The sequence below is a fragment of the Pleurodeles waltl genome, chromosome 2_2 (assembly GCF_031143425.1).
Source record: "Pleurodeles waltl isolate 20211129_DDA chromosome 2_2, aPleWal1.hap1.20221129, whole genome shotgun sequence".
In the NCBI taxonomy this organism is placed as follows: Eukaryota; Metazoa; Chordata; class Amphibia; order Caudata; family Salamandridae; genus Pleurodeles; species Pleurodeles waltl.
The window spans coordinates 586546054-587699486 of NC_090439.1; the positions used below are offsets into that span (position 1 = coordinate 586546054).

Here is a 1153433-nt window from a genome sequence, read left to right on the forward strand (position 1 = left end):
CCCTCTTTGGTTCCCCCTCAATTTTTACACATTTTTTGCTCTTCCCTGTTCTATTCACTCGGCCCACCTACACAAGTCAGATATCATTTTGATCAGGAGACTGGGGGGAACGCCAAGGGGAAGGACACTTGTGCCGCACTTTGTTCCCACAAAGAACTCTGGGAGAAATTTGATTTTTGTTAGCTAAATTTGAGGTTTGCAGGGAATTCTGGGTAAGAAAACATTGGAGGATCCACGCAAGCCACACCTTCTTGGACTACCCCGGGTGTCTAGTTTTCAGAAATGTCTAGGCTCTTCCTAGATGGCCCAGCCCGGGACTAAAAAGGCAGGTGTCCCCCCTTGCAAAAAACAGGTTGATTTGTGACAGATAATTTGAATGTGTCCACAACATGTTTTGGGCCCTTCCTTGCCACTAGCACTTGGCCCACCCACAAAAGTGAGGTAGCATTTTTATCGGTAGACCTGGGGGAAGAATAGGTGGTAGGAAATTTGTGGCTCCTCTCAGATTCCAGAACTTTCTATCACAGAAATGTGAGGAACATGTGTTTTTTAAACACATTTTGAGCTTTGCAAGGAGTTCCGGGTAACATAACCTGCTAACAGCCACACAAGTCATCCCATCCTGGATTCCTCTGGGTGTCTTGTTTTTAGAAATGTACAGGTTTGCTGGGTTTCTCTAGGTGGCGGCTGAGCCAGGCCCCAAAATCCACAGCTAGGGACATTGCAAAAAAAAAAGGTCAGTTTTGGGTGCAAAAATGTGATGTGTCCATATTGCGTTTTGGGCCATTTCCTGTCGCAGGCACTAGGCCTAACCACACAAGTGAGGTACCATTTTTATCAGGAACCTTGAGGGAATGCTGGATGGAAGGTAGTATCTGGCTCTCCTTGGATTCCAGAAATTTCCATCACAGAAATGTGAGGTAAATGTGTTTTTAGACAACTTTTGAGGTTGCAGGGGATTCTGGGTAACAGAACATGGTGGGAGCCACACAAGTCACCCCATCCAGGGTTCCCCTGCGTGTCCAGTTTTAAAAAAAATGAACAGATTTGTTAGGTTTCCCTAAGTGCTGGCTGAGCTAGGGCCCAAAATCCACAGTTAGGCACATTGCAAAAAATGGTCCGTTTTGGGTGGAAAAATGTGATGTGTTCGTGTTGTGTTGTGTTTTGGGCTGTTTCCTGTCACCGGTACTAGGCCTACCCACACAAGAGAGATACCATTTTAATCAGGAGACTTGGGGGATGCTGGATGGAAGTAAATTTATTTCTCCCCTCAGATTCCCAAAAACCTTCCATCACAGAAATATGAAATAAATGTTTTTTAGATAAATGTTGAGGATTGCAAGGTATTCTGAGTAACAGAACCTGGTGACAGCCACACAAGTCATCCCATCCTAAATTTTCCTGGGTATCTAGTTTTACAAAATGTACAGGTTTGCTAGGTTTCCCTAGGTGCCTGCTGAGCTAGGACCCAAAATCAACAGGTAGGCACACTGCAAATAAAGGGTTTGTTTTGGGTAAAAAAATGTGATGTGTTCATGTTGTGTTTTGGGTCCTTTCCTGTTGCGGGTACCATTGTTATCATGAGACTTAGGGGAATGCTGGGTGAAAGGAAATTTGAGGCTCCCCTCAGACTCCTAAACTTTCCATCACAGAAATCTAAGGTAAATGTGTTTTTTAGACAAATTTTGAGGTTTGCAAGGGATTCTGGGAAACAGAACCGGGTGAGAGCCATAAAAATCCCATCCTATGTTCCCCTGGGTATCTAGTTTTCAAAAATGTACAGGTTTACTATGTTTCCCTAAGTGCCAACTGAGCTTGGGCCAAAATCCACAGCTAGGCACATTGCAAAAAAAAGGGTCAGTTTTGGCTGGAAAAATGTGATGTGTCCATGTTGCGTTTTGGGACGTTTCCTGTCGTGGGCACTAGGCCTACCCACAAAAGTGAAGTACCGTCTTTATCGGGAGACTTAGGGGAACACTGAATAGTAGAACAAGTGTTATTACCAGTTGTCTTTCTCTGCATTTGCGCCTTCCAAATATAAGACAGAGAAATGCCTCAAATTCACATGCTAGTATGGGTACCCACAAATTCAAAGATGTGCAAATAACCACTACTTCTAAGCTCCATATCTTGTGCCCAGTTTGGTAATACTTTGGTTTCCTTGATACCTATGATTCACTCTTTATATTTTACCAAATGAATTTCTGTATACTCGGTATACACAGTGGCCGTTAGTGACATTTAAAAGTGGTGGGGTGAAGCAGTGGATCTCCGGGCCCATGGCTAAGGGCAGTCTCACATGTCTGCCACGGCAAATTAGTTCAACTCTGTGATTCGGAAAAACCTACTTTGTTGAAATAAATTAAAACAAACGCACTTACCGACATCAGTGTGCAGAGAAGACCCAGAGATGCCAGGACCACCATCCACTGTTCCCAGAAACCACAAAGCCTTCAAGCCTGACTCAGAAATAAAGAGCCAACAAACCTAACCAATCATGGAACTGAAATGGCCCCACCCCGAGAGAGAGAGAGACAGTGCACTTCAAATGGTCATGTCCATTAACCATTTTATAAAAAAGTACATTTTCTGCACCTACGTTTGCATCAGGCGCTGCGACGCTCCTCTGTCTGAAAGGAAGAATCACCACTGTGTATACAATGAAAAACCATTGCAAGATGCATCTCAGTTATTGACTTTGCGTACCTAGAGTTCTTTCTGAACCTAGAAGCCCTGTGTATCCCCGCAACAGGAAGGGTCCAGCGGACGCAATGGTATATTGCTTTCGAAAATCTGCCACAGTTAGAAGAAGTTACAAATTAAAACATAGACACAAATGGCTGTTTTTTTAAATTTAATTTCAATATTTTATTATTTGAACTGTTAGTTTCTATAGGAAAACCTTGAAGGATCTACACAAATGAACCCTGGCTGAATTCAGAATTTTGTCTGCATTTCTGAGTTTCAGAAATGTATAGCTTTCCAGGCTCCACCAGTGGTTTCACACCTATTTCCACGACTAACTGGAAGGAAGCTGAAAGCACAAAAAATAGGAAAAATGGGATATGTGCCAGTAAAATGCCTAAACTGTGTTGACAATGTGGTTATCCGATTCAAGTCTGTCTGTTCCTGAAAGCTGGGAAGATGGTGATTTTAGCACCGCATACCCTTTGTTGAAATAGATGCTTTCCTCTGCTGCACTTTTTTCCCCAAAAACTCAAAATTTTGCTATATTTTGTCCATATTCTCGGTCCCCTCCAGGTGACTCCACAAACCCTGGGTACTTTTAGAATCCCCAGGATAATGGAAAAAAGGACACAAATTTGGCGTGGATAGCTTATGTGGACAAAATGTTATGGGGGCCTAAGAGTGAACTACCCCAAATGGCCAAAAAACAGACTCACCAAGGGTGGGTGGGGCGGGTCTTAGGGCTACCAGTGAAGTGGTTAAAGAAAATATATACAGATGTTTCCATGGTTTCCCTAGATGTTCTTTAAAATTTTCTGGGGGTGGGGAATATGTAGAGATGTAAGTTAATGAGATGTCTGAATATTGTTCCAGCTGCCAACCCATAATATAACTATGTATGTCTTACAGGCATATTAAAGTGTCATTTACAATGCGGAGTGTGGAGGAGAGATCTGCGAAGAAGCTGGAGGAGGCCGTTGCTTTCAATGTTCCCTGTGCAGTACTGATGTGGCTTTCATTGGATAATACATCAAGTTACAACTAGTCAGGGTCGATCTGTTACTACAGTGCTTTCCAGAGGAACGGGTCCAAATAGGAGCGCCAAAATCTCATAAAGGATTAACACCGCCCACAGTCCATCAGTCGCGCAAGAGAAAGAAATCGAGTCACCTGTTTGGGTCCGAAACAATCCGCTCTTTCCCGATGTTCACACTACTTTTATGTTAGTGTCGGTCACACAATAATGTAGAACGTCCGAGGGCATTGACTAAACTGGCAGATATAAAATAGCAATATATGCACAGCGAATAAACCCACCTCACATCTGTCTGTAGTAACGTAGTTCTCTAACGATTAATAGGAACACGAACGTTCGCCGCCCTTTGAACAAGCCTCCCTCCACCCACCGCTCGTCAGTGAGAGTGCCTGGAGCCACCCCGCCCGCGCGGGGCAATTCGCTGTCATTTGTCTGGGCGTGGCTGCCCCTGGCTCGAGGGAGGGAGTCACGTGCCCCATGGGCGGGCCTCTCGACGACCGAGGGAGGAGGAACAAAGCGCGAGCCCGGACAGCAGCTGTGACAGGAGCGCGAGGGAGCGGCGCGCGCGAGAAGCAGGTGAGTCAAGTGTATTTAAAGGCGCCACGTCCCCCCCCCCCTTAAAACGGCGGAGGTGTGGGATGGGGACAGCTGCCATGGTACGAGGTCAAGAACGGTGAGGGTGGTTCTGTGGAGGCAGACGTTCGCGAGCAGCCGCTGCCAACTGAGACCACCTTGAAACGATAGCAGGGATTCCCCCAGCGTCATGATTCGGCGCGGGGTTTCGCCAGAAAAACCAAAGTCCATCTTTGGCACTAGAAAGCTGGCTGAATCTGCGCGACCCCCCCTCTCTATGTGGGGAGCAGATCGCTCTAGTTCGCGCACCGGCTTGTGACTTCTACCTACCCACTCCGGCATAAGACTCCTCCGGTGCCATTGGGCGTGTCTGTCCACCCGTTGCAGGCAATCTGGCTCCTATAGTGTTTACCACTAAACCATGTGGTCTCTCTTCCTGCCCTCTCCACGTCTCTCCCGGTCACGATAGGCGTCCCCGCTTTTAAATCCAACTTTTACAGGTGCTTCCTATAACCAAAATGAAAACTAATCAGTAAAATATAAACGTCAAAGCAAAACATAATGAGTAGTCAATTATTTAGCTGATTTGCCATTGCGTGGAGAATGTCAATTCATGCAGGACAAGAGACAGTCTCATGCCATTTTGTACCAAGCCCTACCAATACTTTCGAGTGACCTCCTCCCTTCTGACGTTTTTGGGTGTAATTGTATTCTCTGTGAATAATTCGAAAGCGCAACCTCAGCAGTTTCAAAGTTTTCGGTGCAGCAGAGGCGCGCTCACGGATATGCTTGCCTAAGTCTCCTGGCAGCTTTTCCTTTCATCCAACCACACCTCTCCACACGCACGATATATCTTCACAACTTCAGTTTCTACTTATTTGTAAACTTAAAACCTAAGCGATGCGAATAACAACGGGCAACCAAGCTGCTCTTATGGCAGACCAACCTTGAAACTGCCGCCCCCTCCATGCGCATAGTTTTAACATGGCGAGATAGAGTCCACCTTCCAACTTATCTGCCGTACATGTAGAAGACAACAACTATAACATTATTGATGTCTCGCCCAAAGTAGGGGTACCCCACCATCATATCCTTCCTTTCTGGTCTATTCAGTCTTAGTCCAATTATAAGCTTTTCCAGCGCACATGCCTTTCTGCTGTCAACCTTATTAACATTTTCAATCTGCTTCTCAGTGGTGTTGTACTGAAAGACGGCTCATAAAAATGTTTTTTCGTACTTCCCTTACAATGTACTCAACTATCCAAATAGCTATGCTGCGCACTGCAAGAAACTTCACATTTTGCAATTTTCTTAAAAGTGACACCCAGATGCTTCCCTTCACATTTAAGGTGACTTGAGTCAACAGATTCAAAGACATGCTGCCGATTATCATAAGGTTTATCTACCAATCCAGTTGAATTTATGAACGTAACTGGCTATGAACCTTGTTCCTTCCTAGCTAAAACACAGGAACATAATTGGAGCTGGTGCACTGAAGAAATGAATACACAAGATTCTGAGCTTACAAATCCTAACAGACTCTGAACCTCCACCTTAAGAATTTGAACCACCTCGCCATTGCTTGAAGATGCTGCCTATTGTTTTCAATGCTCACAGTGAGATGGGCTTACAATATCTACAGATGTGCACCCCCATTCAAGTAATTACCTCTACCATTAAGGTGGTGCTCATAAACCAAAACATCCAGCTGCTTAGGGTGTTGTGTTTGGGTTCCACCCTGGTTGGCGCCCCAGTAATCTGAGATACAAAAAAAGGACTGGAACACACAAATAAATTGCAAAATGACTGATTCACAGTGGCTCCTCTACTTTGAATGGCATATCATGGCCTAATGTATTTACATGTTTAATCCTTGCATCATATCGTGGAGCCCCCGGGCGCACACATTAGTTGTCACTGCCTCCGCATACAACACTACTTTCCTATATTTTACAATCTCAATACTTGATAATAGGCAGCTAGCCCTTACACTTGCTAAATGAATTGGATATTTTTGTTGCCAGGTCTGTGAGATACTAAGTCTAATAGGCTTGATAAAGTCCAAAAGGATGAAACACGCATCAGCTCCCCTGGATGCCATTTATACTCAGCTGTTTGTAGTATCATCTATGTATTCATAACAATCCTGAAAGGACAAAAAAATTGTATGGTGAACTTTGACACCAAAAATTTGGACTGTATCTTGTACTATTCCTTACAATCGTTTTACACTCGGTGCTCCAATCCTCTGTTTGTATACTTTTATGAATAGGTTTTACTACTGCGTCCACCCACCTCGCCCTGCAACACACGCCTGGTGGCGCCTTGGGATATTTGAACAAACAGCACCTCCACTGCGCGGGGAAGCTATCCCACCGCTCTGAACAGGACTGCAGGCTCTAGCCTGCCTTGTGGCAGCCCGCCCACCTAAACCTGAAACTCGTGCCTATAGGCGCTTTGGAATATTTAAACAGAGCAGCGGTCCCACTGCGCGAGGAATCTATCCCAGCGCTCTGAACAGGACTGCAGGCTCCAGCCTACCCACCGCGCCTTGCAACTCGTGCCTGGAGGTGAGGTGCTTTGGGATATTTAAACAGAGTGGCGCTCCTGTTGCGTGGTACATGCCTGGGTGGGTGTCTGGACAGAGACGAGGCATGTCTTCACCCGAACGAGGCCGGCCTGGGCCCATTCTCTTTGATCCTCAATTTGTTGGTAGTTTGCAGGGATCTGGAAAAGCTGGTGAGTGGGCATGTGGTTCACTGCTGTTCATGGTCATCATGGGTAAAAGGAAAGCTGTGGGTGTTACCATGCCCCCGGTCACAAACATAGCGGCCCGCCATAAAACCACCATAGATAGAATGCTCAAGAGAGCAATAGGTATAATCTCCACTGAGATTGCTCTCGCTGAGGAAAGACTTTCTTTGGGCAACGGTCCCAGAGTTGAGGAGTGTTCCAGCTTAACAGCTAGGCCTACAGAATCCTCAGCTCTAACTGATAATGACAAGGGGGCAGGTGTTAAACACCCACACTTTTTGACTATTGAGCCCGCTAGCTTAAACACAACTATGAACACTATACCGGAGTCTGAGTTGCCTTGTGCCTCTTCTTCTCAGTGACACGCCCAGGTCCAAAAAGGCCCAGCTGCAAAAAGGAAGAAAGTTGTTGGTTAAAGTTGACCTTCTACAACTATTAACTAATCAACCGATCCTAACTGCCAACAGTCCACTCTCCAGATGAATTCAAAACAACTTTGGACATGGGCACGACCTGCAGCGCTGGCTACAATGCAGTCCCAAATAGCTCACTCTTAGGATTTGTCTGTCCAAGCCCCTGCAGGTCCTGGACGACCTGCTGCCACCATTTCGCCTGATTGTGGACGAGAAACTGCAGAATTTACTGGATAGGCTCGACCACATTGAAAGCCTGTTAAACAGCTTATTTCCTGTTTTCCAAGCTATAGACAACTGTCAAGGCCCCCAGACTGTTTGTTCGAATTCCGGCAACCACTCTAGCCCTAGTAATACCTTGGTGAGTGACCGTGCTATTATGGCTCAGACTGATCAGGCAGGTCGCCCTCTATCCCCTACTAGCATTGGATCTGTAAATCCTCAACACGTAAGAGCCCTCATCTCCCTTAACAGCAGGCACAGCTCAATTAACAAGGCACCCTCATCTGAGAACTGCTGCACCAGTGCATAACCAAGCCTCGAAAAAGGACATTTTGAACTTGCCCCCAGTGGCATGCCCTTATGTCGTGGTCCTGACAGGAGTTCCACCCTTGAGCATAGATCAAAGTGAAACCTGGGAACAGCTGCATAATAAAACTATGCATTGGCTTAGCCAAAATAATTATTGTAATTTGAACAATCACAATGAGATCATCATGGTGCAAAGGGTTAATTGGGTGGGGCATTCTGAGAAGACCAATGATGGGGACTGTATTGTGGTCAGTTTTCGCAATTTCCTTCTTGTGAGCAGAATATTGGGTACGAAGGAGCCTAGATGATTCTATTATTCGAGCATTTCTGTTCTCCCACTTGGCTATTTTTATAGGCCAGATTTTCCGCTTATCCTGCGCTCTCGCATGTACACGGCTGCAGATCCACTGTCCCTGTTTCCATGTATCAATAGGTTTGATGCCTTGAATAATTTAGAGGGCGTGAAATGACTAGTTAGAGAGCCAACTGCTTTAACCACTTTAACTGGCGATACTATGGTATGCTTTTCCTTGCCTAGTGTTCCCCCCAGTCTTAGCACTATAAGCGCACCCCGGGGTCAATCAATAAAAATATTAAGCTGGAATATAGCTGGGTTGCGCTCAAAGTTACACCTTTCTGAATGGCTCTCATTTATTAAGAAATATGATATTATAATGTTCCAGGAGACTTGGCACGTATCTCCCTCCTTTGTTGTTGGCTATCAGTGCTTTTACACTCCTGCAGTCCCCTCGTCCTTGTTGTGCTTCTGGGGGGTTTAGCAGTATGGGTTAATGTAAATAGTTGGTCATGTCTGTTTTTTGACTCACCTAAAAGTGATTTTCAAGTCATACTAGTAAAAGCTCACAAAAATATATATTTTGAATTTTTTTATAACAATGATTATGTCAATATCCCAAATGCTAAATTGTCTGTAATATTTGATTTTATCAATAACTTGACTGGATGGAAAGACCTTTCTGGTCAGCTTACTTATTTATATCTGGTGGGTGATTTTAACATCCAGCTATCACTGTTGAACGAAGTTCTCTATAGTAGTGCATCTCCATCACTTTACATGGGCCCTAGGATGTTTGATTTAGTAGCCCACCTTGCGCCAAATAATCTGTGCAATATAATGGAAGTTGCGGGTGTGCCATCTGCGGCTGAGCTCACGTACAGGGGTAGGAGTGACCCTTCAGTGATTGACTACATCTCCATTAAGCGTAGTCTGGGAGATATTGTGGCATCAGGGTATAGTAATTCAGACCGATTATGGTGATCATAATCCCTTGGAAGCAGTTTTTTCTATGGCCCCAAGGGAGAAAGCCAGGGTATTTATTGGAGCAAATTGTCCTCAGCCCTCTACTGATAATCTTAGGTGTGCTGGCTGCGCGAGCTCGCCAGGTTTTTTAATTTAATTGTTAGCACTAAACGCAAGCTAGTGGTAGTGTGTCTTGCTGAGGAGGATATGGCCTCTTTGATCTAAAAAGGCTTTTGTCAGGCTTTGTTTAAATATTAGAAAAACATTGTTGAAATAATTCCAGCCTTTGGTAAATTCACCTAGGTAATCTAATCATGAGTGTTCCTTAGCTAACGGTCAGTTTTGCCAGGCCCTTGCAGCCAAACCTGGAGTCCCAGCAGCTGTGAGCTCCGCAAGGAGGCATTACAAGGAATTGACCAGGATGCGCTGGATGGAGGTACTTACTCAGCACGGGGAGAAGCTAGCGCAGGCTGCATTAATAAAAAATAGTACGTTTTTCTGGTCTACAGTTACTGAGCTGAGGTGTAAGCATAAGGCTGCTGGCCCTGTTTCTTGGCATAATAGTAGTACCACATGGAAGGGCCATTTTACTAATACCTTTAAAGCCTCTATGAGTGGTGTTTAGTTTGTTATAGACCGTTCCCTATTTGGTGAATTTAAGGTTGGTCTGGATGTAGTGATTAGCACTATCAATCAAAGTGTAAGTGGTAAGGCCCCTGGCCCTGATGGTGTCCCAATTGACCTTTTAGGCATATTAAAGATTTTGGGTGCAACTGCTAATCAACGTCTTCAATAATCTCACTCTTTCGCCCTGACCATCCTCATGGTCTACATCAGTTATAGTGGCCATATTTATTTAAGAAAGGAGTCCGCTCTTTCCCTGGTTCGTATGAACTGATTTCCCTGATTAACTCGACAGCAAACATTTTTGGGGAGGGTAATTTACAACAGAGTCGGGGATTGGATTCAAAATGAGGCGGTACTATACACGTCAGTGTGGGTTTCTTAGTACGTTAGGCACTATAAACAGTGTCTGAACTTAAACATTGTGATTGGGAAATATACAATCTCTAAAAAAACGCTGTTATACCTAGTGTTTATGGATCTTTTCTTGGCCTTTGATTGTGTTAATAGGTCGAAGTTGTGGCGCATGCGTATCGCACGGTGGAAGGACGCTGTTCTAGTGCATTTTCTTGCCTATCCACACACTGACTTGAAGGTGAGAATTCAGATCAGCAACCAAGGAGAGCTCTCGGGGGACGTTTGTGTTGCTCAATGTATACAGCAAGGGTGCATATTAGCGCCTTTACTTTTTGTGCTGTACATCAATGAGCTTCGCCCTTACTTACTTAATATCATGCAGGATGTACCCATAATTAAAGGAGCGTTATTGCCTTCCCTTTTTGTATGTGGATGATGCCGTGCTTATGATGCAGATGCCATGGGCACTGCGCCTTCTGGTGCATGGATTTGTGGATTTCATAGCCACCTTTGATTTGATTACCAATATTTCTAAATCTTACATTATGGTGTGTGGCTCTAAACGTGCATAGTTTACTAGTCTCTCTATAGGAACTGCTAAGTTAACGTGTATCAATATATTTTCTTACCCGGGGGTTACCTTTTCATCTTCTGGGTCTTGTGCTCCCAATATTGTGCAGTGCAGAGTTAATTTTTCGTCTGCAATAGCCTCGCTATGCAGTTTACCCCAACCTGTGTGAGGTGGCTTCTTTGGTCCCTTGCTTCAAATATAAAGATCTCAGTGCATTTCGGTCGCATCATATGGGATGGAAGTAAGGGGCATATCAGATCGTGCTGCCTTACAACGGGAGGAAAACCGATTTTGCAGTTGTTACTTGCAGCCCTTAATTCTCCTTCTAGCCTCGTCTGTCATAAAGAATGAGGTCTGAATTTTTTTGGAGGCCTTAGTGCGCAACTTGCACTGTTTTGGCTATCCATATGGAAGAACTAGATGATGCTCGCTGGCTATGTGACGATACCTCCGGTCAAACAACGATGAACTTTGATTTTTTTCTGCACATTTTATGACATATTCACTAAGATGTTCTTAATCTCGCTCTTAAGGAATAGCTGCTGTAATGTCAGACAGGTGAAAATTGCCTATCAGTTTTTATGGCAGCTTTCTGATTGTGATACTGTTTTATATGTGGGCATGTTTTTAAAAACAGCAGTGAGAGCGCGTAGGACAATACTGTATTCATTTTTATTGATCTGTATTTTTATGTATCTTTTATCTTGATGTTCTTTTAAGAGTGCTGCTATTTATGCATGTATGTCTTATTACTTTTATGGTTGCTATTTGCTTCTGAATAAAGTTGACTTGACTTGAAAAAGTCACAGTACAATTACTATAAAAAATAAGGTAATATATTCCTAATAAGTTAAATATATTTTAAAATGAAAACAAATTCGATAAATGCCTCATGTTCTTAAAATGTACTTAAAATATCTAAAATATAATCATTAAAAAATAACAAATTAAACACTCTTTATCAATTTTAAAACTAAAACACGTACAGTAAAAACTCATCCCACCCTACTCCTCTTCAATCCCAGTAACCCACAAAAAAGTGAAAGTATTCTAAAGAAAATCACAATAAACGTTCAAGAAAATAATATATAAAAAATTAAAATAACATAATTAATTTATTGATTAAATAATTTTCATGCCTAAATAGCCAATTAAAATAACAAATAACAATATACACACAAAAAATAATTGAACTAATCGTTTACATAATAATCTTATTAACCAATTGAAAAAATAAATTACATTTTTTTAAAAATAATTAGTAAATAGTGTGGCAAATATTTTAAGTGATAATTAATACTTCCAAACTGGTGTTCTACAGACCCAACAACCTGCCAATAATTTTGAAAGGTTAAAAGAAACTTACAAACAAAACAGGAAAAATATTATCACATTTATAAAACAACTACTAAAAAAAATACAGAAAGCTCAAATTAAAATAATAAGATATTAATAACTTAAATCACACACAATCATAAAAATCATAAATCAATGCAAAAACTGATCATATATACCCTTCTCATACAGATCTCTCCACTTCTCTCTTCCAACAACCATGCCAGCTCAGGAGCACAACTATACTCAAAATCTCAGATTGGACAGTTCAGTGCAGTAACCAACTGAGCGGACTATGGGCCTGATTTAGTGTTTGGCGGACGGGTTACTCCCATCCACCATATTACGATCCCCATAGGCTCTAAAAGGAACGTCACATTTGTGGCGGAGTAACCCTGCCACCCCACCAAACTCTAAATCAGACCCTATGCCATATGAAATACCATAAAGGGACCTACAGAGTTTTTCAGAGCTAACAGTATGCTGAAAACCATAAAACTGAAAGTCTACCTCTTACACTTCAACATACTGCTACGTGTTGTGTCCCATAACACTATAACCACACCTCAGTGGGCATCACACATGAGAAGGAAACACTTCCTATGTAGGATCATAACGAAAACAACAACCTTTCAACCACACTGCTGTAGGACACAGTGTGCATTCTGAGGGTGCAGGGCGGGGTTGTAATGTGGTGATTGGACTGCCAGGAGTACAGAGGTCTGACCGACACCGCACGTCTGGTGGTCTTTAGACCGCCAGACTTGTAATGGGGACCTTAGATTGCTGACAACAAAGCTATCCATTTTTTTCTTCCAGAGAGGCATGACCTATGTATTTTAGGGGTTAAAATATGTGACCTTAATTCCTTTTTTTAAGACAGTGTGCATCACGGCCAGTGTTTGGGTGCCTCTGTCTGTTTGTGTTTTCTGTTATTGAAATTACAGATGTAACACAGCAAACTAAAGCCCCACTTATTACTTTTGCCAATGCTTGTTACCAGTATTAGATAAAAGAGTATTAACAATGATTTTGTTCTGAATAATAGAGTGGTTCAATTCTATAGAAATGACACTATGAATTAAACATTACTAAGGAACATACCTTTGACTCAACTCAAATCGTCATGGGAAGTAGACCTGGGCACAACTATATCCGATGTGGACTGGGAGCGTATTCTGGGGGGCTTCCCCAAAATGACTCGCAATGCCAGATTTAAGCTGATTAATTTTTATGTACTTCATAGGGCATATCTCACCCCTGAGCGGATCAGCAGGTACTTTGAAGCGGAAGGAGTAAATTGCCCGAGGTGCGGACTAGAGAAGGCAGAATTTAGGCATATGTTCTGGAGCTGCCCTACGGCAGAGGTGTATTGGGCGGAGGTGAGCCGTCTGGTGGCTGGAGCGATAGGAAGAGAAGTCCCTTGCACAATAGGTCATTGTCTGCTTGGCTGGTTTCCACGCACGGCTAAGTACAAAATAACCAACAGGTTCCGGGACTTGGCCTACGTACTGGCCAAGAGGGAAATAGCGATGTCCTGGAAGAATCCAGTTGGGCCGAGACTGTCCCTATGGACCAGAGAACTAACTAGGTGGGCTGGGTGCGAGAGCGCGGTTTTACATAGTGAGGCCAGAAGGGGTTGGCGGCCCCTGGAGGTGGCGCAAGGTTGGGACGCGATATTAGACTCCTTTAAGGAGGAATGCCGATTAGGTCCAGTCCCCTGATTGAATGATGTTTGGATGTTTTGAGAAGTTACCAATAGTCCCAATCCATTGGTGCCAGTACAGATGACCCCGGGGCAGGATCCTACGGTTGGACTAGACGGGGTAAACACTCTCACACTGTGAGCGGAGGGTTGACTCCTTCATAGCACACCTACATACAATACAACTGTCCAGATAAGCTACCAGTACCATCACTGGGGGGTGGGGCACTGTTGGGGAGGTTGAGGGATGGGGGGGTAGGGTAGTTGTTGCAACATCAGATTGCTGTTAGTGCAGAGATGTGTAGATTGAAAAAGCTCTTGATCTCAGAGTCTATGTAGATCACTGTATATTCTCTTATACTATGTTTACCTACTCATTGGTTGATCGAAATTGCAATAAACTTTGTTTACAAAAAAAATGAATTAAACATTACTAAAGTTTGTGAGTGGTAGCATTCTTTGGAGTGTCTCAATTTGCGGGAATGACGCATTCTTTGGAGTGTCTCAGTCATCCCATTCCCCCCTTTTTCTCGCCTTTATCAGACCCATACATCATGTTTTCCTCCACATTTTTTTAAATAGCCCATCTGCATATCTCACATGATATCTCTTTACCCTTCAGCACCGTCTTTCACTCTCTCCTTCCAAATATATTTCCTTTCATCTCTTCCACTCCAACCCTCCCACTCACACAGCTAGCTCACTCACCTGTAAGCACTGCATTTACTTTTATTTTGCTGCAGCCAGGATTGCAACAGCTGTGTACCCCCTTTCCCATTGAACTGTAACTATAATAGGCACACATAAGAGTATCACTGTGTGCTCTCCAGCTAGGCCAACGATTGGATGAGCATCTATTTTGAACTCCTTTATAGAGTGCCTAAGCATTCCGGATTTGCCGATGAGTCCTGGTCTTTCACCAGCAGCCCCAGCAGATTTCTGTAATTTTGGGTTAGGTCCTGGTTGTCAGTGATGTGCAACTACAACCAGTGAAGGCAATTTTTAGTGTTACAAAACAATTCTAGTTAGCAGTTGTTATCAGAAAGCTATTTAAATAACGTATGATACTGGGTATCAAACTGACTCTTTTTTTATTCATGCTGTTAGTCTTCTATTTTTTCAAATGTTTCCCGGGTTTTAGGCTTTCAAAATCTTGTCACCCTACTCCTTTATGACTCACTGACTTGCTGTGTGCGAGATTCTTACTGTATTTCCCCTCAATTCCAGAGTTCTCAATGATACCCTTTCATGAACATTCACAGTTTGAGTTTACACGGACACCTAGAGGCAACTCATTTCACAATAATATGTGGAAAGTCAATAGTTGGTATCACGGATTACATTATGGGATTTTATTTTCATTGGTGAGAAATGGATCAGTCTTTTTGTCAGTAAAATTAACGGGTGTGAATATGGGGCCCATTTAAGACCTGTTTCCGGACCTGACAACTTAAAAAAATATTCAACTTAAAAAAAAAAACTTCTGCTTTCGCACCCAAGCCAAGCTATCCAGAGGGAAAAGGCTTGCTGAGGCTTGCGCTGATGTCCCCTTAATGGGCATGAGCTGTTCAGAGTCTCAAAAGGCGAACTGGAAACCTATTCTGTGCAGTGGTTTCTAGCTCGTCTTCCCTGCCAGTAGTAGTAGTAGTGACTCTTTAAAGGATGGCCATGTGAAGGGAGCCGATTTGTGTCCTACATCACTGGCACCGTGTGAGTTGGCAGGTCTGGGTTTTGTAATCAGCCTGAACCACCCCCTCCATTTTTTCAGGGCGAGACGAGAGCAAACTCTGCTCATCCTAAGCAGCAGCTCCTGCCCTGTGGGAGGCCTCATTCTTACGCCCGGGCGGGATGGGAGCAGAGGCCTCACCCGCTTTGTGTGCCCTGGCCGGCTCATTGTCTATCTGTGTGTGGCGATGGGGCGGCCAGCAGTGTGTGCTCCAGGCCACTGCAGCCTCGGGTTCTGCAGGGAGAGCGTGACCGGGCTGACAGGCCCAGGCACGGTTGCAAGGAAGGGGAAAAACAGACCGCAGCTCGCCTCGGTCGTTGGGCCTCGGGCAGCTGCTTCCGACCGTGATAACCTAACCTTATAATGTGCATTTAGGGGTACTTTAACCCACAAATCTCAGAGGTGTTGTATTTTAAACCTAAACATTATTTATCCTCGATTTCCAGTAGAGAGGACTTCACTATCAAAGATAGAATGACAGATCATTTTCATTGGCAAAGACGTTGGTGGTTAATGGTAATTTATCAATAGATAGGCTTCTCCAACCTCTGTGCGTCATTTGTTCATGGTTCCTGCCCCATCTGCAGCAGGCCGACCGCCCCGTTCCCAGCAGGCTGTTCTCACTCACTCGCATTATCGATTTACAGACTCGTTCATTAACTCCAGAGAAAACACTTCCGCAATGATTTTATTTTCTGCGAAGCAACCCTGTGTTGTCGGCTGTGTTTGGTTATCATATTTTCGTTCCCTCCCTTGTGTGTGGAAGGCTTTCCAATTAAAAAAGGACGTGCCACCCCTAACTCAAATAAGATGCTGCAGGGTATATTTGTACTGACCTTGAATGCTGTATTTCGAACTTTGACATTGTGTTTATTGGTTAATTTACTTTAAACGAAATGTCAACAGTCAATCATGTCATTGACAACGAAATGTGGTACTACTTTCATATTTTCTACACACATGAATTGTTTCTTTTGTGTGTTCTCCGTTTACTGGCAAACGGTTGGTGGCCACTTCAGAAGGGTTCGTTTTTAGTTTCACACATTTTATTGAACAGCAGTGTAAAACTCACAGATATAATAAAGCAGTATGGCATTCTGAGGGACGCGCAAATATCCCTAATTACGAAAAATATTATCCATTTCCAAGTAAAAAATAGGCGTTGAAACACACTGCTGCCTGACTAGGCAGGAGGTGTGAGGAGACAAAAGAGGAAGAGGGAGACAACTGTGTCAGTCTCTTACCAGGAAAATATATCCCAATAACTAAACAAAGCACACTGACATCAGGCAGATTACAGGGCTAAAACATCTCGAGGACCATACTGTTGCACATTATAACTAGCAAAGCCCAAACCACTTTCCTACTACTAATCCACTACTCAGGGTTCTTCTTCTCTTCAAGAAACACCTCCAGACCTTTGAACTCCACAAAAACATGGTGGCTACCATCTATTTTCCCCTCACCGTTGTGACGTACCATAGTGAAACCTCACCCAGCCTTTTCAATTACTTCCGATTGCAGTATCTGCCTCCTTTTCATAGTCCTCTCGTACATCTGGTAAAATCGAAATCCTCTCATCATCATCGTCAGAGGATAAGTTCTATTTAATGGCCTCCAGCAGGAGTCATTTGCACTCTTGAAGGCTGCCCAATTCACAAACTACACTACCTATTGTTTCCTGAGCACTCTTTGCATCTTTTGTAGACAATCAGTAAGCTTGCCGCACAACAACATGAGGTGAGTACCAGATGTCAGAACTTCCTTTCCCCAAAAACTGTGGCTCATATCCTAAAGTGAGACCACTTAGTAGAGTCAGTTGGCATCACACAAATGTGAATGCTAGAAGCGTGTTGAAAGTCCTCGATATATTCAGTTTGTGATTCTGAGTGGAATAGAGAGAATGTAGGATAGGATGGGAACCCTGTGTCTGTTTCTAATTCTTCATGGACAACTCCAAGTCAACTATTTTTGACCTCGCCGCTGTTGGCCCTTCCGTGGCCTCTGTGGTGAGCTTTACAGTCTTTTGTCACAAAATTCCTTTGCAGTTTTCCATAAATCTGCTATGGCTTTTAAGTCTGTTGATGTATTCTGTAAGATTTACTGAGTTTTATTCTACAGCTCCTGCCTGGCGCTTCATTTCTTTGGCAGCTGCTGCATCTTAGTCACTGTAAGCCTTTGGTCCATTGCACTCATTGCAGCCTGTATAGAAGAGACCTTCTTGTCACTACTTGAGACAGTGGGTTGCAACACTATGAGAGAAACAGTATCAGGGATTCAGTCCCTGTTGCAATGTCTGCTGCTTCATCCACAGGCTGACCTTAACTCCACAGTATTATCTGATATGGCTGATAGGCTTGGTAGGGAATCCATGCTTCACGCCTGGATTTCCCCCATCCCCTTTTGTGGGCAAATGCTGCAGACAGGGCTATCAAGCTTCATTTAAAAAAAAGAGGAGTGCCCCAGACGTCCTTTCAAGTTTCATCTTCAGTGCTGTGTTCCCTCCGCTGTCCTTCATAAGCACTCATCATGTTGTTGACCTGAACCGCAGTCCCATCCCTGACCCCTGCACTTGACTCTTTTAAGGTCCTCTAGTGCCATAGTCCATGCATTGAACCAGGCAGCCAACAGAAGCTCCAGAAATATAAAATTTTTGGGCAGCACATTAGCACGTGAACTGTGTGGGGCGTTTCTTTCTCAGTGGAGAGGGCAATGCTTGGGGCTCCAAGTCCCCCATTTGGTTGTTCACTGCTAAGAAAATACAAGATTGGTGGATGGTTATCTTGTGTTCTAATTTGCCATTGAGAAGCACACATTGAGAGCAGTTTAAATGGATTCTTTCACCATTTCTTCTTCAGGAGTTAATGGGGAGTAGGTATAATGAATGTCACACACTCACCTGGTTCTGACCGCAGAGACAATGCTAGACCTCTGATCCCACCTGGGGAAGAGAATGAAACAAAAAAAAAACAACCTTAATTCACCCACTAAACCAAAAGGGAAGGAGGAGTTGAGATAAAACAAGAAAAAGATAGACAGGTCACTGGGTCTGCTCTGCTACCTTGCGACTCTGCACAGAGGGATCTGTACTCACTGGACCTTTGTGTGTGGATGCGGGTGCAGTGAACTAGAATCAATCAGAAGAGTAGTTTACTAACAGTTCTTAGCATATGGTTCTTAAACAGTTATTTACATCAATAACACTTACAGGCTTCATTGTAAATAAGGCTTGAGAGCAGATACAAATTCAAAAGAAAACCAGAGTTTTCTGGCACTCCGCAGAATGTCCAATACAACAAGGTTTAAATTGAAACTCGAAAATCACGATTGTGGGCTAGGAGTTTTCCAAGTTGTTAATGCAAAACTTGTCAAGAATACAGAAATGAAGACCTTCAGATAAGAGTCAAATAAAGTTCAGAGCACCCACAAGGTAAATTGTTTGGAGCGCTAGGACTATAAAAAAAGTAGGAGAACATAATATACATATTCCAAGAGCATTTCTTCCCTTCTGGAAGGAACTCAGTCTTAGACAATTCTCAGAACTGAACTAAGGATTAGTGCACATTAACCTGGGACTCAGTACTTAGCCTAGTCTTTGATTCTTCATTTGGAATCCGGAGGAAGGCAGAAGGCTTAGGAGCAAGAATCCACAAGAGGGGGTAGAATCATAGCTCTGGATGTGAAGACACAGGAGATGTTGAGTCAGGATCACAGGAAGGCTTTGAAGACTAGAGCGCTAGAGGTTCCTCGCGACTCGGACGATGAGTGCAGGGAAGATGCTTGCGCAGGACTGGAACAAGGCCAAGCCCCAGCAGGTTCAGGTAGGATATTTATACCCGATGGGAAGACTTCCAGAAAGGCATGTTGCTCACATGGAAGGGGTGGAACGTTCCAATGGAAACCTGGGAGACAACAGGTGCAACTAATGATTAGAATCAATTAACCAAACTGTCGGAACCAAGAGCATTAGCCGTAGGATTCAGTAGGTCATGCCAGTTGGTGGCAATAACCAAGGCAAATGGAAAAATACACCTAAATGATTACATGCAATAGGCAATGGCAGATGGAGCTAATAAACTAGGAAACACGTGGTACTCTTACTAGCATGCAACCCGGGGAAGCAACAGTACAGGACGTTCAAGGGGGTCGTAGAGCTCTGACAGAGGAAAATGGCTTGCAGAAGGCCATGAGGTGCCACAGGGCAAAGGCAACATGAGAACTGTGTGCAATTCCCACAGAACAGAGGGCACAAGAAGCGTTAGTCACAACGAATGCACTGTTTGACAGAATAGTGCCAACCAACTTGTTTGTAAGCATTGCCTTTTTCTTCAGAGCTGAGACTGGGAGCAGCACTAGCTCCAGCACTTATAGAATTACGTGTATCCTTCGGGTTAACTGAGAGCACTTTGTAAGATGTATGCAAGAGGAATAAGAGTTCGATTGATAGGAGTCCCAGCCCGATTTTCTTAGGTCACTGCCCCTATAGTGAGAAGTCTAGTACAGCGCACTCAGGAAGAGTTCAGTATTTATGTCTTTCTAGAATTACTTGTAGTTTGATTCCTCCCTGAGGCTTAATTTCAATGAGTGCCTCAATCTAGGCTCGGCCTTCATGTGTGTTCCATCTGAATAAATGACGCAACGAGGCTTGCTGTTACTGATGCTAGGTTTTTGTTCCATAGAGGCCTGTCTGCAGTTATCCCAGGTCTATGACACAGTAAGTTGTGCATGGTACATAGAATTTTAAACCTTATACTTACACTTGGGGGGAGCTAGTGGAGTGTTTTCAGGCTGGTTTTATCTGGTCACCCCAGATTCAGACCTAATTCTGAAGCGTTTATAAATCAGTGATCAGTTTCTATAGAAAACCTTTGGAAATTATGATACAGTAGGCCCTCTTGTGCTCCAACCTCTGGTCAGTTTTGTCCAGAGTAGGGAGAGATACATAGTAATAATCAGGACCACCACATTGATCTGGCATCTCTAACTTTCATTGCAGTGGGTGCTAAGGCTTATAGGCTGGCAGGCCCTTCAGATGGCAGTGAGATGGATTCTTACCTTTTCATATTCAAGATCTCTAATATGTTCCTTTTCTTGCTCTTTGTGCAAGAAAAATACATGAGCCATTGAAACAAGCCAGTTCTTTGAGTCTCCTCAACAGCATGTCCAGGTCTACATGTTGTATGCTTCTAAGAGATCGAGGAGTATGAGTTTTTTTTTCCTGTTTAAGTCCAGTGACAGCAGCAGTTGTTCTCTGATATTAGCCAGGAAGGCTTTGGAACCCCTAGCTGGCTTGAATGTAGATGTGTGGTCATAATAAATGAGATTAAGTTTAATTTGTTATTGAGTTTGTCTTGTAACCTCCCTTTCCATGTGCTAGTTTGTGTAGGGTAGGTGGGAGATATGTCTGTAGTTGGACTTAACTTTAAGATTGGTTGATGGTTTCTTTACCAGAAGAGGGATGGTCGTATGTTGCTAAAGGCCAACTACAACCCAGTAAAAAGAGGTTGAGTTGATCACAGCTGTGAATTCAGGTGAGTAGGTTTCTGTAATAATGTTGGAGGCTTTAGACTTTTAGACAATCCTTGATTCTTACGCTTAGATAATTGGGAGGAAGAAGGTGAAATAGTACATGATAACAGCTAGGATCACAGGAAATAAGGTATTGGTTCAGGGCTACTAAGGATGGAGCCACATATTTTATTAATTTTTGAATTGCAGACCAGCAAGATTTCTTTATTAGAGTGCTGACATGCTGTAAAAGGCCTGTGTGTCTGGGCGCCTGCTGTCCCTGTATTCTCCATCCCACTTGTGTACCTGTACACGCAGTTGAGCAGCTTGATGTTATAGAAGTCAGGCAATTACATAATGGTTCTGTAGAATAGTCGCGAGATCTATTAGGGAGAGAAACGTGGTAGCAGCAGAAGTAATATTTGGGTGAGACTGGAGGACATTAAAGGAGAGGAGCAGAGACTATTGGGGTGCAGAAAAGGAAATGAGGAGGGAATACCAAGAAAAGGTGAAGATGCAGTCACCTTTAAGAACCTCACATTACTAGAGAATGTCAAGCAGGAAATGACGGACCAAATAAGAATGTGATCAGGCACTGCAGCCATTTGTTGCTCAGTGACTCTGATGAGCCACCTCCCGCAGAGAACTAGTCGCTGCATCCCCTCATGCAGTGCTCCTGAGGCTAGACCACAGCTTAGATGAGTTTTGAAGTGCTGTTTTTCTCCCGTTAAGAAGTGAGAGTAGATGGCTCAGCTCCTGTTTACATATGAATATTCACCTACGACTTGTGATGTGTGACGTCTGGTTTTTCCGCATCTGTGAGTATGAGTGAAAACACTTCATGAATAAGTACTGGTAAAGCTGGTGCACGGGGTATTAGAAAAAGCCCCCACAGAGGAGTATCCTGATACTTAGTCGTCATGGGTGAGATTTAACTTGCCAGATGACCACTAATGATGACAAGTGCTTTTAATTTTCTTAGGGACAAGTGTAGTACTTTCCACTGCAGGCGAACATGAGAGCCACAGCCACATCCACAGGAACCTACGCACATCGGTGTGGAATGTCATAAAATATCTACTTGCCCAAGGGACTAGAAACTTCAGAAACCTATCTACCTTGTAAAACATGCCACAATAGGTGCGATCTAATGAAGTGAAAAATAATGGCAACATTTTCATTAAAACAGAGCTATTATTTTGATTCTACTAAGACTCTGAACTTTCACGGTTCTGATTTTACCAGCCTATGAACATTCTAAGGCTCTATTTATCTCATATCTTTGAATAGTCACAGGCTTTGCATATGCTGGTCCTCTGTTTATGAATGGCCTCTTTTTAGGCTAATTTTCTGATCATGCTAGAGCTCTGAATATGACAGCACTTTCATCATACATGTTTATATCAATTATAGAAGACTTCAGGTTACATCATTGATCTCTTTCTTATCTTAGTTCTGGAGAAGAAATGTTAATTTATCTGCCAAATTTACTTTTAAGAATCATTAGTTTTCTCAGACTTTACCATTAATAAAATTAATTCAACCTTGGGCCCAGTGCCTCGCTTACCAAACCTGGAACAAGTGGATTCTTCATTGCCCACTTGACCACCTTGTGTAATATAATACTTGGTCATATCACTTAATCTCACTATGGCTCTTGTGTGCCATAATTTTTAGTTAATTCTACTAGGTTCTGTATAAATGACTGGAGATGTTTACATTTTACAGCCAGATGAAATCTGCAGTCTTGTTACACTCAAAAGTAAATGTTTATGGTCCTAATTCTGGGAGGTAACACAGGCCCCTACAGCCCCTATGATGCAGAGGGGTGGGGGCAGCCGTTCAGGGGCCCCCAAACTGTCAGGGGGCTCCCATTCAGCCCAAGGCCCTTTAATGTCTGTGCAGTATGAGGGACCCAGGATCCCTCATCACATTCTGCTGGGAGGCCCCTTCATTTTGTGGTACACCATAGTTTTAATTCTCTTTTATGCATGTTAATTTGACTTACCTGCAAAAATAGTTTTGTCACTCATAACATGATATACAATGCATGAAGGTTTTCATGTGAGCAAATCAGTCGCAGTGGCTGGAACAATGCAGGAAATAGCCATTCCAGTGCTTAAATGCCCTATAAATTTGAGCACACCTACAAACTTGCACGGGTATTCACCATCCTCTTTCCAGCTCCTACCTGCGACGGAAGAGGTTGCAAAATCGCTTATGTAAAGAGCAGGAGTAAACATTTTCTCACTGGGGAAGACACTATTTTCACTGTGGAGAAAAAGGAAATATAAGATTTAATAAGTGAATTTACACTTAATTGGCAGAATTTTGCATGAGCAAATATATCTGGTTAAGCAAAAATAGAATTCATAAACGTTTGCTAGAATTTCGTCTGAAACCTGGAAATGTTGCAGGTCTTCAGGCCTTCTTCTGTAAACTCTCCTGAATTCTGGCAAGTTGTAAATGTATATCAGTGCAAGGCCACAGACCTATGAGTGCATCTTTGTGGCTATCTTTAACAATGGAGCCATATTGGTCTTGCACTGCTCATAGTGGTTTTATGCTTTAGAGAAATGGTAGTTAAGGTTGTTTCTTCAAGTGCATTATAGTGTAGTAAAACATTATGTGCCCTTTGTCTTTTTCCACTTGCAAATATTTTTTGGTACATTTTTCTTTAAAAGTAAGCAAAGTGCATATTAGCAAAACTGACTGCAACCTTGTTTTTTTCTAGTTACAAATATTTTGGGTACTGTAAAAGAACACTCTGGAAGTATTATAAGTAACCACAAATTGTTAAATTTCGCAGACTTGTACATATTTGTATATTGGAACCACTGCCATTAATGCAAGCTAAGCGTAAAACCCACTGTATTTCTCAGAGCACTCACCTTAGCAGTAAAGGCTTTGAGTTAATGAACCAGACTTATCGTTTTAAACATCTTATATTAATAGATGGACAGCATTCCCTTAGCAGTAGATGAACTTTTGTCTGCAATCATGCTGTGGCATTATAACCTGGAAGCCAGGGGACCTGTGCTGCAGGTGGTTAAGCCTACCTATCCTGTGGATAAACTTAATCTGTAGACTTGTCCTGTATCAGCCATAAAAGATATTTGTGTATCCAGAGGCCCCAAAATTACAGTTCTCCAGCTCACTCCTGAGAGGCAGTCTCTCCATACACTTTTTCAGTATGGTTTTCAAGGCTTCAGTATTGAACATCTCCCGGTGTCAGAAACCATACAAAGAAAGCGTGACTAGGGCTCATACACTCACCTGAGTTCCTGTGATTGGCTCGACGTCAATCTGCTTTCTGTACCAAACTAATTTCTGCTACTGACTCACCACAATATTATATTATGAAATCTCCCGCTAGAATAACGGCAGCACTAACAAAGATACCATCTTCATGGAAATGATTACAGTAACAAATGCTAAGCACTCAGACTCTCAGGCAGGGGTGTGGAATTCCTATAGCCCGATGTCCAGGACATATTGTTCGGGGTCAAGGACAACAAGTTCTTATATTTATTTTGTCCTTTGGACAAGTAGGCCCGACCCCCTGCAGCACAAACCCTTTGGCTGCCAGTTTACCATACCACATTATGGATCAGGGAAAGGCATTGTCTACAGTGAAGGTAACATTTGTGTCCATATGTTAATGCTGTTCAAACTTGTATTTGTGGTTCATTAATGTAAAGCCTTTATTATTATGGTGAGTGCATGCTAAGGAAATGTTGTGAGCTCGAACAGCACTACTGACAGTAGATCCAGTATAAAAATGTGTTCAAACGTTTGCAAAGTTGAACAATATGAGGCTATGTATAATGCTCCCAGAATGCTCTCTGTTTAGATGCAAATATTTGCAGAAGCTTGAAAGCAATATTGAGGATTCTTTGATTTCAAGATAAAAATGTTAATTAAAAAAATGCAAAGAGGGGAAAAACATTTTGTTAAGCTGCTGTGAAATTTTAGGTACTGTTTCTTTGAAGCATCATTTAGTAAAAATGTGTTGATGCATGCTAGAATTTCAAAAAAAATATATTCAGTATGGAAAAATCATTGTAACCGGTTTCAGCAAGATTATGGGAAACATGAAAATAAACGAGCATTGTCAAAGTCAGTAGGTTCAACATTGGTCATCACCCTTTTGATTTTGTCAATGTGTGTCTTGTTTGACAAAACATTATTGTTGTGGGAGCTGCCAGGCCATCACTAGTATAACAAACATTGGCAAAAGCAGAAATATTTTTGGTCTCAAAAAGCATTCATTGCCACAGTAGTTCCTGGCATTAAATAAAACTACTTTGTGTGCTGATATGCTCCTTGTGAAACATTACGATGCTGTTACTCATAGTGAGGCCAGCTAGTATACAGAAAGACAGAGAGAGCGGCAGGACTGTAATAAAAACAAATGCTTTTGGTTAAAACCAAACCTAATTGGGGGCCCGGTTCCTAAAGGAAGTCACAGAAGTGCACCCATGGTATATGTCCTTACATTAGTGCAGAATTACAAATCATGAATTACCAAGAATTTACAGAAGTAGGCGAGGAAATGGTACTCCTAGAAAATATTTGTGAACTAAAAATTATCTGAAGCAAATATGTATGTCTAGATTTCCTCATGCAAAAATCTTTCCCTCCATTTACTTTTTCCCCCTACTATCAGGAATACATTTCCAAGCTTTCTCAGAATGGAAAACAATTACAGAGGAGCTGGTAAAAACCCCTAAAACATGCAAGTTTGTAGGTTTGCACAGACTCAAAAGGGCATTCCACACCTGGAACTATTGCTTACTGGTATCTACAGCCTCAGTATTTACATCTGTGGAAAGGGGGCAAAATAAGGGATTTGCTAGTATTCAAACTCTACTATAGTATGAACCCTAGCATAATCAGAGAGACTACTATCAGAGCCCTTTTATAATGAGATTCTTCCCATCATTTGTCACAGCTCTACATATATGGCACCACAGGGACAAGGGGATTTTGTTATAGGACAAGTAGATTTATAAAGCAACCTGTCCCATGGACAAGTAGATATTTGATTAAATCCACACCCCTGCTCAGGTATAATTTACAGATTGCACAAGTTCTAATAAGCAGTGTTCGTAACAATTCCCAGTGCATGCTCCCTAGGTATCGGGGACTATAAAAAAGGAATCACTTCTCAGTGAACATGCTTCACAGCTGTGTCTCCGGCTAAACAGGTCAGAAGCTCATCTGCTCTCCCGCTTAGGAAGTTTTTTTGTCCCAGTCACTGCTGTCTCTTGACTTGTCTCTTCAGTCTTTTTCAAATTGACATACCTACAGTCTTGCAAAATGTTTTTGTTTTTCTTCGTACAGTTTCTCTCCTGGAATCTCATGACATTTTATTCTAGTTTCTTTTATGCGCCTACCATCCTCAAGCGACCTGGGCAGCCCTTTGATTTTATTTTATTTTAGAGGAGCCTGTAATGCTCTGGTGAAGGCTGCCTTGGCACACTAGTTTGTCTGTGACACCTGTTATCTCTCTCATTAGATTTGTGGCCTCTTTGATGCATTTGGTAATGTAAGGCCTTCTTGGTTTTTAGAATGTTTTTATGGTAGTTTCTCTTAATCTTCTTCCAGTAGATCTTATCTTCTGATTTTGAGTTCCAAAATTGGTGTTTAAGATTACAGCTTGTACGTTTAGGATCAGTTAGGCCCCGGTTACACATGTATTAATAGATTTGATGCAGGTCTTTAGTTTTCTTGTACAGACGGGAGCAAGTATGTGTAAGACAGATGTCGTTGTGTTAGTTTGTCGAGGATTTGAGGATCAAAAACATTATGAATGTTTTCTACTGTGGTATAAGTTACTTCAGACTCATCAAGGCTGATGTTTTTAAGTGCCTGCTTCTGATTAGTTGTGATGTCTGGTTATTATGATGGGTGGGTCAATACCATTGGTTCGACAAGTAGAAGGAGATAAATAAATGGTCTGACCTTGACGGCAGGTACATTGAGAGGTTGTCATATTGGGAGATGTTTAAGTTCCTGGAAAGCTTTAACCTCTTGTCATCAGGGGCGTAGCTTCAGGGAGGTTGTTACGGGTGTGACACCCCCCAAATAAGTACATTCTTGACTTTGTAGTTTGGTCTGGGGGCCCGGAGTCGGGTATGCTCTCTTTGTCGGCATTTTTGTCATCCTGATTTCACTAAGAGATTTTAACATGTTATTTTTTCTTAATCAGGAGCTTAAATATATTTAGGTCCAGATTTACAAAGATTTTGCAAATGCCAACTTGTATGGCTTTGTAAGAAAAAGTAAAGCAATGCACTGTATTACTCTGCCATGTTTTACTTTGCGCTAGATAGACGCACTATGGGTGGTGCATGGACGTTTCACATGCATCAAACCATGAACTTTGATGCAAACTCATATTTACATGGAGTTGTAAACAGGGACATGTGCCAAAATTGTGGTCTGTCTGAGGCTGGTGTAACGAGGAGAAATATCTTTATTTCTTGTTATTTCCTCTTTGCATGTGTGCTGCATCCTGAAGGTAACCCTTTCTCCACAAAATCATTCCTGACCATAACTCAGACTTCTTTGCACTGTGGCGCAAGGGTGCCTGCACTGGCCTAAGGCAGCCCAAAGCGTGGCAGCAGTGTTATGCCATTTTTTAAAAATTCTGGCACAGGTCTGCTCTCCAAGTAATGCAACATGGTGGAGTAAGTTTGTTTGCTGTGCTGAGTTGTGTCACTTCTTGGTATACATGCCACTTAGTGGCTTGATTACCAGAGAGTAGCAAATCTGCATCCATAGAAGTACACCTTGAATGAATGCAAACTTACTGCTTTTTAGATGTCACAAACATTGGCAATAGTAGACTTGATAAGCTAAGCCAGTCTCAGGTTTCCAGGCATACTACTGGCAATCAAAATCCCAAATTATGATAGCTTGAATGCTTGCAAATAGGCTAACCATGGGCAATTCCGACGGGTAGCATTCCAAACCACTGTTTTTCATATACTGTGCCACTCCCGACAGAGGGCCTGATTTAGGATTTAGAGACGGAGGAAAGGCAGACAGGATGGCAGGGGACTGTTAGAAATGGGCTCTCTGGTTGGCAGTCGGTTTGCACCCTGTCCAAGTAGGGACCTTCACTCTAGTCAGGATAAGGGCGATACCTGCTCAGATATCCCCTGCTTACCCCCTTGGCCGCTTAGCACGAGCAGTCAGGCTTATCTCAGAAACAATGTGTAAAGCATTAGCACATAACACACAGTAATAAGTGAAAACACTACAAAAGGACACCACACCAGTTCTAGATAAATAGCCAACATTTATCTGTATAAAACAAGACCAAAATAATAAAAATCCAACAAACGGTGCTAAGATATGATTTTTGCAAGATTTACTCGAAAATACAGTTCCTCGACGTCGATAGCTCCACCTGGGGCTATCACAGCGTCGTGATCAACAAAACCAACATTTCAGGCCGGCCGAGGTGGCGCGGGCCAGCTACACTGTCAGGGAGACCCGCAAACAGTACCCTTGGAATTGCAGGGTGTCATGATCCTTGTGGTGAGCTCTGGAGAGTGGCGTAGCTGGCGTCACGGTGTCAGTTCCGGAGTCGGTGCAGGGGTTGTAGGGCCCTTGATGTCACATGTGTTGCAGATCGAACTAATGAACTCAGAAGCGCTGGCGTGGATGGCGTTGGGGCTGCGATGCGAAGCAGGATGATGCGATGTGCGGTGCCCACAGGTCACGGTGCAGGCAGAAGCTCGGTGACGGTGTCCAGCGGCGTAGTTGAGACCAGGGCTGCTGTGTGAAGCTGGGTGATGCGACCTGCGGTCTCACCAGGTCAAGGTGCAGGTAGTGTCGTCTTCGTTGCTGAAGCGCTGTCGTCAGTAAGCCCAAGTAAGCCCAGTAAGCCCCGGTGGTGCGGGATGGAACAGTGCTTCGAGACCCTCATGAGCAAAGGCCACAGGACACGGTACAGGCAGGAATGCCTGGTGACGGCACTGGAGTCGATGGTGTTGGCGTCGGAGGACTGGGGCTGCGGTGCAGGGCGGGACGGTGCTTCGTGCAGGCAGCGGCACCAATGTCAGCAGGAGTGACATCGTCAGGGATGCCCAGGTTACGGTGTGAGCAGACGATGCCAGAGTGGGGGGCCCACAGGTCACTGTGCGAGCGGTGGCTGGGTGAAGTTGTCCGACGATGGCGTCAGTTAGACCAGGGTCACGGTGTGAAAAGGGGCTGTGCGGCATCACAGGTCAAAGTGCAGGCCAGCGGTGTCTGCGGTGTCGCAGTGGTTTCTCCTCTTGAACAGCACAAAACACAAAGTTCCCAGTACTGCAGGAAGAGGAAACTGACGTCTTTTTGTGTCCCTGAGGCTTCCAACAGGAGGCAAGCTCTCTACTCAAAGCCCTTGGAGAACTTTCTCAAGCAGGACACACAGCAAAGTTCAACCTTTGCACTCTTGTCAGGCAGAAGCAGCAACTGCAGGCCAGTCCAACAAAGTAACAGTACTCCTCCTTCAGCTATTCTCCTGGGCAAAGGTTCCTCTTGATTCCAGAAAGATTCTAAAAGTCTGAGGTTTTGGGTCTACTACTTATACCCCTTTCTGCCTTTGAAGTTAGCAAACTTCAAAGCAAAGTCGCACATGTTTGCAAGATCCTTCTTTGTCCAGACCAGGCCCCAGATACACACCAGGGGGTTGGAGACTGCATTGTGTGAGGGCAGGCACAACCCTTTCAGGTATGAGTGACCACTCTGTCCCTCCCTCTCAGCACAGATGGCTCATCAGAATATGCAAGCTACACTCCAGCTCCCTTTGTGTCAGTGTCCAACAACCAACTTCACTAAAAGATGTATTTTTAAATCGTGAGTTCAGAGACCCTAAACTCCACATTTCTCTCTGCCTTCAAAGGGAATCTGCACTTTAAAGTTATTTAAAGGCAGTCCCCATGTTAACCTATGAGGGAGATAAGCCTTGCAACAGTGAAAACCGAATTTGGCAGTATTTAACTGTTAGGACATGTAAAACACACCAGTACACGTCCTACCTTTTAAATACACTGCACCCTGACCCTGGGGCTACCTAGGGCCTAACTTAGGGGTGCCTTCCATGTAGTAAAAGCGAAGGTTTAGGCCTGGCAAAGTCGAATTGGCAGTTTAAAACTGCACACACAGACACAGTGGCAGGTCTGAGCCATGTTTACAGGGCTACTCATCTCGGTGGCACAATCAGTGCTGCAGGCCCATTAGTAGCATTTGAGTTACAGGCCCTGGGCACCTCTGGTGCACTTTACTAGGTACTTAACAGTAAATCAAATATGCCAGTCATGGATACCCCAATCAACAGTACACTTTACCTAGGGAGCACTTGCACTTTAGCACTGATCAGCAGTGGTTAAGTGCCCAGAGACAATAAACCAGCAAAAAGAAACCTGACAAAATAGGAGGAAGAAGGTAAAACGTTTGGGGAGAACCCTGCAAAAAGGGCCATTTCCAACAGGGACTTTACTGCCCACCAAATTTAGAAATGTCTGCCAGCCTGACTGACATTTCTGATACACTGGCAGGTACTGCTGTCATGGTGGTTCCTCTCAGAGTAGGAAAAGTATGATGGATGGCTTTGTCAAACATGATGGCAGGCCATCAAACTTTTCCTAAGAATTATTTTTCAAAAACAAATTCGCAAAGCAGGAGTTTGTTTCAGACAAATAAAAAACACTCTAAATAGGGCAGCGGGATGGGTGTCTTACTTCTGATGGCACACTATCGAGCCATTGAAGGACGTTTTATACTGACAGCGGAAATTTTACTCTGTCGCTGTAAAAAGTGAAGCACACCTAACTCAGAAGGGGGTGGGTGACTCTGAATTTAGCAGACAGGGTACTCCGCCATCTTTGAAACAGAGTACCTGTGTGCAAAAGTTTAACTCAGCCCCAGAGGCCCACCTAATGCAAATCAGTACTGATTCCTCTCCTCGTGGGAACAGTCCACCGGAACCTTGGTCACCACACACATGCCCACTGCTTTATTTGTTTGGAAATTTGAGTATTCCCATCCCCCTTCCTCCGAGTCTCAATTACAAAGCTGCTCCCCTGCTTGTCATGGTTTCCCACTGTCATTCTGACTCCATTCAGGGGATTTCACCTCAGATTTTTTTTATAAGTATGAGTAAACATTTATCAGTAGTACTTCTAGTAATGAGCGCTTACTCTGGATTTACCAAATTATTTTTTACTCACCCCGACAAAGGTCTGCTGACAGCACGATCTTTGTCATACTGCATCAATATATCTCGCCCCCCTGACGGATTTCATAGACCCTTGCAATATGATCGCCACCTTTCACAAAGCCACTGATTTCATCACACACCCAGGATAAAAAAACAGCTCATGAGGCCTGTACTGAAAAGTTGCATGTACAGTCATCAGGCAACAGCAGTAACACTTTGGTTCTCCTGTGAGAACCCTAATCAAAGAGTAAGTGTTCTTCACTCTCATAGAGCTGCCTAAGTATGTTTCAGTATCTGCTATCTGAGGCTGCCCCCACTTCAGTTGCTATATTGTGAATGTATTGTATTGTATTTCACTGGCACCTGTGGTAGGAAGCAGGCTACTCTGGAACCCAGTGTTAGTAGTTAATTCCGTGATTATTGGGTTTAGACTTGTGTTTTCAAATTATTTTATGTCTAAGGCCAGTGTCTATGTAGTAGTATTAGTAGCAATAATCATGTGGAGTTAGGAATAGATTTATGAACTCAAGCAATGTAACTGGTGGGGTGACAGACTAGATAAGTTTAGAATATAGATAGTCTACAATCATGCAATGTCCTGTTTAAGCCATATGCTAGCTCATAAGCTAACAGATGAGACATTGCCCATTAATCAGGCTTTTTTTTTTAAAGGAATTAAGATGAGAGCAGGTAATGCATGAGAAGACATTAAAGGAGAGCGGAGTTATAGACAATAATAATACAACTGAAATTTCTAATTTCGTGGAGGGATTTAGAGCTACATTGTGGAAGGAGGCTTGCCTAGATTGTTTTTGGTATCATGAATTGAGAGAGAAAGTAAATACATACTTCTTAGTACCCCTTTTTGGACTTCTGAAATTACTGCCTGAAGAATGGCACGGTGTAGGATGTGTGGTTGGAGGGGTGTTTGTTTTGATCCAGTGTGGGAAGTGCTTCCCTATTGTGTAATGACATAGGTACAGTTTTTGTGTTATGGCAATCAGTGCCTTCTGACCTTTGTGGTAGATGAGGAAGTGCAAGAGATTGATGAACTTGTCTGGTTATTATTCTGACAGCTTTGATCAGCTCTGCAGGTACTCTTACGTTATTCTTTATGTTCTCAGTCCACTGTGCTTATTACAAAACAAGATCGTCCATTCTGACATTTTAGGGTTCTATGAAGTCGAAGGGAGAGATGATTAGAGGTCTGCCTGGACAGGCTACATTACAGTCATCTCTTATGTGATTGTCGTCATAAGAAGTAAAAAAGCAGTCATAACATACAGTTAGTGGTGGGGTACTATAATATGTTAGAATGCTCTGGTGACCAGCGGTGTGTATCAGATCTCAATAGTTATTCCATTCTTGTCTTTTTGGCTTACTCTGCCAGACAATACTCCAGTGAGATAGTCCTCTATCACTGTACTCTATGTGGAAGCACTGTAGTGTGAGTCAGTTATCACCTGACGGTACCCTTGAGTGACAGCAGCCTGTTACTGTACTACAACTGGTAGCCCCCTAGAGTGACAGTCACCTATACCTGTACTCTATGTGCTGCAAGAAGGCCTGGCTGATAACAGTAGGAGCCCAGGCTGTTATATGGCACACCGGGGGTCATGGCATCTTATTTGTGTCTTAGGGGATCTGTGACATCACAGGGTCATTGTAGAGTTGTGCATCTATATGTAATCACTGCATTTGAGGTATTTCATACTTAACAGAGCTTTAGTTTCCTCCCCCCCCTCCCCTTATCTCACATGTGGCCTTGGCACCCAGATTCATCTCACTATAGTTTGCAGTTCAGTGAACTTTGGGTTGTGGCACATGCCCCGTGCCCCATGCCCCATGCCCCAGAGAACCATGGGCCCAGACCAGTTGCAGTGATGCTTCACAACATGTGCTCCATAAGCCATACAGTTAGAAAGGGAGACATCACCCAATGCCTCTCCGCCTGTGGCTGGCGATCCCCCTGCTTGTTCACAATAGTTGTCCTCTCCAACTCATAAGGTAGATTCTCAATCATTTGGGTCCTTGTCCGTTTTCCATCTACTATCCATACCTGATATGGAGAAGATGCTACCTGTTCCCACCAACAACAGGAACTGAGAAAGATATGTATAAACGTTACCACCTTCTTGTGAAGGCAAACACAACACCCCCACTTGTACCTTCATAACTCTTTGCGATACTCCTGAACACTTGGAGGAGCAAATGTTTATTACCTGCACCTTGTAATATGACTCTTCCCCCTCTTTCTGCCTCCATCCTCATCAGGCACATGAACGCCTGAGCCTTCTGCCTCCTTTTTCCACATGCCACTATTTTTTGCTTACTGCTCCAAACACGGCTGCTTCCTCTCCTCCCTACCATCCGCATTATTCCCCATCCTCAAAACAAAACCTTTCCAGTATTGTGCTTGGTATTTTTTAACACTGTGCACATTGCCCTCCATAAGCACCTCTAGAGTATGGCTCGGTGATACGAGTATGTCCGTTCTTGTACCGTTTACCATCCAGATGCTGATTTGTTATTGTCTGAACGTGTGTGTGCTGCTCAGATACCCCTCACCTAAAGTGTGGGTGGTGTATACTAATCAGCTATGGTGATGATGAAACACAGGCTCTACCAGTTAAGGGAAGGGGATAATTGGTCCCCGTACACGGCAGATTAGTAGTTATTCAGGGAACCAGCTAGGCAGAGAGCAGGTGTGGTGGCCCAGCCGTGCCCCCAACTGGAGGCTTGAGCTAGACAGACGTTGAAGGGGATTCTGCGTCTACCCTGTGGCTTTGGCTGTTAAGATCATTTAAAATGTGAGAAAGGTACTTGGTAATCCAATACAGATGCTTTTCTCCGGGCGCCCTTTTATCCTTCTGTTTTCGTGACATTTTTTAAGCTCTCCATTTGTAATAAAGAATAAATTAAGAAAAGGATTTGTAATGTTAGTTATGTTTATAGTAATAGTTCTGTGAACGATCGGTAGAATCTTACTAAATTACCAGTTGTATTATTTTGTTCGGAATCCAATCCGAAAAACTACAAAAAAATAAAAAAAATAGTAAAATTACAGAAAAAGAAAAAAAATACATGTAAAGAGCATGGACACCATAAAACGTGAATATTGTAAACCCCTTCAACCATCTGCACACAGGAGATGCATTTTTAAAACAGTCTTTTTTTTTAACTAGAAGTCAAGAAAGTAGGGACACACTGTGTATGCAGTGGTGCTGTAGTCAATCTTATGCTGTAAACATTAGACCGAGGCAACAAAGGCACAAAGAAAATGATAACTTAGTATAACAGATACAAAGAACTGTTCTAGAATGTGTGTGTATATAGCGCTGAGACACAAAATACTAGCTACAGTAAACTGACAGCAGAGTCATACCAAAGAGCGAGCAAACACCCCAGTCCTAATTTGCTTGCGGTACAGCAGATGATTTCTGATAGGCAGAAACTTGAGTTGCAGAAAGTTCCAAAGGGTGGAATCAGTATTGAGTTAGAGTTGGCTTTGTGCACAGATGTAAAGAGGCAGATCTAAGTGACCATGCAGGACCGTGAGGAGTGATTTTTCCTTGACACATTTAGAAACCTGACAATAGGCAGGTGTGTCCATAGTACAGAAGTCAGGATCAGATAAGGTATGCACTGCCACAGTTTTAGTCTGGTGTAGCAATTGAAGAGCTTGCGCAGTGGGATTTTACCACCGTACACAGCTTATTTAATATATGTAGTGCGTACTACCCCTCAGTGAGACACTGAAGCACTTGCCTGTATGGGCAGTGACCTACGCCGCATAGAATGTGTGGTTGGAAGGGTGTTGTTTTTGTTTTTAAGGAGTGTTAAATGGTGATTGCCATTGGACTTTAAAGGCAGGTTCTGGGTTTGCTTGGAAATGTGGTAGTATTTGTTGATATATCTAAAGTAAAAAGAAATGTAGCACAATAACACATCAAGCAACGTATCAACACAATTTAAAGTAACGGCACACAACAAAATTGTTAGAAGACAACACAACAAAGACAGTACAACGCAGCAATATCACATTGCAGTAATGTAGCACAAAAGCAAAGCAGCACAAGAAACAACGGAGCAAATCACCAGCTCAGCAAAATGCTGCTCAGCAGATGTGTTTAAGCCTTCTTGTCACACCTCACGAGGTCACACATTACCATCTTCAGAAACCTGCTTTTACATTACGCTGGATAGAGATGTTTGCATTATACACTGCCTTAACATACCACCAAGGAAATGAAATAGCACCTTGTAGTAACTTGGAAAGTCGTTACTTGAGTCATGATTGAACCTTAAACCTTCTAATACTATTATCTCAGAGATTTTAACTGACAGTGAGAGAGAGCTTAATTTCTTTAACAGTCAAAGCTGATAAACAACAGAAAGAAGTAACAACATAGATCATTGATATCTGAGCCAATTTCGACTCCCACCTTCAAACTAAGGACCTAATTTACACGAATCTGACGCATTGGCCCGATGTGCCAGATTTATCACGCTGCCCTACAATCCCCTAATGACACCATGGATGCGCCATATTTACAATACAGAGCTCCATGGCGCACTTTTTTCACAGATTCGTCAGAAATTCTGATGCATCTGTTGGCGCTAAACTCACGCATTGCTGGAATAGCGTTAAAAAAAATGACAGTACTTTGGCAATGTGAGGAGGCACCCACAGAGAAAAACCCTGCGTCAATTTTACGCCTGCTGTGAGCATGCAGTAAAATTCTGATGCAGTAAAGTCACAGAATGACACAGTAAAATGTTGTGTATTTCACTCCGTCAGTTCTGCGTGGCTTTTCCCATGAGAACACTTACCCTGCATACGTTATAACTGGCGAAGGTATAATGTGATGCAAAGGTTTACAAACTGACATGTTGGGCCCAATCCGTCAGTTTGCAAATCTGGAGCTGTGTAGAGCACTGCTATCGCCACTGCTGTGAAAAACAAAATGGCACAATGGTGTCCTTGCACATGAGGAACAGAAGCCTCTGCCTTTGGGACTAAAAGGAGAGGGACTCGAGTCCTCACTGTCACCCACAACCCAGACCGCTGTTTTTTCTTTCCAAACTTTAGGTAGGAATTTTAGTGCATACAAGGATTTACTTCCCCTACAAACTTTACTGCGATGTGTTTCATTGTGAGTTATTATGTTCGGTTATGCCACTATCAGACCCTCGGAATCTGAAGAGGAACTGAGGTGACAAACATTCTCTGCAGCATCTTAGACTTATGATCTGGCCTCTCATATGGCAACTTGTTGTCTTTATGAAAGTTCTAAATTGTACCCAGGTCTTTTCAAATGTATTCATTTTACCCTTTACAAAGGCTGTCAATTTCTCTATTGCTTAATTCGACCACAATTTGGCCCACCACATTTTTAAAGGAGGAATACCAATTCACTTCCAAGAGTTTCCATTTGTGAGTCTTGCGGCTTACAGTATATGTGTATGTAGTTTGCCAATGGGGGTGGTCAATGGATATTCCACATCCTCCCCAGTGTCACCCAGTAACAGCAGGGGGTCCAGTGTTAGTTCTATTGCAATTATGGTTTTAATTTGTTTAAAGATGTCTTTCCTGAATATCTGGACTCCACGGATAACCATTATTAATGTGCCATAGTTTCACTCTCCCCACAGTGACTCCAGCATTAATCCTCAGAACCAAACATAGCACATAAGCAGAACGGAGGTTAAATACCACAGTAGTATGATCTTATGGGTATTCAATATGTGTGGTGTGTGTAGTGCGAAGATTTAGCAGCTTTAGATCATATCTTTAACCTAGATTTCTCAGTAGTATTTATGCTGAATTCGGCTTTCCATGTAGTTATGTATGGTCTCTGTAGTGTGCTATAAATTACTTAGCATTTTGGATATCACGGACTACTTCTTTTTTTGCGTTCTTTTAAAATGGATTAGAATGCGGTCAGGTCTTTGGTGGCTGCCTATTTTCTTACTCTCTGTTTTTCCCACTGCAGTATGTGGGTTAATCTGTATGAGTTACGGTGTGGAAGATACCACAACTTTTGATATGAAGCTAAGATCTGAGTAGAATGTAAATCATTTGTCAGTCAGGTGGTGGGTACTCCAAATATCGATTAGGTCTAAATCCTAATACCTTTTGTATTAGTCAACACCCGCCTATCCCACTTCCTCGAAGCAAACAACACTCTTGACCCCTCACAATCTGGGTTCCGCAAGAACCACAGCACATGCACTGACGACATCAGGACCAAAGTCGACAAAGGCGAGACCGTCGCACTCATCCTCCTAGACCTCTCCGCAGCCTTTGACACCATCTGCCACCACACACTCCGCACACGCCTCCACAACATAGGAATTCGCCACAAAGTCTTAGACTGGCTCACCTCCTTTCTCACCAACCGGACCCAGAGAGTCCGCCTTCCGCCCTTCCACTCCAACACTATCAAGATCACCTGCAGAGTCCCCCCAGGGTCCTCCCTCAGCCCCACACTCTTCAACATCTACATGATCCCACTAGCCAACATCAACCCAGCACACGGAATCACTATCCTCTCCTATGCACATGACACCCAACTCATCCTCTCCCTCACCCGCAACCCCACCACCGCCAAAACCAACCTACATGCCGCTCTCCTCGACACCGCCAACTGGATGATCACTAACCACCTCAAGCTCAACTCAAACAAAACCGAGATCCTCATCTTTGGCCCCAACAAAACCACATGGGACGACTCGTGGTGGCCCACCGCCCTAGGCCCCGCACCCACCCCCGCAACCCACGCACGCAACCTCAGCATCATCCTCGACCCCTCCCTCTTCATGACACAGCAAATCAATGCTCTAACCTCCTCTTGCTTCCACACACTCCGCACTCTAAAAAAATCCTTCAAATGGATTCCCCCAGAAACCAGAAAGACAGTCACCCACGCACTCATCAGCAGCAGACTGGACTACGGTAACGCCCTCTACGCCGGTACCACACTCAAACGCAAACTCCAGAGAATCCAGAACACAGCCGCACGCCTCGTCCTTTGCCTCCCCCGCCACGAACAAATCTCACCACACCTCAAATCCCTTCACTGGCTCCCCACAGACAAGAGAATCACATTCAAGATCCTCATCGACGCACACAAATCCCTCCACAACACCGGCCCAACCTAGCTCAATGAAAGAGTTAACTTCCACACTCCCACACGCAACCTCCAATCAACCGACCTCGCCCTAGCCACAGTCCCCCGTATCCAACGCACCACCACAGGAGGCAGGTCTTTCTCCTACCTCGCCCCCAAAACCTGGAACTCCCTCCCCACCGACCTTCGCAAAACCAAAGACCTACTGGTCTTCAGAAAGAACCTCAAGACATGGTTGTTCGATCAGTGACCCTCCCTGCCCCCCCCCGTTACCCCTACCCCAGCGCCTTGAGACCCTCACGGTTGAGTAGCGCGCTCTACACATTTTTTGATTGATTGATTGATTGATTGATTGATTTTGTCAGGGAGGTTGGTGGTTTGTTGACTCAAACGGACAAGGCCGAGTGCTCCTTGACAGGATCATGTATGGTATTAAAATTACCTCCCATAATCATATCCTCTAGTACAAAGCTTGAGATGTGAGGGAAGAGGTAACCAAAACATGTGTCCTTGTTTGCATTGGGTATATGCATACTAGTGTAATTTCCTTTCTCTCAGGTTTTTCTCCTATAAACAACTTGCAGCCTTTTTTATCCCAGTATACGCCCTTAGACTTGAATGGTATTCCCTTTTCTAATTGGAACGGCTACTCCCTTCATCTTGGTGGGGAACAAGGGGTGGAATTGTAATGGGTAGAGAGGGGACCTTAACAGTGCATATCATCTCCCACTGGATGAGTTTATTGTGGAAATGCTATTCCTGGCTCTATTGTATTTAACCATTCAAGAGAGGTTTGATTTTTATTGGGAGTTTAATCCTATTTACATTACCTTTGTGACCACTTCTGCTAGAATGAGGAGAGAGCACTTATATGATGCTCTGTGTTTAGTATGTGTTAGATGTAGCTAGAATGTTGCATGTCCCTCTTCTGAATATATATGAACATGGCATTAAAACAAAAAACTGTACACCGCACAATAAACAAATCAACAATCTGTAAAAGTAAATAATAGCTTGGTCTTCCTGGCATTTTGTGTACTGCATGCATGAGAGGTTGCTACTCAGTTTGTAACCGCGACCACGTGGTATCGTATTATGTATGGTTTTGTAACATTTAGTAAACCTAGGTTTGGCACAATGTAACACTGTGTTATGTCATGTTCTTGCCCACGTTCCATGAGGCTATTCAAAAATGCCAAATGGTTGCGCAATGGGCACTGTTTTAATTTGACTGGTCCAGAACAAACAAAAGGAAACAAGTAAATCAGAGAGTTTTTGGCAGTCAGCAATCTTTTGGTGATTGTATTGCAGCACTTACTACCCCATGTGGGGCACTGAAATGCCTGCCTAAATAGGCAGCAAGCTATGCTGTGTAGAGTGTGTGGTTGGAAGTGTGTTCTTGTTTTTAGGGAAGTATTTCCATGTCTATCGTGATGACTACTGAGGTGCGGCTGTTGTGCTATGGAATGCAACGTTTAGCAGTCTGGTAGATGAATAGGTGTGAGCGAGGCATGAGTTTTTGGTCCTAAGCAGGTATGGTTGGAGAGAGAAATGGTGACGATATCTGCTGGAATGGGCTTTGTAACTATTATCTCATGTCTGAATGTCTTTGTGAGGTGTAAAGAAGCAGTCATAGTGAGTAGCTATTCGGGACCTGCAGTTGTGGACTAGATTAGTCCGCCAATTGGCCAGCAGTTGCAACATATCTCTTCAATTATTCCATACCTCTTCGGTTGATGATAACTGAATTATTGCCTGTTACAGTATTGGGTAATGGACAAGACCCTTAACATATTTTTCTTATTTAGCTGTAAGAGAGTTACGCTATAGTTGACTGCCAACCACTGATTGTTATGCTATTAGTATTAGTGTGGGCCTGAAGGTTTCTATATGAATTGACATTACTGTACAGTACCCAGACTAGCCATATGCAAGTCCTTCTTAAAATACCTGAATATAGAAAGCAGGGTGCTGGTTGAGTTTTCCATATCTTTGGGTTGCAAACTGTAGATTGGACATGAAGGTGTGATTATTTGTTCTGATATAGTGTTGAGGCACCAGTGCAGCAGGGTAAAAACTGATACAGTCACTATAAATCGAGACGTCTGATCACCCTATACATAGATCTTCTGCAGTGCTTCCGCCTGTTACCTTTATTCTGTCAGGGCTCCAAAAATCCACTTGACCACTCACATTTGGCAAGTCTTATTTGGTCAGGTCCAGATATTTTTAATACTTACTCATTCAGGTGAAAAGTGGAGGGGCAATAAAAGATGCCTTTAAATCTTGTTCTTATGTCACATTTGCTCTGTGTTCACAGACAGAGGTCAAAAGTCAGTTTTTCTTACAATTAATTTTCCTCCCAACTGCAGAGTTCCAGGACTTTGTAAGGTGAACTGTGTGACCTGCTGCTTAGAATGTAAAATAAAAGGATATAGGGTGTCAGGTGTTTCCTAACACACAACATTTAAATGACTAAGTCAACTGTGCAAACATTTCAAAATATATTTCAGTAGTAGTGAAAACCTTTTTTTATATTTCTGTGTGATGAAAAAAATATTTTAAGAGGATTAAAACAAATCAGAATACTTTACATGTTTCTGAAACCCAATTTTTACAGATTATTAAAACACTATATAGTTTTATCAGTAAAGCTGCAAGTTAGTGGAGAGGTTTTTGGACATTTCTTGGAAAGTTATAGTGTGTAGATGACAATATGTTACCACATCATGGTTTAGTGATATATTTATTAAAAGTGAGTCTTTAAACAAACTGAGAAACACTCCTGCCCTGATGGCAGTGTGGTTAGTAAACTAAAAGAAGTCCTAAGTTATGTGGGCTAGACCTCATGGGTATGTGGGCTAGATTCTTGTGATGCATGCAGCAAACTTTAGTCTACTTAATCAAACAAAAGAGGTTTTTTTGTACTGCAGAAATGCTGCGCTCACATATTTGAAGGTGCAATCATATGTGAGAATTAAGAAAAAGGTGACTCTGTAAACTATTTGCCTAGGATCACACAATTTGAGACCCGTTTACGGGTCAAGTACATTACAGTTAGGTCTAGTAGATTACTTAATTTACTCGACCTGCAGGTCTAGTAACATTTTAAAGATTTTTCGAGCCCTCCCTTTGTCTCCTAATACTTAGCTGTAACATTACTATTGTATAATTTCCAGTGTTGCTGTTTTCAAATTTACTCTCCTCCGGTTAATATATTTTTGCGGAAATCGACCTGAAAATGACATGTTCAATAATTCTTATTCAGGGAGCTAAGGTGAAAACGCATCAGTTTCTAGGCACGGCCCACAAAATTAGATGTGTGGGTGAAGGTTTCAAGGTTTCCCATTCAGCAGAGTGCAGGACCCTTTACAGTCGATAACTTTATATTTTTGCGTCAGAATGCCTCTGTGAGACCCGATGAAGATGTGAACAATATCTATTATTAAGTTTATTGTTCAGCGGGCAAACCCCCAAAGTTCCCAAAAAACAGAATCTTTTTTGCAAAACTACGTTTAACTTGTGTCCTGCATATAGTGCATTCTGTAGTCTTTCCACTCATTTTGTAAGAAAACTTCATAAATGGCATAAACATAGCCAGAGTGAGCAATTACGAGAACCCTCCCCACAATGGAATGCTTTACTGTATTGGTTTGAGTTAATAAAAGAAAAATGTGTTTCTGGTCAGCCCTGCTTGTTTTTAAGTCTGGCTGTTAGGATACTAAAAGGACGCCACTCCATTTCTCTTCTTTTTAAAGTCTTTTAATAAACCAGATATACACGTCCATCCCTGGCAGATCCAGTTGGCAGCTGTCACTGCCTTACAGTCTTAATCCCCCAACCCCTAAATTATGTTTCAACAAAGCTAATTTTCTTTTAGCCGTAAAAATGGCCCCACCTAATGCCTCCAAATAAGTTTCAAATGATTCTCACCAATCCTCCCAAGACATACTCGGTTCCCCAGGCACCGCCAAAAATGTAGGTGGAGGTGTTATTAACTGCATACTTTTGTCCTACATGAATAAAGTGAAATATAAATATGTAAAAAAATTAAAAAAAGTTGCCACTTTAGTCCAAGCATGGTTGTCATCATGATCATGATGACATTCAATGTACAACAATCAGTGAAGTATCAAACTGGAATAAAAAAAAGAAAAACTAATATAAATAAAGTAGACAATGAAGTCCAGGTGTGCCTGTCACCGTAGTAACATTCACATTCCGATTAGTACCTCAATGCAAACTTCGTGCCAAAAAAATAAGTCCTTCCACACATTGAAAACCCCTCTCCGTTGAAGTTAACAGCAGACTCCTTTGTTCTGTCAGCACGTGAACACTACATCCGATTTCAAAAGAGGTTCACGTTGTTTTAAACAACGCAAACCTTTTGTCCGATTTCTACAGGCGATTCCCGGCACACGCCGACGTCCTGTTGAAGACGTTCCCCACCACAGGAAACTCCAGCCTCGGTCCATGCACGCCTTGTCAATGACGTTCCTCCACAGCCAAGGATTCTGTGCCAGCTCGCGCACTCGCTTAAATCAAAACATGCAAGTAAAATATGACGGCACCAACACTTCAGCGCGAGGTAAGCGCTGTACCTACAAAACATATGTAATGTAATGTAATTCGAGATTTATAAAGCGCGTTCCTACTCAAAGAGCATCGAAGAGCTGGGAAGAAAGCACGTAGTAAAAAATAGAAATAGGATAAGAAAAATAACAGAAATAATGAAGATAGAAAAACATCCAATAGAAGAAACTGAAACAAACTAAATCAAAGACCCTGATCTTGATGTACCAAAAAATTAACGAGGAAAGAGCCAAGTTTTCACCATTTTCCTAAATTTCATAAAACCTGATTCTTGCCTAATATTCTGTGGGAGAGAGTTCCATCCTCTGGCTGCAGCTACTTTAAAAGCTTTGTCTCCCCATTTGGCTTTATGTGTGTGAGGGACCTGAATCAAGTGAGCTTGGGAAGACCTCAAGCTTCTTTTAGGTACATGCAGGAGGAGTCTGGAAGTCGGGTACCGTGGTCCTATTCCATGAACTGCCTTAAAAGTAAGACAGAGCGACTTAAACTGGATACGCTGCACCACTGGTAACCAATGTAATTTCCTGAGACTCTCTCTAACTGATATACATCGTGGGAGATTAAGAACCGCTCTGACAGCGGAATTCTGAACTAATTGGAGTCTTTTTATCAGCCCCTTATCCAGATTAAGGAACAGTGCATTACAGTAGTCTATCTTGGACATTACCAATGCCAGGATAGCAGATACTCTCCATTTATGTAACAGATAGGGGAAGATTTTTCTGAGCATTTTAATTGACCACAAACTGATGTTTACCACATGATTAATCTGTTTTTTAAAAGACAGATGTTCGTCGAACAAGATGCCTAGGTTTCTAGTAACAGTAGTGGGCACAGGGCAGTTACCACATTCAGAGGGCCACCACCGTGAGTTTCATAAATTCTTTCCAGGTCCAAAACATAAAACTTCAGTTTTAGTGGCATTCATTTTTAGCCAATTGGTCTTCATCCATTTACTCACTTCCACCGTACAATTACTGAACCGATCTGCAACCTCCTCCCATGGCTGATTAATAGGAATAATAAGCTGGGAGTCATCAGCATAGGAAGATGGAATGAAACCAAAAGTACGAATTAGACTAGCCAAAGGCGCTACATACACATTAAACAATGTGGGGCTGAGGGAAGATCCCTGCGGAATCCCACATGGCAGAAGATAAGGTCTAGATTTGAAATCACTACAGCTAACTGTGGCCCATCTATTTGTAAGAAAAGACTTCAAAAGTTTAAGCGCCTTGTCCCTCAAACCCACATGATGCAAACGGGACATTAATAGTGTGGGAGAGATAGTGTTGAAGGCAGCGGATAAATCTAAAAGAACCAAAACGGCCCCCTTGCCTTCATCAACCATCCTTCGAATAGTATCAGAGGATGAGATTAGGGCAGTTTCAGTACTATGCCGTGTCTGAACCCGTATTGGGAGATATCAAGAGCATCCGCTTTTGTTAAAAACTCGATCAATTCAGAGTTCAACATTTTTTCTAGAATCTTTGCCAAAAACGGGAGACGTGCTATTGACCGCAAATTACTCATGTCCTGATTATCCCCCTCTGTTTTTTTCTTGAGGGGTACTACTATTGTTTCTTTCCAGATAGATGGGTACTCCCCAGACATAGCTACCTCTTGGTAAATGGGGACCAACATCCGTGCCATTAGATCCGGAACCAAGTGAAAAATGGAAGGAGGACACGGATCCAGAGGGGAGCCCGATTTAATTTCAAGAATCTTCTTTTTAATAGTATCCATGGAAGGGGGTTGGAAATATGACATTAGTGACTGGCCATCTGCTGTAGCACTCTCTGTTATCATGGGGGTAGTACTTCGGGAATGATCTGGGTATCAAAGTTGCTATGTATTTGCAATATCTTATTTTCAAAATGAAAAGCAACTTTCACAGAAACCCTGAGAGTTTTCTAGACCAGCCGGCTTCATGGGCACAGTTAGGGCCTTAATAGTCTTAAAATATTCCCTGGGGGCGTTAATAGCCTCCTTTACTTTGGTAGTATAAAATTTAGATTTGGCCATAAATTGTGCTGCTTTATAAGCCTTTAGAGTGGACTTAAGGGCCACCCTTTCCTCATGTACTGGATTAAGTTTCCACCGTCTTTCCTGCTGTCGATACTTTCTTTGAAGGAGTTTGAGGTCTTTTATAAACCAAGGGTGACCTGGTTTCTTCTGACTATTGGGCCTTCTAATTACAAGGGATACCATTTCTTCCATGGTCATTTCCACTCCTTTCAGAAAGCCGTCAATCAGGGGCAAGGCCATAGCTTTAGCCTTATCTCAAACCAGCTTCTAAAGCTGGGCCTAATTCCTCTACTTTAACCTGTTTCCATAACCTGGCTACCTTGTTTGTTTCCACGTTAGCAGCCCCAACATTCTTTGAGGCGAGTTTAAATTTCAGCAGATGATGATCCGTCCAACTCAGCTGTATCATGGTTACCTCCACCTGTTGAGTAGCTCGTGCAAACACCCCATCCAGAATATGCCCTGAAATATGGGTGGCCGACGAGACTCTGGAGGTCCAATCCAGGGCCTCCATAAAGTCAATGAATTCACGGATCTTAGGAGTTGACGTCTCATCAAAGTGCATGTTAAAATCGCCCAATATTACAGCTTTTGCAGACAGAACCATAGGTTCTATCAACTTAGGCCAAGACTGTAAAAAAAATGTTGTTGGTCCTGGTGGACGATATATCAACAGCCCCTCTAGTAGTACCCCACTGTTTTGAGAAATTGTAAATATCATTGCCTCACATGAATCTGTCGAAGAACTAATGCATGTGCATGCCAACGTAGACCTATAGATAATGGCCAGACCCCCCCCGTTCTGAGGTCTATCAAGTCTGTGGAAGGTAAAACCTGGTGGAGAGGCGACAATAATGTCTGGGTCCGATTCTACTTTACCCCAGGTTTCAGTAATAAATAGACAATCAATCTGCCAATTATCAATCGTTTTGCAGATTTCCTGTTTATGTTTGGGAAGAGACCTAGCATTTATTAAGGCATACTGAAAGCTGTAATTATGAAATGCCTTCTGTTTCATTTTTTTCTCTCCCAACCCTGCCGGCCTAATGTCTTGGTTTCTTACCTTTGTTGCCTCTATAGGGACTTGAATAGCCCAATTACAGGTTTCACAGGTCCAAATAGATCCATCCTTCCTTAAAGGCTTAGATACTACATTATTAGTGGGATTAGGCAATAGTTTACTGTAATCTTCCTCTCCCCCAGATACTGCACAGCTATGAAAAAGGGCAGCATTTCTGGCCCCGGGGCCCGGTCGCTCATTCCGGCACATTTATGCCTGCAGGAACGAGGCCCAGCCCAGAATCTGCTCCCTAACACTAGACCGCTAACTTGCGGTCCCAACAGGAAGGAGGGCTCTTACTGACCCTCACTTCCTGTTTAATACAAGTAAAAACTATTTCCACTCCCTCCTCAGGCTATTTTAACTAAACTCCTCTTCCCCAAACCCTCAGAACATTAAAAATACTCAGTAATAACTTTTGCACAATTTAAAAATGCTAATTTAAAAAAAAACACACACATAGATTAAAAAACGATTTTCCTTATTTTTCTATTCTATTTTATTCTTTCTATTAAAATACTAAAATTTAATACATCAAAGCCAAAGTAGTTATAAAAAGCAGATGTCACCACACAAACCTTAAAACAGCAAAAGCTAAACAAACGTGCTTTCTTCTCAAGCGCGGTCGCTCGTTCCGGCACATTTATGCCTGCAGGAACGAGGCCCAGCCCAGAATCGGCTCCCTAACACTAGACCCCTCACTTGCGGTCCCAACAGGAAGGAAGGAACGATTCATAATCATTTCATCCGCCGACGTGTTTCAATATCTTGCTGATTGCTCTTGTGTTTGCAATTACAGCTAGCACTAGACACACGAAAAATAAAACGTGTCACAGCTTTGCACTCCGCAGCGTCGCACTCCACAGCGTTGTTACCAAAACAAAAATATTTCAAAATTAAGGCTTCCCAATCCTATTGACCTAGTATTCTGGGTACACTCTGCCATAAAAAAATAACATACTCCACCGCGCAATCTAACAGCCGGATCTCTGCTGCTCACGAGTTTCCTCAACCTCACGTCTTCAAAACAATGCCAGGGTTCGTTCACACAAAAGGGCATCCCATCCTCGTCGCCACTTTAAAAGGACGCCGCTCCATTTCTCGTCTTTTTAAAGTCTTTTAATAGACCAGATATACACGTCCAACCCTGGCAGATCCAGTGGGCAACTGTCACTGCCTTACAGTCTTATTCCCAATCCCGTTGCAAGACAGTCGCTAAGACTCCCCGCATTCTACCATATTAAATACAACAGATACCTCACGCCATCAATTCTTTGAAACTACAATAACATGTTTAGAGAGAACATGATTTAGGGTCAGCTCCCTTCAGTCACTGGCTTTCATGTGATTTTCATGTTTGGTCATTGCTTAGGTGGGCTTTTCATCAATCCATGACATTTTGAGGGCAGTTATCTGTACCACTTGCATTCCCATTATGTTTTGGTGAAGGCACATTAAGTAGTCATTTTGTTATACTGGACACATAGCGTGATGTTTAGCCTGTTGTGATGAGCCACTGTTTGCTTTTTGATTAATTACTTTTCTGACACATATACACAACAAAACATCTTATAAAGTAGCATAGCATGGCACAGCATGACATAACATAATCCCACTGCATTCTGTAGCAGAGCACGAAATAATATATTTTATGACTAGAGCTATAACCTAGCAGAATATTGTGCAACGTAGCACACCATAACATACCACTGCATACATAGCACAATACAAAATAACACACTTAAACTTACCACAGCAGACAGAACATAACTAAGCCTAACACAAACAGAATAACTCAGCATGCCACAACACAGCTTGGTGCTGCGTGACATAGCGTAACACACCAAAGCTGCGGGCAGCTTGATAGAACACAGCATAACATGACATAACGGTACCCAGCTCAGTATAACACATCCTAACATTTTGCAGCACAACACACCACAAAACAACACATTACTGCACATCATAACATCACATACCATACACAGCATAACACAGCATAGCACTACATGTTATAAAATCCTCGAGCATATCACAGTATTGCATTGCACAAGAGAGCATAATACTACACATCTCAACTCAAAAGAGCACAGCACAACATGACACAACACAAGACACTAACATAACACAGCATAACTATCAGGACGTTATCAATAAAGTTAAAAAACGGTCTGCTTGCACGAAGCGTATCCGCCTGTACCCCAGCACATCTGAGACTCAACCCAAAAAGTTATACCATTACACCCTACAAGGAAACATGAGGGGAAAAGGGTTGGAGATGAGAGAGCGAGAAAGAGAAAGACTCTAGAACCTCAGCAAATTTCTTGTATTACTGTGAGTCGTGCAGTTTATCTCAGATATGTCTGAGCTACAAACAAAAAATTCAGTAATTAATAAATACACAATATCTACCTCTGTGTTGTCACCGCTGTGCATTTATATCTAGGTCAGAATTTCCATAGGAAGAGTTTTGATTTCGTTGATAACTTTGGCACTGTTTGAATAATCTGCTGAAAACTTTGTAAAAATGCTCCTCCACATTGAATCCCTCATGGAAAGTTTTGAAGCCCTCAGTTGTGTTCTCTCATACAGATTTTTTTTTTGTGTTTCTCTGCCTCAGGGCCCCCTGATGTGTTGAGCTTCCAATTAGTCTTTTCTTGTATCTCCCATATACTTTCTACTTTTTTGTGTTTTCGACAGGCCTTTACTGTCTGGTTTGGTATATTCAGGACCTGTAGAACGTGTTCTTTGATATGGATTGTATTCCTTTTCCCATTAATGTTGAAAGTCAATTGGAAGGAAAATGCCCTGTGTGTGAATTTTTTTTTCACTGTTGACATATACTATTAAATCCTTAATGTCTAGTCTCCTTTAAAGGCGTATGCTGACATCTTGAAAAATGTAAATACTTCGTCTGTATTCATTTTAGCTGTTCTACTCTTGTTTCACTACTTTGTAAATGGTGATCTATACAGCAAAGTAATATCCTTCTGATATCCGAGCATGAGAAGTTGGATGTTTTCATTTGTTACATGAGCTTGCACATCTCCTTTAATGGTGCCAGGTCTCGAGTCAGTCTATGTCTTACCTGATGATGCTGTGTCTGGACCTGTGGCTGCAAATGCATTCTCTGGTGAGGCTTGCTTTCTTCATATTAGAGGCCATCTTGCTCTAGCTTGGATCAGTGATTTGTTTGTCTGCCTGGAGGATGATTTCAAAATTACCATGTGTGGCTCTGGAGAAATTAAAGACATCTTCCTCTTTTCTCAACTGGATCATTTTTCATTCATGGGCCATTCAGGTTCTTTGTTAAATGTGGTCTCAGAAGGACTCAGGCGGTGCAATACTGGTTTGTAGATTTGCCTCCTTTCTGTGTCATAAGTACAGGGAGTGCAGAATTATTAGGCAAATGAGTATTTTGACCACATCATCCTCTTTATGCATGTTGTCTTACTCCAAGCTGTATAGGCTCGAAAGCCTACTACCAATTAAGCATATTAGGTGATGTGCATCTCTGTAATGAGAAGGGGTGTGGTCTAATGACATCACCACCCTATATCAGGTGTGCATAATTATTAGGCAACTTCCTTTCCTTTGGCAAAATGGGTCAAAAGAAGGACTTGACAGGCTCAGAAAAGTCAAAAATAGTGAGATATCTTGCAGAGGGATGCAGCACTCTTAAAATTGCAAAGCTTCTGAAGCGTGATCATCGAACAATCAAGCGTTTCATTCAAAATAGTCAACAGGGTCGCAAGAAGCGTGTGGAAAAACCAAGGTGCAAAATAACTGCCCATGAACTGAGAAAAGTCAAGCGTGCAGCTGCCACGATGCCACTTGCCACCAGTTTGGCCATATTTCAGAGCTGCAACATCACTGGAGTGCCCAAAAGCACAAGGTGTGCAATACTCAGAGACATGGCCAAGGTAAGAAATGCTGAAAGACGACCACCACTGAACAAGACACACAAGCTGAAACGTCAAGACTGGGCCAAGAAATATCTCAAGACTGATTTTCTAAGGTTTTATGGACTGATGAAATGAGAGTGAGTCTTGATGGGCCAGATGGATGGGCCCGTGGCTGGATTGGTAAAGGGCAGAGAGCTCCAGTCCGACTCAGACGCCAGCAAGGTGGAGGTGGAGTACTGGTTTGGGCTGGTATCATCAAAGATGAGCTTGTGGGGCCTTTTCGGGTTGAGGATGGAGTCAAGCTCAACTCCCAGTCCTACTGCCAGTTCCTGGTAGACACCTTCTTCAAGCAGTGGTACAGGAAGAAGTCTGCATCCTTCAAGAAAAACATGATTTTCATGCAGGACAATGCTCCATCACACGCGTCCAAGTACTCCACAGCGTGGCTGGCAAGAAAGGGTATAAAAGAAGGAAATCTAATGACATGGCCTCCTTGTTCACCTGATCTGAACCCCATTGAGAACCTGTGGTCCATCATCAAATGTGAGATTTACAAGGAGGGAAAACAGTACACCTCTCTGAACAGTGTCTGTGAGGCTGTGGTTGCTGCTGCACGCAATGTTGATGGTGAACAGATCAAAACACTGACAGAATCCATGGATGGCAGGCTTTTGAGTGTCCTTGCAAAGAAAGGTGGCTATATTGGTCACTGATTTGTTTTTGTTTTGTTTTTGAATGTCAGACATGTATATTTGTGAATGTTGAGATGTTATATTGGTTTCACTGGTGATAATAAATTATTGAAATGGGTATATATTTGTTTTTTGTTAAGTTGCCTAATAATTATGCACAGTAATAGTCACCTGCACACACAGATATTCCCCTAACATAGCTAAAACTAAAAACAAACTAAAAACTACTTCCAAAAATATTCAGCTTTGATATTAATGAGTTTTTTGGGTTCATTGAGAACATGGTTGTTGTTCAATAATAAAATTAATCCTCAAAAATACAACTTGCCTAATAATTCTGCACTCCCTGTATTTATGTGATCAGCAGCTCTAGCTTCCCCCCACACCTCTGTGCTTCAGTGGATTATGAGCCTCCTTAGAATGGGTCAGACGCCTCTTGTGCTACTCTTTGGGTGAGGGGTCCTACTTTTCTGTGAAATTTGCCTGTGGATTCGACAGTGGGCAGTGTATTAGCAAGTAGCAGCCCTGTGGTATTTTTAGCACCTTAGATCATCTAACGGTCTGTCTTAGTAGTCAGTATTACCACCCCCGCTCGGGATACATTGTGCTTGACTGGAGATCCGCCCCTCCCTTCACCTTGTTTCTTGGGACCCTTTTCCCTCCTCCAGAAGAGCCTTGCGCTGCCGCTCCTCCACTCCCCCTCCCAAAATGCAGTTGTGAGTCGAGGAAGTGTGACATTCCTTGCAACTGGTCAAACAAAAATTAATGAACAAGGACAAAGCTGCTCCTTCAGTGCCTGTTAATGTCTCCGAAGCATGGTGTTGTTGATGGTGTTAAATCCACAGACATGAAAATAGAACGGGCTGTGATATCACCGCTGTCAGGCAGCATTCTGATATGCTGCAAGAACGTTTGCATTAATTTATGAGATTGGGCTGGTTGACCCCGGGGACAGTTTATTTACCCCATGGCAGTCTCAGAGTGGACTAGCAACAACGTTACCCAGGGGCTTTCCACTGATGCAAGGAGTAAAATATATCCTGCTTTAACTCTCATTAATTGTCCATTCCTTTGGCAAAGAAGAAGGTGGGTTGGAGGGTAGACTATGGAGAAAGCATTGGAACAAAACACCGTTCTTAGTAAGTCCGACCTTTAACTTTCAAAAGTAATTAAAATTAGCAGTCTCTTTGGGTGGGCACACAGATCCCCAGAGCCTGTGGAGACTGGTATTTCTTTTATCCATCTACCTGCTCATGTTAACTTCTCCATGGTTATTGGCTTAACCCAACCACCCGACCTGCACACCATCTGTAAGATTTCAGTGCACAATAACAGGCAACAAGTTTTGCAGCATCTAGAGACACTTTTCCTGGCAGAACATGCCTCTGTAGTTCCGCACACTGCTGGCTTTTCTTTATGTCTCTTTTTGAATGCAGCCTTTATTACCCCTTAGAATATTTCACAACCATTTCAGGAATCTTGTGTCTGTCTTGTTGCTTCTCCTGTCCTTGTTTTTGCCTTCGAGCTTCCAGGTTGCATTCCCTTTGGATTTGGCTGAGCATCTAGCCAAAACGTCCCTCTCAGCTGGTTGCATCCCCGAGACTCTTTGTATTTCCCCTGACAAACTGGCCATGGACTCAGTTATGGCTCTCTGCCATTATGTAATGTAATGGGCCATGCTTAGGAGTTGCACCATCTCCACTGTCAGGCTTGCCGTCATGGATGTATCCAGTGGGATAATAGCAATGACATATGAATTATGCACTCTAAAATGGCTTCTATGTTGGCCTTCTCAATGTCTGCCTAACAATTACCTTGGCGCACCAACTCCTTAGTCCCTCCGTGGCTGCAACTGCAGGCCACAAATCGTGAAAATTAGCTATCCCAAATGGGCACCAAACAGGACAAACATATGGATATCACTCGAGCAAACAGAAGTGAAACGTCATGCTTAGTCAACAAAAGTGTTTATGAGTGTAAATTCAACGTTGTGAGTCACAAACTGTGAATTTACATTAGGAAATATATTTACTGACTTGTAAACTTATATAAATAACCTGTACTATTACATGTGAGTTAATCTGCTCACAAGGAAAACTTGAGGGAATTCTTGGGCGTTGATGCCTGCAAAATGTGGTGAACACTAACAAACTTGCAAATGTGCAGGTATTAACAAATCTTTTGCTTTTAGTTTCTCACTTTGAAAATGATTAGAGGTTTACTCCCCACAAGGGCAAGAGTAAATCAATATTCATGGTTGGAGGGTTGGGGGAACAAAAGTAAGTGCGGTTGTTATCCACCATGTTTAAACACTACAAGTCTTTGAAGTACTTTATTCATTGTTTTATAATGCAGTGGCATGTGACGGGAATCATTTTGTAGACCTGGTCATTTAGGTCTAGTATTAATTGGTCAATTAAATTAATGTATATTAGGTGTGGTCTTCCAATGTTGTTGTCCGTGTTTGGCCATTTCTTTGAGTTTAGGACGGCGAAAGAATACATTAGTGTCTTTAATTAGTTCCAAAGTAGTGTCAGAAGTTATAATTTTCTAGAACAATTACTACGGGGGAGCGTGAGACTTGTATGTTTTCTGAATCCTGTGTTCCCTCTGTACCCTCTGTACCTAATACCAAAAAGACCAATTTGGTCAGTTGCGAAAATTATGTTACAGCACTGTGACCAATAATCCAAATACAAGACTTATACTGATTGAGTTACTGCAGCCTTTTACATAAGGAGATATCTGTTTGTCTTGATAGAAGAAAGAGCAGCAGACATAGAAAACACACAAGGGATGCCAAAGTGGACAGGTGGAGCTTTCAGGCATGTAGAGGGGCTGCAGACAGAATCCTGAAGCACCTGAACACATGCATCAGTCAGGCTGAACTCTGAGGCCATGCTGTCAGATATTTGTAGCACTGAAAGCAGTGGCGAGATTATGCCATTGGTGCTAGGGATTCTAAAATTAGCGTCTGACACCAACATACTTAGGAGAACTTCCTGGCGGATTTCACGGAAGGCTGTTTTCATTAACCCCCAGCACCTTAGACATTTCTTCCATCATGGATTAACTCGTGCTCCCCTTGATACAAATCATGAATATCTAAAAAAGACCTGGAGCCTCCAAATAGGTTATGACCCAACTGACTGTTAAAGGAGCAGCAACAGATAATTACAGAAGTAGTAAAAGTACACTCCTAAAAAGTGTTGTTTTTTTAAACTGATAGGGTTCAAGCCTACACCTGCATAATTACAACTGAAACCCCCTACAAATAAAAAATCTTAAACAGCAGCTATGTGGCCCAATTCTCTCAGCTGCTGTGCAGACTATTTCTAGGACCGACAAAGTCCCAGGTGATACTGGTTGTATCAGCGACATAAGAAGCAGGGCCGCGCGTTACAGTGCAGCTTCCTAGCAGCTTTATTTCATGCATCGGCCAGACGACCCTGCAGCACAACCATGAAGTTCTCACCATGCAGCTCAAGATGAAGCAGCTCGAGGCAGAGACCAAAACAGGAACGGAGCCTTGCAGCCCTCCAGTTCAGAGGAGCCTTCCCATTATCTAAAAATATAACATTGACCAACGTGAAAGAGTTGGAGCAAGTGGCTGCTTACGTTCTCAAGTAAACAAGAGTTACATATGACAAAACAAACCTATTGAAACTCTACAGGGACAGTTGACTCCAAATTCATCTCCACCTAAGGCGAGGGAGAATCGTTTTTGAAAAACAAGCTTTGCAAAGCCAATTTGTCTGTGTGGGATCTGGTGATGCATGCAGCATTAGCACATTGTAACATGACACACATAAGGGAGCACGTAGGAGCTGGCAGAGAGGGCTGGAGTTGTAAAGCAAACCCGTATGCAGTTCAGTGCCAACAATTACATGGAGGCAGAAGGATACACCCAAATAACCACAAGCTTTAAGTGAGAGATAAATGCTGCACTTGGTTCACCCAGTACGTAATTGGCAAAGTCTCAAGCCAGTGGCTAAAAGAGGTTGGTTGAAGCAAGCCAATGGCTAAAATTGGCAGGCTCAAAGCCTCCTCTGTTTATTTTGTTAGCCATAGGTGTGTTTTACAGCTGTGTTGTCAAAATCATACCTAACAAATGATTGACGTGGAAAAGCTGTCAGTCTATCTCTTTCTTCTTCATTTCTTCGGAAGAATGAATCTCCGCTGTTAACAAGAAGATCCAAAGTAATTATGGTATTACAATGGATTTATGGAAGCATTTTGAAATACTTTAGATCAGGTGGCAACTGAGCATCCCTTTATAATTTGGTGCTGTGCCTTCTCTGTGATCTGAAGTAGTCAGCAGAACGGCGCTAGCAACATGAGGTGTCAGGGCCCTATATATCCCTTTGCCCTAATTTAGAGGGGCAGTTGGCCCAAATTTGGAAATGAAGTCCAGTAATGCATTGTTTAAATTATATAGCGCTGTGGCCTTCTGACTGTCCATGTAGTCAGTGAAATGAACAGCAGCGTGTTTCTTTAGCATATTGTGGCTTTCATAAATGCAAACCGTTGTAATAAAAAGGCAATAGGGCGTAAAATCCAATTACTCCACTTCAAAGCATTGACACAAACAGATTTCTCTTACATTTTATTTGTCCTACCAGCGATAAGAGATTTGTCTCTGATAGAATTCCTCTCTGACTCAACTTTGAAGTGAATTGAATATAAATCTGAGATTCATGCTGAGAGCATCTCATGTCGAAAAAGGGCAGTTAGACAAAGGGATTGTCACAGCAAGTTTCCATTTCGTGAGAGGTAAAGTTCTTTACCAACCTCTCTTGCAGCTGGCAAAAGATGAGTTTCAAAACGTAATGCTGTCCCATTGCACTTACTGAAGAGTTTTCACACAAAAAGGAAAGCAGTTTGACGTGTGTTTATTAGGACATTGGAAGACCAAAGCAATTTCATTAAATGTTATGGAAAAAATATTTTTGAACCCAAATATGGGGCCTGATTCTCAAAAGAAGTCGGGAGTTTACCCCTGTAAGTTTAAGATTACATTAAAGTGAATCGTGAATTATTTGGGTTTCTTGGTTAAAATTCGTTAGTATGCATGGGAATCTACCACAGCTCTGCAAAGTTCACAACCTTAAGCATTTCTGTGTGCAAAATATATGCCTCTTGTGAAACTTCTTACACTGCGACCAGTGTTGTGGCCGTTTCCTCCTCATTCCACCATGTATTGAATCTTACTCCTACCCTTAACAGAAGTAAATCTCCAGGAGTACCCAGAGTAGCAGTGTGCCGACTCGAAGGATTCGCGGTGTTTACTGTGGGTAGACATCCGCACCAGAAAACCACCACAACTTGCCCTTTGAGCAGGTTTGGTCGCGCTAGAAATTACACCGTTCTTGTCATTTTTACAAATTTACGTGTGAATAAATCCAGTTATGAGTATAAATTCGTGTTTTCTGACAGATAAGCGTGGGTTTACATTTGTGGTATGTGCTCACCTCCCTTTCATGCAGGCCTGTGGAAGGGTGTCACCACCAAGTGTTTAGAAACACAACTCTGTCTCACTGTGAAGCAGACAGCGAGGGCATATTCAGTTTGTAATGTCCAGATGATTTAATTTAAAAAGAGCCAACATCCCGTGTTAAATATTTAGCAGGTGTGCATTGCTTACGTGCTATAGAGGCACATGATTGACGGGTGAGTTCATTTCTAAGGTACTTTGCAGCCTTTTAATGAACACCTTTTAAACTGAACAGGAGAATGACAAAAAGACACTCAGAAGACACCAGAGATGTCTGACAATGTTCTTTCTGATCTGGTTAAGGAACATATCTCTTTCAATAGCACGGCTCCGGTCCAGGTTCCTCTGTTTACCACCGGTGACTCCGATAACCACCTCTCTCCTTGGATTAGCGGAGCGGTGTCTGCTTTGATTGACAGGTTATCGCTTATAAAGGAGCCAGCTTCCACGCCTGAGGTGTTAGTGGCAGTTAAAATGAACCCCCCAGGAGTAGCTAATTGATTACTGATCACCCCTCAACTCCAAAGATTTAGCAGGAAGAAAAGGGTTGCCATTCCCGTCCACTGCCTAAAATGAAGGGCGGCGGGGGTGTTTGCCTACAAAAATACACGCGCGTGCAGTGAGGCGAGTGTGAAGGAGCCCATGCAGTAATTGTACTTGTAGATTGGCACAGGAAACCAGTCGGCATTGAATCAGGCAATGACGTCTCGAGAAGGTGTACGGGAACCAGGAAGGCCCAGTGCAGAAATGACGACGCGGCTCTGTAATTTCAGACCGTAATAACATCACGTGACACTCGAATAATACAAGCCACAAGGCAGCTTGCTTACTAATAATAACCTCTTCCCAGCACTGCATAGTTTCCATTACAAAACATAGGTATGTAAGATTATTAGCCCCCCCCCCCCCCCCCCCGCTCTCCTTGTCACAGCCCTTACAAGTTTAGAGAGGTATGTTCATACCATAAAAGAGACACTTAGCTTGTCTGCCAAAACTACCTTCCTCGCCTGTCTGAAAATGAAAGAATTCCACACATTCTATTCTAAAGAACAGTGCACCTGGGAGAGCGGGTCTTCGACCTCGGCTCCAATGATAATGGGCCCTGCGGGGCTGCAGGTGAGGGTTTGGCTGGAGCAGGTGAACATTTACAGATTCCGGAAAGTGTATTTTTTCACCTACTACTTAAGGTTTAGCCTAACGTTTCTATCCCTGTGATCTCGGGGATGTGACACGGGGGTGTTCTAGTTTGGGCGGCTTTCTCGTTTCCCATGAGGCATGCACCCGCTGTGTGAAGAGGATCTCGGGCCGGCGCTTTCCAGTCGTCCCTGGCACTGCCTCGTGCTTTAATGGGAATCTAGGCGCGCAGCAGCGTGGTGCCCGCCTTAGCTCAACAGCAGGACTCCATTGCGCACCTAAAAGTATGCTTTCTATTATTTAGTGAGCGTATTAGTGCCTTTCGGGCATCTGCGGGCTTAAGAGTAAATCTCAACCATAAAATATATTTCGCAACTCATTGGCGTGAAATACCCGTTGACACTTCACACCTTAAGTCCAGCTTCCTGTGTAATGAGATGGAGGACTTTAACCATACTCCCTGTCCGCACACACGAAAACACAGTGAACATTGTCAACTTGCGCTCCCTCCTACCTCTAATTGGAACATAGTCTTTCTGATAGCTTCCCTGTCTCAAGCTGGTATAATCTGCATCCTTGACTGATATCATATACCAATCCACTACCTGATCCCTCATCAATGGGACAGGCTTATAGGACCTGTCGAACCTTGCTGGTAATAGGAGGAAACAGATACAGACTATACCACCCTGCTTAACTAAGCACTTGATGCCAACTAGAGAGGCCCGAGAAGACAGAAGACATCTGCCACATGGTGCTATCCACCGGAGGACTCCAACATAGTCCACCAGGCAGGCTCCATATTGTCACAAACCGTGACCATGAACATCCTGTAATGATAAAAAGGATGATCAAATCAATGATTAAATTGCAGTGCATCTTATCATATCTTCTTGACTTTTCATAATGGCAGTCATACAAAGGAGGGCTGTAACACAGTCTATTCAGACAGATCGCTCTTTTCCGGCACCTGTTACCTCCCACAGATCCATAAGATTTCAGAGTGGACAACGTCCAGCAGCAGCTTAGGAAATCAGGCCAAGAACATAAAGGAAAATTAATAATGCAGCAAAGGGACCTGCAAACTTAATCAAGATGCCACAAACTATAAAAATATCCATATGTCTCTCACAATGATCCATCACACAACCAGGTGCAGCATACCACAACACAGGAACAACAACGGCAGACACACTTCCCACAGAGACTCAAAGCAAAGACAAGAAAGCACACTTTCAACAACACACCCACGTGTTGAAGTCCGCTATCTGTGTGGACAAGCACTTCAGTGGGGGACACAATGGTAGTAAATGGTAAACAAAAGCCATAATTCAGTACAATAGATTGTTGAAGGCAATATGAGGAAATCTCAATCCTAGGGGTACTTGGCTAACAGGGCCAAGATGACGGGCGCTCTTTGAGTGAGCTCCGAGACACGGCCCGTTATCCTGCAAACATCAAGCAGCAGAAAGTGAATCAGCTGCCCAGACTGCCTGTGCAGTGCTTTCCTAAGTGCGCTGCTGCTGCGAATCGCTTCCGCCTAAATATTTCTGCATGGAGGAGCGTGGCACAGGCCGTGTGATTCGTCATGGCCTATGAAAGTGTGGTGGAGATGGGCGATTTCCACTGCTGTCGCTGCTGAAACAGTCGTGAGGCCTGCGGACAGCCGTGATGCATCTCTATCTTGGCTGTGTGAGGCAGGGACTCATTGGCCTGTCCGAGGGTGAAAAGACTGCTGGAGCAGTGATCTGTGGTGGTCCGAGGCTTGTCGCTGCCTCGAGTGGAGACTGACACGGCCCGGCCCGTGCGGATCTGCGGCTGGAGGGCTGCTGCGGAGTGCGGCCTAGTGGGTGTGAGGTGTTGTGGAGGCCCCCTTCGTTTGAAGCTTGGAAGGTCCAGATGGCTGAAGCATGAATGCAGGAGGCAGGTGATCCCGGGATCTGTTCCACGCAAGGGAGGCTGCGATGTTGCTGTTAGGAGCAGGCTGGGGGTCATATCAGGCTCAGGCTTTTCACGGCAACACCCCCCCAACCCTTTTTCTTTATCTGGACACTCTTACTGGTTCTTCGCAGACCTGTACCAGATGCTTGGCACTATTTAGACATTGTTCTTACCACATGGGTGCTGCACTGCTGTCTGAGGCTGGGTGGGTGCAATTGAGTTGCAAAGCCTGGGTGGAGTCTGGGAGTCATGACCACCGTGCGACAGAGTTGCAAAATGCAGCATATCTGACCACCCTAGTCTGTCTTCTGCTCACCTACTCTCGAACCCGGTACACGCCCTATATAATATATGGTTCCTGGGTGGACAAGAGCGCAACAATACAGCACTGACGTTCCAGTTACAAAGTGCTATATTTAATATCTGCTGCACTTCTACATATAAGAGACAAATGAGCATAATGTTAGGAGCTATACCCCTTTCCAGACACATTAATTGTCCACTCACTTGGACTACCAAATGCTTTCCGTGCACGCTGGCATTGTGAACAAAAGCAGGTCGTCGCTCCATTTGTGAACTGTACTCTTCATGTGTGCCTGAGCACTGCCTCCTCAAATCAGAGTCCAATTGCATGCCTGTGTATTAGCCCTCCAGCTGGAGTTGTTCAGTAACTCATCAACACACTTAAAATCCTTGCGGCCAACTCCCATTCCGTTAGCCTTGCATGGCAGTGCAATTTCTTATGCTCCTGTATGTAAAAGACACAATAGCTGAACTTTCACAAACCAAATACCTGCTAACCTAAGTCTCACACTACGCGCATGACACAGCCCCTACCACGTTGCGGGTTGCACATTGTTATTGTGCTCCGTCCTCCTTTCTGCCCTGACATCTTGGGTCACTATCAGAGTCTCGGCATTTATTGTCCAACCATGGAGCATGGCTGTCAGCCATGGGCCAGTCACGCAGTAACACCCAGGGCATCCCAGTGCACCCAACAGCAACCTCCTCCGCTTCTCCCACGACCAGTACTTTTGCGGCACCTCTGCCCCAGTCAACATCTCTAGAAAACAAACTCGACTCAGTACTAGCTGGCATAGAGAATTCTAGAACATCGCTGGAAGCTAAAATTGACAGCGTGACATTAGATCATACATTGCTACACGTGGACCACCATAAACTGACTGACAAAGTCGTCCTGGCAGAACAAACCCTAATGGATCTCCAGCCACAAACCAGCAACATGACCTCTTCTCTGCTGTCATTGCAAGATTGTGTCAGAATACTGGAGCAGAGAGCTGCAGACACAGAAGGGAGATCAAAGAGAAATAACATTTGGGAGGTGGGATTGCTGGAGGATACAGAAGGTCGAGGAGCCACACAATACATGGAACACTGGCTGCATGACCCTTTCCCCCCATAAGCACTGTCACAGTACTTCTCTATGGAGCGCGCACACTGGGTCCCATCCAGAAGACCCCCACTTGGAACTGGCCCCGTCCAGTGGTGCTGCGATTGCTGCATTTTCGAGATAGAGACACAATCCTACGCAAGACGAAAATTACCAGAGATAAAAGTATGCAATGCGCACATCATGTTCTTCCCGAATTACACCATAACAGTCCAGAAGCAGCATAGCTCATTTATGGCAGATAAAAAGAGCCTCTGTGAACTTGACATGAAATACTCCCTTCTTTTCCCAGTAAGTCTTCGTGAGGTGGCCGGAAGCACCATGCACTTCTTTGATTCTGTGGAAAGTGCCTGGTAATGGGTCGATGCACACAGTCCACCCGCCAACGGAGCCTCTCAATCAGGCATGTCTATAGCTAGAGAAAGGATTGGTGGCCACCGCAGCTAGCGCCGCATAGATGGGGACCGGCCTGCTGCACCTAAATTGACACCAAATCTCGAGGAGATCATAACAGAACATCGGCAGGCGTTGCATCACGCTGCCACCGTCACTGATGAAACTCACCTATCTGGTCCTGAGGATGATGTGATTCGCTCTACCAGTGATGAGAGTTCAGTATCAACTTGGCCTTCCCGCACAGAGTTGGGGCACCCTCCAGAGGTTTCCCCACAAACAGCTGATGATATTATGTAGTCTGTATTTTGCTTCGGAATGGCAGTCGAATGTCCGCATAATGTCATGCATAATAATTGTATGCACACCATTTTCTCTTTAGTGAACATACGTCTAGAGATCTGAATGCACGCCAAGTGCCCCAGCATCGCCACTGGGGCTGTGTAGCGAGGGGCTACTGCTGCCTGCTTCCTGGAACTGTACATTTTGTATTGCTGATGCTATTTGCTGTTTGTAACTCGGGTTCATGTAGCACTAAAGTCTGTTGTCTCCCATCCCCTTTATACATAGCATTTGAGTAGAACTGTTCCGATTCTAATACTTGTTTGAGTGGGCACTTGGTTAGTGTACTGCCCATATGGTATTAATTGTTTTGACTTTTCTGCTGTTACATGTTTCTATTCTACACATGCTAAACATATCCTCAGTTCCACCTTTCGCTCTCCCTCCCCTCAACCCCGTCGACATGCAACGGTGCAGGGCTATCACTGCATCTCGTGGTGCACCCCTCCTATACCTGCTGTCAGTATCACGGTGTCCATAAAGTATTCAATCAGTCAATCAATTTGTAAAGCTCACTACTCACCCGTTAGGGTCTCAAGGCGCTGAAGGGGGGGAAAGGGGCTGCTACTGCTCGAATAGCCAGGTCTTGAGGAGTTTCCTGAAGGTCAGGAGGTCCTGGGTCTGTCGTAGATGAACCAGGAGGGAGTTCCACGTCTTGGCGGCGAGGTAGGAAAAGGATCTGCCGCCAGCTGTGGTCCGATGGATGCGAGGGACGGTGGCGAGGGCGAGGTTGGTGGATTGTAGCTGACAGGTGGGAGTGTGGAAGGTAAGTCGCTCGTTGAGGTAGGCAGGGCCTGCGTTGTGGAGAGCTTTGTGAGCATGGACCAGGAGCTTGAACGTGATCCTCTTGTTGACGGGAAGCCAGTGTAGGTCTCTGAGGTGAGCTGTGATGTGGCTGCAGCGAGGGATGTTGAGGATGAGGCGTGCAGAGGCGTTCTGTATTTGTTGCAGTTTCTTCTGGAGCTTGGCCGTTGATCCTGCGCAGAGTGTGTTGCCATAGTCCAGTCTGCTGCTGATGAGGGCGTGGGTGACCGTCTTTCTAGTTTCAGTGGGGATCCATCTGAAGATGTTGCGGAGCATGCTGAAACAGGCAGATGAGATGGCGTTGACTTGCTGGGTCATGGTGAGAGATGAGTCAAGGATGAAACCTAGGTTGGGTGCGTGGGTGGTGGGTGTTGGTGTGGTTCCTAGGGTGGCTGGCCACCAGGAGTCATCCCATGCGGAGCGGTTGGAGCCGAGGATGAGGATCTCAGTCTTGTCTGAGTTCAGTTTGAGGCGGCTCATCTTCATCCATTTGGCGATGGCATGCAGTCCATCGTGGAGGTTGGTCTTAGCAGTGGCGGGGGGCTTGGTAAGGGAGAGGATCAGCTGGGTATCGTCTGCATAGGAGATGATGTTGAGGCTGTGGGATCTGACGATGTTGGCCAGCGGAGCCATGTCGATGTTGAAGAGAGTAGGGCTGAGAGAGGATCCTTGGGGAATGCCGCAGATGGTCGTGGTGGCTTCAGACAGGAACGGAGGGAGGCGAACTCTCTGGGTTCTGCCGGAGAGGAAGGAAGTAATCCAGTCCAGGGCCTTTTGGGTGATCCCAGCATCGTAGAGGCGTGTGCGCAGTGTGTGGTGACAGACGGTGTCGAAGGCTGCCGAGCTATCTAGGAGGATGAGGGCAGCTGTTTCGCCCTTGTCGAGCATGGTCCTGATGTCGTCGGTTGCGGCGATGAGTGCGGTCTCGGTGCTGTGGTTCCTGCGGAATCTGGATTGGGAGATGTCTAGCGCGTTGTTGTCCTCCAAGAAGTGGGTAGGTTGGCCGTTGACGATCTTCTCGATGACCTTCGCAGGGAAGGGGAGGAGGGAGATGGGCCGGTAGTTCTCGAGGTATCCGGGGTCTGCTTTGGGTTTCTTTAGCAGGGCGTTGACTTCGGCGTGTTTCCACATATCCGGGTAGGTTGAGGTCTCGAAAGGAGCTGTTGATGACGGCCCGGAGCTGGGGAGCGATGATTCCGGTTGGTAAGTAGGTTGGAATGGAATGTCTGGGGATCTATACCCCAAAACTTAGATACGCTATTTATTCCTACCTCCTAAGGCATCCCATAAATGTCACTCTGTTGCAGGAATCCCACCTGATATACCAAGAAGCCGCTAGGTTGCAGAGGTGTTGTCGTGGCCAAGTATACACTACTGGTTTTTCCTCGTATTCCTGTGGGGTGCTGCTCTGAATTAAATCAGGCATTCCGTTTACCTCAGATGAAGTGGTCACTGATCCAGAGATCCAATATGTGTTTGTTAGGGGCAGGTTAGATGGCTGTCATATCTCACTGGATTGTGTCTACGCCCCTAACGTGGAGCGAGTGACATTCCTTCATTCGCTTTCTCAAGTTCTGTCACGCTGTAGTTATATTCTGTGGCTTATTGGAGGCGATTTCAACAGCATACTCAATACAACATTAGATCATTCATTTCCCCCATTATTTCACACTATCGCCTTCTCTAATGCTCAATCACTAAGCATTTGGCTCCTCAACTGGGACTTAGTGGACATCTGGCATCACTGCAATGGGACTGCCAGAGTCTACTCCTACTACTCGGCGCCACATTCTCTGCATGTGCGGATTGACAGACTGTTATGCGCATGAGATATTTACCCCAATATTACTTAGATAAACTACCTAGGCTGCACTCACTCAGACCATAATCCCCAACACTTACAATTTTCCTCACCCATTCCAGCTTGGTGTCTTCAGCCAGCAGTGAGTCAGTTGCCACAGGGATTACTGAGTATTTTGACCTTAACACTGACAATGTCACAGCGTGCTCTATGGAATGGAATATATTTAAGGTCACACTGAGGGGACACTGCATGGGGGTTTACTGGAACATAAGGTGCCAACCAGACATGGAAATTCTGAGCATTGAACGGAAGCTGATGCAGTTGGAGAACGAGACAGTAACTAACCCCTCCAGGCATCACAAGCTGACTAAAGTGCAGGGCGAGCACCTTGCCTTGCTTGAACGCTTGCATTGCCATAACTACGCTGCCCATTAGGCCAAAACACATGCTACTGCGGATAAGACGTGCTCACTCCTTGCAAGGTTGATATGGCTGGATCGCTCAGGTGGCCCCAATGCAGTGCTCTGCTCTATTGCAGGTCCTATGCTGTACACACAGCGTGAGATAAATCAGGACTTGACTAGAGTTATACCTTCCTATGCTGCTCAACTACAACATCCACGCTGGAGACGATTACCTCTTTTCTAACTACAATGCCTCTTTCCTCCCTCACCCATGACCAGAGAAAGGAACTAGACGATCCTATCACGTCCCTTGAAATACGATATGAACTTCAGCAACTGGTAAGAAATTAGGCCCTGATGGCCGCCTGGCAGAATTTTATAAAGCCTGTGCCACGTTACTTATGCCTCATCTGCCTACTGAAGCCTAAAAAGGTCCCACAGCTTTGAGCTCATACAACCCACTGGCGCTACTAAACAAAGATAACAAAATCCTGGCAAAAATATTATTTGATCGCCTATCCCCCCTGGTGCAGAGCTTACATGCTGACCAAAACAGGTCTGTATGAGCCAGAAGCACATCACTTAATCTGCATCGATTTTTTTCACATAATTGAATACGCTTCGGCAGCGTGGCCTAGGGCAGGTTTTCTAGTCCTTGATTTGGAGCAGGCATTTGACTTCTTGGAGTAGGTGTACTTGTTTACTGTTTTGCCTTGCTGCATGTTTGGGGAACGATTCTTAAAGCTTATTTGCTAACTGTACATGCTTCCAACAGCCAGGGTGAAGACTGACTCGCTGGTTTCAGACCCTATTTGCGTGGGTAGGGGCACATGTCAGGGATGCCCATTGTTTCTACTGCTGTTTTCCTTAGCGGCAGCGCCACTGGTGGCTCGTCTCTGTGTGTTGGGTCATGACTGTGTTATGCCCCTTGGAGATTGTATCCACACTGTCTCACTTTATGCTGATGGCCTACTGCTATACGTAAAAGATATAACATCCATTCCTGAGTCGATTACTTACGCTGTCAACCAGTTTGCCGCTTTATCAGGCCTTAAGGTTAACTGGGCCAAATCCTGCCTCTTCCCACTATCCCTGCATACTCCCAATCTCGGCATATCTCCTTCAACGCCTCTTCTGGTCTGGCAGCCTTACACTCTTAGATATTTAGAGCTACAGATATGCCACATATCAGCGGACCTGCTGGAGGGGAACCTGATGCGTGCTGTGTGTCACTAAGCGCCCAGATGGCCTTCTGGCAGACTTTGAAGAACCAGAACCTTATGGGCCTGGCGGCGCAGGGTACGCCTGAAATCTCCTTGGATTCACCTGCCTCAACTAACAGAGACACGGGACACTCTGTCAGGCGTAAAAGATCAGATTTTATTAGCTGCAGCTAGTACAGTTGTCCAAGAAGTACACAAGGTATGTTCTCAGGAGACTGCCACTTTACTTTGTGGCGCACAATCTTATATACCGTATAAAAACCATTTATTAACTACATACACTCCCAGAACACATAGAAAGGAGCCAGTAAGAATAATGTAAAGATAGAACAGAGCCAATAGAAATGTCGGAAAACAAGACAGCACCAATAGAAGGAATTGGAAAACAAAGTATCAAGTGACTTAAGGTTGCCTCCCCTCCAGCTGTGTTTGTCACCCCTCCCTTGAACTAATTCATTAACCGATCCACAACGAAGTTGCATGTGGTGCGATAAGTTTGTGTGCGTTTGGAGGACAGTTGTGAAATGAGAGAATACTAGCAAAGGACAGCGAAGGCCAGACGATAAGATAAGATCGGCGGAGAATAGTGTGAGCCTACAGATAGTTGAAACAAGGATTAGAAAACCAGACAGGGATTAGTGTACTCGGTCAGACCTTAATACCAGCCTTGTAAAGATAGAGGCAGAAGGCTGTTTTGAACACCATGTTGCAGAATAAGCAGAAAAGGCAGAATGGACTTCGTTCGCTGTGCTGCCTGAGTGAAGGCAACATAAAATGGCGGCGGGCCACAAAATGGCGGGTCGATACGATCGTATTAAAAATCGAATTTCCTCAGACCCTCCTTTTGCCAGAACTCAGGCAAGATACACAAACTCATGTTAATCTGAGTCGATGTCTATGGCCATGAGGTCATCAAGCTGTTGCTGTACCATCATTTTGATATTCTCTGCTCTTTGTGACTTGGGTTTGGGAATACATGCAGTAGCACATAGGTTGCAGATGGCAGGACCGCAGTGCATACAAAGACAACAAGAGAATATAAAAGCTAAAATTACTCCAAAGAATGTCAATACCTTCCAACCCCATTTGGACAGTAATCCCCAAAACCACTCTGAAAAGGACCAATCTCCTTCGTCCTGATGAATCGACTCGGAGATTATGTGTAACTTAGAGATAGCTTGGTATACTGTCGGAGCGTCATTAGGTATGAAAATACAGCAACTTGATCCGATCAATTTGCATACTCCACCACGGTCCGCAAGAACAAAGTCTAGGGCAACACGGTTCTGCAAGGTCATAAGACGATCAGCCTGTAGTTCAGCTGTAATGTTACTTAAAGCTCCTACAGTGATGTCTATGGTGGTTTCTACGACACGAACCAATTGCCTTATATTTCTGCTGTTGGCCATTGGACCCCAGAAGGGAAGAAATCCTTTGAGGAAATCTCCTCCCTCTTGTCCTGCTGTGTCTTTCGAATCCACAATCCCTCTACCATATCTATTTTTATGATGGTTCGCAGGAGCGGTGTATGTAGGGGGAAGAAGAAAAGCTATATAACAAGTACCAGAGAAATCAGCTGGCAACCATGTATAAGCCCTATCGTGGCAAACGAAGTATGTACCTTGAGATGGTACTAACGGCAGTGAATTCAGGGCTGAATAAACATATGTATGGGAACATAAACTTTCTCTTTGTCCGGTGTTTGGAGTTCTACCATTTATTTGCAGACAGAAATTTCCTTGTTGGGGTATGACCCGTATCGGAGGAGATTTTCCTTGCTTAACCTTATCATTGAGGCTGGAAATGTAATTAGTTATGTTCCAATTGGTATATGCTTTTCTTTCATCTATGGAAGCTTCACTTTTTTCCATGATTTTAGCCATAGCTACCATTCCCTTTATCAATAAACTATGACTGAAATTTGAACCAACACTATGTGAACTGACAGGTTGTTTAATTTTACTTTGATATGCATTATTGAAAATGACAAAATAAGCCCAAGCGGAACCTTCATAGGAGAATGGAAGAACTAAATATGGCATTCCTTTTTCTACCGTATGTGGTATGAGTCCACACACCCAACAGTCAGTTGTATTGATCACTAACTGATGTTGATGTAACAACTGGACGAAGGAATTGTTAAAGTATTCAGTTCTTCTGATGAGTTCATGCTGGGGAAGAGTGTGAAATAGGTGCGGAGAGATAGTAGAAGAAGATGTAGAGGTAGGAGAAGAGACAACTTTTTGCTGCAGAGTAATAATGATCCAGTTTACAGATGCCAAAAGAATACACAACAATATAATGACGCATAGAGCAATACTACAACGACTACATATTTCTTTACAATTATTCTTTACATTTTTACTTTCTCTTTTATCTAATGTAGCCTCCATCTTTCTAAGTGGATGCTCACGGCAATCTTCCTCAATCACTGTAGTCACGATTATCTACCGTCCTATGACACTGTGAGGTCCTGCAGGCCTATTGCCACTTACTCAGGTCGTAACTAAGACTCCTACCGTGACCCTGCAACCGGGATAGAGTACTACATAGGAGAGAAATTTACAAGTTCTTTGGTCTTGGTCTCAAATTATAGCGTTCCTGTCCAGAGGCAGTCTGGTTTTGAAACAATGTTCCTGGATTTGTCGTGTTCAAGCGACGATGCGATGGTATTGCTTCTTGAAGGATGTCGTCGTCCTCTTTCTCAGAAAGTGTTCCAATTAGACGCGCATCACTGAATGGTACAAATTGCGGAACTTTCTCACTTTCAGAGTCACTGATGCCTCTACGGACCCACTGATCGAAAGGCAAGGGCAAAGGCACTTTCTTGCAGTGCACGGCATGCACCCAGTTTTTCTTTCCTTCGACTTTAACTGCTGTTCTTGTGGTCAAAAGAACCAGGCGTGGCTCTCTCCATCTGGGCTCCAAATTTCTCTGTCGTTGGAAATTTTTCGTGCAGACCCAGTCACCTGGTCGGATGGAATGACCTGGGTCTGTGGAAGCCTCTGGTAGAGCACTCTGAACCTGTTGATGAAGAACACGCAATTTAGTTGTAAGGTCATGCAAGTAGTCAATCAACATCGGGTATGGCAAGTCTGAGTATTTCTTAGGGCGAGGAACTCCCCATACATTAGCTGGGCGACCAAATATCACTTCGTAAGGGCTAAGCCCCAAACGAGAGTGTACTGCTGTTCTGGTGGACAGAAGAGCCAATGGTAAAGCATCAGGCCAATTAAGTCCTGTGCTAGCTTGCACCTTAGCAATTTTAAGCTTCAAGGTTCCATTGTAGCATTCTACTAAACCAGCCGACTGTGGGTGATTCGCCGCGTGGAACTTCTGTTTTATGCCAAGACCTGCACAAACTTTTTGCATGACTTGACCCACAAATTCGCTCCCATTGTCACTCCAGACAATGCGCGGCAAACCAAACCTAGGGAAGAATTCTTTCAAAAGTATTTTGGCAGTTGATAAAGCAGTATTGTCCTTCAGAGGGTAGGCTTCTACCCATCTAGAAAAAGCACATACTACCACCAGAACATATTTGAGGTTGTTGCATCGTTCCATGTGAATATAATCGATCTGCAACACCTCAAATGGATATGTTGGAGGAGCAAAATGACCTGCTGGAGTTGGGGTTCCCTTTCCCGGATTGTACATCAAGCAAACAATACAATGTTTTACTACATTATTTGCACACTTTGGGATCCCCTCATTTTGCCACACTGGAGCCAGAAGTTTACATATTCCTTTTGCACTTAGGTGAGCTGGACCATGTGCCATAGTAACTACAGGTAGTACATAAGCATCTGGTAACAGCCAACGTTGATGTTCTGATAATTCAACCCAACATCCCATCTCATCTAACATTCCTGTACTTTCCTTCCACTTTCTCAACTCATTCTCCGTTGCCTCTCCTTGAATTGATTTCACACTCTCTACTGTATCTTCACACATTCCCTTTTCTCTTACGCAGTTTGGGGGACCTGCAACATACATTCGACTTGTGTTGTCTCTGGCTGTCTTTTTCGCTACCTCATCTGCAAATGCATTTCCTCGACCAACATCGTCCACAATCTTTTTGTGTGCACTACACTTCACGATCGCTATCTGAGTAGGCATTGTAAGTGACTCAAGAAGTTCAGTCACTAATTGACCATGTTGTATCTTAGTACCATGGGAAGTAAAGAATCCTCTTTCCTTCCATAAGCGCCCAAAGTTAAACGCTACACCAAAAGCGTATTGGCTATCAGTGTACACGTTTACTCTTTTTCCTTTGGATAACACACACGCTCTAGTTAAGGCTATCAATTCAGCTGCCTGAGCTGAATTATGTCTAATGCGTGCTGTCTCCACAATCGTATGCAAAGTAGTAATAGCGTAGGCTGGATCTGTATCTCCATTCGGGAGCTTGAAACAAGAACCATCTACCCATAGTGTTCCATCTGGATTCACTAATGGCGTGTCTTTTAGGTCAATTCTACCCTTAGTCTCTTCCTCAGTACGGAGAAAACAATCATGCTGTTCAGAGACATCTCTCTCTTCTGGAAGAGGCAACAAAGTAGCTGGATTCAGGGTATTACATCGTTTGATGTGTATGTGACTAGCCAAAAGCGTCAGCTCATATCCGGACAACCGAGCACTCGTAAGATGCTGCGTTTTTGTCCTATTTAGTAAAGTATCCACTGCATGTGGCACCATAACAATGAGAGTATTATCTAGCACTACTCCAGCAGACTGTCGAATAGAAATTGCTGCTGCCGCTGTTGCCTTAAGACAACTAGGCAATGCTTTAGCTACTGGATCTAACGTAGCTGAGAAATATGCGCATGGTCGCTGTTGATCTCCAAAACGCTGCGTTAAGACTGACAATGCACAACCCTCTCTTTCGTGGACATAGAGCGTAAAGGGCTTACTGTAATCAGGAGTACCCAATACAGGAGCAGAACACAAAGCAATACACAAATCAGTAAAACTCTTCTGACACTCGTCAGTCCACGGAAGAGGCTGAGGCGTATCTTTTAAAGTTAGCGCCAACAGCGGTTTAGCCAATAAAGAGAAACTCGGAATCCACTGTCTACAATAAGAAGTAATGCCCAAAAAGGCACGTACCTCTCTTTGTGTGGATGGCACTGACATTTGTGCAATTGCCTGAATTCGTTCGGGGGTCAATCGTCGTCCCTCCTTTGACAAGAGATGACCCAAATAAGTCACCTCGCGACAGACATATTGTAATTTAGAAGGAGAAACCTTGTGATTCAGATCAAACAAATGACGCAACAGTGCAACGGTCACGTTTTTGCAAATCTCCTCTGAATCAGCTGCAACTAATAAGTCATCCATGTACTGAATGAGAGCGGCACCGGACGGTAAGGAAAAGGCATCAAGATGACATTTTAGAGCTTGACTGTAAATAGAGGGACTTTCACAATAACCTTGAGGTGCGCGTTTAAACCGGAAGCTTCGGCCTCCGAGGGAAAAACCAAAAATATCTCTACTCTCTTCGGCGATGGGAATACTAAAGAAAGCATTCTTTAGATCAATAACTGAAAACCAAGTCGCTGTAGAAGGTATCATCGTCAACAGAGCAGTGATATCTGGGACTACAGGAAACTGCGGTACGACAATCTTGTTTACCTCCCGAAGATCAATTACAAAACGATAAGCAGGAGGCTGAGAAGGATCAGTGCGTTTAAGAACCGGAAGAACAGGACTGTTACATGTATTTCCTCTCGTTTCCTCAACCACACCCTTCTGAATCAAATCATGGACAATTTCCAGAAGTGCTTTCTCACCTTCAGTAGAGATTCTGTATTGCGGAATACGTGGCATTTCAGCATTGGGCTTAAGAGTAACAACATAAGGTGGGATCTCAAGACAACCAACGTCATTCGGACCCGTAGCCCAAAGCGTTTCGGGAAGAGAAAGCAATTCAGGTGGGAATTGATCTTTTGATAAGTACATTGGACTAGTCATTTTCTGTCCTAGAGTGAGGTATACACCAGAAGGTGAACAATATATCGTAGCATGCATTCTTTTTAATAGATCTAAACCCAACAGATTTTCACCACAACCATTCGTCAGAAGAAGCGGAGCTTCTAAATCATAAGGGCCTATTGAAACAGGCAAAGGGCAAGAAACTGGATTGCGAACAGGGGCGCCAGAAAATCCTACAGATACATTCGTTAAGCCAGACAAAGGTGCGCCAGGGAGTTTAGAATGAATGATAGAGCTTCTCATGGCACCAGTATCTAAAAGAAATGGCTCTGAAACACCCATTGTAGTGACATTAACATAAGGTCCATTCTGATCCACTGGAATTGACGTAACCCCCTTACTTTGTCCATGGCTGTCCTATTCAAAATGAAGACTTTCATTCCCTCCTTCAATATACTGATCCTCACTGTAATACTGTGTAGACCTAACATTTTGCTGGTCAAAGTAATTTCCGGAATTTGGAGGAACAAAAGAACGCTGCTCTTGGGTTAACACACCTCGACCTCTACCTCTATTTGCTGACTGAGGACCACCACGACCTCGTGAAGCAGATGTTGCTCCATTACGCTGCAACAATGCCGGACAACTGTTCTTAAAATGACCTTCCTCCCTACAATAAGCACATTGATTGGGACCTAGCAAAGGTCTTGGAATGAATGGTTCAGGCTTTTGATACAACCTCTGAAACTGCGGAGGCTGTTGAAACTGAGGCTGAACATAACGAGGAGGATAAGCCTGTTGCAAGAGAACTTTAGTTTTTAATTCTTTCGTCTTTTTCTCTTGTTTTTCCCTTTCTTCTTTGTCTCTATTTTCATAATATTGTGCAGTAGCCAATATCTGGGCGGAAGAAGAAACTGCCCATGAACTCTCGGAGTCTTTTAGCTTGTGTGATAGTTCAGGAAGCAAGTTATATACGAACTTATCCACAAATAATCGCTGTCCCCCTTCTGTAGCCATATCTTGACCACTGTGATCAATGAATGTCTCCTCGAATCGGGTAAAGAAATCGGAAACACTTTCATCTTTCTTTTGTTTACATGCTGCTAGCTTATCCCAATTAACTCTCAAAGCAGGCATCATTGTTTTCATTAATGTAATAATCCTACCAGGGAGTTCTGAGATCAAAGCGTCGGGCTTTGCACCACCTACTTGACCTCTATCTGCGGCAATAATAGCGTTCCAATCGCCGCCTAATTCTTGAGCGTGATCCTCTCTACGAATTTTAGCCCATATTGTCTGTGGAACTACATTTCCCATCAACATGTCAATATCTGCTAGATTCATAGTACATGCATCAACTGTTTGCGACAACTCTTTATAGTAACCAGCAGGATTTTTGCGTGAATCTGGTAGTGACTGTTTAAGTGCTAAAACTTCAGACCTTTTCCAGGGGACATGTATCCATATGCGCTGAAAATGCGCAGGAATAGCTGGATTAGCACCTGCTGCTGCAACTTCTTCCTTCCATATTGGAGAAACCTCTCTCATGGGATAGTTTTTCAGTGCTGTCCTAACTGAAGGATCAGAATCAGGAAAAGTCTGTGAGAACAATAGGGATCTGAAAGAAATAAGTGTTCTGACAGCGTTTTCAACCTTAGGACCCACAATAAGTCCTTTGTCAAAGTCAGCCTGAACATCTAACAGATCCTGTGGGACCGAACCCAAATTCATATCCTCCCATTCTTTAGCGAGAGTATCGCACATAACTTTAAAAACATATCTCTGCGTAGGTGCATTCCATTGCAGAAAGGTGGACATAATATCAGACGTACTATATTGGGGACCCTTCTTGATCCATCTACAAGCAAGTGAGTCCAATTTTTCTCGCTCTTCGGAGTCTGGGAATTGACTACGAGACTGTCTTCGAGAAAAAGCTGGAGACACATTTAAAGCTTCAAAGAAAGGTGATAAGAGACCAGAGACAGTATCTGCAAATCGCTTACGCATAGATGGAGAATTTGACATAAGGATAGGGGACAAGGTATTAGGTGAATTAACTAAAGGAGCATTAGGAATTGCCAAAGGAGCAGAAGGCAAAGGAGTTAAAGGCAAAACTGGCATAGGCAATACTTGAGGAGGCAAATGTGGAAAAGCTGGAGCAGGCGGAAGCACAACTGGCGGCTGAACAGGCTGTAACATCGGGGGTGCATTAGCACCTTGTACATAGGGCGGAGGCAATTTCAATAAGTGGGACATTAAGGAATCTTCCTCAAAATCTTTTCTCTTATCAAGGGAAGAGATAGGCAACGTCGGATAGCATTTATCTATTGCCATTCGATGCTGTCTGTCTGAAATTTCCATTGCATTATCTATTTCATCATCTTTGAATTGCTGAGCAGCCTGTATAATCGTCATTCCCTGTGTTTTCCTATCTCGTTTCGCTTGTTTAATTTCTCTCTGTTTGGCTTCCTTACGCCAAAGGCGAAAAGAGTCAAACATTGCCGGCCGGGCTTTTCTTTTAAATAACGTTGCTTCTAAATTATCTAGCACATCAGTTTCGAAACTACCATTTTCTGGCCATTTTAAAACACCATCTTTCTTTGTATATCGTGTCCATGTCTTATTAAAGGCAATAGGACCAACACCATGTTTAGAATAGAGCTCATATGTGGGAGTTCCAACCGAAGGAATCGGACAGGAGTCCTCAAGCTGGGAGTCCCTATTACAACCAAAGCAACAAAGTTTTCCAAACTTAGTCAGACCAGACATCTCACGATTTTTACTGGCTGTTCACAAACATCAAGGGGGTAAAACTTTCAGTTTACACAGCACAAATGCACTTACCCCTCGGCTTTGGCCACTGCAATGGCCAAATCTAAGGACCTAAGGACAAAACAAAGACCAAAATTTGTGGGCGCGACCCACCAAATACTTAACTAAGGATGTCTTCTTACACCAACAGAGGCCCGTCTATCGTCTCGCTTTACCATACATCATCAAAGAAAGGGCCAAGGCAGGGCGGCAGTCAGGGCAGCAGTCGTCAGTAGCCGTCAGGAAGGAGTAACCGCGCTGAAAAAGACCTTCGGACCACTTCGACATACAGGGGTCGCTTGACGTGGCTCGCGATTCCTCCAGAATTTTCTTGCGGGGTTCCTCACGACCTTCAGGCAGAACCGGTACCGCTGAAGCCGCCCCACGTTGGGCGCCAGTTGAAGAACCAGAACCTTATGGGCCTGGCGGCGCAGGGTACGCCTGAAATCTCCTTGGATTCACCTGCCTCAACTAACAGAGACACGGGACACTCTGTCAGGCGTAAAAGATCCGATTTTATTAGCTGCAGCTAGTACAGTTGTCCAAGAAGTACACAAGGTATGTTCTCAGGAGACTGCCACTTTACTTTGTGGCGCACAATCTTATATACCGTATAAAAACCATTTATTAACTACATACACTCCCAGAACACATAGAAAGGAGCCAGTAAGAATAATGTAAAGATAGAACAGAGCCAATAGAAATGTCGGAAAACAAGACAGCACCAATAGAAGGAATTGGAAAACAAAGTATCAAGTGACTTAAGGTTGCCTCCCCTCCAGCTGTCTTTGTCACCCCTCCCTTGAACTAATTCATTAACCGATCCACAACGAAGTTGCATGTGGTGCGATAAGTTTGTGTGCGTTTGGAGGACAGTTGTGAAATGAGAGAATACTAGCAAAGGACAGCGAAGGCCAGACGATAAGATAAGATCGGCGGAGAATAGTGTGAGCCTACAGATAGTTGAAACAAGGATTAGAAAACCAGACAGGGATTAGTGTACTCGGTCAGACCTTAATACCAGCCTTGTAAAGATAGAGGCAGAAGGCTGTTTTGAACACCATGTTGCAGAATAAGCAGAAAAGGCAGAATGGACTTCGTTCGCTGTGCTGCCTGAGTGAAGGCAACATAAAATGGCGGCGGGCCACAAAATGGCGGGTCGATACGATCGTATTAAAAATCGAATTTCCTCAACTTCGCCCTTATCTGTAGCGGGTAGAGTGGCTCTACTGAAAATGGTGTCTCTCTCTCTCGGCTCCTATAGTATTTTACCAACCAGCTGCCATATATTTGCACTTAATTTTTTGGATCCTTTGAGGGGGGTCATCAGACGCTTTGTGTGGGGCAACTCGCAGGTTTGTAAATTGTACCAACCCACGGATAGAGGGGGTCTAGCTATCCCTGACTTTGAGTACAATTATTTAGCGGCCCAACTCCAGTGGAGAGTGAAATAGCTTGCTGCACTGCAGCTTGCAGACACCACTACGCTACTACCGACCTGGACCCAAGATAGTATATTCAAGTTATTGTACCCCTGAAACCGACCTCCGGCACCCCAGCTGATCCTTTCACTAGTAATGCACCGACACTACAGGTGAAGCCTCTAACTCACCAAATCCGTCACGCCCTATGCCCCAGCTTTGGCGCTGCATTGTATGCTACATGGGAATTGTTTCAATACTGTATCAGAGCTGTCCTCATGGGCGGCATTGACAGTGGGTGATCTTTATAGATCTATATAGAGGCTGCGCACTCTTATACTATGATGCACTGGCAGAGGGAACAGGTCTTTTCCCCCGGACAATTCTTACTACACGCATCCCTTATTAGCGCTCTAAGGCAGCAGTGGGGAGAAATATCCTGTGGACTATCTATGCACCTAACCATACAGTACCTCCATGTTGTGGGCCTGGGCTGAAAGTACGCTGTCTAGCTCTCTGCGCGCGCACACACAGCACCACCGCTCGCTTCCCTATGGGAGAGGTGGGAGTCGAAACTTGCTTGCCCCTTCTCCGACAGAGAATGGTCTACTGCACTAGATGGTCTTATTTATATCCCACAGAATGCATGGTTTTGATTAATTCAGCTGTACATTGTGCACAGGGCATACCGCCCTCTAACACGAACATGTACTTCCACTCCTCGAACGCTGCCTGTCCGCGCAGTGAGCTGGGTGATGCAGATATAGTGCATACGCTCTGGGCCTGTCCACGCCTATAGTCATTCTGGGATCAGGTGATGCATCGTCTAATGCACTGTACAGACAGAGTCATCTCTGACACATGGGAGGTGTGTATACTGGGACTTTACGGTAGAAACAAAAAGCACAAACTCACATCTCGCTTCATTGATCTGGGATTGATTCTAGCCAAACACTTGATCACATGCAGGTGGAAATCATCCGACCCTCCACACCCAATAGCCTGGATTCGTTCATTCACAAATTGGGCGCAGGCCAAGAGTGTGGCTCTACGTCATGAGGATGTCATGGGTTTATGGAGGCAGCCCATGGCTAACAGTTGGGACACTAAAATGACAAACCTCCACACAGATCTTCCTGAGGTATCTACACTGTGTGACTCGCAGCCATCCCCTGCAGTTGCAGTTTGAAGGAGACACTAGTCCATATAACACCTTATGCTCCACCGCTGTACTCTGATGCATATTGGAATTCCCTGCATTCCACTTGGAGTGTTTTCTGCTGTGTTGTGATTAGATGATGTGCGTCTATTCCTGTTTTAATGATGAGGCTGGAAATGCAACGAAATGTGAATTATCATGTTAGTTCATGTTGTTTTTCTTCCTATTCATATTTTGAAAAGTTCGTTTGTAATGTTTTCGTTCTACACACACTACACTGTACAGTGTTGCTACAGCCAGTTGACATGCACCTACACCCGCACTGGCGCATCAGTTTGTAACAGTTGTATTGCTGTTTCAGTGCCACATCATGCTGCCCACCCCCTAAGGCTTATGATCAAGCAGGAGTAAGCTTAGTGAATGCTGTCTGGCTTTGTCGCTTTGTGCCACCTAGTTCACTTTGTAGTGTTGCTGCTCACCACTGAACGGGGCACAAATGTCCAAATACGAGATTCCATTGTATGTTCCCTATGATACAAATATAACTGTATTTAAAGTTCTTTACTAAAAGCAACAATAAACAGATTTAAACAAAAATTAAGAAACTGCAGTCCTGTTTTTGTGGATGAGCAGCACTAATGTAATGCATCCCGCAGTCCCTCGGAAGCATAAGCCAACCACGAGCCACTCTCACTGTTAGCCCTTTACAAGACACAGCAAAGGCAGTCCAGAAGATACTTTTTTCAACAAGGTCGTGTAGCAGAATCTCGTTAGCAAAATATTGCTTGACAGAATTATAGTGTGAAGTACTTGGTCCTATTCCCTAAAAAACATGAAATAGTATGGTTGGAGATTTCCTCCTACCTCTGGTCATAATTTTCAGTTTTTTTGTTTCGAATTTATAAACATTCCCAAATGTATGCCTGTAAAGGTTCCCCAGACAGATGTTTCCATGCTTGCTTTTAGGACTATACTTCACCTTTTTGTGAAGGCTTTATTCCCTTTGCACAGTTCTCAATGGCAGAGAGATACAATAAATAGAGTCTCCTGTGCAAATGTTCTTTTTATCTCCATTGAGAAAATATTTTTTCCTGTGGAAACAGCCCTTCTCTTTCACCCAGCAAATCTGTGAGTGATCTGTGAGTGAGATTATCCTTTTAATCCAGGAAGGGTGTTTGTTACCCTAGTTAATTCGTTGTAATCTTTCTACAAACATTCATAGGGTGGAAAGGGGAAGAAGTGTAGTTTCAAAATGTCCACAAATGTACATTTGTGGGTCTGTCTTTCTAACTTTCCAAACTTCCTAGGCAAACCACTTACAGGATTCCCTTTGATGGAATTTACGAGTACGGAAATCTCCACATTCATGGCAGAGATCTTCTGCAACCAGTTATGCCTGACGGGAATCCCTTTCTGAATTCCTGGCAGGCGTAAAATGGTACATTCAGACATAAACATACACTTACAACTGAATGTATCTTTGTGAATAGGATTGATTGTTTACAAATATCATCTTATTGTGTGTAGGTTTCCTACTTCTATTACTAACTCCTGCAGGGCATTTTTTGTAAACTATATTTAGGACACAATATTTCTGTCAGATGATATTTTACTTACGATATTCTAGCACCATACATTAAACAATCTGCTCCCATGAAGAGTGAGAGTCTCTTCATCTGAAATGCACTGTAGTAACCCCTGGACTGCCTCCTTACCCTCTACTGATCAGTTTTCTCCCATTCAGACCCCAAAGGAAGTTGGCCACTGTACAGAATCGGTAAAATACGTTCAGAAGTATGCACTCCTTTTTCATAAATGGAGTTTTGTTGAGTGAAAGGAGTACAATCACAGAACGGCACACAATGATGCCAGAAATGTTAATGTTTATCACACGTTACAGTAATACTAGACAATACACATAGCACTGTGGAATGCGCATTAGCGCCTTCGAGAACAATCATTTTACAAAGAGTTGGGTCGTAAGTTTCATGTGGTACATTAGATATCGTTTAGAAGGTCTCAACAATGTCAACAATTGTCAAAGTCAGCTTACTGCTGCTTTTTTAAAGAAATGTTTGTATTGCACTTTTTACAACATAAAGACATTTAAGTGCAGCACAGGATTTCCTGTACTGGTTTGCTTGTGTTCAAACTGCACTTTGAGATAGCGGTTAATTCACAGACATTGTATGTGTAATATAGAATATATGTCTATTACACTGGTATCACACACCCAAAACCCATAATGACAGATATACAAACAGAAAGGCTACACTATACATAGCGGTAACTGGGAAATGGGGAGGGGCTGGGGACAGATATGAGCAATGCAAGTAGTCTCAATAGTGCAGAGTGGAGATCAAATTACAACCTATGATCATGCAACAGTGTTGGCAAGTCGGGCAGCAGGTCCCAATGCATCGCTCCCCAGTGATCCACAGGAGCAGATGGGAGGGAAGAAACAGGGAGTCCAAGGTAGGTACTAGCATTAACATATCCTGGGGTGGTCATGTCTCTACAGGGGGTATGGTGTCTGCGTAAGTTAACACCATTCTCAGGGAGAAGGGCTGTCTGGTGACATAAGGTGAATGAACTGTTCGACAAGTGTGTCTCACTCTGGGGATATAGGGCTTTTGCGAAGATGTTTCATTTCTTCCTAATGGAGGGCATCCCTTCGGCTCCTACCCATTTGCGTACTACATTCTGCCAAGCTGTCAACAGAGTTGCTGTCTGGGCCTTCCATTGCAGTGTAAGTGTCCTCTTGGCGAGCAGGAGGGCTATCCCAGCAAAGCACTGCACACTGAGTATTTTTTCCTGCATTTGAGTATGTGTAGGGGCAGGTCTCCCAAGTGAAGCGCAGTATGGACACTGCTCCAGTAAGTCGCCAGGTCAGGACATGACCACTGCATGAGGCAAAGGTCTGCATCTGGTGCTTGGCAGCGAGGGCAGCGGAGATCTGCCGGGGGGAAATAATGATGGGGCTGTGCTGGGGTGAGGTATGCTCGGTGGAGCACATGGAACTGTATGTTTTTGAATCTGGTGTTCCTGGAAACAGTTTGTGGAAAGGCCAGCGCTTGGTCACATTCCATATCACGCAGAGCCCTCCCCAAGTCCACCTCCCATATCTTGCACAGGGGACCAAGAGAAATCCCAGTATGAGTATGTATTGCTCGGTAGAGCAATGTGATCAGATGGCCACCTTCTCCCATGGCGAGGAGCGCCTGAAGAACAGCGTGGGTTCTTCATCCCATGTAGATGACAGGATGTTACAGGTGTTGTGTAGCTGTCGACATGTAAGAAATTGGCCAGGTGGGAGGTTGTGATCTGTCCGAAGTTGGTCAAACGTCAGAAGATAGACTTCAAAACAGTTCACCAGTGGAAGTCAAGGACCGATAGTGAGAGACCCTGAAATGGGAACCCAAGAGCATATGGTGGACGTGGTGTGTGATGAAGCACATCCTGTTGACCCACTTGTGGGCTGTCACTACTTGTAAAGAGTATGAGGACTCAGGCAGTGGCCGTGGGATTAGGAACCAACGGGCAACCCACTGCAGCTGGGCCGCCAGGAACTACGCCTCAAAGGACGGGGCACCCAAGCTGCCCTCCCTGACAGGCAGCTGCAAATTTCTTCAGGGCCATCCGGCAGTGGCGGCTGCCCCATATGAGTTCCACCAATAGCGTGTCTAGGTCATGGAAGAAGCTAAGGGGAGGTATGTCTACTTTTTGCTGTTATGGTGTGTGTGGTTCCTATCAGTATTTGTACAAGCTTAGCAGTTGTTCTGGCCTAATTGTGCAAGACTCTGAGAATGTAACATACTTAATAAATATATTCAAGTTTTTATTTTTACAAGTGTGTGACATATTTTAGTCCAACAGGGGTTGGAGGATTTGGCTGTTCTGGTCCAGGCTGATGACCATGTTTCTTCCTTCTGAAATATCTGGTCCTATGTCTACTTACTCTTTTCACTTGCATGAAAGCTTAGCTTTCACCTGAATATGTTTATATTTCTGGAAAACTGCTTTCTTTAAAGTGGGAAAGAGCAGAACAGATTTGAAGAAAATCCAATGCCTGAATCTCCTCAGTCTTACCCAGTTATAAGAAATGTAATGCCCTAGTTGTAAGTAGTGAAACCAGTGTGCATCTGGCAGACCAAGCATTTGTTTACTTTCAGCAAAGTCTACCGGAAAGCAACTCTTACATAATTGTCCTATGTTTATTAGAACTCATGCTGTTCATACACAAAACCTTTTGATATTCAATGCTGGTATGAAGCCCGGATTGTTCAGAATCTGTGTCAGGTGAGTCAGGCCCCACTGATTGCCATTTTTTAATATCTTAGTCTATAAATTTACATCTGTTGTGTTTCTGAGCAAGTCTCCCAATGTCAGGCCCCATGCTTGGAAGATCTTCTCTTCCCTTTCTGTGCAATTGCTGGTCTCCTACTCACCCATGTAACATTGAATGCTTGTGTCTGCATCTGCTTGATAGTTGCTGCTCGGATCAATAGTGGTAAGGATTGCAAATTGTATAGGTATCTTGTGAGAACATTTGTTTTGATTATGGTTATTCTGTACATTCAGTGGATTTCCAGTTGTTGTTTCATACGTCATCCTCATGGCCTGATACGTTGATTTGGTACAAAGCAGAGTATGATCTCTTCTGATTAATTCATGGATATCTGATTTCATGCTCTCATCTGTAAAGTTGAAGATGTCTTTCTGTTTATGATGTGCCACCTCTATTGAATGCAGCTCAAATAAATTCCCAAAGTTGATTTTGAAACCTGATACAATTTTATGTGATGTAAATTCCTCCACAGTAGGAAGTAGAGGGGTCATGGTATTCCTCCTTAAGCTTGTGACTTAATCTACAAATAGAGCTTATTATGTCTACTTCTCGGTCACTGGTATTCCTTCTAAAGTGCAGTTTTCTCTACACACTTGCACCACTGGTTTAACTGTAAAAACAAAGCATTTGTTAGATTAAGCATTCTGGAAGCTTTCCTCTTCTGAAAAAGTACTTTATATGATATGTGCCCTTTAACCCCAATCTCTATTGACAAAATTTGATCATTTTAAGCTGTGACCCGATCAAGGAAGGCCTGAACCCAAATCTATGTAACAATAAGTCCATAAAACGCCAGTACACATGATTTAACACCTTCCCAACATCAGCAGAGAACCACAAAATAAAATCCCTGTCTTACTTCTATTTTTGTAGCATTTGTCCTATATTTATTTCACCGATCTTGTGATTGCTTATAAACTCTGATCTCAGTAGATGAGTTTAGGGAGTGCTCTCACTATTTTGGAAGTAGTATTTTCGTGTAAATCCTGGAGTCATAATTGAGCAGTTCAGTGTGACCATATGAGGTACAATGTTCTGGTTTCTCCCTGTCATTGTCTGGATAATTACACATGTTTTTGGAAAGACAATGAACAATGTTACAATGGGACCTCCCAGCACACTTTTAGTACTTTTGAGTGTTGCACCCCATGAATACTAGTGTTGCTCTTTCACTCCTTATGTGTGAGCCATTTGCAGGAGATCTGAAATATTTCCCATGTGATCTGTGTTTGCAAAATGCTTGTTGTGTAATATTGTGCAGGAAATTAGATTTGTTACCTAATTTTATACAGTTGTGTTTGGATAGGTGGCAGTTACATAATGTCAACGGGTTTTTTGTTTTTGCTCTTATAGAGGGGCACATTCAAAGATGTACAACAATTTGAAAGATTCTGTTGAATGCCCTCTTATCTCTACTTACCTTTTGTGCTCAACCTGTTTCTGCATTTCGCCTTTAGGGACAATGTTCTGAGAGAGGGGCAGGATTTAGACCAGATCCATGTTCCTCGCATTAGGGCTAGATTGTGTTTCTTGCAGAATGCTGAGTCTGTTCTACTTTAAATGCTTCACATGAACTCTTAGCTTTTGAACCCAAAACCAAGACCCGTGCAGCCCACAAGAAAGAAGTCCCTGAGATATAAGCTGGAAAAGTGCTTAAAAATTGTATTCTTATGGATGATTCTCTCCATCAGCACTGTGGTATTTGCTATTTATACATCCCAGTCTGTGGTGAATTGCCTTACTATCCTCTCTGAGGTCATGCAAAGTGAAAACTAGATCCTTCCCTCAATGAAATGCCATGTGCAGTGTTTCAGATGTGGCTTTCAGTTCCTTCAAGGCTGGAAGTTGAAGCGTTGGTGCATCAAGGAGGAACAGGACTGTGTGACTTCTGCATGAACTAGATCCAGAAGAACCTCTTTAAAATTACCTTGTCTAGGGAAAATTATCCAAGGGTCCCATCTAGAAGCAGCGGTGAACAAGACTTCGGGCCTGCTTTAGAGTTTGGTGGGTGGGTTACTCTGTCACAAATGTAACAGATATTCTGTCTGCTGTATTATGAGTTCCATAGGACATAATGGAATGGTGATACAGCGCACAGGATATCCCCATCTGCCAAACTCTGAGTCAGGCCCATAGTCCAGAAAATAGACAATATCTTTTCTCATTCACCAAAAGCATCCTTCCACCCACCAGCTGCTTGCTTTGTTCACAAACATCTGAGAATCTCATGTATCTGATTTATGGGTCGTGAATATTGTCTGTGTGGTTTACATCATCCCAATGGCCTGCATAATGTTGCTCAATTAATGGCCATTCAATCCCATGCTTAAGTCATGATATGTATTCAGAAGGTATACACCCATGTTCTAGTTTGTGCAAAGTCATCGACAAGATCTCATCTCCAAGAAATTGTGATTCAGTTTTGTATTTCCTAGGCCTATGTGAGTTTTATGCCAATATTGTATAAGGAGATGCCATCTCTCCTATATACATTTAGGGAACTACTAAAGAAATGTGAAGCAGTCAAATACCAGTTATATAGCTTCTGTGTTATGACCCATTTGAGAAGAGGCCATGCTTATGTGTCTGTGGTCTCCTATTTTGTCTGCAGTAAGTAATAGACTATTTAATTTACATAAAAGAAACTTAGGCACACAAATAAGTAGTGCTGTTTCACTGAAAATTAGTTTTTGTCTTCCGTCTGAGCAATGCAATACTGTAAGTCATTTCTATGTTGCAAAGGTTTTGCTCTGAAAATTGATCATAAACCGCTAATTAATATATGATAGAGCAAGATACTAGCAAGTCAAGGGCATATTTAGCATGGCTTGTATTTAAACTTCCTGAATACCAATATGCCATGAAACTTATTCTCATAATAAACATAATTGTGCAAACTGCCTGAGACAATTTCCTTTTATACTTGACAGTTGCGATGAATGACAAGTATGAGTGTGGGATAGGAACAGTGAAGGCTGCAATCAATTTTATTGTATATGTGACAACTCAGCCATGGGAAGAGGCACAGATGAAACACTTAAAACAGCAGTGACTTGGAAACCCTCAAGAGCTCACTGACAACAAACACGCTATCCACAAATGAAAAAATAAAAGGATAACAACTAAATCCCCAGGTGGCGTAACACAACTCAAGACATTCTGATCCATCTGGAGACTTTTCATTGCTACAACCAAATCATCTTGCTACATTATAAGAGCACCCAACAGAAGCAAAGTCTGTTTTAACACAGTATAATATTGGCACTGTCCTGTCTCACAGCACCCTCTCATAGCACAATCAGACAAGTGCAACACCATTAGTGAGTTCTTCATGGAAAAAAACAAGTAAGATCAGACTTCAAGCTGACAATACAAAAAGGCCATTACTTTTCTGCCAGTCTCAACATGCCAATGTAAGGCTCTTCCAGTCCACTATCAAGCACAGACCTACTCAGTTCCTCATAGTTTTGAAAAACATCCCCTACAAAGACAACATTTTAGCCTCATTCATTATGAAGTCTCTCAGGAGAAACACTCTTTCCCTCCTCAACATTATCTACCATTTCCTCACCCGTAGCATCTCCCTGACATGCTGAAAACAGGACAAAACCAAATGGAGAAAGGTAAGGACGCAGATGGCCTTTGCTACTGTGGGCCGATCAGACTCCTACACTCCAATGGAATGATGTTTGAGAAGGCAGTCTCTGTATAGCTACAGAATCAAATCAGAAATAGCCACCCCCTGTACGAATACCAGTCTGACTTCAAGCCTTATTGCAGCACAGGTACTTCTACTATTCAGCCCATGCATGTAGAAGAAAACTGTCAACAAACCTATCCAAAGTCAAAACATGTTTATTATACTAAATAAGTAAACATAGTGATATTGTAAGACAGAGAGACTGAACTTCAACTCCCCAAGCATTTGAACATGTAATGCTAACCCCACGCCAAATTACTCCAGCATTTATACATTTTCTTTACATAGACAGTTGAAACAAGATACTTGTGGCAAAAATTTAAACTTTAGGTTTAGATAGTGTTGTTAGTTGGTCCTTGGCTTTCCCGTGAGAAAGTTGCATAAAAGACCTGTAAACATTCATTAAAGGAGCTTCCAGGCCCTGAGCTATCTTGATTGAGAATTCTTGTTTGTCATGTCACGCATGAAAGTGAGGTAGGGTACATCAGAAGCGAGATGACCCAAGCTGCTTGGTTTAACATTTCTGAGACGAATATCATTCACAAAATATACACGTTCACACTGGGTATTGGTGTGACAGGTAGATCAATACGAGCTTTGGTTAGGTGTGCAGTGACTATCAGCCAATCATGCAACTTACCTTACTGAGAGGTGGGCATCAAAGAGGCTAGATTCAGAGTGGGACAACGAGTCAGAGTGATGTAGGAAAAAAACAACATTTTAAAACAGGTCAATCGAGTAATAGAAAGGTGTTTTTGTAGTGGGCAGAAGAGCAGCATGTATTCAGAAATGTCCTTTTTAAAATAATATTTAGGTGTCGTAATGTGGTAACAAATAATACGTTGTCCATAATCGGTTGTCCACAATAGCCTGCCACATCCAAAAAGGTGTATATCTAAGAGACGGTCATGTGGCACAGTAACTTACGAATGGCTTCTGTCTGATTGGTGGAGAAATTATACAAGCTGAAATGTCATAAGCGAAATATCATTTATGGGGGGAGACAAAACTGTAACTTATCTTCTGAAGCCTTATGCCCTTTCATACTTTATTCAGTCAGTAGGTATAGGTAATCAAACTTGTATTGATCTAATGTGATGCAAGTAGATCTTCAATTTACTCTACCAAGGTGGGATCCTCTGGAAAGTTAATTACCTTCAACCAACTTGGAACGCAACAAGATACTGCCTTTCCTTGTGTATGGGGATGGAAAAGAAGATGGAACACAAATATACTACAGTGAACCATTGGTTAAAGGCCAGGATACAGGAAACAATAGTGGTGTTTTTGGGTACCACATAGAAGCTAGAGGTAGCAACATTATTTCTTGCCCGTAGGTCTTGGACAAAGTAGTACAAATTGTTGCCTGCTTTCTTAATCAGGAGAACTGGCACATTGCAGGTACTCACATTGGGTAATAGAACACCCTCCTTAAGCAAATCTGAAATGACATGGTGAATCCCAGTTTCAAGATACAAGAGGTACGACAGGATACCTTAGGGTTTACATTTACCTTAGTAGGTTCAGTTGAAAGAATACACCCAACATCATTTGCCTGCTGAGTCTACAACGTAGAACGAACTTTCTCAAATATTTTACTCAAAGATTCAGACATTTTCGTTTTACTTGCAACATTTGAATTGTCAGATTCACATAATGTAGCCAAAAGTTCATTTTTATTAGTCTGTGGAGCTTTAAGGAACACTTCATCACTGGTATGAAATGCTGGGAAATTCACTTTACAAAAGATATCTCTACCCACAAAGTTGTCAGGCGATGTAGGGCTCAGTAGAAAGGAATGTTTGTCAGTGTAGGACCCAATATAACAGATAAAGAAACAGTAATATGATGGACAATCCTTGTATTTGAGATCCAGTTGCATCAATGGGCCACACAAGAAAAATACTAAAGAAAATGTAGAGGGTTTCACTGCAGATCTCCTTGCGCCAGTGTTAATGAGACAAGATGTCAGTTAACCATCAATCATACATTTTGCATAAGGACCCTTTTTGATCAACTCAAATTAAAATGTTCACAGCACAGCCAGCACCACTTAGGCTGTCCTAGTAATCATGGTGTTGGTGTTGTGTACCATAGGAAAACACAGGAAGATCAGGCTGAGTAAGGATCCGCGAAGTTAGGTTGGGGCAATCTCTTCCAGTGTCGCAGTATTCCAGAGCTACAGCATGATCCTAATTCCATTGTTAGGACCTGCCTGTACACCTCTTTCGACCCAGTTCACGTCCCCTTTTTGGGCCCTCTACCACTTCATGATCTCCTGAAAAGATTGCATTCGTAAAGCCATTAGTTTAGATTAGTTTGATTGTTTCTTCCTTTCCTGAACAGACACACAATGATTTGCCTCTGTAACTAACTCCACTGAGTTCTTAGTTTTCCCTGCACAAAGGCAGCCCCACAGTTTCCTGAGCTAGCTCGGTGTATGCTCAATCCCTGAATATCTCTTGAACATATTCTTCAGTCTTTCTAGATAACCCACGAGTCCCTTTTTCTGTTTATGATTTTAAGTCTTTGTCCAGTCCTTCTTGACTGGGCAGCCTTCCATTACAGCATTCAGAAACCCCTCATTTGCCCCAGCCTGAGAACTATCATCAGTAGGTACTTTGAATGGCCAACCCCTCTTTTCCACCAATCAGTCACTCACTTTCCTCTGCACCACCATTCTCAACAACTTGTTCACTTCTGCCCAACTCGATTTAGACTTCAAACATCATCTGTCATTCTAATCTGAATTTCGAGGAGTTTTCATGAATTTTGGAGAACTATTTCTTAATGTTAATCAACTCAGCTGGGGATGAGGGGAAATGGACTGTTACTGTGCCTCTTGGTCCTGGGTAGTCTGTTAAAGCGAGAAGGGCATCAGGAGAACGCAACTGGGGTTCCTCATCATCAGCATTATTAAAAGATGAGGTATGTCAGTTCTCATACTAATTTCTGTCTAGGTATTTGACTATACACCTTACTATGCAAACTATCTTTGTTAATGGTTGGACAGGGTGGTGTGTCTGTTTGTTGCCTAGTGGGGACCGAATTGTCTTAAGTACCACCCACAGTCCTCTAATGCTTCATGTAAGCAACTTGCCTTGCCGCGCCCCCTTCGGTATTATTTCCTTGTGACACTCTTGCTGGCTTCACAGCAGCCTTTATCAATTTTCCAGACACAGGCCCGCCCCCTGCATTCCCTGCTGGTATGGGGAAATTTAGGTAATCTAAAAAAATCCACTTTTTCCTCCTTTACTCAGAACCTTGAGCTGTTGAAATATGTAGGGAGGAGGATGAGCAGTAAACATACAGGACTTAACCCTGTCCTTGTAATGACCAGTTGAGTATTGGAGTCTCTCTTAGGTCTGCTCCATCGCATGGATCTGTCACACTTGCTTCAGTTTGATTGTTTCCTTATACCAGTTCAAAAATACTGGCAATGGTCTTTAGCAAGTTTATTTCTAGGGCCTTATATTGTCTTCCAAATTTGTTTAACTGCTTTAGATCAGCGGTACCTCTCTTTGGAGCTTATCTCATTTTGATTTTCCCCGCATTTCTGTCACATTTACACCTAGTAACCTATTATGGTATCTTCTAGCCTTGTGCTGAAGCTTATCCCATGGAGGGAGGTTGGAAAACGGAAAGAAGGAAAAGGAAGAACCTCACAGTTATCCTTTCCAACTATTCTCATGGAGGAATGTAGGAAAGTAACTTTTACTCATGCACACAGACTGTCTTGGTTTCAGCTTACTTCCAGTTAACACCACAAATCCAGCAGGGAAGTCAGGTGGCTAGATCGGTGAGCCTCTCTATGCACACATTCATTCTGACAGGGTCTAGGGTCCTGGCACTCCTGCCTATCCTTCCCTTTCCCTTTGCTCTGGAGTCCACTTGCTCTGTGTCATGGTGTGCACTCGTACGTTTCTTGTAGGGATTTCTGCCACATCTACATGCTTAATCAGTTTAAATCTGCCATCCCCTACCCTGACCACATCAGTGTATCCCCAAAACACCCAAATAATTAGGCATAGCAGCAGAAAAATCAGTATGCTTAGAATTCACCTTGCTCGTTTAAGAAGCACCAGTGCAGTCTGACCGGATCAGCGGGCCGCGCTCCCCCCATTTCCCCTGGAGAAGCATCTCCCTTCCCTTTAGCACCTCAGGCCAAAGTGTGGAGCACAGTCCAGGTCTCTCCAGGCCTCAGGTCGAAGGTAGGCGGCTCCCAGCCTAAGATACAACGTCCTTTAGAAGAAAATGGCTACAAACCTAAAACCTATGTGAAGCCTCAAACATGTTTATCATGCGCAAAAAACAAAAATAGCGATATTGCAGCACAGAGAGACAGAGCTTCGCCGCAACAAGTAGTTATGCATTCTTGGAGGCTCATTTTTTGCAGTCATTCTTTTGGCTTCCACTATAGTGTTTCCATTTCTTAGAGGAATAACTTCCTCATGGTGATGACTTAAGTCTATTGTGGAATGAGAAACCCACCAAAATGTGTCTTGGTTTTGTTTTACTCATGTTTAAAGGTTATTGAGGGACTTTCCATGTAGAATTAAGACCAGCTAGTCTTTTTGTCGGTCTGTAGATACAGTAGATGAGAATGACCCTGCCTTCGTCTCTCGTACAGTTTTGTTTTTGATTTGACCTAAACCAAAGACCAGCAGTTAATAAAAGCACACATGCAGCCACCCCAATACACATAGGTGGACAGAGACCAGCAGTACATACAGTTAGTTACAGACCATACAGATACATGCACATTCAGTCCTAGATGATATACTTCCAGATGCACATGCATGGTGGGACAGACCACCAGGCATACGGAAACAGGCAGTGGCAGCTCTTTATCACAGACTCCAGGGCGCTGTGCCTCTTGTGAGGGCCCACATTCTGACCTTTGCCTTTCTGCGTCCAGACAGTGTGCATCATTTAATTTAGCATTGTTCATGAAAACACGACTTTCGAGTTTTCTTGAGCACTGCCAGTGCGCAGATCAGCTAACACTCTCTGGTTTCTGATGACACGAGGAGGATGGGACTGAGAGGGCTGAGACATGGTCCACCTACGGAGAGCAGTTAAAACACAACACTCTTTATGTGCATGTTTGCATTGCACAAATGTCTGAGGGGCTTAGTTTAACTCCTGTGTCCTCACACAGGCACTATCCATTCAGTTTATAAAACATGCTATGCTTTCCTCAGGCAGCACAGTGTATCCGCTAAAATGTGGCTGTCAGGCGCAGGGCATTGCGTCCCCGAGGCCAATGAGAAGCCACACAGAGTAGCAGGGCCAGGATCGTAGCACTGTCTCAGCCTCTTATAGGGTTCTGCTTCCAGCCATATCAAGAGGCTGGGTGACGATATGAGGTGTATCTTTCCCTTTTGTAAACCTCCCTTGCTGCCCTGTCTGGCTCCTTATTGGAATATCATAGCTTGCTGGTTCCAGTGTCCAGCGCCAGATTTCTGATGTGGTGTTGCAGTGGAGCCTCCGAGTTCCCTGCAGAGGAAGCAAGATCAGTAAAAAAAAATGTTTCTCTGTTCTTGTATGTGTTTGTGAGTGATTGAAGGTGAATGGCATTGAGTGGACGTGTGTGTGTGTGTTTGTGAGTGTCAATTGGAGAGGATTTGTTTCGTTTCGTTTTTTTTTAAGAGTGTATATGAATAAGTGAAAGTGAGTATGAGGGAGTGAGTGAAGGAGCGTGAGTGTGTTAGAAAGAGTGAGTGATTGGCGTTTGTGAGAGAGAGTGGAAGTGAGTCAGGGGTGTAGCTATCAATGGTGCAGCAGGTGCAGTCACACCAGGCCCCTCAGTCGGTGTTTATGAAAGGGTGAGTCTGTGTGTTTGCAAGTGAGAATGATAACCAGTGAATATCAGTATGTTTGTGTGTAACAGTGAGTGGCAATATGTATGAATGGGAATGAATAGGTGAGAGAATGTGTGTTAGAGTGAGTGAGAGAAGAATAAATATGAGCGGTAGTAAGTATGAGTTAGGCACATTAAAAAACAAATGGTGTGAAATCCGGGCAGGTATTATACCTCACCACTGTCAAAGATCACCAGGCGTCACTGGAAAAAGGGTGGATAGACTGATAGGTGGCGGGATGTATTTTGCATTCACATTTCCAGTAACTCCAAGAAGAGGGATTGGTTAAATCGTGTATATATTCGAGATGTGGTTATGTTGGATTAACAGACTCAAAGCTAATCATGATTAATCTCTGTGACAAGTATATATTACTATTGGATCGCATTTTGATGTAGAAGTCCAAACCAAAAATACTGAACTCTTAATTCATTGTTAGAACCCCAAAATGGTCTGCTCGTGATACTTTCTTAATGACTTGAACAGAATTATGATATTGAGCACATGGCTTTATCTAGTGTGTCCCAATTCTTTGTACTGCGTTAGTCGAAAGCACCTGGAAGCTACTTTCTTATGAAGTTCAGGAGTCTCTTGAGGACACTCATTCCTTGGAGTCACGGTGAGTGCTCCCTTCTTGACAACTATCGTACTCTGGTAGAGTGCAGCGGGAGGGGTGACTTCCTCACTGCTCATGAGAGTTGTAGTACATGTTAAACATGTTACATTTCTAATTGTTTCTGTTCTTTGTCCTGAAGTGATGTTGTTTCTTTGTAGTTGGACTAAAGAGACTTCCCTTTAAAGGGTGCCCTGTGGGGCTTGACATCAAATCCTCTGATTCTTTTGCTGCTGATAATAAATCTAGTCCCTCCATTACTTCTTGGCAGCACTTGTACTGCCAAGGAAGGTTTGCCAAGGATAAATGAAAACGCGAGTTCCATTTCCCGTCTGAGGTCAGATGTAAATCGAGTCATTAATTTTATTTTTATGGGTAGGCTGGCACTATCTTGTACTTTCTTTGGCAAGCCCGGGCCTAACTCCTGAAACTCTCAAAATACTTTTCTTAAGCCGTTTGTCATCTAGCTATGAGCCCGTGTGCAGCGGCGTTTCAGCACTGCATGCTCATGCCTGTGCGTCATGCAAGAGTAGTGTAGGCCAGATGTGCTGCTCATCGAGAGCCGTGGACATAGACTGCCCTTCCACACTTTGTCGGTGTAGTATGTGCAGTTAAATCTAAGAGTGTTTCAGGAGTTATCATTGCATCCTTATTGTGAAGCAGAAGTGGTGCAAGCACTTTAAAAAAAAATCTAAAACAGTCTAAAGCACGTCCGACCCAAGAACCTTGATTTAAGATACAGGCACCTTCACTAACAGAAGAGCGAGGATACGAGGAGACTGCAGTTCCTTGTACCCCAAACCTGTCTGGGTCATGTTGCTGCCCCAGTGGGACATAAGCAGAATCCCTGATCAAATAGAATCCTCCCTGAACTCCAGATCAACTGGAGTATTAGAAGTGCATTTTCTGTCGTAACGTCCCCTGTTGCTCAGACTTTCAGCGGGAATTTTATTTTTCCCCATCCTTCTCGAGAACATAGCAGTCAATACTCCTCTCCATTGCACACAAGTGGTGGAGCGGCCCGCCTTCCCAGTAATTGCTGCATGTAACTGACACCCTAAAAGCAAGCTTGCCCAATCTATACTGTATCTGGAGTTGAAATGTTTCCAATGGCTGTAGTTTCTTATAGTCGTCCCTGACTAACTGTACTTTAAAACGTTTCTTTATCATGGGCAACATACCTGCTTTTACTGCACACTCAACAGGTTGGGTGCATACAGTGGCCTTAAGCTGTAGCTGAGCTAAGTCCTACATAAAACACTGCTGTCAGAGAGATTGTGGAATCTCCCATGCTACAACTTCTGAAACCCTCATGCCTGTTCTTCTCAAGTAAGGTCTCTAGAGTAGTTTCCTGTTCAGAAGAGAATCAACAGTGGCCCCTTGCCTTGTGTGATAGCATTTAAGTCAAATGACTTAAAATAGGGTGGCATTCCACTTCCCTCGCCTTAATAAGGGTCAAAGTCCATCCCAAATAGCTACTCTGCTGCACCAATCCCCAATTATAAGTTTTGTTCCCAGAATGGGAAGTCCAGTACGCCATTAAAGATGGGCAATCTCATATCATATGATAGAGTTTCTCTGGTGTCCGGTACAGCGTGAACAAGAGGCTGAAGCCCCTGGGAAAATGTTATGAATCCAGACGGGAAAAGATTGGCTCGGTGCAGTTTAAAAAATTGGATCAATTTCCTTTTTAAACTGTATTTTATTAGGTCTCTGCAAAATAAAAGGAAAGGCAGAACAAAAACATACAGTGTGAGTTGATAGTGTCATATATATTCTTACTGCAATAGCACATTAAAGGCAGCAACAGACAAGGAGTATATTTTAACTTTAGAGCGGACACATCTACTAGCCTAGCCAGAATTAACGTACCTCGTCTATGGAACAAAGGCTGCATAACTCTCATTATGCAAGGATGCACGATTATACTCTTGGTAATTAGAAAATTGATGTGAATATAAGCCCTGCACACAATTAGCCATCTATATCAGATCCACTCTCGGCCCTCAAATCGCTTTCCTCCTAGTACATAGTCAGTAATTGCGCCCACAACATTATGGCATCTGCTACCCTTCCATCGGTACGAGAGACCCTCCTGTGGTGTTCCTTTGTCCCTCCCCACTCTAAGATATCTCACAACCAATGATCCAACAGGGGGACCCTTGTACCAATCCACCCAACAGTTAGCCGTTTCTTCACCAATAATAAAGCAATCTGGGTAAGTCTGTAAAGGATTTTATTACTTTTAGGGCGTATCACCACTCCTAACAATTAGGCTAGTGGCGTCAATTGCATTCTAATCCAAATGGCTGTCTCTGTGCGTGGCACTACTTGTCCCCAAAAGTCCAGAACTTTTTCGCATTCCCACGCTAGATGAATGAAAGAGGCCCCAATTGCACCACAGCCCACACTAGGCTCCCTTAGCGGGTTCTGTTTTGTTCAGGTTATAGGGAGTGGCATGGGTACAATGTAAGAAATGAAAATGTAGTAACTTAAATCTGTTGTTAAAAGATACAGTACACACAACGCCCATCGCACTCACCCAATCTGAATATGAGATTGACGTTTCCTTATCTTTCTCCCAGGCCTAACGTGATGGTAATTGTTTAGATTGCATATCACTCCTAAGAGTGCTGTAGATGAGGGTAATCAGGTAACGTCCCTCTTCCCACTCAATGAGACCATCCAGTACCCTCGAGGACCTAGAAACCACAGGGCAATCCGTCCAGGGCTCCTTCACGACACTCTCAAATTTAGCATAATGCAAGAAGTGGGCTGGTCCAACCCCAAAAGAGTCCTGGGCATCTGGGAATGTAATGAAGGTGTCTCTGGGGTTTATAATACCTGCTACCAGGCACCCCCACCCCATTGCTCCATAGTCATGTCTACATCAATATTCCTAAATGGAACCAAATCCCACAGCCGTAGCTCCCTATTGAAGGGGCCCTATGAAGAAACTTTTGGACTACCTTCTCCCAAAGTCCAGTTGTTTAATCGAATTAAATATGGAACTGGACAGTCCGATCTGCCCCCACGCATCAACAACTGAAGCAAAGTGTTGCCACAAAACTCGGATCCCAGAAGTCGCTTCTACCAATCATTAGACTCTGTGAGGAATCTAGTGGCATGCTGCAAGAGTGTGGCATGATAGTAGAGCTATATGTCTGGGACCGCAAATCCCCCATCCTCCAAGTCCTACTCGAATGTTGGCAGCACCACCCTTCTACGTCTACCTGCCCATGTGAGATTCACCAACAGGTTACCCAGCTCGTGAACAAACTGATCCCACAGCAGAAACAGAGAATTCTGGATGAGGTGCAGGCAACACAGAAGGAAAACCATTTTATCCACAGACGCCTGCTCCATCACTGAGAGGGGAAATTTATTCATAAATTTGATGCAATTCTCTAGCCCCATCAACACCTTGTATACATTTTTGCATTGATGCTGCAGCTCAGTGTGGGTAACCCATATCCCCAGGTACTAAAATCCTTCCAACTGCCACCAGAGACCCACATCCAGTAGTTGGCCCAACTGCCTTCCACTTAGACCACCTAGGGGGAACAAAACCGGCTTGCGGCCATTAATCCTAGACTCGAGAGCTCACCAAAGGAACCAAGGGCCAGATGTAGGGAGATATGATTTTGCGAGTCGCAAATTCATATGCAGAATGGTGTCCATGACACCATCTGCGAATCGCAAGGGGGTCGCAATTTGCGACCCCCTTGCGATTCCCTGCACTCACAGGGATGGTGGCCTGCTGGAAACAGCAGACCTCCATGTCTGTGACTTCTTTTTTAATAAAGCAGTCCCATGGGGACCCCTTCCCTTCTGCGAATAAGTTAGCACCCACTTCACATGGGTGCTAACTGCGAATTGCTTTGAGACCGTGTTTGCGGTCACAAAGCAATTCTGCATCGCGGTGCGAATCGCAAATAGGAAGGGAACCCCTTCCTATTTGCGATTCGCATTCCCATTTTGCGAGTCGGTACCGACACGCAAAATGGGAATGTGCATCGCGATGCCTGTTTTGCATGGCGCAAACTGCGAATTTCGCAGTTTGCGCCATGCAAAACGGTTGCTACATCTGGCCCCTAGTAACTACATCAATCTTGGAACTGACTCCCCTGGTGCTTGCACATACACCAATGCGTCATTCACATATAATGAAACAATGTGGATAACATTCCCCACCCCAATCCCCCAGAGTTCCAGTTCCACGCGTAGTAGCAGTGCAAGGCACTCTATCGATAAGGTGAATGAGAGGGGCGAGAGAGTGCACCCCTGACACATACCCCTCCCTACCGGCCAGGCTTCAGAAAGTTCTCCACTAACCCTAATGGGTATTTAAGGGTCGGTGTATAGGAGTTGTATCCAGGTGCATAAATTAGGGCCAAAGCCCATACCCCACAAGACTGCCATTAAGTAGGCCCACTCCACTGTATCAAAAACCTTTTCAAGGTTGAGGGAGACCAAAGCCACCTCCCTCTCTCCGTCCAAGGTGTCATGTAGTACATGGGTCAACCTACGGAGGTTATGTGTGGTGCTATGTGCTGGCATAACGCCACATTGGTCCTCATGAACCATCTCCCGAACCACCCCTCTCAACCTAGTTGCCAATATTTGGCACAGAACTTTAAGATCTGTATTTAGCTTAGTTAAGGGCTTGTAAGCAGAAGAATCATCAGAATCTCTACCAGGCTTTAACATTAGACACACTATCGCTTCTCGCATAGTCAGTGGGAGAGGACGTCTTTCCTTCGCCTTTATATAGAACCCCAGCAGTTTGTTTTTTAGAGCAGTACAGACGGTGTGATAGAACTCTCCGGGAGCCCATCTCCACCTGGGTCCCTGGACATGCTAAGTGCATTGATGGCTGCATCTCCTTCTTCCAGAGTGAGATCCCTCTCCTATTCCTTCACAACCTCCATCCGTCACTGAGGAAGTCCCACTTTAGCCAAAAACAAACCTGTCTATCCCTCCCACAGTGTCTGGTGGGCCACCTCTCTGCACCAACTTAAAGTGATCCAACAGGGCCGACAAAATTCCCTGCTGCTCAGTTTGCAAATGACCTTCTGCATTCCGTATAGATAGAATCGGGGGCACCCCCCTTTCTCGCCTAAGGACCCATGGCAGTAGCTTCCCAAATTTGTCACCTTCCCTGTGTAACAGCTGACAATAGTATTTCAAAGCAGTTTTGTCCAATGTATCCCAGAGGGTGTGTATCTCCCTGTAAACCACTAAAGTCTTTACGTAGACATCAGCCAAGCTTATCTCCTGTTTCTGGAGGTTGGCTAGCTGATCCTCTGGGGTCTTCAGGTCTGTTATGAGGCACCTACGTACTCTACAGACAGTCCCAGTGAATTCCCTGTGCACTACAACCTTTAAGGCCTCCCACTTGACCATGATCCCCCAGTTCTCAGTTAGGTAGTTCTCCAGAGCAGTCGTCAAGTCCTCCCTACAGGTCACATCCATGAGAAGATCAGAGGGCACATGCCATCCCCGGGCCCTGCTCGGTTTTCTGCCCCAGACCACTGTCAGCAACATCAGGGCATGAGCAGAAAGGAACCGTACCATGTGTGTCACCGCACCAATTTGAGCATGATCTAAACCGCCCACCAAGAATCAGTCCAACCAGCTGTGAATATTATGGGTCCAGGAATGACATGTATATTTGCGACCACTTGGCTGCAGTAGCCCCCACCCATCCAGTAGGCCCAGATTATGCATCACCCTCCTCAACAAGCTCACCAGTAGAGGCTAGGTACCCTCTTTTGGCGGATAGCGATCTCCTGTTCCATCCAGGACACAATGAAAATCTCCCGCCCAATTTATGGGAGCATCTACACTGTCGGTCAACAAGTGCTGCAGTCCTTCAAAAGACATTCCTATCATCAACATTGGGGGTGTATGAGTTTAGTAGTGTGATCTCCTTACCATCCAGCATGCCCTGGACCAGGACGTACCAATCCTCCACATCTGCCTCACCATAGGTGTTCGTAAAGGGGACCCCAGGAGCCACCCAAATGGCTATCCCCCAGCATAGGAAGAATAGGATGCAGAAAATAGTTCACCCCTCCACTTTTTTGCAACTTCCGTCTCTCCTCCTACATAAGATGTATCTCCTGGAGTCAAGCAATTTGGATCTTATAATTTCGAAGAAATAAGTGGACCCTGTATCTTAGAATACCCTCGCAGCCCTCGGACATACCCTGCCACATAAGAGAATGTCTGCACCAGCAAAACAACCACACCATTATAAAAAGCAACAAAGAACCCCAAACAGCAGAATCCAAGAACAGCCCCCAACCACCACCCTGGATATGAAGCGTATCAACAAAACTTCACACTGCAAATTTGTTTGGGGTCCACTAACCTGGAGAGGGTACCCACTAAGACATGACCCACATACAGAATGTCATGCCTTCAGAATAACCTAGGCATCCACACACAGAATATCAGGGCTTCAGATAGAAATTAAGCACTGCGTATGCAATAATGGTTATCATTCAATTCAACAGACCATGAATGCAAGCTCCCACCCACGACCCCCTACAAGCTATGGGGGAACAAAAGTTCCAAGGAGTCCTGTCTGCAAGGGAGGAAGAACAGAAGGGGAGGGTCATTAGATAGCATTGCAGAGGTGAAGCCCCATTTGCATTCTCAGAGGGCATCAAACTTTCCTCGTGCAGTGGGGAAGTCACCCCTGACTCTGGCCTCTGGGCCAGATAGGTGAAAGCCATGGTTCCATCCTCCTCGATCTCCACCCTGGAAGGATCATCCTTTGCAGGGGACCGTCTGTGGAGAGATATAGGTCTCCCACTCACCCTCCAGTCAGAGCTCTCTACTTCTGCCATTCTCCAAGTTCCAGTTCTCCAGGATCCAGTATGCTCCTTGGGCACCCTATCCCAAACTTCCAGCCAGCGCCACACATCTTTGGCGCTCAAAATCACTCTCAGCCTGGCTGGGTACAACAACATATACCAGAGGCCCATCACACAAAGCTTGGCCTTAACCTCCAGGAATGATTTACAGGAGCCCTGCACCTTGTTGGTGTAATCTGGATAGATGGGGATCCCCTGGTTAAACAAATTGGATCAATTTAAATTGAGCATTACAAGAAACTGTAAACAGATAAGCGAGAGCTCTTGCCCATTCTTTTCGTGCAGTACTCTGGAAATGTTTCTCATGTCTCTTCAGTGGTTGAAGTGAGACATGCAAATGGGAACACTGTGATCGATAAAGCCAACTCCCATAATGTCCAATAATCTCATATACACCATATGGGTTTGTTGAAGGATAGCCGATTCCATTTCTGCTACTGCCCAAGTGGTGTATAAAATAGTTTGTTTAAGGTCTTAACTATTTAGGATTAGGTTTTTGAGTTTAGATGCCGAAATGTAACTTGCGAGTGTTAGGAATCAGTGCGTAGGTTAGGATTGTGAGCGTGGGCTAGTCATAAGGGCTTTTGCTGGTGGCACAGAGAGAGGTGGATATAGTCTTAACGGTTTAGGCCTAGGTTTAGGATTAAGCATTTATTTAATTTCCCTTCCTCAGAGTTGCACTTTGTTACCCTGAGATTTCCTTGAAATACCATGGATTGCATATATTTAACTGTTTCTTCTCAGTTATAAATCTTTGTGTGCGTTTTTACAACCACGTGAAACTGCCCTCATTTGTCATATCTATCATATCTGCGCATTTACAACTCATCAGCATATGCTGAATCCACTGATACCCACTGCTTATTATGTGAAAGAATGAGTAAGGGGAAAATCATTTTGTTCAGAAGCCCGCGCCTGGCACTATCAAAGGTCAAGGCACTGAAAACCAAGACTGTGTAGTCCTGATTCCACCTCATGCCTCTGTAAGTCACGACCAGACACTCCCTGCCCATTTATCCCCATTCTCGCAAGTTTCTGTTTTCTACCTTAGTTACAGTTTTTATGTCTTTCTTTTCCTTCTTGCATGTTTTTTCTCTCTCTAGTTCTTAGTCAAAATCTGATAAGGAACATAAGTGCCAGTCCCCAAAAACGATTACCAGTAGGCCCCGCCTGCAACCCCAGCTCAAATTAAGCAGCTAATGAGGGAGATCATAAGAGGTTAGAGAGGGATGGTCCAGAAAAGAGAAATGAGAAAGTACTAAGGACTGGAAGACATAGAGTTAAACAGAAAACAAGAAGTGATATTTTGGGTTCCACATGAAAAAAACATAAAAAACACAGTCTGAAAAATATCAACTGCCAAAATATCGGCGATGCATAAACAACAAACAATTTCAATTGAATTTAAATTCCTAAATCCAGCCAAACTCATTTTCCCATCTATTGTAGCACTGTGCTAATTTACTATTCTAATTCCAGCCCCAGCATATTTAGAGCCAAGGGTCTGGTACTGAGTTTAGATGCCCATTAATTGTTTTGTATATTTGTATATCATGCATATTTAGTCAGTAGGTGTTTTTTAATCTGTTTTTACAGTCTGTTTTGTACATGCCACGATGTCTTGCTTTTTGCTTTTGTCTTCCTTACAAAGCTTTAAAATCTCTTGAAAGTGCTACCTATGGTAGACGGGCCGATAATAGGGAACAAATTGATCTACACGGCTGACACGGTGGATTGATGCAAGAGCCCAGGCTAATGGAGGAAAATTGGTCTGGAGTTAGAAATTCATTAAGATGGATAAAATAAAAAAAACATTACATTTTAATCAGCAAGTTTCCCTAAAGAAAGGAGTTTCTTCCATAAAACATATATTGATAAAGCCATAGGTCTGTGCTTTTTTATAAGTGCTTCTTCATTGAGTGTCTTATTTGTGAGTGTGGTTATGTAGGTGGGTGAGTAGGTAGGCTTGTGAATGAGTGAATGGGAGGTGGATGAATGAGGGTGTTTATGGACAAAAAGGTAGGTGACTGAGTGCCGGAACTGGTTAGTGAGAGCATAGATCCATGCATGGAAATATTGGGGGACATATAGGTGAAATTGTAATCGTGTGGATGGATGATGAGGGCAACAACGGTGAGGCACAGGCGTGAGTTACAGCCGTGTGGGGGTGGGGGGGGGGGTAGTAGCAGTGTGTGAGGAGCAAGGACAATTTTGAGGACATGGCCATTGTGGAGCACTGTATTGGGGAAGGTCTCTGTGCCGTCGAAGGTGCAGTCTATGGGGTTGAGCTTATGTGGGGGAGTTGAACTGTGCAGATTTCACCAGCAGTGTGTGCAAGGTAAGGTATACTCTCTGATCGGTGTGAGCAGGCCTGGATCTTTTGGGAGAGTTCAGCCTTTCTGTACCGTCTTCTCTGACGTCCACAGGAGCACCCAGGGCAGGCCTGCTGCCCTTGGAGAGGAGCAGGACCAGCAACAGAACTATATTTATTAATATTCAAAATGCATGCACATTCAATTATGCATGCAGTGGTGGAATTTTAAGACGAGTTGTGCTTCATTTTATTTCCCAGCCTAGTAACAATGCTGATGAAGCCTCCTCTCAACCAAACTGAGAGCAAACCTACCTTTGGTGACTTTCCATCCAGGACCCAGCACTGCTCAGCGTTGGAGGGAAATGGTATCTTAAGACCAGAGCTGTAAGGCAAGCATGCGTTACTTTTCAGGCGGTCTTGCCATTCACTTCCTGTAACGTCTTCATCAATGCACTGAAAAGGAGCCTCTTACCCTATGCAGACTAATTTCATTGTCGCACTACTGAAGTGGACAAAAGCTAGTACATAGGCGAAGCTCCACATCATGAATGACATTATATTCAATGGCAATTATAATTAACTAATAGCTGATGAATGATGGCTCACCGATATGCCAGATTCTCTTCTAACAACCAATGACCGAGGGTGAAGGGCCTTTTGCTTCTCTCTCAACAAAGCTTTCTCTGCAGTGCAGAACAAGCATTGGCAAAGCCAATAGGTCTCGCCTACGCAAGAGCTTTTGGCTTTGCCAGTGTGTTTGAGTTTAAACCTTTATTTCGACCACAACTGTGTTAGATTATTTACAACATGGGCTCCCTGGCCAGAACAAGGAATTCTTAGAAAATCATCAAAATATTAGCAGCATTTTAAGTATGAGGGGCGACGCCCTAACTGTTACACACCACCCCGAATTGTCAAATAAAAAGCCAATGCTACTTTGTTACATAATGTGTAAAATAATTTCATGGCATATCTATCAGAGCTGAAAAGGCTACAGTGCTACAGAAAAAATAAAAAAAGGTTAAAACAACAACAAACATTAGCACAAATTGTTGAAGACTCAAGAGATTGAAAGTACTCCAGGGCAGCCAGGGAGGAACGAATGCCTCACTTCCTAAGGATAGGGAGTAAATAGATTTTAGCCAGGTCCTGATAAAATTTACAAAAACAAAACAAAATGAAGCAGCCTTTGCCAATGTGTTTTAGCCATGTTGTTCACCAGTGTGGCTGCTGTTCAGCATGGCTAAAAGTGGCATAGAAGAGAGAGGTGTGGAATGTCATAGAGTGGAATGGCGAAGAGTGGAGTAGAGTGTTGTAGAGTGGAGTGGCAGAGAGTGTCACATATTGCAGTGGCATAGTGTGGCGTTGCATAGAGTGGCATACACTGGAGTGGCATAGTGTCGAGTGAACTGTTGTAGAGTGCAATTCTTAGAGTGTTGCAAAGTACAGAGATGTAGAGTGCAGAGTGGCACTGAATGCAGTGTCGTTGAATTAAGTGGCATAGATTAGAGTGGTGCATAACAGAGTGCAGTGGCTCAGAGTAGAGTGGCGCAGAGTAGAGTGCAGTGGCTTCAGTGCCTTGGCATACAGTGCAATGGCATAGGGTGTAGTGGTGTAGTGCAGAGTGTCGTTCAGTGGTGCGGAGTGGAGTGGCGTATAGGTGAGTGATGCAGAGGGCAGTGGCACAGAATAGAGTTGAGTGTCATAGAGCGCTGAGTAGAGTTGAGTGGCATAGAGTACAGTGATGTAGAGTAGAATACCATAGAGTGGGGCACAGTAGAGTATAGTGGCATAGAGTGCAGTGACGCAGAGTGAAGAAGTGCAGAGTAGAGGGCCGTAGAGTTCCGTGGCAGAGAGTGCAGTGTTGCAGAGTAGAGTGTCAGAGTGCAGTGGTGTAAAAAGAAGTAGAGTGGCGTAGAGATCAGTGGCGTAGAGTACAATAATGGAGCGTAGAGTGTGGTGGCATAGAGTGCAGTTGTGTAGAGTGCTCTTAACCACTACACTGTACGCCATTGGAGAGTGGCATAGAGTGCAGTGACATAGAGTGGAGTAGAATGGTGTAGAGTGCAGTGGTGTACAATAGATTGTTTCAGAGTAGAGTGAAGTGGTGTAGAGTGCAGTGGCATAGAGTGTAGTGGTGTTGAGTAGATTAGAATGGCGTACAGTGGATTGGAATAGAGTGCAGGGGCAAAGAGTTGAGTGTTGCAGAGTAAAGTGTATTGGCGTAGGGTGTATTGGCATTGAGTGCAGTGGCATACAGTGCAGTATTGCAGAGTAGTGTAGCATACAGTGGCATAGAGTGGAATTAGATTGGTGTGGCCTAGACTGGAGTGGTGTAGAAAGCAGTGGCAATGAGTGCAGTAGTGTAGAATGGTGAAGAATGCATTAGCATAGAGTGGAGTGGTACAGGGTAAAGTGGAGAGGCATAGCGTGAAGTGGCGTAGATTGCAGTGGCATGGAGTCGGGTAAAGTGGAGTGGTGCAGTGTAGTGTGGAGTGGTGTGAAGTAGAGTGGAGTGGCATAGAGTGGAGTAATCATGGTGTGGTAGCACACTGGCATACCAGTCAACACATTTTCAATTGAAATGACCTTCACATTTGCACAGACATACAGTTTTACTAGTAAAACTATACAGTACACAGACGGAAATGTGTGGAAATTGCATCACCTAGTTTAATGATTTGTTTTGATCATATTGAAGTAGTTTCCAGCACACTTCAGAAATAACAAAAATGTGCTTTATTTGTGCGTTCATAATTCTGATATATTCTGAAATACTTACACAGTTCATTTAAATGTTGGTGTGTACAAAAAAAAAAACTCTTTCCTACCCCCAGTATCCAGCAAGATTGTCACATCAGTCCACTCCTCTTGAAGTCAGAGAAAGAAAAGTACAAGAGCTCCCTTGGAAGACAGCGCCTGACATTTGACCTTGGTCTTTGAATGCGTAGCAAATGTTCTAAGATAAGAACAAGATTTAAAGGCCTGTTAATAGAAAGCGAGTATGTGGAAGGATACAGAAAACACGGTTTAAGCAAAATGAGGAACAAACTGAACATGAAAAGCCTAAAGCAAATAAAGCCTGCAAATGGAAAGCTAGAAAGTCTGAGTTACAAACCAAAAATCAGCAAGCGGCATGCATTCCTAGGTCAGCTTTCTGAAAGTCCCCAAGATGTCTTTAGCAAACCAAACAGCTGTGCTGTCTGGTCGGCTTCAACCTAAAAAGGGAAGAGTTGGCCAGTGTTTCCAGAGACACTGATTGATTTGGTTATTCTCTCCATCTTTCTCTCAACGCCCTTGCTAGTTCTGTATCTTTCCTACCACGACATATTGTACCCTGCGTTGATCATGCACTTCGGAGTGACAGTGTTATTAAGGGCGTCAGCTGGCATTACCCTGACTTCCCTAATGGCAGGGTTTTCAAAGGGCAGTGACCTTTGTGGTTCAAGGTCAAGTGCTCTGGTGGGTGAAGGCACGGTGGTCTGAGTGCCCACTTTTGCCAGAACTAACAAAGGATGTTGCAGCTAGTCTCTTATCTCACTCTGCCTTGCCCAGGCACTGTGCTCAGTTAGCCGCACAGGTCCTAAGTCTTGTAGGGTCAGACAACAGCACGTGAATAGATTTGAACAAGATTACTTACAGGCTATAAACAACAGATATTTCAGCAGGGCACAATGTCAGTTACAGGATCCTTTAAACACAGCTGTGAAATACCACTACCACGCTTTGAATAATGTGTGCAGTAAGGAAGCTTTCCAGAGAGCCTAGTGTTAGCTTTTATCTTATTCCAAGCGACAAAGAACATCTCCTTGGTGGGAAGAGAAACAGTCTCATCTTTTTGAAGGTGCTCAGCCGACTCGGACACCATACACCAGGCTTTTAGATGACCTTTGCTCTTGTCTTCTGGCCAGGCTTTTGATAATGAGGAAAAAGTGTACATAAATGCGTCCACATAAAAATTATTTAAAGTGCCAGTACGGTTCAGTGTCTGGTATTACAAACAGGGAAATAAATACTTGATGGTATGCAAAAATGTCATTTAGACTACAATCTACTAACATGACCTACTGCTCCACAATTGTCTGAACATTTGCTGGATCATTTGGATCTAGTGATGGCTTCTTTGACAGAGGAAAAACAGCTGAAACTCTGAATGTAGCTGAGTGTATCTCTCTCTGTAGGGAGCCGTTGACTGTTATAAATAGACCTTCTGCTATCGAACTTTTAGATCTTCTCATGTAGTTTTGAGGCAAGAATGTGCACCAAGAGTAATGCAGACATAAAAAAAAGTTTGGGAGCTGTCTTTACTCCTGGATAATTATTTAGCTTCCATGATAAAGTTAATTGTGTGAGTATCTTTAACAATATCCTCATGGATGTTTGTAATTTCTTCCCTCCAGGGTTACAAGCTAAAGAGTTTCACAGCTCCTGGGTTGTAGTAAAGTTCCTAACATTATCTGACAAGACTGTAGGCTCTTCCCACGGACACTTAGCAAAGTTGTTAATGCATGCCTTTCTGATGGCTTTCTGATATTGTGTAGTCCACATTTCGCTCTATCATTTTAATCTAAAAACCTCAATTTTTCTCTTGGGTTTAGCTGGAACGTTTCCAAGGAGAAGTGAGGAGAGAGACATCTGTTTGGCACACCAGGCCTTTTGTGTCTAAAGGGTAAGCATTTAAGTGGAGTCTGTGTCCTACTTAATGGCCAGTTAAATGTGGGACCTCGCATAGGAGAGTGCAAAGGAATTTGTAAATAACTAGCTAAAAGCACACACTTTGCAAAGGACTTCTTATATATTTTAGTTGTTAATATTAAATCTTGGGTCTCCAAAGCAAGACAGCAGCCTTGATTGAGTAAACCACGAATGAGATGTGCCATGAATATTCAAACATTCTGCTACAGTCAAGTCACGGATGGAGCAGGCATAACATCAAGCTGCACACTTAAGCTACATATGCAGTCTGCAGGGAACATAGCTCAAGATAGAGAAGGGTTATTGCTCAGCGCACTCTGCCCAGTCCTTTGCGCTGCAGTCATTTTCACAGTTCCTGCCATCTACCTGGCCAGATGCCTTGCTCATCACTCAGTGGCTTTCATGTGAAGGCTTTCTCATAAGCCAACAATGGCAGTCTTGTGGAAGAATCAGAAGATTGTACCCATTTGCAATGTTGAGCCCTGTGCCCAGCCCTCTCCCTCACCTCAGCAAAGTGCTCTGAGGCTAGTAGTAGCAAAAAATGTAGTAGTGGATAGATGGCAATCTGCTCCATTAATCAAAACATGTATGCAATTTATGAATTTTTTGGTCTTCTTTTGCTATACTGCCCTAAATTATCGACCTCCGTTGTTCTTTTGCCAATCTCGCTTCCATCCGTGACTGATATACTACTGCTGAATTTACCTAAGACCAATAGAGTTGGAGAGACTGATCCATATGAAACTGTACTGCACTAACGACAGCGGGTAGGCAACAGAGGCGTGGAGACAGTCTCTACTGTTAAGACACTTCTCCAGTCTGTTTGCACTTGTCAGTGCTGTGATCAGTGCTGCATTGGGATTTCAAGGAGTGTTTGTGCCGGGCCCGGTCTGCACTCGTGGTCAGAGGGTGCAGTGTATGCTGGATTGTGATCTGCAGTGGGTTATTGTACTGTGAGAGACAGTGGTCAGTTGTGATGTAAAGGACTATAATGTACTGTTAGTAATGTAAGTTTACTCTCATTTCTTGTGCCGGCGTCTCCTGCCACCTTCACTGCTTTACGACAGAACAGAACATTGTCCATTAAGCAGCTTGTCAACAGATGGTTTAGCGTCACTTCTCTTCACTGGCTCCCCTTTACCTTTCCTATTTGTCTGATAGTCTTTTTAGCACTTGTTTTTAATGGACATTAGCCTCATTGTGAGTTGCCTTTTATACTGGGAAATTATGCTGCATCTGGTAAATATTTACCCTAAAGGTTAAATACTGAGGCTGCTGGGTGCAGTATTAACTGGGTGTAGTATTACACTCCCTATTCAGAGTCCATACCTCGTGGTTGGTGATCACCGAGTAAGACCTCATATTTTCATCCATTCTATGCAGCTGAAACATAATATGCAGTATATTTGCAGTGTAAATACCATCAGGTTTTACTTGTTATATTTTACAGCAAAACACATAGTCCCTCATTACGACCGCCGAAGCCGCGGGAGCCAATATACCACCAGTGCTGGCAGTATGCTTGGCCCCCTATTATGACATTTCCACTGGCCCAGCGGAAAAGTCACATCAACATTAAAGCTGGCTCATAATAGAGCCGGCGGCAATGTTGATGTGCAGGGGGTGCAGCAGCATCCGTCGCGCATTTCACTGCCCGTAATTCGGGCAGTAAAATGCACGATGGGGCTGTGCCTGGGGGCCCCTGCACTGCCCTTTCCAAGTGCATGGGAAGTGCAGTGACCCTCAGGGACACCCTGAGTCTCCCTTACCACCAGCCTTCACCACCATGGACAGACTGGTGGTTGGGGATTATGAACGCCTGGCGGTATAGTGGAGAGACCACGGTCATAATACGCTGGCGGAAGACCGCCAGCCTGTTGGCGGTGTTACCGCCAGCGTTCCTCCCACCGCCAGGGTTGTAATGAGGGCCATAGTGTTATCACACAACTTGTAATCCTGATTGCAAGTAAGCAGAGATGTGCAAAGCCATTTGGCAGTCTCAAAGCCTGAGATTCCCTAAATTAATGGCTTTGTGTCCTCTAAATGTTTTTTTTAAATGTACTAAACCCATTTAGTAATTCCCAAACAGGGTACTGACTCTCAATATGGGTTTAGAAATACTTTTCAAATTGCACTTTGGAAGAAGCCTGTTTAGGGTGCTCTTCCGAAATTGCATTTTGAAATCAATGATTTGCAACAGCAATTTCAGCCCTAAACCATTGATAAGTTACTGACTTCTCAAAGGAAGTTGACACCTGGGGACCCTTTCCCCTTTATGAATGTAAACAAATATGTGGGCGTGAGCACATATCCAACTCTTAAACATCTGTCATGTTTGTGACGGAGTAACCCATCTTCCAAACTCTAACTCAGAGCCCAAATCTCACTAATTTGTGTGTTTGAAGCCAATTATGTAGCAGGAGGGCCTTTGTCTCTTCACTATGTCTAATCAGTGGAGGTGGGTGGAAGATACTAAAGGGGTCTTCTTTTCCTGTGCACAGGTACACTCAAAGCAACCCCATTTATGTATATTTATTCGAAAACATGTTTTCTTAGTAAACATTTGGCTCAGGAAAGTCCTCCCATGCCTTGCTTCTACCCACTCAGAGGACTGCCCTGCTGCTTGAGGTCTGCCTTCCTACTTGATCCCTTGACTACCAGAGTGACTCCATGAGCTAGCTGGCTGGCCTCCTGTTCTGAGCTACAGGAACACAAAAAGCTCCCACAACCTTAAACCTGCACCTGGACCCTGCCTGAAGTAAGTCCTGCCTTCCAGGTGGTGCCTTCCCAGTCCTGGGCCCTTGGAAGTGGTGCTGTGCTAAGGGTGCCCAAAGAGCCAAAATCCAAAACTTGGGACACAGAAAGTTCTAAAAAGTAGTCTAAGAACCGGCAGGAGACTGGATCCTACTTGCTCGTTGACCCGCCCAAGGTGCATCCTTGGTTGGCTGGGTTTGATCATAGCTTCACTAGATTCTTCTCTGCAGCAACAAATCCTGTTTAGTGGCTCCTCTCTGGAATATCCAGACTAGTGGAGCCCTCATCGGCTACAGCCTGTAGCTTCGTCCTGCAGAAGGTTTTTGACTTCCAAAAAAGTAACAAGGTCCAAACCTAGAATTCTTCACCACAACTTTGTCCAAGGCCTCCCTGGCGATGATGCCTCCTCCTTGGACACTGCAGGCTGCCTTACCCCCTGAACTTTACATTGCAAGACATTTTTCTTCAAACGTTTTTGTAAGTCCGAAGATAAACAAGTCCACTTTTTGTAGCTAAACTGCGATCCATCGTGGTCGACTGTAACTTTTGACTTTGGTCAGGTCTTGTGTGACTAGATGCCTACAGTTGGCACTTGTATCTTTTAGGTGCTATTTTTCACAAAACATTTGTTTTGGTCTGTTTTTAGGAGTCGTGTTCGACAATACCTTTTGATTTTACTAAAATATGTATAATATACTTACATAAAGGGGCTTTCAGCCATCTCTCTTCATCTATTGGTCTGGTATTGTGTCATTCACATATTGGTTACGTTCACCACAGCATCGGGCAGTGGGTCAGCATACTTCAGCCGCTGGCTCACTTCAGTATGAATAACTGCATTTTGCTCTTTCACAAGGAGCAGATCCACACACAGTGTTGTTCCTTTCAGAGCCAGTGTTTTTGTTTTCACTTTATAATTATTACTTAATTGTTGCCTTAGCATTTAGATGCTGATGCGGGATGATTCTGATGTGAACACATGGTACATTCCATCTTTGTCAGATCCCATCTCCAGTCAGTGCTGTTGTAAATTCCTTTTAGATTGTTCTTTGTTTTTCTGGCTGATGCTGTTTCACTGCATAGCAGATTGTATCCATTTGAAACTGTTTTGTAGTAAGCTATTCCCTTTTTACTTTTTTCTTACTGTCCTTCTTTCCTTCTTTTCTGTCTTGCCTACTTTTTTCCTGCTTTCTTGCATTTTTGTCTGTGGATCTAAAAATTCTTTCTTTCTTTCTTTCTTTCTTTCTTTCTTTCTTTCTTTCTTTCTTTCTTTCACGCTTTCTCAGAGGCAAGAGGCTTGCAGCCAGTGCCAGACATATTGACTTCTTTAAATCTATGTTAACCAAGATCATTTGGTTTTAGTAAACTTCACTCATTGGTCTCTGGTTGGTGTTGTTCACATTTGTCTTCCACCCACTTCAGCATGCGTTAAGGCGCAGTGTGTCAGCCCACTACAGCCATTGGCTGACTTCCCTGCGAGTTATGGCATGCTGCCCTTTTGCAAGGAGCACAGCCACACACAAAGTAGTTCCCTTCAATGACATGCAGGAATATGGTAATGTGTGATTTTGAGACAAAAAAAAAACTTTTCTGCATGTAACCCATGACTTGTTTTAGATATAAGAAAGCCTGGCATATTCAAAAACAATAATGTTTTGCAAAAACCATGACAAAACAAAACAAGAAGTGCTAGAAGACTGATGCTAGGGTTGTGTTTCCCTTTATTACTGTTTGATATGCTGCACAAATACTTTACACATTGCCTCTAAGTTAAGCCTGACTGCTATTGTACCAAGCTGCCCTATGGTTAAGCACAGGCTAATTTAGTGACTTTTGTGGTTTGGGTCACTCTGACAGAGATTGTGGTTGTTGCTTGAAAAGGTACCCCCTCCCCACCACCACCACCATAAGGCCAGAGTTTCCTAGCGGCATACTGTCAATCTAGATCACACGCATGTTCACTGTGCAGTAGTTTCTATTCTTAGGTGTGCCCGGTCTTGACATCCTCATATATTAAAAAAATATATAAAGTAAATATAGATGTATGTGCATAGATGGGATTTGGGTCAGCCTCTTCATCCGTTGGTCTGTCATTCTTATCTTAGTTGTTCTTACAGCAGCAAACAGCTTTGGACAGTCGGTCAGCACTCTTTAGCCACTGGCTCTCTTGTGCTGTTAAGGATGGCATTTTCCCTGACTACATTTGCGCACTTGTCTAAAGGGAAGGCATCATCAGTGTCAGGCTGTTGGGACAGTACTTTCCTGTTCCATTGCTTTCCTATTTACATTCTTTATCCTTTTATTTTTTAGCATTGCTTCTGTTTTTAAACTGTCTCTTCAGTTTGCCGTATTTCAAAGCGAAGAGTACCTTTTTTGTCAGTAAGATTCATATTTTCCTGTGATGTTCACTAATAACAAAATGGTTTCTATACCTTTTCCAAGTGCACCTGCCTGTTCGTAAACACTAGTACCAATGTAGTAAAATATTTGCAGTTTACATTTGTCATTGCAAGCAAATTCCTATGTTCCGGCAGTGGCAAGGTACTTTTTTTGGCTTTTCATTTTTGTGTTACACGCTTGGTATAAAAAATATTTTTAACCATTTTAACCACGGTAATGGCTGTTGCTTTTGTCAATGCTTGCTAGATATGGAATGTGGCTTACCGTCATATGTTTTGTGAAGTTGCTAAAAGTTGACGCTATCCCGATTAAGCACACAACATCCAGACGTTTCGTATCATGATAGCACCTGTTGGTGTATACTGTACTTGTTTATCACATCCCCTCATATGATTTTCATATACCCTCTTTAAATGTTCATATCCTATAATGTTAATATATACCTCGTGTAAATTTTACTACCCCTTTCTTATAATTTGGTGTCTTAAAATATTTTTTACCGAATGATACCAGGAATATGTGCATAGCAGACAAAATAGCCCAATCATCTGAATCCTTGTTATATTTACGTATGAATTCAGCATATGATTATCATTTCTCCTTGTTGGATTATTAGGTACCCTCATATACCTCAAGACGCCTCCCTTTTGTTATAGCTACTGAAACATGCTTGGTTCATTTTTAATGCAGTTTAAGCTGGAGAGTCCATTTCAACCGTTTTTTTGTCACAAACAATGAACAGAAAGTAAATGTTTTCCTTTTCAATAAGAAAACTAGAAGCCAGCGATACAATTGAAAAGGGATTGTGCCCTCTGTAAATTGGTGTCTTTCTCAACCCAAAACTACACCTGGCCCTGTTTTGATTGGGTGGGTGACATGGAAGTCAAAAGAGAAAGAAAACATCCCATATTAATACAATACCTGTCAATACAAATAAACATTTTGTTTGCATTGCGAGTTGCAAAAATGTCCTATTTAATTACTGGACTGTGTCCAGAATATTAGGGTCCATCAAGTTAAGCCATGCCAGATCTCTTGTGGTGAAAAGCATTATTAAAGTGTTTGGTGGTAACTTCCCTTTCTTGGCCTGACTGCCAGCAATAGGCAAAAGGCAGTTCTAATATTCAACCCGAGCTCTTCCGTAATGTGCATTTTTGGTTTAAGGCCTACTTGAATGTTCACAGGGGCCAGAGAGGTTTTAAGGCAGATTCAAAATGGGCAATTGTCTGGGGCCCCACATTCCAAGGAGTCCCTGAGAAAGTGAACTTTCTCTCTGTCTCCCATCTGTCTGTTTCTCTTTCTCAACCTTTAACGTATTGTTATGTACTGGTTGGCATCACTGGGTTTATTTAACTTAACAGTAATTGGGCAAAAAATGCAAAGCTGTTCTGGACAGGGTCTCCTAAAATATTTCTTGCCCAAGCCCCCCAAATCCTTAAGATAACACTGAAAGATGCAAGAATGGCTGCCATTTAAGGAAAGGAGGTTAGGTTGCTTCTGCTCAGAAGCAAAGGCAACAACAAGAAATACTGTTTATTTTAAACTGTAATATTTATTGTGTTGCCTCTGGTCTGTAGCTGACACCAGGGGCGTAGCTTGTCCAGTGAGATTAAGTGGGTGTGAGCTTCAGATTTTTCAATAATCAGGCTGGCATATAATGTTTAAATGCAGTGTACGACAAGCAGGGTGCATGAGAGATGCCAAAGGGGCAGTGGAAAGGGAGAGGATGCGTATTGGTAGGAGCACTGAGAGAGAAAACACAATATTTTGTAAAATAACCTACATTTATGAAGACTTTTAAAATAGAGAGGGAGAATGTGTGTGTCCATTTTTGTCCGTGTGCATCTAAAAATTCCTGGTGAAACCCGACAGACAACTTGACTGTACGCGGCACGCGACTCAGCTGGGAGCGCCGCCTAGGGGTATGGAGTAGTGTTCCCGTTTAGCGTCTCATCTTCTGGCAGCAACAATTACACAGAAGCAGGCGGCAAGAGGAGCGCGTGGCTTTGTGATTAAATCCACCACAGGGAAGATGTTATCTGGTTTCAGAACACTTTGCTTAAGTCCGAGGTGCCTCATTACAAAAGAGCCTGAAATTGAGCTTCTCTTTTGCAGTCAGATTAGCTACAGAATGAATTTAATGTTTTATTTTACGAGCTTTTCAGAGCGTGGGGAAGGCCCAGAGGTGTTACAGCGCCTTCAGCGCTCAAACAATTCAGTAAAGCACCATATTTATAGTAAGCCATGAAAGATAAATTGCAGTCTGCAGAACTGGCAAAAGTAAATATGCATAGTAAAATGTGTTTTCAAATGCATTTGAAACTCCAACATAGATGATTCTTCCCTAAGCATCACAAACCCTAATCGTTAACCACTAAAGAACTGATAGACGCTCTTGCTTGTTGTGGAACTAGCCTCAGGTCCCAAAGGAGCACCACTGCTTTTGGGCCAGAGAATCACCAGGAATGTTCAGTGTCAGTGCCACGGGCTGCCCAAGGATGTAGTCTTAAACTTCAGCCCAGTCTCTTAAGGACACAGATGAAGGTTGTAAAGCCTTGGGGAATCTACCAACCCAGTATACCAGGCATGCAGCAGCATTACGAGCTGCCTTGAGAAGAAATAAAATTAGCTTTTGGAAGACTAGCTATAACTACCTTGTGTGAGAACAAATGGGATAATAGCAGGGATTCCTAGTTAACAAATGTAGGAATCACGCAATATATTGTAATATATCAAACAAACGCATAATATCAATGATGACAGCAACCAAGAAATTGCAAAAACATATGTTTAATGTTTCATTCTTCGGAATTAATGATCAGTGTTCATGTGATCACAGGGCTAAAAAAGCATTAGCTGAAAGTGTAAAAATTGGCAGTGAACCATACAAAGCCAGTGGGAATGGTACGAATATCCACTCAGTGTCCCAGTTTGAATGGACGGACTAATAATGAGCGACCAAGTCCCAAGGTCATCAGCAATGCTTTAACCTGGAATGATTATCAAGCCACCATCAAGGCTAAAAGAATTTGGAGCACACACCAAAAGATCAATTAAGTTTAGTCTTAGAACACAAATTATTAAGGATGGGTATACTGGAGCACCTCCACAAACACAAGGGCCAGTCATGGGACCCGTCAGTGTAGTTCAGTGTTTCCCACTTGGTAAAGTTTATGCATTGATGAGTAGTGCAACCAAAGCAGGGCGCCACAGTGCTAAGAGACCCTGAAAATGCATTCATTTTGATGTCAGCTTGGAATCTATTAGAAGGGACTCACATGAGATCAGCCACTGTTGAGCTGCAGTCAAGACGTTTGCAGCAGCTAAAAGGCAACAACAGTCTTACAAAGGAAAACAATGAGAATATTTCTCAGTGACTTTTTAATGCTGGCAGTATCCAGAACAAAGTTTAAGGGCCCTATCTAATCACCCAGTAGGGGGCTTCCTGTTGCAGGCAGTGTTTATCATTAAAAACTGGACAGGTAAATGAAGCCTTATGTAACACTGATGAAAACTCATTTGAAGGTTCAATGAAGCTCCTGTAATATCTATAGTCACAGTTTCCATCTTGGAGAACTACTTGGCAGAAGTGGACTCAAGTACAGCTCAACTGTACCATATGTTTGAATTAGTTAAGTATTTTTTCAACATGACAATATAGATTGTTATATGCTATTCTTTGCTTTGTGTTGTAAAGTATGTACATGTGTGAATCCCCGAGCCCTTTCAGGCCAGACCGCTGCAATGTCATCATTCAATGTTGGGCTTTTTTGACTTTGTGAAATAGTTGCTCGAGGTGGAGAGACACAAGAAGGTATTCTACTCGGACCCCAGAGGAGCCTTCTTTAATCTCATCCCAAGGTAGTCCTTTACTAAAAATCTACCAGGTACCCTCCAGGCTAATTATGAGATGTGTCCCTGTCTCTTGAATTAATGACCTGCTTGAGTAGAGCCAACACATATATTAATGTGACACTTTTTGTTGGGAGGCAGATCTTGTAATCAGAGAATTACAAATAAACCATTAGGAATAAGAGATTCTCCCAGACACCAAAAGATGAGGCAGAAGGTAGGACAATATGGATGAGCATGAGAACGTGGGTAATCATTTGCTCCCTCAGAAGTCCTGAGCAGCTCAGTTCTGGAGGAGATAGAAGGAACAAGCAGTATTTAGTCTCATTTAGTTCCAACCCAAGGGAAAGGTTATGGTTTAGGCAAGTGTGAGTTCATTCAGTGCACAGCACCACTTTGAATAAAAAGACTCTATCATTTGTTCTTAGGAATATTGACAACAATGCACACATTTTATAATTAATTTTTATGATTTTCCAATCAGGCTTCTAGGGGTGTATTTTATCTAATTAACTTTAGTAAGTTTAAAACTAAATGGTGTTTTAAGAATAGTCCTGCTGCTGATTCAAACGAATCAAGTTGAAGCCGTATATTATGCCCAAAAATTATAAATCTGCCGTGTCTTTGACTCATCTTCTAATATTTGAAAGTGTCTCTGAAGAAAACTCATTGTACAGATGATATGGGCTACCAAGTGGAACCAATGGTGTTTTAAAAATATCTGCTGTTCTGAATGGACTAATATCTTCCAGTTAACCCTGTATCTGTTGACCATGTTTACGCCTGCCGTTTCGAAGAATTGAACTGCTGCTCATCCCTTTGTACTCTTTGAGATGTTGGAGAAAATCATAAGGAATCTCACTTGTCAGAAACCTGTACAAAGTAAAGAGACATCCATGGGTAATATATTCTAAAGGGAGAATGCATTGAATGTGCTAATTGGCTTGTAATTCCTAGTGAAATTAAAAATATTGTTTTATACATAGTATTTAGTTCCTTAATAAATTTAATGGTACATATCTAAATCCTTGTGTGGACAGTAATTCTTATGAATTGCTATATTTAATCATTGGTTCTGCGGGCGTGTGACTGTCTCTCATGCTTAGTGCTGAGAAGATATGACAGAGTAAAGGCACAGGCATGTGCATATATATTTTGGTTGTAATGAGTATGCAATGTGAAAAAACCTGAAGCGTAATTATTTCCCAGTATAAAGTTGCACATTAAGCATTACGGGCCTGAGGCACAAAAGCTTTTTTTCTATTCTATGTCAATGGGTAAATGAGTTAGTAAACTTGGGTCTATAGTTTTACAACAAACAATTCAGGTTGTTTAATCCTTGTTATAGAAAGATTACTAAAGTGAAACACATTCTCTTGAATTACCAACAACACTAAGATTACACTATATGTAGGCAGGAAGAAAGTGTTACTACTATTGTGGGCTCTACTATTGTAATCACTTTAAATAAGGCACTACCACAGAGGTTAGCTTATCTTGGTTGATTCTCAGACATGAGCCTATTGGTAATGTCAAGGCAGTGCCCCGTGTTTCATATCTTGAATTTGCAACTCTTGGAAATGCAAATTACTAATCAACATATTGATGATTGGAGATACCCAGCTGGTTTTCTAGGGTCTATAGCGCCTCTCTGTACAAATGAACAACAGGCCCGATAAAATGGGAGATACCCATCTGGTTGACTAGGGTCCACAGTGCCTCCCTGTACAAGTGGACCGAAAAACCATTAGCAGTCTCCCAATAACATTCCGACCAGCGAGGGAAAAGTGAATGTAATTTAAGCCCACTACCACATTAAAGCACACAGGTAGGACCACCATCTTCCAACTTGTGACCCTCCCAGATGCTGCTTCGTCCATTATAAGCTACCTTTCTTTCCCAAATCTGACAAGTAATATGTAACTACCGCTGCTAGTGCCACCATAAGGCTCCCAGACAATTTCAGTCACCAATAAATTAAACAGTTGCAGCCTGGTTAACCTATGCCCTGCAGCTGTCTCCAGCACATACTAATCTATATTGAGATAAGGTACCAAACCTCACCCAAAGGTCTTGGCACAACCAGTGCTCTGGAAACCTTTCTTGCTACCAGACATTCAACCAGACTGAGATGATCCTCTGCCACGTACCATCAGGCCTGGGAACCAGCCATTGAGCTCTGTCAGCAGCTCCAGAAATGCAGAGCAGCAGCTAATAAATGATCAACATTTTCCACGCCATCAGAACACAAACCTGCTGTGTCACCAACAAATCGGTTCTGTTGGTCTCTTCAACAGAACTAAGAATTCATAGCAGAAGGTGTGTACAGATAGAAATGCAGGCCGATAAGTACGGAAGAAAGACAACCAGACATACTTCCTCCCAAACTGCTAATCAATGGTAAATGGATGTCCAAACAGGAGATAACAAAACCTCTAGCCTTAGTCCCCAAAAACACCTTGCTCTTTCAATATCATTTGCTCGAATTTCTGAAGTGCTGTGGGATCCGTTGCACCACAGCATTCCTCCATCCTTGCAAATAATAGCCTTGAATTGATATGTGCCTATTCAGGCATTACAGTCGGAAACTGTTTCTAATGCCCACTTGACTTGTCAGCCACAGTCTTTATTAATACTGTACAAAATACACATTATGCTTCTTTCTTTTTTATATCTTTATTGGTTTTACAATAATTACATTTTTACTTTGAATAATCTCAGTGCGGTGAAACAGTAGTGATTATATGACAACCTACAGTAAATACAATCCGTTTTAAGAGTTGTTGGACCATGTAGCACCCTCTTCCCCTATACCCTCATCAGACCTTGCCAATAAATGATCATTGACAGTTGGACACTGGCTGCTATATATTCATTGGCTGCTTGTACAATTACTAATATTCCAGCATTACATTTAAAAGGTTGACATAGCACAGTTAAGGCACAGATCTCAGTGAACAGGATTCCACATTTTGCTAGAATCTATGAACATTTTGTACTATGTTCACCTCTGGTGGCTTTCATTGTTTTTACCTGTCATAATTAGTAACATTATTTCTTATGTGTTCATATCAAGCAACTCACTCAACAAGTTTTGTATGTTAGTCAGTTGATTCTCCTTCGGCTTCCACCCACTTCAGCCTCCCAGAAAAGCAGTCCTTCGACAGGGTGGATATGAGGTTTTCCAAGCTATTGCAATTTTACACATCAACAGTAGCAATCATAGGTCTTTAATCTAGACTCCAATTTGGCTTATCTGGGTCTGCTTCGGAGACCCATGATACACCTCTGGGTTTTGCGCTCCAGTTCTGCCAGTGATATCTGATAACAAGTCAGTGATCCTCTACTATAAGTTCCTTAACTGAGAACAACCCCAGAACATATGTATTAAGACTGTATTGGTGCTGCACACCTTGAACAAATATCTCTTACTTCTGGGTATATTTTGTGCAGCATATCTGGTGCCAGAAACACCCTGTGGAGAATTTTAAATTGAATGAACTTAAACATTCCTGGAATAATTTCCATGGTGTCCAAGAATCTTCATCCATTAATTGGCCGTACATTGTTTATTCAAGTCAATGACCCATTTGTCTCGCAACACTAATATTTCAGTTTTTTCAGTAATACCGCAGTAGAACCTTAGTATCCACACACCAAAGAGCCACCCACTGCAATTGGTAAGCAATTTTATATTCACTTTCAAGGTCTGAAATATTAAGACCACTCTCTCATGTGCGCAGTTGTAGTTTTCAGCGTGCAATTTTGTTTTCACCACCATCCCATATTAACTCTAAAAGTAAAGCACTTAAGGTTTTAAAAGTCTGTTTAGGGACAATTTTCGTTACATCTGTAAAAAAAAAAAGCCTGGTCAGAAGTGTCATTTCGGAAATAACAATTGCGCTCATTACTGATTACAGAAGTTTGTTTCATCATTCAATGTATGTTGTAATATTCATAATGGTGTTTCCGAGATTGCCCTCCACAGTAGTTTCATCTTCAATATTTGCACACCGAGCTATTTCAGTTTAGTTACAGCCCACTGCGTAGGCACAGCAGGAGGATGGGATACATCTACCTCTTCATGAAGAGGGAACAGACACTTCTTGTGGTTGAGTTTAATCCTAGAGACTTGGCCAAATCAGTCTAACTGCACAAGAAGCTTCATCAGCTGCTGGATTATTAATGTATAGGAGGTCATTGTCACATATAGCAAGATCGCATGCTTATGACCACATATTGTTATTCCTCTGTTTACCATCTCCTGTGTACTTCCCACACCTCTAAGATTATTCTTCCATTGTGGACCCGGGTTGATGCCTTGCACCACAGCACTATTTTTTCAATCTATGCAGGTGAACTTTAAGTGCAGCTGAAGTACTTTCCACTTTATCCATCTCTTTCAGGCTCACTTCCAAGAATGACTTCCTCACATTTTGATTCTTTGACTGGTCTTCAGCTACAAAGCCTACGAATATGAAGTCGTGCCTACCCTTCTCTTGCACTTTTTCCACCATTACGTTGCTGCTGTAGTATTCGGCTACTTTTATCATTTGGCTAAGCCTTCACTACAGCCAGTTAGAATGCGGGACTCATCTCAGGATCATTTTTCTACCAAGCCTACGTAACTCCTGCCCTCCAGGCCTCCTCTATAGTGGCCGCCCATGTGTCCAAATCAGCATCAGTCCTGATTAAACCCATGCACACTTATTGTTTCAGGAGTTTCCTCTGTTCACCAAGGGCTGTTGGTCATCTGCATTCAGGGGATAAAAACATGCATCGCTCACTAAAAGCATCCTGCCCCTGGAATGTCATTGATTCATTAGCCCACATTTTACCTCTGCGAAGGCTCTACCATCGCTCTTTTTTCAACAACTGCAGGATCACCATCCTTTTGGGCAGCACTAGTCAAGCCACTCAGAGTCGGTTCGCAGTCCGCAACACCTCGTATGGATTACCTGGATGCCAAGGGTCTTGGTTGGCAGCCATCACAGTTGCCATCAGGTGTTGATGGTGTCTATATGTGCTTGTAATGCATCAGAAATGCATGTTCTTCACTTGGCACACATTTGCCAATTCTGCACCTTCTGTTTGTAGTGCTTTGTGGAGTAGTATGCTGACGGCGGCTGCGAGGAGGTGTGAACTGACAACTGGCACAGCATCAAGTTATTCCTCCTTTATGACCCAAAATAATGCAAGCTGTGCAGCTGTATCTCAGAATACGCAATTGACCAGAGGGAAATGATGGTGTAGAGTTTAAATGTATCTTTGTTCGTGAAATATGGATTTGTCATGTAGTCGAAATGATTATAGCATGAAAATGAAAGTCAGGTCTATTTTATTGCCTTTGTACTACATTGTTATTGTTAGTTATCACTGCTGTGTGTGTTTTTTTCCGTTTTCGACCTTAGGGGGTGACTTTTATGAGACATGAATTACAGGCTCTTTGTCAAAACGCTTAGAGTTAGTAAACATTGATCACATTGAGTGTTTGATTGGCGTCTGGGGATATTAAAATTAACAGGCAGATGGTGGCAGCCCACTAAACCTTGCAAGGGAGTCTGCAAATCACATATTTCCCAGACTTTGACTCATGGCACTAATCAAGTGTCAGTCAGTTTATTATCTAGAGCCGCGCCTTCAGGTCCCGGTTTACACCGAAGTGTATTTATTTCTTGTTTTGCAAATGTCAGGCGACCTGCTTTGCAAGTAAATCAGTTTTTGAAAAAGCTCAAGCTGGAGGCCTTGTTTCTAATTATGGAAAAAACGGTATCGTGCGTTTTTTTACTCTACACGGTAGCTTCCGCCAGCCTGCACTTCCGCTATCCGGCACTTCCTCCTTTGACAACCAACGTTTCTTTCCTTAGCAGCCGGCGGCTCTCCTTAGAATACTGTGTTCTGTGACAGATAACTTAAATTCGCACAGGTTCTCTTCAGGTTTTTGCCGATCAGCAGGGGTTAAACGGACATTCTTAGCAACCGAATGGTGCTGATGCAATCAATAAGTTAACGGAGACTTCAGAGTAACTCGCACACAGGTGCTATCGCTGTGTTATTCTCGTTAAAAATGCCACAGAGCCTTCCAATTTAGAAATCGGAGGAACTGTTTTTTTCCTGATCTCCCCCAATAAATTGGTATGGTTATTTGTAAAGCACTTGCAGGTGCAGTTGTGGGGTTTTATGACTAGGGTGACCACCTGGCAAGGAGTCAAATTCAGGACAGTGGCAGTAGAAATTCAGGACAAAAGGTTGAAGTTCAGGACAAAAAGTAATTTTTATGGACACACGTGAAGATATTTGATTATTTGCATATAAATGGGCAGATTTCAAGATGAGAAAACTAGCAACATATACCTTCTAAGCAGAATTGGCAGCCGACATAAGAGTCAGTTTTCACAATTCTACCCTGGTACCATGAATGATAATGCCAGAAGCAGCACTCTGTTGCTGAACATAGGCTTAGAGTTCACAGGTAGCAGCAATACTAGAAAGTGTGAAAAAGAGAGGAAAGTGATGGTGACAAAGGAGGAAAGGGCTATATACTGAGAGGAAGAGTCAGAAATTTTGAACACTGAGAGTGAACAGGTGGGAGAAGATTAAAGCAAGTGAGGATTAGGCCTGGGCGGAGTTCACAGAGTCCGACTCCACGGAATTTCTCGGAGTTGAAAAAAAACTCTCTGGAATTCCACGGAGGCAGAGTTCTGTGACCCGCAGAGTCCTAAATGCACCGACAATGGAAGCGCTAAGAAGGGTTGGTCCTGGTCAGCCAGGCCTGACCCTGCTTAGTGCTTCCGAGATTGGGTGCTTTCAGGAGAGGGCCGTAGGCAGTGAAAGATGCAGTTTCAGGCCTCTTGTGCACCGGCCTGCCCCGTGTGCAGTGCGAAAGCACCAGTTTCAGTCCTTGTTTGTGTACCAGTGTGCACAAACAACGAAAAAGAGACAAGGACTTACCTGGGTCTTCCAGGGGGTCCTCCTATCCTCGTCGTCGGCGACGAGTCTGCAGCGGCTGCCTCCTTCTGGCCTCTGCTCCACTGTGCGCTGTAGTCCAGTTATGGGCTGCACAGTGCAAGCGCAGACTCTGCTTGCGCTGTGCAGCCCATAACTGGGCTGCAGTGCGCACCTGGTGTGCTTCGCTCCACTGGCGGGGCTAGCAGAATTTTTAGACTAACTCCGTGCTCCAAGTGGAGCGCGGATTTCCAAAAACTCCGTTAGCTCTGCCTGCAGAGAAGAGCTCCCGCACACCCCTAGTGCAGTTCTGCAAGCTGACAGAAAGAGCAGATGGTGATAAGAGAAAAAAAGACAGAAGATGGGGCAGAGAAAGGAGTAAAAAAACAGATACAAAAAAATGCAGAGGGTGACTGAAAAGAGAGCAAAAGGAAGCGGTGGCATATGCAAGGGAGAGAAAACTGAGAGAAAACGTGTGGGGGAGTGTGAGTGGCAGAGATGAATGGCAAGTTAAGAGAGAGGAGGGAAGGAGCGATAAAAGAGAACTAAGAAATGAAGCGGTTGAATAGGGAATGAATAGAGAGATGATGTGAGTGTTGACTTTGTAAATTGCATGTCAGACCTTCCATTCCCATTTCCAATGCACCATATCTTTGAAAATATGGTGCTACTCTGCTATTTAACGCAACACAACACAACACAACACAACACAACACAGCAACTTCACTTACTGTGATGTTTGAAATGTTAGTAAATATCTCCCTCAAAGATTTGACACAGATGTCCAGATTTGCCTTAGACCTTGTACAGTGCTCTGCTGCCTTTTGGCTAGGGTCCTACTACAGAAACGACTGGTACATTTAGACAGAAAATCAACATTTGTTAAGAAAAGGTTATTTTTCAAAGAATGAGTTGGAAATTCATCCACGGTTCCAGCCTAGAACATTTGTCTGGCAGGTTACAGTGTGGGACTAGAAGATTCGTAGACTAGAGCACTTTGGTCATGATTGTGTGCTTTTCTACTTGTGCTCTTCATTATCCACTAACTGGAAATGTTTAAATAAAATCTTTACTGAAACACGGATTATGATCAAATTAAATTCTACCGTTCATAGCGCCTTCCTACGAGTCCCTTCCCTCAATCAGCTGCAGGATCACCGCACAGGCTGCAGGAATGATATCTATGTTCCTGACAGAGCTGGCTTTAATGCTGGTGCCAGATGGTGTAAGAATATTTGTTGTGTACCCAAGACCACCTCCTCCGAGGACTCAATCAGTGCCACCCTCCATGGCTGACCCTGTCCACTACATAGAGCCGCTGTCATGTGTATTTAATTCCTTTAATAGGCCTACCCATTCCAAGTATGCAGGGGAGAAGGGGGTGCCAGAGTGAGTTATATGACACACATATGATACAGAGACAATGGTGTGTAAGTGTGTAAACCAGTGTATAGGAAATGTTACTTAAGACAATAGGCACTGGAATTGTGCAATGTGGCAATTTTTGCATAATTATAGATTTGCCACATTTGCCAAACAATCCATCACCTGCTGCATTTTGTGCAGAGTTTAGCTCAAACAGTTCAAGAGTTACTAAAATGGAGCAACACATATTTCTGCGCATTGGTAGGCCCTTTGCAAAGGTTGACTGGTCACCTTTCTGTTTGCTTATAGCTATATGTGGGTGTTAAACTGGTACTAATGAGGTGCAACCAATACCTAGACAGTGTTACTATGTTTAAAAATGACAAAATAACTATGCTGCATAATTTAGCTTTTTTGTCACATAATTTACTCAACACAGCTGCATAATTTAGCCCTCCCCTGCAGCATAATTCCAGTGGCCCGGTTTAGGACAATGAGGACTACAACATATAGGAGCCAAGTCATCCATACTGGATGGCATTATATGTTGAGTGCTTAGTCTGGAGAAATACAAATGCGAGATATAGAACATAGCATAGCTGTTGTTTTTTTATTATTATCCAAAGGAACCCTATTTAGCAACCTTAGAATAATAAAAGATTAGAAAAAAACAAGGTTGTAAACCCATGCCTTGCAGGTTCCATGCTGCTATTTGATTCTGGTTCACAGCCAGGGCAATTGGAATTATGCAGCAGAAGGCCAAATTATGCAGCAGGTTTGACTAAATAATGAGGGAAGAAAAAGCAAATTATGTGGTGTAATGAGGCATATTTTGTGTAAGTATTACTTAGTTATTTTACTGATTTTTACACTTTCTAAAACTTTCAGGGCATAGAGTGCACCTCATAAGTACTGGTTTAATACTCACCTTTATTAATTAGCAAGACAAAACTGACCAGTCAACGTTTGCAAAGGACGCTCTGCTGTGCGGCAACACGTGTTGCTGCATTTTTAGTAACTTCTGAACTATTTGAGTTAGAAAGAAAATCTTTTTTAGTTAAAATCTGCTGATTATGCCGCAGATAATGGATTATGTGGCAAATCCATAACTGTTAAAAAAACTGCAGCAGCACAAACACAGAATTCCAGTGGCCATGTTCATAGCTCACTTTGCTTCATTAAGAATGTATCTTATTAACGTCAATTAACAAAAGTATCTCTGTGACAAAAACAGTAAACCACTGAACTGTCTACATAAACAAACAATTTTTGATCTGCGTGTTAGATATTGTGTTTTCCTGGAGGAACACTATCCCTCTGCGATACTTTCAGATGAGTCAAAACTCGGACTAGGCAAAAGCTCTGATCTCTCCATTGATCACCAGAGTTAAATAACTGACACAACCCCTGAAGACTGTGTCTTTAACCCTGCAAGAATTGTGAAAATGCAATTCTCCCCCAGAACTTGGCCCGGGGTGCGGATGCATTGCCCTAGGCCAGCCAGGAGAAAACCCAGCACATGATGTCTCCACAGAGAGACCCATTATCATTCTGTCTCTGACAACGGGCAGGCAAACAGAATGACAGTGGGCGATCACAGTCTATCTCAGATTTGGGAGGGGCTGCTGCAGGCCCTTGAGTTTCACAGGAGCGCGAGGTGGTCCCCTGTCCAGAATTATAGAACAAAAGGTGTCCTTGAGAGGGCTCTTCATGGACAATGGATGTGAGGCCCAGATAATGGACGATCCGTGAAATTTACGGACAGGTGGTCACTCCATTTATGACTCCAATGACACTTATTTTCTTTGACTAATCAAAGGCATGAGCGAACCCTGCCCAGCTTTAAATGTGTGATGTATAATTCAGACAAAATCTCACTGTCAGGTCAGTTCACACTTCATCCCTCTTCCTTACCATAGCCCCTGACATCGGAGGAGGATCATTCCTGAGACAGGCACACATTGATGTTTGTCAGTCATGTCAAAGAAAGAAACCTTAAGAACTGGAAGGCTGTAGGAAGTTGGCTCTGTATGTGCTATTTCAAAGTAAGGAATAGCATGCACAGAGTCCAAGGGTTCCCCTTAGAGGTAAAATAGTGGTAAAAATAGATAATACTAATGCTCTATTTTGTGGTAGTGTGGTCGAGCAGTAGGCTTATCCAAGGAGTAGTGTTAAGCATTTGTTGTACATACACATAGACAATAAATGAGGTACACACACTCAGAGACAAATCCAGCCAATAGGTTTTTGTATAGAAAAATATCTTTTCTTAGTTTATTTTAAGAACCACAGGTTCAAATTCTACATGTAATATCTCATTCGAAAGGTATTGCAGGTAAGTACTTTAGGAACTTCAAATCATCAAAATTGCATGTATACTTTTCAAGTTATTCACAAATAGCTGTTTTAAAAGTGGACACTTAGTGCAATTTTCACAGTTCCTAGGGGAGGTAAGTATTTGTTAGGTTAACCAGGTAAGTAAGACACTTACAGGGCTTAGTTCTTGATCCAAGGTAGCCCACCGTTGGGGGTTCAGAGCAACCCCAAAGTCACCACACCAGCAGCTCAGGGCCGGTCAGGTGCAGAGTTCAAAGTGGTGCCCAAAACACATAGGCTAGAATGGAGAGAAGGGGGTGCCCCGGTTCCGGTCTGCTTGCAGGTAAGTACCCGCGTCTTCGGAGGGCAGACCAGGGGGGTTTTGTAGGGCACCGGGGGGGACACAAGTCCACACAGAAATTTCACCCTCAGCAGCGCGGGGGCGGCCGGGTGCAGTGTAGAAACAGGCGTCGGGTTCGCAATGTTAGTCTATGAGAGATCTCGGGATCTCTTCAGCGCTGCAGGCAGGCAAGGGGGGGATTCCTCGGGGAAACCTCCACTTGGGCAAGGGAGAGGGACTCCTGGGGGTCACTTCTCCAGTGAAAGTCCGGTCCTTCAGGTCCTGGGGGCTGCGGGTGCAGGGTCTCTCCCAGGCGTCGGGACTTTGGATTCAAAGAGTCGCGGTCAGGGGAAGCCTCGGGATTCCCTCTGCAGGCGGCGCTGTGGGGGCTCAGGGGGGACAGGTTTTGGTACTCACAGTCTTAGAGTAGTCCTGGGGTCCCTCCTGAGGTGTTGGATCGCCACCAGCCGAGTCGGGGTCGCCGGGTGCAGTGTTGCAAGTCTCACGCCTCTTGCGGGGAGCTTGCAGGGTTCTTTAAAGCTGCTGGAAACAAAGTTGCAGCTTTTCTTGGAGCAGGTCCGCTGTCCTCGGGAGTTTCTTGTCTTTTCGAAGCAGGGGCAGTCCTCAGAGGATGTCGAGGTCGCTGGTCCCTTTGGAAGGCGTCGCTGGAGCAGGATCTTTGGAAGGCAGGAGACAGGCCGGTGAGTTTCTGGAGCCAAGGCAGTTGTCGTCTTCTGGTCTTCCTCTGCAGGGGTTTTCAGCTAGGCAGTCCTTCTTCTTGTAGTTGCAGGAATCTAATTTTCTAGGGTTCAGGGTAGCCCTTAAATACTAAATTTAAGGGCGTGTTTAGGTCTGGGGGGTTAGTAGCCAATGGCTACTAGCCCTGAGGGTGGGTACACCCTCTTTGTGCCTCCTCCCAAGGGGAGGGGGTCACAATCCTAACCCTATTGGGGGAATCCTCCATCTGCAAGATGGAGGATTTCTAAAAGTTAGAGTCACTTCAGCTCAGGACACCTTAGGGGCTGTCCTGACTGGCCAGTGACTCCTCCTTGTTTTTCTCATTATTTTCTCCGGCCTTGCCGCCAAAAGTGGGGCCTGGCCGGAGGGGGCGGGCAACTCCACTAGCTGGAGTGTCCTGCTGGGTTGGCACAAAGGAGGTGAGCCTTTGAGGCTCACCGCCAGGTGTGACAATTCCTGCCTGGGGGAGGTGTTAGCATCTCCACCCAGTGCAGGCTTTGTTACTGGCCTCAGAGTGACAAAGGCACTCTCCCCATGGGGCCAGCAACATGTCTCGGTTTGTGGCAGGCTGCTAAAACTAGTCAGCCTACACAGATAGTCGGTTAAGTTTCAGGGGGCACCTCTAAGGTGCTCTCTGGGGTGTATTTTACAATAAAATGTACACTGGTATCAGTGTGCATTTATTGTGCTGAGAAGTTTGATACCAAACTTCCCAGTTTTCAGTGTAGCCATTATGGTGCTGTGGAGTTCGTGTTTGACAGACTCCCAGACCATATACTCTTATGGCTACCCTGCACTTACAATGTCTAAGGTTTTGTTTAGACACTGTAGGGGTACCATGCTCATGCACTGGTACCCTCACCTATGGTATAGTGCACCCTGCCTTAGGGCTGTAAGGCCTGCTAGAGGGGTGGCTTACCTATACTGCATAGGCAGTGAGAGGCTGGCATGGCACCCTGAGGGGAGTGCCATGTCGACTTACTCGTTTTGTCCTCACTAGCACACACAAGCTGCAAGCAGTGTGTCTGTGCTGAGTGAGAGGTCTCCAGGGTGGCATAAGACATGCTGCAGCCCTTAGAGACTTTCCTTGGCATCAGGGCCCTTGGTACTAGAAGTACCAGTTACAAGGGACTTATCTGGATGCCAGGGTCTGCCAATTGTGGATACAAAAGTACAGGTTAGGGAAAGAACACTGGTGCTGGGGCCTGGTTAGCAGGCCTCAGCACACTTTCAATTGTAAACATAGCATCAGCAAAGGCAAAAAGTCAGGGGGCAACCATGCCAAGGAGGCATTTCCTTACACAACCCCCCCCCAAACGAAAGAGGATGAGACTAACCTTTCCCAAGAGAGTCTTCATTTTCTAAGTGGAAGAACCTGGAAAGGCCATCTGCATTGGCATGGGCAGTCCCAGGTCTGTGTTCCACTATAAAGTCCATTCCCTGTAGGGAGATGGACCACCTCAACAGTTTAGGATTTTCACCTTTCATTTGCATCAGCCATTTGAGAGGTCTGTGGTCAGTTTGAACTAGGAAGTGAGTCCCAAAGAGGTATGGTCTCAGCTTCTTCAGGGACCAAACCACAGCAAAGGCCTCCCTCTCAATGGCACTCCAACGCTGCTCCCTGGGGAGTAACCTCCTGCTAATGAAAGCAACAGGCTGGTCAAGGCCATCATCATTTGTTTGGGACAAAACTGCCCCTATCCCATGTTCAGAGGCATCAGTCTGCACAATGAACTGCTTAGAATAATCTGGAGCTTTGAGAACTGGTGCTGAGCACATTGCCTGTTTCAGGGTGTCAAAGGCCTGTTGGCATTCCACAGTCCAGTTCACTTTTTTGGGCATTTTCTTGGAGGTTAGTTCAGTGAGGGCTGTCACAATGGATCCATATCCCTTCACAAACCTCCTGTAATACCCAGTCAAGCCAAGGAATGCCCTGACTTGAGTCTGGGTTTTTGGAGCTACCCAGTCCAGAATAGTCTGGATCTTGGGTTGGAGTGGCTGAACTTGGCCTCCACCTACAAGGTGGCCCAAGTAAACCACAGTTCCCTGCCCTATCTGGCATTTGGATGCCTTGATAGAGAGGCCTGCAGATTGCAGAGCCTTCAAAACCTTCCTCAGGTGGACCAGGTGATCCTGCCAGGTGGAGCTAAAGACAGCAATATCATCAAGATAAGCTGTGCTAAAGGACTCCAAGCCAGCAAGGACTTGATTCACCAACCTTTGGAAGGTGGCAGGGGCATTCTTTAAACCAAAGGGCATAACAGTAAACTGATAATGCCCATCAGGTGTGGAGAATGCTGTTTTCTCTTTTGCTCCAGGTGCCATTTTTATTTGCCAGTACCCTGCTGTTAAGTCAAAGGTACTTAAGAATTTGGCAGCACCTAATTTATCTATGAGCTCATCAGCTCTTGGAATTGGATGAGCATCTGTCTTGGTGACAGAATTGAGCCCTCTGTAGTCCACACAAAACCTCATCTCTTTCTTTCCATCTTTGGTGTGAGGTTTGGGGACTAAGACCACTGGGCTAGCCCAGGGGCTGTCAGAGCGCTCAATTACTCCCAATTCCAGCATCTTGTGGACTTCCACCTTGATGCTTTCCTTAACATGGTCAGATTGTCTAAAGATTTTGTTCTTGACAGGCATGCTGTCTCCTGTGTCCACATCATGGGTACACAGGTGTGTCTGACCAGGGGTTAAGGAGAAGAGTTCAGGAAACTGTTGTAGGACTCTCCTACAATCAGCTTGCTGTTGGCCAGAGAGGGTGTCTGAGTAGATCACTCCATCTACTGTGCCATCTTTTGGGTCTGATGACAGAAGATCAGGGAGAGGTTCACTCTCTGCCTCCTGATCCTCATCTGTTACCATCAACAGATTGACATCAGCCCTGTCGTGGAAGAGCTTAAGGCGGTTTACATGGATCACCCTCTTGGGGCTCCTGCTTGTGCCCAGGTCCACCAGGTAGGTGACCTGACTCTTCCTTTCTAGTACTGGGTAAGGGCCACTCCATTTGTCCTGGAGTGCCCTGGGAGCCACAGGCTCCAGAACCCAGACTTTCTGCCCTGGTTGGAACTCAACCAGTGCAGCCTTTTGGTCATACCAAAACTTCTGGAGCTGTTGGCTGGCCTCAAGGTTTTTGGTTGCCTTTTCCATGTACTCTGCCATTCTAGAGCGAAGGCCAAGTACATAGTCCACTATGTCCTGTTTAGGCTCATGGAGAGGTCTCTCCCAGCCTTCTTTAACAAGGGCAAGTGGTCCCCTTACAGGATGACCAAACAGAAGTTCAAAGGGTGAGAACCCTACTCCCTTCTGTGGTACCTCCCTGTAAGCGAAAAGCAGACATGGCAGGAGGACATCCCATCTCCTTTTGAGTTTTTCTGGGAGCCCCATGATCATGCCCTTTAATGTCTTGTTGAATCTCTCAACTAAGCCATTAGTTTGTGGATGGTAAGGTGTAGTGAATTTATAAGTCACTCCACACTCATTCCACATGTGCTTTAGGTATGCTGACATGAAGTTGGTACCTCTGTCAGACACCACCTCCTTAGGGAAACCCACTCTGGTAAAGATACCAATGAGGGCCTTGGCTACTGCAGGGGCAGTAGTCGACCTAAGGGGAATAGCTTCAGGGTACCTGGTAGCATGATCCACTACTACCAGGATATACATATTTCCTGAGGCTGTGGGAGGTTCTAGTGGACCAACTATGTCCACACCCACTCTTTCAAAGGGCACCCCCACCACTGGAAGTGGAATGAGGGGGGCCTTTGGATGCCCACCTGTCTTACCACTGGCTTGACAGGTGGGGCAGGAGAGGCAAAACTCCTTAACCATGTTGGACATATTGGGCCAGTAGAAGTGGTTGACTAACCTCTCCCACGTCTTGGTTTGTCCCAAATGTCCAGCAAGGGGAATGTCATGGGCCAATGTTAGGATGAACTTCCTGAACAGCTGAGGCACTACCACTCTCCTAGTGGCACCAGGTTTGGGGTCTCTGGCCTCAGTGTACAGGAGTCCATCTTCCCAATAGACCCTATGTGTTCCATTTTTCTTGCCTTTGGACTCTTCAGCAGCTTGCTGCCTAAGACCTTCAAGAGAGGGACAGGTTTCTTGTCCCTTACACAGCTCTTCCCTTGAGGGTCCCCCTGGGCCTAAGAGCTCAACCTGGTAAGGTTCAAGCTCCAAAGGCTCAGTTCCCTCAGAGGGCAGAACTTCTTCCTGAGAAGAGAGGTTCCCTTTCTTTTGCTGTGTTGCAGTTGGTTTCCCAACTGACTTTCCTGTTCTCTTGGTAGGCTGGGCCATTTTTCCAGACTCCAGCTCTACTTTTTCACCCTGTGCCTTGCACTGTGCTCTTGTTTTCACACACACCAGTTCAGGGATACCCAGCATTGCTGCATGGGTTTTTAGTTCTACCTCAGCCCATGCTGAGGACTCCAGGTCATTTCCAAGCAGACAGTCCACTGGGATATTTGAGGAGACCACCACCTGTTTCAGGCCATTGACCCCTCCCCATTCTAAAGTAACCATTGCCATGGGATGTACTTTCCTCTGATTGTCAGCGTTGGTGACTGTGTAAGTTTTTCCAGTCAGGTATTGGCCAGGGGAAACCAGTTTCTCTGTCACCATGGTGACACTGGCACCTGTATCCCTCAGACCCTCTATTCTAGTCCCATTAATCAAGAGTTGCTGTCTGTATTTTTGCATGTTAGGCGGCCAGACAGCTAGTGTGGCTAAATCCACCCCACCCTCAGAAACTAGAGTAGCTTCAGTGTGGACCCTGATTTGCTCTGGGCACACTGTTGATCCCACTTGGAGACTAGCCATACCAGTGTTACCTGGATGGGAGTTTGGAGTGGAACCTTTCTTGGGACAGGCCTTGTCTCCAGTTTGGTGTCCATGCTGTTTACAGCTATGACACCAGGCCTTTTTGGGATCAAAGTTTTTACCCTTGTACCCATTGTTTTGTGAAGAGGCTCTGGGCCCACCCTCCTGTGCAGGTTTTTGGGGGCCTGTAGAAGACTCTTTACTATTTTTAGTTTTGGTTGTCTCATCACCCTTCCCCCGGGGAGTCTTTGTGACCCCTTTCTTTTGGTCACCCCCTGTTGAAGTCTTGGACACCCTTGTCTTGACCCAATGGTCCGCCTTCTTTCCCAATTCTTGGGGAGAAATTGGTCCTAGGTCTACCAGATGCTGATGCAGTTTATCATTGAAACAATTACTTAACAGGTGTTCTTTCACAAATAAATTGTACAGCCCATCATAATTACTTACACCACTGCCTTGAATCCAACCATCTAGTGTTTTCACTGAGTAGTCAACAAAGTCAACCCAGGTCTGGCTCGAGGATTTTTGAGCCCCCCTGAACCTAATCCTGTACTCCTCAGTGGAGAATCCAAAGCCCTCAATCAGGGTACCCTTCATGAGGTCATAAGATTCTGCATCTTTTCCAGAGAGTGTGAGGAGTCTATCCCTACACTTTCCAGTGAACATTTCCCAAAGGAGAGCACCCCAGTGAGATCTGTTCACTTTTCTGGTTACACAAGCCCTCTCAAAAGCTGTGAACCACTTGGTGATGTCATCACCATCTTCAAATTTTGTCACAATCCCTTTGGGGATTTTTAACATGTCAGGAGAATCTCTGACCCTATTTATATTGCTGCCACCATTGATGGGTCCTAGGCCCATCTCTTGTCTTTCCCTTTCTATGGCTAGGAGCTGTCTCTCTAAAGCCAATCTTTTGGCCATCCTGGCTAACAGGAGGTCATCTTCACTGAGAGCATCCTCAGTGATTTCAGAAATGTGGGACCCTCCGGTGAGGGACTCACTATTTCTGACTAACACAGTTGGAGACAGGACTTGAGGGGTCCTGTTCTCCCTATTTAGGACTGGAGGAGGGACATTGGCCTCCAAGTCACTAATTTCTTCCTCTGTGAGGTCATCATCAGAGGGGTTGGCTTTTTCAAACTCTGCCAACAGCTCCTGGAGCTGAATTTTGGTAGGTCTTGAGCCAATGGTTATTTTTTTTGATATTACAGAGAGACCTTAGCTCCCTCATCTTAAGATGGAGGTAAGGTGTGGTGTCGAGTTCCACCACATTCATCTCTGTATCAGACATTATTTTGCTAAGAGTTGGAAGACTTTTTAAAGAATCTAAAACTGTTTCTAGAATCTAATTTCAAACTTTTAACAAACTTTTAAACTCTAAAAGACAATGCTAAACAGGGACTTAACACACAAGGCCCTAGCAGGACTTTTAAGAATTTAGAAAAATTTCAAATTGCAAAAATGAATTTCTAATGACAATTTTGGAATTTGTCGTGTGATCAGGTATTGGCTGAGTAGTCCAGCAAATGCAAAGTCTTGTACCCCACCGCTGATCCACCAATGTAGGAAGTTGGCTCTGTATGTGCTATTTCAAAGTAAGGAATAGCATGCACAGAGTCCAAGGGTTCCCCTTAGAGGTAAAATAGTGGTAAAAATAGATAATACTAATGCTCTATTTTGTGGTAGTGTGGTCGAGCAGTAGGCTTATCCAAGGAGTAGTGTTAAGCATTTGTTGTACATACACATAGACAATAAATGAGGTACACACACTCAGAGACAAATCCAGCCAATAGGTTTTTGTATAGAAAAATATCTTTTCTTAGTTTATTTTAAGAACCACAGGTTCAAATTCTACATGTAATATCTCATTCGAAAGGTATTGCAGGTAAGTACTTTAGGAACTTCAAATCATCAAAATTGCATGTATACTTTTCAAGTTATTCACAAATAGCTGTTTTAAAAGTGGACACTTAGTGCAATTTTCACAGTTCCTAGGGGAGGTAAGTATTTGTTAGGTTAACCAGGTAAGTAAGACACTTACAGGGCTTAGTTCTTGATCCAAGGTAGCCCACCGTTGGGGGTTCAGAGCAACCCCAAAGTCACCACACCAGCAGCTCAGGGCCGGTCAGGTGCAGAGTTCAAAGTGGTGCCCAAAACACATAGGCTAGAATGGAGAGAAGGGGGTGCCCCGGTTCCGGTCTGCTTGCAGGTAAGTACCCGCGTCTTCGGAGGGCAGACCAGGGGGGTTTTGTAGGGCACCGGGGGGGACACAAGTCCACACAGAAATTTCACCCTCAGCAGCGCGGGGGCGGCCGGGTGCAGTGTAGAAACAGGCGTCGGGTTCGCAATGTTAGTCTATGAGAGATCTCGGGATCTCTTCAGCGCTGCAGGCAGGCAAGGGGGGGATTCCTCGGGGAAACCTCCACTTGGGCAAGGGAGAGGGACTCCTGGGGGTCACTTCTCCAGTGAAAGTCCGGTCCTTCAGGTCCTGGGGGCTGCGGGTGCAGGGTCTCTCCCAGGCGTCGGGACTTTGGATTCAAAGAGTCGCGGTCAGGGGAAGCCTCGGGATTCCCTCTGCAGGCGGCGCTGTGGGGGCTCAGGGGGGACAGGTTTTGGTACTCACAGTCTTAGAGTAGTCCTGGGGTCCCTCCTGAGGTGTTGGATCGCCACCAGCCGAGTCGGGGTCGCCGGGTGCAGTGTTGCAAGTCTCACGCCTCTTGCGGGGAGCTTGCAGGGTTCTTTAAAGCTGCTGGAAACAAAGTTGCAGCTTTTCTTGGAGCAGGTCCGCTGTCCTCGGGAGTTTCTTGTCTTTTCGAAGCAGGGGCAGTCCTCAGAGGATGTCGAGGTCGCTGGTCCCTTTGGAAGGCGTCGCTGGAGCAGGATCTTTGGAAGGCAGGAGACAGGCCGGTGAGTTTCTGGAGCCAAGGCAGTTGTCGTCTTCTGGTCTTCCTCTTCAGGGGTTTTCAGCTAGGCAGTCCTTCTTCTTGTAGTTGCAGGAATCTAATTTTCTAGGGTTCAGGGTAGCCCTTAAATACTAAATTTAAGGGCGTGTTTAGGTCTGGGGGGTTAGTAGCCAATGGCTACTAGCCCTGAGGGTGGGTACACCCTCTTTGTGCCTCCTCCCAAGGGGAGGGGGTCACAATCCTAACCCTATTGGGGGAATCCTCCATCTGCAAGATGGAGGATTTCTAAAAGTTAGAGTCACTTCAGCTCAGGACACCTTAGGGGCTGTCCTGACTGGCCAGTGACTCCTCCTTGTTTTTCTCATTATTTTCTCCGGCCTTGCCGCCAAAAGTGGGGCCTGGCCGGAGGGGGCGGGCAACTCCACTAGCTGGAGTGTCCTGCTGGGTTGGCACAAAGGAGGTGAGCCTTTGAGGCTCACCGCCAGGTGTGACAATTCCTGCCTGGGGGAGGTGTTAGCATCTCCACCCAGTGCAGGCTTTGTTACTGGCCTCAGAGTGACAAAGGCACTCTCCCCATGGGGCCAGCAACATGTCTCGGTTTGTGGCAGGCTGCTAAAACTAGTCAGCCTACACAGATAGTCGGTTAAGTTTCAGGGGGCACCTCTAAGGTGCTCTCTGGGGTGTATTTTACAATAAAATGTACACTGGTATCGGTGTGCATTTATTGTGCTGAGAAGTTTGATACCAAACTTCCCAGTTTTCAGTGTAGCCATTATGGTGCTGTGGAGTTTGTGTTTGACAGACTCCCAGACCATATACTCTTATGGCTACCCTGCACTTACAATGTCTAAGGTTTTGTTTAGACACTGTAGGGGTACCATGCTCATGCACTGGTACCCTCACCTATGGTATAGTGCACCCTGCCTTAGGGCTGTAAGGCCTGCTAGAGGGGTGGCTTACCTATACTGCATAGGCAGTGAGAGGCTGGCATGGCACCCTGAGGGGAGTGCCATGTCGACTTACTCGTTTTGTCCTCACTAGCACACACAAGCTGCAAGCAGTGTGTCTGTGCTGAGTGAGAGGTCTCCAGGGTGGCATAAGACATGCTGCAGCCCTTAGAGACCTTCCTTGGCATCAGGGCCCTTGGTACTAGAAGTACCAGTTACAAGGGACTTATCTGGATGCCAGGGTCTGCCAATTGTGGATACAAAAGTACAGGTTAGGGAAAGAACACTGGTGCTGGGGCCTGGTTAGCAGGCCTCAGCACACTTTCAATTGTAAACATAGCATCAGCAAAGGCAAAAAGTCAGGGGGCAACCATGCCAAGGAGGCATTTCCTTACAAAGGCCCACTAGGACCGTCGTTTCCCCCATAATTCCTTGTTAGATGTGTCACATCATCATAGTTGGGCAAGCCCCTGCTCCTTCACTATTGCCCCAGGGCCTGCGATGCAGGGTACTGGCTGATGGCTATCGTGACCGTTAAGTGGTCGAAAGACCTGTTGATTGCTATTCCCTGAGTCACCCACTTACTTGTGCCATCTGTAAAATCAGGAAGGGAAGGCATGTTTCGTTATTTTGGTCTCCTATTGTTAAGGAAGCCCTGGTTTTCCTCCTGTGAATCTCCTGGTATCGCTTATAGAATAAGCCCTTTCTGTCCCCCTCTGCTTTATGATTGTGGCATAGATATTGGCATGTCGTCCAGCATGTTGTGTGTTGAAGGGTTTGAATCCAGTGTCCTGTGATTCATTAAGGATTTTGGACATTGTGTAGGATGAGTTTGCCTTAGGTCGAGAACTATTTTCCTGAAGACCTAGCTGGATTCTGGTTAAGGGGTTCAGACAACAGAGGAGGACATGTTTTGAATGAAGACGTAAGTGATTCACCTCCCTACGGCTTTGGATCACCCTGCCACCTGATCATATCTGTCCTTTACAACTGTTTCAGAGGCTTGGGAGGCTATTGTTTAAACCCATCACCTGGAGAAATGGAAACCCTTCACCGTTCTTAACCTTATACACATGACATGCAGTTGATACCTAATGCTTTGCTTCTTTACACAGCCTCAAATTGTAGGTGTTCGAAGTTGCCATTACCTATTTCTTTGCACCTCTAATTAATGTATTTTTTAAGCAACTGCCATTTTATTTAAGCACATCAGTAACATTTTTAGGTATTGTTGTAATACAGTTACAATAAAAGACAAATCTCGTAGGTGGAGAGATTAAGAGATTGCTTTCCAGTTGGTATATGGGAGCTTTGCCTCCTTTTCTTGGAACAGAATACTTTCCATTCAGGACTTCGGATATGTTGTTGCATTTGGAGAAACGCAAAAGGCAAATAATTGTGCTTGTGCTGTCTCACGCAGAAGCTAGTTTTACTTTTACCAGTGACATGGTAGACCCATCTTTGGGATTGCAGGTTCTTGGACAAAATGCAGAAACATCTCAGTGGGCAGAAATGTGTCAGACAGCCACATATTTATCACATCACGCTTTTATATCTGATTATAAACTTTGAGTAGGTGTTCTCAGCCATGTGGATCCAGGAAGGGTATGTTAGGACTTACAATTCACTTTATTGAAATATGATGTATCGCAGCATGTATGGGTTCTCTTAATACACTTCTTGAAATGTTCTCATGTGTTAAGGAATAGACAAAGGGGAAGATGGATGAGATTGTAATGCCCAGACTACTCAAAGGTAATTTTCAGTACACCAAGTAATAGTACACCTCACTCCAGTCCTGGGCGCATCCTTACTGCCTTTCACACCTCTCAAACTTTGATATGTCTCGGCTTGGGCAGCCAATCAAGGAACTCTGTGATGGGGATGGTACAAATAGTTGCTCCCTTCCTGGTGATTTTAGGTCCCTCTTGACAGCAACGCTGTCTGTGAGAGCTATTGCTCCCTATGCTTCAGAATATACCTAATGTGGGCTTTGGCTCCAACCTGAGAAGTATTTCTCCCTCCCCCTTCCTATTTGCTGTTGGGTGTAGCATTCTACCTGGTAAGGAGTTCTTCCATTGAAGTGCCAAGGGACTGTTCCATATGTTAAATACATATCACACATTACATTCTTAGTTCATAGATGCATTGTATACAGAAAGCAATCGTATTTCTTTTCTGTAGCAGGCGTTTTAATGTCTTTGTCAGAACTCAGCACTCAACCCAGACCTATTGATTTTGCCAATACTTTTTTCTTCAGTGGCTTTGCCAGACTACCAATATGTTTGTGTTTAAATAGTCCTCCTTCATATTAGCAAATAAAATGACAAAGATAATACTCTGGTGTTAATGAAGACTATTAATAAGTATTATGGGCATTAAGCCACCAAGTTATGTTATGAAACTATGAGCGATATGCCAAATTCTCTATCAAATTGCATAACCATAAAATACATTTCTAGGTTGAAGGACTGCTGAGTATTTCTAAATCACAAATTACGAGTCTTTAATGAAAGCTCAGTTTACCTGCGCAGCTTCTTATAGTCTTCTGAGTGGTACACCAAAATCGGTTGTCAAACATTTTTTGTCGGTGGATGCCTTTCTGATGTGCAACAATAATCTGCTTTAAGACAAGTTGATAGTCACGTCAGACTTCATAACTCTAACATTAACCCTTTTTTTCAAAGCTGTTTTACGGGCGATACCTGGTTATGTTTCCAAAGAGAAGATATACTACTGAAATGTAATTGTTAATAAGGGGAACTTTTGAAAACCTGTTACCTCTTCATATCCTTCACAGACGCTGATTCATACCTCGGAGGTAGCAAGGGTGGTGCTGTCGCGCCTAGAAGCTCTGAGTCACTTGCTTGGTGGAACAGCTTGTCCTTGAAATTACCAGGGCAGAGTTCTTGGTAAGTGACGTTTTAGCTCAGACATTCATGTGCATGTCAGCAAGCCTGTTTTGTACTGTACTCTGATAATCCACACTAAAACGCGCATACGTTTCCAGGGTTGTGTTACTGTTGAGATATTCAAGTCCCAAGTTATCTTACACACAAAACCGAACACCAGAAAGCAGCATACTAGATCAGAGACTTGTTGTTCTCGTTTCTCACAAAAGTGCTCCCAGAAGAAAAAAAAGCTCAACGATGCCATAGTGGTTGAAGTGCCAGTAAATTAGCAAAGCAAATGTCACAACGTAACCTCACCACAGAATATCAACATTTGTAATAGAGCGATGGGGCAGCTTCATGGAAATCTCTCAGCAGGCAAGACAGGAAAAGTGAAACAGTCTTATAGGTCTCTCCGTTTGAAGGCTGAGCTGTAGGCTTCGCCACTGTTTCTGTGCATTGCCATTAAGTAATTGCAAAATGGTCCGCAGTGATTGACAGAGCATGCACACATATGCTCATACATGGGCAGCAGTCTTGGAATGTGCTTTCTAATAGAGAAAAGCTATTCCAGAATGGCTGCGGATGCATGCACTTGCCTCTCTATTTTACATTTACCATTCCAATATGGCTGGTGGCCATTTCGGAATGGCAGAATAAAGAGATAAAAGAAAGTGCACATGAGTGCGAAAAGTAGGAAACTCAAGGCCTCGTAGCACCTTGCAGCTGTGTACACAATAGGTGCTAAAACAACAGAGAGCTAACGCTGCCCGTTAGCACCACTTTGAGGAGGAAAAGAAAGTAAGGCTGTTGGAGTATGACCAACGGTTGGACAGAATGGGAGGCGGCAGCTGGAGAAAGGTACAGTCTGGCAAGAGGAAAGATGAAGGAGGTAGAAAGACTCGACAGAAAAAGAAAGATGCAGAGATGTAGTCAGGGATGGGGAGTAAAAAACGGATGAAACAGTGCCAACCTAATGGACAACAGCCTATGGAGATACCTACCCAGCCAAAATCGAGAGACAACCAGAGAGGGAAAAACCGGTTAGGAATGGAAGAAATTAGGCTGAGAAGCTTGAAAATAAAATACGAAATGGGGTCCAGTAGGCACTATAGCAAATGAACAGCTGGGGTGGAATAAGGCCCGCCCTCAATGTTAGGGCTAGGAATCTGTTCAGCAGTGTATTCTCACTAATACAGTATGTAAAAGACCGGTGGCATGACCCTCCTCGTACAAGTAGGGACAACGTAGAATAGAATGATAAATGTTGTCAGTGACATAACAGGGCCGTGCATCCAAATGGCAAGACGATATGTAAAATAATGAGATGATTTTATAGGGTTCATGCAGTCTAAATTCTCCCCTTTATGGGATCTTTTAGGCATTTTAAGCATTTCAATATTGCAGCTATCTAGCGCGGATCCAGGAACCTATTTTCCAAGATAAAAGTTTGTTTTCTAAGAATTATCTAAAAAAGAAACAGGCTTGTAAAAGGACACGTCTTCAGTTATTTTTAAGTAATTCCAATTAACATTTAATTCTATGAAACGGTGTGTTTACATATAGCCATCACAACTTCATGTGAAAATTGTGACCCTGCTTCTTTAAGGAATCCAAGGTTGCATTCCCCTAGAATCCATAGCAGTGTCAGACAATACATTTTTTGATCTTTGCTGAAAACCATTTCCTGACTGCGATCAGCCTTAGGATCCCAGCTACCTTTGTTGGACAGCGTAGGTGTACGAAAAAAAAAAAAAAAATCAGTGCTGCTGTTATCACGGTGGATCTGTAGCACAGAACACATGTGCACTGCAGCAGCAACAGCCACAGCCAATGGCAGTGCCTCCACCACTAGGATGTCCTAGTGGCGTGAGAGACTTCAGCAAAAATCCCCGTGCTTCTGGAACTACGTGCTATGAAATCTGCTTTGAAATCCACTTTCAAATTGTGTCTCAGAGCATCGTCTGTCAGAGTGACAAGTGACAAAAGACAAGTCAAAAAATTCAAGGCTCTCTATCAGTGCCCCTTTCTTGAGGGACACCCCCCTCCCTTTACACAGCACGCACGCGTGGATTTCTTGATTGTTTCATCCTTTCTGATTTGTCATTGCCTTCATCACCACCAAAAAGAGCAGATGTGTGGACTCCCTAGGCACAAGGTGTGGCAAACAAATGAAATAAGGCCGCGGGCACAGGCTTCTTCAGATGCAGTTTCCATGTTTTTTTATGGTACTCAAAACCTTTTGCAGAACTTCTCGACAGGCTGTTTGGATCTACTGTCTAAGAGGAGATCTGGAAACTGAAAACAAGTTGAAACTTTGTGATCGTTGGACTAGAGAAGAGTAAAGGGTCTCCCAGATCCCAAGCATATGGAGGGGTGTTCTCCGAACAGCAGATTCATACACCCAGCAGGCTGTATCAATAGCATTAATATAGTGTCTCTCACCCAGCAAGGGTCACTTGAGTTTGCTGTTTATCAACAAATACAAAGCCACGGATAGAGAAAAAACCAGCAGCAATCTAACACTGGTAAAAGCTGCAAAGCAATGACATGGTCACTATGTCTCCACTGCTCAGGGTCCTGTTGCAGCATCTTTGTTAGAGGCCCTGGTATATTGCTGCTCCCAGGTCAGACAGCTTATCCGGAGACCAGGAAATGTTCGTATGCAGAGGTTTTTTAATGAGAGCCCTGAGGCTTGCTTGTTGCTTGTGATGCCCCACTGCTCTTCTTATCTGCCATGGTGTGCTAGGCATAGTCTTACAAACACGCTGCCAGGCTTCCATGGGATCCTATCTTTCATTCAGGCCTTTGCAAGCATTCCCACCCTTTGCTTCCTTCAAAACACCTTGAAGCGTTACTTATGGAATACCTTGCTCTCGCCATTAGATTATGGGAAATTGCATATTTGCAACACAATCCGCCATGGCCCTAAAGGAAAGACCTAGCTTATCCAGTAATATAGCTATGATTTTGAACATTGCCCTCTGGTGGCTTATACAGAGAATTACACGCTTACTGTTAATAATGGTGAATGCTCTTTTTTTGCACTTAATCTAAGATGGCTTGTTTTCGCTTTTGGGTTTCTTCTGGAAGTCCTCGAGTTCACAAGGAGTATCTTGAATGGAGTGCCTTACAGGTCTTTGCAAGAGTTGTCTCCTTTGCAGGCAATGGTCACTAGCCTGCATTAACTTGTTTCTCTTGTGGCCTTCCTGTCTTACTTCTTGTTCTTTCTCATGATTTCTGAAGTTGTGTTGCTTATTGCATTATTGTTTTCTTGCTAGTTTTTGTAGTTTTTCTTTTTTCCTCTTTCCCCTTTTTATCGCTTCAGGTGCTGTCTTCTGATTCATCTGTTAAAGGTTTCATCAACTTTTGACACCTCTTCTGGTGTCACCTACTTTTTCCTCTGATTGTTGGAGAAATAACAGAGTAGCCTGTGGAGAATGCCCCCTTCATGATTACTCTGAGTAACTCAGGAGGAAGGCAGTTGTTGACCAGAGGGGCCACCAAATAGGTTTTCAGCTTGAACACCTGGTAATAATCAGACCAATATGGCCCAACTGCAAGCGCTTCTGACAGCCACCTGGAACTGAGGGTGAGGGCTCCTTCAGATAAAAACACCATTCATGCTAGAGCTAATGATGCTTGCAATAACATTATTTTGACTTTTTCCCTAATTGGTCTGGAAAACCAAGTTACAAGGAAATCCTAGGAAGGTCAAGGAATTTATTTCTGCCTGCACAGTCAAGTTTATCTTTTGCCTGCACCATTTAGGCTCAGGTATATCCTGTAGGTGCACGTAGTTCTGCATGTACAGGGAGTGCAGAATTATTAGGCAAATGAGTATTTTGACCACATCATCCTCTTTATGCATGTTGTCTGACTCCAAGCTGTATAGGCTCGAAAGCCTACTACCAATTAAGCATATTAGGTGATGTGCATCTCTGTAATGAGAAGGGGTGTGGTCTAATGACATCAACACCCTATATCAGGTGTGCATAATTATTAGGCAACTTCCTTTCCTTTGGCAAAATGGATCAAAAGAAGGACTTGACAGGCTCAGAAAAGTAAAAAATAGTGAGATATCTTGCAGAGGGATGCAGCACTCTTAAAATTGCAAAGCTTCTGAAGCGTGATCCTCGAACAATCAAGCGTTTCATTCAAAATAGTCAACAGGGTCGCAAGAAGCGTGTGGAAAAACCAAGGCGCAAAATAACTGCCCATGAACTGAGAAAAGTCAAGCGTGCAGCTGCCACGATGCCACTTGCCACCAGTTTGGCCATATTTCAGAGCTGCAACATCACTGGAGTGCCCAAAAGCACAAGGTGTGCAATACTCAGAGACATGGCCAAGGTAAGAAAGGCTGAAAGACGACCACCACTGAACAAGACACACAAGCTGAAACGTCAAGACTGGGCCAAGAAATATCTCAAGACTGATTTTTCTAAGGTTTTATGGACTGATGAAATGAGAGTGAGTCTTGATGGGCCAGATGGATGGGCCCGTGGCTGGATTGGTAAAGGGCAGAGAGCTCCAGTCCGACTCAGACGCCAGCAAGGTGGAGGTGGAGTACTGGTTTGGGCTGGTATCATCAAAGATGAGCTTGTGGGGCCTTTTCGGGTTGAGGATGGAGTCAAGCTCAACTCCCAGTCCTACTGCCAGTTCCTGGAAGACACCTTCTTCAAGCAGTGGTACAGGAAGAAGTCTGCATCCTTCAAGAAAAACATGATTTTCATGCAGGACAATGCTCCATCACACGCGTCCAAGTACTCCACAGCGTGGCTGGCAAGAAAGGGTATAAAAGAAGGAAATCTAATGACATGGCCTCCTTGTTCACCTGATCTGAACCCCATTGAGAACCTGTGGTCCATCATCAAATGTGAGATTTACAAGGAGGGAAAACAGTACACCTCTCTGAACAGTGTCTGGGAGGCTGTGGTTGCTGCTGCACGCAATGTTGATGGTGAACACATCAAAACACTGACAGAATCCATGGATGGCAGGATTTTGAGTGTCCTTGCAAAGAAAGGTGGCTATATTGGTCACGGATTTGTTTTTGTTTTGTTTTTGAATGTCAGAAATGTATATTTGTGAATGTTGACATGTTATATTGGTTTCACTGGTAATAATAAATAATTGAAATGGGTATATATTTTTTTTTGTTAAGTTGCCTAATAATTATGCACAGTAATAGTCACCTGCACACACAGATATCCCCCTAACATAGCTAAAACTAAAAACAAACTAAAAACTACTTCCAAAAATATTCAGCTTTGATATTAATGAGTTTTTTGGGTTCATTGAGAACATGGTTGTTGTTCAATAATAAAATTAATCCTCAAAAATACAACTTGCCTAATAATTCTGCACTCCCTGTATGTTGCGGCGTATGACATCTCAGAAATCTGTTGTTCATAAATGTCTCACATTGTGGTAGATCACCTCTTTGCTAACTCTTTAAGGCCGTGTCTTTCTACAGTTGTGGCCGCAATGAAGTGGTAGGTGCCTAAGGACCCTGTGTATGTAAATCAGCCTAGTCAGATGCCACCCCTTTTGTGTAGCCAACATTATCAATAATGGCTTTATCGCATGCAGCCTGGATTGAGAAAACACAGACTTGCCTCGACTAAGGTTGTTGTGCATTCTGTCTAGTGGGATTTTATCTAGTTCCAATCCATCCACAAACCAGCAAGAAGTGTAATGCAATTCCAGCACCACATAATAACTTTCCATACCAGGTATTAGTAACCTGCCCTCTTTGCAGTCTCACTTCAAAGTTTTCAGTTTGACTCTGCTCCTCTTCCTTCCCAACACCAATTATCTCAATATGCTGTCCCGCTCCTTATAGTGATTTCTTTATCATATCTACACTTGGAACATGTACACGCACAGTTGATATACTGTAATTATTGCTATGGCTGTACTACCCATCAGCAAAAGAGGAAGTGTTATGCAAAAGTCCACTGACTTCCTCAAATTGCTCATGATTCTGTCCATATACACTTTAGAATTCTTACTTTTATACTTTTCTTAGGGTAGATGGAACTATGTTAATGAAGAACATTTACTGAAGATCTTTTCAGAGATAGCGGATCATCTCTATGTTACTTTGAGTTTGAATCCATATTAATGGGACCTCAATTGAAATGAACAAGAGTGAGATTTGAGGACTTATATCTAGTGCATGATCTCTCAAATAAAAAGGACGCTTTCATAAAATTTGGTATTAGGCTCTTACAACCTCTGGTAATTGCTTATCCTAATATGTTGAGACCAACACAAATACAAATCGAATGAAAATAATTAACTACAAACTATAATTTTAAGCAATACATTTGAAGTCCTAAGTAAAGATTACAGATTTAATGTCTCATTGAAAAACAACCAGAAGATACAGATTCAGGACCTGGGAAATTACACTTCTCATAGGATCAGACTAAGTGGTTACAGAAGCATGTTAGCTCCCTTGTAATTTGAAGGGTCCTGATAATTCTTTGTCCTGTATCAGAGACATGTTAAATCAGAATATCACAGAGGCTAGCAAAGGCTCCTATCAACAAAAGTTAAGCAAGGATTTGTCATATGCTAGCACTCAATGATTAAGCCCTAAACTATAGGTAAACCATGGGTGTGGTTATCATGTTATGTTGGGGGACTCACAAAACTGATGACGAAGGAGCAGTTTTGTCAGTATCAGGTGAAGTCTGTATTGTTTGTTTTTAGGAGTCCTGGCACACCACTAACCTGAACATGAATGTGTTTGAGATTTTCGATAATAAGGCTTTACATTGTATCCAAGGACTAGGTGCAGGCTGTTAACACTAAGCTCTATTGTTTGGTATGTCACAGCACAAATGATTTAAATTGAGAGAAATTTAATCAAAATGACACTTGTCTGTGAAATAGGGCACACATAGAAAAACCAAAAGTTTATGTAGTGCGATGTTTATCTTACACCAGCACAGGGCCGCTTTAGAGTGGTGCGACCAGAGCAGCCGCGCCTGGCACTGACTTTGGTGGGGGGGTGCAGTGTGTAAAAATAACTTATGGGTTTAAAAGCACTTGAACGTCTTTGTGTCCAGCAGTTTTCAGGCAACAATAAAATTGTCAAGATAACTCTTCTGATTAATGTTCCTGCTGGTGAGAGACTGGAATTTCGTCTAGTGGCAGTTTTGACTCCTCATAGTAGCACAGAGGGTTAATGTGCCTGCTGCAAGAAACCTATACCATGCAGATCACACAACTAAGTGTGAGTGAGCTGAGTAGCGCCAGAAAAAAATTACATATTTTAGACAGGGGCTGTGAAGAGACGAGGGCCACTGCTGGAGGGTGGTAGTGAGGGAATCCATAGTGAAGGAGGTCATGGAGGGATGCCAGAAAGACCGTCGCACCTGGCTCCACCATGGCTAAAGCCAGCCCTGCATCAGCAAGAACCAGCCGCGATATAAAAGTACAGATGCTTACAGAAATAATCCCTAACCTAATTAATGTGTTTCCGGAAACTCCATTCCTTAAAGCTGGTGCTTTAAATGCCAATTTATCTGGAGGAGTGTAGTGACCTGTGTTTCTCTGTTAGTCATTCCGTTTCAAGCCTGCCACCTGTTACATTCTATGCACATTCCTAAAGTAAAAGAGGAGGGCCACTAAGTGAAGATGTATTTGCTATGCAGTTTTGTCAGTTCAGTGGTAGATTTGCTAGTGATCTCACCCATATTACATACAGTATTACTAATAGGAGTGTAGTCTATGTTGCAATCAGGGACCTTGGCTCACCATATTTGCTGTTTTTTAAAGCGTTATTTAAGATGCACATTGGCAAGGCCAGATAAAAGCCTAAAAATCCACACTGTTATTAGCGATTATTCTTCTCTGATTTCCCAAAAAAACAATTAAGTAGTCCTTTAATCTCCAGAATCCTGTGCAGAAATATAAAACTCTTGGTAGTGGTTCTAGAGACTCTAGTATGTATTTCAATAAACTACTCAAATGCTGAAAAGACTGGGAAAACATCTCCCTCTGAGCACTAGATTATTTTCCATGGCCTAGTTGTGTAGAAAAGAAACAGTATTTCAAAAGTGATAAAATATGGTTTAATCGAGAATGGAAGATATATTCTGAGCATTCCCAAAAAATGAAGACAGTGTGTATATTTTCTGGAGACACAAGCAAAAAATTGGAAGTTTCCAGATGTAAGTGACCGTATCTAACTGAGGTGGCTCTAGCAAAAAGACCTCATGAGGGGCTTCTCTAGGAAAGCCTCTAAACAAAACAGACTGTTGAAAATTCTAGTCATTAGTCAGCAGATGGTTAACTCATCCAAGAAGAGAAATCACTAGTAAAATTAGTATAGAAGGGTCCAAATCTCATACCATTTTTTTGTATGGCATCAAGGAAGATTATGTGACTAAAGACGAGGAATTGTCCGAAAGCTTGAATTTAGAGTGTTCAGCAGCTCATACTGAAGATCTGATTGAAAAAAACATCTAAGGCCACCTGCCCCTGGAACACCAGTCGCTTTATTTAAAACCTACCCTACTTTTTGTGCTTCGCCAATATTCGCCTCCTGCCACTATTTAATCAAGTTACTAAAACTCTTGTTACCCCATTATTTTGGAAGGACAAAATTAAGGTGTCCATATATAACGAAGGTGATAGAGCCATTGCTAACAATCATAGGCTTGCCATTCTCTTGGATGCAGAAAGCAAACTCTTCCCAAATGCTCTCCTTTCAGATCTTGAAATCCAAAGTGACTCAAATGGACTAATTCCCTTCATTCAGGCAGGTTTCTGCAGAAGTGCTCTGACATATGGATAATGTGGTTGCACTTTCCTTGCTTGCTATGACTAGGCTGGCAAACAAAAGGAACATGCACTAATGCTATATTGATTGTAGGGCAGTATTTTATAAGATATACAGGGCCTTGCTTCAGAGTCAGCTTGGTACAATGGGCATTGATGAATCTCTGCTTACGTTAATTAGAGCAGTGCTTTCACAACTATGGGTTAAGATTGAAACAAACAAAAGAGTCTCCCTTGCTGAAATGATTTACACTCTTTACACTGTTATCAGTCTAAAGCAAGGTTGCATTTATGTACCTTGCCTACTCAATATGTATATGGCAGATTTAGGGCCCGATTTATATGTTGGGGGAGAAGTAACTCTGTCGCAGCGGCAATGGAGTTCCCTTCCCGCCAACATAATGGTCCACTTGCCTGATTTAAACTTGGGCAGATCGTAGTTTGAGGACAATGGAAGCTTCTCCATCGGAGGTTTGGCAATATGTCCGCTCACTTAATTTAGGAGGGGGGGGCGAACCCATGCAACCATTTTAGAATGCCCTTCATGGCCAGAAAAAAACCCTGGCTGTAAGTGGCACTGAAAAGTGCTCGATGCCCTCCTGGCATGGGAGAAAAATTCCATGGCGAGGGGGCATTGTGTTTTTTTTATTTCCAAAAAGAAAATCCTGCTTTGGGATTTTATTTTTGAAAATATATTTTTTTAACTTTGACAGACGGTTCCATCTTATTGATGGAACCATCTGTCAAACTTACAATGTATTGGCAGGAGCTGCCAGGTCGATAGTTCCTGTCAATGCTTGAAATGTCTGCTGGGCCAGCTGACATTTCAAAATTTGGTGGACGGCACCTTAGTCCGGGCAATAGAGTAATTTATGTGCTGGATGAATTCCATAAGGGCGATGGAGTAAATTACTCCGTCACCTTGACAGTTGACAGGCCATCTGTTAAAATTAAATCAGGCCCTTAGTAGACCATTTAAGGAAGACAAACTTTTTTCCTCCTCAACTGAGTGGTACTAGCATCTCCAGGTTGACAGATCCTCGTGGATCAGATGCTAATTTGGCTGTAAACAACTCTTAAGTTTCTCATTGGTCTATAACAAGATTCACAAAGTGGTGATGAATGCAAAGACAAAAACAAAGCAGGGTGGTTTGGCAGAGCCGAATTCAGTCTTAACTCGTATGTTAACAGGTCTAAATTGGAAACACATAACTATTTAAGGGTCATTTTGACTCCCTTCTAAGCTGGGAAACCACAAGTTTAAGAAATCTCTACTGGAGTTGAGGAATGTTGTAGCGGATTATCAAGCTTTAGAAACTTCTGAACGTCTTACAAGGCGCATGTGATTTCAATGTTGCTCGTTAATACTTAATAACAGAAGATGAGAAAACCTAGGGGCATATTTATGGGTAAAGTGGTGCAGGGCAGTGCAGCAAGCTATCTTGCTGCTCCGCCCTGCGCCACAGGGAAGGGGCAGGAATGCACCGTATTTATGAAATATGGTGCATTCCTGTCCTTTCACCCTTCACTGGCGCTGTTTTGGCTGCCTAGCGCCAAAGGAGGCCCCTTTGCACCATGGTTCAAGGGGGCCTCCGTTGCATACAGGATTGTTTTGTGCAGGAAGGGGCACCGTTCTGCACAGAAAAATAAAATCAGTGGAGGCGTTTTCCTCTTTCTATGTGTGCTGCAGAACACATGGAAGGAGATAAAAAGGAGGAGAAATAAAGATATTTGTCCTCGTTACGCCTCCGGAGCGTAAGATTTAGAAGCAGTTCCCGGTTTACAAGTCAATGTAAATCTGGGAATGCGTCAAAACCCACGGGAGTTGTCTGGGAACACCCAGCCCATGGAACGCCTCCCTTGCGCAGAGTAAGGCAATGTGGCGATTTGCGCTGCACTGCCTTATTAAAGATTTATGAGACCACTCAAAGCCATAGAATTGTGACTTTGTGTGGCTTCATAATTCTGACTTAGAGCTTGCGTCACTTTTTCACCACACAACACCACATTGGTTGGCGCAAAAGTAATTCAAAGGGGCTCATAAATATGCCCTTTGGATTTAAGAGGCTGTATAGTGCTTCACAAACGCCTAGTACTAGCTCTTCAACTCCACTGAACTGTGCATTCCCACGGTTTTAAAGCACGGAGACAAGGGGACAGTTTTATATGTTGATGGGATATGGAAGCGCCTGAGTGAAGTATGGTTTAGAAAGAATGCACAAGATCACTGGTGGACTTGAAACCTTGTAGTGTATCTAACTAGGTGTGAGCTTGACACTGCTTGGGAAAATGTCAATCTTTTCAAAAATCAGCTGAACCCGTTGTTTGTAAACAGTGTTTCAATTAAGTTTTAACAATGATATCTGTAAACTAGAAAAACTGAGCGCTGGCCTGATGCGTGTGGACCAGCATAGTTCTATAAAAGCTCTACAAACGTATTCAACTTTGGAATGTGTGCATTTTGTACTTTTACCACTTGAATATTCTAGACCTTACCAGCCATTTGAAAAGCTGTCCATTAAGATTTGCCGATTGTGTCAATTAGAAAATGAATGTTTATAGCACATGATTACGCTATGCCCTGGTTTACATAATCTATTTTTTTTAAGAAGCACTATTTAAAGAACATGTGATAACTTCACCTGAGAATGCATTTCAAATGTGCACATTAGACCTAACAAACCATTTTGTTTGTTGTGTTGTAAACATTATGATTGGTGCATGGAACATTTAATACAATGCAAAGTGAATTATGTTTGTAACATTGAAAGGAACGAAGTCCCTGTGATTAACAGGTGTTTTTAGATTATGTTCTTAAAGTGCCTTTTAAAACGTTATTAAGGATTTATTGTTCATGTATGTTTTACTGACTAGCTGACGATGCATAGAAAGCAGTCTGTTGTACTGTACAGTAGTTGCATTGAAGCTTCTTACAGCAACAACAAGCTGATTCATCTGTCCTTCCATTGTGGAAGGTATGTGTTTTTAAAAGGAGAACTTGAGTAGTGTTTTAAATTTTGTATCTCTAAATAGCTCTTTTGGGAGTTCGTATTGACAGATGGTTTATGAAATGTTGTCTAGTGCACTTATTGTAAATAAATATATTAGCTTGTGTTAACTATCGATCTTTTACTGTCCACGTTTATCTCTGGCCACTTCGTCCTTCAGTTTGTAAACATAATTCCCAAGTAATGTACAAAATCAGTTTCCCACCTTATAGGGCCCTGCTCTGTCTGTATTTCAAGACGCCTAATGGAAACAGGATTGATTATGCCCCACTGCATCTCAAGACGGAGTCAAAACTGTCCTCATTTTCAGTGACATATCTGTGGTTTGTGTTGGGTCCCTACTATATAATAGCATATCTTCTTCAAGTGGGTATGTTAACATATATGAAATTATGAGTTAGTACTTTCCTCATATATTCCCAAACCTTCCCAGCTTCTACTCAGGAAGCAGGTCAACTATGTCGCCCTTGAATGGTGACAGGAATCATACCTGTCATCTGCGTGGAATTTCTTCTGACCATCGCCAGTGGTTGTTGTTTATCAGTAGCAGCTAACTCATAATTTTCGGATCTTCTGCATCTCCACCCAGTGTGTTAACTGACACTAGAATGTCCTCCCTGCCCATTACTGCATCTAGATTATCCCTCTTTCAGCCATCAATTAGGGAGCACATGTTTGTTCAACAATTTGTCAGTGGCACATACAGCAAGGTAGGGTGAAGGCAAGTGTAAATCCTTCACATAGTAATACAACCGGATTACTCTCTTCTTTTGTGTATGATGTGTTTCATAACTTTCTGACTCTTCACAACTGCAAAATATGCATCTGTGGGCTCGCCCCTTTCAGTAACCAGGCTAATAAGTTGTCTGATTTTATGCCATGATAGGTAGCGATTATTGATAGGAAAACAATCATAACACTTTCAACTTCTTTTTTGTTTATACTCTTTTACCCAGCTGGATCGACAGTGGGGATCTCACTTCAGTAACTGTTGTTCGAGAGATGGTGCTAACTCCTCACTTCCTCAAGGTTCTTCATAGAACCTTGTACCTATTAGCTTTCCAACCAAAAAGCCTTACCTTCATATCTTTCCATTCATTAGCTCAAAGTATTGGACACTTTATATATGCAATCCCTAATGGAAAAAGCATCAGCAAGTGAGTTGCCCTCGGCTTCACCGTTGCCTTCCCATATAAGGCCATGAGTGTTGAGTAGTGAGAAAGCATCCTCCCTTGGTACCCTGCTGACCTAAGCCTAATATTGATAGTACAAACAAATTGCCTAGTATTGAATAGATCCTGTGAACTTGTAAATAAATGGTATAATCCTTTTAGGTACTATAATGTAATAATTGACAACTATAATGTTTAAGTGGTAAGTAGGTATAGGGTTACTATAAATAACTCTACATATGTGTGTACATTATATTCAAGGCATATAGATGTAGAGTTAAGAATAGAAATCCATTCCTAGCTATAAATGCTTAACTTCTTGATATTTTGGTATTCAGCATTGTGGCTATATTATGGTAGTGCAATATTAAAAACTCAATATTCTGATATACAATGATTTTTGACTGTTTCCTACTTTCTCTGGGATGAAGTGGTATGTGTTTCCTGAAGAAACGTAGTCTTTGTCATCTGATGTCTGATAAACAATCTCACTCTCATTTCAGATGATCATTTAGACTCCTGGTAGTCCATGTCACAAATCTAACAGTATTTAGGGTAGCCATATGTCAGCTTTAGGTGTCTTAGAGGAGACAGGAACACCCCAAGCGTCTAACTTTGTCATGTCGTAGTCATGCATTTCCCTGATTAAACCACTTTTTTTTGCTGTTCATCTGCACCTTTGGTGTTCCAGGCCCCAATTCAAGGGCATCCAGATTGACAACCAACTGTGACTCTGGCCGCCAAGTTCATTTAGGAAATTCTACAGTAGCGTAGGTTGTGTTCAAAAGTGAATCAGTGAACCAAGCCCCTCTTCACAGTTACACCTCAGGGAGAAGAAGCAAAGGTTACCTTGGCAGCCAATGACTCTCAAAAGCCATCGCAGTGAAGCTGTTGTCATGTTCCCTAAACGTGGCTGTTCTTTTTGTGTGTCACTGATAAACAAGTTAATTACCTTCACTGATGGTCTTTCTGATGGATACTCTGTTTAACTGCTGATTGCTCACCTTTGGAATATCCCTATGCACCAAACTGGATGAAGAAGATTTTTCAGCATGGCCCCTGCGCACCAGTATATTACTTCATGCTGCTCCACATTGACTCCTCTTTGCTCTGAAAGTGATGACTTGAGCCCCACACAAGCATCACCCAAGCGCACTGATGTCCATTTCTTTCTGGGCATCGTCCGCCCTCACAGACTCGAAGCCCAACCATTAATTGTTCGTGCCTGTGTGGAGATCTCTAATTTGACAACCTTTTAGATGGAAAAGAGACAATTCTCATAAGGGTGAGTTGTGAGGGTGGTGAGGAATTTTCGGTTAGATACAGTACCCACCAGGAAACACATCACCGAAGGTAAGTGACTTGTTCTTCTGATGGATACTTCTAACAGCAGAATCCACACCTTTGCAATACATGCCAGAGCTGTACTTCCCCAGGTGGTAGGTGTGTGGAATGACTCAGACCAAACTGTTCTGCAGGACCAAAGAGCCAAAATGCCCTTCATGCAAGACTCAGCTATCAAAGCAGTTGTGTTTGTGAACGTGTGCACTGATGCCCATAGTACAATCTGACAAATATCCAGGACAGGCTCTCCTGAGATAACGCAGGTGTAGCAGCTGTGGCTCTGGTGTAACAGGTCCTCAACCCTTCTGGATGCTGCTTTTTGGCTGTTGTGTAGCAAATCCTAATACAGAGGACTATCGATCTGGACAAAGTCCTTTTTCTACACTTCCTTGCCTTTCTTAAACCCAGAGAATATCCCTCAAAGAGCCAATCGTCCCTCTGATAGTCTTTGGTGCAATCGATGTAAATGTTCTGCAGTTTTTTGGGATCCAAATGATGGAGTCTCTCCTCCTCTTTTGAGGAATAAGGCGTGACAAAGAACATCATAACAGTGATAGACTGCCTGACGTGAAAGAAAGTCACAGCTTTCGGAAGAAAGTCCTTTTACCCTCAGCACAAGTTTTTCCAGAAAGAAGGTGTTGTAGGGTGGCTGGACCGACCGAGCTTGAAGCGCACTCACACAAAATGCTGAGTTTATGGCATTGAGAAAGGGCGTCTTTAGGGTCAAGAGAAGCAGAGAACAGCTGTGCCACAACTCAAAAGGAATACACGGAAGGAAATTAAGGACCAAATGAAGGTCCCATTGCGGCATCACAAAAGCTTTTATAAGAAACATATGGACCAAACTTTTAGGGAATACTTCACAATGGGTGATTTGAACAAAGACGGATGGTCCTCTAAACACAGACAAGCCAAAAGAGACAAAAAATAAGCTTTAACAGTGCCCACTGCAAGTCCTTGCTCGACCAAACACACAGTAACACATCCAACAGTTTAGCTAATAGCAAGTCCACGTTACAGGTGCCACTAAGCCGCAAATTTGTCACCACGTCCAGCGTAAACAAGCATAAACAGATGCGGAAGAAGGATGCCTTGCTTCCAGGGTCATTTCCACTACTTCAGGAGGCAGATAAAATACAGTCAACTGCCACCACTCAATCTCCGTGCGTGGAGGTGTCGATTGTGCAGGTCAGAGGGCAAGACCCTACCTTCTGCTGCAACAGAAGTTCATCCCGAAGCGTCAGCCTGATCAGAGGACAGATGCTCCTGCTGAAAATTTCTGTGTGCCACACTCTTCTGGCCCAATCTGAAGCCATTAGGATGACTAAGGCCTGGTCATTCTTGATCTTCTTCTTCAGAACTCACATCAGGAGAGATAGTGGCGGGAAGGCTTACAGGAGTTTCATGCTCCACTCAAAAGGCAATAAATTTCCGAGAGAGAACCTTTTTGGGAACTTCAGCATTAAAAAATGTGGAGGTTGCTCCCACAATACCGTGGAGACGAAATGCAGCCAGGGCTTTTCCAATTGCCAGAAGACATCCTGCACCATCTCTGGGCATAGCTACCATTGATGATCAACTAAGCATTGCCAGCTGAATTTGTCTGCCCTGGTGTTTAAATATCCCTCCATGCAGTGCACTATCAGGAGGATGCCTTGAAAATTCAGCCACGTCCCGAGGTGCAGGACATCCTGGCACAGAGCCCAGAACCCCACCTCCTTCTTCTTGAATACCACATGGCATTGGTGTAGTCGATGTAGACCTGAACCAGCCTTCCCTAGATGGATGGCAAAAAGGCTTTCAACTCCAGGCGAATGGCCCCAACTGCAGCAGGTTAATATGGAGGCAGGCCTCCACCAGAGACCAGAGCCCTCTGATCTCCACCACTCCCAGATGACCTCTCCAACCCACAGTGATGCATCTGTCACCACTTTCAGTTCTGGCTGGAGTAGGAAGAGGGATTTGCCACTTGACCAATTGCGGTCAAGCAGCCAACACATCAGATCTTTTGCAGTCATCTCCGAAACCTAGGTGTAGTCCTTTGGTGCTTGGCTCACTGAGTATTCAGATTTTATGGCAGTGCCCACATTTGCCACCTGGCTTGGTCATCAAGCAGGATGCAAGAGGCATGTTGGCAAAGAAGTCTCAGAGCCATCCTCACTGAGACCAAGGATTGAGGCTGAAACATCAGGATCATAGCACAAATGTCCTGGACTCAATCCAGAGGGAAGGGCCAAACGTGCACCCTATCGAGGATGGCTCCAATGAAGGTAATAGGTGCAACTTCAGCACGTTGATCATGAATCTCAACAATGTAAGAAAGTTCACTGTTGTCTAAAGGTGGACCACGGCTGTCTGTGGCGAACCTGCTTTCAATAGCCAATCGTCATGTTAGGGAAAGATTAGTACTCTCAACATCGGAACATATGCTGCAACCGCTGCCATCATTGTCCTGAATACCCGAGGGGCACTGGTGAGGCCAAAATGGAGCACTGCAAACTGAAAGTACAGATGGCCCCCTTTGAACCATAGATAGCGTCTGTGTGCCTGCAGGACAGGGATAGGGAAATAGGCATTGTACAGATCCAATACAACTATTAAGTCGCCTGGCTGCAGGTCAGATAGAACCTTGGCCAGTGTGAACATCTTGAATTTGTCCTTCTGCAGAGAAATTGAGGGGTCAAAGATCTGAAAAAAAGCAAATGCATCTGCTCTTTTTTCAGCATGAGGAAATAATAGGACCTTTTTTATGGTCTGTTTCTTGAAAAGAGCCTGAACTTCCTGCAAGAAAATGAACAAACGGTCCTTCAAGAGCCACTCTGATGTAGGTTGAAGGACAGTGGAATAGAAAAGAATGTCAGGGCGTAACCACGTTGTACTACCTGTAGGACCCACCTGCTAGATTTAATTGCTTGCTACCCATGTAGAAAATGAGTGATTCTGCCTCCCACAGTGTGGTCATATGTTGTTAAGGACAAACTAAAGAAGCTTGAATGCTGATTTGATTTTATTATTTACAAAGCGCCCAAATGCCCTAGGGCGTCTCAGCGCTGCCAACACTAGGAGGAACGAGCAACCTGAGCAGGTTACAAAGGATGGATAAAAAGCCATGTTTTAGTTGTTTCTTAACGGTCAAGAGATTGGCCTGGCTTCTAAGATGTCATGGCATTTGGCTCCAAAGACAACAGGTTGTGTGGGAAAAGCTTCTCCCGCCCCAGGAGTTTTTACGAACTTTTGGGTCAGGGAGCAATTTTGTTGTAGCAGAGCGTAGAGTTTTATAACATATTTACCATGAGGATATGTTTTTGTTACATCAGAGTGATTCCACGCAGACACAGATAAACAAGTGTTTTTTGGCTCCTTCATTTTGAATGCACCACACAAGGCAAATAATAAGCCATTACTATTTCGAGTGATCGCCATTTTTAGTTTTTTTTTCCAAGTACACTGTTTAATAGAGGGAGAGACGCCTACAGACTCGCATGCCTTGAAAGAGCAATTCCTTTTTCCAAAAAAATCTTGTTAATCAATGGCTATCCTCCTCCATTCGGGATAGATAAATGTGTTTCCGATTCACTGGAGACGATCCAGGTTTAAAAAAAAATAATTTGTACTATTTACCAAAAATGTTATTGGATCAAACCCCATTGTATTATATAATGAAGGGTTCTTCGATGGCCGTGTTAAAGGAACGGCAGTATAATGAAAGTTTTCTTAGAAAAGTATAAAGAAGACGGTATACTTTCAAGTTTTAATTTAATTGCTTATTACGTACGTGCTCCGTCAATATTGACATTTAAGTGCTGCACTACCTGCCATTAACATTGCAAAAGCTTTCAAGTACCTTTACTGCAAACATTCTTGGATCGTTCTTAAAGAATAAGGATTTGTTTACTATGTAAAAACAACGGACTCTTTAAAATGTACAAAGTGCTGGACTATGGCTAAATGATCATTTATATTTTTTCCTTAAGTGCCAACGAGGCATATGTCAGTTACCTGGTCTCGAAGAGGAAATAGGGGACAGGATGCCACCCACTGTATCAAGCGAGCGAAACAGATTACCTCAACAGGGTATTTTTGAGACATTGATTGAAAGTATAATGGCTTGGTTGTGCCCTCAGCAAAGTTCTGACATAGCGTGGGACCCAGTAGCCATAGTATTCTGCCTTTTTAAGTTTTTTGGCTGAATTTTTGTTCACAGGCCGGCCCTGACTTTAGGTACCTAAGGGCACATGATGTTGGGGAAATTTCTGAATTTAACGGAGTCCCAGAATGCCGTGTACTGGGTGTTCAGTGCTTGGAATGTATTGATTTCTCGACCTGGGTTATGTCTTTATTTCTCTTAACGTTGAGGTGTCTTGGCAGCCTGATTGTAACTTCTCTGCTCTAGGCCTGCATTTAGGGATGCCCCATGTACAAAAGGTTGTAATTGGCAACTCTTCCTAAGACAATTGTCTAGCTTCTTCCAGTGGTTGGATTGTATCAGTGGGAGAATCTTTCTTGGTAAATTTAATAGGTAGCGTGAATCTTTCCACTTGACTTGTTTTTAATTGGAATATGTAAATGACACCTCACAGTAGAGTACTTTTAACATTATCAAACAAGTCATTACCCAGGGCCTTGAGAAGAGTTTGGTGGTGCTGGTTTCATGAATTATAAGCACTCTTGAAAAAAAATGACATTATCATTGAGACACCTTGTAATGCCAGCACTACTCCTGAGTATGACATTCATCCAGACTCAGGCCTTGAAATCATCAGACTTTATACGAAACTGAAGATGATGAAGCTCAGTGACACAATGTGAGGAGACCATGAAAATCTTGAAGAGTAGAGCAATGTGGAGACATTCTCTGTCACCTCGCAAGGATCCATATTCATGTTTGTTTGTGCCCTACATTGGACTTTGATGACCTTTTGGGTATATGTCACGTGCTGCAGAGTTCGCATGAACCAGGCCTCTTGCTTCAACATGACAAACTGAAAGGTCCTAAAACTAGCAAAAGTAAAGAAAAAGGCGGCAAGAATAAAATTGCTAGGCACTATGCCTGCATTCTGCTGACTGGGGCCCTCTGTCAAGACTATTCCCATCGCAGGCATTTGAATGAAGTCTGATGTTGATGCAAACATGAAACCAAGTGAGAGACTGTTGGCTAGTGTAAATTGCTAAAAATGTAATGTCTTCTCTGCTTACTGAAAACACACTGTCAATTAGGAAAGGTGTAATTTTTGTGACTTTTTATAATTTTCTATCTTGCACTTTTGGAATTGTTGTTCACTGCGTCACCCGTAATCATTGTTCAGGGAGGGAACTAATTATTGGTTAGTTGGGTAACCAATCTGCGACCTGCTTCACAGTAGTGGGTGGAGCTACAGTTAGTTTAAATGCACACTCATCTGCAGTCGCGCAGTGGGTGTGCCACTGGCACGCGAAAGGCAAGCCCATCTGCACCCGTCCGGTATCATGGGGCCAGGCATTATGCCCAAATTTATAACTATTCCTCAATAGATATCAAGAATCTCTATTCGAATGACTATGATTTGGATCCTAGGGTTTTATTGAAATTACATAGATCTGATGTTTGTAAATCCTCTCCCTCTCTGCAATTGGTTGAAGGAAATGCAAAACCTTCAACTGTTAAGTCTCCTGGGATGAAGAATAATGCATTTCTGACTGTATTATTATCTACTACCTAAAACATCTTTTTAATGGTGAAACACAAATCTTAGATCTTTCAACTACTTGAGTTTGACCCCCAGATATTCTTACAGCATTACCTGACATTTATTACATCCTTCAAGTTAATCTCCCCACAGGAAAAGTTGGAGGCGGTGTTGCTGCAATAATCCAGAACCATTTAACATTCTCAAAAATTGCATCTATAAACATTCCAATGGTGGATAATCTTGTAATTAAACTCGAACCTCCCTTTACCCCTCATATTTGTTTTCTCACTTATCGCCCCGAGATTATATGCAGCACTTTCCTCATATTTGTTTAACCCATCCACCCTTTTCCTCGTAGACCACTCTAAAGATCTACTTATAGGTGATTTTAATTATTAGTCGAGCATCGAGCAGGAAGGTCAACTCTCTGCTATCTTTTCTGACACTCTTCGAAATGTAAACCATGAGCAAAACATATTTATTCCCCACATTATTTACCCACATTAAAGGCCATACCTTAGACCAAGTCTGGTCTAGGCACATCATGTTGTCTGATCTCTCAGTATCCCTTTGTGGATGGCCTGACCATTATCTCATCAAATTCTCTCTGACAGGCTTATGTCCTCTAAGACCTTCACTGTTGCATAGTTTACTTTCCAGAACCTGGTCACATGTTGATTTAAACCCGTTCTGTCACTTAGTAGCTTAAATTTTGCCTGATCAAGCTAATGACATTGATTGTCATGAAAAGGCGATATCTGAGTGGCTTGCAAATACCAGTGACACTTTTGCACCCCTGAATAAAACAATCTAGCCGCCTTGAAGTTTCCAAGTGGTTCACAGATGAATTAAAACTAGCCAAGCTATTGCTGCGGCACTATGAACGTAAATGGCAGAAGAATTTCGATTGAGAGGCCAAGGCATGCTATATACTACCTTTTTCACATATGGAATCATTTCATGTACTAATAAATCTAGAGAGGTTTTTTGGAATAATCTCTGAAGTCTGTAACCCTGACCACATGACACTCTCTATTACCCCTTCCCAAGTTCCTTGCGATGCATTGAACACTTATTTTATAGGTAAACTCAAGACCATTAAAGCCAATATTCCCCTCAGCTCCCTTTCAATTCAGAAAAACTTGGATGATATGAATCTTAACACTTTGCTTTCCTTTCCAGGAATCAGCAAAGACAGCTTTTATGAGTTAATGCAAAAGCAAAATCGGGTTCTCCAAATGACCCCTGCCCTCCAAAAAGTTTTAAAAAGGTCTGTTCTGCAATTGCAGACCCTGATTTGTCGCTTAACCAACACTTAAAGCTAGGCAAAGTACCTAGTGTTTTTAAAACAGCAGCAGTACCTTACAGAAAAAGAAGGCGAAGACCCCCTCAACCTAAAAAACGATTGCCCTATTTCTCTCTTACTATACCTAGCCAAAGTACTGGAAACATATGTGGAACATAATCTCTGCCCTTTTCTGGAGGAGACTCATTATTTGGAGTCTTGTCAGGCTGGCTTCCGCCCAGCCCATTGGACTGAGAAAATTACTCCCTCAGTGTTGAATAATATGCAAGGAGAAATCGACCATGGCGATACCCAGGCCTGGTACGCCTTGGCTTATCAACGGCCTTTGACACGGTGAACCATAATCTTTTGGTGGACTGTGTCAGGGCCACTCGATTGAGAGTTCCAGCACTTGATTGGATTGCCTACTTTTTAAGCAAACTCAGGTAGTCCACTTAACTCCGCTCACTTCTTCCCCAGTTCATCTAGATTGCAAAGTACCCCAGTGATCTTCTTCATCACCTCCCCTTTTTAACATATACATTTGTCCTCTCATGTACACGCTTAAAAAACAGAATTGTAAAATCTATAACTATGCGGACGATGCACAACTGTGTTTTAAATTGGACAGCTCCAGAGTCTAAAGAGCATTTTCAAACGACTATAATGTTCATTCGCGAGTGGATGAATAGCAATGAATTGAATTTAACTGTGGAAAAAACTGAGGTCTTTATAACCAAAAATAAGCTTGAATATTGGACTGAGTCGTTTTGACCTGCCCAGCTAGGAGCTCCTCCTCCAAATAGCAGTAAAAAGCCTTTGGATCACCATTTATCCATGAAACCACAAATTGGATCAGTTATATCCTTTTCTTTCTTATGCTCCATAAAATTAAGAAAATTGCGAAATTCCTCACTCTTGAGGCCCTTGTAGAGACTGTCATTGCCCTAGTCAAGGTTAGACTAGGCTAATTCCTTATATGCGGGCCTACCGAAAGGCCTCATTGAATAACTGCAAGTAGTCCAAAACCAGGCAGCTCCCTTAATCCATAAACAACTTAGGGCCAGATGTAGGTAGGAAAAATTTAGCGAGTCGGAAATTGCGAGTCTTTGCGACTCGCAATTTCCGATTCGCTAAATGGTATCCAAGAAGAAAATGTGACTTCAATTTGCGACTCGCAAATGAAGTCGCACCGCAGATTGCGAGTCCGCTGTTTGTGAGGTCGCTTTTTGCGACCGCGCTAAAAACGAACACGCAATTAGCGAGTGGGTGTCGCAAATTACGACTGTGCCGCAAATTGAATGCAGGTGCTGCAGAACACTCTGGAAAACACTTCCTGGCTCATGATGATGACATCACTGCCAGGAAGTTTACAAATACACCTGGGAGGAGGGAGGACCACACCCATTTTAACAGCAGAACTGCAAACAGAGGGAACATCAGCTACCATGGCTGAGACACCAAGGAAGCGCAAACTCAAATTTGCAGAGAAAGAGCTGGAGGTGCTGACAGAGGAGTGCTGCCAGCACCATGACCAACTATTTGGGAGGGCAGCCCTCACCATGCCAGAGGTGGAAAATAAAAAAATATGGATGGACATCCAAGACAAAGTGAACTCCCTGGGTGTCAGCCACCGGAGCATCGAAGAACTCAAAAAAAGGTGGTATGACCTGCGCTCCCGGACCAAGGAGAGGGTGGCAGAGCGGCTCCGGGAGATGAGGGGCACTGGAGGGGGACCGTCCACAATACCACCACCCACACCCCTGGAGGAAAGAGTAGAGGAGACCCTTGAGCCTGAGGCAGTGTGTGGGAAGGAGATCTGGATACATCAGAGCCAGGACCATCAACCGGTGAGTACCATGAGACATGCATGTACCCTCAATAATGCCATACCCCCACCCACCTTGTACACAGTAGCATGCACAACCAAAATAGCTCCATTTCAGAGTTGCAACCACCAGAATGGTGCATTATGGGCAATGTAGTCAAGTAGGCAGTTGATAGGCAACAGTTTATTAGGAAGATGATAACAGATAGCAGATACTGACAGTGTGTTCCCTATGTCCCACAGGTCTCCCACAAGACACCCCCACCAGCCAAAGCATCCAGGGGCCAATGGTCAGCCAGCAGCCAACAGATGACTCAGGACCAGCCACCACTGAGACCTGCACCACCAACACTCAGTCCCCTCATGACACACCAGTAGCCATTCTGGTGTCTGATCCAGCACCTGGTCCCAGCCACAGTGCCACCTTAGAAGACACGGAGCCTCCACTGCGTCGCAGGCGACGTGTACATGTTCCATCACAGCGGCAGGCAGAGTCAGGGGACGCCTCCATGTCGCGTGCTGAGGCCGCACTCCTACGGGGTCAGCGCCTGCAAACACAGGAGATTAGGAGGATTACAGGGGCATTGCGGCGCATGGAGCGAAACCAAGGCAGTAGCATGCAGCTTGTGCACACAGAGTTGGCACAAATGAACACACATATGGGCGACCTTGCACTCTCCATGCGAGAACTTGTGGCTGGACTCCTAACTCAGAAAGAGGGTGCAAGGCGTTGTGACAGGCAGCTACTTAACCGGCTGGACCGCATGTCTGCCTCCATACTCAGGCTGGCTGTGAACACTACTGGCCTTTCTAGGCGCACAGTCAGCCTCCAAGTTGACATGGGCCACTTTACCAGTGATGTGGCACGTGGACTGGGCCGTCTCAGCCACGCTGTTGACATAATGGAGGCACGGGAGGTGGCCAGGGGCACGGCCGACACGCCGCAAGACAGCGAGGAGGGCTCCACCATCAGCAGTGTCTCTGCCAGTGACACCAGGGTGTTGCGCAGTGGAAGCGCAAGGCAGGGCACTGCTGACACCCCTAGTACCAGCCATGCTGGCCGAGGCCGGCGTAGGATCTGAGCTCCACACTGTCCTGGGGTTGGGGCACATGAGGTTAATGTGTCCTCATGCCAGGAGGACTGTTACAGCCCCTGAACTGTTGAAAATGTATATAGTTTTTTTGGTTGCACAAATTAAATCACTTGTTAGTTCCACTTAACACCTGGACTCTCTGTGTGTGACATTAGTGAGTGTGGTGACAGTTACCACGTACCTTCCAAAGTATTGGTTTGCAATGTGTTCCCGTCTCAGTCTGCCTTGATTTGCGATGCTTCTATCCCCATGATGGCGATGTGGTAGCTCTTGCTCTTCATCCTCCGAATCTGGGTCTTCTGGGGTGAGAGGTAGCCCACGTCTGGTGGCAATGTTGTGCAGTATAGCGCATGCAACAACAATCTTGAAAGCTGTTATTGGGGTATACTGGAGGGCACCTCCACTTCTGTGGAGGCATCTGAATCTTGCTTTCAGCAGTCCAAAGGTCCGTTCAATTATATTTCTGGTCCTCTTATGTGCACTGTTGTATCGCCTCTCTGTCTCATTGCTGGGTGTTAAGTACGGGGTAAGTATCCATGGTCGAAGTGCATATGCACTGTCACCTGTTTGGCACAAAATGCACAATGTTAGCAGGGCATTGATTGGTTCCACATTGACCTGTGTGTATGTCTGCAAGGTGTATTCAGCTATACCTAGGAGGTATCCATCTCCAAACTCCCCACGTTCTAGGCGTTGGTGTATCCCACTGTGTCTGAAAATGTAGGAGTCATGTGTACTTCCAGGAAATTTGGCAACCATGTCAGTGATAACATAATGGGCGTCACATACCACCTGGATGTTGAGTGAGTGGGTACACTTCCTATTGCGGAACAGATATTCCAGATTTGCAGGTGGGCATATTTGTATATGTGTCCCGTCTACACACCCTATGACATGGGGGAAGTTGGCAATCCTGTAGAATTCCAACTTGGTGCTGTTGATTTCTGCCTCATTCCTGGGTAGGTATATGTATCTGGACATGTGTGTGAGTAAGGCATCTAGGAATGCCCTGAAGAACTGTGAGAGTGAACTCTGGGATACCCCACCTGCCACGGCAATGACCCCCTGATAGCTACCCGAGGCCAAGAGGTACAGTGAACATAGCACTTGCACATGTGTGGGGATAGCGCAGCCGCGCACAGTTTGGCGTTCTAGCTGTGGTTTGAGTAAATCTATTAAATCTAGTATTGCTGCACTGCTGAGTCTATATTTATCATAAATCTCCTCCTCAGTTTGCTGAAAAAGGGTCTGCCTGGTTCTATAAATCTTCTCCTGTCTGTGGCCCCTCCTCCTCCTCTGCTGGGCTGCGTGGACTCTCCTTCTCACTGCTATCAGGTATATCTCCGCCATCTTGAGTAACCCAGATTCCTCCTGGGTCTCCTTTTATACTTTGGTAATGGTTACCACCTGCTCTGAGTTAGTGGTAAATTGGAAGTGCAAAATGGGCTTTTTGCGACTAGTCGCAATTTGCGAGTGGCTATTGCATATGGTTTGCGACTTGCAAATTGCGACTTCCTATTTGCGGGTCGCAAAATGGGGTCGCTATTTTTGCGAGTCGGTAATGGCTCGCGTCGCATTTTGCGAGTCGGAAATGGGATTTCTGCATCCCATTTCCGATTTTGCGGAGTCGCAAATTGCGATTCGGGCCATTTGCGACTCGCAAATGTTTCCTACATCTGGCCCTTAAACACTGTCATATTACCCATCTGATGGAGAACCTACATTGGCTGCCCATAGAACACAGAATAACCTTCGAGGTTGGATGCATCATTTTTAAATCACTTTACATGAATAGCCCTTGTTTTATCAATCCAAATATCCAGAAGTATATTCTCCACCACCCTTTACTCTCTGCCCATTTGAGTTTGCTGTCAGTCCCTGACTTCAAGGAAAAGTGAACTGGGTGGCACCAGATTCTCAGTAGTGGCTCCCAAACTTTGGAACGCTTTTCCTTTTGAGATAAGATCTGCCCACTGTTATCTAACGTTTAGGAAATAATTGAAAACCTGGCTTTTCAGGCAAGCCTATAATAATGAATACCTGCCCATTTTGTGTCTCTTTTAGGCTTCCCTTCAGGGCGATAAAACCGTTTGGTGTACGAGCGCTTTACACAAACGCAGTAACGTAACATAACATGCAGTTTGCCTGCCTGGAAGGGACTTTATGTCACGGTTTTGTTGCACTTAATTATTGGAATATTAACTTTGCATACTAAACATTATTTAATGTACAGGCATTTGGTTCCCTTGTCTTCGTCTTTTTTCAGTATTCTGTTTTGTTAGGCACTTCTGCCTTTTCTAACCTCTCAAAGAGATGCCAGGTTAACAAGGCATTTATGCCTTTTTTTAATGCAAAACCAATCGCATATCATTTTTTTATCATAACATTGCCCTATACAGACAGCCCATAGCATAAAATGGCAATTATCCTCTGTAGCCCATTCTCTTGCAGAAGGCACTGAAGACAATAATTTTAAATTATATTTTTTCACCTTTGGCTGGCGGTGGATGATATGCTTATGTCTGATGACCACTTGAGGTCTCATACCCCACTTCATTAGGTAAGATTATCCCTTTGACAAGTGAAGCAATGTCACTACTACTGTATATATGTTCTTTGTGATGTAAAGACCCCCATACTACATTCCAACTAGGGACCTTCCTTTAGAAGGTTCCTATGGTGGAATCCAATGATGGATTGTTACTATACTGCACTAATGCCTGTATCCTGCTACATGGAATTTTACAGATTACTGTAATAGGTAAGTGTTTTGGTGTTGGTGATCTACCTGAACAAACTGGAGGAGCAGACGTTATGCACTACAATAATCTTCATTAGGCTGTCTTAGGAGAGATAGTATTTTGCTTTGCCAATGGTCATTTTGTACACATGTACGTTTATGACTGTCTGCCAGATGATTGCCTTGAGGAAAGCTTATGCTCGGTACAAAAGGTCGAAATTGGTTATGCTGACAAGCCAATGATCAGGCTATAGCCCTGATTGGTTATTAGGAAAGGTTATGATAAAGGCAGTAGGCCTGGCATGTTGATTGTGAAAAGCACATGTTAAAGTCAATAGACATTTAAGGTGTATTGTTATTACTCTGTAACATGGAATCACGCAGCACAGATTGCCTTAGTAGGCAAGGGTTTTAGTGTTGGTTACTCCATCTCACAAACCCTGGTATAGAAGATTTGCACTGTGAGAATCCTTCCTTGTTAAACCCTGTTAAGAGTGATAGTATTTTGCTTTGCCTACAGTAATTTTGTATATATTTGCAATTTTATGACTGTATGCCTGATAGTTAACTTGTGGGAAAGCTTACCCTCTGTACAGTTGGCCTGAGTTTGGTATGGTGATACAATAATAGCTAGAGGCCTGATTAGTTCACTAGGAAAAATATTTCTAATGCCATAGATCATTTCAGCTTATTATGAAACATTATGATAAACACAGAAGAAGTAACATATTGGTTGTGAAAATAATATGTTAATGTCAGTAGGCATTTACGGGTGGATAGTTATTTCTCTGTATTAAAGCCTACAATATGTATTATGTTACATGAAGTGTCATAGATTTCCTCTGTTGGGAACAAATTTGGTGTTGGCAACCGCCTATAACAAACCCAAAGGGGAGAACATTTGTACTGTAATAATTCTATGATCTTAATAATGGTATAATAATGTCTAGATCTTAAGACTAAAAATAAAATCATTAAATATTACATATATATATATATATATCCATATAGATAGATAGGGGGGCTTTGGGTCCACTCTATACTTCCATTGGTCTGTCTAAGTGGTAATAGTTGAGTCCACATCAGTCATTTGCTCAGAAAAATTTAATTTTCTCATCAACTGAAAATAGGTGCACGTTCAATGTCAGGGCTGGTTGGCAAGTCCTATAGTTTCCAATTTAATTTTCTCTTTTTATAGGTCTTCTTTAACTTCTTTGTTTCTCCTCTTTCAATTGTATTGTTCGTTAACGAGATACTACAGCTCTCCAGGCAGTGCTAAGAGGCTTCTTCCTTGCCACTGATTTTATCCGCAGCCCTTCTCATTCCTCTAAATCAGGGCTCTCCAACCTTTGGTATAGTAAGAGCTACTTACGTTCAATAAAAAGCATTGCACGCTACTAAAATTATTAGTGTTGTAATAGTGATTATGTCAGACAATATTACATTAGTACTCACTATATGCAGGACTATCAGAAGTGATCTTCTCAGTGCATCAGGCAGGGTTATCAGCTATAATATATATATTTGGAATGATTCTGCGTACGTAAAACACATCAGACATAGCTGCAGTGTCCCTGGCACAATAGTAATAATATTAGTAATAACATTCTTCGCCTGATGTATAACTCAAAAATCAGCCTATGAGTTCTGAAAATACACTTGTTTGTCTTAAATACACAATTTTAACTGAACCAAGCAACAGGGTTCAAGTATAATAAGATGGGATACACACAGGAGAGCTACTTACAGGTAGTTGGAGAGCTACCAGTAGCTCACACACAACTCGTTGGAGAAGCCTGCTCTAAATCAAGAAACCATATGGAATTCTCTTGTCTGTAATGTATCATTGTTTTACCATTTCAAGATTGGCTATTGTTTTACCATTCCAAGATGGCCAACATGTTGATTCTGAATGTGCTGGCCATGCTGGAACCTTAAAACCATGAAAGAGTAATAACAATACTTCTGCAAGACAGTCACCTGCTGCTATACTTTGTTTACTTAATGCAAGCATATATCTGCCGTGTTTAGGCACCATCACGTTTACTTGTTTTGTTTTAATTTATCTTGCATATATTATTGAGTGTGTGTTTTATGGCTGTTGAGTCAGAGGGCAAATGCAGGAATGAGACAGTGGATGGGTGAATGGATGCATGATTGCAAAGATGATTAACAGTGCATGTATGATACTTTATTGAGTGCCTAACCCCATCAATAAGTCACTTTGATTCATAAGCCAGACCTAGTGGCACTACCAATGCATGCTTAACACCTTCCACCAAACCTAGCTCTTGCTATTGATATGTAATCTAACCTCACCTCGGTGCAGTAAATCACTTGGCTGTCAGCAGTTATACCTGCACTTCTTCCTTTGCTTTCACCAGAGTGGTGCCCACGTGCTTTGATCACGAGTGTTTGTTTTTTGCTCCGGTTTTGTCTCACTTGAAAGTAATGCCCCAATATCATTTAGATATGTGGGAAAGAATCACAACACATTTTGACTAATTCTATTGCACGTCCATAGAGGTAAGGTAAGAGAGTGCCTGGGGCAAACACCTTTTGTTACTATATTATGAAACCAGATTTCTCAAAGTATTAGTTTTTAATAAGAATGTTTTTACATATTTGTTGTGTATCATTTGGTTGTGATAATTGTCTGCTGTTTTTTATGCTGCATTATTGCAATATGATATTGTTGTGTTGTGGTGTAGTTTGTGTGCTGTTTCCTGTTTTAATTGTGTTGTTATGTTTTAATTGTGTTATGTTGCTTTGGATGTGTTATTCCTGACGCCAATCGACCGAAAACTCTGGCAGAAACTATATCTTAAATTTGCACTTTCGATGCTTACTTTGTGTGTTACGAATGTAACACTCGATATCCGTTCTTCCCCCGAACTTCTTCCAACACCTGCTAAAAATCAAAACACAGCTGCTTAAGTGATGCCCATAATGACCAAATGGAAATATGGCAGGTGTCTGTCATGCAGTGGTACAAAAATGGGCAGAAGTAGATGGCGTATGAATCACATCTTGGCTGTAGAGGTCTAGTGAGTATTGCAGAAGAGAAGGTTGAGCATGAGAAAAATAAGTGGTAAATGAATTAGATAAAAGGAATATATCTGACCTCAGCACAGACTAGGTTTCCTTGGGTATAATCCGCAATGGAATGAGAGTGAAGAAGGATACATGGAGGCTAATTACAGGTTCAGGGCTAAATTATAATTCCTGTGCAAACGTGAGTTCAAACAGGGATCAGAATTATGAGTTATTTGCTAATTATCACACCCTTGCAGTTTTCCGGTGGTTGTTTCTGGCAGGTTAATCCTGCTGTAAATTGTTGGGGGGAAGGCTCAGAAAATGATAAAACACTGATGTGTTATATGCCAGTTCTGCATGTTCTGCCACTATTCACAGTTGTAAACTCAGAAGAGGGGTGTTTACCACACCCAGTACACTACTCTTCCCTGAACATTATTCACATTGGCACCTCCAGGTCACAAAAGATCCCTATCACATGTAGAGTGGCATAAGGTTCTAGACTGTTTCCTGTCTTCTTCAACCTGTACATAAAGCTGTTTGGTGCTCTACTCACAGGTAACAGCATAACATTTCACCAGTATGCCTGTTATACACAGATCTACTTGAAAGTTGCATCTGCTTCAGACATCTTATGAATCAAACATCACTTGCACATCATCCAGACCTAGAAGTCCAGCTCCTACCTGATGCTCAACCCAACCAACATAGCATTCCCATAATTTGCCAAGAATAGCAAACAAGATACAGTATAAACCTGGTTTAAAGACATGAACCTTGATGGCTTTGAACCCCAACCATCACCAAATGCCAGAGCAGGTGGATTCACCCTAGACACTAATCTTGCTCTTAAGAAACACACTGTTAAAAAAGACAAAGACAACCTGGTAGCAGCTATCTCTTCAAATGAAAGTCAAAATGTTTCTTCTAGAAAGCAACTTCAGAGCTACTATTCAAGCCCTTGTACTCTTGCATCTGCATTTTGGCAATGCACAACTCAGCGACCTCCTACTCCCCATACTTGCAACCTTTTGGGGAATCCTATACACTGCAACACTTCTCACCAAGGGCCTGTAGAAATATGATCTCATTACCCCCTCCTAATAGAACTCCATTGGCTCCTCTTGTCGGCCTGCACCATCTTCAAAACCAGCTGCATCATTTACCAAGCCATCACAATCAGCATCCCCTGCTTATCCCGCAGACAAACTCACCATCTCTGATGGTTCATGACACACACACAGCCAGGACACCATCAGACTGCAGACTAGGAAGTTCTAAAAAATAAAAAACAAGACAACATGCCTTTCCCATCTATACACCTAAGATCTGCAACAACATCCCCATATCCAGAAGGACCATAAGTGGCAGGTGCTTTGTTAGTGGATAGGCAGCTGATCCCACCTGTTACCTCCTCTTCAGTTATCCAGTATTTCCATCAAGCCTAAGTGAAAACCTTTATTATATTGTTGACACGTTACCAAGTTGCAGCCTCACTCATTTGTTTGTCATCACTGGATCATGAGGAGACTACCGTTCTCCACATTACACAAGTCAAGGATGACATATTGGTTATCTCAGTTATATGCATTAACTGTGGAGACCTTAGCACACCTGACTAGGACAAATACCTGTATAAGGGGCTTTGTACGGTCGGATGCTCTTGAGGACAAGGTTTCCCTTTATGCAGACAACCTCCTCCTGTATGTGGACCAACCAGAACGGTCTGGACCAGTAATGATGGAGACTCTGGGCACCTTTGGAGATTGCTCTGGCAGCCCAAAAATATCCTAGCGTGAACTGCTCAGGCTGGCTTGACCATACCATCACTGCCTCCAGTTTTCAATATTTAGGGATGAATATAACTGATAATGTAATGAGTGCCAGGGCATGGAACATTATGCCTCTGGCCTACTATCCGAAGGGATACACAGTGTTGTGCTACACTCCCTTTGTCCTCACTTGATAAAGTAGCACTGCTTAACATGATCACCTTGCTCTATATATTGTGCAAAATTACATCTTCTACATACCTAACTCAACTCTTGCATCTTTTGCCACCATACTCACTACATTGATTTGGGGCGGGTTCTCATTGAGTGGTGTATACTAAATTTTGCGAACCTACTTATGACTGTGGCATTGCAATGATTGATATAGCCTTTTATTATTAATCCTCACACCTGGTCATAAACGACTGGATATGGTCCAACCGACGACTTGACATATAGAATAAAGCAATGGCTCATGGGCGATGTCTCCCCCTGCACTACCAATATGGCAGGAAACCGCCCTCTATTGTGCCCCCTGCCATGATACCCGTATTGAAGGTATTGAGGGCATTCCATAGGTGACTGGGCTGGGAGGGGATGCTCACAAGAGAGGTACCACTGTGGTGTTGCTCTCAGTTACCCCAGGTCTTTGGCTTAGAGGAATTCAAAGGTTGGAACTCCTTGGGGATTTCATCCCTGGGCCAAGTCACTAGACTCACTGGTCTAAAATCCTTTTTTGAGGAATTGCAGACGTGGCCTTAAACAATCTAATTACTGAGATATTCTAAACTTTTAAACCCTACACATCTGATTTGCAGACTTTGCAGACTTTAAACCTCTAGAAACCAAAATAACCATGTCCAATTACTAGCAAAAGGACAGGTTTCCCCAATCTATAAAACACTAGTTATCTGTACACCAAACTGCTTCCCTGATCTGAATACCAAATGAAAAACTGATGTAGGTCCCTTTGAGTATTTTGTTTTGGCTGTCACCCTGATTACTCCCCGGGAGGCTGTGATTTCGACCAGATAGAGAGTAATCCTGTAGAAATATCTTCAACAAATCTATTGGAATCCATATTGTTTATGGAGCTTAAATAGATGAGACCTGACTCCATAGTGTGTGCTCTAATGCTTAGGCAACCCTGATATATGTCTGAAATCGTGACCTCATTGTGTGAATGATACCCAGACGTAGTGGCTCATGATATGAATCAGTAGTATATTCTTTGTATTGTGAAAATGATGGATGTATAGACAGAATATTTTACTTGATGTTGCATATATTTCATGCTTACCATTCAAAACCAATCAAAAGAATTGTAAAAAAAAATAAAAAAAAAAAAAAGAGGACCACATATGTTGGTCCGAGCCACAGCTGTAACCCTACATCGAAGATGCATTAAGCAGGTACAAAAAACTTCTGGGGAGCCCCCCCAAAAATTAATAATGCATCTGGGAATTACCCGAAGGCCAGGCAAACAGCATTAGATTAGGTGGTGATGTGTACGTGTCCCATGCTGGCTGCACATTATCAAGTGACATTATGTCAGACCGAAATGTGTACATCACACTCCACACATCAGACCCATGTAATGGGGATGGTTATTCTGAAAGCTGGCTACCGAGAACATCTAAAGTAAATTCTCTGCTTGTTTTGGAGAGGCACCAGTTCCTTCATAGGACATAGCAGCCAATTTAACCTGTTGATGCATTCGTGGCAGAGTTGAGAAAACTGGCTGCTACGTGCAACTGTTGTGACTTCAAGTACGTAATAATCATAGACCAGTTGATTGGAAGACATAGTAGCAAGAAGGAACTAATGTTGTCAACAGAAGATCCTGATTTAGAAACTGGACTCATTATAACTCATGAAATAGAACACCGAAGAGGCATACATGAGGCAATAAGTGAGTGCAGAAGATACTTCTACTGTAGAGGAGATTAGGAGTGTCACTGAGTGGAGAAAGGGAAAGAGAAGACTGCATTCTTAACCTAAGGAGAACATGAAGTTGGAGAGGAGAGATGTGGTTGAAGAGATGTGCACATGCTGTGGAAACAGTTTCCATTGGGAAACTGCCAAGGTGTGTTCTGATCTACTTCACGCATGCTTTATTTGCATCCAAAAGGCCACTGTGCAGAGGCCTGCAAGTCAGATTGCCACCTAAAGAACTTTAGCAGCATCAAAGAGTAAGATGAGTTTGAAGGTGAAAGTTGTGTCCTTAATGGTAGCTGTGCATGATGGTGATGGAGAAATGTGAGAGAGGAGTGCAAAGATAGTAGTAAGTAGGCCCAGACACTGGCTTATTGTAATGTAAAGATTAGTAGAGAAACTGTACGAGGCAGATTCTGGGTCTCCCTACACAGTAATTGGTGAGTAAGAGTTGATCCCATGAGTCATTTTGAGACAGTCTGACATAAAAATGATTGCGTATTGGAAAAGAATTAGAGGGAGTAGGTGAATTTGATGCTATCTTTGGTGTCAAGGACAAGGAATCCAAAGAAGTGGTACACCAGGGGAAAGATAGAACGTGCCTTTTAGGTTGGGAGGATCAAGGGGGGTTGGACATGGTACTTGACCCCAACCACCATGAGCAGGTATTGTCAAGAACTCAGCTCATATGAGTGGGCTTAATTAATAATGAGGTACGAGTTGGGGGGAGAAGGTTTTTAGGTTTCACTAGGTACCTTTAAATCTGAAAGGACAGCTGAAAGAGGAGTTACTGAAATTAAGCACCTTGGGAATCATCGATGAAACTGAAAGTTTGGAGTGGTTGTCATTAGTGGTTTTGACATGCAAACCAAACAACTTGTTGGGATTGTGCATTGATCTGTGTGACTTAACCCATAACACTTGGGTTGATGGCCAACACCTCCCTAATATTTCTGAGATATTGGTTACACTGTAGGGGTGGAAATCTTTACTTGCCACATATTTTCAGACTGAACTATAAAAGGACTTTCCCCAAGTTACTTACATTTTTTACTCCACAAGGTATTTATCAATACAAGCAGATAAATGCTGTTTGGTCTGGCGTCAGCCTCCACTGTATTTCAAAGAGTGATAGTCGTATTATTCAAGAGCATAACTGGAGAGAAATTATACAGGGTGGCATGATATTTTGGTGTTTTTGGAAGAACATGGGAAAAGATGATGAGAGACTGAAAACAGTGTAGGGCATTTCGAAGAACTTGAGTTAACGCTTAAAAAAGCAAAATTGCAAACTTGCTGAAGTTGATGGGTACTGATTAAGCCACTATGGCGGTCATTCTGACCGCGGCGGTCGGCGGTCGCCGCCCGCCAAGCGGTTCCCGCCGAAAGACCGATCCGCGGTCAAAAGACCGCGGCGGCCATTCCGGCTTTCCCGCTGGGCCGGCGGGCGACCGCCAGAAGACCGCCGGCCGGCCCAGCGGGACAGCCCCTTCGACAATGAAGCCGGCTCGGAATGGAGCCGGCGGAGTTGAAGGGGTGCGACGGGTGCAGTGGCACCCGTCGCGATTTTCACTGTAGACAGTGAAAATCTTTGTGGGGCCCTGTTAGGGGGCCCCTGCACTGCCCATGCCAGTGGTATGGGCAGTGCAGGGGCCCCCAGGGGCCCCACGGCAGCCGTTCCCGCCATCCTGGTTCCGGCGGTGGACACCGCCAGAAACAGGCTGGCGGGAAGGCGCTCGGAATCCCCATGGCGGTGCTGCAAGCAGCGCCGCCATGGCGGATTCCCTGGGCCAGCGGGAAACCGGCGGGAAACCGCCGGCTCCCCTTTTCTGACCGCAGCTTTACCGCCGCGGTCAGAATCGCCCAGGAAGCACCGCCAGCCTGTTGGCGGTGCTTCCGCCGCCCTCCGCCATGGCGGTCCTGACCCCCTATGTGTCAAGGGAGGGAGTTCAATCTAAAATGAAATTATCAAGGGCAATTAAAAATGCTCCATCCCTGACTAACAGCCAACTTCAATCTTTTAAAAGGCTGGTCAGGTTTTATGCTATGTTTGTGCAACATTTAGCTAGAAAGGTACTGCCTCCTTGCACCCTACTAAAGAAAAATGAGACTTTTATGTGGAGAAAGAAGAGTGAGTATGCATTTGAATTCATATAAGACACTGTGACAGCTCAGCCTTTAAAACTTCTAAATTAAAGCATGAGAGTATATTTATGGTGGATGCAAGTTGTAAATAATTGAGTGTTGTATTGTGGCAGATCAGAGGCAAAGGGATTGTTGGTAAGCCCAGAATTTATACACATGAGAGTGTTGGAACTAGCCATAATTGACACACTGGTATTTGTGCAGTGGAAAGGAAGATGCAAGAGGATTTTTGGACCTGGTCTGGATATGGTGGTTGAACATTTTGTTTGGCATTGTATGTGTCTTGAGCAATAAGACAAAGGTGGCTTATCCATTGGCAGTTACACTTACTGAGGTGGCCATGTTGCCATGGAACAAATCGGCTCTGCTCATTTTTAAGCCTTCAGAGTATTCGTTGACTCTTTCAAATTTGCATTGACAGTGATTGTCTAATCTCTAAGTGGCTGGAGATTAGATCTATTGCCAACATCAGTGTGAAAACAGCAATTGAGGTTCTGAGGAATGTGTTCAACAGAGGACGTTATCCTGAAATGTTTGTTACCAACAGTGACACCCTATTAGCCTCTTCTATCATGGAGGAGTACCAAAAGTCTATTGGTGTCATGCACACAAGAACATTCTTATTTCATTCCTGGAGTAATGGCTTAGTGGAGTACCTCAACTAGGTGATCAAAGATCAGTTACAATTGGCACTTGTGAATGGGTTGAGTTGGAAAAACATGGTGAGAGATGTTGTATCACCTTTTGCTGAGACAACAAAGTGGCTGGTACTTGTATGATCACGGAATGGATGGGACGGAAAGAAGTGTCAGTCAGTCAGAAATTCTGTATTCAGCGATTGCTGTAGAATCACATTTAAAACCATTAAATACAAATAAATCCTAAAAACATATTTCAGTTGGATTAATTCCTTAAATAACGTTAAAATCTCTAGTTTAAAATCACCCATCCGCACAACGAAACATTTGAAGGAGGGACCTCAAGCGACATCTTGCATCAGTACAATCACAAATGTATAGGTACATCAAGCTGTTCATAGCATGTCCTTATAACACAAGCAGATCTAGTAAAATTTAATATTTGGTAACAAGTTTGAATCGTCAGAAGTTTTTGAACATGAGTCATTGCTTTCCTATAATTACTGATTTTTGCCATACGCAGCAAGGGGAGAATAGAAGTCGACCTAGGGTCAGAGTACTATGTGCAAAATAAGAAAATGGCAAGTTCTCTGCATAGACCTAGCATCGCATGGACAAGGTGGCAGGTCTCCTCGCCAAGAGCCCTGCATAGGGAAAGCCACTCTGTGGTGGATCAAATTTAACCTAATCAATGTTAAGAGGTAACTAGATGTTGGGCTTTCGAACCAGGATAAATAAGGTTCCAAAGCCTCTGTGGTTGAGATCGGAATAAAGAGCTGACATTATCTGAACTTCAAGGCACCCTGTAATCTGAGGGATGTAGAATGCTCTTTAAAACGATGGTTAACAATCTCTTTAGAGATTTAGGGTCTGTAGACATATAGTTGAGCCCCATAATTCTAAAGAACCTTTTAATGTATGAGAGCCACGGAATCCTATGTGTGTTAGCCAGTTGTAAACACTCAGAAAACCAGTCTCGTACAAGACTCGCCTCTAGATTACTCCAACATCTGATCCACAACAAGAGAGGAAAGACTGCTATTGTGTCTTCTAGATACTGCAGACCCAATTCCTCATGGCATATTATATTCCCTACACTCTTGGACATCCCCAGCAATCTGAGGTCAAATTTATTTTCCACGCATTGCAATGTGTTGACGTTAATGTAGCCCCACAGACCTGCCCCATACCAAGCAGCAGACAAACATTTTGATTTGTAAAGAGTCACCCTCTGGGGGATGGGCTTATGGCCCAATTTCCGTGCAAAGCAGAAAATTGCTTCATTATTCCTTGCCAGTCGTTGGGTTCTGGCCTTCAAGTGGCAGGCCCATGATAAGGAAGAGCTTAAATGCCCAGATACCAGAATTCCTTGACCTAATTAAGGACGAATCCACCCATGCCAAATTGTTTGGACTTTGTATTCAGGGGTCCACTCCTCATTACATAGGATTTGTTAACATTTACATTCAAGTCCAAATCCTGCATAAAAGAAAGAGCAAGGTCGAACAGGCCTTGAAGGCCATTTGCAGTATGTGAGATTAGTACTGCATCATCTGTGTAGAATAGGACTGGGAGAGAGGGTCTAAAATACATCCCTGCCTCACGCCATGCCTAGAGGGAATTGGACGTGTTCTCTCTCCATTAGGGCCATATCATACTGATACACTAAGGTCCGAGTGCAAATTGATAGTAAAGTTCAGCAAATTTGGGTTGATGCCCGTGGCTTTCATTTTTAACCATAACTTCTCTCTGTTCACCATGTCAAAAGCGCTAGAAAGATCAATGAAAGCCATGTGGATGGAGCCTTTTTTTCGCTATAACATATCTGCCGAGTATGAGCTGCAGATTTAAAACCTGATCAATGATGCTTAGACCCGGCCTGAAGCCGAACTGGATTGGCGACGGGATATTTTCCTTCATTACATACTCTTCCAAAAGCGAGAAGATTACTCTACCTAGAATTTTGGCTGTGGAGTCTAAAAGGAAATGGGTCTATAGCAAATTGATCCTGGCTTCTGCCTTTCTTAAAAATAGGGACGATTGTCGCCCGTTTCCAGGAGGGAGGAATGTAGCTCTCTACTACACTTCTCAAGACGTTTGTAACAAGAGGAGCCCATAAGTGGGGCAGTGATTTGAAGAGGTCCACTGGGAACCAATCGGGCCCAGGTGCTATACCTACCTTCGTACGGTTTATTGCTGTAAAGACCTCCTGTAGATCAATAGGGGGAATCTAATGGCATTGGGTAAAGACACTTTGAAATTGTACTTCCCTCCCCTACATAGGGTTGTTCTTTTTCCCCCGGGAGACCCTTTCATAGGGATTTACCCAAGCGTCTTCTGTGATCAGGCAATTATCTAATTTAGTGACGTGCTCAGAGAAGTATGGTTGATTAATCACCCCCCAGAACTTGGTGGAGTCTTTCATTTGAGTAGCTACTATTAGGTCATCCCACGCCTTTGATCTAATTTCAGCTTTCGTCTCTTCTAATGTGGTCTTATACTGGCTCCTAGCCAATTTGACTACATTGCACGAGCGCAGTGATGCTTTGGGAGCCTTCTTTAGGTTTAAGTGCGTAGACTTGCATGCAGAGTTGAACCAGCGATGTACCGCTGGCATAGTTTCTATCCTATCCATGCTCAAGGCAGCGGAAATGGTGCCACATACTTGCTCATGTTCCTGCACTACATGTTCATGTGTTGCATGGGGGGATAGGCAAGAATGAATACAGTCCAACTTTTCCTTGATGATTTTATGATTAAACACCATTTGGTCCACCTTGTCTCACTTGATGCACATACCCTTGTTTCTGTTAAAGACCAGGTTATCACTCCCCTCCCTTTCCTTTATGCCTGTTTTGTTTTAGTGTAATAGGCTAGGGTGATGCACAAGGGTTTATGATAACTGGCACAATGAGGAACATTCTGAAAATCATTATGTGGGAGTCCTCAGAACTAATGAGAATAAAGTCTATGTGACTCCCTTTAGAGTTCCCTGTAAATGTGGAAATGCTATTAATATTCTGGGGCATAGCCTCCCTGGCAAATAGGAGATTGTATTAGCTAATAAAAAAGTTCAGAACCTCCCCTATTTCTGAGTGCCTAAAAACCCACAGCTATTTACATCATTATCTGGACATAGAGGGATATTAAAGTTGCCTACCCAGAGCACGGTTACATTGTAGCCAGGAGGAGGAGTCAAGAAAGTCCATTACATCTTTGACATGTTTCTTTAAAGAACCATATGGAACATTATTATAGAAATGTATTATAAGGATAGCTTTCCTCCCCTCCCCCTGTACAAAGACGATCATAAAATACAGAGATGCCCAGAGTAATGTTTCCCTAGAATTTACTAGCTCCAAGGAGACCTGGACAGCAAGACCTCTAGTGGCCTTACCTGCAGTGGAGGGGATCACGGATTGGTGTAAGGTGAGAAAGCCATCCAGGTAGAAAGGGTCAACCAACCAAGTCTCCTGGAGAGAGATTACACTGTATGAGGACACAAAGTTTATCCAATCAAGATTTTGTAATTTGTACCATACTCCTGCAATATTCCAACTGATCAGAGATAGGGGTTTCTGGCCTTTTCCGGCCTCATGTTCTTCTACCTTGAAGGATGGGACAGGATCCTGCGCTGTGAGGCTCAGGGTACCTTCACTGACCCCCCCCTTGGGCCCAGAGGGACAGCCCCCACATTCAAAGGTTTCTTCACCAGTCAGTCACCTCCTTCCAGAAAGGTCAGTGGCTCAAAACAATCAGTGATTAGGACCTTTGGCCGGGATTGCAGAGCTGTCGGCCCCACCATGCTAATTGGTGATACATTTGAGCAAGCAGTAACTAAGACGGAAGGATCATAGAAGTGTCCTAACGCATAAACTTTGACCTCACCCTTGTGCCCATCCCTATGCTACAGAGTCTCCAGCAGGCCCCTCACCACCTGAGAATCTTTGAAATTTATCACAATACAGTCTCCCTCTGCAGATTTTATTGAGGGGGCCCACCTATTTCACTCTACGCACAAAGATGATCTTATGGTTTTGGTCCACTGGGGAGTTTGTTTTCACCCTCAGACAATGCGCGGACTTTCTCATCAGGGCTTTGGTGTCCTCCTTATTTACCCATATCAGAGGAGGCACGTTCTCCAGGAGCAGAACGTAAGGGGCACAGTCTGGAAGTAAATGCAAGCTACCCTCAGGAATTGTATTTATATTTGAGCGTAGGGGATTTGAGCACCCAAAGGGAACCCGATTTCCAGAGGAGCAGTTTTGCTCAGAGTGAGAATGGCCCAGTTGGACTTGGGTTAATGGGGGACTCAGAGACCTCAGGACTGGGTTGTGTTTGTCAATTTCGAGTCCAGCTGCAAATTCAGAACTGTGGGTTTCCCTTCGGGCGGATGACTCTGTTCTGATTGATTCGATAACCAGGCCTTTCTGGTCATTGGACAGTGTGTTTAGGCCTTTCTTCCCTGACGCGGGCAGTAGCTTTTTTGGTCCTGCCTTTTTCTTTTTCAGCGGGCGGAATGCACCGAGGAGGAATCTATAATTAGTTCCTGTGTTTGATTCGGAGCTGTCTTAATAGGAAATAAAGGATATGGTTTAGGGCCAGCCTGAAGTGAAACACTAATCATGGGCTTACTTGAACGATGCTCGGTTAAAGGTGGCTTTATTATGATACAAGGTTCCAAGTGAGGCCTCTGGGACCGGTTCTGCACTGCCCCAATCTTAGACTCAACTTGCTCTAGTTGTTGTGACTCTATGACCCCCATGACGGAAGATAGATAATTTGACATCGAAAGTTGGGCCATATGGACCAACCCACTTTTATCACCGTGGGCGCTGTTTTTCCTTTTACCCATTTTAGAAAGAGTTTCTCACATGCCTTTATGCCTTCTTCGGCCCATATGGATGTAATGGATGGTCAGTAATGTGTTCGTCCATGGTGCTGATGAACAGGTTGGGCGTAGTGTGCAAGAAGTTAGGTGTGGCTGTATTGTAGGAAAATATTGTCCCTTTGAGGACGTTGCCTCGTGTTTGAGATTTAAACAATACCTCCTGCACACCAAAGTTCTTAAAGGATTACGTGACCAGATAATATATTTCTTGGGGATATATTTAGTCATGCATATCTTCGGTAAGTGTGTTTGGATGTATCTCTTCTTTAGATTTAGGTATGACTGTTGAGGAAGGGCTATATGATGAGTATGTGTCTTCCATTGTGGGTGCAGCTGAGCTTCTCAGCGGTCTAGTGTTTTCCATACAGTCTTTGTGACGTGTGTGCATTCAGTGTAAGCAGTTGTAAGGCAAATTCATAAGTGACAGTTGCTGGTATGGTGGAGAGCTTGCTGGTCCCACATGTTATCTTTTTATTAAACCAGAGTTTGCACCAAACCAGTGTTACCCTGTGGTATCCTGGGCCAGGTAGGTAGAAACCTCACCAGCGTTTCTGAAACACATTTCACTAACATTTTTAAAACATTACTGAGGGATACATTGGTTTCCTTTTCCCAAGTGCCATCAGTTCCATGACTTAATTTGTCTCAGCTTTCCTCTGATTACTGTTTTAATGAATACATTTGTGTTCCTGTTGCTCCACTTCCTCATCTCCTGTGTTTCTTGCGTGGTGTGTCTGCCTCCCCAAGTTTTTGTGATTTATTTTTTATTTTTTTACCAGCAGCCTTTACTTTTATCAACTAGCTTCTTACATGCCTCAATGAATTGTAAACACACACACTTCTGTGGTCGGAGCTCTTACCATAGTCTACTTTAAATAAAGGATGAGATTGACATGTGCAGGAGTTGTCCTGCTTCGAACAACAGTCTAAAACTCTTGAGCCCTGTCAGACATCCGAAAACACATCTTAAACTTGCTACCTCCAATTACCCTCTTATGTAGTATTCCTGAGAAATGACCAGCCACCTGGTATTAACCTATTGCTGGAGATAAAGCTACCTTAATTGATGGCAGAATAATGAACAACATTTGCCACGTACAATGCAGCTCTCTTGTTCAAGAGAAATTGTTAGGCGGCTTTTGGCAACCAATTTCAGTAGTTCTTTTTAAACGAAAGGCTTCTCTGTCACTAGCTACCAAAATAGACCTACTTCACAGAAGATGCATTGCCACAGCCAGACATAGTAGTTATGAGAGGGTGTAAGCAAAGAGATACTCCGAAATGTAAAATGAGCAGGAAGGTAAAGACAGGTATGTCCTTACCCTTCTGCTGAGTTAGAAAAGGAGATCCTAGAAGAGCATATGCATTATAGAAGTTGGTGTGTTGCATAGACAGTAGAGTTGCCCGAAACCAGGGGATGGCGGGAGGTGCAGTGAAAAGTCTATTTCTTAATAGGGCATAGTCCCAAAATATTGTCCCCACCGGATGGCGTGTCAGAGAAAAGAGCAAGGCTAACATGGTTATTAGAGAGATTATGTAATCTGAAAAAATTGTAAACCTGAAGTGGGATGCACTGGGAATGATGACCTAGAGGCAGGCACAAAGCTTGTGTGTGGATATGGTAGATGATGTAAAGCATGTATTTCTTCACAGAGTGACAGGGGTACCTGTTAGGAAGATAAATAGGATGGACTGCAGCCGAGCAGTAACACTGTACGGTGTTTTTTTTTGTAAATGTCCAAGTGGCAGCAGCACAGGGTGCCAGTGCGGAGCAGCGCGAGATTAGGACAGCGCGTTTTTATTGCGTCATGCAGGCTGCACTGCGCGGCCAGACCCAGTAATTCTTTTAAAGGCAGGCCAGGCTTTATGCGTCCCCTCAAATAGCCTCTTACTCATTTTGGAGGCAGGAAAGCTTCTGTCTCTTAGTGGTCATCGGGGAATGTGGGAATGCATTTTAATCAAAAAGCAATGTTAAAGAAAGGCAAGTGAGGGAGGAACCGAGTATCGCCACATAACCTGATTAATGGGATCAGTGATCGCATTAAATGTATGCCCAGAAGAGTCGATCAATGCTCCCATCAATACAGCTGGACGTTAACAATGATAAACGGCGTTTGTGCAACAGACACGTAATTTCCACCGAACCTGTGTGGTTGTAGAGGGTCATTGAGAGAGAGCAAAACTAGAGTGCCAAACCTATCAAACACTTTAGCAACATATTTTACTCTCACATCTCCTTGTGCAATTGGTATTCACAAACTACGAGTTGATAGTAGCTTTACTACTGCAGAGACTCAGCAGTCATGGCGGAAAACTGCACCTAAACAGATAGGACTGGGCTATCTTCTTATGTGCGGAGTTCTCTTTGTAGTCTTCACAGCAGCGGCCGCAGCTGCTGCCTCCGCAAATCTCAAGGACAAGGGCAGGCTGGGGGAAGAGTGGATGGGAAGGGGGAATAATAAAAAAATAAGTTTAAAAAACGCGCTTCTTCCCATCGCCGCCTCCTGCCACCTCGCTCCTCCTCTTCTGGTGTCCCAGTATTCACTGGGACACCAGCACAGGCTCCCCAGCAATCCTGGTCCTGCTTTCATACTGAACCTAGCATGAAAGCAGCGTCAGGATTGGTCTGAGCAACTTGGACTGCACTCAGACACGTTTCTGGGGTCTGTGCAGTTTCTCCAGCCCGGCTGTTCAGCACAGCTGGGTTGGAGAAACCTAAGTGCGCACTTAGGTGCACTCCCTCCTCCTCCCCCTTCACACCCCGTGTTCTAGCCCGCCCTTAACATGCTGCTGGCTGAGCCAGCAGCTGAAAGGTAAAATGATAAAGAAATATTGTTTTATTTTTCAGCTCCTGGTTCAACCAGGGGGGGTGATGCTCCTTCGCCATTGCGAAGGAGCCACCCCTGTTTCACAGTCATAAACTTACTATCATGTAATCTGCGAATACCTAAACATTTGACGAATGATCCCCAAGCAAATAAGTGCTCAGCCTAGCTTATTTGACAGAAAGAATAAGGTCCATAAACATGTAATGCCAGGAGATACAACTATCGTTAACATTGCTATGGATGAGAATGTCCGTGAGGAATCTCGTGCCATAGGATAGTCAGAGATGTGGTGCACGAAGAGGTATACACATGCCGCCGAAGGCTTTGCCATCTATTACTGAGCTGCATAAAGCTGGTCTATCATGTATCTTGCCACTATCAGGTATTGCTCCGCAAAACCTTAGACCATCGCTTTATGTGCTACATGATACCTGAGTGGTATCTATTGTAAAACACAATGCATAACTATCACTGATTGCACCACAGACGGGGTGTATTTATTAAGATGTCTTGCAGCACCGCATAGCAAACAAAGTTGTTCCATTGCGTTAGAGAGAGAGAGAGCAGGAAAGTGCCATGTCTAGAAATATATGGCAGCGTCCTGCTCTCTCCCCAGCTCTGATGCACACTCAGACTGCCAGCATCTTTCACACACCTTTGCACCATAGTTCATAGATGTCCGTGTCATGTCTAGCATAGGTTTTGCACGGGTACCATTCCAGTATAAAATACTATGCTTAGACTAACTTATTTTTTTCCCATTTTGGACATGTACAACACACATCCAAATTTGGAAAAGATTGGAGAAATAAAAGCATTTCTGCTTGATAACACCAATGTCAAATCTGTGTTCTTTTGTTCATGTAAAACCCAGTCTACATTTCTTTTAGTAGATAGGGTATTAGGCCAGAAATCATAGATGATTGCATGAGAACGCCCATGTTCCCACCATAGAATGCCCATTTGACACAGAGCTAAGCAGTGTTTTGCTTTACCTACAAGCGACTTTGAGCAGAAACCATGTTTTTCACATAAACATTTTGAGGCAGTATGCATTACTTTTGTGACAAAAAACGGCGCAAAACGTTTGTAAATAAGCCCCTGCGCATTAAACAGTTACTGTGCCACACAGCACCTGCTTTTTAAATATTCCTAACAGTATTAAGAGTACAGTGGTGGTAGATTCAGGACTGTGGTTGTGCTCAAATAGTCCCTATGTTAACTGCTGTGGCAGAAACTGTACACCCGATAGTTGGTTGAATTATGAGTAAAGAGAAAAGATTTACACAAAAAACGTATATCTATCCACTCATACTGACTGTATATACACACAAAGCCCACCAGATTACCAGAATCCAGGTCAGTTTTACTCCATGTAGTCAGGCAGATACTCACAAGGGAAAAACAAGCAACGTAGTATACACAGGAATTTGCCCAGCCTCTACTTACACCGCCTTTGTTACCGGGGCATTTGCAACAGGGATATTACCTCTTTTGAGACTGGTGTAGAATGTCAATTCTTTGCAACCAGATTTCGGTCACAAAACGTTGATTCATACCTTAACGACTAAACACAAAAAATAGGGTGTAGCCTTCAAATTGGCAAGAGGTGTAACCAGTTTATCAGAAATACAACAAAAAGCCACCTAGCCATTTATATTTAAATAAGTGCATTAATGCATCAGAACAAACCACCGGTTCAAATGATCCCACTTAAAGCAAACAAGGAAGAAAAGAAAAATGGAAAAAAATCTCCAATTTATTATAAAATGTATATTTTGATACAATTAAATAATGCAACTGTATAAAAAAAACACTCATTCAACCATTATGAATATAAGGCGATTAATACAAACAAAGAGTAAAAAAAACAACCACAGCAGAAAAAAACAAGGGTTGATAGCTTGCCTGGAGGGCATAAAAAAGAAGTGGGCAAAGTACTCCCCATCTCTTCAAGAAAACGTCTTGCACACTTTTCACACCACTCAGTTGGCCCCAGAGATGATCAAGTCTGTTAACATTTCTATCCCAGTTAAATCATTGTCAAGATTGTCATCAGGACTTGGTGAGGGTTCCGCATTACTCAGATAACGAATAAAAGAAAGGGAATGTTCTTTCCTACAAACCAGTTAGAATTCAATTAAATGGTGCTGTTCTGAGATTCCTGTGTCACAGAACCAGACATATAATCTGCTTCAAAACAAATCTAAAATGGCATAATAAAACCTCATCTCCTGACAACTGAGTGTACGATTGTGGTGTTCTATCCCAGCGCCTATCTTAATTTATTCAGTCTGCTGGTCTCTAACTTAGAGGAATATTAAAAACCAGACCATTTAATTGCACTTAAAGTTGGGACAAATCCAAGTCCATTTATAATGAGTATTTCATACGTTTTCAAAGACAACATCTGGGTTAACAAATGATCCATCCTGTTTTGTGCCTAGTAGTGAGTATGGGACGGTCTGGTTTTGAATATCCCTCAATGTTTGCGTCAAGCAGATTGAATAAATTAGAACTGGCCCTAAATTTGTTTTTTAATAAGATATTTTTAATTGGCATCAGGTTATACAGTAAGTCAAGCAATATATAGACACTACACATTGATGATCAACAGACAAGGCAGTGAGTACAGTCTTCTTCTTATTATAGCACCTTTTTATAATAACGTAATCATTGAGAGTCTGTAAGAATCTCCACACTGAGTGAGTCTGGAAATTACTTTATTTCTTCAAGTACATGGAAAAAAGGGAGATGTGCAGTTGCTCCGTCCACCGTTCAAAACCGTCACCACCTCCGTTCTCGAATGCCTCCAACACATACCAGCGCGTGTGGAATTCCCCGCGCACGGCATTCGAGAACGGTAGGCATTTACCAACACTACATATCTTCTCTCTTTACAGAAGAAACAATATGAAAATAAACAATATATATATATAAACAATATGATAATAACCAAATATAAACCTATAAATAGATATAAACCTATAAATAAAACAGTCGAACACATCCTAATAAACAGTTTCTATAGAACATTACCATGAATAATAATCTTTTAACTTGTTTGGTTTTACAATTCTCCTGCCAGATCTACTCCACCTACCACTCCTACAATGGATTCCCTCCAATCTACTAGAGTCACTGGAACTGTTAGATGACCTCAGATCATTTGATGGAAGAAGACAATCATCAGTACTCCCTGAATTCTCTCTATATTGACATTGATGAACATGTTCTTCTCTTCCCTCATTCTTCTCTTCCAACCATTCTTTCCACATATGACTTTTTGGAGTACTAGTCTCCGTTCCCAAGGTGACTCCAGTACTTTTACATAGTGACAAAGCAGATACATGCCACACTTTACCATCATTGAGTTGCACTGAATTATTGTACACAGCAATTACTCTCATGGGGGAAGAAAATTTACTTTGGCCTTCACAGTGTGTTTATTGCTCTTGACTCTCACAACATCTCCAACACACAATTTAACCTCCTTACACTTGTGTATGTCATCATAATACTTCTTATATTTATCCTGAGCTTTCTCAATATTTGTCTTCAACTCCTCCGGACATCATTCTACTCTTTTAGCAGCTTTGAGCAAAACCAACATTATCCTTTGACATGGGAGTTCTACCCCTCATGAGTTCAAACGGACTGGCATTTGTACTGTCACATGCAGTAATCCTAAAGGCCCACAAGGTTTTCCATAATTCTCTTTCCCAAACTAAATTGTTGCAATTAGACCATTGAATCATTCCTTTAAGTACACGGTTAAATCTTTCTACAGAACCATTACCTGCAGGAGGGTAAATTGAAGTAGTATGATGTTTTATTCCATTCCTTCCCACATAATCTTGGAAAGCAGAAGACGTGAATTGTGTCCCATTGTCCGACACAATACATTTTGGTAAACCCTCTCTTACAAAAATGTTATCCATAAATTTGATGATACTGTTTACATCAGCCTTCCTTACAATACCTACCTCTGGCCACTTGGAAAAGTGATCTACAAGCACTAACAGGAAAGTTTGCTCTTCACCTTCACCAATTGGTCCCATCACATCAATACCTACTCTTTCCCATGACATGTTGGGAGAAGGAATGGGATGTAAAGGCGGTCTCAACATCACATGTGTTTTATCTGCATTTTCACAAACATGGCAATCTCTCACCATTCTTTCTACCTCCTTATCTATCCCCAGCCACCAGTACCAATGTTTCACTCTATTCTTAGTTTTCCCTATGCCAAGATGGCCTTTGTGACAAATCTCAAGAATTTTCCCCCTTAAGGTGATGGGAGGTATAACCTTTCCATTCCTAAGAAATAAACCATCTTCCATAGTTAATTCGTCCCTTACTTCCCAAAAAGGTAACACATTTTTATTAACCATTTTCTTTAACGGCCACCCTTTAGTAATCATGACGCTCAATTCTTTCATCACCTCATCCAAGTTCTGCTCTGTATTCCATTCATCTCGCATAATACCATTGCATACACCTTCCTCTACAATAGCCACCCACATGTCATCTTTACTATCTTCATCAGAATTCTGAAACTCATCCGTATCGTTGGATGGCAAAGGCATGCGGCTTAAAAAATCTGCAACTATATTCTTCACTCCAGGTAAGTATTGCACCACATAGTTGTAATCAAACAATCGTACAGACATTCTGGCAAGCCTAGGAGAAGCCTTATACAACCCCTTTGTGGTTAAAACCTTCACAAGTGGTTTGTGGTCACATCTTAATATGACTGTAGTACCCCACACATACTGTCTAAAATGTTCCAATGCCCATACACATGCAAGTGCCTCCCGCTCAATAACTGAATACTTCTCTTCAGTAGGAGTTAATGAACGTGAGGCAAAAGCAATAGTGTCTTCATACCCCTCCTTATTAATTTGGGTGAGAACCGCTCCTATTCCCTTGCAACTAGCATCCGTTGTAATGACACATCTAAGACTTGGATCAAAGCCTTGCAAAGGTGGAGCTTTGCAAATATCATTTTTCAACATGTCAAAAGCATTTTGACACGCCTCTGTCCACAAAAACTTGTTCCTTACTTTGAGCAATTGCCTTAAATCATATATTTTCGTAGAAAAGTTATTAACAAATTTGGAATAGAATTCTACTAAACCTAGAAAAGCACAAACCTCATCCTTATTGTGAGGATTAGGTGCCTTGCTTATTGCAGACAATAACTCCTCCTTAGGTTTAATTCCCTGAGCAGATACAACATGCCCTAAGTAATTGACATGGTCACAAGCAAATTTGCATTTACTAAATTCTGCCGTCAGGCCCTTTTCATCCAACATATTCAATACTTTTAATAAGGTCTGATCATGATCATCTCTAGACCTCCCCATCACCAGGATATCATCTTGGAAGACCATTGTATTATCTATTCCTGCAAGAATTGAGCACATTAACCTTTGGAACATGGCTGCTGCCGATGCCAAACCAAATGGCACTCACCGAAACCTGTAACATCCAAAGGGTGTAATGAAAGCCGTCAAGTCCCTACTACTGGGAAGTAACCGTACCTGATGATAGGCCGCTTTTAAATCAATGGTGGAAAACCATTTCATTCCTCTAGTGCGTGATAACATTTCACTAATATGTGGTAAGGGGAATTGATCAACTAGTATATTCTTATTAAGATCTCTCAAATCAATGCATAATCGTAAACCCCCATTGGCTTTCTTCACCACGACTAATGGGGCCACCCACTCAGAAGATTCAATAGGTTCTATAATTTTCTCTTCCTGTAATTTATCCAATTGCAGTTTAACATCTTCCTTTAAGGGAATGGGAATATTTCTTACTTTATGCACCTGTGGCACAGCATCCTTTTTTAAATGAATAAGGTGCATAAAGCCTTTCATTTTTCCAATCTTTCCCGTAAATACTTTGGAGAATTTCTGCAGAACCAGTTGACCAATTCCTACCCCTTTTTCTATAGACAATACCGGTTCAGGATTATTGGGGTCCAATATTATACCCAATTTCCTCTGATCAATCCATCCCAAAACGGAAGGGCCAGTGACTGCAATATACAATTTTCCGATCATTTCTCTGTTCTTATACTGGAATTTCAATTCCTTGTAGCCTAACAATTCGATAATTTCCCCAGTAAATGTCTTGACTGTTATGTCTGGTGAGCATAACTCTTCACCCACAATATGTTTGAGACTTCTTTCCCACACATTTTGATTAATAATAGTGTATGGAGACCCTGAATCTACTACAATGCGCATAGTCACTCCTCCCAACATAATCTCACAACTTGGTTTTTTCATTCTATTTTTCTCTTCTTGTCTCATACAAAGAATAGTGTCTTCGTCAGAAGGATTTACACACAAAATACACATGTTCAGATCATCATCCTCAGAAGAGTTTGTGTCTTCCAGATCCAAGATTTTGCTACCCCCATTCTTTCTCTGACACACTTTTTGGAAATGGCCTACAATACCACATTTTAAACATTTCTGTTTCTTTGCCGGACACAATTTATCATTCGCCAAGTGATCATAACTGCCACATCTGTAACACTTCTTTTTATCATCAGACTTAAAATTCTTATATTCTGTTACTGTTCTCCCTGTGCTTCTCTTCTTAAAATCTTTAGTGTGATTCTTTCCTTTCACTCTTGCAATTATGGTCTCCTCTCTTTTATTTTAATTTAAAACTTCTTTCGCACACCTTCCTGTCAGTTCTGCCCTTTTTACAATGTCAATGACCTCCTGCAAAGAGCTTTCTCCTTTGGCCCACAGATTGTCTTGAACGTTCGAGTTTGACGATTGCATAACAATCTGGTCACGAATAAGTTCGTCATGTAAATCACCAAATCTGCAATTTATTGCTAAATTCTTTAAGGCAGACACGTAATCCTCTACTGGTTCCTCCTTCCCTTGCTTCCGATGAAAAAATGTATAGCGATCCACAGCTATGCAAACTCTAGGTCTGTAATAGTTATCTAAGTCTTCAAGCGCATTCTTATACAGATCACCATCACCCGCTTGCCTAGGTTTCTTATTAATGTTTTTGAAAATTTTCAGACCACCTGGTCCTAAACAATGTAAGAGGATCCTATATTTCTTTTCAGCAGAAAGTTCTTCTTCCTCCTCAATGGCGGAGATATAGGGGGTCATTCTGACCTTGGCGGTCCATGACCACCGCCATGGCGGAGTGCGGCGGAAGCACCGCCAACAGGCTGGCGGTGCTTCCTGGGCGATTCTGACCGCGGCGGTAAAGCCGCGGTCGGAAAAGGGGAGCCGGCGGTTTCCCGCCGGTTTCCCGCTGGCCCAGGGAACCCGCCATGGCGGCGCTGCTTGCAGCACCGCCATGGGGATTCCGACCCCCTTCCCGCCAGCCTGTTTCTGGCGGTGTCCACCGCCAGAAACAGGATGGCGGGAACAGGTGCCGTGGGGCCCCTGGGGGCCCCTGCACTGCCCATGCCACTGGCATGGGCAGTGCAGGGGCCCCCTAACAGGGCCCCACAAAGATTTTCACTGTCTGCTTAGCAGACAGTGAAAATCGCGACGGGTGCTACTGCACCCGTCGCACCCCTTCAACTCCGCCGGCTCCATTCGGAGCCGGCTTCATTGTTGAAGGGGCTGTCCCGCTGGGCCGGCCGGCGGTCTTCTGGCGGTCGCCCGCCGGCCCAGCGGGAAAGCCGGAATGACCGCCAAAATTCCTGAAATATTCACTCCATTCCTCCCATTTTAATATAGGTGAACCAGCAACAGGAGTAAATGATTGTGGAGGTGATAAATTCCATGGGTTGTTCGTCGCCATGTATTTGCACTGTCTCCCTTCTAAAATTATCCACTGAAGTAGAGGTAACCACTATAATTGCTAATAGTTGGTTACAAATGGTTTAAAAGATATATTAAACTAATAAAAAAACTACAGGCAATTTTTAATGTTAGTCAAGCTAGCTATAAATTTGTTAGCACGTACTTTCCCAATTTAAAATGGCTGCAGCATAAATAACGTATAAATTAAAATGGCTGCCGCTCTGTTATTAGAACTATCCCAACTTAAAATGTCCGCCACTTAGAAATGCTGCATGGTCACGTTTTGACCAATCCAAAATGGCCACAGAAACAGGATGACGTCAGTTGGAGGCAGTCCCGGTAGTAGTACACACCCACACAGTCACTGCTTCACTCAACGATGATCTTAGACTGCTGCAAACATGTTTCCCAGGTCCTAACTCACAGTGTAGAAAAGACGATCTTCAGCTGCAGCCCAAAATGCTTCACAGCCCCGGAATAGTGGCTACCCACTGTGCAGCACACTCCTCAAGATGACGCGTTCGGATAAATTCTTCCCCTCGTCGCCAATTGTAAGAATCTCCACACCGAGTGAGTCTGGAAATTACTTTATTTCTTCAAGTACATGGAAAAAAGGGAGACGTGCAGTTGCTCCGTCCGCCGTTCAAAACCGTCACCACCTCCGTTCTCGAATGCCTCCAACACATACCAGCGCGTGTGGAATTCCCCGCGGACGGCATTCGAGAACGGTAGGCATTTACCAACATTACAGAGTCACAACGTATTAACAAAGAACCGATAGCAATGAACAAAAGCAAATGACCAAAACCAGGACCACCAACTGGTCGTCCTCGCAAAATATAAGGTAACAGTTAGAGAAAACTTTGATTGACTTCACTCCACAGTAGTGTTTAATATTCATTGCTATGGGGTTTCACGCCTATAGCACAGGAGGAGGAGGAGGAGGAGGAAAGAGAGACCCCTTAAATGAAGAGAGGGAGACAACATCAGGAGAGACAGAAAATCACATCCAGGGATCCCTTTCAGGGCAGTCCCATGGGCAAAATACAGGCTTTTTGTCCCTTCTATGTCGAGCTAAAAGCTCTCCTTGCTAACGTCATTATCTCCTGTAACGGCAGGGAAGGCAGCTTAACTCACTGGGTGCATGCATCTGAGCCTTCAGCTGGGGAGGAGGCTGTGAGTATGGTAGACAGTTTTTATATTTACTGTGTGGTAAGCTGTCATGGAGATTTACTGTTGTTTTTAATGTGAGCCTGCAATTGTTCAATGAGCTTGTACACAATGGGTAATTTGCGCATATTAGTGCCCAGTGTAAGGCCCTATCTGGTACAGCTTTCGGAGGAGCATCCTTCTGCAACAAAAAAATACCTGATTTGCCCCACTTAACCTTGAGCCCCGGCACTGACTTGAGTTGATGCAACACCTCTTCAATCCCAGCCATATCCACTCAGATCCACCCTAACATCCAATATGTAGACCAGTAGGTCATCCACATAAAGTGAAGCCACATGTGTGATCGCGGCTACCAATACAAGTTACAAAACCAATGCAGGTTACAAAACATTATGACTTACGAGAATCTCCATTCTATCAAGCAATTGAAGAAAAACTATCACCCATCTTAGACTACTTTGAAGACACTTCAGTTACATGCATGTACCATTCAGGGCAAAGTCACATACTCTGGGGGAATGTGTACAGTGTACACTATCTCAGTAAGCCAAAACTAATAATGGAATGGAAGGTGGCATACCTCCAGGCACTCTTGCAATGAGCCATCTTTCTCTATACCAATTCATATATATATATATTTTTTTTTTTAAAGAACATGGATTTCAGGAAGTATGCCAAAAACAGGCTCTAACACAATAGTTCTGTGCCATAAACTGGCTACAAATTCTTGCCAAATGCATGATGCTCGCTACCCAAACTTCCAGGGCAACCAAGCTATTCACTGCTTTGAAACAATTCTTCAAACACCAATGTAGTCTACTCCATCAAATACACAAAGGTACACCAAATGTCACATTCTATACAAAACACCTCTATAATTAAATAACCAAATTAGAATTATTATAACTTATTTTGTACGATTTCGAAAATATACTGCTAAACAGAACACAAAATTAAAAATCGGACTGATACAAAATAAATTACTATTTTAAATGATTTTAACAGGCATTATAATCGAAAATGAAACCTATTCTTTCAACATAACAAACCATAACACAGTTTTATCAATTATAGAAGTTAAACCATAAAATCTTTTAAAACCGCTCTTATAATTAAAAAAAAGCACATAAGATATATACCAAAAGATAAAAACACTATTGTACAGGATAACATCACACATCTACCTAAATATCCTACATTTAAAAGATAAAGTTATCCTACCCAACATTTAAAAGGTAATAATGTAATTTAAAAAGCATTTGTTTAGAAGCTGAAGACTGTCAAAGAAGAAATTAGAAAATTAGAAAAAGGTACTAGTCCAAAGTAAAACTATTCCTCCAAAAATCTGCAAAAATATTCTCCAATATAAAAATATGATTTAAAGTATCCACATAAACTTCTTTGAATTCCTCCAACACCTGAAAAAAATATATTTTAAGAAACTAACTGTTGCAGGAAATTGAATATTAACCTTTGAATTTAAAAGAATACAAACCATTTCTTTTGGAAAAATGGCTTTCTTGATCAATACAAATGTTTTCCTGTAGTGCCTGTACACGTGTGTTACCTGTAATAAAACTCATATTCCGAGCAACAAAACAAACCGTGCCGAAATTCAGAAACCCAGCATACATGCCCCTTCTGCATATCATACGTACAGTAGTCTGCCGAGAAAGTAGTAACTGAAAAATTCACCACATCAAACTTTAGGTCGTAATGCAGTACTAAACTTACAGCAGTAATTTATTTTGACAGAATAACCAAATCACTACAACTAAACAAGCTGACATACACTAACCATACTGTAGACTCATCCGAACTTCCTATTATTATTTAAATATAGTAAAAGAAATAACCTTACTTGAAATGCAGAGCTGCGTTTCCGGAACTGCAATCTTCGTTGACTGCCGTTGCGTATTGAAAGATAAGAAAACACAGTTACCATTAAAAGATACAGTGCCAAAATGGTAATAACTATGTCATAAAAAATATACACTGAAGTAAAATCTGACTGATTTATCATGTGTATATTATGTATTCTTAATATACAGCCTTCTTAATAAATCTTCTTAAATATAAAGAATTTGTAATAATTATTAAAATATTACATACATATATTAAACATATTAAACATTGAAACAATTTCTAAATGTTTAAAATATGTTTATACATCAATATATATATATATATAATATTACACATGTTTAAAATAACTAACTCAGGTCTAACTTTTTTTTTTTTTATAACACATTGTATTGATTTTTGTTAGAATTTTAACAATATCCACAAGACCTACAGGTCCAGGGCACATGGCCGCAATAGAGCACTCATAAATGTGCAAAAGAAATGCAAAGATACACATTACATGAGATATATCGCTGTAGCAGTAGTATGTAAAAATATGAAATCAGAAAACATTCCCGGTCTCAACCATTGTGCCCTGTGTCGCCAGTCCAGACCCCCATATTCAGTTGTATTTGTGGGGAACCCACCCTCGCCTTGTACACCAGTTTTTCCACTGCTGTGCAGAAGTCCATGCTGCGGGCCCACTCATGTATAGACTGGTGTGCGCACCCCTCCAGTGCCTGGCGAGGACTCTCTTGGTCACCTTAAATGCTGTTGTGATCAAAGAACGGACTGCTCTGTAGTCACCCACTGATTCCATAAAACCTAGCAAGACTGTTTTGGGATCAAGCACTAATGGAATTCCCATCACTCGTACAATGTACCTATTCACGCCCGCCCAGTATGTCTGCACCTCTGGACAGGCCCAAACAGTGCAGTAAGGACACTGCAAACATGCAATCAAGTGAAGACGCATGGAAATGGCAAGCACCCTCAATACCCTCTTCGCCTCCACCCATTCGTCATCCTCGGACAGGCACAAGGATAGATTTGTTCCAATGACCCTGAGGCCCAAGGCATCTCCGTATATCACCAAGGTTTCTATAATCCGTAATAGAGTAGACTGGAGCTCCTGAATATAAAGGAGCAGATCAACCCCGTATAACGAAACACTTTCTTCCTTACTTATTTCTTACAGTATAAACGAATTATATGCTAATTACTTTAACTTCATTACTAATGTAATTTAGCATATACATTTTTATATACTTTTGTAACTAACACACTAAGCCCCTCATTAACACTTCGACAGATGGAAAAGGCCATCTGCCAAAGTCCAGTGGTCGGGTTACTGCCAGTGTGGTCCCCTTCCTGCGGCCCCTATTAAGAGTTTCCTTCTGGGTCAGCGGGCGGAAACTCTGGCCCGGTGGGAAACAACATTGATGCCAGCTCATAATAGAGCCGACTGCAATGTAGCAGAGTGTATGGTGCACCAACACTCACAAAGCAGACAGTGCAAAGCGCAACGGGGCTGACCATGGGGCCCCCTGCACCCCATCTCTGCCAGCCTTTACATGGCGGTGCTACTACCATGTAAAAGCTGGCAGAGAAGGGCTCATAATCCTCAGGGCAGCACTGATTGCAGCACTGCCCTAGCGGATTAGGACCATCAGGGCCGCCAGCCCCTCAGTGGAGGAAAACTGGCAGTGCTGGCGGTCCGACCATGGCGCAACCCTCACAGTTGTAATGTGGCTGTCAGCTCACCACATTGGCAGAGGTCCGACAGCCATTGCGGCCCTCGTTGTCTTAAGACTGCCAGGGTTGTAATGAGGGGCAAAGTATTAAAGTTAAAACACCATACCTAGTTAGATTAAACAAAATAAATATTTGAACTTCAAACCCATACCAATTGGAGAAAGCATTTCATTTTGGGGGTTGTAGTCTTACTATTCTTAAAACGTGACCCACTGGGGAGCTTGTTAAATTGTGGAAAGTTCATATTTACTATTTTAACTCCAAACCTTCTACTATTGGGGTACATTTTATTTTGGGGAACTTCAGATGATCTGTTGTAGCTCCAAACTCACATCTATCTGGGAAAGTGTTTAGCTTTTGAGAGTGCAGGTTTGCTATACCATCTCAAACCTAACTTGAATTGAAGAATGTATTTAATGTTAGGGAATGGAGATTTACTGTTTTAACTCCAAAACCTCAGCCATTGGGGGAAGTATTTGATTTATTTCGGAGGGGACAGATGATCCAACCCAACTACCAATTGAGGAAAATGTTTAGTTTTGGGGAGAGCAGATTTACTTTTCTAACTCCAAACCTGCACCCATTGGAAAAACCTGCACCCATCTGAGTAACCGTTTCGTTTTGGGGTGTTCAGAATTACTATTCTGTTACTAATCCTACTACCACTAGAGAAGGTGTATACATTTGGAGAGGGCTGATTTACTATTCTAACTCCAACTTGACACCCTTTAAAGAGTTTTGGGGAGTTTTGGGGAGTACGGATTTCCACTATAAATCTAAACCCACAGCTATAGGGTAAAGTTTTTTATTTTGGGGAGTTCACATTTACTATTTTAACTCCAAGCTTAACACCACTGGGAAAAGTGTTTAATTTTGGTGACTGCAGATTTACTATTCTAAAACCAACCCACTCCAACTGGGGAAACTGTTTAATTTTAGGGCATGCAGATTTACTATTCTAATTCCCTCCCAACATCATTTGAGGAAAGTCTTTAATTTTGGGCGATTCTGAGTCCAACTCGAACCTATTGGGGAAATTCTTTAATTTTGAGATTTCATATTTACTATAATAACTCCAAATTCTCACCCACTGGGAAAAGTATTTAATATTGGGGAGTTGAGATTTAGTACTAATTGTTTTTATATTAAATGTATGTCTTATTTTAATTTGTTAACTTTGATTAATATATATTCATATTTATATTCTTTTTGTTATTTGTAATTCGTTATTCAGTTTTGAAACCATTGACATTCGTTTTCCAGAAATACTGCTCTGGTGTGAGGGATGCCAAAAGATGTGTAGATTGTGTATCATTTGTGATAATTCTCAATCAAGTGTCCTTCACAGCTTGCTATTCAGACACAGCTTTTATGTAAACCGATTCTTCTCACAGCAGGTAGTCCTGTGGCTGTTTTTAACCCCTTCAGTGCCAAGGACGAGCTGGTCTCGGTCTCGGCTGCAGCGCTGCTGCTTCGCTGAGGGGGAGTCCAGCTCATCCTGGACCTATCCCCCGGGGGGAGCACTAGCGCCCTTCTTTGGGCCTCCCACTCCCCCTACCCCGGTCAGGGATGGCAGGGGAAGCACTTACCCTCCCACCCGCTCCACCCCAGTGACGTCTGATGACGTCAGCGCACAATTGCATGCTGACCTCATTAGAGGTCACCTCCATCATGCTGAAAGCTCAGCTTCCAGCGTGATTGAGGAGAAACAGATTACTTTCTCCTCAGTACGGGGCTGGGGAGGTCAGGGAGGCATGACAAGGAAAGGCTTTTCCTTTCCTTTTCATTTCTCTCTGAGCATTCCTGCGATCGCATAGCGATCGTGCTGCAGGAATGACACTAGACACCAGGGATTTTATTTTTTATATGAAATGTACATGAGGGGAGGGGCCCCTTGGGCAAAGATCGCTCCCCAAGGGGGCATTTTTTATAAGGCCGTTTCAGCCTCCCTTGGGGACAGATCGGCCTATGTTAATCAGGCCCATCTGGCCCCAAAGGGGGCAGAATCCTCTAGACACTAGGGATTATTTACTTTTTTTTATAGGAGGGGAGCGACCCTTTAGGCAGTGGTCGCTCCCCAAGGGGGGCAAATTTATTTTAGGCCATTTCTGCTCCCCTTAGGGGCAGATCAGCCTATTTTATTCGGCCAATCTGCCCCCGGGGGTGGGGCAGAAACCACTAGACACCAGGGATTTTTTTTGTGTTTATTGACATCAGGGGAGTGACCACTTAGGCAAGGGTCGCTCCCCAGGTGGGCAAAATCTTTTTAGGCCATTACTGCCTCCCAAAGCGGGCAGAAAACACTAGACACCAAGAATTGTTTTTTGTTTTTTTACAGGAGGGCCAAATTTATTTTAAGCCATTCCTGCCCCCATTGGGGGCAGATCGTCCTATTTTTGTTAGGCCAATCTGCCCAAAGGGGGGCAGAAACCAGTGGGCACCAGGGATTTTTTTAATGCTATTTTCATGCAAGGGGAGCGACCCCCTAGGCAGGAGTCGGTCCCTTGCGGGGCAAATTTATTTTAGGCCATTTCTGCCCCCCTTTCCTCCCCCTATTTTAATTAGGTCGATCTGCACCCAAGGGGGCTTAAACCACTAGGCACCAGGGATTTTTTATTTTATTTTTTACAGATGAGGAACGACCCCTTAGGCAAGGGTTGCTCACCTGGGGGGCAAATTTATTTTAGGCCATTTCTGTCCCCCTTAGGGGCAGATCGGCCTATTCCTATTAGGCCAATCTGCCCCTAAGGGTGGACAGAAACTACTTAGGCACCAAGGATTGGTGTGTGTGTTTGTTTTGGGGGCAGCCCCTTGGGCAAGGGTCGCTCCCCATGGGGGCACATTACTGTTGGCCATCTCTGCCCCCCTTGGGGGTAGATCTGCCTATTTTTGTAAGGCCCATCTGCCCCCAGGGGAGGGGGGGCAGAAAGCCCACCAGACACCAGGGAAGAATTTTATTTAAAAAAAAGAGGGTGGGGGTACGGCCATACCCCCACCTCAAATAAATGGGGACCAAGTTGTCTGCTCACCGGTGGGCAAATGGGGCAGTTACCCCCGATCCACTCCTTGGGGGGGGGGGAGGGGCAGAAAACCTACTAGATGCCAGGGAATTAAAAACAAATTGTGGGTGGGGTAGCGGCCACCACCCAGTATGAGCATGGTTATGCCTCCACCACAACTGAAGGGGGTTACAGTCTTTCCGCTTTCCCTCAGCACACTAAACAATCTTATCCCAATGACAAGCAAGAGGACATTTGATTATTTGGGGTTTTGGTTTTACATTTGGGGCATGAGAGCTTGTCTAACTCTCAAAAGCGTCCCACTTGGAATGGGTGAGGGCTGCACTTTTTGGATTTAGAGACGCTGGCATGTAGAAAAATCTACGAGACCTAGACACATCTGCAAACTAAACATCTGGGTGAGTCCAGGGTGGTGTACTTCACATGCACCCCGCACCATTTTCTTACCCACAATGCTCTGCAAACTTCCAGCTTTGCTTGAAATCACGCATTTGTGTGATGGAACCATCCGGAATCTGCAGGAATCCGCAAAATTCCTACCACCCATTATTGTCGCATCTATACCAATAAATGTTCTGCCCCACTTGTCAGCTGAAAAATGTTTTTTTCCAAACTGCCCTTTTGGACCCGCTTTGATTCCCACTCAATTTCGACATGTTTTTGGCACTTCCCTGTCACTGCACTTGGCCCACCTACACAAGTGAGGTATCATTTTTATCAGGAGACTGAGGGGAACGTTGGGTGGTAGGAAACGTGCCGGTGCGGTGATCTTACACAGAATTGTGAGAAAAACCTGATTTTTGTAGCTAAATTTGAGGTTTGCTGAGGATTCTGGGTAAGAAAACAGTGGGAGCTCCACGCATGTCACACCTCCTTGGACTCCCTTGGGTATCTAGTTTTCAGAAATGTCTAGATGACAGCTGAGCCCAGGACCAAAAACTCAGTTCGCCCTCCCCCTTGCAAAAACAGGTAGTTTTGTATTTGATAATTTTGATGTGTCTACATAGTGTTTTGGGGCATTTTCTGTTGCGGGCCCTAGGCCTATCCACACAAGTGAGGTACCATTTTTATTAGGAGACTTGAGGGAATGCTGGGTGGAAGGAAATTTGTGGCCCTCTCAGATTCCAGAACTTTCTATCACTGAAATGTGAGGAAAAAGTGTTTTTTTTTGCCACATTTTGAGGTTTGCACAGGATTCTGGGTAACAGAACCTGGTGAGAGCTCCACAAGTCACCCCATCCTGGATTCCCCTAGGTGTCTAATTTTGAAAAATGCACAGGTTTGGTAGGTTTCCATAGGTGCCGGCTGAGCTAGAGGCCAAAATCCACAGCTAGGCACTTTCCAAAAAACACGTCAGATTTCATTGTAAAAATGTGATATGTCCATGTTGCGTTCCCTATCGCGGGCATTAGGCCTACCCACACAAGTGAGGTACCATTTTTATCGGGAGACTTGGGGGAACACAGAATAGAAGAACAAGTGTTATTGCCCCTTGTCTTACTCTACATTTTTTCCTTCCAAATATAAGACAGGGTGTAAAAAAGACGTCTATTTGAGAAATGCCCTGTAATTCATATGCTAATATGGGGACCCTGGAATTCAGAGATATGCAAATAACAACTGCTTCTCAACACCTTGTCTTGTGCCCATTTTAGAAATACAAAGGTTTCCTTGATACCTATTTTTCACTCTTTATATTTCACCAAATTAATTGTTGTATACCTGGTATACAATGAAAACCCATTGCAAGGTGCAGCTCCTTTATTGGCTCTGGGTACTTAGGGTTCTTGATGAACCTACAAGTCGTATCTATCCCGACAAGCAAAAGAGTCCAGCAGACGTAACGGTATATTGCTTTAAAAAATCTACCATAGCTGGAAAAAGTTATAGAGGAAAACGTGGACAGAAACCTCTCTTCTTTATACCTCAGTTTCAATTTTTTTTATTTTAGCTGTTATTTTCTGTAGGAAACCCTTGTAGGATCTACACAAATTACCCCTTGCTGAATTCAGAATTTTGTCTACTTTTCAGAAATGTTGTGGTTTCTGGGATCCAGCATTGGTTTCACGCCCATTTCTGTCACTGACTGGAAGGAGGCTGAAAGTACAAAAAATAATAAAAATGGGGTATGTCCCAGTAAAATGCTACAATTGTGTTGAGAAATGTTGTTTTCTGTTGCAAGTCTGCCTGTTTCTGAAAGCTGGGAAGATGGTAATATTAGTACTGCAAACCCTTTGTTGATGACATTTTCAGGGGAAAAAACACAGACTTTCTTCTGCAGCCCTTTTTTCCCATTTAAAAAAAAAGGAAATCTTAGCTGTATTTTGGCTAATTTCTTGGTCTTCTTGGTTTCTTGGGAACTCAAAACCTCTGGGTTCCTCTAGAATCCCTAGGATGTTGGAAATAAAGGACGCAAATGTGGCATGAGTAGCTTATGTGAACAAAAAGTTATGAGGGCCTAAGCGCGAACTGCACCAAATAGCCAAAAAAAAGGCTCAGCACCAGAGGGGAAAATGCCTGGCAGCGAAGGGGTTAAATGGAATGACCCACAACATGGGCACAATGGATTGTGAAGTTTCCACACCTGGCTGTCATCAGCTTCTCTGAAGTAATAATTGGGGAAAGACAAAAGGGCCATTCTTGCCTAGAAAGTTCCTCATTTTGCACAACAAAAGTACAATACAACCCTTCAGGCCAACTATCTACCAAGTAGCTGTGCTCTTGAAGAACTAATAAGCAGCATTTGTCGAACAAAGTGTTCATGGAATTTCTAAAGGTAACCCTAGCTACATTCTGCTCACTTCAATGCCTAATTCTCCACTCCACCATCCAGCCACAGGAATGCAGGCAACACCATTGTACTGTCGGGAGAAGTTAACCTCATCCTCCACCTTGTGCTGTGGTAAACCAGTGGCATCCAAAATGGATCAACTAGTTTCAATACTCAGACTCATAAACACAATCCTACTGCTACACCTGTGCCTCATGCATACTATACACAAACTAAACAAACCCAGAGGATTCCAGCGCAAGGTTTCTTGGTGTTCACATAACCGCTAAACTTTAAATAAGAGGGGACAAAGGCTACACTCTCAGTGACTCCGATAAAAAGGCCTGCTTAACTATATAAAGTTATAAAAAACTATATGCTGCCACCATTGCCTTATGCGCTAAATCCACGATAGGGACGGTAATCCTCTGTTCACTCTGAGGTTATGCTTGGTGCTCCCCTGTAGGTCACAATACAGGTCCTGGACCTCACATTATCTGGGACATGCCTAAGCCTCTGTGCTCCTGCTAGATTAATGTGATGCTAGGTTCAAAATAAAAGTCAGGATAAAGATACATATGTTGATGGGCACTCATAGCAGGGGTAAACACCCATGTACTATGCAAAGTACATTCCCATCCCAACAGAAATCAGCCCTAGCGCTGTACATACTGTTCACTTCATTCTGGAACTTATGAAAATAATTAATATAGCACTAGCTCACATGTAAATAATGGTATTTTCTTTCTACAGTTTATTTTGTCAGTTTTAGATACGCAAATTGCATGCTGTCCCGAAAAGCTTGAAAATCTGACCTTGACTTTCAATTGTTCTTCCTTCTTTCTTTCTTTTGAATGATCCTCTCCTTAAGCCTACCTTCTGTGTGCCTCCCCGCTCTGAGTGTGGCCTACTCTAAGTCACATGCATGTCTGCTTTAATCTCCTTTTTTTATATATGCAAATTCCCTACACCTCATTTCACAGATCATAACCTTCCTTATATTGAAACTATATCCATGTATCCTGACAATACCTAATCTCCTTTTACCTATGTATCCATCTCACTAATCATTCGCAAGAACTCACAGAGCCTCTACTAATCACACCTAGCTCCTATTAATCTAATCTACCAAAAAAGAAACTGGAGCAGATGTGCAGAATTATTTCCATGGGAGCACAAGACTAATCCCAATAATAATCATTAACCACTGTAATATCCCTTAACCTTGGGTCCTGAAAGTAGCATGCTACTTGCTGTAAAACACCTTGTAAGGGGGAATAAGTCCTACATAAATCCAACATACAACATAATCCTTAAAGGAATTGTTCCATGCCATGTGTTTATGCACAAAATCGGTGTGGCCAATGCCAACATCTTTTCCATTTGAACTATGGGAATAGTCTGCACATTTATTCTCTTGTGGAAGAAATACTCCAGTGAATCGGGTGCAGAGTGGATCACGTCTCTCAAATCCTTGAGGCCTTTCCCAGACTCATAGGTAGCTACACAGTCTGTCCCCATAGCGAATCTCAAAATGTGCCCATTACACTATATATGTAGCCTTTTTTGTATGTTTTTATTGAGAAGTACATGTCAATATATAAACAATGTGTTAAAAAGAGAATTAAACAGCAAATCAAATTATGGTCACATAGTAAAATATTATGAAATATTAACTTCGCAGATTTCTGAACACAAAAAATATAATACAAATATCAATAAATGCAACATATTAGATATTATTCATAAGGCATCCAACTGTAAATTAAATCTTAGAGGTAGACCTATAAAACAAAATCTGGAAAGAAATAATTATTTAAATTGTATTTGTACTGTAGTCTTACCTTGAGAACTTGCTGGTCACTGTTTGGCTCAACAAATTTAGCAGAGTTGGTATATATTTTACGATCCTTGAATCACAACTATGAAACTCCCTGCATGCCACCATGCAGCTAACACCAGGCAAATCTTTCTTCCCATTGCTCCTTAAAACCTGGTTTTACTTTGCATAACTTCCTGCCAGGTCTGATCAGTCAACTGTTCTTTGACGTCTTGGACAAACAGTTGTATAGGGCTGTGGCCGTCATGATTATCTGATGGAATTGTTACATTGATCTCACAATGCTCATTTTTAGGGTTGAGCGCAGAAGCGCTCTGCCCCTGTTGTAATCTCTCTTTGGGCTTTTAACCACGCCCACGTCACACCTGTCACCTTCATTGGTTCATGGACTTGCCTTTTAGAATCCGCTTGCTTTTATTAGTGAAAGGCATGCGTACGTCATGCCTTTTCCGGTGTTTAGCCCTTTTTGAGCGCACCTGCCAACTACTGAAAACAACTGAAACTCCATGTTTTCAGCCTGGTTTCTGCACTACTTTATCTTTTTATTTTTCACGCAGCGTGATCCCACTGGGTTCTACATAGCGAGATTGCGCTTTTTTTTTCTTTCAATTTATGTGGCAAGAAAAGTCCGGTTAGGAGTTTACAAAGCTAATAGCTCTACTTCGAGCAAATGCAAGACTCGTTGCATTGCAAATGCTTGTTTAAAGTGGCTGCTGGCTTTCACACAGTAGACCATGCTGCCTTGCCAAATCTGCCTCAGTGGTTTCACTCTTAACTCTTTATTTCCAGTATGTAGTTGGAGAGATCAGGCCAGATGTGTACGGTTTTATTTAGTATGTCTGACGTTACCAGAGCCAGCTGTAGACACAATGAAGGCAGAGCTTTCTCAATGCAAACCTCTTTTTTGTTGCTGCAGATGAATAGTGAACCTTAGTATACTACTAAATCCAAACTGAAGTTTCAGTATGCAGCTTCATTTGTCATAATTTGCTACTGGGGGGGAACACCACTGGCAACATTCCTGCTGAGGGTTGCACTTGTTTAAAGTGCGTGCTTATTACCCAGACATGCCGAAAGTGCAGTTATGGAGAGAGAACTTCAAACCAACCTCTGCCTCCAATGGCTCACTTAGTGATTTAGAAAATCAAAAAAGTGGGCTGTGTTTGCAAATCGGAGTAGTTTTGAACATCGAAAGACAGACTGGTTAAGTGTTTTGCAGGGTATGGAAGGCTGCTTGCAGTTAAGCTTGCTGCAAGCAATGTTTGTGTTAATAACAAAGAAATCAACAGTTAAATCTGGCTCAGCAAACTGTAAAACAGGCCCAGAAGCAGCTCAAAAACGGTCTTACTGATTTATGAGATTAGCCCTTTGGGCACTGCCTGGTTGCCCTACAGGCCAGTCTGACCCTATCTGCCTCTCACATGCTGTCCATTGAAAACTGTGTGCTCTAGTCAGACCTCCTTTTCACTTGCCTGTGGGTGGATCGATGATTAGTGCTAAGTGTATTAGTGGCTGCCTGGCTAATGTGACTCTAAACTCCTCCCTCAGCCGACAACCTATAGAAGAATATTCTGCAAAATGATTGCCCTAAACCTAAAAATGAGACAACAATTATGGAGCAACACTCCATTCCTGGGAACCTGAGTGATAGATATAACAACAAAAATACAATGTTTCTCTTGGCGAGAGCCTTTAGCCGAAGTTATCCTGGCACCACACGACACATTCCAATGATCAAATATAAGGACAGTTAGATTTGTACAGATATAGTATTTATATTTGCGTACAAAAATAAAGAACAGTAAAAACAACAAGTAGGGACTCCAAAAAAGGGCACAGTGCAAGTGAATTGGGACAAGGGTGATTGTTGGTGCACACTTGACATAAATAAACAGATAATGCGCTGTCGACTTATTGGAGGAATACATCTAACAAAATAAGATTTCAGCTCTAAATGTTCCGTTCTTATAGCCAAAATAATTGTAGGTCAGCAGTACAATACGCAACGTTTTGACCCCTTATATCGACTTCTCTGGGGTCTTCATCAGGACAAAGTGGAAACAACCCTATTTTCAAATTCATGGGAGGTTTTTAAAGGAACTTTCAACGTCAAGACTTCAAAATATGTCAGTATGGAGAAGAATCTCTTCTCCCAAACCAACCACACTTTCAAGAGAATAGCGTTCGGACTGCTCTTCAGAGCAGGTGAACAATGTCCGGTCCCACTCGTGAGAGAGACAAGAAATAGCAGCACAGGCACATATTGCCTAAAAGTGAATCCAACTGCCCAACCACTCCACAAGTGCCTAACCCTAGGTATCCATCCTGCGGTGTCCATCTGCCCCTTGCTCACACTGCTCCACTTGTATGGATCATGCCTTTCAGTGGGGCAGTGTCAAGGTCCCTCATATGCTCCTTTACTGATGCTCTTCGGTAGTGATGGAATGATCAAGGCGCTTTGTCACAACCCCACTGTCCCTGAAATCAGGTATTAGGCTGAAAGTACATCTTTTCGATCTGCGTTGTCCATATCACTTTATCCACATCACTGTAAACACAGAAGAGACCCTCATTTTTACCACATCGTGAAATCATTGTGAGACTATGGTCGTTCTCACTCATCACTCTCGTTTTGTATCTGTCGTGAATGACCTTTGTCCTTTAGCCGGCTCATCATCGGTGCCTCGAAGGGAAAGCACTTCTATGGGAAATCCGGGAGCCCAGGGGTTAATTGGTATGGATTGTGTCAGAGAGCCTTTGGAGAGCAGCTGCAGCCCCATTGCTAAATTGAAATTGATAGATTGATAACTGTCCGAAGCCTCGTGTGATTCAATTACAAGGCTTATGGCGTTTTAAAAGCCTTTATTGCTTTACTCATGCCAAATAAATATTTCAGACTGGCTCTCCAAATGGGTTGTACTTTTTGTTGTGTGTTTCTCCTGAAATATGCTTCCTAGCGTCTTTCTTGCCCTTATCTCTCACGTTCCTTCCACTGGGCTTCAGATCTGTTTTTAGAATGCTGTGGTAAATGCTCATATTCCGTAACCTTTCCCGCGGAGGTCAGATACGTGACTGCAGTCCATCGGGCTATTTAGAGGAAGCAGATGAGTGAGGTAGCTGTCACTTCACCCCGCCCTCCTGCGCGCGCTCTGAAAACCTCCCGTGTGAAGGAACATGGCTGAGGGGTGTCTGCAGGCACGGCTCTGCGCCTGCAAATTGCTGAGAAAAATCATATCCACTGAGACTGAGAAGAATAGACAGCGATATCAAAGAGGGGGTGTCCGTGTAGTTAGTGAGTCATATCACCGACCATGAGGCTCTGTTGACACTGAGCTGTGGGGTAGTAGGATGGTCAAATTCCTAATAGAAATGCACCGTTGATTACTAATTAAAAACAGCTTCAACATGCAGGTTTCTTTTTTGTTTGTTTTATGAAGCTGGTAAGAGACCGCCATGTAAAGCATGCAATTGTCATCCATTCCGGTTTCTTTCGAAAACACCACTGCACCTGCTGGGGATTGCGGGCCTTACTACCTTATATTACTCCTAAAATGATAAGAATGATAAACTTCACAGTGTAATACAACAAGAGCTGCAGGGTGTGGTAAAGATGTGGGACTAAGTTGTGACTGTGCACCTTTTTGCATTGCGTCTTGACCTTTCTAATACACTTTTATGTCCACACATCGCTAAGGATGCGCGTGGAGGTTTTACCATTTTATAAAACCATAAATGGCGCCTGTGAAGTGCCTTTGTGGTGCCTTAAAGTATGTCAGTGTGTGAAGCTGTGACAAGTATCAGTAAACAGGAAGAGAATGGAAACTGCAAAAAAACGCTTGAGGGCCCACCTCTCAACGTTGTACACAGTGTGGGTCTTTAAAACTGTACTTGTATTTTGTAGGGGAGAAGGTCTATAACTTAGGAATCATTTTGATACCTACCTATTCATTATCAACATTACCAAAACACCTTCTGTCACCTACATCTCCTGCATGGTGGCTCGTCATGCCTCAGCAATTAAGTGATTCAGCAGCGCCTATGGCAGTCTTCCAGCTAAGAAATTCAACAGTTGCCCATCACGTTCTCTGTCTGACATTGAGCGTGATAATGTGGTGGCCTAACCAAAAAAGAGTGTCTTGGCCTTGATCTCACTACAGCCTGGGCAAGGAACCTTCCGGAGCTAAATCAAAAAATCCGTAAAGTATCCTCCTCATTACTGAGGGCCAGGTTCTACACTTGTGCTGGGGGAGGTGCAAGGTTCAACAGTTGCAACAAGCGATACAATTATTTGTTTACTTGTTTTGTAAACCACTGGCTTGTGGCATGGAGCTTTTTCATATCTCTAGTGACAAAGAAGCAATCAATTCTTCAGTAGCCCAGACCCGTCCTAGTATCAAACAAGACTACCTGGAGCCCAGTCCTTTTTTAAAGAGGCAGGTAGTTCCAGTGATCTTGTGATGCAAAGGGAAAGTCTGTTTGAATAGGATTGCTATTTTTTCTCTTAAAGACTGTCATATTTTGTTTGTTTTTAATTTTTATTCTTTGAGCCACTGTTGATAGCGCTCTCTACAAATGCTCGTACCAGTAGCCAGTGAAGGGTGAGCTCACTAGGGTTGTGTGAATCGATTTTTTTATTGAAACACGGTTTGGCTGCATGGTTTTGAAATGTATGTAATTTGGGGATCTATGCCTTTGGTATTCTAGTATAGACAGTTTCACTGTAATCTAACCTTGACATCACCAGCGACCACTGACCCTCGGGTAGGTCGCTCCCCTGCTCACGCTGCGCCACCAGTCCCTGACTGCCCTCCTCACCGTTCTCCTCCTGTGAGTGTGTGCGAGTGTGCTCCTTCTTTACCCGTGTACCCCGAGTGCTTGTGTTGACGGACTGACCGGAATCCTCCTTTTCCCCGTGTATCCCGTGCGTGTGCCCCTGAGTGCCGTGTGCCCCCTCCCGCCGCTCTTCCTCTTTTCTCAGCCCCTCCATTTAGAGTTTTCTTGGCCTTCTCGCCGTTTTTTGCCGTCGTTCTTTTGCTGCCTTTTTTGCCGCTTTTTCTTTTCCCGCCTCCAGATTCCCCCGCCCGCCCGCCTCCCAGCTGACCCCTCCTCCCCGGCTACCCTTAAATGGCGGCCGCTGCGAGGCAGAGGTAGCGACCACTGACCCTCGGGTAGGTCGCTCCCCTGCTCACGCAGCGCCACCAGTCCCTGACTGCCCTCCTCACCGTTCTCCTCCTGTGAGTGTGTGCGAGTGTGCTCCTTCTTTACCCGTGTACCCCGAGTGCTTGTGTTGATGGACTGACCGGAATCCTCCTTTTCCCCGTGTATCACGTGCGTGTGCCCCTGAGTGCCGTGTGCCCCCTCCCGCCGCTCTTCCTCTTTTCTCAGCCCCTCCATTTAGAGTTTTCTTGGCCTTCTCGCCGTTTTTTTGCCGCCTTTTTTGCCGCTTTTTCTTTTCCCGCCTCCAGATTCCCCCGCCCGCCCGCCTCCCAGCTGACCCCTCCTCCCCGGCTACCATTAAATGGCGGCCGCGCACAGCGGGCGCGCCTAAGGCAAGCCCGTCTGCGCCCGTCTGCGCCTGGACCGCGCCTAGCGCCACAACCCCTGGCCCCCGTGACCCCCACCTCCCCCGCCTGACCCACAGCTCCGCTGCCCTCACCGCTCTCAACCCCGGCCGCACGCCGGGCTGCTGCCGCGCCACCCCGAAGCGGACCCACGGACCCTTCACCTGCCGCAACTGCCATTTCACCTGCCTACGAACCCACACCAAACCCAACAGGAACGACTTGCCCGGAAACAACCTCGACTGCATCCTGGTCAACACCAGATCCGTCCACAGGCACGCCATCGAACTGTGGAACCTCATCGACTCCACAAACCCGGACATCGCCTTCCTCACCGAGACCTGGATGAACCCCTCCTCGGCACCCGACATCGCCATAGCCATCCCCGACGGCTACAAAATCATCAGGAAAGACCGCACCAACCGCACCGGAGGAGGCATCGCCATCGCCCACAAGAGCTCCATCCGCATCACAACCTACACCGACAACTCACTACCCGACGCCGAGCACCTCCACTTCTCAATCAACAGCGACCCCAAGACCACCCTCAGAGGCACCCTCATATACAGACCACCAGGACCACGCACAAAGTTCAGCGAAGACATCGCAGACTTCATCAGCCCACACGCACTCCCGTCCACCAACTACATCCTCCTAGGGGACCTCAACTTCCACCTGGAGAATCGCACCGACAACAACACCACCGCCTTATTGGACAACCTCGCCAACCTGGGACTAAAACAACTAGTCAACACCCCCACCCACTACGCCGGACACACGCTCGATCCCATCTTCTCCTCCAGCAAATACATCTCTTGCAGCCACACCACCGAACTCTCCTGGACAGACCACAGCTGTGTCCACTTCAGCTTCAAGAAGACCAACGTACACCACCACGCCCAACAACCACCAAGAAGACAGTGGAACCGAATCTCCTCGGAACAACTCGCATCGACCCTCTCTCAGAACCCTCCCACCAACACTACAGACCCCAACGAAGCCGCCAACAACCTCACGAGCTGGATCTCAGACTGCGCCAACCTCCTGGCCCCCCTGAAGACCCAAGCAAACAGAAACAGCCACAAGAAAAATTCCTGGTTCACCCCCGACCTCAAGGACTCCAAAAAAGGATGCCGCACCCTCGAGAAAACTTGGCGCCTCAACCAGACCGACGAGAACATGTCTGCTCTCAAAAACGCCACCCGCAAACACCACCAACTCCTCCGCGCAGCACGAAAATCAGCCTTCCAGAACAGACTAGACAGCAACGCCCACAACAGCAAGGAACTATTTGGCATCGTCAAAGAGCTCTCCAACCCCGACGCCGAAAACAACTCCATCCCTCCCTCACAGGACCTCTGCGACTCCCTCGCAGCCTTCTTCCACCACAAGATCACCGACATCTACAACAGCTTCACCACAACCAACACGAGCCTTCCACCGGAACCCGCCACCGACAACAACACCATCCACACCTGGAACCCAACCTCCACAGAGGAAACCACCCGCGTCATGAACTCCATCCACTCAGGATCACCTTCCGACCCCTGCCCGCACCACATCTTCAACAAAGCCGACAACATCATCGCACCCCACCTCCGAGACGTCATCAACACATCCTTTTCCACCGCCACCTTCCCAGAGAACTGGAAGCACGCCGAACTGAACGCCCTCCTAAAGAAACTAACAGCAGACCCCACCGAACTCAAAAACTTCCGGCCCATCTCGCTCCTACCGTTCCCCGCCAATGTGATTGAGAAAATAGTCAACGCTCAACTCACCACCGCCCTGGAAAACAACGACTCACTCGACCCCTCACAGTTCGGCTTCAGAGCCAACCACAGCACCGAGACCGCCCTCATCGCAGCCACGGACGACATCAGATCCCTGACCGACAAAGGAGAAACCGTGGCCCTCATACTCCTGGACCTCTCTGCAGCATTCGACACGGTCTGCCACCGTACCCTGATACGTCGCCTCAGCAACGCTGGCATCAGAGGCAAGGCCCTGGAATGGATCACCTCCTTCCTCTCCGGAAGAACCCAGAGAGTCCGCCTCCCCCCCTTCAGATCCACAGCTACGGAGATAATCTGCGGCGTCCCCCAGGGATCCTCCCTCAGCCCCACCCTCTTCAACATCTACATGACCCCCCTGACGAACATCGCACGCAAACACAGACTCAACCTCATATCCTACGCAGACGACACCCAGCTCATCCTATCCCTCACCAACAACCCCGCCTCAGCAAGAACCAGACTACACGAAGGCATGAAGGAAGTAGCGAACTGGATGACAGACAGCCGGCTTAAACTGAACACAGAGAAGACGGAGGTCCTCATCCTCGGCCCTACACCAACCGCCTGGGACGACTCCTGGTGGCCTCCCGCCCTAGGCAGCACTCCCCAACCCACCGACCACGCACGCAACCTCGGTTTCATCCTGGACTCTTCCCTCTCCATGACCAGACAGGTCAACTCGGTGACCTCAGCATGCTTCAACACCCTCCGCATGTTCCGCAAGATCTTCGGCTGGATCCCCACCGACACCAGGAAGACCGTCACTCACGCCCTCGTCACCAGTCGCTTGGACTATGGGAACGCTCTGTACGCCGGCATCACCATCAAGCTACAGAGGAAACTTCAACGAATCCAGAACGCCGCCGCACGACTTATCCTGAACATACCCCGCCACCACCACATCTCCGGACACCTGAAGAAACTCCACTGGCTCCCAGTCAACAAGAGGATCACCTTCAGACTCCTCACCCACGCACACAAAGCCCTGCACAACCTCGGACCAAAACTCATCAACCACCGCATCTCCTTCTACACTCCTCCTCGCACCCTACGCTCAACCGGACAAGCCCTGGCAGCCGTACCTCGCATTCGCAAAGCCAGCGCCGGAGGCAGGTCTTTCTCTTACCTAGCAGCAAAGACCTGGAACTCTCTCCCCAGTCACCTTCGTGCCATACAAGACCACCTCCCCTTCAGAAGGCAGCTCAAGACCTGGCTCTTCGAGCACTGACCCCCTCCACCACTCCAGCGCCTTGAGACCCTTACGGGTGAGTAGCGCGCTTTATAAATGCGACTGATTAATTGATTGATTAACTGGTAAAGCTGATGAAGTGCTCCAGTTAAACCAGTGTTTAGGATCCCTCTCAGCAGTGCTGTGATTTGTTTGTCAAAGGAAAGTTTGGGTTGAACCATACTCGAGATGTTGTACTGCTTCATCTGGAATTAGGCTGGCTTCTAGCCTCTTGAAAGAGAAAAACTGGCATCTCAGGGTTCACCAACTCTGATAGTTTCAGTCTTTTACTTGTTTATGCTGAGATAGCACTCCCTCATTCCCAAGTGTATGTGCTTCCGAATGTCTGTGACACTTTTTCGATGGTCTTGGTGGTTGCCTAGCCAGATATGGAGGTATGTCACTGGCTTACATTTGGAACTGTATGTTGTATTTAGAGAGGTTATCTGGGCAGCTGCTGTCATGTAGATGTTGAAGAGAATCAGTCACAGTGGAATCCTTGTGGGACCCTTCATTAGATCAGCTTAACTTTTAATGAGGCAGTGTCAGTTTTGGTTTGCATGGGTATAATTTGTTCAAAACGATTTGCACTGCTTCGTAGCCATTCAGTTGATCCTAGCCCGGTATCTCTGCCTCTCGTAAAGCATTTTATCATCTATAGTATTGTGTATGATCGACTGATTGAGTAGGATTAGTATTGAAGAGTGTCCTCTTTAATGTGAGGAGAGAATGTCTTGCCTGATATTGCCCAAAGAGAGTTGTGTGCCCCTCTTCAGCCGAAAGCCTAATTGCCTATTATGCAAGATGTACGATTTTACAAATTCATGAAGTTGGCATGGTACCTCACCCTCCAAGAGTTAGCTAATGAACGTTAGGTTTGAGATGGGTCTATAGTTTGATGGATCCAGTTGGTCAGCTCCAGCTTTCTTTAGCAAGAGGTACGTATTGCTTCTTTTGTAGTGTTGGGCACGGATCTGTGTTGTGGTAGAGATATGTGTATGTACATAATCCTTGTTATTTATTGACTGAGCATATGAATGTTGTCTTAGTGGTGGCTGGACATGGCCCCACTGAACGTTAAAGGGTAAAGACAGCAAGGTTCAACCCAAGTTCCTAAAAGCAAAACATTTAGCTATTGCTGAAGAACACACAAAATACAATAAAGGTAATTTGAGGAAAAATGGGTATAATCGTTGAAGCAACTGTTCTATCTTTCCCTCTGCTTCAGGGGAGAACCATGGGTTCATTCACAGCAGATAAATGGGCTGCATGCTGGACTCAGAGCTGTGCTGGACTAAGAGCTAACAGGGCTGCCATTAACCTAGAAAAGATGAGAGTATTACTAGCGGGGCTTTACGGCCAATCTGTCTTCTTGGGCAGGGCCAAGGTCAGAGTTTGCACTAAGGATTTCCCAGGAATGGCTATCATTCACCACCATATGCCTGTCCATAGCTGCCTAACTCAGACTAATTTTATTCAGATTTTTCCACTGGGTATATTCTGATCCCCACAGACTTTCACACATGGAAAGGAGGCAAGACGACCACTGCACTCAGTGTCTTGTGGCACATGCACGTTTATTCCAAATTATATGTGATTGTTCCCTTATCACTACATACTGGGTTACAATCCATGAAATACTTAGCACCTTGGTGGGATACACTATAACTCCAAACCCGAAGCAGGCAAACTTGGGCATAGATGAACAGGACAGAGTCCTGGTGGGTGCCCGCTGCTTGGTGGCATCGGATTGTTAGTGGCCAAAAGAGATATTGCCTGTTGATGGATCTCACCTGCTCCCCCTCTATACTTGCTGTGTAGTCCAGGGGACTAGATGCCTGTTCTGCTGTAGAGAAATCAGTATACACTGCCCGTGGCTGTCCACGCAAGTATCACAAAATCTGTGACGTGTGCTGCGACCAAATCGACTTACAATATCTGAGTTGAACTGAACAATGTGGACATTTCTATACCTGATGCACTTTGTTGTCCATGTAGTGACCAAGATCATGTTTTGTTTACTATATTTGTATCATAATCCAAAAAAAAAGAATTCTAAAAAAAAAGGATGATTAATCTATGGATACCTTCAAGGCAAACCCAGACATGGCATTATGTATTGCGAAGTGCCTTGAAATTATCACTCATCCACAACTATCCACTGATAAAAATGATTTAGAAGAAAATCTTGCCAGATCTGTTAGGTCATCCAAATTATGGCGGGGTGGGGGGTTGGGGTAATTTTAGGGGCTGGTGGGGGGTTGGGGTGGTTTTAGGGGTGGGGATGGGGGGTCAGGGTAATTTTAGGGGTGGAGGTTGGGGTGGTTTTAGGGGTGGGGTAGGAGGGTCGGGTAATTTTAGGGGCGGGTGGTGGTTTGGGTGGTTGTAGGTTTTAGGTGTGGGGGGTTGGGGTAGTTTAGGTTTTAGGGATGGGGTGGGGGGTTTGGGGTGGTTTTAGGTTTGCGGGGTGTGGGTTGAGGAGGTTTTAGGTTTGTGGGGTGGGGTGGGGGGTTGGGGCAGTTTTAGGTAATAGGGGTGGGGGGTCGCGGTAATATTTAGGGACGGGGAGCCAGGGGGGACGCACGCTGGAACCATGCATGCGGTTCACTAATGCCTTTACCAGGAATGCCTTTACAATGACAAAACGTTGTTTAGGTATTTGTGGTAAAGGCATTAGTGATAACAACTCCGTCGTTGTTCCGACCGCTTTGTTTAGGCATGCGTTGTTCCGACATACATTCTTTCCTCATCATACAACTCATGTTTTTTTTCATGTCCCTGGTGATGTTAAGGCAGGTTTTTTCAGATTATGTGCCAGGTCAACGTCAGTCTACTTGGAACCATGCACTAAAAGCTTTGTGAGGATCCAATATGAAGGAAACTACTTGCCACCTGATTATGGAGAGAGGGGCTGCAGGGAACCATGATGAAGGCAGTGCACATGAGACCAGTATGGCATCCCTGATGTTCCCCTTGGCAGAAATCTTAATACATTTTCTTGTCTTCACTCTCAAGGTGAACTTTAACCATAAAGACAGGAGTCAATGTGAGAGCAGTATTGCATCCTTGGCGTTCCCCTCAGCAGCAATCCCAATACATTTTGGCCCTCATTACGACCTTGAAGCCACCCGCCAAGGTCTGACTGCCGGGCGGCCTCCAATGCAGCCATCAGGAGATCCCCGCTGGGCCGGCAGGCGTAAACCTGGTTTCCGCCAGCCGGCCCAGCGGGTATCTCGGCCGCAACACAGGAGCCGGCTCCAAATGGAGCCAGCTTTGTTGAGGCCGTGCGACGGGTGCAGTTGCACCCATTGCGCCTTTCACTGTCTGCATGGCAGACAGTGAAAAGCTGCACGGGCTGTGGCAGGGGGCCCGCGACTCCCCTTACCACCAGCCTTTTCATGGCGGTTCAAACCGCCATGAAAAGGCTGGCGGTAGGGGGACTCGTAATCCCCTGGGTAGCGCTGCAAGCAGCGCTGCCCTGGCGGATTAAAACCACCGGGACCACTGTGGCGGGAAAACCGCCGGTCCCGGCGGTGCGACCGCGGCCGTAATTCCCTGTGAAGCACCGCCAGCCTGTTGGCGGTGCTTCCTCCAGAACAGCCCTGGCGATCTTTGACCACCAGGGTTGTAATGACCCCCTTTGTCTTCACTCTCAAGATGGACATTGAGCATAAGATCATGCCAGTGGTGAAGGCATGGTGAAGGAAATCAGACACAAACTTGCTTGCCTTCGGATGGCAAGTGAATGATAATGATTGTACAGTATAATTTTTTGTGGCAGGAGATATATCAAAACAGATCACCAATGGATAAACTCAGAGTAACTTGTGTAATGCTCTTCAATCGATATGCATACTTTAAAAATCATCATGGGAAGAATGGTCCAGGGCCCAATAGTTGCTCTCAATGCACGTATCTCAGAAGTCAAGAAGGATAAATAACTACTCCATTGCACCCTGGCTGAACACTTTCTTCTTTAAAGAATACCCTTCTAATCCAGAGCATGCAAGGTGGAAGAGTCATAAACATTCTTTGTCCAAGATGATCTACTTGCAGAGTCTTTAATCGCTCACAGTGAGGCGCAGAGTAACACATCTGGGATAACAGATTCTTTACCTGTTCAGACAGGCAAAGCAGGAGAATTGACTGAGTAGGGGGTAGGTTTGTGCCATTAGTACATAGGCGCTAAGGGCATACAGTTGTTCATATCTCTATGACAGGTACAACAGGCATGTTTGGAGTAGAGGAATGCAGTTATATGAACTTTTCACATATGATAAATTCAGTGAAGCTTTGGTTGATTAAGTGAAGTGCTTTTCCAATAGAGGCATCGGCTCCTCAGCTCACTGACCCTGCAGTCGTGATGACCATAGATCAAACAAGGAATTTTAGGTCGTTCTGAATCCCTTCCTAATTCTTCAAGAGAAAGAATGGATGTCAGTGTTCTGATACAAACTTTATTTTGTTCAATCTCCAAGTTGGGAAGCAAAAGTTATGTTATCTCACTGTTGAATAAATTTAAGATTGAACTGACATTTTATTTGTTCTCGCGAAAATGAATACTTTTCGGAAGCTGATGAGAGAATATTTTATTGTACCAGGAGTATTTGTGTCAAGTACCGGGTACGGACAGTGAAAACTGCATTGACACAAATATCAATGGGGTTAGAAGATATTTTTTTCACTATAGGCCAGGATTAATTTAATAAAAGTGGTCAACTTTTTCTCAGCGTTCTTTTCTGTATGCAAAACATCGTCTTAACTCTTGCATTTGTTTATAGATTTTACTGGTTTTCTAAATTTAATTAAATGTGTCCATATTTAAAATGATTGATTATATTTGTTAATACCGTATCTCACGAAGTGTTTAGTGAAAAATGGATACCATGCATTCTGAATTTTATTCCGCTATGGAGCCTCATTTTGAAGAAATTGACATATTCAGAGAGCGATAATATAGGAAGTAATGGAACTAGAATTCTCCAAATCAGAAAGGTGTTGGTTCACCACTATGCTAGCTTTATGGAAATAGAGTAATTGATCTATAGACTGGGACAGCATTGGGGTGCAGACAGCTGTACAGAAGGACAATAAGCCTGTGGCGAGGAGAATTATTTTTGTTTTAAGTTATGATGTGATACCTTCTTTATTTTGAGAAGGCAGTCGCTGGGTTTTGTTGTAGGTGATCACTTCACTGAATTGTCTGTATTTATACTAATATTGCATTTTAAGGGGTGAGCGTGCAAAGTGCACTGTCCATGTTGTTATCTCTCTATGGGCTTGCAACCACGCCCAGCAGTTTGGTTGGTTTGTGGGCTCCCTTTTAAAATTTGCTTGATTTGATTAGTGAAAGGCATGCATATGTCATGCCTTTCTGGTGTTTAGCCCTTCTCGAGCGCACCGGCGAACTACTGAAAACATACGAGGCTCTATGTTTTCCATATGGTTTCTGGGCTACTTTTTCTCTTGATTTTATGGGCAGCGTGATCTCGCTAGGGAGTAGTCGCGTGTTTTGCATGACATCGATCCTGTTACATAGATAATTGCACTTTTGCCGGTTACATGGATAATTGCACTTTTGCCGGTAATGTGGATAATTGCACTTTTGCCGATAGGTTTCCCTGCGAGCTAACTTCTGTTTCTTTTTGTGTGTTTGCTTCGGGCTCATGGCAGCCGTTGGCTCGCTTATGTGAAACTGTTTATCTTCTCATTTTCAATTTATGTGGCAAGAAAAGTCCCGTTAGGAGTTTACAATGCTAATAGCTCTAACTCGAGCAAACGTGAGACCCATTGTATTGCAAATGCTTGTTACGTTTGACATTTCTTGCACTTCCACTTTCTCCCTATAGCCAAATGATTCCTCGACATGATTGTTTGTGCAGTGAAAATATTTTTGTAAATAAAAAATGTTTAATGCACTCATAGTAGGCCTGAGGAGAATGGAACCCACGCCAATGTAGAGACCTTGCGTACTGGGTGGATCCTCCCCCATTTTGCCAAAGTCGTGATGAGCTAGGATGCGTTGGTTATGATTCCACACAAGTATCTGGCCTGTCCACATCTGGTGCTTGTGTATAGTTGCGGATTCCCTGTAGTTATAGCATCACTGCACGCCGGTTACTGCCTTGTGCGGGCACCACACTGATAGCCTGTCTTCATTGGAACAGTGGCAAGCAAGAACCGCCCATCCACAGACACTGCCCGGCCTGGGGACTGGTGGTTAAGCAGTCACCCTGTCTATTACACAAGGCACTAAGCTGGACAACGTGACAGTCACAACACAGGTTAGATTGGAGTGATAGAGAGTAGGGGAGAAGAGCAACTATTTATGTCAAGGTACCTTGTAAAGCCCAGCTCAAGCCAACCAGAGTCTAACTGCCTACAGTGCACTTGTCTAACGCCAGCGCGGCCCCACGGGATCTCCTGGTTACCTGTGGGGGCTGTCCTGGGGGCTGCACTCACGGCTGCTGACCGCCTCCCCGTGGCCTGCCAGTCTTTGGCACTTCGGTCTTTTGTGGGGGTCTCACTGACACGGCGATGCTGTAACCAGTAGCAGAAAGGTGCTCCTCCTGGAGGTGTGTCTCGTGGGTTTACTGTTGTGTCCAAAGGGCATAATGCTGCTGTGTAAGCACAATATATGAGATGAGGGAATTGGCACCCCCTCCTGCTGTGGCTGGCAGAGCTTTCCACACTCTGGCCGCTACCGATTGCATTCCACATAGGCCACTTCCGGTACTGTGGAGACCCCTGACCACACGAGCACGTGGGGGATCATACTCCGTGAAGTCACCAGAGGTGTGCTGATAGGCCTCTGTAGACATACTTCCATCCTCTGGTATACAGGACTCCCTTATTTGGGTTTGAGAGGTGGTCACAGGGCATATGGGTGAGAATCGTGTCTGTAGGAATGTCTCACCAGTGTGGATTTCTTTCTTATTATCACCGTGTAGATTACACGTGTACACCTGCAATAATTTACACCATAATGTGTCTGAAAATAATAAAAATATCAAAAGTTATTTTTGAGGCAGTGATGGTAAACGTGTGTGGTCCACAATATACTGCCTTGTGCAGACCTCGGTCACCTGCTCTGACATGATACTCACTGCCTGGAGTGAGCATCCTTCAGCGACCCCAGTGTACTGGGATCCGGACTCCTGGCAATCTAATCAATCAAGTGATATTAATGAAGAATTTAAGAATAATATGGGTTTGTGGCGTGAACCACACCTAGCTGGACAGTGTCGGCGAAGGCACTTGCGTGGTACAGAGTGTTTCACAGTGTTGTGTTGTGATGCCAGATGAATGGACTCATTGTGCGGATGGCTGCTCTGCTTGTCTTGGCAGCTCCTGGTTGTTGCTTCACTGCGTAGTGCAGAACAACAGAAAAGCTATTCTTGTTTCACTGCTTTGATTGTCATTAAGTGCTGTTATCTTCTTTCTGCAGGGTCAGACTGTCAACTGGGAAGAAGGCTGGATACAGAAGGTGAGCTACAATGTGTGCGATGTCTGTGTGTGTGTGTGTCTGTGTGTGTAGGTAGACATGTATTGGAATGGTTTGGGCTTCTTTTTGACAGCCAATATAATATTTCTGCTTGTGAACAACTAGAATCCTAGTGCTGAAATTAAAATGTAATCCTCGGACCAGCGGTGCTGTGGCCGCAGAGAACTGTATGTCCCAATATCCTGTATCCAGTATTCTATATAATCAACTAGAGCTAAGAGAAAAACATCAGTATAAGTTGCAGAACTGAAGCACACATTTTTTTTCTAAAATGTAAAGTGTATATGTTCTTATCAGTGGTGGGCACAGAACTGCAGAACCTGGTGCATCTGTCTAGGTCAGCGCCTCGAACCCTCGCCTGAGGTCGGCGCTAGTAAGAATGGGCCGCGAGCTGGCGGTGTCAGCGGGTCGCAGATCAGCACCGAGTGGGTCTTTCTGTAGCTGAGCAAGGGCCCTCTGTTCCCGGGTACCTTTCTGAGCCGGATCGCGCTGCCTTGGTCGGCGGGACACTGTACGTTAAACGCTTACTGAACACCACCCTCGAAGTAGACTGATCCCTCGTTGAAGGACCAGAAGAGTGTTAATATCCTAAAAGCAAACCGGCACAAACAACACATTGTGGAAGTGTGGGAGCCCAAGGCACGGCGCAATGTCCTTGAAGTAAGGAGTGTAAAAGGAAGAGCAGTTTTCTAGAGAGAAACAAGAGAGCTCGCTGCGCTGAGTGCGAAGGAAGGACAGTGACAGAGAGACCTGCAGCTGGGAGAGGGTGGCACAGTCTGTACTAACGAAATAGACAAGAGAGTGTCGACGCCAGACACTGCATGCATCGTGCAGCGTTCTGTCAGAATCCGTGTGCGCGTGAAGGGGGGTGTGAGCTGCAGGCCTGTCCCATACCCCACGTGAAGCGAGGCTCCAGACACGACTGCCATAAGTGTGAGACACAAGAAGGAAAATGTGTCTGCTTCATCTGCCAAGACCTCAGGGATGGAAACGGGTTGAAATGGGGAATTGCAACATCATTATTTACGTTTTTGCGGCTAAAAGAAGTGACTCGAAGTCATAAAGCCCTCCCAGTGGCAGTGGCTGGCTCTGCAGGAGTGAAGTGCGTAGAACTGCGGACAGATTCGGTAGGCCTGGTTGATCTTTTCTGGTTGACAGTTCCTGTGCTCCATGTAATCAGTGCCACCAGTATTATTATACTTTAGCACAGTTTCAGGCATGAGTATTCCCACTGCAAGGCAGTCCTGTCCAAATGTGCACCTCGCCCCCCACTTCAGCATGCCATGCACCTGGAAGAAGCCGCATTAGTCTGTGTTTACCAAGTAGGAAATGCCCAAATGACAAGTCCATCTTGTGACCGCTTGAAAAGAACATCTGTTTGCCTCGGATACCAAGAAGCCTCCTCCAGTTAAGGCTCAGCGCTGACTTCTGCTGTGACCTGCAGGTCACAAGGCCAAAACCCAGCAAGGACAACTCAACTTTCTGATCCTTCCAGAGTTAGTAAATTCAATACCACTTAATCAGGTAATAGTGACTCCTCTTATGCACAGATCCTGAAGTTCTTATTATGCAGTGCACCACCATCCTCTTCACACATCTGATGGTCAGTTGCACTGAAAGCTGTCCAGAGACCAAACGCAGCCACCGTTTCTCCGCCACCCCTGCCAACTGCTTTAACGTTTGTCCAGGCAGTGACGAGACCAGACTCGCCTGCTCGCTGAGGGAGAAAACCCGACTAACAACGATCAGCAGCAGAGCGCTAAGTTTGATTCAGTGTGAGTAATTTCAGATTTTGAGTCGCGAGGGGAATTTTCTTCAGAGCAAAAAAACAACACAAGCAAAAAAGAAAACTTTTATGATTTGGACAGTTTAAATGATCCATAACTATATCAACAGATTGGCCGAGGAATTATTTAATTACTTTAGTTCGAGTTAAATAAAACAGCAAGTAAATTATGTTTTATTATCTTTTTGTCACTCCATAAACTACGGCGTTAAGTGCATAAGGATCTACGCTTTGTGTGTTATGGTATACGTGTCACTGAGCTTATTCAGATCTTTATGACTGGGTGGAGAAAATATATATTGCAAAACGAACGCTGCATGTGGGTGGAGGCCGAGGCTGGACTTGTCATGTCAAAAGTAACGCCGATGTTTGTTCTAGTTCTGACATTTCTTCATAAGGAACCACAAGAAAGATGACCGGCTACTTCTGCCTGTGCCGAGTCAACCTCCTGACACCTTTAAGAGCTGCTAAATTATTAATATGGGCTTCTTAAGTATGATAATAGTGAAAGAGCAAATTGTGTGTCCCAGAAGGGAATGTTGGAAACTCTAATGTACCCTGCAGAAAGGAAGAAAATCAATCTATTAACAGTTTCAGAAGACCTGTTTTTCGCATAGAATCCATTTACTAACCTGGAAATGTATCAACATGCAAAAACATATATAGGTTACTTATCTGTAACTCTGGCGTAATTTTATTTCGTCTACTCGGCGCGTCCTTCGTACTGAAGACAAACACTGAGCATTCAGGACAGCCGCACCTGGCTGTGGAGTGTGTGGAGACTTTGAAGGCTAATCGCTTGCAGTAAACGAAATCTGTTTTGGTTGTTATGAGCCTTTTTGCCTCAAGTGGCTTTGCGATATGTATATAAAGATGCAATATTTTCAAGTCGCCACGGAAAGGTCCTTTCTTGGTCACTAGATGGCAGCATATAAAAAGCCTTTGCGAGTGATCGGCGTTTCTTCTGTTTCAGGCGCGAGCTGTGGTGCCAGCAGCCGGCCTAGAGCCGCACGCCACGTTCACAACAGTGTCAAAGGAGAATCCCAGATGCTGAATCTCTTGGCGTACAGGGAGACAGTTTGTGTGGAATGAACGTGGGTATGATCATACCTAAGAAAAGAGGGCGGCACAATACGTTGCTAAGAATCACCTTTGGCATTTCTTTCACCGTTTTAACCCGGGTGGTGGGTGCCGCCTTTCACCTTATTGCTTCTAACAGTATCTCAAGCTTCGCTCGTAAACTAAACTTTTTGTGTGACAGACGTAGAACCATCTGCGACTTATGAAATAATTAAACCGGGTAGCAAAGGTATTGTTCAGTTGAACTCCGTTAACCTTAAAAGAACACCACGCTGTGACAACCTGCAGTATTTTTCCAAAAGCGAAACGTGGCATAAAAGACAGAACACACAATAGATACAGGAGTGCAGTGTACATCTAGAAACATTGGAGCAGACCAGGAGAATAACGGAGTACCCTAAAGTGTTGTGTGGCCCACACTGGAGTCCTTTATTGTAATCTGTGGGCCATGAGTGAGCCAAACTATGAAGAAGTGAGTCTCCCGGGGGCGTGCGTATGCAGCAAACATGGCGGAACCACAAAGTTTACGCTCCGCCACCGACGCCCTAGGAACCATTCAGCATTCTATGTCTCACCCAACTTTCTTGAACGCTGAGGAGTGGCGGCACCTTTTACAGACACCGACGATTAGCTGTGGTCATGCATGCACGGACTGACTGAAGCCGGAGCTCGCAAAATGGCTTTGCCGACAGAGAACTTTTATATTTGCAGTTTTATATAGTACGGACATAGCACAGAGGCATCAGAGCGCTTTAATGCACACAAAACACAAGTTTTACAACTGGTTACATTAAAAGTAATTGAACTCGGACTTTTGTGTCAATGTTTGTACGCAGGAATTACCACAAGAGACAATTACAATAACAGGGTGGAGGGCGGGAACAGTTAAACAAAGCAGATCAGTGAGCATTGGAGAAAGTAAGTAAGTCTGGTAGAGGGTGAATTACCCAAGATGTTTGTCAAATAGAATGAGTTTGAGGTCCTTTTTGAAGGTTGCTAGGCAGGTGGTTAGACGGAGTGAGTAAGGCAGAGCGTTCCAGATTCTAGTGGAGCTGCCCGAGAAGGACTGATTAATGTATCGTTCTCGCCTGAAGGTGGGGGGTTCCAGGAGCAAGGACTGGGCATTTCTGGAACCCCTATTTGCACAGGGAGTTTTTTTTTTTGTAAAGGTGGGAGAGTGAGGAGGACTACAGCGCTCTGTGGGTGATGCAGGCGATTTTCAATTAGGCCCGTGCTTCAATGGGGAGCCATTGGAAGGTTAGCAAGGCATGGGAAAGGTGCTCATATTTCTTGAGACCTAAGCAAGGCCTGCTGCAGAATGTAGTGTTGCTCTATGTGGGCCTAAGTGAACTTTGGGAATGCCTGAAGGGCAATTCCATAGTCTAGTCTAGAGAGACTGCACCACTGTTTTGAGGTCTTGTTTTGGAATTATTTGTCTGATTGCCCAAAGCTGTCTAAGTTGTTGTCGGGCGCAGTTGGCCATGGCAGCTATGTGGTTGTGGAGATTAAGACGATTGTCCAGGGTGATTCCGAGTGATCTGGCACTCATGACAATGGCAGGGCAGCCTACGAAGGTAGGAAGGTTGGCAATTTAGAAGTTGCGGTCAATTTAGAGCTTGAGGGATTTGGGGCCTGGGTCGTGCCCTGCAGGCTGCCTCGTGGACCCAGCTCGACCTGGGGATCCCAAAGTGACAGAGAGATGGCGTTGAGAAACTGCAGAAGGTGAGGGTTACTGGATTGGTAACGCAAAAAAGAGAGTGGCAGATGTCTTCTGCTTCAGTTCTATTGACAAAAAGATGGGATTCATGCACATCCATGCCAGCATGGTGTGGATCAGACTACCGCAGGTATACATTGGGGCTTAGTGTTTTTCTCTCCCTATGCACCATCCCTTACTTTGTATTGCATGAAGGGAGAGCTTTGAAGGGGGGGATAATCTCCCGGGTGAATTCTGCTGGCTTCTCTTAACTTCCTGCACTGTGCAGTGCCCCACAGGGTTAGGGGGCCTTGCAAATCGCTGGACTTTATGACTACTTATGCTGCTCAGCCACGGACCCCATGACACATCGACTGGGCAAGCGGACCAGGCGAGTTGGAAAAAACTATTTCTCGCTGTCGGGTGCATCCTGCTAAACCTGGAGAATTATGCCTCACATGTGTCCCTACCCTGTGTTGTGTCCCTCTTGGGAACAGAAGCTGTTGAGGTAACCTTCCACCACCCAGGAAACATCTGTTTGACATTTTAACTGTTTGCTGTTACACACTTCAAATGAAATAAGGCAGTACTATATACATGTGTCTGAGATGCTGCTGCTGCCTACACCAACATTGGGAAATACTTGAGGAAATATTCCTGAGCGATGACACGTTTCCTGAAAATCTAAACACCGTTCCCCAAATGAAGCTGGCACCGCAGCTAAACAAGCACAGACCGCTTCAACTCCAAACAAGTCTGAAGTGCAAGCCTGCCTCCAGTGTCGCTGTGGGGAGTGGATAGATTCCCTGGAAGGCCTCTTGTCCCCAGCTTGGCCCATACAGACAAAGACTGATAGACAATCAAGGCTTCTAAATGTACACAGGGTTGTCCAAATTGACTCCAAGCATCAATCCCGCCTTCCCATAGCCAGTTGAGGATCTGTCATTTTTGTGCCGGGACAAGGCTTGAATCAGTCATCCTGAACAGCAACAAATGAGGACCCTATACTTACCCCTGTTCCGGAACTGTATTCCGGCTTTCTCACTGTACTCATGGCCAAAGACAAGCATCATCCTTCTCAAAAACAGGGGAAATGGACACATTTAACAACTTTTTCTAAAGGGCACCCACTTGCTGACGTGGTGGCAGATCTGGATGATGCAGGGTTACAATGGGAAGCCCATCCCTCTACTTCTACTGACCTAAATCTTCAACCTGTGCACAAGGGGGTAACTGGGTCAGTAAGACTGGGGTGGGGGTGAGCTTCAGATTTATACAACAGGTAGGGTAGCATAAGAGGGGCTTAAAAAGCAGTGGAGAGGGAGAGGAATGCAGATTGGTAGGAGTACCAAGTGAGAAAAACAATATTTTTTTAAAAATCACAATTTTTAGAGATTTCAAAACAGAGGTGAGAGAGAGTATGTGTTTTTGTCAGTGTGTGCAGGCAAAATATTCTAGGTGAAATCCAACAGACACCTCGCCATACCCGACTGAAAGCCCCTGTACCAAAGTATTAATCAGAAATACATTTATTAGGGGGGTTTAACACCCAAACACCCCCCTCCTGAAGCTACACCCCTGCCTACACAAAGCTCGAAAACAGCTCTCTAAGCTAAAATCAATTGCATGGGAGCAGATGTGACCCTTATCGCAGGACTTAAGAAACACAGTTGACCAGTTATCAGGGGTTTGCTGGTCTGCTTAAATGAAAGATAAAATATCCCTTTATGCTGGAGATCTTCTTCTCCACATTGGCGACAAGCACAGTTCAAGTCCCCAAATCATGCAGACCTTTAAGGAATTTGGCTTGCTCTTGGGCCCTGTAGGTAACTGAAACAAGAACAGACTATTCCCCCTACACTCGACAGCTGTTTGGAATGAATGGCCTTGTCAAAAGGTGTTTATTATTATTCCTCAAGACCATTTTAAATACCTGGATATTAAAATTACTAGGAATGACAGACATATGTTAGTGGAGCATATACAATCACTTATAGACCAAACACGGAAAAATTCAACCCAATGACTGACTTTGCCGTTATCTAGAATGGGACCTGTAGCCCTGGTAAAAATGATGCTTCCCACCCAAAACTATTTTTACATACACATGATTGCACAGGGCTCACAATTAGGAGTTGTGTGATAATTATCGCACCCTCACAGTTTCCCACTGACAAGTTCCAGTAGGTCAAACTTGCCGACATTTATGAAGGGGGAAAGGCTGTACAAAGTGCAAAACATGCAGATTTCGGTGTGTTACCGATTCTGCATGTTATGCCTCATTTGAAAGTTAAAAACTGTGAATACGAAGTATTTTCCACTGGTGGTAACTACCTCACTCTAATGGAATGGTATTTACCACGTGTGATAAATACCTCCCCTATTACGCCTAACTTGTAATGAGGGCCTATCTCATCATTAATGACTGGATGTATGGGTCAGCGGTGGACCCAGCATATCCGGTTGAATTTATGGACAATGAAAGGCAAATCACCACTACACTACCTATGTGGGGGTAAACCACCAAGTGAATCACCCCCAGCCAGACCCCTACAGTCATTCAGGAATGGAACACAACACTCAGATCACCTAAATGTAACAGTATAACTACAGGTTCTACCCCTCTCTGGGTGGGCAGTCAAATACCACAAGCCAACAACCTGCAGGGATTCTGAGAATAGTATTATCTGGGAATATGAAGCCTAGGACATGTACTCTCTGCCAACATACTGAAATCCTTCGAGGATCTTTAGACAGAATTCGGCCTTGAGAATTCTCTGTTCTTCAAATACCTGCAAGTCAGGCACACACTACACCCTTACCTACCACTTGACTCAGACATTCCAGGAAGTAATTCACTGGTGTCCAAACTCACCATCACTCCGTTGTCTCAACAATGCTACCATGTCACTCCCAGATGATCAGTATACCCTATACATTCCCTGAGCTAAAAGCGGAGTGGGAGAAGGATATAGGTCCATTGAGGAGGAAGACTGGATTTTCGCACTCTGACCCCTAGAGAAGCAGTTATAGTCACTAGATAATGTTTGATGCAGTTAAATTATTTAGACCAAATTTACCTTACCCCTTTCTCTGTACAGTCTGGTCACGTTTGGCACACAGTACAAAAAGACATGTAAAATATTCTGGTTCGTCCTTTTAGCCTCACTCCAAAATGTCACTGAGTAATGTAGTTAACGATGAGGGATTTGCCCAAGGGGAACATTATTTATAGGGTTCGGCCTGGTCGCCTGCAAGAGGGACAGCACAGCAGTGGAGAACACCAGGACCTCTGCTGATTGGCAAACGGAGGGCCACTATGGAGACGAGCTGCAAGCTTGAGAAATCGATTTATTAAGCTAGGGATGTCCTAAAAAGCATGACAAACTATGGGGCAATTGGATCCTAAATGGAGAGACTGATAATTTGAGATGGAATCTCTTGAGCATACTATTAATAGAACAACTGATACTTAGTTTTGATGCAATGCCTCCTAAGATCAACAAGCAGATGTTAATATAATTGTGGAAGCACCAGAGTTGTTCAATTGTGAGATGGACGTGCTGTATATGTTATTTTACTGATATGTTTTTCTATTTCTGTTTACTTAAAATTGTTCTTTATTAAATACAAATTAAAAGTATTGTCAAAAAAGAGAAATGATTCTCCAGTGACAAATGATGCAAGAACCTGATTTCAGATTTGTCGATCAAACTGTCATGCTGTATCAAACTTGTTGAAAACTGGAGATAATCCAGGGTAGTTGGGGAGGAGGAGTGGAATCTGCAGCTGTAGCCCTCAAATTTCATTGAACTTTAATTCCGGCAATGCAATTCCTCATTTACCACCCCCATCTTCCAAGTAGAGAGGATCATTTAAGTTAAACAAGCTGAGTCAGAGCACTGAACACCAGGGAGTCTAGTCAGCAGTCTGAATGTGAGTTGATTTTGAAGGTTTGCATTAATTGTTTGATTCCTTTGCAACCTCTAGCAAGATGGTACCAAACTCTTTTATAGTGGTTTCGTAAGTGGTATTAAAACACACACACACACACACACACACACACGTACACACACACACTCTCACTCTCTCTCTCTCCCTCACAAACTCTCACACTTACAAACACACACGCTCACTCTCTCTTTCTTTCTGTCTCTAACCACTATAACCAATAGGTAAACAGTTACAAGGATCGAGGATACTAGTACCTCCTCCATCAGTCATAGATCAACAACTTAGGAGCCCCTCAAAACACATAAGACCACATGATCCTTGTTCTGTCCTGCTCCAGGAAAGAATCTCGACAAGGAACAATATCATAAGAGGTTTTCTGATTTTTTTTTAAATAAACACCATAAAGCAGCATAGGACTGAGAGGTTGCCTTCGTCACCTGGGAAACAGTCTTGTTCCCGGGTTTTTTCTCAGTCTCAGCGCCATTGAGGTGGTGTCCTTGGATGAAAGGAAAAGCACAAACAATGATAGATGAAATGCTTGTATTAATCTCAGCAACTGGTTATTATTCTTGGACTGATCCCAGGCCATTGTTTTTATGCACACCACCCCACCTCAGTTTAGACCCAGCCTTACGTAATTCAGCCTTGGTCGGCTACAACAGGAACAGTTCAGCCCGAACTGGCAAGCCATGTCTTTTTTAAACTAGAGCACAAGCAGCCGAAGATTGGTTTCAGTCTATATTGTCCTCTTCATTTAGGTGAAGTTTGGTTCCTGTAGCACATCAGGCACGGGGCACATGTCTGGGCATACCTGTCGCAATTATAGCATCACATTGAAAAATACAAAAGACATGGATGGAATGCTTGACATGATGTCAGCCACTGGTAATTACTCGGGCTGCACCTGAGTCCATCGTGTTTTTTTACCCAATATGCCACCTTAGATTAGACTCTTCCATATGCAAATCAGCCTTAGTCCTATTCCATTAGTACCTGTCCAGACCGAACTGCCAAGCAAGATTCACCCTGAACCGAAACACATGCTACCGAAGTCTGGTTTCAGCATTTTTGGGCCTCTTCAGTCAGGTGGAAAAGGAGGAAAGGATTGTACTCCTTTGACATCTTGCTTCCTATGAAGGATGGAGGCTTGTGAGCCATCCTGGATGTTTGCCTCTTGAATCACTTTCATTAGGTAAGAGAAGTCCAAATGCTATTCTCGAGTCAGGAACAGTTGCTCCAGAATGCTGGGAATTGGCTGGTGCCACTGGACTTTCAGGATGCCTGCTTTCATTTGCCAACACTTCTTTCTCATGAGGACTATCTGTTCGTGGTTCTACCATTTAGTTTTCCCCAAGGTACTGGCAGTGGTTGCAGCTTTACTAAACATGTTGGGAGTCCATGCATTTCCATATGTGGCAGACTTTCTAGTGAAGTTGTGGTCCCCTCTGCTAGTCACAGAACATATTTGGCTCACCTTGACGTTTCAGCTGGGATTTATCATCAGTGCTCAGAAGTCCCACCTTACCTCTACATAGAGGTTGACATTTGTGGGTGCAGGGCTGGATATGATCCATAGGACAACTTTCCTTCTACTCAGAGGATTGCAGCATTTCGGGATATGATTCTGATGTTCCTGGCTCAGACACCGATCTCACTTCTGCATGTTCTATGCTTCTTTGGACTGATTGCCACAAGCATTCTGTTGGTGCAGCATGCTAGATGGTAAATAAGAACTCTTCAATGGTGCTTGAGAAAACAGGGATATTGTATCAGGGATGTCTCTTGCTGTAGATTTAAAGCTCTGTTCTTCTAGATCTGAACTGTTGACATGCCGGTCTAAACTATTGGTTGCTTGTCCTTTCAGCCCTCTGCAGTTGCAGATGCCTCCTCGGGTTATGCAAACATCTGAGCGATATCATTGAGAGGTGCCTCTGGTTCCCTTTGTAGCAGCACTTTTTCATAAATGAGCTGAAACTTCAGGTGGTCCACTTCACTCAAATGCTTTTATACCTCCCAGCTAGGGATTACTAATCAGATTCTGTCAGACAACACAACCACTATTCATTATATCCATTGACAGGGTAGTTTGTGGGCTTGGACCCTGTAGTGGGAAGCGATATATCTGTGGTGACTGGCCCTGCAAAGAGACATTTTCCCAATTCTGTCCCACTTTACAGACACCCACAGTGTGAGGGCAGGTGTCCAGATCCGTTTCGCCTTAGTGGACCGCAAGTGGGAGCTTCGTCCCAAAGTAACAGGATCTTCTCCAGATTGGGGTGTCCATGCATTAGACGTTATCCCACAGTCATGAACAGGAAGCTTCTTGGTTTTCTGCCATACACTTAGCATGAGCAGTTCCTTGGGGGATGTCTTCTGATTCATGTGGTCGCACTGTGTGTTTTATGCATTCCCACTGATCCCGCTTCTTTTGAGAGGCCTGCAGTACGAGCAGAAGGATAGATTATGACCATGATCACTGTAGATTGGGCGAGGAGAGTTTGGTTTGCCAGTCTGTTGATACTGAGCACTCAGCCCCCTCTTCTTCTCCCACAGAGGGTGGGCCTGCTTTTGCAGCAGGATGGTTGCGTCTGCCACTCCATGCATGTAATGCTGTGATTACATGCATGGAGGTTGAACAGTTAAGAGAGACCTTTGGTTTTCCTGCAGAAGTGGCAGACCTTATCTGGCCTACCAGGAAAGTGCCTCAAATTCCATTTTCTTAATTGATGTTAGTCGGAATGCTTGGGTCCTGTCTTTGTGATGTTTTATGCTTTGCATTATCTCTTGTCCAACAGGGTTTGGCAGTCAGTATTGGAAATTATATTTTTTCCCTTATCCATCTTCATGTACATCCATGGGCAGCTATCAATTGCGTCTCCACTAGTGATGTTCCTTCTGAAAAGTTTTCTTCATTCCTTTTCTCGCACTTGAATAATTGTTACACAATCAGATTTGAATTTTGTGTTAACATTCCTCATAGCATCTTTGCTCAAGCAAATGCACAGTTGCCCGGTTCGTCTACTGATGTTGAAAATGTTTGTTTGGTGTTGTAATTTCATCCAACAGGGTTGATGAACTAAAGGTTGTTTTGTCCGGCCATCTTTCGTAGTGTTATATCCAGATAATTTGGTGCTTTGCACTTGCATTGCATTTCTGCCAAATGTTGTGTTGGCCTTTCACATGGACCAGTCCGTCACTCTCTCATTCTTCTTCCCTCTTCCTCAACCCATCAGAGTGGAGTGACTCCATAGACTGGATTCCAGGTATGCAATGTCCTGTTAAGCTGACTGCACATGATAGGACAAAGTGAATGACCAGCTCTTTCCTGTCTTCCTTAAAACTATGAAGGGCAAAACAAGCACACAGACTCATATGGAGTTACCCTTTGTGTTACGATCTGCTATACCTGTGCACGAAGACCCTCCCCCCCCCCATTTGCATTTGTCCCCACTCAACGAGGGGCATGGCAGCTTCAACTGCACCCACCAGGGGCATCCAAGTGGCTGGCATTTGCAGAACAGCCTCTTGCTCATCCTTACTTACTTTTGCTAAGCCTTATTGGCTCAGGGCTCAGGCTCTCAATGTTAGAAACATTGCCTGGAGCAGTCTTGCATAACATCATTGCTTAAACAGTACTGAATCCCACCTTCCTGAGAGGATTTCTTTGGGACTTGTTCATAAGGTGAGAAATCTACTGGAAGAAGTATACATCAGAATTAAACAATACTTCTCTTTAGTAATTGTATTTCTGGTGGATACTAAATCTTCCCACAGATTCCTCACCACCATCTCTCCCTCCATTTATGTTAGTGTTGTTTTTAATGAGATCCTAAGGCATGCAATGGTAGATTACTGTTGGTAGTGCACACTTTATTCCTATTCACCCGTCTCTATAGAGTCAAAGATACTACTAGGAACTGTTGCCAGTTGGTGACTTCACAAGCACCATGATGCCACTTGGCAGCACATTAAATTTATTGCTCAGAAAAACACTTCAGAATTCAGTCTAACACCTGGGGCCCTATTATACATTGTGCCCTGGGGTGCAAAGGGCATGTGTGCCCGCTTTGTGCTGCTCGTGGGCACAGTGATATTACAGAAGGGGCTGCGGACAACTGTGCATTCCCTTTTGTAATACTGATAGTGCTGGCGCACATGTAGCGCCAGTGCTATCATGAGAGCGCGTTCCCTCATTTGCATGAGAGATTGGCCCCATGCAAATGAGGGAATCTCTGTGCCTCTGTGGCATAATATAGATGCCCTCACAGAGGCAAGCATGCCTTGAGGAGGTGTACTGACGGTGCGCCTCAAAGGATCTATGTGCCCTTGAGGGCAGCCCTCCTGTGAAGCCCCTCCCCCCAGACATCCCCATGCAGGCGGGAGCAGTCACTCACTGCATCTGCCTGCAAGGGGATCTTAGGTTTTTAACTTTTTTCAACTCCCTGTGCAAGAGATCTTCTTGCATTGCAAGAATACAGGATTTGTCTGTATGAGTAACTGCATATATATATTGTAAATGACACATTTGTTTAATTTAATCTTTTATAGCACTACTCATCCTAGTGTAGTGTGTCAGAGCACTTTACTTTACACACAAAGGCACAGTAAATCATACAAATGTGTAAATCAATGTACAGCAAATGTTACATAAGACAGTGAGGCTTATAAGGTGCAGGAATCACATCATCCATACTCATAGACATTATGTGTTAAGAGTGAATGGTCCGGAACAACACACGGTTAGGGTATAAAATGTTAATCAGTGATTGTGGTGTCTGTACTAATAAGACTTTATTGCTTCCCATAGGAACCCATCTTTTGCAATCTTAGAATATCATCAGACTGAGAAATGTAAAAAAAATAGCGCTCATAGGGAAAAACTGATTTAGTATCCCTTCTGTTTCTCTGTACTTTATCTGCTGTGATTAATACTCTATTAGATCAGATATTTTGAAATGATGGTTGCCTTACATTGTTTATGTTTTGTTACTGGGCTGTGTCCCTGCAGAAGTTTCTTCCCTTGTTCAAAAATGTAACATAAATACACCTAGGACGGGTTTCTGCTGTGAATGAATACATTAAACCGAAATGTGCAACAAGAAATTGACATTTCGTTACAAACGTTTCTGCTGCTCTGGGGGATGGTTTCCAAACTTTTTAGAACCAAAACTCACTTTCTAGAGCAAGAAAGTTTCAGTACCCACCGACCTTTAATGGACATGAGGCGGGCGATTCTTTAATGTAAGTAAAGCATAGTGTGTTAGCGTGTTCCATTTACAGACAGCAGATTTTCCATTCAAATTTGCACAGACATAGAGTTATACTGTTAAATCTATATAGCACATAAATTATAATGTGTGAAATTTGGGTTTCTGTGAATATTTATCATTTGTGAATCACCTACTAGGGCCCATATTTATGGGCTTTGTGGCGCAGGGCAGCACAGCAAGTCACCTTGCTGCGCTGCCCTGCGCCACAGAGAAAGGGCAGGAATGCCCCATATTATCCAATACGGCACATTCCTGTCCTTTCTATCTGCGCTGACACCCTTATGGCTGCCTAGCGCCAAAGCAGGCACTCTTGCACCTTGGTACCAGGGTGCCTGCGTTGCATGCAGAGTTGTTTTTATGCAGGAAGGGACACTATCCTGCATAAAAACAACCCTGAGAGGCTTTTTCCTTTTTCTATGTGTGCTGTAGATGTTGAGTAGGAGCACCCACGCACCACTCGTGGAAATGCCTCCCTGGGGCAGAAATGTATGAAACCAGGCAGGGCCAAGCAAGGAAGACTTGCGTGGCTTCATAAACCTCACTTAAGGTTTGCGTCACGCTTGCACCATGTTGCGTGGTGAAAGAGCGACACAAACCAGGCCATAAATATGGCCCTTAGTTTTTGATTTGTTTTGATCCAATTGAAATCTCTGTTTCCAACACACTTCAGAATTACCAAAAAGTGCCTGATTTTTGCTTTCCTGGATGCATACCGTTCATTTACAGGTACTTACATTTTGTTGTGTATTGCAGAAAACAATATCCTACATTGTCACATAACTCACTTTGCAGTCAGAGAAAAAAAAGTAAACATCTATTTCCATGCTAAAAGAATAAATCAGCCTAACATTTGACCTCTCTATTTGAATCACCGGAAAGTGTGACTAGTTAAATACAGAATGTAAAGGCATTTTTTTTTATTGCTCTGACTTTCCCAACTCACAAAATATCAGCCCACATTTTCGGAAGTACTGGGCTAAGAGATTACGTACGCCCTTGTAGGTATTATTGGTTCTATGATTAGTTAAGCAAAGCTCAGTTCTTCATTGTATATGTACATAGGGACCTTTTGTTGTGCATGGGCTTCGATAAATTATAGGAATATGGATGAGAGGGCTTGAAAGTGGACTGTGACAGGTGTAAGAAGCATTAGGGTAAGTAACCGTTATGTTTATTAAGTAGTGTTATGAAGCGTTGTGCATCACTTCTTGGCCATTTCAGAACGATGTGGTTGAACAAAGAATACAAAAAGAAAAAAGAAAACCAGAATTTAGTTTGTAAAAGAAGGATCGATATTCCTTGATCGCAACCCCATTATGGGTGGAGATAAGTTCTAAGCAAGTCGCAAATGTGTCAAGTGTCCACTTTTCATGTGTTTATACAAACACGTTGGTCCTGATTTTTTTTTTTTTAATTGTAAAACCTAACATCGTAGATTTGCACATTAACATTTTTGGTCTGCAGATTTTTGATGATTCACAAAACCCCACGAATGTATGTATGCATGGAAATATGTGTAAATTAAACATTTCCTGGTGTACTCATCCTGAAGTGGGAATACTCCAATTGACAGTCCACATGTCTGAATAGACTGAAGTGTGCATGGTGGAACTGCTCTCGAAGTGGAGACCCTGTTTTCCCAGCAGAGTAACCCCTCCTCTTTTCTCCATGATTTGCTGGAGTGCACCCATTCCATTTCCATAGCAAATTACAAATGTGATAAGTGTTTGGTTTCAAATAGTAGCAATAAGCCTTGCTAAGGGTCTCGTTTCACACCATATTTTTTGCTCCCTGTTCCAATACATTAAGGGAATGCTGTATGCATATACTCTTTTATTCCACACCAGAAAAAACATACCTTCAAACACGAATGCAAGCAATGATTGACGGGTTTTGACCTCAGTGAGGTGTGCTTGGGTGAACTTCAAAGACCTAGGCTATCCATGTCTTTTAGAGTTCCTTGGAAAAAAATCATTGTGTGGAATAAAAATGGGTTTAGTGGAATTAATCACAACTTCTGGCATTGCTCGTGATGCCATCCACTCCACCCTGAAAAGGAACGTTTGCTTTTCACAGGGGTAACCTTCAGGGTGGAAAATGACCTAAAAATTTGTTTTAATATCTACAAGCTTGTGAATTTGTGGATGTTTAGACTTTTGACAGGAAACCCCAAGAGACAGTCCACATAATAGGCAGCTTTTGTAAGGAATACATTTGATTTGGGGACAGATTGGCCACTGATCATGATTCTCTGAGTGGCAATTGCTAGGTGGTGAACGAAGTTCTTGATTTGAGTTTTCACTTGGTTGGGGAAAAGGTGAAGCCCTCTAATAGATACTCTGCTTCTGACTAGGTTGCAACACATGTCTGCAAGAAGGAAACCGCTGAGCGCAGGAGGAAAGAGCCTCAATAGCATAAAAAAACCTTCAGAACCAAGACTGAGAAAAATAACTCCAGACTAATGATGTTGCAGTTGATTCCAAGCAAACACACTTGCTGGCTAGAGTGAGTACCAGAGTGTGCAAAAACTGGAACTGAAATCTAGGCGATGTAACCATTGAGAGACAGGACTTCGACTATATTGTGAAGTAGAGGAAGATTATTCTGCCTCACCTTATATACTGGTTGAACAGGAAAGTACTGACATATTGAATTGGGCTGGAGAAGAAAAAGTAAATTATAAGGAGCCGTCTTGGAATGGTAGATTAAGGGACTCTCTATCCGCAGAAAGTTAGTATCTGTCTTGTTTTCCTTCCTTGTAGTTCCCCTAATTGTCGCAAGGTATGCCTGCAAGGAAACAATGGCTCCGAATCGGCTGGAACATACTGTAGCAACCCATGAAGCAGGCATGCGTAAGCCCACACCACTTAATGGAGTGTGACGGGTGCCAGATGCAATTAAGACACAATGACCCACAATTGTGATGTGGCCACTGGGCAGAGGACCCCAAAGGGCCCAAACAAGTCAGGTGGAAAGGCTCTGCCACCAACGTAACATCCTGCTGCGCAGACGTGAACGCAGTTGTTGCTTCACTGCTGCCCATGCTGCATGCAGCTGCATTCACATCCATAACTTCTGCAAGCTCTGAAGGAATAACAGCGAGCTATGTTCACATAATTTTTGTCCTTAGGTCATTTTTCTTTGCTTGCAGATCTATTTTATGTGCATAGAAAATAATGTAATTTGGGTCCATTGTCTTTCCAATAATGTGGTACCTTCTTGCCCTTTGAGACTAGGTTTGGAGATGTTGCAGCACTATTTCTGGTGCATGAAGTGTTCCAAAATATTATGTATGAATCTTGTGGTTGTATTGTCACACCCTGCAATTTAATTAAATATTTGGTGCTCTAGGTTCCCAGCTAGGGTGCAGAGCTATGTTCCTCCACAGAATCAGCTATTTTCATTTGCTGTGTTAATAATCCAACTTTAGAAGAAAGATACCCACCTACAAGCCAGACCCAGGACGCAACAGTGCTGGAATCAGAGCTCACAGGGTAGACAGTATTCGCTGCCTGGGGACATAAACTTCATAAACATACCAAACTTTTTTTAACAATAGGTAGGAGGCAGAGAAATCAACAATATTAACAGATGACTGACTGAGGCACCATGCAAGACTAGACATCTAGATGGTGGATAGCAACACCTCAAGAGATCAGGAAATAAGGAGGTTACCAGAGAATTCCATCACCATTTCTGTGTCCAACTCTAAATTTGTTGTGAAGCAATTTCTGGGAATTTGGTGCTCCCCTTCACCTAAGTTGTCTGGCGGTCAGACTTCTTATCAATGGCTGAATCCCACCTCCTTTCATTGACTTTATTATTGCCTTGGTAGGAAGCATATTGTGGATGGACTCCATTATCTATGGAATGCAGTGAATCTCATTCTTTTTTAAGGTAAATCAGCTTCATTAAAATCAAATACATATGGATCTCATAACAACAATACAAGATATCTGTCACAACGGTAATAATATAAATATGAAAGGAATTATAAAAGCTGTTTAACATTTTAAAATGTTATAAGGGGGAAAACAATCAAAAGGAACAAGACCAATAAAAAGAAGAAAGATACAATGTGTATTAAAAAACTAAAAACAGTAATACTCAGTAAAAGCATATAGTGAAATTTAAATTAAATTCACTCAAGAAAATATCACTATAGTAGAGGGGGTAAAATAAAGTCTGTGATAAAGAAAAGTGACTGTGTGGTTAAAGCTGATCAGATATTTTATATAATCTATGCCATATCTTATTCCAGAAGGGAATAGTCCAGGTACATCCCAAATCCAATTCCCATTGAGATTCAATTTTAGATTTAGGCCGTGTCATAACAGGAGAATAAAAAAGTTTATAAATACTTCATGCCTTAGGAAATGAGGTAAGAAAGGAGGACAAAGAAAAAGGCAATTCGGAAGAGGAAGGAAGAGAAGGCAATGAAAATAGTACATCAAGAATAATATTTATAAGAAGGAGATATTTAGGCATGAAGGAATTAGGACAGTGAAATAGAAGTTGGAATTGTGAGAATGAAAGTGGAGTATCATTGGAAAATAAATCTTTGACCCACGCTATATCTCATTGTCTCCAAGATTTCCAAAATAAAGGTTTTTTATTGATAGTGATGAGATGATTATGCCAAAAAGGGGAATTCAGAAAAGAGGAATAAGTGACGGGTGGAGATAAACAGTGAGAACGCAGAAGAGCACAAGTATGTTTAAGAAGCGGGTAGGAGATAATCAAAATATTATAAGAAAAGGATACCACCTCACGAGGAGAAAAAGGTAGAAGAAAAGAATATTCAATATCCAACCATAAGGGAGTAAACATAGAGCTTGACAAGAAGATCCATCTAAAAGCTTGACGCAAACAAAAGGATTTATGATACAGTTAGAAATCAGGAAAGTTGGCTTCACCCTCCTGTTTAGAATGACGAAGTTGACTGAGAGAAATTCTAGATTTCTTATTGTTCCAAAGGAATTTAAACAGTCTTGAATCAAGTTGTTTAAAAAAAAGTAACAGGAAGAGGGATCGGAATCATGGATAGGATATATAAAATGTTGGGAGAAATCCTCATTTTGATAGAGTGAAGACGACCCCACCAAAATAAAAAAGGATTCCATAACAAAAGAGATCTATCAACCTTCTCTAAAGCATCAGAGATATTTACATCGATTGGACTTTTTAATGGAAGAGGTAAACCAAATGCCTAAATATTTAAACTTGGATGTATTCCAATGAAAGCCATTAATATCAATTGATGATCTAAAGCAGAAGTTTGTTAGAGGAAGGATTTCAGTTTTATCCAAATTTATCTTATAACCCAAAATCAAAGAAAAATCCTCTATCTCCTGAAGTAGAAACTTAATTGAGATTTCAGGGTTTAAAATATATAAAAGTATATCATCTGCGTATGCCATTAATTTGAAGTGTTTCTCACCATATTGGAAACTTTCAATTTTAATATTATTTCTAATACAGGATAGAAAAGGCTCTAGAGCTAAGATAAATAGGAGTGGAGAGAGCGGACAACCTTGACGAACGCCTCGACTTAACGAAAAGTATCTAGACAATTTCCCATTCACCAATATCAATGCCATTGGGGAGTGATAAAGCAAAAAGATAAATGAAATGAATTGGGGCCCTAAACCAAGCCAAGCTAAGGCTTTTAATAGAAAAGACCAGTCTAACCGATCAAATGCTTTCTCAGCATCTATGGAAATTGCTGCTAAGGAGTACGAAAGAGCGGAAGCTTTACTGAGTACATTGAAGAATGTTCTGGAGTTATCAGAAGCAAGTCTACCTTTTGACGAATCCAGTTTGTTCCTTACTTATCATTGCAGGTAAAAGGGGATCAAGACGTAAGGCTAACAGTTTAGCAAAAATGTTATAATCTGTATTGTGCAACGAAATTGGCCTAAAATGTTTACAAAAAGTATGGTCCTTACCTTCTTGAAATGTTCCACCTGTATAGCGAGATCCTCTGAAGAACTGAAAAAGCTGTAAAAGTTTGGGAAGTAGAATGTCGGAAAAATGTAGAAAAAATTCCACCGTGAATCCATCCGGACCAGGAGTCTTACCTTTTTTAAGAGAATGAAGGGCATTAAAAATTTCTGACAAAGAAGTATCCACTTCGAGAGAAGAGACGTCAAATAAAGTCTTATTAGGGTTTGGAATTTTCTTTAAATAATCATCGATCTGTAAGGAGGTCAGGACTGACTCAGGAGCAAAAAAATATTTGGTAATAGTTGACAAATTCCGCTAGGATATTGTCATCCTTAAAAAGGGACTTACCAGTATCCGTAATTATAGACTTCACTGTGTGGCGTTGCTTTCATACTTTTAAATAATTAGTAAGAAGTTTCCCCGATCTATTTCGACTCGCATAATGGCGGGCGCTACTACGTAGAAGAAATGAGGAGGCATTATCCAACGAGATTTTGTTAAATTGCAATTTTGCTTGAATAAATTCTTGTAGATTAAAATTAGAAGAGGAAGAATAATCTTAATGCTCTAAACTTTGGATTTTTAGAAGTAGAGTTTGATGATGTGTATTAAAAGATTTCTTTTTTTATTAGAGACAAAATTTATTATATGCCCACGAGCTGCAGCCTTAAATGAATCCCATAACAATTGTGGGGAAACATAAGAATCATCATTAAATCATAAAAATTCCTCCGCAAAAGCAACAAAGGATGTGGAAAATTTAGAATCAAGCAACAATGAATTATTAAATGGCCACCTATTGGATTTGGGATGCACCGGGAGTAAATCAAAATCCTTAATGACTGGAGCATGATCAGATATAACCATAGGTTCACTGGAGGAATTAATAAGATTTTGGGAAAGTGATTTTGAAACAAAAATATGGTCAAGTCTAGATAAGAAGCCATGTGGTGAATAAAACGAGAGATCCCTACTATCAGGATTACAGGTTCTCCATGAATCAACTAAATTACACTGTGAGAGAAATGCCTTAAATTGTTTATGCATTTTATGGGGAGAAAATTTAATTGCAGATTGTCTATCTATAAAAGGATCACAAATGTGATTTCAGTCCCCTCCAAGAAGAAAAAAATCATCATTATAATATTAACATTGTTTAGTACCATTAGCCCAAAAAAGATAATCTGAGTGATTAGGACCATAAGTATTACCAATGGTCATTATAATCCCATTATTACTTAGCTTCACAGAGAGCCATCTACCTTCGGAATCCGAGTCTGGAGAAATAACATTAACTGATCATTTTTTATGGCAAAGCACAATTACACCATTTTTCTTTGTGGATGTAGGAGAAGTAAAAACATTACCCACCCAATCTCTTTTAAGTTTTGTTGCTTCAGAATCCGTCAAATGGGTCTCTTGTAAAAGAACCAAGTCTGGATTATATTTAGCTAAATGGGATAAAATTATCTGCCTTTTTATTGGGTTAATAAACCCTTTGACATTCCAAGAAATAACTCTGAATTTTACGTCTCAAAAGCCATATACAGACACGAAAGGTCTTGCACGATAAATAACTGAAAATACATGTAAAGGATAGGAAAACAAGGAAAACAAAGGAAGGAAAGAGTAAAGGGGACACAATAAGAGAAAAGATTGAAGATATTCAAGAGAAAAAGAAGAGGCAGTAAATGTCAAATAATGAGGACTGCAAAAACATACCTGAGATGAGTGGACAATGGGACAGGGGTGGTGACAGCACAGGCTGAAGACGGCACCGCAAGGAAACGGAACCCATCAACGGACAAATGATACGAGCAAGAATAATGATCTACAGAACACCAGGAACCTGTGGAAAGAAACCAATACATTAACAAATCAATATACTATAATATATAAACTGCATATGAAGGGCCATTAGTTGCATCGTGATAGTAATGAACAAGGGCATAATGTATTAAGAGATGCATAAAGTCAACGTGTAGGAGGACCAGCCGTTTCCATACGGTTTGTAGAATGTATTAATAGGAAATCGCGAAGAGCTGCAGAAGAGGTATATGAAGTTGTCTTATTTTGATATGTCACATTAAACCAACACAGATGGAATAATCCAAAACGAGCTCCCAAGTCACAAAGCTGTGGACGAAGATCCAAAAATTATTTCCTTCTGTTTGCTGTAGCTTTGGACACATCCTGTGAGATGACGATCTTACTTCCTTGCCAAGAAATTAGTTTTTTCGCTTTTGCAGCATTAAGAACTCTCAATAGATCAGTAAATTCAAGACAGAAAATAATCACACCTCATGGTTTAGATAAAGAAGAATGTGGAGGACGATGCCCAATACGGTGTGCCCTTTGCATGTTCAATACTGTAGAAGATGGTAAATCCACTAACTTCAGAAAGAATGAAGCAAAAAATGAAATTTGGTCACTCCCTTCAAGACCTTCTGGTAATCCATAAAGGCAAACATTATTGCGCCTCTTTCTGTTCTCCAAATCCTCCACAAGTGTCTTCAAATTTGCCACTTTCTTCTCCAAACCAGTAATTTTAAATGTTTCGTCCTGCACATCGCTGGCTCTTTGCTCCAACACAGAGACTCTCACTTCCATTTGAGACCACTTATTATCAAGATTTTGCATCTGAGAATTAGTTTCTTCAATAGAAGGACGCAGTGCACGTATTTCGTCAAGCACAAGTTCAAGAGAGATCGGTGAGGGAGATTTTACTTGTGAAGGTGGGTCTTGTTTGACCCTCTTATGAGTAGTTGTAGAAATATTCTGAGAGACTTTAGGCGAAGACGAAGATGAAGAAGACATCTTTGACGTGGTAGAAGAAGACGCTGCTGCAAAAGTATCCAATTGTAAAAACTGTGAGGCTTTGTCAGTCGAAGAGAACTGATGTGACAGAGATTTAATTTTCTTTAGTTTGCCCATATAAAAAGAAAAGCCTTCAATAAGGAAGCAAGTAACACAGGAACTCCAAATATATATTGATGAAGCAGCAAAAATGAAATACAGTGCTTACACAAGAAACTGGTAACGAAGTCACCGAAGATTCACAGTCCAAACAAATAAGCACTTTATATTGGTAAGCAATTAATATTCAAGATGGCTGCTTTCATGAGGCAAAATATAAAAGCATGTTTAAGAGGCAAGAAAAGAAGCCAGGCGGCATTTAAAACGTTGAAAACGCTCACCAAAACATCCAACTGGTTAATATATTCGAAGCGCCATGAAAAATAAAGAAAAAACGGTTCCGGCTCCTAAAACGTGTCTGACAATGCACGGACCTCCGTTGTCCATCTTGGCTGGTGGCTCGCGCGCCTCCTCGTGAATCTCATTCTTGTAGTGAAATGTTGGACAATAAACATGGCACTGCTTCATCCACAAAGTAAAAGAAGTCTCTGGTCCACAAATGTGTCCAGTTTGTATTTCCCTTTGTCAGTTTCCCCCAAATTTACTAAAGGCTACCGTTATCTTTGGGAAGGGTTCAGAGAGTTAAAAAATTACCTTTTTAGAGTAAAGTGGTAAGAGCGAGTGCTATATATTTAGAACTTGTTGTAGAGTTTCGCCTGGACCCTTTCCGTGCTTCTCTTACTTCCAGGTTTGAAAGGCCCATTACACCTCTCTTCAAATCTATGAACATCTTTTGAAGAAGAGTTTGAATTTGACAAAAACGTTACGTTTGAATTTGGAAAAAACTGTAACAGAATTGTATGTGAATTCGGATGTCTCCAACTGCTGAATCTTTCCACTGTTTTGTTCGAGACATCACAAACCCTTTTTTAGTTAGCTTCTTCTTTTGCTGGATGTGGGAAACGGGGTCAGCCTTATTAAGAACTCTTGAGCCTCCGAGAGATGAAGTAATGCTGATGAGGGAGCCACTTTCAGAAGGTTAAGTGGTACCGAGGTCACACACTTTTTCACCCCAGAGGGTTCTGACTAAAGTTAGGCCAGGAACTAAGTCTCTAGTGTCTCTGTTCTTGTGACACATTTTATTCTTACCCAGCGTAGAAAAGGCGTATTTTAATGACAGTGAATTCATACCATATGTCTTTTCCATGTGTCACTTAAGGTGCTCTTTTATTAGGCGTCAGCGGTTGCACCCAGGACTGCGTTATGAGCGAGATTTAAAGGCTTAAAGTGCAGAATGCCCTTTTTGTTGGAGGGGATACTCACCATTGCAGTAGATGTAAAGCAGAACAAGTAGTATTCTTAAACCATGATTTGTGGTGTGTAGAAATACAACATGCCTTCCAGAAGATCTGCTGCAGTTATGCTTGGTAGGGTTGTATTTCTTTGTTTTATGGCTTTGTTAGACATACTTGATGACTACATTTACTTCATTTATAAATAAACTCGACTGGTATGTCATTGCTTCCTGGTGAGAAAGGTGTTCAATCATTTTACACATTATCATGTGTAAACATTAAATGGCTGCTCTGTTGGACTGCTGGAAACATTGTCAAGGACAGCCTAAAATATGTTTGTCTTGGCTCCTGGCCAGTTCGTGTCATTGGAATTAGCAAATCTGGTGAGGGCTTCAAACAGTTCGATATTATAAATATATACATTGTGAAATAAGTTACGGTACACATTGCATACTTTAGGAAATCCTACAATTAAGAGTGTTTATTTAAACACTTTCGAACTTTCTGTATCTTCCAGTTTTTTCCCCTGATCAGTGACCGTCCTTCTGCTTGTCATCAGCAGGCAAGGCCCTTCACAGATTATCCCTGCTTTAAATCATGGCCGCGCAGTTAATAGGGCCTTGTACGTTCTCCTCTGGAGCATGGCAGGTCACAGTGTCTTGGCTGCTCTGAATATTTTCAGTACCAACTTCAGCAGTGTGCCGCCAATACATTGCACGTAAGTTGTCATAGCATCTTTACATTAGTGCTAGTTTATTTCGCAGTTATTTATATCATTATTAAAATTTAGGAAATGCAGTTTGGGGTGGGGGGGCGTGCGTGTATATATAATCCGAGGCACTGATAATAAATAATTCATTTCAGCCCACATAGCCAGGGCACGTGCCACTCCTTATGTGTCCTGACCACCCGTGTGTAATTCTTAAGCTACGGCCCACTCTCTTGTGTCTTCTACCCATACCTTTCACTAGCAATAACCCTAACGCTGCACATTTATGTTGTATTTCTATATGATTTGGTTATGATACTTAAAATGCATTGTCGTATTGTGATTACTTTATTAATGCTCATCACTGGTCGTAGCCTTGTCGCTCTTTCTTTATAAAACCTAGTCATGAATTTGCAGGCTCCGCTCATATGTATAAATGTGGCCTTCTGTCCCCCACCTCTCGGACGGGTGGGACATAAATCTGGGTAGATTCTGTTCAATCTTAAAGAGGTCAGGTAGGAGCGATTTACGAAATTAAAGTATGTTTCACAACTTGCTTGCGCCTGCATTTGAGTACAGGTTCTTTCCCACTCCTCACCTATCAGAGATTCCTCAAGTTATCACCCTATAGCTGCTGAGCCCTTAGAGGCAATTTTCTCATGTCAATTTTTAAAGCCTTATATATATATTTGTGAGATCAGTCTATTACCTCCAGGAGGCTGCTTATGTGGCTAGGAAGTCTGTCTATATCTCTCTGAACGTTTTGGACAGCTTGGCAAACTGAATAAATTGACCTAACTCCTCCAGCACCTCTTCAACGGCAATAAACATTTCTCTGAGATATAAATGTCCGAGAGTTCGGTATCCACCCTCTCTTCATCTGACCATAGACACGTATACATATATCTGTTTGAATGGTTGCAAGCACCAGATTTGCAGACTCCTGCAAAACTGGGGAAGGTTCTGGATCATCCTGATGCCACCTGGCAAACATCATCAGGGCACTCCACAATTAAATTATTGTCCTTCATCAGGCACCCCAGCAATGATTCATTTACCAATGATTCACCAAGCAACCTCTTCTCACAGTTATCTTCCTTAGTGCAGTACCTTGCTGCATGCTGAAGCTGGGTAGCAGTGTAGTATTATTCCAAGTCAAGCAATCCTAGACCTCCCTCCTTTCCATCTTCAATGTTTCTAGGCGAACCCTGCTTCTTTTGCCTGCCCATAACAATGAGACACAAAGGCTGGCAGCTCTCTAAATGTAGATTTTGCAATTGGACCAGTGAATTCTTGTAATAGTATAGAGACTAATAAGTAGCATATCATCAGCGTACATCAACATCAAATGTACCACATAAATCTCTAATCCTGATCCTCACTATTGATGTCATCAGTGACTATGACTTGTGAACGTCACTGTTTTTTTTGTTTTTAAACATTAGGTTTTTATCTCATTTCAACACCTAACATTGATGTCACTTTAAACTTTGTTTTCTCAGTGAATATATTAAATAAATATGTGTGTGTGTGTGTGTGTGTGTGTGTATATATTCACTGAAAAAACAAAGGTTACAGGAACGTTATAGTTAGGAAATAGAATTTAAAGAACATAGAAATTCACTTAAAAAAACAAAGGTTACAGGGTAGTTAGGCTCACTTTTTTAAATGTACCAAACCATAGAAGTTCACCTGTTACAGTTAAAATTATCTCAAGTAACTATAACTCGTGCACTTAGGTAACTATAATTCACACCCCGCCATGCACAGTTTTTTTGTCAAACATTTTACTGCAAATATTAAATTGATATGATCAATGATGTAATCAAAGATGTCCTGAGTGTCGTAATTTGTGGGGTAATTATCAGGGCACGGCGAGCGCGCAAGTTATTGTTACCTTAGGGAACGAGTTATAGTTATTTTAGATAACTCTAACTGTAACAGGTGAATTTCTATGGTTTGATACGTTTAAAATGTGAGCATAACTATAACTTTTCTGTAACCTTTGGTTTTTTAAGTGAATTTCAGTTTTTTAAATTTTATTTCCTAACTATAATGTCCCTGTAACCTTTGTGTTTTTTCCGTGAATTTCTACATTTTATAAAAAAGTAAAGCAATTTTCTTTACTAAGTGTTAATCCAACCACCACGCACGGCCTTTGGCCATCTGCGGCGGCGGTTGGCTGCAGGGCCTGGCCTGTGATCAGGCCCTGCGGCCAACCCTTTATAACCACCCAAACATGCACTGCGCATGGCTGAAGGGGGTTGGCCGCAGGGCTTGGCCTGCGGCCATCCTCTATAACCACCCAACCCTGTGCTGTGCACGGCCTTTGGCCATGCATAGCAGTACTTGACAGCAGGTCTGCATGCCCCCCTCTCCAGGCCGATCTCGGCCCGGGGCCGCCATCGCCCGGGGCCCAGCCTAAATATTTATATGTGTTTTTGGGGTGGGGGGCTATGTGGCCCTCCTCCCCAGGACCGATCTCAGCCTGGGGACACCATCCCCCGGGGCCTGGCTGTGTGACGTGGGTGCCCCCCAGGGCACCCAGTCACAATTTTGGGAACCGCGGGGGAGCCTGAAGGCTCCCACGGTCTCAGCCGGCTCCCCACCTCCTGTGGGAGCTGTCATTGCTATCACAGAGAGGGAGCTGCTAAAGCAGTTCCCTCTCTGTGTAGCAGTTCCCTCTCTGTGAGAGCAATGTTTCCGCTGTGTCCGTGCCTGCATCTTTGCGGGCAGAGAGAAAGAGAAAACCTCTGCTTGCATGAAGTTACAGCTGTTTGACCGCTCTCACTTCATCCGAGCAGAGTGTTTGCTGTGATTTGGTGGGAGCTCTCAGCTCCCACCAAGTCATAGCAAATAATTGTGTCTCGGGGGTGAGCAACCCGGGACATAGCAGGAGCTGGCACTGGGGGTTGGCGGTCCTCAGGGCAATCAGTGACTCCACGAGGGGGGACCGCGCTGCCCCGCCACCCCCCAGCATCAGTAACCCCGGGGAGGTTGTGGACCCTGGGGCCAGAGGGTCCACAATGAACCCCCTATTCCTTTTATGAGCCTCAAGGAGGTGGTGGTCACAGAGGTTGCGGGGGAGGGAGGGCAGCCTCCTATTACAGTTGTTGAAAGCCCCAGGAAGGTGGCGGTACCCAGGGCTGTGGGTGTCGGGCTGTCCCCCGAATTTTATTTTATCAAAGCCTCAGGGTGGTGGCGGTCCCCGGGGCTGCAGACCCCATGTTAAAACTGTTTAAAGCCCCAGATCGGGGTGGTCCTTGGGGTTGCGTGGTGGCCAGACTGCACCCTGCATTACATAGCAGTTTGATTGCTCTCACTTCATCTGAGCGGAGTGTTTGCTGTGACTTGGCGGGAGCTGTCAGCTCCCACCAAGTCATAGCAAACAGCTATGTCTCGGGAGTGAGCAACCCGCAACATAGCAGGAGCTGGCCCTGGGGGTTGGCGGTCCCCAGGGCGATTAGTGACTCCATGAGATGGGCCGTGCTGCCCGCTCCAGCATCAGTAGCCCCGGGGAGGTTGTGGACCCCGGGGCCCAAGGGTCTGCAATGGACCCGCTATTCCTTTTATTAGCCCCCAAGGAGGTGGCGGTCACAGGGGCTGTGGGGGGAAGGGGGCAGGGAACCTCCTAATACAATTGTTGAAAGCCCTTTGGAGGTGGAGGTCCCCAGGGCTGCGGGGGTTAACTGCCCCTGTGTTTTATTTTATCAAAGCCCCAGGGTGGTGGCGGTCCCAGGGGCTGCAGGGGAGACGGGGTCCCCCCATGTTAAAATTGTTGAAAGCCCCGGGGAGGTGGTGGTCCCCAGAACTGGGTGGAGGGGCTGGACAGCACCCTGCATTCCATTGATTGAAAGCCCTGGGGAGGTGGTGGTCCCCAGGGCAGCGGGGGATAATGCCCCTGCATTAAAATGGCAATGTCCCTGGGGCTTGAGCCCGTGCTTGGTTTTAAAAAAAAATCCGTTGGATCTGCTTCAATTTCTGTTGAAATTATTTTAAAAAACGTCTTTGCTCTTGGGAGGTTTGTGGCGGTGGGGATCCCTCTGGGACCCCAGTACCAGAGCTAAGGGGTCAGGGTGGCCCTAGTCTTGCCCCTTTTGTTTTTATTTCATCTTTTTTTCTGGCTGACAACGCACTTCCTTTTTGAAGTGTTCTCAACCAATCAGATCTCAGCACGAGATCAGGAGGGTTCTCGAAGTCTTTGCGTCCCTATATATACAAATTTGTTTTTTCTTTAACTACTAAAAAACTACTGAACATATTTGCACCAAATAACAAAAAGTTTGCTTTCTGGTCCAAGGGCTACCTTTCTGCCAAATTTGGTGTGATTCTACCCAGTGGTTCAGGCCCTATCACTGTTCTAATCCCCTATAGAAAAATGAAATGGGAAAAATCATTTTGGGAGCCCCCCTTTTTCTCGTCCCCCGCTTAACGGATCACCCCAAAACTTTACAGACAGCAGGTCACGTGAACTTTGATTTTTTGGTGAAATTTTCATGAAGATTTGTCAACCGGCACCAAAGATATATAGCGCTTTTTCTATAGAAACTAGGTCCTAACTATAACTACCTAGTGGCGACCGCTATATATATATATATATATATATATATATATATATGTATTCACTGAAAAAAAACAAAAAATCAAAGGTTACAGGGGTGTTGTAGTTGGAAAATAGAATTTTAAAAAACATAGGTTAGAGGGACATTATAGTTAGGTTCTGAATTTACTCGCACAAAGCCATAGAAATTAATTCAGCAGATGTAGTTATGGTTAGCTGAAGTAACTATAACTCGTGCCCTAAGGTAACTATACCCCACAAGGGCGTTCGGCCATGTACAGCATGGTTGGCCACAGCCAGCCTCCTATAATCACCCAACTTCTCGCCACGCACTGCCTTTGTCTTTGTACGGCAGGGTTTGGCCACAGCCTTTGGCCCTGCAGCCTACCCCACAGCACTCATGAAGTGCTTCTTTGTTTGGTGGAGATGTGATCATCTTCCTATGCATCAAAAACGCTTGTCCAAAATCAACGGGAAACATGCTCGGGGGGAGGGGTCATTTTAGTAAGCTCTTCAGGCATCTCACTAATGTATATGGAGCGGGCCACACTGGCAGGTCTTCTAGGCAAGTGTACATACTTGTAGTTTAGAACACAATCTCTGGTCTCAGCAGCAGTTGTCAAGAAAAAGCCCACTTCTCACAAACACTATATGAGATATTGCGCTCTAAAAAAAACAGGGATGCATACACACCTCCATCGAGGATTAAAGATAACTTTTTATGGTTCAAATGCTTTGAAAACACACTTGCTTTGCCTTGGCCATGCCCACGAATTTAGGAATATTAGGAGACCGCTGGGGGCCTCAATGCCCCTGTGGTCCCAGTCGGCACCCCATCTCCTGCAGGAGCTGGCATTGCTCCCACACGCAGGGAGCTGCTGAAAATGCAGCTCCCTGCTGCAGGAACAAAACTTTCATCTCTTGGCCCTGGGCAGGTGGTGGACTCTGGGGAAGAGGTTCCAAGTGAACACCCTTGTTAAATTTAATTGTAGCCCAGGGAATTGTCTGGGCCCTTGGCACTGCCCTCCCAAACATATTTTTTCATGTTGCCCTGAGGATGTGGTCGTCCCCGGGGCCCAGGCGGTCTGCATGCTCCCTGCATCTTCTGTATTGCTGTTTCCCTGGGGGGGGCAGGATTTGGGGAGGGGGATGTTTGCACGGTCCCCGCATCTTTGAAATACTGGTTGGCCTGGGGGGGTCCCCACAGCCCCCACCTGTCTTTGCAATTTTTGTTGCTCTGGGAATGTGGTGGTCTCCAGGGCCTGGGGTGGTCCGGGCCCCTCCCCCTGTAATGTTAGCATTAGCCCCAAGGAGGTGGTGTTCCCGGGGCATTATTAAAGCCCTTAGAGTGGAGCTCCGTGCGCCCACCTCCATTTTGTTTTAAACATAATTCCGCATGCCCAGGGGACCTTGCCCACCCGGCGGCAAAATTAAAAGCAATTGTGGGCCCTCGCATTTGGTTTTTAGTTTTTACTGTGAAATTTGCAGATATTCGTGAATTTCTCTGTAATTTTTTTTTAAATGCTTTTTTTTGTCCTGGCGGCAGGATCCCCTGAACCAAGGCTAGGGAGTTAGGGTAACCCTATCCTGTCCCCTTTCCTTTTTTTTTTTTTTTCCTTTTTTGGACTCGGCTGAATCCATGTCCCAAAATGGCTGCCAACTCTTCCTAATTGAGGTGCTGACAGCCAGTTACATTTCAGCACGAGATCGGGACTACTTGCAAAGTATTCACACTTCTAGATCTTTAGACTTCCTTTAATATCTCGAAAAATACTGAACAGATTTACACCAAATAACAAAAAGCATGATCTACAGACAAAAAGCTACTTTTCTGCCAAATTTGGTTTAATTCTGTCCAGCAGTTTGGGCTGGAGGCGTGTCTAACAAGTCTGTGGGAATTAACATGGTAATCACACTTTTTTTTTATGCCCCCTGTTTCTCGGCCCCCACTTGACAGATCACCCCTAAACTTTCCATGAACAACAAGACCATTGGCATTTCTTTTGGAACATTTCCTAAAGATTTGTAAAAAGTGTGCCAAAGATATAGGCCAGACAAAAAAACACGCTTTCTCAATGGAAAGTAGGTCCTAACTATAGCTACCTACCGGCGACCACCAGTATGTAATGTATCAATTATTTCTAGAGCACAATACTCACCCATAGAGTCTCAAGGTGCTGTGGGGTATGTCCTCAGGTTTCATTCGAAGAGCCAGGTCTTTTCTGAATTGAGGTAGCGATGGTGATGTCTGAGGTGGAGAGGTAAGGTGTTCCAACATTTAACTGCCAGGTAGGTGAAAGATCTTCCTCCTGCCGAGGACTTCTTTATGCGGTGTACTTTGGTGAGCGACTGCTGGTAGGAGCGGAGAGGTCTGGAAGGGGAGTACCAGGTGAGGCATGGTTGAGGTAAAAGGGTCCAATGTTGTGGAGGGCTCTGTAGGTATGTACGAGGAGTTTGAACTTGATCCTCTTCTCGACGGTGAGCCAGTGTAGGTATCTCAGGTGTCTTGTGATGTGTTCTCGGCGGAGGATGTCCACGACGAGTCTAGCAGCGGCGTTCTTAATTCGTTGCAGCTTACTCAGGTTGTTCTTAGAAGTTCCGGCATAGAGGCATTGCCGTAGTAAAGTCTGGTCGTGATCAGGGTGTGTGTCACAGTCTTTTTGCAGTTGGTTGGTAATCACCTTAAGGTCTTCCGTAGGAGTCGAAGGGTGTGGAAACAGGTGGATGCGACGGAGTTGACCTGTCTGGTCATGGTGAGCGCTGAGTCGAGGACGACACAGAGGTTTCATGCATGGTCTGTGGGGGTGGGTGGGCTGCCGAGTGTTGAGGGTGACTAGGAGTCATCCAAGGCTGAGGAGGAAGGTCCCAGGAAGAGGATCTCGGTCTTGTCGGAGTTCCGCTTACGGCATCTCTCCTTCATCAGGTAGCAACTGCTTCCATATATCTTACCCAGGGGTGGTTGCCACTGGGTAAATATAGTTAGGACCACATTCTCACAGGAAAAGCATTCTTTGTTTTGCTTATAACTTTGGCACCACTTTCCAAAAAGAAGTTTAAATTCACCTCGACTCCTTCCTTGAAAGTTTTAGGGTGATCTGTCAAGGAAGGGCCAATAAACAGGCGATGGGGGCAAAACACTTTTTCCCCCATGCAATTTTCCATAGGAAAATTAAGCACAACTAAAGCCAAAATGACTGAATGGAATTACACCACAATTTGACAGAAAGCTAGATCGTGGTCCAGAAAGTGTGCTTTTTATGATTTGTGACTCAGTAACCTGTCCTGCAAAAAGGTAAAAGGTAAAAAAATAAAATAACCCTAGTGAGGCACGGTGGGGATACCCTGCCCTCTTAGGCCTGGTGGTGGGAATCCCGGCCCCCCGTGCCTTTTTATAGGCTCTGAGTACCACTTTTCTTTAAACGAGGAGGGGGGAGGAACATGCCCCCCCCCCCCAAACCATTTTTAAGCCCAGGGTCTTATTGTTTTTTTAGAGAAGGCTGCATGCAGCGCCCCTTCCCGAGCCATTTTCAGGCCAGAGTACCCCATCACCCAGGGCCAATTGTTTTTTAGACTGAGGGGGGGTACACCCCCCTTCCGCGAGCCATCCCACAGCCCTGAGGGTCTAATTCCGTGGGGCCTGATGGCATATATTGTCCTGGAGACTCCATTCCCTAGGACACTGTGCTGTTGCTCCCTGCCCAGGAGAATGCGGGCAGCAAATAGAAATTTAATTCCCTGCCTGCACCCTCCCTGGCAGCAAATAATCTTTGCTTCCATTGGGCAGGAGCAGCTTATTTCACTGCATGAGCAAAGGAATGGAACCACCTCCAGTCGCAACTAGGATGGGTGTTGGCTGGTCAACCGGCAGGGTCGGGTGGGCCTTGGGACTCCCCCCGCGGCCACCATAAAAGATGTGGGTGTATATATATGTGTGTAGCCATTCATTCTCAGAGAAGTCTGGGAGCCATGATGTGGCAGGTGACCCTGGCGAGGAAGGGAGACTTAACCCTCCAAATTATTGTAATCCCCAAGAAAGAATTTGCCACCTTCCAAGTAGGATGATTATAATATTGATTGAAAACCACACAGCATCACCTATGCACTTTGATTTAACAGTCTTGTTAGCAGTGTATATATATATATATATATATATATATATATATATATATATATATATCTGGGATGATAAAGGAGTGGCAGGAGCTGCTCATGTATTATTCACTGCTTTGTGCAAGGTGCATCCCTTAATGCTCTGCAAAGCCTTTTTAGTTATTTTTATTATATGCTTGCCGGGCCCCTAGAAGGGACAGAGGCACCAACAAGCATTTTCCCAATGTTGTGTAGTGCTACAGGGAATGCAGCAGCCCCCATGCAACATAAAAAAACACATTAAGTCTCATGGGTCATTGAATCCATGACCCCAGGATAGCGTACCATATTTTTAAAGCACTCTGAGCTGGTGCTCTATGCTCTTTAGCTGGAATTCTGGGACCCCTTGTCGTTAGTTCTATGGTTGCACTTTGTGGCCAGAAAAATGTTAAAAATATATATATATCTCAAGGAAATGTCTTATTATATGTTTCAAGTGTGTTATTGAAAATATTTTGTGATAGTCACTCTTATTATTAAACTTTGCAGTGTGTGAATTTCTAAATATATATTTGATTATAGTTACTATATTGACTTTTGGACAAAGCTAATGGGTCCGCTTTATATATTTTGATGGCTGATCCATTGATAAAGCCAATAGGCCTGTTGTGTTTTATATTTTGGTACTCTGACCCTTTGACAACGCCAGTAGGTCTGCCTTACCTAACCCCTTCGCTGTCAGACCTTTCCCCCCTCCTGTGCCAAGCCTTTTTTTGGCTATTTGGGGTAGTTTGTCCTTAGGCCCTCATAACTTTTTTCCACATAAGCTATCCACACCAAATTTGCGTCCTTTTTTTCCAGCATCCTAGGGCTTCTAAAGGTACCCAGAGTTTGTGGGTTCCCCTGAAGGAGACCAAGAAATTGGCTGGAATACATTAAAAATTTTGTTTTTTTTTCTTCAGAAAAATGGGAAAGAAAGTGCTGCAGAAGAAAAGCATGTGTTTTTTCCCCTGAAAAGGTCATCAACAAAAGGTTTGCGGTGCTACAATCACCATCTCCCCAGCTTTCAGGAACAGGCAGACCTGAATCAGAAAACCACATTTTACAACACAATTTTGACATTTTACTGGGACATACCCCATTTTTACAATTTTGTTTTTCCTTCCAGTTAGTGACAGAAAAGGGTGTGAACCCAATGGTAGGTCCCGGACAGCTAAACATTTCTGAAAAGTAGACAAAATTCTGAATTCAGCAAGTGGTCATTTGTGTAGCTCCTTCAAGGTTTTCCTACAGAAAATAACAGCTGAAATAAAAAAATATTGAAATTGAGTTGAAAATAACTGCCCTTTCTGTCCAGGTTTACTTCTGTAAAATTTTTCAGCTATGGCAGATTTTTGAAAGCAATACACCATTACATCTGCTGGACTCTTCTGGGTACGGGGATATAGAGTGCTTGTAGGTTCCTCAGGAAACCGTAGGTACCCAGAGCCAATAAATGAGCTGCTCCTTGTAATGGATTTTCATTGTATACGTGATATACAGCAACTCATTTGGGGAAATAGAAAGAGTGAAAATTAGGTAGCAAGGAAAGTTCTGTGTTTACAAAATGGGCACAAGATAAGATGTTGAAAGTTGTGCAGTTATTTGTATTGTATTGTATTGTAATAGTATTTACATAGCGCTTACTACCGCTGACGAGGCATCGATGCGCTTTTCGGTGAGTAGCTACTCTGGAACCCAAAAGGAATTAGTGGTGGATTAGTATAGGGAAATCTGAGTACAGTTTTAGTATTATTATGAGTTAATTTGAGCCGCGGATATGTGATCTGATTTCTGGGGTACCCATACCAGCATGTGAATTACAGGGCATTTCTCAAATAGACTTCCTTTTCACACCTGTGCATTTTTTTAAACTACTCACCTAGGGTAATTCAGAATGGGGTGACTTGTGGGGCTCTCACTGGGTTCTATTACTCTGAATGCTCTGCAAACCTCACAATTTGGCCAAAAACCCCCACTTTTTGCGCACATTATGGTGATAGAAAATTCTGGAATTTGAGAGGAGCCACAAATTTCCTTCCACCCAGCATTCCCTAAAGTCTCCTGATAAAAATGGAACCTCACTTGTGTTGGAAGGCCTAGTGCTCGCAACAGGAAACGCCCCAAAATGTACCGGGGACACATCACATATTCACAAAGAAAACAGAGCTGTTTTTTACAAAGTGCCTAGCTGTGGATTTTGGCCGCTAGCTCGGCCGGCACTTAGGAAAACCTACTAAACCTGCGCAGTGTTTGAGAACTAGATACCTAGGGGAACCCAGGATGGGATAACTTCTGGCGCACTCACTAGGTTCTGTTACCCAGAGTCTTTTGCAAACCTCAAAATTTGGCAAAAAAAACACTTTTTTCTCACATTTTGGTAATAGAAAGTTCTGGAATCTGAGAGGAGCCACAAATTTTCTTCCGCCCAGCATTCCTCCAACTCTCCCGATAAAAATGGTACCTCACTTGTGTGGGTAGGCCTAGTGTCCACAACACGAAATGCCCCAAAACACAACATGGACACATCACAATTATCGATTACGTAACTACCTGTTTTTGCAGGGGCGGCACCTGCATTTTTGGTCCTGGGCTCAGCAGCCATCTAGGGAAACCTACCAAACCAAGACATTTCTGAAAACTACACACCTGAGGGAGTCCAGGGAGGTGTGACTTGCATGGATCCCCCAATGTTTTCTTATCCGGAATCCTCAGCAAACCTCACATTTAGCAAAACAAAATCACATTTTCCTCACATTTCTGTGTGGGATCACTGCACCGGCACAAATTTCCTAACACCCAACGTTCCCCTCAGTCTCCCAATAAAAATGATACCTCACTTGTGTAGGTGAGCCAATTGCCTGTGACAGAAGGGCCAAACATGTTGAAATTGAGAGGGAACCAAAGCGGGTCCAGAAGGGCAGTTTGAAAAAAAAAGTTTTTAGGCTGATGAGTGGGGCAGAATTTTTATTGGTATAGACGCGACTATGCTGCGTGGAAGAAATATTTGTGGATTCCTGCAGATTCCAGGTTGTTCCATCACAAAAATGTAGGGAAAATGCATGATTTCAAGCAAAGTTGGAGGTTTTAGGGCATTGTGGGTAAAAAATGGTGTGGGTGCATGTGAAGCACAACACCCTGGACTCACCCAGATGTTAAATTTTCAGATGTGTGTGTAGGTCTGGTAGATTTTTCAAGGTGGCAGTGTCCCAAAATCCAAAAAGTGCAGCTGCTCACCATTCCAAGTGGGACAATATTGAGAGTTAGCCATGCTCCCTTAGCCCAAATGTAAAATCAAAACCCCAAATAATCAAATTTCCTCTTGCTTGCCATTGAAATTGCAGGGGGAGACTGAGAGACTGTTACCCCCTTTCAGTTGGGGAGGGGGCATTACCACCCCTTTTTTTGGTTTTCAATTCCCTGGCATCCAGTAGGCTTCCTGACCCCCCAGGGGGAGTGGATCATGGGTAATTGCCCCATCTGCTCACCGGTGGCCAGAAGAACTTTGTCTCCATTTATTTTGGGTGGGGGTATAGCCATACCCCCACCCTTTAAAAAAAAAAAAAAAAACATTCTTCCCTGGTGTCTGGTGGGCAGGGCCTAATAGGCTAACAGTAATGTGCCCCCCTGGGGAGCGACCCTTGCCCAAGGGGCCACCCCCCCAAACAATACACACACAACAATCCCTGGGTCGCTCCCCTTATGTAAAGTTATTTAAAACAAAACAATATCCCTGGTGTCTAGTGGTTTCTGCCCTCCTTGCGGGCAGATTGGCCTCATAAAATTAGGCTGATCTGCCCCCAGGGGAGCGACCTTTGCCTAAGGGCTGCTCCTCTCCTGTAAAAAATAAATACATTATATATATATATATATACACATATATATATATCCCTGGTGTCGAGTGGCTTCTGCCCCCCCCTCCCCCCCCCCTTGGGGGCCGATGGGCCCCCAAGGGGGAAGAAATGGCCTAAAACATAATTGCCCCCCTGGGTAGCGACCCTTGCCCAACCAAAAACAAAATCCCTGGTGTCTAAATGCTCAGAGAGACATGAAAAGGAAACGAAAAGCCTTTCCTTTCCTTTGTATGCCTTTCTGACCTCCCCTGCCCCCATACTCAGGAGAAACTAATCAGTTTTACCTCCCCAGCGCGATGGGGCAACCTCTGATGAGGTCAGCGCGCGATCGTCATCAGACATCACTTGAGGGGTGGGGTGGGGGGGTCCAGGAGAAGCGCTTCCCCTGCATTCCTCCCTGGGGGAGGGGGAGGGGAAGGGGTGTGAGGCCCATGGGGGGAGTGCTAATGCTCCTCCTATGGGTCGGTACCAGGACGTAATGATTACGTCCGTGGCACATGAGCGCCGTGCCACCGGTCATAACCATTACGTCCTTGGCACCGAAGGGGTTAAAATGACACTGTTTATTGACAAAGTCAGTAGATCTGCCTTACTTAAAATGGCACTCTTTATATTGTTACATGATATAGTCAGCCGTGCGCAGCTGTGGGCTGTTGGGTGTCCTAAAGGGTTGGGTGCAGGGTGCACATGGCGATAGCCATCTTATTTCACATTACAAAAACATAGAAATTCACTAAAATAATAAAAGGTTAAGTCACATTATAATTATGAATTATAATATGTTACTTTCCATTAAAAAACATTTGGGAAGTCACTGAAAAAACAAAAGGTTAAAGCGACATTATAATTAGGTGAAAATGTCAGTTAAAACATGTCATTTTAAACAAACAAAACAACTGACATTTACAATTTATAGTTATCTTAAGTAACTAGAACTCATGCCCTAACATAACAATAACTCCCTCCCTATGTACTGCTAATTACCTCCCATATTGCATGACTCATGACATGTTCTATGACATCGATGACAACATCTGAAATGACATCATTGATGACAACATTCTGCATGGAGGGGTAACTAGTTGTAGTTACTATTACAGGTGAATTTCAATGTTTTTGGTTGATTGTTTAAAACAGCATGTTTGCAGTGACATTTTCGCCCAACTATACTGTCCCTTTAACCTTTATGTTAGATAGATAGATAGATAGATAGATAGATAGATAGATAGATAGATAGATAGATAGATATGCACTATTTTAAGAATAAACATATATTGGAAAGCTCACAGTAGAAAGACAGGGTGGTTAGATGGTGGAAATACATTTGGTATTTGAAGTGGCATAGATTGAGAAATTCTGGAGTTTGCGGAGTTCATATTAACAGTGCTTCACTTAATTAAGCTTACCTTAACCTTGGGCAAACCTAATTCAACTTTTTGAACACCACATAATTTAAAAAGATAACATCCATATTTGAACTCAGCTGAGTGAAATTCTTTATTGAAAGCAACGAATTTCCATTTGAAACCATCGATTATCAATCTCCCCTTCAGAAATGCGTTATGAGTGACATCTAGCGTAACTGACAAGAATACATATAAACAGAGAATAGGCAGAACATGTAATATTGCAAAAGCTGCAGGCAAGAGTCTGCTCTAAGGACATCCTTCTAAATGTCTCTCGTAAAGTGCCTAGGATTATCCATCAATAGACACCCATATCAAAGCATACCGAAATCCAATTTAAGATTATCATTTAAGATTATCATTCCTCAGAATCCCACAAATTGAAAAACAAAATTTGGACTTACTGCAAACAGCTACAGAAATATCAGCATTGTTACAAAACACTCAGGGGTGTGAACAAGACTATGATATCCACGAAGCAGACTCATTAACACTGATAGAAGACTTTAAAAAAAAAAAAAAAAAGCTTCACACCCCGTAGAGGCACCTTCCCTGTTTAGGATGTGTAGATAGTACTACTGTAATAAAAGTTTCACATATTATGCATCGATTAAGAGGGAAAATAGCTTTTCATGAATGTACGACCTGTGACACCTATACTGATGTATGAGGTCAAATGCACATGTGGGAAGTTAATTGTTGGGCCAATGTTACATAACTTACACTAAATAACTTAAGATTTGGATTTCTGAGCATAAGTTGGTCATTCACAATGGAGAGTTTAGATCTTCGTTGTATTTAGGCACAGCAAACAATATCACAGAAAAGATTCCAAGCTTGAGAAACAGGTGTCACTCCGAGAGATCCTCCATTAACAGCGTATACTTTGGCGGATTGAGTTTTTGCAAATTGTGGTTTGGCCAGTCGGTGCATAGAAAGGGATTGGTCATGCTTTTTGAGAGTCCTTAAATAATAAAAGAATTTAGAGGAGAAGGTAAAGAGTGAGTATGAAGAGCTACATCTACCTGAATCCTTTGAAAACTGTGGCAGAAACAGACGCAGTGATTTTTGATAATTCAAAGGAAAATATAAGTAGGGAGGGGTGAGCTTGGTTGGTTGATGGTAACAGATTGACAGTGTATGGTCTATTAATGGCAATGGAGCGGTTTATGAAGGACTTGTACAGTTGGTATGTGGACACTTCTGTGTGATTTCTGTACACTTAGTAAGACAGTTCCGGAGTTTATAAATGCATTTATTGGAATGAGTTCTTATTGATTGACAGACCCGTAATTGTCAAATAAATTCTTGAGAAGGGAATTTTTTCCAAAGCAGGTGGAGAGTTGATGAATGTATTGGAAGATAAAATGAAAATTTGACTTTGAGTATTTTGAGTAATTTAATTATGAAATAAAAAATATTTTAAAAAACTTTTGACAATGGTAATTGTAATAAAACGGAACTTATGTCCACAAAGTGTGCATTTGTGCATAGGCCTCCTCGAGAGAGACAGTTTATATGATCATGCCTCCTGCTAACCCAAACAGCCATTTGGTTCCTGTTGAAGAAATATCTTTTGACAGACTCTTTTTAGTCCATAAGTAGCTTCCGAGCAAGACATCTTTCTGTGCTTAAGAAAAAACTTCAAATTCAGTTGTCCGCTAAAGTGAGGTATTCAGCTCAGTCCAGATTTTGTCAATTCCACACTCCAGCTGTCAATAGAAAGGATGAAGGTCTGGCTCTCTTTTAAGGCCGTCTGGGAGAAATTAACTTGCCTTTACCCTCTAAATGGGAAGAATCGTATTAGGTTCAGGAATCACAATATATTAGGAAAACGTTTTTCCGATGTCTACCAATTTTTCTGCAGTATCTTAGGGGCCGAGGTAACTGGGGCTCTGTCTTAACCATTTCACTTCTAGGGAATTTGCGCACATCTTTGCTGGTGCTGTTTAAAATAAATAAAAATCAGCTTTTGGAAGTTTAAATATATCTGCTACTTTGGTGTCTTAGTACACCCATACAAACTATCAGTCTATTTTTCTGGCACTATAAGGGCTATGTAGTAGTTAACACTCCCCTACCAATAACTTGTTACAACTTGACTCTATAATGAAAAATTTAGAATTTGTTTTGTTTTTTAGCTAATTTACTCAATATTCCTTTGCATTTCTTAAATGGGCATACATAAATCCTGGAACGCTACCCATGGAAATGTTGTCCTGAATGTCTGTAGTCTGAATATATCAACATTTATGGTTCTGTTTTTTAGGGAATGTAGACTGCACAATAAATTATGTAACGTTAGTGCAGACGACCAATTTGTAGCATAATCACTTTTTATGGCGACCTGTTCACTTGATGACAGTTACCAACTCAGGACTATATGGAACGAAAAAACTATTTATTTTCTAATTCTGTATGCTCTAGCAAGTCTGTTGGTGCAACTCAGATCCCTGACTGTCTGACCGCTAAAGCTTAATATTTTTCATCTGTCTGGTTCTTTGCTGGGTTCATGCTTCTTAGAATTCTTCTCATGAACCGAGCTGTGTGAAAAGAACCAGGAAGTAGAGATTGAAGGGGAAGGAACTGGGAACAATCCCAGGCAATCCACTTTCAGTCCCCATCTACAGGGTCATTTCATCTGTTGGAATGAGCTGGGCTGCTGCATCCACCCATTCTCCACCTTCCTCCTTCTCTGCCTCCAGAGAAGGTGTTTCGCCTGCGAGCATGAGTAGGGAGGAGCTAGGGTCAATAATAGCTGTCTTTAGCACATCTGATAGCCCCTTGCGCCAGCTCGATTATTAACTGGATCTGGGAAAGGTTAGGGAATCCCTCATAGGTCCCTCCAGTATGATGTCACTTGTGACATCACAGTCATATTAATGAGACAGCCTGAAAGTGAGCACCATGCTGGGGTTTATAAGGGGTTGGCACTCATGTACTACCTTCCACCACCCACCAAAATGAAGAGGAGCTTGTCTCCCAACAGCGGAACAACATAGATCTTGAGGGCATCTTGAAGACACCTGTTCATGACATATACGTATAAGTCATGAGGGCAGTGAAAGATGCAATGTAGCCACTCATTCGTTTCTCCTGAGCAATTGAAAGTCCTTTGGAAACTTTATAGTACTCGGAAAACAAGGATAGCTATGGGTAACGTTTCCATATAAAAAAAATCACAAAACGTAACCAGTGTAAAAAAGAAAGGCCACAAAAGCACAATTTACTCACCCAGAAAACGAAAACACACAAGAACAAAAGAAACCCACAAAAAAACAAATTCCACTTAGCAAAAAAAGAGGACCCAGAAGTAGGTGGGTCAGTTTTTACAATGTATGCCTAGACCTGGTAAAATGCTAGAGCTTGACTGTTTAAACGTCATTTTGTATGTTTTCTCTTTTTTCTTGTGCCGTTCTCCATAATATGTATGCTATGCATACTACATTTTATTTGGTTTCTTTTACCTCAGGATTGTAACTTGTTTTCTCAAACTTGTATTAGGGCTGATCCACTAATTTATTTGGAATATTGGAGTAAAATACTACTCCTTAAAGAAGAAAGCTTTGTGGCTCAGGCTCTTTGTAAGGTAAACGGATAGCAAAACATAGTAAACCCTAGTCAGCTGTGCCTGTCAAAATGAAAAAAGGTATTTGAAAAGCACAAAAGGGATATTTTATCTTAAAATCATGCAAATGAATGTAATTAAAGAAAATGTGGTATCTGTTAAATTGTACCAACAGTGGCAATATTTATGTCTATGTGGCCTTGGAATTGGCCTTTCTGCACATTTCACAGCTAGGCTATGAAAGCATATCCCAGTGTACATACAGCCTTGGTTCGCTTTTACCTTTATGATCTTTGTTTCTGAGGTCTGCATCATAGACTTTTTTAGGAACCGCTTACTTAAATCATGGACACCTAATGAACTCCATGTTGCCAAGATTCAGAGTTTCCATCGTCTTCTGTCTCAAATTTGCATTTTTAGGTGTATACCTTTGACTAAAACAACCCCACCACCCCTGAGCTTGGCGCTATATATCACTCTATGCATCCCGTTTGCAAATGCTGAGATTTCTCAGGATTTACAAAGGAGCAATACGGAGCAGAGAAATAAAGACCACCAACTTAAAGGGTTCAGTGCTGAGATCGCAGGGGAGAGGGTGGATTGTGTAAGAATGTACCAAGCTAGGTTGATAGTGAGAGATATAGTTTAAGGTGAATCAGGATTGAGTGGAAAATGTTGACGAAATTGAAGAGTCAAGAAAAATATCTAACCACATTTGAACAACAGATGCTAGGCAGGTTAGGCTATACATAAGGAAGGCTGGTGACACACTGCACAGTGTAGGTGATAAGTATTTCCCCCTTGCAAAATGATGTAATGGAACAGGCGAAATTCCTTGAAAAATTCTGGTGTCATGAACAGGTCGTAGTGTGTTCTCTGGTAGGATGTTTGTGACAGACTTCCAGTTCCGTCGTTGGGAAATCGACTGGGACAACAAGGACTCATGTGAAAAAGGATAATAGGGACAGTTATCCTTTACAGACTGGCATGTAGATGTGTTGGTATGCAGGTGCTGAGGGCTTCAGATTCAGATGCCCGCTATGAAGTTTAAAATCTTGTTAAGGTTCATCTTCTCTACAGGTATGTGTGAGTGTGTATGCAAGGAGATGCGCTGGTCAACCAAGCAGAAGGCACATTATGTGTTTGAAAGCCTTATAGAAGGCTGATATAGTTTCTCCTCCAGAAAGAAAAGCTGATGCAAGTGCTGGTAAAATAATAGATTTCTGCATGAGTGACAGGATCTGCTGTTGTCTATCAGTTGTTCATCCTTCTGAATGAATACACGGTAAAGTGTTGTTTTTGGGTGCTGTTCTTGGTGGGCAGTCCTGCAGGCCACTGTCACTTTTGACATGGGTGTTAATGCACCATCATTATTATCATTTGCAGGAGGAATTCTTTTACGCCAATGTCTAGATCTGAAAAGAAAGACCATATGTGAAGGGTCCCATAAGCAGGGTAGCCAGGCAGCAGAGGCGGCTCCTGCATTGGGGCGGAAGCGCATGGACTCACTGCATATATAAAACAAGGCATATATAAAACACGTTTGGCGGAGCTTCATACCGTAGCACGGCTGGGCTGCAATTGTATGTTTTAATGCCATTACAAAGGCGGGGCTTGGCTGTTGCCATGGAAGGCTGTAGCGATTTGTAGTTAAAGTGCCTTTTGACTCGGCCAGCCTGACATACAGTCTTCAGGCCTCTCACTCCTAATCCACTCTGCATTGAAGCTATGGGCTGGGACAGCAAAGGCAGCTCTCTGTGTCTTCACTGGGGCGCTGTGTTGATCCAGCCCCAGTACAGCTCTTACGCTATGTAACATAAAAATCTTCATAAGAACTGCGTCAGGATTGGCTCATACCTTTAGCACAAAGCAACCCTAAGCTCTCACAGAAAGGATCCAGGAAACACTGATGAAGGTAGAGCATACAAAATGGCCAATTATGGTGCCGCTTTACTTTAAAGCACACAACGACTGGCTGTGCTTTTTTATATGAGGGGAGGTGCCTTTTACGAATCCTCATGTTACTTTGTAGACAAACGCAAAACAATAAGAGGATGTGGTGTCTTGATCAGAACTGCTGACTCTGAAGCTGGGGGACTAGGTTCGAGCATCGGCTCAACCTTCTGTGATTCTGGGCAAATTATTTAGGGGGTCATTCTGACTTTGGCGGGCGGCAGAGGCCGCCCGCCAAAGTACCGCCGTCAGAATACCGCTGCGCGGTCAAAAGACCGCCGCGGTAATTCTGAGTTTCCCGCTGGGCAGGCGGGCGACTGCCAGAAGGCCGCCAGCCCGCCCAGCGGGAAACCCCCTGGAGTGGAAAGGGTGCGACGGGTGCAGTTGCACCCGTCGCGATTTTCAGTGTCTGCTATGCAGACACTGAAAATCTTGGTGGGGCCCTGTTAGGGGGCCCCACAACACCCGTTACCGCCAGCCAGGTTCTGGCGGTCAAAACCGCCAGAACCAGGCTGGCGGTAAGGGGGTCGGAATCCCCATGGCGGCGCTGCCTGCAGCGCCGCCATGGAGGATTCCTCAGGCCAGGGGAAAACCGGCGGGAAAACCGCCGGTTTCCCTTTTCTGACCGCAGCTTTACCGCCGCGGTCAGAATTGGCCTGGATGCACCGCCAGCCTGTTGGCGGTGCATCAGCGGTCCCCGGCCCGCCAGGGTCGGAATGACCCCCTTTATGTCCTCCTACCTCAAAAAAAAAATAAACGTGACCACTCCAATACATTCCGGTCGAGTCGTGCCATAAAAACTTTGTCATAAAAAAATAACTGAGTTGGCAATGGTGTGCAAGTTGACAGATGTTACTTTGATACAGTACAATTGTCTTCAAAATTACGTGCTATATTTCAGACTTTAAACACTGTTACTCCTCCACAGCATTATTTAAAAAAAAACAACCGGAGCAATTTCAAATGGCATTTTCTGATCACCCTCGTATCATTGCTGTCTCCTAATTGTTTCCTTATATCTCATATATTGATTACCTGAGATAGGAATAATCAAATGTGGAAGTTCACAATTAAATATGTCATATCAAAGAGGCATGCTTGGTAAGTGTTCAGTGAAAATGTGTACAAGTAGCTTCTAGAATTGTGCATGGCAAGAAAAGCTATTATAATGTACCGTTTTATTTCACAATTAGAGGGACCACCGTGTTATTTCACAATTAGAGGGACCACGAAGTAAGGCGCCTGCGGCCGCAGTACCAAACAAGCACACAAGTGCCAAGCTGCTACGCAAATACTGTGCGCGTGAAAGGGCACTATTGTGTGCATGTAGGTACTAGGAAAATTATGGAAACAGGCTAAATGTAAATCATCATTTACTTAAGTCCTTTAATACAGTAATCACAATTTGTTCCCCCTCTTCATAATTATGATCTGAGATTACGCTAATGTAAATCCTATCTGCATACATTTGCCTGTGTAGTGAATGTGAAGAGAATGTCCTTTAGCCTGAAACCCTCTTGGGTCAGTTGGTGTCACTCTCTTTGGTCACTCTGTGACAGTTGAAGATTACGTTTTGCCCCATCACTCTCAAAAGTCATCACTGCCAGGCAGAAGGCGTCACAAAGCCATCTACTTGGAGAATCTTCGAGGCTGTTCTTGTTGCGCCGAGCACACCACCCTCATGAGTGACCCTAAAGCGCATAGTTGAAATAATCTCTGATTCCTTGCTTAAGACTGTAAGAGGGTTAGGTACAGTAAATTACCACTAAGAGCTGCCAACCATAGTTATGACTTACGGGCACCGGATAAAGACATTAGTTTTGTAAGCAGTGAAAACTGTGACCTCCTCACAGGCCAATGCTAATGACACTAGTCTTGAAAGTTTTCAGATAGGGTTGGTAGACATGGACCGAAATCGGCGCATCTGAAAGATACATGTGTGAATTACCTCACTTATGTTTGTGTGATATAGTTGCTGCCTTATAGTGCTTAAAGGAAAACGAGCTGCACTTAAAAAAAAAAACGAAACCTTTAGTTTCGGTATTTTTTCAGGGCAGGGAGTGGTCCCTTGGACCACTCCCTGCCCTGAAAAAATATTTTTGGGTCCATTCACAAAGTGGAAGGGGTCCCCTGGGGACCCCTTCCAATTTGCGAGTGGGTTACCATCCACTTGAAGTGGATGGTAACTGCGAAATGGAATTGCATCCCACTGCGAGTCGCAAATAGGAAGGGAGCACACCTTCCTATTTGCGAGTCGGAAATGCATTTTGCGAGTCGGAGCCGACTCGCAAAATGCATTTCTGAATAGCAAAGTGGCTTTTGCGCCTTGCAAACGGCGATTTTCGCCGTTTGCGAGGCGCAAACACTTTGCTACATCTGGCCCTTGATTCTTTGGGATGAGATACTCATTGTAAGATTTCCTTGCTCTGCAGACAGGAGTGATGCAGTAGTGGCTTGCGGGGCTTACCTGTGCTGCTGTCACCACCACGCTGCTCCTCTCCTGCAGGCAGGCTGGAGGCAAAGGCTTCCAGCCTGCCCTGCGGCCAATCCTTACGCTGTTCAGAGCAGCATCAGGATTAGCTCGGAGTTCCTAGCCAAGACGCTCCCAGGCAGTCTGGGAGCCTGTGCATGCTCTCTCCAGCCCGGCAACACGGTGCTGGGCTGGAGAGAACCTACTGCGCAAATGTGTTTGGCTGGCCCGAGACTGCTAGTCGCCCTTGTGGCCCGCCCCTTTACAAGAGAACATGGTTTATTATAGTTTTCTTGTAAAGGTTTTGCATCTGGAGGGGTGCAACGCTCCTCCGCCCTAACAGCGGAGTCAGCCCTGGAGTGATGGCACTATGATTGTTTTACTTAAGGGTGAATGTCGTGTAGTACACATCACAAGGGACACTGAAGTATGCTTATTCCTCTGCAGGGTCTCGCCAACCACACTGTAGGAGTGCTACCCAATGGGTTATATAGTGCACCAATGAGGAAACCAGAGCTTCACCTGGTGTAGTCTTTTCGAGTTGTTAGCCACTTATCTTTCCTTGTCTCCAGTATACATAATGACATGATAACAAGTAGGATCTTTTTATTTAAATGTCAGTGCCTTGTTACTTTCCACTTGCACATTGGTGAAGATGGTTGAGACAATTAATGAAGGTTATTACCTTGTCCATGAGAGCTCACAGGGTCTTTCTGTGGTTTAAATGTGTAGTCAGTGTGTGGGGCCACCTTAAGTTGTAGTGCTTTAACAGAAGGCGATACATTTTCACACATTCCTCATTCTTCCATATTAGAGCTCCTCACACTATCTATTTAAATGTATTTTAGATGCGTCAGGGTTACCATGCAGCCCGTGCCTTACATCTGTGGAATCAGTCTTTAAAAACACAGCCAGATTTCCATCTTATCACCATCACATGTACAGTACAAGGAAGTAATACCATTATTAATTTATTGTGAGAATACTATCCACTTCTTGGGCACTCCAAGATTACTGACTACATCAAAATAAAGATGTGTCTATTGTTAGATACATGTGCTGTGTCTCTCGCAGCCCTATGTGAGCCTGTAAGCTGTATTTTTTCCATTCGCTACAGTTATATTAATTATTTATGTCGCGGCAGCAGTTTTTGAGTGCTGTTGTTATTGGTTGTGGGGTTGAGCGGATCAGACCAGCCTAATTATAGCTGCTTCTGAGAAATTTCACAGTTTATTTGATGACTTATGTAACAGCAGATTTTCCTCTTAAATAAACAAAATGTTTTTCATGCCAACCAATGGTTAAAAACCAGAACCAATCAAGACAAAACCCAGTGACTACAAAAGAATTGTCTAACACTATCCATCTAGGTTGCAAGCTGTGCAGGGGAATTTGCCTTGCCTTTTTTGCTACCCTTTTCTTTCCCTGTTTTTTTTTTTAGGGTTGTATTTTGAAATATGTTGTTGTGTATAGTTACTCAGTTTTTTCTAGGCTTCCATGTGCCTTATGTTTTTATCTGAAGCGTATTTTGTTGTCTTGACCCAAAGCATTTCTCACTGCCTGTTGTCTGGTGGTAAATTTCTACAGTGGTAGAATCTGGTCTTTCTTTAGTTCTTCTCCTTGAGATCCAGTGACCAGCTTCTTCTTTTTACTATTGCGAGAGTGCCGCGGTCTTTAAATTAAAAGAACCCTTTATGTTTATCACCCGCAGTGATGTGAGAGGTGTTCCTTTTAGCAAAACAGGTTCTCTGCTGGGTTTTCTGATGTGATCTGGCTTTGGTGGTTACTTGATAGTTTTTCAGCTGTTGGCAGACTGTTACTGTGTACACTCTGATTCTTTGTTAGCAGTATGTTTCAGGTGCTGTCTTATGGTTTTGTCCGAGGTGAAACCAACACAGATACTTTTTCTCATATTAACTTTTACGTTTATAATGCGTTTTCTTGGCCAACTCTTTATATGAAATAATAATATTTAGGGCCTGCTGCACAAAGATAAATATATACATGTATAATTACTCACATGTACATTTACTAATTCCCTACTTTTTTGTGTTGTTCACCATTCCCGAGTGGAGATTTGCACCTTTGTATAGGCTTACATGTATCCATCTCCTCTATTTACGGGGGAGCCTCCTATAACAGAAGTTACAAGCATAAAGTTACTACTAATAACTTTTCACCTGTTGGTGGAGATCTCCACCACCAAGAGGGAAATCTCTCACCAGGAAAGTACAGGGAAAATTATTAAAGGTTGTGATTGTTAAAAAAAATATATATACATATATATATATATATATATATATCACTGTATAAAAGAAATTCCGATTAATTTAACATACATTTTATTCATTATTACCTAGAACTAAGAAAATATAATGTGCTATCACATTAACTCATCAACTGAAAAAGATACATTACTTTAAATATATTATTTTAATGTCTGAAAAATATGTTTTAAACAATAGTTTAAAACACAATACCCACCCATATTAAAAGTTTAATTTAATGTAATATTTAGTACATTTTAGGACAATGTTAAGTTATATGTTTACTGTAAATAATTGTTAATTTGATAAAAATTGAAATGTAAATTATTACATTTATTTGTATTTATTTATTAAATATAAATTTAAAAATTACATTTATTACATTCTGATATATATATATATATATATATATATATATATATATATATATATATATATATATATATATATATATATACACAGATATATATATATTAACTAGTGGTGGTTGTCCCTAGCTAGTTATAGTTAGGACCTAGTTTTTATATAAAAAGCGTTTTTTTACATGCCTATATCTTTGGCGCCGCTTGACGAATCTTCACAATACTTTCCCAAAAATTTACCAGTCCCATCAGCTGTTCCCTGGAAAGTTTTGGGATCATCTGTCTGGGGTCCCAAAACACGTTTTCCCCATTCGTTTTTTCATAGGGATTTTGAACAGCGATAGCTCAAAAACTACTAGACCTGATTTTTCCAAATTTGGCAGGAAGGTAGGTTCTAGTCCAGAAAGTGTGATTTTTTTTGTTGTATTTCTGTTCAGTAGTTTTAGAGAAATTAAAGAAAATCCAAATTTTTATATCTAGGGATGCGAAGGATTCACGACCCCTCCTGATCTTGTGCAGAGATCTGATTGGCTGATAACACTTCAACAACAGAAGCCGTTGAAGTGTTGTCAGCGATTGTGGGACTCTGCTTCAGCCAAGTCCCAAAAGAAAGTAAAAAATAAAGAAAAGGGGTCCTGGGTATGAACACCCTGACCCCCTAGCTCTGGTGTTGGGGTTCCCCATCCCTCCCCCCTCCCCCCGGCCAAAAAGCTATTTTTTTATTTTACAGACCGAATTGTGGTGGATCCTCGGATCTGCCGTAAAATAAAAAAACAAAGCATGGTATCCCATGCTTCCTTACTATAAAGCCCCTGGGTGGGTCATGTCCCGGGGTATTTATTTACAAATGCTGGGGGCCTCCTGGCCCCCTCCCACTGCCACTGACTGCATGCTGGAGTGTGAGGCAGGGTGCTCCCTTTCTGGTTTTCCTGTTTAAGAAGGCTCCCTGGAGCCAACGAGCTGACGAGCCCTGGTTGAGCACCTGCGTGCCAGTGAGTGGTACAGAAACCTGAGAGGACTTTTGGCAGCGTTTCCAGCAACTTCACAGTCAAAGCTGCTCTCTGCTGATAAAGGGCTGAACCCAGAAACTCGTGTCCAGATATTTACAGCACTTGCTGCACCTACTAAGGTGAAAAACTACAGTTTACTTTATAGACAAAAAACGAACTTTGGTTGCATTTACAATGATGCATTGGGGCTGAATGCATGCTGGAGTGTGAGGCAGGGTTCTCCCTTTCTGGTTTTCCTTTTTTATTATTTGAGTATTATTTGAGTGTCACTATATTTATAGGAAAGTGTAGGACTCAACTGTGATTTAGCTTTGCTTTAATTTATGGTGTTGTACAGGCACAGAAGTTGGAACTTTTGTTATGTTTAAAGATGGCCCCCACATTTACAACAATGTTCTATTTATTTGTTTATATGGTCCGCTTCCTATGTTTTTGATCAAGTAGTGGATGACTCTGCCTTGCATTTCGAAAGAGCAGCTTTGTCTCAAGCTATGATGACTGATGTTGAGAAAGGTGAGAAAGCCGAAACGCGTCTGTCGGATGTATCATTTGCGGACACATGAACTGAGCAAATTGAAGTATTCATCCTGTGAGTGCCCAACTTTATTTGCACAGAAACAGATATATATATATATTAGTTATGATTGTGTTTCCATAGGAAATGCCCTCTCCATGCGCTGCCATTACCCCAAATATTACATCACTCATAACAACTTCTATGACAATATTCGCAAATAAATTATTGTTGAGAAAACTGCATGGCAGACCGCGAACTATAGTTACCCTAGGGCATGAGTTACAGTTACTTGAGATATCTCAGATAACTATAGCTGGTGAATTTCTGTGGTCTTTGAGTTTAAAACATTACGTTGTTACGGAACACTTCACCTAACTATAATGTTACTTTAAACCTTTGTTTTTATTTTCATTAAATACATACATACATACATACTGGTGGTTGCCAGTAGATAGTTATAGCTAGGACCATGTTTCCATAGGAAAATGTTTTTGGGACTTGCCTATATCTTTGGCGTCTTTTGACAATTCTTCACAAAATTTTCCACACAAAGCATGTTGGTGCTTCTTGTTGCCCATGGAACGTTTTGGGTGAACTGTGAAGCTGGGGCCAAGAAAAAGGATGGGTCAAAAAAAGTGTGTTTCTAGTGTTAATTTCCATAGGGGTTTTGAACACTACTACAGCCTAAACCGCTGGATGGAATTACACTAAATTTAGCAGAAAGCTAGCTTTTGGTCCACAGATCACACTTATTCCTATTGTTCAGTAGTTTTTGAGCTATTAAAGGAAAACAAAATTTGTATATTTGGACGGAGCCTAAGCACACATCTCATGGTGAGATCTGTTTGGCTCCCAGCACTTCAACCAGAAAGTGATAGCAGCCATCTTGGGACCAAAATGCATGATAGCACTCATTGAAATGCATTGTAGTGAATGGCAGGTTTTGAAGGTCACAAAAGAGAGAACATATGAAGGGTGATTGCACATTTGAATTACAATATAAATCATTTGTTGATGGTACCATACTAATTTTAGGAATTGTGGTGTGTTCCAAGGTGATTTCATCCTGCTGGGATTTCATGAATCATGTTTGGGAGAAAACTGTGTTCTCATGATTTTCCCATAGAGGTGATGGAAGGTGCTCCAGGAGCTAAAATGACAGCATATTGTCTTGAAATTCACACTATCTTTCTGAGAATGAAGTCTGACAGTCTCAGCAAAACATGTACCTCCAACAGGAGCGTGCTGTTAGTAGATTCCCTTATGTTCTACTGCAGCCTCCCAGAGTGGTCTAAAAAGCAACTAGGGCGCTAACAGTCTTACTTATGACAAATGTGTGGCACACCTGAAGCCATCTTGATTGAGTCAAACTGGTAAAACTTAAAACATTTAATTCAGAAAGGAACAATATGCGGGAGTTCATTTTGTCAGAGAAATTATGGTTTGTGCTGTAGGGGAAACAGCCTTTACAACAAAGACTGAACCCCGCATGCCATTACCATGCATGCTTATCTACACATTCAACATTACCATGCATGCCTTTACAACAAATAATGCCTACACTATGCATGCCATTACAACTAATTTTGTTTTGTTTTATATATATATATATATATATATATATATATATATATATATATATATATATATATATATATATATATATATAAAATAAAAATATAAGACTACGACTGAAACGCGTTGGGAGGAAGAACCTGGTGACAGTAAATATATTTGCAACTCGTTGAAAGTGTCCTGACCTTTTTCTTTTATTGGGCAAGGAAACGCTGATATATTATATATGGAACTCCCGGTTCCATGGTCGGACGCCACACGGCAAGCCTCGTTATTCCGGGATTTGCTAAGTGAGACATATATATATATATATATATATATATATATATATATAATTACCTATTGGTGGTCGCCAGTAGCTAGTTCTAGTTAGGACCATGTTTCCGTACAAAAAGCATTTTTTGACTTCCCTATATCTTTGGCACCATTTGAGGAACCTTCCCGAAATTTTCTAAAAACAAGTGTTGCATTAACTCTTGTTGCGCATGGAAAGTTTCGGGGTGATCCGTCAAGGGTGGGCTGAGAAAGATGGGGCTCAAAAAAGGTTGCGTTTCCCATGTTAATTTCCATAGGATTCTTTAGACACGACTACAGGCTGAACCACTAGACAGAATTACACCAAATTTGTCAGAAAGCTAGCTGTTGGTACGCAGATTACACTTTTACTTATTTTGAGTAAATCCATTCAGTAGTTTTTGAGAAATTTTGAGAAATTCAGATTTGTATATCTCTGACCGCAAAGTATTCGCAAACAAAGATGAGCTTGTACAGGCAAAATGCACAGCTCTGATTGGCTGCCAACACTTCAAACTAGGAAGTGTTGGCAGCCATCTTGGGTCTCGGCTTGAGCTGACACTCAGAAAAAAGTAAAAATAAATGAAAAGGGGCTAGGGTAGAGACACCCTTAGCACTGGGATCCCGCCAAAGCAAAAAAACATAGTTTTTTATAATTTTTTTGCTGCGAGTTTGTGAGATTCTTGAATTTGCTGCAATATTTTTTTTTTTAAACAAGCGTGGGCTCCTGCGCTTGTCTTTTTATAGGTCCCTAGGTGGGCCAGGTCCCAGAGGCACTAATAATTTAGTGTGGGGGACCCTCTGGCCCCCCACAGTTCCGAAGACCACCACCACCCTGGGGCTTTCATTTTTTTATATTCGGGGGCCACGCCCCCTGCCTGCCCCCTCACTCCCCTCTGCCTGCGGACTGTCATCTCCCCATGGCTTCCATTTTAAAACATACAGGGGGCCCGGGCCCCCGCTGCCTTGGGGACCAGCAACCCCGGGGGCTTTGTTTTAAATATGTGTGGGGAGGCCACCCCACCCCCACTCCCCATGGACCCCTCCCCTCATGGCAAAGCTTGAAAAAACTGAAGGGGATATGGGACCCCCACTGCCCTGGGGGCCACCAGCCCCCCCAAAACTGCTAGTTAAATATATGTGGGGGGCCCATGGCCCCCCGTATCCTGGGGACCACCTTCCACCCTGGGGAAAAGTGCTGTGGGAGCAGCCCAGATCACACCTTGTGGCCAGAGGCCTAGGCCTTTGCTTCATAACTCACTGTGGAACATTGTGAATACAACTTCATAGCTAAAGTTTCTACCAGCAGGTTTAACATGAATACCAGTTCAAATGTCTTGGATTCTGCGGTTCCCATCAATAATGTTATGTCTATAAGGGATTTGGTGCATTACTGCCTCTTGCTTCGAAACCGCTAGTAGTGCAGGAATCTTCAGTTCTGCTTCCTCCAGTAGTAGTATGTTTGTCTGTCCTGGTCTTACTGTACTCTACTTGCCTGTGTAAGCTGTTTAATCTAGTATCAATGTCCCCGGTACCTGCCTTAATTTCAGTTGACATCTCTCAGCAGGCCCCAATGCTTTTTGAGACAATGCTTTATTCAGCATTACCTGGTTTCAGTGAGTTGGGTGTGTGGTGGGGAGTGAACTTGGTCTGACGTCTGTCAGGTTAATATCCTCACCAGGATAACAGTGGAGCTAATTGAGAAAACTACTGCTCATCACTTGTTTGTGGCACACATTACCAATGTTTGGCTTAACTCAGCAGACTCTTTCCCCTGATTAATCTTTAAATTCAAGTAAGTCTGGCCTTGAATTCTCAGTAGATTAAAACTCTCCATATTGTTTCTCTGAAAGAATAATGTCAATAACATGGAGTGGCAGCTGGGGTATTTTTTTTATTGTGCTATCTGTTGTTAATACACATTAAGAGTGCATAGAATGATCAATATGTCACCTGTGAAATGCTGCTTTTGATAACTGATGTTAAGATAAAGTCATTGTTTCATAAAAGATTTAGAGGTGAATACTAGCTTTCACTGTGTTACATTTTCTTGTCTTGTGTTTTCTTGCTGCTAGGGTGTCACCAATGTACAAAAATCATTTGGTAGAGAAAAAATAATCTTCGATTTTCATGTTTTGGTTGTTTTATTTTGATTTCAGCTCTGTGTTGGTGCAACATTAGACATAAGCCACGGAAGATGACTATTATCTGAGATGATACCACGTCGCCCAGCCTGCCACTGTCATGCTATATACTTTACCTGAGTGGGTCTTGTTTCTATCAAATTTGTAGTTGGTTTTGATCTGTAGATTCATTTTTGCCCCCACCACCCCTTCATATCTTTATAAAAGCTAAATGCTATCGGGAAATTTGATGGTAGTCTTATTTACTAAAGAAAAAAATCACTTCTGTTTTGACCTGAAATCCTGTCTACTACACAGGTTGTGAGTCTGCCATATCCTTCTTTATCTTAAAGAATATCTCATTATTTGTACATTCACCAGTGTCCCCTCCGAATCGTTTACCATGCCTCAAATGGTCATAGTTGTTGTGTTGTATCTATATCAAACAGTTAATTCATCAAATTTTGAAGTATGTGTAACAGTCAGTGGTATGCTCCCTGAAACGGATATGTTGTCACTCCATAAACAAGTGAATTAGTATATTTTCTGAGAAATGTGTGGGATGGTTTTACAAAATATGTTAAGTGAATTGTACCATCACTGTCCTCACCTAAGGGCTTGGCCATGGCACAGCCACATTTTATTTACTAGTGTTAGATACCTACCATTTACAAATCTAATGACGTTGTTACTTATATCAATGAAGTGTTAGAGCCCAGCTGGCTAGAAAATATGGTGTTCCTCTGATAAAGAAGCGAAATTACAAATTCGGGAAGGATGTTTGCAAACATTTAACTGAACTCCCTGTTTCCAATTGCAAGCCCAGCTAGACCAGAATACTTGCCGTATATAAAGTAAGAGCTTTGCAGTAGTAAGCTGAATCCTTCCTATCAGTCAGTAGCTTTTCCAGCTAGTGCCCTGTACTAGGGTGACCAGGTTTTAAAAAACAAAAACTGCGACATTTCACAAACTTAGAAATAGGTATACATCAACTGATGGACACCGTATGATCTAAAAGACAGTGCTTTCAAACATAGAAAATATTGACAAGGGGAGTCTAAGGGGACTAAATAAATGCAACTTTACACAGGGCATCATCTTTGGTAATTAAATTGATTTCAGAAAGGCTGGTAACTAAACCTGCATTGAAACTTATAAAACCTTGTCTTCTGTGCTCAGTCGACATTTCTAAAAACAAAGACGTGCTGAATTTAGTGAAATCTGCTGGGACAGATGATGAAGAAGCAGACTGCCCTGGCAGATCCAGGAGGTATGGTCACCCTGCCTTGTATGTGTATGTACCAAGAGGCCAGGTGTCCTCATTAGGTTTGATGCAGGTAGCCAAGTGTGACGTTAAAGCTAACATCCCTTGGCATGCTGGATCTTGTGGGCAATATTTTTAACAGAAAGTAAAATGCATGGTCACATGTCATGGGGCATTATTTACAACAAAGAGAGCAAAAATACAGGTCTTTAATTTTAAGCATGCTACTATTTTGATTGGAGTAAATCTTTCGATGGCTATGTCCCAACTTCTTTGTTTCCTTGCTCTCCTAACTTAATGTAGCATAAGTGCCTGTGCAAGCCTTCTACAGCATAGACCTTTACAAAGCCTGAATTTGATTCTGAAAATGTGAGCTATATGCAGGAGCAAAATGCATAGCCACTCTAATGAGCCACCTATCCTAGTTGAGCAGGAGCCAACGAGACGCATGTGCTGAGCTCCATGTATCTAGCACGCGTTAAGCCAGCGGGCCACTTTATTGCATTTTGAGCAGGTCTAATGTATTGCCGGCAGGTTTTCGAAGCACACGGGCCTCATAACTCTTGCATGGCGCGCATATTTCGACTCCTATTTCTCACGGACAATGGGTTGCATGTACTCTGCCGTACAGATTAAGAACCACCAAATATTTACAAAGCTAATGGAGGCGGAAGCGTGCACGCGCCTATTCTGGCGATGTGTTTTAGTTATTCCCATCCCATCAGAGACCTCCCTCGGGTTTGAATGCTAATCCTCTTTTGAAAATAGGGCTGTAACAATAATTTACATTGAGCCTTTAAGGCAGATCTTCTACTCCTAACTAAACACAAATACAGTACGTGCCTCTAATTCCATGCTTTACATAAAACGTTTTTGTCGTGTAAGAAGCTTTCTTGGAGATGCAAGTTAGTTAACATCCGTGTTGCCAGCATACTGGCCTCTGAAATGAATGTCGATTTTTACTTTGCTGCTAATCTCATGTTTTTTTAAAACATAGAGTGCCTAGTTTTTTTTAGCGTCAAATGTTTCTGAAAAAAAAAATCCCCAGGGGCATTGTGCTTGGTTTTAGAGCAGACAGTGACAAATACATGTCTCCCGAAGGTCTGGCGCATTCTCCGGCATGACCACAGAGACGGATTAAGCACGCTCAATTATGCCAAATTAGGAAGGGGAGGGATACAACATCTAGAGCTATTGATGTACAGCGCCGCACATCAAACGCTGCTCCTTTCTCATCTGGCTGCAGTTCGCAGTTAATAAAAGGTTCTTTCCTCGTCGTTCCTCTGACTGGAAATTATCCGCCATGCTTCTCCCGGGGCGGCCGCGTGCTGTAATTACCGCATGGGCGGGAAGCGCGCGCGGAAGCGGTGTGCTGCACCGCTACGTCACCACGAGTGGTATGCCTGACTCCGCTTCAGGACACCAAGCAGCAGCGCTCGGTTGTTTTATACGCCAGGCACTAGTGATAAAAAATGTATCCACTTCAGCAAAGTGCCAAAAATAACCACTTTAGTTATTTGTTTCTTTAGGTGAGTTGTAAAGCCGGGAGAGTGAAAAACTTTCTCTTCCGTCACCTCAGGGCGCTTGTCGTTGTAGCTGTTATTTAACATACGTACGAGCACACTGTGCCGTTGACATGTCATTGCAGTGGCTCTCAATAGTCCAGTGTTTGATTTTCCCCACAGAAGGCAGATGGAAGAGGGTCAAAGGTGCTGATATCGTGGCCCGTTCTCTATTGGTGAGGAGATGGGATCCTCCCAGGACTGACGTGTCATAAAAAGAATGTCTGAATAGAGATGCTTTTAGGTTTTCCCTTAAAGTTTAAGTGCTTCAGTTGAGAGGATAGTAGGCCAGTGTGGAAACGTGACAATATTCTGCTTGTGGCAAATTGTTTAAAATTCTGATGCACAGCTTTTGGGTGAGCCATGAGGATTAGAGGCGTGCAGCCTTTCGTCCTTTCGAAAGGGACCACTGAGGAAAAGGTCTTTGTACCTGGCGTTACCGTTTAAATGTGCCCCAGCGAGTGTGTGGATACACGGAGGCAGTAAGTTTACGTAGTTTCTCCAATTAAACTTTATTTCGAATTTTGCAATCTGAGATGTTTCCTACTGACGAGTCAGAGGGAGAGAAATCACAAGCAGTTACTTCGGAACAGCAGCAATTTTGTTCCAAAGAAAACCTCCAATGCCATAATGCAGTCATTCAAGCGTTAACGTTGCTTGCTAATACCTTTTCTATACTGCAATTGCTGTCATCAGAAAACATTCTTTTGTGGTGACAGAAGATTGCCTCTATCTCAGATGGAAGGAACATCTTCTGTCTTATAATTATGTAAATTAAAAAGTCTTTAGGGACACACTAATTGTAGGAAATCAGTGAACAAGCGGAATGAGTCTGAGTTGCAGCTTAACAAACCACTACTGTATTTGGCCAACACACTTTACATTTATTTGTAATTTGTGTGTCAAGTTTTAAGAGGTCAGTTGTGGTGTCCTCCAAAAGACAAGTGCTTAATTTGAGCTCGTGGGGCCACCCGCACTCATTTGTTTGGGCCCAGCACTTATTTTTCCTCATCAGTCATTGACAACGAGCAAAACAGGAAAATTACACGAAGCAAAAGAAGTATGAATGGAGGGGGGGGATGGAAAAATCGTTGCAAAGGAACAAAGCAGAAACCTGCAAAAGTGAGATAAAGGGGGCAAGGGCTGTTTGATAGTGGGTGGAATAGTCATGAGGTCGATTTAAGGCTATGAAGTTTTGGAATTAGGCAAGCCGACATTTAAAAGCAGTAGCCACAGGTTTCTAAGCAGAGCTTTGGGCACCAGCACTCATTCACAAATTAAGCCCTGCAAAAGTCTCCCTTCCAACAGAATGCCAAGGTCTCCCTTCCTTATAGTTTTGCATTGATCCTAGATCTTGCCATGTGTATAGGAGCCTTCATGTCATCCATGTGCCAAATGCAAGCACTGGAATAGAAAATGTAGTGCATATGATAGGCACAGGTTTAGATTCCGCATTTGTATTAGGTGTAGCTGTTCTATACACTAAAATCACTTCTGCTCTCCAGATCTACCCTTGTTTTACTTCTACTAATGTACACTTGTTTCACATCCTTTTGTGTTGATTGTTATTTCCTTTCCTCATAGACATTTTTGGGGCAATTGTTTATATGATGGTTGAGGCAACACATTTTTTTTTTATAAATCTCTATTGTTTTTTAAACAGATATCAACAATCATTATGGGCCATTACCAGTACATATGTAATGATGTTGGGGTCTCAGGAATGTGGCAGCCATCCTTCTTGAAAATGTGGTGGGCGCTTGAATCAATCAATCAATCAATGTATTTGTAGAGCGCGGCTGTTCACTCGTTAGGGTCTCAAGGTGTGGGGGGCAGAAGTGAAGGGCAGAGGGGATCAGGTGAAGAGCCACGTTTTGAGGTCTTTTCTGAACTGTGGGAGATCTTCTGAGGTGGATAGGAAGGGAGTTCCTGGTCTTGGCGGCGTGGTGGGAGAAGGACCTTCCTCCGGCTGTGGCCTTCCGGACGCATGAGACAGTGGCGAGGGTGAAGTCGTCAGAGCGGAGTTTCCTGGTGGCCGTGTAGACGTGGAGTCTTTGGTTGAGGTATTCTGGTCCGGCGTTGTGGAGGGCTTTGTATGCATGGGTGAGAAGTCTGAATGTAATTCTCTTGTCTATTGGGAGCCAGTGCACGTCTCTCAGTAGGGCGAAGGTGTGGCTGTGTTTGGGGGCGTTCATGATAAGACGGACGGAGGTGTTCTGTATACGTTGTATACTATTCTTGGTGATGGTTCCGGCGTAGAGTGCGTTGCTGTAGTCCAAGTGGCTGCTGACGAGGGCCTGGTTGACCGTTCTTGTGGATTTAGTTGGGATCCATTTGAAGATCTTCCGGAGCTGAATGTGTCCAAATACAACCAGTAAGCATTCTATAACAGTTAGTATGGCCATTGTGATATGTGATATGTTGTATATAAATACACATTGAGTCACAGGGGATTATGTCTGCATTACACTGTGAGGCCTAGAGAGACATAAATTATGGTGCATATTATCAATATCTCAACGACCCCCTGGGGACACCCAGTCCTCCACCGGCACCCCCCAGAGACACACCTGGAGCACCCATTGCGCCCCCACGGGCGGTGCACAGCGAGATCTTGCTGTATGTCGACCAGACAGTTCTTGTGTGTTCTCCAAAGTCATAGGAACCCCTGATTCCCTTCTCAAGATGGACTCTCTTTGCTTTTGGCCTCCAGTTGCGCAACAGAAACATGCCATACTGTTGCGACTGGTCCACTCCATCCTTCAAATGGGCCAATGTGATGATATCTGTTTCTGCCCCAGCCCATTTCAAAAGTTTTCTTAGCCAGCATTTCGAGTCAGGCGTGTTTGCCTTGCACAGATTATTAACGCTTAGTCTAGTAACCTGCAGATGTATTTATCCTTCTTGGCTCTTAGCCATTTGCTCAGAAGGCAGAGTTCGGTGTAAGTGCTATCATGTGGTCCTCTAGTTCTGATGTAATCCCTGTCACCTCTGTTTGGGCACACTGAAGCACCTGGCAATCCCATATGAAGCTGGCTTCTGGTATTCGGCACCTGGGGCATTTCCGAGGACACCCCTGCAAACATGTATTAAATGCATTTTGATGTTAAGTAAACCTGATGCAGGTAGTTAAAATGTGTGTAGTGGAAATGTGGGTTCCTAGATACCTCTTTCACCTATTGCTTAGCACATGCCCATTGTTTGCCGGTCAGTTCAGATTTTAGGTTTGTTGTTCACTTATCTCTGACCCCCGAGTCCGTCGCATAGCAGTGTGAGGGCAGGGCATTGTATAGTGCTGTAATGGCTTCCATTTAGTTTACTGTGTGAGAGTATGGTCTGCAGGGGCAGTGATATTGGTGGCTCAGTGCACCCTTGCTCCTATTGAGTGAAGATGCCGTATTGTGTGGTGGTATATGTTAGGCACCGCCAGAAAGTATCTTATAGGCATGCCCGATCTCTTAGAAGGACCGTACAGTGTACTAATTGTACACATTTTATGCAAGCAGCAATCCCACTTCTGTGCCTTGCCACGGGTCGTGTCGCATCCTGGTATCCATTTTGTTTGCTAGTAACCAAAGGGGCAGCTTAGCGGCATGGGGGGTAGACCACTTGAGGCAACACATTTAGTAGCACTATCATGGTTAAGTGCCATAGGTTGTGCCAAACACTTCATTCTTTAGAGTTGGTGTTCTGTGCCAAATAAGGACTGAATATGTCTCACTTGCTAATGCCTACCACCACTTGTGGGTATAGGCCATCAACCAGGACTCTCCAGCCATCTCTGTCTTGGTCTTTTTTTTTAGTCTAACTCCAGGCGTAACCCATGGGCTTGCAGTCAGTGTCGAGACCTCGGCGCCAGTTGTTTCTTGACCTTCCATTTTTTTTCCTTTTCCCTTGAGGATTCCAGTTCAGGGCATGCCTGGTGCTGTTTGATGCGGGTTGCGAAGGGTGTGACTTATCCATCCCAAGCATTTTTTACATAATTTCTTCATGAGTAGGGCGTTGGAAAATCTGCTCCCAGGTGATTATGCAGCAGAATATGCATCAGGGACAACACATATGTTCTTCTAGACACACAGGTGGATTTCTTGCTCCTTTTCTCAGAATCCTTTTATGTTAATATGTAGACATCGACAGCCTTATCATGGGTGGTGCCAGATTGCACAACTACATTTTGTCAAGGAAAATGGCCCTTATTCCAAACAGCACCATGTTGAAATTAAAAAAAAATCTCTACCTCAGAAATCTCTACACTCACTCATAATACGTCTCCACCAGGAACCGAGCCTGGGAACATTCCTGTGCTTATATCATGGACCACAACCCCATGTTTACTGGCTCCCATGGTTGGAGTGTCTACGAGTACGTAGAGAGCCAGTCGACAGGCCACTCTCTGCCATACACATACTTTCAGGCTCCTCTTGATTTTGGGGTCCCTGCAGGCTGGGTGAATATTAGGCCAGAACAGCTGTGTCGTTTACTTTGCTGGAATTTCGCAGAAAGGGTGGTCGAAAAGGAGGGAGAAGACTCCTTTCAGAGTGCACAGGGCTTGTTCCACTGAAGATTGCTCTTTTATCCCTGAACTGTCCAGTACAGAGAAATTGATGAGAGAGAGGTAGAGAAGCATTTCAAATTACAGAAAGGAGGGAGCCTCTAAAGCCATGGGACCAGAACATATCTGTTTTGCAGTGGTGTTTCTTCTCTGGTATCATATAGTTGTATTTATAAAATTAAATAATACATATTTTTGCATTGAAGAGAATTGTTCATTTCATTCTTTCACTTGTTTATCCCAAACACACACCAGTCCTTCATTGTGGCCGACTTCTGTTTGGAGTAATCAAGCAAAGGAATAAAATAAAAAAAAATATTGAATACTTAGATGGTGTATTGTTAAGAAGAACGATTGGGAGAGTGCATTCCGTTTCAAGATGTAAATCAGTCTTACATCCTGCTCCAATAGTAGTAGTTCAGCCTTAACTGTCAGGCCACGTCCCCTCTTATTGGGCAAAACAACACCCACAACAGTTTGAACATTGTTGGGCCTTATCTGCACAATTTGGGTCCTAGGGCACAGCTGCAAACCTGCATGTTCATGTTTGCCCTTTACAGGCAGTCAGTGTGGTGGCATAGAAAAGGGGATAGGTTTGCTTGGTTTGCCATCCAAGAGTCATCAATTTTATTTTTGAGGTCCACAGTTATTTCTGTTATTAAACGTAATCCACATTATGAATTCCCATTATTTGTTTTTATTAAACTGCGGGTCAGGTTCTACTGGCGTAGCTTAGCTTTACCAAAAAGATTTGAGCCTTTTTGTTGAGGTAATGTCTTGTTTCGGTGAAATCATCTACGTATTGTGTGGCGATGCTTTTCATTAGAAGAGGACGTATAGTTTGAGGGCAACAATGTTTGTCCCACTAGGACAGAGTTGTTACAGAACAATGTATCTGTTTCTTCATGCCACACAGTTTCACATTTTTCATCTGGTAGTTAATTTCTTGGATTTGTATCTAGAGCTTTATGATTACACGCATTCCTGTAGTAACCATGCAGTTGTATTAGCCCTGTTCCGGGGTCAGATTCCTAGTGGCTTTTAAAACTACCGATGGCATGCTGGATTATTTTTGGCTTCTTTGATAATTCACATAATTACTCATACTAACTTCTTTGAATCTCTCTATGCTTCAATGTCCCAAATATATCAGGAATATCAAATACCCTCCTACACCATTGACTTGGCTTAAAATGCCACACTTCACTGCACCTAACACTTTTTGTGTAGAGTATATGTACAATTTTTAGCATGAAAGGTTTGTTCATCACTTCAAGACTGTTGCACTATTTATATCTAGAAATACCAAATTTTACAGTTTTTTTATAGTTTAAAAATAAATTGTATGTATAATGGTAAAATTGCTTATACAGAAAACACCACTTGTAAGTATTACCTTTATAAATTAATACACAATATTTTTTTTCACAAATACATTTTGACTATAATTCCTTTACAGTATATAGAACGTTTAGTCTGCTAACCAAGTACATGCAGAAAAAAGAAAGCGTGTATTGCCATTGGACACCCATCTGCAGGGAGCACACAAAGGAAACGTCCAACAATTTGCACATGTTTGGGGTATCTGTTGATGGCTTCAAAAATGTGATGAAGCATTTCTGAAGTAGTTGGATTTCACTTCCTTCATCAGGACACAAACACATTCAACAAAATCTCAAATTTTGACAATCCATAGCAGTTCAGGACACTACACGTTCTACAGTCTAGTAAAAACATGTAACCAAGACTACGCCCATTATATTACTACATTCATTCCTCTCTTTCAGCAATTATATTCATCTGTCTTGTTATTGTAATGTTCTGTCTTATGCTGCATCCCCGATTTCTCTCATAATGGTTATCCCTCAAAATATTATCTTGTAGTGCAACCCTGTTTATTTACTGCAATACATGCCTTCACAAAGAATCGCATTTTCCGTACTTCTGTTTTCATTGAATGTCTCCTCATTGGTCACAGCCACCTTGGGCTATAACTATTTGCTAGATCTTGATTTTATTTTGGCATTTTATGGGTCAGCATGTTTACTGGTACCTTTACATTACTTTCACATCATTGTACTAGGTGAAATTCTAGACTACCAAGTACGTTTTAATCACCCAAGTTGAAAAGTCCAGAAAGTTTTACTTTTGTTTTTTTTTGTCAATGATTCCCTATTTTGCCGGATTGGGCAATGGTGTGACGCTGGAGCGGCAGTGTGCCAGACACTTCTGAGATATCATTAACTTGACTCCAGGTGGCAAACTTCTGAGCAGCTAATGCCGTTTGAAGTCAGCAGGACACAGCGCCTTCTCTGTGGTGATCTGTAAGCACAAGTTTGAATCCTCACAAGACCAGCCCAACCATCTATCCTTTTAAGGCCTGGTAGTTGAATACATTAAGTAAGTAAAATTAACATTTGTTTTTTACAGCATTTAGAAATGGCAAAAATGAGGTGTTACGTACCATATAAAAACAAGTTATTATAAGAAGCTGTTATGTTTTGTTAACAGATTTGTATAGAGCAACAACTCACTCCCAGAGTAGTGTCCTGGCGCAAATGCTAATACTGCGGAGGGAAGATGAAAGGCTAAATCACTTAAGGAAATCTTAAAATAACCAAGTTTTCAAATGTTTCCTAAAAAAATAAAAAAGTTCGGCCAAGAAAGAATGTTCCTGCGCAACATGTTCAAGTAATCTGGAGCTTAAAAGGAATGACAACCATTTCAGTTTTTTTGAATCCAATGGTTAATTAATACCAGTACCGTATTGGAACATCTAAGGCATCTTCCTGCATGATAAAAAATTATTTCAAATTGGAGATAGGTAGGACCTTCTCTGTACAATGGTCGATGGGCATGGCAGAGAAGTTTAAAAATACAATGTTTCCTTGTAGGAAGCCAATGTAGGGGTCTTAGCCAAGGTTCTGAAGGGGTGGCATAGGGTAGATTGTATAAAAGGCAAGCTGCTGTATTTTGAATCACCCGCAACCTGGACAAATGCTCCTCATTGATGTCAGCTAGAAGGGCATTGCCATAGTCTAGCCCAGTGGTTCCCAAATGTTTTGACTTCCGTGCACCCCGCATTTTTTTTTATCACTGAACCCCTTGAATTATTATTGGAATCCAGGTACCCCCTACTGAAAGCTCGGACATAATCTGTAAATATTGTTTGATTTTCTAAGCAGACGCGGACCCCCTGAGGAGGCTTCGCAGAACCGCAACGGTTCCCAGCCCACAGGTTGGGTACCAGTGGTCTTGCCTGCTAGTAATGAGGGCTTGAGTAATAGTTTCCTACTGTTAAGAGGAAGCCAAGGGAATATTTTCCTAAACAAAGCAAAATGCCAAAAGAAGATCCAAAAATCACTTTAACCTGATCGGCCATTGAAGGCTTGCCACATAATGGAATACCAAGGCTTTTTACCACCTGTTTTGGGACCAGCAAGGTACCCAGCTCGCAGACCCAGCTCGCAGGCCACCAGTCTTCAGCCCAGTGTCCCCTGGCTTTACTAAATAGAAGGATTTCTCTCTCCCCCCCTTTCAACTGAAGACTATACAGTCTTATCGAGGAAGCAATTTTCCGAATGCAATTATAAAATATGGATTACGCTACCTCCAGATCCTGTCCAAATGGGATTGTTAATAGAGTGTTGTCTGCCTATGACAAATTCTTAATTAAAGGAGCTGCCACAGTGAATTGTGCTACTATCTACGGATGGCTTATCCTGCTTGGATCTAATTGGTTGAGATTTGTGTGCGTTGGAACCAAAAACAGTTGGTAGATGATCTTTTAGTTGCATCAGTGGTTATACTGGTGTTAAATCCTGTTTTAGAGTGGACCAGTCCCTCTCATTATTATGGTGCCAAATAGGGCATTAAGAGTTTGAAAATTAAATTAAAATGTAGTAGCGAATGCTAATAACTCAGGGGATCCAGCTATTGAATTTTTCTTAAATATATTATCCTTCAACAACTTCTTAGTTTTTTAATTGGTGTCTCTGTAAGAAGCAAGGTATGCCTTCCTTGATGTTGGAATATGGTACACAGGGCGTGGAGGGTAGCAGAATTGCCCTCGATAGAGTGACTCCAATGCAATTATAATTCACCATTAAGATATTCCCGCCAAATTAGACATTTTCTTTCCTTCAAGATGTTCATGTTGAAGCCGTGGCAAAGAGGTCAATTGGGCATGGCATGGTAAGAAGCATGGCTGTGAGCATCATCTGCTGTAAATATCCCGTGGTTACATTCGTTACAAGATTGTAAATGGCTTCCACGTTGCAAAAGTCACTGACCGTTTTATAAGGAAGACTCTAGTCCTTCTTGAAAGGTGTTTTCAGTGTTAAGAGGGATGTGTACCGAGAGATTATGTGGTGATTCTGTGATCCGATGATCGCACAAGCACATGAGGAACATCAAACCTGCCCAAACCATCATGCAAAAGGCTTAACCGGGCCCTGCACAGGCTCTGCCACTTAGACCACACTCGCACCTTGTTTTATACATAGTGATTCGTACCACAGTTTTGCCATCTGTGAATAACCCGTATTATTAGTTCTCGATGTAATAATTATAGTACTAAACCAGCCATAGTAGGCACCACTGATGTCCGAAAGGTGCACATAGCCTCTTGCTAGGCAGGTCGACCCTGGCGAGCTGACAATCACCTCAGTCTCCTGAAAACCGTCTTCCTGTATCCGTAGCCCATACCTGCTCTTCTCCCAGATGTTGCACCCACTATTTACATCTGGCTTTTGTGACGCTGTCCTATTCTGTCATTTTCTGTTTGTATATAAATGTCTCACAGGCTCTGGAACCTATTCAAGGAGTAAATACTAGGGAAACTTCCTCGCCTGGAGTATGAGTACCGTGAAACTGTCAAATAGTGACACAATGACCTCACTTTCAAGTAGCAAAAATGACAGTATTAAACACTATATTGAAAACGAATTATATTATTATGTGCATCTGGGTAACTTGCTTCCTGTAAGGATCATGTGTCTGCTTGACCCCAGTGCCAGGACTGTGATGCCCTCAGTGACCAGCATTGCGCTCGGTAAAACCACACAGTAAATTCATTAGTAACGGGGCCGAAAGCGCGCCTGCAAGTTGTGCAAGGACTCCCCTGCATTGGGCACGTGACGTCATAAGATGTCGAATGACAAATGCTATGCGCCCTTCACCACAAATAATACTGAAATAGGAAAATCGTTATCATTTCTAGTCTGCTACTGCTGCTTAAATATTAAAACAATGGCATTGCTATTGTGGATGAAGAAGGAGGAATGGGTGGCTTAGAGAAAATGTATTGACGGCTTAGTCTTTTGTACAATATGGCTATCTCTTAACAAACCACCCTGATCGCACCAATGAGGGGACACATTGTAGGCGGGCCTTTTTTGGCATGTCTTTACACGTCAGCCAAGCAGCGCTGTGTCTCTTCTGGTAATTGAGGCTTTTAGTGCCCCTTTCAGGGTGATTAGACTTAAGAGCGGTTATAACATCAATATGGTTTCAAATGGCGCCCCACCGTTAATAGGGGCACTTCATGTGTCCATCTTGTGGCAGTGTCCAGGGGTAACGGACCATTTAGGCCTCTCGAGCAGCAGTGGTGCAGTTCATCAGTTGCATTTAGTATCTCCCTATGCGCTCACTTGTTTATTACACTTCTTTGTATGTTGGATTGTGTTTTGTTTGTTCATCGCCGCCTTGAACACTTTGTTTTGGTGGTGGAAGAAGCGCATAAGGCATACACAGGAGGCATCAGCAATGCCTATAGGTCTGGTCTTGGCAAGTGTCCTTTTTTGTTTATATACTTTTTAAACCTATGTAATATGCAAAAAAAATAGGCAGACCGATAAAACATTTAAAAATAGAGGAATGACTCAGCAGTTCCGCGTACCAGCCCTAGCGTTATAGAGGAATGACTCAGCAGTTCCGCGTACCAGCCCTAGCGTTAGAGTGCAGCCCAATGTCGTCTCTCAAAGTGCAAAACTGTGATAGGATTAAAATGGCTGAACTTTTGCCCCATGCCTGATGCTGCTCTGGGTTGAATCAAAATGTGAATGGCATCCAAACAGACCAGTAGATGGAGAAGGCTGACTAAACTGTCCTATATGTATGTATGTATATTTCTGGGCGAAACCTAAAGAAACTATCTGATTTGCTGAGATGGGGCTGAAGTGTATTTCTTTAGCTCCATAATTGTTTGGCAGCAATTGTGTGCTGTGCATAGAGTAATGTAGCACATACTGCTCCAGATGTTACCTGGAGGAATTTGCGTTAGGAAAAAACATCAGAACAAGGGAACATTTACGTTTTTTTAAAGAAATAAAGCAATTTATGTCTCATTTCGACCACTGGTAATGCCACAAGGAGCATTATTGGTGTTTCTGTGGGCACATTCCTGCTACTATCATCTCCCTAGCCCTTTCCATGGACTCTTCCATCTCTTCTTTACGCATCCCAAGCCTCACCCTATTACTATAAACTCCCAATGAATACTTCTTGATTCCTTCCTCCTCTATCCCTCCATTACTCTAGTCAGTCCTGCTAACAAACTCACATATCCTCCTCTCAAATTAACTCATAATAATACCAATACTGTACTCATATTTCCCTATACTAATCCACCACTAATTCCTCTTGGGTTCAAAAAGTGCTTCAACGCCTTGTCAGGGGTAGTGAGTGCTATATAAAAACAATTACAAAATTACAATTTACATTACCGCCACTGAATGGGGGCTTGAAAGGCTTTACATCCAGTCCTGGGCCCTTGGAGGAGTGTGTGGTGCTGCAATTCAACCCGGCACATCTCTTTCCTTTGGAAACACACAAAACAACAAGTGTTGAGACTCAGGGAGTATGACGATGAGAGGCAAAAAGCATGTTATGCAACTTTCTATCTGCAGGGGATACACAAGAACATGTGAATGGAACAATGGAGCTGCCTTGCAGGGTCTACCAGGACTATAACGTCTTCAAAGCAATTACTGAACCAGGCATACAGCCAACAACAGGTTGGAAAGTACAGGTACCTTTCAACCCTCACTTGTCTCAGTACTTGGCCTCTTGTGAGTCAGCATACGTTATCATTCATCCTACCTTTCAGTTTCAGGGAATCTTGTGAATCAGCAAGTATCTTTCTGCTCTTTTTTTTTAACACTCCATCTCAAACAGTAGGGTAAATATTGTTGCATGTTCGCCCCACCTCGCCATCCATTGCACTTAAACCACACTCCTGGCCCAGCAAGACATTACATGTGGTCCACTACACAAACAACAGCATACCTGCACTTAAATCACACTCATAACCCTGCAAGAACAGTCAGTACTCCAGTGCAAACCCCTCACATCTTCCAGAGCATTGTTAGAAATTGGGTCTCTAGGTGGCAGAGGTTTGCTCCCTATCCAAGGGACCAAAATCCTAATCAGGGTAAGTAAGATACACACTAAAAGTTTACCCATGCTCACCCTCTGGTAGCTTGGTACGAAGCAGTCAAGCTAAACTAAAAAGGCAATGTGTAAATTATTTGTGCACACACACACAGTAACACAGTGAAAACACACTAAAAGGACTCCACATCAGTATAGAAAAATAGACATGACCAAATAGACAAAAATCCAACATACACAAGTCAAGAAATACATTTTTAAGGGTTAAATCAAAATGCAGTGCTCAGAAGTCGTTAGCTCTAACTGGGGCTAACCGTTCGCACTGGACCGGGGCAAACCTAAAAGTTCAGTCTGACCGTGATGAAGCGCAGGCCAGTACAGGAGTCATGCAGACCCGCTGACAGTACCTTGTCCGCATCGATGCTCGGGGATGATGCGTTGATCCGCAGGAGGGGATGCATTGCTATTGCAGGCGATGCATTTTTTCCTGACCGGGCAACGTCGTTGATGCGTCGATGTGCAGAGGCAAAGTGTACTAGTTCTGATGCATTAGTGCTGCACCGCGTACGTCAGGGCTATGTTGAAAGTTGGGGTTGTTGCGTTGCACAGAAGGCGAGTGGTGTCCATGGCTTTGGTGCAGGCAGCAGTGAGGCATTGTTTCTGCAGCGGAATGCACTGGTTCGATCGACGCGCCGGTTTGATGCATCGGTTCCAATTGACATGCCGGGATTGATGCATCAGTTTCTTGAGTTGCAGTATCACACTCACCTCCAAGGCCCAGGACTGGATTTGGCACCACTCATCAGAGCAGGACTCCCAGCAGAGGAGCCCAGATGCTGGTGGCAAGATATAGGTGAAGTCTTTGATGTCCCTGAGACTTTAGAAACAGGAGGCAGGCTCAGTCAGGCCCTTGGAGAAGCTTTATATTGTAGAATACACAGAATTAAGTCCAGCCCTCTCACTCCCAGGCAAGAAGCAGCAGGCCAACCCAGCAAAGCAAACAGCAAACTGGCAGTCCCTCCTGGCAGCACAGCAGTCCTTCTTCCTGTAGAACGTCCTCATTCCAGAAGTGTTCTGAGTATATGGTTTCAGGGGTCCAGTACTTGTACCTAAAAAGGCCTTTGATGTAGGGGTTGACTTCAAGAGAACTCTCTGAAGTGCTCAAGGATCCCTTTCAGTCAAGCCCTGGCTCAAGACTACCAGTAGGGGGTAAATCAGCCCTTTGTGTGAGTGCAGGACACAACCTTTTCAGATATAAGTGTGAACTACCTCTTTCTTTCCTGCCCAGGAGGACTGTCAGTATGCAGATGAATGCAGATGTGTCCCGTGTAACACTCAGCCCTTCCTGTGGTGTGACTGTCTAGAGAGAATACACAAGGGTAGCTATCACCTAAACCCAGACATGTATTCAGAGACAGGCTAAGGCACAAAATGGTTAAAAAATGGCAACTTTCTGAAAGTGGTATTTTCAGACATGCAATTTAAAAAACAACTTTACCAAAGCACATGTTTTTAAATTGTGAGTCCAGAGACACCAAACTCCAAACTTCTATCTTTTCCCAGTTGGAAATTACATTTAAAAGATGCTTTAAAGTAGCCCCAATGTTAGCTTATGGGAGAGATAGTCCTTGCAATAATGAAAAAACAAATTTAAGAGTTTTTCACTATCAGGACATATTAAACATAAAAGTACATGTCCAACTTATCAAATACACTGCACCCTGCTCTTGGGGCTTACTAGGGCTTACCTCAGGGGTGACTTAAGTGTAATCAAAAGGACGTTTTTTTGGTCTTTTTTTATATTGTATTTATTTGATTTTGCATAAGAAACATTTACAACCAAACTTCATGAGGTACAGTCAGTATATAGTCAGAACATGCTTGCTGACACCTAATATAGTTATATACATGCATCTTTAAATACAACACGTAATTGATACCTTGAAAATGGCCATAGGCCGGATTGAGGGTGGCGCTCTCTATCTAGTTACAGCTGGGATGGTTGGGTGATGCTGTGCACCCAGTTGCCTACCTGACCGTCGATGATGTGATGGAGGCTGTCGTAGTGGTGGGGGAAGAGGAAATGTTCTGAGCGTGTCCACTGAGGGGGCACCATATGACTGTGGGTCGGGAGCGTGGCAGCATTAGGTCCCAATACGCGTCTCACTGTTCTTGGCTGTATATGACGTCACACAGCCAGGCGGTAGCTGTAGGGGCAGGGTGCCTTCCCCTGTGTTGGCCACTCTCCTTTTTGCTAACAAGAGTAGTATGGCTGTAAGGTGTCTACTTTCAACAGGTACCTTCCCAACATAGCCTAATAACTCCACCATTGGCATCTGGGATGGGCGGTGTCCAGTTATTTCTTGTGTGATTCTATAGACCTCCTCCCAAAATGACATTATTTGCAAACAAAGCCATACCAAGTGAAGAAAGGAGGCTTGCGCGTCTCCGCAGCTAATGCACTTTGCATCTGAGACCAAACCTATTGTAAATAATTGTAAGGGGTATCGGTAAAGGCAATGCAAATAGTTAAAGTGTATGAGGCGGAGTCTGTAATTGGTGGAGAGATGTTCCAGTTGGCTACAGCAATAGTCCTATTGTTCATCAGAAAGTGTAGTGGAGAGGTCTTCATCCCACCCGGCGTGGGCTCTAGATGCAGAGAGCAGGGCAGACGCCTGAGTGGAGGTATAGAGCCAGGTGATCAGGCGTCTTGGTGACGGGAACGTGAGAACGATTTCTAGGGATGGCAGTGTGGGCTGTGCAGCTGGGAAAGTGGGTTGGATGGTGTGACATGTTGCCCGAAGTTGGTAATACCTCAATGTGTCAAACAGGGTTTGACATCCACCCTCTGCCTCAGGCAATTTTGCAATGAAATGACCATCAGGGTATAAATCTGCGAAGTGAAAGGTTTGGTGCTTAAGTGCACGGGCTCTGGTGCTGGGTTCCTGAAGGGGCAAGGATTGTTGGGTTCTTAAACAGTGGGATGGATGGCGCATACAGTAAGAACAATCCAGTTTGTTTACGCAACCCCTCACATGCCCAGTGAATACAAGCGACTGTGTCACTCTCAGCTCTGAGTGTCTTAGAAGAACTGAACAATGCCTTGCCTCAATAGCCGTATGTGGTTGATGTGGGGTAGGATGCTCCCAAAAGTGCAGATACTGTGCTTGTGCGCAGTATGCGTAAAGAGCCATATCTGGAGTACCCAGACCTCAATTAGCCAGCGGTAAAGTAAGAAGTTCCCAGGATTCCCGAGGTTGTTTGCCCACCCAAACTAGGCTACTCAGGTTGGATTTTAAACTTTTGAAAAAGGCGGCCGTCAGGGGGATAGGAATGTTGAGGAAAAGTTAAAGGAATTTGGAGAGGACCACCATCTTCGCTATGGAAATACGGCCTGTGAGGGAGAGCGGAAGGCAGGTCCATAATGGTATCCTGTCCTCTAACCAGGTCATAGCCCTTCCATAATTTGCTTGCCACAGAGTAGTGACATCTTGGCTAAGCCAAATGCTGAGGTAATGGACCGGCTCTACTGCCCAATGAAGGGGAAACTCGGAGGAGAAAGGCAGGGTCTCATCTGTAAGGGGAAACAGCACTGATTTTCTGCAGTTTATCTGAATACCTGTGTAGCATCCGAATCGAATCACCTCCTGTATCATAGGATTCAGATTTCCTTGTGGATCGTGGGTATAAAGCACAATATCATCAGCGTACATTGAGACCACCAGGGCTCTGGAGGTAAGGCCGGTGCCCCTGTGGGCGGGGTGCTGCCTAAGACATGCTGCCAGTGGTTCCATCGCAATAGTGAATAGAGGGGCGACAGCAGACAGCCCTGTCTCGTCCCCCGAGTAATCGGAAATGGATCTGATTTAGACTTGTTTGTTTGCACTCTTGCCAATGGGAGAGTGAACAGTAGACAGATCTGTTTTATGTATAGTGGACTGAGGCCTTTTCTGGCTAGGAGGGGAAAGAGGTAGGACCATTCCAGTGTATCAAATACCTTGGTGGCATCTAGTAGAGCAGCTGTTACATAATATAAATGGAGCAAGATGGTGCACAATAGCAAAAATAGTGCGGAGATTATGGGAGGTGGACCGACCCCATACAAAACCAACCTGATCTTACCTAATAATTTTGGGTAAGAGTGGTAGTAATCGGTTGGCTAGCACCTTAGCATATATTTTATTGTCTACATTGATGCAGGAGAGTGGCTGGTAGGAGTCAGCGTGTGATGTTAGTTTGCTCGGTTTGAGTAAGGTGACTATTAGGGCTTCACCAGCCTGATCTGGCCTAATAATTTTAGGTAAGAGTGGTAGTAATTGGTTGGCTAGCACCTTAGCATATATTTTATTGTCTACATTGATGCAGGAGAGTGGCTGGTAGGAGTCAGCGTGTGATGCTAGTTTACCCGGTTTGAGTAAGGTGACTATTATGGCTTCACCAGCCTGATCTGACCTAATAATTTTGGGTAAGAGTGGTAGTAATCGGTTGGCTAGCACCTTAGCATATATTTTATTGCCAGCATTGATGAGGGAGAGTGGCTGGTAGGAGTCTCAGTGTGATGGTGGTTTGCCCGGTTTGAGTAATGTGACTATCATGGCTTCGTGTAGTGAGGCTGGGAGGCAGCCCGTAGTTAGGGAATCCTGGTACATGGCCAGGAGGTGAGAGGCCAGAAGGGGGGCAAACTCTTTATAGAATGAAGTTGTAAGGCAATCTCTACCTGGCACTTTATCCCTTAGGAGATCCGCAGCTACCTGTGTTATCTCCTCAATCATGTAAGGGGCCTCAAGGTAAGTGTGATGACCATGGTCCAACCACACCAGTTGTATTGTATCAAAGTATTTGGTGTGTTCTGGGCCATTCAGCACCGAGCTCTCTTGGTATAATTTAACATAGAATGAGGAGAAAATATGTGCTACCGCCGGTGCGGTGGGTACACAGTTATTGTCAGAGTCTAAAAGTTCAGCGATATGGGAGGAGGCTGGATTTCGGCGAAATAATCTCGCTAGGGTTCTACCCCTGCGGCCACCCTCACCATATCTGCGCACTTGAGTTTCCTTATGCAGGCAGTGAGTCCCCCGGGTGTCCTCTTCATGGGATTCTGTTGATTTGGAGTTAATATTAGACAACAGATTGACTATTTTTGAGTGAAAATAGCGAGTCTCAAGGGTATGGATCTCACTTTCGAGGTTGGCCAATGACCTAAGGATGGATTTTAGAACCCCTGCTTGATTAGCTATACATGCGCCTCTTATAGCCACCTTAAGGGCCTCCCACAACGTGAAGGGCGAATCAACAGAGTTCACATTGTGGGCGAAAAACTCAACAATCTCCTTTCGTATCTCCATGGGGAACACTACGTCTCATAGCGCCAAGAAAAGGCCCTAAGCATTGAGTGAGGGAGCTGGAGCTCCAGCAAGACAGGTGCGTGGTTCGACCGGGTATGAATCTGATGAGTAACCCCAATCGACCATTACCTTACCTCTGAGGGTACTATCCAAAAATCTATATGGGACCATGATCCGTGGTATGTGGAAATGCAGGTTCTCTCAAGTACGTGCGGGTGTGTAAGTCTCCAAACGTCTTGTAGCTTATTATCAGTCATGATCGTGTGGAGCACTTTCGAGGTTTGAGGATGAAGGTCCCAGGAACCACCCAATCTATCTTGCTGGTCCTCCAGGATGAAGTTGGAGTCACCAACCCAGATGAGGGCCCGCTGACCCAAGCCCTGTATCGTAGATCACAATGCAAAGTGAATTTCAGGTTCATCCACATTTGGGCCATATATGGCCGCCAGTGTAACGGGATGTCCCCCTAATGAGCCTGTCAGGAGTACGTATCTGCTCTCTTGCCAGGCAAGACCTCTGCGTAAAAGTATCATGACCCCGCTGGCATAATTTGAATATGTTGAGGAGTAAGCTCTGTCCCAGCCTCTAGCTTGCAGGCGGGGGACTTGGGGTCATCTAAGTGTGTTTCTTGTAGGAAAGAAATGTCGATTTTGTATCTATTAAGATAAGAGTGCACAAGACAAGCCTTCCTAGCGTCATTAAGGCTGCGTACATTCCAGGTTAAGCACTTCACGGTGGCCATAGCGATGACGTACGTGCTGTCTTGAGGACCCTGGGTCCTTTAGATATGTATCGTGGTGATGCTAATCGTGTACCTCCGCGGAAAAGACATAAGCAAACCGTCAAAATGCAGAAATGTACTCCAAACACCCGACTCACCCCCACCCACTCCAAACCCCAAACTCGGTTGAGATATGATATCCTCCTCCCACCCTGTCTACCCCGTACCCTTAAAAAGAAAATAAGCATGGGAAACCTCCCTTAGGGCGAAGTGACTCTGGGCATTAGCCCAACCAAATGACTGGGTGGCCTAACCTCGGATACGAGGCCATCTTTAGATATTGCGCAGAAGTAGTATTGACACAGTACACATGTAGACTTAATTGAAAATAGAGGACCGCACAGGTGGCTCAATCATTGTCACTTGGGAAAGCGCTCGGCAGCCCCTGGCGGTCCCCCCGCTGGACAGCGTTTCGTAGTAGTGAGTTTAGCAAAATTCAGGGCTGACCTGGCATCCGTGAAGAAATGTGATTTGTCTTCAACAGAAATTCTGAGCCTAGCGAGATATAATAGCACATACGTTATTTCGGCCTTCTGCAAGAGTTTTTTCACAGATAGAAATTCACGGCAGGCAGCCTGCACACTCAGAGTAAAGACAGGGAAGAAAGAGATAACACTATTGTAGTTCTGCAGTGGGCCCTTTTCGCAAGCGAAATGTAAGACCGTGCCCCTGTCCCGGTAATTCAGGAGTTTGATGATTATCAGTCTGGGGGCGGTCGAGGGCCAAGCGACCAACAGGCCGGTTCCACTATAAACACTGGTGAAAGAACTTCGCAAACAGGCTACGTATCCTATTCTCAACAAAGTCCTCCATTCTCGATATGGAGGTGGACTCCGAAACACCTGTGATGCGAAGGTTGCTACGCTGGGGACTTGCCTCCATATCTTCGTTCTTGGCCTTAATAATGTTGAGTATCTTATCCATTTTTAAAAGGTGCCCTTTGGATTCGGACTATTGGTCGTCAATGTAAGATATCCGGGTTTCCAGGCAGTCCAACCTGGACTTGTGTGTCTACCCGCTGTTGACCTGGTCGGGACGAGCAGTAAGGAGGCCTAACTTGCTATCAATGGTTTTAAGACTGGGTTTCACGTCAAGGAGTATTTCCTTCAGATCGAGCTCTCTAGGGTCCTCCTCAATCTGAGGGTTCATACTCGTTCCAGAGGACTTCTCACCCTCCGTATGCTGGATGTGTTTTTTTATCCTCAAACGTGATTTTTGCCTACCTGACATTTGCCTTGCTCATGTTCTCAGCCGACAGGTACAGCCCAGGCAAAAATGATTTTTGTTCCCCAGTTCCCCTTGTTCAAGGAAACGTTCGGCACGCTGGGTGTGTGCACCAGTCCAGAGGCCCAAATGCCTCAGGCGGGAGGGCCCCTCCTCTTCCAGCTTCCATGTTCTCGGCAGAGGGCACGAGCAGACTGCTGCAGTCCCTATTGGAGGATGGGCACCAGTGCCGCTGGGTGGGACACCAATCCAAGCTCGTGTTCAGCCTGCCCCCTCACTCACCACCTGGGACATATGATGTTGGCTGCCCTATGAAACGACCAGTAGGGGCAGCCATCTGAGGAGCGTTGAGTGGCTTAGATGTCCACAGGCTTTCCACCCCCACTGTTGGGCATGGCAAGTGGGTACAGTTGACAGGTTGAAATGGCAGTTTAAAGCTGTACACAAGGGCTCTGCGGTGGCAGGCATGAGGCATGTTTGAAAGGCTACTGTAGTGGGTGGCACAATCAGTGCTGCTGGCTCACTAGTAGCATTTGATTTACAGGCCCTGGGCACACATAGGGCAATTTACTATCGACTTACCAGTAAGTCAAATATGGCAATTATAGAGAGACCCAATGTATTACATTTTAGACACAAAGCACATTCAGTTTAGCACTGGTCAGAAGTGAAAACGTGCACGGAGTCCTAAAGCCAGCAAAGACGAAGTTCAGCACACAGTCAAAGGGTAAACCTCACCGCAAGATGCCAAGTCTAACAGGCTTCTCATTAATCATGTGAAGAAATACCCTGCCATCCTTGAGGGGTTCTAGTCACTCAACGGGTATCAAGGCAGGGCCCAGCAAGAAGCACAGAGACTGCAGTGCCACCAGCCATGAGAGCAAGACCGCATCCATGTGCAGAACAGAGTAGTAGTCACGGCATGCAGCTGACAATCTGAATGTAACCGCATCTTCTCATGAGACTCCTCCGGACCCCAGTTAGCATCTCAGTGATAGCAAATGGCTTCTTTCCCTTTTGCCATCTGTACTGGCCCTATTTAGCCTCCAGCTTAAGACCTGTTTGTGTCTTTTGGTCCCTTGTATTCTATTTCTTTTCATCAGCATTTTATTTTACAGTTTTGCCTTAACCGCTTCTACAGGAGATCTTGTTCTTTCAGACGGATGAAAGTCTGTCACTAGCACTTTGTGGTCTTTTTTACATGTGCATTAATGGCACTGTATAGGATTTTCATTAGGTTTGATTTACACAGACACACAACTGTTCTTTTTTGGGACTCAAATTAGTCTTAGAAGACAAAAACAAAATTAGATTTAACACGAGTGTCGTGCTGCATGAAAAATATTGCACTGAGGTAAAGGATACATAAAAACCTTTTATTGATGTTAGTATTATGGTTGTCAGAGACTGGCATAAAATCAGAAGCACATGTGATTGTGAAAGTGGCACAGGACAAAGAAAAGATGTCTGAGAGCCTTTACGGGAGGCAAGACTGCATCTTGTTTCCTGGTACACTCGGGCAAGGGTTGAGGGTAAGTGTGGCCTTTCCCATAACTCATTCTCACTGAATAACAAATCCAGTCATCGTCACTGGAGGAAATGGGGGACTTGTTTCCGGCCAACAGGGCTAGTATCATTTATAGCTTCCTCACTGGCACCTTGATCTTTCCTTTCATTCCTTTAATACTTCCCACGTTGGTGTAGTCTGCAACAATTATTGGGACCGTTTTGTATCTTAAGAAGTTTTGGTGCCGCAGGCGAGACATGTTTTGCCCCCCACTTCTCTGAACAGTTTTGAATTCATTGCCCATTTCCAGCCTTCGTAATGGCAAAAGGTATTGATCAATAAATTAAACTTTCAGAAATGGGGGCAACAACTGAAAGTGCAAGTTGCTCTGTGTCTGCCAGCTGAATAGCACCAAAAGAAAGATTGAAGAAGCATCAATGAAGGTATTTCTTTTTTCACTTCAGAAATACAATTTTATATGCAGAAGTTAGTGTCAAACCAGCAAGTTTCACCCATTGTAAGAAAGCCGTGGTAAGAGAAATTTCTGTATTTTTCGTGGACTAGAGTGTAATACTAATATGCAGCCCTTGAAGTGTAGCTTTAATTGCTGGATATTACATAAATCATCTTCACAACTGCCATTTCCACTGCAGTAGTGGAAATCAAAGCACTGTTCTGAAGATTTTCACAATTTCATATGTGAAATATGATAATGCTCTCCTCAATCCACTTTGCCTACCTTGTCAGTCATTTTCTTTTTGTATTTCTAAGCTTCTCTAGGTAGACCGTGACCAGCTCTAAAGAGTAAGACTAGTAGGAAGGGGTGGGAGTCAGGAGACGTAGAGAGTGGTAAAGAGAATGGTATAGTCCGAGACAAGCAGTAGAGGGAAAAAGGAGGTAGCAACAAGGTAGAGAGATAGGTGAGGTAGGGATTGAGATCAGAAAAAGAGAAAGGTGAGGTAGAAAATAAGGTACAGACATGAGAAAAGAGAAAGTGATTGGCAGAGAGAGTGATAGCTAAGATTTTAGAGTGAGGTAACACTCAGGAGCAGGAATTCTATGTCAGGACTGGAGGCTCAGATTATGCTTCTCTTTCCATGCTTTTATTTAACAGCAGCCAATGAAAACTTGTTAAACCAAAAAACGAAATTTCCCAAAAGTCTCTGTATCTCGTGATGACCATAGAGGAGGACTCCTATAAAGTGCAGCCTCACAGAAAACAACTCCTCTTTCTTTGCTGCTTCGCAGCCAGTTAAGTGCATTCATTTATTATACTCTGTTTACTTTATTTACAGTGTTGTTGCAGCTTGTTTAAGAGATTATTGGGAGCGGTTTTGCACTCCCTGGGGCGACCGATCGGCTCGCACCCCTTATCAGGTGGAGTGGGAGCAGGGGAGTGAGGACGCGCCCATCTCCGCACAGTCCTCTTTTTCTCTCCGGTCCCAGTTTCGGTTTCGTTTTGCAACACTCGCGTTTCCAAGCGTTTCAGAACTCCGAAAGCCTTTCTATATTTAGCGTGCTGGTGATTTTAAGGAGCGCTTTCATTGAGCATGAAGACACGTTTGTTCCTTCGTTTCTGGGACGGACTGAATTATTTTTTCTCCCCATTTACACCTCACTGCTTGGACACTGGGGTTGCAAAATATATTGATTTTCAGGCTGGGCCTGGGATATATATTTATCTGATTGCTTTCAGGGCAGCTCCCTCCACACCTGAACATTTAGTTTTCTGCTCCTCTGGAGCCCATCTGCTGTGTTACAGTATGGCTGGTTATGGAGACCAGGCTGAGGACGAATATTATTTTGAGGAACCTGCTGGTTCTTCTGAACAGGACTTAGTGTATGCCTTGGATGCTTGGGTGCGTCACACAGTCAACCAAGCCTTAGCACAGGCTATCAAACCCATTAAGCATCACCTTCTGGGTTTTGCGGAGCAACAGGTATTGGTGGCCCCTTAGGGCGTTCAGTCTATTATGGAACCCTCCCTTTCTTCTGGTTCTCAGTCCATTAAGGAGAGTCATAACCCGCACTCGGCGGACTTTGAGACCCTTGTCAGGGCCATGGCTAAGGAGAATGATTATAATGCATCCACACAAAAGAGAGACGCAAGTGACCAGGCTTCTTCTTCTTCTGAGCATTCATCTGAGCAAGGGGATGACCCCCCCCCGTAAACGCAAGAAGAAATCTCATCATCAAGAAGCTCCTACTCCTAGAGTTTTGACATTCGAACTGGAAGACATTGTTCATCCCCGTTTGTCGATGTGGTTACCACCTCCTGAGGTAGTAGATTATGTGGAATCCCACATCAGACATAGTTTTGATAAAGAGGTTTGCTCCAGACTGCGGTCTAAATGCCCCAGGCCAGATTTCCCTTCCAAGGTGACAGAGACACCGGAATTGGATCCTACGTTAGTCACTTTTCTTAAAAAATATGCTAAGGATCCTAAGAAGGGTATAGACCGCGCCTGGCGTGGATGCCAGGACAAACTGTTGGACGTTTCTGGTCCACTGAAAAAAATCTTAGAGTTGACTTTTCAAGCCAAAGAGTCAGGAGAGGCGATTAACCCAGATATTTTGGCGGGTTGGGCTCAAAGAGCACTTTGCTTCTTGGGCAATGCAAATTGTGCTGTATCTTCTGAGTGTCACCGGTCCATTTTGATGAAGTTGGACACCAAATTGGCAGATTTAGCTACCTCCTAATCAGGACCTGTAGCGCAAGGTTTACTGTTTGGTTCTCCTTTTATCAAGGAACTTTCAAAATTTGTGGCAACCTATGCAAGTTTGGACAAAGCTCAGGGTTCGATTAGACGTGTGCTGCGTCCAGTTTTTTGAGGGGCCGGCCGCTACAGAGGGCGTGCCTTCGGCCGCTTCAACCAGCAAGGCCCTCAACGTGGGTATTACCACCAAGGAAGAGGCAGCTTTCAGGAGTAAGACTCCTCCTCTTCAACCTTCTACTCTTCACGACCAAGAGCGGGTCGCTCCAGGTTCCGCCGAGGGAGATCTAAAGGCCACCAATCTTGGGGGGCAGAACTAAATGTTTTTTGCAAGCATGGTATCAAGTTGCTTCCGATGCTTGGGTTCTAGAGACCGTGCAAGGGTTCAGGCTGGAGTTTTACGAGTCCCCGTCCCAGCAATGCCTTCCCTGTCCAGCATATTTTTCCCTTGAAGAGCGCAGTTTCATCTCCGCAGAGGTTTCGGCTCTGCTAACGAAGGGCGCCATTGTCAAGGTATCAAAACACCCTTCCGGTTTTCTTAGTCCCGTATTTCTGGTAGACAAAAAAGGGGGTGGTTCACGCCTGGCTCTGATTTAAAAAGAATTCAACGGTTTCCTACTGTACCGTCATTTCAAGATGGAGGGCATTCACTTGCTGAGAGACATTCTCCAAGAGGGAGATTGGATGGTTCGATTAGACTTGAAAGATGCTTATCTGGCCATTCCTATTTTTCCTCCTCACCGGAGATTCCTTCAATTCCTTTGGGAAGACGTTTATTACGAGTACAAGGTTCTCCCGTTTGGCCTGTCATCAGCCCCTTGGTGCTTCATGAAGGTGATGGGTCCGGTTGTAGAGTCCCTGCGTTCTTGAGGGGTCCTTCTAATAATATATCTAGACGACATTTTGATCATGGCCCAAGATCCGGATCTTCTTCTTTCTCATCTGGCGTGGACTGTGTCTCTGCTGCAAGACTTGGGTTTTATAATCAATGCTCAAAAATCTGTTCTGATCCCGTCTCAACAGACGGATTTTCTGGGTTTCCGGATAGATTCTATTCGGTCTCAATTGATTCTTCCCCCGGGGAAGATTCATTCAATCAAGAGGGAGTTGAGATCTCTGTTGTCCAGTCAGAATGTATCATTGAGGGCGATTGCCCGCATGGTGGGCCTGCTTTCTTTGTCGATCCAGGCGATCTTTCCAGGTCCTCTCCATTACAGAGCCCTTCAGCGATTGAAGATCTCCCATCTTCAGAAGGGTCTCAGTTATGCGGACCAAATTCACCTCTCGGAGAAGGCTCGGTCAGAAATGACTTGGTGGTTAGAGCACATGGAGGCGTGGTACGGCAGAGCGATCTTCAGCTCAGCCCCGGACATTGTGATAGAGTCCGATGCCAGTCGTTGGGGCTGGGGAGCCCGTTGCGGATCAGTCTCCACGGGAGGCCGTTGGTCCACTATGGAACTGAGTCTCCATATCAATGTTTGGAGCTTCTAGCAGGCTCGTTTGCGATCAAGAGCCTTTCCCCTATCAAGGCGAACTGTTGTATCCTTCTGCGCATGGACAGTATCTCGGCGGTGAGGTATGTCAACAAATTTGGGGAAACCCGTTCCCGCATGTTAGCGGAGATTGCCAAAGATTTTTGGCACTTCTGTCTACAACACAGGATCTCGGTTATTGCAGAATATCTACCAGGGAGCTAAAATCGAGTTGCGGACTGCCATTCTCGACATCTGAGGGATTACAGCGATTGGAGACTTCATCCCAAGGTATTCCGGGCGCTCTATGCCAGGTGGGGTCCGTTTTCGATAGATTTATTTGCATCCCGCCTCAACCGTCAGATCAAACGTTTTGTCAGTTGGAGGCCGGACCCGGAAGCATCAGCCACGGATGCTTTTCTTCAGAATTGGTCTCAGGAGCGCGGATACGCTTTTCCTCCCTTCTTGATGATCCCAAGAGTGTTAGCGCAGATCAGGCATCAACAAGCGGATCTGGTTCTGGTGCCACCTCTGTGGAGGTCTCAGGCTTGGTTTCCACTAGCTATAGAGTTGAGTTGCTATCATCCAATAATACTTCCTTTCAGGAAGAACCTTCTCCAGGACCCTCTGTGCCTCCCTCATCCATTGGTTCTGTCGGGTCAGTTGTCCCTGATGGCGTGGCGTCTTTCAGGGAAAGATGGAGTATCCCAGGACTTTCACAAGAATCTTTCGACTTCATTGCGGTGCGGGTTCCTGGTCATCCAGTACACACAAAAGATCTGCTTCTGCTTGGACACGATGGAGTACTTGGTGTAGTGCTCGGGGTGCAAATCCTTCTTCAGCGGATTGCAGTCTGGTCCTAAATTGTTTATCTTCTTTAGCTGCGTCAGGTTTAGCTTATCGATCAATTATTAATTATCGATCTATATCGGCGGGTCATTTACCTATTGAGGGCAAACCCATTAGAGAGCTTCCCATTGTTTGTAAACTGTTGAGAGGTATTAGATTAGCTAATCCGCCTCGTCCTCGTTACTCCACTTTATGGGATGTCGACATTGTTCTACATTTTTTGGAATCATGGCTGTCCAATAGATTTCTGTCCAGAAAGCAACTTTCGGCCAAACGCACAATGTTGTTGTGTTTAATTTCTTGTTAGAGAGTCTCGGATGTTAGAGCCCTAGACTTGGCAGGCAGAGTTTTTTCTCCTGAAGGAGTGACTTTTTCCATTTCGCGAAGAACTAAATGTAATCTGAAATTGGTATTTTATCCCAGTTTTGTGGCTAACCCCAAATTGTGTGTGGTGCAGTGTCTCAGAGCTTATGAGGTGAGTACAGAAGAGTTTCGTTCGGATATGGGGGATCAATTACTAATTTCATTAGTTAAACCTTATCACCCTGTTTCATCAGCTACTCTGGCTAGATGGTTGCGATGGTTATTGAATGAAGCAGGCATTGATGTTTCAAAATTCGGTGCTCATTCCTCCAGAGGTGCTATGGCATCAAAATCTTTTGCTTTGGGTTCTCGTTTAGAAGACATTTTAAAGCCAGCAGATTGGTCTTCTCCATCTACATTTAAAGCATTTTATTGTAAACCTATTGTGGATATTGCATCGGTGGTGGCTAATCAGCTTTGAACAAGCATAATCTGAGCCTCCGGGCCTGACATAGAATAAAAAAAATTCTAGCATTTGCGTTAAGAATTTTTCAATTCTATTAAGGACACGGAGGCGATGATTATCCCACCGCACTGTTAATATGTTATATTCTTCTTCTTATTCTACGTTATGGTAATGTTAAATTTTTTATGTACATGGTCATTGTATTTCAGTGCTTTTCCCACCTTTTTTTGGTAGAATGTTTAAGGATCATTTTATGAAGTTCAGTTTTTATGGTCCGGTTTTTTCTTTTTTTTTCTACGAAATGAAGACAAGCAAATTCTCTCGTCGTTCCTTCCTGATCAGTTTCCCAGATGGATGGGATTCTCCTGTTGATTCTACAGATTGTTCTTTGATATGGAGTTTTTCAAGATTAAGGTTAAGACTGGAACTGTTATCTGTTGCGGTTGTTGTGCAAAGAAAGAGGAGTTGTTCTTGGTGAGGCTGCACTTTATAGGAGTCCTCCTCTGTGGTCATCACGCGATACAGAGACTTTTGGAAAATGTAGTTTTTTGGTTTAACAAGTTTTCATTGGCTGCTGTTAAATAAAAGCATGGAAAGAGAATCATAATCATCGCCTCTGTGTCCTTAATAGAATTGAAAAATTCTTAACCCGAATGCTAGAAATGTTTTTATTGTAGAGAGGAGGACAGTGGTGAGGTACACCAAAGGATGAGGTAGAGAGAGGTAAGGTAGAAAGAGGAGTGCGGTAGAGAGAGTAGCCAGGTAAAAAGGTGAGTAGTAAGTGATGTATCGAGAGATGCAGGGTGTAGAGAAAGTGGTGAGAAGTGGGGAGAGGTCATAAAGAGATGAAACAGTGCAACAGAAATTGAGTTGAGAAAGAGGTGATATTGATACAAAGGTAGAGAGAAGGTCAAGTAGAAAGGAAGTTGCGAGGTAGGGAGAGAGGTAGAGACTGGAAACATTGAGAGTATTATAATAAGAGAAAGGCAGAAAGAGGCAAGGTAGAGAGTTTGAGTTGAAATAGAGGAGAGAAGATGGAGATGAGAGATAAAGTAATGATCAAAATAAAGAGGTAGCGATAGAGAAAGAGATGTAGCAAGAAAGGAGTAAGATAGTGAGAGAGGTAAGGAAGAGGAAGCAGACATAGAAAGAGAGACTTGAGGAAGAGTGGTCATGTAACCAATGAATGCTGAGGTCAATTTAGAGCTAGGTTGTGAGGTAGATGGGGTAGTAAATTAGAAGTGAGGTGGAAAGGGAAATGAGGCAGCGAGAGGTAGAGAGTGGTGTGGTAGAGTGAGGGCTTCCAGAGTTAGAGAGGGGTTAGCTATAGAGAGACAGAGATAGCTAGGTGAAGACAAGAGGTAGAGAAGGTTTGAGAGAGAAGAAGCACATGGAGGATAGATATAGGGAGGTGAGAGTCAAACAGAGTAGTTGCAGAGAGAGGGGTGAGGTACAGTTAAAGCTGAAGTAGAACAAGTGGGTAGAGATGATACCTTTTCTGGAACCTCTCCAGATTACTGCCCAGAATTTGGATTCTATAGACCCTCTGTCAGCACAGAGGTAGTCAGCATACCATCATGAGACAGAAAACGCAGAGGACTGTAACCCATTGGGTATTAAATGAAGAAGGTATGTACTAGGCAACTATTAGTCCTATGAAACGCACATGAGTATGTGTTATTACCGAGCCCAAAACCTTGTTTCACCCTTAATAGACATGCTCAAGAATTCATGCTAGGAATACTTTTTATGACTTCATTGAAACCAAAAGCCCATCCTAGTGCACACAGTGTGTAAAATGCTTAATATGGAGACAAGCAAGACAGTGGCAATGATATTGGCTAACAAACTGAAGAATAAAAAATATTGCAACATTATATCATAATTTCTGTGTATCGGTTCTCCAACCCCTCTGTTCTTTTCTCTAATTAAGCTGATCTTAGCACCAAAAGGAGTCTGTGCGTGTTTCTTACATGGTCTTGCTCTCACCCACATGCCTTAGTGGAGCAGCAGTGGTATTGTTCCATAAGAAGGCAGCTGTTGTTTCTGTCTCTGCTTGAAACAGATATGGTGTCCCTGGGCAGGCTGGTACGCCATTCTGAAGACTTAATGTGCCTTTGTTAGCCTTCAGAAAAAGAAAAGTGTCCTTCATCTACAGGACAATCAAATTGTAATCCTCTAGAAGTAAAGATTACTTTGTCCCCTAAAAGAATTCTAATGAGGTTATGTACTTTATTTAAACTTTGTTGAATTTTATAAAAATAAACAATAAATATAGAAGCCCTAATCCTCATTCACCTACTTGTGCTCCCCATCTAACCTTATTTATGTTTATAAAAAGAAATAGGAAATCAAGAAATCAGATGATACTGAAACAAACATTAAACAAAATATTTGAGCAAGCTGAATTATTGATTTGCAATAAAACAATCATTAAAAGATAATGACTACTGTGCAGTTATAATGGAAGGAACATGCATTTGAATAAATGAGTATGTGGATTGCAATGGGGAGTATCTGGACAAGTGGACAAGGCAGCAGCTTGCGGGCCCCGGAGACAGGTGCGGGCCGGATTGGACCGGTCAGGGGCAGTGGGTTAACGTGGCCCTAGTTTGAATTTGGGCTGTCACCCAGGGTCAGCAGCCATTGGTTGCTAGGTGATTGGCGGGAGGCTCCTGGGAAGGCATCAGGGGCAGCCATACCATTTAAATAATGAGCAGGGCTCCCTGATCGCCCACTTTTTCACTCCTGGCTGCCACTGGTGACTGTGGACGCACCCCCTCCCCTTTTTCAGACCAGGTTGCCACATTATTGATGTGAGTACGTGCCACCTTTATTTTCACTGCATTGTGGTTAGGTAAATAATGCCTTCCTGGTGACTGTTTTGTTAGCTGTATTTCCAGCTGTGATTTACGTAGATGTTACAGAATGACAACTGTACCAACTCGAAGACAAGCAATTCATTACACGGAACATCACCTCGGCTTCAAATAAATGCACTGGCTTTGTCTGAGATCTCAGCCCTATTTTTTCTTCGGAAGATATTCACTGCCATTGAAACAACAGATCTGTGCAGCTCCTTATGGGTGGTCAGGCATTTTTAGCATTACCCAAAGGTTACAGAAAGGTTGTCTGATTGCGGTATTTTCTGCAGTGCACAACTCCCACTTCTGACATTATCATTAAGCATATGAATTAATTGATTTTATTCTTTGGTTATGATTAATATTCACCTTCCACCAATGGCTAGACAGCTTGGGGGCCAGTTAGGCAGGCGAAGCACAAGTGGCTTTCTTACTGACAGCAGTAGATCAACCTGAGTAAAGATTAAACGGCCTTTAATACATTTAGGCCACATGCATGAGCGTCTTAGTAGCAGCGGCAAGGTTCCTTTAAGTATTCGAGTTCCAGCAGTTTTGTACGTAAGGTGAACCCAGTAATTGGGGTGAGGCAGTCTCCACAAGGGCACATTCATGTGTGCTTTGCAAAACATGCGCTTTGGCCCGCAGCACTCTTGTATATTAAAAATACAACAAGTTGTCAGGAGCACTCGTACAATATAATGTCTGCAGGGTTACGTTAAACCTATTGCTAAAAGTACAGTTCTCCTTTCCTGGGATTTCTTTTGCCAGCCCAATGCTTCTCACCAGACTTTTGGGAAGGAGCTAAATTAGAGTAGACGTAGCCTGATTACAACCAAACCAGAGTCCCCCTCCCAGCACACCACTATGCCATAGACCATTTAAAGCAAAAGAGAGTGTTGGTAGCCTCAGGGTGTGTTGATAAGAATCTTATAATGAGGAGATTAGTCTCTTACCACATTCAGTCTTTAAAGTGCCAACTACATTTCTAGATTTCAGCCTTGGTCCAATTGGCAATAAAAGGAGGTCGAGGTTTGCAGGTGAATATCACTTGAGGCTCCCCAAAAGTGAAGGGAGGAGAAGGAACGGATGTCAGCTTATTATGGCCATCTTTAACGGATGACCGGGGGAGTATCCGGAAACTTCTGTCTTGTAGAAAGCTCTCAGGCATGTACTTATGTAACACTCCCTGGCTCAACTTGAGCGAGGGCTCAGTCACTCTGGAATGGAGTGTCCAGGATCCTGTAAATAATGGACTACTACCTACATTTACAGCCTTATACCAATTTGCCTAAAAAGAATGTTGAGGTTCACAGGTAAATGTCCCTTGATGCCCCCCAAGAATGTAGGAAGGAGAAAGGAAGGGACGCCAGCTTAATATGGACCCCCTTCATGGATGACCAGTGGAGTGCCCAGCAGCTTCTGTCTTGCAGAAGGCTCTCAAGAATGTACTTATTCAACACTCCTTGGCTCAGCCTAAGTGAGCGCATAGACACTCTGGAATGTCCATATATCTGTGTGTACGTGCGTATGTATATATATATATATATATATATATATATATATATATACACTCTTTAGAAGAAGGTTTATATTAATGACGGATTCCATCACTGTTCTTTTTGCAGTAGTTCAAGTCAGATCCCTTTCTTAACTTCCTTAAAAAAAACAATGAACATACATCTCTTAATGTTATTAGTGCATTTCCCCTCATGAGTGTGCTGGGGCGCGACTAATGGGCTAACAAAGCATGCAAGGTAACTCATGCTCTGCCATACATACAGCAATACATGGTGTCCAAAAGTTGTTTTTTGACTTCAAGCGTTGTCAATGACTTTGAATAGATGTGTAGTAAACTTGTGCAACACAGCAAGTGTAATTTGGTACCTGCAGTGTCATGCTCATCCCATGTGACAGACTTTTCTTCCAAACATTGTAAGGTCAGAGTTGACCAGGTGCTCAAATTACTTCAGAGGGATGTTGGTTTCCTATCTCATTTGTTCTGTTCTAGACACCATGTTATCCTTTATCCCGCCCCTCGATGGGCTATATGGTGTGAAGGAATACAAAATGACATTGCTATCCTATTAACTAGGGAGAGCGGTGGGCACTGAAGAACACCAAAAGGAGGCTATAATGAATAGTGAGTGCCACGGGTGTCGCATTTCAAAATCCAGCAGATATGTCAGGCAACATTCCCCCTCAACACCACGGGCAGGATGCTCACCAAATAACTTTGCACCCTTCCTTATTATTGGACAGCAATAACCCAGATAGTCAAAAAAGAGTATCAGTAAAGGAAAAACAGGCTTCAAAGGGCTCTATGTGCGCCTTAACACAAAGTGGATACAATGGATGCACATCAGTGATGACTTGTATTTTGTCTCTATCAGTTTTTCCATTAGGTCGCATGGCTCACGCCAGTGCTTGGATCCTCAGTCTTTCCTTCGTTGGGAGTGCAAGGTCAACATGCTCAGAACGAGTTTTTCAGACAGGCATGTTGTCAGGAGAATCTTAGTTGAAGCTTTGAGGAGAATGCCACTGTGGGCTAAAAGGTGTCTGGGCTTTGCCTTTGTGTAGACCCATGTCATCCTGAAGGATAGTCCGAAGGTGGGACTGATCTTCTGAAGAGCCTGAATGAATTGGATTAGTCAGGCATCTTGACCAAGCAACAGTTGCTAAAACACAGGTTGTAAATGTCGGTTTAGTGAGGTGCCTCCAGGTGAGTTGTTCTTCACATAGATAGGACAACAAGTGGTCCGTGAAGAAATCGGTGTCAATTGTTATGTTTGACATTGTTTACAATATGCAGCAACATACAAGAATTTGGGGGAGGCCAGGCTGGTCGGGAAACCATCCAGGCCGGTGGCGGGGGAGGAGTCATGTTTGGCTACAAAAAACAGGTGGACAACATTGGCATCAAGGATATAAGTGCAGGCAAATTCAGGATGGAATCAGTTTTTAAGCCTTTAACTGAAGCCGAGGAAGGGGTACTGCGGTCTTTATTGAAAGGCTGAGGACGTCCGCTACCGCGATTGTCCATGGCTGGCCAGGGTACTCCATTACACGGCCGTGGGGATACTGGGGGATGGTGGGCTGCGCCAGGGGACCGAGGTATGGCCCGGATTACAAGGCCCATCTCCCAGTGGGTGCCAGGGGGAGTCCCATTTATTGGGTTGCTCTGGAATGGTTGTTTGGGGGACCAGCTGTCATCTGGCCTAAGCTCCCTCTGTCTTGAGGGGACAAGTGAGTTTGCCTTATTGAGGGACCAGGAGGGTTTCATCCCGGGTCCAAGTCAATGCAATCAGTCAATGCTACAAGGGGCCTTGGGAGTGGTCATCCATGACTCCTCATTTATTTGGTATTTGCTGGAAACCGTTCATATATTAGTATTGAATATTTGCTCGGAATTTCATGTATTAGTTATGTACATGTGATAATTACAAAGCTATTCTGTACATATTGTAACAACATAAAAAATAAAATTTGTCGTGTTTATTAGATGTAATAAATACGGACGGAAAATGTTTTATTCTCTAACGCAATAATGGCATCTTGTATTGTGTCCTTGCAGAATCAGTCATGGATGTGTGGATATATAGTGTTTGAGTGGTTGAGATATGACCGGTCTCGCTGCGGTCCCCCACCTGTAAATAGGAAATATATGAAGATGATATCAGGGAGTTGGAGATGTAGAAGTAGACAATGTGATTGTTAGAAATAAAGGCTTTTTTGAGAGAAGTGGGGTAGAGAGAGCTGTACTAGCAGATGAGACACACATAAGTAAGGGAGACACATTTGCGATAGAGAGAAGGAGAGTTTAGGTAGGTACACACTGATGTAAGGCTAGGTAAGTAAAGAGCGAAGTAAAATGAGAGGAGATTGAGATAGAAGAGTTTAGGTTCATTAAGGGGAGAGACATCAGGCACAAGCATTCTTTTTTCATTTAGTCGCCATCACATGCCCGAGCGCATGAGGGCCAATGTTAGTCTAGTTGGGCATGCATGCCAGCCTTTTGCAAAACTAGTATCCAGCTATCAAGGTTAAATAAAAGGACTTGTTTTTATGCATGCTACTATTTCAGTGGGATTATTTACTGTCCCAATCACTTTATCAAATGGCCCCTTGAAAGGTGGGCCCTGTGCATTTGCCCACGTTACCCATGCCCTAAAACGATTCTGCAGCCCCTGTTACAATGTGTAGTTGTTGCAGACCTGTGAGGGATCTCTCTGCTCGCTGACATATAATACTGGGTGCTGAGGTGCCATCTGCAGCTCTTAGATTAGCAGGCTCAAATCTATAAACTGCCTACAAACAACTCCTGTCAAGCAGACTTCTAATTTTGGAGGTTTGGATGGTGGCTCTTCAAAGTAAAGGTTTTGTTTAGTAAACATTGGTTAAACTGAGTCATATTTCCAGCTAGGTTGAGTGGCAAAGATCTTAAAAGCATCCTACGATAAAAGTTTCCTGATTTCAGGGCCCTCCCTTCTCTTACCATTTACGAGGGGTTTTGATTTTAATTCAAAATATTGTATGAAAGTATTTCGCAAGAATAAATACCCGAAGGACATTTAAAAAAAAAACAACAAACAGAATACCCTAGTAAAACAGGAACGAGTTCAAAGCATGAACATTTCAGTGCATCCTCCTGACCTACCTGCAAACATAAGGAAAAATCCAGCTAACCGACAGGCCTGAATGCCAGTATCCACTAGGCATGGCAGATATATTTAGGGGGACAGCTCAAAAAACTCAAGTGGGCCTCAGAGTAAAAAGAACTGTTCTTAAATTTAAAGACTGTCCTGCTAGGAAGGAGGTAGCATGGCAGATAAAGGCTTACTTTAAAAATCTATAAATGAATGTGCTGCCCTGAAAAGTGCAGAGCTTGGGGAATAATGATCCCTCTACTCCACCTACTGCTTGTACTGGGCCTGGCATTACTCTCTTAACCATAAAATGGCCCTGTGGTGGCAATAACACTCAACAAATAAACTCCAATAAAATATAACTATGTAGAGCAGCATGAATCTACATTGATACATCTGGTACACCCTGCAACTGTCTTTCCCACCCCTAGTGTTTGTGGAGTCACTTGTGTGGCAGAGGTACATGTTTGTAGTCCAGGAGTGTGATTCGGCATAAATCTATTTGGTACCCGATTTTTTACCTACTCACGGTTATCAAGTGGAATGTAGTCAGGTTTGATCCTCAGTGATTCTTCTTGCATTATTGAAATTTCTGGGAGTATTATGGACCAGGTATCGTCCCTGACCTGCACAGTGGATATCATCTACCTTTTTGTTTTTTAGATTGAGAGAGGTCTTTGGTGCTTGCTTATTTATATTTTTTTTAATGTATGCATTTCTTTTACCACTAATGATTAGATTTCATCTGACACAAGCAACAAAAACACTTAAATCGTAAATGGTCTGTAAAGCATTCAAAAAAGCCATCGCAGTGTGTTTTTATGATTTGGAATGCCTGTGCACAGGGCCTTTATGTAGAATATGTCTGCACACAATTAGTGTAAAAGCCACAGTTAAAACAACAATGGTTGTAGCCGGGAGTGCTAGACCTGCTGCTTCTTTTCTTTCAGTGTCTCAGTGAGGGCTGTGCATCTGGTGCTGGGCTCGGCACAGACACAACAAAAGCTGGGATGAGAAAAAGCGTGCGTAGTGCACAGTAATTAATAGTAATGCCAACGTTAATTCACTCAGTACACTTGTAAGAGGCGACGTTTGTTTAGAAAAACAATTATTTAATGGTTTAAGCAGCTGGACAACGTGGGACTGCTCACTTTGAAAACATACTCAGATTGTAATTTGCATTTTCAGGAACGGAAGCAGGTGTGCCTCTTGAGATGATGTGCTTTGGAGACTGAATGTAGTTTAAGTTTTACCTCCGGCCGGAAAGGAATGTACTTTGATCTTGCCCAGGTAACGCCTTTTCATGCAGGAAGTGTGTGTAGGAAACCTGGTAGTTCGCGTTTTGTCACCCTGATGGTTGTCAGCAGTCAGTATTTTAAAGACTCTGTGGAAGAACTTAGATTTGACTGACGGTAACTGTGCATCCTCCTAATTGTGGAGAGAGTGGTAAATCCTCCGCTGACCTATTCTTTAATGAGTCCATCAGCAGACTTATCTCAGAGAGAGGAATAGATTCCAAGGTAGAGATAATTCTGCGTAATGGAGACTCAGTTGAGGATTTACTACTTCCTCCCCTAATCTATGGATTTACAGTCCCCACCGCTCTCTAAATAAGCACCTAGGGCCAGATGTAGGTAAGTTGGGTTTTGCGACTCGCAAATTGCGAGTCGCAAAACCCTATGCACAACAGTGTCCCTGACACTGTTTGTGACTCGCAAGGGGGTCGCAAATGCCCACCTCATGGATATTCATGAGGTGGTCACAATTTGCGACCCCCTTGAGACTCGCGGCCCTCACAGGGATGGTGGCCTGCTGGAGACAGCAGACCACCATGTCTGTGACTGCTTTTAAATAAAGCAGTTTTTATTTTTGTAATGCAGCCAGTTTTTCTTAAAGGAAAACAAGATGCATTACAAAACTAAAAAATGAAACGTTTTAGTCCTATGGACCACTGCCTGCTCTGGAAAAATGTTTTTAATGCCACCCCCATGGGGACCCCTTGCCTTTTGCGAATGGGTTAGCACCCACTTGAAATGGGTGGTAACTGCGATTGGTTTGCGACCGCGTTCGTGGTCACAAAGCAGTCCTGCATTGCACTGCGACTCGCAATCAGGAAGGGGACACCCCTTCCTGATTGCGATTCGCAAACCTGTTTTGCGATTCGGTAACCAGGTTACTGAATCGCAAAACTGGTTTTGTGCATTGCAAAGTGCAGTTTGCATGTCGCAAACAGCAAAATTTGCTGTTTGCAACGTGCAAACTGCTTCCTACATCTGGCCCTTAGTCACTCGGCTTTTCCATTAAGATTTTTTCTTCGATGGCCTGCACCTCAGTTTCAGGATTTTGGTTTTCAAAAGAAACTCCTATTTGCTGTTGCATTGTTTTGATTGTTGCTTCCTGTGCCTCATTTGTAATGGTTTCTATGACTGTGGCTGCCCATCTGACTCCTGTGTCTTTATTTCAGCAGGGTGGCACCTTCGGTAGGACCCTAGCACATTTCTGAAGAGGACGCAGCGTGTGAAGTGGGCCAAGTTTGGAGAAAGAAACAGTATTGGTGAAACGTCAGGGTAAGTTTGGTGGCCATCCATCCCACAAACGAAGGAGGTCTTAAATGTATGGATTTTTATATGCTGCACAGTTGAGCTGCTTAGTATTGCCTTTAGATCCCTTCTCTTGTTTAAAATGCTTGCAATGTTTGGACCTTGTGAACCTGAAACAACCCCTTCAAAGGTTCAGGGCAGCATCTCCCTTAACTGATGTCATACATGGTAAAACGTGTGATCTTTACTCATTCTTAAAGTGCCTTTCCTCTTCTTTTCCAATGTTAATATACACTAATGTCTAAATTACTTACCGATCACTCTTGAGTCCTGTTCCCCCGCTTGCAGCCATTACAGTACATGTGAGGCCTCCCGCCTCTCTAGACACCAATCCCACGTAATACTATAGAGAAAAAGATCCTCCCTCCACCACGTCTGCTGTTACTAACAAGCTCCAACCAACCCACTTGTCAGTTTTATGGCAGGGAGGGTGGGATGGAGGGAATACGACTTCGAGTAATGTAATTACTGGTAAGTAATTTAGACATTACATCCTCGTTCATTCCCTTGCTTGCAGCCATTACATGTTAGAAGTAGCAAGCAACAAAATGAGACAACTGCCAAAGCCTCCTGAACACAAACACCGCATCAGGACTCTTCCTATTTCGCCATAGAAGAAAGCACCCTATGACCAAAAACATCAGTGATACATTGGATTTAAGCAAGCCTGTAAAGCTTAGCAAACGTGCAGGACTCAGCCCAGGTCGCAGCCCGACAAATTTCCCCAGCGGATGGTCCCTGCAGCTCCACCATAGTAGAAGGCTTACTCTGGGGTAGACCTACCCTGAATTGAGCAAGGAGGAACCTGACCCATAACCTCATAAGCCCTAGAGACCAACAGCCTGACCCATCTGCTCAAAGTAGCTGTGGCGGGTTTCTTCCCGTTCCTAGCTGAGCCAAACATCACAAAAATGACTTCACTTTACTAAAGGGCTGAACACTTTGCAAATAGACCAGGATCGTCCATTTGACAGCGAGGCATTACAAACTCTCCTCCTCCAGAGATCCAGAGAATGGGCAACATTCTAGAAGAACCACTTCCTGCTGCAAATGAAACAAAGAGCTAACCTTGGGAGTAAAAGCTGGCCCTGGCACCAACATCCCCAGCACTCTGCAAAAGGTAAACTTAAAGGGCAAAGCCCCCAAATCCCCATACCTCTTAGATGGCATAATAGCTACCACAAAGAGGGGTGTAAGCGCGAGGAATTGTAAATCAGTCTCCTCCAATGGCTCAAACAGAGCAGACATCAAGGCCTCCAACACCACTGAAAAGCCCCAATAGGCCACAGGCCTACATAACCTTGAACAGGAATTGGGCAGTCCCTTCAGAAGACACACTATTAAGCTATCCTCATCCAACAAATTCTTCCAGGGACCCCTGAAAACATGGATTGCTGCCCATTGGACTCTTAAGGTGCCCACCGTTAAACCCAATCCTGTAAGAATTTCATCACCATCAACAAACTCACATTAGTCGGTTCAAGTCCCCTGTTCCTACACCATTTGAAAAAAGAGTCCCAAAGCTGGTTATAAGAGTAGACCACTTTCTAGACATCTGCAAGGTAGCCAGCAAGGAATTCAAAACACTCTGACCTTTCAATCCCCTCCTTTCAATCTCTAAGCCATCAAAGTTGCCATAGACTCTCCACCCTCAATATGGGAAAATCCAGAGAGGCTGGAACCATCAGGAGAAGTCATGCTGAAGCCCTCTGCATCTTCAACAACAGGGTTAGTCAACTGGTCCACAGCCATTGGGGAGCCACCAGAATCACCTCTGCTGTCAACTTTCACACTCTCACCAAAAGGACCTGATGAGAGGAAACGGAGGAAAGGCATATACTAGGCCCTCTGGCCACTGACATGACAGAGCGTTGATCCCCTAAGCCTGAACCTCTCTCTTCTTGGCACAGAATCTCAGAAGCTTGCCATTGCTCCGTGACGCAAAAAGATCCACCACTGGAAGACCTCACCCATGAGACAAGCAAGAAGACACCCTTTGATACAGGGAAAATTCCCTCAAGGAAGGAATGTCCCTGCTGAGCAAATCAGTTGTCACATTGGAGGGCCCCTGAATGTGATGGCTCTCAGAGAGAGCAGAGGCTCCTGAGCCAATTAAAACATTTTGCGAGAAATCTTTCCCAGACTTCTGGAACAAGTCACCCCTGTCAGTTCACAAAGGTCTTTGCGGTGACATTGTCTGTTCTGGCCAGCACTGCCCTCTCCTGTAACTGGGGCCTGAACACAAGAAGAGCCCTTCTCACAGCCTCAAGTTTCCTCCAATTTGAGGAATGACTTGCACCTATGCGAGTCCAACAACCTTACGTCTGTAGCTCATCACCCCAGGTGCCCCAGCCTGATAAACTGGCAGCTGTGTGTTTAAGAATTACAGGATCGAGAGGGCCCATCTGTACCCTGTGTAAAAGGTTTGCTGAATGTAACCATCATGCCACATCCCTCCTCACCCTTTGAGACAGAGGAATTGAGCTCACCAAATTCTGATAGCTGGATTCCAATTGCCCATAATCAAACTGGCCAATATGTGAAGATGGAACCAAGCCAGTGGAACCAGAAAGACTGTAGATGCCAAGTCTCTTTTGACCTTGAGCCAAGATTCCACTGTTGTACTGTAGTGCACCAGTAGGCTGATGGTTTGACCTTGCAGTTTGGTCACCCCACCACCTGGCAAATACACTCAACCCTGCAGAGTCCAAAACTGCAACTGTACCCCAATGAATCCCAAGTCTTGGGATGGATTTAAGGAAGACTTTTCTAAATTGATGCCGAACACAGAACTTTCAGGACCTTTTCTGTATGGGTCAACAACACCTCCACCAACCAGTCATCTAAATATGGGTGCAAAAAGATGCTGTTGGAATGTAAAAGTGCCCACCAGTGGAGCCAATGCTTTGGTGAACACCCTCGGGGCAAACTTGAGCTCGAAAGGAAGGACCTGAAACTGATAATGGGCATACTCTAGAGCAAAATGCAGGAACTTTTGATGAGCATGTTTGACAGGAACATGGAGATAAGCATCCATCTAGCCGATGGATGTCAACCAGTCTCCTGTCCTTATTGGAGGAATATTTGTCTGCAGTGTTGACCCACTTCAAATCCAGCACTGGCCTGTATCCTCCTGATACCTTCTGGGCCAGAAAAAGCACGGAATACGCTCCTCTTCCCCTGGAGGACCCTGAATTATTGCCTTCTTCTGGAGTAGCAGGTCTATCCACTGGGGAAGAGCAACACGGTTCGGACCCTGTGCTGACAGATGAGTCACTCTGAGCCCTGTGCATGGATGAGGCCTTTTGAGTTCCACTGCATAGCTGTTGCTGACTACAATGAAAACCCACTTGTCTGTGACGTCTCAGCGCCAAGCCCCCAAAAAATAATGTTGTCTCTCTCCTATCAGGAATCCACTGTAATTGTTAGAAGCATTTCTGCACAGGCCCCTTCTTTTGGAAATCCTTTTTTGGTGAAAAACATCTTGGCTGATACTTCTGTTTGCGGGTACAGTACCCCTTGAACTCTTTGTGAGGAGAAGACCTTGATCTCTTATCCCAGAACCTTTTAAAGTCGGCCCTACCCTTATAGGGCAGAGTATGCTTTCTATCATTAAAAGATTTGGAAATCATGGAATCCAGCTGTTTCCCAAACAATATATTCCCCTGAAATTGTATCTTCCTCAAAGCCGATTTTTCCACCGCATCAGTCTTCGAATCCCTCATACAGAGGTGCCTTCTGGCTGCCACTAAAGCCCCCAAAGACATAGCTGTAGACTTGACTATATCCGATGATATAACAGCCAACAAGCAGGATTACTGTTCTATGCCAGATAACAGCTCCAAACACTCAGAAACCTCCTGGATTGCCACAGCTAAGTGATCAAAGTCCTTAATCACAGATTGTGTCATATACCCTGCATACAGGATAGTCCTTGGAACCAGAATTTCTGCTACGAAAGCCTTTTTTAACCCCCATCGATCTTTTTATCTGAAGGGTCAGTTGGAGAATAGTCTTCAGGGTTAATGGAAGTCTTGTCAATCAGTGTAGCCAATATAGAGTCAACTTTAACATTGTGAGGAAGGACCTTATCACCCTCCAACATATAAAGTTTCAGCAAGAACCGTGAAAGTGAAATCTTATCCACCTCCCTCCCTTCAGACATCATCGTATCCTTGATCTCCCCATAAAAAGGCATTGCCATGGAACAGGGTTAAGAGTACCTCGGAAACAAGGCTTCCTCCTCCTCACTCTCCAGGCGAAAAGGAGGAAACCCTAGGTTCTGGTTTACACAAGACAAAGTGTTCCACATCTCTTCTCTCCGCAAATATTTGCCTGACAATGATGAGGGTTGCGGTGATTCTAAAGACCAGGAATCCCGAGACTCATGAGTGGAGAGGATTTGCTCCCCTTCTTTTTATTGGATGCGGCCAATGCCTTGGTCACCGCTGCCTAAACCATCTCCTGCACCTCTGACTGCAAACGCAATGGTGCCAAAGGCTCTGCAGTAGCACCACCATCAGAAGGCACACTAGCTGGAATCTGGCCTTCCTCCTCCAAGGAAGATGAGGAATAAATTACCTGCTTTGTTTTTGCACTTCCCCAATATCATTCCTTCGTGAAATGCAGGTAGAAACAAATACCCCTATTGAATATTATCCTTAAATACTCACAGTGCCTGCATTCATCCAAGGCAAACACTGGTTAGGAAATGCTAATGAAAGCCCCTACGACAGGGTGCTTCATACCCTCAGCCTATCACTGAATGTCAAGATGTAGGGCAAAATACATAACACTTCCCAAACGGGGCCTTACCGGCTCCGGCAGTGAAGCACCGCTCCCCTCTGCTGTCCTGAATGCCACTGCTTCACTTAAGCGAGGCTGCATCACCTTATTCCTCCCGGAAGCAGTGCGGACCGCCTGACCCCATCTAGGTGTCCCATACTTTCGTGAGTCTCCACAACAGCGAACACCTGGGCAGCATGGCACACCGAAAGAACCAAGAGCTGCTCCAGCTGTAGTAATGCTTCCGGCTCATTGTCAACAACACACTCCCACGCCTCAAAAGAACAAAGAGCTGCTCCATTCATAGAGCAAAACCTGCTGCATAATAGCCATCAACTTTTCCAAACTAACTCCTGAAACATGATGGTCAGTGAAGCCCTGCCATCACTGACAAGGACTGACGTAAGGAGACATGAAAAAAAACACAGCAGGCATGGAAGGGTAGGAGGTGGGGGGTAGATCTTGTATTCTGTAGTACTATATTGGATTGGTGTCTGGGAAGGAGGGAAGCCTCACATGTAATTTAATGGCTTAATGGCTGCAAACTAGGGAATGGATGAGGAGGTAAGGCATACTGTATTTTGTAGTGTTATGTAAATACCCATCTCCAGCACTATGCTGCACAAGTTAGTTTGCACCATGCAGAACTGACTGCCAGTTGCTGGTTGTATCGCTGTAGCATATATTTGGAAACCTGTCCTCGTCCATAGCATGGGCAAGACACTTGTGTTCTGCCTGAGGAGATCTTTATTAGTCCAAACTAAATGCCACCTCCGAAACATTATGAAACAAAACTTTAATTTTCTATCATGCCTGCCCTCAGTGCTTCATGCCATATGTTACCATATTGTAATTGTATTTATGTAGTGCTTACCACCCCTGATGAGGTATCAAAGCGGTTCTGGCCGAGTAGCATGCTACTCCGGAACCCAAAATGATTAGTGGTGGATTAGTATAGGGAATTATGAGTACAGCATTAGTACAGCTTTAGTATGCATTGATTTGAGCAGAGGATACATGAGTTTGTTAGTATGTTTGAATAGAATAACGGAGGGATAGAGGAGGGAGGAATCTAGAAGTGTTAATTGGGAGTTTATAGTAATAGGATGAGGCTTGGGATGAGTAAAGGAGATGGAGGAGGGAAGAGTCTGTAGAAAGGGTTTAGGGAGATCATAGTAGTAGAAGGGGTTTTGGATGAGTCAGCATTGAGATAAGTGAGGGAGAATTTAGTATGGTTGTTTGGGAGATCATAGTAATAGACTGAGGTTCAGGGTGAGCCAGGAACGGTAGAGGAGGGCAGAGCTTAGGCAGGGTTATTTTGGAAATCATAGTAGTAGAATGGGTTTGGTATGAGTCAGTGAGTGGGGATGGAGGATAGATTGATAGAGGTGTAGGGCGATGGGGAGACAGAGTAAAGCTTACAAGAGAGATTTGTTTTCCTCTTGTACAGTAGGACTAAAGTAATAAATAAATAGATATGTAAATACATAATAAGGGAATATACGTGTAGGGAATATAAAAATGGATATAATAATATTTTGAGATTTAAAGTTGTGTTTTATAAAGATTAGCAATATTTGAGATTAATTTATTTGTGTAATTTTCTAACATTATTTAATCTTTCCTCAATTTTCAGTAGCGAAATGCTTGGTGATAAAATAGTTAAGATAACATATTCTCATTGTGATAACTAAAAATGAAAATGAAAGTAGGGATTCATACGTATCTAATCTAACAACTTATCTAGGAACTATGCAGTGACATATGAACATGTTAAGTATAAAATAATATACACATATACACATACATTGTTACACACATGCATAGTGCCTTGGGCGCCAACAGGTGGGTGGCCCTGCTTTTTGCACCCCCAGGGCACTTTGGTATTACAGCAGCGGCCACAGACACTTGCTCAGCCTCTTCTGTAAGATGGTTGGAGCCTGAACTAAACGTCCACGGGTGTGATTGCAAGTGGGCACTTCACCATTTAAATGCAGTCATGTCCTTCTGCAAGTAAGGAAAAGCTTAGCCTTTGTGCCTGTAGTATACTAGAGACGCAGACGCAAAGACAAAAATGCCTTCAGCAGACTCTCTTACTATGGGCCTCATTACGAGTTTGGCGGTCTGACCGCCAGACCGCCATGTTGGCGGTCTCCACGACCTCCCTATTACGAGTTACACAGGCTGGACCACCAACCAAAAATGGCCGACAGCCAGCAGCACGGTGGTCAGGGAAAAAGGTGGTCTATCACCGCTCCCCGCCAGCCTTGTGACCAACCACTGAGCATATTTTAAGCACACAGCCACTGTGGCGGTCTATCCGTGGCAGTCAACCAATGGCCGTCCGAACCAGGGCGGTCTGCGGTCTGCAAAGCAAAACGCAACTGCACATTGGATGCATTTGAAAACAACACAGCTGACACACATTGCAACACTGGACACACCTGCAAAGGACACTACAAAAACACCTCTCCACGGACCACAATTCTTTGCATCTACAATGCAACACACTGAAGACAAAGCACCTATATCCTGAGAGCACATAGATTAGATACCCTCATTTATTTCTCCATCCCATAGAACACCCTGCACACACCTTTGACCATCACCCCCAATGGCACCTCCCCCGTTAAGCAAGTCCCTGCCACCCGAACGTTTTTTTAACACCCATGTTGCGTTTAAAAAATACCTTTTTCACAGATAGAGAGTTAAGAGTCGTGGTAGATGACATCATAAGAATAGAGCCACAATTGTTTGGAGCACAACTCCAGAATTCTCCTGTCAGTAAGAAAATCGAAATGTGGGACAGGATCATCAACAGAGGCAATGCTGCAGGCACCACCCTGCGCACAAGGGATGTCATTAGGAAGACGTGGAAAGACCTTAGGGGCAAGGTCCGCTCTCTAGTCACCAGGCACCAGCTGCGGGCAAAGAAGACCCAGCTACTACCCTGGGAGGAGAAGGTCTTGGCCATCCTGCATCCTGTGGGCTAGACAGGAATACCTTGGGGAGTGGAGTCTGGTAAGTCACAACACCAAAAAGGTCACCAAAATGCCATGTTATGTATGAACATAAGCCTTTTGCCTTATTTATTGCCATTCCACTCACCAACCGAGTGCCCAAAGACTACCTTTTGGCAAATCCAAAGACTACATTTTGGCAAATTGCAATTGAAGTGTAGTCACCTGGGGAAATGACATCTGTACAGTGTGTGTAGTACAGGGACTGGCAGGACTACAACTACCAGGAGGCACTGTTCCTGTAACTACACACACAGCCACAGGGGTATCATGGTACTAGAGATCTGTATTAACAAAAATCAAATGAAGTGGACTCATCTGGGGGGATGACACTTTTACAGTGTGTGTAGCATAGAGAGTGACATATCAGCCCCTACTAGCAGGCTTCGGGTCTGTGACTCCAAACAACAGCACAGGCTTCACGGGTCCAAATACACTTGTCTGTAATCACTCCAATGCTCTACACTCACCTCGGATGATAACATTTGTCTAGTGGAGGGAAGTGGAGGGACTGACATGACTGCCAGGGCCAGGAGGCACTGTTTCTGTGACTACAAACACAAGCCCAGTGGTCACTTGCCAAAATACCTCTGTTTGTCAACCCCTAATTGAAGTCTACTTACCTGGGAAGATACCATTGGTTGAGGGTGTGTAGTAGAGTCACTGACCTTACTTAAGCTCACAATATGCCGGGTTTCTGTCACTCCAACTACCAGACCAGTGTACTCCTGCCCAGATACACTTGTGTGATTACTCTCAAATGGAGTTGGGGGGGATCCCATTTGTATACTGTGTGAAGTAGAGGGAGTGACCAGACTGCACCTCCAAGGAGGCACTGTTCCTCGAACTCCTAACACCAGCCCAGTTTACCTCAGGCCAAATACACTTGTCTGTCAAATCCAAAATTTAGTTTTCTTACCTAGGGGGATACAAACTGTTTAATGTGTGAAGTACAGGGACTGGGCTGACTACCGGTCACAATAGGACCTGGTTCTGTCACTCCAACCACCAGACCAGTGTACTCCTGATCAAATACACCTGTTTGTCAAAACCAAAATGAAGTTTACTTACCTGTGGGGGGGATACCATATGTTCAGTGTGTGAAGTACATGGACTGGGCTGACTACAGCTCACAATAGGCCCTGTTTCTGTCACTACAACCACCAGACCAGTGTTCTCCAAATACTCTCATTAGGTAACCCACAAATGAAGTGTACCCACCTGAAAGAACAACATTTGTCAAGTGGGGGGTGTAAAGGGAGTGACATGAATGGGAAGGCCATCAGGCACTGTTTCAGAAACTACAAACTTAAGCCCTGTGGTCACTTGCCAAGATACCCCTGTTTATTAAATCCCATTTGGAGTTCACTCACCTGGGAGTATAACATAACTGGAAGTATAGGGAGTGACCTGATTGCAACTCCCACCAGGCCCTGTAATGGTTAGTTCAAACACCAGACCAGTGATCAAAATACACTTGCTTGCTAACTCTCAATTGAAGTTTACTCACCTGGGAGGGATCCAGATACAGATCATGCTTAACTCGGAGATGTGTCTGCCTACGTAGCTTCATCTTGACATGCAAACTCAAGATGAAACTATTGCAGACAGGAAGGACACCTGACCCAGTGTGACAAAAAATGAGCCCCAGGCCCTCAAGATGCATTGCCTGAATGGTATTGGCAGCAGACACATTCACACTACACTTCCCACATGCTCACTCCAGTCACATATACCTGCACCTCAATCAGCTAGGCCACAAAATGACCAAAGCGATATCCTGCACAGACACTGTTTTGCCTGCACTGGTGGCAAGATGGCATTTCTAGGCTATCCTCCAAAGTGCATATGATCTGCACATCACATCAGCTGCTTGGTTCAATATGAATTGGCAAACTTCACACATGTTAAGTCAAAACACCCAATACTATGGTCACTTGGCACAATTGGATCAACTGCAACTTAACTTTGAACAAGGTCTCTGCATACTGTAACACTAAATTGTTGCAGGCAGATGTCACAATACAAGTAACATTGTACATTTCACATGAATAGGTTGAGCTGCCACTGGGCACGCAGAGGCCACAGAGGAGACTGTGACAACCCCCCCAGATGAAGCGGTCAGTGAGAACAGCACTCCTGGACTGCTGGACGAGGAGGACGGCCCTAGCCCATCTGGGCAACCTAGTCAGATGGCTACAGTGAGTCTCACTGTGCCCACATCAACACCTCCGAGCCCAGTTGCCACAGCATCTCAGGCAGCCATTCGCCCACTAACCTGTGAACAGTGTCGACAATCTTGTGCCCCCCAGTCCTGGATCCTGACTTGCGCCGCAACACTTCGGTCAATGAGGGTCCAGAAACAAGTGGAAGTGTGCAACCTGTTGCAAGGGCACAGGTCCGGGGGGTAGGGTGCTTGGGAGGGATTCTGTGGGCCAGTGGAGTGAGGCCACTGGGGCTGATGTCAGACAGACACCATCAGCCTTGTCTTGGAGGTCTGTCACAAGCCCCAATGCGTGATGAGCCAGGTACTGAATGAACTCCTGGAAATGAAGCCACTACAAAGGGACATCCATTGCAACATGCAGGAGTAAAGGGAGGCCCAGAAAACCAATGTGGCCTCTCTAACAGGGGAGTTGAGTAACATCAGCACCACCCTGGGCGGGGCTATTCAACATCACTCCACCCCTTCCTTTGGTGCAGCAACAACAGTCCCATCGACAACGGTGCCAGCCACTGGAAGAAAGGCGCTGCCAGGGGTACCACCAGACCCAGACACCCTTGCCTCAGCAGCAGCAGATTTCCCCATCACCCCGTACCCCCCCACCCTGCAAGCAGGGACTTCAGCAAAGAATCTATGAGTTGCTGACGGCTAGCCACCCACCACTGCCAGCAAGTGACTCTTCTCAAGGGACCGCCTTTGTGTGCCACACATTCACTCTGTTGACTGATCCTGAACCCTCTACCTGTTCAAATGGGAGGAGTACTCTGGACTCCTAATGGTGTGCCATCTACTCAGCTGATTCTCATCCACCATGACTGACCCCTTCATTTTACTTTTAAGTTCATGTCTGTCCACAATTTATGTTTTGCACCAGCAGTGTAATACATTCACCCATCTCAAACTTGTGTGCTTGCCTTATTTCCACTAATTGCTATGTAGAGATGTAAGACTGTGGACCATATGATGAGGACACAAGCTACTTCTGCAACGAGGGATATGTCACAGGTACACAGTGTCCAGCTCTGGACTATAATCATTACACACCAACACATTAGCACAAGTGTCTTGTCACACAAATAAATGTAATTCTAGAGTAAAGCACATAGGTTGCCCATATGTCTGGACTTCTTCAAACAAGAATGTGTAACTCATACTGAGTCATAGTACATATCTGAAGGTACAGTCCCCAGATAACGGAGGAAAGGGATTTGCTAGACATTGACCCGTAGAATAGGCAAACATGGAAGTGGATGATGTCACCAGCTTAAGCCTTATCACATACCACACCAATGTTTTCCAACACCACATAATCCAAGATACAAACAGATGGCAGTGTCTGATCACAGGCCCATCATGATGCAGTTACCATTCATCTGGTCATATGACACACACATGTCAGTGTTATGACATGAGCTCTGCGGCCTGCAGTGATGAAACCCACGACCGCTACATATCAGCCATACAAAAAGTGTTTCATCAATGTAAAGGTAAGATGATCTGTTTGCAATCTGACTACATGCGTCATGCGTTTATGATGACACGCATGATGCAAGTGTCCCGTCCACAGCATATACAACAAGTCCAATGGGCACTTCTGACCTTCTACCAAGACGCTGTGCAAGCTGTCTTGTCACAGCTCTCCAACACCCAAACTGTGTGACCAACATTTCTAGGTACAATCCATGTCAACTTCGTGTGTCCTAACAGCATCACAAACCTGCTATTGTCATAACTCTAAAATGCCCACAAGAGGATGTCATGGTGAAGATACTTGTACAAAGACAAAACAAGGAGTATTGGCTTGGAATTATAACTATGACACAAATCACATTTCAAGCAACTTGAAAATCATTTACATTGCCGGGAAACTAACACTAAGAAGCAAAATCATCAGTGGGATGTGTCAAATGCAAATTTATCTAACTGCCTTTAGCTGATCATTGCAGAGTGTCAGCTCCTTAACTGTTTTGTGTGAAAAAAACTCCACACATTCACACAACTACAGTCCATTGTTCGGTCACAGTCATGTCATCAGAGGACAACACTCATGAAAAGTAGCTGTTGATGAGATCTTCCAACAAGTCAGCTCCTTCCTCTTCACCACTCTCATTGTCACTTGGCATTTCAGGAGTTTCACCTGGTGGCACTGCAGGCTCCCCTCTGGGATGTATGGAATGTCTCTACGCATGGCGAGGTTATGGAGCATGCAGCATGCCACAGTGATCTGACACACTTTCCCGTGTGAGTAGAGGAGGGCTCCATCTGTCCAATCAAGGCACTGAAATATGGCCTTCAGAAGCCTAAAAGCCTGTTCCACGACCCGCCTTGTTCTTCCATGAGCCTCATTGAAGCAGACTCTCTCTGGCATAGTTGGATTCCTTAGTGGTGTCAACAACCAGACACAGTTGGGATATGCGGAGTCTACTGCCAAGTAATGGGGCATATTTGCATCAATGAGTCCCACATTTCATCATTGTAGCACTCGACATTGCACAGAACCAGTACAGATGTTACTTACCAACCAGCCAGGCCATTTCTGGCTGCAGTTGTGACATCAGCTGGGGTATGGGGTTTTTTCTGCATAATGAATGAATCATGGACTGAACCTGGATAATTGGGACAGACATGTGAACTATAGAGATCTGCCAAGCAGACTACTTGCACATTGATGGAACGGAAGTTCTTCCTGTTTTGATAGACTTGTTCATTGGCATGCAGTGGCACCAAGCCAACATGTGTGCCGTCAATCAACACCACCTTATGCACCAGACTCCATGACGCAGGAATCTGCAGAAAAACCTTACAATGGCTCCACTCCTTCTTCTCCGGCAGAACACAGAGAGTAAGGCTCCCACCCTTCAAATCCAATCCAACAGAAGTCAGCTGCAGAGTCCCTCATGGTTCCTCCCTGAGCCCAGCGCTCTTCAACATCTACATGGCCCCGCTTGCAGCCGTCGTCAGAGGCCACAGAATGAACATCGTGTCATACGAGCTAAGGCTCCTTCCTAGGGAGTATCTTTTTATTCTGTTTTTCAGGGGCACTGGGCCATGACCCTGGCAATCTTTAAAAGCTGGTCTCTATCTTAGTGGTAACAATGAAGATTCTTCAAAGTCTTGGGGGATGATGCTCTCCTGGGTATATTTAGTGCTAGTTTAGCCGCACACACTTAAACACTATGGGGGGCATTCCAACCCTGGCGGTCATCGACCGCCAGGGTGGATGACCACGGAAGCACCGCCAACAGGCTGGCGGTGCTTCCCTGCCCATTCTGACCGCGGCGGTAAAGCCGCGGTCAGAAAAGGGGATCCAGCGGTTTTCCGCCGGATTTCCCCTGTCTGGGCTGAATCTCCATGGCGGCGCTGCAAGCAGCGCCGCCATGGAGATTCCGACCCCCTTCCTGCCACCCTGTTTCTGGCGGTTTTTACCGCCAGGAACAGGATGGTGGGAACGGGTGTCGTGGGGCCCCTGGGGGCCCCAGCACTGCCCATGCCACCGGCATGGGCAGTGCAGGGGCCCCCTAACAGGGCCCCAGCATGATTTTCACTGTCTGCTTAGCAGACAGTGAAAATCGCGATGGGTGCAACAGCACCCGTCGCACCCCTGCAACACCGCCGGCTCCATTCGGAGCCGGCTTCTATGTTGCAGGGCCTTTCCCGCTGGGCTGGCGGGCGCTCCTTTGGCGGGCGCCCGCCGGCCCAGCGGGAAAGCCAGAATGGCCTCTGCGGTCTTTTGACCGCAGAGCGGCCAAATGGCGGTGACCGCATGGCGGGCGGCTACCTCCGCCCGCCGCGGTCAGAATGACCGCCTATGTAATCTACTTAACAAAAATTCTGGTGCTCCTAGCAGGAGGGCGTTGCAGTAGTCTAGCCTCCTTAAAATTACACTATGTACCATCAGCATTCTAGCGGAAGAATGTTCCGGAGACCACTAAGTAGCGAAAAGTGAATGCCAGCAACATTATTCACATGATACTCCATAGATAGTTTATTGTCAAATGTGACCCCCAGTTATTGACCAATTCAGCTTGTGTTGTCTCTTCATTCGTTGGCACTGGACAGAAGTTATGCTGGAGAGAGGTAGAATTCAGCAAAGCCAATGATACCGTTCGTACAGTTGTGAAAGTCGTTGACTGTCACCTGCCGTTGCCTTCGAGTGAAAAAGCTGGGTGTCATTGGCATAGTTAAGTAAACTAATATTATGAGATTTAATGAGTGTAATTAAAGGTGTCATGTAGATATTAAAAAGAATAGGGCTGACTGCTGAGCCCTGCGGAACGCCGTGTTTGATGGTCATAAAATCAGAGCGGTAGGAGCAAGAGCAACCGCCTGACAGTTATTCAATATATAGAAGTGCATCCCTTCCTGTACAGTACCACATACTACGATATAAGCACGTAGTGTCAGGAGCCTGTTGTGGTTAACCGTATGAAATGCAGCTGAGAGTTCTAACAAAATCAGGACTGCTGATTGACCGCCATCAACACGCATTCTACGTTCCATCCTGGCCAGGAGTAAGGCTGATTCAGTCCTGTGTCCAGGGCAGAAACCAAACTACTCCTGCTCTGGTAGTATGCCTATGGTCTTCAACTTATTGTGATAAAACATTGGAGCGCTTGGTCAGTAAAATACTAACTGTTTAAGGCAAGCAAGATATTGGACTATAGTTACTGAGAATCAATGGGTTCAAAAAGGACTTTTTCCAGATAGGGGAAACTATGGCCTTCTTTCAGGCCTGGGGTATGCTGCCAGTTGCAGAGGGTTCAGTGGCAAGCCAGATGAGGTGGCCATAGCAATAGCTCGGAAATATTCCTCCATTAAGGGTTCAAAGTTTGTGGCTTCCCTCAGATTCCAGAACTTTGCAGCACCAAAATGTGAGGAAAAGGTGTTTTTTTTGCCAAATGGTGAGGTTTGCACAGGATTCTGGGTAACAGTACCTGGTGAGAGCGCCACAAGTTAGCCCATCCTGGGTTCCCCTAGGAGTCTAGTTTTTGGAAATGTCCAGGTTTGCTAGGTTTTCCTAGATGCCAGCTGAGCTAGAGTCTAAAATCCACAGATAGGCACTTTCCCAAAAATATGTCAGTTGTCAATGTAAAAATTTGATGTGTCCATGTTGTGTTTTGGAGCGTTTTCTGTCACGGACACTAGGCCTACCAACACAAGTTAGGTACCATTTTTATCGGGAGACTTGGGGGAATGCTGGGTGGAAGGAACGTTGTGGCTCCTGTCAGATTCCAGAACTTTCTATCACCGAAATGTGAGGAAAAGGTGTTTTTTTGCCATATTTTGAGGTTTGCAAAGGGTTCTGGGTAACAGAACCTGGTGAGAGCCCCACAAGTCACCCCATTCTGAATTCCCTTAGGTGTCTGTTTTTCAAAAATGTATAGGTTTGCTAGGTTTGCCTAGGTGCTGGCTGAGCTAGAGGCCAAAATCTACAACTAGGCACTTTGCAAAAAACAGTTCAGTTTTCTTTGGGAAAATGTGATGTGTCCACGTTGTGTTTTGGGGCATCTGCTTTCGTTGGCATTAGGCCTACCCACACAAGTGAGGTAAAAAAATTCTCTGGAGATTTAGGGGACCACAGAATAGAAGAACAAGTGTTATTGCCCCTTGTCTTTCTCTACATACATCTATTTGAGAAATGCCCTCTAATTTACATGCTAGTATGGGGACCCCGGAATTCAGAGATGTGCAAATAACCACTGCTTCTCAACACCTTATCTTGTGACCATTTTTGAAATACAAAGGTTTCCTTGATACCTATTTTTCTGTTTTTATATTTCTCCAAATGAATTGCTATATATCCGGTATACAATGAAAACCCATTGCAAGGTGCAGCTCCTTTATTGGCTCTGGGTGCCTAGGTTTCTTGATGAACCTACAAGCCCTGTATAGACCCTCAACCAGAAGAGTCCAGCAGACGTAACAGTATATTGCTTTCAGAAATCTGCCATAGCTGGAAAACGTTATAGAAGAAAACGTGGACAGAAATTTATTTTTTTCACCTCAATTTCAATTTTGTTTTTTATTTTAGCTGTCACTTTCTGTAGGAAAACCTTAAAGGATCTACACATATGACCCCTTGCTGAATTCAGAATGTTGTCTACTTTTCAGAAATGTTTAGCTGGCCGGGATCTAGTATTGGTTTCACACCCATTTCTGCTCTAAATGGAAAGAGGCTGAAAGCACAAAAAATAGTAAAAGTGGGGTATGTCCCAATAAAATGCCAAAATTGTGTTGAAAAATGTGGTTTTCTGATTCAAGTCTACCTGTTCCTGAAAGCTGGGAAGATGGTGATTTTGGCACCGCAAACCATTTGTTGATGCCATTTTCAGGGGGGAAAAACACAAGCTTTTTGTGCAGCCCTTCCCATTTTTTTTAACGAAATGTTAGCTGTATTTTGCCTAATTTCTTGGTCTCCTCCAGGGGAACCCACAAACTCTGGGTCCCTCTAGAATCCCTAGGATGTTGGAAAAAAAGGACAGAAATTTGGCGTGGGTAGCTTATGTATAGAAAAAGTTATGAGGGCCTAATTGCGACTGCCCCAAATAGCCAAAAAAAGGCCTGGCACCTGAGGGGGAAAAGGCCTGGCAACGGAGGGGTTAAAATCTAGTTTCAAAAAGCTGATTTTAAAAATCTGTGCATATAGGCAATAATCGTGGTGTTATTAGCAGTAACCACAAGCTTGATTCATCAAGCTAGCCATCGTTCTTCTGGAGCACTGGACTATGCGCAAGAAGTCAATTTAAAATAAATCTCAGATTAACACACCTGGCGGTAAGTGGCACAGATCTTTCTAGGTTTAGAGATGCTGCTAATTAGTAGGCAAAATCAGTTGTGTTAAGCTGTAGACCATAAGAGGCGACGTGCTGCAGCGAGGTACTTATAAGTAACAGGAACTTAGTGTGAGACTTTACTCTCCTTCCTCAGCCGTCTAGAAATGTTGGTGCATTTTCAAAACAAGCCAAATGCACGCCATGATATTGTAGCAATTTGAAAATGTAGATTGCATACACAATAGCTTTTTTATATCATATAGATTTCATTTTAACCTGCACCAATCAACAAGCCAATGTTTTTCTTTTACTTAATATCCGTCCTGCAGACGTCTGCCTCGGGCTACTACTTGGCACTTTTGCTGGTGCAGGTTCTTGACTCCCTGGGCCTGTCTTATATACGCGCCCCTAGGATGCAATTGGCATGTGCACTTGCTTATTGCACTCTCGGGCCACTATGGTATTACAGATGGGGCTGCAGACAGTTGCGCTGCCCCTTCTGTAATAGCATTTGCCCATATACCCCAAGCATAATTCTAAGGGCTTATTAGCATGGGCAGAGGCAAAGATCAGTGTGTCCCTTCCACCCTCTGTCCCCACGAGAGAAACTTGCCTGGGGAAAGGGCTCCAAGAATCTTCAGACATTCATTCCCCTGCAGGCGGGAGCAGTTACCACCCACCTCCCTGCAGCAGTATCTCTCTCCCCCTTTGAGGTGCATGCCAGGGCAAAATGAAAGATGGAGCAGCTATTCCAAACTGAAGCTTCATCTTTCACTAATGCGCTGCCCTTTGGCAGGCGGGAATCTGTAGCTTTCCTTAAGCAAGTATAATGACTGAAATAGGGCATACTGCCCTGGTCTGCACTCAGCACACCTTGTTAAATGCATAATGATGTTGACCTATGCAGAATGTTGTTGTTGTGAGGGGCACCTGAGACACATCACCCCCACCTCTACTCATATCTTACATATTTATTAGGCCTTAGGCAAAATAGAGCTCTCCTCTGAAGGGTAACGACTCCCCTGTGGCTCAGGGGCTGCTGGGGCCTGATTTACACCACTGGCTTACTCTAGGATAGCCTTCCGTTTCCGTAAGGCACCACCCCCGGCCTTCACAATATGGCACTACAGCCTGTTCAGAAAGTTATATCTGTTGATGATTTCAACATGTAACCATAGAGTCAGCTGAGTTAAGAATGTCTGTTTCTCGGTTTGGCGCATCTTCTGTTGTCACCTCCTACTGACCTATTGCTACTTCCTCCGAGACTACACACAGATGGAGAACATTACCAGCTGGATTTCACCAGCTTTACTAAGCAGTGATGTGATCTGGCCAGGTTCGAGGTTATTTCACTTTTAGCACCACTGTTGCCTTCGTGCCCCCTAACCGATACAGAAGAATGCAATGGTGGTTGTGGAAACCCTGTTAGTGAGGATCGTTTTTTATCCAAATGATCTCCTGTAGCTAAAGAAAAGAAAATGTATTGTTAAAGGGACTAACACTGAGAGGAGACGCCGTCTAGCTAAATTGTGATCCTTCAGAACATGGTTCCAATGCCCGGCTTCAATAGTCAATTAAAAATTGTGTGATTCTAAGTAAATCACTTTGCCTCGATTCTAACCATGCTTTTGAATTCTCAGCACTCCAGGCAGTGCACAATTTTCCTTTACAAATTGTTAGCAGAAACATAATGAAATTTTGTCAGCAATACCATGATGAATGAAAGTCAAAACAGGCAGAATTTGATGGATAAATACTACTGATTCTGCCCATCCTGCCTATTCCCATGTACAAACTTGGAATAGGTGATGCGCATGGTAATTCACCCCCACCAGGGTATTCATGTTTACTAAGTGCTGTAAATGTCACTCCTTTCTGCAAAATTTGAAGCCATGACATTTGTCTTTTGGTGCCTCAACCTATAAGTAATGTTTAATATTTATCGTGTAAATATCTGTTTAGCCTGCAGTTGATGTGTCTTTGTGGGTACGGCAGATCCTTCTTTCTGTAATGTGACCTCATTCGGAGCACATGTGCCTTACTCTTCAGCGTTCATCACATTATGCTCAAGGTACTCTTGCTAGCCAGGTTGGCAAGCCAGGGAATTCATGGAAAGGGCCGAGTCTGGCTGGGCTTCAAGAGCCAACACACCAGCTAAGTCAGCAAAAAAATCAACACTTTAGTATTCTCTCACTTCCACTCTCCGCCCACTCGCCATCGAACTTCCCATTCTCCCTTTTTCGCCTCTGCTCTGTCTCTCTTTGCCCCACTGTCTCTCTGTTTCTCCTTCTGCCTTTCTCTCTGTTCCTCTCGCTCTTTCCTCTGCTCCTTTCTGGTAACACTTTTTTTCTCCACTCTCGGTTTTTCCCTCATCCACCTCTCTCATGCCCCCTCTCACTTTCTTTTGCTCTCACTCCCCATGGCCCACTATCTCTCTCTTAGCCTGTTTTCTTCCTCTTTCTCACTTCTCCCTCCCTTTCTCTAGCAGTCCTGATTGCCAGACCCCTGCACCCAGTAGCTGCATGCCTATGTCGCCTGTGTTGAAGCAATGAAATACTTCTGCTGTCTCTGTTCACTCGCTGCTCTTCCCTGCCGCTCCCAGCCAGTGCACATGCGCACACTGAGGGTGCGTCCAGGATCCGCGCTCAGTGCCCACACTAACACATGTCCAACACAAGCAAACCACTGTCACCGGGGGACCTGAGGGTTCAGAGTTTGCCACACACGCCACCACTCCCCTCTGCCGTGTGCCTCAGTCCAATGAGAATGTATCCAGTTAGCATCCTCTCTGGCTCCGCGCGCTAACCCACCGTTCATCAAGCCCCTTTCTCCCCCGCCCCCAGGCCTCCCCATGTGTAGCCGAACAGACAGTGGCCAGTGCCATGGCCTTTTTTTCATTTCGATTGAGAAAATGCAGCTAGCCAGCAGCGCAGCCCTTCAGCATCTCAGTTGCACGCAGCGGGGTTTAGAGAGCGACTTGAGAGTGCACAAGGGAGATACAGGAACAGCAGAGGCTACCACTGGAGAGTTCCAGGGGGCCTTGGCCGAGCCGGAGCCGGGCCTCTGTCTCGAGCCAGGCTCGCGCGCCCCCGTGCAGCCGTGCTCCCTCTGGATGAAGTCCCTGCAGGGATGAAGTCTCTGCAGTGTCGTACAAGCTGGAGGGAACATGACGTCACCGCCGGGGGCCTTTACTTCCCGCCACATATGCTCCCACCAGCGTGGCGCGTTCCGTCGGGGTTCAGTAATGTACTTGTGATTTAGAGACCGGTGGAGCCGCGCCAGCTCTCCTGGAGAAGGATGCTCCGCGCCCCTAGGGTGCAGGCCGGTTGAAGGCGGTTGAGCTTGTTACTGGCGCTGCGGGGTCGTTCCACAACTCACGAGGGCCCTACCAACTGCAGACGCACCGGGGTGGCTGCGGAGCCGCGAGTTTTACTTGGTGCGACGTGTTTAAGGGTCTCGTTGATCTCTTCCTAAGCATCTCATTTCCGCCCGGCCGGACGGGCTGCACCGAAGGGAGAGGGCGGCGTCTGGAGGTGGTTACATGGCTGCGGAACGCGCGAGGCACTTTTATGAAACCTGACAATGTGCAGAAAGCACAAATAAAAGTTTCATATGGTTGCCAGGCCGATGGCTAACACAGGATGTTTGGCGGGAGGCCAGACTATGAGATAAACTGGCTGGAGTTTGTGAAGCAGCAGTGAGAGGGGGACCCCAGCACCGGAACAACATGTTATTGTCAGGAGGGATCTCTCCAGGCCCTGCTTCCGCTCTCGCTTCTTGGCGCGGGGCTGCATGTCCTGCATGTCCTGCACGGAGAGGGCTGCTGGGACTCACTCCAGCCTCGCATAGAAGCATTTAATAATGAAGGGAGAGGATCTCTGGAAGACAGCATCGGTGTGTAACACTCCACAAACCTCCTTGTAACAGGAAAGCGCAGGAGCAGAGGGACTGTGAGGCCTCTTAGCTATGTTAGGGGGATATCTGTGTGTGCAGGTGACTATTACTGTGCATAATTATTAGGCAACTTAACAAAAAACAAATATATACCCATTTCAATTATTTATTATTACCAGTGAAACCAATATAACATCTCAACATTCACAAATATACATTTCTGACATTCAAAAACAAAACAAAAACAAATCAGTGACCAATATAGCCACCTTTCTTTGCAAGGACACTCAAAAGCCTGCCATCCATGGATTCTGTCAGTGTTTTGATCTGTTCACCATCAACATTGCGTGTAGCAGCAACCACAGCCTCCCAGACACTGTTCAGAGAGGTGTACTGTTTTCCCTCCTTGTAAATCTCACATTTGATGATGGACCACAGGTTCTCAATGGGGTTCAGATCAGGTGAACAAGGAGGCCATGTCATTAGATTTCCTTCTTTTATACCCTTTCTTGCCAGCCACGCTGTGGAGTACTTGGACGCGTGTGATGGAGCATTGTCCTGCATGAAAATCATGTTTTTCTTGAAGGATGCAGACTTCTTCCTGTACCACTGCTTGAAGAAGGTGTCTACCAGGAACTGGCAGTAGGACTGGGAGTTGAGCTTGACTCCATCCTCAACCCGAAAAGGCCCCACAAGCTCATCTTTGATGATACCAGCCCAAACCAGTACTCCACCTCCACCTTGCTGGCGTCTGAGTCGGACTGGAGCTCTCTGCCCTTTACCAATCCAGCCACGGGCCCATCCATCTGGCCCATCAAGACTCACTCTCATTTCATCAGTCCATAAAACCTTAGAAAATCAGTCTTGAGATATTTCTTGGCCCAGTCTTGACGTTTCAGCTTGTGTGTCTTGTTCAGTGGTGGTCGTCTTTCAGCCTTTCTTACCTTGGCCATGTCTCTGAGTATTGCACACCTTGTGCTTTTGGGCACTCCAGTGATGTTGCAGCTCTGAAATATGGCCAAACTGGTGGCAAGTGGCATCGTGGCAGCTGCACGCTTGACTTTTCTCAGTTCATGGGCAGTTATTTTGCGCCTTGGTTTTTCCACACGTTTCTTGCGACCCTGTTGACTATTTTGAATGAAACGCTTGATTGTTCGATGATCACGCTTCAGAAGCTTTGCAATTTTAAGAGTGCTGCATCCCTCTGCAAGATATCTCACTATTTTTGACTTTTCTGAGCCTGTCAAGTCCTTCTTTTGACCCATTTTGCCAAAGGAAAGGAAGTTGCCTAATAATTATGCACACCTGATATAGGGTGTTGATGTCATTAGACCACACCCCTTCTCATTACAGAGATGCACATCACCTAATATGCTTAATTGGTAGTAGGCTTTCGAGCCTATACAGCTTGGAGTAAGACAACATGCATAAAGAGGATGATGTGGTCAAAATACTCATTTGCCTAATAATTCTGCACTCCCTGTATATTACAAAGACCAACCCAGTTTGTCCACCCGGACCTGTGTGTGTATATATTATTACCAAACAGTGGTCCTGTGGGACTCTTTTGCAAGAACCGGAGACACTCTATATGTATCAGTGGGATCCTCAATTAATCCAACCATTCAGAAACCATACTTAATAGTGTTAATTACGGTTATTGAATGGTTAGATTATTTGAGGATACCGGTCATACACATACAACACTTAACAGTCAGTCGTGTGAGAGACCAGGGATAGTGTTATGGAAAGTACCCCGTGGGACGCAGCGGACATGTGCAGCTGCTTTTGGGGCAATAGAGCACTTTTGCATTAAAGAAAGAGCTGCAGACACAAGGGGTGTACCCCCTTCTGTAAAACAGATCTCTCTGCCATTAGATGTGATTCTTCACAGTTCAAGCTAGGAGTGCCTTAAATGCATGGGAGTGTGACTCAGGTAAATGAGTGAATCAATTGCTTCACCGTAGCACAGAGGTAGACAGAGAGGCAAAAAGAGCATCAGGGGTTGCACTGTGTGTGCTGCATAGAGATGGCATACAGTCAATGCACCCCCAAAGGGTGCCCCTTAAAATGGTTTCCCAGACACTCCTGTACAGGTGAGTGCAACCACTCGCTACATCTGCCTAAAGGGGATCTCAGCCTCTTATAAAACTAAGGCTGGGCTACCTTCTGCACAGTGAAGCGTGTACTGGTAGCTTCAAACAGCACTCACTAATGTGCTTTTCTCAGTGCAGGTTCACATCAGCACTGGGAGTAGTGCATTCACATTGTCCCAGTTAAATGTGGGCAGTGGCACAGACTACTACAGTGCACTCTACATTTAATATAGACCTTGGCCATCATCACAGGAAACAAAAGGAGTGCTGAGGTAAACAAAAGCCTGTTGTGTGGGAAAAGCTATTACTTCCAAAGGGCTTAATAGGTATCAATGTATGTTCCACCCATATCATAGTGCGGCAATGTCCATCATATTTCACATACATATCTTGGGAGCTGGTAGTCATTGGAGAGTTGCTTTTTTTTTGGGACGCCATCTGAGATGTAGCCTTGCATATATCTTTACCCCTCTGTGGAGTAGGAGAGGTTGCTCTGAACAAGCAGCCACCACACCGACCATGTTATTTATAGATGTCCGTAGAAGGTTTAAGTCTATCTTTGTTTCTCTTTCTAGCCCTTTGTTCCACTCTCCCTTCTTACTTTGCATTGAGATAGATACAGGCTTCTTCTGACGGAAGCTACATGCCATCAGACAGTACCGCTTGGTATAAGAGGGGAATCCGTGAAGTAATGTATGCGTTGAGTTGGTCAGTCAGATTTTCTGCTGTCATCTCTTCTTTGTCAGGGAGGCACCCTACACACATTTTTCCAAAGCAGCACTTCCAAGGAAAGAATATGAGAAAACAAGAAGGTGACCCAACTAGCAAAGCGAGCGTGCAGGCTGCACGTGCCGCAACATACAAAGGATGACAAAGTAGGTCATGTGGACAGAACTAGAACACGCTCTTCATCTCACTCTACCACCATCCCTGGAGGGCTTGCTTCAGAAGGGAGGGGGATGCCGGCTGCAAGTGTGAATATGCAGATAGCTGATTAGCATTTTTTTAAAGTGGTTATGGGTAACTCGTTATCGAGACACCCAAAATGGAAGGCCGTTAATCAGAGAACGGAGAAGCCTTGCTGTCAAGCATGTTACCTTGAATGGTCATTGAGCCTTATTATAAAACCCGATTGCTTCATCTTCAATTGTAACAAGTACCTACAGGAGAGATGTGTAGCCGCATAGAGAGTGAGTGGACCTAAAAGAATTGAACAAGCATTCTCTGGTACCAGCCCTCAAATAGCACCATTTCACTTCCTTCGGTGGGCTAAGGTAGCTAGGCTTCGATACCTCACGTACTCCGAGGTCATAAACCAGGTTTTAGTATTACCTGTAAACGTTGCACACTGTTCTCCATAGAGTTTTGTAAAAAATCTAATGATCATAATAATCCTATTTATCTCTGTATCCTGACCCCTAGAAAAATCGCAAAGACAAATGTATCAGCAACTTGATTTACAAATGTTTGGGAACTAGCACATTTAATTGATAAAATAGTTTTAACGTAAAAGCTTTCACCCCTTTCTGCAAAGTAAGTGGTGGGCCATGCATAAGGTAAGCTAATCAGATGTTCACACCACATGCTGAGAAAACCTGATTGAATGCTTTCATGCATTAATTATTTAAATAAATTAACGAAACAGGGCCACCTCCCTCTTCTTTTGTGGCCTCTGTCACAAGAGGTGGCATCTTCGTTTTTTTCGCAGTGGGCAGGAATCCACGTTACTTAAAAACTGCCTTCACAAATGGCCATTGTGCCTCTCATTTGTAGTCTAAATTGGGTGTCTAAGTGTTAAATAACCACTGAAACCTAGCCCCCCACCTAAAAACTATAGTAAGGTGGTGTACGTTCATGAGGAACGTGGTGGTTGCTTGCAGTTCTCTAGCACGCCTAGGCCTCTGTCCTCGCAATCCATCACCTCCCTTGGGTACTCATTCACAGGCCATTCTGCACCCTGAAAATCCACTCACTTTTTCATGCACAATGTTTTGTTTGACTAGAGAAGATTTCTCACCCACTGAAGCAAATGTACTGAACTTACTCTTTAGTGCAAGCAGATACCTTAAGGAAACACAGCAGATGTTGGTAGTGTACGGACATACATTTACTATATTGAACCTTCCCAGGTTGTACTTTCCTTGAGTACTTGTGAGCTCTTGGTATAGATAAGTATCCAGGAAGTGAGCACTGAATCATTTCTTTGATACCTTGATGACGCTAGTGTCATCTGAAGCTGTTAGTACCCATGTAACAGCCGTGCCAGAAACACATCACGATGTGCAATTCTCAATGCTATCCCAATGCATATAGGTTAGTAGCACTAGCAGCATTCTCTAAAGATTCAGATTAAATCATTTTTCTGAGCCTGCTTGTCTTCTTTGTGGAATTGCATCAGCCCATAATTGTCACAATATGGTAAATTGCTCCAACAAGAAAATTTAAGCCCCGATTTGAGAGGGCCTAGCGTCACTTTAGCGCTGACTTAGCATCATTTTTTTTATGCTAAGGCGGCGCTATGGTGGCCTTTTCCCCGTGTCATAATTGCCACTTTGTAACCCTTTGGGCCTTGTTATGCCTGTGCCAGGCATAACGTATACAAAGGGGACGGTCCCCTTTTAGGGGGGTAGGGGGCGGAAAAATGGCGCAAATAAATATAAGAGATTTCTTTGCGTCATTTTTTAGGCACTTTTACCGCCTGCTCAGAGCAGGGGTTAAAAGGGGGCACTCCATTGTTTATAATGGGCCCATATGTACTGTTCAGGGCTGGAGCCAACATTTTGAACAGTAGATCAATAGCATCAAATATTTTGACGCTATTGCCCCCCTACCCTGCGCCATGGTGCACCGTATCTTAGATACAATGCACACATGGTGGTGGTAGGAGGGCACTAAAGGTCGCAAGGAAAGTGGCCCTGCACTGGGTGCAGGGCCACTTTCCTTAAATCTGCCCCTTAGTGCTTTGTTTCTGTTTGGAACCAACGGGCAAAAAGATGGCAGCTTTCAATGGAAATGTTACACCATTGCCTCCTTTTGTTATTTAAGGTATGTCTTTACATTTGTTGCCTACGTACATTTCAGTCATATATGCATGCCAAATCAGATCTAATCTATGCAGCCCATGCGTGTCAACATTAGGGGATTTACATCTGTTTTTTTCTTTCTGTGAGGGAGTATCTCCAGCTGGAGACCCAGTGACACTCATGCCACTTCACTGTTCCTGCTAGACCTTGTGGAGCTTTCTTTGCTCTTATCAAAGGCTCCACCCCTTTATTGCTGAATGTCCCCTGTAGACATTGTTTAGGTTTAACATATGTGACAAATATGAGGTGATTTTGTTGTCATACTACACTTCGGAGCCATTCTCTTGTTGTGAATTCCTCAGTGCTCCTCTGATAAACTAGCAGGCCTTTCAATTATCGACTTCAAGGCTGATGATTTACCTCATTCTACCCCAGAGGTTTCCTTTCTCTATGTCAATAACACTCGGAGATTCCTAGATGCAGAGAATCTGAGTGTGTTGTGTGATTCAAGCCTCCAGCATTTTATCAGAGATAACCAGGATCGAGCGGGCAGCCACTGGTTTTATTCTTAGCCTGAGTGAAACTGAGACGATTGTTGTGAATTAGGGCACCCACTGGCCTGGTCCTCTGACCTCCTATTCTTGGTTATTGTCTAATCTCATTAAAGGTTGACTCCTTACCCATTGTCTTTCAAATTGCAGCTGTTTCATTTGCTTCCTCAAACTTTACATACTTGCAGACACCTACTTAGTTTTCTATTTTGCAGTTTTTGGATAACAATTGGATTAAGGAAATGCTCTGTATCTCGTGCTCCCAAATTTTCGAATAACTAGCCTCTAAATTATTGAATATGTAGCAGCACATTTGATGTCTGGTGCTGTAGATTTGGCCACGCCCGTATCCATCAGAACCCACTTCATTTGGGTTTGTCTCTGAAAGGAATGTCACAGTGCATTAAGGAGAAACTACTTAAACGCACCAGCACAGTCGGCTTTACTGTGCCCTCCTGAAAAAGAGTGTGTACTCCTTTTTGGTGCAAGACACAAACGTGAAATGAGCTCCATCTGTGCCTCTGTCTCATCTCTAATCTTCTCCATTTCTGCAAACATATGAAAACGTGGCTGTTTTGTGCTTACTTTTGATCAATTTAAGATTGTTATGTGTAAACTCATTCTGTAAACGGCAATACAAATATATATTTTGTGTAGACTTGCTGTCAATAAATGAAATACCTAACTACATAGTGCCTGATGCTGTAAATTGGGTGTCCACCTAACCACCATGGCATAATTTCAGGGACAGCGCACACCAACTTTTATCTGTAGAGTTGCAGGCAGTATTTCTTTCGTTCCAGCTCAGAATTACCTGCAGGAATAATGACAATTAACCTGCCCACGCTTTGCTGCAGACAGCTAATCTGTAACCCTCTTGATACTGATTTCTAATTCTAAAGTTCACCCACTCACATATCTTTACTAACTTACAGACAGCACAGTGCCCGTCGGTGCTCAGGAGGGGGCCAGAAAGCAGGCACAGTGTTAGAATTTTTAGAGCCCCAGGTAAAACTGCATTGTGAAGAGACTCGGAAGGTCTAGAAGGAGCAAGCCAGCTAAATCAGAGCGAAGGGGCAGAGAATAAAGGTGTCCACGAGGAGTAGTCAAAAAAGGAGGGATTACAGAAAGAAGAGGTTTCAGAGAGGTGTTGGTTGCAGAGCACGGGGTGAGAGTGAGAGGAGGTAGCTATGGAGAGGAAAGAGTCCGAGAGCAGAGGTGAATGAGAGGGTCAGAAAACATATCAGTCAAAGCGCACAGTCTCTACCTTCAGTAACAAGAATGGATAAGAGAACAGTGGTTACAGAGTGGCAAGTGTTAGAGGGCATACGTGTTTCTGTTCCATGGTATACAAAATTAAATTACTTATAGCCTTCCTGTTTAATTTTTTATGTTTATTCTTTTGGAAGTTGTGAATCCCATTTGCTTCCAAAGTTATGAATTGACCCCTGACACGTCTGGCTTGCAAGCCATTGACTCTTTTGACATGAAGTTAATCCGACCACGAATTACATTCTATATTCTGGCACTGTTGGATTTCTAACCTCCTTGTCCTTATTGTTGGTGACTGTGCCTGCAACCAAACAGAAGAACAATAACGTGCTGATTTAATGTATTCTGTTGCACAGTGTTCCCTGTATACGTTCAACACTTTGATGTTTCATGTCGTTTCTATTTACATTATCCAATAATTATAACTTTCTAGCCAAAGTAATAATGATCATTTCATCTTGTTTCTCAGACCCTGTTTAGGTCTGCATCCCCTACGTCTAGCCTGGAAATGATGAGAGCATAACCAGCTAATTTCAGGTTTTAAGATTTTAATACGTGTTTTGTACCACGAACCAGGTTCATGCAAGCCTTGTACATTATTGTACAGCCGAATGTACACCGCAACGAGCAATCTGTAAAGAAATGAAAGGGCAAGTATGGCAATAGAAACTTTAGGAAATAAACGTAATTACTAACATTCTCTACACGCAAAACATTTTTAAAACGTTCTGTAAAGATTTTCTTTAAGCTAAAAGCCCAGAGATCTGGAACTAATTGCATCTCTGTGGTTGAGACGTTTCTGACAGATGGAGCACAGTCAAGGAACCCCTTTTTCCGGAGTGATCGGTTGTGAAATCAGTGCATTCTCACACTTTAGGTATCCATTTAACCTTCAGAAATGTTGTATTTTTCAGCCACAAAGCCTTATCAGTTAGGTAAACGAACCTGGGCATAATTCTGGCTTCCAGTGGTGTACTATGCTGCACTCTTAAGATTTGTGCAGAAGAATGCAACGTAGCTAGTGTATAGTCGGAGGCTGTGCACTCATGGGGACAGGTATCCCTCCCGCTGCAGTGTAATGCTGGCTATAAAACATGTTGCACAGATGAGGAGCATGCCTTCCTGCCACGTCTGAGAAACTGTCTGTGAAACTGAAGCAGTGTTGGTGTTCTTGTATCGGAGCATCGGCACACTGATGTCACGGTGCCCTGCATCTTACCTCACAGTCGCAGGTCTTTGCTGGTGTCCGTGTCCCCAGCTGGTCTTTTGTTGTGTGACAGCGCACTGCAGTGCTTTTAACCAGGAGTGGGCTTTAGAGAGATAATTCTTTCTGGCGTAATTGCAGCAAAATTACTCGTAATTATGCGTAATTACATGAGAAGTGTAATCCAACATTATGGATGTATTTTGCACTAAATTCTACAGGACAAATACAGCTCTCCTAGATTGTTTCTGTGCTCCTGCGGTAGGATTTTTGCCCCAGATTACTCCTAATTATGCCAACGGTGTAATTCCGTTATTTCCGTAATTTTGCATCACAAATTTACTGTATAATTACTGAAATTACTCCAATTACTCTGGCATAAATACAATTTTGTCCAGGCCTACTTCTAACCCTGTTTTCCTAGTCTGTGGTTCTTTCCAGCTTCATGTCAAGTTCTTATTAAAATGAGGAATTGTATGCATGTATAGGCTGCCATAGATCCTGGAAAGAGGTGCACAGGGAAGAGATGTGGCCTAATGGCCAGATGTGCTGACTTTGGAACTGGAGAACCAAGTTGGGTCAACATCCTGTGATTCTGGGCAAGTCACTTAATCACCCTGTTTCTTTAAAAAAAATTAATCTGACCTCATGTAATGTAATCTGGTGCTCTTGTAAAGCGCTCTAATGCCTCGGACTGAATTTGCGCTACATACAAACTGCAAAAATAAACAGCCCCACAGGAGAATATTGTCCCTTGTCGCTTCACAATGAATAGAATGAAACCTTGATGTTGGATGTCCTCTGACTGTGTGCTTCGTCTGAAGCCCACTCTGAGCAATACTTACTCCTTTTAATTGTAATCTGTTTGAATATTTGAATAATCCACAGGAGATATAATTGGACGTGATTCACTAAGCTGTTTTTATGGAGGTAAAACAGAATTTTGGCGTATGGACTGTAAATTACGTACTTTTTCAGGTTTTGCTTGTACAGCATGCATGCGCTGTCAACGAAAGCTATTGTACATTTTTTTAAAAGCTTAAAAACTGGGCTTACAGCTCTCCCCGTACTTACTGTTACTTACCACTGGTTGGATTCCACGTCACTCTCATCTCCTTGATTCTGATTAGTCAGAACCTTCTGCTGCTTCCACTTTCTCTTCTGTGCTTCCTACGTCCGGTCGTACTTGGAGCTTGCACTGAGTACAGTTTCCAGTTCTCTGCAGCCAGTGTCCTTCCACTGGCTTCAGATTGTATATGTACTTTTTTTTAATCAGGCACTCCTTATGAATGCATGTGTTTGCAGGCGCTACCTACCTCTCTTAATCCCACCCACCCATCTTTCGTACTCGTTATTTGACACATCCTTCCCACCCCCCCACTTCATTGTCATCTCTCCCACCTCCTCACACATCCTTTTTTTGCCCCCTGCCTTACAACAAAAAAGCGCTATGATGGCCAGCTCTGACTGCACCATAGCACTTTGTTTTATTATATACAAATTTACCCTCAAACTCACATTTAAGGTGCCTGGTGTCCAGCTAAGTTGACTTACTTGGTATATTAAGTACAAACTAATTTATTAATGCTGTGCGAGTCACAATGCTTATGCAACTTTTATTTGAAACTTAGTTGAATGTAAATAAATGTACTCTAACATCAATGATCTAAAGTGTTTCGGGGTTGTCTTGTCAACTATAATTCATATTCATTTAGTAACAAGTACATTGTTTGGCCCTATTATCAGGGCAAAACTTGAAAACTGTTAATTCCCACATTTTCCAGTCCATTACTTGAGCTCCCTTTACACGACTTCTTTTATGTTGACATAGAGCCATGTTGAAGGAAGTCTGGTGCAGCTGAATGATTTGCGCTGCTGATGTTTCAGTCCACATGTTATTATATTTTTAAATAATCTGGGACTGAGCTGTGCCCTGCTTTCTCCCAGCACGTTGTCAAATCAGAGCTGGATTGTTTTGTTGCCGGGTCAGCATGCGTTCCCTTTACCTGCGCTAGCATGTTCAGCCAAGGGCCCAATTGCCGTCGAGTTTCTAGGTGGTCACTTCTCACATAGTCAGTGAGAACTGTGTTTAAGAATTAATTTAAATCATTTTGTAACATTCCAAAAAAGTCTAAGTGACTTCCTTATAAAGTGATAACGTCTGTGAAAGAAATTAGTACTACCGGTGAGCAGTCTGGGCATGCGTGTGTTCTTCTAGCAAACTATCGCATCCTTTCCAGGTTCAAAGGAAATGGCTGTTGTTGGCAAGATTATGATGTAATGCTTATGTTCCACGACAATATGTCGGCACCTGCTTCCCTATTGAGTGAGATAATCCATACATAAAGGCGAGAAATATGAAGAACAGTTTATCGTTCAAAGCCGGGGGACATCTGACATTTAAAAAAAATAAATGTATAACAAAGGGCTTACAAATAACACTCCTTTAAAGTTCTGCGGTTTCTTAGGGGACATATTGTGAAACTACATTTTTTATGTGCATTTGTGTCTTAAATGAGCTAGTGATGTAAAGTAAAAGGTGCATAGTTCCGAGTAAGACGATTAAATGATAAGCAAATTCTTGAGCAAAGCAATTTGCATAGCTCTCCCATGAGCAGACTATATGCGTTGAAGTGATTTTTGCTTTTCAAATGCTCTCCACCAGGCCATATTTTAAAATATAGGTTCCAGGTGTCGGTTTTCGTAGAACAGCATACCTCTTCTGCAAGTAAATGGCTGCAATTTGTGGGTGGGCACGACTGGTTCAGTACTTTTAGTCTTGATAGCATCCCCGGGGCTTCAAACGGCATTACTAAGCATGTTGAGGAATTTGGTTTCACTTTCAAGGTTTGGACATACAGTTCCCAGCTTGCTTGTTAATGTTGGTTAGAATAGCCGAAACTGATGGAGTCACGTTCATGACATAGTGCCAGTTAACATCCCAACGAAAACCTCTTCACTTTGTTTTCCTGGAGAGAAAACAATTAATATGTTTTGTCCCTGCAAAACTAGTGGCTGAACTGTGGTGTATACCTATTTGGGTTTAAGTTTCATTGACTCGGAGATGGTAAGTGCCCCCTTGTCTCCCAATAATAGTTTGCTCAGTTTTGTGTTTTTTTCATTTGTATTTGCTTGTATTTTATCAATTATCCATTTTGTTTACTTTAAGCCATATGCAATACTGTTGGTTCGGCTGTACTACATGTACAAAAACACTGACAACGCCCAAATATCTTGCATATTCGAAACCTAGTGGCTTTGCCAGTGCGTGTTTTTTTAAATATTATTATTATTATTATTATTATTATTATTATTATTGTTGTTGTTATTATTATTATTATTATTATGGTATGCATAGCAGCAGTGTTGTTAACTTAACCATCCAATGTCTGTGTTTCACTAGGAATTGTGCCATTTATATGGATTGCAGGGGTTTGAGGTGCTGATGCATATTAATTGCTTAGACCATCCTTAGACAGGACATTGCCGAACGCCATGATGTGCTACCAGATCTAACAACAGCATGCAAAGAATAAAAGCCTGGGGTGGGGGCCTTAGGCACAGTAAGGGGTCCTATAGCACTCCAGAAAGCAGGGAGGATAGAAAATACTTGATAGTTCCCTTTTGCACTCCAGTTCAGTCCCTTACCTTCATTCCTCATGAGACTTGACAAAATGCTCCAGAGAATACTGTGGTTTATAGCATTGCATGCTGTGGTGCAATCATGCAAAAAAAAAAACAAGCTCCACCATTTCCATCCATCATTCAGCATCACAGCACATCATCTAGCCTCTGTTACCACATCTTTACTACATATGGAGTGTAATGTGAATTTGTGCACCATCCAAGAAGGTGCTTTTGTACTTGAGTTGCCATATGTTCACAATTTGGGGTACTTGATAAAGGGGGCATGGTAGTGGAACTAAGGTAACTTGGTTAGGAGCACGTAACCAGGGCCGGCTTTAGGGTGGTGTGAGCAGTGCCGCCGCACCGGGTGCTGACCTCAGGGGGGCGCTGTGTTTAGCAATAACTTACGAAACTTGCGATTTAAAAGCACCTGTTTAAAAGTTTCTTGGGCGTCCAGCCTTCAGGAAGCAATTAAAATGTCAAGATACATCTTATTATTAATGTTCTTGCTAGAGAGAGAGAGATCGGAGGTTTGTGGGCAGCTTTGACTCACCATAGCGTAGGGGGTTAATTTGCCTGCTGCAAAGAACAGAATTATATTTTGTGTGGATAGCTGAGTGGATTAGTAAAGCCAGCCTTTACAAGCGCTTTCAAACAAATGAATTTATGTGAAAACGAGGATATAGAGAGATGAGGGGCACATTTGCCGGGTGGTAGTGAGGGATCTGAGGAGGTGGTCATGATGGGTAGGAGGGGCACCAAAAAATGACTGCTGCACAGGGTTGCTCAGAATATATTTATGATTAGGGACTGTTAAAAATTGGGTTTCTGGTTGGCAGAGATATGCACCTTGTCCAAGCACGAACCACAATCCTAGTCAGGGTAAGTCACAAACACACTCTAGGTTAACCTGTGCTCACCTTCTGGTTGCTTGGCACAGAGCAGTCAGACTTAACTTAAGATGCAATGTATAAAGTAATTGTGCAACACTTCAAACAGTAAAACAATAAAAACACCACACAAAAAAGATTCCACACCTGGTTAGAAAAATAAAACTTAATTTAATAAATAGAATAAGACTAAAACAACAAAGATCCAATAAGTAGAACTTGAGTTGGCTGTTCCTCTCTCCAAACAAGAGTATTTTTTTAAGGACAATGGTAGCAGATCATAGTGAAGGGATGCTAAACGTTGGTGTGGTATAGAGCTCCGTGGGCACAGCCAAACGTAATGGCCTGTGAGGCTGTTGCGGTTTTGACGCTGAAGTTTGTCAGTTACCAAAGGCCGGTCTGTGCACATCATAGCTGTTTGTCAGGGACTACCAATCTGTGTATCGTAGGCTCTGGTACATGGAGTGTTAATCCTTGAACCTATCTGCATTGTTTGTCTGAAGGTTCCACCATCTCCTAGAACGCCCTCAGATCTTAACCAATGCACACTCTAAAAGCATGCCACATTTACAGTGTTGAATATGGGTTTGCATATCTGCATTGCTTTGACCCTAGTTCAGCTGTTTAAAGAAACAACTTTCTTTTCTACTGTAACACGGAAAGATGCATAAAATACCAACCCACATTCCACTCAGAGTCACCTCATAAAACACACAATAACTTGACAACTAACTGAAAGTCTTGATAAAGCCCAGGCATACATAGCCACTATAGGTGAAACGTGTCTACATATATTTTTGAACCTTCTCCATAGTTTAAGCGATCGAGCAAGTGTATAGTCAGTGTAAACCTCTCCTTGTAATTTACCCAATTTACCCACAAGAAAACTGTAATAAAGTATTCAATTAATACACCTAGGACGTTTTCTGCTTTTGCTGCTGTCATATACAGACATTTATTCCATTTGTAAAAGAGTTAGAGTTTTGTTCATTTTATTTCTTCTTTATAATGTATCCATGTATTTGGTGCCAGTTCTGGTTAACGGAACTACAGTGAATTGCACACAACTAGAAAAGGCATAGCTTTAAAGTTAAGATAGCTTTACTGATCCATAGCTCAAACTAAGACCAAAACCCTGTTAAGTATTACTCAACCGCTATGAAACATGACTTGCCATTGTCACAAAAGGCCAGATAATTCTAGTCTCACCTTAATCCTCAATCATTGCACTTTTGAATAGAATTATTCAAAACCTTCAGGGATATTTGATAATAGTTAGGTGGTAAATTTCTTGAACCCTTTGTAAAGATGGGTGCAGTTTCAGCACCAAGCCAGGATTCCAAGATTACACAATTTACTAATACAACATTTGGTAAGTTCTAATGGTACATACCTCGAACGAAAGGATCCGATTTAACCACAAGCCATGTCCAACACTTTGTCGGGCTTCTGACTTTCAATGGCCTATATGCCTCATTAAGGCTAAATAAAATAGGACTCTTGGGAAAGTTAGTAATTCTGGGGTCATAATTGTCCCTGTAGAGCGAATATTGTTCACTGTCACTGCCTTTCAGAATACCAGCGGTCCTATTGATATGAACTTCCAGGTCTGGAAAAGCAAATCTAGTCTTTTGATGATTTTTCCAGAGCAGTTTCTGATCATCGCTGGTAGTGGCCTGACTGACAGGCTCTCGGTTTTTCACAAACCAGAAGCTTGTAACTAGCTGCGCATTTACTTTAGCACAATATTCATTGAATCTTGATCAAGCTTTGGCTTGTATGTTTCTCCTATTTTTAACATATATCAATTGATGTAATGAAATACATGCATCATCTTGGGGTTGGACATGATTCTGTCTAGTAGTTTGCTCTCACAGAACAGGAAGTTGAAGTAGCACACATTCACTCGTTCCATTGTTGCTGACAAATAAAAAATCTCTGGCTGTCAACAGGCGTTTAAGAAATGCTTAATCCCGCCTTCTAGACCCCCCTGTGTTCAAACATAAGTGGTGTATGAAGCAGTCCTTCTCTGGCAGCGCAACAAAAATTTGGAATTCTCCATCACCAACCCTACGCCTCACTCCCCGTCTTGCAACTTTCAAAAAGAAGCTTAAAATCCTCTAGTTCCAAAGACACTTTGATTGAGTCTGAGAACTGTAGCTACTCCTTTTTTAATCTGATATTTAAATTATTTTATCTGCTTCTGTTACCCTGTTTTGTGTGTTTTTACCCATTTATTTAGCACTGTAAGGTCCTTAGGCTGTGTTCATGCCACTGTAGCCTGTAAAAATTAAATGAAATAAATGAAGTGGCAGAATATCGCCAAGACAGCTTGAATGGCGAATTCTCGTGTGCCCATTCAATGCTCTTAAGATTGTTAGAGACAAGTGTCTCCACTGTTAGACACTGTACATTGTGTACACATCATATTGTACGTTGTACTTTATTTAAACCTGTATTTGGTGGGACCATGGACTCTGGTAACGTCATTGTTAAAACAAGGAGGTGATGGCTGCTTTCTGCCCATTAACACTATGTCAAAATTGAAGACTAGCCACCAAAATTCAGCCTCCCAAAGACAGCCGCAATAATACTTTAGATTTTGTCTGTACTGTATACCTGTCTCAGAGATCTTCAGGGAATCTACCAGTTACATGTTTCAACATTTGCGCGATCCCCATTTACGGCATCAGCATGCTGATTTAACTATGTCTGCCAAAATGCACAATCTGCAAATTCAGATGCAGAAACAGATCTTACTGGCTAATGTGCTAAGTAGTAAATGTTATCAGAGTGATTTTGATTGGTCAAGAAGGCGGCTGAGATTTTATTTGATATCCGCTGTGATATTATTAGCGAACCTCTGCCTTTGGTCCACGAAGCACACTCCGGAAAAAAAATGGATGAAATCGCGTTCCTGGCTGTGGATAAATGAGTTTCAGCGAGGAGGCGTTCCCAAACAGTGCTCCGTGTTCTGCAAACATGCAAATCCGTAGAGAACAAATGTAATGCTCGCAATCAATAACCTCTGTAAACCAGCATCCTTTGGTCTGTGAATTGCAACACACTTGTGATCGCCATTACTTGTACATGAAACCTACCGCTGATTTACAAACTTAACAAAACAATAACAAAACCAAACATCAGCTAACCTATTTAGATTAAAAAAACATTGTCATTTTTAATTCTTAGAGATCAAACCACAATTTTATTTAATGTAACTTTTGTCTCATGTTTGGGGTGGTACAATGACAACGTAAAAAAGATGAGTTGTTTAAATTGTAGCGCAAATCTACGGGTTAAATTATAGTAATATATGACCTTGTACTTTCAAATAACGCCCTTAAATTTTTTTATTATGAGGGACTTTACCGTCTACCATTCGGGGCGCCCTGCGCAGCCCGTTGTCATTGCAAATGATGGCATTTTTCATCCCTTTGGAACGTGCCCTTGTCCTCTATGTGTGGAGCTCTTAGCAAGCCTGCTTGTGGGCTGTTTTTATTTTAGTCGTGTTGTACCACAGGGGTCCCTGTGCTATTCTCACAGGTCCCCGAACTAAAAAGATGGCTCGAAAAATAACTGCTTTATTTCAACAGCAAATCGATTTCCTGAACATCATTTAGCCTTTGTAAATCTGCCAAACTTTTACTTTCCACATTTTTACTACTTCCGCTTAGATATCCATTTATTCTAATGATTTAAATTAGAGTAAAACTGCTGAACGAAATTTTATCTTCATTTTAAATTTTAGACCTTAACGGTATTTCATTTGTGTATACTAAAAGTAGTGCTTTCAATGGGCAGGTACTCTCCGGTACTACCTGCACACTTTTCATTTGAAAGGCAGAGTACCTGCACTTCCAAGCACTGCTGCAGTTCATTTAATAGGATCGTATGACACTTCTCAGGCGTAATCAGGTACTCTAAATAGTGAGAACCTACACTTCTGTGTTTCCATTTAAAGCACAGACTAAAATCACGATTCACCATGTGCTATTTACTTGCCCCACGGGCCTAGTAAACGACTGTTTGTTTCACTGACTTAGAACTGTAAAGTCTAGCACTTATCAAAGGAGACCATTAAACAGACAAGCCTTTAAACAGTAGGGAGCGGAGTCCTGGTCTAAGCGCCACGACTAGCATCAACAATACAGTATGATTGTTTTGCATTAATGGTACTTAAAAAGGATGCAACATCTCAATACCACATACTCACCTCACAGATCTTGTGCAGTCACATTTCTGGGTTCTTCAGTTTCATCTTGAAGTCTACCCTTTTTACAGGTTTCCTCTCATCTTAATACCTCTTTATTGCCCAGGTTTCTCCACAAACCAACTTTTGACCTTTTCTTTGTCTATCTCCAGCACACCATTTCTTTCCTTCCTTCTTTTCCCGTGATCAGTCATATTGACTCACCCACAAGAGTAAGTGAAAATATAATTATTCTGTGGCATTTCCCCTGCCCTTTTCCAACACAGTAGTCCATCAGCCCTCAGGAGGTGGACACTTTGCATAACTCTAACGTTAACTCTCTTTATAAGGCAATTTGCTTTCAGATTATATATAGCAGAGCACCAGTGCATAATACAGTTATCTTGCAAATGTGTGTGTGTGTTCGAAGTGGCCCATTCTGCGGAGTCATGCCCAAACTTTTTGCCTTCTTCCACCTTGCTTTCCAATTTCTTGCTTTTAGGATTCTGGGCACTTAACCACTCCTGACCAGGTCCTCTGTACACAAAACATTGTAACATTGGCTTCTTCACAGTTAGCATGTGTAATTTACTTGTAAATCTTTAGGAAAATGCACAATATGTGTCCAAGGCCTGTAAATTAAATGCTACTAGTAGACCTGCAGTGCTGATTGTGGCACCCACTTCAGTAGCCTTTCAAATATTTCTCAGGCCTGCCACTGTGGAACCTGTAAATGCAGTTTTAAACTGTCATTTCAACCTGGCAAGTGTACCCGATTGCTAGGTCCAAACATTCCTTTTTATTACATGTATATCACCTCTAACGTGGACCCTAATTAGCCCCCAGGGTAGGGTGCAATGTATTTATAAAGTTGAACATGTACTTTTAAGTTTAACATGTCCGGGTACTGAAAAACTCTTACATTCATTTTTCACTATTGCAAGGCCTATCTCTCCTATGGGATAACATTATGATTAATTTAAAATATATTTTAATTGTAATTTCCAGTTGCGAAAATATAGAAATATAGAGTGTGGTATCTCTTGACTCACAATTTAAAATCACAACTTATGATGAAGCAGGATTTTAAATTCCAAGTCTGCCACTTTTAGAAAGTTGGCATTTTCTTACTTCAACCATGCTGTGCATCTGCCTGTCTCTGAATACACATCTGTGATTGGTGACGGCTGGGTTTTGTGCATTCCCTCTAGACAGTTGCACACAATAAGAGCTTAGGTGTGACTTAATGGGCCACTAACTGGATTGATGGGGGGGGGAGCGGAGCTTAGCACTGCCTCACTTACACCTGAATAAGGTTGTGCCTGTCCCCACTGAAAGGGCTGCATAACCCCTTTTAGAGTGTCTGGAGCCTGGGAAAGAAGTGCAGAAAAGGTCTCTTTGAAGTCCCCCCACTTCAAAGGCACATTTGGGGGTGTATATATAAATACTGGACCCCAAACCCAACGAAATCAGAACTCTACTGGCACCTAGGACATGCTGCCAGGAAGAAAGACTATTGTGCTGCCAGCAGGGACTGCCACTCTGCACCTGCATTGCTGTGTTGGCCTACTGCTTGCTGTGTGCTGCGCTGTAGGAGGGATGGCCACTTTGCTACTTGCTTTGTTGTGTTGGCCTGCTGCTGGCTGCTTCCTGCCTGGAGTGAGAAGGACTGGACTTGTTCTCTACAGCCTTGAACCCAAGATTCTCCAAGGGCTTGTTGGCTTGCCCCCTGTTCTCGACAGTCTCATGGACATCAAAGACTGCCTGCAACTCTCCTGGTGCTGATGGACTCTGTCATCTCTGAGTCCTTCCCGTGCCTGAGGTGCCCCCTCCAGTTCAGGGCATCAGAAGTGGGTACTGCAGCTGATTTCTGCAAAAACAGATGCATCATGCCCTCAAAATTGACGCTTTGCTCCCTCAAAGCTACTGTTTCAGCTGATCCTGCATGGTTTCTGTAGCTGGCCTTTCCTTCATCACGGACGGCCTGGATCTTTGATTTGCACCGGTCCCTGGTGACCTCAAGTAACCTTTTGATAGCTAGTGACTTCTAAGCACTGTTTTCAAATTTAATCTTTAAAAATTCATATCTTGACTTGTACTTATTGGATTTTTGTCGCTTTGATCTTGCTTAACTCAGATAAATATTCTCTATTTTTCTAAAGTGGTGTGGAGTTTTTTTTTGTGGCGTCTTCCACTGTGTTACTGTAATTCAAGTGTTGCACAAATACTTTACACATTGCCTCTTAAATTAAGCCTGACTGCTCTGTGCCGAGCTGCCAGAGTGTGAGCACAGGTTAATGTAGGTTGTGTATCTGACTCACTCTGACTAGGACTGTGATCCTTGCTTGGACAGGGTGCATACCTCTGCCAACTAGAGACCCAATTTCTAACAACATGCTTTCAGTTTGACCACTTATTGGTTCCCACTGTCTCTAACAAGTTCTTTCATTAAACCTTCTTGCCATTTCCAGGAATTCCACAACTTTTCTAGATGTCATCTAAGTCATAAATCTAATTTGAAGCAGCTTTGATTTGAAAACATTAAGTATCAGCATATATTTATAACCCTTGCCTAGGACTTACAAAGACATAAACATCCAGTGCTAATGTACTCCAGGTCTTCTCTGGACACTACTTCAAACTGAACGGTGCAATCCCTAAATCCTGCCTTTTATTACTTATACAGCAAGCTCTCTGCTTCTTTAAAACATCCACACCTCAGCATCCACATCAGCAGGCTACCATAAACTTTATTTTGGTAGAACTACAACATAGATGTTGTTATGTGTATTTTTAAAGTGCACTATTGCCCATGAGGGTATCCTGGTGCTGATCAGGTGTGTGTGCCTAGCCCTGATTATGGTAGGTTAGTTATTGGAAAAACCAGGTATTCCGCTTCTTGTGGAAATCAAGAAGTGAGGAGTAGGCTCTGATGTGGTATAGGAGGCTGTTCTGTGCTTTAGGATCAATGTAGCAGAATGCCCGTTCTCCTGATTTGGTCCTGTTTATGTGTGGAATGTATGCAAGTTGCAGTGCCACGGAATGGAGCTGTTTGGGTGGTTGTGGCAGGAGCTGCGACTGTTCAGGCGCGGGGGCTAAGTTGTGTAGTGCCCTGAATGTATTTGTGAGGAGTTTGAACTGAGCATGTTTTTTGTATCGGAAGCCAATGGAACTCCTGAAGTATAGTGTGCTGTGAGTTCTGTGTGAGGTTGAGGATGAGTCTGGCTGCCGATTTCTGAATGATTTGTAGTCTTCTAGTGAGTTGCTTGGTGATCCAGGCGTAGAAGATGTTCACCTAGTTCAACTTGCTGGGGGGGGGGGGCATGAGTGACAGTTTTCTAGTGTTGCTTAGGACCCTTCTGAAGATCTTCCTCAGCTTCATGAGGGTCTGGAAGCAGGATGCAGTGATGGCGTTGACTTGTGTGTTGATGTCCAGTTATCTGTCAATGATTATTCTGAGGTTCCTGGCATGGGTGGTGGGTGTGCATTTGGGTCCAAGTTCGGCCGGCCACCAGTTGGAGTCTCATGGTGAGGTGTTCTTTGCGAAGATCACTACGTTTGTCTTGTCAGTGTTGAGATTGAGACAGCTGTCTTTCATCCAGGTAGTGACTTTGGACTTGCAGGTGGTGATCTTGTTTCTTGTGTTGGGGGTCTTGTGAGAGTATGAGTTGCATGTTGTCGGCATATAAGAGGATGTTGATGTTGTATGTGCATTTGATATTGGCCAAAGGGATCATGCATGTGTTAAAGCGGTTGGGGCTGAGCAATGAACCATGAAGCACTCTGCAGATGAGTGAGGGATTCATAGGAGCAAGATACCTGGCTGACAGCTTGTGTTCTGTCTGTTGATAAGGAGCAGATTCAGCAGAGAGCAGTCCCTTGCATGCCAATGTCATGCCGATGTCTTATGAGGCTGGGTCTGAGACTGTGTCAAATGCTTCAGAGAGGTCCAGTAGAATGGGGGCTGCTATGTCTCCCCCGTCAAGGATCGTGTGGATTTTGTGTATGGCGGCGATGAGTGCTGTTTTTATACTGTGGTTGGGCCTGAATCCAGACTGAGTGGCATCAAGGAGCGGTGATTGCTGAGGTGATCAGTGAGGTGTTGGTTGTTTTGTTTATCTAAGAAAGGCAATATCGAATATCTTTGGGTAAAATGGTGATGGTCCAAATAAGTAATGTGCTTGTTTATGTTTAATTGTGCTGTATTAAAGTTCATTGTTTCATGAATGTGTGGACTTGAATAGTACATAACATGATCCGCTCTAAACAATCCTATTAACAGAAGGAATCTGTTGCTTTAAACTGCTAATGCTGACATTGTGGGCTCTGGTACATAAGCACCTTTCAGATAAGCTGTATCACCTGGAAAGGTGGACTGCAAATTACACAGCTCTGTGGTAAGCCCCAGAAAGAGAGGGTTTTTAACAAGCAATCTCTTTTTACACAGGCATTTACATGTTCTGGCTTAATGGAAATAGGCCAGTGGTCTTTCAAACAACAGAGCATCTTGGCTTATCATCTGAAGTGCAAGGTCCCAAACTCTGGATCTCTTTAGCCCTGGGACTAATCTCCACACCAGTGTCCTATAGTGTAATGACACCCGAAACAAAGCCAACAGCACCTCTTGAATTACATAATATTCCTTCTCAACATCTTGTGGTGCTCATAATGGAAAATTATATGATCACTTCTTCATCTCTTGAATCTGACTGATATGTGACAGCTAAGGAGCTAAGATTACTGAATGTGAGTTTGAAAATGTCCAAGGAATTTGGGAAGATTGTTGAAAGATAAACAGAAACCGCTTTCTCCTTGACCATTGTGAAGCTATCAGAAAGACCTCCCTATGCTTTCTGAGTACCTGCCCAAAAGAGAAAATGGAGAAATGTACATAAGACCTCTGGTCCAATGTACTGGCATAGCATCTACTGCCAAAGCCCCAAAATCTGGAAAAAGAGGGCAAAATTGGTTAAGTAGAGTATTCTGCTGAGAGAGAAAAAATCTAGCCAGGTAGAAAAGAACCTTTGAATAATACTCTGAAATAGAGGAGCTCATACATGCAGGGAGATTGATGAAAGAAATATCCTGCTTAGCTGGTCTGCAAGCCCATGCTACTTCCCCAGAAGATAAACCATTCTCAGAGTCAGGAGATTAAACACCACCCAAACACCAATCTGTTGAGCTCGGGAATCAAGAACAGAGACTGTTGTCCTACCTTGTTTGTCTACATAAGCTCTCTACACTTGATTATCTGTGGAAATCAACATAGCTTAATCTTGCAAGTTAGGGAAGTGAACTTAGGAATGCTCATAGGAGAGCCTCCAACTCCTTCCAGCTGGATGAAGCATTAGTCTCCTCGCCAATAAACACTGCCCAGGATGGAGAGATCCCCCTATGTTGCTCCAAACTCCTGGCCGCTGGCATCTGTTGTTACTATTGTTGGAAGGAATGTGACACTCCCTTTGCCAGTTGATCTGAAATTAAACAACACTGAAGCTCCCAGCAGTTCTTTTGAGAAACTGGGTTTAGAGTCTCCTAATTTGCTGGGGTAGGCTTCCTGAGAAGTAGTAGAAGTTGGAGCAAGTGATCCAAATGCATCATTGCTCAGGGGGCAAGAGAAGGCTGGCAGCCAAGTTCAACTGCACCCTTTGCCAGTCACAGGACAATGCTTCTTGGGCTGAAAGAAGTTTCAACAGACAGAATTTGAGTTTCTCTTGGGAAGTGGAAAAAGGAAAACCTGCCCCAAATCTGTTCTGAAAAGGGCCCCTACAAATTGCATAGACTGAGATCTTACTAGGTTGACTTGTCCAAGTTCAAAATGAATCCATGTGACTGGCAAAGACTGAACACCTCTTGAGTAGCCTTGCTTCTCTCAACAAAAGAAGATGCACAGATTAGCCAGTCATCAAGGTAAGGAAACATAAAATTCCTTCTTATGTGAAGAATGCCCACTAGAGGAGCCTGTTCGTGGGTGAACAATCTTGGGGCTCAGGCTGAGTGGAATAGAAGCACCCACAGCAAATAATAAAGTCCCATCAAGCAGAACCTGAGATATTCCTGAAACATTGTATAGATTGAGTATGCAGGTAAGCATGCCTCAGGTCTGCAGAATGCCAAAAAATGTCCTGGGGTCACCATAGGAGAATGGACTGCAAGGTTGTCATTTTGAATGGTTAAAACAGTAGAAAGGTGCTCACGTCCTTAAAGATCAATGCAGTATGTAGTTGAATGAAGGTCTGTGGCCTGCAAATAGAATTGAATAACAACCTTAGCCCTTCTCTGCTTCCGGAACTGAAATAATAGCAGACTTTGAAACAGCTCCTGAATTCCCTGAAAAAAGCTTTTATGATTCAAATTGCGACAGGGAATTGTTGGCTGTTGAGTTTCATTTTGGATGACAGTTCTGTAGTCATTCCTCACAATTTAGAGAACCCATCTCTTGAAAGTGGGAAAAGTTCAAAAGGTGGCCACCAATTGGTCTGGTACTGCCAGGATTTGGAGGTAGTGAGTGCAGGCGGTAGATATAGGCTGATATAGGAACTTTTCAGAGTAGGTGCCTTCTATGCCAGAACCCTTATCCCAGAAGGACTGAGAAGCAGGCTTTCAGTGAGAAGAAGGACTGAAGGAACTACAGAATCGAAATCCTCTATATCTTAAAGGATGATGAACTAGGGCCATCAACTTTCTGTCCTCAGCTGATTTCTTGATTGACTCCTCCAACTGAGCTCCAAAAACTTTGTGCCAAAAAAGGGAAGGTGAGAGGTGATTTCTTAGAAGTATCTGATTTCCAGGACCAAGCAGAAATGCCTGACCTAGATGCTGCTGCGGCAGACAGTCAGAGGATATGTCTGAGGGAATTTGTACTCTCTGCTCTGTAAGAGCTAAGCGTTGAGAGTGCATTCTGCCAGCAAAAGATTTCATAGCTGCCTCAGCCTTTTTACCCATGAATCTGCAAGGGAGACTTCCTCAAAAATTATTGTGTTCTGTGAAGCAACTCTACTATCAAAGATAAATGGAAACTTCTCCTGAAAATTGGTTGAAGGATAGCATCTGCTCATGAAATGTGGAAAAACAGATTGGTCCATGTCCTTGAATGCTCTGGTTACGACCTTGCAGCATTAAGTAGTGGTAAAGCATCAGGCTCCTTTTTCTGATGCTGGAGGAAGAACTCCTACTCCTCTTCTTCCTTAGAAGCCACAGGAAAACTCAGATTGTTCCAAGTATGATGAAGTACCTCTGTTAGCTCTAAACCTTGAACATACCAACTTCTTTGTGCCAGGTCCTCTCCGTCTTTTCCGTCGTCTTGTGCCTCCTCCCATCTGCTTTGTTTCATAGAAGTTTGGCTCTGTCTTGCCCTGAAAGCGAACTCTACAGCTTGATATTTCGAAAATTAAAGAAGGTTGGACTGTGTTAAATCTGCAGGATCCTCTACATTCTTAGACGGACCTGCATCTTCCTCTATCCCCTGGTGGCACTGCTTTCAGTATGCTTCTTTATCTCCATTCTACAGAGAGAGAATCACTTCCTGCTTACTTTTTTCTAGGAGACCTGATCATGGGTCTAGCGTGACTATGTTAAGGACAGGCAGTATCTGCGGTCTCAATCGGTAGCAGGCAGGCTAAAGAGGGTCTGGAAAACCTGCTATTGCAGGGTTAAGATCTGCACCAAAGAAGCACGTACATGTGCACTCGTGTAGAAATCATTGCAACACCAGTCAGACAGAGTTGATAAAGAAGTGTGATAACCTCTAGTCCACACAAGAGCACATTCGAGCACCTGAGGCAGACTGGTTGAGTGAAGTAGAAAGAACTGTACTACACATCCCAGCGCTGGGTCTACCACGGCCCCGGGACCCCAGTGTATAAACATTTTTTTAAATACCATGTAAATAAAAAATATAACTAGAATTACCGCTTCCAGGTAGGAATCACTCAATAGAAAAAAGAGGCAGAACAAAACAGTAAAATCAGTAGGATTCCTCTTTAACAGGCTAGGATCTCGGAACTTGTGAGTCCCATCTCGCAGTAAAAGCAAAGAGAATCTAAAGGGAGATATTGAGTAGGAACTTATGTTGGTTTGACAAGCACAACTCTTGATGTAAGGACTGAGATGAGATGAGGAAGATGGATGAAGCGACAATAGTCAGTCTACGCAATAGAATTGAACTTCTCCCCCATGTAGCTACACTGCCGAAGCCAGAAATATACCAGGTTCAGCAAGCATATGAAGATAGTAAAGCATATGGAATTTATACAAGGGGCATGTAGTTCAAATTAGTGTAAGCTACATAGGCCCTCATTCCGACCCTGGCGGTTTCAAACCGCCAGGGTGGAGGGCAGAGGAAGCACTGCCAACAGGCTGGTGGTGCTTCCCGGGCCATTCTGACCGCGGCGGTAAAGCCGCGGTCAGAAAAAGGGAACCAGCAGTTTTCCGCCGGTTTTCCCCTGGCCCAGGGAATCCTCCAGGGCGGCGCTGCTTGCAGCGCCGCCATGGGGATTCCGACCCCCTTCCCGCCAGCCTGTTCCTGCCGGTTTACACCGCCAGGAAGAGGCTGGCGGGAACGGGTGTTGTGGGGCCCCTGGGGGCCCCACAAAGATTTTCAATGTCTGCTTAGCAGACAGTGAAAATTGCGACGGGTGCCACTGCACCCGTCGCACCCCTGCAAATCCACCGGCTCCATTCGGAGCCGGCTTCCTCTTTGCAGGGGCTTTCCCGCTGGGCTGGCGGGCGATCTTTTGGAGATCGCCCGCCGGCCCAGCGGAAAAGTTGAAATGACCCCCTGCGGTCTTTGGGCGGTTTCCGCCCGGCGGGCGGCGCCCGCCACCCGCCGGGGTCGGAATGACCCCCATAGTATTTTTGTAGATTAGAGATTGTTAAAATAAATTGTAGCAATATTGTGCTTTGCATTTGTTTACTTCTGGCATTAGTGGTGACTTGCACCTCCAGCACAAACATCACTTTTCTGTCCAGGCCACAGCACTTTGCCGCAGTGTTATTGCCTCCACTCACACCTCTAGCTCAGTGTGAGGAAGAGTTCCCTCAATAACTGCATCTCTAAGAAACACCCTTAGTGGGCTGCTCACTTTTGTCAGTTGTGCCCAGTGCCCCTCCTTGCTCGCCTCTTTGCCAGCATCTTCATTAGCCTGACTTGAATCCACAATATTGGGTACTTACATGAATGGCAGGGTCACTCTGGCTCCACGTGCAGTTACACACTACAGTCCTAAGGTACTTGGATATTAGGCTCCCATGGATGAACTGCTGTCCCAGGTGTGGCACTCGCTGCCAGCCAGAGAAATGCAGGTGGAACAACAGTCATGATACGGACTTTAGGCCGTAATTCAGATGAGTTAAGTTCACAGGGGAAGCACATGGTTTGTCTAACTCACATTGCAGAAGGCTCAGCAGCATTCATCCGAATATTAGATCTTTTAGCTGAGGATATACACCTAAATGTATTAAATGCTCCCTTCTTAGGTTCACCACCAGGAATAAACACTTGGCCTGACATCTGCAATCAATCTCAGCAGCACACTTATGTAGGAGGGAGACTACCAAGGCAAAATAAGGCTCCATATTTTGGACAATGTAATTGCTTTGACTATGGTGGCGGCATCCCCCTCCCTACTGAAAAAAAAAACAGAAATTATACTGCTGTTTTGGGAGTTATAGTATAGCTGTCGGCTGGGTGAATCCGATACATTCTTTGGATAAAATAGAAGATATGGGCGTAGATCCGAATCTGCTCCATCTATTAAAATATTACACACAGAAAGCCAGGTAAGGCCCCAATAAGCCCTTCTCGGAGCTTTTCATTGGTTTTGAGTGCACAGATGCTTGGGGTTAGCCTCTGCACGTTAAAATGGCTTCAGCAAGGCTTTATAGTCATGTCTACTCTTTTTGATTTATATACAGCTCACGTGACACTGCACTTTCAGTCACTAAGGCGGTGATTCTAACCGCGGCGGGCGGCGGTCGCCGCCCGCCATGCGGTTACCGCCAAATGACCGCACCACAGTCACAAGACCGCGGCGGCCATTCTGGCTTTCCCGCTGTGCTGACGGGCGACCGCCAAAAGGCCGCCCGCCAGCACAGCGGGAAAGACCCAGCAACGATGAAGCCGGCTCCGAATGGAGCCGGCGGAGTTGCTGGAGTGCGACGGGTGCAGTAGCACCCGTCGCGAATTTCAGTGTCTGCTAGGCAGACACTGAAATTCTTTTTGGGGCCCTCTTACGGGGGCCCCTGCAGTGCCCATGCCATTGGCATGGGCACTGAAGGGGCCTCCAGGGGCCCCGTGGCACCCCCTACCGCCATCCTGTTCCTGGCGGGAGACCCGCCAGGAACAGGATGGCGGTAGGGGTTGTCAGAATCCCCATGGCGGCGGAGCGCGCTCCGCCGCCATGGAGGATTCTCAAGGGCAGCGGAAAGTCGGCGGTACACCGCCGACTTTCCGTTTCTGGCCGCGGCGGTCAGCGGTGCACCGCCAGCCTGTTGGCAGTGCTACCGCGGTCATTCGCCCTGGCGGTTTTTACCGCCAGGGTTAGAATGACCCCCTAAATGTTATCCTCCCACATCTAGTCCCATCACGGCATACATTGACGATCTTCCTGAGTTTACAAAGACTACTGGAAGCCGTGGTAAAATTTTATTGCAAAAGTAACTTTGTTATCAATACCTCAAAAAGAGAGAGCATGATTTTTGGGAGATAGTGTAAAGGAACCATAGCATATAAACAGAAACACATTGGAACAGGTCTCGCATTATAAATACTTGGGGGTAACGTTCAGCCAAAGCTTGAACTGCAAACGACATTTTGAAGACAACTGTAAGATATGGTTTACAGAAATTGGGTCTTAGATGCTTCAGTCCGTTTTAGCTGAACTCACGCTGGGAGAAGTGCAGAGAACGCCTTGGCTGGGCTATCCGGCAAGAGCTGGCCCTTAGGTCATCTAAAACAGTCCTAGGGATTACTGTTTACCTGCAGAAATATGAGCTCCAAAACACCCGGGATAAAACAAGCATGCGCACGGGAAAAGAAGACCTTTTGTTTATGAGCAGGTATTAGATGCTAGCTTTAAATGGTAAGAAATCAATAGAGAAATTGAAAATCGGTGGCACACTAGCAGAATATTATCGCTTGCTTAAACCCCTAAGGTACCTTATTTCTTCTGTACAGTAAGTAACAATTCTAGACTCCAGAGCCTAATGGAAGGGATCCAAATGTGTAAAAATACTAACGGTGGCATTTTTGTGGCCTGGATGTGGAAACAGTGTTACAACTTATTACTCGTTGTCTGTGTGTAAAACTTCCCTCAACTGGATTTTTGAAAGCATTTATTACAAAATGAAAGATTAGAATGGGACATGCACAGCCCACTAAGTATGTGTTCAGTTGCTAAAATGTACAGAATATGCCACTCAGTTACGAAATATGTGACTAGGCCGCTGCGCTTACTGAAAACAAGAGCAAGGCCACATGATGCAGGCTATTAGTAAAAGTGCCACCACTCTAGAGGATTTCACTACTAAACTCCACTGATAGTGGTTACCATTATTTTACTTTTGTGATAAACTCCTTTCTTGGAAATTTCGTTTTATATTTTAACTATCTTAAGAATTTGGTGTTACTTGAGCTTTTTGCTGGGTTTTAGGGTGTTTTTTTTATCGTATTATCTTTGTAATTAACTTTCTACTACAATTAAGTCTCCCTTATTTCCATTTTTACTGATTTTAACAGATAAATACAGACCGAAAGCAATTTATTTCCCTATTTATTTCTAAATGTGAATACAAGCAGAAATTAGGTTATTTTTTGCGTGATTCTGAATACTGTCAGTCAGGTCAGGCCAATTACTGTGCAGATTGAAAAGTAATACAGTTTCAAAAGACTGAAATTGTAGTAAAGAGGCTAAAACAAGGCTGTCCACAAAATTGATAATAAACCGTGCATGCTTTTATACCACTGAATTGATTTATAATCTCGGGGTCTTCATATTATTGAAATGTCTCAGACATACAAGTCGAAGTATACATTTATTGATTAAATAAATGTGAAAATACAATAGTTTAAGCTTCCTCTTTTTGCAAAACGGCAAATAAATATAGATAAACAGATCAAATTAGCAGAAAGTAAATATGGATAAAAACAGATGCAAATATCAACTTGTAGGATAATCGGCCAAAATGGAGCTAGAAGACGCAGGGTGGAAACATAAAAATACAGCTTGGGTGTTAAAAAAAATACATAGAGGGAGAGTGGAAGCAAATACACACCCTTCTGGCGCTGAGTAAGTCACAGAAATGTTGTGAATATATGAATGGCCTGCTTTGCAAAACTACTAACAAAAAAAAATGCTGTTAGTGTAGAAAAATGCATAGACCACTTATATACGTTGACAGCGAGAAATCAACAGCCATTTTGGATGATTTAGCTGGCGACGCTGTAGAAGAACATAAAGAGAAACCAATTCACTTAACCGAGGAGGAAACTAAGAAAATACTTCAACCATTCTGCAAGGACGGTGTTTCCAGGCCAAATGGCCTTCCAGGAAACATTTACATGTAGACGTGGATTTTTGGGCATCTTATATGCACGTCCTCTTCCAAGAATGCATCCTGTCATCTAATATTCCGGCCTCCTGGAGGGGCTCCCTCTTGCTCCAGAGCCACAAAAAAGGCAGTAACACAATACCTGAGAATTACTGTCACGATTCACCTTTGGCTTACCGCCCTGATCAGATGAGGATGACGTGCGGCCTCGGTTCTTGTAAGTCCTGCTCTGGCCGAGGTAGGGGGCAACCCATTCTGGTAGCCACGGTGCTGCTGACAGTAGCACGCCACCACAATCCGTGCCCTCCAGAAGGAGTCCCAGAGGAAAAACCCAGAAGGGAAAAAACCTCCAGACAGGAACTCCCTGGAACAGAAAAAGAGGACACAAGAAGATCCAAACTTCAACGCCTGGAATTATCACTGGAAAGGCAGGGGAAAAACAGGAGCAAAAACTGGAATCCAAGAGAAGACCAGCAGGAGCGTGACCACCATAGGAGAAGTTTTGCAACGCAAAAAGAAGAAGAATCTAATCCCTTATATACCCCTTAGCAGGAAGTGACATGCAGGAAGAAGTAGGAACGCCATCTTGGATTGGGAATGGGGCTATTAAACAAGATAGGAAAGACACCACTGTAGTAAGGAGAACAGATGCATGCAGGGAAGGGAAAGGAGAATGGTATGCTGGGAAAGGAAAATCATGGCTCCCCCAAGAAGAAGAAAGAAAAGGCCCTTGATTGGGGGACCAGGTAAGTGAAAGGACCGGGTGGGGGGGCGCGGGTACCCTATGACAACACCTGCGCCGCGCATTGTACGCGGTGAGTCCCAACGCCGAATCCTGGGCCTCCAACCTTGCCGCAGCCAAGGAAACCGTCTGCGGTTGGAAAAAAGGGCCACAGCGGCCTCCGACCCAGACAACGGACCGCGGCCCCCACCCTGCGACCCGAGTGGGAGATACCTCGGATGACCACGGCATGACAATTACAGATTAATTGCCTTATTGAATGTGGAGGTGAAAGCCTTTGCCAAGGTACTGCTGTGTGAATTACAGGCGTAGGTCACTGAAAATAACATCATCTCATATTATCACATGGGGTTTCATCCAAAGGTGTCAACAGTGGATATTGTGATTGCCCTTTCATATTTAGTGGACAAGGCACTAAAAAAGAACTTGAGTTCACTGTATGCATGCTTCGTAAACAACAGTGCAGATTTTGATGTCATTGATCGGGGAATCCTATGGGCTAAGCTTGCTGCATGGGGGATCCCAAAAATCCACATGTGGCAATAATAGCCTTGTATACAGACACTTGGGTCCAAATTAAGTTAACTCACACCCATGTCATTCCAAAAATAAAAAAGCTATAAAGGCCTAATACATGGATGTGTCATTGCGCCACTACTATTCAACTTTTGCACCACCAGAGACCTAGGACTTGCACTGTCGAAAGGGAGCCTCTTCCCCCCAGAGTTTATCCACTCAAATTACCAGTTCTACAGTATGCAGATGACTTGGTAATATTAGATCACACTCACATAGGGAACTGGTTATACCACACAATTATAACATCACAAATAGCTTAAAAGTGAATTCCGCAAAGACCAAGGTCTTAGTTTCAGACAGTGAGCAAAAAAACATCAGTTGGCCTGGAACTTGGGGGCCCTAAATATATCCACAAACAGCGAATATAATTACCTTGGTGTACTTTGGACACTGGGAAAGCCTTTCTACAGGCAAAGGCAATTGAAGAAAAGGCTGCTAAGACTTAATTTGCTGTAGCAAAATTTCACTGTCACCCTCAGAGTCCATCAGCCGAAGGGATACGAATAGCGCTCTGAGCAAACCTGCATAAACTATTGCCATCCTGCCTACCCCGGAATGCTCACAAATACATGAGAGCGGTGCCATAGGGTGGACTATAGAAAAATCTTTAGACTCACAAAAACTAAAAGACAGACATTATTGCACTTGGTATTTGGATTGCTGAACATTGACATTGAATGTAAATGGGCCCTAGTAAATTAGCAGGGACTAAGAAGGCTCAGTGAAAGGCATTTTTGTTCAGGCGATTTTCAATGAATCAAGAAGCCCTTGAACAAGATATCTCCATAATGCTTTCATTACATTAAACCTTCACAAAGAAAGTCTGAAAGAACCAGTCCTGGCACAGTCCCATCTAAAGAGCATTTCAAGAAAATAAAGAAAACAACGCTTGAAAGAGCTAGACTTGAATGTAATTAGGCACACACCGGGTGCCCTGGATCTTTGCAAATCACATGAGGACGTCATCTGCTAGCCATACCTAAAGGCTCCAGTGGGGAGGCAAGCCCTAAAGAACATCATACTCATTAGACTCCTGGTGCTGCCAATATGGGAATTTAGAACGCATTGGAGATCAATAACGCCAGGACACCAGCAGTGCAGAATTTGCACCTATGTATCAGAATCTGCAAACCATTTACTATGTGCTGCCCAACACTGTTGTCCCAAAGGCTTTTCTTGCTAAGGCCAGTATTTTTGCAGCATGGCCTAAGAAGCTGCAATGACCCAGAGACCTATGTCTATGCATGTGAAGTTCCTATGAAGCTAGCAAGAATTGTTAAATATTGTGTAAAAGAAGGAATATTATTGAGTGAAGACAACCTATAATCCTTGACCTATAACTGATGTTACTTTGTTTTACTTTTCCCACACACTTGCACTTTCTTTGCATGAACTCATGAAGTGAATTTAATGCTGCTTTTTTGGATCTTTCAATTAGTTGATTTTTTTATTTCTTGCTGTACAAGATCAAACTTAAATTTTATTTTTGTTATTATTGTGACGATGTTGCGGGAATGCTATAGCCTTTTGGGGTTCTTTACTTTGAAGGTTTTGCTTGCATTCAAAGTTGCACTTTTCCTACATATTTGCACTTTCTTTGCATTAACGCATCACATTAATTTGATGCTGCTTTTATGGATCTTCTTATAATGAGATGGCTTTTTTAATAATTTATTTTTATACAAGTTTGGACTGAAATGTTCTTTTGTGCTATTATTGTGAAGATTTGAATTAATCATACAATAAAGAATTAATTCATTCATCCATTCATTCACAGATGCAAATATTAAAAAAAAAAATACCAGAAAACCACAAGCCCTAATTACAATTTATGTATATTATAAATAATGTTACCAAAGTGCTAATAAACCTGAGGAAGCCAATACTTATAGGTTTTGTACAGTGAAAAGAGTTTCTTAAGCTTCACAGAGGCATACAGAGCAATTATAGTATCTACAGCATAGAACCACCTTCCCTCACATGCAGATCAGTTACAAAACTGACAGAAGCAGAGCAAATTTCCCTTGCACATAAACCAGCACAGCATAGGCAGCACCAGTAAGCTTTCCTTTTATGTATAGAAAAGTGCATCACAGCAGTGCGCTAGGTTTTCTCGCTCACATGCAGGACACTAGCATAAGCAAGGTTAGTATTCTTAGACAGGGCAGATGCAGCAGTGCCTTCAGTTCTTCAGAGAAGTGGAAAAATCAACAGGGAATGCCTACTTGCAGCCCATCTGGTTCTTAGAGAAATCAGCAGTATGTGATGGTGTCTGCTAAGTGTGTATGATTATAATGATGGTAATATGATCACAAATCTTGAAAGTCTGTGTTTTATACAATTACTACTTTTCTTCTCATATTATTATACCCATTATTATATTCCTTGACCATATATTCCCTTACTATGTATTTACACATCTATTTATTTATTACTCTAGTCCTACTGTACTAGAGAAAAATTAAATAAAAATAAATACAATAAAATCTAAATAAAATTCACATTATAAATAAGTAAATTAAAGTACAAAAATAATACTGAATAAATAAATTAAAGAAAAATAGAAAATAATGATTAAACTTTTTATATATTTAAAAATAAAATTATAAATAAATAAAAAATAATATAAATGTACTCTCTTGTAAGCACCATATGTCATGTCTCTATCAATCTATCCTCCATCCCCACTCTGTCTCATCCCAAACTCTTTCTACTACATTCCAAAATAACCCTGCCTAAGCTCTTACCTCCTCTTCCACATCTACCTCACCCAAACCTCAGTTTACTACCGTGATTGCCCAAACAACCCTGCTAAATTCTCACTCATCTATCCCACCTTCGACTCATCTACTATGATCTCCCTAACCCTTTCCACAGACTCTTTCTTCCTCCATCTCTCCTTTACTCATCCCAAGCCTCATCCTATTGCTAGTTGGGGTGATGTGTGTAGGTAGTTATGTGTGAAGTGCATGTTATTTAGTAGCACTGTGTGTATGGCTCTGTTATGTGTGAGTGTTGGTGTGGAGTAGGTGTAGAAATACGTCTAAGGTGATGCTGTAGACATAGGTCATATTTAAAGGGATGAGTAAGGCTTATAAGTTGTAGGTGGTGATTTGGGGTATGGGTGGTGTTGTATGTGGTGGTAAAAGTTGTACATGATAGTGTATGTTATCGCTATCTGTTTAACTGTACTGTGGGGATGCAGGTGTAAAGCATATGTAGTTAGACTCCCACTCCTGCCCCTAAGTCCTCCTCAAAACCTCAGCCTATTACCAGCAGTGACTTTCTTAGATACAGATCAGTGTGCTCTGCTTACGTAGACATACGCCTCTGAAGAGGGTGTTCAAACACCCTACTACTTAGTATCCCAATCCCTACTCCTGTGATCCCAATGCAATAATTTGTTCATCACATAAACAAAACAAAAAATATCTATTTCAAAGCTGTGATACTTTACAGTCATGCTGGATGCCAATAAGCTATTTGGCAATGCAGTAATGAAAATGTACTTTACATTTTTTAATTTACATAAGATTCTTAAGAATTATTCAACAGATTGTGTTTGCACTTATTGCTGTAAACCCGTGTAAGGAAATTATTTAGTAAAAAAGATTTTGAGATCCTCATCTCGATTAAAAAAGGGAAACTCTTTCTACATTGCCCAGTGTCCTTTACCTTGGTAGAATAACCGCAGTTATTTTTTTCATATAGATTCTTTCTTTTAATTTTGTTAAGTACTTATCCAGTGATTACATCTGCCTGTTTACTGTGATTTTGGCATAACCACAGCCTACAAATTACTCTACAAACTACTTTATGAATAGAACATTTGCGAAAGGTCTTGACTTTAATTAATGCCCATCATTGGTCAATATTTTCCACAGTCCAGAATGGAGCACAAAATGTTCTTATTGTTCTTGAGCCATATCAGTTTATGAAAGATCTCACATCACACATTCTGGACTGTTTGGAACCTGGACAAAGGATACCTGGGCTGATTTAGAGTTTGGCCTACACCACCACGCACAACCACAGAGTCACTGTGTAAGTATGTAAGACTTAGGGCTTTAGTGTGTATGGCTACTTCTTGACACACGTGACATATCCCATCTTCCCTATTACAAGTGCCTTATATCCTATAGCACTACTAAAATGTCAGGTGGGATATCCATCACATTTGTGACAGAGTAACCCATCCGCCAAAATGGGAAAAAAAAACATAGGGCAAAAATGGATATTCTCACACTTTCTCTTCAAATAGTCCTTTTCAGGCTGATGGCATGTCTCAGTGAGCACCATCATTAGGCTCTGTAGGATTCTGCACCCAAAAGATCTGCATACCATAGCAGGAAATTTGCTTCAACCATTCCAGCTGCAAGATATGCCTTGCTGGAACCATGATTAAACGTTATGCTGCCACCAATACGGTAGACTGCTCGGCCCCTGTGGATACCCCCCAGAGCCACTGCCAGCTAGAAAAAAAAACAGTATCCCTCATTAAGCTTACACCATTCAGGCTTCTGTGCTGGCATCATGTTCACGGGTGCTTCCACCTTAACTCTTTTACACTAGAGTCACTGGTGCGCAGCTTTAGAGGACCATTTGAGTCCACGGCAAAGGTGTGCAGTTGATGACCAGGGCCTCCATTTAGAGTACTCGGGTGACAACCCTGGATACGCCTCAACTACTGATATGGTCCTCATCGAGATTTAGTACATTGATGGATAGAATAGATGTGCAGGTGCGGAGTGAAGCCAGAATACGATTTATTCTTGGCTCACATACCAAAGGATGGTACTCTGTCCTTCGAATGCTTAATCTCAGTAAGCCTTATATTGAGTAGTAAATGATGTCCTACGGGTCGCTGGTACCTAATAGCTGCATTGGTGCTCCCCTACTCACCTCACAGTATGGCAGAGGACACCTTGCACCCCTGTCAAAACTAAAGGATGATTAACCTGCATGATTTGTTGCCAATATAATGATGCTGTTATACAACACCAATAATTTTAGATGCTTTTCCTTCTCAAATGTAATATTGATTGGTTCCTCTGTGGGGGTGGGTGCTCAAAGTATAGTTAGTTTACTGTTTCTTATTTTTTGTTTCCATTTTCAACATGTCTTGTGGTTCACAATAAACATTTAATTCTGCTGGACAACCTATTAGTCCATAACGTGAGAACAGTTTAATGAATATATGACCCATAAGAGAAGCATAAACAGAGTATCGCTGTTAAAGAGGTACAAATGACTCAAACCAGAAAATAGCTCCCATGCTTTTCTGAAGTATCTTTTCTTTGTTTTTATAGACAAACACCAACATTTGTTAACCAAATCTTAATGAGCATGTGGTGGATTTTCCAACTATTGCATGGTTTGACCAACAAATAATATGAAGAAAGGCTCCAGATGATAAACGTGAATAATGTATTATAGAAGAAAGCAAGATCAATGATACGATGATAGAAACAATTCACATTTCACAGGGAAATCAGCACGGAAGACGAGACAAGCATTCTTTATTCAATGGTTATTTATAGAGCTAGAGAATGCATTATGAGATTGCACGTTGGGTGAGAGTAAAGAAAGAAATATCTTGTTCAAGGAAAGGAACAGCATCCCAGTAGAACTAGTGAAGTTGTATATTGTTAAATAAAGAATGTCTGCTACAGACTTAAGGTAATAAATAGTATCCTAAGTTATGATGTAAAGCTGGAGAATGATACATTTTGTAATCAAGAGTAGACATGAAATATGGTCTGGATGACTCAGCTGTTAACTCTCCTGTTTCTGTGTGTTAAACTGTAGTGTGATCTGTCCTTTTGGCCCAAGCTATAGGCAACCTACGTTGTGGCAGGTTTGAAACCCCGGTCCTACACTGCTCTTAGTTCTGTAAAATAATATCTCAAGTGTGAAGGATGATTATTGGTATCACTTGACTTGCTGCATAACTACAGAATAACTGCAATGACTTGAGTTTTTTGTATTATTACACAATTGTATTATTTACCATTTGCGTACTACAGCACTCACGTAATCATACCAAACTTTACACTCCATTGATAATTGCTTTTGAAAACTGTTACTACAGCTGAAATACAAATACAAGTGGTTTTTCCTAGTCTTCAATGTGAAGCGCTACTCGTGAATTGGTAGCAGTGTTACTCTCCAGGGCATTTTTGTTTGTTCCTCACTGGATCCGGTCAACATAGCAATCCAGTAACAAATAACCTTTCAAAATTACATGTAGAGCATATTAGACTCAGCAGTAAAAACTGAAAAGTATTTTAATGAAAACCAGGGTGGTTTAATAAAAGTTAAACGTAAAAGAGAAAGCAAAATAACTGGCAAGGATTCAGTCAGTACTACAGGAGTAGGAATAAATCGTCATAAAAATGCATGAAGCTTGGAATATAATGCAAATAATGAAATAACAGAATAGAGTATAATTCATCTCAAGCAAATAAGTCATAAATCACAGGTCAGGCCAGCAGCGTTGCCTTTTAAAGATCAGGGTTGAGTGAGTTGAAAACCTTTGGGAAAGGTTCATTTTATAGGATGAAATACATTAAGATTCATACATTTGGTGTGAATGTGAAAAGGTCTGTAAATGCCATACAATCGTGTTAAAGAAAGAGCATTACAGTTTTCAATCACATTCTTAAGCACTATCCCACAGATTCATATAGTGTAGTTCCCATCCCTGGTACTCCTAAAACACCTTAATAATTAGTACAGATATCGCTAGAAATCAAGGTTAAGTTCTCATTAGAATCGCACTGTAGTCCCAATAGGTGAGACCTTGGGAAAACATTCACTTTATTAGTACAGCTTGAAAACGAAGCATTATGTACAGAAGAGACTTGCATTATGTTCAAAACATTGTTTACAAAATATAAATGATATGCTAAACACACAAGGAAACGAAAGAAGGATGACTGCATGCAGGAAAAGGATGGCTGAAAATAGCAACAACCATTTTTTAAATCAAGGCCTGCAATGTTCATCAATGAGTGTATCTTCTCAGCAGAATGTCGTTAATTTCTTATGTGTCAATTACAGCATGTTAATACAGTAATGCATTTTATTTAAACATGTGACCCCACTATTACTATATAGTGTTTCTCTTTATCTTTAATACTAGCCGTTATCACGCAGCGACATAGATCTGTGACACTACCTCAACTTGTCACTGTTGTAAAGAGGGAGGGTTGACTCTAACGAGGGAAAGCTCGTTCAGCTTTAAGAGTACAGTTAGGTGCCCTGGACTGAGCCAGTGTCGCAGAGGTCGGTTCTGGAAACTGGTACTCGTTTGAGGGGCGCTTGCTATGAGCACCAGTGTTTTTCCTCGGTGGAACCACGCAGTCCCCGTTGCAACCTGCTGCTTTGTGTTAACAGCTGCCCCTTTGAAATATACAATGGGGCCCGGGCTGAACCTGAATGGAATAAAGGCATTATTTTCAGGGTACTTAGGCCTTTGTACCACTAAATACAGCGCGTAGGATGCGACTTATTTGTAACCCCGCATCAACTGCTAAGGCACTGTTAAGTCACCAGTATTTGGATTTGAGCGCTAAACTGAGTGTGGTAGAAAAGTAGTGCCTATTGGTTGTACGTGAAGCCTCCCCAAAGACCCCTGTTTATTGACCCGAGAATAAAAGTGAGTGCGTCAGAGGCCCTGACAGATGCTGCCCCTGGTCGGAGCGCTCTTTGTGCGTGCAGCGGAGCGCGGGCAGGGAAGGTGCGGCTGCGCGAGGGACGCGTGTGCAGCCTGGGAGGGCGGACTCTGCGCCGGTGGGTCCGGGGTGCGGGGGAGGCGGCGCGGCAGCCCCACGCGCCAGATGCCGGTCCCCACGGTAAAGGCCCCGGCCTGCTCGGGCCGCGCGCCGAGGAGATGCGAGGAGTTAGCCGGTTGCCATGGAGAGAAACCTCCCGGCCACGTGACCAGGATGCTGCTCCGGGTGACGTCAGCGACGGGCGGGAGGGGGCAGCCAGGGCTGTGGGAAGCAGCAGCCAGACCCGGCGACGCAGCTCGCGCACACAGAGCCCTCTGAAAACCGCCCCGATGCCCGGCCCGACGCAAGCGCTCTCCCCCAATGGCGAAAACAACAACGACATTCTGCAGGATAACGGCACCATCATCCCCTTCAGGAAGCACACGGTGCGGGGCGAGCGCTCCTACAGGTGAGGGTGGCGGCTGCAGCCGGGGCGAGGGCATTGCATAACACTGGCACCGCTGCATGCGAAGGCTGCCACTGCCAGCGGGCCCCTCCACCCGCCTGCCCTGGGGAGAGCAGTGGGGCACTGGCAGGCGTGCTGTACCCTGGGGAGGTTGAAAGCCAGATGACCATAATCCCTGCTCTGATTTCAGTACCCCGCCATGGAAACCTTCTCAGCATCACTGGCTGCCTACTGCGTGCCATGAAATCTGAACGGATCTGCACGCCTCATGCAGACTGTATATACATCTGCAGCCTGAGGGGTTCAGATTGGTAGCCCTTTAATGTTCTACTCATAGTGCCTTCTCGTCATGCCCGTTACTGCACCGTTTCAGACTCCTGCTGCATGCATTGATGGAGAGTGCAGTGGGCACGGAGAGTGCAGTGGACAGTGTCCGTGCTATTTCAAGGGCTTCTTTCTGTGTGTGGGGTTTCCTTTTCCGCTAATGAAAGCTGAGCAGCGTGGCCAGATAAAGCGCAGTGAGCGGGGTGGAAGTGGCAGCTTGCCCTGATGCGTGCGGCAAAACATGGATCCCCATTAATGCAGGCTGCAGCAGCAGGCTCTGATGGTAAAACTGCCAGGCCGAGGAGCTTTGTGAGATTCGGGCCGCTGATTGGTGCGAGGACTGACAGCACAGGTTGAGCTGCTGTGCATTCACCGGGATTCCTGCCTATACCCAAACACCCTAGGGACGCGCGGCTACAGGCCACAGCAGGGAATCCGTACATGAAAGAGAATTTATTTTTTCTATTGCTGAATTAGCAAGGAGGTTTAGCAATCGCTCGCTCTAATATCAGGCAGAAAATCACAACATAACGAAGAGATGGCGGGTGTGTGCTCAGTCACTGCCTTCCCCATCCAGCAGATGTATGCTTCGGTGGCATTTACATTAATGCATTTCACATTATGTTTACAAGGGTGAGCCCATTAAAGGTACAGATGAATATTAGTCATAGTCAGTTCTCACTCGTTTTAGCGGCGATGTTTAATGTTTACTGCCAGTTTGTTTTATCTCGGTTGCGAAAGGGCAGACAGTAGAACGAATCCATAGCACCCCAGGCGTGTCAAGTTTCTGACAGGTTTCAAAGTGACACATTCTTAGTGTGGAGATTTGTTTGTAGATGTGTCTGTATTTACATCCATAGCGTGTAGAAACACCTTGTTTTTGAACAGGTTTACTCTGATATGTAAAAATATGGAAATCATGTTTATTATTCAGTTCCGGATATGTCGACGTCTGTATTTTGTATAACGTTTCCTACGCCTGACGAGGCGTAGTGTGTACCTAAAATGCAAATTGTGTTACACTGCCAATTTACTCAGATACTATTTTTTTACGAGGTATTCGTTGTGGTGCCACGCGTCTCATGGTATCTAACGTTGTAGATGTCACAGCGCTTCACACACTGTTTGGCATCAACATGTGTTTGTAAAATGAAATGTATATTGCCCGTCCACAACAAAAATTCTGTGCTCTCCCCCTCTGATAGTTTTTGGCTTTTACTCTGCCTGTGACTACTGCTCTTGTTGTAACCATTTACCCACTGGATTGACAGCGTGCCTCCGGCATATGGAATGAGAAAGGCCTGCTGTTAAGATTAGAGGAGGAAGAGACCCAGGGCCAGCGGCCTTCTGAGACTGGAGGCCATCGTCCAGGGACTGGTCGAGCAGGCTATCCGACATTGTGCTCATTGTCTCTTAAGACATGACTGTGATGGGGGTTGTGAACAATGTCTGCAGGGTCTAAAATACCATCTGTTTATTAGTGGCCTCAGCAGTTTCAGGGTGGTCTACAATACACTGCATAATGTTGGATGGGGATGCTTCAGTTAATCTTACAAACTGGAACATCATCTGGTTAGCACTTCTTGTGATTGTTTTTGGCCGCTATGTCATTACAGAAAATATCCAACCACATGCAAATCTTTGTCCCGCTCGAGATACTTGTGTTTCCTTTCAGGTGGGGCATGGCCAATAGTTCAGATTTGACGATGTCTTTGGGCCTAGGCCAACAACTAATTTGCATATATTTTATTTATTTCTGAAATGGTGCAGACGAGCTAATATCGATTGAATGGATTACTATTCAAAACTGCCCCCGAGTTTATGAATGAATTTGCATAATCTTGATATGTATTTGTCTCCCTAAATGAAAACACCCCTCTACTTTAACATGGAGCGTTTGAGCTTAACTCTAGAAGAACTAAAGTTGCACTTTACCACTGACCACCATCAAGGGCTTAATGCATCTGGGATTGTTTGGGTTCATGAATTTATAGGTTAGGGCTTGGTAGTAGCAGTAGTTCGGGTGAATTGCCCTCTAGCGGCTAGGCCATGACTGACTCGTTTATAGTTGTTGGTGCTGTTCTAATATGGCACAGATGGATCCAGAATGATGGAAATGATTTCTATTTGCATAAATTGCCAGAGGTTGTCCTTAATTCGAGCATTCTCTTCTTCAGCTATATTACAGTACAAAATACACAATATTTAAAATACACTACTCTATCTCACAATTTTTGGCGAGCTCATCCAAAATTGCATCTCATTTTGGCCTGTTAGAAAACTTATTCTCTTTCGTAAACAACCATACTAGTTTGCTAGTGAGTATTACGTTGCAGTGTGTATGCACAGGTATGGTATTAGTGCTACGCAGGTTTAACCTAGTAACTGAAGCTCAGTAATTCTCATCCTAAAATATGCTTCAGTTACGGTTCATTATAGTATCCTTTATGAATATTTCTTCGAAAGTGGTTTGCTAAAAGGAGTTGAGCACCATTATCTCCGCTTAACGGTACACACTTGATTTCAAAACAGAGCTTCCTCTAAAAAATATGCTCTCTCTATTATATCCTTCCCTTTATCTTTTATTTCACTTTCTGTTGCATTTTATTAGCGCGATCTTTAGCAGTAACTATATTTCAGCCAAAGCACAATGACTTTCACCGATACTGTACTTTTTTGGGCCTCATAGTATTCTTCTTAATATTTTTCTAAGTCTGCTGAGGATAAACTGATATTGGAGTCATGGACATGTTTAATCAGATGCTCATTAGGCATTGTGCAAGGACATCATTGCCAAACGGTGAGAGAAAGAGCTCACTTGAAATAAATCTAAGAAAGAGACTATGGTTGTATACTCAGTATAGTTGCAGGACCTCGTAGCCCATGTCATGCAAACATGGCAAGTTTTCAGACAAAATGGAGAACCAGATATTTTCTTTATTAACTGGGCGAATTACCATTCCGGTAACTAGGTGAAGATTGTTAATGGAGGAGTACTACCGCCTTTGGAACACGTTAGTGCTTCCCTGTGTGGTGGTCATGGGCCAAGGAAGCCATCTTGCACTTGGCTAGTGCCCTTTTGAGAGAGCAGCTACTGCGTGACATTGAGCCCCCCTCAGGGAATACGCTGCCACATTTATCTCTAATTGGAGCTGTGGAGAACCTGCAGTTGGGAGCTTTGCAGAGAGTGTTACTATACTCCCACCTCACTAAGGTGCAAAACATTAGACCAACAAAAATAGTGGAGCGAAAGCACGTCTGTGCCGACAGGAGGTGCGGGGTAACCAGGTGGAAGGAAACAGCAAATGGTGGGCGATTGCCTAGCAACCAGAGGCTTCTGGTATAAATTAATCTACAGAAGAAATGGGAAAGTTGACTGAGGAGCGTGTTTCCAAGACAGTAGTCAATCTTGTTTAGTATTTTGACTGTTGAAAGAATAATGAAAACTATCATTTGTCATGTGATTTCTGCCGAGAACATTTTTTTTGTCCATAGTGCTATATACAGCAATAGCTTTCTTAGATAGCCAAGTTTCTCAATTGTTTTTAGCGACGTACAACTCAAGATACTTTTAAGGCAAATATGTTTGGTGGCTTATTTGTTAATTTGTGGGCTAATATTTAAATAGAATAATATCGGAAGCTTTAATAACATGTTCTTATAAATCTATCGTGCTAGACCTGGTTTGTGTCACTCGGTGCTTTACTGTAAACAACACAGTTCTGTTCTACTTTGTCGTGGTAAAGCCTAATGATTCTTTCTGAATTAAAATGCTGCGTGGTTCTGTCACTGTACCAGGTCGCAGTAGAAGCCCAGGTCGAAACTCAGTTGACCTCACTGCATTCAACAAAGCCATGCTAGTCCTCTCAAGCAGCTGCAAGCGTTGAAATTTGCGTTTGTCATTTCACCCAGACTACTTTCACTAGATACCTTACAATATGATGCATTGTATAATTTATTGAAAACCTGTGTTTGAAACCTAAGGTTTTGGGATTTCGGAAATCCAAAGGTTAAGGTGCAAAACACATTTTACTCAGGTTTGTAGGATTTCTGACACCACAAATTATTTTGCGCCTGCACTAGTTAGCAACATCTGCGATAAAATAGGCAATTACACAAGTAATGCTTCAAAAGAGTGGAGCAAATGTGGTGGAATTCAAACTTGACTGTTCCTATTAGAACATGGCAAAGACTGATTTGCATATGACGGGTCTCTATCTGAAGTGGCACAGTGGCTGGAAAATGATGAACTGGAATTAATCAAGCAGTTCTTCCCTCACTTTTTTTGTTTGTTAATGTTTATTCTCCAAGTGTGACATGTATGCCCGTATTTGAGACCCGTGCTGTCTCCGTCATAGGACTCAAGCTGTACCTCACTAATGAGGTGTAAGTAGGCTGAATCCGTTAAAGTGTTGTTTGTGTTCTTGTTCCGAGGGGACCTGGCCTGGCAGTGCAGGATGGGCTGTTCCTACTGGGGCAGGACCAATACTGATTTGCATATTGCAGTTCTCTGTGTGGTTTGGCATTGTGGGGAAAAATGATGGACTGGAATTTGGCCTGTGCGATCACCTGTGTTTTAGATTAATTCAAGCATTCCTTCCAACACCTTATGGTTTATGGCTGTTCTTGCTACATAGTGTCACTGGTTAGTCACCAATTATTATAGATATACATTGAGCCCAGCAGTCTTCTTGGCTCAGGCTGACCTGTGTTCTGTCTTGGTCATGCCAGTGCTCGATGTTTGAGTCAGAGGATCTGTAGTTAACTCAAGATGAGGTGAATTCACGATGCAGCCTTCATCATACTATTAGACAAATCAATTGGTTTTGACATAGTGACATCATTGTCCACAAACAGTTGCCTAAATGGACATTGAAGAAATGACATTGAACTGGCTTCATTGATGAGTCAAATGGCGATGGAAACAATCATTCAGAGACCAATTTAGACTTTCGTGGGGTTTACAAAAGAGAACCTGGGGACCAATGACATTTTTAGAGGTATTTGTAAAGCCATTCTTTTATTACGCAGACTATTCAGCCCGACCGAAAAGAGTGAAAGTATTTCTGAAGTTGTCCTGATAGCACTAGCAACTTTTTGAACCTATCCAAGACATTGATGGTCAATCGTGTTGATATCAAGTAGTACCAGTATTTTAACAGTCAGAAATTGGCACAGATATACTTGTAGAAGCAGAGTATTCCTCTAGTCTGGCTCAGATGTTTGAATCCTACCAAGGAACAGAAAAACTTTTCTGATCTGCCTAACATTATACTCTTCTCTGTAAGCAATGCTTCACCAGAAGTTATCTAAAATTCCATTAAATGTTGTTACAAATATTTTGGTTTTCATTGCAAGACTCAACAAATGAATACGTAATAGACAGTGACTCTTAGTAGTACAGAAGTCAATATTTTGATGGTAAATATTTATGACTACAGAGTAAGTTTCACGATTGAACCCTCCTAGAGTGTTTAGAACACGTGTAATATTTTTTTTCTCCAAAAGTCATCATCTGTTAAAATGTGTTTTTTTCAGGCAGAGATTAGAAAAGTAAGTGAGCATACCAGCTCCAAAATAATAAAACATTATTATATGTAACTGAATTATTTTGTGTTGTACATTTCAAAAGTTGATCAGGTGACACAATGGCTGGACGTGTTTTATAACTCCGTCACTGTAGTATTTTTCAGCACAATTTATTAATCATAGATAACTCAAGAACAGCTCCAGAAGTTTTTTAAAGAAATAAAAACATAATTATTCCTTATAAATCATGATTGTCTGAGGAAGATTGGTGCTAATTGTTTGTGACATTTCTAGGCTGGATTTCAGCAAAGTTTTGAAACAGCCCAGACGGAACAACTATTCATTGTGTGAATGTGCAATCGTGTGTACGCATTTATTGTATGTCTCGTGTATTATCTGCAGCCGTTTATTATCCGCCTGTTTGTGTAAGTAGAGCAGAGCTATAACGTACTCCACAAGAGCACAGCTTCGAAAATAACCTGTGCAGGAAGTCATCTCTGGAGTATAATGCTCTCACTGTGTTCACTAAAAGAAGAAAGAATATTGCATGGTCATTCTAGAGGTCATAGAAAGGGAAAACTTGTTCTTCTTAGGTTCCCGTAACATGGACAAACATTTAATGAATTAATTGTAGCCCTCTGTCCCGAGAGTAAATGATTTACTGGGCCATCCTCCAGAAATACCCCTTTTACTTGCCACTAAGCAAGGGAATTATGTATGACTTTGGTTTGGGTCAAGCCAAGCTGACATCTGGGTGCTTGTAAGGTGCCTACAGACCTGGTGTGCCTTGAGGGTGGAACGCCAATTGCCTTAGTTCAAGAGGTGAAAAAAGTGAAGTGAGCCAAAGTGAATGTGATCCAAGAACGACTCTGAAAACGACCCCCCACACCAGGTTAACTTGATCTTTTTTCACATGTTCTGCTCTGTCAGTTCATTTTGTGTTTGTGATGTTTGATAGTAGTCCGAATTTTGGTTGGATTTTCTTTTGCATTGGGAGATTTTTCTGCTGAAGCTATATTTGGTGACTGATTTTGTGTGAGGCTTAGGGTTTATACATGAGCTTTCTTTGCTATTTTTTGTTATTCTTTTTTTACTGGTTGGGCCAGTGTTAGTGGTATTTTTGAAAACCAGTGGAGTGACAACAGTGGAAATAAGCACTTCCTGTTTATTTGCAGAGCAAGTACTGAATGGTATATGTGTGCCCTAGTGTTGGAGCCAGTGCTTCATGCCTCTGTGGGTGGAAGGTTTCTGGAAAAACCATTGGATGTTGATGTGATGTGGCACTGCAGCTGACTGTTGTGTGCTGGGCTCTTATGTGCTTTACCTGTTAGATAAACCTACTAGGGATTTTAACTCTCGCACTTGTGCGCCTTCATTCTGTGAACTGTCGTCCTAATGTGCCTCTAAACGGCAGCCCCCCCTTGAGAAGTGTGAGATGGCATGCCATTTTCTTTGTCCTTAAGGCTATCTAACTGTGAAGAGTGAAATCTGGTGTCAAATTCGTTTAGTCTTTTTTTTTGAGGCATGACTTGACTTGAGCTCCAAATGAGACTAGAGAGTACAGTTTATGGCAGAGAACGCCATGTGTGTAATTCGTAATTTATGACCTCTTGAGAAACCTTATTCCACTGCTCACCGTTTTGTGTAAGTATTATTGATGTATTCTAAAAATGTAGTGTAACAAATTTGATCATTCCTCTTTATTAGTGTTGTGAAATGAATAATGTGGGCGCCACAGTGATGAGCAATGGGGCGTTCTCTTCAGTAGGCAAGCGAGGAGAGGAGTTTAATGACTCAGTCACTGACCACAGCATGCTGCTACTTTGCGCCTGTCACTGAAACTCATTGTCAAGCTTATTTTATTGTTCTTCTTTTATCATTGTAGTACATTGGAAATAACCACACTGGGATCCCTCGAGAGGACCCTGTCTTTACTTTGTAGTAGCAGTAAATTGATCAGGATGAGATTCAAGTCCTTCAGGTGGAACGCCCACACTGAGTTGCCCATGACCCTACTTTTCAAGATCAGCATACAAACGCTGGATCAACTCATGGAAAAGCACCAGTTCCGATTCCAGACTACACGCAAATCCACCTCAGTGGAGATGATGGAGACCTTATATCAAAGTTTGTTGTTGACCTGGAAAAACATTTTAAGTTAGTATTTGTGTAAAATTCATTACAAATGTGAATGCCTCGGATGGGTTCTCACCTTTACATCCATATATCTCTGAAGCCATGGGAGCTTGTTCCGGTAATTATACACCGTCTTGCTGAGTGTCTGTGTCTTGCTTTGCTCCCAGCCCCTGATCTCTTCAGAAGCAATTTTACTTTCCTTGTCCCAGTCTTCAAAACTGGTTGCGACAGTGTGACAGTGTTTCAAACCAGTTCGGCACATCCAGTCCTAGCTCCTCTCTCGCTGTCCCTGGTTCTCTCATCATGCTTAAGCAGACCTGCTCTTGAAGGGTTGGCCACTCTGATTAGTGGTGTCATCACTTGAACTAGTCCTGAGCTGTGGTGCAGGCTGGTGCTGGCGGGTTTGTGTATGATGCGAAGAGGCTGCTTGCTCTCCAGTCTATTGTTTGCTTCCTTGTCAGTCTGATGGTTGCCTAAATTCAAAGGAGCTAATGCTGGGTTTGTCAGTTTTCTTGAGTAAATAATATATGCTTATAAACTGGACTGCAGCTTTCATTTATTGAAAGGACCGTCTTCGGCTTTCTTCCTGCTTAGACTCGTCCTGCTTAAATCTTGTTGAGGCATAGTCTGTTCTGTGCTCTGTGTTCCGCCAACTGATACATAGCCGATGTTTCTTTCCACTAGAGCTTAACTTGGTATAACCCTCATCCTGTTACTTTGTTCTATGTGTCTCATTAATTTTATTTAACTGCTAGATATTTAATAATCCATATTTTGGTCCGTGCCTCTGTCTAGATAATCTTTCATGGATTTTGACTTGGAAATCTCCTTGGGATTTCATAATGGAAACACTTTACTGCCTCATAGCGGAGTTATTGATTTTGGTGGCTCCCTAGTCAAAAAGGTTGCAGTGCATTCAGGATTGTTAGTTACCAATTGTGAGAGCCATCGGATTTATTCCACGATATGCCTCTCCCTCTTGGCCCTGGCTTCTGATCTGAACTGATGCTTGCCCCCTCTGGTCCAGACAAGACATGTCCCACCATCACACAGGTGCAGGACTGCACCTTGCCCTTTCCTTTCTTCGTCCTTCATCAAGTGTCTGCAAGAAAAGTACTAATTCTAGACAAAATAGACACAGAGGAGGCTCTGAAAGGCCTCCAACAGCTGCTCATATATACACGTTCATTTAACTCAAAGCCTGGACGGCAAGGGTTAACTCCATTGCACAAAAGGTTGAGAACATGCCTCATTGAAAGGCAATCTTGTTAACCTCCCTGTGACAGGAACTACCAGATTTCGAACAACGAGTCCCACTGTGCCAGCCTTCTGTCCGCATCTCCCAGCCGCCTTTAGGCTGGAAAGAAAGCAAAAGGAGAGACATAGCAGATTGACGAATGGAAAGAGAAAAGAAAGAATGAAAAGACTAACGTGGAAAAGACAGAAAGTTAGGATGAACTGTGTAAACCTGATAGAGGTTTTCTCTTGGCATGCATTTGAAGGATAGCAGGAAGACGCCAGAGGAAAGATGCCACCAGGGGGCCACAACCTGTCATCCAGGGAGGAGGAAGACAACAGCACTATTTCAACAGCACTATTAGGATCCATATGTCCTTGGTTGGGCTTTTTATGTTGCAGCCTGTTCTATTGTGAATGCATGTCTACAGTGTCTTTGTCTCTGTGTGCATTCAGAATCTCGGTGTCTTTTATGGTTTTGGCGTTTTCGTTGTTCCAAGTCAAGGTAGCCTGCAAATGTTCTCTTTGTTTGTTTTAGTAGTGAGTCACATTGCAAAGTGGTTAGCTAGTGTAGAATGATCTGATGTAATGTTTAATGATAGATTATATTAGATTGGTATCAACTAAATCTAGAGTGCTCTGTGTAGATCATTTTATGAGTATGGATGTGTGTGCTGATGGACTTTGTCATTTGTTTCCATTAGCATGGGTGACCCATTGCCCTATTAATCGGTTTATCACAGCTGTTCAGTTTGGAGGGATCTTTGCCCAGGTTCGAGCCTTGTGGTGGGTAGATCTCAATCATATGTTTGGTGTTCTTTACGGGACATATGTGTTTGTATGTTGTACTGAGCTTGGCTATGGACTGCCATTCATGATGATTATTTAAAGGCAGTGCAAAGTCTGGGATTTGTGGTAGCAAACTGGGTACAGCTCGCCCTCTTACATTTTTTCATTTGAAAGCATAACACCAAAAAACATAAAGCATACAAATTAACTTAAGCTTGCTCATAGTCCAATTGTAGGTTGTGCATTCACTCTTCAAAAGGGTCCACATATCTTTTGGAATTTGAGCAAGACCCCATCTGCTTGCAAAATAATTCTTCATGGAGCATTTCATCTTCCTTATTTACTATTTCCCCCGTGCAGGCACATTTGTCGTCCACCTTTGAATAATTACGGCCCAGGCGTCGAAGGAGCCAACAAAGACTATATTTGTCATTGTTGACACTTTATTGCAGATTTGTCACCCCGCCACCCCAGTAGAGCAACAAAGGATCCAAATTCGATCAATCAGTTAATCAAGTGTTTATTATGGCTAATATAACTACCATAAATGCATACAAACAATTTATCACAAACAAGCAACCACCAATTTATCACAAACAAGCAACCACCAAATTGGCTTCATAAAAATTACTGTAAAAATTAGTGTGGTTCAAGAATATCATTGACATGCTATTTTTCGACTTAATTATTGTGTCCCACATATCGTCTTCAGAAATATCATCCCATTGGAAATAAATAATAGAAAATGTACACCCAATAGGACAATAATTTTGTAAACAATCCATTTGGGACATGATATTTATGTCAGAGAATATTTCTGTATTCCACAATCTGCATACAGTTTACAAACCATTAAACTTATATTGTGTTCTGATCTACATTCTTTATCTCAACAGCAGAACATAAAAAACAGCAGAAAAAACATAACAAAGGGTTACAAGCAAGTGAAGATAAATGTAGTTTACAACACTTAAAATTCTCATGCTTTAACATTGGTCATATTCATTTGTGGTTTTTTTAATAACCAAATTTTATGTTGTCACAGCAAGCAAAATAATGACACATATGACATATCTGAGAGACCGACACAGCGGTCAAGCGCAACATGCACGGTCAAATAACATATAGCAATAGCCATGGGGTAGTGATATTTCTACCCCTTGCTGGACTTAAGCCAGTTGGCCAAGCCATTTCCCCCAGACCCGGTCATGGTTTCGGGGACAGCCTTGGACTTCATAGATCGTTTTTTCCTGTTGTGAACGCCAGTCCACCCATCCACACCCCCTCTCCTCCAATCACCACTGGGATATGGCAAGAGGGGTGGGAGTTCTCCAGCGAGCGGCTTTAGATAACTCCTATATCACTGCTTCCTAAAACTTCTGGACCTCAGGACACAGCCAAACCACATGATAGAAATCGGCAGGGGCATCACCGCAACAGGGGCAGGTGGGTTCAGGGAGGAAGCCTGCCCTGTATAGTCTAGCTGGGGAAAGGTAGGCACAGTGAAAGTAGTATGTTTGGAACAGGCGCTGTTTAGAACATATGGTGATGGTCTTGGGCGCCATAAGAGTATTCCTCCAATCATCGTCTTCAAGGGGACCTATCCAGTTCTTCCATCGATCTTGAAGGTGGTCTAAAGTGCCTGGGCATTAATGATCAATATGAATCTGGAAATCCCCACCCTTGCCCAGTGCACCCATTAGAAGTTTGGCTTCCAACTTGCTAAATTCGGGAAGAGACTTGGTCTGGGAGACCGAGGAATAAAGGGCATGTCCCTGTTGGAGAAATTTGTAGAATTGCGTGTTAGAGAGGGTGTAAATGGTCTGCTGTTCTTTGGAAGGACCGCATATGTGTCCCTGACCAGACATCACCCAATTTCGAGAGGCCTGTAAGGTCCCATTTCCCAAAGCCTTACAGTGACACAGTCTCTCGCAACAAGGTGCCATGCCAGAGAGATGTTTGTTGCGTGAGCGTTGTATTTCCTGTGAGTATAGCAAAGGGCAGCTCTAGAAGCCATTATGAATACCATTTTGGTCACAGAGGGTGTGTTTTGGGGCAATTGGGGAATCATAGAGGATGACTAATATTTGGGGGGATCCTAGAAAGGATAGTTCTAGCCGGTAGGCGGTGTCCGACCATTTCCCATTAAACCAATTATGGATCACTAAAAGCTGCGATGCCAAATAATAAAGATAGAGGTTGGCCATACCCAGTCCGCCGTCATACGGGGACATTGGCAGTGAATAAATGCAAGGCGTGGCCTGGATCCATGCCATAGGAAGGAGATTGTATTCCTGTCCAGTGCTTTGAACCAGGGTCTTGGTATGGGGAGCAGCAAGTTTTGGAAGATGTACAAGAACCTTGGCAGGTTCATCATTTTATATAATGCTATGCATCCCATAATGTTCAAAAAGAGGACCTGCCATTTGGCAAGGTTGGCCTTGGCCTTTCGCGTCAGAGGCCCGAGGTTGAGGGACCAGGTAAGCTCAGGGTGGAGTGCCATTTAAATGCTTAAATATCTGAAGCAGAGTCGACAGATGAGAATGTTATTTTGCCAGTCAAAGCAATCACAGGAGGGGGCCAGAGGCACCAGTACAGATTTAGAGGGAGTCATAATAAGGCCAGAAGCCTCCCCAAAGCACTGAGGAAGGTGGAGAAAATGTGGACCATTCCTTGCAGGATCAGGAAGATATATTAGGACATCATCCGCTTATAAAGCTATGCAGTCCTCATGTCCTTCATTCCATTTCCAACCCCGCAGCTGTTTGTCCCCACGGATAAAGCATGCCAGTGGCTCAATTGCTAGGACAAATAGAAGTAGGGACAGGGGGCGACCCTGTCTGGTCCCCGACTGATAAGAAAGGCCTGTGAGAGAATGACGTTAATTTGGACCTGGGCCAAGGGGTTGGAGTAAAGGGCTTGGACCATTCCCCGAAAGCAAGGCCCCACCCCTGCACACACCAACACCGTTCGAAGGTAACCCCAGTCCACCGTATCAAATCGATAAAAAGCAAGGCCAAGTCAGGGGGCAGGAGTTGACGGCGGGCTAGGGCGGCATTGGAGGCAGTGCCTTGTGCTGGAGTTCGGCATAAAGCTGCACTGGTCGGGCTGTACCAGTGTGCTGAGGACCCGTTTGAGACGGGTGGCTAGTAGTGTAGTGAAGATCTTAAACTCTCCCTTAATGAGGGATATGGGGTGGTAATCAACACAGACAGTAGAGGGAGGCTGTGTCTTTGGCATCACCACAATTGTAGCAATGTGTATTTCTAGGGGGAAAGTACCCTTCTGTCCTACTTTCTTAAAGAGGGCCAGAAGATGGGGGGCAGGATGTCATAGAATGATGTGTAATATTCCACTGGAAAACTGTCAGGCCCAGGAGTTTTCACAGAAGCCATCGCAGACAGGGCTACACCTATCTCCTCAGCCGTAAACGGTTTGTTTAGCCTATGGGTTTCGGTGTGGGATAAACAGGGGAGGGGTATCTCGTTAAGGAACCAAAAAGAGGATTCTATGTCCCTATCAAGGACACCCGTATATAAATGGCGATAATAATGAGAGAAGGCTTGCGTTAACTCAAGAAGGGCATTGAGAGCATTACCACTTTCTTCAACAATTTCAGGCACAATTCTGGTTGCGTGGTGACGGGAAGTCAGCCAATAAATAGCTTTGCATTCTTGTCTCTGACTCTTGTGGCACGCCACGGATGCTTAGCGGCTTCCAGGAGTTGAAGACGTATGTCCTCATATAGGCGACTCAACTGGCAGGAAGTGTCACCTTATGAGTCTGCTACAAGACTGCTCTCTAGCCGAAGGGCCTGGGCCTCCAGTTGAGCAGTGTGTAAGGAGCAGGCACGCTCTTCTGCATGAATGCGTCCCTTGGCAACTCCCCTCATGGCTGCCTTACCGGCGGCCCATAGGGTGCCAGCTGAGGTGACAGAGCCTTCCTTACTATGAAAGTAGGCTTGTAGTTCAGTGCTGAGGGCGTTAGCGTAGTCTTTGGCTCAAAATACCAAGCGTTAAGTCGCCACATAGGGCATAGTTATATACATTTGTTATGGATAGATCTTTAATAGTCAAAGAAAAATCATAAAGTACATCATTATCTTTCTTGAAATGTTGTCACATGGACAGAGAAGTGTTAGCATAAAAAAGCCCATCTCTTGGAGAATGATGGCACGTGGTCTTCAATAAACATCCAAAACCTTGTTGAAAGGTTCCCTTCCTATGGGGAGGGGGGGGTATCTGTTTATGTAGGGTTCCATTGCAAAAGTTGTTTTCAATAAACCATGAGATTAAACTAGTACTTTAGTAAGTTTGTTGGAGTTCCTTTTTGGATATTTCTGTTCCACAAAGTGTTATATGCCCATATCTCATAATTGTCTATATTGTCTATTTTTAAAAGGAAATCAAACAAGTTGGGATGCTTAGCTCACCACTTTCTTTTAATGTCTGAGCCACATAGTTTATTACCGGCCTCCTTATTCATAAAGTCTTTGATTATTTCTCGGTTTAGGCCAGCAAATGTTTCTAACCAGACTTAAATCCACCATAAAAGGGGCACCAGCTTAATTTCATCTTCCTGGAAACTGTTGCTGGGCTCCTTATGGCATGACTAATGTGGAGGACTTTGGGCTATGCCCACAGTACACATAAAAAGCCTGTTTTCCTCTTTGTGTAAAGAGGATACATCGGTAACACCTACACCATATGTTGTTGACAGGATGTACTTTCTTTTATAGATGATTAACATATGGATTGGAGGTTTAGGACCCAGTCTAAGTGCAAGACTAAAAACTTACCATAAGGGCTGAATTATTTCTGTCTTTTATTCTGCAAAGGTAAGATCATATTTTACTGGCCTTACATGGTGATCACCAGATGTGGTAAGACCTGTACTTACCCCATTTGTTTGTTCTTAATAGGATATATTTTGTAGTTACTACATATTGGATCCATTCTGAGTACGGAGTTAGTAAAGTTAGTAAATTGGTGTCTAATTCCAGAATGTCCATAAGTGACACATATCTGCCAGTTAAAGACTTCACACCATTAGGAGATCTAGCCATAAGTACAGAATTTAATAATGCCAGAATACACTTCTCATTCGAGAGAAATCCTGACCCTACCCTCTCAGTAGATTCCTCTAAAAAAGTGAAGAGCAGTGTGGACAAGCCACAGTCTTACTCCTCTCTAACCCGTAGCTGTCCTTACACTCACTACCTTAGCCAAATCTGACTCTAGCACTGAAATCACAAAGAATGTGCCTGAAAAATTCAGTGACGTTGGGGTCAACTCCTTAGATTCCAGTATCTTTCAACATTTTTATCCTATTACCTCACTCAAAAGCATTCCGAGATCCATGGAAGCTCTAGAATAAAAGCCTTGTGGGCCCAAAGTATGTTTACTGATCAATACATGCAAATGAAAGCAGTGTTTGGCTGTTCACAGACCTTCCCTAAAGTTTTTTTTACTAAGTTTCAACTTATATCCTTTTAGCCCGAGTCCGGGTCTGAATTCTCTTCATCACAATTCTACATACCACCTTGGCCATGGAACCGATCCCCGAGGTCAATTAATATTTCTAGTATTCCCCCCGTATTATTGTGAAAAAAATAGGAACTACGAACCAGAAACTAGGAGTAGTTCCCCTACTTACAGCCTTTAATGCATTATAAATTATGGGCATTCACAGATTGCATTAGATTAAAAAAGTTCCTGGAGTTTTCTCTGAACACTTCACTAAGATAGCCTAAGCCATTTCATTTTGCGTTATGCTTGCCAGAGAAGTGAGTTACCCAGAACTCTGCTTTGATGTTTGTTCTTAATGTTAGACGGGATCCAATTCAATTTTATTCCTAAGGCATTATGTGGATAGTTATTGCAGATCCAAAAACTGTCTAGCTACCGGGGACTCCCACATTAACTGCATCCAGGTACGCACAGTACTCTTGCATCCTCTGCATCCTATACATTGGTCACAGTATATTTCAGAAAAGTTATGTAAGCTTTTAGGTGATTTTTGATTTTTTGTTAATACAGTTGAGCTTATAGGAGAGGGGTGCACATCTAAATTCACCCTGCAACATTCCATCTCAGCTAATAGCAAGTCTTGTGACCAGAACGCTTTAATCGTGATGTGTTCATTACTTCTGAATAATACTTTACACGCTTGTGTAACATAGCACCTGTAACGTAATCGAGAATTAAACATTCCAGACTCCATTTTTGTGTGTGGCAAAATGACGTCTGAGTTGAGAACTGTAAAGAAACTTTAGCTTTATTCTTCTGCTGCAGTTCAACAAAGGGTATAAATTGAGTATTATCCAAAAGTTAACAAGGCCAGTCTTTTGCTGTCCTGGTGAGCTCTTGAAAGATAGCTTGAATTTCCTCATTCACTGCACAGAGTACGTTTGTGGTCTAAATCTGATCATTTTAAAGTATTTGGGTGTAAATCCATTTCTTTCACTCTTTTAAGTCATTTTAGCCAGAATTATGACAAAGAGTACTCATACTTCTTTCTACATTAGACTGCATATTTACAGACAATTTTAGGGGACTTCTGGCACTAATGAATCGAGTGATTAAGCTGCTTAGCACAACGTAAATATGTTTTTACAACACACAGGGAAAGACATTGGAATAAAAATAAATACTGGCGTAGCGAAATCAGCTTTTAAAGTTTTATAAAACGTTCTACTGACAGATGTATATGATATCAGGTGTGAAATTTTGTCCTGATCTTAGATGACAGTCCTGCATAGTTAAGATGGAGTAATATTGAGGAATGCTATTAACATATATTCTGAGGAATTGAACAACCTTGAAAGTTATCATATTATGCATCTTCGTGTGAAGATATGATTTCTTTCCTTTTAATACCTCACATTTTAATTGTATTGACTTTATATCCTAAAGAAATGTTCAGTTACATTAAATACGTTTGCAGTGTATTGTTTATCTTGGGCCAGGGAAAGGGCTTGGTCAACAGCCTACATCTGTATTTTAATAGCCATTATCATGTTTGGGCTTATCTTAATTATTCCCTCCTTTTTTAATATATCTTGACAACAGGGTGAAAACAATAGCAGGGAGCACCCTCCCCCCTCTTCAGTCTGGCACTGCATTTGGTCTAAATTGTATCCTCAGAATCATATATGCCTGAGAGGTCTGGTGCAAACAACAGAGTAAAGTGAACTGGTTTGCAAAGTCTAGCTCATCTAGAACATTCTTCAGGTATTATTAGTTTATCTGGCCAGTTTCCATCGAGACCGGGAATGAGACCTCTCTCATTGGAATATACTGTAAGTTATGTCTTCCATCCGTAACAAATATACTTTTATCTTGCAGATCTTATAATAATAATTCAGCCAGGTCAATGGGCAGTGTGATCTACTGACTTAAGCCTCTTCTGAGATTGGGAAAGGTTAACAATTTCCTGCTTAATGATGGTGGTGGCTCATTCCCAGAGAATAAAGCATTACATTGCTTTTTCAGTTGTGGATCTAGTGTCTCCAGCATAGTTTATGTAATTTCCTTAGAAGCCTATCTCTTGGATGGAGCTCCCATATTTCTTTTTCAGTCAAATGGTCAGATAGTGTTATTTACTTTTCTAAGATTACATTATCTACATGAAACTTAAACAATTCTGCTCAATCCTGCTGATGGACCCAGCTGGTCTTAGTATAGTCTTTGGTAATATTTTAAGATGTTTTAAGATGTCTGGAAAAACTGTCTATTCTTGATGTTTACTCACTAAATCCTAATTTAATTTTTCTATTTCTTATTACCTGGCCTTTTCATGATTATGATCCCTTAAAGACATTCTTGCTGGTGGCCGCATAATTCAGTTCAAAATTAATGCTACCAAGAATTTGGACTCACTCTGAATCTTCTGCTCCAATAAGATTTATATCACTGGCACTCTTGCTTAAGTGGCCTAAAAATCTTCCTTTCATAGAATATATATACATATATAGCTCAAGCGAACATGGGGGACAACCCTTCCGTTTACACATCTGAGAAAGTAATCAATGTGGTGTCTCTTCCTATCAATCATAGAGAAATTAACACATCACCTTGGGGGATGCAGATCATGTGGGCAACAATAGGTTCCATTGGTTTTCTGTTTCCACCCTTTGCATAACAATACCAATAACTGCACCCCTTCTGCCCGCATACTCACTTTCACCCCAGTAAAATGGATAAATAGAGGCAGCAGGGGTTTGGAGACATCATAAACCACAAAGCCTAAGGACCATTACTTGTTACCCCATATGTATTATTTTATTTTACATGTTTATTTTTCAAGTAGTTTCCCTGAAAAACATATTTTTTTCAAATAGATAAATGATAATTGAGATAACCTTGCTGCATAATTTGGGCTTCAGTTGCCACATAATAGTAGTGGCCCTGGCAATTGAGTTTTACAGAGTGGTTTGGTGGATGTCATTATGATGAAATACCACTGTGACTTGTGAAATATGGGTTGTTATACCACTTCATTTTGTGGCAGTAGCCTCTGTGTAGCTATGATTCAGCTGCACTTTCCATTGGAAACACATTTTATCATTTGCCTATAACTTTTGATCCCTTTGAATGATTTGATGGAAATGGCCATTCTTAAAGTTTTACTGCATAAATAATTGGGATTTGATTAAAGACAAGGAGGCTAGCAGCATGCATTAAAATGTATTTACTCCTTCTGAGCAGCAAACCAATTAAAAGTGACCAATAGAACGTTAACATCATCATAATAGAATGTTCAGATCCATATAAACTGCGTGTCCTCCATTTTCTGCTTCTTTTGTTTGATCTCCTCTTATCATGGTATATACACTTTACACTGAAATCATCCTTTTTTAAGACTGTGCAAAATAAAATACAATTTGTAAATTTTCCATTCTCTCTTTTTTACATATAGAATACTGCTATACCCTTAAAACTCTTTAAGATTAATCATTCGCAAATACCTCTAGACACCTTCTCTTTAATAAAATCCCGATTATTTATGCAGTAAACCTTTAAGAATCGCCATTTTATGTCAAGATAGGAGGCTAGCATTATGCATGTTTAAAGTAATTTAAAACAGATTTAGAAACATGATCAATAGATTTGAAATAAAATGTTCTAAATGTTTCTGCTGAGTACCAATCAGCAGCTTTCATAATATTTGCCAAACTTCCTTCCATCATACAAATCTTACTCGCAGTGGCACCTCTCACAGTGTGAGCTGTAAACTTTGACACATCCACACCAGCCTCCTTCATTGCAGCTTTCACCCATCTTGCAATGGTAGTATTAGTAACAGCTTTAAAAGATTTTACATAAGAAAATAGGAGCTAGTCAACCCCTGACACTCTTTTTTTCCAGCATCGTAGACTCGTATTCCTTCAAGCAACGGACTACACAATTTTTGGGAAATTCTTCAAAGAACGGGCAAAATATAGTACCAGACATTGTTTTTGTACGCTTACATACAACACACCTTTTGGTTGATAAAATCTATGTGAGACCTCCAAGGCTTTCACATCTGAAACTCTTCTGAAAGACATGAGACAGAATAAAGTTGCTAACTTCCAAGAAAGTTCCCTTACCTTTAAATACTTATTGGCTGGCCAATTCTGAAATAGCCTAAGTATCAAATTTACATTCCATAGAATCTGATATTTCGAACTCAGAGGTCATTTCAAGTGAATTCCTTTCATTATCCTACATACTAAAGCACTCTGACCAATTGATATACACTGTTTGAGAGAATGACCAGCAGCTATTGCAGATCTATAACAATTTACTGTTCTATAAGACATACCTTTATCAAATAGCTCAGCCAAGAAATGTGCTACCTGAATATCATCTGCTTCCACTGGATCACTGTAAGCACCAATATGACCAAACTTTCCATGTACCTCTGTACTTTTTCTTTGTCCCCGGTGCCCAAGATTCATCCAGTAACCCTGCAGCTGATTTCGAACGTTATGAATTCTCTGGAACGCCTGATATCCTCCATACTAGAAGATTCCCCCCCGACCGAATCCTTTGGACCTCAAGGCGCTGTATCGGGGTCGGCCTGCCCAAAAAGAGGTGTATGGCCTTATAAATCTCTCAATTGGGCAGGGGTCGCTCCAGCTCTCGGAAACTCAGGGAAGCGTGGAGTGGACCCAGAAGCAGGGTCTGAAGACGGAGGCCCCGAGCACCAACGCTCCTCCGGCGTCGCATCAGCCGAGTGACAGGTGAAGATGAAGGGTGATGGGATCTCTTTGACTTCTTCTTCTTCTTACCTTGTCCCAAAGACTTTGAGGAAGAAGAATGGTGGTGGCTCGAGACCTTCCCCTCGAGCGAGACCGGGACCTACACGAAGTCGAGCGCTGGGCCACCATGAGCTTGAGGGACCGCTCCCTCAAGGCCTTTTGGTGCATGGTCCGGCACTCGGAGCACGACTGCGGGTCGTGGTCATGCTCCAGGCACCACAGACAGACCGGATGCGGATCCGTCACCGACATCATGCAGTGACGGTCCTTGCACAGTTTGAAACCGGTTTTCGGGAACATCCTCGATGCACCAAAAAACTCAACAAAAGGGTCGAAATCGGTCAAAAAGAGACCAGGGTAGCTGTCTCAGGATCAGCGCGTGGTGTGGAAAGAAAAAAACTGACATCACTGCGCTGAGGCGGGGTCTGTGTACTCCAGATATCATCATGGCGACAACAACTTCCGAGCTCTACAACAAGCTGGTCAGACCTCGCGCCTCGCTCGCGTTGTGACACCGCGCATCTAATAAACCATTTAACCTCAAGTAAGAGGTTTTTTTTTTTTAATAGAATTAAAATTGTTTCTTTAACTACAATAACATTAAATATACAAAAAAAATTGTTCACCTAACAACTCAATACTTTCCAGCACACAAAAAACTTAAACAAAACAATGTTGGTATATTTAATGTTCTTGTAGTTGAAGAAACAATTTTAATTCTATTTAAAAAAATAAAAAAACTCTTACTTGACTTGTAGTGGAATTGGGAGCCTCCTATTTTTTTTACCGGTCACCCCTTTTGGATCAGTGGTTACAAAGTAAGAACCACGAAACCAAGTGATTTGATTTTCTGTTACAATAGTATCATTTCTTTTGTGGCGACCATTTCAGCAGGCGTGGAACGGTCCACATTTCCTGGAGAGAGATAATAAAAGGCAATATAGGGGGGAAAGTCAAGCATACCTTAACCCCTGTGGGGTAGTAGATGGACCATAAAAAGGGCCATCCATAGAGTACATTTAAAAAAAAGATGCAGCACTGGATTCGCAGTACTTTTTTGGGGATCGGAGGGTCCCAAAACCTCAAATGGCAGTTGGAGTCCGTGGTACCTCTTACTGTATTGTGAACCCCAACTGTCATTTTAGGTGTTGGGTTCCACAGCTCCCAAAAGGGGACAGTGAACCCAGGGAAATCTGTCCTCACCTATATATTGCCTATATCAGATTTACAACTCCGAAACTAGGAATCTTCCGCTATGGACAGAGAAAGGAAAAGAGAGACATAGAATAACAAGTAACAATGTAATGTTGTCATATATTGTCATTTGAGTGATTCTGGTGACATCATAAATGGCTAGGCCAAAAATGCCACCAGAACCCTGAGATGGCAATGTAATACCATGGTAAGTGTTACCCATTATGTATTTGTTTTTAATATTACAGTACATTTTGGTACACAACATTAAAAATGTGCTTTTTCAAACAGGGAAATGCTTATTGAAAGGAGTAAGTGAAATCCTGGACTCTACTTTTATGTTGCCAGCACTTAGAAAAGAGGAACACTTTATTATGTAGTTAAGAATGAAGGGTTTTAGGGGAAAATGCTTTGCTTGTTAAGAGGAACACGGCCTCTCTTTAGAAATCAGAATTTTTGATTTTTGAAACTGCTGCCTGTAAAGTACAACTAACAATGGGCCCTTATTGCAGTTACAATGTTAACGTTTACCTTTCATGCAGATGATTTTGCATAAGCAAAAAATAATGATAACACTTAGAAGTGGGCTTTGGGGCTATCACTGCTTAAATGCAGGCGAACCTGAAATGGACGCTATTCTCCAGGACTCCTGTTGATAGTCTCATTCTTTCCAGGAGGTGAATTTGCCTCTCAGATAGGCACAGGGTTGCTGATTCTGGGGAAGTACTGCAAGTGTTTTTGTGGAGACGTAGACGCTGACAGATGCTATAGCTGAGAGAGGGATTCACCCCATCCACAGACTGATTCGAGTTTTAAAAAGGTGTTGTCCTCAAAATGGAACCTGAAATGGACGCTATTCTCCAGGACTCCTGTTGATAGTCTCATTCTTTCCAGGAGGTGAATTTGCCTCTCAGATAGGCACAGGGTTGCTGATTCTGGGGAAGTACTGCAAGTGTTTTTGTGGAGACGTAGACGCTGACAGATGCTGTAGCTTAGAGAGGGATTCACCCCATCCACAGACTGATTCGAGTTTTAAAATGGTGTTGTCCTCAAAATGGCCTTCTGTTGCCTAAGATAGGTCCTGGAAACCAGCCAGGCAAATTGGATAAATACCATTCATACCAACATTTATTTTCTAGAGGGGGCCTAGAGAAAAAGGGGAGATGAGGGGTTTTTGAAACCCTGAACCTCACCTAGCGTATGCTATACCTCCACTGAACGAAAGCTTGTTTGAGTTGTGTATATGTACATATTTAGGATCGTTGCGTATTTGTTTGAGGGTGTAAACAGGATATTGATGCGAGTGATTTATAGTGCACTTAAGCATTCCACTAATGACTTAGTTCTGAAACATTGCACGTAGCAATTAAAATATACATTATATGCTTTTGAAAATAAAGATAAAATGGAGGTGAGTGAGGGTAGATAAAACCAGAGCAGATATGTTGTAGATAGGAGCCAAGCAAAGAATCTCAGATCACTCATATGCTGGCATGTGTAAAGTACTGTAGAGTTATTACAGAACATGCTTGTGTGTCTGGCGACAGTTTATGCACTGGGTACCAATAAGTGGAACACATGAAGTCTAGCGTACCTGTTTGCAGCACTGTAAATAACAGGTGTTAACATCATCCATCTTTATGGTACTTAAACTATCAACCTCTATAGGATGAAAGGCTTAGTTTATCTGTCACGACTCTGATATGTCAACTCCAGGTCATGCAGATGTCAGCAGGGAGTGTGTAAATCATTGAGCCATCATGCCGACATAGATCTTAAAAACTTGGAATTCCACTGGTAAAAACTGCTTTTTGGAAAAATGACACAAAAGGTACATGCTTGCACAGCAGCAGGCTCTTCTGTTCTGATCTATGTCATTCTAATTGCAAGCAATGGTTTATATCAGTCTTCTCCAAAGAGTAGCTCATGAGCTACTGGTTACTCTCCAGCCACCTGTTATATTATTGTAAGCACGAGCGGGTTATGGAGCGCGAGCGTTCATTCGCATCCCGAACGCGCTCGTGCTAGTTAAAACGAAGGGAATGTTTTTAAGGAGGAGGAGCGGTTAACGAGGCAGACGGCTCCGCTCGAGTGGGTCGATTAAACAGCGTCTTAAACAAACAAACAAGCTGTTATCCTGGTTTGTACTACATTATTTTGGCGACGAAGGAGAACTCTACTTATCGACCTAATGAGCAGCGCTCATTTCAGCAGGCAGATGTCGGCCAAGACACGGTAACGGAGGAAGCTGCCTTTCCTTCATGGAACAACGCCTCCTTTCAGAAGATAGAGGCGTGGTGTATCTAGAAGCTGCTGGGTATCTTAAAGGGGAGTGCTTTTAAAGGGGAAGTCACTCCTGAACTCCTGAAGCTGCCAGTCCCCTGGGACTTAAAGGAGAAGCTCCTGGGCTTTTACAATTAAAGGGGAGTACTGCTAAAGGAGAAGACAAGGTTGTAGCTGTCTTTTGTCAAGGATTTAAAGGAGAAGTCACCTCTGAATTTTCTATTTTGTCTTGTGTCAAGGATTTAAAGGAGAAGTCACCTCTGAATTTTCTATTTTTGTGACATCAGCCGTGGAAAATTGTGGAATCCTTCTCAACATTGCGAATATCTTAGTCGCTTGGGAATTGGATGCTGCTCCTGAACCTTTGTTTTGGAGTGTGTGCTCACCATCTTTATGAGCAATGGAGCACGTTTCAATTACTGCACCACCTTGTTTTCTTGTACATCCAGGTACGCCAACGATCCAGTGGGAAGACTGGATAGACATGTTTGACAATTATTTGTTGGCATTGGACAGCGAAGAGTTTACTGCTGCATGCAAAAAAGCTGTTTTATTGAACTGTCTAGGTTCAGAAGCACAGAGATTGTTCAAGTTTATGCCAGTGGCTACAGGCAATGGGGCACGCATTTCAGATGAGTATAGGGAAGCTAGATTAAGGTTGAGCAATAGGTTTGCTAAAGAAACTAATGTAGTCTTAGCTAGATACAAGTTCTATACCCAACCGCAGAGGGTGGGGGAGTCTATTGAAGAGTTTGTGTCCAGATTGAGGGAGTTGTCAGTTAAATGTCATTTTGGGGAGATGTGTGACGAGATGATTAGGGATCAATTAATGGTTCAGTGTAAGAGAAGAAAGATTCAGGAAAGGTTGTGGGCTGCAAAGAATCCCAGTCTGAGAGATGCTGTCGACATGGCGGAAGTTGTAGAAGAGTCGGAAGTGTGCATGAAAGAAATGGGAAGGTATGGCAATGGGAGTAGGGAGCAACAAGTCCTGCAGGAAGTTGTGGGAGATGTGGAAACCAAAAGAAACAGTGGGGCTGTGGTAGGGAAGAAAACAATAGATATTATGAAAAACCAGAAAATGAATGTGAATAGGAAGAAGTGTAACAGATGTGGTAGCAGTTTTCACAATAGTGATTTTAAGGGGTGTTTTGTGGTAGGCAAGGAATGTAGAAAGTGTGGGCGCAAAGGCCATTTTGTGCGTAAGTGTGTCGAGTGGTCAAAGTCGAAAGGGGTGGCGGTGTGTGAAGAGGTGGTGGACCGCATACTTAGCTTAAGCGAGGATGATAAAGTTCACCGCGGTAAGAGGGAAAGTAGGCCCAAGGCATGGTTCACTTTTGGAAAAGTGAGTGTTGAGTTGATGGTGGATACCGGATCTAAGTACACAATAATTCCCAAAGATATCTTTAAGAAAAATTGGCCTCAGCTTGAGTTGAAGTCTAAAGTCATCTGTCCTGGGGGCTATCAAGGGTAGGAGATTGAAATCCTGGGTTTCTTTTCAACTGTCATAAGCTTCAAATCGAGAGAAACCTTTGGCAAAGTGTATGTGGCCGAGTCCGGCCACCAATTTTGGGTTGGATGCATCAATACGACTTAAATATAATTGTAAATCCCAGAGGCAAAGAACAAATTTTGGTAGTGGATGACGGAGATGTCAACGTGATCTTGGAGGAAGTGGGAGAGGTGTTTTGATAGGAGTTGGGAGAGCTAAAGGGGTATGTCCATAAGATTCGTATGAAGCAAGGAACTGTTGCAGTGAAACACAAAGTGAGGAAAGTACCTATTATTGTTATAGAAGAGGTGAGCAAAATGTTGAAGGATATGTTGAAAGAGGGGGTGATTGAACCGGTTGAAGTTCCGGAATGGATTTCGCCAGTGGTCATCACGAAGAAATCTAATGGCCAATTTAAATTTTGTGTGGATCTCTGCAGCGTCAATCAGAACATTGTGACAGACAACTTCCCTCTACCAAACATCAATGAACTTATTATGTTACTTAATGGAGGAAAATATTTTTCAAAATTAGATATCAAAAGCTCCTATCATCAGATACGATTACATCACAGTTCGCGCGATGTTACAGCATTTATCACCATGGATGGTACTTTCCGTTTCGTAAGAATGCCTTTTGGGTTATCCTCGGCTTCAAGTGTTTTTCAGCGTATAATGACACATGTTCTTGAGGGTTTCAGTAATGTCTTATTCTTTCAGGATGACATTTTAATTTTTGCGTCAACTATTGAGGAACATAATCAAATTTTGAGGAAAGTTTTAAAGAGACTTTTGGAGGTGGGACTAACACTAAGAAAAGAGAAGTGCGTTTTCTTGACCAAAGAGATTGAATATTTAGGACACACCATTTCGGGCGAAGGAGTTAAACCAAAAAAAGATTTGTTGGAGGCCATCAAACTTGCTCCACCACCAAAGAACAAAGATGAGTTGAGGTCCTTTATGGGTCTCGTTGAATACTACTCTAACTTTGTTCAGAATTTCGCTGATAAAACAGAGGGGTTGAGAATGTTGTTGCGCAAAGGTTGCAATTTTATGTGGTCAGAAGTGCAGCAAGAGTGTTTTGACATTATAAAGCAAGAGGTGTGTGCTGCAAAGATTTTAGTACCCTTTGAAACTTATTCTCCCACTATACTGACGGTGGATGCTAGTGTGTCTGGTGTAGGTGCTGTCCTGTCTCAAATTCACCATGGTGCAGAGAGGACGGTAGCTTTTGCTTCACGCTCTCTCACTGAGAGTGAGAGGAATTACTCGGTGATTGAGCGGGAGGCTTTGGCAGCTGCATAGGCTGTAGAGTATTTTAGAACATTTTGTGGGGCATTTCTTTCAAGTTGAGAACTGACCACAAACCTTTGGTCAGGGTGTTATCAGCAGGTGGTGCCGGAAAGTGTTCTGCAAGGTTAGGCAGGTTGGCAGCTCGCTTGCAAGAGTATGTATACAATGTGGAATACATACAGGGATGGAAGAACATACAGGCTGATGCTCTCTCACGGATGGCTGTGGATTGGAAGTTGGTTGACAGGGAGGAACAACTATTGACGGGAGAAGAAGGAGCGGTGGCTTTAGTGGAAGACGTGGTGCAACATGGAGTGGCGGCTTTCTCTAAATAAGAGTGGTTGCAAGGTTTGAGGGATGACACGGTACTAAGGTACGTGAGTAAAATGATTGTTGAGGGAGGAGGAGAGAGAGTGCTGTGGCAGTGTCGGTAAGGCCCTACATCAAGGTTTTGGATGAATTGTCATTGTGGGACAGAGGTGTAATAATGAGGGGCGACATATTTGTACCTCCGGAAAAGTTGCGAATAAAAATCATACATTTGGCACATGAAGGGCATTTGGGACAAACATTGACTCGGAAAAGAGTTAAGGAAAACTTTTGGTGGCCGGGTGTCGATTTGCAAACTGCTCAATGGGTGGAAGAGTGTGTTCAGTGTAAGGAGAGTGAAAAAAGGCTGAAGCTGGGAAAAAAATCTTGGATGGGGCACATTGAAGATCCAGGTGAAGCTTGGCACACTGTTTGTATGGACTTTATTGGACCACTGCCTGGAGTGAGTCATGATAAAAAATTTGCTTTAGTCCTGGTGGATGTGTCTTCTAAGTGGATGGAGGTTGCATTTATGAGGGAAGTGTCGACGAAAAGTACTATTTCTGTATTAAAGGTCCTGTTTCGAAGGGAAGGTTGTCCCCTTACACTCATTACCGACAATGGTACACAGTTGATCTCCCTGGAGATGAGGGAGTTTCTGTTAACCCATGGTATCACTCATAGGCGTACTGCACTTTACAATCCTCAAGCCAAGCCAATGGTATTGTGGAGCGTATGAATCGTATGGTCAAGGGTACAATTCAGTTGGCTCTGCAGGGGAACCAAAATGTTGGTTCTGTTGTGCAGGAGGCGATCTGGGCTCATCGTACCACGCAGATGAGAGATAAGGGGAAAACGCCATTTGAGTTCATGAGAGGGCGTAAAGCCAGATCGAAGTTAGTGCCTGGTTGGTTGGAGGGTGATCGAATCAAACTAAGGAATCAAGCGGAGATGCCAAGGTCAGGCGGGTGTTCCGATATACAAGTTGGCGATTGGGTGAAAGTCAAGGATGGACGTGTGGGGGCAGGTTGGACAAAGTTTCGCGGCCCTTTTGAGGTTAAACATGTAGGGAATTTTTATGTGGTTTTGGCCAATGATACTAAATGGAACAAAAGGAGGGTGGCCTTGTATGAGAAAGGTGGTGGAAGAGCAGGAAACCTAAAAGTTTCTGATGGAGATGAAGAATGTAGTGGGTTTATGCTATCTGAGGGAGGTGTGGAGAGACCGGGTGCTGACACTTTGCATGAGAATGGGGTAGAGGTTTTGGAGGGACAAACAGGTGTGGAGAAAGAAGGAGATAAGATAGAATTCAGGAGTGGTAGTAGAGTGAGAAGACCACCTGCTTATCTGAATGACTATGTGAGAGATGATGTAAGAAAATAATATGTATTCTAATTACCTTAAAAAAAAAAAAATGAATGAGTAAATGGTATTGGAAATTTTCCTGGAAATGTATTTCTCCTAGCTTATGTCGAGTTGTCGATTAATTTTTATGCTTTTTGTTTAAATTGAATGGTTTTCATTCTTTTATAATATATGGTTATTATTGTCGTATCTTTGTTAAAGAAAAAAAAATGTGTGATGACGGAGGGGGATGTGTTATATTATTGTAAGCACGAGCGGGTTATGGGCACGAGCGGGTTATGGAGCGCGAGCGTTTAGTCACATCCCGAACGCGCTCGTGCTAGTTAAAACGAAGGGAATGTTTTGAAGGAGGAGGAGCGGTTAACGAGGCAGACGTCTCCGCTCGAATGGGTCGATTAAACAGCGTCTTAAACAAACAAACAAGCTGTTATCCTGGTTTGTACTACACCACCCTTAAGTAGCTTTCCTGGGTGCAGCCCAGCATCATAAATTAGAAGTTTTGGTTGAAAAAATTAATGATAATAATTGATTATTTGATGTGAAAATATGTGCATTTTCAGAACTCATAAGCCTATATTGCGGGAGACTTATTATAATATTAACTTGGTGCCAGGGGTGTTGCAGTTATGGCTGTTATGTATTGCCTATGCAGAGGTATTCCACATTGACAAACATTTCTTACATTACTGCTGGGAACTATGGGCCATATGTACGAAAGCTTTTTCCCATAGACACAGAATGGGTAAAATCCTTTCGTACATCTGGCCCTTTGCTTCTTGCGCTGAGGTGATCACTGCTGGTAATCTTGCACATGGTGGCCACTAATGTACTCTTGTCTGATGTGTTTAGTATTAAAACTCTAATATTATTAGCAGCTCTGGAGGATTTTGATTGAACATAATTAGCTCTTACTACTGAAAAGGTGTGAGACGATTGATTTACATTTTGAGCTAATTGTGTAACATTACACTATTTTACGGGCTCTACCCTGCCTGGTTTCCGGCATAGTACTGTGGTGGCCCAACGGTGGACCACATCCTGTGGTCTGCAGGCTATGTAGGGTGTGTCTGAGCTGGGTGATGGCTGAGGCTGTGCGTGTAGGTGGCTGAGCAGATGAGCCCGTACGGGAATGGAGTGAGGGAGGCTTATTACGCTGCACTTGTTGCCTGGTGGGAAGGGTGATGTAATAAAGCTCGTATTCCAGGGCATGTATGTTCACAGAATTAGGAATGTAGGGAATACATTCAGAGGTAAGTCCTAAAGCGACCCAAAGATTGGAGTAACCGAGTTTTGGGAGATAAAGTACTTTTGGATACATCATGCTTCCTTGTTAAACAAACAGTAGGATGAGAGCGAGCAGTGACAAGTTAACTTTTCTGTCGAGCTGAAGAGAGCCTTCCAGGGCCTTGTTGCTCAGCGAGCTGCGCTGCCTGAGAGGTGGAGGCCAGACTCGCGTGTGATTGCGCTTGAGGAAGGAAGAATAGTTGGGATGGGAGGCTTAGGAATGCCACACCCAGACCAGTTCAGCTCCCGTGTGATGTCTCCATGGAGCCAGACATCTCTAGTTGGACAATTAGCGTCAGGCATCCTTGGGAAGACTCGTGTGGCACTGCTGTGCGATGCCTCGTGTGGCACTGCCATGGGAAGCCTCTTGTGGGAAGCATCGTGTGGCACTGCTGTCCACGCGCTCTTCCTCGTTGTCTTCCTGTCAGCACAAACACATCGGCCCCATCCTTCGGTTTGCAGGGGTCGCGCCTTCTCTCCCTCCGCCTCCTGTCCCCGAGACGCATTCCCTTCTCTTGATTCAGTCCTGGGGCGCGCAGGCCTCGCCCGCTGCTGTCTGGCCCCCGGCCATCCCTCCGCTCTCCGGCGGCCACGCCCGCTCCCAGCGTCTGTCAAGCACACGAGGAGCGGCCTGGTGCCAGGTCTTGGGCTCGCCACAAAGTGAGCTCCTGCTGCAAGGCTACGTTGCTGCCGTAGACTGTTTAAATTAAAGGGGTAGCGCTGCGACCTGCCTCGACCACTTTGCCTGGGGGTATTGGGGCGCTATTAAAGTGGGAAGTATTTTCATAACTCTGAATGCTAGTCAGCCATATATTATTTTCTTCAGTGTGTGCATTTACGGATTCAGGATCTGCGAGCTTACACAGGGATTTATTTCCACTGGCACCAATTTATACTATAAGTATGACATATTAAATCAGGATTATGCTGCGTACATTGATTCGTGTGGGGAAGATAACTAATGTGCAGTTGAAGGTCTGCAATACGCCGGATGGTGGAATAGCACTCAAGAAGCATGAATAGTTAAGTGAACTGACGGTGCTGGTGGTAATAATCTACTTTTGAATTTGAGAGATACATGTTGTAATTTCAAATTCAAAACATAAATATGTATTGATTTTTATTTTTTTTCCATCACAAATACAAATATCAAATTTCACTTTTTTTTGTGACACGCGTTTGATTCTTGTTAAATTGGGTGATTTCTCTCATCCCACCTAGAGACCCCCACGCACCTCATTTCTATTATCTCGGAGTAAATGTGAAAGGCCACCCGACAATATCGATTTCTCTTTTGTTTATTTATTTTTATTATTTTTAAAAAAGGGAGTAGTTTGTGATTTTTCTTATTTTTAGCCCTATTACCTTTTCATCTTGTAGTTCAGCAGGGAAAACGTTCTTATGTGTATTCATTAAATCGCTGACATACTTTTATTGGCAAAACATGAAATGGTGAAATTCTGTCATTTTTTACTGTCGTTTTTTTCATCATTTTAAGTAAGAGCCTGAATTTGGTTAGATCAGGGTCTGAAAGCATTCTCTTTCAAAACACATGGTATATAACTTTAAAAATTTATTTGTCATTTACACACTTTTATTTTAGTTTTCAGCTTTTTAAGTTACCCTTAACTAATAATCGCCTAGTAACACCAGTGCAATGTTACAATTGCATATTGCATTTTACTTCCTACACTGCACACAGCAAATACAATGCTCTGAAGTATCAGATAAGTACAGTAGACAGCAAAATGCTACTCTCCAATTCCTAAAGCCCAAGACGTTTCTATAAGGTATTAAGCTTTTCTTCGGGTGCCATGATATGCTATAAAAAAAGAGTAATTTCCATTGTTAGGCGGGCTGAGTCATGGAAGGCAGTTCCTTTCAGTTTGACTTTCCTACCTGTATCTTTATCTCTAGGTAATTTTGGGAAACCCACAATTTCATATTTAGTGAACATCTGCCACAACGTTTAATCATAGTTAAGTACGTTCCAACGCTAGCTCAAATGGCAGATGTAAGGTATAGGTGGATCTCTCAGAGTAACATATAACATACACCTTTCTTGTACAATCGTGTTGCAGTTTCTGGATTATCAAACAGATAATAGAAATAGGTTTATGAGTTCCACTATAGTATATGGCAGCCTTCACTCTTTCCAATATACAGGATAGACATTTGATTTACGGTTGGGCCAATGTGAATGCCATTCTCAAAGCGGGGCAATGCATACCAATTTATAGATGGATGCCTGACCTCACCCAGAATATGGTATTCCAGCCTAAGTGTGGGGGCGAAAGTCTGAGAATTGTATAAAAATACAAACTGTACTCTTAACTGTTTGGCTCATTGGCACCTTAACACCATGTAGCTTTGCATCCATATATCTGTAGGCAGGGCTTACCCTCAAGACACCCCATGTACCTTAAACTGACTCAAATTACTTTTTAGCAGATTTCTTAATCTGAAAACCCGAGGTGAAGTTGCTAAAAAGGCATATTCTCCAATAATTATAGAAGGACTTTGGAGCCTTTTCCATGGAGAATAAAAGCTATAGATTCTACCGGAATGTTTTTTATCACGATTCATGAGTTCCCATGAATCCTTGACTGAGTTGTAGGCCTTTTTATTGATTATTTGACGAGATCAAGAGTATACCTTCAATACTGCACCAGCTGCCTAAAGATGTTTGGTAGACTTTATCATGTGCTGAGAGTATATCGGAAGATGAATATATCCAGTACTAACAACATTAGAATGTAGTAGGAATAGCAGGAAGTTCACATCATATGGAATGGTTTCCAATATTTCAATACCACATCATACTGCACTTCTGCCATTACCAAGCCCTTAAATAATAGATCTTTCACACAGTTTAATGATACTCACTGAAGAAAGCAATCGGTCCTCAATTCAAGTCTTTTTCAACATAATCAAAGTTTTCTTTATTGATTATTGGAATTTTCTCTGGAAGACCTGTTCTGTTTTATGTCAGACAGCTTTATATCGTACTGCTTGCAATAGTGTCCGGAAAAGCATGACATTCCACATTTAAAATACATTTTAGGAACATTATCAAAACAATGAGGAAGGGAGCATTCTGCGTCACATTCCAGCTGTCAGTTAAGTCTGATGCATTATGGTAAATGCACTGCTTGGTAACGATGTTTTAGAGGGACTGGAAATGCTTCTCAGTCTCTTCTCAGGTCTCTACCACTCACCGGGCTGAGTGCAGAGTTCACCAGCTCCTCAGCTCAAAGGAGCCTTACTAAACCAACGAGGAAGGGTGCACCCCGTCTCACATCCCAGCCCTCAGTTCACTCAGATGCATTATGGTAAATAGGGTGCCGGGTAACACTCAAATAAAAGTCTTTAGTTTTCGCCATCGTTTAATAAATTTTAGGAGCATGTTGGAAGCAAGTTATCTTGTGACTTCTGCAGTCCCGGAATATTGGTGATTTGTGGAAAGGATCTGGACAATTTCATGTTATTCCTAAAAAAAATATTCAATTAAGTCTCTTAGATTTACGACATGTTAATGTATGATACATTTTTAAAAAGCCAAACAGGGTGAATCACCCATGTCCACGAACGTTCTCCCTTGCGGTCAATGAAACACACATGGGTGCATTTTTTAATAAAGTTCCTAATTAATATTTTTTAAACAAAGGCATCTTGCAGTCTCAACACGTACTGCAGTTAGAAAAGTTCTTAACGTTTATCACTTTTTATGTGCATATATATTTCAGGAATCGGCAACAATTAATGTTGGACGAGTAATTTTAATCATAGGCATGCCTTAAGTTTGTTTTTCTCATCGCAATCACGTTGAACTAAACACGAACTCGTTCAGATTTCCATGTTTATCTTCAGACACCTATTTCATGCAGTCAAATACACATTCATACGTTGCTCCCTCGAATTATTCCCTTACGATGACCCCGACAGCCGCACAGAAAGTGGTGAATCAGACTTGTAACTCATGGTAGGTGGAGCCATCGGTGCGTGACCGATTCAAGGGCCCCTTCACTCACTGGCGCACCTAAACACCTCACTAGCACACACACACACCGTTTATTAGATAGGGTTACATTCCCCACAGCCACATTATTGTAATTACATTGGCTATGCGAAACAGTCAAAACAATTTCGGAAAGACGTTTTCCATGCAGTGTTTGGATTTCATTTCACAGATGGTCCAGATGATGGGGAGTGTGTGAACTGCTGATTGGAGTCTTTGCCTCCCTCCTGAAAAGTAATTCACAGATTGGCTTGTAAAATGGAGAAGGTGTTAAAGCGATGTTTTCACTGTAACAAGAACAATAAATCTCTTTGAGTCCGGAATTTTGATGGTCCACCCTTGTGTTCATAAGTGACTGGATGCAGAGAAATGAAGAGGGAGGGTTAGGAACTGTTAAATTATTAGACATGCAATGTGGACTTGCTAGAAACTGACATCACTAAATTGGCAAAATGATGACCACGTGAATGTCCCACATAGAACAGTATAAATCCAGAAAAAATACACCAGCTATTTTATAAACCATTAACTGTGCTTAGGAATACATGTAGCACGTTATTGTGTACTATATAAGAACTATTACAGCTATGCCGTGTCAAAATGACACTGTTCTTCCAGCGTATTGATTTACTCTCTCTTGATGCTGGGCAGCTATCACTTGCTACTCATGCAAATACTGTTGAAAGAAGTGCGGCTTCAACACATACGCTGAGGTGGTAGCGTTCCTTGTGCATTGAACCCACCGTTATTCACATTCTGTGTTACTTGAAACCAGTGAAATACCAATGGTTCTTATTAATTGTATGTACTTTTGGCATATACGTCATGGTGAGAGGTATGGCTTGCGTTCATCCTTTGAACCCCTTTCAACTGAGCATTATTCTTTAAGCCAGCATTAATCAAGCACATCTGCGTCCTCCGGTACAGTCATTAAGTGATGACCCAGGATTCAGACCCCGATCCAGGCTCGAAATCAGGTTCTTTAACTACTCAGTCATTTGTTGAGGGCTACTTTGAGGGAGTGCTGGGCTTTAGGCGGAATGGAGAGGATTCGGTGGTAGGGTATCCCATGTTCCCAAGAGGTAGTGGGGGTTCAGGTTTGTGTGTGTTACTATGTGTGTTTGCTTTGCATAGTTTGTAAATGTGTGCACGCTGTACTCTGATGATCTTCAAATACCACAGAGATTATGGGAGTGCTCATGTGCTAAGTGGATGTAAAGTGTAGGATTATTAGCGCAGGATAGGATTAAAGTTTTTTCATTTTCTGACAATAAAGCAGTAGGCTTTCAGCTTGGTAACTCAAACAAGTTAAATGATACCTTTCAGATCTTCTTTCCAGAATTCCTTTTTTCCAAATAAAGAAAGGTACTTGTATTTTTAATAAACTACCTATTGAGAACAATAAAGAAAGCATGTTTTAAATAGTAGACAATGTCCTTGTAAGTAAAGAAGCACTTTCCTTCCTCCGGTAGTCATTGATTCTCCAGGATTCGGTCTTTCACAGATTAACATGGTTGAATCATTCTCTGTCGTTGAGGTGGTAGTCCCACACTAATATGCCTAATGGCTGACGTCTCTTCGCTAACTCTCTTGTCAACAGAGAAATCGTCAACTGGTCTATCATCAACTTCCTCATCAATGTAACCTTTGTCATCGTCGTTTCCATTAATGGAACAGGCATCCGCAGGATTGATGGAGACTTCCCCACAGAGCAGTCTTCAGTGGCTCTCGCTGGTGACAGTCTACATGAAGGCCTTCCAGACTGGTTGGATTTTCCCTTGTTTCCTCGTCAGAGTTCCTGTCGATGGTGGGTAAGCCATAGTGCCACTGACTATGGAGGAACGTCTTGAACTGGCTGTGGAGGGCCCAGCTCAGGCTGCACCCTTCACTATTCAAAGGCAGCTGAGAAAGTCGCAAGAGTCAAAGGTTTATCACTGCAGTGCATTTATTTGCTGCCTCTGTCTAAAACCCATATCAGTCACCACTTGTAGGTACAATGAAAACACAAGGTACAAACCATGATAAAGGCAGAGCTGTTTTCATAAAAGTAAGGAATACCTTTTGGAGGCATACTTATGATGATGGTAAGTGTGATCTTCCCGCTGTTGATACCGATTCTGCAGCTTTCAAGCAAAGGAGATCAAGGCAGGACTGGGTGCAGTTTATCCATACATCAAAGAGACATTGCAAGGCATGCTCCTTTCTTGAAGTCCAGCATTATGATGTAGTTGTATGTATGGTTCTTCAATCCAAGTGTATAATGCTTTGTCATTCTTAACTCCTCAGCTGCAGGGTGATTACAGCACAGCTAAAGGTTTTGAGTTTAAATCTGTTTTTATTGAGTTTTGTTGAAAAGGAACAACCATACAAACCACTCTCATCTACATTCACCGGCCGTCGAGATAAGGAAGAGACAGAGCAAGGGAGCAGAAACAGGGAAGGACATGGGAGGGGGATTAGCAAGGATAGTTAGCTTTGTCGTACAGAGAGCGAGGGTAATGGCCTTACCCTTCCCTGACGACAGCGGGTAGGTTAGTGCATTGGGAAGGACAGTAATACGTAACTAGGAAAGCATGGTATGTCAGTGTCATATCTCATTAATGTTTGCTACGACTTCGGACCAAAAGGTATGGAGTTTGGGACACTGCCATAGAATGTGTATCAACGTCCCAGGTAAGTCACAGTATCGCCAACAACTATAATTTCCTCCTGACTTTCATCTTGCCTGCCGTGCCGGTGTATAGTACCAATAGCATACAGTTTTTATGGGTGTTTTGGTACCGCCAGCACTACTGGCGAAAGTGTAAAATATCCATCCATTCCTTAGGGGTAAAGGTGCGTCTGCACTTTAACTCCCAGCATCGTTGCGCAGCTGATGGGCTCTTACGTGTCGGTCTGTTGAGAAATGCATATATGTTTGACAGGATCTTATTGTCTGTTCTGGGAGTTAGAAGCCACTGCTGAAGTAGCATAAGCGGATAGTTGGCGCAGAGCTTAATATGAGGGTGTGTAACCCAGCCAAAGGTTTTTCTGTAAAAGGCATCTTCGGCATTCATGTATGAAACAAAATTCATTGTTATTCATTACAGATGTCCTACATTCATCGCACATATGACATTGTGCATGTTGTTTATATTATTTCTTACTGTGACTTTGATGATGATACAGTCAACTGCGTGACAGATCTTAATTTCTTGATTTTAGGAGATGATGGTGTTAGCATAATTGGTGAAGCTTTTCTCTTCTTTTAGTTTCATTCGGGTAATGGAGATAGTTGTGATACAGACTTTTTGAGGGTTCTTTATGCATTTGTGTTTAGGCCCATTTTGGGAAGATGGGTCTCCTTCAAGTGCTATTGTTTCCTCTAAGCCATAGTTGTTAACATATGATGTTTATTATCTTTTTTACCTTCGAGCTTGAGCTTGATTCATCCCCCAAAGAAAGGTTTTAAGTTGCTTCAGCGTTTTGGAGAAACCTCAGAAGTCTTCCCTCATGGTCATTGAGAGTTTTGGCTGAAATGTGCTGTAAATCTTGCAGTTTCTTGGTATTTGGTCAGGTTGAAGGCTTTTCTTATTAGTTTCGTCATTGAACACCCTCATGTTCCCACAACGGTCACATGCCGTTAAAAAGGCTCTATGAGTTTTGATGAATTTTCCTTCTCAAAATATAGTAAACGTTGTCTATTCCAGAGGCAGTAGTGTGGAATCTCAACACAGGCCATCTAGGATAGGGTGGAAGGTCAATATCTCAAGAAAAATGTTTTACTTGTCAGAAAATTAAGGAAATCTCTGGGACCCCCTTACATGTGGTAGAAATCTCAGGTGGGATGACCTCTCACGGAACGGCGATTCTGGGTCACTCTCACCTCATTGGTTACATTTTTTGTTCCACAGTGGTTAATGTGCCTCGAGAGTGGCACTTTGTCGGGGTGATAGTCCCTTATACTGCTATTTTGAAGTTACCTTAGGATTTCTAACTCAGCAGTTGGGAATAATTCAAGCATGTGAATCTAAGGAAGATACCAACGTTGCAAAACTTTAGTTACAGGTAAGTACCTTTTTTCATCTCAGGTGTAAAGACATGAAGTGCCATAATTTAGAGAGGATTCCCTGCACTCTTCCCCATTTCTGTGCTTTAGCTAGTACGTACTGTTTACCTTCCAAGGAATAACCAAATAACCAGGTAAACAGTAGCAAGAACAATGACGCATGAACATTTACTGCAAAAATATGGAGACTTGTAATACTGGAACTTGTGTTTTAGAGAGCTTATATATTATTAAGAGGTAAGTGCTTGTCAATTAAATTACACATCTGCATTTGAAAGGTATTATCGTGTGGATTACCAAAAAGGTCCCAACAAACAGGGTTAGTGTTATTGATTCCTTGGGGGGGGGTGTAATTGAAGAGAGATGTGATCTAGTTTAAACGTACTTTGGAACAAGGAGACCTAGGTTGAAATCCCACCTTCCCCAAATCAGTGTTCGAACTCCAGAACTTACTCTGATATGTTAAATGTTTTTTTTTAAGTCACCTTAGATGAGCAAAAAAAAACATCCTTTCTGAGGAGCAAATAAAAAAATTATAAATTGTCTTTGAGGAAATCTCGGGTGATTTAAGAGATTATTCCACTAGCACAGGTTAGTGACCAGCAACAAACCTGCAAGTTTGGGTGTTCGTCAGCATTTTGCTCACAGAGGCCCACCTCAAATATACTTGTAGATCTATTTTGTTCAGTAGCAGGTGCATGTGAGGTTCGGGGAAGGGACAATGGAGCAACATCAGAAAATTAACGAGGGAGGTCGGAAAAGGTTTTCTTTACAGTGAAAAATAAGTTCTACTTGGATATAAGAAGACTTTTTAAATGCATCTTTACATCACATATCTGCTTATGGAAATTTTAACATTGCGGAAGGTAATAGGAAATCTCTGATAGTTCCAGATCCTCTGGAGTTCTCCTGGAATTTCTCACTAATGCCTAAAAAAGCAAACAGTTGACTCCAAACTTGGAATAAGCCTAAATGAATACAGCTCTGACTCAGGATTGTCTGGAGTTTGACCGCGGTGGCCCTCTGCTCTAATTCCTTTGTCTGACAAAAATGTGTAAACGCTTACAGATAACTCATTTTGCCATGTGCAGTGTGTGCTATTCAAGAAAATGTATTCCTTCATACTGAGCAAATCCAAACCTTTTTCGCCCGCTGATGTGTTACCTCTGTTTCCCACGATTGACATGGACCTATAGCTCCTGAATCCGCCAGTGGAATTGGCATGTATGAAAAGGCTATAGTAGCCGGGCCTGTCCTTGAACTGCACTAGAATGTTGTGATGGAAATTTTCCTTAACCGCTTAGGTGCGGGCGTCGGCCACTGGCCGACGCCCACACACCCTCCCTGGTGCGGGTCACGACCAGTGGCCGACACCAGGAAGGGCATTAATAAATCCTCGGGTGCGTCGCACCCGAGGATTTATTATTTTTTTTTTTCTTCCCTGGGGAGACACGGAAGCTACCGTGTCTCCCCCCGCCCCCCACCCGCCCCTTTGTGACGTCAGCGTGTTGCAAAGGTGTTTTCCCCATCAAAGCAGGAAGCAGCCTTGCGGCCGCTTCCTGCTTTGATGGGGAAAACGGCCTTTTACACGTTCGGGAAGGCCTGGTAAGAAAGGGGAGAGTCTCCCCTTTCTTACCAGGCCTTCCTGAAAGTGTTTCCTGGCCCCCCGGGGGCCAGGAAACACTTTCAGGAAGGCCTGGTAAGAAAGGGGAGACACTCCCCTTTCTTACCAGGCCTTCCTGAAAGTGTTTCCTGGCCCCCGGTCGCAGCTGTGCTGCGATCGGGGGCCAGGAAACACTTTCAGGTTTCCTGGCTCCCCCGATCGCAGCACAGCTGCGATCGGGGGGGCCAGGAAACACTTTGAAAAGGCCTTGTAAGAAAGGGGAGACTCTCCCCTTTCTTGCGAGGCCTTCTGAAACTGTTTCTGGCCCCCGATCGCAGCACAGCTGCGATCGGGGGCCAGAAACAGTTTCAGAAGGCCTCGTAAGAAAGGGGAGAGTCTCCCCTTTCTTACGAGGCCTTCTGAAACGGTTTCCTGGCCCCCGATCGCAGCACAGCTGCGATCGGGGGCCAGGAAACCCCACTAGACACCAGGGATTTCACTTTTGGGGGGCGGCCCCCCCGGAAAACGCCCCCCCCCCCCCCCAGTTCCCCCCCCCAGGGTAGGACCCCAAGGTAGGAGTCCCCTGGGGGGGGGGGGGGGCGCGATCGTGCCCCCCCCCCCAGGGGATTTTTTTTTTGCTTAAAAAAAAAAAATGAAATGACGGGGTCGCCCGTGGGCAGGGTGACCCCCTGTGGGGGCAATTTTTTTTTAGATGTTGTAGGGTTTCCCTGGGGGCCATTTTGGCCCCCAAGGAAACCATACAACTACTAAAAAAAATATATATGTATATATCTATGTATATATCTATGTAGATAGATATATCTAGGTACATGGATATATCTATAGATATATCTATGTAGATATATATATGTATATATATATATATATATATATATATATATATATAGAGGTAGATCTGTATCAAAGAGATTTATAAAGCGCGCTACTCACCTGTGAGGGTCTCAAGGCGCTGGGGGGGGAGGACGGGGGGAGGGAAAGGGGCTGGGAGGTTCACTGTTCAAAAAGCCAGGTTTTGAGGCCCTTCCTGAAAAGAAGTAGGTTTTGGGTCTTGCGAAGGTGGGTTGTGAGTGCGTTCCAGGTTTTGGGTGCAATGTAGGAGAAGGATCTGCCCCCGGTGGTGGTGTGTTTGATGCGGGGGACAGAGGCGAGAGAGAGGTCAGCTGAGCGGACGTTTCGTGTGAGGGTGTGGAATGTGACTCTCGTTGAGGTAGGCAGGGCCTGTGTTGTGGAGTGATTTGTGTGCGAGGATGAGGATCTTGAAGGTGATCCTTTTGTCAATGGGGAGCCAGTGGAGGGATTTGAGGTGTGGAGAGATGTGTTGGTGTCAGCGGAGGTCGAGGATGAGTCGTGCTGCTGAGTTCTGGATGCGTGTAGTTTGCGCTTGAGTTTTAGAGTGGTGCCGGCGTAGAGGGCGTTTCCGTAATCAAGCCTGCTGCTGATGAGTGCGTGAGTGACAGTTTTTTTGTCTCTGTGGGGATCCATTTGAATGTTTTTCAGTATACGGAGTTTGTTGAAGCATGAGGAGGTAAGAGCGTTGATTTGTTGGGTCATCGAGAGGGAGGAGTCTAGGATGATGCTGAGGTTGCGTGCGTGGTTGGCGGGGGTGGGTGCAGGGCCTAGCGTGGTGGGCCACCATGGGGGGTCCCAGGTGTTTTTGTGTGGGCCAAAGAGGATTATTTCGGTTTTGCTTGAGTTGAGTTTCAGGTGGTTGGCTGTCATATATATATCACTTTTGTCAATATGTGTGTGGTTTCCCTGGGGGGAGAAGGGTCCGACTTGTCTAGTGGCAGTTTTAATGCCATAAAGAAGCGCAGAAGGTTTATATGTCTACTGCAAAGAGCACATCTGTATTTTATGTAAATAGCTGAGTACATTAGTAAAGTCTATGGAGAGATGAAGGGCACTTTTGCTGGGTGGTAATGAGCGAATCCGAGGAGGAGGGAGTGGGAGCACCAATAATGATTGTTGGACTGGGCGCAGGAGGTGCTAAAGACTGTGACGAATGGTATGTGACAAGGTGTTTTTTGAGTGTCTTGAAAGTACGTGCTGATTGAGGGAAGAAGCGCAGGTAAGGTGGCCTCTACTGTTGCACGTATCTCACACACACCATCGATTTTGTGACTGTCTACGTAGGCTAGTGTTTTAGAGCAACAGTTTAGCCAATAGCAGAGATGGCATCTTGATGGATGACTGCTGCCTGCACTCGGGTTATAGAGGACCGCTCTGACATAGGATCAGAGACTGAGACATCAGATACTGAGACAGCATCTGAGGGATAGGACAATGGCGCAGACTCTGGGAGTGATTTTTCAGTCAGAGGAGTCCCATTCGAAAACTCCTCTTCCAGTACATTATGAGGGAGGTGATGAGGACAGTCCTGCTGTCCCTTCGCAAGCTGTTCGTGCAACTGGGTAATAGTGGGTTAGGCCAACCCAGAGAGCAGGTGAATGCGGCGGCAAGCAGAGAGAGAGTGCTCTCTTGGGAGCTCCCCAATTTAGTTCAGCCCCAAATTCCACCACCCAAATCATATTGTGGAGACATCAACATTGTCTATGGCAAAACAAACTGGTTTTGTAAGGCAGGCACCTGTGTTTTTGGTCCTGGATTCAGCGGCCATATAGAGAAACACACTAAACCCAAACATTTCTGGAAACTAGACATTCGGGGGAGTCCACAGAGGTGTGACTTGTGTGGATTCCCCAAAGTTTTCTTACCCAGAATACCCTGCAAAGCTGAAATGTTGAAAAAAAACTCTATTTTTCTCGCATTTCTGTCACACAAACTACAGGAATATGCTGGGATCCACAACATTCCTACCACCCAGTGACTCCTCACCTGTCCAGATAAAAACACTACCCCACTTGAGTGCCTACACCTAGTGCCTGTGTCAGGAATGGATCACCCCAGGGTCAACAGCTGCCTCACGTAAGGACCAACATTGACCGTTGTGTGATCTATTCCTGTCGCAGGCACCAGGCCTAACCACACAAGTGAGGTATCATATTTATCGGGAGACTTGGGGGAACGCTGGGTGGAAGGAAATTTGTGGCTCCTCTCAGATTCCAGAACTTTCTGTCACCGAAATGTGAGGAAAACGTGTTATTTTAGCCACATTTTGAGGTTTGCAAAGGATTCTGGGTAACAGAACCTGGTCTGAGCCCCACAAGTCACCTCATCTTGGATTCCCCTGGGTTTCTAGTTTTCAAAAATGTGCTGGTTTGCTAGGTTTTCCCAGGTGCCGGCTGAGCTAGAGGCCAAAATCCACCGGTAGGCACTGTATTCTATGAAAAAATGTGATGTGTCCACGTTCTGTTTTGGGGCATTTTCTGTCGCGGGCGCTAGGCCTACCCACACAAGTGAGGTATCATTTTTATCGGGAGACTTAGGGGAACGCCGGGTGGAAGGAAATTTGTGGCTCCTCTCAGATTCCAGAACTTTCTGTCACCGAAATGTGAGGAAAACTTGTTTTTTTAGCCACTTTTTGAGGTTTGTAAAGGATTCTGGGTAATAGAACCTGGTCCGAGCCCCGCAAGTCACCCCTCCTTGGATTCCCCTAGGTCTCTAGTTTTCAGAAATGCACAGGTTTGGTAGGTTTCCCTAGGTGCCGGCTGAGCTAGAGGCCAAAATCTACAGGTAGGCACTTCTCAAAAAACACCTCTGTTTTCTTCCAAAAATTTTGATGTGTCCACGTTGCGCTTTGGGGCGTTTCCTGTCGCAGGCGCTAGGCCTACCCACACAAGTGAGGTATCATTTTTATCGGGAGACTTGGGGGAACGCCGGGTGGAAGGAAATTTGTGGCTCCTCTCAGATTCCAGAACTTTCTGTCACCGAAATGTGAGGAAAACTTGTTTTTTTAGCCACTTTTTGAGGTTTGCAAAGGATTCTGGGTAACAGAACCTGGTCCGAGCCCCGCAAGTCACCCCTCCTTGGATTCCCCTAGGTCTCTAGTTTTCAGAAATGCACGGGTTTGGTAGGTTTCCCTAGGTGCCGGCTGAGCTAGAGGCCAAAATCTACAGGTAGGCACTTCTCAAAAAACACCTCTGTTTTCTTCCAAAAATTTTGATGTGTTCACGTTGCGCTTTGGGGCGTTTCCTGTCGCAGGCGCTAGGCCTACCCACACAAGTGAGGTATCATTTTTATCGGGAGACTTGGGGGAACGCCGGGTGGAAGGAAATTTGTGGCTCCTCTCAGATTCCAGAACTTTCTGTCACCGAAATGTGAGGAAAACTTGTTTTTTTAGCCACTTTTTGAGGTTTGCAAAGGATTCTGGGTAACAGAACCTGGTCCGAGCCCCGCAAGTCACCCCTCCTTGGATTCCCCTAGGTCTCTAGTTTTCAGAAATGCACAGGTTTGGTAGGTTTCCCTAGGTGCCGGCTGAGCTAGAGGCCAAAATCTACAGGTAGGCACTTCTCAAAAAACACCTCTGTTTTCTTCCAAAAATTTGGATGTGTCCACGTTGCGCTTTGGGGCGTTTCCTGTCACAGGTGCTAGGCCTACCCACACAAGTGAGGTATCATTTTTATCGGGAGACTTGGGGGAACGCCGGGTGGAAGGAAATTTGTGGCTCCTCTCAGATTCCAGAACTTTCTGTCACCGAAATGTGAGGAAAACTTGTTTTTTTAGCCACTTTTTGAGGTTTGCAAAGGATTCTGGGTAACAGAACCTGGTCCGAGCCCCGCAAGTCACCCCTCCTTGGATTCCCCTAGGTCTCTAGTTTTCAGAAATGCACAGGTTTGGTAGGTTTCCCTAGGTGCCGGCTGAGCTAGAGGCCAAAATCTACAGGTAGGCACTTCTCAAAAAACACCTCTGTTTTCTTCCAAAAATTTGGATGTGTCCACGTTGCGCTTTGGGGCGTTTCCTGTCACAGGTGCTAGGCCTACCCACACAAGTGAGGTATCATTTTTATCGGGAGACTTGGGGGAACGCCGGGTGGAAGGAAATTTGTGGCTCCTCTCAGATTCCAGAACTTTCTGTCACCAAAATGTGAGGAAAACTTGTTTTTTTAGCCACTTTTTGAGGTTTGCAAAGGATTCTGGGTAACAGAACCTGGTCCGAGCCCCGCAAGTCACCCCTCCTTGGATTCCCCTAGGTCTCTAGTTTTCAGAAATGCACAGGTTTGGTAGGTTTCCCTAGGTGCCGGCTGAGCTAGAGGCCAAAATCTACAGGTAGGCACTTCTCAAAAAACACCTCTGTTTTCTTCCAAAAATTTGGATGTGTCCACGTTGCGCTTTGGGGCGTTTCCTGTCGCAGGCGCTAGGCCTACCCACACAAGTGAGGTATCATTTTTATCGGGAGACTTGGGAGAACGCCGGGTGGAAGGAAATTTGTGGCTCCTCTCAGATTCCAGAACTTTCTGTCACCGAAATTTGAGGAAAACTTGTTTTTTTAGCCACTTTTTGAGGTTTGCAAAGGATTCTGGGTAACAGAACCTGGTCCGAGCCCCGCATATCACCCCTCCTTGGATTCCCCTAGGTCTCTAGTTTTCAGAAATGCACAGGTTTGGTAGGTTTCCCTATGTGCCGGCTGAGCTAGAGGCCAAAATCTACAGGTAGGCACTTTGGAAAAAACAGCTGTGTTTTCTATAAAAAAAATAGGATGTGTCCATGTTGTGTTTTGGGACATTTCCTGTCGCGGGCACTAGGCCTACCCACACAAGTGAGGTATCATTTTTATCGGGAGACTTGGGGGAACATAGAATAGCAAAGCAAGTGTTATTGCCCCTTATCTTTCTCTACATTTTTTCCTTCCAAATATAAGAGAGTGTGTAAAAAAGACGTCTATTTGAGAAATGCCCTGCAATTCACATGCTAGTATGGGCACCTCGGAATTCAGCGATGTGCAAATAACCACTGCTCCTCAAAACCTTATCTTGATCACATTTTGGAAATGCAAAGGTTTTCTTGATACCTCTTTTTCACTCTTCATATTTCAGAAAATGAATTGCTGCATACCCAGTATAGAATGAAAACCAACTGCAGGGTGCAGCTCATTTATTGGCTCTGGGTACCTAGGGTTCTTGATGAACCTACAAGCCCTTTATATCCCCGCAACCAGAAGAGTCCAGCAGACAAAACGGTATATAGCTTTCAGAAATCTGACATCGCAGGAAAAAGTTACAGAGTAAAACATAAAGAAAAATGGCTGTTGTTTTCAGCTCAATTTCAATATTTTTTTATTTCAGCTGTTATTTTCTGTAAGAAAACCTTGTAGGATCTACACAAATGACCCCTTGCTGAATTCAGAATTTTGTCTAGTTTTCAGAAATGTTTAACATTCCGGGATCCAGCATTGGTTTCACACCCATTCCTGTCACTAACTGGAAGGAGGCTGAAAGCACCAAACATAGTAAAAATGGGGTATGTCCCAGTAAAATGCCAAATTTGTGTTGAAAAATGTGGTTTTCTGATTCAAGTCTGCCCGTTCCTGAAAGGTGGGAAGATAGTGATTTCAGCACCAGAAACCCTTTGTTGATGGCATTTTCAGGGAAAAAACCACAAGCCTTCTTCGACAGCCCTTTTTTCCCATTTTTTTGGAAAAAACAAAATTTTCACTGTATTTTGGCTATTTTCTTGGTCTCCTCCAGGGGAAACCACAAACTCTGGGTACCATTAGAATCCCTAGGATGTTGGAAAAAAAGGACGCAAATTTGGCGTGGTTAGCTTATGTGGACAAAAAGTTATGAAGCCCTAAGCGCGAACTACCCCAAATAGCCAAAAAAGGGCTCAGCACTGGGGGGGAAAAGGCCCAGCAGCTAAGGGGTTAAAGCTATAGCCATACCTGCATTATTTTGGTATGCACCTCTGCTTTCTGGCATGTATGTAATCCTCCAGACTTGCCCTGCTCTGGGAGGTAGTGTAATGCAAAATGCTACCCACCAATAAAATATGTTGAAGATTCCTGTTACTGTTCAACCACAGGCATACCAAATCCCTCCTTAAGGGACTCATCCATTTTAATTACTTAAGAGATCTATCCTGGTGAGGCATTTACAGGGATCCACCCCACTAGACAACATGGATTGGTTCATGGAGCCGCCCTTTAGGCAAGGGCTGCTCCCAATATTTAATAATAAGTATAGGCCCGTCCCCTGGGGCAGAATGCCTCTAGATACCAAGGATATAAAAAATAAGTTTGACCTTAAAAAATAAAAGTGCCTCCTTAGGCAAGGGCTCCATGAGCTAATGGGTGATTATTCTGCCAATTCACCCCCCCCCCCCCACCCTCCAGAGGGGCCAGAAATCCAGGACTCCAGGGATTCCTTTTTTTAAAATTTGTGGCCAATTACTCCCATCTGCCCCCTTTTTTGAGGGAGTGGGGGGCAGAAAGCCCACTAGACACCAGGGATTTATTTTTCATTTGTATCAACAGATCCATCCCACCCTTCCCCCCCCCCCCCTCCACCCCCTCCTTCTCCTGGGGTGTCAGATAGCCCACTAGACACCAGGGATTACTTTTTTTGGTAGGGCGGGGATGGCCCAGCATGGGCATGGCCATGCCCCCACCCCCTCAAAAATGGGGAAACAGTCTTTCAGCTCACCTTTGAATTAAAGCATCTCATCCGAGCTGATAGCAAAAGGTATTTGATTCTTTTGGTTGTTGTTTTTAAAAGTGGGCCAGGAGAGTATCCCAGTATCATCACACTTGCAATGGTGAACAGCAGCAATTTTGGGGATTTGGTAGGCTGCCACTTAGAAAAACCTACCAGACCCAGACAGTTATGAAAACTAGACATCTGGGGGAGGCCAGGGTGGTGTGCTTTGCTTCTATCCCACACCATTTTCTTACTCATAATCCTCTGCAAAACATCAAATGTTGAGTAAAAACTCAAATTTAGCCTCACTTTTCTGTTATGGAAACTTCCAAAATCTGCCAGAATCCACAAAATTCCTGTCACTCAGCATTGCCCCACTTCTGCTGATAAAAATGCTGTGGCACTTGTGTGGTTGGGCCTATTGCCAGAGACAGGAATGTAGCCACTAGGAGTCCCCAAGCAGCATTGCTCTTGGTTTGATAAGTTCCTGCCGCTAACACTAGACCTAGCCACACAAGTGAGGTACCAATTTTGTCAGAAGACTTAGGAGAATGCTAGGTGGAAGGAAGTGTGTGGGTCTTTGCAGGTTCTAGAACCTTCTGTCACTGAACTGTGAGGAAAATGTTTTGGTTTTTTTTGTCAACATTTGAGGTTTGCAAGGCATTCTGGGTAACACAACCTGGTGATAGTCTCGCAAGTCACCCCATTCTACATGCCCCTATGTATCTACCTTTCAGAAATGTACAGGTTTGCTATGTTTCACTAGGTGCCAGATGAGCTAGGGCCCAAAAATCCAGGTACTACCCACTTTCCAAAAAAGGGGTCAGTTTTCAGTGGAGAAATGTGATGTGTCCATGTTGCGTTCTGGGCTATTTCCTGTTGCGGCCACTAGGCCTGCCCACCCAAGTGAGGTACCATTTTTATCGGGAGACATGGGAAAATGCTGGGTGAAAGGACCTTTGTGGCTCCTCTCAGATTTCAGAACTTTCCATCACAGAAATGTGAATACATTTTTTTTTAAGACATATTTTGAAATTAGCAAGGGATTCTGTATAAACATTGAAGTGAGGACCACATAAGTCACCCCATCCTGGATTCCCCTGGGTGTCTAGTTTTCAAAAATGTATAGCTTTGCTAGGTTCCCCGAGGAGCAGGCTGACCTAGAGCCCAACATCCACAGCTATGCACATTTGCAAAAAAGGGGTCAGTCTTCAGGGGAAAAATGTGATGTGTCCATGCTGCATTTTGGGCCATTTCCTGTAGCTGGAACCCCTCAGGTTCCAGAACTTTCCATCATAGAAATGTGAGGAAAATTAGTTTTTTAGACAAATGTTGAGGTTTGCAAGGGATTCCGGGTAACAGAGCCTAGTGAGAGTCACACAACTCACCCAATCCTGGATTCCCCTAGGTGTCTAGTTTTCAAAAATGTACAGGTTTGCTAGGGTTCCCTATGTGCCAGCTGAGCTAGAGCCCGAAATCCACAGCTAGGCATGTTGACAAAAGGGTCAGTTTTCAGTGGAAAAATGTGATGTGTCCATGATGTGTTTTGGGCCGTTTCCTGTCATGGGCACTAGGCCTAGCCATACAAGTGAAGTACCATTTTTATCGAGAGAGACACACAAATCACCCCAACCTGGATTCCCCTAGGTGTCTAGTGCTTAAAAATGTACAGGTTTGCTAGGTTTCCCTAGGTGCCGGCTGTGCTAGGGCCCTAAATACACAGCTGGGCATATTGCAACAAATGAGTACGTTTTTAGTGGAAAAATGTGATATGTCCATGTTGCGTTTTTATCGGGAGACTTGGGGGAACACAGAATAGTAGAACAGTGTTATCACCAATTGTCTTTCTCTGCATTTATACCATCTAAATGTGGGACAGTGTGTATAACAAAGCAGTAATTTTGATAAATGCCATCTAATTCTCGTGCTGCTATGGATACCTACAAATTCAGAGATGTGCAAATAACCACTGCTTTAAACGCCATATTTTGTGCACATTTTGGAAATACACATGTTTCATTGACACCAGTTTTTCACTCTCTATATTTTATCAAATTATTTGCTGTATATCCGGTACACAATGAAAAAACATTGCAAGGTGCTGCTCACTTGATTGTCTCTGGGTACCTCAGGTTCTTGGTGAACCTACAAGCCCTATGTATCCCCGCAATCAGAAGGGTCCATAAGACATAACGGTATATTGCTTTCGAAAATCTACCATAGTTAGAAAAAGTTACAGATGAAAACACAGACACAAATGGCTGTTTTTCTCAACTCAGTTTCAATATTATTTTTATTTCAACTGTTACTTTCTATAGGAAAACCTTTAAGGATCTACACAAATGACCCCTTGCTGAATTCAGAATTGTATCTACTTTTCAAAAATGTGTAGGTTTTCAGGGATCCACAATTGGTTTGCGCACCCATTTCTATGACTAACTGGAAAATGGATGAAAGCACAAAAAATAAGAAAAATGGGCTATGTCCCAGTAAAATGCCAAAACGGTGCTAAAAAAATTAGATTTCTTATTCAAGTCTACCTGTTCCTGAAAGCTGGGAAGATCATGATTTAGCACTGCAAACCCTTCATTGATGCCCATTGCAGGTAAAAAAATTGATGCTTTCTTCTACAGCACTTTTTTCCGATTCCTCCCCCCCCCAAAAAAAAACACATTTTAGCTGTTATTTGCTACTTTCTCTGTCCCCTCCAGGGAAATCCACAAACCCTGGGTACTTTTAGAATCTACAGGATGTTCGAAAAAAGGATGCAAATTTGGCATGGATACCTTATGTGGACAAAAAGTTTTAGGGGCCTAAGCGTGAACTACCCCAAATAGGCAAAAAACAGCTTAGCACTGGGAGGGAAAAGACTTAGCAGCGAAAAGGTTAATAAAGACATTGCTTTAATAAACAATAAATACACTTTTGAATAGCATGAACATAAGGATCTAAATTGTACCTTAACTGCTGTCAGAGCTCTTTTACATATCCATAATATGATACTGTGAACTGGCAGCCAAAGTGCTTCAGGGGGTGGAACTTACTTGTTCAAAGAAAAAAATAAACATGAAGACACAATGTCCTTGTCCCTAAACAACATGTACTGGGGGTAGGATGATAAGAATTCCACTCCTCTGACTTTACTGCTGAATAATAATAAAGTGCCTATGGTTCCTCAAAACATTAGTTAAAAGGTGGAACTCCCTGTTAAGCCAATTTAACATTCCTGTAAGCCTATTGTGTATGGTGCCTAAAACACACCTATGGCATGGTAGTTTAAATGTCAAATGGGGGCTAAAGAGTGTACGTACACTACCCACAGATAAATGCACGGCCACTGGAATTATGCAATTCTGCTGCATTTTCTGCATAGTTATGGATTTGCCATATTTGTCACATATATCTGCTGAATAATTTGAACTCAAACGTATCCAATGTTAGTAAAATCGCAGCGGCACATGTTGCTGCTTACAGACAGGTCCTTCGCAAAAGGTGACAGGTAACCTTTCAGTTGCTTGTTGTTGTATCTGAGTGTTAAGATGCTACTAATGAAGTGGATCCTTTTGCCCTGGCAGTCTTAATGTGTAAAGAAGACAAAATAATAAGTCAAAAGGTGTGCCCCTGTACACCACATAATTTGATTTTTTCTTACTGCATAATTTAGTCAACCCTACTGTATAATTTGATTCTCTTTGGTTGCATAATTCCAGCGGGCTTGCATATATGACAAAAATATATGTGTGCTAGAAGCGCCACTGTGTTCCAGCTGTAGTGCAGTTTAACTGCACTGCAGTGAGACAAGGCATGGAAAAGTGCCTTGGCCATTTAGGAAAAGGGAATTGCTATTTATATATATATTTATAAGCCATCCCCAACAATGTGTCTTCTTAGCACGCAGTGTACTAATGTGTAAAAATAAAAATAGGGCACAATACATATTGAATTTAATGTGCTCCCACAGAGAAATACAACCCTAAATCTGTTTCATTGTGTAGGGCTTGCTAGACGTGCCCTAAACAGGCCTATATAGGATTACAAGTTTTTATTTGTTGGGGAAATGCTAGAAAAATACTTCTGGGTTATTTCCTACTTAATCTGGATATCTGATTTAATGGTGAAATTAGACTTATGATAACTTTAGTAGAAAAGCATTTGTAAGAATATATGTTAGTCTGCCTGACCTAGAACTGCCTTAAACCCAGTTCTGCCACTAACCACACCTCCAGGGCTGGAACACATAACATTGGTTGGGAGAGTTAATGACTCTGGGACCGTAGCCTGCCTTTAAGCCCAAGAAGGGCAACTAGTGTTAACTGGTAACTGCTTATCTAGTTTTAGTCATCAGTGAGTTGGGAGGAACAATTGGCAGAAGGAAGGGCAGTTGTAGTACTACCTCTTTTGGTGATACCAAGGAAGACGTCTCCTATTCCTTCCCAGGACCCTCTCAGACATCCAGTAACAGTAGGAGGGAGAACCAGTTTTGCCCCGTCAGGTGTAAGGAGAGCTCTTGTAAAAAGAGGTGCAGCTTAGGCGCAGTAGACAGGCGTGCTTGGTGGCATTTGGGTTCTGCCATCTTGAAACAGGGGTTCCTGGGTAATTTTACAAGAAGTTCTGCAAAAGGAGGTGGAAGGACTGCAAGAAAATAGTTGGGATTGAGTTGTAGAATATTTCCAATCCTGCCTAGTGCACAGTGTAGAGCTGGCACCTCACCCACCACCTCCTCAGAACATTCCTGTGCCTGGACATACCCCATCTGAAGGGGCAGGCCCCTTTGGAAGAAGACTCCTGCTGTAAGAAGTGGACTTGAAATAGGATTCAAGGACTCCAAACTCCTGCTAGCACTCGGAGACTGTGACTCCTCTCAAAGGGTCAAGTAGTCCACCTCCTGGCGACATGGCTATAGAGACCTGGGACGCAGAAGCCTGGCATGAGGAACGAGGTGCTGCATTACTGACCAGAGTGACCTTTCCCAACAGTTGGAGGCTAAGCCTAATGGTAAAATCATTAACTAGGACAACCTGTTTGAAACAACCGACCTCTGCTGCATTGTGGTCTGAAATTTTACTTAGGTCATGGTCCCTAATTAACTATTATTTTTCAGTGGTGCTTACATTTTGATTTTGCCTACTAGACAACTTTTAGCTGTTTTCAGATGAAAGCCTCTTGTTAACCTTACCAAAGCTTAAGTAGGCCATGGTCCCGCCCATAGCTTACCACTGATTGGCTTTTTGTCACCCCCATTTACTTCCTTCTTATTCAATGGCTTGCATTCCTCTGCTTGTTTTTGTCCTTCCCCACTTGTTTCCTTACATTTCTCACATTTATCTTTTTCTTTTTCGCTCAGCACTTTATGAAAGTGCATTTGTTTCCTTGCTCCCTCCCTTGTGTGATTTTCCCTCCCTCAAATACTGGCCCTTCCCCTCTCTGTGTTGCTCCCCACCCTCCTCAGTTTATCTGTAAAAGTACAGCAACGGGTATACTTTGTCAGGGTATGACTAAAGAGCAGACAGTATGGGTTGTTTTGTTTTATTTACTGCATTTCACATATTGCACAACAGCTTAGGCCCTGGCACACAAAGGCTTTTGTGGTGCCTGAGGAGTGGCCGGCTGCTTCGGTCACTCGGCTGATGTTTTCGGGCAGAAGGTGTAATTAGGATGCTGAAAAGGTAACGTCTCTTTTTCTGGAAGCACATGTATCTGCTCCCAGGGCTGCTCCAGAGCACGTTTCAATCTTGAGTCCTGTGCAAAGCAAATTAGGCGTTTTCCTTCAAACTTCCTTATGCTTTTTTAAAACATATTCCGAGTTTGAAAATATTGAGTGTGGCTTACTGTTTTCAGGTACCTTAAGATATGTATTCACTTTTGATTTTTCGTCCTTTTAATTACCTAACAATGTTTTACAAATAAAGACATACAAAGCAAACTGCTTAGTACTCATGATAAAGATGACCCGTTTGGCTTTGCCAGTACTTGTTCTGGCATCTTTCTGCATTCAGTCTTCAAAAATGTACACCTACAGCTCTCCTTAACTTATTTTGGTGAACTTGATGTCCTTTGGTTCACTCATTTTTACTCTGTTTTCCTAAATGTGTTTGGAAATTTCAGTATGTTCTTAACTTTGAGATTGTTGGTACTGTTTGAACTTAAAATGAACTTTTGTGCGGATTGCCTGCTGCTTGTGTCATAGCTCCCGGGGTTTAGCAGAGATTCTCTAAGAATGGTGTTTTAACCTAGCTAGAGTAGATTTATTGAGTTTCACCCCCTCCAGAATTAATATCATAATTCCTGACAGTCGCCAAAATCTCAGTGTTTAACGGAAATGTGATGACTGGCATCCTCCAGAAATCCATCTCACGCTGATCACTACGTGCTGGGGCAAGAACACTCAGTTCGTCCCTCAAATGTCTGCACGTCTATTATTTGTATATGATAGTAGAACTGCTCTCCTCCCAGTACACCCATTTTTATTTACATAGTTTTCATAGGGATTATTTTCATGTATTGGGAATGAGATAGCGGGAAAGGATAAATTCGGAGGGAAACATTTGGAATTCGTACTATTTGCCGAAAGCAATCTTTTAGAGCCGGGTTCTTTTTTCCCAGCACGTTAGACGTTAGCTTTGCGTGTGTTTATCTCCCATGAAACCAATATTTGCTAAACTTGCAGTGAGAGTAAACTATTCTTAGCTGGCAACGTGCCCCACTTCTGGCACGCTATAAGGATGTCCCAAACATCTGTTTCAGGTTTTCGCTATGAAATGGACTTTTGGTTTGATTATATTCTGGGCAGAGGCAACTGCAGTAAGAACAACAGGGAGAGGAAAACATGTTCGTGCACTGAGACTAAGTGGACATGGTAAATGGATGCGGACTCGTGGTTTGCTTCCCGAGGCTGAGTTACAGCAGACCAAGGCCCATCTCCTGAGAGAGATCACACACAGTGAGCGAGGTGGTAAAGAGGTTGCACTGTTCACCAGAAACCACAGTAAAGACTTTGGTGGATACACAGAAAACCTGTGGGCAGCAACTGTGGAATCTGAGTGTTTTTATAGGACTATGAACATGGAAAACATTTGGAAAATAGATGTGTGCTTCTTTTTCACTTTAAGCAGAAACATGATTTAAAAATATGGTAAGATATTTTTTTCTTGTTTTTAATAAGTAGTGGCTAGGACTATACCTAGAACCAAATCAGCTTATTTTACCTGTTCTTTCGTAATTGATATAAAACACAAATCGTGCGCTATTGGAATAAAACTTGGAGTTCATTTCCTCATATCTAGTAACAGGCCGCTAAAACTAGGATTAGGTCTCTTTTGGGGACTGTTGTAGAGTCATACAAATTAATTTCATTATCTAGCATGGATTGTGTACAGGTACTGAGTGATAGTGATGATATCCATTATCTTTGGGACAGGAAAGTGTAGCATAACATTAGAGCCTGATATTAGTCAAGGAGGAATGCTATGTGGAGATTCCAGGTGCTGGAATTTCCGTTACCATCTAGTAGCTCCACATAGAATGCCTGTATTTACAAGATAAACCCCCTCGGAATGGGTAATAACTTTGCAGACCCAGAATTAGAAGAATTTTTTTTTACTGAATCCATTAATCTGGAAGGGTTTTTTGCAGACATTTACCGTGTGGTAAAAGTCTGCATGACCTGTGTGTGGGGGTAGACGTGAGGTGAGTCCGTAGGATGGGTCAGCACAGGGGCAAAGTGATTTTACTTGGCAGATTTTCTGGCCAGGATAATTGGACCCATTGTTTCTGCACTCTGAAAATCCATGTTCAGGAACACTTGGCCACTAACAATAGCGTGTCATGGAATTCCACAAAGGAGTTCTGCTTCGTGCTACTTGTAATGGGGCACTTGGTATTGTTTGGTTTTTGGCAGAGGCATCAAATAAAGAACCCACCCTATGGCTAATTAGTTTTAGTGTGATAGGTCGCATCCGCGGTTGGTCCATGACCTTGCATGCTCTGTCAGTGTGTGGATGTATACTTCAATAAATGTGTATGGCCACAGAGCTCTTCAGTGATGTGAAATAACCTTATTATTTGAGGATTCCCACTCTGCAGATATTTAGTGTATCTGTGGTAGGTTACATCCATGGACCTTACACAGCATGCCACCCTGTGGCTGTATACTCCAGTAATTCTGTATGGTCACAGCGTTCCTCAGTGATGTGAAAAATCCTTATTAATCATGGATTCACATATTGCTTTGGGAAAAAATCATTTCAGAATGTGTCTTCCATGGCAAAAAAATGTATTAAAAGGGATCTTCTTCACACAAAAAGCAGATTGGTCTGTCAGACATGACGTTTACTTTGGAGTATTCACTCCTTTCCGTTTTAAGCACCAATATAAATATACATGATTGGTTTATATCTTCATGCGCTTTAGAAAGATAATGCAGTTATTAGACTATAGATATTATTCGTTTAGTGCCCATCTGTCACTGATATGGCCTTGTGGTGCTGTTGAGGTGGAAGTCCAGTCCTGATGTGTAGTATTCTAATGAGGCTGAGCTATTTAAATTGCATGATATGCCACCATAGTGGCCATAGAGCATAGGAAATAACTGTTCCCTAGAATAAAATCTGCCCCCATTACAGACATTATTGCTGGATAAGCCAGATATTAAGTGGGTTTTTTTTAAGGTTCAGGTGATGTGCAGCTGCCTGGTGGCATATATCCATGAGCATTCCAGAGATAAGACAGTGCTCAGGTGACTAACACCACAAATGTTTTTTTGTCCTGGTGTGGGACTCTTGTGAGCACCATTGAAGCAGGTGTTAAGAGCAGGGTAGGATAGTAGTGTGAAAGCTTACCAACTTGAGAGAGGTTCCTGCCATTGAAAAGCACCATTAGAGGACCATGCACAGCATATTTCAAATCCAGAAGTAAAGTGAAATGAGGGCCAAGCAAAGCTTCAGTTACTTTACTGTACTATTAACTAGTACTGAAAAAAGCTTAGGCCTTCATTCAATCCTGGACCCATAAGGTGCATGCACAGAGGGAACAATATCTGTTGGCTAGCCGGCTCGCAAAATTGTTCTGTTAGTTTAGGAGATAACAGAAGACTCGTCCCTTGAAGCAGCCTAAGTTTCTACCTCATTCTCTTGCCTGTTGACACACCATTGAAGAATCTCTACTTCTTTCTTGTTCCTTCTTTTATGTTGCAGTTAATTCAAAAGCATCTTCTAAATTCCTGCTTTCACAACCTATGAACTGATTGAGTACTATGCTCCCTACCAGTGCCTACGACTTGTAACTGGCAAGAGATTGCATTAGTAGTATTTGGTTCACCTACAGTCGGCCATTGGCGTGGCCTTGCAGCAAGCTTGGACATTCAGGTTGTCCTCTACATGTTTCTGAGGTCTCAGTTATATTACCAAGTCTGGCTCTTTGTCAAGGACTAAACTCTGAGCAGATCTGTTGCATGCCCTACATCACTGACCAAGGAAAGGATTGCATGCCGGAAGTCTCGGTGCCACCCTGCACAGAATAGTGCCTGTGACAGATGTCAAATGTCGGCCCCAGACAGGAGGAAAAAATAAAATAAAGGGTAAAAAAGTTTTGATTGGAAATGAAGAGTAAAGAGGTTACAAGGCCCGAAATTCCCAGTTTCTTCATCTAATTCAGTAGATAGTCTGACTGCTAGAAGAAAAAATCAAGGATAGAAATTGAAGGAAAAGAGTGAAGAACTAGATGAAAAGTCTGAGAGAGAATTGACTGCAACGCGTCTAACTCGTGTGACTGCCTCCTTGATGTTTGTTTCAAGAAGGGACTAAAACAGCAGGGAAAAAACTTCTCTATATTGGATTAGAAACATTGGATAACATCCTATGCTGGGATTACTATCTTGGAATAGACAAATTATGAAGTTTGTTGAAGCCCTCTCTGTAATTTGTGGTGTGGCAACAAAGAAGATGGCCAGGTCTGACAATGGAAGTGCCACAGTGAGGTCTGCAGACCCGCCGCCGAATTTCGTGTCTGGTACAGAAATGCACAAGACTTCATCGGCATGGCATGTAAGACCGGCCTTATCAATACACACGAAATCTGCAGCGTGACCAGTTAGCGGCGGCTCATGTGCTCCTGCTGCTGGCTTCTGAGTGGCTCCGGCGCAGAGACTGATCTGGCTACTACTTGCCAGAAGACATTTCCAGGCTAGCGTATGAGGTACATTGGGCCCGTGTGGCACAGGTCTCATTTTCTTGAACGATTGATTTCTTCCTCATTGTCCTAGCACACTCAGCACTTCTCTCTCTGTCTTCTAGTTGTCTTACATAAGGCCCTACAGACAACGTGGCAGGGGTGCTCTTTTTCCGTCCCTTACAATCCATCTTTGAAAGGATCTGGGATTTTTCGTCGATACTCCAGCAGCCATCTCGCATATCAGAGGCTCGTAAAATATGGTTATTTGCTAACTGGCAATACCACACATACCATAACCGATAGATTAGGGTGGTAAAGACACCATCCATACAACTAATGCGCAATTTTAGAACTCGAGGCAGTTTTAAATGCTGTCTTGTTGCAGAATGAAAGCGACGTGTGACAAAATGTCACCATAGAATTGCATCAGATTGTGACTTTCATCGGAATAAATAAGCGGTGCTCAACATGTTTTGGTGTGCTTGGGCGCACAAACTCCCATCAGTGGAAGAGGGCGTGCACGCTCTTGTAACTAAACAACACACGTGGCGTGAGCGGGGAGACTGGAGTTGTGGCCTGCAGTCAGCCGTCGGGTTACTGCCACTCCCTGCGGCAGGTACGGGTGTGTAAACACGGGCAGCCACGTCACGTTTATCCCCGGGCTCTGCGCCCGCTGCTGCGCTGGTCTTGACGCGCTCACTTCGTCCTGCGCACGGAGCCGCGCATCCAGCAGCAGCACAGACCCCGGGTTGAGGGTGCTCCAGCCGCCAAGAGCGTCCTATTTCTGGTTTATTCTAACGCCCTGTCTGCTGGCGGTGCCTTTCGCTTCTGAAGAGACGCTGTGATTTAAACGGAAGGTTCTCGGCTCTCTTTTCTACATAATAAAAAGACCAGGCACACGTGCCAACGTCGTTGATGCGTTTTTCAGACGGAGATAAAAATACGGCATGTTTTTTTTTTTTTTAGCCGCTCTGGGTTCCTATAATTTAGATTCGGAGTCTTTCCTAGGACAAATAAACCAGGCTCCTGCGATTAGGAAACCCGATCAGACATCTGGCATTTTAATCTTGTCAGATGGCAATTTCTAAAGGATTTGTATTTTTTGGAGCTACAACTGAACACTTTGAACTCGTGGACAGTGTGCGTCGCAGTCTGTCAGTTCTGGCAAAGCTCCGCTGCACTGTGCAGAAGTAATGCCCGTCACTTTCTGGACCGCGGACGGTTTCCTCTTTTAATGAGTACGGTGGCTGGGAGTTGCCAGTTCCACTGAGGCACACGCCTTTCGGTCCTTTCTTCACATGCATCTCATGTTATTTTCACGGACTGAGGCGATGTTCCGCAGTCGGAGTGTGACGCAGGAATAATTCACTTTGTGTTCGTGTGTTCCTTTATCAGTATAACGTGTGTTATTTAGGACAGCACCCTTTCTTCTTGTTTTTCTGAAACATATCATTATTGAGAATTTTTCGAGAAAGGGAAATGGGCATAGGAAGCTCCAGGGTGGTGACAGCAAAGTACAAAAGTAAAAGCAGTGCAAGGACATATAGGAAATGTTTCAACTATCGTCCCACTGGTGGTCGGTGCAACATACGGTGATCAATGGCATAGGTACGAAAGCACAGCCCGAGAACATCAGGCAGGCGGATCCTCAATACCTAGAGTCCCAGGATCAGAAGTACCTCCCGAAGCCTCACCCCTGCTCCCCTCAAGCCTGCTGTTTATGATGAAAGTCCTCCCAGGAGGGCTTGCTGTAGTATGTCCAGCATGATGGTAGTAGACGCAGGCCCCCTCGCCCTATCCCTCCTAACATAGGCCTTGGACGACAGCCAAATTCGTCCAGACACGTACATTTTGTCTGTGACTATGCCGATCTAACGTTCCATGACAAAGATGTGCCAGTCCTTAGTCCACTGCAGCGAAAGAGCTGGTGGGCGAGGGTTCTTCCAGGTATGGGCTGTGGTTAATCTCACTGCCAGGTGGTAGACTCTGAGTAACTTGCCCCTTGGGGTGGTGAAAGGATAAGCTAAGTCCTGCCCCACTTCCCCCAGTAAGAACACCAGGTGGTGCATTGGCTGAGTCCCTGAGGAAATCTGATGGATCATGAGAAGAACCTCAGACCAGAAGTACATTATATGGAAGCATTGCCACCACATGTATAGGTAACTGCCCCTGGCCCGCATCCCCTCCAGCAAAGATCTGAGGTTCCCACCATAGCGTGAAGTTAGACCGGGACAACACCTTTTCTGTTTGTCAGAAATGCCTGTTAACTGTGTGTTTATTTATATAGTGCTTTCTATCCCCGATGATCTGCTTAAGTACTTTAGAAGTAATAAAACATTTAATTTAAGAACCTAGGCCTTGATTTAGAGTCGTAATGACAAAACCTCTGATTTGTGAAGGAAGTGCTAAATCCCTAGTTGGGGGAGTCTCAGTTGGTAGAGAATCTTCAGGCAGAATTGCTTCTGCCATATGTTTGTGAGCACTGATCTTATTATCCTTTGCATAATTCTACAAAATTTGAGGAAAGTTACGCAAAATTATGCATTATTACATTTAATGCAAAATCGTCACTGGACAGTATATTTTGGAGCAAAATACATCCTCGTGCCTGAGGACACATTTCTCGCTAAAGAAATAGTGCAAAAGACATAAGCGTCACAAACAGCTGCTCTCTTCTAGTCGTTTTGCGTTGTTCCTGTGCACTAAATGTTTGCTGTGAATAGCGCTTAATTACACGACGTGGTGTTAATGCCATTATTTTGGGACTTTTGCGTAGCAAGCTTAATTAAAATTATGCAGGATTACGCTGGCATAACAGACATTTTACCAGGGGCTAATTTATTCCACCAAGACTGATAATACAAAATTGCTGAACGTCTTGTGTTTTTTTGGAAACTGTACGGAAATGTCGGTTTTTACTTGGAACATGTAGAAACTGACTGCCACTGCATTGCAGTGCAGGCTCAGAACCAGCTGGGATATGTCACTCTACTTGGGTGGATAGGAATCAGAGGATTACACTCTGTCATGAGCAGTTGGGGGTAGTTTATGTAAAGTAATTAGAGAAAATGCTTTTTTGTTAGTGGTTTATAAAGATTCTGAATGCTTTGTGCGATAAGAGTACAGATGCAGTTGTATGACCAGAAATATCAATAACATGTTCACGGATAAAGAGAATTTACGGTCATGTTTTTCTATGTGGAGCCTTCCTTTAAAAAATGCGTGAGGCCTGAGAGAGTAGATATATTTGTTTATTTTATATAGTGTCAGTGCTCTGTCAGTTAACTACTTCAGAGTGCTTAGAAACACTAAGCATAGGGGAATACAAAAAGCCACAGTGGAATACAGAAAATATAAAAAGTTACTGGGAGCTGAGTAAGCACTGCATCAACGGGCGTGAGCAGAGCGAACATCTGACTGGTCTTATCTTGGAGTGCTGCTATGCCTTCTCATTTTACAATGATTCTTTTTCCTATTTTCACCAGTCTGATGCACACACCACAATGCTAGCGCTGCTGCTAAGCACACGCAAAAGTGCACTTATGTAGTTCATCTGTCTCCAGGGACTGCTGCAATGACCTGTTGTAAGGCTGTGTCAATATTACTGGAGGCTTGCAAGAAGCCTACCCATTGCCCTTGAGCAGTCTGCTTTGGGAACATACGCCTCGCCATCTGACTCTGGGCAGTCTTAGAGGTTTGCTAATGCTCTGCCAGTACAAAATAACAATTGAGGTGGATCATCCAACTCTGATGCAGTTCTCTGCCCGACTGCTCTCAATCCACTGTCCCACCTGCCTCCCAAGGGGAACTGGGCTTTCTTCAAAGACACTGGATCATCTGACCAGAAATTATATCTAATGTGACCTAATAAACATAAGAACCCCATGCACAAATATATAACCGTTGAAGCCATTTACCTTCAGAGATTAAGAACAATAAAGTTATGAAACTGATCTCTGAGTTTATATGTAGCAAAAATAAGGAGATATAGGCAGAAACAGTGTCTCTCACTGTCTAGTCATTGGGCATGAATGAACTCCTTGCTTCTTTTCTACTCCTACTTTCCCTCCTACTCGTATTTTTTTTTTTACATTCCCTCATACTCGTAACTATGTAAGAGGCTTTCTGAGAGGGTTGGCTTAATCTACTTGGAAGATCTTGTGTCTTCTCAAGCAGAGATTGTTGCAAAGTCAGGCCGAACTCAGAATAGAAAATGGTGAAACGTTAATAAAGCAAATAAACCTTCCCTTTTAATGTAGGTTTGAGTTTCACATGTAGTGAAGAAGCCCTAAGGTCATTTTTCTCTACCGTTAGGCCTACTTCACCCGTTGACTAAGATGGGGTTACATTATTACCTTTAATAAGTGATAACTTTTGATTTGGAGCAGATAGAAATGTGGTGTTTACACTCAAATGAATTGTAATTTAAAATTCTGTCAAATTGTAAAGTTGGATTTTAGGTCACAATTCTGAAAATGAAATGACCTGCCTTGTTCCTCAGGGGACTACCCTACAGCTTGAGGCCTGCCCTGATCTCTGAGAAGTAAGACAGGACAGGCTTTTTTCATCCCAGGCTACCTAAGTGACCCCAAGGGTCAGTTGGCTGACCTTTTCTGGGTTACAGGGACACAACAAGCTTCAGAGGCCTCCCTGCAACTGGCCAGCTGACTAGACTTGCTTGGTCCGGCAACTGGACCTTCCTGAGCCGTCCTAAGCCCTACTGGCCTTTGCTAGAGTGAGTCCCTGATCCCCAAGAGGTGCCTCGTCACGTCTTGGACCCTTGCCTAGTATCAGAGTGCACTCTGCTACAAGAAAAGGTGAAATCCTGAAGTTTTGGGATCTTTGTGACTGCAAACATGGATGTTCGCACCAAGACTGCCCGTCCGTGGTGATCACCAGTGCGAAGTTCAGTGAACCCAACTGTTTGCTTTACAGTGGCTGCCGACGGTGACTGGCAACACTAGATCTGCACTTTGCGCAACAACCATGACAGGTTACTGTAATGGGCAACACAAAGCTCCTGCAGCGACTGTCTGCGACACCTGAGCTGATCATCACGCTACAGCAACGACCATCTGTGACATCAGGCCCTCTGTTTGCGGTACAGTAATAACCATCCACAGTGATTTTTCTGCTCCTCACTGGTTCATCCAATGTAAAGTCTTCTTGCCGGACTCTGAGAAGGTAACTTTTCCAGCAGGAGTAACCTGGTCCTGTATCTGGCCTGTGCACCATAATTGGCCTGGACTTGTGACTTTCCCTAGGTCTGGCATGACCGGATGGCCAGAGTGGCACTTACTGCTTGTAGGCACCATAGCAACTAACAACTTTAAAAATGAATATCTTCAGTTCTGTCTGTACTAACATTTACTCTGCTTTTCTAAAATGGTTTGGGATTTGTCTTGTGTTGTGTTTTCACTTTATTATTGTTTGTGTGCTGCATCAATGCTTTACACTTTGTCTGCTCTGTGCCAAGCTACCAGAGGGTTAAGCACAGTTTATTTGAGTAACTTTTGTCAGTCACTCTGACAAGGATTGTGGTTGTTGCCTGAGTGGGGCTTTCACCCCCTTCAACCAATATCCCAATGTTTTACACTTATGAAGGTGCTGGGGCAGGGAATTACAGACTTAGCCACTTGCCCTCCAAAAGCGCAAGCACCTGTTTGTATGTTATGGAAAAGCCTGACCATTAAATCATGCACGGCTTGATGATAGGAACACATTTGTCAGAAAGACCAGACCAAGGCCTTTTGTGGCCTTGTGCCTTCAATTCTACTAACTGGCACGCCAGTAGCCAGTCAGTGGGACCACTGTCAGAGAGATATGTTGATGTTGGCTAGTATTGGTAGCTGCAGAAGTAGCAGCATTCTGTAAATGTCACCAACGGTCAGCATAGTTTAGGGAAACTCCAGATGAATCACATTGCAGCAATCCAGTCATTGCAGTAATCTGGCATTTATCATCTGGAAAAGATCTTAATTATAGTCAGAGATCACAATTCTGATGCGGACAATATGGGCTCATTCAAGGTGTTGACTAACTACTGGTCCACCTCTACATATGGAGTGCAACATAGTCTTCCTGGTAGGACCACAAGTTATTTTTCCAGGACAACTCCACGGAGTTATCCCAACTTAATAGTCAGGAGCACCTAAGTTTAGCCATCTATTTTGAATGCCCGTGGTTTCTGGGACTCTCAGTGCTTAAAAAAAATGCAATGTATTGCTGTCTGACTGGAGTCAAGAAGTACACAGAAACAAACAAGCGCCATAGATTCCACCAATAAAGAAGGGTCCATTTGACGTTCTGCTGCATCTGTTTAGTCCTGTAAAGGTATCCAAAGCAGAGTAATTGAAATATATACCTGCCACTATGTTGATTAAGCCATCCTCTCAAAAAGCAACAAATTCAAATAATTGGTTGGCATGGATCAGTTATTTCAATTGTTTTTGCTTGTGCCTGAAAGGTTTGTGATACACAGATAGTCTCCATGTCAGAGCCATCCTCAGATTTTTCACACAATGATGGTGTTTAGAGTTATTCCTTTATTTACTCTAGCACAGGTTCAAACATCCATATTAGTCACAGGATTCGTTTTTCCCACCTTCTTCTATACCTCACTTGACTTCAACCTGCAAAATTTCAATGTGAAGTGAGTTTGGATGTTGTATTTGGTCTCCATAAATGACTCCTGGGACATGAGATATGTGGTGTGCCTGCCGTTTCATTGCCTAGGCATGTTGTCCTGTGCCACTGACACTAGGAGGTGCCTGTGCCCCAATATCTTATTATCCTCCCCTCTAGCAGTAGGCAGCTGAGTTTCTGCCCTCTCGAAAGACATTTTGCCGTGGACCCTCCTGTAAAATACAAGTGAATGCTGAGGTTTGCCTCAACGTGTGATGTAATGCATTCCTAGGAAATTATCTCCGCTCTGTCACCTTTGAAGGGCCTGCCACTGTCCATTGTGAATGTCATCTGCATTTACATGTTCTAGTGTCTAAAGGCGTTTTCTTGCACCTATTTCACTGTGTCAGAACAGAGGCAGGTTGATTCACTGTGCAGTTGCTCTTAAGGTAATTTGTAGGCAGGCCACCTGTGCTATCCCACAGACTATCAGTGCTGCTCATTAAACTCTTGTTTGCAAGATGCATTGCTGTTTGTGTTAAGGGTCCTATAGTTTGCTGCATCCTAGCCTTTCGTGTGGTGATGGTGGTGGTAATGGAGGGTGTGGCCCCTATGTAACACACCTTGTGTACTAACCAGTGGTAGTTTTCCTGCTAGGGCTCTAGGGCTATGCCCCCTGCTTTGTTATACCAAGAGTGCATAATAATATTTTATTCACTCTTGGTATAAAAACAAAATGCGCTCTAGCAGCAGTCCTAGACAGCTCTGCTAGAGCTAATGTCTGATGTCTGGCGCAGGCGCACAAAGGCGCCTGCACCAGCCATCAGAGATTATCCAGGGCTAGTGAAGCACCCAGCCCTGGCCGCGGACCCCTGCAAGCCTTAGTACCTTCCAGTCTGCGACGTGGTGAAGCGTCACAGATAAAGTTAGCCACGGGCGATGCAGGTTTAAGCCCTGCAATGCTCGTGGATGCATGTCACTCAGCCATTCACCCCACCATTTCCCAACTCGTCACTGACTTGAGAACGGGTGGGGTGAATGAGCAGAGGCTGAAAACTCGAATCTGCGGTTGCACAGGTTTGAGGTTTCAGTTTCAAGTGACTAAAGCTGAAAGAAGCAGCAGGAATCCAAACGGGACCTGCACAAACAGCAAGGTAAGTGAAAAATGCTTTTAAATACTGTGTATGTATGTGGGAGAGTGTGTGTCCGTGAGAGAGTGTGTGTGTATGTGTGAGCATATCTCTGTGTCTATGTGCTAATGTGTGAGTGAAAGTGTCATTGAAGGAGTTAGTCACAGTGAGGACCATGAGTGATATAAAGAGTGAGTACAAGTGAGAATGATTAAGTGAGGGAGAATTTTACTGTGTGTGAGACTGTGAGTCAAGTCTTAGTGAGTCAGAGAATGAGTGAGATAGAGTGAGTCAGTGGGAGAGTGAGGGAGACTGATTGAATCAGACTGAGTGAGAATGATTGTTTCTGAGGGAGTTTCAGTCCGAATGAGCATGAATGAGAGAGCCTGAGTGAGTCAGATTGAATCAGAATAAGTATGACTGAGTGATTCAGTGAGATTGAGTGAGGCTGACTGTGAATTAGTAAGACCGAGTCACAGTGAGACTGATTAAGTCAGAATGAGTGAGAGTGAATAAGACTGAGTGTGAATGAGTGAGACTGATTGAGTATGAGTGAGTCTGATTGAGTATGAGTGTGTTATAGTGAGATTGAATCAGAATGAATAGGACTGAGTGAATCAAGGAGAACAAGTGAGTTATGAAGAGAATCAGGGAAATGAGGTTAGCATGTGTGAGACTGAGCAGGAATAAGTGAGACAGAGTGAAACTGAGTGAGTCAGAGTGACATTGTGTGAGTCACAATGAGTGAGAATGAGTGGAACTGATTGAGTGATTCACAGTGAAAGTGAGTAAATCGGAGCAAGTGGGACTGAGGGAATAAGGGAGGATAAGCGAGTCATGGGGAGACTCAGGGAAACTAGATAAGAATGAATAAGACTGAGTGAGTCAGAGTGAGACTTAGTGAGACTAAGTGAGTAAGAGTGAGGTTGGGTTAGTCAGAATGACTTAAGAGGAGTTGGATTGAGTGGGTCAGAGTGAGAATGGACGAGACTGCATGAGTCAATGAAACTGAGTCATAGTAAGTAAAAGTGACTGATGACTAAGTCCGAGTGAGAATAAGGGAGAGGTTAAGACTGACTGCAGCAAGTGTGAGTGAACCCCTGCAGCCCTCCAAGTAAGTAAGCCAGTCTTCTTCACTTGAGTTACACTCACCACTGTTCGTGGTTACCACTGGTAATAACCTAACACAAAGCCTGCTGCATTTCCAAAGGCCCACCTACAGTCACAGGATGTAGGAACCATGCTTCTGGCTACGGTGGGAAGATCTGAGGGTTGATGCTCACGGGTGACACACTGCGCCCGTGGTGGATAGAATGGCTGAACGTGGGCGCAGAGAAGATAGTTCATTGTCATCCAGCGCGCATCTCCTGGTCTCAGAACTGCCATGTTCACAGCTCCGAGCAGTGATGGAGAAATGGAGTGGAGTGGGTTTTGGAATCAGGAGCACGAGGCGGACCTGTGTTGTTATTGCACCTATATAACAGCTCATGCGTCATTTTGTATTAAATAACGAAGCATTCGTCTCTCCGCTATATAGTATTCAGCGATGAAATCAAACAATACAGTTTACTGTCGACTGTATTATATGATGGGGGTATCATGGCTTTAGAATGGGCGGGAATTGATGCCTGCATACACCCCCCTTTATGCATGGACGGCGCGCGACCTTCAGGATGTTAAGAACTGGATTGGATTCAAAATTAGATTTCTTGGCCGCAGCTCTTCCAGGAAATATGTCTCGAACGACACATTACAGAACACAGCACGTGACTTCGCTGCAAATGTTTCCCACCAGCACGGGGGATGATTAGTCCTGTGTGTGTGCTTTTTGTTTCTGGTCAGTTCTGTTTTTCATAATGCCCCCAAATATTTGAGCTATCCTAGAGTCTCTTGACGCTGACCCTCGGGCTGTGTTCCTGCTGTAAAATTCTGCAGCTTGTGGAACTGAGCGTGTCCTTCTCTTCTTAACCCTGTGGAATTTATTCACAGGAAGGGAAGAGGAGGCAAGGCTGTTAAAATGCGCGCAGGCTGATTTAGGACTGATTATTTTTCTGAAGAGAGGGGCTCGTTTTGAGGTTAACCCCGTGGATCCACGCTAGACGCTTCCCGAGAGTGAGGAAAAAGATCTAACTCATTGTATCCTGTTGAAATGTTTCGGTGGTCTTGGCGGGTTGCTCCTAGTAATGTCGTTTTAGAGTGGTTGCTTTCCTGCGAAAGAAAAGGAACGGGTTATTTGGCCTTAAAGCAAGCCATGTGGCGCAGCCGTCTCCAGGGAGGTTTCCTTCGCAGAAGCATAATCGTGTATGAGCTCTGGAAATAAGCAAGCTTGCCACACGTAAGTGTTTTGTGCACTGGGAAAAACGAATGTTTTACAATGGAGAACACATGATCGCATCACTGCACGAGACCGGCAACGGTTGGTCGCTGCAAACTCCGTCCCCATTGCGCGCGCCGCCCCGTTTTGACAATTGTTTGCTACAATTTGTCAGTTTAACAGTATGCTGCCGCAGTGGTGTAGCAAGGATGCCAGGGGTCCTGGTGACAAGCTGGGAGTTTGGGGCCTCACTTCCTGGTTTACTGAAAAGACGAAGTCACTAATACGGGTGCAGTGGTCCCCTCAGTCCCTCGGGCTACAATGCCGTGGCACCAGCTGCGTTATTGACAGCTGTGGTGTTATCATCAAGGTGGGTGACTTCATTGCTCCTGGTCACTTACCATCGTGGAAACGAGAGGGTTACGATACTGCTCCCACCACCTTCTGCAGGAGTGTGATTTAAAAACGAATGATTCCGGTATAAATAGCCTAGGAATTCGGAATTTATAGGGCCCATTTGTAAATAAACAATTCACAAATCGGCACATCATATTGTATTGTATTTTATTGTAACATTTATGTATGCTAGATGTGCCTGACATGGCCACAAGCACGCCAACTTGCACTAGATTCCTCGTGCATGTGAAGGGAGGTGGCATATGGGGGGCGTTGGGTGCGGTGCATGAGTTCCGAAACGGATTGCGAAGAGTGTGGGAATTAATGCCGCCGTGCATACCTACCACGTTAGGAGTGTACGTTATCCTAAAACTAGAACTGTCGTAGAGTGCTTAGGAGGTGGACTGGTGGAGTCCACCGAAGAGTTTGTTATCTGGAGTATTCACAAAAGTGACATAGACCCACCTACATTAGGCGCTGTTAAACTCCCGGGATACATACAATAAGAAGCCCGCCAATAAGCGACAGTGCCGCCACCTCTGGAGGCATTCTTATTCTGCCTCGCTATATAAGATTACAGGAAATCGGTCGCAGGGGAATCCAGAGGTTTCCTCCTTTAGTCTGCATTGATTTCGCCCAGTATACATATGGACATGTAGTCTAACTTAGATTTCCATGTGTACTTTTCTGCTCCCAGGAAGGCAAGCAGGCACGGTAATAACTTTTCAAAGATATAAATTAGCCAATCCACTTTTTTTCCTCTTCACCTCTAAAATAGTTTTCCTGGTGGGGAACCCCTTATACAATCCTACAATCCTTAAAGAAACATTAGAATGTTGCATACCATTTTCCACCTAGAAACACTCTTCTACCTTTTATAGGAGCAATGTAAGTGCATCTCCAAAGTGGGAATGACCTGACAAACCTTTGTCAATACCCACAAATGTTCTACTTTGTTTTGATTTCGCTCAGTGGTCACACGCAGCACCAAGACTTATGTGGAATTTGTTAACTGAAAAATCCAGTTTCTAATGCGGTGAATCAGGAATTGATTTTTGAAATAACACATTCACTCTTTTGTGTCCCTCCTATTAAGGTGCTTAAATCGTTGTTTCCATCGAACCCAATGTGTTATACACTTGAGAAATTGTAATGAGTATGCTGTTTTTTATGAGGAGCTTAACTATGGTTCTGTTCATAGTGCTCCCTGCAACTCTTACATGTATTTTGTATGTCAGTACGTATATGCATTGTAGGAATAATAATCTCAAATCATTAAAATTGTAAAACCCAATCAAAAGGAAATGGCATATCTAAAGAAGTAGGTCGTACGTGGAGTACAGTGAATATTGCTGGCAAGGGATCTATGGCCACTACAGGAAGGAGCTTTGATGTGTAATCTGTGCCTTGTCTCTGTTTGTTTCATATTTTATCCTTCATAGGCAAGTGCTTAGTTGTGTGTCATGATGTCCAGGAATGTATTGGTGTCTTTGATAAACATGGTGATTAATAATTACTGAATTTAATAAAAGGCATATGAAGACAGCTAACATGATGGTGGCGAAAATGAGGGTTCTCAGTCAAAGGCACCAGTTTATAGCCTGGAACCCTAAAGCCTTCCCCTATCAAACCCAGCATAATGGATGAATCTTTTCATTTGACGGTGTAGGTTAGCCAGGCACAAGCTGAGTCTCTTTTGCAGGAAGTTCAGTTCGGCCTTTTACATATCTTCCAGTTAGTTTCCACTTTTTATGACAGAGTTTGAATTTTGAAACTAACATATATATTATTTTGCCAGTTTTTTTCTATCCCCGAAAAAACCTGCTGCAGGTCAGTGAAAGCTTAAACCTATCCCAGTTCTGTCTAAACAGCTTCCATGTTGTTGCTGTTGAACAGTGGACAGGATGTAGTACCAAAATTAATGTTAGCATATTTTAAGTGACTATTCAGTATTGACTGCATTATACTTGGTACATAGAGGCTAGGTTGCATGGCATAAGACGTTACCACATATTTCATTACTACGCAGGTAACTACCACGCAGGCTTTTTTGGTATTTAAGCACGAAGGTACTTTTTAAGTGACATCATTATCATGTCATTTAAAATAAAAAGGAGGGATTTGAGGGTTATGGGATGTTCAAGTGTTCAGATTGATGAGAGTTATAAAGGGAGTTTTAGCGTTCCGTAGTGGGTACGGGTGTGGAGTGCTAAAGGGCTTTTAGGCTTCGGGATAGGTAAGGGTATGGAGTAGTGTGTGCTTTGAAGGTTTTTTTTAGGTTCCAGGGATGTGCACGGGTACGGGGTAGCACGCTTTTTACAGGAGCTTTAAGGTTCAAGATTGTGTTAGGGTACAGGCTATAGTTGCTCCACGTGCAACATTTTCTCAGTGGTCTTTGTGATGTTGAGACAAACAGCTTTGCACACTTTTGGTGTGTTTATAAAAGCTTTTTTCTTGAAAAAAAGGCATGGATGCACATTGTCTGATTCATTTAACAAAATTCCCCCTTTAGAGTGAAATAATGAATACAAACAATTGCACACTCTAATTGCGGTGGATAGAAATTAATAATAGTTGTAGATATGATGGGGAACAGGACCATAGAGTGATGATCCTAAACTTACATGGAGGCATGCATTTGTTCCTGGGACTCAAGCATCAACCCCCTACTCCAGAGAAACATTAACATTCCAGTATGGAATCCAAGCTTAAGCTATTGCCACAAGACAATAAAGCTCGGAGCACCTGTTTATTTACAGGACATTGAACATTCCATTGGATACTGCAGTTGCCCAGAGTCACCTTACGAGAGTTAAAATAATAAATATGATTTTCTTCCAAGAATTTGGCCAAATTTTGCGCCAGTTGCGAAGTTTATCATTTTGCATCCTTCAGGTGCAATTAACTAGCAAAGCACTGGGTTCTCGCGAGGTTAGCCCCACTAGAGTGGCCTTATCACCTTAACCACAATGTTCTCTTCAGAGTTTTTGACACCCTTGTGGCGTCTTTCAAACATACTCACACAATACCCAGTGCTTAATTTGTGCTTATTGTTTCTGGTGCGGAGCACCAGCACTTATTTTTGAGGGCTGGCACTTACTTTTCTGCCTCAAGCATTTACTGCGAGCAAAAGAGACATATGGGAAAGATGGAGGAAGAGAAAAACGAAAAAGCTTCACAATGGGAGAAAGCAGAAAGCAGCAAGAGTGAGCTGAAGGAGCAGGGAGAAGCTGTAAATGAATGAAAGAAGCCGGAGATGGCTTCAGGATTACGCAGCCTCAGTATTCCCTGCTCACATATTTAATTGCAGCAGCCGTGTGTTTAAGAGGAGGGCTCTGGGCACTGGCACGTTTTTATTTACAAATTAAGCAATACCGGTATGTTGGAGGACGTTGAGGTGACTGTAAGGTAGTACACTGGCTCTGTTTAAAATAACTGTAAATAAATAAGCATAAAACTTCCCTTGTGCTCCGGGGAGGGAGTGGGCGGGAGGGGGGGGGTATTTGGAGGGAGTGCATCAGGTGTACCCGTGAAGACAAAATCTAGAACTGGAAGTGCACAGGAACCACCTTCCATATTTTTTGTATTATAAGTACATATACCAAAGAGCGTGTTAAATAGAGTTATTAACATGTTTTTATGGTCACAAAATTATGAAATGTCCCACCCCATTGAAACTAGTGATCCTGCTGTTACTGATAATATGTATGCCATAATTAGTACAAAGACACTAGTATTTACACATGCATAGGCTTCCAGTATCATGTAATGCAATGTGGTGTTACTGCACCAACAGTGGTCCTGTCACTGTGTTCAACACATGGGCTCAGTGACATGTATACTATTCAGAGCTTGCATGCATAGGTCATTGGTGTAACCGCATCACAATTTGACCAGCATATCAGTTATAGACTATGATCATATGGCTGACTATAGAAGCACTGACCAGTCTCGGGCTGACGTGCAGATACGATTTTGTTAAGAAGTGGCACAGTGTGGAGCATTTGAGTTAACATGTATTCAATACAAAACTGTAAAGCCTTCGGTGGCCTTTTACATGCATGTTTAGCAAAAATAATGACAACTTTTCATCAGACTGCTAAAATGCAGCAGTTCTGCAATCCTTGGACCTGGAGGAGCAGGTCATGTAGCAAGAAGATAATATAAGTTCAGAAAGGCAGGAACAGGCACAGCATAATGCAGTGCAGGTTCCAAAGCCCAGCAAGCTTAATTATAGATGAACATGCCCGAAAGCAGAAAAACAGCCTTTATTGAAGGGCAGAAAAGAGGGGACAACACCTGACGTCAGCTAAGGTGATAAACATCAACTGGCAATGACTGTATAACCTATAATGGTTAGGATGGTGGCGTTGGTGGTGTCATTATAAAAGTGCCCTGCTTGGACCAGTATAGTGTTCCTATGCTTCCAGTCTATTGTTTCTGTATGAAATTAATAAATAGCCCAAACTCGAGTAATACAGTATAGTTCCTATGCATTTTTATAAAACAAACTAAATTTTTATTGTCTAGCTGCCGAAAACTAATCAAACTGTATTCACCTACCTTAGGTAACTAAGGGGCAAGGCTACTGGACATTCCTGTACTTGTTCACAGAACATGTGGACCATGGGACTTTGCAAGGCACTCACAATGTCTCGAACCTCAGGGGTCTCCAACCTCTTCCTTAATGAGAAATTCTTTTGATCAATAACATAATCTCACTGGTACTAATATAATAACTGTAAATTAGTCACCACGTTAAGTATGGTCACCAGATTATGTTTTTTTAAGTTTGCACACTTCAGCTTCAGATCTTGCAGCCTCACACTTGAGGTATTCTGCTCTTCCTTCTCGTACCAGATCTTACAAAGAGTGTGACTCACAGTGCCTGCTCCCGTTTCAGCAAGGCCTTTGCTGCATGGTGATTGGTTATGTTGAAGGCTTCATACTGTCGCTCAGATTGTAAGTGTGTCTGAGTGTGGGAGTTTGAAATTGTGCAGGCTGGCTGCCATTTCTAGGTTTACAACTTGGCGGTGCTGACTCCTGCACAGTACAGAAGCCGGCAAGGCATGTTTCAGATTCACTGAATTATGTGTTAAGCTGTCCTTCATATTAAAGAGCTACTTGCAGGTAGCTGATAAGCCCCTAGTAGCTCTTGAGCTATCCATTGGAGACCCCTGCTCGGCACCGTCCCTGTCGGGTCTTCGTAAATCAGGTTTCTTCACATATTCGTAGGCCTCAGCTGTATTTGCTAACACTGAACAATGTTTTATCAGGATTCTCGGACTCTGGTGTAGTCCTAGCCTTAGGTTTGTTATGGGAGCCAAGTATTTTGGTTTATTAGTCTCCACACACAGTGTCCAAGTACAATACAAGCTGAGCACAGTAACTCAAATACATTGTTTTTTTTGTCCAAATACTATTCAATGCATGATACTGCTGTTACACTACATAAGGGGCCAGATATTCAATGCTTTTTTCTGGTCGCATAGACCTGATTTGCAGAATTACACCATTTGCAACCAGAAAAAAACATTTCTGGATGTACAGACCCCCAAAAACATGTTTTTGTGAGTCTCTATGAGGAAGGGGCGTGCCGAGGGCGTCCCTTCGTAATAGCGAGTTACAGGACCATGTAAGATTATATTGCGACTGTGAATGCAGTTGCAAAACAGTCCCAGTTGCCACCAACTTCAAGTTGGTGGTAACCCATTCGCAAACGGAAAGGGGGCCACACGGGACCCCTTTCCCTTTGTGAATTGAATAAAAAATATTTTTTCAGAGCAAGTAGCGGTCAAAAGCATTCACAGACATGGTGGTCTGCTGTCCCCAGCAGGTCACCATCCCTGTGTTTGCGGCCATTTCCAATGAGTTCACAAATTGCAACCTACCTTATGAATATTGATGAGGTAGGTCCTTGTGACCCCACTGGGAATCGCTAAATGTGTCTGAGACACATTTGTACATTTCATTGGCGAGTCACTAATTGTGACTCACAAAAAGTCGCAATTAGAGACTCGCAAAATGAAATGGTCATACATCTGGCCCTTAATCTTATCAAACATTAATTTAATGAGTTACTTGGAATAGCTGTCAGATGTTAATGTTTTGTTTTCCTAAGCATAGCAGCCCAGCCGTACAGTTATCATTCTTCAAGTAAGCGAGCGGTGCCTTACAAGCACAGTGTGTGACTAAAACGTTGGCGCTTCAGACTACATCACGGAGGGACTAGATGTCGGCTGCTGATACTCATCGCAATGACTGATAATAAAATGGGAACCTACTTCTGACTGGCATGCAAGTCAGTCATGCTGTCACTCGTGACTAGGCAGGACTAAGAAACACTCTGCATTCCGTGGGACACATAAGGGGTGACTGTGCAATAGTATCTGTTTTGGTTAGCAGTTTTTCTCATTAAGTTGAGTGTTAGTGGGATAGTTCGTCAAACAAAAAAATATGTTAAAGGCTTCCTGGGGAAAGTCGAAAGTGACCCAAAGGTGGAAACTTATAATAATAATAATATGATAATACAAAAACAGGACCAAGGCGTGCGGAAGGAAACATTGATTTGGGCAAGAATCTGTGAATAATTGTACAGGAAATCAGAGAAGGAATAACTCCGCAATTTACGGATAAAGGAAGCCACATCTATTTTAAACTTCATAAGCAGTTATTAAATGAAAGCCGTAACAGAAATCGCTCAACATTAAGAAAAATACAAAATGTATTATTGTGAATCAGACACCAATCTGAACTTGTAAAAGCAAAGACAGATTAGGATGTAGGTAAACTATTAGTCTGTACTACAACAAATACAAAACAAATGTACAAATTACAAGCCAGAAATAGACAACAGTTGCTTTCTAGACAGTGCCCAGTAGCTTTGTCACATTATTATACTTAACGGGCACGTGGCACCATCCTCGCCACTGATCTAAGGCTAGGGTGACCATTCTATCTGTAACTCAGGGGTGATTGTCGCTTGTGATAGTCCAAAATTAAATGCTGTTTCCAGAACTTGTAACAGCCTGTACACTGATCTCTGCACTCCATCACCCTCCATCAGAACTCCAGGGTCCAAAACCATACAGCTTAGCTGTCATTTAGGCCCTCATTCTGACATTGGCCGGCGGCGGTCGCCGCCGGCCTGTCGGGTGCCGCCAGAATACCGTTCCGCGGTCGAAAGACCGCGGCGGTGATTCTGACTTTCCCGCTGGGCTGGCGGGCGGCCGCCTTCAGGCCGCCCGCCAGCCCAGCGGGAAAGAGGCTTCCACGATGAAGCCGGCTCGGAATCGAGCCGGCGGAGTGGAAGCTGTGCGACGGGTGCAGTTGCACCCGTCGCGTATTTCACTGTCTGCGAAGCAGACAGTGAAATACATTTAGGGGCCCTCTTACGGGGGCCCCTGCAGTGCCCATGCCAGTGGCATGGGCACTGCAGGGGCCCCCAGGGGCCCCGCGACCCCCCCTACCGCCATCCGGTTCCCGGCGGGAGAACCGCCGGGAACTGGATGGCGGTAGGGGGGGTCGGAATCCCCTCGGCGGCGCAGCTAGCTGCGCCGCCTTGGAGGATTCCTATGGGCGGCGGTACACTGGCGGGAGACCGCCAGTGTTGCCAGTCCGACCGCGGCTTTACCGCCGCGGTCGGAATGCCCATTGGAGCACCGCCGGCCTGTCGGCGGTGCTCCCGCGGTCCTCCACCCTGGCGGTTTGAAACCGCCAGGGTCGGAATGAGGGCCTTAGTCTGTTAAGACACTAGCACATCTCTCCCATGTGATCGCTCCATTGCCTCCTAGTAAATGAAAGAGGATACTTCAAGACACGTTTGGCGTGATTATGACCCTTGCGGATGGGATACTCCGTCACAAACATAACCGATATCCTGCATGCTGTTTTGCAAGTTGCTTAGGATATAATGGAACTTGTAATAGGGCAGACGGGAAATCCGTTACGTTTGTGATGGAGTATCCGATCCGCCGAGTTTGTAATCAGGCCCTTTGTCATGTTTAAAAGGTGTTCCTTGGCTATGTGTCGATTGAACTCACAAAACCGCCCTTTACCAGCCACCTAGAAGCCTCCGATCCATCAGCAGGAGCATGCTGCCAACCAGATCTACCAGGACCAGAAGATTCGGCAGTCTGTCTCTCCACTCCCAAGGCTCCCCCATGTGAAAGTACCCACATCTCCACCGTAAATTAGAAAATGACTCATACCTCAAGTTAAGAAGATTTTTTAAGTTCACAAAACCCCAAATAAAATAAAAATAATATCCAGTATCTCTTATCTAGAACTATTTTTATTTTTCTGCGCCTTTGGGCATTGATACTGACCAGTTGGGAAAGCGAATGAAGCGCACAGAGATGAAGCGAGGCTGCGCACAAAACACTGATACAAGACATCACGGTGTAACGCAATGTAAACTCACTACAGGGTAGATATGAGGGGTAGGTAATGTGTGTTTTTTTAATCTTCGTGTGCGTGTGTTAGAAATGGGGTCTTTGGTTGACAGTCAGGTTACCCCCTATTCAAGCAAGGACCCTCACTCTAGTCAGGGTAAAAGAGAATCACCCTCAGCTAACCCCTGCTTACCCCCTTGGTAGCTTGGCAGAGCAGTAGGCTTAACTTCAGAGTGCTAGGTGTAAAGTATTTGTACCAACACACACAGTAACTTAATGAAAACACTACAAAATGACACAACACCGGTTTAGAAAAATAGGAAATATTTATCTAAACAAAACAAGACCAAAACTACAAAAATCCAACATACACGAGTCAAGTTATGAATTTTTAAAGATTAAACTAAAAAATAGCGCTTAGAAACAAAAATGCTTCAATGAGATGTTAACACGGCGTCGTGACGGAGTCGTTCCCAACAAGCCGACACCAGCGGCGCCGGACACGGAGTCGTGTAGACCCCCAAGTACAGTACCTTTGGTGAAGAGTGAAAACAAGGCGATGCGCGAAGTCAGGAATCGCGGCGTCTGTGCGAAACGTTGAATCCGTGCACTTCAAGCGGCGTCGGTCACGACGTGGTGCGGCGACTTCCACGGAGTCGCGGACTTCAGCGGGGCTGCTGCGGCGTCTGGCCTGCGAAGAGCGTCGCGTTCCAGCGAAGGTCATGGCGTCAGGTGCAGGCGGCGTTACCGGATTCAGCAGCGGCGTTGGTCCGGAGTCGTCCGAAGTCGATTTCTTTGGATTTCCACCAGCTTTCCCTTCAAGGGCCCAGGGACTGGACAGGGCACCACTTGTCAGAGCAGGAGTCTCTCCAGAGACTCCAGGTGCTGGCAGAGAGAAGTCTTTGCTGTCCCTGAGACTTCAAACAACAGGAGGCAAGCTCTAACTCAAGCCCTTGGAGATTTCTTCACAAGATGGAAGGCACACAAAGTCCAGTCTTTGCCCTCTTACTCTGGCAGAAGCAGCACTGCAGGAAAGCTCCACAAAGCACAGTCACAGGCAGGGCAGCACGTCTTCCTCAGCTATCAGCTCTTCTCCAGGCAGAGGTTCCTCTTGGTTCCAGAAGTGTTTCTGAAGTCTGTAGATTTGGGTGCCCTTCTTATACCCATTTTAGTCTTTGAAGTCACCTTTCTTCAAAGGGGACTCACACCTACTTGTGAAATCCTGCCTTGCCCAGGCAAGTCATCAGACACACAGCAGGGGGTTGGAGCCGGCATTGTCAGAGGCAGGCACAGTCCTTTCAGATTAGAGTGACCACTCCACCCCTCCCTCCTAGCAGAGATGGCTAATCAGGAAATGCAGGTTACACCCCAGCCCCCTTTGTGTCACTGTCTGGTGTGAGGTGAAAAACAACCCAACTGTCAAACTGACCCAGACAGGGAATCCACAAACAAGGCAGAGTCACAGAATGGTTTAAGCAAGAAAATGCTCACTTTCTAAAAGTGGCATTTTCAAACGCACAATCTTAAAATCAACTTTACTAAAAGATGTATTTTTAAATTGTGAGTTCAGGGACCCCAAACTCCACATGTCCATCTACTCTCTAGGGGAATCTACGCTTTAATCATATTTAAAGGTAGCCCCCATATTATCCTATGAGAGAGACAGTCCTTGCAACAGTGAAAAACGAATTTAGCAGTATTTCACTGTCAGGACATATAAACCACATTACTATATGTCCTACCTTATCCATACACTGCACCCTGCCCTTGGGGCTACCTAGGGCCTACCTTAGGGGTGCCTTACATGTAAGAAAAGGGAAGGTTTAGGCCTGGCAAGTGGGTACACTTGCCAAGTTGAATTTACAGTGTAAAAATACACACACAGACACTGCAGTGGCAGGTCTGAGACATGATTACAGAGCTACTTATGTGGGTGGCACAACCAGTGCTGCAGGCCCACTAGTAGTATTCGATTTACAGGCCCTGGGCACCTCTAGTGCACTTTACTAGGGACTTAACAGTAAAACAAATATGCCAATCATGGAGAACCAATTACGTACACATTTTAAACAGGAGCACTTGCACTTTAGCACTGGTTAGCAGTGGTAAAGTGCCCAGAGTAACAAACACAATAAAATCAGAGTCCAGCACACATCAACAACCTGGGGAACAGAGGCAAAAAGTTAAGGGAGACCACGCCAAGGATGAAAAGTCTAACACGTGTCCCCCCCAGCTAAAAGTGGGGAGCAACTACCCAACCTCATGGGAGTTCTCATCACTAAGGCGGAAGAACCTGGACAGACCATCAGCATTGGCGTGCTCTGTACCAGGACGATGTTCCACCGTAAAGTCCATCCCCTGTAGGGAAATGGACCACCTCAACAGTTTTGGATTCTCACCCCTCATCTGCATTAACCATCTGAGGGGCCTGTGGTCGGTCTGAACTCGGAAGTGAGTCCCAAACAAGTAGGGTCTTAGCTTCTTCAGTGCCCAGACCACAGCAAACGCTTCGCGTTCTATGGCACTCCACCTACGTTCCCTGGGTAGTAACCTCCTGCTAATGAAGGCTACGGGTTGATCTAGGCCCTCTTCATTAAGCTGTGAGAGTGCTGCTCCGATACCGTGCTCTGAGGCGTCTGTTTGCACAACAAACTCCTTGGAGTAGTCAGGTGCCTTCAGCACAGGTGCTGTGCACATGGCAGCCTTCAGGGCATCAAAAGCTTTCTGGCAAGCCTCTGTCCAGATCACTTTCTTGGGTTGCTTCTTGGAAGTCAACTCAGTTAAGGGGGTAACAATGGTACCATATCCCTTAACAAACCTCCGGTAATATCCTGTGAGACCTAAAAAGGCTCTCACTTCAGTCTGGGTCTTGGGAGGCTCCCAAGCCAGAATCGTATCTATCTTAGGCTGTAGGGGTGCCACCTGGCCACTCCCCACCTGGTGTCCTAAGTATACCACAGAACCCTGCCCTATTTGGCACTTGCTCGCCTTAATAGTGAGGCCTGCCTTCTGCAGGGCCTCTAACACTCTCCAGAGGTGTTGCAGGTGTTCCTCCCATGTGGAACTAAACACAGCAATGTCATCCAGGTAGGCGGCACTGAACTCATCCAGTCCTGCCAACACCTGGTTGACCAACCTCTGAAAGGTGGCAGGGGCGTTCTTCATCCCAAAGGGCATCACATTGAAGTGGAAGTGCCCATCTGGGGTAGAGAATGCTGACCTCTCCTTTGCCCCCTCAGTTAAGGCAATCTGCCAGTACCCAGATGTTAAATCAAACGTACTGAGGTACTTGGCAGCTCCTAACCGATCAATGAGCTCATCAGCTCGGGGGATGGGGTGTGCGTCAGTCTTGCTGACCGCATTGAGACCCCGGTAGTCCACACAGAACCTAAGTTCTGGAGTGGCACCAGGAGCAGCAGCCTTTGGGACCAAGACCACAGGGCTGGCCCAAGGACTGCTGGAGTGCTCAATAACCCCTAGGGTTAACATTTTGGAGACTTCCTCCTTAATGCAAGCCCTGACCCTGTCAGTCACCCTGTAAACCTTATGTTTAACAGGTGTACTGTCCCCAGTGTCCACATCATGTGTGCACAGGTGTGTGACTCCTGGGATCAGGGAAAACAGCGAGGCGAACTGTCCCAGCACGTGGCGACAGTCCCTCTGCTGTTCCTCAGTCAGGGAGGGGGAGAGGATCACTCCCTCCACAGACCCATCTTTCTCTCCTGCAGACAGGAGGTCAGGAAGAGGCTCACTCTCTTCCTCCACCCCGTCATCTGTCGCTAGGAGGATGGATAGCTCAGTTCGCTCAAAGTGTGGTTTGAGGCGGTTGACATGGAGGACCCTCAAAGGGTTCCTGGGGGATTGCAAGTCTACCAGATAGGTGACCTCGCTCTTTCTTTCCACCACCTCAAAAGGCCCAGTCCACTTATCTTGGAGAGCCCTAGGCTCCACTGGTGCCATGACCCACACTTTTTGTCCAGGCTGAAACTCAACCAGAGTGGCGTTCTGGTCGTACCACCGTTTCATATCCTCCTGGCTTGCTTCCAGGTTCTCCTGAGCGAGACTCCTGAAGCGGGCAGTCTGGTTTCTTAGTGCCAGCATGTAGCTAAATACATCCTGGGGTGGTTTACTAGGAGCTTTCTCCAAAGCCTCCTTCACCAGACTGAGCGGTCCCCTCACAGGGTGGCCATAGATGAGCTCAAAGGGGCTAAAGCCAAGTCCCTTTTGAGGCACCTCCCTGTAAGCGAACAGAAGGCATGGCAAGAGAACGTCCCACTTACGCCTCAAGGGCTCTGACAGACCCTGAATCATGCCTTTCAAGGTGCGGTTGAATCTCTCAACCAGACCAATACTTTGGGGGTGGTAAGGGGTGGTGAACTTGTAGGTTACCCCACACACCTTTCACAGAGACTTCATATAAGTGGATATGAAGTTTGTTCCTCTATCAGATACCACCTCCTTGGGGAACCCCATGCGGGTAAAAACCCCCATCAAGGCACGTCCCACCACGGGGGCAGTGACCGTCCTTAGAGGAATGGCTTCTGGGTACCGCGTGGCATGGTCCACCAAGACCAGGATGAACCTGTTGCCCATGGCTGTCTTGGGATCCAGAGGCCCCACAATGTCAATTCCTACCCTTTCAAAGGGAGTACTGACTACAGGTAAAGGTTGGAGGGGAGCTTTGCATTTCCCCCCACTCTTGCCACTTGCCTGACAAGTCTGACAAGACCTACAATAAGCAGCTGACTGCTTGTGCATCAAGGGCCAGTAAAAGTGGGAGACAAGCCTCTTATAGGTCTTGTCCTGCCCTAGATGTCCTGCCAAAGGCACATCATGAGCCAAACCCAGTAGGAAGGCCCTGAAGCACTGGGGTACCACCAGCATACGAGCTGACCCAGGCTCAGGAACCTTAGGCTCACTGTACAGGAGGCCATCCTCCCAATAAATCAGGTGAGTACCTGGCGCCTCGCCAGCCGCCTGGGCTGCAGCCCCTCAAGAGTAGGGCACTCCTTCTGCGCTGTGCAGAATGCTTCCCTGGTGGGTCCCCCTTCCTGCTGCCACTGTGACAGCTCAGGGACCTCCCCCAGTTCAGACACCTGTTCCCCTGTAGGCTCCGGGGCATCACCCTCAGGCTCTGCCTCCTCCCGGACCGTGGGAACTTCTGGGGCCGGTTTCCCGCGCCCCCTACCCTTCCTCTTCTTGGCGGTCCCCTGGGCCACTGTTTCGGGCTCCAGGGGCTCTTGACTACCCTGATTGGCTGCCATAGACCGGGTGGATACACATACCCACCCAGGCAGACCCAACATCTCCAAGTGAGACCTGTGTTCCACCTCCTTCCAAGGGGAATCCTCCAGGTCGTTACCTAGCAAACAATCAACAGGCATGGTTGGACTCACAGCTACTTTCCAGGAACCTGAGACCCCCCCCCATTCAAAGGGAACCTGCGCCACTCTGCAGAGGCGCTCAGAGTTGTCTACCGCAACTACTTGGTGAAGTACTCGGGGATCAATTGTCACGACTCACGTGCTGCTTGCGCCTGGAATTTGCAGATCTGGTGGCGTGGATCTTCAATGTTCGACTTTGGCCCAAAAAGGGGCGACTCTTTCTGGTAGCCACGGTGCTGTAGGCAATGGAGACGCCAAGAACAGACCGTGCCCTTCAGAAAATAGCGCCAGAGGGAAAAAAACCCTTAGGAAAAGGGGAAAAACCTCCAAACAGGAAGATTCCTGGAAAAAACAAGAACAAACAAACAGGAATCCAAAAGGAGCAAAGGTCAGGAAACACAGAATGCTGAAATCCAGAACCAAAAGGGGAGGAAATCAGGAGCGAAGACACTAACTGAGCAGAAAGTGTTGCAGCGCAAGGAAATGAAGAAAACACAGCCCTTATATACCAAAAGACAGGAAGTGACCCACAGGAAGTAAAAGGACACCATATTAGGCAGGGAGAGGTACATAGAACAAAACAGAATAGAAACCATAGAGAATAGGGAACAATGAATGCTGGGAAGAGAAAGGTAACCTGGGAAGGGAAGAAGACATAAAAAAAAGTACAACAAAAAGACCCCAGAAAGAAGAAAAGAAAGAGGACAAGAAGGAAGAAAGAAGAACAGGTAAGGGGGGTCAGGAGACCCCAGCAAGGCGGTGGAAAACGATAGAGCGAGGCCCCATGCAATGCCTGGGGCCTCGAAAAGTGCATGAAAGGCTGGGGGCGCGCCGCGTTTTAGAAACGCGCTGTGCGGCCCCAGCCGAACGCCCGGCTTGTGCCGAACATTCGGCTCGCGCCGCACCACGCGGCGCGACAGTAGGTCCCCCTCCCGAAGGGCCAGGTTTGAGAGGAAATAAACGGTGAAAGCGTTGAATCAGGCGAGGAGCGTGAACAGAAGATGCATCTTCCCAAGAGCATTCACTGAGAGGATAACCCTTCCAATGAATCAGATACTGAAGGCGTTTGTGAAAAAGACGAGAGTCACAAATTTCCTGTACTTCATATTCAGGAACATCATCCACGAGTACAGGAGGTGGACAAGGAAACTGACGTGAGTAAGGGTCAGGCACATAAGGTTTAAGCTGAGAAACATGAAAGACCGGATGAATCTTCCATGTATGAGGTAAGTGAAGACGGACAGTGACAGGATTGACCAACTGAAGAATACGGAAAGGCCCATAGTAACGAGGTGTGAACTTATTTTGAGAAAGACGTGAGGGTAAGAATTTGGAGGAGAGCCAGACTTTATCTTGCTGATGATAGTCTGGATTGGTAGCACGTCTCTTGTCAGCAGCCTTCTTCATATATCTCTTGGTATGTAACAAATTAGATCGAATTAGTCTATGGATTTGGAGAAGGCGTTTGGAGAAATAGGTAATAGCGGGTAGAGGAGAGTTGGATTGTGGAGAAGTAGGAAAAGAGGTAGGATGAAAACCATATGAACAGAAAAAGGGAGTGACCTTGGAGGCACTATGGACTGAGTTATTGTAGGAAAATTCTGCTATAGAGAGGTAAGTGTTCCAGTTACTTTGGGTAGAATTGCAAAAGCATCGAAGATATTGCTCTAGTCCTTGGTTCAGACGCTCGGTCTGGCCGTTGGTCTGAGGATGGAATCCTGAAGACAGGGCTCTATTAATATTTAGTGTTTTACAAAAATGCCTCCAAAATCGGGAAATGTACTGAGGTCCTCTATCAGATATTATGGTATGTGGAAGTCCATGGAGACGGAAGATATGATCAATGAATATTTGACTTAGTTCTTGAGAAGTGGGTAGCCTTTTCAGGGCAGTGAAATGAGCCATCTTCGTGAAAGAATCCACCGTGAACATGATGACCCGGTTTCCTGCTGATGGTGGGAGTGAACACATAAAATCAGTAGAGATGGTATGCCATGGGGCCGGTGGAACAGGCAAAGGCTGTAGTAATCCTGCCGGTCTGGTATGGGGTATCTTGATTTGGGCACATATGGGACAGGCCTGAACGTATCTTTCCACATCCAGCTTCCAGGTAGGCCACCAGAAAAATCGTGAAAGAAGTTCTTGTGTGGCCTTGATGCCTCTATGACCAGCTACAGGTGAATCATGGCACATTTGTAATGCCTTTTCTTGCACCTTGTTAGTGGGGAGGAATATCAGGTTTTGATAATAAAAATATCCTTGTTTCTTATGTATTAATGGTCTTAGTTCTTCAATGTCGTGGTCCGATAGGTTGGCGTATTCCAGTTGTACTTCTTCCAGGAAAGACTGAGCCACTCCAATGATCTTACGGGGTTCCAGAAGATACTGAGATGAGGAAGGAGTACACTCTGGATATCGGCGAGACAGAGCATCAGCCAGAATGTTTTGAGATCCAGGAATATATGTGATAAAAAAATCGTACTGACTGAAGAAAAAGGCCCAGCGGGCCTGACGACTATTCTGGCATACAAAATTTCGTAAACATTGTAGGTTACGGTGGTCTGTCCTCACCTCAAATGGTTCCTTGGAACCCATCAGAAACTGTCTCCACTCAAGGCAGGCTGTTTTCAGAGCCAATAATTCCCTTTCCAGTACAGAATAGTGTTGTTCAGCTGTGGAAAGGATATGAGACAAGTAGAAAACAGGATGTTCAAGACCATCATCCTCTTGTCGTTGGAGTAAGACAGCTCCGATGGCTCGCTCAGAAGCATCAGTAACGACTATAAATTGTTTGGTGGTATCTGGATGTCTCAAGATGGGGGCTTGGGTGAAGACTCTCTTTAATTCTTGAAAGGCTGCTTCAGCCGCCTCAGTCCAGACAAACCCTTTCTTTAAATTTTCCTTTTTTAAGGTGTGAGTTATGTGGCTAGTCAGTCTGGCAAAGTCTAGAATGAATTGTCATAGAAGTTTGCTAACCCTAGGAAACATTGTGTTTCTTTTATGGAAGAAGGAGAAGGCCACTCTAGGATAGCTTGTACCTTTTCTTGATCCATAGCTATGCCAGTGGGACTTAAATGATAGCCCAGATATTTGACTTCCGTCATGTCGAACTCACATTTTTCTGGTTTGCAAAATAGTTGATGAGCACGAAGTCTTTGAAGAACTTGTTTCACATGGGAAGAATGGAGTTCAGGATTTCTAGAATAAATAAGAATATCATCTAGGTAGATCACGACTGTCTGATTCAGAAGGTCTGAAAACACTGAGTCCATAAATCTCTGGAAGATTGCGGGGGCGTTAGTGAGGCCAAACGGCATAACCCTATATTCAAAATGGCCAAATGGAGTCCTGAAAGCTGTCTTCCATTCGTCGCCTTCTTTTATGCGTAAAAGGTGGTAAGCTCCTCGTAAATCTAATTTAGTAAAACGTTGAGCCCCTCTGATAGCTTCTAGTATGTCCCTGATGAGAGGCAAAGGATAACGATCTTTAATTGTTATTTTATTCAGACCTCGAAAATCCAGGCAAGGACGAAGATCCTTTGTCTTCTTGGGCACAAAAAAGAGAGGAGCCCCAGCCGGAGACGACGATGGAACAATAAGACCACTCTGTATATTTTCGTCCAGATACTCTTTTAGAACTTCTCTTTCGAGTTCCGTGAGAGAGTACATCCTCCCAAAAGGAACAATTGTGCCGGGTTCCAATGGAATAGCACAATCATATTCTCGATGTGGAGGTAGCACAGGTTTCGACGGTTTTTGGAAAACATCCTGAAACTCCAAATAGTGGTCTGGGACCCCTTGGACCGTATTAATGGACATACCAGTGGCACCTTCAGTATCTAAGGATCTTTTCGGAGACCAATACTTGTCGGAAGTAAAACAGTTCTCATGACAAAATTGCGAAGACAAAGAAACTGTCCGGGTTACCCAATTTATATACGGGTTATGTCGGATGAACCACGGAATTCCAAGAATGATGGTATGGTTGGGGGACGTGATAAGATCGAAGGAAATGTGTTCTTGATGGTTTCTCACCTGTAGACTTAACATCAGGGTAGTGGTGTCTACAGGACCCGAGGATATCAAGGATCCATCCACGGTGTGTACCTGTTCGGGTACTTCTTTTGCTTGTGTAGGAACTTGGTGAGCAGCAGCCCACGTCTTGTCCATGTATATACCACTAGCACCACAATCTAGTAATGCCATAGTCTTTTCTTGACGACCGTCAGGAAGTTGTAACAGGACAGGAAAAATGAACAAGGCGATTGTATTGTCATTAAAGGAGCTGATGGAAGGTATAGCTGTAGATCCCGTCCCCTCCCTTCTTACAGAGGACGGGAGGTGGCGTTTCCCGAAGGCCTGGGTGGACGTACAGGACAGGTACGAAGCATGTGACCAGCAGAACCACAGTACAGGCACAACCCTCTCTTGCGTCTGTCTTCTCGTTCACTAGCAGAGAGCGGACCTCGGGTAGTATCCACCTGCATGGGTTCCCCTTCGATGTCTCTAGCAGGAGTGCGAGGTTCCTCGGAACGCTGTAGGCAAGCTCGTGAGCTACTTGGCTGGGAAAACCCTCTACTCCTTTTCTTTTCCGATCTCCGTTCCTGAAGACGATATTCGATGGACAGTGCTTGATCCATCAGGCCACGAAGCTCTTCTGCTCTGGTAGAATGTACTAGTTCATCCTTTATTTCTTCTTTGAGTCCTCTACGAAATAAAGTTACCAGAGTACGTTCCACCCAAGTGGTCTCTGCCGCCAGCTGACGAAAACGGGTTATATATTGCAGGACGTCTTGCGAGCCTTGTTGGATGTCACATAGGGCTTCTTCAGCAGAGGCTTCCAATCCAGGACGGCTAAACATCTGTTTGAAGCGACTCACAAAGGTGGAATAGACCAACAATACCGGGTCGTTGGAGGACACCATCGGGGTTGCCCAGGCCAAGGCTGGACCGGATAAGGCACTGATAAGATAACCCACCTTGGTCCTGTCGTGGGAGAATTGGGTAGGTCGGAAGGCGAAGTACACTGTTAATGCATCCAGGAACTCGCGAAGCTTGGTTGGTTCACCAGAGAAACAAGGGGTGGAAGCGGAGATAGTTGGAACATCACTGGTGCGGAGAGCCAAAGCCTGTCGTAACGCAGCATTTTCATTGCGTAGTTGTTGCAATTCCTGAGCTTGTTGCTGAATCGTGGTCAAAAGAGATTGTTCCGGATCTGCAGCAGCCGCCACTGAGTCATCCATGGTGTTTGAGGGCGTCGGAATGGTTGGGCGCTGCAATCTGTCACGACTCACGTGCTGCTTGCGCCTGGAATTTGCAGATCTGGTGGCGTGGATCTTCAATGTTCGACTTTGGCCCAAAAAGGGGCGACTCTTTCTGGTAGCCACGGTGCTGTAGGCAATGGAGACGCCAAGAACAGACCGTGCCCTTCAGAAAATAGCGCCAGAGGGAAAAAAACCCTTAGGAAAAGGGGAAAAACCTCGAAACAGGAAGATTCCTGGAAAAAACAAGAACAAACAAACAGGAATCCAAAAGGAGCAAAGGTCAGGAAACACAGAATGCTGAAATCCAGAACCAAAAGGGGAGGAAATCAGGAGCGAAGACACTAACTGAGCAGAAAGTGTTGCAGCGCAAGGAAATGAAGAAAACATAGCCCTTATATACCAAAAGACAGGAAGTGACCCACAGGAAGTAAAAGGACACCATATTAGGCAGGGAGAGGTACATAGAACAAAACAGAATAGAAACCATAGAGAATAGGGAACAATGAATGCTGGGAAGAGAAAGGTAACCTGGGAAGGGAAGAAGACATAAAAAAAAGTACAACAAAAAGACCCCAGAAAGAAGAAAAGAAAGAGGACAAGAAGGAAGAAAGAAGAACAGGTAAGGGGGGTCAGGAGACCCCAGCAAGGCGGTGGAAAACGATAGAGCGAGGCCCCATGCAATGCCTGGGGCCTCGAAAAGTGCATGAAAGGCTGGGGGCGCGCCGCGTTTTAGAAACGCGCTGTGCGGCCCCAGCCGAACGCCCGGCTTGTGCCGAACATTCGGCTCGCGCCGCACCACGCGGCGCGACATCAATCTGCTCTTCAGACACCAGGTGACTCCTCACTGTAGTCACACTGGCTCCTGTGTCTCTCAGAGCCTCTACCCTCTGTCCATTGATGGTCACCCATTGCCTGTACTTATTAGTGTTATCAGGCACTAGGTTTCTCTGGACCATCTCACTGTCCCCTAGTGAGACAAGGGTCATTTCTGCTGGTTCCCACCCACCTGAAACCAACTCCTCCCCAAGCGCTACACTGGCCAAACCCTGGGACGGTGCACCAGTGGGTGCCGGTGTACTTCTGGGGCATTTGGGGTCCCCCCTCACATGACCCACCTGGTCACATGCATAGCACTTACGTGGGGGACCACCTGCCACTGGCTTCCCTTTGGACAACCATGGCTTCTTTTCACTGGGGGGTTGGGAATCCTTACCCTGGGAATCAGTTTGGGGCCCTTTAGAGAACTCCCCCTGTTTGCCCTTACCCCCCCCTTTCTTCTGAGAGGGACCCTGCCCACCCTTGGCGTGGTCTCCCCCATACCTCTTTTGGACCCTGGTGCTCTCCCAGCGGTCCGCTTCCTGTGCAAGCTTCCTGGGGTCAGTCAGCTTGCTGTCAATGAGGTGCTGGCGCAGCTCTGGAAAACATAAACTGTACAAGTGCTCCCAAGCAATTAAATTGTAAAGCCCCTCATACGTGTTTACCTTACTGCCCTTCACCCAACCATCCAGTGACCTGCAAAAAGAATCAACACATTCCAACCATGTTTGGGATTCCTTTCTCTTGTAGGATCTAAACTTCTCCTTGTACTGCTCAGGGGTGAGACCATAGCTGGTAAGTAAGGCCTCCTTCATGACAGGGTAGGTGAGATCCTGAACATCCCCTAAGGCTGTCAGTGTGTCCCTCCCCTCTGCCTCAAAATGCTTCCACAGGGCTGCCCCCCAATGAGCTTCAGGGACCAGGTTCATGTGGAGAGCTGACTCATAACCCTTGAACCACAAGTAGATATCATCCTCCCTCTTATAATCCCTCACAAGGTCTTTTGGGATGTGTACCCTTCTCTCAGGCTGCACTGTAGGATTGCTGCCACCATCTCTACTGGACTGGCTTCTATGATCTATCTCTTTCAAGCTAAGCTCATGAGCCATTGTTATCTTCTTCTCCTCAAGGGCTAGCCTTCTCTGCTCCAATTGGTACTCCCTTTCTGCCTGTCTGTCCTGTAACTCTTCAGGTGTCAGACCCTTGAAGGATACACTGCTACTTGCCCTAGAGACTCTTTCCCTGGAAATAACAGGCCCCCCCACTATACCATTATGTACTGATTGCTCTCCCTCCTCATCCCCATCCTCCTCCTCATCCTCAGTGTGCCCTCCAGTGCTTCTGGTTGTCACCCAGGCCCTCAGCGCCTTTTTCAGCTCATCCTTCTTGGAAGAGCTCTTAATGGGACAACCAACATTTTTACAAAACTGCTTTAGCTGAGCCTTGTTATAACTATCCAATTGCTTCAGGTCAAAAACAGCTTCAACTGGTGCATCTCCAAGTAGAGACATGATAAAAGGTTAAAGGAGTGCAAAGTTCCAAATGCAGAAAAGCAAGTTCTCAAATGAAGTTCCAGAAAAGTCAATCACCAGATCAGCGAAAAAGGAAACTGAATGCAGAGCAAAAACAGTCCAAATAGAGAAAACAAAAATCACAAGACTAGTAGTATGTGGTCACGTAGTGGTCTGAACTCAAAACAGTAGTGTACACTTAATCACTGTATGTCAAGTACAAATACAAGTCCAAATCCCACCGCTGCCACCAATGTTAGAAATGGGGTCTTTGGTTGACAGTCAGGTTACCCCCTGTTCAAGCAAGGACCCTCACTCTAGTCAGGGTAAAAGAGAATCACCCTCAGCTAACCCCTGCTTACCCCCTTGGTAGCTTGGCAGAGCAGTAGGCTTAACTTCAGAGTGCTAGGTGTAAAGTATTTGTACCAACACACACAGTAACTTAATGAAAACACTACAAAATGACACAACACCGGTTTAGAAAAATAGGAAATATTTATCTAAACAAAACAAGACCAAAACTACAAAAATCCAACATACACGAGTCAAGTTATGAATTTTTAAAGATTAAACTCAAAAATAGCGCTTAGAAACAAAAATGCTTCAATGAGATGTTAACACGGCGTCGTGACGGAGTCGTTCCCAACAAGCCGACACCAGCGGCGCCGGACACGGAGTCGTGTAGACCCCCAAGTACAGTACCTTTGGTGAAGAGTGAAAACAAGCCGATGCGCGAAGTCAGGAATCGCGGCGTCTGTGCGAAACGTTGAATCCGTGCACTTCAAGCGGCGTCGGTCACGACGTGGTGCGGCGACTTCCGCGGAGTCGCGGACTTCAGCGGGGCTGCTGCGGCGTCTGGCCTGCGAAGAGCGTCGCGTTCCAGCGAAGGTCACGGCGTCAGGTGCAGGCGGCGTTACCGGAAAAGTCTAACAGCGTGCATAACACAAGAAGTGTAACGAGCTTCGATACCAAGAAACACATAGTGCTACCAGCTAAAAACATGTAACAGAATCATGGTACGCATTCTATATTATTGATATTAAGAGATTCGCAGTTTCCAATCCTTTACAGACTTTACTGTTTCATTTACAGTGTTGGGGTCTGGATTAAGTTGGTGGTAGGGACTCTAAAATCAATATTTTTCCTCAATCTGGGACACTTGAATAGCAAGCACACTCTAAGCATTGTGTTATTTTTTCCTGACAAAGTCAGAGCTTGCAAAGTGTGGACGACCTCTGGTCTTTAGCCAACTCTGCCCTTCGTTTTAATGTTTTAATTTCAGTTCATGGAATGTCAGGTACCTGCTAACCTAACAGAATTAATCCAACAACCAGACGAGAGAGATAGGGAGAGAGGAAGGTAAAGTGAAAATGGAGAGGGCGATGGTTGTCGACCAGCGCTACTGAACAGGTCCACCGATCCCAGCCATCATGACTGCTGCTCAGTTCTACTCTCTTGAGACTGGCAGCCCTGGCACAAGATTGTCAAGAAGCTCTGCCTGTAAATGTGAGTTTGAAATTCATCCTCACCATATTCAAGCACAATTTCCTGCTGTGTTTATTTAAGCAGTAGGGATGTTTTTGTCGGGATATGAGTAGTTAATTATGCTTCTGCCTGCTGTTTCAAGCTGAGCTCACAGTACAGCCAGCTTCAGCGCCAGTCCTCTCCATTAGATCCTGTGCAGAGTGCCTGTATTTATTTATAATATTGTGCACACTGTTGGTAGTTGACCCATTTTCATGCTTGTCTGCTAATCCGTTAGACTTAAATTTTTAAAGAATAACGGCAAAGGCCATTTAGCTGGGCTTCGGCATAATAGTTTCTCCCTGTGTTCTAGGATTTTAAGGTATCATAAATGTAGATAGTATGCAGCACGTATGTGTAAAACAACATCGAGTGAAGTTCAAGGTCCTCCCTAAGTGGGGCATATTCTTTGTAGGTTTTTACTTTTTTGACACAAGGTTTTGGACTATTTCTGTTATGGCCGAGTGAGAAAGATGGATTCTCCGTGATGGGAATCATGCACCCATAAGCACCACTACTGTTTGTTGCTACATTTGTTGGATGTTCGTCTGAAGCTGGCAAAAAATACACAGTCTTCGCCCACAGAAGCCCAAAAAATGAACACTTCCAAGTGGAATGGACAATAAAGCAGTTGTAGTTTTATTAGTACTCAACTTAGTAAAAATCCTTTACAATTACATTATATTATTTTGGCTCAATCACAACTACCTCTGTTCGCAATCGTTTTTTACTTTTCAGTGCTGTAGACACCAAGAGCTTACAATATTTACAGTTCATACAGAAATAAAGAAATACAAAATTAAAATGACATCCTCAAGAATCACGAGGCAGTCCGTGCGCATTGGAGATCAAGGTTCAGCCTTCTGCCCTAGCTGCGAACCCTGTCGCCACATATATATATTTCATTGTAGTTTTGCAGTGATTGCTGAATTACTCGGAATATCAAAAGACCAAGATGCCACTGCATGAGTCTCTGGACCTCCCCCTCAGAGGTGTAGCACTAGTGCCATGGGCCACAGGGCGGGCAAGGATAATTTGCCTCTGACAGCTGGCTAGGTATTAAAATACAACAGTAATTGGCATTCAGTTGGTCCCTAAGGCCTCCGGGCTCCAGGGCCACTGCATCTATTGTACCATTGGTTCCTGCACCTCAGCTGACCCTGTGTTTGGAATCGGACTCAACCTTTTTGCTTTTTCTGAATGTGTGTGTATGTATGCATTCTATATACTGCAAACCAAGGGGCAAAGCAATGAAGTGGTGTTTTACAATATGAGTAAAAAAAATACGAAGTGAAGGTGGACACTAGAGAAATGTGCAGGGGAAAGGGTGGCAGTTATACTGAGGTAAAAGTGGTGGTTATCAGGGGTGTAATGGTACTTATGGGAGGGTGCGCGCTAGCATTGGGCATCCTTGCCCACGCTGTGGCTAGCAGCACTAGTGCTTCACCTCTAACAGTGAGATTCAGAGACGCATGCAGTGGCATCTGGGTCTATTGATATTGCTGGCTTGTGCGAACGAGATGCTGCTATCGAAACCTGCAAGTGGTAAAGCATAGTGCTTCCCGTCTCATCAGCAGTCTACATTCCTGGGCTGCGTCCTCTCCCCATCAACGCTCACTTCTTTGGTTACCGTTCTGGAAATGGATAATTTTTAGGTAGGGCGCTCAAGTGCTCTGACCTGTTATAATCGATCTCTGGGCTTTTAACCACACCCACTGCACACCCATCACTATCACTCGTTTGTGGGTTTGCCTTTCAAAAATCTTTTGTTATTATTGGTAAATGCTTTCACCTGTGTCCCTCCTTGGGGCAGGTTGGTTACCGCCTTTGACATTGACCATGTTACATGGATATTTGCATGTTTGCCGATACGTTTGACTGCTTCTTTTTCCTTTTGTGTCTCTCCTTCACGCTCATGCTCATGGCAGCCGTGATGCTTTGAATCATCTTGCTCATGTCAACTGTTTTACTTTTCATTTTAAATTTAAGGGGCAAGAAAAGTCCAGTTAGGAATTTACGTTAGCTGAACTTGAGCAAATGTGAGACCCATTGCATTGCAAATGCATGTTAAAATTTGTTGTCTAACACACAAGTTCTTAATAGGGAAAGCTCCCACTTACCTGTCTACTAAGCTTACCTTCTGTCGTCCAGTCAGACCATTAAGATCTAACGAAAAAGCATTGTTGGTGGTCCCATGAGTGAAAAAGGCTCAAACAGGAGGCAGGTCATTTTCTTACCTTACCCCCTTCACCGGCGTGGAATTACTGTAGCCTGACGTCCAGGACATATTATTTGGGGTCAAGGACAACAGGTTTTCATATTTATTTTTACTTAAGACAAGTAGGCCCAATCCCCTTCAGCACACAAACCCTCTGGCTGCCAGTTTGCATTACCACATAATGGAGCTGGGAAGGACATTGTCTGCAATTAAGGTAATATTTGTGTCCATATGCAACTGCTGTTCAAACTTTTATTTATGGCTCATTAATGCAAAGCCTTCACAATTATGTTGTGCGCTCTAAGTACATGTAAGCTTGGACTGCACTACTGAGAAACATGAAAATAAGCAAGCACTGACAAAGCCAATAGGTCTGACATTGGTGGCCACCCTTTTGTTTTTTGTCAATGCATGCCTTGTTCTGACATAGTTTTTGTAAAATGTATTGTTGAGGGAGCTGCTGGGCCTGCACCATTATCACAAACATAGGCAAAAAGGAAAAAATATTTTGGGGTTTCAAAAAACACACATTGCTTCTTAGTCCCTGGCATTGAACAAAACTACTTTGCGCGCAAATAAGCCCCTTGTGAAAGAGCAGAATTCTGTCACTCACACTGAAGCCAGCTGATAGATAGAATTTTAATAAAAACTGTCTTGGTTAACGTCAGGCCTAATTAAGGGTGCAATTCTTAAAGAAAGTCACAAAAGTACACCCATTGTATATGCCCTTGCATTCCTGCAGATTTATGGCTTTCATAAATTACCAAGAATTTACAGAAGTAGGCCAGGAAATTGTACTCCTAGAAAATATTTGTGAGCTGCATTTTAGCAAGAGCAAATATATATGCATAGATCTGCCCATGCAAATATCTGTTGAGCATTTACAAGTTCGCTTTCTTCAAAACACGTTTTTCCTAACTCTGGAAGAATTTTCATTTCTGCTCTTGTCAGGAAAAAAATTCCAACCGTTCTCTCTATGGGATGAAATCAGAGAAGAGCTGGTGAACACCTCTAAAACATGCAAGTTAGTAGGTTTGCACAGACTGAAAAGGGCATTACATCCCTGGAACTATTGCTCACTGGTACCTCCAGCTCCAGTATGTGATCTTTCAGAAGGTGGCAAAAGAAGGAAATTGCTTATATTCAAGCCATACTATAGTATGGACCCTGGCATAAACAGAGAAGCTGTTAGCAGCTATTCTATGCTATCAGCTATGTTAATTGCTGCCATAAATTGTCGCCACACTAATTGGCACCAAAGGGACAAGTGGATTTTTTACAGGACAAGTAGATTTATGTCACAGCCTGTCCGATGGACAAGTAGATATTTTGTTAAATTCAACACCCCTGCCCGATATACTGGAATAGGTTACCTCTTTATACAAAAATGTGTCAGGACCACTCTAAATTTTACAAATTACTTAAGACAGTTCCATTGTTATCGTTGGGTCTGGGATTCCTGCTCCGCTCCAAGATACCTCCTTCAGGGAGGATTCATGTGTGCAATACATTTTACTAGCATAACGTAACTGGGGATGAAGAGGGGTGCTGGTGTTAGAATTAGGAGATGGCATCAATTGCAGACTGTGATGGGAGATGGGGTACATTAGTTAAAGTAAGATCAAGAGGAGCTAAGAAGAAATAAATAGAGGATCAAAGGTTTGTATGATAGCTATAGAAAGGAGGCAGCCTTTCAAGTGAGTCCCTCAACCACATGTTACACAGTGCCAAGATGTTACTTGAACAATGTCTTTTCAGCTTTTTGTTGAAGCGGAACATATGTGAACCTGTGCATATGGATTGTGACGGCAATCCACACTCTTGCAGCATAATAGACTCTTATATTCATGATCCCCGACCTTTAAAAGGCCATTTTAGATCAAAACTACCCATCAGATGAACCCTCGCATGTACCTGAGAAAATGTTTGATTTTGGTTAAACTGACCATTAACAAGTATTACTCTTTGGTGCCATCTTTTTTAGGTTTATTCTGCGTTCTACTATGGCTAACATCATGGCATCATTTAGTCACCAATTATGACCAAAAATGCTCCGGACTGTGACATACTGTCAGGATCATAACCAGTACTGTGCTGTACTGCAATATTGAGGACATTTGAGCATGCCAGTGATTTTGATCATTTGATTTCAGGCTACACATAAAAAATTAATATAACTGAGACAGATATCATAGTGATAAAGGCTAGTCGAAATTTGGCAGCATTTTAAATAAAAATTACAACAGCAACAAACCTGAAGGCATCAGCACCTTTCTTGATTGAGTAGAGAGGACCTTTCAAATAACGGGCTCTTTCCCTCATTTCCGAACGAGACATAGGAACTCTTGCAGTGGATGCAAGTGGACATTTATTACATTTACCTACTACTTTTTAATCAGCAAATGTAATAAACGGCAGTCAATAAATGTAATAAATAACTACTGAAACAAAGCCCGATCTACCTTCAGGAAGAAGACTTTTGTTATTTGTTGGGGGAAGAGGGTCCCGGCAGTACTGTGAACCTCTTCCATTATGCCTACTAGGGCCGCATTCAATAGATCTTACTGCCACTGTCTGTAGGCAAAATCCCCTTGTGGACCACACTAAAATCTAACAGTGGGGCTAGAGCTTACTTATTACTTACCATTTGTTGTTTTTTGGGGCCTAGGGCCCACCTATTACTTACCATTGGTTGACTTTTTTATCGCTCTCATTTGCTTGCTTCCGATTCAGTGGTTTACATTCCTTTTCTGTATGCCCCTCCCCTGGAGCATATCCCTTTTACCATACTTTTGATAGAATTACTTGTATTCTTCTGCAGCACACGTTTGGGGGAATACTTCGTTCTTTTTCATTTAACACTCCCTGAGAATACATGTGTTTTCTGGCTCTCTCCTTTGTGGACCACCCCCCCTAACTTCAGTGCTCTTAGTGTTGCTCCCCATGCCTCCAAGCTTATCTGTATAAGCACAGCACTGGGTATAATGTTGGCAGGGAATGACTAAAGCGCAGATTCTAAAGGATGTTTTGTTTTATCTCCTACATTGCACATGTTGCACTTAAGCTCACGACGTGGCACACAAATGCTTTTATGATGCTGGGAGAAGGGCTTACTGTTGCATTCACTGAGCTAGTGTTTGAGTCATCAATTTACTTAACATGAACAAAAAAGAGCTTTATCTTCTTCTCCATGGGACCCCCAAATCTGCTCCCTGAACAACTGTAAAGGACCAAATGGCCTGGAGCATGTTTCAGTTCTGAGTCCTGTGGAAAGTTAATTAGACCCTGGCAAGATTTTTCCTTTAAATTCCAGCAGAGCCTTTTACTTTTTAAATAATGTTCAGTTTCCTAAGTGAAAAGTATTTGAAAAAGTAAAGCAGGACAATTATAAAGATTTCAAATATGAAATTCAATATTCAGTTTTGAAAAATCCTAATATATGTGATTATACATTTCCCCACTATTTTGAAAAGGTTTTAGGCAAGGTCAGTAGATTGCCATTCACATAATAAAGGTGAGGTCCATTGGCTTTGCTAGTGTTTGTTTTTCCAGTGTGGCCCAGTCACGGTTTAAAAGCTGCCTTGTTAACGAATCCTTGGATAGAAAGAAAGTGTGGGAACTTTGCAGTGGGTAGTATATGCTACGTAGGCCAACACTCATTAATAGTATGATCTACTGGCAAGCCACTGGAACCATTTAGCGAAGGTATCAAGTGAAAAAGTGATAACAAGTGCGGTTTCACCTTCCCCACAAGGAGCAGTGTGTAATGCCAAATTAAACTGCAACATCTTTGTTTCCTGTTTTCTTGCAGTAAAGAAGGACTTTATAACCTTTTCTGTTCTTCTTTTGACTGGTAAAGAATCGGGCTTTTACATCCTCAGTTATCTGATTCGTTGTTGTTGCTAGGTATCTCTAACAATACTTTGTGCTTCTTACATCACTATCGAGTTTTCACAGTATACTTGCTATTTTGCAGCTATTTTCTAAATGCAATCCATTGATGGTTGACTTCAAGATATAAGTTATTTGTACTAAGTAACCCCCCTTTACTGGTGATCCCCACCAGGGAGAGGACATCTTTGTCCACAGTACTTAGGAATCAGCTGCACTGGTTGAAAAGACTCTGAGGTGATCATGGTGCACAAAATAGACTGATCTTGCTGAGCTTTCATGTCTAGGAGAGAGGTAGGCATCCGCAGCACCACTGTACTTCATCATGTCCATGAAGCAATGGTTGCCAACAGCGCAACCTAAGCTTTAAACTACTTGGCACCTGAATAGGCAGAGGATAGCCAGGGGGATTCAAGATGCCTGTTTCAATTAAAGCCATGTCAGTGCTGTGCCAGTGACTTGGGCAGATTGGAGAGATTAGGCTGTCGGTCAGAGTAAAGTATAGCCCCTTACACCAGGGGAATGTAAGGAATAAACAGGAAATTCAGCATACCCTGTCACCCACTTCAAGCTTATAAAGTTACTAATTACTTCTACATCTCCCTTTCTGACTTGGTAGTCACAGCCTGTGGTACATTAAGCTCCGCTGCCTTTCTCTTTTCCATGAAGGATAATCATTTTATGGCCTTTGATATGTGACCTACGATGGTCTACGTCTCCGTTTTTGCACACCTAAGAAGGCTGTCTTAGCCTGACACCACACGTCCTCCGGATGGGAGCCATGGACATGTCTATTAAAGTTCTTCTTTAAAGAGACTGGCCTATTTCAGGTTTCTTTCCATATAGCACCAAGCAGAGGCAGATAGGTGGGGCCTGTCCTTTGAAGGTGCATTCTTTCAGTTACAGAAGCAAATTACATACTTGCACTAGAGTACTATTCTGCCAACTTTGCCAAGCTGCATCCTCTCCATTTGCCCCATTTTGGAAAGGGGGCAGAGCTTAGTAAATGGCAACTTGCACATGTTGTTGCAGAATCGCATTTTAACAATTGTACGGTGCCTAGCGCATTTCCTGGGATAGTGATACAACCATAGCTTCACTAAGGGCCTGATTTATATTTTGGCGGATGGGATGCTCCATCACAAACAGGACGGATATCCCATCCTCGATATTATAAGTGCATTATATCCAATTAAACTTGTAATGAGGAAAACAGAATTATCTGTCACATTTGTGGCGGAGTATCCTGTCCACCAAAATATAAATCAAGCTCTTATCCTGGAAGTGATAATATGGTTGCTGTTCAAGGGCAAATAGGATCTAAGCCTAATACATTCATATGTTCAGGGTCAGCTAACTTCCGAGGCAGTCGAGCACATTCTTCCACCAAACAAGAGGTAGGATTGCTCTCAAGATACAAAGGCAGAACATGAAGACCTGAGACAGCAGTACAGTCGTGCAGTAAAGGGGCATTATAGGAATGGGTGTTTTTTTAATACATTTTTGTACTGAGGAAAATGGTCATAATCACACAAAATAATAGATCAAAAGTGTATCATTGTCTCTTGTTGGCTTTATGTAATACTGATCTTTTTAGTAGATCGCCAAGCGACATAGCTTGTCCTTCATCTTTCCCCATGTGAGTTGCTTCTTGTCATTCTACACAAGTATTTGTACCGACGAAGCACACTCGTGGTTGGGTTACCAAGCTCCTTAACTGATAATTATTGGTCTCTCTATGAACAGTGCACAACATCTATGCACATATAAAACCAGAGGCACGGTGACATGTGACCTTCACTGGCCCTGTTCCACTGATTGAGCATCTGTGACCACAATGTGGCATACAAACAACTTGTTGCGGTGTATCATGCTCCAGTGGGTATGGGCGTCCATATGGCTACTTTTTGTTGCATGTATTTCTCTCAGAGTACTTTGTGCCCTGCCACCAGAGAGCACATTTAAAGATCTAGTGTGTCTGGTACGATCATCAATATGAGGAACTGTACATATTGGGTAGGCACCTAGTCTTCTCCCTGGTTAACATTCGATGGCTTTCCAAGTACATTTGGTCATTACTTGCTTGCCTATTTGTGGTCTTTCAGTCATTCTCTTACTGAGTGACATTAGGTGGATCTGTGTAGCTCAGTAGTTTGCTCTCTAGAGGCATGGTTCTCTGGGGTCGAGACATGCCACAGCCATTGACTTCTGGGCTTGGTATCCTGCTCTAGTTCTCAGATTACTAACCCAGTGACGACACAGAGTTTAATTTCTTACACTACTGCAAAGACATACAGGACTTCCTCAGGGTGAAGTGATGGGCTAAATATGTCTCAGTTTAGGAGGGGAAATATTTTCAAAGTTTTAGCATTGTTAGTTTTTCTGATGTGTTTGATGCCTCCCTGCTGAACCCATCAGATGCACATGACCTTCAAGTCTAGTTGTGAAAAACAGTAACGGTGGCTCTATTCAGATCACTTATGAAATATCGTTCTAGGTACAAGAATCCTGTAATGTCAGCAGGAGACACAATTGTGATAGAGGGTGGCGATGTGGCTTAAAGCACAATTGTTGACTTTAGATGGTTACCACCTTGGTTCTAATCAGTACGATACATTGTGTGATTCTGGGCAAGTGATGTTATCTCACTGTATGCCTCAGCTTGTAAGTATGTGTTATCTAAATATGTGTACAGTGTGCTGTTCAGCATTGTCTCAAACACCTTTTCACCTGCAAATCACACTGTGCCTCTTGGTTCAGCCCCCACCCAATTGGGTGGGGAGATGGTTGGAGCATGGGCCTTCGTGGAGGCCACCCCCAGGGAGCAGAACCCAGACTTAGCAAGGATAGAGAGGGGCAGATAAGGCAGGCAGGGAAGTACTGGTTAGGAACGGGGACATGTGGTCCAGCCCAGTTGTAAATTTAGCTAGTGGGGTGGAGGGTGTTTAACTGCAGGCGCCTGGCACGGGCCCTCTTTCTCCTGGGGATTCGTCGGAGGACACCTACCCTCAGAGAAGGCAGAGATTGAGTACGCTAGGGGATAACTGTCGCAGAGGCATAGTAGACTTGCAAGAGGTCCTTTTGGTGGGCCTGGCAGGTTGCTGAAGGGGTACGGGCCACAAACAGATGACAGCTAGGACCCTGGGGGGTACGGGCAGGTTACCACAATGGGCTTGTGTGTTGAACCTGGAGGAAACAGTCAAGGGCAGAGCTTGTGGCACGGAAGAAGTTGGTGTAGAGGTAATTGGCAGAGAATGGTAGAGACCTTCACCCAGGATATCAATTCATTTGTGGGCTAGAAGCTGACCCTTACTGTGAATGAAATGAATAGTGACACCGGTAGTGAAAGGTCACCCGGTGGGCTGGAAGCAGATGCTTGCCCGAAAGAAGGCGTGGTTGTGCCAGAAGTGAAAGGTCACTCAGCTGGGTTGGAAGCAGACGCTAACCCGGAAGTAATTGAGTGGCCGCACCGAAGTGAAAGGTCTCCCGGTGGGGTCTGGGAGCAGGCGCTTGTCCTGAAGGTTACAGGCAAGGTGATAGGGCATCTGGGCAGACTGGCCAACACTGAATGTAGGGCCCAGGGCTTGGGAGGCCCATGGAAAAGAATGGCGCTAGCTTGGAATAAAATTAAAATGGTGGTTGAAGGATCGCTTGTAAGTTGAATAATTGCCTAATAAACTGTGGCCTCAATTCTTCCATAAAAGAGAAATTGGTATTTTCTGAGTTTTTGGGATCCGGTTAGGCGACCAGGTGAAGGGTGCCGCCGCTGTGCTTTATGTATTCTAATCTGTTGCACTCCTGGACTCACGGTGATTGGATCCCTCTTTGCGGGGATGTTTTTGAACCAGAGTATGTTGTTGTAGTCAAAAGCACAATTAATCACAACCATCTGGATGCTGGACGGAGTTCCTGGGAGGCAGGAAGAGTGTCTGTCTGTCCATGTTCCCCATTCTCAATAATTCAAGCCACGTTGGGTAGTTGATTGATTCATGAACTAGAGGTCCCCGCACATGAAACCGAACCAGGCCCGCGCAGACCCGCTCTTTGAGCTGTTAGTTAAACGGAGCCTCAGTGACACACTGCAGTTACTTTCACATGACAGTTTAATTTCAAATCTCCCATGCTGCTACATTTAGCTCCTGGCTGCAGGAAGGGCTGGCTGCTTAAGGTTTGAAAGTGGAAGCAGGCATCGGAGCCTCGAATTAGAAGAGCTCGCTTTTCAAAACGGAAACGGGCTACACAGCGCTAAACATGACACCACCGGAAAGAAGTGACGGCGCCCGAGTGATGGGGGAGCATGACGGAATCATTGCAGGGCCCGGCGTGTGCAGGGCGGAGGCTGAAGCCACCTGAGCGCGGTTACGCGTCGAAGCGTCCGACTCGTTAAATATGCGAAGCAGCTGTTCTGTGCGTCTCCGCAGCAGAGATGTGTTAGACTAGAAGACAAAACACTGCGGCCACGCCGCTGCGCGAACCTCCGCGGGTGCTGTCACGCACACAAAATAATGTTCAGAGGATGAACTCACCCCTATTTGCTTGCCGTTGAATGTGTTCTTTTTTCTTTATGCTAGGAGCGTTTGTGCAGAGCTTACTGCCGTATGTACAGCCCTGCAGCACTTTGGTGCCGGGGCGCTCTTTCTGCCTCCGAGGTAGTCCTTAACAGGTTTGGAAGAGATTAGTTGGCATTACACTTGCATGGTTTTGGTACTGCTTAGAGGTGAGTCACATGGAAGAGTGGCAGGCAAGTTTAGACTAGACAAGTGTAATTTTTAGTGATGGTCAATATATGGGCTAGTAACCGGTTAGTCCTTCTTATGGATCTATGTGGGGTAGTACGTGTGTAGATGTGTGTGCCAACGGACCTTCCTGTTTGTTTTGTTTTGTTCTGCCAGGGTGTGCGGTTGTCAATTGTTCGACTTGGGTGACATTTATGTTTTGAAGTATCTATGCCAGTTACGTGGATTGAGTACAATGCTATCAGCATGCTGGTATGGGAATTTAAGTGACTTCTTCTGGATGGTTGGGATGTAGATTGGGGAGATGACGAGGGATGTGGTGCCAAATACTTCTCCAGCTATTTGCCTTCGAGCTTTGGTGTGCGGATTATTTTGTCAGGAGAGCTGTTTAATGTCTGCTATTGGTGTAGCTTGAAGTATGTGTTTAACTTGCTATGTGTGTGCCGTTCAGGTGGCAAAAACGTAGTCTACTGTAGGACTATGATGTGTGCTCAATGGATCAGGCCTAGTTTCGATGGAGTCCTGTTGGGGTGACATAGAAGTTCTCGCTATTAAGATCTGTTGGGGGTATGGTTGTCTGTGAGAATTATTAGGAGAAGCAATATAGTCTTTAGAGGCACAGAAATTCAGATCCAAGAGCAATCATTTGGGTTGACCCGAGACAATAAGTAAACACCCAGACATTGTTTTCACTCCCTGTGACCAGGGAACATTCCAAGCAAGGAAACCCAACATTCAGGAGCTACCTTTTGGGCAGGGATTGCCGGAAACCGTTACCCACCTAAAGTACACTGTTCTGTACCCGTTGTCTCCATCTCTAGTAAGGCATCAGTGAGCATTTAGGAAGGCTAGGTGGTGGCTGGAAGCCTGGGATGAAACGCTGCATCTATAGAGTGTATGGGTGTGGGCTTTAGGGTCCTTCTAGGACATAACATGGTCGATAGGAGTTGTAAAAGGCTGTCACCTTTAAGATGCCTGGGAGATGAAGGATGTACCAATCTTCTTGCAAGGGCTGGTCTGTGGTACACCTGATCTGAGTGGTCAGTCAGCATCAAGCGAATAGGGGAGAAGGGATCAAAAAAGAATGGGGTGACGGGAGGAGCGGATAAGGAGCAGACAGGAGAAAAGCAGAGATGAGGGGTCATACTAGAAGGAGTGAAAGAGCAGGAAGAGGATAGAAAAGGGAGGCAGGAGCAGTACAAGGAGCGTAAGGATGAAGGAGAAAGTGGTTCATTTACACGTAACCTGCCATATGTTCCTCAATGATACTTCCCTAAATGGTGACAAGTGGCATGTACAAATATAAACTCTATCAGACTGTGCAGGCGGCACACTTAGTGTTTGCCTTCCCCCAACACATGCATATGTCAAACAATTACCAACCAAGCGCAGCTAGAAAGTTCGTTCTAAAACAGGTGGAGGGCATTCACTCCATCCACCTCCGTGTTTGTCTGTTCCTCTTTTCCTGACTTCTATTCTATCAGGCCTGTGCTATTTCAGTAGATTTTTCATAAATGCTAGTCTTCCTTCCATTGACTTTAGGATCCCAAAGAGATAATTGATCTTGGTCCTTCTTTTTTTGTTGAACGGGTGTCACAGGCATGTAGTGCAACCAAATACGAAATAAATGTGTAGCAAGCACACAGATACCATTTTTTTTTTTATTAATCAGACAGTCTGGCTATAACTAGCTCCCCTCTAGTCTTTGATAAGGTTTTTAATCTGCTGAACCCAGTTTCGAACATATGTTTCTCTCCTTGCTGACTTTCAAACATGCGCATGACAGCAGTGGGGCCCTTGAGAGGTCTTGGCAAAGCCTACGTCTAGGCTCACCTTTACGAGACCACCCCGTTAACACATCCAACAATATTTATTTCAAATCAGAGTCTTTGGTCACATCACTTCCCCTAGCCCTGCGCTTGGGATTTAAAGTCCGGACGTGAGTGGGCTATTTACGTAGCACTAACAGCGAAGAAGAGTTCATCTAGTTGCTGTTGAGTTAACTTATTGTTGGGATAGAATTGAAAGTGCTGGTCAGGCAGAGAGAAGAATCGCCAGGTGTGTCTAGGCACCCGCACACTGTGCCAGCTAGTTTAGTGGTCTCTGCTGGAGATGCCAGGAGTATGGTTTCCAGTCTTTGTCTCATCTTCACCATTTATATATCTTGAATCTTGTTCAGCACTATATATGCCCACAGCCTAATGCTGTTTTTTCACACACAAGTTTTTAAAAAACGAAGTGGAGCCATGTGCAGTGGAAAGAGACCCACATTTGTTTATTTGGTTATGTACTGTGTCTGAATCCTAGAGTCGGGTTGACTTTAGGGAGGGTAGTTGGTGATCCGCCTGGTTTAGATGAATTGTTCTGACTTGAAATGTTTGCAGTAGTAGAGACGAAACATTTAAATATGTGTGTAGTTCACTGATTGATCTGTAGAACAGGACATCAGATTCATTAAAACTCTTTCCCCTTCTCTTGCACTGCATATTTTTGCCATCCTTTTCTCTTCTGTTCTCTGTCTTTTTTCCTCCTCCCCGTGTGCACGGTGGTTGTGCTGTGACAAGTGTAGGTGAATGATCATCACTGAGCGTATGGTTTTGTAAAGAGGTGCTGTAGAGTGTGCAAAGGCAGCGTGTGCTTGGCTCAGTGAGAGCAAAGACCACTGCCACAGGTTAATGAAAACTCCTTTCCATGCAGTTCAACCTTATGCGGTATTTTGATAAGTTCTGCACTTAAACCATTTGCTCATCAGAGTTCCCTTGATTAGGTGTATCTCTATTTGCTGTCTCACGGCATATGTGAAGACACAGGAAGCCATCTAATGTCTACTTGCCTCAGCAAAGGTTTGGTTATATTGGGGTGATTTCTTTGCCTCCATGATCGCAACTACTGTCCCCATTTGATGTGATTGGCAGCTCCTTATCCCAGTGTAGTAGCTCCTCTGGGCTATTGCAAGTACTGTGTCCAAGCTCATTCGATCACTCACAGGAACTTAACAGAGATCCAGGCACATGTATGTCAAGGACAGCTGCTTGTGTATATGTTAACCTACGTTGTTTTCTTTTAGGTCTGTCGTCAGCCAAGACTTTTTGAATTTACAGTGTCTACCCTTTTAGAAGGAGCACGCTCACATTCAAAGTAATTTCCTTTGGTGCCAGGAACTACTGAGGCAATGGGTGTTTTTTAAGATATGCTTACTTTTAACCAATATATTTTTTTTTTAATTAACAAGCATCCTGCAGCTTTCCCAACAATATAGTTCTGAAAAAATGACCAAGCAAAACGAGCATAGACAAAGCCAAAAGGCTGGTAGCCAAGAGCAGACCAACAGGCTTTGCCACTGCTTCTTTTTAAATGAGATTAGAACGTAGTGACCGCTGGCTGCACATCCATGTCTGGAGATTTTATTAAACAACTGAACTAGCTCAAAAGGAGGCACTGACCTGTGGATGACAGATAGATGTCTGCAGTGAGTAGATCAAACTCCTGTGGTATCTCACTGTATTGTTTTCATTCTGTTTATTCATTCCCTTGTCTCTTGTTCCTGTCCGTCTTTTTAAGCTCTGGTTCATATTTGTTTGTACTTTGTCCTTTCAGCCTTTTCCTTTAGTCTTTGTTTTTCGATGATTGTATGCTTCTTTATTCTTTTTTGCTCTCATTATTGCTCTTATTATTTTCTATTTCACTTGTCTGTTTTCCTTTTGTTCCGAGTTGTATATGCCCTTTCATCTATCAAGGACTGTGTTTGTTGTTTGCTGTGTTCCTACTTTTCGTGTTGTATTCTTTTGCTACACATTTTCAATTATTTTAATCGTTTTTTTCTAATTTCATGCTTCTCGTTCCTATTTTTAACACTGTTTACTTTTTAGCTGCTCTCCCCTGTGCCTTCCTTCCTGTGCCCTCCGTTAGCCATCTTTGTTCTCACCTTTTCTCTCTTCTTTGGTACTACGTGTGCACAGAGTGTACTGGTAACGTGACACCTGGAGGTGAATGACCTTCACCGAGCAGTTCATTTTGTAAAGAGGTGCTGCACAGTGCGCAGCACCAGCATATTAATGTCTCAGCAACAACTATAGTATGAAGGCGAGTGCCTCAAGGTTAGCGGTCAAAGTATAATAAAAAAAGTATAGAAAGTGTGATGCTGCATGCATAAACAAATGTTGTTACTCACTGGGAAATGCACTGTATAGTACATTATGAAACCTATTAGTTAATGCACTACAGAGGTCTGTGTGGAACAAGAGAGCCACAGAATCAAGGGCTTGATTTAGAAATTGGCAGACAGGTTACTTTGTCACAACAGTGACAGACATCCTGTCCACCAATATCTAAATCCAAAAGGCCATAATGAGATTTAAATTTCAGTGTATGGGATATCAGTCACCGTTGTGACGGAGTAATTTGTCTGCCAATATCTAAATCAGGCCTTAAGTCTTGGTTGGTGCAGTGGAGAAAAGTGACATGTATTTCTAGTGCTACGAGGTCACAGCCTGTGATAGAAAGTAGGGTGAATATGTAAATCATCATTTTATTTTAAACTTACATTGCGCACAGTATAAGATAGATTGCTGCAAAATGTTTAGGATAAAATAGTGCTTCCAAAGTATAGATTTTAGTAATATCAAGAGTGTATGTAGTGCTTTTTTTTTTTTTTTTTTACATTGCTGTCCCTTCAACACCTAAACCTCCAGGTGTACTAAGTGTTCTATTAATACATATACAATTAAAAACATGCCCTTCAAAGCCCAGTTGTTAACTATTTGCACTCCCACTCAAAAAGAAAACATCTTTGTCATCACAAAGCTTTCAATGATTGGTCAGCTAAAGCCAGCTCAGCTGCAAACCATCCTTTACATTTGCAGATTAACTGATGATGCACATTTGCATTTTCTTCAGGCAAGCAGGCACCCAGGCAGATAGGCTTATTTAGCTATCTGGCCGGCTTCGGTTTTGGTTTCACAGCACAGAACCCTCAGTGAATGACATTTCTGCTGAAGTATTTCAGCTACTGGAATTAACTGTCCCCGGACAGTTGTCTTTCTTATAAAAAGTAGAGTAACGGTGTTCCATAAATCCTAAAAGTATGCCGATCCCCACCCACTTTGACCACTGCCCAAGGAACAGACTTACCTGACAAACAGGAGTTTGGACGAGCTTGGCCTTCTCTATAATTATTGCGCTATGTAAATCCAGTGACACACATTTTGCAGATAGAGCACTGCTATAGAAAAATGTGAAAGAAGTTAAACGGTAAACCTGCCTCAGGATCTCACCACCCTACCTATTGAGTAAGATTTGTTGTTTGATTTATAGTTGCTGTTTTAGATATGACATTTCATGATGATTGCATCATTCAAGGCAAACATATTGTGTGGCTTAAGAGACTTTGGCTCAGCCACCTTCAACCATTGGCTTCTTTGGCTTTGAAACCAGTGGGATGAGATATTGTCAATCATAACTTAGATCAGGCCAGAGGAACATTTTAGGCACACCTTTTTTCGAGTGACTGGGTATATCCTTCTGCCGCCAATGAAATACATGAGGGACAATTGTATGCCTGAAAATTACATTCTGTCATCACACATTTAGGGCTTGGTGTACTCATTCACAAACCAGGGATGTACAGCTTGCACACCGACTGCTTTGTAAATGTGAGTGCTATGTACTAATGGGTCACATCGAAAATGATACATTTGCAAAATAACCTGTCCAATGAATACTAAATAGGAAGGTCACGTTTTAAAGCCTCCTGGTATTGGCTGCAAATGCAGGGAGGGAGGGCTTCAAGGGACAGCTGGCCTTCGTCTGTGTATTTGTACTGAGAAACAGTAAAAAAAATTCTTTAAAAAAATAGCGCCTGTCCACTAATTGGAGTAGAGCTGCTTCAAAAATAAAACAATCATGTTTGAGAGGCCAAAGGGAAGAACAGGCAGTGGAATGTTAAACCTCTGCCTAATCGCCGCAGGACATGTCACGATTCCCAAACGAGAATCTGTCCAATGAGATTAGCTTCCCTTTTACAGATCAGATACCACCCCTTTGCAGGGTAGGTATCTGATCAATGGTTTGCAACTGAAATTGTGGTCACAAGCAGTTGATACATTCCTTTTTGAATCACAGGTAGAAGGGTTGCCTTTTTTATGCCCCCTCCTATTTCTGATTTGAAGATGGTCACAATAGTCTTTTTGCTAATCAGAAAGACCTTTGCGACTGGTAAAAGGGCTTTAGCAAATAGTAAAATGATATTTTTGTTTACAGACCCTATGTTTTTGCAAACTGCGGGTTTTACGACTACAGGATACATTTCTACACACAGGCGTTAAATCTGTATTTCACCCATGCTATTAGACACAAGCAATCCTTTTTTCTGTTTTGTGCTGCATCTGACATGTTTTATTGCTTTTGTGGGTGCTCAGCTGCAAGCATCAAATCTATCAGCTTTGCCAATGCTTGTTTCAAGAGGTGCCTAGATTTTAATATGAAAGTAAATTTCGTGTAAGATGTGTCATTTTTGAAAGGCTATTGCCCTTAGAATGATGTCATTCCCACCCAACTGGCGCCTACAATATTTTTGCTTGTTTTACTAATGGTACTAAATGTTCATGGCTGGCTGTTGGGAGAGGTCCACGTGGGTCAGCGGGCGTGCACATCCACCACATGCTGACCACATCTTCATTTGTTGAACGTGATTTTCCCCCTACCACCACCAAAGACTCCGAAGTTTATTTTATTTGGATCATTACTCCCGCAGATCTTTTAACCATTCATCACGGCTAATTAAGTGAGACAATATGGCAGTTTTTTGCCTCCAGACAATCTCAATCTTAAGATCTCAAGAAAAGCCTCAGGAGTTTGAAAGCAGCCTGTGGTTTCCCCGAGATGAGTACAACTACATTAGGGGCATAAGTTTGTGATGACTGAGGTCAAACCAAAAACACATTTCAAACTTTTTTCACAATGCAAGGCTTCGTTTGTGTCTTCTTTAATAAGTACTTTTATTTAGGTCCCCGTTTTCCTAGCCACAAAACAAGTGATAAAACAGTAAAGCAAAGAATGAAAGCAGGTCTGGGGCATCTTTGTACATGCTGTCAGAGACTGAAACTGGGGTGTGTGTCTACAGATTGGCTTCAGAGGTGCTCACATGTGCAGCCGGTTTCTCATGGTTTGTTCTATTGGCTACTGGGAATGTAGAGTTCATCTCCAGGTTTGCTTTTTTCCTGCTCTCTGCTTATTGTTTTCTTTCAAATGCATATTCTGTGTATTAAGAATTGACAGAAACAGTGTAGTTTCTTTGTAGAACAGGTTACAGTGATACTATCACAAGACATCCTATCCGTCGAAAAACTCTCAGATCCTTTAGTTAATGGAAACAATTTCACTGGTCGTTCTCCCAATTTTGGGAAGCAAAATTCAATTCTGCTGCGACCTCGTAATCCCTTCTGCGCCTACGAGTTATGATTTTTGATGTTTCATGAGTCTGCTCGGGAGTGGATGCAATGGGTTTCACGATTGCTCAGGTTCGAGCTATTAGCATTGTAAATTCCTAACTGAGCTTTTTGGCATATAAATTGAAAATGAAAAGTAAAACAGTTGACATAAGCAAGCCAATTCAAAGCACCACAGCCGCAATGAGCTTGAGCATGAAGGAGAGACACAAAAGAAAAAAAAAGTTCCCTTGCAGTCAAACATATCGGCAAACATGCAATTATCCATGGAACAGGGTCGATGGCCAAGGCGGTAACAAAACTGTCCCAAGGAGGGAAAACGTAAGGCATTTACCAATGATAACAAAAGATTTTTGAAAGTCAAGTGATAGTGATGAGCATGGTTAAAAGCCCACAGATAGATTACAATTTGTCAGAGCGCTTGTGCTCGACCTGAAAAGGGCCACTTTTTTTCCACAGTATGGAGCAGATTCTGCATACTAAACTTTTCTTAACCATAGGAATCTCTTTATTCTGTTTTTCATCTTCTGTCACAACATTATGTTTCCCTTCTGTGCCAATAGGCCTGGCCTCTGAATGATCATTCCTTACCTGTCATTGATGAGTTTAGGCACCTAGTAAGTCATCATACAAACACTGTCACCAAGCTTTGCACTTGTGCATCCATCTACTGACTCATTCTTGCATTCACCCTCTGACACAACTGCAGCAAAACGCTCAAATTCCACGAGAGATGCAAGATAAATTACAAGAATACAGGTATAAAAAAGAAAATATGCTGTTGTCTGAACACAATGAGCATGTGCCTGCAATAACAAACCTAATAATAGCAGCGGTTGTCCATCTTGCGGTGGTATGCTACATAGACTATTATTTTAAAGTTCTAGCTTGGCCACCACATTTGAACCAACATGTTTTCCGCCTTGGAGTGGCAAAACAATAATATACTATAGATAGTAGCATTCACTAATGGACGCCTGGTTTAGAAGAAGTATCCACAACATAGGCAAATTGGGCCTTGGCCCAGGGCCACAGCCATTCAGGGGCCTCCAGTTAGAGTAGCCCTGTTCTGCAGAGTCTTGCCCTAACAACCTTTTATCATTCTTAAACAGATTGTTTTAAATACCCTTTTTCCTTCAATTTATTTTCAATGTGGGTGATGTAGTGGAGTCTATTGCAGACGTTTTACAGGGAAATTATTATGTTTTACAACAACATCCATTACAAATCTTTTACCTTGAAAAAGGACCTCACATATAGGAAATGATAAGGGTCACAAATATTATTTGCAAATAATATTAGTTAGCTGCTGCTGTAGTATAATATTGAAAACACGTCACTATCCCACAATATTAGATATGAACACACTTAAAATTCGGAGCAGTGTGCCTGTGCCCAGGGCATGAAAGAGCTGAAATTGGATCATAAATTCAAAGCTGTTCTGAACAGGGGCCACAAATTACACTTGGCCCAGGTCCCCCGAAATTCTTAAAATGTCCCTGCAGAGGAGGGCTGACCCAAAGGCCCTTTACATATCTATATGGACATATATCTATTGATGTATGTATCATTTTATGATTGTTTTTATTAGAGGAACCTTTCAGACTGCTAAGCATGCCTTCCTGCCATAATTAGAGATCCCCAATAGGAAGTTGGGAATCTTTGTGCCTTCAGCAGATTTGCAGCTACATTGGCTCTTGTGAAGGCTGAGGCTCAGCTGTCAGAAATGCAGTGCTTCCCAAACAATAAATTGAGCAATGGGACCATACATTTGGTTGGGCAAGAGTACAGCTAATTTACACCAGTACTACACCTCTACCAAATTGTAAATATCCTCATATGTATACTTTACCTTGAATTAGATTACAGAAATGGATTACTATTGATTGCTTATCTCTTTAATAGGTAAGATTATGTCTTACTTTACTGTGTGTAAGCGTGTGGAAGGTTACTCAGATTACTCTATTCTATATCCAGTTTACTAAATTTCCTTCAATATTTTAACATTCATTTTACCGTGTACTACATTACAAAAGCATATTCTACGCTGCAGTTTTTACAGGAAGATATTACTCAGAATATGTTCAAAACTTCAAGATTTGGGGATTGACGAAAATTAGCCCGGCGCTTCTGCCTAGAATATTAACCCTGCAGTGAGCCATATAAACTAAAAATCATATTAGTAGGTGTCATTCAATCCAAATCAAATCACAACACGACTGTATGGAGGATGTCCTACTCCAAAGTTTCTTTATAAAAATTGATTCATATATCCCTTCTGGTAATATTGATGCCCTACAATATCCAAACACCTTTCAACACAAAACCAGCCAGCACGAGTTTCAAGGTAGTTCTCTGTGTCAAGGCTGAAAAATGAAATTAAAAACATCTATTAGAACACATAGTCAATAGTAATCATACAAGCTTCATGTATATACATATCCAACAATAATTGATAAATAATGATATTCTGATTTCTTAAGGAAAGCTTGATCTCAAATTATGATATCTTGTTAGAGAGCCTAAATCTAGTTGATTTTGTCTTCTGGTATGCCAGTTTCCAATAAGTTAAGTCATACAATTGTTTTAATATACATCATCCGTCATCTGTTGTTACTTTGTTGCAGTAGTGTAAGAGTTTAAGGATTTTTTGTAGAAGAGAGAGCTGCAGGCCGATTCCCTTGACCACTGTGTTCATTTTGGGCATAAGGGAGATCTCAGCATCAAAGATAACTCCTTAGTTGCTTATTTTTAGTGCAGTGGTGGGTAGTGCTTGATTGTGACTTATGTTGGGTTATGAGAGCAATGGATTCCACCTATCAGGATGCCAGAGGGAGAACAGTAAGGAAAACGGGATGATAAATTGAGGGTTGGGACTGTGCCTAAGGGTGCAGGAGGAGGGAGAGGAGAGATTGTACATATTTCTAGGGCATTTCGATGTAGAGAGTAGGATCATGTGGGTGGCTGAAGGGATTTATTTTATGTATTTATTTTTGGGAACTTGTGGATTGCAAGCGTTCTCTATGAGGTATCATGGTGTTATAGGCAAACTGCTATTTGAATTACAGAAAAACAAACTAAGGCCTGAAAGACGACATCAACATTGCTAAATTGACCTCACAAAAAGCCATGTTTTCAATATTTTTCTAAATCTGAGTAGACAGGCTTGAGTTCGTAAAGATATATATAAAACATGCAAGTGTTTGGCAGCCACAACAGAGGCTCTGCTGTGCCCATACGATATTAACACCTAAATGTTGATACCCTATCCGGCCTGCCGCCTCAGTCGCAGTGTGTGCCTAGGAAAGTAGTGCACAACTCTTCTAGGTAAAAGATTCTGTTTTCAGTCATACGTGGCTTCATGCACCAAGCGGTAGGCTTGAACATAATCTTTTGTCTGGACAGCTAATGCAGGGATGTAATGGCCGCAAAAATAAGGTCCTTTCCCTTTAGATTAAGAATCGGTGAGCTGCCTCATTCTGAGCCACGTGCAGTTGTTACATGTTCTTACGGAGAGTCAAGATGAATGTCGTACTGTGGTCTAGGCCCCAAAGAGTGTTGCCAAAGAAAGGTGCTTGTTTAGGTGAAGAAGAAACGATGGAGGTAACTGGAATGCAGATTTGAGAACTCAATTGAACAAGATCACATACAGTATTGGTTGTGGCACTCTCTTGTTGCTCTGTGTGTAGTGGTCCCCAAAGGGGTCGAATAACGAAGCTGCCTTTTGGCCACCACTGTGAACCCAATATTTAATTGTCTAAAAAAGCATTCTCCCTGAAAAAGCATTAACATAAGCAGCATGCCCTGTGCTTGTAATTGTTGCCCTGTGTGTGATTCTAGAAGGAGAACACTCTGATTCTGTGCATTGCATTAGATTACTGGAAATTATGTTGATTAGTATACACTTCAGTGAAATGTGCAAGTAGGTTTCTTCGAGTGTTAGACATTGTATAAGGTTACAATTGGTGGCAACTAATATTACTACACTCTTAAACGTGATTACAGGACATTCTGATAATGTTACTCTTCACGTACAACACAAAGCTGTTGATCTGTTTACTGTACAGTTTACTAATTTCCAGAAGAATACTTGTATTCGTTTTTCTGGTTTACCCTGCATTGGCTTTCCAAATAAATTATACTACACCATTTTATTTAAATAGATTACTCTAATTACTCCAGCCTGTGTTAGGTGGCAGAAAGTTCAGTGACACACAGCACTGGTACAGCATTGTGACCTTCCTCATACATACACGGCCGTAATCCTGTATATGAATATATGTCAGAACAACGCAAGCTGGAACCACGCTTGCGTGATCAACGTGGTCAGAACAACGACCGGATTGTTACCACTAATGCCTTTACTACGAATGCCTTAACAACGTTTTTTTGTTGTAAAGGCATTCCTGGTAAAGACATGCGTAAAATGGCATGCATGGTTTCAGCATGTGACCCCTCTAACCCCCCCACCCCGCCCTTAAAACTACCCCCAGCTCGCCCCTAAAACCTAAACTACCCCAACCCCCCACCACTGCCCCTAAAACTACCCCGAACCCCCACACCCACCCCTAAAACTACCCAGCCCCCACCCCTAAAACCTAAAACTATCCCAACCCCCACCCCTACCCCTAAAACCTAAACTACCCCCACCCCGCCCCTAAAACTGCCCTGACCCCCCTTCCCTAAATCCTAAAACTATTGAGACCCCCATGCCCGCCCCTAAAAACTAAAACTACCCTGACCTACACCCCTGAAACTACTGCGAACCCCCCACACCGCTCTCCTAAAATCTAAAAGTACCCCGACCCTCCCACCCTCGCCCCTAAAACTACCCCACCCCTAAACCTAACCCCAAACTCCCACCCGCCCCTAAAACTACCTTGATGCCCTTACCCTACCCCTAAAACTACCGTAACCCCCCACACCTGCCCCGAAAAACTAAAACTGCCCTGACCCCACCCCTAAAACTACCCTGAACCCCCACCCCTAAGACCTAAACTACCCCAACCCCCACCCCTAAAACTACTGTGACCTCCCACCCTGCCCCTAAAACCGAAAATTACCCCGACTCCCCACCCCTGCCCCTAAAATTACTCCAACTCTACAACCCTCCCCTAAAACTAGCCCGACCCCCCTCCCTGCCCCTAAAACCTAAACTACCCCAAGCCCCCTCACCTAAAACTACCCCAACCCACGCCCATAAAACTACTGCGACCCCTCCACCCTGCCCCTAAAACCTAAAATTACCCCGACCCCCCACCCTCGTCCCTAAAAACCTAAAACTACCCACCCCTAAAACCCAAACGACCCCACCCCTAAAACTACTTCAACCCCCACCCGCCCCTAAAACTACCCCAACCCTCGCTCCTAAAACTAATGCGACCCTCCACCCCACCCCACCCCTAAAACCTAAAAGTACCCTGACCCCCCACCCTCGCCCCTAAAAACCTAAAAGTAACCCTGACCCCGCCCCTAAAACCTAAACTACCCCAACCCTCCACCCCGCCCCTAAAATTCCCTCAACTCCCCACCCCCGCCCCTAAAGCCTAAAATGACCCCCCACACCTAAAAAGTAAAATTATCCCCCGCCCCTCAAACTACCCCCAACCCTACCCCAAGCCCCACTTACCTGACCACATCCTCTCTGATCCCAAGTCTGTTTTCCTCTGCCTTAAGCACACATGTTCGTTGTTCAGACATGCGTGGTTAAGGCAGAGGAAAACAGGGTCGTTGTTCAGGAAATCGTTGTTCCGCTTTCGTGGACAACGCACCTTGATGTTCCCGCGTCATTCTTCAGGCTGCTTCCTCTGTATAGTGATGATCACTTAGGGCTCTGACAACCAATCTGCAACTTTCTTTCATATACGCAGCATTGCCGAAGCCATGGCAGTTTCTCCCACAACCAAATCATATGCAGCAGTAGAGCAAACCCCTTCCACACAACACATGCAGCAACAGTGGAGATCTCCCTCATGCACAGCAAACATGCAGCACAGGTAACGTTTGGGAAATGTCCCCTTATGCACATGGCGCAGATACAGCAGGAACCCTGCAAGAAGCCTTTTTCTTCTGGCTCTGCACACGTAGTAGACTACAAGGCAGAAAATGATAACTAACTTTTCACACAGCTTGGAACCACAAAGATACTAAAGGGCTAGGCGGCCAGACCAAAAACCAGGTACTAACTGACAGGCTCCAGGTCTTTTTTTTTATATACTTACTCGCTTAGTTTGTCTGTGGATACCGTTCACATTATGGGCCTCATTACAAGTTTGGCGGAGGGGATTACTCTGTCATATCCCATGGAACTTGTAAAACGGCGGACGGGATATCCGTCACGTTAATGACGGAGTAGTCCCCTCCACCAAACTCATAATGCGGCCTTATATTTCTATCACTAAAACATTTACTAATGTTTGTAGGAATAATGGAAACCTCTTACCCTTTCTGACCCCTGTCAGCAAGAATGTGGTATTATCCTAGAAAGTGAAGGGCGACAGCAGCAGTATTTAATGAAAAGAACTACTATTGAGGTGGGTGTTTAATGCATTAATTCACGCTAGTAAATGTACTTTAATGCGTAATGAGAGTGTCCTTTTAACACCCCAAGACCAATGCAGCATGATGCTGTAATTAAATGTTGAGGTGCAAATGCACAGGAGACTCTGCCGCCATGCCCTAGGTCCTGTGCATGTAATACCACTGTAGGTATTTTCTCTTGTGCAGCGCTGCACTAAACATGACAAGCATTGGCCAACCTGTAAGGTTAGGCTTGCAATTTGAGTCCTGATTAAAATAGTTTTAAAAGCCTACAGTAGTGAAAAATTGATTGATTTCTATGTGATGCATCTCAAGATATAAAGACTTTGATGTGCTATGAATAATTGCTCTTCTGAGATGTGGAAACGTCCCTCATGCACCCCAAAAAAAACACTCCATAGGAGGCTGAATGATACACCAAAACCTGATAACATGAGGTGAGGTGGTATTTTTTTTTCCTCTTGGCAGAGCCAGGGATTACTTTATATATATTTTAAAAACGTGCAACAGTAGATCTTGCTACACTGTAGACTTTAAAAAGGATCCGCTGTCTTTTAGCACATTTATATATCCAGGAATTAAATTGTGTGGCTTGTTCCCATTGGTTCTTGCATGTAACTGGGAAATCTTTTCATGCAGACAGTGTAGAATACTTTACTGATTGCAACAATACGTTACTTCTGAAGTAGGAAATGGTTCCATGTTTTCTACCTTAGAGTTGACTCCTAGAGGGGGAGGTCCTTAGCGGTGACTGTTCTGAAAATAGGCCGTGGGGGTGTACCCCAGGATAGGAAGTCTCCACAGGCGATTGGCATGGTAGGCGAGCCAGGAGGTGGCTGCTGTAGTGGGAGGTCGCTAGTCACGGTGCCTACTGTAGGAGATCTCAATGTGTTACTTTGACTTTGACGCTGTAGCAGGCCTCCAGTAGTAAGTGCTGTAGTGCAGAGTTCTCAGGGAGAAACATAAAGGTGGGTTTATTCCTGGGGAATCAGTTAAGGCAGTGGTTCCCAACCTGTAGTCCGGGGACCCCTGGTGATCCGTGAAGCTGAGTTAAGGGGTTGGTGGGGTTTCAGTTAAGGGGTTGATACTGTGGACAATTTGAATCAGTGCTTTAAATGGGCCAGCAGGTCAGGTACTGAGTACCAGTACTTCTCAGAAGCAAGCTGGCACTCTAGCATTGAGTACCTGCACTTCTGTGATTCCATTTCAGGCCCCTAGTTGAGGAATCCTACTTGGTATGTAGATGTTCCCTTGTGTCACCAAAAGACTGCGGGAGGAAGGATTCCGACAAAGATGGTGCACTCGAGATGGTTCCCATTACTAACGGATCTCCTGCCAGAGGACGCGGGCACTTTCATGCTGTGCGCAGGACCGGCTAGACACAGTCGTATGAATGTATTCACAGTTATTGGACATGTCTTCGCTTGTATCGCTCCTAGTTTCCTCTTGCTCGAATCCCCTGCTCAGTTTCCACATAAATACACGATCTGCAGTCACATAACTCGGTGTACCATGTGACTGATTTCCTTAGTCCGCCGCAGTCTGACGTTGCGCACTTGAGAGTACAGGTTGTCTGTAAATCTCAAGGTCAGCGGTCAAATACATCTGCTTTTTTTAAAGCGAGGTACAAAAGTCGTCCCTTTCGTAGCACCCCGCCTCTTGCTGGCTGGTCCTCTTCTGTACCCCGAGAGTCATAAACACCGCGAGCATGTGTGGCAGGAAACAGAAGGCGCGCATTACACTTGATAATAATTTAAACTAGCCAGTGTTTTTTTTTTATTTTCAAGCTCCGAGTCCCTGTTGATGTGCAGACAGAGTAGAAACGATATGAAAGGAGCGCGGTTTATGAACTGGCTGCACCCTGGAGCCATGCTTGCTCCCCGGGGAGCGCCATGATTTCAGAGGCGGAGATGAAGCTCTCGCTGGTCCCCGCGCCCGCCGGGCTTTGTTAGCAAACACTGCAGCCGGGAGCCACGCGCCCGATTCTTTCGTGTTTGCTGCTGCGGGTCCGTGGCCGGGTGGCCCGGCTCCTTCGGTGCCCCGTGGCGCCATTCTCTCCCCACGTCACGCACTGCCTGGATGTCGACAGACTAACGTAAAGGGAGTGGTCTGTAGGTTCGAGCCGTGCACTTCCTGCGGGGCATTGGGACATCGCACACCCCTGCAGGGCAGAGGGCCCTCCCTGTCGTGTGAGACTGGCTGCAGACTCCAACACCAGCCATCTGAAGTAAGTTGCACGGCACTCGTATTGTTAGGCAGTTACTCTTTTGGTGATGAACATTTTAAGGGCCCCTCGTCATTGTTTTGCAGTGAGATTATACCACTAAACATGAGGGCACTTCTGCAGTGACACTGCATCCAGAACGGCAGGCGCCCTTGGAGCTTAAACTAGTAAGTCACCGAAGAGTGCATGGATGATGCTGTAGCTGCCAATGCCAGAAGTCCCTTTTCCATCTTGTGGGCGTGTACAGCCTTATATTTATTTTGATATTTTATTTATAAAGTGACACCTCTAGGGTAACTATCAATTACCCGTAGAGGTCGACACAAATCCTTGGACTCAGGAGTGTGATAACATCCCAGCAATCAACATAAACAATATCAAATCAAATAAACATCACTTTCAGTTTTTGCGTTAGTAATTTATACGCACCATGACCTATGTGGCCATGAATCACCACACCGTTTAAAAAAAAGTTCAAACATTTATTGCCCAAGTGATAAACATATAAGAATAGCACAGGCTGACCAAACCTTCGAAAGAATCTTAACCTAGTTAGAATATTTATCATTAAACATTCAAGTACCACCTTGCTGAATAACAACAATAGCAGTTGAATGATAGACATAGAATACATTTAGTTATTTTAGATGAATTATTTACAGTCAGATTATACAGAACAATCACATTTAGATTTTGGCACCCTTAACTATTGATATGATTCAATAAGCATGTTTGGACTTCATGCAAAAATAAAAGAAGACAAAAATTAATTTGAAAAACATCTGACTGTGGAGCTAACCAAAAATAGCGGTTGGATTTTCTAAAGAGAGAAAAACATACAAATCTGCAAGAAAAACAAATGCACATTTGGTTATACCTCTCCTAAATGAATCCTCAAGCAGCAATGTCTTCATCGATGGAGCATCTGGCCTTCATTGTACAGCATCAGTATTATGAATGGGGAGAACAGTTAAGTAAAATTTGGGCCTATTGTATCTCAACTGACAGAATCATAGACAAAGAGCTAAGACATCTAAATAGTACTGAAGTTAAATGGAATTTGACTTACATCATCTAAAACTTTGCTATATTAAAATCCTAGAAAGTAACTAGCTAAGTTTCTATTTGACAGACTTTGGGGTGGTTTAGTTTAGAACCAATTAGAATGATTCCAAGTTTCAGAAGTATCTTTCCTTCATTTTCTGCATTCACAATTGGCCCATCTTCTCTCACTGCAGTCAGCGGTTTCCGCAGTAGAATGCAATTGTTGCAGGTTGTACATGAGCACTGAAGACTATTGTTTCTGGGTAAACATTACCTCGTCCCAGGAAGACAAACAAATGTTATAACATAAAAAAGATAACTTTTCCACAGTAAGCAAGTCACACAGGATGCTTAGTGAAACATCTTTTGCAGCATTAACATTTCTAAAACATTACCTCTGTAAAATTACTAAAACATGAAGCCCTTTTACAACCAATGCTAAAACGTGAAGAATACAATATTTCCTAGTATTTAAACTATTGATCCTTTTAGTACATATTCATATTTAAGTACATTTAATTATGAATGAACAAAATACATTTTTATGAGACAGTTATTTCCTCATATTTATACATATTTTTTCTGATGTCCACCATATCAGCTACACACTTTTATTTATTAATACACAATTTTAATGAAATCTTTTAATACCTTATTTCACACTATATTTAAGTTAACACAATTTTATTAATAGTATTTGCACTCCAACAATCTCACATCAAGAGTGGGTTGTTTTTCCCACAGGCCAGTTCACAAGTTACCCTTTTTTTAGTAGGAGATCCAATTTTCAGGCAGATGAGTTTTTTTACATTTACTGGGGTGCTATAGAGGACGTAACAATTGATTGCAGTTGTTATCAGAGTCGACTGGTGACATCCAAAGGTGTTTAGTGATTTCCCTTAATATTTCCAAAAAACCTATACGCATTAACTGGGTGCAGAAGAAATCAGTTGTACCTGTAGAATGCAGCTATGCATTCTTTCTTCGATACACGGAGAACAATTATTAGTGAGGCAAGCACATGCCACTCTGACTCACACAGGACTATTTGTGGAAAGAATACCACACTGGAAATGATTTGCAATCAGTCATCCCAGTAGACACATAGAATGACCTGACTACACGCACACACACGCTGGTAACAGGTCAATGATAACTTCTGCAATCAGTAGCTTACAAAGCAATATTGAGTTCCCTAATGGGGGCTTCTTTACCATAATAAAGGAGATGAAAAACATGTTCTGTGTGCACACGTCCAGGATGCCAGGTGTACATGTCAGTCTAAGGGAGTAAATAGCAGGTATCTATTTATGCTCACGTTTCAGAGTGTGTACAAAGTCACTTCAATTTACTTAAAAGTTTATAATTCCCCTTGATTGACTTTCTACTTCTGCGGTAAGGTAAATATCTCTGTGGTCTCACACCTCTTTATCCTACCGACTGGTCTGATTTGCATAATTTATTCATTTGTACATCCATTTCTTGTAAATGCCCGTATTGTGTGAGATTTTCCTCATTCCCACAAGACGTATTAATAGTAAATTTAGGCCTTGGCCTGTCATTCACTTGTGCAAACCCACAGCTGGCAGTGGCTCGGCATAAGATTGCATGGTGCCCAGTCTCCATGGTGGAATCTAATGCTGCAATCATGCCCATTGGAAGGGTCGGGCCCTTTAGAGAGACTGAAGTTCTCTGTCTCAGGTGCTGTGATCGTTTCTTCCTCAAAGGTTATTCTTATCAAGGCAAGAAATATACCTTTCTGAAACAAGCTGTGAAATATACTTTTCTGTCCGGATCCATTGCCATTTTACATTTTGCATATATTCATACCATTAGTCAAAATGCAAGAATTATTAACCATTGTGCTACAGTGTGGACAGTTCCATTGCTGTAGCCCTTGTAGCCTCTTCTTTTGCAGTAAATTCTGACTTCCGCCATTTTATTTAATTGAATATCTGTTCTTCAGCATTTTTTCAATCTTTACATTGTCTGTTTCATTGAGATCCATTTACATGGTCAGCTTTTTCTCACTGAAAGCATCCTTGGCCTCATTTAGCATTATCAGATTCATATAATTATAAATATTCAAATAGTATTTATGCTGAAAAGAGAACTAGAAGTGCCATAGAATCACTAGCATGCTGATGGAGTGCAATAGAACAGGTGCACAAAAGCCCGTTTAGGGCTAGTGCTAGAACTAGGATCATGGACCGGGAACTTAACAATTAGACATTCACCAGAACTGTGAAGAAATTGGAAGTGCTGTACACTTGCATGAATGGAAAGCTCACACAAGACCCTGTGGAAACCTAAAACAAAATCTCATGTTCACTCTTCCATCCAACAAAATAACATTCTAGACCCTCTTATGTATTAGAGTAAATTTTCTGCATGTAACACCATACCGCATTCATTGTTTGAAAAAGTGGTGCCTTGATATGAAAGGTCATGCGCATATTAAATGTGCTGAGGATTCACAATAGTACACTTGGGTTAGGGTCTTGACAGACACTCTTAAGATTGCATAATCAAGGTAAAGATCCACTGTATATGGGCAATCTAGACTAAACAGGAGGTATAAAGCCTACCTGCACCACAACAGCAGCACAGAAAGGTGTGTGTATGTAATGCCTCATCAGTTTGCAGCATGAGTTGGTACAGTCACAGTAATGTGGGCACTGAACTATCCATCACCCACAATGGATGTTTCTTTGTTTTGTCATAATATCCACATTGTGATCATAGGTGAAAAGAGAGTGGCAGATCAAAGTGATGGTTACATATCTAACCCGATATACTGCTGTCGTGTTTGATATAGCACACAGTGGAGAACACTCTGTATGACTCTCAGCAGCTTTAGGGCCAGTGCGATCACCGCCATGATGATACAAACTAATAATGAATGTAGGGCAACAAGTGATACAGGAACACTTTCCAGCAGTTACTGACATTCACACAGCCATGCACTGTGTCCCAAGAAGCACTACACCCTCTGTAGCCGGGATGTACCTCAGTGGTGCCAGAAACCATGGTATCAATAGGTATCCTTCATAAAACTGGAAAGGAGGGGGACATCTGTGAGGGCAGTCTGCCTCAGTGGGTTCAGTGCAGTGACTGTCCCCTCACATCCACAGAGTTGATGGCCTTTCACTTATATCTACCTTTTATGTTGCAGCATGGCTATCCCCTTCTCCTTTATATTTGCATCTAGCCTACCACCCGCGTTCTGCTTGGATTGCATTCCCTGGGTTTAGATGTCCCTTTAGTCTTTCACTTTGGTATTTATTGTTTGGTGATGTTAATGCTACATCTTGCAGCAGTAACTCGGATGGTACGCCAGCTCACACTATTCATCACACATTTCAACTTTTTTTATAATTTGGCTTTCTACTGTTATGATTACTGCAGTGTCTGGATTGTCCCCAAAACCTTAAATGAGGTTATCTATCAAATTGCTGTGTATATTAAATAAAAATTAAATTGTACTCCCGTTAGTAGATATGACAAGCTATTATTATTTGGACTGTGCATTACTCCCTCATTAGAGTAGTTCATATTTTTATTTCATCTTTAGTAGCTCTAGTGGATTGGCTTTGTATTTCTGTTTGGTTTGGTGTTCATATACACAGCTGTGTGCATCTTCACAGAAAGAATACCTAAAATCCATTTTAATCAGCATTTACAAGGATCATAGTTTGAAGGCTTTATTGTGAGATATTTCTTGAAATCCCTAATTAGAGGATGAACGGATTGTAGTGCCTCGGTGATAAATACCGCATGCTGATTCTCTTTTGTTTGATGTGGCATCTCTTTATGGTCCTGCAAAGATCAGCCTTCAGACTCTTCATCAAATTCGCAGAAATATGGGCCTTAGGGTCTTATTCAGAGATGGGAAGGAACTGAAAACTTCCAATATTTGGAGGAAAGTGTAAAAACGGAGTACAAGTCCTCAGTTGTATTTCATCTGCAGCAATATCCCCATGAGGAAGGGAAGTCTGCCTGTGGATTCTACTGCCTATGTAGTTCCCTCCAAACTCAAGATGAGACCCCAAGAGAACAAGATGAGACCCCAAGAGAACAAGATGAGACCCCAAGAGAACAAGATGAGACCCCAAGAGAACATACCACGTGAAATCTCTTTTGAAAATACTCTTTGTGATCAGAGGACCAGGCAGTTGTGACATGCCATTTAAGTAGACACCTGAGGTGACTATTGAGCTGACTCTGTCAGTGATATAACCTTGTCGACATTAAACGCCTCTGCACCTAGAAACAATTTACCCAAAGCCGCTTATACACGCGCAGCTATTTACACAAGCCACATATTTGCACCAGACAAGTAGTAACTCAAATCATTTATTTATGCCAAGAAAAAAGGGTCTATACCGACCAGCTTTTCACACGTAAGACTGGTTTCCTAATTACACCAAGACACAGTTTTACAAACCCGTTATTTTCATTAGGCAGTCACTTACACCAACCTGCTGTGTTCCCCAAGCGGTCGTTTACAAGCAATAGGTACACCAAGCACTTGATCATATCAGGCAACTACTTACATCAGGTATCTATTTAAGCCAAGCTGCTAATTTGCACCTATAAACTATAAGCAGTCAGTTTAACCAGTCACTTATTAATTCCAAGAAACTAATTAGACCAAATAGTCTAAATACTAAGCACTAATCGGTTGTTTACACCAAACAGCTATTTTAACTAAGTAGTTATTTGCATTAAGCTATTTACACCAATTAGCTATTTACACCAGAAAGATAGCTATGCCATTTTACAGCGAGCAGTCGTTTTTTGCTAGAGCTTGTTTATACTAACCATTTATGTCAGATGTTTGCAACAAAGGGCTGTTTACACTAGGCATCTGTTTACATAAGTCATCTTTTTACACCAAGCATTTGTTTACACCAAGCCGCTAGTTATAGTAAACAGTTGTGTGCACTAAGCAGTAATTTACGTAAAGCAGATATTTAATCAAGTCACGTTTTACCAAACACAGCTTTTTATGCAGGGCCGTTCACTTTCAGTGGAATCTCCATTGAAACCATAAGCACAAGAGTTGTCCCGCCCACATACATGATCACAGAGTACTTTTTTAAAAGATGGAGGTTTTTCACTTCCCATTCAAAAAGCCAGATCTTCTCAATTAAAACTATTTAGAAGCCCATTAAAAAAGCTATGCTGTGTAGTTCCGTTTATGTTCTTTATAAATCAGCAGCCAATTTAGAAGTAAATTGGGTAACAACTAATAAATACACTATGTGACAAGAAAAATCCTCTTCCACAAATCGTTTGTAAGGAAATTATGAGAACTCTAGAGCAGTGTAGCCATAGAGGATGCAACTATGAATTGCTGGAAAACGAATACTGGATCTTTGAGAGGCCAATCTTCCAGCATCCCATCATGCTGTGTAAGTGGCAGGCAGGTGCGGCTTGCGGGAGGGAAAAGGGACAGCGTGTGACGTAACAAAAAAAAGTAAAACTTACCTTTTTTCTGTGCCGTGCCGCTCCATCCGCTCTGCTTTCCTCTCTCAGTGCATGCACAGGCTCCCAGCCTACCCTGCAGCCAGTCCTGACGCTGCCCAAAGCAGCATCAGGGTTCGCTGGGAGCACCCAGCCAGGGTGCTCCCAGGCAGACTGGGGACCTCTGCCTGGTCTCTTCAACCCAGAAACCCAGTGCCGGTTGGAGAGACCCTACTGTGCACTTCCTTCCCCGTCACGCCGGTGGCCCGCCCACTTTTATAGTAAAAACATAATAAACAGGGTTTATTATGTTTTTACTATACAAGTTTTGCAGCTCCTGCTGCTGGCGAGGGGCGACACTCCTCTGCCGTAGCACAGGAGCTGCCCCTGGTGGCAGGTGCTTCAGCACTTTTTTTTGCGGTACTTGGTGACAGGGTTCTGGAGCACTGAGGTTGGTCTTTTTGTTGTTTTTTCTTTTGGAAATATTTTTAAAGTTTTAAAAAAATTATTTCACTTGATGTCCCTTTGGGTGTGGAAAACCTTTCTACAATTTTTTGACACAAAACATTTTTCTTCCCAGAATGCATTCTGTTTTTGTGAATTGTCCTTTGTGTGGCAGAAAAAAGAGAGAATCCTTTTCTCATGATTTGTGTATTGTTTCCTTTTCAGACTCATTTTCCTGAAAATGCCAGCACTGTCTGAAATGTTCAAGGAAATCAGGGTTTATATTGTTCAGGAGGAGTGAAGATGCCAGAAATGTCTCTCAAGGAGATTTAAAATATCATGTTAGCAAGGCTAAGGAGGCTCTTCGACCAGATCTCTAGTTTTCACCTCTGAGGATTCCTCAAGACACCACTCTCATCTTTCCAGATACTCAAGGAAATCTCATACTTCAAGGAGTTCTTTAAACCTCCTCATTTTCATACTCATATTAAAGTACAAAAAGATATTCTTCAAACTTAGAAGAACTGTCTCCTGCCGATATTTCACTTATTGATAACGGATACACTTCCAAGGAATTCTTGATCAGAGGCAACAATAAACCTAACATCCCTTTACCTTCCACCTCTACAACTATTCAGTATTATTTGAAATGTTAGATCAATGCACATCAGAAAGATCACTCTTTCCACTAACTCGAAGTCTGCCCAAACCTACAATGAAATTATTTGTAGTTCCTTTGTCTGTGAAGACTGCTTCATCTTTGCTTAAAAACACAGACCCTAGGGCAGGATAATTTCTTCCTCAGGTCTGACCTTTCTCTAGACCGAGGCATCACCTCTGCTGCCAAGAAGAGCCATGCAACTGCATGTTCTCAACTCCTTCTCTGGCAAGGGAATAAAGCACATGTACTATGTGGGGAGTAACATATGTGCTACATCAGCAGTAATGATAAAAACTGCCAGTACTTTTGCCTTCTGGGCAGAGACCCCCTCCGATGCCTTACCTCGGGAGAGACAGCAGGATGTCGTGAAGCTGTTAAATGAAGGCATGATGGTCTCAATCAGATTATTTGTGCTTCTGTAAATACTTCTATCTTGTTGCTGGTGACTATCTTGTCTCAGTCATGCAGGTATCAAATCAAAGGCACACTGGAGATTACTAAATCTTTCGCAAAGTCCACTTTATTCAGTTCACAAGCAGATGAAGAGATGAATTGCATGCAGATTTTGATGGAAATGATGAGGGCTGTTGGCCTAGAGAAATAAAGGAAGCATATCTACAAACCCTATGACTTCCTCTACTTTGTACATATAGTTCAAGCCCATTTGTGGACATAGGCAGCTGTATCACCAGCAGAGTCATCAGTCAAGGACTAAAGGCAATCATCAGCTTTCTGTAGCTGTAGGAACACCTCCAGCAGGAGACAGACAGTGACTTCTCACTTCTCCCTCTCCTGTTACCCACTCTGGATAGGGGAAGCATTTCAAGCCATCTGCAAGAGTGGATGAAAATCTCAAAAAGACAAATTGGTGCTGAGTATGCTGCAAAATCGTTATTTTCTCTGGTTCAAAGCATCTCTGTTGGCAATGCCCCCATAAAAAGGTGAAACTTTGTACAGATTTCAGCAGGAGGTCAACATCCTTCATCATAAGCATGCCATTGAAACAGTTCTTCATCCACAAAAAGCAATAGGAATTGATTCCTGCAACTTTCTGGTGAATATCAAAACAAGACAAATGGAAAGTGAAATACATAATGTTAGCGCTTAAACAAATATATCATTAATTTCATCAAGAAAATTGGCAGAGGTTACTTAAATTCCTTGTAGAAAACAACCACTAACAATACATGGTCTTTCCATTAAGCATCAATTTGACATCAGGAACATTTTCAGAGGTCTGGGTGGTGGTGGTACATCTCTGACGGCAGAAGATTGTTGTCTATTAGTATTAATTGAACTTGCTGATCAAAGCATCAACCTCACAGCAAGCTGTTTGGCCTTTCCAGATGACAGTCCCCACTCTGCATCGCTTAGACTTGCATGTGAATCAGAAAAAGTCAGCATCAGCTCCTGTATAATTCATACCCTTTCTGAGAGCAGTGGTAGATGCAATAAAAGCAAAAGTGTATTCTTTGGAGGAGAGACTATTATCAATACTATCCGTATGAAGTGTTGCAGACTTCTGAAGTGGATCATCCTACGGCAAGGCAGATTCTGGGTTCAACAGATTCTTACATGTTCTTGGCTCTGCATGCTTGCCTTTATATGAGACCATTGAAGTGGTGTCTGGAGGACAAGTGATTCCAGATTTCCGACGGGTGGGAGGACATGGTTATCTTCTATCCGCATACTGCCCAATCACTACAACGGTGGTGCCAGCCACAAAACCTAATATGTGATGTTGATTTCCATCAAGATGTCCCTACTCAAAGAATTGCGACAGGTCGATCATTAACTGATTAGTGTACACATAAGGATCATCCCCAGATTGAAAAGAACATGATTGTGTAAGGAGCTGTCCTGTCATCAACCTTCTGGCAGTAAGAGCTGTAACCTAGCCCTCAAGGCAGCCCATCTTGCATTCAGGGCAAAGTCTCTTCTTGCTCCAGTGGTAGTATGACAGGTATACACTACTTAAGCAAGGGGGTCATGGTCTGTCACAGGAGACTCAGTTGATGAGTAAGTGGCTCGTAACCAGGAACCTGAGGATTACCACAGCTAACCTTCCAGGTATTCAAAATGCACAAGCGACCGAACTCTGCAAAGCCAGTAGGTCCCAAATATGAGATCTTTTGGTTTTGCCATTGCTTGTTCTTTTTTCTTTCCACTGCTCCTAGTTTGGGGATAGGCTTAATATTTTATTCAGTGCTTATAAATATCAATAGAGTTTTCCTGGAGGAGAATAATAGTTAAGATTAATCCTTGTTCTCCTTCAATGACATTTCCATTGATATGATAAGCAACACTAGGTCCTCCCCCATGGAAAGAATAAGGATTTTGATAGCTCCCTGGAGCCCCAAAATGTAATTGGTCAGAGTAAGCTTGTGGGCTGCTAAATTGTTTTAAGTGAGATTTTTTTTTAACAAAGAACAAGAAAAACCCTGTATTTTTAAAAAGTGGTTTACCTTCTCCTGAGTAAGATGAATACATTCAGTGTTTATAATTTCACTTGAGAGTCCCCTGAAGGAGCTCTCAATTTACAAGCAAGTAACTATTACTCCTTTATACAAAGCAACTCTTTACACCAGCCTTCTCTTTTCACTAAACAGAAGGTGCCTAGTCAACAAGGGTTAGGTATTTTTTTTGTCCACATCCTTGATTCAAGTTAAGAAATGTGCCACAAATACAATGTGTCCTAATGCCTGTCAATTTAGTTGGGCCATTAATGAAATTATGTATTCCTTCGGCGACTGTAGCAGTGCTGTAACCTAGTGAGATTCCTTGTCTGTCACAAGCTTTAGCTCTTGTGCTACATGGACACTGCACTTTGGCCACACACTATTATCCTTGGGAAAATTGGTCAGTGCATACCATCATGTGAATTGGGAGGTCCCAAAATATGTTAACAGCATGTAAGTGGCATTTATGTAGCGCAAACCTAGCGAAAAGGCAGCTGAGTTATGTGCAGGTTCAAATGTAAGAATACAGTCAACAGTGATAGGAGAGGTAGCTTAATTCTCGGAGCAGAAGTGTGCTGTTTCTGCTTTGTGGTGTAGTGTTCTTTTTAACTCTTTCATAAATTGGAGCAGCGTTGGGGTGGAGTTGATGCATATCTAAATCTTGTTCCAGATTCTGGGTGCTCAGACGGAAAAGGCCTGCTGTCTTGCTTTCTTTCTTTTTTACTCTTCTTAGGGCCAGATTTCAAGTTTGGCAGACAGGGAAAAATCTGTTAGTTGGACATGACGTTCACCAACTCTGATGGGCTGCTGTCTGCCTAATTTAGAGGTCAGCGCTTGCCCACCAGTGAGTTTTGTACATTGATTGAAACTACCTTTACAGTGATTTCTGTCAAGGTACAAAAGACAGCTGTTTACCAAACTTAAACAGAGTTTTTGTTTTTAAAAAACAAATTCCTCGTGTGGGAGTGTGTTATTGAAAAATACGTAACTAATGACCCCCATACACAGGACCTTTTTCACTGGATGTGAGAGTCAATATGTGTTTTTTTCTGTTCCTCAGAGCCAGGTCTGTCTGTAAGGGACAGAAAAAAGGGCATCAAATTGTCCACCCTTAAAAGGGTGGATGGTGTAATGCCCTTACGCCGGTGAACCCCACTGCGTCAGGCCATCGAAGCACGTTTCCAATGACTGAGCCATCGGGGGAATATTTCTGTAAACAGAGCCAACAGGGACTGAGCTAACATAGAGCTGACAGGCCACACAGCACTAAATCCGGCAGGCAGACCGAGGGATTGGCGTAATACCCTGTCTACCAAACTCTAAATCAAATCCAGCCCATAGTCTCCACTCTGATGATGCTTTTACTGCAGGCGTTCCAAAAGCCTTTCTGAGATAGTGACATGCCAGCAAGCTATGCAGGGGCGCTGTCCTTGGTAAATGATGGCTTTGTAAGTGATGCAGATGGTTTTGAACATGGTGGTGACCAGCAAGGGGGCACCAATCTTTGGAACTCCGATCTATTTTACAGTTTACGATTAGGGTCCTCCTCCCTGTACTGTTGATTCTTGTGTTATAGTTTGCATGCTACGATGATAATCATGCATAGACCCGTTGATCACTGTGATGGAAGTGTTCACTGTTGCAAGTACATTTTTAGGACCTTTAGAAAATTCTGTTTTGAAAATATCTGATTTTGAGTAAATGCCACTACAGAAACCCGTCTGTCACATACACTTGCATATCTCAGCATAGCCTCTGCTTCTTGCATAAGTATGGAAGATTTTCGCCTACAGCTGTAATTATGCTATGTGCATGCAACCTGTGAATTAATGTTGTTTTTGATCCCTCTCATTTGTAGGCATAGAATAATAGTAACCTTGCTTTTTAATAAGTAAGATTGAGAGTTTCACATTCAGTAGATATGGACATCCTTCCAAATAGTAAGCCAACGTGTGGGCAAATAATTCAACAGTGTTTGTTTTTCATGCAGCACTAAAACCCTCATGTAGTATACTTTGTGTTTTTTGCTGGTCTTCTAAATTCAAATTAGTCCCAAATCCTTTCCTGGCTGGACTTTGGAATGACAGCTCTGTCTGCCGCAAAGCCACTGAAAGCAAGTTTTCTATTAAAGAAACTTAGCAAAATATCATTACAAGAAATGTGAAATGCCCAAATCTTCAATAATTGTAATGTGTTTCTATTTTTTGTTGTTGTTCCAGTTGGGGGATGGCGGTCAACGTGTATTCCACCTCGATCACTCAAGAAACTATGAGCAGACATGACATCATAGCTTGGGTTAATGATATAGTGTGCTCAAACTACACAAAAGTTGAACAGCTGTGTTCAGGTAAGAACGTCTTCAGATTACCACTGGTGACTGGAAAAGTGCCTTTCAATCGTATCGATATGTGATAATGATATTCTTATCTGTTTCCATCTCGAAAGTACCATTCAAGAGGTTCCATCCATCATCCACCACAGAATGTGCAAGTCAGGAGCTTTGCCAGGTTTTCATGTCTTTACCTGTTAATAACCCAAACCGGATTGATCGATTTGCAGGGTCTTGGCATCTTCTTTGTTCACACTGCAAGTTATTAAAGGTTGTTAAACTATCCAACACAAGGCAAATCCTTTTGTGACTGACCAGCTCTCACTGCGTCCTAAAACCAGTCCTGGCCAGCTTCACAGAATGAATACCCTGTTGAGATGGCATACATGTAGTATGCTGCACATAAATGTACTTTTTATTTTGGCATTGCTTTTGCAGTGAGAGTCGGTGATCTGCAATCTGTCTGTGCTCATTATCGTGCAAGTCTTTTTTTTTTACCACAATGTTTTCATCCTGTTTTTAGGTCCTAAAATTGGATTGTAGGATCATTTAAAGAAGGAGAGTCCTTTTTCTTTTTATTTCACCGGGCTTCATACAGCTGCCCAACACAACTAACTGCAGGTGATCGATGTCAGTGAAATTCTATAACTTGATATAAAGTGGTGGAGTTGCATTGAAGAGCCTACTTAGTTACATGAATAATCATGTGACACACACTTATAAACAGATACAGATTAAGCTCCATAACACAAATGGTTAACATGCACATTGGTTTTCAGGAATAAAAGCTTCAGTTAGGTGTGGTGCAGTTGTCCTAACCACATCAAGGGGTAATTCACCAACTACACCCAAAGGTATACATATATGTTCAAGTGTGCTCAAACACAGCTCAATGAAACATATTACTCAGTAGGGCTACCATGCTCACAGTTGCATATTTTGTTGCAGGAATTATTTTCAATCACCTAAGTTGTCTTCTAGCCTTTCTTGTGTCCTCATGTGGGGCAGACACCTGCACCACAATAGAGCACTCCTCCAGTCTCTCAGTGCAGGTGGTTCTGCTCTTAACCAGTAATGGTGACGCTGATTTGGATTAGCACCTGTGCCAAAATGGCCTTGCTTTTTCATTAGAATTTTGGTTCAGAAAGGTGATTTATACAGTGATGAGACACAGGAGAACCTGTGAATATATTAATGGGCGTCATAAACCTATCACTATTTGCCCATAGTACTGCGATATCTTGATATGCTCCCATAGGATGTAGTAAAAAGATGCAGCATGGATTCCGCGTTCGGGGCACCCGTTGCTCATATTGTGCTCAGACTTGTGCTGCATTATCGGTGTGACATAATACTGTATATAATGTGAAACTGAGGGAGCGTGAAACTTGAATTGCTATAGGTTTTAATAAGTTTCCATTCCTGAAAATTATTTGCCACAATCTTCCCCATTCCATTTTCACTAATTGTGGTGTTCAAGGTGAATCAGTCCAGTAAATCTTCATTATAGCACATGCGTTGTATATAACATAACAGTAAATCAGATCCACTCCTTCGAACTATTACATCACAAGGGCAGTGAACGTGGAGGAAAGAACAGTTCTAATATACGCACCATGATGTAGTGGTAATCAAAGTGCTTGATGTAATGTAATTTTAGGTCGATATGATTGACCTCGACATAGCAGCATAAAACTATCATTCGTTATAGTACTATATATTTGCAAGACGACCTTGAAATTTGACCCATAAATTACCCTGTTTTGACACTTTGACAGAGGGAGTCGGCTGGTCAGGAAACGAGGGCATGTGTCTTTGGTTGCTATGAGCAGTCTACCAGAGATAGCTATTCTGTATAGTGTCTCTTATAATGATATGAGTTTGAAATTTACAAATATATCCTCCATCGTATTCAGGGTGCCCATCAGACAGCACGAAAAAATCTATGGATACTTAGGGCAATCAGGTCGTGTGTGTAGACGAGGCATCTGGTCACTTCTTGCCACTGTTTCACAGTTAGACGAATCAGAAAGGGTGCTTACATGCCTGTAGTTGTTGGAAATTATGTAAATGTTAAAGCAAAAATTATTACTAAAGCCCATTGCCTATTAATTTGCATTGCACGGGGTTATGTATTGTTTGTGCATAATGAAATATATATCAGTGCTGAACAGTTTTCTTTTCTCTGTATGGATATATGAGTTCACAAAAGTATGCGCACCAAGAATGCTGCCTCTGTGATGGCTATAGAAAACATGAAATTATGTCCTGAATCATGCCGAGTATTGTACTACCTGAAATATAAATACTTTGTGTGACCTTTCCCCTGTGACAACAGAGAAGCCCTGTGACGGTCCACTTGAGAACAGCACCCTGCAAAAGATAATCCGGTCATTCAGTGAATAAAGTCTGGCTTTACACTTTTTTAGGGTCGGGCCTGCGATTGCGTGCGCTAGCGCATGCGTATCGCTTGCGAGATGCTGTAGTAGTTACCAAGGGCTCGGAGCCCCTCCCATGTCACGTCAGTGTCTTTCATTGGTTCGTGGGCTTGCCTTTTAAAATCTGCTTGCTTTCATTAGTGGAAGGCATGCATACGTTATGCCTTTTCCTGTGGTTAGCCCTCCTCGAGCGCAGCAACCAAGTACTGAAAACATGCGAGGCTCGCTGTTTTCCATCTGGTTTGGGGACTATTTTTTCTCTTTTTTCGCAGCGCGATCTTGCTTGGCAGAAGTCGAGCGCTTTGCATGACACCGACCCTGTTACATAGTTAATTGCACTTTTGCCGATTACGTAGATAATTGCACTTTTGCCAATAGGTTTCACTACGAGTGAACTGTTATTTCCGTTTGTGTATCAAGTTCCATTTTTTAGCAGCGCGATCGCGCTAATTTTTTTTCCATTTAATGAGGCAAGAAAAGTCCAGTTGGGAGTTTACAAGTGCTAATAGCTCTAACTTGGGAAAATGCGAGACCCGTTGCATTGCAAATGCTTGTTAGTCTTTAGCCGCCTGTACAGGCCTTTGAATGTAGGCCAATTCACAGCATGTGTTGGACCTCATTACATTAAAGCTTGTGTCAAGAGGCCAAAGAAGAGAATAGACAAACCAGAACCAGTGCTCAAGCCGCAGTCTCCCCCAAACCGGAATGACCAGTAAAGCGTTGGATACCGTGTGGACACACATGATGGTTGAGCAATTGTATAACAAGGTAAGAGGGGGAATTGGCTGGATCTGTAGGAACTTTCAGATGACTTCAAGTTGCCAGAGGCTGAAACAAAGAATATGTAACTGATGGTGAATATATTAGTTAGGGTTCAGCACAAAGAGCATGAAAAATAAACTCAGCCTCCAAAGGCAAGATGGACCTTGTGGTCCGAGGAGGAGGTTGGAAAAATCCAAAATTGAACTGGAGCTCTGTAGGAAACATACGCAGGGCGAGGGAGAAAACAGCAAGAAAAGCAACAGCGAACCCACGAATGAAGGGAAATAAGGGAGCAGCAAAAACGTATAGAGGTGCACAGTGCAGGGAGGCCAGGGGTGAACTTTACAGCAGGCGAGAAAACCCACCCACTCAGTATGCGCCCTTCTAGACTGTCTCTGCGTAACATGACCTGGAAGTGAAATCATCCCAGGAAGTGAAGATTGTACTAGATGTGGTAACGCACAGTGTTGCCCATGTGAAATATCCCAAAGCAGGATGGCCGCTGGAGTAACCTTTATATCACTTGTTCAATCTGCGTAACCCATTTCTCTTCCCAAAATGATGACTCTTCGTACCGAAGACTGGTCTTCTTAGCGCACATATGGCGTGTGGAACACTCTGTCATGCAGTGCTGGTCTCTGCAGCCTCTACCGCCCAACCCTCGGTGATTTTTTGTCTCAGGAACAGCTGCCTGTAAGTGTCCAGATGCAGCCCAGTACAATGCTGTGTGTGATGCTGAACCCCGGAGCCTTCCCCATTCTGCTCTTCTCCTGAAGGGAGGCCTCTGCCTCTGCTTGTGCACTTTGGACAGAATCTTTAATCTATCGGAATGCGAACGACCAGGAATGGTTTACAGGTCCCATTGTGCTTTTACCGTCATTTAATATTTCTGGGTGATAGGACAAGTAACTCACCCTTTGAACTGACAAAGGGTTCTTCTGTCTTACAAACGATGGGTTCTCTGGCGTTACTGAAAGTGTTGCTTGCTGTGGAGCTCTTCAGAACTGTGATCTTTTCTCCATGCCACACTTTTGTGTAACATTAGTGTCTTGAAAGTAGTTTCAGGACGGAAGCACGGGTTGTCCAATCTCATTCCCTGGTTAGTAGTTTGCTCCGGATCATACTTTTCCATTCAGTTCTGCTCTGTGCTACATTGAAGCGCTTAGGCTCGGATGGTGGCTCATAAGTCCCAGCCTCAGCAGTCCAAACAGCCTGAACCTGACCTGGCAGGAGGGTGTGGGGCACTGGGTTCGTGCTGGGGTCAGCGATGCTGCACACGCCTGTACATCTCTTTTACTGAGAGTTCCTAGTGAGCACCGTGGGAGAGTGCACGCGGGGCTCACACGTAGAGCTGCCGCTACGTGTAATTATTAACTAGAATGTTGTACCAGTGCCAAATGTTAAAGGACAACCATGAAAAACGATCTTCTTGACAAATCTCAGCCTTTAACATTTGGCTGCAGCCACTCCGATGTTGGTTGTTGACGTTCGCCGTTGTCTTGTTCATTCCAAAGAAGAAATGGAGCGCATACATGTCATTGACTAAAATCGAAACAGAGGTCGCTAAAATCAAGCCATTTTTTGCTTTAAGAAGCAGGAGTCTCCCGCCTAAATCGTGTCTCTTGTCATGCATGCATACATCATAAATGTAAAAGAGGCAACCCACAGCGATTCCAGTGGCAGCCTCAGTCTCCTTTCCCTGACCAGTCTACCGGGAAATATACAGATGCGCTTGACAAAATAAGCGCTACACTGCAACCTCCACAAGACGTGTATCCAACACAGATCCAGAAAACGCGATCCATGCCAGGTTTTCAGGATAACCATTAACCATGTAGATGACTCCTATTTATATACTTTGTTGCTCTTTTACCTTCGGTGACTGTTTTTAAACTTTTGTACAACTCCGACCTTCAGGGTCTGCGTGGGACCCCCCTGCACTAAACTCTTTGATGCCAGGTGGCAGACACGTGGCAGCAGCTCGGCGGCCGCTTCCTGATATGGGTGACTTCAGAAGCAAGGAGAGGCTGCCTAACACAACGAGAGGTGCTGCTGATTGCTTTAAAGTCTTTGTAGCGTGGATGCCGCGCATGGATCGCCACGCTGGCAGGTGATGCCGGCTGCCTGGCCTGCTGTGATTGCCAGTGGCCTCAGTGCAAACACCTGCACGCCCTGGAATGAAAGGAATGTGTCAATATCTTGACATCCAAGCATCCCCTTGTGGGTTCGTTTTTTTAAAACACTTGTGCTTCGGGCAAAGGTGCGCAACTGACTACTGTGAGATTGAAAGATATACCGGTGCCAGCGTGAGGCGTTGGAAACCCATATGTAGCCTACACATGCCATTATTCAATGTGAAGTGCATGTAGGGTCGTGCCTTAGAAGTGATGACTTTATTTCAAGCAAGAGTAAAACACGTTCTTATCTCAGTGGTGCTAAATAGCTTTCATCCCATTTGGAAATAAAAATGAAATGTGAATGCACCAGAGAGACAGCCCGTCGCTGCATCTATTGCTGCATTTAGTGTTTTGTCTCCTTTCTGTGCGTTACTTTCATGTGAAATCCAGAAACCAGCACTCCTCTCCATTTTATCATTCTTTTTCCTCCTCTGTTTCTTTTTTAAAGAGCCAGTGAGTTGTACTCTAACCTCTGTGGCCCTTCTCATGTTCATTTGAAGAAAGTAAGCCTGGTCTGGTGCTTTATTTCGTGTTTTCACCCCCAAAGTTCTTTGGTAGGTTGACTAATCCTTTTTATATTCCTCAGACTGGGATTAGCATCATGTGTCTGGTGCGATCCTACAAACCACCATGCCTGTTCTATAGTGTGGTAGAAATTAAATCAAACAAAGGCATAGCCAACTCAAGAAATAGTTTGACAAAACAAACAGGGCAAGTTAATCAGAAATAAGTGGGGCAGTACTACACTCATCGTGTAGGATTTTACTTTTTCCCAATTCTTTTTCGACTTTACTCATTTGTTTTTTAATTTGAGATGCCGGCACAACTATATTATTTTCTCAGCGTACATTAGTATTATTTTTTATGTAAAAGTCACATCTTTTTTTTAGTTAGCATAATATGGTGAATCAAAAATATATCTGATGGCTAAAAATGGTTTAACTTGTTTAACTGTTTAGTACTATTGGCTGTATAGATTTGGGGTTTGATTTGAGTTCTGCTTGCACTAGATAAGGCAGAGTCGCTGTCCCCTATACTGATGTGGTATAAGAATAGAATATTACTGATTTGTCCCAAATAGGTGGGGTCGGGTGTCAATGGATGATATATTTGTTAATGCATGCACATTATAGTGTCAGAAACTATTAGCACTAGTGTCTGTGTTGAATTGTATAGTGGCTGTACTGAACTGTAGCATTTCAACAGCACTTTAAGCCTGAAGAGTGTTTGGGTGATTTATATTTTAATATTGTTGATGGTGCAGGAGTTTGTTTTGGCCTCAGCAGTAAGTGTTGGGTCTGATGAATGAAGCTCAGAGATGTTTTACAACCGTGTTGTGGCAATCTTCTTGCTGTACTTACACTTGGGGTGTAGCACAGAGGTGAAAAGGTGAAAGACAGACGTGGGTCCCATCTTCTTGGTAGAGAGGTAATGGTTGAAGAATATGGGTTTGTAGTTTGGCCTCCCATGGAATTGCTCGCTGTTGTGTTCGACATTGGACAGGGTGTTCAAATCGTGTTGCAGCCTGTTTGTAGCTTTACTGTCACATTGAGTGTTGCAGAGAGTTGTAGCTTGTTAGAGTTGTGCTTTCATTTACATACCAGTGCTTGTCTGATGTGTGCCTGAGTGAATTATGCGTTTGAGAACAGCCATGTTTTTAACTGCTTGTGGATGTTCCTTTTCTTCCCGGGAGCTAATTCAAATGTTTGACCATCAGAACCGAGAACGGCGTACTGTTAATGCAAGACTATCTAAAGGAAGGAAGAGGCAGGACTAGGCGCTATCTGGATTATGGTATTCTTTGGCATTATGGCTGATGTTTTAGTTGAAGGAAGATCACTTCAGCACCGTGGAAGGCCTGGTGGGTGAATGAGATGCACCTGGCTACAGACAGCCACTGCAAAACATCCAGTGCCTAGGGGGGATACAGCTGCACATGCGTAAATATTGGATGCGTTTGACTGTCTTGTTCTTCGCTCATAAGGTATAGGCTCTCAGATGTGATGGGTGCTCTGCTTTTTGAATGAACTATATCTCAACGTAGTTGTAGCAGTTAACTGAAGAAAGATGTGATTGCTAGCTGGAGGAATTTCTACATGTAATAGGTACGAGTTTGTCCAAAAGGAGGAATGCCTATTTATTATAAAACTAGAGTGGCTCAAGAGCGTTATCTGCAATTAGAAATTGAATAATCGGTATATACTACAATGTGGAGAGGAGTAGGAGAGAGCGGAAGGGCAAGTTTAGTGATCTAGAGCATCTAGTCAGCTGTGGTTTGAAGCCTTGTTAATGTTGTTCATACCAGAGCAATGGACAAAGCATTGGCCACACATTTAGACCAAGGAGCCAAGAACATTCTTCCACTGCTAGTGGAGTTATCAAATAAAAAAACAGTGGCAGTGTCTCATTTGATAGAACGTTCAAGAACCCTTCAAGAATGTGACAACGTTCATTGGTTGGATTGAGCCTACAGGAATACTGATTTGTGCACCAGTCAAAGAGTTTGACAGCAGTTTCATTTTTAGGTTGAGCTCTCAAGTGCTCGGACTTGTTGTAATCTATCTGGGCTTTTAACTACGCCCACTGCACGCCCAGTACTATCACTCGTTCATGGGCTTCCCTTTCAAAAATCCATTGTTATCACTGGTAAATGATTTACCTTTGTCCCTCCTTAGGGCAGTTTTGTTACCACCATGCATACGTCATGCCTTTTCCGGTGTTTAGCCAACCCACACAGCACCGGTAAACTACTAAAAACATACGAGGCTCAATGAGTTCACCATGGTGTCTTGACTACTTTATCTGTTTATTTTCCACGCAGCGTGATCGCGCTGCACTTTACATAGTGCGGTCATGCTGCGTTTTTTTTCTTTACAACGCTAATAGCTCTAACTGGAGCTAATACGAGACCCGTTGCATTGAAAATGCTTGTTCTTTTTTGTCTCTCCTTCATGCTCATGCTCATGGTGGCCATGGCACTTTGAATCGGCTCACTTATTTAAACTGTTTTACTTTTAATTTTCAATGTATGTGGCAAGAAAAGTCCAGTTAGGAATTTACAACGCTAATTGCTCTAACTCGTGCAAACGCGAGACCTATTGCATTGCAAATGCCTGTTTAGGTCTGGCTTCAAATAGCAGCAGTCTCCAGACATGTGATCAACCAAAAAAGAGCTTTCAGCAGTCCTACAGAGAGGGGCTCTTGCTCCACCCATGTGCTGATAGACAGAAGAACATATTTTGATTGGGCAGAAGTTGTGTGAATCTACAGAGCAAAATTGCTTCCCCTTCAAACAGCTGTAATTATTTTGTTTGCTTATTCAGCTTCCTGAGCCAGCAGCACCATGGCCAACTGAACTTGAACTTTCAGGGACACACACATGACATTGTAATGCTGATAAGGTGTCTTAGATAACAAGCTAATTTTCAGTGTTTGTTTTTATGTGGCAGCAGAACAGATGGGAGGTGGGCAACCATGAGGAGTGCCTTGCAGTCCTAGCACCCGGGCCTTCCATCATTAACCTTAGACTTCACAGTGCAGTTTTGTTAAGAGCAGTATGAAATGCGCATGGCTACACTAATGTACATCGACTTGTAGCTCTGGCTTGACAGTGTAACCTTTTGTAATCAGCAGAAAAAAGGGGATTAGGCTCTACCCACTGTTTGGTTACCCTGAGTAGAGGATTTGGTTCTCCTGTAGTGCTTCCTCTAAAAAGACTGCTTCTGTTGCTCTTTTTGGTTTGTGGCAAGGCTTATACACTGTAGACTGAGATGGTTTTGAGGCCCAGCTAGAGATCATGGCTATATGCCTACTCTGTTGGTTATGAAATGTTATGATAAAGGGTCTAGGCCTGGCATGTTTGTTGTGAAAAGCATATATTAAAGGTAATAGTCATTTAAGTGTGGATTGTAATGACTTTATATTAAAGCGTACAAGTAGGCATTTTCACACGTTGAATCTCACAGATAACTACAGTAGGCAAAGGTTTGGTGTTGGTTACAATCAATTGGAAGGCTTCATTGAGTGGGCCTGCAGGAGTCGCGTGAGACTACACTATGTCGTTGGCTGTTGCGGCTGCCAATTTAAAACTCTGGAATTTATTCCCTGAGTCTTCATTTCTTTTTAAAAAGGGTTTGGAAGGAGGTGAGATGGGGATAGTCTGACTCTATAGCTCTTGTGGAGGTTGCCTTAGGAACCCCCCCAACCCCAAGGCACCAAAAGAAACAAAACTTGGCGCTGTTGCGGTCCCACTGGAGTTTACAGGACCTAGTGTTGCACCTTCAGTCCCACAAGACTTGGACAGGACAAAAGAAACTAACTTAAAGAAACATTTTTAAAAAATGTCAGCCAATTCACTACCCACCCCTGCGGCCAAACACCCCACACACCAAGCGTGCACGGCCCAAGTGCTTAAACCCATTACTGACATAAAATGCGCTTTCATGCATAAGCCAGAACCAATACTGAAAATGTCAACTCATCTGAAAATTCCTTATTATGAATAATGGTGTCACAACACTTGCTGCATTCCCTTCCTGTTAGGTACACTTCCAGGAAATACTATTACAGTTATACTTACAAACTGTGATACCCCAATATGTGTGCAAGAATCCAAGCTCCCACTACACTGATTTGGTGGTTTTGGAATGGAGGGTAAGGATCACCAGTTCTCCAGCTGTAAACAAGGCTAACATGTTCATTCATTAATGGCGAACATTAAAACAACACAGTCATTTAGGGTGCTGATCTTTTCTGTATTTTTTTATTTTAAAAAAATATTTTTATTGTTTTCCAGTATGGTCAACAAACATTAATAACATACAGCAGGTGAGGATTGTTATGACAAGCAATAATTTGAAGAGCGAAACCAGTGCGGTACATAATCAAGTTAGTGGTTGTTGTGGCGCCACCGTGCACATCGACATTTCATTCACCGGCAGTGCCTGAATCATCCGTTCCCTCTCCTGCTCTCCTTTGGCCTTGCCAAGAAGACCACACCTTCTCCCATTTTCTGGGACACCCCCTACGTAAGTAGATTGTCTTCTCTGCCAACTTGCACCAATCCATGTCTCATTGCCAGTCTTGGAAGGTTCAGCTGCCCCACCTCCTTGCTATGTTCCTCTTAGTGACTCCGAGACCAAAGGAGAGGCATATTTTAGAACCTTTTCATTCCTGAGCTCTTAGACATGCCTTCTCTCCTGACATGTCCACATCTGCCCGACAGCATACGGCTAGGGAAATCCAGAAAATATATTATTTAAAAATAGTTTATTGTACTTTTTTTCTAATCATATCAACAAAGTATCTGTAATAAAAAAAATAACACGTTTTAGAGGGGATGCTTTCCCTCATAAGCAGTTAAGACTTGCTAAACATCCTTTGTGTATCCAGAAATTATTTATGAAAATGTTAAAGGCCAATTTAAAATACAAAAATCTCACATTTTGTATATTTCGTACATTAATATTTGAATAATATAAAACTATAATCCAATTGAAGCTTTTTTCTTAGTATGGTAGACATTTCTGAGCATGTTAAAGGAAACTGCAAACAAAATTTGTAAGAAAAATATTTAATCTTCATAGTGTTCCCAACAACAAAGTTCCCTCTTTTCTCAGATGTGCTAGTATACTTTTTACTTCTCTTAATACAAAAGGCACTGCGAGTGGCTGTCTGTACTCAGCGGGGTTAGAAACTTAACTGTTTGCCCTTCTCACTGTTTTGTTAAGAAAAAATATTAGACATCACCTGTTCGACTGACATTCATAACCACATGTATATGCATTAACACAGTTGTGCTCCGGGGACCCCTGGAGGACCGCAAAGCCTCCTCAGTGGGTCCGCGGCTGCTTATAAAATTAAATAATGTTAACAGATTAGGTCCCCAGCTTTCAGTAGTGACTCAGTCCCTGGATTCCAATAGTAATTCAGTGGTGGTCCAAGGGTTCCAGTAATGATAACGTGGGGGTCACAAAAGTCAAAAGGTTGGGGACCACTGCATTAACCTATCTGTTTCCACTCACGAACAGCTTGTATGCCTTACTGGCTGTGTTCATTTGTGTAAACTTGGAGTGGGGGTTGAATATAGGCTACAACGTTTCAGAATTCGTTTTTGGAAGTAACTATCACTTCTCAGATGTCTCAAACAAATGTTGGTAAACATTTTCTGCGTAGCCTGCGTGTCTGTATTAGGGTAATGCTGGTTGTCTCTAGACCAGTGGTTCCCAACCTTTTGATTTCTGTGGACCCCCACTTTAACATTAATGGAACCTAGGGACCCCCTCTGAATCATCATTGGAATCCGGGGACCCCCGCCTGAGTCATTACTGGAAGCTGGGGACCTAATTTGTCCATATTTGTTAATATTTTTTAATTTTCTAGGCTCTCGCGGACCCCCTGAGAAGGCTTAGCGGACCCCCATGGGTCCCCGGACCACAGGTTAGGAACCACTGCTCTAGACCTTTCCATTCACTGGTGAGAGAAGTGTGTCTGAAATGAAGATTGGAGTACAATAGTTGTACTACTGATTGCAGTCTGTGCTTGACAGAACAAATGAGTCCCCAAACATTTCATTTTACACTTGGTACTCAGTAGCTACCTCGATGATTTCACTCTGCATATCAACATTTAGTTTTCCCTAGTTAGGTCTTACATTGGCCTGCCTTAGTGATCATAATTCGTAATTGGTGTGTTTTTGCGGTGGATCCTTTACTCATGCATGCTTTCTTTGGTGGTCATTAGCACCACAAAGCTTTGTAGTCCTTGTTTTGCACTTCATGGAAGGCTATGTTTGGAACTCGAGTTTCCATGCATACCACTCCAGGTCTTCCATCCTTTTTTCAAATATAAGTATCCCGATGTCTTCAAGGGACGTTGGTTTCAGTGATATTCTTATCACCCTCTTAGCACATCGGGTTACTTTCTGACATTCAAAATAAATGGCCAGTCCCTCCAGCTTTCCTGGTATTCCTTGTGATTCCTTTCATCTGCCATTGTCATACAGATCATCAACACTCTCTTTAAATACCTAACATGACGTATTGTTTACCCACTTGGTTCAGCTGACATTTCTCTTTCGTAACTGATATATGCGGTGCTGCCTTAAACAAAAGTGGTATTGTCTGGAACTGCTTCAAGCCTTTCTTCGTTTAGTAGGACAGACTCCTCATTAACCATCCGGAAACCAGTCCAGATCACTTCTGTCCTTTGGCATCAGATCTACGATAGCCAACCATGAGTACAGTCCATGTTCATTTTGGACAGAATATGGTGAAACCAAAACCAGTTATCTGGGCCTGTTGCAATACTGTCCCTGGATTCTACATGGACCCTAGGACTTGAACCTATCCAACAAATGGATTGTTGCATTGTCAGTCAGCGAGTCACCATTTTCACTCGTATTGAGTAGAAATGATCCAATCACAAAATCACTCCCTGTAGCTGGAAACCTGCAGCAGTGATAAAATGCTTCATACGGAGAACAGGCTGTAGCTGTTACGGCCGGAGCCAGTGCAGAAAGGTCCTCTTATCTTTGACAGCAGCTCTTTGCTCAGTGCAGGTAGGAGAGGTATCTTTCATGTGCCACATGCATCAAAGCTCCCGCTCACTTACCTAGTCAACAAAGTTATCCCTCCCTTGCCACAGACATCAGCACTATTTCTCGCTTTTGGCTAAGCAATCTTATGTTGATTTGCTGATCTCTTCCTTATTGCAGCTAGCAGAGCTAATTCAGCTTTTAACAGAGTTGTGCACCCATCACAGACAGCGGAGCAGAGCCAGGACCAATTGTTTTCAGAAAACAGGGCTATGCCTTGCCCCACTGCTCTTTACTTGGTTTCTCCGTCTATAAGCCTGCTTGTCCATTTGTAGATTTCCAGGCACATAGTCCTCGTACGTTGACCACCTGGCAAAAAGTCATATTCTGGGCATTGGTTTTCAAATTCAGTAGAGTGCATTAGAATTCAACACAAAAGTTCAATTTAATGGACACATCAGAGGAGATTGAACAATTTAAAAATAGACAGCCGACAGAAGTACAAGTCCAAATGGGTTTATGTTCTTTGATTTGTAAAACATGCAGGAATATGGAGCAAACATTTACATAAAGCTGGACTTAAAGATGAAAAAGCTAGAAAACAAACACTCTCCAATCAGAATTTGATAGTCAACGTCAGGGACAGGTGTCACAATTCTTCCCCAGTGCCATGAATAATAGTGTCAGAAGCAACGCTTTGTTGCTGAACATGGAGTTAGAGTTCATAGACTGTAGCATTCCACATTGCAACTTTTCATTCTTATGTGTACTTTGTATCAGAGTTGGCAGACTTAACAAGTTCTTTGTTCCCAAGAGAAGTTGCGCACTAGAGAGTTCAGGTGTTGTGGAAGTGGTTGGTGGAAGACTGCGGAGAGGTTTTTGGGTTTACCAGCCTCGTGGATTAGTGTAAAGATTTAAGGCACTTTCGTAAGGAAGAGAAGCACGTGAGTGTCTAAAATGTGATGATCAATCAATAAAATACAAGGCGTTAGCAGAAACATCTTCTGTGTAGAGGTTGTTGGGGTTACCAGCCTCGTGGATTAGTGGATGTCTTGTATTTTAGCTGTTAATGCAGTGGGTTGTGAAAGTGTTGATGTTATAGTGCAATCGTTGTGAGTGTGCTGTGTGTGAAAAAGTGTAGGCTTTGGAGTGTGTTGGATGCCAGAGCGCTCCTATGTTGTGAAAGCGTTGGCTGCCTGAAAAAACATGTGCTGTAAGGGCACTTGCGGCGAAAAAGCACTGGGAGTGAGAGTCCTCCGCACACCATGGAACATTTATACCTCGCACCCAAATTGTCCATCACCACCACTGCATGTGAGAGCGCGTTGGGTGTGCAAGTGCAAGCTTGAGTGTGCTTTTGTGATTGTCCTGGGAGACTTGGACCCTTTGCCCCTCCCCCACCCATAAGAACAATCATACAATTATGCCCAGCCTGCTCAGATACAAGGCGGAAATCAGTATTCCTTGGGTCTGTTGTTTCAGCTGACATGTCTTTGCAGAGGGCAGAGAGCATCGAGGGCCGATGGCCAAGCGGGTCCTAAGGGCACGTCAGCATCATCAGCAGGTGCGCCTGTTTCTACTACAACCTGGGAGCAGAGAGTGGAGAACATCCCAGAGCAATAAGAAAGAGAAAGAAAGTGCAGGAAGGGCACACAAAGAGGCTGTGTGAAACAGACGAGAGAGTTGAGCGAGGGAGGAGAAGACGGATAGGGGGCAAGTGTAAAATAGAGATACGCATGATGGTGAAAAACGGGGAGAGAGGGACTTATAAAGAGGAGGAGACACAGACAGTGGGAACCCTGAGAGTGAACTCTGAGAGAAGAGAAACGCTGGTGAGGGTCAGCCAGATGAGAGGAGAGCGGCCGAATGATGTTGAGGGTAACAGAGAGAAGGATGGAAGGGAAGAAGGGTATAGCTAACATAGGGAATATTAAAGGGAAGGTAGAGGGAACAGAGAGAAAAAGGAAGTATGTTGGAGGAAGGAAGAGGGGAATGACGAGGATAGAAGAGAGGAGAGAACAGATAGAGGAGAGGTGAGAAAGCAATAGGTTGAAAATGGATTGAATAGAGAGATTATGGGCGGTTTCAATTTGTAACATGCATGTTTGAGTTTGAATTCCCTAAGCATACCTTACCAAGGGAGCCCAGATGGATAGTGCACATATTGCTGATGTTTATGCTGAACTCTTCTTGAAACTCCCACGCGGAGGGATCTGCACAGAGATCGAATTGGACAGAATCTTGGAGGTTCCCAAGCTTTTTTAATTTTTCCAAAACAGTTCCCATACTTTTTGCTTAAAAACACAGCTCCTGAACAATTAATGCTGATCTTGAGTTGCCTCAGGCTAGAAGGGAGAGAGAGGATCTCCTGTGCTGTCAAGCAAGAGGAGGGACACACAGCTAAAAAAGAAACACGCCTTCTCTCCAGGGTGCCTGTTACCTGACAGAAATTTTACTGAGTGCGGTTAGTCAAACAGCAAATCTAAAATCTGCTGAGGAACCGTATTTTTTTAACTGCAGCTGACTATCGTATATGATGACTAATTCATTTTTTTATTCACTGACTTACATATTTGCAGTGCTTTTTGTCACGTACCGGGACTTCAGAGCACTATATTCATGTCATCTTTCTTCAGTGCACCACGCAGGGTTCAAATCCTCCTGTTAGACTCACAAACAAATGACCAAGTAAGCTTTCCTACCAGAACAGTGCTTTTCCCACAGATTAATTTAACTTGTGTTTACTTTTCATTTAAGGTAAATGTATTATACTTAGGAGAAAGGACAGTCAAATAGTTACATCATATCTTTGGTGCGTGCCAGGCAGCAGAAGAGCTGTGCAGCGTGCTGCAGGGCTCTGAGGCTTCTGCAGGGATGAGCAGGGGGCAGCTTTCCCTTTCCTCCTCTGTGCAGCGTGCTGCAGGGCTCTGAGGCTTCTGCAGGGATGAGCAGGGGGCAGCTTCCCCTTTCCTCCTCTGTGCAGCGTGCTGCAGGGCTCAGAGGCTTCTGCAGGGATGAGCAGGGGGCAGCTTTCCCTTTCCTCCTCTGTGCAGCGTGCTGCAGGGCTCTGAGGCTTCTGCAGGGATGAGCAGGGGGCAGCTTTCCCTTTCCTCCTCTGTGCAGCGTGCTGCAGGGCTCTGAGGCTTCTGCAGGGATGAGCAGGGGCAGCTTTCCCTTTCCTCCTCTGTGCAGCGTGCTGCAGGGCTCTGAGGCTTCCGCAGGGATGAGCAGGGGGCAGCTTCCCCTTTCCTCCTCTGTGCAGCGTGCTGCAGGGCTCTGAGGCTTCCGCAGGGATGAGCAGGGGGCAGCTTTCCCTTTCCTCCTCTGTGCAGCGTGCTGCAGGGCTCTGAGGCTTCCGCAGGGTTGAGCTGGGGGCAGCTTTCCCTTTCCTCCTCTGTGCAGCGTGCTGCAGGGCTCTGAGGCTTCTGCAGGGATGAGCAGGGGGCAGCTTTCCCTTTCCTCCTCTGTGCAGCGTGCTGCAGGGCTCTGAGGTTTCTGCAGGGATGAGCAGGGGCAGTCGTAGCCTTTCCTCCTCTATGCAGCGGGCTTTGCTTTGAACTCCGTACAGAGATCGGACTGATCCCAGGACTGCCACTAATCACTGCAAGTCCCATAGCTAGGGTTATTTAGGGTCGAATTTAATTTGAAGCGGGTATAATGATGGACAGCGGAATTGAGTCAGAAATAACGGAAAGTCCGAGTATTTTACATACCTGGTCACCCTAAGCTATGGTGATATTTATAAATCCCATGGCACTAGACTTATTCTGTTTTGCTGTTTTTTTAAGCCGGGTTTAGTAAATCTGGTTTAGAATTGCAATCACTTACTCCTCAATTTAAAACATTTCCTTCATCGAAATTATTGGTGCTAGAATAGTAGTACTCAGATTTTTCTAGTTGATACTCTGAACGTATGGAAATAGCTGGAAGAAATGAAGACAAGTATTATGCAATCTTGTTTTTTTTGTTATGTTTTTGGCATTTGTATAAAACTGAATCTACCATTAGTATAGCCGAGTAGAAATGTGTGCTGTCTGTCCAACGACAAAGTTCTGAGGTTTCTATCACAGATGGGAGTTTGTCCTCACCTGGAAAGCACCTTACACATAATCTGCCAACAACTTGATAATCCCTTCCTACTGCCAAACTCAAACAATGCAGATATGGAGCTGTCAGTTCTCTCTCATGTCCAGAAAACAAATCACCAGCAAATCCCCCACCTATTCAGGGCCATCGCCACCACCCACCTCCGCCTCACAACACACTTCCCGCTCACCCACTGAGAAGTAGCAGGCACATCAGTACTGTGGATTGCAGCAGAACTGCAGGATCCTAAGCAAACCTACCTTCAGGGCCATTTTAGCCCATCCATGCCATCCCTTTGATTGCCCCAATCCCAGGCATTAGTCGAAGAGAGTCACCATTGCAAGTAAATGAAGGCAGAACTGTTAAAATCGGAATCAGTGGCTCATGGTCGGTGGATATTCATGGATGTTGGTACTTTATTGTGTTGTGCTGCAGAATTTATATAGCACTTGCTTACCCCTATGTGGGGTCTGAAATGCTTACCTACATGTGTAGCAAGCTATGCTATGTAGGGTGTGTGGTTGAAAAGGTGTTGTCTTTTGTTTTGTGGTCTTATCTGGGGAGTGTTTCCATGGTGTGAGCGAGGACCTCCAAGTATGGGCAAGAGCAGAGTCCCCTATAATATGACTGACCATCTTGCTTGCATAATGGTTAATATTACATTATCTTCATATCGCTCATCTCCATCTTGAACAAGTCGGTCACAATGTTCTGGTGAGCTCTTGTAGTCAGAGTAGTAATATTAAATGGAGAATGCCACAACCTGGGTGATACATTGATTCTTTACTTATTGCCATATCCTTGTTGACATCATTAAAGACTGCTCACATTTCCAGCTGCATCTCAGATTTATTTTCTGCCTTTCAACCACCACGTAAATGCTTTTATGGTGATCCCAAACTGCATTGTGGACCCGATTACAAAGAAAGTGTTTATCTTATTAATCAGGCTTTCATGCAGGAAATATTGAAAACACTGTATGCAAAATACAATACTTATCTCACGCATTTCATTTCAGTTAAAGTTACACCAAATTGATTCAGGAATGGGTGACTCGGAAGTGTGGAAAATGCATGAAAATGTTAGCCTTACAAAGAAAAAAGATAGGCAGAAATATCGCAAATTTCCTAACCTTTTGATAAACTTCTGCACTGGTAAAATTGAGACAAAAAAGTGCATATCCCAGAACTCTATTTGCCTATCATACCTTTACACAAGTAATTTATGAAAGTGTGCCTGACTCTCCTGAATTGTGTAAAAAGTCGTAAATGTCAGCAGTGGGGCTTGTTTCAGTTGTGTACATCTTGAACAAATTAAATCGGAATGGCGTCCTACAGGTGAGCTTGATGTCAAGAAATTATAATATGCTGTGTTTTGCAATGTATATGTTAGTTGTATCTTAAAACACATGTCGGCTCTTACATATATATGATTGTATCCAGCAGTTTCTATTAACGTTATGCTTTCTGTGGATGCGAACGGGACGATGGGATGGACACTCATTCATGGATAATCTTTGAAAGGATCACATTAATTTTGGATATTTATGAACATTTGGGATTCAAATTGTGCAACTGTGAAGCAATAACATTCCAATGTGGAAATTACGACAATTGGACGAAAATAATTCGTATGAACTTTACATTTATAATATCGGTTTGATGGAACTTTCTTTATATTGTGTTAAATTGTGATGCACTAATTTTTTCGAATTTTTTCGGAGTGTGTATAATTTCATGCAATTAATCATTATGACTATTCACTGATCGTTGTGTAATTTCTTTGAACTATTGCATGTGTGCGAATACCTTTTAGTGGATGCAAAGATACCTTTTATTGGACAAATGGAAGTAGCAAACAGATGTTACAGATAAATATTAGGTTACTTACACTGCGTTGGCTCGAACTGCAGTTTTTGACCAGAGAATAGGAATCGTCCAGCCGATTCTTTTATTTTATGATGATTATTTTTCATGTGTTTTGTTTTATTAAATACATGCATGGTCTTGGAGATTACTGATCTCTTCTTTTCATTACTATTATTTTGTCCTGATACTGCCCTGTGGGACTGGGGAAGAATGCCACAGGGCTACGGAGGTGAGTTGGTGAAAATAGTAAACCTGGAGGTTGTAAATGTCACCAGAACAAATAGTTGGAGTTTTTGGACTACAGTGCATTTATAAATATATAGAAAGCATGAGTTGAAATTGTAATTATGAGGCTCAGTATTGTTTCACGAGAATGGCATCAGTGTTATGAATTATGGATTTTGAAACCAATGCTGTCTGTTACATATTAATAACCAAACATGTGAGATATATATATATACCACACACACACACACATATATATATATATATATATGTTCGATGGCATGTGTAGCTACAGATACACATGCTGTGCACAGTCCGCCATCTGGTGTTGGGCTCGGAGTGTTACAAGTTGTTTTTCTTCGAAGAAGTCTTTTCGAGTCACGAGACCGAGGGACTCCTCCCATTTCGATTCCATTGCGCATGGGCGTCGACTCCATCTTAGATTGTTTTTTTCCTGCCATCGGGTTCGGACGTGTTCCTTTTTGCTCCGTGTTTCGGGTCGGAAAGTTAGTTAGAATCTCGGAAAAAAACGTCGGTATTGTTTGCGTTCGGTATCGGGTTAGTTAGAACAAATCGACACCGAATTTTGAAGAGCTCCGGTGGCCCTTCGGGGTTTTTTCGATCCCCCATCGGGGCCTGGTCGGCCCGGCCACATGCGACTTCAAAGCTGATGGAACGGACCCCATTCCGCTTCTGCCCAAAATGCCATCACAAGTATCCGTATACGGATCACCATCTGGTCTGTAACTTGTGCTTGTCCCCCGAGCACAAGGAGGATACTTGTGAAGCCTGTCGAGCGTTTCGGTCGAGGAAGACGCTGAGAGACCGAAGAGCCAGGAGACTACAAATGGCGTCCACGCCGACAGGTCAAGATCGTTTCGAGGAGGAAGAAGAAGCTTTCTCCGTCCACGAGTCGGATTCTGAAGAACTCGACGACGAGGAAGAAGGTTTCTTCGGAGCCTAAAAAGACTTCCGAAAAGGTTTCGGTTCCGAAACAGCCAGCCTCAGAGCCAAAAACTAGTTCCTATACAGAGGAACAAGGATTAACCTCCCAATTACATAGATTTGGAGAGGAGCTTCAAGCTGTAGAGCCTGACTACACGCAAAGAAGGCTTCATATTCATGAGGACACAGGGAAGATAACCACTCTTCCCTCAATCAAAATAAAAAGGAAACTTGCTTTTCAACAAAAGGGCAAGCAACCACAGGCAAAGGTGGCAAGGAAAACAACCCCACCACCGTCTCCACCACCATCAATACATGCATCACCAGCAACAACTCCACCACTGATGCACTCACCAGCTCATACTACAATGAGTCAGGATGATTCCGATGCATGGGACCTTTACGATGCTCCAGTGTCTGACAACAGCCCAGACTCCTATCCTACAAAACCGTCACCACCTGAGGACAGTACATCCTACACACAGGTGGTCGCAAGGGCAGCCGAATTTCACAACGTCACCTTACATTCTGAACCAATTGAGGATGACTTTCTGTTTAACACCCTATCCTCCACCCATAGCCAGTACCAAAGCCTTCCCATGCTCCCAGGAATGCTAAGACATTCAAAACAAATATTTCAGGATCCAGTTAAAGGCAGAGCCATAACTCCAAGGGTGGAGAAAAAGTACAAGCCACCGCCAACAGATCCAATCTATATTACAACACAACTAAAACCAGACTCAGTAGTTGTCGGGGCAGCTTGTAAGAGAGCCAACTCTCATACCTCAGGAGACGCACCACCTCCAGACAAGGAGAGCCGCAAATTTGATGCAGCGGGAAAAAGGGTTGCAGCACAAGCAGCAAATCAATGGCGTATTGCCAATTCACAAACACTTTTGGCAAGATAGGACAGGGCTCATTGGGATGAAATGCAACATTTCATCGAACACTTACCCAAGGAGTTCCAAAAAAGAGCGCAACAGGTGGTGGAAGAGGGACAAAGTATCTCAAATAATCAGATACCGTCTTCCATGGATGCAGCGGATACAGCTGCGAGGACAATAAACACTGCAATCACGATACGAAGGCACGCATGGCTGCGCACTTCAGGGTTCAAGCCGGAAATCCAACAAGCTGTGCTCAATATGCCATTTAATGAACAGCAATTGTTTGGGCCGGAGGTGGACACTGCCATTGACAAACTCAAAAAAGACACTGATACAGCCAAAGCCATGGGCGCACTCTACTCCCCGCAGAGCAGAGGCACATTTCGAAAAACACCTTTTAGGGGAGGGTTTCGAGGTCAACCCACAGAAGCCACAACCTCACAAACAAGGCCTACTTACCAGGGTCAATATCAGAGGGGAGGTTTTCGGGGGCAATATAGAGGGGGCCAATTCCCAAGAAATCATGGAAAATTCCAAGGCCCCAAAACTCCTCAAAATAAACAGTGACTCACAAGTCACACAACCCCATCACATAACACCTGTGGGGGGGGAGACTAAGCCAATTTTACAAACTTTGGGAGGAAATAACAACAGACACTTGGGTCTTAGCAATTATCCAGCATGGTTATTGCATAGAATTTCTCCAATTCCCTCCAAACGTCCCACCGAAAACACACAATATGTCAAAACAACATATAGATCTTCTAGGACTAGAAGTTCAAGCATTGCTACAAAAGGACGCAATAGAATTAGTACCAAATCTACAAAAAAACACAGGAGTTTACTCACTGTACTTTCTGATACCCAAAAAGGACAAAACTCTGAGACCAATACTAGATCTCAGAACACTAAATACCTACATCAAATCAGACCACTTTCACATGGTCACATTACAAGACGTAATCCCACTGCTCAAACAGCAAGACTACATGACAACATTAGACCTAAAAGATGCGTATTTCCATATACCAATACATCCTTCACACAGGAAATACCTAAGGTTTGTATTCCAAGGAATACATTACCAATTCAAAGTGTTGCCATTCGGAATAACAACTGCGCCAAGAGTTTTTACAAAATGCCTGGCAGTGGTAGCTGCACATATCAGAAGGCAGCAAATACATGTGTTCCCGTACTTAGACGACTGGTTAATCAAAACCAACACGCTAAGACAGTGTTCACAGCACACAAAATATGTCATACAGACCCTTCACAGGCTAGGTTTCTCCATCAACTACGCGAAGTCACACCTTTTGCCGTGTCAAACACAGCAATACTTAGGAGCGACAATCAACACAGCAAAAGGAATTGCCACTCCAAGTCCACAAAGGGTTCAAACATTTCACAAAGTAATACAAGCCATGTATCCAACACAAAAGATACAAGTCAAAACGGTAATGAAACTCCTAGGCATGATGTCTTCATGCATAGCCATTGTCCTAAACGCAAGATTGCACATGCGGCCCTTACAACAGTGCCTAGCATCACAATGGTCACAAGCACAGGGTCAACTTCTAGATCTGGTGTTGATAGACCGCCAAACATACATCTCGCTTCTATGGTGGAACAGTACAAATTTAAACCAGGGGCGGCCTTTCCAAGACCCAGTACCACAATACGTCATAACGACGGATGCTTCCATGACAGGGTGGGGAGCACACCTCAATCAACACAGCATCCAAGGACAATGGGACATACATCAGAGGCAGTTTCACATAAATCACTTAGAACTGTTAGCAGTATTTCTGGCGCTGAAAGCATTTCAACCCATAATAACCCAAAAATACATTCTTGTCAAAACAGACAACATGACAACAATGTATTATCTAAACAAACAAGGAGGGACACACTCGACGCAGTTGTGCCTCCTAGCACAAAAAATATGGCATTGGGCGATTCACAACCACATTCGCCTCATAGCACAATTTATTCCAGGGATTCAGAACCAGTTGGCAGACAATCTCTCTCGAGATCACCAACAAACCCACGAATGGGAAATTCACCCCCAAATACTAAACAATTACTTTCAAATTTGGGGAACACCTCAAATAGATCTATTTGCAACAAAGGAAAACTCAAAATGCCAAAACTTCGCATCCAGGTACCCACAAGATCAATCCCAAGGCAATTCTCTATGGATGAACTGGTCAGGGATATTTGCGTACGCTTTTCCCCCTCTCCCTCTCCTTCCATATCTAGTAAACAGGTTGAGTCAAAAGAAACTCAAACTCATACTAATAGCACCAACATGGGCAAGGCAACCTTGGTACACCACACTACTAGACCTTTCAGTAGTACCTCATGTCAAACTACCCAACAGACCAGATCTGTTAACACAACACAAACAACAGATCAGACATCCAAATCCAGCATCTTTGAATCTAGCAATTTGGCTCCTGAAATCCTAGAATTCGGACACTTAGACCTCACTCAAGAATGTATGGAGGTCATAAGACAAGCTAGGAAACCTACCACTAGACACTGCTATGCAAACAAGTGGAAAAGATTTGTGTATTACTGCCAGAATAATCAAATTCAGCCAGTACACGCATCTCCAAAAGATATAGTAGGATATTTACTACATTTGCAAAAATCAAATCTAGCTTTCTCTTCCATAAAGATACATCTCACCGCAATATCAGCTTACCTGCAAATTACTCATTCAACTTCACTATTTAGAATACCAGTCATTAAAGCGTTATGGAAGGCCTAAAGAGAATTATACCACCAAGAACACCACCTGTTCCTTCATGGAACCTCAACATTGTCTTAACAAGACTCATGGGTCTACCTTTCGAGCCCATGCATTCTTGTGAAATGCAATACTTAACGTGGAAAGTTGCATTTTTGATTGCCATCACATCTCTAAGAAGAGTGAGTGAGATTCAAGCATTTACCATACAAGAACCATTTATTCAAATACATAAAAATAAAGTAGTTCTAAGGACAAATCCAAAATTTTTACCAAAGGTTATCTCACCGTTCCACTTAAATCAAACAGTAGAATTACCAGTGTTCTTCCCACAGCCAGATTCTGTAGCTGAAAGAGCACTACATACATTAGACATCAAAAGAGCACTAATGTACTACATTGACAGAACAAAACTAATTAGAAAAACAAAACAACTATTTATTGCCTCTCAAAAACCTCATACAGGAAATCCAATTTCAAAACAAGGCATTGCTAGGTGGATAGTTAAGTGTATTCAAACCTGCTATCTTAAAGCAAAGAGAGAGCTGCCTATTACACCGAAGGCACACTCAACCAGAAAGAAAGGGGCTACCATGGCCTTTCTAGGAAATATTCCAATGAACGAAATATGTAAGGCAGCAACATGGTCTACGCCTCATACATTTACTAAGCACTACTGTGTAGACGTGCTATCTGCACAACAAGCCACAGTAGGTCAAGCTGTACTAAGAACTTTATTTCAAACTACTTCCACTCCTACAGGCTGAACCACCGCTTTTGGGGAGATAACTGCTTACTAGTCTATGCACAGTATGTGTATCTGCAGCTACACATGCCACCGAACGGAAAATGTCACTTACCCAGTGTGTACATCTGTTTGTGGCATTAGTCGCTACAGATTCACATGCGCCCACGCGCCTCCCGGGAGCCTGTAGCCGTTTAGAAATAGATCTTGAACATTTGTACATTTGTAAATATATTACTTTAACCTTTATTATGTACATACGTATTCATTCCATTGCATGGGCACTATTACTAACATACACAACTCCTACCTCACCCTCTGCGGGGAAAACAATCTAAGATGGAGTCGACGCCCATGCGCAATGGAATCGAAATGGGAGGAGTCCCTCGGTCTCGTGACTCGAAAAGACTTCTTCGAAGAAAAACAACTTGTAACACTCCGAGCCCAACACCAGATGGCGGACTGTGCACAGCATGTGAATCTGCAGCGACTAATGCCACGAACAGATGTACACTGGGTAAGTGACATTTTCCATATATATATATAAAACATGTGATTTATATAGATATATGTATATATCAGGGGTGGAATTTAACAAAAAATCTACTTGTCCTTTAAAAAAATCCACTTGGCCATTTGGTGCCAATTAGTGTGGCAACAAATTATGGCAGTAACTAAATTATGTAAGAGCTCTGATAATAGCTTCTCTCTTTATGCCAGGGCTTATACTATAGTATGGTTTGAATATTAGCAATTTCCTGCTTTTGCCACCTTTTGAAGATCACATACTAGGGCTGGAGGTACCGGTGAGCAGTAGTTCCAGGGATGTAATGTCCTTTTGAGTCTGTGCAAACCTACTAACTTGCATGTTTTAAGGGCTTTCAACAGCTCCTTGCTAATCTTTTTCCAGACTGAGAAAGGTTGGAAATGTACTTCTGACAAAAGCAGGAGTAACACTTCTTTCAGAGTTGGGAAACAGATTTTTGCATGAGCAAATCAACATATGCACATTTGCTCGTGCTAAAATACAGTTCACAAATATTTTCTACAACTACAATTTCCTAGTCCATTTGTGTAAGTTCTTGTGAATCCATGAAATAGGTAAATCTGTACTAATGCAAAGACATCTACCCTGGGTACACGTTTGTAACTTTCTTTAAGAATTGGACACCTAATTAGGTCTGGCATTAACCAAGACATTTTGTTTTTATTAAAATTCTCTCTATCTGGCGGGTGCCTTCACTGTGAGTGATAGCAATCTGCTGTTTCACAAGGAGCATATCAGCACACAAAGTAGCTTTCTTCAGTGCCAGGAACTACTGTGGCAATGTGTGGTTTTTGAGACCAAAATATATTTTTGTTTTTTGCCAATGATTTTTACAATGGTGAGGACCCAGCAGTTCCCACAACAATAATTTTTTATAAAAGCCATGTCAAAAACAGATATGTATTAACAAAACCAAAAGACTGACCACCAATGTTAGACTTATTGGCTTTGCCAATGCTTGTTTATTTCATGTTTCCCATAATAATCTCGAAAATGCGTACATTGGTTTTCCATTATGATCATACTTTGGAAATACTAGCTTGCAGCAACACATTTTACTAAATGATGCTTCAAAGAAACGGTACCTAACATTTCACAGTAATTTAGCACAACATTTTTTTCCTAGTTGGATTTTTTGTGATCATTTCATTTTGAAAGCAATCTTGCTTTCAAGCTTCTGCAAATATTTGCATCTAATAAGAGAGCATCCTGGGAGCATTATAGGAAGCCTCATAATGTTAAATTTTGCAAACATGTATAAAAAAAAAATTCTTGGAATTTCCAGCAGTCGTGCAGTCTGAGCTTACAATATTTATTTAGACCGCTCACCCTAATAATAAAGGCTTTGCATTAATGAACCATATATACAAGTTTGAATAGTTTTAACAAATAGATCCAAATATTACATCAACTGCAGGCAATTCCCTTTCCTGCTCCATAATGTGGTAATGTAGACTGGCAGCCAAAGGGTTTGTGCTGTAGGGCGTTGGGCCTACTTGTTCCAAGGACAAAATACAAACGAAAACGTATTGTCCTTGGTCCCAAACAATATGTCCTAGGTGTCGGGCTATATGAATTCCACATGCCTGCACACCTCAACTGATTCATGGAATACCATTGTTTTAACCTTAATAATTTTGACTGTGAGTTTTGCTTTTACTGCATGGTCCCACTAAATGTAATCTCTTCCACCCACTTGAAGGAAAGTGGGCTGAACCAAACTGGGGAGGAGAAGTAGGTGTTGGAATTTAAAGAATGTAGGTAAGGATACTTTTACGGTTTATGGCTGGGTAGTAGTAAAGAGTTGTGAGAGTAATTGTATGGTTCATTGGTGATAAGGGTAATTTTAGGATTATGGAGTGAGTAGTGGTATGGGTAATATAATGGTTTAGGGGAGGGTAGTTGTAATGGGTGGTAGTAGTAATTTTAAGGTTTGGGGTGGTAAGAGTAATAGGGTTTAGGGGTGGGTAGTGATAAAGGGTGAATTAAGTAATTTTAGGATTTAAGGGTGAGTAGTTGAAAAGGATAGTAAGGCTTATTTTAGCGTTATGGGGTGAGTAGTGGTAAATTAAGGTTAGGAGTAAATAAAACCCACCCGCCCGCCCCCCAAATGTAATTTAACATATATATATATATATATAGAGAGAGAGAGAGAGAGAGAGAGAGAGAGAGAGAGAGAGAGAGAGAGAGGTTTTACTTTAATTATACTTATCATGCATGGTAAAGGTATGTGTGGTAGAGCATGCATTGTAAAGTCGCACAACCACCAAAGATTGCTGGCTTCCTTTGTGACTGCATCCCACATCTCGCCTGCTCTAGCAGTAGTTTGATTGTGAGGCGTATAGGGAGAATTTTTTTATGCCTATGTTAAACGACTTGGTGATCCGCTGTGGAGAGTCTGCATTAGCCGTTGCTAACTTGTTCATGAAGCTTTCAGGTAACATCAGCAAAGATACAGCAGACTTTAACTCCATTATTCAAACAAAACTATCATTTGCTAAGTCTGTATAGGTCACAAACTAGCTGGTGTTAAAACACAGTAGAAACCAGGTAAAAAAACGCAAACCTGTCTCCTACAAACTTGATAATAGACGCATCCTCTGTTTACCCTCTCTTTAGAATGTAGAGAAAATGTAGGGGATCTGCCCATGTTTGACCACCATCTAACCATGAAAAGCCCTTTAGGAAAGATGGTACTGTGGACCCCTTAATACTCACATCTCCTCAGGCCTCTTAATAGACTGACTGAAAATTGGAGTTAGGCAGTCAATAAATTTGGCCACAGTGAACTATTATAACGCTCTGTCTCTTGAATGTCATGTCCAGATTTGTGTTGGGAGCAGTGAAGTGATGACACCATGTCTGAGGCATATTAAGGGATTAGGATAGCCAGTTCTCATTTCAGGTTCACGAAATGTTCACATCACACAAGTCTTTGCCTTCGTGGCTCTACTCTGAAAGTCCCAAACTTGAGCACTGAAAATGCAAAAAAGTCCTACCTTTAGTGGAGCCTTCAGCCCATAAAAAAACCTCTTCATTTAAAATGAGAAAACAATCAATATTTAGAGGCATAAGAGTTGGCTGTTTAACCCCTCGGGTGCCATGGACGTAACCGTCACATCCTGGGCAGCACCGCTCGGGTGCCCAGGACGTAACCGTTACATCCAGCTACGGGCCCACGGGAGAAGCGCTGGTGCTCCCCCCCTCCCCCCACCCCCAGGGGCCTGGAACCCCCCTCCCCTGGGCAGGAATGGAAGGGAAATCGCTTCCCCTTCTACTCCTGCCGCCCTCCTCCCCCCCCCCATGGCGTCTGATGACGTCAGCACGCGATCGCGCGCTGACCTCTTCAGAGGCTGCCCCCAGCTTCCAGCGCGAATCAGAGGAGAAATGCAAAAGCATTTCTCCTCTGATCACGTGGATGGGGCAAGAGAGGCATGAGAGGAGAGGAAAGGCCTTTCCTCTCCTTTCATGTCTCTCTCTACATTTCTGCTGCCTGATCACGATGCGACTGGGCAGCAGAAATAGCACTAGACAACAGGGATTTTTTTTGTTTTTGTTTATATCATAAGGGGAGCAGTCCCCTTGAGCAATGGCTGCTCCCGAGGGGGGCAGTTTATTTTTAGGCGATAGGCCAGGGATAATTTTTTGTTTTGTGTATGTGGGGAACGACCCATTAGGCAAGGGTCGCTCCTCTGGGGGCAAATTTACTTTTAGGCCATTTTTGCTTCCCTTGGGGGCAGATCGGCCTTCTTGTATTAGGCCAATCTGTCCCAGAAACCACTAGACACCAGGATATTTGTTTTCTTTTTATGTGTCATAAGGGGAGTTGCCCCTGGGGCATGGGTCCCTCCCCTGGGGGCATATTTACTCTTAGGCCATTTCTGCCCCACCCCTTGGGGCAGATCAGCCTATTTTTATTGGGCCAGTCTTCCCCCAAGGGGGGGGCAAAAACCACTAGACACCAGCGAGTTTTGTTTTTTATTTATGTTTATACATAAGGGGAGCGGCCCCTTGGGCAAGGGCCGCTCCACAGGGTGGGTCAAAATATTTTTAGGTCTTTTCTGCCCCTGGGGCAGATCGGCCTATTATAATTAGGCCGATCTGCCCCCGGGGGGCAGAAACCCCTAGACACCAGGAATATATATTTTTTATGTTTACTTTTTTTTTATATATGGGGAGTGACCCTTTAGCCAAAAGCCGCTCCCCTGGGGGCAAATTGTATTTAGGCCATTTCTGCCCCCCTTGGGGGAAGATCGGCCTAATTTTATTAGGCCAATCTGCCCCCTAAGAGGACAGAAACCACTAGACACCACAGATTATTTTTTTGACAGTTTAATGTCAGAGGAGCGACCCCTTCGGCAAGGATCGCTCCCCTGGGGGGACAAATTTGTTGTAGGTCATTTCTGCCCCCCTTAGGGGCAGATCGGCCTATTGTAATTAGGATTGATCTGCCCTCGGGGGGCAGAAACCCCTAAACACCAGGGATATAATTTTTTATGTTTACGTTTTTTTATATATATGGAGAGCGACCCCTTAGCCAAGGGTCACTCCCCTGGGGGGTAAATTGTAATTAGGCCATTTCTTCCTCCTCTTGGGGGCAGATCGGCCTATTTTTATTAGGCCGATCTGCCCCCAAGGGGTGCAGAAACCACTAGGCACCAGGGATATTTTTTTTTGCGGCAATTTCACGCAAGGGGAGTGACCCCTTAGGGATGGGTGGATGGCAGAAACCACTTAGGCACCAGGGATTGGTGTGTGTGTGTTTTGTTTGGGGGAGCAGCCCCTTGGGCAAGGGTCACTGTCCATGGGGGCACATTACTGTTGGCCATATCTGCACCCCACTGGGGCCGATCAGCCTATTTTTGGAAGGCCCATCTGCCCCCAAGAGGGGCAGAAAGCCCACCAGAGACCACGGAAGATTTTGTTTTTTCAAAAATAAGAGGGAGAGGGTATGGCCATACCCACACCCCAAATAAATGGGGCCAATGTTGTTCTGGCCACCGGTGGCCAGATGGGGCAATTACCCCAGATCCACTCCCTGGGGGGGGGGGGGCGGCAGAAAGCATACTAGATGCCATGAAAGTAGAAAAAAATAGTGGGGTGGTGGCTACCAACCAGTATGGGCCTGGTTATGCCCCCACCCCAACTGAAGGGGGTAACAGTCTTTCAGCTCTCCCCCCGCACACAACATCTTATCCCACGGCAAGCAAGAGGACATGTGATTATTTTGGGTGGGTGAGGGGCCAGCTACCTAGAAGTGAGGTCCTCCCCCACCAGCACACCAAACTTCAGTGCAGCAGAGTGAAAACCAATAAATAGTTCAGTAATGATCTTGAAGTTATAAAGAGATCCAAAATGACCCTCAAAAAGCATTACCTGTTATGAAGTGGCTTATCACAGGCTTTATACACATTTCCCCCTAAATCATTTGTGATGCCAAATTCGAACCTTAATTTGGTCTTAGCGTTTCTCAGCTGCTTCGAGCTGATGCATAGCTATTTGCTGCATCCCTTGACTTTGAAAACTATTTTCGTCATTGCAATCACTTCAGCTCATCATGTGAGTGAGCTTTAGGTACCGTCGGTGCATTTGCCCTGCACCATCTTTTTCCAGACAAACGTGTTGAGGACACAGGAGGACATCTTGCCTAAAACTTTGACTCCTTCTTTGTTGAGCTATCTATCATACTGCTAGCATTCTTCACTCCACCGTACTCCTTGAAAGAAGAGGAGAGGCGCATTCAGCTGGGCTCCAAAAAGGCATTAAGCTTTTATACTGTTCATACCAAGGAACATTGTGTGGGGTATTGGCTTTATGTGGGGATCTCTGGTGAGAAGAAATGGAAGACTGTTCAGAAAAGGACCCTGTTGAGGTGGATAAATCTGTGCATTAAATCTGCCACGCATTCACCAAGTAATAGCCATGAAAGGTCTGATAGGCCATTCCACTAGTCTAAGGCTGCTCCCATGGCGTTGGCATGTGGAGTGCTTGTTCTTGAATTCAGCCAGGCTGAGTTGTGGGCGTCAGTGCATACATTCACAAGGCGCTACCGCCTGGAAAGCCATGTCCTGCAAGAAAGACATTTCACCCGCTCAGTCATGCAGAACACTTTGGTCTGTGTCCACTCCACACCCTCCACCTGAAGAGATGCTGCTTTCATATCTATTTTAAGGTGCACATTCTGCAGTTAGAAGAATCCGTCAGAAGAATGTTACCTTTGGAAACGCGCTTTCTGTTGGAAACTCTAGGTACCCGCAGATTCCTCACTGCTCCCTTCTCCCGTCTGTGGAGTGGCCTCTTTTTAACGTGAAAAAGATCCCAAGTTAGGAATCTGCTCGCTTGTGCCACCAGTGGTTCACACTTTTGTCTAAGGAAGTGGAAGGAGACAAGCACCAGACTGACGTCGGCTTGCGTGGATGGCCCTTGTCTGCGGCACCACGTTGTCACTTCTGGGGCGGTACAGAGGCACCTCCGAGCCGCACAGCACGGGAGCAGAGCCAGACAAGAGTCTCGCAGATCCAGTCTAGCACTGGAGCACCTGGGGCGAGGAACATCCCGGTAGATAGCGCTTTTCTTTTCTTGGGTGTGAGGAACGAATGATTCAGAATGGTAACCAGCAGAGACAGCCACGCTCACGGATATGGCATTGCAGGTAAATGTGACGTCTTCTTCCAGATGTACATGTGTACATAGTTGTGGAACCGCCAGATGATGTCATCTGTAGCCTAAGGCAGTCGGAATTCTTTCGAGATGATGGCACAGATTCTCCTTGTTTCTGTAAATTGGGAATGCTGCGGTGAGGCCTGTTTCATTTAGCAACTTAATGAGCGCAGGCTTCTGTAAACTTCCTCCCTCATGCGGAGTTCTCATGTTCAAGTGTGTTTACATTATGCACATTATCCATGCATTTGTTTCCATTCCGTGCATACCCCATATGTAGCAGATTCAGGTTTTTCTAGCAGTGGCCACGCTGCTGTAAGAAATATATATATGAGTAGCTGGACGTGTTTTATCATTCTGCACCAAAAAAACGTGTTGTATTAAATTGCGCATGCAAATATGCTTGAAAATGTTTTCTGCTCGCAAGTAGTAGATGCGGAATATGTTGAAGGGAAGGGAACTATGTTTAAAGATGTTTGTAGATCGTAAAACCCTTCGGGTAACCAAGTGTTTACACATAGGCCTATGTTAGACATCAAAATGACTGGAACAACTGCCATCAGAAAGAGGCTTTGCCAGAATGGAAATGTTTTTAATTGTTTTATTGAAACGTGAAAGACTCTCGGTGAAGACTTCGTTTGTTCGAGCCTTGTGACTCGAGGTGGGCGGGAAGTACTTCCTAGAACGGTTGAAAATCGAGTTCTGGGAGAGAGCTGAGTTTCCTCCACGAGAATTCTCGTAGCTTTATTGGTTGAGCTTGCGAATGTAATCAAGGTTATGACCACACTTACATCAGCCCTAGAATGCTCTTCCCATGATGGCTGCCTAATGCGAATAAGAGGAAATTGTCCTTTAGCAAGGGTCTATCTGCTATAGAAAATACGTTTCAATCCACATGGTAGAGAACGTGCTTGGTGCACATCTGGAATCTTTGTAACTGTGTATCTTTAAAAATAGAACTGCCAGTCATCTGAGCTTTAGTGAAGCAATGAAAACCTGTTTTCAAACACTCTTAATCTTTCCCTAGCTTCCACATCCCACAGACTCAAACAGTCGCCAATAAGGAGGATCCTAGCACTGGAATAATAACTCCCCTTGTTCATACTGACACACTACATAGCACAAGACAATGCAACATTTGTGGAAAAGGGAAACCCTTGCAGGCAAAGAGCCCTGTCGAGTTCAGGCTTTGGCGCTAATAAACCTCTGCTCCAGGCTTCAATAATAGAAAATGCAATCATTCCACATTTTTATTGCAAGTTTTTTCACCACAATCCATCCTCAACGGTCGTTTCTGCCTTTCACCACCTTTCTCTCTCGTCTCCTTTTTTTCTTGCACACAGGAGTCCCGCTTGTATTTTCTGTCTCATAGCATTTTGAGACGCTGCTGTCTACGTCTTTGCAAACCATCTCATCTGGTAAACATGTTTGTTGAAGGCCACCATAGACAACATTGCTTTGGAATATGTTAACGGAGTCATCTACTCTGTGTCAGTCTCTTTCCAATTATTCAAATTTTGCAGATGTTGAGATCACTGTATTGTCCAAAAATGTGTGAAGCACAGAGGTTTGGCTGAAGGCAAATAGAAACTTAGAGCCAAACAGACTGCAACAAAGGTTATAGCTAGAATAGTACGGATAAGTGCCACCCAGAAGAAACCGGGAGGGGAACATTGTGAGAAACAGACGATAAAGTGAAAAAGAAAATATAACTGAATAGTTGTTGATTTGTACATACATACCACAGGATGGCAGCAGAAACGGACAGGTTTATCAAGGTTATCTGTTTCACTCTCCAGTTTTCCTTTTACTTCCTCCAAATGTTCTGTATTTTTGCGTGGCGAAACCCTTGTGAATTCTGTTTTTGTATTTTTTTTATAATGAATGTTTTACCACTTCATCGATTGTACTGCCCAGTCCTATTAACATATAAACCTTACCGCTCCATGTCCTGCGTAGTTTCCACTTTGAGGTTTTTTTTTGTACCTCGTCTTGTGCCCCAATATTTACACATAAGCATTACCATAAAAATGTGTCTTGTGCATCTTTTTTTTTTACTGAGCTGTATATAAAAAGCAATTCGCCAAAACAGAACAGAAAAACAAAGTCCAGTAAAACTCCAGAAAAACACATCAAGGAGATCTTTTAAAGTGCAGATTATTAAAGTGCCTCGTACAGTGGAAATTTAAGCATTTTCAATTACAATTAATTCTCAGTCCTAATTGATAGAAGCAAAATATCTATTATGTAATATGAAAATACAAAAACAAAGGAAAATGATTAATGTACATAAAACCTCCTGACATCTTAAAATTAAATTAGTCACGAAACAACCATCCACATTCTAACTGATTATTGTCTACAAATGCATAGGGTACACAGTACCTAGTAACTCGATAATTATGTAAAGGATGTTTATTGGTATAATCACCTTATTGTGAGCAGCATCCCCCCTCCCCCGATTAGAGCATATTTCTGCCCTCAGATACCACGTTGGTAACCACGAATACCTTAGATACTGTGCTCTTGGCAACTAAATACTCTATAGATGATCTAATTTGTATAATTACAACCAAATGTCATATGACTTAACTCTCTGTGAAACCATAAATATCGAAACAAGATAGCTGGAAACTACATCGAGCACATATTCTGCTTAATAGACTGGGCTGAAACCCCCCCCAATCGAAGTGAATAAATGATTTAATGCAAAGGCCAACCTGTCGGCCCATATATGTTCATAAATAATTTATAATCAGCGTTTAATAAATTATGGGGCGATATGAACTAGGGTTAGTAGGATCTTTCTTTATAAAGATAACCATTACAGATGCTTTAAAACTTAGAGGAATTCCATCCCCCCTGCCTTTTATACTATTCAAAAGAAGCAAAAGAAATGGGAGAATTTTCACAGAAAAAACTTTGTACTCTTCAATGGGAATCCCATCATTACCGGCCGCCTCAGCATTAGGCAATCCCTTCAATGTCTCAATAATATCCAGAGCTTTGATATGTATTTTTAAAACATTTTTATGTGAATCTGACATTTGCGGAAGCTGGATTAAATGGAAACAGCGTTCGAGATCATCTCAACATCTTCATATGTAGATTTATACTGCCTGTGAAAAATATCCGCTCTTTCCCTCTTATCGATCCCAGATAGGGGGTTTCTGGCTTTGCTAATTACGTGCTTACTCTTCTTCTTTTTAGTTGTCCATGACAATAATTTTCCAAGCTGCTGACTCTCTTCATAGAGCTTCTTCTGGTATGCTCTACCCACTGTGATTTAATCAGTGAGGAAGAAATCTCTCAGTTAACTGTTCTTGAAGAGCCTGATAATTTGATGAGGGCATGCTACTCCCACTTGATCCCACTAAATTCCTTTGCACCTCCTCAAATGATGTTTTGAAGCTTCTGGATCTTATGGGGTATATCTCTACTTAATTTAACTTTCTAAGCAATTGCCCTCCCCCCTCAAATGCAGCTTTAAAGGCTTCACATACTATGAAAAGGGAAACAAGGGTAATATTTATAGCAAAAATATCACAAAGGAATTTCTTGGTATCACAAACCCAGTTCATATCAGAGAGCAAAGCCCTATCGAATTGCCATCTCTGCCTTGCCTTTTATTTAACTTCTATGATTATCGTTATAGGAACTATTGAGTCATCCAAAAAGGGATTAGCTCTACTCTCAACGCCCCTCTTAAATATTTTACTAAGAATTAATCTAGACGTCCAGCTGAGTGAAATCTTGCAGAATAATTTGTATATTGAGAGAAATAGGGATAGGCCACCTGCCATGGATCCTCCAACGCTAGATCCTGTTTAATGATGCTCAGAAGTTTAGCAGTTTTGGTCTTTACTTGCCTCCTATCCCGATTGGAGGTATCATAAGTGAAATTGTGTATAACATTGAAATTCTTCCTAATACCAAAGATACATCAGTCTGTAATTCCAAGTTACACATTCTCTAATGCCTCAATATCAACAGTAGAGCCATGGTAATTAAAAAAATTATCACTTCGCCCTGCACACTCGCCTTCACCCACATCCACCTGCCCTTATAATCTCTTGAGACGGCCTTTATTTCCCCATCATTAGACCTAGAGAACGGAATAGCCACCCCATGCACTGCTGCATCAGCTGAAGCGCAAAAAGCCAATGTGAATCTCTCAGAAATACGAAGTTTTGGGGCATTATTGTAAAGATGTGTTTCTTGAAGATAAATTACCTTACCTCTGAATTAAATGAAGAAAGCCCTTTCAGTAAACCGCTGGCCTTAGACTTATTTGACAACCTATTCACATTACATGTTTTTATTTTGATATGTTGACTCATTGCTTAAGCAGAAATTGTTATAGAAACTAGCTGTATCTGCACTGTTCCCTAATAATTCACATCTTAAGACAATCCTCTCCTTTTTCATCTAAACCGGACCGCGTACAGTTTATACCTTTAAACTTGTGACCATGGTATCCTTTTTGCTGCACCCCTTGCCCCTTAACTCCTCTCCCCCAACTCCTCCCAAATCTCCCTCGCTTCCCTACTCTTAATCCTCCCCAACCCTTGTATATGGCGATTGCCTATCACTCCCCCCCACCAGGTAGCCCCACCATCATAGGATGCCATCTCTTTGCTCCACTGTGTTTCTCATGTAACTTCCCCTCAAGCATCCCTTGTGATGAAGAAGATAAATTCAAAAAGAAGAAGAACAGAGTAAACAGCATTTGTTACACAAGCATCACATATTGGTCCCTGACGGTTTTTCTTTTAAAAAGTTGTGCCCAAAGGGCCTGCGCCTCCTCCATTGTCATATTAATACATACTTGGCCGTTAGCATGGACCTTGAACCTTTATTGCTGAACCAGAGAGGCATGCACCCCTATCATTTTGAATTCCTAGATCATCCCTTGGAAAGTTTTGCACCTACCAGCCGCTGCAATAGACGTATCTGAAAAGACATGCATCTGGTTGTTGCCTGCGAGCATAAACAATTTCTTTAAATTGCTGCAGTCAATACCCGTTCTTTCAATCTGTAGTCAGCAAAATTGAAAGTAATTGTCTGAGGATATTGCATATGTGGAAGGCGATGTCCTGGGACTTTATGTGCCTTCATAATCATCAAATCTGCTAGAGCATCCAGAAGAATATGCTCACGTACCAAGTATTCTATTAGTTGCACCACATTCTGAGTGCCTCCCTGTCCCTAACTCCCTTCCGGAATGCCAGTGAATCTAAGATTGGAGTGTCTTGCATAATTCTCCATTTCATCTACTTTATTTTCTAGTTGCTGTATCCTTTTCTTGATTAGTTATTACTTGCTTATCCATAGATGACTACCTGTCCTCCAAACTGGAGATTCTTTATTCCGCCTCGACCAATCTCTGCAGTTATTGTAGGAAGCTCTCTTCAATTTTAGACAGTCTTTGCTCTAATAACTGTATTTCACGCATTTGCTGTTGTTTCAGGTCCCCAATTTCCATCAAGAATTCCTCAGATACGGTTTTTAAGGTTCCAGGCTGGATTGGAGCAACCTAGTTGTCACTTTCTTTTCTACCTACAGCTAAGGTTGGATCTGGGAACGGAGTTTGCAATATTTATGACCTCCTGAACACTCAGGTCTAGCTCTGAGTTACCTATTTGAGTCAACCAGGTATTATTCACCATACCGCGAGCTAGAGTTTCCCTCATAAATGTACTTGTACTCGTATCTCGTAGCTTTGCGTTAGTTATGTTGTCTTCCTGAGCCTCAGATGGCTTAAGAATTGATTTTGCCTCTATCAGATTGATAAGCCACTGATTTATGGAAGATGGGATACTCCCTAGATTTGGCAGCAGTATTAGCATTGGCATTGGTGGCAGTGTTAAAACATAGCCCTCCAGCCCCGCTTGTCAGTGATTGTACTGAGAGACCCTCATTAACATTGCCTTGCTGTTGCTGCGTAGTGACTAGTAACAGGGACCTCGGATGGGGTGATCACCCCGACTGAATTAATTATCCCTAGCTGGCCCTCTTGCCTGGAGGAGAGGTCTCTCTCAGACATAGTCCCGGTGGTAGCACGTTTGCGGGCCAGCGTGGCTAGCTGTCCCTGAGACTGTGCCATACGTTAGTTGAGCTGCTGGTTCACTGGCGAGCTATAAGAGGTCCTGGCCACTGCTCCTGGGTCTGAAACCTTAGAGTGTATGTGCCTCACTATAAATTCACTTTCAACCCAATATGCCCTGACAAAACCATCATCGCAACCAACATAGTGAAAATCACATCCTATCTCTCCTTTCAAGGTGACAAAGAGGGTGCACCAGAACTCTCGATTTTCTGATCAAAGACTTAATTTTTTCACAAAAAGTGGCACAAGTGCCCTAAAGCTGAAGATTTCATGAATGACATCTCGGATGAAATAGCCCATCCTTAAGTCTTCCTTTCTGCTAAACTATTGCACCGTTTCAAACTTGCCGAGCCTTCTGAGAGTCCCAGAAGAACAGATATTCCACAACTCAGATCCCGTCTAAAGCACAGATACCTCTTCTGGTCGTCTTCTCTAGGACACTCACCAAAACCAAGAATCACTGCCATGGGTTTCAGTGCAAATTTAATAATGAAGTGTCATTTGGATCCCAAATTAGGAAAGTAACTAAATCAGTCTGCCACCAGATAGGATTAGCCGAAAGGCTCTAACCACACACCCCTCTCTGTTGGAAGATGTGGCGGTCGAGATAAGGCAAGTGCAATAATATGAGCTTTGTACAAACGGAAAGACATACAAAATCTTTAAGTATTGTAGACGAAGAGATCACATAAGGCCAGTGCTGACATCACTACAGTGACTGTCAGCCTAAATAAAATGTACAATTTTCTCTACAAATTACATGTGTCAGTTAGCATTGGAGCAGAAGTTACCCCCATAAATGTGGAATACAAAGTGAGCCAGGGAGGATGATGTCTGTCAGCAGGAGGAGCTGAGTTAGGAAATAAACTGCTTGGTATGGTAAAGTGGAAAATAAACATTTGAAGTTTCAATGGCTCTCACTTCAAACTTTACGCCACACTCACTCCATGTCCCCAGGAAAACATAAGGGTAAGGGAGCAAAGGCTGCTAGTTTTGGCAGCTCTAATTCTATAAAACAGATCTAAAAACGAAAGTAATTTACAAATGTGTCTTCCACACACTCATGTGCACAAAGACAGCCCCACTTGACATCACCGTGACGTCTGCAAGGACCCAGTAAACAACTACATGTCAGCAGAGGTGTAAGCATGCCCACCAACGAAGGAAGAGCTTTCAGAGCGATGCTTCAGAGCCAGGCCTCAAAACAATCCCAGACGAACAGATGCAAAATTAACAAAAGCATTTTCAAATTCTAAATTTCAAATGTGATACAACATATTTTCAAGTGTCCTTCTTTATTGTAATGGCGGTGTTCAGGGAAAGGGTAAGTGATACAGACGAGGGGAGATGCTAAGATAGGAGTGGCAATAGATGTTGACCATAGCAGATTGGGCATTCGGTGCACAGATGCCATTTTCGCGTTGTTGATATTGCTGCTGGCTCCAGAAGCATCACTAATGAGGTGAAGTTATGCCACCGGTCTATTCTGAGCAGTACGCTCTTTAACTGAAGACTGTGCGCTTTTTTTCCCTTATGCACTCCCACCCAAAAAATAACAAAAAAAGGATAAAAAGATGATCTATGCTAGAGCCCATCAGATGCCTGGAGTGGAACAGTAGTGCTGCTGTTCTGTGTCTGGATCTTAGCCACTGCTGGAATTTCCTTGAGACAGAAGAGGAAATAATGATTCACCGAGCTCTTATTGGTCTGTAGAAGCTGCAGTGTGTCTCAGCTGTGACAACAAGCAGCTATTCCCTCGGGCCAGCACAGTGTTTCAGATGATCGATTGCATTTTACTCCACGGTGTGCTGCCTTTTAATGATATCTCCTGAAACAATTCCGTTCACAGCTTTCTATGCACAGGCTGAGTGGAAGGAACATGCTTGGCGGAAATTAAAAAATTGAGAGAAAGAGTTGCAAATACATTGGGGTATAATGAAAATTGTTCCTAACTAGCGTGTAGGAAAGTTTCAATTCTATTAAGGATACAGAGGCAAGGATATTGCTTTCTTCCTTCTCTTTATTTTTAAAAGCAGCCATTTTATTGCATTTCAGTATTTCAAAGCAAAAACAACTACTCGTCCTAACAGGCTCTGGGAGTGGTTTAACCCTCAACAATTAAGAAGTAACAGTCTCAACGTGACCAATCAGGGGAAACCACAGCCAAGGTAGTCTATCATTGCCCTCATGACCTCTTTCGTTGCAGGAGTCAACACAGCACTTTCGTCACTGATCTTGTTTAGTAACCTCCAAACCTATCAACAAAGAGAGGCATCACTGCCAATTTTCTAATGTCCTATAAACCTATCAGCAAAACTTTCTCTGTAAATAACATAATCTACAGAATATACTGAAAGTACTTCACATTGTATCCAATATATCATCCTAAAACCAGTACTAACTAGGAAAGGGTGGGATCCTTAGAGAAGAAACTCGCCGGTTGGGATAATCTTCACCTCTGTGTCTTTAATAGAATTTAATTTCCTACACATTAGGAACAATTTTCATTCTGTGTCAGAACTGGAGGTGAGGATTGTACTGGTTCAAAGCTTGCTCGCCACCACCACCACCCGAGCCATATCCAACACTGGCTTGAAATAAAACATCTTAAAGAGGACCAATCTGGCACGTTTATGATATCCTTCAAACATCCTCCCAGGCTAAAGACCTTAGAAACCATCGCTCCTCTAGTAGAAGCAGATGAGGAAACCGGGGGAGTAGGATTGGATTGGAGAATCCCAGGAAAGTTCCAGAAGAACTTGAAACCAGACTTGAGATTTCCATGTCGGAGTGAATATCACCACCTCCACCTGTTGTCGCTGGATCTGAGCAGAGGCCAATGTAATCATTGTGAATGGAGGAAACACATAACCCTTTTCTGAAGCCCAATCCTGTAAAAAAGCATCCCTTTCCTCCGCTAGCGGATCCAGAAGAACTTAGGAAGCTGGAAATCCAGACAAGACACACACAGGGCCACCAAAAATGGGCCCCACTGAGCCTGAATAGTGGTGAACACTTCTGGATGGAGCATCCACAGACTGGAGTCTTGAAGATGCAGAGAGTGCCAGTCCGCCACCTGATTTGCCTTCCAGGAAGATACTCTGTTGTGATCAAAATCTGGTGCTCTAGGCATTACTGTCAATAAATATTTGCCAAGTTGGATAGCATTTTGGATCTTGTGCCTCCTAGAAGATTGATGTATCAGACTGCCGAAAACATTGTCCATCTTGAGGAGAATGGATGATTGGATCCTGTCCCTTGTCCAGCAAAGGCAGCAAAGGACCCGGCGAGGAGTTCCAAGCAATTAAGATGCAAAGACTGGTCTGGAGGAGACCATGAACCCCTGGTGGCAAACTTTCCACATCTTGCGCCCCATCCTGATCTGCTGGCATCAGATTCTATAACGAGGGCCGGGCTGAATCAAAAATTCCTCTCCCATTCCTTGCCTTCATGTGAGACAGCCTCCAGGAAATCTCTACCCTGGCCTCGTCCGACTGAGAAATCATTTGGGAATGCATGAGTCTCTTCCTCAAATGAGAGGCCTTGAGTCGCTAAAAAGCACGGTAGTGAAGCGGGCTGGGAAAAATGGCCTGGATGGAGAATGAAAGAAGTCCCACTAGATGAGAGATCTGCTGCATCAAAGTTTATGGCTCTGCCAGGGTTCTCCGCAGCTGGTGCCTGATTTTTGTAATCTTCCAAGAGGGAAGACTCAAAGTGGATGTGGTGGAGCTGATGACGAACCCTAAAAAGGTTGCTTTTTTGGCTGGGGCCAGGAGGGATTTTGCCTCGTTTATCACAAACCCCAAACTCTCCAGAAGGTCGATAGCAGTTTGCAGTTGGCTCAGCAGGTTGTGTTGACACTGGGCCATGAGAAGCATGTCATCCAGAGATACGATGAGATGCACCAATTGCGCCCAAAGGTGCTGCACCACCGGTTTGTGAAGCATCCACGGGCGGATGACAGTCTGAAAGGTAAACTGGAAAATTCAAATGCCTGTTAGCGCCAGGAACTGAAGGAATTGCCAGTGGGGCGGGGAGATCCCGTAGGAGGTGGATACCAACCATTTTTAAACGGCTGTAAAACAGCCATTCATTGAAATCTCACAACTTGATGGCAGGGCACTTGCCCTCATCCCCTTTATCCATCAGAAAGAGGTTGCTCATAAAGCAGTGCGGGTGGACTGTGGTTGTCTGAATAATACTTTGTGCCAAGACGGAGTGAACCTCCTTGTCTATAAGCTCTGACTCTAGAGCAGAAAAGTGTTTTGGTCAAGGAGTGGAAATTTAAGACAGGGTACCAAAACATTATTTTTGGAAACCTTGTACCATTTGAAGAACCCACGCGTCTTACATGATAGCCCTCCAGTTGTGGAGACATGGCGCCAGTCTGCCCCCCACCTGTACCATGGAAGAATGACAAACACTCACTGAAATTGACGGGGTCGGAATGACCCTTGAAGCCTCTGCCACTAATGTGGTAGAAACTAGCAAAAAGCGCACCTGGCCCTGATAGTAGCCCACCTGGAGCCTTGTTCTCTGGAAGAAGGTTGGGAAGCACCATGGCTGGTCGAGCTGCCCCTACCACGACTGAGCGCTTGGAAAAAATGGCACGGGAAAATCTTTTTTTATTGACAACTGAGCTTTGTCCAATGATGTAAAAGCGCTAGCAAACTTGACCAGTTCTTTGAAAAAGGGTTTCCCAAAGAGTCCCCCCTTGGCATCGGTTCCACCTCTGAGACGCGAGGTCCCCAAGCATCAGATCCACCTTGATTAATAAGGGGCGCCACTGCCCAGTGGTGTAACAAAGACCCCTGCGATGCGGGGGGGCAAGCTTCATGGGGCCCCCTCAGTACAGTACCCTGGCCTCAGACCTCCTGTGTGAGTTCCTAGGTGGCCTCTCAATGTACTTTGTAGTAGGGCACCATCAAGTTTTGTTACGCCACTGCTGCCACTCTGGGGACAGCACACAATTTAGCATTACCTAAAAAGATAATCGCCATCTGCGCCCATCCCAAGGCGACCTCAGGAGAGATCAGCACTCCTGAAGACTTTGCATCCTCTGCCGTATCTAAGATTTTCGTGCGGGCCAATGACATCCAACAGCTTGTTCTGGCAAGCTCTCCAGAACTGGTCTGTGTTCTTTTTGTTTCTTTTAATGAATTTTGCCAGGAATGTCACCATCGTAGGGTCCAAGCGACTTTACCATCTAAGGCTAGTCTGGGACATTCCCCTCGGAGGTGATTCCTCGCACCTTTTTCAAGTGGTTTACTGAGGCAGTTGACTACATAGTGGGGTTCTTTCTCCCAGGGGACCCACTCCGAAGACCTGGGATGAACTATATCTGCGGGGTCTAACATGTCGGAAGTTGCCACTGCAGTGAAAAGCTTGCTTGGAGAGAGGGGGAACGGCACCATGGTCTTGAAGACTGAGATTCGTCATCTGATTGCGAATCATCTTCCTGGGGAGAGGGGAAAGGGCTCCTGTGGCTCCACTGTGTCTGGAGGGCACAAGGCAAGGAGATTATGAGCCAGAAAGGCCTGTTTTAGGCATGCAAAAGCATCCAGGTCCACACCCTTCTTGCAGGGGCATTTGGTTGGTGTTGCTTCTGAATCTGGGAGAGTAGGGGTTGGTGAGGGGCCGGGAACTTCCTGCATCACTCAGGGAATCTTGGTGCATTCGCTGTGCAAGGCTCTGTTCCAAGGGACCCATGGCCTCCTTGACTGCTCTATACATAGAGGCGTCCACTGCCTCGTAAAACTTATCATCCCAAGGTACATAAGAGAGGGAATCCCCCGGTAAGCTCATCATTGGAGGTTTCCTTGAATAGAAATAAATAGCCCAAGGTAATGTAAGTGTATGGAGTGGGCAGCGCTAAGGCTGGTATGAGCAGGCAGGAGCTGCGAGAGGGCTCACAAAGCACGTTCAGTGAGAGATTAAAGGTGTTGACAGAACACCACATTCAACAAGATGAACAGTCAGCGGGCTGCAGATAAGGGTGACTGGGTTTCAGTCAAGACTTTTCATATGGGCCAAGCTGCACAAATTAAGGGCAGGGCCCGGGAGCACTGTCCCTGTGATGCAGAAGGTTATTTGTATGGGGAAATGTGGTCTGGGAATGTTTCCCCCTCAGAGGCCTGCTCAACCAATAGAATACAAAGCCCGGGGGCGTTATACAATCACCACACAGTACCGACCCTGAACAGGGCATCAAGAGAAGGAGAGAAGGCAATACAGACCCACCTAGCAGGGGGACATCAAGTCTGCAGGCCAAGGCTCCATTGCGAAAGCAATCATTGCACACACTCTGAAACATACACCGTGAAGGTGAAGAAAAAACCCCGATGCACACCACATGAAAGAAGATAAAGAAAAGAGCGTAACTTATCTTCGCTGCGAGCAGCGAAGAAAGAGGATGTCACAAGGGCAATAATAGACTACCTAAGCTGTGGTTTCCCCTGATTGGTCACCGTTGAGACTGTTACTACTCGATTGGTTGATTGTTGAAACACTCCCAGAGCCTCTTGGGGCTAGTAATGTTTTCACTTTGAAATAATGAAATGAAATAAAATGGCTACTGTTAAAAATAAAGCAAAGGAAGAATGCATAATCCTCTCCTCCGTTCCTGACATCAAATTCATTATCACTATCATAATGTAACATTTCTAGCTCTACATTTATCTTGAATTGTGTTTTATTAGCATCTCTTGCCTCCTGAGTGGGAAGTGCTGCTTTTGCTGTAATATAGACTTCTACACAAATCAGTTAGTTTTTAATCACTGGTCATCATTGAATCATGCCTGAGGTAGGAGGACGGCATAGTACTTGCGCCTGGGGCAGCTAGGTGAAGAGGACTGTTTTCGAAGCATCGCCACACACTTAATAGGAACTCATAGTTGACAATTTAAGGGGTCTGTTGCATAGTTTAGATCCTTAATGGGAAATATAACTTCCGCAACTGAGATCCTGGAAGGGAACCCCTCTTGTGTTGAATGTTGCTTCAGGCCCATGTGTACTTCAATGTCGGTGGATCATTTATCAAAGTAACCATTTGGTTCCATGTATAAATCATGTACATATTTTAAAAAAATCTGTCATTGGAAACTTTGAATTTTTTTTTTCTTTTGCTGATAGAGAGGGAGAGAAAAAGCTAGAGCAAGAGGTTGTGCTTGAAAGAGGGAGCCGAATCCATGGAGAGAGAAAGCTAGAGAGAGAGAGGTGTTGTGCAAGCTAAGAGGGAGCTGAATCCATGGATAGATTTAAACATCACAGTGCAACTCCTTGTCTGTGTATGGGGTAAATATGTTTACTGCAAGGTTTAAAACAGTTCCTTTTCACCATACCTAATGCATCTAATGAGCAGAACTGGCAAATATGAGAGTTCTTCTGGGTGGGTCTCTGGGATTCGTGCTCCAGGGACATGTTATAATGTGAACACCATAACTAGAAATAGATTCTAGATGGTTGGTTGGAATTGCCGGGCATACAGGGCGGCACTAAACTTTAACTCTGCTGAGAGGCAAGGGAAGAACATATTTAGACAAGCTATACCAAAATATATTTGAGTAACGTTATCATCTGTCTGTGATTGGAAATATTTTAGCTAGATCAATTTGTGAGGCAAAATAGGATCAGATGTCACTGATATGCCACAAGAATGAAAAATATGGAAGATTGCCCTAAAGGTATCCAGTAATTGGTCAGTAAAGTTAGTATTTACTTTTCCGTACCTACTCGCATCTGCAGGTTCGAGTGTTATGTGACTCAAGTGCGAGGAGTGGCACGTTTCCGTGTTTGCCATATCACTGCCTGCCCATTTTCCACTACCACCTCCTCCCCTCCCACGCATTCAGTTTTTGTAGCTTGTTCTTAGAAGTTGGTTAATGTTGCCTTAATCTCTCAGAAGCCTTTCTCTGATCTGTTATGAGAAATAATTCTAGAAAGAAGTAGCCCAGACAAGCAGAGATTACGTTTTGAAAGTGTGCCCTGGCAGAGGCAGACTCAACGCAGACAGACTTGGCATGTGGACAGAATACAGTTTTTCCTACAGTAGGTGTGAAGTATGTGTCATAAAAAATCTTAGGGTACGTTAGGTCACCAAGCCTGTAGACCGAGAAAGGAACTGTAACATCTGTGCTAAATAGATAAGTACTGCCTTGTGCGTACGGCATGCTCTGGCACTCGCTCTCCACACAAAAAATCACTTGCCCTGCTTTCTCCAAGTACAGAATGCGAATATATGTTGCACCATGCAGTGAAAACTCTTATGCAAATAAATTGAACATTATTTTTCCTGTAGCGGCTGAAGTGTGAAAGGGGCTACACGAGCCTCTGTTTCACATCGTTGCATCTAGCATCGAGGGCCAGTTTGTAGCAGTGGTGTACTACAAGTACTTAATTTAAACAAGGCATCACATCTCCGATACCACATCAACACATTGTTACATATAGAAGGATGGAGGAGGACATTCAGTGAGTAGTATGTAGTAGTTCTACTGCTCTGTGTTACTCAGGCCAGGGCTGCAGGAGCCAGGGCGTTGGACACAGCAGCTCTGAACCAAGGATGGAGGAGGACATTCAGTGAGTAGTATGTAGTAGTTCTACTGCTCTGTGTTACTCAGGCCAGGGCTGCAGGAGCCAGGGCGTTGGACACAGCAGCTCTGAACCGGAGGTGTAGTTCATTGTCTCACCGTTCTTTCCTGGTTGTCAGAGGGACTGGGCCCCTCTCTCACCCAATTCTACCATTCATGCTCTGCAGGATTAGGATGGCTTTTTACCCCCATTGAGGGGTAAAACTGGTCCCGTTACTAGGGGCACTGGTAGTTCCTATAATATTCATCCGAGAGAATCCCTAGGATGACTGGGTGATGTATGCACGCTCTGTGAAAAGTAAGCATCAGGGTTATGGCATTCTCCTGTACCGGGGTTACAGGATTGGTGATTATCGAGGTATCCTGTACCTGGGGAACACTTATGAACCACCCCCTGCACCTCACAAAACTGCCTTTTTGCGTGGCCAACCCCGCGTCCTGGAATAAACCATATTGACTGCAGTTATGCTGTATTCCACCATGTGACCTTGTGGGGCGGTCTGGCAGAACCTCAACATCTGCATGGTAGTGTGTGTGCCCCAGCCCCACCATTCTTCACTGCCCGGGTAATTAGTAGGTAAAGCCCCAGCTGTCCTTTGACTCTCTTTAGGCTTGATTATAGTTGTAAATGAAGCCTCAATGTGCTTCTCTGATAATAGTTACATAGGTAAGTTGATAAGGACCAAACACCCATATGTGTCTATTCCCTGGCTGCTGCAAATCCAAGACTTCACTTAATCTTCAATGTTATCTTTTTACCGGCTGCAAAAATGGAGCAAAAGGAAGGAATCCACAAACAAAGATATTCTGCAGCTTTTTGTAATGGTTTATTCCTTTTACATCTGTCCTTTTACAAATGAAATACATATAGCCTACAAATGCGTACGTTGACGCAGCTCATCTCATCTGCTTCCTTCCACTTTTATATTGTTGGACACAACCATGTTGTCCACCACACAAATACTGTGACAAGTTTGTGATTACGAACCTAAGTTTTCATTTCAGAAAAGGTAAGTACCCCTGGACCAAGAGAATGTCACAATTTACTCACCTCTGCCACGAGATACATATTATATATTGAGAACACTCAAAAAGGTGAACCATCTGAATTAAAGTACACAATATAGAGAAATATACTTTAATTTAAAAAACTATGAACGCTAGTTGTTTTAATCTACACCTGCGTCATGACTAAACAGGCAAGAACGTTTTACAGAGATGGTTTGATTGATGGGTGTTACCAGTGAAGAAAAACTATGACTGCTTGAGGCTACATCTTTCACCCTGTTCTCCTTTTCTTGATTTGTGTATCCAGGGCTCTCTCAAAGCGGAGGGCTCGGGGCCAGGGATCAAGGTGCTTCTCACCTGGGGATGCATTACTTACTGATTTGGATCGAACTAAGAACAGTGGTAATACAGTGACGACGCTCAAGCCAATGTAACTGGAGACCCTGGCAATCCAAGGAGTGGTGTTTGCCGAGGTAATGTGTAGCTGAAGCTGCAGGGCTGCTGCTGCTCTGGCCATAGGAAGAGTACAGGGCGTGTACATGTGGTAGGACTCTTGAAGCCAGGGCTTCAGAATCTCGGAAACGGCACCATGTGTTGAGGATGATTCTAAAATCCAATATATGGAAAAGTGGGAAAGAAGACAGAAATGTGGTGTGCAGGCTCTCCAGCCTGGCAACTGTGTTGCCGGGCTGCAGAGAGCCTACAGGGCATGTGTGTTTGGCCAGACCGAGACAGCCGGCCAAACAAACATGCTCTCTGAGGGGAGTTCTCTGTGCACTCCCCTCCGAGACTGTCACCCCCTATGCCCCCCTCCCTTTCACTAAACCTAGTTTATTATTCTTTCATGCTGAAAGCGTTGCAGCTTCTGCTTATGGAGGAGCCGCCCCTGCCTTGGAGTCATTGCGTTCTGCCAGGGACGAAGTGTGCACAGGTGGATACTACAAGCCTTGGAACCATGGAAGAAATTGAATAGAATAGGAAGACAAGAAACGGTGGACACCCACAGTCTGCGCACAAAAACAAGATCTAGTGTTGGACGCCCTGGAAGAGATACAGCTGAAAGTGATGGAGTTATGTATAAGCATTGAAAAAAGCAGGTTAGAGAAACTGTGCACCCAGATAACATCACTGAAGGGAGAACCTGGGGTCGCAGAGGCTAAAATCCGAGGCATGCGTAGGCACCATAGTACTACAGCTCCAATTATTGTAACCATGTGAAACAAAACAGAGTCCATATTGATGGAGTAAAATCTTTTGACTGGCAAAATAGAAAAATGTTGGACTCTAACGCTTAAACGAATCACAATACATGTCTTCCTGTTGGGAGTGGAGAGCACGGATCGCTGCTGTTTTGATTCATGCTGGCTGATGGAGGGATATGGTACCAGGATATCACAACCACAGTACTGTTTGACAGAACTGCTTTATCCTCAACATCATTTACAAAAAATGTCACCCTATTTGAGTTAGTAATGGAAATTTTACACCCAGCAGAATAATGTTTTCTTAGTGATACTAAGGACTCAATATTTCTGTCAGACAGTATTTTTGATAACAATATTCTATCATTCAATATATGGAGATATTGTAATTGAGGACGAGAAAGACACTGGTCATAGATGTCCACTGTCAATTGAAAGGAGGCGGTGGGCAGAGCACCTGAGATGCAGGTGTAGCACCAACTAATAGCTGGTTAAAAAGACCTAAGAGAGAAGAAGAGACTGATTTACGCGATAAGGAAAGCTGATGACCTAATCCACAGCGACATCAAATTCTTTAAATCTAGGACCTTGCCTATGTGGCAGGCTTTAAGACCATTCGTAGTAGCTTGCTGGGAGTAGGACCAAGCTGAGCGTAGCTTCAAAAGACAGGATACTGAATCATTGTCCTGTTGGGTGATGCATGAGTCTCATGGGGGAATATGGTCATGGGAGCAGAGGAGTTAGTAAAAGAGATGAACTTTGAACGATGCACTTGTCAGTAATAATCTGCGGAGAATTTTATTACAAGACCGGAGGCTCATATTATGCGTTCTTTTCTTACTTTAATAAAACAGCAGCCAAGAAAAAACTACAAATCCCAGAAACCCTCGGAGAAAAACTACCAAATTACATCATAATGGAATAACCAGTAACACGTTGAGTATGGACATAACTATCTTGACTGAGAGCAACAAGCGCTCTTTTCTTGCTGCTTGCAGTCAAAATAAGTATTCTGCTCGCCATTTCAAATTTCTAATGTATTTTATTTGACTTGTTTTGGGCATGTGTACACTGTTTATTCACTAAAGTGTATGATTTTCATTTACTGCTTTGTCCGCGAGCCTCGCTCTCTTCATGCTTTCCTGAATGTTCGTTAACGTTCGTTTTCTTGTTCTGAGGCATTCTCGGCTCTTCAGTGTTCCGGTGTGGCATTTTTTTTACAGCGCTTCCGCGACCCTTGCAATGGGCCTTTTGCCCGGATGTTTTTCCAGCAGTTTACGACTCTTCCGACACATTACCCCATGTCAAAACAAAGGACTGTGAGGGATTCTCCAGCCGGTGGCCTTCTGTTTGGCTGGTTCCCATCTCCGAACATGCCCCTTTCCAGCCACTTTACCCTGGCCCCCCCTTGGGGTTTTCCACAGATTTAAAGAAATGAGTAGCTATGTTTCTACCTTTGTGTCTGTTGACAAGGCTCAATCTTCTGTGAAGAACATTTTTTCCCAGTGTGTTTTTGGCAGGGTAGGCAAGGGAAGGGGTCGATTTGCCAGCTGCTATTCATCAAGAGGGCAATCCCTCAGCAGAGGCTCCTTCAGTCAAGGCTCCTAGCAGGATTTCTACCAGGTTTATAAACCCCAGTTCTATCCCTGACGCTTCAGTGGAGCCCTCAGCAGGGGATGTAGATCCAAAGGAGACCAACTCGCAGGTAAGAACTTCCAATTCTGGCCTTCCTCCCATAGGAGGCAAATTGGCAATTTGTCTGAATGCATGGTTATCTCTGACGTTGGATCCTTGGGTTATTCACACTGTCCAGGGTTATTGCAAAGAGTTGTATCAGATGCCTTTTCAGACTCATCTTCCCCAACCTCTTAATTTTTCGCAGGACCAGTTCCTTCTGGTTCAGGAGGAGGTGCGGGCACTAGTAGCAAAGCAAGCTATAGAAAGAGTCTCTTTTGACCCTTCAGGATTCCTCAGTACCAACTTTCTTGTTCGGAAAAAACAACAAACATCGACCCGTTATAAACCTAAAACTCTTCAACAATTTTGTGGTGTATCACCATTTCAAGATAGAGACTATCCTTCATCTCAGGGATCTTCTTCTTCAGAATGATTGGCTGGTCCGTCTGGACCTCCAGGACACTTATCTTGCGATACCCATTCATCACTCTTACAGGACTTTTCTTCAGTTCCAATGGGGGAACTCTTTCTTCCAGTTCAAGGCTCTCCCTTTCGGTCTTTCATCAGCCCCTTGGTGCTTTACCAAGATTCTTAAACCTATGGTAGCCTTCCTCAGACGCCAGGGTGTCAGACTCATAGTCTATCTGGATGATTTTCTTATCATGGCACAGGACAAATCTTGTCTTTTGACTCAGCTAGATTTTTGTTGCAACCTTTTATTAAGTCTGGGTTTCTTTATAAACCCTCAAAAGTCTGTCTTTGACCCTTCCCAATACCTCGAATTTCTGGGTTTCATAGTAAACACGGTTGATTTAATTCTTCAACTCCCTCAACAGAAGGTGGATTTGTTCCCTCAGATCCCTCAGATCGATAGCTTGTTTGGTAGGTCTTCTTTCTTCCTCCATCATGCCATTTTTCCAAGGCCTCTTCATTACAGAGGTCTGCAAAGATTAAAGATCTGCCACCTTTGCAAGGGTCTAGCTTACACAGACCCAGTCGTTCTGGATTCCAAATCCAGAGAAGAACTTCTCTGGTGTGTCAGTCACTTAGATGATTGGAATGGGAGAACAATTTTCTCTGCTGCCCCCAGATCTTGTCTTAGAGTCAGATGCAAGTCGGACAGGATGGGACGCCAGATGTGGTCAACTCCTGCCTGGAGGCTCATGGTCCATTCAGGAGTCAACACTGCACATCAGTCGTTTAGAGATGCTTGCATGTTCCTCTGCCATCCAATCCTTTATAAAAGACAGGGTAGAATGCACAGTTCTCCTGAGGATGGACAATCTGTCTGCAGTACGGTACATAAACCATCTGGGCGGCACAAGATGCAAACCTCTGGCACTGTTGGCCAGGAGCCTGTGGGAATTCTGTCTCCCAGGAAACATCTCGGTCAAGGTGGCATAACTCCAGGGCAAGCTGATAGCCGATTGGTTTTCCAGGCATAACTATGACTCAAGCGATTGGTGACTTCATCTTTCTGTATTCAGTCATCCTTCTTCCATCTTTGGCTCCATGTCAATAGAACTCTTTGCTTCTAGTATCAACACCCAACTCCCTTCCTTCTTCAGTTGGAGGCCGGATCTATTAGCGGTTGCCACAGACGCTTTCCTTCAGTCATGGCCTCATTCCCTTCTCTATGCGTTTCCTCCTTTCCTCCTCATTGCCGGAGTACTGGCTCAACTTCACAGACAGCAATCATCCCTCATCCTGGTCACTCCATTTTGGCAGTCCCAGCCTTGGTACCCAACCCTCTTTGATAAAATCTAGCCTTTCAGACACCAAGGCTAGGAAAATCTCAGTTAACATTTCCTGTCTGGAAGAAAGGAAATGGATGGAGGAATAATTTCAACTAATAGCAACCTGTATTTCAAAGGGAAGATCCCTGCTACACTTTTCTATAAAAACAATAAAATTAAAATAAATATTTTCTGAGTGATGGTTTTTTGGTAGACGGTGTGGATGGGTTTTCACAATTGGCCATCTTTGAAAAAGGCACAAGCGCACCAGTAGCTGAAACTGTTTAATTTGAACAATAGTCGTTTTTTGCCTGATCATTGGGTCACATGACCAGGAACAGTACCATCATTTAACAGGAGCCTGGGGCCAGTTCAACAAAAGAATGTAGCTTTCAGAATGTAGACTAATATACAGATGCTAGTAAAGCGAACGGGGAAGCTGTAAACCAGGGGGGGAGGGGAGCAGATGTAACCAGTTGCCGGGTCAGGGTTTCCTGTTCTCATTCTTTGCACCTCCCATTCAACTTCTTTGCATTGATAAAGAACGCAGTGTTCTTTTTTCCCAAATCAGTGACTTCTTAAAAATCTTGACTAAATATTTGTGCACGGGCCTTTGTTTTAATGTACACGTAGATCACACATTTTGTTCCTTTGCTTGATTTCAGAGTTCTTCCTTGCATTATTTCTTCAGATTCCTTTATTTTTTCACTCATTTCCGAGCAAGCATGGGTAGTTGTAACTGTGTTTCTGTCACTATTACACTCTGTATGTACTCTTTTGTATTCCTTATTATTATTTCAGCTGGCTTGCCTTTGTTTTTTAATGAGTTTTCAATATGTTGCCTTCTTCTCTTTCAACTTTGATATTACCTTTTTTTGTCTGGCTGGTGTATTTTCATTGACTGATGTTAGTATGTGTTACCTTGCGCTGTATCACCTTCGTTATACTGCAGCTCTTTTTGAAACAATCTGCACTCTTTAATAATGCTGTGTATGATTGCACTTAGAACGTTTCGATAGTGAATGTCCTTGTTGTGGATCAGTAGCCATCTATTACTGTATAAATAATGGTGCTAGTTTGCTATACCCTGGTATGATATTCCTGTATCACAGAACACCAGCCTTGCTAAGTATCTGTACTTTTGAAATTTTTCAATAATGTTGTTGCTCAGTTGTAAGAATAGCAGTTTCTATGACCTGTTAGAAGGAATGGAAATCTTGGAGAGACACGTCATTACTTCTTTTGAAAGTCTTAGACGATCCATTGTGCAGGGGCAACAGAGCACTGGCTCACAGTTTTTACAATTGAGAGAGGGTCCTTAAAAGGCCCACTGAGCACATGAACTTGAATATCTCTAGAGATACCTAAACTCCTGTCTATGTTTAGGGGATGGATGCAGCAGAGGAAACTCATATTATGATGGTCCATAGAGACAATAATGTGATGGAAGACCTAGAAGACTATATGCACAGCTTGATGCACATGTATGTAGCCTGCTGAAATGAATGGAGAATTAGCAGGCTCAGAATAGAGCATGCACCAAAATCTAATTTCATAACGGATTTATCTCTGGCCCACCTCACCTCAACCATCTCTCAGCTAAGGAAACAAAAGTAGGAATGATGATATAGAAAAGATTGGATGATGTTACCTACTTCCAAGGCAAGAAACGTGTAGAAAATCTTACTTTTCTGTGTGGTCAATCTGGATTTTTCCTTTTTGCTGGCTTTAGAACTCTGTGCACTTTACCCCTGCTAACCAGTGGTGGCCTGTGTCCCCCCTCTAAACATGGTCGAATTGGCATAATCCTAATTGGTGTATGTAACTCACATGTAAGTCCATTGTCTGTGAAACCAGGTGTACCAGGGGCGTGTAAGGTAAGTGCCAGTAGTGGACTGCAGCACCTACTACCCCTATGTGGGGTGCTGAAGTGCTTGAGATTACCATAGTACACTCCCAACGCACCCCCCAGGCATCAGAGCCCAGGTTAAATGTGGTGAAGACTTTCACCATCCTGAAAATGCCCAAAGTGGGTAGGGTTGGAGTGTTGGTTCTGGAACTTTTGCCCCATTGGTTAAGGCATGCCCAGAGGTCACCCCATCCCTATAGATGGCTCCATGTAAAAAATGTGGTACCTCCAGGCACCCTCTGTTGAACACTTTCTGGACTGCAAAAGATCAGAAGAGGTCTAGACTTGCTGTTGGAAGGTCCCTAAAAGACTGGGCCTGCTCCCTCTTGCACCCAGGACAAAGAAGTGGACTTGAAAGGTCAGTTGGCTGACCTGCTGTGTGGCTACTGGGAGACAACAATCTGCAAGACGCCTTTTCCTGGAAGTTCTCAGCTAACCAATGGCAACTGGACGTTGCTGTTGGCCTCTTCCTGTTGACACTCTGCAAGTCTCTAATTGCCTCCCCTGAAGTCCTGGGGGGCTTTTGCAGTGTGCTGAAGTTGTGGATTGGGACTTAAAAACTAATTCACAAGGTAAAATCTTTGACCAGGAAAAACCTGGTTAGTGTATTCGACCCTTGCTCCATTGCGGTCAGCCTCAAATTGTGCCTAGGTCCCAGTCTAGCTCATCTATTGATTAAAACTGGTGTTTTATGCTTTTTGGTGCTATTTCTACTGAAAACTTTAAAAATTAATTTCTCTGGTTCCCCTGATTAGTTTTCGTTGTTTTGGTATCATTTTATTTATTAACATTTACTCCAATTATCTAATTCAGTTTGAGATTTTTATTGTGTTGTGTTTTGGCTTTATTACTATTTATGGTACTGCATAAATACTTTACTCATTGCCCTAAATTAAGCCTGCCATAGTTGCCAGGGAGTTGAGCTGAAGTTAATTGAGTTACTTTGAGGGTTCACCCTGAGAAGCAATGGACTGTGATTACTAATCAAGGTGGGTAGTCGCCCCACTTGACAAATAACCCAGTTTCTTACAGAACTCCTACAACAGACAAGACAAATCAAGTGTATAATCTGATATCCAAGGATCAAGATTATACATAACTGATGATCTTGTTCATATTGTTTTTCATATCTTACATTTCCCTCGCTTTATGACAATGGTCTTGATGTTGAAAAAAATTAAACAATAAAGACATGTTTAAATAAAATTAAAGGGGTGGTTTATGCTTTCTTATCCTTAACTATATACTGTGGTAAGCCAAGCTTGTAATTAACGTAAGACAATTGATTTGAAAATATGACATAGACTTTGATAATCTTCTGGTGAAGATAAAGGGATGTGGAAGCCAGAAATGAATATACTTTTTTTAATGTCCTGGAGTGCACGTGTTGAATGGGCCCATGTTAAACACAATTAGGACTTGCTGGTTGAATATGTTGCTGTGGGGATGCAGTAGTCTAGGTTCGTAACTGCATGTAATTTGAGATTTCCAGAAATTGCTGACGTATGAAGGTATTTATTGCTGTTGTACAGGGTTTACTATTTAGGATCTACAATGAAACAGAATTCATATTTCTTTGCTTAATAACTTGGTTGGTTCAGGTTCTGCTTACAAGTTCTATGCAAGGGCATAACAGTGGTAGATGTGCATTATAAAATACTAGAATTATAAAATAACTGCCAGTGGGTGATATATTCTGCTCCCCCGGTGGAACTGGCAGAATTTTGGTCACCAACATTCCGCTTGTAACACAGAGTTCTGACCAAATTCTGTTTTTTGCGCACAGCTCGAAAAAAGTAAATTGACAAGCCAGATTTGGGGTCTCCAGTGCAATTTTCAGTTGCTAGGAGGGCACCTGGCGATATTTTTCCAATGCAGGCGGTCGTGACTGTTTGTGGTAAAAAAAGCTGCTGCTCGAGTAGAAAATACACTTGAGCGGCAGCAAAATCAACTTGAGAAGGTGTGCCCTCCGGTGTACCACATGGTGCCGTTCTCGCTGATCTTTCAGTGCAGAACGAGCTCTTGGTGCTAAATCATAGCTTGAGCAGCACAGCATGCCTATTCTGCTCATTCAGTTTTTTTGTTGCTCCGTGGAATTCCATGGAGTAAAGCTACGCGGGTTCCACCCAGGCCTAAAAATAACCGAAGGAAACTTTAAATCATTCATAAAGATATGGATTCCTATGGTCCTCTACACTGCTTAAACAAGAAAACCTGTATGCAGGGTCTTATAAATGCTAATAATTTAAGGTTTATTACACTTTACTACTCTAAAGGAAGAGACCCAAACACAAACAAACATTGACAAAGCCATTAGGTCTTGTCTTTTAGACCTTTGCCAGTTCTGTTTGCCAATGCTGTGCAGCATCAGCCAAAAGAGAAAAAAAGAGCAAGTTCCCTATTTTGGGAGCAGTGAAAGGATACAAATCAGTCAATCGAAAGAATGGTACAAGCTGTGCAACAGGGGAGGGCTGAACACATAAGGAGTGCATGCCACTAAAAAAGAAGAAAGCAAATGAGAGTGACATAAAAGCCAGGCCATAGCGGGGATCTGGCGTTTCCCCGAGAGGCTGTAAGGATGGGCCTGGTTTTGCAGTGGTGGGGCCGGTTTTACAGTGGTTCGGCAGTGTCAGCCTCCAGTAACAAAAGCAGCAGTGCTTCTATCTTGCAATCCCTCCCCCCCCCGTTGGGGTTGGTCCATCAAAATTGCCATGGCTGCTTTGGGGTCCCAGTCCGACCCTTCAAAAAAAGCCAACCAATGGGTGGGCAGTAAGCCCACTGTACGTTTTTGGTAAACCCATAATAGATCTTTCACAATCAGACAGGGGGCATGTGCAGAGTGAGGCATAAACAGTATTGCTGCTGTATTATTATTTAGAAAATCATATTAATACTATTGTTATGACTTTTTATCTCTATGCACTTGTAACCCAGCACCATCTTCTCTACCTTCAGCTCACTCCCACACTCAGCACTGTTTAACCTTGCCATAGTTCACGGTCGCCTTATTTAACATGTTTAAAGCCAGTATTGTAAGTCCTGTTTGGAGGTGCCCCCTTCCGTGAAGGTTTACTTGTTTAAGGAGCGTAGGAGACCATAGGAACCCATATCTTAGTGAACGTATTTTCTGGCATGCAAGTACTGCAACATAAAACTGTAGTAAGAGCACTTTATAAACTGTATTCATTTTTTTTATTGTTTATTATTCCTATGGAAAATGTAAATTCTTGTGAGCTTATATCACATTTCAAAAAGCGCTGCCAAAATTCACAGCAAATAAACATTTTTAAACACCTTGGTCCCCATTGCATAATACCACACTTAACATACTTTTGCATTAAACACACAATTACTTTTCTAAGCCCAGTGAGTTCATATGAAATGTGCATTGTTGTATGTCATTGTAGTTCCTGAACTGGTCACTTTTTCCACGATTCTGCACTAGTAAGCTTGCACCGCTGATTTTGGTAGAGGTTACAAAGCTTCCTTAAAGGGAAGCATTCACTTAATGTAACTACTCATCCCGAGGCGTTGCAACGTTCATTGCTGTGCCCCACGTAGAGTGTCATTGGCCTGATAATGTCGAGGGAAGTTAACAGCTTCATTCGTAATCTAAGATTAGCAGAAACACAGCGCATTTGTATTTGTTCGCCCAGAGATTTTACCTACCGTGAGTAAACTTGCAGACTTCAGTGCGAGGAAGATTGTCTGAACCAAAACACCTTTCAGTCTACTTCGACATGATAGACATCATACTTCACCCAGACTGTACATCTAGTGTCGGAAAAGCAATGCATTGACTTATTTTGATTTATTGTGTTCATGGTGTATCACGCTGATGACTTTGACTCCACTGAGTTTAGGATAGGTCATGGAGCAAAATGTGTTTGACAGAAAATTTACTTTTGACATTGAAAGTAGAGTGTTTTTCAGCAGAGGTGCTGCTATCTTGTCAAAAGTTGGAGAAACGTACAAGGTAAAACTGACAAATATCTAAGTCTAATAAAAATTCTCCAGGTGGATTTCGTTACCCTGGTCAAGGCTGAAAATAATAATTTCACCAAACCTATCTGTCAGGTATCAAACGTCACGACAGCAATAGTCAGCTTTATTTATACAGTAAACGTAAAACCTTTCATCCTTTGGATTCTGCTGAGGTTGGAATCTCTTTTTTTGGTATTTGTATACTTTAGACTGGAGGTAATATGGTTTGCAGTGCCATCTTTGTACCCAGAAAGTCAGCAAAGACACAGCTTTTGAGTCCTTGAAAATAGATTTGGGGATTCACTTTAGCTGGATTAGTTAAAAGAATGGATTAAAGCTGGGAGCAGCTTAATCTGGCCAATATTTTTTTTAAATATATTAATTAAGTTGCTCTATTATTTGTAGTGTGTCTTGACAATATAGCTTGAGGGTTCACACCTCTCAGCAAGGCTGCTTGAGCTTTTAAGTGATGTAGGAAATATACAAGAGCCACTCCCAGGAGCTGATTCGTACCGGACCACCAGTTGAGATCTAATACACAAATATACACCATGGGGGGCCTAAAGATTGTGTTAATTTGAGAAATACATAGAAATACATTGAGGTGTAACATAATATGTACAGTATATAGTCAAACTTTCTTTAAAAAGCAAATAATATACGAAAAATATGAGCAGCAAGTGGTCCATAAATACGTTTCATCAGTTTATTCAATAGTAATGTAATACACTCATCTATTTAAATAATTTTTCTAAGTGTACCAGCACCACATTGAAGTATACAAAATGTCTTATATTTTTTCAGTCAGTCCATTTCATTGAGCTCTAGGGGCCACTCAATATTGACAGAAAACAAATGGACGGCCCACAAAGGCTAAATCCAGCATTGCTTATCTTAAAGGGCTTGCAAGACCTCCAACTAAGCTTTTGTGTGCTTCAACCCGAAATGTAAATCATCAACCCATTTTGCCCAACTGTTATTTGCATGGTCTCTTCAGGACAAATGACTGACCAATGCATAGGAAGGACTAGCAAAAGAAAAGTATGAAAGCACTTCAGTATATGCAGCCCATTAATACAGAGCGACCCACCGTGTGATTGATGTACCATATTGTCAATTGCCGAGATAAATCAGTGAATATATCCAAATGTTCTTTATTTAGTCATAAGAGATTGTTGTTAGAGAAAAGTAAAAGGGCTGCTCGGCTGCATAGCGGTTATTCAAGCATGGACATACCTTGCAGTGTCCAGTTGTCCTCATTCATGCACGGATATCAAATGCAACCAAAACTCACAATATTGGTACCAGTGCATGATATACCAATATGTGAATCAAGTTTTATTCAAGAAAGTCAGTTGACTTCTTGCGCAGATTGAGTGTCTCCTTAACAAGCATATGGATGGAAATTGCGTCCTGTAGCCAAGGAGAGCCATCCACTTGGAGTCATCACAGCACAATACATGACACTACAGCGTGTCGTTTTTTTGGTGTTTTTTGAAGAATGTTGTTTAGAATACGGTATCCCCCTTTGCTTACTTGTGTTCTGGGCATGTGCAAATTCCCCGTCATGATGGATGTGTGTTTTTTATTTGAAGAATCTTGCGGATCCTGTGAGCTATTTCTAAAAAAACACATGGTTTTGTTTATTTTGCTGTTAAAGTGATTGTCGAAAACCAGAAAGCTGATATGAATAACAGAGGTTTTCTCTCCCCTCATCCCACACCTGGTGGTAATCTGTAGGTGTCACTGTTCCCTTTATTTAAATATAACTTTTTATTAGGTTTTTCTATTTTTACAAAACAAAATTTACACAATTGAAAAGACACATGTGAGTGTCATTATCATATGTTCACATTGAAGGCACACCAACTATCCATAGCCATCACATTAAGCAATTCCAGATTCCCACCACCAGTACCCTCTTGCAAGGCCCACTCCAGGGTCCTCGTCAACCCCAACTCACAATGAATCATTATCCAGGAGCTAAGCTTGCCTTCCACCTCACTCAAGGATGCTGCTGTATTGACACCAGTCCCTCCAGATCTTTTGATGCTTGTAGAGGTATGCCTGGAAGACATATAAGGGCCTCTCCAGTGTCATACGGTGATCCAGACCTTTCCTTCACATATCCAGCATTGGGGGCTCGGGGTCTTTCCACACCCTGGCTATGTCCATCTTGGCCACTACTAATCCCAGCCAAAGCAGGGCCATTTTGTACCTATTATTATCAATGTCTGTCATGCCATGTAGCAGAACCATTTTGTGATCCTTGAGCATTCTTCAACCTACTAACCCACTTAAACATGCAAATGCCCCCTCCCAAAGGGGGGCCAACCTCGAACACCCCCAGACTGTGAAACAGTTGTCCTATTTCCCAAAATCTTTCTCATGGGAAGAAAGCCCAGTGTTTGTATTTCAATTTTATAACCTGGAATTGCAAAGCAGTTCCGGCCTCCTAGAGGGATGCTTGTGTCTGTCTACAATTGTCCTCTGTTCGTGGGCCTAAGTCCCCCTTCAGTGTTTCTCCCAGTTTCGCAAAGGAATCTGGAGTGTTGATCACCCGGGAGTGATATATGTTTGAAGTTTTGTGGTCACTCATGTCTTCAAGCAACACCTTGACCTCCACCTGGCTGTAGTATGGGATCTCCTCCATATCAACAATGAGGGACTGTCGGAGTTCAAAATATTTAAAAGAATTGACTGCGATGGAGGTTGTTTTCCCTCTGTAGTTCTGTAACACCTGTCTCAAACATGACATCTCCCAATTTTGAAATGTCAATGAGATCCCATCTCTAAAATCTTTGTACTGCCAACACCTATCTGAGCCATTGTGCGCTCCCCAAAGGGGTCTCCCTCATCAAACGAGGCAACCAACCCAAGGCCCTTGTTATCCCCTATATAGTAGATGTGAAATCTTAATATCTTCCCTAGCCCAGCTTTCAGAAGCACTGGCCGGTGTTTGGTGGTATTGAACCACCATTCATGGAGGCCATTCAGCTGGGAGGCTCCTTAGTAGGATGTGATATGGGGTGTAGCTATTCTCCCCTCGAAGGTGGATTTAAAACATTTTGGCAGTGTTATTCTTGGGAGAGATGGTTGTTACACAAAAGCATTCTCGGCATTGCGTTGATACTGGTAAAGAGGGTACAGGGGATTTTACATGGAAAATTCTACAGCTGGTATAGCAGACGGGATAAAGCCACGCTTTTAAAGATTGTAGAACATGCCAAAAAGGACAGGTGGGGTGCTCACCAGAGATCAAAATCCCTGGACAGCCGATCGATTTGTGGCTGATTGTTTTTCTCCTAAGCCTGCTGAGTGTCCCTACTTACAAATATTCCAAGATATTTTAATTCCTACACTGTTCTTCTTATTGACATCAGTTCATCCGATGTTCTGTAGTTCACTGGTGTCATCTAGTCCTCTTGTGACAGTGTTGAACCAAATAATGTTCTTTGCTCTCCTCTTGAAAAGAAATCTATCTAGGCTACCACCCTTCTCATATACCTTAAGAACTGCCAAGATTGTCCATCTTCGATCTTCCTCCTTGTGACCAGCATTAACTAAATGGTTCACCATAGAGGCAGTTGTTATTCCAACTAGACAAGTGATTTATGCTGAACTATCCCTATGCAGATCTCATGAGTGGTCTTGCCAATGTATTTTTCACTACACAAACATAAAACTCCATACACCACATTTCTGGTGTTGCAATTAGAAAAGGTTTCATGTTTAACTTTATCCCACTCATGCACGAATTCCATGCCCATGATGGTTTGGTTACAGCAGATGCAAGTGCCACATCTTTGATCACCAGGTGATTTGTACCAAGTGGATGTAATATTTGTGGTTTTCTTCTGAAATGTTGGGAGTTGCGTTCTAACAGTAAGGCTCCAGTTGCTAGTTTTCTGTTGCTATGCAGTAGAGGCTCTTTCAGAAGACATTGCGACGTCTTTCTTAGGTGCCAGTGTTCTGTTTTTCATATTTTTGGGTGTAACCTCTATTTTCATTTTCAAAATCATATTATTTGAGTATATTAATTAATTCAACGTATTTGTGCATTTGCTTCTGATTCACAAGAATTGTCCAAAAATTGAATTGTCTCTCAGATTTCTCAGCTGAAAACTTAGTAATATAAAAGACTGTTTCTGTCTGTAGATCTCTGTGTGCAGTGAAATGATCGGTGTGCCATCATCGTTTTGAAACCAGATGTCCAGAAATTGTTTTTTGATCAGTCTATTTGCCTGGTTAATTTGATATCTACGGATCAATTGTTATGCCATTCTCTGAATTCTTGGAGTGTCTAAACATTTGCTGTCCATATACAAAAGATGTCCTCACTATTTCATTGCTATGTAGTAATGTATTATTGGCATGGCTTATTCATCAAGCCCACAATGCTGTCAAATATGAGCACTTTTGGACAGGCCCGGAGGCTTTGTGTGAGCCACTCGGGGTTGAAAGCAGTGCCGGAGAGCTCCTTTCAGGGTGTATTAATAAAATTATTTTGAATCTACATGACAGTGAACTTCTGAGAGTTTGTTATTTGGAGCACACTCCTTGTTTCCTGATTGGCAGTGAATAGTCAATGCTACGAGCAACTTTTGTTCACTTAGGAGGTCATCTGCTGTGATTGTGTTGGAGAGGGCTTGTTCTCTCTCCCCCCTCCCCCCCCCCACACTAGTGTGGTCAATGGCATCACTCTATTTGCATGGGTTTGTTATAATTCTAGTGAAGAAAGCTAAACGTAATGCTAAGGACCTCTTTATCAGTTTAGCACATGTTCTTATAGGCAGTCATTGACTGCTGGCTTGTTTTGCAAAATGAGGGATTGTGAGTGTTGCTGTCACTGCACAGGCAATTCAACCACCATTGACACTAACCTGTTTCTACTCTTTGGGTATTCTGCCCTTGTTAGTGCAAATTCCTGACTGCCTTGATGGATTTTTTTGTTGAACTCCCAGCATATTCAAAGTGGTTCATGGTACTTCCGAACAAAACATTTCTGACATCATGACCTGATACACTTCCTTCAGAAATCTGGCTCCTCATACCACTGACTACACCAACATCCCGTGTGCAGCCGCTAGATTATGGTCTCTTTGTCTTCTAGACTCCCATTACTGGAATGCTGTGTCCCCTAACAACCATGCCTTTTCCACACTTAAGCGGGATCGCAAACATATGCAGACACTGGTCACCATACGCCTTTCTCTTTTCACTTTGTAGCTTTGGGTGAAAAAATTGATTCCCATTTTTTGCTTTAACCACAATGTTCTCACAGTAATTTGACCCAACCTGCAATACATTGTTTTTGCAGGTTTTTAGAATAATATGATACCTGTAACTGCTGATATATGACGAATGGGTTGTTACTTTATGCTATTAATGCACATTCTCCCTTAGGCAGATAGTTTTATTTATGATTTCTGGTCCATATTGATTTTAGGAATTGTTTAATAGACCACCGCTTAAATTGTCTGAGATTGTAATCTTCTCCATTTCTTGAATTGAAAGGCAGAAATCCTGAAGAAGGTGGTGTTAAAAAATAAGAATCTCCACCCAAACATGTGCTGACTGCTTTTTGTTATTCACTGTTCGGGGCCTACAAAGAAAGAAAGAAAACATAAATTTACATCCTCTCCCATACTATGACCTCTGGTTTTGAAAAAACATTGTTTTCATTTATACAGTAGGCTCATTGTCCATGGTTTGCACTAACTGGCTTTATAGATGAAGAATTATTTGTCATTGATGAATCTTACTGATATAATGAATTGATTGAGTAATTATATTTTTCTAATAAATATCCTTTTAAGTGTATACTTTATTAGTACATTTATTTCAAACTAGCTTTGGCAGGGCCACACTTATCTAGAACAATATATTGGTATGTTTTGTATAGGTGGCTTTACAGATTGAGAAAAATAAATTTGCGTCGAACTTAACCGAAAACAGTGGATCAATACCCAATACCATAGGTAGAGTGTTGTTACTTTTCTACCTAAAGATACATATCACATCTGTGCGAAATTGGAAAGTTGGATGAAAGTAAGGTGACCCCCCCATTCGAGCAACAATCACAATCACTGTCATGGTGAACCACAAAAAGTACTTAATTAACTAGTGCTACGCCCTCTGGTAGCTTGGCACAGAAGTCAGGCTCAAATTAGAGGCAATGTGTAATTATTTATGCAATACTCAAACAGTAATTAAGTGAAAACATAACCCAAAATAAATCCACAATAATTTAGAAAATAGAGTAAATTTTAATCTATCTTTTTTTTTTACACTAAAACAACAAAAATCCAATCAGTAGAACCAGTTATGAATTGTTAAACTGTTTAGTAAAACTAGCGCCAAAAAATCAGAGCGCTACCCACGGTCATCTAGTTGTGCGAGACTCAGTCAAAGTCGAAAAATATGACAGACCGAGATGGAGCGTGGGTCTGATGCAAGAAGTGGATTGGACCCGGTCGGCACTTCCATTAGGAATTATGAGAAATTTTGAAGAAAAAGTTCAGAGAAGGTAAAGTTTAGCAGGGAAAGGCTGCAGACTGTCTGAGGGAGGAGCTTCGTGGTTGGGAAACCGCTGGACAAAGTCTCAGTGAAGATTTATACATTCAGACTTCATCCCTTTTTTGGAAGTCTACAATCTCCAACGGGACTAGGCAACATGCTGTAACTGAGGAGAGTTCTAGGAGGCTGAATACTCCAGGGAATTAAAAGCTTGGCAAGAAGTTTATATTGCCAAGTCAAATTGGGAGTTTAAAACTGCATTCAGGCTACAATGGCAGGGCTGGGAAATGTTTTAAGGGGCAAATTAAGTGGATAGCACAGTATGTGCTGCAGGCACACTAGTAGCATTTAATTTACCAGCTCTGGGTATATGGTATTCCACTTTAATAGAGACTTACAAGTACATTAAGTATGCCAATCAGGTGTAAGACAATGTTCCCATGATTATGGGAGTGAACACAAGCACTTTAGCACTGGTTAGCAGTGGTAAAGTGCAGACCCCTAAGCTCAACAAAACGAATTGCAACAAAAATGGGGGGAAAAAGGCCAAACGTTTGGAGGAGAAGAACACCCGAATGCTGACAGGTCTCTTAACATACAAAATGTCACAAGTCCACTTTTGGGATATATAATGTAAACTGTTGTTTTGTTGTTTAATTTGGTTGTCAGTCTCTCCCAGATCAGTACGCTTTAATCAACATGACCACTTTACGTTCCTTACCATAACTGCAGTTCATGGCACACCGCTTCTGCTGTAATGCACGCCATTTTTGTACAAAATGTGTACATGTTCATGCCAAATAAATAAATATCAGGTGTGTGTTAAATGGGAATCAACATTATGATGTCAGACCAGCCACGTAGGAGCCTTTTTAAATTTTCACGTTATTTGTTGCTATCATGCAATTGTTTCTGGAAGAGGGTAGTTCATGTCTTTTAGTGATTGTTGAACTGTGGTCTTATATTTGTGGCATCGTCCGATTTGCTGTGGGTTTGTTATATAATTACATTGAGATAAGGGCCGCTTCTTAAAAACGTGAATGGGCTGAGGAGCTCTAGTCTTAATGGCTCTCCTGGTATGAGTAATATTTAGTTTATTTGAAGGAGCAACATAGTTTTCTTTCACGTGGTTTAAATAAAAAAATACAATCTCATGCCTCTGACTTAAGTAATTGTAACTTATTTATTCACAAAGCAACACGCTAGTGTTGCACTGGCTCTCAGGCTTCATCCTCGGCTCCTGTTTGTGAGGCACTTCTGAATGTGAGACATTTATTGTTAAGCAGGTCTTTCTGCGACCCAGCTTGTTGTGTTTTGGTTAGCTGAAGGCAGTCCATAGTCTTATCACTTTTCTAAAGGTCTATTTTAACCCCGCTCAAAACATGTTCAAAACTAAGTTATACCCTGTGGCCTGAGACAAATCCTTCCTTTCCAATCACCCAAACCCCAAACACTTCTCCAGCTGGACGATCATTTTAAAGCTTTATTTTACTGAAGCTAAAGGCCATGTCTCGTGATCAAAAAACAGTCTTTTAATACCACACACATAATTTACCCAACCAACTGAGCAGATTCATAAGCTTTATGGTGTTCCCCTCCCTCCAGGCTCATGCATCAACCTCTCAGCTCCTTAAAGCTGACACTTTCAGCAACCAGAGGTACCTTCCATCGACTCTTCTGACCTCGAATGAGATTCTGGTATGCGAGAGAAACCCAAAAAAGCACTGCAATGTCACCTCAGTGACAGGCTGAGCATTAATCAAACATTAATAATAATGATTCGTGTGTCACAAGAGGTTGGTGGGCGGCTTGCTTTCCACTCGTCCCTTAGTCAATTGGAGATATAAAGTGTGCAGTTCTGTCAGTAAAGTGCAGCTATACAAACCCCCCAGTGTGGGTTTAAGCTCGAGAGGCAGACTGGATCTCCTGTAATATCTTACACCTAATCCCGCCAAATTCTGTTTACAAGATGTTTTAAAAACGGGTTACATAATATCATAACAGATTCCATTGATATTGATAAGGTGTAGTCTCCAGGCATGTCTGTGTATGCCTGAACCGAGTGGAGAGGCTGTGAAATGGTGAGTGCGGGTGCTGTCAGATTGTGATGGTGCGTGGCATGCTGGGGCCTGTCTCCTGGTGGTATCCCTGCAGGACCACACTGGAAGGGTGGTGGAGATCTAACAGGGGCCAGTGGCTCTCTGGCTGTAACAAGGGCCTATTCTAAATAAAGAACTGCTACTGCCCGTGTAGCTGCAGACCTGACTGCATGAATTCTCTACCCTCCAACTGTAACAAAATCACACACATCACAGCAGTGCGGCTGTGCTCTGTTTTTGAAGCGGCAAACTGTAAATGCTTTTCGTTAACAAACAAAACAGACAATTTTAGGCAGAGCTGCGGCTGCATGCAGGCTGCTGTGTAAAAGTCACTTATTGATTCTAACACGCTTTGTGGTTCCTTAGGGTTTTTGTTTGCAAAGATACATGATGTGTCAAAGGCTCCCGGAAGTAGTAGCAATGGGCAATGCACTAAGATAGGAACCCTCCGCGGATGCCCTTCTACAGCCCCACCCGGTCCCTTCTACTTAGCCATCAACTGGTAGGAATGAGCGCATGCGGACCAGAAAGGAAACCACATTCTGGTAATAGGGAGTTTGAAGGTGTTATAACATGTTTCAGCCCATCATCACTCTTTCTTGTCTTGTTAATTATACCTGACTAAAAACAGGCAACTGCATTCAAACAACAGCTATGTTTTCCCTAATTGTGGTTTTGTCATCCCTGTCAAGATTGCTAGCTATTTTGTTCCTTTTTGGCTGCCCAGCAACCAGGGCGCGGTGCCTTCGACTGTGTGGCAGGAGGTCCTTAGAGGTGAAAGGTCATGAGATACTGAGAGGGGAAAGAAAAGAGAGGGCTGGAATGGCTATTATAATTTATTTATTTATTTGTTTCCTTACATAGCACAAATTCCCCCTAGAAACAGGCTTCAAAGCGCTGTACAATTAAGGTAGAACTTACAGTGGTAACAGATACAATTTTAGGAGGAGGTTATAGCATTTATTACGCAAACTAGGTAATGGGGAAGTCACAAATGATGCAATCAGAGTTTACAGTGATCACAGTGAATTGCAGAGCAGGCTGCCAGCGTACAATACAATATGAGTTAAAACCAGTGCTTCAAATGGGTCAGTACTCACCGGCACTAAGTGCCGCCACGTCTGAATTTTCTGCTCCTGGGTACCGAAACTTCTGCTTGGTCAAAGAGAGTACTGGTACTCATGAGGCAGCAAGGCAACCTCAGTTGAATTAGTATATGAAGAAATACAACACAACTGACAAGGAATCTGTCCGTTTTTGTGCAGCACTCTGATAGAAAGTTGTGCCATCTCGTGGCTGGAGTGGCTGGGTGATGTTTGTTAGGTGACAATTAGAAAACAGGAATTGCCAAAGTTAAACATTTCCAAAAAATGTTAAGGAAAATAGCTTGTGCATGTCACGTAATTTAAGTGTTGTACCATAGAAATCCCACTTTACATAGCCCCGTCCAAAACCCCACCCTTAGTCCATGACTTAATTTGGTAAGTACCTGCACTTATTCTCTCCAATTTAAACCATTGGCTGGAACAAAATGCTTACAAAGAAATAGCTGCAACATTAGTCCAGGAAAGGCCACAGCAGTTTATTTGCTGAAGCTTCCTTTTGACGATGTGACACAACACTACCTTAAGGTTTGAGTGCATGCTCCCACACATAAGCTATGTAAAAACCTAAATAGCTCCAATATAAATGCGAACTTGCTGCCTTGTCACAAAGGTCACTTTCAACTAATCATATTTTTTCAGCCAATAGCAGTAGGCACTCTGAAACCTGTATTTTTACCTTTCTCTTAATAATTAAGACATATGTGTCCAAAATATTAGCTGTGCATCTGATAAAACAGCCATAATATTTCTAACAAAATATTTCACAAAAGAATAACAGTGTATGTACGGTCTCCGGGGGATATGTGATTAATAAATCCCCTATTGAGGATTTGTGGTGAGAATTAATTAATCATTTTTATGAGTATAGGGAATACAGATGTACACATTAAAATAAAAAAGAGATTGAAGTTTACAAACAGAAGATTGGTTTTACAAATAAAGTATAAATAGGGGGTTGGCAGGAGAAACTTGGGAAAGAGTAAAGTTGAGCAGTGAGGGCCGTGGGTGGAGTGAATGAGGGAAGGGTGGATTAGTAAGGAGGGTGGAGCATGTGATTCTGGTGGTGGAAATCTTGAGAGAAGTGTAAGGAAAACTCCGAGCTGGTTGGTGGGAATAGGTTTGGCTGCCTGAGTGAGAAAATAGCACATTTCATTTTCGGTGGGGATACTCTGATGTATGGATCTTTGATAGGATGGTGATTTAGCAGCTTCCATCACTGGTGTGATAAAATTGAGCACCAATTTGTATTTATCTAGGCTGTGAAGAGATCAGGTCGTTTGCCATTTGGAGGGTACTGCATTGGCATTTTGAGAGAACAGCGAGCAGGGGTGTCACAGGTTGTGGGCTGCTTGCAGCGTGGTGAAGTTGCGAAGTGGATAGTGTGAGCTGAATGCCGACTATAGGTTGTTATAAGAGGTGGCGGCCATGAACTTGGTTCAAGTGTGTTGTAGAAGCAGTGGCTCTACACACTGGCTTGCTTATTCGGGTGAGACCACACTTGCCTCCGAGGAGGGGAGTTACGGATCCACCTGATCTGCTCTCTAATATTCCAGTTGCCTGTGCAGGGAAGGCTAAGGTGAAAGCTGGGCCTTGCAGGCCCCAGGCCACATACCCTGTGAGAAGTAGATCTTGCAAGAGACATCTGCATGATGATCCACCACCCAAGGATATCTAAAGAGAACAATAAAACATTAGTGGAGCAGAGATCACCGCCTAACAATTCAGAGAACTGATTTCCCTGTGCTTGGTGCACAGTGCTTTCTAGGATGGGATTGTAAGGAGGCAAGTTAGACTTGCAGTACACCACTAAAAATACTAAACAGAAAGTGACCTCTTTGGAGAGACGCTTGAGCATTCACGTTAATATGACAGACAGGCTTGCAATTGTCTGGATTACGGAATGAATGATTTACATGACGTAGTGTCATCCCAAATTAGGAGAGTGCGTTTTTATGTCTCTGCTACTTCTTAAAACACGTGGCACCTCTGGAGGATGCATGTCATGGGCGAATATTCCCCTGCTGCTCTAGCCTAGTCTCTTTGGTGTGGTGTACCTACCTACTGCTGTTCAGGACTTCCTGCTGAAGGGAGTTCTGTGGCACCATCTTCCCCAAAGGCCTAAAGGGATAAAGTATTCTGACATGAGATCCTTAAAGGAATGCTGTCTCTGAGTGGATCATTGTTGTGGAGTAGGGTGATGCAGCTGAGAAGGGAATGATCCTGTGGGCTAGCTACAAACAGTATTGTCACCTTGAACAGGAGAAGAATCCTCCAATTCCCTTATTATAGTATTTCAGTGCGAATATCAAGACAGCAAAGTCAGAAAAGGCAAAAAGCATTGGAAAAGCCAATAGTTCTCACCGTTAGGACCTTTTGGCCTTACTAATGCTTCTAGATTTGCTGTACAGTACATCTGATCCTGCGCAGCATAGCTTTTAAAAAAGAAAAAAGACAGAGCCATAATGTCATTTTGCGAGCGCATGCTAAGCATGCACTTGCCTACAAAATAGTGCAAGCCTGTTTTTTTCCTTTTTTGTTTGCCGGTCCGAGTTGGATCAGTGAAAATCAGTTGGATAAGATACGTATACAAGGGCATCATGGTGGACGTCCACTGGAGTCACATGAGCGAACGCAGCAGAGTGGGAGGGGAAGAAGTACACGAGGGAGACAGCCGGAACCTGAAGTGCGTAAACAACAGAAAAAAGGAGCACCTGAAAAAGGAGCAGTGAAGGTACACAAGTAATGCACCATGCTCCAGAGGAGGGGCAAACTCAAGAAGCAAAAGTAAAGCCCACACGCTGTTATGAGTAAGAAGCAAGCAAATTAAAGTGACAAATAAACTGACCACTGGTCAGCAGTGAGAGAGCTCCAAGCCCACTCCACGCCAACATTATGTCTTACATGCGTCAGCGCAAGACCTCTAGGCTTGATAGTGGCGGCTTCACATTGACACCCACAAACAGAAGGTGGAAACAAGGGCAGGGAACATTGTTTCACGAATGAGGCAGCAGCGTACTGTTTCCTGGGCATGATTTATTCTGACGGTTGGATGGGAGCATGGCTCCGGATTGGAGTGGATTAATGAAATGTAGTCTTGTAAAATGTTAGGAAGTGTGATCGTGTATGAATCTGTCACTGTGCAGTTGGCTGGGAGGAGCAGTTTAATTGGTATGTACAGTTACAATTCGTGAGTTTTTGTCAGGGTGTCTTTTCTGTAGTTTTAGCCGCCTCCCTCTCTTCACCGTCTGCCCCGTGCACTCCTTTATGGCGTACAGTGTGAGAGGCGCTCTCAGCTTTTGCGTTCGGTGGAGGGGGATTTATATTAAGCTATCTGAGTTTTATGATACAGGTATGACATCCCTGGAACTTGTTGAACCTCTAATTGTAAAATAATATTGGTTTCACGTACAAATGGGTAATGTTTCATCCTTTTTGTTTATATTTCTGCCTACACAAAATCAGGGCGGTCAATCTTTGCTTAAAAAAACTTCCTCATGCCAAGTTTATGACTTCTATGCATTCGCTCACAAACTTTCCAAATTTCTCTTATAAAACATCCACCCTTTTGAACTAAGAGACAGGTTGCAAAAAGTGATCGGAAATTTTGCACTGATTTTTTTGCGACCTGTCTCTAATGTTCCGATGCAGCCTGTGTATTAATAGGTCAGATCGCGAAATCTTCAGTCACAGTTTATGGTTCGGGAACCGTTGGGGGAGCAGGTAGTGGTATGTGTCAATGGTGTGAGACTACAGTGGTGCTTGCAAACCTTGATTGGCTTACCTCAAAGGAGGTTTCAACTGATTTGTAAAGGAGAAGGTGTCTCGTATTCCCCTTTGCGAATTGTGTCCTCAGAAATGGGTAACAGGCCCCTACACACCTTTCACGCTGCGAGTCAGTTTCCACCTTTGTAGACACCTTTCCCTGAGCAAGTCTGTTTCCATCTTTTTTGAGGTATTGGTGAGCTCACTACTTACTGCTATGTGCTGCCCCAAGTGTAAAGTAGAATAACATCTTAAGGGAGTCCCAAAACAATGTATTAACAAGAGTTTGGTTCAAAGTGTTTGGGAACATTTGAATACATGGATGACACAAATGATGAAGAACTAATTTTATTTAACAAGCAAATAATAATTTTGTCCTTTCCAAAAATGAACGCACTTTAAAAAACTTCTTCGGGATAGGGCTCTGGTGCTGTGCCTTCTTGTTCTTTAGTGCAGCTAGGTTTGTGAAACCCTGAACAAATTGGGGGTATTTATGCATTCTTAAACCCACAGCTACCAAAATGTTTTGTAACTCTCTTAACCATATTTTCTGTGGAGTAAGGGGGAACCAGCTGGTATCCCCCATTGCATGCATTTATTTTCACACGATTAGTTACAATGCAGCGAGGGAAAACCAAAAGGTTGGACGTTAGTTTCTCTTGTTTGCTGCTCTCCTTGAACGGTGGTAGGAGAGCCATAGGGCCAGATGTAGCAGAGGTTTTTACCCATTCTGTGTCTCTGGTAAAAAGTGTTCCTACATACGGCCCATAGTTTGGTACACCAGTGATGAATTGAAATTGTGCTCGAGACATCACAGATTGTACTCTGTTTCTCCGCTCCCTGTGTGTATTAATGGTTTGCAACAGTAAAACATTGAACATTTACCGACTCCCAAGTTGGGGTGTTAACACATTCACACAATGGGTTTTGAGCCACGTGATTAGGGTAGTCAAGGACACACATATAGGATAGTCTGGGGCTAGGGCAAGCCAGGTCTAGAGGAGAGTCACATGTGCGACTGTGTGTGTCACACTGCAAGTGTGCCGAGAGTGGGCAGATATTTTACGGTTGGGCACAGCATCACCAGGATCATGTGTCACATAGAGTCAGCCGATCCTCTGTGTAAAGAGCATTTGTTATTTTAACAGGTATTCATCATTGTATTTTGTGACTGTTGTTTAGTATCACCAGGCGTAAGCAAAACGTATCATTGTCAATCATTTCTCTTTTTTCCAGGAGCTGCCTATTGCCAATTCATGGACATGTTGTTCCCTGGTTGCATTAGTCTGAAGAAAGTAAAATTCCAAGCAAAGTTGGAACATGAATACATTCACAATTTTAAACTTCTGCAAGCATCATTTAAGCGGATGAATGTGGATAAGGTGAGTGTTTGCTGAACAGTAACCTTAGATATGTCTGATTCCATACAGTGTATAAAATCCATGTCAAAGTCATTCACAATTCAAACCGTCAACTTTTATTTCTGTAGCAGAACCTGCAGACATTAGGTGTTGTGTTTAACGCAGTCTTGAACTTGTGAAGATAAAATCATGATTTCCCAATTCAAAATAAGCCAAATGCAAACGAGAAAACTAAAATATGTTGATGCATTGTTGCAAGTATGTGATGTGACTAATTCTAGAGCACCCTTTGTGACCCCCCCCCCAATTGTGGGGAGTCCTTTGCATCACTGCCATTAGTGCAGTGGCACCTGCGGCAAAGGGTGCGTGGGATCCACTACAGTGCAGTTGTGGCTGTCTTTCCCTACCCACTCAGAGATTAGCTTGCATTAAGGGTCAGGGCACTCTTGCTAAACTAATCTGAAGAATGGGGGAGGTACTGGAAATCAAAACACTTGAGTTCAGTTTTAATGTTACATTGTGATTTACCACCCTTACTGCGTGACATTTGTAATGCAGTATTTAAAAAAAATGCACAGTAAATTAATCAAAATCTGAAATCTGTGAAGTATAAATTCCAGAGTAATCATCTATTTAATATCGCACTACTGTATTTTACGGAAACTCCATTACAGCATATTATAAAAACAGTGAAAATATGTCCTTAACCTAATTATTTTAGGAGTCCAAATGTTAAAAGCATGACAAAAAAAGATTGAAATTGCATATGCTAATATTCACATTGTTTGACTAGCGAAGTATTATTCCTTTACCTAATAGTGATATGTTTACTTCAATTTAACCTTCCACGTACCACTCCCTTCAAGTCCATCAGACATGAACCCACCTTTTAAAACAGGCATACTGCTGCCTACCTCTGCATCTCAAGCACATGTTCTTTATAGGCACAACACCCGTGGCATTCACCAAGAAAATTCCACCTCAAGCATCAAGTAAAGAAACCTTAAGCCTATACTTAGCTGAAGGACAGGTCGTAAGAGCTAGGGGGAGGAAGAAACGGATAGAGCAATGAGATACCCAGAAAGAAAGAAGATTATCTTCCTTCTTTCAATTTCAGACTCATCCAAGAGGAGATACCTTAGCGGGCAACGAATGCTTCTTTCCCTAAACAAAGATAAAGAAACACTGAGGGGCCTTTGAAGCTAAATGTACTTCCTACACCAACATTTCCAACAGTATACCAATCATATAGATGACAAAATTCAGGATCCAAACACCCGACCTTTTAGCATCACCCACTTTGACCCAGAAGCTAGAGATAAGGTAGAAGGGATGGTATGATGGCAAATATCTGCGTCAAATCATAAAAATAAAGATTGAAAAACAATTCTGCTTGGTCCTGCTGAATTTGCATGGTTTCAAACCCAAAAGTGAGAAGAGAAATATCACACACTGATGGATCACAGCCGGTGCATCACATATGTGTGTCACACCTAGAGTGTCCAATAACAAATCCATTGAGACATCAGAAAATAAAAAGCAGAGGGTAATCTCATCAAATGAGGATTTAACCTTTACCTAGATTCCAGGCCCTTATATACACAAGGCTCTCTCCAAACTCTTGCAGGTAGGGAAGCAAAGACCCAAGAACCCAAGAACTCTCCAAGTCAGCATGTTCAAGTGGTAAAATATTCTTCAAGAAGGAAGCCTTTGGCACAAAAAAAAAAATCCTTTTGAAAACTTCTGAACTAAACTCCAGATAGTGTGATTTTGTGGTGGAAAGCAACATAGGCAGGTCCTTGACTGGAATAGAAGACTTCAAATAGGACTGCATAATGAATGAGAAACTCTTAAGACAATGAGTTGCATATCCATATGTGGACTCCAGTTCTATTTAGAGTTCACTAAATGCTGTGATAACTGCCAATAGCACCTACAGCATGGACATAGCCATACCCAAAGCAAACGTCACTTGGAGCAATTGAAGTATTAAGTCAAACTCCAGATTACTGAATGATGCTGGGATGCCATATAAATGGTAGACTGTGATTTATACAATAATTAAGACTAACAGTAATACAGCCCAGTGATGACCATGTACTTTCAACTTAGAGGCACATTAAGAAGCCTGGTTATCAACCACTAAACTTTCAGACAAGACATAAATGACACGGAGGCCTAGCTGTTCATCCTTCATGTCTGTATGTACAATTTCCAGCAAGTCAGACGTAAAAGATGGGGGAACCTGAGGGGTCACGGACTAATAGGAAAGGCCCTCTCCAGTGTAACAGCGATCTGCCTCAGAAAAAGGAACCCAGGCAGTCTCCCCAAACATCAGTTGCCCATCTGATCCACCCTGAGAGCGGGGATTAGGTGAAAGGGAAGTCAGGCATACAGGACAGCCTCAGGATGTAGACACAAAAGAGTGGAAGAGCTCGTTTTTCCTGTGTGCAAACAGGTAAATATATTGACACTCTTTCTCCTGTCTCAGCGGGGGCTTCTACGGCGGCTCATAGGGTGTTAGCGGTGCGAGCAGCGCAGCCTCGGCTTGAACCTCCGCTGCCAATGAGTGAAGTTCCCCTCAGAGGGAGGAGTATCAGTCCAGAACCTGTTCCACCATATACTCGGCCTTCACGAGTCTGTACAGGAAAGCGAACAGAGTCTGTCATGAGACGAACAAAGCAGGAGGCATGCAGGTGAAGTTTGTTTTTATGCACACGCACGTGGTGACCGCGCTTATCCAACGATGAAAGTTTAATTTATGTTTCTGGCCATAGCTTGCCCGTTGGACACTAATGCCAGCCCCTTTTTGCAATGACCTGAAAGTGGAGAGTGAAGAGTGGCGTCAGGTGTAAATCTATCACATGGACGAAGGCAGGCTGCAGGGGATGTCCTGATTCATGCCCTGAGTAGTACACTCGGTGATAGTGGATTGAGGTCTCTGCCATGTGTGCCTCATGCAGTCTTCTTAGATGTTCAGCTAACCCGCAGGTTTGAGCAGAGGGTGGAGGGTGCATTAAGACACTCATAGAGTATGTGCGTGGGTGTATGCAGATTCGGACTGTTGTACTCACTCAAACCTTGGTGCCGTAATGGCGTGTGTGCCTCTTGCACTGCATTTGTGAAAACGGATGTTTGAACTGCCGTCCACCCCCTCCATTCAAACCGTGGGATTAAAAAACTCTTCGGACCAAAGCCACGTTCCGAAAACCTGAACGGTATTTTAGTAAATTAGTTTCCTACCAGACTTTTACACTATAAATAGTACTGCTAAAATAGACATTGTGTTTCTTTTGAGACGTCGTCCATGCCCTCTTCCCATGCCTCTGAATTTCTTTCCTGTAGTTTATTTGTGTGCTTTCAAATCTCCCAGCGTGCTGGCTCCCAGTACAAAAATGGATTTCATGTCATTTAACCTCTTGCACTCTGAATACGTGTCTGCCTTCCTTTCCTGCGCTGTGTCTCCATGCTTTTAATGTTCGCCAGGTCTTTGTGTAGAGGGGTGATGCTCTCTCTTTTAGACATAGAAAAATATGTTATACTGTGAGAATGTGAGTACCCCAAATGAACGTGTTTGTGAGAATTCATAAACTGGACTGTCTCCAGCTCCTTAGCGTCCTGGAAAAGGGCATAGATTTATTGCTGTCAGGGCAAACGTGCATTCCTTTTCATTTTGGGAATGGAAGGGAACACCCCCAAAAGAGGTGGGGATGTGAGGGAAGTGATTCTGTGCGCAGGAAAACATGTTTCTATGGGTAGAGAAAAAAAAAACATTAGCGAGTGCATTTGCCTATCCATGGATATTTTTGCAAGTGTAAATGGGGCGCCTTGCCTCCCTTAGCCCATCACTTTCTTTCCATGGATGCCTGTTTCTGCACCAGCACCATGGCCCCATTGCTTGCTACAGAAATCTTACTACAGTGCTTTCTGTTTCTTTGCTGCGTGACTGCTAAATAAACTTGGCCTGCACCCTAGCACCGTCTTCCCATGTACAGTGCTTCACTGCTCTTCGATCTAGGTCTGTCCAATAAATATATTCAAGTAAAATAATAAATACAACCATGCATTCATTACTTGGTGTACCCTGGCTCACTTCTGGCTTATAAGGTGAATACACAGCCGCGCTCCCGGACGGAGCGTCGCCGCAGGTCCCGCCTTACACCTGTGCAGTTGTAAAGACGCCACCCAGATCAGAGAGACACCGGAGTAGAAAGTCTCACAAGAAAGGAAGAGTGACCACTTGCCTTAACTGGAGAACTACGGCCTTAGATTTCACTACTCTGCAAACACTACTATGTTTTCTAATGTGGATTCTGTAACCGCCTAAGGATCGTTAATATTTTAGCACTGAAACATTATACAAGAGCGACTCGACACACATACACAGGCTGGCACAGTCACGGGTGAAGCAAGCAATAGAATTGTGTTTAATTAAGCTCAAGCATTAGTTGCAAGGCTTGTGAGTATGATCAGGGTTGTTTGAGGAAAAGAAAGCACCGCTGTTTTAGTTCCACTACTGTTACATAAGATAAGCGTGCTTCTTCCACTTTCAACGCCAGTCTTGTAGGTGCCTCTTTTCTGTAACAAATGCATCTGATTCCTTTATCCGAACTATAAGCGAGGACCTTGACTGTTCATTTGTTTTTCAAAATTTTGATCGAGTCGCTGCATTTGCCATATTTTTAAAAAGTGTTTAAAGAATTAGTGTTGAGCGCACTTCAGTTGGAATGTGGAACACACCGTGTTTCACCTGTGCGGTTCCACCTGTGTGTACACAGTTTAGAAGGCATCCTGTGAGATTGTGGAGCTGGATCTCATGTACGTCTAAGACACTCAGCACTACATCAGTCCCTGGAGCAAAAGGGTTAACGATAACATATATGGCCCACGATCAGATCATTCCAGGTATAAATGAGCAAAAACATGTTCTGCTCAAATATCTCCAACACTAAAGTCTTGATTCTGCGATCCCACCGAGCTCTGGTTCACCCCAGATAATACACAAATAATATACACAATCTTTTTCTTACGGAATTACCCCTTCAAATGCATTCAAAACATAAGGCCAACATCAGATGGATACCTTATACTCTAATTACACCCAAATGTATGTATCTTGGAAGATCATAACACCTAATTTCACAAACCTGAATTCCACCAGGCCTCATCCCTGATAGCAAATTGTGAAGCTTTTCACTTCCGTCAGCCAGTTGCTGAATCCACACACCATTGTAGACACACTCTAAAATCTCTGGTTCAGGAGGACTTGTATCTGTTACTGGAAACAATCACATTACTTGGAACAACTGCTGAACCATGAATCTCGGGCTCAACATATCAATGGTGATTCTGTGAATTGCTTCCATTAGCAGCACTTTGATGCAATCTGTTTTCGGCCAGTCTCTCTGCTACTCTGCTTTTGGATACATTGTGTCTGTAAACTAGTCCCACCATAGGGAACCGAGGCCTTCAACATATCGATTCCCCTCATAATCAGGAAATTGGTCACATGTTTGAGAGGCAGCTGGTTGGGCTCTGGCGTATATCAACTGGAAACTAAAAACTAAAGCCTTGAAAGACATTGAGTAAAGATGTGAAACTACGAGAACAATTACCAATGATGGCCGATTCTACAAAGAAGCCCTCAAGAAAGCCAACTGATCCCACTTCTCTTATTCCTAGCCACTACATATCCGTCTAAAGAACATACTAAAATCCTCCTTTAATGACATAATCTTGCCTGCATTACAGCTACTGACAGAAGCTCTTCTTTGGCAGAACATTTTATTGAAAAAAATAATATTCTTGCAAAACATTTTATTTTAAAAGCAGGTACTTACAACCTTCCCTTAACAATCCTGCCATTTCGTGCTCCCACCACCACTCAACCACAACTTAGCTGCTTCAAGATTCTCTCTGCAAAATCAATCAATCACGTAATGGAGGCTGTCGGCAGCATACGCAGGTCCATTCAGTCCAGAAATGTTAAACATCTTATGCTAGCTTCATTCTGCCCTAAATGCCAGAATGATCATTAATTCCCCCTTATCATCCACAGATTTGGCAAAAGAACCCAAAAATTCTCGATCAAGCCACTTCTATTGAAGCAAGGACTCCACTAGGCAGACCTGGAAAATTACAGAGCTATATTTAGCAGACAATTTCTAAGTAAGCTTATTGAAAAGGCCACTCTGTCTCAGATCTCATCATCCCTTCTTGAACAAAGCAAGCTTTTCTCAGACATACAAACAGAATTCTCATCTGGAAGCACTGCAGAATTTCCATTGATCACTATTTGGAATTAACTCAAGAACACAGTTAAGGCTAATGCAGTTGCGACCCTCACCTACTTGACTTCTCTTCGGCCTACAGTACCTTTCACTGCAATTTACTAGTCCAGGGACTAATCTGCTTAGGAATTTGGGATAGATTTCATAATTGAAACAAGTCCTGTCTCTTAGACAGAGATCAAATGGTGACACTTCCATCAGTCTGCTGATCACCATTCACTTATTGGGTAGGTGCTCATCAAGGATCAATGATTGCCCCGCTTCCCTTCAACCTATACCTTTCTCTATTCCTGAAACCTGTCAGTTCTATACAATATATCTATTGCAGATATGCTGATGATACCTAAATCATCCTAAAACTGGAAAAACTCTTCAACCTGGACACCTCTGGCCTCAGCTAATTCCTTATGCTAATAGACCATTGCATGTCACTGGACCATCTGAAACTTCAACTCCTCTAAAATGGAAATCTTTCCATGTAAAGGGAAGTTGTTCCACCTCAGCCTCCTCAAACAAAGTGGAGAATTGGGATGTGATCATGGACTGCAACCTCTTACTCCAAACACAAGTCTTTTCCGTATATTGTATCTTCTTTCACTTGAGCCATCCCCACAGGCTTCAGGTCTCAGTAGCAACACAGGTGTGTCACTATCCTGATTTTTGAGACCCTGCTTTGGCTTCCAAACCTAAGAAGCCTCTCCTTCAATCCCTTCTGTATTGCTCACTATGGGATCCATGGGACCAGTCCTATCTTCCAACTCAGAATCTACAGTTTAATGATGGAGGCTTCGCTTAGTCTGTGAGATTTGGGAGGTGTGAATCTCAAACTCCCCAACTGAAAAAGCAGAGAGCCACAAAGTAAATGGGTGAAAGGACCGAGATTCAGCTTGTACTGTTCTCGTGACGAGCTAGGTCAGTACTGAATTGCATTAGGTGGACATATGGGGCTGATTTAGAGGCAGGTACTCCCTTGCAACTTATGCTGGAGTACGCTGTCTGCTAAGCACAAGCTCTGCCCACCCGATTTAGAGTATGACGCATTGCAAGTGTTATGCCGATGGAGTAAAATGTATTCCTTTGTGTAACCTGACGGCCCAACGGATTAGGGGCAGTTGAAGGTACGCAATCCAAATGTCTGCCCTATTTTGAGTGGAGTGTTGGATGGCTTTATTTTTTTTTACTGTCCGTCACCACCAGGATAGTAAAAAAAGAAAACTGACCCCCCCCCCCGTAGAAGAAAATTCACTTGGTGTGGAGGTCACAAAGCTTGCTGGCCGGCATCTTGTTTGAGGGAGCCGTCCATTAAACGTTTTGTTCATTGACCTGTCAACGTATAAAGATGTTCACAGGGACAGAGGACATTTCTAAATTTGATGGGCGGCATCAAGGTAAGATGACTGATGTAAAGCCCTCTGCCACCCTAACTGCCTTTACTCTGTCCGCCAAATCCTAAATCAGTCCCTATGTCTAGTGTGGTAAAGTGAGCAAAAAAACTTTGGTTTGGAATGCCACCAGGGCAGTTTCCAAAGGTTAGACTATGTGCAAGCATTCGTCCCAACGCATTTTGGCATTCGTTTTGCCAATAGTATGGCAGGAAAGCTAGTGCAGCTTTCTAAGCTTACTACTCTCAAATGTTTGTGAATTCTAAAAAGCAGTAAATTACATACATTCAAAGAATACGTCTGCTAGTGCAGATTTGCTACTTTTTAGATCACTGCATATATTTCAGTCCTGTTCCAAAAAATGAACACATTAAAACCTCTTGGGGAAATCATGACAATGAGAAAAACCAACGTAGAAATAACAGACCTGTGTTAGGGACCCAGACCGAACTACCAAGCAAAAAAAGCATTTGTTTGGGGCGGTGTCACTTCCCCAAGCATCCCCTTTGAAGTTATGCCCCTGTTTAAGGAGATACATCAGACCCTGAATGGCCCCACAGTTGATCATTCTTCCAATTTCATAGATGCCATTATTAGGAGCTCATCTTAATAAGGATAAGCAGCATCTGATAGAATTCAGAAAAGTAATATCGATCTGTCTAATCCCCAAAACATGATTTGCGTGGTTATAGGCTACATGTTATACTAGTTTGTATATGCTAACTGTGACCCTATTTCTTGAACTCTTTCATATTTTACTTCACATGTAGGACAGTGTTAAATGCATTCTGCACACGTTTCGAGCACTTCTCCAAACCTTAAGCATGTCACTGAAACAAACAGCTCATAGATTACTCCTCAACCAATCACTTTTTCAACCACGCACAACAAACAACGTAGTTCTTTATTCTGCGAGTTAAAACACGCCAGTGTGCTGCATTAGGGGTTGGAACTTACTGTACAAAAGGTACAATGTGATACAGCCTAGCCTAGTGTATCTTTGTTGAAAGCATACATTCATCAAACACAAATACATTTCTGGTTCACCAAGACATGTCCGTCAGAACGATCTCAAATGAAAGCTTAGACTTTTTGTGGATTTAACATAACAAGGTTTTAGGCATACTTTAATTACCTGGAAAGTTACACGACTATCAGGTGTGAGTATCTATATGTGTTATTATGCTTTATACCATTGCTTCAATGGATCCATATTGTTTGGCTGTTAAACAAATGTGAGCAGAATATTAATGATCAGCCCTAAGTAAAATTCTACTTTTTTCATTGAATTTTCGAGGTTATTCCAGTGGAAAAGCTTGTGAAAGGACGTTTCCAGGATAACTTAGATTTCATCCAGTGGTTTAAGAAGTTCTTTGATGCTAATTATGATGGCAAAGAGTACAATCCCATGGAGGCTCGACAAGGACAAGATGCCCTTCCACCACCTGATCCTGGTGAACAGATCTTCAACCTTCCTAAAAAGCCTCACCATGCAAACTCTCCCACAGCAGGTATTGTAACATTTTTCTAAGGTGCCATGGCTACCTAGGCTTCCAGGGGAGAGGTGAACATTTCTTTGTGCATTGAAAAATGTGGATTCCAAGGCCGCAGACTGTGGTATGTGTTGCTGCAGAACACAAGCAACCACTTGAGATGACTACTGGCTAAAGAGTATGATTATTAGCAGATAAGATCTGAGTATCCTATGTTTGGAAGTTTGCCATTGAATGTTTCTCTGCAGAGGCGTGTCCGAGCGTTCATGAATCTCTTCTGGAGCTAACTGTTCGGTAGGGTTGAAGGCAGCAGCCCTTATTCTGCTTCTCTAACGTTCATTGTAATAAATCACAGGCCTGGATAAGGATTCAGTTCCTTCCTTCGCGGGCTCATGAAACTGCAAATGTAATCTATTTTTATGTTTTTGGATCACTTCCCCTGCCTAAGTGCTGTCCCAGAGCCAACAACACATTGATTTGTGTTGTAAAATGTGCTGAATTTTCAGGCATGGTAATCTGTTAAATGAGCTTTATGTCATTGCATCAGGTGCATCCCTGTGATGCAGTTTCACAGGCACATATCAGCAGTATATTCGCAAGCACGTGCCATGCAAACACCTTTAGCCTAGTAGGCAAGGTACAGTAATAGTGGTACACATATCTGACTGGGCTACAGCAACAGCCGAATTATACCTGCTTTTTCTGCTTCTCTTTTGGCAGGTTACATTTTGGGTGGCTCTTAAGAAGGTAATAGATTCTAGGTCTCAGTTTCTAAACCTTGTAAAAGGAAAGAGGAAGGGCCACGAAGAGATGTTTAAAAAAGTCCTGGGACCCATATCCGTGTACCAGTGATTGTAAGCACAGATAGGAGTGATGGAAAATATAGCCATGGAGACCTTCATAGTAGGGGATGGTGGTGCCCGCTGCTTTCACTCTCGCTTCACAAGGCTTGTTATTAAAAAATAAAAAGAAACAATTGTGCCTGGTATAGCTACTCTAATCTGAAGTCATACATATTTCACAGAATTTTCTGTATGCTGGTCGGGTTATGAAATTTCTGTTATGCCTTTGTTCCAAACATACCTTGTGAGTCGATTCTAATGGCCTTCCTAACCTGTGTTCCCTAGTTAAGTATCCCTCAGTAAACTATTTGCGGTTTTCTGCATTCTTAAAGTGAAAAGCTCTGGACATCTAGTGTTGACCCTACTTCTGTAACTAAAGGTAACACCAGCTATTAATGGCAAGTGTTCAGCTGGTAGACCCTTGTTACGGAAGTGGTCTATTATTTGCCTCATGACACACTCAGGCTGTTTCCGTTTTCCAAGGTGTGAGAGGAAGGAGAGGATAGGGGGTACAGAAGAGACGAGCAGTGTTACAGGTTTTAAGACATTGTAATTAAACATTAATTCGAGTCCCGTTCAACCACTGTGCGTTAGGGCAATGCTAGTTCCTTTCTGAACCAGAGAAGGTCTTTTTGCTTGGGCTGCATCAAGCCCACATTTTTTGCAGGCCCTTGCGTTGAATATTCAGAGTTCTGCCCTCAAAGTGTCTGTGAGTGAATTACAGTGTATTTTATTTAAACAAAGTGAATTTGACGACATGAAAAAGGAAAGGCACTCCAACACTGTGGTAATGTTTGAATCTGTCTGGTGTTATTTTCCAGTTACCATTTATGACATGGGGAATGGCTGCTAGGAGCTTAAGTAAGCTGTACAGTAGTAAGGCTTCCCGATTGAGCATATGATTATGCACCTTTGGAAAAATACTAAGGCTGGGAATCCCAAACATCATGCAGCATGGAAGAATATTTCACTGCATGATGTCTAGAGAGTAAGAAACACGACTGTGGCTACTCACAAAGGTAAGCAACACTTGTGAGTAATTTACACATACATAAATGTACTCTTACTCTTCACAAAGTCCGAGTGTAAAGTTACTCAAAAGTGTAGGCTTACATGCCTGAGACATGGTTAAAGGGCCACTGTAGGAAGCTGGCTCTGCACATACTATATCAAAGTGAGATATGGTGTGCACATTGTCCAAGGGTTCCCAAGAGGCTTAACAGAGGCTAAAGTAGATAATACTAATGCTCTCTTTTGTGATAGTGTGGTCGAGCAGTTAGGCTTATCAGAGGGTAGTGCAAAGCATTTGTTGTACACACACAAACAACAGAAGAAGCACTCAATCAATGACTTAACTCCAGACCAATGGTTTTTATATAGCAAAAACATATTTTTTCAATTTATTTCTAGAACCACAAGATTCCATTTGCAGGTAAGTGCTTCAGTAGATTTGTATTTCACACATATATCAATAGTACTTTGTTTTGAAATCGATAAGTTATACAGTTTTTGAAATATTGGGAATTATCTGTTTTAAAAGTTGACAGTACAATTTTCAGAAACAGTTCCCGGGGGGAAGAAAAGTTAGTGCCATTTTCAGGCAAGTACTCGACTTACAGTTCCAGTCTCCCGGGGTTAGGAAGTCCACAGGTTGGGGTTGAACTTAACCCCAAACACCAACCTCCAGCAACACGGAGCCGGCTGGGTGCAGAGGTCAAAGTGGAGAAAAAATGTACATGGGCTCCTGTAGAGACTGGGGCACTAATAATCAGGCGTGTAAGTACCCGTGACTTTGGAGGGCAGGCCTGGGGGTTTAGAGGAGCACTGGGGAGGGCACACATAGGCACCAAACATACACCCTCAGCGGCACTGGGGCGGCTGGGTGCAGGGTGCAAACAAGGCATTGGGTTTCCAATGATTCTCTATGAGGGGACCCGGGGGTCACTCAAATGCTGCAGGTGAGGTCCAGGGGATCGACTTGAGCACACCACAGGCTGTACAAGAGGTGGGCCGCTTGCTGAACGTAGCTGCACCAGAGGCCGGGTTCTCCAAGGCCTGGGGGCTGCGGGTGCAGTGGTCTTTAGGCATCGGATATCTTCGTCCGGAGCTTAATTGGTCAGGGGGTCCACTGGATTCCCTCTGCAGGCATCGTTGTGGGGAGGTCATCCAGGGTGGGCACTTGCTCGAAATCCCCTGGGTAGCCTCTTTAGTCGGTTGGGCCACCTGGACACGGGCCGTGGGCATCAGGTGCAGAGTGGTCAGGACTCACGCATCCGGACTGGTGTTGGAATCCTTGGGAGTTGTTTCTTCTTGGACAGGGCTGCTGTCTACGGGAGTTCTTGATCCTTTTGAGTGCAGGGCATCTGGTGCTGGTCCCGCAGGATGCGTCACTGTTCTTGCAAGGGTTCTTTGAAGCAGGAGACAGGCCAGTAGGGCTGGGGTCAAGTCATTTGTCGTCTTCCTTCTTCTCTGCTGGGGGTTCAGCTTAGCAGTCCTTCTTCTTTCTTGTTAGGTCTCAGGAATCTGGTGAGCTGTGTTCAGCTAGATTCATCCTAAATTTAGGGGCGTTTTAGGGGTCAGAGGGCAGTAGCCAATTGCTACTGTACCTGAGGGTGGCTACACCCTTCTTGTGTCCACTCCCGTTGGAGAAGGGGGCACAAACCTAATCGTATTGATCCCTATCCTCCAAATCAAGATGGAGGATTCTGCAGGGAGGGGCTCACCTCAGCTCTGGACACATTAGGGGTGGTCCTAGCTGGGTTGGTCACTCCTCCCTGTTGTTCCCTAATTTTCCCGCCAGACTTGCTGCCAAAAGTGGGGCTTTGTCTGGAGGGGGGGGGGGCGGGCAACTCAACTAGCTGGAGTGCCCTGTGGCCCTGTAACCTGAGGCTTGAGCCTTTGAGGCTCACCGCCAGGTGTTACAGTTCCTGCAGGGGGAGGTGTGAAGCACCTCCAACCGGGACAGGCTTGATATCTGGCCACAGAGAGCACAAAGGCTGACACCCCATGTAGTTAGAAACTTGTCTGAAAGTGACAGGCTGGCACAGACCAGCCAGTCCTACACTAGCAGTTTGGCTAACATCCAGGGGGCATCTTTAAGATGCCCTCTGGGTGCATTTTTTATAAATTCCACACTGGCATCAGTGTGGATTTATTGTGCTGAGAAGTTTGCTACCAAACTTCCCAGTATTCAGTGAAGCCATTATGGAGCTGTGGAGTTCGTAATGACAAACTTCCATACCATATACTCAATATGGCTACACTGCTCTTACAATGTCTAAGAATGGGCTTAGACACTGTAGGGGTGTATTGCTCATGCAGCTATGCCCTCACCTGTGGTATGGTGCACCCTGCCTTCTGGCTGTAAGGCCTGCTAGATGGGTGACTGACCTATGCCACAGACAGTGTTTTGTGGGCATAGCACCCTGAGAGTGGTGCCATGTCAACTTAGCCTTTTTCTCGCTAGCAGCACACACAAGCTGCAAAGGCAGTGTACATGTGCTTGGTGAGGAGTCCCCCAGGGTGGCATAATACATGCTGCAGCCCTTGGGGACCTTCCCTGGCCACAGGGCCCTTGGTATCATGGGTACCTTTTACAATGGTGTGCCAATTGTTGAAACAAAGGTACAGATTTTGAGAAAGAACACTGGTGCTGGGGCCTGGTTAGCAGGATCACAGCACACTTCAAAGTTGGCATCAAATCAGGCAAAAAGTGTGGGGGAGGGTAACCATGCCAACAGTGGCACTTTCCTACAGCTAAATAAGTGAATGGCACAATCAGTGCTGCAGGCACACAAGTAGCATTTACTTTCTATGCCCTGGGCACATGTAGTGCACTTTTCTAAAGACTTACGAGCAAATTAAATATGCCAACTGGGGATAAGGCAATGTTACCATGTTTAGGGGTGGGAGCACAAGCACTTTAGCACTGGTTAACAGTGATAAAGTGCACAAAGTCCTAAAGTCAGCAAAAGCAAGGTCAAAACAGTGGAGGAGGTAGGCAAAAAGTTGGCGCGAAGACCACCCTAAGTCTTTCCGGTCTAACAACCACCCCCTGCTGATAATAATGGAGGCAGGAACTTAAACGTAAAACCCATAGGAAATAATATTAATAAATATAATTATTTTGAATACTCAAAAATATAAATACATATAATTTAATGTTAAAAATATACAAACAGTAACTATTTAATTGAATTAGAAAAATATTTTAATAGCATTTTTGCATTTAAAATTAATGTAACAACTTGTGCTAAATGTAGTTAAGTTACTTTTAATTATATACATCCCTTTAGATAATTATTAATGCATAATAGAAAAATAATCTACTTTATGGACCTGATTACAACTTTGGAGGAGGTGTTAATCCGTCCCAAATGTGACGGATATACCACCAGCCGTATTACGAGTTCCATAGGATAAAATGGACTCGTAATACGGCTGGTGGTATATCCGTCACTTTACCGTCACTTTTGGGACGGATTAACACCTCCTCCAAAGTTGTAATCAGGCCCTATGTGGTAATGTATTTCTTAATTTATCCTTGAGAAATATTTTTAATGTTATTAATATATTGTACATAATTTAATTTAAAAAAATGTAGTTAATAAAGCTGCAGAATTGTGTTGTTTATTTCTAAATTTAAAAATATTATGTAGAGGATTCCCAGTTACAACGTCTAGAAAGTACCCACAGATGACAAATTAGATTGTTCATTTACCGTTATAAAATGGAGATACTAGAATTATCATTTTCGTAATACCGTCCTCATTTAGACTTTCCACTTCGTGTACAAAACCTAAGTATAGTTGTTGAAATTAAGATAAATATATAAGAATTTTCCAATAATATTTTCAAAGTTTTTTTTTTATTTTTAACTCTTCATTATAAGAGAGAATACGCAGGTGCTGTCATCAGGTGGCTTAAGAGGTCTTTTTCAATATCGGTCCAGGATAATGTTTGGAGGAATATTTACAGAGGCGCGATAGTGTGCATCTACCATGACAGAAAATAGAGAAACAGATTACCTCAGTCACGTTTCACCTGACCATTAGTAGTCTGGCTAGGCAGAAAGCATTTTTGATGATATGTGCTTTGTTATTCCAGGTTAACAACATGTTGTTTTCAATTTCAAAATTGTTTCAAACTCTGAAAACATTTGGTTTCTTCTGTTTCTTTGAATGAGTCTGTTATCGTTCTGGGTTTGTTTGAAGGGAGCTGCTTTAGTTTTACAGTTAGCCCTACATATTTTTTCCTTTGTTGAGTTCATACTGGTTTCTGTACCACATTCCTGTGCATCCATGCAATTGACCATTAGAAGCTAAGTCTTCAAAACTAGTTTGTAGGATGCAGGAAATGGGCCATCTATCACCCATTCACCATCAGTCCAAAGGAGCTTTGCCCACAATCAAACATGTGAACAAAGTAAGCAATCTGTGGGTGACGCAGACTATTCTCTCCATTGTGGATCGTGTTAATCAGTTCACCAAGGGATCATTTTGCATGACACACCCTTACTGCAAATCTCTTACAGGTTTTCTTCAGACAGATACAATCCCCTGTCATCTTTCCTGTCTTGACTCTTCCAACACTATTTACATAAAAGCCCCTTTCCACCATGTTTTAGAAACTGCAAAGCATCCATTCAGAAAACACGATAGAACAACTTCTTAATCAGTGTATCCGGACTGATATACCACCAACTCTTTAATCATTAGAGTGGCTACCCGTGGCTTGATGTATCAATCAAACATTTATAGAGCACTGCAAATCACCTGTGAGCATCTTGACACACTGAAGCTGTATACTGCTGCGTAGAGGAACGATCATTCAAGCATCTGAATTGCTGGAGTGACAGTGCAGCCCTAAGGGGCAAGGGGAGGTTTTTCAAGGCTTTGGCTGCCAGGTGTGAGAAGGAGCATCCTCTGCTGTTGGCTCGACTGATCCATGGAGTGTCTGCGAAAAAGAGGGAAGCTGATCACAGATGTCTGGTCGGTTGGTGGAAGTCAGTCGTTTCTTGATGCATGCTGGTCCTTGGTATCAAATTCAAACCCATGTGCATTGCACATCAAGCCACCTACAGTACTTGGCCACCCTGCCTTCAACTGTGATGAAGCAGACTGTTGGTACTGCTTTGTGTGGCTCATGTGTATGGTTCCCTTCAGCAAAAGAAAGAGTGTCAGTCATAACAGACTGCTCGCTCTTGTTGTACTGACGCTGGTGCATGTGGAGGACCTGCTGCTCAGCAAAGTATTAGTATTGAACTACAGTTCCCAACCGGAAATTAACTCTTGCATGTCCTAGAAAGATGGTGACCATCTTTGATGATCAAGTATATCTGATAGAGACTTCTAGTTGCAGACTATTAATTTCCCCCAAGCATTAGACTGGGGTAAATTCTAAGGTAAGGAATCTGCAACTAGAATATGTCTCTACCAGATATTTTGTTATTGAAGGTAAGTAACTTGTACAACTATGTGGATGGATCATGCTATCCTTTGCTAGGCAATTGTATTGCAGCTAGGGCCTTGCTAAATGGATTCTGAATTTCCTTGCAAGCACCCATAGTTTCCTAAAAAAAAAAGTTAAGATTGGTCAGTTGGATTACAGAGAAGTAGCCTGTAGTTGGGTTGTTGAAGAAAACTAAGTTTGAAATATATATTTGCTTGAACAATTTTCTAAACTGTTAAGATCGGGGGATTTCTTCTGTTGTCATCCTGTAGAGAAAAAGGGAGTACTCTTAAAGTGGATTATTGTATATGTATTTAGGAATATTATGTAAAAGTTCTACAGAAGTCAAGAAGGAACTATAACTCATCTTCCACAACAGACTTTCTGATGGATACATCTACCTGTAGATTCTTCACCTTTTGAATACCCCTAATGCGCCAGCATTAGATGGAATTTTTTCTCTCTAGCTCTCCGCATCGACGAAGACGTCACAGTAGCATGGCGCCGCACGCAATTCCATCTGATGTCATCGGACCCGTAAGAAGTCCTCGCCAGAGTGCTGATGTCAGTTCCCTTTCTTCTGCATCTTCGACACATAACGTTTTTTCCTATCTCTCTGATTTGGTTGCACTGTTTCGTGAGAATTACAACTTTGTTGTCTCGGTAGGAACAATGTCTTCACCTAAAAAGTCAGGTTTTAAGCCTTGTCGGGAATACGGAGGCCAGATGTCTGTTACGGATCCGCATGAAGATTGCCTCTGGTACCTTAGCTCTGATCATGACATTGGGGACTGCGCTTTTTGTTAGAGTATGAATCCTAAGGCTCTAAAGAAGAGAGTAGTGAAATTATTCATGGCCAAGGCAAATAAGGACAAGCGAGGCCGTCGCAGGTCCCGACCTCTGGCAGAGTCACCGTCTCATCAATCTTCGAGGTCCCATAAGAAGAGATGACGTCATGGTTCTCGGAATCAGTCTTCACGAGAAATGAGTCCGCGGCCTCTATCTCCTCTTGGCGCCCTGGCGGCGTCTTTAGTGGAGCTTCCAGCATCACCTATGACTTCAGTGGCACAGTTTTCTCTGGTGACTCCACCGGATCCAGAGCCTGAAGTGGTCACGCCGACGACAGGATCCTTTTGACCTCTTCAATGGGAGTATCCTGCATTCCTAGCTCCTGGGACAGATCCTTTGAACTTCTTGAATGCTATGTATAGCATTTTCAACAAGTCAGTGACTTTCTCTGGTGCGCCGGCTGACCCCACAGGTCCGTTGTCAACACTAATTTTGCTGGTGCCGCAACCGATGTCACCGACGCCAGTATATTCTCTACCAACGCTTTGGCTGGAGTCGAGGTTGAGCTACCACAGAGAGGCTTTGAGGCTTCTAGAGGACCAACAATATTTGGACTCATCATGACACAGACTTGGAAGAGGGTGAAATTCCGATACATCCCGGGAATTCGAGGGTTTAGAGGTAGCATGTGGTCTGGACACTTCCCCAGAGAGGGAATTACTATCTCCAGGAGGTATACCTCTGCCTGAGGTGACATCTTATCATGGGGTCATAAGAAAAGCGGCTGGAATGTTGGAGTTCCCTCTTCCGACAGTGGAGTTGAAGTCCAATTTGCTAACGGAAGTCCTTCGGTCTTCAGTGTCCAATTCGGAGCCTTTACTACTATTCAAGTGAGGCCCTGACCGAGCCAGTGTTGGAGGTATGACAGAAGCCTGTGTCGACTCAAGCGGTGTCGAGACCTATTAACAGGAGATATAAAACAACACCAGGAGATCCTGTATTTTGAGTCATCATCCGACACCGGAGAGCTTGGTGGTACAGGCTTCTTGTTCTTCTAAAACAGCCTCAGGTTCCTTTCCAACAACTCCTGCGGATAGGGAATCAAAAATTATGGAGCAATTTTCAAAGAAGTTTCTTTCTTCTGGAAGCATGGTCTTTCAGTCAGTAAATGCAACATGTCTTTTAGGCAGATATATCCATGGTTTGATGGATTCAGCAAGGGATGTGATTCCCCAGTTACCACAGGATGTTCAGGTTCATTTGCTGCAGCAAAGCAGGTAATTCAGTCAGGCCTTGATACTGTGCATTCTGAGGCCAGGGCCATGAGAACATTAATTGCCACTAGGCGACATACCTGATTAGGAGGCTCCAGATTTGCCCCTGATGCACACTCTACCCTTATGGACTTGCCTTTTCAGGGATCCAGACTGTTTGGTGCCAAAGCGGGTTCAGCCTTGGAAAGGTTTAAAGAAAGCAAGGAAACAGCATAGTCGTTGGGTCTACAGTCCATCTCCACGTGCTGCAGACTGCTGGTAGGTTCAGGGGGTTTGGCCGGAGGTTCAAATTATGTTTTTAAAGGGTACAGTAGAGTTGGTTCCAGAGCAGGAACATGGTCAGAGATGTTATTCAAATATTTCCCAATCCCCAAGAAGGGCAGTTATTGGCGGCCATTCCTAGAACTAAGGATTTTGAATTTGTTCCTCAAACAGGAAAAATTCAAAATGCTGACCTTGGCACAGTTGCTTCATGCGTTGAACAAAGAAGACTGGATGGTTTCCATCGACTTACATGATATGTATTTTGACATTCCCATTCTGCAGTTGCACAGAAACTATCTCCGGTTCATGGTAGGGTCGCAACACTAACCGTTTGCGGTCCTTCCGTTTGGTCTTTCTTTTGCACCTCAAGTTTTCACGAAGGTGATGGCAGTGGTTGCGGCACATCTCAGACAGTGGGGAATACCAGTGTTCCCTTACCTGGACGATTGATTGCTCAAAGCCAAGTCTCTGGAGTTGGTGCTGCATCACTTGCATTTGACAGCTCAACAGATGTTCAATCTGGTATTTTTTCATCAACGTACCCAAATCTCACCTGGAGCCCTCTTAGCGCACCCTGTTCATAGGAGCAATACTGGGCACCACAGTGAATTGTGACCATCATCTTCCTCAGAGGATTCAAGACATTTAGGCCATGATTCCGATGTTTCAGAATAGAGCACTCGTTCCAGTCCTAAAAGTCCTACGCCTGCTCGGCCTGTTCTCTTCCTGCATTCTGTTGGTCACTCATGCATGCTGAGACGTGAGGGCCCTACAGTGGTGCCTCCACAGGCAGTGGTTTCAACCCAACTGGGATCTCAGAGAGTCAGTCAAGATCTCCAGAGACACTGCAGTGAATCTCCGTGTAGATGGCAGTGTATCACAAGGAAAGCCATTTTGTCCTCCACCTCTGGTGGCCACAGTGATCACAGATGCCTCCACTGTAGGTTGGGGAGCAGAACCGGGGGATCTGGAGATCAAAGGGCTTTGGTCCCCAGAAGAACAGTTGTTTCACATCAATCTGTTGGAGTTGCTGGCGATACGTCTGGCTCTCAGGGCCTTCCTCCCTTCCATTTGCGGTCAGTTGGCGCAGGTCTTGACGGACAACACTACAGCAATGAACGTCTGTGACTCTGGTCCAGTCAGGACCATCGGATTTGCATCGTGGCAAATCACTTGGCCTGTTTTCTGAACATACGTGCGGACAGTCTCAGCAGGCACTTCTCAGTTGACCACGAGTGGTGACTCCATCCGGAGGTGGTACTTCACATCTTCAGGTTATCGGGGACACCTCAGATAGACCTGTTTGCCACTCACAAGAACACAAACTGCACGTCGTTTTGCAGCCTCCAGGATCTGATGCGGGGAGCATTGGGGGACGAGTTTCAATTGAGCTGGAGCTCCAAGATATTTTACGCGTTTCCCCCATACCCTTGATTCCTCAAGCTCTGAGGAAGATTTGCCAAGACCAGGCCCAAGTCATATTAATAGCCGCGGATTGACCACAAAGGGTGTGGTACACAGGCCTTCTTCAAACTATCAATGTGCCCTCCCTTCGTCTCCCTCAGAGGGAGGACCTCCTCTCTCAGTAGCAGGGGCAGGTTCTACACCCCCACCTCCAGAGCTTGCACCCACATGCCTGGAGATTGAACTGGGCAACCTTTTTCTCTCCCCCCTGAAGTGGTGGATATTATTTTATCGGCCAGGTGATACTCTACCAAGACGGTATATGCTGGTAGAAGGGCTAAAATTGTAAAATGGTGCACTGTAAAGAATATTGACCCTTTGAAAGCCCGATTATCAAATGTTTTGAAGTTTGCACTTTCCCTAGCGCAAAACGGTTGTGCAGTCGCAACAGCGAAGGGCTATTCCTCTGCACTGTTGGCATTTATGTGTTTACCTGTTCAACCTTCCCTGTTTAATTCTCCTATAGTTTTGAGGTTTATTAAGGGACTTACTAATATGTATCCCCTCTCTCTGTTTGTTATGCCTCAGTGGGACCTTAATTTAGTTTTAACCTTTCTTATGGGTACACCATTTGAGCCATTGCATAGCTCTCCGTTAAGACTCCTTACTTTTAAAACAGTCTTTCTTATAGCCATCACATCGGCTAGACGTGTTAGTGAGTTACAGGCTTTAAGTATTAAAGCCCTGTTTACCACATTTTATGCTAACAAGGTGGTTCTGAAAACCAGAGCTGCTTTCCTACCGAAGGTGGTGACTCCTTTACACTTAGGCCAATCTATTATCATTCCTACTTTTTATCCTCCTCCACATCCTTCTAAGGAGGAAGAAAGGCTGCATCTTTTGGACCCATAAAGAGCTTTGAGCTTCTACATTGACAGAACACGTGATCTGAGGATGATAATCAGCTGTTTATTGGTTATGTGGGCGGAATGAAGGGCAAGGATGTCCACATGAGGACATTATCCAGGTGGATCATCATCTGCATAAAGATCTGCTATTCGATGGCGATAAAAGAGCCATCTGAAGGTGTTGGAGCTCATTCCACCAGAGCTAAGATATCTACTTCCGCCTTAGCAAGAGGTGTCCCTGTTGTTGACATATGCAAAGCAGCAACTTGGGTTTCCCTCCACACTTTTAGTGCTTGGACTCTAACGGGGGGAGGGATGGTCACTTTGCCTGTTCTGTCTTACAGGAAGTCTTGGTATAGGCAGACAGGCACCCACCTCTGAGTGTGGAACTGCATGGGGAGTCTATTCAAAAGATGAGGTAGATGTATCCTTCAGAAGAACAAGTTACTTACCTATGTTAACGCTTTTTCTGGTGGATACAGTATCTACCTGTGGATTCCTCACTGACCCACCCACCTACCTCCCCATTGCTAGTCTGAATATACTAAGAAGAAATCTGTTTGTAGATAACGTTTGTATTTTATCTGCCATATACATGAAGTGTACATATTTAAATCTTTGATTAGAGAATGCAGATGTTGTTTTTATGGTGTTGGTTTCACCCGTACGCCTCGAGGGCATAGAAAAAAAGTGTGTGAAACTGACGTCAACACACCAGCGAGGACTTCTTAGAACTCCAGTGACATCAGACGGAGCCCCATGCGGAGCCGTGCTATTGTGACATCCTCTTTGGAGAGTCAGAGAGAAAAAATTCAGTTGAATGCTGGAGCATTGGGGATATTCAGAAGGTGAGGAATCCACAGGTAGATACTGTATCCACCAGAAAAAGCGTTACCGAAGGTAAGTAACTTGTTCATCTAGTGCTGAAGCTTGAATTTTCAAGAATTACCAGTTTCATATTGAATTACAGAGAGTTGGTTACACACAGATAGGGTTCAACGATTCACTGTATTCTCTCCTTTCCCCTTCTCCTTTCCCCGCGTATACTACTGGCACTTATATATCTGCTTATGTTGTCACTGGTGGGGGTAGTGTGAGACGAAAAAGAGCTTCACTCCTGTTGGATCAGTGAATACGTTTAGTGCCTCCTGACATCAGCATAAACTTTCTTCCTCCTGCACGACTAGTTTGCAACAGTCCAGGTGAGACACACTCCAGGCCACCATCTCTTCAAAAAAATCTTGCTAGAAGTGCACAGGGCCTTTAAATAAAATGCTGCTTTTGGGCCTGCAGCACTGATTGTGCCACCCAAATGAGTAGCTTTGTAAACATGGCTCAGACCTGAAACTGCAGTGTCTGTAGTTTTAAACTGCCAATTCGACCTGGCAATTGTACCGACTTGCCAGGCCCAAACCTTCCCTTTTACCACATGTAAGACACCCCTAAGGCAGGCCCTAGGCCTATGGGCAGGGTGCAGTTTATTTAAAAGGTAAGACATGTACTGGTGTGTTTTGCATATCTTGATAGTGAAATGCTGCCAAATTTGTTTTTCACTATTGCATTGCCTATCCCCCTCATAGATTAACATGGGGACTGCCTTTAAATATCTTTTAAGTGCAGGTTCTCATTGGGAGCAGATAGAGAGAGGGAGCTTGGGGTCTCTGAACTCACAATTTAAAGATACATTTTTTGGTAAAGTTGGTTTTTAGATTGTCAGTTTGAAAATGCTACTTTTAAAAAATGGACATTTTTTTGCTTAAACATTCTGTGCCTCTGTCTGCCTGTGGAATCCACGTCTGGGTCAGACTGACAGTTGAGCTGTTTGTGAATTCCCTCTAGACAGTGACACAAAATGAGCAGGGGTGCAGCCTGCATATCCTGATAACTGTCCTGGGCTAGAGTGGGAAGGGAGGAACTGACACTTACACCTGAAAGGGCTGTTCCTGTCCTCACGCAATTCCGTCTCCAACCCCCTGGTGTGTGCCTGGGGCCAGGCCTGGGCAAGGCAAGATCTTGTGAACAACAGAGACTTTCCTATTAAGTCTGCCTACTTTAAAGGAAGAAAGGAGTATAAGTACCAGATCCAAAACCCCAGATTTTTAGATCACTTCTGGACCAAGAGGACCTCTGCCAAGGAAAAGAGCTTGATCCTTGAGGAGGACCTGCCACTTTGCCTGTTGCTTTTCGTGCTGGCCCCGGCTCCTGTACTCCTCCACTGTAATCCACTCTACATTGCAAGTGTGAGACAATCTTGCAATCAAAGCAGGAATTACAACATTCCCTTCTCCCATGACACTAATCCTGGCCAACCTAGATTTTCCCCCTAGTGGTGCAGCCTGACCAGTTCCGAAGATGGCAGGGTGGGGAATACAAGTGAGTGGGTTCTCCCTTTGATCATTTTGGGATTAATTCCTTTCAACTTGCTCAAAAATAACTACTCACTACATGATGCTCATCGGGTACCGTACCTTCAACTGCGGCATTGGGTGTCGGGACCCGAAATGATACAGAATATGGGATGTCTAATGACCCCCTTTTGAGAAATGGGTGTTTCTTAAAAGCGATGATAGATGCCTTATATCACAATTGTACTCCTTGAACCTGGAATGCCCCTCACACAAATCGGAAGGGCAACAGCATTGGGAAGCCGAATTGGGTAGAACTCTCTCTACTAAAGAATGGGTGGAAATTCACTACAGAGTACATCACACAGTACACAATATATCTAGCACCAAAATTGCATTTAAATAGCTTCTTTTTGGTACCTGACCCCGGTGAAACTGCAAAAATGTATCTATGTGCAAAGACTACGAAGTTGAGGTGGAGATCTCCTCACAGAAAAAGATAGGAGGGTGGTAAATGGAACCTGTGCCCGTAAGATTGTGAATATTGTTTTGTAATACGTTAGTAGTACTATTGTAGTGCTACTAAACGTACTACAAAAAACAGATTGTGAGTATCCATTATCATCTTTAACTCATGGATTATTGAAACAATTCTGAGTTTAGATTTTTCTCCATTTAGAAAGTCAGTAAATATTTTTATTTACACTGGAATGTTTTTTTTTGATAAAGAAATTTTATTAAATTTTGCATAGAACAATTATGAATACAGCACAACATGATGCCAACGGGCATCAAAACAATACAATAATGGTCAAGTCCTCGGTCCCTGCTGCTTTCATCACTAATGTTACTCACCATCCCCTCTTAAAGGCCCGCTACATCCTCCCATTTCCCCCATATCTTCTTGTGTTTGTGTAAGCAACCTCTGGCCTCGTACACAAGTCTCTCTCCCTGCGCACACCAATCCACTCCCCGTCTCCACTTAGTCAGTGCCGGAGCCACCCTGGCCTTCCAGTCTGCCATTATGTCCCTTTTGGCCACCAGACATACCACCCCTAAGAAGGACCGATCTGCTCTTCGTAGCTCTGTATCTCCCATTACCCCGAGAAGGAGGGGCAATGGCGACCTCTTTACCTCCTTCTGTAGGGCCTCAGATATCTCTTGCACCACCCTTTCCCAATAGGCCATTATAATCGGGCATGTCCATACCATGTGGTAGAAATCCGCTGTATGATACCTGCAGCGGGGGCATTCCGCTGTGGGGCGGAGGCCTGCTTTATGTAACATGGCGGGTGTGAGGTATGCGGTGTGAAGGAAATAGGATTGTATTAAACGGAAGCGTGTGGCCATTGTTAGGGAGCGTGGGGCCATTAGTGCTTCTGTCCAGTCCGCTTCTTCCATGGGTCCCACCCAACTCTCCCACCTTTGGCGAAGTACACTGGAATGTTTAGTCTTTAAAATGCAGCTGGACTCTTCATTTGGTATCTCCCCAGTATAGTGAGCCGGGGTAGTTTTAGTTTTTATTCCTTTTATGGCTGTGCATACTTTATTCTTGTTTAGCATACTCGCTTGTTTGGCAGTAAGTGACACAGTTAGATGTCGTGGAGATGGATACTTTTGTCGAAAATGTATACAGGCATATTTATCCAGTTCCAAACATTCTTTTAGGGTCTGTAAAAATATTGGATATTATGATGGGATTTGTGCGACAGAAGTTCCTTAAACATCCAGTTAAGAATCAAATGTCATGAGATTACTTTTCTTTAAGACATTGTGCATAAAGTTTGGTTGGTGAGAAATCAACATGCTCCTATGCACTTAAATTCACTATGGGTCCTTATTTCAGTCTTGCAATTATTGCACAGCCACATATCCGCATAATTCAGATATTTGTGTTTATTTGAATTTAGCTGTTCGCATCTAACGTTGTGACCCTGTTTGCTATGATATATTTCTGGTTGCACTGGAATGGGATATCTTTCTTTTCAAATACTTACCCACATTCATCATCTATTACACGTAGAGACGGTAAGTTGGCAGACTCGAGTCATATTTCTGCCACATAACCAAGGTTGTAAAATCTCTTCAAAAGGTAGTAAGCAGGTTCAGATGTTCATGCCAACGTGACTTTTCCACCTTCACAATACCTGCAAGCCACATACAATAAAGTTAACTTATAACTTAAAAGGAATATGAAATGGGTTGCTTGTTTGTGGAAAAAAGAGAATTGCAGTTGGAACCAAAAGAAGTCCTAGAAATGTTTTATTACCAGTATGACAGTGGTGATAAAATTTAGCAAACAGTTTGCCATAAAGAGCATTTAAAACTACACATGTGTATATTTTATGTTAATTTGTATTGCACATTTCTACCACTCATATGTTACCAGAGCCAATTCTGTGTTTGTGAAAATAATCTTGGGTTGTGAAATCATGCAATATTGTTTGTTTTGTAGCAGCACCCGGATGCATTGTTCCACTGCTTTAACGAGGTGCCCATCAAAAAACAGACATTGCTGTGCAGGGTACAGTTTTGTGGGTTGCACCATGCATACTAGCTCCATAATACTTTGTTCCCCTGTGGTAAAATTATGCACCACTAAAAGTGAAGCCAGTTTTAAATACTTTCCTTGGGAATATGAGCTTCATTCATCCTCTATCAGTTTATGTACCATCTTCTCTGAGCTGTCCTTGTGAAGAACATAAGAGGAGCACTCTGCTAATGCCTTGTTGATAAGACAATAGAAATCCTCAAATTATTTCTACAAACCCTCCTCCTAAGGAAACCAAATGATTCATTTATTTCCCAACCTCTGTCAGTCAGTCAGTCAAAAGAACTTTATTTTCGCTGCAAGAGCCACAAAAGCACAGCAACAATAAATAATTACACAGGATTAAATAAAATATATACAGTACATGTGGTTAGATAAAATAATAAAATTAAATTAAATACACTCCCAGAGTAAGTTAATACATTTTTGCTAAACCATTATACAGATAGATGTTTCCCTCTGACAATCCAACTTGCCCCAAGGAATTTGGCAATAGCAGTCACTAGCATCGGGCAAGAGTCTGATCTGAGAATTCGGAGGGCTGAGTCGGACCTGCGAACTCCCAGCAGTCTACAAGCTGGGGCTAGCCATTTCCTGCATGAGGCAGTGTATGCAGGGCAGACAAATAGGACGTGAGGGAGGTTTTCAGTGGGTGCTTTGCAAGCTAGGCAGATGGTTGTTTCATCATGTGACCAGTGACTAGTAAATAGTCTTAATGGCAGGGTGCCAATACAGAACTGGAAGTACAACTTCCTTTCTCTTGGCACTGTGATTATATCCCAGAAAGCCTCATATTTGCGCGTCTCTTTTAGGTTGGCGAAGTCACTTGATAGTGTAGAGTGAAGAGCAGCCCTCATGTCTTCAGAGTCTACCATGTGCCAGTACAATTTTTTGAGGTCACTTTTTGAAGGGAAGGAGGTAGAGGTTGGAGAATCCCAGAGTTCTCTAAGCCCAAGCGAGTAAAGTAGCCCCTTGATGTGTATAAACCAGGGGATACTATGAGAATGGTCAGCTTCTAAAATGACCTGCAGGGCTATAGTAAAGGAGGGAAGCTCTGGGGTGGTCCAAAGACATCGCCAATAGAAGAGGGGACGTATGCAGGCTTTGTGGTCAATGCGTTTCATGCCTAGGTCTTTAAAAGGGGGGAACAAGGGAGTACTTGGCGGGAGGGACACTAGATTTCTTAAGAATTTATTTTCAGAAATCTTTATTTCTCAGGCTTTGGCATAGCCCCAAAGTTCAGCCCCGTAAAAGGCTGAGCTCACTGCCTTGGTTTCAAATATCCAGATTGCAGCGCGTATTGGTTTTGTATGAGAGAGTTTAAAGTCCTTTATTAAGACCCCCGTTGTTTGCTTTAACTTTAGTGCTTGCTTTGCAATATGTGATTTCCAAGACATTTTTTCAGTTAACGTTATGCCCAGGTAACTAAAAGTGCCAACCTTTTCAAGTGGGGTTCCCTCAAGAATGAACTTTCCTCTAAAGGATCTGCGTGGATTAAGCGTCATCAATTTTGTTTTAGAAGCATTGATTTCAAGTCCCCGTGTGGAGCAAAATTCCTCAAAACACACGAGGAGTTTGCGTAATCCACTTGGGGTCTTGGATACCAGGAGTGTATCGTATGTAAAGAGCAAGACCAGAATTTTCTGTGTGCCTAACGATGGTGCGTCAGCCTCCAGTCTGAGTAAAGAGGGGACTATATCATTAATGTACGGGGAGAACAGGGTGGGAGCAAGGACACACCCTTGCCGCACACCCCTTAACACCTGAATTCTGTCAGTTAGCTGCCGCCTGTCGTCCCACCTGACACATGCATAGCTACCCTCAAGGAGCCGAGTTAGTAATACAAGAATGTTCTCGGGGATTCCCATTAGGGAAAGAACTTCCCACAACTTGTTACGGGGTACTAGGTTGAGTGCGGAGTTCAAGTCCACAAAAGCAACATACAGGTTCCCTTTGCCAATACAAATGGTTTTCCAATATAAAAGCAGGAACCTGAGAGCTTGTTCAATGGTAGATTTTTTTTGTGAAAACCTGCCCGGAGGGGTCTAAGGATGTTGCGTTCTGTCATCCAGTCTTGAATCTTGCCCGGAAGGCAGTGACAGAACACTTTCTGCACACAATCTATTAAGCTAATTGGCCTATAGTTACTGGGGAGGCTTCTGTCGCCCTTTTTAAAAATCAGGACAACAATGGCCCCCTTCCAGGACTCAGGGATTGGCGCCCCAGATGCTATTGCATTCGCTATGATGGTAATATATCTTGACCAGATTGCTATATCGAACAAATGTCCTTGTGTCCAGAGGTTGAGCTATCAGGGTCGTAAGAGTACAACCCACTAAAATGGTTTACCCAGTCCTTTGGTGCAATATTAGTTGTAGTGTTCAATTCACTGTTTGCTGGGCCACGCGCTGCCAGGGACCAAAATGTGCTACATTTCCTCTCTTGTGCAGCGTCACTAAGTGCTGCCCACCACTTGTCGTCATGTTCACGCTTAGCTTTGTCAATAGCTGATTTGTAAAACTTTCTGGCTGAGCGAATTGCATTTACATCCTTAGATTTGATAGCTTGGATTAAATGCTTGCTTGAGGAACGGCACTCTTTGTTAAACCAGCGATGCCTACCCCTGAGCCTCTTACTATCAGAGGCGATGTCAGCCGAGAAGAGGGCCGCAATACCCTTGAAACATGAGGTGTGAGTTGAGCTTATTTCCTCATTGGAGGTTGCGGAGCCCACCTCTCTAAGCCCATCAATGTGGTCCTCAAGGTGTTGTTAGTGGCGTCGAAGAGTGTAGATCGAGCCAGAACCTTGTTCCACTTTAGGTGGCGTTTGTCATTAACCAGACTAATTCCCTTTGGTGCTTTTACTGAGGTGTTGATCATGGACAGGTGGTTGCACAAAGCTGACATATGGACTGAGAGAGGATTATGGTCATTTTCAGATCTCTCAATAACAATCACGTCAATGACTAGAGGCCATAATCTTATGCTGACTAAACAATAATCAATTCTACTAGTATGGTTGACTTAGTTATAAGTGTGACAACCCTTTGTGTCTGATTTGGCCCTGCCATAAAGTGCCTTAAGTCCAAATTCCATAGTCAATGATTTTACTTGGACAGCAACCTATGACCACCTTTTAAGGGGCAGGATATCCAGGGAAGGGATAGACCATACCCGATCCTCCTCCTGGGTGGACCCAAGATCATCCCAGTCAGGAGGTTCAAATGTGACGTTGAAGTCGCCTGCCACAATGATTTTGTGGTGCCGGGGACAGTTTAACAAAAATGCCTCCAGAATGCAGAGGGTTTTGGAAACCTGAAAAAACCCTTCTGGTGTAGATGTTAAAAATAATCACAACTGCATCAACCCTGAATGATAGGCGAAGACCTAGCAGGTCGGGGGAATCAATGGATAGCTGTGATATGCGGCAGTTTAGTGATGTTCTAGTCCAAATGGCTAGACCCCCGGAGGGTCTGCCCCTGATACTGGGCAGAGCAGGGATATAAAACCTGGAATGACCAGTTCCAAAGAGTGGGTCAGTCAACCATGTCTCTTGAAGAAGACATACATTGTGTTCCTTGATAAAGGAGGTAAAGGACTGGAGGGGGAGGATAGATCTCAGACCTGCCACATTCCATGAGACAATTCGTACACCAGTGGTTGGATGGACCGCCCTATCCACTGACATATTTAAAAGTTTAGTTACCAGAGGTTGGTTTGACAGGTGGGGTTGCTTGAGAGGAGAGGGGTCGTTATCACTATTGCCCAGCGAATCCTGTATCGAGTGATGATAACCATCTGGGGGACCTGAACTGTTCCTAGGTGCGGTATTCTCATGCTTTACTATCTGTTCCTGGATTAATAAGTGAGGTTCACAGGGGAGGGAATGTACAATGTTATCACGGCTATGCAGTGGGTCACGGGTGGTCTGGTGAAATCTGTAAGGAGAAGAAGCGTGAGTGCTTATGGTGGCAATATTGGGGACCACAGCCAGACCAGGAACAGTTGTTTCATGTAAGTCAGGGGGAAGTTCACATGTATTTCAGAAGGAACTTCAAGTCAGTCATTCTCACTGAGAGCAGATGGATTACCTGACAGTGGATGGGACGAACCCTATAATGTACGGGTGGTCTAGAGTATTTGAACTGAATACAGGCCTCCTACGTGGCAAATCTAATGAATTGCCTTATTTCTAATAGAATCTCCCCCTTCTCTTTGTGCCAGTGGGTGTAGCTTGGGAACATTGACCATTAAAACAGTGCCTTTAGATTGGAGTTGGTCAATGACGGGTTGTGCAGTGTATTTAGGGATAGTGTTGCTTGTGGATTTTGTGATTTTATAGCAGGCATTGAATGCCTTCCCTGCACCTAAGCTATTGTGTGGGAGGGGGGCTGATGGGAATTCTTTATCTTAGCACCAGCTAGAGGTTGGTCAGCATAACTGTTTGCTGGCATTATGGGCAATTTCATCATGGTACCTGATTGGTTTGGTGTTGGGCTGTGGTTATGATTTATGGCGGTCGTGATGTCTGGAGAAATTAGCTGCTTGACTATTGCAATTAAGGAATTAACCATAGACTTGAGTTCTGACACCTCCCTCTTTAAATCTTGTATGCATAACATGTGCTGTGCATTTGACTGGGCTGAGTGCTCATTTACGTCTACTGACCCACCCACCCTAATGCCTGGGTCCGGGTCGTCATGTGAGTCTGAGATATTTATTAAAGGGGTGAATAGGATCGCTGGGATCAGTTGGAGGCTTGTCCGCTGATATTGGGGGAGCATGGGTGATGATATTCCTACTCTCCCCCTGCCCTGTGGAGGCTATAATCTGTTGGCTGCGTTTTACAAATATGTCAGCAATTCTCTTATGACCAGCCCCCATCCTGACTGGGGAGCACTCCCCCCCAATTCCGTTGGGACCGCTATCGGGGGAGGAAGTTAAAATTCCTTCACATTTGTCAAGGAGGTTGTCAATTCTATCCATAACACAGTTATTAGCTGCATGCTTACGTCTGTTCCTCTTGGTTTTTAGCACCGCCCCTGCCCCACCCTCTATTGCTTTCCTTTTAACCATTAAAGCTATCATTAATGGATAAGTGTTCTATAGAGAGTTAGTTCAATGATAATCTACAAGAAGATACAATAGGGGCAAGAGCCAATTTGTGCCTGCTTAGAAAAAATGTCAGGGGGGTGGCCCAGCTATGACGGGCGTGCATGGGCCTGCGAAGTGCCCCCACGCGCTATGTAGCGCTCGTTGGTCTGATCAAGTTGATGCAGGTGCTGGTAAGATGGCCGCCTCCTGGGGCCACAAAGCAGTCTGGGATATGTAGTCCCTTTCAGAGTTCCATGCGCGTCACTATTTCAAATAAATATTTTGATTTTCAAGCTCACTACCCGAAAATAAAACTATCAACAAAATAAGCCATTATGTTCCAAGCCCGGCCCTCTTTCGACCCTCCCTCTGTTAAAAAAAGTCACAAACTGTTGGAACCTTCTTGTCCACCCAGACAGCAAAGGTCTGCCACTCATTCCCTGTAGAACTTCTCCAGTTACAGTATTTATTTTTTTGATGCACATATGTCCGTTCTTCGGTTTCTCTTGACTGTAAAGCAAAGTTGACAAATATGATATTTGAAAAGAATGTATCCAACCAGTGATGTACCCTCAGTTATTCAGGATGAAATTTTCTATCAAAGACATGCAACTACAGAAACTCCAGATTTACCAGTGCCGAAACTGCAAACAGGAGCTGCTGCCAAGGAAATCAAAAGCTTAGCACGGAGCAGGCAGGGGTGGCACAAGGAACACTGCTGTACCAGCACCATAGGGCTTTCCGTTGCCATTGGAGAACCAGTGGCAAGGACAGTGAACGGATAGGTAATAAAGATTTAGTAAACTGGGTGTTTCCGAGTCACCTATACACATTCCCAGAATGCCTGCACAAGCTGCAAAAATGTTTCTACGGCGCGCTTCCACTTCAACCTCTGTCATTATGAATCACTTGGCCCCTGTCCTACTGTAGATCAAATTGCCCTTGACTTGTCAGCATGGAAATCTATTATCCTAAAACTGCGGACCTTTTTTGGTGAGGAGCACCAGAATCAGGCGTCATTACTTTTGACCCTTTTCCTTATTTCCTTCCAGACTTTCAGTAACATTTAAGAACTCAGAAACTGCTGATCCTGATGACCATCAACAATATGGACCAGACAAAGAGGAACATGAGGCTTTACTCTAGCTTTTTTACATTGACAAATGCCGAGTTTCAACTAGTTCATCCTCTTCTTTCCAGACAAATCTTTCCAAATGGTGACTCCAGGTCAAATTCCTTCACCCCTAAAGATGGGCAATTGACAATGTGGGATCAGCCTGAAGGGCACTTCCCTGTGTATCTCTGTAGCCCCAACTGAGGAAAATCCTGAGATATATAGTTCAGGACAGTCACTGACAGAACGTAAGGATCCTGCTTGGGTTTAGTGCAACCACTTGACTTTACTCCAGAGATGCCTACCAGCATTATCCAGGGATCAAAATCACCTTAATCAGTAACTGATTAATGAGGAGCCCATCCCCTGAAGTGGCAGTGCTGGATTTCCTGAACTGAGTCAATCTCTTCTGTTTATCCTTGGTTTGTCGATGACTGAGTAAAATACTCTTTCTCTCCATCAGAGAGACACCTGATCATCTGAGCATTGCTGAAAAGCAATTTGCATATGGTCTTATTGCCTCTGAAGAGAATTCTTATACTTCAGCAGGCCGTTTACAATTTCTGTTCTAAACTGACCGCCAGCACGTGGGGATTTTAACTGGTCGAGAGTTTATTGGCTTTAACTACCCCAAGGGTTATACTGACCTACCCATTGAAAGAATATAGATGCATCTGGCTTCTCCCTGTTATCAGATAAGAAACCACAAGTCAGCTGTGATCTTCATTTTGCACCAAATCCTGAAATATCATAGTGAGCTCAGGAGAAAAACGTTTCCCCCGAGTTACAGAAGACCCATCCCGAGTCTCAGACTTTGATTACAGCAGATTTTGATGGAATGTGGGTGGGGTGTGCAACAGTTGTTTGCAGCAGACTCACTTTTTCATATACACATGCAGGAGTTGAAGGTAGTGTTTCTAGTTCAGAAAGCCTTCCTACCCTCTCTGCTTGATAGTAGCATGTTGATACTCAAAAATAACACAAAAAGCATGCCACATATCAGGGGGTGGCACTCATGCCAATTCTGCGGGCTTGCCATTGAGATGTGGATCTAGGCACTGACTTAGGCCTTATGGCTTTCAGAAGTTGATACAATGTTAATCTTTGAAACTTCGATATCAGGCAGACTTCATGAGCATAATAATTTAGCATGTTCATTCATATGTAGCCTTCAAAAAAACACTTGGTCTGATCCTTTTTTTCCAGCCTTGGACGACTACTGCAGTGTTCTTCCTTGTTTTCTTGCACAATTGACAATATACTCCCCTTGCTTCCAGGATGGGCGGAGATATCTGAAATGATATGGATTTACACAGTATTCCTTACCACTGCTTCATTGATTCCCAAGATGATTATCAAAATGAGACAGTAGCTAGGGTACTCCATGATTCTGATGGCTCCTGTATGGCCCGAACGTCTTGTTTTCCTGGACTACTTACCTTGGTGACAAATAACCCACTCAAGCTTCCTGACAAAGTGGACCTCTTCTCTCAGCAAAAGAGGCTAATACTCCACCTCTCTCCTCTATTGTTTAGATTATCTGCCTTGTAGTTAGCACTTATGTTCAAATAGGCCTATTTGAATAATATCTGTGAGATTTGAGAGCTTCCAGGAAAAAATCTACTTGAACCTTGTTTGTTTTCCTGTCAGTCACATGATGTATTATAATCGCCATCAGGCTGGATAAAAGGAGTTCTGTATGCGTTACCTGGCAGCTATTGAAGATAAAAGGTACTTGGATTCAGAATGGTTGTGCCAGCAAAACATTCTATTTAGGTCTCTTTTTCAGGTCATGTTTCTTCCAGTTTCAAGACCACATATTTTATTCGGATCTTATTTGTTTCTTATAGTTCTGACCAATTATTTCCAGTGGATGACCTAAACGTTATGTTTTAATTGTAGTTTTTTCAGTTTTGAAAATAGGAAAGCTAAAGGGCCTTCTTTGTTTGTACTTTGACGCTATGCTAATATGAACTAAGCTGGTGATCCCGACCACTGATGATCACTGATTGTTTTACTTGTGTAACCTGTCAGACTTTCATGTCAGCCAGGAGATTGTGATTTCTTCATTTTTCCATAATTGTTACTCTGCTGCTGAGAGTATTCTCCACACTGTGAGTGTTAGACATTGTTATAGTTGGGCACGACTAAAGGTGCTTGATCCTCAGGTAAATTGATTGTCACCTCTGGTGCCCCTCTCCATGTGTTGGGTTAGAGGTCTGTGAACAATAGCCCTGCGTCTCCTTGCTCTAGGTTTCTTCATTCTGGTTGAGTCAGGTACGGGTTTTTTTCTGGCCAGAGAAAATAAATCATAAACCTCCTTGAGATGTTGACTGTATATTGTGAGAGCTGTATTGTCCAGCTAGGCTCTTCTGAAAACAGTGATTCTTGTATAGACTACACCCTTAGCATGAAGATCTCTGTCCATCTAAAAAGCGCTGAAAAGCATGGCTGTTTACTGTCTTATTAGATGCAGGAACACAGACTTCTTATTCTGGTTACCTGCTATGGGGAAATTACTGGTTTCTTTTTTTATATTCCACCTCGTCCCTCATAACTATGACCACTTCCTATGCCCTAAATTCTGTGTGTTTGGGATACCCTTTGTGGGGACACCGTGGTTGTAGCTCTAAGTTACTGGGATACTCATAGAAAACAGTTGCTGATCCTGCTTGGTATCTCTCCTGCTGTCAGGATTGTCAGATGCTGCCTATTTCTTCTGCCATCCTTGTGAATACCACTGTGGCTTAGTGTTGTGTTTTAGTTACATTGACAAAACTACAAAGTCATTATATTTTGCTACGTCTGTCTGAGCAAGCGCCAGTTGATCAGCCTGTAATCTGCAAGAGAATGACACTTTAATTTAAAAGTTTCTCTTCCCTCTCTTATCCTTGCTGATATGAAAAGGAAAGTCCAGTGGCTGCTAAACAACCTCCTTGTCCCTGCTCTGGGCAGATCTGCAATAACCTATTTTCAGTTTAGAGAAGAGCACCAGCTCCTAGTGGGCCGAGTGATGTATGTGAATTAATGGAAAAATGAAAACTGAGAAACATCATTGATCATCAGCAATTTGAAGGAAATACAAATGAATCAAAAAATTGAAGGAAGGAATTTAAAGAGAAGGTAATTTTTTATGAAAAATCCAAAACTATATTAAGCTTAGATGGACATTAGGGATAGTGAGGTTTTTGGGGGGTTGAGGGATGGGTGTTTAGGGGTGATAAGGAGGTTTAGGGTTTATGAATGAGTGGGGATAGGGCTAGTGATTTTTGTAGGGTTCAGGGATGAGTGGAGTGGAGGTGTGCTGAGGCATTTTTAGGGTTCACAAATGTGTGCCGATTAGGGCTGGCAAAGGTTTTTAATATTTAGTGCTAGGGAGAGTTTGGGGGTGGTGAAAGATTTTTATGGTTGAAGTTTAGATGTTAAGGGTTCGTGGATAGGTGGAGTTTTGCTGTGGAAACGGTTTTAATTGTTCAGAGGTGGGTTGAGTTTAGGGTGGTAAGGAGCTTTTAAAGGTCAGGGATGGGTGTGTTTAAAGGGGCTGATCTTTTTATGGTTCAGGAATGGGTGGATTTTAGGGGTAGAAAGGGCTTTTAGGATTCAGGGATGCGTGGTGTTGAAGGTGGTGAGGGTTTTTTATGGTTCAGGAATTGGTAAAGTTTAGATATAGAAAGGGGTTTTAGGGTTCCAGGATGGGTGGAGTTTATAAGATCGGGGATGGATGTAGTTTAGTGATGGAGAGTGCGTTTGGGGCGAGGGGCAGGGATTGATGATGTTTCAGGGTTGTGTCTGGGTCAAGGATGGATGATGTTTAGGGGTGGTGAGGGTCAACGAATTAAAAGCACTCATAATTGTTTGATAATATAAGAGATGAAAATGTGAAAAAATGTCCCCTAAATTAAATCAGTGAAATAAATGTCTCTGAGAGAAATGTTTCTGAAAGTAAGACTTGTAACCCATTGCATTTACACCTTGAAAAACAATCATCCACAAGCTTATTTAAAGAAAATATATTCTTTGAATTGGTTTCTGTGAAATGGTAAATGCCATTCAGCTTGCAAATTTATATTAAACAGTTTAGGTGTATTGGTTTCTCAATAAAGGTATTACATTACATACTTTTTCTATGAAATCATATGACTTGGCTGAGGACTGTCTATAAAGATTCTGCAACTTTCTCGGATTATTATATGCACATTCAGTGAAGGCCAAGGTACCTTTTGTGGCTTTTCCATGCAACATCGCTATAAGTGTCATCTGCAATAGAGACGCTTGAGCAACATTCTGAAAGCAGTGTGCCATAATTTTTACGCCACCATCTAAAGCTCAATTTCACCATGTTTTGTTAAAGATCTTTTTGTGGGTGACAATATGGTTGCCTGCTCCCTTACAAAACATTGTCCTTAAATCTTACTATTTCCTGGTGGTAACACACATAGCAGTAAGTATTACTTATTTCTGGTTGCATATGTTGCACTGATCTCCACAATGTCTCCTTCCACCAAAGGCTTTTCCCACCAAAGCCCTCTTCCTTGTTCAGTGCAGAGAGACAGAAAAGTATTGCGGTGTGAGGGACAGTGGTGGTTCAAGGGTGAATACAGGACCAATGATGCACAAATGTTTAACAATTGCCATTCAAGTTTTGCGAGAACCCTTGGGTTTGAAAAAAGGGGTACTTTGGACTATTCATGCACAAATCACTATGGTAAGTATGTTATGCCACCATAGCCATGCAAACAGACATCAGTACACTGATTGGACAATTAAAATCTCTGGTTCTACCAAAAAAGAAAATTAATACGATGTCTGGGTACAGGGACACAACTACACCTGAACTTTGGTGGTGAGGGGCTAACAAGTCAACAAACAGGCAGGACTAACACTTCATAAAACGGGGTGGAGCCACTATAAAAAAATAATGATACATTGTGCGTTTTAAACATTGGTCAAACTCGATATGATTACAACAATCATGTTTCAGTAGATTTTACAATGTTGATATGCTACTGACATCTTTTAAAAGGGTAATTAATGAATTCAGAGCTAAAAATGAGCTTCTTCAGACCTCATTACACATCATAATACAACCAATTATTTCAAGATGAGGACCTTTTTGCCAGTTTTTCGAAAAATTCCTCTATGAAATGACAATGTGCTCAAAATATGTTTAATTTTATCTTCAGAAAGATAGTATTGGCTGACTATTGATCAAAGGGACATTTTCAATCTGCTCATTTGGAGGTTGGCGACAAAAACCTGGCCAGCGAATCTGATTTTGGGATGTGTGACTGGCAACTTTCATATTTGATTTCTAGTGCATCTTCCATTGTTCCTAAGGTCGAAGTAAGTGAGTGCCAGTCAATTTGCAGTGTTACCGCCCGTTAATTACTCTGCCAGGAATCTGAATTATTTGAAATCAACAAATAAAATATTTGTTGCAGCACCCCACAATGAGCAGTTCTCACATGAGGTGACAGAGCTACAGCCATACAGGAAGCTTTCAGGCCTAACGAACTGGTACATAAGGAACTTGCCTTGAAATAACTTTGCAACAAATGGTGTTCTAGCATGCACAGAATATGCCAGGCCAGTGTTCCTTCATCTCTGCAACACATAGAATGTGTCAAAGTCCTGCAAAGAAAGAGTGCCTCCTAATAGCATGTGTTCTAATAACAGCAACCATAATTCAAATTCTGTTCTGAAGCCCCAGCACAAAGTGTGAAATCCAATAAAATGTTTTTTTTTTTTTAATCCTGCAGTGACAATGTGCATTATAAAATGCAACATTTGTTACATATTTCTCAAGAATTCCTTTTGAAGAATGACCAGTGTCTAACTATTAAGTTGTTAATAAATATTTATACAAATAGCCATTAGCTTGGCCCGGTTATAGAAAGAGGAAATCTTGAATGGGGCATAAGAGAGACAACGGGTTTCCAGTTTGTCATTGTAACATCTGAAAAAGTAGTAAACAAAATTCAATACAGTCTTGCGATGCCTATTTCCAATGTGGATGAAGCGTCATCAAAATTATACATTGCTTCCAGATGGGGCCTGTTTTGAGCTTAATAGGGTACACCTTTCGCCCTAAGCGCTGCTGAGAGCTTGCATGGTACGACTCCATGTGGTCAGAATGGTATGTCTTGGTAGTGGTGCAAGCAGTATCAAGCACCCTCTCCCTCCCAGGAGCAGCGCTTTCCAGTCCCAAGGGTATTTACGGAGGCCGCTTGCTTCTTCCCTTTGCAGCGCCAGTGCCTCTGCATGCCCCCATTTAATTGTTGCTGCGCACCAGTGTGCTATTCCAGACAAGGTCGAGGCTTACCACTACATGGTAGTTAGTTTGCGGCTATCAGTAGTGCTAAATCAATAGAGCGGCTTGTGGCTTTAGCCGCCTTCAAGTGTCAAAACAGATCCAGCAGTACCCCTCCTTTGTACACACATCCACCTGGCCAGTCACCATCTCCAATGCAGCGAACACTGCGGTCCACGATGCAGTGGCTTTAGCCCACTCCCAGAACAAATGTATCATGTCACCACAACCACCCTTAATATGCAACGTATGTATCAGAAGAAGTTGGTCTGTTTCAGTGTCTGTAACGCCCTAGAGCCTTTCCAATTCTGCTAGTAAGTGTTGATAGGCCAAAAAATGCCCCACCGAAAGCCCATATACCTCCTGTAACTGTTCAGAGTATGAGTGCTCCCTCCTGGAACAATACACCCAGCATGTCCACCCCTGCCTCTTTCCAAGCGTCCAGTCCCGCCTCGCCCAACATGCCACCAAATGAGGATGTGGAACTAAAGGTATTTCAGGCGTGTGCTCCACCAGGAAGTAGACAGCTGATTCGGCACCGCCATCTGCGACTTACAGGTTTCAAAGAACTGCACACGGTCAGCACCTTCCGTCCCCTCCGGGAAGCCCACGATACAGAGATTATTGCGTCTTCAGCTCTGACTTATAAGTCCCAGACCTTGGTGGTGAGTGAGGGCACCTGCCCTTGAAGATCCTGGACAGTCAGTTGGATTCCTTGTTTGTGACCCCGTACGCCAGCTTCTGCTGGTCTGCCCATAGTAGTCCCAGTTCAACTGCCACGGTGTGCAATGCTTTCTCATTGGAACCTTATGCACTATATCAGAATTATGCTGCTTTTGACGGGCCTTGGACAAGTATGACAGCAGAATAAGGCATTACAAGCATTTGCTGTGAAATTACACTGGCTTGTAGATGCACAACATGGTGATGCAATGCTTGTATATGAGACGTGTGGTATACTACATCTGCATGAATACTATTCTGGCCATTACAAACAGAGGAATCAACAAAACAGAAGGATTATGCCCTTCAAATCCCACCACCAAACCTTTCTACATTTATGGACTGATAGCAGGAGGGAAGAGCCACAGTGAAGGGATCATTTAGACTTCGAAACAACACATAAGTAGCATGGGGATTCTCTCAATGTAGGCCCTGTGAGACATACAAAGCCTCTTATCTTGGATCCTACCTATATGGATTTCATAATGATAGAAGCAAAAAGGTGAATTTGGAGACTAAGGCCATAATTTCAAGTTATGTAGTATGTTGTCTATAATTAGTGAACATGGAAATTACTGCTACTTTAGCGTGGGGTATTTAATGGGTAACTGATGGACGATTCAGTTTTCCAACATTTGTGCAAACTTTCATCTGTGCCTCGATTGGAATTTAAAATCTATATTTGAATTGGGATCTAAGATATACATGTATGTTTATCAAATGCAGGCGTAAGGTGTGTCAGTAGTAGTTTGCCTCGCTCTGTATTGCCATTATTATGGACTCGCAGTGCTGTAGAGGTTCAAGTGTGTTGTATTGTATTGTACTTGTATTTATACAGTACTTCATTCTGCTAGCAAGGCCCAAAAGCAAGTTTGATAACAGGTAGCATGCTAATCTTTAGAGCATTACGAATGGAACAATGCATGTGTGTTGTGTGAGCTGAATGGCGGGTTTTTGATATCGTGTATCAGGACGGGAGTTATGCTCTTACTATGTTTTATTGCTGTGCCTCTGGGTGAATTTGAGCAGATCATCAGTCAGAGATAGGTTGCAGTTATTTTACCCGCTGGCTTTCCTGACCAATAAGATCGAGTTTGTTGTTCCGGCAGACAGTGCATCCGGAAGCAGGGACACTGGACCGCGTATAATTGTCTGGTACAAAAGTCCACGTCGGACTTCTGCTCCGCGCAGGTCACTAACGGGCAGAGAAATAAGAGAAGGAATGAAAAAAACAACGCATTCTCTACCTGTAAATGGCTTTTGTGCGATCTTAATTTTTTAAGTAAACGGGATCTGTTAAGAACAACATTTAAAATCTTTTTTAATTTTTACAATAATAGTTGGCATATTTAAAAACAAATCACAATAACAACCGTTCCAGAAGGGGCAGTGGTAACCTTCAGATGCCTCTGGTTGAATGGAAGGTGATCTTCTACTCTGTAAAGTGAAGGTTGAGGCAGATAGCAAAAGAAGAAAGAAGCCTTCTCGTCAGGGTGCCTGCTGCCTGAAATAAATGCAAATGTGTGCAATTGCTTAATCAGCAAATATAAAGTCTTCTTTGGAACCAGTGTACATCTTAAATTAATGGGGTCACTTAAGGCTACATCATGACAAAGTTTTATGCTTTTTGAGCGGTAATGTAAGGGTTTTATCAACTGTGTTCTGGAGTGCCTCCTTCTAATGGAAACTCATTAAAAGGTTTGCACTACCTGTAGTCCCGAGTGTGTACTGCTACAAATATATGTTTTTAACACACTTATTTTTATTTTAAGCTCTAAGGGCCTGACGTACCAAATATCCATTGGCAAAAAGTGGTTGGAAATCGTGCACCAACTTTTGGCGAATGGAAAAGACTTTTGTGAACTGACCTATGTGTAATAGGTCTGTAACAAAAATACATTTTCATGATGTAGGGTGCAAATTGCAAATTGCAAATCTCTGTGATTGGATTCCATCACAGAGATGGATCGTGGTTAGTTGGGTTGACCAGATCACCATGTCTTTGATCGCATTTAAATAAAGTAAACATTTTTTTTAAATGCAGCCTTTTATTCTCAAAGGAAAAGAGAATGCATTTTAAAAAGAAAAGTTTTTTTTAAATGAGAGTTTCTGTGGCCTTCTGGTCCACTGCCTACTCTCCGACAAACTTTGTTTTTTACATTCACATTTACTTATGTGTTAACATCTCAACTCAGGAGTAAATTTTCAATGTTTTGCAGCCGAATTTCATTTGCAAAACATTGATACATACCATAGCAAATCACTATTTAGAAGGGACACAATAAACACATCCCATCCTATTAGCGATTATTTATGCCTTTCTAAACCCATTTGTGATTTGGTAACTTATTACCGATCAGAAATCTGTTTAGTTAATTGAAAAAGCCATTTAGTAGTCGGAAACCACTGATTTTTCCAATTGCAAGGTTTGTGACCGCAAAATGGTTTTGTACATCAGGCCCAAAATTCTTTACTGAATTGGATATTTCAGTGCTTTCAGTTACAGGCTGGGAATTCGTAGCACTATAAAAACACATCACTCAACCAGTATTGAGTTGTGTGACTCTGGTCACGCACACAGACATGTACAGTAATCACGTTAATCAATTGAGCTTTCATAACGTAACATAATTCATTACGCACAGGTTACTTTAACATGGATTTTGATTGTCAAGTACGGTGTGTGTTGCATTTATTTATATGAAGGTGAAAGGCCAACAAAATAACTATAGAATACTTTTGTCATTTTGGTCACATCTCTGGCCGGGACACTTTTGCACCTTGATAATAGTTCTCATACTTGATTTATACACTTCATCCCCTTGGTGACTGTTGAAACCACTTTGGGCCTGATTACGACGTTGTCCGAGGGGATTACTCTATCAGAAACGTGACGGATATGCCGTCCGCGGCAGTACAAGTTCCATATGATGTAATGGAATTTGTAATAGGGTGGCAGGACGTAATCCCCTCTGCCAAGGTCGTAATCAGGCCCTTTGTTTGAAGCTTTCATTTGCGCCTCATCTCATTCGCAGCGCAGCCCTGTATACTTGAGCTGCGTGTGTCCTGGAGGCGCCAGGCTGCAGTAGGTCACCCTAGGACCCACGACGGAGGCAAGCGGGGGGTGAAGCCCTTTTAGCCCAATGGGATTTGCGCCCCAGTCTAGGTATCTGCAGTGTAAATATTATAAACGTGTGTGATTAAAGTCATACTGGAAGTTTCAGAAAATGTTTGGTCCTTGTGTACTGACTGAAACCCCCAGGCAATCAAAAGGTTAAGGACATCTTGCGGGATGAGTGGAACTAGGGTTTGCAGTTGAGAGGCATCTTGTATCTGTCCAGCTTCGCTGAGAGTTCGTGGTGGGCCCCTTCGAGCACAGCTCGCTTAGCTGTAGGGACCACGTGTAAATGTTATATAGTCATGGGATTAAAGAGCGCTTTTGTTTTGCCTTTCCTTTGGAAGCTTTCTGTGAGAATCAGATGACTCACGCGAGGTCTGGAACATACCACAGCTAAAAATACTTGGCGCAATCCATTACATTAGGAAAATACCCAAGGCAGGACTACAGTAACTTCATTTGTACGCAAAGGAGTGCTTAGAAAAATATTCCATCTGACTAAAGGATGTCCGTCAAGGCCAAGAATTCACGCTATTCCTCCTACCTCTAGTGTATGCCACTTTTCAGCGTGAAATGCCCCTGGCGCTCAAAAACCCACCGTTACATACATCGGCGTGACGTCTCGTTTCTGCCAGTTCAAGAGAGGTGGAGCGCAACTGCTCAAACCCACAAGCTGTTCTCCAGCGGTGGAGCAGAAGGCAAGAACCGTAACGGCAATGCTAAACTGCACTCTCACGGCATTTTTTGTAACGTGAATGCTGGAAAAGGAGAAACTGAACCGATTTGGAAAAAAATGCCTGGTGTTTAAGAAAACAAGCACATAACGGCTTGAATTTCTCATGAGCCTCAAACCGTGTGACATCCATTCCCCACCGTTAAAAGCTTGCAATGACTCAGGGCCTAGGAATGGCTGGTGTGGAGCGCAGGAGGTCACAGATGGCTCGCACATTTTATTTTTCAGTCCGTAGCCATAGTTAGATATCTCCATGGTGAACAAGTAAAACAGATTGACGGATTGAACATATTTTCAGGGTCTCATTTTGTTGTGTAACAGTGCATGAGATGCACTAACATTGCATAACACATGTATTTGTACAGCGCGCGCTCACCCAGAACGCTGAATAACAGATTTGTAATATTACCCAACTCAATGGTACTCATTTATCGACCTCAGAAGGATGAGTGGACCCACCAGGATTTGAAACTGACCTTGAGGTCGAACACAGTTCTAATCTAAGGTAGTGCTTCATTTACTAATTAATATTAATTTAATTTTACTGTAATATATTACTTCTCTTTGCCTCTATTTAGTTAAGATTAGCTCATAACTGAACTTTTTAACATATATTTACTGTGTTTAACCTCACATAGTGCTTCATTTTCTACTTAATATTAGCGTAGTTATAGTATATTACTAAAGTTTCGCATAGCATATTACTTCTCATTACTTCTGTTTAGTTAAGATCAGCTTATAATTATCGTTTTTTAACATATAAGTAGAAGTAATATAGTAGAGTAAAATTAATATTAATTGGTAAATGAAGCACTGTTAAATTAAAATTAATTGTTTACAGTGCTAAATTATGAAAATTAATCACACATATTAATATAAAAATATGTACAAGCAATATTAAAATACTATATTACATTTATTGTTTTGTTTTTCTTAAAAAGATAAATATTGAATTTTTAAAATATTCACATATGTATATATAATTTCACTTAAAAAAAGCATAGGTTAAAGGGACATTATAGTTAGGCTGTGAATTCACTCACACAAAACCATAGAGATTCAGCAGTTAGTTATTTCAAGTAATTATAACTATCGCCCTAGGGTAACTCGGCATGCACTACTAATTACCCCAGATATTACAGCACTCATGAAATTTTTTTTATAACATCATTGATAATATCTCTGTAAAATGTGTTGTAAATCTATTGCGGAGAAAACTGTGCATGGCTGGGGCACAAGTTATTGTTACCCTGGGCGTGAGTTATAGTTACTTGAAATAACTCTCAACTATAACTGCTGAATTTCTATGGCTTTGTTCGGGTAAATTCAGAACCTAACTGTAACTTCCCTGTATACTTTGTTTTTTCAGTATATATATATATATATAGATATATATAGATATATATATGTACTCACTGAAAAAAACAAGGGTTACAGGGATGTTTTATATATATATTTGCAGTTATTTTTAAAACTTATATTGTGTAGGTGAAGTCTCTTCTTGGTGCATAACTTGTGCCAATATTTAGCTTTTTTTTAGAGGACTAGGAATTGTAGTTCTTGCATTTGTATTTTGCGTTCTGATATGGCAGGTACACATCGGTGATGAGAAAACCGCATAGCATCTGTTGCTGGTTCTGGCAGATTGCAGACAACATGCTTACTTTTTTAGGTCTAGCTTGAAACTGCAGCTGTCTACATATCTTTGTTACCAGTGCATTGAAAAATATGCATTGAGTGCGCTTTGGCTACCCACTCCTGCACAGTGCTTGCATAGCCATCTCAAAAGGAAACCAAATCATCACACATTAAAGTCTTTGTCATAGACACAGTGCATCTCAACATGTGAGTGCGAACCAAACCCTGTGAGAGACTACTTTATGTTTATATTACATGTTGGTATAATTTTTGTTTTATGTTTAAGCCACTTGTTTTAACAATATTCCTGTATTTTTTATTTTTGTCAGTCAAAAGATTTATTCAGCACAAGTTAAGTGAATCATTTGATGGAAAGTGCGTAAAGGGAGAGGGAAGGGGAGGGGGGGTTACAAAAAGATGGGAAGTTATTTTGTTCTGTAAGTGTTTGCATGCAATTATAAAGCAATAAAAGAGATCTTAAAAAAAAAAAGTTAAGTGAATCATAAAAGCAGCAAATCATCATAAAAATATAAGACATAATAAAAATATAAAACATGATAAACATTTATCACACGAAACGCTAAAATATAAGCGTCTTTAATAATTTCTGCAAAAGCTGGTGGCTATCATTACTTCTAAAATGAAGTCCGTCCATCAGATTAAAAAATGCCCATTAAAAGGCTAGAGGCATAGACAACATAAAATGAGGTTTAGCGTCTAAAGCCCCATTTATGTACTTGGAGACCCTGAATCCTCTAATAGGGCTCTAATACGGAATACTCCAGAGAGAAGCAGGGCAACCCTGTTGCATACTTTTACATCCCCTAATTTGTATAAAATTTTAAAGGCTGCCTGGTAATGGATTATTCTCTCTTGAAGAAAGAGGGGTTTAAGAATAAGTTTTCTGGAAGACCGATAACATTTACAAAAAAGCATTAGGTGCTTGATGGTCTGCTCCGATCACTTGTGGCAGAGGCATTTTTCATTAATGGAGCCGATGGAAACAGGTTAAAAGGTAGTACATTGTTGATTATCGTAAGGTAAGGTTTACATCCAACCTGTTCATTCTATGTTATGTAACGCCCCACTGTTGTTTTAGGGAGATCTACATTTTCCCTCTTCAAAACGGCAGACCTCAAACGCATGTTGTCTAATCTTTTTTTGGAATACCTTTAAATATCTTCTGGGTGTGACCATAAATCCTTCTCTCACTGACCCAGATCCAGCAGGGCCTGCTTTATATTCTTCAACCACGGAATTCTATTCATTATATCAAGGCCCATACAATCCTTAAGGATTAACCTAGTAAACAAGGTTTCTTCTGTGTACTAAACTGATCGTCATAATAACAGAGGTTTGGTTTCAAGGATATTCAGTAAGAAATCAACACCCAGTTCCTAATGAATGACCGATGAAGGGGTGAAGCGGGGTACTGGCAATAATTTCCGTAATAAAGCATTTTCTAATGCTTGTATGTCACTCGTATCCCCATAGCCCAGATACCTGCGCCATATACAGCTGCTGGTGTTATAAAGGGTTTACAACTGGGCAGTTGGTTGGTTTGTTACCTAACTTAGAAGTGCACCTCATCAGGCCTTCATTATTCCTAATCGTAGTAGATACACAGATCGCCGTCTGGTGCTTCCAATCTAGTTTGGAGGGAACTGGATCCCCAAGTAACTGAAGGTATTTGCATTTTGCAATTTCTTTCCTTTAATAAAAAAAAATGTTTGTTGTTTCCCTCCAGTATGACCACTGGCCATTGTGTAGGTTTTGGCAATATTGGTTTTCATACTCCTTTCCTCCATGAAGGCTGTAAATGTTTATTAAAAGCTGCAGGCTTTGTGGGGTGTGGCTAAGATGGCCGCATCATCGGCACGTAGGAGTATGGGAATCCGCCTTCTCCTTATCATAGGTGTATCTGCACCCTCCGCCTGAAGCGTTTCTTCCACCTCATTGATATATAAGGAGAAGAGGAAGGGCCCCAGTACACACCCCTGTCGGACTCCTCTCCTTATACAGAAGGATTCAGTCAGTTCTCCCTGGATACCATATTGAACTTTAGCTTTTAGATCTTTGTACAGGTGGGCCAACAATGAAATGATCGCCCTGGGGCCCTCTTTCTGCCGAGACATGCCCAAGGCTTCCCTTGATCTACTTAAGTCAAAGGCGCTGCTTAGTCAATAAAGCAGATAAACATAGACCCATCCGTGGCTTGAGTGTACTTCCCCATTTATAGGTTCAAGTTGAACGATTGCTCAACTGTCCCTAAACCCTTTCTAAACCCATACTGGGCTATAGAGAGAATTTCATTCTTTTCTGCCAAGTGATCCAGTCGATCTAAGAAGACTCTCCCCAGTAATTTGGCAGAAGAGTCAAGTAGAGAGATTGGCCGATAACACTTTAGATAATTTCTAGCACCCTTCTTAAAGATCGGTATGATGAGGGAGGTTGACCAAGTAGGAGGTACAAAGCCTGCTCCTGCTGCATTGAATATCCTAGTTAAAAGGGGGGCCCAAAGATTAGGTTCAGCTTTATATACATCCCGCGGCCTTCCCCTGCGGGCTAGTATTAATGACCTTCGTAAAAGGTAAAAGTCAGACCTGTAGGTTGTACGGATGTCTGAAGACAAAGACCTCCCTCATCTGGCTTATACTGGGGAAAAATTGAGCCATGATGATCCACTCATTGGGCGGAAATGATCCCAGAATCCAGAACAAGAACTGTTCCCTTAGTAAAAAGGGGGGCGTTTACGGTTCTCCAAAACAGGACACTGTCTTTAGTTTTGGCGGTCTGTATCAAGTGAGCCCATGCTTCCCCTTGCAAGGTTTTCTTCCTTGCTTTAATAGCCCTAGAACTTGCTCTGGCTACCTGGACTAGGTTAGTATCCCTGAGATGCTGATTCAAAATGCTAATCATTTTATTCCCAGCTTTAGTACATTCACCATCAAACCAGCCTTTCCTTCCACTTCCATGGTATTTCGACCTTATTGTCAACAACTGGTCAATGAAGTGAGATATTGAAATATGGACATCCCACGTCTCCTTATGGTTGGCTTCTGGTGCTAAACCTATTAGGATTTGGTCCAAGTTCTTTAACACCAGATTATTTAGGAAGTGAGGCGGATTAATGCTAGCCCTTTTAGTTTTGACTCGATTCTGCCCTACAAGGGCAATGTTATTAATTTTCCCTGAGTCCCTGATCTTTCGGAGATTGAAATTTAAATTAAGGATTACAGGGTTATGATCGCTGATACAGTTGGGCTCTACATGTAAATCTAAAATGGTTTCCCCACCAGAATCTGCAATGAGAATGTGATCAATGTTGCTCCTACTACCTCTGCCCATGAACGTTGGTAAGAGGTGGAAGTCACTGGCACCGCAATATTTTGCTATGTTCAAATTCCATTGTAGCATCTAACTATTGAGTGCTTAACCATATGGGCTGTGACGGAAGTGTGTCAGAGTATTCTTTCCAATGTCACTCTACTTAGACATTAGACATACTCGGACATTCCGGAATGTTAAAATCACCTGTCCAAATTACAAAGGAATTGTGTTTGATGAAGAGCTCAAAATCAGATTCGAGTGAATTAACCACTTCCAACTTAGAGGAATCAAAAGCATTGTTATAAAAATTGACAACCTTGATAGCTGAGATGGTGCCCAGTGTAAAGGTGACAAATTAGTAATAGGGAGACTTTGAGAAGCTCTTCTTAATTTGTGGGGTAAACTAACTAATACCAAAGTCAACAGGCCCCCTCCTTTGGCCTACCACTATTTGATGGGGAGGTGGGAGAATTAAAAGCGTCAAAGCCATTCTGATGAATAGGATATAAAGACCATGTTTCTTGGAGGCATACTATGTTTGCAGGTTCTACATAAGTTGCCCAATCCTCTGTCTCCACTTTATTGGCAATGCCCTCTATATGCAATGTAATAACTGTTGTCCACATAGGCCTCACAGGCTCCTTGTCTTTAATTGGGCCAGAAAAATCTCTGTCATGACCATCGTTTTTAGGCAGAGGATAGCAAGGGATAGGTGCTTGCTTGTGGAGTCAGTCTTGAGAATCGAGATTTGAGAGAGCAGAAAAGCTATTATGAGTTGGCACCTGCAAATGCAAAGTGGCAGGGACAATAGACACTGTGTTCTGAGGCCTATAGAAGAAAACAAGAGGTAGGGCTTCACTGAGTATGGGCTGACAATTTGAAAAATGGATCTTGGACAATACATCCTTGCTAACAAACCTGTCCTTAAAGTTGACAACTATACAGTCCTTATGGTCAGGTTTTAGAGATGAGCCCACCCAACCCGACCCTCTGTACAGTATTGACCGGCTGATGCAAGATGGCCTGGCCCTCCATTCTACTGTTACCCAACTTTTGAACAAAGTTTTACATTGGGTCATTATCTTCCCTTGCATCATCGCTCAATGGGAGTACCCCCCTTAAAACCATCATACACGGAGTAGCTTGTGGGTGGAGTTGCAGGATGAGTAGGTGGGAGGACCTTACAGTGTGAGTACCTATTTGATTTGGGGACATCCTTGGGTCCTGCAAGCGGCCCCTTAGAGATATTAGAATTGTTGGCTGGACAACTCTCCATGTTGATATATTGCCTGCCTGGAGTAGAATGAATACAACTTGCCGCATCATTAGGGGTATCCATCCTGAGTGAGCCTGATCCCCTTTGTATGGGCATGTGCAAAGCCTTCTTAACTGATGTGACCTCCCCTGATGTGTCAGGATGTAAACTATTGCCACCCACCCCTCCCTGATACAACACATCACAAAACACCTCCCACACTCCCAGCTGAACCAAGATCTGCACAACCACGTACACAAAAGTCTGCAATAAGCAGCATTCAGCACAGTTCTCAGCCATCCCGAAGCCACAGTCATCTGCATACAGCACCCATAACAGAATGGACAGTATCTGAAAATGGTCACCCTCTGTAGTAATAGAACTTCCTTTACTCACATGACTCAAAACCAACGTTAGTAGCCCCCTCCCACCCATCTCCTAGGTGACCAGTGAGAAGAGCTGATGCCTCCCTTCTTTCAGTGTTTAGGTCATAAACCACTCCGGGTGTCTACCCTGTGGCTAATGAGAAAGCAAATGTCCCTCATGGAGCTACAGTATCCTGAACAACACCACTGGATTGAGAAGGAGCCTCTGGGGGCCCATTGACTGGCGTGGCATCACGCAGCAATATCTCAGGCACCAACTGGGTCTCCGATTCAGTAGCGTCCATGATGCCATCATCCCGAACCACAATGCGGCTGGTACCTCCCTCTGTTAGTCTGTTCCCACCCCCGGAGTGGAGGCACCTCTGACCATGGTGCCCCCACAAGTGTGAAAGGGACCACTCAGGGGGCACAGTAGGATACAATCTGACATGTCTAGCCAGGACCAGAGGTCCTTGGGCTGCTCGAAGAAGTGAGATCTACCTGCTGCAATGACACAGAGCGTAGACTGGTACAGGAGCATAAACCAGAGATCCATAGCGTACAGTTTCCTCTTCACCTCCACAAAAGACTTGCACTGCCCCTGGACTCTCCAAGTATAGTCAGGGTAAATCAAAATAGTACAGGTGTCAAACTTCTGGATAGGTGCTTCTCTGGCAGCCCTCAGGATTGCATCTCTGTCCCTATAATTCAGCAGCCTAGCAATGATGGCCCTCGGGTTGGGGGGGCACTCACAGGAGGAACAGGCACCAGTGCTCTGAGCCCTTTCAATAAAAAAGAAGTCAGACAAGTGGACAAATTGTGTTTCAGCCAGTGCTCTAGAAATTGCCCTGCTGACTGACCCTCCACCCTCTCAGGAAAGCCTAAAGGCACACATTTTTCCACTGTGAATGGCCCTCTGCATCCTGAGCTTGGTCCTCTAGGGTGCTGGAGACAACCCGCAGCTGTGAGACTTGTTGCTTGAGCTTCCGCAACTCGGACTGCAAGGTAGTGCTATTGGATTTTACCATTTCCACCTTATCTGCTAACTTATGGATATCCGCCAGCAGCATGATCAGCTCAATAGACACCCCTGTCCCTCAATGGCTACTCTCAATCCCTGTATCACCTTGATGAGGGCTGCCTGTGAGTGCTCCTTCTGCCGCTCTGGCAAGTGTTCCAGGATGCGTGGAAGGTCCTGATGTGTGAGTTTGTGAGTGGCTTGACGAGGCGTAGTGTACTGAATGATGGTGTTCCCCTGTTGCTGCCTATGGGGTCTGTCCCTCCCCTTGTCAGCGGCAAGAGAGGCCTTGTGCCTGGTGCCACCTCTGGACACAGATCAGAATAATAAGAGCCCACATGTCCCCCTCCGTCTGCAGGAAGTACCTCGAAAAGTCATCATAGGACAGATCTGATGCAGAAGGGCAGAGTGGATTTTTCTAAATCCCTTACTAGGGGAGCACCAGACACCAAGGGGCAGCGATCCACCAGTGTCCACACTGCACCAGTACAGAGGCAGTAGGATGAATTCCTTCTCCAAGAGGGGCTTGCTGCCATGGAAGGATTAGGTGATGTGGGCAACGTATAGCCCCAATTATTTCAGTCGGTCAAAGGCCCTCAGTTATCGCCCATACTGTCTGTTTTTTGTAGCTGCCTGCACACCCCTGCACCTGTCACCCAGAAGGAATGACTAACCAGGCCAAAATGTCGAGCAATGTCCAATGTCTGGCTCCTCCAGTTCACTTACAGGCGGAAACACAAAGAGCACTATGCTAAAGATAATGGCCTCCAAGCGGTGCAACGAGGGGAGCAAACAACTCACCCAACCTCAGCATGGGTAGACTCCCGCTGGGTCTCAGGATGCGCCAGTAAGTGACCATCCGGGCTGGAGGGGCCCTTGAGAGCACGCACTTGCCTCTGAGCACTGACGCAAGACAAGGGAGCAGTACTCCTAACCTCAGTGTGGGCAGCTCCCTCTGTGTCTCAGACTGTTGTCGATCCTATTTAGTTTTACTGGGAATCAGGAGTTCACTTAGCCTTCTAGCTTGCAGACCTGTGCCCTCGTCACCTAGTGACTTTTAACCTACTTAGCCTGCTCTGTTTTAGCACATTTATTTAATTATTTCTTCCAAGATGGCTGGTATGTTTATAGTCAGGAAGATGTTTTGGTTTCACATTACCAGTGCCACTCTGTGAAGGCGTCACTATCAGCTTCAAAGACAAGTGATATACCTAGGTATTCACATCATGTCCCTTTCCTACTTACGTGTGACAGGAACATAATGTACTTTTTAAGGGAATTGTTTATATAATTGCCAACCCAAGCATGCCTTCTTATCTATTGTTTTGGAACATACCTGCGTCAGGTCCTACAAGATCTGTATAAATAAATCTCATGCAGACAAGGTTATCAGAGCGATTCCTACCAGCTGCTATCTATGCTACACATCGCCTTGATGCAGACCCAATTTTCGTGTCCCCATGGCGGCTGATCTAGAGACCTCATTCCACCGTAACAAGGGTTGGAGGGCTCTTCTCATGGACATAGTACTGGCAGATTTGGTTTTTCGCACCTAGCTTTCTTTCGGTTATAGATTAGGTTGTCCATGCTAGGATATTAGGGTCTATTTTACATCTTATGTTTATTGCAAGATGGTCGGGGTCTTTATATTCATGACTTTTTACAATTCTGCTTTTTGCATTGTTTTTGCTTTGTTCATTATCCTAATCATTGCAGCTCATGCATTTTACAGTAGATTGCAGTCTTGTTAATAAAACCTATTGAAAAATTTGCTGCATCTTTTTCATTGCCTGGGTGTGACTGAGACTTGTTGCTCGTGTGAGAAAAGGGTAATCTCCATTTAACTACGACTCCCCTGAGATGTCGCACTCTAGAGTCCATGCGTAAAGGCTGCCAGAAATCACATTTTACTGTTTGGGTTTTTGGTGTGCTACTGCTTATGAGCCGGGAGGTTTGGGCCGACAGTTGTGACTTTTTGTAGAATTGGCTTAGTCACCTACAAACAAAAGTGCCGTCATCCCTAAACCAGCATTCTTGCCTAGAGCAAGAGTCCAACTACGACAAGGCTTCCCCCAGGCCCCGCAGATAAGACCAACACTTGCCGAGGGCAGGTGCATATAGGGCCCAAGGCACCATCTCTTGACCACTCGCACTTCAGGCGCCATCGCTTCTGCATCCACAAAGTTGGGAGGCATGTCCAACAGATGGAGCCTCAGGTGAAAGAGGGCTCCCAATAGAGTCGCAGTCCAGGCCCCTTAGCTCCTCGTAAGCACTGCCCATCTGGGTAGCATTGGGTGCTGTGGCAGCTCCCGGTCTGGGCCCTCATATCCACTAGGGATTATGTGGTGATAGGCCCCTGAGCCACAGAAGCGCCAGGCTTCACTGATAGCCCCGTTGAGTAGGGGGCCTCTGACGTCTCCAGGCCCAGCTAGGCCTCAGGTGAAGCGGCCTGGCCCACACGTCGTGTGGCAGCCCCAGAGCCGATGTTGCAGCTGAATGGGGTTCAGGCGCTCCTCCCAGGCAGCAGCAGGGTGAAGGAGAAATATGGCGGGCTGGGGGGGCATTAAATGGGGGCCATTGCACAGGTTGGTGAAGGATTTCGAAGCAGGGAGACAGTGCTCCCTAGAAGTGTGTCCTGTCAGCTATCTTGGTTGTCCACGACCCCACACATGCCCATATGTGACACAAGCCCCGAGTAAACAGTTAGTAAATCTGGACACCAATTTTTTGCAAACTTGGAGCCAACGACTCATCTGCAGAGCAGAGCAAATATGGTTAGGGTGTTCCATTCAAAGGATTATTCAACAGGCTTAGTTCTTTCTGTACATTGGGTAAGGTATTTGTAGAGTGGTCGGCATATATTCTATTACTGTAACCTGTTCTATAGATCATCATTGCACTGGTCAGATCAGGCTTATGACTTAGGAGCGACATTTGCAGGATTGGTCAAAAGATGTATAAGAGGTGCAAACTGACTTTTGATACATTGTTCACTTAAGGGATTAAGGACATTTTGAGGTTAAACCCCAGATCACATGCCTTTTCGGAGAGCGATTGCTGAAGACCAGTAGGCTGGGACCAGATCAAATGTGGATCACTTTGGTCATAAGGCAGTATTTCTGTTTTAGAGGTCTTAGGCTAGAGTTCAGTTACATCCAATATTGGTTGGTCTCCAAATAATCCTTGACTTTCAAGTAGTTGCTGATCTCGTAGCTGGCTGCTGTTGGTGCTATCATTGTAGAAGTTAAAGAGAATAGGGAAGAATGCTGAACGTTGGGGATACTGCAGGTGATTTTTTTTTAGCAAGACAGTAAGCATACCAATTTTATAAGGTGAGGCATTTTGGTTAGAAATGCTGAACAGTATTTCAACACCACAATGAATTATCAGTCAGTCCAATGGAATGTAGTTTTATACTTTGTGGAAGTCCATTAAGGGATCGTGGAGGATGAGCACACAACTTTTTCCATGATTCAAGGTATCAACAGATTTCACAAACCGTATTGACAGAGGTCTCAGATCTTCAGTAAGGGCTCTTCCAAGTGACTTGATAGGGCCATGTTGACATTCCATTCCATTATTTTAGGTTGGCCTGGATGGCCCAAGTTTAGTCGGATTGGACTTCTGTAATAAAGGGTAATTCATGCTTGCTTGTGCCACTGTAGGACTTTGCCTTGCCTTGCTGAAGAGTGGGATTGACCAATCTGGTAATGAGCAGTGAGAATTTCAAGACTTTAGGGCCCGGTTTAGAGTTTGGCAGATGGGATAATCCATCACAAACTTGACTTGACAGATATCCTATTAGCTATATTACAAGTGCATTATATCCTACGGCACTTGTAAAAAGGCATACGGGATATCAGTCACGTTTGTAAGCCAAACTCTAAATCACACCCCTGCATTCTTCATACTCTTGAAAGGGGAGAAGTCGGGATTTGTTTGCAGAGTTCACCTTGTGGGCTCTTACTTGATAAAAAGGGAGGAGAAAGCAATGTTAGGAGACTATGGGCCTGATTACAACTTTGGAGTAGGTGTTAATCCGTCCCAAATGTGACGGATATACCACCAGCCGCATTACGAGTTCCATAGGATATAATGGACTCGTAATACGGCTGGTGGTAAATCCGTCACTTTACCGTCACTTTTGGGACGGATTAACACCTCCTCCAAAGTTGTAATCAGGCCCTATATTGTCTATTTGTTCCTGAGCCAAAAAAAGCTCTTTGGAAGTGTTTCCCACATCCGTAATATAGGTTTAAAAACAGTCTATTTTTGGTTGAACACGTGTATGTTTATAACCATTTAAATGACTCGGGGTGTGCGATCAGAGTGGGGGGGTGGACTTCCTCCATCACGTTTCAGATAGCGTATGCCAGTGAAATACAATTTTTTTACTAGGGTCTTTTACTTCCTTGACTTTCCTGGCTTTGCAAGGGGGCTTTGCATCATGGACAGTTATCATCCCAAATTAAAGCAGCGTTAAAGCAAGGGCATGGGCTAGATCCAGTAAGTCTTGGATGTGAAAGTCAGCATTGATGTGTTTGATTCTTCTCGTGATTTTGAAGGCAGGTTTGCTGATAATGTGGGTTCTCACAAAATTGAGTCTTCCAGGGGTGGATAAGTTCATGACGGCATACTCAGAAAAGCATAAGGGAACTTAATCCAAGGTTGTGAGCAATGGTATATAAGGTTGAATCAGTGACTACAAGAGAGGATGAAGAATTGAATCGATATTGACAGTCACTCTGTGAGCATTGGTATCACTACGGCCATTAATTAGCCCGGGTATTTACCTTAACTAAGAGGGCTATGCTGGGTAAAGGAGATGAATTGGAAATCTGGCCAGTGACATTTTCGTGGGAAGTAAAATTACAGAAAAGGCACAAAAGGTGATTTCTCTGTAGTCTGCGGTTTTTACCAGAGGGATTGGAAGGAATCATACTTTCAGTCAGTAGCAATTTTACTCTTTATGTTATACGAGTAACACTTTATATCTGCAATTCTATTCATGTTTACCCTTTGGCTGCTTTGTGTTTGAGGTTCCACATCTCAACTTTTCTGTTGCGTAGTGTTATTCACAGATTGGTTATCAGTGACTATTTTGGTACAGCCCCACAAAGGGCAATTCCAGTAATAAAATTTGCAGTGTGTATATAAAAACCATAACTCTTAGATTGTCATCATGTTTAAACAGTGTATTTTTTACGATCAGGAGCTGCTAAGTCAAGTCCGCTGGTAAAACCTGGGTCCGCCTCATCGCGTCCTTCATCCGCAAAAAAAGCAGCACAGAGTCCAGTACCCAAAAGCGACAAAGATTTAGAAACACAAGTCACTCAACTCAGTGACCAGGTAATTTAAGTGGATGTATCCTTGGTTAGAAACGCAGTGTTGACTACATGTCTGTAATACATTTTTGTACAGATTGCAAATCACTTTTCATTTGAGGCATCCCAAGCAATCCACAAAAGCATGTTTTTTCTGTAAAGGCCTACCGAAAAAAACTAAGAGTTATGGTCAGTTATTCTGAGCGTTCCTTAGATAGTCCATCAGTAGTGCACTACTACTTAAAGAGTCTTTTAAGTTTAAAGAGTCTTTTAAGTTGATGATTTCCGTGTTTCCATCAGATGTTTGTTTAAAGTGTAGGCAATTTAGTGCACACCATCTCAAACTATCACCGCTGAACATTCTCCCATTGTGGCGCACTACATTCATTCTCTCACCGTGAAGTGATGTCCATTGAGCCACAATTTTAACTAGTACTCTCCAGCAACTACCCCACAAAATTAGACTGATAGCTGTCCGAAATGACAGGTACATCTGACCCTAGACGGTCCCCTCACAGTTGTTGTCAAGTTATCGATCAATCCCTGTGCCGCTAAGCGAGTGAAGCAAGCTAACCCCTTCTCCAAGGGCCTTAGCAAGAGGGTGGCAGTCCTTTTTTAAACAAACATTGGTAAAGTTTCAGCCCTCGTAAGTATGATAATGTTTTCTGGTACTGATGAATGACTTATGCCACAACCTTCCCTGTCAGTGAGGCCACAGTAGTTGCTTGCAGGGTCAGTCGGCCCACCTGAACCCCACTCATAGCTGTTGGCAGCAACCAAGGCAGTCACTGCCTTATCCTGGTTCGGTTCCCTCTTCAAGATAAATCATTTATCCTCTCGCCCCCTCTCCTGTGCAGTAGTTGCTGTGCTGCCTGTCTGCCAGGCTCCCTCATCTTGTCTTTGACATGGCCGTCCCTCTAGATCTTCTCAGCAACTGCAACTCTGTTCTTAATAGTAACTTTTCATTTCATGTACTTTTTCTGACATATTCTATTTTTAACAGCTTTTGGTCACCCTACTTTTCTAATTTTTCTCCTCAAATAATAATGTTTTTTAATTTGTCCCACATTTCTTACCAAAATGTAAATATTTGTAATTCCCCTCTGATGGGGAAGCTGTGAGTCCTCCTCTCTCTCCAACTATTTCGCCAACTGACTATTTCGCCAAGTGATTCTGTGACATTTTACCCAATTATATATTCAATTGTTTGAATATGCCCACAAATATTGAAACTCCTAGACACTGTGAGCTAGAGCTGCCAGCTAAACAATGTTTTTCTGGTACTGCTTGTAAGGGCAGGGCACTTCTCACTGTTGGTAATGCCGAAATACTGGCAACGAGAATGCTCTTATTTATTTAGAGTAACCATTGAAGCAGAAGGAACATCCATTTGTACATAAAGGTTGTGCCTTTCTTTTGCATTAAAGTTGCTTGCTTTCACCTTCCAATCCCCTCACTGTTTTGTGGGGTGTATGAACAGAAACCCTCAAAGGCAGAATTCTTACTTGAGTGCACTTCCTTGCCTGACATTCACCAAGTATGCAGATGCAAGCATCAAGCCTTTTGCTGCAGGCAAAGCATCTGCCATCCCATTGCCCTCTACAGATTCAGCCCAGAAACGTAGCTATCAAGAGTGCAGCAAGTGCAATGGCAGTGGTCCTACGGGTGTGATAGGCCCTGTGTAACATGAGTTATAGAGGTTCTTCACTACTAAACCGCTGTATAGAGATGCACATTTTCCTTGCTTGAGTTGAGCCCTCTTCTGAGTCAGTTGTGGGCCTTGCCCCTTCCTTCAGAGTCAACCCCAGACTTTTTTGCCTTCACTGCCCTGTTTGCTGAACCCGTTTATGTTGACCTTAGGACTCTGTGCACTTTATCACTGCTAACCAGTGCTAAAGTGTTTATGGGTTCTCCTTAAAACATGGTAATGGCTTGTCCCCAATTGGCATATTTAATGTATTTATAAGTCCAAGGTGAAGTTATATTTTATGTACCCAGGGCCTGTAAACTAAATGCTACTAGTGGACCTGCAGCACTTGTTGTGCCACTCACTTATGTAACCTCGCAAACCTGTCTCAGGCCTGTTACTGCAGTCTGTGTTTGAAGTTTTTAACTGCCATTTTGGCCTGGCAATGTTAACCTTTTGCCAGGCTCAAACCCCCTTTTTAATATAGATATTTTCACACCAATTGTTTTGCTATACATATATATAAATATAAATATATATATATATATATATATATGTCACCCCTAGGGTAGGCCCAAAACAGGGGCAGGGTGCAATATATTTAAAAAAGTAGGACAAGTAATTTTAAGTTTTACATGCTCTGGCACTGAAACACTCTTAAATTAGTTTTTCACCACTGCAAGGCCTGCTTCTACCATAGGATAACATTGAAGTTACCTTGTTACATTTAATTAGCTGTAACCTCTAAAAGAGGACAGGGGAACAGTTCATGTTTGGTGTCTTTGGAATTGTAGTGAAAAGTTCTCTTTTATGGTGAAGTGGATATTGGTTACAATTTTCAAAACTCCACTTGACATTTTCCTGCCTTAACCATTTAATATGTGCAGCCTATATCTGGGCCACATGAGTTGGTATAGTTGGCCTTTGTCTATTCCTCCTAGACAGCCACACACAGTAGTGAACTTAGGTGTCCCTCAATGGTCCATCACTGGCCAGATGGTCTGGTAGAGTTAGGCACCCCCCCACTTACACCTGATTAGGTCTGTCGTCACACAATGGGTTAGTTATAGTTGTACGTTTTTTGTAGCGAGTGCAGAGTAGACAGGAAACCTGAGTAATTCAAAGGGAATCCTCTAGACGTTTCTCCCACTTCAAAGGTGGCACCAGGTTTAAATATTGGTCCCCAGACACCAAACCATCAGTATGCTTCTGGACCAGTGGAGACTGGTATGCTGCTGAAAAGACTGTCACTTTGCTGGACTGCTGCCTTGCTGAACTGCTGCCCGACTGCCTGAGTCAGAGGAATTGGACCTGCACCTCAATCAGGACTCCCAGAGCGACTCCAAGGGCTAGTCTACAGGCCTCCTGTTCAGAGCCACAGCGACATAACAGGCTCCCAACCACCTGAACTCACACCCAGATTCAGCTTTAAGTGGCGCCTATCAGGTCCTGGACTCCTGGTGTGTCTTCAATGGAGCTGAATTGAAGTTTGTGGGCTCTTTATGACCCTGAATGGGCCAACTGGTGCCCACATTGTCTGCCAGCGCGAAGTTCCATCACCTGAATCTTCACACTCCAGCATCTACTGCTCATGGGGAGCGAAATCGTGAAGCTCCGGTCCAACTCGGCTGCAACAACAGCCGGATCTTCATGCTGCAGCGTCCACTATCTCCCACACCAGACCTGTTCTTCGAGCTACATCAATGACTGCCCATGACACTTTTCTGCTCCTTTTGGCCCCCTTCACCACTCTTTGCACTGGACTGAGAAGGTATCTTTTCAGCTGGACTAGCCGAGTCCCTGTATCCAACCCGCTCTCTGTCACACTTGGCATGAACATGTGACTTCCTCCCGGTCTCATCCGACCAGATACCCGAGATTGGCGATTTAGGTTTTTTGGCACTATTTTCACTTAAATCTTTAATAAATGCAATTCTCTGGTTCTATTGATTACATGTTTGTTGTTTTGGTCTTGATTTATTCATTACATTTTACTCTATTTTTCTGAATTGGTATGGGATTTTTCTTGTTTTCACTTTACTGCGGTTTGAAGTGCTTTATAAATACTTTACACATTGCCTCTAAGTTCAGCCTGACAGTTCTGTGCCAAGCTACTGGAAGGTTGAGCACAGGTTAATTTGGGGTTTGCTTGGGTCTTTACCCTGACAAGGAGTGCGGTTGCTACTTAAGTAGGGTTTCCCCCTCAGTAAAGGGAGAGGGAATAATACTGAATGCCTAGTAAAGTTTTCTTCACAAAAACGTAGACCCATTCAGGATACTAAGGGTCTGATTTGGAGATTGGCAGAAAGGTACTTGGTCACAAATGTGATAGATACTCAGTTGGACTTTACTAGTGCATTATCTCCTAATGTATTTGTAATAAAGTGCAGAGAATATCCATCATGTTTGTGATGGAGTATGCATAGGCAAGCCTCTAAATCAGGCCCTGAGACCCTCTGTGAGATTCTCCAGCACAACTGATGGCACCAGCCAGTCTCAGATCATTATAACCTGGAGTAGACCAGCACACTTTGAATTTACCTTCTGGGAACTTTTACATTTACGTATAGTATGGGCAACGGGCAGTATGATGAGCATAACAAGCACAATTACGTTTTTTAAAATACATTTTCTTTAGCACGATTTTTGGACAATTCTGAGTTCCAGGCCAACCTGTACCACAGGCCGGGCTGTGTAGTGCACACAATAATAGCTGCTGTTTCATAATCTATCAGGTGTCAGCCACATTAATGGTACATGTTCCCCTGATTCCTGCATTTCTAGCTGGGTGGCTCCAGTGTGGATTGCTATCCCACCTCCTGGCAATGGACTTCCCCTAAATAACCACATAATGACATGTATTAGGCTGCTGCTACAGGTTTTGCTGTCAACCAGATGCTGCCATCTGAAGGTTAGGACTTATCCTGAAAGTAGTCTGCCAAACTTGCTGTGCTTTGCACTCCAGGTCAGTTCGTCCCTAGACATCTGTATTCCAGTTTGTCACATTAATATGGAAGGAACATACATAGGAGGTTAGTTAGAAGTCTGCAAGTAGGATGGAAGATGCTAATTTTGTGCCTTCTTGTCCACAATCCATCACAGAAACAACATAACATTCAGATCCTGTCATCAACAGATGATGACTTTGGCCCCGTACGTAAAGTTCTGATGTTCTGCCTTGCACTCCATCTGCTTGTTTAACTTTTCATTTTAGATACTGTTAATCAATGTAAGGGCCCCACTCCACTCCCCCAGTCCCAGCCATCTGGCAGTGCCCTCCCCCTTGAATTATAATGCAGATGTAAATCAGACCCTTTTCATTTTGAGTTTAACTCATAGGATTTTTGTAAGATATATTATTCCATGGTACATTTTTTTTGCTGACACTTTTTATTGAAAAGTTTTAAATCAGGGCACATTGCTCAACACAACACGCGACAATGAAAGTATGGCAATGCATCGTCCTCTTTAGTCGTTGGTGTAAGGAGAAAAGCAAGATTACACCAATAAGACAGTACTTCCAATGATGTCCAGGCTCAGCAGAAAACAAGAAGATGTGTTGTGCGCCAGAATCATGCTGTTGTTACCTGAAAATGATATACACAAATTCAAGCAAAGAATTACAAATAAATAACCAAATATTAGAGGTCAGAACAGCATTATGCCGGGCTCCTCGAGGACGAGAGCGCGCCCCGGGGCTGGGCATTGTGGGAGAGTCCCAGAGTTCAGTGGGCAGGAGAAAGGGAGGGAGGAAAAGCAAATAAGGTGTAGGATGAAGAAGGGGGGCGCCATCATGCATTCTAGGGTGATCCACAAGTGATCATTCATGTGAAAAGTTGAAGAGCTTTAAGTCCTGGAGGTGTAAAACAAAAACTGCTCTAGACAGGTGAAATAAAGTAGCAAGGGCTGCGCATTGTGAGTAAATTAAGCATCATTGTGCGCTCTCTTGTGGGATAGGAGCTCCATGGCTATAACATGCCACAGTGGTTGAAACCACTGGGCCGTGAAGGGAACAGAGGATTTTTTTCCAGTAGAGTGCTGTTAACTGTCTAGTGGCACCTAGCATGTGGCATATGAGGAGCTAGTCAGTGTGCGACATTGCTTCTTATTCTAAAGGGCGCATGCCTAATATAACTGTATTATATGAGGCAGAGTGGGGAAAGCCCGGTGTGCCCTTGATATGGCCAAGGATCTCCTTCCAGTAGATAATTATATGAGAGCACGACCTTCATATGTGGGGGAAATCTCTGAAGGCCACGCACCACCAAAAAAGGTCAGAGGTGGCAGGGTAGATTGCTCAGAGGCAGGTCGGTGTGTAGTACCACCTTGTCATCAATTTGTAGGTTGTCTCACACTGCAGAATGCTTTTATAAGTTCTAGGAAGGTCCTTCTAGAGTATTTCCCATTGTTTCTGGGAGATGCCCCTGGACGTGTCTTTTTGCCACTGGGATTGATTAGGGTGTGTTTTGGTCAGTGTGGAGTGTTGCAGCACATGGTAAGTGTGGGGGATCAGTCCTCTGGTGCCATTATAAGCTCGAACCAATTACTCAAAAGGAGTGAAGACTCTAATGGCTCCCTCAGCGTTGAAAGGGTGGAGCGCCCAATGGTGTAGTTGACAATGCTGTAGTCGGGCCTCTTCAAGGATCTGCAATTCTGTTTTACAATGTTTAAACGACCTCATAGGGTCAGCCTCAAACAAGTCACGCAAGGTGCGGCATTCACCTTCTCCCCAGCTGACAAACAATTGTGGTTCAAGGGCAGGTGTAAAGTCCAGATTGCAAGAGATTGGAGTATTTGGAGAAGGGAATGTGATGAGCCCCATTTTAATCGCTATCTTGTCCCAGATTTCCAGGACAGTCCTGGTGGGAGATGGCGATGTAACGCTTCGCATTCTAGCGTGTTTAGGAAGCCAAGCAAAATCCCACAAAAGACGAGAAGCTACCGCCCTATCCATGTGGATCCAGTATTGTTTGCTCTCACGGGCTGTCCATTTGGAGAGGTGGCAGAGGAATGCCGTCCAGTAGTAGTCAAGGAGGTTAGAGTAGACCAGCCCCCCTTAATCTCTAGGAAGCATAGGCACAGTTTTGGAAAACCGGGGCCGTTTGGCCCCCATATGAATGTGCATATGTCAATCTGAATACACAAAATGTCATGGGCAGGGATTGGAAAAGATAAATAATTTTCAGGAGGATGGTCATCTAAACGCCATTAAGGCGGCACAACCAGGACACAAGCAATGGTTTCCACCAACAAAAATCATCAAGAATAGATTGATGAAGCCCAGATCAGTTAGTCAGTGCTCAGGAGGCAAGAAATATAGTAATATTAAGGCCAAGATAGCAGATAGACTTTCTGGCTCACTGAAACGGGACTACAGATAGAATAGCAGAAAGATCTGCCTTGAGTATCGTAAGGTTCTGAGCATAAGACTTGGACATATTGACTTTAAAGCCAGAGACACTCGAAAGCTGCCAAGGCTTGAACAACTGTTGGGAGTAAAATCACAGGGTGAGGAGGAGATCATCTGCGAAGACGTACAGCTTATGCGAGCATCTGCCAAATGGAATGCCTGCAATGCACTCAGTTTGTTGTATAGTAGTGGGCAAGGATTCTACAGCCAGTGCAAACAACAGGGGTGAAATCAGATATCCCTGTCGAGTGCATCTCACCAGCCGGATGTGGTCAGTTTGCTGACCGTTAACCCATATGATGGCCGATGGGGTGACATAAGAGGCCATGATGCGGCCAATCATGTACTGGCTGCGGCCAGTCTTTTCAAGGACCGCTTGGACAAAGGGCCACCTAACCCCATCAAGCGCATTCTCTGCATCTAGCAAGAGGAGGAAGGAAGGGATGTTGACTGGGAGATTTCTCAACCAGGTGGGCTACTCTGCAGGTTTCTGCTTACTGACATTGGTGTATGAAACCCACCAGGGCCAGCTCTACAAGACCCGATAGGTATTGTTACAACCTAGTTGCCAGGATTTTAGTGAAGATTTTAGTGTCCGTGATTAAAAGAGCAATCAGCCAATAGGTTGCGCATACGGTAGGATCTTAACCTAGCTTAGGTATGAGGGCTATCTCTGCCACCGCCATCATGGGTGTAAGGCCCAACTCTGCCATGAACAAATTAAATAGTTTCAGGAGCTGGTCCTGAAGAAAAGGCATAAAGACCCTATAGAAGGAAACCGAGAGGCCATCCCACCCTGGCGTTTTTCCGAGGGAAAGGTCTCTTATGACACGTGTCATCTCAACTAGGTTAATAAGGGCTTGTAAGAGCTCTACGTGTTGTGGATCTAAGGCTTTCCAATTATAAGCATTAAGGTAAGAGTCTATAAAATCAAGGGGAATGTCCTCCCCAGTGTACAGGTCCTGATAAAAGTTATGAAAGGCCCGTAGCTTCGCTTGTTTGGTTACAGCCCTGGAATGTCACAAACTCTTAAGTTTGGCAATATGGTCACGGGCCTGCTGATGACTTCGTTTGCGAGCAAGCAGTGCACCAATCTTGTTATCCCCTTCATAAAACCATTGTTTCAAAGCTAACTGGGACGGTTCAGCCTTGTTCGTCCTATGTGTGCGCAGCTGGCCCCACAGCAAGGCCAGTTGTTGTTTGCTACACAGGTACGGGCCGGTTGATCGAGGCATTCAAGTGGTTTAATTTTGGTGTCCAATCTGGCTTCCACGAGACTGGCCTCTCTAGTGCGTGCAAAAGTGATGGACGTTATGACCCCCAAATGCCTACTTTGAAACCATCCAAATGCGTGTGTGCCGGAGTCTCGGGGAGGCCATTAAGGTAAAAATAATCTGCATTCCCCTTACGAATCTCTACCACATCCACTGGGTCTATAAGCAAATGTGGTGGGAAGCCCCAGCACTTTTGTGCCTGTTCCTGACCTCCACTGCAGTTGCAGACCCATTCCACATGTGTGTGATTTTGCAATAGAGGTATCTGAAATGGAGGCAGACTCTAGGTCGCTTAGGAGAGAGAGGGTGGGGAATAAGTAATCAATGCAGGAGTATGAGGTATAGACATTGGAGGAAAAAGAATAGTCTTGTAAGTCAGGGTATTTATATCTCTAGGCATCTATCAGTCCCAGGTCAGCAAAGGTATTTTTTAGTGCGGCAGACATTGCCCCAGTTCAGTTTCCCAGACGAGATTAAAGTCTCTGCCCACAATTAGGTCACCACCCTTGCTTGCCAGCTGGCCCCGTAGAAGGATCCTGAGATAGGGATCTTGCGTCTGATTAGGGGCATAGACGTTGGCGAAGAATGATTCATCAGTTGCCCAGTTGTAGAGTTAGCTATAGATATCGACCATCCCTGTCTCTCGCACTGTGTTCAGTTCTTTTGTGGAAAAGCCCACCTTGCACATGATCGCCACCTCATCGGTTTTGGTGGAGGCAGAAGACCAGAAGCCTACTGAATATTTCAGGTGAGACAGATGGTGTGAATCTTCCCTTAGAAGAATGTAACAACATATTTGGTGTCGCATATTAGGTGAGTTTAGACCCCGGACATTCAAGGAGAGTAATTTTGTGTGTGCAGGATTAGCCAGAGCATAGGGGATCCGGTGTGCTGAAGGTGTCACCAGAGCGGAGCGTGGTAGTCATACAGGGGACAAGGATTTGGGACTCCACCCAGTGATTGGTCTAGTTGTGCAGTGGGGCGGCAAGGTGATGCGCGTGCTGCATTCCAGTGAAGTGGAGGGGTGAAAAGGAGGTGAGGGCACGCGGTTGGAGGTGGGGCAACAAGAACCATAAGCTCTCACAGTGGGTGGGGGGAAGTGCAGGGGGAATCTCCCAGGAGTGTAAGGGAAAGAAAAGGCAGGTAAAAAAGTAAACAACAAACGGCCAACATGGCCCAACAACTCCATTAGAGTCCTAAAATGACCAGCACTGAGAGACGCAGGCTATACTGGAGAAGTCATTCCCCTAAGGGTCAAATCGAGTGGGAGGGTGTCCGAAGACAGAACTGTGGCCATCCCCACCCTGGGCCCCTGCGGCCCAGAGGCATCAAGATCAACAGTGGCTGGTAGACATCTGGTGATTAAACTGGTCTCAGGACGGCTGGCCACCGCAGAACTACCCGATCAAAGGGCCTGAAGGGCATCGTCCACTCCCTTCAGATCACCTGATGGAGTAAAGCTGGCCGCCGCTGCATAGGGTTGAGTTAGCAGTGTGCAGTAGACAGTGGTGGTCTGTTTAACGAGGCAATGTAGTCGAAAGAAAGGAAATCTTTTCATAAAGAGCTGGCAGCTGATGGAGTGGTAAAAGGGCCTCTCTCCATGTTGCAAAGATGCTGTATTATTTTGCGTTTGGTTTCATGAGTTGAAGTCGCTTTAATATTCTTGTTAGAGCACTGTGGTTTCCCTGTGGGTCATATGGGGGACTTGCTTTGTATGAAGAAAGGGGCGGAAATGGCCTTCCCTCCATGACACTCTCTGTGATGTTTAAGAGCTGTTTAGCTTCAGTCAGGGACTTTATGACTCAGCGCTTGCCCTCCCATGAAGAAATGAGGGCAAAGGGATGGCCCTATTGGTATTGGATGTCATGTCTACAACGGCGCAGAGCAACTGGTGACAGAGTTGGACTGTGTGGTCCTGGAAGATTAGATCAGCCTTGCCCCACAAAGCCCTTAGAATGACTTATTTTTCAGTGAAAAAGTTTACTTGATTGAGAATGTCTGGAGTGGAATCCAGGTGCCCTGGTGCAGATGTTGCTCTATGAGCCCTATCTAATACGTAGGGGCAAAGTATGGGTCCCCGCGTATCGCCTGGAACAGCTCGGCAGTGAAGGCTATTATGTCGGTGTCTTCCATGCCCCTTGGTATGCCCTGGATCCAAATGTTATTCTTCCTGCTTGTATTTTCAAGGTCCCCCTGCTTCATCTAAAGTTCGATCTGCTGTTCCTCTAGGGCTGTGACCCTGGGCCATAGCGCTTCCTGATCTTCTCAGCGCATGTTGACTGTGTTCTAGATCATCAGTACAACCTCCCAGCTCTATGACGTGGCGCCTAAGGTCCTGTACACAGGACTGGTAGTCCATTTTGAGGGAGCTGATTTCGGATCGAATTTCTTAAAGGAAGCAGTCCATATAGGCTTAAGCAATGGGCACAGGCGCGGAGTCCACAGGCACACCGGTGTATTGAGAGTCGGGGAGCTCCATGGATGTTGGAGGTGCTTTCTGCCAGAGAGAGGTGACTGAGTTGTCCCTGAGCATGTCAGGCGCTGTATCGTTGGTGGTCTTGTCACATGGCATGACAAGTGGCAGCGAGTGGCCCCATGGGCCTGTGTTGTCCCCACCGTAGATTATGTATGATGTCTTAGACAAGAATCAACCCTGGAGATCGGCTGCAAAACGGGAGGATCAGGGCGACGACGAGCCCAGGTCTGTCCAAGGACGTAATTTGGCACATATTTCAATCAGTAAGGTGGTGGGAGGCTGCGTCGGGTACGTGCTGAGTGCAGAGAGCAAGTCACTTAGGCGTCTATGATCAACACCATATTGCAGGATAAATGCAGTCACATTGTCCCAACCGAGGGGGTAGCGTGGTTGCGGCTAGCATATGTGAAAGGGCTCTATAACCGCACCAGCAGTGAGTTTAAACTGTCTATTCGGGGCCCGTGGGGCCCCAGGCCACGCATCAGCACTAAGGGATTACTGCCAGAGCCTCCTACCAAAGCTGGCCGGGTGTAGGAGTACCAGGCCAGGTCATAGCTGCTGCAGGTTGGAGTTGGGTCCCAGTTGGGGTCAGTCACTATCCTTATTAGCCCCTGTTGGCAGAGACCAGGCAGGGGTGAAGGTCAGAGCCTTCGCAGTGTGCAAAAATAAATTCTAACTACCACAGGCCTTCCCCGATGCATCTCCATGCAGTGCAGGCAATGAGAAGCACAGCTGGGTTGCCAGTGCATGGGGGTACCTTTTGGTAGGGTGACTCGAGTGGCAGGAGGTTACATGAGTCCAATGTTGATCACAGGGCAGCCTCATGAGAGGAGGATCCTTCCGTAGAGCTGCAGGCCCAATTGGGAGCAGGTAGGCCCAGGCCCTCGGGGACCCGCCTCGGCACATGGGGTCAAAGGCGTTGCTTGCTCCTCTGCAGCCTACTGTGCAGGGGCCACTCTCCAGCATTGGGTGTGACTTGCCAGCGTGCCTGGAGCAGAGGATGGGGTCCAAGGGTTACAGCCCAGACCGCCCCATATACCACATTCTCAGCTATTAGCGAGGGCAAAGGCAAGATGGTGGCTCGGCAAGGTCTGCTGCTGGAACTCAGGCTGCAATCTCCAGGACCCTCAATGCAGGCTTGCTGACATGGTCACCGCGCCAGTCTAGGAATGTTCCACAGCAGCTTCCCGTCTCCCTATCCATCATGGAAGGTCCGGATGGCATGGATGATGGTGGAAGGCCTGTGAGGGTCTGGAGCAGAGACAAAGCGTGTCTCACTCCATGCTCCGCTTTGTCATTCCCCCTCTTTTCTTTTCATGGTACCCTTTAAGTGGAATGGTACATAAAGGCTAGTTGCTGCAATTTCCGGTGGTACGGCTCCACTATTTTTTTCTCTTACAGCAACAAACACTTCTATTGACAGGCACTGGGGCAAATAATAGAAGGTCTTAAGAAAGGAGCATTTAAAAAACATAACTTATTGTGTTTACAGTTCAAAATATGTATTAGTAGTGCTACACTGATTGGAGTAATGGTGATGAATTTTAATACTTCTGATAAATACTTCTAAACCCAGATACCTTACCTTGTGAATAATCCGCAAGCACCAGACTGTATCCAGAATCTTTCAGAGCAGTTCTCCTACGGGGTACAAGGTGGTGTCATGCAGCTCTGTGCCAACGCTGTTCCACTGCAGAAGTGACTAGTATAGCCACACTTAAGCGTCACCCATGTGTGCTGATGTTGGTTCCTTTCTTTCTGCGATTTCAGATGTGGACCCGGAGTTTCTCCCTGGCCTGTGACCAAACCTTTTTGTAAAAATGTATCCAGAATGCAAGGTAAATGTCATTTTTATCCAGTAAGCAAGAGAAATGTCGTCCCCTCAAACCATAGGGCTTAAGCCGTGCAAGGACTGTTGCAAACAAATGTCTGTGATGAACCCACACAAAGTCAGTATGTGGTGCCTGTGATCAGGCCATCGCTCCAAGGCCTGTGGAGACTGCGCCCAGATGAACCCAAAGAGAAGCTAATCTGTGTCACCAAGCGCTAGAACATTCAATCCTGTGACTGGTCCAAGTAAAAAGGAAGGTCCATTCCCCCTCCTGTGGCAGGTACTGCTCACAGTCAAAGTCTACGGGTAAGTAGAAGAAGAAACATAAGAAATCCAAGCAGAAAACAGCCCATTCTTGCCACTCTCGCACTCCAGAGAGGTTGCAGGGGTATCAACCTGACTCTCAGTCTTGCTTCTGATCTCCAATGAAGCCAATTCCGTCTCTGGTCCTGATACAATCTGACTTTCCAGGTTCATAGGCAATGTTGCAGCAAGTAGAAGCCTTCAGGAAGGCTATGCTGCACATCTTCAGCACTTTACCAGCTTCCTCTGGCACACGTTTTCTGTCGAACGTCTCATAGTGGGCCCGCCCTCTGCGTCATCTGTGCCCCTTAGACCAATATTAGGGTCAGCACAGTCTTTGGTACTCACTTCCTTTTGCCAGTCCTGCTCGCATTGATGCCAGTGCTGAAACCATCGAAATCAGGTGCGGATGTACAGTCTGTAGTGCTATCTGACTCTGAACTTAATTCACCACAACCTCAGTCGAAGTTGCACCCAGTGCCTACCGTTGTGTAACCTCTTGGCAATCCCTTTGACTCCGATGACTTGCCTCTAACAAATGGTAGGGCCCAGAATTGACACAGCTTATTTGCCACAGGCTCTGGCAACAACAATTGTGACAGGAATGATTATGTTTCCCAATATGATGAGGAACTGGTATGGAAAGCTTTAAGATTTCACTGGGCTTGACACTTCACCTGATACTAGCCTTGTGTCTCCTCGGGGTCCTGCCACAGAGGAAGGGCCTCTTTTGCTCTTGTGATGTGAAAGGCAGTTGAAGTAGTAGACATACAGTTGCCATCCATGTAAGTGAAAACCGATCTTTCAACTATAGTTTTATAATCTGCCCACGCTCCCTCTGAGCATCTCACTTAACAATACCCTTTTGGGCACCTGGGCCAAGCCTTGTTTAGTGCTGCCCATCAATAGGCAGGTTGTCCGTCACCATCAGTTGGTGCCTGGTGACTCCACCCTCCTAACGCAACATCCCACTCCTGAGAGTCTGGTGGTTCAAACTTCCGGGGTGATCCCAAATGCTTTCCCTACCAATGTTCTTTTCCATGAGCCAAATCAATGAGACTTTTGCCCCAAAAAAATGTTCTCCTCCACAGATCTGTCGATAGCAGCTGTCTCCTTAGCTGTTAATTCCATGCCCTTTTAGATACAGTAGCTTAAAGTTTACTGACTGACTGACTGGACGACGGGTCGAGTGTCTCTCATGCAGGCTATTCATTATGGCTATAATGTGGCAAAATTTGTGATATGCTGCTCAGGACGGAACATGACTGATTGCCAAGGACGTGCCATGGGCACTAATGTGACTCTCCACTGCCATGCCTTAATGAGGTCCTCAGGGGAAATCCAGGCATCTTTAATGGACATGCCTTTTCATGGATCTCGCTTTTTTTGGGATGAACCAAAATGAGCCTTGGAACGCTTTTAAGAGAGCACATCCACAGCATGTTCGTTGGGCCTGTCTTCTCCTACAAGGAAATTCCACAAACTACTCTGACATTTTCATAAGCCAAGTACAGGTTTACCTGTCTATCAATGCCAGACCTGTCATGCAACTCAACAAACTTTTTAGCCCTTTCATGGTTCTGGCTACCAGAAACCACAGGGGCAGCAGGGACAACATGCGACTGTAGCAGCTGTTCAAACCGCTTTATTCTGTCCATGCCGGCTACACTGTCAAAAGCAGGATCCGATATTTCCTCAGGGGTGGCAAGCCATTGCGACAGACAAATGGGTCCTTCAAATTGTCCACTGGGGCTGTGCCTATTCCTTCCTTTCTACCCCACTGCATCTTCCTCTGCCTTCAGGGAGGTTAACAGAGGACCATCTGTCCATCTTATGGCAAAAAGTGCAGGCCCCTTTGGCCGAAGGGGCCTTATAGAGGGTTCTGACCTCGGAAGTAGGAAATGGGTGTTACTCCCACTAATTTTGTGTGCCGAAAGACTGAGGCTTTTGTCATACTTTAGATCACTGCCCTCTCAATACATTCCTGTCAAAGGACAAATTCAAGATGCTTGTGCTAGCCCGGGTCCTGTCTCACCTGGATTCTGGAGGCCAGATGGTGGTGTTGGACCTACTGGATGCTCATTTTCACATCCCCGTCCTTCAGGCCCACTGGCTCAACTTGCGGGTGGTGGTGGGCCAGGAAAATTTTAAGTTCACAGTTCTCCCTTTTGGCCTCATCAGTGTGCATGAAAGTGATGGCAGTGGTTGCAGTATATTTACAGACGTCAAGAGTACCAGTCTTCCCCTACTTCAGTGACTGGCTGTGAAGGCAGGCTTGCCACAGGCAATCATTAACCACCACCAGACAACAACGAACTTCCTAACATCATTGGGGTATGCCAGCATTGAGACAAAGTCACACTGTTTTGAGGTACTGCTTGAATGTCTGTTTAAAGGTTGAGGAATCTGCAGTTAGTAGTATCCATCAGAAGAACAAGTTACTTAGCTTTGGGAGCGATCTTTCTGGTGGATATTCTATCTAACAATAGATTCCTCTATGACGCTTCCACCTCCGGTTTCTGTGAACTGGACTCTTTTCCACCAAAAAAGGTCTCAATCTAAAGATCTGCACACTGATCATACTAATTTGCAAATGGATGCTGCATCTTAAGGCATGGACAGCTTAGAAAGCAGTTGCCAGAGCATATATGCGGTGCTGATGTGCGACTCCACTAGTCACTTCTGGAGCGGAACGATATTGGCACGGAGCCAAACAACGCCGCCTAGTTGTGCACAGGAGAACTGCTGGGAAAGTTTCTGGATCGCGTCTGATGCCTGGGCATTATTCACAAGGTGACAAATCTACAGTTAGATGGGGTATCCACCAGAAAGATTGTTACCAAAGGTAAGTAACTTGTTCTTTGTCACCATTCCAAAAATGTTGATCCATTCCTGGGGCTTGATCCGCTGTCTGAGAAAAAACTGTTTTCTCTCATGATTTTGTCATGAAAACCATAAATAGTTGTCCAGGAAACTGAAATTACACTACATCTTGTCTAAGTCCGCAGATATCTTCCACATCCATTTCTGAGAAAAGTCTGACTTACAGATTGCAGCACTTACTTTCCACAGCAGCAGTTTGCTGATCGATTCAACAGTGTTCCACGGTTGCTTCATGTACAGAACAAGAGCGCTGACAGCCTGTTGATGACACGAGAGGCATGTATGGACCCCATGCTGCCGGATAGGATGATGTGGAAAACGTAACCTCTGCTATGAAGCAGGTTGTAGGAAATTACCAAACGTTGGGTTTAATTATGTACTTTAAAAGAGAGCCGGCTTCAAAACAGCATTTTAAAAGGGAAATATGAGTGGATATGTGGGTCTTGAGACTTTCAATTTCATGATATAATTTAAAAAGGCTAAACATAACCAGAGAGTTCCACACCTTTGTCCAAAATAACATGTCCTCGCTTGTTTCTCCAAGCTATCCATCCTCTCTGTCCCTTTACATTACTAGATTTTGGAATCAAAAAATAGATTTTTTTTTTCAGTTTTCTATTGTACTGTAGTGGAAAGGATGCTTTAGAGGGACATGAGGTTATTATCAAATAGGTCCCGAGTTCATAAAAAAACAGTGGTGTGCCAAAATGTGTGATCAACTTCCCAAAGGAAATGACGTGGCAAAATTTCCTCTTTGTCTTTCCAATTCCAGATAATTTTTTAGACACCCAATGCATTCGTGTGTGATGTTTGTATTTTCTCTTCTTACAGTTAGTTTTAGTGATGTTTTAAAATGAGCACAGTTCTTGTTCAAACGGGACTGTTGGGGCCGCAGAATAACACACACTTGACAGATTGAAAACAAAAGGACTGGGGCTGAAGACGAGAAATGCATCAAGGAATACATATTTCTTGTCTAGCTATTGCCTTAACAGATGTACAAACCCATGTAAATCCTACGTTTGTATATTGTCACACACCTGATGGTGTACCTTTTTGGATATGCTAATACAGTAAAAAGATGTATATTAAAAAAGGAACGGGGCTATCTGTTCTTTCTCTTTCTATTTATATAGAATACTGTACTTTGTGCATTGTTCTTTGTAACGCTAGAAATTAAATGTTAGATCATTCCATGACTCCATTTTGAACTTTACTGGCACGCATGGTGGCATGTGAATGAACAATTAATAATCTAATGCATGCTTGCTCTGGCTGGACATAATAAAGATGTTTCTGATTTTAAAACATTACAAGAGCGTGTTTTTAATTTCCTTTGCCGGCACTTTCCCAACTGTAAACCATTAAATCCAGCAAAAGCAAATATTGTGTAAACAATCAATAAAAACGATTTTTGGACAACCTCTTCTTACTTTGCCTTATCTGAAGAAGGAGGAAGCTACTTGAAAGGCAGATAAAAAACACTTTAAAATAATTTTTACAGACTGGAAACAATTTAAATATATCGCTTGAACACCAACAAATAAGTAATTTGAAATGCTCTCCCCTATTTCACTAGAATTTGTAGCCGCTCAGAATAGAGCTGCTTTTTATAGACAGTTTTTGGCCTCCTGTTTTGTACATCCCCATCCCAGACATTGCAACTCTCTGATGGAGTCATTGAAAATTTGAGCCGTATGGGGTGAGACCTATGTTTAAAATTGGAATAGGTTAGTCTTTTACAAACCAGGTCGTTACCATTTTCTGGAATTAAAAAAGCATTTAATAAAATAATTGGCATTTTATATATTTATGTTAGAAAGAATGTGCCAAAACGGAATAAAATGCCAGCTCCTGAAAAGAGCCAAGTTGCTCATAAGAGCTCATTTTATTAATAGAGTAATTTTTTGATAATGCAGCTCAGCAACTGAATCTCCTCGTTGCTTCTTGGCTTAAAGTGGGATCACTTGTGGGTTTTCATGCTAGAATCCGCCATGGTAAGTGTGTAATTGCCTCTGCCAATTTTATTTTCAATACTGGCACACAGAAACGTTTACAACAAATTGTATTGCCTCACTGAACAATTTGATATATACTTCTGAGAAACGACAGCATCATTGAATGCTTAGTTTTTTGTTGACGTCTCTACTGGTAGAAATACAGCCAGAGAGCAAAGTATGCATGGAGTATATTGTGCCGTTTGTCTAAGCTCCCAAATGTATCTTATAAGCATTGTCACCCGACTTGGAAATGAGTTTGCGTGTGTTATCTCGTCTTTAAGTCCTATAGACCATGCCGCCATGCTTATCCCGTCTCTGAGCTGCATTTTGCTAGATGGTTGCATTAGAGGTAAAGCAAGAGCATGGGGCAGCTAGATAGCACCAAGGCTAAGAAAGCACAAACATTAAGCTTTATTTGCCAGCCCAAGGTTCTATGATTCCATTCCCCTTACTATTTGGTCTGTCCCTTCTCTTGTGTTTTGGAGAGAATTAAAAAGGACCTCTTTTGCAGGGTGATTGGATGGGAGTTAGTTGCCTGTTTTCAATACTTCGCAAGAGGGACTTAGGGCCAGATGTAGCAAAAAGAAAATTTGCGAGTTGCAAATTGCGTGTCCATGCGACTCGCAATTTGCAACTCGCAAATTGGTATGCAGTACGGTGTCTCAGACACCGTCTGCGAGTCGCTATGGGGTCGCAATGACCCACCACATTAATATTGATGAGGTGGGTCGCAAATTGCGGCCCCATAGCGAGTCTAAGCACTCGCAAACATGGAGGCCTGCTGTCGTCAGCAGACCTCCATGTTCGTGACTGCTTTCTCAATAAAGCAGTTATTTTTTTTTTAAGTGTAGCCCGTTTTCCTTAAAGGAAAACGAGCTGCACTTAAAAAAAAAAACGAAACCTTTAGTTTCGGTATTTTTTCAGGGCAGGTCCCTTGGACCACTACCTGCCCTGAAAAAATAGTATTGGGTCCATTCGCAAAGGGGAAGAGGTCCCATGGGGACCCCTTCCAATTTGCGAGTGGGTTACCATCCACTTGAAGTGGATGGTAACTGCGACACCCTTTGCGACCGCATATGTGGTCGCAAATGGTATTGCATGCCACTCCGAATCGCAAATAGGAAGGGAACACCCCTTCCTATTTGCGATTCTGAAATGCATATTGCGAGTCGGTCCCGACTCGCAATATGCATTTCTGCATAGCAAAGAGGCATTTGCGCCTCGCATACGGCGATTTTCGCCGTTTGCGACACGCAAATCCTTTGCTACATCTGGCCCCAAGTGTGTTGGGTCCACTTTTTTCTCGCTATGGTTCTATCATTGCTTTAGAAATCAAAATGGTCAGTGTATTGAATTTCTTGTGATTTATTTGTTGTACGAAGTTTAAAATTTGAAGACAATGGTCTGTAAAAAAATACCCGTTATTTCCCTCTCTCTGGATTTACCGGAGGTTCCAGGAATTTTGCAGAATATGAATAACAGAAATTCTGAGTTTTCGGGACATAACATTCAGATATCAGACGTACTGCGCTGATTCCTGCATATTTTCTCACATTATTCAACCCAGAACATTCACCTGTTTGACTTGACGGTGGCGAAATCTCTGGGTAAAATGTTACTGTGCAGCAATGTTCCAGCTGAACACATACTTTTGATGAGCTTGGTAAATGTTATACTGTAGGCGATAATTTGCTATATTAGTTGTTAGTATATCTTTATATCAGTTTGTTTTTATGAGCATTGTATAGTGTTGTAATTAACTGTATTAGGTACCATCTTAATGTGTTTTATTATATTACGTTTGATTTGCAAAAAACATCATATGCTGATTTTTGACTGAGTTTAGGTATCAGCAAATTGCAAACAAAACAAAATGATTATGATAATCTGGTTTGAACATTAACCGCAATCAAGTCACTGAGTTCTCATTTACAGGTACATTCATTAAAGGTTGCGCTTGAAGGAGTGGAGAAGGAACGGGATTTTTATTTCAGCAAATTAAGGGAAATTGAGCTTCTCTGCCAAGAACATGGACAGGAAACCGACGACCTGGTCCAGAGGCTTATGGAAGTCCTTTATGCTGCAGAAGACCCAGTAAGTTTATTTGTGACCATAAAGATTTTCAGGGCTATTCACAAAGGTAACTTACACTTGTGAGTAGGTTACATGTGTAAGTTTACTCTTACACTTTTGAGTACATTTACTACTTTTGGCGTTTTACCATTTAGGAAGGTCAGTTTACTTAAATGTGTACATTTACGTGTCTGCACCCCCCAAATATGAGGTGGAGACAAATTTATGATTGTAAGTTACTACTGCCAAAAAGGAGCATTCATAAATCCAGCACCACCCATGACCAACCACTGATACAGCAGAGCCTTTCTATATAAAATAATGGAGGAAGGGACTCAAAATGGACCCCTATAGACATTAATGTTAGATTGAATTAATTTGTTTTGACTTCTATATGTAGATAAATCACCTTGAATGTTAAAATATTGTGTATATATATATATATATATATATATATATATATATATGTGTGTGTGTGTAACTTTAATTGTTACAGGGGGTGGCAACATGTGATTCTACACTTTTGAGTAACATTGCACTTGTAAATGGTGAACAGACAAAAGTTACTCAGAACTGTAAGAGTGAACCTAAACGTGTAGCTTTACTCATGTGTACGTTCGTCTTTGTGACTAGGCCCCAAAAGAAAGGAGTGGTGAAGATGAAGATTTACACTCCTAGGTTTGTGGATTGCATTTTGTAGTAATAAGTAGTACTACTGTAGTACTTGTTAATGTGCCGCAAAATGCTCTTGGTTACCCTTGTCTCTCTGCTTTTATATAGAATTCACAATGAGCTGATCCAAAGAGTGAACTCACATTATGTACATGCAGTTTGTTTATTTTACCTTTATAACGCTGGAGGCTACCTCAGAACCCTTGCCAAGAAGGTGGTGCCATAATGCAGAAAAACAAAAATAATGGGAATACAGTGGGGATAAAGAGCATATAGGTGTTTAGGTGCTAGTGTCCGTTACCTTATTTTAGGAAACGCAGTCTTCAATTCCTTCTTAAACTGTCTGAGGTCAGGAAATCCTCTGAATTCGAGATGAAGTGTATTACACCAGAGAGCTCCCTAAAATCCCAAGTTTATGCTGTTATTGCATGTTTTTTTAGATATTGATTCTGGTGCGTTGGGCTTATTGCGATGACCACAAACATTTGGCTGCTAGCTAATAGGACATCTCTGATTGATTTGTCTGATGTAGTTTAAGATTGCTTGAGCTATAATTTGTATTGGCCAGGCCCTGTGCCCAACCCACTACGAGCGACTAGCACCTACTGTGCACTGCTTTCAAGCGAGAGCTGGCCTCTTTTATGTTATTTTATTTTTGTCTTTTATTTTTATCATCATTTTTTACAAAAAGTATTTTATGGTATTTGGAGACCCCAGTGAGGAGTTTGTGGACCCTTAGCGACTTGTGGACACTTGTTGGGTGTCATCTCAGGTATCTAAAGCTGGTTGGTGCCACGATCCTATGAAGAGGCCCGAAAAGAGGCCGTAAGCCTTTTCTGCAGGGTTCGCACACCAGAAGGCAAGGTTCGCTGAAGACCTTGGACCACAACGAGATCGGAGAACTCCCACTTCAGGGCCCATGAATTCTGTGGCAAATGTATTTTTTTATTTTAACATCAGGAAGGGGTGCCTTTAGGCCTCCCACCTGAGCCTTGCATACAAATGATGCTTTGACTGCCTTCCTATGACACCTCCACTTCACAGGACATGTGGACCAAGTCCCTACATCCTATAATGACAGCTACAACAGATATTTCTTTCTGTTGTGACCAGCCAGTCAAAGGATCCAAGTCCATGGTCCCAACTTTGGGTTCGGAAACCCGAAGTGAACAAGTGGAAAAAGGCTCCCTCCCTTCCAGTCAGTTTCAATTATGTTTTTCAAGATGGGTCCGCAGATAGTTTGCAAACCACAATCTGCAAATTATCCACCCAGATATGTCTAACTTTTTTAATTCTACTAAGCCCACCAGCTCATTTTTGTAATGCCAGTTTAATGAAACTACTGAATTGATTTACACCAACTCAAGCAAAGGCACTCCTTGAGTAAATTTCTACTTTTGTACAAGGTTGACATTTTGTTTCCTGTGTAGAAGATCAAAGAATCCTATGAAAGTTAAAATAAAAAAGTAACTTTTTTGACCTCTCTTTTACTTCTTCCATTGCCACTGTGTAATTATTTGTATGTGTGGGTGTGTGAGAATATATACATAATCACTAAAACCATTTATATATGTATATGTTTGATGTAATGTGTAGCTGCAGATACACATGCTTTGCATAAGTCGCCATCTAGTGTTGGGGTCGGAGTGCTACAAGTTGTTTTTCTTCTAAGAAGCTTTTTCGAGTCACAAGATCGAGTGACTCCTCCTCTCGGTGATAGTGCGAATGGGCATCGAGTCCTTTGTTAGATTGTTTTCTTTCTGCCATCGGTTCGGACGTGTTCCCTCTCGCTCCGGTAGATCTCCGTTCGACACTATGTGAACTTCTCTATCTTTCCTTTAAACGTCGGTATCATTTTTTGATCGGGTTTCTGACTATACTCGATCCGATTGTATTGTCAGGATCACAAACTGATGGATCGGACTCCGTTTCGCTTTTGCCCTCGTGCCACGCCAAGTTCCCCTACACCGACCAACACTCAGTGTGCAACCTCTGCCTCTCTCCTGATCACAAGGAGGAAACCTGTGAGGTGTGTCGATCCTTCTGCCTTCCTAGTAGCTATTACTAAATTACGAAGAGTTAGTGAAATACAAGCATTCCCTCTTTGAGAACCTTTTTTCCATACATACATAAACATAAAGTTGTATCTGATAGAGACTTCTAGTTGGAGATTCCTTACCTTAGAATTTCCCCCAGGCGTCAGACTTGATCCGGAGATTTTTCTTCGAGCAATACCCTTGCGCTTCAGTAGGTGCGTCAGTCGACTCCGCGGGCGACGTTGGTGTCGTGGTTGCCGTGATGACGTCGGTAGTAGTACATAGATGCCGCCTTCGCGCAGTGATGTCAATTCTTTCCTTTCTGCGCCATGCGCTGATCCGGAGAAGAGCTCCCCAGGCAATTTTTTGGCCCAATTCAACCGTTTTGTTGAGTTTTTCTGTGAACATTTGGTGCATCGAGGATGTCCCCCGTACTGTGACGGATCCTCATTGGGTCTGTCTGTGGTGTCTGGAGCGTGACCACCGCCTCAAGTCGTGCTCCAAGTGCCGGGTAATGCACCCGAAGGCTTTGAGGGAGCGGTCCCTAAAGCTCATGGGCTCGGAGTGTTACAGTTTGTTTTTCTTCTAAGAAGGTTTTTCAAATCACGAGATCGAGTCACTTCTCCTCTCGCTGACAGTGCGCATGAACATTGAGTCCTTTGTTAGATTGTTTTCCCGCAGGAGGGTGAAGTAAGGAGTGATAAAATGTATATGTACATATATATAGTAAGAAAAGAAGATGTCCATGCAATGTATATACATATTTACTTAAAGAAAGTACTACAACGGACATAAGGCTTCCAGGAAGGGGGGAAGGCGCAGGTGAATCTGCAGAACTACATGCCTTGAACAGATGTCCACTGTGTAAGTGACATTTTCTGTTCGATGGCATGTGTAGCTGCAGATACACATGCTGTGCATAGACTGAAAATCAGTTCCCTCCTGAAATAAGCGGTGGCTAGCCTGTAGGAGTTGGAGTAGTTTGAAATAGTGTTTTAAGCACTGCTTGACCAACATTTGCTTGTTGGCGACATAGCACTTCCACACAGTAGTGTTTAGTAAATGTGTGGTGTGGACCATGTGGCTGCTTTGCATATGTCTGCCATTGGTAAGTTTCCTAAGAATGCCTTTGAAGCTCCTTTCTTTCTAGTCGAATGTGCTTTAGGAGATACTAATAGTTGCCTTTTACCTTTAACATAGCACATTTGAATACACTTTACTATCCATCTGGCTAATCCTTGTTTTGAAATAGGATTACCCTTATCAGGCTGCTGAAAAGCCACAAAACGTTGTTTAGATTTTCTGAAATCTTTTGTTCTGTCTATATAATACATGAGAGCTCTTTTGACATCAAAAGTGTGAAGAGCTCTTTCAGCAACTGAATCCGGCTGTGGAAAGAAGACTGGCAATTCTACTCACTGATTGATGTGAAAAGACAAAAGCACTTTGGGTAGAAATTTTGGATTTGTTGTAAGTACTATTTTGTGTTTGTGAATTTGGAAGAAAGGTTCTTCTAAAGTGAATGCTTGAATTTCACTAACTCTCCTCAAGGAAGTAATTGCTACTAGGAAAGCAACTTTCCAGGAGAGAATTTGAAGAGTGCAAGAATGTATGGGTTCAAATGGTGGACCCATAAGCTTTGTGAGCACAATGTTAAGATTCGAGGCAGGAGCTGGTGGACCTCTAGGTGGAATAACTCTTTTAAGGCCTTCCATAAAAGCTTTTATGACAGGAATTCTAAACAGAGAAGGATGCTGTCTGTTTTGGAGTTAGACTGATATTGCTGTTAAATGTATTTTAATAGATGAATATGCAAGATTTTCTTTTTGTGAGTAAAGCAAATAACAGACAATATCCAGAACTGATGCTTTAAGTGGATCAATGTTTTTGGGTTGACAGTAATATACTAAACATTTCTATTTAGCTGCATAACGCTGCCTAGTTGTAGGTTTACGCGCTTCTTTTAGAACATCCATACATTCTGATGGAACCTGTAGATATCCAAACTCTATGACCTCAGGAGCCAAATCGCTAGGTTGAGCATACTGGGATTGGGATGCCTGATCTGCCCTTTATTTTGAGTCAATAGGTCTAGTCTGTTTGGGAGCTTGTGATGTGGTACTACAGATAGATCCAACAATTGTGTACCAGTGTTGACATGCCCACGTGGTGACCATGAGTATCATAGTGAGGTAGGTGTGATGGATCTTGTTGACCACAACTGAATCTGCAGCACTACATGCCACTATATACATGTTCCATGGCATGTGTAGCTGCAGATACACATGCTATGCATATCCCTTCCGACATCTAGTGTTGGGCTTGGAGTGTTACAAGTTGTTTTTCTTTGAAGAAGTCTTTTCGGAGTCAACGGATCGAGTCATGGGATCGAGTGACTCCTCCTCTCGGTTCCATTGCACATGGGCATCGACTCCATTGTTAGATTATTTTCCTGCAGAGGTGGAAGAAAGGAGTGATAGAGTATAGAAAATAAAAGACATGTCCATGCAAATGTAAATGTACATACATATGTACAAATGTTAGTAACATACAACTACAGGCTTCTGGGGAGGAGGGAAGGTGCGTGTGAATCTGCAGCACTACATGCCACGAACAGATGTACACTGGGTAATTGACATTTTCGGTTGGATGGCATGCGTAGCTGCAGATACACATGCTATGCATAGACTACAAAGAAGCACTACATGCCACGAACAGATGTACACTGGGTAAGTGACATTTTCCATATATATATGTATATATATTTCACTGAAAGAAAACAAAGGTTAATGAAAGACTATTATAATTCACCAGTTTTAATTAAGCAGCCATCTCATGTTCAAGGGTCACTCCTTGGTAGATGTTTCCAAAACTGAATTGGTAAAGGCCAGACCCATTAGATACACAAAAACCTTCACTTGCAATCTTCATGGAGGCTTGTAGAGAGGTGCAGTAATCCACGCATGAAGCAAATAGAGCAGGCTGCTCCTTTGAATCAAGGGGGCAGTGGTAAGTAATCAATGATATGCAATGGTTGTAGCCGTCCCTGAACTTCCATACAGGCCTCTGTGACTAACTACGCCTGCAATAATTCACTGTGGGACGGAATGCACTTTTCAGCAGCCAAGTTAAGTAACTGCTTTTCCCAGCACTGTAAATGAAATATTGGGATAATGGGCACATCTTGGCTCTACCTCTATTTATCTTTTGTAGAAAATTAGAACTTCAGTTTTACTTTATTGCCATACTGAATGACTACAAAATCTCATTTTGTAAATGGCCTCCACCTTATTCCGAGTATAGTTCAACATCCTAAATGAACCTTTTTTATCTAAACCAGGTGGGTTTCTAATATCTTCCTTTCCCGGTTTAACTGCTGTCCGTAATACTTTCCAGTTCTTCCTATTTTTGTGAGGGTTGTTCAAACCTCGTTGTTGGCCCAGCTTATTTGATTGCTCCATTTCTCGCCTATGCAATTTAAATTCCGTCAGTGCAGGTCAAATGGGGTTGAGAAATATCCCAGGTATGTCCTTTCCAACTTGAGTTCGCAGGCTTTAGCTCGTATGCTCTACATTGCGACAGGCATCCATGGGATCCAGAATCTTGTCGGCAGCGCCAGTTACTGTACAGTTTTTATTTATCAACCCGGTGCCCTCCTTTTCTCAGTGCTCTGGCACTAAATCCATTATGGCTGATTCTTGAAAATTAAATGTAGCAGTGTGGACAAAACGGTCCTTAATTTATTGTGTGCTTCTGCTATGATCTACCCATCTGGGCCCCAGGTTTTATGTACGTAATCGTCTGCAGATGCTTCCTTACATTCCCAGCCGCGCGCAGATGACTCTAAAAATATCCTTCCTTATTACATGCATGTTAGTATCGCTTAACCTTTGAACTCTAGGGGTCTGTGTTCTCCGCGCTTCTGGTTGTCTGTCGTACTTCCTCGTTCTGAAAGAAGCAAACATTTTGATGTTGATCGTTTGCATTGTATACATATTTTGTTTGCACCTTTATTTACGCTCCCAGTGTTACCGTTGTTCACTTTAGTATGTGGGTGTAAGGAAAAATATGAAGTCACATTTCCCTTTCTCCCGTTGAGAACTATCAATTTGCAACAACAAAATATAAAGTCTTCAGCGATTCGTAAATAAGAGCTGGCACCCTCACAGCTCTGCTTTGTACGTGTATTGTTAGAATTATTTCCTTAGTTGATGGCCTATTGTATTGGCTGTCTACGATTCTGCTGCATAGCTTCAACGTGGATTTACCATATACTGTACCTTACTGTATGTTAAGGCTGAGTTCTTGGTTTGCATCTGCTAAACTCCTGCTTTCAAGGAAAGTATTCTGCACTACTTTCCCTAGTGCTTCACCACATAACAGATGTGCTCCATATTGAAGTAGATGACTTGTGCATATTTGCAAAGGAGACAACTTTCTTAGTTGTTTACATTGGTTATGTCATGCAAGATAAAATTTGTGAAAAAGGTATTATACTTAATGAGCGCTTGAAACATCTTCCACTTTTCTTCAGAGCAACCCCCTCAGCAGCACCTGGCCCTACTCTTCTGCATTTATTGCTTAATAGACGACATCTGCATGAAGGAAAACGTTGGTGGGGCAATTGTGAACTCCATCCACGCTTCTCCAACAACTTGCATTTCCTTGACATAGTTTGGTTGTTAGCCTTGGCAGTGTTATATTATGTCTGGATCTGTTTGGATGTCCGGAACCAGTCCCTGTCTATACCTGGTCATCCGTTGTGTCCGAACATTTCACCCTACAGTCAACTGAGTTAATATCCCCAAAGGCACGTTCATACTTCTGAACTTCCAATAAGGTGAGCTTAAAACAGGAGAATGTGATCCAGCCTACATAACTACAAACTCACAGCCAAATATGTTGGTCCATTCAGACTAACCTAGGAAATCTGCCATTACTACTTGTAAAGAGGATCTCTGTTAAACTTAAAGAAGGGCAGCTCCCGAAAGTAAAGCCAGCTTCTCCATTTCACCATTGTTTCAAAACTAGGTAGTAAACTGAAGATGCACTGCAGTGTAAAGTTTGCATGTCTGGTAGAGTCATCCCACCCATACATAGTGCAGTTAAAGAGACTACCATCCCACATCACCAAATCACTTAATATGCATTGTGCCTCAAAAAGGCTCAGTTCAACAGGGAGAGCAGCAGACTCTGGAGGAAGTACAAGGGTCCATGCAGTTTTATCATTTTGCTTATGCAACACATCTGGTTAGAGAGCTAGGTAATGTGGCACAAAAATGAATACAACTCCGAAGAGTTGTCAGTGCCTTGTTCGGGCTCCTCTGAAATGGCCTCCTCATTCACTAATTGAGGCCCAGTACCAGAATGTGGTTGGTTCATACCCCGGTAGAAGAAGTGATAGTTTGGCTCTTAATGCCCACTCTGATACCCAGTTGTAGAAGGTCATACTTGTCCCAATTTATCTTTTGACCTGAGACTAGACCGAAAATTTTAAACACACTGCTGTATAATTGGTGTAGTCTTGGCTGGGCACTTTATTTGTGCCAACTAGTCGTCTGTGTGCTAGGATATTATGTGTGGTGTATTTGGCAATATTTAGATTACAGCATTATACTCTTGTAGATTGACTTGTGCATTTTTCCACCATCTTGTGGTTGTGTCTGGAGTGTTTATTACAAACCATTTTCCTAGTGGGCATCAATTTAAGACGAAACTGTTTGACTCACTCACTCATAACCTCCATTTTAGATCCTTTTTGTCTGCCATGGGTTCGGACGTGCGTTGCCAGAGCTCCAGAGAAATCTCCTACAGTAGGCCTAGGATCCGCCAAAACGTTGTCAAAGTAATCAGAGTCTGAGGATTCAGATTTTTTTTTACAGGGGTCAGGGGATAATCCATTGTATTAGAGAGTGATAAATATTACCGGCAATGTCCCTGAGACTCATCCACACAATTTTAGAGTATGTTCATGATTTTCAAGTCCAACCCTTACTGCCAGCGAAAGCTTACCCTTACTGGCAAGCATCCAGTATGCATGTTCCGCCTCCTAAGAGATCATGAATCTGAAGATTGGTGTGCTTGTTTGCTTTTCAAACCAAACACCTTAGTACATGAAGGTTACATGTTGCTTGTGCGCTGAACTGCAGCCAACGTATCACAGCACTCAGAAATGAGAGGCAGAAGAAAAACGTTCTGTTAACAAAGGAAATGTTTTTTTGTTCTTGTTTTTTTAGGAAGAAGAGCTAGAGGTCTCTAAGAAGTCTCACGGGAAACACCTGATTAACTCCTTAGGAAAGTTTCCCTATATATCAAGGGTCATCAGTCTTCTCACTCAAAGAAGTCTGACCTTCAGCCTACAGTGCAACATAGTAAAAAAAACTAAAAAAATTGAAACAGTTGTAAGAATGGATATCTAAGCGTTCTCTAAAAACGCTGATGTCGAAATCTTGAAGAGAAATAGAAGGTTCACCTGGAGACATGTACTCAACGCCGAACAAGGGGCCTGATTACGACCATGGCAGATGCAGTACTCCATCCCAAACGTGACAGATGTACCGCCCGTCATTTTACAAGTGCCATAGGACATAATGGAACTTGTAATACGGCGGGCGGGATATCTGTCACATTTGGGACGCAGTATCCAATCCGCCAAGGTCGTATTCAGGCCCAAACTGTCGTCAGGGAGGTTGTTTGAATACATGTCATCCTCCTAAGTGCAAAGACAAGGCCACTAGAAAGGAATTGCCTCAGTGCATTGTCTCGAGCTGGAAAGAGAAAGAAGAGGCAGTTAACCTCCAGTGAAAAGCAGCAGGGAAATAGGAGATCTGCTGACATTACATACACTAAGAATTAAAAAGAAGGCAGTCAAAGTGGAGATTCAAAATCTCATTAAAAATAAAACATTTGATCGAGGAAGGCACTGCTGTATGCAAAATACCCAAATAGTTAGCAATAAAAAGTCCAAAGGGAGAAGCCAGAACACTCAAAACATTGAGATAAAAGTAAGATAAGACAAAAGTAAGATAAAACATCACAGAGACTGAGCATGAAATAGAAGTGGGGAGTAGAGAGGGAATGCCATTAATATTCAGGAGGCAGAACCAGAAGAAACATAGGCTCAGATTTATAACCATGTCATGTAACAGGGCAGCACCCAAAGTTGCTGTGTTACATGAGCAGGAGCTAGTAGGAAAGTGTCATATCTTCTAAGGTATGATGCTATCCTGCTCTCATCCTAGTGCTGGTGCAGAATTAGTCTGCCAAGCTACACGCACACACCTTCACACCATAATGCAATGGTATGTGTGTGAGGTCTAGCATAAGTTTTGTACTGGAAGTGTAGCCTACCAGTACCAAATACTATACCTAGACATACCTGAAAACTTTCCCCACTTTGGTGCATGCTATACAATTCATCACAGATGAATAAATGGAAAGGTTTGGAGAAGCATTTCTCCTTTTTATGCCTGCCTCAAAGAGGCATTTTTGGGTGCAAACCCCTGTCTACTATTGTTAGTAGTGACGATTTTCTGTCAAAAACCATGGGTGATTGCATGGGTACACCTATGTACCACCACTGAAAAGCCCACTTGGCACAAAGTACTCATCCCAAAATGTTTGTAAATATGCCTCCACGTATATCCAAGAGGAAGAGAAAACCTTATGGGAAGAAGTGGCTTGGAAAGTCTAACTTAAGGATTGCGTTGCCCTTGCATCACCCTGCGTGACGCAAGGGGAACGCAGTCCTTTGATGAATCAGGGCCTAAGTCTCATGTGAAGCCTGATTCCCTAATAATATCTTCAGCAGTTAATTGAGCACTTTCCCCATCTACACAAGGCCTACCCTCAGACAAAGACAGTAAGAGTCTGTAAGATTTATGGAGGAGAATGGAGAGAGCGGAAGCTATTTTGGTGCATATCAAACTCTAACATGCTACTTAGTATGGATGCACCCCAGCATTAGGATGACATGGAAGATTTTGATAAAACATCTACCTGAAGCTTTCCACAAAAGTGCAAAGTCAGTAGTGAGAGAAGCAACATTAGACTCCACTAATAACTGCAGGCAGACAGCTCACAGTAGGAACTGTACTGCATACATATGCTTGGTGAAACCCATCAATGTTTAAACTCGAGGTGCAGTAAAACATAAAAGATTTGCCTTTTATACAGTTATTTATTTGGATAAAATTTGACAAAACTCTGTGAAACTTGAAAAAGACAAATGAGACAGCAAAAGCAAGGGTGGCATTGTAGATATTGAGAAGAACATTTAAAAATGGAAGCTCCTCGGACAGGCGAGGACAAGGTAGATGGTCATAGACTTACACATTTAAAAGGTAAAACACAGGGTTTGGCATTTATTCAAACAACACAATGACAGCAGCCCCATCAAAGCCAGACCACATTTCGTGGTACAGGAAAAAACTGCTTTAGGCCTCGACACAGTCAGCCTCTGATTTAAAATTCCTCCATAACAAACAGCAGAACTAGGGGATAATTTACTCCTTTCGCACTTGGGAGTCCATAAAGACAGACAAGTGAGTGCTAAGCTAGTTAGGCATACAAAAATGCAAGGTTGCCTTTGAGGCCAATACGTGAATGTTTGAACAATCAGTGATCTGAGATGCAAGAGCACTAAGAAGATATAGTGGTTATAATGACCAGAGTCCACATGCAGCTAAATGGTAGGATAAAAACAGTATCTTTAAAGTAGACCTTTCAAGACACCAGTCCCGCAAGCCTTCATAACACCAAATAAATGTAGGATGGGGTGCAAACAAAACTAAACTCAAAATAAGGGTTTTTTATTCCAGAAAAAGTGATAAAATTCATAAATTACTCGGAATTCCACACAGGCTACTTGTCGCTGAAAGCTTTACAAAGTCAAATTCTCAACAAGAGTGTGCTAATCTTCAAAAAAAACAATTGCTATGCTTTATCCTAAGCAAACAGAGGGCACAGTCTCTTACATGGTGTCAAAACTACTGCAAAACATTTGGAAATGACTAATTACAAGAAATATGTGTATTTTCACAAATCGTACAATGAGTAGAAAATGTACATGCGGATGAGTTAGTCCAAAGAGCTGGCACATCATAAGAGTGCAAATTAAAGCATTCAGGCCCAGATTCATACTTTTTCACGCAATAAGTGGAATGCTCCATAATTGTTGTGAATGTTTATGATTTGTACTGTAATTCTGACAGTATGAAGCAAAAAACAATGAAAATCAACTTCCAAAAAGACATCAATTGCAAAACTTATAATTTAGTGAAAAAATGAATGAATTAAACAAATGTAACTCTCTGAGGCGGGAACCTCTATGTCCTTAGATATTACCTTTGCCAGACTGCAATTTTGCCCTTTGGTATTTTGCTACAGTTCTGATTGGAGAAAAGAACCATAGTGTGTATTGTGGCCTGTGGTATTCACTACCGCAAGTAGGTCCAGTAGAACTGATAAGACTGTGTGGGTCTCTTCTGTGATCGAATTTAAAGTCATCAAGGTGGTGTTCTATCCGTATTCAAGTATGAAGCCTTGTTTTTAATCACCTCATACTTCCTGGACTTGCTTAGTTTGCTGGGCGACAACACACGATCACCAATTTTAGTCTTCAAGAGGATGTTGAAACAAGTATTTAGGTTGTTGGGATAAGCAACATTCATGGTATGATTTAGCAATCTAGAGGTTGATGTTTATATGGTCTTAGGTTTGTGTGAGATTAATCCATGGGTGAATGAGGCAAGTGTTTCTTTACATATTTTGACCTCCCTGATGGGATTTTGCTAACTAGCTAGTATGTTGGGTTTGTGTAATTGATGCTGTGTTGCTGCTTGTGAGTGGAAATGGATTGGTATTTATTTTTGCGAGATTTGTGGGCGTTGTGTTGTGATCAGGAGGGTTTGACTGGTTTGCATAATTATTAGTGATGCAATTTCTCAGTCACGTCCTAAAGTTGCATCATTTATTTAGGGGGTGGTTGTTGATTCGTATTTAGTGCTGGCAGCCTTCTGTCTATTAGACAGATAATGCTGTTTGTTTTAGTGAGATTTGTAGGTGTTGTGCTGTGATCAATAGTGTTTCACTTGTTTGCATAATTAGTAGTGATGCAATTTGTCGTTCATATCCTGATGTTGCTTCTTATATGTAATGGGTGGTTGTTCATTTTTAGTTAGGGCTGGCTGCCAAACTGTCCATTATAGAGATGATGGGCCCTCATTCAGGAAAATTAGTGGTAACTCAAATTTACCGAGATTAGTATTTGCCTGCGTTTGCATTTGTTGATGCTGTTTGAATCTATTTCTGTTCTTCTGTGTCAGTGGCGCACCCGTTTATTACTATTATGAGTGTGGGTTTTTAGAATTATGTTAAATTCTATGTGGTCTTTGATTCCGTTATTGCAGCAATTTTACTAGATTTTGAGGCAATATTATATTTTGTCACTTTTTTTATAGTTCCTTTTAGTTTTGGTGGAATTGTGTGGTGATGTCACTGGTAGTGGAGACTGATTTGAAATATTATTAAGTGATGGCCTATCCTGCTGAATGTGTCTATGGTAAAAGTTTAATGGTGTTCATAATTTGATGGTGGGGATTGTGGTGGAAGGCTGATCTATGGACATTGCCACTAGGACAAACAAAGCTGAATATGGTACGTAATTTGTCTATTTTAGTCGTAAAGTTTGACATTGGAGGGCATATTTATCATTGTGTTGCACGCCCGTGCACCACATAAGGGGGCGCAAGGTTGACACAACAACAGAGTCAGATTTATCAGGGCACGCAAGGCTGCCTAGTGTTTCTCTGCCCCAGGTAGGGGTTCCATGGGATGGGTGGAGCATGGGTGTTCCCACAGATGCATCCACCCATGGACTTTGGCTCATTCCCAGATTTACCAACACTGGTAAACCTGGGAATGCGTCAAAATGCTACGCTTTCTCAGGGAGGGGGTGCAGTGAGGAGAAATATCTTTATTTCTCCACGTTAATTCCTTTTTCTAAGTGTTCTGCACTCTGCAGCACACTTAGAGGAAGATTCCTCTGAGGATTGTTTCTGTGCAGGAAGGCCTTCCTTCCTGCACAGAAACAGTCCTGCCTGCAACACAGGCACCCTTGCACCATGGTGCAGGGGTGCCAACGCTGGCGTGAGGAAATGACAGGATTGCTCAGTATCATGTTAAATACGCACATTCCTGCCCTTCCCCTTTCACAGAGCCCAGCAAGGTGACTTGCTGCGCTGCATGAAATAATGATAAATCTGCCCCTGGGATTAAGAATTATTTTACTGCAGATGGGTATAGGAAGTCTGTAGCTAAACACCAATATTCAGGAGTTTTTGTGAACTGCCCTTTTGCCTGGAACATCTTTTCTATAAAATGTAATGTTCTTTTGTGAACTAAGGGCCTGGTTTTGAGTTTGGCAGAGAGGTTTCTCTGTCACAACGGTGATGGACATCCTGTCTGCCAAAATATATATCCCATAGGATATAATGGGATTTATTTTTCGGCAGACAGGACATCCGTCACCATTGTGATGGAGTAATCCCTCTGCCAAACTCTAAATCAGGCGCTAAGTCTTCTCCACCCACTTAAATGAGGCGTTGCACTAGCATTGTGTACTCAATTATCTTGTTTATCTCGTTTTACTAGTTAACAGAGAAAGATTAACTCTAGTATAGTTTTGATGACATGTTCAGAACGGAAATCTCCCATCAATGAGCATAGCGTGAGGAGTGGATGCAATCCATGTCACGTTAATGCTCCTATTCTGATTTACCTCATCTGTCACACTTATTAATATAGTGTTTCTTTTCATGTGCAGGAAGGACACACAGATCACCATGAAAGAGACGACGAGCAGGAACAAGTCCAGGAGGAGGCTCAGCAACAGGAGGAATACTGACCCCAACTTCATTTTGGACTCTTTTAATTTTATGTGGGAACTTTTCTTCCAGAAAGATAAAATGAGTGGCTTCAGACTCCAAACCAGTCACTCCCAACCTGCCATTAACATTTTTGTGCTGTAGCGAGTGCCAGGAACCGATTGAGTTTTTACCCCATTACCTTGCCAAGGCCTGTTTGCAGAAATTGTCTTTTGGCCTACCAAGCTGGGACACCTGAGGGTTACGTCACTGCAGCTGCCACCATTGGCTACCTGAGATGTTATCTTTTTTATTTTGTTTTATTTATATTGGAATTGTTCTCAGTCATCCATCTACATCCATCTACTATTGGAATAATTGCAAAACGAAGAATACATCTACAATGGTAAAAGGAAGAATCAAGTTATACCTACTAACTGTATAGATGAGCCTCGTAACACAGTTGCCTTTGTGTGTGGAGGTGGTTACATTTTTATTTCAAAGGGATACATTTAGAAACAAAATTGTATGTGTAGCAGTGTCGTCTTGGGAAGTTAGACCTCGTTGGCAGTTGTCTTACCTCCTGCTGAACCAACATGCATATTAGGTAGAGGTTATTGTACAGTTTCTCATTTTAACCTTTGCAGAATTGTTCTATTTTAGAAATAAAGAAGGTAGCATTGATGCTGGCACTGAATAGGTTTACAGAGCGAATGTACAATATGAGTTGGGGCAAAGAAAATATTTCATCGTTTCAAAAGTGTTACAATTCATGGCCTGATCTACATTCACTATTAGCTAGAGTTAGGGCCCGATTTAGAGTTTGGCGGTCAGTTACTCCATCAAAATATGAATGATATCCTGTTCACAGTCATGGAATGGCACTTTTAATAAGACAGACAGGTTATCCATCACATTTTTGATGGAGCACCAATCCTGCAAACTCCAAATCGGGTCTTAAGACTCCAAAACTGTTTCCTTAGGAAAGCCTGCTAAATCACTTTTTAACTCCTAGAGGAACTAAACATGTATGTGAGTGTATGCAATGGAAAATATATGAACTTTCTTGCCAGCTTTTAAATCTACCCTTCCCCTTTTCATTGTCTGTCTCTGTTTCTCTTTCTATGCTTGTTATTTATCAATAATTTTCGTGACCTGGTGTGTTGGCCATCCCCCTTCAAATAATGGACTTTCCCAGTAATAAATATCGCAGTTTGGTACTGTAAGACATGCATTCCTTTAATCTTATTTTATTTTACTTTAAAATACTTTTTGTTGATAGAGATTTACATTTTCTGCTCCTTTCTCCAGGCTTCTCATTTAGTTTTCTTTGACCCCAAATTAGTGTTTTGGTTATGTGGTTTGCCCTACACATAGCCAACACCTAATATTATGGCCATGCTCCATAATTAATCATGGTCATTTAAAAAAATAAAAATACTGTTTAAACGGGGCATTTTGGATTGCCACTGGAACCACGCTGTAACCTTTTTGTGTCACTTAGTGTCTGTAGAAAGGGTTCTGGCTGCTTCCCACACTAAAATGACTGGGATCAAGGCATGTGTATGAACTCCAGAGAGACTCTGTATGCTCGATCCTAAGAGTGTTAGCAAGACATTGATGTGGCAAGATGTAACTTTCAGCAGTAAATTTTTCTAGGCACTCAACTTGTGGAAACCTTATTGTGACGCACCTTCCGTTTAGAGTTGGGGAAAGTAAGGTACGGCACACGGGCTGGACATGGCGCTTGCTGAGAGTGTGAGAACACCAGGCTAATGAGAGTTTACAATTCTTGCTACCAACTCATGAGTCAAGAATGTCTGCCTTCACATTTTGGCACAGACGTGACAATGAGCCAAGCCAGTGAATCTAATTTCAGATTAATCTATTTTGATAGAAATCATGTGAAAGACCCATCTCAAGACTTTTTGAAAGCGCCATTTTATTTGTAACCCACGGTGAAGACATCCATACCAAAACACTTCTGAGTAATCTCTGCTGGTGTTAAATCCTCCCTTTCCAGGCGTTAACTTTAATAAACCTCATAATCTTCTGATTTGCACTTAGACATAAAATTAAACTTAAAAAGCAAAACTGAAACATTTAACTCGCGTATTGAGTTTGTTCCTGTAGCCTGTAAAGAAAATTAATTTGAAACCTAATTATAAAAAAAGTTTGACATATTTCAGTATTCTTTCAGGGTTTCGTATGCATTCGTAATTACTACATAGCACACCATACAGCTTTTGTTATATATGAAGTGTAAACTGAAAGGAATGTAAACATATGTATTGTTAATTATAAATAGTTAAGTAACTAAGCCATCTTTAGATGCTAAACGTCTTCTGCAGATGTATCACACTCATTTTACATTACCCACAACTTGTCGCATGGTAGAGTAGGTTTTTTTTGTCTCTGAATATGTGAATAACCTGCGGTTATCTTTTTACATATTTAATAAAAAAAAGCTATATGTTAAAAATCTGTCTAACTCTATAGACTGTGCATACTGGTTAAACGTTGTAATTCGTGTATAATTTATGTATAATAGTTTTACCATGAACTCGCAGTTCAGAGCAATTTAAAAATGGCAGCTGTTTTCAATAAAAGTTGGAACTATGTGATAAAAGCTATGTACAGTTTGTAGGCACTTCTTTCGTCCAGGATCCTATTGCCTGTATCACTCCTACAAAATCTCAGGATGTGATGGATGAAAATGTGAAAAAATAAAATGGAGATTAAAAAAACCCTATTGGAAGGCATATTTCAGTTGAAAACCTCTAAACTGTTATTGCACATGTTGGAATGGTACCGTAGGTCCCCGAAGGCTTTGAAGATGCTTGCACTCATGAGAAATCTTCCGGGACAATCACAATAGAACCGCAGGGCTCCGGAAGTTGTATCTCCTGGACCTGAATGAGTGTTGTTGGTTCAGTAAAGAATGCATTAGGTTCATTCAAACAATAGGTAATGTAATTGCTTATATCATTCTATTACCAGAAAGATGAATTAGGCCCTCAGTACTTTTCCTAGCAATCTATTAAAAGTAATGGAAATAACTTCAGTGAATAGTTTCCTAGAACAACAGTCTTTTTTGCTTTGAAACATACTTTTTATTACCCTCGGAAGCTAATTCGGAAGGCACCAATGCCAAGAGGCTGCATGGTTACTGACTGTGTTTATTAGTCGTGGGCTCTTGCAAATCAATGTCAGCAATAGTTAACGAAAATTCTAGCTAAACTGACTGAACCTTTCACCGCTAAAGATGATAGTACCCAAAAATACTCTGGAATACCGATTCCTGTAATAGATGAGTAATTCTAATTTTGGGAATATTTTAGTATTTTGAGTTTTGCCATCCAAAATTGGGAATTATCTCTGGAATTGGTGCTTCTGCACACATTTCTCTGGTCCTTCCCAAGTCCCAGGTCTCAACCCCACCCTAAGACATTTGCCATGTTCTTCCTGGTGAAATGTGTGTGAGAGGAAATAACAGTTATCCTTTTCCCACAACATTTGGAATCCTTATGCTGTAGGGAACTGGAACTATGCCCAACTTCTAACGAGTGCCTTTGCAGATCGTCTGCCTGTACTAGTGCATTAGCAAGTAGTATATACACACACACACACGTCCTTGGCGTTGTTTTTTCCTTAAATGGTGCAGTTTGAATGAAATGAAACGTGTTGTACCAGACTACAAAAGAGAAGGCAAGATGAACTCATCTGGTGAACAGACACAGTTAAGTACCTTGGCAACAGGTTGAGCACTGCGAAGCTAACTCACAGCTGTTGACAGTTTACATCTTGATTACATACCACTCAGAAATAAAATGTTATATCTATCATTACATAAAATGTGGTATACTATACACATCACTTAAAGCTAAACCATTCTGCAAAATTATTTTGAGATCTGTCTAAAGAGAGATAGATTTACATACAGTGTTCTCAGAATGCCAACCACTGGAAATTATTCTCATTGTGTGACAGGAGCAAGTCTTGCTTCCTGAATCTGATAACGAGGACACAGTGTGCAGCCACAACTGTACATGAGTGCTTCTTCGCACAGGTAGATCCTTCTGTTCTGTTCATAAGTGGTGTATCACCCTTTAGTCAATGTTTTGGGTCTATCAGAGTTTCGTTCTCGTGTATTTGTTGCACTGTTTCTTGGGGTTCTCTTCTTTGTGTCAAGGGAGTTGTCAGCATGCACGTTTCAGAGAGTAAAACAATATCTTTATTGTAAACGCTCTTTCCCAATTTATTTCACTTCCCTGTGTCGCGCAGGGTGTCATTATCCTAATGAGACTACTGGATTTGGGTGGCTGAATCACTTGCACTGTGGGGGACTGAGTCTGAACCCACTACAGGTGATACCTGTCAGCCTAATCCGGGTTTAGTTCCAGCTAACTAGCAGTGCCTCATCTCCATCCAAGAGCCAGGATGTATGGGCAGCCGAGCGCATGACAAAACTGACTCCTCAGGGAAATCGTGGTCACTCAGATCTCATCTGTTTCTCTCAGTTACATTAGTCCCACATATGCAAGGACAATCAGAGGCAGAACATAGTTCAATAAGGTTTTACTGTGGTAACTGCATCTTAGATAACAAAGCATGGATTGCAATAACTAGGACAATGAAGCGTAACAGGATTAAAATTGTGACAAGGCGAGTGAAACATAAAAATAACGCTATCATATTGTCACTAAGATCGTTAAAAGTAGCTCCTACCTGGTCTATGTTAGGGCACAGCATGTTAAGCTCTAATTCTATCCTTCAGGTTCCCCTGGGAAGACATAATCTCTCATACCTGAGCAAGAGGGCTGTAGTCTACATAAGCAGCTGCAATGAAGCACTCAGCAATCAGCATACAGTTGTGGTCATCTGGCTGGAATCTCCCTGTAATGTACATGGGTCAAAGTAGTGTTTTTATAATAAAACAGCTGATATTCCAAGAAAGGATCCCCACGTAAGAGTGTGTATATTTTTGTGAACATCAGAGACAAAGCATACCACTTTTGCCGACAACCTATCTTACTGCAGCCTTGAGAAAAGCACAGAGTGAAAGAAATGTCTTGTTTAAGGACGCAGTGCTGGCCTAGGCAAAGAACAGCTAGATAGAGAAAGCAAAACAAGACCGCAAATGTGGCTATTGTTAAAATAATAAAAAAAGCTGAATAAAATATGTCTAGGCTAAAGTGCACAGCGGCAGACCTAGGGGCATATTTATACTCTGTTTTCGCCGAATGTGCATCAAAAATTTTGACGCAGATTCAGCGCAAACTGTGCACCATATTTAAACTTTGACGCCTGCGGATTTCAAAATTCCTCCGTGTGCGTAATTATTTGGATGCGGGAAACTGCCTTGCGTTAATGACATGCAAGGTAGGCGTTCTCGCCCAAAAAATGACTTTAAGGCCTGTGCGCCTTATTTATATTCCTACGTCATTTTGTCCACACAGGAGGGGGCGGGCCTTAAAAAACGGCACACAGCCTAATGTGTGCCGTTTGTGAACGCCTGGGTGAGGGCAAGTGTTAAGGGACCTGTGGGCTCACTTCCATGGTCTCTGACCATGGAAGTAGTCCAGAGGTGCCCTTCCCTGCCCTCAGGGACACCCCCTGCCACCCTCGCCCACCACTGGAGGACACCAATGGATGGGGGGACCCATCCCAGGTAAGTACAGGTAAGTTGAGGTAAGTATGTTTTATTTTTTTAAAGTGGCATTGGGGGCCTAATTTGGGCCCCCCTACATGGCTCTGTGCCCAATGACCATACCCAGGGGACAAAAGTCCCCTGGGCATGGCCATTGGGAAAGGGGGCATGACTCCTGTCTTTGCTAAGACAGGAGTCATTTCAATGGGGGTTGTGCGTCACAAAATGGCGCAAGTCCGGTTTGAGGCATGATTTTTGCCTCAAACCTGACTTGCACCATTTTTTGACGCACAACCCCCATTTTCCCCTACGCCGGCGCTGCCTGGTTTGAGTCATTTTGTTTTACTCTGACCAGTCCGCAGCGCCGGCTAACGTCATTCCTTAAATAAGGCGCCCGCATGGCCCGTAGGAATGGCGTTAGCCGGCGGTAATATTTTTTACGCATAAATATGGGCCCTAGTTTGCTAAAATAATTTGTATAAACCTATAACTAAAATGGTTACACAACACCTGCATGATATATGCAATTATACTCTGGCTTCAATGTGTGCCTTGTTTGTAGCAGGCACTATGTTTTTTGCTGACCACCACATGGTAGTTTGCTTAGGAGCAACCTTCTGGCTATGTCAGGCATACAAGTGCCTAACTGGAACTAAACTTGCTGATAAGCAGATTTGTTCTGAGGGCCCAACTCAGAATTTAGCAGGGGTCTTTGGTAGTAATAGGAAAGAAGAATGCTCTTTACTGCCTTGGTTTGTACTGTGTTTGACAGGTGGTCAGAAGGCTTTAAAGGTTTGACTTATGGACTTATAGGATGGAAGTAGATTGGTGGGTTTATGCAATACTGACAAAGGTGTTTCTAAATAATGCAGGAATTGACAAACCACGTTAGCTAAATTCATATTGACAAAAAATTGTTTATGTTGGTTTGAAACCTACATCAGCCCACTGATTAATGTTATTTTTGGAAAAAAGATTAGCTTTGAAACTGTGCTCATCTTTTCATTCTTGCACTGTTAATGCTCCAGTGGGAAGACTCCCCCGTACTAGAGTCTCTTTTTAGTCTTGCCCAGGCAGTGCATGCTCTGTCTCTTCGAGAACTTTTGTTTTCTGTCAGTGCACTTCGAGAGCACCCATTGCTTACCACTGCTTGGCTTCATTGTCGCCCTCATTTGTTTGTTTCTTATTGGTCAGCTGCTGTAAGCTACCTTCCTATTTATGTGTTAGCCTTCCCCTGGAGCAAGGATGCCTTTCATTTGTACTTCGGCTACTCATTTTTTTAGGCGATAATTTTTTATTTGCATTTTAAGCACTCAACCAGAGTGAGTTGTTTTAAGCTGGCTCCTTCGTGTACTCATCATTTTCCATATTCCTCGCGTTTCTGTGTTGGCGTTCTACCACCTGCCCTCTCCCCTCATGTTGTCCATGTTGGCTTGCCCCCACCCTACATCCAGTCGTCTGTGTTGCCTTGTCCCGACCCTGCCTCAATTGTCAGTGTTTCCTTGCTCCCACTTTCTCTTCAATTGTCCATGTTGCCCTGCAGTTTTTGGCCGTGTTGCCCTGTTCCTACCTTCCTTCCTGTTGGTGTGCCCTTACCTTCCCTCCCACTGTCCATATTGGCCTGCTGCCACTCTCCTTTCCGTTGTCCGTATTTCCCTGCTACCACCTTCCCTCCAATTGTCCCATTGTCAGACTTACCCCTCCCTCCCTCCCATTGTCCCATTGTCAGACTTACCCCTCCCTCCCTCCCATTGTCCCATTGTCAGACTTACCCCACCCTCATTCCCATTGTCTGTGTCAGGCTTGCCCCTCCCTCCGGTTATCTGTGTTACCCTGCCCCTACCCTCCCTCCCATTGTTCATGTTACCCTGGAACCACCCTCCCTCCTGTTGTTACTCTGCTCCCACCCTCCAGTTGAATGTGGGTCACAAGTCTCCCTCCCATAGCCCGTGTTGCCCTGCGTCCACCATCCCTCCCTTTGTCCATGTTAGCACCGCCCACTGTAACAGGAGGCGCTATGACATAAACACAGTTGGCTGCATCATAGTGCATCTTTCTCCTACCCTCCTTCCTTCCGTTATCTGTGTTGCTCTTACCACCTGTCCGCCCTTCCTCTGTTGTCTGTGGTTCCTGCCTACCGTGACAAAAAAAAGTATTATGATGTGGATAGTGCTCATCACTCCATAGCATTTTCTCCTTCTCCCTCCTTCCGTTATCTGTGTTGTACCTCCCACCCGTTTACCCTCTTCCGCTGTCCGTGTTGCCCCACTCACCCTGACGCAGAGAAGGCTGGTCACGTCATAGTTCTTCCTCCCTGTGTTGCCTTACACCTGTCCTCCTTTCCGCTGGCTTCAGCATAGCACGTTTTTTCATTTATTTTTAACCTTCAGTCCTGCTGTACAACATGGCCACACAAACACTGACAAAGCCAATAACTCATGTAGGTGAGACGTACTGGCCTTGCCAGTGCTTGTTTTGCATAGCTTTTCACTTCCAGTTCCTCCCATCACTACTGTATTGTTGTTGTCCTTTTCCCGTACCTCCTACTCCCTCCTTCGTTAGACATTTTTTATTGCAGTTCCCTCCCGGCACCTTTTACTAACATCACTTCAACTGCTCCTTGGCATCTGGTGTCTGTGCTCTCTCCAGGCAGCTCAGGTGTGGTTGTGTTAGACGTAGTGAAACGTCCATGGCACTTCTAATATTAATGAAAACATCTTTCCTATTTAATGTTTGTAATGTTTTCGTTTTCTTATTTCGGTCCCTTTGATTTCAGACAAATGTTATGTTTTATGCCTTTCTGACTCATGCATCAATAATGAACGTACAGGCTTGTTTTTTTAACCAATTAATCATCAGTTTAATGACAAACTGACCAATGGTCAACTAGAGTATTAAAGAAGATGGCTCAGTAAGTATTAGTTCCGTTTGAAAAACACTAACAATATTGGCCACTTTAACAAATGCACATTGTTAGGCACTTGGGGTTTCATGATTTAGACAAAAGGTCTTGAATTCATCTCTATGCTTCGGTGAGCGCAAGTACAGAGCCTGTTAAACCACAAGGTGATGGATGGAATGCTTGAATTAATCTCAGCCACTGGTGATCGCTCTGGCCCGCATCCACATTGTTTTTTGCCCACCATGCCACCTCAGTTTGAACCCAGCCATATGCAAATTAGTCTTGACCCTCCTCCTCATAGCAATTGTCCAGCCCGAACTGCCAGACCAGGTCCTTCCTGAACCAGAACACAATCTAGGACAAGTTTCTCCTTGGTTACGGTTCTCCTGCCAGATATAGTATGGCTCCGGTGGCACAGTGAGCACGGGACCCACATCTGGGCATACCAGGTGCACTAATGCAAAACCAACAAGGTGATGGATGGAATGCTTGAATTAATCTAAGCCACTGGCGATCACTCAGGCCGCATCCCAAATTATCATTTTTTGCCCACCATGCCACGTCAGTTTGTACTCAGCCATATGCAATTAAATTTTTACCCTGCTCCTCATAGGAACGGTCTAGAACAACATGCCTGGCCAGGTCCTCCCTGAACCAGACCACAAGTAACCTAAGACTGATTTCACCCTAGTTAGGGCTTCTCAGACAGGTACAACTTGGTTCCAGTGGCACAGTTAGCCTAGGACCCATATCTGGGCATACCCAGTTCACTTAGGGCAGCAAATGCAAAAACAACAAGGTGACAGATAGAATACCTGAATTAATCTCATCCACATGGTGTTTGCTTGGGCCGCGTCCCAATCCATCATTTTTTTTCCCACCATGTCACCTCAGTTTGGACCTAGCCATATGCAACTCAGCCTTAACTCTGTTCCTCATGGGAACAGCCCAGTCCGAACTGCCAGGCCAGGTCCTCACCAAACCAGAACACAAGCACCCTAGGACCGGTTTCGCCCTGATGAGGCACCGCTGCAGGACCCTTATCCTCTGGCAAAAATGTGTATGGCGTTGAGGAACGCCACTGGGTCAGAGTCGGATGTTGGACACTCATAAAGAATAGTGTAGGTGCCTGGTTCTCCGGGAAGAAAGAATCTACCACAACGAGAAAGTAGCCGTGATAAACTTAAGTGATCACACCTTTTCCAACACATAGCTTAAATTTCTAAACAAAGGGTTGGGATTTATCACTACACAAAACAGGACGCCTTTCAACTTAAAAGAGAACTGGCAGATTTCTTTTGAAAAATCAGGCTGAAGATTTTCTTTGATAGAAAGCTATTCGAGAAAAAGAGAAAAACACTGGCTTAAAGAAATAATCTCCCTCGAATGCCATGCTGCATGAAGTTGTGACATTTGAGAACACAGTGGTACTAGACATCAGCCAGTTGAGGAACAAAAAGGTACAGCTCTTTTACAATATTAGCAGAGCGGAACAAGCGCTATCAGAGTTATCCAACCTACAAACAATGGTGACAGCCAACAAGGGATGAGCAACTACAGTGATGCCAAGAGACATGTACAATTGTTAGGTGACGCAACACATTACAAAACATTGCTGAGAGACCCAACACAAGACATCATGGAGGACATTCAGGGCCATATTTACCATTGTGCAGTAACACCCTTGTGCCACTGCAAGGCGGTGCAAAGATGAAGTAAAGACAAAGTCAGATTTATCAAGCCATGCAAGGTCACCTTGCGTGGCCCTGAATGGCTTGATAAATCTGGAGTAACACAAGCCAGCGTAAATTGCTACCTGCCGTTAGTCTGTCCCAGGGATGCGTTCTAAGGGTCGAGCGTGGGTATTCCCACACATTAACCCATGGATTTTGGTACATTCACAGATTTACCAACACTGGTAAACCTAGGAATACGTCAAAATGCTACGCTTTTCCAGTGGAGGCAGAAGGAAGAGAAATATCTTTTTTTCTTCTCATTGTTTCCTTTTTCTAAGTGTGCTGAATTGTGAAGCACCCTTAGAAAGAGGAAAACGCCTCTAAAGATTGTTTTTTTGCAAGAAGGTACACCTTGCAAAAAACAATCCTGCCTTCAATGCAGGCAGGCTTGCACCATGTTGAAAGGGTGCCTGCGTTGGTGCAAGACAGCACATTGTGCTCCAGCGCAAGGAAAGGACAGAAAAGCGATGTATCATGTTAAATACAGCACCTTCCTGCCCTTTCCCTTCCACGCAGCTCAGGACAGCAAGGTGGTTTGCTGTGCTGCCCTGCGTGAAACAATGATAAATCTGCCCCAAAGTGCATGGTAAGTCAAACTGAGGAAAGCAACTGGATCAGCAAACAAGAGGCCACATTCCTCTATGAAAGTCAACCAAATGTTCGTTATGTCTACATCCTGGCACCCCCCCCGGGGAAACCTATTATCTGTACAATTGGGTCACCACTTAAACCCTTGTCAAAATAAACTATTTTCTTAGGCCTTTATTGACCACTATGCCTTCATATGTAAAAGACATCAAGGACATCGTCAACATGCTAAATGGATATTCTATATGCTGAAGAGATATCCTAGAACCTGTATACTCAACTACTGACAACTGTGGATGTCAAAGCACCTTCACACAAGCATCGTCAGGAGTAGTCCTTGTAGGTATTGAACAGTCTTCTGTCTGAGACTGAATGGACCTCTATCACCTCAGTGGGCTTTGTCCTGGATTATGCATATATGGCCCTCACTAGGAACTACTTCATGTTTGAAAAATATTATTATTTGCAGGCCCATGGCACTTTAGTGGGCAGCACTTTTGCCCTAAGCATGTTTATACATGCAGGACTTCAAAGGAAGACATATCGTTATATTCAAACCCCTTTGTGAAAAATATCACCATATGGAAATGATATATTTATAATATGGACTAGGAGTGAAGAATAAGTGCATGAATTCTCAGAGTGAGTGACAGGAGTGAATGTTTTAGGTTCGCCATGAGTATGAGTAGAAAGAAAATTTAATTTCTGGATCTCCAAATTTAGACTACTGAGAATACCTTGAAGACTGGTATTTTTCACATACCTACAGAATGGAACAATTTCTTCAGGTATGATAGTTTCTATCCGATATCTCTGAGAGACAACCTTCAATGGGGGAATTACTTAGATTAAGAAGGACCTGCACCAATAGATATGATTTCAAACACCACTTATAGTTACTAATACAGGAACTCCATGAAAAAGAATACCCTTTGTGAATAATCATCAGAGCAGAGAAAACAGCTTTCGATAAGCCAAAGGGGCCGAGTGCTACGAACCTTTCAAAAAAACAAAGCAAGATTGCCTCATTTGTGTAACCACCTATGGAATCCATTCTAATTTCACTGATAAAAGTGTAAACAGAAATTGGAAAATATTGAATTCAAGCTCTTTAAAAATCGAAAAGCTCATGTTTTCCTTCAAACGTGGAAAGTCACTGAAGGATAAACTGTTACTTATAAGACCCAGGAAAGGTAGAGCTTCAAATTCACTGACGACGATGTGGAATCTGCCTCCCATTCTAGGCCATTTCCACTGCGAGCATTGTAGTATTTGCCTTCTCACAAGATGAACTAAGCAACTTGATCTAGGGATGAGAACTCTGTGGGTGCGCAAGAATTTCACCAACTGTTAATCCATCAAAGTGATCTACATGATCATATGTCCATGTACAATTAGATACATAGGCATGATGACCAACAATGGGAAAATTAGGATAAACGAGCACAGGAGTACCATAAAATGTAAGAAGACAGCCACAAAACCAGTGAGACACTTTTTAGGATGTCATTCCAATTGAAATCTTGAACAGGTTGTCATAGAATATCTGCCACCTCACACTGAAAAGCTCGAAAATAGCTCTTTTACTTCCAGCACCGTTGACCTACTGTTTAAAACCATCCAACTCTGACCTCAGTGATGAAGTTCAATGGACCCAATTATGAATTTATGTCATGGAACTTGCAATAATGGCCCCTAAAAGTGATAGACATATCATGAGTCCATAATGGCCCCTGGAATGGATAGTTTACGAGACAATGACATAAAATATATTTGAGAGTGTACCCCAGGTGCTATGTATGCAGCATGATTTCTCCTGCCGCTGTGTGATGGATTTCTCAGGTCAGTTATGAAACTGTGCTCTTTCTGCATGTTTAAAAAAGGTAATATCAGGAACACGAGGAAAATAACCAGTAATCTTGCTATGACCTGAACTGAAACACGCCCAATCTTGTCTTTAAAAATATAAAACGCTTAGAGGACAGGCAGCTTGCGGTGACTCGTACATGTTTTACTGAGTGTGTCGATTTGTACCATTATGATGAAGACACTTCTTGACCATTTCTTTATGAAAAAATTACTGTTCCCTCAGAACCAGTATCATCAAAGTAGCTGTAAAGGCAGTTTTCTTCTGCTCTCATAAGCAATGTTTTCTTCTGTCATTGTCCTTTTGCATTTTAAGTATAATACTTACACCATCTTAGACCTCTGAAAATATATTCAGCAGTATAAATAGGATATTTTTTTGTTTTTTTTTAATGCAAAGGCAAGGATTCCACTTTCATACCACATGATTTGAAAGTAAGCTGACATTAACATCTCATTCTCCATAAGAATTCTCTTTTAAACACACATGGGCATATGTATGATCTTTTGACGCAGGGCAGTGCTGCAAATCTTGCTGCCCTGCCCTGCATCAAAAGAAGAGGGCAGAAATGCACCATAGCTATAAGATACAGCGCATTCCTGTCAATTTCCCCTGCGCTGTCGCACAATGGGCAGCCGTGCCCCAACAAAGCACCCTTGCACAACGTTGCAAGGGTGTCTGCGGTGCAGGGATGGTTGTTTTTGTGCAGGAAGGGACACAAACAAAATAATAGGAGGTGTTTTCCTCTTTCTGTGGGTGCTGCAGATTGCAGCACACTCTCCTTGTTGCACCTCCTTTATGCCTCTCATGGGGAGGCGTAGGCTTTTGATGCATTGCCAGGTTTACAAAATCTCGTAAAACTGGGACTGTGTCAAACGGCATGGGTGTTACGTGGGAACACCCACAGTAACACCCATGCCACGCCTCCCTCTCGCAGGATGAGTCAACGCAACAACTTCAGCTGCGTTGACTCAGTCCATATTTACGAGGCCATTAAAAGCCATGCAGGGTGGCTTTACATGGCCTTGTAAATATGGCCCACTAAAAGTGACATTCTGGCGGCGCAAAGGGCCTTGTAAATATGGCCCAAAGTGTGTGACTACATGGCAAGTGCTCCCCAATCAATGCCAGAGTAAGTATTGATGAAGGAAGGTATGAGTGAAGTTGCTTACTTGCATGCACTTGTGTGAAGTTTGTATTTTGAAGTATGATCTGAGATACAGAAAATATTTACCTTGCTTGCCAGTTTGTAGTGCCCCAAATAGGGGTGTGTATGATGAAAGTGATTTAGGGAGAAGACATCATCAATCATAATTGATTGATTTTTCAAGACTGCAAAGGGATTTTATTAAGTTTATAAAACGTTTGTTTTTCATACCGTTTTTACTTTATGTTTATACTACCTGAAGGTGTCCAAATCAGATCCCACAAGACAGTTATGAGACTCCTATGCCACATTAATATGAATGGAACATATTCAGTAGCCAGGTAAAGATTGTTGAGGCCCTGAAGAAGACCGGTGACCCATGGGGCCTTAGTTATTGGTCAAAACATGTCAGAAATAACGAGTGGATAGATGAATTATTGCATCTTAACAGATATCCATTGAAACTATTTTTCAACCATCTCAAGAGCAACCGCTAACAAAGGGAACTGCTAATGTACACCCTCATTTTCCAACTGGGTCCCTGTGTAGTCCAAATAATAATTATGTAAGAACTCCTGTAAAGGTTGAGTCCACTGGAGTGGCATCTACCTTTCCCAGTGTACATAGGTCACCGATGATAAAGCATGCCATGATAAATGTGGGTGAGGGAACCTTTCTAATAGCTTCTGGATCAATTCCGGTAAAACATTTAGAGGATAATTAGCAGACATCTAGCTTTAGAAAGTTAATTTCCCCGCTCAAGCGCCATTTGTGATAGCGATGGCTTCCCTCTTTCTTCCTTTTTGTGAATACATCAGTGCCAAAGGATGGTTCCCTGCTCAAGCACCATTTGTGATAGCGATGGCTTCCCTCTTTCTCTCTTTTTGTGAATACATCAGTGCCAAAGAATGGTTCCCTGCTCAAGCACCATTTGTGATAGTGATGGCCTCCCTCTTCCTCTCTTTTTGTGAATACATCTGTGCCAATGGATGGTGGAGCTGGTGGAGATTGGGGCTTATTCCAGGACCGGCTCGAGCAGAGTCACTGGCATGGGGCACTCAAAGGGAGTTAATCGACTCCATGACAACCAACTCTGGTTCAGAGGACGAAGATTCTGTGGGAGTCAGAGGGTATCAGGAGGACTTACCTTTCCCGTGTTTCTCATGCTTCTTTAAGTTTGCGTCTGAGGAGTGGGATGATAGCGACCAGGAACCAGACCAGAGGTGGGATGAAAGAGGCTGAAAACGAGGTCTTGAGATTTGGCTGTCAGCCCATTGCTTTAGGGTGCATACTAAGACAAGATGAGCAGAAGTGGAAGTCATGTCCCAACCTAAGGCAGCAGAGACAGATGGAGTGGGGGAGTCATTCATAGACACCTGTCCCTCACAGTCCCTGCAGGGCTTAAAATCCAGACACTTGGGCGGTGACACCATTCTGCACAAGGTAATTTATTCAGTGAAAAGAATATCACAACTCTGAAGAGCAAGCTCTAGATCTGTGTTGAAGGCGTGGAAACAAAAGAACTGATATTGTTACCCTGAGGTGGGCTCAATATTGCTTCAGTTACCACACCTGAGGTCGCTTCTGGCATTGATTCAAAGCCAGTGCCACCCTACCGGCAACGTGAAAGCTTTGACATTTCTGGATCCAGTCTGACACCTGGGGATTATTCTGCAGATGAGGAATCTGCAGGTAGACAGAGTATTCTCCAGAAAAATTGCTACCGTAGGTAAGTATAGTTTTCTTTTGAATGTAATGCCAATTCATTATTTGACCCATTTGACTTGTCTGTCCCTTAAAATTAAAAGGACATTGCCTGGCCCAAGGTTTGTCTAGAAATATCTTTACTAACTGGAACAAATGCTCTTCCACAGTGCTGGACGGATTATTTCCCCATTAAATGTGTTTGTTTTCCATTAGCTCTCTTGTAGAATGCCCAGCATTCACAAACAGCTTTTTCCACCCTTCGGCCTCCTCAAGACAAAGCTTCTCTAAAGAAAGTAAAGACCTCGATTGTTTTCTGATATGGTGGAGGACATTTTTAAATATATTAATACTGCCATAAAAGTCTAAAGAAAACTAAAGCCAAAAAAAGAGAAATGGTCCAGTTGATGCCCTCACGAAGACATGCAATACGTGTGAAACTAAATAATGAAAATTTGGCAATGAAACAAATTTGCTGATAAAATGAATTTTGAGTCAAACCCCATCGGAATTTCTAAGTTCTCAAGTTTCACCTGGGTACTCTTGGTGCTGAAAGTAGCCAGAATTTATGGATGAAACAGCAAAGGAAAATAGGAAATTGTGCATGGCATTCCACAGTCCCACAGCAATTCCTAATTTCTCAGTAAAACCTTGCAGTCTCTAGTAATCCTGCCTCCACTACTCCCAGAATTACCACCGATATTGGTAACTCTTGGGGAAGTGGAGTTACAATTTCGATTACTAGAACACTCAGACTGAGGCCCCTAGGGAGCTGTTTCAGGTGGACCAGTCAGTTCTAAATTCACTGTCCCTTCATGCCTGGGACCCTCCTTTAAAAGATAAATGTGACTCTCTCTCAGTTAAACGTCACAAGTCATATTCACAATGACCACGGGGCCTATTTACATACATATTTTTGACTTTAAATGGATTTGATGGCCAAATATACCTCTTTTATGCCTGCCAAAACCTCTCAAACGTAATCTACTAGTGCGGATTTGGGCCCATATTTATACTTTTTGATGCAAATCAGCGCTTGGGCAGATTTGCGTCAAAACGTTTACCGCCGGCTAATGCCATTCTAACGCACCAGCCGGGCGCCTTAGTTATGGAATGACGTTAGCTGGCGCTACGGCCTGGTTAGTGTCAAAATAAATTACTCTAACCGGGCAGCAGAGGCGAAGGGAAGACTGGGGGTTGTGCGCCAAAGAATGGTGCAAGTCAGGTTAGAGTCAAAAATATTGGCTCTAACCTGTGTTCTGCCATTTTTTGGCACACAACCCCCATGGAAATGACTCCTGTCTTAGCAAAGACAGGAGTCATGCCCCCCCGCTCAATGGCAATGCCCAGGGGACTTCTGTCCCCTTAGCATGGCCATTGGGCACAGTGGCATGTGAGGGGGCCCAAGTCAGGCCCCCCTATGCAACTTAAAAAATATATATATATATACTTACCTGCACTCACCATGGATGAGTCCCCCCATCCGTGGGTGTCCTCCAGGGGTGGGCAAGGGTGGCAGGGGGTGTCCCTGGGTGCAGGGAAGGGCACCTGTGGACTGCTTCCATGGTCTCCCACCATGGAAATTAGCCCATAGGTCCCTTAATGCCTGCCCTGACCCAGGCGTTAAAACACAGCACAAATCCGGCTGGGTGCCATGTTTTAAGGCCCGCCTCCTCCTGTGCGTAATTTTGACGCCAGAGGATAAATAGGGCACACATGCCTTAGAGTAATTTTTTGCACGGGTACGCCTACCTCACATGTCATTAGCGCACAGTAGGTTTTCACATACAAAAAATGACTCAAACTCCATAACTTTGGCACTAGACGGGTCTAGCGCCAAAGTATAAATATGGAGTCAAGTTTGTGCCGAATTTGTGTTAAAAAAAATGACGCAAATCCAGCGCAAACAGAGTATAAATATGGGCCTTAATCTCCAGGAGTGGTGCGAAACCTACAGGAGTAAATCCCATTTAAGCGGCAGGAATGGGCATTTCAAGGCAAGGTTTGCCTTGGAGGTTTAGCTTGGGAATGCCCACTAATATCATTGGTGGGCATTCAATCAATCAATCAATAAAAAACTTTATTTGATTTTTTAACAACAATAATATAAGTATTCCTATAATTCAATAGCAGCAATATGACACAGTAAACATATATCAATGAAAAATACATCAGCTGTTAGTTTAAAAAGAGCAGACAAAACTACCTAAAATAAACGTGAGCAGGTACTGCAGTAAATAAAATTCCCCTCGTCATCCTAATAGGACTAAAACCTAGGATTGCAATACTAATGACTTGTGGGATACATTTGGCCTTATGTATATCTAAGAAGAGTTTAGGGAGCTTATATCCAATGCGGCTGGCAAAATCATACAGCCCAGCAATTAGTCCTTTGTAAAGTCCCTCCATTTTTCCTGATTAGGGGTTTTCAGCCGAGACCCAAAGTAAGTAACAGGCCCAGATAAGAAACATTTTCCATTCTGGTAAAACTTGTCCCTGTGCTGAGGGGCTGCAGGATTTTGTGTTTTTTTGGGGCCAGTCACAATAAAGATTTTTTTTTAAACTGGTAGATAAATCCGAACTGTTCATAAAATCAGTGAAAGAATTTGAAAGGCGTTGGAGGCTCCTAGCTGTACAGGCGAATAAAACTGCATCGGCGGCATCTAGAAGCAGTGAGATTTCTCTCCCATCAAATCAAGGAACGTCTGGACCAATGTTTGATAGCACTTCTAACCGATTTATATACATAATAAATAAGAAAGGTTCAGGGATGTATCCCTGACAGACACCTCTTTTAAGATCAAAGGGCTGAGTAAATTCACCATTAGGTACATATCTGACAACCCTGTCAAGCCATTGTAAATGTCTCTCATAATAGAAACAAGTGCCTAATCCAACCTCAAGGACCCCAGCTCAGCCCATAGCCTCTCTCTATTGACAATGTTGAAGGCTGAGCTGAGGTCCATAAAGGCCAGAATGTCACAGCCCCCTCTAGCCCTGGTATATTTAGATATCAGGTGGTGTCAATTTAGGTTCAGCTCAATCGTTCCCCTGCCAGGCTTAAGCAAATATTGAACATCGGAGAGAATTCCCTTCTCGTTTGCCCAGACAGGCAGTCTCTCCAAGATCACTCTACTATGATCTTTACTTCAACATCGATTAAAGAAAGTGGCCTGTAACATGCTGGGTCTGCTCTGTCTCCTTTATTATATTTATGGACTATTACTGATTGTTTTCAGGCCTCTGGCAGCAGGCACGCATTTATGTGGATGGTTAGAACAGGAGCCCAGAGGTCCACTGGTGACTTCAACAGGTCACTTGGGACCCCACTGAGCCCAGGGGCCTTAACACAGGCTAAAGATAGCATTGCATGTTTTACTTCTTCCCATTGGATTGTAAGCATGTCAGCCTTAGAAGTGGGGTGAGGCAAAAGCTCAGACCCCTTACAATCAGAGAGGGCTCAGAAGAGATTTACCCAGGCCTGGGACGAAACAGAAACAGCCTGATCCGACAACCGATCTTCTTTGAAAAAGGTGCGGTTCAGGATCCCTCAGAACTTGGTGCTGTCCTTAAGTGTGCTGGCTGCTACCAGGTCACTCCACGGTTGTTCTTAAGCTGCAGCTTCCTGTTGGCAAGTGCGGCTTTATAGGTGATTCTACATCTTATAACCACCTCACTGTCTTGTGGTATGCTTTTTAGTGACGTCGGAGGCTTCTTCTTTTCCCTGGCACTGTTTTTGTCGAACCATCTAGAGGGTTTGAGGGGACCTACTGATCCTGGCTTGGTAAGTCAGATCATTTAAATTAAAATGTCCTCTTGAACCGAACGCTGAGCATGGGCCTGTTCCACAGGGGAACACTCAGAATCCCGGGGATCATGCAAACAGCAATCCTTACAAGGGTGGAAGTTAAAGTTCCTGGAAACAATCAGCTCAACGTGGTGAATGGGGGGCTTTTGTCACAACCTCTAAATTCTCTTTCCTATGGATAGGATTATAATTGTTGATACAGAGAATGGTGAAATGATGGTCAAGAGATAAGAAGGACACCAAGAAAAAAGGGGGAGTTGGAAGGAATCACTATATATTAGCAAACCAAAAGTAGTTTAACCAGTGTGACTAACCCCCCTCTTGCTCGGCCACTTGAAGATGAAATGCCCTTTACACTAAAAGATGCGTTACCATCCAAGTGTAATTCCCCTTTGGAATCCCAAGTCTACTGAAAGTTAACAATGTTATGGGATTTTAAAAAACTTGGTAATTCTGGGTCCCTTATTTTACACTAAGTCCCAGCGATATTCCAACTCAGAACCTTCAACAGCCTTGAGTTTGTAATAGCGTTTGGCAGAGCAAGACTGACCGATCCGGATCGTAGTCAGTCTTGCTCATTTCACCCACTCAGGGCCTCAACATGATTACAGATGGGAATAGGGTGACAGTAATTGGGACAGGATAGAACTTGACACCCTCCTTCAGTCAGAAAATGTCACCTTCTGGCTAGCCTCAACCCTCAACTAGGTAGAATGGTGTTGGGCATGAAGTTCCTTAAAATGGCACACACCCTAGGGGGATTAGCAAAATTGACTTCAACACAACCCTCCTCCATAGCCTTAGGGCTATTCCCAATCCATCCTATTATTCTAATCATAATTATTTCTTTAAACAGCCTCTGGCTATTGAGATAAGGGAGTCTCGCTACTAACCAGTGAATCACCTTATTTTTGGCTTGGCTTTAAGATTCTGATTCAGGATGTTTAAATGGAGGTACATTAGCCAAGACTAATAGATATGGCATGCAAGCTGGAGGGAGTTGAATGACAACATCGCTGGGTATGAGGCCCGAGGGATTTCTAGCTGGGATTTGTAGGTTGCGTCTCTGATTGCCAGGCTACTGAGTCAGAATGGTGATGTTCTTGTACAGGGGACTGCGACTGGGCAAGCGGGGCAACTGCTGGTCCATTAGAGGTGTGTTCTGCCAGTGATGAGGAGGACTCTGAGGCCTGTTGGGTTTGAATGAGTTACCCCACACTAGAGATTCCTTCTGTCATTGCGCCCACAGCGTTGGTCAAGTAAGATAGAATGGTGTTGTTACTCCTTGGGGGCTTATCCCTCACATTGGATGACTCCACTTTCCTTTTGCCTACATTTCTTGTCTTGTATGCCTAAAAAAGAGGCCCACAAGAACACTAATATGAGCTAATACACAAGGGGAAAAATCTACTTGTGGCTACATAACACCAACAGTCCCCCCTACAGCACTCAATTTAACAAACAAATTCCCAACCAAGAAAGAAGCGTTGCCTAAAGCAATCTTAGAAAAAGAATAACAGAACGTACATGCTGAAAAGCCTTACTAGTAAGACACCGCAAGGCCCACTCAACCAAAGACGTGTGGATAAATAGAGCAGCCTGGATAATTAAAAACAGGGTCTGAAAGTTTTTCCAGCCATCCTTCAAAATTATTACATCTCACTGTAGTCCATCAGAATCAAAGTTTGAATATCATTTCTTCCTCACTAGAATCTCAAGGAAGGACCACAGGGGCGGGGGTTGGTCCGGCGCTGCCTCTTCCAGTCACTGATGGATGCATGACGTGCACCCTCTTTGCCCAGGCACGCCCCCCCCACATCCCACACATGGGGCTGCAGCATGGTTTTATAGCAGTGGTAAAGATTGCAGACAGCAAGGGGTGATGGGAGATTAAGTCCCTAGTGGCAACGATGTGGCTAGCGACTCCCCGGCAGCAATTCTTCTCAATTTCCAGGCCCCACAGACAGCGGGACTGCAGCACGCTTTTATAGCGCTGGTAAAGGTTTCAGGCAGCAAGGGGTGATGGGAAACATAGTCCCCAGTGACAGCGATATGGCTAGCGGTTCCCTGGCAGCAATTCTTGTCAATTTCACGGCCCCATCAGGCAGCAGAGCTGCAACACATTTTTATAGCGGTGTTAGAGGTTTCAGGCAGCAAGGGTTATGGGAAAAATGGTCTCCAGTGGCAGCGATGTGGCTAGCTCTTCCCCGATAGCAGTTCTTGCATTTTCGAGGCATTCCCAAATTCCTTTTCTACTCAAAAGGGAACAGATGATCCCCAGCTTTGCTGGGAGTGTCTGAGAAGAGGCGTTTCAATTAGGGAAAATGCCTTCTCGCAGACACAAAAGAAGGACAAAGGGACATGTTTATCAAGGTTTTTGAGTCGCCCTTGTGTCACACAAGGGGGTGCAGTGGTGACACAAAACCTAAGTGAGATTTATCAAGAAGGCCTTGCATTGCCCTGCATGGTTTGATAAATCTAAAGTACCGGAAGGCAACTCAAATTGCTGCCTTGTGTTACTTTGTGGCAGGAAGTTGTTCTATGGGTGGAGCATGGTTTATCCCATGCATTCATTCATGGATTTTGACGCATTCCCAGATTGACCTTTAGTGGTAGTCCTGGAAATGTGTCAAAATGCTCTGCCTCCCCGGGTGAGGTGTAATGAGGAGAAACATCTTCATTTCTCCACGTTTTAGAGAAAGAAATAGGGAAATGCCTCTCATGGCTGTTTTTGTGCAGGAAGGTGTCATTTCCTGCACAAAAATGATCCTGCCTACAGTGCACCCACCCTTGCAACATGATGCAACGGTATGAGTATAACGTAGTTTACTCTCCATTAACATAGCAAACATAGGAATGGAAATCTTAAATTCAAATATACAACATACAATATATTTCAATTTAGATATTTATTATAGCTAATTAAACATTCAGTTCGCACATAATATATTCAACATAGAATTAACCAAAAAAATATATAATACAACCCCCTACCCTAAATGAAACATACATATATGAAAACATAAATAACATAACGGTAAATACGCAAAAATAAACAAATAACACAGAACCAACAAAATCAGAAAATAGTATACATACAAAATTACAACCGCCTCATACATGAGAGGATATTTAAACAGCACAATAAAGTTACTGCTTTGATGCTACAATTATGCGTTGTAGTTTGGATTGTATAAAATTCAACATAACAGCCAATTCTAGGTTATAATTTCCTGATTCAAATTCTCGTGTTACAGGCCTGATGGTAGCCAATCCTGGTCAGGGCTTCAAATTTGCCAATTTAAAACACTTCATGCCAATGTTCAAGACATGCCAATTTACAAGCCGACGCGCGTTTCGGTGAGTGAAGAAAAATATAAATACACCTTCATCAGGACTTTATGATTCAGTATAATTGGCATACGTACATCTTGTAACCTGCCTATCAAAGAAACATCAAAATTATTCATTACAATTTGTAGGTAAGTCTGTAGTTAGCGATTGTACATATGAGCAGATTTTTTCTTTTATACAAACTAGTCTATTACTATTCTTGACTAGATTCTCTCGGTGGTAATCCAACACTTTTATGCTATAGGTGATTCTATTTCTGCACTTTATCTAGTATTTTGCTGGACACTCATGGTGCTTTCCTTGGATCTTTAGATTTATTTACCTTTATTAAGCATTGGTTTTATAGACTTTGATCTTGGGCACTTTATCAGTGTTTTTTCTTAATTAAGTCACTTGAGTTGGTCTGGTTGCAAATCTGACATGATTCGAGCCTTCCCCCTATGCAAAGAATTGTAATGAATAATTTTGATGTTTCTTTGATAGGCAGGTTACAAGATGTACGTATGCCAATTATACTGAATCATAAAGTCCTGATGAAGGTGTATTTATATTTTTCTTCACTCACCGAAACGCGCGTCGGCTTGTAAATTGGCATGTTGAAGTGTTTGAAATTGGCAAATTTGAAGCCCTGACCAGGATTGGCTACCATCAGGCCTGTAACACGAGAATTTGAATCAGGAAATTATAACCTAGAATTGGCTGTTATGTTGAATTTTATACAATCCAAACTACAACGCATAATTGTAGCATCAAAGCAGTAACTTTATTGTGCTGTTTAAATATCCTCTCATGTATGAGGCGGTTGTAATTTTGTATGTATACTATTTTCTGATTTTGTTGGTTCCGTGTTATTTGTTTATTTTTGCGTATTTACTGTTATGTTATTTATGTTTTCATATATGTATGTTTCATTTAGGGTAGGGGGTTGTATTATATATTTTTAGGGTTAATTCTATGTTGAATATATTATGTGCGAACTGAATGTTTAATTAGCTATAATAAATATCTAAATTGAAATATATTGCATGTTGTATATTTGAATTTAAGATTTCCATTCCTATGTTTGCTATGTTAATGGAGAGTAAACTACGTTATACTCATAGTATTGCTTCCCTGTGTGTTACTCTCTGTATCTAGCTCAGGGACCCTGTTTAGATACGAGGACATGATGCAACGGTGCCTGCATTGATGTTAGGCAGCCAAGAGTGTTCTAGCACTAGGAAAGGGCTGGAATAGACTTCCTGTTAGGAAAGAAAATGATTCCTTCTCTAAAGAGTAGCAATATTTCCTCCTCTGCGAATAATCCATTTGAATTTCAAAAAGTTGTTGCTGATAATACTGGCTTAACCTCAGAGGCTGACTGCCCACACGCACCCAGTACACACATATCTTCCTCCGGCAGCAAAAGATTTTCATGTGCACTAGTATCAGCTACAACCCGATTTGTATTTCACTCAGGAGTGATGCCAGATGCTTTGAAGTCCTTCTTTGGCCATGTAATTGCAGATTTCCTTGGCCTTCTAAAATATAGGCTACAAATTGGCACAGCAGCTGTGGGGTGTTATGTAGAATATTATGATGGTGGCAGTCACCAATCATCCTTCCGTTTTAGACGGAGACAGAGGCTGCCTTGTTCCCTGTTTCAGAGAACATGTTGGCCCAACCGGATTTCATAACTCTTTTACTACCCATTCTAGTAACCTCGTCTGCAGCCTTTGATGCTATTGATCATGCTCTCCTGGTGGCAGGTAGATGTTACTCACATTCGAGAGGTGCCTGGAGACATTTTGCTTATTTCTGGTGAACTGGAAGTAACAGACGAGGCTGGAGTCGTTCATGAGATCTCTTAGGAAACTGGATTTTGGAATGGATGGATTCACTTGATCACACCTTTTTAACATTTGTAATCATTCTTCACTGTTACACAGATGACTCATAGATGTATCCTCAGGCCATAGGGCCCAAGGGTAGTTTGATTGGATGCCGTAGACCCTTTACTTGATGAAGCAGTGGATGAGAACTATTGTCTTAAATCGATGCTGTGAATACCAACCTGCAGAAGATGGTCCAACACAACTTCATGAGTACCCTTCAAGCACTACCGCCAAAACAGTCCTTAAAAATGGCAAGAATTAAGTGTGCTTGAAAGAAACACTGAACTAGGTTTGATAGCCCAGAGTAGTGAAGGGATGAAAGGAGCCTTTTCAGACTTACAGTTGTGCCTCACTTAAAATTCGGATTTGATTAAGCGAACCCACTGTACGCGGACAAACCACTCTGTGGTGTAGGTTAGAAGGAGCTTTCAAATTAAGCATTAACTCCTGGTGTTTTTCTTGGCACCCACTGGCTGATAAGTCCACATACTCAAGCCCTTATTAGAGAAGCAATACGCACATTTTTCGATTCTGAAATGATTGATTGATGGTGAAGCAAATTGCAGGGGAAACCTATTTCAGAGAGATGATGTAGTTGGTAGAGTTGACCGTGCCACCAGCTGCTCCTAAGCCCAGAAATATCAAAACACTGACATTACCGACTTTTTTCAGCATAGAGAGTAGCTGTCCTGGCACAGAAAGATGGGGCAGGTGCTCTCCTGATACATACCATTGTGGAAGACCTGTTCAAGAAGAGAGACTGCTTTGGAGTAATGTGCTGTCTTGTACTGACAGCGGAATCAACAGCTTCATGAGAGGGCCATGAATGTGCTGGAGAAGCCGAAAGACAAAGCCTGCTGGTGAATCTGCAGTGCCCCCTCGACCTGTCCTTGGTACACTGGCCCAACTGCCTAATAATGCATGAAAAGACGTGTTTCAGGCATGATTGAGAGCGTTGCTTTGAGAGATGTGGTGGTGAAGGTTTTAAGAACTTAAGGTAGGCTACCATATTTTGAGCCATCCAAATACGGTGATCCAAATTTTATGTTGGCCGAAGGTAAAAAAAACTAAATAATAATGTCATCACATTTTGTGGTGAGCAGTATTTTGATTTGATGGTGCAAGCAATGCAGGATTCTATTAAGGAGACGAAATCAGAAAAAGCAGCTAACAACCAAAGTTGATGTTTTGTGTCCAGAAGGAAGATGGGATTCCAAATACAGGCTCAAATTGTATATTACTTGCACTGGAGTGGAACAGTTCTTCATTTCTGATGGCTTGAAGCTGGACTCCCACCAACAATCATTATTTAGTTTTTCTGTGAGATTGTCGTGAGACAATTGCCACTTATCAGCCAACACTACTGATATCTAGACAAAAGGAATCCAATGAAGAAAGGCTTTCTTGTCATTTCACGCAGTCCTGAGTAGAGGGTGCGGAGGAAGGGAGAGCCTGGCATATGCTGGAGGCTGAACTCCTTTTCCACTGCCCCACCTCCACAACAATCAGTGGTAGCCGGGAGATATAGGGACCACCGTTTGAGTGACAAGAACAAATGGTGGGCGTAAATGGGGCAGAGTAAGGTCTCTGGTTTCCCTATTTAAGTAGTCTCCTTTAGGCAGGCAGAAGGAGCTGGCATTCGTTATGTCTCTACACCAGTGTGTGCTTAGGTTTCCCCATAGGATACTTGGAAAGCCAGTACCGATCAATGAATGAGTTGCTGCTTGGACAATCCATGAAAACAGAAAAGACTGAAAGAAAAGACTTTGAACGATAATTATACCTAAAAGAGTGGGAGAAGAAGCTACCTGTATTACACATATCTCCTTCTTATGTGTGTCAGTGTGTATATGCCTATGCCTCACCACAGCTGGTATTCAAATGACCAGCACTATGTTTCTCATGAAAGAAGAGACGACCAAGGCTCCTATGAAACTAGGCCTATCATCACTGATTTATGAGGAGGCAAATTCTGGTGTCACTGAAACATTCACTACTTTCTGCTGAAATTCTGGCCGCATGCTCAATGTATGACTAGGCTGAGGGATTTGGGAAGCGCCCCAGCGATGACAGACCACAAGATCTTGGGCCCTGAGAATCCATCAGAGGGACTACGTGAGTATAGTTTAACCTTTAATGGAAAGCCTTTTAAAGAGACTATGTAACAAAGTAATGCTTTTCAGGGTATGCATTCCAGGACAACATAGTACAGTCCGCCTTCTAGAGAAAAATGTAACACATTAGTTCCTGTTCAAAAATACACAGCAATGATCAACTGTATGCAGGTTTGACTTGCCACACCCGGTTCTATAAAAAACACCAAGTTATCTGTTTTTCAAAGGTATCAACATGTGTTTGGTAGTGGCCCTCAGTTTGCACTTTCAGGAGTTTGCTAGACTCATGCAAGGAAGTTGTTAGTAATGATCTAGGGAAGGAGGTGGTCTGCAAGTTTCTGAGGGAGCATATCAAGAGATCAAATCCTGCTGATGGTCAGGGAAGGCTCATCCCAACAGCAGAGGATATTATACCATTGATGAGTTGTGAAGTACCTGCTGTCTTGCGAGAGGCCCAGCTGCCTTCTGGCACAGGTGGTGAAATCTCTGCTGTAAGGTACATTGGCCTCAAAGTATCATCTATGTTTAAATAAGGACAAGAGGGAAAGATATGAGGTGCATTTCTGTTCTGCCCGAACCCCATTTCCTTCTACTGGTGTTGATTAGATTTTGTAAACTGTCCTCAGAGGAAAGGTGCTGACTTGATTGAGAAGAGTCAAAGCCGAGGACCGGCTGGCTGAGTTGCGGCCTTGATCCCTTCGGGCACTGCAGGGCCATGGCTTCAGCCCTGCTATGGAGTGCAGTATTTGTTTGGAACAGACTGAGCAATCAAAGCTGCATCCTGAAGTGCCCACTAGCTCTCACACTAAACTAGTGATTTGAGTTCTGATAACTAGAGAATCTCTGGGGGCGTCGCCGGGCAAGATGGTTGTTTAGTAGTGTTTCCCCAGAGCTCCTAACAGTGCTTCGCATATCCACAATAATCCTTGGTTGCGGCCGCTGCATGAAACGGCCTCCCACCAGTCAAGATATGCATTTTCCCCAATGTCTCTAGGATTGGAGTTAGGCTAGCACATCTAGTGCACCCTTTCCCCCAAATCCAAATATATGCATTTTCTCCAATGTTCCTAGGACTGGAGTTAGATTCATGCATTTGACCTCCCAAATACATGTAATTTCACCAGTGTTTGCTGGAATGGGCGTAGAATGGTAAATCTGTCCTCCAAAATGTGTACGTTTTTGCCAGTGAATTTAGAGCATGTGTTCTGAGATATATGTTTACATTTCAATTTTGTATTTACTAACTTTTAAATGTTTTTATATTGTTTTAATTTATTTTCATATTGAAAGTGTTTATACTATTTAACGTAACAGTGTAAGCAATGAAATTGTGTTAAATATAAATATAATTATTTTAAAATATGAAATGTATTTACAGTAAATGTGAGAAGCATTTTAAATTTAGTTTGTTAAATTACAAAGACAGTGTATGTTTTGAAAAGTGACTAAATATTTCACAAAACAATTTTTGTAGTAGGTATTTATATTACTTCTAATTTTATTTTTAAAATACTATGTTTCTGTAGTACATATTTTTGTAGTAGATATTGCTATACGTTTCTCATTTAAAGGATATATTTTGGTAATCGATATTTTAGTCACTTTGATTGCAAGTACAGAAGGAAATATCTTGGTTGCAAATATTTTATTTATTTATTATATTTTTGTTACATAGTTATTTTTGTAGTAGCTATTTAGAACTACAGACTGGTAGAGGGAAATCCTTTACGTTTGCTAGTAGAGTCAAGTGGTTAGGGTAACCAAGGTTACAGAAGAGTTGTTTGTGAGTAAAAAGAAGGAAAATACACGGAAGTGCAGATAACAGGACTCCTGTGTCAAATGATCATCATAGAATACATCTAGTAGGATACTTTATGGCAAATATGGAGTTTAAGGGTTTGGTAATTTGTTGGAAAATGTATGTTGCCCTCTGGAATGTTAACATATTAGGACGGTACCATCAAGACCGTTTTTAAATGTTTGGCAAAACAGGAAGTAGACTAGTTCTAAGAGATGCTTAACAGGTCTGGGGGATTGCTTGTATTACATTCAGGTGAAACCAAGGTTTTGAGTATAGAATAAAAAACACAATTAATGTCATAGCTGTATGAAGTAATTTGAGAAGTGTCCCATCACTCTAATCAGACTTCTGGAAAAGAGTTGAACAAAATGTGCCAAGAGGGTGCAATTAAGCTAGTAGATTTGGCTTTCTGGCTTTCCTCATTAGTCTTAGCGTGACAGCAGAAGTAGGGGGTGTGTCGATCTTAGAGGCTTAAATAAGGAAATTGGGTTGACTGTGCCCCTTTGCCAGCATAGATGCAGTAATTGTGCTATTGAGTGGTTCTGGGTATTTCTCAAAACTGGACTTAGGGGGTCATTCTAACCCTGGCGGTCGTCGACCGCCAGGGCTAAAATGACAGGGGCACCGCCAACAGGCTGGCGGTGCCCCGCAGGGCATTCTGACCGCGGCGGTTCGGCCGCGGTCAGAAGTGGAAAACCGGCGGTCTCCCGCCGGTTTTCCGCTGCCCTTCTGAATCCTCCATGGCGGCGCAGCTCGCTGCGCCGCCATGGGGATTCAGACACCCCATACCGCCATCCTGTTCCTGGCGGTTCGCCCGCCAGGAACAGGATGGCGGTATGGGGTGTCGTGGGGCCCCTGGGGGCCCCTGCAGTGCCCATGCCAATGGCATGGGCACTGCAGGGGGCCCCGTAAGAGGGCCCCACAATGAATTTCACTGTCTGCATTGCAGACAGTGAAATTCGCGACGGGTGCCACTGCACCCGTCGCACCTTCCCACTCCGCCGGCTCCATTCGGAGCCGGCGTCCTCGTGGGAAGGTTGTTTTACACTGGGCTGGCGGGCGGCCTTTTGGCGGTCGCCCGCCAGCCCGCCAGCCCAGTGTAAAACCCAGAATACCCGCAGCGGTCTAATGACTGCGGTGCGGTATTCTGGAGGGGGGAACTCTGGCGAGCGGCCTCCGCCACCCGCCAGGGTGAGAATCACCCCCTTAGAGTCTAAATTAGATCCAGAATCATTTTTTTGCCTAGTGCTTTCTTTGATTAGCCACAGCAGCCACCAAAATTATAAATAAATATATATATTTTTTTTTAACTTAAACAACCAAAGGTTACAGGGACATTACAGTTAGGCTCACATTTTAAATGTACCAAACCACAGAAATCCAGCTGTCATAGTTATAGTTATCTAAAGTAACTATAACTCGTGCCCTGAGGTAATTATACCTTGCGCCCCCACCATGCACAGTTAAATGATCAATAATTTTACTCAGGTGTTACAGTGACATTATCAATTATGTTATTGGTTATCAAATATGTCATGAGTGCTGTAATTTGTGGGGTAATTAGCAGTGCATGGTGAGGAGGGGAGTTATAGTTACCTTAGGGTGACCTTAACTTTTAGGCCATAGGTGACTCCTTACTGTGACACTTCCAGACATACCTATGACAGTCAACCCACGCATGTGATTGGGGAAAAAACATGAATGTGCCATCACTAGGGAGGTTTAACAATCAAAATATCAGTAAATAAACAAACACACTGCTAAGCGATACTAGGATTTGAACCTTCAACCTCCTGAGTGACAGCACAAGCCTGTGACCATTATGCCAGAAGTGACTGTATTCTGCTCTGCATCCAAATGCAATGATAACATTCGTACCAAACATCTTCCTAGTATGACACTTTGAAGTAATTTCATGGAGAGACCATTGTATTGGCAATCTCTCTCTCTCTCCCATCCCATTATAGGATGTAAGAGGTAGAAAAAGAGTGACAGGATCGCGGGGAGGCCGCCTCCCCACATCCTGTGGGAGCTGGCATTGGTCCCAGAAGCAGGGATCTGCTTTAAATTGCCGCTCCCTGCTTGTAGGAGCAATGTTTTCATCTGTCTTCCCTGCATGCATATTTGCTGTTTGACAGTTCTCGCTGTCAGAAACCAGACTTTGTTTGCTTTTGCTTGATGGGAGCTGTCGGCTCACTCCAAGCAAAAGCAAACACCTATGTCCCGGGGGTGGGCTTGCCGGGACAAAGCAAGAGCCGGCCCTGGGGAGTGGAGGTCCCCAGCACTATCTGTGGCTCCTTGGGACCCTCCAACATTCTGTTTGCCTTAGGGGCGATTGCGTTTCCCAGGGCTGTGGGGGCCGTGCATCCCCCACTTTGAAAGTGAGTTAAGCCCCGCAGAGGTGGTGGTCCCTGGGGCTGCCGGGGCGATTGGCCTCCTGCATTGAATTTGACAGAAGCCCCATTAAGGTGGCGGTCCCTGGTGCTGGGGGGTGGGGCTGTGTGCCCCCGCTCATTAAAATCGACCCAGGACCTGGCCCATCTAGGGTCTTCATGAAAACAAGCACAGGAGCCCGCGCTTAGTTTTTTTTTTTCTGTGGATCTAGGGGGTGGTTCCTCTGGGACCCCAGCACCAGAGCTAAGGGGTAAGGGTGTCCCTACCCTGGACCCTTTTCTTATTTTTTTCCTTTTTTTCAGGGACTCAACTGAAGCAGAGTCTCAGCATGGCTGCCAACACTTCACAGTTGAAATGTTGGTAGCCAATCAGTTCTGTGCATGAGATAGGGAGGGATCTCAATTTTTTTGCATACCTTGATATACAAATTAGGATTTTCTTTACTATCTCAAAAACTACTGAACAGATATACACCAAATAACAAAAATGGCTCTTTCTGGATCAAGAGCTACCTTTCTGCCAAATTTGGTGTAATTCCATCCAGTGATTTGGGCACTATTGCTGTTCAAAATCCCAATGGGAATTCACATGAGAATTGCTCCTTTTTTGAACCCCGCCCCCCTTTTCTTCTTGGCCCCCACTTGATGGATCACCCTGAAACTTTCCAGACAGCAGCTGATATGACTGTCAATTTTTGGGGAATTATTTCACGAAGATTGGTCAACCCACGCCAAAGATATAGACAAGTAAAAAAACTGCCTTTTATATTGAAATTAGGTCCTAACTATAACTACCTTGTGGCAGCCACCACTAGGTGATAGATAGATAGATAGATAGATAGATAGATAGATAGATAGATAGATAGATAGATAGATAGATAGATAGATAGATAGATAGATAGATAGATTGATTGCTGAGGCTGGTCGAAGACATGAGTGACAATATATGAAGAAAGATCTGTAGATGGCTCAAGTGGGTACCAAAGACTTGGAAACTAGCAACACCTATTGTTGTTTATTGAAAACATAGATAAATTCAGTACTTAATTGAGGCAAGTTAGTTTACTTGAGTAGAGTGCCAGTGTCTTGATAGTTTTGGGACGAAAATGTGAGAAGAAACCCAGGAGCCAGAGTGTAAGAATAAGGTCAGGTTCTTTCGGAAGTGGAAAAACAAGGAGAGAGACCAAAATGTGAGTTTGTGTTTGGATACTGGGATTTCGTTACTAGGGCAGGAAGGTGGTGTGTGTGTTAGAGTAGAGTTGGAGTAGAGGTTGACAATAAAAGGGAAGTGGGCTGGTGAGGTAGATGAGAGAATGTAATGCAGTGGTGCATCATGAAAGTGGCTAGGGCTAGATTGTATATTAGAAGAAAAGCGACCTACAAGCTTTTCATAGAAGAGAATTGATTTAGTTAAGGGATCCCAAAAACAAAGAGGTATGCCAGAGGAACGTGCCGTGTCAATGTCATCAAAGAAGGATCTGATGACTGAGAAACTGTAGCTTGAAAGTAGGGCTATTCAAATGTGCTTCGTGGATTGCGGGTTGCTGTCAAGGGGTAGCTTGGGATGAAAATGAATAGCTTAAGGAGGAAGCCACATTTGTCACCGCAGAAAGATTTTAATAGTGGATTTAAAGAATATTTTGTGGACAGCAATGGGTGTAGTTGTTTTGTTTAGCTCAAGCCAGGCTTTGGTGATGGCAGTCCAGGGCAGAGGAAGAGGAAGTGAAAAATAGTTAAAATTAGCCTGGCTGCACATGAGCCAGGGGCTAGAATACAGCACTGCCCAGGGCAAAAGGGGCATCTGTGCTTACTTTTAGCCCCCCCATGACACTTCTACTTCCCTCTGTAATACCCATGGCCTGGGCGCACATTACATAAACAAGGAAGGCTTTGTCCTTGTACGTGCGCTGTATTATTGTCGCAGACACAGGGACAAACAGGCCCTCGGGAGGCATGCTTACTGTGCACCACCTATGGAGCGTCTCACAGGGACTGCACCTCCGGGATGGCAGTCATGGCACCTTCTGGAGGGCACACATGACTCTACAGTCCGCCCCCCGTACCACCCCACCTGAGTCTCTACCAGCAGGTGGCGCTTGAAACCCCCACTCCGTCTTCACACTGCGCTCTCGTCAGTGCAAGCAAACATGGCCGCTCGCACGTAGGCTGTGGAGAGATTGTTGTTGTGCATCCCGCGTGCGGTTCCAGCCTGCACCCGGTGCAACAGACGAGCATTGGGTTGACCCATGTTTTAAGGTTCGTTTCTGTCTGTTGTTCCTAAGTCTGCAGTGCAACTTTGCTGTCAGAATGAAACATGTATTTTTAAACTGGCACTCAACATATAGCAATGTTTGTCTGATAGTGTTCCAATAACGTCTCTCTCCATCTCCCCACCAAGCTGCGGGTTTTGTAATCTGACTCCAGTCCGACGCCACTTACACTATTTGTTCGACCAAAAGCATCTCTTCCTGCAGATAGAATCGAAATCTCCGTTGAAAGTGTTCCCCAGCCCCGTACAGGAAGGACCGCGCTCCTCAAAACGCAGTAAGATATTTTTGCATTAACAAATCGAGCTTTTTTATTTACAAAGGACAGGCAATAATATTTAAACACAATTTGATTACTAATTTTACATACAATGGCGTGGTCTAGTAACTATTTTGCAAATTCATGCTTAGTCGGGGTATGCAGAACTCAGATCTGGACCTTTCCACTTGTACATTAATTAGACCGTCAGCAAAGAAAACACAAATAAAAACTTTCAGATCATTCATGTAAAATGCTTGATGTCCAGCCCAAGTGAATGCCAAGTATTAGAGTACCAAAGATGTCCCCCCCAGAACCATAATATTACCAAAGCATGAACAACCGATCGGAACGACATTATAGGAACCCCAAAATAAACATATGCTATATAGCCCCAAGAGGTACAATTAGATAAAGTCATTAATTAATGTGCAGCTATCAATGACCCTCTACAGAATAGTGATGCCAAGTTAAGATAACAGTTAAAGTTAAATATTAAAGTTAAAAATTAAAAATAAATAAACGAAAGAACAGGATGGTTAAACGTTTATACCATGTAAGCTTGAAATGCATAGACTCACAGACTTATAAAACTTGTATCACGTTGTCTACACAGTTCTATATGCATGATGTAAAATGTAATTTATTACTGTCAATTTAACAGCTACAAATACTATATTTCTGAATACTTCCCTGAAATGATGTATAATGTAATCTGTGAAAACTCTTGAAAAATGATAATAAAAAGATGTTTTAAAAAAAAAATATTAGAGTACCAAACAAGATGTACAAATCACGTCTACACAACAAGGATACAAACTTCATCCAGCACAAGATTTTTTTGGGATGTGTGTTTGGTAAAGGTGGAGTAGGGGTGATCAGAAGGCATTACAGGAGAACCTGTTTTGACATAGGTAATGGGTGAGGGTATTATTTATGCCTTTAAAAGTAGACTGTTTAAAACACTACTATTCACTAACTTTGAGAAGTATTTGATCATTTATGCAGGCATATTTAAACTTCACATGTACTAGTGAATGCCGTCTTCCCTTCTGCTTTATGTGCAGATTCTTCGCAGTTCCCCGGCAGCGCCTGCATTGAGAACCTCTTTCCATTGATTATGGCCGATTGTAAAATCAAAGCAATCATTGTGAAGTTGGCTGTTTTTACTTCCTTCATCACAATTAAACCTGGTGATGTGATTTTGTGTATTAATGTTAAACGCGGATTTGACTTTACAAAGGAAAAATGTGATACTTATGCTATGTTTTCTATATCACAAGAGTAAGAAGAATCTCTCAATGGCACTGGCTGTGATTACTGTCAATTTAATGCGCATTACGTGATGTGGACAATTGTTTTACATAGACATAGTTTATACTGAAGTCTGCCTTGGTTTTAACCACTGCCTCTGATATTAGGTTAAATACCTTGCTGAAAAAAGAAAAGGTGAAGTTAGATCTCAGTTCTTAGGTGTCTCATATCCTCATTTGAAAACCAGCAGTATCTGAACAGGGTGAACAAAAGCACCTGTCACACAGTGGATCCCTGTGACCATCAAGCATAGAAAATTAATCCACCTCTTATAGGACTAAGACCACCAAATATTAATAGGTTGGAAAGGCAAGGTCCAGCTTGATCATTTTTCAACATAACATTGATGCAATGCTGGACAGAGAAACAACGATCAGTGCAGTAAGACTTACTCTGCACTCCTATTTCTATACGACTCCTAGAAAAAAACACCAAAAGCAATTCTTAATCAGCCGTCTTTCTTAACACAAATTAATGTGACAATGCAAATTAACTTTTATTATACGTTTCATCCCTTTATTCTACTTATAGTGTAGCATATGGGCTAAGTTTCCTTGAAACTAAAATACTGCTATTATTTCTTTTAAAGCGTTAAATGCCCCCTTTTAGGATTTTTTAAAATGATGCCAAGATCTAAAATGTACATTTTGCCTCTTGTAACATGTAGTAGAGGTATCTTAATTGCCTTTGTAGTCACAGATTACTTCACATGATTATTTCAACCATGTCTAGTATAGGACCAATAACTGACCAAAGTTGGTAAAGGTCAGTGGGAGAAGTTAATCAATAATTATTGCCAAACAGCCAAGACTTTGCAAGGTGTCTAGTGCAAGGAATCCAAAAGTCAAGAGGTATCCTCTATCACCCTCATGAAAACTTTTAATGCAGACACCTTCATGGAACTTTACTAGATATGTCTGAAGTATGCACCCAAACCCAGGAGGAAGGATGTCACCAGCATGCTATGAGTGCATGCGTAAATTGCTGCGTGCACACTCATGCGCTCACAAACACACAACACTTTGGAATGTTTGACGTTATTAACACACGTTTGAGTAAAATGTACCTGTAGTTTGTGTGTGGACACAGAGGTAGGAGAGGTTACACAGGCTTCACTTGTCACGTTTTAACTAATTCAAGGATCAAATATGAACAGCAGCAAAGCTGATCGCCAAAAGAGGGTTTATAATAAAAATGCACGACAAAAGCAACATCAATTGCTCAGAAAATCAGTTTCTCTGAAACTCTGTGTTCCAAGGAAAGAGTAAAGTCGGAAACCGTATGTCACTAAATACAACTTTTCAGAAGTATTTTTGCTGTAGTAGGTTAAAATAGTATAAATGGAAAGACACACACATCGTGCAATTATCTATTTCTGTGGATCATGTTAACAAGCTTATCACAGAGAAACAAACAGTGTCAGGCATCCTTTGCTCAAGAATTCTTATAGATCAACTTGCACAATCTGAGACAGTATATAAAAGTAATGTAATAGACAACATGAAAGCACTGTACCCTTTACCAAAGACTCAAATATCAGTGATAACAGTACCAAAGGGTCCTTTAAAGATCTTTTGAGTGCCCTCATGTATATTTCTCTTACATTGATACAAATCGTGTGAAGGGCGATAGAACAATTGTATAGGCTCGAAAATGAATTAAAATGCTTCAATTTGTAAATGTGCAACATTATTTAAGTCTATCTTCTGTAATAGCCATTGTTGTCTTGTGGTTTTCCTGGTGTCCTCAACTGATGTAAAAGTGTTATCCTCAGTCTCACAGGGATCATTTTCAGATTAAAATGCTCTCTAGAGTCTAGCATATCATTTTAGGAATAAAACTAGATTTCGATAAGGTCTAATTTTCTCAATACAATTTCGATTTTTGCATTTGTTTGTTTGTAAATCAAAAAATTCCATAATTTGTGTATCTCTTTGATGCATTTGAGTTTTGTGTAGTGTTTTAAGGTTCAAATAACAGAAATTGCATGGGCAATTGTCTCCGGCTTCTAGTAGCGATTCACTTGGTCACCCTGTAAGTCAAAACGTTAAACACCACTGGCTTAGCTGGTGTGGGAACAAAAGAATGCCCTATCCACTATAAAAGTCCCTAGGAACTGACGGCTTAAGTTCCCTGAAAATGTATATGACCAGAGGCAGCAAATCATGTGCTTTCTATGCTAATTCGCCTACAAACGAATTTAAAAAAGTCAGAGCACCTCAACACTGTAAGGGAAAACTATTGCAATAGGAAAGCTTGTTTCATAAAAATCCATAGCTTGGGCATTAAAGACGAACCGAGCTCCGCTGCACAACATGGAGAAGGTTGATGAAATAATTAAAGGTTTTGAGGGCTTCATCTATGACGCTTTGCTTTTCAAATTCAACAGCCGCAATATTCTTTAAATTTCCTGTAATCAGCTGTTTACAGTGTACAGAATGAGGCCAATTGTGCCGATTGCATCATTATGACATTTTATAGGGTAACAAGGGTGATTGGACAAATTGTGCAGCAGCAAATATAACTATAAATCCGTCCAAAATACTTGAAAGAACTTATGGATTGTCTTTTACAACCATTTCAATGAAAGAACTTGAATACCCCAAACATTGTCCTTTCCAGATGGTGCAAACACAAAGAGGACCAAAGAGAAACTAAAGACCAAGTGCTCGGATGCCTGCCCCTTGGCGAGCCTTTCCGAAGAAGATGTCACCCATAACACAATTTGAACACACATTAATATCATTTTGTGAATGAACTGACAGCGCTTCACAGTAAACCCGCTAATCTTAAACGGAGAACAAATAGGGAATTACATCAGAGGATGGGATCCCATGTCACACCACAGTGCTGCCAGTGTTCGTGTTGCGAGAGCTCGCGAGAAGCTCTCCTCGTGACTGGCTGTAGACCTGGCGAAAGCCTTCAACCTTCAACGCGCTTCTTGGTGGAAAAGACGTAAATGTTCAAATGTTTACTCAGCTGTCGTCCCTGAAAGAAATGACAAAAATATGTTTGAAGGCTTTAGTCTGAGACTTAGGCAAATAGCGCCTAGTGTCTTTGAGATCCATAAGAGTGTAGTGTTTTATTGGTCTAACTCACATGTAAAATAATACAACCCATAAGCTAGTACACTAATATACTAGAGTATGAGTCATTTTCTATAGAGATATGTCACAAAGTTACATGCTGAAGAATAACCACTGGCACTGGATATAGGAGAGATAGGGCTGATTATATATTACCACTGTTTTAAAGGATACTATTCGCGATTAATTGATTTTTTTTTGTCGGTGAGAAAGAAAAAATAAAAAGTAAATTGTGCAGAAGCTTATTTAGATGATATTTCTATGCATTACCACGTAGCGGAATTTCTGCAGGCATACATTTTCCACATGTGAGTATTCCTGGAATATTTGACTGGCGATCATTTCTAGGAATAATCCCATAAAATTATTTGACATATCCGAAACTATTCCTCAGTGTCACATTTACTCATCCCTTTGAACCTTTTCATGATCTTAGGCATTGTTTACTTTCACTCAGTTGAATGTGTCCTGATTACTGCATGACCACATTCTTGTATGTTTCATTACCTATAATGACACTTCTTTTGGATATCTTTGCTTACATGCACTTACTTTACACCTGGAAGATCCATTTGTTTTTATACTTATCACCTTAATACCTAACAGCCTTCTTTCATTACCATACTGTATTTGCTTCTCCTTTGCAATGCCATCAGGCATTTTGATCAGTTCGCGTTTTTTGGCTGTTGGTTTACCCTGACGTGTTCCATTGTTTCTTTTCCTACAGCAGGCTTGCTATTATGAATGTTCCACTTACACCATTTATCCTTCTTTTATCCCAACAACGTTCGTGAATACCGTTTAATCTATGAATAACATTTTACTCTGCCTTAATTCCCTGTAATTCTTTCTAAATTGAACCTTTACATTTTCATTTACGGACTGTTTAGTTGACTACTTACAAACTACTCTCACACCATTTCTCTGTGCACGTAGGTATATTTTCAGTAATATGTCCCTTCCTGCACAAAAATGATCCTGCTTGCACCATGGTGTCAACTACACCAGGGGGCATATTTACGTAGGAGCTGTGTCACCCTTGCATTCTGCAGCACACATAGAAAGAGGAAAATGTCTCAGGGGCAGCGGCGGCTGGTGAACATTCAAAGCAGTGGGCCGTCAACACTGACCATTAACAATATTCAGTGAGCTAAGCAACACAGCCTGGATGTTTCTAGAGTGATTTGGGTGGGCTTTCCCATTGTGAAATTTTGTAAGTAGTGGGGAGGTGGGGACTAATGGCGGATTGCACAGCACAATTTTCCTGTACAGTTGCTAAAAATCCAGAAGTTTTGAATGCATTCTTCCGACATTTCTGTAGTGTGCCCGGCAAGCCTTGTTCTCAACAGGATAACTTTAACTAAAGAGCTATATGTACTATACCTAGTTAAAAACAATCTACTTATTCCATGTCACACGGAACACCATTTATCAAAATGTACATAGCATCTTTCATTACTTCATTTTTCAACCATAATCTATGACTAATTTTCAACATGGAAGGGAAAGGCAGGAAAAATCAAAGATGATGAAAAATCTACTGCATCACCCTCACCCAGAAGAAGACTCCACTGGCTCCTCTTGCCGGCCTGCACCCACTTCCTAACCCCGCACAGTTCTCTACTGCCTTTCGGCAAGGCTTGCTCGCACGGGACTCAGAGACAAGAGATAGACAGATCTTACATGCACATTCAATAGGTTCCTCCTTCGTTATATGGCACCTAAAAGATGGAACAGGCTACAAGATGTGTCCTGGGTTGAAAGCTTACATGGAGCTACAGGGCAGGGTTACTAGTATGGTGGCAGTTTGACAGTGAGCACCCAAGAGAAGGATAACATCCAGGCTGAACTCAAAGCATGACTCAAAAGGGAAGACAACATAAATAAGGAAACAGCTTTTTAGGGGAGTTTTAGAGTCTAGTAGGGACAGCCTTAGTCTTTGTCTCTAACTGGTAATCACTCCTCCCCAGGAACATGCCTGCACACGACCAGCCTGTTTATCTTGACCACTGCAGCTCAAATTCTCTTTCAGATAAAATGCTGGACTGCCATTGGCATTCCGCCTTTTCAGTTCATCTGTCTTCCAGACTCTGCCTTGCTTCTCAGAAACAATGGCCTATTGAGAAACATCTAATTATTTTCTTGACAGGCCACTTAGCCACAGTCTATGCTGTAAAGCAGCCCTATTTGCATTATAACATCACGAAGGGCCTGTTAAGCAAATGTTGTTAGAACTCAAATATGCTGAAATATAATGCCTTAACAAAAACATTATGGATTCTGATGCCCAAAATATCTGAATGGACACTGTTTACATTCTATTGCGTTACATAGGACTCAACACTGCTGATCACATTGTGCATCTAGGCCCACTTGTGCTTTCTTTGGCAGTGTCGTCGGCTTTGTTACATTGACAGTGTATAGATGAAGGGGACACACACAAATACACAAACACTGCTGGTTTTGTTAAGTATCACATACTTTATTCTGGATATATGATGCAAGAGAAAGTAGTAATGTCATCTATCGCTCACAACATTTCTTGCTGAAGAATATAATAGATAATATACAACCAAGGGGGAGATTTATACTCTGCGCTGAACTTGCATCATTTTTTTGACGCAAATTCAGTGCAAACCTAACTCCATATTTCTATTGTGACGTTAGACAAGTTTGCACCATTTTTTGGATGTGTGCACTTACCTTGAGTCAATGAGATGAAAGGTAGGCGTTCCCATCTAAAAAATGGTGCCAACCCCATATTAATCCCCCCCCACTAAAATGACGCATGGGTGGGAGGAGGGGCTAAATAATGGGGCAGGAATAAAGCAAGCTTTGCACCATTTTTTACCTCCTGGGTCAGACCAGACGTTAGGGGACCTGTGAACTCATTTCCATGGTTAAACACCATGGAATGGGTCCACAGGTGCCCTCCCCAAGCCCCAGGAACACACCCACACCCACCAGAGGGACACCGGAGGATGGGGGACCCCATCCGGGGTAAGTCTGGGAAAGTATTTTTTATTTTTATTATTTTTGCCATCGGGGCCCTAACGTGGGGCCCCCTGCATTGCACATTGTGCAGTGGCCATGGCTAGTGGACACTTTGGGGGTTATTACAACTTTGGAGGAGGTGTTAATCCATCCCAAAAGTGACGGTTAATTGATGGATATACCACCAGCAGTATTACGAGTCCATTATATCCTATGGAACTCGTAATACGGCTGGTGGTATATCCGTCACTTTACCGTCACTTTTGGGACGGATTAACACCTCCTCCAAAGTTGTAATAACCCCCTTTGTCCCCTGTGCTGGCTACTGGGGTGATGGGCATGACTCCAGTCTACCCTAAGACAGGAGTCATGTTTTTGGTGGTTGTGTGCCAGGAAATGGTGCTAGTCTGGTTGAGGCATTTTTTTACCTCTAATCAGGCTAGCATAATTTTTTGCCCCACAACCCCCTCCTTCCCTACCACCAACCTGACCCGGCTAGCATCTTCTTTTAAGACGCTAGCCCAAGTTTTGCGCTGGGATGCGTCATTCCTTTAATATGGTGCCTGGCTGGCGCTGTGGAATGGCGCAAGCCGGCGCTTTACTTTTTGCAGCAAAAAGTATTAATCAGGCCCTTAGTGAGCTTTCACCTGGGGATCATACAACATATTCACCAAGCACTCAATTTATCTCTGCCTAGGCCTCAATTTCTATGATGTGAGACACTGCACTCTCTGTTGTGTAGGATAATGTACACACCGCACCTTTCTTTGACTCAACTGGGTCTATCTCTACCATACAGTTTTTGCATATGATTTGAGCCTCACTATGCCTGGGCCTCTCAAATATACAGATTATTCTACACTCTGTACCTGTCTCTGCAAGGACGTCTACCATGCAGGATAACTCTTTCTCCCTGTCGCCTTTCTTGACTTGCTGGGCATAGGATAGACCGAAAGTTAAAGTTGTAAGAACATTTTAGCATCTTTTACATTTTTTCATTTTTCTCCCTCAGTGACATTTGCGATTTTTGACTGACTATATCCATGTGCATAGTTTACTATGTTCTTGGAAGGACCGCTTGGTCCTGCATAGTGTAAAATGGTGCATATTGAAGGGCTTCTTGGATTTCAGGAGGAGATTATTCTAGACAAGCAACATGAAAAAAGAAACACACCTTATACCATATAAAAGCAATGCTAAAAGGTGGAGCAGAATGAAAACACTTGCCAGCACTTCTGAAAAGGGGTAGTAGCATTGCACTTTGAATAGAAAGAATGAGAGATATGATGAAGAAATGTCCACTGGGACTTATAAACAAAAACACCAATGGATTTATTTACAGTAGAACTGCTCCTTGTTAAAACAAAAAGTGTGCCTACTTTAATGCTATTATGCAGAACCGCTAAGAATAGAATGTAGTAAACAGCAGGGTATATTTTTGTAAAGATTATGGCCCTGATTTATTCCAAAGTGGCGCACTGCGGTGCTGTGCCTAAAATAGCAGTGCCACGCCACTTTTGCAGGAATACAGCGCACCTCTGCATTCCCCCTCCGCTGGCGCTGAATTAAGCTGCCTGCACCATCGTAAGCATCCTTGCACCATAGTGCAAGGGTGTCTGCGTTGAGGGGATAGATTGTTTATATGCAGGAAAGTGCCCCTTCCTGTGCATAAACAATCTGTAATGCTATTTGGAACTTCTATGTGAACTGCAAAACGCAGCACACATAGAAGTACCAAGCCATCATTTTGGAATGGTTGTTTATGTCCAGGAAGGGGCACCTTCCTGCACATATAACAATCATCCATGGCATTTTGCTCTTTCTATATGTGCTGCAGAATGCAGGACACATGGAAAAAGCAAAAAAAAAGGAGCAATAAAAGCATTCTTCCTCGTTTTGCCATGCTAATGCCACCCCTGGAGTGGCATTTGTTTTTGGCTCTGCCACAGATTTATGATTTCTCATAAATCCGGGGCAGAGTCAAAAGGTATGGGTGTTGCGATGGAACACCCACAGCAACACCCATTGCACGCCCCTCTGATGCAGAACACTGCGTCGAAGGGGCCCATATTTATAAAAAGGCAAAACGCCACACCTCCTTGTAAATATATACCAGTGGTTAGCGCCACCAGAGTGTCATTTTATCTTGCCTCTCTATTCATCATACACGCCTCACAGAAGGAGCAGCAATCTGTTCTTGGTTAAACTAGGATAACTCACTTATCTAACTTCAAGATTCAACACAGGCACAGGTCCCCTGGTGCATGTTTAAGTCCTGAGGACTAACAGGCTGCGTCACTAATAGGTAACAACAAACGGAAACGGAGCTTAAATTACTTGAAAAGGCGGTGACCTTCTAGCTATATATTTTATGGGCAGACAAAGGCCTTGCACATGCTAATGATGTAAAGCAGTGGGTTAGAACGTTGCTGAACGTTGCTGCTAGATTTGTTTTTGTGCTTGTAAGAGCCGCCTTTCATCCTTGCGCAGACATAAAATGGGCACTCTTGAATAATAAATTCACATATTGTTCCCAGGTCATTCCATACCTCCAAGCACATACCCCACCACAAACCTTCTTCCAGATTCTCTTATTTACTTACCACCTCTTCTCTTGGCTTCTAAACTGAATGTATTCCTTGCTTTTCAACAATGTCTGCTCCACCCCGAGTCGCCTCCACATGCCTTCTTCAGGAACACAGTGTATCTTGCTGACAGCCCTATCAAGAGCCAGGAGAGGATCCTTATTTAGTCTGCTCTATCCAGCCTTCTTATAGGACTTGGGGCGGTTTTCCTCACAATGCGTCACAGGCCGAGCAACCCCTTAAGCTTAGACATGCTGCACTGCATGAAGCATGCCTTTGGGATCGACCCAGTCACTAAGCCCCTCGCTTGTGCTGCTGACATGCGCCCTTTAAAGATGTCCGCTCCCGGTGTCAAAAAAGTAATCACCCGAACTGACGGACAGATTTGTCAGTTTGGATGCTTATATTTTTGGACGCTTAAAGCTGTTGGAAACAGCTTCTCATTTTGTACCTGCTGAGCTCATAGGTGTGACGCCCTTGCGCCCCCTAACCACCAGCCGCCTCTGCTCAGGGGAATATTTTTGTGCCAGAAAGTGGCCCTTCCTGCACAAAAACAATCCTGCTTATAGCACAGGTACCCTTTCACCATGGTGCACGGGTGTCTGCATTGGCGCTAGGCAGCACATTGTGCACCAGCACTGGGAAATGACAGGAATGAACTGTACATTGTTACGTACAGCACATTCCTGCCCTTTCCCTATCAAACAGTGCGGCAATGTGACTTGCTGCTCTGTGTGATAATTTCATAAACATGCCCCCAGATGTAGTGCAGAGATATGTATAAACAGCCCATGGTCCATTGAGCACCCTCAAGCGTTCTTCAGTTATGATGAATCCAAGTGGACCCTGGAAACCACCAGAGAGAAGGCCCTATGCAGCAAAACAGCCAACCATTGGGAGCCTCTGTTGATTCCAGCATGGAATACTCTGGTGTGACTGTGTCTTCCCAGAAAACGACATCTGTTACCCATCAGAAGAGACTCATGTAGCAATGGAATCTCTAGTCCAATGCATTTGGTCTAGGACATTACTGCCCCCATTTGATCTTATCAAAGAGGCCATTTATGTTCCAAGTCAGTACTTCGTATCTCTTTTAGGCACCTTTCATAATCTGTATCAAAGTTGCATGAACCTGGCACTGTTCTGGTTTTGGTTCCCTCCGCTGCCTTAGAAACAGTAACTATCCTCAACTCAATAACCCTCCAACAACTCCCAGCCCATATTTCCTAGCTAGAAACATCTGTCACTCCACAAAGGAAATCCTCTCCTTGCCAACCAGAGATGACTCCACCTGCTTCGATCTTGGCCTCCATCACAAGCCCATATGAGCATGCCATTGCCTTTCCGTTGGTGCCTCCTCCATCTTGTTGTTCTGTTGGTCTCGTGAGCCCAGTGGACGATGCCTCAGCAGAGGGGTTCAATCATCCACCCACTCCCAGGGTCCATCAGGGTGGTTAAACACCAGTGTTTTCCCATGGTATATAATCCTTAATGTGGCAGGGTATAGCAGCATATATTTTATTTCCGTGGTACAGAGTTTTGGTTTCATGTGCTCATAAGATTTATGCTGCTTCTGAACCAATTTTCCTCACCCAGGCTCCTGACTGTTGTATATTGTTAAGTACGGCGCATTTCTGCCCTTTCCCTATCACGCAGCACAGTAAAGGTGACTTGCTGTGCTGTGTGATAGATTCATAAGAAGGTCCTGTGTCTGAAATTTAAGAAGTGGATGAAAATGTGTCTAGGTGGGGCCCTGAGGGGTGGTCCTTTTGCTTTAGTGCTCGGCAAGCCTGCTCTATTAAAAAGCCGGCTGAGAGTTGGTCTGCTGGCACGATGCATCATAGTCAGGCCTCCAAAAACTGCTCCAGATGTGAACCATTCACACCCTCCTCCCTCACAAAGTGAAGACTGTTTTGTCTTGAGAAGTTTTTCATTTCCTCAACCCTAGCCACCATTCACCCCACTAAACAATGTAATTTCTGGAAGGTAGGGTAAAGCTCCTTAACTGTAGTGTACTGAAGAGCCACACCGCGGTTTTTAGCCTGAGCCACATCAGCCTCTGCAATTTTGTGAATATCTTGTCTGAGAAGTGTGACATCAGCCCCAATCTCACCTGTTTTAGTTTCAAGGGCCTGCTGTGAGAACTGGGTTACATACAAGATACTGTCTCAGCCTGGGTGGTTTTCTTTGCCAATGCTGTCATGCTGCATCTCGCCCAACCCTACCTTGTCCCTGCAGCAATCACCTTTGCAGGCTGATGGAGGAGCTTTTCCTTTACTTTTGGGAAGCTTTATCGTTAGCCATCTATGGGTCTGTCATCTAGGTGCGGTACAACACAACCTTCATTTGGAACTATGTTAACCTGACCAACCAAACCCTTGTTGCGGGTGGCACAGGCAATCTGCGCGGCACAAGCCCATCAAGTTACCACTTTTACCTCTCTGTCTGGCCTCAGATAGCACTGATTTTTCCAAGGACTTATCAACTAAGTCATGGCTAGTAATGTATGTCCCGAAGCCAGTCCCACAAGCAAGTGCCCACCCCTCTGGCCAAAGGGCACCAACAGTGCAACTACACCATATTTCCAATGTTCCACTGCTCAGCCACCACTAGGAAGATGCCTGGATCATTTATTCCCCTGCTGCCAAAGACCCCCGAGTTCATGAGGGGCAGCACAAATCAGTTTTTCTGCATACCCAAAGCAACCTAGAGATCGTGCTGGTACATGAAGACTAGAATGGCTTCATGCCTGGCAGGAGCAAAAGGCACTGCCCAAGCAGAGACCAGGTGGCCTTGGCCAGGGTGTCTCACTTGCACGGATCGGAAGTACTTCTCCTAGTAGACTATGACAAGTCCTTTGATACCGTTCACTGGCCCTTCTTAATCAAAGTGCTTCAGACATTAATCTTTGCCCACGGTTTCTGAATTATATGTGGGCCCTTTATGATTCCCAAACAGCACAGGTGAGAATAAACAGAGTGCTGTCTCCTCATTTCCTATAGGACAAGGCACCTTGCAGGACGGTCCCCTCTCTCCACTCCTATTTGCATTGGTCATTGTCTTGGAGAGTGGATTAGGAGGGATGTGCAGATTGACGCCTTCCGTTGGCTGAATGGAAGGGAGCACAACGTATCCTTATATGCAGATAATATCCTCCTCTTCAAACAGAACACAACAGCTTCCCTCTAAAAGGTTACAAGGATCTCTGAGATCTATAGAGAGGAATCCGTTTTGTCAGTAAATCGGAATAAGTGCATTCAACTTTTAGGCCCTCTGCTGCAACAACCTCTGTGTGCTCCTTTTTAGGTAGCAGGATATTGATTTCAATACCTGGAGATCATGATTACCTGAGATAGACAACTGGACTGGGACATAAACATTGCCCCCCTGTTGCGAAGAGCAGCTGAAAGGTTGGTCCTCACTGCCCATTGTATGAAAGAGTTACGCTGCCATGATTCTTGTATGCGTTTCAGAATTATCCTTTTGTCCTCCCTCCAACCTATTTTGCAGGACTGTAGTCTTTAATTACACAATTCTGGTAGGTGGGAAACCCCCCAAGGGGCTCCTTTCAAAAGTGTTCCTACCAGTGTACAAAGGTGGGAGGATCTGACATAAGACTCTATCACTGGAAGGCTCACATGTCCTGGCAGGGGATTGCCTCTTTGGAGACAGGGAGAATTCACCTACTAGCCTGGAACTAGAGATCCTAGAGAAAACTGGGACACAGCACATCCTGCATAGGGCCCACCCCCACCTGCTCTTCCGCAAATAACAGAATTCCCAGTGCTCTGCTGGTGAGACGCCGTGCAGCACATTAAATTGTTGAACAAACTACCTAATCTGGTCCCAGTTTGGGCTAGAAACAGGCTAGCATAGGTGTCAAAGGTGCCCGGGTTCAGGCCAAGGGATCTCATTGGAATATTCATATCTCTGAACATTTGGGTGCAAGACCATGTCAAGTCCTCTGAAGAGCTAACAGTGGAGTTTGAACTACATCAGCTGCCACACACAAAAAGGAGATTGAGTGGGGGGTTGTTGCAATCCACTGGAGGCAAAGGTAGTGCTTGAGCCTCTCAGTCGCAAGGAAACATCATATATAGATCCTTAAACATTAACACCCAGACTTGCTTTTAGGTATGGATGCAACTTGGGAAAACGATGTAGGAGACTTCAACTGCAATGAATGGCACAAGGCTAAAATGGCATCTAGGGTGCTGGTAATCCCCTTCAAACCTAGATGTATTCAACTTAATTACTTTCATAGGACTTATGAAAAACTGGAAAGAGTTTGGAAGATGGGCTGAGCAAGCAATTCTCTCTGTGTCAGGAGGCGAAAAGAACCTTCTACCATGTGATTTGGGAGTGGCCACCCATCCAGAGGTGTCCCTTCCTGCACATAAACAATCACTAATGGCGCTTTGGCACTTCTGTGTGTGCTGCACAATGCAGCACACACAGAAGTGCGAAAAGCATAATTTTCAAATGATTGTTTATGTGCAGAAAGGGACACCTTCCTGCACATAAACAATAATTTCTAGCATTTTGCTTTTTCTATGCGTGTGGCAGAATGCAGCACGTGTAGAGAAAGCAAAAAATGAGGAGGAATAAAAGTATTCCTCCACATTGCGCCCTGGGGTGGCATTAGATTTTGGCGCTACCTTAGGTTTACAAGATTTTATAAATCTGAGGCAGCCTCAAAATGCAATGGGTGTTGCTGTGGCACACCCACAGCAACACTTATTGCACACCCCTTCCACACACAGTGCTGTGTGGGAAGGGGCCGTATTCTCAAGGTGGCGTTAAGCCACAAAAAGTGTCTTAATGCCACCTTGTAAATATGGCGCTGTGCTTAAGTGACGCTCCTGTGGCACTAGGGGCCTATAAATCTCCCTAAGTTCTTATGGTATGTCCAAACAGTTGTTGGATACACTGCCCCTCTAGGTGAAGGCACTAGTGTGCAAAAGCCTCTTTAATTGCCAACAGCTCATTACCATATATAGTTTAATTCTGTTCTATAGCTGTAGAGGCCAAAAGAAATCTGCAATTGGATGAACCGCTTCAGTGACAGAATCACTCTGTGACAGGATAGCACAAAGAGTGAAGGATGAAGCATCCCATCTCACAATGAAAGGCAGAGAGTGATCTCTATGTTTCAAAATAGGAGAAGTCACAAAAGCCTTTTTCAGTAAGCCGGAAACCTGTTTTTCTGTCCCCAGTGAATGGGGAAGCCTTTTTTAATTAAACAGAATGGACACCGCAATTGTTGGAAAACCTTCAATAAAGTGCCATCAAAAACTGGAGATGCACAACATCTTTGTATTTCCTTCACAGTGCATTGAATCAGTCATTCAGCCACCACTGCTACGCATTGAGGGTTCCTACCAAGACTTTGGTTAGATGAAATAAATCCTAACAAGGTTACTGATGTAGCTTTGAAATTACATTTATCCAGTCTAGCATACATAAAGAAAAAGTTCACATAGTCTGCCTAACAATTCTTTTTCATGTTGTCTATGTTCCTCCAGGGTTTGTGTAAAAATGAGAACATCATCCAAGCAGATTATGATAAAGTCATTCCAGGTGTGGTAGTGAAGCAGGAGTGTTGCATAGACCTAAAGACATCACTGGATACACAAAATACCATCTAGTATTGAAAGCAGTTTCCCACTCATCTCCCATTGTAATTTGGAGATTATATGATGCTCTTTGGTACAGACTTTTGCTGAACTGAGTTGAATCAATAATACAGAAATTAAAAGTAATGGAAATCTATTACTCAGTCTGTTATTCTGTAGTCAACATAGGGTTGAAGATCTCCACTCACCATGCCAACTAAAAAGAGGGGCGCTCCATCAGGGAATGTCAGTGACGGATACAACCTTTCTGCAAGCAAGCTCTCATCAATATAGTCTTTCAGATGTTCATATTCCGTCTTAATCAAAGGGTCCAATCAACCATGTGTGTCTTGGCATCTGGTATCAAGTCTACGGTTGTTAGACCTGGGATCCTTAGGGGGGTTTTACCCCAGACGTTTCGCCTTTACTTCCTGGTTTGTTGCTGTAATGTTTTGTTGGCCTTGGGACTCTGACCACTTTACCATTGCTAACCAGCGCTAAAGTGCATGTGCTTCTCCTCTAAAACCTGGTAATATTGGTGTATCCATAATTGACATAGTTAATTTACATGTAAGTCCCTTGTAAAGTGGTATACCATATACACAGGGCCTGTAAATTAAATGCTACTTGTGGACCTGCTCCACTGATTGTGCCACCCACTTAAGTAGCCCTGTAAACATGTCTCAGGTCCGCCACTGCAAGTCTGTGTGTGCAGTCTCACTGTCACCTCGACTTGGCATTCCAATCCTCTTGCCAAGACTTAAACTCCCCTTTTCTTGCATATACGTCACCCCTAAGGTAGGCCCATAGGGCAGGGTGCCATGCAAGAAAAAATCAGGACATGTACTTTTAAGTCCTTTATGTCCTTGTAATGAAATACTCCCAAAGTCGTTTTTAATTACTGTGAGGCCAGCCCTTTTCATAGGCCAGCATTGGGAATCCCATATAATACTTTTAAGCTGTAAATCTTAAGAGTAGCTGAATCATGTTTAGTATCATTGGAATGGTAACGATAAATCCTACTAGTAAAGTCAGATTTATTATTACTATTTTAGAAATGCCAAGTGGGCATTTCTCTGCCCTCACTGTCCTGTGTGCCTACATCCTATCTCCAATACACATCTGGCCTTGGCTAGGTGACAGTTACACTAGTACATTCCCTTCAGACACCCACAACTCAGGATACTCAAGTGCATCTGGATTTATCTCTATACTGAAGGGTCTTCCTGGGGAGAAGGGCTCCCACTTACATTTCAAAGGGTAGTGGCCAAAGCCTTTACAGACGGGCTGATTATCCCCCACTGAGCCAGGGCTGACATGAAAGGGGGACCTGTGCACTTCACAGAAACCTTTTGAAGTCATCTCCCACATCAAATGCACCTTTTGGTAAAAGTACTGGGTCTCTGCCCCACCAAATTCAGTGCACATCTGAATGCAAGGAAACTCTGCTAGAGTAAAGACTGCTGTGCTGGATGATCACCACTTTGCTGTGCCTGACAGTTCCATGGAACTGCTGCCCTACCTTGCTGAGTTGTCCTGCTGCCTGCTGATCTCTGCCCCGCAACCCAAGAATCAACAATAACCCCCAGAGTGACTCCAAGGGCCTGCCAATGTGCCCCTGATTCTACAACAGGTCTCCGGGACATCAAAGACCTCAAGCATGGCTTTGTTGCATCCTGCCGCTCATTTCATTGAGACTTCTGTGTGGCTTTGTTGCAGCCTGACACTCATCTCATCAAGACTTCAGCGCGGCTTTGTTGCAGCCTGCTGCTCATTGCATCAAGGCTTTAGCGTGGCTTCGGCGCAGACTGCTGCTTGTTTATCAGGACTTCAGAGTGGCTTCATTGCGGCCTGCCACTCGTCTCATCAGGACTTCGGAGAGACTTTGCAGCCCCTTGCTGCACGTCTCATCAAGACTTCGGAGCAGCTGCAGTGTTGCCAAATGACGGAGATGCACAATATATACATATTCTCTATTTTTTAACACACCTGTGTGGAGTCTTTTTTGTGGTGTTTCATTTTGATTACTATATGTGTGTTCCACAAATACTTTACACATTGCCTTGTAAAGCCTGCCTGCTCTATGCCAAGCTACCAGAGGGTGAGCCCAGGGTAATTTATATTGTGTATTTACTTTCCCTGACTAGGATTTTGGTCCCTACGTGGACAGGGTGCACACCCTTGCCAACTAAAGACCCAATACTGAAAACATCTGTAAATTCTGCATAAGCTTCAAGAATGTTTAAATTCCTTTCTGGAGAGTTTTAGATTGTGGCACCAAAGGCTGAGTTGGATTTTAGATGCCTAACATTTGAATTTATAGTATTCGGAAGTAAAGTGAAGTTGTGACATCTTCCAGTCCATTTGTGGATTATGTAGTCAATGACCAAGCTTTCTGTTTCTCTGCACATTTCTCTGAAAGTTTGTGGAATACCATCAATCATATAGATGGGTTCAGGTCTGCTCTTTCTTCGAGGAGGAATATGATGGGCTTCAGCAATTTTACTATCCAGAATGCAACTTGCTGCTCCAAAAATCCTACATTCTACTCGCCATGTTGGGGTTGCCAAACTAACTTTAACAAGAACTGAGCTAGACTTTTTGTAGAAGCTAAAATTCCCATCTTATCCGGTCTTGGTCTGCAGCTTAAGACTAGGCTTGTACGTGTCCTGGCAACTGAGGGGAGTCTGTTTTCAAAATGACCCATTTGTCCATAGTAAATACACCCCAGGCTTTCGCCTTTTAAATCTCTCTCTCTTGGTGTGAAAAAATCTTTCCAGTCTAGATTGTTTCTTCCTGAGTCAAAATTTAAGGAGGCTCCAGAATGAGTCCATATATGCTTCTTCTTTCTGATCTTATTTACTTTCATTTTTGAGGATCGATTTGAAGCACCAAGTCAATGAATGTGTTATCAGATGTGGGACGATCAGCGACTAGTGCAAGTGCATCTTTTCGATTATCATGAAGTCTGTGATAAAGCCCGGCTGCAGCTGTTTCATCAGTCCATTCAGCTTTGGCTTAAAGCTGGACGAAGCAGCTAATATAAGAGATGCCACCTTTGGAGCCTTGTTGGAAAAATAATAGTGTGGCATTTGCCATTTGCGTGATCTGTCTTCATCCTAAAACTGCTTTACATTTTCCAATAAACAAATTGATTTGTTGCAATCGAGGGCTTGGTTTATAATCAATGGTGTAGCTCAAATGAGAGAATCTTTCACTAACTAAGACAGAATAAAAGCCATTTTTGCTAAATCTGATGTCAATTGCATGGCTCAGATTTTAAACTGTAGACCGCATTGTACTAAAAAACAATAGGCAATACTGTAAGAGTGTTGCACAATATCACAGGTAATGGGGTTGTGGACTCACTCTCAGGTTACTGGCAGCATGAGGCAGAAAGGCATTATTGGTTTCTCCCAGATGTGGGGAAACTTGATTTAAACAATTTAACAAATAAGCCAACTCACTGCAAGAGGTTCTGAAATCCTCTTGGATCTGCAAAATGGTAGGTGAGATTGCCTGCAATGGACTGGAGTCAGAACTCATGTTGGTGTAGATTGGCCTGGGACACGGTCAGGTTTTGTGTTATCCGATGAGTTCTGACAAAAATCTGCCTCACTCAGCACATTGTGTCCCTGTCCACAACAACGAGAATGCACCAGACAGGACAAACACCAGTGGGGTAGAGAAATGGAGGCGGGAAAGAAGGAAGTAAGCGGCCCATCCAACACTTCCTTGGTACGGTTCTCTCTGGTGTAACATCTCTGGTTACAGTGCAGGTACTCAGGGAGACTCTAAGGAGGTACTGTGATCAACTAATTGAAAAAGCTACATGCAGCTTTTAAGTGTTGATGAAAAAATACATAATGTTTAGAACAAATATATAGGAGGCATGTATACTCCCCGGCTTCCAAAAGGCGGGCCTCAGTGAACCAAAGCCAGGAGGAAGTGACACTGGTAAGCCCCAAACTCAGGCAATGATTGAGGACACATCAGAGTAGGGGAATAGAACAGGAGAAGCATAGCCAGACAACAAAGCCAAGACAGAGTCCAGAGAGCAAGGTCAGCACATCAACGAAATGGATCAGAGAGTTGTACAAGTATATCCACAGGAAACTACAAGAGCCAAAACAGAATCCAAAGATCAAGGTCGCTGTAAACACACAGAGTCAAAGAGCATAAACGAGGAAAGCCCCAGTAGTAAACCAAAGCCAAGCAGACTCCAGAAAACAGTGTCAAGGTAAACGAGCAGGTATGCCAAGGGACTGCAGAACTTTAAAGAGAGAAACAACAAAGGTGAGGGATGGAAACACTGGACGATGTAGAGAGAAAGTGATTACAACACAAAGTTGTCAGGCAGCTTTGTAATGTTCCCATGACATTTAAATGCTGTTGCTGCCTGTAGTGACACTAAAGACCTTCTCTTGACCCAGGATGGCTAGCTATTTACGGCGCCGATGCCACCATGGTGCTCCCTAGACTTAAAGGAAAATGCTTCACCAGTGCCCTTCTAAAGCATTGGACACCCTTCTGATTCCAGACAGCAAATTCCCTCTTGACTTGAACAGGAGGAAATAGAAAGAGAGAGAAGAGTTATAGGATTTGGAAGAAAATGATTGAAAGTTTGTGAAATTTCATAGATATATGTTGGCGGGCACAGCTCGTAGGGTCTACCATGTAGCCAATAATACCCATGCCAATGCTTTGATTGGCAGCTGAACAGAGCAATAACACACATCACGTTTTTTATGTCATTCAGCAAGAATTGTCATACTTATTACTTTGTGAACCATATTTCCATGAGGGAAAATAAAATACACTACTGGCAATTACCAGTCGCTTCCTTGAATTGTAATGGTGTTCTACCGAAGACTACTATGAGGCTCATCTGAAAATACCCAGTGCTTGAAAAACACAGGCCTGGTTTATGTCTTGGCTAAGGGGAATACTCTCACAAACACGACAGCTATCCCGTTGGCCATACTACAATCACATGATATCCTATGGCCATATGTAATAAGGCTGACGGGATATCCCTCACGTTTGTGATGGAGTATTCCCTCCGCCAAGACCTAAATCAGGCCCTAAGTATTCTACAAATCGGGGCCAGGCATTCATTTATCATGAGAAAACAGGAACAAATGCAAGACAGGCAAATCTCCCTCTCCAAAAATAGGGTTTGACCCCCTTCTCTTGTATTTCAATGATATAAGTGAAGGCAGCAGTGGTCGGTTTTGGTCAAGCCTTCATATTAAATCGCTACCTAATTGGGTCCTTGCCTTCAACAATTCATAGCAATCATGCTGCTGTCTGGTTTATTGAGTTTATGTCATGTGCCATTTTTCAGTGAGCTTTTAAATATAGCAGACACTAGGAGTGCAACTCGTAGGGTGGTTCAAATGTCATACCTTACTTGAGGGTTTGAATATTTATTTGTGCACAGTGAGGGCAAAGATTCGGGAAACAATCTTACTGAGCTCTCATTTCATAGCATTTGCTAATGATACCAGGAGATTTATGTGAACACTCTGGTGGAGGGGAGAATATTTGGTAGGACAGAAAAAAAGCAAGGCATAGCCATGTTGAATGATTTAATACAAGCCATCTGATGGATTAAATGACTGCCATCCTTGTAGAAAATGATGATGCCTGCCTTCACATGGACGGGAATGGACCACTATGAATAAACTAAAGGGGTTTGGTGGCTGTTACAGCAGGGGAAGAGGAATGGGAAGACTGGCATACATGCTGGCCCATGAGCTGTCTGCCCGATCCATGTACATGGCCTTGAAAGTATTGGGTCCTGCTGTACTGGTAGTGGAGACTTTCTCTACGATGTGCCAGTACCCTAGAATAGCCTATGAACATTTTGAACTGGTGTTGAAACTGTTTCGCAGGGTTCAACAGAACCAAGGATCATGTCATAGCTCTACTTTACCTAAAGCGCTCTAATGGCAAGTCTCACTAAAAAGGTGTGACCTGTCAAAGGGCATATACATGATGGAGGCTTTTACATTGCCATACAATCCTGTGGAATGTATCCACATGTACTGACATAAGTACAACACCAGTGCTGACTGCCCTCTCCAGTCAATCAGTAATTTCTAGACCATCTTAAATAACACATTTGGCTGCATCTTTTCCAACATGAATCGTTGGACACAAGCCAGCCAACATGAGTCAAAGTATTTTGGGACCGCCATCAAGATCTTGCTGGCCATGTTCTTCAGAGCATGTATCTAGAGACCCAGACAGCAGACAGCATTTAAGGAACACAATGCCAGACGTGCAGAGAAAAACATATGCTTGCCAAAAGCCTCAATTCTCTTGGATCCCCTAACAGGAGGAGTGATGGGGAATGAGTTGGGATTCACTTTGCTGGTAGAGGCCTGAACCACAAGGCTCTCTAGAGTAGGATGTCTGGTAAGGAAATCAGGGTTGCCAAAAGCCTGTCCCCCTAGCTATTTATAGGTGTCTGGGAACAGAGCTTTGAATAAGGAGCTATTTAGATACCATTGAGTGCTTTGTCAAAAGGAAGTAAGATCTCCGAAGCAACTAGTCCAGACTGCAACATTTCTGTCAGTGCATTTGTGTTTTTTCACAGCTGATGTAACTGTGAGTCTGGACGCTAAGCTGCCCACTGGACCACTACTGCAAAGCAGGCTCTTTCTTCCATTGGCGTCCCAAAGTGGTGAATAAAGCCCTACCTCAGTAAAGTATTCATGCTCAATGGCATCTAACAAATCCATGCCGAAGAAAAGTTTCTGAATCCAGTCTGGCACCTGGAGAGTATTCTAAAGTGAGGAATCTGTGGTTAGAAGTAGCCATTAGAAATGTAAGACTATGCCGAGCTTATTTGATTGCACACAGTTCGACTCTTGCCAATATGGCCATCTTCTCATAACAGCAAATCTTAGATTACAAGTAACGATATCACTGCAAGTTTAGCTAAACTACAAGTGATGAAAATAGTTACTGACCACACAAATTCCATAGTGAACATGTGCAATGGTGACAAAGACGACCAAGCAGTTAAGCGTGAACTCCTCGGCGTTCCCAAGGCATCCTGTCACAGCCGGACACACCACAGCAGTCAATGGAAGCAAAAGCCAATGGAACGCTTCTGGTCTAGTTACACTCATCTGGCAGATTATCACCTTGCACTGTTAGAAAGAATAACATAGAGCATTTGTTAATAGTGCAGGTACTGATTTCATTATACATTCTTAATGTTTGCAAAGTGTTTTCTTTTGTCTCCTAATATGAGGCAGTGACTTTTAGTAGGTGCACAGAGTAGACATGGAGTTTTACCAGAAACTCCTTACTCTTGTTTTGGCTGGGATTTTTGAACTGATTACTGGCAATTGAAAACATGTTTTCGTGTTAGGAGTGCAGGGTTTCAACTCATTCCGCGTTTTAGTAGTTTAAAAATACTTTGGCCTAAAGCAAGGTTCATTAGACTGAATCATGCTCTCAGACTCCCATTAATTCATGGGGGTCACATCAAAGTGCTGCAAACCAGCACAAAATGTTTTTTCTAATTTACTTTCCATTGCAAAACTTGTGTTGCGCTGGAAAGTACCCTAAAATCAACGCAAAGCAGCGCAAAACACTGCTTTGCATTAGGTAGCGCCAAGAGGGTGGTACATGGGCATTCCCATGCAACCACCCATGCCTTTTGATGAAAAACCATATCTACTAACAATAGTAGGCAGTGTTTTGCACCAAATGTTAACACTATGTGAAAGGAGGTGCTAAAAGGAGAAATGTTTTTATTTCTCCTTTCTTTTCTGACTTTGCATTTGTGCTGCACTGGGCAGCACACATACAAAGTAGGAAAAGTTTTAAATTAAGTTAAAGCATAGTATTTTGCATTGGAAGGGTACCTTCCCAGGACAAAACCTATGCTAGACTCACGCACACAGCCTTGCACTGTGTTGCAAGGGTCTGTGCGTGGCACAGGGCAGCTAAAATCTGATCCGGTTTTAAGGAGAGGGGAGGATCTCTTAGGTATGGTGCTCTCCTGACCTTTTTGGCTGCTGCGCTGCGTTGCATGACTGTTTTGTAAATCTGGACCATATTGTTAAATCTGTCACTTTACTTTCTTTTCATCAGAGCAGAACATTTCGGCTCTCAGAGCGGGAAGCGTCTAGTTGAAGTGAATGTATTTAGTAAGGCTTCTCAAATCTCAATGAAAATTAATTTTTGGAAAAAAACACACCTCTAAGTTGCAGCAAATAAATGTGTGGACACAAATACAAGACGGACAGATAGCTACAGGAAAAAAGGTCTTTGCTGCATGCGACCTCAAGAAGTTTCACACCTAAATTGAATAATTAATATATATAATTTTGAGGTGATTATGTTTAAAGATCTGAAAATGGTAATGAAAGGAAACAAGCAAAAATCACATACTTAGTTATATATGTTATAATATTTTTGACCCACAAATGCTATTAAAAGGGGAGAGAATGGGGGAAATAGCTCTGGAAGTATGAACAAAAATAATAAGCATTGTCAAAGCCAATGAGTCTGAGCAGTGAAAGACAGATCTGTTGGCTTTGCTAATGCTCATTTGCCATAGGAGTTAAAAAGCACAGACAGCTGGACAGGGAAGTCAGAATGAACAAGAAAGCCATACACTCCCAGAGAGGGCAAAACGGGAAATGAAAAAATCAAGTCCCTTTCAAGTCAGCTGTAAAAAGATAAACCTCATCCAAACAGAACACATTGAGAACAAAATGCACCTGGGAGGGCCAAGGACAACAATAGGGAAGAAAGTAATTCACAGAAGAGCAGAGACCTGGCATAGACAACAAAAGTCATCCAATCACAACTAACCCAAACCTATTTTAAGCGCATGTAACATATTACAAATAATGCAAACATATTACAAACAGGTCTCCTGTAGCTAAAAATACCCACTGCAGAAAAAATGTTTTCTTTTCGAAAACAGTGCAAGAACGAAATAAACAGAAAACTGCTAAAATTAAAATACTAGTGCAGTATGGTCCAAGATGTGGTCAAAAAAGTCTCAAATGCAATGACAGAAAGTTCCTGAGCAAAAGAGCGAGTGGCTGTAGTGAGCTGATCCAAAGCCCCTTTCTGCATGTCTACAGTAGGCTTCTCCAACGAGCAGCAGGGGAGCTACCGGAAGCTCCCTAATTACCCATGCAGAGGAATTCCACATTGCCAACACCTTTATTTTATTTTTTTACATTACTGCTTGCAACCGTGCTTGGTAAACTGAGGTGATCTTATCTGTTATGGTCATTATTACAACATTAATGGTAGCTTGTGACCATTTTTATTGAACTCAATTAGCTCTTATTATAGAAAAGGGTGAAGCCCATCCGGTCCAGAGTATTATTGAATATGTAATCTTGCACCCTGAATGGTGGAAGTGCATTAAATTAAATAAAACCTAAATAACAATAAGAGGATGTTCCTCACCAAGCAATACAGGCTGCATTTCTAAGCAGGCACTAGACTCCACATAAAAGTGGAATTTGGGCATACGTTTCCTGTATTCTTCTGGCAATAACCCAAAAATGCACATTGGGATGGAGAAGTCCCCTGTATGGTAACAGATGTGCACCCCGGCCCTCAGTGCCTCAGCTGCAGGGATATCTGGATCCGCGGTACTGATTTTAAATTATGAACGGCTCATGTGGGTGTGACAAGACACAGTCCTGTTCTCAGATTTCAGACGCGTTAGACCAGGAGGGGTACACAAATCATTACCCGGGTAATGGTAAATGGTACTGCCCTTACCCAGAGTTAGGTAGCAGGAGTGCTGTGGCGCAGCATACTGTTTTTTTGTGTCAGTGATCAGTGAACATGCCTTTTTACCTGTGTCACTGGAGTGAGGCTTCCCGGCTCCCTCATGTGCTGTGTACCTAACTCGTCCTTGGCCTACCTTGTGTTATTATTTAGCAATGTACCGTGTGAGGTACAGTACACAGAGGCCTGTGTATTCCATACTCAAAAGCCCAGGGCCTTGGAAAGGCATATGGGGAGCAAGAAGCCGTCCCAAACAGATTTGTGGGTTGATTGCATTCCTGAGAGCTGGTTGGGACATGCACACAAGCTAGAGGTGGGGAGAGCCAGGCTCTCTTGAGCACTTCAAAAGGTTTCTTTGAATCTGAAAAGGTGACTAGTCAGTGGGGCCTTGGCCCATTTCAGGAGATGGGGCTGATAAGAGAATCAAAGAATAGGGCTGGAGGCCCTGGTAACCTCTTGATAGGCATGTTTCAGTGAGGCTGACATCCAGTCACGCCCATGGTGTATCTGTGCGGCTGTCACATCAGAAGTTGCTCTTGCTGTTACGGACTGCTTATGGGCCAAAGGGCAGAACAGAGGAGTGGACACCTCAACGAAGGCAACCCACACATCATAAATTTCAAATACCTCTACACTAAATCACATCTGTGTCTGGAAATGTATTAGAAAAAGGGGAGCTTGAGGCTCCCAAAATTGTCATATATGACCTATACACCAGTGTTGAGATCAGCCTGCCTTCTGGCTATTGTGATCAGGACTGTGGACTAAGGTCTGCTAGTCTCCCTACATTTGACTTGGCGCACCAGCAATTGCCTGCCTGCCAGGACCAGAAGACCTTGTGAGGAGGAAGAGAGCACCTGGATGAAGCAGGATCCAGTGAGGATCCTGTCAAGTGGAAACCTGAAGCAGAGTGTGCGATTCTCTGTTGAGGATTCACCACGGAGACCTGGGCGAAGAAAGATTCGGGTCCCGAATTAGCAGTAGCTACTACCCCTGTGTATGCCATTGTTAGGCTAGAGAGTGACGACTGGAAAGGTGGGGGATTGGCCATTATTTTTAGGGATCAGCTGAACTGCACCTTAGAGCCTGTTAATACCACTGCCATGGAGGGATGTGAAGTGGAGGTATTTTTAAATTAAAACTAATCGTATAAAGGCACTGGTGGGGCTCTTGTTCTATCTCCATCTTGGTCCGAAAATACAGTTCATTCTGAACTGGAACCAGGTGTTAGAACCTTTTATCTCCTGCAGTAACTTTACCGTTTTAGGGATTTTAATCTCTGTTTAGAAGAGAAAGGCAGTAACGACAGCATGGCCTTCTCAGAGTAATTGATCAGCTTTGGCTTTTCTCAACCGGTTAACTCAATAACTCTTATAGCCGGACATATGCTGAACGGAATCTTTACCAACCAAGTTGTTGTGATCATTATGCAGTGAGGTTTAGAGTGCATAGGGAGATGGTGGAGAAGACTGCACAGGGTAACCTCACCATTTTCAGAAATTGGAGTAAAAGTTTTGGAAATGAGCTCATAGATGCCCTTACCAAATTCCAGAAAAAAAACTTAAGTGGCCATGGGCATTTAGCAGAGAATTTCAATAAATGGGTATTGTCAGCTATTGATAAGGTTGCTCATATCATAACTAAAGTCAATGATACAAGGAAAATCTCAGCCCTGTGGTTTTCAGAAGGACTTAATGACATCCAAAGGAAATGCCATAGGCAGGAATGGAGGTGGAGGATGGTTCTCAATTTGAAAGAGACAAACAGACGCAAAGAGTTAATTTGAAAATATAAAAGTGCCATTAAAGAGGCTAAATCATGTTTTTTTCCCCAGAAGATAAGATCTGCTATTAATGTACCAAAGGAACTGTTTGAGACGGTTAGCAATGTCACGTTCTCTTCGACTCAATGGGATCTGGAGAACTCTCAGGATTTTTGCAGTTGGGTGGCCTCGTTTTTAAGGACACGATTATGAAGATTTTGTCAGAATTTCGGGAACCTAAGGACAGGCCAGATGCTTCCTATATGGAAGATGATTCCCCTATGCAGTCTACTAATGGTCGTTTATCGAAGTGCTTTCCCATTCTGGTGGCAAAAATTAAAGCCCTACTGGCTCAAGCTACTTCAGGATCTCCCGAAGATCCCTGTCCGCCTAGGTTGCTACAATTGGCCCCTGATTTATTTGCAGAATCTGTGGAGAAAGATTACTCTTGGGTTCTGGAGTCAAGAGTTTACCCTCAGTACTGGAAGGAGGCAATTGTTATGCCCCTTAAGAAAAAGCCAAATGGGGACTCTGGAGGCTTAAAAACTCTCTGCCCGATTTCCTTGTTGCATACTCCAGCTAAAATCCTCAAGAAACATTTCAGTCAGGAATTAGCTCAGTTTTTCATCAATCATGAACTCCTGGAACCCTCCCAGAATGGGTTTAGGAGTAACTATAGTACTGAATCTGCACTAATTGTGGTGGTTGAATTCATTTGCTGTCAAGTGGATCAGGGTGCTGCAGCTATTTTGGTTATGCTTGAGCTATCCACAGCCTTTGACACCATATCTCCATCTCTTCTGGTACACGGGCTGCAACAGGCAGGCCTGAGGGATGCTGCCTTAAACCTGCTTGAGTCCTTTTTGGAGAACAGGACTCTTACAGTTAGCTGCGTGTCTTCAGGGCCAACAGGGTGGCAGACAGGTTCAGGTCCTGTATGGTCGAAGTCAGTGTTTGGATGAGGGAGACCTGGCTCAAAATGAATGCACAAAAGACAAAGATTGTGGCCTATGAAGCAGAGAATTCGATCTGGACTCATTGTCGGTGGGCTGAAACGTATGGTCCGCTGCCTGTTCCTGTAACCACTGCTAAAAATCTGGGGGTGATCTTTGACAATACGTTGACATTTGACACCCAGGTCAATAGAACATAAGTTCTTGATTCTGGATCATGAAGACCTTAAAGAAACGTTTTCCCTTTCTTCCTGAGGAGTTAAAGGTGCCAGTGCTTATTACATCTCGCCTTGAATACCGCAATGCGCTTTACTTAAATGCCAACCAGTATTTGCTAAATAAGCCCCAGTTCACCCAAATTGCAGCTGCGCGGTTGATCCTGAGCCCGTCAAAACATACCTCTGTAAGGGAGGGCTTGAAGGCTCTCCATTGGCTGCCAGTGGGGAAGAGGGTGACCTTTAAAGTCCTTGCCTTGTCGATAAGACTCTCCATCAGCAGGACTCATGTTATTGTAGGGCTGCTCTGAACTGGTGTGCTCCTAGTAGAGTTTTAAGATTGACAGGATGGAGAATAGTGAGTGTTCCCAGGTTCTGGAAAGGTAGATGGGGTGAACAAGCTTTCTCGGTGGCAGGGGCCAGGTTACAGATCACCCTTCCGGAAAGTACTGGGACACTGATTTCTTATTATATCTTTCGCAGGCAGGTGAAAACTTGGTTATTTTGGCAACTTTAATCCTCTGGGTAAAATCCTGGCTTTTTTTGCAACTTTATTGCTTAGGTTATATCACCCCTCCCCCTGGTGTTTTGTTGATGACAGCACTTTGATGCATATTGGTTTTATGCGCTTTATAAATTCAAATTCGAATTTAGATTTAAATATATGCAAAAAATTGTTTTTTAAGATTTAAAAACACCTAAAGTAAAATGTTTACATTCATTCATTATGTAGTCAAAATTACTAACATGTTATTAACATATTTTATAATAAAATAATATATATATATATTTTTAAAGTAATTTTTAAACACACACCACACAGCAGATAAAAGATAAGAGAGGCATAGATAAACAAGTTACTTACCTTTGGTAAAGCCCTTTTTGGTTGACATTCTACCTGCAAAAGTAGTACTCCTGCACACTGGTAGGTGGCATTGTATGGCTTTGCACTGGTGTGTTCTGCTGCAGAACTGACTAGCGGGCGGCAATTAAGCACCATCCAGAAGCACTGATATCAGTTACTTTTGAAGGCGTATCTGTGTCCTCAGACGCAGAGCCAATTGGTAAATTGGTTTAACCAGTGTGCAGATTTCTAGGCTGGAACCTTTTTAGATGGGAAAAGAGTGCATTCCCCAGACCAGGGAGAAGGTTGGTTCAGTGAGGACTTTGCAGTTAGAGTATCCACCAGAAAGAGTGTTACCAAAGGTAAGTAACTTGCTCTTCTGATGGATTTTTGAAATCACAGATTCCTCAACTTGTGAATAGATAACAAAGCAGTACCTCCCCAGGCAGTGGGACTGTGGAATGGCTCAGTTCAAATAGTCCTGCAGTACCAAATGGGCAATAAGCCCACCTCGATGGATCTGATTGTCTAGGCAATAGTACTTCATGAACATGCTCACTGATGCCCAGGTAGGAGACTGATAGATATACAGGACAGGTATTCTGTGGACCAGAGCAGTAGTAGCAGCCTTGGGTTAAGTGGAATGAGTCTTTAATCCTTCAGGTTGCTCCTTCTTAGCTAACACATAGCAGATGTTTATGCAGAGTACTATCCACCTAGACCTGGTTCTTTTCTGCAGTGCCCTTCTTTGCTCCCGAGAAGCCCACAAACTATTAATCATCCACCCCGTACACCATCATTTTGTGCCTTTGGGCAAAATTATGGAGTGTCTCTTCCTCTTTTGGGTGGTGAGGCAAAGCAAAGAATGTGGGAAGGGTTATAGCCTGCTCGATGTGGAAAGGTGTTACTTCCTTTGGCAGAAATGCAGCTCAAATTCTCAAAATCAGTTTGTCTGGAAAGAACATGGCTGGATCGAGAGTACTTACAGATCACCCATGCGAGGAACTGATACCATTTGCAGGGTCAAGAGATGTAGGGGACAACTCTGCACTGGCTCAAATCGGGCGCATATCAAATAAAGGAGAACCAAATTCAAGTCACTCTGCCACATCAAAAAGGGCTTTGGCGGAGACATATTTTGTAAACCTTTAGGAAATCTCATCACAACTGGTGATATAAACAAAGAAGGTCTGGCAACCTCTGAAAAGTTAAAAAAAAGTCAACAAATAGCCTTAACAGTGCTTAATGCAAATCCCTGCTTGGCCAAAGACAAAACAAACAACAACAGAGAGCTTAGCTGGTTGCATGTCAATCAGACGGGTGCCGCACCAAGCCACAAACTAGACCCAGCACATGGCGTACACTGAGTTTGCAGATGGGCACCAGGCTGTTTGAAGAACATCAATGACTTCAGGAGGAAAACTGAAGGAGACTAGCTGCCGCCGCTCACACACATGGAGGAGAAGAGTGCAGAGGCCCAGATACAGGCCTCTACCCTGTTGCTGTGACAGTAGATTCTCCTGGCGCAACAACTTGATTGGAGGACATCTGCTCATGCCTAGAACTTCTCAGTACCTCACCACCTAGTGCCAATCCAGTGCCACTAGGATGACTTGGCACCAGTCGATCTTGGTCTTTTTCAGTACTTTAGACAAGGGGGGGTAGAGGTGGAAAGGCATATAGGAGTTCTGAGCTCCAGCTGTGCTGCTGCCAGGGAAAAACAGCAAATTATCAAGTTATCTATTTGGGTGAGCCACTGAGACTTTGAGCCATGCGCAAGGCAGAGACCTGGCTCAGCTCGAGGATCTCTTTGAATCTTCCTGGACCTCGCAGGCAGATTCACTCGCAAATGAGTATTAATAGATTCCTCTTCCAACCATAACCTGCTTGAGATGAAGAGATGTCTTTGCAAGTTCATGAAGGACCTACAGTGGCTAACATTTTATCTGGACCAACCTGAGCATTAACTGCAGAAACATAATTACTGTTAAAACCAAATAGCAAAGGTGGGCTAGCCAACTAATTTACTAGGAGAGCCAAGCCTTTATCAAGCCAATGGTCCAGCTTGGCTTCAAGAGCTAGTGCACAAGCCCAGCCCTGAAAATATTTGCCACATAAATCATGCAACAACATCATGTAAAAATACGATAAAGCCCTGTCATAATTTAAAAAAAAATATTTCTTTAATATGCAGAAAAGTTTCACCTTAGTAACTTACCACATTGAAAGGTATGTATTTTAACAGTAATTTAAAAACATTCCTGCCGCCTTCCCCGCTCTCCTGACAATGCTATCAGCTAACGTAGAGGCAAGCTAGTTGTTATGTGTACCTTAAATGTGGCAGAGATTTTTATTACAGACGGATCAACATTATAGTCTATTAAACTAAACACAAGCGATTTTTGAACAGTGCACACTTTGAGCACACGTATTTGAAGGTGCCATCATATATGATATTGAAGAAAAAAGAGGCTCGTGAATTACAGAATCCCAGGAAGCCAGCATTTCTTGTTTCAATACAGCCACTAGATTGGTATCTCTCTCTCTTAACAATTTTATATAAAAGGATACTGCTCTGGCTTTAATTCTTGCCTCTTGATGTTACATCTGGGTGGCAATCAGAAGCCATATGGCAACTCAGCTCATTTTGGGCTTGAGGGTCCAAGAGGACCTAGAGCTGAACCAGAGCCAGTTTTGGAATCAGCAGTACTCAAAGATACAGAGAAAAGGGGCCTTGGATCAAGCGAACATTAAATCAAGTTGACCTAATATTTCAGAAATGATTCACGATTGATTGGTAAGAGGGTTGATGAAGGCAAGGGAGTAGAATGACTATGTACAGGAGACGGCAGAGTATCTACAGTAGAACCATTACTTAAACGTGGAAAGCAATCAAATTCTGAGCTGAGCAATACATTGAAACATTGGCAGACACTATGAGAAATGAAGGGAAAATTGATGAGCAAACTGTAACGTTTCATTACCTAACAGCAGCCTAGGACCAGTATTCTACTGTTTACCAAATATACCTAACAACATTAATGATGCATCGTAGTACCCACCAATTTTTAAACATTATTCCAAATCAATGATTATCATCTTAAATAATATCTACACTTCATGTAGAACATGCCAAAAGGCACAACCTAAATGCTGTTACATTTTGAAGGTATACATTCAAGGGTTATAAACAGCTGAACATATGAAGAGCTCTCACATGGAAGTGAATACATCAATATTGTTGTTAACGATGACGGATTCGAATCTGTGTCACGTTTTTCAAGTTCAATAAAGAGTTTTATTTTAAGACAACAGGAATCGCTATAGTAAGCAACATGGTACCTGTGTATTCAAATATCTGTATACATTATTACGGGAATTAACACATACTTTACAGTCCTGCAATGGAAAACAAAAATGCCTGAATGGTGAAGGTATTGATGATGTAACGGAATCTGTATTGGCAAACTGGATGTATTACATGATTGTTGCCCCATATCTGAAGAAAGTACAATACTCAATTCGTCTGAGATTAAATACTGGCTATCCACATGCAGAATTTGTGAACACTACAATTTATCCATGTGAAAGAACGTTTCAACAGACCTACTTGTGAAAATCACTGATCGAAACGGCAGTTTGAAAACAGACAATTTTCAACCAAAACTGCCTAAAGAAAATATGTAGGCCCAAATTAGGAAGGGCCTTGCGCTAGCTAGCGCCACATTAGCGTAATTGTTTTTACGCTAATGGGGTGTTAGGTTGGCAAAACCACTGCACCAAACTTACAAAGTGGTGCAATGCACGAGTTGCACCACTTTGTAAACCCTTGCGCCACATTATGCTGTGCCAGGCATAACGTATGCAAGGGTGGCTTTCCTCCGCTAGGAGGTCCTAGAAAAATGGCGCAGTGGAATCTCTGGGATTGATCTCCACCAACACTTGCAGAACAGTCACCCAAGATGGAATGAAGCAATGCACTATATGCTGGAATGAGTCCTCAACTGACCTGAAGACTCCAGACCATCCAGTGACAAGGCTCACCCTAAACCTCCTGCCAGGCACTCATATCACCCCACACCTCAAAGAGCTCCACTGGCTTCCAATCCACCAACAAGCTCTCGTCAAACTCCAAACGCACACTTACAAAGCCTTACACAACACTGGCCCCAGTGCCTCTATAACCACATACACTTACACAAACCTACTACAGACATTTTAGTTTAGTCAGACTCCTACTCGCACCCCCTCGACTCCACACAGCCTTGACCAACCTTCCCTGTAGATCAATGCCTCCTCCTCAGTTCTTGAATCCCACAAGAAACTGATGGCCTGGCTCTTTACCTAGCCCTGACCTTGGCTTGACCTATAGAGCTCATGCTCCACTGCCAGGATACCCTCCTGGGAGGCCTGTGCATTGTATCGCTGTTTGGAACAACAAGACAGTAAAGTTACTACTTCACAACATCCACACTGTGGAAAGACTTTGTTTGAAAAAGATTTTGGAACATGTAACACTTCTAGTGTGGTCGATTAAATACCAGTTTGGCAAGAACTTTATAGGACAAACAACACAGAATGTAAAACTCACATGAGTTAACATAAATCAACATTAAGGATTAAAAAGAGATAACAAATCGAGGTTGTCAAACACTTCGCAGAATCTGGCCACACAGTTGCTCAAATGTGATTCCAAGTGTGTGAAGCAGTCACAGTATTACATAGGAAGAGGATTTTGGGGAAAGGACTAGTATTATAAACTTGCTGCAAAGGGTGCTTCAGCTATGGCTGTTCTATATTACCCACGTAGAGGCATTCTACATTGACAAAGCATTTTTTACATTACTTCTGGGAACCGTGCCTGATTACTAAAGTGATCGCTGCTAGTAATCTTGCATATGATGGCCACTAATATAAGTCAGATGTAGTTACTGCTGCATCTCTAATAATAGTAGCTCACGAAGATTTCCATTGAACACAAGTCGCTCTTACTACAAAAAAAGGTTGGAGTCTGCTGAACTTGAGGAAACCCAGAGACTTTCAGAAGATCGACATTTGGCTCCATTTGTGCCTATAAATGTCCTCACACTCAGATTCTTCGAAAAAAGTTCTGATGTTTGCAGATGTAATTGACATTTCTTGTTCCTATGTTTCGCATACATGCATACAATATTCAGGGTCAGACCATAACAGTTCAAGTGTATGAATATTCCTGCTGTCATCTGGAAATGTAAGTACTTCCTCGATAAAGATGGTTAGTTGTTTTTCCAGTAAACCTGCCTCCTAATCCTTTCTTTTGTATGATGTGTGCTTTTTACATTCACCAGGGAGGCCAGCGTGGACTGCTTGAGATGACTGTGGTAGCATGTGCCCCAAGAGGATTCTGAAAGCCTCTGCAGTGATAAAGCTCATTAAAATCTGGAGCGATTTCAATGCTTTCAAAATGAGCGGGCAGATTGCCAAAGGGAAGGTCTGTTCCATTGGAGAAGGGACATTTAATATCAAAGGTATGACGCCCTTCTTCTCATAAAGTGCCAGAAATGATCAATGTAGGACGGCAAGAAGGTGACTACACATATGTTAGACACAATGGCCCTCATTCTGACCTTGGCGGGCGGCGGAGGCCGCCCGCCAAAGTCCCGCCGTCAGGTTACCGTTCCGCGGTCGAAAGACCGCGGCGGTAATTCTGACTTTCCCGCTGGGCTGGCGGGCGGTCGCCTTCAGACCGCCCGCCAGCCCAGCGGGAAAGAGGCTTCCACGATGAAGCCGGCTCGGAATCGAGCCGGCGGAGTGGAAGCTGTGCGACGGGTGCAGTTGCACCCGTCGCGTATTTCACTGTCTGCGCAGCAGACAGTGAAATACATGTAGGGGCCCTCTTACGGGGGCCCCTGCAATGCCCATGCCAGTGGCATGGGCACTGCAGGGGCCCCCAGGGGCCCCGCGACCCCCCCTACCGCCATCCGGATCCCGGCGGTCGGACCGCCGGGATCTGGATGGCGGTAGGGGGGGTCGGAATCCCCGCGGCGGTGCAGCAAGCTGCGCCGCCGTGGAGGATTCAATGGGGCGGCGGTACACTGGCGGGAGCCCGCCAGTGGTGCCGGTCCGACCGCGGCTTTACCGCCGCGGTCGGAATCCCCATTGGAGCACCGCCGGCCTGTCGGCGGTGCTCCCGCGGTCCTCCGCCCTGGCGGTCTTTGACCGCCAGGGTCAGAATGAGGGCCAATATCTAAAACACCGTTGTTTAACATAAATCCAGGATGAATCAATACACACTAGTTTTACAGATATCCACTTAAAACAAATTGACCAACAGTGAATATAAATGGAATTTATTAAGATAGTAAGTGGTTATTCAGAAAATCTGGCATAGATCCTTCCCTACTGGGGCTATGTTAAAACGCCTTCTATAGAGAGTCACCTCATATCAGTGAGTGATAGAACCCTCAGTAAAACAGATTTATTTGTGCCGCTTGATTTCTGTACGGACATGTCAGCAATGCACAAAAGTACTGTAACAAGGAAGAATATACTACAAATATGATGTCAAAGTTAAAAAGAAAGTCAGTATGATCAATATATAGCGGAAAACGCCATCCAGTGCGGGTGTTAAGATTTGTTTTAGTTTTACTTATAAGTGTTTACTGAATTTAATAGCAATATGAAACACACTGCCATAATCACATAATCAACATAGCTTCCACATAGCAAAGTCCTACCCATGGGTACAGTGCCCATTCCCTTCGCTACCCCCTTACCCCACGATGCAGTCAGCTGATTTGGGTAGGAGTCGAATGTAAACCTGCCACACGGTTCTCAGGCCCGTGCCCCTAGTTGTCCCCCCTTTGTCATCATGGTAGCCGCTTCAGTCAAGCTCACCAGGTGCGGCCTGTCCTTTAGGGCCGAGGGGCCACGCCCCCCACCTTTTGCCCCTCATGAAGAGTGTCTGTCAGGCTGAACAAAGGTCAGCCTGACAGACACTCTTCATGTTCAGGTCAGGCAGCCAGGAGCAGACATGTGCGATTTGCGCAGACTCCTGGCTGTCTGAGATGAACTTTGATGGGCTGAGGAGGTCACAGCTCCTACGGGCGTGACCTTCTTGGCTCAGCAAAGGTGCCTCGAGGCCCTCCCCTGGGTGACGAGGAAAGTGTCACCCATTGACTTCGACCTTGGCGCTTCAGGTTTAAGCCCTGAAGTGCCCAGGGAAAGTGTCAATCAGTGACACTTCATCACAGCGTGGGGTGGGGTCAGCAGTCTCACTGACCCCATCCCACTCTGTGACGAGGCTGGGACTGCTGGCTTCCCTCATTGGCTAATCTAAGGTCAGCCAATGAGGGAAGGCAGCAGTCCCAACCCTCCTGGGACCTCCGAGGCTGAAGGTAAGTGTGTGTGATGTTTTATAATGAATGTTTGGTGCGTGCATGCATGTTTGAATGTTATGAGTGTTGTTAATGGATGTGGTGCGTGCGTGTGTGTGTGAAAGAATTAGTGTGTGTGATCTTTTAAAATGAATGTTTGGTGCGTGCATGAATGTTTGAATGTTATGAGTGTTAATGGATGTGCGTGCGTGTGTGAAAGAATGAGTGTGTGATGTTTTTAAATGAATGTTTGGTGCGTGCGTGCATGTTTGAAAGGTATGAGTGTTAATGGATGTGTGTGCGTGCGCGCGTGTGTGTCTGAAAGAATGAGTGTGCGTGAACTTTTAAAATGAATGGTGTGTGCGTGCAAGTTTGAATGTTATGAGGGTTGTTAATGGATGTGCGTGCGTGCATGTCTGTGTGTGAAAGAATGAGTGTGTGTGTGTGTGTGTGTGTGTGTGCTTCCCACCCGCCCCCTCCCTCCTAAAGCTTCCAGCCACCACTGCCCCCACTGTCCAGATTCCTTCAGTTCCAGCCAATGGGCTGGGTCGAGGTGATCACCTAAGAGCCAGTCATTAATAAGGAGGAGGTGGGCTGCCCAGTAGTAAAACATCAGGTCTTTGGCGCTCATGTCGTTATTGTAAGAATGTTGTGTGCTTTTGTTGTAGGAATTCCGTGGCTGACTTCACTCTCAGATGTACAATTTATAGGAGGACCAAAGCCTCCTGAATACTGGTATTTTATAGGGATAGTTCTGGAGGATATGCAGCCAACACAGTAGTGCTATCATGTACAGTGTTATTCAGACTATAATGGACAAAGGGAGCGAGGCCCATCACTTGAGAACCCGATTTGTCCTGGTCAGAAGGGGGGGGTTATGTTATGCTCCCAGCATAGGGACCTCTTCAGGGAGAACAACAGCGCCCCGTTCACTCTTAACCATGCCCAAGGCTTGGGTTGGAGTATTTAACTAGGTTGAGAAACCAGGGTCCAAAGTTCATATTATGCAGGGTTTGAAACAAGAAGTCCCACCGCATTGAATCAAAGGCATTCTGGAAGTCCAAGAGGACCAAGGCAAGGGGTCCCTCATGCAGGTGGTGCTAAGATAAAACCAGGTGCGGATGCCTAAGGCAGTGCTTAGTGCCCATTCTGGTCAACTCCCAGAAAAGCCTTGATCACCTTTACCAATCTATTGGCCAAGACCTTAGGAAGGATCTTGATCTCCATATTTAAAAATGAGATTGGTCTGTATGCGGAGCAGGAGGTCTGCAGGGTATTGTGGTTGTGGATGAACCACAATGGTCGCCTTGTCACGATGACACAGAAGACCACCTGTCTAGGGTGCCTCCGCGAACAAGTACTGAAGATGGAGTACACCACCACTGAGAAGCATTTGAGGAATTCCACCATGAATCCGTTGGGACCTGTTGCTTTGCCAGAATATTACCATCCAATGGCCCTTGTTACTTCCTCCCCAGTCACCTCCTAGACCAGCTCCTCCCATGCACGGGTAGCAGTCGCCTCATAGGCATGTTACTGCTCAGGGAGGGTCCTAGGATTTGTTGCCACCATAGGCCAAGACATGTTTTGCTGCCCCTCACCTTGCGATAAGACCATATTCAAGGACAAACTTGTACATGTTAGTTACTGTTTTATATGTGGCTGCCTAAAATTGACTTCTTGTATGAAAACAGACAATTTCATTAACAAGAACTGTGAAAGAGAAAACTGCTTCATTCAAATCCGGATAGAAGAATGCAGTGGAAGCCGGACCGGCTTTAAGAGGGTGCGAGCGGTGCGGCCGCACCGGGTGCTGACTTGGATTGGGGGGCGCTGACCTCACGGGAAGCTGTGTTTAGCAATACCTTATGAAACTTGCGATTTAAAAGGATCTACTGAAAAGTTCCTTGTGCATCCAACCTTCAGGAAGCAATTAAAATGTCAAGAGAACTCTCGTGATTAATGTTCCTGCTAGGGAGAGAGATGGGAGTTTTGTCTAGTGACAGCTTTGACTCACCGTAAAGTAGCTTAGAGATAGCTGAGTGGATTAGTAAAGCCAACCTTTACAAGCTCTTTAAAACAAATTAAAGTAGTGAAAGAGGACTATAGAGAGATTAGGGTCACATTTGCCGGGTGGTAGTGAGGGAATCCAAGGAGGTGGTCATGGAGTGGGAGGGTGCCAAAAAAGACTGTTGCACAGGGCGCCACCAGCAGAAAAGCTGGTCCTGAGTGGAAGTCTGTCTCCAGATAGTCAATGCCCTGCATACAGTGGAGGGAGAAAGTGTCCTAGTGGCTAGCTGCGCTAGCCTTGAAATACAGGAAACCAGATATGAATCCCAATCTAGGCTCAACCTCCTATGATTCTGGGCACATCATCTACTCTATCTCTGCCTAACAAAAATGAGTATCCTTGAGAGCTCCAATGCCTTTAGGCCACATTCGTGCTAGATAGAACAGCTAAATGTGTCCAGGAAGCAGCCCGAATGCATGGTACAGCAGAAACAGTATTGCAGTAAGTATATCTTTTTCTTTTTTAGTGATTCATTTGTTTTATTCCTCAGCACAACACACATCCATCAAGTGGCATCTCCTCCATAAGGGCGGAGGAGCGTCGCCCCCCCTGCCAGCAGGCAGGGAAAAAATTGGGCCACGGGGGTGATGAGCACAGGACTCCCCTTCAGAGCGCATGTGTGTTTGGCCGGCCGTCTAGGGCCGGCCAAACACACATGCGCACAGGGTTCTCTGGGCTTGAGAGAGCCTGCACAGGCTCCCAGTGCAGGCTCCCAGTGCTCTAAGCAGCGTCAGGATTGGCGCAGGGCATGATGGGAGCCTGGGCCTGCCTGCAGCGGGGAGACAGAGGAGCGGAGCAGTGCATGGCGGTAAGGTAAGTGTTTTTATTTTTTTAAAATTATTTTACATTTTATTTAATTCCCACCCTCTGACCCCGATGAGCTGGCCCGCTTCTTCTGCTTCGTGCGAGTTGCGACTGCATCCATCAGGGCTTGAACAGAAGTATATTTATGGCTGCTTCATTTTATTAATGTGAAAAAACATCACATTAACCATATTGGTGTGGGTTACGACCAGTGGCCAACACCAGTGAGGGGGGTTAAAAAATCCTCTGGTGCAATGCAGCAGATAATTATTTTTTTGTATTTTTACCCCGGGAGACGCAGAACAACTCCTGTGTCTCTCCCCACCCCCACCTGCCCCTCTGTGATGTTGGCGCGCCACGAGGTGCGCTGACGTCACATTTTTGGAAAAAAAAGCCATAACGGCCTCCCCAGATGCCAGGGAGGCATCGATGGAAAGGGGAGAGTCTCCTCTTTCCATCGATGCCTTCTTGGCACCATTTCCTAGCCATGGATTTGGATCGCATTGTGCAATGCGATCAAGTGAGGAATCTTGTATATATATATATATATATATATATATATATATATATATATATATATATATATGGAAAACAACGGAAGGGAAACCACACATATATAAAAGTTATACACATATGTATTGATATATTTTTTATATACATGTGTGCTTTGCCATGGGGTCACGATCGGCCCCAGGGAAAGCACACATGTATAAAAAAAAAAGGAGAAGTGATGTAGAGAGTCAGTCTCTCTCTCTCTCTCTCTCTCTCTCTCTCTCTCTCTCTCTCTCTCTCTCTCTCTCTCTCTCTCTCTCTCTCTCTCTCTCTCTCTATATATATATAGATATAGATATAGATATATTTAATGAGACATCTCTCTATAGTTATGTATATATATATATATATATATATATATATATATATATATATATATACATCTGCGCTACTTCATGGCACCAAAACTGCCACTAGACAAAAGACAGCTTTCTTTCTCCCTCTCTATGTCTATACATATGTATATATGTGTGGTTTCCCTGGGGGGCCGATTGTGGCTCTTGGAAAACAACACATGCAAAAAAATTATATATATATATATATATATTTTATATATATATAACGAGACAAATCTCTCTAGATATGTATGTATGTATATATATATATATATATCAATATCATTTTTTGCATGTGTTGTTTTCCAAGAGCCACAATAGGCCCCCCATACATATGTATAGATATATTTTTTTTATACATGTGTGCTTTGCCATGGGGTCACGCATGTATAAAAAAAAAAAAGTGATGTAGAGAATCAGTTTCTCTCTCTCTCTCTCATGTGTTGTTTTCAAGAGCCACAATCGCCCCCCCCCCCCCCCCGGGAAACCACACATAAATAAAAGTATAAAAGTATATATATATATATATATATATATATATATATATACACGCACACATATGTATAGATATAGAGAGATAGAAATCTGTCTTTTGTCTAGTGGCTGTTTTGGTGCCATGAAGTAGCGCAGATTGTTTATATGCCTGCTGCAAAGAATATACATGCATTTAGCTGAGTGGATTAGTAAAGCCAGATGTTACCTGCGCTTTAAAACAAATGAAATGTATGTGCGAGGTGGATTATGGAGATATGAGGGGCACTTTTGCTGGGTGGTACTGAGGGAATTAGAAGAGGAGGTCATTGGAGGTGGAGCACCAAAAATGCCTGTCGCACCGGGTGCCACCAGCGCTAAAGGCTGTGATGATGGGTATGTGGTAAGGTGAAATATTAGTGTGTCTTTTTTGTTTTTTTCAGTGTCTTCAGAGAGTCTGCCGAATCAGAGAAGAAGCGAAGGTAAGGTGACGACATTTACTATTGGACACATCACACACACCTTGTGGTTCTATCTGCCTTCTATGTAGGCTATTACTTTAATGAGACAATTTAGCCAGTAGCAGAGATGGCATCTCATTGGATGACTGCTGCTCAAGCCCTAACTCAGGTTATAGAGGATAGCTCTGAGGCAGAATCAGAGACTGAGACAGCATCTGAGGGAGAGGACAATGGGACAGAATCTGGGAGCGATTTTTCAGTCGGCTGAGTCCCATCCAACAACACCTCTTCCAGTGATTCTGGAGGAGATGATGACGACAGTTGTGCTGTCCCTTTGCAAGTACAGTCTGTTCAGCGGGACAACATTGGGTTAGCCAAACCCAGAGAGCAGGTGCATGGGCCTGCAAGCACAGAGAGGGTGCTCTCTTGGCAGCCCCCCTGTTTAGTTCAGCTACAAATTTCACCTTTTACTGGTGACGCTGGATGTAAAGTCGATACGGCCAACTTTTTGCCAGTTGACTACGTCCATCTATTTTTGGATGTAGACTTCCTTCAGGAAATTGTGTAGCAAACAGATTTGTGTGCAGACCAATTTCTGAGGGAGCCTGGAGGCACTCTAGGGCCCCATTCTAGGGCACGCTAGTGGACTCCCACTTCACTGGTGGAGTTGAAGATATTTTTTGGGCCTTTTGCTCAAAATGGGGTTAGTGCAGAAACCCACCTTGCAGTCCTACTGGACGACTTGCACGGTTTGGGTAACCCCCATCTTCGCACCATACATGAGGAGAGATCGTTTTTTGCTACTGCAGCGAATGCTGCATTTCAATGACAATTCTGTTGCATTGCCCCGGGACCATCCTGACCACAACAGGTTGTTCAAAATTCAGCCTGTCATGGAACATTTGTCTGCCAGATTTCTAGAGATCTGTACTCCTGGAAAGAATATAGCAGTAGATGAGTCCTTGATCCTGTACAAAGGACAACTTTAGCAACACAAAAGGAGTGCCGAACAATGCAAACACTCACCCCCAGTCACAGATCTGGGTTTAATCCATCCTTCTTTTGCTCACCATGCAACCCCAGTTTGGACCCAGCCATATGCAAATCAGACTTGACCCTGTTCCCTCATGGGAACAGTCCAGCCCAAACTGCCAAGCCAGGTTCTCCCTGGACCGGAAACAAACATTCTGGGACCGGTTTCAGAGTTTTACCCTTCATCAGCCAGGCTAGCTTGAATCCAGTGGCACAGTGAGCAAGGGACCCACGTCTGGGCATACCCTTCCCACTTAGGGCAACTTTAGCAAAACAAAAGGATGATGGACGGAGTGCTGAACAATGCAAACACTCACCCCCAGTCACAGATCTGGGTTTAATCCATCGTTCTTTTGCTCACCATGCCACCCCAGTTTGGACCCAGCCATATTCAAATCAGACTTGACCCTGTTCCCTCATGGGAACAGTCCAGCCCGAACTGCCAAGCCAGGTCCTCCCTGGACCGGAAACAAACATCCTGGGACCGGTTTCAGGGTTTCACCCTTCATCAGCCAGGCTAGCTTGAATCCAGTGGCACAGTGAGCAAGTGACCCACGTCTGGGCATACCCTTCCTACTTAGGGCAACTTTAGCAACACAAAAGGATGATGGACAGAGTGCTGAACAATGCAAACACTCACCCCCAGTCACAGATCTGGGTTTAATCGTTTGTTCTTTTGCTCACCATGCCACTCCAGTTTGGACCCAGCCATATGCAAATCAGACTTGACCCTGTTCCCTCATGGGAACAGTCCAGCCCGAACTGCCAAGCCAGGTCCTCCCTGGACCGGAAACAAACATCCTGGGACCGGTTTCCGGGTTTCACCCTTCATCAGCCAGGCTAGCTTGAATCCAGTGGCACAGTGAGCAAGTGACCCACGTCTGGGCATACCCTTCCCACTTTGGGCAACTTTAGCAACACAAAAGGATGATGGACGGAGTGCTGAACAATGCAAACACTCACCCCCAGTCACAGATCTGGGTTTAATCCATCGTTCTTTTGCTCATCATGCCACCCCAGTTTGGACCCAGCCATATGCAAATCAGACTTGACCCTGTTCCCTCGTGGGAACAGTCCAGCCCGAACTGACAAGCCAGGTCCTCCCTGGACCGGAAACAAACATCCTGGGACCGGTTTCAGGGTTTCACCCTTCATCAGCCAGGCTAGCTTGAATCCAGTGGCACAGTGAGCAAGGGACCCATGTCTGGGCATACCTTTCCCACTTAGGGCAACTTTAGCAACAAAAAAGGATGATGGACGGAGTGCTGAACAATGCAAACACTCACCCCCAGTCACAGATTTGGGTTTAATCAATCGTTCTTTTGCTCACCATGCCACCCTAGTTTGGACCCAGCCATATGCAAATCAGACTTGACCCTGTTCCCTCATGGGAACAGTCCAGCCCAAACTGCCAAGCCAGGTTCTCCCTGGACCGGAAACAAACATTCTGGGACCGGTTTCAGAGTTTTACCCTTCATCAGCCAGGCTAGCTTGAATCCAGTGGCACAGTGAGCAAGGGGCCCACGTCTGGGCATACCCTTCCCACTTAGGGCAACTTTAGCAACACAAAAGGATGATGGACAGAGTGCTGAACAATGCAAACACTTACCCCCAGTCACAGATCTGGGTTTTGTCGTTTGTTCTTTTGCTCACCATGCCACTCCAGTTTGGACCCAGCCATATGCAAATCAGACTTGACCCTGTTCCCTCATGGGAACAGTCCAGCCCGAACTGCCAAGCCAGGTCCTCCCTGGACCGGAAACAAACATCATGGGACCGGTTTCAGGGTTTCACCCTTCATCAGCCAGGCTAGCTTGAATCCAGTGGCACAGTGAGCAAGTGACCCACGTCTGGGCATACCCTTCCCACTTAGGGCAACTTTAGCAACACAAAAGGATGATGGACGGAGTGCTGAACAATGCAAACACTCACCCCCAGTCACAGATCTGGGTTTAATCCATCGTTCTTTTGCTCATCATGCCACCCTAGTTTGGACCCAGCCATATGCAAATCAGACTTGACCCTGTTCCCTCATGGGAACAGTCCAGCCCAAACTGCCAAGCTAGGTTCTCCCTGGACCGGAAACAAACATTCTGGGACCGGTTTCAGAGTTTTACCCTTCATCAGCCAGGCTAGCTTGAATCCAGTGGCACAGTGAGCAAGGGGCCCACGTCTGGGCATACCCTTCCCACTTAGGGCAACTTTAGCAACACAAAAGGATGATGGATGGAGTGCTGAACAATGCAAACACTCACCCCCAGTCACAGATCTGGGTTTAATCCATCGTTCTTTTGCTCACCATGCCACCCCAGTTTGGACCCAGCCACATGCAAATCAGACTTGACCCTGTTCACTCATGGGAACAGTCCAGCCCAAACTGCCAAGCCAGGTTCTCCCTGGACCGGAAACAAACATTCTGGGACCGGTTTCAGAGTTTTACCCTTCATCAGCCAGGCTAGCTTGAATCCAGTGGCACAGTGAGCATGTGACCCACGTCTGGGCATACCCTTCCTACTTAGGGCAACTTTAGCAACACAAAAGGATGATGGACAGAGTGCTGAACTATGTAAACACTTACCCCCAGTCACAGATCTGGGTTTAATCGTTTGTTCTTTTGCTCACCATGCCACTCCAGTTTGGACCCAGCCATATGCAAATCAGACCAGGTCCTCCCTGGACTGGAAACAAACATCCTGGGACCGGTTTCAGGGTTTCACCCTTCATCAGCCAGGCTACAAAGGACGGCTGCAGTTCAGACAGTACATTGCGAGCAAAAGAGCTCGCTATGGCATAAAGCTGTACATGCTGTGTCAGAGCTCTTCTGGCTATGTGTACAGCTTGAGAGTGTATACAGGGAAGGATTCTACCCTAAACCCTGTAGGTTGCCATCCTGCGTTAGGGGTCACAGGTAAGATTGTATGGGAACTTGTCAAGCCACTACCTCATAAAGGTTATAACTTTATGTGGACAACTTCTATACAGGAGTAGAGCTGTCCAGTAAGCTCTACGAAGCTGGCCCTGTGGCCTGCGGTACAGTTCATTGTAACCGCAAAGGATTCCCGCAGGAGCTTGTTTTTCAAGCAGCTCCAGAAATCCCAGAGTACTGCGTTGCGTTCCAATGAACTGCTCGCAGTCATGTTCTTGGATAGGCATGATGTATTCGTGCTCACTACAGTTCATGATGAGAGCACTTACCCTATCACGGTTTGGGGGCAGATGACCAAAGTCGACAAGCCCATCTGTATATTTGATTACAATAAGTACATGGGCGGAGTGGACAAGAACGACCAGGTTCTTCAACAATACAATGCGTGTCGTGAAGCTCACACTTGGTACAAGAAACTGTTTACCCACCTGAAACAGATGGCAACAATCAATCAATCAATCATTGTTTGTAAAGTGCAGCTACTCACCCGTTAGGGTCTCAAGGCGCTATGGGGGAGGGTGGTGTAGCGTGTACCGGTGAGGTGGATTAGAAAAGCCATGTCTTCAGTTCCTTTGTGAAGCTGGGGAGGGAGGTGGTTTCTCTAATGTGGATGGGTAGGGCATTCCAGGCAGTGGCTGCGTGGTAGGAGAAGGAGCATCCTCCTGTTCTGGTTCTCCTGATGTGGGGTACTTCTGCGAGAGAGAGCTGGGCTGAGCGTAGGGCCCTGTGGGGTACATGGAAGTTGAGTCGCTGGTTCAGGTAGGCTGGTACGGTATTGTGGAGGGCTTTGTGTGCGTGGGTGAGGATCTTGAAAGTGATTGTTTTCTCTGTGGAGAGCCAGTGCAGTGAACATAGGTGTTGTGAGATGTGGCAGTGTCAGGGTAGGTCGAGTGTCAGTCTGGCAGCAGCATTCTGGATGTTTGCAATTTGCAGGTGAGTTTTTTGTTGATTTCCGGTGTAGAGTGCGTTGCCGTAGTCCAGTCTGCTGGTGATGAGGGTGTGTGTGACGGTCTTTCTATGTTCAAGGGGGATCTATTTGAAGGTCTTGCGTAGGAGGCGGAGGGTGCGGAAGCAGGTGGAGGTGACTGAGTTGATTTTATGGTTCATACAATGTGTATGTTTCTTACCGTCAGACAACCACAGGAAGACCCATGACCTTCCTTGACTTCCAGTTGTCTGTAATTGTAATTGAAAGCCTCACTGCTGTTACAGAAGCAGCAGCAGCCTCCACCTCATAGGTTCTGGAGGATGTGACAAGGCTGCAGGAGCGACACTTTGCTGATCGCATTCCAAAAAGGATCGTCCATGTTGTCGCTGTAAATTGTGCTTGAAGCATGGAAAGCGCAGGGTGAGTCGGTATTACTGTCCCCAGTGTCCATCTCAACCAGGCCTCTGTGTCCCTACCTGCTTTACGTTGTATCATACTAAAGCAAAGTTTTGGGAAATCGACTGAGGTGGAGCTGCCGTTGGGTAATCCTTTCAGTGGCTGTGCATGGATACTGAACGTCCATGGGCCACTGCTTCGTTAGGCAAGCAGCCACTGAATTTTACTTCATCTACTTCAGGAAATCATGGACTTCTTTATGGCCTGCTTGAGACCTATATTGACCATTAGAACATGGTATGTGTTCTGTTCAATTAACGTACATTATAGTCCCCATACTGCACATACTAGTGGACAGAACATATGCCACATTGTCATGGAGCACCCTGTGTGGCAAAATGTTAAAGGCATGAATGAATTTTGAAGTGCTTGTTAGGGAACTTATGTATGCTACACAAGGACCACCATGATTGCTAGTGAAAACCAGAGTAAGTGTAATAAGTCAAACAAATGTCCTGTCGGACATATTGACCAACATTTCTACTTGTTTGAAAGTGTGCAAACTCAATTTGTGGCTTCACTTTCAAAGCAAAAGTAGAAGTTATGGTGAATGAATCACACTGGATATATGTTTGACTTTTTACTTTAGAGACCTTAGAATTTCTTCACCAGAATGTCTTCCTTAGTGTTAACAGTAGATATACTCGCTCAGTTCGAGGAATAGGCCTCCAAAGGCATACTTTGACACACCCAACTTGTATCCACAAACTAGTATAGGTTCACTTGGCAATTATACAGGATTAGTCAGGACTCTGATGAGGACAGAGACATGAATGGGTAAGGAAAGCTTATGGTAGGTGTGCCTCAACAGGGATATTGCACAGGTAGAATCCAGATATTAATGGTGCTACAGATGTACATCATCTACACCTATGGATTCAAACCCATTGGTGCCATCCCAGCACTGAAGGTCACTGGCACATATGGGTCAGTGTTTGACCTGCTTTTCATGTTCATCCTCCATCAGAACTTAGTAGATGTTCAATATGCTGTATGATAAGTGCATTACAGTCACAGCACTGCACATAATGTTGGCTGGGACATATGCTACGTTCTTACGGACTCCCCTGTGTGCCAAACACTACCCTTTTTCATAGCCTATGACCTTCTCTTTAGAGAACATCGTGAGAATTCCCCAGCATGTCTCCCTTAGTTTCAAAGGTAAATATGCTCACTCAGTTTGAGGAATCGCTTTGTACACCATACTCAGACACTCCTAGCTTTCATCCACAAACTGGAAGGAGTTGGATTTAGCACAGTGAGTGCGCTAAAGGCGCATGAAAAACATGTCTTCCTGAGCCTCGGGTGGCTGTCATGGGAGTCATTAGTAAAGGTTTGTTACGCATGCCTTCGGTAATGTTCAGGAAGAAGGATGCAGTTACTTGACAGGTGGTAAAATGTAGACAAATTTATTCCGTCCTGTCCCGTATGAATGTGACGGGACCTTGTCTGGCAATGGTAAATTAATGTGAGTGCAATGATTGGTTAGATTGGGCCCATGGACGGCAGTATGACAGTGTTTGTTGTGCGTGCATGGCATGTGAATGGACCATAAAGAGGTTGGTGCTTGGACATGGCTTTATGGCCCACCTTCAGAAGGCTTGGTTTCAATATTCAGACACTTCGATTAATATTCATGTTTTAAAACCATAATTTCTGGAGGTGCTAAAACCAACCAGTGTCAGTGGTTGGATTAACTTTAACATACTAGTACCAGGGGAGTCGAAGGGTGCAGGACTTGCGTGGCTCTCACAAGTGTTCCTTCACCCAGAATCCCTTTGAAATCACAAACTTTGCTTAAAAAACACTTTTGCCTTGCATTTCAGTGAGGGAAAGTCCTGGAATCTGCAGGCAGCCACAAATTTTCTACCACCCAGCGTTCCACTAAGTCTCCAGAGAAAAACATTGCCTCATTTTAGTGGGTGGGCAAGTGACCGCAACAGGGAAGTGCCCAAAACAGCCTGGTTTTGTAAGACAGTCACCTGAATATTTGGTCCTGGGCTCAGCGGCCATATAGGGAAACCTACCAAACCCAGACATTTCTGAAAACTAGACACCTGGGGCAGTCCACGTAATTGAGGCGTGTTTGGATTTCAAAACGTTTTCTTACCCTGAATACCCTGCAAAAGTGAAAAGTTGATTAAAAACACTATTTTTCCTGTTTTTTTCATCACAGAAACTACAGGATTGTGCAGGGATCCACAAAATTCCTACCACCCAGTGTTTTTCCACTTCTCCTAATAAAAAAACAACCCCACTTGTGTGCCTGTGCCTAGTGCCTGCGTCAGGAATGGATCACTCCAGGGTTAACAGTAGCCCTCATGCAAGGACTACCATTGACCCTTGTGTGATCCATTTCTGTCGCAGGCACTAGCCTACCCACACAAGTGAGGTTCCATTTTTATCGGGAGACTTGGGGGAATGTTGAGTGGAAGGAAGTTTGTGGCTCCCCTCACATTCCAGAACTTTCCATCACCGAAATGTGAGAAAAATGTGTTTTTTTTTGCCAAATTTTGAGATTTGCAAAGGATTCTGGGCAAGAAAAACCTGGTGAGAGCCCCACAAGTCACCCCATCTTGGGTTCCCTGAGGTGTCTAGTTTTGAAAAATGTGTGGGGTTGGTAGGTTTCCCTTAGTGCCTGCTGAGCTAGAGCCCAAAATCCACAGCTAGGCACTTTTGAAAAAACACATCAGTTTTCAATGTAAAAATGTGATGTGTCCATGTTGTGTTTAGGATTTTTTCCTGTTGTGGGCCCTAGGCCTATCCACACAAGTGAGGTACCATTTTTATCGGGAGACTTATGGGAATGCTGGATAGAAGGACATTTGTGGCTCCTTACAGATTTCTGAACTTTCTATCACCAAAATGTGAGGGAAAAGTGTTTTTTTGCCAAATTTTGAGGTTTGGAAAGGTTTCTGGGTAACGGAACCTGTGAGAGCCCCATAAGTCACCCCATTCTGGATTCCCCTAGGTGTCTAGTTTGAAAACATTTATAGGTTTGCTAGGATTCCCGAGGTGCTGGCTGAGCTAGAGGCCAAACTCCACAGCTAGGCACTTTGCAAAAAACAGGTCAGTTTTCTTTGGGAAAATGTGATGTGTCCACGTTGTGTTTTGGGGCATTTCCTGTTGCAGGCACTAGGCCTACCCACACAAGTGGGGTACCATTTTTATCCAGAGGCCTTGGGGAATGCTGGGTGGAAGGAAGTTTGTGGCTCCTGTAGGATCCCATAACTTTCTATCATCGAAATGTGAGGAAAAAAGTTTCTTTTGCCAGATTTGGAGGTTTGCAAAGGATCCTGGGTAACAGAACGTGGTGAGAGTCCCACAAGTCACCCCATCCTGGATTCCCCATGGTGTCTAGTTTTGAAAAATGCACAGGTTTGGTAGGTTTCCCTAGATGCCGGCTGAGCTAGAGGCCAAAGTCCACACTACACACTTTCCAAAAAACACGTCAGATTTCAATGTAAAAATGTGATGTGTCCATGTTGCATTTCCTGTTGCAGGCACTAGGCCTACCCACACAAGTGAGGCACCATTTTTATCGGGAGACATGGGGAATGAAAGAGGATGTGTTACTGCCCATTGTCTTTCTTTACATTTCTCCTTCCAAAAGTAAGACAGTGTGTAATAAAGAAGTGTATTTGAGAAATGACCTGTGATTCACATGCTAGTATGGGGACCCCCGAATTCAGAGATGTGCACATAACCACTGCTTTTCAATACCTTCTCTTGTGCCCATTTTAGAAATTTACAATTTACAAAGGTCAGCCTGACAGACACTCTTCATGTTCAGGTCAGGCAGCCAGGAGCAGACATGCGCGATTTGCGCAGACTCCTGGATGCCTGAGCTGAACTTTGCTGGGCTGAGGAGATCACAGCTCCTATGGGCGTGAGCTCCTCAGCCCAGCAAAGGTGCCTCGAGGCCCTCACCTGGGTGACGAGGAAAGCGTCACCCATTGACACTCTCCCTGGGCACTTTAGGTTTAAGCCCTGAAGTGCCCAGGGCGAGTGTCAATCAGTGACACTTCGTCACCGAGTTGGGAGGGGTCAGCAGTCTCACTGACCGAATCCCACTCTGTGACAAGGCTGGGACTGCTGCCTTCCCTCATTGGCTCCTGGGACCTCCGAGGCTGAAGGTAAGTGCGTGTGTGTGAGGTTTTAAAATGAATGTTTGGTGCATGCGTGCATGTTTGAATGTTATGAGTGTAGTTAATGGATGTGCGTGCATGTCTGTGTGAAAGAATGAGTGTGTGTGATCTTTTAAAATTAATGTTTGGTGCATGCGTGCATGTTTAAATGTTATGAGTGTTAATGGATGTGCGTGTGTGAAAGAATGAGTGTGTGTGATGTTTTAAAATGAATTTTTGGTGCATGCGTGCATGTTTGAATGTTATGAGTGTTGTTAATGGATGTGCGTGCATGTGTGTGTGAAAGAATGAGCATGTGTGAACTTTTAAAATGAATGTTTGGTGCATGCGTGCATGTTTGAATGTTATGAGTGTTGTTAATGGATGTGCGTACATGCATGTGTGTGTGTGAAAGAATGAGTGTGTGTGTGTGTGCTTCCTGTCCGTCCCCCTCCCTCCTAAAGCTGCCGGCTGCCACTGGTTCACTATGATTCACTAACTGACAGGACTTTGCAACCAATCTGAACTTTGACGAAATAAATTAAGTGGAATCGACTCATGACTGCATGACAGGGGTTCCCTGTTAATTGCATACCTATTATTGTTTATTGGCACCTATCGTGTATAGCCATTTAAATGAAATTTGGAGTTGTGACAGGATATTTACATACCAAACAAAAACTGGTAGTTAACCCATTAGCTGCTGGGCCCTTCCCCACCCCAAGTGCTGAGCCCTTTTTTGGCTATTTGGGGTAGTTTGCCCTTAGGCCTTCATAACTTTTTGTCCACATAAGCTATCCACGCCAAATTTGCGTCCTTTTTTCCAACATCCTAGGGATTCTAAGTTTGTGGATTCTCCTGGAGGAGATCAAGAAATTAGCCAAAATACAGTGAACATTTTGTTTTTTCAGAAAAATGGGAAAAAAGGGCTGCAGAAGAAAGCATGTGTTTTTTTCCCCGAAAATGGCAATAACAAAGGGTTTGCAGTGCTAAAATCACCATCTTCCCAGCTTTCGGGAACAGGCAGACTTGAATCAGAAAAACACATTTTTCAACACAATGTTGGCATTTTACTGGGACCCCATTTTTACTATTTTTTGTGCTTTTAGCCTCCTTCCAGTTAGTGACAGAAATGGGTGTGAAACCAATGCTGGATCCCGGACAGCTAAATATTTCTGAAAAGTAGACTAAATTGTGAATTTAGCAAGTGGTCATTTGTGTAGTTCCCACAAGGTTTCTCTACAGAAAATAACAGTTGAGATAAAAAAGTATTGAAATTGAGGTAAAGAACTGCTATTTCTCTCCACGTTTTACTCTGTAACTTTTTCCTGCAATGTCAGATTTTCAAAAGCAATATACCGTTACGTCTGCTGGACTCTTCTGGTTGCGGGGATATATAGGGCTAGTAGGTTCATCAAGAACCCTAGGTACAACTTGCAATAGGTTTTCATTGTATACTATTTCACCCATTTGGTGAAATATAAAGAGTCAAAAATAGGTATCAAGAAAACGTATAAATTTCGAGTGAAAAATTCCTGCCGCCTTGTCTGCTGTTCCAGTCGATTTGCACCAAAGTCGACTTGTCCTACTTGCTGTTGTGCATCCAGCCTGGGAGGACTGCCTGCCTTCAAAAAAGACCCAGGAACTCGAGTGGAGCAGCAGAGCTGCTTTCCTGCATCTGGCAGGCACCCCAAGACAACTGTAAGGACTCCAGCCCAGAGAAAACCTGACACTGGAAAGCACCACTGCACCTGTGCTGCCTAGCCTGAGTTGAAGTGGGCCAGTGGTGCCAACGTGGCCTCCCAGCCTTCCAGAGACACAAACCACATTGGATTTGCCCACTGTGGACTCACCGACGCCACCTGCAGCCTCTGCCCGGAGACCCCCTCAACTGCGAGTGCTCCCAGTGGAGAAAACCTGACGCCTCAAAGCACCTCTGCTTCCGTCACCCCTGGCCTGTGGAGAAGAGGACCTGAGGTGGCCCCACATCCCCGAGCATCTCAAGATTTTAACCTATCTGTTGGTTCCCCTCCACTGGACCCCCAGTCCTCACCTGAAGCTTCTTTTCAACTAGACCGATCCGCATTGACTAACATTGGGGACCTGATGTCATATTACACCTCTGCACCCGGTCACCTCAGTGCTGCCCAGTGTGACCTGTAGTGTGGTCCTGACCCTTGCCCAATACTTAGCTTAAGTTCAGAAGATTGGTCCTGTAAGTCGCTGTACTATATCTGAATGCAATACTTGTTTTTCTCTACTAGGTTAGCATTGCAGTTTTTCAGAAAATGTGCTGTGCCGACTTCTCAAAACTGTCAAGATTTTTCTTGCAAAACTTACTTACCTGATCATATTGATTCTGGTGCCTAAACATATATAAAGGTACTTATTATTTTTGAAAATTGGTGTGGATCTCCTTTGTCAGTCATGTGGATCTTTTACTAACTGTGTGTATCTTTGCAGATGACTTACACACTTTTCTGATAAGCCTAAGGCTGCTCGACCACACTACCCCCCAAAAGAGCACCTTCGGATTGCTACAGCAAGCCACTCTCCACTAGTAAGAAAACCCCTGCACTTTTTGCACGACATATCTAATTTTGATAAACCATATAAAGAGCCAGCTTCCTTCACTACCACACTCTCCGACCAGGTTATGTGGTGGCTGATGGTGGTTACACTGAGATTTTAGGCCAGGGGCACAGGATTTGTATTCTCTACCCTGCAAGGAGTGCATTTAATGTCCACACCCATAACTTGAATCTCTTGCCTGGTTCATGTCTGGAACATGTATGTAGAATGTGTGTGCGCATGTGGGTGTGTGTGTGTATGGGTGTATGTGTTGTTAACAAGTAGACAGGTGAACGGTGGGATCCACAGAACCCCAGGTGTATGTGATGCACAAGATAGATTCCTCTTCTTTAAGCTGGTGATGACTATCTTGGACATCCCTTCCAGCATGGATACCATGCCTGCATTAGAGCAGCTCAGAAATGTTTTAATGTTGCAGACACTCTAGTTGGTATTTATGTTCCATCTTGGTCACCAGACTGGTAAGAGTATTGTCCCTTGCAACCAGTACTTGATTCATATTCCAACATTAAAAGAAGACACTGGATCAGGAGTGGAACATCTGTATGGTTCCAACTCTTGTTCCAAACTGGGTCTATGTCTTACAAAGCCCAACAAGTCACCTTGCTGCTGTGACCTGGGGAGATATGGAAAAACATTCCTAACTTTAGAGGAGCATGACTCAGCCTGCCAGAATGAGTGACATGATCCCTGGACAGACCTGCACAAGAACCAGCTGATTCGGTGTACATAAACAAGGGCTCTGTGTCTTCACCGCAAACTGTACTGGCAGCAAGTAAGTCTATTTTGAGAGGCAGTATGATGTTTGGCTCAGCCCTGCACAAGTGTAAATTTAGTGAAGTCCAAGTTGCCTTAGAGCGGGACATTAGAACACTGATTATTTATACAGAGTGTTCAACTCCGGCATTCTGGAATGAAAGAAATGTAATCTTAATGCTCTATTTACAAACAGGCCAACATACATGTTGACTTGTTTGTGATATTATTATGAGGGGGGCAAGAAAGCAGGCACATTTTAGCAGGTCAGCTCCAACAAAGGTAGTACTAAGTTGCCATCCCTGCTGTCAGTGATGAGACTAACAAGCTCATCACACACCCTATGGAAATTATAATCTTTTCTGAAGTTTTTTCCAACACTGGCTGTGATTTCAGTTCAAACCTATAGCAAAACATAAGGGTACATAAGTCTTTAGAAGCTTAGCAAGACACTGGTTTGACCTGTTTTATGTGAGGTATTCAAAGAGATATCTAGGAGGCTTTGTAAGGAATTTAGCATGGTTATCATCAGTTTGATATCCAAGCTAGACAGAGAACCCCTGCTGTGCTCTAAATAGAGCCATATATCTAAGATCAACGCTGATATCAAGATCTTGCTTAGAGTCCTACTGAATTGTTAGAAGAAAGTTGTCCCGATTTTAATTCATGGCTCATAGATGGACTGCCCAGCAGCACATCCAGAAATGACCTGGGATTACCACCTTATATAATTTAGCAGATGAAAAATGAGCCTGACGACATGGTGGAGGTCTTGCTGGATATCAAAAAGGTGTTCAAACATTTTGAATGGGGGCTCCGTTTTAGGATGCTGGAAAGGACCAGAATTAGCCCAAACTTCTTGGCAAAGGTGTGGCGGTGTATGAGAAGCCAGTTACCCAAATAGACTGCAGGAGCTTCATGTTTGACATCTCCCCTGTAGACAGAGGACCAACATAGGACAAGGTTCCCACTATTACCCCTCCTCTTACTGCTCATGCTGGAGAATCTAGCAGGGATAATAAGACATTCAGAATCTATTAAGGGTGTAGATCTGACAGTTTTACACAGATGGCATCCTCTTTACCTTAAATGAACCTGAAAAGTCGCTTCCCAACTTGTTTGCTCTTTTTGAATTTTTTCCCTCCTTCTCTGGGTACAAGGTCAATTGGAATACAAGTTCTCCCAATAAACCACCAGGGTAATAAATACAGATTCAAATGGTTACTGTCTTGCCTGAAATATTAGGGTATTTTTGTCACAGAGGCCTACAAAATATTGCTCAAGACAACTTACAACCACTAATTGTCATAACTGACAATGATTGCCCGATGGTAGTCACTGCAATTGTCCTTATAGGGTAGACTACAACTCATTAAAATGGTGGTGACCCAAGGTACAAGTATCTGCTGGGTATGCTACACCTTCCGATCCCCACCAAAGTTCTGTGGTCCTTTATCTGGACTTGCAGGAACCCAAGATTCAAGCCCTCGAAGTTGCATACAGCCATGACACCTGGAGAGCCCATCAGCTTTCACAACATGTATTTGATCCATGATTGCAACAACTCGTGGGCAGTCACTGAACTTACCTATCTGGGTATCTTTAGACAGTCTCAAATGCCAGTATGTGAGGAAAAAGGTGACTTCCCCTACACTTCTGTCACCTACAGTATTGATCATTTTAGACTTGTGGAATCTGTCACTCAAAACGACTTAAATCTGACAAATACATTCATTGTGGAGCACACATTAGGGACAATAAAAGAATGATAATTGAAGAAAGTTGTTCAAATGGCATTTACGGTCCCTCATTACATAAATACCTCAAATGATCTGGTTTGTGAGGGTGCCCTGAAATCACAACAAATTCTTGTTTGGAATGCCACCTACCTACTTCTAAAATCTGACAGTATCCCCAACTTATGCACTGCTTGAGACACAAGTGTGCACACAAGCCTTATACTTCACTAGTCCCCCCTGCTCTCTTATAGGGTAAAATGAAATAAAAACAAAAGGGTGGTCTCAGGCCGGTACAGTGCGTTCATCTCTAATCTGCACTCTACCTCAGTGGAACAAGAAACCAGACACTAATGGCAAGCACTTTTACATGCAGATTACTCTACTGATGATTGCTCTTTAAAATTTTAATTGACTGGTATTGGCCCCCAACCAGGCTACATAAAGGTGCTCAAATTGCCTTTGCTGTGAATGTAGGGGTCCCTGGATGCGATCAGCTCTAGGGACTATGGTAATGTCCCTAATTATTAATCTTGTGGCAGGAGTTTTGGCAAGTCGCAAACATCAGTGGTGGATACCCCTTAAAACTCTCAGCTGTCAGCCCTCCTACTTACTTAGATGACACTACTTCCCATTGGTGCTGACAGATGGATGCCTTTCTACCGCTAAGATCTGTACACTGGAGATTGGACACCACATGCAGGCAAGCCACATGATTGGCTGAATGCCTTCATCTTGCAGCACACAAGCTCAATATATACAAGCTATGAGACCTGACGGCACTGCATGACCAGATTTGAGGCTTGTGCTTTAAATTACTACTGCATACGACATCCCTCATACTCCTCATCATGACCTCACCTAATGGCCACATTAGCTTGCCGCTCCATACACCCTTGATTCGGACAAATGACGGAGTGTACCAGGAGGAGAGGATAGTACTGCACAATAGACTGGATTGCCCAAAAATACCAAGAGACCTTTCACCACATTAGGCAGGATAGGTGCATACCTGTTTCTCCTACGTTGCAGTAGAGTCCCATGTACCTGTGTCTATAGAGACATCATCCCCATGTAGGCCATGTAAGCCCTGTAGGCCAGAGAAACGGTGGTCTCAGCACCCAGCTGTAACGCAGTCAGACAGCATGCAGTTGTGGTCATCTGGCTTGAACCTCCCACTAACATGCATGGGACAGAGAAATGTTTTCTAATAAAACAGCTGATGTTCTGAGAAATGTCCCTATGTAAGGACACGTTGTACCGACATTCCTATCTCGCTGCAGCCTTGAGGAAAGCACAAAGTGAAAAGGATTTTGTGTTAAGAAATATAATGCTTTCCAGAGGTGAAAGGACAACTAGATAAAGAAAATAAAAAACCACTACAAATGTGGCTGATTCTAAAATAATAAAATTAAGCAGAATGAAATGTTACTAGGCTAAAGGGAGCAAGCAGCAGGCCTAGTTGCTAAAATATTGTGCCCAGAGACATCACTAAAATGGCTTGTCGGTTCAGAAGTGATAAAGCAGCCTAGTTACTCATTTAAAAACAACTAAAATGCAATGCTTTAAAACATATATACATAGACGTCAATTGTAACAAGTTAAAACATACTTGAACATGTGAAATGCTAGAAAAGTTACATTTAGAAATTTTAGCAGTGGTGCCAATGAAACCAAATTTAAAGTCCATGTCATTTTTAAAATCCCCAAATACAGCCGGGACAACTGAAGCAAGGAAATGTTCCACTTCGGTAGGTGGTACCGTGACCACATCAGTGCCAAGGAAAACCAAAGAGCACTTGTGTTCTAAAGCCTGCGCTCCAGCTGAGGCAGCAGCATTCCAAGTTGTGCCGATGTTGAGTCAAGAGCTGCATGATCCACAAAGGGCAGCTCATAGATGGCTTCCCGTATCAAACGCACCCTCAACGTGCAGGTCTGATATTGAGCCCTCAGAGAGAGCATCAACAGATCAGGGTCCAATGAAAGTAAGCACTGTGTAGAAAGACAAACTTTCAGTGCACATTCAAAAACTCACCAGATGCATCAAAACATAGGCTGCACACAATACAAAACCGGTCTGAATGACAGAGACCAGTTGCATTCCAGTTATTCCAGGAAGGGTGCTCCGAAATACTGCACCATGCGTTCACGACACAGTTGCGCTGATGGAAGCACCAGCAGTCCCCCTTGTTGTGATGGGATAGCCATTGCGAATAAGATAAAGCAATAGCAAGCTGCCACCTATTATCGCCCAAGTAATAGAAAATCCCCCGAAAATGCTCAAAAATATCGAGTGTATGGCTGAAGGTATTAAGCCAAATATAGAGGCGAAGGTGTTAATGAAACAAGAACCAACAGCCTTAAGGAAATGTACAATCCTAGTAGTACTGGACGCATTAAATATTCGTCCCACAAGTTCACTAAAGGGTCTTGGAAAGTTTGTATTTAAAAAGGACTGTATTTCTGCAGATGACTTCACAACTTGAAGTGCATAGGTCTCACGTGCAGATGTCAGTGCCACATGTTTTAGAAACACTAAAGCCTTGAGTCTGCTCAACCTGTCAAAATTCACATTTGCAGTAGCAATCTGAGGCCAAATATCTGCTACTTTCCTCTGTTGCGTAGGAGGAAAAATAACATTCCACCATAGGTGACAATTTGGAAGACCGAAATGACATAAGCTATTCCGGCTTGCATTCCACAACAGCTCTCACTGTTAAGAAGCAGATATCTTCCATTAAAGAGCACCTGGAACGCAGGTCTAATCAGGGAGACTGGAACACCCTTTAGAATGCAAGCTACATTCGCTGCTGAAGCGTTACACGCCCTATGCAAGGACAGCTGTTTACAAACCATGAATGGCTCACAGAAGTCTTGCTGCTGCCAATGTGGTGGTCCGAGTGCCATATATTACGACCGCGGCTGTAGCTTCGCAGTCGGACCGCCAGCACTGCCAGATTTCATTGTCCCGACAGCTTGGCGGTGCTGGCGGTCCTAATCTGCCAAATCCAGTAGCACTGCCCTGAAAAGGCTGGCAGAGAGTCCAAATGGCAGTATAACCCCACCAGTCGACGCTGGACTAGGAGATGAAGTCAGGGAAAAAGTACAATCAGTCCACAAGAGCAATACATTTTCATCATTCCACCATGGTATTAATTAAAGATCAATTAGTACACACTAACGCTAATGTTCCCAAACAGACCATACGGTACGCTCAATAATGTGTCTGCTCCAGTAGGGGCTACTATAAATGTGGCAACTGTGTTTCTTTTCAGTACACTTCAAATACAAAGTTCTTCACACATGGCAATATTCAGATTATCTTGCAACATCATACTAACTGTACGTCAAATAATGTCATTTACTGGGTGTGGTGTCCGTGAATTCTGATATGCATCGGCCAAACAACCCAGCAAATCAGATCCAGCATCAGCCAACACAGGAGCCCCTTCAGATGACATACAGAGACTGCCCCCGCAGATCAACATTTCATGGAACTACAACACACAGTAGAGGATTTGAGATGGCAAGTGATAGAGAAAGCCCTACCATCACAAAGAGGAGGCTATGGCCCATATTTACACTTTTTAAGCGCTGCATTTGCACCGCTTTTTGTCACAAAAACGGTGCAAACTTACAAAATACAATTGTATTTTGCAAGTTTGCGCTGCTTTTGCGTAAAAAAATGACGCAAATGCGGTGCAAAAAAAGTATAAATATGGGCCCATGTTTCATATATCCTTCAAAGACTGCAATGCAAATTGATTGATAAGTGTGATTATATAGAAAATGGATTGGTACTGTGGAGGAATAGCAGAAAATGTATTGCACTTACGGACTGATTGTACTTTTTCGCTGACTTCACCTCCCGGTCCAGCATCAACTGGTGGGAGTTATACTGCCATTTGGACTCATGAAGGACTTTTTTGTTTATTTTTTCCTTCTTCTGTATGAACATTATGTACTGTTTATGATGTGCGTTTGGTTAACTATGTTTCTGGAATCCTTTTTTATTTTGTATTCTGTACAATAATTCTTGGGATATCCTTGTTTAGACTGATACCTATTAACCAAATGTACCAAGCCTCAAATGCTAGCTCCTTACTCAGCAAGTTGTAACAACCATATAGATACTTTTGTCCTGCGCCTTAACTCAGTCAGGCCCGCTTAACTTATTAATTCCTTGCTAGCCTCTTTGTGCTTGACAATTGGCTTACAGGTCCTTTGACCTGTTATGCACGCATTATCCAGTTCAAGCTATGCGTTCATTAGGCTGGCCCACATTCCCTTTTGGCTTTTTCAGCTGTGCCTCCCTTTTAACTACCCCCTTTTTCTGCATCTCTGTAATACAGAGCCTCTGCTGTTTGAGGTCCTCAGGCAAATAGCTAATGCTATGATTTCTATGTACCCTCTTTCGGTTAAGCATGTATCCATCCTACCTGTTAGCTCTACTCGATGCATGAGATATGCACAAGATCTTTATCATGCGGTGCATTGAGTGTTTCAATACTGCTTTATGAGGATTTTTCATTTTACAAATTCTCCACACTTATTTTTATTTTTTATTTTATCTTGAATTTTGTATTAGCCCCTTTTACTAAAATATAATTCTGGCACATTTCCTCATCGGTTGCAGATTTTAGACCTTAATGGGATTTACAACCTGTCGGCCATAAGCTGTGATGCCAATCACTCCATGGACCTTCAGCCACGCCCCCCACCACTGTGCGGCGCCCCACAGGTGCTTCTGATTCCTTATTAAAGAGATGAGTAAGCTCATCTTGCTCTGCCTCTGCGTCTCCGAACGGGAGGAGGCCATTATTTACGCTGCATCGTTTAGCTATTTCCTCATTGAGAGCTTAGAACCACCTGTATAGATCCCATCAGTGAGTTTTAGTATCCCACGCTGTTTAACCACTTATTGATGAGTATGGTCTGACATTTATCCTTTTGGTCTGACTAATTCTTATTATTATCTTAACCTTGGACCTGACATTGTGGAGATCTTCTGTGGGTATCCCTTTGAATATCACACACACCAGTGGCTTTTCTCCACATGGGTAAGCAGCACTCTGTTCTTTTCAAGTAGTTATCTTTACACAGCACTACTACCTGTTCACTTTAGTGATGCCTCTCCCCCCACGGGTACCTTCATGTCCCTGTAGTGCAGCTGGCAATACAAGATTGAGACTTTATCGGATTCACAACCAGTATGTATCCTCCTTTTTATCTTACTACAAATAGGTATAACTTTGGTTATCATACCCATTAACCCATGTTTCCATTTTGACATTAGTCCCCCAGGTTCATTTTTGTCCTGATGAGACCCTGACATCCATGAATGGGTCGAAACGGCGTCTACATTTGTGAAGACAAACCTCTGCATTGTTCATTTCCCATAGGAACTGTCCTGTGTAGATCACTTGAATCAAAACATTATAGCTGTCTAAATGCTGTGTACCAATATACCAATCATTTTACAATATTAGATACTTTTTCTTGTCTTAGGGTTTTGAGTTGTTTCACTTGCAGTGCACCTCTCACTATCCTATTGCCTTTCCACTAAAAAAGATTTTTCTTGCTGCACTTATGAACAAAATTGTTTAATGAGGACTTCAAATACTTGGTTGCTTTTGCTAATTATGACCCATGTTTGACCGAATTAACACTTCCTTGATGGAACAAATTATTGTATGATTAACTCAGTGCAGAACTTTCTGCCTCAATTTAGGTGTACGTACGGCTTGTCCCCCGGTGCCCCTGCACCCTCATTCCCCGCAAAGGTTATAAGAGAACGGGAGACTCAACTTTTATGGACTTAGATCTCAACAAAAAAGACAGAAGCACCAAATTACGCACTGGCACCCATCTTTGTTCTGATGTTACAGATAATTTAGGGGAAGATCTAGTAAATTGCACAGATATGGTCCCCCATCACTATTTATTTTAAAACGCAGAAAGAGAAGGTCTAGTAATCCACATTCCTAATCCACTTCCTCTGTATTGGTGCAAGATTTGAAAAGAGAGCTCCTATTGCAGAGCAGTTTAATCTTTTCTAGAGGTTACGCTGACTATCTTTAGTGAACACCAGATATCTCTGGCATGCCCATGGAGTTGATACTGAGTCTGCTGCTCCACTTGTGCTATCAAACTTTGAAGCAAGGTCCATCAACTCACCAATAACACCCTCAGGGTTTCCTCAATCTTTAGAAGCCTTCTGTATCTTCTTGGACTCCTTTGATACCACATTTGGCAACTTCTATATCATATTTGGCACCTTTGAAGCTCTGGCTGGCATAGAAAACAGAACCCAGGATTTAATTCACTCTAGTGATAGATTTTATCATGTAGACAGCAAAAAAGAGAACTGAAGACTATCTCAGGGAAGCGTAAGTACCTTCTATAAAAGTTATAGACCACAAGCCGTTAAATGACTTTTTGACCTTTGGGGTTTGACCTTAAATGCCTCCCAGTTCCTGGATGTTTACCCTATGATGCTGTAAGATCATGATGACAAACGGTGGTAACTGTTCCCAGTCATTCTGATTTGGGGATTCTTTAGAATTTACATAATGGAAGTGTGCCCAAAGCTTCAAAAGAAGACAAATTCCCTGCTTTTGATAATCTGATCTCAGAGAAGCACTCTACATATATGTACCTGTACGGCATGAGACGTTCTGGAACAGCTGCTCCACATAACTTAGATCAAGTCCAACCTCCTTACAGAGATGCTTGCAATTAAGCAAATGTAAATACAGGCCCAAAATGGCCATCAAACTTAGCCTGTGCAAAATCATATTCCTGAATGATAGACTCTATGTTAAGACAGGAGGCGAGGATTACGCTGTCCTTTCTTCACTTTAATCACCAACAGCCATTACCGAAAAACAATAATCATAAAAGAAAACATAATTTCCCATTAAACTTAGGGAAAAGGAAGAAACAAAATTAACACATCAGTTCAGCTAATCAGTATGCTGCATATTTATTTAAGATGCTATATAGACCTTCTTGCCCCCTCTTTCTTTGCTGCTCCAGCAGCCGGCAGTTAAGTACTTTAGCCTCTGTGCATTATTGTATTCATACTATACATGTTTGCTTACTTGCAAGTGTGACTAACCATTTTATTTGTCAGCGCGTCCCTTTTCCCTGCTGAGGCCGGCGTACATATCGCCTTAGATTCAAAGGGAGAAGCGCAGGTGGCCATTATCTCTGTTGCAGGTGTGTTTGTCGGCAAGCATTGTCATATGTTGGAGCCCGCCGCCTGGAGTCTGAACGCCCCTGCGGGGGGTCTGTAATTGGTTTCACTGTGCTGCACAGCAGTAATTACTTATCGGACTCTGACAAAGGTGAGTGCTAGTGCCCTTGATCCTAGTGGGGTGTTTTGGGTATCCCTGGCATTAATTTGGTGGCACAAATTCAGGGTATACCTCTGGCTTGATTTCCCCAGTATCTGATCTGCCCTCAATACGGAAGATGCTGCATCTTCATATATGGAGGAGGAAAACGTACCTCCCCACAGATGATAATTTTCGTGAGTTAATGGATGCTTCTATTATTAAAGCTGTGTCTGCAGCTGTAGCATCCCTAGAGAGGAAACTACTATTTATGGCAGCACAGTACCAAAAACCCCTCCACCAGGGCAAAGACTCGCTTGACCCCTTAGTCACCCTACCTTTAGGTCAGCCTATCCCGCAACCACTGTAGGGCAAAAGAAAGCACGCAGACAACCCTGACGTTGATCTGGATGTGTTTGACAGATTGAAAAGGGCCTATTTGAGTCACTCACAGTCTTGGCCCCTCAACCCTCATTGTCCCTCCCATCCCAGTATATCCAGGGAGCACCACTCTGGGCCACTCCCCACCTCCATGTCTTCTGGCGGATGAAGACCCTCCAAACGCTACAGACGGAGGTGGTGAACCCGACAGGCCTTGGTGCCCTTCTGCGATTACTGTGCCCACTGATGACAAAATGAAGGACAAAGATTCTTAGGATGCTGGGTCTGATATGCTAGACCCAGATGACCTCCTGGATTCTCATTTAGTGGGGTGGACACTAGCACCTAAAGTGGCCACCTATGTGGCTAGTCACCTACAAAAGCCAATCAATAAGGTAGTTTGCAACCGCCTTCAGGAGGAATGCCCACTCCCTTCCCTTGATGGCAAAGTGGCTTTGATGCCAGTAATTAATGCACAAATGGCCACTTTCCTGGCCAAATATAGCAGAGATCCTACAAAAGGCATATACCATTCCTGGTGCTCATGCCACAATAAACTTCTGGATGTGTGTGGCCCCCTCTTCAAAATATTGGACATGGCTGAAGTTGCCACGGTGTCTGGCTCCTTGATTTTCCCAAAAGCCTTATTAGGCTGGGCTCAAGTAATTAATATATTTCTTGGAAATGCCAACTGCGCCATTTCCACTAAGCGTCATTGATCTCTATTAATAAAGATTGACCCCCAAACTGGGAGATTTGGCGACCTCAGAACCCAACACTATTCTCCAAGGGGATGTCTTTGGAGATCCTTTTGTCTGGGAATAAGGGAAATTTAACACCACCTTTAATTCCTTGAAAAAAGCCCAGGCATCAATTAAAAGGATCTTCACCTTGTAGGTTTTTGCCGGGGCTGATTGTGGCGGGGGGCCCTCGGCCAGCCCCGCTTCCTTCCAAGCCTCTGCCCAATGTACACCACACCGGGGACAATGGCTATCGTGGGTCCAGAGGAACATCACAAGGGAGGGTCAGCCATGCTTCCTCACAAGGTGAGTGTGGAACCTTACAAAAAGTAAAATTAGTGGGAAGATTGAGAATTTGCTCACAACTGTGAAGAACTTCAGAACTGTGGGCTCTTCAAACCATTCAAGGTTTCCATATACAGTTCTACGGTTAACCCTCATCAACCTTCCAGAGCATACCCTCTTGCTTTTTCCACCTCCCAGACTGCTCTAGTAGATGTGGAAGTGGCAGACCTCCTGACGAAAGGAGCGATTGTTCTGACTCAGCTACATCCCTCAGGTTTCTTCAGCAACCTGTTAATGGTGGACGAGAAGGACTGGGGTCAGCGACTTGTGATCAACTTAAAGGAGTTCAACGAGTGTCTGGTTTTTCGCCACTTCAAGATGGAGGAGATCCATCTCCTCCAGGATCTCTTGCAGATGAGCGACTAGATGGTACATCTGAACCTATAAAAAGCTTATCTCACAGTCCTGATCTAACCACTAGATCGCTGGTTTCTCCAATACCAGTGGTATCTTCAGACTTTCAAGTTCATGACTCTTCCCTTCCGGCTCTCCCCCGCACGATGGTGCTTCACCAAAATTTTGAAGCCGGTGGTGGATCACCTTTAAGCCAGGGGTATCTGTCTCATTGTTTTTCTGGGCAATATTCTGCTTATGGGTCAGTGTCCAGTAAAACCGACGGAACACTGCAGATGACAGTCAATCTCCTGGAATCCTGGGGAGTGTTATAAACTAGCCCAAATCAGTAATATCACCGACCCAATCCTTGGTCTTCCGTTTTGTGGTGGACGCGGTCAACATGATCCTCAGTCTACCCTCTTGAAAACTGGTGAAAATGAAACACAAGCTCAGGAAGACAGTGGACAAATCCACCACATCTCTTCAACACATTGCCTGGATTGTGGGTTGCCTATTGTGCTCCATCCAGTCATATTCCTGGGCCCCTGCACTACTGGCCTTACAACATCTGAAGGCCTATCACCTAAAGCATGGTCTCACCTACGCACAACAGGTTCCTTTGTCAGAAGAAGCAAGAGAGGATCTGCAAGGGTGCATCGCGCATATGGAAGCCTAGAACCATCTTCGGATCCTGATCTGATAAACAAGAACAATGCCAGCTGTACAGAATGGGAAGCACATTGTGGGGAGTTCTCTAACAGAGGAAAGTGGTCTTCTGCTGAGAAGATGCACCACAAACTGCCTGGAGCTGATGGTGGCAGTCTTCGCTGTAAAATGTTGGACCAAAGACAGGATTCAATGCTCCGTTCTTCTGAAGATAGACAACATTGTGGCGGTCCATTTTATTAATCACCTCGAAGGAACAATGTCCAAAGCTCTTTCAGACTTAGCACAGGCTTTTGGCAGTACTGCCTGGAGAATCAAATTTCAGTGACAGCAGAGCATCTCCCAGGTCAGCCAAATCAGGTAGCAGATTGGTAATCCCGCCATTGGCAAGAAGAGAGCCTATGGAAATTGGATCCCTGTGTGTATTCTGGGAACTTCAGAGTCTGTGGGGTCCCTTCATGGTGGATCTATTCGCATCCCGTCTGGACCATCAGGAGGTTTGATACTTCAATTGAAGGCCTGGCCACAATGCGGTGGAGACAGATGGGTTTCTACAATTGGGGGAAGGAGACAGGTTATGCTTTTCCCCCATTTGCGATGATAATGAGACTCTTCACTCAGCTCCTCTGGCAACAAGCGGGCGTGGTGGTGATTTCCTTGATATGGAGATGGTTTCCAGTTCTGATGGAACTTTCCTGGGATTCTCTAAGCCGTCTACCCATATTTCTGGCTCTCCTCAAAGATCGCCTGGGCAACCATCACCATCTAGCAATGGATGGTTCTCTACATCTCATTGCATGGCGAATTACAGGGAAGGCTGGAAAGTCCCAGGTCTTTTGAAACAGGCTGTGGACTTACTCTCCAAAGCATGGGCGTATAATCCCATCAAATGGTATTGATCAGCTTGGACTAGATGGTTGGTGCCGTTAACGACATCTGGATCCCGTTGCTTTGGAGGGAATGGCTTATAGCCCTATCGACAACTTCTGTTCAGCGATTTTGGCAGGCCATGCCCAGATTGGCAATCACATTGTGGGGGAACACCATAGGTGTGTAAACTCAGGGGGATTTGTTTGTCTACTCCTCTGGTACCTAGATATTCCACATTGTGGGATGTCAACAAGGAACTGAATTTGTTTGTCTCCTGGCCTTCCAATAAATATTTGTTGCATAAACAAATGTCGGCAAAGCTGCCTACCTTGTCACCAGTGTTTATCAAAATGGCAATAATAATGAAATGATTCTGCTTTATCAACATCCTGCCTGGTTTGTGTGGTTCTGTTTTAGTTTCCTCCATTTTTTTACATTATGAATTTTCAATATTCTCCCTGGATATACATTCCCCAACATCTCAATTTGTTTTTTAAATGTTTAGAGTTTTGTTGACTGTATTTTCAATTCAAGAGACCTTTTTTACATTCACCATGGCAATGGATTGGTTGCAGTTAGTTTTGCAATCCCTAAGTTACACAGCAGCTTTGCAACCCTTAACTAGCACACCAAATGCAATGCTTATGATCTCAGAATATTTTTACAAATAAGTACCAACGCATAAAAGCGCAATGTAATTAAATACCAACACAGATTTACACCACTAAAAATACTGCATTCATTGTTGTCTCCTTTATGTTGTTAAGGGTAATGTGACTCATAATGTCATCTGAAAGATTATTTACATTTGTAATTGCATCTGTCACATCAAGGATGAGCGCATGAGCTTCCTTTTTGGAAGTTGTTAAAAGACTTGTAGGAGACCTTTCCGAGGGACCTATGGTGCTGGGGGGAGACTGGAAAGGGGCCATGATGACATTGTGGGCAGCATTCGGAGAGTGGGTAGAACACCACAATCCACTCCTTGATGGCACCCTTCGTGAAGGCCTTGAGCTTGGCCAACATCTGGTGCTTGTTTATTCGTGGGAGAGAGGATTCGTATTCTATTCTGGGATACACAATACCTTCTTCCACCTTGAATATTTCCTGTTTGCTTAGACAGAGACACACAGGGGTCCTGCTGAAATGTTTCTTGATCCAGCCTGACCCATAGTGAAGTGTTCAAAATCTGCAATTAGAAGTGTCTCTCAGAAGAAGCAGATTGGAAGTCTCGAGCTGTGGCACTGGGAAGTCACGTCATAAATACTGTAACACTGTAACTATGTGCAACTATCATAGCTTATTGTGATTTTATGATTGGAAACTACAGCCCGTCCTTGAATTTGCCACGCACTGGATGGCTGTAACAAATCTGCAACTGTAATCACGGGGATTATCTTTCGCTTCGAGAGCTCAAATCTGGAAAAGCTTAAAACTGACAAAAATGTTCTATGAGACACTAGCACATTTGTTGTGATCTCCATGTTGTGTGCTGCACGGCTCGCTTTGGGAATTGTGGTTTCTGAAAACGTTAAGGAAAGGCTAAGGAGACGCAAACCCTAATGACATTTTCAGGCCGTGTTTATTCAACCAAGAGAAAAAGCTCAAAAACATCTGTACGCAGTACAACTTGTTCTCTGCTCTATAGTTCAACAAGAAAAAACTCAGTTTAAAATAATGCCATTTCCTCTTTGGAAAGAGGACCCACCGTGGTTAACAGCGTTCATTTAGTGACAGAACAGTAAATGTGGTTAATATGCGCTGGGAATACTTTCTTCTGTTGTTTTGTCTCCACACATATTTTAATCGTGTTCTAGCCAAAGAACGTTACAAGGAAGAGATGCTGCAGGCCAAGAAGAAAGTACTCGGCTCCAAGGACCAAATGCTCCAAAATCAACTCTGCTTATAAAAGGACTGAACCAAGAACCTGCCAACTGCGGGGGGTGGGGGGGCCTTAATATCAGTATTTTACGAGTCCAGCAGTCGTTGTTCATGTTCATTGACACGCGGTGAGATGTAGGTGTTGTCTTCCCTCAGCTGCTTCCCTTCTTTCCGCTGGCGATTCAATTGCTTTAGCATTTTAGTATAAAGAAATGAGTGAGACCAAAAAGCAGTCGTTCCCCTAAGTGAATCAGAAATGTGGCGTACAACCAAATTAAACAAGCATTGAAAAACCCAACAATTCTGGATTTGGCTGCCAGCCTTCTGTGGCTGTCCACGCTTGTTTTCTTTTGTAATGGTTTTTGTAAAATTATATTCTTGAGGAGCTGCCAGCAATAAAAAAAAACTGGGTGAAAGCTAAATAATTTTTTTAGCTTCACAAAGCACCCAGGGCCAGATGTAGCAAAACGGCAATTTGCGACTTGCAAATTGCAAGTCCCTGCGACTCGCAATTTGCAAGTCGCAAATTGCTATGCAGTACGGTGTCTCAGACACCGACTGCGACTCGCAATGGGGTCGCAATGACCCACCTCATGAATATTCATGAGGTGGGTCGCAAATTGCGGCCCCATTGCGAGTATAGGCACTCGCTAACATGGAGGCCTGCTGTCGTCAGCAGACCTCCATGTTCGTGACCTGCTTTTTAATAAAGCAGTTTTTTTTTTTTTAAGTGTAGCCCGTTTTCCTTACAGGAAAACGAGCTGCACTTAAAAAAAAAAACCGAAACCTTTAGTTTCGGTATTTTTTCAGGGCAGGGAGTGGTCCCTTGAACCACTCCCTGCCCTGAAAAAATCTTTGTGGGTCCAGTCACAAACTGGAAGGGGTCCCATGGGGACCCCTTCCAATTTGCGAGTGGGTTACCATCCACTTGAAGTGGATGGTAACTGCGATGCCATTTTGCAAATGGTATTGCATCCCACTGCGAGTCGCAAATAGGAAGGGAACACCCCTTCCTATTTGCGAGTCGGAAATGCATTTTGCGAGTCGGTTCCGACTCGCAAAATGCATTTCTGCATAGGAAACTGCGTTTTGCGACTCGCAAACGGCAAATTTTGCCGTTTGCGAGTCGCAAACAGTTTCCTACATCTGGCCCCCATTTCCTTAGCACTAACCACTGCAAAAGATAACTATTTTGGGTGTGGATGCGCTAATTGTTAAATGGCAGAATGCCATTACTCACAGAGAAACCAGCCAATGGCTTAGGTGGGATGATCCATTGCCCCACAAATGTAAGCTTTAGTGCCCAGAAGAAGAATGTGAATGATACAACAAGAGATCAGTGGATAAAATGGGCTGGTAGAATGCCCATATAAATAAGTATTTTATGTATATAACATTTTAGTACAATTTAAGCTTCTTGGCTAACACCAGACCTCATGAAGACCAATAGGGAACTGCAAGAGTCACTGGTTTGGCTCTACTCTTTGGTATGCAGCTGAAATGAATGAACAGCAATTTAAATTCCAATTAGAATTACTCATACTTATGATAAATATGCGCAGGAGAGATGTCAATGAAAGTATATTAAATCTGAGTATACATTAAACGATGAATACATTGAGCAGTGGGGTGAATGACACCATTGTGGGCGCACTGCCATGAATATAACTGGAATTCACTACCCTGTAACATGGGCGTACGCAAATATTAAGAAAACAATGGTTTCTGCAGGCTGATTTGTAAGTTGTCATTAAGTGGTAATGGGATTTCGGCATTAGCAAAATATCTGCTAGTGAACCTCACTCCGTTCATTATTTTGCCAAAATCTATAGAAACAACAGTACCATTAAAAATCATGGGGAGCTATTTAGATTGTGAGTGGGAGCCCCGCTGTCAACTGCTGGGTCTCTTCATCTGTCGAACTCACTGTTTCCCTGCCTCATTTAGAGGTGGTTGAAGAGGCTGGTTGACAATTACAGAGCCTCAGCTGGCCTCACTGTTGTACGTCTGTCACCCCGCGTTCCGTCTACCCGTGGGCTGTCAAGTCATAGTAATGGTCACCCAGCGCTATGTAGAGTGGACCGACCATCAATAGATTGGCCTGTCCTGGCCGCCGTACAAAGCATGGGGGACTCGAGCAGGGAAATCAAACAATGGTCCAATACACAGCAAGAAAAGTCCATGCACATCAGGGACATTGCTTGTCGTGTTATCAAGAAATAAGCACACGCTTTGGGAATTTGTTTGTTGAAAACAAAAAAAAAACCTTTGCTGAGTGGAACAACAAAGATAGCGCCTGCATAGCACAAGTCAGTGCCCTCAGTGGAGTCAGTGCACCGGAGGCTCCACTGAAGGCATAGAGCTTCCCACCAGCCTGGCAGGGGTCTCTAAATTTGGTGAGTGATCTGATGACAAGAAGGCAGAGGTCATAACCTCTAATGATCAGGCTGGATTGCATTCTTCCAGCCACAGTCTAAATAACCCCAATAGTGGCATTCCTTTATGTCAAGTCAATAAAGGATTTATGCTAGAACAGTCAATGTGGCTATGGTGCACATTTTTATGAAAAAGTAGTGGCAAGTAATCAACGTGAGCACAATAACACTGTTTGGCTGAACATTAGCTCTGTATTATTAGGGCAGATAGACTATCCTAGTCCATTGTCCGAACAGTGGCTAGTTCAAGAAGTTCAAATGAAAAGATCTCTTGGGACGTTGACCCATATTCCTAATGAATGCTGGCGTCTACATCAGAACAACAAGATCAAGGGAGATTTGGTTTAGAATTTTAAAACATAGCAAATATGGACAGACCGTTTTTGTAAGGTTTACCCAAATAAAACAAATTGGGTAGCGCTGCTTACCTAAGATCTTAGAAAAATAATTTGCACATACATGGGCCTTAATATATATATGTTTACTAAGAAAATGCTAAAACTCATGTGTGCCATAATGTGCATTGTAGCATTTTAATAATCATTTGCTATGTCATTTTTATATCAACTTGAAGGTCAATAAAGTCTTAGTATTCATACACATTTACACTCATTTTAAATGTACTGTGACTAAGTAACTCAGTGTTGTACAATGCACATTTACTGAACTGTGTTAGTAAAGCGTAGCTTTGTTCTGAGTTGTGGTATGGTGAATCAAGGATTTTAGAAAATAGTGGAGTCAGCACCTGTTAGTGTTACTTTTATCACACTGTCAAGGACTTTTCACATTAGTTCCCAGAGCAAGATCTTGGCACCTCTTCATTATTCATATTCTTGAAGTTTGTATTTTGTCACACAGTTTTGCTCCTATTTGCATTGAGAGCAAATGCTTACAAATGTGCAAACAGTGTATGGATTTTAGCATCGCATGCTCCAACTGATTCAATGGTAAAGTTCTGACCCACAGAGCCAGAAATTGCTTTGCATTTTTTAAAATTGATTGCTGGCTATTTTGCATTAAACACATGTTAGACTTTATAGGCTATCCCGAGGGTTGTGTTTTCTGTTTAAAGACTGCAAACAAGCCCTTTCTTTGGTGATGTGCATATATGGCATAGACTGTTCAAACCATGTTGCAGCAATCAAGTAACTACATGTACACAAGGGTGTGAGGGAAATCTGTGATAATAGTTCACAAATTGTAAGTCAAAGAATGCAATTTTTGGGACCTTTCGTGCAAAAGTATATATTAGGTTAACAATTAAGGTGGTGAGATGTAGAATAATAGAACATAGGTGAGTTATAAGAATGAGGAGAGAACTGTATAAAGAGCAAGACTTCTTGGCAAAGAGTATAAAGTCTTCTTGGTGAGTAGGAATGACCGACTAACTTCAGAAACAAATGCAGCCACTAGAATTGAACTAGGTGTCTAGAATTGCTCCAGAAATTAATACCATCAGAAGAAAAAAGGAGGCCACAAAATCTTCCAAGCCAAAGAGCAAGGAGAAGAGCAAGGAAGAGTCAAAGAAAAACAGGAGAAGGCAGAGATTTCACAAATCCAGACAGCAAACAATCAAGCAAGCACAAATGGGAAGCAGCACAACCTAAATGTTTCTCCTTTAAATAGTGTGAAACAGAATGCAAGGTAAGTGGCTTGGCCATCTTGGACTGGAAATACATTTAAGGTAAAATAATAAAACAAAACAATAGTTATGCCAAGTTGACTTAGAACCACCAAAAATAATTATTCTATCAAACCATTTCAACTGAAGAATTTATGCTGTAAAATATGCTATGTTCATGTACAACCCTCCTTGCATGCAGCTTTTTGAGATGCCAGTATGGAAGGAGGAAGTTGTCTCACAATCTCGCGCAGATTGATCGAGTTGATGAACACAAAGGGTAGAGCCTGCTGAACTCAGGCCTGACCACAGCATAAGTAAGATAAGGGAGAAATCCTTACACTCTGCCCCTTCTTAGGAGCTCTAGGTTTATGGGGGAATTTTGAATAGAATTGTTTAGCCGTAAGGACTGAGGCCCGTATTTATACTTTTTGATGCTAAACTGCGCTAACGCAGTTTAGCGTCAAAAAATTTTGCGCCGGCTAACGTCATTCTGAAGCGCCATGCGGGCGCCGTATTTATTGAATGGCGTTAGCCGGCGCAAGCAGACCGGCGCTGCCTGGTGTGCGTGGAAAAAAACCACATACACCAGGCAGCGCCGGCGTTGGGAAAAGTGGCGCTAGGGCGTCTTAAAAATGGTGCAAGTCAGGTTGACGCAAAAAAAAGACGCACATTCGGCGCAAACGGAGTATAAATATGCCCCTGAATTCTTTGCAGTCAATAAAGATATTGAAGCCTCCGTTCACAGTACCAGGAGTCACATATCTCCTGAGCCTCATACTAAGGCTGCTCATCAGTAAGTATGAGGTCCTATAGGACAAAGATAGGGTTTTAGATGGGAAACGTGAAAGAAAGGATGAACTCCCTAGGAAATAGGAAGATTGTGTAGTCTTACAGTGACAGGCTTAATAATGTTGGACTTTTCAAAATAACAAAACTATCTAGGAGAAAACTTAGACCTAGAGAATGAACAAGGTAGGAGCTGGCTGTATGTCACTTCTGTTTTGACTTATTGGCATGTAAATTTTGAATGAATTTCTCTCTGAATTAAAAAATAAATTCCAGTGAATCTTGAATTGCAGGTACGTGATCCTCTGTTTCCAAGGAACCTGGAAAACTTCAAGAATGAAATCCAATTAAGGCAAAGTATGCAGAGACACCAGTGGAAGTATGGATTGACTTATTGTATGCAAACTCTGATGCAGGTAGAACAGTCTTACAATTGTCTTGGCACCAGCAATTTAACACCTTATGAAGTCTTCAAGAGTTCAATTTAGCCTTTCAGTTTGTCCATTAACTTGGTATTGAAATCTTGATGTTAGTGCCCTTTGCATTGTGAATGACACAGAAGGTAATTTGGCAAGAGCAGAAAGGTGAGTCATATTAGTGTATGAATCCATTGTAAAACTTATGGTGGTACAACTCTCAGATAGCCGCAATTCTACTATAAAGTCAGTAGAGATGATTTCCCAAGGGTTGGAATGAATTTTTGGTGTCAATTATAACCCTACATTTCTTTGTGGTTCAGATTTATTTAGGGCACAGACTTTGTAAGAACTGATAAATCTTGTAGTTGTGAAATAGACAATGTTTCATGTTTCTGAATGTGGCATATTGAGACACCAGCATACAGGGAGGAAGTCACCCCACTATCTCTTGCATGGCTTGATCAAATTGAGATGACCAAAGGGAACAAGATGGCTCCTTGATGATGCCGCCGCATCCTGAACATCATCTGTTGTGAGGCGTAGTGTCAGGATCCTTTGAATCTGCCACTGAGTGGCACTACTTGAAGAAGGATACAAAGGACATTATATACCTTCTAAGAAATCTCACAATTGATTCTGAGCATGATCTTCTCATTACCATGGATAGAGGCATTCTAAACAAGTATCCCCCTGATTTGAACCATCGAGGTCATAGTACAAAGCACACAATGGGACTTCATTACATTTAGGAGTTTTATGATGGAATGAGCCCATTTGTCACAGACTGAATTCTTTTTAATACAACACCAAACTGTACCATCAGATACAAAGCACCTCAATGGGCAATAGCTTTGCTCCAAGCATAGCGTGCCTCTATGTACACCAACTTGAAGTAGATTTAATTTATGCTGATGACAATTTATTTAGAGAATATATTAAGTTGTGTCTTCAATATACTGATGACATGCCGGTGATCTGGCATGACAACCTTGCCCAAGCAGAGGAATATGTGGCAAGGATCAATGGGATGTACCTTTTCCTCAGATTCTATCATACTAATAGTGTCGAGGAGGTCTCATTTTTGGACCTCATCCTCCAGTAAAGATGATGCTTTAGAGACAAGGGTCTACAGAAAGGCAACTGATACAAACAGCCTTTTACTTTGTGACAATTACCACCAAAGGCACTATTGGAGAACCTAATGTATGGTCAGTTTCTACGGATCAGGAGGAACTGCACTAACAAGGACTTTTATATGCAAGCCACTGACCTTGCATCCAAACTTGCAGATTGAAAATAACCCCATTAAGTGATCAAATGAGCAAGCAAAAGGGTGAGAAACAACAACAGTAAGGCTTTGTTGGAAACCTACTCAAAGACTACGACTGAATGATTGGCCCGTACACCACCTTTTCCCCTATGTCTAACACAGTAAGAGTGTACCCGCTGTCATTGGACACTTTCTGGGTCGGCACTGCTATGGATGCAAGTTTACCAGTCCTACTTGAGAGATAGATATAGATACTGGGAGACTTTGGCTCTTGGAATATTTCACCAGTTGCAACAGTGCAAATGTCATTGATTTGATCATGTGCCCATGTGGTCTGTTCTATGTTGGTATGAACACACAGAAAACATGATCCGTATACATTACATAAAAGCAGATGCAGTAGGACCTCCACATGAATGATCAGACATAACAAAGCAAATAACATCAAATGGGTTATCTTTGTTAACTAAAGAGCAGAGACGGGTCACATATATCTGGGCTCAATGATGAGATTCTGTGGCTACAGGTGAGTTCCTAAATCTCTTTATGTATGATGTGGCATCTAAATAGTTGATTTCATCCACCATGACTGACCCCTACACTTTACTTTTAAGTTCATGTCTGTCCACAATTTATGTTCTGCACTAGCATTGTAATACATTCATCCATCACAAACATGTTGTCTGCTTGCTTAATTTTCACTAATTGCTATGTAGAGATGTAAACTATGTGGACCATATGATGAGGACTCAAGCTACTTGTGCAAGGAGGGATATGTCACAGGTACGCAGTGTCCAGCTCAGGACCATAGTCATTACACGCCAACCCATTAACACAAGTGTCTGGTCATGCAAATAAATTTAATTCCACAGTAAAGCACATAGGCTGTCCATATGTCTAGACTTTTAGAAACAAGATTGTGGAACTCATACTGGGTCATTGTACATATCCCAAGGTACAGCCCCCCAGACCACAGAAGAAAGGAATTCGCCAGACACTGACCCATAGAGTAGGAAACTGGGAAGTGGATGATGTCACCAGTTTGAGCTTTATCACATTCCACACCAAAGTTTTCCCATACCACATATTCCAAGATACAGCAAGATGGCAGTGCATCAGTCCCTGATCACAGGCCCGTCATGATCCAGTTACCATGCATCTGGTGGTACGACACACACACATATGTCAGTGTTGTGACACAGGCACTGTGGCCTGCAGTGATAAAACACATTGACAGCTACATATCGGCCAGGCAAAAAGTGTTTAGCCAATGTAAAGGAAAAATGATCTGTTTGCAATCTATGACTACATGTGTCATGCCCATATGATGACACGCATGATGCAAGTGGCCCATCAACAACACATACAATAAGTCCAATGGACACTTCTGACCTTTTATCAAGACACGGTGCAAGCTGTCTTGGCACAGCTCTCTAATACCCACACTCTGTGACCTACATTACCTGGAACAATCCATGCCCACTTTGTCTGTCCTAACAGCATCACAAATCTGCAAATGTCACTACTCTGAAATGCCCACATGAGGATGTCATGGTGAAGGTACCTGTACAAAGACAAAACAAGGAGTATAGGCTTGGAATCATAAACATGACACAAATCACATTTCAAACAACTTGGGAAACTCTTACATTACAGGGAAACAAACATTAACAAAGCAACATCCTCAAGGTGGGGATGTGTCAAACGCAAATTAATCAAGCTGCCTTTCGCTGGCCATTGCAGTGTCAGATCCTTAGTGTTTTTGCATAAAACAAACTTCACACATTCTCACAACTACAGTTCATTGTACAGTCACAGCCATATCATCACAGGACATATTTACAGTCATGAAAAGTAGCTGTTGATAGATCTTCCCACTAGTCAGCCCCTTCCTCTTCAGCACTGTCATCCTCACTTGGCATTTCAGGAGTCTCACCTGGTGGCACTGCAGGCTCTCCTTCTTCTGGGATGTGTGGAATTGTCCTAAACAGGGCGAGTTGTGGTGCATGCAGCATGCCACAATGATCTTACACAGTTTCTCTGGTGATGAGAGGAGGGCTCCACCTATCTGATCAAGCCACCGAAATCTGGCCTTGAGGAGCCCAAAAGCCCGCTCCTCGACCTGCCTTGTTCTTTCATGTGCCTCATTGAAGCGGACTTCCCCTGGCGTAGTTGGATTCCTTAGTCGTGTCAACAACCAAGGACTGCTGGGCTATGCGGAGTCTCCTACCAAGGAATGGGACATATTTGCACACTTCATGATTGAAGAACCTGACATTGTACACATAGAAACAGTACAGATGTGACTTACCAGCCAGCCAGGCCTTCTCTGGTCGCAGTTGTGACATCAGCTGGGGTATGGTGCTGTTCTACATAATGAAGGAGTGATGGATTGAACCCGGAATAACAGGCACACATGTGAAATGTAGAGATCTGCCAAACATACTACTTACACATTGATGGAATGGAAGTTCCTTCTGTTCCAACAGACGTATTCGTTGGCATGAGGTGGCACCAAGTCAACGTGTGCCTTCAATGGCTCCCACCACATGTGGTAGGCGTGCGAAACCCTAAAAGTCAGCATTCACATTGGCTAAATCCTCACGTCTGGGAAACTGGATATAGATGTCAAGGTGTTTCAACATTGCAGAAAGGTCATCCCTCAACACCACACTGAACATAGGCTGGGACATACCAGCTTACAGGGCTCCAACCGACGACACAAGTCCACTATTATTTGCCTGTTCAGACAGTACATCATTATGATGTGGTGCTGCTTCATGGTCTACAGGTCTGGCAGTGGATGGTAGACAGGAAGTTGATCCCTCCTCCCTGTCCCTGGGTACCTATGTATGACAAGACATGATTGGTAACATTAGTCAGATTGTCCACAGCAACTTACATGATGCATGCCAAGTTTATCATGTGACATAGCACTTCAGACTGCATAGACATGGCACCCAGTACACATTTCAGCTGACAACTACACAAGAGTTACATGTAACCCACATGTTTTCACACACGTGTCCAATACATGGTATTGGTATTGCCCCTCAAACTCATCATGGCGTTAAGCGATTGCAAGCACGGCAAAACCAGCCATAGGCTAATGTGGTTGCCAGTGGTGGTCGCGAGCCAAAGGCTGTGTCCGCCAGCAGTGACAACTGCGAACCTGAACGCCATGTTTTGCAGATCCACTCACTTGGCTCTTAACACTACTGCCAGCAAGACCTTCACTACCTACTACTACTCTACTAGCTACTGTGTACTGCCTCTAGGAGCAATCATGCCATGTCCAGCAAGTGATAGGGCCCCTGCCTTCTCTCCAGAGGAGCTGGGGAGGCTACTGAATGAGGTGCCAACCGTGTATGAATAGCTCTATGGTGCACCAGAGGAGCAGGTAAGTACCTCATGTGCACAGTTTTCTCTGTACTTCACCATCCTTTCCCTCCTCACAGGCTAGAATGTAGCGATGTGTGCCGGGTTGACTACTCATGTGCCTGTTGTTGCAGTCTGTGTGGCATCAAGGGTATGGACAGTGTGTAGGTATTTGTGGCCGTTGCCAAATTTAAAGTGCATTCACATTGTGTTTTTTTGGGTTCCAAGATCCTCCTTGTGTTGGATGTACATAACTAGGGGCCAGATGTAGCAACGTAAAAATTTGCGAGGTGCAAAGTGCGAGTCCATGCGACTCGCAATTTGCACCTCGCAAATTGGTATGCAGTACGGTGTCTCAGACACCGACTGCAACTCGCTATGGGGTCGCAATGACCCACCTCATGAATATTCATGAGGTGGGTCGCAAATTGCGGCCCCATAGCGAGTATAGGCACTCGCAAACATGGAGGCCTGCTGTAGTCAGCAGACCTCCGTGTTCGTGACTGCTTTAAATAAAGCAGTTTTTTTTTTTTAAGTGTAGCCCGTTTTCCTTAAAGGAAAACGAGCTGCACTTAAAAAAAAAAACGAAACCTTTAGTTTCGGTATTTTTTCAGGGCAGGGAGTGGTCCCTGGGACCACTCCCTGCCCTGAAAAAATATTTTTGGGTCCATTCACAAAGTGGAAGGGGTCCCATGGTGACCCCTTCCAATTTGCGAGTGGGTTACCATCCACTTGAAGTGGATGGTAACTGCGATACGATTTGCGACCGCGTACGCGGTCGCAAATGGTATTGCATACCACTCAGACTCGCAAATAGGAAGGGAACACCCCTTCCTATTTGCGAGTCGGAAATGCATTTTGCGAGTCGGTTCCGACTCGCAAAATGCATTTCTGCATAGCAAAGAGGCATTTGCGCCTCGCAAACGGCGATTTTCGCCGTTTGTGACGCGCAATTCCTTTGCTACATCTGGCCCTAGGTGAGGAGACATTACTGCCATCCATTGGCCTGTCTTTCCTCGTGATTGTTATAAATGTCAGACAAAATGTTTGCACATGACAGCATGATCTGAGTATGCAAGTTGTATGAGTCAGTTGTGAGTAATGTGAGCAATGGGTATGGTGCTACAGAGGTTAATTAACACATCTGCCCTTGGTAAACATGTTTGGAAGGCATATCTGGAGTCACTCTGCCCTTCAGGTTGCCACATACACAACATGTGTGTACTGTTGTCTGCATGATATACTGTCATACATGGAGGTGATGGGAATAGAGTGTCATGCAGGTTCTGTCTTCTCAGCCTGTAGAAACAAGGGCCTGCCAAATGTATCTCCCAGTATGGGTCCTAGTGTAGGCTGGGGGAGGGTCACTGTGGCTATGCAACTGTGCTACTGTGCCCACTCCCTGTACCCCAGCAGATCCTTTCATGTGCCTAATACGAGGCTCTGGTGGCCAATCCTGCCTGGAATGCTTAATTTCTTTGATTAGATTTGGAATGGGTACAGAGTTAAGTTATTGATCTAAGCCATATTTGCACTTGGCATCATTGTCAAAGTGTATCTTTGAATCATGACAGGTCCCTTACTCCCACAGCCCTGTTATCACCTTTACACAGGTCATACTTGTCCTGTGCAGGCTTATTGCATGAATGACAGTTCCACAGTACAGAGTGTGTTGATTCCAGGGAGGCTATTATATGTGACTCAGTAGCTTGGTCACATAACAGAAATTGTACAACGCACGCCTTTGTTTGTTGAATGCCATCTCTGTAGGATGGACACGTATATCCAAAGGACTGTATGTGGTACAGGTACATACCACAGAACACCACCCCCTGAAATGGCATGAATCTGCATTTGTTATGGTATAGGTCCACACATGGACAGGGAAGTCATTTTCTGTACCCACCATGCCAGTTCCTTCATTGTTATCCATGCACAATGTTTGAATTTGTACTCTGACAGTTGGCTGTAGGGATTGTATGCAGAGAGTCAATCTCACAGACTGTAAATGTGTTGGTCCATTCATGCCTAAGGAGTTTACCCTTCAGAAGCCACATAGGTGTGATGTGTTCCATAGTGGCTTACATCACAGTCAGGTTGCTAGAGCATGGGCTACATGATGTCAGTAAGCTTGCTTAGTCATTGTAGGCCTTGAGCATGGTAGTGTGTTAGTCTGCAGATGGGGAATTATATGTCTTTAGTCATATCCCTGTGCTGATTAGCATGTATGTGTCACACTTGAGGAGTATTGACAAATAGGAAAGTTCTAACTTGATGTTTCTGACATGTATGTGACTCAACCATTTGCGAGGAAACTTGTGGTCATTATCTCTTGGTTTGTCTTTTGCATCCCTGCAGGTCAACGCCCATCAAAAGAAGTGATTAAGGAGAGCCATTGTCATCAAGGTGTGGACCCTGGAGGGCCACAGCCGGTGGAGCGCCCACTGCAGGAAAAAGTGGGAGGACCTGAGATTCTGGGCCCAGAAGATCTCGGAGGCCCAGCTGGGGCTGTCCTTCCAACATGGGTGGTGTGCCCGTCAGACCATGACCCCCCTAATTGCCTGAATTACTGGAAGTGGCCTAATCGAAGCTTGATAGGCTTTGAGGGCAGCACAGCAGCAAAAAGGAGGTGAGTACAGGGCATATTTCTGTCTGTCACATTGCCAATTGAATGAGTTTGGTTCTGACAGCTCCCCATGACTATTACGGTTGAGCCATGTATCACACAGTAGATGACTGATTGATTGTGTAGAAATGTCATGTGATGCATACTGATGTACCTTACATATTGGCCCAGGGACCTAGGACACAACTGGGTAGAATCCAAAAACCAATTGCTCTCCAGGATCAACATATGACTGGGTACATTGATCATACAACTACTGTTTGCTATTGTAGTGTGTGTAATTGTTAGGCCATTTGTCTTCAGCGTATGATGGGTGCTACTGCCTCACTGAAGTCTATACTGTGGAGATGCCCAACATACATGTGACAAATCTTACATTGTTCTTTGTATACAGCTTTAGGTCAGTACTTTCACCTGGTAAGTGGGGAATGTCCATGGACATGATGTCTGAGCCATCACCGTTGCCATCAATCCTTGTGCCTACATGTCAGCATATGTTCCTTTCTCTTTTGTAAAACATTTGTAAGTTGCTGTCTCATGCCTGGTCGACCTATGATGATAGGATGATGTTGGTATTCCCTTACATATATGTGCATGGCAAACTGTTTGTGGAATAGTACATTTGCAATGGGGGTAAATTTAATGTTGTGCCACAGACAGGATTGTGTCACCAATGTTTGTTACATACCCTCACCTGTCATAACATGTCATTTTGCATGTACAACTGCAGTGTCAATGAGGTACATGACAGGTAGGGCAAGAGTCACAATGTGAATATCTCTGCCCTTGATGTGGCATCCTGTGGAAAAGTGCACTGCACATGTGTAATGGGTAAGGTTGGACAGCTGTTGGCCAGTATCATGGAGTGACCTGCAGTTATGTTAGAATCACATGTGGTTGGGTACAACCATTCATCCACAGACATCTGGGTCTGCATGGCCATAGTGGAGACAATGATGTAGCTTTCAATTGGGCAACATTTTGAGTGCCTTCCACATGTGCTTGCAGTGTCCATTTTCATGCCATATATATGGCCTATGTGAGCAACATTTATACTACCTCCTTGACCCTGTTGGGATAAATATCGCTTGGTGAAGTGTGCATTGTTGATATGTTTCCAGTGTGACATGGGCATTTCCATGTCTCGTTCTCCAGGCTATTGTACTTTTGTCATCAACATGGCAGGATTTTGTATCTTTATTTCTCAGTGTAGGGTCATTATGTATGTGACTAATGAATGTGTGCCTGACCTTGTGTGGGATCTGTGGGAATGCACACACCTACACAAGCACCACAAAACACATTGGCACCCACACAAAAAACAGACACCCACAGACACAATAATAGTCACCACTTCCTCAGACATCCCCGGCATTACACACACCACATCCAGCAGACCCACAGGCACCACACCAACAGTCAGTGACACACCCTCCACACCCATCATACCCACAAACACCACCCCAACAGACCCCCAGACATCCACCACAAGTACCACTATACCAGCAAACACCACAACAGCAACACATATATCCACCACATCCAGCATACCCACAAACACCACCCCAACAGCCACACACACATCCACCACTCCGTCCAACAGCGCCTCCACCTCCCAGCCCCCAAGACACACAGACACACTCACTCACCCACCCAACAGACACCCACCAAACACAAGCATACCTTCCAGAAGCACGCACCCAAGACATCCACACCTACACAGCAGACAACCACTCCCTCAACCTCCGAATCCCAACCCCCTTCTTCAAGAAAGTTTTTATGTTTGACCTTGACCTTTCCCCTGTTCCCTCCACCCCCATCCCCGACCCAAGAGGCAACTACCCATCTCCCAGACCCACCTCCATGGCCTCCCCTGCCTCCCCTGCAAACACCCATACCTCTCCCCCCCAAGAAGCTCATCCCTCCCCTAAAGCTGACCACTCTCCCAAACTCAAGACCACCCTCTTCCAAACTCCGAATCCCCCACCAAAAGGATGATCCCTGAGGAGCCTGCCTGCCTGCCCACGTGATCCCCCTTCATGTGGAGGTTCCATGGCAGTTAAGAGTCAAATTGTGGCACAATACTGTGCTATTACAGACAGGCAAATGGACTGACCAGTGGCCTTTGTTCCGATGTATTTAGTTTATGTTCCTGAATAATTTGTGTTCTCTGCCTACTGTTGTGTGTGTTTTAGCCTGCTTGCTGTTCCTTTCACTGTTGTTTGCAGTATGTGACCTGGATCCGCCAAGACAAGGGTATATGTTGACTGTCTGGATATGTGCGTGTAAATGCAATTGTGGTGTCATTGCATGGTTTACTGTTTGCTATGGTAAGTATTTCATCTTGTGTTGTCCAATGTGAGCATGTACGATGTTAGACTTGTCCCCCTGATATGAATCATGTATTCATCTGATGTGTGTCAGCTTGAGTTTTCTTTGTGCAGACATGGAGTGTGTTCAGTTCTGTTACCATTGTTTGTAATTGACTGTGCATGTGTCCATTTAGCTAGTGTACCTTGAAGCCGGTTTCTATAGGTGTATGTCCCATACAGTTGGAGTTGTATGTGTTTTGTTGACTTGTCCTTCCACATTGTGCGGATAGGCATGTCATTTGGCTCTAGTATTGTTTGTCCCTGACATACATGTAGGGACATTTCCTGTGAAAATGTTGTTTGACGGGAATGTGCATAGTGGTATGTCCCAGTGCAGCCTCCTTCCCTGAGTGCTCTTGATGGCCCCATCCCTATTGTGCAGTTATGGTTTGCATAGTGAGCTTGGGCCATTTATGTCTCTGTCTATTGTGCATGTCATTGTACTGTAATGTGTGTTGTGTGTGTCCATTGCAGAGCTGTTTAATGGGAGTGCTGTTTGTGTTCCATGCCACATCCATATGTATGTGTATTAGATGTGACGACAGACCATGGCATGTGTACAATTTGAGTTTGTGTACTTGTATATGTGATGTTGGTGTGTTGTTGGTGTTGTGTGAGACAATGTTGTATACACTTCACTGTTCCTGTGATTGTCAGATGTGTGTTTTTGTGTAGTGTTGCGGTGCAGTGTGAGTGCCCTGCTCAAAGGGGGTGTATTGTGCTTGTGAATGTGTCGATCCTTATGTATGATTCTGACTGTGTACACGAGACAAGTACTTGGTGCCCATAGCGTGAACCCCATTCCATGTGGACTAAAGTGCAACAATCTGTTGTAACGGTTAGGGCCAGATTTATTGAAAAGTTGGTAGCGCTGCGTCACTTTAGAAACGTAGGGATGCGCCGTATTTAACTGAATACGGCGCACCCCTGCAATTCCCTCTGTGCTGGCGCTAAATTTAGCTGCCAACGCAGGCATCCTTGCACCATCGAGCAAGGATGTCTGTGTTGAGGGGTGTGATTATGTGTGGGAAGGTGTCCCTTCCTGCACATAAACAATCACTAATGGCGCTTTGGCACTTCTGTGTGTGCTGCACAATGCAGCACAAACAGAAGTGCCGAAGCGTCATGTTCAAATGATTGTTTATGTGCAGGAAGGGACACCTTCCCTCACATTAACAATAATTTCAGGCATTTTGCTCTTTCTATGGCACGCATAGAAAAAGCAAAAAACTAGGAGGAATAAAAGTATTACTCCTCGTTGCGCCCTGCTAACACCACCCTTAAGGGTGGCGTTAGATTTTGGAGCTGCCTCAGGTTTACAAAATTTCATTAAACTGAAGCAGCGTCAAAATGCAATGGGTGTTGCTGTGGCACGCCCACAGCAACAACCATTGCACGCCCCTTCCAGGCACAGTGCTGCGTGGGAAGGGGCCATATTTACAAGGTGGCGTTAAGCCACAAAAAGTGGCATAACGCCTCCTTGTAAATACTGCGCAGTGCTTAGCGCCACAGGAGCGTCACAAAAAGTGACGCTCCTGTAGCACTAGGGGCCTATAAATACGGCCCCAAGTCTTCTAACATCATCAGCAGTGGCAGGATGTGTGTGATGCGCCCTGAGCCACTTTAGGCATAAATCAGGGCCTACATGCCTTGTTTGGAGAACCTTAACATTAGGTCACAAAGGTTTTGGTGATAGTTCTAATAGGGCAGATGCAGATATGGAGTTGCATTCTTGTTAGATTGCCACGTTTTGCATGATTTCTGCATCGAAACTATTACGTTTTCTGAAACTGAAGCCAACAGCCTTTACGGAAAAACTTATTTGCAAGAAACAAGTCAACAAACCGATGCCCTTAGGCATGGACACAATCTGTAGATCGTTAGAGCATTTTTTAAGAATATAATTTATTATGCCTATTGTATTCACATTCAGACATAAGCTGATTAACATGATATGGCGAGGACACGGAAAGACCAAAAGGTAGCATAGTTAGAGGAGAATTCTGCAATAAGGTTTGTCGTCTTAATTTCTTTTTTAATGGCCTCGCAAATTCATATCCAAACAAATGAAATAACCTCATACAACACGCAAGTGAACAAAAGCCACATTTTTTTATTGTTTGTTAATGCCATGTCTAAGTTTGGTTTATCTGATGTTGGACAAGGGATTTGAACTATCGACAACTAAAGATATGTGTCTGCTGAATTAATAATATCTTGTTTTTCATTTAGTGCTTTGCAAACAACTGGTGCTACTATTATCCAATTTATTCAACTCAATGTACAGAACTCGGAAGAATGGATGGCTAAGTCTGCCTTGCGGGGTCCTTCAGATTATTGCATTTGTCAGTGGAAAGCGATCAAATCGTTGAATCAACTGGCTGATTTTATGAATAGCAGTTACAGATGTCACTGGACACAAGCATGGGCAAAGCCAATAGGCCTGGGTTTATTGTGCTAACACATGTGGCAGTAGCACATTAGAGCAGGGCACACAGGAGAGAGCCAGCAGTAGACAGAGAGATCTATATGCGGTTTTGTGTAAGCGGAAGGATACAAACAGCCACTAGTATTAGGTAGAGATGAAAACCCCGCTCTGCAGTGCTGAGACCTCATTGCCAAAGTATCAAGCTAATGGCTAAATGAGGCTAGTCACAGAAAGCCAGTGGTTGGAAGGAGTAGGCCCAAAGCACACTCTATGTATGTTGTTAGCAAAAGGTCTGCTTCACAGCTGTGTAGTCAAAACCCAGACCTAAGAATGGAGGTGTCTTTGCAATTATTGATAAAACACTTTCTTGTCGGGTACATGTAAAAGTTAAGAAAATAGTACAGTGTTGTTTTTTAACATGTTTTCAACATTTGTGACATTTTGAGAAACTAATACCAACAATACATGCCACCGAAATATAATGAAACTGTACTGACAACATCTAAAAAAGAATTTAAAAGGTAATTGATAGTTTTTTCTACCATAGAACAGAAAGCGCTTTAGTGTTCATCTTAGTCAAGAAAATCAGAATAAAATATGGAGCATGTAGAAGAAATGGGTACTCTAACACAAATGCTTGATAGCACGGAGGTCTATTGCTATTCTCTCGCACCCGGCCCAAATAAGGGGTGGAATCCTTGCAGTAAACAAGCATTTGCAATGCAACGGGTCTCACATTTGCTCGAGTTACAGCTATTAGCGTTGTAAACTCCTAACCAGACTTTTCTTGACACACAAATTGAAAATCAAAAATCTGAGCGCGATCACGCTATGTATTGTATTGTATTGTAATAGTATTTATATAGCGCTTACTACCCCTGACGAGACGTCAAAGCACTTTTCGGCAAGTAGCACGCTACTCCGGAACCCAAAAGGAATTAGTGGTGGATTATAATAGGGAAATATGAGTACAGTTTTAGTATTATTATGAGTTAATTTGAGCCGCGGATATGTGAGTTTGTTAGTTGGATTGACTGGAGTAATGGAGGGGTGGAGGAGGGAAGAATCCAGAAGTGTTAATTGGGAGTTTATGGTAATAGGATTTAGGATTGGGATGAGTAAAGAGGGGATGGAGGAGGGAAGAGTCTGTGGAAAGAGTTAGGGAAATCATAGTAGCAGGGTGAGATAAATGAGGGAGAAATTAGTAGGGTTGTTTGGGAGATCATGGTAGTAAAGTGAGGTTTGGATGAGTTAGATGTGGAAGAGGAGGGAAGAGCTTAGGCAGGGCTATTTAGGAGATGAAAGTAGTAGAATGGATTTGGGATGAGTCAGAGTGGGAATGGAGGATAGATTGATAGAGACATGACATATGGGTAGACAAAGGGGGTCATTCAGACCCCGCCGCCCGCCTGGAGGGAACCGCCATATGGCCGCTCTGCGGTCGAAAGACCGCGGAGGCCATTCTGGCTTTCCCGCTGGGCTGGCGGGCGACCGCCAGAAGGCCGCCCGCCAGCCCAGCGGGAAACCCCTTCCCACGAGGAAGCCGGCTCCGAATGGAGCCGGCGGAGTGGGAAGGTGCGACGGGTGCAGTTGCACTCGTCGCGGATTTCAGTGTCTGCTGAGCAGACACTGAAATCCTTTGTGGGGCCCTCTTACGGGGGCCCCTGCAGTGCCCATGCCATTGGCATGGGCACTGCAGGGGCCCCCAGGGGCCCCACGACACCCCTCACCGCCATCCTGAGGGGGTCGGAATCCCCCATGGCGGCGCAGCTTGGGGATTCCCAGGGCAGCGGAAAACCGTCGGGAGACCGCCGGTTTTCCTGTTCTGACCGCGGCCAAGCCGCCGCGGTCAGAATGCCCTGCGGGGCACCGCCAGCCTGTTGGCGGTGCTCCCGCATCCCCGGCGGTCCTTGACCGCCGGGGTCGGAATGACCCCCAAAGTGTGATATAAAATGAGAGCAGGTATCTAATATAACAACTTATCTAGGAGTTATGCAATGACCTATGAACATGTTAAGCATAAAATAACATATATATATATATATAGACATAATCAGATAAAAAATATTTATCAACACAGGCATATGCAGTCCATAGCTGTTTGAATATGGTGGTTATGAAGGAAAGAGACAACTCTTGAGTAGTTTTCTGAAGACAAGATAGTTATCTGTGGCTCTTATAGTTGGGGGTAATAAATTTCATAGTTTGGCTGCTTGAACGGAGAAGGATGTAACACCTATAGTCTTTTTCTTTTATGGTGGTGTTCTAAGGAGGGGTGTCAATCTTGAGCGGAGGTTTCTTTGTTGAATGTATTTGGTTATTTTGTTTCTGATAAAAAGTGGTCCTGTTCCATGTATAGCTTTGTGGGTGATACAAAGCAGCTTGAAGGTGCATCTTCTGGCAAAGGGTAACCAGTGTAGTGCTCTCAAGGCAGGGGAGATGTGGGCTTGTGGCTTTACATGTAATAGTAGCATGGCTGCGGACTTCTGAATACGTTGTAGTTTTTTTATAATAGATAGAGATGATCCATGGTAGATGCCATTGGCATAATCCAGTTTGGATAGTACAAGCGAGATAGTAGCTTGCACCTTGTGTGGAAATCCGAGGTGGGAGAAGATGCGTTGTAGAGTCTTCAAGGTGATGAAGCTTGTTCGTGCTAATTTGTCAACTTGGGCATTCATTGTTAACTTGGAGTCCATGGTGATTCCAAGGTTTTTAACTTCGTTGGATAATTGAGGAGGTGGTCCGAGATCGTCAGGCCAGGCGCACAGTGGGTCATAATTTTTCCAGTCACCACATATGAGTATTTCTGTTTTGGAGGCATTTAGTTTGAGATGGCTCCAAGTCACCCACTGATCAACGGCTCTGAGGCAACTGAAGATTTGTAAGTTTTCAATGTTTTTGGGGCATTCTAATTTAAATAGTATTTGTGTGTCATCTGTTATAGCATGTGAGATGAAAATCATTGATCAGTTCTGGTAATGATATCCTGTAGATGTTGAAAAGCAAAGGTGAGATGATTGATCCTTGGGGGACCCCTGCTGTTGTGAGGTAGGTTTTGGACGAGAAGGGGGGCGAATAGATGATTTTAGTTCTTTTTTGAAGGTAGGATGTAATCCAGTCGAGAGTAGTCCCTTCTATGCCAGAGAAGTAGTGCAGCAACTCCATTGCAGTCGACTGTGTTTTTAAGGTCATCCCGATTGCTATGAGTGCCGATTCAGTGCCTCTTCCTGGGCGGAATCCAGTTTGGAAGTCTGAAAGTATAGAATTGTCTTCAATGAATTGTGACATCTGGGTGAATGCTGCTCTTTCTATCAATTTGCCCAGAAAAGGTCTATTTGTGATTGGTCTGTAGTTGTTGGGGTCTTGCGGGTCTAGGTTTATTTTCTTCAATAACGGTCGTATGCATGCCTTTCTCAGGTCTACAGGAAAAGTTCTTTAGTTAAAGAGTTGTTGATGATTCTTCTTACAGGTGTGGCAGCAGAAGTAGATACATTTTTTTTCCTGAAGATGTGTGGTGGGCAAAGGTCAGAAGGGTAACTAGAAGGTCTGCTTGCTTTGACCAAATCCATAAATTCACCTTGTGATATTTGTTTGAAGGACTGTGACGGCTGGGTTGGTTTATTCTTAGAGGGTATTTTAGGAAAGGTATTGGTGCTGATGGTTTTCTTCTGTTTTAAATAGGAGTCCAATGTGTCTGCCTTGGTTGTGTAATGAGTTGCCAGTTTGTTTGTGAAATCTTGAGTAATGGGATGATTTCCTTCCATGCATGTAAGTTTTCGAAATTCATTGAGAATTTTATTAAATTCTTTGGTTGCAGATTTAGCATTTTGAATTCTGAGTAGTACTTTTTTTTAGCTTTTTTGATTGATGATTTGTATATTCTGTTAAGTTTGTGTAGCTGCAGTTTGTCTTGACTGTTGTTTGTTTTGAGCCAGGTCCGCTGCAACTTTCTGATTTGTTGCTTTATCTTTTTAAGTTCTGTGTTTCTCTAAGGTGTTGGTTTTCTTTTGTCCTGTTTAGTTTTTCTGAGTGGTATTAGGATATCAAAAGCTTCCTGTAGCCACTCATAAAGTTTTGAAACAGAATTAATTATATCTAGATCTCTGTTGGCTGTTAGTGGTGTTTCTTAGTCATCAAAATTGAGTTTGCTCCAAGGTCGATAGGTGCATGTATGTAAGTAGTTGTGGGGTGTGTTGATTTGTGGAGTTTTATGTTGGAAAGTTATCAAATGGTGGTCTGACCATGTGATTGGCGTGATGCTATGAACGGTAACTAGTTCAGACTTAGCGAAAATGACATCTAGGATGTGTCCAGTAATGTGTGTGGGATTGGGTACAATCTGATGTAGGTTCAATGCAAGTAGGCCAGTGGTGATAGCTTTTGGAGGGGGCATATTGGGTTTGTCAAACCAAATGTTTAGGTTCCCAAGAATGCATAGGTTTGAGTATAATGTAATAAGGTTTGAGACTGTATCTAGAAAAGCGTCTGGGAATGTTGAGTTGTTAGGTGGAGGTCTGTAAAGGAGGAGAAAGTAACAGGAGGAAGTTGGAGCAGGCTGGCATCTGCTGAGGAGGGCTTCACAACCTTGTATGGAAATGTTGTCTGTTTTACTGAGATGTATTGCCTGTTTGAATATAATAGCTAGTCCACCTCCTCTCTTGCCTATACGGTTTTATGTGATGGTTTGGTGGTCCGGAGGAAGGCCTTCATGCAACACTGGGGCCATGTCATCTATCAACCATGATTCTGTTATGAATAGTAAGTCAGGTTGTGTGTCTGTGAGCAGGTCGTAGATGTGCTGCTTGGTTTTTGAGAGTGACCGAGCATTTATGAGCTGGCAGTTTAGAAAAAGTGTGTTAGTGGCGGTGTTGTTTTGCTTAGGAGAAGGGTAAGCAGTGTATTTTGAGCTTGTAGCAGGTGTTTTGTTAGTTATGATAATTGTGTGAGGGTCACAATAGTCTTGTTTTTCAATATAGTGTTCCTTTTCCAGCCGGTTTAGGAGGCATTTTGTTGGGTCTGTGTGTGTGGGTGGTGGTCTTGGTGGCTGAGAGAGACATGGAGTGTATTTCTTTTTTAAGGGTAGCCTTATTATGTAATACACAAGGGGATGCGAAGTTGTTAAGAGTGGCATTTTTTTTATTTTGTTTGCGTCTGTTTAGTGTGGATGGAGTATGGGTTAGGGGTGGTGGAGGAGCATATGGATCATGATGTAAGGCTCTAAATTGTGCAATGGAGGAGTGGCGGGTGAAGGAAAGTTGCTGTGTTGGGGTGCTTGTGGTAGATGTTTGTTAAGAGTGAGAATGTAGGGGTAAAGATTGGACGGGATTTGTATTCTTTGTGTAGTCATGAGGGTGGGAGTGGGTGTGACGATAAGTATAATGAAAGTTTGTGTTGATTTGCTGTGCTGTGTGTGGTCTGTATTGTTTATGTGGAATAGTGAGAGGGGATATTGATGTAGTTGTTTTGGTGAGGGATTTGTATGTGAGTTAGTGCTGGTGAGTAGAATTAGAGTTTTACAGGGGGTTTTGATGTGTTTTGGAGATGAATGTATGAGGTGTGTAAGAGGGGATGGATGTGTGTCAGGGGAGTTTGGGTTAGCTGTGATGACTGGAAGAGGTAATATGTGTGGTGGAGTGGAGTGTGAGGATTGTATGGTTGAGCGTAATTGGTGAAGAGAGGGGAAGGGCGCTTGGAGATGGTGTGTTGGAAGGCTGGGTTTAGGAATTGTTATGATGAAAGGTGGTCTGTGTGGAACAAATATAGGATAGTGTTGTTGGTTTGTATGACCAGGGAGTGTGTGTAGGAAGTTGGCTCTGTATATACTATCTCAAAGTAAGAGATAGTGTGCACAGAGTCCAAGGGTTCCCCTTAGAGGTAAGATAGTGGCAAAATTAGATCATTCTAATGCTCTATTTTATGGTAGTGTGGTTGAGCAGTAGGCTTATCAGAGGGTAGTGTTAAGCATTTGTTGTAGGGTAGTGTTAAGCATTTGTTGTACACACACAGGCAATAAATGAGGCACACACACTCAAAGACTTACTCCAGGCCAATAGGTTTTTATATAGAAAAATATATTTTCTTAGTTTTTTTTTAAGATCCACAGGTTCAAGATTTGCAGTAAACACTTTAAATGCAAGGTACTTCACTTAGATACTTTAGGAACTTTGAATAAAAGCAATATCATATATAGTCTTTGTAAAAATGGCAAAAAGCTATTTTCAGTGGACACCGCAAAAATCAACAGTTTCTGGGGGAGGTAAGTAAAGGTTAGTTTGTGAGGTAAGTAAAACACTTACAAGTCTCAGTCCTGGGGCATAGGCAGCCCACCATTGGGGGTTCAAGGCAACCCCAAAGTTACTACACCAGCAGCTCAGGGCCGGTCGGGTGCAGAGGTCAAAGAGGAGCCCAAAACTCATAGGCGCCTATGGAGAACAGGGGTTCTCCTGTTCCAGTCTGCTAGCAGGTAAGTACCTGTGTCCACGGGGGCAGACCAGGGGGTTTTTATAGAGCACTGGGGGGGACACAAGTAGGCACACAAAACACACCCTCATCAGCACAGGGGCGGCCGGGTGCACTGTGCAAAGCAGGCATCAGGTTTTATATTGGTTTCAATGGAGGGACCCGGGGGTCACTCTAGCGGTGCAGGCAGGCACAGGGGGGGCTTCTCGGGACAGCCACCACCTGGGCTGGGCAGAGGATCGCCTGGGGGTCACTCCTGCACTGAGGTTCGGTTCCTTCAGGTCCTGGGGGCTGCGGGTGCAGTGCTGGTTCCAAGCGCCGGGTCCCTTGTTACAGGCAGTCGCGGTCAGGGGGAGCCTCTGGATTCTCTCTGCAGGTGTTGCTGTGGGGTTTCCGGGGGGTCGTCTTTGGCTACTCACGGGCTCGCAGTCGCCGGGGAGTCCTCTCTGTGGTGTTTGTTCTCTGGATCTCGAGCCGGGGGCGCCGGGTGCAGAGTGTGAAGTCTCACACTTCCAGCGGGAAATGTGCAGTCTTTGAAAGTTGCTTCTTTGTTGCAAAGAAGTAACTGGTTTTGATCAGGGCCGCTGCTCACGGGAGTTTCTTGGTCCTTTAGTCCAGAGCAGTCCTCTGAGGCTTCAGAGGTCGCTGGTCCCTGTCGGATACATCGCTGGTTGCAGGTTTTCGAAGTTGGAGACAGGGCTGGGGCCAAAGCAGTTGTCATCTTCCTCCTTCTCTGCAGGCTTGTAGGTCAGCAGTCCTTCTTGTTTCTTCAGGTTGCAGGAATCTGATTTCCTGGGATCTGGGGTGCCCCTAAATACTGAATTTAGGGGTATGTTTAGGTCTGGGAGGGCAGTAGCCAATGTCTACTGTCCTTGAGGGTGGCTACACCCTCTTTGTGCCTCCTCCCTGTGGGGTGGGGGGCACATCCCTAATCCTACTGGGGGAATCCTCCAAACTCAAGATGGAGGATTTCTAAAGGCAGGGCTCACCTCAGCTCAGGACACCTTAGGGGCTGTCCTGACTGGTGGGTGACTCCTCCTTGTTTTTCTCATTATCTCCTCCAGCCTTGCTGCCAAAAGTGGGGACAGTGGCCGGAGGGGCGGGCATCTCCACTAGCTGGGATGCCCTGGGGCGCTGTAACAAAAGGGGTGAGCCTTTGAGTCTCACCGCCAGGTGTTACAGTTCCTGCAGGGGGGGAGAGAAGCACCTCCATCCAGTACAGGCTTTGTTCCTGGCCACAGAGTGACAAAGGCACTCTTCCCATGTGGCCAGCAACATGTCTGGTGTGTGGTAGGCTGGCAGTAACTGGTCAGCCTACACTAGAAGTCGGGTTGGTATTCAGGGGGCATCTCTAAGATGCCTTCTGGGTGTATGTTACAATAAATTGCACACTGGCATCAGTGTGCATTTATTGTGCTGAGAAGTTTGATACCAAACTTCCCAGTTTTCAGTGTAGCCATTATGGAACTGTGGAGTTCGTGTTTGACAAACTCCCAGACCATATACTCTTATGGCTACCCTGCACTTACAATGTCTAAGGTTTTGCTTAGACACTGTAGGGGCATAGTGCTCTTGCACATATGCCCTCACCTGTGGTATAGTGCACCCTGCCTTAGGGCTGTAAGGCCTGCTAGAGGGGTGACTTGCCTATGCCACAGGCCGTGTGAGGTTGGCATGGCACTCTGAGGAGAGTGCCATGTCGACTTAGTCTTTTTCTACCTTCCAGCACACACAAGCTGTGAGACAGTGTGTATGTGCTGAGTGAGGGGTCCCCAGGGTGGCATAAGACATGCTACAGCCCTTAGAGACCTTCCCTGGCATCAGGGCCCTTGGTACCAGGGGTACCAGTTACAAGAAACTTCTCTGAATGCCAGGGTTGTGCCAATTGTGGAGACAAAAGTAAAGTTTAGAGAAAGAACACTGGTGCTGGGGCATGGTTAGCAGGGTCTGAGCACACTTTCAATCAAAACTTAGCATCAGCAAAGGCAAAAAGTTAGGGGATAACCATGCCAAGGAAGCATTTCCTTACAGTGTGTATCTGGATGGCTGAAAATAATGTATAGTGTGGTTTTGTGTTGTGTAGTTAGTGCAAAACCCAGCGCGATCACGCTGCATGGAAAATAAAAAGATAAAGTAGTCCGGAAACCATGCTGAAAACATGGAGCCTTGTATGTTTTCAGTAGTTGGCCGGTGCGCTTGAGGAGGGCTAAACACCGGAAAAGGCATGACGTATGCATGCCTTTCACTAATGATGTCAAGCGGATTTTAAAAAGGCAATCCCATGAACCAATGAAAGGGAAAGGTGTGACATTGGTGTCGTTAAAAGCCCAAAGAGAGATTACAACAGGGACAGAGCACTTGTGCGCTCAACCATAAAAACAGGCAGACTTCAGAAAAACAGATCTGCACTACACAATAAGGGCCTGATTTATGAAAAGTTAGAGCCGCCTTTGCGTCCTTTTTTGATGCAAAAGTGGCACAAACGTACAAAATGTAATTAGATTTTGTACGTTTGCGCAAATTTTGCATCAAAAAATTACACAAAGGCGAGGTAACTTTTCATAAATCAGGCCCTAAAGGGCATATTTATAGTTGTTTTGCACCAAATTTGCTTCATTTTTTTATGCAAATTTGGTGCAAAACTAACTCTATATTTATACTTTGGCGCTAGACTCATCTAGTGCCAAAGTTATGGAGTTAAAGTAATTTTTGGGACGTCGAAACCTACCTTGCATAATTGAGGTGCAAGGTAGGAGTTCCCGGGCAAAAGATTACTCTATGGCCTTAGCGCCATACTTATTCCCCCGTTCTAAAATCACGCACAGGAGGGAGGAGGGGTCAAATAATGGTGCAAAGCTCGCTTTGCACCATAATTTAACGCCTGGGTCAGGGCAGAGGTTAGGGGACCTGTGGGCCTATTTCCATCGTGGAACACCATGGAATAAGCCCGCAGGTGCCCTTCCCAGGCCCCAGGGACACCCTCACCACACACCAGAGGGACACCGGAGGGTGGGGGACCCCATCACAGGTAAGTATAGGTAAGTACAGGTAAGTATTTCTTTTTTTTAAGTGCCATTGGGGGCCCTGAAATGGGCCCTCCTACATGGCACTGGGTGTAATGGCCATGACCACGGGACACTGGTCCCCTGTTTTGGCCATTTGAGTGGTGGGCATGACTCCTGTCTTTTGCAAGACAGGAGTCATGTGTTATGGATGATTTTGTGTCAGAAAATGACGCTAGGCCTGTTAGAGTCATTTTTTTTCACTCTAACCTGCTTAATGTCATTTTTTGGTGAAAAACCCCCTTCTCTCATACCGCTGCCCCCACCTGGAAAACGTTTCTTTTTTTACGCTAGCCTACCCTTTGTGCCAGCTTCCACTATTTCATAAATATGGTGCATTGCTAGCACTCAAGAATGGTACAAGCCGGTGCAAAACCTTTTGATGCAAACCTTGGGCAAAGCTACATGTCTCTGCCAGCAGAATCCAAGGCTGGCCACTGACATGGTCACCAGTGGGGCTCTCCTACATATGTCACTCCTGGGGGGACTGGAATATGTACACCACCAATTGATAATGGAATGTTTGTAAGGCTCACTGCTGTGCAATTCCCAATAAGGCAACCCATGGAAATTAAAACAAAAAAGGTACTCATTACAGCTGATTCACCTTTAAAAATGCTCTCATATTTCCTACACAATCAAACCAAAAATACAAACAGCAAGGAGCATTGACACCGCAGGTTGGGCTCAGTGGACCAGGTATAAAATGTTTGCTTTTTCTGTGTTATTATTGACTATTTTAATAATCTTGTGGCTAATTGTGCATATTTTATTTATGGAAATTTTGTTTCAGAAAACACGATCTAATTATAGTGACTATACTGTACTGTATAGGGCCAACATACAATACGATAACCAGCTATATGCATGCACGTTAATTCGCCAAAATGCCAGGAGTAGCAAAGGTGACATCATGCGCCTTTTGACCTCAACTTCCACTCGCAGGTACACACACACAACATTTCACACTTACACACTCTCCCATAAACACACTCAACCCCAAGCACACACACACAATATTCATTTAAAAGCATTTTACTTACCTCAGCTACAATGGAAGGGCATATTCAAGCTAATTGTGCCCTATTTTTATTTCACTAATAGTGAATAACATGTTGTAATTCACTATAAGTGCTATAAACATTGAGAGAAAAAAGAGTGGAGCCCCAACTGATCTCAATAAGGACGAGCTCCCACAGGTGCTTCTGGCACTGAATTTGCCACCTCTAAAGCCAGGGGTCGCAGAGGCAATGCCAGGGGTCGCAAAATGCGAGTCAGAGGTTGCAGCTGCGACCCCTGGCGACCCTTAAATGACGTCCACGGCTATATGGTTGGGATGGGCGAATAGGTTATCCACGGCTCAAGAATGCATGGGTCTTAAGCCAATAGTACTTTTTAATTTCAGATAAATTAGAAATATATAATGTATGTAAAATGTATTATCAACAAATGGCATAGTAAGGATCACTGCCGTGAGTGAGGGGGAATATACCTTTGAGTAAAGTGTATATTTTCGTTTCCCTTCTGGAAAATAGAAAAACAACATAACAGGACAAGTTATACATGCTGTTGGTTACCTATAACAATGTCAGTGCGCCTCGCTCTTACCCCCACCACATAAATACTGTATTTCTCTTTCTCTATAAGAAGATTGTAACTTCTCTCTTCTGCCCGCGACGCCAGATGAGCCGGTCTGTGTGCACAGGTTCACACCGCAGAAAAAGTTAATGCTGAGCCACATGTATTCTATGGGGCATATTTTCAAGAAACTGGAGCATCAGTGCTGATGCGCCAGTTTTTTTGCATTGCCCCTGCACCACCTAACAACACTATGCGTGCGTCCTGTTTACAATACGGTGCACCATGGCGCACGTTAGGCCAATAGCATCAACATTTTTGATGCTATTGTGGCGCTTTGCTGCACTAGCGGCAACAATTTTGACACTAGTGCAGCAAAGTGCAAGGAGGCCCATTGATTACAATGGGTGCCTCACTTTAATGCCTGATTTGAGCAGGTGTTAAAAATTATGCCAAAAATGGCACAGTGAAATCTTGTAGATTTCACTGTGCTATTGTTGCACGCCTCCTAAAGCCGGAACACCTCCCTTGCATACATTATGCTGACGCAGGCATAATGTGGTGCTAAGGGTCACAAAGTGGCACAAGGCATGCATTGTGTCACTTTGTAAATATGCATGATGAAAAATGCCTCCTTGAGCAACATTAGTGCAAAAAAATGACACTAGTGTGGCACAAGGAGGCACTAGGGCCTTGTATATCTGGCCCTATGTAACTCAATTAGGATCTCGTCATATCAATATATTTTTTTATCAGTCAAGCATAAATTTGCTTTTCTCAGGCTTGGCTTTACCACAGGCTGTGCAGGTGCTTGCGTGGTGCTGTGCAACTCTGAGCTGCAGCCTTTTATAATGTAAGTAAATCAACGTAATGTTTGGCATTGCTTTGCACTACGTGAGTGCCCACCGCAGATCATTAGGGACTTGCTTAGGATCTGTCACGCAGTGCTGCACTACATGACAGGGAAAGTGCAGGAATGCCCTGTATTTATGTCAATAAAGCACATGCCTGCCTTTTCTCCTGCGCTGCGGTCTTTTTGGCAGCCTAGCGCCAACGCAAGGGTGCCTGTGTTGCATGCAGGATTTTTTTGTTTTGTTTTGCTGGAAGGCCCACCTTCCTGCACGAAAACAATCCCCTCAGGCATTTTCCTCTTGTTATGTGTGCTGGAGAATGCAGCGCAAATAGAGAGAGGAAGTAACAAGGAGAAATAAAGATATTTCTCCTTCTTATGTCTCCACTGGGAAGGCATAGTATTCTGGCGCATTCCCAGGTTATTCAGTTCTGGAAAATCTGGGAATGCATCAAAATTCATGGGAGTTGTATTGGAACACCCACGCAACGCCCATGGGACCCCTTCCCAGGGTAGTGTAAGGCAGCACAGCAATTTGCGCTGCATTGCCTTGCTCCAGATTTATATGGGCCACTTAGGGCCACATAAAGTGGACAGTGCGTGGTTTCATAAATCGCGTTTAAAGTTTATGCCGCGCATGTAACATGTTGGGCGGTGCACATGCAAGGCAAACCGACTCATGAATACGCCCCTTAGTATATAACACCCTTATCAGGGCGTACAGGGCAATCAGGCAGAGCCCAATGGGCTGGACTGACAGGTCAGCATGGACCTCGTGTTTTTAGCAACTTGCGGGCCAGTTATTTGGCCAAGTCTGCCATTTTTTACCTGTTGATTTCCATGCTATCACCCCACACCTTACCTGCAGCAAGCACAAATGCATTCAGTCTCCTGTACCTTGTGGAATACCCATACAGAGTGTCTTTACAGCTCAAAGCTGGTCTGATTCTCAAACGTGGGCCGCTTTTTGTACATATGGGGCCATATGTACGAACACTTTTTCCCATAGACACAGAATGGGTAAAAACCTTTGCTACATCTGGCCCATGGTCTGCTAACCTGGGCCACTTTTATTTTGGTGCCCGTGCCTATCTTTTGTCCCATTCCAACCCTGATCTTTAGTATGTGGAGTAGGACTCGCCCTGTGTCCACCAAATACCCAGATCGAAAGTCAAGAAACAACCAATTGTGGGTTCTACATGGTCGACGGCACATATCTAAAAGTACCTTGCATTTTCCATGTCCAAGGCATGATGCCTGGTCACCTGAATGACAGACATTATGTGACAGATTGTATGACAATTGCCCATAGCTTAAGAAGAGAAATATGCTCACATTTGTACATATGCTGAGACTTATGAGTCAACCGCTAAGAAAAAGGGCTCATGTATCACAAAAAAAATGTTTGCTCTCATTTCTATGCTTAAATATATACATTTTTACTGAATCCCCTCACAATAATTCATTTTACCAAGAAGCGAAAGAGTTTCAAATGCAATGTTCTCCCAATCGAGCATCCCATTTTCAGCTTCCTCAATAGAAGGGGGTTCCTGTCCATTTACAAAACTTCCCAGAGGCTAAACACAGAATTTAAATGGATGCGACTGGATGCCATTGCTAATAGGGGTAGGTAAAGCAATTACACCGTATGATTTATTTATATACATCAGCTCAGGACAAAAGATGGATGGATGCATCTGGTTCTATTAAGCAAAGTCCTAATTGCTGAAAACTGTGATTACTGAATCTTCTGCCCGGACATAATTACAAAATGTACTGTAATGGAACACAGTGACTGCACATCACATGCTGCAAACAGGGCAGATGCTACCGATTAAACAGCCTTTGAAAAGCAAAAAAAGGAGGCTAAGTTCGTCAAAGAAAAAAGAGATTTATAGCCACAACGAAAAGTGAAGGCTGCTGTCCAGCAACCAAAAAAATAATAATAATAAATAACTCGAATGCTTCTCAAAGCCACACACAGTTCATCACATCGACAATCTGCGCCCAGTTGGGGATTCCTGCAGCGCTCTTAATGAGCCCCTATAACGTTTTTATTTTTCAAAATGAATTACAATCATGTGTCATATTGTTATGAAAACCTTATAGAAAGTGGGAAATCCGGAGACCAGGGGCTTATAATATAATTGAAGTTATTAGATCCGGCTCTGATGAATAATATGTAAGACTGCAAGGGTGTAGCTTCCATCAGTGACGTAACGAAAACTGAGCACCCCCTCCCCCTGCAAAGTGCATGGAGGGGCCCCCACCCCACCGAGTCAGGAGCTCTCAGGCCAGGTGCACGCCGCCCTTGCACAGCGTACTGTGCTGAGGGGGGCTCCTGGAGCTCGGGTGCCCCCCGCACTGCGGGGGACTGCGGGGGCCTTTGTTATGCCAGTGGCTTTCATTGGTGCAGAAGGTGCAGTGACACCAGAGCCCAGGGGCATGAGGGGCCCACTCAACCTTGGTTACTGCCGTATTATACAATTCAAACAGAAGTCAAGGAGGCCATTTCTTTCTGTGTAGTAGGGCTAATGAAGCCATGGTCTGCATGTTGTGCACCTTTTATGTATCACAGCATTCACTAACCACTTGGTCTACTGATGGTCAGACTCAGGTCTCAGATTGGTAGGTTGCCCCTGATTGAAGTGATTATTGCTGACATGGTTTGAAGATTGAGGGTTTTTGAAATAGAGGTACCCTATTAGGAATGTAGACATTGCAGTCAGCTGGGTCCCGGGAACATAGGGCCCTCGTTTCCTTTGACTTCGATAAAGCCTTTGATGCTCCACGGGGGAACTTCATGTTCTGCTTGTTCGAGTGCATGCATTTTGGCAAGCTTTCACAGCTATGTATCTGTACACTATTCTAGACCATGGGCGAGAAACAGAGGGAACAGGGAGCTATCACTGAAGTTCACCATTGAGTGTGGTAGCAGCAAGGCTATTGTGATGGAACCACTGGCGGGTGGTTTAGACAGGATGCACAGTTCAGTGGTTTTAGGTGGCCCCTGAAGACAGTATTTTGTTGTACGCTGATGAAGTCCTAGTCTGCATCAATGACCAGGAGTCCTTCCTGCCCCGTTTGATGCGCATACTACAAGTATACACCAATGGATCAGGATTGAAAGTCAACTGAAGTAAATCCACAAACATTCCATTAACTGAGGTACATGACATTTGACCACATATCAAACTAAACTGGCCTGATCACCACATTAGGGCCCAGATTTTTCACTCAAAACTGCGTTAGCACAGTTTTGCGTGAAAAAGTATAGCGCTGGCTAGTGCCATTCCAAGACGCCGGCCGGGCGCCATATTTATGGAATGGCGCTAGCCGGTGCTAATGCCCTGTTAGCGTCCTTGTAAAGGATGCAAACAGGGTGGGGGAGGCGTAGGGGAAACCGGAGCTTGTGTGCCGAATTATGGCGCTACACTGTTTAGAGGCAAAAAAAAAATGCTTCTAAGCAGTGTAGCGCCATTTTCTGGTGCACAACCCCCATGGACATGGCTCCTGTCTTAGTAAAGACAGGAGCCATGCCCACCACCCCAATGGCCATGCCCAGGGGACAAATGTCTCCTGAGCATGGCCATTGGGGCCAGCGCCATGCAGGGGGCCCCAAGTCAGGGCCCCAGGCGTGAAAAAAAAAATATATATATGTATATATATATATATATATATATATATATATGTATATATATACATATATATATTTTTTTTTTCACGCAGGGAATATATATATATATATATGTATATATATATATATATATATATATATATATATATATATATATGTATATATATATATATATATATATATATATATATATATATATATATATAGGGCACCTGGGGCTCTTTCTATGGTCTCTTACCATGGAAATATGTCTACAGGTCCCCTAATGCCTGCCCATACCCAGGCATTAAATAATGGCGCTAAGCAAGATTTTATTTAAGGCCCCCATCCCTCTGTGCTTGATTTTAGCACGAAGAATAAATATGGCTCTAAGGCCATATCGTCCTTTTCTGGACGGGAACGCCTACCTTGCATCTCATTGATGCAAGGTAGGGTTTCACGTCCAGAAAACAATGTTAACTCCATCTATTTGGCGCTAGACGTGTCTAGCGCCAAAGTATAAATATGGAGTTAGGTTTGCGCTGAATTAAAGTAAAAAATTCAGCGCAAACCAAGTATAAATATGGGCCTAAATATCCGGGTATGGACATAACACACATCAGAGAGAGGGTTTGGGACAGGAATGTTTCACCCCTGGTCTCCTGGGAGCAGCGAAACATGGATATCTGAGAAGAACTCCCTCTTAACATAGCCAGTGGAGAAGCACTAGTTAAAATGATATCCCTAACCCTACTTATATATGCTCTACAAAACTACCCATCCTGGCGGGAAATGGCTCAGGCACACAGCAACCCTGCAAGGTTTCCACGCATGGGCCGGTGTAGACATTTCTAAATTAGAGGATATACGGGGGACAGCTCAGTATGCGCGTTTCAATATGTCAAAGACACATACAAAATGAATATAGTGCAGTTCTGTCGCAATTTACAATTGCGCCATTCACTCAACCAACACTGAGAAAGTCTACAGGCTCTTCTGGACCTGGAGGCACCGATCACAGTGTCTCAGATACGGTGAAAGGGGACCTCCCAATATATCCCGCACTAGTACACAATACCCCAGAGCCGATGGCGGCACTGAGAGAGCGATGGGAGTGGGATGTGGGAGCACTGGAAGAGGACGACTGGGTGGAGGCCTGGATGGTCCCCAGATGACTGGTGGTCTCCATGAGGCTGCGACTAATTCAGCTCAAGTACCTACATAGGGTGTATTACAGTCCCATGAGATTGAGCAAAATGAAGCAGAGTCCTGACCCTCGATGCCTACGGTGCAAGCAACAAAGGAGCAGATTTTTCCACTTTATACGGGAATGTGCAGTGGGTACTGGTACACCGTTTGTGATAGTTTTTCCCTAATAGTAGGCCGGTTGGTGGTACCTGAACATAAAATGGTGATATTGGGACTAATGGAGGAATGGGGCGGCAGCAGATACACTAGATTGCTGGTAAATTGGGTCTCCTCCAGTGCTTAATTTGTAAATAAAAACGTGCCGGAGCCCAACGCTCTCCTCTGGATCACGCGGCTGCTGCAATGAAAAATGCGAGCACAGAATATTCAGGCAGTGTAATTCTAAAGCCATCTCGGTTCTCATTAATCCATTTACAGTCACTCCCTGCCTCTTCAGCTCACTCTTGCAGCTTTCTGTTTTCTACCTTTGTGACGCTTTTCCGTTTTTCTCTCCCTCCTTTCTTTTCCATATGTGTCTTTTGCTCTCAGTAAATGCTTGAGGCAGAACAATAAGTGCCGGCCCTCAAAAATAAGTGCCAGTGGCCCACACCGGAAACCACGGCTCAAATTAAGCACTGGTCACCCTCTTGCGAAAAGGGACACTGCTAAGCACTGGAGAGGAGAGGGCACCCCGCCATTGGCGGAATGTACTTGCAGGATGGACTATTCCTTCCTGCTGAACGATATGTGTACGAATCCAGAGGCAGCCCTGAAAAACGGCAGAAAGTCTTGGGGGCCTGGACTGCACACTCCACGATCTACACGATTTGAAGTGTCGTGGAAAAGGCACTCCCTTTATAGTCCACAGGGAGGCGTGGGGAGAGGGAGGAGAGGTTGTACACAATTTGACTTTAATGTGAAGTGTGAAATTACACAGATGTTGGAAAAATCAAATAAAAAGAGTAGGAAAAATGAAAGGATCTGGCGGTCTGCTAACTAAACATGAATGTAAGAAATACCGAGCTCTGCAGGGCGTTTTCCAGTGGAGGGTTCGGTCTTACAGACAGGTAAGAGAGATTCAAAAATATTTTTTGCACCCTTCATGAAGATTCATTGAAACCTTTGCATCTTGCACATTTTTTCACTTCGGCACTTCCGAATGAAAATAGACACTTGTCACATTCAAGAAGAGAGCATTGGTCTTTACTGTACACTGACAAAATGATTCTGCATAATGTACCAGAGCTTAATTTGTGCTTGTTGTTTCCAGTACGGAGCACTGGCACTTATTTTTGAGGGCCTGCGTCTATTTTTCTGCCTAAAGCATTTACTGCGAGCAAAAGGCACATATGGGAAAGCCAGATAGGAGAAAAACGAAAAAGCTTCACAATGGGAGAAAGTAGAAAGCTGCAAGAGTGAGCTGGAGGGGCAGGAGTGGCTTTAAGTGGATTGAAGAGGCCTTAGATGGCTTCAGGATTACGCTGCCTCAGTATTCCGTGCTCGCACATTTAATTGCAGCAGCCACGTGTTTAAGAGAACAGCTTTGGGCACTGGCACCTTTCCATTTACAAATTAAGCACTGTAATGTACACATCCCCCCCAAAAAAACCTTGTTCTGCACAATGCTAAAGTGCACAGAAAAGCTCAGCGAAAGTTTAATTTGTATAAAAATCTATATCATTTTACCACTGTGCTTAGAAAAGCTCTGCGCAATTTAAATATGGACAGGAAAATGCTGCTAGTGATAATTATCTTGCAATGCAGTGATATTTATCTCACTAGGAAGGGAGAAATTTTAATGAGCAAAAGTATGCCAGGAAACTTCACAAAGTAAGAATGTTGAGAACTTCACAAAACAAAGCTGACAAAAATAAAATCTTTGTGCCATGGGTGTCAATTCACCAAAATCCCATGGGTAGTGGAAGTGACATCACATGCAGTCGCTAGTTGTGGGTCTTATATGGGGCTGGGCGGCGAGCAGGGGGGGCAGCAGAGGTGGTGGCGGGGGGATATTAATACAATTAAAAAAGTAAACTTACCTGCACGCAGGCCGCACCGCTCCTCTGTCTCCTCTGCTGCAGCGGGCTGTAGGCACAGGCTCCCAGCCTGACTTGCGGCCAATCCTGACACTGCTCAGAGCACGTCACGATTGGCTAGGAGCACCCAACCAGGGCGCGCCCAGGCAGACTGTGAGCCTGTGCAGGCTCTCTCCAGCCCGGCCACTTTGTTTTGCTGGGCTGTAGAGAGCCTACTGCGCATGCGTGTTTGGCCGGCCCGAGACGGCTGGCCGGCCAAACACACTTGCGCTCTCATTGCTTGTCACCACGTGGCGCCGGCCCTCTAGAAGAAAACGATAATAAACTAAGTTATTATCGATTTCTTTTAGAGGTTTTGCAGCTGCCGCTGCTGGCATGGGACAACACTTCTCTGCCCTAATGGAGGAGCCGCCCCTGATCACATTTCATTTGACCTTTACTTTGTCTCACACACACACGCTTACACATACACAAACATTCAAACACTCTCACATAAGCACTCTAACCCGCAAGTATGCGTACAACATATATTTAAAAGCATTTTTACTTGCCTTAGCTGCCAGACAGTGTCATATTCCAGCTAATAGTACTCCATTTTTTTAATTATACTAACAGTGAATAATATTATTCACTATTTGTGTAATACAAATTTTTACAGAAACCAGGATAGTGAAGCCAAAACTTACATCCATAAGGTCAGCTGCCCCTGTGTTTCAGGCATTGCATTTTGCCACCTCTGAGGCCAGGGGGCGCAAAGGCACTGCCAGGGGTCACAAGGGGCAAGCTAGGGGTCACAGCTGCGACCCCTGGCATCTCCTAAATGTCCATGCTTTGTAGGTCTGAAGATATGTGAATTCTATAAAGAATAGTTTTTGTATTGGAATAGGACCCTTCCAGTGCGAAAACTACACTTTTAGCACTTTTCCTACTTTGTATGTATACTGTACAATGCAGCACATAGTGAAAGTAGGAAAAAAGAAGAGAAATTACATTTCTCCTTGCTACTCCTGCCCCTAGGAGGTATAATGTTTTGGCACTAATCCATGGTTATGAATGTTTGTAGAAAGTTTGTAGAAACCCATGAGTGGTTGCATCGAAACACCAATGTACCAGCTATTGAATGCCCTATTGACGCAAAGTAACACAAAGTAGCAAATAATGCAACTTTGGGAAACCATGCATCACAATTCCTGATTTGCATTGGATAGTCAATCTCAGTAAAACACATAAGAGTTACAAAAGGTACGCAAACCCGGCGTTAAGCTTTCATATATCTGGGCCTAAATGACAAATGGTTCGAGAGCTGATATTTCACTTCTATTGGTCCATATAGGAGAGTTAGTGGTATACAAATCCAGGCTCTCAACCTGTTTAAACATTCCTGAAAAGAACTATTCTGGCTGGCAAAAGTGGTTAGGTGTGATGGGGTGGGATGATCTGAGCATGGAGTGGAGTGGTTTGATATTCTGAGAGGTGGTGTGGTGCTATATGGAATGGGATCGGTTGTTGAATGTGGTAGGGTGTGATGTGGTGAGATGCTGCATGATGTCGTGTTGGTGTTGTAATTCCTTCTAGTGGCATAAGATGTACGGTGAGGTGTCGCGGAAAAAGGAGTTGTGCTTTGGAGATTTCTTCGTGTTGAGGGGACGATGAGAAATTGAGTTGCTTTGTTGTGAGTTTTGTGTGAAATACTGTGGTACGATTCAGTATGATGTGGGGTGTAGGACTGACTAGGGATTTGTGGAGTACAGTGAGCATACGTTTGTGAGATGTACAGTTTGTTGGATGGTCGTTTACATTCTAGTGTTCAACTATGCAAGCTGTATCTTCTGGCAAATGCCTGGTGTTACGTTTGTGTATTTTGTTTTATGGTATGGATTAGATGAAATGCAGTGTTGTATTGAGTTCTGCAGATGAGCCTCGTCTAATGGAGTGGTAAAATGACGCGTGATGGAGGTGCAGTGATTAACAGGTTATTAAAAGTTTTGGTGGTGTGCAATGGCAAGTGGTGAAAATTCACAGCTGCATAGTGGTGGCTGCGTAAAATTTTTCCCAAGCAAAAAGAGCGAAGCAAGCGAGTAAAACAGATCAAAGGAGGTTTAGGGGATTCTCCCATCGAGAAGAGAACATCGTTATGGTTTTTATAGTACATTTTAAGAAAACACTTTGTTGAAGCTATACCTTTTAAAGGCAACTCTGAAGGATACTTTTTAATTTACGAAATACCAGAGCGTGCCTTCCTATTTTTTTTTTTGCATGAGTAACAATTATCTCAGGCAAATAAGTTTATAATTTGTCAAATTTGTACAGTGACTCATGTCATACTTTTTCTTTCTGCACACATGGCTGCCTGCCCTACAGCCTGAGCGGGTAAATAATAAGAAATGAAAGAGCTGGAAGGCAATCAGTCACAAAAACTACGTAATTAAACCAAAATATGCTTTTGTCTTAATATAAATGCAAGCAAAATACCAAGATCCAATCGTTTGTCAAAATGCTGCTTTCTATGGGGACAAAGACAATGAAATGAAAAGGTTTGTGGTGGGGAATCACAACAGAGCCTTGTCCCAGTATAAATTACCAAAAGGTCGTGGACTTGTGCCAACCTGTGGGATTTTTGTGTGAGTGATCTAGTTTTTAGTTTCTATTACACAGTTTTCTTTGTCAGGTATTTACAATGCAGGTGGAGAAGATCTGTAACTCTGTTTATAGATTATAAATTGTTACCCAGTTCCCTTTATCAAAGTTTTGCTAACTCTCTTTTGAATGCGCTAGGGATGAGGCCCCATTCCATACCCAGATTACATCAGTTGCCCTGCCTTATCTCTTCTAGCAAGAAATAGCCCTGTGAGATAAACGTGGTGACAACTGCTTGTTTTTTTATGTAGCATGTTTTGAGATAGACTGTACTAGTATTTTTGTGTAATTATTTTTATTTTTAAAGAACACAAGTAAGCACAAAATATTAGATGACATGGACTTTGGCACATTATGGGGGTCATTACAACCCTGGTGGACGGTGTTAAAGTGGCGGTAAGACCGCCAACAGGCTGGCGGTCTTTTTTTGAGGATTATGACCATGGCGGTTACTGCCATGGTCATCTGCTGCTTCTCCGTTCCGGCCGCCAGGGCGGAGACGACTGCTGGGCTGGAGACCTGGGTCTCCAGCCCGGCGGCCGTGACAATACCGCCGCCGGTATTTTGACCCGGCTTACCGCCGTGGATTTCCAGCGGTAGGAACCGCCATGAAATCCATGGCGGTAAGCACTATCAGTGCCAGGAAATCCTTCCCTGGCACTGATAGGGGTCTCCCCCACCCCCACCCCGACTCCCTCCCCTACAACCCCCACCACTCCTGCCACCCCCCAAAGGTGGCAGGACCCCCTCCCCACCCTGACCCCCGACATTACCTTACACATACACACCCGACACGCACGCAGGCACCACCAACACACATACACGCACACACACCGACATACATGCCAACATCCACACACACAGTCAGACACGCACACCCATATTCAAACATACACGCACACATCCATACAGACATACCTACAGACATACACGCACTCATTCCCAAAACACGCAACACCCCCGCAAGCATACACGCACTCACACACCCCCTCTACATACACCCACGCACACCCCCATGCACCCACACAACACACAACACCCCCCCACCCCCCTCCCCTAACGGACGATCGACTTACCTGTTCCGTCGATCCTCCGGGAGGGAACGGGAGCCATGGGGGCAGCTCTGCCGACACCACACCGCCAACAGAACACCGCCAACAGAACACCGCCGCGCCGAATCACAGAACGTGATTCGGTGGGCGGTGTTCTGTTGGCGTGGCGGTGGAGGTGGAGCAACCTCCACTTCCCCGCCGCCCGTCAGTATGGCTGTTGGCAGCACTCCGTCGGAAAAATGACACAGAGCTGCCAACAGTCATAATACGCCGAGCGGAAAACCGCCACCACTGGCGGTCTTCAGCACGGCGGTCCCTCGGCGGTCTTGTAAAAAGACCGCCGAGGTTGTAATGACCCCCTATGTCTTTGCATCAATACAATTGCTGCTATCCAGCATTAAATAACTTTTAATAAAAAAAATGTCTTGTCATTAACTTGGGAGAGGTGGGAAGGAGTGGGAAGGTGATTGGCAGTAAAAGGAGTTCGGGGAGGTATCTGTATGGCTCTGGTGATGGTGCTTAATGCCACCTTGTAAATACAGCCCCTTCACAAGCAGCACTTTGCAGGGAAGAGGTGTCCAGTGGGTGTTGCTGTGGGCGTGCCACAGTAACACCCATTGCATTTCGATGCTGCCCCAGATTTACAAGTTTTCTTAAACCTGAGTCAGCGCCCAAATCTAATGCCACCCCAAGGGTGGTGTTAGATTTGGCACAACGAGGAGAAACGCTTTCATTTCTCCTAGTTTTTTTGCTCTTTCTATGTGTGCTGCACACATAGAAAGAGAAAATCGCCATTTAAGATGGTTTTTGTGCAGGAAGGTGCTCCTTCCTGCACAAAAACAATCTCCCCCTCAATGCAGCCATCCTTGCACTATGGTGCAAGGGTTGCTGTGTTGGCGCAAAGCAGCATATTTAGTGCCGGCGTAGGGGGAAATATAGGGGTGCGCTGTATTCCAGTAAATATGGCACAGTCCTGCGCTTTGAAAATATTGCTGTGCAACGCTGCCAAATTTGGCAAAGCGAAGCGCACCCTCATTTTCTCTTAAATCTGGCCCTTATTGTTCTGAGGCGTTGTGGGGTTTAGTAGGAGAATTCCATGTTGGACTATTCTATTACGGGTTACCGGATGCGTTTGTATTTACTCTCCGTGAGTGTTAAGTTGTGCATGATGTGCCCAAAAGCCATGTACTAGCATTTTTAACTAAATTTTCATCATCATCAGGGTCTGAGTGGGCAAAAAATTAGGTCTGGGCACCTAAATAAAAAGGGCTTCCATTAGCGAACCAGATAGCTAGAAACGTGTTACACATTTGCAAATCAGGCAGTTTTGAATACGTAAAGACAAGCTGTTTGGATATTTTGCAAGGAATAAGAGACTGTATGCATTTGAATTTACTGCAGGCAATGTTTGTGTTAATATTAGTGAAATCAACAGTAAAAACTGGACTACTTGGCCATAAAAAAAGGCCCCAAAATTGCAAAAACAATTCCCTACACATTGACATGTGAGACCCGACCATCGAGCACTACCTAACTGCCCTGTGGGCCAGTTTGTTCCTCTTCATCATTAAAGAAGAGAAAGGTGCAGGGAATGGAAAATGACTTCCTCAGATGGATCTTGCTTCAATTCTCTCTATGGGGACAGTCCAGGTATGATGCCACTTCCGGTACCCAAAAAACACACTTTGAATGCTAAACATTAAAATCTTCATTTGAGCTGGCAGAAAGCCTGGACTCTAACCCCCAAAATTTCGTGCAGACATGACAGCGATGGCCTGAGATTGCCATACATATACGTGTGATACATGGCACACCATATATCACAATTGATGTATTACTTGGCTGACAACGATGAATGACCAGTCTGGCTGTTTATAGAGCAATCTGTGGTGGGCGTGCCGCCTGGCTTCAGCACCCTTAACAATGACGAGGCCCTGCCATCCAACATATGTCCCTCACACTGAAAGCAATGTGGCCTACATGAAGAGTTGCGTACAAATTGTTGGGTACTGACAGTGCTGTACCTTGGAAGGCGTCTATGGTCTAACGTGGGCCTTAAAATATGACATACAGTAATTCATTGGCCCCAATAGTCAGGAAGAGCGAGTCATACAATAGGGGATTTTTATGAAGGAAATATATTTGTCAATTGCACAGGATTTACACTGCTGTTATCGCATTACTTGCAGTATCAGCAATTACTGCGTTGTCTGAAAAGTAAACCCAGATCTGACCCAGTGACTCTCTGAGTCGCCCTATCAGACACACATCATGACATGGGGAGCACCAAGCGGTACATCACTATTATGTACCTGATCCTTCCTGATTCACTAAAGTCCAACAGCGCTAGGCTGGAGACTAAGATATTCTGGTAGACTAGGCTAAATGTGGAGTATACAGACGAAAACTGGTCAGACCTTATGGACCATCACAACCATGCCCTGAGAGAGGTCAGACTGAAGTATTCTGACTTCAACTTACTTCAGGATTGGTTTTGATCCCTGTATAAATTAAAGGTTTGTTTACTACAGGTTGATTGCTACTCATGATGCGCGGAACCGGATTTTGACAGTGTTCACATTCTGTTGTGCTGCACATGATTGGGTCATTTATGGACCACTGTGTGGAACACATTACACAATACTAGCCTCCTTCACTTCACTAATTAGGCGAAATATCAGACACTAACGAAGCCACCCCACAAAGGTGGAGGTGATGTTGATAGCCAGAATGGTAACACAAATATGTATCCTTGGACATTGGCACTCACCAAACACATCCACCTACCCACCAAGAATGGTTGGCTGAACTTTTCAGACTGGCCACATATAAGAGGCACATCTACAAACCCAGGACAAACTCCCTATGCTCCATTCATAAAATAGATTGATCCTTGAAAATCCACACCATCCCCTTTTCATCACCATTGTTACTTGAAATTACATTAGTATCATTATTCAACCGCCATCCGCACATGGGGGATGAAAGGCCACTCCGCGCATGGCCTTGTGGTAATCCACTTATACTGGGACTGATAGGGACATAAGGTGCAGGTATGGAGCAACATCCAATACTGTACCACAGATGTGTCAAATGGGGACTTACTGGTGGGGCGAGATTACAGCGCGAGTCATAAAGTGATGTGTCTAGTTTAAATGAAGGCAAGAGGTGTGTTAATACTGATTGTGTAAACACAACATATTATACTAAGGGGAAATAAGGCTACAAGACCTTTATGTGAACTTGGCTACAGTGCTGGGGCTCCCGGGGTGGATGGGGCGAGGTGAAGAATATTTGTACCACTATTTACATCACTGCGACAGTATCTTCATGCTTTTACATTTTGTGCTGTCATGCGTTATACCTTTATATTACTTTGTTGGCCAACTAGTTATACAAACTGGACCTCGGTATGAGACTTGTATTTTTCTAAAAAAAATAATAAACAAACGTATAAAAAAGAGAACGGTGCAAGGGAAAGTCTTAAGTATCACTTGAAGGGTAAAGCCAGAAATGCCTAAATAAAACAGATTAATTTACGTAGGCTCTTGCACAGTATCAGTTTACATTGGTTTGGGGCTAGCAGCAAAGACGTGAACACATTTGTCTCGCAGACCCTTCATGGAAAACATGGCGAGCATCGAACCGTGATAATGAAAGTCTGGTTAAGTACTCACAGTTACATTTGAAAAAGTGACTCCAACCATCCATAGAAACAGTCGGGGTTGTTTGGCTAGTATGTCGCAAGGCGACAAATGTACCCAGGAAGTAAGAAGCACAAACAGTAGGCAGGGAGAAAACAGCGGCAACAACCCTTCGTACAAGGAATGTGTCTTCAGTGTTTTATTTGAGTAGGCCCTGTAAGGGAAAATCAGGACATCACGTTTAAGATTTGTGTTTCCTTTGTGAAGTATTGATACACTGAGACTTGACTTATGATTGTGTATTTTTATACAGAGCACCATTTGTATGTGGGAGCCACCAAAATGCAGAAAATGCGGCGGAGTTTATGGTAAAACGAGAAAAAATATTATTTATATAGCATTCACATTTCTTTTGGTGTCAAGAGTGCTGTTTCATGACAAGGATGTTGACCCAAGCATTAAAAGAGTTAACAGATGTGGTGATGTGAGTGCAATTAGAGAAGTGTTACACTTCTTAATCAATGTGTACCCATTATCTATCTATCTATCTATACATATGTGTATGTATATATATATATATATATATATATATATCGGAAACAAAGCAGTCATTAGACCGTGAGCAAGACTCGCAAGAGTTGAAACGCATTGGTGATCGCCCTAATGATCGCCATAAAGTGCCTTTGTAGATGTTCTAGGAGTGCGGCATGTTAGATTACTGATTTTTTTATCTCTGAGGAGCTCTAATGAGAGCGAAACACGTGTCAGGGGTTCCTTTTACTCATTCCAGGTTGGCTTGGATGGTACTTTACCAGTGCAAAGCTGTAATACTGTGCCTGGAGTGGTAAATAGCTTTTGTAATTTTACAGCTCGGCAAGGTTGACACTGTGTCAAACCTATGCTTAAAGACTTTGCTGTACAAATGGCTAAAGACTTTGTCACAATCTAGCTCGGCATGGATAGCACTATGCTGATCCAATGCTTAAAAACTTTGCTAGATAAACAGACATTTGAGGTGAGCAAATCTAGAGCGTCGTTGGTGGTGCAGGGTGCTCCTTACTAGAGCTGCTCTCCACCTAAACTTGGGAACTACCCAGAGTTCTCTATTCTTTTTTGTATATCTATCTATCTATCTATCTATCTATCTATCTATCTATCTATCTATCTATCTATATATACATATGTACATATATATATATATATATATATACACATATATGTTGGATGACACTGGATTGGCATCTTAAAGTAATCAGTATCAAATGAGAGAAAATGGCATTTGGATCAAAATGTATACTTCCACTTATGTTGTGTGCTATAAGCTCAATTAATTGATTAGTACTGTCAAACAAGCAATCACAGTGAACCAGTGAATGCACCATAGCAAAAGGAACACATATTAACAGCAGCAAAAAGATCTGACTTTGACCTTATACATTTTATGTGCATGATATACAGGTGCGACTCTCTTATTTCCTTACATTAGATTACTTAAAAGAATATTTACTCATGCTGGCCAGCTCTAAATAGCTAAACACCCAGGCAGCTTTCTCTAGAAATGTAAACTTATTTCCTTCATCACCCTCAAAATTCCCATACGTTGAAAACTTGCCCTATCTGCAGTGCCACCCTGAATTGTTTTGCCTTTTGCTGAACCCTATTTTTTCTGGCTACACTTTACCCCAATTAACCAGTGATAAAGTGCATGTGCGCCTCCTTTCATCATGGTATAATTGATATACTCCTTATTGGCATATTTGAATTACTCATAAATCCCTGTAAATTAAATTCTACCAGTGGAATGCGCCACTCTTTGTACCAACCACTGCAGGGGCACTGTAAAGCATGCCTCCAGTAATACCATTGTAGCCTGGCTGTGCAGTTTTAAAACTGCAAATTTGACATGTCAAATAGCTCCTTTTGACCGGTCTAATCCTTCCTTTCAAATATTAATAAGTCACTTGTTAGTAGGCCTTATTGCCTGTATGGCAGGAGGCATGGTATGTAAAAGTAAGGCATGTAAATGTGTATTGTTAAACATGTCCTCATAGTGAAAACGCTCTAAATGCTATTATCACTGTAGAAGGATTCGATGTTCCACAGGAAATAATTGGAATATTATATTAAGTTTATTAAACATTATCTCCACCTAGGAAACAGCTACAAAATTAATTTGTGGACTTTTTGAAACAGTATTACAAGAACACTTCACTGTAATAAATATTTTAAAAGGATGGGTTTTAGAAAATGACATTTGTCCCCTTTCCTGAAGTCCTTGGAAGCTAAGTCTGAATTTTGTTCCCCATCTTCTGCGAAACATCTAATTAGCATTTCAGTGTTAACCCCAGTAACCTTTACCCCATTAGTTAGGGCATCCACACACCAACTTATGTCAGACATAAATCCTGCATCTCCAGGACCCACTTTAGAAACCTCCTGGACCTGTGGGATCGATAGAGTCCTAAACCTGCTGTCTGAAATGTGAGAAGAGCCTAGAAGACTATCCCTTCTCTCCCTCTTGTACCTAGGACAAAGAAGTGGACTTCAAGGGTCAGGAGACTAGCCTCCTGTTAAAGCTACAGGGACACAACAAGCTACAAGAAACCTTTTCCTGGATCTTCCTAGCTGATCAGTGGCAGCTGGACCTGGACTGGACCCTACAATTGGCCTCTGCCTACCACTCTGTGAGTCTCTAAGTGACTCTCCTGAGGTTTTAGAAATGTACTCCTTTAGTGGATTGGAACTTAAGGGACTAAAGTCAGAAGGTAAAATCCTTGACCAGGACGAACCTTGTTAGTCTATCTGACCCACTCTCCATCGTGGTAGTGTCAGATTGCAGGCCTTGTTCTACGGCAACCATTGATTTTCATTAGCACTTTGTGCTTCTTGGTGCGATTTCTACTTAAGACTTAAAAAATTCATATATCCAGTGCCCCTATTGGATTTTTGTCATTTTGGAGTCACTTTGGGCCAAATATACTAAGCATTTTTGGGGTCCCAAACAGCCTGGTTTGCAGAATTAGACCGTTTGTGACTGCAAAAATGCTTTTTCAGATGTACAAAGCCCAAATTGTGATTCATTAACATATGTCTACTCTTGAAAAATGAAACTTCATTTTATTTTTTTTATTTTTTAACACATCCCGTTTTCCTTTAAGGATAACAGACTGCATTGAAAACATTGCTTTATTTTTAAAAAGTCACAGACATAGTGGTCTGCTGACCTCCGCAGGCCACCTTTCCTGTGATGGCAACAAATCCTAATGGGTTGTAAATTGCGACATACCTCATTGATATGCATGAGTTAGGTCTATTTGTGACTCACTAGGAATCACTAATGAAACACAAAAGAGTTTCATACATTAGGAATAGTTATTTCCTAATTGTGATTTCCAGGAAATGGCCATTAGGAAATCGCTATTCCTAATCTTTTGTTTATAACATTTTACTATATTTTTTTTATTGGTTTTGGGATTTTTATTGTTTTGCATTTTTACTTTTTGTAGTTTTAGTAGTGCATAAGTACTTTACACATTGACTCTAAGTTAAACCTGTCTGCACTGAGCCATAGCTACCATGGGCATGAGCTCAGGTTTATTACTTACAGTAGTGGTTCACCCTGACGAGGACTATGATTATTACTTCAGGTGGGTACTTACCCTTCTTAACTATTATCCCAGTTTCTTACACCAAGGATGTCTAATATGGCTCGCCTCTTTTAGGTATTGTTGTTCACAGATTTATACGAATATTAATACGAATCCCATCATCTATCCTTCCACTCCAAAGCTTATGACAACTTTAATGGTCTGTCACTGGATCTTAGGAACAATCAAAGGGTTTCAACAGCTGGTTGAACAATATTAATCAACAATATTTATTCAGGACCAGGATCAATGAGTAATGGAGGGAGCCCACAAACCTCAGAAAGGAGTGAGCATTTCCATTTGGAAGTCAGTTTTTGAAAAGTAGGATCTTTGTAAGAAATCACTTAATTGGTTGAGGGGGATGCAAGCCCCACTCAGGCAACAATCACAATCATTGACAGGGTGAAGCACAAAATTCACTAAATTAACCTCTATTTGCTTGCACAAAAGCAGTCAGGCTTAACTTAGAGTCAATGTGTAAAGTATCCATCCAGCACACAAATAGTAATATTGTGAAAACACAAGAAAAATCCTAAACCAATTCAGAATAACATAGTCAATTTTAGTGAATAAAATTGCAACAGAATGAATTAAATCTAATCATGAGAGCCAGAGTTATGATTTTTAAAAATGTTTATTACAAAATAGCGCCTAAAAGATCAAAGTGCCAACTGTGGGTATCTGTTTGTGCGAGAACAGGGCAAAGTAAAAAGTTAAGGCCGACCAGGATGGAGTGCAGTTCTGATACGTGAGATAGGACCTGGTCCTGGATCACCTTTGGACTTAGAAGACATTTTGAGGAAATGTACTTGAGAAGGTAGACTTCAGTAGGACAAGGGAGCGAGCGGTGTCCAAGGAGTGGGCGTTGTTGTCGGGGACACGCTGGATGAAGTCGCAGGGAAGATTTTAACCTTCAGGCTTAGTCAGTTTTTTCAAAGTTGAAAATCAGCAGCGGGAACAAGCTGCAGACTGTAGCAGATGAAGGCTCCACGAGGACTGACACTGTTGTGTAGAGGTCCCGCTGCTGCAGGGGAAAATGTAGCAGAAGCTACTGCAACATCAGGCAATCTAATTTTTAGGTTTAGGCAGGAGCAGCAATTAATATTGGGAAATCTATTGCTGTTCAACCATAAGGGTAATTGATCCAAAGCCTCTTCGTACCCATTAATGTATTGAGTATAAAGATACAAACCTCAAGGTGAAAACTTCAATTAATTGAATGTTTTCCACAGTAAATCCAGGAATTGAAAACCTGAGAATGAACGCTTTGAAGGACTAAATGAAGATCGTTCACCGCACTCTTCAGTCAAAAAGTGCTCGCAAACACAGTGAACACTCTGACAACTCATGTAAGTTGCACTATGAACCAATGCCTTTTAAAAAACCAATGAAGAATAAGACTGTTTTTTTCCAACCAAGAGTATCTGTTGTTCCTTTGATGCAAGAGTTTCAATGTAACTACACTATACAGAGATGGTACACATACTATATTAGAGGTAAATTAAATCAACTATGAGGGTTCTAGTTGAATGATAAATGCCCACAAAAAACAATAAGAATCTCACAAAGCAATTTTCTTAATTTAATCTCTTTTCAGTTGTATCCAGTCTTGGCCCTGACGAGAATCCAAAATGGCAATGTTCGAAAAGCGTCAACCTCTACGCATTAGGGAGTTGTTGGACTTTTCAACTGCATATCGGCAACTCTTTTTGGAAACTTAGGTGCCTTGGTACAAATAATTAGTTGCTTCAACCACTGTACATGCTTCATTCTAGGAATTTGGACAATTGGACAAAAGTTGCCAAACTGTACTGATAAAATAGACCCAACCCCTTAATACAACTTTCTAAAAGTGGCATTTTCAGAATTCTGAATAAAAATTCCTACATTCCCATTAAAGAGAATTTTACATTACAGTTCACCTGAGTCTAAATATGGCATTTCTACCTTAATCCACTCAAAATGTAGCACGTATTAAATGTACTAGGGTAGGCCAATGTTATTCAATGGGAGAGGAAGGCCTTACAGTAGAGAAAACAAATGTATAGCTCAAATCTCTTTATTAGTTTCATAACAAAGAAAACATAGCGTTTCCATGAGCTCCTATCACTCACCTTCTATAGCACAGATAGGAATACACATAACAGTTACCCCAACTTCCCCAGGCCCCTTGGAACTGCAGTGCTAAGGAATATTGTAAGTAATGTGGTCTCACATACCTTGCCATGTCATCCTAATTAATACTCTCTTGGCAGGGATCAACAGTAATGCCCGTCAGGCGAAGGAGACAGGGTCATCTAGGTTAGGTGAGTTCACAGTATTCTGAGGATAATACAGTGATAAAAGGATGCCAGAGCTCAGAATATGAAGTGCCCTGTGCTGAGCGGGTTAGGGTCAACCGATCTATCCCACAGTATGTACCAGAGCCGGTGTAGCCAACCCTGGTGAGGAGGAGTCTGCCCTGTACCCCAATGTGTCAGGATATTCTGTAAAGCTGCCCCTGAGGCCAAACCAACCTGTCTTGCCCTGCATGATTTAAGTGAGGATGTGAGTTCATTTGGAACCCCAGAATTGTATAGGCAGGAAAACAACAAATCTGGGTGCTGAGGTGATTATCAACATCATTCAGTATTTGAGTCCAATACGTAGTTAATTTCCGGCAGTTCCATAATAAGTGCACCCAGGTTCCAGGGGAACTGCAGCCATGCCAGCATTTGGGTTTGTGCGTGGGGTTACCCCGATGTAAGCAGACTAGCGTGAGGTACCAATACATAGCTATTTTGGTAGCCATTTTGATACTGGCTGTGTTACGAGCTGAGTGTTGTGCGGATAACCCCAATTCCTTGAGGGTCAGTGAGCAGCCAAGCTCCGATTCCCAACGCCCCTAGCTTGTCGATTTAAACTGCAGGGTGGGCTGACGCAGGAGGCCATAGAGTTCAGTGATAAGACGTCTGTCTGATGTCTGAGTTACCAGCCACTTTTCAAAGGTGGTAAGACAGCGTTGCGCCCCAAGACGAACCAAGGGGTGCATCAACCAGTGCCAGATTTGAAGGTAATGCAATCGCTCAGTTTCGGGTTTTGCATAGTTGGAGTAGAGTTGTTTAAAGGGCAAGGGACTCTCTTCACCAAACAAGTGGCCTACGGATCAACACCCAGCTCGCTGCCAGTGTTGGAACACAGATGGATTAAGCCCCAGGGTGAAATACATATTGCCGACTATCGGTGTCAATGGAGAGGGGAATGAGGCCATGCCTGTTCATGTGCTCACCCGATCCCAAACATCTAAAGAAGTTTTGGTAATGGGGGATCAATGGAGATTCTCAGTCAGGCATCCTTATGCAAAAAGGGATTTTTCAAAACATGCTGTCCTGCCACCGCTCTATACACGGAAAGCCAGCGCTTCTCAGATTCTTTCCGAGACCTTTGAAGGAGAAACCGAAGTTGTGCCGCTTGGTATTAGTGGAAAAGATTCGGGATGCACAGGCCTCCCTTGTTCGGTGGTCTGTAGCTCTGCTCCTTCCGCATGTGGGAGCAGCTGTCAGTCCACACAGAGCAGTTCAAATCACGATGCAGGGCTTGGATCGTGCCACTGGGCAGTTTAACTGGCAATGCCTGAAACAGGAAAAATATCCTAGGCAGGATTGACATTTTCCAGGCAGAATACCAAACCAGGAGAGATGGTATAGGGGATGGAGGTAGTCGCCCATTGTATTGGGTAGTTGCATGATAGGGCTGCCTGTGAGGCCTGTATAAGAGAGAGGTTGTGGGCTTGAGATTAATGCACATTTATGCGGAATCCCGCTACCTGTCCAACGGTCTCCAGTTCTTTCAAAAAGCCTGGGCGAGAAGTGGCTAGCTCCTCCAGGGCCATCAGGAGATCATCAGTGTAAAGACTGATGGACTGCTCCTCCCCACCAAAAGGGATCCCTTTTATACCAGGATTGTTTCAGATTCTCTGGGCCAAAGGCCCCATATGGAGCGCGAAGAGCAGGGGTGATAGGGGACACCGCTGGGGAGTGCCTCTACAAATAAGGAAAGGGGCTTATGTCTGCTCGTTCATCCAAATTGTTGCAACCGGATGGCAATAATTACTGAGGATCCGAGAGCAGAACCTCTCCCCAAGTCTGAAAGGTTTAAGTGCAGCCTCTAGGGAGGGCCAGTGGACCTGATCAAATGCTTTTTCAGCATCTACAGCCAAGAGCATTCGCTCTCGGTCTGAACGCTGGGCTTTGTCAATTAAGTGTAGAATTATTTTCGTGTAATCACTACATTGACAATGGGGCACAAAGCCTGCCTCATCTAGGCAAACAAGATTGGGTAGGAGAGGGCCCAAGCAGGCTACCAAAATGCCAGTGAATAACTTGATATCGACAATGAGTAATGATAGCGGGCAGCAGGAGGTGCACTGACGTTTATCTTTGCCTGATTTCAGTATAACAACAATTGATGCCTCCAACATGGAAGATGGAGTTAAACAGTCGGGTTAAGAGGGGAGCGAGAGTTGTGTTGAACGTTTTGTAAAATAGCGCTGGTGAGCATTAAGCAGTTTTCACTGCTCCTTACAGCCAGCGTTTTCCTGGTGGTGATGGGCAGTAAAAACTGACTTCTAATTCCACCCATTAAACAAATCATAAATGAAGCAATATCGGAGCTCTTCTAAGACTTTGGCTGGGATAGCAACTTCAGCAAAGCCACTTCAAAGAATTCAGAATTTGGGTATTTCATGGAAATTCACAAAACAAGCTGGCCTCATTTATCCATGGGGTATTCAAACAAGAAAGGAAAAGCTTGCAGACTCACATTTTCAGTGGCAATTGTGGTTGTTCATTAGTGTTTTACTATGATTAAAAAGTAAAAGAAAATTTCACAGACTAAAGAAATAGTTAAGAGGGAGAGGGGAAGGCAGTGTGTGATGGATGGTGTTAGCAAGTAGGTTAGAAGGAGAAATACAGTGCTGCTTTACTTGTTAACGTTTCCACTTTGAAGGGAATATTACACTCTTCAGTTAAATGACGTGTGTTAGAGTACCTGCTGTAGAAATCGTTTTATAAGACGTAAATTACAGGTTTCAGTCTGAAGAGGGGTGACTCCTACTTTCATCCTTTTAAAGCCAATGCAGAAGTATCTTTCATTAAGATAAAATAACACCTATTATTTAATGTAGCAAGAGACAGTTCAAGTTGTGGTGCGCACTGAGGTAAAGATACCTCATCGGATACATACTTAAACTGGTATGACCTGAGATACCGTCGTCCTGTGGCTATCATTCGATCTGTCTGTAATCGACAGATCACAGTTAGGAATCGGGGCAGGGAAGCCTTTTTCTGAGTCCCCGGGTGGGTATCAGAGTGATGGGCTCAAACACTAATGCAGTTTTGCGTCAAAAAGTTTAGCGCTGGCTAGCTCCCTTTCTTAATGCCACCCGTGCGTCATATTTATACTTTGATGCTGGGTGGCGCTAGGAATAGTTTAGAGTAATTTTTCCTGACGCTAACCATTGCGCCTTGTCGTATGGCAAAATGACGTTAACACAGGAAAAATGACTCTAATCCGGTTTACAACATGGAAACACATCACAAAACGGATATGTGCCACTTTTGCCGCAATAGCGTCAAAAAGCTACGTAAACAGAGCAAACAGTGCTAAGGATCCCCAAAATGGATCCCAGAAGCCAGAAGAGACCCCAGGGCAAGCCCAGACAACCAGGAACCAACCAGGGGGACACAGACAAGACCCAGGGAAGAGACAAGAAGAAGAGGAAGTATCGCTTCAGCGCAGAGGAGCATGAAATACTGGTGAGAGAGGTGACAGAGCACCAGCATCAACTCTTCTTCACCTCTAAATTACCAATTGGGAGGAGAGAGGCAATTTGGCAATAGATTGTGAACAAGATTAACAGTGTGTCAGATGTCAGGAGAACTGTCACTGACTGCAAGAAATGCTGGCATGACTGCAAGCGGAGAACAAAGGAAAAAATGGCAAGGAACAGGAAGGCAGCACTGCAAACCGGAGGTGGGAGTCCAGCACCGCAAGAGGGCCTTGACGAGATCGAGGAGATGGTTGCAGCCGTCATCCCGGAGGAAATCGTCACTGGTATCACAGGACAGGACTGCGCAGACTTCCAGGAAACAACACATATGCAGAGTAAGTTGCATGGCGTATCAAAATGGCAAAATTTAATGTGCAAGAAGGGGGAGGCTCATACCTAATGCATGTCAGCCCTGCAAATCAGGCAGTGGAAAGGGCAAAGGGGCACGGCACGGGACTCCCTGCACTGCCCATGCCAGGTTCATGGGCTGTGCAGGGGCATCCAGGGCACAGCACAACACAACCTTTGCATGGGGGTACACCGCCATGCCAAGGATGGTGGAAATGCTGAAGCAGACCAGGAGGGTAGGGTAGAACGTAAAACTGGTCTGGTGTCACAGGACAGCTGGTATTGTCAGAATGTAAACTAGAGGACAATGCCATTCTCAGGCAATTGGCTCAAGCGGCATTCATCATTGGCAACATTTGCCACAACTACCTGTGTTGTGTGTGCTGGTCAATTAGGAAATGGCAGTTAAGTGCCCATGGAACAAACACACTTGAAATGAAGGTTCAGTATGACTATGTGATCAATCCCCATCAATCCCTATCCAAGTGCAACTCCTGTCAACTGGTCATGTCCATAGACTCAATAAGCATCAGGCACTGTCACATACATAATAATCTACACAGCAGTAATCTCATACCCATGCTGCCCATCCCTGGGTTTACCCCTGTGCCTCTGTCACAATATCTGCAATGCTACCATGCAACATCTCAGGTATCAAAGTGCTAAGACAACTGCATTGAGGGGGGGGACACATGTGTATAGGAAGGCAAACACACCCGCACAGTCACAAGCGGAAATGGAACTTTGCCAGGTCCATCAGTGCAATGTAATGTAGCACACATACGCAAACATCAACATGAGAAACTACCAATGGTAACACCTGTATTGTCTCATGGAAATGCCATGCATGGTGTGGTGCTAGGTCTCAGCACCGCATAGGTGTATGTGAAAAATGATAGACTGGGCCATCTTGTTTTGTGTGGTGCTGTGGCATCAGCACACGAACAATCATTGCAAGGCCTCACCATGCAAATGGAAGCAGAGGGAGGGTTGATGAGGACAAGAAGGTGGCAAGCCACAATTTGGACAGAACCTACACCTAGAAGATGTGACGCAGACAATTGCCCAAACTGCCCACACTACATGTGATATGCAGGTGGGGCATAGGGCTGAGAGACTGCAAACATTAATGACAAGAACAATGCATGGGAACCAAGATGACAATGTGCCACCAATAGGAGGTCAGTGACGTCACATTACAACTGGCACAACACAGCCACAGTAATTGCACAATATCTCATTGCAGAGGACGATGGCTCTCCTGTGGATTTGCCTGTCCTGGACTACTCTGATGACCTGAATGACCAGCTGAGAACCATCAGCCAGGAAACCCTTCAAGATGTCCTGGGAACCCTCCAGACACCACCTCGCAAGGAGGAGCATTCATGTAGCAGCCATCCCAGAGGACCCACCCACCACCCCGATAGTACGACCTGCCAGCTCAAACACAGCTGAGGACTCTCATGACACAAGGACCAACTTTGAGAGGACATTATTGGGAGTTAAGCGAGAGCTGTCCAAGGAGGTGCGGGTGGGGATTCAAACTATGTCAGCCAGCCTTGAGGGGATGCGCATGTGCATGATGACGTCCGCAGAACAGACAACAGCCAAACAAGTCACACAATCCCCACTGCATGGAGTCCAACAGTGTGTGAGGGACCTAACCACTGCTGTGAGGGAGTTGCCACAACACCTGCCCTCCCAATGTTGCTGCTGCATGCATGACAAGCTGGACTCCATGCACCGGGAACTGGTCTCCCTCAGGGAAGTCATGGCTGCCTACCACAGGGATGTTTCTGCCATACTCAATAATCAGCAGCTCCTCCTTGCTGCAGTGATGCCATATGTAGTTCCACAGATGGCAGCTGCTGGGAATTTAGTGTCCACTTCTCCAACCACTGAAGTGTGTGTGACCCCCTCAAACCCACCAGCACCACCATCAAGGGCAGAGGAGATGCCACACACATCAGAGGATGAAGATGTGGAACAGATCATCTTCACCTGTAGGAGTACCCGGTAGCACCAGCCCATGCCACATGGGCAGTGATTTCCCATTGTCCTGTGCTTGACAACATGCCAGTGTTGCTACAGTTGTTGACATGCACTCTTCACTGACACACTGTTAACCTTTCCACTATGGACTGCAATTGTCTCTCACTACTCAATTGGCAATTCATGTTCCTCTGCACTGAACAACACTTCACCTCAGCATGTCCAATGACATGTCCCTCAACCTTGCACTTGTGTTGGGTCACAATAGAATGGTTTACACTAATGTGGTCACAGACCTGGACTATGTAAATATTGCACTACAGCACTTTAAAATAAACAGCACCTACTTTGTCTCTGGTCTATGGTCACAGAGTGTCAATACCAGAGTGCAGAAATAATGTGGGCAGATATCTACGCACAAGGGGCCATATTTATACTCCGTTTGCGACGGATTTGCGTTGTTTTCTTTTACGCAAATTCGACGCAAAACGAACTCCATATTTATACTCTGGCGTTAGACGCGTCTAGTGCCAAAGTTCATGGAGTTTGCGTCATTTTTTAGCGTGGACACCTACTTTGCGTTAATGATATGCAAGGTAGGCGTTCCCTTCTAAAAAATGACTCCGAGGCATGTGCGCCGTATTTACACTCCCGGGCAAAAATGACACCTGGGAGTGGGCGGGTCAAAAAAAATGACGTCCAGTCGCTTTTGCGTCGTTTTTTAGCGCCTGGTCAGGACAGGCGTTAAGGGACCTGTGGGCTCGGAATGAGCCCAGAGGTGCCCTCCCATGCCCCTAGGGACACGCCCTGCCACCCTTGCCCACCCCAGGAGGACGCCCAAGGATGGAGGGACCCATCCCAGGGAACTTAAGGTACGTTCAGGTAAGTATATATATATATTTTTTTTGTTGCATAGGGGGGCCTGATTTGTGCCCCCCTACATGCCACTATGCCCAATGACCATGCCCAGGGGACATAAGTCCCCTGGGCATGGCCATTGGGCAAGGGGGCATGACTCCTGTCTTCGCTAAGACAGGAGTCATTTCAATGGGGGTTGGGAGTAAAAAAAAATGGCGCAAATCGGGTTGAGGCGAAAATTTTGCCTCAGCCTGACTTGCCACATTTTTTGAAGCCCAAGCTCCATATTCCCCTACGCCGGCGCTGCCTGGTGTAAGTCATTTTTTTTTACGCACACCAGGCAGCTCCGCCGGCTAACGCCGGCTAACGTCATTGAATAAATATGGCGCCCGCATGGCGCTTCAGAATGGCGTTAGATTTTTTGACGCACAACTGCGTTGGCGCAGTTGTGCGTCGAAAAGTATAAATATGGCCCAAGGTATCTACAAGGTGAACATCAATGCTGTCCTCACCCTCTACAAGCAAGCCACTGTGTATGTGACATTTGCTTTAAAACATACATGCCTCACCCACAACGTACAGCAGGAATGGCTGTGTAAGAGTGCTTGGCCAATACGTCAGCTGGGAGTACAAGTAAAACACACTGGCATGAAATTTGTGTACCTGACCGCATCTGAAATTGTCACTACTCAGTTTAGCAGTGTTTACGTGAACTTCAGGCTGCAGGCAGACGTCCCACAGTGCTCAACATCACGACACAGGATCAAAACAATTACAGCTTGAAAAGCACACCTATCTGTCCAATACATGGGAACCATAGTCACATTGTGTGGTGGGTACAATAGATGGCAGATGCATTGAGATTTAGATTTGTTGTAGCTGCCAATGTGACAGCTCAGTTGGAAGTGGGAATTAACATGTCAAGAGAGGGATGTGGATGCAGGATGGAATTCACAGGCCAACAGACAATTGGCACTGTACACTCATGCAAAGACCCTGAGCCCCAAGCATATGACACATGCAGTAAGGGAGTACCTAAATCTTTAATAACTATATACGAAACAGAACTTAAAACTATGTAACACACCTATACTAACCTAATCTATCCTAACTATACATTGCCCACAACTGGCCCTAACTACCCTATGCTAAGCTTACTTACCACATTTAACAACACACTCTAAACATTTGCCCCCCACCCCCCTTATGTGACAAGACACATGCAGGACAACATATACTAATCTAAACATATACTACCTAATACTAAACAAATATATATTTAAAAATATATATATATAGTTTTTCAGTACACAAAAGCCCCAACATTAACCCCCACCCACCCACAAACTAGCATGTAATAATATGAAAACCACCCCCCAAACCTACTTATCCTATCTGAACAACTACTCTACTCTAACCTATCACTAAACCCCTTAAACCCACTACAAAACAGGATGAGGAATGAGGAGGGAGGGGACTGAATTAGGTGTGAGGGGAGGCAAGAGTTCACAGGTTGACCCTCCTCAGTGTCTTTTTAATTGCCTTCAGTCTCCGTGTATTTTCGTCCACATCCTTCTGAATGGTGTCAAGCTTTTTTAACACCATCTTAATGTCCCTCTAGAGCTCAGCAATTGCGGCCATGTCCATTGCACCAGGTATGGTGGTCTGTCTTGCAGAGGTTGATGGTGCAGCAGGTGTGGTGGTCTGGGGTGTAGAGGTTGACCGTGCAGCAGGTGAAGCAGATGTGATGGTGGCCGCTGTGGTACTGTGTGCAATTGTGGTGGTGGCTACAACCTTTGTGGTCAATGCCGGTCCCCCTTGGCTGAAAGCCCACCATTCCCCTGTGGCTTGCTCTCTTTCATAACGTCTTGCCATCTTTCAGTACCCAGGCTCCACATCCAAGATGAGTCAGTATCTCACTGCCCGCTTCTGGAAAACACTGATTTCCGCTACAACCATGTTGGCAGCTGTAAAAATGAGACATGCAACCTTCAGTGTCATCATTGTGTGATGCATGTACAGATGATAATCTAACACTCTGCCTCAATTTGCACATACAGTCCAAATCACAGTCCAGATAATACAATGTCCCTGATGAATGTTATGGCAACGCTGCCTACTCATCATGTCTTTTACACCACGGCAAAGCACAACAAGAGTTGGACCAAATAAAGTGACATGTGCATTGATGTAGTGCAGTGTGTCACAATGCAAAGGCATCAACTACTTCACATGGGGCAGGCCGACTAATCCTTATCATCTGAGTCACCTTCAAAGCACACAATACCAGTGACTTGTAGATGTAATTTGCAGGATGGTATGCAGTTGCTAATCATAAGGGGTCAGTGTTGTTTGGGACACATGCATGCTTGAATGAGATAACTGTCATCTACACTGTGACCATCACATGTACCTACATATATGTTGTTCCCCTACCACTGTGCCTCAGGGGGGATGGGCATGCAACACATCATCACAACTGTTGAGGACAACCACGGAGATATGTCCACTTGTACATGGATTTAGTGAGTGGAACACATGTGAGGAGGGCTGCCACCTAGGAATAAGGTATCCATAGGTCATTCACATCTACATTCATGTGTCCAGTTGTGGACAACCATCAACTCTTGATTTGCCGACACAATTCACAAAACACCCACATTGATGCCAGCACACGTCTGGCCTTGACACCTATTGCATACCACATAAGTGTCACATAAATTGAGTACAACTTAGGGGGCAAGATGCTAGGGGACAGTTACCCATACAGTCCTACATGTACATTACAATACAGGGATGCACACTTTTGTGTGGCAAACTGATGCATCGCTGTGTTATGAGAATGAGGGTATGACCCAGTGCCAATATACTGACACTGGAGCACTTCCAAGTCCCATGTGGGCCTACATGTGGCTAGTAATCACCTTGTTCACACGCTGCTGCCTATTGCGCAGCACAAGACTCCCAAGATATGACTCTCTGCCAGTGAATGACGGAACACTCTGTCAATATCCAGTCAAGTAATATATCAGGTCACTTGCCAGCTCATCATATCTTGCAGTGAGTGCAACACACAAGAGTCACTCACACAACAGCTGCAATCACTACACAGGACACACATTATCACTCTTACTCGATACGTCTGGGTCCTGAAATCGAGCCACTTCCCGAACACATGCACTGGGCCCAACAATCATGTGGTGCTAAACCCGACTACAACCATTTGTGGCTAATCCATTTCGGATAGTACTCCATGTCATGATTTGTATTTTGCTGACAATTTCAATGGCACTTCCCTGGTGCAGTGCAATACAAGCGACTCAGGTATTGTGGCTTGTGCATCAAGGGACACTGAGTTACTGTGTGATGGACATGTGGCTCAATTTTCAGTCTGCAATTATCATGCATTCAGTGGTGTATGACAGATGTGGCACAGTTGTATGTAGGTAACAAATGCCCCATTGGCAGTGTCCCCTAAGTCCTGTATGCCCCCTTTGCCAACATAATGGCAGGGATCATGTGTGTGTGATGATGTAGCGCTAAACATGGATTGGCCACTTTGCTGTCCTGATACAGTGAAATGTGGTATGCTGACAGTGTCTTACCTGATCACCATTGACAGAATGCATGGGCACAGGTGTTGCCATTGCACCTGAAATGTGTGACTAAGGCCCACATGTACGAAGATCAGGTTTTGTGAGTCACACATTACAAGACTTAGCAACTCGCAATTTGCGAGTAGGACAATCTGATGTACAACACTGTCAATGACACTGTTTGCAAATCACAAATGGGGTAGCAACTGACCTACCTCATGAATTTTAATGAGGTAGGTCTCATTTTGCAAACCCCTTGGGCCTGCTGGGCTCAGCACACCACCATGTCTGTGGGACCACTGTCCTCTCTGAAACAATTTTTTAGCATGCATTCACAAAGGGGAAGGGATCCCATGGGGACCCATCCCCTTTTGCGAATGGGTTAGAACCAACTTAAAACTGGTGGTAACAGCAATTGTTTTGTGATGGCATTCGCGGTTACCAAACAATCAATCAGCGGGCTGCGACTCGCAAATAGGAAGGGAACACCCCTTCCTAAATGCCACTAGCAAACCCTGTTTTGTGATTCGGCAATGTGATTGCAGAATGGCAAAATTGGGTATGTGCATTGGATGAAACATTTTTTCTTGACGTAAACACACAAATTCTGAAAACTAGGCCGTTTGTGGCAATTAAAAATAGCTTTGTACATGTGGCCCTAAGTGATAGTCGTACATGACTCAACAAACTTCAGGACTGCATTGTTAACATGTACAGACATGTGGACTCCATCTCAGTACTGGGACACTAACACTTTGTTCTGCTTGCATTCAACATGGCCACAAACATTGCATGCAGGGCATCAAGACGTCAGCCACTGTCACTCAGGAGCTCACATTTGTCAATGTGATACTCACCAACAGGGCCACCAATCACCACACCCAGGTGGCCCAGCAGATCCTGCTCTCTGGCCACCAGGTCAGCCCAGCGATGCTTCAGCTGGTGCTCCTTCCTGCTCGTATGGAAGACTCTTTTGAGGTGGTAGAGCACCGTGCCCCACCACATCTGCCTTGCCTCTGTGTGTTACCCCTGTACCACACACCCACCCATCTCCAGCATCAAGGGAAGGAAGTGGCAGACCAGCCACACAAAGCCCCCAAGCTCCTCTTCCCCCATGCGGGTCAGCCTCGCCCTTTTTGACATGTCGTTGCACAACAAATCCAAACTGAAAAAGTGTAAAAAAGAATGAACATAAATGTAAAAAAAGGAAACTTACAGCCCAAACCTAAGAAGCCAGACTAACCCAACTAATCTAATCCTCAGGCAGACACCCGACAGTACAAATACAATCTGAAAGACACCAAGCTACACAAAAGCACATACACAGGTACAATAAACAAATAGAATTCACAAAAGACACAAGAGAGAACCACAAGGTACAAGAAATGCAATCGAGACAGCAGCAACACCGAGACACAGCCACACAGTCAAGAAAAAGCACAGACCGTAAAGTGAAAGTGAAAGTACACCCACTGTACCAAAATACAACACATTACCTGTAGACTTCAATTTCAGTGGATTTCCGCATGCGTTGGGTGCGCAGGTGGAATTCACGCTAAGGGCCCATATATGGTTAGTTAGCATTTGCTCATTTTTCTAAACAGTTGCGTTAAAATTTTTGACTCAAACTGTGATCGCGTGATTTTCAAATATTTAACATGCGTGCACCCTGTATCAACATGAAGATAGGATGGTATGGCCTGCAGTGTGTGGTATAGTGGTTGGCCACATGTGGTAGAGCATGCAACTGTGTGTTTTGGATGTGAATGATCTGTAACAACAATATGGCCCTCATTCCAACCCTGGTGGTCTCTGACCGCCAGGGCGGAGGGCAGCGGAAGCACCGCCAACAGGCTGGCGGTGCTTCCAGGGCTATTCTGACCGTGGCGGTAAAGCCACGGTCAGAAAAGGGGAACCGGCGGTTTCCCGCCGGTTTTCCCCTGGCCCAGGGAATCCTCCGCCATGGGGATTCCGACCCTCTTCCCGCCAGCCTGTTTCTGGCGGTTTTCACTGCAGAACCAGGATGGCGGGAACGGGTGTCGTGGGGCCCCTGGGGGCCCCTGCACTGCCCATGCCACCGGCATGGGCAGTGCAGGGGCCCCCTAACAGGGCCCCATACAGATTTTCATTGTCTGCTTTGCAGACAGTGAAAATCGCGACGGGTGCCACTGCACCCGTCGCACCCCTGCAACTCCGCCGGCTCCATTCGGAGCCGGCTTCCTCATTGCAGGGGCTTTCCCGCTGGGCCGGCGGGCGGCCTTTTGGCGGTCGCCCACCGGCCCAGCGGGAAAGCCAGAATGGCATCCGCGGTCTCCTGACCGCGGAGCGGCCATTCGGCGGTGACCGCATGGCGGGCGGCAACCGCCACCCGCCGCGGTCAAAATGACCGCGTATGTGGGTTTCTGAAGGAATGGCATGCAATACATTGGACATAGTGCTAATGTGTGAATGTGTTCCAAATGGGTATCTACATCTGATGGCAATCAGTGATCTACAACAGTCATGATATGTGTTTGTAATATGTGTTGACTCATGTGATGTGTGTAGTTGTTTGGCTTTGGGGACATTACATTTCACACGACAAACAAATGTAACAAAACTCAGGGATGGTTGAGGATGGCTGATTAGTGTTTTGTAGTGTTATGTAGGATATGTTATCCCTCATATGTCATTAGTTGTTGGTTACGACTTCATGGTGACTTGTGTGTGAACTACGCAAATGTCGGACATGTGTACATGTTTGGTACGTACTGTGTTTGAGACACTGTGCCTTAATTCCACCCATAAAATGTTTGGTACACGTCAGTTTGACTCATAACAATTACCTATGTTACTTATGTTGCTGTGGTGGACCTGCTTCCCTGGCTGCATGTGGTCACATATTTTCAGATGTGCATTCCACAGAAGTGTCCAGTTCAAGTGTGTGGGCATGTGTACCCTGTGTCAGGATTGGGCTCCATGGTGTTACGGTTTCGTGCGGGTCTAGTCAGGACTCTGTTAGGGGCACGCCTTGAGTTCCCAGAGTATCTCACAAGGAGGTAGTGTACCAAAGGAGAAGAGCAGCTATAGGCATACAAGGGGAAAGGCCAGCTATGGTAAGGCAGAGAAATCAGAAATGTGAAGGCAGAGCAAGCTTAGCGTGAACAAATATGGAACAGGTCATTAATGGACAAACACTCTGGGGTTATCACTAAGGTTGTACACAGGGTAGGGCTCAAAACTTTCCACAGCAACAGGGAATACCAATGTCTCTGTGCAGATTAATCTTACAGATAGTCACCACACAAGCCCCATAGAAAGGAGGCAGCAGAAGTGATTCTGTGTCTGGACCCTTAGGATACAATCAAGGATTGTACTTACATACACAAGACTGACCCTTGTGGATCCGGCTGGAGACACAGTGGCAATTCCTGGAATACAGACAAAGGATGGCGGCTGGATTTGCCTCCTGGAGACCAGGTGCCAACCTAAGTACAAAGCAAAACACTTCTACACTGGTGAGGACTGACAGGACACTTACCAGACACAATAACCCAAGACGAAACAGAAAGCGAAGGAACCGACTAGGAGGCAAAGCCAGGCTCAGGGAACAGGCTCAGGATGATGCAAAGGCTGGAACAGGTCTGGGAAACAGAAAGCAGGCTCTGGCAGAAACAAACATGAAGAAGGCTGAGAAACAGGGAGCAGGCTCTGACTGGAACAAGCAGGAACAGCACTGGGTAAACAGAGAGCAGGTTCATTCTGAATCAGGACTGTAACACAATCCAACAAAGGGTCTAGAACACAAAGGAATCGTACTCCAATGCACGACGAGGAGCTTCAGGGAATTGCAGCTTAGAAGCAGTTCCAGGCAGCAGCAAGGCCAGGGCAGAGTCACATGGTTGGGCTGCACAAGAGAGGTCACAGATGTGTACATCTTCAGTCTCTCACAAGTCCTGGAGGAGAGAATCCAGTATAAAGGGACAACCAGACTTTTCCCATAGGAAGCAATGGACAGAAGATTACAGGTCTTACCGACTACCAGGCAGTGCATTGTAGGACCTGAAGTCCATGCAAGCTAATGTAGTTCTTCTATAGCATGCCATATGGAAACAAAGAGTCAGAAAGGGACTTTGGGTGAGTGTTAATGATGATTCCCAGAGTACAGATAGTCCATTTACAGCACCCCCTAGAGATGGGAGGTCAGAGACGTAACACATGGCAGTGGCAGGACTTATTTCCAGGGATGGACTGCGCAGGGCATGTGTTGTGAACTTGTTTGTCATACCTGGGATACTCATGCTATCCATTTTCAGAAATGATGCCTCCCTTGTCACACAAGCTCCTTGCAGGGATTGCAAATGTCACACATACTAATGTCAAGGGTCTGTTCAGACATTCCTGTTTCCACTGATATTTCATATCCACTGCCTCATGTATGGGGCGCTTATTTACCTTATGATTGGAGATGTCATAGTTATGTGTCATGTGCTACAGTAGGCCATGTTGGCAACGTGGATGTGAGTCATATGCTGTGGTCCATTGATTTTGTCCTTCATATGTGAAATTCAAAAGATGAGTATTTTTATATGTGTGTATTGTTTGCTGTACAATCATATGCATCACATGTGATGTTGCATCAGAAGTATTCAGATTTGTCTTTGTAACATGTTCCCTGAGATAATACTCACATTCCTAAGGAACATGTGATGGAGAAAGAAGAAACCAGAGCAGGATTGTGTGATCAAGTAAGGTGTTTATTTACATATCTTAACAAGGTGTGTGGAGTGACTATTGGTTGAAAAACGTTTGTACAATTAGCTGTCTGTGGCACTTTCCTGCAGCTGTGTTTTTCTGTTCCCCCTCGTTTTCCCTGGCACTGTCCTCCTCCTCCTCCTCCTCGGGCAGTTTTTGCTCTGGCTCATATAGAGGGATCTTCCTCCTCACACAAATGTTGTGCAGGATAGCACAGGTAAATATAATATTGCACACAATGTGTGGGGTATATAGGAGGCTGCCTCCTGTGATGTCCAGGCACCTGAATCTGGACTTCAGGATGCCAAAGGTCCTTTCCACAATGGTGTGTGTCTTCCAATGTGCCTCATTATAGGCAGGCTCTGCTGCTGTGCTTGGGTTGGGGAGTGGGGTCATGATCCATGGCTGGATCCCGTAACCCTGATCCGTTGCAAAAGATGATAGGAGTGAGTATATTGTTAGTGCTTGCAACAGAAATGTCGTGTAGCATGGCAGTTGATATCTTGTGTTGTCTGTGACTCATATGTGTTTGTGGTATTGTGTGAGATCGTGGGCTTCTGTGAGGTTTTTTCTGCAGTGGGTTGTTTGACTTGACAACTTGTGTTTGGCTCATTGACCTGGGATCTATGATTTTTTCCAAACTGTTGGTCAGTATGTATGTACCATGCATTGTGCAGTGTCCAACATGTTTTAGTGTGCTTTTACTGGATGGGACATTATACTTCCACACACAATAGATTCCGATGTGGTGGTAACATGGTTGCACTACATGGCCTGGACATCCCATCCAATTAGACATATGTCATTGCCGATGAAATATAACAGTAAGGCACTTTGATTTGGATAGGTGACAATGCACAACACATCTCCATAAGTTGGCAGCACTGAGGTGTTCAGTACTGACAATGCACAATTGTCCCATGTGTGACTTGGTTCTAGGCAAACCTTTGCTGTTCCCTCTGCCAGTGGCTCATGTGCAACCGTGCACCTACACTACCAAACTTGCTCCAGGCAACCTGGCTAACTGCCTTGTGGAGGTGGATGTATCTGTGCAGAAAGGGCCATCTCCCTGTACAAATGCTATTTTGATGGACAATTGGCTCTTTCAGTGTGTGCAGCAGTGTGCAGTTTGCATTAGTGCCACATCAATATGTGTTCATAGCACAGGCCAATTCCATATTGCTACCTGGTAACGGCACCCAGGAGTGATGTATGATGTTGGGACTGCCTCAGTATTTCTGTGTCACCTACATGTGCGTCATCATCATCATGTTATGTGTCTCATGGTGTTAGACCTGCTGCAACACATATTGCACACCCCTTCCAAGCTACATACTGCTTGGGAGGGTGTCGGATTGACTATGTGGCCTATTGTAATTGCAAATGGTTCATCTTCCAAGTTGTACTTCCAATGCAGACCATGTCATTGTCACTGTGGGCTTTGATATTGGTCCCTTGTTGCTCTAGAGTGGCAGCTAATGTTTGTGGCAGCCGTCATTTGTCCAGAGGTGTGTATCCCATTGTGTCAGGGTGTACAACATAACTACCAGTGTCACACCTCAGTGTCAGCCCGCCCACGTGTCAATGTAGTGGTGTATGTTTTGTGTGTCCTACAGGGTTATTGTGCTGTGTGTATATTGCTAAGTTTATGGACTTTCCGACAAGAAGGCCATAGCCATATCGTCCGTCCTGGAAGTGCTGATTGATCGTGCTGTGACGGAATATGAATGAATCATGGACATTCCCCGGATACTTGGACAAGATGTTAGTGAACAATTCCTGGTGGTCAACTACGGCCTGCACATTGATGGAATGCCTGTGCTTTCTGTTCCGGAATAGTTGCTCTGTTGCTGCAGGTGGTACGATCTGGACATATGTGCAGTCAATTGCACTGAGCACATGCAGGAAGCCATGGATTTGGTAGAAGCCCTGTTTTATCTCCTGCTGCTTCTACAGGGTGTTGGGGAAGCTGATGTGGCGGGGTGTGAGGGAGATTAAGGCATCTAAGACCTTGGACGGGAAGGCCGAGAATGAGGCCTGTGATACCCCAGCGACCACGGCACCCATTGTCTGGAAGGAGCTACTTGCCAACATATGCAGGACAGCTAGCAGCTTGGTCACCGGTGGTATATTGTGTGGTGTTTGCAGGCTAGCTGTTAGTTGTGGCTCAATTTGGTGCAGCAGCTGCTGTATGGCTTCCCAATTCAGTCGATATCTCCAGATGATGTTGTATTCCCTGAGGCCAATGAGGGTTGTCCTGTTCCTGAAGACCCTCTTCTGCCTTCTGCGTTGCCTTTGTGGGCCGCGTTGGTGTGGTGGTGGTTGCTGCTGTTGTTCCTGTGCTCAGCATCGTTTTGCAAGCTGCATCAGTAGCACCTCCATGTTGTCCTGTTGGTCTATGATGTTACTTGTGTGTGTTTTCCTTAAGTAGTGGTGTGTTTGCCTCATTTTAACACCGGCCCTGACCCATGCGTAAATTTTGAAGCAAATCAAGTTTAGCGTCTTATTTTGTTCCGCCTCCCACCCGTGCGTCATTTTTGCCCTGTTGGATAAATATGACACTAATGTTTATGCGTATTTTTTTGGACGGAAACGCCTACCTTGCATCTCATTGACGTAAGGCGGTTTCACCCATCCTTAAAATGGCGTTAACTCCATATTACTGACGCTAGGCGGGTCTACCGTCAAAATATAAATATGGAGTTAAGTTTGAACTGGATTTGTGTAAAAAAAATTACGCAAATCCGGGGCAGAGTATAAATATGCCACTAAAAATAAAGACTGGAACAAAGGTTCCCACCACACAAAACAAGACTGTACCACTTGTGGCAATGCGCACCCTGCACAACATGGAGCGCATCCCTATTCATGCATATCAACTGGCCTAGGCTCAGTACGTTTGCTTGCATCACCCTCTGCATATCTGCACACAGGTCGACTTACCTAGATGCACTGACCGTAGCCTCTCCAAGCAATGCTTGCTTCTGCTAGCCCACTTGGCCCAGAAATAGAGCACGGATGTGCCCACAAGACTATCCAACACTGGCCTTTGGGGTCAGCCCGCCAGGCTTTGCCTGTTTACCCAACAGGCCAGCGTAAGTCTGTCAGAAATTAAACTGCTTCTTCTTCCACTGAATCACACTCCCTATTTGGGTTAATGCATTTTGATTTTGAAGGAAAAAGGGCAGTGGGCATAAAATGCTTTTCTTTATTTTCAGCTTTTTATGGCATAGAAGGGATTACCATTCACTGGCATGTTGAACATCAGGCCGGTTTCTGCAAGAATGAACTTTTAGAAAAATACCAAAAAATATTAAACAAATAAAAGTAGCAGAACGTGTGCCGTTTGATAGAAACATTGCTGCATATCTGCCAGTTTCCATGTTCATCACTTCCACAGAAACTACTTGTTTCAAGAAGAATGAAATAGTGGAACTTTATAATGCTGAACTGCTATTTGATTTCCAGACTCCTGTGTTGCTTCCAAAATCGTATTTTTTGATTTACTATAATGATATTCACAGCTGTGAAAGGTCTATGGATCTCCTACTTGTTGCAGACACAGCCAAGAAAGTTTTGAAAAGTCTCTGTAAAAAAACAAAATTGCCTGGCAAGTTCTTAAATGAAGAAGCGAGGGATGAAAAAATCACAAGGCGATTAGGTAAAGATTTGTAAACACAGAGTTGGCTTATGCGGCCATATCTGCTTTTTGTCAAATCTTCAGTTCTGCTTACAGCAAGCAGTGCCACATCCCAGCCGTGCCTACACGTGTGGTTGGCAGCCATACCACATAATAAGCGGCATACACAAGCGTGTAATTGTTCCAGGCACAAGCCAGCTGAGGACTACCTCACACAAAGCCTACTACATAAACTGTTCCCAAAAGTTTAAATTACCAATAATTCCATTACTCGTTCTTCCTTGTCCCAGTCATAGACATGAGGTGAGCCTTCGAGTATATGTCTCTTTCTAAAACAAAACAAGCTCCTGCCACACATCTCAACCAGCACATAAAAGGACCGTCAATCCAGAAGACATCTGAAAAGTTCTTAAGACCCTTTCTCTGGGAGATTCAACCACCATTCACGAGAAGGGCATTATATGGAATAAGGATGAATGGATGGACTCAGAGTAATGGAATTATGGGTGTAAGAGGTCATCACACATGATTACCGCACACCAGGGTAATAGTGTGTTTAATGAATAGTAGTGCAGTTGTTAAAGTTTACATTGCATCATGATATCCACCTCCTCGCTGTATTCACAGCCTATGTAGGCTCTCTCTCTCCCTCTCTCTCTCTCTCTTTCTCTCTCTCTCTCAATGTATCTCAGTTGCAGAGGATTCCACTAAGCTGAAGAAAATACTTTTACCTATTCATGCTTGTTTCCTTTATGGCTGATCATACTCTGGTATTCAGAATTCCTGAAAAGAAGAAAGGGGACTTCACTTGCCTTCCTGTCCGTCCAATGCCTTCTTTACCACCACCTCCCCCCGAATTTAGATTACAGTTTCCATGTAAACGTCACCTGACCCTTGAGTGCCACGTGCCTGAAAAGTGTTAAGGGGAATTCAGTGTTCTTCCTGTCTATCACATGCTTTGTTGTGGACAGACAGAAAGAAATGGTTTATATTTGGAAGTATTAGCCCTAACAAGTACCACACTATGAGGATGTAATGTCTGCCCCTGTATCATTTTAATGCTTGTCCCTGCATCACTGCATTGAAATGCTCCAGCAAACATATTAACTCGCAGCGCAGCAACCAAAGTTGCTGTCCTGAGTTGCTTGAAAGGGAGAGATTTCCCTGGTATTCCACTTTTTTAGCTATCTGCTTCTCTAATGGGGGGGGAGAGCACTTTTATTTTGGTGCCTGGTCCCATTTTTCATCCCAGTCCTACCTTGCCTCAAGGAGGCATAAGGTTTTGGCATAATGTCAGTAGAAGGGGGTTTGAGTCAAAATCTAGTGGTGGTTGCATGGAACGCCCATGCACCATCCATGGTATGCAATGTTGATGTATAATAGCGCTTTGAGTTACTTTGAATAACTTTCCACTACAAATGCTGACCACAAAACTTTGCATCAGTAACACGAGACTGGTGCAAAACATTAGTAAATCTGGTTCATACCATGCATTACAATAGCTCCTCTGAGCATTGGTCAAGGCTCTTTGTGCAGTGCTCACTCAGCAGGTCAGTATAAGCAGCGCCAGTCTGCAGCAGCAACCAGTGTTGTATTGTCGCACGTTTCTTGCTTGCACGCGACTTGCAATTAATTACGCCACACTTTTTAAATGATTTCAAGTGGCTTGGACAGGCAGGCAAGAGTATCCCTTTGCTCCGTCCTTCTCGTTCTGTTCACGCCCGACGGCCTTGCCTACATTTATTTACACACACCACATGACCACTAGGTCACAACATAGCAGAAACTACAACAGAGGTATCCCAAAGCACCACTCACTACCCAAACAGTAATGGTAGTGCCCGCAGCTCATTGCCTCACGAGTGACTCACTACATCCCTCCCAAAAAAATCATAAACAGAAATGTTAAGATGAAACTGGAAGTTGCTCAAAACTCTAGTGCACAAAACAGTAGCACTAATCCACATCGATCAGTCATAACAGTCGAGTGGACAGTGGAGGATTATTCCGCAACCCATCTCGAGAACGGCTGGCACGACTGGCTGGTAACGCAGCCTCACTGGGACTGGTGACAGCATCACCAGCTTGTTCTGATGACTCACCACCTTGATCAGTGAGACTAGCTCTTGGCACCGAGTTTTCTGACCTACCATCGTCTGAAGTCACTTTGGGACAAGGTCACTCAACTCATATTTGCAGCTCTGGTTAGTCGCCGGGGCAGGGGGTTGGAATCGCTTGAAACAAGAGACATTATGAGCAATCTGTTCTGCCCCCTGCAAGCAATTATTAGGGATCCTTGACACCTGGTAACAACCCATGGGCTGCTCTCAAAAGGTAGGTGAAACTTGTTGCCTGGAAACCGATCCTTGATGAGGACATGATCTCCCACTTGTAGTTTGGAGTGGCGGGCTCGTTGATGAACACTTGCTTTGTCATTGGAGTTCTTCCGTTTGTAATGTTCCTTTAGTTCACTTCCAGGTGTGGGTGTCCAGGATTTGTAGTGAGGGATGACATCAGCAACCACGTGGCCCATGAAGAGGTGGCTTGGGGTGACTCTGGTGGTGGAGTGTGGAGTCTGGCGGTAGTCTCGAAGGAATGAGCACACTGCCATTTCTGGCGGTTCTCTTCATGCAGAGGAAATTCGTATCACTTTGTTGAGAGTTCTCATAAACGTTTCCACCTCTCCATTGGCTTGGAGCCATTGAGGCATGATCTTTCTATGCCTGATGCCAAGAGAACTCAAATATTCTGCAAATTCTGTTCCTTGAAAAGGAGGACCATTGTCAGTCTGAATTTCTCTAATCACACCATGGGTGGCCAATACTTTTTCCACTTTAGGGATGACTTCTGTCGTAGTCAGTGACTTGATTATCTCTACTTCCGGGTACTGTGAATCAATCATCATGAGCATGTGTCGGCCATCTGGTAGACTTCCGAAATCAAGACTCGCCGAACTCTACGGTTTTTGAGGTCGACTTTCGGTTACAATAAAGGCATGCGGATTCGGCTCTTCTGTCATGTGACACCAATAGCATGACCGCACCCGCGCTTCAACCTTTTCATACATCACTGGGAACCATACTTTGGTGCGTAACCTGCTCTTGGTTTTTATCATGCCTTGATGACCAGCATGAGCTAACTGTACGGCTCTGTCGGTGAGGCTGGCAGGAATTACTAGTCGGTGTCCTCGAAGGAGGCCTCCCTCATCACTGACGTTCAGTTCTTTTCAGATATGGTGGAGACTCGCCATGGCTTTCCTGGCTTCTGGGGTGAAGGTATGCCATTGTTTCAGGGTACTGTGCCACTGGTCCGTTCTTATGGCACTCTTTTTAGGTTCTCATCTTCTTTGGTGGCCTGAATGATGGTTTTGAGACAATTGGGCAAAGGCTGGGACCTTTCAACCACACATCTCACCTATTTCTCAGTTTCTCGAGCCTCGTCTGCTTCAGCAGGGGTGGGGGGTCTCAGATGTCTTGACAAATAATCTGCAGGATTACTGGTTCCCAGGTGATATTCTATCTTGCAGTTGTATTCTTGCAGCTGTAACATCCATTTCTCTATAAGGGGCGGCGGCTTGGAGGCGGTGCCATTGAATGGGGGAATGAGCGGCTTGTGGTCAGTAGTGACGGTAAATGGGTGCCCATAAACGTACAAGTGAAAGTGTTTGCACCCCCAGTGAATGGCAATACCTCTCGTTCAATTTGTGAATACCTTTGCTCTGTATCGGTGAGAGACCGACTGGCGTAAGCTACTGGGTCCCATTCCTCTGCCTTGACTTTTTGAATCAGTACTGCCCCTAGCCCAGTTGGGCTGGCATCAACTGCTATGGTAGTGTCTTTTTTGGGGCCAAAGTACCTCAGAGTTGTGTCTGTGGATAGCGCATCTTTGGTTGCTTTAAATGCGCTCACCTACGCCAGCCCCCATGACCACGCGGTTGCTGCTTTTGTCAGGTCTCTCAGTGGTTGCATTAAGGAGGTGAGGTCTTTGATGAAATTCCCACAACAGTTTACCATTCCTAAAAAACTCCGAACCTCTGTAACACTAGTGGGTGGAGGAGCATTCTTGATGGCGTCCACTTTCTCATGGTTGGGGGCAACTCCTTCTGCTGAGAAGATGTAGCTGAAGAACTTGGATGGTTTTCACGTAGATTAAAATATCGTCACCGACGTTGATAGCGGCAGGGAGGTCCATTAATAGTTCGCAGATGGTGTTTTGAAACACCTCTGCAGCACTGGAGATGCCAAAATGTAACCTCTGATAGCAGCGAAGTTTGACGTGGGTCGAAAAGTTGGTAATATATCTAGATCCTTCAGCTAGGACCAGTTGATGATATCCTGATCGTATGTCAAGCTTTGAGAACCACCAAGCTTTACCCAGCTCCCCGATTAGGTCATCTATGGTGAGAGTGACCTGTTGCTCCCTCTGTATTGCTGCGTTGGGTAGTCTCATGTCCACACAAATTCGGACTTCTCTGGGCTGTTTTGGTTTTTTGGCTATCACAATTTGTGAGACCCACGGCGTTCGACCGTCTACTCTTTTGATTATCCCAGCAGCTTCGAGCTTCTCCAGTTCTCGTTCCACTAGGGGTCTCAAGTAGAAAGCTTTCCGATGGTGTCGGAGGGCCACCGGCTGTATCGATCCGTCTATGTGGAGGTTGATTTCCTTGCCTTCGAGACAGCTAATATCTTCAAATACCTGTGGCAAGGCTTCTAGAATGTCATCGAGGGATTCAAGATGTATGCCAAACGTGAAGGTCACTAGGCCTAGAGCTTTGAACGTGTGGCATCCTATGAGTGTGCGCTGGCCTTCTTCAGCCACGTATATCTGTCCTTCTATTTCGTTGGACACATGTCGAATTTGCATCTGGAATTTCCCTTTCAAGGTCAGTGGTCAGACTTGCCCATATGCGAACACCTTGCCCAGTGCTGGCTTCAGGGGAGGTAGCGGCTGAAGGCTTTGATACGTGGCTTTTGACATTACTTTGGTGGATGCCCCTGTGTCTACCATAGTGAGGACCGGACATCCCTCGACTAGTACCTTGCATTTGGGCAATATTCCACTCTTCTGTGCAGCAGTGCTAACTGTGAACACTGAGAGTACGGTCTGAGTTTCTCCCACATCATCATCCATGTCACTGCCTTGGGTGTGGACTTCAAGGGTGGTGTTTACTTTGTTCTGGGTTGTGATGCTTCTTCTTAACCTGCACATCCTCGCGTAATGGTTGAGTTCGCCACATCCCGTGCATTTTTTCCCTCAGGCTGGACAGTCGGACATGGGATGGGATGGTCCTATACATCGACCACATGTTCTCAGCACCTGCATAATCTTCCAGTACTTTGGTCTAATGGGAATAGGCGTCACTGCGGCAACAGGTTTGACCTTGCTGGGGTTCTGGAGTGCTGCCTCCATGTGGGAGGCTCTTACTTTAAACAGCTATTTTGTTCTTCCCATGGTCAGGATGTCTGACAAGGAACGCCCTGATTCTTCCAGGATGCATTCTCTTAGTTTAGATGAGGTGCATCTTTGAATAATATGTCCGCTAATCTCTTCATTCTTATTATGAAAATCACATGTGTTCGCTAACTCTTTGAGTCTCATATAGAAGGCATCAATAGACTCTTCTGGTTGTTGTCTGGCTTGCCTGAATACAAATCTTTCATAGTCAGTGTTGGCCATGGGTTCAAAATGTGCCTTTAGGACTGCAATGAGGTTGAGGTGCATCTTTGGTTCTGCTTCAGCAATTGTTTTAGATATGCAGTGAATGTCTTTCCCTCCTAAATGCAGTGTCATTGCTCTCTTTTGTGCATTTTAAATTTTCATGGGTTCACAAAAGAGCATCACCCTCTCTACCCAGTCTTTCCATCGGGATGCCTGTGCTGACGGAATGCCCTCCACTATGAATGGCTCTATGGGGGTATTGTGTTCATTGTGCTGATGCAGGGTCTCTTATTCAGTTTGTATTCCTGATTCAGTGGTGTTTCCACTGTGTGTAACACAGATTGTCTTGGATGCTTTATTCATGGCTTCCAATATGCTTTCTTATGTCCCACCTTTTTTTGGTGAGATATTACGTGCGTGGAAAGTGCTGATAGCAGCCTTGTGTTGGATCTATACAGATCTCCAGGGCTCGTGGAGAGTATTTATACGTTGGAGGCCTCAGTGCGTTGCTGTGCCTTTAAGAGGCTTTCCTGTGTCTTTCTCCATGCAGGCAGTGGGCGTGGCCATCCCCGACTCACCGGCTGTTGGAGACGGAGCACTTCTCTCCTGAGGACACTGGAGCCTCCAGTGAGCCTCACAGTGGAGCAGCTGCTGAGGACCAGGGCACACCGCTGATATTGCTGTGCCAATCTGGTGGGCTCCAATTGAACGTGCGGAGCAGGAGAATGAGACGCAGCACGAGCACCGCAGGCCATGTGTTGTTGCTCGCATCCACCACATCAAGGTAAACACTGGAGGTAAGATATCCACCCTCATCGCCAGTGTTGTATTGTCGCAAGTTTCTTGCTCACGCGCAACTTGCAATTAATTACACCACTCTTTTTAAATGATTTCAAGTGGCTTGGGCAGGCGGGCGAGACTATCCCTTCGCTCCATCCTTCTCATTCTGTTCACACCCACCAGCCGCGCCTACATTTATTTATTTATTTACACACACCACGTGACCACTAGGTCACAACATAGCATGAACTACAATGGGGGTATCCCCAAAGCACCCCTCGCTAACCAAACAGTAATGGTAGTGCCCTCAGCTCATTGTCGCACAAGTGCGACACTACGCCCAGGTACCTCAGGCAGCCTGCCAGAGAGCCTGGCCTTAGGTCGAGGACAGGTGACAGTGGTTACTATGGATACCACTGTCATCAGCCTGTGCCTGACTTCTTTTCATCATTGGCTCACAAATCCTCTTCTTGACATGTGACCCCTTGGTGCGCAGCACTGCACAATCATCCCAGCCTGACAGTGACAGCCACATACGCCGCCTGCCCTCTCAACAGTGTAGCCAGCATGGCTGCAGGCCGGCAAAGACACTTGCCTACATGTTAGTTTTTTAGTGCTATGCACTGTCTGGCAGTGACAGATTGTTTCAAGCATACAGTCAGACTCACAAGTTCAAAGGGTCTGGGCTGGGGCGCCAGGTGAGGGCCGGGGGTTGAGGAGGAGGCTGTCTACTCCTTAGCTGCCTCTAGGCAGCAGAAGCGGAGGGATTGGAAACCAATGGTTCCTGAGGACACCAAACATCTGTGTAACATACAATGAAGAAACCCAGTTAACTAAATGAGTCAAAGTGCAGTGGCTTTCCTCAGACTGAGAGGCTGGTGGGGGTTCTGTATTAGATTCACTCGCTTTGGTTAGTGAACTTCCATTTATGGGTTTTATGTCAGTTTCCATTTTTTAGAGCAGTTCATTGCTCTTTTAATGAATGTCTTTGCTTGGTTTTAGCCGTGATAAAGTGGCACTGGCTGAGTTACACATTGGGCAGCGGAATATCACTCATACGCACCTTGAAATCATGGTAAGGCCCCACACTGCCAATCTGTAAACGTGGTGGCAGCTATAAAGCACCTAATCTAACTGCTCCTTGGCTTGTGCCATTTGCATGGCAGGTTTCTAAGTAAAGTAGGACGCAGGTGTTCTTAAGCAGATGTATGGTGGGAGGCTGGCTCTCTGCCATTCCCTTCACCACTGCTGTCCCTGCCACCGGAGCCAGCACAGTAGGCAAAACTTCAACGCACCACGCATTGGCATCTTCTGACCTTCTCCCTGACTGTGGCCATTTCTGGAGTACCGGATGAGTGACCCATGCTTTGGACTCAGATAGTTCTCTGCTCTGTTTGCAGGACTACGTGAGCTCTTTGAGAACTTTGGGAATTTTTGCTGTGTTGGTTAGGTTCTGTGTTATTATCATGATAATAACTCTTTTGTAAACAGGAAGTCAGGTAGCCAGTCACGTAGGTTAAACATGTAGATTTATTAAGAAGAAGTCCCTTAGGTTACAGGTAAATAGGTAAATGCCCCACCAGGAGCAGCATCCTTACTGCTCAGCACACTCTCCAGCTACACTCCAACTGACATCTTACCAGCACAGGCACCTATCAACATTCCATTACATCACACACACACACACACACACACACACACCTAGCTGAGTAGCAGGGAACTGAGTTCTATGGAGAGGATGACTTATAGCAACATCAGGTTATAACACACATCTCTTCCCCTCTGAGAAATAAAAATACAACAGGACGTAAGAAGAAAAGTACAACAATCAATGAGTTATGTAGATGTTCGAACACATGCATCATCATGCAAGAAAAATACGATTACACTACTAGATTAACAAGACAGATAAATGCATGGCAGGACGAGAGACAAACACCCTTTACCGCACCCACTAATCCTTAAACCATTAAGAAGGACTCATACTACAACACACAACACCAACGTTACACTGCATAACACATGCAGGACCAAAGCAACATTAGGGTGCAACAAACAAACCCCCCTTCTGCTTAGGGGTACATCCACTTCACTCCACACTCATCCCAACACACAGGGCATCTTGTGAAAATAACAATTGGTATCTTTCATCCCTCGCAATGGGTCTCTTTCAACCCTCACTCATACCCGCACACAGGGTATCTTGGAAAATTAACAATGGGTGTCTTTCAACTCTTTCAATGGGTCTCTTTCAACTCTCTCTTATCCCAACACACAGGGCATCTTGAGAAATTAACAATGGGTTTCTTTCATCCCACACTCATCCAAATTGCTGCACACCCTACAGCACACACGCAAAGCTACACACTACGCAACATTTGAACTCATTGCATACCACAAATAAGGAAAGCAACCATAGTTCCTCTCAGAATTGTACAAACAACAGATCTAGCATGGCATTTCACAAAATGTGAACGGCATTGTGTAAACTTCCCACACTGTATTGAATTAAAGACAGTTCAGCATAGCGTAAAAGACTAATCACTAGCAGTGAGTTCTAAATCCTCCTCACTGGTGAGCGACACCTTACATGAACTTATCGCAACACAAACTCCTCGACTCTACACTTTACCTCAAATACCTTGTGGGCGATCCAGAATGCTAAAAAATACTCTTATGTCCTGTTAGATACGCAGTGAGTGCATGTCACTCTGCAGCAACCTTGCGTCTAACAACGCAGCTCCAATATTCCACAATTCACCACTGTAAATACCCTGTTGTTGTGTCTGTTCTCAAGACTGTAACGTGTGCTTAAGAATGTAACACCATTCCAGTTTTTTTTCCATACCCCGTCACCACTTTCTGGTGGTTAAACCAATGCAGAACTGCCGATCACATTCTAGTTCTTCATTTACCTGGTCTGTCACTACTGCCTCGCATCATGGCCTCCCTGAATGCCGTGCACGATCCTTGAAAACTTTGGCAGCAGTGAACAGTAGGGTAATGGCACGGCTCAGCTCTTAGTAATGCTTTCCTCATGCTCACACCATACACACACCTGCCATGCCAATGTGCTTCACATTCCAATGCCAATGGACCCCGTACTCCTAAAGAACAGCAGCACAATCTTGAGCGTCAGAAAGCTCGCGCCCTCAATACCCGTCATGAAATGGAGGCTAAATTCAGGTATTAAGTCTTAACCATAGTGGTGACAGACTCACAACTACGCTCTTCCTCGAAGCTCAATAATTGCCTCTGACTTAAACTTTAAAACAATGTACTTCAGGTTTCTCCACGCGCTGCTAATGATTCAGCTCTCAAACCAGGCACTGCTCCAGCTTGTTAATCCCTATGAAACAAAGTGACGGACAGATCGCATTAAAATAATAACATTGCAGCTCACCCGTCTCGTGCTTAACAACGCCTGCACAACTCTTACCAGTGCAAATTTTGGAGTGAATCATCCTCCACTCCCCAAGGTACTTACCTGCCACACCACATTGCGGGGTTAAATCCCCCTAATGGTCAATGTCACCGCTGGTCCGTCTTTACACGCTGCCGGTTCACTCACCACTGGTATTCCTCCAGTACAGTCGTCAGCATCAATCTGCATACATCAGCGGGTCCAACGCTCTTATACTTGTGTTGGCATCAATCAGCATACATCAGTAGGTCCAACGCCCTTACACTTCCCTTGACCATAGGCTGACTGTTAATCCATGTGTAATTAAGTAGACCACCCTCTCAGTCTGCAGTCTGTCTGATAGGAAAGACACTGGTGGGGTTCAGGGCATCTACGTCTTCTTCTCAAGTCTTCAATTTCTTTTCTCTTTTGTCTTCTATTATCTTTAAAGAAGATCTTTGGCCAAAAGGTTCTTGCAAGGACCAGTAGATGAGGAAGTCATTCTGCTGGCTGTTTCCAATATGACAGAACACCCCAATTTCTTCCCTCAAGAGGAGGATATTTATCATATGTAAAACCTGGTTTCTATCCACAAAAAAACAGTTGGTCTCTTCTTTCCTCAGACGCTTAGGTTCTCCAAACAGCTTCAGGGAATCTGATGAAATTTATAAAACAAATCAGGACCTTCTTACCAAAGGAGCAATAGAACAAACATTTCCAAACCCCCAAGGTTTCATAAGCAATTTATTCTTAGTCAAAAATAAAAATAAAAAAAAGTTACGACCTGTCATCAACCTCAAACATTTAAACTCCTTTGTTCTTTACCGCCACTTCAAAATAGAAACCATTCAACATTTAAGAGACTGTCTGTAACCAGACGATTAGTTGACACATTTAGGTCACAAAGATGCTTATCTAACAATACCCATTCATCCCTCACAGAGAAAATATGTTCAGTTCAATTGGTCAGATGTAACCTACCCATTTACATCTCTTCCTTTTGGTCTTTCTTCAACATCATCCTGTTTCACCAAGCTTTCGAAACCAATCATGTCCAATTTAAGATCCCAGTGAATATGCACTATAATTTATCTGGATGTTATCTTGATCATATCTCAGAACAAAACAATAGCATTGAATCATCTACAAATAACTATTTCCTTTGAGAAACTTTAGGATGTGTTATCAATGAAGAAACATTAATTCTGCAACCTGTCAAATCATTAGAATTCCTAGGCTTCACAGTAAATACCTTATCTTGTACACTTTATCTTTCAGATTCAAAGGTTTTGCCAACAAGAAAAGAACTCTTGCATTTTCTAACTCTCTCTCAAATCTTCCTTCTGCATCTGGCCAGAATTGTAAGGCCTCTTTTCTCACCGATTCAATTTGAGCATATTTCCAGGACCACTCCATTACAGAGCACTGCAAAGGCTGGAAAAAAAACATTTTCACAAAGAGCTAAGGGCCAGATGTAGCAAAGGTTTTTTCCCATTCTGTGTCAATGGGAAAATGTGTTCGTACATATGGCCCTAAGTTATTAAAATTTAATTCCTTTGGATTTAGAAACCAAAGAAGAGGGTTTTTGGTGGCTTGATCATTTAAATGCTTGGAATGGAAGAACTATTTTCAACTCCATGCCAGACCTTCTCCTAGAATCAGATGCAGGTACATCAGGCTGTGGCGAATATTCAACCGGAGGGAAGTGGTCAGCAGAAGAGTTGGGTGTACATATAAATTGTCTAAACCTTCTAGCAGGTTCCTTTGCTGTCCAAATTTTGAGAAGAAATCACATAAGATGTTCAGTCCTTATTTGAATGGGCCATTCCATTGCAGCCAAATATATAAACCATCTGGGAAGCACGCGATCAGAAATCCTAGCTGCTTTAGCCAAGCTATTTTTGTGAATTTTGTCTGTTTCACTAGTCAGGGCAGAGTATCTACTGGGTCATTTAAACAAAATTGCGGATTGAAATTCTTGCCATTTAAAGGATTACAGTGATTGGAAACTTCATACTCCATTTTTCAAAATATGTTAACAAACAAGCTTGGAAGAAACTGCCCATGTGGCAGCTTACAAACCTCTGTATGAGAAGAGCGATGAGCCTGTGCCCAGGGCGCAGACATATCCCTCATGATAGGGAATCCAAAAACTCATAGTGGGGTGAAATGCTGTACATCCTTCCTTGGAGGAGGAAATTTAAGCAATAGGGATTCAGAATACCTCACATAGGCCACTCACCACAAACACAAGCACAGACCTACTCACGCCAAGCGTATGTAGCAGAACTGCTTCAGGAGAAGAAGGATCATGGACAAGCCCAGTCAGAACAATCAGAACCAGTCAATTAGGGAAAATCCTAATGAAGAGAGGTTTGCAAAACAGCATCCTCATTCACCCAACCACTGGGCTGAATGATTGCCATCAGGAAGAACACCTTTAAAGACAAGAACATTAAGTAAGTACCTGCTGCCAACTTGATGTACAGTGAAACTGTGCCCAGGGGACAGGTGTTAAAGACACCTCCTTTTCATGTTCGAGTCTCTGGACAAATTCAATTATGGTAGCAGTAGTGGGTCTTAATAGGTATTGTGTGCTTCCTGGCTGGGGGTGCTTCAGAAGTGTTGATACCCACTATAAGTTGAAAACAGATTACACAAATTCTCCTCAAATTGGCCTAGAGCTTTGCACCACACTCTATCTTCATTCTTAGAAAAGCCTTCTAGTGATGCCGTGCACTGCTACTATCATAGCTGCTCACCACTGGATTACAAATCAGATGCCCATAGATGACGCACCTACTTTCCCTGTGTGAGCCAACAAATGCTTTTATTCAGTGGCTTGCTTCATACAAGCACTGTCCTACAAAGGCTTTGGCAGTATGGCTGTTATCCAAGCCTTGTCCTGAAGAGGCACGACAATGTCATTATTGTCAGAGACTTGTCCAAGAGAGACTTGGTGGTGTGACTATTGCCTTGAGCACCATCCTACAAATCATTTGGCTGCATTTGAGTATTGCCCAGCTAACATGTACAAAATGGCCTGAAGTGGGCAGATGTCGGTTCTGGGTCAAAGACCGGTGTCAGGTTCGGATCGTGAACCAGTGTTGGCAGTGTTTGGGTCTTTGCCAACACAGAAGAAACCACCCGCGAGCCCCGTGCAAGTGTAGAGGCCACAACCAAAGTTGAAGTGGCTGGGTTGAAGACAGCTTGAGAAATTTGAGGCCTGCGGAGACCATCTTAGAAAAGACAGGAGTCATGCCCACCACCGCCACCCTGGGCATGGCCATTGCACCCAGTGCCATGTAGGGGGGCCTATTTCAGGGTCCCCAATGGCACTTCAAAAAATAAATACTTACCTGTTGTAGGAAAATGCAACTGTTGGCATGGTTACCCCCTAACATTTTGCCTTTTGTTGATGCTAGTTATAATTGAAAGTGTGCTGGGACCCTGCTAACCATGCCCCAGCACCAGTGTTCTTTCCCTAAACTGTACCTTTGTCTCCACAATTGACACAGCCCTGGCACACAGATAAGTCCCTTGTAAATGGTGCCCCTGGTACCAAGGGCCCTGTGGCCAGGTAAGTTCTCTAAGGGCTGTAGCATGTATTATGCCACCCTGGGGACCCCTCACTCAGCACATGCACACTGCCTCACAGCTTGTGTGTGCTGGTGGGGAGACAAAGACTAAGTCGACATGGAACTCCACTCAGGGTGTCATGCCTACAACCCACTGCCTGTGGCATAGGTAAGTCACCCCTCTAGCAGGCCTTACAGCCCTAAGGCAGGGTGCACTATACCACAGGTGAGGGCATAGCTGCATGAGAACTATGCCCCTACAATGTCTAAGCCAATTCTTAGACATTGTAAGTGCAGGGTAGCCATAAAGAGTATATGATCTGGGAGTTGGTCAAACACAAACTCCACAGTTCCATAATGGCTACACTGAATACTGGGAAATTTAGTATCAAACTTCTCAGCACAATAAATCCACACTGATGCCAGTGTGGGATTTGTTGAGAAATGCACACAGAGGGCATCTTAGAGATGCCCCCTGTATACCAGTTCAACTACTAGTGCTAGGCTGACCAGTTTCTGCCAGCCTGCCACATCCCGACAGGTTTCTGGCCACATGGGGTGAGTGCATTTGTGCACTCTGTGACCAGGAACAAAGCCTGTACTGGGTGGAGGTGCTTCACACCTCCCCCTGCAGGAACTGTAACACCTGGCGGTGAGCCTCAAAGGCTCAAGCCTGGTGTTACAGCACCCCAGGACACTCCAGCTAGTGGAGATTCCCGTCCCCCGGACACAGCTCCCACGTTTGGTGGCAATTCCAGAGGAGATAATGAGGAAAACAAGGAGGAGTCACCCTCCAACCAGGACAGCCCCTAAGGTGTCCTGAGCTGAGGTGACCCCTGCCTTAGAACATCCTCCATCTTGCTTTGGAGGATTTCCCCCAATAGGATTAGGGATGTGCCTCCCTCCCCACAGGGAGGAGGCACAAGGAGGGTATAGCCACCCCCAGGGACAGTAGCCATTGGCTACTGCCCTCCTGCCCTAAACACACCCTAAATTGAGTATTTAGGGGTGACCCTGAACCCAGGAAAACAGATTCCTGTTGACCTGAAACAAGAAGAGGTACTGCTGACCTGAAAGCCCCGCAGAGACGAAGGAGACAACAATTGACTTGGCCCCAGCCTTACCGGCCTGTCTCCAGACTCAAAGAACCTGCAACAGCGATGCATCCAGCGGGACCAGCGACCTCTGCCGACTCAGAGGACTGGCCTGCAAACCAAAGGACAAAGAAACTCCCGAGGACAGTGGCTATGTCTGAACATCCAAAAAGAAACCATCTTTAAAGGGACTTTAGCCTCACTCCGGAAGTGTGAGCCCTCAACACTCTGCACCCAACGCCCCCGGCTCGTGTCCAGAAAAAACCAACACTGCAGCAATGATCCCCAAACGACGCCCACGATGTGGACACCCTGAGACAACCTTCCTGCACCCCCACGGCAAAGCCTGCAGAGAGAATCCAGAGGCACCCCCTGATTGCGACTGCCCGGTAACAAAGAACCCGATGCCTGGAAGAAGCACTGCACCCGCAGCACCCAGGCCTGAGAGAAACCAAGTACCAGTGCAGGAGTGACTAGCAGGCAGCCCTCATCATTGCCCTGTCGGTGGCTGGCCCGAGAAGCCCCCTTGTGCCCTACCTCATCACCAGAGTGACCCCCGGGTCCCTCTATTGATTTCTATCCAAAACCCGACACCTACTTTGAAGACTGCACCCGGCCACCCCTGTGCCGCAGAGGGTGTATTTTGTGTGCCTGTTTGTGACCCCCCAGGGCTCTACAAAACCCCCCTGGTCTGCTCCCCGAGGACACAGGTACTTACCTGCTAGCAGACTGGAACCGGAGCACTCCTAGTCTCCAAAGTGTTATTTGGGCCCTACTTTGACCTATACACCTGTCCGGCCCTGTGTTGCTGGTTCTGAGTCTTTGGGGTTGCCTTGAACCCCCAACTGTGGGCTGCCTATGCCCCAGAGACTGAACTTGTAAGTGCTTTACTTACCTGATATACTAACTTGTACTTACCTCCCCCTGGAACTGTTGATTTTTGCAGTGTCCAGTTTTAAAATAGCTTATTGCCCTTTTTGACAAAACTGTGTACATTACTGTTTTAATTCAAAGTTCCATATTTACCTATGCCAAGTACCTTACAATTTATGTACTTACTTGAATTCTGAATCTTGTGGTTCTCAAATAAAGTAAGAAAATAATATGTTTCTATATAAAAACGTATTGGTCTGTAGTTAAGTCTGTGAGTGTGTGTTCCCATGTATTGCCTGTGTGTGTACAACAAATGCTTAACACAACCCTCTGGTAAGCCTACTGCTTGACCACACTACCACAAATAGAGCATTAGTATTATCTAATTTTGCCACTATCAACCTCTAAGGGGAATCCTTGGACTCTGTGCACACTATCTCTCAATTTAAGATAGTATATACAGAGCCAACTTCCTACACATGTACTTACCTATACTTACCTGGGATGGGGTCCCCCATCCTCCGCTATCCCTCTGGTGTGGATGGGGGTGTCCCTGGGGCCTGAGAAGGGCACCTGTGAGCTTATTCCATGGTGTTCCACCATGAAAATAGGCCCACAGGTCCCCTAATGCCTGCCCTGACCCAGGTGTTAATAAATGATTCAAAGCAAGCTTTTCACCATTTTCTGACCCCTCCCATGCATGATTTTAGCACAGGGGATGAATATGGCGGTAAAGTCATAGAGTCATTTTTTGCATGGGAACGCCTATTTGCATCTCATTGACGCACAGTAGGTTTCCACGTCCAAAAAATGACTTTAACTCCATAAGATGGGTCTAGCGCCAAAGTATAAATATGGAGTTAGTTTTGCACCTAATTTGCGTAAAAACAATTACGCAAACTTGGCGCAAAACAAGTATAAATATGCCCCCAAATATTTACCAACACCTGAAGTGATGTGGTAACTTATTCTCAAAGGGCGATCTGTTCCCACTAGATAGCCTCTAATTTTGGGAATTGAGTCAGGCAACCATGGTGGAGAAACAGGAGTTAGTTGGCAGATGTCCAAGGTATGCTGCTAAAATTATTTTGTTCAAGCTATGGAAAACCAGTGAAACTAGAAAAAATCATTCCCAAAAATGTTCACATCATTCAATACAGTATGTAGCACCCTTAAATTTGAACAGTGGCAGTGTTCGACAAAAATATTGAGGGCCATATTTACAGCAAAAAGTTTAGCAGTACAGCGCAGCAAGTCACCTTGATGGTGCACAATGGGCTGCCTAGCGCCAACACAGGCACCCTTGCACCATGGTGTCAGGTTGCCTCCGTTCCATGCAGGTTAGATTTTCTGAAGGAAGGGGCACTTTCCTGCACAAAAATAATCATCAGAGACATATTCCTCTTATCTATGTGTGCTGCAGAATAATGCAGCACACATAGAGTAAGTAACAAGGAGAAATAAAGATGTTTCTCCTCGTTACGCTTCTCCTGGAGAGACGTATGCTTTTTGCGCATTCCCAGGTTTACCAGGTTCGGTAAATCTGGGAATGCGTCAAAAACCATGGGAGTTGCATGGGAACACACATGCAGGGCCCATGGAATTTCTCCCTTACTCCAGATTTTTGAAGCCATTTAAAGCCACGCAGTAGCTTTGCGTGGCTTCAAAAATCTGACTTTGACGTTTGCATCACACATGTACCCTGTTGCGTAGTGCAAGCATGACGCAAAGCTCTCATAAATATGCCCATGAGTTTCTAATATCGACTTACAAGAATACCAACAGAAGAATATCAACTACTGTTACATCATCAAGATACATTTACATATCTAACTGCAGGTTTGCTAATATTATCTTCGTATCTACTTACCTTGAGGATATAATTACAATATGTAGACATGGAGTTAAAAATAATTAATCCATACTTTTCTTTATGTACATACCTTTATGTGGTATTCCCCGTTCTGCTATTCTCATTCTTGTGGGTTAATAATTTTGCCCTTGATTATCTGACATCGTTCTGACAACGCTTGTGTGTCTTTTTTGTATACAAAGTCTCCAAATGCTATTGCTTCATTGATGATTTATGTTGAACCCATGTCTCTCCTGGATTGGCTTTTTGTGCTTCTTTTAAGATGCCATTTTATTGTTTTTTGCTTTTGTTCATTCTGAGTCCCAGTGACCATACTGAGCTAGTGAGTGCCATGTTTGTCAGAAAAACTAAATATTTACCAGTCAAGATACATATAAGCACCGTAAAATGTTCCTTAAACATTGAACATAAGAGAAATCAATAATTGATTACAAATAAAGGGGTCTCATAAAAAACAGTAGTAAAAGTGCACTCCGTTTTTTAAATCTACATCTGATAGTAGTTTACTCATTTTTAGAATTCACACATTCCTCAATTAATCAAGGTGAAAGGTGGGCTTTGGCAAATACATGATGTACTTGTTGGGGCTGCATTCACTGAGGTGGAGAACGCTGCCAGGGGCGAGGGCTTTCCCAATGCAAATGCACAACTTTTTTCCCCTTTTTAAGCCTACGGGATAATAATGTTCCTAGTGGAAAAACCCCATCCCCCCACACTCTCAACAAATCTTGGGATGATTCATTCCCTTCCCATCGTGGAAACGACTTAGGACACCACAGGGCTGGAGTGAACCACAACACTGTGCAGGTTGGAAGGGGGGGGGGGGGTTGTAGTGCTTTGTGAAAGTCCAGAAATTTCTCATGTAACCACATCAGGGAACAGCCAGAAACGCCTTCAATTCCCACCCCTTGAATGGGTTTTGCGGGAGCAGAGATCCGCGCGCTCATGGGTGAGAGTTACATGTAATAAATGTGTAGTAGTGAACTGCTTCCAGCCTACACATGAGGTGATTAAAAGACCGTTCCCCTCCGTGTGCTTTAAAATTGTTAACCGGAGAGGACCCTTTACAGGCTGTGAATGTCACGCCATACGGCCGCTTACACACCACTTGAGACACACTTACATGAATACGTTGTACAGCGTCTGAGGAACGGAAAGAAATATGCTGCCGCCTGGAAAGACACAACAGAGAGCGTTATAAGAAGTGATTAACAACCGCCATTACATCAAGAGCTGGACTTGTCTAGGCCTGGATATTTCTCCTCACAGTAAATACGCTTTCATCGATTACACTGTAAAGAGCCCTGAGCTGTAGTCTGTGGTTAAACGGCTTTGCAAGATGGCGTAGGTTGACATCATTTGTAAATCTTGCATTCGAGGTTCCTCTAAAATAAAAGATGTGCCCGACAGCCGTCCAAGCTAAATATAGCAGCTTCGGGGCCTGCATTTCATTGTAAGATGTCACAGAAGGCTGACTCCTGAGGTGGGCCTGCATTTTAATTTAAATTATGGGAGCTAATGCTAATGTAAAAAACAGTGGTGGGAGCAAAACACAACAAAGAGATGGCTCTGTTTTATTTCACAAAATGCATTTTTTGTATTACACATGGAACTGCGACGCCAGACCTGGAGCACGAATGTGCTGGACAATTCTGCACACCAGCGCACTCTGCAAGGACATGGAAAATCCCGGAAGCCTAATACCTTAGAGCTCTTACCTTAGTGCAATTCCAGATGCAATCTGCAAATCCAGTAAAAAACAACAGTGCCAGGTTCAGTATTTACCAGTGCATAACTTGAGCACCATTCCGATTTTCAGACTGTTGCACTCAGTGCTAATTGCACGCGATTTCCCCAGCTATGTTACGTTATGCAGATTTGTAGAGCACATTATCTCCCGGGAGGGTAACCTGGTACTGTTCCATGGTGCACAAACTCGAAATGTGCGCTTTTCGCCTCTATAAATTGTGCCAATTTTTACATGGCAAAAGCTTGCGGGCACAATACTAGGAGAAGTGTCCAAGTTGCATCCCAGATTCGAATGCAAATTAGATTTTGCACCCAGATAAAGAACAGTGCCCAGGTACGATGGAGGTCCCCTGGACGGCATTAACTGCAGGGGGGCCTGGCCAAAGACCAGAAGGGTCTGTCAGAATCGGCAGGCCCCCGCTCCCTCCTCAACAGATGGCGTAGTTGAGCCTCCTTGCTCCCCACTTTAGAGAATCTTGAGGGGGTTCAGAGTGTGCTGCCTAATACAGCATAGCACGGTTTTGAGACAGGCAGATCACTCTGTGACTACGTCCCGGACAAAATGGGGGCACGCAGAGCTTTTTTATTATATGCCCTGTTTCCTATTGTGGGAATAACAGTTCAGTCAGCTGTCCTCATCCTCAAGCACTATACTTCTCTGAGCCCTGAAAATCCCTTATCAGCTCTATCCATAGCCCATCCCAGAACCCTATAAACCCCTTGCTACTCCTAAACACTACCCATCTCAGAGCCCGAACCCTCTTACTAACCCTATGCATCCTATACCCTAACCCATCTCGGAACCCTACAAACCCCTTGCTAGTCTTAAACATTACCCATCTCAGAGCCCGAACCCTCTTACTAACTCTATGCACCCTATGCACTAGCCCTCCCGGAACCCTATAAACGGCTAGCTACTCCTAAACACTACCCATCTCAGAGCCCGAACCCTCTTACTAACCCTATGCATCCTATACCCTAACCCATCTCGGAACCCTATAAATCCCTTGCTACTCCTAAACACTACCCATCTCAGAGCCCGAACCCTCTCACTAACCCTATGCATCCTATACCCTAACCCATCTCGGAACCCTATAAATCCCTTGCTACTCCTAAACACTACCCATCTCAGAGCCCGAACCTCTTACTAACCCTATGCATCCTATACCCTAACCCATCTCGGAACCCTATAAATCCCTTGCTACTCCTAAACACTACCCATCTCAGAGCCCGAACCCTCTTACTAACCCTACGCACCCTATGCACTAACCCATCCTGGAACCCTATAAACCCCTTGCTACTCCTAAACACTACCCATCTCAGAGCCCGAACCCTCTTACTAACCCTATGCATCCTATACCCTAACCCATCCTGGAACCCTATAAACCCCTTGCTAGTCTTAAACACTACCCATCTCAGAGCCCGAACCCTCTTACTAACCCTATGCATCCTATACCCTAACCCATCCTGGAACCCTATAAACCCCTTGCTAGTCTTAAACACTACCCATCTCAGAGCCCGAACCCTCTTACTAACCCTATGCATCCTATACCCTAACCCATCCTGAAACCCTATAAACCCCTTGCTACTCCTAAACACTACCCATCTCACAGCCTGAACCCTCTTACTAACTCTATGCACCCTATGCACTAGCCCTCCCGGAACCCTATAAACGGCTAGCTACTCCTAAACACTACCCATCTCAGAGCCCGAACCCTCTTACTAACCCTATGCATCCTATACCCTAACCCATCCTGAAACCCTATAAACCCCTTGCTAGTCTTAAACATTACCCATCTCAGAGCCCGAACCCTCTCACTAACCCTACGCACCCTATGCACTAACCCATCCTGGCACCATATAAACTCCTTCTACTCCTAAACACTACCCATCTCAGAGCCCGAACCCTCTCACGAATCCTACACACCCTCTGCCCTAATCCATCTCGGAACCCTATAAATGCCTTGCTTCTCCTAAACACTTCCCATCTCAGAGCCCGAACCCTCTCACTAACCCTACGCACCCTATGCACTAGCCCTCCCGGAACCCTATAAATCCCTTGCTATTCCTAAACACTACCCATCTCACAATCCAAGCCCTCTCACTAACCCTACGCACCCCAGGGCGCTAGCACTCCTGGAACCCCATAAACTTCTTACTACCCATTGCACAACCCACTCCTGAAACATAAAAACTCCTTCTTAAACCCATGCACTACACATGCCTAAGCCCAGAAAAAACCCTTACTGCAAAATCCATACCTGGGCCCTAACAACCACCCTTACTTGTCCATTTACTCACCTTTGTATAAAGTAATGCCATGTACTGACCTGGGCAATAAAAGTTACATCGATGTAAAAACACCGATGGAGTATACCATGACCTAAAAACACCGAAGCAGCCTAAGATTGACAGATGCAATTATTGTACGCAAGAGGCAGTTAACTTATGGCATGCTGCAGTTTACATGTCCAGCTACAGCCCTGAAGTTCCACGTCACGGCTAAACAGGCCCATGTGACCATGTATCGAATACAAACAAAGAAGGGCTAATATTTTGGGAGTGTTTAGAAAAAGAGTTGGTCCTGTGTACGGTACTCCCATCATAATACCAAAAAACAAAAAGTACACAATTCCAGCCAATAGACTAGTACAAATGTATACAGTAAGTAATAGAGTCTATGAGTCTGCTCTTATTAGAACAAGAGCCATGTGACAATGTAGCCAATACACCCTCACTTGCCCCGGTGTCTTCAACATATGCACGGTTTCACCAATATGGATATTTAGTAATGCTTCTTAAATAGGTACATCCTCACGTTCACAAGCACAGCCATTATAAACTGGGCGTTGTCTAACTGACCCCTTGGTCTCCATCGCATGCTCAGATACAGGAATCGAATACACAGGTGAAGCACTTTAATGCTAGGTCCAATGCCAAATGCTACCTGCTATGCTCAAGTAGAGGCGCCAAAATAAAAATAAGGGGGGAATTGATACGCCGGGTGAAGTACTATCTGCCAGGGTATAGCCATTGAATGGCAGTAAGCAACCTCTTGAGCCAGGGTGTGTCATGCTAGATGCAGCCTTATACTCTTATGTACAGCTATCATCTGCCAGGAGGCTTCCCTCTTATGTATGGAGTGCCTAATGATCAGGTATAGTTGCTAAGTATACAAGAATAGCTTTCTTGTCCCATATGTGGCCATTAAAGAGAAGGCTATGTCAAAGTGAAGGATGAGTTCAACACTTTCCTGTAATTTCCCATCACAAGTTGTAGATGCCACTGAGTGAACAACCCAATACATTTATTAAATTCTTTATTTTATTTGTTTCTGGTGATAGTGTCTACCCAAGCTGAGGATAAATCTTCACTCAATTATAAAACTAACCTACTGAGTGGCGCCACTAACTGGCCAGGGTGCCAGTCCACCCTTAATAAGCCTTTCCAAGTGATGGTCAGTTCAGGGGCCTGTATTTCAGAACCTGACTAGCAGCAGTTAAGATTGTACAGTGGCAGGTTCACCCACAGGTCTGGGGCACTCAAAAGTGCCAAGACAAATTTGGAGAGAACTCCAGAATCACTTGGACTATAAATACAATTCCAACTGTTCTGGAATCAAAGTGGCATCCTCTAGCCATCTCAGTGGGTCTCAGGCCAGAGGTGAAACTGGGGACACGCAAGACCACACGGGCAACAAAGGTTAACAATAGAGTTTCCCATAAACAGGAAGGGTCACTGACGAAGCAGGCTAGGGAAGTGAGATGTCAATGAACTTCTCCTAATACTGTAGAGTTATTTCTTGGCCTTCCTCTGCTGGTTATAGATGGTACTGTGTCTCTTGGGCAGTAGCAGTCCATTGGTCTGTCCCACACAGTAGCTGGACTCAGTACTTTTCAAGGGATGAGTTTACTGCGCTACGCAGTCACAGCCCAGTTGTTCTACAGGCAGGCAAGCAAACCTACCTCCACACATAGTTCTGGAACAGCAGTACTTTCATTTGCTGGTCCATAAACTGGCAGCCTGCCAAATTCACAGTTCATCCACCTAATTTAGAATTTGTTGAACTATTGTTTCCAGCAGTAGCGCCTCTGCTGCTAACTTAGGTGGGGTGCCAATCACTCTACCACATATAGAGAAAGCAACCATAACTGATTTGAAAAGTCTGTGTGCATCAGGGCCATTGTTTTTTTCACACTGAAACATACTACCGCTTCATAATACAAAAGTATGTCCACTGAAGTGATTTTACTATCTAACATCTGGTTTCTGGAGTGATACCATAGTCTGAAGTACAGTCCCACAGGTTATCACTGTGTGGTTTCAGGTGTCATATTGAAGAACTTGACTTCAGACTATAACACTGATAGAACGAGTTTCCTCATTTTTGCAAATTAAGAGCATTTAACCGAAAAGTGCAAATTTTAATGCTGAATAACATATGCACAGTAAATGCAAAGGCCTGTTTTCACATTTAAACAGTGTACAAAATGTTTTTCTCTTTCTTCCCACTACATATGCTGTAATTTTCCGCAAGTCTCCTGTTAGCTAGTGAATAGGCATTTGTTATTTATTAGACAAGTGATAGTGAGGTTCTCACTGGGAGGAGAGGAGATGGCAGGAAACACGACTCATTGGAAGGAGAGGAGATGGCAGGAAACACGACTCATTGGAAGAACTGTCTGAACCAGAAGATCCGTTCAAAGTAACAAACCAAGGACATGGGGCCAGATGTAGCAAAGTTTTGCGAGTCGCAAATGGCCCGAATCGCAATTTGTGACTGTACAAAATCGGAAATGGGATGCAAAAACCCCATTTCCGACTTGCAAAAAGAGCCGTTTGCGACCCCATTTTGCGACCCGCAAATAGCAAGTCGCAATTTGCGAGTCGCAAACCATATGCAATAGCCACTCGCAAATTGCGACTAGTCGCAAAAAGCCCAGTTTGCACTTGCAATTTACCACTAACTCAGAGCAGGTGGTAACCATAACCAAAGTATAAAAGGAGAGCCAGAAGACATCTGGGTTACTCAAGATGGCGGAGATATACCTGATAGCAGTGAGGAGGAGAGTCCATGCAGCCCAGCAGAGGAGGAGGAGGGGCCACAGACAGGAGAAGATATATAGAACAAGGCAGACCCTTTTTCAGCAAACTGAGGAAGAGATCTATGACAAATACCGCCTTAGCAGCGCTGCCATTCTAGAATTAATAGATTTACTTAAACCACAGCTAGAACACCAGACTCTGCGTGGCTGCGCCATCCCTACGCATGTGCAAGTGCTATGCTCACTTCACCTCTTGGCCTCAGGGAGCTATCAGGGGGTCATTGCTGTGGCAGGTGGGGTATCCCAAAGTGCAGTGTCAAGGTTCCTTAGGGCCTTCCTAGATGCCTTACTCACACACATGTCTCACTTCATATACCTACCAAGGAATGAGGCAGAAATAAACAGCACCAAGCTGGACTTTTACCGCATTGCCAACTTTCCCCATGTCATAGGATGTGTAGATGGGACACATATTCAAATATGCCCCCCAGCAAACCTGGAACATCTTTTCCGCAACAGAAAGTGTACCCATTCACTCAATATTCAGGTTGTTTGTGACACCCATTATGTCATCACTGACATTGTAGCTAAGTTTCCAGGCAGTACCCATGACTCCTACATTTTTAGGCATAGTGGGATACATCAACGCCTGGAACGTGGGGAGTTTGGAGACGGATACCTCCTAGGTAGAGCTACATACACCTTGCAGACATACACACAGGTCACTGTGCACACCAACCAGGATTTTCTAACAGTGTACTTTTTGTGCCCAACAGGTGACAGTGCATATGCTCTAAGGCCATGGATTATGACTCCGTTTTTAACACCCAGCAATGAATGTGAGAGGCGATACAACAATGCACATAAGAGGACCAGGAACCTGATAGAGCACACTTTTGGACTCCTGAAAGCAAGATTCCGATGCCTCCACCGCAGTGGAGGTGCCCTCCAGTATACCCCCATTACAGCATTCAAAATTGTGGTTCCATGCGCCATCCTCCACAACATAGCCACCCGACGTGGGCTACCTCTCACCCCTGCAGACCCAGATCCTGATGATGAAGAGCAAGAGCAACCACATCGCCATCATGGGGATCGGAGTATAGCTAATCAAGGCAGACTGAGACGGGAACACATTGCAACACAATACTTTGGAAGGTACGTGTCAACTCCAACCATACTCACCTATTGACCAAAAACACCATTTGTTAAGTGGAACAGAAAAACTATTTAATTAGTGCAGAAATAGAACTATATACAAGTAATGACTGTTCATGGGCATGTAAATGCAAACCATGCATGGGGCACATTGATGTCATGTGCCACATCAACAGGGCCAAGGTAATGTCTATGTCCTTCTGCGGCACCTGCCAGCCTGGCTGGTCCCTGGTGCTTCTGCTGTGCTCTGCCTGGCACTACGGAGCACCCTAGTGTCAGTGGCAGAGACACTGCTCACTGTAGAGCCCTCCTCACTGTCCTGGGGTGTTTCCCCTGTGCCCCTGGACAGATGCCGTGCCTCCATTAGGTCTATGACGTGTGTGAGACGTCCCAGGCCCCTAGCCACATCCCCTGCAAAATGGCCCATTTCGACCTGGAGGCCAACTGTCCTCCTCGACAGGCCTGTGGTGTTCATAGCCAGCCTGCCGATGGATGTGGCCATCCTATCCAGTCTGTGCAGGAGCTGACGGTCCCTGCGCCGCCCACCCTCGGCCTGGGCCAGTAGTCCTGCCGCAAGATCCCTCATGGCCAGGGCAAGGTCCCCAGTGTTTGTGGCTATCATGTCGATTCTTGAGTTAAGTTGCTGCATGCTGGCCTCGTTATTGCGGACAAAGCGGTGCAGCACACCACTAATCCTCCCTAAAATGTTATTTTGTAGGCGCTGACCACGCAGCAGCTGTGCCTCACTGTGGCTGGGAGGTTGATGGCCAGACGCAGCCTGCAGCCCTGATCTTCTGGACCTGCGTCGCCTGCGCAGCGGTGGCTGCCCTGTGTTTTCCACTGTCTCACTCCTGCCTGTTGCTGGCGCAGCCTCCCGGGACACAGGTGCAGCAGGTGTGGATATTGCAGGGATGATGTTGGCCGTGCAGGTGGGAGTGCTGGCGGGTCCTGAGCTGTCCTCATGGGGCTGGCTGCTGTGGGTTGTGGTGGTGTCTTGTAGGAGACCTGTGGGACATGGGGAACAGACTGTCAGTGTCTCCTATCTGTTGCACACTTCCAAATAAACATTTGCCTATGTACTGCCTACTTGACTACATTTCCCATAATGCATCATTCAGGTGTTTGCTACCCTGAAATGGAGCTATCTTGGTTGAGCATGCCCCTGTCTACATGATGGGTGGGGGTATGGCATTGATAGGGGTACAGGCATGTCACATGGTACTCACCGGTTGATGTGGTGGGCTCTGAGGTGTCCAGGTCCCCAAATCCGGATACTGCCTCCTGCTCCAGGGTTTCCTCCACCCTTTCTTCCAGGGGTGTGGGTGGTGGTACTGACGATGGTCCCCCTCCTGTGCCTCTCATCTCCCGGAGCCTTTCAGCCACCCTCTCCTTGGTCCGGGAGCGGAGGTCATACCACCTTTTTTTTATTTCATCTATACTCCTGTGGCTCACCCCCAGGGAGTTGATTTTATCCTGGATGTTCTGCCACAGCTGTCTTTTGGTGGCTTCAGGCACATTGAGGGCTGCCTTCCCAAATAATTCGTCATAGTGCTGACAGCATTCATCTGTCAGCACCTCCAGCTCCCTCTCTGAGAACTTCAGTTTTCTCCTCCTTGGAGTGCCTTCCATTGCAGCTGCTGTTTCTCCTGTGTGCAGTTCAGCAGTTAAAAAGGGTGTGGGCCTCCCTCCTCCCAGGTGTATTTGAAAACTTCCTGGCTGTGATGTCATCATCATGTGCCAGGAAGTGTTTCCAGAGTGTTCTGGAGTGGTTTCTGGAGTGTTCTGCAGAACCTGTAAGCAATTAACAAGCTAATCGCAATTTGCGACACCCACTCGCAAATTGCGAGTTCGTTTTTTGCACGGTCGCAAAAAGCGACCTCGCAATCGGCGGACTCGCTCACTGCGTTGCGACTCCGGGTGCGAGTCGCTATTTCGGCACTGTTATTTTACCTGCATTTCGATTTGCGACTCGAATTTTGCGAGTCGCATCAACTCGCAAATTGCGAGTCGCAAATTTTTTGTTTCCTACATCTGGCCCATTATTGCATAGCCTATAGTGAAGACATGAGAAAATGGGGTATTATCTGTTCTCAGATTTTGCTGAAGACTGATTGACTCATGGGAGTGGGGAATGGGAGAAATGACACAAATAATGTTTTATAGAATTATATTGGAGTGGGTGCCTTAGATTAGAGAGGAGTTCTTCATTTTGACAGCCTTTTGCAAGACATCTTAGACTAGGATCGAAGAGCTTGCTGCAGAACTTAGGAGGCAGAACTTAGAGATGAGTGATGACTTTGAGCTGAGAATATTGTTATAATGAAAAGAGATCAATGGTTCTTTAGAATCACGCTTTATTTTCATCTCCACTTCTCCTCATCAGCTCTTCACATCTCCTCTTCTCTCAGCTCTCTCTTCCAACATTCTATTGTGAACTCCTCTACCTAACAGTCAGAACATTCCATTCTAAAGGGAAGGTGAGGGGGGAACGTACCACTTATATTTAAATATGTCATAACCTCTAATCTAACAAAATCTGCCTATATGTAATTACATGTTGCTACCTTAAAATATTACAACTAAATTACAACAAATATCTTTCTAACCTCTGCGAATCTCCACTGCTTGAGCGCTAGAGCTACATGCCCATGCATTCTTATTCTCTCCTCAGAGCCCTTCCACTGGGTGTCTGAAACTGACACCTTAACTTGCTCGCTGAACTTAATTGCCTTTTTTTTTGCCCAAACTACATTAATTTAGAGTAGGGATTTTCCTTTATGGAACACGTTTGCTGCATTTTCTCTATTCTGCTTATAATTCTCAATAATATAGTTAGTGTATTATATTAAATTAATAAATGAATTTGAATTAATTTGTTGATAAACCCTTTTAACACTAAGGGCCTGATTACGACCTTGGCTAGTGGGATACTCGGTCACAAAAGTGACGGATATCCAGCCCGCCGTTTTACAATTTCCATAGGATATAATTGAACTTGTAATACGGTGGATGGGATATCTGTCACTTTTGTGACGGAGTGTCCCATCCGCCAAGGTCGTAATCCGGCCCTAAATCTCTTTGTCAATTCCTGTGAAACACTATTTGGACTTGATTGTTCATGGTAATTGATGTAAATAATAGTTCCTTATCTCTCTTTGTTGACTAACAAAGGTCCACACAACCAATTGCGAGGGTTATTTGATGACTGTACTCAACGATTAAGATATAAGAATCCCCACTCCGGCACCCCCTCCAGAGACATGGCTTCAGACTGCGATATCACTCCTGAAACTGTAACTCAGACTGACATCAGCTCATGATCTGATATCAGACTTTTCATCATTACTGGAAACAGACCTCATACTGTGTATCAGTCCAGGAACCAGAGTTCAGACTGTTACCGCACTCCTGAAATCCGACCTCAGATTATGATATAAATTCAAAAATTTAATATGAGTCTGTGACATCAGACCAGGAACATGAGCTAAGGCTATGTCATTATTCCAGAAATCTAACATCAGACCGGGACACAGGCTTAGGCACATTTTGGGACAGAAATTTATGGAAACCAGCTGTCAATTGAAGAGCAAAAGCAGAATGTGTTATAGAAAAATGCAAGGGAAAGAGATACAAAGAAATCTCTTATTCTGGCCGGTGAATTTGCCAATCTTTGTACTGGAGTACGTGTGTTAATAAACAGTTCTAAGCTGCTCTCACTGGCCTTTACCATATATAGTAAATAGGCACTATGTTTTGATCATATTGCACCTAGATAAAAGTGTGTGTATATGTGTTTGTGATGCTGCAGATGCACTGCCATGGCCCGGAGCACCTGGGGAACCTCTGGGCTGGCTTTGGGATCCCAAGATCTTGGGTCGAGGTGAATCATGTGGCTACTGCCTGTTGCGACTCTGTCCAAGAAGGGGGGAGAATCCAAGGAGGAGAAGTTGGTGGCGGTCTGTTGGAGGCAGGGAGCCTCCCAAAGATGGTGAGGTATTTGGTGGTAGGCCCCTGAGGTAGGCCAAGGAGTGACATGGCCTCAGAGATGCCGGCCTCTGCAGAGGGAGGAAAGCCAGCGCGTGCCCTGAAGAGAGGCCCCGGCCAGAAAGGAGGTGAGAGGAGGCAGGCCTGGACGGCCAGTGAGGCCCCAACAAATCAGTACTAGGGTGCACCCCTTTGGATTTGAGAGCATCCAACATGAGAAGATTCACAGTCATGACATAGAATGTCAAAGAATTGCTGGATAAGATAAAGAGGACGGCGGTCCTGGGCTTCGCACGGTGACATACACCCAAGATATTACGATTTAGGAAACACACCTTTTGGGGTTTAAATGTCAGTTAATGGCCGGTACAGGCATAATAGGGCATGTCACGAGGTAGGGGTCCTCATGCACTCCTACTTGCCCTTGACGGTGTTCTAGGTAGTCTCAGATGATCTGGGCTGGTACCTAGTGATTGAGAGAATGATGGCAGGACAGGTCTATAACCTTGTGAATGTACATGAGCCCCCCACAGCTGACAGTCTTGACAGTCGACAAGATAAAAGAGGTAGCATTATGCCTCCTCAGTCGCTGCACGATTCTGGGGCGCGGGGGCAACTTTAATGCTGTGAGGAACATGGTGACTGGTTGCTCAAGTGGGAAGAGAGAAAACCAATAGACTGAGTCTGGTTTGGTGATGTGTGCCTCCAGCTTGGGGTTGCATGATGTTTCGAGAGCATGGCATCCATCACAGCTTGTATATACACACACTTCAGAAGCTCATGGCACAAGGTCGCAAACTGACCTTTTTCTTATGTCAGTGACAGACTTGCTGATGACCACAGGAGTAGAAATTCTGCCCAGAGGCATTTTGGATCATTCCCGGTGGTATCAAGTGTAGGAGCCATGACGAAGGCTCGAGCCCTACTTGCCCTTTGGCACCTACAGGGCTGAAACTGAAGCTATTCCTAGACCGGAATGAGGGCTCAGTAGACTCTCCTGGCTCACTGTGGGGTGGAGGGAAGTCTTACATGTGGGAAGGGGCTTGATCGCATATCAGAGCCTGAGACAGGCACAGATGGCAGCACATTGCAGAGGTAGAGGCCTGCATCACACAGCTGGAGAGGGAGACTGCACTGAACAAGACTGAGAGCCGCCAGGTGGCATTTTATAGGATGGAATTGCAGCAACTCATTAATGTTGGTTGGCATCCAGTAGTAGAGCATATGAATGGGAGTACAAGTCCAGCAATCTTCTTCACTGGCTGGTAACACATGGCGAGGCCAACCAGGTGTGAGGGGAGGTCTCTTTTTGCATGATTAGCCCCCACTTTTTGTCTGATGTTGATGTGTTCTAGAAGTTGGCAGTGCCCAGGGCCCCTGCTAACCAGGTACCCTGGGCCAGAGCTCTTTCCCTAAATCTGTTGTGATGCTTGGCAGAATTGGATACACTCTTACATATCACTGTAAGACCCTAGTAAATGAATACCCCAGTACCCCGGGCATGGGATAGTAGGAGTAGGCCCCTGAGGGCAGCAGCACTGATTGTGCCACCCTCTAGAGCCCTGCACCCAGATACACCCAGCACTGCCAGAGCAGGCTGAGTGTACTGGGGCAAACCTAAAAAGGCAAACTCGACATGGCACACTCCCTGTGTGCTCTGTCCACCCTACACTGCAGATGATATGGGTAAGTCACCCCTCTGGTAGGCCTTACAACCCTAAGGCAGGGTGCACCATAATATACGTGAGGGCATAATTGCATGAGCTATATGCCCCCACTGTGTCCTTGCCAAACCTGGGAAATAGTGAGTGAACAGAGCAGTACATTTGAAGTACATGTACTGGCAATGGTCAAACACGAGTTACCCAGTTACATGATGGCCACTCTGTACCCTGGGTTGTTTGGTATCAAACAACTCAAAATAATAAATCCAAACTGGTACCAGTATTGGATTTAACCCTAAATGTACCCGGGGGTCACCTTAGAGGTGGCCCCTGCAAAAGCTAACCTAACTGGCATAGTTGCTGACTAGTTCCATCCAGCCTGCCACTTCCTGACAACCAATATAGAAACCCTGGGGAGAGCCATGGCTCTCTGGTTTGTATAACAATGCCCTTCCTGGGTGGAGGATCTAACAACCCCTCCCTCAGGAATGTGCAACACCCTGGCAGTGAGCTTCAAAGGGCTACTGCCCCTGAAACTCGAGCAGCAGATGGCTTCCCCCTTTCCAAACCACCACTTTTGGCAGTAGCAAAGGCAGGAAACCAGACAGAGGGTAGGAGAAGTGGCCTCACTGAGCAGGCACCATCCCTAGGGGCTTGCAGGCAAAATGGACCCTCCATCTCATTTTCCTCCATGTAGGATTGTAGGAAAATAGCCAATGAGGTTTAGGGAAGTGACCCTTGCCACAGGAAGTGGTCACTGTAGTGGGTGTCTGAAGTATTTTTTATAAATTCTGGGCTCAAGTTATTTATTGAGTGTGTGTGGTGCATGATTAGATTTGTGAGTACAGCAAATACTTAGCGCATCTCCTGGATTAGTCTTACTGCTCGAACAGCTACCTTAAAAATTGGAGCATTAAGTGGTCTAATTTTTACCTCTGGAAACCAACGTGTGGTTGTCTGGACCCCCAGCATAGTGTGCCTATTTTTGCACACTACATATAGGGCCAGCCTCCAACACCGGGTGAATCCAGGGATCCGCGATCCCTCCCTTATTAGACTCACAGAGGCCAGGGCACTTATTGATGCCTTCACAGACTACTACCAGGCCTTATACAATACATGTGCGGAGAACGGTCCGCCTGGAAGACCAAGATGCCTTTGATAGCTGACTTTCCGCTGGCGTCCGTGTCAGAAATTGAGCAGAAGTACTAGGGCACCCACTTTCACTAGAAGAGCTGGAATAGGTACTGGTAGTTGTGAATGCGGGGAAGACCCTAGGGCCTGACTGGTTCCTGATAGAATATTATCAACGGTTCTCCCAGCACTTCTCCCTATGTCAATCAATCAATCAACATTTTAAAAATGCGGCTTATCACCCAGAGGGTCTCAACATGCTAGCTGGGGGGCACAGGGCAGTCAAAGAGGCAGGTCTTGAGGTCCGTCCTGAATTGAGCCAGCAATGGGGACTGCCTGAGGTGGAGCAACATCATGTTCCAGGTGTGCGCGGCAAGGTAGGAGAAGGATCTTCCTCCAGCTGTGCTCTTCCAGATGGTAGCGAGAGCCAGTTGCGCTGAACGGAGTTGCCTGGAGGGGGTGTAGAAGGAGAGGCGTGGTTGAGGTAAGTCGGTCCAACGTTGTGGAGGGCCTTGTATGCGTGGGTCAGGAGTTTGAAGGTGATGTGTTTGTTGACGGGAAGCCAGTGTAGGTCTCTCAGTTTGGCAGAGATGTGGCTGTGGGGGGGCGGGTGATGGATTGCTGTAGTCGAGTTTACTGCTGACGAGTGCCTGGGTGACTGTTCTTCTTGCGTCTATGGGGATCCACTTGAAGATCTTCTGGAGCAGGCAAAGGTTTTGGAAGCATAATGAGGAGACAGCGTTGACTTGGAGGGCCATGTCCGGCAATGAGTCGAGAATGATGCTGCGGTTGTGGGCATGGTCAGCCGGAGGTAGGGCAGTTCCGAGGCTACTGAGCCACCAGGAGACATCCCAGGTGAAAGTGGCAGGGTCGAGGATGAGGATCTCCATTTTGTTCGAGTTGAGCTTGAGGCAGCTGTCCCTAATCCAGTTGGCGACTGCCTTCATTCCATTGTGAAGGTTATTTTTGGCTATTGATGGTTTGTCGGTGAGGGAGAGAATGAGCTGTGTGTTGTCGGCGTATGAGAATATGTTAAGCACGTGGTGTCTGACGATCTTAGCGAGCGGGGTCATGTAGCTGTTGAAGAGGATGGGGCTCAGGGAGGAGTTCTGGGGAACTCAGCATCTGGTTTCCATTGGCTTCAAGGTGAAAGGTGGGAGCCTGACTCTCTGGGTTTGGCTGGTGAGGAAGGAGGGGCTCCATTCCAGGGCTTTGCCACCGATGCCGGTATCTTGTAGTCTGGCGCACAGGATGGTGTGGAAGATGGTGCTGAAGGTGGCGAAGAGGTCAAGGAGGATGAGGGAAGCTGTCTCGCCGTGGTCCAGGAGGGTGCAGATGTCATCCGTGGCTGCTAGGAGAATGGTTTTGGTGCAGTGGTTGCTCCTGAATCCGGATTGGGAGGGGTCAAGGATGTGGTTGGTTTCGATGAACTTGATGAGGTGTGCGTTCATCTCTTTTTTGATTACCTTGGCTGGAAAATGAAGGCAGTGAGATCGGTCTGTCGTTTTTCGGGTCAGTTTGGTCTGCGGAAAGTTTCTTCAGGAGGGCGTTTATCTCCGCATGATTCCAGGCATCCGGAAAGGTGGCAGTTTTGATGGAGCGGTTGATGGTACCGCATAGCTCGGGAGTGATGATGATGCTGGGTTGATTAAAGATGTGGTGAGGGCATGGGTCCGAGGGTGCCCCAGAGTGGGTAGTATTCATGAGCTTGAGGGTGTCTTCTGGGGTGAGGAGGGTCCAGTGCTCCAAAATCAGTTGGTGATTAGCGTCTGTGGTGGTGTTGGTGGACGGAGGGGGCAGGTCTTTGCTTATGAATCCTACGTAGATGTCCTGAATTTTCCGGTGGAAGAAGGTGGTGAGGCTGTCGCAGTGGTCTTGGGAGGGTGGAATGTCTGTGGTGTTCTTATCAGGTTTTGTGAATTCCTTGACTATGGTGAAAAGTTCCTTGCTGTTGTGCGCATTGGTGTTGATTCTCTCCTGAATGGCTGATTTTCTAGTCGATCTGATGAGCCAGTGGTGTGATGTGGCGACGTCTTTGAAGACTTTGTGGTATGTTAGGCTGTTACTGCTTCTTCACTTTCTCTCGAGTTGTCTGCATGTGCACTTGGATTTGTTGAAGTCAGGGGAGAACCAGCTGGGTCTCCTGTGGTGTCGCCTGCTGGTGGGATTCCTTAGGGGGCCTAGGGTGTTGGCACAGTTGGTGAGCCACTGGTGGAGGTTGTGGCCGAGCCGTATGTATAATGAAGCCATTGACAAGGACTGTTTCTTGGAGATGCTAGATGTGACCACAACTGTAGTTCTCCATAAGGAAGGGCGCCCACCAGAGGAATGCGTCTCCTTCTGCCCTATCTAGCTGAGTAAAAGAGAACTGAAGCTCTATGCTAAGGTATTGGTGAATCGGCTCCTCAAGGTGCTGACAATTCTAGTCCACCCTGACCAATGTGTCTTTGTCCCCTAGAGAAGTACAAGACAGTGCATCCAACAAGTGTAGGCAGCACTGGCAGATCCTTCCCCCATTATGGACCACAGCACCTTTCACCTAATTGACTTTGAGAAGCCATTTAATTCTCTTGACTGGGAGTCCCTCTGGGGTGTGCTCTGCCGAATGGGGCTAGACACACTGTCCATATCTTATGTTAAGGTACTCTATGCCTCTCCCATGGCTTGGGTCCGGGTGAGCAGGGTCCTATTCCAAGAATTCCATATAGTGCGTGAAACTAGACAAGGGTGCCCCTTATGGCCGCTGCTCTTTGCACTCGTGATGGAGCCGCTGATGACGTAGGTCAGATGTGATGCACAGGTGTGGGGTCTGAGTGGATGGGGTGGGTTTGAGGGCCATATGGTACCTTGTGTAGATGATGTCCTGCCTTTTTTTGGCTCTGCCCAAGACCACTGGTCCCAGACTCCTCTGCATGACTGATCTCTACTGGCAGGCATTGGGTGTCCTGGTCAATTGGCTAGGTCTCTGCTGTTCCAGATCAGCAGTAAAGTGGTGACCAACGACTGGCACTGCCTTAAAAACCATTGTACACTTTCTAATTTGTGGACAGAGTCAGTCAACCTACGGCGGTTTCTCAAGAACACTGCAATGATCTAACTAGGTTTGTTATTGAAAAGATGAGGTCAATCAAAGAGGCTATCGCTGATAGCTCTATGATTGGGATTGAGAAGTGTGAGAAGCAAGACTGCATACATTTTGCCATATTTTCCACTTTAAATCAAGATTCCTTTCTAGTCTTGCTGACCAAAATAAAATCAGACTCCCCCTGAGATCCTTCTCCACCTAGATTCATGCAGCCTCTGCCATAATAAGACCCTTCAATTAATTCTTAAATTCTGTGTTAGAAATGGGGTCTTTGGTTGGCAGTCAGGTTACTCCCTGTCCAAGCAAAGACCGTCACTCTAGTCAGGGTAAACGAGAATCACCCTCAGCTAACCCCCGCTCACCCCCTTGGTTGCTTGGCACGAGCAGTAGGCTTAACTTCAGAGTGCTAGGTGTAAAGTATTTGTACCAACACACAGAGTAACTTAATGAAAACACTACAAAATGACACAACACAGGTTTAGAAAAATAGAAAATATTTATCTAAACAAAACAAGACCAAAACGACAAAAATCCACTATACACAAAACAAGTTATCAATTAAATGCAAAAAGAGTCTTCATGTAAGTTTAAACACAACGCTTTCGCTGTTAGCGTGAAAATGTACCTTGGGTGCATCAAAAATAACCCAGCACGGGTGTCAAAAAGGGTGTGCATCAATTTTTCAGCTGCAGATCGGAGTCGGGTCGATCTTTTCCCCGTACGCCAGTCTCTGTGTGGATTTCTCACTCTTGGGCTGCCAGCATCTCTTCTCAGGGCCCCAGGAACTGGATGGGCACCGCTTGGCAGAGTAGGAGTCTCTCCAGAGGCTCCCAGTGCTGGCAGAGAGAAGTCTTTGCTGTCCCTGAGACCTCAAACAACAGGAGGCAAGCTCTGAATCAAGCCCTTGGAGATCTTCACAAGAAGGAAGGCAACACATAGTCCAGTCTTTGTCCTGTAGCACAGGCAGAAGCAGCAACTGCAGAATAGCTCCACAAAGCATAGTCACAGGCAGGGCAGCTCTTCTTCCTCAGCTCTTCAGCTCTTCTCCAGGCAGAGGTTCTTCTTGGTTTCCAGAAGTGTTCTAAAGTCTGTGGTTTTGGGTGCTCTTCTTATACCCATTTTTCCCTTTGAAGTAGGCTTACTTCAAAGAAAAGTCTCTTTTGAATGTGAAATCCTGCCTTGCCTAGGCCAGGCCCCAGACACACACCAGGGGGTTGGAGACTGCATTGTGCGAGGGCAGGCACAGCCCCTTCAGGTGTGAGTGGCCACTCCTACCCTCCCTCCTAGCACAGATGGCCCATCAGGAAATACAGACTACACCCCAGCTCCCTTTGTGTCACTGTCTAGTGAGAGGTGCAACCAGCCCAACTGTCAAACTGACCCAGACAGGGAATCCACAAACAGGCAGATTCACAGAAATGGTTTAAGCAAGAAGTGGCCCACTTTCTAAAAGTGGCATTTTCAAACACACAATCTTAAAATCAACTTTACTAAAAGATATATTTTTAAATTTTGAGCTCAGAGACCCCAAACTCCACATGTCTATCCGCTCTCAAAGGAAATGTACACTTTAATCATTTTTAAAGGTGGCCCCCATTTTAACCTATGAGAGGGACGGGCCTTGCAACAGTGAAAAAAGAATTTAGTAATATTTCACTGTCAGGACATATAAAACACATTACAATATGCCCTACCTTAACCATACACTGCACCCTGCCCTTTGTGCTCCCTAGGGCCTACCTTAGGGGTGCCTTACATGTAAGAAAAGGGAAGGTTTAGGCCTGCAAGTGGGTACACTTGCCAAGTCAAATTTACAGTTTAAAACTGCGCACACAGACACTGCAGTGGCAGGTCTGAGCCATGTTTACAGAGCTACTAATGTGGGTGGCACAACCAGTGCTACAGGCCCACTAGTAGCACCTGATTTACAGGCCCTGGGCACATCTAGTGCACTCTACTAGGGACTTACTAGTAAATCAAATATGCCAATCATGGATGAACCAGCTACATGCACATTTTATATAGGAGCATTTGCACTTTAGCACTGGTTAGCAGTGGTACAGTGCCCAGAGTTACAAAAACATCAAAAACATAGTCCAGCACACATCAACAACCTGGGAAACAGAGACAAAAAGTTAAGGGAGACCACTCCAAGGATGAAAAGTCTAGCATCCTTCTTGAAGACAGGAACAGTTCCTTGTGCCTTTAAAAAGCAATAATGCTACTGTTATTAAAAAACACAGTGACGATCCAAAGTTATTAAAGAACTACTGCCCCATGTTCTTACTTTTCTAAACTCCAAAATAATTTTGCTTATGCAGCTCATTTCGTTCTCATTATATACTTACTTATAATGTATTGTATGCTAAAAACTTAGTGGGCCGTTGGGTCAATACTGTAACAGACATTCACACGAATCAACACACTGCTCGACATGAATCAATATACCGCCCACAGGACCAGCATACTGCCGACCCGAATCAGCACATTGCCTAACAGGAATCATGTACTGGAGGTTCACTAACTCGCCACAAGTTCCTGAATCACTTATGTTTTACTGGACACCAAAGGGAACACAGTTTTTTACTTCCCCGTTTTGTTCAATAGTCAATCTGTCTCACTGCAAAAGATGGAGGTCACATGCACAGAGCCTCCCTCTCCGGAGCTTTTCGGAAGGCCAGGCCTCAACCTTTGGGAAGTGGTGACACAGGTATGAGTGGTTAGTGGTCAGGATAGTAACTGTTTCTGTTAAATACAAATAAGATCATTAAATAAATGGATCATACTATGAATCAGCGACAAAGTTGTGCATGTCAAAATAATATTACAGATGTTACATCAGGAGAACTAAACCATGAACTGTATTTGAGTTTCTTCACTGTGCAGTTTTAACATGTCACCTGTTCTACATAGACTTCATGTGGGGAGAGTGACCCTCACAGTGAGCTAACCTCAGAAAGACTGAACAGTAACTCTAGACTGGGGACCTCTAAGAGAGCAGCATTGAGCTCTTTTTTTCTTTGCTTCCTGCTCCGGTAATGACTGACAGAAGAGAGGAGCCAAGTCAGAACAGTCTTCCTGTTTGAAACATTACACGCATAAGGAAAGTGAAAAGTAACATTTATTTCTATAGCAGCCTTGACTGTGAGTGGTTCTGAGGACAGATTTAGGTGGATGCTACGGCTTCTCCTACATACTGGCAGTGCAACAACAGAAGGTGAGTAAGAGAGGGAAGCAGTGTTTAGCTTCAAGGCAAGAGAAGCAATCTTAGCCCAAAGGTCTGTTTGATCTGTTTAAAAGCCTCACTGAGGGCCCCAAGCTAGACCAGCAGTATTCGACACTCAGGCCTGCTGGTAGGTTTGTCCATCAAACATATTTGAGGCTATTCGATTAAACATCTACCAGAATTTTACAAGGCAACATAAACACCCATCTAAACTTCTGAAATCAAGTTTTATGTGAGGCATATAGCTCTCTGTCTTCTCCCCACTACTTTCACTGACTGTTCAAGACCAGTGAAATGTTGCACTTGGCTGATGGCTTTTACTACTTTGGTGGTATACTATTGAGTATTTCTCTAGAAACCACTCCATCACAGGCTCTTTTCTCACCACATTGACTCGGGTATCCTTTCCATTTAACTTTCTCACAATTTCAAACTTACAGATAAGAAGAGACATTGAAATGTCTGAAACAAAGCTGTAAAAAGAGGGCAGTTCGTAGTCATGAGGCAAGGCACAAGTGTGTGGAGTGAATCAAAACAAAACCAACTGAAAGAAGCTTGGTACCAACCCCATCTAGCTATATTGTTAGCAAGCTTCTTGTGGGGGTTGACTGACATTTCTACGAGCAGTGAATACTAAGTAAGGTTAAATTGTCCAGCTTTGTGGCACTAGAATGAGGGGCATGTACACTTGCATAATTTACTCAACCACGTAACCAGGTAGAGAGGAGAAAAGAGCTAGGCAAATTTCCCTGATGTGTTGATCTATTTGCATTACCCATGTACTGTGGAAGTAGCTACCTGGAGGATTCGTTTTTCAACATTTTTCATTCTGTCCTACCATAGTATTTCGCTCTGTTTACCCTGTAGCCATGTGAGTCCCTCTCTGCTAAGTTGAATATATTTTGTTCTAATATAAGATGTCATGCATGTGGAGGATCTAAGTGTTAGAACAGTTTTACAGAAAAGTACTCTAATATGGAAAATGTTCCTGTTATCCTGTAACCATCTATTCATAGCATCTAGTGCTGTAGATTTACATGTTCTACATGCCATCTTGTGTTCGGCCAGGATTCTTGCAACTTGTTTTTCTTTGAAGAAGTTTGAGTAACAATACCTATTGTGGCTTCATCGTACACTTCAAGCATATACTTGACTTTGGCATAGCAGATCTTTATGCATTTAACTTTTCATCTGGCAATACGGCTTTAGAGGTAATATACTCCCTATGGGGTTTGGTGGTGGCTACCGTTGTTTAGACCTTCTAAAGTGTTTAGTTTTATCAAAATAATACATAAGCACATTTTATGCACTCAGAGAGTAAAGGGCTCTTTCTGCCACTAACTCTGGTTGTGAGTAAAAACAGGCAGCTCAGTGGTTTCGTTCATACGAAAGGGTGCAAGAACTGTGGGCTGAAACCTGGAGTTAGAAAGAAGACCTACTCTCCTGTCTTTATGAACATGAATGAATGGGTCTTGAACTCCTGAGGGTTTGAAGCTTGCTAATATGTCTCAGGGTGGTGATTGCAATTAGGAAGACTGCCTTCTAAGACAAGAACTATAGGTCACCTGAGTGGAGTGGCTCAAAAGGTGTGCCCAGGGGTCTTGTGAGGACTACATTCAAGTTCCCTACAGGTTCAGGGGTGCGTTTGGAGGGGTCACATTTTTTTTTAAACCCTCTTTGAAGGTCTTGATTACTGGAACCCTAAATAGAGATGAATGTTGTCTATTTTATAGGTATGCTGCAATTGCAGTTAAGTGCAAGTGTAAGGAAGTGTAGGCAAGGCCTACCCTACACAGGTACATAACGTAGCAGATAAATCTCCTGCACAGAAACCTTAAAAGAATCTAACTGATTTGAGAGACAGTAGTGTATAAATCCTTTCCATATAACCGTATTGCAGGCACGAATAGTGGGAGTATGCACCTCTTGGGGAGTATAAGCATGCATTCCTCTGGAAGTTTGAGGCATCTGAATCTAAGAACTTCAGTGGCAGATCACTAGGTTAAACTGTCTGGGATGTGGTTGTCTGCACTGGCCATTGTGGTAGCTGAAATGGTCTAGCCTGTTAGGAATTTTCTTGTGGGGGCTGACTGACATTTCTAGGAGCACTGAATTCTAAGGCTATCTTGCCCAGGTTGGTGCCACTAAAATGAGGGTTATGGACACCTTCGTAATTTTCTTTACCATGTAACCAGGGAGAGATTTGAAAAGACTTAGGCAAATATTTGTGACCTATTCATCCATAGCACATTGCCCATATACTGTGGGTGTAGATACCTGGAGGAGAAGATTTTACCATTTTTAATTTTTTATTTGTGGGGGCAGCAAATACGTCTATGCATGAAGCCCCCACCTTCGAAAGTACCTATGAATGACTTAGGAGTGACGTTTTCACTCATGACCTTGTTAATGTTTTCTGCTGAGCAGGCCTGCAAAGTAATTCTCCACTTCGTGCAAATGCCGCTCCACCCAGTGAATATTATTGTGGATTAGCCCAATGCCCAATTTCCTGAGTCTGTGCAGGGACCTGTGGTGAGGTGGATTCCCCATGTTTCTAGATGTAGTACATGGCTATCATGTTGTCCATCTGTATTAGTACTGTTTTCCCCTAAATAAGCCTGGGGAATGCTTTCAGGACTAGTATGATGGCTAGCAGCTCCAAGTAGTTTATGTGGCACCCCTGGTGCTGAGGGGTCCAGGTGCCTTAGACAGTCATCTCATGGAGGTAAGCACCCCACCCTGGGAGAGACACATCAGTTTTGATGGTCATCTGTGGAAGGGGGTCTAGTAAGGGCCTGGCAAACAACAGATTGCTATTGTTCCACCAAAGCAGAGTCTGCTAAGCCCTGGCCACTACCAACACCAGATTCTCACAATGCCCTTCCACTTGCACCCACTGCTTTGACAGACACTCTTGTAGTGGGCACATATGTAACCTGATGTGTGGTAAAATCTCTATGCATGAAGCTACCATTCCCAACAATTTCATCACAGTCCGAACAGTTATGGGACGGTGTGTCTGAAAAAGAGGCAGCACAAAATCTGGCAAAGGTTTATGTTTATTTTTCTCTTGGTATGTCACGTTTTACACAGATCAAAAGAGAGCACATTTGTCATGTTCTGCTTACTTTTGCTATATTGAGTTTCATACAAGTCAGTCAAGGAGGGGCAGAGTTAAATAGGGGGCCCTAGATCAAAAAGTGTTCATCGATAAATAACCTTGGCACTGGTTAATGAATCAGCATGATATTTGATGGGCTGTTAGCAAGTTGTGCCCATTGCAGCAACCACAAGTTGCAGGCAGACATGATGAAGCAGGAATCAAAGATTATTTTCTTTGCTAATATGTTTGGTGCCAGAAAATGGTCTGGTATCTAATGTAGCAGAAGTTTAGCATATTTAAATTAACATTAGTATATGTAATTGTATTCCAATCAATCAATAATGGGTGCACTGTCCCAAGGGAGGGGACAAAAAGTGTTACTTAGTTAATAAGATGCAGCAATGCTGCAGATTGCCACCCACTGATGTGCGCAGCCTTCAAACATACATAGTATTGGTTGGGCATAGGGCCTGACCTGTAGCCTGACTAGGTTATTTAATTGTGGTCAGCATTTTAACACGTTTGCAGACCAAGCATTGGCGCTGTAGACCCCAAATGGACAAAAGGAGCTAAAATATTTTATTTTTAAATGGATGTCCATGGAAAGTCTGCAAACCTATGTTCGATGACTGGCCGCATGCTAACAAGCCCAGCTATTTCTATATTTAACCCTTTCAAGTCCAGTGGCAAATTATTGCAATGCTAATTTCTTTAAAAAAATATAAATGGATTTACTCCAAAGAAAGCCACAGCACTTTCCTGAGTAAATCTTTTGTTTCATTGAAGGTGTTAAAGCTTTTTCTAAATGTGCAAATTTGGATGCCAAATAATTTGTGAATAGTAATGATTTTCATAAAAATTTGAATTGGAATTTTTATTCGTTGTTCAATTAGTTAAAATCATTGCAGTAAAAACAATTACATCCATATGCTCCCACTCCCTGACCTTTGCAGTTTAGAGTGCAAACAAATCAGCGGATCAACAATTAATTACTCAATTCATATTTTTACACTCCCTTTGATCACCTTAAAATGAGATAGCCTGTCCTTCTTGTGGGGAGTGCCCTCTTTGCATTTATATGCCTGAGGGGGCTGCCTTTTGGGATTACCCTAAATGATGTTATGGTGAAACCTTAAAGTAGGCGTACTAAGACCTGCAATGTAAAGGGGGCAGCCCTTTAGGGTTATCCTGAACTGGCTGGTGGTGGGCCTCACACAAATTAAAACTGGGGCTAGAGGGGGTCTCATTACTGCCCTTAGATGTAGCGGGGTTCCTCAGAACGGGTTCTATACCACTCAGAAGGATTGTCGATAGATGTTGCACTGATCCCATTATTGCACTAAGAATTCCCTGGTGCCATTGGTCACTTTTTCATTCTTCTGCCCTGCCCCTTGTCATCAGCGAGCCCCAATGCCACGGCCATTTCACACACTTAAAATATTTTGCTTAGATGTTTAGAAATGTGCTTAACAAAGTTTAGATGTGCCACATTTTCGCAAATACACTAACTTTATTAAAATAGGTGCTGTTTCTGTATTTTGTTTCTCTTGCCTCTGCTCATCAACCTTCCCAATCAATGTTCCTGCGAGTCTTCTCTCCCAAAAGATTTTGCAGGACACTGCGATGTAACTGGTTATTTTCCTTCAAGAACATGTACTGCCAATGAAACTTTTCCATCGTGTTTCTAATGTAACTTTCTGAAGGACACTTCCACTGGAAGTTCCCATGTAGGCTTGCTAGCACACTAGAGTGAGTATTTGTCTGAGAATGTTTTTGTATTGTGTGCACATTTTCAGACTGCTGTTGCTGTAGAAGCTAATGAAAGATTTCCTCTACCTTGGAACAGTGCTAGTGTTATAATAATTTTAATGACGATCTCCATTCTGATTAGTGCAATATGTTTTATCGCTATTCATACCATGCTGAATTTGCAGTTTTGCTTATTACATATGCCTAAAATGTGTTAAAACCTCTTGGTTTTGGGGGTGAGCCATATGGTGTCACAGTTTACTCGTCGCTTACGGCTTGATCCAACTATAACTGTTGGATGGTCTTGATCCTTGTAGGTCCTGCTTTGACCAAGGTAAGGGCGGCCCTTTCTGGTAGCCACAATGCTGCTGACAATGGGTCGTCAAAAAGCAGTCCGTGCCCTCCAGAAGGAGTCCCAGAGGAAAAAAACCCAAAGGGAAAAAAACCTCTATGACTGGAACTCCCTGGAACAGAGAATAAGCACAAGAAAAAAGGTAAGTCTTTCAATAAAAAGACAACAATAACTGGAAGAAACTGGAACCAGCAAGGGAAAAAAAAGCTGGAGGAAAAACAACCGGAGCGTGATCACCACGAAAGGAAGTGTTGCAGCGCCAGGAGAACAAGAATTCCACTCCTTGTATACCCTAAAACAGGAAGTGACATACAGGAAGGTAGAAGACGCCATGTTGGATTGGGAAAGGACTATAGGATAAAATAGATGAAGATGCCATTTTAGAAAAGGAACCTAATGCATGCAGGGAAAGAGGTAGAAGAAAGGCATGCTGAGAGAAAGAAGATGGCTCCTATCTGGAGGAACGAAGGAAAGAAGAAAAGGAAAAAGAAGAGAAAAGAAGACAGAAAGAACAGGTAAGTGAAGGGTGGGGGGGCGCCCACTTCTAATTTCGAGGGCGCGCCATGCCCTGTACTCGCAGAGGCCCGATGCCCAATCCAGGGTCTCATGGGAGATGAGGACGAAAAAAGGGGCCACTGCAAGCCCTGAAGCCTGGAAAACGAACCACGGCCCCAACCGCATCCCGAGCCGATCTTCCTGCTCGGGCTGCGGCGGGCCACAGCGCGACAGTAGGTTGCCCCCTCCCATGGCGACATATGGTGGCTTTCCTGTTCCATGCGACTCTGTCCAATTGTTTAGAAACTTTCCCTTTTCTACTGCAGATGCTGTTGGTTTCTTTATCATTCTTGCAGTTATATTAATAGCTTTCCTCTTTAGGGATTCTCTCTGTTACATTTATGACTGTTGCTGTTTATTAGAACTTAGAATAATTTTGATTTCTAAATATGTACTCTATATTTGAACCTTCATATCATTTTTCTGCGCTTTTCGGAACTGCCTGTTTTTGAGATTTTTAATAAAACCCTTTAACATTTTAATGGTCTAGAATTGTTATTGAGTAATTCCAGTCATGATTTACTGCTCCCCTAAACTGATTTTGTGGTCTGATTTCAAAGGAAGTGAAAACTCTTATTGCCACATCAGGGATGCAGGAGCATAGCTGCCAGAGGTAAATTGTGGGGTGATCAAAATATTGGAGTACAGTAAAATATTGGTGCTCGGCTCCCACAAATATGGGTGCAGAGGATGGTTGCATGAGCGCACCTCCTTTTTATCAGAGGTTCCAAAAGGATTCCTCTGTGATTATCTAGTCTTTAAACCCCATCTGAGGGAGTAGAGAGGGTTCTAGGACTCTGCCACAAGTCCAGCGCTGAAGACACCCTAGAAGTGACTAGCTGTGCATTCCTGAATGATCTGGAGTATAAGTATGAATAGTGAGAATTGATTTTGTGAGTGCATATTGAAGAATGAGTTTGTGAGATGGATTTCTATTTCTGTTATGAGTTTAAATATGTGATGATGATTGTGGGTTCAGTTGGTGCATTGAACTGGGTTGTACTGATGTATTATTCATATTAGTAAACACATTTAAAGATTATTTGAAGTTTATTGGTTGGTTTGCTTATCGGATTCATCAAAATCCAAGGTCTCAATATTGGTTTTATTTGTCTGTAATCAGATTGAATAAGAATACTGGACATGATGAGGTTTTACAAGTTCCATTGGAGGGTACCTTTCATGTTAGAAAGCTCGATTTGTTTAAACAAACCATGTATGATATGAAGCCGATGCATAGACCTACATAGTTTGAGGCGCTTAATAAATGAAATCTCATGGCTACAGAGAAAGAGATAAGGAAAAGCAACAAAGCAGGTGAGAAAGTAATTTAAGCATTAGTTTGAGAGTAAAATTAGTCAGCAGGAAAAAAGTTGTAGGAAAGATATGATCAAATGCGTAAAGACCTGTCATGCAATAATTACTGAAAATGATGACAAGGGCAAGATGAATAAAAAAGAAAAACAAGCAGATGGTACTGACAATGATGATCAATTTATAAGTGAACTTTAAAATTCCAGGCCTCCTCCATATACAGACAGAGCAGCAGATACAACTTCTATTATTGTGGGAGTAGACCCAGGTGCTAGGGGAGATAACACAGTGGTGCAAGCTCCTACTTGAGTGGCACCAAGTACACCAACAGAGATAGCAATGGCAGCAGTACCTGGTACAAGTAGGAATATGCAACCTGAAGCCCAGGTTCAAGCTTTCACGCCTGTAAGAACCGTGGTAGTTGAGGAGCCTCCTAAAGAAATTAGCACTGGCATTTTAAAACTTAAATTTGGCAAGAAGCTACAGAGCAATGTGGATTGGAATAGATTGTTAACTTACAATGCAGATTACATTAGATATCTGATTAAATAAGCAGCCAAATGTGCAAATGAAGTACATGATAAATTAGAAGAATTGGCTAATAAGTTAGAGATTGGCATCAGTAAAATGAGAAATTAGAAACAAAACTATAAAATGGATTTGACACACGATGAAATCAAAGAAATGGTTTTGATTACTCTAAGAGCTCATACCGAAGATTTAGTTGAGAAAACCAGGGATTGGAGTAATTTGAAGAAATATTCAGGAAGATGGAAGAAAGAAACTGCAAATAAAAAGGGTACTAAATGGTTACAAGGTAGGACGAGAGGTGTTGCAAGTGAATTAAAAGTTTGATTAGGGACAGTTTTGGAATTTCCTCCGAGAGAAGTTCATGAATGGAATCTTGTATATGTGCCACGGGCATGATCTGATTTGTATGCATTGACAGATAATTGTCCAAAATTGCAAGAGGATCCTGCGGCGTGATATGAAGTACATAAGATGACACATATTTCTCATGAGTTGTGGACAGAATTTTAATCATTATTTGAGATTGTGGTTCCTGGAGATGTGTTGCTAGAGTGTAAGGCTGTGGTTGGATGTCTGACACAATATGCCGTACTAATGCACCTGCTGCAGAGCTAGCAGACAAAAATATAAGGCTGTGATTATCTGAAAAAACAAGTTGCAGAAAAAAATATAAATTGGCATTACATTTTGAGAATCTCACAAGAGCCAAAAGAGTCAGCACATTTTTTTCACAAGAGACTTATGTATATTTATAAGAAAGAGAGCGAAGTCGGAAATCACGAAAAAGACAGAGTTAGTGCTTTTGTGTCTGTTGTTGTGAATGGAATGAGGCCAGAAATTAGTCAGCACATTCAACAGAGTTAGTTGTGCTGGTAGACAAAGAGTATAGATGAGATGTTGCTGTTAGCAAAAAATGTTAATTATTATTATGACACGAACCAGAAAATGCTTAAAGAAAGCCTATGATTGCCAGAAAAAGAAGTTTGAGAATGGGTCTTGACATTTAATGGGTCAAATATGAATTGTGTGCATCCTGAATGAATGGAATGAATCAGATGTAAATGCAGAGTGGTAGCAGAGGTGATGGGGGTAAATATGAGGTTCTAAATGATGAAAAAGAATACAGCTTGTTACTTCTGTCGGAAGACCAGGAACTGGAAGAGGGAATGTCGTCAGATTTCTAACAGGATTCAGGGGAACGTAGAATAAATTTCACATATGCAAAGAAATGGGTGTGATGGTTCCAAACATCCAAAATTCATAACAGAGTAGAGTCAGAAAGAATTTTGAATGCCAATGCCGACAGCTTGAGTGATGCAGCAAAATAAGGAGGAACAAGGTGCCCTATAGTGCACAGTCCCAGCAGAATCCACTGATTCTGAGAGGTGAAGTGGCAGAGAGTAGTTCACAATGAGGGTGGCTAGGGCGAGAAAGATTGCATACCTGGAGCAATCCTAGTGGCAGACTAAAGTGGCCCATATGTTGATGGACAAGTCAATGGTCATCCCGTTTCATTTTAAATTGATACGGGGGCTGCCTATTCTCCAGTTCCTTCTGTGGAAGTCCACTTCCGCAGTCCACAGTCTCTTGGGAAGAGAAGTCCAAGCTGTAGGAATCAGTAATAAACAATCTTTTTTAACTCTTTTTTTATTGAGACACACACACAAACGTAGGTGAACAAAGTAATCAGCGAATAACGGTCTACATAGTTGCCATTCAGGCAAATCCCGACACATCACATAGGGAAATTCTCAATACAGGGAAGAATCATCAACAGTTGTTTCATCACATTACTTGACATTGGAATAACAGGAATAAGCAATTCACGACTTGATAAAGACTTGCATCGGTCAGGTACAATCAAATACATTGTTAACCATCTGTGTCTCCTTCTTCGTCACTTTGTACACTCTCAGGAGATCACACAATCCACCTGCAACTTCTACACTTCTATATCCTCCTGCAACTTATCATCAATTCTACTAATCTTCATATAAATTTACTCAGCTAGAGACCACTCAGTGACATCCCTCATGCAGTGGACCACAGCAGGGGCACCCTTTGCCCCATCAGTGTAAAAGCCACCCACCTTCTAGCAAAAACCAGTGCCAACCGCATGTATTTGTAGGACATCTTTCTCTCCTTGGGCTCGCTATATTACCCAGCAGGTGAAACTGCGGCTTCAGCGTTCCATGCAGCATCGTGGAATGTGTGAGTTTATCCAGGACCTGTATCCAAAGGTCATACACTTATGGGCAACCCCAGGCCCAATGCAAAAAATCCCCATCTTTCATATTACAACGAGGGCAGCATAAAGACCGGTCAGGATATACTCAACTCAGTCTCAACTCAACTCAGTCTCACGGGGGTCATATATGTGTGATGAAGGAAGTTGAAATTAAACAATTTTAAACCACGCATTACTAGATACCATGCGGGTCAATGCTCACATCCTGGCCCAGTTCTTGTCTGTCAATGGGTACCCCAGGTCTGCGTCCCAGGCTTCCCACGCCGTACTGTGCCATGTACTATATCCGCACCCATGAATCTATGAAAGAGAGACACCAAGGTGGTCATTATGAGTTAAGCTGTCTTTTAGTAAGACTGCTGCTTTGCCGGCCACCGAAAGAAAGCCGTGGCGGCGAAAACGAGACCGCCGTATTACGAGTCACAAACGCAAATCCACCAAAAAACACCCACAAATTCGACACCACCAGGCTGAACGATGGCATGAGAGAGGCGGTCCAACCACCCACACTGCCACGCTGACAACATTCCGCCCTCCAAATTACGACCCACAAATCAGCACAGCAGTCTTTGTACTGTGGAAAATCATTGGCGGTGCGAACGTCCACGGTCGAAATAGCACCTCCACTATAACACTACCCACATTGGACAGTGCAAATACCCCACACCTGATACACATACACACACCACACACACACCACTATAAAACACCCACCCACACATCCCACAATCCTTTGCAACCACAACTACGATCTCATAGACAGCGAGGACCCAAGAAGTCAACACTTAGCACCCACACACCAAAGGCACATTTACATTTCACACTCAGCATACATGACACAACCACACCATCTACAACACACACACACCACCACTGCACACAGAAACAACAACACATCACCACACACAACCACCCACCCCACATATCCCATTAACCAAATAACACTCCACCCTTTGCACCACCCACCCACAACAATCACTACCCTATCACTATGTCCCCACAAAAACACCCACGCTTCACTGATGAAGAGTTGACGGTCATGGTAGATGAAATCGTCAGGGTTGGCCACAGTTGTTTGGAGCACAGGTCTAGCAAACATCCATAGCCAGGAAAATGGAGTTATGGCGGAGGATCGTCGACAGGGTAAACTCAGTGGGAAACCATCCACGCACAAGAGGTGGAACGACCTACGGGGGAAGGTGCGTTCCATGGCGTCACAACACCAGATGGCCATCCATAAGACTGGCGGTGGGCCCCCGCCTCCTCTCCCACAATTCACATCTTGGGAGGAGAAGGTCTTGGCTATCCTGCATCCTTAGGGCCTGACTGGAATACCCGGAGGACTAGAGACTGGTAAGTCATGGAAACTCCCCTGGCACATTGACCACGCGTACCACATGCGACCCCATCCCCCTATCACTGTCCACATCAGCCCATCCTACACTGATCCTCACCCCCTAATCAGCTAAAACCATTCCCCACCATATCCACCCCACCCCACTAACACCATCCCAACCAAATCCCTCCCAAGTTAAAGGAAAGCATGCTCAGCTAGATGGACTACTACTCCCACAATGCATCACGACATACTACAATATTCTAAAATGTGCACATTCAACATTGGAACACCTGCATGTATGAGGAAGGCATATGCTACATAATTGTGAGGTGTCATTTCCAACCCATGACATGGCAATGACAGTTATGCAGGACAAAAGACACAATCCCACATCTAAGCTGAAACCTATGTGAAAAAATACTCCAGCCATGTAAAATTGGACTGTAGCAACTGTCATTGTCATCCCTGTGAAGCACCTAAACAGCTGCATGAACCATGACATCAGACTACAATCATATAAACCTGATACCAACAACAGTCTGGTCCATCCACAGGTACAACGGCCACTGTCACCTAGCATCACATACCAAAATTGCCAGTCCTCCAAAGGAAGAAGGCCCCAGTGATGAGTACCACTCGGGATGTCTGGATCCGGATGACATACCTGGTCCATCTGGGACATCTAATCAATCACCCACAACCAACCTCACCCAGCCCACTGCAGAGGACCCCATACCTGTGGCCACAACACCTCAGCCAACTCCACGTTCCCAAGCCTGCGTCCTAAGGACAGCTCAATCAGCAGTGAGCCCTGTGTGAGTCGTCCACCCACCAGCAGGCCCCTTCCACTAGCCAGAGTCAAACACATCCCTTAGCATCTGCTACAGGGGGTGGAATGGAGGCCCTGCAAGAGGACTCCCAAGCCACTAGCACCCCTCCCTCTGTAGCTGAGGAACCCCCTGCAAACGTGCTCGTTGAGCCAGACATCCTGCAGGAAATGAAGGCAAGACCAATCCCACTGACAGGAAGTGAACCTCTCCTGAACTGTCTCCCTTGTGTGCCACTGAGACACCCTAATGACTCTCCACTGTCACTGCCTCATTTTCCATTAGCCACTGGATACTGGGCATGTATTACACACAGCTCTGCCTACTACTCTGATGATTTCAAACACCATGACCCTACTCTTCTCCACTTTCAACTATATTGTCAGAATAAACACCATTGAGCACATATACTGTTTATGAGTTGTTGAGTGCACATCATCATCATCATCACGATCTTCATCACTGTCATTTGCACCTTTATCTGCCACTGGTACAGCAGCCACCTCCTCCTCCTCCAGTAAAGGAACATGTCTTCTCAGGGCCAAATTGTGTAGAATGCAGCAGGCAACAACTATCTTGCAGACGTTTTCCTGAGAGTAGAGCAGGGAACCTCCAGAGACGTGCAGACATCAGAATCTTGCTTTCAGTAAGCCAAACGTGAGGTCATTCACCCTTCTTGTCCTGCCATGGGCCTCATTATAGCGATTTTCGCCTCCTGACCTGGGATATCTCACTGGTGTCAGCAGCAGCCATGATGGGTTAGGATACCCAGAGTCACCTGTGTAGAAGACATAAGCACATATTACAATCCAGGAGTTAGATAAGGTAATCTGTGAAGAATGAATAGCTAACTGTGGAACAACAAAACAATGGACTCACCAATGATCCAATCCGCTCGCTCTGTAGTTGTGCCATCTTGTGTGGGACATTGCTGTTCCTCAGAATGTAGGAGTCATGCACAGATCCAGGGAACTTGGCCGTCACTTGGGATATGTACTGATCAGCGAGACACACCACCTGTGCATTAATAGAATGATGATTTTTCTGGTTCCTAAATACTTGTTCATTGATCCTGGGAGGGATCAAAGCAATGTGGGTGCCATTGATGGCCCGTATTCCATGATATATGCTACATCACAGAAGTCAGCCTTCACAGTGGGTAAGTCAGCACGTTGTGGGAACCTTATGTGTCTGTCCATGTGTTTCGGCAAAGCAGACAGTACATCTTCCAGCACAAAACTAAGCATCGGCTGTGACATACCTGCTGCCAAGCCCACTGTCACCTGAAAAGAGCCAGGGGCTAAGACGTGGAGCACTGATAACACCTGTTCTGTTGGAGGTGCATTTCTCATTCTCCCCTTTGGATGGTAACTAGGCATAGGATAGAACAAAATTCATGACACCTCTTACACTGTTGTTACAAAAAAGTACACCATAGAAGTTGCAAACAGGACAAGTCATGTAAGGTATTTGATAGCTGACACAGGGAAATGGTTATCCACACACTACACAACTGCGACATCCTGGCTGTAAATACCATTGCTATACTTGTCACAGGGGGTCTGTACAGAGATGGAAGTCAGAAATAGTAATATCGTCCATAATTAGGATATAGTTCCACACATTGAAAAGATGATACATCATACATATTGGCAGGTGACACTGACTTCACAAGTGAGTTCACATGCGTTGGCCTCGTACATCAAGCAACTAGTGATTAACATCAGGCTATGATGCACTAGGATGACATAGAAAGCATAAAAATATGTAGAATGGCAGCCGCCTGTCCTGCATGCAGAGGACAGATGGAAGTGACTTAATTCCGCTGGCATTAGTCATCATGGCGGTAGGCGGTCGGAACCTCCGTGCAACTCCTCATTGGTTAACATTGATGTCTATGGGAAACTGGGGCCAATGATGATCACCGCTGACGGTGACGGTCATGAACGCGGTGAACGTGACCTCCATTTTCTATAGCTCAGCTCACTTGCCTCCTAAAACTCGAGCAAGCAAGGCCTCCACTGCGTAAGCTGCTGTATTCTGTAGCTGGAAGCCACAATAGCATGTTCTGCAGGAGATAGGGCCCCAGCCTTCACCCAGGAGGAACTGTAGAAACTGGTGGAAGGGGTCAGATCCCTATATGGACAGTTGTATGGGGCTCCAGATAAAAAGGTCAGCACAATGTTGAATACTTATCAGCTAGGGTGATGTTTGACGGCGAAAGTGTGTGAATACTGACATGGCATGATTGACTGCTGGGCCTGTGTTGTATGATTGATAATGGCATAATGTAGACTTAATATGAGCATGTGCTTTGCATGCTGTGTGTAAGCTACTGCTGTAGGTGTACTGTAACTCTACATGATTAACTCCTTTTGTCTGTTTCTCCCATGCAGGTCAGCGCCCATCAGAAAAAGGGGATATGGAGAGCCATTGCCAAGCAAGTGCAGACCCTAGGGTCCATAGCCGGCGGAGCACCCACTGCAGAAAGTGGTGGGAGGCCCAGCTGGGGACATCCTCCCAACGAGGGAGAGGTGCCCGTCGGACCCGGTCCCCCCTAATGGCCCGCATATTGGCGGTGGCCTACCCGAAGAAAAAGACACCACAATTGCAGACTTGCAGACATCTACCCCACACACCACATCCGCACTCACCACTACAACCTTAACGACCACATGCAGCACATCCACCTTACTTGCAGATACCACCCCAACATACACTCCCACATCTTGCATCCCATCTCCCTTCATCCCTTCCCCCTCTCCTCCCAAAAAACATAAACGACCTCCCTCACCCGCCCAACATACACCCACCAGACACAAGCACACATTGCACACACATGCATCCACGTCAAGCACACCAACACCTCCTACAACCACTCCCTCTACCTCCACTCCTAAACCTTTTACCCATGACCGCCCAGTATACCTAAAAAACGTTTCCTTGCCTGTCTTGACCTGTTCCCTGCTCCTGTCCCATCCCGTGATGCCCCTAAGCGCCATGTCTCCGTGTCTCAACCCAGTCCTTTCACCTCCCAGTCCTCCCATGACCACCCTAGTAGTGCCCATGCCCCTCCCCCTGCAAAGAAACCACCCCCTCCAAAGCCTAAGGTCAATATTTCTACCCCAAGATCCAATCCCCTCTCCCACAATCAAAATCAAAGGCAACCCTCAAACATAAACACAATAACCCCCCTTCCAAGCCCAAGCCCCCACCACCGCCACCCCCTCACCCCTGAGGTGCCCGCCTGCCCCATTGATGCCCCTGCCATGTGGAGGCCAATTTGCAGTCAGGAGTCAAGTTGGGGCATGTGAATATGCCCAATATGCCTGGGGCACTTGTGACAATTGGACTGGCCAGTAAGCATAAGTTGTATATAGTTTTAAAAATGTATTCATTATTTCAATACATAAGCACCACTGAGATGTTGGTGTCAAGGTTAAGAAATTGTCCTGGATTTCCTTAACATGGTTGTGTTATATCTGTATACATTGGTGTGTGTGTTGTATGTGTATGGGATGAATCTGTGTTGCTGCATGTGCTGGGTTGATGACTTGTGCCATGTGTTTGTTGTGATGTGCTCTTATGGTGGTGTGTGGCATTATTTGGTAGTGGTGTGTGTGCATCTGTGTGTATAGTGATGCATCTGTGATGTCCTTTGTATGTTTGTTGGACGTGGTGTGTCACCTGAGGCCTTGTTTGGACGTCTGTACTATTTATTTGATTGTGTGTTGTTGCTACGTATTGCTGCCAGTATGTGTTGTCAGGTGGAGTTGTTCGATGTGGCTTTCAGACAATGCATTTGTGTGTTTGTGATGTAGTTGTCGTTGTGTGATTGTGGGGTGTTGTGTATGGATGTGTTTGACAGTGGCGGTGGTCTGCGTGTGCAGTGTGCAGTCTGTATGGCATGTGTCTGTCAGCTGTGGTGTGTGTATTTAGCGTATGCGTTTGTGTAGTTTGTGTGTGCGTGTGTCTGTAGATGTGTGTGATGACACGGGCGTGTGCTTGCATGTGTGCGTGGCTGTTGTTGCCCGTGCCGGGTGTGTGTGTTGTATGTGGTTGTGTAATACTAGCCTTCTCTCCAGTGTGTGCTAGGTAGGGGTATTTACGGTTGTCGTCTTCGTTGTCGTCGCTGGTCCTGAAGGTGTATGGCAAGATACAGCAGTGGAACAACTTCTAGTTCGGGGTCCAAGGTTGCCACGGATACATCTGTGTACCTGGAGTGTCTCCTTTAATACTGACCGTTTCCTCCAGGCTTTTCGTGGCGGTCTGACTGCCCTGGAAATCCTGGCGGCCTGCTGACTCGTAATATGGTGGACGGTGAATTGGTCTCCAACGGCCTGGAGGTGGCTACCGCCATCGGTGGCGGTCCAACCGCACTGGCGGTACTGGCAGAAACTTGGCTTTGCGGTGGGATCACTGCTGTGGTCGTAATATGGCAGTCTGCACCGCCGGCCTGGCGGCGGTCCGACCGCCAGTGTGGTGGTCCGGTGATCGCCAAACTCGTGATGAGGGCCCAAGTGTCTTCCTTCCCCACCAGTCACCATCACCCCCAGCATATCGGGGGTGCCAGAAAGGTCCTCCAAGTCTCCCTGGCAAATTCGGCCAGACTTCCATAGTGCAAAAAGTGGCCATACTCCACACCAAACCCCTGCTGGGCGTCCTCAAAGGAGATAAAGAGCTTGTTCGGGTACAGGTCACCCCAGGTCTCACAGCCTCCATCCCTCCATGCCTACTAGGTCATGTTATCCTCCATGCGGCAGAGAGGGGCAAGTATCCACACTGGTAACTCCCTATGAAAGGGGGCCCTGCAGAGCACCACATGCACCATACAGTGCATACCCTAGCTGTTTGCTGGTCCACATACAGACTGTCCCTGGAGACCTCGGCACCACCCATTAACAATATCAGTAGGTCCTCTGCGTTGATGCACCCCACCAGTAAATGTTTCTCCCAATCTTCTCCCTCCAACCTGCCAATCATTGCGCAGCATGCTGCAGCATTGTAGCACAGTGATAAAATTAATAAACAAATTGTTAATCAAGCTACAGCACATGTTCCAGTTAAAATTGACCCGATCAAGAATAAAGACCAATTTATTTTGTGTGATTCAAGTCCTGTGAAGGGACTTGCTATTCAAAATGAATTGTGTGATATATTGTACACCAGATGATGTTGCAATAGAGACACAGGATGAGGATTCTATGTTCAAAATGAGTTAATCGAATTTAAAAGCTGAGTTGTTCCCAGTTTTAACCAAAGAAGACCTGCCTTCAGATTTAAGACACACTGTCAAAGATGAGCCATGTGATTTGTCTGCAAAAGAGATTGGACTGATTAAATAGCCATATCAGTCAAAAAATGGTTAAATCTGAAGCAACAATTGAGTAATGAGATAATACAGACTACATCAGAGGCAGAAAAAGAGAGGAAGCCAGTGATTGAAAAGATGATTGAGCAGGAAACTTCTGGAAAGTACTCGGTGGCCCTTGTACCAATCATATGAAGGGAATTACAAAACCAAATGGCAAGTGGAGAATTATACAGGCTCTCCGCAAGATTAATGAGATTGTTTTCCATGTTGTCTAGTGGAACCAAATCCAGAAGTGATTTTGTTTCAGAGTCATCAGAAGGAGAATGGTGCACAGTCACCGATTTATGCCAAGCATTCTTCTCAATTCCTCTGCTTGAGGAATTGTGATTAATTCATTCATTCATTATGTTTGAGCCTAAGCCCATAAAGCACCACGCATTAAAACATTACAGATATGTTACATGGAAAAAAACATAATCAATTTTCATCGAGAAAGTCCATATAAAACCAGGTATTTACCATCTAAAAGTTTTTCAAAAATGTTAAAAGTGATAATTCATAAAACTTTTAAAAAGGTGCATTTAGATGTTAGGGGCTTATTTACAAAAACCGATGCTCCACTGCGTTACTGCAGCAATGCGTCAGTTTTCCTTGTGCTGCATCATAAAAATTAATAATGCGATGGATGCACCGTATTTACAATACGGCACTCCATGGTGCAAGGTCCCAAGAATGCACCAGAAATTCTGACGCATCCATGGGAAGAATGCCGCAAAGCATCCGGCCCAAAAGTTGTGCATTGCTGTAGTTTGTCAGGAAGCTGATGCAACAACAGCAATGTGTCAAAATACAGAGGCGATGCACCAGTTTTGACGGACGCATAGCATACTGCATGGGGACCAATGTAAAAGTGTGTGAAAAGGTGAAAAACTGACCTTGTACTCTATTACATTGCGACTGTATGTCACGTATACAAGTGGGCATAGTGTGCCTATGTGTATCACTATGCCCATGTATGTGTGACATAATGCATTGCTGTAGTGTAGTGTAAACATGTACTGTGTTACCTACCTTATGTGTACACTTACCTGTTAGGGGGATGTGATTTCCTCACAGATTCCAAAATTGTGATTGACTTCAGCTGGTCAGATTCCTCTTCCACAGCCACTTCGTCATTGTTACACCTGGGTTTATCAGGCATAGTAATTTTGGTGCATTTTGAACATTTCCCAAACATGTGTCACTTTCCTAAAACCTTGAAAATATGGATACGTCAGTTCTGTGTGGGATTTTAAGAGGGAACGCCTACCTTGCACATGATTAACGTAACCTGACGCAACTGGTTGTTGCACAGGTTAAAATTAATGCACGGGGAAGAATAATGACCCGTTTCTTGAAATGTGTCACTTTGCACATATGAAACCGCAACGGTACACACTCCTTGTAAATATGGGCCTTAGTTCGTAGAGGTTTATAGAAATGTACTTGAGACCACAGAATAATGCACCAAAGGAGATATGAAACAAATAGTTGATGGATTAAAGAGAGATGACCTTAGATTTCCTGATTATTCAGACAGAATACAGGTAGCTACTGAGGGGTTATTGTTGTTCCGGAAAATTCTGTAGTCTGTTTTATAATGCCTGACACTCATAACAATGCAGATTATCAAGGACTGTTTTGATTTTACATAAGCTTGGCAAAAAATACAGTAGGTGTTCCGCGTCCTCGTTCCCATAATTACAAAGTGCACAGTGCGGTGATCTTGCTGAATTTGTCTTCCACTTATTGGTAAACGTATTTACTTGCAGTATGCCCAGTGCTTTAAATGGAAAAATAGAAGTGCAGGTACTCTGTATCAGAGTACCTGCTTGTTTCTGAGAAGTTCCGGTACTCCCCAATTAAAAGTATTACATTTTTCTTGAGAAGAGCCGGTACTCTCCATCGCAAAATAAAAAAGTGCCGGTACTCAGTACCGGACAGTACCGGCCCATTTAAAGCACTGCCCAAACTCAATTTTAAACATGATGTTCAAGCCTGGGATGGTACATAAGCATTCATGTATGGTTCCGGGGCAGAAGCCCGTGTTAAGGTCAGGAATTCATTGATCAATCCACGTGTTAAAGCACTGTGGTGACACAGAATTAACCTACTTTTCCAGGTTGCTTTTCGTGGTTTTAGTATTATTATTTGTGTGTGTGGGTTTGTTCCAATACAAAGTCAACCCTGAAAAGTGTTTTAATGTGACGGAACCACAGATCCTGAGGTTCATTACTTCTTCGATGGTGAGCCTGTAGGTAATGAGTTCTGGTGGTGACACAGTCTTGCCCAGAAGGGTAATGGTTTTAATAAGGCCATGTCCCATTCCTTTTAACCCCTATACCCAAAAAACAGGGGAACAATTGGGTGCCCTTTAGCAGATTTAATAGTGATCTCATAAAGATGTTTTCCTTGACTGTTAGGCCATTGGTGCTTCCTGCCCCCCTTATTTCTGCCCCATAAAGGGCCGCAGTCTGAGCTTTAGCCTTATAAACCGCAATCACTGGAGTAACCGATCTAGTGGTGGATGCATTATACTTCTTAGTTACTGTAGATGCACTGTGAAGTAAGGTCATTTAACTTTTCTGAAGATGGGAGTTCCAGGTACAAGATTTGTTTAACCTTATTCACATGTAGTCACATTTGTCCACAAATTGCAGTGCCTCTCCCTTCATTTGGAAGTCTCCTTCGTACGGTTTATGGGATCAGCTACCATGATCTTTGCTTAGAGCTGTTTATCTCCAGGCCCAAAGTTGTTGAGCAGATTTTGAAGCCCATTTGGGGTGTGGGATAGCAATAGGGTGTTGTCTGCGAACAACAACACTGAAATAGAAACTCCCCCTAACTTGTGTGAATCATGAACGCAGGCCCCCAGGTGATCAATCAATCATTCATATAGAGCGAGAACAATGTCAAGGCAAGAGCGCATCCCTCTCGTATCCCCGTTCTACGGGCATGCGGTCTGCAAGCTCACTCCCAGCTCACTCCCAGCCACCCCACCTGACTCTTTTAAGATGTTGAACAAGTCAAAGTTAATTCAGATAAAGGCCTGGGAGGACCAGAGTTGCTCTCTTGGGACTAGATCAAAGTACAGGCGATATTTTGAAAGCTTTAGGTACTTCCATACAATAAGGTTTAATCTAAAGATCTGGTCTAGTGCGCTTACCCTTTTACAAAACCCTGTTTGTTACAGGGATTGAATTTTAACTTCGTCCATCCACTCAAAAAGTCTGTTGAGAACCAGGTGGCAAAATACCTTTTGTTTGTTGTCGATTAGACTGGTGGGTCTATAGTTACTGGGGATGTAGCTCTCCCTTTTTTATAGAAGGGGATTATTTCAGCACCGCATCATAACTCCGGTATTCTATCTTCTTCCATGAACCTGTTGGATAATAGATTTATAGATTGTCCCCACACAGTTCAGTCAAAACAAATCTCCAGGAACCGTATTCGGGCCTGGTGCTTTCCCAGGTCTGACTAGCTTAATGGCTCTAATTGTCTCATTTAATGCAAATTGTATGGGGTCGCAGTCACTACTGAGTTTCTGGGTTGTAATTGCCATATGAGCATTCTGTGTTAGGGACTGGCTCAATTGCAATAGGTGCGTACATTCCCCCAAAGTGTTCCACCCATTGCTGGGGGCTGCACATAAAGTTCAAGAGGAGTACAGGATTTTGGACTGCCATGTGCGAAACTATTCTAGATTGATTGGGAGTCCCTGCTGTTGGATGCCACAACCAGCGCTAACCAGTTAGAATCAATCAACTTTGCTTTGTAGTGGAAATAATTGACTTATATTGGACCCAGGCTTCCCTGATAGACTCTCGTTTTCCCTGTTTAACAGCCTTAATGAACTTTTCCTTAGCCTTTCTGCACTCAGTTGTGTACCAGGATGGTGCCAAAGAAGTTGTCCTTTTGCTTTGTTGGACTCCTTTAGTGCAGAATAGGTATAGGGCTCTGAACAGTTCATTGGGTGAATCCAAAAAAGAATGTCTATGGAATGACTCGCGTGTGTAAGAATCAAAAATATCGGTGAAGCAGGTGTAGATTTCTGATAATATCTCACAGTTGAGACTCAATTTTGCTCATTTTACTGTTTTTCTGTTATTACCTAGAGTTAGCACCATCTTAGAGTGTTTGCCCTGGTCTGTCCTTTTCTTTAAAATTTATCTTTTTAGGTTAACTGGTCAATATTTCGAAGTCTAATGCAAATTGCCAAAGCTCCATGTCTAGGATGATATAATCTACCCTACTCTGGTGATTACCCCTTTTAAATGTATAACCGGAAAGCTATCTGAATGATATCTCCCACTGCAGGCTCATAGGCCATGAGTCAAGGTAACAGCCGTTAACTGCATTGCAGGGGTAGCTTATTATTGAACGGGGTTTAGCAGCTAACCTCTGGATTCCCCTTGCTTCGCCCTCCATATCAATGGCCTAGCTAAGACCATCCATGCGCTCGAAGGTGGCATTGAAATGGGCAGCAATCAGAAGAGGAGCATTGTCGGTTCTTTCAGTTAGATGTTGGGCAAGCAGTTGTAATGTAAGGGATTCTTGGTTTATTTGTGCTACTCGATTATAAACATTATAGATGTTTATTTTACGACCATTATTTCCTTTAAGGATCAAGCCCAAAATATCTTTGCTATGGATCTCTATCTTTTTAATGGACACATTTAGCAAGTTTCTTATCCATATCAGTTGCCTGCCTGCTTTAGATAGGACCGCTTCTATACTAAAATTAGAGTAACCTTCTCTAAAGATTTGTTCTAGTGCCCAGGTCTCCTGTATCAAAATAATATCAAATTGGTTAATAAACGATCCCCATTCCTGTTCTATAAGTTTTGTACAGAGGCCAGCTATGTTCCATGACAACAAAGAAAAGGGGGTCAGACAGGCATTTTTGGTTTGTTGCCAACCTTGAGGACTGGTGCCTATGTGAGTAGGTGAGGAACTTTACACAACAATATCAAGACTTGGATTGTGGTGGGACAAACCGGTTGGAAGGGGAGATGTGCATCGTAATGACCATGAGAACCATCATATGTATTAGATGAAATTAGACTGGATTTACAGTGATTGCGTACTTCATTTACTAGGATTTGTGGCACCACGTGGGCCCATGAAAACAGGTGATGAGGGTACAGTGGAGACAGTGATACATGGTTGGTTTATGCCTCAGGAAACTGAGTATGCAAACTGTTAATGGCATTGCAGGTGGAATTTAAAGTATTTGGTGCAGCCTTGTGCAGTCAATCGACTTCTTTTAGTGGGGAAAGAACAGGACCCTCAACGATTGAAAACTTTGCGTATTTAGATGTTGCGGGTATGTCCCTTCCGTTCAATGGACTTGGGGAGGCCAACTGGCTGGGCTTCTTGGGCAACTGTAGACTAGCTGAGTTGGTTGAGCTACTGCTGTAAAATTGCGATTCGCTTTAAACTTGAAATATTAAAGTCTGGGGCGTGTGAATGTTCTGGCCTCCACTGCCAGTAGACCATCAACAATGACTCGGTTTTTCAAAATCAGTTTGATGTTATAATAGGTGCTTTTGGTGGTGAACAGGAATTGTGCAAAGAAGATATCAGAGTGTATAAATGAAAGGCACTTGCGCTTGTGACAAATCCATTACTACGCCTTATTGACCAGTGACTTGGTTGAATGTCTTTATACCACCAGTAGTCTAGGGACTCCTGTCATGTACACAATATGATCAATAATTGCCCAAGGTGATGTTATAAAATTCCTTTTTGAAGTCCATGATTCATTAATTGGGGAGCCTTGTGAGGTAGACCGCTAATTTATTAGATGGATTTGTATTAGATTCTGAGAGGTCTAGCACTCTTAGGTTTAATGACTGCACAGTCAATTTCATAGCATCAAACTCACTCTTTAGGTAGACAATTAGTAGGCTTATATCTCTCTTTGCTGTCTTTGAGACATTAGACCCAGGGGTTTCTTCTATCAGATTGTCAAGCAGGACATAACAATTTGAGCATGCTACACCGGGCTTTAGAGAAGCATGGCCATACCTGGTTCTGCCAAAGGACCTTGGTTGTTGGAAACAAGAGCGTTAGATCAGCAGAGGCAGTTTTTGGGCTATGTGTGTTGGTTTTTATTAGGGATTGCAAGGCGGCCCCCAGGGTTGTCTGGGTGCCGAATTTCCACCTTAGATAAGCTTTTTGTTTGCTTGCCTTTAAAGAAGTGAGTGAATTTTGGCCTTGGACCTTGGCCTCAGACTGCTTTTTCCTTTGTTTAGTATGTCCTTTTATTGTGTAGGTTCTCATTATCCGAATGAGGCTGCTGGATTCTGGCAGCAGAATCACCTGAATTGTGGGGAACTGAGTCCTATTCCACACCATGTGACAACTGTCAGCCTATTTCGATTTTCCGGCTAATTAGCAGTGCCTCATCTCTGCCCAAGAGCATGGATGATTGTGGCAACTAGGCACATGACAGAAATGACTCCTCAGGGAAATCGTGATCAATCAGATCTCATCCTTTTCTCTCAGTTACATTAGTCTCACATATACAAAGACAAACAGAGGCAGAGAATGGTTCAATAAGGTTTACTGAATTAGTTGCATCTTAGATAAAATGGCATGAATTGCAATAACTAGGATGATAAAATACTCAAGAAGCAAAATGGTGTCAAGAAGAGAGAAACACAAAAAAAATCCCACCGTACTGTCACTAGGAGTGTTAGAGCACAGCATGATAAGCCCTAATCCGCACTTCAGGTTTCCCCCCTGGGAAGACATCATCCACCATACCTGAGCAAGTAAGCCTGGGATCTGGTAGTCTAAGTAGCAGCTGTAATGAAGGCCATCAGCAATCAGCATGCCGTCATGGTCATCTGGCTGGAATCTCTCTCCAACGTATAGGGGACAGGGAAGTGTTTTTATAATAAAACAGATGATGTTCTGAGAAAATGTCCCCACATAAGGATGTGTATGTTTCTGTGAATGTTGGAGACACAGCGTACCACTTTGCCGGCAACTCTATTAGGCTGCAGCCTTGAGGAAAGCACAAAGTGAAAAGAATGTCTTGCTAGAAATGCTTTCCTAGGTGAAAGAACAACTAGATAAAGAAAATAAAACAGCACCAGAAATGTGGCCTTAGATAAAATAATAAAATTAAGCTGAATAAAATGTAAGTGAGCTAAGGTACACAAACGGCAGGCCTAGAAGCTACAATAACATGTGCAAAATGGCAGGCCTAGTTTCTAAACGAACGTGTCTAAAAACATGGCTAAAATAGCTATACAACACTCTACTTCCTCTATCAGATTATCAATGGCATTTAAGATGCAGTTTTCTCTAGCATGGCTTTTTGCAGTTCTTCCCACGTGAGCAGTAGCAGTAGTGTTATGCAGAGCCTTCCTTTTGCCCATTGTAAATAAGCACAAACTAGGGTACTCACTGTTCCAGGTGAAGATATAATCACTGCGGTGCCTCCAAGGAGATACAGCCAAGGGGAGTGGCCCTGCCCAGCCTCTTTCAGTCTCTGATGGACGCAGACGGACCTGATCTTGGCCTGGTCTTTGCCGGGCACATCCTGCGAGGCAGGAGTGCTGCAGAGTAGATAAGCGCCACCTGGTGCAAATCGGGGCTGCAGTGGCCTCTCCTGCTGCTGAGGGAGCTGTCAAGTGAGTGATGTGGCCTGCTGAGGCCAGAGTCTGCACCGCACTGCAGGAGTGCTGTAAAGGAGATAAGTACCCCCGGTGCAAACTGGGGCTAAGGCGGCCTCCCCTGCCACTGAGGGAGCTGGTCAAGTGAGTCCTGTGGTCTCGCTGAGCCCAGTGTCCGTTTTGCACTGCAGGAGTGCTGCAAAGGAGATAAGCATCTCCTGGTGCAAATCGGGGCTGAGACAACCTTCCCTGCTGCTGACAGAGTGAGTCAAGTGAATCATGTGGCCCCACTGAGCCAAGAGTCCAGGAGTGCTGCAAAGGAAATAAACACCTTTTGGTGCGTCTCGGGCTGAGGCTGTCTCCCCTGCTGCTGAGGGAGCTGGTCAAGTGAGTCCGGTGGCCCCGCTGAGTCCAGAGTCCATCCTGCACTCTGGGAGTGCTACAAAGAAGATAAGTGCCTTCTGGTGTGAATCGGGACTGAGGCAGCCTTCCATGCCGCTGAGGGAGCTGGTCAAGTGAGTCCTGTGGCGCTGCTGAGCCCAGAGTCCAGAATTGTGTTTCTATTTTCTGTTCTAATCTCCGAATAAAGTTCACCATTGGTGCAAAATTCCTTAAGGGTAAACAGAAAGTCCTTCGATTTGTAGCCAAATTCTGAAGAAAGCTTTAGAGATTGAAGTTGCCATGCATCTCAGTATTATTGCAATATACCGAAGAGCTACTGGTCACATCTAAGACAAAAGAGGACTGTAAACTTGATATAATTGCCTTGTTAATTCATCTAGCTGAAAATGGACATAAGGTTTCCCCAACTAAAGGTAGCATTGTATAAAAGGAAGTTATCGGGCGTGGCTTCGGGCGTCAAGATGGCGGTCGCCCTCTGAGAGTTCTCCGGACCCCTCCGTCATCCGCCCGAATATGCCGCGATCTGCTGGGCTAACGGCACTACCTCGTGCATTCCGGTGGATTCCCCACCCCTTGGGGAGCATGCGGAGATGAAAAAGCGATCCAAAACGGCTCCGTGCCCTTCCCGCAACCCGTCTAAACTAAACAAAATGGCGACCGAGCTCGAGCTGAGTCCCGGAACTTCAGACGCGACCACTCTGGACCGGAGCCCCTGCAGGGGCTAATGAAAAGAATTGGAGCGGCGCTCCTGTCACAAGCCCCAAGAGGTATCGGAATATCGCCGGTGGGTGAGGCGCCAGCCGAGTTGGGTCGCTGCCGCACCCTGCCGGAAATAAAGCGGTGTGAGACCGCAGCTGCCGGCGCAGAAGAGGCGGAAGCGCGGCACATGGTGAGGAGCCCCTTGAAGGGAGGAGAACGTGCCCTGCCGACCGGGGATCGCGGCGGGCGAAATGGAGGGCACAACGCTCGGAGTTCCTGGAGGAACCGGAAGCGCGGACGGCCTCTGAGAGGGCAGCCAGGCGCAGCGAGACCGCGCTGTGAACCTAGATGGGGTCCACGGCCCATTGATACGAAAGTCAATGCCACAGGCGGAACAGGGGCATTCCCATTCCGGTAGGAGGAGGAGAAAGGAGGGTGTGAGGAGCCAGGCGGCCCAGGCAATAACCCCTGAGGCGCTGAGCCGGCGGGCCCTTTCCTCGATTCCCACGAAGACTGGAGTTGAACGGAAACCAAGCGAGGGGAGGAGGGACTCTCTGGACCCCCGCGAGTGCATAAGGCCGCGGCGCGGGCAACGAGCACCCACTGGCCCCCGGGACAGACACCAGCGACCGGGCCGAAGTGAGCACGGCCCCACCACAGAGACACTGATGCCCCGGGGGTGCTGAGGAATGGCCTCAGGGTGATAAGAGTTCCCCTGAATCCTGTGGGGGCTCGACGGTGCCAGGGGAAGGACCCCGGTCTAGTGGCCCGCAAAACTCAAGCTTCCGCTTCTGGGACCTCCCCTCTTTGCCTGCTGACTTGGCTCAGACGAGGGGAGAGACGGACTCTGGACTGCTGAGCCTTAAATAAAGAACAGTACCCGCACAATCCAGCCCGCATCATCTGGGGCCCCTGCGGTTCCGTGGGGGTGCTCTCACGTGGTCCCTTGACGCGAGGAGCTCCATGGATGCTGAGACTCGAAAGAAAATTCCACATGAGACAACACAATCTGTTCCCTGCCAGAGTAACAAGATGGGAAGAGACAAAGCGAACAAACAACCTCCTGCCTCCCAACAAAAGATTGACCAGTTCACAGCGCCGGCGGGTCCGCGGAGAGACGGAGACACAGCCAGCGGAGGCCCGGCCCCGGATGGAGTGAATGCCATCCTCCTGGCGATTCAATCATCGCAGACCGCCGTGGAGACCAAGATCGGAGAGGTTGGGGGGGACATGTGCCTAATTAGGCAGGACCTCAGAAACGCGGTGGGCCGAATCACTGAGGTAGAAAACTGGGTCTCTCAGACCGAAGACGAATTATCCGATCTCAGAACCAAAGTGGCCCAACTCCAAACTCGTAGTAACGAATTGCACCGCCGTACGGAAGACGCAGAAAATCGCTCAAGACGCAACAACCTGCGCTTTGTCGGATTTCCAGAGGGCGCGGAGGAGGATAAAGCTTCCGAATTCCTGGAGCAGTGGATCAAGACCTGGATCCCAGATCAATCCCTTTTGACTTGGTTCGCGATCGAACGTGCTCACAGGGCCCTTGCTCCGCGCCCACCGCCTGGCGGGCCCAGGCGCCCGGTGATTGCACGCTTCTTTAATTTCAAAGATCAAGACAATATCCTTAAGGAAGCCAGGTGTTCCGATAACCTTCAATGGGAGAACCATAAGATCCTAATATTCCCTGACTACACCCGTGAAGTGCAGATTTGCCGCCGATCTTATGAGCATGTCAAACAAAAGCTTAGAGCAATGCAACTCACTTACATGCTATTATTCCCTGCCAGACTCAAGGTCCTAATGGCCGGAAAGGCCTACTTCTTCGACTCCCCGGAGGAGGCATGGGACTGGCTGACTGAAGAGGGTGCCGGGGCTCGGCGGGGTCCCCGGGGCCTGGTGGGCGGCCCCTCCCGTGAGATGCCCCCCGATGGGAGGGCCCTGGAGAAGCAGATGATGAACTAGATCCAAAAAGGGTAGCCGGAAAGACTCGGACGCCACCGCGAACAATGGAACACCCTCGGGCTCCGGTGCGCGGGAGGGGGGGCCTCCGGCGGATCGCCGGGGCCTCGAGACCCAGCCCGGGCCGGCGATGACACCAGCCTGAGCCAGTCTCCGGAACTCGGCTGAGGCGGGACAGGTAACTTCTGACGAAGCGGGAGGGCTCGGCTGAGGTACCCATCCTGGACATGCGGCCATTGGAGGTGACACCACAGAGGACTTATGACCTCCTTAATACACGTTCCGTGTGACTTACTTAAAAGCCGTTCACTGCATTTGATCCGACTAAAGGGAGGAGGGGTCCACCACTCCACTCCAACAGCAGTCCTTTTGGCTGCTTTGTTCCAGTTGGGTAATGGGGCGACAGATGCTTCCGGGGTGGGAGTATGGGGTGGGGGGTGGTTGGGGGGTAAAGAGTTTGACATGGGTTTAGATAATAATGTGTTGATAAGCTTACCTTGTTATTTTAATACTTCACTGTTGCAACTGAAACGGTCATCCCCAGATTCACAGGAGGGCACCCAGCAAAATATAGCAAACACGCATCCCATAACTGGCCCTCACTGACTCAGGTCATTTCATGGAACGTTAATGGCCTGCTAGATAAAATCAAGAGATCCGCGGTATTCAGTTCCCGCCGCAGATATTCCCCCTCTGTGGTTTTATTACAAGAAACCCACCTCCTTGGAACTAGATGCCCCATGCTCTCACGGGGAGGTTACGATAGAGTCTACCACGCAGGCTTCTCCAGAGGCTCTAGAGGGGTGGCTATCCTACTCCACCGCTCACTACCTATGGTAATTACAGACACGCAATCTGACCCGCAAGGCAGATTCGTAGTGGTCACGGGAGTTCTTCACGGATCACCACTAAACCTGGTGAGCCTATACGCCCCTCCGGCAGGGATGGAAGCTTTTTTAACTTCACTCCGCCAGGTAACTGCTGGGTTACCTCAGGGAGCCACCTTATTAGGGGGAGATTTCAATGCTGTCCTCGATCCAACTCTAGACGTATCAGGCGAGATTACCACTGGCAGATCCAACCGGGCGTCAAGTCTTACGGGCTGGGCTGAAAGCCTGGGTCTCTGCGACATATGGAGAGTTTGGCACCCTATGGAACGTCAATACACACACACATCGGCCACCCACCCAACACAATCCAGAATTGACCTTGTATTTATGCCCGCCCTTGACGTCACTAGCGTCACAGGAGCGGATATACTGCCTCGTGGAGTCTCCAACCACGCACCAGTGAGGGTCCGACTGGGGGGGGTGGATCCCTCTAGACGCCCGGTGTGGCGCCTTAATGCATGGTACCTGCAAGACAACAACTACACCCTTGAGGTTAGGAACCATCTCACTCACTACTTTGAAATGAACCTGGGATCAGTCCGGTTCCCAGGCACATTATGGGCCGCGTGTAAGGCCACTCTCAGATGACACGCTAAACATCTTCTTCGTGTCCGTGAACGCGCCCGAGACTCGCAAGTATCTGCTCTAGAGGCAAAGGTTTTAAGTCTGGAACGACAATATGGGATCTCTAAGTCAGCCTCCAGTTTGAGGCACCTCACCATGGTGAGAGATGAAATTAAACACCTAGTGCTAGAATCAGCAAAACATATTTGGAGGGCCTCAGCTGCCCGAGTATATGGATGGGGAGATAAAAATGGGAAATTCTTACATTGGCTGGCAACTCACCCTCTAGCCAATAGAGTCATTCCCGAAATCATGGAAGATTCAGGCTCCCTTTCTAAAACTCCCACTGAAATCGCACGAAGCTTTGCTTCCTACTATACGCGCCTTTACGCAGAACACCCTCGGCCCATGTCCGAGAAAGAGTCTCCTCTCTTAAACAAAATATCTCTCCCCAGAGTTTCCCCGGAGACAAGGAACAGGCTAGACGAAGCCCTTAATCTTTCCGAGATTACTAACGCAATCTCCGGCCTGACATCGGGCAAAACCCCAGGGCCAGACGGATTCCCGGCAGAGCTGTATAGCAAATGTAGTGACATCCTAAGCCCCCACCTGCTTGAAATGTACACAGAAGCCGAAAAGCAAGGTCGCTTTCCGGATGGGATTGACCAAGCCACAATTGTGGTAATCCCTAAAACGCAACCTCCGTCAAAACACTGCTCGGCATACCGGCCCATTTCTCTCCTGAATATAGAGATCAAAGTATTGTCCTCAATCCTGGCCGCTAGACTGAAAGAAGCCATCCCCTTGTTGGTGCACCCTGACCAATGTGGCTTTATGCCCACCCGTGGCACTAGGCACTGTATTAGACGGCTGCACCTGGTCCTAGCACATCGTGGGATTCTGTCACGTAATCCCTTGGCATTACTCCTACTCGATTTTGAGAAAGCCTTTGACACAGTAGACTGGTCCTACCTTGACCAGGTGCTGCAAAGAAATGGATTCAGGGCAAGATTCCGTGGCCTGGTAAAACTGCTTTACTCCAACCCGACGGCCCGAGTACAAGTGAACGGGGTGGTTTCTGACCTGTTCCCTATCAGCCGTGGCACCCCACAGGGGTGCCCTCTATCCCCCCTACTCTTTGCCTTAATGATTGAATCTTTGGCGATATTGTTACGCGGGGATCCCTTGATTGAGGGTTGGCCCTGGACCGCTTGCGCAGAGGACCGGGTGGCACTTTATGCGGACGACATCTTGTTATACATCTCCAACCCAGCCTCGAGTGGTCCCCGCGTTCTACACATATTGAACCTCTTTGCGGAGGCTTCCGGGCTGACTCTAAACCATAGTAAATCCTTGCTGGTCCCCCTCCACCGCTCTCGAGACTGCGTGGATTGGCAACATACCATCCCAGTGAAAAGAAACAGCTTTAAATATCTAGGAATATACGCCTCGCTACTCCCGGAACTAGCCTGGGAACTCAATATTACACCTTCAATCAGGAGAATTAGGACTGACCTCCAACGATGGAGAACCCTCCCCCTCAACCTCCTAGGTAGAATAGCGCTTTATAAGATGTTGGTCCTCCCCAGACTTCTTTATCTATTACAGAACTTCCCACACCCCATCCCAAAGAGATGGGTTCGAGAGCTGGACACGTTGGCACGCCAGTTCATATGGAGTGGCGCCCGTCCACGACTGGCGCTCGTTACCTGCCAAAGGGACGTCTATGATGGGGGTCTGGGCATGTCCAACATTTACCATTACCACCTCGCAATGCACCTACATGTGATTAATGATTGGATGGGGGGTGGTTGGTCGGACCCGGCATACCGACTAGAGCTCCACACATTGAGCTATCCGCAAATTTTCGATGCCCTATATGGGGGCCCGATCTCCTGAGATACCCCTGACGTAACCAAGGTGGTCCTAATGGGTTGGCGGGCGGCACAGAGTGTGTCGGGGTGGTGGGGTCGCCTCACTCAACAGACCCCGCTGTGGCAGGGAAACAATTGCAGGAAGTTACGGGCCTAGAGGGATTCCAAAAATGGGACATCATTGGCATATCCACACTAGGAGACATTTGGAACTGGACACACATGCGATCCTTTGAGGAGCTCCAGAAACTTTTCTCACTAAATAAGACGCAATTTCATAAATATCTCCAGCTCCGCCACGCCTTACAATCACACATGCAAACAGGGGACACCATACCAGAGTACAGCCTGAAGGAGGCAAAGGCACTAATGGGGAGTCTAGGCAAAGGAGGTGTCTCCCAGATATACCACGCCCTGGTTGCCAACACAGCCTGCTCCCTGGAAGGGCTCCGCCAGAAGTGGGAGGGATGGGTGGGCCACATAGAAGAAGTGGAGTGGGGCGAGGCGCTGATGGCACCCCGCTCCCTAACGATGGCCTCTCGATTCCGACAAATACAGACCTACTACCTTCACGTAGCATACCTAACACCTACTAAACTACATAGAGCGGGCCTCCGATCCACGGCTGACTGCCCTCGGTGCCTGGACCCCTCTGCCGACTTCTTTCATATGGTTTGGACATGTCCGGTCATAGCGACTTACTGGAGGGCGGTTCTAAATGAAGTCTCTGATGTCCTGCAAGTAGATGTAGAGAAATCACTGTTGTCCTCCCTACTGGGAATTATGGGAGACACTGGGTTGAGAAGACCAGACAGGACCTTCCTGGGGGTTGCATGTTTGGTGGGCAAGAGGGATATAATGGCGAATTGGAAAGCCAGGGGGGCCCCGGCCTTGATTAAGTGGAGGCGTGGAGTGGATTGGTGCGCGATACGGGAAAAATTGGTATATGAGGCCAGAGGCTGCCCGAATAAATATAATAAGATATGGGGAAGGTGGGAAGCCGCTACATGTGCCTCTCCTACATCACCGAAAACTACCTCACCACAGAGGGTCGAAACAGATCCCCCTCTTATTCCACCCTCACTGATCAATACATAATTCACTAAGGCCAGTCTAGTAGATTTACGTGCAGCTTTCTTTCTTTTCTTTATAGTTTAAGAACGTGTCGCTGGAACAGGGGACCTGACCAATGTTCGTGTGCCCGTTGGTACCATGTTTAAATGTTTGTATCGTATTCATTTTAGTTGTTTGCAAAACAATAAAAATTAATTTATCAAAAAAAGGAAGTTATCTATCTCAGACACAGTACTGAAAAGGTTGTGAGGGAGGTCTCAACAGAACATGTTTATGCAGTCTGAAATTGAGTCAGCTGACCACCCAGAGGGAGATTTTGATGTTTCTTGGAATCGTTGGATGTTATTGTCAGTGGATTCCAAACTTTTCCTAAATTGAAAAGCCTTTAGGAAGGTTGACATGCAGTGATGTCCAAGATCCGCTAATGCAATTAAAAACATGAAAAAGAGTTTGTATCATGTACACGTACTTGGAATGCCTGATTACAATGTGACATTTCCTGTTCTGTCATGAGAGAAATGGATATGTACTTTCAATTCTGACCAGAAACATGGAGGTTTAATGTGTCCAGTGGCATATCTTTCTGCTTTACTTGATCAGGTAGTTGAAAGTCTTCTATGTTGTATGAAATCAGTTGCAACTATTTGCTTTGTCATTGAACAAAGTGAAGGGATTGTGATGGGCCATAACTTAATTATGTGTGTCCCACATTCGGTTGAACTCCTTTTGGCAAGAAACCAAAATATACAACAAATAGTATACTGACTCTTTGTGAGCAGACCGTACTTTCAGCAGAGTACACTACCATTCGGAGCTGCAATGTGTTGAACCCAGCAACACTGCTCCGTATGTCAGGTTAAGAATTGTGAAGGCAGGGAGAATGACAATGAAACTGATAACGGACAAAACCATGATTGTACTGAGGTGACCAAAAACACATAATAAAGAAACACCTTTGAAAATGGCTGTTCTGACTTTGTTTGTTGATGACTGTTGTTTGAGAGACTAATACGAACCATGGGAGCTGCTTATGCAGTATGTTCAATTTCTCTGGCATCTCCTGTGCCAAACATAACTTGAACACAAGTGGCAGAACTGCTAGCTTTATTGAGAGCTTGCTGCCTATTAGATACATTAGATGTGATGCTTTATACAGACAACCACTATGGTGTTGGTGTTGTTCATGACTATAGTCAACTATGGTCACAAAGGGTTTTATGACATCCTCTGGAGCACTTATAAAGAATGGTGTTTACATATTGGATTTGTTAATAGCTATACAGAAGCCAAAGGAAAATGTAGTAACAAAGTGCATAGCTCATAAAACTGGAAAGGACATGGTCACACTTGGAAACGAGTATGCTGAGCAGGTGGCAAAATATTTAGCATTACAGGATAAGACAGTTACAAATAAAACTGAACCATCACAAAATTCAGAAAATGTGAATTGTTTCTTTATGGATTTGAGAGAGCGTAGCTTATATAATTTATATTAACATGAAATGTTTATGAATCAGTGTGTGATGATGCCGCATAGAAACTATAATAATAGTAATTTTGCTTAGACGAGCGTTTGAATAGTGACCACGATGAGTGGCCACCAATGTATACATAGACTAATAATAATGACCAAAGTGTTTATATTATGTTTAAATAAGTTTATACTAACATTTGCGTTATTAAATTATTGAAATCCTCATAGGCCTTAAGTTAGCATGAGCCGAAGCTTAGCTGCCCTGGCTCTCATATTAAATGCATTTTTCTATTTTCCAGTGTGCTGACTCACAAGGGGCCATGACCCTGTTTATTCTTTTTCTTCAACTTGGAAGATTAATGTAACCATGTTAGATCTGTTTCCCACCGCTTCTTCTCGTTTGCAAAATAAATGTTAAAAGTGAATTGAAACAATGTAGATTCATGTAATGTACAAGGTCATTCAAACCGGTGAAGACAATGGAACTGCTGACCAAAAGATGTGCAAAGAATTACAGAAGGATGAAATCATACCGGACGTACCACCTCTGAAGACGTCAATTACGAAGACCAATCAAAACTTGTAAAATAATATGGGGTGAAGAGTTAGATTACCTAATGTGTTTTATGATAGGTTAAAGATAGTGGGGTATAGCAAACGTCCAATAGAATTTTGGGGGAATGTACAACGAAAAAGGGATAAAAACCCATGTCACGGGGAGTCATTGAGAATTAAGTAGGGAATGCTATTGATTTTATCCAGAAACTCTGTCACTCTGTTTGGTGACTTATTGCTTTACTTAGACCATCCTCGCCCTTAGATTGTCCATTTTCACTTTACCTTCTTATGAGGAAAGTGCCCTTTTGCCCCGGAGCTGAGTTCTGACTGATGGCGATTTGACTGAAGCCCTGAGGACGAAGACTGAACCTGTGCGCTGACCTAAACTTTGGACGGTAATTATGACAATGCGATTGTGATTTGTCTGTTTGCTTTTCCTTTCTAGGTACCAACTGCTTGCTTTTGACAGAGACCTTAGCTAGATGTTTTCCAAATTGGTGTTCTAAATTGTTTTGCATGAAGCCCAACATGCGAATGCTAATCAGTGGTTAGGACAGGTGTTCACCAAACTGACGCAAATAGACAAACGACCAAGATTATGCTTTGTTGAACTGACGCGTTATTGACACTCTGCTGAATTGATCTATGTTCACGCTGTGTTATGTTCTGATGTTTGTGATTCTCGCTTTAATGAAAGCTTACCAAAGTTGCCATATCGTGACTATGCTATTATGTTTCTTGGTGTTGAGATTAACGCATTTGCTATTAGAATGTAATTAATAGGGAATAAAACTCATAAAATTCTACTAAACAAGGTGTGATTATACATGGCTGAAAGGTCATGGTAGCGTCTTTGAATTGATTAATGACTTTGACTAAAGTTAAATGCATTGTCGTGATAAATATTGATGATATTATTGATGTATTGATTGATATATTAATTAGCTATCTCGTCCTAAGGTATCTCTCAACTGGGTCAAAAGATTCATTGGCCTAAAACGAGTCCTGATGTGTGATAAATTATCATAAAGGGACGCGTTATCAGTTCTGGTAGCAGAGCGACGGATTGGCCCTTGGGGGCCCTAGGACAGAGAATTATTGTTTAAATTGTTTTTCTGAGACAATGCAAATTGGAGGTATGATGTGTTTCTAAATTCACCATGACTTTCCCGGGATCTCAGAGCCTGCCTAAGTGAGTTGGGGATGTTCTCGGCGCCATAGTATGTGTGGTGTAGGATTTGCGCTTGCTCAGCTTATGCATTTTGCAGGTGAATTGTGAAGTTTGTGTGTATTTAGGCCAGGTAATGTTGTTTTAGTAGGAGTGGGCGTACTCCGCAGTATGAGAGTAGGGAAGTCGGCGTACTTCAAATGAGTGTGGCGCTTTGTGCTCAAAATTATCCACGTGGTTGGTTGTTCATGTACGGACCCGTCGTGGTCTAAGACCCCGGAGTATATTGACAAGTATGGGAGACACTTGGGTTTATGTTGTAATTTGTGCGGTTTAATAGGTCAATCGGGCGTGGTTGACAAGTCGAGTTTGAGTCAAATTGTATGTATGAAACCTTCGATGGAGATTTGGCAAGTTCTAAAGTGCATTAGGACGAACCATTGACAAGTCGAGAGTAGGATTTGCGGGTCGAATTCTGCTTGCGGGTGCGGGAACTGAGAAGGAGAGAGTAGCGGCCGAGGCTTCAAGTGAAATCTCTGTAAAGTTCTGAAGCGAATGTGTTACCCTTCCTGTAGTAAACCGGCAAATTTGTGTTGTTGATGAAGGTGCTCGCAGTAATTTTTGCATTAGTTCGGTGTAAATCCAGTGAGGGGCAGACAAGCCGCAAGACTTTTTCAGCTGCAGTGTGTGAGTGTGACGTCAGTAGTGCTGCGCTGAGATAGGTCAGTTGCTGAGAGGGGTCGTGCACGGATTGGCTGCCGTCCGTGAGAGGCAATAGGTTGAGAAAGGTGGGTGAAGAGTGTCCTGGGAACTAAAGTCACTTTCTGATTAAATACAAATAAGAGAAAACGTAAAAATGAATTTTGTCAAGGCTTTTAAGAATGCTCTGAAAGGAGATGCATACATTATGGTGAGTGAAGGGGAGCCTACACCGCCTGAGGGAACTCCGGCTTATATAGTTATGGAGGAAAAAGGTGTCACGCCTTGTTTATGGATAAAACAGTGGCGCAAATTGACAGAAAAAGATGGATGTTTGGCATTCCCAGAACATGGGACGTTCAATACGAGAGTTCTAGAAAATCTAAGGTGGATGTTAAGTGTACGAAAACCACCTCCGAGGCCAGCTCAGTATGAGGCTTTAGCGATTTGGGATTTAATGGCCCTTAAACAGAGACAAGAGAAATTCCAAAGAAGAATAAAAAGGGCAGAAAAGACTTATGCGGAAGCTAGGTGGGATAATGAAAGCAAAATCTGGAGACGGGGAATAGTTGATGGATTAAAATTATTCCCAGCTATTACACAGGGAGATGAGACGCAGGGAAAGAAAGCCACCTGTAAAACAGACAAAGACTCTAGTAAGCCTAAAGAAACTAAGAGACCTTGGGAAGAAGAAGATGATTCAGACGATGAAGAATTTATGGATTGGATATTGCATGATCGCCCGCCACATTATGCGGCAAGCGATAATGTCCCGAGCACTAATACGGGTCCTGGGAACCAGACGCTGGAGAAGGGAGTTACTGATACCGCACAGACTAGTGATACGGCTTTGATACAGAATGGTGCAGTGTACCCACTGCGCCAGACATGCAGATACAGTTGCAACCTCCACCGCAGATACAGAGAATCTATCCAGACGTCCCGGTACTAGAGACTACTACAAATCTGATAGTGCCGCCAGACCCGATATATACAAAATCGAGGTTAGGGCAGATTGAGTCAACTCCGCAATTGCTGCCCCAGCCACAGCCACAACTGATACCGGGATATAACCCAGCAGCTGGACCTCCATTAATGCCTGCCCCGGCTTCACTGGATCAGACCTTTGGAGTCGCTGCTCCACGAGGTTTGGGACCAGGTCAGACACCAGCTGCAATATCATTGCCAATTACTGTTGGTCCACCGGTGCCATTATATGCACAAGGTAAGCCTGGTGTATGTGATCAGGGAGTAATGGCCCAAGATGTGCTAAGAGGAGGGTCCATAGGAACCCCTCAGTTAATGGCCCCAGGAGAACAAGCGGTTGAAAAACCAAGGTCTTTGATAGACCTTAGCCCAGTTGAAGCACCGTTGGAAGCAATGAGACAGGCAGGGCTAGGGGGTTAACCCCACAAACAATAAGTACGAATGCTTCACAGTCGCCGATGATGCATGCGGGGAACATTTCACTGCAACGTTTTACGGTACAACAGTTGAATAAGTGGTTAGAGAAGACCTATGCTTTGCAAAAGACTACAGTAACTACAGTGGAACCAGAAAAGTCAGAGAAAGATGATTACTTTAACTTCGTGAGACTGGGCGTGGAAGCTGCTGAATTAGTGGAAGGGACAATGGGGGTAAACAGATTAGAGTCATATACAGAAGCAGAGTTGAGATATCTGTGCCCTAAGATTACTAAAGAAGTAGGCAAGGTACATCAGAAATTAACAAACCTGCCAGACAAGTAAAACATTGATATTGAGAATACTAAACATTTGAAAAGGAGTTACAGGTTAGACTTTGATTCAAAAGACTTCGAGCATATGAGGTCTGCCGGAATGAAAGCGCATCTAAAGGAAATATTGCAAAGTGCGCAAATCTGGGGAGCATTAGAAAAATGGGAAGGCAGATGGGCTAAGAAAAGAGACAAAGAGAAAGGTGACAGCCCGGGTTCGAGTAAAACTAAAACCACACCAGATTCAGAATCAGTAAAGATACTACTGATGAGAGAAACAGCTGTTGGAGTTTTAATTCATGTACCGTGGTCCCGAGGAGACATCCTATCTTTTACTAATGATTATCCCAGGTTGAGGGAGAAACCGATCGAGTGGTACCAACAAACAGATAGGTTTGTGAAGCTTGCAAAGTGTCTCTGGGAAGACTTGAATACCTTCTTTGAGATTATTGTTCCGCCCGACTTGTGGCTCGAGTGCAAGAGAGGGGTAAACTGGCCGACGAAGCAGCCGGCAAAGGATAAGGTGACTGGAGCACCCTCTGAGGAAGTGATGAGGTACTATCATAAGGTGATTGAGTTTTTGAAGCAGAAAGTGTTGCCGAAAGTGACTGATTGGCAGAAAATCGACCGGACCTCACAGGAGGTTAAGGAATCAATACATGCTTACTATGAGAGATTGTTAAAGGCATTCAAACATTACAGTGGTACTGAGACCATTGAGCCGAAAGATATGAACCCTCTCGAGTTCAGATTTGTTGAAGGGCTGAGACCAGAAGTTAGCCAGATGATCAAGAATCATTTGATCTGTTGGCAAGCGAAGCCGATTGATGAGGTATTGCAGTATGCGAAATACTGTAGTGATGAGATTGAACTGAAGCAGAAAAAGTTGAAGGAGAAAGTGATGGTGATGCAGATAAGGGCAGCACAGGCAGGAATGCAGGGAAATGGAATTCAACAGATGATACAGCAGCAACCGCAAGGGAATGGTGTATTTCAGGCACAACCAAGAGGTCGAGGTTTTGTGAATCGCGGTCCAGACTTAAATACGGTTGTGGTTCAAAATGACACGCAAGGGATGAAAAAGATGTCACCATGTCATGCGTGCGGGGGCGTGGGGCATTGGAAGCGGGAATGCCCAAATGTGGTGCAGGATGGTGTCGTTCAACAAAGCACTAATGTCGGTACATTGCAAAATATGAGAGGTACAAAGTTGAGAAATCAAAATCTAAACTTCCAAAATAACATGGTTCAGATGAAAGGGTTACAGCCCATGCAGCAAATGCCACATGTTCAACCAGCGCAAATGCAGCAGGTACAACAGCAGGTTCCCATGGTGCCTAGACAGCAAATGCAATTACCAATGGCTCCGATGGGACAGCAACAGGTGATGCTTCCTCAGAAGGTCACAGGTCAGGTGATGAGTCAAAATAATACAGTACAGCAATTCCCATTGCGTGGTGAAGATGGAATGAATGAGGATTGGTGGGATGATAGTTCAGACAGTGAAGAGTGCAGGCTTGCAGCGTCCCTAGAGGTGGATCAGAGGGGACCCTATGTAGAGGGAAAGGTAATGGGTCACAAGGTTTCATTCTTGGTTGATACCGGAGCTACACGCTTCACGGTCAGGAGTGCAGAAGTTCCGAAATTGCCAATTTCAGGGCATACCATAAGGGTGGTCGGAGTAGCAAACCAGTACTCGACAAATCCAATTACAGATCCAGTGCAGGTCGAGATTGGCAACTCCCAGGGACTGCATAAGTTTGTAGTCTGCGATTCAAGTCCAGTATCCCTACTGGGAAGAGACTTATTGTACAAGACAAAATGTTCGATTACATGTTCCAATGATGGAATTGAGGTGCAGACAAACAGTGATGATGAAGGAGATGATGGTCAGTTCGCAGAATTAGAGACAGAAACTGCAAATGAAGATTACCCTTTGATTACATTGTTCCCGATGCTTACAGTGATTGACTTACCTGCCGAGATACAGGGAACGGTGACAGAGAAAGTGTGGGATTTGACAGGAAAAGAAGTGGGACTGATAAAAGGTGTGAAACCAGTTAAAGTACAAGTGAAGCCAAATGCAGTGTTTCCCCAGGTGCCACAATATCACATGGCACAAGATGTTCTTATCCAAAACGCACAAATAATGGCGGACTTTGTAAAGCAAGGAGTCCTGAAGGAAGTGTTGAGCAGCCCATGTAATTCACTGATAATGGGTCTGAAAAAGCCTTGTGGAAAGGTTCAAATTGTGGTAAAGTGTTGCCCCATAGTGCCCAATCCAGCAGTGATTATGTTTCAGGTCTCTTGTGATGCCGAATGGTTCAACCGTTGTAGACCTGTCACAAGCTTTCTTTTCGATACCTCTTCATGAAGACAGCCAGTTTTTATTCAGTTTCAAATTCCTGGACAAAGTGTACAGTTGGTGCAGAATTCCTCAAGGGTTTTCTGAATCACCGTCCATCTTCAATCAGATGTTGAAAAAAGGACTTAGAGTCCCTAGTACTGCCTTTCAATTCAACTCTAGTACAGTACATTGACGATTTGCTGATTGCATCCAGGACAAAAGATGACTGTAAATATGATACAATTGCCTTACTGAATCATTTGGGAAAGAACGGACATAAAGTGTCGCCAAAGAAGCTGCAGTACTGTCAGAAAGAGGTGAAATACTTAGGACACTTGATTGAGAAAGGGTCAAGGAGAATATCGAAGGAAAGGGTGACTGCTATTTTGCAAATGAACCCTCCGACAACCAAGAGAGATGTCAGGATGTTTTTGGGAATGGTGGGCTACTGTCGCCAGTGGATACCCAACTTCTCGATTATCTCAAAACCATTGATAAAGCTGACAGGCAAAGAGATTAAGGATGAGCCTTATACCATAGCTTTATCCAAGGAAGAGCTTGAGTCATTCATGGAATTGAGAGAGTGCATGTGCAGAGCACCAGCTTTGGGTATGCCTGATTATACAAAGCCGTTTCTGCTGTTTTGTCATGAACGTGATGCTTGTTCTTTGTCTGTCCTAACACAGGTCCATGGAGGTTCAAACTGCCCTGTAGCATATTTTTCAGCTACCTTGGATCCCGTCGCAGCAGCCTTACCGGGTTGTTTGCGAGCAGTTGCAGCAGTTGGTCAAAGCCTCACACAGTGTGAAGGCATAGTGATGGGACATCCCTTGACAGTAATGGTTCCTCATTCAGTTGAGATTTTGTTGACTCAAACCAAAACCCAGCACATGACAAATGCCCGACTTACCAGATATGAGACAATTATATTAGGGTCACCTTATGTTTCATTGAAGCGATGTACTGTATTGAACCCGGCAACTTTACTTCCTGTTGAGAATACCGAGATTAATAACGAAGAGGAGGTGGAACATGATTGTCTTGAGGTAACAGAACTATGTACCAAACCCCGACCTGATATTCAAGATACGCAGTTAAAAGAAAATGACTGCATTATGTTTGTTGATGGATCCTGTTTGAGAGACTCAGTCGGAATGCTGAGAGCCGGGTACGCTGTATGTACCATAGCTGGTATCATCGAAGCTTCCTGGCTCGAGAGAGTGTATTCCGCACAAGTGGCAGAGCTAATTGCCCTTACTAAGGTATGCCACGCAGCCGAAAATCTGGAAGTCACTATCTATACTGACAGCAGATACGGATTTGGAATTGTACATGATTTTGGCCAATTGTGGTCGCAGAGAGGTTTCATGAACTCCTCTGGTTCCCCTGTGAAAAATGGTGAACAAATTAAGGATTTGTTACATGCAATTCAGTTACCTCTTGAAATTGCCGTGGTGAAATGCAACGCTCACGTTAAGTCACAAGACTTTGGGGGTCATTCTGACCCCGGCGGTCTAAGACCGCCGGGGCCAGGGTCGGCGGGAGCACCGCCGACAGGCCGGCGGTGCCCCGCAGGGCATTCTGACCGCGGCGCTTCGGCCGCGGTCAGAAGAGGCAAACCGGAGGTCTCCCGCCGGTTTACCGCTGCCCTTTGAATCCCCCATGGCGGCGCAGCTTGCTGCGCCGCCATGGGGGATTCTGACACCCCCTACCGCCATCCTGTTCCTGGCGGTTCGCCCGCCAGGAACAGGATGGCGGTAGGGGGTGCCGCGGGGCCCCTGGGGGCCCCTGCCGTGCCCATGCCAATGGCATGGGCACGGCAGGGGCCCCCGTAAGAGGGCCCCGCAAAGTATTTCAGTGTCTGCTAAGCAGACACTGAAATACGCGACGGGTGCAAACTGCACCCGTCGCACCCCTGCAACTCCGCCGGCTCAATTCTGAGCCGGCGTCCTCGTTGCAGGGGCATTTCCTCTGGGCCGGCGGGCGCTCTTTTGGAGAGCGCCCGCCGGCCCAGAGGAAATGTCTAAATGGCCGCCGCGGTCTTTTGACCGCGGTGCGGTCCTTCAGCGGCGGTAGCTTGGCGGGCGGCTCCCGCCGCCCGCCAACATTAGAATCAGGCCCTTTGTGTCCCTGGGAAACGGTTATGCAGATCAAGTTGCAAGGTTTTGAGCGTTGAACTGTATATCGTTCAAGGATCAGTGGGAATTGTTACCGCAAACTGAAAATGACACATGCCTGAACCTTGCATTAAGGGTGGTCGATACACTAGATGAGCTAAAGACACTACAGGGTCATGCTAGCATGCTCCTGGCAGAGAATGCAATGTGTACAAAGGGCTGATGACTTGTGGGTCTCAGAAGAGGGGAAATTAGTTTTGCCAAACAGTCTTCTGTCACAATTTGCGAGGCTCTATCATGGACAGGCTCATCTTGGGAGAGATGCAATGATCAGGTCATTCAAAATCGATTGGTTTAACCCAAAGTTCAGACATGCCGCAGAGGTTACCTGTCACAGGTGCATCATCTGTCAACAGATGAATGCCGGAAAAGGGACTGTGGTAACTTTGAGCCACATAGGGAGAGCTGGTGGTCCATTTAGCAAGCTGCAAATGGATTTCATTGAAATGCCTGTTTGTGGAGGATTGAAGTACGTGTTGGTGATTGTGTGTGTTTTCAGCCACTGGACTGAAGCTTACCCCACACGTAGAAATGCAAAGCTGCTGCTTAGGGAACTAATACCTTGGTTCGGGTTTCCGGTCTCTATAGAATCAGATAGGGGCAGACACTTCGACAATGCGGTGATTAAGCTCTTGTGTGCTGCATTAGACATCGAACAGAAGCTGCATTGTAGCTACCGTCCCGAAGCATCAGGATTGGTAGAGCAAATGAATGGTACTTTAAAATCGAGAATGACGAAGATGTGTGCAGCTACCAATATAAAATGGCCAGGTGCATTGCCCTTAGTGCTGATGTCAATGAGGAACACCCCTGATAAGAAGACAGGACTATCACCACACAAAATCCTTATGGGTAGAGCTATGAACCTGCAAATGCTCTTGTGAATATCACAGATGATATGCTGTTGGACTACTGCAAAGGCTTGAATGATGTGATTCGCTCTTTTTCTCACCAGGTGGAAGCTAACACATTGCCACCGATCGGTGATCCAGGTCACACCCTGCAAGCCGGTGACTGGGTGGTCGTCAAGAAGCACGTGAGAAAGTCGTGTTTGGAGCCGCGCTGGAAGGGGCCATATCAAGTAATCTTGACAACAACCACTGCTGTGAAATGTGCAGGCGTTCCAAACTGGATACATGCCAGCCACACAAAGAAGGTAACGTGTCCAACTGATGAGGAACTTGAAGTTTCCGACTCAACAGTTCCAGAGAGGGAAGTCTTAGGGCCTGAAAATAGCCAAGAGAGAACTGAGACTGCAGGAGAGCCCCCTGAGAACAGCCTTGTCCCTCAAACAGTAAATGAGTTCGGGAGAGGTGACAGTGTGCCTATCTCAGTAGAGGCAGTAGGAGAACTAAGTCAAGGAGAAGTTCTCCCAGAAGCAGACGGATACGGGTTAGAACTTGAACCTGTTACAGATCCAGAAGAAGAGGAAGAAGAAGGTGAAATAGTAGAAAGAGATCAAAGTACACCGGCATCCCCTGAGCCAGTTGCAGGTCCATCAAGAGAAAACACCATATTACAAGAGGAGGGTGCTGTTCAGCATCCTGAAAAGACAAGCAGGAAGAAGACGCATAAGGGAGATAACTGGCCAGAGAAACAGGCTGCAAAAGCAAGAAGCGTGCCAGGTGAAACAATAACAGAAGAAACGGATACATCCCGAATAGAGGACCTGAGTGAAGGAGAATTGCAAGGTGAACGCAGACTGAAAAGAAAAAGAATCACAAATAGAAGGTACGCAGGTCCTGAGAGGGCATATGCAACAACATCTGAATGGCAACAAGAATTCTTAGCGTTCTGTTTTGATCGAGAAGTACCCGGCCAATACTACGGTACCTGAAGTAACTAAAAAGAAAAGACTTTGTTAAAAATCGAAAACTGAAAAACTAAAGAAAAGAGACTTATAAATTACTGGATGCGACACTGATAACCTGATTTGACTTTGAGAACTTGATTATGACAAGCTGCTAACCTGATTTGACAAAGGGGTCCTGGAGTGAGTGAAACGCTGTAAATACACGCAGAGAGAAAGAGACTTTTGCATCAAGAAAAAAAACAAAAAGGAGAAAAGAAAAGAGTTTTAAATCGTCCTCAAGTTGATTATTGTTCTGCTATCTGATTCTTTACAGACATGGCTTGTAATAGAGGTAGTAACAAGAAGGGTAAGGTGTGTGGTTGGTTGAGTCTTATATTAGGTATTGTGTGTGCAATAATAATTATGGGAGTGATTGTGGGAATGCCGTGGTTGGATAAGAAAGTGACTAACCATGCTTCAAAACCTGAAACTACAACATTAACACTGTGGGAAAGGTTTGAGCAGGATGCAAAACACTTGCATGAGGGAACTAACTCAAAGGGGGAACTTTCTACTAATGTCTTCTATTGCTTGCTGAATGAGTATGTTGAGACTATGGATGCAAAAAACTGTTATGTGTGCACAAAGATTCCTTCATCAGTGCAAGAAGGGGTCACTTACCATAGCCTTCCACTAACTTATGGGATGAGTTGTAGCTTGCTATTAACAAGATTCTATAATCAAGAGCAAGTGCAATACTTTTATTCAAATCTGCATGTTGTGTTTTCTTTTGTGCCTGTGATTGAGTTTCTGAACAAATTAGCTAAGGAGCATAGTATAAAATTAGTGAGAGGTTTCTTTGAACCAACGCTTACATTTGGGACAGCTTATGCACACCGCAACAATCTGACCTGCTTATTGACACCTGTAGAGAAAAGCTTCTTAGATCACACCGATGATAGACGCAAAGCATTGAAAGAAAGATTAGAAAAGGGGCTAGAAAAACGCACATATGCAAATGATTATGCTTACACTGCAATAAAGACGCAAGGCAAACTAGCTATAGATGCATAACATGTAGGAAGGCTTTGTATATAGAGGCCAAAATCTGAGCATGACACTTTATTTGTGGGAACGAGTGAATGCAGACGTGTTTTTGTTTCAGAGTAAATGGGCATTCATGTTAAATGGACAGGATCCAGCGATCCTGGGATTTATTATGTCTGTGGACTTAATGCTTATTACCGTCTCTCTAAGGGATGGTATGGGACATGTTATTTGGGAATAGTTTTCCCAAAGATTTACCAGATTGATGACTTAAAGCAAATACCTAAAACGTCTGAATTACAACATGCTAGACAAAAACGAGAAACAGCAGCTGCTGTCGTTGGAGACATATTTGGAGCCATAATTCCTTCAGTAGGGGTTATCTTAAACTCCATAAAGATTCAAAAGTTGTCTACTATTGTGGATAACATGCTGACAAGTTTTACAGGGGCTATACTCCTGATGGATACTGAACTTGCTGCAGAAAGAGAGCGTAGCTTATATAATTCATATTAACATGAAGGGGGTCATTACAACATCGGCGGTAAAAGCCGCTTACCGCCGTGCAGAAGACCGCCAATACACCGCCACGACCGCGGAATTCCGCCACAGCTATTATGACACACATCACGGAATCTGCCGCAATTCAGACACCCACACAAGTCCGCCACACCAAAGGTCAGTGATAAACTGGCGAAAACAAATCCTCCACCATCACGCCAACAGAAACACGCCCATGCTATTATGACCCATGAATCTACGCGGGTGTCTTTCAACCGCGGTATTCCATTGGCGGTACACACCGCCGCGCTCAAAATACACAAACATCTCCAAAACACCGCCACATTGGACAATTCAAAATACACACACCTAATACACATACACACACCACTCCCACACACCCGACACAATATAAAACACACACCCACATCACCCACAAACCCCTACGACCAAAAAATAGAGACGAAGGTGACAGAGAGAGCACAGCAATAGACAACCCCACCACACAGAGGCACACGACACCATCACCCACACAACATCCACGCACAAAACACCCCACACCGCTACACATCACTACATACACCACCCCACACATCACCTACACCACCCAATGGCACGCCAAAGACACCCCAGGTTTTCGGAAGAGGAGCTCAGGGTCATGGTGGAGGAAATCGTATGGGTAGAGCCACAGCTATTTGGATCACAGGTGCAGCACACCTCTATAGCTAGGAAGATGGAGCTATGGCGAAGAATCGTGGACAGGGTCAACGCAGTGGGACAGCACCCAAGAAATCGGGAGGACATCAGGAAGAGGCACAACATTGCGGTTCAGAGGACTGGCGGCGGACCCCCACCTCCTCCCCCACAACTAACAACATGGGAGGAGCAGGTCTTGACCATTATGCATCCTGAGGGCCTCGGAGGAGTCGGTGGAGGAATGGACACTGGTAAGTCAAATCTTAACTATCATATCCCCCCACCCTACCTGCATGCTATCACCCACCCTCACCCCATCCCCTATCACTCCAACTCCTCACTAATGTACTAATAACAAAAAACACACATCCCAACACCAAGCCCTGCATGGCACAACAAAGCATAGACACCCATCACTAAAGTATGCCCACTGCACATACCCATAACAACCCCTAACCATTATCACACAAGCCCCCACACAGGAATGCTAGCACTGGGGTACACGGTCACCCACCCATTGCACACCATGACACACACAGATGCAATAATCATGCTTTTATACCCCTGCAGGACCACTACCTAACGTCACCTGACAGGAGGGTCCAGACATCTCTACCCCACCCACAGAAGAGGCCCACAGTGATGATAGCAGCTCTGGCCAACTGGATCCAGATGACCAGCCCGGACCATCGTGGGCCTCGGAACAGTCGGTTCCCCTCGCACAGGCACAGCCCAACACTGACCTTCCACCCTCTGGAAACACCAGTACAGCACCCACCCAGCGGGCCCATACCTCCGTCCCCAGGACGCGTCAATCAGCTGTGTGTCCACCACTACAGGGAACCCAGGATAACCCACCACCCCAACAACAACAGGGACCTGGGGGCAGTGGCAGTGGGCACACAGTCCAGGGGACGGAGGCCCAGGAACACAGGGGAACTGGTAGGGCTGCTGTGCGACAGGGGGTTGACAGGCCAAGGGAACCCACTCTCCACGAGGCCCTCTCTTCCATCATGGGAGCATACCACCACTCCCAGGAGACGATGCCTACGGTCCTGGCCAAGTTTCAGGAGACCCAGCACATGCAGGAGGAACAGTATTTGGGGTTCAGGGAGGAACTCAGAACCATCAGCTCCGCCCTGGGCACCATCGTAGGGGTGCTGAAGGACATACAGAACACCATGAGGGACACCGTGGCACTACAAGGGGCCCCTGACACTAGCATGGACGATGAACTGCCCACCACCTCCGCCTGCGCTAGTTAACAGGACGCCCCGCAACAGGACCACAACACTAGCACCCCACCCTCTGCAGACAGAGAACCACCCCGCAAGCGGTCCCTTAGATCCAGGAACAGGACAGAGCACAATGGCAAGACCCCTGCCAAAAAATGAGACCACCCTGATTGTCATCCCACTGTCCCACTTTGTAACCCTGTCCATATTGGAACTGCCCCAGCTCCACTTCCTATGCCCATATGGGCAGTGCACCTGTGAGACTAATAGACTGGACTCTGCCATGGACATTCCTCCACCATCACCCATCACCATTTTACCACCACCTCCAATAATTAGCACTTCAATAAACACCCTTGAACCACAAAACAATCTGGAGTCAGTCTGTGATTTTGAAAAAGTGTATTAGCTATGACAATGACAAAATCCGTTCTCAATAGTAATGTCAACATACCTATGTCACACATCACAAGTCCATGAAGGACGCAAGCAGATGACACACATTGGTAACCACACCTGTGAAACCGTAATGGAAATGTACAACTCAGTTACCATATACTGCTTGAAATTGACAGACAGGATAGAGGTAGAAGTGTGAAAGTAAATGTATTAGTAAAGAAAGTGTTCTCACCTGTATGTCACTGGAAATATTGCTGTATGACTGAGTCCCTGTTGTCAATGTCTTCTTCCTCTGCTTCCTCCTCATCACTGTCCACAGGCTCCACAGCTGCCACAACACCGTCATCTGGACCATCCTCCTGCAGAAAAGGCACCTGGCGTCGCAAAGCAAGATTGTGAAGCATAGAGCAGGCGATGATGATCTGGCACACCTTCCTTGGTGAGTAGAATAGGGAACCACCTGTCATATGGAGGCACCTGAACCTGGCCTTCAGGAGGCCGAAGGTGCGTTCGATCACCATCCTAGTCCGCCCATGGGCCTCATTGTAGCGTTCCTCTGCCCTGGTCCTGGGATTCCTCACTGGGGTCAATAGCCATGACAGGTTGGGGTAATCAGAGTCCCCTAATAGCCACACCCAATGCCTCTGGAGTTGACCCATCACATAAGGGATGCTGCTATTCCGCAGGATGTAGGTGTCATGCACTGAGCCAGGGAACATAGCATTTACCTGAGAGATGTACTGGTCTGCCAAACATACCATCTGTACATTCATCGAATGATAACTCTTCCGGTTCCTGTACACCTGTTCACTCCTGTTGGGGGGGACCAGAGCTACATGGGTCCCATCAATGGCACCTATGATGTTAGGGATATGTCCCAGGGCATAGAAGTCACCTTTAACTGTAGCCAAATCCTCCACCTGAGGGAAAACGATGTAGCTCCTCATGTGTTTCAGCAGGGCAGACAACACTCTGGACAACACGTTGGAAAACATAGGCTGGGACATCCCTGATGCCATGGCCACTGTTGTCTGAAATGACCCACTTGCTAGGAAATGGAGCACTGATAGCACCTGCACTTGAGGGGGGATTCCTGTGGGATGGCGGATTGCTGACATCAGGTCAGGCTCCAACTGGGCACACAGTTCCTGGATTGTCGCACGGTCAAACCTGTAGGTGATGATTAAATGTTGCTCCTCCATTGTCAACAGGTCCACCAGCGGTCGGTACACCGGAGGATTCCGCCATCTCCTCACATGTCCCAGCTGACGGTGCCTAGGAAGGACAACAGCGACCACAGAGTCAAGCAATTCAGAGGAATGTACCCACATCTACACAGAACACGAAACAAACTCCAAAAAGTTGTCTGTATGTGTGTTGAGTCCAGGCCTAGGTATGTGTGACTCGGTTGAAAATGAAGCCATGTGGGCCCCTGAAATGGCGGCTGCCTGACCTCTAAAGTGGGACAATCGGATGTGAGGTAACTGCGCTGGCGTTGTACACTGTCGCAGTAGGCGGTCGTAGACCGCGGTGCAATGCTGCATTGGTTAACATTGGACCCTATGGGTCCCAGGAGCCAATGACGCAGTGCACCAGCGACGATGATACGCACCGCCGCGGACATCACCGCCGCGGACGTGACCGCCATTTTCTATCTGTTCAATCACTCGATACCCGATCTTCGACAGGAGAGGACCTACACTGCAAGTGCTGCTGTGACCTCGGTCTGGAAGAGACAATGGCTCGTGCGTCTGGGGAAAGGGCCCCTGCCTTCACTGCACAGGAGTTGGAGAAGCTCGTGGACGGGGTCCTCCCCCAGTACACGCTACTCTGCGGTCCTCCAGACCAACAGGTGAGTACATAGGGTGCAAGTTGTATGGGCTATGCCTGTGTGGAGAGGGCTGGATGTAAGAAGGAAGGGGGCTGAGTTCTGCGAGCATGAAGGAGTGTGAATGCATGTGCCACATGGCAAGGGCAGGGATGTGGGCCACTCACTTCAACGGTGCAGTTGTTAATGACTTCTCTTCTTCCCCTGTACATGTCATGTAGGTCAGCGCCAACCAGAAGAAGGATATTTGGCATGCCATCGCCAAGGACGTCCGGACCCTGGGGGTCCACCAGAGACGAGCACCCACTGCTGTAAAAGATGGGAGGACATTCGCCGCTGGAGCAAGAAGACGGCGGAGGCTCAGCTGGGGATGGCCTCCCAACGTGGGAGGGGTGCCCGTCGCACCATGACCCCCCTGATGTTCCGGATCCTGGCGGTGGCCTACCCTGAGTTGGATGGGCGCATGAGGGCATCACAGCAGCCACAAGGGGGCGAGTAGACTGTCATTCTGCTGACTTTGCGCGCAGTGGAGGGGTCTGGGTGGGGGAGGAGGGCTGTGGGTTTCCCTAGGCCAGGGCGAGTTCCGTAGGCTAGGCCCCTCCGTAATGCAGGCCATGTGGCACTCCACCCCACCTCTGTAGAGTGCCAAGTACAGGTATACATGCCCCTGTGTCATCTATGTGTGCAGATGTCCACCATAGCCATGTAGACCATATCCCAGGAACTGCATCTGTAGAGCCCAAGAGCGCGGCGTAGTGCAGGGGGCTGCTGTGTCTGTATTGTCCGCCAACGGTAGCGGTAAGCAATGCACTCAACCTGTCTTTCTTCTGTTTCCCAACCCCTTTTTGTGCTCTCCCCGTTCTTTTTTGCATCAGCATCATCAGGCGGAGGTACAGTGGCACCGGAGCACGAGGGGGCTGCATCCCACATGGCCATGGAGGGCCACACCATGGACTCCGAATACACCAGTGGGACGGAGGGCGAGGGGAGCTTCACGGCGGTCACCGGATCAGCAACCAGCGACATGGACTTGTCCTCCGATGGGAGCTCCCTTGTGGTGGCGGCACCATCTGTGCCCCCCACTTCTACAGGTACAGCCGCCACCCCCCCTACCAGCACCGCCCTCCCAGCAGCCCCTCAGCCTTCGCCCCGTGCCCGCTCACCCAGGAGGGTGGGCATCACCTTCGCCCCAGGCACCTCAGCCCCTGCCCCTGTCACCCCTGCTGCCCTCAGTGAGGAGGCCATTGACCTCCTCAGGTCACTCACTGTTGGGCAGTCTACCATTGTGAATGCCATCCAGGGTGTAGAAAGGGAGTTGCAACACACTAATGCATTCCTGGAGGGCATTCATTCTGGTCAGGCTGCCCATCATCGAACCCTGCAATCTCTGGCCTCAGCACTGATGGCAGCCATTGTCCCTGTGTCTAGCCCCCCCCCTCCAACTTCCTCCACCCAGACCCAATCCCCTCTACCTCAGCCTATCCCAAGCACACCTACAGACCAGCCTGCACACACCTCAACACACAAGGGCAGCTTAGGCAAACATAGGCACCACACATCCCACAGGCACTCACACAAGCATCACCCACGTACAGACACAGCAACATCCACTGCCTCCACTGTGTCCCCCTCCTCGTCGTCTCCCTCCTCCCTCCCAGTGTCGTCTACACTCTCACCTGCATGCACTACCACTACAGCCACTAGGACTCGCACCAGAACACCCAGCACCACACCCCGCTCACCTGCACTCACCACCCCCACTACCATTTACACGTCCTCTGTGTCCTCTCCCAGTGTGTCTGTGACGCCCCCTCCCAAAGTACACATATGCGGGCACACACACACCCAAAATCCATCCACCTCACGACAGCCTCCAGAACATGCACCTGCACCCAAATCATCAAAAGTTACACCTCCTACAACCACCTCCTCTTCCTCCACTCCCAGACCCCCTCCAGCTACCCGTCCCAGTGTTCGTCAGAAACTTTTCCTGAGCGATGTTTACCTCTTTCCCACCACCCCCCCCTCCAATTCATAGGTCCCGTAGTAGCACCTCAGCCAAAAAATGTCCGGTACCAGTGGTGCCTGTTAGAGGTATGTGGAGTGCACCGGGCACCAGGGCAGCCAGTGTGACACGGAGCCAAAGCACAGCCAGTCCCCCCCCTGTGAAGCACCAGAAGTTGGACAGTGCCCGACGGGAGAGGGGAAGGCCTCCTGCAGGCAAAGCCGCTCACAAGGGTCCCGGGGGAGTGTCGAGTCAGCTGTGACTCCTCCCAAGGTGGGGAAGGGGCAGAAGAAAGCGCCAAAGTATGGGAAGAGCAGCACGGCGGAGAAGGCCGCAATCATCCCCGCTGCCCAGGATGCCACCGCCAGCCCCATCGTCACTGGTCAGGAGACCACCGCCAGAGTCAGTGCCCAGGAGGGCAGCACAATCGTCACTGGTCAGGAGACCACCGCCAGAGTCGGGAGACCACCGCCAGAGTCAGTGCCCAGGAGGGCAGCACAATTGTCACTGGTCAGGAGACCACTGCCAGAGTCAGTGCCCAGGAGGGCCCCGGCAGCCACAGCCCCACTGGGCAATGAGGGACCGCCATGGCACACACCGCTGCACAGGTCAGAGACAGCAAAGTCAAACACCGCTGAACAGAGCAAAGACCGCCATGGCAAGCACCGCTGAACAGGGCAAGCACCGCCAACACAAGCATCGCTAGCCCATGTGCGGCAGGGGCAGTGACGGAACTGGGACCGTCACGGGGAGAGTGATGCACTCTGGGCACCAGTCCCCCTCCAGAACCAGTGGATACCTGGATCCACTACCTGAGTCCTGCACAGGATGAAGCACTCTGGGCACCAGTCCCCCTCCAGAACCAGTGGAGACCTGCATCCACTCTGTCTGTCCTGCACAGGATGAAGCACTCTGGGCACCAGTCCCCCTCCAGAACCTGTGGAGACCTGCATCCAGTCCGTCTGTCCTGCACAGGATGAAGCACTCTGGGCACCAGTCCCCCTCCAGAACCAGTGGAGACCTGCATCCACTACCTGAGTCCTGCACAGGATGAAGCACTCTGGGCACCAGTCCCCCTCCAGAACCAGTGGAGACCTGCATCCACTCTGTCTGTCCTGCACAGGATGAAGCACTCTGGGCACCAGTCCCCCTCCAGAACCAGTGGAGACCTGCATCCACTCCGTCTGTCCTGCACAGGATGAAGCACTCAGGGCACCAGTCCCCCTCCAGAACCAGTGGAGACCTGCATCCACTCCGTCTGTCCTGCACAGGATGAAGCACTCTGGGCACCAGTCCCCCTCCAGAACCAGTGGAGACTGTCATCCACTACCTCTGTCCTTAGCAGGATGAAGCACTCTGGGCACCAGTCCCCCTCCAGAACCAGTGGAGACTGTTATCCACTTGAGAGACTGTGGCTTTGCACTCCCCAGGATGGTACAGTGGGCAACCCACCCACTGTAGAGACTTGAGAGACTGTGGCTTTGCACTCCCCAGGATGGTACAGTGGGTAAACCACCCACTGTAGAGACTTGAGAGACTGTGGCTTTGCACTCCCCAGGATGGTACAGTGGGCAAACCACCCACTGTAGAGACTTGTGAGACTGTGGCTTTGCACTCCCCAGGATGGTACAGTGGGCAAACCACCCACTGTAGAGACTTGAGAGACTGTGGCTTTGCACTCCCCAGGATGGTACAGTGGGCAAACCACCCACTGTAGAGACTTGCGAGACTGTGGCTTTGCACTCCCCAGGATGGTACAGTGGGCAAACCACCCACTGTAGAGACTTGAGAGACTGTGGCTTTGCACTCCCCAGGATACATCAATGGGCATGGAGCCCCGTCGTGGATCTGGCGTGGTGCTGTCATCCGGCTGAGGTGCCCCTCCTTCCCTTCCCCCTGAGGTGCCTGTTGTATTTCTATCTGATGCCCCTGCAGTGTTCTCTCCGTTTCTGGACAGGTATCTTGTGTGGGCCTCGCCCGTGCATTTGGGCCCAGTGGTCCACGGACATTGAATGGTGCATACCTGCACTACTAATCTTGATGTATATTTTTGGAATGTGTATATATTTCTGTATATATTAGCTTACTGTATTTTGATACATCACAATGGTTGCACTCATTTCCTTTTGTCTTTGCATTCTTCTGGGGGGGTTGGGGGTTGTTACTGTGATGTTTGGACATGCATTGGTGTGTGTGTTGTAGTGTGCGAGGGTCGGGGTGGGGGTGTTGCATGTGTGTGTCCCTGACTTTTGCCTCCCCCCTCCCCTTTGTCGTAGGTGCAGTACTCACCGTTGTCTTCGGCGCCGGCGTTGCTGATGTTCGTAGAGGAGCAGGAACACTATCGCAGGGAGTGTTTGGAGTTCCGGCTCCATGGTGCCCTCCTTCCTCGTGGAGTGTGTTAAGGTGAGCGTTTTCCCATTGAAATGGCTGTTTCCGCCGTGTTTTTATCCACGGTGAATCCGCCCCGGAAAAGGTGGCGGATTGGCCTGTTGTAATACTGTGGGCGGTACTTTGTCTTCCTCCTGTCTGTTGGCGGTGACCGCCGCGCTGCTTGTCTGTACCGCTGTGGCGGTCGGAGTGTTAAAGTGGCTGTCTATGTTGGCGGTTTCCGCCACGGTCATAATTCCCTTTTTTTCCCGCCGGCCTGTTTGCGGTATTACCGCCACTTTAACACCGTCCGCCAGGGTTGTAATGACCCCCGAAATGTTTATGAATCAGTGTGTGATGATGCCGCATAGAAACTATAATAATAGTAATTTTGCTTAGACGAGCGTTTGAATAGAGACCACGATGAGTGGCCACCAATGTATACATAGACTAATAATAATTACCAAAGTGTTTATATTATGTTTAAATACGTTTATGCTAACATTTGCGTAATTAAATCTGTATTGAAATCCTCATAGGCCTTAAGTTAGCATGAGCCGAAGCTTAGCTGCCCTGGCTCTCATATTAAATGCATTTTTCTATTTTCCAGTGTGCTGACTCACAAGGGGCCATGACCCTGTTTATTCCTTTTCTTCAACTTGGAAGATGAATGTAACCATGTTAGATCCGTTTCCCACTGCTTCTTCTTGTTTGCAAAATAAATGTTGAAAGTGAATTGAAACAATGTAGATTAATGTAATGTACAAGGTCATTCAAACCGGTGAAGACAATGGAACTGCTGACCAAAAGATGTGCAAAGAATTACAGAAGGATGAAATCATACCGGACGTACCACCTCTGAAGACGTCAATTACGAAGACCAATAAAAACTTGTAAAATAATATGGGGTGAAGAGTTAGATTACCTAATGTGTTTTATGATAGGTTAAAGATAGTGGGGTATAGCAAACGTCCAATAGAATTTTGGGGGAATGTACAACGAAAAAGGGATAAAAACCCATGTCACGGGGAGTCATTGAAAATTAGGTAGGGAATGCTATTGATTTTATCCAGAAACTCTGTCACTCTGTTTGGTGACTTATTGCTTTACTTAGACCATCCTTGCCCTTAGATTGTCCATTTTTCACTTTACCTCCTTATGTGGAAAGTGCCCTTTTGCCCCGGAGCTGAGTTCTGACTGATGGCGATTTGACTGAAGTCCTGAGGACGAAGACTGAACCTGTGCGCTGACCTAAACTTTGGAGGGTAATTATGACAATGCGATTGTGATTTGTCTGTTTGCTTTTCCTTTCTAGGTACCAACTGCTTGCTTTTGACAGAGACCTTAGCTAGATGTTTTCCAAATTGGTGTTCTAAATTGTTTTGCATGAAGCCCAACATGCGAATGCTAATCAGTGGTTAGGACAGGTGTTCACCAAACTGACGCAAATAGACAAACGACCAAGATTATGCTTTGTTGAACTGACGCGTTATTGACACTCTGCTAAATTGATCTATGTTCAAGCCGTGTAATGTTCTGATGTTTGTGATTCTCACTTTAATGAAAGCTTACCAAAGTTGCCATATCGTGACTATGCTATTATGTTTCTTGGTGTTGAGATTAACGCATTTGCTATTAGACTATAATTAATAGGGAATAAAACTCATAAAATTCTACTAAACAAGGTGTGATTATTCATGGCTGAAAGGTCATGGTAGCGTCTTTGAATTGATTAATGACTTTGACTAAAGTGAAATGCATTGTTGTGATAAATATTGATTATATTATTGATGTATTGATTGATATATTGATTAGCTATCTCGTCCTAAGGTGTCTCTCAACTGGGTCAAAAGATTCATTGGCCTAAAACGAGTCCTGATGTGTGATAAATTATCATAAAGGGACGGGTTATCAGTTCCAATGCAGACTTCTTTGAGTGAATTGAGAGATTTGCTGGATGATGGCCCAGAAAATGAGAAAAGAAAATGGAAGGGACTAGACTACCATTTTTATTCAGGATTTGTATGTAAATGCAGAATATAAATATGTGCTTCCTGATTCGATGCTACATCCTATGTGTAAGTATTTACATGAACAGACACATGCAGGTATAAATAGTCTAGTCATGATTTTCAAAACGTATTGGGTAAATATGGGATTTTGAAATGTTGCTGATGATGTTTGGAGTCGATGTTTGGTATGTCATTTAAATAATGAAGGCAAAAGAACAGTTACTGTTATGAACATATTGGCAAATCTGAAGGCCCTATTACATACTCCATGTAGATTTTATGGAGATGCCAAACTGTAATGGTTTGAAATATATCTTGGCAATTATCTGATTATTTTCTAAGTGAGTGGAAGCATTTCCCACAATGAGAGCAAATAGCCTTAAAGTAGTCAAATTGTTGCTGATCTGACGATTTAGCCTTTCAACTTATCTTCAGTTTTGCAAATAATCTGTACAGCATTTAATGCCAATCAGAGAGTTCATGTTAGTTATCAGCCACAATCTTCTGGTGCTGTAGTGAGGGCAAATGGCACTCTTAAGAACAAATTGGTAAAGGTTTGTGCTTTGATTGGTTTTATGTAGCGTGGTGCCCTTTCTATTGTTTTGATCAGCCTGGGAAGTGCTCCTGACACAAAGGCTGGTTTATCACCCCATAGAATTATTGTGGGTCGAGCAATGAGGCTTGCATCTGTATCTTCAGCTGCACTCGTTTCGATAACTGATGACATTGTGCTAGATTATTGCAAGGGTCTAGCAGATATGGTGAAATCTGTCTCTCATCAGGTGAGTGTGACAATAGAAGAATGCAAGGATATTCTGTGTCATGTATTAAACCCTTGGCACTGGACTGTAATTCGAAAACATATCTGAAAGGGGTGTTTGGATGAACAGTGGAAGGGACCATATTAGGTGATCCTGACGATGAATACTGGAGTGAAGTTTGCAAATGTGCCACAATGGATCCATGCTGCTCACACACAGAGAGTGACAGTAGATGAAGCAGTGGCTGAGTTGAGCTATCTAGAAAAGAGCACAGAGACTGAAGTGCAATTTCAAACTAAGAGCCAGGCTCAGGTTTGCTTCATGAATCGAAGGGGGTTGAAGATTTTGATTTTGAAACTGCTGAAGGCAAAGACCAAAACCAAACTGCAAGGGCAAGTTTTAGGTTAGTGAAAGCTTTGATGAAGAACCTCAAATTCCTGAAGTCCAGTTTCAAACCAAAGGTCAGAATGAAGAGCTGTTAGAGTGCAAAATGCAAAACCATGAGTGGAAGCAAGAAGAAGTAGTCACTGATCCAAGCAGTGAAAAGTTGTAGTTGAAGATTAAAGTTGCAGAGACCCTCAAGAAGACATTCATGGCCATATTTATACTTTTTTAGCCCCGCATTTGTGTCGTTTTGTGACGCAAAAGTAGCACAAACTAACAAAATACAATTGTATTTTGTAAGTTTGTGCCGATTTTGCCTAAAAAAACTACACAAATGCGGCGGTAAAAAAGTATAAATATGGGCCTCACTTTGAGCAAAGCAAACAGAGACAAAGTTGATCAATGTTCATGTTCAAGTTTGAGTCTGAGCTTAAATCAAGTTCATCAAAGAGTAAAGAGACAAAAACTGTTGCTGAGAGAGAAAGAGTCGAGGAGGAGATTCCAAGAAAGAGAACTTGTTATGCTATGTTGATTTGTACAGCGCACTAATCACCCAAGAGGGTATCCATGTGTTTGCCAAAAAAGTATTGTGAGAGACAAATAGATTCTGAAACTAGTGGAAGTGAATCACCAATTGTGAAGTGTTCAACGAGAAAGAGAATTCCAAATCAAAAATACACCTCACCTGAATGGGTATATTTAGTGACAGTTTCTGAAGAAGAAGAAGATGAAACTGTGTTGGATGACTACTTATTGAGTACAACTTTCAAAGTGAATCAGATATTGAGTTTAAGACTTTCAAATAAAATGTTTGAGATTTGATGATGACTGACTGAGAACTGAAAAAATAAACTTGAAAGAAAACCAAGAAGCTTATTTTGATTTTTTGTTTTGATTGTTGTTTTAATAAAATAAGAAGAAAAGAAGCAAATTATTGTTAAAAAGAAATGTTTTGTTGATTTTTAAATTTTCGTCTCCCACACAGGTTTGCTACAAGTCCAATCAGGAGTACTTTCTGTAGCATTGAGCAAAGATTCCTATGCTAGATAAAATGAGAACAACTTATTTTTGTGACCACTCCTTTAAGTGTTCCAACCTTTGATTGGCTTGCATTAAACTAGTAATACCAGTATGTTACGCATGGTAAGTGTTTGCCAATTGTTGCACAGATCTATAAAATTGTGCCAATGTTATTAGCAAAACAATGAGTTTTTGAACCCCACACATTTCACTTTTCCACTTCTTGTCAGATCTGCATGAAACCTGAGATCCCTGCACTGGGGTTAACATGCTAAGAGCCTGCCTTATGCCATGTAGGTTGATTATAGATCACCAAAAATATTAGTATATGAAATCATAATTCCCCCCCCTTTCAACTTTGCCCCCTGATGGATCTGCCCAAAACTTGAAATATATATCTTTGGCGTCTGTGTACTCAAGTTGGTCTTTTATGGTTAAGTCCCCTTTGTGTTACTTGCGTGCTTATGGGGTGCCACCCTCTGACCCAGAGTACAAAATACTGAATGCTGAATATCCAGCACCCCTATCTGGTGCCAAGTACAACCTCCCTCCTTTTAAATCACTAGGGCCTCATTTACAAGCCCTGGACTCCCTAACGATGCCATGGTGTGCGCCATGGAGCGCTGTATCATAAATACACTTCTCCATGGCGCATATTTCCACACATGCGATTGAAATTCTGACGCATCTGTGGCGCTAAACTGATGCCTTGCTGGACTAGCGTCAAAACAATTATGCTACTCCAGCAGTGCGAGGGGGTCCAATGTTAAAAAGCCCAGCATCACTTTGAAGCCTGCTCTAAGCAGGCATTAAAAAAATTGACACGGTGAAGGTGTCAAATGACGCAGTTCTGCATGGCTTTTAATGCAGGAACGCCTACCTTGCATACATTATACCTGGCACAGGTATAATGTGGCACAAGGCTTTACAAACTGACGCAATGGTCCCATTGCTGCAAGTTTGTGAATGTGGCGCACTGTAGGGGACTGCTTTGCACCACCACAGCATTAAAAATAAGCCCCTTAGTTTTGAATCCATTGAAATGATATCTAATGACACTGAAGAGTACTCATCCTTCTACAATTGTATTGATTGTGATCGTGTTTTATTTCATTCTGTGACGCAATTTATATTCTTCAAATCAGCATATACAGCCATGCCCAATAGCCCCAACGTATTTCGGACCCTAATTTGTCTTTCATCTGGGGGGATCCAATATAAATTTGCTGAAATACGTATCATCTCCCTTAAAACATTTAGGGGTCTATTTAAGAGCCCCTTGCGCCATTTGATCGTCACACTAGTGTCATTTTTTGACGCTATTGTAGGGTTAGAAGGCCAAAACTGCTGCGCCATATTCACAAAGTGGTGCCATGCATGTATTGAGCCACTTTGTAACCCTTTGCGCCACATTATGCCTGTGCCAGGCCTAATGCATGCAAAGGGGGCGTTTCCCCGTTAGGGGGGCCAAAAACATGGTGCAAGGAAATCTTTTACCATTTTTGACATTTTTACTGCACTTTTAAAGCCTGCTCACAGCAGGTGTTAAAAGGAGGCTTGCATTGGTTACAATGCATCTCTGGGTGCTATGCAGGATTAGCGTTAGACTTTGTTACGCTAATCCTGCAAAGCACCAGACTAGCACAAAATATTTTGATGCTAATCCCCTAACTACCGCCGTGGTGTGCCATATTTTAAATACGGCACACGCATGGTTGCGTTAGGGGGTGCTAATGGTTGCAAGAAAAGTGGCGTGCAGTGTCACTTTTCTTAAATATGCCCATTGGAGTATCAAATACGATAACCTCTGCTTGATGTGAACAACCTATTGAACGTCCTGATTCAGCTTGCAAAGTACTGGATCCGCTGTTCCACCTACAATCTGGGTCCCGCCGTTTGCCTACAATCGGGGTCTGGTACAAGCCAATACGCAAATGCTTCAGAGATGGCTCAGATGAAAACCTGCTTAAGTCTACTTCATCAATCTAGATATCTTCTACACAATCAACTCAAAAGTTGAGACAAACTAGAACAATTTAAATGTGAGAGACAGCGTAAATGAGGTGATGAAGAGTTAATTCCATGTGTTCGGACACTTACCTAAAAGCATGACTGTTAGCAGGTCTGAGAGGTAATAGCCAAAGATGAAAGGCCTGTGCCAAGCGTTCACCCCAAAAGCTGCAGTCAACAGGTACACTACTGTTATTGTCTGTGGAGAAAATCAACAAAACACAGGTTGTTTTCCAGATGATGTGTTTGCAGTCTGTCCGTGCCCTGTGCCTTAGTGGTTTTATGTTGTGCAGTTAGGGATATTTCATCAATCTGCTCTTCACAATACAAGCGTATCAGTAATGCTCCTTGTGCAGCACAGCGGCACAAGTGAAAAAAACTTTAAAGATACTAATCACATTTGTTAAATATGTTAGGAACATTTTTAAAGATTTGTTTAGTAAAGTCGCTTAAGTGCCCCTGGCTGTGAGGTCCACCTTTTTCTGATTTTCAACTGTCTCTGCATTATTTTAGTGCAGCATTACATTCTAGAAGTTGAATAAACGTTACGTATTAAAGCACTGCCCATGAACAGTACCAACAAAACAAGAACTCCCCGTCTGTCTTCAATTTCATTGATGAATAATGCCTGCTTATTGTACTAAATAATAGTACATCTCTTCAGTTAATATATTTTGCTACAGTCAATCCTGCTTCTGAAATGTTATGTAGTTCATTATCAAAATATTCCCAAATATTAAACGGGAAAGGTAACAGTACATAATTGTGCATAATCCTTAATGAACTTTTCCAATAACAGCTACAGTAGCTCCACTTCCAAGGTCACACCTCAGCACATTGGCATACTCTACACAACTTGTACTTCAAATGCAATATGGCACTGACAGTTACCACTCTTCTCTACTATTGTTTTCTGTAAGACAGTTTGACTTACTGAGGTCTGAGAGTTAACCAGAAAGTATATACACAGATTTGGAACTAACACATATTGATCATGATTCAGGTCATAAAAGGGCTTTGTTGTCATAATTGTGATACTCAAAATGTCGACCTGCACAAAACGTATCACCACAATTTCAATAAGTGCTAATCTCAACATCACTTTGGGCCTGATTACGAAGTTGGCGGGGAGAATTACTGCGTCACAAACGTGACGGAAATCCCACCCACCATGTTACAAGTTCCCTTATATCCTATGGAACTTGTAATACGGCAGACGGGTTATCCATTACGTTTGTAACAGAGTAATCCCCTCCACCAAGGTCGTGATCAGACTCTTAATTTCGACATGAACAATTTTGGTAAATTTACTATTCTAAATGCAGCCTGATATTATTGTAATCAATATAAAGCAATTTTCCGTAAATTTAGGTTGAGCTTACAATCTCATCAATGGTGGATATCAATATTTTTACCACTGAGGTTGCGTCAGAGTATTGTTTTTATCCGACACTGCTTTGGTCATACTCTTAAACAGGAGCTTGATCATAGGGAGGGTGTTGGATAAGGTTATAGTTTTGTACTAAAATCACAACTAGCAAATGGTATAAAAACAAGATCATAAAATTATCTGTATAAACATCAGCTGAAGGATGTTCATTTTAAGGTCTCCAACCTATAAAATTCTGAAACTCTAAGTTAAAGTTACTTACACAAACGCAACAGTACCACAGGCCACAATGTCCGGCTCCTTTCCTCACAGGACTCCTTTTTTTTGTCCTTCAGAAACAATTGGTCTCAACCTGAGTGGTGCCCATTGATTATCTGACATAATTACACCCCAGTTGAGGAGTGAAGGGAGACACCATACACCTTCAAATGCCGGAACATTTTGCTTGATGACAGGACAGAAATGAATCAGGTTTGCAATCTCGCCACACAGTGCATTTCGCCTAGAGTCCTTCCACCCTCACACGTCTGTTGCAGTCCATGTCCAATTTGCGTGTCCTATCCACTGCCTTTATCCATTTACTCAGAAGAGGCAGGGTCATCTTCAGCCAGATTACACAAATCTCCCTCCAAGCCAGAAAGATCAAATAAAATAATAATATTTTCTGACTGTAAACTGTGCACAAATCATACAGATCATCAGTTCCCAACAGTCAGGACAGGGCTTACCATCATATAGATGCAGACAATCCCGGAAACCACTCTACTTACTTCATTCCAAAAGCTAAGCAGCACGGGGCAAGAAACAAATGTACATGCCATTGGCCTTTTCCTCTCCATACCTTTGCAGCAAGGGTGTTGTCTTTAGCAAATTTTACCAGCTTCCTTGGAGTCAAGTACATTCTGTGGAGCGTAAAAATGATTTTTTCCTGAGGATAGCCAATTTAACAACAGAATAAAGGAGGCGTAGCAAAGTCTGTCACATGTTCAGTTGTTCCTCTACTGGCAGGTATCCTCCCCGGCAATGGACAGAGATCTTACATTTCTCCTCATCTGCCTTGACTAGTACCAATGCCACATGGATACTTCTTTCTTTAGTGGCTTGGTGTCTTAAAGTATATCCTCGGGGTCCCAACTGGCCCTGCTTTCCCATCTTTGCCGTGACTCCCAGGAAGCCAACTGCCAGTATTTATACCTTTCGTCTTAGTATCTTCCAACTAAACCAAGAACTCTTGGAAGCCCAGATATGTCTCCCTTGTATCCTGGCTAAAAAAGTCCCTGGGGAACAGAAGGTGGACATTACCAAACAGGTAGGTTAGCTTAGAGAGTATTGTCTGCTTGACTAAATTTGCCCTACCATAGAATGGTAATGGAAGATGCTCCTACCTTACTAATAGTGCCCCAGTCTCCTTTCTCACCATTCTAAAGTTATATTTCAGCACATCTTCTAACTTATGTATGACTGTAATTCCCAAGTATTTTATCTTTGCCTTTCTATGCTGTCTAAATTCCATGCTATTACCTTTGTCTTCTCCTTATTTATGGCACAATCAGAGAAGGCCCCAAATCAGTAATATCCCTTGATATGCCCCCATCGTTTTCTGAGGGTCTCTTGTGTACAGGACAATATCATCAGCATAGTGACCAACCTTAATTGTGTGGTACCAAGACTAAAATAATGCGCCATCTCAACATCTACCCAGATTGCCTGTGCTAATGGCTTTAAATACAGCTTGAAAAGCAATGGGGAAAGTGGACAGCCCTGTCGGGTCCCCCTCTGCATATAGAGTTGTAATTAAAGCAGTAAGTCCAGAGGGAAGACAAAGATTTCTAAGCGCTCCAATAGGTACGCCCAGTTCACCCTGTCAAAGGCCATAGATGCATCAATAGTAACAATAGCCTTAGAATCAGAATTTGCAATGGCCATGTCGATTGACAATATCCATAGATGGAAAGATCGTGCAGCTGTTTCCCAGGGACAAATCCCTTCTGATCTGGATGTACTATACTAATTACTAACGAAGAGAGTCTCCTGGTTAAAATCGCTGCAAAGACCTAATAATTATAATTTAGTAGGGAGATGAGCCTTTAAGAGTCCACCTTCTTAGGTTTTTATTAGGTTTCAAAAGTAGGATTATTACTGCTTCAGGATGGAGGAACAACAGGGGCTATTATCTTTTTCACAGTCTTATAGAATTCACATGGATGTGTATCCGGGGCTGCTGCCCTCCCACTACGGGTTCTGTTAATTTGTGAGGTAATTTATTCTTCAGTGATTTCCCTTGGGAGTTCTTATTGTTCTACACTGGATAGCCCTGAGAGCAGTATCCTTGCTAACCACTCTCTCACGTCTGATTTCCTGGAGCCTGTCGCTTCTGCATATAGCTTCTCAAACAAGTTGAGGAAACAATCCTGTCCTTATTTTTTTTTCTTTATTGGATTTAATTGGAATAGGTCAAAACAAAAACCTCCTCTGTCTCCATTTACTGGATATACCCCATGCAAGCCTGTTCCCTCCCTCCCTCAGACCACACCACACAAGTAATAACAGCAGACATAAAAAGATAATCTCAAAGAGGTAATAGTCCAGGTCGCAGGCTGCTGTTGAGCCGTCAGTCATTTTGGCTAAGGGTAATTCTGAGTGGGCGGTTTGCTATACAATGCCAGACATCTGCACAATATCTAGTTGATCATTCCGATCAGGATCTGGGGACTGCATCTGAAGATAGGTATGGGAGGGGTGCCAGATTATACCAAATTCTTGATGAGATAGGTAGTAGTTCAGCATACAATGTTGATTGTTCATTACAGTACATGAAATCTATGTTCCAGTTCCTGAACCTAGGTGCCCGACCTCGTCCCTAGCGAGAAGTGACTGGTCTCTTGGCAAGCAGCAGTGCCAATGCCACATACCGCCTAGAGGTGGCAGGCAATTCTTTAACATGGCCTAGGAGAGCCATAAGTGGAGTCAGCAGCACCTCTTCTATTATGATGGAGAGAGCAGCCTGCACCTCAAACCAATAGGAATACACAGGACCATGCCAAGTGTAGAAAATCTGCACCACCCATCCCATATCTGATACATCAATCATCAGTTCTAAGGCCAAACCTGTGCAGCTTGACAGGGGTATACTCTGCCCTCTGAAGTACTTAATAATGGATAATTCTGAGTTGACTACTAGAGGATATCTGGCCTGTCTGTACCCAGCAGTAATGCCATTGTTCATCAGAGAGGGCTATTCCTCTTTTCTGTGCTCACAAGCCTTAGCGAGGGAGCTTGAGAATTCAGCCTGCGCAGAACAATAGATAGAAGAGACTAGGGGCCAAATGTACGTAGCTTTGGGTTTGCGATTTACTAATAGTGGATGTTTGTGATTCGCTATTAGAAAATCACAAGCAGCTATGTACAACAGTGTGTTTTACACTATTTGCGATTTCCAGTGGGTCACAATCGCCCTACCTCATTAATATTCATGAGCTAGGTCGCAATTTGCAACACAGTGGGAATCTCTAAAAACACTGGGATGGTGGACTTCTGGAAACAGCAGAACACCATTTATGTGTTTACTTTTAAATAAAGCAACTTTAAAAAAAAATCCAGTCTGTTTTCCTTGAAGGGAAATAGGATGAGTTTCGAAAACCAAAATTAAAAGTTTTCTTTTCATTTTTTAAGAGCTAGCAGTGGTCCATAGGACCACTGCCTGTACTCAAAAATAGTTTCCACCCACATTCATAAAGGGGAAGGGGTCCCTTGAGGACTCCTTTCCAATTTGCGAATGGGTTACCACCAACTTGAAATTGGTGATAAACTGCGAATGTTCATTTGCAAAATATTTTTACATCCCATTGTGAGTGGCTATTAGGAAGGAGCGCCCTGAACACACCCCTTCCTAATACTGAATCGCAAACCTATTTTGCGATTTGGTAATAGGCTTACATAGTCCTCTAACTAGCCTGTGTTGGTGGATTCAGGCGCTCCCAAAATACGGATATTGTTACGGTGGGAAATCGCCTCTAAATCCTTGTTTTTGCCTGCTATTGTCTTCAGGACTCTTTCCTTGTTGAGGTGTCTCCCCTGGATGGCACGGTGTCTTCCACCTTTCAGACGCGCTGTTCAGCCTCCTGCAATCAGCCATCATTCTTCTCCAGTTTCCACGTTGTAGTGTCCATTATGGTGCCTAAGAAGTCCATCTTGGACTCAATCAAAGATAGGCTCTGCGGCACGCCAGTTCCATCCAGCGCCTATGTCCTAGCAATAGTTTCTCAGGGAGTGGGGGAGGAGATTGTGGGGGGGATGGCGGGGTGATGACAGGAGTCAAACTGGAGCTTCGATATGCAGCCCTCAGATTTGCCCATTGTGCTGTGTTAATTGTCTACTGTAGGATGTCGCCAGCAAAGGTTTCCACGCAGCTTGAGAGGGATAGGTAGAACGTAGATGGCAAAAACATTAGGGGTGGGTGTCCTGACATGCTGAGGTAAGAGGCCACCAATATTTTGAGTGAATGCTCAGGTCCCACTTCACCCCACATTAGTTCTGGCTATAGCGGGGCATGAGCAGACCCACTTCTCCAGGGATGGAACCTCCATCTGCTGGCACAGGAAAGAGCCCCACAGGGGAACAGAGCTGCCACCAAGTCACTAAATGGATAAGGATATGTCAAAGAAGTGGTCACAGTCCCACTTCTATGAGGCTTGTACCTGTGTATTGGATGCAACAGATCCGGGCCCACTATCCTCAAGGAGCACATCACCAGACCGGTCATCATGCTGTCCCGGCCCGTGCGAGAAACACCATCCCCATGCCTCCTCACCTAAGCCCCAAGGCCCCACCAAGCAGGTCTGTGCCAGGTAGGCCCAGTCATGATGCAGCGTCCATTGGACAGGCAGACCAAACTGCTTCCCCCACATTTGCAGCACCCCTCAGATCTCAAGGGGTGCGGGCAGGGGCGTACTCATCAATCCTTCAGCCTCAGAGATCCAGGCCGCAGCCATTATGTTCCAGCTGGCTCCAGGGCTGTCAGGCTGCGGTCTTCCCCAGTCTTATGAAGGCTGATAGTAATGCTGAAACCGCTCTCCAGCCCGCACTAGAATATGTGCAGTGCCAAAAGCACTGCATCCACCACCAATGGGGAAGGATTATCCTGGATTCCTGCCCCTGACTGCAAGAGCCTCCGCGGAGTGCAGCCATCTTGTGCACTGCCTCTCTGGTGCCACACCATTCAATCCTGTCCTCATCCTCTGACTGCTGGCCATCTTCATATACTATCAGACTCTTTATATAACTTTCCGTTTTTACCTTCTAAACTAAAATCTTACCACGTTTCTCCCCATACTCAAAATGGGCAAGCTTACTTTGCCCTAATCCTGCTGGATGAATGCCTAGCACTTCTTGAACAACCACTTCTCAACTACCCCTAACCCTCTCTTCTGAGGCCGATACCTGAGAGCTCTCTTTCTAGCACCCTGATCTCATCTTCAAATCTCCTATCTTCCTAACACAGCTTCCTTTTCTTAATGAACCCCTGTTTGCGTAGAATTCCTCAAGCTACTGCCTCGTGCATGTCTGTATTAGCATCCGAGGTGCCCGCCCTGGGTTGACACTAAAGTAGCATTTACTTTCTAATCATAAAAGTCTGCATTATGTCCATGTCAGACAATAACACCATATTCACTATCCACCTGGGGTTTGTCTGAGCATCAGGTATTCTTTCCCCTAAAAGAATTGCAGCATGATAGGAACAATAAGATGGGATATGCCTAATCTCCTTGATCTCTCTTAACCATGACCTGTCTACTAAAAAGTAATCAATCATGATGTAACTCCGCTATCTACCACTGAAAAATGAATATTCCCTTTTGGCACCTGCTTTTTTTGCACCACACATCGAACAAGTTGAAGTCAAGCATGAGATTCTTAGTGGATAGAATATCCTCCTATCGCAGGGCCAATTCGGGCCCTGTCACAGGAGGATATTTTATCCACTAACAGCTGCAACACCTGACACATGTCTTTACCTACACACCAAGCCCACAAAAGAGGAAGGGAATGGAGAAAAACTAACAGACATAAACATAGACATAGTCAGAATGGGGGCAATGTTTATTCAAACCTGGGACAAGCTGTGTATTTTCTTAATGAGTTCATTATGCTCAAATCGCCTTATGGTGTGCCTCTCGTTAATCCATGTGACTCTGAGCATGGTAGGGAACCTCAGCTGGAGCTTGGCTTCTTGCTTCTGCAACACTCCCACCCTCTGCCCCAGCTCCCACTGGCTCTGTTCCGTAACTCTACATATATCTGAACTGAAGATGTATAAAAAACCATCACCCATCAAGTCTCCTTGTTTCAAGGCCAGGTTCAGGATAAACTCCTTAGTACTATTTGATAAAAAATTCATTAGTATCTTCCTGTGCCTCCACTGCCCCCTAGTCCATCTGAAAGGGTCCAGATGGATTATTTGTGTTTCTTTCTCCAGATCGATTTCTGGCTTACCTTTCAGGACCTCCTCCTTAATAAGTTTCATCACAAAGCCTTTCAAGTTATTTTTCCAAAAGTGATTTTGCAATTTTTCCATCTCATGTTGCAGGGCCTGGTTCTATGATTTAAGAGGCTCTAGCTCAGTTATATTTCTCTTGGCCCATTCTAGCCATGCCTGTCTCTACTACCTTAGTCCTCTCACATTCATCATCTGAGTAAGCCTTTAGGGCATGGCAGACTCCCTGAATTCCCTTCTGATCTAACTTTGAAACTGAGAATCCCCTCTGAATCTCCTGATTAAGGTCCATAAGGATCTGCTCAGCCGTGTTTGAACCCACTAGGTGTCCTGTCGGGGCAGGAGAGATTCTTTCTTCCTGCATCGATGATGCGTCTGCCTGACCTGGAGGTTTTTCTACACTGGGGCCCTGTTCAGCTGGACCATATATTGACTGATATCTGTCCTACACTGGGACTCCAAATGTTGCCACAGGGCCCTGACTCCCTCCACTTGTGGCCAAAGAAGGATCTCCCCCTGGTGCCTTCAAGGCAGCAGAGCAGGATACATTCCTTGCCTCCGCCTTCAGGATCCTCCTGTTCTTTGTTCCTGTTACGAGGTGACACTACCTCACTTTGTCATGACTGTGATGAGGATGAGATGGACTAAGGGTAATGAAGATTACCGGATTGCCATAAGCTGATGCACATAGCTGCCAAGTTTCCTAGGTCCATGGGCTAATAGTTCTGTTTTATGATAGTTTTATAAAGGCTACAAGTCCCAGAATTCAAAGACAAAACCTGGACTGGTGAAGCACATCACTCATGGACCTGACAAACTTGGGAAAGCTGGCGAGTCTGCTTGGCTGCAACTGCAAAAACAAGACCATTTAGAGAAGCTGCTAAATTTCCCAGGTCCATGCGTAACTAGTAAGGTCAGTCCTGGTTACTTCTTCGAAATATGGGACTTGTAGACCTGGTGTTATACTGGAATAAATAAGACTACAAGTCTCAGAATTCTGAGAATAAAGGGGACTGGCCTAACTAGTCATGCATGGACTTGTGAATCTTGGCATCTATGGTTCAGCATAGTAACCCAGTTATACAGTCTAGATTCACTACTCTCCCATACCTACTGTTCAACACCGAGAACAAAATGCCACACCAGTATATCCTTTTCTGGTAACAGTGTGCTCCATAAATGTATATCATTATCAGAAAGTAGAAAGGGGTATTATTTTATAGCTTCATGTGAGGCTCGCTAGAGCCTGAATGCACATGGGCAGCCACCAGAAGGCGAACTGTGTGCAAACTTAAGTGAGGAATGACAATGTACAGGTAAAGGAGACGTAGGTGAATACCACTTTCCCCAGAAATAATGTTTCTGAAAGTCAGAACAGCAAGAAAGTGATCAGTATTTGACTAAAGTTGGAAGTAAAAGAAGTGACAGACTCTCTCAATGAGGGTCACCAAAGAATAATAGCCCCTTGGGGGGAAAATGTCTGATGAATAACTTCAGAATTCATGGTGGTAACCAGAAGAAGGATACCACTGTTAGAGAGCAAACATTAGTAATAAAATTTGAGTAACTAAAATGTAATACATAATGTGTATTAAAAGGCCTAATTTAGGGAAATGTGTGCTAGAGATGTAAAACATGCATGTTTGAAAATCTGGTTGACATGGTGTCCGCCACCTTGAGTTCAATGTGAAATAACAAATAACTGCGAAAATGTATTCTGATGAATCATAACCACATGTACTGACAAAAGATGATTAATATTGATGAGCCTAACTAATTATTTGAAATTATTATTGATTAATTATATAATGTACTAAATATGGTTTGCATGCTAGAATTGGTCTATTCTTCATTTGTTAGCATTAGTCAAAAGGCCTAGGTTTTAGTATTTTTCCACAAGTACAGTGTTGAGATGTTATGCTGACTTTAGTGAAATTCTTTTGCAAACATTGTTTATTAGACATCCCATTTGAAAGCTCACAGTGGAAATCTACTGCTTTCCCACTCCGCTCATTCTGTACTTCCTTGGGATAATTATTGAAAATTTTAACAATGGGCCTTAGTTTTTTTGTAGCAAGCAATGTTAGCTAAATGTCATGTTCTGTGCTGTTTTCTACAATGTTAATACCTTGTGGAAACTGCTGACCGTAGAGGAGTGTCAACATGGCCCTATCTTGGAGAAGAATGAAGAAAGATACAAATTGAAGGCGAAATGTAACTAAATTGGTTGCTCACTGTCACATCGCATAGGCTTGTCCAACAGAAGTCTAACTAGTAACTCTTGGGACTTTATTTATGCGAAGTTTTAGGTGATGTAAGTTCAATTCCATTCAGTTCATTCTAGTTTCAGTTCTGTGCCATTCTTTTCAGTCTAAGTTTGATTCTTCCTAGTTACTTATGATTTAACAGTTCAGATACCTTAGGTCCAACATTACTGAACTGTTCCCCCTTTCCATGTTCCTGATGCCGATCACTGAAGCCATGCTGTTCCTATGCTCTGCAGATGAATACTCTGCTAACTGCTGTTTCAAATAAAAGAGGTATAACCAATGTGCATTTGTTTTTCTTTTGCAGGTTTTTCACTTAGAAATCCAACCCCAATTTTTGTTAGCGTCCTAGTTAGATGATTTCCAAATTACGTTGTTGCCTTATTTTAATCATTGCATGTGACAAAGCCCAGCCCCACACATGCTTTTTGAATTAAAATTTGGTAGTTAGGATATCTGACCCAATAATTGAATTAAATGTTTATTAGTTGATTATGATTGATTCAACTGCACAACTAATGAAATCTGTTGCTATTTCTCAAATAATTCTGTTGTTATTCTGTATAATTGTTTAATGATGATTGCTCTTGTTAGATTGAGATTTTTCAGACAATTTGGACAGCCTGAGTTGTTTTTGTATTGCTATCATTTGGTTTTTCACATCATTTACGTGGCTTTAGTATTGTTAATATAAGGGCAATACATGTTTAAACTTTACTAAATTGGTGTGGTGATTCATGACCACATTGGTCAGGGTGCGTATAAATTACTGACCACTTATGGTATATTGTTGTTGTTTATGGCTATTGATTCTCATTGTTTGATTTGATGATCTTATTACTCCTGTCTGAGTCAAAAGATTTGAGTCGACCTCTGAGGGTAGTAGATGTCACTGTCCTATTACATGTCACCTAAGCCTACTTTAGGTCACACGCCCAAAAAATGTGGCAGCAAAGGATGGTTTTGTCTCAATAGGAGAGGGAGCATCCTGGTTTTGAGAGTTTTGCTAATGCTTGTTTAGATGAGATTGGTACGTTCCCAGAATTGTTTGAGTTTTGAGTAGGATTTGCTTTGGCAAATCGTAGGTGAATTGTGATGTATGAGTGAAGAAGGGAGTTTGCATACTCCAAAGTAGTTGAGTAGTGAATGTGTCACTTTGTGCTCAAAAATTGGCCACGTGGTTATTGTTGTAATGGACCCTGCGAGGTCTAGGACTCCGGAGTATTGTACAAGTGTATGAGACACTTGTTTGTTATTGTTTACTTGTCTGCAGCGTTGGTATAATTGTATTCCTGATGTGCGTGTTAAGTGAGTGCTAGTTTGACAGGTACTAGGTGATTCCTGAGTGCCCAAGGAGGATCTGGTATTGGTCATGAGTGAAATTTGCAGGTCAAATGTTACTTGCACATGAGAGAAAGCTACAGCCGGAAGAGTAGCTGTTTGAGTGAAAGGCTACACTTAAAATTTCCGTATAGCTTCTGAAGTGATTGAGCCCTAAGCAGACAAATTGTATTTTGTTGATTTTATTTTAGTGCTCGCAATATTTTGTAGTAGTTTGTTTTCTGAGGGAATCAAGTTTGAAGGACGAGCCGTGAGGCTTTATCAGGAGCCGTGTGAGCGAGTGTGATGTCACTGGGTCCACACTGGGATTGGTCGCTTGGTGAAAGGAGTCACACACGGATTGGTGGACAACCATGAACAGCTATGGGCTGAGAATAGCAAGAAAAAAGGATTTTGGTAATGAAATACTTTCTGTTTTGAATTTAATTTGTAGTTTAAGCCCTATTAAAGGTAAAAATGAAATGTTTCAAAGCATTAAAAAGTGCAATAAGAGGAGATGCTTCCATTCCAGTTAGAATAGGAGAAATCCCTGCCAGAAGGTACACCTACATACGTAGTAATTGAAGACAAAGGTCTATCAGCATGCATTTGGTTAGAACAGTGGTACAAAATAACAGAGAAGGACAACAAGAGAAATTAAAATTTGAGAGACGAATGCAAAAAGCTGAGAAAACATTGTTAGAAGTCAAATTGGATAATGAGCTGAGGTTTTGGAGAACAGAATCCTTACAAGGTATTTGAATGTGTCCTGCAATTTCACAAGAGAGAGGGGACAGTGTCAGACCAAAGACAAGGAAAAAGAATTCTGAAGTAACTGAGTTAAGGTCAGATGAAGCTAAAAGATCATTGACCTATGATAGTGATTCAGATGATGATGCATCCTCCTCCATATGCAGCAGAAGAGGGAAGTGAGGGTGCTAGTCCAAGTGCACTTCCAGTTGCAGTAACACAGAGTCAAGTTCAGATCGCAACTAATGTTCCTACTATTACAGTAACTCAGACTCCTGTAATTCAAACTGTATCTCAGCCTGTAATATATTCTACAGTTCCTGTTGTTAGTTCTGCACCGAGTATTACAGTTCCAGATGGCACCACAGATTATTCAGAAACCAATGATGGTTCAGGTGGAATCTACACCTGATTTAATAACTCCTGTGCAAGTTGTACATGAAGCTCAGACAATGCCAATATGTACTCCAGTAACAATATCGCAATTGAGCTCCTCAGAATTTACAGGTCAGAATTCTGAAATAATTTACTTGAGTAATCAGAATACTTTGTCAAGTCCAGAAGCATTGACAGTTCCTGTCATAATTGGTCCAGTTGTTCCATTGTTTGCTCAGGGAGATAGTGTGAGCAATATGCAGAATCCTAATTTAGTTATTGCTACGATGTTTTCACCTTTTAACTCAAATGCAGAAATGGAGAAACTAAATTCTACTGCGGGAGCTATAGCTCCAATAAGTCAGACTTTTGACAAAACAGGTCAGCTTATAAGTATAACTTGTCCTGGGATCTCACAAACTTTGGTGTCTCCAAATTCAGTTCTAGTGTCACCTGAGAGAGCGACAGATCTGCCATGTAATACTTCACAATATGTGCCTAGTGCAAAGAATAATGTTTCTTTACAAGACTTGACAATTATACAGAATGGTTAGAAAAAGTAAGTGGAGCATCAGCAATGAAAACAGTTGCTGAATGGGAAAAGACACCGAATCTTGCAAGATTAAAATTAGAATTAAATGAAATGATTGAGGAAACTCTTGAATTAAACAGAATTGACTCAAATAATGACGATGAGTTACGTTTCATGTGTAAAGATGTCACAAACAGAGCATGATTGGCACATCAGAAATTTCTGAAAAATGTGAAGTGGATATTGAGAAATCCAGATTAGAATTCAATTCAAAAGACATTGCAAACATGAGATCACTTGGGATGAAAATTCATATTAGAGAATTAATCCAAAGTATTCAAACATGGGGAGAATTAGATAAATGGGTAGGCATATGGGTAAAGAAAAGAGAGCAGAAGAAACAAGAGTCTGCGACTACGAACTCTACTGACACTCAGAAGACTACAGTCTAGTAAAAATATTACCTATGAGAGAAATTCTTGGAGGGCATTATGTTCACGTCCCTTGGAGCAGAAGTGATATTTTGTCATTCACAAATGATTACCCAAGACTGAGAGAGAAACCAGTGGAATGGTATCAGCAGACAGAAAGGTTTGTGAAACTTGCAAAATGTTTGTGGGAAGATTAAAAAACTCTTTTAGAAATAGTGGTCCCAGCTGATTTATGGATTGAACGTCAAATGAGTGTTGACTGACAGACAAGAGAGCCTCCACAAGATCCAGTTACAGGTGCACCGTCTCCTGAAGTAATGAAAAACTATTACAAAGTGATTGAATTTTTGAAAACAAGAATTTCCCTAAAAGATATTAATTGGCAGAGAATTGATAGGACAGCTCAGGAAGCAAAAGAGTCAATACATGCATATTATGAAAGGTTGTTACAGGCATTCAAGCATTACAATGGTACAGAGACAATTAAACTCAAAGACATGACTCATTTCGTGTTCAGGTTTGTGCAGGGGTTGAGACCTGAAATTGGTAACATGACTAAGAGTTATTTGGTTTGCTGACAAGCAAAGCCGGTTGAAGAAGTATTGTAGTTTTCTAAATATTGCAGTGACAAAATTGACATGATGCAGAAAAGATTGGGAATACAGATTAGAGCAGCACAAATCAGGGATGAGGGAGTACAACAACAACAGGGAAACATGCAGGTGATTCTGGGTCAGGGACAGGCAAGAGGAAGAGGATGTGGTGGTGGTGGAAATAGAAATTGTGTTGACTTGAATACTAATGGTAATTAAGGTGATATGCAGGCAATGAAGAAAATGTTACCTTGTCATGCATGTGGAGGTATTGGACATTGGAAGCGGGAATGTCCTTTAATGGTATAGGAAGGTGTTGTACAGATGAATGAACATAATCTTTTTCCAAATTAGAGAGGACCGAGAAATCGAAATCCTAATGTTAATGTTCAGAATATGAGTAACCAAATGCAGATTCTGCAAATGTAAGTTTCCCAACAGCAAGGGCCAGGTTTTCAGGTACCACAACAGCAAATGCATCAGCAGATGCCAATGATGCCACAGCAACAAATGCAAATACCTCAAGCTCTAATGGCACAGCAGCAAGTAGTAGTTCCTCAGCAGAACATGAACCAAAGTTAAATTCAAAACAGTCAGCAATTGATTACACAATACCCATTATACAGTGAGGATGAATTAAGTGATGGAATTGTGAGTGAGTGAGAGTTCAGATGAAGAAGAATGTGTGCTAGCACCTTCATTAAAGGTGGATCAGAGTGGTCCCTTTGTAAATGGAACAGTTATGGGTCATGAAATGTCATTCTTGGTTGACACAGGAGCTACACATTCTACTGTCAGAACTGCAGAAGTTCCCAATGTGCCACTTTTTGGGAGAAAGGTACAGGTTGTAGGAGTAGTGAATCAATATTTGACAAACCTGATTACTGAACTGATTCCTGTTAAAACTTGTACTTTTGAAGGCATGCATAAACTTGTAGTCTGGGACTCAAGTCCAGTATATTTGCTGGGAAGAGATTTGTTGCACAAATTAAGATGTTTAATTACTTACACAGATGATGGAATTGCCATTCAAACAAATAGTGATGATGAGAAATCATGCATATCAATTGGATGTAATCTAATTAATGAAGAATTCCTATTGATTACTCTTTTTCTTGCATTTACAGTACAGGATCTGCCAAATGACCTACAAGAAACAGTTATTCTAAAGGAGTGGAATCTTTCTGGAAAAGATATTGGTCTAATTAAAGGAGTGGACCCAGTCAATGTCACAGTTTAAGCTAATGCAATTTTTCCGAAAACTCCCCAATATCAATCAATGGCACCAGATGTAATTGAAGGAGCTACTCCTGTAATTGTAGGCTTTGTTGAACAAGGAGTTTTGAAAGAAGTGTTGAGCAGCCCATGTAATTCACCTATTATGGGTTTGCGAAAACCTAGTGGGAAATTTAGCATAGCTCAGGATTTGAGAAAAATGAATGACAACACGCACAACAGCAAGGACCTTTTTGCCATCATCAGAGAACTCACCAAGCCCAAATCCTGCACCATCGATCCTCCACACTCCCAAGACCTCTGCAACTCCCTCTCCAACTACTTCCACTGCAAAATCGCAGACATACACGACAGCTTCACATCATCAGCACCCACCATCACCACCACTGATACAACCAACACCACAACACCCTGCCGCACCAACCTACTGAACACCTGGACCCCTACCAATGATGAAGAAATTGGCAAAACCATGAGCTCCATCCACTCAGGCTCCCCAACAGACCCTTGCCCCACAACATCTTCAACAAGGCCAGCCAAATCATCGCTCCTCAGCTCCGGGCCGTCATCAACAGTTCCTTTGACACTGCAACCTTCCCAGATATTTGGAAGCACGCTGAAGTCAATGCTTTTCTCAAAAAACCCAAAGCAGACCCTGAAGACCTCACAAACTACCGACCCATTTCTCTTCTCCCCTTCCCCGCAAAGGTCATGGAGAAGATAGTAAACGTACAACTGTCTCGCTTCCTAGAAGACAACAACATACTTGACGGCTCCCAGTCTGGATTCCGCAAGAACCACAGCACTGTGACCGCCCTCATCGCCTGCACAGACGACATCAGGACCAGAATGGACAAGGGCGAGACTGTCGCCCTCATCCTCCTAGACCTCTCTGCAGCTTTTGACACTGTTTGCCACCAAACCCTCCACGCATGCCTTTTCGATGCTGGAATTTGCCACAAAGCCCTGGACTGGCTCACCTCCTTCCTCTCTGAAAGAACCCAAAGAGTTCGCCTCCCTCCTTTCCGGTCTACAGCCACCAAGATCATCTGTGGGGTCCCCCAAGGATCCTCCCTCAGCCCCACCCTCTTCAACATCTACATGGCTCCTCTCACCAACATCCTCTTCCCCCATGGCATCACCATCATTTCAGATGCTGATGACACCCAGCTCATCATCTCCCTCACTAGGAACCCAGCTACCGCCAAGAGTAACCTGCACACCGGACTCCTCGACATCGCCAACTGGATGACAGCAAGCCACCTCAAATTGAACTCAGACAAAACAGAGATCATCATTTGCGGCCCCAACAAGGCAGCATGGAACGACTCTTGGTGGCCCACCACCCTTGGACCACCCCCAACACCCACCACCCACACACGCAACCTTGGCATCATACTGGACTCGTCTCTCTCCATGACCCAGCAAATCAATGGCATATCATCCTCCTGCTTCAACACCCTTCGCATGCTACGCAAAACTTTCAGATGTATTTCTTTAGAAACAAGAAGAACAGTCACCCACGCCCTCATAGGCAGCAGACTGGACTACGGCAACGCCCTCTACACAGGGACCACCGGCAAGCTTCAAAGAAAACTCCAGCGAATCCAGAACGCAGCTGCACATCTCATCCTCAACCTCCCTCGCCACAAACACATATTCACCCACCTCAGATCCCTACACTGGCTGCCCATCAACAAAAGGATCATTTTCAAAATCCTTGTCCACACTCACAAAGCCCTCCATGACACTGGACTGGCCTACCTCAACGAACAAGTCAACTTCCACATACCAACTCGACAGCTCCACTCTGCCGACCTCACCCTCGCTACAGTCCCCTGCATCCAACGCACCACCTCCAGCGGCAGATCCTTCTCCCACCTCGCCGCCAAGACCTGGAACTCCGTCCCCACCAACCTACTCAAGACCCAGGACCTCCTAACCTTCAGAAAGCACCTAAAAACATGGCTTTTCGAGCAGTAACTGGCCATCCTCTCCATCCCCCACCCCCAGCGCCTTGAGACCTTACCGGGTGAGTAGCATGCTTAACAAATTATTTGATTGATTAATTGATTGAATGACATAGTGGTCAAATGTTGTCCAGTGATACCTAATCTAGCAGTGATTTTGTTCCAAATTCCATGTGAGACAGAATGGTTCACAGTAGTGGACTTATCACAAGCATTTTTATCAGTGCCTCTACATAAGGATAGCCAGTTTCTCTTTTGTTTTAAATTCTGCAATCATGTGTATTCCTGGTATAGAATTCCACACGAATTTTCTGAATCCCCATCAATATTTAATGAAGTGTTGAAAAATAATTTAGAATCATGGGAAATGCCTTTCCAATCTACATTGGTTCAGTACATTGATGACTTGATAATCACTTCAAAGGCACAAGAAACAAACAGGCAAGAAACTATTGCCTTATTGAATCATTTGGGTGAAAATGGACATAATGGGGGTCATTTCGACCTCGGCGGGACCGCCGTGCTGAAGACCGCCAGGGGTGGTGGTTTTCAGCTCGGCGTATTATGACTGCTAGCAGACCTCAGTCCTTTTTCGGACGGAGAGCCGCCAGCAGCCATACTGGGGGCGGCGGGGAAGTGGAGGTTGCTCCACTTCCACCGCCACGTCAACAGAACACCGCCCACTGAATCACGTTCTGTGATTCGGCGTGGCGGTGTTCTGTTGACGGTGTGGTGGCAGCGGAGCAGCCCCCATGGATCCCGTCCCTTCCCGGAGGATCAACGTTAAGGTAAGTTGATCGTCCGTTAGGAGAGGGGGGGTGTTGTGTGTTGTGTGCGTGCATGGGGGTGTGCGTGTGTGTATGTAGAGTGGGTGTGTGAGTGTGTGTATGCATGCGGGGGTGTTGTGTGTTTGGAAATGAGTGTGTGTCTGTCTGTATGTATGTCTGTATGGATGTGTGCATGTATGTCTGAATGTGGGTGTGTGCGTATGACTGTGTGTGTGGCTGTTGGCATGTATGTTGGTATGTGTGCGGGTATGTGTGTTGGTGGTGCCTGCGTGCGTGTCGGGTGTGAATGTGTAATGTAATGTTGGGGGTAGGGGTGGGGAGGGGGGTCCTGCCACCTTTGGGGGTGGCAGGGGTGGTGGGAGTTGTAGGGGAAGGACTCAGGGTGGGGGTGGGGGTGGGGGAGACCCCTATCAGTGCCAGGGAACAAATTCCCTGGCACTGATAGTGCTCACCGCCATGGATTTCATGGCAGTTCCAAACCCCATGAAATCCATGGCGGTCAGCCGGGTCATGATACCACTGGCGGTATTGTGACGACCGCCAGGCTGGAGACCCAGGTCTCCAGCCCTGCGGTCGGATCGGAGAAGTGGCGGATGACCATGGCGGTCACCGCCATGGTCATAATTTCAGAATTTTTACCGCCAGCCTGTTGGCGGTAAGACCGCCGCTTCTTCGCCGACCGCCAGGGTTGTAATGAGGGCCAAAGTGTCTCCAGCAAAATTACAGTACTGTCAAAAAGAAGTGAAGTTCTTGGGAAATCAAATTGAGAAAGATGCAAGGAAAGTGTCCAGAGAAAGTGTTACAGCTCGATTGTGAATGAACCCTCTTGTTACTCAAAGAGATTTCAGAATGTTTTTGGGAATGGTAAGTTACTGTTGCCAATGGATTCCCAATTTTTCTGTTATTTCTAAGCCTTTGCAGAGATTGACCCACAAAACATTTTACTGATCCGGATCCCTTTGATGAAGCTTGTATGAAATCTTTTACTGAGTTGAGAGAGAGTCTGTGCAGAGCACTAGCTCTGGGGATGCCTGACTACACTAAAACATTTTCACTGTTTTGTCATGAACGTGACTGCTGTGCTCTTTCTGTCCTAACACAGGTACCTGGTGGTGTAAATCGTCCTGTAGCATATTTTTCAGCTACATTGGATCTGACTGCTGCCGCTTTACCAAGCTGCCTGAAACAGGTGGCTGCAGTTGGTATTAGTCTTGCCCAGACTGACAGCATTGTGATGGGACATCCTTTAACTGTTCTGGTCCCTCACTCAGTTGAGGTCTTGCTTACCAAGACAAAGACTCAATATCTAACAAATGCTCAATTGACTCATTATGAGTTACTGAATTTGGTATCCCCAGATGTATGGAGTACTGAATCCTGCTATCTTGTTACCTATAGACACTGCTGAATTAGAAAAAGTAAATGAAGTGGACCATGACTGCCTGGATGTTACTGAACTGCACACCAAATCCAGACCTGATATTCAGGATACTCTGTTAGAGAAAAATGATCAAATAATTTTTGTTGATGGTTCCTGTTTAAGAGACAATGCCGGAACCTTAAGATCTAGGTATGCTGTGTGCACCATCTCGGTTGTGCTCGAAGCTTCATGGCTTCAAGGAATATTCTCTGCACAAGTAGCTGAATTGGTTGCTCTTAATAGAGCATGCTGTATTTCATCACAGCTTAAAATTATGATTTTTACAGACAGTCAATATGGATTTGGTGTAGTACATGACTTCAGGCAGTTGTGGTCCCATAGGGATTTTATAACCTCTTCTGGCACTCCTATTAGGAAAGGTGACAGGATTCATGATTTGCTGGAAGCTTTAAAATTACCTGAGAAAGTTGCAGTTGTGAAATGTACTGTGCATCGAAAAGCAAATGATTTTAAATCTATGGGTAATGCGTATGCCAATCAAATTGCCAGATATTGTGCACTTAATTGTACCATCGTCAATGAAGAGTGGAAAAATTGCAATATGATGTTCCAGATGATGAAAAAAGAAAGTGGATAAAATTGGGTTGTAATCAAAGAGAAATCACTGAAATTTGGGTTTCAAATGAAGTGCAGGTAGTCTTGCCAAACTGTTTACTAACGTAAATGGATAGATGCTATCATGGTCAAACTCACATCGTCAGAGATGCAATGATTCGAACATTTAAGCAATCTTGGTTCAATCCAAAATTTACACAGGTTGCAGAAGTAATTTGTCACAGATGCATTACATGCCAGCAAAGGAACATGGGGAAGAGAACTGTTGTCAATTTGAGTCACATTGGAAAATCAGTTGGTCTTTTTAACAGAATGCAGCTGGATTTCATTGAGATGTCTGTGTGTGGTGGTTTCAGGTACGAATTGGTGATTGTCTGTATATTTAGCCATAGGATTGAAGCCTAACCTGCACGTAGAAATGATAGCCGCACAGCAGCAAAGCGGTTACTTAGGGAACTAATCCCATGATTCGAGTTCCCACCCTCTTTAGAATCAGATAGAGGAAGTCACTTCAATAATGAGGTGATAAAAATCCTATGTTCAGCCTTAAACATTGAGTAGAAGCTGCACTGTAGTTACCGTCTGAAGCTTCTGGATTAGTAAAGCAAATGAATGAAACTCTGAAAGCTTGATCAGCAAAAACGTGTGCTTCTCTGAAATGGTCTGATGCTTTATTTTTGGTCCTGATGAGTATGCGAAGTACACCTGACATAAAGACTGGTCTCTTACCACATGAGATATTGATGGGTAGAGTCATAAGATTGCCATCTGTTCCTGCAAATGCGCTTGTAAGCATAACAGATGACTTGGTGCTGGATTAGTGCAAGGGTCTAGCTGATGTGGTTTGTCTTTGTCTCACCAGGTGGAAGCTACAGCCGAGCCTCAATCCCAAGACCAGTTTCACAGTCTATGGGCTGGTGATTGGGTGGTGATCAAGGAGCATGTGCGGAAGACTTGCTTGGAGCCTAGGTGGAAAGGTCCATTTCAGGTCATACTGGTGATGACAACTGCTGTTAAGTGTGCTGGAATTCCAAACTGGAATCATGTAAGTCATACTCTTAAGGTACCATATCTTTTGGATGATGAAGATCCAGTGTTCCTGAGAACACCAGCAGAAACTGTACAGTGTCAAGAAGAGCAAATGGCAAAGATAGAACAAGAGACTGTAGAAGTAAAGACAGTGCAAACGGGTGAAAATCCATATTCAAGTACTCCTCTGAAAGCTGGAATTGAAGACAATCCTGATACTCCTCTATCAGCAGAAGTGGACGTGGATGTAGCAGGAGAGTCAGGTCTGAGCAGGAGGACTCTCCCAGAAGCAGATGATTGGGAAAGAATAAAGCAAATCTCCTTTCATGAAGTAGCCGAAAATAGAGTTAAGTTTAATCTAAGTCATTCAGATTTGACTACTCCTGAAGAAGCTAATGGTGCAGGTGAAACAAATCAAAGTCAAAGAAGAAGTTGTCATATCCCTGCTAAACCAAGAAAACTCAGAAGTCCAGTTGTATCATCACTGTCTAGAAAAACTGAAAGAAGATAAGTGGCCTTCCTTGCATGCAACTTAAAAAGTTTCTGATGTGTTGTCAAGCATAAATGAGGAAGCAGAAACAACAGATGGAACAGATTTGAAAGAAGAAGAAATAAGTGCAAGTCAAAAACCAAAAAGAAAGAGAGTTGCAAGTCGAAGATACTCTGGTCCTGGATAGGTGTATTTTGCAGCTAATGAGTGAAACACAGGTTTATGTTCTTTTGTTTTGACCGTGAGAATCCAGTTCAACATTTTGGAACTTGAAATCATAATTTAGTTGAGTTTTGAAATTACCAAGAAAGACATTATAGACTGGAAGTAATAGTTAGTGATGTACTAAAAGAGACATTCAAAACTGATTTAGACAAAGCTGATTTTGACTTTTGACGAATTCTGGAGAGCGTGAAAGCTGCTGTAGATAATCAAAGAAAACTGAAGATTATGTTTGTTTTTTGTTGTGGCTGCATAGTTCAAGCTATAGTTTTCTTTCCTCCCACTTTTTAATTCTTTACAGGCAATGAATACCAACCGCAATAGAAACAATGGGTGCAAGTGTGTGTTTTGGATTGGCAGTTGTATGTGTGTTATTAAATGTGTTGTTGATTATAAGCATGAGTGTTTCTGATAAAGTTGAAACTACTTATACGCCTTCTTCTCCAATACAAGGGACTGCTAAACATTCTGAGTTAGACAAGTTTTATAAAGATGAGAGTTACTCTTATACAGCTCACACGGACATCTTTCCTCCAGTGTTTTCCATTGTTTGCTATATGAATATATTGAGACTATGGATGTGAGAGGATGTTATGTGTGTGCACAAATTCCTTCATCAGTACAAGAAGGGATTACATAGTCTTATTAACAAGGCTTTATGACTAAGGATACATACAGTATTACTACTCAAATTTTGACCCAGTCTTTTCTTTTGTTCCAGTTAACCAACACTTGAGTAGTATTGCTAAAGCTAGAAACACAGACATTGTAGGAGGCTTCTTTGAGCCTACACTGACATTTCGTACGGCTTATGCTCACAGGAATAATTTGACATGTCTATTATCACCAAATGAGAAACGTTTCCTGAATCAGGCTGATGATAGAAGAAAGGAAATGATGGAGAAAATTGAGAAGGGTTTAGGAAAACGCAATTATAAGAATGATCATGCATATAATGTAACTAACATTCAAGGAAAACTTACTTTAGATTACCAACATGTAGGGAAGGTTTGGATATACAGGCCTCAATCTAGAACTGATACTAAGGGCCTGATTTATGAAAAGTTAGTGACGCCTTTGCGCCATGGAAAAGTGGTGCAAACTTACAAAATGTAATTATATTTTCTAAGTTTGTGCCACATTTGCGTCAAAAAATTACGCAAAGGCAGCGGTAACTTTTCATAAATCAAGACCTAGGTTTGTGCGAACAAGTGAATGCATGTATTTCTATTTGGGAATATAAAGGACTTTATGCTAAATGGTCAAGATCCTGCGATTCCTGGTGTTTATTATATTTTCAGTAGAAATAATTATTATTGTCTCCCTAGGGGATTGTATGGAACTTGTTACCTGGGAGTGGTTTTCCTTAAAATGTATCATATTGACAACATAAATGATACTCATGAGAACTTAAGACCAAGATCAAAAAGAGCAAGTTATTCAGAAATAATTGGAGATATGTTTGGAGCAATTATTCCTTCTGTAGGAGTTGTTTTGAATGGCATGAAGATTTGAAAACTGTCAACATTTGTGGACAAAATGTTAACAGATTTTTCTGGAGCAATACTTCTTATGGATACAGAAATGGTTGTGGTACGTTCGATGGTGCTTCAGAACCGTCTTGCATTAGACATCCTTTCAGCAAAAGAGGGCGAAGTCTGTCGGATGCTCAAGGTGCAACATTGTTGCACTTTTATCCCAGACAACAGTAAAGAAATTAAGAGCTATATTAGAAATTTGACAAATTTGAATTCTGAGTCAAAGGACCTGATACAACTAAGTGTATAGGAAAATATAGGCGAAAGTTTCACTAAAATGAGAAACTGGTTGGGAAATCTTGGTCAGGGTGCTATAGGAATGATACTGAAACCATTATTTCCCATTTCCACCGCAAGATAGAAGAAATCCACAACAGCTTCAACCCCAAGACCCACCTACAGACCACAGGCACCCTCAAACCCAACGCCCCAAGCAACACCAACCTCCTCCACACCTGGAACCTCGTCAACAAAGAAGACATCGGCAACACCATGGCCTCCATCCACTCCGGATCCCCATTGGACCCTTGCCTGCACCACAACTTCAATAAAGCAAGCAACATCATCGCTCCCCACCTCTGCGACAACATCAACAGCTCCTTCGAGTCAGCCACCTTCCCGGAAATCTGGAAACATGCAGAAGTCAACGACCTACTGAAGAAACCCAAGGCGGACCCAGATGACCTGAAGAACTACCGGCCGATCTCCCTCCTTCCCTTCCCAGCCAAGGTCATTGAACAAATCGGCAACTCCCAACTTTCCCGTTTCCTGGAAGACTGCAAGGCGCTCAACACCACCCAATCCGGATTCCCAAAAAATCACAGCACCGAGACCGCACTCATCGCTGCCACGGATGACATCAGGACCATGCTCGACGAAGGCGAAACTGCAGCACTCATCCTCCTGGACCTATCTGCAGCCTTCGACATGGTATGTCATCACACCCTCCGTACACAACTCCACAACACCGGAATCCGCGACAAGGCTCTCGACTGGATCTCGTCATTTCTCACCGGCAGAACCCAGAGAATCCGCCTTCCGCCATTCCTGTCAGAAGCTTCTGAGATCTTCTGTGGCATCCCCCAGGGATCATCCCTCAGCTCAACACTCTTCAATGTTTACATGGCCCCACTCGCCAACAGCGCACGGACCCACCACATCAACATAGTTTCCTACGCAGACGACACCCAGCTAATCCTCTCCCTCACGAAAGACCATACAACTGCAAAAATCAACCTCCAGAATGGACTTCACGCTATCTCCAGCTGGATGGAATCAAGCCGCCTCAAGCTAAACACCGATAAAACAGAGATCCTTATCTTCGGCTCCGACCCCTCAGCGTGGAATGACTCCTGGTGGCCCAGCTCCCTAGGTACCGCACCTTCGCACACCACCCACGCACGCACCCTGGGTTTCATCTTGGACTCCACTCTCAGCATGAGACAGCAGGTCAATACAATCTCCCCTTCCTGCTACAACACTCTCTGCATGCTCCGTAAGATCTTCACGTGCATTCCCGTCAAGACCAGGAAAATTGTCACCCACGCCCTGGTCAGCAGCAGATTGGACTATGGTAACGCTCTATATGCAGGGACAACGGCCAAGCTGCAAACAAAGCTGCAACGGATCCAGAACGCATCCGCCCGCCTCATGCTCGATGTCCCACGCTGCAACCACGTCTCCCCCTACCTCAGAGACCTGCACTGGCTACCCGTATCGAAGAGGATCACCTTCAAGCTCCTGACTCATGCACACAAAGCTCTCCACAACACAGGTCCAGCCTACCTCAACAACAGACTCACCTTCCATGCTCCCACCCGCCATCTTCGCTCCACCAGCCTCTCCCTCGCCACCGTCCCCCGCATCCGCCGCACCACCGCCGGAGGAAGGTCCTTTTCACACCTCGCCGCCAAGACCTGGAACTCCCTACCGCTCCACCTACGCTAGACCCAGGACATCCTGACGTTCAGGAAACACCTCAAGACGTGGCTGTTCGACCGGTACCGTCCCCCTCCCCAGTGCCTTGAGACCCTAACGGGTGAGTAGTGCACTTTATAAATGGATTGATTGATTGATTGATTATTAATGGTGTTTGTGTGTCTCATTTGTATAATCGGATTTTAGAAACTGTATAGATTCATACAAAGGGTGAAAAATAAACAGAGGAGGGAAGAAATAAAAATGGAAAAGATAAGAAGCAGATATTTTTGTGATTTAAGAAATTTTAAAGAATGGCGAAAACCTAACTGTAAATATACTAAACAAACTAAAGGGGTCATTACGACCCCGGCGGTTGGCGATAATATGGCGGTAAGTACTGCCAGCAGACTGGTGGTACTTATCGCCATATTATGACATTGGCGGGTTCTGGAGATATCCATCTCCAGCCCGGCGGATATCACTGTTCTGCTTGCGGGATAATGACCCCGCCTACCGCCATGGTTTTCGTGGCTTTCTTAACGCCATGAAAACCATGGCGTTAGGCACTATCATTGACAGGGAATTCCTTCCCTGTCACTGGTAGGGGTCTCCCCCCCTCAAGTTAGCCCCCCACCCCTCCTACCTCTCCAAAGCCCCCCCACCTCCCCTACATTTACGCCCCCTTCCCACACACACACACATGCATACACACACCCATTCCCACATGCATCCACGCATGCATACCTCCATTCACACACACATCCGCACACACTTTCATATATACACAAAGACACGCATTCACATAACACAACACACACGCACTCACACCTCCATACATGCACACACGCATTCAACATGCAACATACACCCGCATCCACACACACACAAACAGTCACACACACACCCACACACACACAACCCCCCCCGTCGGAGACCCGACTTACCTGTGTTCAGGGGGTCATCCGGAAGGAGACAGGACAGGCGCTGCTGCCACCAGCATGTGGGTCATAATACGGCTGGCGGCAGTCTACTGGCGTGGGGCTGCTGGTGGCAGTACCGCCACCTTACCGCCATCCGCCGGCATGGTCACAGCCGGATTTCCACCATTCTTCTGGCGGAAATCCGGCTGTGGTCATAATACGGCAGACAGTCTTTTGGCGGGCGGTGGTAGGCGGTTTTTACCGCCATTGTCAAAATGATTACCAAAATTTTGAACTGTCTAATTAATGTAGTATTCTTTTGTGATGGCACATATTGCCATCCGAGGAGAGATTGTTAGAGAGCAAACATTATTAATAAAATATGAGTAACTAAAACGTAATACATAATGTATATTAAAAGGCCTAATTTAGAAAACATTGTGCTAGAGGTGTAATACATGCATGTTTGAAAATGTGGTTGACATGGTGTCCACCACTTCGAGTTCAATATGAAATAATAAATGACTGTAAAAATGTATTTTGATAAATCATAATCACATGTACTTTCAAAAGATGATTAATATTCATGAGCCAAAATAATTATTTGAAATTATTATTGATTAATTATATAATGTACTAAATATGGTTTGCATGCTAGAATTGTTCTATTCTTCATGTGTTAGCATTAGTCAAAAGGCCTAAGTTTTAGTATTTTTCTACAAGTACAGTGTTGAGATGTTATGCTGACTTTACTGAAATTCTTTTGCAAACATTGTTTATTAGACATCCCATTTGAAAGCTCATACTGGATATCTACTGCTTTCTCACTCCACGCATTTTGTACTTCCTTGGGATAATTTTTGAAAGTTTTAACAATGGGCCTTAGTTTTTGGTAGGAAGCAATGTTAGCTAAATGCCATGTTCTGTGCTGTTTTCTACAATGTTAATACTCTGCGGAAACAGCCGACCGGAGAGGAGTGTCAACATGGCCCTATCTTGGAGAAGAATGAAGAAAGATACAAATTGAAGGAGAAATGTAACTCAATTGGTTGCTCACCGTCACACAACACAGGCATGTCCAACAGGAGTCTAACTAGTAACTTTTGGGACTTCAATTATGCAAAGTTTTAGGTGATGTAAGTTCAGTTCCGTTCAGTTCTTTCCTTTTCAGTTCTGTGCCATTCTTTTCAGTCTAGGTTTGATTCTTCCTAGTTACTTATGATTTTAACAGTTCAGATACTTTAGGTCCAACATTACTGAACTGTTGCCCCTTTCTATGTTCCTGATGCTGATCACTGAAAACCTCCTGTTCCTGTGCTCTGCTGATGAAGACTCTGCTCAATGCTGTTTCAATTAGAAGAGGTATAACAAATGTGTGTGTGTTTTTTTTTTGCAGGTTATTCCCTTAGAAATCCAACCGCAATTTTTGTTAGCGTCATAGTTAGATGATTTCCAAATTACATTTCTGCCTTATTTTAATTTTTGCATGTGACAAAGCCAGCCCCACACATGATTTTCAAATTAGAATTTGGTAGTTAAGATATCTGACCCAATAATTGAATTAAATGTTTATTAATTGATTGTGATTGATTCAACTGCACAACTAATGAAATCTGTTGCTATTTCCCAGATAGTTCTGTTGTTATTCTGAACAATTCTTTTAGAGTGTTTAATGGTGATTGCTCTTATTAGATTGAGATTTTTCAGACAATTTGGACAGCCCGTGTTGGTTCTGCATTGATATCATTTGGACTTGCGCTTCATTTATGATACTTTAGCACTGTTAATATAAGGGCAATACATGTTAAACTTTATTAAATTGATGTGGTGATTCATGGCCATATAGGTCATGGTGCAAATAAATTACTGACTCCTTATTGTATATTGTTGTTGTTTATGGCTATTGAGTCTCATTGTTTAATTTGATGACCTTATTCCTCCTGTCTGAGTAAAAAGATATGAGTCAACCTCTGAGGGCAGTAGATGTCACTGCCCTTTTACGTATCGCATAAGCCTAATTTAGGAGGTCACACACCCTCACCACATGGATGTCTGACCATGGATGTATGGAAGGAGGGGGAAGTGGCTGATGGCTCATCCAGTTTCCCACTAAAATGCCTAAACCTGGAATCATATGTCTAAGGGCCACGATGAGAGCTGAAAAGCAGCCACCAAACTAAATGAAAGAAATTAAAAGATATGGAGCAATTGGATGCAATATATAGAACTGTGGGATGGCACAAATTTATCAGTAATTCGCCATCGACCTATTAGATGCTTCTGCTGTGTTTGTTGCATAAAACGTGAATTTGAATGTGCCACAGTTTATTTGTGTTGTTTGATTGTTTTTTTAAACAAAATGGAAAAAATTTATAAAAGGAAATAAATTAAACTTACCTGAAGGTCAGGGTTTGCAAATGAAATTCACTTCAGAGCTCTGCTCTCTTGAGGAAAAAGTGTCACAAAACTAACTTTAGTGAAGACTGCAGGCGGTGTGTGCTGACGGAAATTGGAGTTTGCTAATCCGTGTTATAGAGGCTTTTTAAAAAATATTTTTATTGAGCAGAAATGACATGCATTATAGAATACTTTAGACATGGACGCTCTAAACACACTATAAGATTGATAAGCTCAAACAATGAATCTTGATTTTTTAAAGTAGAGAAAATATATCTTACATAAAGTTCCCAATATACAGAATCTATAAACCAAATAAAAAGTAAGCTAAGATTCCTGATCTTGATGTAAAAAGGACAAATAGAGTGAACATGTGCTAAAGTGAGCAAATGTTTAACTGAACAGGTGCTAAAGTGCTAAATGGCCAGGTGCTGAAGTGCAGATGTGCTAACATAAACCTAATGCCACCTAAGGAGCACTACAATTCTTGTTCTGGACATTTTTGTCAGACAGTCTTCGTATGAAAGAACTCAGCGAACGAGTTATAGAAAGGGAAATTGAAAAAGAAATGTGTGCTGATTTACTCACTACACAGCCCTGAGCCTGCCTAATAAAGCCAAAGAAAACCAGAGATAGTTCCCATTCTATACCAGCACCAAGAGCCTGGCTCAGAGGTGAGACAAGATGGTGCCAAAAAAGCGCCAGTCTTGGGCAGGAATAGAAGATGTGAAACCACACCCTGGCACACTGCTGCATGCATCTGAAGCACCGGTCCTCTACCAAGGGAGACATTCTATGGAAAGCCGTCAGTGTATAATATGCCATCCATTGTGATAAAAACTACATCCTTTTAAAATTAGCTGCCCTTAAGGCCTTGTGGCCTAAAAGTAATATAGTTTGCTAATCATCCTCGGAGAAGAATTGCGTAGCCTCCCCAAATTTCTCCAGGAAATCAGTCAGGTGCATCTGCATCACTTGGTTACGTAACAGCCTATACTAGTTCCTAAATCCCAAAAGTCTGGACCTAAACAGCACCCGCGGCAAAGGATGAATATCTTGGGTAGGGTCCGGTCCTGGTAATGAGACCTCATAAAATGGACAATCTGTTGAAAATCAAGGAAGAATCGTTTACAAGAATCCCCACACTTTGCACAAATGTCTTGCCATGCCATATATTTACCCTGCAGCAGGAACTGTCCCAGTTCCTTAAACCCAGAGAGGTACCAATATCTAACCTCACAGGGGGAGATTTGCAAGCCCACATACCTGGCCTCATCGAGTTTCAGGAGTATATTGTTGAGGCTTGATGAGATTCTCATGATGGTGCACTCTGGAACGGAAATGATATATACTAATTGTATTGAGAACCTTTCTTTCTTATATTGGCAAACAACGTACTTCATTTTGAAGAATTCATTGGTGATAAAAGGTTATTTACAATTAATCAATCATTTTGCATATATGCAACATACAAACACTTGTGGGTTTCAATAACAGGTTACAAATGTGGATGTATATAATAGGTTACAAAGAGGGTCCATTTGCACATACAAAAGCGAACAGACAACTGCAGGTGGTTGGAAACAGGGATGTCACTGTTTCGTGAAGGAACACAATTAAACTCAGAAAATGGCATTAAAAAAAACTCCTCATCCACCACTAAAGGGTTCATGGCCACTTCCTGTCCCAGACCCACTGCCAGCTTCAAGACTGTGGGGGTCATTACGAGTTTGATGGTACCAGGACCACCAGGCTGGCGGCGGCGGTCGTACCTCCAACGGGCCAGCAGAGAAGACTGCCCAATTATGAATATGGCAGTCTTCCCAACAGAAGACAGCCAAACCACTGCCAGTACCACCAGTGCTGTCATGCCGCCACGGACGGTGATAGCCACCTTCAGGCCACTGGACCCCATGTTCCCCCAGGACATATTACAAGGCTGCACACCACCAAGGTTTCCACCACGGAAACCCTGGCGGAAACCAACTCTATGAAAGGAGACACTCTCCTTCTGGAACACATACCTGTCTGGAATTGCCATGGAACCTGAACTGCACGTCCTTCCACTGCTCCTGCTCGTACAACGACTCCAGAACCAGCGATGGTGGTGACAACAACAGCGTGAGTACACACACCTAACTTACACTGTAGGGAAAACCCAAAGTACAGACGCACACACAACATACACATCTGGGATGGCTGGCAACGGCTACACACACACATAACCGCACACACACACACCGACATACACCCACGCACACCCACACTACACACACCATGGCCAACACACACATACCCTATACACACCATCCGCAAGACACACAGCACCGGTACAGTCCAACACAACAATACACAACACCACCAATTCACACAACTGCACAAAAACCACTGCAGCACAAACGCTTTGGCAAGCAAACACATTGCACACCTCCACATGACACTACCTACATACAACAACACCTGACAACAAATATACACAATCACACACCCATACACCGAAGCATACGTCATACCACGCTAGCACAACACGCAACGCTTCTGACATGCCCATCACACCACACACGCACGCACACACAACCACACAAGGGCACACAACACCACCATTATACATGTCAACACAAACCCTACACAAATTATCAACATACACATTCATGTACCAAACACAAACGTATCCTACACACAATAAGCAGCCATCACAGCGTGACAAATGCCAGGGCCACACCCACACATGCTTCCCAGACACAACAGCTAGTACAACCAACACTCACAAACATGTAACACACATACAAACCAAAGCAGCCAAAAACAATACAGCCATGTGGAAATAAAGGCAGGACAAGTATGTTACCAACTGGTTGGCCCAGGTGTATTAAAATATATAAATATATATGGCAATAAATAAATAAGTATGTACAAAGAGAAGGCCATTTGGCCAGTCCAAAGTTCAAAGTGCCAAAGGCACAAATGTCTCTTCTGTGTGCCCCTACATGATTGATGACTGCTATATGACCTCCAGAGGGTAGGGGCAATAAGGGGGCAGGCAGGAACCTCAGGGATTTGGGGGATGAAGGGTTGGGTTTGGGCTTGAATTTGGGTGCGGGTGCCTGGGCTTGGGAGAGGGGGGCTTCAGGTGAGGTTTAGGGGAAGGCTGGGAACACTTGTGATGGGTCGACTTCTTGGCAGGGGGAGGGGCATGGGTACTAGCAGGGGGGCAGGGGATGACTTGGAGGTGGAAGGGCAGGAGGTGGGTGAGGGATACAGACCATTTGGGGGCATCACAGGGTGGGAGAGGAGTAGGGAACATGGAAAACTCTGAGAGGAACACCTTGTTAGACACATGGGCGGTCATGGCAAAAGGGTTTGGCAGTGGAGGGAGAGGGAGTGGTTGTAAGAGGTGTCTTGGTGGATGTCTTGGGTGCATGTGCATGCGAGGAATGCTTGCGGGTGCTGGGTGCCTGTTGGGTGGGTGAGTGGGGGAATTTATGTGTCTTGGGAGGAGGGGGGAGGAGGTGCTGGGAGATGCCATGCTGGATGGGTGACTGTCTTTAGGGGTGGTGTCTGCAGGTATGGAAGATGTGCTGCATGTGGGTGTGTCAGTGGATGTGGTGTCTGCGGATGTGGTGACTGGGGTGGATGTCTGTGGGTCTGATATTGTGCTGACCGTGGGTAAGATAGGAGTTTTGGCTGGATTAGTGATTGTTGCTGTGGTGGCTGCAGGTGTGTCTGGTGTAGTGTCTGTGAAGGTGGGGTTTGTGGGGGATCTATGCATGTAGTGGATGTTGGTGTGTCTGCAGGTAGGTGTTGCTTGTGTGCATGCCGGTGGTGGGTCTTGTGGTGCTTGTGTTTGTCTGCGCTACCCTTGGATGTTGAGGTGGATGCATGCTTGTCTGTCTGTGTGCTTTGGCTGGGTTTGGGATTGGGAAGAGGTTGGGGGAGGAGAGAGGGGGTACGGTAGACAAAGGGAGACTGGCTGCCATCAGTGTGGAGGTCAGAGCCTCAAAGGATCTCTGTAGGTCAGCCAGTGTACCATGAATGCTCCCCAGAAACGCATTGATCTGCTGGACTTGAGTTGCCAGTCCCTGGATGGCATTCACGAGGGTCGACTGACCCATAGAGATCGATCTCAGGAGGTCTATAATCTCACCGAGGGCAGCAGGGCTGACTGGGGCAGGAAGAGAGGTGCCTGTGGCAAAGGAGACCCCCACCCTCTTGGGTGAGCGGGCACGGGCAACTGGGAGGGTGGAGATAGGAAGGGGGGTGGCGGACTGAGATGGTGCTGGGCTGGTCCCAGAAGGGACCGCCACCACCAGGGAGTGTCCACTGGAGGAGGATTCTGAAGATGATGTGTTAGATCCGGTCTCCCTGTGGCACTTCCCTTGCCCTCCATGCCACTGGGTCCCTTGCTGTCACTGGTAGCAGCACTCCAGGTCCCGTGGCCAGCAGTATCCCCACTCACCTGTGCCCCTTCTCCTTCGCCTGCCAAAGCTGATGCACACAAATAGAGAGAGAGAGAGAGGGAGGGCGAGAGAGAGATAGGGAGAGAGAGGGTTAACATACCTCACATACACACATGTAAACATGTACATCTGTGACAATACATATCCTGGCTAGGCTATCTCAGGTGCCAATACACATTTCCTACATCTTGTCACAACATGTCACTACTACCCACCCCTGTATGCCAACCCTCACACCTACATCTAAATCCAAGTAAGTCAGCATGACTGGAGTCATCTACATGATCACCACCAAAGCCATGTCTGCATGCACATCATGTCCTGGATGAAGTGCAAATGACTCCCTGATTTCACATAGGACCTCTCCATACTCCTATCACCTATTGGAAGTGTAGCTGACAGTTACAACAACTGATCAGTCCATGTCCTTTGTTAAATATCCATGACAGTGAAGATGACTCCACTCACACACCACACAGCATCTGCCTATTACATTACATGGCTGACCTAACACAGTGTACAGCAATGCCAATATAGATCCAAAAACTGATTTAGCCACTACAAGTTAGACACCTATACAGGGGACATCTGATGTGTAGAATATAAGTCTGGGGTACAGGCATGTGATTAGTCTGACCCAATCACATAGGAGTATCTGCAGGCCCCAAACACATATATATCACAACTATTCATACATCTAAGTGCATCCACAATAGCCCATATTGCACATATTATATACATCAATACTCAATCACTGAGTGCAGTGTCACAACTGATGAACTTCAGGAACACACATATGACATCATCGTCCACATACAATACCACCACACATGCAGTATCACCAGTATGACTTCACAACATGATAACACCACCTACACTCACACCATTCCAGAGTAGTGAATACCTGTACCTAAGTCCAGACAACATACATCTCAGACTGTAAATACATGTAAGAATTATGAACACATGGACCAACACTACTGCCTTTGCACTGACAACACTTCCCTCTACTACATAGGGCAGCCTCAGGAGAGAAAATACAACATTCATTTCACGTCAACGTCTCATAAGTCGTACAATAACGAAACCTGTCCTAATCACCCACTTCAGCTAGGCCAAGGGTAGCAGACATTGTCCCACTATATCAGATGTGTCCCCAAGTAACCATTGAGACATGATGTAGGCAGCAACTAAGCCATGTTTCACTGTAATTGCTAAGGCATCGGCATATATGGCATGTACATTACTTATTGACAATGACGAGGTCTGCCTAAGCACTTACCACCTCTAGTACTATCCCATTGGGTTCAAGGTTTCATCCCTACAAGTCTAGCACTTATAACTGCATGATGATTGCAATCAGCCCTAATTAAACATACATTTCAATGTTTCCTACTTGAGCAACCTTCACATACCCAATAGTTAGCAGATAACCATCATATGGGGATACAAGTATCAAGCCATTAGCCCAGTCCTATACAGGCCACATCTGTGGTGGATATGTAATGGCTGCCTCGCATGGAGTCAATACCATTACCAGTACTTGGTGTATATAGTCCCTGTGATAAAACGAGAGTCCACAGTTGCTTATACATGTGTGCTAAACATTTGGGAGTGATCTGACACCTTAGAGCCACTAATGCTCAAATGTAGATGGATGGAACAGGTCATACTCAGTGGGTGGGGTGATACACAAGCTCACATTCATGGGAAAGGTAGGATGGAGTCACACATGTGCCAATGTCATTAGACCATCTCCGCAATGCAGACACAGAGATGTCTTGATATGGGAGATGTACATCCATTGACCGCAAATCATAAAAACACATCTACAACTATTACTTATAACTGATAACTGGGTGGTTACTACCCATTCCCACTAGTCTACATACATGTTGCATTGAGTACATTATCACATAAGCTACAGTGAGGCAGCTAATCCCATACAACCAGAGTCACGTCCCAGGGCACACTCAGTACTCACCCCCCTTATGGCTGCTGTGCTGCCCTCAAATGCCCGTCCACCCTCAGGGTAAGCCACCGCCAAAATGTGGGCCATTAGGGGGGTTAGGGTTCAATGGGAACCCCTTCCTCGTTTAGAGGACACCCCAAGCTGGACCTCTGTGGGCTTTCAGGCGCAGTGTCTCAGGTTCTCCCACCGCTTGCGACTATGGGTGCTCTGCCGGATGTGGACCCCCAGGGTCTGCACTTGCTTGGCAATGGCACACCAGATCCCTTTCTTCTGATGGGCGTTCACCTGCATGGATGACACAGAAAAAAGGAGATAGTCATGTATACTGGCACCATACCAGCAGCAGTGGCCTATACACATCTGACTCACCAAGTGCTCACACATACCCATGCTCTCTGCTCACACGCCTTCATTTTATGCCCTCTGCATGCATATACTCCCTCAGAGGTACGCTTGCTCGATTCATCATCACACAAGACTGTGGCACTGGACTCACCAGCTCCTCTGGTGCCCTATATAGCTGTTCATACAGGGGTAGGACCTCCTCCCCAAACTTCTCCAGCTCTTCTGGGGTGAAGGCTGTGGCCCAATCACCTGCAGGACATGGCATGATGGCTCCCAGAGACAGCACACAGCAGCTCAGGTCGTGGAGTTCTTGCTAGCAACAGGGTCAGGAGTCAAGTGAGCAAGGCTGCAGAAAATAGTGGTCATGGCCGCCACGTACGGGACCATCACCGCCAGGGGTCATCGCCATTGGCCCCAGTCCGCCACAGGCAGCAATGTTAACCAATGACAAATAGCACGGCAGTTGCGACTGCCTACCACCATGACAACATACGCCAGCGGACTTGGGTCACTTCCAACTGTCCAGTGCAGCAGGACAGGTGGATGCCATGTTGTGCACATATAATGCATTGATGTGCCAAAATAAGTGTTCCATACACATATTCGCCCAAATGGCAGAGTAAGCCTATGTTGTGCCATTATCGTAGGTCAAAGAAATGTCACATGTATGACACATGGACGTGATGTGGCAGTATATCTGATGATGGCCATGCTTAGATACTCTGAGGCACATAGGCAATGGCATTATATTGGTATATCCAAATACTATTCTTTTGATCAGTGCAGGACAGCTCAGTCTGCCTCATATGATAGATTACAAACGTGATATTTGTCCTATACGACTTACATGTACAGCAATGTGCTGCAAGGATGGTGTCCAAAATGCTTCTGCATGGCCGTAATAGTGTATGTCAGCAGTGTAACGCATGTCCTACAGTGTTAGGTGTGTGCTATGTTGACATGTTTTGCTTACATGTGTCAAATGCTTTTCTCAATGTACACTCTCTCCCCTCTACCCAGATATCCTGCCATCAGGAGAATGAGACAACCACCAGTGTACCGTCCACTAGTTGACCTTGCAATCATGGAGGACAGGCATGTCATCCTCACCTATCGTCTGAATCGTAAGACCATAATGGATCTATTTATCCAGTTGGAGCCAGATCTCTTGCCAGCTATATCCAATCCCTATTGCATCCCTCCCAAAGTACACGTCCTGTCAGTGCTACACTCTCTAGCCACTGGCTCCTTTCAGAATACAGTGAGCTTGACAGCAGGGATGTCTCAGCCCATATTCAGTCTAGTGTTGAAGGATGTATTGTGTGCATTGTTGAAACACCTGGACAGCTACATCAGGTTCCCCAATGTGCGGATTTGGCCTATGTGAAGGCAGACTTTTATGAAATGGGACACATCCTTCATGTGATAGAGGCCATTGATGGGACCCATATAGCCCTGGTCCCTCCCAGTGTCAATGAACAGGTGTATATGAACAGGAAGAACTACCACTCCATAAATATTCAGGTGGTGTGTCTGGCAAACAAGTACATCTCACAAGTCACAGCCAAGTTTCCAGGATCCGTGCATGACTCCTACATTTTAAGGAACAGCAATGTCCCACACATGATGGCACGACTACACACAAAGAGGGCCTGGCTCCTTGGTATATATGCATATGTAGGTGTTTCCCTGGAATGGCACAAGTCATCACATTCTTCCCTGTCACTGTTCCTGTAAGTCAACTGCTCTTATATTTCTATACACAGGTGACTGGCTACCCTAACCTTTCCTGGCTGTTGACACCAGTGAGGTACCCTGCCACGGAAGGGTAACTCCACTTCAATGAGGCCCACGGGAGGATGAGGTGTATAACTGAAAGAACATTTGGCCTCCTAAAGGCCAGATTCAAGTGCCTGGACCTATCTGAAGGTTCCCTCCTCTACTCTCCCCAAAAGGTATACCAGATAATAGTAGCCTGCTCCATGCTCCAAAATCTAGTCCTGAAATGTCAGATTCCATTGCTAGCTGATGAGAGTGAGGCAGCTGAACCAGTGGCTGGAAATGCTGACTTGATAAGTGATGAGGAGGCAGAGGAGGAAGGTGCAGCTGACTCTAGGACTGAGCTCATCAATCAGTACTTCCAGTGACATACAAGTATGCTGGGTGTAAGTTTGCAAGTTTTGTATTTTCACATTAATTGGTATGTGTGTGTGTAGGGGGAGCTGACTGATTGATTGTAAGGTGCACAGTAAATGTGTCTCAGCTCTAACAAGTGTACTCATTATAGTTTCCTACATTCCCATCTTCAATGTACACATCAGTATTGAGCTATGTTTGCTGCCTTCTCCTGTTCTCATGTCATTCAAAACACTGACTGTGGTATAGACCTTGGCATGAGTCATTCATAGTCATTAGCCACTGCTAAATGATTGCAGTTTTGAGGGTTGTACATGACAGATGGCAAGTAAAGTGATTTGTAATGAATAATATGTGACTGGTGATGTATAGGTAATATCCGGGGGCCCCTGCTTAGCAGGTATACTATACTGGGCACGTCATCCATGTGCTACATATGTGCTTTGTGTCACTCCATGATTCCATCCTGATGGTACTCTGTCATGGTATTTTTGCAGGTTGGAATACTGACTATAATTGTGTGTGACCCTGGATTTTGGAGTCTCTGACAAACATCCTGGGACATATCTGTTCTACTGTGTCTCCTGCTGAGGATGCCTCCCTCTGCTGTCCTTTACACTGCCTGTGGGATGTAAGGGGGCATTACCAGATGACATTTAGCAATCATTACATTTGTTTATGTTTTAATGAATATGCATTTATAGTAGCTGTGTTCCATGGTGTTTATTGTGCCTATAATGAAATGGTGAAAACAAAAATTATGGTGCATACATTGTGCAACAGGTGATGAGTGAGGTCATTGTAGATGGAATAAACAGAGTAGGTGGTACAGCTGTTGGTTTCACAGGTCCAGTGTCCTTGTGCCAACGGGGAGATGGAGTAATGTCACTGAATAGTCACCAGGGTGTCTTAGTGGCAAACAAGGGAGACAAATCAGGTGAGGATCACTTCCTGGAAGTGGTTTGGGCCTTGGCATCTGCTCCAGCCAGATGCCTGGGTGGACGTCCACGTTTGCAGGGGGTGGTTCTTCAGATACAGAGGGAGGGGTGTCTGAGAGCAGTGGATTCCCTGGCAGGGCCTCCATTATACTAGCTGCCTCAGATGTGGATGCCTCAGATGTTATGTTGCTAACGGAAGGGGCTTGCTGGTGGATGGAGAAAGTACTCAGGGTGGTGTTGAAGCCCCTCAGCACCCCTGCAATTGAGGCCATGGTGGCATTGTGGGCCTGCTGCTACTGCATGGCCTCCTGGTGGTATTCCCTCTGCAGCCTTTGGTTTCCCCCCAACGTGGTGATGATCTATCCCATCCTGGGATTGTTGATATGCTTCCAGGACTTGGGAGATGGTTTTCTGGTCTGTAGAGTCCCTTGGGGCCCCATCCTCTGGCCCACAGCTTCCCTCCCACACCCCTGCCCCCATGTGCCTATGCCCCTGGCACGGTGTGTCCACTCCCAATGTTTGCAGGACCTTCATTGTCTGGGGTGTGAGGGGTTGACTCAGGTTCCTGTACTGTGGGGCACACAATAGTTTGAACTATCCCTGGGACAGAGGTTTGGGGACAAAGGGTTGGCTGTGATGCAGAAGCCATAGGGTTGGGGATATTGATGTGGGCAGGGTGAGGCATGGAGTCATAGACTGACCAGGTGTCCCAGATGGGCCAGGTAGGTCATCAGTGTCCAGACATCCAGACGTGTTCTCACTGGGGCCTCCATCCTGAGGAGGGCTGGCAGTCTCTGGTATCCTCTCTATGGTGGCACTGGCAGGGGTACCTGTGGATGGAGTGAGACAGAGTTCAGTTTAGAAAGTGTGTTTGGTTCTATCTTTATCATATGCAGACAGTGGCTTGACATGATTCCCAGCAATGACAATGACAGTTGCTGCACAGCATACCATTGGTGCTAGATAGTGGTCTGTGACGTGTACCATACTCCATTTAGGTTGGTGTAATTCAGGTTTAGTAACTTTGGCTCTGTGGATAGGGTCTGGTACTGCCTGATAGTTCACACGACTGTTCTGCACTGTTAGCTAGTGACTATTCAGGCTTGCTAGTTGTGAGGGGAAATGGCTGTACATTGCAGCATGGTATCCCAGTGGGAGGAGGGTATGTGAGTATGCAAAGTTGATTGTCCTGTCTGTGCATGTTGTGCATGTGCATGTAGTCTGCCATCTTACAATCCATAGCATGGTGGGTCAATTTCTGGGTTGTGGATCGTGATTAGTGGCCAATTTGATTAGTCACAGTGCTGTAGCTGTGTTTTGCCCTGTTTGGCATTGTGTAGTGCCATTGCATTGCTTTAATTGCCTTGTAGAGGTCCTCATTCATACCATCTAGGTGATATAGCTATTTCAATAGTCATACATGCAAGAGATGTGATGTGCACATTGCAGGTTTTCGCGTAGATGAGCTAGTGCACTGTGGGAGTCGTAGTGCTAGTGTTATCCACTGCTATCCGTGTCTTTGCCAAGGGCTATGTGGGCAGTTGGGCTGGGTGGAGGTGTGGCACGCAGGAGAGGTGCATTAGCCGTATAGGTGGGAGGTGTAGTGAAATATACAGTTGATTGGGGAGTATTTGGGTGGTGAGGAAGCGTACAGGACACAACAAATGTGTACCATGGTAGTTGTGGGTACTTACCAGAGTCCAGTCCGCCAGGTATTCCAGTCAGGCCCTGTGGATGCAGAATGTCCAAGACCCTCTTCTCCCAAGATGTGAACTGCAGGGGAAGAGGGGGGCCACCACCAGTCTTCTGCCCGGCGATCTGATGTTGTGATGCTATGGAACGCACCTTCCACCTAAGGTCGTTCAACCTCTTCCTGATGTCCTCCCTTGTGCGTGAATGGTTGCCTACTGAGTTGAACCTGTCAACTATTCTCTGCCACAAATCCATTTTCCTGGCTATCGTGGTTTGCTGAACCTGTGCTCCAAACTGTTGTGGCTCTACCCTGACGATTTCATCCACCATGACCCTCAACTCGTCTGTGAACCATGGATGCTTTTGTGGGGACATAGTAGTGGTTGTGTTGGGTGCATTGTAGCGTGATTGATGGGGTGTGGGTGGTGCATTGGGAGTGATGGACGCTTGTGGTGTGTGTGTGCTCGTTATGTGTGTTTTGTTTTGGTAGTGCAGTTGTGTGGTGTTTGCTGAGTGACATGTGTATATGTGCCTATGGTGTAATGGTGCTATATAGGTGTTTTTGCCTGCTCTCTGTGTATGTGAAAATCGATTTTGTAGCAAAGGATTGTGGCTTGTGTGGGGGTGTGTTATATAGTGCAGTGAGTAGGTGTGTCTGGTGTGTGTATGTGTGTCAGGTGTGGGATATTCAAACTGTCCAATGTGGTGTTGTGTTCTGACAGTAGTGTGTTCTGAGTGCGGCAGTTCGCAGTGCGGCGGTTTGCACTGCCAATGGTTTTCTGCAGTGAAAGAACTACTGTGGTGATTTGTGGCTCTTAATCTGGTGGGTGGAATTGTGACGGACTGGTGCTGCTGGTGATGGAACCACCTCTTTCCCACTCTCCTGTGTCCTGGCAGTGTCAGATTTGTGGCTGTTTTCTGGCGGTCTTCTGAGTGTGACACTTAAAACGGTGGTCGGATTACCACCAACGTGGTGGTCTTTTGGCAGCTGCCACCACCGTGGTCTTCCGAAAAGACCGCCAAAGTCATAATGAGGCCCCATGTCTGTATTGCAACTTAGACAAAGATTCTGGCAGCCTGGTAAAGCTTTTTCATCTCAACCACAGTATTATATACACCAGAACTGGCCATCAATTTTACAGAAAAGAGGGTATCATGCTCATTGCTGCACATTAACTTGGTCTCACTGCAGGTAAGCTTGACAAGTGGATAAATTGTATGTGTTGGCCACAACTGTCACGTTAGCCTGAAGCACCAAACCAAATTCTCCTGTCCTCCTTTTTTCCTCTAGTTAATCTCTCCATCTTCTTTGCTGTGAAATAGAAAGGGTTATATGATCCTACAATCTTCACAATCATCCTATTACGTCTAGGAAAAGGAGGTTCATCACCCAATCAACCATCTTGTCTGATGAGCAACCACTATTTCGTGATGAACACACAGCTCCGAGGTCTGATAAGAGGTATGAGAGAGAATTTAAAGTTGGTAATTTAGTGTGTTTAATAAACATGGAAGGGTCGCAATTAGATTAAATGTACTGTATTTTTTTAGAATGAAGCTTTTAAAGTTGGCATAGGTGAGCTTCAAATTTACTTGCAGTGATCTACACTGTACATTTTATTACGGTTTCTAGTTTCTGTCTGAGCAGCTTGGGTTAGAAAATGTCCTTCAGAATTTATGAAAAATCCTTCTTAATTCAATGCGTTTATGGTCATGTTACGATGTATTTGTTTTATAAAGTATTCTTTTTGTGTACCTGGTGTCCTGTAGGAAGTAACTCTGCTCGACTGTATCTTTACAAGGCCAGTTCCTCTGGCTAACAAAAACTGCAGATGTATTTTCAGTGTGCCATTAATGGCTATTCACTAGTTTGAGGGCAAAGGTCATCACTCACTATGTATGCAGGATGGTGATCTTATTGTCCATGTTATGTGTTTCTGTTTTTATCATTGAATGTTATGATGTAACTTTTGTTTCACACCACAATGGCAGTGTGGTTTCTCTGCTTGAAAATCATATAACATGCTGTTTCTGGAAAGTGAGGGGGTATCTTTCCCCAGTGGCGTAACAAACTTGAAGGGGCTCCCCTACACAGCACTGTATGTGCTGAGGATGTCCCCCTGGAGCTCGGGCACCCCTGCAACGCAGGGTTTGCGAGTGGCCTTTGTTACGCCACTGTCTTTCCCTTGATCTCCTTGAAGACAGACTCCAAGACAGCCTTTTTATTGATTCAATACTTAGAGATTTTTCAAGAATCTCTCTTGCCTTTAAAACTGAGCTGTCCCTAGGACAATTTGGTCTGTGACTCATCATTTGCCTTGTACTAGTATATACTTTGGTTCTGGCTATTAACTTAGAATAGGGCTCAGCTTCCAATACTAATTAACATGTTTGCATTTTGACTATTTTAAATTGACTACCTGTTTGCCTTTTGTAGTGATTCTAAATCATACATAAACCTTCATGGTTTGGACTTGAACCTTGTCCCATGTGAATTTTCTAGTGTGGCTTTTCATGGTGGATTGTCCCCTATGGGCTTCTGGGTTTAGTTTAATGCCTAGGGCCTCCTGGGAACTCCTGGGGGCATGGCCTCGATCTGTCTAGTCAGCCCTTTTTATGGTACAAAGCACCAACAGAAGTGATACCTCCTACTGATTCTTTTCCTCCCTTGGTTCCTCGTCTCTCTTAGTTTTGTGTGGCTTCTTACTGTTGCAGGTTAAGCTCGTTATCGCTGCATCGAGGCAAAAAATACACATAGACCATTTACGCATTCTGCCAACCCGAACGTCAACAACGTCTTTGTACTACTTCTTGTTGTTCATTGCTGGTGTTGGGCCTATTTCACCAGAAATGCAGAAATCTCTGAATCATGGGTGTCTTTCTGAGAACTATTAAGTAATTCTCCACGTTTTTTCAGGATTCACAGCATCCCAAGGCCTACGCCTTGGAACATATTTATAAATATATTAGTTATATATAGATCACTAAATCATGATTTAGGAATTACTTTCGCAAATTCCATTTTTTAAGATTTAACATTATTCTGAAGTCCACATGATGTTTTGTATATTGGACATGTGTTTTAACCTCGAGGAATTCTTTGCAGGGCAGTGTTCACTTAATGGTATTTTCCCTCCCAACTCACACGGTTCCCAGAATCCTGCTGATCTTCCTATAGTTGCAAATTGTCAAAAAGGGAGATTTGTACAGTGCAGGATCCCAGAAGATTAAAATACCCCCATTTCCCATATATTGATAATTGTAGACACAGTGCTTGAAGTTGCATGGATATATAAAATTCAAATCAACACTGCCACCTAATGGGCAGAAATCATATCTGTCCTTTGTTAGGAGAGAGCATTCCCTGCACCTCAGTGTTTGCTGATAGAGTTGATTCTCGTTACGATATAATTATATAAAATTATGTTTTCATTTATGAAATATGACACGAAAGCATGAGAAAAAACATTCATTGTCTATCCTCCATTATAACATATCAATAGGTATCATCGACGGCTTCTATGTGCAGTATCACATTTAAAGGGACAGTTTTTATAGCCCTGCATGTTTGATAGTGTGAGCTGGTGTTTTGAGATGTATTGTGACATTATTCGCTTGATGACTCCTTCTATATATATCTATATATATACAACTCTCTTTCCTTGAAATGGTAGGTGTCCTACATAAGCCCCGTAATGTTAGGTGCCACTCTAATCCATGTTAACAGTAATAAACGTATTGCCCCAGTGGCGTAACAGAACCTGAGGGAGCACCTCCTGCTAAGTTTATGGAGAGCCCCCCTTCCTGGCCCACCACCTGTCAGTTTTGCTGACGGGGCCCCCTGGAGGTCGGGGACGCGGCAGCTTATGTTACGCCAATGTATTGCCCTTAGGTATATGAACAGATGAATCAAGCCAGTGAGGAAGCAGATCTCTGGACTAACTTGCAAGTGTGGATTTTTAGGTCAAGTGTAAGCGTACTACCTTTTGTATACTTCTTCTGTGAGCTTCCAGCTATTTCATTTGATAGTTTCAGTGTCAATTAAAAATCCTTGCTTGCTAGTGGTCAGTCATGCCTCTTTGTCCCTCCTTCTTCTGTGTGGGAGCCAGGACCAACTACTGTATAATTACGCTTTGTCCTGTTTATCTGGTCGGTAGGGGACTTTTTTTTACTTTGTTTCCTGCTTCAGTCCAGGGAAGCTTCCCTTTTCATTTCCAGAGCGTTCTTCCTCTGAGCTTAGCTCTAAACAAGCCTAAAACTCAGGCTATTATCTTGGTCACATTTGGTCTGTGTGGGTTCTCTGCATAGTCTCTAAGCTGCCTGGCTCCTGCCCTTCCTTGGCTTGGATTTTCTTTACCAAGTGGGCCTGCTTGTGTGCTTAGAGCAAGGGCAGAGAATCACTTGTAATTGATTATAGCCTAGGCACCCAGTCCTACCAGTGCTCAACAATCCTTAGAGACAGTGCCCACTTCTGCTCCATACTTGGATTTCACTCACAGCTCCATCAGTGCACCTCGGTTCACACACTCCAAGCCCTCAGCTGTGCCAGTGTTAGGAACCTCACTCACGCTGTCTTCCAGAGAACCTCAGTTCTTGCAGTCAGTATACTCTGCTACTCCAGTACTGGGACCTGGGGCGTAGCTCCATCAGTGCACCTCAGTTCACACACTTCAAGCCTGTCAGCTGTGCCCATGCCAGAACCTCACAAAGGCCGTCTGCCAGAGCTCCTCAGTTCTTAAAGTCAATACACTCTGCTGTTCCAGCACTAGGACCTCGGGTGCAGCTCCATCAGTGCACCTTATTTCTACCCGGTTAGGTCACTTCCTTTCCTATACGAGGACCCCGCTCACATACAGTTCCATTACAGCAGCCCAATTCTGATATCAGGCCCACTGGCAAGCCAATACAGAACCCAAAAGAGCAAAACACAGCTCAGCCAGTGCACCTCAAGTCTAACATCCAATGCCACTGTTGATGGGAACCACCACAGCTCCACCAGAATCCATCAATTCTAACATTCAATGCAAATTTATTCTTGGTAGAAACCCTTCAGGACTCCTCGCTTCTGTGGTTCAGAGGCAATGTCATTTCCATACTTGGCCCCGCTCGCAGCTTCACCAGGGCACCAACAGGCTAACACTTGGCAACACTGGCACGCCAATACTGGGTTTCGCACATTGCTCCATTTACATACCTCACTTCTGACCTTGTGTGCCTGTTACTATTCCAGAACTGCAGTACACATACAACTCTGTCAGTGCACCTCAACCCTAACCTGCAGTGCCCCATTATTCCAATACCAGGAATTACATGATGCCCCGTTTCTCACTCCTTACCCATTGCCTTTCTGTTATTCCGGCACAGGTTCGAGACACAGTTCTGTCTATACCCCAGTCCCAATATTGCTGTATTAGGGTTCACATACAACTCTGCTAATGCACCTCCTGTTGTTCTGCAGTGCCCCCTGCTGTTCCTCACTCTGACGTTTGTTTAAGGACCTGGGGGAGCCAATTAAATCTATTCTTAGCTGCCATCTTTATTTGGGAGGATCTGTTTCACCTAGCTCACTCGGTTCTTTCCTTTACTTTTTTTACTCTCAATGTTTTCTTTCTTCCCCACTTTTCTTTTTCCAGCTCTTAAAAACCACATGTTAACAGTTTCACTCTTTCTTTCAATTGTTTCTTTCTACTCCTCTCCCTTTTTTTTAACCTTCCTCTTCCTCCTGCTACCTCTGCTTTCAAACTCACAAAAACGTGGTTATTTCTTTCCTTGTTTCTTCTCTTTTTTCTTCAACAGGTGTTCATTCTTCCACTATGTTTTCTCTTCCCTTCATTCTTTCTTTGTCTTTTTTTATTTGCTCTTTGCTTTGACTCAGTATGCGTCCTTCTCTTTTTTTTAGATCTTTCTTCCTTCCTTTCTCTGGTGTATTTATTATCGCTACCTGTCAATTCACATTTTACTATAAACCCCTCTTTTTCCCGTCTGTATGTAGAAGCCCAAGTTACTTGTCGGGACCAAAGTGTCAAAGTGGTTTTCCCATTCTGTGTCTGTGGAAAATGTGTCAGCACATAGGTGCACTGGTTCTTTCACTGCTTGTTTCTCTTACCATCTCTTTTTTCTCTAATGTTCATTTTTCTCTTTCTTTTTGCACTTCTTTCATTATTTTTTCCTCTACGCTTCCTTCCCTTTTTTCTTTAGTCTCACAAGTTTGCTCTACTACTTCTCTTGGTTATGTTTTAATTTTCTCATTTTTTCTTTCCATTCTTTCTCTTATTTCTTTGTGACCCCTTCTCTTTCTTCTCTTTGTCTGTTGTATTCCTTTTGCTTCTCTTTTTCTGCCCATCTGCTTTCACTCCTGAGGCCTAGTTATCAATGGAGCAACAGGTGCAGTGACACCAGGGCACAGGGATCCATGAACCTCACTCAATTCTAATTACTGCTGCATTTTCTTGCCGAAATTGCAGTCAACCATTTTCCTTTCTTACTTCAGGGCCCATGACACCATTACAACGCCACTTGTCCTCTCCATCTTTACTCCCGACTCCCTCTTTCTTTTCACCCTCCAATCCGCCCCAAATTATATTTTTGTTATGGTGTTTTGAGCATTGTACTCTAATGCCAAAGTTTATTTCTGATAAAGGGTTATATGATAATTGTCTATGTTTTAAGATAGAGGAAGAAGGTAAATGGAAGTGATTTAGTTAAATGTTGGGCCACTGGAATTATATGGCAGGAAAAGTCCAGTTATGAATTTACAATGCCAACAGCTTTAACTCAAGAAAATGCAAGACCTATCACATTGCAAATGCTTGTTTGGCAAGTGCATTGAGTCAGGGATGGGTCAAAGGACAAAAGAAGACGTTTTGCAGGCTGCATATCAGTTTACATAGCCAAGACCGAAACTCCTGCCCAGTAAAACATATAACTACTCTGCCCGTGGACCCAGCAATGTCTGTAATTCCATTAAGGGCAAAGATGGGCTTTGATATGGTGGTCCCCTCAAAATAACTTGTCTCTGGCTGACAGAAGGTAGGTGTGGTCAATATGAATGTAGACCTTCAAAAAACTGAAACCAGCTGCTTTGAAAGACAAAGGGGCTGAATATGCATCGCCCAACAATAAAAAGTGATATTAGAGGCAGAACAGAATCAATAAACCATCCAGAAACCACCCAAGCGATCACACTACTCCCTTTCATTCTCAGATGCTAAATGCCCACCCAAAGAGTTTTTCAAAATAGCAATTGAATTTCATAACTCGCCTGTACTTCATCCCGGTTGAAATACATGCAGGAACTCTGTGACATCTTGGCAATACACTACATGGCACATTGAAATTCTCATCTCAACCTTTCTCTCGGAAGCAAGCAATAAAAGCCTTTCTTTGCCATCCCTAACATTTTGGATGGCCCCTGGTATAGCATGGCACAATATAGAGGATGGACACAGCTTCCCCCAAACAGAGGAAGTGGATTGTTTGCAGGTGGAGACCAAGGCCCTGAAGTGAGGAATGATGGAGCCATTATAAATTCTATGAGGACCTTTGAGCACTGCCACTTGGTAGATGGCAGGGTGGAGGGGTGAGGCAGTAGATTCTATGGTAAAAGGTTGAGAAGATCTTAGGCAGGATCTGCCATTGTCTCAGATTGCTATTTTAGGAAGGTTGAGGAGTGCTGCACAGCTGCATAGTCTTCACAATTCCTTTCTTCAATGTATTTAGAGAAGAGGTTGGAACATATGGGGCATGAGGTAGCCACTTTCCTGGTGATTACAGAGATTCCACTTAAAATGGGGTGAGAAAGGAAACAGTCCTTCTACTGGTAAGTGCCACTGTAAAACCTCAAAGGAGCATACAGTAAATGTGGTGCACACTAGAGAAAGATATGTACCAGCAACAGGTTGGAGGAAAGATATGGTTGTTTATTAGGAATGAAAATGAGGAGGTGGGCTAGGAGTGTAATGCGAAGGACAACGAACAAAAGAAACTACTTGCACAAGAAGGGAAAATGGATGAATGAGAATATGGCAAATGTGAAGAGTTCAGAAAAGGAACAGAGAGGGCAGAGAGATGTTGGGGGGTAAGTAGGATAGTAAGGACAAGGAAAAGAGGAGAGGCTGGGAACTATGACCATGGTGTAATTTGGAGTGACAGAGAGGAAGGCAATAGTAAAAGGATGGGTTATGAGCAGCAGGGCCATGGAAAATGATATGAGTGACTTTGGTGTATCTAAGTGCAGAACAACCTGGGAATGTATATGTCCATGGAGCAGTGGTGAGGGACAGACTTCCTGTGAGTACAATCTATAAGGGAGACAGTAGACTCTTAAACTATAACTGGCATGAGAGGATCAGTCTAGATAGCAATGATGGCTGTGAAAGATGTGACATACCCTCTTAAACAGAGTGCAGAAGAGAAGGATTGACAGGGAGTGCATGAACTTGGGCCAATGGGAAGCAGGAAGGAGCATTGATGAAGGTAGACAAGGCTATGGGGAGAAGTGGCGCTGGCAGATTGCTTGGAAGACAGGATGGAAGAAAGGAGGAATGGGAGAATGAAAGAAATCAAGAAAATGTACAGCACATGGAGAACGCACCAACAAGGGAAGGAAGAGAAAAATCAGGGGAAAAAAGTAAAGCTACCAAATATGGACATTGCTAAGCAAATCAGAACACATATTTTGTCAATGATGAAGAAGGAATAATAAAAAAGAAAAATTGTGTCTTTAATGGAGCTCTTGTAGATATAAGCTAAAATACATGGCCAGCAAGGGGATCATTTACAAAACAATACTGTAATTGAATATTTACATGTTTAGAGATTTATAGCACCCTGAACAAAATTTATTGGAATCAATCCAGTGTCTGATATTGCGGAATGATGCAGACAAGAGAACAATAAATGAAGAAACAGGCATAGCTGTAATGTAATTATGATCAATTGGTCTGTATTAAAACCAGAAGTAACAAGGGTTCTATGAACATCAAGAAATACATATTTATCCAGCATGTAAGTTCTACATATTTCCATACATCAAATGACTGAGACAGAGTGTAATTCACTCTTAACACAAGGAACATTCCTGGAGAGTGCATCACTCTAGTGTAGGATCTATCCTAATGTTCATTGATCTTAATAAAAATAGCGAGATATGCCTCGACATCGAGCCATTATCCTGTATTTCAATAACACCAAAAAATGATAAGAGGAATGCCTGCAAATAGTCTAAGCACTTAGGCTAGCATTCTCACACATCCTTTTTTTGCGCATTATGCCTCCTCATATTATAACCAGCCATATGCAAATCAATCTTGATCCTGTTCCAATAGGAACAGTCCAGCCCAAACTGCAAAGCCAGGTCGTGTCTGTATAGGAACACATGCAACCGATGACCAGTTTCATCCTAGTTTGGACTCTTCAGTCAGTGGCAGCTTGGTTCCAGTGGGGCACTGAGCACAGGACCCATGTCTGGTCATGCCACTGGCCACTTAAGGCATTATCTCAAGCACAGGAATGCTTGCAAATAGTCTAACCTCTGGAAATCACTCTGGGTACCTAGGGGCTGCACAATAGAACTGCACAGAGAAGCTGGAATCAAGCTTACATAAGATAAAAAAGGCAGAAACTTGCCACCTATGTTTCAGGGTCATTTTAATACAAGGCACCTGGTAAACCACTCTGATTTGGGGCACTATCTGGTTTACTTTCTTTACAATTGCCTTTAATTTTCCCTTGGAGTACTCAGTAAGATGAGAAGGTGGAGTGGAAGCTTTGAGGGATGCTATTAAGGGAGAGACAGAGCCTTCAAATACTGTGCTAAAGTGGGCTACCCATGTATCAGATGATACATTGTTACCATTTTCTTGGGTTGGACATATTATTCATTCTGTTGTTGAGCAGCCAAAGTTTCTTTGATTTTTATGCACACAGGCATGAAAAAGCTTGATCCAGTTGTGATCTTCTTGGCTCTTTTGGGGCTCCTAAATCACGTTTGTAGCTTTTCTGTATTTAGTGTACCTTCTGCATCTGAGGCCTCACGTGACTTATTGCGTAGTTATCTGATCTTCAGGCTTAAGATAACTCTCTATTCCTTCAATAATTTCAAACACAGGTGATTTGGACTATTGGCATAAAGCTGTTGCAGGCTTTTTAAAGTCCCCATCTTCCATCAAGATGGTTAACAACTTGGTCTGGATCTCACCTCAAGCATGAATATGATTCAATGTTGTTGAATGCAGTATAATCCCTATTCCATTTAATGCATTGACTGATGGTGCTGAAATACCATCTAATTCTTTTATGAGAGACCTGGTTATTATAGAGACCTACTGCATGTGATTTTTCTATTATATTATTTGAGTTGGCAATCACCATTGTTTGTGGGAGATGATCACTTTCATATCTTTTTAAAGTGTAATTTCTGATATTTCAAAATAGTTGAAGAGACATGAAAGAATATTCTAGAAGTACCGGTCTTTTTGTTCGGTTATGTGTATGTAATATTAGGGGAACTTTCTGGAACCAGCCATTGAGTGTGCTGAAACCTAGGCTTTCAAGGAAATATAGAAACAGGGCTCCTCATTGGTCCTTTCTCTGAGGCCTGGTTACCTGAGTCGAAATCTCACACGGCATTGTCGGCATGATATTGGTGGTCTCTCAATGGATTAGAAATGAGATTTAAATTTGACTTGGCAGACAAGTTGAATGAATGGTTTGGGCAAGCATTGTTCAGCCGGTCTGTACCATTAGTGTATGGAGCTGCGGGGAGCAATCCCCCAATATCCCTCTTATCTACTCCTAACTTGAAGTGTCTACCTTGATTACAGTCCCATAATATTATCAATGTGGTACTGTAAGTACTAGTTTCTGGACCACTGGAATTTCTGAATTTAGTTGTCCGAGCCTTGGAGGTGTTTGCATTAGTCACACTCGATGAGTTAGATGTCTGAAGGTCATTCAAATCGTTACTGAGTAAAAGCGACGGGTAGCATTCTTTTTGTGTGTAAGTTACCTTAATTCCCCATTCCTCAAAAATGTTTTCTTTGAGAGGACGAAATTAGCTATATTTTGTGTGGTCCAGGTAGTAGATATGGTCTTTTTCCAAACCCACTTTCACAAAACTGAACTGCTGCTCTACGTGTGGCAAAGAGCTTTGCAATCTTGACTCTACTCAGAACATCAGCCTTCCACCTGGAAATATGTTCTGAGAAGAAAATGGTGGTAAACTCGTCACTACAGTTGTCTATAGAGTCTTTTTGTTTGTTGTTGACTGTGACACAATCTTGACTAGGCAAAACATGAGTGTTCTGGGTAATAAGGATGCTAAGGTCAAGATTGTTTTGATAACGAGGAATCTACAGAGAAGGCTCAATTAGCAGAGTCGAAGTGTCTGTAGATTTGCACTTTCTGTTTGGTACTAATTCAAAGTTGAAGGTTAGAGAAGTTGGAATTGACCACTTATTTGCACTTGAGTTAAGTAGAGATGTGGTGCTTTGGGTTGGCTCAAGTACAACAGACTGATCAGAAGATGTGATTTGAAAGTCTTCATTAGCTACAGACGGCGAATTTGTAATAGCAATTGGCTGAGTTGTCTCTATTGTGGCACTTGACAGAGTGGTTGTTTTAAAAATTGGAAATTTAATCCAGAGGTAGCCTCTTACCACCCTTTCTCTTTTTTTGTTTAACTTCCTAAGTTTCTTACTCTTTCTTTCAGACAGATTAGTTAAGTCGGTGCAGTTATCATGTGCCTCCAGATTGATTACCGCAGCAGATTTTATAAGAGTTTGGTCGCAGTTTGTTTCTGTTGGCTTGATGGATGATGTATCACTAACACTGGAGGAGGCTAACTCCGTGTAACAGTTTAGGATGGAGTGATCTTCTGCACTGTGTGAGATTTATCTGCTGCAAAGGAGACGTTTCACAGGGTCCGATTAGGTGCTAGTTAATTGCACTGTTTGTGCGGCATTTGTGCGGTTGTCTAGGCGCTTTCAGCATGTTTGTAGGTGTGATCTGAAAAGGGTTAAGCATCTTGACCTCCTGTAATAATGAAGGGAGAACAGACGGGCTTAGTTTGCCCAATATTGGGGAGCATGAACATTCGTAGTTAGCAGGAGATTTTTTTAGCAGTAATAGCACGCAGTTGCGGAATACAAGTGCTCAAGCACTGCAGATGAGAGTCCATTGCAGACGAGTACTGGGCCAAAGTCCCTAAAAGGGCAATTTCCAAGTCAAATTAATTTGATTGGGAATCTAAAGCCTTTGCAATGTGTCTAAGGCAGAAAAATAGATGTTTCCTTATGTCTTGACTAGTATAATTGAAAGACGGCACAGTATTCTGTTTCACTGTTACGTCCTTGTAGACATGGTGACTTACGGCCCAATTTATAATTTGAAAATTGGGTCGTCCTCCGCCAGGGCAACAGAGTAAATTACACTGTGCCCTGACAGGCTGTGATGACCAAATGTATAAATGCCCATCGTGCTGGTAGACATTTAATGCACTGACAGAAACCACTGTCAAGGAGGTTCCTATCAATGCATTGTAACTTTGCGATACAGCAGCGGTCCCCAATCTGTGCAATGCTGCACCTCGGGTCGCCATCAAAACTAGCTAGTGGCGCTGCGAACAGACAGCGCACCTCAACCCCGAGCTGCGTCACACATGACTAGATTATCGGGATAGAATTTTTCATCACCAATAAATCCCCACCAGTTTGTGGGATGTTCCCTCCTTGTTTCTACCCTGTTGATTTACTCATACATTTGTCAGGAATAAATCTCTGACCATATAAAGGGTGGGGATGTGCTTTGAAAGGCTCTGACTTCCCACTGAAACAAAGGTGGGGCAGGGGGAGTATCAGGCAGGTTGAGGAACGAGGGTTCATGGGCGTAGCAGATTCACAAGTATGTTTTGTCTTGTGGCCACAAGAGGGAGCCAAGAGACTGCTTGTAAATATCGTTTTTTAGGTTTCCCCGGACAGCACTTGTGCTGTGCTTGTGAAAACCTTTTATATTCAATATATATCTTAAAAGGGGTTCACATACAGCCCTCTTGCTTTCCTTGCTTTTCATTGGTTCCTGTGCTTGCCATTTACTTTTCCTCCATTTCTATTGGCTGTCACGCTATTTTCTTGCATTTCCAAATGTTTGTTCCTCGTGTGTTTGGTCTTATCAGTTTCCCATCAACCAAGTACTGTTTTCAACCCCTTTGAGGGAACTTTTTTAAGCTGTTCTCTGCACAGCGCTTTCACACAAGGAAAACCAGTCCACCCGGGACTGAAAAAGGATCAGGAGGAAGCCCCAGTCGATGGACTCCAGAAGCAACCCAGACCTCCTGCCAGAGTGTCCCCATTGTCTTGCAAACAACCCTTGAACCGATTTGCATTCTGCTTCTGAGGGCATCCTTGTGCACATCTCCTGAATTACTGATTCGTTCTGCACCTGGCCGCCCCATTCCCTGCACCAAAGAACCTGTTGCACCCTAAGGGTCCCCCGCCCCTTGCAACCTCGACACTCCAAGGGGACTCCCAGGATTCACCTTTAAATTTACCTGGCAGTGCTTTGCCAAGTGGCCCCTTACAGTGGCCCTGCACCAGCTCCTGAGACCTTTCCCTGCTGCTTCCACCGGAGCTAGAAGCCGCCTGAATCCTTCAGCTGGCAAGTGTGCCCACCAACAACCTCAACCAATCTACAAAAGAAGAACTTGGTAAACCTACTGTTTGATTTTATGTGTATTTATAAAGGTTGTCCTCCATTGATTCCTATGGTGCGTAATTACGCACAGGAACACTCATATCTCGAAAAGTACTTAATCAATTTGGATGATCTTGGTCTTACAATTTATATAAAAATCTGAAGTATTTTTATAAATTGTTCTTGAGTTATTCCTTTGAGTTTGTGAGTTGCAAGACTGATGCTGTGAGTACAACAAATGCTTTGCACTTCTCCAAGATTGGCCTAACTGCTCGACTAAGCTGCCATAAAAGAAATTAGAGCATTAGGTGGTCTAGTTTTTACCCCTGTAAACCAACGTGTGATTGCCTGGACCCCCTGCACAGTGTGCCTAGCTTTGCACACTACATAGACGATCAGCCTCCTACAGTGCAGCCACAGGGAGATTAGGTAAGTCAGCACAGCGCTGTGCTTAATTTTACACACTGCAATCACTACCCAGATGTAAGGTTACAAATATAGACATAAATCACCAATGTAAGTGATAACCATGCAGGCAGGCAGTCACATTAAGACAGGCACTCTAAGCATGAGTCATAAGTAAACGTACATGAACATGCACATAGCACACATGCATAAGGATAATGTTCACAATGCACATGCCACAAGTTTGAAGCAAAATGTTCGCAAACAGTCCCATGGTATAGTTTTGGGAATGCGATTTGATCGACCTCACTGACTTTTGTCCAGTCCGGCGGCCCGTCGGTTGCCTGGTGCTGTTGGCAGACTGTCTTTTTCTGCCTCAGTCCTGTTTATGCTCTAACATTGTAGTGCCCTTGCATCAAATCATTCCAGCACAAAGGAGGGAGCACGGGAGTGTTTACTCATTTCCCAAGTCCATTATCTTGCGTATCAGTCACTGGCCTGAAACTTTTGGACAATGCCGAATCTGTTACCCTTTCTGTTGTTATTATTTCTGACTGCTCGACTCTCAGGTTTAACAGCTCAACAGTTCGAAGTTTTGCTTGAACTTGATGACCTTTAAATATGATTACTTCATCCTAAGAAATGTCACCCTTCATTTACACAAGGTGAACTGATTAAACAAACCTGCACTCTTTCTTGAAGAAGCAAAGAAAACCCTGTTTGGAGAGTTTTAGGTTTTTGTGTTTTTCTGTCACGTGTGTATTTGAAAGTTAGCTAAAGGGAGAAAATATCTGAATGTGGTGCCATGTTATAGGAGGCAGATACACATTATGGTTGTTAAATGCACACTTGCATACTATCTACGTAGAATATTGTTTAGGGATGTCTTCTGTCCCAGAATCCTTCAAAAGTAGATTTATTAAACCATAGGAGACCTGTTGTATCATTATATTTTTCACATGTCCACAGAGTCTTAGAAAGGAGGGTTGCACATTTCCCAATATGCTTTCCCAATAAATGGCTCCATCTGTAGCGCATGTGCTACAATAGCACCCAGAAGTCTGAAAATTCATGTAGAAGGTAACTCTGTGCCTTCCTGATCCTTAAAGAAGGACTTTTGTTGTTGCGCAGTTGTGTAAAACATCATATTATGGCCCAGAGAGAGAATTGATAATTTCCACGAGAATATATATAATACAAAAGTGACACTTTAAAAAAAAAAAAAAAAACTTAGCACATGTGCTGCTTCCATCTGTATGTTCAAGTTTTCATTCTAAGAGAAGTATATTCAAGTGGAACCTTTCCAACAAAATGAGCTGCAATAACTCATGATACAGGAAAAAAAAACTCAGCAAGGGAAATCTCAGCAAAGAAAATAACGTTTTCACACAGGCTAATTGTTTGTACTGTGCACAGGTTTCTTAAACTGACAAGCACAAACTGTTGTAGAAAGAAACGTGTGACTCTAATTGCATTCCATTTGTTTGCTTTTCCCAATGCTATTCATGCTTCAAATTCCATAGAATCCTCTTCCAGGCATTCAACCCTAGCTAGTACCACAGCAGTGCTTAGCTACCCCAGTAGAAGATGTAATTTAGTCTCTATTTCACTGATCTACTGAAACAATTTGCTATTCTACAGGATGCCTGGTGGAGAGGGGTTTATCCACGCCCCAGCCCTGCAAAACAGTATTTCAAGTAGTTGGGAACTACCTAACCTCACTGGTTACCTGGCGTAAAATACGATTTCCCTGCAGAAGACTACCCGGGCAAAAGAAAGTAGATTGCAGGCTGAGGCCAAGTTTGTGGTTGTAACCAATAGTCAGACAAAGTGATGTTGAATTCTTTCTGTGCAATGTTCCATGCCAACCTTTGGAGTATTTTTTAACAAAACTTCACTTTTTAGGCAGACTATGTCCTATTCAATGTTTTAGGTTCCGCCTGCATGCATGTATGCTTGTGAAATCCTTTGTTAGTAAAATACATAAACTTAAAACGGCTTGAAACCAGCCCCTCACTTACCTGAACTTACCGTTGGCTTACTCCAACGTCGCTCTGATTTACCTGCTTCGGATTGGCCAGCACGTCGTCTTCACGTCACTTCCTGTCGTCGGCTTTGCCTTCACCGATTCTGCCATTGAGTTGCCTGTGGAGCTAGTACTCCTTCCGGTCACTTTCTATTGGACACTGGCCAGTGTCCTTCCTCTGGCTGTGATGTTGAAGGACCTTCTTTTTTCTTTTTGCATGCTGTCTTCTTTCAACGCTGATGTCTTCTTTCTTTGCTGCCATCTTCTCTGTCTTCTTTCTTTGTTGCTGTCTTTTTTCTTCCAGCATGCCATCTTCTTACTTTGCTGACGTCTTCTTTCTTCGATGCCTTCTTTGCCTTCTTTCTTCATTGCTGTCCGTCTTCTTTTTTCTTTCTGCATGCTGTCTTCGCTGTCTTCTTTACCGCACGCCGTCTTCTCACGTCTGCACTCTTCTCACGTCTTTCGTCTTCTCACGCCTTCTATTTTCTTCTGTCTTCTCCCATCTTCTGTCTTCTTCCACCCTCTGTCTTCTCACGTCTTCTGTCTCCTCACGTCTTCTGTCGTCTCATGCCTTCTGTCTTCTTTTGTCTTCTCACGCCTTTGGTCTTTTTCCATCTTCTGTCATCTTCTGTCTTCTCACGTCTTCTGCCGTCTTCTCACCTCTGCACTCTTCTCACGTCTTCTGTCTTCTCCCTTCATCTGTTGTCTTCTGTCTTCTACCATCTTCTGTCTTCTACCGTCTTCTGTCTTCTACCTTCTTCTGTCATCTACCTTCTTCTTCTTCTTCCGTCTTCTCTCCTCTTCTGCTTTCTGTCTTCTGTCACCTTCTGTCTTCTGCCGTCTTCTGTCTTCTGCCGTCTTCTCCTGTCTTCTGTCTTCTGACGTCTTCCGTCTTCTTCTGGCTTGTCTTCTCAAACCTTTGGTCTTTTTCCAGCTCCTGTCTTCTTCCGTCTTCTGTCTTCTTTCTTCTAATGCATTCCAATATGTTTCCCCTTTGTCTTTTTTTCTATGTAACTAGCTTAGAAATATTAGAAAAATTTCATTAAAATGTTTTAATTTAAAAAAACAAATATTATTATAACATTTCTCTAATATTTGTAAGCCAGTTACAAAGAAAAAAAAGACAATTTCGAAACCTAATGGCTTTGAAAATGCTTGTTTTTTTGTGTGTCTAAAAATATACTTCCATAATGGCTTTACAAGCAGAGCGGTTACACTTCAGTCACTGCTGTGACAATTCGATATTAAAATAAATCACCAATGGTGCATGGAAACAAATCTCAAATGAGTTCTATGCTTGTCTTCTGTCCTGTGGCGGGTATCACTGCTGCCCTGGAGCCCCATGCTGGAAGGAAGGGGAAAGAAGTGGTACACTGTACAGTGTCCTAAATCACAGTTGAGAAACTAAGGGCCAACTTTAAGGATGGCCTTGCACCAGCTAACGCCACATTAACGTCACTTTTCTGACACTAATGTGGTGTTTGATTGCCAAAAACGCTGCGCCATATCTACAAAGTGGCACAATGCATGTATTGCACCACATTGCGCCACATTGTGCATGCGCCATGCTTACTGTATGCAAAGGGGGCGTTCGGCGCAAGGAGACCCGCAAAAATGGCGCAATTAAATCAACAAGATTTAATTGTACCATTTTTGGAGTCTTATTTTAATGCCTGCTGAAACAAGGCATTAAAAGGATGCACCCATTGGAATCAATAAAACTAGCTTCTGAATTTTTAACCCTAGTGGAACAAAGCTCCACAATAGCGTAAAAAATGTTGACGCTATGGTTCCTAATGCCGCCATAGTGTGCCATTTCTTAAATACGGCGCACACATGATGGCATTAGGGGGGCGCAAGAAAAGTGGTGCGTGACGATGTGAAACTCCACTTTTCTTAAATCCGGGCCGAACACTTTAACTTAAGCAGGTTTTCACATCATTTCCTCAAGGATGCAGGAGTAAGAATAACCACTTTCATATACTCTAAACTTCCATAAAGTACTGCAGTTTAATACAAGATGCAAGCAGATGATAATATGCAGATAATTACAAATAGACCCCTCCCAAGGAAGAGAGATTAAATAATGACTTTGATTTAACAAAAACATATACAAACAGAGAAATTATAGGCCACAGACCCAACCAAAAAACATGAGGGAGCTTCCAGTAATGACAGTGACAGCCTCACACACACTAGACCAGTGGTTCCCAACCTTTTGACTTCTGTGGACTCCCATTTTATCAATACTGGAGCCCGCGGACCCCCACCGAATCATTATTGGAATCCAGGGCCCCCCACTGAGTCATTACTGTTAGTTGGAACTTAATATTATTCCATTTTCTAAGCAGTCGCGGACCCCCTGAGGAGGCTTCGCGGACCCCCAGGGGTCCCCGGCCCACAGGTTGGGAACCACTGCACTAGACTACACTATCGATACTCACTGACATACTGACCGAATGTCAGGGCTGGCTTTAGGGTGGTGCGATGAGTGGAGCCACACCTGGGGGTGACCTCCAGGATGCAGTGTTTACAAATAAGTTAAGGCAATTTTTTAAAACAAAAAAATACATTAGAAAAATTCCATATGCAGACCCCAGTGCTGAAGAGTTTCCATTTTGTTTTGGTTTAACCAATAAAAGTTTTTTTTATTAAACAACTTATATTTTTATTTTGTTACATTTTTGTTACACCTATGATTATAATATCTTCATCGATTTCATCTCAATTATTTTCAGGGAGGAAAATGGAAGTACTCCTGAGGCAAGGCTTACATCCCCCCAACCAGCCAAAAAAAGTAACGTTTTGGGGAGAAACAGCCAGCGGTCATTATGTCAAGGGAGCTGCGGGTCGAAAACGTTTGGGAACAACTGTGGTACAGCTTTGTCAAATATGATGGAGCAATATGACAAATTTACATTTTTTTATTTTCAAAAACAAAACCCCAAAAATAGGATTTTGTTTTTGAAAATAAAACAATGTTCCCAAGCCATTTAAGATAATTGTCATGGCGAGGGGGGCATTTGCTTTTTTCACTGACTCTTACTGCCAGAGTTTTCCTGGCAGTGAAGGGTAGTGAAAATTGGCCTGAATGTATGCTCATCTTGTGAGAAACTAGGCTGATTGGAGAGGCTCCCTCACTTTTTGCCCCCATTTTTCACTAATACTGGTGTTTTATGACTCTGATTGTGCCCTGGGCACTGCTAACCAGTCCCAGGGCCGGTGCTCTGATTAAAATGGTGTATGCAAACCAGCCCTACTTATAATTTGTACTGACAATCTACCTATAGGTCCCCAGTATATGGTAGGGCATGTAGGTTTATGGGTCCCAGTATAATTGGTACTCCCATAGGTGCATTGTTGTGATGTCAAGTGTAATCGTAAAGGCAGGCCTGCATTGATGGCTGCTTTTAAGTTAAAGTTAACCCCAAATTCGACTTTGGAATTAAAAATACTTCCAAAGTCATAAACTACCTTATTTTTACAAATAAGTCACCCCTAAGGTCTTCCCTAAGTGCCCCAAGGGTTGGATGCCATGTAAATATAAGCAGAGGGTTTATAAAAGATGTTTTATAAACCCAGGTGAGGGGAAAACGGCCAAAGTAGTTTTTCCCTATTGTAGTGAATTGGCCCCTCATGCTAACATGGGAAGACTTTATTTAAAATTAATAAAGTCTCATTTCCCCTAGAAAAAAGCTAAAACTGTCATATTTGGTATCAAATTAAAAGTGATAATAAATCCAACAACTTGCTAAAGTTAGATTTATTATAACTAGTAAAAACAAAAGTTACCAAATCATCCCTGTAGTGCCCTGTCCTGATGGGTCAGCCTCTGGCAACGTGAGCCAAGCTGCCTTGATGAGGTGTGAAGAGGACTGGGCTGAAACAAAGGAAGTATCTGGTGGGAAGAGAACTGCTGTAGCAGATGGCACAGCAGGATGGGGGAGAGTGGTCATACTGTTTTTCAAAGGAGGGAAAGCCACTTGGGACAGAAACTGGACCTCTCCCATTTCCTGTTCCCCCAGTCAGATGGGAGCCCCACTAGTTACATTAGGAAAGGGGCTTAAGGGGGGTGTTTGGGAAACCTGACCACACCAGTAGAGACGTTCTCCATGTTGGATGTTTAAAGAGTGTTGCTTTCTGGAATAGATTTTTGCCACACTTCCCAGGTAGTGGTCACACCAGGGAGTGGCACAACCCAGAAGCAAGGATAAATATGGCAGAGGTGCTCAACAATTCAGATCCCTGTTGGAAGAAGATACTGGAAAAGAAGGACTGCCCTGCTGAACCCCTGGTCTGCACATGACCCACTGCACTCACAGGAACTGCATCAGCTGCGCACTTTGGGCTTCACCAAGAAAATGACTTTCCCTTGCTTCTGCAATTACAGGAGTGGACTCCCTGTAAGCTACAGGGACAAAGGAACTAACCAGAACACCCTGCATCAAGTCCTGCAAGAAAAGCCCAGCTGACCAGTGTCCAGTGGCCATTTGAGGATTTTGACCAGGTGCATTCTGAGAACTGTAGTACCAACTGCCAAGGAGCAACTCAGAGCTTCTGGAACCTTGGATCAAGTTTGTGGACACTTCAAGGACCCACAACATACTTCTGGAACAAGATCCAGAAGTTTGGAGCAATTTTGGAACAAAACTCCAGAAGTGGACTGACTCGACATCAAGAGCCAAGCCGGCTACCTTCAACCGCGACCCAGCCTGAATTTCGGGTTCATCCCAATGAAAGCTCCAGAACTCCAAACTTCCAGGATTTGACCGGGGGCTTGCGGAAAGGCAATCCCACAATGTTGCATCGAAATCGGCTTGCTGTGGAGGACCATCTGATGTCGAGGAAGAAAAGCTCCAGAAAAGTTTCTAAGTGCAAAGGTAAACTTTTGACTGAGGCCTCCAGCTCAGTGTATCAGAGCAGGGCTCCATCACGGTTGGCCTTGACTTTTGACTTTGCCCTGATCAAGAGCAACCACATGTCCCCGGTTGGCGTTTTTGGTTTTCAGGCATGAGAAAGCATTTTTTTACATTTAAATTTTCATATCTCTGGTTCTCTACATAGGATTTTTGTCATTTTGGTATCATTTTAAAGATACAAATATTTCCTATTGTTATAAATTAGTGTTGGATTTTCATTGTGGGTTGTGTTTTACTTATTTACAGGTTTTTTTATATGAAGACCCATATTTATGGATTTTGCCGCAAAACTGCCCTAATGCAGTTTTGCGGCAAGATCCATAGCGCCTGTTAGCGCCATTCCATAGCGCCAGCCAGGCACCATATTTATGGAATGGCACATGGTGGCACATAGGACAGGCTATCATCTAAAGAAAAGACACTAGCTGTGGGGGGGGTGAATGGGCAGAGGGGAAAAGGCGTTAGTGTGCCAGGAATGACGGTAGCCTGTAGAGTGGCTGACCAGCCTAGCGTCATTTTCCTTATGCACTACCAAACATGACTTCTGTCTAAGTAAAGACAGGAGTCATGCTCACCACCCAAAGGCCAGCCCAGGGGACCAGTGTCCCCTGGGTATGGCCATCATACCCAGTGCCATGCAGGGGGCCCTTACATGGGGCCCCCATTGGCACTGAAAAAATAAAGAAATATACTTACCTCTACTTACCCATCCTGATGGGGTCCCCCCTTCTATGGCGTCCCTCTGGTGTGGGTGGGGGTGTTCCAGGGGCTTGGGGTGGGCACCTGTGGGCCCATTCCATGGTGTTTAGCCATGGAAATGGGTCCACAGGTCCCTTAACACCTGGTCAGACCCAGGCATTAAATAATGGTGCTAAGCATTATTGCTAACCATTATTTGGGTCTGCCTACTCCGTGCGTGTCATTTTTGCGCCGGAGTATAAATCAGACTTTAGGGGTTTAGAGTCATATTGTGGACGGGAACGCCTACCTTGCATCTAATTAGCGTAAGGTAGTTTGCCGTTTACACAATTTGGTATTAAGCCCTATATATTAATGCTAGACAGGTCTAGTTTCAAAATATAAATATGGAGTTAACTTTGCACCGTTTTAGCGTCAAAATAAATGATGCTAAAACTGAGCAAACAGAGTATAAATATGCCCCTAAATGCTTTACACATTTAGTGAAGTGAAGCTTAACTGCACCTAACAAGGGTTGAGCAAGTATTAATTTATTGAGACCTTGATTGGACCTAGGGGGTACTGTGGCCTATTGCTAAGTGTAGGTACCTACCTGCCCTTACCAATAACCCACTTTTCAACACTAAATTAAGGGGCGGACATACAGGCCAACCTTCAACGGCCCTTACTCCATCAGGCCATTTGAGGGATGTAACCACAGCAGAGACACAGTAGTCTTTGCCAATGGTTACACCAAATGTCTGCCTACATTTAAATTGGGCAGGCGGAAAGGGTACTCCATCACCATTGTGACGGAGTACCCTTTCTGCAACATTAAGCTGCTTATTTTTTCATTACACATAAAGGAGAGCACCTGGGATTATCTTCCTCCGTGTTTTGGGGTGGGTTGCTTAATGTTGCCCTCCACACTGGGAAACTAGATCTGCCTAAATCGTCTGGCGAGAAATGTACTTCTGAGAGAAATTTAATTTTTGTAGGTTATAGGCAGATCATTAAGGCCCTCATGTCAATGGCGTTAATGACCGCCTACCGCCGTGGCGACGGCTGCCAAAACACGGTCGCCGCCGCTACCTACCGTCCGCCATATTATGACCGTAGCCGGAATTCCGCCAGAAGGCTGGCATAATTCTGGCTGCAGCCATGGCGGCGTCTGGCGGTAAGGTGGCACTGCTGCCAGCAGCAGCGCCACAACAGTAGACCACCGCAGACCGTATCATGACCCATGATACGGCCTGGCGGTGTTCTGCTGGCGGACACTGCTGCTGGCAGCAGCGCCACGTCTCGTCTCCTGCCGGAGGACCCCCTGCAAGCAGGTAAGTCAGGTGCTCCGACAGGGGAGGGGGGTGGAGGGTGTTGTGTGTGTGTGTGGGGGTGTGGGTGTATGTTTCTGTGTGCGTGCATGCAGGTGTGTGGCGTGTGGAATGTGTGTGCATGAATGGGTGTCAGTGTGCGTGTACGTTGTGTTGTGTGAATGCGTGTGTGCTTGTATGTATGTCAGTAGGTGTGGATGTGTGTGTGAATGGATGTATGCATGCGTGGGTGAATGTGGGTATGAGTGTGTGTATGCGTGTGTATGTTGGTGCGTGAAGGTGCGTGTATGTCGGTGGTGGGGTCTGGAGGGGGAGAACTCTGGGGAGAGAGATGGGGGCAGTGGAGACCCCTATCAGTGACAGGGAAGGTATTCCCTGGCACTGATAGTGCCTACTGCCATGGTTTTCGTGGTGGTCAGGAAGCCACGAAAACCATGGCGGTAGGCGGGGTCATAATCCTGCGGGTGGGACAGGGACTGCTGCCTGGCTGGCGACTGAAGTCCGGCGGCAGTTACCGCCCTGGTGGCCAGAGTGGTACATTGGCGGTTTGGCTTGAGCATGTCATATTTTGGGAAGAGTACCGCCACCCTGTTGGCACAATTCTTCTCCAAAATACCACTGTCCTCCAGGGTCATAATGATGGCCTAAGTCTCAAATGTGGATTGCAGTACCTGCCAAAGTTCAAATTAAAACCAGTTCCAGGTAAGTTGTTCTTGTTTTGATAGCATCTCCCTTGATTGGTTACATAGTTCTTGTCAGTCAAAATGTGTTTCCAGTGATCTTATAAGTAAATTGAAGTCCACAGTGCTCATTAAGTTCGCCTTGTGCTGCAGGAGCAGCAGAGTCCTGCATTACACCTCTGGCTTAGTGAAGCTAACCTGCTTAGCTTGGATAATGTAGGTGGGGACTGGTCCATGCGCTGGATAGGAATGGGGAGCTAATTTTGGGGGAAAGGTTTTGAATTAGGAGGCTACCCAACTTCCAAACTGCTTTGGGGAAAGCACTGGAGCGAAAAACTGACTAAAGCATGAGCAAGATATAGTTAGAAAGAAAATGAGGAAGGAAATGGCCAAAGGCCTGATGAAGAACATTTTGATTGCGGCTTGTTGAGAGAGTTAATCGTTTCACCCCTTAGGGTGGTGGTCAAAAGAAAAAAAAGAGTCCATACAGACTGACTGACAACCTGTCATGGCCTGAAGTGCAATCACTCAATGAGTACATCTGCCATCAAAACTGAACAGTGAATTACATGCACTTGCATCAAGTAGTAGAGCTGGTATGAAGTTGCAGGGTGGCTGCTGAAACAACCAGATACAGCAGTGGTTCCCAACCTGTGGTCTGGGGACTCCTGGGGGTCAGCAAACATTCCTCAGGGAGGCCAAGACTGCTTAGAAAATTAACTAATACTAACAGATTAATAAAGTGTATATAAATAAAATGGCTAAATGCAGATTTGATTTTTTTTTAATATAGTGTAAATGTCAAGGAATTTGAAATTAAAGGCTAAAAATTAATTTATTATCCTCAGATTGATTTGTGGGAGCAGTGCATGTGCATCAAACAGAATATACTATGAAAGATATGTGAGTTCAATTGAATTTAGAAAAGCTCCAACCTTCATATTAAAATTACATTTTTTAAATGTTTTATTTTACTTGTTTACAAATGAAATGAAATGTGTTATCATCTGTGTATGTGTTTGATGGAATGCTTGTTTCTGTATTTATGTGTATTGTTTTGCAGTTCAAATCATCAACAATGTTTAAGCCGGGTTCCCCGGCTTCCATTAATGACTCAGAGGGGGATCCCCGGATTCCAATAATGATTCAGTGGGGGCCCTGAGTTCCAGTAATGAGAAAGTAGGGGTCCCCAGAAGTCAAAACGTTGGTAACCACTGAGGCACGGCATAAAGTCTGCAGTTATCTTGTTTCTGGTTCACTGAGCAGGTGTAGTTGAAGGCCTGGAACATGGGGACAAGATGTTTCCGAAGGAAATGTTCAGTGTCATAAATACCTTTGTAGCAGTGTAGTGCTTTCAGTCAATTGTTTACAGTGACCTCTGGATCAGAACAGTCGATGCCCTACTTCGACCCGTGTTCTTGGGAGGTGCGTGAGGCCCGGCGGTGCACGTGTCCTACAGGTGTGTGAAAAAGTGTCAGAAAGTGTGGGGTTCCTTTAGTAACAGAGAAAACCAAGACCTCAGACCAGCGACTTATGTCCTGACTGGAAGAGATGTATTCAATGAGGAACGAATTTTGTTTTTTCAGGGTAGGATAAACAAGAGCTTGGAGCTGGGTGGGAGAAACATATATCTGTCTCGTGCCATCTGTAGTTCCTGCAGAGCTGCAGGAACTATGAGAGGAGCATGGCCATGTCTCGGTATATGCATCCGTTGGATAGATAAAAAAAATATAACCTGCAGAAAATATATTCATTTCGCGTTTCATAAATTACATTATATATTTTCACAATCGCACACAACAAAACGGAACAGTTGAGAAAAATACCAAATGTCACATGAAGAATCAAACACCCTGCTATTCCTTGTTTCAGAAAAAAATGCAATTCACATTGGTTATTTGGAAAGGTCATTGGCACATTTGCAGACTCACCACTTGGCTCGTGTCGTAGGCCCAGGGAAGGAAGAGTACTCCAGTGTTGTATTTTTCCCAGTGTGTGAGAATGAAAGTCAGCAGGACAACGTAGGTGGTGTAATACATTTTCTGTGCCGAGAACGCGGGTGTTTCTGCACCATACCCAAAAACGGATAACAGAGACAAACTAAAGATGGAGGCCGCCCAGCTATCCAGGCCGTGGTCAAAGAACTCTCCCAGAGGGCCTGTGCACTGGATGCGCCGCGCGTGCTTCCCGTCGATGGAGTCTGGAACAAACAAACAGGAGAGGGGAAGCTTGCAAGAGATGCTCAACCCTACAGTCTCGTAGGAAAGCTTGTGCAAAGAATTAAAGCAGATGACAGGGCCCCTTCAAGGATTTTGTAACCCCTTGGCAACGTGACTCTTTGCCATTGACTCTTTGCCGCTCCCACCCACTGTGGCCCTGATAAAGTGGCAAATTTATTTGGGAGGACAGCATGGGGCCATGGATACCTTTCTGGTTAGTAACCCCGCACATACATATAGCTAGCACCACTGTTTTTCAAAAGTAGGGGTGCTGCCATCAATGTTACATCAATGAAGCCATAGGGTTTGAGAAAAAGCCAACAAATGAACCACGCCGGTTCAGCAGGAGAGTGGTAAGGGTGTATTTAGCCACTGGTGCTTTTTTGGAATACACTCTTCCAAATACATTACATAAGCATGGTGTGCTGACAATGGCACCGCACAGTCATTTACAAACAGCAAGTTTTCCATTGAAATGACCACTACATTTGCTCAGACATGCAGTTTCACTGCTAGAACCATCTAGTGCACAAAGTGTGGCATTTGGGTTTCTGCCAAGAATTAGCATTTGCACATCACCAAGCAAAGTGTCTAGATTTGTTTTGATCCTATTAAAAATCGTTTAAATCACACTTCAGAATTACAAAAAAGTTTAATGTGTGCTTTCCTAATTGCTGATATGTTTTGAAATATTTGTACTGTGCACTGATAGGTATAAAAAATAAAAATTGACGTCCTACCGCCGTGCCTTTACAAATCCTTATACTCGAGCAAGATTGTCATACAGTTCACTTTACATAATCCTCTCACTTTAAAGTCAGAGGTTGAAAAGTAAGCCCCAATCTCCATACTAAACACAAAATGAACGCACACTAAATGTAACAAAATAAACAAAGAATTAAAGACATCTTTATTGTTCATTCACCTTCTGAACTCCAGCATGGTTATTTCTGGGGGTGCTGTAGCACTCTTTCGTCCAGCAACTATGGCTAGCACAATCATTTGTCCAGAGAATACTGAAATGACATGTGAACCGACATTTACTGCTTATAAATCCTCATGTGATATTCCCGTTCCAGGGCCACATACCAAACACCTCTTGTGATATCCCCACTCCGTGGCCACATACCACCCACCTCGTGTGATATCCCCATTCAGGGGCCACATAACACACCTCTTGCGATATCCCCATTCCAGGGCCACATACCACACACCTCGTGTGATAACCCCATTCCATGGCCACATACTACATCTCGTGTGATATCGCCATTCCTGGGCCACATACCACACACCTCGTGTGATAACCCCATTCCATGGCCACATACCACACACCTCATGTGATATCCCCATTCCAGGGCCACATGCCACACACCTCGTGTGATATCCCGGTTCCAGGGCCACATATTGCACCTCTTGTGATATCCCTATTCCAGAGCCACATACCACACCTCTTGTGATATCCCCATTCAAGGGCCACATGCCACACACCTCGTGTGATATCCCCATTCCAGGGCCACATACCACACACCTCGTTTGATATCCCCATTCCAGGGCCACTTACCGCATTCTTTCAGCAAGTGATAAATGGAAGCAGGAAGAGGGGGTCACTGTGGGTGGGGGTAGTGACTGGGCTATCAGGGCTGTGTGTTCCTTGCTTTTCCATGTCATTGAAGGGGACTGGGAGGCAGGCCCGGTTCTAGCGGGTGGGCCAGGTGGGCGAGGCCCACACAAACATGACCTTTAGCCCTCCCAATTGGCAGAAGGCCATGGAGAATGCACCTGTGAAATGCTTCCTCCATGTGGACGGCCAAACCCTGGGATGCTTTTTCACTTAGTTTATGTTAATTATCAGTCAAGGCTAAGGCTGCCACATTTCCAAAAGAAAGAAACAGCCATTTTTTGTAGTTTTAAGAGTGTGCAAAGGTTTGGACATGATACGAAATAGGAATTCAAATAAAATTGTACTCGTTTGTAACATGACGTTTCTGTCTGTATTTACATTATTTATTAGTCAGGCATCTTTGCAGGACTAGAATGATTTTAAAAGTGTTTTATATTCATATTTCCTGTTTGAAGTATGTGCAGCTAAGGGCAAAAAATAACAGCTATAGGTGGTTTTGCTTATTTTTGTACCATTTGGGACATTTAAATACTGGTGGTGCCGGGAAAAAACCTGCCAGGTGGCAACCGTGGTCATGGGTCATTGAGGAACCTCTAGAACACACTTTAAAGTGCCTTGTTATTATAAATACATTTTAAAGTATATACTGAAAAGGAGAAAAATTACTTAGGTGAAGGGGAAAATGACTTAGGTGACTTTCTCTATTTTTTAGTGGCTGAGACATTAAAATAGTCATGTTGGAAGAAAATGGCCTTCTGGCAATTCTATCTTGTGTCACGAGGCAAGCTACAGTTGGACAGCGTATATTAGGGGTGTGGGGACAGGGTGTTACCTGCCAAAGTGGCATCAGAGTCCAGGGCTGTGAGGGTCCTTCAGAAACCTCACTTATGCCTGTTTCTGTGTAGAGTTTTGAGAATGTTTATCAACAATTTGCACCAGGGCAAAGGCACGCAAAGTGAGGCAAACTGCTTCAAAGTCTTGAGAACCTATTTGCTTTGCAGTGCAAAAGATTTTTTATTTTAGAAAATAACCTCAGCGTAGCACAAATAATCCTTTGTGCCGCTTTGTGCTACTTTGCGCCATGTGAGAATGACATGGGTGCTATATATGCATTCCCACTCTACAACCTAGGGTGTTTGATGCAAAGTCGTGTCTACAGACAGGGTTTTGCGCGAAAAAACAACACCTTCTTGAGGCAGGTCTCAAGTTGAAGAAACGTTCTAATTTGTTTTAACGTTTTACATGCTGCATGTGTGCTGCACTATACAGCACACATCCAATGTGGGAAAAGTTTTAAAGTTTGTCTAGGCACAGTATTTTGTACTTTGTACTGGAAGGTTAACCATCAAGTACAAAAGTTATGCTAGACATCATGTACATACCGTTGCATCATGGTGGAAAGGAATGTATGCATGCTGCTAGGCAGTCTGTTTGTTCACTAATGCTGAAGAAGAGAGCATCGGTGCCATATCCTAGTAGAAATGACTCTACAATGCTGTCTTCCCCTATTGCAGCATCGCAACTTTGGTTGCTGTGCTGTATGTTGCTATTTTGTTTAGTAAGTGTGCCCCTAAATGTCAGGGACTATTCATGAGTCAGGGAAAGAATTTGAGAGAGAAAAAAGTGACGGCGAAAACGTGATGGTATCTGAGTGAGAATGAATGAGTGTGAACTAGAATGAGTGAAAGTGAGTGGCAGTGAGCGAGCACAACTGTGAGAATGTATGAGTGCAAGTTAGTGAGAATGAATGAGAGTATGATTGTGAATGAGAGGATATAAGTGAGCATGAGTTAAAATGTGGTGTTATGCTTGTGAGTGTGCCATTGACTCTGGCATACTTGAGGTAACTCTTGACTTAGAGGCACCCATGGCAGAATTCTGGCACTGACATACTGGAGGCAGTTCTTTGTATGTCAAGCATCTTTGAAAAAATGCTAACAAACAAGGGCACACTAGACGTTATATTTAGCATACATGGACACCTATGAAAAAATTCTGGCATTGGTGTACTGGAAGTAATTTGTAGCATAGGGGCAACTTTGGAAAATTGCTGGCATACTGAGAACAATTCAAGGCATAGAAGCCACCTGTGTCAAAATGCTGGCACCTTGAATGTAATTTTTGGCATAAAGGAGGACAATCACGGTATATAGGAGTGGGCAATTATGACAAAGTGCTGGTGGCCCTGACAGAGTAGAGAGATTTCTTAACGTTAGGACCACACACAGCTTATGCGTGGTACTAATGGCAAAATTCTGGCAATGGCATATTGTATGTCATTTTTTTTTACTTATGGGTCACATATGGCATATGTAGAGCACTCCGGACAATATGCTATATCTGGCACAGCAGAGGCACTTTTTGACATATGGGCGCACCTCTAGCACATTTTGAAAAAATGGGGTGAATTCCTGGGAGCATCAGGTTAAATTGGCCTGGCACTTCAAGAAAGATTTGAATATTTAACAAGAGCAGAGCCTAGGAGATGTTATCAGATATATGTGAAAACCCTGCTTAAAATGCACTATCGGTCCAATTTTTTTCAAAACGTTGATCAGGGTAGATCTGTTGAACCCTCCCTAGAAGATGTCAGGCTCATGCACTTCACTCTCTACAATTCAGGGCAAGTATTACGGCTCCCCAGTTTAAAAAATCGCCAGCCACGACTCCAAGAACAGCAGGCAAACAGTGTTTTCATGAGCACAGTTTACTTTTTGCAGCTTCCACTATGACTGAGACTGGGATGTTACATGTTACATTGTGTTAAACTAAGAAATTCAGCAGTGCCATGTGCACTCTTCCTAGAAAATAAAAAAATGATCTGAAGGACAAACGTTTTAAACAATTTGTTTTATGGTTTCATTATGTATATACATGAAAAATTAAGTGTCTGAATAAAACGTTCACCTCTGTGCTTTGCATGGGTGATAGAACCTTGTAGGTGATTTTAAAATAGAATGACTTAAGAGCGAAGAATAATTTAGGCCAATGATATAGTTTATATTCAATATAAGGTCAACTCTACATCAAGTAATACATGTGCACATAACTACTACTGTTTTATTCAAATCAATTTTTTCTCTCTCCCTATGATTTAGCAATACATGTCTGCTTCGCCATACATTTACACCTAACGGTAACTTTGAAGGCTTCCCATACCATGCCCATAGAATCCACAATACCTTCAATGAATTAAAAAAAAATACAGAATTTCAGTATTGAGTTCCTCTGCAAAAAACCCATCTGATAATGCCTCAGGGTTCCATCTACAAAAACAACCGGCATCAACACTCCAGGTACCATCAATGACAAGATTACAGGAGCGTGATGAGAGAAGGTAGGGTCCAGGTGCAAGACCTCCCGCACCCAGTGGGCTACATCTTTGGACAACAGCCAATAACGCAACCAGGACCACACTCCATGTAAACAGTAGGGAAACTATCAAATAATGACTGTGGTATAAAAACATGGTTATGGTCATGCAACATTACTTTGTACGAAGATTGAGGATCAAAGCTCATATGTCACTGCATGGGATGTCATTAAAGTCAAGGATGTGTGATGTCCTTACCGCTACCCCTGACATTTTCCAGAATTGACATAATGTGGGCCCACCCAAACGTACCCTTGCCCACCCAGATGAAAATATCTAGAACCGGGCCTGCTGGGAGGGCACAGGGGGGCGCCTACATCTCGAAGAATATGCAATTTTATCGACCAGATTTTCAAACTGGTAAAATTAGGTTGGGTGTTTCTGTAGACAAGAAATCTGCGTGCAGGAACATCGGGACTGTTACAATTGACATGCCCAGGAGTACCACTCCCAACAATTTATAATCGAAGTCTTCGTGACTTGTTGTAGTACCAGCCCATCTTTCAGTTTTGTGCAGAAAAAGTGCAACACAGAACACAATTATTATTGTGACTTACACATGTATTTCTAAGAGCAAGACATGATTATTCACAAAAAAACTTTTTCGCTTCCAAATACTTTTTTGCAGGCTTCATTATGTCTTACACCTGTAATTCAACTACTCACAGAAAAGGCCTTGAGAATAAGGTCTAGACAGTCAGGTGCAATTCACATCTAAGACATGAGTATTACACAACAGTATATAAATATCTTTGTGAATTGCTACAATGTCTGGCAAATATGCACTTTTTGGTGCCTTTGGGGAATATTTACATCAAGGGTACCAGGAGGGCTTTCGGGAGACTGATTCCGTGGAAAGTAATGAGGCTATGATGCAGCAAAAATCCTTTTGATGTATGTGTTTCCTCTGTAGGAATGGTGAGCATGTCAGTAATGTGCTCACTTTAGCCAGTTTACACAGATTTTGATGTGAGTAGATGAGACTTTCTCTTGTAATACTCGTGAATTCCATGAGTAAGTCTGGCTTACCTTTGGCCTTGTTTGAAATCCACTAGCAAGACAGGAGTATGACAAGGTGAATCAAATCACAATGTTTTACACATTGTTACATTGGTAAATACATTACCGAATATGCAGAGATTTACCTGCACGTTCAGCTCTTGAGAAACAAGGAATGACAAGGAGAACAGAGTCACAAAGTTTTTACTGTGACTTACTTTTGTAGTACTCTGGACTTCCAAGAGTAATTCAGGGGCACTCCTAGCTTACTCCTGGACTTTGCGAATAATAAGTACTAAAAGAGGAAGCCACACCCACTCACAGGATAACCTTTGTGAATGAGGCCCAGTATTTTATTAACCAGTCACAAAGTAGTACTTGAAGGCGGGGGAAAACATGCCCACCATAGCACAATAGGCACAATTCATAAAGCCTTTTCAATCAGCAGTTGTGTCCAACTCCTGCCTAAGATGAGCAACACCCAAATATCCACACCTTATTCACAAATCATTTTCACTGAGAGGTTTTCTGAGCTAAGACGTATCAATTCACAGGAACCTTGAGTAAACATGCTTTAATTCTGAAAATTCTTGAGTAAGTCACACATGAGTTGAGTAAAACATACCTATGCACGAAAATGATTCATCAATCAGGCCTGAAAATTCACGTGTAACCCACATCTAACAATGAAGTAAGACTCACCTACTCAAAGAAAAAGCTTTGTGAGTTGAGCCCAAAGACTTCTAAAAAGGTTAAGGAACAAGCAATGTGTGGCAATAAAATCAGATTTAAAGCTTTGAAATTGATTCTGGGGATCATAGTTTGGCTATTTGGAGGCATATGGCATGGAGTGGCCAAAGCTCATGCATAAAAAATGCATAAGATGTCTTACATATAGATTTTACGCTAGTTGTCATAAGATAGGTAGGCCCTGATTCTGAGCACAGAGGAGTAGGAGATGGTATTTACTGTATCTGGTAAATCTTGTCACTTGTGGTGGATTGTGATCTGGGCTTGGTAAATATTTCTAATTCTAATTTTCTAGGAAGGTAGGAGGCATAAGATCCAGAACAAGTATGTACGAGGGTATGGCTAGGCTGGGCACAGAGTAAGGAACCCACGCTTTGCTCCAGCCCAGCTACGTCAGTGGTATTCAGTGCCCATCAGCCCAGTCAACTGCTTTACTGGGACAAGTGACGTCTGAGAGAAGCTTGCTCCCTGCCGGCAGAGGTCCTGGCAGTCAGAGCAGGTGATCTCAGAGTCCTAGGCTCTGCCTTTCTTTGGCACAAAAGTAACACCGACCCTCCTGCCTGGTGCCTAGACAGAGACAGCTCTCACTAAAGACTGGACCAACTGGCCTGGATGGCGAGGGGCGCTAAGTGGGGTGAGGCCCGTGTATTGACAGAGGATTACACAATGGACCCCACTGAGTGCATTGTCGCTGAGGGGGCAGGTTGTACCTTCCGTGATGAGGTGGTTCCATCATAAATGCGGGCTCAGACTTCTTCAAGAAAATGAATACCTCAAGGCTGCAAAAACATGGGCAGAGAGCCTTGCCTGACCCCACCACATGCGATAAGCCATGGCCTGAGGAAGGTGGAGGAAAAGAGACAACATGATCTTTGAATTGGCAATAAACAGCACCCAGGAGCAGAGCTAATGGGGCCCAGAAAGCATACTAGCCCCTGAATAACCAGGTGAGTTGCTAGGGATAGGGGTGACTCAGGGTTGCTGCCCTGGAACACACATGTGAACCTTGTACCCTGTGAACTTTAATTTGGTGGTGAGACAGCAGAGCCCACTTCTCAGGGGGAGAGAACTCCAGGAGTGAACAAAACCCCTGTGAAGAACATCCAAGATGGTGGCCAAATGATTGCCCCCCCAAAAAAGAAAAGAGAAGTGAAAGAGCACAAAAGACCTGGGGATCCCTTGTGTCCTATGATGTCTGTGGCAGGGTGCAGGGAGCCCCCCCTTTTCTTAATGAAGGTTATCCCCCAAACTTGCAACTCCGGTGCCACGATAGGCAAAAATATTTAGCATCCCTACATGCGGAAGAGGGTAGATCGGGGAGACTACTGGCGTGGCTGGTCCGCCCGGGAGAGCAGGGTGAGCCCATCACATGTGTAATAGACGGGGAGGGATCTCGCAGACTCAGGCCGGGCCCCATAAACGATGCGTTCAGAGAGTATTACTCGCAGTTGTACGGGAAACTCAGCGAATTGCAGATGGAATCTTTCAATAGATACTTACAGCAAATCCCACTACCAACACTGAGCGCAGATGAGAGAGACAGCCTGGGGGGACCAGTAACGATAGAGGAAGTAAATGAAGCTATAGAACAGTTAGCATCCGGAAAGACCCCAGGGACAGACGGTCTCCCCATGGATTTCTATAAAAAATACAAATTGCTGCTGGCCCCCCAATTGACAGGGTTGTACGCGGAGGCGCTGCAATATGGAGAACTACCACACACAATGCGGGAGGCTTTAGTGGTACCGCTCCCCAAGACAAAAGACAGGGAAGCTCCGGTGACGGACTTTAGGCCTTTATCAATGTTAAACAGCGACTTCAAAATACTTAGTAAGATAATGGCTGCCCGGTTGCTCCCTCTCATGACAAAGTTAGTGCACGCTGACCAGAACGGTTTTGTCCCCGGCCGTAGTACCTCCCTGAACCAAAGAAGGGTGTTTACGATCTTGCACATGCCCAGGGATCAGAGATCGCCAGAGGGAGCCTTACTCGCGGTGGATTTCGAGAAGGCCTTCGATTCCATCAGATGGGACTATTTAAGGACTGTGATGCTTAAAATGGGGCTGGGGGAGAACTGGGTAAAATGGGTGGACTTGCTGTACTCATCCCCGTTAGCAAGAGTTAAAACCGGAAGGATGATCTCCAGTGCATACCCAGTATACAGGGGAACTAGGCAGGGCTGCCCCTTGTCCCCGCTACTGTTTGCCCTGGCAATCGAACCCCTGGCATCGCAGCTGCGATGTGAAGGCGTGGGCAAGGGAATTATTTGGGCTCCGTCCGAACATATAGGGGGTCATTCTGACCTCGGCGGTAAAAGCCGCTTACCGCCGGTCAGAAGGCCGTCACAATACCGCCGCGGTCAGCCGCCACGGACATTCTGACCCACAACTGCAAAACCTCCAAAAATCCGCCCTCCACTGCAGTCCGCCACATCAGCGGCCAGCGGTAAACTGGAGAAGACCAAACCTCCACCGCCACGCCAACAGAAATACGCCCATCCCATTATGACCCGCAAATCCACGCGGAGGTCATTCAACCGCGGTATTCCATTGGCGGTACACACCGCCGCGGTCAAAATACACACACCTTTACAAACCCCTACCACATTGGACAATTTGAAAGGCACACACCTAAAACACATACACACACCACTCCCACACATCCAATACCATATAAAACACACACCCACATCACCCACAAACCCCTACCAACAAAAACCAGAGACGAAGGAGAGAGAGACACATCAGAGAATAGAGAGCCAGACACACAGAGGCACACCACAACATCACACACACCACATAGAAGCACAAAGCACCACACACCAACACACACATCACATACACCACCCCACACCTCATACACACCACCCCATGGCACCACAAAGGCACCCACGCTTTTCGGACCGAGAACTCCGGGTCATGGTGGAGGAAATTATAAGAGTTGAACCCCAGCTCTTCGGCACACAGGTGCAGCACACCACGATAGCTAGGAAGGCGGAGCTCTGGCAGCGGATCGTGGACAGGGTCAACGCGGTGGGACAGCATCCCAGAAATAGGGACGACATCCGCAAACGATGGAACGACCTACGGGGGAAGGTGCGATCGATGGTCTCGCGACACAACATCGCAGTGCAGAAGACTGGCGGGGGACCCCCACCCACTCCACCCGAATTCACAGCATGGGAGCAAGAGGTACTAAACATCCTGCATCCTGATGGCCTCGCTGGAGTACACGGAGGAATGGACTCTGGTAACTACAAGCCCAACCACTTCACCCCCCCCCAGCATGCTAACCCCCACCCTCACCCCCAACCCCCAGCACACATCCTCCCTGAGAATGTCTCTCCAGCACAACCCACCCAACACCAACCCCTGCATGCCATCCCCAAACTATGGACACCCATCACCTAAGCATGACCACTGCACATACCCATCCCCCCCCCCACAAAACACCCTCACAACACCTCCCCCAAGGGAATGCCAGCACTGGGGGACAAGGGCACCCATAAAACGCAAGCTAATGCACACACAGAAACAATAACCATACCCTCTTACCCCATGCAGGACCCGAACGACAACACACCGGTCAGGAGGGACCAGAAATGTCCATCCCACCCCCGGAACAGGCCCCTAGTGATGACAGCAGCTCTGTCGATCTGGACCCTGATGACCAGCCCGGACCATCGGGGACCTCTGGGCAGTCGGTTCCCCTCACCCAGACACAGGCCACTGCAGACCCAACCCCCTCTGGGAACAACAGCACAGCTCCCATCCAGCGGGCCCATGCCTCTGTCTCTAGGACAGGTCAAGCAGCGGTGTGTCTACCACTACAGGGCACCCAGGGTAACCCACCAACCCAACAACAACAGGGACCTGGGGGCAGTGGGAGTGGGCACACCGTCCAGGGGACAGAGGCACAGGGAAACAGGGCAACTCGGAGGGCTGCTGTGCGACAGGGGGGGGAGGAGAGGCCCAGGGAACCCACTCTCCAAGAGGCCCTCACCACCATCATGGCAGCCTACCACCACTCACAAGAGACGATGGCGACGGTACTGGCCAGGTTCCAGGAGATCCAGGCACAGCAGGAGCAACGCTACATGGGGTTCAGCGACCAACTCACCAACATCTCAACCGCTATGGGGAGCATAGTCCAGGCCCTGAACCGTATAGAGGACACGTTTCGGGACCATGTGGCATCACACAGGGCCCCTGTCACTAGCCAGGAACAGGAACAGCCTACCACCTCCGCCGGCGCTAGTGGACAGGAGGCCCCACCACAACGACAGCCCACCAGTACCCCACCTCCTGCTGAACAACAACCACCCCGCAAAAGGAGCCTGAGATAAAAAAAAACGACAGAGTAGGATGTCAAGACCCCCGCCAGCATCACATACCCCCTGAAGTCCTCCCACTGTTCAACATTGCCACCCTGTCAAACCTTGAACTGCCCCTGCTCCATCCTGCCACAGGCATATGGACAATGCACCTGTCAGACTGAGAACTGGACTCTGCCATGGACATTACTCCACCCCCACCCATCACTGTTTCACTATCATGTACCAATATCTATGCACTAATAATAAATCACACATTGCACTGAAATCAATCAGGACTCAGCCTGTCTTATTTACAAATGTATGACACATTACATATCAATTACGTATTTTTAACATTGTGAATTACACATACCGGGCTAACTTAGCATTAGTCCATGGGCCAACCAAGTCGAGGTCACGCAGTGGCTCATACAGCACAGAACAGGGAAGGGAAAATCAGACATCATGTTTATAGTTCTGGGGGGAAATCGACAAAGTTGAGATGCAGGAGGCTTTCAGGAAATGTAAAATGGCATGGGTGATTATTACCTGTGTGCTACTGAAAATACTGTTCTATTACTCTGTCCCTGTTGTCTGTGTCGTCCTCTGAGTCTTCCTCCTCTTCACTCTCCGCAGGCTCCACAGCTGCTTCAACACCACCATCTGCACCATCCTCCTGCAGGAAAGGAACCTGGCGTCGCAATGCCAGATTGTGAAGCATACAGCAGGCCACGATGATATGGCACACCTTCTTTGGTGAGTACATCAGGGATCCCCCTGTCATATGCAGGCACCTAAACCTGGCCTTCAGGAGGCCAAAGGTCCTTTCGATGATCCTCCTAGTTCGCCCATGGGCCTCATTGTACCGTTCCTCTGCCCTGGTCCAGGGATTCCTCACTGGGGTCAGTAGCCAAGGCAGGTTGGGGTAACCAGAGTCACCAATTAGCCACACACGTTGTCTCTGTAGCTGCTCCATCACATAGGGGATGCTGCTATTTCGCATAACATACGCGTCATGCACTGACCCTGGGAACTTGGCATTTACATGGGAGATGTACTGGTCAGCCAAACAGACCACCTGCACATTCATCGAATGATAATTTTTCCTGTTTCTGTACACCTGCTCATTGTCTTTTGGGGGTACCAAAGCCACATGGGTCCCATCAATAGCACCAATGATGTTGGGGATATGTCCAAGGGCATAGAAATCACCCTTCACTGTAGGCAAGTCACCCTCCTCTGGGAAAATGATGTAGCTCCGCATGAGTTTCATCAGGGCAGACAACACTCTGCTCAAAATCTTTGAAAATATAGGCTGAGACATTCCAGATGACATGGCCACTGTTGTCTGGAATGACCCACTTGCCAAAAAATGGAGGACTTACAAAACCTGCACCAGAGGGGGAATCCCTGTGGGTTGGCGGATGGGGGACATCAGGGCTGGCTCCAGCTGGGCACACAGTTCATGGATAGTGGCACGGTCAAGTCTGTATCGAAGTATTATATGGCGTTCTTCCATTGTCGACAGGTCCACCAGCGGTCGGTACACGCGAGGATTCGTCCTTCTCCTCGCAAGTCCCAGCGGACGGTGCCTAGGAAGGACAACATGGAGCACAGAGTCAGGCAAACCACAGGTACGTACAGACAGCTTGCACAGTTAAAGAATGGCAATGGGTTGAAAGGCGTGTATGTGTGGCAATGCAAGGCCTAGGCCTGTGTGCCGCAGTCAAAATTAAGCCATGTAGGCCCTTGAAATGGCGGCTGCCTGACCTGTGAAGTGGGACAATGGGATGTGAGGTCAATCCACTGGCGGGGCACACGGTGGCGGTAGGCGGTCAAAGACCGCGGCGCAAAGCCGCATTGGTTAACATTGAACCCTATGGGTTTCAGGAGCCAATGACGATGTGCGCCGGCGGTCGCGGTACGCACCGCCGCGGTACGCACCGCCGCGGGCGTGACCGCCATTTCCTAGCTGATTGATCACTCGAGACCTGATCATCCACAGGAGAGGACCTATACTGCAAATGCTGCTGTGACCTCGGTCTGGAAGTGACAATGGCTGCTGCGACTGGGGAAAGGGCCCCTGCCTTCACGTCTGAAGAGTTGGAGAAGCTCGTGGATGGGGTCCTCCCCCAGTATGCGCTACTCTACGGTCCTCCAGACCAACAAGTGAGTACACTGGGTGCACATGGAATGGGCTATGCCTGTGTGGATTGGGGTGGATGTAAGTTGGTGGGGTGGGGGGCGAATGAGGAGTGCAACGCACGACAGATGAGAGCATGTGCCATATGGCAAAGTTGGTGGGGGGGGGCCAATCACATCTAACATGCAGGTCATTGATGATTTCCTCCTTTCCACCCTGTACATGTCAAATAGGTCAGCGCCCATCAGAAGATCGAGATTTGGCGTGCCATCGCCAAGGAAGTCCGGAACTTGGGGGTCCACAACAGACGGGGCAACCACTGCCGCAAGAGGTGGGAGGACATCCGCCGCGGAACAAGGAAGACCGCAGAAACACTGCTGGGGATGGCCTCCCAACCTAGGAGGGGTGCCAGTCGCACCATGACCCCCCTGATGTCCCGGATCCTGGCGGTGGCCTACCCTGAATTGGATGGGCGCTTTAAGACATCACAGCAGACACAAGGGGGCGAGTATCAGCACATTCTCCTATCTTTCTGCGCAGTGGAGGTGTCTGGGTGGGGGAGGAGGGCTGTGGGTGACATTAGGCCAGGGCGCTTTCTGTAGTGTAGTCCTCTCCCTTAGGCATGGCCCTGTGCCCCCGGCCCCCACCTCTGTAGGGTGACAAGTACAGCCATTGATGGTCCAGCATCACCCATGTGCGCGTTTGACGTCTCTTGGCCTGTTGTCCTAGTCAGTAGTACTGAGTAGTGTACCCCGAATGCGCGGCTTAGTGCATGAGGCTCCTGTGTCTGTCCTCTCCGCCAACGGTGTTGACATTGCATGCACTCAACCTGGTCTTCTTTTTTCTCCCCCCACCCTTTCTCTTCATCTTCTTGTGCATGTGTGCATTAGCATCATCAGGCGGAGGAGATTTGGCATCGGAGCACGAGGGAGCTGCAGGACACAAGGCCCCGTGGGCCCAGGAACAGACACCGAGGGCACCAGTGATCCGGAGGGCGAGGGGAGCACCACAACGGGGACCGGTGGTGAGACCAGCGACTCAGACACGTCCTCGGATGGGTGCTCCCTAGCGGTGGCGGCAACATCCGGGCCCCCGCCTCTACAGGTACAGCCGCCACCCAGCGCACCAGCACCGCCCTCCCAGCAGCCCCTCAGCCTACGCTCCGTGCCCGCTCGCCCAGGAAGGCGCGCGTCTCCTTCGCCCCAGGCACCTCAGCCCCTGCCCCTGTTGCCCCTGCTGCCCTCAGTGCGGAGCTCATTGACCTGGTGAGGACGCTCATTGTTGGGCAGACTACCCTTTTGAATGCCATCCAGGGTGTGCAAAGGGAGGTGCAACAGAGCAATGCGTACCTGGAGGGCATTCATTCGGGTCAGGCTGCCCATCAACGAGCGTTCACTGCTCTGGCCTCAGCACTGACGGCAGCCATTGTCCCTGTTTCCAGCCTCCCTCTTCTGACTGCCTCCAGCCTGTCTCTGTCTCCTGTTCCTCAGCCTATCCCATCCACACCATCAGACCAGCCTGCACACACCTCAACACCCAAGAGCAGCTCATCCAGACACAAGCACCACAGATCCCACAAACACTCACCCAAGCAACACACAGATGCAGACATTCCAGCAGTCACAACCACCTCTGTGTCCCCCTCCTCCTCGTCTCCCTCCTCCCTCCCTGTGACGTCTACACTCACACCTGCATGCACCCCAACATCAGCCAGTGCTTCCATCACCACCTCACCCTCCAGTACAGTCCACACTCGTGCAGTCACCACCCCCACTGCCATTTACACGTCCCCTGTGTCCTCTCCCACTGTGTCTGTCACCCCCTCTTCCAAGACACACAAACGCAGGCAGCCACCCACCCAGCAGCCATCCACCTCACGTCAGCCTACAGCACCAGCACCTTCACCCAATGACAGCACACCTGACTCTCCTACAACCACATCCTCTTCCTCCACTCCCATCACCACTTCTCCTACCCTTTACCTTGGACCTAAAAAGCTTTTCCTGGCTAATCTTAACCTCTTTCCCTCCGATGAGCTCCCCCCTCCATCTGCAAAGAGTCCCAAGAGCACCGCAGCCACCACCAGCCCAGCTTCGAGTGTCACTGTTGTGCATGGGTTCTGGAGTCCACCCTTTGCCAGCAGTGACACATCGATCAGTAGCAAGGACACGTCCAGCACCCCCCCCGGCAAGAGGACCCGCAAAAACAAGGGCCGCCGTGCGAGGACTGACAGGGCTGCCCCCAAGGAGCAATGTGCGGCCACTTCACCAGCCACACCATCTAGGGGAGGCAAGGGCTCGAGAGCCCCATCAAAGGAGCGGAAGGGCAGCAGGAGCGCGGAGAAGGTGGACCCCACATGTCACATCCCAGCTGGGAAGGAGGACACTAAAGAGGCCAGGAGTCCGTCCCCGAAGGGTCCAGAAACGTCACGGTCCGAGGGCGACTGAGCAGGGAGTGCAGCACAGGTCTGGCTCCCTTGACCTGCTGGATGAGCACCGCTGAAGAGGGCCCGCGGTGCAGAAGAGCACCGCTGAACAGGGCCCGCGGTGCAGAAGAGCACCGCTGTAGAGGGCCCGCCGTGCAGAAGAGCACCGCTGAACAGGGCCCGCCGTGCAGTAGAGCACCGCTGAAGAGGGCCCCGCCGTGAAGATAGGCACCGCTGAAGAGGGCCCGCAGTGCAGAAGAGCACTGCTGAACAGGGCCCGCCGTGCAGAAGAGCACCGCTGAAGAGGGCCCCGCCGTGAAGATAGGCACCGCTGAAGAGGGCCCGCGGTGCAGAAGAGCACTGCTGAACAGGGCCCGCCGTGCAGAAGAGCACCGCTGAACAGGGCCCGCCGTGCAGAAGAGCACCGCTGAACAGGGCCCCGCCGTGAAGATAGGCACCGCTGAAGAGGGCCCGCCGTGCAGAAGAGCACCGCTGAACAGGGCCCCACCGCGAAGATAGGCACCGCTGAAGAGGGCCCGCCGTGCAGAAGAGCACCGCTGAACAGGGCCCGCCGTGCAGTAGAGCACCGCTGAAGAGGGCCCCGCCGTGAAGATAGGCACCGCTGAAGAGGGCCCCGCCATCTCAAGCACCGCTCCGCTGTGCCCTTCATCTCAAGCACCGCTCCGCTGGGCACCGCCATCTCAAGCACCGCTCCGCTGGGCCCTTCTTCTCAAGCACCGCTCCGCTGGGCACCGCCATCTCAAGCACCGCTCCGCTGGGCCCTTCTTCTCAAGCACCGCTCCGCTGGGCCCTTCTTCTCAAGCACCGCTCCGCTGGGCACCGCCGTCTCAAGCACCGCTCCGCTGGGCCCTTCTTCTCAAGCACCGCTCCGCTGGGCCCTTCTTCTCAAGCACCGCTCCGCTGGGCCCTTCTTCTCAAGCACCGCTCCGCTGGGCACCGCCGTCTCAAGCACCGCTCCGCTGGGCCCTTCTTCTCAAGCACCGCTCCGCTGGGCCCTTCTTCTCAAGCACCGCTCCGCTGGGCCCTTCTTCTCAAGCACCGCTCCGCTGGGCACCGCCATCTCAAGCACCGCTCCGCCGGGCCCTTCTTCTCAAGCACCGCTCCGCTGGGCCCTTCTTCTCAAGCACCGCTCCGCTGGGCACCGCCGTCTCAAGCACCGCTCCGCTGGGCACCGCCGTCTCAAGCACCGCTCCGCTGGGCACCGCCGTCTCAAGCACCGCTCCGCTGGGCACCGCCGTCTCAAGCACCGCTCCGCTGGGCCCTTCTTCTCAAGCACCGCTCCGCTGGGCCCTTCTTCTCAAGCACCGCTCCGCTGGGCACCGCCGTCTCAAGCACCGCTCCGCTGGGCACCGCCGTCTCAAGCACCGCTCCGCTGGGCCCTTCTTCTCAAGCACCACTCCGCTGGGCCCTTCTTCTCAAGCACCGCTCCGCTGGGCCCTTCTTCTCAAGCACCGCTCCGCTGGGCCCTTCTTCTCAAGCACCGCTCCGCTGGGCCCTTCTTCTCAAGCACTGCTCCGCTGGGCACCGCCGTCTCAAGCACCGCTCCGCTGGGCCCTTCATCTCAAGCACCGCTCCGCTGGGCACCGCCGTCTCAAGCACCGCTCCGCTGGGCCCTTCTTCTCAAGCACCGCTCCGCTGGGCACCGCCATCTCAAGCACCGCTCCGCTGGGCCCTTCTTCTCAAGCACCGCTCCGCTGGGCCCTTCTTCTCAAGCACCGCTCCGCTGGGCACCGCCATCTCAAGCACCGCTCCGCTGGGCACCGCCGTCTCAAGCACCGCTCCGCTGGGCACTGCCGTCTCAAGCACCGCTCCGCTGGGCACCGCCGTCTCAAGCACTGTTTATGGTTCACTGTGCCCACCATGCCTCCTCCTTGACCAGTGGAGACTGTCATCCACCTGATGGACTGTGGCTTTGCACTCCCCAGGATGGTACAGTGGGCAGCCCACCCACTGTAGAGACATTGAGAGACTGTGGCTTGGCACTCCCCAGGATGGTACAGTGGGCAGCCCACCCACTGTAGAGACATTGAGAGACTGTGGCTTGGCACTCCCCAGGATGGTACAGTGGGCAGCCCACCCACTGTAGAGACATTGAGAGACTGTGGCTTTGCACTCCCCAGAATGGTACAGTGGGCAGCCCACCCACTGTAGAGACATTGAGAGACTGTGGCTTTGCACTCCCCAGGATGGTACAGTGGGCATGGTGGCTCCTCGTGGATCTGGCGTCGTGGACTCATGTGGCTGTGGTGCCCCCCCCTTCCCTTCCCCCTGAGGTGCCTGTAGTTTTTACATCTGATGCCCCTGCAGTGTTCTCTCCAAAGGACTCAGGTCTCCTGTGTGGGCTTTGCCCTTGTTTCTCAAAACTTTGGCCACGGACATGATGAATTCGTAGGATGTGCAGGACTTGTTACTTCAGTTATACACTGATGTGTATATCATTTGTTTTCTTGTAAATATCTTTCATGGTTGTACGATAATTTTCAGGAGCTTTTTTGTACATAAATATTTATTCCAAATTTGATTATGTCATAGCATTTTTCAGGGGTGTTTGGGTGGTGTCACTGTGACTTGTTGCTCTGCATTGGTGTGTACATAGTTGGGGGTGGGGTGGGGTCGCATATGTGTGTGGCCGTAACCTTTCGTCCTCCCCCTCCCGTGTGTCGTAGGTGCAGTACTCACCGTTGTCGTCTGCTCCGGACTTCGTACTCGTGGTAGATGAGAAGGTAGACGAGAGCAGGTAGGATGTTTAATTCGGGTTCCATGCTGTCCTCCTTCCTCCTGGAGTGCGTAGTGGTGTGCGTTTTCCCGTTCGTAGTCTGTTTCCGCCGTGTTTTTATCGGCGGTGCTCCCGCCCCGGAAAAGGTGGCGGATTGGTGAGTTGTGATAGTGTGGGCGGTACATTGTCTGCCGCCTGCCTGTTGGCGGTGACCGCCGCGCTGTTTGTTTGTACCGCCGTGGCGGTCGGAGTGTTAAAGGTGCTGTCTGTGTTGGCGGTTCCCGCCAGGGTCAGAATTCCATTTTTTTGACCGCCAGCCTGTTGGCGGGTTGGCCGCCGCTTTAACACCGACCGCCAGGGTTAGAATCACCCCCAAAGTCTCCCTGTATGCAGATGATATACTTATTTACATGAGGGACGCGTCAAGAGGACTCACGTGGGCATTGGGAATACTGGAAGACTTCGGGGGCCTATTGGGACTCCGACTTAATCGGAGGAAAACATATGTATTCCCCGTGATGTCTGACAGTGCACGCCCAGATGCGTGCCCAGCTGACGTAAATTGGGCCCCGCGGACATTTAAATACTTGGGCATACAGATATTTCACGAATTAAACGATCTTAGGGACGGTAACCTCGGCAGGACGCTTAGATCATTGCGCTCCTCGGTGGGGTTTTGGAGATCATTAAAACTAACAATCATGGCCAGAGTGGCGCTCTCAAAAATGGTCATGCTACCACGTCTCCTCTACTATTTTGCTAACTTACCACTACAGATCCCCGCGGCATGGTTCCGAGAGTTGAACGCCTTGCTCAGAGAACTAATATGGGATGAGGGCCGCAGAAGAACTGCGCTCTCGACCATCTGTAGGCCGACGCGGTTGGGGGGCCTGGGCGCCCCAGATTTCGTAGGCTATTACCTGGCATCTCAGTTACAATGGGTGGCCGGCTGGCTAGCGGGTAGGGGGCGGCTGGACCTGGCCACCGCAAACGGTGAAATTGACGTAGCTCAGATTACAGCAACTATGGCGGGCAGGAAGATGGCCCCCATTAGTGGCAACATAATGTACAATGTGGCGATGAGATGCTGTAAACAATGTGAGAGGAGGACTGGAGTGGGGCCACCATACTCTCCCGCTCTGCCGCTGGCGGCCGTCGCTCTGGACGTGAGAGCGGAGGGGCCAGGGGGACTGGGTTTGGGGCCTTGGACGAGAGCAGGGATAGAGACAGTGGGGGAGCTATTCAGGGAGGGGGTGCTGAGGAGCTTTGCTGATGTAGTAGAGGGGGGGTTCCAATAGGACAGTTTTTACTCTTTGGAAGGCTGGTGCATACCCTGAAGGAGCATTGGACCACGGTCAACGCAAAACCCGCTCCCCACGGGGTGTTGCACCTCCTGCTGACAGTGGGAGAGGAAACTCACCTAATAGCAAAAATATACAGGGCCCAGATAGAGGTAGCAGTGGATCACCTGCGATCCCTAAGAGAAAAATGGGTGAAGACAATTGGGCGGGACCTGACCGAGTCAGAGTGGACTAGAGCACTTGCTTACCCTGGGGTGATCTCACGCAACACTAGGCTGAGATACATACAATACAACTATCTACACAGAACATACCTTACTCCTCAACGGCTGCACCGCATATACGGGGGGGAGCCCAGGACTTGCCCCAGATGTGGAGACGGGGAACCCGACTTTGATCATATGATGTGGGGATGCACGATGCTCCAGAGGGGATGGACGGTGATGACGACTAATCTCATGGAGCTGTTCGGTACGGAACTCCGGCCAACCCCCGACATTTGTCTATTGGGCCTCAGAGCTAGTGCCAAATGGAGCAGGGTAGAGAGTCGTTTCCTTGACCTGTCCTGGCCCTTTACAAAAGGCTGATTACGAAGGGTTGGAAGTCGAACGCACCCCCTTCATTGACAGAATGGAGAGGCGATGTCACAAGATGGTCCAGAGCTGAACTGCAGGTCCTTAAGGCCGAGGAGGCCAGGGGAGTCCGCCAGACACCCATCGCCCCGGAGTGGGAAAACCTAGTGATAAGATGGGACGGCCTAACGAAGGGACCAATGGTACCTGAGGGGATGGGATGAACCACTTGAGAGGGTCACCTGATGTGCTTGTTAGCGAAAGTTCCAGAAAACAGGATGGGAGGAACACCAGGAGCCCCGCTGGCCCGGGCGCAGAGGGAACGAGTACAGAGGACAGGACGCAATAACTAAAAGAACGAAGGAGGGAGGGGAATAGTAGATAGGCCGCTCCTACATAGTATGAAACTCTATGTCAACCCCCCCCTCTTTGAAGTTAAGCAGCCACACCCACATGAGCCATTAAGCCTATATACAGTTTGAAGTGGAGTTAAGTCTGTTATCAGGTCACCATTATTAAAAGTAACGAGGGGCACTGTAAGTACTGTCTCCATAAAGTCGGATTGATTAAGTGATGGGAGCAATATTACACAAGTATTATTAAACTACTGAATTGAGCAAGTAATTGTGAAACACAATGCAAACAAAGCAAAACAGTGGTGCGGACAACTTAAGAGATGTGTATAATAATGACAAAACGTTACTGTAAAATGACCTACAAATGTAAAACAGCAAACAGTTAAATAAAAATATATTTGAAAAAAAAGGTTATCCCCCAAACTTCATCAGCAACCTCCTCTTGCTGGGGCCTTGTAGGCCTCAGGATGTTGCTGGATTGGATCCAAGGGGAAAACTTGAGTGAGTGTACAGGACGCCCTAAGTAAAATTACGAGCCAGACACCAACAAAAGAAGCAATTAGCCCCTACTCCAGATAACCCAAAACTATCTAGCCCACTTCCTTTCTTAAATACACTCAGATGTAGGCTCAATTGAAACACAACACTCTGCACACAGGAGCTAAAAGGAGATCTGACACAATTGAGGGACAGACAGAATGACCTGGAATGCCTATCTGATGCTAGAGGCGAAGAATACAACTACATATGGGGCAGAATCCTCACCCTTGAGTTAAACCGCAGACAAAACAAGATGACTTGGAAAACCATAGTCGTCAAAAGAACATTCACATTAGAGGAGTCCCCAGGGAAACAGATGAAGATAACATTCAGGGCTATGTGAGTGACCTCCTAAACAATACCCGTGGTCTCCCAGAGGCACCACAAATGTCCATGGACTGCACCCATAGTGTCTTTTCATAAAAGGACCACAAACACTCCCTTTCTGGATATCTCACCAGGGTTTACTTGTTTGAGGAAAAAGAGTTTATCATGAGAAAAGCGAGAGAGAAAGAGAACTCAAATTCAGAGGGCACAAATTCCACTTAAACCAAGATCAGTCTACCATTACTCAACAAAACAAAGAGACTGGTATCCCGTATCAGTGGGGCCACCCTGAAAGGTGGTGTGATTCCTGGCTGAAGCTTAAGACTTCCTTGGTGGGGACAGGGGAGAGACCAATGCTTGTAGCAAAGAGATCAGCACAAGAACTGTGACTGGAATGGCAGACTTTCCATATCAGTTGTGGAACTAAAAGAGCCCTGTCGTTCAGCATAGAGAAAGATAAGGCAGAAGTCATCCAGCATCTGAAAACCATGGGAGTAGGGAAGACTGATATGCCTTGACATGGCACCACAGCATATCGAAACAGCGACAATGGAAACCTGATGGACAAAAATGATTAATCAATGTTGTGGTAATAGGGCTGAGTTGGGGGGTCACTTCAGAGCTGGGTTGTAGGAAGGCGAATGTTGAGCTTCTTTCCACATTCCCTATCTCTTCCTCACCAGGCCAGTGACAAGATACACATGCCAACACCAGGCACCTCCAATTTCTATGTCCCTATTGGTAAGAGGCGTATTCCCCTTCTAGGTCACCAGACATCCAATCATCCACTTCACATGCACTCATCACTTTCCTGTTCACCTTGCAGTTTTTCTTACAATCAATTATTTTTTTATTCTTGTGAATAAATTGCATATAGTTTCTCTTTACAATGGTTGGTCTCTCATAATTCTGGAATGTGCTATTCATTCTTTATTGTATGATTAATGTTTCCAAAGTGGATAGTAGTTTAATCCACCAATTGTTTGACTATGATTGCTCAAGTAAGTCTATAGGGAACCATTGTTTTCTCATTTATACTACTGACCAAGGTTCCTGTTTTAGAATATTCAGCGCACCCTTGTTTTTTCCCTAAGAAATATTATGAGGGCAGCACTTCTAAAGCAGAGAAGGCCTTTGTCCAGCTTACTTGAAGCTTCCTGGTGTTAGTCCTAGATAAGCTAGGCCTGGGAGCGATAATTAATAGCTGGATAAGATTTTTCGGGGCCTCAGCCAATGTTAATAGAGCATGTTAACCCTCTTTTGCACTACATAGGTGCACAAAGCAGGGGTACCCTCTTTCTCCCCTTGTTCTCATCGTGGTGGCTGAACATTTTTGCTATCATCTTAGGGAGTCTAAAGAGATAAAGGGCATCCCCTTTGAAGACATCAAGCACAAGATTTGCCTATTTGTAGACAATGTCCTGATCTTGCTTACAGAACACGCTCACCACTCCTGGTTATGTCAATGTAGTAAGAACACTTTGAAAATGTATCTGACTTCAAAGTAAATAAGCAAATGTTTGTTATTTAGAACATCTCAGTGCCACGGGCAGAGTTAGGCCTAAGCCACCTAGAGTCAGCAACTCCCTTTACTTAAGCAGAGCACTAGATAAAATATTTGGGTCTCAACCTGACCAAACACCTGGATGCACAGAGGCAGGCTATTTGGTCCAGTCTTAGACAGGCCACAGTAGTTGAGCTCAAAAAGTGGTGTCCTCTGCACATTTTATGCATGGGTCATTTAGACATAATAGAAGTTAATATCCTCCTAAGGGCCCTTTCTGTGAGTACTTTTTATAGCATGAGGATCATTTTGTCTGACAAGGAGGCCATTAGAAAAACAAGCATTTGCAACGGAATAGGTCTCGCATTTTCTTTAGTTAGAGCTATTGACATTGTAAATTCATAACTGGACTTTTCTTGCCACATAAATTTGGTCAACCCTGCCTCATAATTTTGTCTTTTCCTGCCATATAATTCCAGTGGCCTAGCATTTAACCAAAGCACTTCCATTTACCTTCTTCATCGGTCTTTAAACATATACAATTATCATAAAAACCTTTATCAGAAATAAACTTTTGGCATGAGAGTGTAATGCTTAAAACACCATAACACAAATATCATTTGGGACAGATTGGAGGGTGAAAGGAAAGAGGGAGTCAGGAGTAAAGATGGAAAGAACAAGTGGCCTAGTAATGGTGTCATGGGCCCTGGAGTATGAAAGAAAATTTGTTGACTGCAATTTCGGCAGGAAAATACAGCAGTAATTAGAGTTGAGTGAGGTCCGTAGGTCCATTAATAACTAGTCCTCAGGAGACAAAGCGGATGGGGCAGAAACGGGGAAGTGAAAGGAATACAACAGACAAAAAGAAGAAAGAGAAGGGGTTGCAAATAAATAAAGAAAGAAGGGAAAGAAAGAACGAGAAGTTGAAAGCACAACTAAGAGAAGAAATAGAGCAAACGTGTGATTCAAAAGACAAAAAGGAAAGGAAGCTAGCAAACGAAAGATAAAGAGGAAACAATAATGAAAGAAGTGTGAAAAGATCGGGAAAAATTAACATTAGAGGAAAAAAGAGAGATAGTGAGAGAATCAAACACTGAAAGAGTATGTACTGAAACATTTCTCAGAGACACAGAATGGAAAAACCACTTTGACAAATCGGATCCTGGCAAGTAACTTAGGGCTTCCACGTACAGATGGGAAAAAAAGGGTTTTAGAGTAAAAAGTGAATTGACAAAGATGAGAAAAACACCAGAGAAAGGAAGGAAGAAAGATAAAAAAAAAGTGAAAGGACGCATACCAAGTCAAAGGAAAGCGCAAATAAAAAAGACAAAGAAAGAATGAAGGCGAGAGAAAAAATAGAGAAAGAATGAACGGCTGATGAAGAAAAAATAGAGGAACGAAACAAGGAAAAAATAACCAAGTCTTTGCGAGTTCGAAAGAGGAGGTAGTAAGAGGAAGAGGGAAATAAAAAAAAGGGAGAGGAGTAGAGATAAACAGTTAAAAGAAATAGCTAAACTGTTCACATGTGGATTTTAAGAGCTGGAAAGAGAAAAATGGGGGAGAAAGAAAACATTGACAGTAACCAGAGTAAAGGAAAGAAAGGAGTGAGATAGGTGAAACAGACCCTCCAAATAAAGATGACAGCTAAGAATGGATTTAATTGGCTCCCCCACGACCTCAAACAGAAGTCATAGTGTGGAACAGCTGGGGGCACTGCAGAACAGCAGTAGGTGCATTAGCAGAGTTGTATGTGAATCCCAATACAACAATACTAGGGCGCTTCAGATCAGGATTGGCGGTATGGAGAGAGATGTGTCCTGGCCCAGTGCTGGAATAACAGAAAGGCAGAGGAATGAGAAGCAGAGTGGCGTGTATTTCGTGGTATTGGAATAATGGGGCGCTGAAGGTTACGGTTGAGGTTCACTGACAGAGTTGAATGTGGGCTGCAGTACTGGAATAGTAACAAAACACATGGTCAGAAGTGAGGTTTGTTAATGGAGATATGTGTGGAACCTAGAATTGGCATGCCAGTTTTGCAGAGTGTTAGCCTGGAGGTGCCCTGGTAAATCTGCGAGGGGGGCCCAGCATTGGAGTGGCATTATCTCTGAACCACAGAAGCAAGGAGTCCTGAAGGGGATGTGTCTGAACCTTAGTGCTGAGAAGAAATGTGCACTGAATGTGAGAATTGATGGATTCTGGCGGAGCTGTGTCCCATCAACAGTGGCGTTGGATGTTAGACTTGAGGTGCACTGGCTGAGTCGTGTTTTGCTCTTTTGGGTCCAGTATTGGCTTGGCAGTGGGACTGAATATTAGATTTGAGGCTCTGTAATTGAACTGTATGTGAGCGAGTTCCGAGTATAGGAAACAAAGTGATCTCGCTGGGGTAGAACTGAGGTGTACTGATGGAGCTGCGCTCAAGGTCCCAGTACTGGAACATCAGTGTGTACTGACTGTAAGAACTGCGGTGCTTTGTCAGACAGCATGTGTGGGGTTTTGGCACGGGCAGGGCTGAGGGGCTTGGAGTTTTTGAACTGAGGTGCACCGATGAAGATGCGCTCAGGGTCCAAGTACTGGAACACCATTGTGTACTGACTGTAAGAACTGAGGTGCTCTGGAAGACAGCATGTGGAGTTCTGGCACTGGCATGGCTGAGGGCTTGTAGTGTGTGAACTGAGGTGCACTGATGGAGCTGCAAGTGGGATCCCAGTATGGAGCAGAAGTGGGCACTGTCCCTAAGGATTGTGAAGCCCTGGTACAGCTGGGTGAGGCGCTGCAGCACTGGAACAGCAGTGGGCACTGAGTGCTTGGAAGGAGGTGCTCTGGCTGAGCTGCATGTGGGTAGTAGAGCTGAAAGAGCAAGGATGCCATACAAAGGTGTCCTAGGTGACATCAGGTTACATCTGGGGGTGGGGCTTCTGGATGGGGGGAACGTTCCTGTATGCTTGTTGGGACAAAAGTGGGGGTAGCAGGTTAATTTACAACACCACTTAATTTCTTAATTAGGAAAGGCCAGTCACATCTGACTAAGAAAGCCGGAAACATCAAGCAGTCACAGTTTATTCCAAAGTTCATCAAAACAATTTTGTGGTGTGCAGCTAGCACTGCTAATTTTGTTGCAGACCCTGGAGTAAGAAGCCCTGGGTGGCTAGGCTATAAGCAATTACAAGCCAGCCTCCCTTGCTCTCAGCACCAGAGACCACAGGCAGGCAGACCAAACGTGACCAAGTTAACCTTGTTTACAGCTAAGCTCAGAAACTGAGTTGCTCTGGCAGACAGCTTGTGTGGGGTTCATGGCACGGGGCATGGCTGAGGACTTGGAGTGTGTGAACTGAGTTGCACTCAAGATCCCAGTACTGGAGCAGCAGAGTGTACTGACTGCAAGAACTGAGATGCTCTGGCAGACAACATATGTGGGGTTCCTGGCACGGCTGAGGGCTCGGAGTGTGTGAACTTGGGTGCACTAATGGAGCTGTGAGTGGGATCCTGGTATGGAGCAGAAGTGGGCACTATCTCTAAGAATTGCGGAGCTCGGGTAGAGTTGATAAAGAAAATCCAAGTCAAGGAAGGGCGGGAGCCAGGCAGCTGATAGAGGGTGCAGAGAGCCCACAAACACCAAATGAGACCAAGATAACAGCCTGATTTATAGCCCTGTTTACAGCTTCAGAGCAAGAATGCTCTGCAAATGAAAAGGGAAAGCTTCCCTAGACAGGAGCAGGAAACAGTAAAAAAAAAAAAAAGTCCCCTACAGACCAGATAAACAGGACAAAGCGTAATTTTACAGTAGTTGGTCCATGCTCCTACCTAGAAGAAGGAGGTACAAAGAGGCATGACTGACCACTAGCAAGCAAGGTTTTTTAAATTACACTGAAACTAACAAATGAAATAGCTGGAAGCCCACAGAAAAAGTATACAAGAGGTCGTATGCTTACACTCGACCTAACCAGAAGATTACTCAGGCAGTAAAAGGCAGCACCTATTTTGTGTAATATTTAGCTTCCAGCCTCTTTTAAGGACTATGCCTTGCCGCATATTGCATTGTTTGGTTACTGTGTGTGCAAGACTATTACCTCACAATAGTTAACACAGCAGTTTTGCTGGACATGAGGATTTTTCCGATATATGTGGAACTGGGAATGTGAATACTTCTGCCCACAGGGAAGTCAGAAGCTCAGTCTTGAGTGGATGTGAACAAAGTGAGCTCAGGTTATTTTTTATAAGAATGGTGTCCTTTACTTTTTGAGGTTTGGTATAAAGACCTTGGAGATTTTGAACATGTTAATCAGATTGTACCGAGAGCGATGTTCACCAGACAAGATAATCCATAGTTTATTCTACAGAGGTTTTTAGCTTCAGAAAACTGGAAACATAGGTGCATCTGTAGCTGTAAGATTACAAGCACTGCTTTATGAATAATCTAGAGTCATGATGTTCATACTGTACAGGTCATATTTTAACTGCAAGTTGTCCTTACAGGGTTTCATCTCCACTGGATCCCCTTCTATTTATCTCCCCACAAAGTTTGTGTTTATGACTCCATTCAACATGCATCATTCCTTTAGCCAAGTGCCCCAGGAGAGAGGTTGGAGAGTATCCCTTACCAAAAAACAAAGGAGTGCCTTTTAATAAGAGAATCTAAAAAACTGACAGTAACAACTTCTCATCACTTGCAGGATTTATTGCCTGGTGTTCCTCCTCTAATCCCATCACTCTAAATTTTGCCAAGATTCTCCATTTGCTATATTCTATGGATACCACTTCATAGTGAGGGTGGTGAAAGATTACATATTGCTTCTGCATAAGTGTTCAGGTCCTTATATATATGGATAGAGTGGTTGTCGGGTGGTCACTGTGGGACTTAGCATAGTTAGATAGAATCTGCCACCCTAGACATGTCTACTTAACCACCCCAACGAGAAGAGTGATGGGCATATGGGATTTACTAGCAACTAAAACTGGCCTTACTTCACTTCCTTCACTGTAACAACAGCACAAAACCAATCCTTCATTCCTGGAGACTCCTTTACTGATTGTACCAAAACGAAATGTAGGACAGTGTGTGATCTGTTTGAGAAAACAGAACAATTAAACCCTTTCAAGAATGTAAAAATGATTTCCAGGTTCCTGAATCCAGCCACCTGCAATATTGTCACTAGACACTAGGCTTTGCTCCCCCAAAATAAAATGACCACCATTAATCTTGTACAAAGTGTCTTGGGCATTGGTATAATCTTCAGCATGTGAAGGGAAATGCTCCTCAGTGTACCTCAAATATCCCTTCCAATGTAGATGGGAAATGGATCTACAGGGAGATATTCCAGAGTCTAGATGACAAAGTTTGTGGAAAGACACATCTAAATTATTTAGACATGTTCTGTTGAGAGAGAAGGCATATGAACACATTTAACAATGGTATTTCACACCACTGTATCCCCATTGGATCTCCCCACAGGTGTTAGTTTACTGTTAGAGATGTGTTATTAGAAGGGTACCTACACACATATCTGTTGGTCTTGCACAATTATTATTGTCTTTTGGAAGGAGGTTCTGGGTCACATTAACAACTTCATAGGGTACCCACTACCAAAAGACCTGCCATGCACACTTTTGGAAGTCAAGATGCCCACCCAGCAGACATGACAGACAACACATGGGAACTCATACAGTACATTACCGGGCAGCTAAACAACTAATACCTCTTTAGTAGAAAAAGAAATATCCACTCCCCGCCCCTCACTGCGCTTTGGTTTGGTAGGTCCTGGCATAATTATGCCATGGAGGGGTTTTCACATTCTCTGACAAAGTCACAACTCCATGTTAGATCATGGTTATCATGGTGGCACCCTCGGTTCAACCCTTCAGCTCTTTGAGTAGATAGGCAACCCAAAAGTCACCTTCTAAGTGGCCACCCATTTGTGGGAGTGCACAGCATCCATGCACTTCCCCAACTTGAGCGTCAAATGAGCATAATATTGTGAGCCAAGACACACCCACTCGTGAATTCTAAACCCTGCACAACATGTAAGACAAGCCTATACTCAGACCATGAACATTTTGTTTTGTGATTATGCTTAGATATACACCAATAATCATACAACTATGTGTTTGGACTGTTTCATGAGCTGTACCATTGTTAAAAAAATAATAAAAATATATTTTTAGTAAAAAGCATACATATTTACCATGCCAAATTCCACATATGTTGCATTTCTACTGAACCCTTTCTTGCTGACAAAACCTATCAGAGAAAAATTGCAAGCATGCAGTAATTGCCCACTAACCTGCCAGAATGGTGGAGGCTTGAGCCTCCATGCCCAAGAAGAGAACCACCCATTATATCTAGAGATCCATGCTTGTCTGACATGGGTCTCTTTGATGAAAGTGCACTCATCAGTGAGGGAGACGTGCATTCATCTCAGTTAAATGCCAAGTAACTGCCATGTTTTTCACCCAGCTCAGGATTTTCTTTTGCTTTCCAGCAACAAACCACCAAAGTCAGTATTGTTGGTGAACATCGGAAGGAAAATCGACTTTATGTGCAGTTTCCCATCCTCTAAACAAAGGCAGAGTTTGGTCACATGGTGGGTTGATCACATGGGTGGTTGGATGCAGGGCCTGTGACTGCAGGCCTGGTCCAGCAGCATAACCAGAGGCTGTGCACAGCTAGGTTTGGTCACACTGGAACTTGGGTGCAAGGCCAACCTTGCGGGCAACTTGACTACTTCGATCCAAAGTGAGTATGCAGCAGGGTGTTGCTTCACTAGGAATTGTGTTCAGAGCCTGGCAGGACAATAGGTCCCATGGCCAAACCCCGTTGTGCACAGCTGACAGCCATATGAGGGTTAGATTGGGTGCAAGGGGGACTGGGTGCAGGGCCTGGCTTTAGGCCAGTGACTATGGCCAGATCTCATAGCACAGCGGCCAAAGGCTGTGCACAGTGTGGGTTGGCCACACAGTGCTTTGGGAGCAGGCCCTTCAGCAAACCCCCCACAAAATGATCAAAAGTCAAGTGTTGAAGGAGTTGGTCACATAGTTATTTTGGCACAGGGACTCACAACTCCTTGGAGCAGGTACATGATGATGCATAAGAAGCTGTAGGTAGGCTCTGAAGCCAACCATGGCAATACCTGGATGCTTTGGCCAACCCCATCTGCCCATGCCCAAGACTGTTTGCAGTGGAGACTGGCCATTGACCATATTCTGTGGCTATCCTCTATGCAGTGAGGGATGGCTGCATGGGGGGCTGACCGTAAGCTCTGTCTCTAATTATGACCCAAAGCAGTATATCTAAAAACATGACTCACAAAACTTTGGCAAGGAAAATTAGAGGGTTTGTTTGTTCATAAGATATTAAAGGTACATTTTTAAAAAACTGAGACATTCCCAGTGAAAAACATATTTAAAATGAATGTATGGTTGCAAAACAAGTCAAACACCACTGAAATGGTTAGTAAGTTCACAGGTTGTAGAATTTAAGATTAGGATAGCTGAACTCACTACTAAACTGAAGCAATGTGGACATCCCACAAGCGTCTGGTCTTTGGCTAGAAAATTATAAAACACGTCAATTGCCCAAGGGTAGAATAACATGTCTACAACCTTTCAGTGTTCCCAGTGTTTCCCAACTGGGTACCGCAGAAAATCAAAAACACTAGAAGATCCTGAATGTGTGCATACAGTTATTACCCCCCACCCCTCCCACAGAGGTTCACTTTTAAGTGTAGGACTAATCTGAAGGACCAACAGGTCCCACAAGACCTTTGTAGACAATCCATAAAAAAGTGAAAACATGCATTATAGAGCATATATGCACATAGCGATAGGTTGCCTGGCCACAAACTGGTGTCTTGTTTTTGAAGGGCACATCTCATTGCAATATCCAATATCCAGGAACACCAAGATACTGGAAATGAGTGGCTGTTACAGCTAAAAGAACAAAAAAAGATTTTCTGTCTACTGAGCCATGAACATGGACTGAATGAGAGTGTTGAATGGTAACTATTGCTGACCTATCGTCATGGAAGACTGTCCTTTTGAATGGCAGATACTGTTGATCTATCATCAAAGAACACTGTACCTGTATAACCATAAAGATTGTGTCTAAGTAAGATTAACTGTTCCATTATTCTTTCTTTTAATAGTGCCATTGACTGCCAATCCATTTAATGTCAAATGCGGTAGGTCATTTGTGGGCTATCCATTGTCGAGACTGGTTTTGACCTCTAAAATACACCCATGAACTGGCCTATGCACACACAGGGGTGCTGACTGTCTTGCTTTGTACTGCTTAGTTGGCAGCCCATTTCCCCCCAAGAATATGAGATACAGGCAAGTGCTTTCCAGGGAGACAAAATCTGTTTTTGATTCGTTGTATCCCAAACCTATGATTTTGACACTAGATTCTGTGTCTGGAGCTCTGAGTACTGTGGCCACAAGGAGGTTGTTACTCCTTGATCCAGGACCTTCACAGGTAGAGACAGAGCTGGCTATGCTTTAATCCATTTTAAACTTCCTTCAGGATGTTGCAACCCCCTCTGAAACACCATCAGTACCACAGCTGGAATTTTTACTTCCAAGCTGTCCCTTAGCATCACCATGTCATTCCCTGCTTAAAAGTAGTTCCATCACAGCAACAGAGAAGATTCCACTTCAGCCAGCCTCTCACTCATGGAGACCATGTTCTTAAATATGATTTCACTGATGTTTTAAAATATTTAGACTTTTTCCTGCAATTAAGAGGCTCTTGGAAAACACAATAGTAAGTCATGCGTTTAATTATAATTATAACTATCTCATGGACTTTTAAGCAAACACAGGAATTCAAAACAGTCTGTTCTGCAAGTTTCAGTTCTAAAGGGACACAGCCAGTGCTTTAAACAGAGATACAGAAGTGCTGGTACTCTCTATTCAGAGTACCTATTTGCTCCTGAGAAATGCTGGTACTCTCCCATTAAGCTTACTGCAGCAGAGCTGAAAAGTGCAAGAAGCCAGGTAGTCTCCCCCTTTAGAATTTTAGAAGTACAGGTAGCCAGTACCTGACAGTACCTGCCCATTTTAAAAACACTGGGATCAGCATGATTAATGGCTCCCACCAATAACCATAAGCTGTCAGGCTCTTACAGGGTGAAATGACATTCATGCAACTTCTGCATGCTTATTTGTTCCTGAATTAGGCAATTCTCCATCCACTTGCAGGTTGTTCACTAAGGGCAGCCACCATGTTTCTAAGATTTGAGGGCAAAGACACATATGCGATCATGTAGGTCCAGTTTTGAGTTGTGATAAAGCAGAGTGGCCTTAATCTAATAAGAATAAGAAATCGATCTGTATTAATCATCTAGAAAAGTCTAATGCCCTTTTGGTGTATGGACACAAATTACCTACACATTCATTAATGTTTGTATCTTGAAAAAATGCTTTGGTGATTGTCATAACCACTTAAAGGCACTAATTGTTTGAGGACCATTAGATTAGAGAGCTGACCTGCTGATTTGCCAGTTGTGATATTTTTGCCTGAGGCACAGATCCTGATGAAGTCATAGCATCATGTCCGACCTGTAAAAAGTAACAAAACATGCTGGCCAGTTAAATAAGGTTGCTGCCTCCTTCACCAAACTCAAACAATGCTTCGATTTTCAGGAGGTGGGAACTCCATAATTATAAGAGTAATTCAACCATGGGTTGTGATGTCTCTGAAATCTATTCATTCCCCGAAGATGGTGTAAATCCTTTGCTGCTCGTTCCGCTACACAAAGTCCCGAGTTGTCTGAAGTAAGACTTTTATCATGGGAACCCCTTTTCCAGGGCATGGTAATTGGAGTGTGAGAGAGGATGCAAGATCTCTCTGCCTAACTTTATGGTTTAAATCTTTTTTTTACTTTTAAGCAGCAAGGTAAAATAACCATCCAACCTCCATCCACTGGCCGGTGGGGAACAACAGAAGAACAACAACTCAGTAGGACAAGCAAGAAAAGATAAGAAGGGAGCATATTCCAGGGTAAGGATGACAATGGGGAAGGAGTAAATGTGTGTCGACAACCTGAGAGACTGAGACACAAGGTCCAAGGTGGAAAAAAGGGGGATGTGAAAGAGACTAAAAATAACATGTTATGCTGATTTGGGTAGGTGTGTGATTGGGGTGTGTCAGACGAAGGACACGCAGTTATGTCGGGCAAGTCAGTGGTCTAAATGTGTTGGCTAGGTACCTTATGCATGTCTCCCATATCTTATCACTCTGTGGTAATGTATTGGTCACTACTGCTCTCAATTTCTCCATTCGTAAAAGCTCCCACAGCAAATGCAGACAGTTCAGTCTCGTCGGGAGTGTATCAGAACACCAACAAGCAAGTAAGACCTGTTTGTGGCTCCACGCACAACAGTCATGGTGCATCCCTTGGCAGATTTTAAGGGGTATGTCAGGGGATTCTGAAGGCCCAACAAGATGTAGCTAGGGAATCTGGGGACGTGAGTATTATTAATTTCATCCACCGCTGCAAATACCTCTGCCCAGAAGGAAATTATTTTGGGGCAGTGCCAGAGAAGATGTGTAAGAGTGCCAATCTGTCTGCAATGCCACCAACAGGTATTGTCCCCACCCTCTTCCCACTGGGCAACCCTTGCTGGTGTGAAGTACCAATAGTGTGCAATCTTAAGAAGCATTCCTTTGCCAGAGCTACTGTGGGTGGGAGCATGGGCTCAGTGGAGGATGTTGCCCCATTCTTTAATGGGAAATGTACTCTTTCATTTCTTCTCCCATCGTCGCTCCATTGATGTTTTAGAGGGTGCTTGTGGGGTATCAAGAAATGTGTATATGTCAGAGAGGAGTCGTTTGTCGGAGAAGCGGATGAGGAGCCATTTTTAAAAGGGTGTTAGGGGTCGACCTGCATGGGTGCAGATCTGAGGTTGTGAGACCCAATGGCAGATGACAGGCTATTGCCAGTATGCAGTGGACTGGAGACCATAGGCAGACTAAATCTAAGTAAAGACCATAAGGCTGTTCACATAAAAGAAGTCACCCACCCTCTTGCAACTGGCATCCTGCCACAGTGTGAACGCGGAGCCATGGAGCCTGGGATGGAAGTCAGGGTTCCCTATAATTGATGTCTGGGGTGAAATGTGTGTAGATAGTTTCTGTTGGGTTTGTACCTTGTCCCAGACCCCAAGTGTAGCTCGGAGTACGGGTGACATGTAGACCCCCACCGGTTGATGTTGCTTCAGGAGCCACAGTACCTTCAAAATATGAATGCCCACCATTGCCTGATCTATAAAACACCATTGTTTTTCAGCGCTAGGCCTAGACCACTCCACAAATAACAAAGCTGTGCTGCCTGGTAGTAACATAATAGATGGGGCACCCGTAGCCCTCCCTTCGATTGGGATAAATATGCATGCCTCTTCGCCATGCATGCCTTTTTCCCAACCCATATGAAGTACTCAGTAAGGTGCTAGAGCTTATCAGTTACCCAGGGGGGCTGAAGTGGCAGTATTTTGTGATGTAAAGATTTTTCAGTAAAAGTGTTATATTAAGAGCTATCAAGCATCCCAGCCAAGAAAGCCCATAGCCCCTCCACTTAGACAGATCGGATTGGGTGGTCTTTAAGATCACCACATAGTTGTGTTCAACAGTGCATCCAGGTGTAGAGTGTATCTGTATGCCCAGGTAACCTATGCCTTGCAATGCCCATGCAAATGGGAATCGTGTTCCAACTGAGCCTTCGGGATAGTGAAGTTTAAAGAAGAGAATTTCAGTATGTTTGTTTTGAATCCAGAGGTCAAACCAAACATTGCCAGTTCGCTCTTCACAGCTGCCAGAGAGACCTGGGGATTTGATAAAACCAGCAAAACATTGTCTGCATACAGCGCTGCTTTATGTTCCCTGCCTCCCATATGTATCCTGGTGATGTTCTGGTTGCCACACATCCCATTCAGCAAAGGGATCCATCTATAAAACAAAAACCAAGAGAGAAAGAGGTCAACCCTGGTGAGTGCCCCTGCCGATACTAAAGTGTTATGACATGGGTCTGTTAACCTTCACCATTGGCTTAGGAGATGTATAGCTGCATTGGCACACTGATGGAACCGTGAACCCAGGCCAATCCATCAAAAACGAGTGAAGATATGGCCGGTGAACCCAGTCAAAGGCCTTCTCTGCACCTATAGAGAAGAGAAGGACTGGGATATGAGAGCACTGTGTCTTTTCCAACAGATGACCAATATGCTTTGTGTCTTCATCACAGCCTCCCTTAGGTATAAATCTAGTTGGGTCATGATCCACTAAGCCTTGCATGTAGGGAGTAAGACGAGTCACCACAATCCCCGTAAAAATCTTGGCATCTAGATTAAGTCAAAAGAAGGACAGTAGGAGGAGCACTGCTCAGGGTCCTTACCGGGCTTGGGGAGCACCTTGATCATGTCAAGTTGCATCGTATCTGTCAAGGTGTCAGCAGAACTAAAAAAAGTTGTATAAGCATGCCAATATAGAAGCTAATATTGACCCGAATATTTTATTGAAGTCTGAGCTATAGCCATCTTGCCTAGGAGCCGTGCCTTATTGTAAGCATTGAATGGTCATTATTACTTTGTTGGCGGTGATATCACTTTCTAAGGTGGAGGCATCATCTTGAGGGATGGGAACTTGGGCTAAAAAAGAAGTGTCCCCAGCATCTAGCTCCTCTGCTGTGTAGCATTTGGCATGGAACTGTTCAAATTCTTGTACAATCTGTTAATCTTGGTGTTTTGTGGTACATTCAGAGCCGTAGGCTTATCTATCCTGTTCTGAACAGCTTGGGAGCAAAGGCGGTAGGCCAGCAAGCGTCCCACTTTTTTCCCTCTCACGTAATATTTTGGTTTTGTGCGTAATCGGCCTTATTCTGCTATATCCTTATCAAAGGCCTTACGTTGCTTGTGAGCCACTGTACGTTGACGTTGCATTGAAATGAACCAGTACGTTTGTATGTGTCCTCTAATTCCTTTATATTGGTTTCCAACTGAGCTCGGGTATTGCGTCAGTCTTTATTAAGGCGAGCTGCTATAGCTATAAACTGACCCCGTACAACAGTAACCACAGTAATGCCATACATGGATCCGATGTGCCTTTAGTAGCTAAAAAGGAAGTAATAGTGGTCGTAATATCACTAACTGTTTTGTCATAGGTGAAGAGCTTGTTGATAAGGCGCCAAGTTTGGTGGGTGGTGTGGAGTTAGGAAATGCACATCTAAGGACAATTGGGGAATGATCAGAGAGGGAGGCCACTCCGATATCCACTGTCATAGTCACATTGGTAATGCGCAGGGATGTGAGGAAGAAGTCAATTCTAGCATAAGTCTGGTGGGCACTGTAGAAAAAGGTGTAGTCTTTTGCGGTTGGGTGTTTGTGTCACCACACGTCCACCAATCCTTCCTCTGTTAGCCATTGTTTGCATGCTGGGGTAAGAGCACCAGTCTGTCCTGTCCTCTGGATGGACCTGCCGATAGGGGCATTGGGAACTATGTTAAAGTCTCCCCCTTTGATTAGGTCTGTGTCAGGGGTATTAAGGACATAGCCTATGGCTTCCTTAAGGAAAGTTTCCTGGTGGTCATTTGAGGTATAGAGGTTTGCCAATGTAAATGTGCGGCCATTCAGATCTATTAGCAACAATAAGAACCTGCCAGGCAATTCAATATGGGTTTGAATCACCCTCCCTGAAAAGTGAGTAGCGAAGAGAATCACCACCTGCCTTCTTTCCTTACCCCGTCAGAAGTATTGGCGGTCAAACCATCGGGATCGTTAGCACTTCCAGTCTGTTTTAAGCAGGTGGGTTTGTTGTATGAGACAGATGTCCGATTTATCATCCCTGAGAAAGGAAAGGAGCAAAAGGCACTTCACTTGGCTTTGAGACCTCTGCCATTCAAGCTAAGTATGTTAATCATAGATAAGCAGGTATAAGGGAGCCATAGACAGCAGAGAGGGCTAGGTGGTGCGCATGTACCCCCATATGCCGGCTGCAAGGTAGTGCCAGCAGTGTATGTGAAAAAAGCACAGGTTATCAGGTGAGGTGGGGAGAGGAGCAAGAAACAGATCTACAAATGAGTTCCCTGCCTAGAAACATTGAAAACCAAAACCTGAGGGTCCATGCCGTCTGCAACAGTCTGTAGCGTTCCTCCAGCGAGGTGGGGTAAGGGAGCTCCGCTGTGGAAAAACACAGCCACTGTGAAGGGGGATGGTCCCGAGGCCTCTATGAGTCACAGACAATATTAGTCCAGAGCCTTGCAGAAGAGGTAAGCCCATTGTCAGCTGCTTTGCCGGCATGTGGACAACAGTTGAACAACCAGCCCATCTGGTTCCGATGCACTATCGCGAAATTGAACTTGTGTAGCAGCACTGCCCTTTCCTTGTGGCTTTCAGTCTCTGTGGGTTTATGCACTTGCTTCTTCGTTGAATGTGTACAACAGTGGAACCTTGGAGGGGTGGGACATTAAGCCTTACCATAGAGACAGAGTGGATCATTTTCCCTGGCCAGCGTCCATATCCAACAGCAGGTGGGCTTCATCTAAGGTTCTGATGCTTCTAGCAATGCTGTTCCAGACAAAGTGGATTCAGAAGGGCTGCCTCATTCATATTTAATTCCTTTATCATGGAGGAAGTCAGTCAGCGGCCAAAGATCCTGGTAAAGCTAGACCTTTGTGCCTTCAAAGTCAATGGCAACCACCAACAAGCCTTGGCAAATGCAAGAGCAGCAAAAGCAGAGTTGCAAAGCTGAAGAGGACCAGCAAGGCCCGGGGGACTTAACCTTTTGAAGGGAGTCTAAGGTGACCCTCAGTAGTCGGGAGAGCCAAAAGAAGCAGTGGAGCCCCCACAGGCAACCCACTGGTAGCAGGCACAGTAAGTCACAGTCAGGCCCAGTCAGCACACCTGAAGATGAGTCCCATGTCGCTGGAGCAGCAGAGAGGATACTCTGCTTGGCAGGAAGAAGTGCCAGGGGCCAGGACTACTCTGAGCCTGAAGATCCCTTGGAGCAGGGGACAACAAGCCTTCGTAGCTGCAAGAGTTGTGGTGCACAGGGGTACTGTCCTGCTAGGAGAGGCAAGGGCTCACCATCTCCCAAGTTGGACAGCTGGCAGAGAGGACCAAGAGGACCACTCCAGAGCACCACCTGTGAAGCAGGATCCACGCAGTTCCACAAGAGAGCAGATCCTTGCAGCCAGACATCATTGCTGTAGGTGCCTGCAGGTGCAGAGGAGTGACTCCTTCACTCCAAGGGAGATGCCTTCTTGCTTCTTGGTGCAGGCTGATGTCTTGTCGACCCCCAGAGGATCGACAGCCGGGGAAATGTTGCAGTTGCTCGAAGGAGCCAGAGAAACAATGTTGCAAAGCGAAGTTGTCAGAGTTTCAGCCTTGTCGGTTCCTGAAGAGTCCAGTTGCGGTTCCAGTGGCCAGAAGTCAAAGTAAATGATGCAGAAGAGTCCTGTTCGAGTCTTGCACATCGAATCTGAGGACCCACCCGAAAGGGAGTACCTAAATAGCCCTAAAAGGGCGATTGCTCACATAGCAAGGTGACCACCCAGAAGGAGGGGGCTGTGACATCACCTGCCTCACCTGGCCACCTTCAAGATGGCAGAATCACGGGGCCACATGAAGGAGCTCTGGGCACCACCCCTGGGGTGATGGACAGAGGAGTGGTCATCCCCTTTCCTTTGTCCAGTTTTGTGCCAGAGCAGGGGCTGGGGGTCCCTGGACTGGTGCAAACTGGTTTGTGCACCCACTTAAGTCATTTGATTTTTAGGACGCTGGTGGATGTTTTCCTTATTCTGATTGTGGCTTGTGTAAATGTCAAACAAGATAATTGGTGCTTACTTATCTGGGGAGACTGAAGGAAAAAGATGGACAGGAGGTCTACCCTAACTCCTAGTCCACCCACCTCATTTAGAGACAGGCAGACCATAGGTTTTCTGTCAACACAGCCGCAGTTGGCTCCGCTGATGGAAAGTTCCCTCCGATGGCCTGAGAGAGGCATCAGAGAAATGGCATTACAACACCCTCTCTATCTATTTATTTGCTGCCCATTTTTATTATTATTTTATTATACTAATAAAAATGTCTATTATGCACTAATAGTGTAATAAAAATGGAGCACCAAGAGTTGGACCATGACCTTTGGTGACAAATGAAGTAAGTAAAAAGAAAACGTTTTTACATTTAAGTTAAGTGCACATGTGCGGGTGACTGTGTGAGAGAGAGCATGTATTTTTGTATTTTTGTGAGTGGCTGTGTCATCATGTTTACTACCGTTCAGGGCAAATATTACACCCCAGTACTTTCAAAGATCATCAGTCGTCACTGCAAGAATGGAAGGTAAAGTGTGTCGGTGAGCACAGGTTATTTTCAGCACCTTCCACTGAAGCCAGGACTTTACCTATTACGGGCCTGATTACAACTTTGGAGGATGGTGTTAATCCATCCCAAATGTGACGGATATACCACCCGCCGTATTATGAGTTTCATAGGATAAAATGGACTCGTAATACGGCTGGTGGTATATCCGTCACATTTGGGACGGATTAACACCCTCCTCCAAAGTTGTAATCAGGCCCTATGTTTTGTAATATAAATAAATTCAGTGAACTGCACAAAATAAAGAATGTTCGTGCCTTGCAAATGATCATGAATCAAAATATATTAAGAATAAAGAAGAATGTATTAACAATAAAGAATAATTTAAGCAAATAACATAGTTCAAATTCTTTTGTGGTCAATATCAACTAATATATGTGCACATAATTACTGTTGTTTTCTATGTATTTTTAGGGTGGAGCGCAAAGCGCTCTGTCCCTGGTGTAATCTCTCTGTGGGCTTTTAACCACACCCATGTCATTACCATCCGTTTCTTTGGTTCGTGGGCTTGCCTTTTAAAATTCACTTGATTTAATTAGTGAAAGGCATGCATACCCCATGCCTTTCTGGTGTTTAGCACACCGACCAGCTACTGAAAACATATGAGGCTCAATGTTTTCTGTATGGTTACTGGACTACTTTTTCTCTTTATTTCCTAGGCAGAGCAATCTCACTGGGCAGTAGTTGAGCGCTTTGCATGACATCGACCCTGTTACATGGATAATTGCACTTTTGCCAGTTACATGGATAATTGCACTTTTGCCATATGTTTCACTGTGAGCAAACTTCTGTTTCCTTGCAAGAAAAGTCCAGTTAGGAGTTTACAATGCTAATAGCTTTAACTTGAGCAAACGCGAGACCCATTGCATTGCAAATGCTTGTTCCCTTTGCCTGTGATTTATCGGTGCATTTCTTGTTGCAGTATGCACTGAAAAACTATTAACTCATGAGAGTTTGTGGTGTTAATAATTTAGGTTCCAAGTGCTATATCCTCTTCAAACAACACATAATCCTCCATGAAATGTTCCACTGGCTTTTCATGTCAAAACCCTAATGTAGGTGAAATCTATAATAAATATTTCTCTGTGTTGTTATATTAAGCACCCTGTTATTATGAACCTCAGGTGGTGACAGTTATTGTGATGCCATCTGGGTTAATGTGACCACTTCCTAGGAAGAATGAGGGACCGAAGTACACAATATGACTTCCTCTGATGCCATTAAGGTTAAAGGGTGCTTGATGTCACTTCTTCTATCGCTGGCATTTTAATGATTTACTTCACCATCTTACATCAGTTCAGTTTTCTCCTAAAAAAGGACAAAGCATTTATTTCACACTAAGAAATGATTTCTGATAGAATCTGGATGTTTCCATACTGTACCTAATCCATACGCAAGCAGGGTCGCCAACGCTGAAAACAGCCAAACCCAAGTAGGAATTGGTTCTTGACCAGTAACTGGAAAAATGAAAAAAGGAGCAGCGACTCAAAAATAAGAAATTACAGATGTAAATGATACCACACACGTATATGTAGAGCACAATTTCACCTATGTGAGGTCTACTGACGATGTTGAAAGTAAATGTCTTGTTACCCAACTCATTGGAACTCATTATCAATGTGGAGGAATAAAAGCTGAGCAGAGTTGCTGGAATTTGAACCAGTGATAAAGGCATCAATCAGAGGCTCTTGTAGGAGCCACATTAATCCCCAGACCCACCTAACCCAGCAAATGCAAGAAGATAGCTTTAAAAATAATAAATACTAGTAGTTGTTATTAAAATTCCAACTTGAGCAGCAAAAGATGGAATATTAGCGTTTATTCCCAAAGACGTATTTAGGAATCTTAAAGATCATGTTTACCTATACAAATTCTCAATTTTGATCAGTGGTGATATAATAAAGTACAAACTGTTCATCAATGTATTAATAAACTTTGTAACATATATGTGTTGAAACAGAAAACCTCACTTTATTATGACAGATGTACACCCCTGCCCTGTGTGCCCCATCTCCATGGATATCTGGATCCGTGGTACTAATTTGTGGTCATGGGCGAACATGGATCATGCGTGTGAACTAGGATCTTGGCTTGTCTCATGTGCTGTTAGACCAGAAGGGGAACACCAAGCAACACCCTAATATTGTAGTGGGCTACTGTCCTTACTAGGATTAATGTGATATGAGTGTGGTAGTGGCAGCATCCCCATTTTCTGCTTAGTAGTGATCAGTACTGTCAACAGGCTTTTCTACCTGTGTCATGGGAGTGGCTCCTTCTGACCCACTCATGTAGAGTTCCACTGTCCTGTACTTAAGTTATTCTTGGCCTACATGGAGATTCTGTGAAGAGCCGGACAGCTCATGATACTTGCATCTGCATTCTGAGGTGTATGTGGGCCTACAGATGGTACATACCACGAAGGCCTGTGGGTTCTATTTTCGAAGCACAGGGCTTGGACAGCCTAGTTTAGGTGCGGACTGCAACCCCCAGACAGGACATGTGGATTGCTACCATTCCTGAGGGCTGAAGTGTAAAACCCAATGGAGGAGGGAGAGCAGAACATCCTCTGTGCAAACTAAAGGTCAGGGAGATGGAGATTCTGATAAGGTTGGCCCAGTAGGACCAGGAATTAATGAAAAGGGGAAGGCTTAGGTCTTTATGAGGCATATGTCAGTAGAGGCTGACAGGTAGGAGTGATCCCTGGTTACTGCCTTGGCCTGTGAGTGGTTCAATCACAATTGGAGCAACTCCTGTGGTGAGGCAGGCTGTCCATTTGACAAAGAACAGGGCAGAGGAGAGAGAGCACTCTAAAGAAGCTGACACTCACAACAGGAATAGCAAAGGACCAGATGCTCAATCGCAACCATGTTGGGATCTCGGCTACAAAGTTGGAGCACAAGTTGTTCAACAGCACTATTTTACAGCTGGATTCAACTGAAGAGAAAATCACCAAGACATCTAGTTGCTGGAAACATGACTAGGGACCAGGGTCTGCTAGTCTCCCTGAGGGGCCATTATCCTGGCAATATAGACCTCTTGTCCAGAGTGTGGAGCGCCAGCTTTTTGACTGTCTCCCAAGACCATCGGGTCCTGTGAGGAGGAGAGCACCTCGAGGGAGCGTGAGTCAGCAGTGGTCTTGCCGAGTGGATCCTGGTGTACGAAGTGTGGGACACCTTGTCTAGTTGGGGCCTTTGCAAGAGTGCGAGCTGTCCGAAAGCCCTTGCAGAAGCTAGGGCAGTTGCCCTGTGTTAGCTGAGATCGGTGATCACAATGAGCCAGAAGGGGATGATCATGAAGCAAGGGCTATTGCTCCTGTGAGAGCTGAGATCAGTGACCCTTGTGTACCAGGAGGGGGCCACCATGAGAATAAGGCCATTGCTTTTGTGACTGGGAGAGGGGTCTCCATGAAGATAAGACTGACTTCTGTATGGGAGTCTACGTCAACAGCAGCCAAGTGCCAGGTGAGGCCACCACGAAGTCAGGACTGTCTCTCTGTATCGTCATACCAAGGGTGCTGTATAGAACACTACCTGATTGCCACATGAGAGAGAGGTCCAACACTTACGCAAGCCACGTGAAGACTGAGAAGGTTCTACGTGTCAAGGGGGAAAGACTGCAAGAAGTTGCAGACCTGCAGCATCTGGAGACTGGAGCCCAAGAAGAAGCACTCCGGTGTTGCCAGCTGCCACGGGATCTGGTGAGACTGTACAAGGCAGTCTGACCTGATGGTCACTTGCATAAACTTAGCACCTGGCACTGCAATCATTGACTCTTAAGGCTAAACCGATACGCTTGTAACCATTATTATCGAGTGGGTAATAACCAAACCCACTAGAAGGAAAAGAGGGACTTTGGGATTCCACGCAGGATGACAGTAGTGGCCTGGCATCAACAGCCTGTGGGGATTACTTAGTGAGTTGTTTCTGTGGTCTGTGTTTACATTAAAATAATCATATTTTGTCCTAAAAATCAAGTATTTGACTGGACAATCGTCTTGTTGACATTACTGTTTCTACTGTGAGTCTTACGAATGCTTGGCTTGGGCTGCTCAACCCACCGACAATCAAGTAGTGAAGGGCAGTACTTGGCCCAGTTGCTCAGTGCACTTGGAGGGTTGGACAGCAGAAATACAAAGCCACACCCCCTGTTTGCCCCATGACATTCTGGAAGGGGTTCTGACAATACATTTACCAGTTGACACAGATGTTTAATTACTATTATTTATTCTTTATACAGCATTCTTCTTGGCTTAGGCGTTAAACAAAAGTTACAAAATGCTATCTTGTTAAATATTTAGAGAAGCCAAACTCATTCCTTTATGCAAGCAATTCTAAAAGTCAAAGATATTTGCATTTAGCATTTTGACAATTCAAAAAGTTGGCAATCACAGTTTTAGCTACAAAAATGTGCATATTATTGGTTTGTTTAAATCAAATTTCAACAAGAGATTAAACAGCATGAAAGAAAAATAAATACCAGGATGTTTTCAAAGAGTTGCATGGCAATGATGTACATCTCATATATACCTAAATTCCTTGGTCTTTAAAACCTAATATTGCGGGTGCCGGTGATATCACATCTTAAATCATACACCCTTGCAGTGATAAGGTTTCAACAGAAACACATCAAGTATACATAATAATGTATTATGAGACAGTCTTCATGTGGGACACACATGCAGAAGTGGATAGTCTCAAAAATCTACATCTCCCCCAGACTACACAAATGTCCATCACATTGAGATGTGAGTGCTCTTATGCGTGTTGGCACCACCAAGTCATGCTAACCCTTCTCACAGTCAAAGATCCGCGCACCATTGGTCTATAGTGTGTTCTGTTCTGTTTTTGGAAAGCACATCTGCCACCCTTGGGCTTCCTGTCGCTAAGAACAAAACCATGCCGACAGATAAAAAACACAGAAGATTAAAACAAGTGACTTTTGTTGCTTTCTGACTGTAAAGTGAGTTGATTAAGGCTGAAGACGTTTGGGGAAGTTATTCCATAGCTTCGGAGTACAGACTCAAAAGCTCCGTCCTCACAACCACACCTTTCTCTCAACCATTGTGACGTGAATGACGCGGTTTTCCACACTTGACATCAGTGCTACACACCGAGGAGTCGGGGGAATTAAACAAAGTTCTCGAACAAATGGAAATGAATCACAAATAAGTACGAGAAGGTTTGAAGACCAGCTTAGAGGAAAAATGATAACTATAGTCAGACCAACGTTTCTACTTAAGAGTAAAGGAAAAAATCTGACAACAAAGAACACTAAGATTCTCTTATCCAATTAGAAGATGAAATTCTAACTTCATATGCGGCTAACAGTTCTGCTTCACAAGCTGCGAGGGTAAAATTCTAAATTCATGTGGGTCAACAGGTCTAATTCCCGAATTATACACAAAGAACATCTCCTTGTAAAGCACTGCCTGGCTGCTCACTTATAAGATCTCTGCTACTCTGACTGAAGCAAGATCATGGAGTGTACAGTAGCCTCTGACCCATTTTTGACTTTTACTGGAAAACTGCGTTTCCGTCCACCCCCTATGGTACTTCCTCTGTGTGACGTCTCTATTTTAGGGTCTTACACAGTCTTGCCACTATGACTATGTAGTACTAGTTTTACTTTACGAAATGCAAGCACATGTACCAGGTCCTCCTTATGATTCTTCGGATCTCCTGTTTCCATGTAATTTACCTCACCTCGCTTTCCTTACCTACCCCTTGGTTCCGAGTGGCTCTACACCCTTCACCCTATCAGTTTGCGGCTCTTAACTGCCAGGTTCTCGCTGATACCTATATCCTCAGCGACACACTTTATTCAGAACAGTCTCACATGTCATATGGGTCTCATGTGTACCCCCGTCGGTTTCCCCTTCACTGGAGTAAATGTACTAAGTTCATGGCGGCCATGTATACAGGTTATCACTACCTACAAAAAGTGTTCCCCAGCAACTCTCCAGTAACATATGAATGAGTAATGTCCTTGCACAGAGAGAAGGGGCTCGGCTTTCTGCCTGGTGTCCCCTTAGGCTGCATTTACAATCATATTCTGATTCTGGGCCCTGGACCCTACTTTTCTGTATGAAAGTATCATGTGACATGAGTACGTTTCTGAAGAAATTAGACTTCAGTACAACTTTAAGGAACAATTGACAGTTTATATATTTGCAAAAGTGAATCATGGAAATACCTGTGGAACGAAAACGAAGGCGTTATCTAAATTACATTACACTTGCATAATTGTTTATTTGAACATTATAGAACTGTTGTCTCCTTACTCCATAAATTGTTTGCATTCTAGAAATTAAAGCAGTATTTCCAGTCCCGTCATGTTACAACTAATAATGTCCAGATCCATGTTTTAAGCACAATAAGTAATTAGGTCAACCAGAATGAACAGTGAAATTTAACAGATCTGAGGGTCTTTTATATTCCAGGCAGACTGAAGAAAATGGTGCACTAAATACAACAGTTAAAAGATTTGCAGTTAGCAAATTAGCAATTTAGTTAACTGTGCTATCTTAAGTCAATTACCTGATGAAGTGTACTCCCAGTCATAAAATGATAATATCAAAAATTTAACTAAAACCAGTAGAAATCCGGAAAATGTTAACAGATTGGGAGCAATCCAGGCAGGCACTAGCTGAAAAAGACAAAAAAGATGGACATTAGATATCTAGGTTGCAAGTTAAATACTGAAATTTTCATCATTGTAAAACTGTAAGGAAACCATACTGTAGTTAGACAGTTGCCATGTTTGCAAACAACATATATGTACATTTGATGCAGGGTTACAATGTGTATCTCGTTTGGCTTCCAGTGACGTGCACTGAACCAACAGCACTGCCTTTCATAAAACTGCAAAGCGCGTTTCGCGCAAACAGTGGCAGTTAACATAAATATCTGATAAATATCGTCTTATATTTTGAATGTTTTGAGGATTACCCTTCTCAAAGCCCGGAAATTGTACAAGTGCCAAGTGTGAATTGCAGAGTAAAAACAAAAACAACCATTGGCAAAACCAATAGGTTGCGCCCAAGGCTTTAGCATTGTCAATGTTCTCTAGACATGTTTCACATTAGCGCTGGCTGCTATGTAACATGGCTTAAAGTAAAGACAAACAATTGCTACGAGCCAGACATCCATCATAGTGCTTTTTTTCTTTAAGCCATGTTGCATAGCAGGTGACGCTACTCTGCAAATTGTCTAAAAAATAGAAGGTGTCAAGAAACACGAGAGAGGTGGGGCGGGGAGGGAGCAGCAAAGGACAGCAGAAGAATGGCATGGAGGGGAGCAGCACAAAAGCAGCAGAGGGAACAACAAAAGACAGCGGGAGGAGTGCAAGGAGGAAAAAACATGGGGGAGCAGAAACAGGCAGCAGGAATATGTCATGTGGGGAAGCAACACAAAGAAAGAGCAGGGGAGGAGGGAGGGAGCAACTACAATGGACCGTGGGTGGAGGGATGGGGACAAGCAACATGAGGGCAAAACAGCGGAAAGGAGGGTTTGGGGGAAGCAACATAAGGGAGATGCAGGGGCATAAAAAGGGAGCAAGAACAACGGACAGTGGGAGGAGGGCGGGGACAAACAGCAAGAGGGAGGAGAAAGGGAGCAACGAAAGACAGTGGAAGGAGGGCTTGGGGAAATCAACATGAAGAAGGTGCAGGAAATGAGGGAGGCAGAAGCAACAACGAACAGTTGGAGGAGGGATGGGGGACAAACAACACGAGGGGGAGACAGGGGAAGAAGGTGGACGGCAGAGTGCCATGCATTCTTATAAAGTGCATGACAAAAAGTTTAAAAAAGCACCTTCAGGGGCACACACCCCAGGAGGAAACAGGAGGAATAAACCAGTAATAAGCATGGAAACAAAAGTGGTGCGGAAGTCAACCACTGGTATGTGATGGTAAGTAATTGGAGGGCTTAAAGCCTGTGCTGAAAAAAATGAGGCAAAGAAATCAGCACTTTTAACGCCTGCTCAGAGCAGGCGTTAAAAGAAGTCACACTATTGTATTCAATGGGCCTCAATGGGCTTTGCAGGTTTAGCTATTTGATGCTAGTCCTGCAAAGCTCCAAATTAGCATAAAAAATAAATAAAGTCTTGGGCCACTTTTAATTGTAAAGAGGCCTTGAAACAGCTAGTTGAATTGTATACGCGTCGAAACTAAGGGCCTGATTTGGAGTTTGACGGATGGGTTACTCTGTCACAAACATGAGGGATATCGCGTCTGCCATATTAGGCACAATGTAGCGCAAAGACTTACAAAGTGGCTCAATGCATGCATGATCCTAAATGACGCTAATGTGGCACAAGGAGAAGCTAGGAGCTCTTAAATCTGCCCCTAAGTTTCTTATGCTAATAATTGTGAACTCACTGGTAATGTAAGTTTAATGAAATGTGAAAATGACTCTGTGATATAACTTTGCAATTGATATCAGATAATATTTGTACGTGGCTGTATTTTGATTCGTAGAGGTGTGATTGTTTTGCTTTCTTCATCTTTGAGATGGTGATTTCTCCCTATCTGGCACCATGTATGTATTATATTGACATTTATACTAGGCATTGTCAAGTTCAATGACAAATACATGCATGCCATGGAATGTCGCCATGTGCCTCGAGTAAGGGCAGGGCATTACATTTTTTTAAAATATATTTTTATTGTCATTTTATCAACAAACATTCAAACAACTACTTATACCTCAGCGCCCTCCCCCCTCCCCGTACTTCTATTTCGGCTCGGATCCTGATGCTCCTTCCTCCCGGACATTGTCACTCTGAGTTAGTCCCAGTACTTGCCTGGCATGGTGCTAGTCTCTATGCGAGATGGCAAAGCTGTTCTCAGCTGAGTCTGACTCCTCCGAGGATGCACTTTGTTCCAGAGAGTCGATTGTTGGGTCTTTTAAGCGATCTAGTAGGCTGTCCCATTGCTGCACCCCTTCCACGCTCCCGGTCCCTCTTGCCATCTCCTGGTGTAGCGCCTCTCCCTCAGCTTCAGCCCATTTGATTAATGTGTCCCGCCATCTAAGTGCTTGTGGGCCTCTGGGGTCTTTCCAGTGCATTGTGATTTCCCTTTTTGCTAGGATCAATGCTAAGTCTATATATTTAGTTGTGGCTTTCTTCGAGCGAGGTCTGGGAAAGCCTCCCAACAATGCCACTGCCGGGGTGGTTCCTAGCTTCCTGTTTGTCACTGTCATAATGTCGTGTATAACCTCTTCCCAGTATTGTTTTAACTCTCTACATTTCCATAGCATGTGTTTCAGGTCTGCCTTTTGCTCTGTGCATCTAGGGCATGCATTGTTCATGCTGTTATACATTGACGCTATTTTTGCAGGGCTAAGGTATGCTCTGTGATATATGTACTGTATATATTTATCAGTTTGAAACGGGCGTTCCTGGATACTCTGTAAACATGGGTTGTGATGTTTCCCCAGCGTTCGTCATCTATGTGCTCCTCAATGTCTGCTTGCCAAAGGGCCTTTAGAGTTTTGAGAGGGGCTAGCGTATCTGTTTGTAGTGTTTTGTAAATTGTCGATACCACCTTCTTGTCTCCCCCTATTGTACAGATGACATGGCATCCAGCGTGTGTGGGGGGTTCCCTAACTCCCTGTTTCCAATGTCGTTGTACAAATGCTATTAATGATTTGTGCATGAGGAACATTCCGGGTGGTACTCCGTAGTGTGTCATCATCTCTGTGTATGTCATGAGCTCTCCGTCTCTGAAGAGCTCCCCCACCATGGTAACACCATATGTCCCTAGTTTTGTGATCCCCACTATGGAACTCCCTCCAGAAAGCAGGGCCAGGCACTTCAATGGTATATTCGGTGAATATGGGGCTTTGGTTCGTGTGCGCTGTAGGCTACGCCTCCAACAGGTGCTTGTGACCCGAAGGTCAAGCGGCCTTGTCTCCCTCTTTCCCTCAGGTGCCAAGAGTATCCCTGCAAGAGTTGTTACCGAGTTCTCCTTCGGAGGTTCCCCTGCCTCTCCTGCTGTCACTACGTTCCATTTAGCCAGCCACTGAAGCTGGCCTGCTAGGTAGTATAATTCCATGTCTGGAGCTGCCAGCCCTCCTTCTGCTGTAGGTCGTTGGAGTTTGTGCAGGGCTAGTCTGTGGCGTCCCGCCGCCCAGATAAGGCTAGTAAGTATGGAGTCAATTTTCCTGAAGGATGATCGGAGGATCAATACGGGCAAGGTTGAGAAGCAGTATAGCAGTCTCGGCAGTGCCACCATTTTTACTAGAGCTACTCGACCGATTACCGATAGCGGCAGTGTCTTCCAGAATTGGGCGTCCGTTCTTAATTTCCGTATTGCACTATTCACGTTGCCCTCTAACAGGTCCCTAAGATCATGGTATATCTTGACACCCAGATAGCGGAACATGGTCAAGGACCACCCAAAATTCTGGACGGTTGTGGTCCCTTTCTGCAGCGGGAAGAGGAGGGATTTCTGCCAATTGATGCAAAGCCCTGAGACATCCCCAAACCATTCTAACAGGGTCATGACCCTAGGCAGATCTCTATTTGGATCTCTCAAGAATATTATCATGTCGTCTGCGTATAGTGCAATCTGGTGCGTCCTATCCTCTATGGTTAGTCCTTCATAGTGCTCCCCTGTTCTGGCCATCAGTGCTAAGGGCTCAACCGCGATGGCGAACAGTACTGGTGATAGCGAGCATCCTTGCCTGGTGCCCCTCCCTATTCTATATGAGCTGGATATTGTTCGACCTGTGCAAACTCGTGCTGTGGGGGAGGTATCTAACAGCTTCGACCATCTAAGGAACCCCGGGCCCAAACCCATCTTCTTCATCACTGCCTCCAGGTAATCCCATCTAAGGCTATCAAACGCTTTCTCAATATCCACCACTAATATTGCAGCTGTAGTGAGGTTTGGGGAGCCTGAGTGCATTATTCCAGTCAGTCTTCCGACGTTAATGGCTGTACTACGGTTGGGAATAAAACCGGTTTGGTCGGGGTGGATCAGTTTTTCCATGTGGGGCAATAATCTGGTGGCGAGGATACGACTCAATATTTTATAATCCATGTTTAACTTGTATAAAGGATGGTATGATCGCACATCTGTGGACGGGCGGTCCTGTTTTGGCAATGGGACAACAATAGCTTCATTTGTGGTACTGGGTAGATTACCGGTCTCGAACGCCTCTTTATATATATCACTGAGTAGCGGCGCCAGAAGGTCCGCATATACTTAAAAAAATTCCGCTGGTAGCCCCTCTGCTGCTGGTACTTTCCCTCTGGCCATTGTCTCCACCGCAACGGTCACCTCCCGAGGAGTTATCACCTCCCCTAGTGTTTGTTGGTCATCCCCTACCAGGGTTTGAAGCCGGATATTTTCCAGGTGTCTCAACCGATCAGACTCTAGGGGTGGTAGGGTGGGGCGTAGAGTGCTGCATAGTATTCGGCAAAGCTAGTGTTGATTTCCGCCTGGCTGTATAATCTTCTTCCCTCTGTGCCCTCTATCTCCATCACGAGCGATTGTTGTCTCGGTGGAGCTGCCAGCCAGCCCAGTAAGGCCCCCGCTCTGTCTCCTTCTGCGTGTTGTCTGCTGATATATTTCTTGTAGTGAAAGCAACTGAGTTTTTCCAGGGAATTTGCTATTTTATTCTTAGTCTATGTACGTTTCCGTTTTTTTAAAGGGGACCCCTGGTCGTATCCATATCAGAACCCCTCATGAGTATGCTGAGTATTCTGTGGCATATACCTGACCTCTCCATCTCTTCGCCAGTGCTGTAACCTCTTTTCCTATAAGGTGTGTTTCTTGTAAAATTGCTATTTGCACTCCCCGTCTTTTGAGCTGATTGTAAACCCTATAAGGCTTACTCAGACTGTTCAGTCCTCTAATATTCCATGTGAGGAGTTTGTAATCTAGTGGTCTCTCCATGCTCTGTACTTATGTGTGGACCATTGGTGTATTTGCACTCATACCCCCATTCCGTGTGTGACAATGACCAGGAGCTTGGCCACATGAGTCTACTGCTTGGATCTGTTTCCCCTATTTGAAACCTATTAATTGCTAACTTAACGATTCTTCTATAAACCAAACTCCCTGTCTGCAGGACTGGTAGTGGAACATTTCCCATCCAAACCTTCCCCAACTCAGTGAACATTAAGTGTGGGGGGCTAGGCAAGAACCGTGTGCTTAACCCATGAGCCCCCTTTCAACGCAAATTTGCTTAATTTCGTGTCTTTCTCCCCGGTGCCCGAGCTGTACTTGCGATAAGTGGGCTGCGACGAAGTCCCAGGACCGTAGAGATTATGTTTCAGTGTCGCTGTGTGCGGTTGAGTTCCCGGTCCGGCCAGCTCTGCGAGGCCTCATGTCCGCTCATCCTCCTTTGTGTCACTCAATTGAACCATGTCTCTCCAGTCGTTCTTTTTTGGGCGCGGGCAGGCCTCCACTGTTTTTTAAATGATCTCGTCAGACGTCCCTGGGGTGAATCATGGTAGGTTGTCAGTTGTGTCCTGTGATGAGCAGGAGATTTCATCGGGAACCAAATCCTGATCCGATAGAGATTCGGACGGGTGCGGGGAGGCGGCCTCCCTCCGACCCAAGGACGCCACAGCCTTCACCACATCTTGTCTTTCCCGCAATATCTGGTTATGTGGCGGGGCCATGTCCGTAATGTGTTTCCCCCTCCGCCGGGGGGGGGAGCTCTCTGCGTTTTTTGGTCGCTACTTCTTTGTGCTCTCTCTCTGTCGGCCCCATCTCATCTAGCCATTCCCGCGCTTGTTGCGGTGTTGTAAAAAAGAGTGTGTCATTGTTTGTGATGATCTTTAGTTTGGCTGGGAACAGCATAGCATATTGAATGCCGCGCTCTCTAAGTCGCCGCTTGACCTCCATGAAAGTGGCTCTTTGTTTCTGGGTGTCTTTGGTGAAATCCGGGAAAATCATTATACGCTGGCCTTCCATCGTGATCTCCCCTTTTTTCCTTGCTTGTGACAGGATGAAGTCTCGGTCTTTAAAATGTAGTAGCTTTGCTACAATCGGGCACGGTCTGGCAACAGGAGGAGGAGTTCTTGCAGGAACTCTGCGAGCTCTTTCTATTGCGAAATATTGTGACAGGCCCTCCGGCGCTACCTCTTTGTGCATCCGCTGCTCTAAGTATGACTCCATATCCGGCGCGTCTCGTTCCGACTTTTCAGGGATGCCCACCAGGCGCAAGTTGCTTCTCCGTGCTCTATTTTTGCCGTCCTCCACGCTTTTCTCAAGTATCTTAATCCTAGACGTCAGAGAGGTCACGGTTTTGGCGATTTCCTTGCATTCTGGGGTGAGTTGTTCTAATGACTTTTCGTTGGCCACCACTCTGTCGGTTAGTCGTCTGTGGTCGTCTCTGAGGAGCGTCAGATCTGCAGATAGGGAGTCTATTTTTAGTTTTAGAGCTTATCTGGATGCTTGTATTGCCTGTAGCAGGGTGTCCAATGTGGTTCCCTTATCGGACTCACCAGCTCCCCCTTCTCTCAGTGAGCTATTGTTCTCTCCTGGGCCTTCTCGCTTCTTGGGTTTGCCCATGTCTAGCAGCCGCACTTTCTATTCAGGGCTGTTCCCCGAAGTCAGATTCCCTTTTTTTTATTTTTTTTTATTTTCCTCTCCCCCCCTCCCGTTGGGGGCTATTCTGTGCTTTCTTTCGCCTTGCCAGGATGAGTCGCTGCTATTGTGTCCCTCCTTATTTTGAATCAGTATGTGGGAGTCCTTTAGGGCGTCCAGTTCTCATCCTTACGCCTTCAGGCTGCCCGCGCAGGCACCACCTTGTGTTCCAGGCCCCAGGTTTCAGATTCAGGTCATTCACCGGGGGGGGGGGTCGCGCCCCTCAGTCGCCCGTTCCCATCTGCTCATCCAGCACCGCAATGCCCCCACTGTCCTTGCCTATCTTTCGAAGGAGGGAGGGGCCGCAGCTTCCCGAGCTTCCACCGGCTACCGCGCCCGGGGCCCTGTCGCCGCCCATAGGGTCGCCGGTCTGCAGCTCTCCTCTTGACTGGGGCCTGCTAGCTTCTTTTTCTCCCTCTCTCCAGGGGAGGGAATCAGGTGGAGGGCTGCCGGGCCCTTTTATTTTGCTGCGGTCTCTGCTGCGAGCCGCAGTGTGGATCCAGCCCTCGCTGCGGGTGCGCCCCTCCTCCGCTTCTCACCGCCTACTCGTCAGGTTACCACAGAGCTGGGCGTGGACGTCGGGCAATTCCTTTATGCCCCAGTTCATTTCCGCTGCATCGGGGCTGGGCGATCACCGTATTCCCAGCCCGCTCCCCAGGTTCAGCTGCCGCGTCCCCACGGCGTGCCATTTTGCCCAGCTGCTCCGCTTCGGCGACTAGGCCGTCGGTCCGCTCAGAGCCGGCCAGTTCCCTCTTAGCTTGTGTCAGGCAGTGCTCCAGGGGCTCCACTGCATGCCTCGGATCTTTCCTGGTGATCGCCGATGCCTGGGGGGTCAGGATGTTTATGCAAAGATCGAAGGCCGCCGGGAGCTCCACTTCACGTGTGCTGCTCCATCGGCCTCAGGCCACGCCCCAGGGCAGGGCATTCCTTGTAGGTACAGTACCGGCATCATGGCGCTAGGGTTTGAGGACAAAAGACCATGCTCAATGTCCCAGCAGCACTGCGATAATGCTCTGTGTTTACTTCACACAGGACAGAGCCTGAGTCCACGTCCTGATCACAGTACTAATGACTACAACACCACTGGGCATTGCCATAGTGTCGCCTTTCATGCAGACTTTTTGTGAGCAGTACTACATATGCAGTACCCCTTCCAACATTACCCATAGAGAACGGACTGTGTCCTCATTACTATTCATAATACCCTTCGGACCTGGCATTCAATTACCCCTTGCACAATTTGCATTGGCTGTGGTAGTTTCCTCCACAGTAAACTTGCTTAACTGCAGCAATGCATGGAGAGTACAACACACACAGCGTATTGCCTTCATCCATGCCATGTGCAGAGTTCCCTTAATTTCACTTCCCATGGGGCAAGCCCACTTTCCATACCCTGCTGGTACTGTGCACAGGGCAGGACATTCTCAGTTAGGTATAGCCAATGTAGCCAAGAACAGCCATTTATGCTCCAGTATAACTAACTGCTTAGAACTAATGGATATGTCCAAGAATAACACCTAATTTTCAGTTGTTGCCCTTATGCTCAGGTATAAGTCAACTGCTTGTAATTAAAATAGTTAAAAGACTACTGACTAGTTGGAGAATCCAGTATTGGGCCTGGAGTAATGGCATTTTGAGCATCTGTTTAGAGGAGGCCAAGAAGAGTGGAAACAAAAGCTGGTATGCAGGCGTTATCACTGGGATCTTTAAGGACCTTTCACAAGTAGATGACAGACAGATTGTGTGTGTGTGTGTGTTGGTGTAAAGATGCGGCCACTTTCTTGGAGGGGGAAATACTCACACAAACTCACATACATGTTCATTCGAATTGAGTTCATGTTAGTCTTGAAGATAACAAGGGCCATATTTACAAGAAACTGTTGCATCAGTGCTGATACACCAGTTTTCTTGCGTCGCCCCTGCCCCACCTAATGACACCATGTATTGTACTGTAAATACGGTGCACCATGGCGCATGTTAGGCCAATAATGTCAACATTTGTGACGCTATTGTGGTGCTTTGCTGCACTAGGGTAAAAAATGTTGACGCTAGTGCAGCCAAGTGCAAGGAGGCACATTGATTAAAATGGGTGAGTCACTTGAATGCCTGCTCTGAGCAGGCGTTAAAAATGACGAAAAAAATGGTGTAGAGAAATCTTGTAGATTCCACTGTGCCATTTTTGCAGGCTTCCTAACGCCGGAACGACCCCCTTGCATACATTATGCCTGACACAGGCATAATGTGGAGCAAAGTGGTGCAATGCATGCATTGCGCTACTTTGTAAATATCTTGTGTGGCAAAAATTGCCTCCTTGAGCCACATTAGTGTAAAAAAAATGACCCTAATGTGTCGCAAGGAAGCACTTGTAAATCTGGCCCCAAGTTTTAGCTTGAGAGAGTGAATATCTCACAGTGGCATAACAAAACATGAGCCCCCCCACCTGCAAAGTACCTGTATGGGACGCCTTCCAGATTTTGCCAGGAGCTCCCAGGCCAGAGTAATTGACTGAGGGGGGCCCCCTGGAGCTCAGGGCCACTGGCACCGTGGGGTATCAGGGGCTGGTTTCTCAGTTCCATGTGACTTAGCAGGTAAAGACTCTGTTGCACCTCCCTTGTGCATGTACTTCTTCGTTCTTGAACTTCTCATTTCTCACACGTGCTGAGAAGCAGTGTTTCCATGAGCACACCTTCATCAGTTGCACATTTAGGCCCAGATTTATGCTAAAGTGGCCCAGCGCTGTGCTGCGCCAAAACTAGCAGCACCGCGCCACTTTTGAAATGCAGGGGTGTGCCGTATTTAGAGGAATGCGGTGCATCCCTGCGTTTCTCCCTGCACTGGCACTGAATTAAGCTGCCTAGCGCCAACACAGACCTCTTTGCACCATAGTGCAAGGGTGTCTGCGTTGAAGGGATAGAGTGTTTATGTGCAGGAAGGTGTCTCTTCCTGCATGTAAACAATTGTCCATGGCATTTTGCTTCTTCTATGTGTGCTGCAGAATGCAGGACATATAGAAATGCAAAAACCGAGGATGACTAAAAGCATTCTTCCTTGTTTTTCCATGCTAGTTTTGGTACTGCCTCAGGTTTACGACAACTTGTAAATCTGAGGCAGCTTCAAAAGCAATCGGTGTTGCAGTGGAACACCCACAGCAACACTCATTGAGTGACCCTATGACTCCGAAAACTGAGTCGGAGGGACCCATATTGACAAGGAGGTGAAATACGAGCTCTTAAATCTGCCCCTTAATCTTGAGCATCAGTGTTACATCTGTACTGAGATCTGTAGAGAAGTCAGTATCAAGACCTCATTAGTGAGTGCTTGAGTTCAGAGGGAGAAGAAACGGACTATGCACTTTTCATCAGATGCCATCCTCAGTTTCATGGTCGAGTCCTCCCTGCCTACATTGCGCTAGTGCTTTAGCTGAAAGGGTTTTTCTAAAAATCAGACAACAGGTTTTTCTGAAAGTCCTGCAAAGTGCAAAGGCCAGAGGTACTTCAGAATCCACAGCAGCACTCAAGGTGTCAAACCTGGGTTTCTTCTTTGTTCTCGGATGAATAATGAGGCAGTGCTGGGACAGAAAAGTCCTCTGCAAGTTGATAGATCTGCAACACTGTCCTGAATTCCTAAGTGTACTGTTGTCTGGAGCCCTAATGCTGATTTTTGTTAAACCTGGATCATTCTTGTGTGCCATGACATAGGCCTAAATCACGGATTGCAGTCTTGTTTGACCAGGAGGCACACTTAAAATGCTACCCTCATGGTGGGAGAAGGCAGGACATAAGTAGCACGGTGGTGGCAGCATACTGTGTAATGATCAGTAGGAGTGAAATGGTCCTTTTTAACTTGTGTCACTGGAGTGAGGCCTTCAGGCATACTCACCTTTTTAAAGTTCTGCTGCTGTGTGCTTAGGTCACCCACTGGGCTACACCAGTTAGAGGTCAGGTGCTGCTCAGTGCAGGAGTGGTGACTCTGTGCTGGATATATTTATGCCTGGTAAGGGTACAGTACAGGGATAGAACAAGGCTGTGCGGTGCATGCATGGTGAGCGCATGTTCTGGTTGGATGTACACCTGTGAGGAGAACATTACATGAGAGATACAGTGCTATGTGGTGCATACATGGTGAATGCATAAACTGTGTGTGTGTGTGTGTGTGTGCACGTGAGAAGTAAAATACATGAAGGGTGTAGTCTTCTGCAGTGCACGCATGGTGAATGTGTGTGATCGTGTGTGTGTTGGCAATTGGCACACCCAGGCACATTACAGAAATGCTACAGTACTGAGAAGCGCGCACAGAGTAAAGTGTGCACTGAAAGTATGTGTTTCTATGGAGACACAATACATGGAGGCTCCCAGACCTAGCTCTCCACCTACCTCTGTTGGACCTCGACCAGCTCCAGGACCCTCATTCTTCCAGACCCTCTCTCCTCTGCTGCATTCTTCTTCCTTTTTCTGCATCACTCTCTTCTCAAGCCTCTTTCCTGCCCTTTTTGCTGCTCCTGCTCACTTTCCCATCCTTCTTCCTGCTGTTCCCGTCCGTTTCCTGCCCATTTTTCTCACTCTCCACTTCTGTCTTTTCCCTGTTGCTTAATTCTCATCATAATCCTTCATTCTTTTATGCTCTCTTTTTGTTTTTTTCTGCTGTCTTTCAGTCCTTTTAGTCTGCTTTTGCTGCAGCCCCTTTTTGCCCTTTCCCGTTCCTTACTCTCGCTTCTGCCTTCCCCACTCCTCCCATGTCCCCCTCTCCTTCCTGCCTTTTCACCAGCCTCCTCCAGGTTCAACCACCCTCTCCTATCTCATAATGGCAGCCGCATGCCAAAGGCATGCCCATCTGTGCCCATACTGTTCCCAGTACTAGGAACTTTATTCCAACTGCCACCTACAGCTTCACTTTTACCACCCTCTGCACCCTTGTCCTTGGACACTGTCACAAACACAACCATCGTGCTGCACCACACTCCAGGGTAGGACCTTACACCGGTACCCACTTTCACTTCACCTATCACAACATGTACGCCCCCTCCCCTTTCAGCAACACCCAGTCCACTTGACGCACAATGTCAGCTACCCACCACAAGCCCACATGCAACCTCCTCAACACTTGCTCACTCAGGAAACACTGCACTGAGGTCCCGGTCTTTATAGACACTCTCATGCCTGACATTGTCTTCCTCACTGAGATCTGGCTCAAACCCACGTCAGCCCCTAACATTGCCACCGGCATACTAGCAGGATACAGAATCACCCACTGTATGAACAAGCCAGGCGGAGGAATCACCATCATCCACAGAGACTCCATCAAATGCACTACCAACACATACAGCACCATCACAGTAATACCTCAACTTCGCTATTCAAACGAGCGAGTAATCCACCATTAGGGGATCCGTCGCATACTGTCCATTAGGAAGTCGAACCACCTTCTGCAACCGCCTTACTGATTTTATTGCTCTTCACACCATTCTCTCAAAGGACTACATGTTCCTGGACGACCTCAACTTCCACCTCAAAGACATATCTTACTCTAACTCTGCCAACTTCCTTAACAGCCTGAACAACAATGGCCTCATCCAGCTTGTAGACGACCACACGCACATTGCAGGACACATGCTCAACTGCATATTCATCTCCAGCGACTGCATCAAAAAACAGCGACACTACCGAACTCACATAGACCGACCACTCAATCATCCACTTCATCATCACGACCCGCATTCCCCTCTCCCCGACACAACCCAATGCCCCTGTCACAGCTGGAACAAGGCCTTAATAGACGGAATGGACCAACACCCTCAACCTGTCCAAATACCACAACAGCATGAGCCAGGACGTCAGAAGCTTCAATACCTGAATCACTGACTGGGCTGACATCATCACTCCCATCGAGAACAAGAAACACAGATGATCCACCAAGCAAGCCAGTTGGTACACTGAAGACCTCAGCATAGGCAAGCTTCACTGCAAGCACCTCAAGAGAAGGTGGTGCACAAACAAAGACCTAGATGACAGAACCGCCAACAAATCAGCACTCAACCTATATTACCACCAACTATGTGAGATGACGAAGAAAGCCCTCACCATCCCTGTAACCGCGACAAGCAACATCTCCTCCTTTTCAGGACCTATACGATAGCCTCGCAGATGTCTTCCAAGGCAACATTGCCAAAATCTACAGAAACCCCAACCTCCCCCAACTCAAGCATGAAGTCTTTTTCAATGGCCAAACCTACACACACATACACACACACACACACAACCGTCCAAAAGTTACCCACCTGGAACCACCTCCTCCCTCACGACACCACCTCTGTCATGAAATCCATCCACTCATGTACCCCATCCAACACATGCCCCTCCACATCTTCAACCAAGGGGCATCCAGAATCAGCCTAAAACTTCCCACCCTATTCAACACCTCACTGGATTTTGCCACCTTCCCACAAGGCTGGAAGCATGCAGAAATCAAGCCCCTGCTGAAAAAACATTCAGCGGACCCCAACAAGCTCAGCACCTACAGACCCAGCTCTCTTTCCTGGCCAAGTCATCAAAAAAGCCATCAACCAACAACTCACTACTTGCCTGGACCACAATCACCTCTTAGACGACTCCCAACCTCGATTCCGCAGCAACCACAGCACCGAGACAGCCCTGATCACAGCCACAGATGACATTCAGGCAGTCTTTGACAAAGAAGTGACAGCCACCCTTATCCTCCTTGATCTCTCAGCGCCCTTCGACACTGTCTCCCACCACTCACTCATCACTAGACTTCAAGACACAGGCATCCAAGGAGCTGCCAACAGATGGATTGCCTCCTTCCTCACTGATAGGACACAACAAGTCCACCTTCCACCCTACACCTCCAAACCACTCATCTGTGGAGTCCCTCAAGGATTATCACTTAGCCCCACCCTCATAAACATCTACATGTCGCCCCTTGCCAACATAGTCAGATCCCAACGGACTCAACATTATATCCTATGCTAACAACACGCAACTCATCCTTTACCTTTCCGAAAACTCCACTGCCACCGCCACCCAAACCAACTTCCACCAATGCGTGACCTGTGTCGCCAATTGGAGGAGAAATAACTGCCTCAAATTCAACACAGATAAGCTGGAAGTCTTGATGTTCAGCAGTAACAACTCCCCTTGGGAGCTACAGACGTAGGGTCCACTCAAAACCCACCTGAGCACGGGAGGAATCTCAGTATCATCCTGGCAGCACACTCATCATGAGGTCCCAAGCACATGCAGTGTCATCCTCCTGCTTCTTTGCCCTGCACATGTTACATAATATTTTCAAATGGCTTCCCCAAAACATGAGACTAAGCCTTCGTCACCAGCTGGCTGGACTATGGAAACACCCTCTACGTTGGAATCGAGGCTCACCTAGTTCAAAGACTACAGACCATCCAGAAAGTCAGAGCAAGACTCACCCTGGATCTCGGTCGCACCCACAACACCCCCCACCTAAAACTCCTCTGGCTCCTGGTTCAGAAGTGATGCCAATTCAAGCTCCTCAACCACCATGTTTTTAGGCCCTGCATGACTCTGGATTCACCTACATCATCCACAGCCTGAGACTCTACAAACCTTCTAGACACCTCCGCTCCCCCTCCCTTGCACTGATCTATACCCCCACATACAACTCAATAGAGCAGGAGGATGCTCCTTCTCCTACCTCGCAGCCAAAGCCTGGAATTTCCTCCCCCTACACCTCAGGACCTCCCCGGTCTACCGCAGTTCCTTACAATACTGAAAACCTGGCTCTTCAACTGAGACCATGGACTGTGCCAGCGCCTGGATACCCTTAGGGGTGACAAGTCGCGGTCTACAAGTCAAGTGATTGGTTGATTGATTGAGGTAACAGAACTGGGTAGGGTGTGTGCTGTGTGAACACACTGCGTGTAAGTGTACCTGTAATGGTACACTGCATGGCAAGCTTAGTCCTGCCTGGTAGACGAGGAGGTAGAGGAATCCCCCCCTGACAGCTTTATGTATTCCTGCATTCCTGTGAGCTCGGTGGTAAACACTGGAGAAAGAGAAAGTGCTCCTTGATTCAGGGAGAGCCACAAGTAAGGGACCTGGACACATCTCAGGAAGAAGATGGCGCTGATAAGGGAATCATAAAGAATAAGGCTAGGAGTAACCTTTAATGTACATATCACTGTATCTGACATCCAGGAGTGCGGTCTAGTTACTCCCATGGCTGTGACAGGCAGCTTTTCAAAAGGAAGAGGGAGAGAAGTGTGCACTTCAAAAGAAGCAGAAACCCAGTATAAATCTTCAAAGACCTAAGTCCAGTCCCTAAATCACATTTAGTGTCTGGAAATAGACTACATGAAGGGGAGATTGAGACCTCAAAAATAGTAATCTGCCAAGCAGCTAGATGGGCTGTGTGAGGAGGGGAAGCTCTGCAAGACTTCTGCCTGTGACCAGGACTGGGGAACAAGTTCTGCTAGTTTTCCTGCTGGGTGAGGGGACATTACCCAAAGAAACCAAGACCACCTGCTCTGGAGCACCAGTGTCTGCCTGCTTGCCAAGAGCAGTGTGCCCTGTGAAGAAGAGGAAAGCTTTGGAGAGCAAGGTCCAGTGGGGAGCCTTGTCGAGTGAACTCCTGGTGTAAGGTGTGAGGAGATGGATGGTGCACGGATCGGGATGTTTCCTGTGTGCAAATTCAAGTTGGTGGCCCCATAATGCCAGATGAGGGCAGTTGTGAAGCTAGTCGTGAGCAGAGTGCTGTGAAAGGAAAGTAAAGCTCTGCAGCATTGTTGCAGTAGCTCCATATGTCAGGTGGAAGATACTGCCAGATAATGAGAGCCAAAGCTTGAGCAGAACCTTAGTGGTGATTATATGCTAGCTTAGGATGCCTCCTTTGCTTCTCTTGATGGATAGAAGAGAGGTTCTGCTATAATGTGCCTCTCTATTTATCAGGACATACTCTTTCTTTGCATTGCGCATGAAATAACAGAACATGATATGTGTGTCTCTAATTGTTCAACTTTAAAAGATACATGGCCTGGCTAACCACAGAATGGCCAAGGTCCTACGGTTTGGCGGTCAACACATTAATGAAAATGATACAAAACATTCATTTTATCGATTAAGGAAGTTTATGGTTGACAGTAGCTAACAAAACAGTACATATAATAGCACGCAGAGAGTGGGCTTTGTGTCATCCCACTGCAAGCCATTAAAACTCCTGCATTTTTTTCATGGGCTGCACTTGAAGGCCATGGCGGTTTATGGAAGGTTACACTCTTATTCATTGCTGTTCCCATTAGGTTTTGGTGAGGGGGATGTATTCTATAAGTAGTGACTCCCCTGTCACTTCTCACTTCACTCCTGCTGTCCTCTTACTCCCAGCCCCCCCGCCCAATCCTTCGCTATCTATTTATGTCATATTGCCTCTTCTCATTGCTTGCCATTCCTCCTCCCCATCCCCATTTATTTCTGCCATGTCAGCTTTGTCCTGATCAATGCCTTCTCTCCTGCATCATCTCCAATCACTGCCTTCTTCCTAATCAGCCTCTGTCCCTGTCCCCAATTCCTTTTCTGAACTATCTCTTTTCTCCATTTTCATTCTCCGTAGACTCTGAGCCATCACCATAGCTGGCACCATTACAACCCAGCCTTTGGGATATTTGTTTAGGTTATATAGAACAAGCAAAAGTCATTTGATGGGAAAGTGAATATGCAAAAATATATGTTACAGCCACTGCTACTCCGTTATCTGCCACTCTTAAAATGAAAGCATTGTCAACATTTGTTGCTATTGTTCCGTTTCAATGTTATTAAAAAGAGACATACAAGGACATCTCGTCTTTTCATAATTATCTTGCATCCCAAATTACGAGACAGTGGTTGGACTACTAGTAACTACTTACAATACTGCTGCCTGTTACATCAAAGACTTGTGTCTGATACAAGGACCTCTGAAAACAGCCTAAGGTTCCTGGCATGCCCCAGGAAAGTACTGAATGCAGGTTTTCACAAACATGCAACAAGTTAGAACAATTGGCTTTGTCAATAATTATTTTAATGTTTAAGTGGTTCAGATGCGTATTTAAAGGGCTATAGTTTTCTTAATGTTTAAAAAAGCTGAATTGGACGTTCTCACGAAGGAAGTAAATTCATCTGTATATAATTTTCTGAAGAGATTTACGAAGGCATGTTGTAATTTTAAGTGGTTTTATTAAGGGGAGAAGAATTGAAAAATGCTGCAGATACTGTTTCCACCTTAATGTTTAAGAATCTTTTGTCTTGTTTATTTATTTCTACTGAAACCTGTCTCGCCATTCTCTTTATTTTCCCTGCTACCTCTGAATCATTTCTACCTTTTACGTTTATGAGTAAGGGATAACTGTTCTGGCCATGATCTTGTGTTTTTCAGCTCTGTGAAATAAGGTGAACACAAGTGTTTTGTTGGTGGGTGAATGTCGGGATATTGACTACACAAATACTGTAATTCATAAATTTAGTATGACAAAATATTGAAGTTCCATACCTTGAAAGTAAATAGCAAAAATACTGACTCGAAAAACATTGTGCGTAAAAATAAATAGAGTAAGCAAATAGAAACAAATAAATATAACATAATGAGTACAAAAATATAGACAATATATGTCTATAAACTCCCCATAACCCTTTGTAATTATATATATAAATATATGTAAGAATTGTACGTACTTTCCATTAAATTACAATACTACAACCCCTCCCGTTTGGTAGCAAGTATTCCATATTTTCGAGCCACTCCCCTGGCTCCTACCTCATTTACTAAGAAGTAGTTATCTTACATGATGGATGATCTCCCCTTAGAAAAGATGAGAGATGGCGATTTCCACCTGTAGATTTGGGAATTGCATTGAATAACAAATAGTATTACTGTATCACTACTTTACATACTAGAAAATACAGTTTGTGAGCCATGCGCTCTGTGTATGTTTTTAGATTCAAAAGTATGTAAAATTAAGAATAAACTATTCTGTTAGTTTAAAGATTAATAGTAACTTATTAAACAAATAAGTTACAATGCTAAACTTTTATTACAAATAAAAATATAATTTACATTAATTAAACAAAATGTTTAATTAAATGTACTAAATATTCATTAAAGATAGCATAACTAGTTAGGGAGTTTTTAGCATATTTACAAAATAATATTTATTAAATAAATTAACATATTTAAATTATTTAATAATATGTAATAGACATTAATTTTGAAGATGAAGCATACAGAGTTATCCTCTATTCACATCTACTCATGCATTATGACGAAGCTGCTAAAGTGAGTCACTTCCAGACGGAACTTGACATGGCCACTATTTTGGTAATCCCTGTTAGAAATCGGGTTTCTAATTGGCAGAGTTATGCACCCTGTCCAAGTAGGAACCACAATGCTATTGAGGGTAAGTCACAAACACACCCTGTGCTCAACCCCTAGTAGCTTGATACAGAGCAGGCAGGATTAACTTAAGCGGCAAAGTGTAAAGTATTTGTGCAACACTTCGAATGGTAAAACAGTGAAAACACCACAGAACAAGATACCACATATAGTTAGAAAAATAGAACCGGCTTCACCAAGCACCAAGGAACATTAACAAACCTTATGGCACTGGGACTAATCATCAACAGAGCAAAAACAAAGGGGACTCCGACCTATTTATGTTTTGTTGATTTTAAAGCTGCTTTTGACTGTGTCCCTCGCTGCAAATTGTGGGCCAAATTACTACTGTGGGGGTTGCCACATTCTATTTTAAACTCCATCAAAATGATCTACTCAGATACTTGGGTGAAGGTTAAATTGGGGGAAGGCTCTCATTTATCTAGGGCAGTCAAAACAACAGCTGGCGTGAAGCAAGGTTGCGTATTGGCCCCAACACTCTTCAACCTGTACATAGCAGATCTCTCCGCCAAGTTAAATGATCAATTATCCCACTCTCCCTCATTGGGTGGTCAACAAGTATCCAATATACTATATGCAGATGACCTATTACTAATTAGTAATACCAGAATAGGCATGCAAAAATTGCTAAATGCATTAGAAGAATATTCAGGATCTAATGAACTAGAAATCAATCATAAAAAATCTAAAATGATTACCCTAAACCGCAGGCCGACTAGCAAATGTAAATGGCACGTAAATGGGAAGACCCTAGAGGAAGTAAGGTCATATAGATACCTAGGATTTGTGGTGGACGCCAGAGGTAACTATACGCCACAAAAAGAAGTAATAAAAAGCAAGTCGCAGGCACTTACCTACGCCTTTTGTAAACTAGCAAACTCAATCTGCGGTCATGCCCTGAACCCACTAACAGCTGTAATGAGAGTGAAACTACTTACAACCCTCACCTATGGGACTGAAATAATGAGGGGGATGGAAGCAGGTCTTCTGGATAAGCTTTGGATAAAGACCTATAAGCGTTTTTTTCAGCTCCCCGGGCGTGCCTCGCCAGCCCAGGTCAGACTAGAATTTATGCTGGTCAAACAGTCGCTAGCTCGACCCGCGGCATATATTAAATGCTGCTATAAATTGAGCCGCGCCTCAAAAGGGTCCTTGGCTAATTTAGTCTGGCAGGAAATTCTCCTGGAAAGAGGGAACTGCAACTTCGCAAGGTATCTAGAAAAGAGCAAGAGCCTTTTGAACTTAGATGAGGTATGGGATCACTCTCTACCCATCCCAGCTTTTAACAAAGCTGTGAATAAAGCAAGTAAATTACAGAGTCGGCTAGAAGATAGGGTCTCCCTGATTAAAAGGGAGCATTGTTGGTTGATCCTCAACTCCTATAAACAACTTAAAGAATCATTACTTCTGGCTGGCCCCTATTCGCGGGAAATCAAGCAATCTTTTCTCAGACTCAGGCTGGGTGAAGTCCCTACGTTAGACCTCATGCCTAAATGGAAGAAGGAGCGTCTAGTAGGCTCCCAGGAGTGACGTCTTTGTCATCTAGCAGATGAAAACTTGGTGCACGTGCTCTGTATTTGTCCAGCTTTGGCGGTTGAAAGAAGACTATTACTGAAAAAAGAATTAAACAATTTAAGAATTAGATCCTGCAGACAAGCATTAATTGAAGCTTTTAATCCACGAAATACAATATTAAACATTAGGCTGGTGCAATTTTTGGAAATTTTCTCGCTCAAAATCTAAGTTTCTCAAAACATACCCAGTCATAGGAAGGGCGGAAAAGATAACAAAAGCCCTTCATTTTATTCTGAACACCTTAAAGAAGGGAAGGCCTCTAGGTAGTCTGCTGGAATACTTAGCCTGTGCCGTAATAAAGTCTGGTCCCAAAAATCAGACTTAAGTAGGGATAAATAAAATTGATAGAAGTATTCTTGCCATTTTGTCCTATTATCACTAATACCTTATTGTACTATCACTGTTCTTTTTAAATTTTCATGTGGAAGGAATTTTATATATTATCTCATTTTAATGCTCAGGACTTTTATTGCACTGTAATTGCCTTATTTGCACTAATATGGCTCTGTTGTCCTATTATCACTAATGCCTTATTTCACTAATATTGTTTTTGTTTCAAATTCTCATGTGGAAAGGACATTTTATACATCATCTCATTTAAAGCTCAGAATCTTATTGCACTGTAATTGTTTTAACACACTAATATTGTTCTGTTAAATTTTTATGTGGAAGGAAAAAGTTTTATGGTTTTAATTTACTAATAAAAATCTTCATCATAGTTAGAAAAATAGAACTTAATTTAATTAACGAAACAAGACCAAAACGTAAAATAGAACCAGAGTAATGATTTTTTAAAGAATGCACTGAAATGTAATGCTTAAATGCATAAAGCGTCAACCAAGGGTATCTGGTAGTGCTAGATCAGGTCAAATCCAAAAGATCAGGATGGGCGCAATAGAGTGTGGGTCGGATACAGGGACCAGCCTTGGCCCAGTACAAAGTACCTTTTTAAGTCAAGGGAGATGCAAGGAGCAAGGGAGGCGATGCTTTGTGATCGATCCTTAGGATTGAGGCGATGCATCAGTTCCGAGCTACGCAAAGTCGGAGATGCGCTGTAGATGGAGGTGATGAGGTGCGCTTTTCGCAATGAGATGCACTGGATTCTTGCAGCAGCAGTGATACATCGGCATTGATGGAGTTGCTCATATTCTGAGTGTCACAACAGTATCAATGAGAAGATTCTAGACTGAAGCAGCACTTTATACCCACTTCCAAGGACCCAGGACTTGATTGGAACCACTTGGCAGAGCAAGACTAATAGATAGCTTTGTTCAGGTGCTGTAAGTGATGAGTTGGGCGTCTTTTGTGGCCCTGTGACGTTAGAACACAGGAGGCAAACCAGCTATCCCTTGAAGCCCCTCTGGTTCTGGGTTCAAGTGTTGTGGGTCCAGTCCTTCTCACCCAGGTAAAGATGCAGCAGGTCAGCACAGCACGAAAGCAGTTCTCCCAGAGCAGCAGTCCAGCAGAACAGCAGTCCTTGTGGAAGCACAGCAGTCTTTCGTCATGGCAGAGTATCCAGAGGTCCAGATGTGTACTGAAGTGGTGATGTTTGAGGTCCAGTATTTATACTTTGGTACCCTGGTTCTGGAAGGTGGGAAAAGCTTCTAAACAATGGCTTTGAAGTGCAGGGAATCCCCTTCCTCATGTGCCCTGCCTCCAAGCTGTCTGGCTTGACAATACAAAATTGTTAGGTCAATTGTGAGGAGACAGGGCATAGCCTATTGAGGTGCAAGTGGGGCTGTAGTTAGCTCCGCCCCCCTCCATCAAGCCAGTTAATGGACCATCAGGGCCCATCAAGTAACACCTTCGCTCCCATTGTGTGTCACTGTTTAGAGCAGGGGTCTTCAAACTGAGGGGCGCCAGGCTCTGGCCAAAAGAAGCTAATGCAGATAACCAGACTTTGTTTTAAGCACAAAACTATTTATTGCATTTTAAAAAGGTAACAGACCTGAACTGCAATGTTTAAATAAGTCTAGACATGTTTAAACATTTTCAACTTAATAAAATAATTGTGAAAAATTCAGAGGGGGCCCGAGGATTTTTTTCCCCCCACTGGGGGGGTGAGGGGGTGCGGCATTAAAAAGTTTGAAAAACACTAGTCTAGAGAGAATGCACAAAGCCCAGCTGTCCCCTCACCCAAGATGTGAATTGGATACAGGCTGCAGGCACACAGGGCTAAGAGCAGGAAAATGCCAAGTTTCTCAAAGTGGAATTTTCACTGTTTTGACAATACATCCAACTTTACCACTAAAGAGGATCTATCATTACAATTCCATAGGTACTAAACATGACAGATCTACCCCTTCCCAATCAAGAATTGCAGCTTATTAAATGTAATAAGGAATCCCTAATGTTATCCTATGAAATGGGTTGGCCTCACATTAGTGAAAAACAAGTTTGGTTGTTTTTCACTACCAGGACATGTAAAACTTAAAAGTACATGTCCTTCCTTTTAATTACATGGCACCCTGTTCTATCAGCTACCTCGGGCCTACCACAGGGGTGACCTAAATGTAATAAAAGGGGAGTTTATGGCTTGGTAAAGGGTCTTAACTGCCAAGTCGATATGGCAGTATAACACTTCATTCAGGTGGCAGTGGCAGGCCTGGAACATGTTTTAAAGTGTTACTTCAGTGGGTGGCACAAGCAGTGCTGCAGGCCCACTTGTAACAATTAATTTACAGACCCTGGGCACACAGTGCACTTTACTAGGGACTTATTAGTAAATTAAATATGCCAATTGGGTACATGTCAATCAAACCATGTTTTAAGGAAACGGCACAAGCACTTTAGCTCTAGTTAGCAGTGGTAAAGTGCACAGAGTCTCAAGGCAAACAAAACGAATCAGAAAAAAGTGGAGGGAAAATGGCAAACAGTTTGGGGGCAGCCCTGCAGAGAGGGCCATTTGCAACAATCCCCAAGTTGGGCCCTGTGCTCAACACCTGCGCTAGCTGTTGGCTCCTTTCCTTGATCACTGGAAAAATCAAATTATTCGCTGAGATACTGGCCACCCAGTTAAAGACTGCCCTGTCCCCTCTTATCCCTCAGATCAAAGGGGCTTCATGCCAGCTAGAGGGATGAGGCATTGTCTCAGGAGAGTACACGTTGCCTAGGCATGCCGACAGCTACTGACTCCCCCGCCTCCACCAGTGCCATGTTGCTAATTGACTTCCAAAAAGCTTTTGACACTGTGGACTGGTCTTTCCTGTTTCAGGTCCTTCACAAGTCGGGCTTGGGTCCTCTTTTCTGTGGGTATGTCAAACTGCTATACTCAAAATCATTTGCACGAGTACAAACTAACGGTATGGTTTCTGCCCTATTCGCAGGGGAACAGGACAGGGCTGCCCGTCTCCCCCTTTCTATTCGCCCTCGTTAGTGAGACTTATCCATTGCAATGCAGAAATTCAGGTTTGGCAGTGGGAGACTGGTCATGAAGATCGCATTGCCCTTTATGCGGATCATGTTCTATTATATCTGTCTTGGCCACCAGTAATGGGCACATGCTGCCTACGCATCTCGCTGGTAGGAGACATCTGGTCTGGCGGCCATATGCACTTCTTTCAGGAGCTTCAATTGACCTATGCACTATCATCCACACAGTTCAATAAATATCTTCAATTAAGATATGCCCTGAGGGTGCACATCACTCTGGACACAGACCTCCCTGTACACAGTCCCCTAGAGGACAAGCTCCTGATGGGTGTGCTGCTTAAAGGGGGGCTCTCCCAAATCTAAAGCTCCCTGATCATTACCACCCCAGACAAATTTGCACTGCTGTGAAATCAAAGGGAGGTGTGGGTTGGATACTTAAAGAAAGACGACTGGTGAGACGCTAAGATAGCCCCTTGCTATTTAATCATCTCATCTAAATTATTGGTTCAACTATATTACCTTCACTGCACCTACCTAATCCCTAAACGCCTATATTGAGCTGGTCTTCTCCCCAGCCCCACACGTTCTGATATTCCCATGCTCCAGCGGACTTCTATCACATGGTATGGACATGCCCTTTAATTTCCAGCTTCTGGGGTGAGGTGACTCAGGCACTTTCATAGTGCTGGGATGGGAGATGGAGTTGTTCCTGGAGATTGTCCAACTGGAGATTTTTGAAGGAATGGGGGGTACAAGAGCGGACAAAGCATTATTTGAAGTAGGCACAATGGTTGCAAAACGGGACATAACCCAGAGATGGAAAATGCCTGCACCACTCTCATTGACCCCGTGGTGCAGAGGAGTAGACTGGTGTGAACAACAAGAGAAGCTGGTGTATGAAGCCCGGGATTGCCTGGAAAGACACACTAAGGTATGGAGCAAGTGGTGGGATCACTTTCGACTTGGCGCCTAGAAGTAATGTTATTCACATGTGTCCAGGTGAGGGCTCTGATTCTGCTAAATCATGATGAGGAGCTTAAACTGAGATATGATAGTTATACCTTATACAATAAATCAATAAAACACTTGATGTCATTAGTTCTGACATCAAATGTTAGAGTGACTGCTTCATAACACAATCACAAAAAGTGAACTGTCATTAATGGTTGTCAAACGCACATGATAGATATAGGGCAACACATCTAAGCCCAATAAACAGAAGAGTTGGCATATACTCCTTCAAATTAAAATGTAAGGGCAAAAGAAAAAACAGACACATGCCAAAGATCCCTTGTAAACCATATTCTAAACTAAAATGCATTGCATACATTACTAATCCGGTCAGAAAATGACACAAGAGCCGTATATTGGGTCTATATATAGATGCGATGGACCAATTTCAAAAATGGCCAGCTCAAAACAAATGGTCAGTACAGTGTCTTACCTGCAGGGTATCAGCACGTCTTCAAAGGGGCGCCCGGGAGAGAGAAAATGCATAATGCCAGGCTTGTCTGTTTGAACAAAAGGGAAGCAAACTAAAGCACGTAGTGTGACCCTGAGCAGGTGTCGGGCCAAGCATGCCAGAAACCTTGGGATATGGAGTCCCAATACAAATGAAATCGCGACAAATGCTACGGAAAATAATACAGTGTACAGCCCTGGCATGTGAGTCATCTGCTATCCAGTGATAAAAGAAAATTATTTTGGAAAGAGTACGTCAGCACTACTGTGCCAGGACATAATGTATTGAGAGCATTTTGTACAAATGTGTAAATCAGGATCAGTGCCATACAGGGCAATCTTCACCATATATACAGACACACATATATATATATATACATATATATATATATATATTTTTTTTTTTTCTGGGATTCATAGTCACAAATGAAGGTAGGGATCCTCCAGCAAAGCAAAGTCACATTAGAAGTAGGCTGAATAAAGGAAAATTAATGTACAGTAAGTCCTCTAAATCTCCCTTACGTGTGTTGTAGTAGGGCTTATCTATAATCGTCCATCTAATGTCTTCATCAGTGTGTTTGGATGACAGATAGTGCCTGGTCAGTTTTGTATCAGCTTTGTATTTGATTTCCTACACCTCACTTAGTTGTGATCTTTAACTATCCTTGACTTTGCCCTGTGGGTCATTGTGCCAACATACTGGAGTTTGCAAGGATAGGTGATCAAATAAAGAATCCCACTAGTATTACAATTTGTGTGGTTCTGCAGAACCCACGGGGTTCTTAGCCCTAGGTCTATCTGGGAAAGAGATTGTATAAAATGACAAACTGAAAAAGAGCTGCAGGGAAAATGACCCTTTATTCACAGTAATGACAAGAGTGTGTCTTGACTGTCCCTCTGAATCGTTCAGGGTCTTGCGTGCAGCACCATATCTTTAAAGTTCTTACTTTGTTTAAGGCTAACATCGGCTTTTCTAGGTTGGCTTCACCTGTACTGAGGATATGCCAACACTTGTTGACACCCTTATTTAGGGTATCCTCCAGGTGGCTAACTGTGATTACACAGATCAACCTATCCGAGGTGGGTTTGAGAATTACCTCTGAAAGTGCATCCCTGTGGTTGTGCCTGGCCCGTTTAGATGCCCCTCGATAAGTTTTTTAGAGATTGTCTCTGTGCAAAGCAGTCAACTCAGTTCAGCCACATGTTTCTTTGTCAAGTTCTGTACAATTTATCCTAAGTCTAAGTAACTGGCCCACTGGACATTGTTACAGAGTGCATGTTGTGGAAAATGTTGAATGATAAGGAGTTACGAGCCATCGGTTTACTGTAGAGCTCTGAGAAGATACGTCCATCTTTAGGGTGCAGTATCAAATCCAGGAAGGGTAGCGAATCCTTACTGTATTCGCAAGTGAATCTGAGATTTCATTCCTAGTACTGAGGCATTCAGTACAGCTATTAAGTGGCATAAGGTCACCCTCCCAGGTGACCAAGATGTCATCTACATATCTTTTCCAAAGTTTAACGTTTGTCTGGATGGGGTTGTCTGTTAGATAAATTGGAGTGGTTTCAAATTTGTGCATGTACAGATTTTTTATGCTGGGGGCAAATGTACTGCCATAGAAGTTCCAGTAATTTGCAAATAAAGTTGGTCTTGAAACATAAAGAAGTTCTCTTTCATCGCTAGACGAGCACAGTCCATGACAAAGAAAACAGGGGTCAAGTCATCTTGCTCTCCCGATTCTAACATACCCTTTACTGTTTCCAAGGTGTCCTCTTGGGAGAATGTTTGCAAATAGTGACTCAACATCAAAGGACACTAGATAGTGTTTAGTAGCGTCAAACTGAATACGTACCAGTAAGGTAAGTCTTGTAGATATGAGGGCATCTCACTAACCATCGGTCTAAGAATCCATTCCACAAACTGGGACAAAGGCTTAAGGAGAGAGCCAATCCCAGAGACTGGATTCCCTGGAGTTTGTTGCCTCGCCTTGTGAACTTTCAGTAGAATATAAAAATAAAGGGGCAGATTTAAGAGCCCTTAGCACCTCCTTGCGCCACATTAGCGTACATGTAAATTCATTATATGTGTTTGGGGTTTTAATACCATGGTGTTAATTTGTATGTAAAAATGTATTTTTTGCTGATTATTTAAAAATGTCATAAGAACCTAAGTATTATTTTCAATTTTAATTTACATTTTAGTATATCTATTAGGTAAAATATAACTAAAAATAGTTATTTTGTATAATTGTAAATAATTATGCAAATATGAATAAAATTAAACATTTAAAAAGTTCAAGAAAATGCTTGTACATTTTCACACATAGGCAGAGATCTCCACCACCACGATGGAGATCTCCTTGACTGTGGAGAAGACCTTCTTGTGGGAAAGAATAGGGACATTGATTAAAGTTTATTGCTTTTTGAAAAATATATTCTTTTTTATTGTAAAATATAAATGTAAAATGAACTAAAATATTTATGTTTATGCCAGAACTAATACAATTCACAAGGGGTCTATTGGGAATAAAGAAACCCAGCCAGAACGTTCTGCTCCCAAATCATTTAAACACACACACAAAGTATGTCTTCTGGACCAAAAAAAGGAGTGGAAAGTTTATCATTACAGTATATGGAAGAATGCTTTCTTTAGGATGAGAACCCCCACCCAACCAAGGGTGGCATAGTTCATCATTGGGCTTCCTTCTTATACCAGGACCAATTAGTACCTGGTGTGGGCTACAGCTCTCTAAAGGAGAGGATCAGAGGTGTTTTTGTTTTGTTGATGAGCACTACTTGTGGGTGAGAGGAAGAGTGCTCTATACAGTGTGATGAATCAAACTATCTTCAGGTGGGCAAAATAACAATGTTATTCTAGTGTCCCTAGTGGATAGGATTAAAAACAAGAAGTGACGGGGAGTTTGGAAGAAAAGCTCCCTTTAAAAGGTCAACATGTTTCAGCCCTAGAGAGACCCCACTCAGGGTTCAGAGCCATTCGTCAGGATCAAAAAGATACAGTCACTCTGTGATATCAACAATAAACATATCCACCTCATGTTGGTTTCTTTATAGTAGGCCAACCTATACAGAAGATGACCACACATTTTGTTACTGGGGCCTACCATCATAATTAATTAGAAAGGAACAAGGGGAAAAAATTAAAACAGGAAAAGGAAAGCATTCACAAAAATCACAAGAATCATCAATCAATTGCTAAAGTGATGTATATACACATACGTGAAAAGCATGCCCTCCACCAAAGCACATAATAATGATGGAGGAGGAGTGAAGAGCTAAGTTACTGATTCAGTGGGAATGTTGCTCACTTTCAAACCATAAAAAGGTCACCAGTGACATAACACAATCATATGATGACGATTTTTCCATACATAAATAACCTCTGCAATTCTTCAGGAAGATACGCCTGTCCTTTTTCTTTGAAAAGGCAGAGAATAATGTCTCGGATCATAATCCTAACACAGGACTGAGTAACAAATCCACTTTTAATCCTCCTCCTCATGTTGTTCCCTCAGAAGTATCTACTTTTGAAAAAGCTATTATCAAGGATTTTGAAGCCATGAAGGGTCAAGCGAAACACCCCTTCTTCAACCTGTCTAAAGCAGAGATGGATTGTCTGAAGTCACTGTGGTCAGACAAGGATATCATCATAAAACCTGCAAATAAAGGCAGACAACAATGATTTTGGACCCCAGTGCATATCAGGAAGAATGCCTCAGACAACTGGGTGATACCAAATATTACAAGACCCTACAGACGGATCCCACACCCAGACTTCTGAAAATCATTTAAAATACAGCACACCATGGCGCAGGGTAGGGGGCAATAGCGTCAGAATTTCTGACGGTATTGATGTACTGTTCAGGGTTAGTGCCAAAATGTTGGTGCTAATGCTGAATAGTACATAGGGGCCCACTGAAAAACAATGGCATGTCCCCTATTAATGCCTGTGCCATTTTTGCAATTTCTTTGCGTCATTTTTTCTGCACCCCCAACGGGGGAATGCCCCCTTTGCATACATTATGCCTGGTGCAGGCATAATGTAGCGCAAAGGGTTACAAAGTGGCGCAATGCACTTCGTCAATATGGCATAGGTTATTAATAATTATTTTAAGTACATTCACAATTTTATTTTATATTTAAAGAAACTGTACATATTTTCAAATACATTAATAAATAATAGTAATTCTACACTTTGAAAATGTTATTCCCAGTGGCATAGATTTCGACTACATGCGATGCGCTGTTAATAGTAACTTCACAACGATAAATTTACTCTTAGATGTGTTCACACCCTAGTTTCAGTGTGTGAAGATATGTAAGTCTACTCTTTGAAACAGTGAATAACACAAAGGTGTAGATTTACACCTACATGCAAGACTAAATTTACATGTGAGTAAATCTACATGTGCAAATGAATGAACAGGACCCTTTAAGGCAGTACTTTAAATAGTTTGAACTGTGCTTGGCAGTTGAATGGAATGTGGATTGCCCATGATATATCCCCTATTACTCCAAGGCGGGTCCTGAGGAAAAACTGCACATATGTAGAAGCTGGGAGTGATGGGAAAAAATCAGTGGGGGAGTGCTGAAATGCCCACATCATACAGATGCCCCAATCGAAATGCCCAAATCCTGGGTAAACCTCTAAAGTAAGAGCACATAGAAGCCGAATGTGCTCAGGCAATGAGAACTGCCCTTGACTGCCATATGAACGATGCATTTATTGTTCTAGAAACAACATACAGTAAATAATTGTTAGCATTCTTATCGCAATGCTCAAGAATGCACCCTGCCTCTGTGAAAATAAAATCCCAAACGGAATTATTTGCCCTGTAAGATGTGTAGCAATTCCATATTTACCTTTACAACTTTATTCCAGACATGTTGCATGAGGTACACTGATAAAGGGTTTGTATCCACTGCATTGTACTGCAAAGAGAGACAAAATATATTAAGTAAACGAACACAAAACAGTATAATGTCTTTTTCTTTCTTATTGAGAAATGATTGCATACAAATTAGGTACAACCACCACATATTCACATTGTGGAAGGACTGCTGATATTTTCCAACTTGCTACCTGATTTTGTGTTTTAATGTGAACAAAACATTTTGAACAAGCACTTTAAACAGTGTTTGTCATTTGCCAATGCTTGCTGCAAATTCTAAGCATCATTGCCCAAAATGAAACCTATGCTTGCTGTCAATGCTACACAGCATCGGCCAAAAAAAGGCAAATACCCTGCACCAGCATAATGAGGTGCACGCACATGTTTACATCATGATGCTACGGCAGACCTTTTTCTTTACTTTGAATTTACTTTTCTAAGATGGTAAACTCATATCTTGGAGAAGTAAATTTTTAAAAAGTCAACTAAAGCGCAAAATAGAGAAGGGAGTTGACTGCTAGCAATTGCAGCTGCCTGACCCTTTGAAAAAGAAAAAAAGAAAAAAAATGAAGCAAACATAAGATATAGGGTGGCGAAGAAATGTAGGGTGTGGGTTTGTGGGGGGAGCAAGTGGATGCAGCAGAGATATAGTGGCCACACATGTTTGTCACAATATAGCCGTGAACGTGGCTACAGAGTCATTTGAGTGTATTGCTGTCTAACAGTCTAGATGAAAAGTGGTGCACTGGAGATCCATAGTAATGTGTATTCACTATAGTTTAGAGAATTTGACCTTGGTGGTATCCTACTAAAACTATAAGTTAAGAAATTAGTTTTGACATTTTCTGTTTCCTTATCATGTTAAAGTTTGCATTGAAACAATATTAAAATGTGATTAGTAACCCCTAAGTGCCACCTATGTATGTTGCCCCGATGCAGTTGTATGACATCTATTAATGTGGTTTTATAATTATTCTTTCTTTCCAAAATGCATTATAACATGAAGTTAAATATGATTTCTTAATGACAAGTAAGATAATTTGATGCTCAGTGATTTAATTCAGTTTGCTAAATGTGCCATTTAATTCTACTGCTTAGCTTAGCCACAGTAGTTTGTTAGGTCTATGACTGTGCAATATTTATGAAAAGAAGCCCTTTTACTAGCTAATGAGATATTTCTTTTAGGTTCCATTCACATGAAATTATAGTTGTTTCATCAGGTTCTGTTCACATCGTATACTTGTTTGGAATTCAAATGTCCTGTTGTGTTTTGCCATGTGAGTATGGGAAGTTATCCTTGGCTAAAGGAACATGGAGGAATGATGTACAAATAATATTACAAATGTTTTAAGTCGCGCTCAGTAGAAGAAGATGGAACTCTTTCCCATGACCTTGATGGGAGAATTTCAAGATGTCACAGATGTCCAACATGTGATGATTCCTGATTGGATGATAGACTTGTTTGATCCAAAATTAAGAACTTTTCAATGAATCAGAACAATTTGTGGATTTTAATTTACCGTTCCCAGATGAACTTGTGGCATTCTTTCCCTCACTTTGATGAGACTCTGTCCTGGACCCCGCTCGGGAGTAGAGCTTTGCTTTTTGCCCTGCTTGAGTCTTTCAAGCCCATATACACATTGTCATTTTTCTCTAAAGTCGATGACCAAATACTCGCTGGATCTTTTCTCTTTTGTCACTACTGTTGGTGACTTTTCTGCATGGACTAAATTTCCCTATGGATTTCCTAAGTATAGATTTGGATGTATTTGTTAAATTATTTCAACTATCCTCTATGTTGAAAGATTAGACAGGATTTTTTTGACTCTGTGAGAAAACTCCCAAAACAGCTCCTAATGTTGATTCTTTTTACTTACTTCTCACCAGTGCGTGGCTTTTTCTCTGCCTTAACCACGCATGTGCTGAACAACGCATATGCGTGGTTAATGCAGAGAAAAAGGCAGAGTGGATTGGGAGAGGACGGGGTCAGGTAAGTGGGGTTGGGGCAGGGTTGGAGGTTAGTTTTTAGGGGTGCGGTGGATAAAAGGCTTAGGGTGGGGGTGGAGGGTTGGGCTTTTTTTTTTAGGGGCGGAGTGTGGGGTATTTGGGATTTTTTTTAAGGGTAGGGCTTAGGGTGGGGGGTCCCGCAGGGTTGGGGTAGTTTTTATGGGTGGGGGTGGATAAAGGGTGGGGGTTGCACTATTTTTTTTTAGGGGTGGGGGATGTTTGGTGTTTTTTCAGGGTGGATCTGGGAGGGCGTGGGCAGGTAAGTGGGGCTGGGGCAGGATTGGGGGTAGTTTTTAGGGGTGGGGTGGGGTGGATTAAGGGCTTGGGGTGGGAGGTGGGCTATTTTTTTGGGGGTGGAATAGGGGGTCGTGGCAATTTTGTTTTTAGGGGCAGGGTGGGGGTGGCTTTGTTTTTAGAGAAGGTGGGGGTGTCGGTTGTTTTCAGGGCAGGTTGGGGGTCGGGGAAGGTTTTGGGTTCAGGGTGGAGGGTGTCGGGGTAGTTTTGTTTTTAGGGGAAGAGGTTGCGGTTCAGAGTAGTTTTGCTTATGGGGCGGGTGGGGGGGTCGGGGTAGTTTTTTTTTGTGCGTGGATGGGGGTTCGGAGTAGTTTTGTTTTTGGGGCTGGTGAGATGGGTCAGTTGTTTTTAGGGTGGGGGTTGGGGAAGGTTTTGGGGCTCAGGGTATGTGGGGGTGTCTGGGTAGTTTTGTTTTTAGGGACGGGTGGGGCTCAGTGAAGTTTTGTTTTTAGGGCCGGGTAGGGAGTCGGGTAATTTTGTTTTTAGGGGGGGTTGGTGGGGTCGGCCTAGTTTTGTTTTTAGGAGCAGGGGCGGGGGGTCGGGGTACTTTTGTTTTTAGGGTGGTTGGGGGTCGGTTGTTTTTAGGGCAGGTGGGGGGTTAGGGATGGTTTTAGGGCTCAGGGTGGATGGGGGAGTTGGGGTAGTTTTGTTTTTAGGGGTGGGGTAAAGGGGTCGGGGTAGTTTTGTTTTTAGGGGGGTCGGGGTAATTTTGTTTTCAGGGGTGAGTTGAGGGGGCCGGGGTAGTTTTGTTTTTTAGGGTGGGTGGGGGGTTGGTTGTTTTTAGAGCAGGTGGGGGGTCAGGGGTGGGGTGGAGGGGTCGGGGTAGTTTTGTTTTTAGGGACGGGTCGGGGTGATTTTGTTTTTAGGGGTGGGGTGTGGGGGTCAGGGTAGTTTTGTTTTTATGGCAAGTCGGGCTAGTTTTGTTTTTAGGGTGGGTGGGGGAGTCGCGTAGTTTGTTTTTAGGGCAGGTAGGGGGTCAGGGTAGTTTAAGTATTAGGGGTGGGGTACTTTTGGGACTTAGGGCGGGTGGGTGGGCATGATAGAACCACACATGCCGTTCCCACACATGCCTTTACTAGGCATGCTTTTACAACGAAAAATGTTGTAAAGGCATGCGTGGTAAAGGCATGCATGGTAACAAGGCGGTCGTTGTTCCGACCGTGTTGTTAAGGTATGCATGGTTCCCACATGCGTTGTTCCATCAGACATTCTTGCTAATCTGTACTAATTTGATGGATTGGACTTGTTTCAATGTTGAGTAGTGGTTTATGCGTATTTAGTAACCACCAAGTAATACTTTTAATGTTCTTTGTGGCACATATAGAATGTCTAGTATGTCTAAAGTTGATAAATCTTGCTTTTTCCAACATCTAGGTCACATTATGGTAGTCTTGTATCTTTATAGTGTGTTTTGTAGGATTGTTTACATTAACTATTAGTTGTAATAAACACCCTTGAACCTTTAATTCAGTCTTGGTTTTCCTTATGTGGCCACGTTGATAATACTGTAATGGGAAATGTTGTTTTGTTGTTTTGTGAAAAGTAGCAAGCTGTCTCTTACCTCCAGATAGGTGCAAAGGTTTGTCGACCTCCTGTAGGGCATTTTTGTAGGAGGCTGGCCTGGCTTGTAGTGGGTACCAGAGGTACTTACACCTTGTGCCAGGTCCAGTTATCCCTTATTAGTGTAGAAGAGGTGTTTCTAGCAGCTTAGGCTGATAGAAGGTAGCTATGGCAAAGCAGCTTAAGCTGAACTAGGAGACATGTAAAGCTCCTACTATACCACTGGTGTCATATGCACAATATCATAAGAAAACACAATACAAAGAAGTACTAAAAATAAGGGTACTTTATTTTTATGAAAATATGCCAAAAGTATCTCAGTGAGTACCCTCAGTTTGAGGATAAGATATATACACAAGATATATGTACACAAACCAAAATTATGCAGGTAATAGCAAGAAAAGTAATGCAAGCAGTGTAAAGTTACAATAGATTGCAATAGGAGCACATAGGTATAGGGGCAACCCAAACCATATACTCCAAAAGTGGAATGCGAACCACGAATGGACCCCAAACTTATGTGAGCTTGTAGAGGGTCGCTGGGGCTGTAAGAAAACAGTGAGGGTTAGAAAAATAGCCCACCCCAAGACCCTGAAAAGTAGGTGTAAATTGCACCTACTACCCCCAGAGAGCACAGAAGTCGTGATAGGGGGTTTCTGCAGGAAGAACAAACACCAGCAATGCAACAACAGTGGATTTCTGGACCTGAGTACCTGTAAGACAAGGGGACCAAGTCCAATAGTCGCGACAGTGTCAAGAGTGGGCAGGAGCCCAGGAAATGCCAGCTGAGGGTGCAAGGGAGCTGCCACCTGTTGGAAGAAGCTTGGAGTTCTGCAAGAAAGAAGAGGACTAGGAACTTCTCCTTTGGAGGATCAATGTGCCACTTCACGGTGAAGCTTGCAGACGTGTTCCCACGCAGAAAGACCACAAACAAGCCTTGCTAGTTGCAAGGGTTGCAGTAGAGGTTTTTGGGTGCTGCTGTAGCCCAGGAGGGACCAGGATGTCGCCACTTGGAGGAGGAGACAGAGGAGGTGCCCAGCAACTCAGGGAGCCCTCACAGAAGCAGGCAGCACTGCAGAAGTACCTAAACAGGCACTTAGAAGAAAAGTGAACTGGAGTCCACCCCAAGTCACAAAAGGGAATCTCACAACACCAGAGGACAACTCAGAAGGTTCTGCACTGCAGGAAGGAGTGTCGGGGACCCAGGCTTGGCTGTGCACAAAGGAAATCCTGGAAGAGTGCACAGGAGCCGGAGCAGCTGCAAATCACGCGGTACCCAGCAATGCAGTCTAGCGTGGGGAGGCAAGGACTTACCTCCACCAAACTTGGACTGAAGAGTCACTGGACTGTGGGAGTCACTTCGACAGAGTTGCTGAGTTCCAGGGACCATGCTCGTTGTGCTGAGAGGGGACCCAGAGGACCGGTGATGCAGTCTTTTGGTGCCTACGGTTGCAGGGGGAAGATTCCGTCGCCCCACAGGAGATTTCTTAAGAGCTCCTGGTGCAGGGAGGAGGCAGGCTACCCCCAGAGCATGCACCACCTGGAAACAGTCGAGAAAGCCGGCAGGATGAAGCAATACAAGGTTGCTAGTAGTCGTCTTGCTACTTTGTTGTGGTTTTGCAGGCATCCTGAGCAGTCAGCGGTCGATCCTTTGGCAGAAGGTGAAGAGGGAGATGCAGAGGAACTCTGATGAGCTCTTACATTCATTATCTGGTGAGATCCCCAAAGCAGAGACCCTAAATAGCCAGAAAAGGAGGTTTGGCTACCTAGGAAGTAGGATTGGATACCAAGAGAGGTAAGAGCCTATCAGAAGGAGCCTCTGACGTCACCTGCTGGCACTGGCTACTCAGAGCAGTCCAGTGTGCCACAAACACCTCTGTTTCCAAGATGGCAGAGGTCTGGGACACACTGGAGGAGCTCTGGGCACATCTCCTGGGAGGTGCAGGTCAGGGGAGTGGTCACTCCCCTTTCCTTTTTCCAGTTTCGCACCAGAGCAGGGCTGGGGGATCCTTGAACCGGTGTAGACTGGCTTATGCAGAGATGGCCCATCAAAGCATTTCCAGAGGCTGGGGGAGGCTACTCCTCCCCGGCCCTCACACCTATTTCCAAAGGGAGAGGGTGTTACACCCTCTCTCAGAGGAAGTCCTTTGTTCTGCCTTCCTGTGCCAGGGCTGCCTGGACCCCAGGAGGGCAGAAACCTGTCTGAGGGGTTGGCAGCAACGGCAGCTGCAGTGGAGTCCCCGGAAAGGCAGTTTGTCAGTACCCGGATTCTGTGCTAGAGACCCGGGGGATCATGGAATTGTCCCCCCAATGCCAGAATGGCATTGGGGGGACAATTCCATGATCTTAGACATGTTACATGGCCATGTTCAGAGTTACCATTGTGACGCTGTACATAGGTAGTGACCTATGTACAGTGCACGCGTGTAATGGTGTCCCCGCACTCACAAAATCCGGGGAATTTGCCCTGAACGATGTGGGGGCACCTTGGCTAGTGCCAGGGTGCCCACACACTAAGTAACTTTGCACCCAACCTTCACCAGGTGAAGGTTATACATATAGGTGACTTATAAGTTACTTAAGTGCAGTGGTAAATGGCTGTCAAATAACGTGGATGTTATTTCACGCAGGTTGCAGAGGCAGGCCTGTGTAAGAATTGTCAGAGCTCCCTATGGGTGGCAAAAGAAATGCTGCAGCCCATAGGGATCTCCTGGAACCCCATTACCCTGGGTACCTCAGTACCATATACTAGGGAATTATATGGGTGTACCAGTATGCCAATGTGAATTGGTAAATTTAGTCACTAGCCTGTTAGTGACAAATTTGGAAAGCAGAGAGAGCATAACCACTGAGGTTCTGGTTAGCAGAGCCTCAGTGAGACAGTTTGGCATCACACAGGGAACACATACAGGGCACATACTTATGAGCAATGGGGCCCTGCCTGGCAGGGTCCCAGTGACACATAGACTAAAACAACATATATACAGTGAAATATGGGGGTAACATGCCAGGCAAGATGGTACTTTCCTACAATTATTTCCCATGAGGGTGATTTATGCTGGAGAAAATCTGGTAGCAGAAGAAATGGTTTTCACCCACAAGAGGAGAAGAGGTACCTAGAGTTAGTGTAAGGGAGATTTTGGTCCAATGCAGAAATATTTGACCCAACCCCAAATACGACTATGGGGAAGAGTTCCAGCACCATAATGTTTTTGGTGACCCCGCCCATCTTCCATGAGGCTGGCCAGCCAGCTGCTGTCCTTGCTGAGCCTAGGACTGTTCCAAAGCCTTCTCCCCCTGCTGCATCTGTGAAGAGTTTGAGCTGGATTGCAGAGACTCAGGGCTCCTCCCAGATTAAAATCTCATTAAAGCCCCTAAGGAAAACAAGCCACTGCACCAGGGCTTTTTTGACTCCCTTTGTGAGGTGGACCCTATGGTGCTTCTCCTCGAGGCCTTTGCTTAACCCCGCTAAATGCCTGGGGAAAGGCCAGCCCACCAGTATCACCTTTTTCACAAAATTAAGTTCGCCCAGGAGTTGCTGGATCTCGTCTTGTGTGAACTTCTTTTTTGCCAGCACGGCCGCAATGTCCTGCTGTAGCTCTTCTACCTTGGATGGGGGAAACCAGCACACTCCTACTATAGTACCTCTATGCCCATGAATGATAGGCACTAGATGGCCTTTCATTTTTTAATTTTTTAACCCTGACAAAGGTACCCTCAGCTCTTTAGCTAGTGCCATAAAGGTCTTCAGCAGGTCCTCACGCTCACTGGTGCCCGCCCTCCTGATGAATGGGAAGTCATCTAAATAATGCGCGCGCCCCCCTCCGAAGCAGGAGTCATTCCAGGAAGGAGCCATGAGATGGCACAACCCATCAGCAGGCATTTGGCGTATTAAAAACGGCCATCTAGGCGTAAACCAAACAAATGATAACCGCCAGGGTTCACTGGCAAGATGCGAAATGCGGATTCAATATCAGTCTTCGCTAGTAAAGCACCCTTTCCCAAAGCCTTAATCTGATCCACTGTGTCGTGCCTGTAGCGTAGGATACCAAGCAGCTACCTGGGTCAAGTCCATCATTCACAGAACCTCCCGGGGGTATCACAGGTGAGGAATAAGTCTGACCTTACCATTCTGTTTTTTTTTAGGAACTACCCCGAAGAGGGACACTACGAGGTTCTTGAGGTGGGGTCAAAAAAGGGCCTGCATTCTACCCCAAGACAGGTCCTTTGCCACCTTTTGCCTTACCACTGTTGGGTTGTCTCTGACTGCCTTCAGGTTCTTGCACATTCGCAGACCCTGGGGCCCCTTGTATGAGATGGCGAATCCTGCCATAGAGCCCTCAGCTAACAGCTTCCCTTCCTTTCTTCTTGGATACCCACTGAGTAAGCATAATACTTTCCCAATGTGAATGGGGGTGGGCAGAGATGCAGGGTTTCCCTGGGTCCCCCCAACACTCTCCTCGAGGGATATACTACTTATTGACACGGTCCTCCCTGTCTCCTGCTCCCCTGGTTTTTCTACACTCGACAGCTGGGTGGGCCCCTCCACCACTGCTGCAGCTATATCTAAAGGTACAGGCAGGTCCCTTCCTCCATTCGTCCTTGTCGTATTTCCAGCAGTGTTGAGCGAGGCTTGCCTTGCCTGCTCCCAGAGTGGTTGTTTGCCCTGCCGCGGTGAGTGAGCCCTTTCTTGTTTGCATTTTACCCCAGAGGGATGAAAATTATGCTCCTGTGTGCTCACCACTTCCCTTTCTGCCACCATGTGATCAGTGATACCTTCCACATCCTGCTGGTCCCATCAACAACGGGCCACGCTTGCATCTTTTCACGGTACCCCTCATTATATGCGTCACTTTGGTATTTCAACTGACTTTAGCATTATCCTGGTTGCCCTTAGGTGCATTCCCTTCCTTATCAGATGCACCAGCCACCTCTTGCTTCTGCACCTGTGTGCCCTCTTGTTTTGGACACCTGCTCGGTGGTGGCCCCACATGTAGCTTGGCTCTGCCAGGGACCATGCCTGGCCAGCAACCCCTGGTTATATGCGGGTGCTGTGCCTAACCATGCCCACGGTATGGTTGTTGTGGCCGCAAACCCTTCCTCCCCATCCATGGGCTTGACTGGCTATGAGGAGGGTGATTAAAGGTCCCTTGTTGCCCAGTAGGGTGTTGTTTGGTGCTGATACTACCCGCCCTGCGTGTCAAAGTTTGCTATGCTCCCATTAGTCGGCTCCCCACTGCCATGCAAGTAATCTTCGTGCTCACTGGATGCTCACCCTTCTGTGCTGTCTGCTGCTCATGTGCTGGTTCCATGCCCGCCGCAGTACTGGCTCTAGGTCCCCTACTTTGCTCTGCTTCCCGGTCCTCATTGCTGTCCCCCTCGCTTGTCCCTTCTGTCTGCAGAGGGATAGGAGGGTCCTCCCTTTAAATTGATTTGTGGTTTGACCAGAAGAACTGGCAATTGCTGTGCCTCTCCCCTTCCTTGGGCCCTAGGCCGTTGTGTGTACAGCAGGGGGTGCCATTCTGGCTGCAGCCTCCATCGGCCCTGAGCCCTTGGCAGGAGCCCGGCTCTCCTTGCCCCACGTTGACCACTCCTCCATGTCCTCATCCTGCACTCTTGGCTGGGCCCTGCTCAGGTGGTCTTTCCTCCCTTTTATTGGCAATGCCACCACGCTGTGTGGCCAGCAGCTCCCTTGCGCTCATTAACAGCTCCTCAAGTTCATTGTCCAACTATGGCTCATGGTGCATACCCTCCTTGGCTTCCCCTATACGTCTTCCAGCTGCCCTCATCAGTGCCTCACCATCCTCCCTGTAAAATTCAGGAGGATTCCTCAGTCGTCCTTTGCTTGATGGCTCGCACATGCCATCCATTGTACTGCCCCCGTTTGTGAGGGCAAGTGCCTTTGATATAAAGAACTCCCCACTACTTGTCATCTAAGTAAGAACTTCCAAAAGTTCCTGGGGTTGCACCTGAGCTGTGGAGAAAATTCTGTAATGCGTTCGCTCCCCCATTAAGCCCAGAAGAGTCAATGTTGTTGCTGTCCTTCTTGGCCCCGATCTCAGGAAAGTGTCAGCCTTTTTTTCCGCCTCATGCCCAACTCTCCTCCGTTGATCCTGGCAGTACAAAATAGCCCAAAGAGCAACTACACATGCTAAAAATGTACAATGCTGCACTGCCATTTAAAGAGTAAAATTCCCTCAGGAGTGTGTCGGTTGCTGCCTCGCCTCACGCTCACAAGTGTTGCTACCAGCCGCTAAGATCTCCCATGCTGCTGAGATGCTTCCGCACCTCCATCTGCCATCCCCAGCAGTCGATGGCCCGTGCTCTTCACACCGCTTCCTTCGGTGCCCCTTCGCTGGATCACTGGTGATCTGGAGGCTGGCCCTTCCCTGACACTGCTGCCCCCTCCGCGCCTGATGGTTATTCCCCCCTGCAGTCTCAGCTCGTCTGCACCTCCTGCTCTCCACAGAGCCTGCTTCAGTGTTGCTTCAGTGTTGGGCTGCTTCATATGGCGAGGTAGGTCACACAGAGTTATGCTGTCAACGGCGATGTAGGGTCACTGTTCCAAGAGTTGCCCCAACAGCGAGGTCAGGTCACAAAGTTGGGGGGGTTGCTTTTTTTTCAAGTGCCATTCTGCACCCTCTTTAAAACCCCCATGATGCCTCCTGTCTTTCACACTGATAGGCCAATTTGAAGGATGCCAGCCAATCCCCACCCTACCTTTTTGCGGGCTCAGGCCTCTAGCGAAACGCTGGTCCTCGTCTTTGGGAGGCGTTTACAGCGAGCCCCAAACAGGTCCGCTGCACTGACCAGCCCACCAACTAGATGGCTCGAGTAAGGGGTGACACAGGGGTTGTGTCACAAGGCCCCAGGGATGGGCTGTAGTAGACAACAGCAACTGGAGGATCTCTTACCAGAGGTGTGGAACTTCCAGCCCTGACGTGAGGTGAGTTCAGGGAGCCATAGACAAACAAAATGGGATTTTGCTGTTTGCATCAGTGAGGGTGAAAGGAGACTGGCCCCACAGAGAGCACTTATGTCACTAGGAGAAGAGAGTCAGAGGTGATACCCAGGGGTGCAGATGTATTTTACCAGCTTGGATATAATTATAGTGTCAATACAAGGGACAACAAAATACTGAGGATTTGGCAGGGGGGGGGGAGTTCCCAAAGCATCTCAGAACCATTGGAATAAGACTGGAAGACACAAGGTTTAACAGGTGGTGGCAGCTCTTACCCCGGGTCCATCGACTGGAATCGGGCGCCTGGGACAAAAAGCACAAAGTAAATGGCTCTCCTCGAGTGATAAATGTGGCAATAATACACTGTCTACAGCAACTACCAGGTCAGATGGTGGTAACCATGAACAAAGTACCCTTTTTTTTTTTTTTTGATAAAGATATTTTATTGATTTTGCAGGAGGAAAAAGGTTAAAGAAACTTACACTTATTACCAAGGTGCCAACATAGCGCCTAACAGTAGTCGGTCTCAGATCCCGGTTCCCAGGCACCGCAATGCAAATAAGAGTCACACATCACCTACGTGGTTGCTGCGTCCTCCCACTTCCCCCATACCCTATCATATTTATTTGGACATCCTCTGGCCTCGTATACCAGTTTTTCCCGGTGTGCACACCAATCCAACCCCCGTCTCCATTTAGTAAGTGCTGGGGCGCATCTGGCTTTCCAGTCCGCCATTATGTCCCTCTTAGCTACCAGGCATGCCATCCCAAGGAATGCTCAATCTGATCTTCTCAACCCAGTGTCTCCCATGATCCCCAATAAGAGGGGTAGTGGTTCCCTTTCTATGTTTTCCTGTAGGACTCCTGAGATCTCTTGTACGATCGCTCCCCAGTAGGCCGCTATAGTTGGGCATGTCCATACCATATGAAAAAAATCGGCTGCGGGGTTCATGCATCGCGGGCACTCTGCTGAGGATTGGAGGCCTGCCCGGTGTAGTTTGGTTGGTGTGAGGTAGGCTGTGTGGAGGTAAAAGGTCTGTATTAACCGGAAGCGGGTGGCCATTGTCAGGGTACGGGGGGCCATCAGTGCTTCACTCCAGTCCATCTCATCCATGGGGCCCACCCATCCCTCCCATCTCTGGCGTGGCCCCTCTAGGGGGCAGGTAGTACTGGCGATCAAAGCACGGTATATCAGGGAAACACCTCCCCTACCCAGATTCCCCATCAGTACCTTCGCCTCCATGGGGCTATGTTCGGGTATGTTGTCCCCAGCCTGTACGTGTACAAGTAGGGCGTGGCGGAGCTGGAGATATTTATGAAATAGTGTCTTGCTTAAGGAGAAGAGTTTTGGAGGTCTTCGAATGATCGCAAATGTGACCCCTCCCATACATCACCCAGAGTAGAGATGCCTATATTATCCCACTTTTGAAAGCCTTCCAGGTTCGCCACCTCCCTTAGGTGTCTCCCATGCCACAGCGGGGTCTGCTGGGTAAGGGGTCCCCACCACCCCGACAGTCTCTGGGCCGCTCGCCAACCCAGTAAAGTCACTTTGGTCACGTCTGGGATGTCCCGCGAGATTGGGCCTCCGTACAGGATATCGAAGATCCGCGGGTAGCCCAGCGACCGGAGTTCCAGCCGATACGCCGGGTCTGACCACCCACCCACCACACAATCATTGATCACAAGCAAGTGCATCGCGTGGAGATAATAATGGGTGTTGGACATGCCCAGTCCCCCGTCGTAAATGTCTCTTTGACAGGTTTTAAGCGCGAGCCGCGGACGGGTGTCGTTCCACATAAATTGACGTGCCAGTGAATCCATCTCACCAAACCATTTCTTGGGGATGGGGTGTGGGAAGTTTTGCAATAAATATAGGAGTCTGGGGAGGATCATCATTTTGTAGAGAGCTATTCTGCCAAGCAGGTTTAAGGGGAGAGCCCTCCAGCGCTGTAGGTCAGTTTGAATTCTCCTAGTTAGAGGTGTGATGTTGAGCTCCCATGTCAGCTCGGGTAGTAGTGAGATGTATATTCCCAGATATTTAAAGCTGTTCCTTCGCACTGGGATGTTTTGCTGCCAGTCTATACAGTCCCGGGAGCGGTGTAAAGGGACCAGTAAGGATTTATTAGGATTTAGGATCAGTCCTGAGGCTTCCGCGAAGAGGCTCAGAATTTGTAGGATACCGGGACCGCTTCTGGCCGGGTTGGAAATGTACAGTAGAACATCGTCCGCGTATAGCGCTACTCGGTCCTCTGGGCAGTTGGGCCAGGGCCAACCCTCGATCAGGGGGTCATTTCGTAGCAATATCGCCAAGGGCTCTATTATTAGTGCAAAGAGCAGCGGGGATAGTGGGCATCCCTGTCGGGTGCCGCGGCCAATGGGGAACGGGTCGGAGACCACTCCGTTCACTTGTACCCGGGCCGTCGGGTTAGAATAGAGGAGCTTCACCAGTCTTTGGAATTTAGGCCCAAGTCCATTTCTTAGTAACACATGGTCCAGAAAGGACCAATCCACTGTGTCGAATGCTTTTTCAAAGTCAAGTAGGAGTAGCGCCAGGGCGGTGTGTGACAAGGTCGTGTGATGTGCCAAAGCTAGGTGTAATCGCCTGATGCAGTGTCGGGTACTGCGGGTAGGCATAAAGCCGCACTGGTCGGGGTGCACCAGGGTGGGTATCACCTCCTTTAGTCTAGAAGCAAGGATCGAAGACAGCACTTTGATCTCTGTATTTAGAAGTGAGATGGGTCGGTATGCCGAACAGTGTCTTGATGGGGGTTGGGTCTTAGGGATCACCACAATTGTGGCTTGGTCAATCTCAGTGGGGAAGCGGCCCTGTTTTTCGGCTTCTTTGTACATGCTGAGCAGGTGGGGGCCCAGAATGTCGCTGCACCTTTTATACAGCTCTGCAGGGAATCCGTCTGGCCCGGGGGTCTTGCCCGGCGCCAAGCTGGCGATCGCGCTTATGACCTCTGCAAGGTCAATAGGTTCATCTAGTCTATTCCTTATCGCCAGAGGAACACTGGGAAGAGTAATGTCGTTTAAAAGGGGGGACCCTTTCTCAGCAGTGGGTCGGGAGTGTTCTGCGTATAAGTGCGTGTAGTAGGAAGCGAACCTTTGCGCAATTTCTATAGGAGTTTTGGAAAGGGAGCCCGAATCCTCCATGATTTCGGGTATGACCCTGTTGGCCAGAGGGCGAGTGGCCAGCCAGTGCAGGAGTTTCCCGTTTTTGTCCCCCCAGCCATATATTCGCGCTGCTGAGGCCCTCCAAATATGCTTTGCTGACTCCAGTGCTATGTGCTTAATTTCTTCTCTAACCCTAGTAAGCTGTCTCAGAACAGAGGCCGACGCTGAGGTCATTTGCTGGCGCTCTAGGATTAGTGCCTTGGTCTCCAACTTGAACAGTTGTGAGTCTTTGGCACGTTCGCGTGAGCGGAGGAGATATTTGGCTTGTCCTCTAAGAGTGGCCTTGCAGGCGGCCCATAGGGTGCCCGGAGATTGGACCGATCCCAGATTCAGTTCGAAATATTGGGTAAGGTGGTTCTTAATTTCTTGGGTATAGTCGTTGTCCTGTAGGTACCATGCGTTCAGGCGCCATATTGGTCGTCTGGTGGGGTCCGTGCCGCCCAACCGGACGCGCACTGGCGCATGGTCTGAGACCCCGCGGGGCAGCAGCTCCGCACCCATGACGCTATTGATATCAAGAGCAGGCATGAATATGAGGTCAATTCTGGACTGTGTCGAGTGGGCAGCTGAGGTGTGCGTGTACTGGCGCTCCCTGGGATGCCAGGTTCTCCATACCTCGCACATGCCAAGGCTCTCTGCCCAGCTGCTAAGACTCGAGGCCCGGGCGGATCTATTGGTAGAGATTTCGCCGGATACGTCCAAGCTGGGGTTGAGGACGGCGTTGAGGTCCCCCCCCAGCAGGGTGATACCCTGGGGGAGACCCGCTGCCACACGGCGAAGCGAGAGTAAGAATGCGTCTAGTCCCACCGGCGGTCCGTACACACACACAAGGTTTATCAGTGACCCATGGAGGGTTCCCATAACTACTACGAATCTGCACTGGGGGTCAGATTGTGTGGCTGTAACCACCATAGGTAGTGAGCGATGGAGCAGAATGGCCACCCCCCTGGATCCTCTGGAGAAGCCCGCATGGTAAACCCTGTCATATCCTCCTCGTGCAGGCATGGGGCATTTAGTCCCAAGGAGATGGGTTTCTTGTAATAGGACCACTGAGGGGGAGTATCTGCGGAGGGTATTGAATACTGCGGATCTCTTGATCTTATCAAGTAGGCCGTTTGCGTTCCATGAAATAATGTGGGTCAGTGGGGGCCGGGCGTGGGCTGTGTGGGTGCTATGTAGTTTTGATTGCCTGTTTGTGGACCCCGGGACGACCGTCTCAAACGTAACATTGAAGTATTAAAATAGTAAAGAAAACAAAAAAAACAAATAAACATTCTACTATCTAAACCCGTTTTAAACTCTTTGCCCCCCAACAACCCCCCTCCCCATACTCCCTCCCTGGAAGCATCTGTCGCCCAACTTCTCAACCAAAACTTAACAGCCAGAAGGACTGTCGTTGGGGTGGAGTGATGGACCCCTCCATTTAGTAGGATCAATTGCAATTTGGCAAGTCTGGTTCAAGCTTTGCGCGGTGTGCGCTGAGGAGTAATTACGCCACCTGCGGCATCTCCTCCGGAGTCATGCGGGTGTGTACCCGGGTCCCAATTCCTTCGAGTGTGACTCAGTGGGAGCCCAACGGTTCAAGCTACCCAAGCACCGGGGATTGGCTCAAGCGGTTGTCGTCCGCGGCTTGCGTTGTGTCCCGGGGCATCGAGGGCCCGACGGGGACTCCCTCAGTCTGTGTATCGGGGTCACGAGCCGCCTCGTCGTTGGGGGGGATGCCTGAGTCAGGGCGGTTAGCCGTCGGTGAGGTTTTTCCGTGATGGGTAGGTTTATGCAGTCACTGTCCTTTGTTTGAAGTACGCTGGCCGCCGGTCCATTCCTCCCCAGAGGGGACCGGGCCCTCAGTTTGGTGGGGAGAACCTCGGGGGCACCTCAGCGCGCCCGGGATTTAGTTGGGTAGCCACCCGCTCAGGGTCGCCGGGGTCGTGGATTCGGGGGCACGGTGTCCCGGTGGTGGGTCCGCCGCCGCTCCGGCTCGGGCACCTGGTCCACGGTTAGTGATGGTGGGTACAAGAAAGAAAACGAGCTACAGCTAATATACACTGTTGTTTACAATATAAAACAACCAAAACCGTCAAGATAAATATAATACAAAAAATGATATTTATTTCATATGCATGTACAACAACAAAACAATAATAGTCCAAATATAATATATAAATATTTACATCTTCAAAGGGAAAGACACACACACTGATATATAATAGTTAGACAGAGACAAAGAGTTATACAATACAAAACACAAAAGATAATAGAAACATAACATGAGAAGGCCACATACCTGGCCTTTATTCCTGAGAAACAGACTATATATGTCTGGCACTTGAAATTTGCCAGATAGCCAAGGAGACAAAACACTCACACTCACACTCACTCACACTTGACAAAGAAAAGATATTTGATAGAATAGATAAGAGCATGTTTAAAGTTCTAGACAGGACTACGTTGGTTTCTAGGATAAAAAAATATCAGAACCAATTTTGTTTCACCCGCCAAACAGTGATTCACTTAGCGAAAATAATTATTTAAGGAGATGCACATGTCAGTAATCCGCTCTATAACCAGAGATCTTTGAGCTATCAATGAAAACCTTAGTACAAAAGATCAATTCCAACCCCTTAATCACAGGAATGAAGATAACAAACCTGCTCATAAATTAGTGATTTTTCAGACAACATATTATGTTTCATCACCAATCCAGAGACTTCAGTCCCCACTCTCATTAAAATCAATTATTTTCAATCCTTGACAATAGGAATTCTGGATACGTCTGAAGCTGGCTCAACACTGATGGCAATCCAAAGAATTTAAACTGGCCTTGATTCTTTAGAGTATCTAGGAACTCCAATTACTGCAGGAAGGGAGAAATTGTGTTCAGCTAATATTCCTCCCTTATTGGACACACTCTTCAAAGATTTATATAGGTGGGAGAGGATAGACATTTCATGGTTTAGACAGAAACAATGTACAAACATGAAATTTCCTCCAGACTGCTCTAAGTGGGACAATCCTTACTACTGATTTTTCCCAAAGTGACCGCTTCAAAGCATACAGACACTATTGGCATTTACTTTTATAGTGCCAAGGAAGGTTCTCTTCAGGGATAAATATGAAAGAGTACTGTGTTTTCCACAGATCTATAGCAACATCCGAGCAGCTCAGCTTTGCTCTCTGAAAGAATTTACTAATCCACAAAGTGGAAGACGTCTCTACCAAACAAGTGTTTATATTACCATGGCTTCCACCTAGGATGAGAGTCTATCACACTTTACAAGAACCCACTCAAATTACGTTAGCCTCCTGGATCTTTAGAGCACAGAAAAATCAAGGAACATCAGTTCCCTGCCTCTTGACCCCCATACTGAACAAACTGGGCTTCTTACCAGGCTTACTAGATAGGAGATTGGGTGTGGGATTTATTCCAGAAAGACAACCCTTTTACTTTGACCAACATTTGCCAATGATGAGTCCTTGAGAGTTGTAGTGTCTTTTGCTACGTGCAATGTCTATGCTGGGCCAGTTCAGGACCCAGGAAGAGAGTTGCCACCAGAGATCTTAAACTAATAGCAGCGGGTTCTGAAAGACCACAAGACAACCAAACATTTGCAATGCAATGGGTCTTGCGTTTGCTCGAGCTAGAGCAATTAGCATTATAAACTCCTAACCAGACTTTTATTGCCACATAAATTGAAAATGAAAAGTAAAACGGTTTCACATAACTAAGTGGACTTTTGTTGCCATATAAACTGAAAAGTAAAAGTTTCACAAAAGCGAGCTGACAGCCACCATCAGGGCAAAGCAGACACATAAAGGGAAATAAAAGTTCACTCGTAGTGAAACCTGTCGGCAAAAGTGCAATTATCCATGTAACGGCAAAAGTGCAATTATCTACTTAAGCGGCAAAAGTGCAATTAACTATGTAACAGGGTCGATGTCATGCAAAGTGCTCGACTTCTGCCCAGCGAGATCGCGCAGCGAAAAAAGAGAAAAAGTAGTCCAGAAACCAGATGGAAAACGTGGAGCCTCATATGTTTTCAGTACTTGGTCGCTGCGCTTGAGGAGGGCTAAACACCGTAAAAGCCATGACTTATGCATGCCTTTCACTAATGAATGCAAGCAGATTTTAAAAGGCAAGCCCACGAACCAATGAAAGAGACTGATGTGACATGGGCGTGGTTTGAAGCCCAAAGAGAGATTACAACACGGGACGGAGCGCTTTGCGCTCGCCCCTAAAAAAGGCATCAACCACCTATACCAGTTCCTAGCTAATCCAATGACTGAATTTAAACCCCCCCTATATGACCAACTGGGAGGTAGAATTGGGGGCAGAAATTGATGAGACTCCATGGACACTTGTGGGATCGAGCTATATCAGCTTCTAGTTGTACACAAGATAAAGAAAATGGATGTAAAATAATACTATGATGGTAAGCTGCTGCGGTTCGCCTCCATACAATGTGCAGGGTCTCTCACCCTGGAATGCTGGGAAGCACCAAGGACAGGAGCACAGTGGTGGGGGTAACCCAAACACTTTGGAAGAGTATAGTTATAAAGATTAAGGATGTAGTGGGTTTGGCGCTAAGAATGGACCTCCTGACCCTGGTTCTTACTTACACCAGGGAGGAATCTGAATACAACTAACATGATCGAGTGAAAAGCTCATCACCCAGTTGCTTCTTGCTGTTAAAGTGACAGTAGCTCAGCAGTGGAGATTCTAGCCCAGACAAAAATATGCTGGTTCGAGGTGTGGTAGATACGCAACTGAAAAACTTAGAATGCTTGTCTAGGATGGAGTTCAATATTTTTTTTTAAATATGGTCCAGGTTCTGCACATATATAAAACAACAAGGGAGAATCGGATTAGGTCCTGGACATGTGACTGAGGTCTTTTGTTAGTTAGATCTCTGCGACCGCAGTCCATCCAAGGCATCCGAAGGGTCTTTGGTGAGCAGAGCAGACATAATCCATAGATCAGAAACAATAAGGTGAATAATGTGTTTCTCACCTGGGGGTGGAAATCGGGAGTACTCAGAAACAAACTGATGGGAGGCTGTCCTAGTCTTTTTCTTTTGTTATAGATAGAATATGATATGCAAATACAATCATAGTGGATGTATTTATGTAAACCACATAGCTGACATAAGATAAGTTAGAGACATGCCTCCACATAAATGTGTGTGTTATTACATTGTTATATGACTGAATTGTCCTAATTGCCTTTGTCTGTACAAAGCATCAAACAACTAATAAAGAACATCTTTTTAAAAAAAGTGTTAATCTATCCTCTGATTCGTAGTTGGTTGGGCTGCCCATTAAGTTTGTTGGTTTTGAGTACAAGGTGAGACTTTTGCTAAATCTAGATTTGGTAACAATTCAAGTACTTTAAAACATGTAGCCATACTTAACATTCTACAGGATTCGACACATCTGCTTCTGGTAATGAGTAGGATCTGCAGACTGCTGTATGATACTCGAAACCCCAAGTGGGGGAGAGGAAGTGGCCTAACGACCTGAACTGCTTACTTTGGAACTGGGAAACCAGGTCTGAGTCTCGGGCATTGGCTTAACATCGTGTGATTCGGGGCAAATCACTTAGGGGCCAGAAGTATCATCATAATGAATAGCGATTACCTATTTATGATTTACTGCAAATCACAATTAGGTAATCGCTATTTGAATGTATGAAACTCCTGGAGTTTCATTTAGTATTTCCTAATATCTCGCAAATCTACCTACCACATTATTATTCATGAGGTAGGTCACACTTTGCGACCCATTAGGAAATGCTAAAACCACAGGGTTGATGGCCTGCTGGGCTCAGCAGACCACCATGTCTGTCATTGTTTTAAGTGAAGCAATTGTTTTTAATGCATCCCGTTTTCCTTAACCACTACGGTGCCCAGGATGAGCTGGTCTCGTCCTCGGCCACAGTTGCCCGGTGCCGAGGACGAGACCAGCTCATCCTGATATGGGCCCTTTGGGGGAGTGCTAGTGCTCCCCCCGAGGGCGAAGCACCCCCTCCCCTGGGGAGGAATGGAAGGGGAATCGTTTCCCCTTCCAACCCCTGACCCCCTCGTGGCGTCTGATGACATCAGCGCGCAATTGTGCACTGATATCATCAGAGGGTTCCCCCTCCGCACTGAATCGGAGGAGAAATGCAAAAGCATTTTTCCTTCGATCATGTGGAGGGGGCGAGAGAGGCATGAAAGGAGAGGAAAGGGTTGCTCCCCTGCGGGGGGAAATCTGTTTTAGGCCATTTCTGCCCCCCTTGGGGGCAGATCGGCCTATTGCATTTAGGCCGATCTGCCCCCGGGGGCAGACACCTCTAGGCATCAGGGATCTTTATTTTTTTCTTAATATGTCGGGAGCAACTCCGTGGGCAGGGGTCGCTCCCCTGGGGGCAAAATAATCTTTAGGCCATTTCTGCTCCCCTTGGGGGCAGATCGGTCTATTTTTATTAGGCCAATAGCCACCAGACACCAGGGATTTTTATTTTTTGCATCCATTTCATGCAAGGGAAGCAACACCTTAGGCAGGGGTCGTTCCCCTAGGGGGGGCACTTTTATTTTAGGCCATTTCTGCCCCCCATGGGGGCAAAAAACACTAGGCACCAGGGATTTTTTTTTTGCGCCAATTTCACACAAGGGGAGCGACCCCTTAGGCAAGAGTCACTCCCCTAGGGGGGTACTTTTATTTTAGGCCATTTCTGCTCCCCTTGGGGGCAGATCAGCCTATTTCTATTAGGCCGATCTGCCCCTGAGGAGGCAGAAACCACTTAGGCACGAGGGATTGGTGTGTGTGTGTGTGTTGTTTGGGGGGCAGCCCCTTTGGCAAGGGTCGCTCCCCATGGGGGCACATTAATGTTGGCCATATCTGTCCCTCTTGGGGGCAGATTGGCCTATTTTTGGAAGGACCTTCTGCCCCCCAGTGGGGCAGAAAGCCCACCAGTTACCAGGGAAGATATTTTTTTCAAAAAAAGAGGGTGGGGGTATGGCCATACCCCCACCCCAAATAAATGGGGCCAAAGTTGTTCTGCCCATCGGAGGGAAGATGGGGCAATTACCTCTGATCCGCTCCCCTGGGGGGGCAGAAAGCCTACTAGATGCCAGGGAATAAAAAAAAAAATAGTGGGGTGGTGGCTACCAACCAGTATGGGCATGGTTATGCCTCATCCCAACTGAAGGGGGTAACAGTCTTTCAGCTCTCCCCCGCACACTAAAACATCTTATCCCACGGCAAGCAAGAGGACATTTAATTATTTTGGATTTTGGTTTTACATTTGGGTCATGAGAGCTTGTCTAACTCTCAAAATCGTCCCACTTGGAATGGTGAGGGCTGCATTTTTTGGACTTTGGGACACTGACATGTAGAAAAATCCACAAGACCTAGACACATCTGCAAACTAAACATCTGGATGGTGTGCTTCACATGCATCCTGCACCATTTTCTTTCCCACAATGCCCTGCAAACCTCTAACTTTGCTGGAAATCACAAATTGCCCCCACATTTTTGTGATGGAACCTTCCGGAATCTGCAGGAATCCACAAAATTCCTACCACCGAGCATTTTTGAATCCATACCAATAAAAATTCTGCCCCACTTGTCAGCCTAAACATGTTTCTTTCCAAACTGCCCTTTTGGACCCGCTTTGGTTCCCCCTCAATTTCGACATGTTTTTGGCTCTTCCCTGTCACAGGCATTTGGCCCACATACACAAGTGAGGTATCATTTTTACCGGAAGACTGAGGGAAATGTTGGGTGGTAGGAAATTTGACCTGGGTGGTGATCCCACACAGAAATGTGGGAAAAATGTGATTTTGTAGCTAAATTTGAAGTTTGCTGAGGATTCTGGGTAAGAAAACACTGGGGGATCCATGCAAGTCACACCTCCCTGGATTTCCTCGGGTGTCTAGTTTTCAGAAATGTTTGGGTTTGGTAGGTTTCCCTATATGGCTGCTGAGCCCAGGATCAAAAACGCAGGTTGCCCCCAAACCCCCTCGGCAAAAACAGGTAGTTTTGTATTTGATAATTTTGATGTGTTCACATAGAGTTTTGCGGCATTTCCTTTTGTGGGTACTAGGCCTACCCACACAAGTGAGGTACCATTTTTATCAGGAGACTTGGGGGAATGCTGGGTGGAAGGCAATTTGTGGCTCCTCTCAGATTCCCGAACTTTATGTGACCGAAATGGGAGGAAAAAGTGCTTTTTTGGCCAAATTGTGAGGTTTGCAAAGGATTCTGGTAACAGAACCTGGTGAGAGCCCCACAAGTCACCCCATTCTGGATTCCCCTAGGTGTCCAATTTTCAAAAATGCACAGGTTTGGTAGGTTTTCCTAGGTGCCGGCCGAGCTAGAGGCCAAAATCCACAGCTAGGGACTTTGCAAAAAACAGCTCGGTTTTCTTTGGGAAAATGTGATGTGTCCACATTGTGTTTTGGGGCATTTCCTGTTGCGGGCACTAGGTCTACCCACACAAGTGAGGTACCACTTTTATCGGGAGACTTGGGGGGAACACAGAATAGCAGAACAAGTGTTGTTGCCCTTTGTCTTTCTCTACATTTTGTTCCTTCCAAATGTAAGACAGTGTGTGAAAAAGACGACTATTTGAGAAATTCCCTGTAATTCACATGCTAGTATGGGGACCCCGGAATTCAGAGATGTGCAAATAACCACTACTTCTCAACACCTTATCTTGTGCCCATTTTGGAAACAAAAAGGTTTCCTTCATACCTATTTTTCACTCTTTATATTTCACCAAATGAATTGAGTATACCAAGTATACAAGGAAAACCCATTGCAAGGTGCATCTCTGGAAACCTAGGGTTCTTGATTAACCTACAAGCCCTATATATCCCCGCAACCAGAAGAGTCCAGCAGATGTAACGGCATATTGCTTTCACAAATCTGACATTGCAGGAAAAAGTTACAGAGTAAAATGTGGAGAAAAATGGCTGTTTTTTTCAGCTCCATTTTTTTATTTTTTTATTTCAGCTGTTATATTCTGTAGGGAAACCTTGTAGGATCTACACAAATGACCCCTTGCTGAATTCAGAATTTCTACTTTTTAGAAATGTTTAGCTGTCTGGGATCCAGAATTGGTTTGATACCCATTTCTGTCACTAACTGGAAGGAGGCTAAAAGCACAAAAAATAGTAAAAATGGGGTTCCAGTAAAATGCCCAAATTGTTTTGAATTATGTGCTTAAGTAGCTTATGTGGACAAAAGGTTATGAGGGCCTAAGCGCGAACTGCTCCACATAGACAAAAAAGGCCTGGCACCTGATGGGGAAAAGGCCTGGCAGCAACGGGGGTTAAAGGAAAACAGGATGCGTTTAAATAAGAAAAATTAAAAGTTTTTTTTTTCATTTTTTCATGCATTCACGAATGGGAAAGGAGTCCCTCGGGGACCCCTTCCTGTTTGTGAATGAGGTACCACTTACTTGAATTTGTCGGTAAAATGTGAATGTTTTGCAACCGCTTTTCGGTCACAAAACATTCCTACATACCAATGCGATTCGGTATTAGGAAGGGACAATCGGTATGTATGCGTAATTCCAAATTACAATTCAGTAACATGTTACTGAATCGCAAATTGGAATTCATACATACCAAAATGCCTTTTTGCAAGCGCAAGCAGCCCGGTCGGTCCGTTTTAGACCGCAAAAATGCATGATACATATGGCCCCTAATCTTCCCGGTGCCAACGAAAAATGAATGTGTCCTTGTGTAATGTAACTGGTGCTCATGTAAAGCGCTCGAATACCTTCAGATCAAGCTTGCGTTATAGAAAACTGCAAAAAGAAAAGAAAAGCAGTCTCAGCCCTTCCAGTCTTGGGATGCGGAGAACAGCAGCACGGCTCTCGATATTGCATGACTACAATGCCGTGAGCAATAAAGGTCCTTGACACTACAGCATGCTCGCTGATAACATTGTGAGCTTTTTCTTTATCAGAGTCCTGTGCCAGCTGGGACGGCGGATCTAGGTAACAAGTGCTAACAGAGACATTGTATGTGTGGTTAAGTTAACATGATATATGCAAATACAGTACCCACCCACGCAGCCTAGAAATGTATGCAAGTGGCCCACGAATATAGCTAGTAGGGATGGGGGGGCCTGGCAAATCCCTGACAGTCTATACACTGACATGCTTTCCCTCTCCCCCAATTGCTTAATTTGAGCCGGTGGTTTCCAGTGCAGGGCACCAGTACTTATTTTTGAGGGCCGGCACTTTTTCTTCTGCCTCAAGCATTTACTGGGTGCAAAAGACACACATGGGAAAGACGGGGGAAGGGAAAAACGAAAAAGCATCTCAAAGTGCGAAAGCAGAAAGTTGAAAGAGTGAGAAGAAGGGGTAGTGAGTGGCTGTAAATGGATTAAAGAGGCCCGAGATGGCTTCAGGATTACGCTGCCTCAGTATTCTATGCCCGCAGCGTGGGTGTCAGAAGAGAGCTGCGGGCACTGGCACGTTTTTGTTTACAAATTAAGCACTGCTGTCTCCACGTCTAGGGATGCAGGTCAAAGAGGTGGACCGGATTCAGTTCTCATTATTGGAGTTAAAAGGAAAAATTCTTCTACACTGGAAAACAAGCAGCCGCGGAAGCCAATTAGAGGTTACTAGGCATTATGGGATGGTCAGGGTGGTGAATAGATGCTCATGCGAACACCTCCAGAAATACAAACTTGTCGCATCTTTCGAGCTCAATGCAAAGCTCCTTAAAACTGCTTCTGCACATCACTTATTTAAATGAGGATGAGATCGGATATGAAGATGGTGCAATAAAATGCTTTATACGTATTACGTAGGCATGAGTTATACTTTAGCATATGGCCATAAAGCGCTTCTACACCTCGTCGGGGTTAGTAAGCGTTATATAACTAGATAACTATATAATGTATATATAATTACAATCACATGGAATGATACAGCGGTCTTGATGTCACCCTTTCCTATCTTCTCTCACAACCTTAGATAGGAACCTGTGTAAAGGAGGATTTTCACCTGATCTGCTCCATGAAATAAATAGTAAATATAAAATGGAGGATGAACCATTGCACCATGTGGGTTTCACAACTTTGTTTTGGGTTTGAGGCTTTAATGTTTTGGAGACAAGAGCATGACTGAAATAATCTAAGTAAGTATTTAAAAACCCATGAAACGAGAGTCATATTTAGAATCTATTATTGTACCAATAATATGTATTCGGTTTCAGATATAAAACTACAAAAACACAACAATAAAAAGATACATTTCATTAAAAGGAAAAATAGATAAGTAAAAACATCAAAAACCTTCATATGTTAAAACAGTATGTAAAATATTGATATAACAACCCCTTTCTAAGATACTGTAACGAAAAATACAAAAACATACACAAACTCCTTTTAGACGATTACTGTAGGAGGCTGGCCTGGCTTGTAGTGGGTACCAGAGGTACTTACACCTTGTGCCAGGTCCAGTTATCCCTTATTAGTGTAGAAGAGGTGTTTCTAGCAGCTAAGGCTGATAGAAGGTAGCTATGGCAAAGCAGCTTAGGCTGAACTAGGAGACATGTAAAGTTCCTACTATACCACTGGTGTCATATGCACAATATCATAAGAAAACACAATACACAGATATACTAAAAATAAAGGTACTTTATTTTTATGACAATATGCCAAAAGTATCTCAGTGAGTACCCTCAGTATGAGGATGAGAAATATACACAAGATATATGTACACAAACCAAAATTATGCAGATAATAGCAAAAGGAAGTAATGCAAGCAATGTAAAGTTACAGTAGATTGCAATAGGAGCAAATAGGTATAGGGGCAACACAAACCATATACTCCAAAAGTGGAATTCGAACCACGAATGGACCCCAAACCTATGTGAGCTTGTAGAGGGTCGCTGGGACTGTAAGAAAACAGTGAGGGTTAGAAAAATAGCCCACCCCAAGACCCTGAAAGGTAGGTGTAAAGTGCACCTACTACCCCCAGAGAGCACAGAAGTCGTGATAGGGGGATTCTGCAAGGAGAACAAACACCAGCAATGTAACAACAGTGGATTTATGGACCTGAGTACCTGTAAGACAAGGGGACCAAGTCCAAGAGTTGCGACAGTGTCGAGAGTGGGCAGGAGCCCAGGAAATGCCAGCTGAGGGTGCAAGGAAGCTGCCACCGGGTGGAAGAAGCTTGGTGTTCTGCAAGAATGAAGAGGACTAGGAACTTCCCCTTTGGAGGATGGATGTCACATGTCGTGAAGAAGCTTGCAGAGGTGTTCCCACGCAGAAAGACCACAAACAAGCCTTGCTAGCTGCAAGGGTCGCGGTTAGGGTTTTTGGATGCTGCTGTGGCCCAGGAGGGACCAGAATGTTCCCACTTGGATGAGGATACAGAGGGGGCGCCCAGCAATGTAGGGAGCCCTCACAGAAGCAGGCAGCACCCGCAGAAGTACCTGAACAGGCACTTAAAAGAAACGTGAACTGGAGTCCACCCGAAGTCACAAAAGGGAGTCCCACGACGCCGGAGGACAACTCAGAAGGTTGTGTACTGCAGGTTAGAGTGTCGGGGACCCAGGCTTGGCTGTGCATGAAGGAAATCCTGGAAGAGTGCACAGGAGCCGGAGCAGCTGCAAATCACGCAGTACCCAGCAATGCAGTCTAGCGTGGGGAGGCAAGGACTTACCTCCACCAAACTTGGACTGAAGAGTCACTGGACTGTGGAAGTCACTTGGACAGAGTTGCTGAGTTCCAGGGACCATGCTTGTCGTACTGAGAGGGGACCCAGGGGACCGGTGATGCAGTCTTTTGTTGCCTGCGGTTGCAGGGGGCTACTCCTCCCCAGCCTTCACACCTATTTCCAAAGGGAGAGGGTGTAACACCCTCTCTCAGAGGATATCCTTTGTTCTGCCTTCCTGGGCCAGGGCTGCCTGGACCCCAGGGGGGCAGAAACCTGTCTGAGGGGTTGGCAGCAGCAGCAGCTGCAGTGCAAACCCTGAAAAGGCAGTTTGACAGTACCCGGGTTCTGTGCTAGAGACCCGGGGGATCATGGAATTGTCACCCCAATGCCATTCTGGCATTGGGGTGACAATTCCATGATCTTAGACATGTTACATGGCCATGTTCGGAGTTACTATTGTGACGCTGTACATAGGTAGTGACCTATGTACAGGGCATGCGTGTAATGGTGTCCCCGCACTCACAAAGTCCGGCAAATTTTCCCTGAACGATGTGGGGGTACCTTGGCTAGTGCCAGGGTGCCCACACACTAAGTAACTTTGCACCCAACCTTCACCAGGTGGAGGTTATACATATAGGTGACTTATAAGTTACTTAAGTGCAGTGGTAAATGGCTGTGAAATAACGTGGAAGTTATTTCACTCAGGCTGCTCTGGCAGGCCTTTGTAAGAATTGTCAGATCTCCCTATGGGTGGCAAAAGAAATGCTGCAGCCCATAGGGATCTCCTGGAACCCCAATACCCTGGGTACCTCAGTACCATATACTAGGGAATTATATGGGTGTACCAGTATGCCAATGTGAATTGGTGAAATTGGTCACTAGCCTGTTAGTGACAAATTTGGAAAGCAGAGAGAGCATAACCACTGAGGTTCTGGTTAGCAGAGCCTCAGTGAGCGAGTTAGGCATCACCCAGGGAACACATACATATAGGCCACAAACTTATGAGCACTGGGGTCCTGGCTAGCAGGGTCCCAGTGACACATAACAAACATACTGACAACATAGGGTTTTCACTATGAGCACTGGTCCCTGGCTAGCAGGATCCCAGTGAGACAGTGAAAACACCCTGACATATACTCACAAACAGGCCAAAAGTGGGGGTAACAAGGCTAGAAAGAGGCTACTTTCTCACAATTACCCACTAATATTATGTATTATAATAGCCTTCTTTAAAAACTTGGACACAGCTCAGCAAATTTCAAAAGAGTGCACGTCTCACAAAAGAGCAAAGCTGGTCAGCATTGTATAAATTTGAACAGTCACAAGACCCCGCTCAGATTTTTAATGTAAAGTGTAAAGAGAAAAGGCACCAGGACACAGCCCTGACATACTCCTTGGCCAAAGGAAAACTCCTGTGCACACTTCCCATGAAGCCCAAACCAAACTCTGTCAATAATGCCTGAACAAATCTCTTAAAAGTGAAGTGAGGGACGCTCAGTGCCTGACCTAGTTGTCAGATTCCATAACCTGCTGTGGTTCACACAATCAAATGCGCTGAAAGGTGCATGAATATTACATATAAAGGACCTTCCATTGCTAAAGTGTATTTCCCAGTAAAAAGACCCACACTGATAAACTGTTCCTACCCCTTTTCTTGGAACCCATACTGGGTTGCAGAAATGATCTGTTTATCCCCAGCTCAGGTCTCCAGTCTAGAAAGTATTATTCTCCCAGTCAGCTTCAGGAGTGAGTCTAAGAGTGAGATCGGACAATAACATTTTGGGTCAGCCCTATCTCCTTTCCTATAAATTGGCACAATCAAGGAGGTGGACAATGTTGTTAGTGTCTCCGATTTGCAAATGGCTCTGAGAACATTGGTCAGTAGTGGGCCCCAAAAATCCAGAGATTCACAGATCATAGAAAAATGGGCCTCCCTGGTTTCTGATGGAATGGCATCCTCAATTGATGGAACAGACTGTTCTCTGAGATAGGAACTCTTAATTATCAGCCAGAAGGTTCTGTTGTCCTTCTTTTTGCTAGCAGTGCCTCAGTTTTTAGTTCATCTCTTCTTTAGTTTATGGGCCAACGCTAATTTATAATCCCGTCTACAGGCTGCAACTTCTTTGCTAGCTTTAAGAAGTCTATTCAGAAAGGCCTTTAGTATACTTTGTATCAAATCAACCTTTTACAACGCCCACCTAAATGAATAATTGGACATGACAGCCTCTTTTTCACATGTATAGAACTTCCATGAAATACTTAATTTCCTCCACCTCAGTCATTAAGGCAAATATTCACAAGAGAACTAGTATCTCAAACAAGATTTGAGAAGAAAACATCAGGAATACCTCTGCTCCACATCAAACTAATACTATTAAAATAAGAAACTTTGATATCATTTATAAGGTCAACTCTAATCTTTGAAGTAGTATCTGGGGAGATAATAGCTATGCTCTGAGCTCTAGGGTCGCTTAACAAAGTAGAATGTGTGTTCAAATTCAAAATCAATGACCTTTGAGTGTCTGTGGCTAAAATAATGTAAATTAGTGATCTGGACTCTTTGCCCAGGAAGGTGCAGTTGAAAGGGGATTGTGGAACACTGACCTCACTGACAAAAAACAGGTTGTATTAAAAAAATAAGTTGTTTAATATTTCGCCATACCCATTATGGCCAAAATGAGTTAAACCTTGGTCAGTATCGTCCACGTATACACACACTTTTCTCACTGGGGAAGAACAAAGATGAATATTAAAATCACCCTTCCCCCATATAACGTAATTGACCACTCCAGTTGTGCATTAGATATTTTTTTTTTTCTAAGGTTTCTAGCACAGAAGCCTTGTCCCAAGAAAAAATGTTATTATAAAAATTAAGGGCCAGATTTAAAGAAAAGTGGCGCAGCGTGGTGCTGCGCCACAATTGGCAGTGGCGCGCTGTGTCACTTTAGATATGCAGGGATGCACCGTATTTAAGGGAACGCGCACTCCTGCTTTTCCCCCTGCGCTGGCGCTAAATTTAGCTGCCAGCGCCAACGCAGGCATCCTTGCACCATCATGCAAGGATGTCTGTATTGAGGGGTTTGATTGTTTATGTGCAGGAAGGTGTCCCTTCCTGCACATAAACAATCACTAATGGCGCTTTGGCACTTCTGTGAGTGCTGCACAATGCAGCACACACAGAAGTGCCAAAGTGTAATTTTCAAATGATTGTTTATGTGCAGGAAGGGACACTTTCCTGCACTTAAACAATCATTTCTGGCATTTTGCTTTTTCTATACGTGCAGCAGAATGCAGCACGCATGGAAAAAGCAAAAAACGAGGAGGAATAAAATAATTCCTCCTCATTGTGCCCTGCTAACGCCACCCCTGGAAGTGGCGTTAGATTTTGGTGCTGCCTCAGGTTTACATGATTTCGTAAATCTGAGGCAGCGTCAAAATGCAATGGGTTTTGCTGTGGCACGCCCACAGCAACACCCATTGCACGCCCCTTCCACGCACAGTGCTGCGTGAGAAGGGGCTGTATTTACAAGGTGGCGTTAAGCCACAAAAAGTGGCTGAACGCCACCTTGTAAATACGGCGCTTTGCTAAGTGCCACAGGAGCATCACAAAAAGTGGCTGTGGCGCTAGGGCCCTATAAATACAGCCCTAAATATGTAAAGGTGTGGACTCTTTGACATTTTAAGACCAATAACCTGAAAATAACGGGAGTCCAATTTTTTATTTAACACACACTCTGGAGTCAAAGTAGAAACAAAGGTGTCAAGGACTCCTTTTGACCTCCCCGTTATAGAAGGTACAGCCGGATTTTGAAATGTAGGATATCCAGCAATATGGGGACAATCAATGGCCCATGTCTCCTGGAGACAAATCACATGAAACTGTTTAATAAAAGTTAGTCAATCTTGATTATGTATCTGACTGCTGATGCCTGCTATGTCCCAAAACAGAAGACTGCACTTATAGCCTTAATAGTAGGTAACATCAGAATTAGTTTGGACACGGGGCCTAGTGCTGCATGACTGGGGACTAGCAGGATCCATGCAGTTGTGCAACTGAGAACCAGTACTAAGTACTACATCTATAGAATAGCTAGAACACTCAGAATGATCCTTTACAGGCAAGTGCTAAATAAACCCTCTGTGAGGCAAAACTGTGGGAGCTGTATCAGTACTGTGAGCTAGGAGCCAATCATTATTATTCATTTAACTCAGTGCAATGAAATGATTCGATATAGGAACATTAAAAACACAACTATCCCAATTATTCCCTAATGCAGGTGCTCCTGTCATACAAGGGTCAGCGCGTTCTTCAGGCTTCTAAAAATAACCCAGAGGGACAGCTTTAATCTTTGTGCTGAAGTACCATAGCATTCCTAATTTGTGGAAGATTAGCCTGACCAAATTGGAAGACCTAAAATTCATGACAATGCAATCACCTGGGACCTTTAAGGTCGGGCCTAGGCAGTGGACAAGTGTGGTCTCTTGACATATTGTAATCTACATCTGGGGGCTTGCAACACGCCCATCTCACGCCCATCAATTTGTTCCTTGACCTGCCTTTCAAAATTCCACTGATTTCGTAGGTAAATGCTTTATGTTTCTCCCGCCTTGAGGCTGCTTTGTTACCACCTTGGAGACTGACCCTGTTACATGGATTATTGTACTATCAGCCATATACCTTAGTGTGGCACGCTACTTTTTTCTTTTGCCTTGCTGCTTCGCGCTGCGTGGCCATATGTTGTCTCTTCCTCTTCCTTGTTTCGGGCAAGCAGTTGTTTCTTTGTGGTGTCTGTGCACAAAGGCTGCCAGCTGGAGCGGGGTTCTTTTGTAATTATATATATATTTGTTTTTAACTTTCAAATAGCTCAAACTCGATTGGAGAAGCACTTTACATGAGGTCGTGAAGTTTCATATAGCGTGAACTCGATCAGAGAAGTGCGTTACATGACTAAATGAAGTTTCATATAGCGCAACCTTGATCTGAGGAGCGCTTCACATGAGTACCACTTTACAAGTTTAGCAGTTGAAAAATATACAAACTAAATCATTTAACACAGAGAAAAACGCAGAAATCATTAAAGGGGCTCTTCTGGCACAGCAGGAGAGTCAATACTACAATATTCACTGCACTCTGGAAACTCACCCCATAATGCTTTGCGGGGCATTTCTTTTTTAAAATATTTTGCCTCATAACTCAGCCTGTGATGGTCTGATGACAATGGGACCACCACCAAACCGTTCAGCATGACACACCCTTTCTGTCTACATCATCTCTGGGTTCCCACACCAAGATGGGGTTGACCCCAGAATAGTAACCTCTGCCACCATTCAATGTATTTTTAAGCTATCTCATAGTTGAAACTTTTGTTTTACAGCTGGGGCTAGTTTGTGGTTTAAGGGTCTTGTTTGTAATAGTATTGCTGTAGCCCTGAAAACGTGTAAGGTACTATGGGCCTCATTACGACCCTGGTGGCTGGCGGTAAGCTGGTGGTGTTCTGCCGGCTATTATGACCGTGGTGCAATAGCCACAGCCATACCGCCAGCCCCTCCAACATACCGCGGTCATAACCCCAGGGCAGCAGCTGGGGATTATGAGTCCCCGACCGCCAGCCTGGCCACTGCGGTAAACACTGCTATGGAAAGGCTGGTGGTAAGGGGGATTTGGGGTGCCCCTGGGGGCCCCTGCACTGCCCATGCACTTGGCATGGGCAGTGCAGGGGCCCCCAGGCATAGGCCCATCGCGCATTTCACTGCCCGAATTTCGGGCAGTGAAATGCGCGACAGGTGCTACTGCACCCGCTGCACATCAGCATTGCCGCTGGCTCTATTACGAGCCAGCAGCAATGTTGATGTGGCTTTTCCGCTGGGCCAGCGGACGGTAACACTGTTACTGTCCGCTGGCCCAGCAGAAAAGTAATAATACAGAGCCAGGAGTACTGCCAGCACTGGCGGTATTCTGGCTCCCGCAGCCTCTGCCGTCTTTTTAAAAGACCGCAGAGGTTGTAATGAGGGCCTAAGTTCTCTAGAGGCTACGTATATGGATATACTGCATTACTTTCTGATATTCAAACTCTATGCCCGCCTTGAATAATGCTGGGCAATTCCCAGCTAAATCACACTTTTGTGCAATGGAGGTAATGGGTACCTGACAGGACTTCAAAGATTTCATTTCCTGCATCATCCTGAGGTAATTGGTAGCAAAAATGTCAACCACCTGTAATCTAAATAGCAATGAATCCAGCAATCATTTTACCAGCAACTCCCCACCCTTAATAGCAGTGATAAAATTATTTATTTCCAAGGCAGGGTTACTTCTGCCGTTTTTAGGGATTTTTCATCAATCAGTACTTGTAGAGCGTGGCTTGTCATCTGTGAGGGTATCAAGGCACTGGGTTTCTGGGCTAGTCAAAAACCCGGGTCTTGAGTTTATTCCTGAAGTCTTATCAGCAAGGGTGATGTTCGAAGGTGGATGGAGAGGGTGTTCCAGGACTTGGCAGCGAGGTGGGAGAAGGAGCGGCCTCAGCTGTGGCTACGGGGAGTGCGCAGTGTCTGTGCAAGGATGAGGGAGGCAGAGCGAAGGTTTCTGGGTGGTTGGTGGAAGTTCAGGTGGTGGTTCATGTATGCTGGTCCCTGGTTGTGGAAAGCTTTGAAGGCTTGTGTCAGTAGTTTGAACTGGCATCTTTTCTGGACAGTAAGCCAGTGGGTGATATGGGTACGTTTGGGCAGGTTGAGGATGAATCTGGCTACTGAGTTATGTATCATCTGGAGTCTTCATCTTGAGATTGGTGGTGGTTCCTGCGTACAGTGCGCAGCCGTAGTCCAGGCAGCTGGTGATTAGGGGCCATATTTATACTTTTTGACGCAAAGCTGCGCCGGCGCAGCTTTGCGTCAAAACTTTTAACGCCGGCTAACGCCATTTCGATGCGCCGTGCGGGTGTCAAATTTATACTTTGACGCACGGCAGCGCAACCAACAGGTGAGAGTCATTATTTTGTGACGCACACAGCGGCGTCAAGTCGTAAAGGAAACCAACGTTAACGCGACCCAAATGACTGTGGGTCGATTTACGACAGCGCAACCCGGAAAGCGCTGTTTATTTTGACGCAATAGCGTCAAATTTACCCGCGAAAACTGCCCTTTCAGCAGAGGAGAGCCAAAATGGATCCCAGATGCCACAACAGACCCCAGGAAGATGACAGCAGACCAGGAGCCAGCCAGGATGATCCATACAGGAACCAGGACATTTTCAGAAAAAAAAGAAAGTGTCGCTTCAGTGCAGAGGAGCAGGAAATCGTGGTTAAAGAGGTGACGGAACACCAGCACCAATTGTTCATCACCTCTAAATTGCCTATCAATAGGAGAGAGGCCATATGGCAAAAAATTGTGGACAAGATCAACAGTGTGGCTGAAGAACGCAGAACAGTCACCGAGTGTAAGAAACGCTGGCATGACTGCAAACGTAGGACAAAAGAAAAAATGGCCAGGAACAGGAAGGCAGCACTGCAGACTGGAGGGGGGAGTCCAGCACACCAGGAGGCCCTGGACCACATGGAGGAGATGGTCGCAGCCGTCATCCCTGAGGAGATCGTCACAGGGATTCAAGGACAGGACAGCGCAGACTACCACGACACAACGCACATGCAGGGTAAGTCGCATGGGGAATCATAATACAATAATGATAACTGCAACCGGGGGGGGGAATACCTACTACACAATGCATGTAACTCAGCATATATATGAAGTGGCATGGGTAAAGGTGCACGGCAGGGGGGTATGGCCAGCACAGACTGAAGCTGGGGCATGACAAAATACAGCACCAACAACAGTCCCATGGGGCCATCCTGTAATTACAACAATGGAGCCAAGGGAAGGCAGCGACAGGTGGGAAGGCCACTACGTCAAACTTAGATCCAGGCACTCGTCAGTCAAAATGTATCCTACATAAACTAGGTCCCCATCAGTAATCCAGTAGCCAAAACAACAACTGCAATGTAACTGCGACAACAGTTGACAATAACACCTCTGATCTCTGTGCAGCTATAGTAGCAAATGGCAGGAACCTCCCCATGGAACATACATACCTAAATTAGGGGGTGAGGATGACATCTGCAACTATTTATAGAAATAAGACAAAGGCACCAGTACACTCAAATGCCAATGCCCATACTTGACACATACATCAGCCAAAGTAAACAGCAATAGGAGCCACACAAGCACTAAGGACACACACATGCTGCATACGTCAGGGTCCCTCACGTGCCTGGCTAACAAGGCAACATCACTAATGTCATACTGCTCAGACAACAACATTGAGGAGGGGACACATGCAACTGGTCACTGAAACACACCTGCACAGTCTGAGAACCAAATAGGACTTTGATACGATAAACAGGGCAATCCAATTAAACACACATTACCCAACATCATCTCGAAACATCAACAATGTTTACATCCATACCACATCCTAACATTGCCATGCATAGGATATGCCACATAACATGTACATTTAGGTCAATGTGAATAAAAAGTGTCTGGGGCAGGTCCTGAGAGGCAAGTGTGCTGCCAGGGCATTCACAACACCCACAGCCAGTCAAAGTGTAGTGTGGTAAGTTTTACGTATACTTTGCGCATTAGCTTCAGGCTTTATGCCTTTGTGCACCTTGCCTTGAATGTACTTTTACTCATTTGCTAACAGCTTAGAGCCTCTGTGCACTTTGCACTAAATGCTTTTTATTAGGCTTCGTATCAGTTATTTTGTAAATAGCCAGTTCTACGGTGTTGTTTTTTAGTCATATCACACTGTTTTGCCTACTTCAGCACTGCAGTTCTCCAGAACATATTCACTCTGTGCTCCAGTCAAGGATACAGTCTGGTACATTGCCGATAGACGTGGTAGGAGTTCAGATTTGGCATTCCTGCGTAGGGACACTTTGTCATCACAATGACATGTTAGTTATAAAATCACTTCCTTGTCCCAATACACGCAAGAGGGAGTTTCCGAACAGAGAACCACAACTAGACGCTGCCTGCCTTGCTGCAGATGCTGAACCAGATCACAGGCCATTGCTCAGATATGAGGGCTGATGTCTCCCCAGTGATTCAGACAGGCAAGCTCGAAGCTTAACATGCTGTGCTCTAAATAGAACAAGCAGAGGGAGAGTAGAAACAGTTAGGCACCATGATAGCTTTGTTCAAATGTTTTACACTCCTGGTGACTATTTCAATTCTACCATGTTGTATTGTTTTGGTTATTGTGGCTCACACCTAATTATCTAAAAGTCAGTTGTTTTATGAAATCATCATATAAAACAAATACTGTCTTTGTCATTTGTATATGAGATCATACTGGAAAAGAGAGAATTAGTTTGGATCTGAGTGACCACGACTTCCCTGAGAAGTTCCAAAGATGTAATGCGCTCGGCTGTCTAATCATTTCTTTGCCGTGGGAGACATGAGGCACTGCTAGTTAGCCAGAGCAAAAAGAAAGAATTAGAGTGACAGAGTTATTTACAAGTGGGCCAGACTCAGTCCCTCACACCAGTAGCTATCCTGCTGCCTAGAAATCCAGTAATCTCATGTAGGATAATGAGAGCCCACGCGACAAAATGTCTCTCCATAAGAATAGATATACACGGAGGGACGAGTAGGGCAAAAAGATGGCTATTCCCAAATTGGTACAAAGCAACACCTAGAGGCAATTAGGCAGACAAGTCTGATAACTCTATATCATACATGTGACACACAGGTGGGCCATAGGCCTATAACAATGTCCATATGAAGTACAGCAGATACCAATACCAAACCAGAGCACAAAGTTAAGTCATCCAAAGGCTTGCATCTTATGGCAAAATTGTCACAACACAGACACACTAATTGTACCCTGTTTCATTGCAGAGGAACATGGATCTCCTGCCGATATGCCTGTCCCTGATTTCCCTGATGACATGGATGACGAGCCCATAAATATTTCCCAGGAGACCATCCAAAAGGTCCTTGAACCCTCCAGACCCCACCTTCAGTCACAAGGAGGAGCACAGAAGAAGCAGCCATCACAGAAGAACCACCCACCACCCCAATTCTAAGACCTGCCAGCTCCAACACAGCTGAGGACTCTGACGACACTGGCACCAGCTTTGAAAGAACTGTAGTTGGGGTACAGCGGGAGCTGGCCAAGGAGGTGCGGGTGGGGATGCAAAACATGGCAGCCAGCCTTCAGGGGGTGCGTTCGTGCATGACGTCATTTGCAGATCAGGCAGCTGCTACGCAAGCCCGAACATCTGTCTTGCAGGAACTTGCCAAAACACTGAAGGAAATCAGCACAGCTGTCATCCAGTTGACACAACACCTACAACTGCAATCCAGTCAACGTGTGCACGAATGCAACATTGAACCCCTCAGGGCCGACCTGGCTGCCTACCATCGTGATGTGGCTGCCATTCTCAAAAACCAGCAGGCCCTCCTTGCTGCAGTACTGCCCTTAATAACTCCACAGGGAGCAGCCCCCGGGATGTCTGCCTCCACGTCTTCTAACACTGAGGTGTGTGTTGCCCCTTCACAACCAACAACAACAAGGACAAACCAGGCAACACACACATCAGAAGAAGAAGACATGGAACAGATCACATTCTCACGGAAGAGTACCCGGAAGCACTAGTCCCTGCACCATGGCCTACTTTGACCAAGGTCCTACGTTTTGACAAATGCCAGTCTCACTACAACTACACTCAATGACTGTTCTGCAATCCACTGTATGACTTGTCAGCATTGCCAGTGAATGTCTCTCTCCCACTATTTGCCAATTCCTGTCCCTCTGCACTGTCTGTGACATCACCCCAGCATGTCAGGAGCATCATCCACACCCCTTCTGTAGGATCACCATGTAAGAATGCACCAGAATGGACCCAGCAATCATGGACAATGGACATTTTGCACTACAGCACCTATAAATAAATAGCACTTGCACACCTATTATGTCTCTGTGTTATTTCACACTTCAACTGTGCAGTACATAACTCCAAAGTGCCTGTGTGGCAACCATGTAGCTTGTCAATACAACTGTCCTGACATCATGTAGTCTGATACATCTGTGCAGTGGCCAGGATTGCATCATAGCCTTACCATACTGAGGAGAATAACTGATGAAGGGACTAACCACACACAATCAAGCTGTGTTGGACAGAATGATGCACCATCTATAGCAATTGGAGTCAACTAATGGTGGCTGAGATATGTAGGCACCATGCAATACTAAAACATTAAATTATGCTGCAAAATGTAAGCAAACATAAACAAATAACACTGCATCAATCACCCTTTCTGAGTATACTTCCATGAAGGAAAGTCATGCAGAATTAGTACACACATGATGTAGGTCAGCAATGAAGGCAACAAGACAAGAGTGTTAACAACACCTCATCTACAAAGATCTCCCTGAACATCACACTGCAGTCCGACCTATGAAATTACCCACAATAACAAGTCTGGAAGCACACTTTGTGAAGTAGAATACATACTCACCAACACAAAACCTTGGTGATCGATGCAAACTACCAATGGTGTGTCTCCCAAATGGTGGATACTTATCAAGTTATCACACGGGTAGCTGGCATGTTAAACCTCCAGTTTCTGGGGATGGCTAGCATAGGACACTAATGTCATACAAAAACATTCACCTACACTGATGTCAAGGCCATGATAAAGTAGCACCTAACGCATCATGTAAAGGGTTAACTATATATTTATTACTATTTATTCACACAAGAGGCAACTAAGGGAAAAGTAATACCTACACTAATCTAACCTGACTACTACTAACCCACAACTGTCCCTAACTAGCCTAAGCTAAACTTACTCTACACATGTAACAAAGCGATCTAAACATCAACCCCCCACCCACCATTATGAGACAGGACACATGCAGGACAACACTTACTAACCTACACACATACTATACTATCCTAAACAATCATATATATATTATTATTTTTTTGATTTTTTTTTGTTTTTGTTTTTTTAAACAAACAGGAATCCCAACATTGACCCCCACCCACCCACACAAAAAATAAAGATAGAAAGAATAAGGACCCCCCACCCTCTTCCCTAACACCAACTAAGCTAACTACCTATACTAACCTACTACTAATCCCCAAAACCCAACTATCAGTACAAAATAGGAAAGAGGAGAGAGGGGAGGGGTAAAAGTTAAACAAGGCAAATGTCCTAGAGGTTGGCCCTCCGTAGGGTCCGCCTGATGGAGCGAACCCTTTTTTTTATATACGCCACATCCTGGCTTAGCTTGTCCACCTTATTAAACACCTTGTCCAATTTACGGCTCAATGCCAGGAATGCGGCTGGGTCCACAGGAGGGGCTGATGCTGTCTGTCTGCCGGCCGAGGTGGTCCTTGTGCCAGCAGTTGAATGCCCACTGGACTGTCCTGGTTGTTGAACATGGCTGGGTCCAGGTCTTGATGAGGAGCCAGGGTCAACTGTGCCCGACGTTGCTGGGGCCACTTGGGGAGACCTGGTGGATGTGGTGGTGGTGGCTGTTGTGGGCAATGTAGGCCCACCCTGTGGTGAGGCCCACCATGCCCCGGGGGCCCGATCTGATTGATATTTTCGGGCCATCCTCCTGTACCCCGACTGCACCTGCAGGATGTGCCGGTATCGCATGGCACGCCTCTCAAATTGGTGTCTATCTGCGGCACTCATGTTTGCAGCTGTGAAGAGAAATGGCAAATATTTACCATGGGAATTGCATTGGGTGGAATAGCACAATGGGTTATTTGTACATTACTTGTACTGTATTTGTTACAGCAATTGTCACAACATAGTTCACTTAAAGTCTCAGAGGAAGTACATGTGAAGCCTGCATACATAAGGGCATCTCACACCTAGCATATCCATGTCTCTACATGATGGATGACATCAGCCTAAACTACTCATCCAAATAATGCCTAATGCAGCTGACATTATGGCTGAACCTCTTCCGCATACTGACTTCACTACATATGTCACTCTATGTGCTAACTATCACAACCCTCACTCAACGCCATTTGTAATTTGTTGTTTGGAAATATTGAACCCATGGGCCATAACCGAATGTGTACACTAGGGGCCAGATGTAGGAAGACGGCAAATTGCGACTTGCAATTTGCTATGCAGAACGGTGTCTCAGACAACGTCTGCGAGTCGCTATGGGGTTGCAAAGACCCACCTCATTAATATTATTGAGGTGGGTCCCAATTTGCGCCCCCATAGCGACTATGGGCACTCACGGGGATGGAGGCCTGCTGGGAACAGCAGACCTCCATGTCTGTGACTGCTTTTAAATAAAGCAGGTTTTTTTTTTCCAAGTGTAGCCCGTTTTCCTTAAAGGAAAACGAGCTGCACTTAGAAAAAAAAAAAAAACCTTTAGTTTCGGATTTTTTAAGGGCAGGTAGTGGTCCCTTTGACCACTGCCTGCTCTGAAAAAATATTTTTGGGTCCACTCACAAAGGGGAAGGGGTCCTATGGGGACCCCTTCCAGTTAGCGAGTGGGTTACCATCCACTTCAAGTGGATGGTAACTGCGACTCCATTTGCGACCGCGTACTCGGTCGCAAATGGAATTGCATACCACTGCGAGTCGCCTATTTGCGAGTCGGAAATGCATTTTGCGAGTCAGTTCCGACTCACAAAATGCATTTCTGCATAGCAAACACACGTTTGCGACTTGCAAACGGCGATTTTCGCCATTTGCAACTTGAAAACTGTTTTCTACATCTGGCCCTAGGTTCTAAACAAAGTTGCAAAAGGTCACAAGTACGTGTAACATACTGGTTGCTACAGTCCTAGGTACCCTATTCCCAATCACATGGCAGTCTTTGAGGGTGGGGTGGGAAGAACAACCAACAATCCCAGGTTCAATGCACACCCAGGAGTGTATAGAAAGGTCAACAAGTATGTGCCTCCACACACAACACCAATGAAGGGCTAGCAACACGTTGGAGTTAGCCAAACATTGTCATATCCAAGGTCCACACATGTCAAAATGCTCTGACTCAGGCCAACATCACATACTATCAGTGAGGCATGTTTTACAACACACACAGAGGAGCAAGAACACCCATGATCATGAGTCGACTGAACACCTAGGCCATTGCACTCTAGTCACACACACTTCTAGTTCAACTTGTGGAAGTACATGCCCCCAGAAGATCCGACCTACAGTGTACACAGTGCATCCTCAACTAGGAAGCTGCATATTTCATACAAGCCATTTGCCAAAGCTATCTGGGAGAATGTCAGTCTGATATGCAGACTCAGTCCAAGCCAAGTCCCAGAGCAACTCCTACATTAACCAGTGTATTCCACATGACTCATCCCATTCCCCATAGCGGGCCGACTGGAATGACCTACAGCCCCTAAATCTGAGAGATGGCTAAGTATTGGTCCACAGAAACAGAAGTGATATTTGAAATCCCACTAAAGCAACAATGCCAATGAACGGGCAGCGCATCAAATCATGAATTCTGTTGAACACACAGTAGTCCATCATGCATCACTAGCAAACAATAAAAATAGCACTCAGGCCACACTCACTGTAGGTATCGGGGTCCTCAAAATGTGCCACCTCTCCCACGGTGTACGGTGCTGGTCCACCTGTAAAGCATGAAAGGAAGAATATACTCAGACTCCGTGCACTGACAAATAATTGCAGTTACTATGACACTGTGTGAATATGACATGGTAATGATACACTTTCCCACATGCTCATACTGCATGGATGAATTTTTAATCAACATTAACATTGGATGAGTCTCCTGCTACAGTTACACACCCTACTACACACATGCAGTGGCCAGGACAGTCATGTGTTGTCAAAGATACACCTCCATTAGTATGCCCCAACAATAATGGCTTGCATTCATCTCATCATGTGCATCCCAGAGAGACATCCAAAAGCTGGTTACTTGAGGACTGCATGACCCCTCAAACTCAAACAGGCTAGGTGGACATTTTCAACACACAGCAACCAGACACACATGTGACATATGTGTGGACAACATAGCTAACTTCATGTGACGTGAAGGCACCACACATTTATAGCATCATCATGGGTTTACAATTTTCTGTCTAGCTATGGCGTCGACATATGTAGGTATGTTGTTTCAACATAACTTTCTCACTGGCCAATATGACCTGTAGAGTTCAAATAGAGGCATTAACGTGTCGCTTGTCTGACACAAAGGCAACACTACATTACATACAGCTACAGGCATCCGGTATGTGTTGAAAACATGAGCCATCTGACTGCTAGCATTGGTCTTCCTACACATTGTGCAACAAATACAGATTAGGTTTCCCTAGCATTACACACAGTCAGCTACTTATCTAGCAGACTGGGTAACAATCATCACATGTCCCCACACAGATTTCAATTATTCACATGTAATTGATTTGTACTCACCAACATGGCCACCAATCCTGATTCCCAGGTGGTCCAGCAGGTCCTGCTCCCTGGATATGAGATCAGCCCAGCGGTGCTTTAGTTGATGCTCATTCCTAATGCTCCCGTACACCCGGACCAGGTGATGGCGCACCTTCCCCACCGGACTTTACGTGCCTCCGTGTGATACCCCTGTATCACACGGCCCCCAGCCTCCAGCATGAGTGGGAGGAAATGGCAAACAAGCCAAATGAATCCCCCCAATTCCTCCTCACCCATCCTGCCAAGCCGAGGCCTACCTGACATATTAACAAATTGAAAGGTGAAAAATGAGACAAACAAGTAAAAGTGGGAAATGGGGAAAGGTAGAGTAGTGAAGGAAAAATAAAACTTAAGAAAAATAGCCCAACTAACCCCAAAGTTAAACTACCCAGAACAGACTCCCACAGACAATACAAACAAAAACAGGATTGGACAAAAGTATACTAAACAGACTAAGACAATATTAGACAACAAGACTATGATCACAAAAACACAAAATACAAGGTACACAGGACACAAAAGCAGTTAAACACAGGACTACACTTTTCACACAACCACACAGTCTAGATAAATCTGAGACTGCAAAGTGAAAGTGAAAGTTAACTCACAGTACAGATTTTGTAAACAGGATATCCTATTACATCACTTCCTGCATAAAATGGCCGCCGTTTTTATTTTCCCGTTATGCGTCATATTTTCACGCATACACATTGTGCGTCATATTTTTTGACGCATAACATTGCACATAATGCAGAGTCAAAAGTAATTTCTTCATTGTTCCCTTACATTATTGTGAGGCTGAGTTTACAGTTCTAGTGTAGAATTATAATTTCCTGGCAAATATGAGAAACATTTATGAAAATTTATATTTGACTCTGCATTCTGTGCCCTCCTGTACGTGAAAAAATTATGACGCCCATGCTGTATGCGGGGAAATTTGACGCTACATGGACAATATGGTGGACATTGTCATGTACCTTATTAATTTATTATTTTTCATATCATATTTTTTGACTCTGCATTCTCTGCACTCCTGTACGTGAAAAAATTATGACGCCCATGCTGTATGCGTGGAAATTTGACGCTACATGGACAATATGGTGGACATGTCATGTACCTTATTAATTTATTATTTTTCATATCATATTTTTTGACTCTGCATTCTCTGCACTCCTGTACGTGAAAAAATTATGACGCCCATGCTGTATGCGTGGAAATTTGACGCTACATGGACAATATGGTGGACATGTCATGTACCTTATTAATTTATTATTTTTCATATCATATTTTTTTACTCTGCATTCTGTGCACTCCTGTACGTGAAAAAATTATGACGCCCATGCTGTATGCGTGGAAATTTGACGCATTTTTAAATTATGTCTTCATTTTTTAAAGTTGAGGAAGGAAATTTGTCATGACCAAACGGTGCTATGTGATACACATTTGTGGTTAGCTATGACACATGTCCCTTATTGGATGTATAGAAGGCATTCACACTGTAATATTTATGATACCTCAAAAAATGTATTAACCATATTTGTACACATATTTTGGGAAATTGCTGATGGCTATTTTGAAATGATGAATGGGATACCATGATGTATTCCTTCTCAAACATGTGTCCACATTTATCATGGTAATGCATTTATCTATAGTCCAAACAGGGAGTGCAATAGTCACTTACAGTTTTTATGGGGCTAACCATGTCCTATTATGATTTTGTGTATCTGATTTGTGTTTGACTTTTGACATGTAGGCCACACATGCGCCTTATGCATGTGTTTAGTTCACAAGTACATGGTTCTTGTATATTTGGGGGGGCGGTAGAGGTGGACTTAGGCCCCCAGCACCCTAGGGTTTGCCCTTCCAGATTTGCTAATTTATCCATGGCTTTCATTTATTCTGTTATGCAAAACCTGCAGCAGCAGGCTAATGTAAGGCCATAGGGTATGAATCACTGTTAGCCATTCATTCATCTTATTAGCCCATTTGACGTTTGCCCTATTGATTATTTGGAGCAATCTGACATACCATTTTGCACTGACTATGTTTGCTAAATCTCAGCGTTCCTCATGTGATGATGACAAATAGGTTGTTGATGTATGTGGCCCTTTATGCATTACCTGGTTTAGTGGCATGTTACATTCTTCCTGCTAGGTTCGAACTGGGACACTACTGTGATGGGCTGCTTGCAAATATTTGGTTGATTGGATGACATATGTTTATATGTGTGTGCGAATGTGGATCCACTATCACCTGTCTGGGTGTATGTTGTCACTGTAACTTCAAGGTCTCCTCATGAGTTAGTGGCAGCTAATGTTGTTCCAATTGGGTATTGTTTATATCAAAAATTGAGAGAAGCCATTGAGGACATGGTCACGTACACATGGATGGTCCCACCCTGTCACTGAACACGTGTAATGAGACTTTCAAATGATCAACATTTTTGGGCTGAGTGAGAGACTGTCTCAGGTGTCTGGATCAGGCATGTGTCATTGCCACATTTGTACTCCTGTTGGCCTCTGTGGATGGTAATGTATCATGTAAAATCCTACCCTCTGTGCAGACATTTGTGATGTTTTTTTTTGTGTGATGAGTGTTATGTCATTATTGCTCAATGAGACGACATTCTTCTTCAGCAATTTCGAACTAAAGGTGGGCAGAAATGAATAGGCCAAAGCATGATGTGGTGTTTGTTATCTGTGTTTATGTACAATTGTGCAATAAGTGTTGATATGAGAAATTATGAAAAAATTTTATTTACAAGCTGTTGGCGCCTACGCACTCCTGCTGCCGTGTTTGGTTGTTCCCCCTCCTGTTGCAGGCCAGCATCCTCCTCTTCGTCATCTTCAGGCATGTCTGGGTCTGGTTCAAGGAGGGGAATGTTCCTTTTTACACAAATGTTGTGCAATATGGCACAAGTGAGCATGATCTTACAGACCATCTCTGGGGAATAGAGTAGGCTACCGCCTGTGATGTCAAGGCAGCGGAACCTTGACTTTAGGATCCCAAAGGTCCTCTCAACAATGCTGCGTGTCCTCTTATGGGCGTCGTTGTATGCCCGTTCTGCAGCAGTAGTGGGGTTCCCAAATGGTGTCATTAGCCAAGGCTGGATGCCATACCCCTGATCAGCTGAAATAGAAACACAGAATGGGATCAATTAGATGTAGAAAGCACTCTTGTACAGACCTTTGATGGCAGTAGTTGTCTTGTGTTGTCTGTGACTCTTTTGTGTACTAATGTGACAACCTATACTTGTAGGGTAAAAGTTTTGCATTGAGTTTTTTCCTTGGCTGAGCAAGTGTTTGTTAGCTAACCGTTTGTCAGCAGTCTGTATTTTGATTTTCATAACAGTGTGCCCTCCCTTGCATTGTGACTTGTGATACACGTGTCCGTGTGTCTTCACTGGGGGTGAGATGAGAGTTCCATGCAGAGTTAAAACATGAAAGTGTAGTTAACACGTTCATATGAAAGTACCCTGGACATCCCATACCTTAAGACTTATGCAATGTGTTAATGTACAGGTTATTGTGACACTTCCAATTTGCCAGGTGACATTTAGGCAACCACACTCATTAATGTCTTCACATTAAGCTGTTGAGTACATTCCAATGTGCGACAGGTTCAATGGTGACTTATGACACATGGCTAGTGATGTGAGTACCTCAGTGTGTTCCTGGCTAGGTGTTGCTAATGTGGTGTATGTGTTGTTTGTCCTAGAGGGTTGCTGTGCAGTGTGTATATGAGTTTGATTTTTGTCCTTACCAACAAGTAGTCCATTGCCATACCGTCCATCCTGGAAGTGTTGGTTGATGGTGCTGTGACGGAAGATGAATGCGTCATGTACACTCCCAGGATATTTAGCCACAATGTTGCTGATCAGTCCTTGGTGATCGACTATGGCCTGCACGTTGATTCAATGTGTGTGCTTCCTGTTGCGGTAGAGGTGTTCTGTTGCAGCAGGTGGCACAAGGCGTACATGTGTGCAGTCGATTGCACCAAGGACGTGTGGGAAGCCACTGATGGCGTAGAACCCCTGTTTAGTTTCCTGCTGCTTCTGCAGTGTGTTAGGGAAGCAGATGTGGCGGGGTGTCAGGCGAATGATGGCATCCAGTACTTTTGGCAGGAATGCAGAGAATGATGGTTGTGATATTCCACCAACCAGGGCACCAGTTGTCTGAAATGAGCCACTTGCCAGCAGGTGAAGTACGGCAAGCAGCTTTGTTTCTGTTGGGATGGTGCGGGTGTCACCAAAGTGGGGGCCAACTGCGGTTCAATGTTGCGCAGCAGCTGCTGAATGGCCTGCCAGTTCAACCGGTACCTCTGGATGATGTCGTGTTCCCTGAGGCCATGCAGGGTTGTTCTTGGGCGGAATATCCTCTCCTGCCTTCTGCGCTGTCTTTGGGGTCCCTGCTGTTGTTGTTGTGGCTGCTGTTGTTGCTGCAGGGCTCTGCGTCTACGTGCACGCTGAAGAAAAATCACCTACATGTCTCCCTGTTGCTGCTCTGCTGCTCTGCTGCTCTGTTGTTTGTTCTGTGTGTTCTGATTAAATACAGGTGTAATTGCCCCATTTTAACGCCTGCCCTGACCCAGGCGTTAAAATTTGACGCACATTGGGCTTTGCGTCATTTTTTTGCTCTGCCTACCGGCCGGGAGTCCTTTTTGCCCGGAAGCATAAATACGACGCGCGGCCGTGTGCCTCGTTTTTTGGACGGGAACGCCTACCCTGCATATCATTAACGCAGGGCGGGTTGCCGCTTCCAGAAAATGGCGCACACTGTGGATTTTTTGCGTGCGCGGCCTCGGGCGTCAGGGTTTAAATATGAGGCAACGTTTGCGCTGATTGTGCGTCAAAAATTTGGACGAACATTCGGCGCAAACGGAGTATAAATATGCCCCTAGGCGTTTGCATGACTGTTTTTCTCGTACTGGTGGGGAGCCATTTGAAGATTCTTTAGAGCATTCAGAGAGTGTGGAAGCAGGCCGAGGAGACAGTGTTGCTCTGTCGTTTTATGGAGAATTTGCTCTCCAGGATAATGCTGAGGTTGCGAGCATGGTCTTTTGGTGTGGGGGTGGGTCCAAGTTCAGTGGGCCGCCAAGGATCATTCCAGAGGGATGCATTGTTGCCAAAGAACAGCACTTCGGTCTTGTCCTTGCTGAGCTTCAGTCAGTTGTCCTTCATCCAGGCTGTGACGTTTTACATGCAGTTGTGGAAGTTGGTCTTTCGTAGTGGTGGAGTCTGCTGAGAGCTAGAGGATGAGCTGGGTGTCATCAGCATAGGATATGATATTGATATCGTGGGTTCTGACAATGTCGACTAGAGGTATCATGTGGGTATTGAAAAGGATGGGACTGAGGGATGAGGCTTGAGGGATGCCGCAGATGGTGCTCATGGGTTCTGAGGTGAAGGGCGGGGTAGGCGGATTCCCTGCCTGCATCCCATGAGAAATTATGTAATCCATCTGGATGTGGCTCCCTTTATTTGGATCTGGTGCAGTCTCTTGATGAGTGTGTGGCGGGAAACAGCGTTGAAGGCTGCGAAGAGGTTGAGAAGGGTCAGGGCTGCCTATTCTTCTCTGTCGAGTAGGGTGAGGATGTCGTCGGTGACGGTGATCAGGGCAGTCTAGGTGATGTTGTTTGCTCAGAAACTGGATTGGGAGGCGTCTAGCCGACTGTTTCTCTACATGTGTTTGGTGAGCTGATGGTTGATGGACCTCTCCAGGACTTTGGCAGGAAACGGGAGCAGCAAGATCGGACAGTAGTTCTGCAGTTTGCTGGGGTCTGCAGAGGGTTTTTTGGGAGAGGTCTGACCTCTGCCTGTTTCCTGTATCAGGGAAGGTGGCTGTGGCAATGGAGGCGTTAGAATGGTGGTGAGCTGGTGACTGATCTTGTTGCTTCGTAGGTTGATGAGGCAGTGTGGGCAGGGGCCAATGGATGGTCCCGAGTGGATAGAGTTCATGATGGCTGAGGTGTCCGGAGTGGTGAGTTGTTCCCACGCGGTGAGATGTTGGTCAGGGAAGGCTTCCACTGGAGTGAGGAGGCTGAGGAGGTTGGTTGTTTGGAGCTCAAAGTTCCTGTAGATGGTGGATGTCATGTGGAAGTGATTTGCTAGAGCATCACAGAGTTCTTGTGAGGGAGGGCTCATGTTCTCTGTGACTGTTGGGCAGGAGAACTTTCTGATGATAGTGAAGAGTTCCTTGGTGTGGTTTACGCTAGCCTCGATACAGTCTGCAAGGGCGTTCTTTTTCGTGTCTTTAAGTCGTAGGTGGTTGTTGTTGAGGGTTGACTTGAAGGTGGCTCGGTCTTTATCATCTCTGCTGGTGCGCCAATTGTTTGCAGCTGCGTTTCATTCTGCTGAGTGCCTGTGGTACCAGCTGGCTTGTTTGGTTGATCTGTAGATTTTGGCTGGTTTTGATGGGGACAACTTGGTCGGCGGCGTTGCTGACCCAGGTATTGAAGTTCTCAACTGCCTGTTCCAGGTTGGTTGCGGCGTCGGGTGGTTGGTGTTGAGGGCGTCCTTCCACTGAGTCTGTGTCACTTTACTCCTGCTGTGGAAGGAGCTGATGGTAGGGTTAGGGTTGGTGCAAGGTGATCCTGTGATGGTGAAGTGGACAATGGAGTGGTTTGTCCAGTTAAGTTCCTTGGTATGGCTGTATTTGACTCTGTTGCTGGACATGAATATAGGGTCCAGTGTGTTTTTTGCTCTGTGTGTGAAGTCTGTAACCAACTGGGTCAGGCTGATGTTGTCCATTCATTCCAAAAGGCTGGCATAGTTCATGTCTGTGGGGTCGTCCAGGTGAAAGTTGAGGTCTCCAAGGAAGATGTTGCACTTGTATTCTATGGTAAGTGTGGTGATGAAGTCTGTGATGGCATTGTAAAGGCCGGTGGGTGGTCCATGGGGTATGTAGGCAAGGGGGGCTTTGATGGTTGTTTTGTCATCGGTATGGAGTTGGAAATTTAGATGCTCCATGATCAGTGTGGTGTCATCTTCGGTGGTGGTGCTGTGGATTGATTCTTTGTGGATGATGGCAATGCCACCTCTGTGTTTGTTGGTGCGGTCCCGGTGAGTCATCTTGAAGCCATGGGGTCAACAGGTGGTGATGTCGGGGACAGAGGATGGTTTGAGCCAAGTCTCTGTGTTGAAGACTATGTCAGGGCAAAGAGGGAGATGGTGTCCCAGACTTCGGTGGCATGTTTACAGAGCAATCTGGGGTTAATCAGGAGGCAATGGAGTGGTTCCAGAGTGTTGTCTGTTGGAGGAGTTGGAGTGGTGCGGGATTCTGTGAGGGTGGGTGGACCTAGGTTACAGTTGAAGAAAAAGCAGTGGCAGCCAAATGGTCCTGCTGTGGGGCAAGGAAATGCAAGGCAGCACATGTTGCGACATCCAGGATCCAGGGAATGGAGATCTGTGACGTAGTACCTGAGGGTGTCTGGAGGACCAGGATTCCTGGCACTGGGCGCAGACGGGTGAAGACGGGCTTGCCTTTGGCGTGCCTTTGATGCACCATTGGTACACCGGCTGCACGCATCTGCTGCACGCCCATGCTGTAACTTCCATTAAGTAGGTCCTGGGAGAGGTGGTGGGGAGGTGGGGGCAGGAAGCATGGGCGGGAAGTGGGAAAATAGGGAAAAACTGCACCAAGCAAGCAAAGTGTCAACACCCAAGGAATGAAGAAATAAAATAATCCCAAGGAAATAAAATAAAACAAGTAAATAGACTAGAACATGCTGACATGGCAGGCTGCCATGGACTGACTCGCACAGGGCAGGAGCAGCCCTAGCAGCAGTGCAGAGGAATGGCACTGACCGCAGAGTGGGGGAGCTGGTGAGGGCCTGCTCAATGGGGTCGCGCTGCAGCCTCCATTAAGTAGGTCCTGGGGGGCACTTGGTAGACGGGCAGAGTGGGACAGGAAGTGGGAGAATGAGGAAAAAAATTTCCAAGTGGGTAAAATGTCAGAACCCAAGGAATAAAGAAAGAAAATAACTCCAAGGAATTAAAATAAAGTAAGTCAATAGACTAGAACTGGCTGACAAGGCAGGCTGCCAAGGACTGACCCGCACAGGGCAGGAGCAGCCCTACCAGCAGTGGGGGGAATGGCACTGACCGTTGTGTGGGGGAGCTGATCCAGACCTGCTCAATGGAGTCGCACTGCAGCCTCCATTACGTAGGTCCTGGGAGGGACGCTGTAGAGGCGGGTGGTGGGATGCAGAGGACGGGAAGTGGAAAATACAAGGACAAACTTCACCGAGCGGGCAAAGTATCAGAACCCAAGGAATAAAGAAATAAAATAACCCCAAGGAATTCAAATAAAATAAGTAAACAGACTAGAAGTGGCTGACAGGGCAGGGTGCCAATGACTGACCTGCACAGGGCAGGAGCAGTCCTAGCAACAGTGTGGCGGAATGGCATTGACTATGGCATCAGGGAGCTTGTGAGGACCTACTTTATGGCACTGTGAGGGCTTCTCTTCCCCCTTATATATCAGATTTGTTACTTAAACTTTAAGCAGTTGCTTTCCTTTCTAGGGTCGAATGCGCAAAGCGCTCTGTTCCTGGTGTAACCTCTCTATGGGCTTGTAACCATGTCCATGTCATGCTCATCAGTTTGGTTGGTTTGTTGGTATGCCTTTTAAAATCTGCTTGATTTGATGCCTTTTCCGGTGTTCAGCCCTCCTCGAACTACTGAAAACATACGAGGCTCCATGTTTTCTGCATGGCTTCTGGACTACTTTTTCTTTTTATCTGTTATGCAGCACGAACTCGCTGGGAAGTAGTCAAGAGTTTTGCAAGAAATCGATCCTGTTACATGGCTAATTGCATAACTGCTGATACGTTTGTGTGCTACTTCACGCTCATGGCATGGCGCTTTAAATCTGCTCGCTTATGTAAAACTGTATTACTTTTCTTTTTTTGTATTTTGTGAATTTGTGTACTGCATACTGTTGACATTAACACCTCACTGACATTCCTGGCGCTTGTGCAAATGGCTAAGCCACAAGGAGCCATTGCTGAATAAGTAGCCTTTGGTTTCCTGTAGCAGCTGTATTCTGTTCATACTTCTTCAAGGTGAAACAAAACCAATCATCCCAGCTTGTTTAACACAAATCTGAGAATGCACGCCATCCGCCTTAGCAACCTACATTATGTAAGGAACTGCTAAGGTTGGAATTATGAATGGCCTTCAGTACACAAAATAGGTAGGGGTAAAAAAGAAAGTCCTTTGTAGATGAGCCCTGAGATGAGTTCCTTTGTAACAGTTTGCCAAATAGGATCATTCCTTCCATGTTTTATGCCTAAATGCTAATCTTCAAGCGATGTTTTTTATTAAACCATACAAAAGGAGACAGAGTTCAAATATCGACCTCAGTGCTGCTTGGCTTACTTCAAAATGTGTAATCTTTTGAGGGGCTAAATTCCTCTGCAATCACATACATTTTAACATGGCACGCACTGAGCCGTTTTTAATTTAATTTGATCTGTGATTACTGTATTGCGACACGTGGCTAACAGTTTTCAATCTTCTCTTTTAAGAACAAAATGAACAGATTGTTACAGCGACAGAATCGCGTGTGATTAAATAATCAAGTAGTTGTAATGTCTTGTTCATTGTTGGGTTTAGAAGCATTTACAGATGTATTGGACTCTCTTGGCTTAGAAAAAATAGTAATCGGACTGCGCCTTCATTTGTGCCACCTAGTTGCTTTACTATGAAATGGTCTATTTCCTAGTTACTGTTAAACAGCCAAGAAGCTTGGCTTTTGTCTCAGACCACCCTGCACTCGGTCACTCTCCCTCATATCTCCCCCTTTTCCAGTGCTTAATTTGTAAATAAAAAGGTGCCGGTGCCCACAGCCCTCTTAAAGACGTAGCTGCAGCAATTAAATGTGTGAACACGGAATACAGAGGCAGAGTACTCCTGAAGCCATCTCGGGCCTCTTCAATCTATATAAAGTCACTCTCTGCCCCTTCAGCTCCCTCTTGCAGCATTCTAATTTCTCCCTTTGTGACGCTTTTTCGTTTTTCCCTTCATCTGTCTTCCCATATGTGTCTTTTGCCCGCAGCAAATGCTTGGGGCAGAAGAATAAGCCCCAGCCCTCAAAAATATGTGCCGGTGCTCAGCACCGGAAACAACAAGCACAAATTAAGCACCGCCCTTTTCACACAAAAGCAGCTGCAAAACAGTTCTTCGAAAAACAGTGCGACAGGAAGATAGATTGAGAAGTTACTAGGACGGGAAAACAATAGGTTATACCACAAAGTGAGTGCCGCGGGGGGAGTAGCTTCGCACTGCTGGGCTCTGAATTGCACAGTATGGAAACAGATGCTTTTGTTGGAGCAGTGCTTAATTTGTGAATAAAAACGTGCCCTGCCGAAAGCTCTCCTCTGAAACACGCGGCTGCTGCAAATAAATGTGCGAGCTCGGAATACTAAGGCATTGTAATCCTGAAGCCATCCTTCCTCCCTTTGTGACCCCTTTTCGTTTTTCTCTTTATCCATCTTTCCATATGAGTCTTTCGCTCACAGTAAATGCTTGAGGCAGTAAAATGAGCGCCGGCCCTCAAAAATAAGTGCCGGTGCTCTGCACCGGATGCCACCAGCACAAATTAAGCACAGTGTTGGAATACAAAATATGAAACGTGGACAAATTGGCTGGCTAGTGTGCTTCCGTAAAATAGGCCTCATTTTTCTTTCTTCTCTCCCTCCTTTCCAGCTGTGCTTCCACTGGAGACTAAGCAAAAGGACATGTGAAACAAATAACATGATGGAATATGTAAGTTAAAGGGCTTTTTTGTGAGTTTCTCTACTAAATGACCATTGTTTTTGTTTCTGATCTTATTTTTTGCACGATTATTAATCAGCCCAGGTGTCAAACACTTAATTGCTTGAGTTGAAAGATTTTCTACGGTTCCGCAGATGCCCAGTCTCATGCACCGAGCAGATTTATAAAGTTCTGAATGACCTGAAAACAAGGCTTCACTGTTTTGTGAAAAATAAATTATTTGCTGGGATAAAATAGCTACAGCGTGCAAGTGCTCTGGCCCCTGTTGTAATCTCTCTGTGGGCTTTTAACCACACCCATGTCACGCCCATCAGTTTGGTTGGTTCGTGGGCTTGCCTTTTAAAATTTGTTTGATTTTATTTGTGAAAGGAATGCATATGTCATGCCTTTTCTGGTGTTTTGCCCTCTTTGAGAGCACTGGTAAACTACTGAAAGCATACAAGGCTCTGTGTTTTCTGCATGGCTTCTGGACTACTTTTTCTTTTTATTTCCTACGCAGCGCGATCTCACTGGGCAGTAGTCGAGAGCTCTGCATGACATCGACCCTGTTACATAGATAATTGCATAACTGTCGATACGTTTGCAAGCGAACATCTGTTTACTTTTGTGTGCTCCTTCACGCTCATGGTGTGGTGCTTTAAATTGGCTCACTTATGTGAAACTGTTTTACTTTTCATTTTCAGTTTTTGTGGCAATAAAAGTACGGTTAGGACTTTACAAAGCAAATAGCTCTAAGTCGAACAAATGTGAGACCCATTGCATTGCAAATGCTTGTTCTGTCTGGTGGTGGGGAAGTCTCAGGGGCAAGTGAAGAAAGGACGTCAATCGAAAGGGCTTCATGGGACACACAAAGATTTAAAATAGCATTGCCGATGTTACCGTTCTCGCTTCTGGGTAGTTTTGCTATGGAATTTGAGGAAAGACCAGATGTTTTTCTCCGTGATTGTTGTGCAGATGCCAGCCTCTCTTCCGCGTTACTAATTTCCTTATTAATAGCACCCATGACGTTTGTCAGATAGGTAGTTATTGTTTTGGGGATTTACCTGGGGTGCTGTCAGGATGTATTCTCAGATTCCTATTCCTCCTTTTAAAAATAGAATGAAAATATCATAATACCGGAACAAAGAAGGGTGGCCTAGCCCCCTTGGGGCGCAGATGGGTTCGCTCTTGACCCGGGCGAGCCTCCGTGCGACCCATACTAGGGGGCCTGCAGGAAGCTTTAAAATACTTGCTCACTGCTATGTGTGTCCCTCCACCTCCTGGCATACAGGGAAATATGGAAGATGGAGTCCTGGCCCAATCGAGCCCCCAGAAAGAGCGTCCCAGGATCTGGAGGAAGCTTTTAAACGCCTGCTCGGTGCTACTGGGTGCCCCTCCGCCGTCTGGCATGCAGGGAATTATAGCGGATGGAGTCCTGCCCTCTATCATCACTAAGCGCCTTCACCAAAGTGTGTCTTATGACATCCAAATACCGGCAGAAATAGGCTCCATGATGTGGGGAAAATGCAGGGACTGTGGACACTTAAATACAGAGGGACGAGCATAGGAAACGGACGCTGGTAGGTAATAATCAGACACAAAGGAAAACAGAGGCAGAGGGAAGGTTAGAGGCATGCAGGAATGTGTACATCGGGAGGGAGACACTGTAGCTGGCCAAGTCGCACGTAGGGCGACAATAGGGGGGACAGCTCCCTAGCGTCGCTCCCCTGTTAGGGAGGCATATGGCCAGGAGGGGCCTCCGTACTAGGGAGGGTGGGCCACCTCTCCTTTATGGCCCCCAGGATGTGAGAAGCGAGGAGCGAGGCCAGGAGGTCCTTTTAAGGGGTGACCTCGCTGGGCCGGGCCTCTTTGGAAGTAAGGCGAGCACGTTGGTGCAGAGAACACCAGACGGAACAGCCCTAGCTTTCTCAGGATGGGTGTCGGCCAATGTTTAATAAACTCATCTCCGACACCGGGATCTCCCGTAAGCTAACCCAACCTGTGTAAATAATAAACTTGCGACATATTATACCCACAAACGTTGTCCTAGCATTTATTATATTGCATGCATGATATTGTGGTAAACGCCAATTGCACACACCCTAAGGGACTAGGGGTAGCAGCGCTAAGACCTGGGAAGTTAAAGATGCGGGGAAGACACCGAAAGGGGGAGAAACTGGAAGAAAATTCAACAGCTAGGCTACTGACCTTGTAACCCCCTTGATTTACAATCTAGACCTGGCTTCAGCACTTGAGGAAAAATTATAGGATTCTGAGTTTATCAATTAATCTCCCTGTGCCTCAAATTATAAATCTGTGTAATATAAAGCGTGTGTGTAGAAATCTGTGATACAAATCACCTCTCTCCCCGTGTTGATGCAAAGAGCGCCACATTCATGCAAGACTAAGTGGACTCTGGAAGAAAGGAAACACGCAGACATGCAGAGAGCAAGAAACACACTGAGACAAGGAGACTACCAGTGAGTCATACAGACTCCATGTCAAGGTGACACGAGTAGCAGAAAAGCAAGACAAAGGGGAAAGAACATGCACTGATCATAAAACAAGCATTGGCAATAGGTCTTGCCTTTGGGACCTATATCAGCTTTGCCAATGCCAATGCTGGGCAACATCGCCAATGTTGTGCTGCATGGCCAGAGATTAACAAAACATAGTTTATGGCATCAGTGGAAGCACTTTTTTTTTAATTTAACGATCCAAGTTTTATTGGTAAATAAAAATAAAAAGGGGCTGAAGCACTCTACACATTGCATATTTTGGGAATCAGCAGGGTAATATTATATAGATGAATGGGAGAACACAAAATAGGAATGAACGAGCAGTAGGGCCAGTGTACCAATGGTGTACACTGGTTACTCTCAAATTTACCGTGTCCAAGATTAGGTAGCTCATCCATTCCAGGTTTATTCTTTCCACAAAAAACCCTGTACTAGATAAGCTACTCACGGAAAGCACCTAACCTAGGAAACTTGAGAACTCTCTAACCTCAAAGCGAGTTAATGTTGCTCACTATGTCAACGTTAGAACTTGTTTGTCCATCGGCAACACATTCATTGCGATTCACAAACGCTGCAGAACGGAGGAACGCGTGCAGGCGAGTTCACAGTCCGTCTAAACAGAGGATGTCACGTGGTCCCCAGCTTCGGAGACTACGCAGGACTGGGCCCGGTGCTTCACACCGAGCAAGTCAGGAGTCAGTATTTTAATAAAGGCAGAAATTAATGAATTAATTTTATTAATCATGATATGTTACTAAAACCTTACATGATATGGTAAAACGAAGACACATTTTTTTAAACGATGACTTATCAATACTAAAAATACAAATATTTAAAATAACTAAAGTGCTTATGCCCCTTTGGTTAAGTAATCAAGGGCCACATGTACAAAACTCAGGTTTTGCGACTCGGAAATTGCGAGTCAGCACAATTCGCAATTTGTGAGTCGCAAAACCTTATGTACAACAGTGTCAATGACACTGTTTGTGATTCCCATGAGGTAGGTCGCAATTTGCGACCCCATTGGGAATGGCCGCCCTCACTGGGATGGTGACCTGCTGGAGACAGCAGACCACCATGTCTGTGACTGCTTTTAAATAAAGCAGTTTTTTTTGTTTTGAAATGCAGCCCGTTTCCTTAAAGGAAAACGAGATGCATTTCAAAATGAAAAATAAAAAGTTGTCTTTTAATTTTTTCAGAGCAGGCAGTGGTCTGTGAGACTACTTACTGCCTGCTCTGAACAAATATTTTTGCTGCCATTTACAAACGGGAAGGGGTCCCATGGGGACCCCTTCCCGTTTGCGAATGGGTTAGCACCAATTTGAAACTGGTGCTAACTGCAATTGTTTTGCGACCGCATTCGCGGTCACAAAACAATCATACATGGGACTGTGACTTGCAATTAGAAAGGGAGCACCCCTTCCTAATTGCGACTCGCAAACCCTTTTTGCAATGCGGCAAATAGATTACCGAATCGCAAAAATGGGTCTGTACATCGCAAATAGCGTTTTTCAAGTCGCAAACGGCCCGATTCGCCGTTTGCGACTTGAAAAATGCTTCGTACATCTGGCCCCAAGTTAGCAAAGTGAGAGGCTACAGGATGGTACAGATGGTGCATTTCCCTGAGAAATTTTTGGTTTTAAGTGCCTGCGCTTTCGTGAGGTGATGTGCAGTTTTTAAAAGCACCCCTCCCTTTGTGAGTGCAGCTGCCTTGTACTGTTGTTCAGCAAAGGTGGTAAACTTTGTCAGGCATGCCATCACTTGGGGTTTTTGTCGTCCATGCAAACAGAATAACATAGCTTGGTGACATGTTCTGACTCCATTTACGATAAACAAGTTCCGTAGGAGCTTTCTGTGTGCAGTTAGCAATGTGGGGCAGATGCATATTGAGTGCATAAAGGATTCCTGTGGTCTGAGGAATAGCCTGCATGACAGAGTGGCAGGCTTTGGAGCCCATGGAGGTGCTGCGTCCTTCGATGGAAACACGCCAAATCATAGTGCCAGAAATTTCGATTTAAGGTAGCCGCTAATAGTTTCTAACAGCTCCTGGGGATTTAAGTGTTAATGCCCAGCCATGCGTGACTGCGTTTGCAGAAGCGTTCCTTGTCTTGCTTCCAGGACAGGAACTTTACTCGTTTGTTCATTGCTGATCTGAAAGCCTGGTGTGATATTGGCAGGTCCCACAGGTGCTGCACAGACATTGTTTTCCGGGCCTCTTTGCTCGCCTTAACCTATTGATTTGAGTGGCTGTGGTCTTGAATCTCTTTCCAGATGAGAGATTTCAGGGTATTGGATGGACTCGCTCAGATAGAGTACAGATATTTCAAGAGAGCTGATTGCTGTGTTAGTTCTTGATCGAAAATTCTAGTCTGATTTGCGCAGGTGAAGTATGTTGAGGCAGACTAAATACTAAGGGCCGTATTTATACTTTTTGACGCAAAACTGCGCTAACGCAGTTTTGCGTCCAAAAAATTAGCGCCGGCTAACGCCATTCTGAAGCGCCATGCGGGCGCTGTATTTATTGAATGGCGTTAGCCGGCGCTAGCAGACCGGCGCTGCCTGGTGTGCGTGGAAAAAAACCACGTACACCAGACAGCGCCGGCGTAGGGGGAAAATGGCGTATGGGCGTCTTAAAATGGGGCAAGTCAGGTTGCGTCGAAAAAATCGTCGTAACCCGACTTGCGCCATTTTTTTTCGACGCCCATCCCCCATCAACATGACTCCTATCATTGTAAAGATAGGAGTCATGCCCCCTTGCCCAATGGCCATGCCCAGGGGACTTATGTCCCCTGGGCATGGTCATTGGGCATAGTGGCATGTAGGGGGGCACAAATCAGGCCCCCCTATGCCACAAAAAAAAAAAAAAAAATACTTACCTGAACTTACCTTAATGTCCATGGGATGGGTCCCTCCGTCCTTGGGTGTCCTCCTGGGGTGGGCAAGGGTGGCAGGGGGGGTCCCTGGGGGCAGGGGAGGGCACTCTGGGCTCATTTTGAGCCCACTTGTCCCTTAACGCCATCCCTGACCCAGGCGTTAAAAAGCGGCGCAAATGCGCCGTTTTTGGCCACGCCCACTCCCGGGCGTCTCTTTTGCCCGGGAGTATAAATACCACGTAAAGGCCTGGGAGTCATTTTTTAAGACGGGAACGCCTCCCTTGCATATCATTAACGCAAGGAAGGGGTTCACGCTAAAAAATGACGCACACTCCGGGCACTTTGGCGCCCGAAGCGTCTAACGCCAGAGTATAAATATGGCGTTAGTTGGCGTTAGTTCTGCGTCGAATTTGCGTCAAAAAAAACGACGCAAATTCGGCGCAACCAGAGTATAAATATGGCCCTAGGTGATAAGCTGTACTCTGGGAGTTGTTAAGGAAATAATTCCACTGCCCGGAAAGGCCACTGATCCCTAGGAGAGCGTTGGAGTAAGTTTTGATTTGATTACTGTTACAGTGGGTTTCCAGGTTGGAATTAAACATTTGCTGTGTAGTTTTTGAAAGGACGCAATCAGCAAGGCCAGACTCGGTTTCAAGGCATTTAAAAGCAGCTTGGACAAGTGCCTCTCTTGTAGCCACATCACTAAATATTTCTAGCTGAGGCTTCTATCTACTGCTCTGCCCAGGTACCATTTCCTTCCTTTTTACGCTTTTTCCCAAAAATGACTATTTTGTTTTTTTCTAGGTTAACTGTCATCTGGTTTGTTACACAGTATGATGCCAATGTGTTGAGCAGGTTTTGCAGACCTATAGGTGTTAGACTCATAATTACAGTATCATCTGCGTCCGGAAAGGACATCATCAGGTGCTGTCCCAGTTTAGGTGGAGTGAGAGTGTACTTCATCCAGTGCTGGTCCTAGGGCTGAAATAAACCTAGGCAGAAAGAGAACGTGCAATAAATGGCAGGCAGCTATTAAACCGTGGCTAACCATTTCACATTTACAGGTTAAAACAGAAGGAAGTGTCCTAAATAGCATGCCATGCCCAGAATTCTGTTCGCCTTAAAAATGCAGAGCAGTTGGCGGCCAAACGTCATGTTAGACACCCTTCTTTCAGCCACTTATCTCTTTTTGGTCAGCAACGATGCTGATATGTTTATGGGACCTGTAGTTTCACTTTTCCCATTCTAAGGATAGACCTACAAAATCCAGCATGCGAAGTACTTGGCAAAACAGTCAATACTCGCTGAAGGTGGCACAGATAACCTATGGTACTTGGCAGAAATGTATTATTCTTTAACAAAGGGCTAAGGAAGAGCTTGTCATACACAAACTATGCTAGTCTAGAAAGGGAAAATAATATGGGCACCCATGGTTTGAAGTTAATTATCATGGCGTTAGTGCCACACCAGCTACGCATTTCTGGTGCCAGTGTGGAGATTCTGAGTGGTCTGCAGTGGCTAGGAGTGTAGCAGAGCCACCACACTGTGCTCCTCAGGGGACCCTGTAGGGGCACTGTAGGAGAAACTGAGTAAAACCGCACGAACTGAAGAGCCCTACCTTCCTGTAGGCAGACTGACACTTCCTGGTACCGGCACAGGGCTGTGCTGCACCCAACCCCAGTTTGCAGGCTCCTATCACACCAATATCGTTACAGCCACAGAAGGATAAGTAGTCTGTGGACAGAAAGAACTCTCTCTGCCAACTGGAGGTGGGGCCATTTGGACTCGCCCCCAATGGGGGCATTTCAGCTTCAAAGACTCACTACGCAGCGGTACATGCTTCCAGCTGGAGCCGGAGTCTGGAGTACAAGCCCATTAACTCTTGGTGCTAACTGAGGGCGGGACTATCTGGATTTGTGCCAAGCGGGTGCATTTAAGACTCAGAGCCTCAATTGTGGCATGGGCCCGGGCACAGACCAGGCCAACAGGGAGCCCGTCATTGCCCAGAAGAGGCTGCGCTGGCCACCCCCTTTCACCTTTTGTTACTTCAATGGTTCAATCTCCCAGCTAATATTCGAAAGAGGAGAACTGTGGGTAGTACCGCTTCTGTAGCTAGTGTTACAACCTCTGATTCCATCTTGGAGTGTGAAGTGGGGGGATTTCAAAAGAGATTGCTTTGACTGAAAGAAGGTTGTCAGTAGAGGGGGTGGATCTGCATGTCTTTGCCCAACAGAATGAAATGGATATATTCCGTGTTTTTGCAAACACTGGTTAGATATAATTGAATCCAGTTTCACTAAGTTAATTTCACATAAAACTATCAACAGTTCTCAAGCCAAGCTCATAGCTGCATTTCACGAGTTTAGGGGTAGTGTGTCTGGTACGTGTCCAAATACGCAGGAGACGAATATTGATTATTTTATTCCCTCAGGTCCCTCTTCCCAGTTGCTGCCCATTTCCGTGATTCTTTCCCCACCCCAGTGCCTATCTTGTCTACTCCGCCCATTTCCACCAATTCTAGGTGCATTACTAGTAATGGTGGTGTTGCTCTTCCTCAGCAAGTTCCCATGGAGAAGGAATGTTCATATGAGCAGGTTATATTGAAGTCATCCCCTCCGACTTGCCCTTATGTTCTAATCCCGACTAATGTCCCCAAGACTAAATTAGTTCAGGAAGAGAAAACTGGTCATTTTATCCACAAGGTGTTGCTCTGGTTAAGCAAGCATATGGGTTTCAGTACTGTGTTTAATAATCATATGATTATGGCCAGCAGGGTTGACTGCGTTGGCTCTTCACCTACAGTATTGCCTAGGGATTGTGTTGTGAATTTTAGAGATCCCAATATAGCACGTAGTTTTTTAGCCTGCACTAGTTTCTCTCTTTCTGGGCATGCTCAAATATTCCCCCTTCCTCTGGGATACTTTTATAAACCCCCTCAAATTGGGTCCCCTTCCATTTTTCATCCAGTACTTGCCAACTCTGCCTGGCAGAATTTATTACATCTTGTGTCTGACTATGTTGGGTTGCCTCTTGTTCACAGATTAGTGGCTTTGGGAGGCATGCCTGTGTGCGGCTGACACTCTCACCAATCGGGGCTAAGCCGTTGTATAACATGAATGATAGGAAGTCAGCCCGCTGGAGGTCTTGTCTGTGGGTACTATATATTCTGCTATCAAACCTGAGGAATCGAACATTCCATCTGAGAGTACAATTTCTATTAGTGGATATACCTAGTGTAGGAAGCTGGCTCTTTATATAGTGGACCAAAATTAGGTACACTGTGCAGACAGTCCAAGCAATCTTCAGTGGTATCACAGAGGCAGAAGTGACATCCCAAATCCTCTCTTTTTCGGTAGTGTGGTCGAGCAGTTTGGCATATCAGAGGGTAGTGCAAAGCATGTAAGGTTCACACTCATACAGAAAGTGAGACACACACTCAATTAAGAAAACTGACACCAATTTATAAAAATAACACGTACATTTATATACATTTAGATAACAAGATCACCTGAATCAGGTGAGTACTTTCGAGATAGGAATTTTTACAGTTTTCAAAAGTTGACACAGTGCAATGTTTGGGCGTGGTAATGTTATCCTATGAGGAAAAACATGTACTGCATTTGGGCACTTCACAACGACTTCTGGGACTGCTCTCCACGACTTAAGGTGAGTATGAGGCACGGTCCAAGGACACACCATCAGGTCACCTCAGGAGGCTCTGGTGTGTCCGGGTGCAGAGGTGTGTTACGGCATCGGGTGTCCCATTCACTTTAAAGGTAAAATGTCTGGTTGGAAAGTTGCTCAAGGTTGTGACTGGAAGACCAGTCCAGGGGAACCCACAGGGAGGCTTGACTCTTGAGGTCCTCGGCATGTGGGGACACCATCAATACACTTCTCTTTGGGCTGTGGGGCTTGGGTGCAGTGGTGTCTTTTGCTATCAGGTCCAGTGCTGGAGTTCCTTGCGGTTGCAGGGGGCCTGCAGAAACAGTCTGCAGGTATGGACTAGGGGTTGAGTCCAACCAAGCCAACACGTGGGCTCAGGTCTCATGGTCCTGGGAGATGTGGGGACACCCTTGGTTCTCTTCTTCTCAGTCCGGCAGAAGTGCCCTGAGGCGTCAGGTGTCTGTCTCCTGGTCACTCACAGTTGCAGGGGGTCTGCAGAAACAGGTTGCAGACACCGTCTCGAAGTCCAAAGTGGGTGAACTCAGAGTGGGCTTTGTCTCTGAGGGCCTGGGGACAAGGCTGACACCAGTGGCCCACCTCAGCTCTGGCTAGGTGGCTTGGGTGCAATGGTGATGTTCAACGTTGGGTTTCTGGCAGTCCCTGTCCTCACAGTTCTTGCTTGGGTTGCCTGAAGCACTGTCAGCTCTCCCCTGTACTTGGAGGCTACAGGACAAGTCAGTTGCTCCTTGAGGGTCGGGTGCAGCAGGCAGGCTGGCAGGGTTGGGGCCAAGTCAGTCGTGCTCCTCAGTTCTCAGGTTCAGCAGGCTTCTTGTTCACTCCTTCCTTTTTGTCCAGCAAAGATCTGAAATCCTGGTATCATGGGGCCCCTAAATACTCAATTTGGGGGGCATTAAAGGGAGTGACCCTTGGGGTCACTGCATCCCCTAGATGACCACTTCCTGAGGGGGATGGGCATCACCTTGTCCAGAGTTCCCAAATTCCACCACACACAAAATGCCAAAATTCCTGAGGCTGTGTCCTCTTCAGATTAGCCACACTAGGGGTGTTTCCAGCCTGGAAATGTGACACACCTCCTGCATAGCAAATGCTCCAATCTATCCAGTTGTCAGATGGACCCTAAGGCAGGGGGTCGGCATCTTCCTCTGAGGAAGGTCAGTTCTGCACACTAAAGGCAGTGGGCTTCTTTGAACCTCCCTGTCTTGGAATGCAGATTTGTTATCCACCCTGTTAGAAGGGGTGTGTTAACACCCCTGCCAGTTCAGGCTTTGGTTCTGACCTTCAGTGAGCAGAGGCTCTCACCCCTGAAGGTCAGATTCTCACCTACTGGTGGCAAACTGTCTTGAACTGGTCAGTAAGCTCACAAGCAGTTGGTAGGTTTTCAGGGGGCACCTCTAAGGTGCCCTCTGGGTGCTTGTATTAGTAAATTCATCACTGGAATCAGTTAAGGTTTATTAACACAATGTGTTTGATACCAAAGTTTCAGTGAAGCCGTCATGTAGCTAGGGAACTCGTATTGACCAATGTCCAGTACCTGTATTTAAAATGGCTTCTCTATTCACTTACTAAGTCTAAGAATCGACAAAAAGATAGCAGGGGCATTTCTTCCCATACATGTAATATAAAGCACCTTGCCATGGGCTGTAAGGCCTACTGCAGAGGTGACTTGCAAATATTACATGCAGTGTTTAGGGAGCATGGTACACAGACTGTGTGCCATGTTGTGTTTTCACTTTTTGGGAGCACATTGTAATGCAGCCTGCAATGGCAGTCTGTGTGAGTTTTGGTGCTAGGTCCCGTAGGGTCTCTTAGGGTGATACGAGTTGTGCTGCAGGTCTTAGGGCCCCTCTTTAGTACCCATGCCCTAGGAACCAGGGGTATCATTTACTAGGGACTTAGGGCCAGATGTAGGAAGTTAAAAAATTGCGAGTCGGAAATTTCGAGACGTCGCGACTCGCAATTTCCAACTCGCAAAATGGTATCCAACAAGAAAAAGCGACTTAATTTTGCGACTCGCAAATGAAGTTGCACTGCAGATTGCAAGTCCGCTTTTAGCGAGGTCGCTTTTTGCAACCTCGCTAAAAACGGACTCGCAAATTGCGAGTGTGTGTCGCAAATTGCGACTGTGCCGCAAATTGCATGCAGGTGCAGCAAAACAGTCTGAAAAACACTTGCTGATGACATCATGGCCAGGAAGTTATCAAATACACCTGGGAGGAGGGAGGACCACACCCTTTTCTAACTGCTGAGCAACCACCTGGAGGCGGCAGCAAGAATGGAAGACTCAGGCATTGCAGGCAGGAAGAGAAAACTGAAGTTCTCTGAAAAGGAACTTGAGGTGCTGACAGAGGAATGCTGCCAGCACCATGACCAGCTGTTTGGAAGGGCTGCCCTGAGTGTTCCAGACACGGAAAAGAGGAGGATCTGGCAAGACATCCAGGAGAGGGTCAACGTCATAGGGGTGAGCCACAGGAGTATAGAAGAAATAAAAAAGAGGTGGTATGACCTGCACTCCAGGACAAAGGAGAGGAAGGCAGAGCGCCTCAGGGAGATGAGGGGCACAGGAGGAGGCCCATCCACCGTCCCACCAACCACACCCATGGAGGAACTGGTGGAACAGACCCTTGAGGCATTGGCAGGAATGGGAGTACTGGACACGTCAGCGCCAGGGACATCAAAAAGTGAGTACCATGAAACATGCATGTACACCCATAACTGCCATACCCCCACCCACCCAGTACACAGCAGCATGCACAACCAAACTAGCTCCATTCCAGACTTGCAACCACCAGAATGGAGCATTATGGGCAATGTAGTACAGTAGTCAGCTTATAGGCAACAGTTTATTAGGAGGCATACAACAGATGTTAGATACTGACAGTGTGTTCCCTATGTCCCACAGGTCTCCCACAAGACACCCCCACCAGCCAGTCCGTCCAGGGTGCAGAAAGCAGCCAACAGGCAGCACAGGAGTCTGAAGCAACCACTACAGGGCCCAGCACCACACCACCACAGTTCCCTCCAGCTGAACCAATGGACATGGTGGAAATAGACACAGCACCTGGTCCCAGCCACAGTGTCAGACAGCAGGACCCTGAAGCACCACCGCGTCGCAGACTCCATGTCCAAGCAGTGTCCCAGGAGGATGGAGGTGACTCATCCATGTCCGCAGCGGAGGCAGCCCTCATATCTGGTCAGCGCCTGCAAACAAGGCAGATGAGAATCATATCTGGGGCAATGCAACGGATGAAGCATAATTTCACCACTGGGCTAGCACAAGTGAACACACAGTTCACACGTTTGAACGATAATGTCGGTGACCTTGCTCTCTCCATACGTCAACTGGTAACAGAACTAGTGTCAGAGAGACAGAGTGCAAGGCGCCGCGAGCGGCAACTGGTACACAGATTGGACCGCATGGCTGCATCCATCATCCGCCTCGCAGTCAACACCACAGGGCTGTCACGCCGTACTGTGAGTTTGCAGGTAGACTTGGGCCACTTTGCAGGGGATGTGGCTCGGGGACTGGGTCGCATTAGCCACGCTGTGGACATGCTGGAGGCTAGACAGGTGGCTAGGGGCACGGCAGAGACACCTCAGGATAGTGAGGAGGGGTCCACCGTCAGCAGCGCATCTGCCACAGACACACGTGTCTTGAGGAGTGGCAGTGCACGTTAGGGGTCTGCTGACACACCGAGAACTAGCCATGCTGGGCGTCCCAGGCGGAGGTGTTAGGCCCATGCACTGCAGGACACATGAGGCACATGAAGTGAATGTGTCCTCATTGCAGGTGGACATTTACAGCCCCTTCACAAAAGTTCAGTTCTTCACTTATTAGGTTCACGTCATAAAACTTCTTGTTTGTTCCACTTCACAACTGGGCTCTTTGTGTGTGACATTAGTGTGTGTGGTGACAGTTACCACGTACCTTCCAAAGTATTGGTTTGCAATTTGGTCCCGCCTCTGTCTGCCTTGATTTGCAATGCTTCTATCCCCAGGATGGCGATGTGGTAGCTCTTGCTCGTCATACTTCGAATCTGGGTCTTCAGGGGTGAGATGTAGGCCACGTCTGGTGGCAATGTTGTGCAGTATAGCGCATGCGCCAACTATCTTGAATGCTGTTATTGGGCCATACTGGAGCGCACCTCCACTTCTATGGAGGCATCAGAATCTTGCCTTTAACAGTCCAAAGGTCCTCTCTATGACATTTCTGGTCCTCCTATGTGCACTGTTATATCGCCTCTCATTCTCATTGCTGGGTGTTAGGTACGGGGTAAGTATCCATGGTCGTAGCGCATATGCTCTGTCACCTGTTTGGCAAAAATGAACAATGTTAGCAGGGCATGGATGGTTTCTACAGTGACCTGTGTGTATGTCTTCAGGGTGTCTGCAGCAATACCTAATAGATATCCATCTCCAAACTCCCCACGTTCTAGGCGTTGGTGTATCCCACTGTGCCTGAAAATGTACGAGTCATGTGTACTCCCTGGAAATTTGGCTACCATGTCAGTGATGACATAATGGGCGTCACATACCACCTGGATGTTCAGTGAGTGGGTACACTTCCGGTTGCGGAACAGATATTCCAGATTTGCAGGAGGGCATATTTGTATATGTGTCCCGTCTACACTCCCTATCACATGAGGGAAGTTGGCAATTCTGTAGAATTCTAACTTGGTGCTGTTGATTTCTGCCTCATTCCTGGGTAGGTATATGTATCTGGACATGTGTGTGAGTATGGCATCTAAGAAACATCTGAAGAACCGTGAGCGTGCACTTTGGGATACCCCACCTGTCACAGCAATGACCCCTTGATAGCTACCCGAGGCCAAGAGGTGCAGTGAGCATAGCACTTGCACATGTGTGGGGATGGCGCTGCCGCGCACAGTCTGGCGTTGAAGCTGCAGATTAAGTAGATCTATTAATTCTAATATTGCTGCACTGCTGAGTCTGTATTTATCATATATCTCCTCCTCTGTTTGTTGGAAAAGTGTCTGCCTGGTTCTGTATATCCTGTCCTGTCTCTGGCTCCTCCTCCTCCGCTGTGCGGCGTGGACTCTCCTCCTCCTTGCTATCACAAATATCTCAGCCATCTTGAGTAACCCAGATGCCTTCTGGGTCTCCTTTTATACTTTGGTTACGGTTACCACCTGCTCTGAGTTAGTGGTATTTTGGGTGTGCAAAATGGGCTTTTTGCGACTAATCGCAATTTGCGAGTGGCTTTTTCATATGGTTTGCGACTCGCAAATTGCGTCTCCCTATTTGCGAGTCGCACAATGGGGTCGCAGAATTTGCGAGTCGGTAATGGCTTGCGTCGCAATTTGCGATTTGGAAATGGGGTTGTTGCATCCCATTTCCGATTTTGCGGCGTCGCAAATTGCGATTTGGGCCATTTGCGACTCGCAAATGTTTGCTACATCTGGCCCTTACAGTGGTGCTAAAGGGCTTGGCCACTTGGGGATCAAGTGTCCAGGGGTCTTGTTTTGGAGAAGGAACACTGACACTGGGGACCTGGTTAGACAGAGCCCAGTGCAGTTCAGTCAAAGTTGTATAAAAAAAACAGGCAAAAGGCAGGGGTACTGCAACCAGAACCCAGCTTCTTACACCTAGGAATACTACAATTATTAAATCTTGAGGGAATTTCTCTGTTTTTAGACTCTTATCTTGGGATTTCAAAGGAATTCAAAGTAAATTGGCACAGAAAGACTGGATGTCCTTGATTGAACAATATGGTTTTGTGATTATGAAAGCAACCTGGGCTATTATCCCACTCGTTTGTAAGAGTTACCTCTGTCATTCCATTCCAGCAATTCCCTCCACATCCAGGCACTCAAAAGGGTTTTATCAATTTGGGTTAATCTTGGGGTTAAAAGTGAAAATAGTTCCCCGGAACTTTAACAGCACTGACATTCAAGTTTCACAGATGGTTGGTTCTCATAGTTTTCATTTGTTTCTTATATATTTTTATACTAATGATTTTCCTGTTCTACCAACAAGATTTTTTATCCCTATTTAAGACATCTGATAAACTCATGACTGAGCATACTTCCCTATTTTTCGAATGTAATATTATTCTTTTTGGGCATTTTAATACTACATGTAACCTCCCTACCAATGATTTAGACATGTTTTTGTTTTACCCTGATAACTGTATCAGGTATGGTCACTCTGACGGTAGAGGTGCTGCTGTTATATCTTGGCATGAGATCTTATAACTATCCATGTGTCTAAGATATTGAGTCAATGGAACAAATACATAATTGATTATATGTTTATAACACAGGGGCTGCTGCAGCATTTGGTAAAGTATGACACATTGAACTTACATTTTGGAGACAATAATCCCTTGGTAGCCACATTCACTCTTCCGATGGGAATAATGAGAGGCCTGGAACAAGCTTTAGTACAACCGATGCCCCAACACAATGGGCTTACGCTAGCTTGGCACCTGCCTGAATCTATTACGTTTTTGGATTGCTCAATTAAATCAAATTTGTATACGTTGATGGCATGCCTATCTGTTTATGTGTCAGTATAAAGTTCTATGTGATCTAATAAACAGGTCTTTACTAAAGCTTGTTTGTAGACCTATTTTCACAGTCACTTGATGGTTTGATAGGTCCTGCTCCCATTCCATAAGGAATTTTTGGAGAGCCTTTGCTACCATTCCCAGGAATCCCTCCGTAGTTGCACAGGCTCGGGAACTCTATAAAGTGGCCCTGTTTAAAAGAAAGACTGAAATCCAAAGACACTATTGGAACCATTTGGCTGTGGTAGCCTCTTCTAAGAAGCCAAGAGTGTTTTGGAGAATGGTTAATGGTATAAGAGGACAAAAGGCATTGCCCTCCATAATGAGCAGCCACATAGTCAGAGGCCATTGGTTGACTCATTTTAGTAATATTTACTGCAAAATGAGTGCTTCTGATCTATTTTACAATGGTAATATCTCTGAAAGGTTCCGCTTCTCCATTGATGAATTGATTGTTGCCCTTTATCAAAGTTCCCCTTCCAATGCTCCAGGGCCAGATGGGATGCCCATTGATATTTTTTAATATATTGTAGATTATTCAGTACCTTTGCTTACCAATATATATATATATATATATATTAACCTAGATACAACGGATCTCCCTCCCTCTTGGTCAAGCTCTATTATCGTCCCAGTTTTAAAAAAAGGAGATCATACCGATCCCAAATGTTATAGACCTATCTCTCTAACTGATTTCACTATTAAAATAATTGGGAGGGTTATTTTTAATAGATTAAGAGATTGGATACACAATAATAATGTATTAGCTCCTTGACAATACAGGTTCAGAGAAAGGCTAGGTACAACGGAACAGTGTTTAAACTAGTTGTATGATATTTCATAGAAAAACGATTTAATGGAATACCTTTAGTGATAAACCATACCATCTAAATTGTTAAATGGAAATTTTCAGGATGAATGGCATTTACCATTTCATAGAAACCAATTAATAGAAAGTCTTTTGTTTTCAAAATTGGCTTTTGCATACTTATTTGTTCAGGTGTAAATGAAAAGGTTGCAGGTCTTCCCTTCAGAAACATTTTTGTTGAAGGTATTCATTTCAATCCTTTACATCTGGGGCTATTATTTTGGATTTATTTCTTTTACATTGTCAAGCAATGACTTTGAATGCTTTTAACTCGCTGACCTCTTCCCACTCTTAAAGACCATCTATTTCTGCCCCCTAAAAATGCCTCCCCATACATAAACTACACCTGTCACTGGCCCCTAAACTCTACCCATCCCGGAACCCTTAAAACTCCTTCTACTCCTAAAATCTACCCATCTCTAAACCCAAAGCCCTGTCACAACTGCTAAACTCCAGCATATTCCTGAGCCCTAAAAATGTCTTTCTATGTCTAAACCTACCCCATCTCTGAACTATGAAAGTCCTACACCACCCCTACACTCCACTTATTCCTGAACCCTAAAAAACCCTCAACACCCCTGAGAACCACCCATTCATGACCCCTAAAGCACCTCACCACCACTAAACTCCTGAATTCCTGAAACTTAAAAACATTTCTACATATAAAACCTACCTATCTCTGAGCCCATAAAGTCCCACACCACCCTACACTCCACCCATTCCTGAACTCTAAAAACCCTTCACCACCCCAAAACTGTACCAATCACTGATCCTTAAAAACACTCACCAGTCTTAAACTCCACCCATCCATAAAACCTGAAAAAACTTCAACACCCCTACACTCCACCCATCCCTGAACCATAAAAAACCCTCACCATCACTAAACGTCACCCATGCCAGAACCTTAAAACCCCTAAAAAATCTTCATCGTCCCTAAACATCATCCATCCCTGTACCCAAAAAGCCCCCAGTACTCCTAATCTTCACCTAAGGGTGTGAGTTTCCTTTAAATTATCCTTCCTTTGAAATGTTTACTTCAATTTTCGTTTTTTTTCCCCTTAATATTGGCTTTCCTTAAAATTGTTTTTTCCTTGATTTGGTTTCCTCCAATGTGGTTTCTCGGTTTTCATTTTTCCATTAATTCACAAACATCAGTTTAAACCTCTGTTTGCTAGCAGGTAAATATAGCTAGGAGCCTATTGCACCTGCCTTTCATGGACTTTTCTTCCGCTTTTAACAAGTTCAGTTGTGCCAAGCTATGGGATATTTTATTAGAGACACAATTGATCCCACCATTGTCCACTTTTTTGGCATTTCTGCATCATAACTTGTCCGCCAGGGTCAGAATGGGACCAAAACGTGAGCTTTCTGACCCTCTTTCTTTGCATTGCGGCGTGAGGCAAGGATGTGTACTAGCCCCCTTATTATTTATGTTCTATATGAATAAACGTAGCACTTTTACAAGCACTATTACTCATGATGTCCCCTACGTCAACTCAGTTCCTATACCTGTACTTTTATATGCTGCTGATGCTGTGCTTCTAGCCCATATTCCTAAAGCATCACATTGTTTGGTGTGTGCTTTTTCTGAATTTATGTCACATTTAGACTTGTCAGCCACTTTTTTCCAAATCTCACACTATGGCATGTGGCCCTAAGCACTATTTGTTACGTATTCTTGGTGTCAATGCGAATAGCCTAGAGAATGTGCCCAGATTTCCATATTTAGATCTCGTATTTGATTCTGATGGATCATGGGCATAAAATGTAAGGTATAGGAATGCTGTGCAAGCAGTATGGTCACTTTTTAATGTTTGTAACGCCGCGGGGGACAAGCGGGTCTCTTTCCTTTTAGAAATGCACGTCAAACAATACATACCCACTGCTAGTTCTGACAGCAGTGGATGGGGTTTGGAGATTGTCGGGCATTGCAAGCGGAAAAGAATCGCCATTGTAGCTGACTCCTCTCATTCCCCCAATCAACTCCCCATTATTTTGGCCTCAAGGAATTGACTTTGCCTTATCTTAAGGTTTGTATTATGATAGGACCTCTTTTGCTATGGTTTTCAATGTGGAGCAACCCTCAGGCCTCTTTTAGTCAAAACATAATTAGTGATTGTGCCTGATGTGAACAGGTTTAAACATTTCCCGGCTTGAATATGTTAAACAGATTTGCTGATTTGGGAAAATCTTCCTTATTTGATAACCTTGTGAGTATATGTAAAAATGATAAAGAATATGTGAAAAGTTTATTTATAGATAGACGCAGTGCGCTAAGGGAAAATTTGGAATTAAGAAAGCATTCAGTTAGGAATTACACTAAAACCTATTGTCTGTTCAGAGTTACATCTATTCAGGAGCCAGCTTTGTGCTAAGATTCCGAGTAGGTACCGTTTGTTATATGCTGCTTTTTCTATTTTTGGCGATTTGGAAGGGAAAAATGTATCCGTGACAACACCTGACCCCGATCTCTAAAGCATTTGATCTCATTCTGTAAATTCTGTAAAATCTATGGAACTCAGGGGCATATTTATACTCCGTTTGCGCCGGAATTGCGTCGTTTTTTTGACGCAATTCCAACGCAAAACTAACTCCATATTTATACTTTGGCGTTAGACGCGTCTAGCGCCAAAGTCCATGGAGTTAGCGTCATTTTTTAGCGTGGACACCTACTTTGCGTTAATTATATGCAAGGTAGGCGTTCCCGTCTAAAAAATCGACTCCGAGGCATGTGCGTCGGATTTATACTCCCGGGCGGGAGTGGGCGGGTCAAAAAAAATGACGTACGCCCGCTTTTGCGCAGTTTTTTAGCGCCTGCAAAAGGCAGGCTTTAAGGGACCTGTGGGCTCTGAAGGAGCCCAGAGGTGCCCTCCCATGCCCCCAGGGACACACCCTGTCACCCTTGCCCACCCCAGGAGGACACCCAAGGCTGGAGGGACCCATCCCAGGGACATTAAGGTAAGTTCAGGTAAGTTTAAAAAAAAAAAAAATTTGTGGCATGGGGGGCCTGATTTGTGCCCCCCTACATGCCACTATGCCCAATGACCATGCCCAGGGGACAGAAGTCCCCTGGGCATGGCCATTGGGCAAGGGGGCATGACTCCTGTCTTTGCTAAGACAGGAGTCATTTCTATGGGGGTTGGGAGTGAAAAGAAAATGGCGCAAATCGGGTTGAGGCGAAAAAATTGCCTCAACCTGACTTGCCCCATTTCTTGACGCCCAAGCCCCATATCCCCCTACGCCGGCGCTGCCTGGTGTACGTCGATTTTTTTAACGCACACCAGTCGGCGCCGGCGGCTAATGCCGGCTAACGTCATTCAATAAATACGGCGCCCGCATGGCGTTTCAGAATGGCGTTAGCCGGCTCTAATTTTTTTGACGCAAAACTGCATTAGCGCAGTTTGGCGTCAAAAAGTATAAATATGGGCCTCAATTTTTATTACCTCGCTTTAGGATGCACAATTTTAGGCAATGTAGAGTTGCCCTTTGTTTTTCACAATTGTTGACATATGTTTTAGACTGGGTAGCTTTTCTAAATCAGCCGTATCTCATCATAAAAGTCTGGCTAATTAGAAGGGGACATATCTTATATTTTAAAACTCTCTGCTGTTTTATGTGTTTTACATGGGTTGTAAATTGTACAGATATTTGTGTGTATCTTTTATGGTTGCCCTTGACATTTGAATGGAGTAAGTATTGGATGGGAATTATCATGAAGGTGCTTCTGCTCTCCAGCGTGACTTCAAACAGCACAACTAGTCTTGGTGACACGTGTTATGGTGGCAGGCCAAACTTTTACCGTCTCTCAACCAGGCCCAGCAGCAAATGTTGTGTCCTGTTTGTGGAGTTCTAAATGTGTGTACTTTACAACCGTAAAATACACAACTGCACACCACTGAGATCAGCCAGCTTAAAATCCACGTTTTCTATTCGGTGTCAAAATTGTTGCTATGCTTCTTTAAACAAAACCAGGAGCCCCTATCTCCACACCTGCATGAAGACACATTCAAAGGGAACAATTAGTTCTTGCCCCTCTAAGAATGGTTCCACGTAGAATAGGTCACACCATAAAGGAGGGCACCAACATGGAAAGGAGGGAGGGTGGCAACATGGGGGAGAGGTGGAAGACAACGCGAGAGGGGGGTAACATAAGCACAAGAGAAGGCGAAATTAATTTGCGCAGGCTGACTCCCTCGTGCGTTTCTCTCGTTCAGAGCTACTTATTTCTGTTTGTGGAAACACTCCAGAAGAGGAACGTGCACTCTTTGGAAGTGCTTCAGCAAAAAAGGAAAAAGAGTATGTGCAGGCTCAAAGCTCCTGCCTCTGTATGTCTGTCAAATCCCAACAGGTGAAACCAAAATCCTCCGAAAGCCGAGTGAGCCATCTGGAGCAATCGGCAAAATGAGACCGCTGCTGTAACTGATGAATGAAAACCAAAGACGTGAGAGCGATGGCCAAGCCAACCAGCAGTCATCAATGGGTGAGATCTGAACCCTTTTCAGATATTTTTTAAAGAACAATAGATATCGAAGTGACAGCACATACACTCAGGTGAGGCCTAAGAGACTTTGGACACCTGTCCATGGAATCACCGACCCTGGGGACATACACACGAGGATAATGGTGATGTGGACACTAGGGTATAGAGACAATTCCATAGAGTCACAAACACCAGTAGAGAGACACTCTAATGTCTATGGAGAAATATCCAAACATACAGGCAAGAAGTTCTACTGTGAAAAAACAAAGTGAAACTAGGAAACACAGAAGCAAACAGTGGGATAAGAGAACACAAAAATGATTAAACGGAGACCGAAATGTGAACACTAGGGCGGAGAGTCAGCCAGAAATAGTACAAAAGAGTGACACTGTGATGCTATAAATCAGTTTCCAGTAGAGATGTGACTTTGCTGTTTCATTCAGGGGTTAGCTGTCCTGCTAAGAAGTGATGGTTTAGTCCACAAGTTTAACAACTTTGCTGAGAAGTGATGGTTCAGAAGGTCCCACTAAAGACATGGCATTCGTGTTCCAAAGTGCTGGTACTGTCCATGTGAATAAAGCTGTCTTGTTCAATAGTGGTGCAGCATGCCCCAATTAAGTCATGTCAACCGTAATAAATTATACATTATAAAGGGATGACCATTACTTATAACCATCCCAAAGGGCCTTTGGTGTTAAACTATCAAGCTGAGACATCAAAAAGTGATGGATAGAAATGTTTGTATTGAGCTGGGCACTTTACATACAATAGTCTATTAAGTTGTCTGTGGTATTACTGAATAAAGCCACCATATACATGTTTAGTCGGAGCTGTTCTGATTAGTCTTAGTCAAACTGGACCAGCCTACCTGAACTGCTGTGCCTTCTGAACAAGAACACAAGTGACGTCAGATTGGTTTTGGCATTGTAAGGCCACATCATTGTAGCTTGATTCCCTATTGCACTGTGTAGGAAGCTGGCTCCCTATATAATGCACTAAAATGAAGTACACTGTGCAGAAAGTCCAGTGGATCCCCAATTGGTATTGCATAGGCAAAAGAAGATAGGACTAATGCCCAACTTGTGGTAGTGTGGGTGAGCAGTTAGGCTTCTCAGAGGATAGTGCTAAGCATTTGTTGTACTCACAGAGGCAATAAATGAGATACACACTCAACTAATAAATCCGAGACCAATTTAGAAAAATAACAATTATTTTTATATATTTCTAACCCAAGAACTTTGTCATCAGGTAAGTAGACTTTTAAGCATAAATACTTTGCAGTTTAAAAAATGGACACAGTGCAATTTTCAGAGTTCTCTTCATGTTTTCCTATAAAGGAAAAACAATTTTCAGCAAACACAGGGTTTATAATGACTTAGAAAGCCAATCTCAGGGAGTTACAGTAAGGTTCTGATCAGAACTACACCAACAATGGGGCGGCCAGGTGCAGAGGTGCAGTAAGGCATTGGGTGCCCAATTGTTTCCTATGAAAGTTTGGCCCTGACAAACAGGCTGCAGGTAGTGGGGGGACAACAAATGGGTAGGTGGTAGACTTGGTGTGCTCGGGGACATGGGTCCACCTTTGGCCCTCTTCACCTGTGCACCTTTGGCCCTCTTCTCCTGTGCCCAGGGGCAAAGGATGCAGGGCTGCCTTTAGGCTTCAGGTTTTCACGTCCAAGAGCACTCGCTATCAGGGGGTCCTATGTGTTAAGGCTGCAGGCATTGTGGAGGAGTCCAGGAGGGGTGGACCCATAGTGGACACGAGCTCTCAGGAGCCAGGAGATGTCGTTGGCAATGGTGACCCACCTCAGCTGATGTCAGGGTTCACGGGTGCAGTGGTTGCTGTAGCTGTCAGACGTTCTCTCTCCACAAGCCTGTGGGAGAGGGGGGCCTGCGTGGAGAGCTGCAGGTGTCTTGGGAGAGTTCAAGATGGGTGAGACCACACTGGACTCGGTCTCTAGGCAACTGGGGACCCGTGCTGGCACTGTCGTTTGCCTTCACCTCAGGTCGTGGACATCTGTTGCAGTGGTCACTTCTGGTGTCTGGTTTCTGGGGTTCCAGAAGCTGCAAAGTTCTTTTCTTGGAGTTTCTTGTTACAGGGCCAGTCTGGTGCCCACAGGAAACTTGAGTCTTTATTGAAGACTGGACAAGTTGGCTTCTTGTGCAGGATCCTTAGAGGTCAGCAGGCAGGCCGAAGGTGCTGGTTCCAGGTCAGCTGCTTTTTCTTCTCCTTTTCTGCGAGTGCAACTCTTCTTTGTCTGGGTCTTCTTAGGTTGTTGAAATCTGAGTTTTAGGGTTCGGAGGTGCCACCTAAATACTCAATTTAGAGACGTTGCAGGGAGTGCTAGGCTGTAACCAATGGGCTGACCACCTTTAGGGTAACTACATACTTCTTATGCCCACTTCTGCTGGGAAGTAGGCATAACACTAACCCTCGTGGCCTAATTCCTTCCAAACAAGATGGAGGAATTTTAAAAGTAGTGTCCACTTCAGCTCACCCACCTTAGGGGTCGGAGAGGCATGAAGTGGGCACTCCTTCTAATTTAGCTAGTTTTCCCAACTGTGCAGCCGCCAAAAGGGGGTTGGGTCAAGGGTTGGTCATCTCTACCATTTGGAGAGACCTAGGTCTCAATACAACAGCGGTAAAGCCTTTGAAGTTCCCCCCCTGGAATGTCCGTCCTGCCTGGGAGAGGAGATCACAACTCTGCTCAGTGCAGGCTTTTGTCTCAGGCCTTTGACAGCACTGGCTCTCACCTTGGGGAGCCAGAAATGCGACTGTGGTGGCTGAACTGGTCAGAAACAGTCAGTCAACACACTGGTAGTTGATAGGTTTTCAGGGAGTGCCCTCTGCGTGTATTTATTAATAAATCCATCACTGGGGTCAGTGAGGGTTTATTATTCTGAGATGTTTGATACCATACATCCCAGGATTCAGAAAAGCTATCATGTGGCTGGGGAACTCGTAATGACCAGTGTCCAGCACATGCATTTAAAATGGCTTCCCTGTGCATGTCTCAGAATCCACAGAGACATAGCAGGGGCACATCTGCTCATACATATATACCCTCACATATGCCTGGATGTACCCTGCCTTAGGGGTGACTTACACCTGGCACATGCAGTTACAGGGGACCTGGCACACAGGGGTGTGTGATAGGTCATGTTTTCAATTTAGCCTGCACAAAAATACACAGCCTGCAATGGCAGTATTTGTGTGAGTTTGGTGAAGGGTCTCTAAGGGTGGTACAACTGGAGCTGCAGCCCTCAGAGACTTTCCTTAGTACTCCAGGCCCTAGGTACCAGGGAGAAGTATAATTTACCAGGGACCTATAGTGGTAACTAAAGAGTTTGCCAATTGTGCAAACCAACTGTGCAGTTTTGGGGAAAGAGGTCTGTTACTGGAGACCTGGATAGCAGAAACCCAGTGCGCTAACAGTCAAAGCCACACCAGAAACCAGGCAAAAGGTGGGGGCTAAGCATGTCAAAAAGGGTGCTTTGCTACACACAGCGAGCATGAAACCCATTAGTGTGAGCATAGACAGACCAATCAACCAATCTACATAAACTGCAAAAAATGTAATGGATGAAAATTATCAAGCTGAGGCAGTTATCGGAAACTGCTTTATAAACTGGAGATGAATCACGGAGGTGTGACAGTCCAGAGGGAGATTATTCAGGATAGTCAATGCCACCACAGAACAAGCATTAATACATCCAATAGGTCTGACTTGCATTTTGAGCCCTAGCTAAAGTACTGTTTGTTTTTTTAAAACACCTTTTCAGAAGTAAAAAACAAAACAAAACTAAAGAAGGATTACTTAATGTATACATGGCTCTATGAGATAAAGAACTTTGGGCCTGATTTAGAGTTTGGTGGACTGGTACTCTGTAACAAACATGATGGATATCCTCTCCACGTTATTACAAGTGCATTAGGATAGAACTATGACATGTATAAACGTTCCTCCAATGCAGGTACTGCATAGGCGTTGGAATGATTCAACAAATAGCATGAGGTGATAGGAAAATACTGCTGTGGAAAGAGCCAAAATCAAATCTATGTATATGTTAAAGCATTGCTATCAATAGGACATGC

At 44.2% G+C, this 1153433-nt stretch overlaps 2 protein-coding genes across 7 annotated transcripts; one reads left to right on the forward strand and one right to left on the reverse strand.

The window, feature by feature from the left end:
* The first annotated feature begins 4203 nt into the window (after nt 1-4203).
* Nucleotides 4204-667489, forward strand: MAPRE2 (microtubule associated protein RP/EB family member 2). 6 transcript variants are annotated; one of them, XM_069220124.1, is made up of 12 exons: nt 4257-4300; nt 10391-10475; nt 105306-105376; nt 137584-137695; nt 218093-218131; nt 312232-312334; nt 501539-501666; nt 574210-574355; nt 583304-583517; nt 630236-630372; nt 650147-650305; nt 664817-667489. In XM_069220124.1, exons 7-12 carry the CDS (start codon nt 501546-501548, stop codon nt 664895-664897), a joined length of 858 nt encoding a protein of 285 aa, XP_069076225.1. In that variant the 5' UTR covers nt 4257-4300; nt 10391-10475; nt 105306-105376; nt 137584-137695; nt 218093-218131; nt 312232-312334; nt 501539-501545; the 3' UTR covers nt 664898-667489. The 6 variants fall into 6 exon arrangements, with proteins under 6 accessions (XP_069076226.1, XP_069076224.1, XP_069076227.1 ...); XM_069220123.1 differs by lacking the exon at nt 10391-10475 and having other exon boundaries at nt 4206-4300; XM_069220126.1 differs by lacking the exon at nt 10391-10475 and having other exon boundaries at nt 4206-4300; nt 312235-312334.
* A 53378-nt stretch (nt 667490-720867) lies between these two features.
* LOC138276821 (ethanolaminephosphotransferase 1-like) lies at nt 720868-1075884 on the reverse strand. The gene is made up of 9 exons (XM_069219207.1): nt 1075861-1075884; nt 1075473-1075541; nt 1045708-1045816; nt 1040554-1040628; nt 999556-999824; nt 933790-933898; nt 853099-853147; nt 810126-810306; nt 720868-721077 (listed from the first exon to the last, which is right to left on the reverse strand). Exons 1-9 carry the CDS (start codon nt 1075882-1075884, stop codon nt 720868-720870), a joined length of 1095 nt encoding a protein of 364 aa, XP_069075308.1.
* Nucleotides 1075885-1153433: the final 77549 nt, after the last annotated feature.

Excerpts from the sequence above, each read along its gene's own strand:
- MAPRE2 (XM_069220128.1), top strand. The coding sequence starts at position 371,683 with ATGCGAGGAGTTAGCCGGTTGCCATGGAGAGAAACCTCCCGGCCACGT. Across the intron at positions 583,518-630,235 it reads TGCAAACTCTCCCACAGCAG|GAGCTGCTAAGTCAAGTCCG; the intron begins GTATTGTAACAT and ends TTTTACGATCAG. Across the intron at positions 650,306-664,816 it reads TTTATGCTGCAGAAGACCCA|GAAGGACACACAGATCACCA; the intron begins GTAAGTTTATTT and ends TTTCATGTGCAG.
- LOC138276821 (XM_069219207.1), bottom strand. The coding sequence starts at position 1,075,884 with ATGTGCGTGCACCTCATTATGCTG. Across the intron at positions 933,899-999,555 it reads CCTACGACACGAGCCAAGTG|ACAATAACAGTAGTGTACCT; the intron begins GTGAGTCTGCAA and ends TTTTCTCCACAG. Across the intron at positions 853,148-933,789 it reads GCTAACAGTCATGCTTTTAG|GCGGCAGCATATTTCTTTCC; the intron begins GTAAGTGTCCGA and ends GTGTCTTTCCAG.